We start from the raw sequence: 1148923 nt of genomic DNA on the forward strand, positions 1-1148923 counted from the left end.
CGAGCATGTCCTGCAGGAAGACGCACGTCCCCGGGTGCAGCAGAGTCACTCCCCTCTGGGCTGCCTGGCGTCCTCTTCGTCTGAAGAGAAGCTCGGGGACGTCGCCCTTCTGGGTTTCTCTCGGGCTCTCCAGTCTCCGCTTCGTCGTCCTTAGGATGGTGATCGTGAGGTTAAATAAAGCGAGCGGTGTGAATGATGAAGCGCTTCACACGCTCCCAGGGGCTCGACCGCGGGGCTGTGGGCCACGGCCGCAGCGCATGTCCTCTGCCTCCTGCTCTGACTTTCCCTCCAGTACCAAGAACTGCAGGTAAGTCTGGAAACGTCCTGTAAGTCAGAGGGAAGGGCATTTTGGTTGTGAGAACGGGTGGAGACAGATAGCAGATGGTGTTGGCTGGCCGGCTTGGTGGCCCCGGGGCCGTCAGAAGGGCCATCCGTGGCTCTGCCACATCGTTCTGCAGACGACAGCTACCCACTGAGGCGTTCGACCCTGTCCACGTTGGCCAGGAGAAGCAGTAAAGAAGGTGAATACGAGCCTGCTCACAACCTCACCCTCTGTCTTTCTCCAGCTCCATATATTTTAACAGTATTTTAATTAAGGAGTAATTTAAATAGAGAAAAGGGCACATGAACATTGAGCTTTCTGAATTTTTCACGAAGGAGCACACTCATGTCACAGGCACCCAGCCTCAGGGACAGGACAGCACCAGCACCCCAAAAGTCTGCCTGGGGCCCCTCCTAGCCACTGCTTCCCCAGAAGGGTTACAGCCACCCTGCTTGCCTTTTATCAACTTCACTGAGATGTAATTCACACAGAGTAAGAACCTGCTGAGTGAACAGCTGGATGACTTTCTTCAGACGTGTGCGTCCAGTTCCCCATCAGCCCCCACACCCGCCGAGGCAGCCGCTGGCCTGGTCTCCTGCGCCGTGGATCTGGTCTCACACGCCAGGTTGCTTCTGGAACTGCTGCATGCACTCTTCTGTTTCTGGCTTCTTTGACTCGGTGATGTTTTGGGATATCCGTGTTGTTGCGTCATCAGGATTTGTTCTTCTTTATTTCTGATGATGCTCCGTGGTCTCACAGCCAGTTCACCTGTCACCTGTTGGTGGATGGGACATTTGAGCTGTTCTCAATCGGGTTATTATGAATGAAGCCGCCGTGGACATTTGTGTACAGGTACACGTGTTTCCGTTTCTCGTGGGCGAGCAACTATGAGCACACTTTCTGGAACTTATGGTAAGTGTTCAACTGTATTAAGAACTGCCCAGCCGTTTTCCGATGTAGTTGTACCATTTTACCCTCCAGCCAACAGCACATAAGCCTTCCTGCTGCTCCACATTCTCACCAGTATTCGGCACTGTCAGTCTTTTATAATTTTAGACTTTCTAGTGAATATGTGTTCCATCTCATTTTGTGTTTCTTAATGTACAGTGATATTGAGTGTCTTTTCCTATACTTACTGGCCATTTATATATCTTTCCTGGGAAATCTCTGCTCACATGTTTTGCCCTGTTTAAAGTTGGGCTGTTTGGGAATTCCCTGGCGGTCCAGTGGTTAAGGCTCGGCGCTTCCATTGCCGAGGGCACAGGTTCGATCCCTGGTCAGGAAACTAAGATCCCTCAAGCCATGTGGCATGGCCAGAATAAATTAATTGGTTAATTAATTAAATAAAATAAAATTGGGCTGTTTATCCCTGTGTTGGGTAGATAGGAATTCCCTCTGTGTCCCAGATACTAGTCTTTGTCAGATACTTGTTTCCCACACATTTTCCCCCAGTCTGGGGCATGGCTGTTCATTTTCTTAACTGCACCTCAGTGTAATTTTATCTGAAAAATTGGTGGAGAGATTGTTGTGATTGGAACTTCATTGGCTTTATAGGTCAGTTTGGGGAGAACAAATATCTTCAGAATGTTGAGTCTTAAAAACATGAACTTAATATATCTCTGTTTCTTTATATCTTTAATTTTAGTAATGCCATGCTGTTTTCAGTGTAAATAAGGATCTTAAACATCTTTTGTTAGCTGTATTCCTGTTCTGTGTTTTTGATGCTATTATGTTTTAAATTTTTCTTTTTTAATTTTATTTATTTATCTTTTGCTTAACCTAGGTGTGACATATACTATTTTCTATTCTATTTTTTTAATTGAATTATAGTTGATTTACACTGTTTCAGGGGTACAGCAAAGTGATTCAGTTATATATATGTAAATATATATATTCTTTTTTTACATTCTCTTCCATTATAGGTTATTACAAGATAACGAGTACAGTTCTGTGTGCTCTACAGTAGGTCCTTGTTGTTTATCTATTTTATATATAGCAGTGTGTGTATCTGTTCATCCCAATCTCCTGATTTATCCCCACACACACACACTTTCCCCTTTGGTAACCGTAAATTTGTTTTCTAAGTCTTCATTTTTTTGGATTCCACATGTAGGTGATATCATGTGATACTTTTCTTTATCTGACTTACTTCACTTAGTACTATAACCTCTAGGTCCATTCATTGCTGCAGATGAAATTGTTCAATTGTTGGTGGCTCAGTACATAGAAATGCAGTCATTTACACTGTGTCCTTGGTGGGTCCAGCCCTTTTCTGTCTCTGTTCACCTGCCCCATCCTGGAGTGATGCACCCCAAACTCCGGCCCCAGCCAGCCCCTCGTGCTGTCCGTTCATGCAGCAGAGGGCAGGACACAGCAGCCGAAACCGAGTGCAGGTGCCGGACACTGTCTGCCACCCTCAGGGCAGTCGGGCTCAGTCTCTCTATTTGGGGCTCCCCTTGCTGGGTGGGGCTGACTGCCATCCTCTCAGCCCAGGTCTGACCAGGTCTGTGTACCACCAATGAGGGCTGCACATCTTTTAAAACTTTTAAATCATACTTGACTTTAGTTTGTTATCTTGATGAATTTGACAACAAAAACAGTCTTTCCAGTTATTTTCCCCTCTGGGGGAAGAATGTGCTTTAAATTTACCCAGACATTTTTAGGCATTGACTTCTTTTTAAAAATTCGTCTTTTTTTATGGCACAAGTGTGCAAGTGGTGCACGTACACTGAAGAACATTAGAAAATACAGCCAAGTCAAAAAAATTTAATTGCCCCAATATTAGGAACAAGACGAAGATGCCAGATTCACCACTTAACATTCAACGTAGGACTGGAAGTTCCTGCCAGAGCAGTTAGGCAAGAAAGTAAATTAAGGGCCTCCACGTTGGAAAGAGAGAAGTAAAGCTACTTCTATTCACAGGTGATGTGATCTTATACATGGAAAATCCTGAAAACTCCAGAAAAACTGTTAAAGATAATTAGGAAATTCAGCAAGTGAATAAACAGAATGTGGTGTGTCCACACCGTGGAATATTATTCAGCCATTAAAAGAAATGAAGTACCGACGCATGCTACAACACGGATGGCCCTTGAAAACATTAGGTTGTGAAACCAGCCAGACACAAAAGGCCACAGATTGTGTGATTCCACGTGGTTTTGTGATTTATAATAAGAAACAGAAATTTGGTGTCCTCCCATTCCTGGTACAGAGCTCTCAGAAACCTTGGGATTTCCTAGGAGACGAGAGAGACACCGGTGTCCTTCGGAATTAGTTCTTAACAAGCTCCTTTCAATGGCACCTGATTTTATGTTAATGAGGAGAGTTTGGGGACTGGGGCTGGTCGCTAGAGGAACTGCCCGTGACTACAGGGTTGGGACTTTGATCAGTCGTGCCTACGCAGTGGTACCTCCGTAAAAACCCACACAGACAGGGTCCGAGCTTCCGGGTTGGTGGGCGCGCGTAGGTGCTGGGGCACGCCCGGGGCATGGCCGCTCCACACCCCTTCCCACACGCCTTGCCCTGCACATCTCTTCCTTCTGGATGTCCCTGAGTTCTGTTCTTGTAATAAACTGTTCTTTTAATAATAATGAAATCTAATAAGTTAAATGTTTTCCTGAGTTCTGTGAGCTGCGCTAGCAAATTCATGGGACCTGAGGGGAGGGTCAGTCTATGGCAGCGGTAGCACAGGTGATGGTGCCATTGGCACTGGAGAACAGGACAGCCTGTGGCTGAGCCCTTCGCCTGGGGGGTCTGATGCTGTCTCCTGGTAGATGGGGTCAGGACGGCGTTAAATTGCAGGGTACCAGCTGGTGTTGCAGAATTGCTTGGTGTGGGGAAAACACCCACATGTTGAGAGACCAGAAGTGTCAGAAGGGAAATATTGTGAGTAAAGTGTTGTAAGCAATGTAAAGTAAAACCAAAGTTTTTTCCTTTACATTCTATTTATAGGAAGTGTCCAGAATAGGCACATCCCTAAAGACAGAAAGCAGGTCAGTGGTTGCCAGGGGCTGAGGAGGAAGAGGGAGCGACTGCTTAATGGATGCAGCGTTGCCATCTGGGGTGACGGAAGATTCTGGAACTAGGTAATGATGATGGCTGTACAACATGGTGAATGTACTTAATGCCACTGAACTGTACACTTCAAAAATGGTTGATTTTGTGTTGTGTGTATTTTACCACGATAATAAAAAGTATCAAATGTCTTATTAAAAAACATTAGGTACCTACTTATGTAGGGGGATGAATGGTCACCCACGGTGTCTGCAGGAGTCCAGGGGACATGTAAGTGGGGACAGGTGACAGCAGGTCCTGGGTGGTCTGCACCGCGCAGCTTCATTCCGGCTCTCGGTACCCCGCCTTCTAGGCCCAATCACAAAACTAGCCCCTCCCAACAGCATCTCATCCAGGGCAAAGCCTCACTCTCAGTCCCTCCCCCAGATCCTTCTTTCACCCAAGAAAGAACTGACGGCTCCGCCCTTGGTTTTCTCTGAAGACATGCGAAGTTCAGCAAACTTTTTCGATAAAAAGCCAGACAGTATTTCAGGCTTTGCAGGTTGGATATGATCCCCGTCGCATTATCTTTTTTTTTCTGTTTTGACAACCCTTTAAAAATGTAAAAACATTCTTAGCTCACTGGCCAGTAGAGTGTGTTTATCTTTTTAAATTATAATCAGACTGTGTCTCTCTCTCACACACACACACCACCCCTACCCCGCTCATAACCTCCAAAGGCTTCCTGGCACTTAAAATAAAATATTAGAATTCAGACTCCTCCAGGGCCTGGCATGGCCAGACCTGCCAGCTCCCTACCATGGCTCTCTGTCCCCCTCCACCTCAGCCACACGGGCCTAGAACATTCCGGGTCATCTGAACCTGCCAGCCTTTGCCTTGTGGCCAGCCATCACCACAGTCAACTTCAGAACACTTCATTGCTTCCGAAAGAAACCCTGCACCCCTTACCCATCCCCCTCCACCCCCAGCCCCTGGCAATCACGACTCCACTTTCTGGCTCCAGGGATTTGCCTCTTCTGGATCTTTCCATACAAACGGAATCACACAATGTGTGGTCCTCAGTGTCATAATGTTGTCAGGGGTCGTCCGTGTTGTAGTATGTTTCAGTACTTCTTTCCTTTTTAATTTTTTTTTTTTTTAATTTATGGCTGTGTTGGGTCTTCGTTTCTGTGCGAGGGCTCTCTCTAGTTGCGGCGAGCGGGGGCCACTCTTCATCGCGGTACGCGGGCCTCTCACTATCGCAGCCTCTCTTGTTGCGGAGCACAGGCTCCAGATGCGCAGGCTCAGCGGCCATGGCTCACGGGCCTAGTTGCTCCACAGCATGTGGGATCCTCCCAAACCAGGGCTCGAACCCGTGTCGCCTGCATTAGCAGGCAGACTCTCAACCACTGCGCCACCAGGGAAGCCCCCTACTTCTTTCCTTTTTAAATCACTAAGTAATATTCCATCGTAGAGATAGACCACAAAGTCTCATCAGTTGATGGACATTTGGGTTGTTGCTGCTGTTTGGTTCTATGTATGAATAACGCTCCCATGGAAGTTTGTGTATGAGTTTTTGTGCAGACTTATATTTTTATTTATCTTGGGTACATACCTAGGAATGGAGTTTCTGGGTCATATGCTAATTCCATGTTTAACCATTTGAGAAACTGCCAGAGTACTTTCTGAAGTGGCTGCACTATTTTACATTTTCATTAGCAACGTATAAGCATTCCAGTTTCTCCACAGCCTTGCCAACACTTGCCGTCTTCCCTTTTCCTAGCCCTGTCCTAAGCCCTGGGGGCCCAGGAGTGAGCAAAGCAGGTAAGAAAATAGTACATCTGTGGCCCCTCTGGTCTGCTGTTGGAAAGTCCAGCCAGACCAGAATGACATAAGCCCAGTTCATTCCAGTTGATAATCAAAATCCAAACTCTTATCCGGTTTGAAATGTTTCTCCTCCCCCAGCTTAGACTGGATGTGGAAGCCTGGAGCAGGGCAGCCCCTGACATCTGGGAGCTGGCGTGGCCCTCACAGCACGGCCTGTGTTCTGCTGAGCCCCAGCAATTTCACAGGATGTGGACATCACACAGGTCAGTCTGTGACTGTGATGGACCAAGACAAAAACCATGAGTTGTCCAAACAGCAAAAGTGGCCGACCATTCCCCCCACCTGCCCCCTGCTGACCTGAGCGATTCCTACTGCTTTACCACCCACGGCTGCCCTTCCCTCCCGACAAGACCGATAAGATGCCCAGTCACAAAGCTACCCCCGCTTCCCAAGAGCGTCTAATGCGGAGCAGACCCCACTTGCTCAGCCCTCCCCCAAATGACCTCAGCCCATCCCAGGTTCTCTTGTGCTGGGCTGAGTGACGGCCCCAAAGATGTTCACGTCCTGATCCCTAGAACCTGTGAGTGCTCCCTTTTATGGCAAATGGGACTTTTCGTGCGATCAGGTTAAGGATATTGAGTTGGGGCTATTACCCTGGACTGTCGGGATGGGCCTGGTGTAACTCAGGGGGGCCCTTACAAGAGGGAATGTTTGTCTGCAGAAGGGGAGAAGGCAGTGTGACAATGAAGGCAGACATTGGAGTGATGCACCCACAAGCCAAGGAATGTGGGCCGACTCCAAAAGCTGAAAGAGTCGAGGAGTGAATTCTCTCCTAGAGCCTCCAGAAGGGGCCGGCCCTGCCAGCCTCACCTTTAGTCCAGCAAGACTAAGTTCAGACTTCCGGCTTCAGCTGTAGGAGGAAGCATGTGTGTTGTTCTCAGCCAATGGGGCCAGGACTCTAATGCACACATGTTAAGTCTTTTCTAAAGACGCCCCCTTGGTTCCTCAGGATGTGTGTTCTCCCTCGTTGCAGCGAGCAACAGCCCGACACGTTCAGCTGCTGCTGTGTTCTTGGTCGTGGGCTGGAGGGCGGCGTCGTGGGCGTGCCCAAGCGGCGTGGGGGGTGGGGCAAGGTGTGCTGGTGTCACAGTGTGACCGGGCATTAGTTCTCCCGCACCCGCAGCCCGGCTCCCAGGTGCAGCACAGGTCCAAAGCTAACTCTACTTGGGGGTGACTTTGCAAATTCCAAAGAGCCCCACCTAGCAGGGTCTGGGAGTCCAACTCCCCCGACACAGACCCCTCTCCTCTTCCTCCTCCAGCCGCCTTGTCCCACCTGTGCCATGAGCCCCTCCCCTGGGCTCCTCTGCCCCTCGAGTTGCCCTTGGACCAGCCCTCGCCCTTGGTGAGGGAGAGCGCCGCCCAGCCCTTCCCTCTGTCCCGCCTCCTCCAGGCCCTGCCCCAGAGGGACCAAACCTCTCCTCCCCCAAACCCTCAAGGTCCCCAGTGCTCCTGGGACACTGTATCTGGGACACTCTCAGATACTCTCAAAAGGGACCCCATCTCTGTCCTTCATCTTCCCGTCTCGCCCTCATCTGGCCTCACAGCCCTCCGACAACGTGCCCCGATCCATCAGGGAGGGGCACTGGGCAAGCGGGCCCTCCCTCGGGGGCCTCTGCAGACCCCAGCCTCCCTGGGTCTCTCAGCCGGAACACCTCTAACTCCCGGTTTCTCTCTTGGACACTGGCTAGTTGGTTGCCCGACCGTGGAAAGTAATCTGGAGAAATCAGCTAATGAGTAACTTCCCAGGAAATTATTACAAATCTGCTGCCACTGAGTGAGTCACAGGAAACAGGGTGGGGGGGATCACCCCCAAACACACACGTGCTTAGTTACTGCAAACCCAGTGCCAGTGGTAAGGCACCAGGAGCTCACCGTCTGTATCTAAGCGGTGCTGTGTTGTACTTGTTGTGTTTTGTTTCTTTTGCACCTTCTCTGCTCCTGATGGAACATTTTATTGGAATTCAAAGTCCCACACGTTTTCTTTTAAGTTCTTTAAGGTCAAAAACAGCATTGATTTTTCTGTTTCCTTATTCTTCCATTACTTTTAGGATATTCCTCAGCTTCAGAACTCCTGCTTGGGATCTTAATTTTTTAAACTCAGTGTGTCAGGTCTTTCCTGGTCTCACTGTGAACATCTTCCCAGAACCCTTCCCTTCCAGTGGTCCTGAGATGCCGTCTCCTGGAGGCTGTGGAGGCTGCTGCCGTGCCTCTCCCCACGCTGGCCCTGCTCCCAGAGGTCTTTCTCTAGGACCCCCCTAAGTGGCAGGCATCTCGGGGCAGGGGAAGGGGCCCTCCTGGGGCCTGTGGGGCACACATTCCCCCCCTCCCCTTCCTCTACTGCTTACAGCTCGTCGTTTCATGTGTGGGGCTCCATCCCTGCCTGGCTTCTGGGGTCCCGCGGGGTCAGGGTCGCGTCTGGAGAGGTGAGTGTCATATGCAGCGCACACTGCTCGAAGATGGGGGGCTTAGCCACCTGGAGACTCCAGTGCACTGGGCAGACAGGACCAGACTTGGGTCCCGGCTCCTCCGGGCGAGACCAGGCCAGGCCTAGCCTAACCATGACTGTGGACACAGAGCAGGCCACCCCGCTCTCACTGGGCCTGGGTTCCACTCTCAGAGACGGAAACCTTGCTTTGTAACTTTTTGAGCCACGTCACAGCAGGAACGTCCCTGACGCCTAGCACACCAGGTCTTATTAGTAACCGACACCTTAATAAGAAATGATGGGAATCCCGGCTCCTTGGGCTGAAAGAGACCCAAGCACTCAGCCTGGATTGTTCGCCAATGTTTACCCTCAAGGAGGCCAGAGAGAGAGACCGCAGAGCTGGGGCCCAGCTGGTCCCAGCCCCAGGATGGTGCCCTCGGCCTTGCTGGAGGGGAGAGCCGGAGAGCTGGGTTCCTGGGCTTGTGACAGGGTGATGGGCTTCGGGTGCTGGGACCCACCTTCACTTCTGCCACAGTTGCACCTGGAAGCCAGCAATGGGCATGTTACCCTAGATAAAGGGAACCTCAAAATGCAGGGGATCAAAATTATGCTCAGTGCAAGGAGCCAGACACACAAGGCCACACACTGCATGACTCCATGTGCACGAGCTGTGCCGAGTAGCAAAGCCACAGGCACAGAGCGCAGAGTGGGGGTTGCCGGGGCTGGTGCGGGGAGCTGCCGAGTACAGGCTTTCTGTCTGGGGTGATGACACGTCAAGTCTGGGACTAGAGCAGACGTGATGATAGCGCAACTTTATGAATGTACTGGGATGGCCAAAAAGTTCCTTCGGTTTTAAAGTAAAAGTGAAAGGCACATTTTTCATTTTCACCAAGAACTTTATTGAACAACGTATTCACCATTTTGTTCCACTACCTTCTGCCATTTTCCAGGCAACTTCATAATTCCATCTTCCCCAAACTTTATCTTTTTCAGCAAAGAACTGTTCCAGGTGCCTTTTACAGTCTCCCAGGGAACTGAAATTTTTTCCATTAAGAGAATTTTGTAAAGACGTAAATAAATGGAAATCCGAAGATGCAATGTCTGGTGAATACGGCAGATGAATCAGAACTTCCCAGCCAATCTAGCAGTTTTTGCCTGGTCATCAAAGAAACAAGCGATCTTGTGTTATCCTGATGGAAGATTATCGTTTTCTGCTGACTAATTCTGGATGCTTTTTGTCAAGTGCTGCTTTCAGTTGGTCTAATTGGGAGCAGTACTTGTTGGAATTAATTGTTTGGTTTTCCAGAAGGAGCTCATAGTAGAGGACTCCATTCCCACCGTATACACACATCACCTTCTCTGGATGAAGACGAGCCTTTGATGCGGGTGGTGGTGGTTCATTTTGCTTGCCCCACAAGCTCTTCCGTTCCACATTATTGTACAGTATCCACTTTTCATCGCCCGACACAATTTGTTTTATTTTATTTTGTATTTATTTATGGCGGCGTTCGGTCTTCGTTGCTGCTCGTGGGCTTTCTCTAGTTTCGACGAGCTGGGGCTACTCTTCATTTCGGTGCGTGGGCTTCTCATTGTGGTGGCTTCTCTTGTTGCGGAGCACGGGCTCTAGGCACACGGGCTTCAGTAGCTGTGGCACGTGGGCTCAGTAGTTGTGGCTCACGGGCTCTAGAGCGCAGGTTCAGTAGTTGTGGCTCATGGGCTCTAGAGTGCAGGCTCAGTAGTCGTGGCACATGGGCTTCGTTGCTCCGCGGCATGTGGGATCTTCCCGGATCAGGGCTCGAACCCGTGTCCCCTGCATCGGCAGGCAGAGTCTTAACCACTGTGCCACCAGGGAAATCCCCACAATTTGTTTTAAAAAAACAAATGTTTCGTTACATTTAAGTAGAGAATCGCATGGGGAAATACAGTCAAGGAGTTTTTTTTGCCACTTATGTGGAACCCAAACATCAAAACGATTAACATAACCAAGCTGGTACAAATGATTTTCAACACTTGATTTGCATATTTTGAGTATGTCGGCTATCTCCCTCGTGGTATAATGTTGACTGTTCTCAATTAATGTCTCTATTTGATGGCTATCAAGTTCAACTGGTCTACCCGACCGTGGAACATCGTCCAGTGAGAAGTCTCCAGCACGAAACTTCACTTTTGACACATTCGATCCGTTACAGCACCTCCTCTATTCACTGCACAAATCTTCTTTTGCGTTTCTGTTGCATTTTTACCTTTCTTGAAATAATAAAGCATAATATGCCAAAAATGTTGCTTTTTTCTTCCACGTTCAATTACACAAAAATTCATCAATTTTGATAAGGTTTTTTAAAATGCATGCTGGTATGACAGCTGTCACATACAATCTAACAAAATTGTTTCGAATAAAGTTAAAGACAACTAAGTGCTGGTAGAGCCATCTTTCAGGAAAAAAACGAACAAACGTTTTGGCCAACCAAATACTTAATGCCACTGAACCACATACTTTAAAGTGGTAGCTTTTATGTTATGTGCGTTGTGTGTAATGTGCATTTTACCACAATGAAAAAGGAAGACAAATGTAGGGGACTGCTGCTAACAATCCTAGTGTCCCATAGGAACTCATTAGGGAACTGACCCATCTAAGCGGCCCTGACCAGGCCCCTCATCTGTCCTGTACCATCTTGGAACCACTCGGCGTAGCTGTCCCAGCCCTTTCCTATCCTGTGCATAAAGTTATAGGCCGAAACTTACCGTTTACAGTTCCCGAGGTGCCAGTCGTTGTAACACACAAGTGCCCTTTCTACGTCTTATGTGGAGGACACGGACCACGTTCCCTTCCAGCAGCGATGCAGGAATGGATCAGAAGCCTGCATCTCGCATGCGTGGCTCCGGCGTTTCCTGACTCGGAGCCCCGTCCAGCGTCTCCAGGTCAGTCGGTCTGAGTCCCAGAGCGCGGATGAACCTTGGTCTCCAAGCTGGGGAGGAGCCCCTGGGTCCCCAAATCACCAGGGAGCATGAAGAGCCCCGAGGGTCCCTTTCCAGAGGCCCCACTTCTCCAGATGTTTCTCCCTGTGAGGAAGGAAGGCCCCTCACCTGTCCGAAGTCCACCTCAGTCCTGGACCTGAGCTTGGGAGCTCCATGGCCAGGCCAGGACCGTGTGCCCTGGGGCCCAGGCTCTGGGCGTGTTGGCTGTTGGGATGTTCTGAATTCGGGGAGTGGGGCTGGGGGCGGGGTGACCTATACTGTTCCCCTTGTGTCCCCAATATGCATCAAAGACAAGAGCGGCCATGGAGTCTCATGAGAGCAAAGCAAAGACGTTGATAAGAAATAGTAAATGCCAAAAATACATTTTTAGATATATGCAGCAATTCTCTTTTTTTGCTAACCTCAGGACTCATCCTGGATGGCCTGTCATTAGGTGGAGAGAGAAAGACCCTTCACAGAGCTGAAACAGTGACGGTGACCATGACAGTTCTGTGAAATCGAACTGGAGTGTTTTCTGGAACTATCCCAGTTTCCAAGCTACATTGGATAAGACCCAGATGAAACTTCCGCACAGTCTCTTTCACCATGGATGAGCATTAATCAGTGAGGTAGTTAAAACCCATTTTATTAAATCATTTCAAGGACTCTAATTTTGATCAATCCTCATCTTACTTCATCTTCTCAAATGCTTAGTATTTCCCACTCCCAACAACAGAAAGTAAATATGACATGTGAGCTGTCAGAGTGATTGTTTTTAAGCAGTATATGCCTTTCTCTTTAAATTCATAAGAAAATCCAATTGTGATGTTTAACAAAAATGAGTGGAATTATTTCTGATTTTTATACTTGATTCTCATTTAATTTCAAAAGCCAAAAAACACACATCAGTGCACACATTCACACATATTTACCAAAGGAATACCGTGCTTCCCATCAAGCCCCTTGCTCCATAAGTGCCTTATCATGCTGGGTACATGCTAAACTGTATTATTATAAATTAAGTAATGTTAAAGAGCATATCTATTTATTTTCTTGCTCTTGAAACACATTGTAATATAGATGCATTAATTACTTTAGACCTTTAGTTTAATTTTGACTGCTTTTAATAATCTGTCTTACAAAATGCATTCCTTGATTTAGTTCTAAGTGGATTCTATAAAATTCCTGGAAACACGTATTCACATTTGAATTGTAAAACGAAGTCACCTTCTGACAGGAGCGTCTCTGGCTGAGAGGTTTGACAAGGAAGAGAGGCTCTACAAATCAGATTCTATGCCATATTTTTGCATAAATTGAATAAACTAAGTCTGTGGCTCTAAGAGTTTGACAAAAAAATTTATTTGAAGAAGTGATAAAAACTTTCATTTTAAAAACATTTTATTGGCAGAGGTATAAATGAATGAACAATATTTTATACCCCTTAAACCTTGAGTTAAACTTGGTGCCTCTAAGTGAAAGAATATTAGACATCAATCTCAGGGAAGTACTTTTCTGCCCAGACCACACCACCTTGATGACTGTCACTTTATAATCAGTCTTGAAGTTGCCGGTGTGAGTCATCTAACTTTGTTCTTTTTTCAAGATATTTTCTTTTTGGCTCTTCTAACTCATTTGCAGTTATACATAAATTTTGAGGGAATTCCAGTGGTTAGGACTCTGCGCTTTCACTGCTGAGGGTGCCAGTTCAGTTCCTGGTTGGGGAACTAAGATCCCACAAGCCACACGGCCAAGAAAAAGCATAAGTGAAATCAGTTTGTCAATTTCCCTTTTTAAAAAAAGCCCCTTGGGGTTTTGAATCAGCTTTCGCGGTGTAACGTCGCTTACTCATTTCACTGTGCTTCTGTGCACCAGCTGGCAGCCGGCTGACCCAGCTACGCTTGGACTGGAGGCTCCCCGGTCACCCAGGGTCCAGGACGAGGAAGGTTCCTCTCGGTGACATGTGTGGGCCTTGGGGAGGGGGCCAGGTCCCGGGCCCAGCCCCACAACGGCACCTAAGGCCTCTTGGGGCAGCTCTGCTGACATCCTAGTGGCCTACACAAGTCACATGGTTGAGCCCAGCGGGCTTCTTCCAGTGGGAGAAGAGGCAGGAGCCATGACTTTTGGGCAGCGATCGGATCCACCACGCCTTTCTTGCAGACTCTATTGGGGTCATAAAAGATCCTTGTGAAAGCCAGGTGATTTCCAGCATGGGACTTTCCTCACCCTGAAGGCAGAGCTCGTTGAAGGGTCAGCCTTCAGCCTTCGGTCGTCACACGTAATTGTCAGGGGAGGTCACTATGCGACTTCGGCACGTCACTAGGAAGGGTCAGAGCTGCCGTGCTGCAGTGACACAGCCCCTTCCATTCCCACCACCACTGATGTGAACACGGCCCTCGGCACTGACATCTCCAGAAACGAGCCTTGTCTCAATCCGGCCAGCAGTCCTTCCCGGGCCCCCATTCCTTATTTTAAAAGACGCATTTCTGGGCTTTCCTGGTGGCGCAGTGGTTAAGAATCCGCCTGCCAATGCAGGGGACACGGGTTCGAGCCCTGGTCCGGGAAGATCCCACATGACGTGGAGCAACTGAGCCCATGCTCTGCAACTGCTGAGCCTGCGCTCTAGAGCCTGCGAGCCACAACTACTGAAGCCCGCGTGCCACAACTACTGAAGCCCGCGCACCTAGAGCCCGTGCTCCGCAAGGAGAAGCCACCGCAATGGGAAGCCCGTGCACCACAACAAAGAGTAGCCCCCTGATCGCCGCAACTAGAGAAAGCCCGCGCGCAGCGAGGAAGCCCCAACGCAGCCAAAACTAAATAAATAAATTTATTTAAAAAAAGAATGAATATTAAAAGATGCATTTCCAACAGAAGTGTACTTTTCATGGCTGAGAATTATTCCTCCAAATGTGTCATATATTTGTGTTTTGCTCAATTGTGAACTGATAATCATAGTGATAAGTAAATCCAGAAGAATTATTTTTAACACTTAGAGCATTGCAGGAAATAAAACAAATTTTCAAAATTTCAATGTATTTACACATTTTTGTTGTAGGGAAGTATGTTGTAGAGTGATCCATAAAACTTTCAAATGTAAAAATACTATTTTAGGATAAATATCTGGCAGCAGTCAAAGGAAAAGATGATTTCTGTGGGTAACAGAAAGAGGTGTCTAAGCATTAGAGGTTCATCCTGTACTGCTTGTCACGGATCGTGTTGGATATCAAATCGATATGGTATTTATACTCCATCTGGTTACATTTTAAAGTGATATGACAGTTTTATCTTTAAGTGTCAATATTTACAGTATGCCAGAAATTGTATTCTTTGTAGCTATTTAAACTTATGAAATATTTTAGGTGTCAACTTAATGTGTGAGGGAGATAAAACATATTTTAAATTACTTTAGGGAGTATGTGAACAAAACTGGGGACCAGCAATGCCAAGTGCATCAGTGAACTTCACAGAAGAAACCAAGAGATCAGCTGTGGAACCCTTGGTGTGACAGCCCCCCTGCGCCTGTTGGGAGGTGGCTGGTGTCGAGGTTGGGACCAAGCTGCGCGGGTTCAAAGCCGGGCTCTGTGCTCACGGGCTGTGTGGTCCCCTGCCTGTTTCCCATCTGTAGCCTGAGGAATGAATGAGGAAATACACGTGCAGTGCTGAGAACAGGCACTTGGGCCGGAGGAAGCTCACGATGCCAGTGTTCACGGTCCGCACGATCCTGGGGGGGCAGGAGGTTATTCCTCTCCTGGAGCCACTCTCAGCTCTGCCTTTGGAAGAAACATAGCACGAGACTCTTCGCTTCTCAACTTGAGAGCCCAGTAAGAGGATGGAAGCGGCAGCCCCCTCCGCCCCAGATGGATTCACGTCGTTCTCTGCTGTGACTGCACTGGATCCGGATGTGTCCCAGCTCTGATCGCCCTCTGTATGCTCGGCCATGGGGAAAGGACAGGATCTTGAAACAGAGGACCTCGCATGGGTGTTGGGGCACCATTACAGAGCACCCGCTGGAGTACCACACCCCCTAGTAGGAATGAGACATGTGTACCCTCACGTCTGACCACACCCAGCCCGGGTTGTCCCAGTGGGGACGGCACGCTAACCCCAGCAGGTGCGGGGGACACAGGACCCATCCCAGAGCAGCGAGGCTCCACCCCCTGCCTCTTCAGAGAAGTGAGGCCATCTAGCTTCACCAGGATGGTGTTTATGGGACAGAAACCCAAGCGCAGCATAAGTGCTAGCTGCCCTTCCTGTCTTCCTCAACGCCCCTCGCGTGATGCCATTCAGAAGGGCAGGTGATGTTCTGGGTGTGGGCAGAAGACAAGCATGTTGGTCTCTGACTCCCTCCAGTGTGGACACCTGGGTTTACCTGTGGGTTTGCTCTCCTAACAGCCCTCAGCCCTAGGCTCAGCAGAGACGGAAGGGCAGGGCTGTTCCCAAGGACGCAGGCCACACCAGGCTGTGTCTCTACCCCACGAGCAACAGGATGGCGGGGACGTTTTTCAAGAAGTGACAGCACCTAACGTGCTTTGAAAAGAGAGGCGAGTAGACTAGAGTGGGCCAAGGGGAGCCAGCTGCAGCAGGAAGGGCAGGGCCTGGGGGAGCTGGACGCTCCAAGGCGCTGGAGAGGCAGTATCCACGGTCATGGGGAAGGGTTGGTAGGTGACGGAGAGGGACTTACACAAAATATTAGGGGAACTTCCTGGAGGTCTGGTGGTTAGGACTTGGTACTTTCACTGCCGCAGCCCGGGTTCGATCCCTGGTTGGGGAGCTAAGATCCCGTGAGCCGTGCCGTGTGGCCAACAAAACAAAAGAAGAAAGAAAAAAGATAAGGCCTCCTTTTTTATTGACATAATCGAAACACGATTATCACAGCTTTAAAATTTTAATAATTATCCCTTAATATCATCAAATATCCAGTCAGAATTCAAATTTTCCTAATAATCTCATGGTTTTTTTTTAGTTTTTAAAAAATCAATTCCAAATAAGGGGCACGCTTATGGTGTCTTCTGATGAAAAGAAGTGCTTGATTTAATGAAGTTCAATATTTCATCATTTTTCTTCATGGTAGTGTTCTTTTGCCTTATTTAAGAAATCTTTCCCTACCTCAAGGTCATGAAAACAGTCTCCTATATCGTCTCTTTTGTCTTTTTTTTTTGGCTGCGTTGGGTCTTTGTTGCTGCACGCAGGCTTTCTCTACTTGTGGCGAGCGGGGGTACTCTTCGTTGCGGTGTGCAGGCTTCTCATTGTGGTGGCTTCTCGTTGTGAAGCACAGGCTCTAGGCACACGGGCTCAGTAGTTGTGGCACGTGGGCTCAATAGTTGTGGCTCGCGGCTCTAGAGCCCTAGACTCAGTAGTTGCGGCACAGGGGCTTAGTTGCTCCGCGGCATGTGGGATCTTCCCGGACCAGGGCTCAAACCCGCGTCCCCTGCATTGGCAGGCGGGTTCTTAACCACTGCGCCACCAGGGGAGCCCTCCTGTCTGTCTTATAAAGTTGTTATTGTTTGCCCTTTCACGTTTAGTCTAGAGTCCCCCTGGAATTGAGTGTTGAGGCATTTTTCCCATGTGGACACCTAATTGTCCCAGCACTACTTAGGAGGAAGCCCGTCCTTTGCCCACTGCTCTGAGGCCCTTCTTCATAAGTCAAGTGCCTGCGTACGTGGGGTCACGTTCTGGCCTCTCTCTTCTCTTCCATTGGTCTCTGTCTACGGACAGGCAGTGCCATTCTGTCTTAATTACTGTGGCTTCATAGTAAGTCCTGATCCGGCAGAGCAAGCTGCGCCACCCGGTTCTGCTTCTCAAGAGCGTCTCGGCTACTTCTGCCCTTTGCATTTCCATACAGATTGTAAAGGAAGCTTGTCGAGTCCCATCCCCTGCAGCCAGCCCACAAAAACAAACAAACGTATTGGGATTGCGTTGAATCTATGGATCAGTTTGGGGACAAGTGACATCTTTACACTAGTGAGTCTCTTCCTCCATTTATTTAGGCCTTATTAAATTGCTCGGTAATGCCTTACAGATTTCTGATGTGTTTCGCACATCTTTTATTACATGAATTCTTAGATTTTTGATGTTTTACTCTTTACATTTAACTTTTAATTGTCACTAGTATATAGAATTATGGTTAATTTAAAAATATTGACCTTATAGACAAAAACCTTGCTGAATGATAGTTCATCGGTAAATTATTTCAAAGGAACATCATGCTCGATGATAAAAAGGACAGAAAGGGATCATTGTGGAGAGTTAAAAATGAACACTTGTTTACACTTTATATGCTTTATTCCTTTCATAAATAGTATAATGTTTACTTAATGGTTTCTCCCTCTGTGAAAAGTAGCCTTTATTTCTTTTGACTCCAGGAAATGCTACAGGTTGCATACACCACATCCACATTCACCCCCAAGAACTATGAGGAACATATATTTGGATGAGTTTGTAACTCTTGACCTTACAACATAAACAAGTTCTTTGTGGCGTTGGCACGTGCTTGGTGGGGGCGGGATGGTCCTCACCCTGTGCTCCAGAGACCTGGGCTGTCCCCAGGCTGGGAACAGGGGAGGCAAGGCCACCCACACCTTGCAGGTAGGACCCCAGTTCCTTCAAGGAGGAAACGGACCTTGAGTTAAGTTTAAGGGTCATCAAGTAAGTGTGCCAGCCTGAAAGGTGGAGGTCAATGCCTGTGTGGAAAATGCAGCAGTTTGAGGAGAAACAGTTAATAAAACCGAAAAGGACTTATCCTTGTCTGGAAAAGCAGAAGGTGTAGCCAGTATTCAGACGAGCTCACAGAGGACAGAATGTGACGTGCAGGCCCCTCTACCCCATCCCGCTAGGGGCCAGGCCATCAGGCTGGTAGAGGATGGTGGTGGCAGATCTGAAAGACGTGGCTGTCACCATGTCACCACAACACCACGTGGTCACCTCCATGGCCTTTCTGATGGCTCACCTCCAGGCTCTGTGGGGTGGATGGAGCTGGGGGCTGGGGGGTGGACAGGGGTCTGGATGGCTCCCGTCACTGCCAACCTTCTCTCCTCTGGTCGGATGAGGAGGATGTCTTTTGGCTGCTTCTGTGGCCCCCTAATAAAGGCAGCAGTCGTGAGAATACAGCCTGCACAGGATACTAACACCGCGTAACACCTTGGGAGGCTATGTGTAAAGGCACGTGCCACATGTCACCTGAGTCACCGAGCAACTCGGCTGCTAACTTAGTTCTTCCAGGAGAACACGGCATCCCGGGGGTGTTTCAGCTCTTCTTTTCAGATTACCAACAGTTCGCTTTTGATGGGTAATCCCATGAGATATCCAAAGTGTACATTTACTATTTCAATGACAGACGAAGGAGACAAACAAACAAACAGGTGGCACGTTCCCAGTGCACATCTGTTCCTAATATTTTTTTCTGACGGTCCCTGATGGTGGCAATGGAACTGTCTACTGGAGCGGTGGACGGGGGTGGGATTCACAGAGAACATGGAAAGTACAGGAGTCGCTGGTTGAGCTACAGCCCTCGTGCATGAACCTGAGGGCGACCACACAGGTGAGTCTCCTCACTTACGTAGCTTCAGAGGTAAGTGACCTGGTTGGGAGGTTGGATTGTGTTGTAACTCCCCGGAAAGCAGTTTTGAATGTCCTAGGAACTGTTTCTTAGAGTTTTAAGCCTGGGACCTGACTTCTCCAGGCAGTAAAGAGACATTTCTTGCAAGGTACATTGGCATTAATCTAATAATTCTGTCCTAGGGTGTGTGTGTCTGTTTGGGGGGTGTGGTTCAAAACACACGAGAGTGTTTTGATTTTTTTTTTTTTAGTATTATTAACCTGTTTGTTTTGAGATAATTGTAGATTCACATGCAGTTAAGTAAGAAATAAAATGGAGGGATCCCAGGTACCCTTTATCCAGTCTCCCCAATGGCAATATATTGGAAAACTACCATACAATATCACAACCAGGATATCAACATTGATAAGGTCGGGACTTCCCTGGTGGTGCAGTGGTTAAGAATCCGCCTGCCAATGCAAGGGACACGGGTTCGACCCCTGGTCCGGGAAGATCCCACATGCCGCGGAGCAGCTAAGCCTGTGTGCCACAAATACCGAGCCTGCACTCTAGAGCCCGTGAGCCACAACTACTGAGCCCACGTGCTGCAACTACTGAAGCCCACGCGCCTAGAGCCCATGCTCTGCAACGAGAAGCCACCGCAATGAGAAGCCCACGCACCGCAACGAAGAGTAGCCCCTGCTTGCCGCAACTAGAGAAAGCCCGCGCACAGCAACGAAGACCCAGTGCAGCCCCAAATCAATCAATCAATCAATAAAAATTGAAAAAAAAACCCCAACAACATTGATAAGGTCAAGATACAGAACTTTTCTACCACCAGGAGGGCCCTTCGTGGCATCTTTTCATAGCCCACCATCTTCCCTCCCATCCACCCCCTTTCAGCCTCTGGCAACCACTAATCTGTTCTTCACTTCTATTACTTTGTCATTTCAGGGGTGGCATATAAATGCAATCACACAATATGTAACCTTTAGGAATTGGCTGCTTCTCCCTCTGCACAATCCTTGAGATTCATCCAAGTGGTTGCGTATCTCAATAGTTTGCTCCTTTTTACTACTGAGGAGTATTCCACGGTGTGGACCAACCCCCGTTGGTTTAACCATTCACCCACTGAAGGACATTTGGGTTGTTTCCAGTTTGGGGTTATACAAATAAAGCTGCTATAAATATTCATGTACAGATTTATGTGTAAACACGAGTCGTCACTTCTCTGGGAGAGATGCCCAGGAGTACGATTGCTGGGTCATGTGGTAGCTATATGTTTGGTGTTTTGAGAAACTCCCAAACTGTTTTCCCTAAGGCTGTACCATTGGACGTGCCCACCAGCAAAGCAAGAGTGATCTAGTTCCTCCACATTCTCCTTAGCTTTGTTGCTGTCACTGTTTTTTATTTGAGCCATTCTTATAGGTGTGTGTTGTTATCTTATTGTGGTTTGAATTTGCGTTTCTCTAATGATCGGTGATGTTGAACATCTTTTCATGTGCCTGTTTGCCATCGGCCTCTTCTCTATAGTGAAACGTCTCTCCGTGTCTATTGCCCATGTTCTGAACAGATTTTTTGCTCTTTTACAGTTGAATTTTGAGAGTTCTTTTTATATTCTAGATACTAGTCCTTTGTCAGATATGCGGTATGCAAATATTTTCTCCTACTCTATAGCTTATCTTTTTATGCATTTAATGGAGGCTTTCACAGAGCAAAAGCTTTAATTTTGATGATGTCCAGGGTATCCACTTTTTTTTTTCCACTTTTATTTTTATGGATTGTCCCTTAGAACTGTTTGCCTAGTAGCCCTAGAACCCAGAGATTTTCTCCTATTATTATTATTATTTTGTGTTACGCAGGCCTCTCACTGTTGTGGCCTCTCCCGTTGCGGAGCACAGGCTCCGGACGCGCAGGCTCAGCGGCCATGGCTCACGGGCCCAGCCGCTCCGTGGCATGTGGGATCTTCCCGGACCGGGGCACGAACCCGTGCCCCCTGCATCGGCAGGTGGACTCTCAACAACTGAGCCACCAGGGAAGCCCATCTATTATTTTTAGTTTTATAGCTTTATGTTTACATTTAAATCCTTCATACATTTTGAGTTAATTTTTCAGTGTCAGTGGCATATTGGCTATTCTTTCCTTATTATACGGAGGAAGGAACACACCCTAGAGTAAACTATGTCTCCTGGACATACGTTAGATGCCCCCTCCCCTGCACTTCCCTGTTCCAGTGGATGACAGCCTCTGTGCACAGTGGTGTCAACACCTCCAGGGTGGTGCAAGGAGGTGGCCCTGGTTGCTTGCATCTTCAGGATTCTCCACTTAGCCTCTGTTGGGTGTACAAATGACAAAGTTATTTATGTATTCAAACTAAGTGGTTTGCATTTATGTTGGGTTCAGTGTGAAGAAGTTGCTTAGGAGTGTCGTTTGTTCCTGATATGAGAGAACGTATCAGGAACATATGGGCTTTTGTCAACTCACAACCATGCTCTTGAGTTTTTAATTCAGGAAAACAGCCAATATTTTTATTCAGAGAATCTTAGAGCTGGAAGGCATCATAGAAGAGCTCTACCACAGTGTTTCCCAAAGTGTGCTCCACGGAACCTGGAACCTGGAGATACCCTGTGATAAAAGGGTTCTGTGGTCAAGTGGGCTGGGACACAACCAGTCTGTTTCCCTCCTTCCTCTTTGTAGAATCACAACTCTTTTTTTTTTTTCTTTTTTAAATTTTTTGGCTGCCCACGCAGGTATGGAACCTGAGCCCCCTGCAGTGGAAGCACAGAGTCCTAACCACGGGACCACCAGGGAAGTCACTAGCATCATAACTGTTAATACTGTGTTAAAGGTTCTGAGAAGGTCTGCAGCCAAAAACTGTTCACTGTCGTTTAACTCAATGCTTCCCAGCTTATTTGACCTCCTAACCCCTCGTTTATCACATGCAGAACATGTTTTTGGAAACTGTTTTATTTCAGTGCCCACATTTTAGTCTTGAAGAGACAAAGGGCCCCCAACATTGAGCGCTTTGTGGGCCCGATGACCACAGCAGCGAGCTGTGTGTTTTCCCGAGTGTCCTTTGCCTTTCCTGCAGGGTTACTGCTCTGGATCCGGTGCGCCCGACATGCAAACCTGTGGGGTCCCTGGCTGTGCTTACAGCCCTGCGGGCTTAGCAGAGCAGAGGGACCTGTATGGGATCCAAATACAGAGCAATGAATTGTATCCGAGAGAAAGACTGGGCCCCAGAAGACCCAGCAGTCCTCCCCATGTGGTCAACACCCAAGTGTTGGATGAAGGCCTGGAGAAGCAGAGCAGTGAAGGGCTGGAGAAGGTTCTAGAGGCATTTCCCAGAGAACTGAGTGGACTGGATTAAGTGGGTTAAGTGAACTCACTCCTTGGGGAAGAGGCACAGGGCAGAGGGGCCTGGGCTTTTCTTCGGTGGATGGTGAATGTGGGCAGTGCTTGGGACACCGGTGAAAGAGCGGGTTGGGAGGAGGGGAGAGGAGACGTACGTGGCTTGACGTGGAGGGCCTGGAGCTCGTGGGGGACAAGGCGGGGCGCGCAGAAAGGGGGCGGGATTCCTCGACACTAGCGGTGGAGGGTGATGCCTGGGAGACGCGGGCGAAGGAGGATCCCTGGTGAGGGAGGGCGGGGAGGCGGGGCTTAGGCTAGAGCTGTCTCTGCAGAGAAGCAACGCAAGGAAGCGCTGGGTAGACAGTATCTGGCCAGACTTGCAAAGGAGCCCTTGCAACAAAGTTACCCAACGCGAGCATCAAAGAAGCAGAAGGCGATCTGAAGGGAGGCGGCAATTAGAGCGCCTTCAGGGCGCTCTCTGAGGCTCGAGATTACAGGAGCACGCAGCAGAGCCGTGAGGCCTCCGAGTGATTCAGTGATTTGGGGCGGAAAATAGCGCGGTGGCTGTGTGAGGGAGGGGGCCGGGCGGACGCAGAGCAGCCCTCGGGCGTGGAGGGTCCTAAACAGAGGGATACCATTTATGATTATGATTTTAAAATGTCTTTATGGTGAAATGTAGCAAAGGTACAGAAAAGTATATTTTTAAAAAATGTGCAGCTTAAGAGACTTGCAGAAGGAACAGCTCTGTCATGGGAAGGAGGCTCGTGCCCCAAAACCCCAGGCCTCTCCGTGGTCACACAGCACCCCTATACCCAGCAGTACCCACCCACCATTCTGACTGTTAGGTAGCCACCTTTTTTCCTCTTCAGCTTTTTACTACTAAATGATGTCTCCCTAAAAAATGTAGTTCAGTTTTGCCTGTTTTAGAAATTTTATACATGGACTCATGCAGTATGGCTTCCGGCTTCTTTCACTCAACCTTGTAGAGATTCCACGTTGTTGTACTTTGATGAAGGGTGTTCCTTTTCATCGCTAGATTCCACTTTATGGGTATATGTGGCTCTCACCACCTATTCTAAGACTGATGGACATCTGGGTGGTACCCAGTCCCACCCTGGTGTGCCTTCTTCCCGGACTTCCTGGGTTCCTAAACACACATTACGGCTGAGTAGCAGCCTAGGATCAAGTGCGGATTTGTGTTCCCACAGCATGAGTGTAAGGTGGAGAGGTGGTCCAGCCCCCGGTGAGGGTGGAGGTGGGGGGCAGAGAATTGGAGAGGGATGGATGGGCGTCTCTGAGGCTGATGCCATGAGACCAACTCCTGTTCATATCAGTGACTTGGTGAAGATCGAAGTCTTTTTAAGCTTCTCTCTGGAGGACAGGCTGGCTCTCCTGCATTTATTTAAGAATGTCCTTGAGGACTGCAGAGACTAGAAATAAACCTATTGGATGCTTGCAAGCAGGACTCCCGTTCATCCTCCTGCCACCCTAGGCCGGAGGAGCACAGTTACTCGCGCCCAGTGTGCAGATAAATACTTGCTTATAGGGTGAAGGAATGAGCAGGCAGATATGTTTAAAAGGCAATGAGCAGCTTTGGATTGTATTTCACCTTCTGGTTGCTGATCGCCCACCAATTAGGGGAGAAGGGGGTTGGCCTCTGGCTCGCCTCCCTGGAGAAGGCTCCAGAAAACAGCTGGATCCCAGGGGACTTGATCCATGGAGGAGGATTTGGGCTGGAGGGGACGTTTCCGCACAAGTGGGGCAAATACCGAGAGTCACGGAGGAGCATGAGGGGGTTGGATAAGGACCCAACGTCAAGAAACTGGGGAGGCCCCGAGGACTGGAATGGGGCGTGTTATTTTGATCTGATCACTGACAGCAGCTAAAATTGACCAAAAACTAAAGTTCTTTAGGTGGATTATCTGGGTTCTCGGCCGGGAGGTGGCGGTGTGGTAGTGAGCGAGGACCGGGGCGCGTTCAAGTTCAAGCTCCGGGTCGGGAGGAACCTTCGCGACATTCCTGTTTCGTTAATAACTTAAAAAAGCCTGGCGGAGATGCCGGGGCGCCAGGACGCGACACGACCACGTCAACACGGTGCCCAAGTTCACCCGGTCCGGCGGGGGCTAAGGGTGGGGAAGGGTCCGGCCCTCGAGCAGCCAGAACGGGCTCGGCGGCGGGGAAACAAGGGGTGTGTTTTCTTTTCTTTCTTCCCGGCCTCCGGTGGCAGCGCCGCGCGGCCCGCTCCGCCCAGTCGGAGGAGACGTCGCTCTTCTGAGTGGCTGCGAGGGCCGCCCCCAAGGCCCCCCCAACCCCGCGCCCGCACCCGCGCCCCGATCCCCTGCCCGCCCCCCCACCCACCCCGCCGCCGCCGCCGCCGCCGCCGCCGCCGCCGCCGCCGCCGCCGCGCGGACCCGCCCCGCCTCCCCTCCCCCGGCCCCTCCCTCCTCCCCCGCCCTCCTCCCGGCCTCCCTCCCCCCTCCCCCGCCCGCTCTCCCTCGCCCCTCCCCCGCCCGCCCGCCAGCCCGCCCGCCGCCTCCGCCCGCCGCCCCGGCCGCGTCGGGTAAACCTGTTTGGCGGCCGCGCCGGGGCGGATCGTGCGGCCGGCGGCTCCCTCGCGGCTCGCGGCGTCGGGGCCCGTGGCGCGCGCGCGGCCGCCCCTCGGCCCCGGAGCCCCTCGGCGGCACCACCATGTACTCGGGAGCCGGCCCCGGTGAGTCCTCGCGCTCGGGGCGCCGGCCCGGCCGCTCGCGCGCTCCTCCCCGCGGCGCCGGCGGCGGTTGGCGGGCTGGGCGCGAGCGCGGCGCGGGCAGCGGGCGGGCGCCGGGGGATCGGGGCTGGCGGGCCGGGAGGCCGGGGATCGGGGCCGCCGGCCGTTTCCTCGGCCCCGCGGCGGACACGCAGCCCTGGCCTCCTCGGGCCCGAGTCGTCGGGGCGCCCCGCGCGGCCTGGGCCCTCCCCGCGCTGCGTTCCCGCCGCGGTCCGGTGGGCTGGGACCGGGCCGGAGCGGGAACTGGGCCGGGCGGCCCGCGTGTAGGCCCGAGGCCCGGGCGCCCGCCTGGCCCGGCCTCCTGCGCCAGGCGCCTTGGCCCTTGCGCCGCGCGGGGCTGGCGGGGCCGACGGGGCTGGCGGGGACGGGGGCCGAGGCCCGGGTCGGGCTCTAAGCGCCAGAGGGCGTTGAGGCCCGGGCCGGGGGCGCCGAGCTCGGGGCGCGGGCGGCACGGGGAGGAGCGCTGCTGCTCGGCGCAGATCGAGCCGCGGCGAGCCTGGAGCGCTCTCAGTTTCGTTTTTCTTTTTGCCAGTACTTCTGCGGCCCCTTCTCTGAAGGAAAGTCTGGAAATGCTGAATTTTGGCCAATTCGTGCTGGTAGTTAGGGCCGTAGACTGAGAGGGATAGGAAGCGGCACCCTAAAACTGCGTGCGTCTCATTTTCATTCCAGACACACCGGCTCCTTATTCAAGTACTAATTTGCCTTTTGCAGTTTACTAGAGGAAGGGAAGGAGATGTGCTGATTTCCTTAGCATCCCTTCTTACTAGTCAGCCTCTCTTTCTTTAGAAAAGTTCTAAAAAACTTAAAGCAGTAACACTTTTTTTTTTAACTTTTTTTTTTTGATGTAGAGTGGAAGGGCGATTAACTTGCTGGGCCAAGAAAATGGTGAAGTGTTGTGAAGCTCTCTCCGTTTCCCGCCAGGCACGTGGCTCCTAAATTTCCCGCTGGCCCTGCCACTTGGACAGGGCATTTCCCGTCCCCTTTGTCCACCAGGTTCCAGCGGGCTGCAGGCCCTGCCGGCTCGGCATACTGTTGCCTTCTCCCAGGGGCCCTAAGCCCTCCCTGGCCTCCTGCTGATGGGGCCCTGGCCCGACCTGTTCCGGGCTCTCCTGATCCATTTGGGTCCCTTGACGTTTTCCCCCACTGCTGTGTCTGTTCACAAACAGCTCTCTGCCTTGTGAATACTTTTTTTTGATGTCACTTAGTTAGAAAGGTTCTCCAAGGCTGAGCCTGACCAACTTTTAAATCCTTACGGGCCCTCAGCAGTTTGATGGAAGAATGGTTTTAGGCGTAATGGTTTTAACCGTAATCTGGAAGGTGACTCAGCCCCGGTGGGGAAGGGCCGGGGGCTCTGTAATCAGGGTCCTGGGAGCAGACTTGGCTCCGGGAAGCCCCGGATGGGCAGCGCCCACCCGTGACATGGCAGGGTCGGCCCTCACCTCCGTGAGTGAGAATCTCCCCGCTGATTCCTGTAGAGGAGCCCAGCAAGTGTTAGCCACTACACTCTACATTTTTTTTCACATTTTCAGTTTAAAAGTTGAAGGCCCAGAAAAAGCGAAGAACCTTGAGGAAGGTCAAACCTTTGTGTTGTGTCTGACGTTAACTAATCCATCGGACAGCTTGCTAAGTTGGTGGTGGTCATTTTGAAGATGGACAACAGAGGCTCAGAGAGGTTAAGAGCCTTGCGAAGGTCATATGGCCAGCGAGCATTAGGACGATCTGTCTGATCTCCGCTGACTCTCCATACATTCTCCTTAAAGAAGTGGCTCTCAGTCCTTTTGACCTTGACCCCCAATAAGAAACACCTGTTACATGTAGACTGGACCCATGTCCTCGCGTGTTCGGGTGTAATTGAAACTCGAGCTCAGGAAGCACAGCTAACCCATGCTGTGTGCTCTGCACTGGGATATTTTCTGGTCTATTTCATTTTCAAGAAAGCTTTAGTTCTCTGGATCTCCAGGCTCATTTCAGGTCCTTAACGGCTCTTGGAAAAATCATGCTCTGATGTGGGCCTCTGCATTGTGGCCTGGTGGGGAGAGGGCCGCTTGTTCTCGGTTCACAGATAAACCTGCCCTGAAATCGGACAGCTTTGGTTGAAAAAATAAATGGGTAGTTCTTAACCAATGGCAGGATGGGAATGAAACCAAATTTCAGGCTGTGCACGCGTGCTGTCATTATAAGGCTGTGGTGCTGTTTAATTTTATTCTACACACTAAGGTTTTTAATTTTTAAGAGGAATTTTTGGAATAGAGTCTCTTCAATGAAACTCTTTTTAATGTATTTCCTAATTTAGAATAATAAAAAGACATTTGATCTGGATTGTAGAAAAAATTACAAATAGTTTTGCTACTTCCATTTTAATACAATTATTAAGTGACTTACTAAGTAAGTTAATATAAAAAATAGAGTCCACAGTAAGCCTGCGTTATGCCCGTTACAAATGCTATTACATATGTGAATTGGTATGTGGACTCTAAAGTTAGGTATGTTACTATTTCTTAGGTTTTTTTTTTTTTTAACTATTCCAAAGAGTTAGTGGTTTAGAATGGGTGGACTCCCCAGTGACCCTGAACCTTCACAGATGATCAGTCAATTTTTTTTTGTAACCACTTAAAGACCTTAAATGGAGTCTCAATGTTGCATGCTCCAAGGGGGTTGTTTCTGTCGGTTTCACGTGCTCAGACTCCTGTGGGTTCCATTCCGCACAGCTTTGCTACAAAGTAACTTCAGCGACATCTAAGGATTACAACTCTGAGAATGACCAACTTTCACTGTAGTTTCTAGTGTCAGTTAACTCCTCCTGCACCCCGCTTCTTCTCCCTCAGTTATCTCAGTGAAGATACGACCGCTCTTCCAATAACAGTGCACTGTTGCCAAGCAGCAGCCGGCCCTTTGCCCGGGTGAAGCTGTGTCAGGCCGGAGGGCGTGGCTGGGTAGTCTGCTGCCCTCTTGTTTTGTGAACACTCAGAATGTATCACTTGACTTTTAAAATAGTTTCTATTGTGAATTAATTTAAAGTACACATGAGTAGACTGAGTGGTATAATACGGCTCCCATTTCTCCATCACCAGCTTCAACAACTATCAAGATTTTCCACATTTGCTTCAAATCTGCCCCTTTCTCCTTCTTCGCGGAAATACTCTTGAGTGAGTTCCAGATCTGTCGTTTCACCCTGAATACTTAAGTACCATGTCTGAAGGATGGGGACATTTACAACTCAGTGCCATTGTCACACTTAACAGTCCGTAATCAATTTTTCTCATCGCAGAAGTGTGTTTACTTCCCGGTTGTTTTGGATCCTGAATTTTATTAAAAGTTCACACACGGATTTGGTTTTATGCTTTTGAGGCTCTTTAATCTCGACTCTACAGCTAGCCCCCCACCCTCACCCCGTAAGACAATGAGGTCCTTAAGATCTCTTCTTCAGGGCTTGCATATCTTTCCCCCCAGTTTTCTTTAATTGTTCAGGTCCCTGTGTTTCTATGGGGAAGGCTGATGAGATCCAGTTGCTCGTAAGTTTAATTCAGACGCACTTATCTTCAGCGATGTTTTGGGACAGGTAGCTTTGCATCTTTAACTTTCAGTGCAGTGGAATCCACTTTTTACGTGGGGCTCTGTCAGCAGAAGGACCACGGTGTGACGTGGAAAACGAGCCTGGTGCTCGTGCCTCTCGTGCAGCTTCTCTCCTCATCCGACTCGGTGGACCCCTCCTTCCCCAGTGTGTGGTAGGGAGACGGCTCTCAGCGCCCTTCTGTTTGCTCCCAGTCATTTCTCTCGACTTTGTGACTCACCCCCAGCTTAGCCGCCTCTGTCGATGGCCCGCTGCCAGCGCCCTTGCCTCCCAGGCCGGGGTTTGGTGCTGGGGTTACAGGCCTGTCCTTTTTCACTCTAGGCAGTGAAAAGGTCATTAAGTATTTACCATTCTAATTTTTTGTCTGCATTTTTTTCCCTCAAAATTTAAAACCCTGAAACGTCCTCACTCTTTGCGGCCAGGCCGCTGCGCCGTCCTAAGTTATCTTTGGACAGAGCTGCACCCTTGGCGACGCTACAGTTTATCCTCTAAACTGGGAACTTGTGCGAGTGAAACAGGGCACTCTTAATAGCTTCCCTGGGACGACAGGTGTGCACGGACGGTGGCCAATCAGGGTGGATGTCCCCCTAACAACATTCCTTGAATCTTAGCCTCGTAGACAGGCTCAGAAACAAAGGGCTTCAGCATTGCTCACTTGTCTGACGCCTCAGTGCTTCCCACTTACTACTAAAATCCTCATACAACCTGAAGGTCACAGACGCCATCTCAGAGGGCTGCTGCTTTGTGCCGCAGGGGTGCGCTGCATCCCCCTCCTGTGGTTCACTGCAGGTGGAGGAGACGGCCCAGCCCTGCCTGCTGAGAACTTGAAACCCCACCTTTCTCGCCTTTCTCTCACTTTTCTCAAGGTCATGGCTCGAGCAGTGGACAGGCAGGGAGCCTGGTCATGGGCTCCAGCCCTGTCCCCGTCCTGGGCCTCAGGTTCCTTGTCTGGGCCCGGCTGCCTTAGGTTTCCACGTCTTCGTCCTGTGGTGCATTTGTTCCTCTGTGGACCTCTGATGTGACTGGAGCTGAGGAAGGAGCTAGTGGGCCCTGGGAACAGAGGGTGTGAAGGCCCAGCGGCCGGTGGGCAGGTGGCACGTCCCCCCAGGAAAGGCGCCATCTGCTTTGGTGGCGTGTGGAGTGTCATGTGATCGCACGGGTCCCGGGAAGGTAATTCCAGCAGCCCTGCAGGCGGGAGAGGCGGCCCTGGCAGAGCAGCGTGGGGGCAGGTGTGACCGAAGGGTGGGCAGTCAGGGCCTAAGACAGTGACCCCGTCTGGGTGGGATGGCCGTGGGTACAGGGGTGGGTACCCCGTCAGTATGAGCAGCCAGCGGCCGGCACTCTGGCCCTGGCCAGGCTTTGCATCTCGGTGTCTGCACTTACCAGGTAGACTCCACTTAGCGGCGGCATCCAGTAGTATCTGGACTCCAGACCACGCCTCACCAGCTCCGTGACTTTGGCGGTTGTATATCTTTTCTAAGCCTCGGGCTTTGCACTTCAAAAATGGGGGGCGGGGGAGGGGACGGCACCAACCTCAGGGTTGTTGTGAGCATGAAATGAGATGTGCTGGACCTTCGTCTCGGCCGAGGGTGGGCGCGAGTCTGCACAGTGGTCTGGTCCTGCCTCCTCGTGGGGAGAATTAGGGGCCTGCCCAGAGCAAGAGCCCACGAAGGGGGAGTGGGGAGCTGGCCGCGTCCTCGCCTTCCTGACCCCACTTGTTGAATGTTTGAACAAGGAGGTGCCGTCGCATCTAGCTTTGTTACCACAGAAGGACCAGCAGGCTCCAGGGAGGGGAATCGTGCGTGGCACGTGGACACGTGGAGTTTGAGGTTCTGGAAGGCTGAGGCGTGCGCTGGAGGTGGAGGACAGGGTCTTGGGCTCAGGGGGACATGGGTTCACGGGCCTGCCCACAGCTGGGGCCCTGGGAGAATGCAGCCTGGCGCCCACCCCCGCAGCTGGTCGCAGAATCACCTGAAGCCTTTTCCGCATCTCTGCCCCTGAAGACCCAGGAAATTACATTTTGCAAATGTCCCAGGTGCTTGCTTTTTAGGAGGAGCTTGAGACCCATTGGTGTTGGGAGAGAGGGCGGGGGGAGGAAGCAGAAAAGAGCGAGTGCAGCCCCAGGGAGCAGCTTATGCTGGAAACACACCTTGGAGGGCAGCCCCCGAGAGAGTGGGGCCGCCGGTGGAGGGGGAGGGGTTCTGGGTGGGAGTGTGGGTGTTCTGAAGAGGCCCTTGCGATGCACTGTAAGAAGTTAACTTTAGTTTACCTCTGGTTCCCTTCCTGAGCGAGCTTAGAGGTCTGATTGAATGAAGACCACTCCTTTTCAGTGGCTGTAGTTACGGTTCCATGTTGCTTTGAATACAACTTGTCTGCAGCTTCACTTAGAATTGGGTCAGAAAGGGACTCCTGGGGACTTAAGTGAATTCTCAGTGAAAATTGTTCTGCATCCATCTTTAAGAACCCACAGCACCAAACGAACAGAGCTGTAGCCGGGCTGACGCCAGCCAGCTCATCACCTGAGTCTGTCTCGTTGCGGCTGAAGCCCATCTTGACGCTCCCTACTGCCTCCTGGGCAGTCACTCGAGGGGCACTATTTTTGTGGTTTTCCACGTTATTTCTGGGTGTCTCAGCTCTGAGCTGTAGTACTTAGAGAGTTGCACATAAAAGGTCAAAATGCCGAGGTTCGTAGGTCTGAGTCATTTGAGATGTTTCGTCAGCTTTGACTCCAAGTTAAATAATACAGCCATTGAGAGTAGATTCTTACGATGCCACATGGATGCCGGTGGAGGAGCTTGAACCCGGCGGGCCCGTTCTCGTGGCCCAGGGGTCGGTGGGTGTGCGTTGTGCCGTTCGTGTGTGAACCTGGAGAGTGGGAGGCCCCTGCGCTGGGCACTTGCTCACCAGTTTCTCAAACCCCTGCTTTAACCGAGCTCATGCAAGACGCGACCGTGGCAGGGTGTTTGGCGTGACTGGGGTGCTCTGTAGCTGGTGCTGCCTCTGAGTCTCAGGGACCGTGACCGAGGCTCCTGTCCCAGCGGCACTTGTGTTCTCAGAGTCCTTGCCGCTACTCTTGTGGAGCATGGTCCCATCCATGCGGCGGGCTGAGCAGAGCGAGAGAAAACCGAGGACTTCTCCTGGCCTTACGGGTAGCAGGAGGTGGCATCATTTGTTTTTTGTAGGAACAAAGGAGCTAACAGAGAAGTACAAGTGAAAAGTGGAGAGAAGGCAAAGGAAGATGCAGAGCGATAAAAAGGATAACATTGGACAAAAACTGGGGTGTCAGAGAGTCTGGAGCTCGCAGGAGCTAGGTGTCGCCGTGACTTGCCAGCAGACCTCCTCTCACTGTGGTGCAAACCCAGACCACGGGCTCCAGGTCAGGCCGACCTCACTTGGATCCTGGCTGTGTGGCTGGGCATTCACTCAGCCTCTCTGAACCTCAGGCTCCTTCTCGTACAGAGAATGAACACCTGACGGCGGAGGTGCTCTGATCAGATGATAGAACGCGGGCAGATTGCTGTCGCTTCCCTCTGTGCGTGGCCCCAGGAAGTGCCTATGAGTTATCGTGTCCCTCGGTCACTTTATCTTCGCTGTTTACTCCACGCACAGTGGCTTCTCTCCGTCAGATGAGCGCCCCCCTCCTTGACCTCCTGGCTGACCTCTGGCTCTTCACTCTGTAAGCCGTGAGGGATAGAATACATTTCACAGACCACACCCCTGATAAATACCATTTACCAGGTGCTTTGTATCCACGGCTGCCCTGTACGGCTCAGTACCAGGGAAGTGAAAGGTTGGCCTTGATGCTCGGAGCTCACGTTCCTGGCAGAGTCGTTCAGAACAGACCCAGCTGTGCTGTGCAGTGGGGACCCACCTTGCGTGTCACGTGGTGGGAGTGGTGCCGGGGGAGCACCAGATTCTGTCTCCAGGTGATGAGCTGGCACAGCTGGGTGAACCAGGAGACACTTTTCTACCTGCGATTCTACAGGTGCCTGCGGGCGGGGGACATCGCTGGGGACCTTTTGTTCCCGCTGTGGGCTGCTGTTTTAACAAGTGTGCGGTGTGTTCAGTGTGAACACACGTGCCTCACCACAAGAACATCATGTTAGACTTGGAGGGCGTCTCAGTGCCAAGACTGGGAATTACAACTTAACCTTGAGCTGGAGGCATGGAAAGCTTTTGGGGGTGAACAGTCAGAGCATATGCGAGGGGAGATGGAGAATCGAAACAAGTCGTGTACAAGTCACGTGGGCACCTGTGATGGAGAAGCCAGGTGAGCGGGATCGCGGCCCTGCGTGTGGTGGTCAGTGCAGGCGCATTGAGAAGGCACCTTGGAGCAACTTGGACCAGAAGAAGGGGAGGGAGGGAGGTCTTGCTGAGCTTGGAGCCTTTGGCGGGACTTTGAGCCCAGGAGGGGCTGGGCAGAGGAGGGCGTCAGCCGGCAGAGTTTTTATGGCGGAGGGAAGAGCCTGTGTCCTGCCCCCGCCGGTCCCCACAGACAGCCGTGTTTCATCGGGAGCCCCAGGCACAGCCCTGCCCCTCGCGCTTGTCTTTTTTTACGTTTGGCCGCACTGCGCGGCATGAGGAATCTTTTCCCCGACCAGGGGTCGGACCTGCGCCCCTGCCGTGGAAGCGCGGAGTCTTAACTGCTGGACCGCCAGGGCAGTCCCTGCAGCTCATCTTTTTTTTTTTTTTTTTTTTTTTAATATTAACTTACTTATTTTGGCTGCGTCAGGCCTTAGTCGAGGCACATGGGATCTTCGGCACGCGGGATCTTTAGTTGCGACATGCGAACTCTTAGTTGCGGCGTTCATGCGGGATCTAGTTCCCCGACCAGGGATCGAACCTGGGCCCCCTGCGTGGGGAGCTTGGGGTCTTACCCACTGGACCACCAGGGAAGTCCCCCCTGCTCCTTGTCTTGATGCAGACCCCAGTCATCTCATTTAATTTACAGTATGTCTGAAGATACCTCTGTGAGATGAGGATGTCTCTTTTCCTCCCCCTCCCCCCTCACATAGCCCCTAGTTACCAGTGTCCTGGACCACACAGTTAGTCCAGATCTGCTCAGTTTCTCACGTGTCATGGACTGTTAACAACTCATTGAGTCGGGATCCAGGTGAGGCCCACATTGTGATTGGCTGATGTGAGCCTTCAGTATCGTCTTAAAATAAGAGCTTTATTGAGATGTAGCTCACGTACCACACAATTCACCATTTAAAGCGTAAAGCTCCGCGTGCTTTAGTGCCTTCACAGGCTTGTGCAACCATCCCCACAACCTAATTTGGGACATTTTTGTCCCCTCCCCCCAAAGAAAGGCTGTACCCCTTAGCTGTGACTCTTCATCCCTGCCCCCCCACCAGACCTAAACAACCACTCTTTTTTTTTACATCTTTATTGGAGTATAATTGCTTTACAATGGTGTGTTAGTTTCTGCTTCATAACAAAGTGAATCAGCTATACATATGTCCCCATCTCTCCCCCCTCTTGCGTCTCCCTCCCACCCTCCCTATCCCACCCCTCTAGGTGGTCACAGAGCACCGGGCTGGTCTCCCCTAAACAACCTCTCTCTTAATCTCTAGTTTTCGCCGTCTTCTTTCCCACTGCTAACTGTTGGTGGGTTGAAGAAGCTGGCTTGTGTGTGCTGTCTCGTTTGCCCACCAGCTAGATTTCACTGATTGCATCTTCTTGGTGTAATTCAGCGTGTTTGTCTGTCCTGTGTGGATTTCCTGCAAATTAGTGGTCAGACCCAAAGGCTTGATCTGATGCAGGTTCTACTTTTCTGGGCTTTGTTGCTTTTTTTTGGTGTGAATACTAGTCGCTGTCGAGCGGTAATCATTAGGTTCCACTAATTCATTAGGGTTTGTACAGCGCTGATGCTCTGTATCCACAAGAAAAACTTCCCCTGGGCAGCTGTTGGGTCTGGATCTGTCGTGAAGGCAGAGGAATGTCGGTGAACAGCATGAAGGCAGGACCACCTGTTGAGAAGAGAGGCCGGTCCGGGTAGGCGGGCGCTGAGCGTGATGTCGGGGGTTTGGAGGTGATGCTGTGGGTACCCGGAAGGTGAGCTGAGGGTGGGGCTTTTTTCTCTTCTGCAGGTAACGGGGACCCTCTGAGTATTTGGCAGGTGTGTGACAGGCCGGGGTGGTCTGGCCGGTGACAGGAGTCTTCACCTATGTGTGGTGGGGACGTGGTAGGGTTCCCTGTTGGTGGCAGGTCAGTGCTGAGGGGAGGAGAGTGGAGAGAGCAGGGAGGCCTGTGTCTGGGGCGGGAGGTGAAAACCACTCCCCCCAGCTGACCTGCTGGCGTCAGCGAGGCGGACCCCAGGTAGGGAAGGAGCTGCAGGGGTAAGCTTTCTTTTGTAGATATGCTAAATTTCAGGCGATCCTAAGAAATCCGGGGGGAAAAATCCATGGCATTCACTTTGCATCTTTATAGCACCCAGTGCATTTTGCCTGGTGGGGGCCTGTTTCCTTCATTCTGTTGTAAACCCCATTTGCTTGCCGCCCAGGACCATCTTGGTTATCTTTTGTCTTTCCAGTGTCTACCGTAGTGTTTGCTTTTTACTCGATAGATCCTTATTACGTTCAATTCTTTATTGTTTAAAAGCTAAATCAATTGAGTTGAAACTTGTGTGCGCGTCTGGAAAGCCCTGCCCCCAGCCCGGCGTGGCGCCTCTTCTCGCTTGGCCCTCCCTTACCCCTGGCGCCCTGTGGTTCTCTCCAGCTCCGCCTGGAGTCCAGGGTGCTGACTGTCGGGCAGTGTGGAGGGAAGTGGACCACGAGGCCACTTGCCAACTGACCTACTTAGATAGGTAGTGGATGTCCGTGGGAAGGTAAACGCGTGACCTCTCGAAGGGCCTGCAGTGAAGTCTTCCGCAGCACCCTGCAACCTCTCCACCGCCCTCCTGTGAGTGAATTGGCCCTCAGTGTGGGTAGGTTCAGCGCGGGCAACCCTGAGCCGCACTGCTGCTCTGGCCGTTAGGGGCCAGCTGCCTCCCTCTTGGCTTCCTTAGACCTTGTCCAAAGCTGTGCCCCCAGGAGGCAGGCCTGGAAGGAGGCTCCAGCTAGAAGCTGCCTGGGCACGCGGAGTGGGGAGCCCGAGAGCACCCGCGCCTGTTTGTAGCCAGTGTCTTCACCTGTAAAGTGGGGAGAAGTGCCTCCCTTCCTGTGAGGATAAAGCACATTAATGCATGCAAGTGCACAGGGCAGGGCTGGGCAGGTGTGGTGCTGCGATGGGACTCGGGACCGAGCTGAGAGTTGTGGCCTCACCAGGTGCTGGGGTCCTGTGATACAGGGCTGGCGAGCCACTTTCTCTCAATGATGGCATTCTAGGGGTGAGTTAAGGGAAAAATGCATGTCTTGGGTGAAAATTCTCTGAAAAATAAATGCTGTGGGCTTCCCTGGTGGTGCAGTGGTTAGACTCCACCTGCCAATGCAGGAGACATGGGTTCGATCCCTGGTCTGAGAAGATCCCACATGCCGTGCGGCAGCTAAGCCCGTGCGCCACAACTACTGAGCCCTCATGCCACAACTACCGAAGCCCGCGCGCCTAGAGCCCGTGCTCCATAACAAGAGAAGCCACCGCAATGAGAAGCCCGCGCACCGCAACAAAGAGTAGCCCCTGCTCGCCGCCACTAGAGAAAGCCTGGGTGCAGCAACAAAGACCCAACGCAGCCAAAAATAAATAAGTAAAATAAATACATTTAAATAAATAAATAAATAAATGCTGTGATGTAAATAGATGGTGAGAAATTTGGTTATAAAACTGTAGGAACTCTGGGTGGTAATTTTTTTTTCTTTTGTCTTTAGAAGAGAAACAAAGAACTAGGTTGACTTTTTGAGGGATTTGGATCTCATTCCACCAGGGAAGCATCTCACCGGAGATGGTGGGCGTCCTGGGTGCCTGGAGCATCGTGTTGAGAAAGAGGCTGAACCCCAGTCTGGGCTTATCGGAGGAGGGGGAGGGCGCCCAGATGGGTTTATCAGTGTCTGCCACGGGGGCAGTGGGCGCGGGTGGTGCCCTTCTGGCTGGCCGGCGAGTTGCCATCCCAGCACAACGTACTTTAAGGATGAGACACACCCTACTAAGCTATCCGATGGTACCTGGTGTCGTTCCCACAAACATCTATTTGAAGAGCGGTTTATATTTTATTTTTGCATGTTTTTATCAAAATAGGTGTTCTTAAGTCCGTGTCGTAGAATGATGGTTGTTAAAGAATCTTGCAGAGTCATCTTTCAGGTAGGGCATGCTCAGGCTGCTGCTGTGAGGTGGGGTTTTATTCCCCTGGTTCAGGTCCCTGGCCTCCTTTGAGGCAAACCTACAGCGCTTTCCCCTGCTTCTGTTACTTGTGTGGTCTATTCCAAGTGTGTCTGCACGTCAACAAAGGGAGAGAAAAAAGATCGGTGTTTCAGAGAAGGCGGTGTTTTCAAAATGTCACAGCCTCTTTTTTCTTTTTTAATTGAGACGAAATTCACATAACATAAACCATTTTAAAGTGAACAATTCAGTGGCATTTAGTACATTCAGCATCAGGCGACCATCACCTCTATCTAGTGCCAAAACATTTTCATCACCCCAAAAGAAAATCCTGTACCCATTAAGGAGTCACTCCCCGTTCCCCACTCCCTCCCTCCCTCCCTCCCTGGCAGCCACCAGTCTGCATTCTGTCTGTGGATTGGCTTCATCTGGATATTTCATGTAAATAGAATCATAAAATATATGACCTTTTACGTCTGGCTTTTTTCACTGAGCATAATGTTTTCAAGATTTGTGTCCTAGTGTGTGTCAGCACTTCATTTTTCTTTATGGTTGAATAACCCATTATGTGGCTATGTCGCAGTTTGTTTATCCATTCATTCTGTTGTTGATGGGCATTTGAGTGGTTTCTACCTTTTGGCTGTTGTGAATAGCGCTGCTGTGAACATTCGTATACCCCATGTTCGTCTATGGTGTGTGGCATATGTCTTCATTTCTCTTGGGCGCATACCTAGGAGTGGAATTGCTGGGTTTCACTCTGTCACTTTGTGAAGAGCTGCTGAACTGTTTCCATGGTGGCTGCACCACTTTACGTTTCTACCAGCAGCGGCTTGTCTCTCCATGCCCTCACCCACACTGATTATTGTCATCACAGCCTTTTAGAAAGTGAAGTTCTTAATGTAATATATCATATCTGGCATATTCTGTTACCAAAGTGGAAAAAGATATTAGATTTAAGCGTGTTTTGCCAAGATCTACCTAATAGCTATAAGGCATATCCATTTCTTTGTGCTAGAGTTTAGAGTACGTTTGGAACCTGGACAATTAGATAAACACAGTAAAGCTAAACAGACTTCAACAGGGTGGGAAAGAATATGAGAGTCCAATACCCAGATCAGGCCTGTGTGTCTAATGTCAAAAATGCTCACTCTGGGGCTTCCCTGGTGGCACAGTGGTTGAGAGTCCGCCTGCCTATGCAGGAGACACGGGTTCGTGTCCCAGTCTGGGAAGATCCCACATGCCACGGAGCGGCTGGGCCCGTGAGCCGTGGCCGCTGAGCCTGCGCGTCCGGAGCCTGTGCTCTGCAACTGGAGAGGCCGCAGCAGTGAGAGGCCCGCGTACCGCCAAAAAAAATGCTCACTCTGAGTAAATACTGAGGGCCCACTGTGTGCTAGGCGTCTGCTCAGTGCTCGGGGAACGATGATGGGTGCAAACCCAGGTCGCTCCTGCCCCCGGAGCTCACTGACCGAGTCGTGAACACAGACGTGCGATGCATGGTCACCACAAATCCATGCGAGATGGCGGGTGTTTTAGTGCAGGCGGGAGGGGGCAAATTCCAGAGCGAATGTGGAATGTGGCGGCGGGGACCCTGTCCTGTTGGGGGCCTGGGGTCGGGCTGCACCTGGGATGGGGCTGCATGGGCCCGGGGGCAGAGGCCTCCCTGAGCACAGTGCTTTTAATCCAGTACCCTGGGGAGCAGGTGTGAGAGATGCACGCGTGCCTCATATGTTTCTGAGGAGCCCCTGGCTGCCGGGTGGAGAAGAGATGGGAAGTGGCTTGGAAATGTGCAGCAGTGTCCCGCTGGAGAGGTCCTTCCGGCGGAGGGTGGGGCAGGTGTGGTCCAGGGAGAGCAGGGGGTCCGGAAGGTGTCCGATTTATTTGGGGCTTGGATGGGTGGTAATGCAGCGTACTAGTAGAAGTGGGCAGATTTAAGTTGAGTTTTGCAGACTTTGAAAACAATTTGAAGGGACTTTTTAGTGAAGAAAATCTCAAATGCACATGAAAGCAGAGGGAGCGGTACAGGGGGCCCACGTGCGGCCGTCACTCCGCGCAGCCGTCACTCCGCCCGGCCGTTCCGGGCGCCTCGCTCACCTGTCTCTCCTGCTCCCCCAGCCTCCGGTACTTGAAGTATCGTGTCATTGCACTCGTAAGGATTCATTTATTTTGAAATAATTTTAGACTTAGAGGAAAGTAGCCAAAAGAGTACTACAAGCGTTCCCGTGCCAGCTCCCCTCAGTGTTATCATCTTATATAATTAGAGGACGGTTACGCAAACCAGGAGGTTGACATTGGCGTAGCACTGTTACGTCGCCTAAAGATCTTACACAGATTTGGCTGTTAGTCTGACTAATGTCTGTCTCCCGGACACCCCCTGTCCAGTTCTGGGCCTCTGTCCAGCCTCGGGGGCCTACCGTGCACGTCCCCTCACTTTCTCCAGTCTGTGACACTTCCTCGTTCTTTCCTTGTCTTTTGTGGCCTGGACGTGGAGCTCTTTCAGGCTGGTACTTCCGCCTTTTCAACACACCCCACCATTTTCTAATTATTTCCCTTCTGGACCTACAGGATACTGCAGTCTCTTCTTGTATTTTTCCTGCCCCAGTTCATTGCGTCGAGGAGCCCTGGTTCTTTTTCTTGGAGAAATGGTGTGAGAAGCTGAGACCTGCTTGCTGAGTGGGCTCCTAGCCCCCTGGGGTGCCCTCGCTTCTGGTTCTCTCAGCGTACACAAGATAATACATGTATTTGTACTCACGTGCGTGTACATACACATCTGTATTTATCTCTCTGTGTATGTATTAGAAGCCATGAGTTCACACTTGCATTTCTGATTCCAATCCAATATCACATGGTTTGTTCTTGCTTTCTTCTTTCCTTATTTATAACTTCTTCATCAGGTAGTGAGAAGTCTGGGTCTCATTATCCCCAATGGATTTGCTTATTTGTTCAGACCTAGCATACACAGAAAGTAGTTTTAGAATCACTACCCGGCCCCTGGGAGAAACAAGCCTGCTCACTGGAGAACTGATCTGTGCATGGCCCCCAGCATTTGGCCATGGAATACTCAGTCAGGATGTTAGCTTCCGAAGTTCCTCCCTCGCTTCTCGTCCACCGCCTTGGGTGGGGTTAGCACGCCGTCTTAGGGCGCCTGCTCTGCTCTGTCCTCCCTTCTCTAACAGTTACTGAGAGCTGTGCAGCATATGCTACATTGCATTAGTGGGTTTTTTATTTTTTATTTATTTATTTTTTTGGCGGTACGCGGGCCTCTCACTGCTGTGGCCTCTCCCGTTGCGGAGCACAGGCTCCAGACGCGCAGGCTCAGCGGCCATGGCTCACGGGCCCAGCCGCTCCGCGGCATGTGGGATCTTCCCGCACCGGGGCACGAACCCGCGTCCTCTGCATCGGCAGGCGGACTCTCAACCACTGCGCCACCAGGGAAGCCCTATGTTGTTTCTTTTCACCAATATCTTGAGCATTTCTGAGTGCTATTTATTTGTTGGGGGGGTATGTTTACAACAGTGTTTAAAGTAAATAATGATGGCAGCACGCTTGTGTCAGGTGGTGGTCTCCCACGGGACACAGGTAATGAGCACGGGCAGCTGTGGCCTGATTCCTGGTTAGGTGCCACCCAGCTGTGTGACAGTTCTCATGCCCGTCATACCAAACGGGCATGAGACCGAGGTGCGAGACAGAGAGGACGATGACGTGCCAGTAATTCCCTCAGAGAGTCATTGTGAAGGTTCGGTGGCTTAACTGGCTCGAGCACTCCTGTAGCTGCTGGTTTCACTATCATCCTTACGTGTACTCAGAGCTCACACTCTTCCTTCAGAGCACTTTTTTACTGTCCCCAGTAAAGTGTTGAGGGATGGCTTGGTGTCCTGTCTCTCACTGACCCTAAGCTGCCAGAGGGCAGGACCACATCTCGTGACCGCATGCGCAACACTGTTGCTAGTGGAGATTAGCTTGTCCATTTGGTGGAGGGTGTGTGTGTGTGTGTGTGTGTGTGTGTCTGTGTGTGTGTCTGTGTGTGTGTCTGTGTGTTTGTGTAGGGTGGGGGAGGAGACAGGCTGCTTACTAAAAACACACAGGCACTTAGATAGAAACGGTTAGTGCCAAGGCATGTCTATTCCCTAGGTGTTAATTACACATGCCCTGTGCTAATAAGTCAACTTCATGCATAAGGTGGGCTCCGGGACACCTGCTGAGCACACTCTGGGTGGACGCCGTATCCCAAGGCTGAGAACAGAAAAGAATGGAGCTGCTCCACCCCCTGGGGAGCTCCCCTTCTGGGGGAGCCCAAGGGAACTGGACAGGGGCTCTGCAGCTGCGTCCTGGGTTCACAGCATCACCTCACTCGCCACGTTACTGCTGGTGCCTGTAAAATTGGGGTGGTGATAGTACCAATTTTTATTATAACTAATAACAATGTCAAATTATGTGTCAGAGGTATCAGGACATTTGTCAGCATGATGTATTTTATATATAATACAGAGATATAATAAATGCTGATTTTACTTATTCATTGTAATTATCAATGTTCTGTGATTGTTAATTACATAATAATTAATATAACTTGTTGTTACAATGATCATATTAACAGTCATTTTATTGTGAAGGTAAAAAATGAGTTAACATGGAAAGTGCCTGCTGATGCCCAGGGTGTGCTCAGTGCATGTTATTATTACAGCGATGATTTTAGCGGGTGGAGGAAATGTTGTGGCTTCTTTAAGGAGTATGCCCTTCTTAGGGGAATCTGAAAATTACACTTCGAGGGACGTTTGTGCCAGTGCTGTCTGGGGCTGGCGAGGGCTGCGTGAGGCAGGTGCGGGCTTGGGGACGACCTGGGGAGGCTCCTCTCTGGCCTGGGCCACGGGGCAGAGAAGTTGTGCAGGGCTTGGTCACAGGGGTGCCTGTGCAAGGACGTGGACCTCCCGGTGCAAACCCTCTGTAGTGCCCCCAGTACTCCACTGAGCGTGCCCTGCGTGGCAGCACGTCTGTCAGTCCACAGGATCTTCCATAATATTCCAGGAAGGTGCGTCCACTGGGGGTGAGCTTTGGTTTAGAGATTAGAGGCTACAAATTGATATAGATGAGTGATGTAGCATATGTTTCTCATGAAAAACCCTTCTTCGAATGGGAACAGATTTTTCTTTTTCTTCTAAGTGACCGTCTGGTCTTTGGTCCAAGTTGTTTGCTTGGACATTGTCAAAGTTATTTCTAAACAAAGCCCCAGAAGAAACAAAGCAGACCCGTTAGTGCTGTAACTCAATAGTGTGTTTTAATTTGAAACAGGCAACTGCATGGATGGGATGTGTGGTGCCCGGAAGGGGAACATCTCTGCGTGTAACAAAGCTGTGTGGAGAGCTGGAAAACCGACACTTCCAAGAAGCTCGTCCAGCTTTTTAAACTAGCAAAACCACCCTGAGCGTGTTAAAATTTCATTTAACTTGTGTTTATCTCCCCAAACCATGCCACAGTCCACAGAAACTACTATTTCTGACCTGATGTGTGGCGCCCTTTTATTCTGTCCCTAAAGTGTCAGCTGTTGGCCACTAGTGGAGAGGCCCCCTCTTCATTTTGGCTCTGCCACCGCTCAGACGGCTGTTTCAGCTGGTGAAAGCTGGGCCGTGCGCTCGGCAGACTCCCTGGGGCCAGGGCAGCAGCGAAGGGCCACCTGTGGGCCCTGGAGCCTAGGAGCAGGTATAGACATCTGGTGGCAGCTGACCCCTGGCTGGCTGCTCCTGGGCCAGTAGGACCTGAGTCCTGCGTGGTGCCCTGTCTCCATCCACTTTATTACATTTTTGCTTATTTTGTTTCATTTTTAAACATTTATTTATTTATTTTGGCTGCGCTGGGTCTTTGTTGCGGCACACGGGATCTTTGTTGTGGCACGCGGACTTCTTAGTTGTGGCATGCTGCGTGATCTAACCTGGGTTGTTCCCTGACCCGGGATCGAACGCGGGCCCCCTGCATTGAGAACGCGGAGTCCTACCCACTGGACCGCCAGGGAAGTCCCATTTTTTGCTTACTTTAAAAGTGGTTTGTTTTAAATGTTTGCATTTAGCCAATCAATACCTGTGTCCTTACAGCTAAAAGTGCTATTTACAGCATGATTACAGGACTTAGGAAGCAGTTAATTGTGGACTGTGCTGAAAGCAATGAATGAGTGAATGGCAGTGACCTGCAGGGAGTGGCTACAGGTCCGTGTGTGAGGAGGGCATTAATGAGAATCACACACGTGAAGTTTGAGACTTGGGAAGTGGCTTCAGCTGGCAGGTGTATGAAGCCTGCAGGGTGCAGGAGGTCAGTTCAGTGATGGCAGTAGCAGCTCAGTGGGCGTCCTGCTGGCTGCATGCCACTCTGAGGGTGCTTTTTTTTTTAACATCTTTATTGGAGTATAATTGCTTTACAATGTTGTGTTAGTTTCTGCTGTATAACAAAGTGAATCAGTTATACATATACATGCATCCCCATATCTCCTCCCTCTTGCGTCTCCCTCCCTCCCTCCCTCCCTATCCCACCCCTCTAGGTGGTCACAAAGCACCGAGCTGGTCTCCCTCCCTGTGCTATGCGGCTGCTTCCCACTAGCTATCTATTTTACATTTGGTAGTGTGTATATGTCCATGCCACTCTCTCACTTCATCCCAGCTTACCCTTCCCCCTCCCCGTGTCCTCAAGTCCATTCTTTACGTCTGCGTCTTTGTTCCGGTCCTGCAATGGTTCTTCATAACCATTTTTTTTTTTTTTTTTAGATACCATCTATACGTGTTAGCATACGGTATTTGTTTTTCTCTTTCTGACTTACTTCACTCTGTATGACAGACTCTAGGTCCATCCACCTCACTACAAATAACTCAATTTCATTTCTTTTTATGGCTGAGTAATATCCCATTGTATATATGTGCCACATCTTCTTTATCCATTCATCTGTTGATGGACACTTAGGTTGCTTCCATGTCCTGGCTATTGTAAATAGAGCTGCAATGAGCATTGTGGTACATGACTCTTTTTTTTTTTTTTTTTGTGGTATGCGGGCCTCTCACTGTTGTGGCCTCTCCCATTGCGGAGCACAGGCTCCGGACACGCAGGCTCAGCGGCCATGGCTCACGGGCCCAGCTGCTCCGCGGCATGTGGGATCCTCCCGGACCGGTGCATGAACCCGCGTCCCCTGCATCGGCAGGCGGACTCTCAACAACTGCGCCACCAGGGAAGCCCACATGACTCTTTTTGAATTATGGTTTTCTCAGGGTATATGTCCAGGAGAGGGATTGCTGGGTCATATGGTAGTTCTATTTTTAGTTTTATAAGGAACCTCCATACTGTTCTCCATAGTGACTGTATCAATTTACATTCCCACCAACAGTGCAAGAGGGTTCCCTTTTCTCCACACCCTCTGCAGCATTTATTGTTTGTAGATTTTTTGATGATGGCCATTCTGACTGGTGTGAGGTGATACCTCATTGTAGTTTTGATTTGCACTTCTCTAATGATTAATGATGTTGAGCATCCTTTCATGTGTTTGTTGGCAGTCTGTATATCTTCTTTGGAGAAATGTCTATTTAGGTCTTCTGCCCATTTTTGGATTGGGTTTTTGTTTTTTTGATATTGAGTTGCATTAGCTGCTTGTAAATTTTGGAGATTAATCCTTTGTCAGTTGCTTCATTTGCAAATATTTTCTCCCATTCTGAGGGTTGTCTTTTCGTCTTGTTTATGTTTTCCTTTGCTGTGCAAAAGCTTTTAAGTTTTCAGAGGGTGCTTTTCGTATTCGGGCTTGACCTTAGCGGGACCTGTCACACCCCCCATTATGGAAGTGAGGAAACTGAGGCACAGAGTGCAGGGCACACAGCGGGAAGTACTGGATCCCCGATTTGGACCTGGGCAGCCACCTGCGGTCCTAGAACCTGGACCCCCAGTGCCCAGACAAGTGGGTGAAACTTGCTGGGGTTGATGAACGCATGGGAGGGTAGCTGACTGGCTTTGCCATTATTATGCAAATGTGCAGGACTTTGTAAGGGAATTCTTTGTAGTAGCACAAACTTCGTTACGAAATAAAAGGGAAAAATTGACTTAGCTTAAGTGGGTTTGGATTTTCCAGTGTTTTGATTAAAGAACATTCAGTTGATTTTGGTGGGGGGAGGGACGCTGTTTTGAATTAGTGAATACGGACTGAGTTTTACCTTTGCTTTCTTTAAAACCATGGATTTCTGAGTGTTTCGGGCCATGGTGCCCTCCAGTTTGCCCCAGGAGGGGATTTCCATTAACCGTCCTTTGCTGACATCCCAGGCATTTTCTTACCACTCACTGACGTCTGATCATTTTCACATGCTTTTGTGAAGGATGATGACCAGAATGGGGCGACAGGATGAAGGGCCTTGTTAAAGCCCAGCTCCTGGATCCCTGTACCATTTCCCCCCTTTTTACATGAGAATGAAACGGGCTTCACTTGGGGAGGTGGCCCGGGGAGCCACGGCTGTGTGGGTGCTCCCCTTGGCTTGTGAGACGGCCGTCACCGTCACCCCTTAGTCTGTGTAATCGTAGCGTGTCGCCACCTTGAGAGCCGGTTCCATCGTGTGGCGTGTTAGTGCAGCAGTGGGGGAGATGGGGGAGGAGGTGTGGGTTGTTGTTGCTTTTTTTTTTTTAAGATTAAACTGGAAAATAGGCAAAGGAAAGCATGTTGTGGACTTGGAGAGCCCTCAGGTGATTTCCCCTCTCCTCTTCAGTTTCGTAGCCTATGGAGATCCCAGGGCTGGTGAGGAGTGAGTACCAGTCCGTGACCCTCCAGCATGGTGGCCGTTGATGATGCTGTTTGCTCACTGAAAGTGACGGTGAAGAGCACCTGTTTGCTCACATCTTGTCCCTGGTGAAATTTTATGTATTTTGAAGTGAATGGTGTTTGCTGTCTCTGACTTGAGCACTTGACAAGTAGTTGTTTAAACTGAAGTAACTGGATGCACTTGGAGGTGAAGTGAGGATTTGCCACACCTGCACAGAAGGTGCACGGTACACTCGTCCTTGTATTACAGGGTCCTGAGAGCTCAGTATTTACGCAGACTTTGCATGCCCACCTTCCTCCGCATCCCTGGTTGTGGGTATCGGGAGAAAACTGTGTTAATGCAAAGACAGTTGGAAATCACTTAACCATTGAGGTCTGCTGTGGATCCGTTCAGTTCCTTTGGAACGAGTGCGGGCTACTGCCATGTTTACTAGGGACTGACTTTGTGTTTATTCTGGTGACATTTTCTGTATGTGTCCGTTTCCCGTTTTGGTGGGTAGTTTCCTAGAGAGAGTGGCTGTGGAGTGCAGTCTTGAATTGCTCACCTCTCGTACCAGCAGGACACAGCACTGGTGGTGAAGCCGTCTCTGGTCGACTGGTCAGGCGAGCCACCAGATGGTGGCAGGAGAGCACGGTCACCGGGGATGGTCAGACCACCCAGCTCCTCCTGCTGCTGTTCTTACCTGTTGGGAACCAGATCAGAAATGTCTGCAATACCTCCTTTGCTAGTCAGAGTTTCCTTTGGGTCCCTGGCATTTGCCACCCTTGCCCTTATTCCTGGAGAAACGCAAGGCGGAAGCACTCTGGGTGGCCAGCCACACCCATAAAGCCATAGACCAGGCAGCGGTTCTGGAACCTTCTTGTGTCAGGACCTCTTTAGAGTCTCAAATTACCAAGGTCCCCACAGACCCTTTGTTTATGTGGGTTATACACTGTATAAGATCTTAAAATTGAGGGGGTTAAAAAATACTTAATGTGCTGTAATGACGAAGATTTAATGTACTGACAAGAAATCTGATGTCTATTAATATATCATATTCTTATGAAAGAATTGTTTAGAACTAAAAACGCTGTAATGAGAAGAGTGGGTTTCACCTTTTTGTGACTCTCCTTTAGGTTTGGCTTAGTAAAAGCAGCAGTTGGTTTCTGCATTCAGTCTGCTGGGATATGGTGCTTTGGTTGAAGTATACGAAGAAACTGGCCTACGCTGATCTGTGGCTGAAAGGGAGGAGTGTTAGAGGCCTTTGCAGGTTGTGGGTGTTCTTCTTTGCCACCACACCAGAACGCAACAAGTCGTAGTTTCTTACAAGCTAGCTGCCGTGCAGGGTCCGGAACCGCACCCGTTGCGGCGTGAATCGATCTGTAGCCAGGTGACTTTGTGACGTCCCGCGTCGTCATTGGAGGACATTGGTTTGCAGAGTTTTCAGGTCTTTCAAACACAGGGAAGAGTCACACGGGGGGACATCGCATCACTGCTGCTCTCGCCACACGTCTAGGTATTTGGAGGCTTTAAGCTCGTGGCAGCGAGCACAAGTTCTCCACAATTCTAATTGTCACGTTAAAGCTTGACTTTTATCAGCGCCACAAATGCTGGCAGCCGTGTCCTTGGAGGGGCAAGCCCACTTGGTTCAGTTTTGAGACGGTGTCTGCCCAACTCCCAGCTCCAGTCTCCAGTTGGAAAAGGAGGTCAGCTCACAGCTCACACTGACACAATCGCTGTTCCTCGGCATTCCATCGTACCTTGGGATACGAACATTTCCTGCTTCTCACACAGGTAGTGAGAAGGCCTGAGAGTCAGTGTTTCATGAACACATTCTACTGCTTTGTTAAGGACATTTCCAGGTAAACTGGGTTTTCCGCATTCTGTGATGGGGCCGGGAAGAGCACAGGTCGGCTCCGCTGCCTTGCTCGGTGCTGAGGCACCTGGCGGTTTTACCTGCCGTTGAACCATCAGTGCAGTTGTCAGCACAGAAAGGGCGAATGACATCTCAGTATTAGATGGACGTAGTTTTGACCTTGGGAATCCCCTCAAAGGGTCTTAGGACCCCCCAGGAGTTCCCAGGACCGCTCGTGGAGAACTGCTGAATCAGGAGAATCCTGAGTTCTGTTCTGTTTCAATCTACCAAACGATCTGTGTGTGAATACTTAATGCCACCGTGTGTTAGAAAGATGTTCCACTTTAATTAAATTGTATCATGATTTACAAGCATGTTTTATTAAACTACCCAAGAAGACAGTCCGATTTGGAGTTTGAATTCTTGTTTGTGTGGCCCATCTGGGACTGCAGGAGGGGTTTCGGGCTGGAACAGACCTGGATGGCCTGTTTCTTGGAGCAGGTGTAGGTGGGAAGCCGTAGGATTGACTGTGGGACGGAAAAGGGACCCTCGTCTCTGCTGCGGAAGGAAATGGGGTCAGTGCTTTCTTTTGGGTTCTTGGTGAAGGAGTGTGGCTCTCCCTCAGGTCTCAGAGCTCTTTTTGAAAATAGGCAACTTAAGTGAGTGGCGTCTTTAGTTTGCTGAATTCTATTTGTGCTTTTTGTGAGGTGTTTATAAAAGTTGTCCTGTGAAGAAAGCCTCTGTCTTCGCCAGCAGATGCTGATGGAATTTTCCGATAATCTGAGCACACGTTGAGTTGGGATTTTCTTCTGAGGTTATCAGTCTGGAAGTGCTTCCATTCCTGGCTGGCATCCAGACGGAGTTTAAAACGTTTCTGTGGGCCTAGAGAAAGACCCTGCCCCCTTCCCTGCCACCTGTCCTGCTTGTTCTTTATCACCACTGTATTTAAAAAGAAAGTGTGTCCCCCCTCCCTCCCCAGGAAACAGCCTGGGGCCCTCTTGGGGATTTGTTGCCAGGGGTGCTTGTGTGAAGCACCATCGCTTGGCTGCATCTTCGAGTGGTTTTTAGGGGCTTTTGCTCGTAGCTTCTGACCTGCTCTAGAAAAGAATATGAGTGAATGGTGTGACCTACATAGAGGAAGGTATTCTAATTGATTCCTGACGAGCAGGCAGTCACTTCCCCGTGTGTGAAAAATTGTTGGTAAAGAGTTGTGCTGACTTCCCTGCTGTCTTGTCACAGCCCGGGCCCAGGGACAGGGACAGAAGCCCCGTCTATTGTCGGGATCAGCGCCGTGTCCCCCGCTGCCCCCTGCGCTCCTGACCGCTGTCTCTGTACCTGCCTTCCTTCCGTGTGTGGAGTACTGCTCTGGTGCTGGGCCCTGTCCTAGATGCTAAAGAGAAAGTGGGCCAAAGCAGATGGTTCCTACTCTCAGGGAGCTTAGGATCTGGTTGGGGGAGATGGGCAGACAATCAGTGGGTAGCATGTATGCCGCGCTGGGTTAGGGCAGGACTCTGGACAGCGGGTTCCTGCCGGAGCGGGAGCGTGCAGCTGAGGAAGAACCTGCGCGCCGAGGCCTGAGCACGGCGCGGTCCTGCGGGGCTGCGGCCGGGGCCCTGCTGTGGCCACGCTGCCTACCTGGACACAATCAAAGGTTGCCAGCTATTTATAGAACGCGTTCTAAACCCTGGAGCGGGTCAGGACCGGGTCCTTGCCCGCCCCCCTGCCCTGCACTTCTGGCCGCGTGGGTCCCGGCTCCCTTTCCTGTGGGTGGAAGCTCCTTCTTCCCAGGATCTGCTCAAAACGGCTTTCCTGTGAAACCCTGCCGAATAGCTAAGTCAGAATGCCTTGGTGTTCCCCCACGGCCCACAGGCACTCGGCTTGTTCCCCAGCGTCTGTCTCCTTCCCTTCGGGTGGTCCGTGACCAGCCAGCCCATCAGGGAGCTCACGGTCCTGTTGGCCGGCACATGGTTAATAGGGTCTGGTGGGTGTCAGTCCCTGGAGGTGGTGTTGGTGGGACCCGCAGGGAGGTCCCGGTGCAGTGGGAGGTGCCGGGTGGGCAGGAGGGGCACTGGACACTGGATGGATGGACGGGCAGGTGGACGGACAGAGCTGGCAGTGGACAGGGCTCCTCTGCTGTGCTGATCCTGCATGGGGGGACGCTCCTTGAGGCCACTGCAGAGTGCCCGTTTAGGTGTTCAGACGTCAAGAGCCCTCTGTTCTGTGACCCAGCAGGTGACCCTGGTGTCACTCTCTGGAGCGATTGGAGAGCAAAATCCTGGCAGAGAAGCCCCTCCCTTACTGCTTCCATCTAACCCCTTCAGCATTTAGTGCTCCTGGCGTTTTTTAGGTCTGGTAGATCGCTGGCCCCAAAGCACAGAAGCTCCACTGGCCGAGAGTGCAGGGCTTGGTGGTTTTCCTGGCACCCGTGCCCGCTTGGGTAGCTGCAAGCAGCTCTGCTCGGGTGAGGTTTCCAAATGGCACGCTGTATGCCACCGGCCATGACCTTCCCTCCACCTGTGCTGTGCCCGCCCGGCCTGCGGGCGACCTGCCGGACCTGAGCAACTCCCAGGATGGGGGAGAGAGACCGTCTGTTGGGGTCTCCACTGACGATTGTGCAGAGGAGGACGAAAGGGGATACGGCCAGCGTGCCCAGGAGCTGGTGGTGTAGCACTGGAGAGTGGCGGGGCCTTACCAGTGGGCGCGGCTGAGTGAGAACAGAGGTGGTGTATCAGTATTGTCAAAGGAACGTGTCAAAACCCGTGTTCTGATTGGTTGTCTCTGTCTTGTATGACACTAATGTTCAAAAAAACACAACAGCTTTATTTTCTCAAGATATAGCTCATGAAGCCTCAAATTACCACTGTATTTTTATTTTATTTTATTTTTTTACATCTCTATTGGAGTATAATTGCTTTACCATGGTGTGTTAGTTTCTGCTGTATCACAAAGTGAATCAGCTATACGTATACACATATCCCCATATCTCCTCCCTCTTGCGGCTCCCTCCCTCCCTCCCTCCCTATGCCACCCCGCTAGGTGGTCACAGCACCGGGCTGGCCTCCCTGTTCACCACAGTATTTTCGTGTGTTGTTGCTGAAGATCTGAAGAGTCTGCTGGTGCAGTTCATGCGGTGAGTGTGTTCTCCAGGGGAGGCCCCAGTTCCCCTCCGTGGGGCTTGGGAGCCCAGTGCCGAGAAGATACATCCGTGAAGTGTGGCGTGTATGTGTATGTATGTATATATTTGTATATATGTAGGTAGGTGCATAAAATACATGTGACATCAAATTTACCATTTTAAAGTCTACTTTTCGGGGCATTAAGTACATTCACGGTGTTTGCAAACCACTACCTCTTACCTAGTTCCAGAACTTTTCATCACCTGAAGAGAACCCTTGTACCCATGGCTGTCCCTGTCCATTCTGCACTCTCCCAGCTGCTGGCAGCCTCCCCTCTTGCTGTCGCAGTGTAGCTGCCTGTTCTGGATGCTTCGTGTGAATGGAATTATACGCGAGGTGGGCTTTTGTATCTGGCCTCCTTCGGCTAACAGTGTTCTCAAGGTTCATCCAGGTTGTAGCGGGTGTCGGTACTGCATTCCTCTTTATGGCTGAATAATATTTCACTGTAGGGATAGACCACATTTCGTTTTATCCATTCATTTGTTGATGGAAACTTGGGGTTGTTTCCAAATATTAAAGTTTTAAATTATAAAATTCTTCATTTGCTGTGCCTTCGAGCCTCACCAGAATTGAAATGTGCGTGACTCTTTTATCAGGGGACACACAGGCCCACCTGGCTCATCTTCCACGCTGTGCTGAGAGCGTTGGCTTTTGGAGAACGTCGCCATTGATCCCCGTTTGCCTTGTGGGAAGGGAGGGCGGCAGTTGGGAGCTACAGGTGCCTGCTTGTGTGTCTCACTGAGCCCCTTCCTTAGGGATTAGAATCTACCTGCTTCCTTCGGGCGAATTAAAATGTAGTTGATGTTCTGAAGAACAGCGTTCTTCCTCTGTGTATATTATTATGGGGAAATCTTACCTAATTTTTAGTAAACCTTTCTGAGCTGTAAGGTTTTTGTTTGTTTTTGTTCTGTTCTTTTGGCCGCACTGTGAAGCATGTGGATCTTAGTTCCCCGACCAGGGATTGGACCTGTGCCCCCTGCAGTGGAAGTGCAGAGTCTTAACCACTGGACCGCCAGGGAAGTCCCAGATGTAAGGTTTTTTAAGTCAAACTCAGTGAGCATGACTGAGTTATAAGCATGAAACATATTCTGCATAATTTCTTTATAATATTGGTCATATTTAGTATATTTCACAACTTGAAGGCACGGAGTATTAGACAGAGTGGGGAAGACAGTTATTTTTGATACTCTGCTTCATTTTGCAGGAGTTGATTGACATGTACCTTTGCTGGGGACTTCTGCAAGCCTGGCGGTTTTCCCTGCACGAGGGCTCTTAACTTGCCCATCCTCGCTTTGCTCCTGGGCTGACTCTGAGGCCTCTGAGCAGGCTTGTAGCTTTCCCCTCCTTTCTGGAAAAGTTCCCTTCACTTAGCTTCGTCAGCCTTGTTTGTGGTCATTCATCTCCCTGGTTGCGCCTGCAGTCAGGAGGAAGCTGCTGGAGGGCCTGTGAGCCTGGACCCGTGTGCAAGGCTGCCGTCAGCCGGTCGGCTGGCCCCGGGGTCACGGCTGACTCAGAGCCCACCGCCCTCACGCAGCAGCTCCGGCACCACCGACGAGCGCTCCTCACCCTTCCCGGGAGAACGCCCGTGTGCTCGCCCACACCATCGCGTGCGGTTCCAGGCACGTGTGCCCTCTGGTTCAGAGCGGTGGCCTGGCCCTCGTGCGTCCCCGCCTGGGAGGGGGTCTTCCCTGCCTGGAGTGCTGCTTCTGCAGCTGGCCTCAGCCCCACTCACTTCTTTCCTCTGGGAATCCCATCCACTGTGATCATCCCCGCATTTGCTGTAATGTCTTTCAAACTTTAAAGGTACTTTTAACTTCTTAACATGTATAAAAGGAAAGTCTAGTGGTCCCTGTGTGTTCATCACTCAGCCTCAAGAAGTACCAACATGTGGCCTGTCTTACTGGTACATTTTGAAAGAAATCCCACATCGCATCATTTATCCACACATCATTCAGTGTGTGTCTCTGAAAGATGGGGACTCCCTCTAGAAACAGGGTCACAACACTGACTCTTGAGGAATGGCCCCTCCTTTGTATCATGACATATACAGTAAGCGCTCAGATTTCCCAAAGGCACGTTTACTGTTGGTGTGTGTGAATCAGTATTTGTGCACAGAATTAGCTGTTAATTCTACCGTACCTAAACATTTTTGCCTGTGTGATTTTCAGGTTCTTGAGAGTTAACTCCCAGCTACCTGCCCAGCAGAGGCCGAGTCTGCTTCGGACCTTTCCCACAGTGCAGGGCATGCGTTGGCCGCTCACGTTTTAGGGATGTTTTCCATTGTATCATTTGCCTAGCGCTTCCCCAAGCTCTGGCTTCAATTCAAACAGCATCTCCCCTTGGCCTGAGCCTCCAGGCCCGCTGGGTGCGCCTGGGCCACCGCAGGCTGGCTGGACAGCTTTGCCACCTTGGCTGGTCCCCTCATGGGCCTGGACAGCTGGCACCTTCAGCGCTGCTCCCCGCTGCGTCTCATTTCCCCCACCCCACCCCGGAAGGCAGGGTCCTGGAAGAGTGAGTGGCAGAAACACACAAACTCCTTTGAAAGCCCATGTCGTTGTGGAAAGTTGATGGCGGGCCGTGCACCTGAGGTGGGAGGGACCCCAGATACTGGCCATCAGCCCTATCTGCAGAGCTCCTTGTGGAGACGAGCTGCGCCGGGGCTGCTGCGTCCATCTGTAAGAAATGCCGGGGGCAGGGGAAGGGACGGAGGCAGAGCGACCAGTGGTCGCGGGGGCTGAGGGTAGGAGGGAGCGGGGAGGGTTTCTTCTTGGGGTGATGAAAACGTTCTGGAAACACAGTGGCAGAGGTTGCTCAACATTGTGAATGTACTGAAAGCCACTGAATTGTACGCTTTAAAATGGTTAGGATGGTAAATTTTATGTTATGTGAATTTTAATAAGGTAAAAAAACCAAAACCTGGGCTTTTGATCATTTCATGCGTATTCATGACCCTAGATTTCCAAACTTGGCGTTGAGCTTGAAGGCGGCAGCAGACTTCACTCTGAGGGATGCCTTTTTGGTTGAATCATGACCAACCAAAAGTGACATTTGTGGTTCTACCTGAAGCTCAGTGAGACCCACCAGGGTGCAGGAGACCCCGACTCTTGTCTTCACCAGGCTGCAGAGGGCACTGGGCATGCATAGAGCTCTGGCTAATGGTGGGGCCTGGTGTGGATGGGAAAATGCCACGATTATGTCATTTCAAGATAACAGTCAGCGCTCCGCATCTGGCACCATCCACAATCCAAGATGTGGGCAAGTACCGTTACATTTTTTTTCAGTCTTCTGAAAAACTCAGAAACACATTTCTATTTATTTTCAATGGTGGGCTTGTTTCTCTTATAGAAGAATTGACTGAAGAGGCCCAACAGTCCTGGGGTTTGAGCTGCTTGAGTTTCAAACAATGTGCTCCTGATTAATTATTCTGACTCAAAGAACATTGTACCTCTACGGGATGCCACTCTTGAGAAGTGACGTTTCAAATATCTGGACGTTGTTTGCCCTCCGGTTGTACAGATTTGGGGAATTTTCCGATTTCTGTCGTTTGGTAAATTTGCTTTTAAGTATCCCCTCGGGGAGTTGCTTTCATTCCAAGTGTGGGGATTACAGTCAAGTTAATGCTCAGTTGAGTTGGACTGAGCCACGGGTATCGGCCACCGGAGCCTTGCTGAAGTGTGCAAGGAAATTTTACGTCTTAAAGCTAAAGCTTATTTTATTTAGTCTTTTCAGATGTTTGTCTTGGTATAAGGAACATTCTGGGATCTGTTTGTTTGGTAATAGCACCATGATATTTGCTATTCAATGTGTGCCTTGTTTTATTAACATTTAAAGTAACATTTCTTTTCGAAGTATCATGACTATAGTTAAAAATAAACATGGGAGTATTCTTATAACAAAATCTGAGTTGAAGCGCTTGGTTTCTAAATATATCACTGAGGAGAGGAAGTATTTTTTTCCTTTACAATGGCAGTGTTGCAGACATGACCCTGTAGACATCCAGGCTGGGAATAGTTTGATGTGTAACAAGAAACCGTGTTTATCTCAAAAAAGATATCATAAAGAGAGGCTGAAGTTTTTCCTTTGTAATGTTTATTTTTAACCTCTATTTTATTCTATTAAAAATAAAAAGACTCTGGGGCTTCCCTGGTGGCGCAGTGGTTGAGAGTCCGCCTGCCAATGCAGGGGATACGGGTTCGTGCCCGGTCTGGGAAGATCCCACATACCGCGGAGCGGCTGGGCCCCTGAGCCATGGCCGCTGAGCCTGCGCGTCAGGAGCCTGTGCTCCGCAACGGGAGAGGCCACAACAGTGAGAGGCCCGCGTACCATTAAAAAAAATATATAAAAAAATAAAAAAAATAAAAAGACTCGTGTTCATTGTAGAAAAACATAGTGACTACAGAAGGATGCGTTAGTTGGGGCACATGAAGCTCTTAAGTAGATCTAAACCTAACGGCTCCTGTAGGAATCCAAACTCGTGGAGGTTTATTTTTCCTCTGTCTAAATTTCCAGGGGTGTGTGGGGTTCATGCCCTGTTCCGGGAGCATCCTGAGAGCAAGGCTGAGTGCATCTCCACCCTGAAGGCGAGGGGCCTGGAGGGGAGGTTTGTGGGGTCTCCAAGGGTCTGCCCGTAGCCTACCTCCTGCCTACACACACCTAACCCACCGTCGCCTGCACAAACCGTGTAGCTGGGCAGCACATGCCCACTTGCCATAGAGGAACAAGCAACCAGACCACGGCAGACAGCCAGCAGACTTTGCCATGGTGAGGGAGCGCAAAGAAAATTAGACTCTACCTGAGCTCGTTCATCACAGCCACTCACACCCGTCAGCGTGCTCTTTGCCGGGTGTTGCTCTAACTGCTGGGGTAGAGCAGTGCACGCTGCCCTCGTCGGGTCTGCCTGGTGCAGGGAGGACTCGATGCGGAACATACCAGGCAGCAGATGCTATGGAGCAGGAGGCGGCGGAAGGGCAGATGCCGTTTTTAACCAGGCGGTCGGCAGTGGTCTCTTCTAAGAAGGTGACACGTAAACAAAGGCCTGAAAGAGGGAAGCAGGCGAGCGAGCCACACGGATCTCTGAGGAAAGCGGGCTTTGAGCAGAAGAAGTGGCAGGTGCAAAGGCCCTGGGGTGGGAGCCTGTCGGGCAAAGAGGGGAGCAGTAGGAGATGCGAGAGAGGTCGGGGCAGTGGCAGGACTCCGCTGTTACTCTGACTGAGATAGCGGGGCCGCCGGGGGTTTGAACAGTGACGTCGTTTGCCCTCCAGTCTCTGGCTGCTGTGTGGACACAGAGGGGTCCCGTTAGGAATTGTGGGGTCACCCACCAGGAGATATGACGGCTTGGACCTGTGTGCCAACGGTGGAGGTGGTGGAGCTGAAGGAGTCTGCACGGTACAGGTGTTGAAAGGCGGAGGGCAGTCGGATTCAGTCGCGGGCTAGGTGTGAGGTGTGAGGGACAGAGTCGGGTGACACCAGCACTTCGGCCTGAGCCGAGGACACCGGCGTGGGAGGCGTCAATGATGCAGGGCCTTGGTGGCCCTGTTACGCGGGTTCAGAGGAGCCAGTGCAGAGGGGCTCGGGGGTCAGCAGAGGGTCCTGGGGAGGGTGGGGCGGGCTGGGATGCGCCGGACCCGGGGTGTCTGTTGGGCGTCCCGGCGGAGGTGTTGAGAGGGCAGCAGGGGGCTCGCGGGACACGTGAGCCAGAGAAGAGCCCCGCGGAGGTCAGGGGGCTGGCAGTGCGCGGCCAGGCTTGATCACCGGGCTGTGCTGTGGCTGGACATGTGGGGCAGAGCTGGCGCGCAGGGCTGAGAGGGCAGGAGGGGAAGGTGGGTGGAACTGGCCGGGGACCGAGGAGGAACAGCTGGGGAGGAGGGAAGGGAAGCTGGAGGAAGCAGAGACTTGATGCGGGAGGAGCGATGGGCTGTCGGGGCAAGCGGGCTGCCTCGGGGCACAGGCCTGACTGGGGAGAATCAGGAGGAAGGAGCAGGCGCAACCGGCTGACGGGTAGCTGGAGGGGGTGGGCGGGAGCCCGAGATTCCTTTGTTCCTCAAGTCTGTTGAGGGCTCGCTGTCTGCGAACATCTTTGTTCTCATTCTTCAGGGAAAGTTTCTGAGTGCACGTTTACAGGTTGAGAGTTGCTCTCTTTTAGCCAGTCGATATGCTTCCTCTTTTTTGGCCATACATTGTTGCTGTCGAAGTCAGCTGTCTGTGGTTGCTTTATAGCTGATCTGTGTTTTTCTCTCCAGTGCCTTAGAAGATCTTTCCTCTCTCTGTCTTGTTTAAGACGGGAGTCATCGCAGTGTGCGTGTGTGCTGCTGGGAGTGAGCGGGCAGAGGGGGAATCGTGGCGCGGAGAGGAGGAGGGGTTGGGGGGGCGGTGGGCCTCGGGAGCTCCCTCCTGATGGCTGGTATTCCCTCTGCGAAGAGCGGGGAGCTGGGGGCAGGGGGGCAGGAAGGAGGTGGACAGGTGTGGGCGGGAGTGGGCCGTGGGAGTGCGCCGTGGGAGTGCGCGGAGGGGTCCTGGGAGGCTGGCGTCACAGAGGGACCGTGGGCCCAATGAGAAGATTTTTTCTGTCCCCCACGGGGCTCCGGTCAGACCAGCGTTGCACAGTCCTGGATCCCAGGAGAACCCGCTTTCTCCGAGATGACCAACTTTGTGGTTTGCTCTGTGCCCTCAGAGACGTCCTTGCCCAGCTCTCAGTCATCGCAAGGCCTGCTGCCTCCAGCCCCTCCTAGTGTCGGGCTGACTGGGCTCTGGGCACCCGGAGCCCAGACTTGTGCCGTTGACCACCATCCCCGCTTCCTTGAACGGGAACATGACCGACAAAGGACCCCCCCCCCCCGCCACCTCGGAACCTGCCTCAGCTCCACGTGTGTTTCTTTGAAGATGCTCGTGTTGCTTGCCTACCACGACAGGACTGAGGAGCGGGTGGCACTGTTCAGAAATTGGTGTTTGTGCCTGTTGCCTGTTGCTGCCCGTGGACTCGCTGGGTAGGGGTCTGGACCGGGCATGGAGGCTGCAGTGTCTCTGCCCCACGAGGCCGTGGCTGGGAGGGAGCGCGGTGGCTCTGGGCTGGAACCGTCTGGGGACGTCTCCACTCTCGTCTGGCACCTGGGCTGGGGTGACTTGAAGGCCGGCCTCAGCTGGGCTGCCCGCGGGGGCCTCTCACGTGGCCCAGGCTGGGTTCCCCGAGGAAGTGTGTCAGGAGGACGTGTCTGGAGAGCAGACATTTCCAGAGAGGGGGTGGAAGTGCCTGGTCGTTGTGACCCAGCTCACAAGTCCCTGGTGTCATTTCCCCTTCGCACCCCACTGCTGGTCCAAGCCGTCACAAGCCTGTCCGGACTCAAGGGAAGGGGACGTGGACCCCGTCTCTCAAAATGTTGAAGGATTTGGGCAGTTTGAAAACCACTAATGTGTTGTCCTTCCAAAAAACTTGAAACTCAAGCAGCGTGGCAACAGTTGGCTGTGTTGTTGGAGGTGGCCATCAAATGCCAAGAATTCCTCAGTGACAGCGTGTGGGAACCACTGACCCCATGTGCTCAGCTACACATCAGCCCACGTTGTAGCAGCTAGTAACTCCTCACCCTTCCAGAAGCCCCCTGCCCGGTCCCCACTCAGCCGGGTTGGCTGGAGGAGTCCAGGGCCCGCCTGTGCTGTGTGACCTCAGGCAGGTCACCGCACCTGTCAGTCTCGGCCTCTTCTGCACAGTGGTGATAACCCCTGCCTTGCAGAGGTGTCGTGAGTGTTCTGGAAAAGTGTGAGGTGCCAGTGGTCCAGGCCCTGGAAGGTATTCCTGGGAATAACCTTGTCGTGCTCAGCAGAATTATTCGTAGAGGGTTACACAGGGCACCTGTGTTCGAACGTGAGCCAGCCACCCAGAATCTGGTTTCCTTTTCCTCTGAGCGAGCGCACGCGTCCGGGATCTTTGAGGCGGCTGTGGCGTGTGCCGCAGGGCTCTGAGTGGAGCGGGTACCTAACCCCGAGGCCCCTGGCGGAGGCGCTTGCCGAGGGCAGTGCTGCTTCGCCGAGCTGTCTTTCAAGTCCGTTTTATACCCGCGCCTCTTTCGTACCTTACAGTTTGATGTTGTTGTTTGTAAGTGGCGTCTTTGTAACCTAACTTTCCTAATTAGTAGTCGCTCACACACGGGGATGCAATGGATATCTGGAATCTTGTTTTCAGCAAGCCTGTCGAGTTCTTTTTAGTTCTGACAGCATGTGTGGATTCCGCCTTAACTTTATGTAGGTGGTCATGTCGTCTGTGCGTGGCAGTTTTGTGTCTTCATTTCCAGTCACGTTGCATATTTTCTTTTTCTTTTGTTACCGCCCTCGCTCAGATCTGTTCAAGTGGTGATTCCAAGCCTTGCTGTTTGGTTCTGTCCTCAGAAGAAATGCTTTGCTGTGTGAGTGATGTTTTCAGAAGGTTTTTATTAGATGATCTTTATCAGGTCCAGGAAGTCCCTTATGCTAAGTTAGAAGGGGCTCTTGTCTGTTTTGTTTGTTTTTATTTTCTAAATCATGAGAGGATCTTGTTTTCAAACAAGTAAAAACTTACAAGCCATATAAAGAACGTCTGTATACGTGCCACCTAGTTTAAAGAAATGGCTCTAAAATGGCTAGAAGCTCTAGGGCCTCTTCTATGTGTGTGTGAAGTGTCTCGGGTCATGGACCTCCAGAGCCCTGGGCAGACGCAGCGCCCCCAGCTGGCTGCACAGCTGTGTCCCCTTTGCTCCTGGCCGGCTTTGGGGGCTGCACTGTCACTGAAGATGCGGAGCCTCAGAGTCCTGCAGGCTTTTGCTTCGAGGCCCAGCACACCTGCCTTCTAACTGCGGGACCCTAATCGTTAATTTCAGCCCACTCTGTCTACGAAATGGAGCCACTGATAGACCACTTTACAGAATTCTTAGCACTGGTTGGGCAAATGAATGCAGTGCACTTGTTCAGATACAGGCTTGCCAGTGGGATTACGGGTATCGTTACAGATGCTGAATTACGGTCCAGTTTCAGTGAGCGCTCACCCAGCATTGACGACCTGCCAGGCCCAACAACGTGCTGGGGTGGTGACATGAGTCAGCCTCAGGGTTGTGGGAAGACAGATATCTTGGCCTGCGAACTGCCAAAGCACAGGGTAGGATGGACCCTGGCAGTGGGCGCATACACAGTGCGGTAGAAACATCACAAGCGGAGAGGTCAGTTGGGGAAAGTGTTGGGTTATTATCGCATTCCTCTAGTTGAGCAAACAGCAACAGCAGAGCCGTGGGGAGACGTTCAGTAAGGCGGGCTCGTGGGTCCAGGAGGTCTGTCTGCAGGATTTCCTGTTTTCAGGGAGGAAGTGAGGAACAGCTCACAGAGAGGGTGAGGAACGCTCAGAGCAAGGGAAGCGGAGCTGAGGCCGGGAATGAGGAAGGGCTGAGGCTCGTCTTGGGTGAAATGATTTTAAAAGATAGTAGGTTAAGCAGGAGGAAGTGTAAAGTCACTCCCATGAAGATTTCAGCAGTTGATTAGAAGGAGCTGCTTTGGAATGTCACACCTCTGGGGACCAACCCACACTTCTGAATGGTTGAGTCCTGCTGCCTTGCTTGGTCCAAGATAGTTCTTTTCGTGCAGCGGCTTCAAAACATCTGGCCATCACCCCCCGAAGTCATCCTTCAGGCAGGGACGGGCGCTCTGTTCCCATAAGGGTCAGATGTGGAAAGCCTGGAATTCGTCCCTCTCCCGCTGGTGTTGCCGCATGGGGGGCTGAGCTGCGTTGTGGACACCTGGGCCGGTCCGTGCTGCCCCATCTTGTTCCTTCTTCCTCCCCTCGTCGTCTTGTGCTGGGCCACGTAGAATAATTCACTCAGTGGTGGACGGACGCCCTGCAGCCTGGGCCTCCAGGGTCACCTGTCAGTTCCCCAGACGGGCAGATGACATGGCACCTTGATTCTGAGTGACACGGGGTGTGTGTGTGTGTGTGTGTGTGTGTGTGTGTGTGTGTCAGCGTGTCAGCAGCAGCCCAGCTGGTAGAAATAGACATTTACTCTTTTCAAGGCAGGCGAAAGGCTAAGACTTCCCTCAGCAGCCCTGTGGGACAGAACTAAAATGGTTGTTTCTCATTCTTGATGTCGTTTTTCTTCTTCCTGATTCTCTTTCTCTAAAAATTCATCAGGCCTCACAGGTAATACTGATAGGTCAGGTTTTAGCGGGTTTGCATTAGCTGGAGCTACGTGGATGCTAATTTACCCTTAGTCCATTACCGAAATTCAACTTACGGCTTGAAGTCAGCAGGTAGTTCCCAGGGAGAAGGCCCTGGCTCGGAAGCCCGTTAGCGGCCAAACCTTTACCGCCTGAAAAGCTGTTGTGGGGGGGTGGGGGTGGGGCAAGGCCGCCAGCCCCGCTCCTCTGCTGCTCACCTGCGTGTGTGCAGATGGCGCTCAAGTAGTTAACGGAGTAGTACCTGCCCTGAATAGGTGAGGCGCGCCCTCTGTATTGGGTTTTCTTTTCCATTAAAAAAAAAAAGAAAGAAATGCCGTCCATATGTCCACGGGTGGCCCCCTGCCGCTTGGCGTCACTGCCCCAGTGAGTCGTGGGCTTCTCGTGGGGACCTCGCCCAGCATCAGTGCAGACTCGCTCCCCCAGAGTGGGCCCTCCGGCGTCGGGCTCCCCTAGTGCTTGCACGTACAAGGCGGTGGTTTCTTGCCACCTCAGAAGATGATTCGGTGTGTGTGGAGGGAGAAGGGGGACCCCAGCCTGAGTCAGAGCTCTGGGTGGGAGCAGGCCCGCCCCGTGTGCCGAGGGCCACATTCCGAAATGGGCAGAAACAGCGTCTGAGCTGCTTTTTTTCTCGTGTGCAGTTCCAGTATGGGTTCCCCTTATCTGGGCTGTAAAACCCAAACTGTGGCTTTAATCTTGTGTTTCATATAACACGTGTGCAGGCAACAGTGCAGAAGCGCGTGGTGAGCTTGGGGCGAGGACACCTAGGTTTACACCCTGCCCTGGCAGTGGGGTGCCCTTTGGCGGGTCCCCAGGCACTGCCCGGCACCTAGGGTCCTTCCAGCCCTCCTGGCTGCAGAGGGAGGCGGAGGCTGCCCTGTCTTCCAGGAGGTGGAGCTGGGTGCCTGCTGCCTGCCATGGGCGAGGGGCTTGACCTTCTCATCTCACTCTGTTCATCTGTAAAATGCAGATGGAAGTCTTAACAGGCCTGCCACAAACCCTGAATTAGGCAAGTTTTAAAACCAGTGTGGTTATCTATTAAATGGGGGTAATGACTATGGCTGTATCTTGTAGGTTTTTAACAAATCGGCCGTGTTATTATTTTTCCAATACTAGATATCATATGCCCACTTGAAAAATACAGAGGCGGAACGAGGACCAGTCATAGCATGACCGTTTGGGAATATTCACTGTTAATATTTTTCTAATCCTTCCTTGAGTTCTCCCATTCCTACACCAAGCGTGTGTGTGCGTGTGGACGCGCACGTGTGTAAATAGAGGACAAATGTGATTGCATCAAACGCTGTTTTGGAACTTTCTCCCACTTGGACATCTTTCCATGTAACAATTGTAGATGTGTTGTGTCAGGAAATTACTGTAATGGTTTATTTAACCAGCTGTCTACTGATGGACGTTTTTGTCATTGTCAGTCTTTTATTATGATATACTACGATAAATGCCCTTAGGTATAGGTACCTGGGTATTTTAGGATAAACACCTAGACGTTGAGTTACTAGATCAAAAGGAACATGATTTTAAAAGATTTCTGAAACATACCGTCAAAACCACCTAGTTTGGATAAGAGTGATATTTTCCCCCAAGCTCTTATAAATACCAGATGGGCAAAAAATTACTTACGGTTTTTTTGGGGGGGTGGGGATTTCTTTGTGTAAAGGCTGGATGTATTTTCTACGTTTGTTGGCTACTGGGGTCTCCTACGCACGCTCTCCATTCATAGATGTTGCCCATTTTCCAGTTGGAGTTTTTAACCCTCAGAAATTTAAACTCTGTATCCAGGTTTATATTTTTAGGTTTGTGAGTTTATTATGTCAAAATTTTCTGAGTTTATCCAGTGCTTAGAGAAGTCTTAAAAGATCTCATGTACTCAGGCTCGCCTCTTACGGCCTCTACTTTTGGCTCCCACCCCATAATTATAAAAGTTATTCAATTTTAATATATTTCTTTGGATGTTTTTGTTTCACTTAAAAATGTTTATTTATGGTTTGTATCCATTTGGAATTTTTTTTTAATAAATGTATTTGTTTATTTATTTCTGGCTGCGCTGGGTCTCTGTTGCTGCGCGTGGGCTTTCTCTAGTTGCCGTGAGCTGAGGTTACTCTTGGTTGCGGTGCATGGGCTTCTCGTTGCGGTGGCTTCTCTTGCTGTGGAGCGCGGGCTCTAGGTGCGCGGGCTTCAGTAGTTGTGGCTCGCGGGCTCTAGAGCGCAGGCTCAGTAGTTGTGGTGCGCGGGCTCAATTGCTCCGCGGCATGTGGGATCTTCCTGGACCAGGGCTCGAACCCGTGTCCCCTGTGTTGGCAGGCAGGTTCTTAACCACTGCGCCACCAGGGAAGCCCTGGAATTTATTTTTAATAAAATGTAAGGAAGCTCTCCTTAATTTTTTAATATTCAGAAAGCTGTTCTTGTCCTCCTGTCCCACTCATGGACATGCCACCTTCGCCCACCCTGACCTGTCATAGCGGCCTGCTTCCGGCCTCTCTCTGATGTTTCTGCCCGCCCCCTTCTGAAGGTGGGCACCCCGAGAACAGGGGAGTTGAGGGTACTCAGGTGATGCCCAGTGAGTGAGTCGGAGCCGGTGTGTGGAGGTGCTCGGCGTGGGGCTGGCCATGCGGATCTCGGGGAGGGCACTGAGCGCTGTGCAGTTCGGCTTGCTAGCAAAGCTCTCGTGCCGTGAGGGCAGCAAGACCTGTGTCCGAGTCCCGGCTTTGCCTGTCACTCACCTTCTGGTCACCTTGGTTTTCCGTCTGTAAAGCGGGATCCTGTTTGCCTTACCCAGGGTGAGGACTAGACGAGATGATACACGTGATACACAGCGTACGTGCCTGGTGCACTAGTGGTGGCTGTTACTTCCTGAATTATTATGGGAGCTCAGAATAATAATATACGTATTACAAAGAGAAATCACCCATTTTCTGTAGGTACTGAGAGGTGTTCCAGGTACCTAGGATGAAGTAGTTAATGTAAAAGGGCACTAAATTGGGTTTTCTGAACTTTCCCAGCTGCTTTAGAGGGATGATAGGTTAGATTCCTGAATGTTTGGGGTGATGAAAAGGATCTGGGTTCTTTGGAGAAAAAGACTTTCCTGAAGTATGAGAGATGTCATGTGAACTCTTCCGTAAGGGAGGCTGGAGGAGTCGAGGGATTGCTTTGGCGGAGGGCTCAGCGGGGATTGCTTTGGCGTCGGCACTGCGGTTGGCGGGCATGGTGCCCTCTCTGCCGCCCTGGTTCCTCACCTGTGGAGTGAAGACAGTGTCCGAGAGGGTGGACGTGAGAACGACGAGGAGGCACCTGAAATCTCGTGCCCGGAGCGTAGCAGGTGCTTGGTCAGTGCCGACCTCTTGAGTTGGAAGGGGGCAAGGCTGCTCACCAAAGGCGGAATGGTAGTCCTCGCGAGAATGCCTCATGTTTTTGCCACAAAACACTTGGCATTGAGTTATAAATCAGTAAAGGCATTTCTCCCGACAGTGGGTGTGACACTGAGCTATTCTTTTTTCATCTGTGCACTCGTTTGTTCAGTCATTCATTAAACAGTTGCACCAAACCAGACCTAACCTCTGCCCTGGTGATGCTTATGTTGGTGGGAAAGGCAGTTACTAATCAGAAAGTCACAAGATAACTGTAAAATCAGAACTAGTAAGTGCTGCAGAGAAATGTGTGGGAGAAATGCACGTATGATAGCTTTCCTGTTTTCACGGGGCTTTTTTGTAAAGCGCTTCCAAACTTTCTGACAAACGCTTCAAAGAACCCCTAGTCCACAATAATGTCATATCAGCCATTTGGGGGACATTTCTGTAGGAGGTAATTTGTATTTTACAAGTATTTCTTTAATCCTTCCTCGTGTTAATTATAGTATTTCTGATATCATTGAGTAAAGACAGATGGTGAATCAGAGGGGGCATTTTTAACTTAAGAGGGAAAGTTCATTAAAACATTTTCTATGAGAAAAAAAGTTTTCTGGGGCTTCCCTGGTGGCGCAGTGGTTGAGAGTCCGCCTGCCGTTGCAGGGGACACGGGTTCGTGCCCCGGTCCGGGAAGATCCCACATGCCGTGGAGCGGCTGGGCCCGTGAGCCATGGCCGCTGAGCCTGCACGTCCGGAGCCTGTGCTCCGCAATGGGAGAGGCCACAGCAGTGAGAGGCCCACGTACCGCAAGCAAAAAAAAAAAAAAAGTTTTCTTTTCACACATCACAGGGGTGGCTTTGGGGACTGTTCCTCAAAGAAGATTGTGTTTTTAATGCTGATGGGAGTTTCAGGTTAACCACAAAAGCCCACTTAAAAACCCACTTAAAAAGCCCACACAAAAGCCCACTTAAAAGCCCACTTAAAAACCCAGACTTCCCTGGTGGCGCAGCAGCTAGGAACCCACCTGCCAATGCAGGGGACACGGGTTCAAGCCCTGGTCTGGGAAGATCCCACATGCCGTGGAGCAACTAAGCCTGTGCGCCACAACTACTGAGCCCACGTGCCACAATTACTGAAGCCCGCGTGCCTAAAGCCCGTGCTCCACACCCATGCCCCGCAACAAAAGAAGCCACCGCAATGAGAAGCCCGCGCACCGCAACGAAGAGCAGCCCCCGCTCGCCGCAACTAGAAAAAGCACGCACGTAGCAACGAAGACCCAACGCAGCCAAAAATAAATAAATAAATAAGTAAATTTATTTTAAAAAAAGAACAACCAAAAAAACCCCATCGTAGACAAAGTTCTTTGAATTTGCAACAAAAATAGAGACTAATATTAGTCACTGATACGAGGGTAGCTGGGTGCTTGTCTTGTAATGAATCCTCAGTGGTCCGTCTGGCTTGTGGCCTCTTCCCGTGCAAGCTGCATGCTCCCTGGGAGAAGGCTGAATATCTTCAGGGTTTTGGGGCCTTTGGGGCCGGCTCTCACCTGGGCGCATCTGCCCCTGGGGTCACAGCTCCCTGTTCAGGCCGCCTTCGGGGCGCTCTCTTTGCATGTTACCAAGAACCAGGTGGGAATTTCCACCGAGAGCGGAAGACGTGAAAGGCTTACAGGAACGGTGGCCCGCGCGAGGGTGACACATTTACAGAGAACAAGTCTGCAGACCACGGCTGGCTGCCTTCCTTGCAGGGCCTGTCCCTATCCCCTCCCCGGTCTGGGGAGGCTGCCACTGTGTCGCCAGGCTCCGCCCAGCCCGCCCTTCCTCTTCATCTAGAGGAGTTGCTGTGCAAGCCTGCCCGAGGGCACGAGGAGGAAGAAAGTCCTCTGGGCTGCTGTGGGCTTGGGGGATGGGGGCTCACGCCCGGGCTGGGACCTGCAGGCCTGGGGGCGTCAGCGGGCTTGATGGTCAGCCTCGTGCTGTGGGGTGTCCCCAGAGCCCCTGCGCTCTGGGCTGACGTTGACTATCCCATCGGAACGCTGGTGGCACCAGACGCTGCTGAGAGCAAGTCCTCCTGCAGTGACCGGGCCTGGGTCCTCCCTGCCCCGAGCTGACTCTGAGCTCGCGGGGCAGCAGGAGCGAGGCCCGGGCCAGGCGGAGGCGTCTGTGTCTCGGCCTGGGTTCCATCCCAGCTCCACCTGGCAGGGCACTCGGGCCGGACGTGCGTGTGGGCGAGCGTTCCTGGGTCCTTGTGTCTGGTCAGACGGTCCCTTTCTCCGGGAACTCAACTGGGTTTGGTTTGTTTCCCTGCTCACAGTTGGCTGTCGGTCGCCTGGGTCTAACGCTGCGGTCATGTTTGACTTGATCTCCAGCTGACAGCAGGCGTGCCTGTCTGCATTCTTAGTGCTTCGTCCTGACACTGCTTCCACTCACTTCAGCAAAGAGGCTGCTGGGATTGTTTAATGCAGTTCAGTCAGTTTTGGTGGCCACAAGCGAGCCCTGCCTGTGTAGGCAGCAGGTGGATTTGGTCCGTGGTAACCGTGTGTCCTGGTTTCAGCGGGAGAGTGCTGGTCTGTCGGCACCTGCTTTCTGGTCTGTGCCTGACGAGCTCTTCTAGCCTATGAGGAGACACACAGCCCCAGGCCTGGCCCGGGGAGCCTGACACGCCACCCATCCTCCACACAGCGAAGCATCAGGGAGCTGATGTCCACACCGGCTTGGCCCCAGGCGTGGCGTGGAAGGGCTGGACAGCCCTGAGCTGTTTTTATCACTTTCTTTTGCCTTCATAGTTTCTGGCTGTGATACCCAATATAATGAAAACAGAATTCTAAAAGGAGAATAGGGGATGCATGGCTTTGAATACTAACGCTTACTTTGAGATTCTGGAAAGAGCTTTACAATGGCCTCCTGGTATCTGGGTGGCAAATCTTTGATCCCAGCCCCACTGAGACATGGGTGCTGGTGTGCTGGGCTCACTTCCTGGAGGAGTGCCCCACCCTCCAGCCTCCCAGCAAGGCTGTGGCCCAAGTTCAAGCAGCACGGAACAGCCAGTGAGTGCAGACAGGAACGTCATTTGGACTTTTCTTAAGGAACATTTCAGTCACCCAGGAGCGAACAGTCACGCAGATCTTTTTGTTTTTGAACGTCAGATAACTCATAGTGCGATGTGGTGGAAGGGGCGGGGCCGGGGCGGGGCCGGGGCCGGGGCCGGCAGCTCTGGGTAGTAAGATGTGGTGGAAGGGGCGGGGCCGGGCCGGGCCGTGGCCGGCAGCCCTGGGCCCCTTCTGGGCAGTCCTGGTGCTTGCTGCTTGGTACCTTTGTGCTGCTTCCTGGGCCTCCCCGAGACCAGGCCCCCAGACCTGCCCAGATCCGGCTCACAGTTGATGGCTTAGAGCAGATGGGGGTGAGTTGCTGTCTCCTCTGGGTCTCCAAGATTGTCCAAGGTGACTCCAGCCTTCAGGTTCTGTGATTTATTTCAAGTCGACCGTGGTCAGGAATGCTCTTCTCGGCCTGATGGTATAAGCTGGCACCCAGACCTTTGCGTTTGTGCTTGTAACAGCAGATGCGCCGTGAAAGCTGGAGTGAAGGGGCAGGGGCGGAGGCCAAGCGGATTCCAGATCCGGGTGCCTGACCTAATGTGGTTTGCAGTGTTTTGAAAGTTCAGTTCCATGTGCCTAAGTACTTAGAAAACAGCATTTGGAATGAAGAGCTTCTCTGAACAGCTATGCTTGTCCCCTTGCTCACCCTGGGACAGCTTGATTTCCACACTGGTCATCAGGGAGTTTTTGCCTTGCTTCTTCCCAGGATCCGCTCCCATGGCCCTAGGTGCCCAGCGCGGGTAGAGCCGTGGGCCCTGGGGCACTGCTGTCAGGCCTTATCAGGATGTCTGATTTCTGATTCCCAACTCAGCAGCGTGGTAGGCGGGCCCGTGTGATGAGCAGAAGAAGCCTGGAGAGCCTGTTGTCATGGCAGCCGGTAAATCGTGAGCTCACATCACGTCAGGGATGGGTGATCTCAGGGCAGCCATGGAGACAGAGCCCCTGTGGGCCTGCAGGGCGTGGTGCTGTCTGCAGGGCTGTTCCTGGTGGAGGGACGTCAGACCTGCCCACCCTCCACACCGCCACAGAGACCACGGAGGTTTTGTGACGTTATCAGCAGCCGAAACACTCTCCTCTCTGCTTAGAGATGAGGCCACCCTGTGCCCCTAGAGCAGGTGGTTCCCAAAAGTGTGCAGTCATGAGCCTCTTTGTCAGTCTGGTGACGCTTGTGGATGGATCCCTTTCCAGAATAATGTTTTTTTAAAGCAAAGAACAAAATACATAGGATGACAAAGAAAACTGGTTGTATTGAAATAGTTATCAAAATACCAAACCAAAAGGGTGACAGAGTAACAAATGGGTCCTTTACCACCTTTAATAACAAGGTCCAGCAGCAGGTCTAATGAACATCATGATTTTGAAGTAGCTTCAGGTTTTAAACGTACATTGTGGCGTCTGTGACCGCTGCCACGTGACAAGACAGCCCTGTGTTTTCTGCTTGTCTGGTACACAGACCTCAGTAAGTGGCAGCTATGATTATGCTCTGAAATGCTAATTGAATGAACTTGGTGAGGCTAGATTATTATGCACTGTTAGTGCATCTCTCTTATTAATTTTGTTTGTTTTTAAATATTTATTTATTTGGCTGCGTCGGGTCTTAGTTGCGGCACGTGGGATCTTTCGTTGTAGCGCGCAGCTTCTCTAGTTGCGGCGCACGGGCTTCTCTCTAGTTGTGGCGCACGGGCTCCGGAGTGCACAGGCTCAGTAGTTGTGGCACGCGGGCTCAGTAGTTGTGGCGCACGGGCTTAGTTGCTCTGCGGCATGTGGGGATCTTCCCGGACCAGGGCTGGAACCCGTGGCTGCTGCATTGGCAGGTGGGTTCTTAACCACTGCACCACGAGGGAAGTCCCCCGAGTGTATTTTAAAATATATATTTATTTATTTGTTTGGCTGCGTGGGGTCTTAGTTGTGGCGCGCAGGCTCTTTGTCGCAGTGCGCGGGCTTCTCTCTAGCTGTGGTGCATGGGCTCAGTAGTTGCAGCGTGTGGGCTCTCTAGTTGAGGGGAGTGGGCCCTAGAGCGCATGGGCTTAGCTGCTCCGTGGCAGGTGGGATCTTAGTTCCCCAACCAGGGATTGAACCTGCGTCCCCTGCATTGGAAAGTGGATTCTTAACCACTGGACCACCAGGGAAGTCCCTTGTTTGATTTAAACCTTGTCTACTCTCTCAGAAGGACTTGAGGCAGCTCCACTTTGGTGGCAAACCTCACATGCTCTGATGACAACAGGACCTGTGTCTGAGTCCCAGCTTTGCCTGTTAGTCAACTTCTGGCATAACAGATGATTTAAATTTTCTTTGTATTTTTCTACATCTTCTGTAATAAGGGTGATAATCAGAGAGAAGACTGCAGTGTAGGAAAGATTCACCCAGTCGCCCGCGTCTACCATCATGGGTAAGGAAACAAGACGGCTTCCTTGAGTGGAAGTTACCCACAGGTGCTGCTTTAGGGAGGGCCCCATGATCTAGTCGGTGAAGAATGGCCCCGCCGCGAGCTCTTGGGTACCTGGCACATTCGGAAGGAGGCCAAACTTCCTTTTCTTGGAGGGGGTCTTAGCTGCCGTGAGGTCACCTCGTGTCTTGGGGCCCTGCCCGTGCTGGTGCATGTAGGCAGCGGTCTCAGGGGATCTCCTTGGCTCCTCGGGTGTGTGACCTGCGTCCCCAGTTCCGGGTGGGAGAGAGGAGGGGTGAGTGTGTGGGTTTGCGTCCGTGTGTCTCCATCCCTCGCTCGGTGGGGGGGGGGGGGCGCTGGGACGGGCGAGCAGCGCTGGCGAGGGGCTGCCAAGAGATGGTGAGGGCAGGTGTCCCACAGCCCTGCTCTGGGACCTTCCTCTTCCTCTGACAGGCCAGCGACAGTCCAGACCTTGGGCGTGGGTTTCTGCAGGACGCCCAGTGCAATGACAGGCTCGCCTCCCGTGGAATCTCTTGAAAGCTTTCTGGTTTCTATGAGCCGGTTACTCATACAGGAAGTCGATTACTCATTCACTACATGTTTCCCTTTCACTGATTGAGCTGTGGCTCTAACGATGGAAATTTTAAACACACCTCGGCAGCAACTCGGCAAACCCTCGTGCCTGCTTTGTCCCTGACGCTGTGCTGGGTTCTCAGGCTCCGGGACTCCTGCCCGCAGCACTCTGGTCAGGAACGGGGGCTGGTGGCCGAGTCACTGAAGCGCTGGGACTGTGCTGGTAGTTGCTGTGGACGAGTCCTTGCCCGCCGTGACAGCCAGTGTTGCTGGATGAGAAAGAAGCGTTTGCCTTCCCGATCCCAAAGGTCTTGCCCCGTGCAGAGGCAAGCCTAACCGCGGGAAATCCATTCCAAACAAAACTGTTGGATGAGTCGCTGGATGGGAAATGTGCTGTGCGGGCTGCCTGGGGTTGGGAGCAGCGAGGCGGTGGGGCTGCCGGCCGTTCTCACAGGAAGGTCAGACCTGAATTTCTCCGTGAAGAGGGGAGGAGATGTGAGAGAGCTCGGAAGCTGGGGGGCGCTCGCTCGGCCTGCCAGCATGGCAGGAGCGGGGGAGATGAGGTGGCACCTGAAGGTGGGTAGGCACTTGGGGCTGGGTCCCCGCTGAGCAGGCGGCCGGCGCCACAGCCAGTTGGCTTAACGCCAGCTCCATGAACTCCTCCCCAGACGCTGCCTCGTCTTGGGCTGGGCCTCGGGCTTCCATTTGCTTGTAGGTGTTGGTGGCACGCGCTCCTGGGAGCCCAGGGTAAGAAGGCCGAGCAGGGAGCTTGTGCTCTGGGCTCTCCCCACGTCCCCTCCTCACCCTTTCCCTCCGACGCCCCGCCCGTCCGGTGCACCTGTGCGTGGCAGCCCCCATTCCTGCTGCAGTGCGAGGGGCCGCGGGCCGTGTGAGGGGAGCCCCTGGAGAGCTCAACTCTAGGTGATGTGGGCTGGATTTTCGGTTCCCCTGTGTCACATGCGCGCGTGTGCCCGTTCGTCCCTCCTTTTAGCCTCGGGGCCAAGAGCTGACACCTCCTCCCTCTCCCCTCCTGTCCCGAGTCCCTTCCCCAGCACGGGTGGAGCTCTGCGCTTCCACTGCTCCACTGCTTCCTCTCCGGAGCTTTGTGTGTGGATCTTCCTGCTTGTTCCGACAGTTTACACTTGGGACTCCCTACGCGTCAGAAAAACAGATCCAAGGTGTCTCAGGACTGAGGCCTGGCGCAGTTTTCATGACCCTCGGTGGGAGAGTTTCCTTCCCAAAGGTATGAAACACAGGTCCTGGGCTTCCCTGGTGGCGCAGTGGTTAAGAATCCGCCTGCCAATGCAGGGGACACGGGTTCAAGCCCTGGTCCGGGAAGATCCCACATGCCGCGGAGCAACTAAGCCCGTGCGCCACAACTACCGAGCCTGCGCTCTGGAACCCATGCGCCACAACTACTGAAGCCCGCACGCCTAGAGCCCGTGCTCTGCAACAAGAGAAGCCACTGCAATGAGAAGCCCGCTTGCCGCAACTAGAGAAAGCCCACACGCAGCAAGTAAGACCCAATGCAACCTCAATCAATCAATCAATAACTCTATATTAAAAGAAAAAAAAAAGCCACACAGGTCCTCACCCTGTTCCCTCTGCTTAGAGGGCTTTAACTTGTGACTCTATATTCCATACGCTCCCCACGAACTGTCGGTATTTTCATTATTAAAATCTAGAAGCAAGGAAGAAATATCTTATGAAATTATATATTTTATAAATAATTTACCATTGCATTTTCCCCATTGCTTTTATTAATACAGGTTAGTGACGCAAACTGGTGAACTGTTCTCCTTCTTTCCCGCGGCTTATTGTGTCCAAGTGGTGGGTGTTGGGGGTATAGGAGGCGTAGGCTCAGCCTGAGAGGTGGGCCCCAGGCCTGACCCTGCCTTGCTGAGAGGTAGGTAAGGCTGGGGACTGACAGCTGGCGGGCGGGGGCGGGGGCAGCCTGGGGAGTGGGATGGAGTGGGCACGCCAGCTGTGTTACTACTCCCTGGGCCTTGGACAGCTTCACAGTTCACAGGCGACCCCTTTGCTCCGTAGCTGTGAGGCGCAATTAGGAAACGTGAACCAGAAGGGACCTACTGTATAGCACAGGGAACTATACTCAGTATTATATAATAACCTATAAGGGAAAAGATTCTGAAAAAGAACATACATGTGTATAAATATGTGTGTGTGTATAATGTATGTATGTATGTATAAAACTGAATCACTGTGCTTTACACGTGAAGCTTACATGATATTGTAAATCAACGGCAAGAAAGAAAACTGTGAAAGCGCTTTGTAGCTGGGACTCCCTTCAGTGTGGCTCGTGCCCGGTTCCTGGGCCAGATTCCTGTGGCTCTGTGGCTGGACATTTCCTGGGACACGAAGGTCTAACCTTGACTCTCCATTCACAAGATTCCTCTCGCCGGGTGGGAGTCCACCTGAGAACAGGGGCCTTGTGTCAGTGGGCACTCAGTGCTGAGTGCAGAGAGTCTGCGTCTGTCCCCAGGGAGCAAGTGGGGTCCGCTCCTTGGCGTGGTCAGGACCCTCAGTGCGAGGACCCCGTGTGACCAGCTGACTCTGGAGAAGTAGACACGGTAATCCACTGGGTGTCCTGCACTCAGACACTCCTGGGAGGTGATGTGTGAGCTGCTTGAGAACTCTGTTTATTTTTGTATCTCTGGTCTCTGGCACGCTACCCAGCACGTAAAGGGCACCCAGGCGTGCTTGTTGAAGGGATGGGCTGTTGTGAAAGGCTGTGAATATGTCATCTATGAAGTCATAGTAGCTTAGTGGAGAGAGACCCAAAGGTCTCCAGATGGTTTAGCTCAATGAGATTAATAACCTTTAGAGCATGTTTGTTTTCTCATAGAAAGAAACCAAAGTATAAAACAAGTAATTCAAAGACTCCCTGAGTTTTGCTATGTCAGAGATGCAGTAAGAACAGCTGCTGTTATTTTTTGTAGAGTAAGTACTTTTGTTTCCAGTGAATGTCAGTGGGGATTGCAGTACATGGAATTTTTTTTAAAATGAGAACTTCTTTGAAACAAAGATATTTGAGCGAAAATTAAAGGTATACTGTTAATCGGAAATTTTTTTCGTTGGTTCTTTTCCTAAAACGACTTTGAATTTTATTAATGGAATTACTGAAAATTCGAGTTGGGACAAAGTGTTTTTTTGTTTTGTTTTGTTTTTGTTTTTTTTAACTGTTGGGGGTGGGGGGGAAGCACTCCTAGATTAAGTTAATGGATTTAAGAGTCATGGAGGGGGGACACTGTCATGACATGACGGTCTGGGTCCCTTTCATTCCATATGAGTCTCACCCCTTTGGCTTTGTCTCATGTGCTAACAATTCACACTGCCCCATCTTTAATCTCTCATATGCACAGAAAGAGAACAGAAGTGTACGTGGCAAGCATGGTAACCAAGGAGGTATATTATAAGGCACTTTTAAGTAACGAATTGGCTTTACTGCTGAGACTCCTTTGTGGAAAGGTTGGTCTGTTGCAGAGAAGGGGGTGTTGAGTCTTGGCTTCCAGGAGAGAGATGGCAGGGGTAGTTGACTACCATGTTGACGCAAGCACAGCTGTCGGAAGTCCCTGGAAGAGGGACTGTGGTGTAGGAAGTGGTACTCGGGGGCACAGTGTCAAGGTCCGTGTGTGAGTGTTGGTGTTGGGAGGCTACGCGGGCTTCTCGCTGCTGTGGCCCCTCCCATTGCGGAGCACAGGCTCCGGACGCGCAGGCTCAGCGGCCATGGCTCACCGGCCCAGCTGCTCCGCGGCACGTGGGATCCTCCCGGACCGGGGCACAAACCCGTGTCCCCTGCATCGGCAGGCGGACTTTCAACCACTGCGCCACCAGGGAAGCCCACGTTCTTGACTCTTGATGTTGCACACACCTTCCTGCGTGACTTCGGTGGTCCGCGGCAGAGGACACTTTGTGAGCGACTTTGGCAACCTTCCTTTGCCTGTCCGAGCTTGGGCTTTCCCAAGGCTGGATCCAGTGTTTCTGGGCTCGTGTGCGTCAGGTGCTCGCTTAGACCTTGATCCTCAGGCTGCTCGTGGTCCAGCCAGCCAGGCAGAGAGCCAAGTGTGATGACAGCACGGTGCGGCAGACTCGTCCTGGAAATGCCAATGAAGTGAGCTGGACACGCTACAGGGCTACAGGAGTGAACGGATTCTTCGGGATTCTTGGGCAGGAGCTGGCATGTGCAGGGCTCTGAAGTGTGAGGCTGGTTCTTGGTGGGGAGGGTTCTTAGAGCTGCAGAAGGTAAGGCCGAGACGTGAGTGCCTAAATGTCGGGGCCACGTGCTGGGGGGCCACGAAGGTATCTGGCCAGGGTGAGACCAGAATGTGTGGAAAGTGGGTGAGGGGCCTGGAAGCCGAGCCCCCACTAGGATGAAATGGGAACCCGAGCTGAGGCAGAGAGAGATGGATAGGAAAGGAGGAGTTAGAGAGAAAAGCGGGTAAAACGATGAGCACTGTTGAGCAACTGGCCGTGAAGAATGTGTGCGAAGGGTCTTGACAGTGGAGTAGACCACAGCCTCACCGGTGGAGGCGCAGGCCTGGGGGAAGGACTTTGAACTGCGGGTGCAGGGCTGGAACTGTGAGGCTGTCAGAAGTGAAGAGGGTCGGTGAGCGAGGAGGGGACCGGGGAGGGAAACCTTTGAGCAAGGAGGGCGAGGTGCAGTGTCGTGGCCGAGGAGGGGTGTGCTCTGGGGGGCCTTGAGCCTGGCACTGGGGCGCTCTGCGATGAGGTGGCCCGGGCGGGGTGGGGCATCAGTTTCGGGGGGGGGAAGGAGGGGGTGGCAGTGCCGGCGGGCCTGGGATGGCGGGGTCCAGCGGGGTGGGGAGGGCAGCGTGTCGGGGGCAGGCGCCAGCCTCTTCTCAGCGTGGGCCCTGGGTAACAGGGTTCTCTTTGCCGTTTCCAGTGCTTGCCCCTCCTCCACCGCCACCGCCACCCGTCCAAGGGTATGCCTTCAAGCCTCCACCCAGACCCGACTTCGGGACCTCCGGGAGAACGATCAAGTTACAGGCCAACTTCTTTGAAATGGACATTCCAAAAATTGACATCTATCATTATGAATTGGATATCAAGCCAGAGAAATGCCCAAGAAGAGTTAACAGGTATTCTGTTTTGTCCTTTATTTTAAAACGAATCAACCCTCTCCGATTCTCAGCAGATCCTTTTTACCTTTTCTCCCCAGAAAGCTTCCGCTGCATTTTTTTTAAGTGTTCTTGTATTGAGACACAAAGAAATACGCATTGTAAGTGTGCTGCTCAGTGAGTTTTGACGAATGTTTAGCCACGCCCATCACCCCTGAAAGTTGCCTCGTACCCCCGCCCCCCACCACCGGTGCTGGGATCCGTCCCTGGAGGCTCGTTTCCTGCCTGTGTAGATGGACTCGCACGGCCCACGGGTCCATGAGAGCTGAGAGCTGCCCCTTCATCCTGCTTCTCTCAGCATGTTTTTGAGGTTGACCTGTACCACTGTGTGTGTTAATAGCTTCTCATTTTTGTTGCAGAGGAATGTGTTACGATACAGTTATTTCATGGTTCATTTACTCATTCTCTCATTAGGTGCTTAGGCGCTCTGGGCTTTGCTGTTACGAATGAAGCTGCTGTGAACTGCTTGTTCAAGTCTTTTGTGAACACACGTTTTCATTTCTCTTAGATAAATACCTGGGAGTGCAGTAGCTGGATCAGAGGGTAGTGTAGGTTCAGCCGTAGGAGACTCTGCCGAGTGGTTTCCCGGCGCGCTCGTACCGCCTCGCGCTCCCGTTGGCAGCGAGACTTCCCGCTGCTCCACATCCTTGTCAGCACTTGATATGGTTCGTCTTGTTGATTTTTGCTGTTTCGGTGAGCGTGTAATGGTTTCTTATTGTGGTTTAATTTCATTTCTTGGTAACCAATGAGTTGAGCACCTTTTCATGCATTATTTCCTTTTTTTTTTTCCAATGAGTTGTTTGACTTTCTTCTTTTAAATTTGTTTGCTTATTTATTTATTTTTGGCTTGGGTCTTCGTTGCATTGGGTCTTCGTTGCTGCGCACGGACTTTCTCTAGTTGCGGCGAGCGGGGGCTACTCTTCCTCGCTGTGCGTGGGCTTCTCATTGCGGTGTCTTCTCTTGTTGCGGAGCACAGGCTGTAGGCACGCGGGCTTTGGGTAGTTGTGGCACGTGGGCTTCAGCAGTTATGGCTCACGGGCTCCAGAGCGCAGGCTCAGTAGTTGTGGTGCGCAGGCTTAGTTGTTCCACGGCATGTGTGATCTTCCCGGACCAGGGCTCGAACCTGTGTCCCCTGCATTGGCAGGCGGATTCTTAACCACTCCGCCACCAGGGAAGTCCCTGAAAGTGGTTATTATATTGTGTGTTCTAAGAAACCTTTGACTTCCTGAAGGTTACAAAAACACTTGTCAATTTTTTTTTTGAACAATTATAGTTTTAGTATAATTCCTTTTGCTACTGTTGGCATGTGTTTTACTCCTATGTATGTTATAAACCCCATGGTACAGTGCTGTTATTTTAAAGAAATTAAGAAAAGAAAATAGTCTATTTACCCACATATTAACCATATCTAGTTCTCTTTATTTCTTTCTGTTGGTCTGTGTTTATACTTGCATCATTTCCCCCTCAGCCTGAAGAATATCTTTTATCCTTTCTCATTGTACAAACCTGCCAGTGATGAATTCTCCCACCATTTTTTAAAATCTGCAAATATGTTTATTTTCTCCTCATTTTTGAAATGTTTTTGCTGGATGTAGAATTTTAAATTGACAGTTTTTTCCCTAGCAACTTAAAGATGTTATTACGTCGTCTTTTAATCCTCATTGTTTCTGATGAAACCTGTTTGTTGTTGTTGTTTGTAGTTCTCCCATATCTATCTTTTTTCTTTCAGTTACTTTCTAGTTAATTTTGCTTTTCACCAGTTTGCCTCTGATATGCCTAGCTGGAGTTTTCTTTGTATTTTTCCTTCTTGGGATCTTAATGTTTATGTCTTTCATGTTATTTGGGTGAAGTGCTGGCAGTCATTTCTTTACCTTTTTTTCCTGTCCCATTCCCTCCTCTACTTCCAGGATTGCAGTTATGTGTATGTTAGACCATTTGATACTGTCTTGTGATTGCGATTTAAAAAAAAAAATTGTTCTCCCTCTTTCCTCAGTTTGGGTAATCTTTATTGATCTCTCTTTAAGATCACTTTCTCTCTCCCGCCCCAGACACACACCTTTTTTTGGTAATATCCAATATTCTGTGGTAACCATCCCCAAATTTTTTCATTTATATAGTGTACTTTTTCCAGAATTGGCATTTGGTTCTTTTTCATAGTTTACATTTCTGCTGAGATTTCTCATCTGTTCATTCATAGCTGCCTTCTTTTTTCTTGATGACTTTGAATGCATTTACAGTAATAGCATATTTATGATAGCAGCCCGTGTCTGCTAATTACAACAGATGGGTCATTTCAGGGTCTGTTTCTATTGGCAGGTTTTCCCTTAGATCACATGTCACCTTTCCTTGCTTATTCACATGCATAGTGAATTTTTTGTTCATTGAACATTATGTATGTTACGTTGAGGGAGTCTGGCTTTTGCTATCTTCTCTGGTACCCTCCCCTACAGATTCCTACCTCTTCTGCCCCCATCTCTGCAGCACAACAAGACTGTTGCTCTCTTATGCTCCTTCTCCATTTTGTGATGTGGAAATTGTTCCCAGCAGAGTGAATGTTTGTTTTCCTTCCCTCGGTAGTCACAGTCCTAAGCTGCCTGTTTTCCACTGTCAAAAACAGCTCTCAGGTTTTCTCTAGTTTCTTTAGTTTTTTTAGGGCAGGAGGAGAAGTCTGCTTACTTTGTCATGGTCAGAAACAGAATTCTGAGTTGCAGTTTGATAATAAGTCAGATTGGTTGCCCAGTTTGTGCTGGTGCCCTATAGAGTGCTCTTCGCTGTAAATTTTTTCCTGATCACAGTCTTGGTATGAGAAGGAATGTTTGGGGAGTCATTTCCCTTATTTGTAAAACTAAACAGTTGGATTCACTCAGTGTGGCCAATATACATTGGTCCAGACTTTTTAGAAGGTGGCTTGGTGTATATGTTAAACTAAAAATAGTATATACCCTTTGACCCACTGATTCTACTTCTGAGTATTTATCCCCAAAAGACATGTCTCCAAAGAAACAGTACTTGACAGTAAAATGGGGTCCTTTAACTATGTGCTTACTAAAAAATGTGTTTGTGAACCAGAACTTTGGGCACAACTGGTTTAAACAGCTTTATTTACTAAAGGTCTTCTGAGATCTTTTAATATGCCTTATATGCTCTGAGACGCTCAGTGAATGGGCTTGTTTGATTTTGAGTTTCCTTGGGACAAAATCCTGTGAGGATCTGTGATTTGGATATACTCTTAGAGCTGGAATGAAGGCATGAAAAAGCACATTTTCTGGGCTTTTGATTGGCATGGTGGCAGTGGGCTCTTACTATGCCATCAACCACAGTGTGCAAGAAGCTTTCTTTTATGAAAATAGGCATGACTAAGGCTTTGTCTTCTGGCAACAGAAAAAGGCTGATGGTGACTAAAATGCGATGTTTTCACCTGACTGTGTTCCCACAGTCCTGTGTAGTTATGACTGTAAGGTTCTAAAGATACCCAGTGTTTAGAAATTGCCTCGTGAAACAGAAAGGAGCAAAGATGGGCTGTGATCTTTTTTTTCAATTTATTGCTAGAATTTTATTTGGTTGTTACAAACTCTGCAAGGGTATGTATATTAAAAGGGGGGCGCCATGAAAGGCAGCCAGAGAGTAAGTTATCTTCAGGTTACCTGAGGTGCCAGGCTAATTTGATACTCTATTTAAACCTTTCCAAGAAAGTAAAATGGCATAGGTAGGCAAAGGAATTGAGAGAGAGAAACAGAGCGAGAAGCATAGGCCATAATGAGGTAAGCGGACACCTTCATGGGAAAAGACTTCATCCCACTTTAACTAAATTTTCATATTTCTAGAAAAAAAACCAAGGTTAGCCAACACCAAGCTGAACATCATCTAAAGAAAAAAACCCAGCCCTTAAATATTTAAGGGTGTTGAGGTGCACTTTGTGGCAAGGCCAGCCCGCAGACTGGCATGCCGTGCTGCTCCCCTGGGTTTTGAGCCAGCCTGAGAGTTGCTGCGTAGTTAAACGTGTGAACCTTCAGGGTTCTTCATTTGACTATTCTGATGGACTTTGGCCTAAGGTCCAATCTCAAAGTTATAATCATTCATAATAGCTTAGAAAAATGTTGGAAGTAAGGTTTTTGTGCTGGCAAAACCCACGTGCTAAAACCTTGACTCAGTCCCTCTCGGCAGCCACACTACCAACCGGCCGACATTTATGAAACCTCCGCTGTGTGATAGGCACTGTGCCGGCGGGCGTACGGTGGGGGACAAGGTAGACGTGGTTCCTGTCCCTCGTTGGGAGGGGAGAGTCAGAGCAGTGATTGACAGTATCGGGGCAGAGCTGGAAGAGGGGACTCGGAGGGGAAGGGGAGGCGGAAGAGCAGGCAGCTCCGGCCGCAGACTGTCCCCTGCCACTGACCCTGTCCAGACAGTCCTCTACACCCCGTCTGCTTCCACACTGCAGCCTCTGTTAAAGCAGTGCCTTAATTCTGAGTTCCCAAAACCTTGTGCAGGGCACATGGTAGATATTTAATAAATTCAACCCTGAGGCTTCATTCAAGACTGAGAGGAAAATGCCATCTACGGACGTTCTGATGAGTCGTGAATCCCGGCCCGGTGTGCCCTTAGTCTCGATCACCGTTCTCAGTGGCTTCTGTGGGAGGGGTTCCAGTATAAGGCAAGGTCCCTCTTCTCAGGATGCCTCCAGTACCATCGTGGCTGCAGTTGGTCACACACGACAGCCGGTGCCCAGAGCTGGTCTAGGCTGTGCGGGCCTTACAGCCAGCGCCAGGAAACCTTGCCAACGGGTCAGAAGTAGTGGTGCCGTGCTCGGAAGCGCGGGATGGGCTACCGGAAGGAAGGAGGTGTGCTCCTCACCTTTTCTCTGCACTTTCCCCCTTGTTCCTCCTGCGCTCTGTCAGGTGGCCCTAGGAGGGCACCGCACGCGTGCTCACGCTGTGCTTGGGAAGAGCTGGGCGGGGCAGCACGGCTGTGACATTGGCAGCCTGCTGTTATGGGCACTGTCCACCGGGGGAGATGTACGCTGGTCCAGACTTCTCAGAAGGTGGTTTTGTGTATACATGTAAATACAAATAATGCCCCATATACCTTTGACCCACCAATTCTACTTCTAAGTGTTTATCCCAAAGAGAGATATGTACAAGGATGTCTAATATTGTGATGGCGAAAAGCGAGAGAGAAGAGAAGTCATTTCTGTGTCAGCCAATGAGGATGGTTAAGTAAACATACTGTGGAATACTGTGAAACGATGGACAGCAATGGAATGGAGCTTCACAGTATGAATGCCACGTCCGGAAACATAGACAACTACGTGGCTTGTTAACATCACGTTACAGTACATGATACGATAACATTTCTATTTCTAGACTTGCTGCCACTTTGTATATAGTGTCGAGGAAAGGTGTTAAACACGCATCCTGGGAAAACGGCAAGCTCCAGAGCCATGTGTGTTTAAAACATAATACACTGTATTTATTTTATGTACCTGTGTATTTATATCAATGCATAGGTTTAAAAACAATAAGGGTGCTTCTGAGAAGAGAACTGAAATGAAGAGGAGGTCAGGCGGACTTGGAGCACTATCCGTGTTGGAAATTCACAGTGAGAATGTATTAACGAAAAAAATCTGTGTGATTAGAAATTACCAGAAGAATACATTAAAACATGTTCAGTGACCTATTTATTTTATAACTGGAAGTTTGTATACCTCTTAATCTCCCTCACCTATTTCACTCATCCCCCCTGCAACCACCTGTTTGTTCTCTATGTCTGTGAGTCTCTCTGTTTTGTTATGTTTTTTCGCTTGTTAAGTGAAATCATACAGTATTTGTCTGACTTCTTTCACTTAGCATAATACCTTCTAGGTCCATCCATGTTGTTGAAAATGGCAAGATTTTGTTCATTCTTATGGTTGAGTAATACTCCAGTGTATGTATGTATGTATGTGTGTGCGTGTGCGTGCGTGTATGTATGTATGTGTGTGTGTATATATATATATACACACGCACACGCACACACACTACATCTTATCCATTCATCTATTAGTGGACACTTAGTTTGCTTTCATATCTTGGCTATTGTAAATAATGCGGCCATTAACATAGGGGTGCACGTATCTTTTATATTGTGTATCTAATTAGTGTTTTTGTTTACTTCAGAAAGATATCCAGAAGTGGAATTGTTAGATTGTATGGTAGTTTTTAACTTTTTGAGGAACCTCCATACTGTTTTCCATAGTGGCTGCACCAATTTACATTCCCCCCAGCAGGGCACAAGGGTTCCCTTTTTTTCCACATCCTTGCCAACACTTTTTATTTGTTGTCAGCCATTCTGATAGGCGTGAGGTTATATCTCATTGTTTTGTTTTGCATTTCCCTTATGATTAGTGATGTTCAGCATCTTTTCATGTGTCTGGCCGTCTGTATATCTTCTTTGGAAAAATGTCTACTCAGGTGCTCTGCCTATTTTTAATCGGGTTGTTTGGCTTTTTGATGTTGAGTTGTATGAGTTCTTTGTATATTTTGGATGTTAACCCTTTATCAGATATATTGTTTGCAAATACCTTCTCCTATTCAGTAGGTGGCCTTTTCATTTTGTTGATAGTTTCCTTTGCTGTGAAAAGTTCTTTCGTTGGAAGTAGTCCCATTTGTTTATTTTTGCTTTTGTTTCCCTTGCTTAAGAAGACAGATCCAAAAAAATACTACTAAGATGATGTCAAAGAGCATACTGCTGATGTTTTCTTCTGGGAGTTTTATGGTTTCAGGTCTTAAATATAAGTTTTTAATCCATTTTGAGTGTATTCTTGTAAAAAAAGTAGTCCAGTTTGATGATTTTACATGTAGCTGTCCAGTTTTCCTAACATTGTTTTTTGAAGAGGCTGTCTTTTCCCCACTGTATATTCTTGCCTCCCTTGTCATAGATTAATTGATTGTGTAAGTTGGGTTTATTTCTGGGCTCTATTCTGTTCCATTGATCTGTGTGTCTGTTTCTGTGCCAGTGCCATACTGTTTTGATTACTGTAGCTTTGTAGTATAGTTAGAAATCAGGGCGCATGATACCTCCAGCTTTGTTCTTAAGATTGTTTCGACTGTTTGGGGCCTGTTGCATTTTCGTATAAATTTTAGAGTTATTTATTCTAGTTCTCTGAAAAATGCCATTGGTGTTTTGATAGGGACTGCACTGAATCTGTAGAGTGCCTTGGGTAGTATGGTCATTTTAGCAATATTAATTCTTCCAATCCATGAATGTGTCTTTCCACCTGTTTGTGTCATCTTCAGTTTCTTTCATCAGTGTCTTATAGTTTTCTGAGTACAGGTCTTTTACCTCCTTGGTAAGATTTATTCCTAGGTATTTTACTCTTTTTGATGGGATTGTTTCCTTAATTTCTCTTTGTGATAGTTCGTTTTTAGTGTATAGAAATGCAATAGATTTCTGTATATTAATTTTGTATCCTGCCCCTTTACCTAATTCATGTATTAGTTCTAATAGGTTTTTGGTGGCGTCATTAAGATTTTCTATATATAGTGTCATGTCATCTGCAAACAGTGACAGTTTTACTTCTTCCTTTCCAATTTGCATTCCTTTTGTTTCTTTTTCTCATCTGATTGCTGTGGCTGGGACTTCCAAAACTATGTTGTATCAAAGTGGCAGGAGTGGACATCCTTGTCTTCTTGTTTCTCTTCTCAGAGGAAATGCTTTCAGCTGTTCACCATTGAGTGTGATGCTGGCCGTTTGTCATATTATGGCCTTTGTCATGGTGAGGTATGTTTCCTCTATACCCACTTTGTTGAGAGTTTTTAATCATAAATAGATGTTGAATTTTATCAAACGCTTTTTCTGCATTTATTGAGGTAATGATGATTTTTATTCTTCAGTTCATTAATGTGGTATATCACATTGATTGATTTGCAGATATCGAAACATGCTTGCATCTCTGATACAAATCCCACTTTATGCTGTATGATCTTTCTAATGTATTACTGAATTTGATTTGCTTACATTTTGTTGAGGATTTTTGCATCTATGTTTATCAGATATCGGCCTGTAATTTTCTGTTTTTTGCGATGTCCTTGTCTGGTTTTGGTATCATGGTGATGCCGGCCTCATCCGATGAGTTTGGAAAGCACTCTTTCCTCTTCAGTTTTCTGGAACAGTTTGAAAAGAATAGGTTTAACTTTTCTTCAGATGTTTGGTAGAATTCATCTGTGAAGTCATCTGGTCTTGGACTTTTGTCTGTTGGGGTTTTTTAAATTACAAGAATGCATTTTTTTAAAAGAGAAAACTTCTCAGAATTTTGGTAACAAGGCAGACAAGCTGCCAGGGAGTGTTTCAGACTCTCTGGATTAGCAGACATGTCCCGCTAACCACGAGGCAGTTTCACATCTGGCCACTGACACTGCAGTGTGTGGCTTGTGCCTCTGTGTCCTTGTGTGTAAAATGGAGGTGGTGTTGACCTCCTAGGTTACTGTGAGGACTGAATGAGTTGTTCCGTGTGCAGCCTGGCAGAGAGTAGGTGCCAACACGTTTGCCATTGTCATCTTCACTCTACGTTTTAATATGTGGATCATTCTGTAAGGTACTGAGCACATAATGAGTCTCTAGAATGTGTACAGATGGTATCTGGGGGCTGTTGCCTTTTGAGTGAGGTCAGGATCATAGCTTGAGAATTAGGTTCAGGAAAGGTGTGTGTCCAGGGAGCCAAACTGATGTAGTACAGGAACTTTGCTTTCCAGTGGTCAAACTTGATATGAAGAAAGAACTAAACACAGACACTTGAGGAATGACATGTGCCCAGGTGGTTCTGCTCAGATATCTCTCAACAGTCGCTGGGGAGAATCTGGTCCAAAAAAGTCCTTGAGCCTAGAAAGGGGTGGGGGGTGGGGGGCGTGAGGAGAGTTACTGTTTAATGGGAACGGAGCTTCTCTTGGGGAATAAGAAGTAGTTCTGGGCATGGATGGTGGTAATGATTTTACAGCAATGTGGATGTACTTGATGCCCCTGAACTGTACATGTAAAAATGACTGATGACAAATTTTATGTTATCTGTATTTTACCACAGTTAAAACAGAGAGAGAACGACAGGAAGGCACTGGCCAGCCTCTGGGAGTCCGCCTGGGCTGATAGAGGGAAGGGACCTTCACATTTTAGAATTAGTTGCTATCAGGTCATAAAAATTAAGCAATGATCCCTACTAATGTTTTGCAAAAGATGATACAAGGTGATCAAGCGGGCCATCGAGGCACAGGGACATGGTGTGGGTAATGAGGATGCTTTCTCTTAGTCCATGTGGTGGTCAGGGTTGTGTACCATTAGTCACCCGAGCAGGATTGCTTTGTAGTCCCTCAGGGTAACTCCAGAGGTCATGACTGAACAGCCTCCTTCTTTGAACAAATATTTACTGAGCGCCTGGTGTGCCAAACTGCCAGGTGCTGGATGGTCCTGGGTAAGACGTGACTCCCACCTATAGTTTGGTGTGTACGTGGAGTCACCATGCCAACAGTTGAATTCAGCTGAGAACAGTAAGTGTTAGCGTGGATAAACGTTTTGTGTCGTGTGGGCTCCATTTATTGCTTTGAATACTAGATACCTAGTTGCCTCAGCACAAGGTATTGAGAAGTATTCTTTGTCCTCTCTCTTCTCCTTCTGTCATCAATGGAACGTCTGTATGTCCGTGGGTCTTTTTCTGGGCCCTCGATGCTTTCCTGAGTTCTGCTTGTCTGTTCCTCTAGCACCACACTGTCTCTGTCATGGTAGCTTTTACGTCCACCAGGTACCTTTTCAAGAGTGTGCTTACCAGCCTTTATCCTTCGTTATTTCCAAATACATTTTAGAATTAGTTTATTAAATCCCATCAGATAAAAATTAACCCCTCTGGGTTTTCATTGGGCTTGAAGGAATGGATTTGTTTGCAGAATTGAATATTCCTGTCCATGAATATGGTATATCAGTTGGTTGGTTTGTTTCTTATGGTGTTTCCAACTCCCAAATAAAAGAGTTGTGTATGCCACTTGGAACTAGTTGTCCCCTATCCCTTATTACCTACACACTGAACTGTGGGGAAGTCCGTTTCTCATTGCAATGTACTTTACTGGTCCCTTTAGGAAGGACCACGTTGCTTTGGCTGATCTGCTCCAGTCTTGGGAGAGAGGAGCAGTGGAGGGTGGGGCTTCCTCTTATTTTGTTCTGCATCTGTGTTTATAAGTGAGATTGTCCCGCGATCACCTTGTTGCGTTTTGAGATAAAAGTTTTTCTAGCCTCATAAAATGAGTTGGGGCGAGTGCCCTCCTAATTCTGTTCATGATAAATTTGAGTTCAGTTGGCGGATTTGTTCTTTGAATGAGGGCGGGACTCCCCAGTGGAGCCATCTGGAACTTGAGTTGACTGTGAAGTCTTGACCAAGAAGATGGGTTCCTTGAAGCTTGGGGGGGAGTGGTCTGGAGACAGCGTGGAGGAAGGGGCCACCTTGTGTTGGGTGGCCCAGAGTAGTGTGTGCAGCAGCAGGTGAGACTGCACCCTGGCTACTGGTCAGGGGCGGCGGGGATGGAGGTCAGAGCTGCACCTAGGGCTGTCCTTGTCCTGCTAGGGCTGTGACCTCCCAGTTGGTGCCTTCTTGGTGAAGCCAGCAAAGCAGAGACTCCGTCTGCCCCAGGGGCTCCCCAAGCGGTGGGTGTTGGGGCAGGATTAGCTGGGTTCCCGGAGACCCACCTCCTGCAACTAGCACAGTTGAAAGTCAGCTGGGCAAAGCCAGTTTGAATAAGCAAACCCTTCTTAGGCCTGCTTTTCTCATTCAAGGAAAAGAATGGAATGAATTTCTGGTTCTTGCGTCCTGAAAGATGACCAAGGCTGTGTCCCAGAGAAATACCCTTACGGCAACGAGGCTGAGCTCAGATGTGCGTCCCCCTCCTCTGCCCACCTCCCCTTTCCCTGCTGTCAGAATCCATCTCCCTCTTTACCACATCCCATGAGCTGCTGTTTCCTGATAATGACTGAGATTTTGAGCCTCTAACAGTCTGTTTGCTACCAGTCCTTTGCATGTTTCCCTTATGAGGACCTTTGGGGACCAGGCAGGCACCACAGCTTTTCCTGTGTGTACTTTATCAGAGTCGGGTGAGTTCATGGGACACGCTGACAGGGATGTTCCGGGTGGGGCTCCCTTGAAGCACAGAAGTACGGAGAGGGTGGCCGGTGGGCCTGGCACTCCCCTGGGCCTTGGGGCCCGCAGGAGAGCTGAGCTGTCCCTGGTCATCGTGGTGCGTTTCTCTGCTGAGCCGTGGACAGATAGGCAAAACGGGGCGAGGTAGGGCCACTGGTCTGCTCGGTCCTCGGAGCCCCACAGAGAACAGCTGCTTCGTGCTCGCCGGGTTCCTGCCACTCCCGTTCACGCCCGAGGAGCAGACAGCCCCAGAATCTTCGTCGCTTACAGTAGCAAACCTCCACTGCACGTTCAGGGTCTTCGTGCTGGAGCCCAGACTGAAAGGGCAGCGGTACCCAGGGCGAGCTGTACAGCGAACCGCAGGAGCCTGAGGCCCCGGCCGAGCCAGCCCGCGGTGTCGCGGGGTGGGGGGCACTCTGTGTGCAGGTCGCACGTGGCAGCCTGTCCAGCAGCTTCCGGAGCAGGAGCCCCGTCCGCTAGTCTTCCGTGGATGCAGCGTGCGCAGTGCTGGGCGGGGAGGGGCTTCTCCCATGCTTGAGTCACTAAATGAGTGAGCGTAAACCCACGGAAGGTTCTAGTTTGATTTCTTATACAAGGAAGTTGAAAGTCACGTTTTTAAAAGGAGCCACGGGGCTTATAAAATTGCTTAAAAACCAGTGTCAGAAGAATGTCGTCCTTGTGTGCCATTTCCCTGATTTTATTGATGTTTTGCTCGAATTCTGTCTTGTTTCAGGGAAATAGTGGAACATATGGTTCAGCACTTTAAAACACAGATCTTTGGGGATCGGAAACCAGTGTTTGATGGAAGGAAGAATCTCTACACAGCGATGCCCCTTCCAATTGGGAGGGATAAGGTGAGCTCACAGAGGTGGGTTGGATCGAGCAGTGTGCGAGAAGTAAAGTCCGTTGTCCTCTTGTCACACACTGAACCACTTCACCCAGGAGGAAGGAGCCGCTAATTAGTCGTGTGCTTCATCGTGAGATCCACAGAAACTGCCTTCCGTGTGCCGTGGTTTTCAGTGGCAGAGGGTTAAGTTGTCTAAGTGCAGAGAAAGACGTTGAGAACTTCTTGAAACCACTAAACTTTTAAATGTAAAGCACACACGTGCACGCACATGCCCCAAACCAGCACCAGACAGGAGCCTGGATGACAAGGCGGGGCTCTAAAGACCTACGGAGAAGTATGTTTGCACAGGTGAGTGTGTGTGGGACAAAGGCGGTAAAACACACAGCCTTCGTTCAGCCGTAGCCAGTGATTCATCTGAACTGATGCTCATAATTAGTCAGCCTGGGAGTAGCGGTTGGTTTAAGCCTTTCCTTGTTGTCTTTGTCCTTACCGTGGTTTTATTTAAAAAGCAGTGAAATTTCTGCCCAGAAGCTCTTACTTCTTGGCCTACCTTTCAACCAATGGGCTGCTCTGGGATGATGGGCCTTGTTTATAAGAGAGGAGGACCAAGGACGGCTTGGAAATCATTTTTACCCGTACTTTAAAAAAAACCCCAGACTCGTAATTTAACAGTTATCCCAACGAGACTGTAGAATCTGATTCCCTTCAAGAATGACCCACGCAATCAGCTTCTTAGCCCCAGGGTCCCCGAGAGGGAAGACAGCTCAGAGCTTAGAGGGTCTCCTGCAAGTTCTCCACAGACGTGTGTTTGCTCTTGCATTTTAATGACGATCCGTCTGAATGGCCACAGCAGCGGGGCTGGCTGGGAAGTGTGATGAAGTGTGACGCTCAGATAGGAGGAGTCGTTAGGGCCAAGGGCAGGCCAGTGGTGATAAGGGCTCTGTCCCCGCAGGGCCTTGCTGTGATTCTAGGAGATAACAGTGGTGCTCGGCCCAGCCCTGCCTGGCTGGTGGGGGGGGTGGGGTGGGGATTGACAGGGTTTGAATTTGGAGGAGCCCCAGGACCCAGTGCCTGTCAGCTGAGCAGTCACCCCTTGCTAATTAACATGCTCTCCATTTGAAATGTATGAGTTATAGAGTTTTGTGTTTAATTTGCACATTTGTTTTTGTTTAAAGTTCTATAAGAAAGAAAAGCATAAGGAGTTTATTCACAGTTTTGTCTGTACATATTTATAATTAGATACTAGGAGGGGCTAAGGAGTATTTTTCTTTCAGAAGGGGTGGGGAGGATGTATGGTGTTCAAATTTGAGACACATCGTTGTGGACGTTAACACGGGTTCTGGGGTAATAATAAGTCTGATCCGAGGCCTGGCTTCGCCCTTAACTCGTGGTGGGACCTTGGGTAAGCTGCTCACCTGCCACCCCTATAAAATGGGGAGATGGTATAGACACTACCTCCCAGGGGCCTTGTGACAATTGAATGGGTGAACACACCCCAAGAAAAGCTTCTCCACCTTCAGTGTGCCTCCTGCAGCCCTGGGGCCTCTGCTAAGTGCTGGTTCTGGTTCAGGGTCTGGGGTGTCTGCATCTCTAAGCCGCTCTCCTGGTGATGCCCGTAGAACACCTGGGACACAGTCCACACTTAGCAGATGCTAATAGGTGCTGTTGCTGGTCCAAGGGTTCGCATCTATCGTCTTGACCCATGTCCGTGTGGACGCCCTGATGCCCACAGCAGCCCTTCGTACGTATTGCCAAGACTCAGTGGGCATCAGTGTCTCTTAAATTGAGTCCCACCCATCCTCATCCTTTTCTCAGGTGAGCTCAGAGGACCTAGCCAAGGCCACAGCGTTTGGTTAGCGTGGGTCTCCAGATTCCAGACCCCTCCTTCCAGTTGTCTTTAAGGTTCTGTCAAATATTCGTGAGATGCAGAAATTAATCTCTTCCGTTTGAGAGCTAATGTAAGATGTTAACCTTTTCTATTTCCGTATGTTCACATCTTGGAGCAAAGTGTCATCCTTTTTTTTTTTTTCATTTTACGTTTGCTCTCTTTTCTATACAGTACTTTTCTTTGTGTCATGGGCACTTTTGTAGTAAGAGAAGACATCCTTTAATGTCCCGGAAACCCTGTGTCTGCTAGCGGCTGCCCGGGGGCCGCAGGTGGCTCTGCACAGGTCTGTGCACAGACTGTGGCCCCGGGCCCTTACTCAGGGAAGGCAGCTGTTTGCGATCTACTCCTGCTCTCTCCAACTAGCGACCCCCCCGCCACACGCACACGTGCGCGCACACGCGCGCGCCCCTTGATCCCAGCCCTGTCGTGTCTGGAAGACCCGGTGCACCAGGCCAGCCCTTCCCTCCCCACGCGGAGACCGAGGAGTCTGTGAGGGCCGTTCACGGTCTGGGGTTTCACTTCTGGACCCTCTGCAGCAGGAGCATGACATGAGTTGCAAAGGGGAATGTGTGTCATTTGTTGGCCTTGTTGCTGGGTCCAGCCCTCCCCCAGCGGGTCTGCAGCTTCCTGGACCTACAGCCTCTATGCGTTTATTCAGGGAAGGTGTGAGCGTCTCCTGAGAAGGAAGCGCCCCGTGAGGCCAGGCACGAACTCGGATGGGTAGCAGACCCTGCGTGGAAGGCGTTCCAGCCTTCAGAGTCCACGGCGCCCCTTCTCCCCCTGCACCACGCCCCGGACCGCGAGCCGGGCTGCCTGTGCCCCGCTGGCCACTGCTGACCTGGGGTGACGGGCTGGAGAGTCTGAGCAGGGTGGTGAGGCCTCTGCACTTGGAGGGTCGCAGGTCTGAGGAGGGGCAGGAGGGGAGGGCAGAGGCGGTGGGGGCCAGGGAGCCGTCCTTGGGGCCTCCTTGGCGAGCCCACAGGTGGAGGGTCTGCCCGGCCTCGTTTGCCCCTCAGGCAGTCCTGCTGCCTTCGGACTGAGGGTCCCTCCAGTGAACCTGTGGCAGTTTTTTTTTTTAATAAATTTTATTTATTTATTTGTTTGTTTGTTTATGGCTGCGTTGGGTCTTCGTTGCTGCGCACGGGCTTTCTCTAGCCACGGCAAGCGGGGCTAACTCTTCGTCCTGGTGCGCAGGCTTCTCATTGCGGTGGCTTCTCTTATTGCGGAGCTCGGGCTGTAGGCACGTGGGTTTCAGTAGTTGTGGCTGGCGGGCTCTAGAGCACAGGCTCAGTAGTTGTGACGCACGGGCTTAGCTGCTCCGCGGCATGTGGGATCTTCCCGGACCAGGGCTCGAACCCGTGTCCCCTGCCTTGGCAGGCGGGTTCCTAGCCGCTGCGCCTCCAGGGGGGCCCGGGCCTGCGGCATCTGTCAGCGAGCTTTGGCCTGTTGGCGGGTCGAGGTGCTCGGCAAGCACGGCTCCTCAGCCGCGCAGCCCCTCCCTGGACCTGTCGTTCTCCTGCCGCCGTCACTGAATTCCCGGCCGTCTCCCAACGCTTTGTCCCGGGTCATCTGAGGACGGGCTGCTCGTTGACGGGATCTGTTGCTGTGCCGGTCACAGAAGACCTGCGCTCCCAGCGCCCTGTGCACATGGAGCCTGGCAACCCCGAGGCCCTGCCAGCACTGTCACTCCTTCCTGAGGGATGGATGGCAGCCACATCTGGACAAGCAAAGCCCGCTGGGCGCCGTGGCTGCCGCTCCCTGGCCGCGCACGCCTCTCCTTGCTCTTGTCGGTGCTGCTTCCGAGCTGCACGGCGGCACCAAGCGGGACTCTTCCTGTCCCAGTTCTCATCTGTCGCCCTGGTGGCGTTCAGACAGAAGGGACTGAGTGTGTGGCTGTGGTCTGCCTGGAGACATTGACTCTCACATCTGCCTCACCGTTTTCCAGGCCTGGGGTGGCGTCCCTGCTAACGTTGTCCATATTCAAAAGCTGGCAGTGGTCGCCTTCCTGTGTCGCAGCTTCTGGGCTGCCGGCATCCTCGGTTGGCACAGGCATCTGTGTGGCGCGTGGGCTGCCCTCCTGTCCCGTATTACGGACGGCACCCAAGGGAGCCACAGAGGTTACAGAGCTGGGAGCCCGCACACTGCCCTTGGGTGCTGCGTGGTTGGGACCAGAGCTACAGGGTGCTCAGAGGTTGGAGTGTCTTGGTGTGTGGAGCGCGTCCAGTGGCCGGCAGCCCAGACGGACATGAGGACTGCTCTTGGGCTCGTGTCACAGCTGAAGCCCGGTGCCACCCTGCCCCTGGAGTGACATTTCTGTTGAAATCGCCATCATCCCTAAGATATTAGATGCCTGTACCAGTTGGCCTCTTGAGACGTGACTGACAGAGCATGTTGTAGAGCCTGGAGCTTATTCTGTTCCCTTTTTATGGGGGCCAAGAGGAGGCTGGTCTAGAATCTGTTTAAAAATAGAGGACTTTGGGCTTCCCTGGTGGCGCAGTGGTTGAGAGTCCGCCTGCCGATGCAGGGGACATGGGTTCGTGCCCCGGTCCGGGAAGATCCCACATGCCGCGGAGCGGCTGGGCCCGTGAGCCATGGCCGCTGAGCCTGTGCGTCCGGGGCCTGTGCTCCACAACGGGAGAGGCCACAACAGTGAGAGAGGCCCACGTACAGCAAAAAAAAAATAAAAAAAAATAAAAATAGAGGACTTCGTGGTGGTGCAGTGGTTAAGAATCCACCTGCCAATGCAGGGGACACGGGTTCGAACCCTGGTCCAGGAAGATCCCACATGCCACGGAGCAACTAAGCCTGCGCACCACAACTACTTAGCCTGTGCTCTAGAGCCCGCGAGCCACGACTACTGAGCCCACGTGCCACAACTACTGAAGCCCGCGCGCCTAGAGCCCGTGCTCCACAACAAGAGAAGCCACCACAATGAGAGGCCCGCGCACCGCAACGAAGAGTAGCCCCTGCTCGCCACAACTAGAGAAAGCCCGCACACAGCAACGAAGACCCAACGCAGCCAAAAATAAATAAATTACAGAAATAAATAAAGAAAGAAAGAAAGGGTGTTTTAAAATAAATAAAATAAAAATAGGAGTACCTTTTGCTAAAGGAAAATATGCCCCTCTGAATCCCACTCAGTTGGATTATAGAGGCATTTTTAAAGAATGACATTGACAAGCGTCTAATTAGCTCCGGTTCACAGAATTCTTCTTTAGATGCGCCAGGTGCTGCTGGGTGGAGACGTGTGCGGTAGGCGTGAAGTGCCCACTGTACACGTTGGTGTGTGAGAAGGAAACTAGCGTGCGGTCTCCACCCACCTGTTAGCCGTGTCCTTGGTGCACCATGTCTGAATAGGCGGAAGTGCTTACCCCCTCTGCTGACGCACGAGCAGGTCTCTGCTGGTCCACGCTCAAGCCCTCCCCCGCACCCTCCCCCATGGCCACCATCCTGATGACCTGGGTTAAATGGACCCTTTCTTGACTGGTTTTATCAGCTGTGTGTGCATCTTTAACATGTTTTGCCCTGAGGCGAGTCATACTGCAGTGTGCCCCTGTGGCTTGCCGCTTTTATTCAGTATTAGATGCTTGAAATCCATCCATTGTGAAGAACGTGTTCCTTTTTCCCTGCTCTGTTCTCCCTTCGATGGACCTCGGGCCGTTTCCATTTTGGGGCCGTCAGGCTTGGTGTGTGGGCCTGTGCTGGAGCACACCTAGGACACAGGTGTGCAGGGGGCTTTGGTGCAGTCTGGTTGCTGCTCTGGTGATGTCTGGATGGGCTGTGGCAAGTGCAGGAGGGAGGGAGCCCCTGCGAGTGCAGAGTGAGCAGAGGAGCTGAGCACAGGCTGTCAGGTGAGAGGGGGAAGGAGGGCGTGAATGAATGAGCGAGGCTGGTGCCAGGACCTCTCGCCCCCGCCCCACCCCGGGTCATCACGTGGTGAGTGGAAGGGCCTTTGACATCAGCCCAGCTGGCTCCCAGTCCCACGTCTGCCCTTTCATGGTTGTGTGGCCTTGGGCTGGACTGTCAGTCTGAGGGTCTGTGTTTTTTGTATAACGCATGGTGAACAAGTCTCCCTTGCTGGGATTTTTGGGTGTTTAAGGATAAAGTATATAGTCTGTGCCCTACCAATAGATGTTCCATAAACACAGGGAAGTATTACCAGCAAATATCAGAATTGCTTCAGTCATCAGCTGTGTGTGTGATGCTCAGGGTGCATTAGTCAGTCGCCAAATAATAAGTTACCGTTTCAGTGGTGGAGTGAAGGCACTGGGTAAAGGTGTGTCTGGGCATCGCATGGAGCAGGGTGGGTGGGCGTGGTGAGGGGCGAAGGACGTACTGGGAGGTGGGGAGAGAAGTGGATTTGCTGTTCATCGAGGGTTGGCTCCAGAGGGCGCACCTTGGACCATTGTCCTGAACACCCGCCACTGGCTGCACGCGGCTGTGTGCACTCAAATCTACTAGAAGTTAATGAAGCTAGAAGTTTAGTTCTGCAACTCCCACCAGCCACGTTTCAAGTGCTCAGTGGTCACAAGTGGCCCGTGGCTTCTGTCCTGGTCAGCTCAAGAAAAGACTGTTTCCATTACCACAGAAAGTTCTGTTGGAAAGGGCTGTTATAAACACTGAGTGCTACTGTGTAAATATTCTGAGGTCTTGCTGAGAATTTTAATTTCTTCCCAGGGAGTTCTGATTGGTCTTGTGGTAGCTGAAGGTACTTTCTCCGCCATCTTGTACCTGGCGATGCTGGTACCGCAGCACTTTCCTGTTGCACAGATGGGCATAGACAGCCCTTGGAACAGCATCAGGGCTTGTTTGCCTGGGGAAGAGCCTGGCTTGTCCCCACTGCCCACACGCTTCATTCAGTGCCTGTGATCTGCCCACGTTTTATTGTAACGTCGAGGGAATTGGGAGACGCACGCCCGTCTAGGCTGTTGTAGCGTCGAGGGAATTGGGGGACGCACGCCCGTCTAGGCTGTTGTAGCGTTTTGTTCCGTTTTACCTCATGTCTGTTCTGAGAAGGCTTTTCTTCATGATTTATTCACTGCAAAACTAGCTTATGGACTCTTAAGGGACCCAGAAAACAGGAACCCCCAGAGCCACTGCGGTTTTCTCAGTCCCACTGGAGAAAGAGTAACTCCCCAGGACCCCCAGTGAGCTGCCCACGCCCCCTTCCTCTGTCCCAGGAGCAGCCTAGGCTTGTGCCTGCGCCCTGCTTTCCTCTTCCTGGGGTGCCCTCCTCAGAGAGGCCGACCCAGACCCCAGCTGAGCAGCTGCCGTGCGGCTTCAGGACGCCTTCTCCCGGCTGCCACCGTGTGCAGGATCGGGCTAGGGAAGCACTAGACACCCGTGGCGGGAAGGACTCCCGTTGCGCTTCAGTCACTGGCTGCTGGAGGAGGGGCTGAGCGTGCCCTCTGCTGGGCTTGGTTGAAGGACAGGCTGAATTCCCCTAACCTCGGGGCTCTGGAAGCTGACCCACCACCCTTGACCTCCCTGTAGCTTCTTCAGAGGGAAGCGTGAGTAACTGTGTGCTCTGGATCCCCTCCCAGGTGGAGCTGGAGGTCACGTTGCCAGGAGAAGGGAAGGACCGCATCTTCAAGGTGTCCATCAAGTGGGTGTCCTGCGTCAGCTTACAGGCATTACACGATGCACTTTCGGGGCGGCTGCCCAGCGTCCCCTTCGAGACGATCCAAGCCCTCGACGTGGTTATGAGGCATCTGCCGTCCATGAGGTGAGGACCGTCCATGAGGTGGGAACCGAGAAGCCTGAATCCTCTGTCTGAGCAGGTGCCGGTTCTCGGGGACAGGGTGGGGACGGCCGTAGGGGTTTATACGATGACAGCAGTAGCAACGCCAGCTCGGGAAAAACTGTCATGTAAAAAGAAATGGCCGGAGCTCGCAGCCAAGCACACAGAGGTCCTGCCTGTCTCTCGGTGCAGCGGTCGCTCCACCCGGCGTGCGGGCTCGGTCCTGCTTCTCCGTCGCCCTCGCGCTCAGGAGCCCTGTTCCAGCCTCTGTGCTTGCCTGGCCTCCGCCTCGAGGGGGGGCCTCTCGGGACCGCGGGAGCGCCCACGCCCACACACCTCGGCTTTATTCTGTGGGATTCCTTTCACTGATCACCACACTTGAACTTGTTGAGGCAGAGGGTAGGAGGACACTTTGGTGGCTCGTGATTGACCAGATGAAGGCGCAGGGCCACACCAGCTCCCCATGTGACAGCTGTGTGCGAGCCACACCCACCGCTCGGGTTTCCAGTGTGGGACGCCTCTTCCTTCCCTGGGTGGCGTGCACAGTAGGGCCTCAGGAACTCTGAACGATTAAGTGAGAGGAGGAGAACCTGAAACTGGAACGAACCTCCGTACTGAACTCTCCCAATACCGACCAGAACTCTAAGGTTTGAGGGGAGGGTGTTTTAAGTGTAAGAGGAATCTCCTTGAAGGGCCGTGTTAGATTTAAAGGGGACCCTGGTGTTCTCGAAACACAGGGCAGGCTGTCACTCCTGGCAGGGTCCCCGGGCCCCTGCATGTAGTCTGTCACTGCTTGGAACTGTTGATGTGAGGAAGGCGGGTGGGTGCAAAAGACCCCAGCTCTCAAGGGTTGTTGCCAAAATGTTGGATCCATTTCTTAAAAGAGTGGCAGGAATTACTATGATTTTTTTTTTCTGAATTCCTTTGCATTAATCACCATGTTACTTTTATAATCAGGAGGAAAGTCTTTCATTTGGGGGAAATAGAGAAAGGCTGGGGGAAGCAGAGTGTGTGTGTCCTGGTTGGCGGCTCGGCCTGTAGGCGACAGGGTCTTCCCTCGGGCACCCTCGGTGATGCTGCGGCCGCTGCCCTGGAGAGTGCGGTGGCCTACGTCTCTGAGCACCTTCAGTCACTCCCCCTGGGAGGGCATGGGTGTTCCCTCACGTGGACCTCACTGTCCCCCGAGACGAGGTCCGAGCTCTGCAGCTCCCGCTCCCCCCCCCCCCCCCCATAGAGGAGCCGGGTGGAAAGGGAACGGGGCCTGGGTGCTTGGTCTCCGCGAGGTCCTCGGCCCTCCGTGCCAGACGCCCCGAGGCCCGGGCGGGACCGGTCTGGCTGGCTGACTGTGGTCGCCTGCACCTGCACCCCTGCCCGCCCCATCCTAGAAGGAGGTGAAGTGCTGTGGGCAGACCCGAGGGCTGCGGGCGAGGCATCGCGGTGGGAGGATCGCGTGGGGAACACGAGGTGTAACCAGACCCCTGTGTCCTCGGCTCGCGGGAGGAAGTTCTCCTGCGTGTGCCCCGCGTGTTGGCCGTGGACACAGGCGGACGGCTTGCGCGTCTGCGGGGTGTGTGCCCGCCGGCCTACCTAGACAAGGCTCCCGTTCCAGGTACACCCCCGTGGGCCGCTCCTTCTTCACGGCGTCCGAGGGCTGCTCCAACCCGCTGGGCGGGGGACGAGAGGTGTGGTTTGGCTTCCATCAGTCCGTCCGGCCTTCTCTTTGGAAGATGATGCTGAATATCGACGGTAAGCAGAGCCCCGGCCACCATCGGGGGGTGAGGGGGGCTGCGAGGCCCCTCCACACGCGCCCGGCGCGCCGCACTGCTCGTGCACGGAGGTAGTGGCACTCACGCTTGACCGTCAGAGCCTCCGCGGGGCCCCCTCCACAGACACAGCCTGTGGCTCAGGAGGCCGAGAGGGGGTTCCCGGTTGCCCCTCTGTGTTGGACCCCACGTGGGAACAGTAAACTTCAGGGAGCCCGAGACCAGAAGGGGGTCAGAAAGTGCCAGAAAACCCAGGCCTGCGGTTATCACCGGCTGATGGGTTTTGTTTTTACACCGCGGCATTTTCCTCAGAGGGTGACTTCAGCCTCTGCCAACCCCTCCACTGCCCCTCGGAGTCCACAAGCAGGGGCAGCAGGGGGAGCCGGCCGGCTGCGGGGGTGGCCTGGCCAGGCAGGCCCGGTCACGTCTCGGCTTTTGTCTCTTCTCTTCCCGCCTGTAGTCTCGGCAACAGCATTTTATAAGGCACAGCCAGTAATCGAGTTTGTGTGTGAAGTTTTGGATTTTAAAAGTATTGAAGAACAACAAAAACCTCTGACAGATTCCCAAAGGGTCAAGTTTACCAAAGAAATCAAAGGTAACTAGCTGCCCGCCGCGGTGGATGAGGGACGCGACCTGCATGGCCCTGAGTTTCCCAAGTTCTTGTTCATTCGTGTTTCCGAGGGGAAGGGGCAGGGGGCGGCGGAGGAGCCAGCCCTCAGAGACACATCAGCGCAGGACAAGGACGCCCGCTTCCCAGAGCAGGAACGATTTCTAAATGATGACTTTCTGCGTGGGGTGGCCCGGCAGTGTCCGAGTGCAGATATGAGGGCCAGGCAGCTGCAGCACAAGTGTAATCAGTTTTCTCGGGACGTTCCGGAACGTTGATTCCTTGTCATTTAACCGAGCCTGGGTTCCACTCAAGAAAACTCAGCCCAGGGTTCAGTGACCTGGCTGTGTCCTTCTGCCCGTCGTCGGAGAGCTGGCAGGCCCTGTAGGCTCGGCCCCTCTGCACCTGTCCTTCCTGGGGGTGTTCAAAGGCCGGCAGCAGTGCTCATTGCTAAAAATAACCCCGAAGGAAGCACAGAAGGCCGTGTCGGCTGACGCCCCGCCCTCAGCCGAGCCCACGTCGCCCCTCGTCTTTGAGGACACACCCTGCCTCTGGCCCGGGCATCCCTGGGGCAGGGGGCGTCCCTGGGGGTGAGATGGCCCAGCGCGAGGGTCACCCAGAAGGCCCTCGCCGTGGGTCTGTGGGTGAGGTTCCCCTGAAAGCTGATGGGCTGACAGTGGGGTGTGCGCTGCAGGCCCGGGCGAGTCTTGATGCTGAAACCCAGCTGCTGTGTGTTCTCAGGTCTAAAGGTGGAGATAACGCACTGCGGGCAGATGAAGAGGAAGTACCGCGTCTGCAACGTGACCCGGCGGCCCGCCAGCCACCAAACGTAAACGGCCTCCCTGTCAAACGCTTACCAGCTCTGACCTTCACTGTCACTCAGATGTCCAAACTCTGCAGCAATCACTTCTGCAGAGGATTTTCATTCCAGTTATAAAATTCCGAAAGCACACTTCACCTTGTGAAATAAAATAATGAAATTCCCCCTGTATGGGGCGGGGGGAGGGGCTCACCGTCAGTTTTCCTTCTTGAATATGACGGGCGACGGAAGGTCTTTCTGGTTCATTTTCCAGTCCTCCGTACTGAGTGGGGTCCAGGGAGGGAGTGGGGATCGGTTGGCGCTGCCTGGATCCACAAGCGTGGCCCAGCCCAGGCCAATGCTGCGGCCTCTGTCTTGAGCTCCCGTCACTTCACAGACAGCCTGGGGTCCAGGTCCGTGTAGTAAGCGTCCTGGTGCACGGATGCAGTGCTGTCTGAGGTTGTGTGGCCCCCTCACCCCACCTTGAGGCCTCCTGGGTCCAGTGAGGACTCGTTAGTTTCTCTCGCGGTCGCTCCGTGGGAAGTGCCTGGTGTGTCTCTGGGTACTGGTTATACCAAGACGCCCAGGGTCCTGTGCAGCAGTGGGGGGGCAAGATGAGCCTGTGTCTTTGTCCCCATGACCTCCTCCCACCGGGCAGAGCGAAGGAGTCGGCAGAGGTCCCCTACCCCTGTGCCCAGCGCCCTCGGCCCCATCCTGCATGGGGGCTGCTCCCCCCATGAGTGCAGGATGCCACTGTGCTCTCCCGCCCCTGCAAGTGGGCCTCTCCTGCCTCAGCCCACCACCCACGTGTCTGCGGAGGCCTGAGCAGCCCCAGCTTGTCCCTTTCACTGTCCTGTTCTGGAAGGCCTCAGGTTTTCTGGGGCGGACACTTGGAGCACTCAGCCGGTAACCGACTTTCAGAGTCAGTGCGAGGTCAGCTGGAACGTGCACAGGCTGTTCTTTCTGGATTTGTCTTCGTTTGCCCTGAGTCCTTTCCGTGTACTCCAGGTGTATGTGTCGTTTATGATTATTGCATATTGTAATATGTATTGCATATTGCATATTGTGCGGGTGCTTTTCACTTCCCGACTCCAGAGATAAAACGAAAGTTTAGGGACTTGGGAATGTTCAGATAAGCCAGAGGGCATGATTTGGTTTTGACCCCCAGGGAGGTGCTTTGAATCACCCTCCACCTTCTTCAGCCCTAAGAAGGCAGACCCACAAAAGCATCCCTGTGTGAGCGGGCACGTGGGTCTTGGTCACCCATCCCCTGGGGGCCTGGGAAGCTCCGGGGCTGAGCCGCCTCTTTCTTCCCCAGGTTCCCGCTGCAGCAGGAGAGCGGGCAGACGGTGGAGTGCACGGTGGCCCAGTACTTTAAGGATAGGCACAAGCTGGTTCTGCGCTACCCTCACCTCCCATGTTTACAAGTCGGACAGGAGCAGAAACACACCTACCTTCCCCTAGAGGCAAGTCCCCCTCCCTCCATCTCTGTGGGCTGGGAGGAGAACTTCCGGGGCAGGGGTCCCGCTGGCACCCCGGGCCCAAACCTTGTTATTCCTGCCACTGGGGGACCTGGGACAGGTTAACAGATGTGGTCCAGCCTCAGTTTCTGCACTAATAAGATGGGTTTGGTAACTTACAGAATTCGTGTGAAGGTCGAGACCATACGTGTGTGCCCAGCAGGCCCCTGGCACCCAGTAAAACGTGCTCAGGAATCACTTCTGGTTTGAAAAATCCTTGCCTGGGAAAAGATCAAATGCTGAAACTAGGACACAAGTTTTTAAGTCTTTTCTGGTAGTGTTTTAAATTCTCGGTATTTGTCCAGTTACTGGAACACCTGGCCCTCGGTTTGGTTTTGCCTGTGCTGGGTGCAGGAGGCAGACTTCCTTCCCATCCCCCACAGCTCTGTACTACAGCCCCGTGTCTGAGGACGGGGGTCCGCACAACCCAGGGTGAGGACACAGCCCAACCCCAGCCCGCTGCTGGGTGGTGCTGCTTTCAGCGGCGCGGTTCCCGGCTCGCGCTTCTGTTGTGCTGGGTCTCCTCGGGTGGTTTCTGCCTTGGGCCGGAGGCCCTCCGCCCGTGTGCGGTTCCTAGTGGGTCTCAGGAACAGCCTCCACACTGGCGTCTGTGTGGCGCCTCACAGCTCACCCGTGAGGAACAGGTGTGTCACGGGCAGAGCTGGGCGCCAGCTCTCGCGCTTGGCCTCAGACCCGTGCCCGCTTCCCAGCCCGCTGCTGACACCCGGTTCTTGGCGTTTCTTCATAGGTCTGTAACATAGTGGCGGGACAGAGATGTATAAAAAAGCTGACCGACAATCAGACCTCAACCATGATCAGAGCAACTGCCAGGTCAGCCCCCGATCGGCAGGAAGAGATTAGCAAATTGGTGAGCGTCACATCCTCGGGTGGGGACACCCTGGGGACGCCAGCTCAGGGTGCCCAGGGCAAGGCCCCCCGCTGCTTCGGACAGACTGGGCTTCTGGAAGGAAGCAAAGTCCACCCCTGACTCTGTGCCTTTCCTTCTTCCCTTTTCAAGATGCGAAGTGCCAGCTTTAACACAGACCCGTATGTCCGTGAGTTTGGAATCATGGTCAGAGACGAGATGACCGACGTGACCGGGCGGGTCCTCCAGCCGCCCTCCATCCTCTACGGGGGCCGGGTAGGTGGACGGCTGGGCGGGCTGTCTGTGGGTGTTGGGAGTGTGTGTCTGAACGTCGATGTTGGAGCGGCAGCACCTGACCCACACGCACACATCCTCAGGTGTAGACCATGGTCAAGGTAAAGGATTCTTCCTGACCCAGTGTGAACCTGTAGCGGCCATGGGCCTTCGTAAAGGACTGGTTTCCTTAACCCTTTTGAAGTTTTCTGAATCACCCCTTTTCTTTTCAAAAGGTAAACTTTATTATCTCATCAAAATTTTAAAAGCATCATTCTTTGTATGATGGGTACTCTGCCAGTGACGAGTTGCTCTCCAGAAGTTCGTGCCGCTTTTCTGCTTTCTAACTGTTGTTTTGGAGGTATGTGGGAGCAAGTACATCAGTTTAGTCACGGGTACAGTTCTGTCTGTTGGTTCTTGCCCATTTGACCTCTGGTTCTGGTCAGTACGGTCCTGACCCTTGAGCCCCTTAGAACTCACGAGAAGTTCTTCTCTCCTTTCCTCCTGGCACCTCCCCCGTAGCTGCAGCGCAGGTGGTGGGGCTCAGCTTCCAGGGTCACAGCTTTGGGAATCCCCTGGCCGTCCAGTGGTTAGGGCTTGGCGCTTTTACTGCCGGGGCCTGGGTTCAATCCCTGGTCAGGGAACTAAGGTCCTACAAGCCGCGGGGCACAGCCAAGAAAAAGAGCGAGCGAGCGAGCGCGCGCGCACGATAGAGAGTGAGAGAGAGAGAGAGAGAGAGAGAGAGAACGAGAACAAAGGTCATGGCTTTTGTGGGTCAGTGAGCACCTGTGGGAGGCTGTGTTCTACATGACTTGACACCTTTTTACCTGATGGGGTGGGACTCCAGTCCTCAGCGCCTCTGGCAAGCTTTAGTTTTGTTTTTTTGTTTTGTTTTTTCGGCTGCGTTGGCTCTTCGTTGCTGCGCGCGGGCTTTCTCTAGTTGCGGCGAGTGGAGGGTACTCTTCATTGCGGTGCACAGGCTTCTCATTGCGGTGACTTCTCTTGTTGCAGAGCACGGGCTCTAGGCACATGGGCTTCAGTAGTTGCAGCATGCGGGCTCAGTAGTTGCGGCATGCAGGCCCTAGAGCATGCAGGCTTCAGTAGTTGTGGCTCGCGGGCTCTAGAGCGCAGGCTCAGTAGTCGTGGCGCACGGGCTTAGTTGCTCTGCGGCATGTGGGATCTTCCCGGACCGGGGCTCGAACCCGTGTCCCCTGCATTGGCAGGAGGATTCTTAACCACTGCACCACCAGGGAAGTCCCTTCAGTTTTTTTTTCTTTTTTTTTGCGGTACGCGGGCCTCTCACTGTTGTGGCCTCTCCCGTTGCGGAGCACAGGCTCCGGACGCGCAGGCTCAGCGGCCATGGCTCACGGGCCCAGCCGCTCCGCGGCATGTGGGATCTTCCCGGACCGGGGCACGAACCCGTGTCCCCTGCATCAGCAGGCGGACTCTCAACCACTGCGCCACCAGGGAAGCCCCCCTTCAGTTTTGTTTGCAGGACTTTTTCCTTTCTTATTTTAAAATATAAGTTCTATTTTTTTAAGCGTTTCAAAGTTCAAAAGATACAAAGAATTATAGGGAGAAAAATCTCTTTCTCCCCAGATCCTGGTTACTTTCCCAGGAGGCAATTCTCCTTGTAAAATCGCTCCAGGGATTATTCACATATTTTTTTCACCCCTTCTTGTGCAGATAGCTGCATATTAAGTACACGTTTGTGCCTTGCCTTTTTTTATTTAATATTTTCTCTTCGATCCCATGGAGATCTTGGAATGTGTGTGACCTCTGGCTTGTCGTTTTTGACCGTTGCATGGTATTCCTTTGTGGGGGGAGCCCCACCCTAGCCAGTGGGCATGGGGGCTGCTCCCCGTTCTCTGCAGGGTGCCTTCTAAGCAAGGCCTCCTGGCTCCTTCTCAGCCCACTTGTGCACCTGGGAGCTCAGACGCTGCAGACACAGCACCTTCTTAACCCTCCCTGTGGCCCTAGGAGGGAGAGGTGGATTCCCTTTCACAGGTCAGTGAGGAGATGCCCGAGGTAGTGAGGCTTACATAGTGAAACCAAGATTGCATATCCAGCGTCTTTCCACCTTTTAGTAAAGACAGGAGTCATCTGGAAAACAAAGCAGCTCTTGTAATCTAACCTTGCAAGAATGTTAGAATTGTAAGGATCCAAACTTTAAATGCTTCTAAATGAATGAATTTTTCCAGATGTTTTAAACATTGTAATGGGAGCGAACACTTCTCATCACCTGCCCTACCCATTGTCCTGTTAGACAAAACATTAAATGTCCCCCAGGGACATCCGGCAACGTCTGGACTGGAATCTGATGGGCAGCAGCTGCTGGCACCCTCCAGCGCACAGGACTGCCACACAGCAGCCAGCCAGCCACATGCCCACTGCAGGGCTGAGGCTGAGAAACGCTCCGATAGTAAGAGTGCACTGCAGTGTAAACTGTGCGTGCGTGCGTGTGTGTGTGTGTGTGTGTGTGTGTGTGTTTACTTACTGAGTCTGGAACACTACACTTGGTGGTGGCTCTGTCTTATAGAAGGAGGCTCGCAGGAGCTGGGTAGTGGTTTAGAAAATATAGGAAACAAAAACATTCATTTGTGTAATATTTGATTTTTACAATATGCTTATATTATTTTAGTAGGAAAAAAGTGTTTTTCATTAAAAAACACTTTTGCAGAGTAAATGACAGCAACTCAGACACAGCCCTGTCCTTCAGGGCCTGCTGCCCGCTGGCCTGGGATGGCAGCTCTGCCCCCTCCACCAGGCCCTGGCTAAAAAAGGAGGCCAGTGCCAAAGCCTTCTCTCTGACTCAGGCCCAGCCTGTGGGACTCGCGCTTTCTCTGTAGGGCACACAAGGGTCCAGCCAGCACAGCTCCAGTCACAGCGTCCCTTCTTGACTGTCCCTTGTGCTCCAGAATCACTTGAAGGCAGTTCAGAGATTCCTTCAGTGAGTGTTGAGACCTGGTCGTTTCTGGTTGAGAGATGACACAATTAAGTGGATGCGTCATCTGCTGTTGTTTTCCTTCCGAAATGGGAATGGCTTACACAACTGCAGGCAGCGGCGCGTGGAGCCGGGGAAGCGGTGGGCTCGGTCCTAGCTGGCCTGTCTGCTCCGGGCACAGGACTGGGAAGAAACACCTTGCTTCCCTTCCCTTCCCTTCCCTTCCTTCCCTGGCTGCCCCGCTGATAACGGATGCGGTAGAATGAACGGAAGCCTGTTTATAAGACAAGAAGCCTTCCCGTAACGTCGTGAAGCACTTCTTTTCCTCCAGGCGACCCGTGACATTGGATGGAGCTCTGGGCCCTCCCTGCTCAGCCTTCCGGGCACCCCCCTGCTCCCCACAATCTACTTCTTCACCCCTCCATCCTCCCTCCACCTCTCACCCCTCCATCCATCCTCTGTCCGTCCATCCATCCATCCATCCTGCACACACCTGTGGGACCCCTGCGGTGCCAGGCGGCTCAGAGATGGGGAGTCTACGCAAAGGTTCCCTTCTCAGCCTCAGGAGCTGCCATCTGGTCAGGGGACCAACAGCAGTAGGGACAGTAACAAAATCCAAGGTCAGAGGAATATGTTTTCCGTTTTCTTCTTACTCTAAACTTCTCGCCGTTTGCAGAATAAAGCGATTGCCACCCCTGTCCAGGGCGTCTGGGACATGAGGAACAAGCAGTTCCACACGGGCATTGAGATCAAGGTGTGGGCCATTGCGTGCTTCGCCCCCCAGCGGCAATGCACGGAGGTGCACCTCAAGTAAGGCCCCCAGGGGCGGGGGGAGGGGGCCACGGGGAAGGCCCGCTGCGTCAGGCTGGGCAGGTCGTGGGCTCCGTTTGGAGGGCAGGGGTTGGCAGCCTTTCCCCGTGGAAGGGCACTGCCTGGGGTGGCCGGGCCGGGAAGTGGGGGACCCCGGTGCTGCTTTGCTTCTCAGACTCGCTGTTGGAGCGAGTGTGAAGAGGTGGGGCAGGTTCTGTAAGAAACAAAACAGCAAGTGAAGAGTAAGTGTGCAAAGTGGAGGCAAGGGAGGAGATTGTCTCAGCCCAGCCGGGCCCAGTGTCAGACCCTTTGAAAGCGGCCCCATAAACATGCTCACGCTTCTGTGCCAAACAGACCCAGCAGGGAGAGGAGGGCTTTTGTCTCCTGCCTCCCTGGGGTGGGAGCAGGGGGCGCCCAGCAGGGAGAGGAGGGCTTTTGTCTCCTGCCTCCCTGGGGTGGGAGCAGGGGCGCCCAGCAGGGAGGGGAGGGCTTTTGTCTCCTGCCTCCCTGGGGTGGGAGCAGGGGCGCCCAGCAGGGAGGGGAGGGCTTTTGTCTCCTGCCTCCCTGGGGTGGGAGCAGGGGCGCCCAGCAGGGAGAGGAGGGCTTTTGTCTCCTGCCTCCCTGGGGTGGGAGCAGGGGCGCCCAGCAGGGAGGGGAGGGCTTTTGTCTCCTGCCTCCCTGGGGTGGGAGCAGGGGCGCCCAGCAGGGAGAGGAGGGCTTTTGTCTCCTGCCTCCCTGGGGTGGGAGCAGGGGCGCCCAGCAGGGAGAGGAGGGCTTTTGTCTCCTGCCTCCCTGGGGTGGGAGCAGGGGCGCCCAGCAGGGAGAGGAGGGCTTTTGTCTCCTGCCTCCCTGGGGTGGGAGCAGGGGCGCCCAGCAGGGAGAGGAGGGCTTTTGTCTCCTGCCTCCCTGGGGTGGGAGCAGGGGCGCCCAGCAGGGAGAGGAGGGCTTTTGTCTCCTGCCTCCCTGGGGTGGGAGCAGGGGGCCTGCAAAGCGGGGTAAGGTAGCAGTGGGCGTTGCAGCAGAGAGTGGCTCCAGAGAGCTGTGGCTCTCAGGACTCTGGGGAGGGGCGGGGCCTCTCCTCCACGCCACCAGCGGAGAAGCTGGGAGCGCGGGATGTCGGGGGACAGAGTGGGTTAGAGTCCGACCTCGGGGTGCCTCCCCTCTCCGTGTCCTGTCCATGGCCCCCATTTCACTTTTCCTGGAGCCAGATGGCCCCAGGGTACGTGCACGTGTGGGCGTAGGTGTGTGCTGGAGGTCAAGCGCTAACTGGCTGCAGCGGGTCGGAGTGTCCTGACTTTATGGTAAAAGGCGGTGGTGTTTCTATTCCTGAGCTTAAAATAGGAGCCGTGGCTCTGTCTCCCCAGCCCCGCCTGTGATTTCACAGGGCCTGTCGGCCGCAGCTGTCGGTGCTACTCTAACTGGGGGCTGTTTGGTTTTCTCCCGTGATTATGTCATCCGAGTCCAAGTTGCACACACAGGAATAACTGGGGGGAAATCCAAGGGGACAGTCAGCTCACAGTTTTCCTCACCCTGACAACGCTCGGCATCCGCAGGAAAGTGGGCGGCAGCTGCTCACACACGGCTTTCAAAGGACAGCACTTGTCGCTGCCCTGGGAGTGTCACAGCCGGTGAGGGGGCAGCGTGGCCCCGACTTGAAGTCTCCTGTGTCATCGTGACTTTACAGTAACCTGCACGGTTAGCACGAACGGCCGCCTTTGTTTGTTACCATGTTGAAACGGCCTTGTCCAGGGCTTCAGCTCGGATTTGGATCCGACGAAGACGGTTTGGGGTCTGGAGCTGTTAGGACTGTGCCCTTTCCCCAGGGCTTCCGGTTGGTCAGAATCATCGGCGCTCTCGGTGCTTCACGTAACGAACCTCCTCCTCCTTCAGGTCCTTCACGGAGCAGCTCAGAAAGATCTCGAGAGACGCAGGAATGCCGATCCAGGGCCAGCCGTGCTTCTGTAAATACGCCCAGGGCGCAGATAGCGTGGAGCCCATGTTCAGGCACCTGAAGAACACGTACGCCGGCCTGCAGCTGGTGGTGGTCATCCTGCCCGGAAAAACCCCCGTCTACGGTAGGCCTCGGCGCGCGCACGGCCTCTGGCCGCTGCCGGTGGCGCTGTGGGTGTGCGGTGCCGCCTCAGCCCTCCGTGTCTCTACCGCACCGAGGAGCTGCCTGTCTCTGGCTCACTCGAGAGCTAGGAAAGACTGGGTGGCTTCTGATTGCGGCCGCGCACGTGCCCAGGGCCGCCCTTGGTAGTCTTGTCCGGGGCCGCGGTTCCTGGAGGCCGGCGTCCTGCGGTGGCACAGGACTCGACACGTGTGCGGTTACCTACTGCGCCACCCGACGCAGACGTCAGCTGGATGGAGGAGCAGCCAGGCGGCACACACGCAGTCACCCACTCGGGGCGCCGTCCTCAGCTCCGGCCTGGGACTCACTTCTCCACTTGTGAGCTGTGCCCGCCTCAGAATCCTCTGGAAGCTGATCAGAGTCCTTTCTGCCAGAAGGGCGGTTGCACTTTCACATGGCTGAAAGTTACCAGGCCCCTGTGATGGAGTCCCAGGCCCTGGGTTGGGAAGCTCTGGGGCGCTGGTGGTGTAGACAGGTGGCGGCGGCATGGGGAGGTGGGTGCCGGGTGCGTCTGCCGGAAGCCCTCTGGGGACCAGAGGCCCCAGCACGGGAGGTGTGTGGGTGCCCCAGGGCAAAGGGAACAGGTGTGTCGGTGTCGCTGACTGGATCCCCCGTCCGGGCAGCGACGGAGCACTTGCTCCGTGTCCAGGGAAAGGAGGAAAGAGAAAGCCCTCGGAATTCCCATGCTACGCACGCATCTTCTCCCAGGCCCGCCCAGGGAGCGGCTGACCAGTTGCTTCACGAAAGAACCCGGGAGTAGAGGGGGTGTGGGCCCAGAGAGGTCTTGGATGTCGGATCTGCGTTTGCCGAGGGTGTGAGAATGCCAGTGTTTATATTTTTAACGACTCGGGCATTGGCTTGCTTGCAATCCTGAGCACCGTGACGGAGGGCGGCCTTCGGAATGCAAGCCCTGTCTTCCAGCCTGGCTCTGCCCGCACCGCCCTGCAGGCCTGGATCAGTCGCAGAAACGCTCCTGACAGGACTGGGCTGCACCCGCCCGGCCTCTGAGTGAGCGGGACACACGCCCCGCAGCTAGCGCAGGCCTGGGCGGCGTGGAGCAGAGCTGGAACCCGGGCTCTGACCCCTTCTTCCACGGGCTTGGCTGCACGTGGGGCGGGCGGAGGGGAGGCGCCAGGGGAGCCATCCTGAGCGCACCGTTCCCTCCGCAGCCGAGGTCAAGCGTGTAGGAGACACGGTGCTGGGGATGGCCACGCAGTGTGTGCAGATGAAGAACGTGCAGAGGACCACGCCGCAGACCCTGTCCAATCTCTGCCTGAAGATCAACGTCAAACTGGGCGGCGTGAACAACATCCTGCTGCCCCAGGGGAGGTGAGGCCGGCCTTCCGCCGCGTGTGCGCGGGGCAGCTGGTGCGCGACTCCCCAGCTGGGGGTGGGGGTGGGGCCCCGCCGGGGCCGGCGTCCGCTTCCCTGGACAGTGGGGTGAAGGAAGCGAGTAGGACGCGGGTCTCGGATACTCTCGGTCCAGGGGACCAGGGCCATCTGCAGGCCACTGAGGACTGGGTGCAGGGGCCCGAGGAGAAGGGAGTTCTTACCCCGTCCAGGGCCGGGGGTCCCACACGTGAGATGTGGTGGCTGCCCTGAGCGGGGGTGGCTCTGCCACGAGGGGTCGTTGGACTCGCTCAGTTCACTCAGCGGCAGGTTCTGTGTTTATTGAGCGCCTACTGTGTGCAGAAGCCCTAGCCTTCCAGCGCAGGCCCCAGTGAGAGGGTCCAGAAACGCACTTCCCAGGTGAGCAACAGTGACACAGCGGAAGGGACAGGAGCTCAGAAGGGTGAGGGTTTCACAGGGGAGGTGGCACTAAGCAGACTGCAGCCACTGGAGGGGGCGGGATCACGTGGGCGCCTGGGAGGAGAGCAGTCCAGAGGGCACAGGCCGTGCAAGGGCCCTGTGGTACAGCCTGCCAGGAGTGCGGCACGTGTTCCACTGAGAGACTGAGGGGCAGAGGGCTGCTGGGGGGCCTGGCCCTCCCTCCGGGGGAGCGCATCCATGGGAGGGAGGTTCACGAGTGGAGGTGTAGCTCCGGTGACCTCGTTCTAAAAGGCGACTCCAGCTCCGGGTGGAGTGGGGACCGGGCCCTCCTGCGTTGTCCCAGGAGAGGTGCTGGGGCACGGCTGGGGCGGGATGGTCTGTGAATGGAAGAGGAGACTCGAGAGTGAGTCCGAGCCTGCGCCTCTGGGGCAGTTAGGCAGCAGTGGATGAGGAAGCTGGGCTGTGCGTCAGCCTCCCAGGGGAGACACTGGGGGTGGGGGGGGGAGGGGAAACAGAGGCCTGGTGTTGGTGGGGTTTGTTCAGGGATCCTCACGTGGAGGTGGTATTTAAGGCCTCTAGGCTGGAGAGAAGCCCCAGGGCAGGGTGTAGATAGGAAGGACATCCAAGCCCTCGGCCTGGGGAGTCCGGGGTTGGAAAGGCAGCACTGGGGCCTGGTGGGGTCGGGGGAAGAGCCAGTGCGTGGCCGTGTCACTCGGTGCCAACCGGCCAAGTGCGATGAGGTCCGAGGCTCCACCATGGGACTGGGGGACGTGTGCAGGTCGTCGGTGACCTTGCAAAGAGGAGTCTCGTTGCCATGGCAGCACGAGGCCTGCTTGGGAGGCAGTAAAGGGATCGGCTAATTCCGGGAGCTTTGCCACAAGGCGAGCAAGGGAAGTGAGGGAGCTGTGGGAAGAGAGTGGAGTCCGGAGGCAGGTGTGGTTCTGCTGGTGTAAGGTGTGAGTCATAACTGCATGTGTTGTGCTGCGATGCTCCCGGGACCCATCCAGGATTGGGGGAGGGGGCAGCAGGGAAGAGCCATGGGGTGGGGGTGGGGGTGGGGGGCAGGCGCAGGGTGGACGGGAGAGCACAGGCCGTCAGGGAAAAGAGGCGAGTGAGGCACAGAGAGAGGAAGCTCCAGGGCGCACAGCCGGTGAGACTGGGACCCGCCGGCCGGCTCGAGAGCCGTGCCCCCAACGCTGGCGCTTCAGGGTCGTGACCGCTGGGGTGCAGCCGGCGCTTAGAAGACCCAGGGGGAGAGCTTAGAGCAGTACTTCTCACCTGGGGCGGTGTCGCAGCCCTGGGAGTGTGTGGTCATGTCTGGAGGAGATGTAGGGGTGTCGGGACGGGGGCTGGCCTCTAACGGGTAGAGAACAAGGGTGCTCCTGGGCACCCTGCAGCGCGGCTGCAGGTCCAGGGTTGGGTAACAAACCGTGGGACTCTTTGTATGTATAATTATCTTGGAATTTTCAGCCGTCTACGTGGGTAGAACCCTCATGTCCCTGAGCCCAGCCACAGCAGCTGTCAGCACCTCAGCCCTCTCATTCAGTCTACACTCCACCTACACCCTCTCCCCCACCGCCTTATTCTGAAGCAGATCTCACACCAAGCATCTTTTCACCCGTAAGGTTTCTGTACATGTGACTGAAAGATAAGGAGTCCTTACAGACACGGCCACAGTACCCTTAGCACACAAAGTAACGCTGGTGCCAGTACCCTGAGAGGTCCGGGCAGTGTCCCCGAGCCTTGGCCTCTGACGCTCCCGCATCCCCTCACAGGCCTCCGGTGTTCCAGCAGCCCGTCATCTTTCTGGGGGCGGATGTCACACACCCCCCTGCCGGGGATGGGAAGAAGCCGTCCATCGCCGCCGTGAGTATCACCTCCTGCCGGGTCCCATTGGTCTGTGTTCCTGCGTGATCGGCATCTCCATGCTTCTTGGCCCTTTCCTTGTCTGAGCAGCATGAACAGTGCAGCAGGGTGGCCCCGTGGGGTCATGTCCCTGGCACTCGCTGTCTGGTTCCCTCTGGGCGGCACCTGCGGGCGATTGGTTTCAGGCCAGCTTGCCTTTGGGACACCCGTCACTCTTAGGGGTCGGAATCTTGGAGTGTCGTGTGTAGAGGTGCACATGGCTTTGGGAAAACAGTGTGCTTGAAGGAATTAGGAACACTGTCACTGTCGCCAGGTACCTTCTCTGGGCTGATGTAATTCAGCCACATCTAATCACAAGCAGAATTAGGGGTTCAGAACAATTGTTGATTTTCTTATTAGGTCCCTCGGGAAAACCTTTACTCTTTGGAACACGTTTATAAACGCTACAGCCACACATTCAGAAGAATCGTAAAGGTGGTGGGTTTGCATGTGACGAGCCCTCTCCTGGACCCCCTTCACCCCTAGAGCGGGGGCCCTCGGGGCTCCTGCTGACCCGTGTTGCCCCGCAGGTCGTGGGCAGCATGGACGCCCACCCGAACCGCTACTGCGCCACCGTGCGCGTCCAGCAGCACCGGCAGGAGATCATCCAGGACCTGGCGGCCATGGTGCGTGAGCTTCTCATCCAGTTCTACAAGTCCACACGCTTCAAGCCCACCCGCATCATCTTCTACCGAGACGGTGTCTCCGAGGGGCAGTTCCAGCAGGTCGGCCGTCTCCCCCGCGTTTTCCCTGCCCTCTTCTCGGTGTCTTAAACTCCCCTGTTTCTCAGCAGGACGGCTCCTTGGGTTCGCTAATGAAGACGGTGGGGTGGGTTTTGTTTTGCCCCCGGGTTTACTGGTCCCCGTGTGGGCGGTAGTGATGGACTTGGGGTTGTCAGGGGTCTGCTGCAGGTGGGGCGGAGAGGCCTGTCCAGGCGGACCCGGTCCAGAACACGCCAGCCAGGGGCCCTTCCCGGCTCCAGGTTTTGCCTTGTAGGCTGTGGGGGGTCTCTGTGGGGCAGGGACACCACTGTGGCTTGGGGGTCACCTCTGTCTGCAAAGGAGGGGGCGGGCCGGAGTGAGGAGAGCGCAGAGCAGGGTGAGGAAAGTGGCCGGGCGGAGGGTAGGTGGGAGCCCTTTGGAAATAGTCAGTAGGACGCAGCCACTGTTTGGACGTGGAGGGAGAGGCGGCACCTTAGGTGGCGTGTGGGGCATCGCCTTGAGGAAGCGTCTGGAAGGCAGGGGAGCCTCTTGGACACTGGGGCACTGGAGGAGGGGCAGGTGAGGACCAAAGGGGGTGTGTTGCTGTGCTCCAGGTGAAAGCACCCGCAGCACCTCCAAGTCGAGGGGAGTGTGGGCAGCGGCGGATCCATCTGACCCTGGAACTCGGGGGTTGATGCCCTGCGTGTGTCCATGCTTGGCCAGGGCTAATGCCACCTCCACCCCTGCCGCGTCTCCAGTGCACGCTTCGTCAAGAGACAGTAGCGGGGAAGGCAGAAGTATCCGATGCTGCAGGAGACCCACCCAGACAGAAAGACATCCTAAGAGGCACTCCAGTGTGTCCCAAGGCCCCAGGCCACCCTGCTAGGCAGGTGGGGTGGCACGTGACCAGGCACGGGTGCCAGTGCCTTCCTGGTCCAAAGTAGGAGCAGCTGAGGCCACAGCGGGCGAGGGGGGTGGCTTGAGGTTCCTTGACCGTCTGGTAGCTCTTGGCCAGGGCCCCTGATTCAGAGCTTCTGTGGGAACCTGGGTTGGGGGTTCCTGTGCCGCCTCTCGGGTCCAGATCCAGCTTGTGCCAGCCGGCCTCGAAGCCCCTCTTATACAAAACTGTCTGGTTCCCTCCGTTGGGAGATGTTCTCCCCTCTTCTGAGCACCCGTTCACCCTCTGTCATGGGCATTCTTACTACAGAAGAGGGTTTGTGTCATCCTCCGTTTTCTCTCTCAGTGAACGCACTCCACATCTTACAGAATCACCACAATGGGGTTTCTGGACCCAGAACCCAAGACATATTTTTGAGACACATCGCAGCACAATATTTGACAAGGGCAGTTGCTGAAACCTGAGGTGTGTGGTCCCTGTAGCAGCCATCAGCCCCCGTGCCGGGCTGTGTGCCTGTTCATCTCTGCCACAGGTGGGGGAGCAGAGACAGTACCCTAACTCCTGGCGCTTCGCAGGTGACTTTAGTCTTCACTGCAAGCTTGCAAGGTGGGATGTTCCCATTTTAAAACTGAAAAAACTGGGGATCAGACAGGGTGCATGGCTTTCCAGAGCCACACGGTTGCTTAGTGGTAGAGCTAGGATTTGACCTCAGGTCCAGCTCCTAAGCCAGTGGGTTTTTGGGTTTTTTTGTTTTGTTTTGTTTTGTTTTTTACTAGATTCTCTCCATCTTCTCCAATCCAAAAACAAGCTGTTGGATTGATTTGTTCATGTATGTGTTTCCCACAGTGCCTCATGTCCACGGTGGGTGGTAGCACTTAGAACATTCCAGAGCCTGCGCTCAGCCTGTTTCTCCGTTATCTAACCTAAAACATTTAACCACGAAACCTGGGTATCGTTTGCTCCATGATATTATTGAAGAAACAGGCTCAGAGAGACAGTATCACACAGGTAACAGCAAGCTAGTGGAACTACAAGCCTTAACGTAAACATGTATCAAACATACACACGATTAAGGGATTCATTCCAAGATAGCGAGAGGCCTGAAAACATAATAATGATCCTCAAAAGTGTTCTCCTTGGGCTCCCCTGGTGGCGCAGTGGTTGAGAGTCCGCCTGCCAACGCAGGGGACGCGTATTCGTGCCCCGGTCCGGGAAGATCCCACATGCCGCGGAGCGCCCGTGAGCCATGGCCGCTGAGCCTGCGCGTCCAGAGCCTGTGCTCCGCAACGGGAGAGACCATGACAGTGAGAGGCCCGCGTACCGCGAAAAAAAAAAAAAAAGTGTTCTTCTTTCTTTCCATAGGTTCTTCACCACGAGTTACTGGCTATCCGAGAGGCATGCATTAAGCTAGAAAAAGACTACCAGCCGGGGATCACATTCATAGTGGTCCAGAAGAGGCACCACACTCGGCTGTTCTGCACCGACAAGAACGAGCGGGTGAGTGTCCTCGACCCTGGGCTGTGCAGCCTCGAGGGACACGGGTCTCACGCCCTGCACCACCTCCCAGGCTCTTGGGAGACCCGGCCCTTCGTGGCGACGCAGCCTGAGATGTTGGAGAAGGGCTCTCCCCAGTTTGGTGAGAAGTTTGAACCTGCAAACCCCACAGGTCCAGGATAGGTCCAGGCAGCTGTCATTTATCCGATAAGGAAATTACCAAAGGTGAGGTTTCAGGGCCAGTTAGCAACCATGGTCATAGACAGCATAGTGTAAAGAACGCGGGAGAATGCAGTAAAGTGGGGAGCCCACGGGGTGGTTGGAGTGCTGGAAGAGGGCCTGGGGAGCTCACTCAGGGGTCTGGTCTGGAGAACACTGACAGACAGCGGTGTCCAAGCTCCTCATCCCTCTCCTGGCTGCTCCAGAACAAGAACCACGAGCATGCAGGAGACTTAAGACTTGTAGTGGTAACTGCTGAGAATTGTCCACAGTTGGAGAAAGATCAGAACCCTTAGATTAAAAGGCCTCTCCTGTTCCCAACAGGATAAATAAAAATAAATCCATACCTAGACACATTGTCCTAAAACTGCACAGCGTCAAAGTAACTGCATGAGATAAAAGACCTCCCAGAAGGGAAGGACATTCCATCAGACTGTCCGCCAGCGGGGCTGGAAGCCAGGCGTTAGTGTCCACGTGGTGCAGCCCACTAACGCCACAGTAGCACCACAGCACCGAAAATGCTTCTTGCCTAAATGGAAGACAAAATGCAAATTGAGAGTCAATAGCGAGGAAAAGGGGTACTTTGTCATGATCACCGAGAAGACAGAACAGCTGTGACGTGGATGTACCTCACGCCATGACCTAAAAATATGTAAAGAAAAAAAGTAAAGCAAAAACAGGCAGAATTTTAAGGAGAAATTGACAAACACACCATCAAAGAGGTCTGTTTTAACAGACCACCATCAGAAAGTGAAACAGGGACAAGTTAGTAGAAACTGAAAATGGGAAGAAAGGAATGAGTCAGACCTGACAGACAGAACTCTGCCTGTGACAGCTGAGCTCACGCTGAGGGCTTACAGGAGCTGGCGTTGTCCCAGGTCACAAAAGAGGTCTCAGGAGATTGCCAAACCTCAGTATTCTACAAACCACATTTTTTTAAAAAAAATAATTTATTTGGGGGGGGGGGCTGCACTGGGTCTTTGTTGCTGCACGCAGGCTTTCTCTAGTTGCGGCGAGCGGAGGCTACTCTTTGTTGCGGTGTGCGGGTTTCTCATTGCGGTGGCTTCTCTTGTTGTGGAGCACGGGCCCTAGAGTGCTCAGGCTTCAGTAATTGTGGCATGTGAGCTCAGTAGTTGCAGTGCACGGGCTCTAGGGCACGTGGGCTCGATAGTTGCAGTGCACGGGCTCTAGGGCACGTGGGCTTCAGTAGCTGCGGCGCTTGGGCTCAGTAGTTGTGGCTTGTGGGTTCTAGAGTGTAGGCTCAGTAGTTGTGGTGCATGGGCTTAGTTGCTTGACGGCATGTGGGATCTTCCCGGACCAGGGCTCGAACCCGTGTCCCCTGCATTGGCAGGCAGATTCTTAACCACTGCGCCACCAGGGAAGTCCCCAAACCACATTTTCTGTTACGTAGGAAAATGCATAAGAAAACTTAAAATTTTGATTTCAAGCCCACTGCAGGGCTTCCCTGGTGGCGCAGTGGTTAAGAATCTGCCTGCCAATGCAGGGGACACGGGTTCGAGCACTGGTCCAGGAAGATCCCACATGCCGCGGAGCAACTAAGCCCACGTGCCACAACTACTGAAGCCCGCATGCCTAGAGCCCGTGCCCCGCAACAAGAGAAGCCACCGCGATGAGAAGCCCTCACACTGCAATGAAGAGTAGCCCCCGCTTGCTGCAACTGGAGAAAGCCCACACACAGCAACAAAGACCCAGTGCAGCCAAAAATAAACAAATAAATGTATTTATTTAAAAAAAAAAAAGAAAGAAAGCACTGCATTAAAAATGTAAAGAGAATAATCAATTGTGAAATGATTAGAAATGAACAAAAACGAGAATTTCATATCAAACCTTGTGCAGTGCACTAAAGCAGGCATTTACAGGTAAGAGTATAGACATAGGTGCTTTTGTTGTGAGACAAGAAAGAGAGCCATGAATAAGTCTGAAGCTACAGGAAGGATGTCAGTCCCAGTGGTCAAGGGAAAGCTGAGGAGTTGGTGTGCATAGGCCCCTTGCCACCTCAGCCTGCAGACTTCTCTTGCCAGGAGTCGGGAGGGCTCAAAGTCAGCTTATTCCAGCACCCCACTTTCTCTCTCAGAATAGAAAATCGTGAACTAGAAAATGAAGAAGCAATAGAGCATATTAACGCAAGCAAAAGGTACTTCTCTGAAGATAGATAAACCCAGCAAGACTCAACAAAAAGAACACTTGTAATTACGTTGGGAACAGAAGGGGAACAATGGCTGCAGAGGGAGTGTGTGTTATTTGAATCATAATGGAATGATAACAACTTCATGACAACACATTGGAAAACTGAGAAGAAACAAACACTTGTTTGTAGAATTACATAAGTTACCAAAATCAGCTGAGTAAGATAGTCCAGTCATTGTTCCAAAAGGCATCAGGCCCAGAGAGTTTTACAGGCAAGCTTTACTAAGGCTTCAGGAATAGATTACCTTAAAGTGTGGCAGAGCATAGGAAAAAGGGGGAAACTACTTAGCTTATTTTATGAAGTTAGTCCAGAGATTTTTACAGGCAAGCTTTACCAGACCTTCGAAGAATAATCTTGTATAAAGTATTTCAGAGAACGGGAAAAGTCGGGGGGACTCACATTATGAGGTTAGCCTGATAAATACCAAATGTCAAGGATGTGGGTGCCGTGATGAGGAGCAAAGGGTCTGGAGCCGGATAACCTGGCTCCAATCGACCCCCTCAGCATCCTGGCTATGTGACCACAAGCTGTCAGCCCCTCTACCCCCTGGACCACCTTCTGAGGATGTTGGGAGGGTTCGCGGAGCTAACACGCAGAGCACTTAGCACAGAGTAAAGGCATTATTATGAAGAGGACTCTCCTACACTTCAGATGGGAATACAAATGGGTAACCAACTTGGAACGCTGTTTGGCAATTCTAGAGATCTACCCTGGAGGAACTCACACACTTGTGTACAAGAAGACATGTATTCTGTGAGAATATTCTGGCAGTATTGTTTATAATAGCAAAAAATTAATCTGTTAACAGGAGAAGAGGTGGTAATGTATTTATATATTGGCACTTGTACAGCAATGAAAAATAATAAACTATATCTACCAAATGACTACATCTCAAAATTGTAATACAGAGCAAAAACAGAAAGTAGCAAAACATAGGATACATGTATACAGTTTTGTTTTTTTAATAAATTTATGTATTTATTTTACTTATTTATTTTTGGCTGCACTGGGTCTTCGTTGCTACGCATGGGCTTTCTCTAGTTGCGGTGAGCAGAGGCTACTCCTCGTTTTGGTGCGCCGGCTCCTCATTGCAGTGGCTTCTCCTGTTGCGGAGCACGGGCTCTAGGTGCACGGGCTTCAGTAGTTGTGGCTCGCGGGCTCTAGAGTGCAGGCTCAGTAGTTGTGGCACATGGGCTTCGTTGCTCCGTGGCATGTGGGATCTTCCCAGACCAGCGCTCAAACCCATGTCCCCTGCATTGGCAGGCGGGTTCTTAACCACTGCACCACCAGGGAAGCCCCTACAGTTTTAAAATCTGCAAAGTAACACAATATAGTGCTAACGGAGACCTGAATGTGTAGCAGAATAAAGCATGTGCAGGAGTAATAAAGCCTAGGTTTGAGACCGCAGCGTGGGAGGGGTGCAAACGTGGGCACTCTTTTCAAATATTTTACTTCTTTTAAAAATCTGGGACTTCCCTGGTGGCGCAGTGGTTAAGAATCCTGCCTGCCAATGCAGGGGACACGGGTTCGAGCCCTGGTCCAGGAAGATCCCACATGCCACGGAGCAACTAAGCTCGTGCGCCGCAACTACTGAGCCTGCATGCCTAGGGCCCGTGCTCCGCAACAAGAGAAGCCACCGCAGTGAGAAGCCCACGCACCGCAACAAAGAGTAGCCCCCGCTCGCCACAACTAGAGAAAGCCCGCATGCAGCAACAAAGACCCAACGCAGCTATAAATAAATGAACAAATAAATACACAAATAAATAATCTGAAGGTATAAAAAAAGGTTGAGAAGAAGTAAAAACACACACACATCTGCAGGTGCAGAGGGGTTACACTGGAGATTCTCTTTTTTGTATGTATATTTGAAATTGCACGAGTAAAAAAAAAAAATCAATCAGTGACTTCGTGACTGATTGGGAGTTTTGCTGTTTCAGTAGCGTAGCTGGATGTTTGGTGGTTTTTCGATGCTAGAGTGTAAACTGAGAGTTAAGTGGTTTGGTAGAATTTGTAGTCCCTCCCACACCCCAGCTCCTTGGATGGCCTCTGGTGGAGCAACCCGCCCTCCCTGGTGGTGGTGATTGAACCCCTGGTAGAGTGGGGAAGTTCTTGACAGCTGTCAGGGTTTTCTAGCTCTTCTGCCTTGAGTATTGTGTGTGTGTGTGTGTGTGTGTGTGTGTGTGTGTGTGTGTGCGCGCGCGCGCGCACGCAGGCGCACATGGGCAGGTGACGGCTGTCACGTGTCCGTCGTCTGGCCTTAGATTTGTTATGTCGGTGACAGTTTCCATCTTGGCCTCAACAATAATGAAGACCCTTCACGTGGCCCACGCACATGCTTCAGTGAAGGGAAGACTCTGCATTTCCCTCAGGGGTCTTTATGAGATGGCGAAAAATAACCCCAGCCCAAAGAGAACAGGAATTAATTTGATTTCAGTTGTTAGTATATGTTAAATTTTAATGCCATGGCACTGAGCAAATGTATTGGCCAATTTAAAGACGTCAGAGCAGAAGGCAGTGCGGCTGCGTCTTGCCTGCTTGCCTGCTTGCTTTGCCCTGTTGTCCCCTGGGCGTGTCTAATGGGCTCCTGTGTTGCTGAAGGTGGGGAAGAGCGGAAACATTCCAGCAGGGACGACCGTGGACACAAAAATCACCCACCCGACCGAGTTTGACTTCTACCTGTGTAGTCATGCTGGCATCCAGGTAAGGACAGAGGGTCCACTTTGCACAGTCTTGGTTGGTGTCTCTGGGGTGTCGTCCACACATTCGGCAAACACCTGCAGAGCACAAACCTTGTGCCAGGTGCTCCCGTGGGCACTGGGGATGTGGTGGTGAACGGCACGGATGGGGCGCCAGTCCATCCCAAGGGGACGCAGGCGGTTGACCAGTGAACCGTGGAGGCCGAGAACCATCAGGTGTTGCGGATGGAGGACCCACTGGGGTGCTGTGCTGGGCCGGGAGTGGGTTCCCATTTTAGCCGAGATGAGGTCCAGGAAGAAGGAGCAGTGAGCGTGAGGGCCAGGCAGGCTGGCGGGGACAAGTGGCGTCCCTGTGTGCTTGGAGTTCGGCGAGCTGGATGGGGTATGAGAGGTGACGGAGCGGCGGGGTCAGCCTTGCGTGCCCGCCACGCACGGGCACTGGTGTGCGGGGAAGGTCAGCACGTGGCATTCCTTGTCCCTCCCGGCGAAGAGACCCACAGCTTTGCCACAAGTGATTCTGAGAGGATGCTGCCACCTCAGAGGTGCCACGTCCAGCGCACCTGTTGTCAGAGCTGAGCCACCAGCATCTGCGAGGCTGTGCCCCTTGGGACAGGAGGGACTTAGCTCTGGGTGCCCGTCCTGCTTCACCACAGAGGGGCTTTTGGGTGTTTCAAGTTATAAGTGAGGACTTAGATATCCATCCCCAAGGGATTTGAACTTAAACTTGGAGGGCTTGCCGTAAACTTTGTACTTCTGCCACGGGAAATACACCTGCACGTCCTTCACGTCACCGTGGCTCTAGAACAGGACTTGGCAGACTGGCCCGTGGGCCGCACCCAGCCTGCAGCCTGTCAGGGTGCAGCCTGAGGGCTGAGCCGTGTGTACATTTTTAAAGGTTGTTAAAAAGGAAGAAGAGGAACGTGGCTCAGAGAGGACGGAGGCTTCCGCAGTGTTTCCCGGGCACGTCTGTCCCCGCGATGGCTTCCGTGTCGGGCGGGCGCTTTTTCTGTGCAGGCCAGCCCGGCTTCCCTCCTGGTGGGTGGAGCCCTCTCCCCCCGCCCCGGGGCCTCTGGTTTGTTTAAGGGGTAAACCTGCCTCCCTGCATTTTCTGCACAGGCACTTTCTAAAGGGGGAAATCTCGCACTGGAGACGTTTAAGTGCTTTGACAAAATGGGCCTCAAGGGGTCCTGCTCTGCTGTGGTTGCCATGTCCTCGGCACACCCTCTGATACAAAATACCCCACTGCCCGCAGGCCCCCGTGACAGCCGCCGATTAAATGCTGAAAGTGGGGCGCAGAATGTGTGCTTCATCAGAGGATAAGAGCGTCTGCCGCTCACCAGTCTCCGGGGGCCTGAACACAGACAGAGTCAGGAAGGGCCTGCTTGTTGGCTGGCTTGGGTTGAGTGGCAGGGAAGGCAGGTGGGGAGAAGCCAGAGAAAGGCCCTTCCCTCAAGCGCGCTCCTGGCTGACCGGTCATGGGTGCCCCGGCGAGCAGTGCAGCGGCTCTGCCGGCACCTGAGCCCCGGCAGGCATGGGCCAGGCGACCAACCCCACCTCCTTCAGTTTTGAAAGATTCCACACCGCACAAAATAAATATATGTGCAAACTCCCGTTTTAAAGGCGTTAATATGTAACTTATTAGAGATTTCTTCTTGCCTTTATAAATAAAGCATTGTAGAAAACCTAGTATGTACAAATGACATTATCCTCCAAACAACCATCTCTGTATTATATCTTTCCTATGAGTTTTCTCTACACAAATAATTGTGTGTATAGTCTGTTATTTTACCAGTAGGGGGTCATAGAATATGTGGCTCTGATGCCCGTTTATAATGATACATAGTAGGATAATATAAATACCTTCTTGCCACTGAACGTCCTCCCACTGTATCCTCTACCGTGGGGTGGAAGCACAGCTTCTCTCGGCAGCACCCTTTGCAGGTGAGTTCTGGACTTCTCTCTTGCATGTTTACCTCTCTGACCCTCTGATCTGCTTTTAGGGAACAAGCAGGCCTTCCCACTATCACGTGCTTTGGGATGACAATCGTTTCTCTTCCGATGAGCTGCAGATTCTCACCTACCAGCTGTGTCACACCTACGTGCGCTGCACGCGCTCCGTGTCCATCCCGGCGCCAGCATACTATGCTCACCTGGTGGCCTTCCGGGCCAGGTACCACCTGGTGGATAAAGAGCACGATAGGTGAGTGGCACGCCCTTCCTGGCTGGGGTCGTTTCTGCAACAGGCTTTGGCATCTGCTTTTCTGGAATGGGAAGCAGTGGGGTCCCAGTGGCTGGAGCCGACCGTGACACAGACACCCAAAAGCTAGCATCTTCACCGCCATTTGTTAGCTGTGTGGCTGCCTCCCCAGATGGCTGGTGCGTGGTCCTAACTTAGCTATCAGTGTGCTGCCTCATGGTGCGTTAAAGGCTGCGCTCTCTCTCTCTCTCTCTCTCTCTCCTCTCTCTCTCCCTCCCTATCCCTATCCCTCTATCTCTCTCTCTCTCCCTCCCTCCCTCCCTCCCTCCCTCTCTCCCTCCCTCCTTCCCTCCCTCCCTCCCTCCCTCCCTCCCTCTCTCTCTCTCTCTCTCTCTCTCTCTCTCTCTCTCTCTCTCTGTCCCCCACCCCCACAGTGCTGAAGGAAGCCATACCTCCGGGCAGAGTAACGGACGAGACCACCAGGCGTTGGCAAAGGCAGTCCAGGTCCATCAGGACACGCTGCGCACCATGTACTTTGCTTGACATGTTTTAGTGTTTACGATTGTGTACCGAGTTGGATTCACATGAGACCAGCTACACTCAGACCAACAAATGCCCAGCCCTTCCGTGACAGCCAGCATCGAACATGAAACGCCATTGATTTTAGTAGATTCTCCACTTTCCAGAATGCCTTCCGTCCCAGATTTCAAACTTGGATTTTGAACTGCAGACCTGTATGAGACCCCATTGTCGTAGGAAATATGGTTTGCCAAAATCTTATAAGCTGCTTATGAAAATAGAGTCCCGTGTTTCCTAAAAATCTCCTAAAACCAGTCTATGAACTCAGGGCTTTAAAACATTTTTAATTTATTTGGTCGTTCGATTTACTTGTTTTTAACACATGATTCTATATGAAATTGATGGGCTCAAACTAGCTGTGAACGTTCTGTGAGAGTGAAAGCAACATAAAACACATTGTGGTTTTAAAGCCTTGAACATTCTGATGCTGTCACTAAAGTTTATTTCAGAGTGACACCTGTGTGCTCCTGACCTGGCTCCCACCAGCTGTCCGGGATCCGAGGGCAGGGGCCAGGCGAGGCGCCCTGGTGTCTCTCGTTCTGCCACTGCCCGCCTTTCACTCAGCCCGAAGGAAGGAGGGGTGGCAGAAGGTGGGCCGTGTGTGTTTACAACATTTATAGGTCCAGAGGGATTGGCAGACAAGTGCCATTTTAATAAAAATTTATTTAAAAAAAGAAAAAAGACAATATGCCGACAGTCTAATCATAAGATTTGTCCTATAGGACTGTGACATTTATTTTCCAAAGTTTCTAAAGAATACGGGTCTGTGGTGATAAATACAGTACAATCCTTTTTCACTGTTATGTCTTTAATGTAAGAGAAAAGTATATATATCTGGTTTGCAGTATTAATGTGATAGATAGATGCTGTTTTTCATTTTACTGACTACGGGGTGCTTTTGTGATCTGTTTAGCATATCAAGAGTGTTTTGGAGCCTGGAGCCTGGACCACCCTTGTGGTTTCTCAGTGCTTAAGTACAGGAGTATGCAATTGACTCAGTGCCCGCGGCCCACCCCCTCGTGTAGACCGCGCAGCCTGGACCCTCAGGAGGACGGAGTGTGCTTCCAGCAGTCACTCCCCTCCCCGCCTCATCCCCGTGTGTCGCTCAGCCAATTAAGCACAAATGGAATGTATGTATCCTTCCACTCCTGGGAATGAGTCTGCGTATCAGCGTGCACTTCTCTCTGCGTGTGGTTTGTTAGACAAGCGTCATAGGATCTATGCACTGAAACACAGAGAAGGCTGTCGGTGGTGGCGCTCTGCGGGCTGCGAGGCCCGCGTTCCGCGAAGGAGCCCAGCCCTCGGGAGGATGGCTGATGGCGAAGCCAGCAGCAGAGGCAGACCCTTCTGCTAGGATTTGCGTGCTGGGCCCCGGACGTGGGTTTGCCAATCTAGAATCCGTTGCACTAAGAATGATACCGTGGACAGCTCGACAGGGCTGACAGCAGAGGGCTCCGTTTGTGCGCAGTGGGCTTTTTGTCCTTGTAGGCGGTTTTCTGAGAATCCAATCCACGTTCAGTACAGAGATTCTAGGAAGGAGATGAGCCTTTCCCTAGTGCTGCTTCGTGCTCTGTAGGTTTCCTCTGGCCCTGCTGACGGCCCTCCCATCCCGGCCTGACATTACCTCTGGCACTGTGGTGGAGTGAGGGTCCCAACCAGGGTGCCTCGTGCTGGGGTCAGCGCCCGCCTCGGTCTTGTGTGAGGGCTCCGCGGGGGCGGGGAAGCGCTGTCATGGACACTCGGCCTGGATTTTGGCGGCAACGACAAAGGGGTGACTATTATTTGTGACAATATATACTCAAGAGTGGTGTGTGTGTGTGTGTGTGTGTGTGTGTGTGTGCGTGCGTGTGTGCGCGCGCGCGTGTGTGTGCATGTGGGTGTCCTATTAATGGCATTAGTCTCTCCTTGCTGTATCTATTTTTTTTTGTCTTTTTAAATGACAGAAGCCTCTGCTCTAAAAATGTTGCAATTCCCTGTCACTTCGTTAGCAAGTGGCACCTTCTCCTGTTTGGAAGGACACCAGTACACTCGTGGCTTAAGTTACCGGGAGCGTTCAAGCTAAGGAGGGAACCTTTTCACTAATACACTTTTAAAATCTGAACTTAGGTTAGTTTTCAGTCATTTTTAGGATCATCTCGAACCGTGTGTCTCGAAGGTATGTTTCTACCACTTGCAACAGGATCTCGGTGGTCGGGGCGTTGGCCGTAAAAACGCTGTGACTCCTGTGCTCGCTGCGGCCTCTGGGGTGGCGGCTGGGCATCTGCGTTTTACACCGTCAGCTGGGGGTCCAGGGCTGCCTGGAGTCCGAGAACCTCTAATCTAGAGCCTTCTGGAGAGTGTGCTCCCTCAAGCACTGAGGGCCCAGCAGGGAGGGACTCCCCAGCAATGCAGGGAAACGTTTTCTAAGCGAATACACTGGGCAGGATCACAGGCTGGCAGAAAATGAGACCTAAATTTTTGAAAAATCCTTTTGAAGGAAAAGTTTTCTTTCTAGAGGGCCAGAGTACTTTGAGAAAGGTACTTGTTACAGCCCTGCGCTTGTTTTATAAAACTTTTACTACTTAAAAGCATTCATAAAGCAAATGTCTCCAGCTGGGTTAGCTGCATACCTTTGTACATGTCTGATGGTTCAGAATTCAAATGGCTGTAGTTACAATTTCTCAGGTAAAGAACTGTTTTCCCAAATTTCTACCAATCCCGCCCCCCCCCATTATTAGGATAAATTTTGAGACAGCGTAAAACCTCAAGGTGCAGTAGAATAAGTCCAAGCCCTGTTCGCGTGGAAGCCAAGAGGGGCCCTGCCCGTTCTGTGTGGGTCACGCCCGCCCAGGGCAACCTCGTGGCCGCCGGAGAAGGGCTCCGGGCACCTCCGGCCTCTGCCTGCGTTTGACAGGTTTCCTGAGGCCTGTGCGGGGCTGTGCAAATTGCAGAGGTGTCCACTCGCCGGCTTTGCCTGACCCCACTAAGTAAGGTGTGCCTTGCTTTAAGCAAACTGAATGTGAAAATTATGAAGTAGAAATCTGGATTAATTTCAAAGAAAAACTGGGGTTTATCTCTTCAGAAGAGGTCTCCCAATTAGACCCTTATCCTGGTACTCTTCCTAATATATTTTAAAATATTCACCGTAAGAAAAGTTAACATATTCCCATCCCTTCACCACTTCCTATTACGTTCGACAAGCTCTCACCCTAATAGCTAAGCGATGAAAGAAACCCGGGGGAGCTGCTTCAAGTCGCCGTTTTGTAGGAGAGCCCTTTGGCCCTGCTGAGATTCCATCCTGCTGTTTGTGTACTTATTATAATAAGCTCAGATGTTCCTAGTTCAGATAAATGTTGTAAAGCTGGGCATACCTATACTTTTAGAAAGGGATTGTTTTATTTTGGTTTTGGTTTTCTGTTTTGAGAAGACTTCACATATACACTTGATACTACACTTTAGGGTCTGCTTTCTCTTTTCAAGATTGTGTTGCTTTTTGGTAGTGTCCTCACACTCCCGTGCATGGATGTTTGCACTCTAGAACCACGAGCGATCCCTGGCCACTGCGCTGGCTTCCCCAGGAGGGACTTGTTGGAAGTGGAGTGATTTCCGTGCTGTGTGAGTCTGGCCGTAAGCAGTGCTGTTGTGATGTTTACCCCGGCGTGTGCTCATTAGAAGAGACAGTTGAAGTTCAATTCCTGCAGCAGGGTTGTGGGCGGGTGGGTGTCGATGTTATATTGTATGTTATTTTTATTGTTGTTAAATGCAAATGTTGCTATTTATTGTTTCCTTTCTGCTCTGGTTTCATTTGGCTGATACGGATATTCCAGTGCATGTGGTACCTGATGAATATGATAGAAATTCTTTTCCCCAACTTTTATAAATTACCTAATGTTTACCTGCAAGTTTGCTGGATGATTTATTTTTGAAAGCCACAAATGTAATTTTTCTGGATGAATTGTTTTTTCTTATATACGCAGCAATGTAATTTAACATTGATCTGCAGGGTGACTTAAATTTTATTTTTACAAGGCAGTTTTTCAGTCAGATTATATATTTGATACAATATGTTAAGGGTAGACCGGCCAAGCGTTGTGCAGTTGGGACACCAGACTGTCTCGAGGAGGCCTCTGAAGGCTGGGGCGGCTTCTCTTCGTTGCTTGGCGCCGTGGAAGCACTAGGCTGTTTCATGGAGCCACCCGTCAGGATCTGGATGGAGTCCTTGAGTGGGACTTTGATCTGTTGGGCAGTTCAGAGGATTTTTCATGGGCATTTTCCTACACCTAAGGCAGTTCCATTAGGAGGAGCTTTAGACGTTGACATAATCCAGAGAGTGGACAATCCCAGTGGCCCAGACAAGCCATAGAAATTTCCCTGTGACCTCTCTTTAACTCATCTCTCACGCTCATGAGAAAAGGAATGTACAATGAATAGAAACTTCCTCAGTGTTCATACGCCTCACTTTCAGAATGCAAATACTTTGTATTTTAAGCCCTCCCCCAAAGTAACCAAGAATATTCTCTCTAGCTGCCGTGCCAGCAGTTTCGGCTGCTGTGACGTTTCTCAGTGTAGACACAGTGCACGTGTGACTTCGTAATAGGGCTGTCCGTGTTACACACACATGCTGACTTCTTTTGTAAGGAAAATTTTCAACTCGAAATAATTGCACTGATTTTTTGACAGCTTCCTTTTTATCATGTCCAACTTTGCATCTGCTGTACTTGTTTGAAATGACTGTAAATAGATTTAGGATAGCAGAAATGATGTAATACGATGCGTTGCTTTGTTTTAGTGATCCTGCCACGTTTTTCAGTATTATGTGTTAGAGCCGTGTGGGCTGGCCGCCGCCCTTCCCCCTCTACAGCCATGTGTATGTGTGTGTGTTGACCATTCATGAAGGACAGATTAGCCTCGTTGCTGTCTTTTTCTGGAAGGAAGTTTGCAGTGTATTGGAAGAAGAGTGTGCTCTCTCCTTGCGGTCTGAGATTTAATTCTAAGAGGATTAATTGTAAATCCTTTGAATGCTTCTGGTCTGTTTAATTCCTCGTTATTTGCCATGACTCCCTAAAGCATTTGCTGCTAGCTCCCTCCAGCATTTGACAGCTTGGATAGGAAGCATCTGAACGGCCAATGTTACTAGAGAGTCAGGGCCTCCCTTGCTTCTCTTTGGTCACCCGTCATTTGAAAGCCATGAGGTCGCTGTTATGTCAAAACTGTCATTTGTGGCTTAACCCATAGGTGCCAGGCAGACCTGAAAGGCAGGCTGTTCCTTTAGGCCTCGTGATTTGGCCAGATGAGAAGTGTGTGCTCCAGTCCACAGTGTGTAGTTCTGTCTGTGATCAGGTTACACAGTATCAGACACACAAAGGAGCTTTTCCACCCAAACCAGCCATCTGAGTGTGTGTTAGTGTCGCGTCGATGCCACCTCGGTGCCCTCACTTAGTGCTTTTTTGGATCTTTTGCCATTTTATTGTCTAAAGTGAATGTATTGGCTTAGCCATATCACTACAGAAGGTGGTTTCTAATACCTTTTAGTTTAAAAATAAATAAATAAACGCAGATAAAGGCTACCTCTGAATTCTCAATAGATTCATGTTTGCTTTTAAGTGTAGCTATCCACACTGAAAATAGCCAAAATGTTGCCTGAATCAACTGAATTGTGAACATCTCTCTGTTCAGTTCTGGCTTGAAAATGTGTGTGCCATACTGTGACCCACGGGCAGTCCCCTCCTCCCTCTCTGCGTGTCCAGGGTGGACCAGGGACTCCTCAGGGCTGCCCGGCTCCGAGATGTTAGGACTCTCAGTGGCCAGCAGGAAGGAAACACAAGGGCCTTTCTGCACCGTCCTCAGGTGCAGGGCCGTGTGTGGTGGGACCTGGAAGCGACCCACTGTCCTGGCTTTTCACTTTCCTATTTGACATAAGGAAGCACTTTTTTTTTCTGCTTTACTTATGAATGGGTTGAAAGTGTCTCCTTCTACTCCCTTCTCCCTTTTTGTACACTCTGTAAAATCACAAAGGTGCTTAAACACCGACTCTTGTGCAAATAGTACTTCAGTAGCTGCATGGTTTCAAAATGCAGTGCAGATGTCGTTGACCTTTGACTTGGGAGCCTTGAGTTACTAATCACTCTATACTTTAAAGTGAGCTAAGGTTTGAAAGCAAAAGGTTCTGTTCAAATCCAAGGCCCTTTGCTTGAAAGGAGCACAGGGTCCAGGGCGGCAGCGTCTTGAAGTAGGGGTTCCTGCTGCTGGCGCCCTGGACCAGGATGCCAGCCTGCGGGAAGACTGGCCTGGGAGAGCTCGGCATCACGTGTCATGAACCACTTTGCTGTCAGAAATCTCATCTGCTCGCACGCTGCTGTGGGTTGGTCAGTGTCGCCCCCCTGCTCCTTCACGTCTTTTCTTTAGGTTCCTCGTGTTCTCTCGTCTTCAGAAGGTGAGCTTTTGCTCCCGATCACTTGCGCTGGTTTGCTCCTGAGTTCTGGAGGGACAGTTGGGCGGTGTTGCAGTTGCAGGCGTCTGGGTGTGAGGAGGCGGCTCTGCTCTCTTCTGGGCGCTCATCAGACCTTAACTTTGGCCCAGAGAGGTTCCAGGTGTGCCATTACGAGGAAGTCCTGGCCTTCAACGCCGCGTGCTGCGCTTTAATTCCGAAAGCACCAAGTGTCCTTTGCAGTCTAAGAATGTGTAATTCTGCAGTCGTGCTGTCCTATAGACACAGACCACCCTGAGAAGCGTGGACACTGGGGAGCGTCCGCTACCTCTGCTGACCTGCTTCTGGGGTTGCTGGGCTCCGCTGAAGTGGCCTCATTTTCAGCCAGAAACCCATACAGGGCTTTTCGGGGGCCGCTGCGCGGCGGCCGGCTCCTCGCTTTAGTGATGTCAGCCGTTGACTCAGATCTCCCACCTGCTTTCTGCACTCATGTCCCCAGCGTCCCGACGTGGGCCTCCCCCAGCATCTTTGCGTTCATGAAAGATCATTAAAGATGAGGGAACTGAAGATTACTGGTGCTTTTGTTAATACTTTTCTGTCTTATTGGTTGATGTGAAAAATTCAGGTGCGTTAGATCTTTAAACGCCCTTGGTGGTGTGACTGTAGGCTTGGGTCCTCACCTCACCCCCCTTCTTTAGGCGGTTGGAGGAGGCTGAATGATCTCCTAGTTACAACTTCCTTGGCCTCAAGTAGTTCAGAGTTAAAGCTACAACACCAAATATTGACTCCTCCCCCCCCCCCCCCCAAGTGTCTCCAGGAGCTCGATGTTCAGGCCAACCTCATTCGGTACTTCCGGAATCTTCAAGGTCCTCAGAACCATGAGTTGATGCTAGGAATGTGCCCCCTCGCCGCCCACCACCACCTACCGGGCTGGGGGGGGGGGGGGTGCGATGCGGATGGGCTGCCCGGCCCCGCTGGACGGAACTGGGGGGCCCAGGGCTCCTCTGGACTCTGGAGATGCTGGGAACGATGCTGCGGGGTGGGAGAGGGCAGCCCCTCTGACCCAGGGGGCAGGCGGTGCCCAGGCCTCCCCTGGCCTCCAGAGGCCAGGGGTGCCAGACTGAACGTGTTCTGGAGACCCCGTCTCAGCCTCCGTGCCTTTCAAGTCCAGTCCTCAGTGTTCTTTCGAAACCACGGTGCGGCTGCGTTGTTGGGAAGGAAGCCTGGCCCGGCGCACGCTCAGGCACCGGCGCTCTGCCTTGGAAGCCGCACCGCTCCTCGGCTCCTGGGCACTGGCTCCTGCAGGAAATCGCCGGGTTCTGGCCGCGTGGCTCCTCCCAGGCCCTGAGCACGTCCGTCCACAGGACCCCGCTCCCAGTCGGGTGCTGACCGTGACCGCCGGCAAACCTGGGGGGTTTGTTCTCAAGGTCACTCAATGAGAATGTCGAGCGTAATGGAACTAGATTGTTTTCAAAAAGGAATTGGAATCGGAGTCCTGTCTTTGTAAAATGCGTGGGAAGTCCTCAGATGTCAGGTGCCATTTCAGTTGTCGGAGTGCCCCGCGTTGTTGTTGTTTTGTGACGTGCTGGGAAACTGCTTCCTCGGGAGTGGTGTCACCTGGAGCTGTGCACGGAGGACTCGGGTTTTGATGTCTCGAAGATGCGGGTTTTAGCTCTGACTTTTCCAAGCCAGGTATTGAGTTGAGCAGTTTTCTTGGCCGACGGTCTAGTTAAAAGCCACCCTTCTCTGTCAGTGGATGGTTTTAAGCGGGGGAAATAGCCCAGTGTTACTTATTTTAAACTGTCTAGAAAAGCCTTCAAGGTGGCAGCTCTTGGCCCTTCCGTCTCCCCCATATCCTCTGTTCTGAAAGGCAGAGGCACCAGGCACCGGGCGGGCTGCGGGCGGCTTTGGGGGGTCGTAACACAGCGATGACGTGGGCTCCTCTTCAAAGCCAAATAGACACGCGACTAAAACCCTGGAAGTCTGCGGTTTAGCACTGAACTGAAATTCGCCTCCTGAGTTTGATAGTGGATTTTACATGTAGTTGTTGAAGGTATAAATTCATGTTTTGTAACTGTAGCGGCAAGTGAGTTTTTACTTTTTAAAAAGTTTTAAGGGAATAATTGTAAGTTTCTGTGCAGCAAAGTGGCTAATTATTCATTAAATACAAGAATGTAGTGTCTAAATCCAGATTTTTTCTTACCTCTGGTACACTTCAGATTACTTACCTAATATGTATTGAGGGGTTTTAACCCTGAGTTTTATCGACTTTTCTAGTTTTATTTTATTTTTATAAAATAATTGAAAAAAACAAAAATGAATTCAAAAGTCCCATAGGTAGATCTTGCCCCTTCTTAATTTTCTCCCACAAAAAAAATTTTAGAAGACATTTTGAATCAAAATGTATTATGACCATTTAAAGTTTACTGTTTTCTAAGAAGCTGAGCAGCTAAAGGGCCTCACTTCAGGTGGTACTGTGCGTACTGTCTGCGGACTCGTTTACCTGTGCGGTGGGTCTACGTGACGATGTCTTGTGCTTGCAGTATAGAAGCCGTGCAGTGCTGTTCCTGTATAAACTAGTTCCTGTATAAACTAGTATTTATGTACATTGGCCTCTCTGTATAACTTTTCATTTGCTTACATGAATTGTAAAATTAAATATAAAATTATAGTACCTGCTAAATACAAATCTGAGGCTTCCTGTCCTTGTCTTTAGTTTAATACCATTCTGTGTGTTTTGAGGATGTCCAATGCTTGCATGATGGTAGGTGGTAATGCCACTTTAAATTAAGCCTTAATCAGATGTTAAATTTGTAAGTTTCACAGTATGCAAAAATATTAGGCAGAATGAGTTTAAACTGTTCAGATCAAGATGCTATATCATAACTCAACAAGTCTTTTCTCCAGAGTTATAAAGGGAAACTTTCAGTGATACAGCTCTGTCTCGCGCTCTCTCTCTCTCTCTCTCTCTCGCTCTCTCGCTCTCGCTCTGTTTCTGGTCTGGCTTGGCTGTTGCCATTGCTTGATGAAAATGGACCATTGTGCATTTCTGTGGCAGTCAGTCAAAAAGACCTGTTCTGAAAGTCTTGAGACTTTTTCAGGGTTATTTTGAAATGTTTGATTTTTTTTCCCTCCAGTCTGAGATGTATTTATGGCTGATGAAGAGCATGATTTAGGCACAAACCTTTGCAAACCTGCTCATGTTCTAAGCTTTCTTCCGGTAGTGCCACCTGTCATTGCTTCTGCATATGATTAAATGGATTTTTGTTTTTGTAAAAGCATCTTAAATTTAGACATAAAATGGAGGGGACCCAGCTTTCTTTACAATGTGGATCTACCTCAGTTAAACAGTTGGGTGCTATTTACTAAGTCTGTCAAATTGAATTGGAAAAAGTAACAAAACAGTGAACTATAACTCCACACAAAGCTTGAAATCATAATTTCCGTTTATTTAATAATATCTATTTATTTTGTGCCTTTTGTGTTGAATCCTAATGCATTGAAAAAATCAGTATGAAATTAAATATTTTATATTGTACATGGGGAGAAAAAGCCCAATTGGCCATGGAATTTGATAGATCACCCCAGCCAACTAAACACTAACGTATACTGGAATCCCAACTGCCCTCTTGTGAAAAGAAACATAGGATTATGTCCAAGAGCAAATTTGACATTTTACAAGCAAATTCCAGACTCTTCTACGCATATATTTGTAGCTATCACTTCATTTTCTGTGCCAATGAAGGGGCGACCAAAAACAACTCACAAACACTCTTGTCATTGCTTTTTCACCACACGTGCCCTCCTGGCCTTCCTCTGGCGTATTTTATAAGTTTATTTCATAAGCAGCGAATGGACTATTGTTGATTTCATCTCTCCCACCCTCCTGGTGTGGGTGTTGGTGACCATAGACAGAGGAAGGGAGGGCCGCTGGCCGTGGAAGGGGGGGGAGGGGTGGGGTGCTGCCTGCAGCAGCAGCCCCAGGGTTTCTGTAAGTTAGGAAAGCTTTCTGGCAGGTGAGAAAATCGGGTAGATCGATGACTTTCCATGCTTTTATATTTGGCAGTTTACAAGTCTAGACTTTTCCTACTATGGCAATCTTTTTTAACTTAATTCTTTGGAGGTAACACAATATTTTGGAGTCTTAAGAATTTGATTTTATACCAATAAGAAATAAAAATTAGGGATCTTTCCTGTAGTATATAGTTTTACTATTTTAAAGAGATCTCTGAATTTTACAAGAGAACCAACATTCCTTAGTGGCATAACTTTGAAAGTTGATTTGGGAGGCTTTTCGCTTCAGGATCTCAAAAAAATTGGGATGATTCTAGTTAAATGTTTTTAATTTTTAAAATTCCATCAGGTCAATACTTAAGCTATATTTTGTAAAGAGTAAATCATCCTTTAGTATGCTGCATGTAAAGATCAGCGTTGTTGCACTTTCTCAATAATAATAAATGCCCTACAATTGGCTCACCAGTAAGCATTTTGTTTTTTACCTAACAAGAGTACTTTGGGGCAGGTGATTAAATTTATATAGGTACCTCAAGAAAAAGAACCTGAATATGCTGCATTTTGTTTCTTTAGCTTTTATACGTAGCATTTTGTTCTGCTCTTATGATTTTGTTTAGATATATGCTTTTTGGACCCCAGTAGACTGTTAAAAGAGATTTTAAAGTTACTCTTGTAGGGATACAGTATCTTTTTTTTTTTTTTTTTTTTTTTAACGTACTGCAATATCTGGTTCAAAGGTTGCCCACCAGGAGATTAATACTTTATACCCAAATACACCTGAGAAAAAGGATACCATGTTTATAAGCAGACAATAATGTTCCCAATCCTTTCTGTTCATGCTGCTTTCTTAATTCTTTTCTCCATATCATCAAGAGGTTGGACGACTTATTTCTAAGGTCAGACTTAAACATCATAGCATCTTAATGTTTTCAACACAGACCTCACAAAATTGCCATTGAGTAAGTAGCATGATCCTAAAGGTATTGCTGGCACTAGGCAGCCGGATCCATCTGGGCTCTGAAGAGCCGGTCTTCACACTTCTCTGTTCCCCAGCACTCACCCCAGACTGAACAGACGGGGAGTGGTCTTGATTGACAAAGATTAAACTGGTGAAGAAAGCTAAAGGCTGAGACACTGAGCATCTATTGTCGTGTTTAAGCTTAGCTGGGTCCTTTAGAGTTTGTTTTACAGCTTACTAGGTTAAGTAGTTTGCACTATTTTTGCAATAAATTCATGGAAAACCTAACAGTTACTTGTTTTGTTTCTTACTGTGTGTATATAAACTAATACTAAAAAGTTTGGCATAGTGTTTTTTTCACCTCCTTACATAACCCTTAACATGCACAGAATGCTGTAAATCTGATACAATATGATGTGAATGATATTTTATAAAGTTATTTTGTATGGTGTCAATTTTGTTTTGCCTCATAGTATGTCAGCAAAAAATAAAATAAAATTCCTCGTATTTACAGCTGCCTCGCCCAGAGATCTTCTGTTTACTCACATATTTATTTGGGGACTTCCTTCCATACGGGTTAAGGTTCCAGGCTTCTGAGGTGGAAGCACGCCTTTGGTGATAGAAGTCTAGAGCCTTATTCCATACGTTGGGCCCCTGAGAATTCGGGGTCTGGGGATAAAAGCATCAGGAATGAATTGAACAAATGTGGTACCTAGGATGAGCTGGGTGTTCCTACTCTAGCAGCCATAAGAAGAAGAAAAGAAGTCATTGAGCTAAACCCCAATCGAGTGCAAAGCCCTGAGCTCCATGTTGCATGGGAATCAAAGCTGACCATATCTGGGATTCTGGGCCTGGTGACCTCCCTCTGGGCGGTGTTTGACTTCTGTCTGTACTGAAAGAATATGTGGTGTTGGGAAAGGAAAGGAGGGTTGGGTTAAGAAAACCAAAAAAATAGCGGAAAATCCCTAGGATGCACATTGTTGCTAAAGCAGGCCAAAGTTCTTGTTTTGAAACAGCCAAAGCTATTTTCTGATTTTTACGCAAAATGTTTTTAAGAAAAGAATAGGGCTTCCCTGGTGGCGCAGTGGTTAAGAATCCGCCTGCCAACGCAGGGGACACAGGTTCAAGCCCTGGTTCGGGAAGATCCCACATGCCGCGGAGCAACTAAGCCCGTGCGCCACAACTACTGAGCCTGCGCTCTAGAGCCCGTGAGCCACAACTACTGAGCCTGCGTGCCACAACTACTGAAGCCCACGCACCTAGAGCCCGTGCTCTGCTACGAGAAGCCACCACAATGGGAAGCACGCACACCACAACGAAGAGTAGCCCCTGCTCACCGCAACTAGAGAAAGCCCGCGCGCAGCAACAAAGACCCAACGCAGCCAAAGATAAATAAGTAAAATAGAGAATGTGTTCATTACAGACAATGTAAAAATTCAGATAAACATAAAGATAGAAACTGTAAATTATCTGTAATCACAACACTGAGAGGTAGTTACTCTTAGCACTCTGGTGTATTCTGTTCCAGGCTTTTTTTTTCCCCTAATAAAATCAAGATGTAGTTCTCTCTTTTTTTCTTTTCCCCTTAATGTATACAGGACCTAGTACTTCTTACTTCTTGGTATCCAAAACCACAAAGCATCTTGGTGCCCACAGGCCTTGGGACATGCTAGCTGAAACTGAAAGAATACACACAAACTGCTGAGAGACCTACAGTATCCTTACTTAATAAATATGGCCTTACGTTGTTACATTCCCGTTATCTCACTATCATTCAGTGGATGGCCAGAGCAGTCATGATCTGACTGTGAAAACCTAAGTGTAAAAACAGCGTACGATGATGTGACGTTATGTGAATTAGGAAAAGATTTCACAAAAGAAAACAGCTCCTTGATCAGAGGACGTACAAGGGATCTTTACGCGCCACAGAGGACAAGGAGCCCATCTCAGCAGGAATGGAAGGTTAATGTAGGAAAACAGTAGGATACAAAGCAGAGTAAGACCAGTGTCCAGGGCCTCAACTGCCAAGTTAAGAATTGACCCCGTTGACAGTGCAGAGAAAACCACACTGTTTAAGCTCCAGTGAAGAGTGTAGTCTGGGATTTGAATCCTAGTTCCACCACTTCCTAGGTGTGCCTTGGACTAGTTCCTTAACCTGAGCTTTCATTCTCTTCTTTGCAAAATATGGATACTTTGCAAGTCGTGAAGTTTAGATGAAAGTGCACAATGCACACAGAAGAGGCTCAGCCCCCAATGGCTACTCCAATATCAGCTGTTATTAACGCTTCTTACCAGGAAAAAAAGATTAATCTTCATAAAATTGTTTTGATGATCTGATAGCAGCATGCACGATGGGAAGAGGAAACAGGCTGTAAAGATGGTGAGGAAACCAGTTAGGAAGCTACTGTACTAGACTAGCATGCGGTTTAAGAAGGAACTGAGAAGGATGAACGCTCCCTACATAATTGGATCTGAAGGGCTTATGACAGGTTAAGGATGTTTCAGCTGGTTACACACAAAAACCATTTTTCCTGGGCATTTCTTAAACAGCATCACGTTATTATAGGCAGAGGTACTGAAGGCAGTTCGGCATTTGAAAGACACTGACACAGGAGATCTTTGTGACTCTGGGTTTGGTGACAAGTTTTTATATACAACAAGAAAAGCATGATCCCCAAAGGAACAAAGTGATAAAATGGACTTCCTCAAAATTAAGAATTTCTCAAAAAAATAATTTCTGTTCTTTGAACAATGCTGTGAAGAGAATGAAAAGACAAGCCACAGGCAGGTAGGAAATATTTGCAAATCACATAATCTAGCAAAGGACTTGTATTCAGAACATATAAAACTCTGAAACCCCAACAAAAAGAAAATAACCCAGTAAAAAGATGAGCAAAAGATCTGGACAGTTCAAAGAAAATATATAGACAGTAAACAAGCAAATGAAAAGATGTTCAACATTATTTGTCATTAGAAAAATGCAAATTAAAACCAACACCCACTAAAATGGCTAAAATTAAAGCAATAAAAACTGATGCCGAGTTTTGCAGAGGATGCAGAGCAGCTGAAGCTCTGGTTCACTGCTGGTGGGAATGCAAAATAGTACAGACGCTTTAGAACACAGTTTGGTGGTTTCTGGTAAAATGAAGTATGCAATTCCACCGAAGTGAAATGAAGTCGTATGGTCACTCAAAACCTGTGCCAAAGGCTTATAGGGCTTTATCTGTAATCATCAAAACCGGAAACAAGAAAAATTTTTGAGATTTTTAAGAGGAAAAAAAGGGAGAAAAAGAAAAAACAGGAAACAACCCAAATTGGGAATTATCCATTCACCTGTGGAATGGATAAACAAATGGTATATCCATACAAAGGAATGCTACTCAGCAATAAAAAAGAACAGACTGCCACTACCTGCAACAACATGGATGAATCTCAAATGCACTCTGCTAAATATAAAAAAGTCAGATTCAAAGGCTACTACTATGTGATTCCATTTATATGACGCTTTGGAAAGATGGGTGGGCAAACCATGGTCTGTGGGTCAAATGTGGCCTGCTGTGTTTCTGTATGGCCTATAAGCTAATAATGGCTTTTACATTCTGAAATGGTTGAAAACAAGGCAAAAGATTTCATGACACATTAAAATTATATAAAATTTAAATTTCAGTGTCCAGAAATAAAGTTTTCTTGACGTACAGCCACGCTCATCCCTGTATGTGTTGACTGTGGCTGCTTTTGAACTACAACAGCAGAGTTGACTAGTTGTGACAGAGATTATGTAGCCCATAAAACTTCAAGTATTTTCCACATGGCCCTTTCCAGAAAACGTCTGCTGACTCCTCCTCTGGGGGCAGAGAACAGCTAGATCAGTGGCTGCCAAGGTAAAGGGTAGGAAGGAGTTTAACCATGAGGGAATTTGGGGGAGGTGACAGAACTGTTGTATCTTAATTGTGGTGGTGGTTACATGACTCTGCATCTGTCAAAACTCAGAACTGTACACCAAAAAGTGGATTTTAAAATAAATTTTAAAAACAAGAGGGACAGAAAACATCAGTGATTGATTGCCTGGGGATAAGGGAAGGAACTAACTCCAAGGGTATACAGAGGAATGTTTGGGGTGATGGAACTGTTCTATATATTGATTGCTTACACAACCAACAGAATGGACATTAAAGGGTGATTCTACTGGATGAAAATTCGAACTCAATTGGAAGAAAAAAAAGAAAAGGCAAAAGCCAAAATTTACCCTATGTGAAAAAAAATAGGGCTTATGGTTTTCTCTTGTGGACAGTAAAGACAACTACTATAGGTGTAAAGAAAGGAACAGTAAAACGAGATCTTCAATATACAAAATGCTTTATAATTTTTTAAGAAAAACGTGCTTACACAGAGGTAATATTTCTTACTGTATTTGATCTAATAATTTGACTTGAAATTTTTCTCCAGGAATAAAAGTATTAGAAAGTGCTCAGTTTTGGACCTCCCCGGTGGTCCAGTGGTTAAGACTCTGCGCTTCCACTGCAGGGAGTGTGGGTTCGATCCCTGGTTGGATAGCTAAGATCCCACATGCCTCACGGCGCCGCCAATAAAAAGGAAAAATAAAAAGAAGAAAGTACTCATTTTAAAATTTCACAAATGTTTCCAGATAATAAGAAGGGCATTAGAATAATAGAGGGTTCTAAAACTAGTTTCATAAAACATTTCACTATAAAAATATATACAGCTTTTAAAAAAGAAAAATTTATTTCTTTACAGTTAAAAAAATGCAGTATCTGGACATATACAAAGCCATAAATTTTCTTCAAATACGAAAATGCAAATGTAACATACTACCCAGGGACTACACACTTAGCTAAAACAGGATCTAGCTGTTCACAAGGACGAATTTCAAAATATACATATGTGAATTTACACACTGATATTTAGAAGTTCTTCAAAATCTATCTGTAAACTAGAAAGTTAAGCAAAGTTGTCTTTGCCTCTATAGCTTACAGCTGCAGGCTGGCTGTGTCTCACGGTACGCAGCCCCTTCTTGGTCCTCTCCCACTCCAGCTGCAGTGTGGGCCTGGGGAAGAGAAGCTGCTGTCTGTGTTCCTTTCCTTTGGGCTATTTATGGCAGAGGTACATTATGCTTGGTCTCAGCCAGGAAAGAACATCATGTACGTGAAGTCTCCGAAGCGTGAACAGACTAATGCCTGCTCCAGAGCAAAGGTGCTGATCCATGAGGGTCCTCACCAGGCTGATCTCTAAAGCACTTCTTTCTGCTCTAGGATTCTGCTTCATCGTCATCAGTCTCATCGTTGTTGTCATTCTCCTCCTCCTCCTCTTCTTCCCTCTTCTCTTTAAGCGTTTTCAGATATTTACTAGCTAAAATCTTCTTTGGTAATATATCTTAAAAACATAAAGCTAACATCAGCAATGCAAATTTCAAACGTGCTAGTTCCTGCTATGACCTCCAAAACAGGTTCCAAGACAAGTCAAAATTCTGACTACATAGCAGGAAACCAGCACTGCCTCTGGACGAAGGCTCAACACCTGTATCTATTCCAGTGGCTGCAAACCACACTGCTCTGTGCCGGCACCCACTAGGAGCAGCCCTGCCCGACCCACCTGACACAGCGGCTGGCCCCAAGGGTCACCGGACGCTCTTTTTTAGCTGTGGTGCACACAGCCTGTTCCACAGCAACAACTATGGGTTTCTGCTTCCCCAGCCAAGTAAGGACGAGTCTGAGGGGGTGGGCTGCCCGGCTCCCACACCCACCCAGACAGCCCCGTGCAGGTGCCAACTTAATTCCTGCTCTAGGTGAACTGCATTACAAACATGCTCCACTGAACAAAACTAAAACTCTCGCCCCATGCCAGGTAAACTCTGACACCTGGAGACAGCAGCAAAATGTCATTTTCAGTGAAAGCAGAAAAAAAGCAGGGAAAAAGCTGTTTTTTAACCAGAATGTTTCAAAGGCTAAGTACCTGCAAGAAACTGAAACGTTTCCGATTCCTCTGCGGTATCTGATAAATCACTGTAAGTGAGTGCTTTCTTTTCTTTTCCACTGCTGTGTCTGTAGGAATAGGTGGCGAGATATTGAACAAAGAGTTCCTAAAACAAAATGAGAAAGTTAAGATGAAAGGTGTACTTTGAAAATTTACCACAGACCTTACTTTTTAATTACATTAAGTTTAGATGATTTCAGATTATCTTGGTTGATCGAATTGCAGAAAATCACTGGAGAAAGGAGACATACGAGGTCGGAAAGAAAGCAAGGCTGAATTAAAATTGGCAGGGCAGCAGGAATTTCCCGAAAGTTTATTTTATTTTGTTTGTTTGTTTGTTTGTTTGCGCTACGCGCGCCTCACTGTTGTGGCCTCTCCCGTTGCGGAGCACAGGCTCCGGACGCGCAGCCTCAGCGGCCATGGCTCACGGGCCCAGCTGTTCCGCGGCATGTGGGATCTTCCCGGACCGGGGCACGAACCCGTGTCCCCTGCATCGGCAGGCGGACTCTCAACCACTGCGCCACCAGGGAAGCCCTCGAAAGTTTATTTTAGATTTCTAACTTATGAAAAATATTTAAAAGCCATACAACAAGGAATCGTGTTTGTTTAATGCCCAGTCTCTAGTTAGAAGGGTTGGCAAGAGACCATCCGAAAATTCTATGCCAGGAACAGCCTTTTAGTCTTGTATTTGACTACACTGTGTCTAAGGTGGCCCGCCGACAACTGTAACAGTCACTAGCTTAAAGGTAAAAAATGGTCAGCTTGCCATTCTGCCCGGACACCTTTCCGAGGGCAGCCCACCTGAGCTGAGCCCCTCTCTGTTCTACTTTAACTCCATCGAAGTTAGTCAAGAAGGGAATAAGAAGTGCCTGCAAATCTCTTAATTCCTTAAGACCTACAGAACGAAACTGTACAGCTATCCCAAGACCACGTGATCCCCCCCTCCCTTAGCTCTGACCAACTCACCGCACCGGACACCGTCTACCGTCTACCGAACTAGCCGGCCTGGGAAACAGACTCGAAGGGAAGTTAAAGCAAGTGAGGGAGACTCTGCAGCAGAAACCTGGCCCAGGATAAGAACAGGAAGGTCTGGCCTACCTAGACCAAATTAAGAGACAAAATCATCTATCTGGACCTAGGAGGGGACTAAAACTGAGGTCCCCGAACTTACTTCAATTCTGGCCCAGGAGACTGGGAGAGGGTGGGCGAGCGGCTGGGCCGGGCCGTACCTCCTGAGGGAGCCGCCGGCCCTCTCAATGAGCCGTTTTGAGGAGCTGGGGCCCAAAGCCGCGAAACAGGCCGGAAGCGACAAAAGGAGAGGCTTTGGGGCCCGGAGTACGGTGACTGGAAAAGGCGGGGGAGACACCAAACAAGGCCCGCGCGCCTCCACGCTACCGCCCAGGCCAAACCCGCGCGAGGAAGGGGGGGAGCGGAGTGGGCGTGGCGACCAGCTCGCGAGGGAGGGCGGGAGCGGAGTGGGCGGGGAGACGGGCGCGCGAGGGAGGGCGGGAGCGGGGTGGGCGGGGAGACGGGCGCGCGAGGGAGGGCGGGAGCGGAGTGGGCGGGCGGCAGCGGAGTGGGCGGGGAGACGGGCGCGCGAGGCGCCGGATGGGCGGGGCGAAGAGCGCGCGCGGGAGCTGGGGCGCGCGCGGCGTGGGAGGGGAATGAGACGGCTCTCAAAAGGGCGCGCGCGCGCACGCGAAGGGGACTGGGCAGCTCCGCGGGGCCCGGCGGGGCGCGATGGTTCCGGGTGGGCCCCACCGCCGCCCCACGCTCCTCACTCCTCCCCGCCTCACCGTGGCCTTGGCCGTGAGCACCAGCGCCTCCTGGTTGATGCTGGACACCTCGGGGGAGCTCTTCATGATGACCCGGATGCGGGACAGGGGCAGCGACACCAGCCGCTGCTCGCCGCACTTCTCCTTGCCCACGACCACGTCCGCCATCTCTGCGCCCCGCCCCCGCAGCGGCAGCCCCTACCCGCCGCGAGGTGGCCGGCCTACACGGTCGGTGCGGGAGCGGCGTCCCGCTGCCCCGTGGGAGTTGTAGTGTCGGGAGGCGCGTCCGCGGGACGGACTACAAGCCCCGTGATGCCGCGCGACCCCGAGGCTGTGCCGATGGAGCGGAAGGGCGGCCAGCAGATTCGGCGGGGCGGGGGTGGGGGGCGACCGTGGGTGGGGGTTCTACCTGTGTGATGCTGAGAAGTACCATGAAGGAAAACAAAGCAGTGTAAGAAGATAGAAACCGGGTCAGTAAAGGAGAAGGCTGGGCAGCGAAGAGAGAAAAGAGCCCTGTTTATGAGAAAGCGCTTTGCCGGGGGAAAGGAGCGACAGGCAAAGGCCTTTCAAGAAGCTCAAAATGACCGCTGTGTGGACCAGGTGTGCTAGGTGAAGTCTGAGAGGTAGCCAGGGACTAGGTCCTGTTGGATTTTATTCTAAGAAAAATGGGAAGCATCAGAGGGTTGATGGGCTGTGTCTTAAGTTTTCGAAAGATCCCTCTGGCTGCTGAGTGTGAATAGACCAGAGGGGAGTCGTGAGGATAGGGAGGTTGTAAGGGTGGAAGCAAAGAGATTGTAGAGTAGAAGGTGATTGCAGGTGATGAATTGGATGCCACTGTGGCTACGGCGAAATGAGCTAGGAGAAGAATGATGAGAAGTAGCCATGGGCCAGACCAGATAGGGCCTTGTACGTCATGGAATTCTTTCCCAGAGAGTTGGGAGGCCTGGGGAAGAGTAAGGTGGTCCCACTTAAGTTTTACAAGGAATACTCAGGTTGCCGTGTGTGAATAGACCGGAGAGGGGTGAGAACGGAGGCGGGCAGAGGGTGCAGTTAGGAAGCTGTAACGGGGATGGAGGCAGACGATGGGTTAGACTACAGTCGAGGTGGTAGAAGTAGGGTAGGATTGGGGATCTAATTTGTAGAGCCAACGGTTGTCGACGAAAATTCAATTAACTATCAAATTAAGAAGAAAAGGGATTTTATTCGAGCCAAACTGAGGATTATCACCTGGGAAGCAGATTCTCAGAAAGTTCTGAGAGCTCTTCCTCCCGTTAGAAGTATAGTCTGTACATTTTTGAGACAAAGGATCGTACATCAAAATGACGTACTGATGTTTCCCTTAAAGTTCACCAAGGATACATAGACCAGGTAAGCACGTACAAAGCGGGCAGCAAGTCACCATGACCCCCTACAGAGCTGGGAAAGAACAATGTTCTTGTAAGAAGTTACGTTGCTAGCGTCAGAAGAAAGAAAAAAAAATTGATCTTTATGGTTGAGCAGGCACTGCCATCTTTGAGGAGCGCTAACGCGTAGCGCTAACGCAGATGCATACAGCACATTAGGGAGAGAGGGACGAGGCCCAAACAAACAGAATTTTATGACGAATTTTTTTCCCTTGTCCTTCCCTAAAACAGAAATTTTATTTAATCAGGGTCTTGCTAATGTGATGTGGAGTATGAGTGAAAGGATGGTAGTGCTGTTACTGAGATGGGGAACCCTGCGGGAGGAGCAAATTTAGCAGAGGCGTAGTTTGGAGCAAGTTAAGTCTCAATTGCCTGTGAACCCTCGTGACAATGTTGAGGAGCGAATTGGCTATTCCAGTCTGCAGTTCAGGCTGGAGCAGTGAATTACAAGCCACCCTTGTCTAGGTGGGAATTAAAACCAAGGACCTGAATGAAAGCACCTGGGAGGAGAGTGTGGCTAAAGTAGAAAGATCTAAGGACCACGAACTGGGGTACTGCAGCATTCTGAGATGGAGAGGAGAAGGAAAATCCAGCAAAAGAAACTGGGAGGAAGTGGCCATTGAGTAAGAGGAAAACCAAGAGATCGTGTGTCCATAAAGTCAGTCGAAGAAAGTTCTTCTGAAAGGAGAAACTGATCAGCTGGATTGAATACTGCTAGGAGGTGGAATAAAATTGTCCCACCATTCACAACAGCGTGACCCCGGGCAAAGCAAGTACTCTCTCTGAACCGCTGTTTCCTCATTTGCAAAGATGAGACAGGAGAGTCGCACCTGTCTCGGGTTTGTTAAAAGGTGTGAACATGCCTGGCACATGAAGATTAAAGTCGTCCCCCCCATCCATCCAGCACTGCCTCCCTCACAGGTCATCAGGGAGCATCAAAGGAGCTGAGAATGAGAAAGCTTTTTGTCAACTGTACAGCACCCTGCAAAAGCCTAAACTACTCTGTAAAGTCTCAGGGTTCCTGCTGCAAGGTCCTGTCACTCCAGTCAACTTTGATTTCAAAGTTCATATGAAAGGAGTCTGGAAAATTAAAAATAGATCTTGTTTAACCTTTCTGATTTCCATTTTGTCCATCACTTAGGTAATGATTACAAAATATAAAATGCATACTTGCACAGCGTGTTTCTGCAAGTTTAGTGGGTTCTGAAAATCACTGCTCTTCAGCCTTCCTGAGGAGAGGAGCGAAGGCCAGAGAGCCCAGATGACCCAGATTGCTGACGTTTGTAGTGCCAGAAAAGTTTTCCCATCTACCTTCAGCCGTGATGCCCCAGTCATCTTAGCGCCTGCTGTGTGCTTTGTCACTAGAAGGTGAAGGCCGAGAACGCAGGGACAGTGTCATCTTCACCGTTGTGACCTCAGGTCTTGGTCCAGTAGCACCCAGTACGTGTCAGGCACTTCTAGGCACAAAGGAAAGGTACAGGCAGCGAGCAAGACAGCTATGGTCCTTGCTGTCACGGAGCGTAGTTTCAAGTACAAGCGAGACAAGAAAAATAACACCTCCTGTGGTAAGTGCTATGAGGAAACAGACCAGTGTGAGTGATAAGACGGCCTCTCTGAAAAGTGAGATTTAAGGTCAGATCTGGAGGACATGCAGAAGGGCTGGGATAAGATGAGCACTCTGAACAGAATAGCCTGTGGGAAAAACACCTGAGAAGGAAGACGCCTGGGCAAATCTGAGGAATAAAAAGGCCAGTGTGTCTGGAGCTTAGTGAGTGAGGCAGAGTGCACTGGAGATGTGATGAGCAAGCTGGGCGCCACCCGCTCGGGCAGGCCGGTGAGAAGCTTGGCTTTCGTTCTGAGAGCAATGGAAAGCCACAAGAGGCTTGAAGCAAGGGAGTGGATCTAACGTAAAAGCTCATCCCGCTTGCCGAGGGATGACTGAATGGCACCATGCCCTGTGCAGAGCGGAGATAGAAGGTGCTGCTTCAGCCTCCAGGATTCAGCTCCAAAGCAAAGGAGTGCCTTTCCTCCATAAGCTAGCTGTGCAACAGGGTCCTTGGGTCCACACGAGAAGCAGGCTGACGTTTTTCAGTCTCTAGATGTTTTGCTTCTCTAGCAGGTTACTGATCAGGGTTGTCATTCTCTTCTGGCATGTTTGAGAGCAGGATGGGTTAACTTTAGGAAAGAGGACAGAAGAGGAAGGCTCAGAAAAGAGAAGAATTCAAGGAGACAAGGAGGGTGAGAAGCTCAGGTTGCGGAACTGCCAGGGCATCTGGTCATTAATCATTTTGAGAAGTAAGGAGTGCGGCAAAGACAAACCTGCAGAAAAGGGGGGAAATGCTCAGCATTCAAAAAAAGGAAACAAGCTTCGAACCTAAGACAGTGGGAGAATGAAGGAATCTATGATCGTCAGAGCTTCCCTGCACTAGAAAAATCACGGTGAGTTAGCCGATCATCCTGTGGTTGGTGCACCTATCCATCAGCCCACTTACCCTCACGACATCTCAGGTGTGCCCATTGCTTCTGCTGCCTTCCTTGTTCCCTGCTGTATCTGTACCCGGGGTGCTGGGAGGCGGGTATCTACACTTCCCAGAATCTTCCGCCAGCTGGCTTCTGGTTAGATTCTGCCAGTGGGAGACCCAGGTGAGAGAGTGCAGTTGTGGATGGAGGAGGAGACATCGTTTTACGGTTGTGTGAAGGCATTGGCAGCAGGTGGGGGGGAGGTGGGGATGGGGGTGGTGGGGGAGTGTGGCTACAGTGAGTCATCCGCACTGGGTGGGGGGCGTCTGCGGGGAGTGTGGGCCCAGCCCCCAGCCAGGAGTAGTAGCAGCGTCCTGATCTCTGAGCAGCACCTCAGCACCGGCCCCCTCGTGCTCCTGCAGCTCTTCCACACACTTGAAGTCAATTCTCGGCATTAAATCCCTCTCTGTTTGAACTATTTAAAGAAGTTTCTGCTTTCCTGGTTGAATGTTGAAACACATGTACTTGGTCCCAGGAAACAGACCCACGAAAATGGGAATCTGGGGCTGGTTATCTGATCTGATTGTGCTGGTGCAGGGATGACCTCCCTGGCAGCATGCCCTGGCCAAACAGTCACTTAAGTTGTCACCTGCCATTGCCTGGATGGACGGCTCGCTGAAGACAAGGCTGCCCCAAGTCGGTGGAGCCTTGTGGGATGGGCTTCTCGTGAGGCTGGGAGAGATTTCAGAAAGAAAATTGAAAGCTCGGACTATAAATTCTCAGATCAAGCCCTAAGCTGTTCCTTATCTTTTGTAGCCTCAGGGCTAATGGGGCTAAAGGTCACACCTGCCTTTAATCCTACCTGAGGCATAATTATGACAGAGCTTGAATTCACAGCTTCACCTGGGCTTTTCTGTGAAGTTAGGCTGTTTATTGGGAAGAGAGGGGTCCTGAGAATTAGAAAAGGGACGGTTGGGAGGATACAAGCAAACATTTAACCCCCCATCCCTCTGAGCCCCTTTGTCAGTGGAAATAGCCCCCTGCCTGCCTGAGATCAGTCTTCTCCTGCTTGAAGTCCTATTAATGAGCTCATCTGTGCTTACCTGGCAACAGGGATGCTGAGTCTTCTCAAGAGTCACCCCCTCATTAACTCCAATCCATAACCGGAGTCAGATCCCAGCATGCCCCAGGGAAGCAACAGCAAAGCCCGATTTAGGAGATGTTCACACAGTGAAAGAATTGCAGCATGTTCATGCATTTATCATCAGAAACTTGGGGAGTGTGAGGTGAATGGATTGTAACGGCACCAGTCTAGTTGGACAGAGTTTAATGTAGGTTTGGGCTGAATTTATCAATATAGCCGATTTACCAGAGATTCTGGATTCGGTGTGTGTTCGCTCCAGCAGCTAGGAGGGGCTTGATCAGCTTGCTTAGCTAAGCCAGTGGAGTGAGGTTTGGAGTGACCTGCGCTGGTGGCTCTCTGACTTTTAAAGACTACTTGAACATCATCTCAGTGTGCTGCTCTGACCCATTCACGAGATAACTGCAGTTCTAGGCCAGGGTGTCTTTGGTAAGAAGTTCTGGCAGATCCCAATAACAGTCATAGCACAGACTCTCAGGGGCTTGGAGCAAAGACATATCTTCTGCAAATAACTATTCTCCATTTGAACCACAGCTCCAGATTTTCTGCTGGACACTGGTAGAGACCAAATGCCAGACTCCACGTGAGTGTGTGAGCTGAGCTGGGTGTGACGTGCTCCACTGAGCCACATGCCACACTCCACCATCGCGGGGAGGTCGATGTGGACGATGCTATCAGCCTTGCGCAGGTCCCAGAAGCACAAGTAAGTCACATGAACAGGTGGCTGAGACTCCCAGGGCACCTGCTCCATCCCCCCACACCCCACAACAATGGCCTCAGTGGACTCTCTGTGGGCAGAAGAGTGAAGAAGGAAGACGCAGACCCAGTTCATAGGCTGCTTGGTAAATATGCTGGCACCACGCAGACGTGGAATGCCGTGCGAAACAGCTTCCCCCAGTGTGCCCGAAAGGCAGAGGTGAAGGGCTTCCCCCAGTGTGCCCGAAAGACAGAGGTGAAGGGCTTCCCCCAGAAGGCCACCTGCCTGGGCGGAGAGAAAGCCAGAGGTCCAGGATCTACAGCAGTGCAGGGGCAGCAGCTATCAGATGGTCTGGGAACTTGGAAAGAACAAGACTGGAGGCTTAAAGACAAAAAGGTCTGGGGAAGGGGCTTGTGGATGAACTTCTCAGAATGAGGAGAGATGTGAGGGGAGGTGTAGCCCATGTCCATACTCACCAAAGGGCTCCTACACAGGAGGCCTTTAATAAACAAGCGGCAGGATGCCTCTCTTGTACACGTCATTTGTTCTCTTTCTCCAGCCACCCTCTGGCACTATCCAGTGCTTGCTCTATTGAGCTTATGTATAGTGGCCATGGCCGCATCTGGTGCTGACGCAGCAAGGATGTCATCAAAGACCTTGGGTCTTTCCATCTTTCTGCTCTGTCATTCTTGGCATGTTGGTTTTAGGCCTCATGCTTATTGCCTCATGGTTCCAAAAAGGCCACTGCTGTTCTGGACTTCATCACTGCATTAGACAGGAGCAAGGGGAAAGGGCCGTAGGCAAAAGGCTCTTTCCTCATTAGGTCTCAAGCCTTTGTCTTTTTACTAAGGAAGGGGAGATCTCCTTAGCAGTCTTCCCCTTACATCTCATTTGTCAGAATTGGGACCTGAGACCAATTACTGGCCAAAGGGAATGAGACTGCTAGGATTGCTTTATACCAATTAAGATTTATCCCCTGGGGCTATCTTCCTGAGATCAAAGGGTATCTGATCCCTACGGACAAAAATTAAGGGGGTGGGAGGTGAGGTTTGAGGCAGGGAATGGTTGTAGGTTAGACAATGACCAGTACCTGCCAAAGTTGCCAACATTTAAAATTCTGGAGATTTCACTTATAAATCTAACTGGAAGAGTGGGAGGGGCAGAAAACATGACCCCACATTGCCTCATGGCAAAGCTGGCAGTCGTCGTTAGATGAGTCACGTGCTCTTGGGTTGGCCACCGTCCCCACCACTCTCTATCACTCACCTGTCTGCTTCACCATTTCCACTGCCTGCTTGGCTCCTGTGAACATTTGAGTTTGTGACCCCCGACTTAGGACGTTGTTTTAGAAAGATCTGTTTACTTGTGTGTTTATCCCGCTGGGCTGGTACAGTGTTTAGCATGTAAGATGTAAATAAGGCCAAAAAAAAGAAGCCCTTCCTAATAAGCCATCACATTACATGAGAGGAGTGGTAAAGGCTTTGCCATCACAAAGACCTAAATTACTAAATGACTAGCTCCCGCAGTCTGACTCTCTTGTTTCTCATCTGTAAGATGAGGCTAATCACATCTGCTCCCCAGCATCACTGAGAAGCTTATATGGTATAAAGTTTATATGCATATAAAGCCCCAGGCAAAAAACATAGAAGTTCCCTGTTCCTTCTCCAGGAAGGAGGAATAACCAAAGTTGAAATGAATTTGGGATGGAATTCGGAAGGGAGATCTTTAAGAGCTGAGGCTACCTCTTATTAGATTTGCATGGCTAGAAGTGCTTAATAAGTATTTTATAATGATAATAATGATCATTTAGCTCAATAGAATGTAGTTATACAAATTGTAAAAATATAATTATGCCAGGTTGTCATTATAGATAATGGCCGGAATACAGGGATAATGTGGGCAACCCAGAGCCCACCGTGGTGATGGCTGCTGGCAGGCAGGCAGCTTGCAGAGATTTTCATGTGGGGAGTGGAAGGGGAGGGGCTGGCATCTGGTGGGGGGAGCAATCTGGGCCAAGGGGAAAGGTTTCCGGGAGCCACACTGTACAGAGCCTCAGGGTCCAGCTTGGAGTAGTGGGAAGTCATTGGAGAGTTTTCAGTGGAAAAGTGACAGATGAGAGCTGATATATGATTTTTTTGGATAAATTTTTTATTATGGCAAAATATAACAAAATTTATCTTTTGAACCATTTTTAAGTGAACAGTTCAGTAGCATTAAGTACATTCACACTGCAGTGCGGCCATCACCACCATCCACCTCCAGAACTTTTTCATCTTCCCAAAGTGAAACTCTGGCCCCATGAAACACTAACCCCCCCTCCCCTCCCCCAGCCCCGGGCCCCACCCTCCTACCTTCTGTCTCTATGAACTTTACTCCAGGTCGCTCATATAAGTGGAATCACACAGCATCTGTCCTCTTGTGACTGGCTTAGCTCACTGAGCATAATGACCTCAAGGTTCATCATGTTGTAGCACATGTCAGAACTTCCTTCCTTTTTTTTTAGAAGGATTTCTTTTTAATTTCTTTAATTAATTAATTTATTTTTGGCCACATTGGGTCTTCGTTGCTACGCACGGGCTTTCTCTAGTTGCAGCGAGTGGGGGCTACTCTTTGTTGCAGTGCAGTGGCTTCTCTTGTTGCGGAGCATGGGCCCTAGGTGTGTGGGCTTCAGGAGCTGTGGCACGTGGCCTCAGCAGTTGTGGCTCATGGGCTCCAGAGCTGCGCTCAGTAGTTGTGGCACACGGGCTTAGTTGCTCCACGGCATGTGGGATCTTCCTGGAGCAGGGCTCAAACCCGTGTCCCCTGCATTGGTAGGCAGAGTCTTAACGACTCCGCCACCAGGGAAGTCCTTCCTTCCTTTTTAAGTCTAAATAATATTCCATTTTATGGATGGACCACATTTGGTTTATCCATCCATCCATGGGTGCTTGGGTTGCTGGTGCCTTTTGACTACTGTGACTAATGCTGCTGTGAACATGGGTGTACAAAGATCTGTTCCACTCTCTGCTTTTAACTGTTGGATATACACACACACACACACACACACACACACACACACACACACACACACACACACACACACACACACACACACACACACACACACACACACACACACACACACACACACAGACCCAGAAGTGAAGTTGCTGGATCGTATGGTAATTCTGTGTTTAATTTTTTGAGGAACATCCGTAGTTTTTTCCGCAGTGGCTGCACAATATTCATGTTCCCACCAGCCATGGATAAGGGTTCCAGTTTCTCCACACCCTAGCCAACATTTTTGTTTGTTTGGCTTTGATAATAGCTCTCCTAGTCGGTGTGAAGTAGTATCTCATTGTGGTTTGGATTTGCATTTCCATAATTAGTGAGGTGGAGTATCTTTTCACAGGCTTATTGGCCATTTGTATATTTTCTTTTTCTTTTTTTAATTTTATTGGAGTATAGTTGCTTTAAAATGTTATGTTAGTTTCCACTGTACAGCAAAGTGAATCAGCTATTTGTATACGTATATCCCCTCATTTGTACATTTTCTTTGGAGAAAAGTCTATTTAAGTCCTTTGCCCATATTTTAATCAGTTGTTTTTTGTATTTGAGTTGTAGTTCTTTATTCTAGATATTAACCCCTTATCAGATACATGATTTGCAAATATTCTCTCCCATTCCACGCCTGCCTTTTCACTCTTGATTGTGTTCCTTGATGCACACAAATTTTTAAGTTTGATGTAGTCCAACATATTTATTTTTCACTTTTGTCACTTCTGCTTTTGGTGTCATAGCCAATAAATCATTGCCAAATACAATGCTATGAAGCTTTTTCCTGTTTCTTCTAAGAGTTTTATAGTTTTAACTCTTAAGTTGTGGTCTTAGATCCATTTTGAGTTAGTTTTTGTGTATAAGGTGAATTCACCCTCATTCTTTTTGCAGGTGGATGTTCAGTTTTCCCAACATCATTTGCTGAAAAGACTGTCCTTTCACCATTGAGTGGTCTTGGTACTTCTGCTGAAAATCATTTGACCTTGTATGCAAGGGTTTATTCCTGGACTCTCTATTCTATTCTTTTTTTTTTTTTGCGGTACGCGGGCTTCTCACTGTTGTGGCCTCTCCCATTGCGGAGCACAGGCTCGGGACGTGCAGGCTCAGCGGCCATGGCTCACGGGCCCAGCCGCTCCGCGGCATGTGGGATCTTCCTGGACCGGGGCACGAACCCGTGTCCCCTGCATCGGCAGGCGGACTCCCAACCACTGCGCCACCAGGGAAGCCCTGTTCTTCTTTTTAAAGATTATTTTTATTCAGGTCCCTTGAGATTCCATAGGAATCGTGGGATGAATTTTTGTTTCTACAAAAACAAGTCATTGGCTGATGCATGATTTTAACTTGGGGGTGTAGTAATCATGGAAGCAGTTAAGAGGCAGTTCAGACAAGAATTGCTGGTGTTTCTGAATGGCATGGTAGCATTGGACATACAGAAACCTGGAGGGCTTTGGGAAGTGTTTGGATGGTGAAATCAATAGGATTTAGTGGTAGATTGGTTGTGGGTAGGAGGGAAAAAGGAATCAAGAATGATTCCTTGGTTGTGGACTAGAGCAAACGGTGGTGTCCATTTCTGGGATGGAAAGAATGGAGAAAGAACAGCTTTGGGAACCAGGGGTGTCAGGAGTTCCTTCAGGGGCACAGATGGCTGGGAGATGCCAGATGGGAAGACAGGCAGCTATACCACGGACGCCCAAGCTCGGGGCACAGGGTAGACTGCAGGGCTGGGAAGAGAAATATGAGTGTCAGTACTGGATGGATGATGTGTAGAGCCCAGAGGCTGGTCAGGCGACCAAGGAAAGAGAGTAGGTGGAGAAGGGAGGTCCAAGGAGCCAGCCAACCTGGTTATTCAGCGCTTGGGACCCGGAGGAGGAGTCCGCAAAGGTGGCTGTGACCTCCTGGGGAGATTGTGCCCAAGCATGGACACACCCAGGGGCCCACCCAGGGGCCGGCCTCCTCCATGACTCTGCGTCCTGGGCCGGTGCCCTGTGGCTGCACGGAGGCGCACAGCATTTGAGGAGGCAGCGGGGCAGCGGGACCAACCGGGCAGCATCCTTCTTAGCCTTGGGGTTGGGAAGTCCCAGACACCTATGAGCCCACTTCTGGCCACCACTGTCCACCAGGCCCCCCGCATGTCCCTTCTTCATGCCTCTCCACCCCCTTGAAGGTTTTCCTCACTGCCTCCCCTGTGTGCCCCCCTCCTCTGGCTGACCCCATGTGTGGCCCCTGTCCAGGCAGCTGGAGCCTGTGGAACCCCTGCAGACAGTCAGTGTGCTTTATTCATCTTTGTTTTCCCAGTGCCCAATATTGAGCCTGGAACATGGGTCTCTGGATGGAGAGATTAAGGGGTAATTTTAAAATTATTTTTTCACTACTGTTCTAATTTCTATACCCTGAGCATGTATTATTTGTGTAATTATTAAAAATAACAAAAGATTAAAAAACACCCAGCACGAGTGTTTTTTCCCTGGTGGCACAGTGGTTAAGAACCTGCCTGCCAATGCAGGGGACACGGGTTCAAGCCCTGGTCCAGGAAGATCCCACATGCTGGGGAGCAACTAAGCCCGTGAGCCACAACTACTGAAGCCCGTGCACCTAGAGCCCGTGCTCCGCAACAAAAGAAGCCACCGCAATGAGAAGCCCGCGCACCGCAATTAAGAGTAGCCCCCGCTCGCAGCAACTAGAGAAAGCCCGTGCAGCAACGAAGACCTCACGCAGCCAAAAATAAATAAATAAATTTTAAAACCACCCAGAGCAGTGGAATAAACATTGGTTTGAAAATGATAACAAAATAACAAAGCAAAGTGCATTCACTCATGCATTCCGTAGTGATCGATTGAGTCCCCTTGGTGGGCAGCATTGGGCCAGGGGCTGAGGATGTGCACTCTGCAAGAGGAGGCCCGGTCGGGTGGTTCCCAGTGTTGGAGAGAATGTTTAGCGACCGCCGCTCTCCCACGATACTGCTGACGAAGTAATATGGTACAGACACTTTGGAAAACAGGTTGGCAGCTCTTAAAAAGTTAGCCATATTATTACACGTGACCCAACAGTTCCAGTCCCAATATTTATCCAAAGAAACAAATGCATATGTCCACACAGATGATTGTTCCTGAATGTCCATATCAGCTTTATTCATAATGACTAAAGATGGAACCGACCCAAATGCCCACAAACAGATGGAGTGTAACAAATGGTGGCTCATCCGTACAAGGGACTCAGCAATAAACAAAGAACCACTGAGCCACGCAGCAACCTGGCTGAAGCTCAAAAGCATTACGCTACAGAAAAGAAGCCAGACCCAGCAGAGGATATACTGCGTGACTCCACCCATGTGAAATTCCAGACCAGGCAAAACGAATTTATAGGGACAGAAAACAGACCCTTGGTTGCCTGCCAGGGTGGGGACAGGGCTGGCCGCAGGGAGCATGGTGGAAACGTTGTGTATCTTGCTTGTGATGGTTGGTTACAAGTGTGTATACGTTTGCCAGAACTCATTAAACTACACTTAAAATAGATGTCTTTTATCATATGAAATTATATCACGATGAAGTTGATTTTTTAAAAAAAGGAAAGACACTGTCCCTGCTCTGATGGAGCCAGTGGGGGTGAGAGACGTCATTCAAGTAACAGCAGAAATGCACGCAGTCACGAACCATGATCAGCCTCCTGAAGAAAAGGCACAGGGGGCCCCGAGAAGTAAGAGGCCGAGACGCCTGGTGGGGCAAGGTGAGTTTCACAGTAGAGATGAATCTGACCTGGGACTTGGCATCCTTTTTTTTTTTGGCTGCCCGGTACCATGCGGGATCTTGGTTTCCCGACTGGGATGGAACCCGTGGCCCCCGCAGTGGAAGCGTGGCATCCTAACCACGGGACCGCCAGGGAAGCCCCACTTGGCATCCTCATCGTCATCATTACAAGTAATCCTTTTCTTCCTCAAAAGCAACACTTCTTGAGTATAGAGGAAAATGAGAGGAAGCAGTTCTGTAAAAGGAAAATGAGGTGAGACCTCGTGTGTACAGCCACCACCCTGCCTCACCCCGATTTCGGCCACTGCCCCTCCAGACCTTCCGCCTGGAGCTGGGCCTTGAAGGACAAGCAGGAAGGAGTTCCCCAGCCACGCAGAGAGGGAAAGGCCCTCTGGGCAGAAGGAACAGCCCATATGAAGGCGGGGGTGCCAAGTAAACTCCAGGCGGAAGATCCAACTAGGAATCGTGCTCCCGAGGCCGGCTGCGCTAGCGCCCACGTTGGAGAGGACGGGCAGGACTTGCAGCTGTGGTTAGGGAGGGAGGGCCCTGAGCCCAGATTCCCGATGGTCGGAGCTGGGAGGCGGTGCAAAAGGGTTCAGGGTCCAGCTCTGGTGTAGAAATCTTACCCTTATCCCCATGGCCCATGCCCTCCCTTGGGCTTACACAATTTACCTCTTGATTCACAAACTATATAACTCTTCATTCCACCCGCCAGCGATTAGGCTCAGAAATAACTGGGGGGAGTCAGGTCCCCCAGGGCACGCATGTGTTGCCCACATGGCCAGATGCCTATCCAGGCGGCCCTGCTCATTCTCTCCTGGGTCACTAACACCCCTTTTGTCTGTCTCCTTTTGTGTTTCTCATCAGAACCCAGCACTTTCCTGGGTCTGGGTTAAGGGCAGGCTGGAAACCTGGAGTAGCTTGGTTTGTAGGCGGGCCCTGGGGGGCCAGGAGGCAGGAGCCTGGGGTCTGTCCCGCTGAGAGCTGGCGCGGGGAGGGGGAGTGTGGGGGGGGTTCTCCCTCAGTGAAGGTTGCGTGGAGCTTTCATGTCACAGATCTGCCTCCACTGTGAGCCTTCCGCCCCAGCTCCCGGGAACTGAACTCTGCCCAGGTGGAGGTGTCTACAAAGCTCTCGGCCTCAGACCCAGCAACCTGTTCCGGGGTCTGCATGCCTCACAGCACAGGGTCCTCAGGGGCCCCGGCCCTGGCTGGGAGCACTTTTTGTCCTGCTGCTCATTTGGGTGCCCAGTTTCATTACTTCCCGGCGGAGGGGCAGGGGTTGCTTGTGTGTGTGGCACTGGGCCAGTTGCTTTGGCTCTCTGCCCACCCCCCTCCCCAGCCGTGAAAGAACAGCCCCCATTTGGCGGCTGGTGTGCGTCTCCAGCGAGCCAGCGTGAAAAGACACCTCCCCCGTGCCTGGCACCGAGCCTGCAGTAGATCAATGTCTAACCAGCCATCCATTCATGCATTTCGCCCTGTGATTAACCAGATGAGTGTTTGCATGTGTCCTGGTTTGCAGCGAAGGTCCTGGTTTACATCTTTTGAGCCAGAGTAGTAATTAACAAACTTTCCTTTCACTCTCAAAAGTGTCCTAACGAGGGTGACAAATAATATTGTTGCCATAGCACGAACCAACCACCTTGACCCTTTCTCATCTAGGAAGGAAAAAGGAACCATCGGAAAGCTTGTTTCATGTCATTTTACAGACTGGGAGTGAGCCAGCATCCCACAACAAGAGACAGATTCCAGATATGTGTCAGGGCTAGATTGGTTTGCCTAGAATGCACGCCAATTAGTTTATGTTTCTTATATGACAAGATGTTTAGCCTTTAGGGGAATCCTTAATTTTTTTTTTAAGAGGTCTTTTGTCTTTCGAGCAATAAGTTTGTGTGTGTGTGTAAGAAAATCTCTCTTGAGAGATTTTGCCTTAATTTCAAGACACGAGCAAACATTCAGGGAACTCCAGCTGGCATAGCGGGCGCATTCAGGAAAAGCCAGTCTGGGGCAAAGAAGGCACTGTTGCCTCCATGTAGAGTTAGGGAAGGGCCACGTCAGCATCTCGAGCACTTGTGTCATCAGGTTTGCCCATCTTCCCACGGGGTCTGAAGGAGGCTTGAGCTGCAGCACAGGGGCTGTGAACCCCGTGAAATGCCACAGACCTCCCTTCAGCCTGGAATTGTGTCAGCTCAGTGTGGCGACCCTGTGGGAGCTCCTGCTGATCGGAAGCTCTTGGGGCGATTTTCAAAGAGTCTGATTAATAAGGATGATGAGATGAAGCAGTGACTTCTTTTTTTTTTTTTTTTGAAGCAGTGACTTCTTAACGAATGTGGCTTGTATGGAAGGGCTCTCAGACACACACCGCGGAGGGTGCAACTGTGCCGACTTACTGAACCGTTCTCTGGCATATGTATCTGAGGCCTTCGAGGGCCTTTGCCTTTGACCCAAGAATTCTGCCCCTGGGAATGTCTCTAAGGAAATCACCCGAAATTTGGAAAGATCATTATGCACAAAGATGTTCATTGCAGTGTTATTTATAACAGTAAAAATGGGACAATTCAGCTGTCCAATGATAGGCATTTGGTTAAGCACACAGTGGCATAACCCTGATGGGATCAAGTATAGTCATTAAAAATGAGATGCAGGGCTTCCCTGGTGGCGCAGTGGGTGAGAGTCCGCCTGCCAATGCAGGGGACACTTGTTCGAGCCCTGGTCTGGGAAGATCCCACATGCTGAGGAACAGCTAAGTCTGTGCGCCACAACTACTGATCCTGCGCTCTAGAGCCCATGAACCACAACTACTGAGCCTGCATGCCGCAACTACTGAAGCCCACGCATGCTTAGAGCCCATGCTCCGCAACAAGAGAAGGCACCACAATGAGAAGCCCACTCACCACAACGAAGAGTGGCCCCCGCTCACCACAACTAGGGAGAGCCCGCATGCAGCAGCAAAGACCCAGTGCAGCCAAAAATAAATAAGTAAATAAATAAATAAATCTATTTTTTTTTAAATGAGATGCATACACACAGAATGAGGCACACTTGTCCCCTGCCCTCCACTATCTCTTGTCATTAGTCTGGCTGAATTTTCTTTCTAGGGTTGTAAAGTGGGGGAGAGAATGGAGTTATTAATGTCAGGAATAAAAACTTTACATAAAGATTTTGAAAATGATCTTTATACATAACTGGCAACAGCATGAGAAATGCTTTTGTTAAACAAGAGCAGGCTATGACGTCATACACGCACTGTGATTATAACCATATTAGCTGCAAACTTCGGGTAGAAAAAGCTTCGGGGAAATAATTTTCCATGGCTATCCCAAGTTTCTTTGTGAGTTCAATATTAAGGAATCAACAAGACATATTAAAGAAAATGTCTTTACTACTGTATATCACAGAAAATTATATTCAATATCCTATGATAAACCATAATAGAAAAGAATGTTAAAAAATGTATATATATGTATAACTGAATCACTTTGCTGTACAGCAGTAATTAACACAACCTTGTTAACCAACTATACTCCAATTAAAAAATAATAATAATTAATAAAAAAGAAAAATTTGGGGCTTCCCTGGTGGGGCAGTGGTTAAGAATCCACCTGCCAATGCAGGGGTCACAGGTTCGAGCCCTGGTCTGGGAAGATCCCACATGCCGCGGAGCAACTAAGCCCATGTGCAACAACTCCTGAGCCTGCACTCTAGAGACCGCGAGCCACAACTACTGAGCCCAAGTGCCACAACTACTGAAGCACCTAGAGCCCATGCTCCGCAACAAGAGAAGCCACAGCAACGAGGAGCCCGCGCACCGCAATGAAGAGTAGACCCTGCTCGCCGCAACTAGAGAAAGCCCACACGCAGCAACGAAGACCCAATGCAGCCAAGAATAAATTAATTAACTAATTTTAAAAATGATATTTTAAAATTTTTTTTAAAAAAAGAAAAATTTGGGCTTCCCTGGTGATGCAGTGGTTGAGAGTCCGCCTGCCAATGCAGGGGACACGGGTTCGTGCCCCAGTCCGGGAAGATCCCACATGCCGTGGAGCGGCTGGGCCCGTGAGCCATGGCCACTGAGCCTGCGCATCTGGAGCCTGTGCTCCGCAATGGGAGAGGCCACAACAGTGAGAGGCCCACGTACCGCAAAAAAAAGAGAAAAATTTGCACATTTACAGTCATGTAATATTAACTTCTAGTAATTTTGCATCATGGCTTAAAAAATATGTTTTTAGGGACTTCCCTGGTGGTCTAGTGGTTAAGACTCTGTGCTCCCAATGCACGGGGCCTGGGCTTGATCCCTGGTCAGGGAACTAGATCCTGCGTGCCGCCACTAAGGATCTTGCACAATGCAACGAAGATCCTGCGTGCCGCAGCTAAGACCCAGCACAGCCAAATAAATATACATGTTTTTAAAAGACAAATGAAATATGTTCCGTGAATTAAAAAAAAAGGTCTTTAAACTGAAACACACATAAGACAAAGTTATGTACGGTGGTTATGAAAATGTGACCAGGGGTTCGCAGGAGCCTAGCTCTGTATGTTCCAGAGGAGCAATGGCCCAGGATTTGCTAATTCAGTGTTAACGGTGACTTAAAAAACTACCACCAGTAATGAGTGTCAACTGTATTATAAAGCAAAAGGAAGCAGTGGTGGTCTGGTAGTGAAGTTGCCAAGCCCTACTCTAGGGCCCTTCTGTGAGATGGTGACGTCTCCCTCACTGCCAAACGGGAGCCACTTGCCTACCCTGCAGCTGGCCATGTCCCGCCACCTCCTTGGGCACGTTCCTTAACTCTGTTGCTTCTGCGTGCTCACCTGTAAAATGAGGATCACACGTAGTTAGTGGAGAGACAGTTGTGTAGCCACCCCCATCCCCCAGGTGCCCAGCACTTACTCATGCTCAGTTGGTGTGCCACCTACCACGGTGTCACCTCCAGAACAACGATCCTCTCTCTCTCTCACCAGCTGTCTCAGCCCTACTTTCTAGATGGTGACACAAAGGCTCAGAGCAGCCCTACAGCTTGCCTGGAGTCATGTAACACAGAAGAGGCGGAGTTAAGTTTCCAATTCAGGGTTCGCTGACTCCGAAGACTGGATTCTTTCTACTAGGTGAGTCTTCTTGTTCTTTCTGCATCTTTTTTTGCTGAAAAAAAACCTCAACACTGAGACAGAAGAACACAGGGCCCAGGCTTAGCTATTAATTTTCTGTGGAAATAACACTTTTTTGAGTGTTCTCTCCTGAATCTATATTGAAGATATCGACTAAAGTAGATTTATTTCAGGAGTGAAAAAATAAGAGCATAAATCCTCCCAGACCCAGGCTTCGAAGGGCTCCAGCCTAATCCCAGGAACCTGTGAATATGTGAGGTTGTGTGGCAAAGGGCAATTAAAGTTGCAGATTAAATTAGGGTTGCTCATCAACTGACACTAATGTAGGGAGATCATCCTGTATTATCCATGTGCCCAATGTAATCACAAGGGTCTTTAAAGGCGGAAGGAGAACTTAGAGGCAGACCACAGAGATGCTGTGGGTTCAGTTGTGGACCACTGCAATCAGGCAGATATGGCAACAACGCGAGTCACACAAACTTTTTGGTTTCCCGGTGCATGTAAACGTTATGTTTACACTGTACTGTAAAAGTCTATTGAGTGTGCAATAGCATTATGTAAAAAAAAAGGTATATATCTTAATTTAGAAATGCTTTATTGCTAAAAGTGCTAACTATGATCTAAGCCTTCAGCAAGTCATAAACTTTTTTGCTGGTGGAGGGTCTTGCTTGGGTGCTGACGGCTGCTTACTGATCGTGGTGGTGGTTGCTGAAGGCTGGGGTGTGGCCATGACAATTTCTTAAAATAAGACAACAAAGAAGTTCACTGCATTGACTGACTCTTTCACAAATGATTTCTTCGTAGCAAGCAGTGCTGCTTGATAGCTTTTTCCCCACAGAACTTCTTTCAAAATTGGAGTCAGTCCTCTCAGACCCTGCCACTGCTTTATCAACTGAGTTTATGTCATATTCTAAGTTCTTTGTTGTCATTTCAACAACCGACTAAGTTTACCATCTTATATGGGAGTGGTTCGTGGTGCCCCAAAACAATTACGATAGTAACACCAAAGATCACTGATCACAGATCGCCATAACGTATATAGTAATGAAAAAGTTTGAAATATTTCGAGAATTACCAAAATGGGGCACAAAGACACATAGTAAGCAAATGCTGTTGAAAAAATGGTGCCAATAGACTTGCTCTGTGCAGGGTTGCCCCAAACCTTCAACTTGTAAAAAATGCAACATCTGCAAAGCGTAATAAAGAGAAGCACAATAAAAAAAAAGGTGTGCCTGTCATCAAGATCATAGACACAAGTAGTGGTGTTTGCCAGGGGCTAAGGGGGAGGAGGAATGGGGAGTTATTGTTTAATGAGTATAGAGTTTCAGTATTGCAAGATGAAAAGAGTTCTGGATATGGACGTTGGTGATGGTTGCACAACAGTGTGAATATACTTAGTGCCACTGAATTGTACATTTAGAAACGGTTATATACTAAACACTACTGAACTGTACACTTTAAAATGGTACATTGTATTTATGCGAATCATATCTCCATTTAAAAAAAAGAGGTCCGAGACAGAACAATCCCTTTTTCCTGTCTCTGGGTTTGATACATAAGGGTGTGAGGCCTGGAGCTGCTGCGACCATTCTTGCAGCCATGAGGGACACTGGTCACACAAAGAGAAGCCAAGCACAAAGACGGGAGGCCCCTGAAATAACTGGCCTGCTCCCGACTTCTGTAATGTGACGTAGTGGAGGTCCTGACCGTGAAAGCCAGTTCCTAGGCTTTTCTGTTCTTTGTAGCAGAGAGCATCCCTCCAGAAAGTCCTGAGCACCCTGTACACCATCAGGGGTCTCTCCTACCGGAGAAGCAAGTCTCACTCCCAGTGGCTGGGAGGAAGTAACATGTTCTCTTTGTTTTTGATTTCGTTTATTGGTTTTGGTTTTTTTTTTTTTTTTTTTTTTTTTTTCTGTACGCGGGCCTCTCACTGTTGTGGCCTCTCCCATTGCGGAGCACAGACTCCAGACGCGCAGGCTCAGAGGCCATGGCTCACGGGCCCAGCTGCTCCGCGGCATGTGGGATCCTCCCAGACCGGGGCACGAACCCGTGTCCCCTGCATCAGCAGGCGGACTCTCAACCACTGCGCCACCAGGGAAGCCCTCTCCTTGTTTTAATGCTGCTGTGTCTTCTCCTCTGTTGCTCCTCCCCCACCCACACTCTTCACCCACCAAGGGCCAACACTGCCTCCTTGGTTGTCCTTTCTGCACCCCCTATGAGCCTCTGTTAAGCCCCCGATACAGCACTGGCCTCAGGGATTAGAGGTGACTAAATGTCCCTCTGCTCCCTTCCTGGGCGGCAAGGCCTGGGCCTGATTAATTAGGCCTCCTTGCAGAGCCCAACACAGGCCCCAGCACTTAGTGGATCCCCAGGAATTGCTTATTGTGTTGATCACAGAGGTGAGAGTGACTTAGTCAAAGTGCACGTGATGAGATAAAATCAGCCTTGTTAGCAGGTGGGGAGAAGAAGGTTGGGCAGTAGCAGGAGCCCCTCCTGTTCAGGCCCTAAGGCATGACATCTCCACGCAGCCCCTGAGGTCAGCGTTACACATGAAGCAGGGAGGCTCAGACAGCTGGGGTCACGCGCCCGAGTCACACACGCTAGCGAGCAAGCTGGGATTCAGGCACAGTTCTTGCTGACTCTGAGCTCTAAAAAAATAACAGTAACAGCTAACCCGTACGTAGTCGCCACTACTTGCCAAGCTCTGCTTTCCCTCGTTTGCCCTCCTGACAGCTCTATGAGGCGGTGGTGTCATCAGCTCCATTGTATGGAGAGTAGAAATCACCCAGCAGGTAGGTGGCAGAGCCAGCACTGGAGGCTGGTGGAGACTCCAGAACCCCTGCTGTCCCCACCTGAAGTGTCCTGGTTCTAGGTCAGGACCTGGAACTTTCAGAGCCTGAGCGGGAGCTGGCCATCAGGTAGCGGTGACAGTGACAGGGACAGGTTGTTGGCCAATCGTACACCCCAGCCCACTGCTGGCTCTGGGGTGGGTTGTGTGGGCCTCACTGTCTAACTGTAGGCTGACATAACCCCTCTGGTCCTTGAAACCCGACAGCCCTGGGCTCTGCCTCTAACCGGCTCTGGGACCCTGGGCACACTGCTTCCGACCTCCGAGCACAGCCTCCTGGAGGTAATGTGTGCGTGCAAGGCGGGGTAGGGGTCAGGAGAAAACAGGGACAGTCCAAACAAGCTCCCTGATGGTGGCTGTCATGCTGTCACTGAGTCTGCTTCTTCCTTCCGTGGGCCAAACAATGGTCCCCATTCACATTTGCCTGTGAATACGCTACTTTACACGACAAAAGGGACTTTGCAGCCATGATAAAGTTATAGGTCGTGAGTTGCAGAGATTATCCAGGATTATCCTATCCGGGTGGGCCAATTTTTTTTTTTTTTTGTGGTACACAAGCCTCTCACTGTTGTGGCCTCTCCCATTGCGGAGCACAGGCTCCCAACGCGCAGGCTCAGCGGCCATGGCTTACGGGCCCAGCCGCTCCGTGGCACGTGGGATCCTCCCGGACCGGGCACAAACCCACGTCCCCTGCATCGGCAGGCGGACTCTCAACCACTGCGCCACCAGGGAAGCCCCGGGTGGGCCAACTATAATCACACTGAGCCCTTAGAAGAGGAAGAAGAAGACAGAGAGTCTGTCGGAGAACCTGGAGGACAGAAGAGGCAGGAGAGACTCACAAGAGAGGGCCTCAAGCAGGCATTGCTGGCTTTGCCGCTGGAGGAAGGAGCCTCTGGAAGTCGGACTTCGGTCCCGGCCAACAGCCCACAAGAAAATGGGGGCCTCAGTCCTACGACCGCAAGGAACTGAATTCTGCCAGCAACTCAGATGAGCTGGGAAAACGGACTGGACTTCCAACTACTGTGAACTGTGAGCTAATAACTTTGTATTAAGCCTGTAAACTTGTTGTAATTCGTTATGGCAGCAATGGAAAATGACACTCTCCTCAAACTCCCTGTCCACTGGAGTGAGGGTTGGTTCTCATCTTGGCCTTGAGTTGATCCACAAGCGTGGGGCCGCCAGCCCTGTTCTCCTGAATCAACGTGCAGGATCACTTTCCGTGGTCTCCAGCTGGAAGGCAGGCAGGACGGTAGAGCCCTGCAAAGGCCAACTTCACTTGGCTCTGTGCCCAAAATAAAGCTCTGGATATGTGTACTTGTTTAAAAAGAAAAAAAAAACAACAAATGCTGACCCACTTTTTCCTGACTGCTCTGGCTCAGACATGTCCCTCTAAAAGGCAATTTATTTCCAGTACACGCTGTTCCCAGGGCTGACATCACAACCTCAGCTGGAAGGAGGAGCAGTACTTACGAGAGCTCTCGGGGGCTGGCATCCAAATCTGATAATGTAGCAAAATTCTGCAAAAAGCTGGTGTTTTTTTAAAAAACTGCATCAGCCTGGCGATGGAGGGGCTGGGAGTTTGGCCCTACTTAGAATCTCCAGCCAGGAGAAATGCTCGAGGCGTCTGGACCCTGGAGCTCCAGCCCTCCTGCACAAACCCTGGCAGACCACAAAGCAGCAGCGTGGCCTGGCTTACAGCAGGGGTGCACCCTTGCAGCCTGACATGGGGGCTGCTTTGAGGGTAGACAGCCTCCCTTGGGAGACCGGGCCTTCCCAGTGGCCACACGTCTCTGAGCCACACAATTGACTAAAACATCATAAATATATTATCTAGGGCTTCCCTGGTGGCGCAGTGGTTGAGAGTCCGCCTGCCGATGCAGGGGACATGGGTTCGTGCCCCAGTCCGGGAGGATCCCACATGCCGCGGAGTGGTTGGGCCCGTGAGCCATGGCCTATGAGCCTGCGCATCTGGAGCCTGTGCTCTGCAACGAGAGAGGTCACAACAGTGAGAGGCCCGCATACCGCAAAAAAAAATTTTTTAATAAATATATTATCTATTTTGATAATTATTAAATTAATATAAAGGTAAATTTTATTGGAAATATATCTCTTATTGAAATAGATATTTTTAAGTTATTTTATGGACCTACAAATATTGATATTTATTGTTTGCTTGAATGGGAGAGATTATGCACCAAACGTATCCTGAGTTTTAGCTCTTGTGTGTAAGTGCTGAGACTCTTGTTCACATTAATGTAGATGGGAATAGAGAAAATTTTGTTATAGCAGTGTCTCTCAATTCTCCAAACTTTTATAACAAAAATCAGATGGTGATATAAGATCAATAATCATTTTGAGTGATTTTCAACTAACAACTCAGCAGGTCTTCCTTTGATTTTGCTGAAAGAAAGCAACTGAAACAGTTAATTTGCAAAATGATTTGTTACCAAGTTGTTAGAATCATTCATGTTCTTAATTTCTGGGCAGTATGCTAAAAGTTCAAAATTCAAGGCAGTAATACCAAGAATTAGCACATGACGCTTAAATATACTTGTTACTCTTTTGCTTAGAGGCACCTCGTTTAACCCAACATGCTCAGAAGAGGCTGGGAAAATGGAAGTATTGTTAATTCCAGTTTACCTTTGCCAAGGTAAAAAAAATTAGTATACATTTACAATACCCAATGATATTTTGGGAAATGGTAATGAAAATAATCATCTTGTGAATCTGAATAATGGTCTTGAAAATTTTTGTAAGGTAAAAGTATGTATGTCCAAATGTAACATTGATTTGTCAAAAGCAAAAGGAAATCTTTGTTTTTTTCAAAAGGAAACTTTTGATCTCTTCCTCCCTCGTTGAAATCATATAAAATATGCAACTGAGTTATAGACTGAGCTGCAGGAAAGTGAAAATACTCACAAATCCTTTCTCATTGCTGAGAACAGTAAAAACGGAGGAAGAGCTTCATAGAAGATTGTTTTTTCCCAGCATGCTTTTTACACATGTCGAGGATTCTAATTGTAAGGAAAAAATGTCCAAATTTTAGATATGAGGCAGAGAGATTACTGTGTCCTGCTGAGTGTTTTGCAGGGTTAGTCTGGTGGTGTAATCTGGGGGTTTTATAAAGTTGTAAGTGTAGGCATTATATTCTAGAAAACTGATTATGATGCAAGATTCTTGAGCTATAGCAAAGCAAATGAATATTATCCTAGAGAGATGCAAATGAGAAGATTACATTCCAAGACTCATAGCTTTATTTTGTATTCATTTTACAGTCTTATTTCTTTCAGGGAATAATATATTTGCTTCTCTCATAGCTTTTTTTTTTTTTTTTTTGGAAACAGCTTTATTAGCCTGCTGTTTCCTTCATTAAGGAGTTGAGTTTAATACGGGTTCATTTTATATATTTGTTATCAATTTTATTGAATACATTATTGCATACACTAACTGCCCATTTTAGAAGCAGAATTCAGTGAGGTTTGCTAAATGTATATACCTGTGAAACCACTGCCACAGTCAGAGTATCAACCCAACCACCGTCGACCACCATCAACCCAACGAATCTCGGTGCCCCTTCCGAGTCAGCTCCCGTCTGGGCCCCAGGCAACACTTGATTAGATTTGCCTTTTCTAGAGCCTCATAGAGATGAAGCCATTTACTCTTCTGTGCCAGACTTTCCTTTACCGGCACGTCTAGGAGAGTGTCAGAGCGGGTCCCTGTTCAGTGCTCTCTAGTATTCCCATCTCTCTGCTGGTGGAAAAAGGGTTATTTCCTCTTTGTGACAATTATGAATGAACCGCTGTGAACATTCATGGACATACAGTTCTGTCCTACTTCCTCAGAGGGGAATTGCTGGGTCATATAGTGCATGGATGTGTGTGGAGTGGGAACTGTCAAACCTTATTCCAGAGTGTTTATCCCATGTGACATTCCCACTAGCAATGTTTCTCTCCTTACTCTGTCTTTTGTTATGTAGAGGGCCCCAGCTGGGGAACCTAACGTGGGTAGAGGAAGATTTTTTTCCCCTCCTTTCCACGTGCACACGTGGGTGGGGAGCCCAGGAGCTCACACACAGCTTTGTGGGTTGGCTGCCCCTGGCTCTCTCCTTTCCATTTCCCGTCCGCTCAACTCAGTGACACTGCTGGTCTTTGAGTGACCTCTCTCTGCCATGGATCAGACCTGGACTCCCGACACAAAGCTCAAGTGGCCCCAGAGCTGTGACCTCATTGGTTTCTCTTCCGTCAGGACACGGTCCTGAGCTGGCTGTTGTCCAATGTCTGAAAACCGTTTTCTTTCTCCTCCCAGTTTTCTAGTTGTTCACGGCAGGAGGGTCAACCTGGATACTGTTCTTCTCCCTACATTTGTTTTTCACCTTTTCAAAATTATACTTTTACATAATTTTAAGTAGATACATAGTTAAGGCATGGGGCTTTGCCGTGAAATTTGTTGTGTGGTGAAATTAATATCTCCACTTTCGATATTATCTGCAGTTTCCCTCTTGGCTCTCACAGACTCTCCCTTAGGTGGGAAAGGAGATTCTGTGCTTCACTGCATATGGAGTCTGAGGTGGATCAGTTTTAGGAAAGACTACGTTGTGGACATTGGGACTTTCGGTGGGGAAAATGAGTTCCTTAAAGCAATGAGACAGTACGTATAGTCCTTAGAACAGTGTCTGTCATATTTTAAGTGCTCCAGAAATGGTAGCTATTATTAGGACAATGCAATAAAGGAGCTTTACATTAAAGACTGCCTCCTTTGTAGCACGCTACTTATTCCTTGAGGCCCCTGGGATCATTATGTTATCCTTTTTTTTTTTTTAATTAATTTATTTATTTTTGGCTGAGTTGGGTCTTCGTTGCTGCGCACGGGCTTTCTCTAGTTGCGGCAAGCGGGCTTCTCATTGCGGTGGCTTCTCTTGTTGCGGAGCACGGGCTCTAGGCATGTGGGCTTCAGTAGTTGTTGCTCCTGGGCTCCAGAGCGCAGGCTTATTAGTTGTGGCGCACGGGCTTAGTTGCTCCGTGGCATGTGGGATCTTCCCGGACCAGGGCTCGAACCTGTGTCCCCTGCATTGGCAGGCGGATTCTTAACCACTGCGCTACCAGGGAAGCCCCGTTATGGTATCCTTGCCAGCCCAGGGTTCTGATCCAAGCTTGCTTTCCTGGGCTGCGGCCCATATTCCATTATCATTTCTCTTTTTACTCATATAACAGCCTTCCATTGAAGTCCTTACCCCGTCCCCATCCCTGTGTTGGAGTTGAAACTCATAGAACCGTGAGTGGGTCAGATACGAGAATGGGGTAGAAAGTCTCAGGACAGAGAGATGCAGAGGGGGTTGAGGAAGCCCCGAGGACAAAGGAAATTCCTCTGCTTGGGGAGTCAGGGTGGCTTCGCAGAAGATGAAGGACTGAAATTAAGATTCGAAGAGTAGAAATTTGCCAGATGGGCATGGTAGGGGAGAGAAAGAGCAGAGTATCTGCAAAACTCAGAGGCATGGGAAGAATGATGTTCAGAAAACGGTAGCAGTGCAGCCAGGCTGAACCACGGCATGAGGGTGGGATCGCAGAGGGTGAGGCTGGACTGGCAGGCAGGGAGCAATTTTTTTCAACAACTTTATTGAGCTGTAAGTCACATGGCACACATTTCACCCATTTGAAGAGCACAATGCATTGGCTTTTAGTATGTTCAGAGTTGCCTGAAACCATAGGAAGCAATTTTTTTTTTTTTTTTTTTTTGCGGTACGCGGGCCTCTCAGTGTTGTGGCCTCTCCCGCTGCGGAGCACAGGCTCCAGACACGCAGGCGCAGCTGCCATGGCTCACGGGCCCAGCCGCTCCGCGGCATGTGGGATCTTCCCGGACTGGGGCACGAACCCGTGTCCCCTGCATCAGCAGGCAGACTCTCAACCACTGCGCCACCAGGGAAGCCCATAGGAAGCAATTTTTGAAGCCTCTGTATGCTCCTATTGAAGGTGGCCTTCCCAGGACTTCCCAAAGTGTCTTTTGGGGGTTGTGTGGGTGCATAAAGTCTAGGGGAAGCTGGAGCAGTGATGGATCCAGGCAGAAAAGAAAACAGGCAGCAGTCCTTGTGCTGAGCAGATCAGAGCTCCGTCAGGTTGCCTGTGGGTCATGATGGGGGGGAGGAGGCCCCCTGCAGGTCCCCCACCATGAACCAGAGCTTCTGTAACCTGGGGCTGTGTCTTAATAGTCAGAGCAAAGGGGACTGTAAAATACTGAGAGTGTGGCCCTGGAACAGGCTGAGGCTCCCAGAAGTCCTGCTTTCCTGACAGATACCAAATGGAGGCCAGGTGCCCCAGAGCTGATTTGGGAAGTGCACTGAAATGAACACTTTTCAAGAAGTTCTTAGTTTTCTTGTTAAAGGTAGTCCTTTTTTTTTAATGGGAGACAGGGACTTCCCTCGTGGTGCAGTGGTTAAGAATCCGCCTGCCAATGCAGGGGACACGGGTTCAAGCCCTGGTCCGGGAAGATCCCACATGCCACGGAGCAACTAAGCCCGTGTGCCACAACTACTGAGCCCACGTGCCACAACTACTGAAGCCCGCGCCTATAGCCTGTGCTCTGCAACAAGAAAAGCCACCGCAATGAGAAGACCGCGCACCACAACGAAGAGTAGCCCCCGCTCGCCACAACTAGAGAAAGCCCGTACGTAGCAACGAAGACCCAACCCAGCTGAAAATAAATTAATCAATTAATAAAAAAACAAAACAGGGTTTCCCTGGTGGCACAGTGGTTGAGAATCCGCCTGCCAATGCGGGGGACATGGGTTTGGGCCCTGGTCTGGGAAGATCCCACATGCCGTGGAGTGGCTGGGCCCGTGCGCCACAACTGCTGAGCTTGCGCTCTAGCGCCTGCGAGCCACAGCTGCTGAGCCTGTGTGCTGCAACTGCTGAAGCCCGCGCGCCTGGGGACTGTGCTCTGCAACGGGAGAGGCCACTGCAGTGGGAGGCCCGCTCACTGCAACAAAGAGTATCTCCCTCCTGCCCTCCCGTCGCTGTTCGCCGCAACTAGAGAGAGCCCGCATGCAGCAACAGAGACCCGATGCGGTCAAAAATAAATTTAAAAAAACAACAAAAAGACAAAAAAAAAAAAAACGGGAGAGAGGCTCTAGTTTATTGTCAGGAATGGAAAACAAACAGGTCAGAGATGGGTGGAGGCTGATTTTAACCAGTCAACTTGTGTGGAACAGTTTTTTTATGAGCTGCCCCAGTGACTGTCTGGATGAACGGATGAAAGGAAATTGGTCTGCACATACAGGCTGTTCTTCTTCTTCCCGGGCCGCGGGAGTAGCTGCTTTCCGAATCTGGCTGTGTTTTCACAAACACATTTCAAGGCCACACCTCCAGTGTTCTCATTCAGTACCTTTGAGTCAGGCCAGGAAATCGTGGTGTGTTTTTAACGGCTTTGAATTCTTTTGGAATTCTCTTTTTGATAATTTTTAAACAACTGCAAACTTAATTTTCATGCACAGTACAAATACTTTATGTTCCTTAACTGCTTTAGCGTAAGTGGCTGCCCCAACACCCCTAGCTGAGTGTGGATTTTCCACAAACGAGGACCTTCCCTTGTAGCCCCACAGGCAGCCATCCAAAGTGGGAAATTAACATCGGTACATTATTACCACCTGATCATCAGGCTCCATTCAACTTTCACAGCTGTTCCAATTTTTTTTTTTTTTTTTTGCCGTACGCGGGCCTCTCACTGATGTGGCCTCTCCCGTTGCGGAGCACAGGCTCCGGACGCGCAGGCTCAGCGGCCATGGCTCACGGGCCCAGCCGCTCCGCGGCATGGGGGACCTTCCCGGACCGAGGCGCAAACCCGTGTCCCCTGCATCGGCAGGCAGAGTCCCAACGACTGCGTCACCAGGGAAGCCCTATTTATGACTTCTGTGTGTCAAATATTACAGCATTAAAGCTAATTTTTTTTTTTTTTTTTTTTTTTTTTTTTGCGGTACGCGGGCCTCTCACTGTTGTGGCCTCTCCCGTTGTGGAGCACAGGCTCCGGAGGCGCAGGCTCAGCGGCCACGGCTCACGGGCCCAGCCGCTCCGCAGCATGTGGGATCTTCCCGGACCGGGGCACGAATCCGTGTCCCCTGCATCGGCAGGCGGACTCTCAACCACTGCGCCACCAGGGAAGCCCTAAAGCTAATTTTTAAAAGGAAAGACTGAGGGCTTTCTTGGTTGGCGCAGTGCCGCTGAGCCTGCGCGTCCGGAGCCTGTGCTCCGCAACGGGAGAGGCCACAACAGTGAGAGGCCCGCAGGTCATAAAGAATAATATAACTTGGGCTTCCCTGGTGGCGCAGTGGTTGAGAATCCGCCTGCCGATGCAGGGCACACGGGTTCGTGCCCCGGTCCGGGAAGATCCCACATGCCGCGGAGCGGCTGGGCCCGTGAGCCATGGCTGCTGAGCCTGCGCGTCCGGAGCCTGTGCTCCGCAACGGGAGAGGCCACAGCAGTGAGAGGCCCTCGTATCACAAAAAAAAAAAAAAAAAAAAGAATAATATAACTTGAATTATAATTACTTGGTATGTAATATATAACATATTTCCAATTGGATTATTATTTATTACCTTATATGTAACATATAAGGCATACAATGTAGTGTCATATACATAAATTGAATTCTCAAGAATTAAGTCACTGCCAATTTAGCTAAATCTCTTTTGTGAATTCCTTTCTAATATCAGTCTACTCTGAATTTGCCCAGAACTGACTGACCCAGGCTCACCTGACAAAGTGACAAAATCCCAGGTCTTGGTGAGAATTGTTGAGGCCATCCTAATTTACACCAGACACGGATGTTTTCCCATAGTAGCTCCTTAGCTTGTTCCGGCATCTGGTGGTCACACATGGGATTGCAGCTACCCATATGTTACCCTTCTCAGGATTTTTCTTTCCCTTTTTGAATTTTTTTCCCATTTAAACTTAAATTTGAGATGTAAGATCCAATTTTAATAAATTGGATATACTATAACTTACAGTTACAAGTTTCTGGCTCTACAAGTGGCCACAATGCATTGGTGAGAACTTATAATTTTTCAGTCTTTGTTTCTTGGGGTGTTTGTGTGTGTGTGTCTGTGTTTGGGGATGTTTTTCCTTTGTTAATTCTAAAAATTTACTGCTAATATGTGGCAGGCACTGAGGTAGATGCTGGCAGGAAAAGAATAATCTGGATGGCAAATTAACCTAGTGCTTCTGATTATACTCCATGAAACTGGAAACCTCTTGCATGTGCATTGTTTGAAATGTAGTAAATAGTAAGTTACAATCGTGACTAGGCTGTTAGGTAATCATTCTTGAGATATCTGTGGATGTTAAATTCACTGGTGAAAGTTTGATGAAGAATAGGTTATTTATGCAATTTCAAAGTATCTTCAAAAGACCCACAAGTTACTTATTAATTACAATGGGAAAAAATAGTAACTTTATAGTGGAGAAACTCGGCAGACTGCACATTAACCAAGGGAACAAAGTTAACATCACAAACCAGACAAACCAACCTCATGTGTCTCCTGAGATGATACACTAAGGACTTACATCACTTCTGTGGTCTGTTTTGCAAAAAACACATAACCTGAATCTAATCATGAGAAAGCATTAGACAAACTCAGAATGAGGAACGTTCTACAAAATAACTGAACTGTATTCTTCTTACATATTAAAGTCATGAAAGACAAAGACTGAGAAACTGTTCCAGATAAAAGGAAACTAAAAAACATATGACAACTGTAACCTGTAATCCTGGACAGGGGAAAAATAGCTATGACGTGCACAATTGGGAACTATTTACCTAGAGAATGATAAAACCAATGAGGCAAAAATGTAAGTAATTGGTGAACATGGATAAAGTGTGTATAAGAGTTCTTGTTACAGTTCTTCGTGCCGTTTTTCTGTGTTTGAAATTACATATAAAAAAGTTAACCCAAAAAAGTGTTTCCAAAAGTAACAAGCTCTTTAATGACAAAGAACTGGTCTCTTTTAAAATGATTTATTATTTTTCATTATGAAATCAATGTATGTATGCTTTTTATTTTATTATTATGATTTTAAAATTAATTTATTTAATTAATTTAGTTTTGGCTGCGTTGGGTCTTCGTTGCTGCACGCGGGCTTTCTCTAGTTGCGGTGAGCGGGGGCTTCTCTTTGTTGTGGTGCGCGGACTTTTCATTGCGGTGGCTTTTGTTGCGGAGCACGGGCTCCAGGGACGCAGGCTTCAGTAGTTGTGGCACGCAGGCTCTAGAGCACAGGCTCAGTAGTTGTGGCGCAGGGGCTTAGCTGCTCCACGGCATGTGGGATCTTCCTGGACCAGGGCTCGAACCCGTGTCCCCTGCATTGGCAGGTGGATTCTTAACCACTGCGCCACCAGGGAAGCCCCTGTATGTTTTTTAAAGGAGAAGAAATATATAGAAAAGTTAAAAGAAGAAAAAGCATTAATCACCCACAGGTCTATCACAGACCAACGCTGCCTAGGAAGATTGTTTGAAAGGAGTGCAGTTTCATGGTGCAGGGATGTGCTAGATGGAGGGCATTCTGGACTGAAGGAACAATATAGAAAAGACAGGAAAGCGTGGAAAGGCACGGCTCAGGGGAAAATGAGAAGACAGCATTTGGTTTGCTTTGAGGTGGGGAAGCTGGGGCTAGAAAACGGAGATGAGTAGGTGCGGTAGGACTTCCCAGGAGGACCAGTGCTGGAGGGGGAGATCGTGCAGGTCCGATTCTCCCCCGGGCCGGGGTCCACTATGCCTGGCACATGGCTGGAGCTAATGAAGGAGTGCGCACGAGGCAGGCCCTAGGTCCCTTCCTGCCCCGTAGCGTCCCCTCGCGGCGACTCCCCCGCCTGCTTGCTGCTCGCCATCTTCACTCCGCCGCCTGCGGGCTGCTGACGCAATCGGGAAGCAGGTGCACGGCTCGGTTTCCAGGGCAACAACAGCCGGGCCTCCATCCTTCCGCTCGCACTCGTGCGTCACTTCCGGCCGCTCGCCGCCAGTCGCCGCCGGCCTGTGGAGTGGTTGAGGTTGGGGCTATTTCTCTTCGTCTAGTTGGGGCGCTGTGCTGGGGATGGTGTTGGCAAAAATTATTTTTCGGTTCTGCGGGAGGAGCTGGTAGGGAGGCAGGTGGAGCTTAGTCTCCGTCCCCCAACCAATCGCTTTCAAATCCGTTCCGTGAGCGCAGCGGGGAGAGGGCGTCTCGTCGCTGCCAGACCTAGAGCATGCGCACTCGCACCGAGGCAGTCTCGGGGATCCTGTGTTCCGGGATTTCAGAGCCGCCGGAGGGAATCGAGGGGGCGGGGCAGCGGGGGGGCGGGGTGGGCGAGCGAAGGCGTTGATTGGTCACTAGGAAGCTCGGCTGTGGAGCCGCCGTGGACCCCTGCGGCGGGCTCTGGGGTTTCATTCATTCACTCACTCATTGAATGGATAGACTCACTCAGCCTTCTCGGAGAGTACGCGGAGTCTGAGCTTGTGCTAAGCGCTGGGGATTCGGATCCCACGATTTGGTTGACACTCTGCGGTGTCCCCTCCTTTCTTCCTGTGCAATCTTATCGCGTCTCCTCTCCATTCAAGCCTAGTGTGGTGTACTTCTTGCACAGGGAGGTGACACCCGGCCTCTCTTACTGCAGGCACCTTTCCTTAAGGGTCCCCATCCCTGAAAGCAGCCGCTGAACACTGGAAGGTCTGAGGTGGAATTCTGGTTAGCCGCTCAATTACTGAGGCACTTCCACCACTTGACATTCACCTCTGAAAGAAGAGTATAGTTATTTCAGGAGGGGTTGTGAGGTTTAAAATGAGCTTTGTTGGTTATCTTGGGAGTTGAATCCCTGCTTTGACCCTGATTAACCTGTATGACTCTGGGCCATTGCAGGGAGGCCTGTGTCCAGCACTGGCTGATACTCAGGTCTGGCTATTTTTTTTTTTTTAATTGAAGTACACATAGTTGATTTACAATGTTGTGTTAATTACTGCTGTACAGCAAAGTGATTCAGTTATACATATATACTTAAAAATATTCTTTTCTGTTATGGTTTATTATAAGATATTGAATATAGCTCTCTGTGCTATACTGTAGGACCTTGTTGTTTATCCATTCTGTATATAGAAGCTTACATCTGCTAACCCCAACCTCCCACTCCATCCCTCCCCTAAACCCCCTCCCCCTTGGTAACCACCAGTCTGTTCTCTATGTCTGTGATTCTGTTTCTGTTTCATAGATAGGTTCATTTGTGTCACGTTTTAGATTCCACTTATAAGTGATATGGTATTTGTCTTTCTGACTTCACTTAGTATGATCATCTCTAGTTGCATCCATGTTGCTGCAAGTCATGTTATTTCATTCTTTTCTGTGGCTGAGTAATATTCCATTGTATATATGTACCACATCTTCTTTATCCATTCACCTGTTGATGGACATTTAGGTTGTTTCCATGTCTTGGCTATTGTGAATAGTGCTGTTATGAGCATAGGGGTGTGTGTATCTTTTTTTTTTTAATTAATTTATTTTTGGCTGCATTGGGTCTTCGTTGCTGTGCGGGGGCTTTTTCTAGTTGCAGTGAGCAGGGGCTACTCTTCGTTGCGGTGTGCGGGCTTCTCATTGCAGTGGCTTCTCTTATTGCGGAGCATGGGCTCTAGGCGCGCGGGCTTCAGTAGTTGTGGCACGCAGGCTCCGTAGTTGTGGCTCACGGACTCTAGAGCAAAGGCTTAGTAGTTGTGGCGTGTTGCAGTTTTCTTATGACTGGGCCGAAAGTAAGCTCATCACACGAGATGAATTGTGCCGAAACACAGCAGTAGAGGGCTGCCGCTCGCTCGGGCAAAACAGCGCCGTCTGTCCTGCTGTGGTAGCTTTTATTTAAGCATTATCTATGTTTACATTTTAAGACTTGTTTTCTTAACATTCCAAAAATGCCAAAGCAGCAACATATGCTTTCTTGAAGACATGCTGTGCTTCGTCCTTGAGCGCAAAAGCAGCACAAGGACATTGCCTTGTGTTTCCATTATTCTGATTATACTGAAGTAGCACAAGGACATTGCCTTGCGTTCCCACCATTCTGATTATACTGAGGACATCTCATGGATCAGTGCCCAAAGCACTCAATGCTTATTCACAGGGCCTCGGTTTGCCGGGGGTGGGGTGGGGCGCTAAAGCAATCAGGACTGTTTGCAGTTCCGGCTTATTCGCCAGCCCCCAGTTTGCTGGGGTGGGGATGCGGCTCATGGGTCACGTCTCCTTTCCATGTCCTCAGTTATTCCACTACAGTGGCGCAAGGGCTTAGTTGCTCCGTGGCATGTGGGATCTTCCCGGACCAGGGCTTGAACCCATGTCCCCTGCATCGGCAGGCGTAATCTTAACCACTGCACTACTAGGGAAGCCCTCTTTTTGAATTATAGTTTTGTCTGGATATATGCTCAGGAGTGGGATTGCTAGATCATATGGTAATTCTATTTTTAGTTTTCTGAGGAACCCTCATACTGTTTTCCACAGTGGCTATACCATCTTACATTCCCACCAATGTAGGAGGGTTCTCAAGGCTGGCTAATTCTAAGGTGAAGGATTTAGTAAACCTAAACCAAACTTTTGGCTCCAGATCTAAAGCACCCTCTTCAACTGACATATTGTTAATAAAATTGACTTGTAAATATCCATTGTCTGATTCTTTTGTCTTATTTCTCAATTGCTCCACACTCAGGAAGAGAAAAAAGGAGTGTTACTGCTTAGTCCCCTCCATTAGAACAACCTACCTTATAGGGCCATTGTGAGATTATATGAGAAATTTGTACCAAGCACATTGTACTTTACCTGCTGGGTAAATGGTAGCTACCAGGATTTTGTTATTTTGAGGGAATAGATGTGAAAGCCCTGCTCAAGTGGCTGGCTCTTCATGGTGATAAATAAGCAAATCTGTTCCCTATTGGCTTGGGCACTAGAAAGCCCGGGTGAGACATGGCCCTATGGAGAAGTATCCAAGTGGACTGCATGGTAGAAGAGAGCCCTACAACATGGAAAGGAGTAAGGAAACCTTTATAATACTGTTGGTGGATCAGAAATCCTAAGAGGTGATGGGCTTTGCCCAAAGTGGGGTGATCATATGACCCAACCAGAACACTTTTAGCCAGGACAACAGGCATAAACTGGGATTGTCCGAGGCAAATCAGGATATATGATCACCCTATCCCAAGGCCATACAAGTAGCACTTGAAAGAATTGAAACGGAACTTAGATCTATCCCACTCTGTCTCAAAGTGGTTTCTCATACTTGCTTTTATTAATCCTGAGAGTGACCTTATGAAGTGATTATTCCCATTTTATGTGTGAAGATATTTAAGTTATATAGTTAGTGAGTAATGGAGTTTATGCTCTGACCTGCACTTTTGACTGGTTTCAGCGGTAATTCTCAACCCCACCAAGCCTCTTTGGGCATTGGTCTTCATCTTTGAGATTGCATGCATGATTGGATGTTTCAGGGAAGTAGATTTGCCTTATGAGAGAACTTTCTAACAGGGCTCTGTATCATTGTATGAAACTTTCCACCTCTGTTAGGATTTTTTATAGAGGGGTTCTGGTGTGGGTGTGAGGTTGGACTTGATGATTTTAGATGTTCCTTCCAATCCAACTTTAAGTGTCTAAAACTCCTTGAGAGCAGGTTTGGTATATTCGTTGAATTCTCAGCATTCAGAGGAGATGCTCAGGAAACGTTAAAACTATGTAAGCAACATAAATCCAGAAGCAAGATATACCTGGGACAAGTCTGGACACCTCCCTCTGATGGCTGGGGGGCTGTGGCTAGCCTTTACATTCTCTGAGCCTCAGTTTTCTCATTGGTCAGAATGCAGAGTAGTCTCCTCCCTCCCTCCCCCACAGATTTGCTGGGACAATAAAATAAATTAATGTGAGTACATTGTAAACAGAAACATTGTACAAAAATAACAATGTTTCCTTTTGCCAGCTTTCAATCTTGCTTTCCAAATTGCTTCTCTTATCCATTTATAGAGAGAATGAGAACAAAGGACTATGGAAAGAGCGCAGGCGACACAGTCAGACAGCCTGGGATTTGAATCCTAAATAGCACCAGCCACTTGTGTGCCAAGTGGAGTGTTCCTTCTGGACCTCAGCGCTAAGAATAGCTACCTTGTATCGATCTTATGAAGACATCATGTGCTAAACAGGGAGCTCTATTCCTGGCACTTAGACCTCCATAAAGGGTGGCCTCTTTTAATGTCTGTTTTCTGTGTTCTGTAATTGTCAACCTGTACTCTCAGCGCCATGGAGAAGCCACCTTGGGCGGCTTTTTGTAGGGTCCTGGAAGCGTTCTCTCTTAGCCTCTGGGCACCTGTGTTGAAAATCCTTCCTGGCTGTCTTGTGTGCTGGAAATCCGTTCCACCTGTTTTGCCCTGAAGATGTGTTCTGTTTGTAATTCATTCCTACTCTTTGGAAAACAATTCAATAAAAACTCATTTGCTTTTCCACTGGCCCAGGGCAGGTATGAGGGATAGCGTATTATTATTTTATAAAAAATATATAAATAGTAAAGTCATAAAACACCACTGGTCACAGAGCAGAGAGTCAATAAATGCTGGAGTAAAGTAAAAGTGATGGCTCAGTTTTTTCCATGGCTGCTGTATTGGCCGAACTATTCCTGTCCACCATTACACTTTTTTTTTCTTATTTAGAGAGAAATAACATGCATATGGTAAAAAAATTAAAACAGAACACAAAAATACACAAGGGAAAGAAGGTCTCCCTCATCCTCTGTTCTCTCAACCCTCTCTGGAGATGCCACTGTTGACAATTACTTGTGTATTTTTCAAACATGCTATGCACATTCCAACCTATGTATGTGAATTCCTTTTTAAGTTTTATTTCTTTATTTTTAACCTGGATAACCCCTTCTGCCCCTACCTAGCAAGCTGGGCTCTGGAACTAAGGACAGCTGTCCCACACCAGGGGGCCTATTCGGAGCCCTAGACGGGACCCCCAGAGTCAGGAGTGGGTTTCCAAGGAGGAATGGGGACCAAGCACCAGCCCTCGGGCAGTCTGCTTGGGGCTCAGGCTCTGACCTTCTACTTCCCGGCCCCGCCCAGCCCCTGTGGCCTTGCACATAAGGCATGCCCTGGAGACAGGCGGCCTCAGTTTCTCAGCCTGTAAAAGGGGAACTTATACTCTCCCCAAGGTAGTTCAGAGCACTGGCGACAACGCCTGCGGCTGCGCGACACGAAGCCCGGCTCGGCGCGAGGGCAAGGAGTGTGATCCCGTAGTGGTTTTGCAAAGGCCTGGGCTGGAGGGCTGCACCACGGAGGTGAAATTTGAGCTGCGCGCCTTGAGGGCTTGGAAAGGCGCGCGGAGGCAGGAGTGGCATCTCCTTCGGGGTGCGCGGCCCCAGGAGCCAAAGCTTTTCTTTCCTTCTCAGCGGCTCTCCTTCCCCTTTTCTCCCTCTGGGTCCCTCCATCTCCTTCCTCCTCCCTGTCCCTCCCTGCGACCATCTAGCTCCCTCCACTTTTCATCACTCCTCTCCTCCCCCTCCTCCTTCCCTCGCTTCCCCGGCGTCTCTTCCAAAACCGGGAGCGGATCCCCGGCCCGGGACGGGCCCTGCGCATGCGCAGGGGCGGTGCCGGCTCAGCGGCTGGTCGGAAGCTCCCGCTCTGACCCGGGGTAGCGTCCGAAGAGGCTACTCGGCCCTGCCGCCCGCCAGGCCGTTGGCTCCGGGCCCGGGGGTCCGGCTGTGTAAGTGCAAGGTGGGGGGCTCCCGGGCAGGCAGGGTGTCGGGTCGGCTGCGGGAGGGCTGTCCGTGTGTCACGGCGCTCGAGGGCGCCAGCCAGCGTGTGTCCCGCCGAGGGGCTCGCCTCTGCCCACACCTGCTCGGGCCACTTGCCCCAGCCCCGTTACCCTGACCGGAGCCCGGCCACACCTGTCCACGGCCGCGTCCGCACCTGCCGAGGGCCCGGCCCGCACCTGCCGCCTCTCGGGCCCGGCCCTGGCTCTCCTTAGCTCTCGGCTGTCGTCCCCTTCCCCTCTTCCGCCCGCGGGCCCCCTCCGCCCGGCCTCCCTCTGCTCGGCCCTTTGACCCCGGGCCAGCGGGTCTCGGGACCCGGCTGGGGCCGGCCTCCGGGCGGCGCTGCAGCCCGCGCCCCCGGCCGCCTTCCCCACCCCGCGGTCCCGGGAGGCCCTCTTCTCCTTTTTCCTTCTCCTCCTCCTCTTTTGGTTTCAAAGTGTCTCAGATCCCGCTCGGCGGCGGCAGGCGCTGATTCCCGGGGATGAGCTCCTCGAATTGCAAAGTCCGGCTTCTCCCGGCCAAGTCTCGGGAAGAGAGAGCACAGTGCCTGCCTTGGTCTCCTCCCCCGGCTCATTTGCCCCACGTGAATGCCCTTTAACACGGAGTTTTCTGGTGTTCGGATGGGGTTCTTATGGATTTCACGTGTTTTTATAGAGAGAGGGATTACAGTGTTGAAAGCAGGGCTCGGTTTAGTTAAAGATGAGTTGAGGGTATGAGGCTGTGACATCCTCCATCCTCTCCCCGCCCCAGTTTAAACGCGACTGGCGATTTTTAAAACGTAGTTAATTGTCGTTTCCTAGTCCAGCCCAGATAGTATTCCTTAACACGAAATAGCAGCACTAGAGGCATGATATTGGAGAACCAGGAATATTGCAGTCCTAAAGATGTCCTGGCAAGGTTTTTTGTTTTGTTTTTCTTAAACTGTGGGACAGTCCAATAGTATAGAGGGAAAAATAGTTGTCAAGAAATACTTTATCAAATAACAGCGTTATTGAGATAATGTTCACATACGATGAAGTCCACCCGTTTAAATTGTACATTTCAGTGGTTTTTAGTATATTCACAGTTGTGCAACCATTATTATTCCAGAACATTTTCCTCACTTCAAAAAGAAATTCCATACCCGTTGGCAGTCTCCCCTCCTGCAGCCCGGGGAGCCACAGATCTACTTTCTGTCTCTAAGGAGTTGCATATTTGGGGCACTTCATGTAAATGGAATCATACAGTATGTGGCCTTTTGTGCCTGGCTTCTTTCATTTAGCATAACGTTTTCACGGTCCACCCATGTTGTAGTAGGGTCAGTACTTTGTTCCTTTTTATGGCTAAGTAATACTCTATTGTTATGGATAGATCACATTTTGTTTATGCATTTATCAGGTGATGGACACTTGCGTTGTTTCCACTTTTTGGCTCTTAGGAATAATACTGCTATGAATGTTCGCATACTAGTTTTTGTGTGGACACGTATTTTCAAATCTCTTTGGTATATACCTAGGAGTAGAATGGCTGTTTATGTGGTAACTCTATGTTTAACTTTTTGAGGAACTACCAAGTTGAAGAAATATATTCTTGATGTTTTAATCTCTGTATTAGATTAGTCTCAGACACCAGAGGTGGCTCAGTGCCAGGGCTTATTTCATCAGATTCTCTCTCCCTTGAAGAAAGTAGTGGAAAAGCATGGACTCTGGAACCTGGCTCCAGTTTACCCCTTACAGATTAGGAGACCTTGAGCAGCTGACTGAGCCTGGTTCCTCATCTGTAAGGTTGAAAATGGGAATGCTTGTTTCTTAGGACTGTTGTGAAGTCTAACTATGATAAGTTGTAAAGTGCCCAGTGCGGCCCTTTTCCTACCTTATATATGGGACAAATTGCCCCCCGTGGTACTTGCATATTTTGAATCTGGGGCAAAAGTGAACAAGAAGTTTGCTAATACTGAGCTGCCTCAGGGAAAAACCCTTGCCTGAGGTTGTAAGGTTTACTGAGCTGTGGCATGGAGTTGATTGCTGGTCTGCTTTTCAGGGCCTAGTTGGAACTGGAAGGGACCCAGAGGGGTCTTTTAGTCCAGGGTGACTTCATTGTTTAGATTTCATAGATTGGTAAGTGCTAAAAAGCTGGAGGGCCAATCATAGGCTTGTCAATTTTTATTTTTGCCCAGATAGAATAATGGAAGAACAAGCGCCATCTCCCCCGCCCCGCCATTGTTTTATAAAAGCAAGAATGTTTGGGAATTCCCTGGCAGTCCAGTGGTTAGGACTCTGTGCTTTCACTGCGGTGGCCCGGGTTTGGTCCCTGGTCAGGGAACTAAGATCCTACAAGCCGTGGGGCGCAGTCAATTAAAAAAAAAAAAAAAAAAAAGACTTTTAACAGCAAAAGACGAGACAGTTCATAACCTAAAAATAAATGATAACAATAGTAGTTAATATTTATAAAGCACTTACTAAACTTACTTTAGTTTTATGGGAAGCTTAATATACATTGTTCATATTTTTCTCATTTTACTTCAGAGTAGAGAAATTGAACACCTCCTGTCCTCAACCTGTGTCAGACCCACAGGCCACCTGTGCACCTGTAACACACTTGCCTTTTTTGTGCATCAACTTTTTTGCTTATAGAAGAGGGGTGTTGGCAGGGGCAGTAGCATAATCTCCTGATAGATGAGAAGGGTGGGGGCCAGGCCCTGAAACTAGCCAACCTGCTGAAAAATGCACCGTAATTTTGAAGTTCGACCTTCTTCCTTTTTTTTTTTTTTTTTTTTTGTGGTACGCAGGCCTCTCCCTGCTGTGGCCTCTCCCGTTGCAGAGCACAGGCTCCGGACGCCCAGGCCCAGCGGCCATGGCTCATGGGCCCAGCCGCTCCGCGGCATGTGGGATCTTCCCGGACCGGGGCACGAACCCGTGTCCCCTACATCGGCAGGCGGACTCCCAACCACTGCGCCACCAGGGAAGCCCAATGTGGACCACTTTTAAAGTCTTTATTGAATTTGTTACAATATTGCTTCTGTGTTATGTTTTGGTTCCTTGGCTGCCAGGCATGTGGGATCATAGCTCCCTGACCAGGGATGGAACCCGCACCCCCTGCATTGGAAGGTGAAGTCTTAACCGCCAGGGAAGTCCCCCTTCTTCCTTTTTTAACTCTTATGTTAAATGTTTAACATGTATGTACAGTTTAAAGAATGGCAAAACAAGCACCGCTGGATCTACCATCTAGCTTAAGAGACAGAACATAACTACTGCTTCTGAAGCCCACTGCTTCCCTTTCGAACTGCATTCCTCTTTGCCACCCAGGTAACCACTATCCAAATTCACTTTTTCTTTATAATTTTGCCATATGTGTAAACAAGATACTGTTTAAGTGTTGCCTGTTTTTGAACTTTACATGAATGGAATGGTGCTGCTTGTATCAATCCACAACTTGCTTTATTTGCCCATCATGTTTTTGAGATTCATCTTTGTTCCTGCAATGTCTCTCTAGGTCATTCATTTTCACTGTTCTAAAGTATTTCATTGTGTTAAACGACCACAGTTTAGTTACCCATTCTCCTGACGGTGGACATTTGCGTTCTCTTCAGTTCTTGCTTCTGTGCACCTGCCAGCCACATGCCAGAATATGTGCCACCTGTCCAACAGGAGAGTTACCTTTGGTCTGCATCTTTGCAGACACGTGGTGTTTTTATACTTAAAACATTTTATCTTTATACCCATGTTCATAATAGTATTATTCATAGTAGCCAAAGCTAGGAACAACCCAAATGACCTTCAATGAATGAATAAATAAAATGTGGTATATATATATACAATGAAATATTATTCAGCATTAAACAAGAAGGAGATTCTGATACATGCTACAACATGGACGAACCTTGAAGACATTCTGCTAAGTGAAATAAGCCAGCACAAAAGGACAAATAGCATATGATTCCACTTATGTGACGTGTCTAGTGTGGTCAGATTCCTAGAGACAGAAAGTAGATGGGGGCGTGCCAGGGGTGGGGGGATGGGCAGTTAGTGTTCCATGGGGACAGAGCTTCAGTGGTGAAGGTGAAAAAGTTCTGGAGATGATTGCACAGCAGTGTAAGTGTACTTAATGCCATAGAACTCTGCATTTAAAAAGGTAAGTTCTGTGTTATGTATATGTTACCACAATAATTTTTTTTTTTTTGGTCAATCTGGTGGGTATGAAATGGTCTATTCCTGTGGTTTTAATTTGCTGTCTCCTGATCGCCATTGAGGTGCAGCATCTTACTGTACACGTCTTGGCTACTTGAGTTTCCTCTTCAAAGATGTCTGTTTGTCCCTTTTCTGATTGGGTTATGCATCTTTTTCTTACTCATGGATTACCCATTGTGCCAGTACTGCTGTTGGACAGTCTGCCCTTTACTACTGTCCTAGAGTGGCGCCTCAGCTGTATTTCAAATTGCCATGCATGTGTGGGTCTGGTTCTGGGCTTGATGACATTTCCATTTTTCTCTCTATCCCTGTGCCAATACTGTGCTGACTATAGGTGTTTTTTTTTCCCTACAGATTTACTGAAATATAATTCACATGCTATACAGTTCAACCATTTAAATATACAGTTCAGTGGTTTTTAATGTATTCACAGAGCTGTACAACCCTCACCACAATCAATTTTAGAACATTTCATCACCCCACAAAGAAACCCTATGTTCCATTAGCAGTTATGTCTGGTGGGACAAATGCCCTTCCCCATTGGTCGTTCCTCAGGAGTTTCTTGGCTATTGACCATAAACTAACTTGTTACATTCCATGAAAAATCTGATAGTAATTCTAATCAGAATTGTATTGAATCTATATATCAAAATGGGGAGAATGAACATCTTTATGATATAAACTTTTTCTACCCATGGGTATATCTGGGACCCTACCTTTTCCTCTCTACAGAGCCTGGCACGTGGGAAGTCCTCACTAGATGTTGGGGATGTGAATGTTGAGGTTTTATATATCATTAGTTTCAACCATAGCCTTGCACAAAAGAGAAAACTAACCTCAGTGAAGCTACGTGACTCACTTATGGTCACAAAGAGTGACAGCCAGTGCTGGAGCCAACCCGACGCACGTGGTGCTTGCAGTGAGTTCTCCGCCGCCTACTGCTGATGGGAGCAGCATCCTTTTTGCGAATGATACATGCTGGTTGGCCGCTTTCACTTTCATTGGTTCCATCTTATCTGTAGGTGTTTTTCTTCTGGTGGGCCTGTGTGTGATGTGTGACATGTTAATAAAGATCTGTGTCTGGGAGAACTCTGGGCCAGGTGCAGGGAGTGCCCACTGAGCACATGCTTGAATTAGGAAAAGACACAGTAGAGGTTGGAATTTCCATTACGGTTCAAACTTCCTGATTTCTATGACCTATTATACCTTGATTTAGCGCACCTTAATTTTGGATGCACAAATATGGAAAAACTTGATGAAACGTGATTGTACGGTATTGTAGAGAGAGGACCTTGTACGATTTTTCTCTTTCTTTTTTCTAACACTTGTTCTCCTGGGCCGCACAGATCCTGCACCCATTCAGCAGTGTCCAGGGCTTGCTCGGTGCTGCACTGAAGCAAAATTTGTTTATAAGGGCCTTTCCTCATCTACTCTGGGCCTCCGTCTTCTTCTCTGCACAATGAAGGCTTAGACTAGATAAGGGTTTTTCAATATCTTTGCCACCTTTTAGAAACAGAAAACTCTCAAATCTCCCTCCCCACCCACCCCAATGCTTAAGATTTTGATACGTCCCCCAAGGGGTGACATCCCTCTTTGTTGAAAGTTGATGTGCTTTTGGTTCTTTCCAGGAGGTGCAGAAAAGACTCTGCAGAGAATTATTGCAGGGAGGGGCCGGGGGCCAGTGTATCACACTTCGCAGTGTGAGTGCCGGGGCAGGGGCTGGGGTGGGGGGTGCGGGAGCGCCTGCCTTTCAATACTGCAGCTGATGTGGCCTCTCTGTGAGCTTGCACAATGTGACCGACTTCTCTTTCCCTCAGTTTCTTCATGTGTAAAGTTGGGGTGATATTATTTAGAGGTTTTCATGAGATAATATACACATAAGCTTTTTGTGTCCTGGGTAGAAACAAGACCAGTTAGCGGGTCAGAGTTTTCTTAAAAAAAAAAAAAAAATCTTTTTCCTGCTGCTCTGTCCAGGTGTGTTGTGAAGCTCCTGGAGGGTGAGGGTTGACTCTGAAGTCCAGCATGGGGTAGGTGGCCCCAGGATCTGCGTGCCCCAAATTGCTCCCACCTCCCTCCCCAGTCCTCTTCCTCTCAGCCCAGGATGAAATCCCTGCCATTGGACTTACTCAGAGGTCTAGTGGAAATGGCCTTTTATTTTTATTGTTTCATCTGGGAGGGCTGCTGTCATGATCTCTGTAGTCAGGTTCTGGTGAACCGAAGGCTATGCAATTTGGTGTTCCTAGTCAAGAAAAAGAAAACACAATTACAAATACAAAATTAGATATAGGGCCATGGAAGGGGCTCTTGCAAGTGGGGGCCATTAGCTCTGTTAGCTGCACAGTACAGCGGCCTCTGGCCGTGAGTACCCACCCTTGTACTCTGAAGTAGGAGAGACCAGTGAGGTCACTGGAAAGATTTACTGAGTGTATCTCACGGGCTAGGTGTTTCCCTACTTGTATGGTGTATTCCTTATTTGATACAATGAGCTCATTTAATCTCAATAGCCTTTAAAAAAATTAGACCTTTTATTTTGAGATGTAATGTAGATTCCCATGCAGTTGTAAGGGATAATATTGAGAGAACTTATGGACGCTTTGCCCAGTTTCCCTTAATGGTACTTGCAAAGTTATGGTACCATATTAAAACCAGAATATTGACTCACTAACCCTTTGAGGTTTGTGTTATTATCCACATTTTAATTCATGATAAAACTGGGGTTTAAAGAAGCACACAGGCCTGCCCCAGGTCACTGACGTTGTTAGTGTAGAGTCAGGGGTGGAACGTGGGCTTCACATTTCTGGGCAGTGCCATTATGATGGTCTGTGGAAGGGGGCAGCATTCATTTGCTTGTTTGTTCATTCATTCAGCAAACATTTATTAACTCCTACGGGCCAGATGCTTTCCTATGGGTTATCTAATTGAATTCTTCAACAGTACTGAGAATCAGGTAATGTTGTTTTCTTTCTTTCTTTTTAAATTTTTATCGAAGTAGTGTTGATGTTGCTTTCTTTTTATATCTAACAAAATTCACTCAGAGAGGTTATTAAAACTCTCCCAAGGAAGCACAGTTCGTAAAGGAGGGATAGTAACCGTGTAGAGCCTCTCCTTCTACGTCAGGCAGTATGCCTGGCACTTCGCATGTGCAGCCTTCCTCAATCCAGATATCTTCTTAGCAAGCAAGTTTTATTATCGCCATTATTTTTCAGTTCAGGAGCTCAAGTGGACTGGAGTTCAAGTCCAGACCATCTGATTCCACTGTGGTTCTTTTCATTCTGTTCTGCTGAGGGGCTGGGGAAGCAGTTCCTTCCGTTGTTCAGTCATTTATTCAGCTTTCTGAGCACTGATTCCACATCAGTGCCTGGCTCCTGGCCAGGAGTTGGAAACAGAAAACAAGAGATGGCCCCTTTTCTGCAGGAGCTCCAAGCCTGGTCCAAGAGCAGGGGATTGTGATAAGAGCTGTGATAGCCATATGCAGAACTCCGAGGACGAACTGTTCCCCACAGCTTTGCTTGGGGCTTACCCTGCCTTCCAGCTGGTGGACGCCAGCATCACCGCATCCCCGAGTGCGCCGGCAGCCTGCAAAACCCGGTGCGCCTCAAAGCCTCTTTTTCTCTCTGGGCAGGGTCTTCACCATGAGTGTCCCTGACTACATGCAGTGTGCTGAGGACCACCAGACTCTCCTCGTGGTGGTCCAGCCCGTGGGGATCGTCTCGGAGGAGAACTTCTTCAAGATCTACAAGAGGATCTCGTCCGTGAGCCAGATCAGTGTGCGCGACTCGCAGCGCGTGCTCTATATCCGCTATCGGCACCACTACCCGCCCGAGAACAACGAGTGGGGCGACTTCCAGACCCACCGCAAGGTCGTGGGCCTCATCACCATCACAGACTGCTTCTCGGCCAAGGACTGGCCGCAGACTTTCGAGAAGTTCCACGTGCAGAAGGAGATCTACGGCTCCACGCTCTACGACTCGCGGCTCTTCGTCTTCGGGCTGCAGGGGGAGATAGCCGAGCAGCCGCGCACCGACGTGGCCTTCTACCCCGGCTATGAGGACTGCGGGACGGTGGAGAAGAGGATCGAGGACTTCATCGAGTCGCTGTTCATTGTGCTTGAGTCCAAGCGTCTGGACAGGGCCACGGACAAGTCCGGGGACAAGATCCCGCTCCTCTGCGTCCCATTCGAGAAGAAGGACTTCGTGGGACTGGACACGGATAGTAGGTAAGTCTCCCTGGAGCCCAGGCTCCTCGGCGTGGGCTGCTTCCCGACCTCCAGAGAGGGAGAAGCAAGCGGGAGCGTAGAAGCAAGGGAGCGGGGGGAAAAGGGTGCAGTCCACTGGTTTTCAGACTTAAAAATGGGACAGCCTTTGGTTCAGGGAAATCCTTTTAGGGTTCGTGTGGACACTTACTGCCCCTTTTCAGCTGGGAGCCCTGGTGGGCCCCCCTGGAGCGCTGTCCAGTAGGGTAGCCACTGTCACTGAGACTGTGGAGGAGGCTGGTCTGAGCTGGGACGTGCTGTAGGTAAAATGCACCTCAGATGCTGAGACCTAGTCTAGGAAAAAGCATGTAAACTATCTCCGTATTTCTTTTTTATTGATTACATGTTGAAATAACACTTTACATGTATTAGATTAAATAAAACACGTTATTCAGATCTGCTGCGAGTGTTTGGTTCTCACTGTTTAAAATGTGCAAACTAGGAGACTTTACTTACGTGGCTCACACTGTCTTCCTGTTGGACGGCGCTGCCCTCCGGCACAGTGTGAAGACTGTTATTCAGCCTCATCCCGTCAATGTGCAGATGAGGTGCTGAATGCAGAGAGGCGGCCCAGTGAGGTGCTAGCTGAGCTGGGGGTCGGGCCGTGCCTCCTGCCTCCCAGTCCCCGGGCGCCTGCAGGGCTCAGGTCCTCCTCCTGCCAGAGGGCCACGCCACGGCAGCGCCGCAGCCCCCGCTTATGCTTAGGGTATCAGAAATGCCATGGGGGCTTCCGAAAGAGCGCCCCACGCAGAGGAAGGTGTGTTCATGGTTTCTGTGTCTCAGGGAGTGTCAGACAGAGCAGGGAAAGTTCAGTCCTCACTTTGTCCCTGTGATTAAGTCACCAGAATTGCAGACGAGCTCTGCTGGGCCGTCTGCTTCCCCTCTCTGCCCTCTGCTCAGTTTCCCTGTGTGGCCAGTGCGGTGTCCCTCCTGCAGGAGAGGACGAGATGCACGCCTTTGCCGAGATGTGGTCCCCTTTGCTGGGGAGAGCGCGGGTAGCTGTGTCACTCCTGGCCTTGGGCCCTGGGCCCTGAGTCTGTCCTCCCCGCTCTGTACAGGTCGCACGATGGTCTCCCAGGTGAGGATGGGGGACATGGTGTGGGTGCCGCAGTGCCCGCTGCAGAGCAGGTGCTCAGGGTTTCCTGAATGTACCTAAGGTCAGACCCGACTTTCTGGTTGTCGATAAGTTAGAGGAGAAGATGTCACAGAATTGAGGGAAAAAGTCCAGGCAGCCCTACGAGTGAGAGGCACAGAGTCCCCGAGCCACTCCTGCAGGTGGTGCCTGGCAGGGTCTGGAGGAATTTTCATTTCCTCACCCAGACACGTCTGCGTGGTCTAAGGAAAGGGCAAGGCATGTCGTACCCACGATCCGTACTTAGTTTTCGCATGACCCTGTGATCTACATGCCAGCACTCCCCTTCTCCCCTTGGAGCCGAGGTGGCAAGGGTTAGGAGCCCAGGCACCGCGGAGGGGCAGAGCTGCCAGCACCAGGCCCGCTCCCGGCCGGCTCCTCACCGCACCTGTTGCCTCCTGCTGAGCCCCGGGCGTCAGGTGGGGTGGATGCCGTGGTGATCATCCCTCACAAGGTGGGGCCTCACGGGCACACAGCATCACAGTGCCTGCGGCATCGGCAGGGACTGCCTGCCCCTCCCTGGACAGACTGGTGGGTGAGTGGCTGAAGCCAGGAACCCTGCCCTGACCCCGTGGCCAGTGCCTTATCCTTGCCAGACGAGGCACTGGTGACATTTCTGCTCATCAGCTTCTTGGCTTTGAGGTTGCAGACCCACCAGGGAATGCCAGTTTGTTTTTGCCTTTTGAAATCTGTGCTCGCAATTGGGCAGGAATAGCTAGTTTCAGGATACTGTGCTCGGTGCATGGTGGCTGACCCTATTGCCAAGGGTTTATGCAGAGTGAATGAAACCTCCCTCCTGGTGGGTCCATTCTGTTCTCGCGGTACCGTAAACACTCAGCCATCATGTGCACTTCAGTGAGATAATGATGCCAGTGACCTCAACTCAAACACATTCTACTCCAGTCACTGTTCATCCCTTGTTGCTTTCACTAGTCTCAGTTATCTAATTTTTAAAACAACAGTTAGGTGCAGGGACAGAGCCTAACTCTCCTGCGGCTCTTGGTAGGGGTGATAAAAAGTGTCCAACCTGAAGTGAGATTGCATTTTGTGGCTCGAAAGGAAACGTCTAGATGTAGGTGGAGGTTTGGTTGGAGGCGCTGACAGGCTCCACGGCAGGTGCTGCCAACCTGAGGCCCCAGCCTTCCCAGGGGCGTAGGTGTGGGTGGGCTTTACTGAACGTCCACGTGTGCCCCTGGCCTCATCAAAGCCCACGTCAATTCTTGACCATGCTGTCAAAGTTATTTTTGTTCTGATGTGTTTCTAATTTTTGCTTGTTCCTCTTTCTTTTCTTTTCCTTTGTTCTTTTTCTCTCATACCGCCCTGTGAGTATGCTATTGGGTCTGAAAAGGTAGGCTCTGAACACATTACATTGAAAATAGCTAGATTTGCCTCTGTGCTGCCTTCTTACCGCCTTCATCGCTTTAAAAAACAAAAACTTAACTGCTGCTTTGATCCATGTATTATCCTGGTCATCATTTTATTTTCTAATTTTTTCGAATTTTCGCTTTTTTTAGCACATAACCCACTGATGTTTGATAGCTATTCAAACACTTGCTTTGGGGAACCTGTTTGGTCTTCCTTATATTTGGTGACAAATGAGCCCTTATTAATTTTTGTTTGTTTTGAGGAAGTGAGTTGCTAATTGATTTAAGCGGCTGCCGGCCGAGGGGTTTTCACGGGATATTTTAACTTGGAAGTCAAAGTCTGCCGCACCTTGCTTGATTCTGGCTTTTAAATGAACGCATTAGGCCTGCGGTTCTTGGCTGTCGCTGGCGATGTGCATGGTGGTGCTTACTGGCCAGTGGGTCACCGGTGAAGAGGTGACCGGCTTGGGGGTCTGCTGGCCGTGGAGGGACGCTGTTGGAGGAGCGGACACCAGATTTACTTTTGCTTTCACCTTGACCATGCCATTTACTTTACTTTGTCTGAGGAACTTTTCGTCATAAAGGGGCAGAGGCTAGTCTAAAATCCATGCCAGTCTTTTGCCCCCTTTCTGAGGGCAGGTTTTCTAGGTATCAGAAAAATATGTCCTTCTCCTAGATAGCTAGTTCGTTTGGATCTGGTGGACACAAGGGCCTCTCTAAGTGACCACGGCTTCCTCTCTGCTTTAGCCAATAAGCGTTCAGAGCCAGGTCTGTGGTTTACCTTAGCAGATGTATAGGCCCTACCTGCACCAGCCTTTACTTTTAACCCATGTTGGCAAGAAATAGCTGATTCTTTATTTGTTGAGGCTAATGTCTGCCACTGATGGGCATGTCATTAGTTTGCAACTCCATCGCCCAAAGTCAGCTGTGAAGGGAGATGCTTTGGCTGACCTAGGACCTCGCGTTCTTCCCCCAGGTTCATCTCACCCCTGGGGAAGGGTTTTGCCACACTACCGTGCTGGCCAGGAGGCCTTGTTTCTCCTTTAATGCTCTGGTCCAAATGTGGACCCTTCATCTTTCATCGAAATAGGCCAGACTTTCTGCAAGGGTCCATCTCATTCTGGGGCGGGGGGACAAAACAGAAGTAAGTGTAGCAAGTGCAAGAAGTTGAGGCCATCTGGGTTGGAAAACACAGGGTGGGATCCTGTGATGGCTGGGCTGTGCCCTGGGTGCAGGGCCTTTCCCATGGCTCCCTAGACTCAGAAGCTGGAGTTGAAGTGGCGTGGGAGTGGGGAGAAGATGGGGTCTTCTTTGAGGGAGGGAGGAAGGCCTGGGGTGGTGTGGAGCCCTGCGGTCCAGTGGACTATCTTCCCCACGGACACAAGGCAGATCAGACAGGGGATCTGAGGGCGGAGGGGATGAGCATTGGGAGGAGGGGCTGACGTGTGGAAGGACTGTTGGATAGTTCTGGAATAGTCTTTCCCCTCAAAATAGACTTAAAAAAATCCAAATCTCTTAAGAACATTGATAGTTACTATGCAGGAAGCAGCTCTTTTTTGATCCTTCTAAGGGTAAGGCACTACACTGGTGGATACAAAAAATAGGACAGTCTATCCCAGGGGCTTGATACTTATTAGGGGGAATATGCAAGTTTATAAGGGGAGAAGGGTGGGGGAGGGAAACTAGCAAGGCTCTGTATCAGGCACCAGTCAGCCTCCCCACCTACATATTTCATTCATGCCACATCGATGCCATCTGAGGTGGGTGGTAGCAGCCCCCTTTTCCAGACGGGAAGCCTTCTCAGAGAGGTTAAGTCATTAGCCCAGCATCACCGGGCTAGCAAATGCTGTAGCAGGATTCAAGCATGGCCCCGTCAGGCTTTCAAGGATGTGTTCTCACTACTAATTCTGTTACCTCCCTGTTACATCTGGAATGGTAAAGTGGATCAGTTTTGGAGTCTTTCAGAAAAAGTCTCTGACTTAAGTGCTGCAGGTCTATGTCATGAAGCTCAGACTTGTCTGATGGTTAGGAAGCATCAGCGTGCTTTACATCCCCGTGTTGAAGGTCTTCATTTCACTCCAATGATGACATGCTTGCAAATGACGCACAGGTGCAACATCAGACTTAGAAAGTTCCGAACTTGTAATGGAAACTGTCCAGCCCTCCCTTGATCTGCTTTCCTCAGCAGAATGTAACTATGCTGCAGGGTAGGCCTGGGCTTTCTCTATGGAGTGAAGGTTAAATATCCAACGTTAGCATAAAACAGTTCAGATGGAGGAAATCGACATTGATGATTTATTGGAAGATTTCATAAGACAAGGTGCAGAATCAGTTAATGGCCCATATACCATCTGAAATGGAGTACAGAACATTGCATTTCTTATTTTCTATTCAGAGCTGTCTTATAATATAAAGTTGTCTACTTTGGAACTTCAGCTCCACCAAAGGGACGCCTGTCAGCGTTTATGCACGATGCATGTAATCTAGGTTTCCTCAGTCCATAAAATGCTAGTGCAAAATCATGGGCTGTAGCTATCACTTAATTATGCAAATACCTTTAAAACTATATAATACCAAAAAGAAAAAAAAAGAGAGATTACCTTTATCCAAGTTCCTTTGGCTTTTAATTGCAAACTGTTGTTGAGCAGCTCTGGTTTTCCTTTGGATTTGAATATATACATTCTTTGCATGTAAATTGGTTTTTGGATTAGAATATACCAAGCCCTTTTTTCCCACAAGCCACATAAATAGTACCCAAATTGCACACATATGAAACATTTTCTTCTTTTATCTGATCATAAGTCATGAGAATAATACAGCGTATATCTGTAGTTGAATTGTCCTTAGTGTAAAGTGCAGTGTGAACGCCTTCTGTGACAGTGCTTGCGGCTGTGTGTTAGGTGTTTTTGCACAGCTTCTAGAAAGGATGCCTTTCCCTTTATCTGGGGAGGCTGCAGGTCTTTGCCTGTGATTTAGGTATGATTGATTTGAGGCCATTATGACTTAGGGGTTATCGGGTTTTTAATTTTTTTATCAATCCTTATTTCCAGTTCCTTTAACCCAGTGGTTATAACTTGTAAGAATACTGAAATAACTCTTTGAAGTATTTAGAGCATATTCACATTTTTGGCTAAGTTCTATTGCTCATGGCTTTGAAATTCACCATTAGTTTTGAAATTTACAACAAATTATGGCATATTTTGAATATTTACATTTTGTGTTAATGTTACATTTATTTGCCACTGTGGCTTCATGTTGTATTTTTCTTTGTTATACTGTTTGCTCGTATGTTTTTTTTCCTTATCCATAAACATATTCAATGGTCACACAATGTGACTATTCTAATAATGTATATATAAGAACTCTGAACTTTTAGAGAGACTTAAAAAACGTGACATTACCATTTTCAAATGATCCGTGAAAGAAGGATCCATGTCTTTTTGGAAAAAGAATTTTGATGAGAAAGCTTATATTCTAAATTCCAAAATTGGCTTAAAATATTTTAGTTTAAAGTATTTTGTAGTTTAGCTAACTACAAATCGAATTGACTTAATTCCTTTATCTGTTTCTTACTGTGTTTTCAAAGGATTGGAACAGAATTGCTCATAATCTTGAGATGACCCAGTCTTGGGACATATAGTACTTCGAGAGTTAAATACTTTAATTTATATAAATCTGTGATAGAATTTTGTTTGTATGGTATTTTGGAGATTTCCTCCCAAGTATTAGGGTTCCTTCTATTTTTATATAATTTCGAATATTTTATATTGTTTGTTGAATCGTGTGACCTTAATATGAAAAACTATGAGCATATTTAGCTGCCTCCTTTTTGTAAAAATCCTGTATTTTCAAAACCAACTGTTTCTGATCACAGTGGTTGCACTTTTTATTTTTGAAAATGTTCTGGGCTATATTTTGCTACAGTAGATGTGCACCTTTGTAAGTTCATACGAAGATGTAATAATTTACTTTTTTTGGAGAGTTAAGACAGGATGCTTTAAAGCAAATTTTAGTCTAACAGGATACGAGTAGAGTCTACTGAAAAAAAGTCTAATTCAAAATCTATTGAGTCAACATCATGGTGGTATTTGTAAACTGAGCCACGTATTAAAAGTCCACAGTCGTGGTCATGGAGGAGGAAAATGTGCATTTGGACGCTGAATTCTTTTCTGGTTAGAGCAGGAGGACACGGCAAGAAAGCAGGCCAAGCACTGCCCACCTTTGGGAGGGAGAGGCCCACAGGTGTAGAGGTTGGAGGCAGGGAAGGCTTCCATGAGAAACTGAGTTGAAATGAGCCCTAAGGTGGGTGGGAAGTAGCTAGACCGAAGGGTCAGGTGGCCCCTGCGGTCACTGGGGGCCTTGGTACTGTGGTAAGGCAGGGGAACGCAGGGGGCAGTGCGGGGGGGGGGGCTAGAACTGTACTGGGGAAACTTTGAAGGCTTTGAAGTGAGGGAGTGACCTAATCAGATTTGTGCTTTGGGAAGGCCACTCTGGCTGTGTGTGTGTGTGTGTGTGAGAGAGAGAGAGAGAGAGAGAGAGAGAGAGAGAGAGAGAGAGGGAGAGAGAGAGAGAGAGAGAGAGTGTGTGTGTGTGTGTGTGTGTGTGTGTGTGTGTGTGTGTGTGTAGCAGGGATGAAGGGGAGGGTGGTACAGGGTGGGCGGGTCATTAGAAGACCATTAGAGGGCTGTTGAGGTGACCAGTGGGGGAGAGATGGCAGGGTGTGCTTGGGGATGGCGGGGCAGTTTAGATGCAGTATTTTCTTACGGGGAGGGCTTGTTGGCGGGGGCCATCCTAGCAGTGCCTTGTGGCTGGGAAGAAAACAGATAGAGGACAAGCCGACTTTCCTCTTCTCTCCTTCTCTGTGTTATGTGATGGTCTTAGTTCAGTGAACATTTGGAACAGAAAAGCTACATTCCAGAGTTAGATCTGATGGGATTTAAGTTTGTATTGAGATCTGTACATTCATTTAGCTAGAAACTTCACATCTTTTGGATTAGCATAGGGGTTTTCTTTCCTGATAAGATTGCTTTCTTGGTTAGAGGAAATTTAATACAGCTGCTGTTTTTCTTGAAAAATCTTATCTTTTAAGAAATTTAATATTCAAAAGAATAGGAATATTTAAAAATGATAAAGCAGGATTTTGGTATAGTTTCTTTGGTTTCTGAGTTGATACAGAGTTAGAAGCTTTTGCATTATTTAATAGCACATCCTTGCCAATATTTAAAGAGCTGTTAGTGAGGGTCCCAGGCCCCACCTCTCAGAGTATCATTAAAGCTTGCTCTGAAATAGTGACGATAAAGGTCTTGTTTGCAAAAGCCAAACAGTTGGCTTATAATACGCGGCATAGCTCTCTTTATAAAATAATAATAGGTTTGAGGTTAAGAAAGTGGAAGATAATTGATTTTTTTAAAAAGCTGAAACATAAACTTTCTTGTGCTAATGTTGTGATTGGAAAATTTGAAAAGAGAAAGGCTGCTCTAATATTATCCATGTGAAATCCGTGTATCCTATTAGGTTTAAAAAATAACTTTGCTCATAAACTGGCAATGATGGTGGCTGGCTTTCAATTGTAGAGCCTAAGGTTGCCTTCTTAGCATTTTTTTTGTAGCGAGGGAATTGAAAAGTGCTTAGCCAGTGTGCTTCTGGGGCAGAAGTCGGGCATTAGCAATGATACATTTCTGTGCATTTTACTTTATAGACATTACAAGAAGCGGTGCCAAGGGCGCATGCGGAAGCATGTGGGGGATTTGTGCCTGCAGGCCGGGATGCTGCAGGACTCCCTGGTCCATTACCATATGTCCGTGGACCTGCTTCGCGCAGTGAATGACTTTCTGTGGCTTGGAGGTAAGGTTATCTGATGAAGATGATCACATATGTAATTACAGCAACTGCTACTTGAAATAAGAGAAAACCTAGAAACAGTGGCTCTAAAAACATATGGAGAGGGAGGGGAAGCCGTCAGCTGAGCTGGTTGCAGTGGGGAGTCTTCCGGGGTAACTGCCTCACCTTATCTCCTGCCACTTTCCCACCCAGCCCTGCACTGCAGTCCTGCTGAAGGAAGCATGCACTTTCCTCAAAAACACACTGAATTGCCTTGTTGCTCTGTTTTTTTTTTTTTTTTTAAAAGCACATCTTGCCCTCTGCTTAGAATGCCATTCCCCATGATAGTCACCTCTTACACTCATTCTTCAAAACCTCATCCATAGGTCAGATGATGAATGGATGAACAAAATGTTTCTCCATATAGTGGAACACTATTCAGACATAAAAACAAATGAGATACTGATACCACTACAACATGGACGAACCCTGATAGCATCATGTCAAGTGAAAGGAATCAGACACAAAAGGCCACATATAATATGATTCTGGTTATCTGAAATGTCCAGAATAGGCAAATCTAGAGGCAAAGAGCAGATTACTGGGGCTGGGCAGAGGGGGGGATGGGGAGGGACTGCTGATGGGCATGGGGTTTCTTTGGGGTGATGAAAAGGTTCTGGAATTAGATAGTGGTAAGGGTTGCACAGCTGTCAATATACAAAAGCTCCCGAATCGTACACTTTTAAGGGGGTGGGTTTTGCGGCATGTGAATCATATCTCAATTAAAAAACTTAAAAGAAAACCTGCTTCAAAGGACAGCCTCTTCTGACCCCTCCACGCAGCGGGTGCCCGCAGGTCTTGTACAGAATCCTGTCTGCGTGGAGTTTACCCTCTGTGCTGGAACTGCCTGTTTGCATGTTTTTCTCCTTCAGGGGCTATGTCCTGGAGGTGGGAGTGGGAGGCGTGGTCTGTGTGTGTCCATCATCTAGTATATTGTAGATGTTCTGTGAGTGCTTGTTAAATAAATGTGGCGTGAGTGAGGGCTGAAACAGGGTCCTTTCCCGGAAGAGGTTGACAGCTCAGTCAGAGGGCCCGTCAGCCACTGTGGCAAATACAAGTCAGAATGAAGTAACCAGGTTCTTCAGTGGAAGATCAACAGCGTCCTATAGGACACACAAAATATAAATTCTTAAAATGGACTTAAATTTCATAATTTGGCTTCTTAAAGAGGATAGGGAGATAAAAGTGAGAAAGAGAAGGAATAGATGGAAAGAAACAAGAAACAGATAAAGGGTTAAGTAGGAGGGGAAAGGTGAATAGGAGTTTTACTTTGTTTTCTTGAAGGAGAGGTCTATAATGACTTGCTGTGGACTGGTGGAGTAGAGCTGAAGGTTAGGTGCTTATCCGGGAAGAATGCCACCGGGCACCTGACCCACCCAGTGATAATGGGCAGGTCGGGTTCCTGTGAAGGCTGGGTGGAGTGGGTGGTGCCGGGTGCTGCCAGCTTATTTCACTCTTGGTCCCTCAGAAACGCACAGTGGGGTTTCCGGGGGTCTCCAGGACGTGTGACATCACAGCAGATTGAGGGCAGAAGCAGGTGTGAGAATCCAGTACACTTGTCTCAAGCCAGACATGAAAGAAATTTCATGTAAAATTGTAAAAATGCAAACAGTGCCCCTCTTCCACCATATTGTTGTTGTTCTGAAACGTAGTTGTTGTTCATAAAAATTTAACATGGTCGGGACTTCCCTGGTGGCGCAGTGATTGAGAATACACCTGCCAATGCAGGGAACACGGGTTCGAGCCCTGGTCCGGGAAGATCCCACATGCCACGGAGCAACTAAGCCCGTGCACCACAACTACTGAACCTGCGTTCTAGGGCCCGCGAGCCACAACTACTGAGCCCACGTTCCACAACTGCTGAAGCCCTTGTGCCTAGAGCCTGTGCTCTGCAACAAGAGAAGCCACAGCAATGAGAAGGCTGTGCACCACAATGAAGAGTAGCCCCTGCTTGCCACAACTAGAGAAAAGCCTGCACACAGCAACGAAAACCCAACGCAGCCAAAAAAAAACCCAAAAAAACATCCCTTAAAAAATTTAATATGGTCAAGATGGCATACTAGGAGGACGTGGAATTTGCATCTCCTCACAACTTGGGCACCTACCAGGCACCGGTGGGGGACCACGGACACCTAAGGGGACGGGAGGAACCTCTAGCAACTGGGTAGGATGTGGGGTGTGGGGGGAGTGAAGGAGGAGGAGAAGTGGAGGTGGGACGGGACTGGAGCCCCTGAGGGGTGGCTGGGGGAGGGGAAGGGATCCCACGCCCGAAGGGGGAAATTGGGGAACCATTGGGAGGGCAGAGGATCAAAAGGGAGCGTGGCCAGGTTTCCCCTGCCCACTTGGGCCCCTGGGAACCTGCTGAGATCCCGGGCCTGATCCTCTGCCCACCAAGGCCCCCTCCAGCCACATGGGTCCTGAGGGAGTGGGAGGGAGGGAAGGGGGAGCAAAAGTAAAGGCCGGACCTCTGGGACAGCACTGCTGAGGGGCGGCTGGGGAAGGGGAGGAGTTCCTACACCCAGTGGGACCCATCCACGGTTAGGGGTCCAGTGGGGACGGGGGAGACCTTTGGGGAGACAGTGGGGAAGGGGCACGAAGGAACGGAAAGGAACGCGGCCAGTGCTCACCCTGTCCATCCGGAAGCCTGTTGGGCTCCCAGGCCCAATCCTCTGCTCTCGGAGCCTCCCTCCTGTGGCACAGAGCCCAAGCCCCGCCCCTACACCTCCACCCAGGGCCTCACCTCTACACTCGGAGACCCCCTCCAACCGTGCTGGGCCTAATCCCCACCCACACACCCTCACTCAGGGCCCCACCTCCAAACTCCTGGAACCCCAGCTCCAGAGACCTTCCTTTCCACGTGCTGCCGCTCCCCTTCTGGCAGGTCCTAAGCAGAGGCCCTGCCCCACGCTTGAACGTCAACCCCCAACCCGCCTAGGTCCCGCCCCACCCTAAACCCCGCCCCTGCCTAAGTTCCACCGCCACCTAAACGCCACCCCCAGAGCCAAGAGTTATTTTTTTTCCTCTTTTAGATAGGGGTTCTGTTTCACCGTGTTGATTCATTGTTGTTGATTCTTTTATATTTTTATTTTTCCAAATCTTTTGTTTTTCTAATTTTATTTTATTCTTTATACTTCGTTATTTTTCTCTCCTTTTGGCTTGTTCCCCCCCTTTTTTTCTTCTTTTTTCTGTGTGTGGTTTCATTTTACCTTGTTGCAGTTGTTTCAATTATAGTTTTATTTTTCCTAATATGTTTTTTATCTTTCTAATTTTATTTTGTTTTTTATTCTTTGATATTGTACTGCTCCTTTTTTTCTTTCTTTCTGTTTTTTTTTTTAATTGTGCCACGAAAATTGCAGGATCTTGGTTCCCAGGCTGGAGGTTGGGCCCGAGCTCATGTGGTGGGAGCTCCGAGTCCAAACCACTGGGCTAACAGAGAACCTCAGACCCCAGGAAATATCAATTGGAGTGAGGCCTCCTGGAGGTCCTCATCTCAGCACCAGGACCCGGCCCTGTCCAACTGCCTGCAAACTCCAGTGCTGGATGTCTCAGGCCAAACAACCAGGAAGACAGGAATACAGCACCACCCATCAAAAAAAAAAAAAGAAACGACAAAAAAATATGTTACAGACCAAGGAGCAAGGTAAAAACCTACAAGACCAAATAAATGAAGATGAAATAGGCAAGCTACCTGAAAAAGAATTCAGACTAATGATAGTAAAGATGATCCAAAATCTTGGAGCAGAATGGAGAAAATACAAGAAACAAATAACAAGAATCTAGAAGAACTAAAGAGCAAACAAACAGTGATGAACAACACAATTACTGAAATTAAAAATACTCTACAAGGAATCAATAGCAGAATAACTGAGGCAGAAGAACGGATAAGTGAGCTGGAAGGTAAAATGGTGGAAATACTGCCAGGGAGCAGAAAAAAGAAAAAAGAATGAAAAGAGGACAGTCTCAGAGACCTCTGGGACAACATTAAACACACCAACATTCGAATTATAGGAGTCCCAGAAGAAGAAGAGAAAAAGAAAGGGTCTGAGAAAATACTTGAAGAGATTATAGTTGAAAACTTCCCTAACATGGGAAAGCAAATAGTGATTCAAGTCCAGGAAGCACAGAGAGTACCATACAGGATAAACCCAAAGAGAAACATGCCAAGACACATATTAATCAAACTATCAAAAATTAAATACAAAGAAAAAATATTAAAAGCAGCAAGGGAAAAGCAACAAATAACATACAAGGGAATCCCCATAACATTAACAGCTGATTTTTCAGCAGAAACTCTGAAAGCCAAAAGGGAGTGGCAGGACATATTTAAAGTGATGAAAGGGAAAAACCTACAACCAAGATTACTCTGCCCAGCAAGGATCTCATTCATATATGACAGAGAAATTAAAACCTTTACAGATAAGCAAAAGCTAAGAGAACTCAGCACCACCAAACCAGCTTTACAACAAATGCTAAAGGAACTTCTCTAGGCAGGAAACACAAGAGAAGGAAAAGACCTACAAAAACAAACCCAAAACAATTAAGAAAATGGTAATAGGAACATACATATAGATAATTACCTTAAATGTAAATGGATTAAATGCTCCAACCAAAAGACATAGACTGGCTGAATGGATACAAGAACAAGACCCATACATATGCTGTCTACAAGAGACCCACTTCAGACCTAGGGACACATACAGACTGAAAGTGAGAGGATGGAAAAAGATACTCTGTGCAAATGGAAATCAAAAGAAAGCTGGAGTAGCAGTTCTCATATCAGACAAAATAGACTTTAAAAGAAAGACTATTACAGGAGATAAAGAGGGACACTACATAACGATCAATCCACGAAGAAGATATAACAATTGTAAATATTTATTCACCCAACATAGGAGCACCTCAATACATAAGGCAAATGCTAACAGCCATAGGGAAATCAACAGTAACACAATCATAGGAGGGGACTTTAACACCCCACTTTCACCAATGGACAGATCATCCAAATGAAAATAAATAAGGAAACACAAGCTTTAAACGACACATTAAACCAGATGGATTTAATTGATATTTATAGGACATTCCATCCAAAAACAGCAAAATACACTTTCTTCTCAAGTGCTCATGGAACATTCTCCAGGATAGACCATATCTTGGGTCATAAATCAAGCCTTGGTAAACTTAAGAAAATTGAAATCATATCAAGTATCTTTTCCAACCACAATGCTATGAGACTAGATATCAGTTACAGGAAAAAACTGTAAAAAATACAAACACATGGAGGCTAAATAATATGCTACTAAGTAACCAATAGATCACTGAAGAAATCAAAGAGGAAATCAAAAAGTACCTAGAAACAAATGACAATGGAGACACAACGACCCAAAACCTATGGGATGCAGCAAAATCAGTTCTAAGAGGGAAGTTTATAGCAATACAGTCCTACCTCAGGAAACAAGAAAAATCTCAAACAAACTAACCTTACACCTATAGAATTAGAGAAAGAAGAACAAAAAACCAAAGTTAGCAGAAGGAGAGAAATCATAAAGATCAGATTAGAAATAAATGAAAAAGAAATGAAGGAAACAATAGCAAAGATCAATAAAACTAAAAGCTGGTTCTTAGAGAAGATAAACAAAATTGATAAACCATTAGCCAGACTCATCAAGGAAAAAAGGAAGGAGACTCAAATCAACAGAAATAGAAATGAAAAAGGTGAAGTAACAACTGACACTGCAGAAATACAAAGGATCATGAGAGATTACTACAAGCAACTATACGCCAATAAATGGACAACCTGGAAGAAATGGACACATTCTTAGAAAAGCACAACCTTCCGAGACTGAACCAGGACGAAACAGAAAGTATAAACAGACCAATCACAAACACTGAAATTGAAACCGTGATTAAAAATCTTCCAACAAACAAAAGCTCAGGACCAGACTGCTTCACAGGCTAATTCTATCAAACATTTAGGGAAGAACTAACACCTATCCTTCTCAAACTCTTACAAAATATAGCCGAGGGAGGAACATGTCCATACTCATTCTATGAGGCCACCATCACCCTGGTACCAAAACCAGACAAAGATGTCACACACAAAAAAACTACAGGCCAATGTCTCTGATGAACATAGATGCAAAACTCCTCAACAAAATACCAGGAAAGAGAATCCAACAGCACATTAAAAGGATCATACACCATGATCAAGTGGGGTTTATCCCAGGAATGCAAGGATTCTTCAATACATGCAAATCAATCAATGTGATACACCATATTAACATATTGAAGGATAAAAACCATACGATCATCTCAATAGATGCAGAAAAAGCTTTTGACAAAATTCAACACCGATTTATTATAAAAGCTCTCCAGAAAGTAGGCATAGGGGGAACCTACCTCAACATAATAGAGGCCGTATATGACAAACCCACAGCCAATATTGTTGTCAATGGTGAAAAACTGAAACCATTTCCTCTAAGATCAGGAACAAGGCAAGGTTACCCACTCTCACCGCTGTTATTCAACATAGTTTTGGAAGTTTTAGCCACAGCAATTAGAGAAGAAAAAGAAAGAAAAGGAATCCAAATTGGAAAAGAAGAAGTAAAACTGTCACTGTTTGCAGATGACATGATACGATACATAGAGAATCCTAAAGATGCTACCAGAAAACTACTAGAGCTAATGAATGAATTTGGTAGAGTAGTAGGTTACAAAATTAATGCACAGAAATCATTTGCATTCCTACACACTAATAATGAAAAGTCTGAAAGAGAAGTTAAGGAAACACTCCCATTTACCATTGCAACAAGAAGAATAAAATACCTAGGAATAAACCTACCTAAGGAGACAAAAGACCTGCATGCAGAAAACTATAAGACACTGATGAAAGAAATTAAAGATGACACAAACAGATGGAGAGATATACCATGTTCTTGGATTGGAAGAATCAACATTGTGAAAATGACTATACATCCCAAAGCAATCTACAGATTCACTGCAATCCCTATCAAACTACCAATGACATTTGTCACAGAACTAGAACAAAAAATTGCACAATTTGTATGGAAACACGAAAGACCCCGAATAGCCAAAGCAATCTTGAGAAAGGAAAACAGAGCTGGGGGAATCAGGCTCCCAGACCTCAGACTATACTACAAAGCTACATTAATCGAGACAGTATGGTACTGGCACAAAAACAGAAATATAGATCAATGGAACAGGATAGAAAGCCCAGAGGTAAACCCAACACATATGGTCACCTTATCTTTGATAAAGGAGGCAAGAATATACAGTGGAGAAAAGACAGCCTCTTCAATAAGTGGTGCTGGGAGAACTGGACAGCTACATGTAAAAGGATGAAATTCGAACACTCCCTAACACCATACACAAAAAATAAACTCAAAATGGATTAAAGACCTAAATGTAAGGCCAGATACTATGAAATTCTTAGAGGAAAACACAGGCAGAACACTCTATGACATAATCACAGCAAGATCCTTTTTGGCCCACCTCCTAGAGAAATGGAAATAAAAACAAAAGTAAACAAATGGGACCTAATGAAACTTAAAAGCTTTTGCACAGCAAAGGAAACCATAAAGAAGATGAAAAGACAATCCTCAGAATGGGAGAAAATATTAACAAATGAAGCAACTGACAAAGGATTAATCTCCAAAATATACAAGCAGCTCATGCAGCTCAATATCAAAAAAAACAAACTACCCCATCCAAAAATGGGCAGAAGACCTAAATAGACATTTCTCCAAAGAAGATATACAGATTGCCAGCAAACACATGAAAGCATGCTCAACATCACTAATCATTAGAGAAATGCAAATCAAAACTACAATGAGGTATCACCTCACACCGGTCATAATGGCCATCATCAAAAATCTACAAGCAATAAATGCTGGAGAGGGTATGGAGTAAAGGGAACCCTCTTGCACTGTTGGTGGGAATGTAAATTGATGCAGCCACTATGGAGAACAGTATGGAGGTTCCTTAAAGAACTGAAAATGGAACTACCATATGACCCAGCAATCCCACTACTGGGCATATACCCTGAGAAAACCATAATTCAAAAAGAGTCATGTACCACAGTGTTCATTACAGCACTATTTACAATAGCCAGGACATGGAAGCAACCTAACTCTCCATTGACGGATGAATGGATAAAGCAGGTGTGGCACATATATACAATGGAATATTAGTCAACCATAGAAAGAAATGAAATTGAGTTATTTGTAGTGAGGTGGAGGAACCTAGAGTCTGTCATAGACAGTGAAGTAAGTCAGAAAGAGAAAAAGAAATACCATATGTTAATATATATATGGAATCTTAAAAAAAAAAAAGGTTCTTATGAACCTAGGGGCAGGACAGGATAAAGGCTCAGACGTAGAGAGTAGACTTGAGGACACGTAGAGGGGGAAGGGTAAGCTGGAGCGAAGTGAGAGAGTAGCATTGACATATATACGCTACCAAATGTAAAATAGACAGCTAGTGGGAAGCAGCCGCATAGCACAGGGAGATCAGCTAGGTGCTCTGTGACCACCTAGAGGGGTGGGATAGGGAGGGTGGGAGGGAGACGCAAGAGGGAGGGGATATGGGGATATAGCCCATTCACTTTGTTAGTCAGCAGAAACTAATGCAACATTGTGAAGCAATTATACTCCAATAAAGATATTAAAAAAAAGTTAACATGTTATGGGCTTATTACTGTTTTAAAAGGAAGGAACACATAAATATTTAAATCCTCTTCTAGTTCTATTTTCGAGCATGGTAAATATCTGTAGATGTAACCTGCACAAAAAAAGCGCTCTTTATTGTGGTCCTTAGTGATTTTTCAGCGTGAAGGAGTTCTAAGACCAAAAAGTTTGAGAACCACTGAGCTACTGGGTAAAGATGAACACTGCAGCACGACTTGTGAGGCGAGTAGCATAGCCCAAGTTTCTTAGGGTTTAACTGCCAGTGATAGAAGAATGAAAAGTTGCCGCAACTCAGTGTGGCTGCCTTTGAGAAGGAGACAGGCCTGCTAGGTGTTTGCTCGAAATGGGATAGATGCATTCCAGGTGAGTGATGGGGATAGGTATTCTGGTCCTTCTTCCAGTGGTATGATTTTAAAAATATTTTCGATCCAGGGCACTGCTTCATCTGTCTGCAGTGTCAGCATCTGGCACAGAGCCTGCCACACAGTGTGAACTAAACTGTTGGTTAAATGAATGAATGAACAGCCTGTCTCACATGTGCTCAGCCCCTCAGAGAAACGTTGAGCGTCGCGAGAGTTTTCTGCACTGCCAGCTTTGACACGGGCCTGCAAAACATAGTAGGGGTCATGTTCCTGTTTGTAACAAAACCAGTAATCTGTAGGTTTGATCTCTGTTTTGTGGAAAAATTGGCATTTCCACATCATCACGCCGTTCAGATCATTCTTAGTCACTGCAATTTTTGCTAAGGATGGGCCACTAACTTTATTAATTGAACTTTCATTTTAATGCCCAGCTGCCCTTGAAGGGTTATGTTCAGCTTCTGTCATCTATCACTATCCTGGTGGAACTGGTGGTAAAACTGGAGCTCGAAGGGTCCAGGGTAGCTCACTTCCTGCTGAAGCAGCCAACAGACATCGACCAGGTAAGCTCTGCTCTTGCCTCCATCCTAGACTCAGTTACAGTCTTTAAGCAAGCAGGAGTAATCTATTACTGTTCCCTCTGAGTGAAGGTTGAGTAATGTTTAAATAAAATATAAAATCCGTTGAGTCAGAAATCCTGCACATAAAAAAAAAAAAAAGAAATCCTGCACGTGAGACATTGTCTTCTGATTCTATTGAATATGTATTGATCTTATTGAGTCTTATCAAATGATATTAATGGATTACAATGATGGGTTGATTTCTGGACCAGTTGCATAAAATTTCATGGTAGGCTGTCTTTGAAGTTCTCTGTCTGGGCCCTTGTCATAATTTCTGTGTGTTTGGTGAAGTTAGTCCCAGATGTCAATTTTAACAGCTAATTCAGGGCCCGGGGAGCTGTTTCTTCTTTTTCTGGTTGATGAAGTTCTCTTAATGCGTGAAGTTTGATTTCCTCATGTTTGTTAGCACCTGTGAAGAGTAAAAATGCATCTTTGGAGGAGCAGAACCACAAATGCTCGTTGAATGAACTTGACCCTTTTGACCCTTAATAAGTGAATTTGCCTTAAATGTTCAGGATGTGGTTGTCATACCGCGTAGGTCACAAAGATAATAGCAAAGAATGCAGAGATCAAGGCTATACACAAAACTACTAGGTGTTTTTTGAACCATGAGATTTTTACGGATTTTTTCCCCCCAAAGAGAAGGCCCACGGCCGTTGATGTGTATTGGATGCGGAAATGCCTTCAATGTCTTTTTCCCCTGAATTATACCATCCCCGTCACCAGCAAAGACTGCAGAGACCACCTCTGTGAGCCAGTCAGTGTAGCCACTCAGTCTGAATCTGGGTGCACTCTTTGTAGAACTGCTTAGATGAATCTCTGGTGGTCCTTGAAGATGTTTTATCTTCCTTCAGCAGACCGTTCCTAACGGTTTTAGTGGGGTCTCAGTTATTGGAGAGGAAAGTAAAGCAGGCTGAGAAGTGATAGAGAAAGTCCTCAGACTGGGATATCTCTGCTCCCTGCTTTCCTGGGCTTCAGTTTTGACTTGAGATGCCTCCCGTCGGTGCTCACCACCTGTGTTTATCCCGTGTTGTAACTGCTGTCTCTGCTATGAGATTCCAGCATTTCAAGTCCTCTTGTCCCCTTGCGCCAGCGGCCAAGTGCTAAAATATCCAACACACAGGTGACAGCTGTTTATCTTCTCCTTAGAAGGAAGTCTGCTCTCTCTCTGGGGGCCTTTTGTTGAAGGTTGTTGTGTTTTATTCTTTCCCTGCTACTTGAAGAGTTATAAAGTGTTGAGACTGTTCTACTCATGGGCTTAGTGAGACTCTGGAGCCTTTGTAGGGCGATGCTTCACTTTCTGCCCTTGCTGAAGATAGGCAAAGCAAGTTTTAGGCCTGAAAAAGGGCTCCGTCTGCAGTAGAGAAGTGGCTTTATTTAGCTGTGCGTAGTGTGAAACACTTGAGAACTTTTTACTGTTGAAGACAGTCTGTGGAGAAGAACATCCAGTGAAGCTTGGATGAGAGCTGAAAGAGCAGCGCTGATGGCATTTAGATCGGAAATGATTTTACCACCTTTCAGGCATTAAAGGGTCCCGAGCCATGAACGGATTTGCTATCATGAGTATATATGTTGCTTCATTTTGGATATCAATTTCAAGATTAGTCAGTTTGCAGTGGCAGCCTCATCTCACATCAGGAATTTATGGTATCTACTCTTTGAGGTGAAGACCAGACAAACGGATTATTTAACATTCTCCCTTGAATTTATATCTCAGGTTCCTTTTTCACCAGCAAAATAGCAGGCTACAGATGTCATTTAATACCCATGTGACCTGGAGCAAGTTTAATCTCTCTGTGCCTCAATTTCCTTATTTGTGAAGTGGGGGAGATAATAACTGTACTTACCTTGGAGGGTTCTTGTGAAGGCTGCATGAGATACACATATAAAGGACCTACAACAGTCCCAGCCGGCGCTGGATAAATGTTAGCAGCCATTACTGTTATCAGTATTATTATTGTTGATTGTCAAGTAGTTTTAAGCCTTGGTAATATGAATTCATGAGTACTGTTAAAAGACTCTAGACATCTCAGATCCCCTTTACATAGTTTTCAAGATTTCCTCTGAAAAAAGGGAATTTTCCCCTCTGTTAAAACTGAATTTAGTTTCAAAAAAGAATTCTGTACTCCCTATGTCTTTTTGCTTTAATTCTCCTTTTGTTTAAATTTTTTTAAAAAAACTTCACTTTCTTAGTATTCAGAGTATTCAAGGTTATTCAAAACTTGGTTTATTAAAAAATCAATAGGACATTCTGCAATCAATCCAAAAGGAAAGGCTTATTGACTTACAAATGTTTCTCCTTTATGGTTATTGGTACTTTTTGGACTAGCTTAATTTATTAATAGTAAGCGTTATCATCCCTAATTATTGAAATAGCTGTGAATGATTTGGCATCTACCCTAGGCCAGGCTGTGCTAAATGCTTTCCTTACGTTTTACCTCATAGCAGGTGTTTGAGGGTAGTTATCAGTAACTCCTTCTTGCAGGTGAGGGATTGAGGTCTAAAGAGATGGGGTAACTTGCCCCAAATCACGCAACTGGCAGCGGCAGACTCGGGGCTGGAGCCAGGCTGGGGTGACTGCACAGTAGGCATCCTTAATTGCTCCTCTAATCAGCCTCCCGTTGACTGGTTTCCCAAACTCCTGTGAGTTCATAAGTGACTGATTTTAGTGATCTCAACCTGATGAGGCCATAAAAGAAGAGGTATCAGTGAGAATACGAGACAGAGTGTCATAGATTAACATTGTACATTTTCACAAATGTTTTATTCTCAGCTAATGACCTAAAAAGTTAGTATTTTTTATTTTAACTCTGGAAGCACTAAAAAAACCCATAAAAAATGATTACAGTGCAAAAGAGAAGTGAGCTTTGAAGATCCAACCATTGCTAATGACTTACCGCTTGTTCTTCTCTAGTGAGGCTTGTCGAGAGAAAAAGTTACAGAGACTGAACTGCTTTTGTGTAGTCTTTAGTACGGAAGAAAAGATCAAGCCACTGAGAATTGAGAGAAAATACAAATCTCTACTCTCTTCTTTCCTTATGATGAATATGTTAAGTTGGTTTTTATGGTTTAAGTATATATTTCCTCATTTGTGAAATTTGAATAATGTTATTTACCTAGTCTGACTGAGTTAGATACCTTGCACAAAGCACCCAAGAGATTCTCAGTAAAAATTTGCTGTCACAATGACAGATAGTTTAGAAGGATCAGCTCTGAATACTGAAGAGGGTGGTTTATTTATGATGCATATTCAGTGTGTATATACATGTGATATATATGAATATGACTTAAAGCGATAAGGATTCGGTTACTTTTTTTAGTGCAGTATGAAGTTTTGATGAGAGTGTCATCCTAGTAAGATAGGGACTAGCTAAAGTGTCTTCAGCTGAAGAACTTGAAGATTGTTTGTACAGAATGTATATTTTTACAACTCAGAATTCATATTGGCTTGTAATCATCCACTAGAACCTTTAAATTGCTAGGAATTTGACCACAGCCTTTACGTTTAGAAAAATCAGTATTGATTATTTGCAGAGAATAAGCTTATCTCTTTTGTGATTGAAGAAAGTTTTGATTTTTTTCCTGTACCCTTAATAGGTTTTATTTATTTATTTTTTAAGAAAGAAAATGGAAAATTTTATTCAAGCCAAATGTGAGGATTTTATAAAACCCGGGAAGAGCATCTCAGAAAGCTCTGAGAACAATTCTGCCTGTTAGACGTCAAGGCGCAGGTATATGAGTTTTTTGAGACGAGAGAGCTGTACATTTAATGACGTGTTGACAGTTTACACAATCCAGATCTGAGCATCATCATGGCGGTGGGTCATGTGTCCTCTTACGACATAAAGACGGAATGTTCTCTTTTAAGGAATTGCCTTGTTGATGCTAAGAGAATGCTGCTTTTTTTTTGATTGAGGTATTTCTGCTGCTGGGGGAGGTAAATAATCAAAACGATTTGACATCTGTCACTTTTCCTTTATAGAGGGAAGAGAAGTGGAGCTCAGGGCTTCCCTGGTGGCGCAGTGGTTGAGTCCACCTGCCGATGCAGGGGACGCGGGTTTGTGCCCCGGTCCGGGAAGATCCCACATGCCACGGAGTGGCTGGGCCTGTGAGCCATGGCCGCTGAGCCTCCGTGTCTGGAGCCTGTGCTCCGCAACGGGAGAGGCCACAACAGTGAGAGGCCTGCATACTGCAAAAAAAAAAAAAAAAAAAAAGTGGAGCTCATGCTATTTTATTTATTTATTATTTTTAAATTACTTTTAAATTTTAAAATTTTTTATTTTTTAACATCTTTATCGGAGTATAATTGCTTTACAAGGTTGTGTTAGTTTCTGCTGCATAACAAAGTGAATCAGCTATATGTATACATATATCGCCATATCCCCTCCCTCTTTATTTTAATATATAAATAAGTGTTTTGTATTTCAAGAAAATTGTGTGATTTGTAGTTAAATGCTCTTTGGGAAGTATTTTGCAAGACACAGATTATCTAATGTTGGAAACATGCAGACATGACTTTTATGAATATAGAGCTAGTACAGCTAGCTAGTGTAAAACAAAAGGACTAGGAGAGCTTTGCTGCTGATTGCTAGAAGGATGGATTCTGGGTCTCAGTCTCCCTGTCTGTAAAATGAAGAGGCTGGACTGGATTCCTTCTTCTAAGATTAGTTTCCATGAGCCTATGTCTTTTGTTTATATTCAGGAGTGTTAACAATTTCAGATTACATACTGAATACCACTCCCTTCCCTGAAGCAGAATTCAGTTATGAGCTAGATAAGCTTTTAGTTATAGGCTCTGAGCATCCTATTTTTAAAAACCTTACTGATTGTTTCTTATACAGGCAATTTATGTGTTGTGTCTTTTACAGCAACCTGGACAGCCTTTTGGGCCATAGGTGGCGCTGTTGCACCTTTTAAAAGTCTTAATTTTCCTGTTTGTGGAAGACGACTTAGCCCACGTTCCTTTAATTTGACTTCTTTGTTTAGTGCTTCAGGATAGCACAATGTCCATTATGTCTGGATACCTGGACAAATTATTCTAGTTATATCTTATTTTTATTCTGTCATCTCAGTGTGAAAATTTCAGACTTGCTGTGCAAACAATGGTGAAATTGTACTTTTCTTCCAGTATTAGAAACCAGTGAGCCATGATTTTATAAAACAGATAGAAGTGGTCCCTGGAGCACCTTAAAGCTGAAAAACGTATTGAACTCCCTGAGTATTGAACCCACTGCTGTGCGTTAATTAGTGGGAGGTGATTTGGTTGCTGTATGAAGGAGCGTAGTTTTTTGACTTGGCTTTGAATGCACATGCTACCACTTAGCCATGCGAACTTGAGTCAGTTCTTTCTGAGTTTTTCCCTTGTCTGTAAAATAGGGACGCTAATATCTGCTTTGTAGAATTGTGAGAATCAGAAATTATGTAAAGTGTTTAGCACAGTGGTTATCTCAAAAGAGCTCAAACCCTTAGCTATTGTTTTGTATGAAGCCATCATTTTATATAGTCTTTAGCAATTACTAAGGAATTAAAATAGAAAAAGCTGGTTTTATGACAAAAGATCCAATTAAGAAATGAGTAAAATATTTGAAGAGGTTCAGTACTTCCTGTACTCATAATTTAGCAGCAGCCTCAGAATTAGGGCTGGTATACAGTCACCCTGAACGTTAAGCCACAGAATTTTTGGCTAATTAGTATATGTTGGGGCTTAAGTGGGCCCAGTAATTACACTCTTCTTTTCTCCACCAGCCAACTGAGAGATGAGACGAGAGAGTAGGCAGCGGGAGCTAAACGTCTCCTTTGTTACTGGTAAAGCCACATTCTCCGTGAACTTTAGGGCTTCAGGGAAATGGGTGTCTTAATACTCTATCCCGGAACTAGAGAGACTCACGCAGTCGCAGGCAGTTCTGGGCCACAGTGGGCCTTCCTATGAGGGGACCTGTCCCCGTCATGCTCAGGGCTGTCATGTCACAACGCTGAGCATCCTGGGTGCTTCCTGAGGGTGGCCAGCACCCGGGGGGGAAGAATGGTTTCCCGTGCCCCACTTGTCTCCCAGACTCCCTGAGCCCACTCCTCACTCCATTTGTGTGAGGAGGGCTAGCTGTGGGCCAGGGGTCAGGAGTGTTGAGGGAGAAGCCCTCCTCATGGCCCAGAGGAGTGGGGAGGAAGCGTCCCCTCCCTCAGTTTGAACAGGTCGTGGAGTGGAACAGAAGGGTGCTCCCCAGGAGTTTATAAATAGGGAAATAAGGATGTCCTCTGTGACTTAAACTAGCAAGGAAACATTAAAGATGATTAGAAGGGAGACAGGCGGGGCATGCTTCATAGTCAACATTTGTTGGGCACCTGAAATGTGCCGCATACTTTGCTAAGCACTTTGCAGAAACTAACTTAATCCTTTGATCCTCACAACAGCCAAGTGAGGTAGGTTTGATTATTTTCCCAACTTTACAGATGTGGAAATTGAGGCACAGAGAGGGTAAGTAATTTGACCAAGGTCACAGAGCTAGTAAGTGGCAGAGCTGGTATTTAAACCCTGGCAGTCTGGCTTCCAGGCTCTCAGAGGTGGGCTTTGGGTTTTTAGAGGTATCAGCCTGTCTGTGGATCTCTTGTACATCTGTCCATTCGTCGGCCTGGAAAGGGTGGGAAAGGGAGAGTTACACAAGTGTTCACAGCTGTGCCTCGGCCACTGTCCATGCACCGTGACCAGCATTCATTGTGGTCTAGGCAGCAGGTCTGTCCCTGTAACAGAAATTTAGTCCATAAGTTAATCTAGGAAATCCCTCTTGCTCTGCATCTGTCCATGCTTGCCATGTGGCCTCCTGCCCATGATTGGGTCGTTGGAGAGAAAATATGCTGATTGTTGAACTCCCATATTTTAGTCTGATCGATAATTTTATGTCTCCTGTTACATTAATAAGTTAAACCTCTGTTTCTTTTTTCTTTTCTTTTGGTCACACCCTGCGGCATGCATGACCTTAGTTCCCCGACCAGGGATCGAACCCGTGCCCTCTGTATTGGGAGCGTGGAAGGGAAGTCCCAGCCTCTGACTTTCTTACACCAATCTCTTATGAATTTGGTTAATGTGACATCAGTCCATTGGAGGCTGATGATGCTGATGATATCATTTCTGAGCACATCTCCTGTCTGTGGAGACCTGGCTGGAGGGTGCTCCTTTTTCTCCCTGTGATTTCTTCAGACAGCACCAATTATTATCTCCCCACCCCCTCACACACACAATGAGGTGAGAAGCCTTCTGAGTAGGCCAGATAATCAGATAGCAAAGTCGACTGGTCAGTAGACTGTTGCGTACCTAGAAGTGGGTTTAATAAAAGGAAAGGGCTTCCAGGGAGTCCAATTAGACGTTAAAGTTCATTTGGTAAAAGCTGTCCATTTGTTGTGGTTGAGCTTGTTCTTTGCTGGTCGAAAAGATTGGATTAGATGGATTAGCTTAAAAGGCAGAAAAGGATCGTTTCAGGTGGTATTAATACATCCACACCAGTGAGAAGTGATAGTTGACCGCCTGTGTGAGGCTTGAGACAGAAAGATTTTTACAAGCTTCATTAAACAACCTTAAAAGCTCTGCAGTCTCAGTGTACTTAGCATAGGGCCCGGTTCATCCCTGGACGCCCTAAGAGGTCGAGTAATTGATGATTGTGATTATGACTCTGAGGCATCGAAAAAGTCTCATTCATGTTCCCTATTCAAAGGACAAGGCACAGTATAACATATTTGACCAGGTTTTTCACTGAACAGGATGTTTTTAGCACTATCTGGAAATCTCACATCCCCCAAGTTTCCACACAGCTCAGTGTCCCCTCAGTGCAGATCCATCAGCACTCGTCGTGGGCATGTTGTGGAGTGTGTGATGGTGCCGCATCCCTGGCTCCGCATCCGCCCCGCAGGCTTTCTCATCCTCATCTACCTCGTAGGGTTGCCCTGACAATCACACATGATGGTTGTCAAGCATTGTGTTTGGCATGTAGTCAGTATCCAGTAGGAAGCACCTGTTCTTTAGTATAATCGTGGCTTCTAGATGGCAGTGAGTTTTAGTCTGCATGTAAAAATGGACATTGCAGTACACAGAGTAGCTCTTAAGTAGCATCATGGGACCTATTCTCTATGGACGATTGAAAACATGCTATTTCAGTAAGAATACATGTTATTGGGACATACCTTTCTGAATCTTGTTAACATGTTTAAAAATGATCATAGCTGGGCTTCCCAGGTGGCGCAGTGGTTGAGAGTCCGCCTGCCGATGCAGGGGACGTGGGTTCATGCCCCGGTCCGGGAAGATCCCACATGCCGCGGAGCGGCTGGGCCCGTGAGCCATGGCCGCTGAGCCTGCACGTCCGGAGCCTGTGCTCTGCAACGGGAGAGGCCACAACAGTGAGAGGCCCGCGTACCGCAAAAAAAAAAAAAAAAAAAAAAGATCATAGCTAATGATAAGCAGGACTCTTGAACCCAGTTCCTCTTAGGGTGTGTTTTGCCATCATGGGAAATTACATTCTATAGAGAAGGCTAATTGGGTCTCGTTGATATTTGGATGGTTTAATAGATGATCAAGGCTTTCAAAAGCTTCTTGATAATAATGAAGTTAACTGTTTTGTGTTGTAAACTAACTACAGAGCTACCTTCTAGAAGTTGGAAATCCTTAGCTTGTGAAATGTCCAGTAAATCAGTGTGTATGTGTGTCTGTGTCTGTGTGAATGTGTGTGTGTGGGTGTGTGTGCGCACGCGCGTGTGATTTTAGGAAGGAGAAATAAGTTCCATATAGCCTTCTGATACCTTTCTTCTTCAGGCTAAGGTGTGGGCATATATTTATACAAATAAATTGATATTCTTCTGTCACTTGGCTTATTTGTGGGAATAAGAAATTCTCATACTTGTTTCAGAAGAGTTAGGGAGTATAAGCTTGGAAAGTGGGAAGGGAGAGAGATAGGGAAGCACTTTGCAGTTTGTGCAGGATATGAGAAATAGTTTTTCTTCTCTTTTTTTCCTTCTAAAGCATAAAGGCACTGAATTGTAACATACTGTTACTCAGAATTACTTTTCTGATCAGATACAAGTGTCTCATTTTTTGAGGCTATGTGAATTATGAAATGTGATTTAGCAGTTATTTTTAAAAGTAGTTTTGTTTTTCAAATAAAAGACCATAATCTGTTCTTTCTTCCAGGGGCACAAGAAGTTCTCATTGATCCAGGTACATGATCTATGTGCTTAGTTTCTTTTGGTTATTTTTTTAAGTGCTTGTTTCATGGTGGTGTGAATGAATGGTTAAAATTTCCGGATTACGATCTTTGGAACATACTGATTTAAGTAACTTTAAATCAGAACTGTTACAAACCTGATTGTTGTTTGTTCCTTGTTTCATGGGGCACCCTATTGATTTATGTTGTTTGTCGAAGAGGGAAATTCTTCCTCTAGCATGGTTAAGTGGATGATTTGCAGTGTGCTTTTAAAATTCTCTGAATGCACTGAGCATGCCTGTCCAGTTAATTTCGAATTTACTCATAGTAACGACTCTGCTCTGATGCTGTGGCTTATGCTCCTCTCAGTGTGAATTTGAATTCTCTGTTGCATTTTGTATGTGTGTTCTTAACAGGGAAAGCCATTTTGCATTTTTCACAGAGGTGGGTTTTCCTTTCCCCTCTTAATGCCTTCTGTAATTCATACAGCAAAAAACTCTTTTATTGCAGTGCTTAATTATTTCGTAATGAGCTCTACTGTTTTCTGCCTTAATCGGACAATGACAAAGAATAATAATAAAAATGAAAACCCTCCCTTCCTTTGAAGGATGGACAGCAGATGGTCACATGCTTACACACGCTTTGCGACCAACACATTTACTTTCATCTCGTTGTGTATCTTGAGTTTGAAACGAAATTGCTTCAGGTTTGTAGATTTTTGTTTTAACATTTGTGTTGCATTCTTTCTCTAGGCTGACGTTTCCTGATGGAGCTTGTGGAAAGTGTTTTCCTTCCTAGAGGAAGGAAAACAAATGTTTTGCTTTGTTTTTAGGAGACCTGAGTTGCTGATGAGAAAGCAGTTGAGGGCGGGCTGAGGAACTGAATGATACTCCCTCACCTCCCATCCAAAACTGATGAACGATGAAATCAGTGTTAGATGTATTGGTATTTGAGCAATAGAAGTTAAGGAGCCCAGACTGGCTAGTTATGCCTGATGGAAAGTACGGGATTCCCTTGCAGGAGAATTAGGTGCTTCTGCCAAGTAGAAGTAGCTTAGAGCTGTCAGAAAAATCAGTCATATGTTGAGATTAAAAAAAGAATAGAATATTTTTTATTTCTGAAACTTTTCAAAATAAGGGTGTATAGAGCTGAAATTGAGTTTCGAGTGCTGGGAGTGAAGTCAGGGTGGTTCTGTGGGGCTTCTGTTCAGGGAGAGGGTGAGACTGGCAGGAAAGGACGCAGAGCCAGGGTTTGGCATCCCAGGACGCCCTCTATTACGGTTCCAAGTGAGAAGCACGCAAACTCTGTCTTCTTCCCCGAGGGAGAGCAAGGAGAGAGTTGAGATTCTGCCCGCCCGCACCCCCCGCTTCCCCCCCAGTTCACCTGGAGCCCTTCTAGCCTCTGCTCACAGGGCTTGTCCCAGGACTGGCCGCAGCCTTCTCTTCACTTGCCAATGTCTCATCTGCCTTTCAGACGTTAGTCTCTTCTTCTCTGCCCTTTAAACCCTGGCACACGTGTTGGTGGGGAATCACTTCACGACTCCTGGGAGCAGTGTGCTGTGACTCTCCTTAGGCTCTGCTAGTGTTCTCTCGGGGATGGCAAAATTGTTCGGCTCTATAGAAAACCCAGCACGAAATTGTATCACTTTCATTTTATTTTTGAACTTTAAATGGATAAATTATTTGAAGGAAACTGTTTCAGAGTTTTTGCTGCCTGCTTTCCCCACAACCATGTCAAAGGCCGGAAGGAGGAGTTTGACCGTCTCGGGAAGAGCTTCTCCAATCACTTCTAGCAGCTCAGCTTCCGAGCCCTTGATGGGCATTTGAAACAGAATGCTTCTTCGTGTCACACTGTTGTTTCTTGTCATTTCTGAATGTTGCATGTACATTCAACAGCTGTTTCAAGTGAAGTGATCTTTTGTCCCATTTCAGTTAACTCAAATTTGCTTTTCCCATTTTAATGTTGACAGGAGTTTCTTCTTCCTATAATGAAAATTAGCAATTTGCACTTACTACGTGAAGGCACTGGTCCGAGGTGCTTTATTTTCTTAACAGTTTTAATACAACTTACCCATTAAAATATACAGAGGTTTTTACTCTATGACCAGAGTTGTGTATCACCATCAGTCTTGGACATTTTCATCACCCCAGCAGGAAGCCCCGTACAGATGATCAGTCACCACTCATTTCCCCCATCCTCCCCCAGCCCCAGGCAACCACTCTTCTGTCTCTGGATTTGCCTGTTCTGGGCATTTCGTATAAATGGAGTCATACAGCTTGTAGTCTTTTATGACCGACTTCTTTCACTTAGCATAATGTTTTCAAGGTTTGTCCGTGTTGTATCACGGATCAGTACTTCACGTTTTGCTTTTGCTGAATAATATTTCAACATATGGATAGACCACTTTTTGTTTACCCCTTCTTCAGCTGATGGACATTTGGGTTGTTTCTACTTTTTGGCTGTTATGAGTAATGGTGCTGTTAACATTCATATATGTTTTTATGTGGATGTATGTTTTCAGTTCTCTCATGTATATGCCTAGGAATTAGAATTACAGGGTCATACGGTAACTAAATGTTTAACTATTTGAGGAACTGCCAGATTGTTTTCCAAAGCGGTTGTGCTGTTTTACTTCCTCAGCAGCAGTGTATGAGAGTTCCAGTTTCTCTATGTCCTCATCAATGCTTGTTATTCACTTTTCTTTTGTTTTGGCAGTTCTATAACTTTGCTTAACAATCAGCAGTTAGTTCTCATCCACATTAACTGTCTTTAGGTTTTTGATAATGGTGGCAGGTACATGGTAACCAACGTACAGAGCTTGTCTGGTGCATCTTCATCTTCCTTATGTTTCTGGACAGCTGCACATGGATACAATACGGGACATCCCTTATTCCTTTGGCGCAGACAGCTTTGTGGAGCCTGGTGTCGATGCGCACATCTGGAGTTCCCATCTCCTTCATGGCAAATTTCCGGATTTCTTTGAGTGCCCGAGGGGCACGCTTCTTGAAACCCACTCCAGGGATGCTCTTGTGAACGTTGAGAGTGTATTTTCTGGTCGTCACCTCGTTGACGGCAGACTGGCCCTTCTTCTTGCCACCCTTCTTTGCGGGAGCCATCTAAACCCTGTCGGCGAGAAGGCTCAGAGTGGAGTGGGACAAAGCCAGGCCAAGTCTTCCCTCCCAGCCAGCCTCATGCAACCGCCCCCGGGGCTCCTGGAGCCCCAGGTCAGGGTGTTATCATCTTTTTGATTATAGATGTTCCAGTGAGGGTGAAGTGGTTTCTCCTTGTAGTTTTTTTTGTTGTCGTTTAAAATGGAAATAGAATTTTTATTTGTATTTGTGTATATTTACTAATGTTAAAATATCATAAAAGTTTGCCATAATATATATATTTTTTCCTTTTTTTAAAATTTTTATTGGATTATAGTTGATTTACAATGTTGTGTTAGTTTCGGATGCACAGCAAAGTGAATCAGTTACACATATGCATATACCCACTCTTTTTTTAAGATTCTTTTCCCATATAGGCCATTACGGAGTATTGAGTATAGTTCCCTGTGCTACACAGTAGGTTCTTTTTAGTTATCTATTTTATATATATAGTAGTGTGTATATGTCAATCCCAATCTCCCAATTTATCCCTCCCCCCACATTCCCTGGTAACCATAAGTTTGTTTTCTACATCTGTGACTCTACTTCTGTTTTGTAAATAAGTTCATTTGTACCCTTTTTTTAGATTCCACATATAAGCAATATCATATGATATTTGTCTTTCTGTGTCTGACTTTACTCAGTATCACAGTCTCTAGATCCATCCACGTGGCTGCAAATGGCATTATTACAATCTTTTTTTACGGCTGAGTAATATTCCATTGTCTGTATGTACCATCTCTCTTTTTTTTTTTGCGGTACGCGGGCCTCTCACTGATGTGGCCTCTCCCGTTGTGGAGCACAGGCTCTGGACGTGCAGGCTTAGCGGCCATGGCTCACGGGCCCAGCCGCTCCACGGCATGTGGGATCTTCCCGGACCAGGGCATGAACCCGTGTCCCCTGCATCGGCAGGCGGACTCTCAACCACTGCGCCACCAGGGAAGCCCTGTACCATCTCTTCTTTATCCATTCTCTGTTGAGGGACATTTAGGTTGCTTCCATGTCCGGGCTATTGTAAATACTGCAGCAATGAACATAGGGGTGTGTGTATCTTTTCAAATTATGGTTTTCTCCGCCTCCTTGTAGTTTTGATTTGATTTCCCTTATAGCTATTGATATTGAGCATCTTTTTCTTTTTTTTCTTTTTCTTTTTTTCTGGTACACGGGCCTCTCACTTGTGGCCTCTCCTGTAGCGGAGCACAGGCTCCGGATGTGCAGGCTCAGTGGCCATGGCTCACGGGCCCAGCCACTCTGTGGCAAGTGAGATCTTCCCGGACCGGGGCACGAACCCATGTCCCCTGCATTGGCAGGTGGACTCTCAACCACTGCGCCACCAGGGAAGCCCCCTTTTTCTTTTTTAAAAAATTATTTTATTTATTTATTTATTTCTGGCTGCGTTGGGTCTTCGTTGCTGCCTGCAGGCTTTTTCTAGCTGTGGCGAGAGGGGGCTACTCTTTGTTGCTGTGAGCGAGCTTCTCATTGTGGTGGCTTCTCTTGTTGCAGAGCACGGGCTCTAGGTGTGTGGGCTTCAGTAGTTGTGGCACACAGCCTCAGTAGTTGTGGCTCAGGGGCTCCAGAGTGCAGGCTCAGTAGCTGTGGTGCACAGGCTTAGTTGCTCTGCAGCATGTGGAATCTTCCCGGACCAGGGCTTGAACCCGTGTCCCCTGCATTGCCAGGCAGATTCTTAAGCACTGCACCACCACGGAAGCCCTTGAGCATCTTTTTCACTGTGCTTATAGGCCATTTGTACAATTTCCTTGAAAAACGTCTTTTCACATCCTTTATCCATTTTTTAAAAAATATCTTTATTGGAGTATAATTGCTCTAAAATGGTGTGTTAGTTTCCTCTGTATAACAAAGGGAATCAGCTAAGTGCATACGTATATCCCCATATCTACTCCGTCTTGTGTCTCCCTCCCACCCTCCCTATCCAACCCCTCTAGTTGGACACAAAGCACTGAGCTGATCTCCCTGTGCTATACAGCTGCTCCCCACTTACGTTTGGTAGTGTATATATGTCAGTGCCACTCTCGTACTTTGTCCCAGCTTACCCTTCCCCCTCCCCGTGTCCTCAAGTCCATTCTCTACATCTGCGTCTTTATTCCTGTCCTGCCCCTAGGTTCTTCAGAACCTTTTTCTGTTTTTTTTTTTTTTGATTCCATATATATGTGTTAGCTACAGTATTTCTTTTTCTCTTTCTGACTTACTTCACTCTGTATGACAGACTCTAGGTCCATCCACCTCACTACGGATGACTCAATTTCATTTCTTTTTCTGGTTGAGTAATATTCCATTGTATATGTGTGCCACACGTTCTTTATCCATTCATCTGTCAATGGACACTTAGGTTGCTTCCATGTCCTGGCTATTGTAAATAGAGCTGCAATGAACATTGTGGTACGTGACTCTTTTTGAATTATGGTTTTCTCAGGGTATATGCCCAGTAGTGGGAATGCTGGGTCATAAGGTAGTTCCATTTTTAGTTCTTTAAGGAACCTCCATACTCTTCTCCATAGTGACTGTATCAATTTACATTCCCACCAACAGTGCAAGAGGGTTCCCTTTTCTCCACACCCTCTCCAGCATTTATTGTTTGTAGATTTTTTGATGATGGCCATTCTGACCGGTGTGAGGTGCTACCTAATTGTAGTTTTGATTCCCATTACTCTAATGATTAGTGATGTTGAGCATCTTTTCATGTGTTTGTTGACAATCTGTATATCTTCTTTGGAGAAATGTCTATTTAGGTCTTCTTCCCATTTTTGGATGGGGTTGTTTGTTTTTTTGATATTGAGCTGCATGAGCTGCTTGTATATTTTGGCGATTAATCCTTTGTCAGTTGCCTCGTTTGCAAATATTTACACCATTCTGAGGATTGTCTTTTCGTTTTGTTTATGGTTTCCTTTGCTGTGCAAAAGCTTTTAAGTTTCATTAGGTCCCATTTTTTGTTTTTATTTCCATTTCTCTAGGAGGTGGGCCAAAAAGGATCTTGCTGTGATTTATGTCATAGAGTGTTCTGCCTGTGTTTTCCTCTAAGAGTTTTATAGTGTCTGACCTTACACTTAGGTCTTTAATCCATTTTGAATTTATTTTTGTGTATGGTGTTAGGGAATGTTCGAATTTCATTCTTTTACATGTAGCTGTCCAGTTTTCCCAGCACCACTTATTGAAGAGGCTGTCTTTTCTCCATTGTATATTCTTGCTTCCTTTATCAAAGATAAGGTGACCATATGTGTGTGGGTTTATCTCTGGGCTTTCTATCCTTTTCCATTGATCTATATTTCTGTTTCTGTGTCAGTAACATACTGTCTTGATTAATGTAGCTTTGTACTATAGTCTGAAGTCTGGGAGCCTGATTCCCCCAGCTCTGTTTTCCTTTCTCAAGATTGCTTTGGCTATTCGGGGTCTTCTGTGTTTCCATACACATTGTGCAATTTTCTGTTCTAGTTCTGTGAGAAATGCCATTGGTAGTTTGATAGGGATTGCAGTGAATCTGTAGATTGCTTTGGGATGTACAGTCATTTTCACAATGTTGATTCTTCCAATCCAAGAACATGGTATATGTCTCCATCTGTTTGTATCATCTTTAATTTCTTTCATCAGTGTCTTATAGTTTTCTGCATGTAGATCTTTTGTCTCCTTAGGTAGGTTTATTCCTAGGTATTTTATTCTTCTTGTTGCAATGGTAAATGGGAGTGTTTCCTTAACTTCTCTTTCAGATTTTTCATCGTTAGTGTATAGGAATGCAAATGATTTCTGTGCATTAATTTTGTATCCTACTACTATACCAAATTCATTGATTAGCTCTAGTAGTTTTCTGGTGGCACCTTTATGATTTTCTATGTATAGTATCATGTCATCTGCAAACACTGACAGTTTTACTTCTTTTCTGATTTGGGTTTCTTTTATTTCTTTTTCTTCTCTGATTGCTGTGGCTAAAACTTCCAAAACTATGTTGAATAACAGTGGTGAGAGTGGGCAACCTTGTCTTGTTCCTGATCTTAGAGGAAATGGTTTCAGTTTTTCACCATGGAAAACGGTGTTGGCTGTGGATTTGTCATATATGGCCTCTATTATGTGGAGGTAGGTTCCCTCTATGCCTACTTTCTGGAGAGTTTTTATCATAAATAGGTGTTGAATTTTGTCAAAAGCTTTTTCTGCATCTATTGAGATGATATGGTTTTTATCCTTCAGTCTGTTAATATTGGTGTATCACATTGTTTGATTTGCGTGTATTGAAGAATCCTTGCATTCCTTGGATAAACCCCACTTGATCATGGCGTATGTCCTTTTAATGTGCTGTTGGATTCTCTTTCCTGGTATTTTGTTGAGGAGTTTTGCATCTATGTTCATCAGAGATATTGGCCTGTAGTTTTCTTTTTTGTGACATCTTTGTCTGGTTTTCGTATCAGGGTGATGGTGGCTTCATAGAATGGGTTTGGGCGTGTTCCTCCCTCTGCTATATTTTGTAAGAGTTTGAGAAGGATAGGTGTTAGCTCTTCTCTAAATGTTTGATAGAATTCACCTGTGAAGCCATCTGGTCCTGGGCTTTTTTTTTGGAAGATTTTTCTTTTTTTTGCAGTATGTGGGCCTGTTACTGTTGTGGCTTCTACTGTAGTGGAGCACAGGCTCCGGATGCGCAGGCTCAGCAGCCGTGGCTCATGGGCCTAGCTGCTCCGCAGCATGTGGGATCTTCCCAGACCGGGGCACAAACCCGTGTCCCCTGCATCGGCAGGCAGACTCTCAACCACTGTGCCACCAGGGAAGCCCCTTGTTGGAAGATTTTTAATCACAGTTTCAATTTCAGTGCTTGTGATTGGTCTGTTTATATTTTCTATTTCTTCCTGGTTCAGTCTCGGAAGGTTGTGCTTTTCTAAGAATGTGTCCATTTCTTCCAGGTTGTCCATTTTATTGGCATTTAGTTGCTTGTAGTAATCTCTCATGATCCTTTGTATTTCTGCAGTGTCAGTTGTTACTGCTCCTCTTTCATTTCTAATTCTGTTGATTCGAGTCTTCTCCCTTTTTTTCTTGATGAGTCTGGCTAATGGTTTATCAATTTTGTTTTTCTACTCAGAGAACCAGCTTTTAGTTTTATTGATCTTTGCTATTGTTTCCTTCATTTCTTTTTCATTTATTTCTAATCTGATCTTTATGATTTCTTTCCTTCTGCTAACTTTGGGGTTTTTTTGTTCTTCTTTCTGTAATTGCTTTAGGTGTAAGGTTAGTTTGTTTATTTGAGATGTTTCTTGTTTCCTGAGGTAGGATGGTATTGCTATAAACTTCCCTCTTAGAACTGCTTTTGCTGCATCCCATAGGTTTTGGGTCGTCGTGTTTTCATTGTCATTTGTTTCTAGGTATTTTTGGATTTCCTCTTTGATTTCTTCAGTGATCTCTTGGTTATTTAGTAGTGTATTGTTTAGCCTCCATGTGTTTTTATTTTTTACAGATTTTTTTTCCTGTAATTGATGTCTAGTGTCATAGTGTTGTGGTTGGAAAAGATACTTGATACGAGTTCAGTTTTCTTAAATTTACCAAGGCTTGATTTGTGACCCAAGGTATGATCCAGCCTGGAGAGTTTCCATGAGCACTTGAGAAGAAAGTGTATTTTGTTGTTTTTGGATGGAATGTCCTATAAGTATTAATTAAGTCCATCTTGTTTTTTTTTTTTTTTTTTTTTGTGGTATGCGGGCCTCTCACTGCCGCGGCCTCTCCTGCTGCGGAGCATAGGCTCCGGACGCGCAGGCCCAACGGCCATGGCTCCCGCACCCAGCCACTCTGTGGCATGTGGGATCCTCCTGGACCGGGGCAGGAACCCGCGTCCCCTGTATCAGCAGGCGGACTCTCAACCACTGTGCCACCAGGAAAGCCCAAGTCCATCTTGTTTAATGTGTCATTTAAAGCTTGTGTTTCCTTATTTATTTTCATTTTGGATGATCTGTCCATTGGTGAAAATGGGGTGCTAAAAGTCCCCTACTGTTGTGTTACTGTTGCTTTCCCCTTTTATGGCTGTTAGCATTTGCCTTATGTATTGAGGTGCTCCTATGTTGGGTGCATAAATATTTACAATTGTTATATCTTCTTCTTGGATTGATCCCTTGATCATTATGCAGTGTTCTTTTTGTCTCTTTTGTAATAGTCTTTCTTTTAAAGTCTGTTTTGTCTGATATGAGAATTGCTACTCCAGCTTTCTTTTTTTTTTTTTTTTTTTTTTGTGGTACGTGGGCCTCTCACTGTTGTGGCCTCTCCCGTTGCAGAACACAGGCTCCGGACGCGCAGGCTCAGCGGCCATGGCTCATGGGCCCAGCTGCTCCACGGCATGTGGGATCTTCCTGGACCGGGGCACGAACTCGTGTCCCCTGCATTGGCAGGCGGACTCTCAACCACTGCGCCACCAGGGAAGCCCTCCAACTTTTTTTTGATTTCCAGTTGCATGGAATATCTTTTTCCATCCCCTCACTTTCAGTGTGTATGTGTCCCTAGGTCTGACGTTGGTCTCTTGTAGACAGCATATGTACTGGTCTTGTTTTTGTATCCATTCAGCCAGTCTGTGTCTTTTGGTTGGAGCATTTAATCCATTTACATTTAAGGTAATTATCTATATGTATGTTCCTCTTACCATTTTCTTAATTATTTCGGGTTTGTTACTGTAGGTGTTTTCCTTCTTTTGTGTTTCCTGCCTTGAGAAGTTCCTTTAGCATTTATTGTAAAGCTGGTTTGGTGGTGCTGAATTCTCTTAACTTTTGATTGTCTGTAAAGGGTTTAATTTCTCCGTCGAATCTGAATGAGATCCTTTCTGGATCACTGAAAGGTCTTTTTAGATCCTTTATCCATTTTTAATTGAGTTTTTGTCTTTTTATTGTTGAGTTGTAAGATTTCTTTTTATATTGTAGATACAAGTTCCTTATCAGATATATGGTTTACAAAAATTTTCTCCTATTCTGTGTGTTGTTTTTTCACTTTGTTGATGGTGTCCTTTGAAGCATAGAAGTTTTAAGTTTTGATGAAGTCCACTTTATCTAACTTTTCTTCGTTGCCTGTGCTTTTGGTGTCATATCTAAGATCTGAGGTATTTTAAAAGCAATTTAATTCTTACAACAGTTCTAGGAGATAGGTACTGCTGTTATCCCCAGTCTGTAGATGAGGAAACTGAGATGCAGAAAAGTTCATTGACTTGTCATGGGTACAGCTAGTTAGCGGTGATGTGGGAATTCACACCCACACATGTGTCTCCAGGTCTGTTCTCTTAACTACTATAGTCTATTCCTTTCTGTAGGAATGGTTAATTAAAAAGCCTTTACTTCTTTGATTTCTTACTATTTTTTTCTCATTAGGGACCTCATCTCTTCCTTTATAATACTTTCAGAACTCAGTGTAGTTTTATTTTAGGTCTAATGTAGGCGGAAGCATTGCTACCAGTTAATACCGCATTACTTACCTTCCAGTGATGATTGTTGCTAATTGACCTAAAAAAGTCATACTTAACTCTTTTCTGGTCATTACACTAAAAGAAGAGTCATGGCTACCGAATGCTCTAAGAAAGTATATGATTTATTTTATTTTGCTAACCAATGAAAGAAAAACCCCAGTGTTGACATAGGTTGTAAATTTTCCAGAATAGGGTCATTGTCTTCCTTATATTTCATTTTGTTTGGTCACAGTGTCAAGATAGTGCCTTATTGTCTGGCAGATTAGTTAGAGCATGATGCTCATGAATCATTATAATGACAGAATTTTGACAACAGTATCTGTTGCTTCACAAGAAAAAAGATAGTATAGAAATACTGCTCAGATTTATTTTAAAAGCCTGGAATTTTGAGAAGAGTTCCACAAACCATACAAAGGTATTTTCATTAATTTTAGCTCCATCTTAGACACGTTATGGTTACATAGCAGAGTAAATTTATGAACTAGATTTGACAGGAGAAGTGTAATATTGATTATTTGTTTTAATTAAAATATTGTGCTTTGGGGCTTCCCTGGTGGTGCAGTGGTTGAGAATCTGCCTGCCAATGCAGGGGACACGGGTTCGAGCCCTGGTCTGGGAAGATCCCACATGCCGTGGAGCAACTAGGCCCGTGAGCCACAACTACTGAGCCTGCGCGTCTGGAGCCTGTGCTCCGCAACAAGAGAGGCCGGGACAGTGAGAGGCCCGCGCACCGCGATGAAGAGTGGCCCCCGCTCGCCGCAACTGGAGAAGGCCCACGCACAGAAACGAAGACCCAACACAGCCAAAAATAAATAAATAAATAAATAAAATAAAAAAATATATATTATGCTTTGGATAAAGTAATTTAGTTCCCATGAATGAACAAAAATAAGTTTGCATTTATATATGACGGGGGGCAGCCTTCCTACATATATATGTTTTGATCTGTTTTTTGGAGTATTTTTACAGCTTTTCAACAATGTTCTAACTTTACAATTCTATTTATCTTTTGTTATTTTTTAATATTAATTAAATTTTTATTTATTTATTTATTTATTTTTGGCCTTGTTGGCTCTTCATTGCTGCTTGAGGGCTTTGTCTAGTTGCAGTGAGTGGGGGCTACCCTTGTTCTTCTCCTCTTTTTATGGTTTTGCCGTTCTTTCTCCTGCATCATTTGTCTCTGTTTTATTCCCTCTTATTTCTTTTTTATTTTTTTAAAATTAATTAATTAATTAAATTTATTTTTGGCTGCATTGGGTCCTGCTGAGTGCGGGCTTTCTCTAAGTTGCGGCGAGCTGAGGCTTCTCATCGCAGTGGCTTCTCCTGTTGTGGAGCACGGGCTCTTAGGTGCGCGGGCTTCAGTAGTTGTGGCTCACGGGCTTAGTTGCTCCGTGGCATGTGGGATATTCCTAGACCAGGGCTTGAACCTGTGCCCCCTGCATTGGCAGACGGATTCCTAACCACTGTGCCACCAGGGAAGTCCCATTCCCTCTTATTTCTGCTTCATTTTACTTTTGTTGACTTTCTGGCTTGTGCCTCCTATACTGTCTTGCACATAATAGGAACTCAGTAACTTTCTCTTGAATGAATTACTAAACTGTTGTTGGACTGATACTGGGGAGCCCTTGTGATGATTTTTTTTTTTCCAGCTTTTCCCCACTTCTTAACTATGCTCTTTCTTTTCCTTTCCTCTAGCCTGGGTTTCAGCCTGCCTGTGGCATTGATTTTTCCTGTCTATAGACTCCTTGTTTCACTGGTTCACAATAATGTTACATGTGGACTGTCAAAACTTTATAGGTGTCAAGAAAGATCAAATCCATTGCATACTAGTATTTTTAGAGCGTGTTATTCTTTTACTGAGTGAAATTAAATCAGTCTGACCCACTAAGCTCTCCCGTGAGCTATGCTCTTTTTACCTTCTTACAGGTTATATTCTTCCCGGTTTCTGCATATGCTTTTTCCCCCCGGCCTCTGTACTGGAATTAAGTAAATCATTAAGGGAACGCCCATTATCAGTGGTGTCTTTTTTTTTTTTAAATATGGAGGGAAAATTTGTTCCTTCTCCCTGGTTGGGGGCTTCTTGGATGAGGTGAGGTACCATAGGAAGAATGAAGAGCCCACCTCATTCTGATTCCCACTCTTTCCCTTCCATTCCCCAAGGGAAAAGAGTAAAATTCAACAATATGAAGACAAATTATTAGAGCTAATGAGATAAATCAAGATAACCTATCATCTATTAAATATTATTTCATGCCAGAAACAAAGGTATTGTAAACATGAAAAACACACAAAGCAGGATAGTACTGTGGTTAAAAATACAGGCCCGGGGCTTCCCTGGTGGCGCAGTGGTTGAGAGTCCGCCTGCCGATGCGGGGGACGCGGGTTCGTGCCCCGGTCTGGGAGGATCCCACGTGCCACAGAGCGGCTGGGCCCGTGAGCCATGGCCGCTGGGCCTGCGCGTCTGGAGCCTGTGCTCCGTGACGGGAGAGGTCACGGCAGTGAGAGGCCTGTGTACCGCAAAAAAAAAAAAAAAAAAAAAAAAAAATACAGGCCTGGGTTCAAATCCTGCTCTGGAGTAAACGGCTCTGTATATCTGTATGTCCAGCTCCTACTACTGGAGAGCTAGTAGGAATGCTCACCCTATTTAGGACCTGTTTCCTCCCCTGCAGAAACGGGGCTCACTAGGAGTCCCCCCCGCCGCGTAACGCTGCCATGGGTTGTAAATGAGGACACGCGTGGATGTCCCCACGTAGGTTCTGATTCCTCGTTAGTGCAGAATAACATAGTTTTTGCTCTGATGGCCTTATGACCACCCAGTGTAGATTCTCAGTGCTCCAAAGGGTTGCCTTGTGGCTTGGAAGTGGACTTCTCAGTTCTGTAAGGACCCAAGGATTGTGTCATTGGGCCTTGCTGATTTGAATCTATTCTTTAGAAAGTAAATATTTTATTCAGGCATGCATGCCCTTTTCTTTTATTATTTATAGTTCTACCCTCTTATCTCTTGCTGTGATTTTCACAAAATCTGTAGAAACACAAAATCCTAAGCCACCTGTCTCTTCCCAGTTCTCTGTTATGGTTCTTTCTTCCTTGACTAGAAGAGGATTTTGCGTAGGAAATGTTCTTTGTTCCTCTTTGCTTAGAGTCTCTCTGTCCGTCTGCCCATCTTTCACCTGTCCATCTGTCCATTTATCTATCCACTCATTCTTCTGTCCTGTTCCAAAAAGCATTTGAGGCAGCATACAGAATAACAAAATACCAAGAGAGCAGGTGAGAAAATGGGACCAAGTTTAGACAGCAAGGCGAGGCAATGAGCTTGCGTGAAGGTTGCGGGCCGTGTGAGACACACCCTTTGCCCCGTGAGTTATAAGATAACAGCACATGTGTGCCTGAGTCTCCCAGTAGACATGAGGGGAACAGAATTTGTTGGATTTGCTCAGTGTCCCTGAAATAAACAAGTGGCTTAGGAGAAGCCCAGCTTTTCCTGCTATGAGGCTAACGAGAGTATTTTTTGAGTGTTCTCTGAAATCAAAGAGTATTTCATCTTTTTCTTGTCAGAGTTCTATGTGTAGTTGGTTACATTCTATAAACGGACATGTCTCCAGAGCTCTTGCCCCTGTGAGTTTGATGGCTGGGGAATTAGGTGGTTCTGCTTATTGACAGGGGTTGGCCAGAAACAGAAAATGACAGCCTCAGAAAGGACGCCAGTATTTGTAAGCTATGTGTTTTTGTGCTGTATAGTTCAGAAAATACTTTCACATAGTTTATCTCCATTTGAGGGTGCAGTCTGGTTTCTTGTAGCGTTAAGAGAAGAGCTTAGTGCTGGGAGATAATGCACACTGACTGCATTGCTGTCAAGGCAACTAAGCTAGTTATTATAGACATGTTACTTTTATATAATGCATTTCATGTTCTTTAATAAAAAGTTTCAACAGGGAGGAAAACTTATTCTGAGTTAATTAACATTTAATACAATGCTTTGATGGTAAGACTATTATAGGGAGTGTATAAGCTGTGAAGACTTTATGGTTTCATTATTTAAATTTCAGTTGGGAATATTCAAGCTTTATCTTATTTGTGCCCTTCTTTTAAAATAACAAAGAAACAAGATGGAAACAGCAAAAGATTATTTCTTTTCTTTCTCTCGGTTTGCAGGTGCCCTCACCACTAATGGCATCAATCCAGATACCAGCGCCGAGATTGGACGGGCTAAGAACTGCCTTAGCCCTGAAGACATAATTGACAAATACAAGGAGGCCATTTCCTATTACAGCAAGGTGATCTTACTCTGTAGATCCTTTATGTGACTGTGTTGTTTTAATCAGAAGTCCCTGTTTTACATTGTGTAATGCTGCTGCCGTATCTCCTAAGCATTTGTTTCTGTAAGTATTCATGTAGTATTCCCCAATGCATAATACTATATGCCTAAAAATGGTTTTTGTTGATTAAAAATCATGTATATTTAATTTAATAAGTCTGAAAATAGGAGAAAAAGAGGCTATCATAGCCCTGCTACTCAGGGATAACGTTTAAAAAATTTTTTTTAAATTTTTTATTTAAAAACTTTTTAAATTTTTTGGCCATGCCGCATGGCATGCGGGATCCTAATTCCCCGACCAGGAATCGAACCTGCGGCCCCCCATTGCAGTGGAAGCACGGAGTCTCAACCACGGGACTGCCAGGGAAGTCCTCAGAGATAACATTTAAAAAAAAAAATTAATTAATTAATTAATTAATTTATTTTTGTCTGTGTTTGGTCTTCGTTGCTGCATGCAGGCTTTCTCTAGTTGCGGCAAGTGGGGGCTACTCTTCGTTGCAGTGCGTGGGCTTCTCATTGCGGTGGCTTCTCTTGTTGCAGAGCACAGGCTCCAGGCGCGTGGGCTTCAGTGGTTATGGCACACGGGCTCAGTAGTTGTGGCTTGCAGGCTCTAGAGCGTAGGCTCAGTAGTTGTGGCGCATGGGTTTAGTTGCTCCGTGGCATGTGGGATCTTCCCGGACCAGGGCTCGAACCCATGTTCCCTACATTGGTGGGCGGATTCTTAACCACTGCACCACCAGGGAAGCCTGGAGATAACATTTTTAATGTCTATTTTCTGTTCTTTTTGTCGATGTATATCATCTATATCATAAAATGGTGAGCATTCTGTACTTCTTTACTGTGTGGAGACCTACATTTTTCATTTGCAAATTATGCGTTTTTCTGCGTTATTGAATCTTCACTTTTTCACTCTTAGAAAAAAATGTTTGAACATTCTTGTACATATATTCTTTTCTTCTTGTATGAGTATTCCTTTAGTTAAGATTTCTGGAAATTTAGTCACTGGATATGACATTTACACTTATCATAGGTTACTTTCAAGTTACTCTCCAAATTCCTTCTCCAACAGGGAATGAAAAGATATAGAATTACTCATTTAACCAATTCTCTATTACTGAATATTATTTTCCTTCAATTTTTCTTTCCACCGTTGTAAACAGTGCTGTGATAAATGCCGTGATGGATAAATCTTTTTGGACTGATTTTTTTTTTTAAAAGGAAACAATTCCCAGAAGTGGACTTGAGTCAAAAAGTGTGCATATATTTTTTAGAGTTTACATATACATTGCTGTATCGTCCTCCAAAAAGCTTTATAACAGTTTGTTCTCCCACAAACAGACACTGTCCTTTTAAAATATTTGCCAATATGATGAGTGAAAGTAATTTTTCGTTGTTTTAGTTTGCATTTGATGACCAGTGAGGTATTGAACATTGTTCATGTATTAGCCAATTGCATTTTTAAAATGAATTATCCGTTTTTGTCCTTTGCATACATTTAAATTAGGGAGCATTTCTTATTGCTTTGTGATAGCTCTTTGTAAATCATGGATATTAGCTTCTTTTCTGTCGTTGACATATATTACAAATCTTTTTCCTGATGTTGCTTGCCTTTTGTTTTGTTTATGAGGTTTTTCATTTTGGTTGTGGTCAAAAATGTTTTTAATATAGTAAACCTTTTCCTTATGGGTTTTCTCTTTGGTTTTATTCTTAGAAATACCTTCTTACAGAGCTTTTCTGCTGATCTGCTGACACTTCGTAAATAAGACCTAAGAAATTACTGGCTATAAAATCCTTACTGTCATGGTTTGTCCTCGAGTTCCCTACGTATGGGATGCTAAGGCTATATAAGGCTAGATCTGAACAAAGATAGGAGGGTTGTCTGTGGTGCTGGACCCTTCCTAATGGAATGAGATTTCCACCTTAGTTTTGGAGTCAGACAGACCTGAGTTCAAATCCTGCCTTTACCAATTACTAGCTTTGTGACCTTGGGCAAGAAACTTTACTTTTTGGGACCCTATTTTCTTTATCTGTAAATAAGTTCCGTATTCATTTTAGGGGTTTGTTTTAGAATTGAATGAGATAATTCCCTCATTTATTTCTAAAATATTGATTGCATAATTCTATTCTGGTGCCTTGGTAGATGATTACTAGGAACTCAGCAGTGAAAATGGGGGCCCCTGCATCAGAGAGCTTATGTTCCAGGAGAATGCTTGTAAAAGACTAGGTATGTAGTAGACTTTTAGTAAATGTCCGTTCTTTTCCTGATTCCCATTGATTCTGTATATCTTTCTACTAATATATGAACAGTTTTTTATGATTGCAATTTAAATTTCATTGTAATATTTAAAATATTTAACTATAACCAAAATATGTGAAAAAAATGAGTTGACTTCTATTTTCGCTTCAGTAGAAGTTATTTTAAGAATTTTGAAGGAAAGGAAATAATTATATTTCAATGAAATCAAGTCCCTGTTAGATTCTTTGTGTTGTGTCGTTAAATGGTATATAAAATTGATAGACTTTGACTTCAGTATTGGTAGTTAGGTAAGTATAGTTTCTTTTTGTGCTGTCTTTGATAAATTACATGTACTATATCACAAATTCTGCGCCTGTTACATATTGGAAATGAGGAAACAGTGGAGACCTGCTCTTTCTGGCACAGTAATTTCTTTTCCCACCTTACAAATAATTTTAGTAAGAAACATGGGCAATTGGATATTTTTGCTTCTTAATAATTGAAAAGTGGGCAGACTGCATTTTCATGAGTGGTTATGCCAGGCAGGCCTTGGGGTCTCAGCAAACACTTGCTGGGGGGTGGCTGACTCCACAGCACGTTTAACGCCTCGGTGAGTGTTGGTGGGGGGGGCCTCTCAGCCTCGGGCGCTTATCAGGCACCAGAATACATGGATTTACCTCAGAAGCCTCTTCCCCAGCTGCAGGAAGTCTTTTCAGATACATCAGATGAAAACCACTCCAGCTCAGGGTAATTAGGAAAAAAAAATAAAAAGGGCAGAAGAACAGGGAGCATGGAGGGCTTCGAGTTGGGGCCTCGGGAAAGAGGAAGGCACAGAGCAGGGGGGCCTGGGCTCCAGAGCCAGCTTCTGGGCCTGTCCTCACGTCTGAGCCACACAGCTTTCACGTGGGCAAGGCCAGCTCTCCTGGCTGGATGTCACCTCGTGCAGAACCTTGAGAGGTGAAGATGAGATTGGAGAAGTTCTCGCCGGGATCATTACTGAGTGGCTGTGTGAAGCCCACGGTACCTTTTCTGTTCATGTATCTTCATTTGTCCTTCCTCTCAGGATCTGAGAAGCAGGAACAGGTAACTCAGAGAGATAAGCAGAAAGACATCAAACGTGCCAAGAGAGGACAGATACAGTGATACAAGGAGCTAGAACTTTTGTAACAAAGTAACATGAATTGGCAACTACTGCATCAAAGCTGCAGGTGTGAGAGAGTCTAAGAATGTTTTCGAGCAGGAGATTAAGTGGAAGTGAATAGCAAAGTTTCCATTGATAACATTTTGAAATTTTGTAGAATATCCAGCGACTGTTGGTTGTGTTATTTGAATGAACGCAAACATATCTATATGGGCATTTATAGGTTCACTCAATCCCACCAACCCCTTCTGCCCCCTTAAGGGATAGACTTTCTCAAACACAAAGTCCCCCCCTTGGGTGGGGACGTGCTGCTCAGTGTCACTGAGTCCCTGTGGTACCGCCTGCACGACCTGACACAAACACCTCTCCTCTTCTCTTTTGACCCTGCAGTATAAGAACGCCGGGGTGATTGAGTTAGAAGCGTGTGTCAAGGCCGTCCGTGTCCTCGCCATTCAGAAGCGGAGCATGGAAGCTTCGGAATTTCTCCAGAATGCAGTCTACATCAACCTTCGACAGGTGGGTGTGTGTCCTCCTATGAGTGGAAGAATTAACGCGGTTTTCCTGGAGCTTATTCACCAAAAGACCATCTGATTTTGCTGTGCTAGCATTCAGTATGGCACGGTTAAAACTCTGGAGTCAGAACTTGAAACTTTGATTAAGGGAGTTGTTTTACCTCTTCGTATTATGGTCTTTTACCCTCAAAATTCAGAATTCTGTTTTTTCAAAATTTTTTTTGATTGGAGAAACGACTTTGCTCTCACCAGCTTTGCGACCTTGGACAAGCTTAATGCCTTATCACCTTACATTTGTCACTTGTGAAGCTATTCCATTTGTGACCCTATCTGGGTTGTTCATGTTATAAAACACGAAGTGTGTGAAAGTACTGTGTACAGCTCCTAAGGCATTCCACAAATGTTACTTGAATCTGGATGTGTTTTTAATAAGACAAAGCCATTAGAACATTTAGTTGCAGGTCGCTACTGCAAAATCCCCAAATCAGTAATCTAGCCAAACGCCTACAATCTTTCTAATCTACCTTGGATTTTTATGGCCAGGGCAACCAAGACTCAAAAGTGAAGCGGTTTGGTTAAGGACCCAGGACTAGGGTTACAATACCGGTTACTGTAATCGAGCAGATCTTTGCTGAGCATGGCATTGTGCCGGGAGGGGGCGTAGAGGTGGAGAAGGCAGAGTCTTCTCTCATTAAGCTGACAGTTTCGTGGCAAAGATAGACATTCACCAGGTGAAGAACTTGGAGTTTATTCTAAGAACAGTGGTTTTTAAAAGAAAGGTCTTAAAAGCACAGGAATGATGGGATCCCCTTTGTGTGGAGTAGGGTAAGCATGGTGAGGGAGGCCAGGTGGGAGGCTCTTGAGGAGTCCAGGTGGGCCGTGTAGGCGGCTTCACCTGAGTGGTGGTGGGACGGTCAATGGAAAAAAGTCAACAGATCAAAGACATGTTTAGGGGGTGAAAAGGAAGGGATTAATGTTGTATGTGAGGGCAGACAGAATAACGCCCAGGTTTCTGGCTTGATTAATTAGGTAAATGATGGTCATGCTGTGCTCGGAGAAGGGAAAGCTGCAGAGGGAGTTTGGGGGCAACGCAGGTGGATTCAGTTGTGGATATAATGAAAAGACTGTAAAATATGTGGGTCTGGGAGGCTCAGGTGAGAGAGAGGGTAGTGGGTGGAGGGGAGGGGAGAGAGGCTTTACAATCATTTTGTATTTTGAACATATAAGAGAGAATGAGTAATAAGACACACATGCCTCTATCATCTAGGTTTAACGTATTAACATTTTACCATATTGACTGCAGAGGTTCTTAATTTTTTTTCAAATTAATTTATTTTTGGCTGCGTTGGGTCTTCATCGCTGCACGCGGGCTTTCTCTAGTTGTGGCGAGCAGGGGCTACTCTTCATTGCGTTGCGCGGGCTCCTCATTGCGGTGGCTTCTCTTGTTGCAGAGCACGGGCTCTAGGCATGCGGGCTTCAGTAGTCGTGGCATGCCGGCTCTAGAGCGCAGGCTCAGTAGTTGTGGCGCACAGGCTTAGTTTGCTCTGCGGCATGTGGGATCTTCCTGGACCAGGGCTCGAACCCGTGTCCCCTGCATCGGCAGGCAGACTCTCAACCACTGTGCCAGCAGGGAAGCCCAGAGGTTCTTAATTTTTAAAATAGAAATAAAGCAGTGGCGTTAATGAAAGTCTCAGCGTTGATGTGTATGCTGCTCATACATGTTTTGATACCTCGTATGTTTATAACCACAATCTATAAGAAGTTAGCTATTCTAGCATAAGAGTTTAGCCCAGGGACTCGGAATACACACTGCTGGGGCCTGAATCTGGCTTAGCCCCTTGGGTAAGTTAGCCTCTCTGTGCCTTGGTTTCCTCTTCTGTGAAGGTTGTTACTGCACCCCCGGGACACTGGGAGGGGGGCAGCTGAAGGGAGTGAGAAGTGGCAGCTGCCAGCCTAACACTGAAGGGAGAGACAAAAGCAGAATCAAGCGAATAAACCGAGTACAAACAAACCAAAACGAGAAAAAAATCCCACAACGTTTGGAGCCATTTAGCGTAAGGGAAACAACACTACGTGGACTCAAAGCTGCTGAGCACGGCGGTGTCACGGATGGGAATGCGTCATCAGGAAAGGGTTGAGAAAAGGTTTTGGTTTCCCTTGACGTTTCTGGTAAAGATGGGCAGGAAAAGTGAAAACCCACCACTTGACGGTGAAGCTTCAGTTTTATGGGAAACTGAGCGAAGGGTGGAAACCAGCCGTCAGCAGTGCTGGCAAATGCACAGACATCTGGGTTGGATCCATCACTCACCACGATTTCCGGGTGACCTGCTGGGTGTGAGCTCTGGGCTGGGCAGTACGTTTGCAGGGATGACCAGGGTGTAATCCCTGGCTCTTAGGCTGCTGGTCCAAAGAGCAGCCCTGGGCACATGCAGATCTAGTGGGACAGCTCGGGGTGCGGCCCGGGGACTACTGTGCTGAGGGTGAGAGGAGGGCTCCCCAGAGGGGTTTCCCTGCAGAGAGCAGAAACAATCCACCTACAGGGGCTGAAGAGCCTCTGAGCAGGGACCAGGTGTGAAGGCGTGACCTGGCTCGAGCACGGAGGGCTTGGGGAGCCGGAAGTCGTTTGGTGGCCTGAGCTGTTTTGTTGCTGAGGGACAGTGGATGGAAAAGGTGCTTAAAAGGCAGACCTGTTATAGGTCGTGAGTCAAAGCAAAGAAACGTGGACCTGTCAGGCAGGCACGAGAGAACCCTGTGGATGTGGGGATCCAGCTGGGGCGTCATGCTGGAGTGAGGAGCAGAGTCGTGGGCCTGTGTGCAGACCCCGCTTTGCCACTTATTAGCTGCGTGACCTTGAGCATAATCCTCCATATCTCTCGATATTTTCATCTGTAAAATGATGGAATAACGAACTCATGGTGATCAGGAGTAGTTTAGTTCAGATTCTCTGTGTCTAGTCCTGTCTAGTGTTGCCCTGCAGTTACCCAGTAGCCGCTCTTATACTCAGGCCACAGGGCGTGGAGGGACATCTGGGGGGCGGGGGGATGCATTTAAAAGCATGCTGAAGAACTGCAGGCAGTTTGGTGGAGGGTTGGGTGTGGGAGGGACTTGGAAGACTCAGTGTCCTAAGACTTGCTCGCCCTTACGGACCAGAGTTGGCTTTGCAAATTAATGTTGAACATTTGGGCTTTTGGTGAAGCTGTTTTCACAGGTGGGTATATATACAATGTATTTTATAAGATCAGATGCTTTTATTTAATGTGTGGGAATTTGCAGCTGTTGGGAACAGCCCCTTCTCTGTTGGCCTGGTCTTCGTAGAACACTAGGGGTCAGCAGAGCCGTGCGGAGGGTAAGGGGCCCGCCTTGCTGCAGCGGGTGTGGGCCTTTCGAGTTCTCCTCAACTCGATTTTCTGCTGGAGTTGACTCATCTCCGTGTCTGGTTGCCAGCTGAGCAGACAGCAAAATGAGTTCTGGTGGGATTTTTCTTTTTTTTAATTTTTACATTAAAAATTTTTTTTAATTTTATTATTTTTTAATAGATCTTTTTTTTTTGTGGTACGTGAGCCTCTCACTATTGTGGCCTCTCCCATTGCGGAGCACAGGCTCTGGACACGCAGGCTCAGCGGCCATGGCTCACGGGCCCAGCCACTCTGCGGCATGTGGGATCTTCCCAGACCGGGGCACGAACCCGCGTCTCCTGCATCGGCAGGCACTCTCTCAACCACTGCGCCACCAGGGAAGCCCTTTAACAGATCTTTATTGGAGTGTAATTGCTCCACAACACTGTGTCAGTTTCTGTTGTACAGCAAAGTGAGTCAGCCATATGTATACATATATCCCCATATCCCCTCCCTCTTGAGCCTCCCTCCCACCCTCCCTATCCCACCCCTCTAGGTCCTCGCAAAGCAGCAAGCTGATCTCCCTGTGCTGTGCTGCTGCTTCCCTCTTCAGTAAGTGGTGCTGGGAAAACTGGAAGCTACATGTGAAAGAATGAAATTAGGACACTCCCTAACACCATACACAAAAATAAACTCAAAATGGATTGAAGACCGGACACTATAAAACTCTTAGAGGAAAACATAGGAAAAACACTCTTTGACATAAACCACAGCAAAATCTTTTTTGACCCACCTCCTAGAGTAATGAAAATAAAAATAAACAAATTAGACCTAATTAAACTTAAAAGCTTTTCCACAGCAAAGGAAACCATAAACAAGACAAAAAGACAGCCCTCAGAATGGGAGAAAATATTTGCAAATGAAACAATGGATAAAGGATTAATCTCCAAAATATACAAACAGCTTATGGAGCTTAATATCGAAAAAACAATCAAAAAATGAGCAGGGCTTCCCTGGTGGCGCAGTGGTTGAGAGTCCGCCTGCCGATGCAGGGGACACGGGTTCATGCCCTGGTCTGGGAGGATCCCACATGCCGTGGAGCGGCTGGGCCCGTGAGCCATGGCCGCTGAGCCTGCGCATCCGGAGCCTGTGCTCCGCAACGGGAGAGGCCACAACAGTGAGAGGCCCGCGTAACACACACACACACACACACACACACACACGCACACACAAAATGGGCAGAAGACCTAAATAGACATTTCACCAAAGAAGACATACAGATAGCCAAGAAGCACATGAAAAGATGCTCAACATCACTCATCATTAGAGAAGTGCAGATCAAAACGACAATGAGATATCACCTCACACTGGTTAGAATGGGCATAATCAGCAAATCTACAAACAACAAATGCTGGAGAGGGTGTGGAGAAAAGGGAACCCTCTTGCACTGTTGGTGGGAATGTAAATTGATACAGCCACTATGGAGAACAGTATGGAGGTTCCTTAAATAACTAAGAATTCCTTAAAAAACTAAGTTCCTTAAAAAACTAACAGTATGGAGGTTCCTTAAAAAACTAAAAATAGGGCTTCCCTGGTGGCGCAGTGGTTGAGAGTCCGCCTGCCGATGCAGGGGACACGGGTTCGTGCCCCGGTCCGGGAAGATCCCACATGCCGCGGAGCGGCTGGGCCCGTGAGCCATGGCCGCTAAGCCTGCGCATCCAGAGCCTGTGCTCTGCAACGGGAGAGGCCACAACAGTGAGAGGCCTGCGTACCGCAAAAAACAAACAAACAAAAAAACTAAAAATAGAATTACCATATGACCCAGCAATCCCACTACTGGGCATATACTCTGAGAAAACCATAATTCAGATAGACACTGGTGGGATTTTATAATGACAGTAACAAAGAGGGATCTATAGTTTTTCTGAACCAGGACAAGGTTTTGGTTCTTGGTCAAGTGTGTTCCATTGTAGAACTGATGAGTTGTGTCTGTTCTGGGACTGATTTTGGCTAATCTGGAAACTTTGAAAGGAACCAAGATGGAATTATTGCAGGTGGCTTCTGCCTTAAGAGGCCCTGTGCAAATGTAAAAAACTGAAAAAGAATACGTTTGGGTCTAGTGGTATTGGGAAGGGTTTGTGCACGTTGCAGGAGCGTTCAAGGCAGAACTTCTCTTTGTGAGCGGGAACATGGATCACCTGTCTTGTCTTTCGTTGTTTACGAGAGTAGTTTATGGCAATCAGCACCGGCACACGGCTGGGCGCCTTGCATTTAACAGCTGGCTCTCTGCAGATCTGTCTGTCGAACACGTAGATTTCACAGGTCAGGTAGAAGTGAGAGAGAAGGAAGGCGAACCTTGGCAGCCCAGATTCAGGTTTCAACCGCCACTTCCCCTCCGTGTGACCTTGGACTGGAATGTAACCTCCCTTAGCCTGTTTGTGAATCTGTAAAATGGGAATGATAATATTCACTTCTTCCTGGATTTGTTGTAAGTTGTATCAATAAATAGTATTATAACACACGCAGAGCACTTCACACACTGCTTGGCACTTAGAAAGCCCCACCGGTGACGTGTCAGAGCAATAAAGGCAGCTCGTGTGTGTTGGACCGCTAGCAGACACTTGACTAGGTTGTGAATTTGGTTATTTCCTTCTACCTTTGTAACTCTGTGTGCTAAGTGCTTCATTCCTGTTGATAGAAGAGGAGCCTCAGGGTAAAGAAGGTTTAGTAATTTGTCCCAAGTCAGACCATAATTTCGGGTGCAGGGGCCTCATGAAAGCATGCTTGTTTGGGTTTTCCCCTCTCTACGTTCTGTCCTGGAGGCCGGGTGCTAGGCCCTGGGCCCACTGTCTTGTAGCCCGAGAACATTCAGCAATGCAGCCAAACAGACAGGGTCCTGCGCTGCTTGAGCAAAACGTCCGGAGGGGGACACAGGTGCTAAGTAGATAAATGTAAAAACAAGTGACTAGAAAATGTGACCAGCTCTGCAGAGGAAAAGAACACGCCTTGCCCTGCAGAGCTGGGGGAGTTTCTAGTCGGTGCCGCTCTGGTGGCGTTAATCTCAGTAAAATACGTTGTTACCACAGACAAAACGGCAAAGCATCTATTCTCAGGTAAACTAAAACCCGCTGATGATACTTACGACTAATTAAGCAGCCAGCTCGTCGCCGGCACTTACCTAGGGGTGAACAGGTTGCGGCCATAATCATCACGGCAACTGTGCTCACTGGTTTTATTGAACCCAGTTTTAGAGGTGAGGAAATCGAGGCTGGGGTGTTTGCTGCGTGCCCGTGATTACCTTGTAAATGCTACCACTGGTCTTCAGACCTAGTTCACCGTGGCTCCAAAGTCTGAGCTCTGTGAACTGCGTCGTGTAGCTTCCCCGCAAACAACCCAGATGACTGAAATTAACTTTCTTCATTAGTAGGAAATGTAAGTGACCATAAGAGAAAGAGGTCGTAAGGAATTGTTTGGAAAACTAGAGAAAAGCCCAGCACTTTACCAGCTGTGGGAGCATGCTCTAGGACCAATGTATATTCAACCCAGCACCCGGCACCTCCTGCAGATCTGATGTTCAGGAATGACTGAGCCATTTGATAACGTTTTGGCTCATGACACACTGTTGGTTAGAACCTGCGGCCTCTTTGTCCCTGGTTAATTTTCTCTTCAAAGCCATTTACATTTCCTGCCGGCTACTCCACTCAGATATAAGAATAGCCTCTTTAAACTTCCTGATGCAGTTCCTTAATGAAGCTTGTTGCTAAGGGAACCTAGCAAAAGCCCGGTAGATATGCACATAATAATGGTAACCTCAGAACTTTGTCGATTTAAACTCAGAATCAGAGGGATGGGAGATTCAGGAAAGGCTTTCTGAGATAGAAGGGGGAAAGTGTAAGGATGCAGCCCAGGTTAGACGGAGACATCTCGGTCCTAGCCGGCAGGGTGCCCGGCTTTCAGGATGGTGTGTGGGGAACGCAGAGCTCTCACAAAGAAAACGGTTGGATGGGGAGGGAGGAAAGTCAGGTTCTTTATTGGAGAAGGAAAAAGAGAGAGGGAACTGAAAACTTGCTGGTTGAACAGGAGTCTGGAATATGGCTTGACGTCCTTGCATTTAGGAGAGAGGAGTTTTGTGGGGACCCGTGTAGGAAGGAATCTCTCTTGGTGGGAAGCCAATGCAGCAGAGAAATGGGCAGATCCAGGGGGCCCCAGCTGGGCGAGCTGCCCGCCAAGCCAAGGTGTGGGGCTGCCTCCGTAATCTGGCGCTTCAGGCCTGGGTTTGCAGCCCAGTACAGTGATGAGAGGGAGAGGGCTGGCGGGAAGGGCAAGGCAGAGGCCGGGGCACGGGCTGCGGGCATGTGCTTGTTGCACTTAACATGAGGGGTCTGAGAAGGATGCTCGATGGTGAGGAGGATGTTTTGGATTTTCCGCATGGGACGTACCAGCAGCTGACACAGATGTTTATCCCACAGGCGTTATGGCTCCTGTAGCTCATCCTCTTCTACTTTTTGCTTCAGCTGCCAGGGATGTTGGAGCTGAATCTATAGTCGGCCTCTGTTAATTACCCCTGCCTCATGGCGTGCATTTTTGTGACTTCGCCTGCCCCTTGTTTCATTTAAGTATTAAATCCCCATTTTTGACCCTCGCTTTTGTTTTTTTGTTGTTATTGTTGTTGTGTTTAAAAAATTGATTTAGATCCTCGTTTAGAATGAAGCCAAAAGGAAATAAATGTGTACACAGACTATATCACAGACACGACTTTTAAAAATTCTGAGCTGTTACCTAGTAGTTACATTGCTGGCCTGTAGTCGTGATTAAACAGAAGTTGTTATTACTACATCATGGGGTGGTTGGGAAAATACGGTTAGGTTGTAGATGAAAGAAAAATTTTTGTAAGCCATGAAGTCTTAATTTAAGTCCAAGTTAGGTGTGGTTATTATTAACAGTTCTTTGTCTAGTTACCTGGTTACCTGGTTCTATATATTTTGTGTTTTGAGAAGTTAATGTATTTGATGAAAATCCCTGCCCAGATTCCAGTGTCTTTCCCTTTCTCTTTCCCTTCTCTGCATCTTATGTGCTAGGTAGCAAATACCTTTGTTCCAGAGAATATGGGCCTTCTTAGCAAAAGGACAGGGTGAGCTTGGAGAGGTGGGGCTCAGAGAAGGCCTTGGAGCTTCCATGTCGGTGCTTCTCTGGATCCTGCCCTGTCAGTGCACTAACTCAGCTTCCCTTTTCCTTCATGTTTCATTGGGCCTCTGTTTTATGAAAAAGCTTTTTTGTGTTTCCTTTTGCACTTGTAAGATTCTTTCACATGCTTTTTACTTTCCTCTGTGTGCTTCAGCTCTCCGAGGAGGAGAAGATCCAGCGGTACAGCATCCTCTCTGAGCTCTACGAGTTGATTGGCTTCCACCGCAAATCCGCCTTCTTCAAGCGCGTGGCTGCCATGCAGTGCGTGGCCCCAAGCATCTCAGAGCCTGGCTGGAGGGCCTGCTACAAACTCCTCCTCGAGACGCTTCCTGGCTACAGTCTGTCGCTGGATCCGCAAGACTTCAACAAAGGTACTAGAGCTGAAAGTTGCTTCAGTCCAATTAATGGTGCGTCCAATTAACGGGCCCTGCTCTGCCTGTCGGACACGATGACTGCTGCTGGCATGCAAAGGTGACTAAGCTCTCCTGCACTTGGGTACTTTTGATAGATCACAACAGAACGTAGCGGTGCTCTGCATGCGGGCTGGCATTCTTAAATCTGCGTGCCGGTTGGAAATCTCCCCTGAGCTCACTGACGTGTGTCCTCCTTGAAACATCTTAAATACCTAATGAATCCTACTTACCTCATGTGATTTAGCCAATTTGCAAAAATCAACCAACCTAGAATAAGTCCTGGGGTATATGTGTACAAGTACAGGTGTGCATTCGGTGATAAATCCTTATCCTGCAATGTTAATGCAGGGTAGTATGTGTTAAACATAGCTCTGAGTCTAATAACAGGTGCACACAAGTGTGATGCCCAGTGTCAGGCAAAGGGTGATTCGCAGGCGAAAAAAAATGGTTGATGGCCGTTTTAGGCAGGACATGCAGAGCACTTTCCTCCAGCTCACATCCAGAGCCAGCAGGCCTGGCCTGCTAGACGGGGAGAGGACTGAGGGGCTGTCTACCTTCCTGTCCCACCAGGGCAAAGACAGTCCTCTGGCACGTGTTTTCTGTGGTCATGTGTGCCGGCCTGAGGGGCCCGTGGTCCGAGTGATGAGTCTGTTCTGCTCTTGGGTAGTTGTGATTACTGGGTCTCTCCATGAAAGAATTATGAATCCCCTTCCTGCTTGCCTTACCTCCCGGGGACGGTGTGTCCGCTTTCCCTTTGTGTCCACCTCCTCAGTAATGATTTGTCGTGCTCTTGCCTGGTGCCATGGGATGTGTGAGGTGAGCGAGTGGAGCAGTGGGAAGAGGACAACTCCTGCCCTCCAGTGTACAAACAAGCAGTTCTAGCATGTGTCGACCTTCCAGGTATTTGCAGAGAGCTCTCGGGTCCTTCCAGAGCCTTCCTCTCCTCTGTCTCCGTTGCCTAGGTGGTTCTTGATGAATTACTCTGTCTGGACTTCTCCCCATTCTGACCTTCTCCCCAGAGCATCACTTAACATTTGATAGAATCGTACGCTCAGGATGAATTCTGATTAGCGTAGAGCAAGGAGTTGGCAAACTTTTTCTGTCCAGGGGCCAGGGAGTAAACATTTCCGGCTCTGGGAGCCCTCCGGCCTCTGCTGCAGCTCCTCGGCTCTGCTGCTGAGGTGTGAGAACAGCCAGGGATGAAATGTCCGCCGACAGATCTTTACTTATGGTGCGGGTGGGGCCGGATTCGGTGTGCGGACCGTAGTTTGCCACAGCCCTGGCTCAGAGCACAGCGATATCTGAAATCACTTCGGGGGGCCCAAATTACTTAAAAAATGTTTTCCAGAGTGTTTTCCAAAATCATTTAAAAGGCGGGACCTGGGGTTTGGAAGAGCAGAGGGAGACTGAGTGAGCAGCACGGCAGGTGGCCTTTGAGGAGTGGAGGGAAGCTGAGACAGGACACAGCCCTTCATTAGCCCCCGCCTCCTGTAGAAGCCAGAGACCGGCCGCTGGGGGCTTGGCATGTGAGCACACGTGCTCCGGAGGTGTTGATAGGAGCGGGGCAGCGTGGACTTTGGGCTTTACGTGTCCTGCCTCTCTGCAGCCACAGGGGGAGGATTGGTGGGCCCAGTGCTGATAGGAGCGGTCTGCATACTTCTCCTGTTTACGTAGCGTTCCCTTTCTAAAGCCATCTCACATAATAGAGCCTGGTCACATGACCTTGCCTGGTCTTCCTCATCCTGTGCCCTTGCTGTTGATCTTTTTAAAAAGTTAAACAAGGGGCTTGACGTTTGTCTCTGCTGGATAGCATCGGTGATGGGGCTCGTACTGTTGATGGAGTGATTTTGAACCTGAACTCTGTCCCTGTCTTCTGTCCCAGCCGTTGGTGATGGTATTAAGTGCAAGGGGTCAAGGGTAGAACTGGGGACCCTCTCTAGGAGGTCTTGCTATTAGCAAACGTTTCTTGCTTCTTGCTTTGTGCTGGACACCGTGCCGCATGGTGAGGGTAAATGCATGGACACTAAGCCACGTCTGAATTCATTCAGTGACACTTTCTTCCAGATCTTTCACCATCTCACCCAAACAGAAATCATGACACATTTTTTTCATCTGCCATGTCATCTGCTCTTCCTTTCTCTAATTCCTTTTTCCTCTGTGTTCCCCCAAGAGATGGGATGGAACGTAAGGTTTGCTGAGCACTTGTTTCACGACTGGCGCTTTTGGGCGGACTGTGAGTTCTGGGTAAATTAATACTGGCGGCCTGTGATTTCAGCCCCAGTGTCTCTCTTCTGCAGCCAAGAACCTCAGGGCAGTGGCAGTCAGGTGCTTCCCAGAGACCATTTTAATTTCTTCCTGGCATCTCTTGTGGGCCTCTAACTGGCCTCTAAGGGCTGCTTCTACTCTCTGGACAGCCTTGCCCCAGCTGTGGTCACAGGACTGTCCTTCGTGTTCTGAAACACCGAGACCATGTGGTGTTTAACTGAAAGTCATCTTGGAGCCTGAGGGCTAAAGGGACTCACAGCCAGAAATGAGAACCTTCTGGTGGGCCCCGTCCCTGCAGATGGGATCCCTTGGCTGGCCTTCTGCGTGACCTGTTTGCCCTGGGCCCCCAGCCTGTCACCTCTTGCGGGGGGCGGGGGGGGGAGGGTTTGTGCAGTGAGGCCCGAGCATATATGTTTGGAAAAGTCTCACATGATTCTGAGAAGACTGATCTAGCTCCTTCCCTCTCTTTACAGACAGGAAACTGAGATCCAGAGGGGAGGGTGGGCTTCACTTGGTGGTGTTTCTGCTGGGAGCTCTCATTGCTAATGGAGTCAGGACAGGGATCCTGAGAGGGAGGCTGTAGGTCCAGGTGACCCTGGAGGGCAGAGGACAGTTAGGGAAAGAGAGGACAGGTGTGACGCGTGATTCGGGAGGTGCTGGATTCGGGGCGCCAAGGTCAGGCCGAGCCAGGATGAGGGATTCGGGATGCAGGTCACACTTGCCGTCGCCCTTGCGTCTGGTGTCGCACAGGGAGCTCTCCCGGGACGCAGCCAAGTGAGGAAAGCAGTGGAGAGACCACGGGGCTTGCGGGGGAGCTTGGCTCCCGGATCCTCGCTGGTCTGCGTTTACTTTGCTCGTCTCCACGGAGTGAGCGGCCGCGTTCCGGGGAGGCCCTTTCTGAATTCCCGGGCTCTGTAGCTGCTCTGCAGTCTAGTTGTGAGCAGCCGTCCGCTTCTTGGAGGAGAGGGCAGAGTGCAAACCGGACAGCGCTCTCAGAGGTGCGCTGCGTGCCTGGGGTTTGCTCTCAGGGTGGAGGTGCCGGGAGCTGAAAGGCTCTTCTGACACAGCTGGCGGCTTCCCTTCTCGTCTCCACTCAGCGCTTAATGGCGGAAGATGAACAACAGCAAAGGAGCCCCTGGGTGTCGCGCGGTGGCACTGGCGCGACAGGGTGTCCATGTGTGTCCACACGCGAGTCACGGGAAGTGGTTTCACCAGTTCACCCATTTACCTAGGAGCTCGGACGGTGCTTATTCTTCTTCTAAATGTAAATCATGTGATAATGGATTTTATCACGTCCCTCCTACCACCACACTTTCCCCTGTGTGATCTTATTATTGTTTAAGTAGATTTCATTAGAGCAGTTTTAGGTTCACAGCAAAATTGAGCTTAGCCATTTCCTACATACCCCCGTCCCCCGCATCACCCCCCCCAGCCTCCTTCCTCATCAGCATCCCCGCCAGGTGGTGCATTTGTTACAACGGATGAATCTGCACTGACACAGCGTCACCCAGAATCCATGGTTTACGTTAGGATTTATTCTTGGTGGTGTCCATTCTGTGTTGTTTGTTCGTTTTTCCGTTACCACACTGTCTTGATTTTTGTAGCTTTACAGTACATTTTGGAGTCAGGGATGTCTTTATTTCTTTAAAAAGTTGTCCTTATATTTCCCAGTGTTTTAAGTGACAAATATAGAGCAGCTTCCTTGCCTGGTAGGGTCAGTGCCTGAGAGTGTTGCCTGCACGAGGACGCTGTCCTGGGTGTGGGCGAGGCCTGGAACCCAGAGCCTGCTGCCCAGGCCCAGCTGTGTCCTGGCCCAGGGCTGGAGGGTCAGGTGATGGAGCGCCCCGTCTGCTCCACACGGTCTCTCCCCCAGCACACCTTGCACTTGCACTTGCCTTACGCTGCTTGTGGCCTCAGGGAGAATGGTTTCATACGTGTACCATCATTTCTCACGGCTTGGTGAGCGGATGCAGTGGGCCCTGTACCGCACTTGAGGGAATAGAGGCTTGGGGAGGTTAAATGCTATTCCTCAGGTCGAACAGCTAGTGAGAGGGTGACACCATTACCGACTGGCTGCATGGCCCCCGTCAAGTCCTCTGTCCCTCATCTGTACAGGGAGGTACTTTTACTGTGTCACGGGAAGGTTGTTATAAGGACTGAGTGAGTCAGTCCCCAGAATGTGCTAGGACAGTGCTCAGCAGATACTGTCAGGTGAGGTCTAATTCCATCTGTCCCTCTGAGGCCACGTGGAGGCTGGAATAAAGTGCCCTGCGGGCCAGTGCTTCAGGCCTGGCCCCATTGGGAAGGAGTGCGTGCTGGTGGGATGGCCCCCTGCCTTGGCCCTGGTACCAGTGGTTGAAGTTAAGGGCGAAATAGCTGGACACGCCCTAGAAGCTTTCGGGGTTTACATTTGAAAGGCTGAGAGTTGCTGGTGTGAGAGACGAGATGAGACCTGCAGGCCTGTGGAGGGGACAGTTGAGCGTACAGGCTCCGTTAGGCCGTCTTCGGGACAGATTTCGTGGGGTGAGTTAGTGTCTGGGAAGGGGTTTTTCGAGCGGTCACACTGTTGCTCTGCAGAGAGATGGGAAGGGGGATTGAGTTTCCATGTGCGTGGGACCGGGATCCCTGTTAGTGTGCTTCTGACAGACTTCTGGAGAGATCGCAGGTGCTTTCCAGTGACCCCTTTTGTATCCCTGGAACATAACTGCAGGCTGGCTCCAGAGTAAATGCAAGCCTCCTGGGCTCTATGCAGTTACACTGGGCTGGCCTTAGCCTTTTCTTTCCGTGCTGGGCCAGTTGTGCACACGCCATCCAGGTGTCCACTGTCGGGTCTCCTGCTGGCTATTGCTTCCTCAGGAATGCTCTTCCCTGCCATTCACCGCTGCACCCCAGGCATCCTTCAGGTCTCCGCTGAGTGTCAGCTCTTCTAGAGGTCCCCCGTCGTCTCTCCACCTAAATGCAGTCCTTTTATTTCTCTCTTTCACGTACTCCTGTTCTTTCTAAACAGCATTTACCATAATGTGTAAGTACCTTAAAAAAACGGGGCAATGATTTAACACTTCTTCCCCGCCCCCCCCCCCCCCCCCCCCCCACCAGGCTGTGTGCCCCGTGAGAGCAGAGACCCTGCCTGTCCCTGTGTCCCCCTTGCTGGCACACAGCAGGCGTGCCTGTAAATACGTGTAATGTGTGTCCACACCTGATGAGCAGCTACGTGGCATGTGCTCATTGCCATTTATTGAACAGAGTTTGTTTCTTGATCTTAATTTTTAAATCACATGGATGAAACATGTTTCTTTTGAAAAATGAAACAAATAAGCACACCTCCATGTGATTTGATACTTTTTACTTAGCCTTCTGTTTTGGGAGGGGACATTCACCATCATTTTGTGAAAGAGGTGGGGAGGTAAGGTAAGAGATCAAATAAGGTAAAAGTGATAAATGTCAGCTGGCTGTATTTCTAACAAGAAATAAAAGTTACTTTAAACCCCATCTCCACTGTTGCTCTGGACTACTTTCAAGATTTCTCAGAGAATTAAATGGAATTCTACTAAATCCCCATACCTGTGAGTAAAAGGGAAATTGTCTGTATTCTCAGGACCTGAAATGTATTTCTCTCTGTTTCTGGAAGTGAACATTTTCCCTAGCTGATTATGGAAAGTCGAGGTAGGAGCACAGAAGTTCACTGTGTGTATTTGCTAGCGTAACGGGCTGCTTATCATCACTTTAATCTTACTTGTGTTCCTATATATGAAGATTTTTTTTATCCTACCTTTTGCTTAGCCTTTTTCTGAATGAGAGATTAAATTTTCGCCAGGAACTCTTATGAAAGAGAGTGGTAAGGCACCTAAGTTTGGTAAAAGGCAGTAGTTGAGGTAATACACTCTCACATTGCTGAACTTTCTGAATACAGGAGTGTTGAAAATTTTATCACCGGCTCATATACTGCAAATCTGTCTTAAGAATAAAAAGATTCAGATTTTATAGGACGAGCAGTTTGAATCGCATAGAAATTATGATTTGTACACTATTTGGTGTTAAGAAAATTTATACTCAGTCTTACCGTAATTGCCTGTGGTAGGAACTGGATCCTTATCTATTAAAAAAAAATCTGCAGAGTGATATGTGCCCCATTCTGGGTATGGTGGGGTGGAGATTAGTTAGGTCAGGTCATTTAGAATTCTGGGCTAGGTTAGTCATGACGTTGATTTCAGCCTTATCATCCTTTTCAGAATCTCTTATTTTGTTTTGGCCTTTGGTCTTTTGACATCGTGGAAATACTGCAGGGACTTGTCATTCCTTCCTCTCCTGTCGTTGTATGAAAAGATTTCTGTAAGATAAAACTGGTAGGATATCAAGGTTTTTGTGTGTGGGTAGGTTTGGTCAGCTGTAAGAATTTCAATTCATAATTATTAGTAATTGTTATTCAGTTAACAGTTTAAAAATTACTATGAAATAATTTAAATATACACAAATCAGAGAGAATAGTACGATAGCCCATCACCCAGATGAAGTAATTAATAAGATTTTGCCATATCTGGCTTTATTCAGACCTTTCTTTTTCTTTTATTTGTTCTTTGTTGAAATATTTTACAGCAAATCCCAGAAATCATGTCATTTTACCCTATATGCTTAAGTAGGCATGTCTGAAAAATAGGGGCTTTTTCTTTCGTCATGCTTTCAACTTGACCCACGAGGCTGTTAAGGACCAGCTCTGTATTAGGCATCTTACTAGGTAGTAAGGATATTTGGGTGAATAAGACACCATCCTGGCTCCCAAGGAAATTAAGGACTGATGGAAGAAACAAAGACACAAGCTTACAGGTGCCTCACTGTATGTGCCAGATAATGCCTATGGGACAAGATTTGTGCAGGATTCAGTGGAAATTCACAAAAGGGACTTGCCAGCCTTGTAGGGTAGGCAGTGGGAGAGACGGTCAGTAGGCCTATGAGAGGAGGAATGCTTTGGTCAGAGTCTTAAATCCTTTCCCCCAACCTTTCAACCAACCCCCCGGGGCCCCTGGGCACACAGCACTGGGTGGTAACTGTTTTTGAGCCCTGTTTCCACATCTTCATGAAGAATTTTAAGGTGGAAAATATTTAAAAGCAGTAACTGTTGCCAAAAGGGACTTGGAATAAACAACTCTAAAATCCTGTGATCTTAAAAAAATACTTTTCGATGGCTGTGCAACCGATTTCCTCCACCTCTAATTTCAGACACGCTGAGTTGTTTTGGAGGGAGCAGCCACAGTTTTGTTGGTAACCTTTCTTCTACCTTAGCTTTCTGCTTTTCTGTTCTTATACTTCAGAGAAATGCTGTGCTTTTTAAGTTTATGGCCTTGGTTGTTGATAATGAAGGCTCATCAAATAGTATTTTCTTGAAAAAAAAAGTATGCTGTAATTCAAATACATGCCACTGAAAACATAATATTTTGTTATAACCTTATTATAAGTATTTCAAAGTGGGTTATTTTAAAAATTGTGTCTTTGCAGAAGAGAGAGAATATTGGGTTGGCCAAAAAGTTCGTTCGGGTTTTTCTCTAACATCTTGTGGAAAAACCCGAACGAACTTTTTGGCCAACCCCATATAATATAAAGCATTTTTTAAAAACATAAAAAACCAAAAAACCATGTGAACAGGTGCATCATGTGAGTGTGCTTCTCCAGGATAAACACAGGGGAAATGCTTTGGTTGCGCTTTGAGCGTGGTGGTTGAGGCGTTATCTTGAAATCACGAGTTTTACACATTAGACATGGCTCCAGCGGGCTCATGTGTCGGCCCTGTTGCCAGTGCGCCCCTGAAGCCGTGCTCTGATGCTCTGTGTCTTCTGTCGCAGGCACGCACCGAGGCTGGGCTGCCGTCCAGATGCGTCTGCTTCATGAGCTGGTCTACGCGTCCCGGAGGATGGGGAACCCTGCTCTCTCTGTCAGGCACTTGTCCTTCCTGCTACAGACCATGCTGGATTTCTTGTCAGATCAAGGTGAGTGGATTCAAACTCCAGTTTTCTCCCAGGAAAGATGAATGAGTGCACTCCTGGTGCTGGCCCTCGTCAACACCGGCCCAGGATCGGGTGGTGATGTCCTCCGTGCCCTCACCTCCCTGGGCCCCTCTCAACACACACTACTGGCCCTTCTCGCTGCTCTCAGCCTCCGGCATGGGCTCCCCTTGCCTTTGCCTATGTTTTATAAAATGTAAGTGTCAACGTGTAACACTTATATGCAGAAGTGCACGGTTCACAAGCACACTGCTCAGTGAGTTTTCACGAAGTGACCACGTGGTACCCAGCACCCAGATCGGACACAAGACCAGAACCCCAAACACCTCTGTGCCCCTTTTGGTCACTGCTCCCCTCGCGGGCAGCGTCTGTCTTGACTTTCTGAGGGATCGTGCATGTCTTTGCCCACACATCAGGGCAACGTTCTTCTAGGTCCTTGCCTCCGTCACCTTCTCTTCTCACACAGTTCCTGGGTGTCACGTGTTTCTTGGGTTTCAGTCACAATCCGTTTATCTCCAGCCCAGGCCCCACCCTGAGCCCCAGGTGTTCTCCTGCTGCCTGGGTGCCGCACAGGTCCTTGGAAATCAGCCCTCCGCTGCCTGTGTCCCAGCGCCCTGTCTGCCTGTCCCTCCCGCCGGGTTAGCATGTGCTGTGGGTCCCCTGGGAAGCACTCTTGGATGTGATGCAAGTGCGGGGCGTTTATTAGAAGTGCTCTTGGGATCGACACCCACTGAGGGGAAGAGAAGGAGGCAGGTCTGGTTGGGCAGAGGGAAGCTGGGCCTCGGGGCAGAATCTGCAGGGGCCTGGGCAGCCCCCGGGAGCTCCAGGCTGGGGTGACCCTGGAGCCGTCCTGCATCATCCCGCAGGCCGGCCTTCTGCCCCCTCACCGAAAGGTCGTACAGGTTCTCGTGGCGAGGTCCCTATCTCCCTGTGGAGGGCACTGTCTGGAGAGGACACTGCCCAGAGCCTTGGGGGTGAGGCCTCAGCGGGGCCTCTGGCACTGGGATGGCCGCGCTGTGTGGAGAGGAGCTGGGTCTCTGTAATCACACACCCAGGGGATGACGCAGCTGCTCCCAGGGAGGGGAGCACATCCCTTCCCTGAGCTGCTTCCACCTCCCCCTGCCTCACCTGCCTCGTCCTGGACTTTTTTTCTCGCAAATACCCATCTTCTTCCTGCAGCGGGCCTTTGCCCTCACCCCTTGCCTGCACCTTGTCAGCCATCTCCCCTGGGTCTGCACTTCCTCTAGGCTGCCTGTCACAAGTCCCAGGGGACCCGTCGTCCTCCTGCTGTTCGGTCTCTCCCCTCACGCACTTCTCACGTTGCACCGACAGAGCTGGTGCCTGTTTAGTCGGTCTGTCTTCCCTGCAGAAGCCCCAGGAGAGAAGGAACTTGGTGGTTATTTAAGGTCATACTAATTAGTGATCCGAAGACGCTGGGTCTAGAAGGAGAGAAACTTGGGATATTTGACCCTGTTGAACAAACCGCTGCCTCATAAGGGCCTGTGTGTAATGGTATTTGGTTAATTGGAGTCTTCTGAGAAGAGGACTGAAGTCAGGAGGACCCAGGGTTCCCTCCACTCACCCCAACCTCTAATTACCATAACCTCAGATCAGTAATTAAGTTCTTCCTGGGCCTTCATTTTCTCATTTGTACAACTAGGATATTACAGATTGTGTGGCAGCTTGTTATTATTTTAATGATAGTATTTTAATTGATTGGGTGACCTTTCTCCTGGGGAGCTCATGGTACCATTCACAGAGTTGATAACTAACATTTCTAAATATCACTGCATTGAAATGAAATACGGAAGAGAGGAGTAGCCTTGTCCTTGGATGGGAACCCGTCTGGGTGTTTGCAGATGGAGGCAGCACAGTCTGGGGGTTCTTGCCTGCCCCTCCTCATAGGTCCCCCCCGCCCGGTGTGTGCCAGTGCGCGGGAACTCACAAGATGGGTTCTGGGGCCAATTGTTTTTTGTGTTTTTTTATGACGAATTTTATTCCAAAGTGGCTCTAGTAGTATCAGAGACATTGATGTAGGGTTTAAATATTGTTTCAGGTAAAGTGACAATGGATAAAAGCAGTATTTCTAGTTAATATGTTTTTAGATAATGGGATTTTAAATGTGTGAGTTAAAAATGTAATAAATATTAATGAACTTATTTACAAAACAGAAACAGACTCATAGACAATAGAAAACTAACCTACGGTTACCAAAAGGGAAAGGAGAGGGGAATAAATTAGATAGACAACAATGTCCCACTGTATAGCGCAGGGCACTATATACTCAATATCTTGTAATAAACTATAATGGAAAAGAAATGTAATAAATGTTAAAAATAGGTGTTTTACTATTTTATCTACTTTGAAAGATTTATCAATTCAGAATTATAGGGGAGATTTTTTTTTTAAAGGAGAACCACTTTATTTTGAGTAGTAAACAAAACTGCATTTATAACATAATAAACAAACCTTCCTTCAATTTCTTCAGTTAGTCCAAAGAATAAAACCTCTGACTTAATGAGAATTTACATTTAACCTTAAATATTCTAAAATCCATCCATGTCAACTTTGGAATTTTAGTCTTGCCTGACACTATGAAATAGGGCAAACCTTGATCAATGGGCAAATTCCTAATTTTTGCTGTTCAGCCACTTTTCTGCATCTTGCTCTCTGATTCTGTACATTCCAGAGTGTTCAGTGGATTTGTAATGAACTTCCAAGATGAAGGGGAATTTCTTGCTCATTGTTTGCCTGAAACCTTGGCTTGTGTTCATCTTTTTAAACAAAAAATATGCTCCAAAAATGCCCACAAGTTCAGCTAGTAAAACTCCTTTAAAGATCTTCTTTGCCAGTGGATCCAGAGTACAGGCCATCCTGAGGCACGTACTCGCGGGGCTGCTGGGACCAACTGTTTACATGAAAAGAATAGGGTGTGGGGAGGATGCCACGGTTAAGCCTATAGAGGAGTCCATAGTAAATGATGGATGTGGGAGCATCATGGGGGAATTGACAGTTCTTTTCAGAGGTGGAAGAATGGTTTGGGTAATGTTCCATGAAGGAGGTGACCTTGACCTTGAAGAACAAATTGGTGTTTGCCAGACAAGACTGAGCAGAAGGAATAGCTTCAGGTAGGAGGACTTTCTCCAGTTCTGGTGGAATTAAGAGGGTTTGGTTTATTTGGGGAATGTTAGATACAGTGATTTGTGTGGTTCTGTTGTCTGGGATTTTGGGAAGGAAAGTGGATGATCAACAGTAGTGCAATACGATCCTGCAATTCCACTCCTAGGTATATACTCAAGAGGTTTGAAGACATACACCCACATAAAAACTTGCACATGAGTGTTCCTAGTGGCATCACGCATAATAGCCAAAAAGTGAAAGCGGCGTCCATCAATGTCCATTCACTGATGGATGGATAAAGAAAGTGTGGTGTGTCCACCTGGATTTCTCATTCTCTTCCTCTCCCTCATCCCTTCTTCCTTTCCACTTTCCTTCCTTCTTTTGGCTAACATTTGTTCATCCTTCAGATCTCAGTGTAGATAACCACTTCTGTTGTTTTCTACAAAGCCTTTCTTGGTCCCTCAAGACTACCTTGTGTTCCTTTGGAACATTCCCACTGGAGTATGTGCTTACCCATCGAGCACTTTCACCCACTATATTTCGATCGCTCAATTGATTGACAGGCTCCGCACTCAGGCTGCAAGCTCTCTGAAGGTGTCTGTCTGACTTGCTGTTTTTCTTGTCCCTGTCACCTAGTGGCTTGTGCTGGCATCCACATAGGGCTGAACGCATTAATAATAAATGCTTTTCCTTTTTTAAAAGTAACTTTATTGAGATTTAGTTCGCAGACCACAGTTTAAAATGTGCCCTTCAGTTTTTTAGTGTATTCACAGATATGTGCACCTGTTAACCACAGTCAATTTAAAACATGCATCACTTTGAAAAGAAACCCTATTAGTGGCTGGTTAAAGCCACTGTGGCTGGTTAGTGGCACACTTCAGTACTCACATCCTGTTGAATGCATTAATAATAAATACTCTTTCTTTTTTTGGTTTATTTTCACTGTTACTGGGAAGGCTATGGTGAGCCTCTTCAGCGCTTTGGCTTTTCGAGCAGGAGAGAGATTTTGTCAGGAGAGGGATTACTGGGTCAGCCATTCTGAACACTTTTATTGCTGTTGAGACATATTGGAAATTGCCTTCTGAAAGGATTGTTCTAATTATACCTCTGGCAGCAGTGCTGCTCATTCAGTATGTAGAAAACGTTGCCTTATTGTTTTAATTTGTATTTTCTGGGTAAGTTGCAAGTTTGGATATTTGTTCTGTGTTCCTGTTTACTAATTGTATCTCTTTTATGTGAGACTCTTTTACAGTCTTCTGACTGTTTCCCTGTAGCTTGTCTCATTTGTTTCTCATTTCTTGGGAGGCAGATAGCATCAGGCCACTGTGCTGAGGTCTGTCACGCTTTGAGATGCTAATGAAGTCCTTTGCCCAAAGTCTGTCAGTTACTGTGAGAGATACTCATACTATGAAATGTATCTGGTGCCCGTAACATACCTGGATGGTGTACAGCGGGTTTGAAAGAGTTAAGACACCTCCTGAAAGTGCTTCACTTGTTTTTGAACTAAAGCTGAAAGTAGCAGGAACATCTGTTTTAAACATTTTATGATAGATCTCTTTAGCATAATACGAAACTTGAAACTGTTGCTGGAACTCTGAGAAATACATTTAACATTACAGAGGATTAGCTCAGACCAACATATGTGAATTTAACAGAGTATGAAGTGCTCTACATTTGACCCACATTGGCCATCCTTTGGTTTCTTGAATATGTCAGGATTTTTGCTTTTTGGTGTTTTCTTGTCTCAGGACGTCGGCTACACTCTTGCCAGCCGTCCCGCCTTCAGCTCTGGGGTGGGTTTGTGCAGGTGGCCTCCCCATCCCCGCCCTCACAGCGTCTTCTGGTCATGTCCCGACTTTTCTTCAGGGCGGGCAGTTTTTATGGCTGACCCTCCACTTCCTCTCTTGATAAATCCCCCTCTAAGAGAGTCGGGCCCCTGAGGGACAGCAAGACTAAGTTATGGGACGAGGGGCCGAGCTGCCTGGGAAGAGAGGGGTTTCCTCTTTTCTGCCGGGAGAAGCGTGAAGCCCCAGGAACTGCTGGTGACCACACTGGGTCGTGTGGAGAAGAGTCTAGGAGTGGAGCGGACTCTTCCTTGTGTGGTCTTCTCCGTCCCAGCAAGCACACCGTAATCCAATCCCTAGAGCCCTAGGGCCTCCCTAACTAGAACGTGCTTTCTAAGAAAGCAGTGACTCTGCTTGGATCACTGTACCTTTTTTTTTTTTTTGCTGTACGCGGGCCTCTCACTGTTGTGGCTTCTCCCATTGCGGAGCACAGGCTCCGGACGCACAGGCTCAGCGGCCATGGCTCACGGGCCCGGCCGCTCCGCGGCACGTGGGATCCTCCCGGACCGGGGCACGAACCCGTGTCCCCTGCATCGGCAGGCGGACTCGCAACCACTGCGCCACCAGGGAAGCCCCTCACTGTACCTTTGTAGCATCTAAAATAGTCGTAGGTGTGCCGGAAATATTTGTGGAATGAGTGAGTGATGGTGGCAGTGATCAGTGACCGCTCAGGAAGTACTCTGGGAGGGGGGTTTTGGAGGGGACGTTGGAGTGCAGTGCTAGGACACTTGTTTTGAAGGTGCATTTAAGTAACATTTTACCATGGTGTTTGTTCATACTTTAAAAGTGATGTGGAATGGCTGATAGGAATTATGAGGTGATTGATCCCTCCTGCTCACCCACCCGTCACTCCTTGTCGGAACCTCTGGCCAGATGATTTACTTGCATGGATTTAGGGTTAAGGAAAACCCAGAAGAAGGAAGAGATGGAGTCTCCCCGGGAGGGCTGAAGAAGCGCTCATCAGGAGGCAGCAGGTGCTTGAGATGGGCCCTGGAGAGTGAGCAGGTACTCAGCAGGTGTGTGGGACACAGGTGAGGGGGAGGTGAAGGGAAGGAGTGTTTAGGGCAGGGCTTGCATGAATGAAAGAGAAGGTGCCGCTGTGCTTGGGCTGAGGGATGCGGCTCAGTCCAGACCTGGGTCTTCTGCTGCTTCGGGCGTGGCAGTGCCTGTCAGGTAACGCATCTCATCCGTAAAGTGGGAATGGATGCCCGGAGGACGGCGTCCTGGCGTTCCTCCCCGGCACCCCTGCGTTCCCGGGCTGCCCGGCTGCAGAAGGCCACAGCCGCGTGAGGCCCGTTGCAGGGGTGAACACGGAGGTCCTGCCTGGTGAAGTGGCCTGTCCCAGCCCCACAGCCAGTGGCAGAACGAGCCTGGACCCTTAGCCTCTCAGCTCCTAATATGGGGGAAGGGGAGCCACTTGCCCTGACCCCTCTTGACAGAGACGTTTTCGTTTAACTGCCAAATGACTGCCTGCTTCCACGCGGCCGTTCGAGCTGCTGATGGCAAATGCGTTCCGGCACAGTGCTGCTGCCCCCTGGCAGTGGGATGGTGATATGTGTGTATTTCATCAGAGGGAACAACGCTCGCTGAGCTTGGAAACAGCTTCCAGGCAGCCTTTGGTGCACAGAGGACCTTGTTTATGGAAAAGGAAGAATTACCGCTTTGAAAACAATGACAAAGCTGTGAAAACTGCAGTTCAGTTAGGATTCTGAACGCACGCATGCATACGTAGTACACGCGTACCATTAAAGAGAAATTGTCCCGACACTTGTTAACATGGCAAGGAAGACTGTTCCAGACAGTTGCAGTAGGGTCAGCTCTGTTGCAGTAGGGGAGAGAGACTGGGCTCCCTCCGAATACAAGGACAAGTGGGGATTCAGAGCCAACAGCAAAGGGAGTGGGGAGTGGACAGAAAATTACTCAGAGGCGACGTCGGGCTGGGGGATTCTGGCGCAGTTGGCCTAACAGGATTCTCGCTGAAGGCAAGCCAAGGACTTAGACGTCGGGGGGTGGGGTGGGGTGGTGTGAGGAACTTGATCAGATATTGAGGGTGATCGGATATCAAGGGTGGGGGGACTCTCGCTCACCTAATTAAGTGGAATCCTTGCTACAGCTGGACAAGGCGGGGCGAGGACAGGGCCTAGTCAGAAGTAGGGCACTGAGCAGCCTGCATCAGGGAGAGGTTCTCTGTCATTACGCACACAGGTACATACATGCACGCGTGCTGTATGACTGGGGTTTGACTGTACGCAGTGTGGGAGCTGGCTGCACGGTATGTGGAGCAGTTGCTTCTGTGTACGCTGCCGGATCCTGAAGCCCTCAGGCAGGCAGTCAGAGAGGCGGTTGGGAAGGGGAGGTGGATGGGAAGGAAGCACAGACGAGCAGGAACTTGTGAGGCTGAGCTGGACCCCACCCCACGGGGATGGACAGGAACCGTGCTGGTTTCTCAGCACCTCCCAGCCCCCAGCTTCGATGATGGGAGCCCCTGGAGGAGCGGCCACCTGGCCCAGGAGCTGGAGAAGCTGAAGCAGAGGGCCTGGGGGGGGCTAGAGGAGCTGGGGGAGGGATGCTGCCTCCACCCCCCCACCCCAGCAGTGTCGGTGGGCGTGCCTGTGCCTTCCAGGTCCCCATGCACGCTGGCTCAGAGTATGCAGGGAAGGGGCTTCTGGGAAGTGTGGATTCAGCTTAGCTAAACGCACACACTGGTGAAGATTTGACTTCGTGGTTTGAAGTGCACGTCCCCTTTCAGGAAGCGGGAGATGAGTTCCCATTGAGAAAAAGCATTCCTATTTTATTTTTGCTTTCCTTGCTATCATAGTTGCCATTTTACTTCTTGTTTTAGTACCGGGAACAACTTTTTGTTTTGATTTCTCTTTGATGAGCCCGTAGTTATACATTTAGATGGGCTAGACAGGAATAATTCCTCCGTTTCCTCCCCCGCTTCTTCCTTCTCTCTTTGAAAACTGTTCATCTGAGATTACGTGATGCTTTTTGAACGAGAGTGGATTGTACTGTGAAGAGAATAAGAAAAAGTAGGATTGCCAATTCCTTTAAAAATTTTGGTTTTTACATGTGAAGTAGATAGGTTTTTGAGTTGTGAGTGCAATTGCAGTAGACCCTTAAGGCTCCTGAAGGTGTATTTTAAGGGTTCTAGGAATACTGTGCAGACGATGAAGGACAAGGGAGGGGTAAACGACGGCGTTGGGGAGCTCTCCTTATCTCCTTCCTGGAAGTGTTTATTGATCATCTCCGTGACTTGGACACGATGCTGGGTCCATGCAGTACCAGAGGTGACTTTTGGGTTGAGCTGGAGGCCGAGGGACAGCGGCGGCAAGGCTGTGGGGCGGGGCATTGCGGCAGCTGTGCCGGCGGGGAGCGAGGTGCGAGGAGTTACGAATGCTCCCGGTATCTTGGCCGAGCAGTGTTTAGTGTAACAGGATGCCCGCAAAGCGTGGGGCTAAGGGATGGCGGGAGATGCAGCCAACAAGAGAGACTGGGCGGGGTGAGGAGGCCCTTGGTGCCAGTCCTGTGGGTGGGGTAAAGGGAGGCTTATCTGCACGGTTGTCACACGTCACCTCCTTCTTCATCTAGGGGAAGGAAAGAAGGAGGGATAGAGGATGGAGGGGTTTCGGGAGGAACTGGAGAAGCTGGGTCGGGTATTTTTGACTCAGAAACCAGCTGAAATGGAAGAAGCCAAAGCTTGTTACCTTCCACCCCAATCCCTAACCCTCACCGAAAACAACCTGCAGGGAGTTTTAGGTTTTGGGGGTTCCTTCAGTAGAATGGTAAATTTATGTTCGCTACCATCTACCTTTTATCTCTGAGCATCATTTTTGGAGGGGGGGAGACCCTGGGTTCAAATGCCAGGATTATCACTTCCTGCTTTTGTTTCCTTTACACTCCCAGCCCCTTCGAGTCCCTTTGGGTTGTCCCTTTGAGTCTGCGCCTCCGCCAGGTGTGCCCAGTGCCCCTGGGCTTCAGCTGCTACCTACTTCGTCTCCCAGAGCACCCTTCATCACTCAGCCTCTGCATCTCGACCTTATCCGAGGTCCAGGCCTGCAGGTCGCCTGTCGCCTTCAGACTCCTCTCTGTTGGTGTCTGTACTTCCAATCAGGGCTCGTTTCCCATCCCTTCCTGCTCTCATGACCTTCCGCTGTGACCTCAGGAACTCATGGTCTGTCATAGCAAAGGCTCCTGTTTCATCTCAGCCTCATTTTTCCCCTGAATGTTCCATTAACCTTGTACTAAGGTAGTGACTCTTTACCACAGAGTTTGCAAATGTGTGGGAATGTTTCTGGTAGAACCTGGACCGAGGGGTGTCGTGTGTGTCTCGCAGGAAGGAACGAGGCCGCTAAATGCAGGTCTAACGCAGGTGAATGAAGCACAGAAAGCGCCGTCCTGCTCAGGATGCCGGGGGTGCTCCCCCGGGCCACAGTGGGAGGGGCCAGCTCATTCCCCTAGGCGCTGCTTCCCCGGCCACCCCTCAAGATGCTGCTGTTTTTTCCTGCTGCACCCCAAGTGCCTCGGGGCCTAGAGGTGGCAGAGAAGTCCTTCCCTATTGCTACTTCCAGGCAGTCCTCCTTGGAACCCCCAGCTCCTCACAGCAGGTGTGCTTCTCCTTTGGCTGTGGCCACTGACGCGCTCTGGTCACTTCTCCCCGCTCCTGGCTCACCCTGTCCTGCAGCGCCGCCACTGTCTGTGTCCTGGTGGCTTCATCATCCACTTTGAGGGTCCAGTCAACACCATCCTTATCTTCTCCGTCTGTGTTTGCTCCTGGTGAACTCACAGGCCCACGTCTCCAAGAACTCTCTGCACACATGGCTCTTGTATTTATTTCTTATACGGAGCTCCAGACCGGAACACCTGACTGCCTACCCATCCTTCCCTGCCCCGTCTCAGCACGTGGTACCACTCTCCGTCCAGCTGCTCAGACCACAGACGGTGAAGTCAGTCTCCATCCCCTTTCCCCCCATCAGACCCCATATCTAAGTCCTCCTCAGGCAGTCCTCCGGGTTTTACCAACCAAACATCCCCATCCGGCCCCTTCTCCCCACCTCTGCGCTTAGAGGGGCAGCCTGAAACCACCCCCGCCCCCATCACTCAGCTGGGTGTGGATTTGGTTCTTTGGTTCAAATAAGGCTTAGCCCTGGGGGAAATACATTTTGAAAGAAAGTAACGCTCAGCCCACAGTTAACTCAGAATTTACAGGCCCAGTTCCAGAGCCCCGTCCTGGGCCCAAGAACTTGCATTTCACAAGGACCTGGGGAGGCCAGTGCAGGAGGTGTGCTCCGTGGGCTGAGAAACGGGCTTTGATAAGAACAAGTTGTTGGTGGGGAGTTTTTCACTGGGGCCATTTCAGGGTCTTTGCCTCTTTCTGGAAAGCAGCCTCCCTTCTTCCCCTCCGTAGCCACCATTCACTGGGTTTGGAGTAAAATGCATAGAGTCACCGCTGCGGCCCTGGCTGCGCTCAGAGGGGTTCCTGCCTTCTTTAGTGCCCCTGCTCGTGGGTAGCAGGTCCGTGAGTTGCGGGCCAGTGAGATTTCTTTTGGATTCTACAGTTATTCACGTGAAAGCTCACGTAAAGCGATACAAGTTATGTCACATTTAGTTAGAGATGTGCTGTCACGTTTTTATTGGAAAGAAGGACCCTGAGGCTGACGTGGAATCTGAGGGTGCTGATGCCCTGTGTATCAGCCCGACAGCCACCTATGAGGGCGTTGAGGTGGTGACACAGGGCGGCACAGCGTCGGGCGCAGGACGGACTGGACAGATGGACACACCTCCTCCGCGTGCCCCACCGCCCTGCACTTTCACTTACCGTAGTTCTAGACTATTGTGAATTAAAATTACTTTTCTGGCCATCTTTTATAATCCTGGGTTTTAAAATATCTGTTCTTCACATTTTTTTGAATTTCAGTAAATTGTAAAATGGCATTGAAAATAAGAAAGCATTATTTTACTAGATTTTGGTATCAGACATTATGGGTAAAATAACATGGCTATAAAAATTGAAAGTCTCCTACAATATGGACCAACTTGAAAATATGCAGGGTTTGGGTTTAAAGCCCTGTGTGTTGTGTCTTGTTCCCGCTATGAAGAACATACAGGCCTAGATTTGAACTTTTGTCCTTTGGCTTCATAGCAAAGCATAAAGAGCTGCAACATGAACCCTGCCCAAAGATGAAGGCCATAGTTTTTTTTTTTTTTTTTTGCTGTACGTGGGCCTCTCACTGTTGTGGCCTCTCCCATTGCGGAGCACAGGCTCCGGATGCTCAGGCTCAGCGGCCATTTCTCACGGGCCCAGCTGCTCCGTGGCATGTGGGATCTTCCCGGACTGGGACACGAACCCGTGTCCCCTGCATCGGCAGGCGGACTCTCAACCACTGCGCCACCAGGGAAGCCCAAGGCCATAGTTTTTATATTGTGAAGGCATATGTATTATTCTGCTTCTTGCTTTCCATTCCAGACATGCTCTTTCCCCATTGCATTTTATCCCCAGGTGGTATACGTTGTTTCTTCTGGAGTTTTGAGTTAATATGTTCCATTTTTCACCTGGGTGGAGGAGGAGGCGGTCTGAGCACATGAATTGTTACCTTGCAGAGTCCTGGTGGGAGCTCTTCAGTAAAGAGCTGTCATTTGTCTCTGTCGCAATTTATACAGTCCCTTTTGTTTGTTCAAAAATAGAAGAGGTTGAACAAAAACCCAGCAGAAATGAAGGGAAGCTTTTGACTTCCTTTAAGTTGTGTGTTGACGAGATAAATGCTGTGTAAGGCAACATAATAAGTACCTGCTAATAAAATGCATTCTCAGTAGAGCAACCACACACGTAAAATAATGAGGTGAAGAAAAACTATCAGTATGTCAAAATCCCCAATATATTAACTGCATTTACTAGTTATGGGAAAATACTAATTTGCCAAGTCGTAGGTGAGCCAAAGTAGAGCATCCTGGGGTGGTATCAAAAGGGGCACTCTGCACCTTCTCGAAGAATTTAGTCTTGTGGGACACCGTGGTCTAGATGGTGTGCGCTATTCAGCAGTGGAGTGGGGCCTGCTTTGCTGCTCACTTGCCCACCATCTGCTGCACGGAGTGCCAGCCTGCCACTCTCTCGGGCAGGCTGCCATTTCTGGTGCAGGATATGGTGACACATTCTAAGGACGCACCTTGTCTCCCAGGTCGTCCTTTCTCATCTCTCTTCCACACAGACTATAAAGTGATCTTCCCAAAGCAGATATTTATCTATAGCAATCTATGTGTGAAGGCTGGACAGCTGGAATTGAGAAAAAAATTTTTTTTTTACCCCCCAAACCCCAGCCTAGCATAAAGTCTGGCTCATAGGGGCTCAATACGTGCTTGTTAAATCGAATTGCTTGTTTTCTCTGCATTATTTCCTCATCAGGAAGGTGAGGATTATGTCTACCTTGCTGTGCTGGTGTAGGGAGTTGAGGCGCTGTATGGAAAGAGCCGGAAGCGTAATATATGCTCAACACATTGTAATTCTTATTGTCTATATTGATTTGTTTCTGACTTCTGAAGCGTTTCAACACATGCAGGTCTTAAACTGGAGAACCGTACAGTTTTCTATTTTGATGGTATGTGTATCATTCATGGGGTAGTTGAATGGCCTTGGACAAGATGCCGGTGTCCCTGGCCTGGGCTGCTCTGTGTGTAGGATGGAGACAGTACAATGTTGTTTCAGCAAGGAGAACAGTGCAGAGAAACATATGGGTCATGATCCTTGGATTGAGGCAGACCTGGGTTTGCCTCCTGTGTCTTCTGATGAAATGTAGCCTTTGAGAATTTACTTACTTTACTAAGCCTGCTTTCAACTGTAAGATTAAGAAGATAATGTCTGATAGTGTCTGGAGGATTATCAGAAATAACGTGTAGCAGTCACTTGGCATCCTGCCTGCAATAGTAGAAGCTTGATAAAATTAGCATCTTCCCTTACTTCACCCACTTGAAAAGTCAGTGTTTCTCCCCATAATGCTATACAGTTCTTTCCAGCTTAAAGAGCTTTTGGTGGATGTTATCAGAAGTTTCAGCAGCAGAGTAACCTGTTAAAGTTATAAAAAGAGAATTTCTCTGCAGGATTTTCATAGTTAGGTGGGAACAGATGGGGAGAACCTTTTGACTGTGTCTGACTCTAATCTTTGACCAATTTCCTCTAAAAAATGGTTATCTTGGCAGGTACTTATTTATTGCTAAGGATGACTAGAATGATTAAAATATAGGTTTCTCTGTATCTGGAATATGTCAGAGTAAGAGAAGAGGAATTTCTGAGTATTAAATTCAAGCCAAAATAGAGCAGTACGGTTTTCACATGGAAGTATTGAGTCTGAAATTTGAAGCAACTGGGAAAGAGTGTGCACACTACCTGGACCAGGACCGTGGGTTTGGCGTAGATTTCCGGATAGGAATCAGCACGAGGAGTGGGGGTGGGGGGGGTGGTTGGGTTTCCCAGGTGTGACCTCGGGCCAGTCACTTCTCTGATCCCTGGCCTTCACTTTCCTCTTTGGTAAAAAATGAAGCAGTGAGACCGAATGACCACTCATATGTGTATATTCATTTATCAAATTAACTCTGTATTAGGTATTGCATCTCAGAATTGATTGAGAATTTTGAATCTGTTAATACTTTCTGTCATGTCAAGTGAGGAGTTGAAGATGTGCTCCAGTAACTTGCTGAGCACCGGAGAGGACAGCTGACCTGGAGCCCTTACAACAGTGGCCCTCAAACTTCTTGATCATGGCCCATAGTAGGAAGTACACTGCGTGTGAAAAAACACACGTTTCATGAAACGACACCCATTCTCACTGTGTGTGGTGTCCCCTATCGGTCAGCTTGGGCCACCGTAACAAAAATACCACAGCCTGGGGGCCTCAACAACAGACATTTATTGTCTCCCAGTCCTGGAGGCTGGAAGTCTAAGATCAAGGTGTCGGCAGGGCTAGTTCTTCCTGAGGCCTCTCCTTGGCTGGCAGATGACCACCTTCTCCCTGTGTCTTCACGCGGTCGTCCGTCTGTGTGTGTGTTGCTGTGTCCTAATCTCCTTTTCTTATAAGGACACCGGTCATATTGGATCAGGGTCCACGCCTATGAGCTCATTTGACCTTAACTACTTCCTTAAAGGCCGTCTCTCCAGATGTAGTCGTCTTCTGAGGTACTGGGTATTAGGACTTCAACAATATAAGTGTGGGGGGTGGGGAGACACAGTTTAGCCCGTAACGTGGAGTATGATCCATCCCACCCCACCCCACCCCACCCCACCCCACCCCGTCCCGTCCCATCCCGTCCTGTCCCGTCCCATCCTGTGGGATGCTGCTCGCTACCCACTAAACTGATTTTTTTAAAAAAATATTTATTTATCAAGCAACCCATACATTGTTAGTATAGACATCGTGCAAGGTTAAAACATATTCAAACATCAAGATCCACATTCAGGGCTTCCCTGGTGGTGCAGTGGTTGAGAGTCCGCCTGCCGATGCAGGGGACGCGGGTTCGTGCCCCGGTCCGGGAAGATCCCACGTACCGCGGAGCGGCTGGGCCCGTGAGCCATGGCCGCTGGGCCTGCGCGTCCGGAGCCTGCGCTCCTCAACGGGAGAGGCCACGGCAGTGAGAGGCCCGTGTATTTTTCTATAAACTTTAAATGGCAGAGCTGTTTTTGTCTTCTTTGTCCAGTGATAACTTTAGACATATTTTCCATTGACAATATCATAAATGCCATAAAGTTCTAAGCAAGTTCTAGAGGCTGGAAGTCTGGGGTCAAGGTGCCAGCGTGGTTGGGCTCTGGTGAGAGCTCTCTTCTTGGCTTGTTGTGTCCTCACGTAGCAGAGAAAGAGAAAGAGAAAGAAGAAGAGGAAGAGGAAGAGGTGTAAGAGAGAAAGAGAGAGAGAGAGAGAGAGAGACTAAACTGATTTTTATGACCCACGAAAAGGTCAAATAGCTTACAGGCTGCTACACCCTTACTTCTCCTTTAGAATCGGCGATGGGCTCCTTTGAAATGAGCCACTTGCAGACCTCCCCAGTGCCCCTTGTGACCTGTGCTCCGCATTTGTTAGCTTCATTTACATGTGTCGCACGTGGGCGGAATCAAGCTGTTCGCCCGTGCAGCCCTCGTCCTGCTGGTATCCTGCTTCACTGATCTGAGAGAGAGAAAGAAGGCACCAGTTCAGGCTTTTCTGGATCTCATTTTTAAAAAGAGATTGAGATAAATTCACATTAATATTTATCAAGCAGCCTCTCAGTGGCAGAGAACTATTTTAGTGGAAGAAATGGCATATTCCTTAGCAAAATGAATGCAGAGACCCTTGGTAGGACGTGCAGGGTTTAGCTCTTCTCTGGGTGATGACCTCTGCAGATAGCCCCCAGCTTTCAGGGAGGAGACCCTGGATGCAGCCCACAGAATACCGACGCCAGGGGACAGAGCGCCAGCCCCCGGCTCCTTGGCTTTTTCTGCCTGTGAGCATCCCCAGGGGTCTGTGTTACGTAGGCAACTTGAAGCTGTGCCGAGGCCGGGCTGTTGGATGGTTGGTGCCCACCTGGGCTCACGTGGCTGACGGCCGACCCTGGCCGACTGTGGCCCCTGCACATCGGTGAGTCTGTGTTCCTCTCTAATTATCCCTGTGTCCATTCCACGGCTCTCTTGACGTATCAGTCATGTTTTATGCACGTAGCGGGGTCATTTTAGTGGCACCAGCGAAGGTACAGAGGTCCAGGGGCCTGTTTCTCCTGATGTCAAGGCTCTGCTGTCTGCATGAATAACCCCAACAGTGGGAGAAGGGACAGCTCTGTGGGTGTGGGGAGAAGGGTGGTGTTTGATGTGGCTGTAGATGGATTTGGAGGAAATAAAACAACTACACAGAGGGAATTCCCTGGCGGTCCAGTGGTTAGGACTTGGCGCTTTCACTGCCGTGGCCCGGGTTCAGTCCCTGGTCGGGAAACTTAAGATGCCGAAAGCTGCGCGGGGGAGGGATGCTCGGCTGTGGCTGGGCTCTCCCACTTGCGGAGAGAAGACGGGATGGGGCCGGCGTGGCAGCAGAGGGGGCGGCACGAACAGAAACAGCTCCTCACCTGCTCTGAGATTGAGTTTGTTCATCTCTAAAGTGGGGATGATTCAATGATGGAACGAGCCACGCTCCATACCCAGCAGAGCACCTGGCATTACAGGAAGGCAGTTAGTGTTGACTCCTTCCTTATTGCTTATCTCAAGCCCCCTTTGTTCTGATGTTTTAGACTCTAGCGAGACAAGTTAACAGCATCACCAGCAGTGCCCTGCATGTTGGCTGATGACCATGTGCCTCGTGCTCACAGCCCCTCCTGTGCTGCTGAGGAAGCAGGCCCAGGTGCGGGGTGGTGGTGGTGGGGAAGGCGGGTGTCACGGGCACAAACCTGTCCAGCGGGAGGTGGGGCAGAGGGAGGTTCAGATGCAGGTGTGTGAGGCTCCAGTCCACGCGCCCTCCTCTCTTATGTGTTCCCACATCTCTGATGGCCTGATCCCCAGTCTGAGTTCTCAGTTCTGCTTTCCAGATGGAACAGTCCTCATCTTCGCCTTTGAGCTGGTGCTCATATGTCGCGATCCCGGACTTCCAAAGCTAGATTAATTCATTTTCTCACTTGCTCAGCCAGTATTTGTTTTTTTAGAGTGTCTGCCTCTTGTATCTTTCCTCAGTTTCAGCACCTTCAAGGCGCAGACACATGACCGGGCTTTGCTTAACAAGGGTTTCTGGGTCCTGAGAGTGTGTGATAGTCGTGGGCGTGCACTTTCTGTACTCTGTGCCCTTACAGGGGTGAACTGCCCTAATCCTCACAGTTGCCCCAAACGGGTAGCTACTGTTCTTAGGCTTATTTTACAGTGAGATGATTGATGCATAAGGAAATTAGCTAGAATGCCTAAGGTCTGCTATGTGGTATTTGGAGGAGCTGGGACTTGGACCCTGGCCATCTGGCTCTGGAGTCCATGCTCTTGTCCGCCGCTGGCCTCGATCACCTTCTGTTGCCTGAGTGCACGCATTGACGGTTGATCTTGCTGCCCTGCACTGTGACAAGGAGCCAGACCCGCCAAAGGTTGCATTGGGACATCAGACATCACACTTCTGGTTTGCCTCTGTACCAGGGTTATCTACCAACTTAGATACAGTTGTCATTTATTTGAAAGACAAAGATTGGATGAGATAGAAAATGTTAGATTTAATTTATTCAGTTTCTCCTTCATTTTATCGCCAGCTCATTACTTTGCTGCTCAGCCCAAAGAAAATGCATTAGAAATTTGCCATTGTCAGTGTCAGAGTAGATTGAGCCTTGGCCTGGGAAAGGTGCTCTCCTGGGCGTTTCATCCTGATGGGATGGACCCTCACACTCTCGCTTCACTGTGTCCTGGAGCCGAGGGAGGGCAGGAAATCCGAGAAGTGATGCATTTTCCAAACACTGCCGGTGCTCCTTGTTGTCGCGTTCCCATTCTCTGCCTGCAGTTCCACATCAGCTCTCGTGTGCTGCAGAGCAGACAGCGGGGAGCCAGAGGAGCCTGGGGCCAGGAGCCTCACTGCCCTGCAGCTGCAGCTGCCAACGTTCGGAGTATCTGTAAAAGGAAGTCTTTTGTTGGGCTGTAACTTGTGACTGGTATGTCATAAGATCAAAAAGGTTTTTTTTTTTTTAGTTTAAATGCTGTGATATGGAAGTGCATTTATTTCATGCACATACTTCTCCTTGGGGAAGAAACCAGAGCAGCTGGAAAAGAAACTTTGGCTTAAAAAATTATGAAATTAATGTTACCCCAAAGGTAATTATTTGAGTTATGAAAAACAAGGTTATTAAAAACTAGAAATTACAAAGTGCATCAATGAGGGTGTACATTTAAAAAAATTCTGTGAAGATTTGTGGTGGGGATTTAAGAGTTAAGCTCTTGTTGTATTCAGTATGTACTTGTATTCAAATAAAAATTTGCTATTGATTTCACACAGTTATACATCCGGTCCTGACTTCTGAGCTTCAATTTCTAAGTGAAGGCTGGATGTGTCCTTTGAATGGCCTAGGACCCTCAGTTGAATTAATTCTTTCCCTTGAGGGTGTTACTGTTTTCTTACTCTTGGAGGCTTGAAGCTTTTGGAGTCACCCTCCAATTGTCCTCCTTCTCCTATATCCTGTGAATCGCTTGGGTGTATTCCATATCCGTTCTAATGCTTGAGCTTTTCTCCCATGGGATTCCTCCTCCCCCTTCCGCCATCACTGTCCTGGTTCAGACTTCCCTCCCTCCTTCCTTCCTTCCTTCCTTCTTTTTAATTTCTAATGTCCATTTGTTTATTTCTTTTACATCTCTTATTGTTTGGCCTGTACTATTTTTTGTTTTTTGTGTTTTTTTTAGAAAAATAGTTTTAATTGCAGAAAAGTTTTCACATAAAAATAAAATAAGCCTCAGACAGAATAATGGCCATACATGCAAAAATGCTGCCTAGTGAGTAGGTTAGATTTTTTTTTTAACATCTTTATTAAAGTATAATTGCTTTACAATGGTGTGTTAGTTTCTGCTGTATCACAAAGTGAATCAGCTATACGTATACATACATATATCCCCATATCCCCTCCCTCTTGGGTCTCCCTCTCACCCTCCGTATCCCACCCCTCTAGGTGGTTGAGTAGGTTAGATTTTAAGGAGAAAATCATTCGATTCATGCCAAAGGCTACAGAAGTATCTTAAATAAAAATTTAATTAATAGAAATTTTACAACCTTTATCTCCTTGAAAACAGCTCACTTTTCCAAGCTGATTTCAGTAATTCCCTCAATGGTCTAAGATTTGCAAGATATACTGGGATAAACTGAGTTGATTCAGACTCATTCTGAATGGGTCCTTTTCTAAAATAGTATTTATTTACACAAGTCTGCTTTTTTTTTTCTTTAACATCTTTATTGGAGTATAATTGCTTTACAGTGTTGTGTTAGTTTCTGCCATATAACAAAGTGAATCAGCTATATGCATACATATATCCCCATATCCCCTCCCTCTTGCGTCTCCCTCCCACCCTCCTTATCCCACCGTTCTAGGTGGTCACAAAGCACAGAGCTGATCTCCCTGTGCTATGCGGCTACTTCCCACTAGCTATCTGTTTTACATTTGGTAGTGTATATATGTCAATGACACTGTCTCACTTCGTCCCAGCTTACCCTTCCCCCTCCCCGTGTCTTCAAGTCGATTCTCTACGTCTACGTCTTTATTCCTGTCCTGCCCTTAGGTTCATCAGAACCTTTTTTTTTTTTTTTAGATTCCATACATAGGTGTTAGCATACAGTATTTGTTTTTCTCTTTCTGACTTACCTCACTCTGTATGACACACTCTAGGTCTATCCACCTCACTACAAATAAATCAATTTCGTTTCTCTTTATGGCTGAGTAATATCCCATTGTATATATGTGCCACATCTTCTTTATCCATTCATCTGTCAGTGGACATTTAGCTTGCTTCCATGTCCTGGCAATGGTAAATAGAGCTGCAGTGAACATTGTGGTACATGACTCTTTTTGAATTATGGTTTTCTCAGGGTATATGCCCAGTAGTGGGATTGCTGGGCCATATGGTAGTTCCATCTTTAGTTTTTTAAGGAACCTCTGTACTGTTCTCCATAGTGGCTGTATCAATTTACATTCCCATCAACAGTGCAAGAGGGTTCCCTTTTCTCCACACCCTCTCCAGCATTTATTGTTTGTAGATTTTTTGATAATGGCCATTCTGAGTGGTGTGAGGTGCTACCTCATTGTAGTTTTGATTTGCATTTCTCTAATGATTAGTGATGTTGAGCATCCTTTCATGTGTTTGTTGGCAATCTGTATATCTTCTTTGGAGGAATGTCTATTTAGGTCTTCTTCCCATTTTTGGATGGGGTTGTTTGTTTTTTTGATATTGAGCTGCATGAGCTGCTTGTATATTTTGGAGATTAATCCTTTGTCAGTTGCTTCTTTTGCAAATATTTTCTCCCATTCTGAGGATTGTCTTTTCATCTTCTTTATGGTTTCCTTTGCTGTGCAAAAGCTTTTAAGTTTCATTAGGTCCCATTTGTTTACTTTTGTTTTTATTTCCATTTCTCTAGAAGGTGGGTCAAAAAGGATCTTGCTGTGATTTATGTCATACAGTGTTCTGCCTATGTTTTCCTCTAAGAGTTTTATAGTGTCTGGCCTTCCATTTAGGTCTTTAATCCATTTTGAGTTTATTTTTTTGTATGGTGTTAGGGAGTGTTCTAATTTCATTCTTTTACATGTAGCTTTCTAGTTTTCCCAGCACCACTTACTGAAGAGGCTATCTTTTCTCCATTGTATATTTTTGCCTACTTTATCAAAGATAAGGTGACCATACGTGCGTGGACTTATCTCTGGGCTTTCTATCTTGTTCCATTGATCTATATTTCTGTTTTTGTGCCAGTACCATACTGTTTTGATTACTGTAGCTTTGTAGTATAGTCTGAAGTCCAGGAGCCTGATTCCTCCAGCTCCTGTTTTCTTTCTCAAGATTGCTTTGGCTATATGGGGTCTTTTGTGTTTCTGTACAAATTGTGCAATTTTCTGTTCTAGTTCTGTGAGAAATGCCATTGGTAGTTTGATAGGGATTGCACTGAATCTGTAGATTGCTTTGGGTAGTATAGTCATTTCCACAATGTTGATTCTTCCAATCCAAGAACATGGTATATCTCTCCATCTATTTGTATCATCTTTAATTTCTTTCATCAGTGTCTTATAGTTTTCTGCATACAGGTCTTTTGTCTCTTTAGGTAGGTTTATTCCTAGGTATTTTATTCTTTTTGTTGTAATGGTAAATGGGAGTGTTTCCTTAACTTCTCTTTCAGATTATTCATCATTAGTGTATAGGAATGCAAGCGATTTCTGTGCGTTATTTTTGTATCCTGGTACTCTACCAAATTCATTGATTAGCTGTAGCAGTTTTCTGGTGGCATCTTTAGGATTCCCTAGGTATAGTATCATGTCATCTGCAAACAGTGACAGCTTTACTTCTTCTTTTCCGATTTGGATTCCTTTTCTTTCTTTTTCTTCTCTGATTGCTGTGGCTAAAACTTCCAGAACTATGTTGAATAATAGTGGTGAGAGTGGGCAACCTTGTCTTGTTCCTGATCTCAGAGAAAATGGTTTCAGTTTTTCACCATTGAGAACGATGCTGGCTGTGGGTTTGTCATATATGGCCTCTATTAAGTTGAGGTAAGTTCTCTCTATGCCTACTTTCAGGAGAGTTTTTATCATAAATGGGTGTTGAATTTTGTCAGAAGCTTTATCTGCGTCTATTAAGATGATCATATGGTTTTTGTCCTTCAGTTGTTAACATGGTGTATCACATTGATTGATTTGTGTATATTGAAGAATCCTTGCATTCCTGGGATAAACCCCACTTGATCATGGTGTATGATCCTTTTAAATTGCTGTTGGATTCTGTTTGCTAGTATTTTGTGGAGGAGTTTTGCATCTATGTTCGTCAGTAATATTGGCCTGTAGTTTTCTTTCTTTGTGACATCTTTGGTTTTGGTATCAGGGTGATGGTGGCTTCATAGAATGAGCTTGGGCATGTTCCTCTCTATGCTATATTTTGGAATGGTTTTAGAAGGATAGGTATTAGCTCTTCTCTAAATGTTTGATAGAATTCACCTGTGAAGCCGTCTGGTCCTGGGCTTTTGTTTGTTAGAAGATTTTTAATCACAGTTTCAATTTCAGTGTTTGTGATTGGTCTGTTTATATTTTCTGTTTCGTCTTGGTTCAGTCTTGGAAGGTTGTGCTTTTCTAAGAATGTGTCCATTTCTTCCAGGTTGTCCATTTTATTGGCATATAGTTGCTTGTAGTAATCTCTCATGAGCCTTCGTATTTCTGCAGTGTCAGTTGTTACTTCTCCTTTTTCATTTCTAATTCTGTTGATTTGAGTCTTCTCCCTTTTTTCCTTGATGAGTCTGGCTAATGGTTTATCAATTTTGTTTATCTATTCTAAGAATGAGCTTTTAGTTTTATTGATGTTTGCTATTGTTTCCTTCATTTCTTTTTCATTTATTTCTGATCTGATCTTTATGATTTCTTTCCTTCTGCTAACTTTGGGTTCTTTTTGTTCTTCTTTCTGTAATTGCTTTAGGTATAAGGTTAGGTTGTTTATTTGAGATGTTTCTTGTTTCTTGAAGTAGGATTATATGGCTATAAACTTCCCTCTTAGAACTGTTTTTGCTGCATCCCACAGGTTTTGGGTCGTCATGTTTTCATTGTCATTTGTTTGTAGGTATTTTTTGATTTCCTCTTTGATGTCTTCAGTGATCTCCTGGTTACTTAGTAGTGTATTGTTTAACCTCCATGTGTTTGTATTTTTTTACAGTTTTTTTTCCTGTAATTGATATCTAATCTCATAGACTTGTGGTCAGAAAAGATACTTGATACGATTTCAATTTTCTTAAATTTACCAAGGCTTGATTTATGACCCAAGATATGGTCTATCCTGGAGAATGTTCCATGAGCACTTGAGGAGAAAGTGTAATCTGCTGTTTTTGCATGGGATGTCCTATACATATCAATTAAGTCCATCTTGTTTAATGTGTCATTTAAAGCTTGTGTTTCCTTATATATTTTCAGTTTGGGTGATCTGTCCATTGGTGAAAGTGGGATGTTGAAGTCTCCTACTATGATTGTGTTACTGTTGCTTTCCCCTTTTATGGCTGTTAGCATTTGCCTTATGTATTGAGGTGCTCCTATGTTGGGTGCATAAATATTTACAATTGTTATATCTTCTTCTTGGATCGATCCCTTGATCATTATGTAGTGTCCTTCTTTGTCTCTTCTAATAGTATTTATTTTAAAGTATATTTTGTCTGATGAGAATTGCTACCCCAGGTTTCTTTTGATTTCCATTTGCATGGAATATCTTTTTCCATTCCCTCACTTTCAGTCTGTATGTGTCCCTAGGTCTGAAGTGGGTCTCTTGTAGACAGCATATATATGGGTCTTGTTTTTGTATCCATTCACCCAGTGTATGTCTTTTGGTTGGAGCATTTAATCCATTTACTTTTAAGGTAGTTATTGATATGTATGTTCCCATTACCAGTTTCTTAATTGTTTTGGGTTTGTTATTGTAGGTCTTTTCGTTCCCTTGTGTTTCCAGCCTAGAGAAGTTCCTTTAGCATTTGTTGTAAAGCTGGTTTGGTGGTGCTGAGTTCTCTTAGCTTTTGTTTGTCTGTAAAGGTTTTAATTTCTCCGTCGAATCTGAATGAGATCCTTGCTGGGTAGAGTAACCTTGGTTGTAGATTTTTCCCTTTCATCACTTTAAATATGTCCTTTCACTCCTTTCTGGCTTGCAGAGTTTCTGCTGAAAAATCAGCTGTTAACCTTATGTGTATTCCGTTGTATGTTATTTGTTGCTTTTCCCTTGCTTCTTTTAATTACTTTTTTTTGTTTAATTTTTGATAGTTTGATTAATATGTGTTTTGGCGTGTTTCTTGTTGTGTTTATCCTGTATGGTACTTGCTGTGCTTCCTGGACTTGACTATTTCTTTTCTCATGCTAGGGAAGTTTTCGACTGTAATCTCTTCAAATATTTTCTCAGACCCTTTCTTTTTCTCTTCTTCTTCTGGGACTCCTATAATTCGAACGTTGGTGCATTTACTGTTGTCCCAGAGGTCTCTGAGACTGTCCTCAATTCTTTTCATCCTTTTTTCTTTATTCTGCTCCCTGGCCGTTATTTCCACCATTTTATCTTCCAGCTCACGTATCTGTTCTTCCGCCTCAGTTATTCTGCTATTGATTCCTTCTAGAGTATTTTTGATTTCAGTAATTGTGTGGTTCATCGCTGTGTGTTTGCTCTTTAGTTCTAGGTCCGTGTTAACTGTTTCCTGCATTTTCTCCATTCTTTTTCCGAGATTCTGGATCATCTGCACTATCATTACTGTGAACTCTTTTTCAGGTAGCTTGCCTATTTCATCTTCATTTGTTTGGTCTTGTAGGTTTTTCTTGCTCCTTTGTAATATATTTTTTTGTCGTTCCTTTTTTTTTCCGATGGGTGGTGCTGTATTCCTGTTGTACTGTTTTTTGCCTGAGACACCCAGTACTGGAGTTTGCAGGCATTCGGATAGAGCCGGGTCTTGGGGCTGAGATGAGGTCCTCTGGGAGGCCTCACTCCAGTTGATATTCCCTGGGGTCTGAGTTTCCCTGTTAGTCCAGCGGTTTGGACTTGGAGCTCCCACCACAGGAGCTTGGGCCCGACCTCTGGCCTGGGAACCAAGATCCCGCAAGCTTGAAGACAATGTGGGCAGTTGAAGTAAGGACAGGAAATTCCTGTACTGTGTTTTTTAATCAATATTTTTTAAAGTTGAAGTATAGTTGATATACAGTGTTGTGTTAATTTCTGCTGTGCAGCAAAGGGATTCAGTTATACATATATATATGCATTCTTTTTTTAATATTCTTTTCTGTTGTAGTTTATCATAGGATATTGAATGTAGTTCTCTGTGCTCTACAGTAGGACCTTTTTATTTATCCATTCTGTATATAAAAGCTAGATTTTCAACACCTATTTCTTGGATTGGTGCAGTAGACTCCTAACATCATGTCCTATTCCTTCCTTTGCTCTTTTGATCCATTCTTCACACTGGAACCAGAATTATCTCCCTGAAGCACAAACTAAATCACATCCTTCTGCCCCTTAAGAAACTTGCAGTGACTGACTGTCCTCCGTCTAGTAAATTCTCAGCTCCATCTCAAGGATGCTCAGATTTGATTCAAACCATCTTTTTAGCCTAATTTCATACTTTCTCTATCTACATAATCTGTATTTCATATATATTGGGACTTGTAATATCATATGTTTTTTCATGCTGTTCTATGGTAGCTTGCTCTCTCCTTGTACTTTTCCTGTTTCCCATGTTATTAAGAGGGTAATAACTCTTTCCTCTTCACCTCCTCATTACCTTGCTTAGTTCTCAATTAAGCACCATTACATTATGTCCTGAGATCAATTTCGCCATCTGGTTCCCTCACTAGATTGCAGGCTCCTTGGGGATCAGACTATGTCTTACTTATACACCTTTCATCTTTTGTCATTTGGGACAATGCTTTTACCAAGAAGATAGTCAATAAATGCGGAACTGAATTAACTTAACACTACCTTTCCTAAATTATTTCTTAGTATGTATTTGTTGAGACCCCACCAGTCGTAGAAGGAGGCTGAGGAGTTAGGAGATCTTGTTGTCCTTGAAGATGTGGGGATCCTGCTGAGTGCTTTAAGGCTGGGCTTTTCCTTTTATAGGGCAGATACTCGATATTTGTTAAAGGAATGTTGACTGAAATACGAAATAGTTTTAGAAGAAAGGGTGCTGGCTGAGCCTGGCAACTGATTACAAATGAGAGCCTGGTGGAACTGGAAGGCACACTGAGCTAGAATAAAACCTTTCTAAGCTTCAGTTTGCTAACCTGTAAAACAGGGAGAGCAGGGGCACCTCTTCCTTTAGGTTTTCGGATGATTTAATGAGATAAGACGTGGAGGGTGCTGCGCACAGTGCCTGGCGTGTAGTAAGTCCTCGTTAAATGTTGGCCGCTGCTGCTGCTCTGGTTTCTAAGCATTGCCGAGGGCAGCTGTGGGGCTGGGGAGGGCTGGACATGTCCCTACAGCAGACACCTCTGTCAGACTGGGGAACCTCAAAAGCTCCTGGTTGATGTTGTAGGGTGCGACTTTCTTCACTCCTGTGTCATGTTGATAAATAAGCCCTGGTGTTTCTTTAGAAAACTTCCTGAAAACTCCATTTTGAGTAGTTTTGGAATAATCGTTGTTATACAAATAATGTATGTTCCTTTTAGAAGTCTTGACATGGATAAGCAGAAAGGAAAAAACTGTGTATAATCCTACATGGGCAAACACACACACTGTTAACGTTTTAATGTATTTCTTTTGTTTCATTTTCTATTTAAAACAAATTGGATTGATTTTTGAAATTTCATTTATTTCAAAAATATTATCTTGAATTCTGATTTTCCATGTATTGTAAGACATTTTTCATATTACTGCAGACTCTTTATACATGCCGTTTTTAATGATTGCATAAATTTGCATTATGTTTCTGCACCATGGCTTATCCAACCATTACTTCATAATTGGATGTGCAGATTCTTTCTAATTATTTATTAAGTGTCTATTCTTAAGATCATTTTCCCTTCTGGGAGTTATATTGAGATCTCTAGAGATATTTAAAATTTTTCTAGGTAGCGTTTTAAATAGATGGTTAAGTAAAAGATGATGGCTTAACGTCATTGCCTTTGGTAGCGTTTTAAATAGATGGTTAAGTAAAAGATGATGGCTTAACGTCATTGCCTTTGGTAGCGTTTTAAATAGATGGTTAAGTAAAAGATGATGGCTTAACGTCATTGCCTGTGGTTTTGGTAGAGCGTGTTTATATACTTGAAAAGAACAAGGGACAATATTTAGTCTCCTTGTCTACTTGAATGATTGCTTCTCCGGGCCTCCGACCTGTCGCTATGTAAATTAAGTGAAAAACAAGTATAAAGCAACACTGATGGGAAGCAGTTACTGTGGCTCAGTGCAGGTTTATCTGATTCAATCAGCCTCCTGTTACGGAGAGGCCTGTTTTCTTGGTACATGACAGGGCTTATTCTGTACCTGCTGGTTTGGCAAGATCATTCATCTTTGTGGTGGTGGCACGTGACTCTTTCAACCTTTGTAGTTGGACCGTTATGCTGCCTGGATGTATTTGCAGAGTGAAGAAAAGCCAGGTTGATTTTTCTTGCTTGTCAGGTGCTCAACTTGCTGGATATGACGTTTCAAGATATCTGTGTTTTCTTCTGTATTTTCACATATTGAGGCAATCTGGGTGGGCAACGCAATGAAATGGAAAAAGCAAAAAGTTTGAGCTCATAGCTCTGAGTATGAATATAATTTAGCCACTTATTACTGGCATGACCCCAGGAGAGTTCACGTGACCATTCCAAGCCTCAAATTCCCTATCTGTAAAATGGGCACAGTGATGCCCAAGGAAGTCACTCTGAATGGTGGAAAGAGAACTAGGTGTGAGGACCCCGGACTTGAAATCTCAGCCTGCTCACTGGCAATGTGACCTCAGAAAAGAGATCTGGGGGACTTCCCTGGTGGTCCAGTAGTTAGGACTCTGCTCCCAATGCAGGGGGCCTGGGTTCGATCCCTGGTCAGGGAACTAGATCCCACACACAGCAACTAAGACCCAGCACAGCTAAATAAGTAAATAAATAAATAACAGAGCCCCCCAAAACCAACACCACTATCACAGAAAGAAATGATAATTCTTTAATAATTCATTAAAACATTAAAAAAAAAGAGAGGTCTGGGATCTTGGCTCCTAAGTGTTCTTATCCCTACAGTAGGGCTAGGGGTAGCATGTTGCTTACTGGGTAAGTGGTACCGTTGAGTGGGACAATGCAGGGGAAGCCCCCTTGGACACGTACCTGGCTTTTATGCTGCTGCCTGTCGGTGCTTTAACTCACTGCCCAGGGGACCAGCCATCGCCTACTCACTTCCCGCCTGTTTCTTAATTTGCTTCTGTTGGGTTCCTGCACCCACTAGTTTCTTTTGAAGGTAGCAGATGAGCATGTAACTCCCACATGTGGCGATGGGTTTTTAGTCTCATCCTAATTGACCTTTCTATCCCTTTCACCTCCATTTCTCTTCTTTCCAGAAAAACTCATCTTTGGGCTTCTTGAGTCTCATCCTGAGCTTCTAGGATTGTTTCTTTTCAAACCCATTTACTAGTTCTTTTCTCACTGCGCTTAACCTCTGTGTTCCCCAGGGCGTTGTCCTCAGACCCTCTGTTTTTCTCCTGTCACCTTTACACTTCACCTGGGAAATGTTATCTTTGCTGATTTTTGTGGTTCTTGGGATTCCGTCTTGTTCTGAGTCTACTTTCCTAATCATCGTCCAACAGCTTTTTGGGTCTTTTCATCCTTCTGGGTAGTACCTGCATGCTTCACATTCGACATGTCTAAACCACTGTCTTCAGATCAGAGGACCCCTGACTTTTCTCTTATCCTGGGTTTGCATCTTGGTCAATGACCCTGTCCTCCACCTGTCACTCCAAGCCCTTCTCTTTCTCCTTTTCTGCCTTTATTTAGGAGAATAAAATCTTTTCTGTGTTCTATTTTGTCTTCTCTATAGACTTTAAAGCCACATCTCTATTTTTTTCTTACTTGCTCTAGAGATTACAGTGTGCATCTCTGACCACAGTCTACCTTCAGGTAATATTATACTACTTCCCTTTTTGTACTTGGTGTATTAAAGAACAGTGGAGAGTGAGGTGAATAATACTGACCCTTAGAGAAAGGCGCTGCCTCTCGTGTCGGCTTCACTGTCGGATCCTTGCCAGTCTGATGTGTAGCTGAGCTGGGGGTAGGCTTTGCTGTGGCTCGCTGATAGCTCATGGCGTTTGGAGGGTGGGGTCAGGATTAGACCTTTTACGGGGCGTGGGCTGTGGGTGCAGGGGAGACTGTGGGGGTCCCCCTGTGCTTTACAGCCAGCTGCCGGCTTTCCCACCACAGGCCATCGTTCTCTGCTCTAAGCCAGGCGGCACGGTTGGTGGGTTTAGTGGGGCTCTCTTTGGTCTCCAGTCCCACCTCTGGCTTTCTGCATTCTGTGTGCTTCCTCTCCGCCCTGCCCCAGCTTTCTGTAGGCCACTTTCTTGCACGCAGTGAACGTCCCTAGTGCCTTGGAGGGATTTCTTTCAGCTTCTCTGTCCTGCTCCGGCCTTTGATGGCCTTGGCCTTGGAGGAAGGGGTCCCTCTCGTTCTCCTGCCCCGGGCTCAGCAGACCTCTCTGCTTTCACTTGGAGAAAGTGCGTTGTGCCTCAGTGCACCTCTCAGCTCTCCTGGCTTGCCCAGATTTCTGCGGGCAGCTGCCTTACATCTGGGGAAGGTTCTGAGAACCTCAGGAGGGGGTCTTCCTCTCAGCCCCCAGCCTGCAGTGTGCTACACCCTCTGCGAAGGCCCAGGGAAAGGATGAGTGTGTAGACTTGCTTGGTGGCTGGGTTCCTGTGAGTTGGAATCCATTGTCCCCACCATGGGCAGTTGGGAGTAGTTTGTGAAAAGTTCAGCTCTTTTCTCCTTCCCTTCCTCTTTGTCTGACTCCCCATTTCCTCCTACTGCTCTGCCAGGGACGAAAGCAGCTGTGGGTCTTCTCTCCTGGGAAGGCTTGCCGCCCTCCAGAATTTAGTTCATTTACGTTCCCCTTCTGATGGATTTTGAAAAGGCCCCTTTTATACCTCATGCAGCTGTCCCCGTGGTGTGGCAAGGCCATCTGGTGTCACCCTTTCCACTTGACCTGCCCTCTCTTCTGAGTCACTTTCAGGTGGATTTGGCAGCCTTCAGGCCTGCAGAGCTGACTGGAAAAAGCCCCAGGGGAACCCGTGCAGCGAGTCCAGGCACCCGGCTCCTCCCGGGCACCTGGCTCCGGGCCCGCTGGCTCGGTGACATGCGGTTGCTCTCCCTGCCCCATGAGGAAGCCGCGGGCTCTCCTGGCTGCTCAGCCTCTTGGCGGTGGTTCTCTCCATGCCTAGAATCCACACACGCTCCCAGGGACAAAGTGGATGCAGGAAGGGGGTTCATCTTCATGAGTGCCCCTTCCCTCTGGACTCTCAAATCTTTGTTGCCTTGACAACTCTCCAGTGCCCCTCCTCTTCTGTAATACTTTTGTTGTGGCTCTTTTAGTTCTTGGTGGCAGTGTTGTTTGCTGTGAGCTACTCCAGGAGTGGAAGTTGTCACAGTGGTGTTTGTAGTGGAGATTAACTTTTTCACTGGCAGTGAGGTGCTGTCGGATGAACAGGTGTAGTGTTACAGAGATCCCGGATTGAGGGTGATCCCCACCTTCCCAGACTACTAGTTTTGTAGCTTTGAGCTAATCACTGCCTCTTCCTGAAGCTCACTTATGTCTTAGTAAAATGGCATCACATACACTATTTGTGAGTGGAGAATCATAATCTTCACAATCCCTAATGTCCCTAATGTCCAGTATGCGTAATTGTGGGTAAGGACTGCAAGTATTTCTGTAGCGCTTTGTGCTAAGAACAGTGCTGGCCCCTGTGGACGTGCTGTAGAAGTGAAAACTGCCTGCAGCAGACCTGAGCTTAGTCTGTCATTCTTTGTCTGAGTGTTTCTACATTTCTTCCCTTGGACACGAAGCCTCCTTTTCTGCCCAGCAACTGTGTATTCATCATCTGTTGTCAGTAGTGAAATTTCTACAGCAACTGTCACAAGCCTCTGAGGAGTCCTGTGTTCCAGAGAAGGTCCCGCATTGTAGACCTGTGTGAAGTATCAAGATTTGACAGTCAGTGTACCGCAAAGCCTGTACCGTCCTCGCCTGCGGCAGTCCCGTCGCCGTTCCCATGCAGGTCCCCGTGCTGCCGCACCATTCAGCCCTTGATGTCCACAGACGTTACCAGACTTAGCCGATTCCCTCTCGCACGTGCCTCAGACAGCTTCTCCGTCAAGTTCTCTTGTGTATGTACAGCTTATAATGATATGTCATTATTCATCCTCTGTCCGTATTTTTGTCATATTTTCCTTAAAACATAGCAAAACGTCCAAATAACGCACTCATTGTTTTTGCTCTGAGTCCCAGGACCCTTGGCAAAGACCAGATGTTGCCTCTTCTATAAAACCTTCTTTGGCCAAATTACATGTCTCGTGTGCTCTTCTCCCAGACTTTGATCCTGCCTCTGTAAAGTCACTGATAAGGAGCCGTAATGTCCTCTTTTGACATTGTGTGCTCTTTCAACTTGGGACACCCCAAAAGTAGAGCCTGTCGTGCTTCTGTGTCCCTGGTGCTCAATGCTGTGGGCGCCTCGTAGGTGTTTGATGAAAGCTGAGTGGATGAGGGATTGAATGAGTAAAGTCAGGTAAGGTTAAACGAAGAGGAAGGAAAACAGTAACTTGATGAGTGAAGAAAAAGTGATACGAGTAGTAGTGGGTGGTGGAATGCATCACATGATTATTTCAGCTGCTTGTTGAAGTAGAAAATACCTGGAGAAGAATCACCTCGGTGGGGGCCACGGTCCTTAGTATCGACACGTAGCACCCAGAGCTCCTTTGTGGTTCCCACCGCGGTAAGGTGCACAAAGAAAAGGTGAGGAGGTGGTCAGCCTGCACAGCCTGGCTTCTGTTGGTGAATCAATGGCTGTTTCTCTCATTTTATTATTTTATTTTACTCTTGCCCACAGATTGATTCTGTCCTACCTCTTTGGATAAATGAGGCCAGCCGACTAACACATAGCTCTTTAACACCTTTTGTCATCTAAATACTCTTGACAAATTAGGGGAAAACCAAAAAAGGTGACGAGATGCTTTCCCTTTAAGGAACTTGTAGTCCAATGACCTTGATTTTTAGCTGTCAGAACTTAAACAAAATTTAAAGAAAAAAATCACAGTCTCACCACTTAAAAAATTTGGTAAGTGGACCTGTGTTTTGTCAAGACCTAGAGAGACAAGGAGAATCTGGTGGCGTTGAGCACCCAGCCTCCAGATTCCGATCTCTAAACACTGAAAGGATCCTGCGCTCCTTGGAAAATAGATTCTAGACCTGAGGCTGGAAATGAGCTAGAAAGATAGCAAGCTGTTGACAATCTTGGGCCTTCTCTAAAGACATAGGAACAAACCTGCAAGGGCTGCCGAACATGGGACAGTTTGAACATCAAAAAAGAATGTGATGGAAGCCAACTGAAATACCAAATATATAAAAATCCACCAGTGCATAGTGATACTGAGTCATATACGACTTACTGGTCATCTTTGGAGGTGGTAGGGACACCAGTTCTCTCTCCAGTAAATGAAGGGACAGACTCATTTGTCAGCCCTCCTTTCTGTGTCGTCTGTTTCAGGATCACCAAACGGTTGATGAGGGAAAATCCTTTTTAATTAGAGAATTAAAAAATTACCACTTTAGAATCCTTGATAAAAATAGATCTGGGCAACAACATACAGCAGGTGCTCAGCTCTGTCAGGAGGAAGGTTGATGAGAACTTTCTAACGGATGGACCACACTGACAATTGAACATAAGCATTTAACCCTGGAAACCCCACTAAAGTGACAGTGAAGTTGTCAGGTAGTGGGAAGGCAGGGAAGAGGCCCCAGAAGGCAGCGGTGCTCTGGGGGTGATGTGACGAGGGCCGTGACGGTGGGAGAATTAGCTGTAAAGCATCTCATGAGTTGATTGTGTCCCCAGATCTCCTTCTCTGCTCTGGAAGCAGGTGGCTGTCCCTCTGCCCTCTCCGCAGAAGATTAGTATTTCGCCTGACGGAGTAAAAAGAAAGCATATGTGCTGGAGTCACAGGCACAGCTGGAGAGCAGGGTCCTGTTGAAATCGAGGGGACTAAATGCATATGGGGCGTTGACCGCTTCACCTGGCTTCCACAGCCAGTCTTATACCCCACGTGGGAAAGTCTTCCAGGGAACAGTGCCCAGAAGAAGAGGCTAAAGTACAGACACGGGAGATTCTCAGAAGGAGATCCTGCAGTGCGTCCCTGCGTGTCCGTCCTGTTCTGTGCAGCCAGCTGAGCAGAACACCCCGGGTACTGTTCCTTCTTGGGTAACTTTGCAGGTGGCACTGGGCATCATTAATAGGTTCATTCCTTTCTTCATTTCAGCAGGGTTTACTGGGAGGGCATAATTCAGCCTTATAATAAGGTACCTAAACCACGAGTGCTCTACCCAACATTAGGCAAATTAGGTCACTTATATGTTATCAGCGGGAGCCCCTTGGGAGATTTGTCACCTGTAAATTGAAGATGATTTGATTATTTAAAGAATTTTGTTCATGCTGCAAATTAACATTACTGTGTCGTATCTAGATTAATTCTGGTTGCTTTTCTGCCCCCCTGTTCTCTAAGGAATGATGCTTAGACACAGAAAAGCCCTGTGGCACAGTTAACCCATTAATGTATGTGCCTGAGATCTAGTCATTCTCTGCCTGGATCTTGTTTTGTATGGTCGCCGGTCAGTGGAGCCAGCAGCCTCACCGCGCAGCCCTGCACCACTCTCTGTGACGTCCTCGAATTCCCTGCAGGCACCGGTATGACAGTGGTGACAGTGCCATCGTTCCTCTGAGCTCAGTCTCATGTCCACCAGCCACTGTTTTTAATTCACCCTTAGAAATTCTTTAGATGGGAGGTTAAGGTTTCCCATCAGGTGGTCACACCACAGATGGGGAAAGACCAAGCCATGTACTGGAACCTGGTCTAACTTCATGGCCCAGAGTCTCGCCCCCATGGCTGTGCCGCTCTGTCCCTCTTCTCTCCAGGTCCTCCACTCTCCCTGCCAGCAGTGACAGGAAACAGGCCAGGAGTGAACCCCCGATCCCTGACTCCTTAATTCTTCCAAACAGTGTGGGAGTGTGGAGATCACAGGCTGAGGGCCAAACACGGGATTTTTGACACGACTTTAACTTCAGTTGGGCTCGGTTTTCTCGTTTGCAAAATGGGCACAGTGATGCCTGCCTTTCCGAGTTACTTCGAGTTTTCCAGCTGGAAGCACCCTTGAGCTCCGGAGTGTTACAGAGCCCGTGAGCACGTGTCTAGGGTGCGTCATGGGTGATAAGCAAACATTATTCACTATTACCTGCATCCTCTTCTCCTCCCTCCTAGTGAAAGGGACAGGGATGGGGTGGAGAAAACCAGCCTTATCTCACAAAGCTCTACTTTTACATAAAAATACTGGTTTGTAATTATTTGCTTAAATATCTGTTATACAGATGGACTGTACACTCCTTGGGGACAGGGCCTGGCATTTTGCTTGGTACCTAGTAATTGCTGGAAAAATATTTATTAAGTAATAAAATATTCTCCAGTCCTGCCTGCCCATTGACCTTCTTGGAATTTGATAAGGATTTATTATCTTGGAAAATGAAATCTCCTAGAAGATGGTGACTTAATTTCCTTTTTATCCACAGGCCCTTAAATGGAGCAGCTGCTAGTGATTATTTAAGTAAATTGAATAAAGCTGCTATTTTCTTTTTGTCTCTTTTGGTCACTGCCCCTTTATTTCTCTCAGAAGACTGGACTCACTGGACTGTTAAGTATTTGGGTTAAAAATTTTATTTTTGCTCAAAAAAATAAAATAGAGCAAAACAACCCCCCCCCCCACTCCCCCTTTTCTTTGGTTTAATTAACCTTTATTTTGTTTTTATTTTCTCATCAGAAAAAAAGGATGTGACGCAAAGCCTGGAGAACTATACCTCCAAGTGTCCCGGAACCATGGAGCTCATCACCCTCCCCGATGGCCTCACACTGCCCCCGGTGCCCTTCACCAAACTTCCCATCGTCAGGTAGGACAGGCTGGCCGGGGTGCGGAAGGTGAGCTTCGCTCCCAGCGTCTGTCTTTGGTCTGATCAGGGATGCAGATCTTTAGAAGAGTTCCTGGTTTGGGTTGGCTGTGTATCTGGTCCGTCATCTCGTTAAGTCGCAGCCATCGCCTGTGAAGTGTGTTTTATAGACCAGAGAATCAGGCCAGGGCCATCGGAGAACTGCCATGGTCACGTGCTTGTCTGCCGGCAGAGCCCCGCAAACCCGTGTCTGCCCGGTTCCATGGCCGAGACGTGGCCCTCTGTGCAGTGGAGGCCAACCAGGCCTTGTGGCGCTCGCACTTACCCGCATCCGGTAGGGCCCACTTTCCTAGACTGTTCACCCCTGCGCACGGGCCCGGGGGGGCGCCTGCACCTCGCTTGCTTTGAGTGGCTTACAAGACCATCTGCGGCCTGCTCTGTCTCCAGACTGACTGTGAGCCCCTTCCTGGACCCCCAGCCCTGCACGCCCTTCTGGAATCACTGAGTAGGCAGAATGTGCGGGGGGTTTCATTCCTCTGCTCAGGCTCCACCTTCTGCTTGCAGCGCCTTTCCCTCCCTTGCTCTGCCTGGTGACATTCAGGCATCTTTCAAGATGTAGTTCAAGGATTATCTCCTCCATAAAGCCTTTTTCTAGAGCCACCCAGATAGAAGTAATTACACCTTCTGTATAAATTACCAATTATTTCAGTGCAAAGAGTAGAAAACCTAGCAGTGGATCACAAATAAGGGGTGATTTTTCTTATTTATCAAGAACTTGGAGACAGGTGGCCTCTCTGCAACTCTGTCTTTACCCCCTGATGACCAAATGGCTGCTGCAGCTCCAGATAACACATCAACATCCAAGACAGGATGAAGGAGGAAGGGGCAGGGCCAGGGAACCTATCTTTTGTTTACTAGGAAAGCAAAAATCATCTGGACGGATTCATAGTAGGCTTCTGCCCCAGTTTCCTTGACCAGAAGTGCATCTCGTGGCCACCGCTAGTTGTAAGAGAGGCTGAGGAAATACATGTTTAACTCTCCCAGTCTCTGTACTGTAGGTGGGATAGGGAGAAGGGGGTTAGAAATGGTGCTGGGTTAGCCAGCCAGCAGTATCTCTTATGTCTTTCTTCTGTTTCATTTACAGAACTTGGTTATACGATACATCTTTGTTCTTTTTGACTGAGGGCTACCTGAAGAGGGCTTTGTCTTTGTAGCCCTTGGGTGCTCATGTGTGTTGGGTGAATGAACAGGTCTACCCATCAGAATTCTTTGCATAGCAGTTGGCAGAATACTTGGCCCAGACTATCTTAGGCAAAAGGGAATTTATGGCACACACACCTACAAAGTCCAGGAGAGGGATTCGGGCAGGGCTGGGGCCAGGCTTCAGGCCACCTCATCAGAACCTGTCTTCTCTCCCCTCTCAGCTGTGCCCTCTGCAGTGAGGCTTTAGTCTCAGGCCCCAGGTGGTATCAGGGGGGCAGCCGCAGCTCCTCATCCTGCAGTGTCTGGGAGAAGAGAGAGGCAACACCTGTGGGGGAAAGACGAAGCTTCTTTCTTTCAGGAGCCTCCACAAATGCCCTTTGCTCTCCACTGCCTCTGCTGGGGTTATGGACTCAGATCTGAGTCCCTGCTCCCAGCCCTGTGTTAGCCATTTCTTCCAAGAGCCCTGGTCCTTTCAGTGGAGAACAGAATCTAAGTTAAGATCTGGGTGCTGTGTGTGCTCCTTACCATTGGGGCGTTGCTGCTCGCAGTGGGTAGAACGAGGCAATATCTATTTATGTACATGCGTTCCTCATTGCATGTTCATGTCCATGGTTATTTCTGCGTCTATTTCTATGTATTGGAAACCGTGAGTTCATACTGATACCTCCAGTTCCACCCAACGTCTTAGGGGATCCTTCTACTTTCCTGAAATCTGTAACTCCCTTCTCAGACTGGGGGAAACCTGTCTCCCATTAGCCTCAGTATGGTTACTCATTTGGTCAGTTCCCCTGCTGGTTACCAGTGGTTATCAGGTTGACCTCCCTCCCCATGGGGAGCTCTGATGGCCAGGCTGTGCTGCTGCCCCAGCCCCCCAGGCCCCTCTTGCCCCACTCCGGCCAGCGTGCCCTCTGCCCTGTCGCCTGCTCAGATGCGTACCTGGCTTTGCCCTCCGTAATGGACTCAGGCAGGGCTGAATTGCCGGGGCGGGAGAGAAAGGGGAAGGAAGCTTCTTTCCCATCTATTCTCATCAACAAATAAGCTTGCCCTTCAGATCTTAGTCTAGCATGAACTGGGCTCGCCCCAGAATGGTTTCAAGTAATTGTGATGCAGGTACACATTTTGCCGTGTTTTCATAAAACATTTGAGGCAGCTCATAGAAATGTTATGTTAAAAATAAAGTCACCAGAGTGAAAGGTAAGTAAGGGTCCTACATAATGGCTGGAGATGGGGGAAAAGCATGATTCCGTTAATCATATGTCAATAATTAACTAACAATGGGTATAGGAGGAAATGTGATTGGTTACAAAACTCTCTGTCTCATAAGCAGACACAAACCAGTCACACTGGAGAAATACACCTCTTCACAGTAAGGAGGCTTGTGGAAACCCCTCTTGTGGGTTCTCTTAAAGGGAACATATTGAATAATGTCCTCAAAAATATCCCTACAAAAATCTGAAGCAGGTTCTCATGGTTGTTTTGTTCGTGGCATTCCTCAGTGCAAACTACAGGCTTGATGCCAGAGGGGGTTGGGTACATCCAGTTCTCCCAGAGGACAGAGCAGTGTGGTCCAAACATGCAGCTCTGCTGTGGACTGTGTCCCCCCCAAATTCATCTGCCAATGACCTGACCCCAGTGGGATGATATTTGGAGGTGAGGCCTTGGGGGGCTGATTAGGTTTAGGATGGGGCCCCCATGATGGGATTAGTGCCCTTATAAGGAGATGAAGGGACCAGAGCTCTTTCTCTTCTCCACATGAGGATACAGTGACCATGTCTGTGAGCCAGGGAGAGGGCCCTCAGCAGAACCCGATCATGCCGGCACACTGGTCTCAGACTTCAGCCTTCAGACTGTGAGAGATGAGTATTGTTGTTTAAGATGCCTGGACGATGGTATTCTGTTAGAGCAGCCTGAGCTAAGACGAGCAGTCTAATACAGCAGTCTGGACTGTCCCAGCCATACGTAGCGTAACGGACGGACTGTTTATACATCAAGCACTCCTTCATGAAGGTGATTTCTCGTAAGTCAGCTTTTGGCAAGAGTCAGGCAGCAGAGAATTCAAAGTTATATTCTCAGGAGAAAAAAAAGGGTGATGGTAGGTGCTCTGTGATGCTGACTGAGGGTGGCAGACCCATATTACTGGTGTTCAGTCAGGACCTGGAGCAGGGTAGGTGACTTTGTGTGGAATGGTTGTGTTCACACTGCGTGTGGGATTGTTGCTCTGTCACACAATCAGTGTTCCTCGTCTCTCTCTGGAGAGGGCTGACACAGTACCCATGGACCCGGCCAATGTTTTTTCTTAGAAAACTAGTCTGGGACTATTTTAATGTTCTAACCAAATGTTTCAAGGACATATGCCTGGAAAACATGGACTTAATGTTTAAGTCAGTTTAATTCAAAACAAAAATTCAAGTCAGTCATTGCAAGACACCCCCTGTAGCTATAGGAAGGGCTTTGAAGACCGAAGCTCCTGAAAAATGTCCATATTCATGAGTAAATGATCAGACTTGCTGAATAGAATTGTTAGACATGAGCTAATTTAATGTTAGTGGTGCCTCATATTTATACTTCTGGTTTTGGAAGAGATGAGTGGAGCCTTTTTTTCTGGTGAGGACTTTCCTTGTTTTTGACAATAAAGGCATTTCATCAATTTATAGGAAAATATTTACTTGTTCTGTGTAGCATGGGAGCATGAACTGGGTTCACCCCAAAGTTGTGTGCAATTTAATTTAAAAAAGGGCCAATATAGATCCCTGTTTTAATTTTGTTCTGAAATTCAACTAATCGGATATTTATAGAGTACCTAAGATGTGCTTGGCTCAATACTAAGGGCCAGGGACTCAGTGATGGTCAACATGCCAAGATCCCATGTGCCAGGAGACTGCCAAACCCATATCAGTTACTACTGTCCAGAGTTAAAGCAGAGGGAAGTTCATGTTACTCCTTACAGAATTTGCAAAAACAATAATGTACGCAAAAGCCACTAATAATCCTGTAGATTGTTCACACGCTACAAATTGTGAATTATTAAAGAAGAAACTGGGGTAGAGTTTAGATGCCATTTACAGGAAACCAGTGGGTCTTTAATTTGGGGTGAGACGGGGGTGGGGTGGGGATGAACTGATTGTTTCTTTGATGAGCTGACCTTGAGCTTCAGCCTGGCAGAGAGCCAGGGTGGATGAGGCTGCTTTAATTGATAAGGATCGAAACCCTCCAGTCAGGATGAGCTTGGAGTCGTTTTGAGTGGCCTTGGTACTTTTAAAACTCCAGCTTTTAAGTTAATTGTATTTGAGGAAGGATTTCAGGTGTTTATTCAAAAAGGGGCTTAGAGGCCATGCTATCAGGGCAGTTTTTCTTGGTTTGTGAAGCAGGGAAGCCTTGCACCACTGCCCTGGCTGGCGTAGTGGGTCCTCTCCAGCTGTCTCCGTCATGCCCGGACTTGAGACAGTGGATGACCTCACGTTGTTCCAAATGTGGAAGGTGTGGCCAGTTTTGGCCATTGCCCATCTGTACAGAGATATCCAGGAGGTTCTTTTTTTTTTTTTAATAAATTTATTTATTTTATTTTATTTTATTTATTTTTGGCTGCATTGGGTCTTCGTCACTGCACGTGGGCTTTCTCTAGTTGTGGCGAGCAGGGGCTACTCTTTGTTGTGGTGTGCGGGCTTCTCATTGCGGTGGCTTCTCTTGTTGCAGAGCGTGGGCTCTAGGCGCGCGGGCTTCAGTAGTTGTGGCGCGTGGGCTCAGTAGTTGTGGCTCGCGGGCTCTAGAGCACAGGCTCAGTAGTTGTGGCGCATGGGCTTAGTTGCTCCACGGCATGTGGGATCTTCCTGGACCAGGGCTCGAACCCGTGTCCCCTGTGTTGGCAGGTGGATTCTTAACCACTGCGCCACCAGGGAAGCCCCGGGAGGTTCTTAGATATGTCTCCCCTGTGAATAAGCTTGAGGAATTAAAAACCAAGAAAGAAAAAGTGAGCTGTTTTTTCCTGTGTCATTCTTCCCACCAATATGTTTTATATCACTTTCCTAATTAGTGTTCCACCACTGCTTTGCATGGTCCTAATTAGCCACGGTATACTGAGAAGTCAGATTTTAAAATGTCAACTGTTTCCAAGTGGAATCCCTAAAAATAATCCTTGGTTTGGACACTTCATCCCTGGAATTCTGCTTTACTGTTGGCAGCTTCATAAACCAGATATAATATTATTAGTTCCACAGAAATTTATGCTAAATGAATTATATTTCCTCTAGGTCAGGTGCCTTGAATGATTGTTTTTCTGGGTACATTTTATAAACAGACATTTGATGCTAGATTTTGAGTTATAAATGAATGCCATGACTGCTTGTCGGGTTACTTTTCTGGCTGACCACGCCCTCAGAATTCCTCTGCATATTTTAGTAAGCTTTTATGTGATCTGGAATTTCTGTGCTTGTGTACATGATTCCTAGAATCACAGATGACATCTCATTTTTAGGTGGCGACGGTGGCACAGAGTAGAATGCTATTTGTGTTGCAAGAAAATGGTATCATTTTACAGATGAGTAAACTTAAAGGCTCGAGTGGACGGTGCTGGTCTAAGGTTCCCAGGCTGCTCTAACATCACTGGGACCAACACTTCGCTTCTTTGTCCCGGTGCGGTGTTGTGACCTTTGCGCAGGGACTTGGCTCTCTGTGCCTGTAAACGAGTGTTGTTTTAGGGAGGAAAGAGAAAGGCTTTTGTGCACCTGTTAGGTGACAGGCACTATTACAGGTGCTTGACGCATGTTAACTCAGTCCTCAAAGTACCCTGCGAAGGTACGAAGGTTTCTGCTTCAGACCACTCCCCTTCTCTGCCTGAGTTTGGAATCAGCAGAAAGAAGCGTCTGTCTCAGGTGGATGGCAGTGGCTCAGCGCTGTCCACCTGTGCCCCAGCCTCTGGCAGAGCCGGGTGACGGTGTGCTTTTTCGTGAGACAGGCTCTGTTCTGTCCGTGCAGAGAGCAGGACTGAATACGTGCTCTCGGCAGGGCCTGAGAGGTGCACACGCTGGTTCTCCTTCCAAATTCACCACCTCCCTTGGGAGGAGTGAGGGTGGGCAAGAGCGAGGTTAGGACCACGACCCTAAGGATGTCCCTCCTCATGGAAACATGGAACCGGGGAAAGGAGGTGTCCTCCTTCTGCAGAGCATTATCAGGTGCCGATTATTTTTCCTATTTCATAAGTGAGAGGGTTGAGGTCCAGGGAGATGAAGCCATCTGTGCCCGTTGCCCAGCTGGTAGGTCCTTCAGACTGCAGTCAGGTCTGTGTCTGTTGAAGCTGCTTCTCAGGAGCAGGCGAATCCCCCTGGGTTGGATGTGGTGGGTGTTAGATGCACATCAGACGTGGCATCTCGGCCAGTGTGAAGGCTTGCCCACCCTCGTCCCAGTGCAGCGCAGCTGGTATTTTTTGAATGTGCACAAAGGGCTGGGATTTGCAACTGTTAGGGATAAACTGCTTAGCCTTAAATATACCGTTTTGGAAGATTTGGAAGCTGAGGTTGAAATCCAGCTTTTGGGAGTTTATTCATGCAACATTTATCGAGAGCTCTGCATTGAAGTATTGCACCAGTACTGGAGAGGCAAATGGGGCCCTGGGTACCCCTGTCCTTGGAAAGCTCACAACTGAACTGCAACAAATAGAAAACAAAGTGATTCTGATCCCGCACGAGAAGAGCATGCCGGAGGGGTCTGCAACGACAAGAAGAGTCAGAGAAGGTGTGCAAGATACAACCCTTGTTGAAGGGCTTTGGTGTGCAAGCACCGTCTGCTTCCTTGCATCGTTGTGGGCATAGGTGGGAGTCACGCGCGTGACCCTCACTCTCCCGGGGCCGGGCTCGGGGAGCTGTCAGTGACGGTTGAGTGAGTTGGGGTTGCCTGTGTGCCGGGTAGGGTTGCCCTAGATGGCTGGGAGTCCTTCAGCTGAGAAAGGCGTGATTTTGTGGATTCCGTGAGGGGGTCTCTATAGGGTATATATATAGATATAGATATATAGATATAGATATAGATATAGATATAGATATAGGTATAGATGTAGGTATAGATGTAGGTATAGATGTAGATATAGATATAGTCAGTTATAGGTTAGCCTGTGCTGTGGCAGAGAAATTATCCCTAAAATCTCAGAAAAATTAGCCCTCACTGCAACCCAGATTTAAGTCCCACTCACACAGAGTCTGATACCATTTGGGCAGTGAGTTCTCCAGGGTGGCTGGCCTCCCTGAGGTTACTCAGTGATCCACGCCACGTCCACCTGCGGCCTTACAGAGGAAGGGAGAGAGCTGGAGGCCAGCGCACCGCTTCAAGTGGTTTGTCTCCCTTGAGGGACGTGCGCTGTTTCCCCTCGCCACCCTCCGGCCTTACCTCCTGCAAAGGGGCTGCAGATGGGGAGGGAGGAGCAGTAAGGGTCCCGCCCACCTTCCAGCCCTTCCCCAACCCTGTCCCTTCAGCCTCAGGCCTCAGGGCTTTCCAGACCCTGGGCCCTGTCTTGCCCAGCTGCTCCCAAGGGAGGTCACAGGTGCTGGGGTTGAAGGGTGTACGGTCTCCTGCTGTCACCAGTTTCCAGCGGCCCCTCTGGCCGCAGTGCAGTGGCCCAGGGGCGTGGCTGCTGCCCGGCGTGGACGTCTTCTCTCCCTGGGATGGTCTGGAGCGGTTGTGTGCAGCCTTCTTCCGCTTTGTTCTGTGAAATTGAGTACTTTTCCTCCCTTCAGTTTATCTGCTGCTTGATTTACTGTCGTTCTAACATCCGATACCTGGTCGTATTTACGCTGAACCCAAGCGAACAGGCAGCTGAAGTATTTTTGTTCCCTTTGGAACCACAGGCATGTGAAACTGTTGAACCTTCCTGCCAGCCTCCGGCCACAGAAAATGAAAAGCTTGCTGGGCCAGAGCGTGTCGACCAAGAGCCCCTTCATCTACTCACCGATCATCGCACACAACCGTGGGGAGGAGCGGAACAGGAAAATAGGTAGGCCGCCCATGCTGGCTTGCTGGCTGTGCTCTGCTGCCCAGCTCCTGGTGGCTCGTCTAGATTTTAAAGCTTGAGACTTGACTGCAGTTCATTCGTGCACGTGTGTATATACCCTCATCCAGGTTTATTCAGTTTGCTGCCTTAGCCAGGCCATTGCCTATAGACCTGACTTTTTGATATCTATTTCGTAAAAGGCAGTTTTTGTGGAAGTTCTAGAAACCAGAAGACCTCTGTTATCTGAGACTTATGTAAACTACAGAAGAGAGGTACTAGGAGATTAGGGTGATTTCCCAAGGCCTGGAGTAACTTCGGAATCATCAAAGGAGATTAAAGGTTGACTTATGTTCAGGACTGACTGGGGCATAAGGACCTCGTAGCATTTTCCCCTTTGAACGCTGACAGCGCTTGTTTTGTAGCGCACTAACGATCGCCACTTCCGAGATGCCTGGTGGCTCAGCAAGGGGAGATGAGATGGTCTTGGGGTTGACCGGGAGCGGAACACGCGTTCCTGAGAATCTCCAGTGTGCCCTTCTGTGTGCTCGGCTCCCCGGCCATGTCCCAGCCCACGGCCACACCTCTCCTTCCTCACCGCGGACCCCAGGGCTCCCTCCGTGTCCTTCCCAAAGCCTGGCCGTGCTGCAGGCCTCATTTCTGGCCAGCTTTCCCCTCCTCGGGCCCCTCGCATTTTGAGATCGTGGTGCCTGCAAGTCGCAGTGACAGAGTTAAAGGACTGAGAGGCCCGTCACTGGTTGGGGTTTCGGTAGAAGTCGTGCGAAGCTTTTGCAAGTCAGCGCTCGCTTCTCCTTCTGTCCTTTTTCCTCCTTTAACTTCTTAGCCCTGATGTAGGCGAAGGCGTCCTGACCTCATGAGGCCCTTCTTCCCAGGATGCACGTGTCCTGTCACGCCCCGTAGCCGGGCGGCGGGCTCTCCTGACAGCGCCAGCCACGCTCTTGCTGCCTTTCCCGCTCACCTCCCACCTTTCCACTCGTGGCCCTCGGCTCCAGCCACACGGCTGCTTTCTGTTCTTTGGACGTGCTGTCTCGTTCCAGTCTCAGGGCTCGCTGCGCCTCTGCCTAGAGCTCACCCCCTGCCCACCTCGCTCACTCTGCGGGCCCCGCTCAGAGAGGCTGCCTCTGACCCGCACCTCATGGGCCACTTCTCCCCACTCTCCCCTCACTGCCGGTTGCCCTTCACAGCACCTAGATGCGTCCCTCTGTTTATGTTCCTGTCCTCCCCGTCTCCCCCTGCTAGAACAGTGTGGAGTGAATGAAGGAGTGGGGTGGATGGTGTGACCCCATTTTACAGACAAGGAAGCTGAGATTCCGGGTGGGTAACTGGCTGCACAGCAGAGCCTTTGCCCCGTACCGTGGAGCTCAAGGCCAGGCACGACGCACAGCCCATAGCCTCGGTGGAGATTCCTTACGCTCACGCCAGCAGGAGAGTTTCTTGGAGTCTATGAAGATCTCATAAAAAACCTCATTCACAAGTATTAAACCCCTGAACACCTTGAAAAATGAGTGTTTCTAAGCTGTTCCCTAAGACAGAGGGCATAGTGAGGGCAGGAGTGCTAAAGCGACCCTGTGCTTTCTGGTAATGCTCACCATTTCTTTGATTCAAGTTGTGCTTTGTATAATGCTGTCACATTTTAGCTCAGTTAGTTTTCCTAGTAGTTTTGGAGGAAGTAATTTTTACCTCCCTTTTCCAGATGAAGAAGCAAACTCAGAGAAATGAGAAACTCCCAATTTTTCAGATCAAGTGTGCTGTTCTAACCAGGGCCCTCCAGCTTTCCCTAATGTGTGCAGCACGCCTGGCATGGGCCTCAGTCAATGATAACACACAGCTGCCCACCTCCCGCATCCTCCAGGTCAGCTTCGACAGCAAGGCAGTGTAATACCCGGGAAGTTGAATATCCTACTGCTCTGAAACTAGGTCCGCCGCCAGCAGCACCTGGGACTCACCTGTTGAGTTTGGGGAGATCATATGTATGGGATGAGCTGAGACTTAGGAAGGCCTCCCGGGGGCTCAGGAAGCAGAGCTGGCCCAGACGAGCAGGTGGGCTTCTAAGGTGTGGCTCGGAGGGCTCTAGTTAAAACAAGAAAATAAAGGAAGAAATATGGGGTGATGCCCTTAAAAAATAGCATCTGATTGTAAATTCTGGTACATTTCTGAAAGCAGAAGCCCTAAGCATATAGCACGCTACAGCCTCGATGTGCGTGCGTGCGCGCGTGCGTGTCTCTTGGTTCAGTCCTTCATTGGTTCATTGGTTCCTTCTCTCATCCATCAGTGAACTCCCCGAGTTTCCCTGTGTGTGAGGCATGTGGCAGCCCAGCCCTGTGGGTTCTAACGGTGAGAAGTGCAGGCGTGGTCCTTGCTGTCGTGAGGTGTACGTAGAAGTTAGAGGCAAGTGACAGGTAGTAACTAAATATATTTAAAACGACAGATATTGTTTGAACGTTTTCCATTTGCATCCTGGGAAATGATTTTGCTCTTTTGTTCTCACATCCATCACGTAGGCGTGGCTGCCCCTATCACTTATCAGGCATTGTAAGGGTGAAACAAATCAGTGTACACAGATGTATATCGGAGGTCAGGTACTGCCTCTTAGTCCTCTGACCCCGACCCGCCATTCCCCCGGTGCTGCTTGGGCTGAACGTTTCCCTGACTTCCCTGCCAGCCGGCTGCCATGAGGGTCTCCCCGGTGGGGGTGAAGGTGCAGGAGGGCAGGGGCCATTCCACTCCTGGGGGTCCCCTGGGTGGTGGCGGTGGTGGTGGTGCAGGGTGACCACAGCTGTGGCAGCCTGGGCTGCGGTGGTGGCAGTGGCAGGGGCTGTGGCCCCCTCTCCATGGTCCAGCAAAGGGCGAGCAGTAAATGTCCGTGAAAAAGAACGAGTGACCAGCTGCAACTGTTTCCTGGTTGTCAGGGGGGCAGGCCCGCCCCCCGCAGGCACTGTGTTGTGTGAAGGCAAGTCTTTTTTTTTTTTTTACATCTTTATTGGAGTATAATTGCTTTACAATGGTGCGTTAGTTTCTGCTTTATAACAAAGTGAATCAGTTATACATATACATATGTTCCCATATCTCTTCCCTCTTGCGTCTCCCTCCCTCCCACGCTCCCTATCCCACCCCTCTAGGTGGTCACAAAGCACTGACCTGCTTTGACATTCTCATTTCAGTCTGTCGATTTTGAAAGACAGCCGCAGCCTCCCTACTGTTTCTCTGCTCTGGAGAGCATGCTGGGGAGTCTGGGAGCAGGGGAGCCGGGGGGACATCGTGGTTGAGCAGGGAGGCCGGGTCCCGGGCTGCTCCAGCGCATGTTGGCGAGCAGTGCGCGTCTGCCAGTGCGGGTGCCTCCTTTGATCTCTTTGGAGGTGTGGGGGGCTGGGGCTTGTTCCAGTCCGAGTCTCACTGTTTCTTGATGGTGGGCAGGTCACTTTCTGGGCCCCTTTTCCCCTGGGTGGACCTGGACCTGTCATTACAGAGTTAATGAGGCTTGTCTCTTGGACCTCCTAGGAGTCTCTGGCTGGTCTTTTTGGATCTCGTTAGGGTTGATGATAAGCTTTCTCCCCTAAAGGACATTTTAGGAAACTTTCACCCATTTTGTTTAGAGAAACTTCCAGAGACGATTTGGGGGACTGGAAGAGTGAGACTCCTTCCCAGGACCAGCTGCATGATTTGTGGGGCCGCCTTGTTCAAAAATTATGAGGAAATTGGAGACAGGGACAGCGTTAAGCAGAATGTGGCCCCGAGCCTGGCACAGTGTGGCTGCAGGGTCACTGCCCATGCAGCTGGCCTTTCCTCTTGATTTTCTTCCTCTCTGATCTTCAGAAACTGCTGAGGCTTCCTTTTATGAAAAGAACACCCTGCATCTGCTGCAGAGGGCTTCCACCTTATCCAGCGATTCTCATGACCGTGTGATGCTGCAAGTGTTGTGTTCCCAACTTACAGATGAGAACATTACAACCGAGTGATTGTAAATTCCTGCCCTAGGTCAGGTAGCTAGTAAGGACAGAGCTCAGGCTATGTCCATGGTTTGTGACTCAAACAAAGCCCAGGGACCTTTTCCTTTAAATACGGCTCCTCATAACAGTGAGAAAGAAGCACCTGTTCATCTGGGCTGAGGACAAATCCAGTGGATGATGCAAGACTTCTGGGGATATAACAGAAACTTCAGCCAAGATGCATGTTGTTTGTTGAAGACCCATGGGTACGAACATGTAATTTATATTCTGTGGCTTCTAATATCTTTTTAGCAACAGACTCATCAGCGAGAACCTGCCTGGAGGTTTGAAGAATCGCACGTCTTTAACCTAGAATCCCAATCTCTATAAATGAACCTTATAATTGGGGGAGTTATCACAGCAAGCGGCACAGAATATTAGAGAAGAAGAAACCCTTGAGGCAGTTCCTGAGACGACCATTTTCCACGCTATCTTGGAATAATTTATCAGTCTTTCCATCTGTGTGTTGCTAGCATCTCTGTCGTCCGAGTTAGACTCCACGCCGAGGTGATGACTGTACATGTCCTGAGCCTAATTTGTGCCAGGGCTTGGTGGTGGAGCTGGGCTTCTCGCCCGGCTCGACAGCTGCCCCGGAGGAGACTTGGTGGCCTGGCCAGGCCGGAGCTGTCAGATGGCCTTGGGCTGCCGCCGGGCCTCCCTGGGCTGCAGTTGTGCCGTCTACAGAGACCGGGCGCCAGAAGCTCACGAGGATTCTTCTGAGGGTCAAGTGAGATAATGTTCTGAAGCATCCAGCAGCCTTTCTCAGAAGGCTGTGAGCAGCGCTGTGTGCACTGTCCAAGGTGCTGGGGACGCCGTGAGGAATCAGGAGCGTCACCCGCCAGATGGGTCCAGCCAGTGTGGTGGAAAGAGAGGAGCTTGTCAACAGAAGCCACCGAAAGATGTTGTTTGTCCACGGCTAAGAACACACATGGGGGCTGTGCAATACAGTGTGCAGAGGGCCCGATACAGAGGGTGTTTCATAGCCTTCGATGCTGTTCCTTCCTGTGGTTTCTGGGACAAAATATCGAGGAAGGGGCCCCACCGTGTGCTTCTTTTTGTTTTTTGGGTTTTTTTTGCAATATGCGGGCCTCTCACTGCTTTGGCCTCTCCCGTTGCGGAGCACAGGCTCCGGACGCACAGGCTCAGCAGCCATGGCTCACGGGCCCAGCCGCTCCGCGGCATGTGGGATCTTCCTGGACCGGGGCATGAATCTGTGTCCCCTGCATCGGCAGGCGGACTCTCAACCACTGCGCCACCAGGGAAGCCCCCACCGTGTGCTTTGACACACTAAGGCTTAGGAAGGAGATGATCTCCTCTCAGACAAATAACTATTCCTGTAATCAGGGATTTATCTTAGGTTTACCTTTAGTGACTAGGACTGTGCAAGTATAAACGATTCCTTTCAGAACCCCAGGAAAATGAATTTTGAAATGATGGTTATTTGACCGTGGTAGAGAAGACAAACAGTTCCTTCGTTATCAGGCATAGCAAGCTGTTAAAACAAATGACATTTTCATTGGCAGTGAGGAAGGGCTGGGGTGCTGGCCGCTGAGGCAGTGATGGGCTCAGTGATGCCGCTGAAGATGGGGGTGGGAGCACCGTGTCTCTGCAGAAGGACTTCTGTGACCCCTCCCTCCCGCAGAGGTTCTCAGCCTGAGGCTGGGTGAAGAGAGGTGGGTTCCTGGAGCCAACGGGGGGAGAGCAGCAGCCTGGGAGCAGCAGAGGCTTTGGGGCCAGGCACACGGAGATTGGACTCGGCTGCCTCATTCATTAGGGCCATCGATGGTGGACGGTTCAGTGTTCCTTGTTGGTGAATGGGGGTGATACGTGCTCTGCTGACTGCTTCACTGTATTGTCAAGAGGCTCAAATGGGTACCTGCTTGTGCAAGCACTTTGAAAACTAACTCACCTGGTGGGCTCCTTCTTCACTGCATGCAATTTCAGGATGCCATAGGTTTGGTGCAACCTGTCTTAGTCTCTGTGCAGGGGACCTGGGGTGAAGTGTTTGGGAAAAATGGTGTCTTTATGAAAGCCTGTGAAAGCTGAAGAATTCTAATCAGTAGATCTTAGTGTCTACTGTAGAAAAAACCCTTTAACCACCACTGTCCAGTCTAGATACTTCTCTGAGTTCAAAGACCTGGGCTTGAATCCCTGCTGCCCCACTTACTGGCTGTCTGATTCCCAGCACGTTTATTAACCTCTTTGGACCTTGAGTACCTGCCTTGTAACAGTGGGATTGTAATATCTACCTCACCAGGTCATTATGAAGAGTAAGAGACAGCCTTCCAAGGGCTGGACAGTACCTCCTGCCCAACACGTGTTACTTGGTTCTGAAGCCCCTTCCAGTTTGCCTAATGGAGACTCTTAAGGGGAGGAGAGGGCAGTGGAGTGGGGATGGGGACCGTATTACTTTTCTTTTGTGTGTAACAGATGACCACCAATTTAGTGGCTTAAAGAACACAAGTTTATTTTCTCACTGTTACTGTCATGAGTCCAGCATGTGTTAGCTAGGTCCTCTGCTCAGAGTCTTGCAGGCTGAAATCCAGGTGTCAGGTGGGGCTGTGTTCTCATCTGGAGGCTCAACTGGGAAGGATCTGTTTCCAGTCTCCCTCAGGTTCTTCATCCATTCCTTGTGGTTGTAGGACTGACGTCTCTGTTCTCTTGCTGGCTGTCAGCTGGACCACTTTCAGCTCATAGCAGCCGTTCTTGGGTCCTGGCCACATGGCCTCCATCGTGCATCCTCTCATGCTTTGAATCTTTTCACTCAGGATGGGTATGTTCCCTTCCAAGGGCTCACCTGAGTAGGCCAGGCTCTCCTAGGATAATCTCCCATTGATTAAGTCAAAGCCTACTGCTTGGGGGCCTTTATCACATATGGAAGCCCCCTTCCCCTTTGTTATATAACATAGCCTATCGTCATCTCCACACTCAGGGGTAGAGGATGACACAGCATGTACACCAGGGGCCGGGAGTCTTGGGGGTTATCTCAGAATTCTGCCTCCCGTAGATGTTGGACTGCAGCTGACCTGGGAGTGGACAGGGAGGAGAAGCCACCGTCTTCTCTCACAAACTTAGGGAGGGGAAAGAGAAACCACGCTATGTGCCACTTAAAATTGACTACGGTGCCACCTTCCTAAGTACCAGCCTCTGGGCCCGCAAAGGTCTGTGTGACGTATGGCTCTACACCAAGAATAGTGCTGTCTGGATTGATTCCAGTTTCGTGCAGCTGCGCTTGGCACTGAGGGAGGGAAGCATCAGTCACAAGGCATCCAAGTGGCAGGGATGATGTGCTTTGCATTGGAGAAAGGTAGCAGTAAAATAGCTTTAAACTGTGTATCTCAGGATGATCGCAGTGCCCACTGCTTCACTGGAAAAATAAATTGCCAGGGAGTAATCTGAAACCATGTGAAACGTGCAGAAACACCAGCTAAAACGTGGACTCTTCTGTGTGTATGTATTTCTAGATTTCCAGTGGGTTCAAGGAGATGTGTGTGAAGTTCAGCTGATGGTATATAACCCAATGCCATTTGAACTCCGAGTTGAAAACATGGTATGTATCATGAATCATTTGACCCTTTTGGGCTAGACATCAACTTACCATTAAAATAACTTTTTTACTTAATATTTCAGGCATACTGCCTACAATCTATGTCTGTTTTTTTCACTGTTGTGGCCTCTCCCGTTGCGGAGCACAGGCTCTGGACGCGCAGGCTCAGCGGCCATGGCTCACGGGCCCAGCCGCTCCGCAGCATGTGGGATCTTCCCGGACCGGAGCATGAACCCGTGTCCCCTGCATCGGCAGGCGGACTCTCAACCACTGCGCCACCAGGGAAACCCTATGTCTGTTTTTAATATTTGTTTTGCCAAAGATTATAATCTTCTTGTGAGTGAAGACTACATCTTGACATTCCCATGTCTTTAGTGCATGGTACGCAGTGAGACGTGTGAGTCAATGAACAGAGATATCTCGGATTTGAACATACACAGAGCTTAGTTGATTGCATATAAGATTTGAAATAATTATATTGAAATTTACATGAGATTAGCAAGGTTACAAACCCTGTATTGAGCCCACCACTCAATATCACTGTTACTGCACTACTACAAGATGATAAGATGATCAAGGCCTAAGGGAAGAGCGAGCTCTTTATTCGTAAGAGAATAAACGGCTACACTGCTAATGCGAAGTTTCCCTTGGGTTTGAAATCTGATGTTCTGTTTCTGTGTTTGTGTACGGCGTTAGAGGCTCACCTTTTGCAGTGCTGTCCATTGGAACTGCTCCCCTAATTCTGCAGTGAGCGGGAAGGAGATTCATACGGCTCACCAAGCTAGACCTAGTGTTTCCAGAGCGGAGCCCTCCGCCATCGGTGGATTCCAGTCCTCAAGTCTTCTCTATGCTTACTATTGTATAGAACCACTTTGTAAATTTTCAGCATTGTGTGAAGGATGGTGCTGAGCTGGGCGATGCCTTCCTTTGGGGTTTTATGACTCATTTTCAGGGTGGGAGGTGGGCTGTCCGTACAGGTGTCCTGCTGAGGGCCCGTGCCACGCGTCAGGCCTGGCCTCTGCCGTGACCTTGGTCAGAGCCGTGGTGGGGTGCATGAGGGGCTGCAGGAGCTGCGTGGAGAGTTAGGGGAGGCCCCACTGAGGACACAGGGTGAGTGGGAGCTCAGAGGCAGACTGGGAGTTATTGAAGATGATGTTTAGGCCTCCGGCGTGAGACATGGTTTTCCCAAATCTGTTGGAGCTCTTAGAAATTCAGCTGAATATTAAGCTTACCACCCTGAGGTCACTCCAAGAATGACCTGTAAGGATGAGTGTTCCCTCCTCCTCCGGTTGCACAAGAATGTGCCAACCTTAGGGTTTAGCTCTTGGTCAGGCCCTTTAGTGACTTTCTGTCTCTTGGCCTAAACCAGGAATAATAGTTGTTTAGAGAATTTCCCCCAAAGTGCTTAAAGTATCATATGCTTGCTATTCTTTCTTATACATATTTTTAGTCTTAAAAAGAAGCTTTCATTTACATCTGGCTGAAAAGTAATATGTGCTTTTTATAAAAAATGAGGAAGAACAAAGAATAAAATAAGTTACTACTAGGAGATAGCCCACAAATCATGTTCAGAATTTAAAAATTAAATTATGGAATATTTCAAGCATATGAAATGTTACAGGGAATAATAAGCCCTTGTACATCCACCATTCACATTTAGCAAATGCTCACAGTTGGCCGTATTTGCTTTAGCTATTTTAAAAAGAAATCAAATGCCAATATATTTTGCCTGGAGACAATAGCCATCTAATGGGTTTCTCTGCTTCCATTCTTGGCCACTACATCTGTTTCACACATGGTTAGATCATTTCATGCTTTTGCTCAGACTCTGGGCGCAGGTGTGCTCATTGTTATTGGAGAGCCTTTGCTTCTGGGTACTTTCTGTAGACAGGGTTAGGAAAAGTCTGCATGCATGCACACATAGACACGTGCTTACACACGTACCTACATGCATACACCCGCACGTGTGTGTACATACATATACATGTGCCCTTAGACATGCATATACGCAATACAGACACAGACTTCACACATCTGACTTCACACATCCCTCCAATTCCAGTCCGTCTCCGTAGGGTCCTTCTCGCCTTCCTGCCTTCTACATCAGCGTCCTTCCCTCCAGTGGGAGAACCTGGGCGCACAGCAACATTAGCACGCTTCTCAGCTGCTTGCTCCTGGGATAGACCTAAAAGAGTTTCAGGATTGCTTCGACCATAGCACTGCAGAGGACAAGCCCCCTGGGAAGAATCCAGGATCCCTCCTACATTTAGGTCTTCTTTAATGTATCTCAGCCATCTTCTGTAGATTTCAGCGCGGGAATCTCACAGACCACTCATTAGACTTATTCCAAGATAAGGGATGTTTTTGGTCTCTTGTTAATGGTATTTGTAATATTTTATTTTCTAATATGTTTTGTTTAGTGCTAGATTATAGAAATAATTTTGCTTTTTTAATACTGACTTTGTTACTTGGCTAAGTGCCCTTGTTAGTTCAGTTTTCCTCGTAGGTTCCACAGTTTTTGTGTGTGTGAATAATTGTTTTCATGCCGTTTCTTTCTTCTCTTGGCTGTTGTGCTGGATGGGGCCTCTGTTACAGTGTTGAGGAGAAGGTCCTGAGCGCGGAGAGGTCCTGCAATCATGGGGCAGCTCCTGGAGGCCAGGGAGCCTGTCTCGTTCGCCGTCAAGCATACGGCCGGGTGCTTAGTGAGATGAACTGGTAATTCACAGAGGCACTGGTGGAAGGATATTAACTGATGATCTATTTCCACACTTCATGTTTTTCATTTTGTTTCTAAATAAAATATTTTATTTTTTCTTTTCATTTACATTCCAACTTGGTAAAACAAGAAAGCAGAACAAATGTTAAAAATACATCAAGCGGGGCTAATATTAAAGATGGAATTGTTGTTCAGGCACCCACAGTGCTGTCCACTTTGAGATTGTTTTGTGTTCATCGCACTTTGAGGACATCTCTACAATTCCCTGTGGACTTTTATAAGAGCCGCTTATGAGCCTTTTCCTTCTGAGAGTCCCGGGGCTCTCCTGTGGGCGAGGCACGATGCTTGGGGGCCGATCGGGACCGACCAAGAGCGGTGGCTTTGGGATTGGGTTAGGGCCGTGCTCATTGCCGTCCTCTGTCACCTGCTCCAGGGGCTGCTCACGAGTGGAGTTGAGTTTGAATCTCTCCCCGCGGCACTCTCCCTCCCGGCTGAGTCTGGTCTTTACCCAGTGACGCTTGTTGGGGTCCCGCAGACGACGGGGACGATTGCTGTGAATGGTAAGCAGGTTCGGGGGCTGCTGGTTCCTGTGCTGCCCGGCATTCCGGTCTTCGCCCATTAACAGGTCACGGATGGATGGCGGTGCTTTGGGACACGCCACGAACCATGTAGAGCGTGCGGGATGTGGAGGGCACCCCCCGCGCTCCTGTCTGTCTTCCCCGGAGCCTGCAAACACGCTCCAAGGTTCTCCCACTGCAGTTAAACCCCCTGCCCCCCCGCACCCCGAGCCCACGATTTCCTCTCTCTGTGGCTTCATCTGCTGTCTCTCCTTCCGAGCAGACCTCTTCAGAGAGCTGTCTGGACACGCTGAATCCACTCTTCCACCTCTGTGCTGGTTCTCTAACCCACCGCATCCTGCACATCCAGCCGTCACCTCACAAAAACTGCTGTCACTGAGGCCACTGGCAGTATTTTTCCGGCTAAATCCAGTGCCTACATTTCAGATTTTGTCCAGCTCCACTGCTCAGCAGCCTTGGGCACCGCTGCCTGCCTCCTTCCTGGGTGCGCTCGCCTGGTCACCCTCGCGTCTCTGCTGCCTCTTCTGCCTGTCATCTGGGGCAGTGTCTTCTGCAGACACTTCTTCTTCAGCCCGACCCTTCAATCTGCACCCAGCTCTGTCCTTCCCTCCCTCCCTCCTGCTTCCCCTTGCCTCTCCTCCCTCCCCCACCCCCTCCCGCCCTTCCTCTCTCCTCCCCTCCTTTCTCCACCTGCTGTCTCTCGGCAGCCCCATCAGAGTCATCTACTTTCCTGGCTTCAGGTCCCATCTCCATGCTGCTGATTCCCAGGGCCATGTCTCCTGTCCAGACCCCTTTCCTGGACCTGCACATCCAGCCACTTCCCACCCATCTTCTTGGCTGTCTCGTGGGCACGTCACATACAGCATGTCCCAGCCGGAGCCCGTCACCTCATCCCCCAAGCTCCCCCTCCTGCCGTGGTCCTGTCCCAGCGAGGGCGTTGCCGTCTGGCCAGTTTCCCTGCCCAGGCACTGGGAGTCATCCTTCCCTTCTCCTGTTCCTCCTCACTGCCCCCTACCACATTGACCGTGTCATCCGCACCCTCTCCACCTCCACAGCCGCGCTGGTCTGACAGAACAGGACCCTCTTCTAGAGTTTGTCACAGAAGCATCAGGACTGGTGTTTCTGCCCTCACTCTTTCCATATTGCAGCCACGTGACCTTTCCACAGGGCAAGTGGAAGTCTTAGCACCTTCACCATGCGCTTTCCATCAGGGCTCCATGCCTTACCAGGGCTGTGGAGCCCTGTGTGATTGGGCCCTGCTCATCTCTGCCGGCTCATACGACTCCTGTCCCGGAAACACGCCATGCTTTCCTTCCGTTGGTGTGCCTCCAGACTTGTGACCCTGGTGCTTCTCCAGTGCCTAGCGCAGCCTTCCCTTCCCCCTGGAGATCGTCCTCAGCTCCCCTCCGCTGGCTCGGGCCCTCTCCAGTGCCTAGCCCAGCCTTCCTTTCCCCCTGGAGATCGTCCTCAGCTCCCCTCCGCTGGCTCGGGCCCCTCCTTCACGTCATTGATCGCGGTGGCTTTTTGGCCTTGTCCTTGCCAGCCTGGCTGTATCCTCACACCTGGCACGTAGTAGCTCTTAGCTATTTGGTGGCTGAAAGAACAAACATTCACTGGGAAAGGTGCTCTCTCTCTCGAGCAGAGAGGCAACAGCATCCTAGGTGAGGGTGTGTTGCAGGCAGTGCTGAGATGGGCAGAGCCCTGGCTTGTGGGCAGTGGGGGAGGGGTGACCCAGAACGGGAGGTGGGCGGAGAAGGACTTCTCCTGACGAGTGACCCTGAGGTTTGAAGGCGAACTAGGGGTTATCCGAACGAGTGGGATGGAGAGTAAGGGGGATCCAGGCAGGAAGAACATCTGGTCCAGGCTCTTACCTACCTGGTGGTAAGAGAGAACAGGGTGCAGAGGGAGCTGGAGGGGGGCTCAGAATTAACTGGTCTAAGGCAGAGGGGTGTAGTGATGAGGCTGGGAAGGCAGACAGAGGGCCGACCCAGAGGGCCTCATAAGTCTTGCTGAGGGCAGTGTGGGCTGCTGCGTTATTTGAAGAGAGGAGAGATATGGTCTGACGGGCGGTTCAGAGCTGCTCCAGGCTGCTGCGTTGGAGAACGGGCTGCAGGCGGGCAGGACTGGAGAAAGGAGACCAACTAGGAAGCTCCAGCCGTAGCCCAGGGAGAAGATGTCAGACATCGGACCCCAGCTGTGGCTGGGAATAGAGCAGAGGAGACAGATGAGGGAGGAAGTAGCCAGGACCGAAAGGCTTGACTCAGAGTGACACACGGCCGAGGACCAATACGTCCACGGATGAGTAGTGAAGCCTCGGTGACAAGAGGTCGCTGGGACAGACTAGTTGGTGTCCGTTGTTTGGGGAGCCTTATGTGTGAAGTATCACTGGACATAACACACAGGATTGTCATCAGATTTTCAGTTTATTTGCAGTCACCTTCAGCAGTGGGTGAGAAAAGGAAAATGATTGATTTTAATTAAGAAACTGCAAACAAAGGTTGCCTCGTAGACAAAGCCACATCCTCTCAGGTTTCATAGAAAGAACAGTATGACAGGGCGTTGTGCCAGCTGTGGGTTTCTGGGGAGGAAAAGGTTCGCAAGTTAATTTAAAGGGGGCTTAGAAGGAACATACTTAAAAAAAAGGAAATGCGGGTGCCGTGAATTGGAGTTATTTTACGTTGAGGGGCCAGTTGGAACTGGTGGGAGGTAAAGGGGAGCATTGGTGAGGCTGTACAGGTGCCAGCTTGCTTCTTGTTGGGTATGTAGCCACTTAGTATGAACGCAGAAAAATTGTCACCCTAGGCATTTAGCCATCGAGTATTATTTGATTTTGTTACACAGTGAATGTTGTTTATAATAATTATCTCAGAATTTCAAAAGCCATTTTAAAGCTTTGCTTAAACAATTTCAAGTGCTTATCTAACCCATGGAGGGTTTTTTTTTCCATGGAAATTTTGCTAATCTTACAGTGTAGTACTTGTACACATCGAGCAGATCTGCCGTATCACGTGACAGCTATAAAAACAGTAACTGACTCTTGAACTTTCGTCTCTCAACAGAAGATTTTGAATCATTTTTTTCAAATACTTATTAAGTTACATTATGTCCTGGAAAGGAATACAAACTATCATTTTCATTTTAGAGATGGATAAATTTGAAAAGCAACTTGGTAAAGGGATGAGACACTAATTATTAAGCTCTGTGAGATCTATAGTTTATACACTGTCGCTTGGACGCAGCCAGCCTTGTGAAGTGGGCACGCAGGTTCTGTTCGCACCTCTGCTCAAGGAAACTGAGGGTCTTGGGGTTGAGCGTGGGAGCTGTGGGCGAGCCTGGCAGGCGACGGGGCCTAAATCTCAACTCTGGTCGGAAAGGGACCCTGCGTTCCTGTCACCCCGGGGCTGCCTTGAGGCGTGGGTGTCTCATGAAGCCTTTTCAGGTGGTGAAGCTTTGCGTTTTGTCCCCAGGTTACCACACCACGGTCTTTGGTGTCTTCAGCGACTGTTTGCTGGACAATCTCCCGGGAATAAAGACCAGCGGCTCCACGGTGGAAGTCATCCCTGCTCTGCCCAGACTGCAGATCAGCACGTCTCTGCCCAGGTAGAGCACGCGCAGCCCTGGGTCTGCTTGCTGACAAGAGGGGCACCTAGGAGTGCTGTTCGGTACACCTTCTGCAGGGGCCCCAAGAGTCTGAGCTAACCTGTGATCGTTACGACCAGAATAGAGGCGAAGAGTTTCTTCGAGTTAACCAGTAGGCAGTGTGCTCTGCTTGCAGCAAACTGGAATATAGTTGAAGTGTTTCTTACCAAGATCAGAACAAAATGTGAAATTAGGCTTTGGAATTGTAATTTTGGTGAGAAACAGTTGAGGTTTTAGAGAACTTAAGAAAAAGTCTTATCTTCTAAAAAATAGTCTTTTTTTTTTTTTTTTCTTTAGCATTATAGGAAAGCATAAAGAAGAAAGGGAAACCTCAGAGTGAATTACTATTAATGCTTTCTGGTGTTTCCTTCCACTGTTTATCCATGAAAAAAAATGTTTGAATAGTTGAGATCATACTACATTTTATATACTATCATAGATTACTTCTTGCATAAACGTATAACATTAGCTAAACATTTCTATTTTAATTGCTTAAAAAAATACATCATAAAGGTATCTCAGAATCTCATCACCATTCATTTCTTTGCTTTTGGAATTTGGGATTGTCTCAATTTTTGCTCGTATGAAGAATGCTTTAATGTTTATCCTTTGGGCTGTTTTTATAAAATGTATCTTGGTATTTTCTGAAATGTTTCAAAAGCTCAGTCACTTACTTGATGGGCCCCTTCTCAGTGCCAGCCTCGTCTCATCCCAGCTCAGGGCTCTGATGGGTGGGACGCTGTGCTTTGGGACACTCAGCGCCTGTGTCTGGGCCAGGCCTGCGGCCAGGCTGCATGGTTCTCTGCTTTCTCCCTCCTTCTTTTCCCACCGTACCAGAGGGGCTGGCATCCTCTTTGCTTGAGAGGCAGAGTAATTTGTGCAGGCTGTGTTTTAGTTTTCCTAAACACCTTCTCTGCAAATTCAAATTGACTACAAGCAGCTTTCACTTGAGAAGGAGAGAAGGACTGCCTGCTAAACTGTGGGAAGAAGTCATTTATAGTGAGGACGGGAGTCACTCTTCCTTTCTTGACAGAGAAAGTTTATTTCTTGACTCATGAACAACTGTCAGGTATAAAATGCAAAGGGATTCACGTTGATTCTTTACGCTGTTATTTTCGGAAAATGTGGTTTGGATGCGCTTTTTAACCCCACCTCCCGCACACGCACCTGCCTCGTTGTTGGCTGGCTTTCATCCCCACTGTGCCTCTAGAGCCTTTTCCCTGTGGTCACTGGTCCCTCCTTGCCCGGAAGTGGGTTTGCTGCCTGTGGGTTGGGAAGGAGACACCAGGGTAATGAGCGTTGTGGATTGAGTGACAGTAGGACTGAGGCTGGAGCTTCAGACCAGGGCTGTAGTGCCGGAGCCTCAAGGGAGTGTCAGGCGAGGCTCGGGGCCTCTGGTCCAGGGCCCCAGCTGACCAGTGCCGAGGACCCGCCAGCTGCCCTGGGTCCCGTCAGGAGTTGCCAGCGTTGCTCGTCGATTTTACCTGTGATGTGGAGGCTGTTGTATGTACTTTTCATTTTTCTTCATTTTCCTCCACTTCCCACGTTATCATTTGGAATGGTTCATTTAAGTTTTCTTCTTAAATCAGTGGATTTTCCCAGGCCATTTCTGAGCATGAGATTTAAAAAAAATTTTCAAAGAGTGCAGCATGCTCACGGATCATTTGAATTAATTCATTGTTTCACTTTTGTCCTCACCATAATCCAATCACGAAGAATTTTTTTTGCTTCACACACGCTTGAGAAAGTAAGGCCCAGTGAGAGCGATCACGTGGATGACAGGTCAGTGACCCAGGGCGCGTCTGCATGTAGACAGCGCTTATCACGTGGCAATTTGCCCTTGAGTTCTTGGACGCTGGGTGCTGATTCCATGTTAAAGCCAAGGCTCCCTAGTCCCTGTTTCTGAAATGTTTAAGTGTGGTGATGTGAATAATTCTAAAATGCCATTGGTTTCCTTTGTTTTTTTCTGTGTTTCTAAAATTTATTATAATTATTACTATTATTTTAGGTCTGCACATTCACTGCAACCTTCCTCTGGTGATGAAATATCCACTAACGTGTCAGTCCAGCTTTACAACGGAGAAACTCAGCACCTTGTTGTGAAACTGGAAAATATTGGGATGGAACCACTGGAGAAACTGGAAGTCACCTCAAAAATTCTCACCACCAAAGGTAGGGAATTTAAGTAGGTTTGACCCAGAAATGTTTATCTTTTTTATTTGCAGAAGAGACACATTAGATAACAGCGTTCAGAAAGCCTAAAAATTTCTTCCAGTTTTTTTTTTTTTTTGGTACGCGGGCCTCTCACTGTTGTGGCCTCTCCCGTTGCAGAGCACAGGCTCCGGACGCGCAGGCTCAGCGGCCATGGCTCACGGGCCCAGCCGCTCCGCGGCATGTGGGATCTTCCCGGACCAGGGCACGAACCCACGTCCCCTGCATCGGCAGGCGGACTCTCAACCACTGTGCCACCAGGGAAGCCCTCTTGCACTTTTAATTTGACACCACTGTGAAATTTTTGTCCTAATCACGCGTGAAGAGCACGCAAAGGAAGAGAATGGAGCACAGGATGCACCTTCGTATCCCCTGTGCTCTTAACAACGATCAGATCTCGGGAAGCGTATCCTGGAATGAATGAATGAAGAGAAGCATTTGCAGGTTCAGAAGCATTACCATCTAGGATCCATCCAGCCAGCCCAGTGTTTTCCGTGGGTTCAACACTTAGAGCCTGTGCACTCCCTCTTAAAGACAGATTCTGTTTCCTAGTTCTAAGGCACACGTAGCTTGGGTGTCATAAGACCTGTGTTAAACTTTGGCTTCACTGTTTACTTGCTCTTTGTCCTTCACATGCCTCAGCTTCCTCCTGGGTAAGCAGGGGAGGTGGTCCTTACCATGAAAAGTTGTTCTAAGAATTAAGTGAGGCAGCTTGCGGCAGAGGACCTGGTCTGCTCGTGGTTAGTGAATGGTACTGATCAAAGGGGGGATATATTGTGTGTGTGTGTTGCGGGGAGGGCATCGAGAATAGTAAGTGGAAGTAAAATCAGGTCATTTAATAAAGGTAGAGAAATTATACTGTCTGGGGAGACCAAAGACAAAGACAAAACAGGGAGAGCAAGCTGGTGGGATTTCGGGGTGTTTACATGCCTTTGACATAGGAGCGAGGTGAGCCCGGCATCCAGTGGGAGCTTGGGCGCACCTGGGCGCTGCTGAGGACGCTGCTGTCCCGGGGCTCCTGGCACTGGCGGGCCGAGGCTGCCATCTCCGTGAGGGTCTCCAGGATCGGATGCTGAGCCATGGGGCCACAGGCATTCGGCTTCAGAACTACTTTTCCAAAGTCCATTTACACAGTCATCGTGTGAGAGTGACGGCTGCCCCAAGTCCCCTCTGCCCTGTGGCATCGTAGTCATTTTATCCACGGTAGGGAGGTGGGGTGTAATGCTCTTACACCAGGGTTTAATTTGTATTTCCCTGATGACCAGCGAAGTTGAACACCTTTCACGTGGTTTTGGATACTCAGGTCCTTTGTCGTACCAGCGCTTTGTCCTTTTTTCCCGGTGGGTGTTCTGTCTTCTCTCTGTCTCTGTTTCTCTCTGTCTGTGTGTCTGTCTCTCTCGCTGTCTGTCTGCCCCTCTCTCCTGACTTGCAGGGTGTCTTTGATCCTGAGTGTAAGTTCTTTGCTGGAACTGTGTGGTGTGAATATCCCCTCCTACTCTACCCGCTGCCTTTACACTCTCTCAGCCATGTCCTTGGATAAACACAAGTTCTTCATTTTAGTATGGTTCACCTAATCATTCTTTTCTTTTATGGTCATTGCGTTTGTGTCTCTGAGTCTTTGGGGAATTTTGATGATCCTACCTTAATCACATCCTTTCTTCCCTTTCTCTCCTATTTTCAGGAGCAAACCCATATGGATTAGGTAGAAAATGCCTCCCTGACATGAAATACCTTCATCTGGTATTCTGAAGTCAATTAAGTGGTTAAAGGGGTTGGTTGATGTTTGAACAAGCGAACATTGAATGACAGAAAATTGCAGAGTACATAATGGTAAAAATTTTCACATCTCCTGTGATTTACCTTGCCTTCACAGCTTAGCAACTGGAAAATATCTCTTCCTTTTCTCAAATAAACCCAAATGGTAACCACGTGTCCATTATTCATTACAAACTTGCTTCTTTCCGAAGCACAGCTCCTCAGGGTTCTCCTTTGGAAACCCCTGCTGTCCCTGCGCCCCAGGCCCCGTATCCCTGGCCTCTGCCCCAAGCTTCAGCCTCAGCCACCTCTCCCCTTAAACTCTCATCACGTTGACCGTTAGGAGCTAGTTTCAGTTTCCTGGACGTTCATGCTGTCTCTCTAAACTTGAGGATAAACCATCTCCTCTCACTAGGAGCCGACTTGCTAACTCCTGTTCCTGCCTTTGCCTCCTCTTCTGCAGTTAACGTATCCTGGGGTTTCTGCTTCGTGGTCACTCTGGGAAGCCTTCCTAGACTGGGTGACTGGGGCCCCTCTTTGTCGTCTCAGAGGCCCGGGTGACTTCTGAGGAGCCCCTTTCATTCCGAGTTGTCATTGCTTGTGGTCTGGTCTCCCTCCAACCAGGTGCGAGTCTCTCAAAGGCAGCGAGTGCGTTCCCCTACCTTTGGTGTTCTTACGCTTTTGAACTCTTACGGAACTTATTCTTTGTATCAGCCATTCCCTCCCTCTCGAACCTTTCATTATAAAAATATTCCAACATACAGAAGAGCGGAGAGAATTTTACAGTGAACACTGCAAACCCACCGTCTGTTCTATAATGTTTGGCTATCCAGCCTCCTATCCATCCATTGATCCATCTTGGTTTTTTTGCGTCGTTCAAAATAAGTTGTAGATTTCTGTGCATTTTACCCATTAATACTTTAGCATGCATATCGTTAATTAGACTTCAAGCTTGTTTACTTTTCTTTGGTAAGATGTATATGGGGTGAAATACACAAACCTTAAGTTACCATTTGATAAGTTTTGACAAGTACGTGTGTCTCACCCAAACTCTTATCAAGATATATCACAGACCATTCTCATCACCTCAGAAAATCCTCTCATGGCCCTTTCCAGCCAATCCCTGCCCAACCTGAGAGGTGGCCACTCTCCGTATTTACCTGGTCAGCCCTCGCTCATCGTTTACTGGCAGCGATGTGGGAGGTTGGAAACGCTCATGGGAACCAGGCAGAATCCCTGGAGAAGCCTCTGGGGCTGGGTCCTTCCAACACTGTCAGCAGTCACCTTCTCGCCCAGCTCTCAGTTTAGCCTCTTCGAGGGCAGGGGGTCAAGTATTATTACCCTCACTCTATGGATAGGGAAGGTGAAGGCCGAAGAGGTTAAATGACGTATCTGGGATCACAGCTGGTTCCATCATGTATAGCACGGGCTGGCCATTCAAAACAACACGTTTGCAAGTGAAACATTAAAGCTGTCATTCTTTTTTAATTCTCATCCCGAGCTGCCGTACATTTACATGTGGAATTGAAGTAATGAAAATAAACCATCTGCTTCCAAAATATACAAAGGGAATAATTCCTGTCACTTATATTCTGCAGGACCAAAAAGCTGTCAGAATCAATAAATGATGTACTATGAATGTGAAGACAGGAAAATGTCTTAAACCGGGAACACAAGTGAGCTCCTTGTGAAGCTCTTCCACAGGGAATTAAACGCTGCCTCCTCCGGGGTCCGTATTATTTTCTTTGTAGCGCTGTTGGGGTTATTTTATGTCTCAGCAGTAATAATAACTTTTACTTTCTAGCACTCACCACGTGCCAGCTGAGTGGTATTTCAGGTAGTTTTTTCTCATTAGGTAAAAACGACACCTGTAAGAGGCCTTTCTGGGGTAGGGGTGGTCTGTTTACCTCACTGCTGCAGCACCGGGGCCCGGGAGCTAAGAACAGTGCTTGTCACAGAGGAGGTGCTGAGTGAACCCGGCGAGAGTTCCCGCCACACAGGTTGTTGCGCGGCTGGCGCGTTAATGCAGGACACAGGAGCGCTAAGGACGACCCTGAGCATGAAGTGCCCACGTCTTGCCTGCTCCGAGGGTGCTGACTGCTCTCGGTGTTTCTGCCTGCAGGTGGTCTGCGTGCGCGGGGCCTTGGCCACGTGGGAGGCCTGCCTGCGAGCCCCACGTCTTCCCCTCCTCTTCCTGCCACCTGTCAGGGGCCCTTGCAGGTCTCTGGTCATGCCCTCACTTCCCTCTGATTGACCCCCTTTTCTTCAGATAAAGAAAAGTTTCCTGTTGTGTTTTTTTTTTTTTTTTTAATGATGTTTGCTGTGGGTTTGTCATATATGGCCTTTATTATGTTGAGGTAGGTTCCCTCTATGCCCACTTTCTGGAGAGTTTTTATCATAAATTGGTGTTGAATTTTGTTTAAAGCTTTTTCTGCATCTGTTGAGATGATCATATGGTTTTTATTCTTCAGTTTGTTCCTATGGTATATCACATTGATCGGTTTGCGTATATTAAAGAATCCTTGCATCCCTGGGATAAATCCCACTTGATCATGGTGTATGATCCTTTTAATGTGTTGTTGGATTCTGTTTGTTAGTATTTTGTTGAGGATTTTTGCGTCTATATTCATCAGTGATATTGATCTGTAATTTTCTTTTTTTGTAGCATCTTTTTCTGGTTTTGGTATCAGGGTGATGGTGGCCTCATACAATGAGTTTGGGACTGTTCCTTCCTCTGCAGTTTTTTGGAAGGGTTTGAGAAAGATGGGGGTTAGCTCTTCTCTAAATGTTTGATAGAGTTCACCTGTGAAGCCATCTGGTCCTGGACTTTTGTTTGTTGGAAGATTTTTTTTTTTTTGCGGTATGCGGGCCTCTCACTGCTGTGGCCTCTCCCGTTGCGGATCACAGGCTCCGGACGCGCAGGCTCAGCGGCCGTGGCTCACGGGCCCAGCCGCTCCGCGGCATGTGGGATCTTCCCGGACTGGGACACGAACCCGTGTCCCCTGCATCAGCAGGCGGACTCTCAAACACTGCACCACCAGGGAAGACCCTGTTGGAAGATTTTTAATCACAGTTTCAATTTCATTACTTGTGATCCATCTGTTCATATTTTCTGTTTCATCCTGGTTCAGTCTTGGAAGGTTATACCTTTCTAAGAATTTGTCCATTTCTTCCAGGTTGTCCATTTTATTGGCATAGAGTTGCTTGTAGTAGTCTCTTAGGATGCTTTGTATTTCTGCGGTGTCTGTTTTAACTTCTTTTTCATTTCTAATTTTATTGATTTGAGTCCTCTCCCTCTTGATGAGTCTGGCTAATGGTTTATCAATTTTGTTTATCTTGTCAAAGAACCAGCTTTTCGTTTTATTGATCTTTGCTATTGTTTTCTTTGTTTCTATTTCATTTATTTCTTCTCTGATCTTTATGATTTCTTTCCTTCTGCTAACTTTGGATTTTTTTTATTCTTCTTTCTCTAGTTCCTTTAGGTGTAAGGTTAGATTGTTTATTTGAGATTTTTCTTGTTTCTTGAGGTAGGCTTGTATTGCTATAAACTTCCCTCTTAGAACTGCTTTTGCTGCATCCCATAGGTTTTGGATTGTTGTGTTTTCATTGTCGTTTCTCTCCAGGTATTTTTTGATTTCCTCTTTGATTTCTTCAGTGATCTCTTGGTTATTTAGTAACGTATTGTTTAGCCACCATGTGTTTGTGTTTTTTACGTTTTTTTCCCTGTAATTCATTTCTAATCTCATAGCATTGTGGTCAGAAAAGATGCTTGATATGATTTCAATTTTCTTAAATTTACTGAGGCTTGATTTGTGACCCAAGATGTGATCTATCCTGGAGAATATTCTGTGCACACTTGAGAAGAAAGTGTAATCTGCTGTTTTTGGATGGAATGTCCTATAAATATCAATTAGATCTATCTGGTCTATTGTGTCATTTAAAGCTTCTGTTTCCTTATTTATTTTCATTTTGGATGATCTGTCCATTGGTGTAAGTGAGGTGTCAAAGTCCCCCACTATTATTGTGTTACTGTCGATTTCCTCTTTTATAGCTGTTAGCAGTTGCCTTATGTATTGAGGTGCTCCATGTTGGGAGCATATATATTTATAATTGTTATATCTTCTTCTTGGATTGATCCCGTGATCATTATGTAGTGTCCTTCCTTGTCTCTTGTAACATTCTTTATTTTAAAGTCTATTTTATCTGATATGAGTATTGCTACTCCAGCTTTCTTTTGATTTCCATTTGCATGGAATATCTTTTTCCATCCCCTCACTTCCAGTCTGTATGTGTCCCTAGGTGTGAAGTGGGTCTCTTGTAGACAGCATATATATGGCTCTTGTTTTTGTATCCATTCAGCAAGCCTGTGTCTTTTGGTTGGAGCATTTAATCCATTCACGTTTAAGGTAATTACTGATTTGTATGTTCCTATGACCATTTTCTTAATTGTTTTGGGTTTGTTTTCGTAGGTCCTTTTCTTCTCTTGTGTTTCCCACTTAGAGAGTTCCTTTAGCTTTTGTTGTAGAGCTGGTTTGGTGGTGCTGAATTCTCTTAGCTTTTGCTTGTCTGTAAAACTTTTGATTTCTCCATCGAATCTGAATGAGATCCTTGCCGGGTAGAGTAATCTTGGTTGTAGGTTCTTCCATTTCATCACTTTAAATATGTCATGCCACTGCCTTCTGGCTTGTAGAGTTTCTGCTGAGAAATCAGCTGTTAACCTTATGGGAGTTCCCTTGTATGTTATTTGTTGTTTTTCCCTTGCTGCTTTCAATAATTTTTCTTTGTCTTTAATTTTTGCCAGTTTGATTACTGTGTGTCTCAGCATGTTTCTCCTTGGGTTCATCCTGTATGGGACTCTGTTTGCTTCCTGGACTTGGGTGGCTATTTCCTTTCCCATGTTAGGGAAGTTTTCAACGATAATCTCTTCAAATATTTTCTCGGGTCCTTTCTCTCTCTCTTCTCCTTCTGAGACCCCTATAATGCGAATGTTGTTACGTTTAATGTTGTCCCAGAGGTCTCTTAAGCGGTCTTCATTTCTTTTCATTCATAGCAGTGAATTCCACCATTCTGTCTTCCAGGTCACTTATCCGTTCTTTTGCCTCAGTTATTCTGCTATTGATTTCCTTCTAGTGTATTTTTAATTTCAGTAATTGTATTGTTCATCTCTGTTTGTTTGTTCTTTAATTCTTCTAGGTCTTTGTTAAACATTTCTTGCATCTGCTTGATCTTTGCCTCCATTCTTTTTCCGAGGTCCTGGATCATCTTCACTATCATTCTGAATTCTTTTTCTGGAAGGTTGCCTATCTCCACTTTGTTTGGTTGTTTTTCTGGGGTTTTATCTTGTTCCTTCATCTGGTACATAGCCCTCTGCCTTTTCATCTTGTCTATCTTTCTGTGAATGTGGTTTTTGTTCCACAGGCTGCAGGATTGTAGTTCTTCTTGCTTCTGCTGTCTGCCCTCTGGTGGATGAGGCTGTCTCCCTGTTGTGTTTTTCTCCTCCGTCTTCCTTGCTTTCCTGTCTTGTTCTAATCCCTGCTCTTACAGACTCACGGAGTGAAGTAAGTCAGAAAAAGAAAAACAAATACCGTATGCTAACACATATATGTGGAATAATAATAATAAAAAAAGGTTCTGAAGAACCTAGGGGCAGGACAGAGATGCAGATGTAGAGAATGGATTTGAGGACCTGGGAAGGGGGAAGGGGAAGCTGGGACGAAGTGAGAGAGTGGCGTGGACATATATATACTACCAAATGTAAAATAGATGGCTAGTGGGAAGCAGCCGCATAGCACAGGGAGATCAGCTCGGTGCTTTGTGACCACCTAGAGGAATGGGGTAGGGAGGGTGGGAGGGAGACATAAGAGGGAGGAGATATGGGGATATATGTATACGTATAGCTGATTCACTTTGTTATACAGCAGAAATTAACACACCATTGTAAAGCAATTATACTCCAATAAAGATGTTAAAAAAAAAAGAAAAATAATCCTTTTGCATTTGCAGTATATGGTAGGGATCAGGGACACTTCAGAGACACACAGACCTTTGTGGGCCTCTCAGGGGTCTGAACTGCCATCTGGGCACTTGTGGGGCACGTGTGTTCCCCCATCACAAGCTCCTGATCTGGAGCTGAGTATTTACAATCCACCCCATCAGGACAGGGATCACCCGCCCATGCCATGGAGTGATTCTGATTGCAGTCTCTTTGTGAGCACGTCTCTATTTGTAGGTTGTCACAGAGCCAAACTTCTGCCTTTACTTAAGTAATCATAAATTTTATTATAATTAAGCCCAAATTGACATGAATTTATTGTATTTGCTTTTCAACAAATCTTCTGAGATACCCGTGAGTGTGTGTACAAACACAAATATACACATACCTGTGTACATAAATACATATACACATCCCTTAATTTCTTTATACTTCCCGCTTAATTTTTTGACAAAAAGCAACGGCTCCACGTGGGTATAATGAACAGCTCATAAGTGTTTTGACTGAGGTGCCGTTCCCTGCTGCTTCCTGCTCTCATCAGCATTGTGGCAAAGTCTCTGCAATTAGAAGCATACATGAAAGGTCCTCAGATGTTGAAGGTCAGCAGCAGTAATGACTCCTCTGGTAGTGTCAGTGTCACATAACCAGTATGACTTGACTGCATGAAACTAAACTCTAGCATTAAAATGATGACTATTATTTCCGAAACCGAATTCCACAGGGGGGAAGATTAGTGACATATGCTACTCTCTTGGTTTATGTTTATCTTGTTATTCCTGATAGCTTATCATTATATAGGATTTTGAAAAGCCCCTCTGGACTTTCCATTTTGTAGCACAGTAATGAAGGAAAGAAGCAGAAAGGCACACTTTTGAGGCGTAAAAACATATTAAATCCGACAATGAAGCTATTCGGTTTTCTGTCCTGCTGCAGCTGGAGGAGAGTCCGTGCGCTGTGAATTCCTCTAAATACCTTAGTGGTTTGGCTGCAGAAGGTGAATAAGCTGTTCCCCATGGGTGGACTTGCCTGTTGTCTGAATGTGTCACTCTTAAGCCACGGAACTTAACACAGAAATAAGCAGTGCAGCTAGCGCCCTTTCTGAGTATACCCTAAGCTTGGAGGCAGTGGGTTACTGAACGCAGGGCTTTGAACCTTATTTAGCTACTGGCCTTTTCTGGGGCTGGGGGCGGGGGTTGGGTGGCATTTTTCAGGTCTCTTCTTGAGCTGTGCCGTTTGCCTGCGCACGTAGCGGGAGCAGCCAGCGCGGTTCCACGCGGCTTGCGTGCCGCCCTTGACCCTTTCCTGTTGCTCTGCTGTTCCCTCTGTCAGGGCAGGTGGTAGCACGGCCTCTCTTCAGCCGGTGACTTGAGAGATGGGTTTTGGAGTCGGATGGGTTTGGCTCCCAGCCCCTTGCTGTTAGTGACCCCTGCGTGGCTGCCCTGAGCAGGCCGCTGAGTGCTTGTGGGTTAGCGTTGCAGCCTGGGCACCCCTGGCCCAGCCCTGCTCTCATCTGGTGATTCCAGAAGGACTGGTAGTGCCTCTGGGGTGCCCAGCACAGTGCCTGGCACGTGGTGGGTGATGGGTACTTGCTAAGTTCCCTTCCCTTTAAGTGGGGAAATGAGCTGCTGCTTCTGCTTGGTGATAGCTGCACAGTGGGAGTGTCTGTGGGGCTGGGAAGCCAGCACTCAGCGTGGGCGGGGCCGACTTGAAATACACAAACTCCCGCTGCGCCTGAGGCAGGCAGGTGCCTGGGTCCACGTTTCCTGGGTTCATCTCTCCTTGAGCTGTTCAGAAGCCATCTTAGCTTTCTCTTTGCTCTCAACTTTTTCCTGGAATGGTGAAATTTAACGATCCCCAGATGAGCAAGGGTGTTCTGGCATTAAACCCTGCTCATCCCACAGCAAACGAAAGCAGAAGAGGTGAGATGGTGAGAAGCAGCCTGGGAGGCCGTGGGCAGCTCTGACAGTGGGGAGCTTGCTGGCTCCTCTGTCCCTGGCCACCCAGGGGAACCTGTTAGCTGATTGACTGTCAGGACCCAAGGGGCTCGCTAAGGAGCCCGCTGAAGGCCCATGAAGGAGTTAACAGTAAGAGTTACCCTCCCTGCCAAGTTTTCTAGTCTTTTTTCGAGTTGCTTGTGTTATGGCATTTTTATGTAATTCTTAAAAAAACCTCACACACACAAACACTTTGTGGCAATACAGGGCAAAACTTAAAAAATAAATCTCGTAAAAAAGCGTTTTTTTTCCTTCTTAGCACGGTCAAAGTGTACAAGTGTCTTGGGGAAAAAAGACTCAGTTTCTTCAATGTCTCCTGCAGCGTTCATGCCACACCCCGCCTGCACGTTTGGGTGAGGACAGAAGCAGAGGAGAGCTGGGAGGAGGTGGCAGCGTCGCATGGGGCTGGTGGGCCAGGCACTCCCGGCAGAAGAGGCAGCACGTGTGGGTGGTAGTAGGGGCACAGCGGGTGAACGTGGGGAAGGGGAGGAGGAAAGGCAGGGGTGAACCCGGACTGTTCTTCCCAAGGCATTTCAGTCCTGTCAGGACCCACGTATGATGGTGCAGCAGGAGATGCGCTGAGAGCCCTCACCTAGTTTCTGCCCGTCCATGGGAACAGAACTGAATGAGAGCCCGGGTCTTGGCGCCTGGGTTTCAGAAGTGGCCCAATAGAAGCTTTGGGGGGGGGGCCTTTGCGGGGCCTCAGTATCTTGGCCGGTATTGCCATTTCATAGAAAGGTTGGCCAGAGCTGCTGTGGCAGATGGAGAGGCTGTTTAAAGAAGTTAGCACGCACTGCTATAGTCTTGGGGCTTCCAGCAAGCAGGGCCCGAACGGTTTTCTGCCCTGGCTTCATGTCGCCTGGTATGTCATATACCCTTCTATCCCAAGTTAGTCTGTGGGATTGAAAAATAAAGACAAAGAATGTATTAACCTGGTTCACACATACTTATAGAATGTGAGTTACTGGGTCATCGAGAGGATTTTGGTACCATTAGTGCTTTGGGAGGGAAGGCAGTAACTTCCGTTGTGGAGTCGGATGCTGGCAAAATACCCAGAGAGTAACATATCCAGCAGGACTAGAGGTCAGGTCAGTTGGTAAAACTTAATCACACGAGGCTCCTGCCACATACTCAAAATCGTCGCCAGCAAACATCTAGAATCTGTGTGTTCCGTACAGTATTCATTCTATAGGAGGAGGGTGATAAGAGCGTGTATGTGAGGAGTTTTGAGTGTAATGTCCATTAAATGGGTCACATGCACAGGAGGGTGTGTAGACACATACACGCCAAGTCCAGAGTCGACCCCCCGGGTCCCACTGCTCTTTAACCTGCCTGGCCTCTCCTCATCTTCAGGTCTGGTCTGATTAGCAGTCTCTCCCGGAGGTTTTCCCTGGATCTGTGCTTGCTGTCAGGTGTCCAAGTGTCCTGGCCTGCAGTGATTAATCGTTCACGTTGTCCTGAAATCTTACCTCCCAGGAACCAGCACTCTCAGCCGTCCCATCACCCTTTTCCCAGCTGCCCCTCTGTGTTTAGATCATTCTGAAATAATGTAGTAATATCAGTCTACTAAAAAATCTGAACACCCTGTAAACTAGTGGAATTGGTGATGCCGCTGTGCACCGGACACTTAATTGAGCACCTATTGTATGCCAGGTCCTCTACTTCCCAGCTGGATGACCTCCAGCAAGGACGTGCACTTCCTTGGTTTCCAAGGGGAATAAATGACCACAACTCCGCTGGGTTATTGTGAGGATTAAGTGAGATAACTCACATGTGGAAAGTGTCTGGTGTTCAATGAATAACTAAGTAAATAAATGAATGTGATGTGGTTTCTAAACACCTCTCAAGGACGCCTCCCCTGATCTGTTCCTATTTAAGGATACCCTGAGGATAAGTGTGCTCTATTAGACGTGTTCTGAGTGGAACTCAGCCAGTTCTGGAGGGAGCACACCCTGGACAGGAAGACATGAACTTACTTTGCGTTTATAGCACAGTTTGGCCTCGTGTTCTTGCAGTTAGCAAACCTCACAGGTCTTTCTTCTTCAATATGGACCTCGATCAAGCTCCCTGTCTTCCACTGGACTCTTGCAATGTTGATTTCTGGGTCCCAAGAGGGTGACTATTTTCTAAGCCCCCCTTGGTGGGCCTCCATGCAGGAAGTGAATGTCACGGCTCTAGAATCATTTGGATCTAGAACTCTGGCACTTTCCCGAGTTTTGGGCCATGGGCAAGTTACTCCCTCTAGGCGTCCGTTGCCTTATTCCGACGGAGGGGATTTAGCACAGAGAGTCGGTTTGTTTAAAGGGAGGCGGCAAGGTAACCCAGAGGCGGGAGCAGCAGCAGCTTGCTCCCCTGTCTGGGACTGAGGGACAGCAGGAGGGGGGATTAGCGAGGCGGACTAGGGGACTGAGAAGTACAGCGGGAAGGCCTCCCGTTCACCTCGCTGGTGTGGAGGGATTCCCGCCCCAGGGCCAGGAGGATGGACACACACGTAGTGCCCGATGCTGGATGGATGGGATCACAGCCCGCCATGCAGGGAACAGAGGGAAACCAGAGGCTGCAGGGAGGCAGGCTTTGTATTGTCAACAAGATGGGGTGTCCCCTGGTTCCCACAGGGGGCTGTGCTTGGCTGGCAGGGAACTGAAACCCGCCCTCAGGGCTAAGCGGGAGCTTCGTCTGGTCCCCAGGATAGGAGGGTTGTTTGTCAGGGGACCGTATCCCCGGGAGCAGAGTCAGGAGGAGAACTTGCAGTGAGGTTGTTCCAGGCCTTCCTGGTTTCACCACATGTCAAGGCAGTGGTAATATTGGACTTGATCCTAGGCCTTAAACACCCGTTCCTCCCGGTCTGTAATGAAGCAGGGATCATCTGGCAGGAGGGGGAGCCACACAGGTGACACAGCTGCTTCCATTTGACACAACCGGTGCCCCCCCACCCCCACCCCATCTCCTTCCTGGGCTCCTTCCTCCTCTCAGCACATTTCAGCTTTAGTGTATACAGTGCTTTACAGACACCACTTAGTTTAATCTGTAAAACAGCCGTGTGATGTAGGAGTTGTCACCCCTACTTCATACACAAAGAAATGTTGACATGGACGAATCATCACTCCCCATCCAGCTCTAGGTGGTCAGAGTCAAAAAGGCGTCAAACCCAAGGCCGTCTGACTCCGCAGAGCTAAGGATGCCCCCCTGCCCCCCAAAAGGCCCTTTCTGATTTTGTGTTCCTGTTTCCTGAAGAGTGTCTCTCTCCCACTAAACGTGGATCTGTTTCTCTTTAAGGCGATAGAACATAGAAAGTACTGGTTGAGCTCTGACTCTGTTCATGAGAACAAGAGTGCATGGCTCTTGTTGGGGAGAGAAAGCTGCTTCATGGGGGCAGTGCTCATAGAAACAGGCCTTGGAACAGCTGTGATTCTGGAATTCTCTGGTACTTTGATCCATCACTTTTTTTTCTTTTTTTTTTTTGCGGTATGCGGGCCTCTCCCGTTGCGGAGCACAGGCTCAGCGGCCATGGCTCACGGGCCCAGCCGCTCCGTGGCATGTAGGATCCTCCTGGACCGGGGCATGAACCCGTGTCCCCTGCACCGGCAGGCGGACTCTCAACCACCGCACCACCAGAGAAGCCCAGATCCATCACATTTTAAATGGTTTGCATCTTTCTTTGCTTCTGAAGGTGCATCCGAATTTTCTCCCGGGATAGTTAAGTCTCCTGCTGCCTCAGTTGCATCCTCATTATCACCTTTATTACTGTCATTGTAGAAAAATTATATGGTGACTTCCTGAGCTGGAAACTAGAAGAAACCCTTGCCCAGTTTCCCTTGCAACCTGGAAAGGTGGCCACTTTCACCGTCAGCATCAAAGTGAAGCTGGATTTCTCTTGCCAAGAGAATCTCCTCCAAGACCTCAGTGACGGTAAGTTCCTCCCCAGTTTTGATCAGCACGTCGCGGTCCCCAGTCACATGGTAGCGATCACCTTGCCTCGAGCCCTGCTGCTCTCTCGGTAACGTGCTTGTCGTTCATTAGCTCTAGCGGCTTGAGACTTCTCCTGGGCACGTACTTAATGAGTGAGTTACTGTGCACAGGGAAAGTGATAAAAGTACTTTTCAGTTGAACGATTTCTTAATTCACACTCTTTACTATTTTGTGCTCATTTGCCAGGAGGTCATCCTAAATTAGTGGAATGTAGGAATTACTGCATTTTTCTTCAAGCATAACTGCTGTGATCCCTTAGACATCTAATTAGCTGTGATTATGAAGTTCTCCTTCAAAGTCTAATGATTTCTATAAGGAAATGGAGTGTGGAGAAAAATGAGAATTTATTTTTGTTATAACATTAGGACTAGCTGATTAGGGGTAAGATTCCATAGATTAATTATGTCCGATGATACAGCATGCATTCATACTTTCATTGGGAGTCATCGTGGGGTGTGTTAGTTAGCTCAGGCTGCCACAAGAGAATACCACAGACAGTATGGCTACAATTACAAACTTCTTTTCTCATAGTTGTGGAGGCTGGAAGTCTGAGATCAAGGTGCCAGCATGGCCAGGTTCTGGTGAGGGCCCTTTCCTGGCTTGCACACAGCTGCCTTCTCACTGTGTCCTCACGCGGCAGAGCGAGCCTGGTGTCTCTTCCCCTTCTTAGAAGGACGCCAGTTTTATCAGACTAAGGCCCCACCCTGTGGCCTCATTTAACTTTTGTTACCTCCTCACGGGCCCTGTCTTCAATTATAGTCACAGTGGAGGTTAGGGCTTCACCATATGAATTTGGGGGGCCACATTCAGTCAAAGGGTGTTATTGGAGACGGTCAACGGATTCTGTTACTAGAACTTAGCAACTATGTGACTTTGACTTCTTTGTGCCTTAATCTGATAAGATGACAGTAATACCCATTTCTACAGTTGTTGTGAGGATTTGCCCTTCACCTGGAACATGGTAAGGGGTCAACAAGTGTTAGTTATATCCCCCCCCCACCCCCATCACAGATTTATGACATTACAAGACATTTAACCACCTCTTGTTAGAGACAAGCACTTGACCGGGCTCTTGGAAAACAGAGATGAGTGAGTCAAGGTCTGTCCCCTGGGCAGTAGTAATAACAGCAGCTAACATTTAAGAGGTGTGCATAGATCAACTTGCTGAACCCTCACAGCAGCCCTATGAAATAGGTGTTATTAATAGCTCTGTTTTACAAATAGGGACAGTAAGGCATAGAGAGGTTGTGCAGTTTTTCCAAGGTCACACAGCTAGGAAGTGGCAAAGCTGGGTTGTGAAGCCAGGCAGCCTGACTCCAGAGTCTGTCCTCGTAACTACTCTGTGGCCTGTTGTTGCCCACAGGGTCAGCCAGAAAAATAAATATGTGATTGGAACACCCTGAGACTCGGGTGTAACTGAGATGCAGCTCACTTTGTCAGTAGGGTCCTGCAGGGAGGGCCTCCCAGAGCTGGTGTGTGACTTGGGCCTGAACTGGGGAGTATCCTAGAAGAAGAAAAAAGCCTGTGCTCCACAGGTCTTTCAAGGAGCAGCAGGTACCGAGGCCCGGAGATCTCTGGCCAGTGATGCAGTGGGATTCACCTCCAGAGACTAGATGGACATACGTGTGGACGCAGACCTGATTATTCAGATCTCATTTCAGTTGTCTCCCTGGTGGAGAGGCTACCCGGACCGCGTCGGCTGGGCCAGCACGCCCTGCCCACTGTCATTCTTGTTGGGTCCCCCCACATTATGGACAGCTCCTGTTCCCTGGAAGTGTCTTGTTTGGTTTTTCCTGTCCTGCTGCCTCCGTCCTTTACCTTAGAAGTTTCACAGGGAGAAGGACCTCATCTGTCTTACTCAGGAGGTCCTGTATTCACATTACCTAGACGGTGTACCTGGAGGGAGGGGAGTGGATGAGCTCCTCTTCTCCTCCCCCCTCGGTGTGGAGGCTCCTCCCTCCTGACCTCGTCTGACCCTAATGACCTCCCAAAGGCCCCGCCTCCTAGTGCTGTCACATTGGGGTTAGGGCTTCAACACAGGGATTCTGGGGGGACACCTACTCTAAGTCCATAGCACGCTCCATGAAATTTCTTCTCCTGTACTCTCTAGAGTGTTTAAATAACCATTAAATTTTTCTTTTATATTATTAATGCAGGTAGGAAAATAAGTTTACTGTTGGACACACTAGAAATGGAAAATATCACGTGGATTTAACATTATACCAGAACTCAAAAAGTATCAGATGAAATGGATATTCTTTTCTGTCTCTAAATGGCTTTGTACCACTGGACTGCATCTTTCTATAAGTAGACAGAGGGTTACAGACGGAGTTTCTGACTTTTCTTTTTCCCAGGAAGGGAGTTGAGCAGAGTCAGTGGTGCCTGACACCTGTCCAGGGAATGCTTGATGAGTTGTTATCCCGGGGGTATGTCTGGGCAAGTGGATGCCTAGCTGAGACCATCTGGACGTGAGACGTGAAGGAAAGCTGATCGTTACTTGTGCTGCTGACGTTTGGGGCAGGCTGCTCCTGAGAGGGAGAAGATGGAAGGCCTCCCGGTGTAGGCTGAAGCTGCTTTTGTTTTGGTGGCTCCTTGAGTCTATGTGTGCAACGTGGACATACTTTGTTATGTTTCTGCCTTTAGTTACAGAGCTCTGGAGGGTTGTCTCTGCCCTCTGTGCTGAAAGTAAAATTGCAACTTGGGATTTATAGTCTGAAAATACCTTCTTCTCTCTTTTAAAATAAAACCAAAGAGAGCTCGAAGTAGGTTTACCAAGTGGTTTGTAAATGTGAGGCTGGCCTAGGTTCCTGTCAGTTAGATACAGCACAGGTGTGCAGTAGAGCATGGTTATAATTAATTAGATGCCCTCTTGGGCTTCCCTGGTGGTGCAGTGGTTAAGAATCTGCCTGCCAATTAAGGGACACGGATACGAGCCGTGGTTCAGGAAGATCCCACATGCCGCAGAGCAACTAAGCCCATGCGCCACAGCTACTGAGCCTGCGCTCTAGAGCCTGTGAGCCGCAACTACGGAAGCCCGCGCACCTAGACCCCGTGCTCCACAACAGGAGGAGCCACCGCAATGAGAAGCCCACGCACCGCAACAAAAAGTAGCCCCCGCTCGCTGCAACTAGAGAAAGCCTGCCTGCAGCAACGAAGACCCAATGCAGACAAAAATAAAATAAATAAATAAATAAAAATTAGATGCCCTCTTTATTTATTTTTGTACTGATACATGTGTTTTTATTTTTGTAATACAGGATCATAGTTTATGGCATTTATAGTAGAACAGAATCAGAATATACTTTCTTTTTAGAGTTTTTGTTTTTGTTTTTGATGTGGACCATTTTTTAAAGTCTTTGCTCAATTTGTTACAATATTGCTTTTGTTCTGTGTTTCGGCTCTTTGGCCACGAGGCATGTGAGATCCTAGCTCCCCAACCAGGGGTCCAGGGATTGAACCCGCCTGCATTGGAAGGCGAAGTTCTAACCACTGGACTGCCAGGGAAGTCCCAGAATATACTTTTTTATAGTGTGTTAAAGTAGTAGACTTTTACATAAATTTGCATTAATGTCTCTAGTGGTCTGGCAAATACCGTACTCTAAGTGAGACGGCCTCTCTGTTGGTGTGGTTAATAGACACTCCGGCTGGTCATTTACGTAGCAAATCGTAGAGATTGAGACACGGAATCTTAATGTCCACACCCGGGCAAGCTCTGTAGAGGAAAGAAAAAGTTGGACACCAAGGCCCACAAAGGACTTCTGCAGAGTCTGGTCGGTGGATAATGAATGCATTGCTCCGTGTAGTTCAGTCTGAGCGACCTGGAGCCTGTGGTTTAGCCCTTATTTGGAGACAGCTGTGCACTCAGTGGCAGAGGCTCATTTGTGGCCTCTTGCAACTGGGAGATGCCCCACGGGTGGCACTTGGTCTGACAGTTTCAGAACCTCCAGCCGGGGACCCCTGTGGACCCGATTGGCTTTTTAGGCAGGGACTCACATTAACTATGGTTACTGAAACCAGATGCCATTTAAAAACCTTACAGAAATAAATGTAGCTGTCATGCAAAGCAGGACACTGGATCCAGTGTGGGCTGTAGACAGATGGAAGAGAATTAATATTTGTTGAGCATTGTCAGATGCTGCATATCAGGTCTGGACCAGCGACTTTATTTGCATTATTTCTATTTAACCTTCCCAACAACTCTATAAAGTAGACGATTCCATTTTGTAAAGACAGGTGGGAGGACTATTCTGGATTAGAGGACATGGAAGAGATCTAACAATCAAACGCTATGTGCAATCCTTAATCGTATCCCGGATTAAAAAAAGACCCTGAAGACATTTTTGGGACCTCAGGATCCTGGCTGGGGCAAGAGAGAATCGGGTGTCTCGGTACTCGTCCCGCACAGCTGAGGAAGTACGGTCCTCGCTCCCACGTGCACCGCCCCCTGGGAGGAGCCCTGGGCTGACTCTGTCTCTCTGGGCACTGAGCTGCCGCCTTCGGGGAGGGTGACGTGGGTAGAGTCAGGCGGTGTCCCCGACCCTCTTCAGTGCGTCCAGTCTCAGAGTTTTGTGTGCTGGGCCTTCTCTGTTGGACCCCTGGACCTCCACCGAGGCCCTCTCGTGTGTGAGTGATGGTCCAAATTGGCGTTCTTTGGGGGAGAAGATGGCAGAAAACTCTTATTCTGCCACGATGATGATGCCACTCTCTGCAAAAGCGATTTTAAACTGTTTTCAGTGATTGTTGTGGCAGAGATAGTGTTGGTATGCTGAAACTGTGTGTGAATGTGGAATTAAGTAAATGATCAATTCTGTGATAATCTAATTCTAGCATCCTGAATCTGGTCCTGAACGAGGGTTCTCATTTGGAAGAGATAACTGATGTAAGATGATAGAGATGAAGTAAAAACCTTGTAGTTTGGAATTTAAATAAAAGATATCAGTAAGAAATTATGGGATATTTAAAGATCTATCTGTCTATCTATCTACTCCAAGGCCTGGAAACCCAGCAGCAGTGAGCATTCCTAGCGCCCACATCATGGTGTTGAAAGAAACCAGGGCTTCTTGGAGAAGTGGCCACTTGCAGGTCTGGAGCAGGAACTGTCTGTAGTGAGGTGATCTGGGAACATCCTGTGAAACCTACAGCAGGGAAGCTGTCAGAGTGGATTTACTAAAGCTGTGTTAGGAGGACCCAACGTGAAGAGGCTGCCGCTGGCGGTCTGAGCACCAGCAGGGGCGATACCTGCGTTTCAGCCTTGGGTGCTTAGTGCCGTTAGAAAGAATTGCCAACCTTTGGCGAGTGATGGGGAACCAATTCATTATTTTAAAGATGATAGGTAGTGAGCATTCTGCCTTCCATGTAGATGTGCGGTTGGACAACCTAAGAGCTGGTGAGGACAGCTTCTCTTTATGGAAGTATGCCTGCTAACGCTTGAGAAGGGACGATAGAATTAGAAACCCTCCACTTTGCAGCTCCTAATAGATTATGGGTTGAGACCATGAGCATCTACCCAGCAAAACAAGAGACAGGCAGGCATTATGTCCTTCCTGACGGGAGAACACACACCTCCTGTGAGTTAGTGTTGCCCCCGCATCACACCTGAGTCTGATCAACACTCCAGCTCTCATTGCCAGCTCACAGGAATCCTGTCGACAGAGAAACCCGTGAAGCTACTCCATTTCAGACTGCGGTTAACTCTGCAAACAACGTGGTTTCTTCAACGAGTAAATGACAAGAGAATAAAAGGGATGAAGCCCTGGAGATGGGTGGTGGGGATGGTTTCTAGCTGTGGGACGCTGCCACCTCTCACAGCCATTCTGAAACAGTGTTTTGGGCCTGTGACGCTGTTGCTCTCCGCTGGCAGTGTCTGTCCATCCTTCGTGGCCTGCCGATCCCCACCTTATCACTTCCTCTCTTTATCACTTCCTCACGGCCCCTCCCTCGTGCTCGCTCATGGCCCGTGTGTCCCCTCGACACCTCTGAATGCTGTCACAGTTTCACGTCACGTCTCTCTACTCCCAATACCCAGCACAGGGCCTGGCTCAGAGAAGATCCTAGTAAATATTTATGGAGTTGAGGGGATGAAAGGAATGTTGTGAAGACAGATTGAGTGGTCCTGACCCTGAGTTCAGGGAGGGGAGAGCCGTCTGGGTGGGGACAGCCAGGTGCTGGCTGCTGGCTGCGGGGTCCTCGAACAGCGCCTGGCTGCGGCGTGAGCTGAACGCAGTGGGCAGGGATGGAGGCGGTGGGGTTGGGTATTCAGGAGAAGGAGGGCAGCCTGGTTAGAATGGTAGGTTCAGGCAGCTGTGGAAGGCCTGAAACTCCAGGGGAGTAACTCAGACTTCATTGGAAGATACTGGAGAGTCCCTGAAAGATTTCTGAAAAAAGGTTGATGTGATGGAGAATGTTGGGAGAAGGTGGGTAGGCAGATTGGAGGGGTAGCCCGAGATTCACCTGGTGCGATAGGTGACAGGTGTGAGGGTTCAAGGGTGAGGCACGCAGGTCTTGAGCAAGAGAGAGCCAGGTGGGCAGGAGAGGAAGGGATTCAGAAGACCGGCCGCTGCGTCTCTACCTGGAGGGCGTCCTTCCCGCTCTTCCCCGCAGCTGTCGCTGGAGGCCTCCGGTGTTTGTAGCACAGGATTTAGGAGCTGGTCCAGCATTTGGTGAGCTATTGGAATTTGTTCTGCTCCCCACGGAAATGCTTCTTGCCTGAAATGTCTCTTGTTTGTTAAGCTAAAGACAAACTCTGCCTGTGGGAAGTTCGAATCATTTCAGTTTCTTTGTCCAGAGTTGGAGATTTGGGTTAAAAAAAGCCATGTTTACAACTGGCATTTCGTTATGTTTTACTTCTTCATAATTTGATGATAAGAGATGCTTCGGCTTATCATTGTGGCCTGGGATTGGTTTTATGTGAGAGTCGTCGCTGTGGAATCTTCTGTGTTCCCTTTCCTACCTTGTCTCTCTCCCCGATGACTGTGCCTGAAACCAGGGCATCGCTGAGTGTCTTTGCCCCGGTCTGCCGCTCTCTTCAAAAGGAAATACTAATTTTTGGGAAACTCCGTCTTACTTTTTAAGGAACAGTGACTCATCCTGAATTACCCAGAAACCAAAGACAAAGGTGGTTGGAATCTTAATGTCAGAAGATTTCTCTTTTTCTTTAGAATTCCTACATGCCTGAGGCTTTCATAAACATGTGATTTTAAAGAAGATTTTCTTGAAACCTGGGTTTTTTCTGAGGCTACAGAGTATGGAGGCTGGAAGGAGACGAAGCTGTACTGAGTGGCCCCCGTGTTTGGGCATGTGATGGAGGTGCTGAGGTTCTCTCCCTAACCCTGAGAAGTGGCTGGATGGTGACCTCCGAGTTTGGGCTCTGTACCCCCAGCTCTGTGGTTCCCCTCGGCTGTACCAGCTCCTAGCTGCTGAAACTGTCTGCATTTTTGGTCTTTCTCACTATAGCACCCCCATCCTGAGGGCAGGGCCAGGGACATCTTTGTCTTTTTTTTTTTTTTTTTGGCCGCGCTGTGTGGCAGGTGGGATCTTAGTTCCCCAGCCGGGGATTGAACCCAGACGCCCTGCACTGGAAGTGCGGAGTCTTAACCACTGGACCGCCAGGGAAGTCCCCATCTTTGTCTTTTAATTCCAGCTCCCAGCCTGGAGGCGGCTCCTCCCTCCTCACCTTGCTTTTCCTTCTTCCTCATGGCAGCTCTTGGTCAGTTCCATTTGCTGCTTCCTCCTTTCCCTCTTGACCATTACAGAGTGGAATTGCTCAGGGCTCCAGCCGAGATCCTCGTCTTCTTTCCTTCTAAGTTCGCTCTCTCACAACTTTCTCATCTTCCACATGGAGTCAGTGACTGTCTCCCGCACCCCACCCCCTGGCCACACCTCTTCTCTGTACTCCTGGTCCGCGGATCCGACCGTGTGCTCCGAAGGCTCTTGGTTCTGGGGAAAAAGCGGCAGGTGAAGCTGGGGGGAGGTTTGCTTGGTGGCCGCCATTCCCCTCCCCCAGCTGTGGGGGGCTTCCATCCCTGTCCTCGTGCTGCAGTCTGTGCTCTTCCCCTGCAGATGAAGGCTTGGACCCCATAGGGAGAGGGGAGGGGCTGGTGTGGGGCAGTGGCTCTGGTCCCCTCCCAACCGGCCCCAAGAGGAGCCCTCAGGATCCTTTTCCTGGGGGAGAAGCCTGCGTGGCGCGGACAGCAGCCCCCAGGGAGACTTCCTGCTCTCATAGCCGGTGCCAGACGTTTAGCAGTTCATTAACAGCGTCTAGCTGAACCTTTTGCCTGGCTTTCAGAACCCACATAGGCACGTGTGCTGGGGTCCTACTTCTCCCTGTAGGTGCCTGTCCACAGATTTCAGGTTAGTTTCCCCTGTGACTTCACTTCTCTGATCAGTTCAGGAAAAGTTAATTTCCAGTTTATTCAGCTTTTTTCTTAAGGATGGAAGCAGTGCTTTTCTCAAATCTCAGCATTTCTAAGCGGTGATCAGAAGCCCACATCCTTTATTTTAAATCAGCCCTCCAGTCACTTTTGGACCGTGTTGGCCGTTTGTCAGACTGCACACTGCTCTTGTGTTCAGTGGGTTATCTGCTTTTGTTCTGAAGGAAAGGTTAATGGTGCACCTGCCAGCCTGCCCATCGTTATATTTAGCCTGCATCACCCACCAGCCTTCTGACTCACAGACCGTAATTTCACAGCACGGTGGCTCAGCTGAGGGAAAGGTCAGGCTGCTTCTGCTTCCTGGGGCTCTCGGGAGCATATCTGAGTGAGACAGAAAGCTGAGTTCTTGCCCGGCCATCTAATAACCTGTGGAGGGGCGCTGATCCCGTGGTCCCTGTTAGTCTGCAGGTGGGATGGTTGACTCAGCTCTGATTTAAATTCAGGTTGGAAAATAACTTGCTAAGCCACCAGGAGCGAATGAAAATCCAGGTGTTTGTCATTCATCAGCAACAGGTGATCCTATTGCAGGCAACCAGGGCTGAGGTCTTCTGGATCATTGATCTCACTGGTCGCATCACTGCCTTTCCAGTCAAGCTGGTGGTGACTCACTGGGAAACAAATTAGGTAGGTGTTCAGTTGAGGTGATTTAAGAAGGTTTTCCCGCTGCAGAGAGAAAGGGGTGATTTCTGTGGATCGCCGCAGGCTGGTATACTTCGAGCTCATGCTCGCGATTGCACCAAGTCTTATCAATTTTGTTTTCTAAGTCTCTACACATCCACCATCACTGCTTGGCTTAAAGCCCTGATCATTTCTCATCCGGACCATATGCTGGGAGCCTTCTGACTGGTCTCCCAGCAGCTCATTTTGCGCCCTCTTCGCCATCTTCCATATTTTCCCTGCAGGCCTCTCTCCAGAGCAGAATCTGTTATGTCCTTCTTCTGCCGTGCACCTTCCAAGGGCTTTCCATCGCCCTCAGATAAAGCCTCAAGTCTGGCTTTTGTGGTCTTGCCCTGGCCCGCCTGTGTGGCCTGCTTGCCCACCCGTCTCTTCTCCCTCATTTGGTTTGTATTCCAGAAATACTGAATGACCTGTATTTCTGACTTGCCATACGCCCTCTTAGGCCTCTTGCCTTTGAGTGTAGGCCGATAGATTCAAACTCTGCTGCACATTGGCATCAGCTGGGGATCTTTAAAAGCTCTGCCTGGCTTCCACCCTAGACCTTGTGATTTCATAGGCATGGGGTGTGACCTGGGTGTCAGGGTGTCCTAAAGTGTCCCAGGTGATTCCTATAAGCATTGGAGTGTGGGAACCACTGACATAGACTGTTTTTCTCCCTAAAAAACGTATTCTCTGAATCTCCTGGCCTTCTTCAGGCAGACACAATGGCTGCTTATTTTCTGTTTCCTCTGAGAAGCTTTGCAATCTGGTGGGATATTGCATCACCCTTTAGATGACTGTTCAGGAGCTGTTTGGATATTTTCTGTCCTTTGGTCTTAAATTTTAGAATCAGTTTGTCATGTTCCTCATGGTAGCCTGTTAGAATATCGACTGGGACTGCATTGAACCTGTGGGTCAATTTGGGAGAAGATGGATACTTTCATGAGACTTAGTATTCATAACTATGAATAGTGCCTCTTCATATATTTGTCTTCTTTCATGTCTTTCAATAACATTTTCTAATTTTTCTGTGATGGTCTTATAGTATTCTTCTAGAGTTATTCTTAGGTATGTTTATTATAAATGGTATTTTTGAGTCCTTTTCAATGGAAGTATAACTTACATGCAGTCATGAGCACAGTCATGTACAGCTTGGTGAATTTATTTTTATTTATTTAACAGATCTTTATTGGAGTATAATTGCTTCACAATACTGTGTTAGTTTCTGTTGGACAACAAAGTGAATCAGCCATATGCCTACACATGTCCCCATATGCCCTCCCTCTTGAGCCTCCCTCCCCTCCTCCCTCCCCCACCCCTCTGGGTCATTGCAAAGCACCGAGCTGGTCTCCCTGTGCTGTGCTGCTGCTTCCCACCAGCCAACTATTTTACATTCGGTAGCGTATATATGTTGATGCTACTCTCACTTTGCCCCAGCCTCGCCCTCCCAACCCATGTTCTTAAGTCCATTTTCTATGTCTACCTCTTTATTCCTGCCCTGCAACTAGGTTTATCAGTACCATTTTTTTTCTTTAGATTCCATATATATGTGTTAGCGAACGGTATTTGTTTTTCTCTTTTAGACTTACTTCACTCTGTATGACAGACTCTAGGTCCATCCACCTCACTATAAATAATTCAATTTTGTTTCTTTTTATGGCTGACTAATATTCCACTGTATATATGTGCCACATCTTCTTTATCCATTCATCTGTCAGTGGACATTTAGGTTGGTTCCATGTCCTGGCTATTGTAAATAGAGCTGCAGTGAACATTTTGGTATATGTCTCTTTTTGAATTATGGTTTTCTCAGGGTATATGCCCAGTAGTGGGATTGCTGGGTCGTATGGTAGTTCTATTTTTAGTTTTTTAAGGAACCTCCATACTGTTCTCCACAGTGGCTGTATCAATTTACATTCCTACCAACAGTGTAGCAGGGTTCCCTTTTCAGCACACTCTTTCCAGCATTTATTGTTTCTAGATTTTTTGATCATGGCCATTCTGACTGGTGTAAGGTGATACCGCATGGTAGTTTTGATTTGCATTTCTCTAATAATTAGTGATGTTGAGCATCTTTTCATGTGCCTCTTGGCCGTCTGTATGTCTTCCTTGGTGAAATATCTATTTAGGTCTTCTGCCCACTTTTTAACTGGATTGTTTCTTTGTTTTTTGATATTGAGCCCCATGAGCTGTTTGTATGTTTTCGAGATTCATCCTTTGTTGTTTCATTTGCAAATAGTTTCTCCCATTCTGAGGGTTGTCTTTTTGTCTTGTTTATGGTTTCCTTTGCTGTGTAAAAGCTTTTAAGTTTAATTAAATCCCATTTGTTTATTTTTTGTTTTTATTTCTGTTACTCTAAGAGGTGGGTCAAAGAAGATCTTGCTGTGGTTTATGTCAAAGAGTGTTTTTCCTATTTTTTTGTCTAAAAGTTTTATAGTGTCTGTTCTTACATTTAAGTCTTTAATCCATTTGGAGTTTATTTTTGTGTATGGTGTTAGGAAGTGTTCTAATTTCATTCTTTTACATGTAGCTTCCAGTTTTCCCAGCACCACTTATTGAAGAGGCTGTCTTTTCTCCATTGTATGTTCTTGCCTCCTTTGTCGTAAATTAGGTTCCCATATGTGTGTGGGTTTATCTCTGGGCATTCTATCCTGTACCGTTGAAGTCAGGGAGCCTGATTTCTCCAACTCCGTTTTTCTTTCTCAAGATTGCTTTCGCTATTTGGGGTCTTCTTTGTTTCCATACAAATTGTAAGATTTTCTGTTCTAGTTCTGTGAAGAATACCATTGCTAGTTTGATAGGGATTGCACTGAATCTGTAGATTGCTTTGGGTAGTAGAGTCATTTTCACAATATTGATTCTTCCAATCCAAGAACATGGTGTATTTCACCATCTCTTTATGTCATCTTTGATTTCTTTCATTACTGTTTTAGTTTTCTAAGTACAGGTCTTTTGCCTCCTTAGGCAGGTTTATTCCTAGGTATTTTATTCTTTTTGTTTCAATGGTAAATGGGAGTGTTTCCTTAATTTCTCTTTCTGATTTTTCGCTGTTGGTGTATAGGAATGCCAGAGATTTTTGTGCATTAATTTTGTATCCTGCAGCCTTACAAAATTCATTGATTAGCTCTGGTAGTTTTCTGGTGGCATCTTTAGGATTTTCTGTGTATAGTATCATGTTATCAGCAAACAGTACAGTTTTACTTATTCTTTTCCAATTTGTATTCCTTTTATTTCTTTCTCTTCTCTGATTGCTGTGGCTGGGACTTCCAAAACTATGTTGAATAAGAGTGGTGAGAGTGGACATCCTTGTCTTCTTCCTAATCTTAGTGGAAATGCTTTCAGTTTTTCACCATTGAGTATGATACTTGCTGTGGGTTTGTCATATATGGCCTTTATTATGTTGAGGTAGGTTCCCTCTATCCCCATTTTCTGGAGAGTTTTTATCATAAATAGGTGTTGAATTTTGTCAAAAGATTTTTCTGCATCTATTGAGATGATCATAAGGTTTTTATTCCTTAATTTGTTAATGTGGTGTATCACATTGATTGATTTGCGTATATTGAAGAATCCTTGCATCCCTGGGATAAATCCCACTTGATCATGGTGTATGATCCTCTTACTGTGCTCTTGGGTTCTGTTTGCTACTGTTTTGTTCAGGATTTTTGCATCTGTGTTCATCAGTGATGTTGGTCTGTAACTTTCTTTTTTTGTGGTATCTTTTTCTGGTTTTGGTATCAGGGTGATGGTGGCCTCATAGAATGAATTTGGGAGTGTTCCTCCCTCTGCTATATTTTGGAAGAGTTTGAGAAGGATAGGTGTTAGCTCTTCTCTAAATGTTTGGTAGAATTCACCTGTGAAGCCATCTGGTCCTGGACTTCTGTTTGCTGGAAGATTTTTAATTATGGTTTCAATTTCATTGCTTGTGGTAGGTATGTTTATGTTTTCTAATTCTTCCTGGTTCAGTCTTGGAAAATTGTACCTTTCCAAAATTTTGTCCATTTCTTCATGGTTGTCCATTATATTGGCATATAGTTGTTTTGTAGTAGTCTCTTAAAATCTTTTGTATTTCCGCAGTGTCAGTTGTGATTTCTCCTTTTTTCATTTCTAATTTTATTGATTTGTGTCCTCTCCCTTTTTTTCTTGATGAGTCTGGCTAAGGGTTTATCAATTTCGTTTATCTTCTCAAAGAACCAGCTTTTCGTTTTATTGATCTTTGCTATTGTTCTCTTCATTTCTATTTCATTTATTTCTGCTCTGATCTTTATGATTTCTTTCCTTCTACTGACTTTGGGTTTTCTTTGTTCTTCTTTCTCTAGTTGTTTTAAGTGTGGGGCTAGACTGTTTATTTGAGATTTTTCTTGTTTCTTGAGGTGAGATTGTACTGCTATAAACTTCCCTCTTAGAACTGCTTTTGCTGCGTGCCATAGGTTTTGGGTCGTTGTGTTTTCATTGTTATTTGTTTCTATGTATATTTTAATTTCTTCTTTGATTTCTTCATTGATCTCTTGGTTATTTAGTAGCACACTGTTTAGCCTCCATGTATTTGTGTTTTCTACAGTTTTTTTTTCCTGTAATTGATTTCCAGTCTCATAGTGCTGTGGTCAGAAAAGATGCTTGATACGATTTCGGTTTTCTTAAATTTTCTGAGGCTTGATTTGTGACCTAAGATGTGATCTATCCTGTAGAATGTTCTGTGCACACTTGAGAAGAAAGTGTATTCTGCCACTTTTGGATGGAATGTTCTATAAGTATCAATTAGATCTATCTGGTCTATTGTGTCATTTAAAGCTGGTGTTTCCTTATTTATTTTCTGTTTGGATAATCTGTCCATTGGTGTAAGTGGGGTGTTAAAGTCCCCACTATTATTGTGTTAACTGTTGATTTCTCCTTTCATGGTTGTTAGCATTTGCCTTATGTATTGAGGTGCTCCTATGTTGGGTCCATAAACATTTATAATTGTCATATCTTCTTCTTAGATTGATCCTTTGATCATTATGTAGTATCCCTCCTTATCTCTTGTAACAGTGTTTATTTTAAAGTCTATTTTATCTGATACGAGGATTGCTACTCCAGCTTTCTTTTGATTTCCACTTGCATGCAGTATCTTTTTCCACCCCTTCACTTGCAGTCTGTAAATGTCCCTAGGTCTGAAGTGGGTCTCTTGTAGACAGTATATATATGCGTCTTGTTTTTGTATCCATTCAGCCAGTCTGTCTGTGTCTTTTTGGTTGGGGCATTTAATCCGTTTTCATTCAAGGTTATTACCAATATGTATGTTCCTGTTACCATTTTCTTAATCGTTTTGGTTTTTTTTTTTTTTTTTTTTTGTGGTATGTGGGCCTCTCACTGTTGTGGCCTCTCCCGTTGTGGAGCACAGGCTCCGGACGTGCAGGCCCAGCGGCCATGGCTCACGGGCCCAGCCGCTCCGCAGCATGCGGGATCCTCCCAGACCGGGGCACGAACCCGCGTCCCCTGCATCGGCAGGCGGACCCCCAACCACTGCTCCACCAGGGAAGCCCTTGGGTTTGTTTTTGTGGGTCTTTTTCTTCTCTTGTGTTTGCCTCTTAGAGAAGTTTCTTCAGCATTTGTTGTAAAGCTGGTATGGTGGTGCTGAATTCTCTTAGCTTTTGCTTGTCTGAAAAGCTTTTGACTTCACTGAATCTGAATGAGACCCTTGCTGGGTAGAGTAATCTTGGTTGTATGCTTTTCTCTTTCATTACTTTAAGTATATTCTGCCACTCTCTTCTGGCCTGCAGAGTTTCTGCCGAGAAATCAGCTGATAACCTTATGGGGATTCCTTTGTGTGTTATTTCTTGTTTTTCCCTTTCTGCTTTTAATATGTTTTCTTTGAACTTAATTTTTGTTAGTTTGATTAATATGTGTCTTGATGTGTTTTTCCTAGGGTTTATCCTGTATGGGACTCTCTGTGCTTCCTGGACTTGGGTGACTATTTCCTTTCCCATGTTAGGGAAGTTTTCGAGTATAGTCTCTTCAAATATTTTCTCAGACCCTTTCTTTTTCTCTTCTTCTTCTGGGACCCCTATAATTCTAATGTTGTTGCATTTAATGTTGTTCCCGAGGTCTCTGAGACTGTCCTCAATTCTTTTCATTCTTTTTTCTTTATTCTGCTCCTTTCCACCATTTTGTCTTCCAGCTCACTTATTCGTTCTTCTGCCTCAGTTATTCTGTTATTGATTCCTTATAGTGTATTTTTCATTTCAGTTATTGTGTTGTTCATCTCTGTTTGTTTGTTCTTTAGTTCTTCTAGATCTTTGTTAACATTTCTTGTATTTTCTCAATCCGTGCCTCCACTCTATTTCCGAGATTCTGGATCATCTTTACTATAATTACTCTGAATTCTTTTTCAGGTAAATTGCCTATTTCCTCTTCATTTATTTGGACTTCTAGGTTTTTATCTTACTCCTTCATCTGTGAGAGAATTTTTTGCTGTCTCTCTCTTTTTCTTTTTTTTTTAATGAGTGAGAGTCTGTTCCTGTCTTACTGGTTGTTTGGCCTGAGACTTCCAACCCTGGAGTTGTAGGCTATTGGGTAGAGCTGGGTTTTGGTGGGTAGAAGAGGGTCTTAGTGCTGAGATGAGGAATTCCGTGTGACGTCACTCCAATGAATATTCCCTGCAGCCTGAGGTTCTCTGTTGGTCCAGTGGTTCGGACTTGGAGCTCTCACATGCAGGAGCTTCAGCCTGACCCTGGGTTCGTGAAGCAAGATCCCGCAAGCTGCCTGGGGTGGCAAAAAAAGGAAAAAAAAAAAAAAATAAATAAAATAACAAAGTAAAAAATAAAATTAGACTAGGAGACTAACAGATATGTTAGGAAGAAAATAAAAATATAGATGAATCAACAACCAGAAGGTACATAAGTACCATAACAGTATAAAAGAGGAGGAGGGAAAAGAAAAAAAAAGCGGGGGTGGGGGGGGCGGAAGTCCTTGGCGGTGGAGGACGGGGCCTAAGCAAGGGTGATGTTTGGGCGGTGGGCGGGGCTAATGCTCAGGACCATTCCACTCCGCCTCCGAATTTATTTGTATATTCATATTCACCCTTGCACCCACCACCCAGACCCAGATGGGGGTGATTTTTCCAGCACCCCACCATTCTTCTCCTGTCCTCTCCCTGTTGATGACCCTTTCCTAACAAGGCTGGAAAGGCCCTGGGGGCTATGGGGGTGGGGCTTAGGATCAGGGAACAGAAGGGGTCCAGGCGTGCCCCCCACCCCTGGTCTTAGAGGGCAGGGGACCTCACCTGGGAGCCCAGCAGGTGCCCCGTGCCCGAGTGGGCGGGGCAATCACCCTCCGCTCCTCTCCCACTCTTCCTGGAGAGTCCCTCCCGCCTGCCTCTCCTGATCTCCCCAGCCTCCCTCCTGTGCCCCCAAGGACCTACGTGGCCTGGAGGGGGCTCTGGAGAGCAGGGGACCAGCCTGGGAGCTCAGCAGGCTCCCCGGCCCCAGTGGGCCAGGCGATCACCCTCCGCTCCTCTCCCGCTCTTCCTGGAGAGTCCCTCCCGCCTGCCTTTCCTGATCTCCCTGGCCTCAGGGGTGCCGATCCTGTCTGGCCTCCACTTCTCCTCCCCCCCCTCAGTCCCCCTACATCCTACCGGTTCACTTTGGGCTTCACTCCTGTCTCCTTGGGCGCCACAGTCCCCTACCAGTGCCCGACAGGTCCCCTAGTTGTGGGGAGATGCTATCTCCGCATCTTCCTGCACTGCCGTCTTGACTCCGCCTCCGAATTTATTTGTATATTCATATTCACCCTTGCACCCACCACCCAGACCCAGATGGGGGTGATTTTTCCAGCACCCCACCAGTCCTCTCCTGTCTTCTCACTTTTGATGACCTTGCATCAAGGTAAGTAATTATGACATTGATCATCATAGATTAGTTTTGCCTGTTCGTGTCTTTCATACAGAAGAAATAAATACAGTCTATGCTCTTTTGTGTCTTTTTTTTTTTTTCTTTTGCTTTAAACAGCACAAATTTCTTCTCTTACAGTTCTGGAGATCAGAAGTCCTGTGTGTCTTTCTTCCCACCCAGCATTGTACCTGAGATTCATGCACGTTGTTGTGTGTTGCATTTGTTTGTTCCTTTTTATTGGTGGGGGATATTCCACCGTGTGAAAATACCACAGCTTATCCAGTCTACTCGCGATGGACATTTGGGTTGTTTCTGCTTTTTGGCTATTATGAATAATAAACTTTCTTGTACAAGTATTTGGTGGACATCAGCCCACGTTTTCGTTGGGTGTGTGTCCAGAAGTGGCTTTACTGGATCATAGGTTATGTGGTGTATGTTGAGCTCTGATAGCTCTACAGTCATCCAGGTTTTCAACCTGCTCATTTTGATTTACACACACCATCTGCGTGCACACCAGTCCTCTGGTGCTCCAGATCGTCACCACTGATCGGTATGGTCAGTCTTTAAGTTTTAGCTGTTCTTGTTCATGTGTAACCTCATTGTGTTCTAATTGGCTTTTCCCAGATAACTAATGATGTTGCCCAGTAAAAAATGAAAATATTTTAACAGACCCCTCACAAAAGTGTATATCCAAACAGTAAGAGATGAAAGGTGTGCAGCATCGTTAGTTATCTGTTTTGCAGCTTTATTGAGATAATTGACATAGAACATTATATAAGTTTAAGGTGTACATTGTGTTTATTTGATACATTTGTATATTGCAAAATGATTATCACCTTAGCTAAGACCACCATCACATCACTTAATTACTGTTGCTTTTTTGTGGTGAAAACACTTAAGGTCTACTCTCTTAGCAACTTTCAAATATATAATACAGTGTTGTTAACTATAATCACAATGTTGTGCACTAGGTCCCCAGAACATGCTCATCTTCTAACTGCAAATTTGTACACTGTGACCAACATCTCCCCATTTTGCCTGCCTCTCGGCCCCTGGTAACCACCATTCTCTCTCTGTTTCTACAGGTATATCTTTTTTAGATTCCACATATAAGTGATATCATACAGTATTTATCTTTCTCTGACTTATTTCACTTAGCATAATGCCCTCAGGGTCCGTCCATGTTGTTGCAAATGGCAGGATTTTCTTCTTTCTCATGGAATTATATTCCATTGTGTGTATATATGTATATATCACATCTTCTGTGTCTGTTCATCTGTAGAGATATGCTTAGGTTGTTTCCTCATCTTGGCTATTGTGAATAATGCTGTAAAAATATGGAGTGCCGGTATCTCTTTGAGATCCTTTTTTTCATTTCCTTTGGATATGTACTCAGAAGTGGGATTGCTGAATGATATGGTAGTTCTATTTTTTATTTTTTGAGGAATCTCCACACTGCTTCCACAGTGACTGCACCAATTTACATCCCCATCAACAGTGCACAAGGGTGCACTTTTTTCTTTGTCTCCTCATTGTTGCCTACACTTATCTCTTGTCTTTTTGAGAACAGCCATTCTAAAGTATGTGAGATGTTATCTCATTGTGGTTTTGGTTTGCATTTCCCTGATGATTAGTGATGGTTGAGCACCTTTTCATGTAGCTTTTGGCCATTTGTATGTCATCTTTGGAAAAGTATCTTACTCGGTTCCTATGCCTATTTTGAAATCAGATTTTTTTTATTGAGTTGTATGAATTCTTTATACATTTTGATATTAATCCCTTATCAAATAGATGATTTACAGATATTTGCTCCCATTCTGTAGGTTGGCTTTTCATACTCTTGATTGTTTCTTTGGCTGTGCAGAATCATTTCAGTTTGATATAGCCCCACTTGTATTTTTGTTTCTGTTGCTCATGCTTTTGGTGTCAGATCCAAAAAATTGTTGCCAAGACCAGTGTCAAGGAGCTTTTCTCCTATGTTTTCTTCCAGGAGTTTCTCAGTTTCAGGTCCTATGTTTAAGTCTTTAATCTTCTGAGTTAATTTTTGTGAGTGATTTATGATAGGGGTCCAGATTTATTTTTCTGCATGTGGTTATCTAGTTTTCCCAGCACCACTTATTTAAGAGGCTGCCTTTCCCCATTGAATATTCTTGGCTCTCTTGTCAAAGATTAGTTGACCGCATATGCAGCGGTTTATTTATGGGCTCTCTATTTTCCATTGGTCTGTGTGTCTATTTTTATGCTGTTTTGATTACTGTATACTATTTTGATTACTATGGCTTTGTAGTATAATTTGATATCTGGAAGTATTCAGTATGATACCTCCAGCTTTGTCCTTTTGGCTTAGGATTGCTTTGGCTATTGGGGTCTTTGTGACTCCATACGAATTTCAGAATTGCTTTCACTATTTCTGTGAAAAACGCCATTGGAATTTTGATAGGGATTGCATTGAATCTATAGATGGCTTTGGGTAATATGGACATTTTAACAATATTCTTCTGATCCACAAATACAAGATACCTCTCCATTTTTGTGTCTTCTTCAATGTCTTTCATCAAAGTCTTGTAGTTTAGTGTTCAGTTCTTTCATTTCCTTGGTTAAATTCCTAACTACCTTATGTTTTTGATGCTATTGTAATGGGATTGCTTTCTTTATTATGTTTCAGATATTTTGTTGTTGGTGTGTAGGAAAGCAACTGATTTCTGTATGTTAATGTTATATCCTGAAACTTTACTGAATTTATTGATTAGATCTTACAGTTTTTGGTTGAGTCTAGGATTCTGTATAAGATCATATAATCTGCAAATAAAGATAATTTACTTCTTCCTCTCTGATTTGGATACCTTTTAATATCTTTTTCTTGCTTGATTGCTCTGGCTAGGATTTTCAGTACTATGTTGAATAGTGGTAAGAGTGGGCACCCTTGTCTTGTTCCTGATCTTAGAGGAAAAGTTTTCAGCCTTTCACCAATTGAGTATGTTAGCTGTGGGCTTGTCATATATAGCCATTATTATGTTGAGGTATGTTCCTTCAACACCCAATTAGTTGAGGGTTTTTATCATGAAAAGATTTTGCATTTTGTCAAATGCTTTTTCTGCATCTATCGAGATGACCATATCATTTTTATCCTTTATTCTGTTAATATGTGTGTATCACATTTATTGATTTGTGTATGTTGAGCCATTCTTGCATCCCAGGGGTAAATCCCACTTGATCCTGGTATATGATGCTCTCAATGTATTGTTGAATTTGATGTGCTGATACTTTGTTGAGGATTTTTGCATCTGTATTCATCAGGGATATTGATGCGTAGTTTTCTTGTAGTTTCCTTGTCTGGCTTTGGTACTGGGGTAATGCTAACCTGGGAAAATGAGCTTGGGACTGTTCCCTCTTCCTTAATTTCTGGAAGAGTTTGAGAAGGATTGGCGTTAATTTTTTAAACGTTTGGTAGAAGTCACCTGTAAAACCATTTTAGTTACCTGTTTTAGTCTATAGTTTTTGAGCTAATTTTGTGTGTGTATATGAGGTACTTGTAAGTATTTGAATGGGAGTGGATATTATAGAATATTTGAAGTTATGTCATACAATTTTAAGTTATGGAAGTGTAACTAATTACTAGTATTCTGTTTTAATCAGGTAACAGGACTTAAATAATTTCTTTCTTCTGGGTTTTACCATGCGGTGTGTGGTGTAGTAGAGTTAGCAGGTACGGTGTGTACTTCCCCCCACACCCCCTTCACAGATACTTATGGACTGTCTGCTTTATTCCAGGTACAGGCATACCTCAGAGATACTGTGGGTTCAGTTCCACACAACCACAATAAAGTGAATATTGCAGTAAATCGAGTCATGATTTTTTGTTTCCCAGTGCTTATAAAAGTTGTTTACACTATACTGTAGTATATTAAGTGTGCAGTAGCATTATGTCTGAAAAAAGCAATGCACATACCTTAATTAAAAATACTTCATCGCTAAAAAATGCCAAAACAACTGCAATAGTCACATCAAATATCACTGATCACAGATCACCATAACAAATATAATAATCAAAAATACTGAAATACTGTGAGAATTACTGAAATGTGAGACAGAGACACCAAGCGAGCAAATGCTGTTAGAAAAATGGCGCCGATAGACTTGCTTCACACAGGGCTGCCACAAACCTTCAATTTGTAAAAAGTGCAGTATCTGCGAAGTACAGTAAAACGAGGTGTGTCTGTACTGTACTTCTCTTGGGATTGTCCTGAGTAAAATGAGACGCAGTCCCTGCCCTCAAGGAGCTTAGTGTCCAGTGCAGTGCTGTCCATCAGAACTCTGTGATAGGGCAGTTCCTGTTCTGAGCCGTCCAGTAGGGTGACCGTGGGTCACATGTGGCTTTGATCACTTGTGATGTGGATGGTGCATCTAAAGATCAAGTATTATTTGATTTTAATTACTTTAAAGGCGCACTATCTTGCGGCCACTCTGTTAGACCACGCAAGTCTAGTGGGAGAGATGGGCAATTTAATAATTGATAAAATAAGTGAAATGAATTTTTTCACAAATAAATGAAAAAGTACAGCTTTGCTAAGTGCTAGGTAGGAGAGGTACATGATACTATGACTGTATCACAGGGAGTGGGGGAAGGCTTGTCTTTGGAGGTGATGATGGAGGTAAAATTTACAGAAAGAGCAGGACCTTAGAGGATGAAAGAGGGAGGGGTGGGGAAATTTGTTTTTCATGCATGTGTAAAAACCGTGGCAGAAAGCAAGTTCCGGTAACTTAGTTTTTGAAAAGTGTGTGTGTGTGTGTGTGTGTGTGTGAGAGAGAGAGAGAGAGAGAGGGAGAGGGAGAGGGAGAGAGAGGGAGGGAGGGAGAGGGAGAGGGAGAGAGAGGGAGGGAGGGAGAGGGAGAGGGAGAGACAGGGAGGGAGGGAGATTCTAACAGTTATTCCTTAAGAGAGTTTGCCCCATAAGTATCAACAACGAATTTGTTGGAGAGGAAAGGTTTTGGGGGATGATGCTGGCTTGAACTTTTTCTTTAGATAATTCCTAAAATTAGTGTTCTGACTTGAAACTATCAGCTCTGTGATTTCTGTGATTTGGCTGACTCTTTAATGAAGAAATAATGACTTTCCCAGTCTTTTAGGGATGTGCAGTGCTTGAGGACAGCTGTGAAGAGGGCTCAGACATTCAGACTGTACTTTGAATTTCTTGTTTCTAAAAGAACAAGCATGTGTCATTACTTGGCCTGGGACCATCGCTCTCCCTTTGTTATCTTGTGGAAAAGGCATCCTATTTCCAGTTTCAAATTGGCAGTACTCTGGTTTTGTTTTCCTGATTTTATCCTAAAATAACATATGCTAATTGAGCTATTTCTGTGGCTTTCTTTGGAGAATTGATGTTCATTTATTTGTGTTTCTCTTTAAGTAGAGATGGAATACTACATGTAAACAAGATATAAAAGATGTGTAAGATCCAGAGTGGAAACGTGAGAGCAGCATTTATCAGCGCTGCTGGGACCTTTCCTGTTGATCAGTGATCAGTCTTTCCCAAGGCTGGGGGCGGGCGGGTGGCAGGGCCAGGCTTTTGTCTCCACGTCCAGTGCTCCTTTAAGCACATCGGTTCTGGACAGACAAAGGGAGCACATCTGGGATTTGAACACATGTCCTCACATCTCTTTTGTTAAAAATTTTTTTATTGAAGTATAGTTGACTTGTTAATTTCTGCTGTACAGCAAGGTGATTCAGTTATACATACATATACGTATATATATCTATCTTGTTCATGTTCTTTTCCATCATGGTTTATCACAGGATATTGATACTCCCTGTGCTCTACAGTGTGTCCTCAAGTACCTTAATCCTTCGCTTCCTTTGACGATTTCCAAAGAAAAGAAAGTGCCGCTTTTGGGCTCCCATTTCAGGGCTCTGTCGCCAGGGGTCCCTGAGATCCTTTGGCCAAGTGTCACCTGCTTCGGTTTCACTTGTTTCTTTTTTTCTTACCCATCTTTAGAGGGGGAGAAACTCGGTAATGTCCTGAAGCTAAGAGGACCGTCAGATGGTTTAAAAGTCCACTGTAGTTGGCCTCCTGTGTGGCCAGTGACTCAAATGGTGTCGCTTTTCGGCAAAGGTGATCATCAGTAACAGGCTCCCAAACAAGATCTCACTGGACACTGGCTCCTGTAGCATGTTGAACACCTTGTCTGCTGTGAAAAAGTATGGATTTCACACTTAGCCTTGGAGGTGACAGCTGGACGTGACTGTGAGAAAGTGTGCCTTGTGCGCACAGCGTTGTGGAACTAGACCTTTGTTTCTTCTCTCACCTGGGACACCAGAAGGAGATCCTACTCTCAGATTTTAGGGCTGCAACTTCACAACACTTTGTGTGATGCTGCCTCATTCATAGTATAGCCTTCATGGCAGAATTTCATTCTTCTTTATGACTGAGTAATATCCCATTGTGTGTATGCACCACATCTTCTTTATCCATTTGTCTGTTGATGGGCACTTGGGTTGCTTCCATGTCTTGGCTGTTGTGAGTATCGCTGCTTAAGAATATCGGGGTGCATGTATCTTTTTGAATTAGTGTTTTCGTGTCTTCTGGATATATACCCAGGAGAGTGGAATTGCTGGATCATATGGTAGCTGTATTTTTAGGAACCTTGTACTGTTTTCCATAGTGATTGCACCAATTTACACTCCCACCAACAGTGTATGAGGGTTCCTTTTCTTGTTGAGTTACTTTAGTGAGGATGTGTTGGTGGTAAGTTTGCTCAGCTTTTGTTCTGAAATGTCTTTATGTCACCAGTTATTTCTAAGAATAGGAAGTTCTGCTGTGTACATATTTCTAGATTAGCAGTTAAATTTTCTTAAATACTTTGAAGATGAATTCATACTGTCGAATGGCTTCCATTGCTGCTGAAGTTAGCTCTTGGTGTAATTACTGTTCCTTTGGATACAATCTCCATTTTTCTTCCCCCCCAAGTGTTTATATCCTTTAATTAAAAAAAATTGATACAATTCACATACCATAAATTCACCCATTTAAAGTGTACAATTTAGTAACTTTTAGTATATTCAGAGTTGTGCAATCAACCAAAATCAAAACATTTTTATCACCCCAGAAAGAAATCCCAAACCCATTAGGAGCCATTCACCATCCTCCCCTCCCCTGGTCACTAGAAATCTACTTTCTGTCTCTGTGGATTTACCTATTCTGAACATTTCATATAAATGGAATCATACAATCTGTGGCCTTTTGTGTCTGGCTTCTTCTGCTTAGCATGATGTTTCAGGGGTCATTGGTGTTGCAACCTGTGTCAGCCCCTCATTCCTTTTTGAGGATGAGTAGTATTCTATTGTATGGACAGACGGTTTTTGTTTATCGGTTCGTCAGTTGACGGATCTTTGAATTTTTTCCATTCTGGCTGCTATGATTAATGCTGTTATGAGAATCTGTGTACACGTTTTTGTGTGGACATGTCCCTGTATGGTTTTTTTTTTAGAATTTTTGAATTTTATTTATTTTTTTATACAGCAGGTTCTTATTAGTTATCTATTTTATACATATTAGTGTATATATGTCAATCCCCTGTATGTTTTCAAAAATAACTTTTTCTTATTTTTCGGTATTCTGCAGGTTTACTGTGTCATTTCTAGGTTTGCGTTTCCTTTTATTGGTCCCGTTGAGCTTTTTTGCGCTTTTTGAATTTGAGGATTCACATTTTTCCATTATGAAAAATGTTCAGTCTGTCTCTCTTCAGATACCAGCTTTCCCCAGTTTACTCTCACCTGCTTCCCTAACCCCTGTTCACCTGTGTAGCCTCTCACTCTTCCATGGCCTCTAATGTTCTTTCACATTCCTCATCTTTCTCCATGTGCCACATTCTAGATGATTTCCACTCCTCTTTTTTCCAATTCACTAACTTTTTCTTTTTGCCTAATTTTCTGTTTGGCTCTTTAAGGAGTGTTTAAATTATCCAGTTTGTTTTTCACTTCAAGAGGTGATATTTTGGGAGTTCCCTGGTGGTCCAGTGGTTAGCACTCAGCTCTTTCACTGCCGTGGCCCAGGTTCAGTCCCTGGTCGGGGAACTAAGATCCCCCAAGCCATGTGATGCTGCCAAACAAAACAAAAAACAACCAAAAACCCCCAAAGAGGTGATATTTGTTCTTAAATTGCCTGCTCAGTTTTTGATAGGCTCATCTTCCTTATTTATTCCTTTGAATTCCTTTTTATTGTTTGCAAGCATATTAACGACTCATTAATAACTTTCTTGGAAAATCAAATATACACTTAGCATATGACCCAGCCAACTTATTCCTGGATATTGAACCAGGAGAACTGACAGCATATGTCCATACAAGGACTTGTACACAGATGTTCAGAGCAGCTTTATTTTTGCAATAACCAGAAACAACCTACGTGTTCATCAGTAGGTGAGTGGAAAAACAAATTGTGTTATATCCACTCACTGGAATACTATTGAGCGATACAAAGGAGTGAACTGTTGATATGCACAGTAACTCAGGATGATTCCGAGATAAGGATGCTGAGTGAAAGAAGCCTGACAGAGGAGCGTAGATTAATGTACAATATGTATAATGTGTTAACTTCTGGAAAACGCACCCTCATGTCTGGTGCCAGCAGTGGGTATCTGGCCAGGAGGGTGGCGGTGAGGATGTGCGAGGGTGCACGGGGAACCTGGCAGTAGGTGGGTATGTTCACCGTCTCAATTGTGTTGCTTGTTTTAGGAATGTCAGAACTCCTCCAGTTGTACAGTTTAAACATCTGCAGGTTATGATATGCTAATTGTGTCTCTGTAACGATGTTAAAGTGAGAAGCCCTGGTACTGGGTGAGGGTGCCTGGAATGAGAATGCGCGGAGGAGGGAGAGGCTGCAGACATCCCGGGAGGCCGTTCGTGGGGCGAGAGCAGTGAGGCACCGATTGGGCCCCGCAGGAGGGGTGCTGCTTCCCCCTACTTTAGCAGGAGGGAAGGCCAGGGGGATGGAGGGAGGGCTGTTTCCGTTTGAATGGTATATGAAGGCCACTGTTTCTACATGAATTATTTTTTCTTCCTAAGCATATCCCAAAGTTTCTGAATGAATAAACACACCACTTTCTCTATGGAAATTGAGGATGAGTATTGTCTAATTTCTGAGCCAAATGCTTCTACTTCTTTGGTTTTCTTGAGGATATGTTATGATAACCAGATGGGCTCTTTGGCACCCAGGGACTTTATGAATAATTGAAAAAACATCTTCAAAATATATTCTACCTGGAGCACCATACCCTGACCGACTCCCACTGGGAGATGGTTGTCTCCTTTGGCCTTTGAAATATATTCTACCTGGAGCACCAGACCCCGACCGACTCCCACTGGGAGATGGTTGTCTCCTTTGGCCTTTGTAAATGCATTTTATTCCAGTTTGGTTTATTTCATATACCTGTCACCAGTGAGAAAAGTGTGTATTCAGCCTTCAGCATTTGTGTCTCTTTTGAAAGTGCACAAAAATGGACACATTTCTGGAGTGGCCCCCTCACCGGAGACAGATGCTAAGCCATCGTGAGGGGCCTCGTGGTAGGTTTCGTGGGATGGTGCACTGCAGAGCAGCCTGGCTGGGGAGGTTTCATAAGCTCACGTCAGGGCTGAAGCATGTTGTTTGTGCCAGCTTTGCTGGGTCATCACAAATCCGACCGTACTGACTTCTAGTTCTGGCTGTGCCTCTGATGAACTACAAGTTACTTACCTTCTCGGGACCTCGGCTTCCTCATCTATAGAACGGATAAAATCGTGCCCGCCTGGCAGGGCGTGACGAGCAGCTACGTGACGTGTCCTAAGCGCCCAGTGCTGTGCTGAGCCCGCAGTGAACACGCAGCCTCCAGCCCTTCTTAGTTGCAGTATTTTTATTGCGACTGTGCTTTTTCTTCCCACCACACACATCCCACTTTCAGCTGTCATTTCTACCAGTTGTCACTGTGGCTGTGATGAAGCTGACTTCGAGAGACACGTACTATTTTAGCATATAAAATTGTATTTCTGAATTGCCCACAGAGATGCTCTTAATAGAAAAATTGAGCACTGTAAACAGCAACTGTGAAATTCTCTCTAAAAGCTCCCTTTGATTCATGATGATCTACCAGGCTCGTCCCATTCTTAAATACCCTCTGTCCTCCTAAATCCACTCAACTCTGCGGTCTTCCTACGAGGCTGCCTTCGTCTGTTTGTAACTTTTTTGGTCTTGTCTTCCTATTGCTTGTCATCCCAATCTGTTCTCTGTTCTATTTGTGGTAGCCTGTGTTGGCAGGAAAATTGGCCGAAATGGTTGAACAGAATTTGCTGCCCTCCATCCGCCCAGCTGGGAGCGGCCTCTTCCCTGCTTGCTCCACTGGCTCCGTCCAGCCTCTCGCCACCCTGTGCGGCGGCCTCCTCCTCTCCAGCCCTGTCCTTATGCAGCTTCCGGCCTTCCCAAGGCTGGCTTCTCCCTCCCACCCCTCTGTCTCCCATGGGGACAGAGCTGCTGATCTTCTGTCCCCATTTATAATTTACACATAGCTTGTCTTTTCCATTCTCAATTGGATTAGGGGGCAGAATTCTTTAATCTATAAAGAAGCCGGAGAGTAGCTGTTTTAATATATATTTTTTCCCTGAGCTTGAAGATTACAGGTTTCTGAGGTTTCTTTGAGGCTTTGAAGTCGATGTCAGAAAAGGAGGCACATTTCCGATGTAGTTTTTAGCCTTTTTTGGTAAGTGCCCACAATCCTAGATCCCTCCAGTTCCAAGACACTGCAGATTTGTGCTTTTCACTGATTCCCTTGAGCGGGTCCCCATTTTAGAGTCAAGAAAACTGAGCTCACAGGGTTGTGACTCACTCACTCTTGCAGTGTGGTGGGAGGATGGCTGCAGGAAGACCCAAACCTCTATCTTGAGAACATATGATTCAAAGGAAGATGCACCCCGCCTGCTCCACCCTTCACAGATCAAATCTCAGAAAGACTCAACGAGACCCTTCTGGGGTCTCACGTTCGTCCTGTGGATCAGCCACTGTTGATGGGACATTTCCATCTCTCACCACGGCTGGATTAGAGCCACCCCGATCCCGCCAGAACAACCTGGGGTGGGGCAGGAGCTGTTCCGCAAGGAAGGAGGACAGACCAAGCCGCTGCTCAGGACATTTCCCACTACAGCCCGGAGCCTCTGGACCCCTGCAGAAAGGAGGCCTTGAGCACTGTTACAAGTGTAAAACAGGATCAGTATTTCCAAGGCACAAAAGGACCTCAGGCCTTTGGGAGCTAGCAGCATTTGCATAATATGCTAATGATGGAAACTTTCTCTAGGGAAGAGTGAAGTACGTGGGGGAACGAGAGGTGGCGCTTAAAATCCGTTGGGCACCTGCCTTAACTCAGCAGGGGTGACCCTGGGGCTCACTTGCAGGCTCCACGTGACCTAGTTTCTAGCTGAAGAGTGTGGAGTTTGTGTTTTGCAAATGTCTGTGTTCATAATACTAGTTCCCTCACAGCAGGTACTGTGGTGTAGTGGAGAGGTTTTACAGATTATGCCCATGATGCTGGGAGAACGAGAAAAGGGAGAGAAAAACCCATTCAAATCTCGCAGCTTTGGACTGACTTTTGCAAATGGGTCTTTGCACAGAGACACATGATGAAAGTTCAGTTAACCGTGAGTGAATTGAGTTGATTATTGAACGTGACTTTGGGGTGATGGAATTTTCGTTGACTGTGGCGTGTAAACTACCAAATCTGACCCTGTGATTTATTCATTTACTTAACGTTTACTGTGGGTTTATGATTTGCTAGAGCCTGTGCCAGCTACTGTGGGGGGGTGTATGAGAGTGACATTGATAAGAATTCTGCCCTCAATGAGTTGATAGTCATGGAAGGAATCTGGGACGTGCATATAGGTTGCTATAATAACAATAGCTGTTTTTGCCGAATGTTTGCCAGGTACCAGGTCTTGTGACAAACACTTAATATTCCCTGACCCGTCTGAGTCCCCACCACGGCCCTGCCTCGCAGCCTGTCTTCCTGGATACGGGGCCAGCTGTAGTGATCGCGGGTCTCAGTGTAGACGAGGTGCCCGGACTCGAAGGAAGGGTGGCTGCATGGTGAAGAACTGGGGATATTAGGATCCACAGAGGTGGTTGTCAGAGGTGCACAACGGTGAGAAGACACAGGACAGAGTAGGCGCGACAGGGAATGTGTTTAGGCAGGAGAATTGCCTCAATCCGGTTGCAGGTACTGACCTGATTCACAGTTGGGCGCCGGTCCCTGGGCGGCCGCTTTATTTCCAGTCTATCCTTCACTTAGTGTGTCGTCCTTTCGGGTCCCACCCAAAGCCTCTAGGGCTTACCATCCACTCTTTTTAGGGGACACAGAATGTCACTGCTTTCCCACCTGAGTGTGAAAGGCTCTGCTCAGATTCTCAGCCTCTTGGTCAGTTCTTCAGGGAGCTGCAGGCACCTCTGGGGAAGTTGAATGGCAGGCCTGTGTCCCTGCATCTCCTTCTTCTGCCGGATCGTGGTCCTGGAGTTCCTCCTGCCTTGTTAGCCCTCCAGTGCCTTGTCTGCGTTCTCGAGTTGTTCTCAGCGGCTGGGTTGGTCTGAATTGTCTACCTGCTGTTGTCAGAAGTAGGAGCTCCTGAAGTGCATTCGCTCGTGGGGCTGTTGGGGGTTTGTACTCCCCTGCTTGCCTGTTCGATGATGCGTGGGCGCCTGGTTTACTTGTAACTGAGTTTTGGTGTGGCCCTCTGCTGCTCGGTTGACTTTCTGTTGGGATTCTGAGGGATGCATAAACTGTCCTCTAGCCACCATCTGGAATTGTATTTTGGGTTTGCATTTTCTCTGCTTAATGCAAGTCATTTAAAAATTAGCTTTTGGGACTTCCCTGGTGGTGCAGTAGATAAGAATCCGCCTGCCAATGCAGGAGATACGGGTTCGAGCCCGGGTCTGGGAAGATCCCACATGCCGCGGAGCAGCTAAGCCCGTGCGCCACAGCTACTGAGCCTGCGCTCTAGAGCCCGTGTGCCACAACTTCTGAAGCCCGCACGCCTAGAGCCCGTGCTCCACAACAAGAGAAGCCACCGCAATGAGAAGCCTGCGCACCGCAATGAAGAGTAGCCCCCGCTCGAGGCAACTAGAGAAAGCCCGTGCGCAGCAACGAAGACCCAACACAGCCAAAAATAAATAAACAAATAAATAAAATTAACTTTTCATGGCGATGTTCCTAACAAATGTTTCTTCATAATTGGTGGGCACCTCCATCTAATTTAGAAGTGGTTCTAGTTGATAATTGAGTCAGTTTCTTTTGGGGTGCAGAAGATACTTACTTACACTGTTGTCAGCAGTTTTTACAGTCTGAAAATGCATTTTTCTTCAACCTCATGCAGCCATTGTGCTGTGCAAAGGGCCCTTGAGTAACAGGAGGCATCCTGGGAGGGGCGTGACCTGATTTACATTTCTGTGGAGGGAAACGAGCCAGAGCGGCATGTGTGTGTGGGGGCAGCCAGGAGGCCTTGTTCTTAGTCCTGAGGGGCTGATGGCGACCAGACCAGGCTGGTGGCCTTGAAAGCCATTTCTGGAAATACTCTGAGAGCTAACAAGAGCTCCTTTCGGATTGGATGTGGGGTGTGAGATAAAGGACTTAGGAGGAGTCCTGGATTAGACTGACAGGTGAGATCACCAGGTAAGAAAAAGAACAGGTGGCAGGGAGTGCTCTATAGCGGTTTACATACGGTTCTGGACACAGTAGTGGCCTCCTGAAATTGGAAGACGAATGGGCTTTTAGACTAAGTTCAAGTGGCACGGTGAAACCACCGCGTGAACGGAGGCTGAGGGAGCAGCTCGTACACAGGCTGGAAGGTAAAGGCGGCTTGGCGCTGTCTGAGCACAGGAAGCTGGGGGCGGGTGCAGGTGACGTGGTGCTGCGGCTGTGCCTCCTGACGATGGTAGGCACCTGGCGTGTTTCAGAAGTGGTACGTCCTCGACTTGGACCTGTGGTAGGTGTGACTACGTTCCCGGGAGATTCACTGGGCGGTTGTAGTTAACACGAGGTAGAGTAGTGAGCACACACGGGAGCATTACTCCAGATATTAGCGATTTTTGAATAAAATCTCCTACATTAAAAAAAAAAATCCGGTTAACTTCTCACTTACAATTTTATTCTCATCTTTCAGACAGCATCAGTGTGAGTGGCTTTCCGCTGTGCAGCCCCTTCCGCCAGGTCGTGAGGCCCCGGGTGGAGAGCAAGCCCGTGAACCCAGCTGAGGGCAGCCGGCCTGGGGACCTGGGTCACGTGAAGGTGAGTCGGCCCCCACGGGGCAGCCCGCCAAGGGGCTTGGCGCTCTGGGTTTCTGCCGAGCCTTTCGGAGGCAAAGTTCTGAGTATTTTTCAGAAAGGAAAGGAAGCGTGTATTTGATAACGGATCTGTGTTTGTGGAAAGCTGGTTTCTCAGTATTTCTCCTTCTGTGTGAGGTTCGGGAAGCAGTTACACTGAAGCTTGAGTGCCTCGTGTGGTGGTGGACTCTTAATTTCCTGAAGTTTCGGGAATTTGTGGGTTGAATCTAGGACTGTACTGATGAAAGTAGAATGTCGCCTGCTTTTTTCTCGTTCATTTAAAAAGTTTATCTATTGCATCATTATTCTCAGTTCAGATGTTTATCCCGTAGACTTGTCTTAATCCTTAGGCGACTCCTTCTACTTGTTGGTCTTTGAGCACCAGGGCAGCCGGAATGAATATATAAGTCACGAGTGAGTGTTGGTGCACGGGTGCCTTGGGCCTGGAGCCTGAGCAGAGATGAGCTGTCTCCTCAGAGCACAAGGGCAGTCGGGGCAGAGCTCTCGGTGGTCAGCGACTTGTCAGCACCTGGAAAGCTTGGCTGGGACGCGCCTGCCCAGGGAGCGTGTGTGGAGCGAGGGGACAAGAGGTCCCAGCAGCTGTGACTGGGGAGCAGGCAGCAAAGTCGCCAAGAATGACTTCAATAGGCGTGTGTTCGGGCCCAGCCTTTTGGGGCACTGCTTACATTCTTGGCGTTTAACAGGGTCACTGACTGATTAGACCCATCAGAAGAGCTTGGCCAAACTGGCTGTGAGTCAGTGAGACAACAAATTGTGAGCCATCGGGGCTGCGCTTGACGCAAACAAGATGACGGTGGAAGGACCTGGACGCCGTCTGCCATGAGGCCGTGGCGGAGGGGACGCGCCAACCTGGGTTGATAGAGGTCGCGTCGGTGGGCTGAAGTGCTGAGGAGCTGGGTTTCGGGGGAGAGTCTTCTCCATCTAGGGCCCTGTGGGAAAGAGGAAGGTGGCATAGCTGGGAGTCTCCGTCACTCAGATACAGAAGCTTGATGGCTGTGCGTCAGGCCTGTAGTGTTGGCCAAGGGCCCTGGGATGTGGAAGAAAAGTCCCACCAGAGGGAGCAAAGGCGTAGAGGTTCCGCAAGCGTAGATGCTGTTGGGGTGATTGTTGGCAGGGAGCCGCGGAGGAGAAGCTGGGAAAGGGGCTTCCTTCCAGGCCCCAGATGGTACTTCCCTGCCGTCTCAGGGGTTCCTCCTCCTGGGTCAGGCCCCTCAGCATCGTTACCTTTGCCTCTGCAGTTGGCCTTGTGGCCTCCCCCTCTCCGTCTGCTGTTGGTGCAGCTGTGGCACGATTTTCTTTTTATTTATGTATTTAATTTATTTATTTTTGGCTGCGTTGGGTCTTCGTTGCTGCACACGGGCTTTCTCTAGTTGTGGCAAGCGGGGGCTACTCTTTGTCGCGGTGTGCGGGCTTCTCACTGTGGTGGCTTCTCTTGTTGCAGAGCATGGGCTCTAGGTGCGTGGGCTCAGTAGTTGTAGCACATGGGCTCAGTAGTTGTGGCTCGCGGGCTCTAGAGCGCAGGCTCAGTAGTTGTGGCGCACGGGCTTAGTTGCTCCGCGGCATGTGGGATCTTCCCAGACCAGGCCTTGAACCCGTGTCCCGTGCATTGACAGGTGGATTCTTTACCACTGTGCCACCAGGGAAGCCTATGATTCTCTTTTATCCACATCCACACACGCCAGTCTCCTTTCAGAGCCGTCAGGAATGCTGTCGGGTGGATGTGCTGACCTCGTGGGAGCCTTTGTGCCGAGAGGGAGTCACCCAGTTTGTCTGAGGTCTGTTGGTGAGGGGTGCAGTGAGTCCAAACCTGTGAAATGTCGCACCTCTCCCTGGTTGTCCAGATGCGTCCTCGTGGTTCAGTTGAACTTGTGAGGTTCGGCACAGGAGTGGCGTCTGTGAGCGGCTCCTGTGCTTCTGGTGCTGTCATGTGGGAGCCTCCTGGCACTGCTGAGCCTATTACATCAGCCTTCTCCCCAGAGCAGGAACGGCTTTAATTGGGAATGTGCTAAACCTGTAAACCTCGCTGAGGAATGGTGTAGTCATGGAAACAAGTAATTCAGTGAAAGTGGCTTCTGGGGAGCCCCTCAAGAAGTGGGAAAAGATAACATGTGTTTCTTCGGATTTCCCAGAAAGATTCCTTCCCCCGTTTGGTTTGCGGCATGTCTGTCTGCATTTATTCCCGGCTTTTCTGCACACCCTGAAGAATCTTCTAGGATTGAAAACAGATTGTGTGAAGTGAGTGCACATTAGACATAATATTCCTGTAAGTTAGACTCTGCAGTAGGGCCTCTCTGACCCTCAGTTTCTCCATCCGTAAAATGGAGTAATCACGCTCCCTTCATGGGGTTGTTGGGAGGCTTAAATAATAGAAGAGCTGGGCAGGGAGGAGAAACAAAGCTGATCAAATCAAGAACTGGTAATGGACTGGGACTTGATTCCTGTATTTTGGGAGAGAAATGAGACTTGGTGAATGAGCCCCGCTGGCTGTTACGGGGGAGCAGCCCCGGCTAGGATGGACACTGGGTGGCCGATCTGGAGTCTCTCGACCAGTTTCTTGGTGCTGCTGAGCCAGCTCCCCAGTGACAGCAAGGCTCGGCCCTGCCTTCTGAGTTAATACTGTGTGCACGAAATGTGGCCGCGTGCCTGGAACGTGGCAGGGCTGCATTGAGAGCCTGCCCGGGAGGGGCTTAGCTTGGGGACCGCCTGTCCTGGGCTGGGGCTGCAGAAATGGGCACGCATGGACGGACGGGAGGCCTCTCGCCTGTTGGCTGTGCTGTGTCCCGCTCGAGGCTCCCTGCAGCTTTGCCTGGTGGAGGCATCCAATTTACAGCCTCCAGGGCCAGACTACCCAGAAAGATGGGAGCTGCATGGGGCCCTGTCCTACTCGGGCCTGGAGCGTAAAGCACTCAGAGAGGCTGGAGGGCCTGCCCCACAGCCAGGGCTAAACCCAGCCGAGGCCCCCGCCGTGTCCGGCTGCTAAATACACCCCAGTTTCCCTCCATCGACAGCAGTGCTCTGTAAAGGCATCACACCCGCTGGTAGCCTGCTGAGCAGCGCTTGGAAATCCCAGCAAAGCCAAAGTTCACCGGCAGGCGGGGCAGCCGGGCCTGCGCTTGGGCTCTGTGCACATGTGCTTCTGGGGAGCTTGCTGGTATGTGCCCACCCTTGTCAACAACACCTTGCCTTTAAAAACATCAGGGAACAGGCCCGGCAGCCTCGGCCATCAGGGTGACAGCTCTGTCCACAGGCACCTCCCGTGGGAACCAGTGTCATGTCGGCCGCTTTCCGGATGGTGGGGGCTCGAGCTGAGGCTGTAGGTGCCCCTGCCTCTGCATGTCCTGCCGTCTCCCTGCTGCTCTGACACCTACACAGTCCATCCAGGGGCCTCAACCACTCACTTAAAACACCCGAGCCCCAGTTTGATCACCTGCAAGTTGGGGAGAAAGTCCTTTCTCACAGGTTGTTAGTGAAGATCTATTGAAATAATACTTGGGCAGGTGTTTTATTAAAAACAATACACAAGCTGGGGAGGAGGAACAGAACTGGGGGTTGCCTGAACAGATGAGTTGCAGGGTGTGGTGAAGGCGTCCCCTGGTTACAGAGCAGGCAGAGGCCAGGCCTCGTCTCGTCCAGCTGGTGTTGCCCACCCAGCCTGGACCCTGCCTGCCTGTCCCAGATGCGCCACATGGCTGCCTGCGTCCTGTCGCGTGGCCGTGCCGGGGCTGTCTTCCCTCTCCTGCGTGCCTGTTGTGTCAAAATTATAGATGATGACTGTGTTCACTAATACATGCACCTATGAAAAAACTCAGGAATCTTCAAAATTAAGTAGTCAGTCTTAAATCGAACAAGACTTCTCTAAGTAGATGTTCAGATTGTCTGTGAATAGAAAGATTTACTTCTTCCTTTCCAAGCAGGCTAACTTATTCCTTTCCCTGCTTTATTGTACTAGCCTTGTTCATGATTGTAGAGATAAACCATTCAGTCTTTCATCATTAAGTGTGATGGTAGCTGTAGAGTTTTTATACCTGCCCTTTATCCTATTAAGGAAGTTCCCTACAACCATTAAAAAAAAAGTTATAGCAAATAAACCAACGAAGGAGGTAGAAGTTGAAGCATAAATAATATTCAGTTAGTCCAAAAGAAGGAATAAAGGGAGGACAAAGGAAACAAAGGAAAATGGGACAGATAGAAGACATAGCAAGATGATGGGCGATAAACTTAACCATATCAGTAATCAGATCGAAAGTAAGTAGTCTAAATACTCTAATTGCAGGTAGAGAATGTCAGATTGGACAAAAAAAGCAAGACCCAACTCTAGCTACCTCCAAGTAATGAAATTTAAATATAAAGACAAAAATAGGTTGAAACTAAATGGATGGAGGAAGGTATACCATGCTTACACTAATGAAAAATCTGGAGTGGCCTTATGGAGAACGGAGAAAAGTAAACTTCAGAGCAAAGAATATTACCAAGGATAAAAAGGTCTTTTCATAATGGTAAAGGGCTCAATTCCTCAAGAAAATGTAAGCCATAAATATTTATGTACCTAATAAGAGCTTCAAGATACATGAAGCAAAAACTGGTAGAATGGCAAGAAGACATAAATAAATTGAGAGAGATCCATATCCTTCAGTAATTGTTGGAAAAAGTAGACAGAAATGAGGAGAGATAGTATTGTTCAGATCTTCTCTGTCAATCAATTTGACGTAATCAACATTTATAGAGCACTCCGCTCAACAACAGTTAGGTACAGAGTACATGTTCTTTTCAGGTGCACATAGAACGGTTACCAAAGTAGACCATGTTGGGGCTGTGATGGTTAGATTTTGTGTGTCCTCGGGGCTAGGCTGTGGTGCCCAGTTGTTTGGTCAAACACAAGTTTAGATGTTGCTGTAAAGCGATTTTGGAGATGTGATTAACATTTACCACCAGTTACGTTAAAGAGGTTGTTCTTCATAATATGGGTAGGCCTCATCCAACCAGCTGAAGGCCTTTGAGCAAAAATTGAGAATTTTGGGGGGAGAAATTTCCAAAATCCCTTTCTCCAAAAATGGAGAAGGAATTCTGCCTCAAGGCTGTGACGTAGGTCCTGCCTGAGTTTCCAGCCCATCAGCCTGCCCTGCAAATCTCAAACTTGCACACTGGCTAGTTCCTTAAAATAGATCTCTTTGTACATGTGTCCACACAGATATTGCCAACACACGTGCCCTATTGGTTTGTGGTTCTGTTTCTCTGGAGAGACCTGACTGATACAGAGGGCCACAAAACAAATCTCAAATTTAAAAGGATTCGCATTTTTTTTTTTTCTTTTTTTTGCGGTACGCGGGCCTCTCACTGTTGCGGCCCCTCCCGTTGCGGAGCACAGGCTCCGGACGCGCAGGCTCAGCGGCCATGGCTCACGGGCCCAGCCGCTCCGCGGCATGTGGGATCTTCCCGGACCGGGGCACGAACCCGCGTCCCCTGCATCGGCAGGCGGACTCTCAACCGCTGCGCCACCAGGGCAGCCCCAGGGATTCTCATTTTATAAAGTATATTCTGACAGTAATAAAATTAAATTAGAAGAGCCAATAACAAAGGTCTTTGAAAACCCTCAGACATTTGGGAACAAAATGACACTTATAATTAACTCACGGGTCAAAGAAGAAATACAAAATTGGAAAGAATTTTGAAATGAGTGAAAATGTGAAGGCACAATATATCATTTGTGGGAAGCCACTAAAGCAGTAGTTTGGGGAAATTTGTAATACTTAATGCCTATGTCAGAATAGAAGAATAGCCTTCAATCAATAAACCTCAGCTTCAGCTTGAAGAAAGTAGTAGAAAAAAATGTGGAAGTTAAACCTAGAGTAGAAAAGGAAATAATAAAGACCAGAACAGAAATCAGTGAAACTGGAAACAAAAAAACCCGATATTGACAAACCAAAAGCTTATTCTTTGAGAAAAATCAGTGAAGTCTACCAACTTCTAGTCAGATGGATCATAGAGAAAAGACATAAATTAAAAATATTAGGAATGAAAAAGGTGGCATCACCACAGGTTCTACACATATTAAATGCATAACGGATATATCATGAACAACGTTATGCCAATAAATTTGAAAACTGAGGTGAAATGGACAAATCCCTTTAAAAAATTTTTTATTGAAGTATAGTTGATTTACAGTGTTGTGTTAATTTCTGCTTTATAGCAAAGTGACTCTGTTTTACATACATAATTTTTCATATTCTTTTCAATTATGGTTAATCACAGAATATTGACTGTAATTCCCTGTGCTCTACAGTAGAACTTTGCTCATCCATCCTATATGTAATGGTTTGCATCTGCTAATCCCACACTCCCAGTCCTTTCTCCCCACCCTCATCCCCTTGGCAACCACAGGTCTGTTCTCTATATCTGTGAGTCTGTTTTTGTTTTGTAGGTATGTTTATTTGTGTCATATTTTAGATTCCACATATAAATGATACCATGGTGTTTGTCTTTCTCTTTCTGACTTACTGAGCTTAATATGATAATCTCTAGATCCATCCATGTTGCTGCAAATGGCATTATTTCATTCTTTTTAATGGCGACAAATTCATTGAAAGACTCAAGGTATTAAAGCTTACTCATAGAAGGAAGTAGATAATCTGAATAGCTTTATATCCATTAAGGAAACGGAATTTTTTGTTAAAACCATCCCATAGAGAAAATCCAGGCCCAGGTGGCTCACCCATGCAGCTTACCAAACATAAAGGGAGGAATAATACAAATTTTATGTAAGCTTTTCTTGCAGGAAACTTGAGAAAGAAGGAATACTGCTAATTCGTTCTATGAGGTCAGCATTACCCTGATATCAAAACCAGACAAAGATTATAAAAACAAAAACAAAGACTCCTGAACATAGATAGGAAAATTTTAACGGAATTTTTTTACCATAATATTGGCTGAGTGGCATTTATCTGAGGAATGCAAGGTTGGTTTAACATTAGAAAACCAGCAAATGTAATTCTTCATATCAACAAACTAAAAAAAGAAAATGATATAAGCATCTCAGTAGATGAAGAAAAAGCATCTGACAAAGTACAATATCTATGTCTAATAAAAACTCAGCAGACTTAGAAATAGAAGGGAACTTCCTCAACCTGATGAAGTGCACCCACAAAACTGCTACAGCCCCCTTTGAACTTAAAGGTGGAAAACAGGTTGTGCTTTCCCTAAGGGCAGCCACACTGGGCCACGCACCCTGGCTCCCCAGGTGTACCCTCTCACTGTACTCTTCATGGGCGCCGGCTGTTCACTTTGATTGGAGGTTCTCTCTCCGTTCCTTTGATTCCTGGCATGTTCTCCGGTCCTCCTCCAGGGCCACGCCCTGATGTTACCTTGTCTGCCAAGCTGTCAGTGGTGGTGGCCCTGTGCTCATGTCCCTGAGTTCTCCATAGCTGTGAGCTCCTCATGGCCGTGGCCTGGTCTGTGCCTCCTGGCACAGTGCTCGGCCTTTGGGAAATCTTTCTGGACCCAGATATTCCAGATAGCTAGGTCAGATATTCCCTTTCCACAGGAATTCTCCTTTCTCTAAAGAGGTTCTCTCCATCAGTGAGGCAAAGCAGGGCAGTGGAGTAAGTTTCTTCTCACTCAGAGTAAAGTCTAGTTTTCAGATTCTTCAGAAGCCCAACAACATTCAGATGCTGTCTTATGCCCTGTCAAATATTTTATTTTACTTTAACCTTTACAGTAAAGAACCATAGGATATTCATGAAGTTCTTACTTGCTTTTACGTTTTAACAGTTGTATTTATAAATGGACTGACTGGAAGAATCTGCTAAGAAAACTTAACAGTAAATGTATTTGAGTTAAAAACAAAAAAACCTATGTCATGGAATAGCATATTTTCTTAATCAAGCTGTGTTATTAGGGGAAAATGGTTTCATGAGCCTTTTGGTGCCTCGGGGCAGCAGAGTGAAGGTTCTCATTAGCTTGGAGGAGAAAATGTATTAGACCATTTGTTCATTGATCATTCACACGCTCAAGGATGGCAAGCAGGTGGGCGGCCCAGGCTGGAGACTGTGCTGGCCAGGGAGGCTTGGAACGTGGCAGCAGAGAGATCGAACTTTTTAAACAGTATTTACAGGTTACGTCCGTCATGACTGCAACTTCCCAGTATTTGGGTGGGAGTTACTGAACAGCTCAGAAAGATTAAGCAACATGCCCAAGGTCAAGCAGTTTCAAAGTAGAAGCTAAAATTCAAACCCAGTTATGGCAAAATCCAAAGCTTGTATTGTTTCCACAATGTCATGCTTCCCCTCTCTATATACTTTATAAGTTTCCAAACTTATTATGGAATACAAAACATCCTCTGTTGATTCAAGCCGTATTTATAGAGCAGCGAATATAAGCTTTTCGCCTATCTGACCCTCAGTTTTCAATCTGTGAAATGCAAATCATAAGCCTTCCTCCGGGGCTATTGTAAGGAGGAAAGCGTCTGCTATTAGCCCTGGTAGATAAGAAGAGCTTACAAAATGGCAAATCCAATTCAGTTCCAAATTATTTCTAATCTGTCCCAGGAATAGTTACAGAGACAGTTTAAACTCTACAAAGTTTAAGCATAAAGGCATCAAAAGAATCCTTTAATCTGCTCAACAATTTCAAAACTTAGTAAGAAATGTAGCAGTAAGAGAAGCGGAGAGTCCACCGCATGTGGAATTCTAAACAGATATCAGGGAGAGGGGCCAGAAGAATGCTCCTTGAGGTTCCTTGACACGGTGAAGGCTTTTGTCCACCATGATGGTCACTGTTTACCTGAACCCCTGTAACATTTCATCCACTCCACCCATTCGACAAGCCCCTGGTGAGTAACTGTTCAGCGCCCAGTTCTGGGAGCTGGGGCTGTAACGGAGGGCAGGACGACGTCCTGGAGCTCACCTTCCGGCAGAGGAGACGAACAGTAAGCACACACATGTCAACTGGTGAGAGGTGCTGTGCGGGAAGGTCAAGGAAGGAAGAGGATGGGGCCTGCTTGCCCCATCGGCACAGGCCTTTCTGCAGAGGCACCATGGCAGTCTGAGATGCATGTGCACACACACACAGTCTGTGTCAGATGGTTTCCTGTATTGAGGTAGGACATGACTTAGAACATCACCACAGCTGCCATAACTATTATATAAGCCAGTTTTCTTCCCAGTGGGGTGTGAGTTGGTCCAAGCCAAGGATGATACCCTACTAATCTTTGCCTTTTCAGCACTTGGTACCAGGGCAGGCACATCACAGGCTCCCGGTAAGTGTTGAATACTGAACAAGAAAGAAAAGGAAATGGCTTCTAAAGGGTTGCTCTGTGCTCTCATTCCTTTCCTATTAATCATATGCTACGTTTGATCACAGCAGGACCTTATCACGTTGGTTGGTACACAGTAGCATGCATCCGGATCACCTGGGGGCTTGTTGAAACAGCGCGCTGGGCCCCACCCTCGATTTCTAATTCGGCAGGTCTGGGCCGGGGCTGGGAGTGCGTTTCTAACAGGTTTGCAGCTGCTGCAGCTGGCTGTGGGCACCATGCTTTGAGGACCGCTGCCTTAGGGTAGGAGATGTTTTCGATTTGTTTAACGTCTTTTACTGTCTGTAGGACGGCACTGTAAGCAGTTCTGGACCTTCCTGCTGTGCCTCATGCCCTGTGATGTAACTCTTAGGTTAGCACATGGGAAGCTCTCTAAGTAGCTCAGTTTGAGGTACCTCAGTGACTGATTTATAGCACCTGGATTCCTGGGACGGCATTTTCATAAACATTTGTGGTAAAATCTTAACATAAACATACAGTTAAAATTAAATCGAGGCATTCAAACGCATATTTTGGGGAAAGTCAAGAGACACCTGTCTAGGACCCCATAAACCCCGCCAGCCCCGCTGCAGCCCAGGACCCTTCCACGGGATGAGCCTCATGGTGCCACCGTGTGGGGGTCACAGAAGCCCTCAAACCTTTGAGCACCCTGGCCCGTCATGAGAGTGCCTGTTGGTTCACCAGCAGGACTCACGGATTCCCAGGCAGACAGCAGAGGAAAATGGGCACTTTCATTGCATTCTTGCCAAACAGGAAAATTGAGTTAGATCAGCTTTTCAGAACGACTGACAGAAAGCCAATATGTTTGCTTTGGGTAAGGAAATGGAAGTTTCACACCACAGACATACGGGGTCCAAGAGCCATTTTACAAAATGTCCTGCCATACAGATTTAGGTGATCTCATCAGTCCCTAAAAAGCCCCAAACTCTTTAAATAGGGGCCACATTAAACAAAAGAATCCTGCCCCCTCTCCCAACCCGGAAACATCTACACTATTGAAACAAGCAAAATGGGGGAAACAATTATTTGTCATCAAACAGCCATGGATAAACCTCAGCGTTGTCTCAGTGGGTGGGTTACTTCACTTCATCTGTGAACGAGAGGTCATCCTTAGTCCTCAGGGGAGTTCTGAGGGTGAAGCAGGTCACAGAACCCAAGTGTGGAGACCCCCCAGCTCCCTCTGCCCTCTGGTTGGCACATCCCTCTGTCATCTCTACATTGCTTGTATGGCGTTGTCGGCAGTAGGCTTGTCTGTCACCCCATGTGACCCCAAGCTCCACGAAGGCAGAAAACGCTCACATTTCCTTATCCACGCTCTACAGGATATCTAGCGCATGCTGGGTGCCCAATCGATGACCGTTAGACTGGGAGAAACACAGAAAGCTGTGGAGGAGGCAGGCAGAAGGAGGAGCCTTCTTCTTCTTTATTTTTTAACATCTCTATTGGAGTATAATTGCTTTACAGTGGTGTGTTAGTTTCTGCTGTATAACAAAGTGAATCAGCTCTACATATACAGACATCCTCATATCCCCTCCGTCTTGCGTCTCCCTCCCGTCGTCCCTACCCCACCCCTCTAGGTGGTCACAAAGCACCGAGCTGATCTCCCTGCGCTATGCGGCTGCTTCCCACTAGCTATCTGTTTTACATTTGGTCATATATGTAAGTCCATGCCACTCTCTCACTTCGTCCCAGCTTCCCCTTCCCCCTCCCCCTCCCCGTGTCCTCAAGTCCATTCTCTACGTCTGCATCTTTATTCCTGTCCTGCCCCTAGGTTCTTCAGAACCTTTTTTTTTTTAAGATTCCATATATATGTGTTAGCATACGGTATTTGTTTTTCTCTTTCTGACTTACTTCACTCTGTATGACAGTCTCTAGGTCCATCCACCTCACTACAAATAACTCAATTTCGTTTCTTTTTATGGCTGAGTAATATTCCATTGTATATATGTGCCACATCTTCTTTATCCATTCATCTGTCGATGGACACTTAGGTTGTTTCCATATCCTGGCTATTGTAAACAGAGCTGCAATGAACATTGTGGTACATGTCTCTTTTTGAATTATGGTTTTCTCAGGGTATGTGCCCAGTAGTAGGATTGCTAGGTCATATGGTAGTTCTATTTTTAGTTTTTAAGGAACCTCCATATTGTTCTCCATAGTGGCTGTATCCATTTACATTCCCACCAACAGCCTAAGAGGGTTCCCTTTTCTCCACATCCTCTCCAACATTTATTGTTTGTAGATTTTTTTTTTTTTTTTTTTTGCAGTACGCGGGCCTCTCACTGTTGCGGCCTCTCCCGTTGCAGAGCACAGGCTCCGGACGCGCAGGCTCAGCAGCCATGGCTCATGGGCCCAGCCGCTCCACGGCATGTGGGATCTTCCCAGACCGGGGCACGAACCCGTGTCCTCTGCATCGGCAGGCGGACTCTCAACCACTGTGCCACCAGGGAAGCCCATTTGTAGATTTTTAGATGATGGCCATTCTGACCGGTGTGAGGTAATACCTCACTGTAGTTTTGATTCCCATTTCTCTAATGATTAGTGACGTTGAGCATCCTTTCATGTGTTTGTTGGCAGTCTGTATATCTTCTTTGGAGAAATGTCTATTTAGGTCTTCCGCCCATTTTTGGATTGGGTTGTTTATTTTTTTTGATATTGAGCTGCATGAGCTGCTTGTATATTTTGGAGATTAATCCTTTTTCAGTTTCTTTGTTTGCAAATATTTTTTCCCATTCTGAGGGTTGTCTTTTCGTCTTGTTCATGGTTTCCTTTGCTGTGCAAAAGCTTTTAAGTTTCATTAGGTCCCATTTGTTTGTTTTTATTTCCATTTCTCTAGGAGGTGGGTCAAAAGGATCTTGCTGTGATTTATGTCATAGAGTGTAGTGTTCTGCCTATGTTTTCCTCTAAGAGTTTTATAGTGTCTGGCCTTCCATTTAGGTCTTTAATCCATTTTGAGTTTATTTTTGTGTTGCCTATGGTGTTAGGGAGTGTTCTAATTTCATTCTTTTACATGTAGCTGTCCCGTTTTTCCGGCACCACTTATTGAAGAGGCTATCTTTTCTCCATTATGTGTTCTTGCCTCGTTTATCAAATATAAGGGGACCATATGTGCATGGGTTTATCTCTGGGCTTTCTATCCTGTTCCATTGATCTACCTTTCTGTTTTTGTGCCAGTACCATAGTGTCTTGATTACTGTAGCTTTGTAGTATAGTCTGAAGTCAGGGAGTGTGATTCCTCCAGCTCCCTTTTTCTTTCTCAAGATTGCTTTGGCTATTCGGGGTATTTGTGTTTCCATATAGATTGTGAAATTTTTTGTTCTAGTTCTGTGAAAAATGCTACTGGTAGTTTGGTAGGGATTGCAGTGAACCTGTACATTGCTTTGGTAGTATAGTCATTTTCACAATGTTGATTCTTCCCATCCAAGAACATGGTATATCTCTCCATCTATTTCTATCATCTTTAATTTCTTTCAACAGTGTCTTATAATTTTCTGCATACAGGTCTTTTGTCTCCTTAGGTAGGTTTATTCCTAGATATTTTATTCTTTTTGTTGCAGTGGTAAATGAGAGTGTTTTCTTAATTTCACTTTCAGATTTTTCATCATTAGTGTATAGGAATGCAAGAGATTTCTGTGCGTTAACTTTGTATCCTGCTACTGTACCAGGTTCATTGATTAGCTCTAGTAGTTTTCTGGTAGCATCTTTAGAATTCTGTATGTATAGTATCATGTCATCTGCAAACAGTGACAGCTTTACTTCTTCTTTTCCGATTTGGAGTCCTTTTATTTCTTTTTCTTCTCTGATTGCTGTGGCTAAAACTTCCAGAACTATGTTGAATGTTAGTGGTGAGAGTAGGCAACCTTGTCTTGTTCCTGATCTTAGTGGAAATGGTTTCAGTTTTTCACCATTGAGAACGATGTTGGCTGTGGGTTTGTCATATATGGCCTTTATTATGTTGAGGAAAGTTCCCTCTATGCCTGCTTTCTGGAGGGTTTCTATCATAAATGGGTGTTGAATATTGTTGAAAGCTTTTTCTGCATCTATTGAAATGTTCATGTGGTTTTTCTCCTTCAATTTGTTAATATGGTGTATCACATTGACTGATTTGAGTATATTGAAGGATCTTTGCATTCCTGGGTTAAACCCCACTTGATCATGGTGTATGATCCTTTTAATGTGCTGTTGGATTCTGTTAGCTAGTATTGTGTTGAGGAGTTTTGCATCTATGTTCATCAGTGATATTGGCCTGTAGTTTTCTTTTTTTGTGACATCTTTGTCTGGTTTTGGTATCAGGGTGATGGGTGGCCTCGTAGAGTGAGTTTGGGAGTGTTCCTCCCTCTGTTATATTTGGAAGGGCTTGAGAAGGATAGGTGTTAGGTCTTCTCTAAATGTTAGATAGAATTCGCCTGTGAAGCCATCTGGTCCTGGGCTTTTTTGTTGGAAGATTTTTAGTCACAGTCTCAATTTCAGTGCTTGTGATTGGTCTGTTTATATTTTCTGTTTCTTCCTGGTTCAGTCTCAGAAGGTTGTGCTTTTCTAAGAATTTGACCATTTCTTCCAAGTTGTCCATTTTATTGGCATGTAGTTGCTTGTAGTAATCTCTCATGATCCTTTGTATTTCTGCAGTGTTGGTTGTTACTTCTCCTTTTTCATTTCTAATTCTATTGATTTGCGTCTTCTTCCTTTTTGTCTTGATGAGTCTGGCTAATGGTTTATCAATTTTGTTTATCTTGTCTAAGAACCAGCTTTTAGTTTTATTGATCTTTGCTATTGGTTCCTTCATTTCTTTTTCACTGATTTCCTATCTGATCTTTAAGATTTCTTTCCTTCTGCTAACTTTGGGTTTTTTTATTCATCTTTCTCTAATTGCTTTAGGTATAAGGTTAGGTTGTTTGAGGTGTTTCTTGTTTCTTGAGGTAGGATTGCATTGCTATAAACTTCCCTCTTAGAACTGCTGTTGCTGCATCCCATAGGTTTTGGGTTGTCGTGTTTTCATTGTCATTTGTTTCTAGGTATTTTTTGATTTTCTCTTTGATTTCTTCACTGATGTCTTGATTATTTGGTAGTGTATTGTTTAACCTCCATTTGTTTGTATTTTTTACAGATTTTTTCCTGTAATTGATAACTAGTCTCACAGCCTTGTTGTCAGAAAAGATTCTTGATATGATTTCAATTTTCTTGAATTTACCAAGGCTTGATATGTGACCCAAGATATGAGCTATCCTGGAGAATGTTCCATGAGCACTTGAGAAGAAAGTGTATTCTGTTGTTTTTGGATGGAATGTCCTATAAATAGCAGTTAAGTCCATCTTGTTTAATGTGTCACTTAAAGCTTGTGTTTCCTTATTTATTTTCATTTTTGATGATATGTCCATTGGTGAAAGTGGTGTGTTCGAGTCCCCCACTATGATTGTGTTACTGTTGATTTCCCCTTTTATGGCTGTTAGCATTTGCCTTATGTATTGAGGTGCTCCTATGTTGGGTGCGTAAATATCTACAACTGTTATCTCTTCTTCTTGGATTGATCCCTTGATCATTATGTAGTGTCCTTCCTTGTCTCTTGTAACATTCTTTATTTTAAAGTCTATTTTATCTGATATGAGTATTGCTACTCCAGCTTTCTTCTGATCTCCATTTGCATGGATTATCTTTTTCCATCCCCTCACTTTCAGTCTGTATGTGTCCCTAGGTCTGAAGTGGGTCTCTTGTAGACAGCAGATATACGGGTCTTGATTTTGTATCCATTCAGCCAGTCTATGTCTTTTGGTTGGAACATTTAGTCTATTTACATTTAAGGTAATTATTGGTATGTATGTTCCCATTGCCATTTTCTTATCTGTTTTGCTTTTGTTATTGCAGGTCTTTTTCCTTCTCTTGTGTTTCCTGCCTAGAGAAGTTCCTTTAAGCATTTTTGTAAAGCTGGTTTGGTGGTGGTGAATTCTCTTAGCTTTAGCTTGTCTGTAAAGGTTTTAATTTCTCCGTGGAACCTGAATGAGATCCTTGCTGGGTAGAGTCATCTTGGTTGTAGGTTTTTCCCTTTCATCACTTTAAATATGTCCTGCCACTCCCTTCTGGCTTGCAGAGTTTCTGCTGAAAAAGCAGCTGTTAACCTTATGGGTATTCCCTTGTATGTTATTTGTTGCTTTTCCATTGCTGCTTTTAATATTTTTTCTTTGTATTTAATTTTTGATAGTTTGATTCATGTGCGTCTTGGCATGTTTCTCCTTGGATTTATCCTGTATGGGACTCTCTGTGCTTCCTGGACTTGACTCACTATTTCCTTTCTTATATTAGGGAAGTTGTCAACTGTAATCTCTTCAAATATTTTCTCAGTCCCTTTATTTTTCTCTTCTTTTTCTGGGACCCATATAGTTTGAATGTTGGTGCATTTAATGTTGTCCCTGAGGTCTCCGAGACTGTCATCAATTCTTTACATTCTTTTCTCTTTATTCCACTCTGTGGTAATTATTTCCACTATTTTATCTTCCAGGTCACTTATCTGTTCTTCTGCCTCAGTTATTCTGCTATTGACTCCTTCTAGAGAATTTTAAATTTCATTTATTGTGTTGTTCATCATTGTTTGTTTGCTCTTTGGTTTTTCTAGGTCCTTGTTAAACGTATCTTGTATTTTCTCCATTCTATTTCCAAGATTTTGGATCATCTTTACTGTCATTACTCTGAATTCCTTTTCAGGTAGGCTGCCTATTTCCTCTTCATTTGTTAGGTCTGGTGGGTTTTTAGTTTGCTCTTTCATCTGCTGTGTGTTTATCTATCTTCTCATGTTGCTTAACTTACTGTGTTTGGGGTCTCCTTTTTGCAGGCTGCAGGTTCGTAGTTCCCATTGTTTTTGCTGTCTGCCCCCAGTGGGTAAGGTTGGTTCAGTGGGTTGTGTAGGCTTCCTGGTGGAGGGAACTGGTGTCTGTTTTGGTGGATGAGGCTAGATCTTGTCTTTCTGGTGGGCAGGACCATGTCCAGTGGTGTGTTTTGGGGTGTCTGTGACCTTATCATGATTTTAGGCAACCTTTCAGAAATGGGTAGGAGTGTGTTCTTGTCTTGCTAGTTGTTTGGCCTGGCGTGTCCAGCACTGTAGCTTGCTGGTCGTTGAGTGGAGCTGGGTCTTATCGTTGAGATGGAGACCTCTGGGAGAGCTTTTACCATTTGAGCTTTCGTGGAGCTGGGAGGTCTCTGGTGGACCAGTGTACTGAACTCGGCTCTCCCGCCTCAGAGGCTCAGGCCTGATACACGGCCGGAGCACCAAGACCCTGTCAGCCACTCGGCTCAGAAGAAAAGGGAGGAAGATATATGAATGAATGAATGAATGTATGTTATTAAAGTAAAAAAATATATTAAAAATAAAAAGATAAAGTGATAGAAAAGAAAAGAAAGAAGAGAGCAACCAAATCAAAGAACAAATCCCCCAATGATAACAAGTGCTAAAAACTATGCTAAAAAATAAAAAAAGAAAACAAAACAAAAAGAACAGACAGGCAGAACCCTAGGAGAAGTAGTAAAAGTAATGCTATACAAACAAAATCACACAAAGAAGCATACACATACACACTCACAAAAAGAAAATGGAAAAAAATATATATATAAAAGGAAGAGAGCAACCAAATCAATAAAGAAATGTACCAATGATAATAAGCTCTAAATACTAAAGGAAGATAGACATAAAACCAGAAAAAAATAAGATGCAGAAAGCAAACCCCAAGTCTACAGTTGCTCCCGAAGTCCACCACCTCAATTTTGGGATGATCCGTCGTCTCTTCAGGTATTCCACAGATGCAGGTACATCAGGTTGATTGTGGAGATTTAATCCGCTGCTCCTGAGGCCGCTGGGAGAGATTTCCCTTTCTCTTCTTTGTTCGTACAGCTCCCGGGGTTCAGCTTTGGGTTTGGCCCCTCCTCTGCGTGTAGGTCACCTGAGGTTTTCTGTTCCCGTGCAGACAGGAAGGGGTTAAAGGAGCCGCTGATTAGGGGGCTCTGGCTCACTGAGGCCGGGGGGAGGGAGGGGTACGGAGTGCGGGGCGAGCCTGTGGCGGCAGAGGCCGGCGTCACGTTGCACCAGCCTAAGGCGCGCCGTGCGTTCCGGGGAAGTTGTCCCTGGATCATGGGACCCTGGCAGTGGCGGGCTGCACAGGCTCCCCGGAAGAGAGGTGTGGAGAGTGACCTGTGCTCGCACACAGGCTTCTTGGTGGCTGCAGCAGCAGCCTTAGCGTTTCATGCCCATCTCTGGTGTTCACGCTGATAGGTGTGGCTCGCGCCCGTCTCTGGAGATCGTTTAGGCGGTGCTCTGAGTCCCCTCTCCTCGCGCACCCTGAAATAACGGTCTCTTGCCTCTTAGGCAGGTCCAGACTTTTTCCCGGACTCCCTCTTGGCTAGCTGTGGCTCACTAGCCCCCTTCAGGCTGTGTTCGTGCAGCCAACCCCAGTCCTCTCCCTCGAGCATTCTTCTTGAGTGGGAAAAAGGCATTTGAAGCTGAGGGACCAGCCTAGGCAACAGCAAGGAGGAATTAGCTTCTTTTACATGTGTGGAGCAATTCTGCTGAAGTATGGTAATAAAAGATGAGCTAGGAGAAGTTCAGATGAGACGGCGCGGTGAGGAGTCCTGAGGCCTCTTGAAACATCCAGCCTGTCTAATGTCGGCAGTGGGAACCACTTTGAGACCATAAGGGAGCCAGCAGTGTCACTGTGACCGGCCTCAACCTGAAATTGCTGGCTTTGTAAACCAAGACTTGCACGTTCTAGGTTTTGTTCCTTGCTCTGCCAAGGAAGTCAGTGTGTGGAGAATTATCTGATGTCCATCTCAGAATAGGCATAAGGTGTATATATATATAAACGTAAATAACAGCCCCTGAAGGAAGTTGTGAGAAAAGGAAGCAATGAACAGAGTACAAGCCTAGATACTTAAAAATAGTTACGAGATGCCGTAGAAAAGGCCTTGCCTGACATTAAAAGCGGCTCCATAACTGAGAGGACTGTTACTTCACCGTTCTGACCCTTCTTATTCCCGTTTTGTTGAGAGTTTTAAAAAAATCAGGACTTTCTCAAATGCCTCTTTGTATGTGCTTTGAGTTGAACATATGGTTTTTCTTTTATAGTTTGTTAATATAGTGACTTATACCGATAGGATTTAGAATGTTAAAGCAACCTTGTGTTCTTGGGATAAGCTCCACCAGGTCTTACTGTAGCATCCTTTTTAGCCTGGAAACATTTGAAGTACTTAAGAATAAATCTGACAGATGATGTGAAGGACCTGCGCCCTGAAATAGTCAATAAGGGAGATGATGAAGGTCTGACATCAGAGGAAGTGGGGGCGTGCAGGAAGGTGCCTGTGTTTCAGAGGCTCCTCCAGGGATGTCAGTGCTACTCTGTGATAAGAATCAGTGTTGAGAGCGTGAGGTGAAATCACAAGACTGGCTGCGAGGTTTGGGTAGAGGGTGACTTCCCACCTGAGATGGAGCATGTAGGAGGAAAGGGAGCATGTTGTCCAGACCTACCAGAACTGCTGGGCAGGATGGCCATCAGCCAGGATTGGTCAGGACTCCTGGGCTGGGCCTCCTTTTACTCATCTGTATTCTCCCAAAGCTGTTGGAGTTGTTCTCTCTGATTTTTAAGATAGGACGTAGAGTGCATTCATGGTTTAAAATCTGTTCTCCAAGTAGGCCGTGAAGTGGCAGTCTTAGAATTTATTTACGTTGCAGTTCTTAATCTTAGACTTCCTCTGATCATGGCGTTTGAACAATATTCTGTATTAATGATATTTACATAGCACTGTCTTTCTAAGTGACGCTTTTAGTGACGAATGTTTCCCCTCTTGCTTGCTCGCACGGTCTGGGTTTGTTTTCTTGCAGGGCTAAAAATAAACGAGCGTATTTGCTGGAGCCTTCAGGCTGTGACTTCGTGTGTTGTGTGATACGGCTTTCGCTTTTCAAGTGACTTACTCATGGTTATGATGAGCGTTGTGTCTTCTGAGTACCAGTGATGTCTGATTTAACCCCTGGTGACACTAAGGATTTCTAGGCCGGATAGTTTCGACATTAGAGTCGTAGGTGACAGACCCCAGGATTGCTCCTCAGTGGGATCTCACTTCTGCCTCTGGTTTGGGTTTCCTGCATACTGACGTCTCTCTTTTCCTTTCTTTCTTTTTTGGTTAAGCTGACATCTCCATAGATGATTTTTGATTTCTTTAAGCAAGCTCTTCCTGTTCATTAGTTTTGTTCAGTTTCTTCTCCCTGAACTTAACCTTCTAGCCTCTGGCTTAAATTCTCAGCATGTTGATGAAATAGCTTTCTTTGGGATTCTCTGAATTTTTTTTCTGTTAATGGAATCTAATTTCTTTTCACTGCCCTCATTCCTCTTCTGTCTTTTCAGCAGACTTGACACTACTGGACACTGTAATTTCCTTTGTGTACCTCCTGTCATTTCTACTTTGTGTGTGATAGAGGTCTTCTGATTTTCCTTTTTGTTCTTAGTCTTTGAAGCTTAATACCCTGGCCTTGTAAGTGATGCTTCCATTACCCCCAGTACCCAGTGGCCAGGAAGTCCTACGGAGTCTTCTTGATCAATGTCTCTTAGGCCTGTGTGGTCTTTTCATGACCACAAGCACCCACCACCTTAGCTGAGCCCTTCTTGCCTCCAGCCGAATCCTTTGGTCTTTTCCAAATGGGCTTGTCTGTTTCTTTGACTCTACCTTGCTCTCACCTGGTGGCTCAGCCTTCCCCCAAGCACTGATTGAGAGCCTAACATTCTTCAAACGAAGTCCAAAGTCATTGGCACGATTTGTGAGGGGCCCTCACAGAGGTGTGAGCGTTTAGCACTGTTGCTGTTCTGCAACACAGTGCTGACCAGCGCTGGGAGGTCATTGGAACACGGGGACGTTTCAGACTGACAGATATATGTTATCATTAGAGAAGCAGTACCAGCGAAAACTGATTCAATAATACAGTTTACACAAGCAAAAATGAAAGTGAAATTTCACTTTCCCACTGCCCAGAGGTTACCACCAGGAAACCAGAGTGAATGTTCATTCTGGGTCCCCTAGATCGAAATAGTACTGTAAATATTGTTTTATAACTTGCTTTGTTCAGTTAGTGCTCTTCAATGTTACATTTCAGTAAATTTTTATTGCCTTGAATATGCAGATGATACTAAAATTTCTCCCATTTGACCCCCAAATTCTATTATGACAACTAGTCCGCCTAGAGGGGTGGGATAGGGAGAGTGGGAGACACAAGAGGGAGGGGATATGTGGATATATGTATACGTATAGCTGATTCACTTTGTTATACAGCAGAAACTAACACCATTGTAAAGCAATTATACTCCAATAAAGATGTTAAAAAAAACAAAACAAAAACCAAAACAACCCCCCCCCAAAAAAAAAACAACAACAAAAAAACCATTTAGTCGGAATCAGTATATGCTCTAGGACCCCTCATCGCATCTGGGCAGTGTGCCACTTAAGTTTGTTTTAATCTAGCACCATCCTTTGTCTTTTTGTGTTTTTGTTTTTTGACTCTAACTTGAGGAGGCCAGGCCAGTTGTCCTGTAGAGTGTCTTATCTTCTGGATCTCCCTAGTCTCTGCCTCACAGTGTTATTTGCTTCTTCACCCACTGGTCTCACTTAAACTGCAGACTGTATGTAAAGACTTGATGGGCTCAGATGAAAGGCCTTGGCTGGGGCGCTTCAGAGATGAAGGTGGCGCTCTCGCTTCATCACATTAAAGATGCCTGATGTCTAGCTGTCCCGCCATCAGGGAGGTTTAGGTTGACTGTTGGATAGGGTGGCGATGGTCTGAGCCCACTGTGCTTTTCCCCTTGCAACTAGAGACGATTCCACGTGTCAGTACTTTAGCAGTATTACAGAGGCATCAATAATGCATCTAATGTTTTTTAAATCAGTTGATAATCCGGATTGCCTGATTCAAGTGTCATTAAAATTTTATGAAATGATTTTCTACGTCTATTATGTCTTCTGCCTTTATAAAGTGGCCTTCTCCCGTAAAGTGGCACTTACAGCTCAACTGCTGGGGCTGTTTGATTACCCAGAATTACACCACCTGCTAGAAAAACAGAAACAATGCTCTTTTTCCTTTTAATTTCTAACTTTGCATTAAGGAACTGTTTAAAAACTTCAAATGGTGAGAAATTAGGGCTGTTTTCCCTCTTCTTTTTTGAGTCCCATTATAGTCTCGGGTTTTTATTGATTCGGTGTGTTTTGATCCCTTAAAATCGTTATTCTGGTTGCTCCACTTGTCACAGCTTTGGCCAGTGATAGCTTTCTTGCGCCCTTTTGACATGACTCATAATCATTGAAAGATTGATTGCTTTTTGTTACAGGGAGTTGTCCCAGAGCCGGGGCATTGGACCTGTTTTATTCTTGGGGAAAATGGGACTGAGGGAGTTGAATGACCCCCTGGAGCGGTTCTGTCGGGCGGTGACAGAGGGGACACTCACATCCCAGACTCTGTGCCCAGTGGGCTCTCCACTCAGCCCGTCTGTGTTTAGCCTTGATTGGACTAGTCAGTTGTCACTGCTTCCAGTCTGAATTCGCTCTTTCAATTGGACCAGTTACCTGCTCCCACCTTATTCCACGTCGTTCCCTAAACACGCAAGCAACTGGAGTATCATTTCTTCTCCTTGGCAAGCATGTCTGACACCAAAATCTATGTCTACCTTCCCAGGTGCTGCACTGGCTGCCACAGGGGAAGACAAAGATGATGAGGTGTGTTTCTGGCCCTTTGAGAGCTGACAGTCTTGTAGGGGAGGCAGACAGACACACAGGTCACCAGAATGCAGACCAGAGAAGGGAGGCGGAGGAGAGCTGTGGTATTGGCTGATGGTGGCGTCAGCTTTGAGATTCCAGACCAGAACCCTGAGGTCAAGGGGGGCGTACATTTCAGATATTAATTAAATTAAATTAATTAAATTTGATAGAGTGGAAAGAGTAGGGTTTTGGGGGTCGAAAGCTGGTATGGGTACAGGTCTTGTTCCTTATGCTTTGTGATCTTAGACATACTACTTTACCTCTCTGTTTCTTTAAACTTCAGTAGGGGAATCATAATATCTTCCCTTCTTTTTTCCTCCTGGTATAGTTTTGAGAATGAAGTGATATGAGAGAACTTTTAGTTTAAGGTCCCACCAAATGTAATTAGTTGTTATTCTATTTGTTATTAATACAAACCTCATTGGGCTACAGAGAAGCAGTGGTTAGGAGCATGGCCTTTGGCTCCATAACTTATTAGCTGTGCCACCTAGGGCAAGTTACTTAATCTCTCTGTGCCTCTGTCTTCTCATCTATAAAAGGGGGACAGCAGTAGCACCAGTCTGGTAGGATGACTGTGAGTTAAATGGAGAGCAGCGCTGAGCCTGGCACTTAGAAGTAGGACGTGCTCAGCCTACTCTTATTACTCTGAAACTCAGCGGCAACTCTGTCTCATATTCAGCCCTATCCCTTTGCTCACCTCACCTCTCTCGGTAATTCCATTTCATTTAAAAACTCTCCCAGAAGACAGCATCCGTGCTCACTCTGCTGGGCAACTCTCGGCGCCCAGAGCACTAGACGGGTGTGTGTGTTTGTGTGTGTGTGAAGAAATGCTGCTCCCACACTAGCAGAGTCTCTCTCAGCTGTGTGGCTCAGGACACCAGTTTGCATGTCACTAGAAGTTAGCTTAAAAGTGAGAATACAAGTGAAATTTAGAATTTCTTATGGCAACAATAGAGAACGGAAGAACCGAGACACGTCAGTGTTTTGGCGTGCTCTGGCAGCCGGTACAAACCAGCTCTCTGATGTTTCCAAACACCTAGGAGCTCAGTGGAGAAAAGGTACCCTCTTTGAAACTTGTTCAAATTGTCGTTTCCCCTGGGGAACTATTAGCTGCTAAGGCTGTGGGAATTTGTTAGGCAGCAGTGGAAATTTAATCCAGCAAAGATGGTGCTACGTGCGTCACACAGAATGCGCTCTTGACATCTTGCCAACAACCTGTAATCTGTCAGTATCTCTATTTGAAATGGGGAAACTGAGGCTTAGAGCACACGCTTCCCAACAGTTGATACAGCTGATAAATCGTGTCAGTGCAGGCTGGTCCACACCAGGCTTGTCTGAGTCCACAGTCTTTACCTCCAGTGTTTTGTCCTCAGTGCCCTCCCCGCTCCACCAGTGGTGTCGTGTTGGGTTAGGTGTGTGGACTCCCACTGGACCCAGAGCTCTGCTGTGGGCCTGCGTGCTGGTGTCCCTGGGGGATGTGTGCCCTCACCACGCGAGGCCATCGTCCCCTGAGCCTCACCCCATCCATGGCTGCTGCCTTTTTTCTCTTCTTCCCCTTGGATAAGCTCTTGAGTGGGAGTCAAATGCAATGAGGAAAAATGTCACCAGCATCCAAATGACTCAAAGCATGACTGTATTTTCACAGTAAATATCAAGACCCGTCATCTGACAGAATGTATAAATGACGAGATACAATGTTTGAAATTAGAACTGTTCTGGGGAATCAGAGATCCTCTGTAACAGTATCCACAGTGGGCATTGAACAAGTGAATGGAAACTAAGTCTGATATGTTTTCTGGAAGAGGTGTAAAATAAGATTTGTCAGATATCAAGTGAGTGTTCATGGGGAAAAAAGAAAATCCACGGGAGGCATCCTTACAGGAATCCAGGAGCAGTTTTGCTTTACGTCAAGCCCGATTGTTGGTCAGCAGTGTTTACCTAGAGAATGGGAGACGGGAGCCTAATGAAACTTAGTCCTCAGTTCTCCTGCAGTTTGTGACCATTTCTCAATCTTTCCTTGTTTTGCATGACCTTGACAGTTTTTTTTTGGCTGTACGCGGGCCTCTCACTGCCGTGGCCTCTCCCGTTGCGGAGCACAGGCTCCTGACACGCAGGCTCAGCGGCCATGGCTCACGGGCCCAGCCGCTCCGTGGCATGTGGAATCTTCCCGGACCGGGGCATGAACCCGTGTCCCCTGCATCGGCAGGCAGACTCTTAACCACTGTGCCGCCAGGGAAGCCCGACCTTGACAGTTTTGAGGAGTGCTGGTCAGATATTTTGTAGACTGTTCCTTAATTTGGGTTCCTTTGATCTTTTTCTTATAATGAAACAGAGTTGACTGGCCCGTCTCGTTGCATGTGTCACTGATGATGTTGACCTCGGTCGCCTGGCTGCTGTAGCGTTTGCCAGGATAGTCTCCATACTCAGTTCTCTGGAAGCAAGTCACCGAGTGCAGCCGATGATCTAGGGGTGGAGTGGGGGGAAGGCAGGGTGGGAATTAAGCTCCACCTTCTGTTGGGGGAGTCGCTCTAGAAATGATCTGGAATCCTCTGTAAGGAGGATCTCCCCTGGCATGGCCTTGCTTCTAGGCCCCTTCAGCCAACAGAGCAAGGAAATGTGTGTGTGGAGCCACCCACATATCTGCATATGTCCGTAATTACTTATGTATTTATCCAGCTGTTTAAGGTAACATCTATTTAAGTTAAACGAGTTCTTACCAATGTCTGACTTAACCCAGCCCCACTGAGTTTGTTCTAGCTTTCTTCTTGTTTATCTGCAGCTTCCCTCCCCAGCAGTGAAACATCTGGCCACACTACCATTTACTGATTTGTTTGGCGCCAGTATAGGTGTAAAGCAGTTAAAGCAGTTTCAGAATTGTTAACTCATACTCGTGAGAAACAGTACTCCCAGCTAGAGTTCCTGTGCGGTTCCTTCTGTCTGTAGCCCTACAGTTTCCAGTCAGAACAGTGTCTTCCAAAGTTACTGTCTCATCTTTTGAATACTTTTTCTTTGGACATTTAGGTTGTTTCCATGTCCTGGCTGTTGTCAATGGTGCTGCAGTGAACACTGGGATACATGTGTCCTTTTGAAGTATGGTTTTCTCAGGGTATATGCCCAGTAGTGAGATTGCTAGGTCGTATGGTAGTTCTATTTTTAGTTTTTTAAGGACCCTCCATACTGTTCTCCATAGTGGCTGTATCAATTTGAAAGACTTTTAAATAGTCCTGTTTGAAATGAACAGGATGTTATTGGAAGAAATGAAAGCACAAGTATGAAACGAAAGCAGGCAGATTTGCAAAAGAACCAAATACATATTATGAAAATTTTAAAATTAAAAGAACATAACTATTGAAGTAAAAAAAACAAAAAACCAAAGCACAGAGGGGACTAGATGCAACTGAAGGCTGAAGAGAGAATAAGTAAATTGGAAGATAGATCTTAAGGAACCTCCCAGAATGTGTCCCCATAAGAAAAATGGAAAATGTGAAAGAGGAGTTAAGAGTCTCCAATATACATCCAGTAGGAGTTCCAGGAATAGAGAACAGGGAAAAATCCTGGAGAGAAAAATATGCAGAGATTATGAGTGACAATTAGCTTAAGAAGCACTGAGCCCTTGATCGAACAAGTACGTCAAGTTTTTAGTTTTCAGGCTTAATGAGAATGATAAATCCTCAGATCCAAGAAGCTTAACAAACACAGGATAAACACAAAGAAAATCATATCGTAATCAAATTGCTGTAACCTGGTTGTGCTGAGAGGAATCTTTAAGGCAGTTGGAGAAAAAACATACATTCCATGGAAACAAAAGTATGATTGTAGACATTTTGTAGTGTACTTAATGTAGACATTAAGTAATGATCGTCAGAAAAGAATGCAGCCAGAGACAGTGGAATTTTATCTTTCACTTGGCAAAAGAAAATAACTGTTAACTTAGGATTTTATATCCAGCAAAAATATCCTCAAAGAAAGAAGATGAAATAAAGATGCAGAGACAAATGTTGAGAGAGCTTATCTCTATTTAAGACTTGCTCTGCAAGAGTGCTTAAAGGAAGTTCTTAAGGTGGAAGAAATCAATGATTCAGATCTTGAAATGTGTTGGAAAGAGTAGAAATATTGGTAAATGTAACAGTAAATATAAAATGCTTATTCCTAGGAATTTAAAAATTTCCTTAAAAGAATATTAACCATGTTTTAAACAAAAACATCTGTTTTATTGTTTCAAAACATATATAAAATATGACAGAAATAGAGTGGAAGGGAGAAATGGGAATGTATGGTGGTAAATTCTTACACTGTGTATACAAATACATAATATTATTTGAAGATGGATTATGGTAAGTTCAGGATGCACATTGTAACCATAGAAAAACCACACAGCAAAACTAAACAGTACAAAGGGTTATAGCTAAGTCAATAATGAAGACAAAATAGAACCCTAAGAAAAATATTCAATCCTAAAATATAGCAGGAAAAGAGAAGAAAAGGAACAAAAAAGAGATGAGACAAATAGCAAGATGGTAGAACTAAACCCAATCACATCCATAATTACATTAAATATAAAGAGTTGAAAAATTTCAGTTTAATGGTAGAGACTGCCATATTGGACAACAAAAAAGAGACCAAGCTATGTGCTTCTTACAGAAGATTCATTTAAAATATAAAAACAGAGTAAATATGAAAGGATTGCAGGAGATATACCATGAAAACACTTATAAGAAAGCAGGAACACTATATTAATAAGACAATGTAGACCAAGAATGTTATCAGGAATAAAGAGGGACATTTCATAATGAATGGGTAAATTCTTTAGGAAGATGTAACATTTTTAAACGTGTAGGCACCTAATAACAGAGCTTCTAAATATAGGAAGCAAAGAACTGACAAAATTAAAATGATAAATGGACAAATCCATAATTAAACTTGGAGATTCTACCACTCCTATCTTGGTAACTGATAGATCAACTAGAAAGAACATCAATAAAGATATACAAGACTTCAATAATGCAACCAACTTGATCGAGCTGATGTTTATAGCTCATTCCACGCAGCAACAAAATAATTCACATTCTTTTCAAGTACATGTTGAACATTTAGCAAGGTAGACTTTATGCAGGGCCATAGATCAAGTCTCAAATTTAAAAATATTTAAATCATACAAAGCATGTTCTCTGACAACAAAATTAAATTAGAAATAAATAACAATAAGATGTCTTGATTAACCCCAACATTTGGAAATTAAGTAACACATTTCTAAATAACCCCTGAGTTACATGAAGAAATTACAAGGGCGATTTGAAAACATGGTGAATTGAGTAAAAATAAAAACACAGTATATCGTAATTTCTGGATGCACCTAAAGGATTGCCTTTAGGGAAACTTGTAGCCCCCATTAGGAAAGGAAAATTGTTTGATTAATGAACTATACTCTATCTGAAGAAACTAAAAGAGAAGAAAAGAAGAATGAATTAAAGCCAAAGTAACCAGAAGGGAGAAAGTAAAGACTAGAAATCAGTGAAATTATAGACAAACAATAGAGAAAAACCAATGAAACCAGGAGCTTGTTCTTTGAAAAGATCAATAAAATTCATAAACCTCTAGCCCGACTGATCAAGAAATAGAACATAAATTATCAGTATCGGGAATGAGAGTGGGACATCAGTTTTCCCTACAGACATTACTAGGATAATAAAGGATTTTAATGTATATCTTCATGCAACTGAATTTGATAATTTAGATGAAATGGAAAAATTTCTTGAAAGACACAGTACCAAAACTGGTTCAAGATAAAACAGAATACTTAAATAGGCTCTGCCTATTAAAGAAAGTCAATTCATTGTTTTAAAATATTCCCCCAAAGAAAATGTTGGCCAGGCATCATCACTGGTCAATTTTATCACATTGTAATGAAGAAATAGCAATTTTCCCAAAAACTCTCTCAGAAAATTAGAGGAGGGAACACTTCCCAATTTATTTTATGAGAATAGCATTATCCTGATACCCAAATCAGACAAAGACATGACAAGAAAACTACAGACTAGTACCCTTCGTGAACACACATACAGAACCCTTAAAATTATTAGCGAATAGAATCCAGTGATATACTTATTAAAAGATAAAAAATCCAGCAATATATAAAATAGGTAATCATGATCTGGTGGGATTTATTCTAAGACTGCAAGGTTCGTTACATATCCAAAGTCCAATTAGTTTAATTCACTATATTAACCGAATAAAAACCATGATCATATCAATAGAAATATTAAAAGAGCATTTATAAAAATCACACATTTATGGTACAAAAACACCCAGTAAGCTGGATGTTAAAAAATGATGGGCTCTTGTTCAATTTGCTAATGGGCATCCGCAGAAAAATCTGTCCTTAATGTGATACAAAACGCTGAATGTTTCCCTCCTCAGGTTGCAAGGGGGCAGGGGTGCTTATTCGCGCCGCTTTTATCTGACATTGTACTGAAAAGTCTAGCTTGTGCCATAGAGAGTGAAGAAGAACTAAAAGTCCATAGGCTGGGAATGAGGAAATAAAACTCTTTATTTCCCTGAAACATTTTTACGCACACAGAAAATCCTAAGGAATTTATAGAAGGTATACTAGAATAGTTAATTTAACAGGGTAATAGGATACAAAGTCAATATACAAAAATCAATTTTATTTCTATATATTATTAGGCATTCAGAAAATGAAATTAAAAATAGCATACCATTTACAAAAGCCACAAAAAAAATCATATACCTAGGAATGTATTCAAGAAAAGATGTGTAAGAACCGCACATTGAAAATTGTAAGATTTATTTTCTTTCAGAAAAACACTCAAATAGAAAGATATTGAGCTGTGCGTAATCGTGGGTAGTAATACCTAGTATTAAGATCACAGTTCTTTCCAAATTGATCTTTAGAATAAGATCCAGCAGGCTTATTTTACGAAGAAATTGATAACTGGATTCTAAAATCTATGTGGAAGTGCGTTGGACCTGACACACCCCAGACGACAAAGCTGCAATAATCAACACGGTGTGGTGTTGGCGTAAGGATAAATGCATAGATTAATGGGAACGAAACGAGTCTAGCAATAGACCTATGTATATATGTAAATTCAATTGATTTTGGATCAGTGTGCCAAGGTAATTGAAAGGGGGAAAGGATAAACTTTTTCAACAAATGATGCTGGAACGATTAATTATCAGTAAGCAAAAAAGTAACTTCCCCCACACATGGATAAAAATTAAATCGAAATGGATCATGGACCTGGAATATAAATGGTAAAGTGGTAAAGTTCATCGAAGAAAACATTGGAGAAAAATCTTGGTCTTGGAGTGTGCAAAAACTTCTTAGGACACAAAGCATGAAATGTAAAGGGCGAAATTATAAATCAGACTTTGTGCAAATCAAAAACTCATACTCTTCAAAGTCACTTTTATGGAAATGGAAACATACGCTTTAGCCTTGGAGTAAGTATTTGCAAAACATACGTCTGTTAAAGCACCTGTATCCAGAATATATTAAAAAACTTTTACAACTCAACAATAAGGAGACAAAGAACCTGATTTTCAAATAGGCAAGAGGCTGACCCGCTAATTCATCAAAGAAGATACATGGATGGCAAATGAGCACACGGGAAGCTCAGTGTCATTTGTCAGTAGGGAAATGCCAACTAGAACCGTGATGAGATACCATTATACACCTATTAGATGGCTGAAATGAAGAAAATTGATTATTCCCAGTGTTGGTGAGGAGGTAGGGGAGCTGGAACTCTCCTCCATTGTTAATGAGAATGTAAACTAGTACAAGTACTTCGGAGAACGATTTAGCCAATTCCTACAAAGTTACCTTTAGGACTCGGCAATTCTACTTCTAGGTATTTACCCTCGAAAAGTGAAAACATAGGTCTGCACAGAGACTTGACTGTGTTCAGAGCAGCTCTATTCATAATAGCCCCAAGCTGGGAAAAACACAGCTGTCCGTGATCAGGTAAATGAATGAACAAACTGACGTATCTGTACAATGGACCTATCACTTGACTACAAGAGGTATAAACTACCGATGGGCCCAACAAGACAGATGAATGTCAGAAACCCTCTGCTGATGAAGCCAAACACAAGGACGCATACTGTATGATTAGGGAATTCGGAGATGTGGGAAACTAAGCTGTAATGACAGGAAGCGGATCTTTGGTTGCTGGGGACTGTGGGTAGGACAGACCCTGGCATTGACAGGGAGGAGACGAGAGCTTTGAGGAGACGTGGAAATATCCTCCGTGTTACTCGTGCTGGTGGTTACACCAGTGAATTCATTTATTAAAGCTGTAGTTCTGTCTACTTAATGTGGCAGCGTTTTATTGCATGTTAATTATTCTCCGTAAAATTGATTAGAACAACTTTGCTGCGTTCAGAGGAGTCGTCTTTGACTTTGTTTCCTCGCCATTCATCCCGCTGTTATGTTCGGTAGCACCCTGCATTTTTATTTATGGAATCACTCAGCTCACACTGAGTTGTAATTGCCTCCTTTCCTGCCTCCCCCACCAGGCGTTCAGCTTCTTCAGAGCAAGGAATGACTTTTATGCGTGTGCCTCCAGAGCGCAGCCCAACAGTGTTTGGCATAGGTACTCACTGCTTCATTGAAGTGTGTATTTAGTATAATAGTGTTAGTTTATTGAATGCCTCCCATGTGCCAACGATAGTGCTAAATGCCTTTCACTTATTATTTCCCATCTGTAGTATGTTTGTTGTGCAAGTGAAGAATCATCAATACATTCCAGAAGTTATAGTAGCATGGTTGCACACTATCGCGAAGTATATTCTCACTAAAAGGCCGAAGTCAAATGAGTTAAATATTTAAGTTCCTTCAGTTGTTTAATGGCAGTGTCATGATTAAAACCCAGGGAAGTCATTTGATTCTGTTTTTTCACCTATAGATCTCCAACTATTGTCTGCATGTATTAAGACTCCAGTTACCTCTCTGTTTCTTAGAATTGGTCTTACCAGCAAGTGGAATTTACTTTGGAGATGCGAACCTTAAATTTTCTAATCTCTTTAACATCAGTTTCTTCTGTTTGGGTGATGGATTTAAAGTAGGAGATATGCTGGAACCAACTTACCTTCAGAGGCTAGCCAGGCGTTTAAGTTGAGCAGCATTATTGCTCGCTTAATTGCATAAGAAATGAATTAATTATGCTTTATAAGCCTAAAAACCACTCGTGACAACTCTGGTGCCAATTTCTGTTTGCTCCCTTTCCCTCAAGGAAAAAAATCCCTTACTCTCAGCATAATAGAAATTCATAATTCAAAAACCAGTTATTTTGGAAACTATTGGATCAGTTTTCTTTGGCACCCTTTGGTTGGCTGGTTCTCGCTAGCCGTGCGCTGTTTTTCCATAGGCGTGTGGAAAGTGGTTATATCTGCTGGAAATTAATCGTGTTGGGTGGACCCTGAGATTTGATGATTGAAACCAGGCAGCGCTAGAACTACTACTGCCACGTTTTTCTTCTTCTGTTAAATTCTAAAGAGATTTAAAAATGTCACTGACTTTAGATTACAGTCAAAACCAACCCCTAGCTGCACTGGAAAACGGTTTGGCAGTTCCTCAGAAAACCAAACAAAGTTATCGTACGACCCAGCAGTTCCACCCCAAGGTACATGCCCAAGAGAATTGGAAACATGCATCTGCACAGAGACTTGTCCCCAAATGTTCACAGCAGCGTTGTTCATGATAGCCGAATAGTGGAGACAACCCAGATGTCCATCAGCTGATGAGCAGAGAACCGAACTGTTGGGTGTCCGTGCGATGGAATATTACGCAGCCATGAGAGAAATGAAGTTCTGATGCATGCTGTGACATGATGAATCCTGAAAATATTTGCTAAGTGAAAGAAGCTAGTCACAGAAGGTCCCATGTTGCATGATTTCATTTATAGGCAGTATCCAGACTAGGCAAATCCTTAGAGACAGATTTGTGGTTGTCAGGGGTTTGGGGAAGGGAGAGGCAATCTGGGGGGACTGCTTCATGGGTACAGGATTTCTTTTGGGGGTGGTGACAATACCCTGAAATTAGATAGTGGTGATGGTTGCACAATTCTGTGAATACACCAAAAGCCCCTGAATTGTACAGCGATTTTTGTTTTTAGTTGTTTGTACAGCACTTTTGAAGGGCGAATTGTATGGCATGAGAATTAACACCTCAATTTAAAAAAATCCCTGAGCTAAACATCTTCTCCCCTTCTCTTGTCTTGCCCGCCGTTGCACCCCATCCCCACTCACGTCTTTTGAATAATAATTATAACAGCGGGCTGCATTTACTGGGATCCTACTGCGTCATCTGCTGCGCTAGGCGCCTCGTATTTGTCATTGTATCTCATGCTCCCCATAACTCCATCTCACAGATGCTGTTACCATCAGAGGCTCAGAGGTGCTGAGCCCCTTACCAATTTCACGTGAGTAAGCAACAGAGCCAGGGTTTGGAGCACGTTCTGTCTTCTGGCCCACCATATACTCTTCTGCCTCAATCAAACGTATCTTCCTCGTGCGTATTCTCAGCAAGTAGCTAGCTGAGTTGAAGGCCTGATCTGCAGACACACCCTGGACCAGAGTTAGCAAATGCTTGCAGACAAGCAGTTCTCCTACTGCAGGTGAGTGGAAGACCAGAAGGTCTGTGCTCTGACTAAGACATTTTAATCACTGATTTTTATAAGACAGGGAGAGGCCTAAACAGGAGATGGCTCTAACCCAAGGGTTCTAGTTCTGTTTCCTCCCACTTCCTTCCTTTCTTGCAATTAATTGTAAAGTATTAATCAAAAGTCTCATCGATTAGCTGATGGTGTAAATATAATAAGACTGCAGACTCCATAGAATGTCGCATTATCCTTGCTTGTCCAGGGTGGGAAGTGACTTCTCAGTGTGTCCCTCTCTGCTCTCTCACACGTCAGGGCCCCATGATCTTTGGCGCTAACAATTGTGAGCCTTTTAGCTGCCCCCAGCCTGGCTCTAGGCTCTCCCTTCTGGTCCATCCTCTGACCCGCTGCCAGCAGGCGTAGTGGCTTGGAGGCAGCCTCTGCAGTCAGATTGCTGGGCCCAGCTACTCTGTAGCTGCTGACCTTGGCCTGCAATGTTAATCTCAGTTTAGTTGTCTGTAGAATTGGGAATGATAGTACTTTCCTTGTAGGTTTTTTAAGGGGATTGGCTGTAACAATGGCAGGAGCTCACTTTGTTGCACGCTTACCATAGGCAGGAGACTTCCTAAACTCATGGAAAACAGCACAGTGCTAAGCATTTAGCTAAGTGCCCAGAAAATGTCAACTGCTGTTATTATTATTGTATCTCTTCTAAAACTAAAATCTGATTAGCTTATTCCTTTCTTAAATCTCCTTCCATTGTCTGCCAAAGATAGTTCAAACTGGCATCAGAGGTCTTTTTTCAATCTGATATGATTCTGGTCTCTCAGCATTATCTCTGGTGGCTGTCTTTTCCTCTCTTCTTCATGGAATCCTCTCATCTCAGAATGCTCTGCTGTGTTTTGCAATTTTTCGGATGGACTCATGCTTCCAGGCCCAGCCCAATGTCACTTCCTCAACTTGCCCTTCCATTCCTGAACAAGGAAACACTTCCTCCTTTGTTTCTCCCACAGCAGTTACCGCATTGAGTTCCCATTATTTGTTCGCTTGCCCTTCAGGGAGTCACCCAGCCTTTCTCTAAGTCTGGATTCGAGCCTTTTCCATCTGGCACCTGCAGCAGTTGTCATTTTTGTTAATTTTCTGTCCTCCCGACTAAAGCAGCCTCCTCTTGAAGACAGAGGCTTTACGTCCTGCATCTTTGATCCTTGGCACGGAGTGTCTTGGTTTGGTGTGGTCGTACTCCACACCAAAATCTCCCTTTTAGTATATTACAAGGTATAGATATTGCTTCCTGCACCAGGACACAGCACAGGTGATGTCCCAGCTTGCGCCTGCAGCTGCTGGGATCCCTCTGTCCCCCCAGACGCACTTCCAGGCATCGCCCGGGTCAGGAGTTTGTGTGAGGGGCATCAGAGGGGGTGGGAGAGCCTTCCTGGCGAGGACCTCAGCTCTTTTATGTGCTGTGACTCTGGGGGTTACTTTTATGTCTGGCTATTTATGGTCCTCGCAATTTATAACTCTTAAACGATTTAACAGGACACAGCTGTAAGCACAGATAATCACAATTACCTTCAATGACTTATGAGTAAAGGTTTTTGGATCTATTCCTCCAGAGGAATTCATCTTCAGCAGTTGCCTACTTAATTTCACATATATATATATAGATGGTAAAAATTCAGTGTTTTCAGTGGATGGATGAATAAATGAGTAATGTTACAGTCTTTAGTAATTTTTCTTTATTCTTTTAAAAGAGTATTTTCCCTCTCCTATATATACTACCAGCTACCTATTTATGTCTACTGTTAGTGATACAATTTTGTTTGTTCCTGTAATATTTCTGTGTAAGAATGTTGAGATTGAGGAAGGCATTTTGATTGTATAGCCAGAGGCCCAGAATGCCCAGATGGCCTGCTAATCACCTCTCCCTCCCTGCCTGAGGTCCCGAGCAGGCTGTGTAAGCACGAAGGTCCAGACGGGGCTCAGGGAGCCCACCAGTGGCTGTGGGCAGACCCCGTAAGCCACAGGCTTGAACTCTGGTGCAGACAGGCTTGGGGCCCAGAGCCTGGTTAGCTGGAGGCCTCAGTTGGGCTCCCGTCCTTTCTGTGCTTTCCCCACTCCTGTCTGGCCCCAGCTCTGTGGAGGGGCTGGGGAACAAATGCCTGGGTCTGTAGGGTGGACCCTGGTGCGTTCCACTCTCCCAGCTGTGTTCCTGGTGGCAACAGACACACACAAAGAGTAGAAGGATGCAGTGTGACTCACCTGCCAGCACGGCCATGCAGTCCATGCTGCAGATGTGCACCGGTCAGGACAGCTTGTCCTTTAGGAGGTGTAGGGAGGCAGTGTGCGTGCTCCCTCGTGTGTGTGTTTACACCTTGTGTGCCCAGGAGGGGTGTGTGTGTGTGTGTGCCTCGTGTGCCCAGGAGGGGTTTGCTCCCACTGGTCCTGCTCTGTCTGCAGCTGTCTTTCCAGTGGCCGTGTACTCATTCCGAGTCCGGATTTCTGGAGCAGGATTCTTGATGCTGTTGATGGCAGAAACCCAGCTCTAAGTGGTTTTCTCAAGAGGTAATTAATCGGCTCATTGCATGGAAAAGCATTGGTGTAGCTTTATTTTCAAGTTTAGCCTTCATCTCTTAACTCCCTCTTCTGTTTCCTGCAAATTGGCACCATTCTTTGCTTCTATGGGGCAGAAACGTGGCTGACCTCACGCTGGGCCTGTGTCAAGATGAGGGAAAGAACGTGCACTTCGCTTTGTTGGCCGAGAAATCTTGTACCTGCCTCCCGGCACCCAGTCACGTGCCCCAGATTAGCGGAGGCTGGCGTGGGCCACGGCTGGGGACGGGACGGGTCCTTCCCAGCAGGGCACGTGCATTCGGCTCCGGGGCTGGATGATTCTCCAAGGAAAAGGGGGCTTCATTTTCAGAAGAGGAATGAATGGATGTTGGGCTGTAAAGCAGCCCGTGTATCCCTGCTGTCCTTCAGAGATTCCTTCTGGGTCTGCTTTTCCAAGGCCCCTGACTGTTAGCAGATTTGTCCCAGGGCTCTTTCCCCCACTCTATGGTGTGTTCCTGGAGCCTCTGTAAACTCATTCTACCGTGCATCAAAGTTTGATGTCTGTAGGTTTCTGTAATTGGATTTTGAGTTCCTGAGGGCGAGGATTTTTCCTACCATTTTCCCACACCCCCTGGCACGTGTCAGATGGTCCGCAAACATTTCAGTGGGTCAGAAAGCAGAGGGCGTGGACTTGGAGCCAGACATGCCTGGCTTCCTGCCGGGGCTATTCTGTTTATTAGCTGAGTCGCTTTAGGTAGGTTATTTTGCTTCTGTGAACTCAGTTTCCTCATCTAGAGGACAGGCGTAACGATGTCTCCTTTCGCAGAGTGACATGATGATACATAGAGCGCCTCGCCTGGCATCGAACAAAAATGAAAGACGATGTGGCTCTGAGACGCGTGAAGTAGAGGACAGTCACGGTGCAGCTCCTACTGCCCCTACCCCACTGCCAAGGGACAAATACCGTGTGATTTCACTTATATGTGGAATCTAAAAAAGAAAACAAGCGAGCAAACAGAACAGAAACAGACTCCTAGATACAGAGAAGAAACAGGTGATTACCAGAGAGGGGCGGTCGGGGAGTGGGCAACATAGGTGAAGGGGTTTAAGAGGTAGAAACTTCTAGCTATAAAATAAATCAGTCATGAGGATGCAATGTATGACGTGGGGACTGTAGTCAGTAGTGTTGTAATAACTTTGTGTGTTGACATATGGTTACTAGTCTTATCCTGGCAATCAGTTCGTAATGTCATCAATGTTGAATCACTATACAGTACCCCTGAAACTAATAGAGTTGTACGTCAGCTACACTACAATAAAAAAGAAAAAATCCCAGTATTCTGATAGGGCTTCTATTTGTTAAAACATCAAAGAGAATTCATATAGTAACTTTATTGCTTTCAGGAAAAGGCTTGATAAAAAGTTATGTAAGATATTTGAGCCATTTTTGTTTTCAAATCTGTTGGGTTCGTCTCCTTCGTTGCTTTGTTCCCGTGTACTTCCAGAATTATGTTCTTTGCTGCTCCTTTTGTTACTCTGCTGAAAAGGTTTCCCAAGTGCTGATCTTAGCACTCCTTTGCCAGCATGGACATGCACCCACGGGCGGTGCTGTTCACCTCAGACCAGGGGCCCCTGGAAATGCTGCAGGAGCAGCTGCTGCTAAGAGTTCCGAGGGCTCCTTGACGCTCCTCGCTTCCTTCGGGGTGGAGTGCGTGTTCCTCTGTGTGGCGTTTCTTGCTCTCATATCTGGTCCTCCCTATAAAGCCGGGACAGATGGATTAAGGACCAGGAGGGGAGGTGCTGCCCGAGGGGAAAGCGTGTGGGGGACCCGGCCTGGGGCCAGGCCAACCGGCCCACGGGTGCGTCTCTCTCCTGCTGCACCCTCTGCCCCCGCATGCTTTTTCTGCAGAGCCCTGGACTCTACCTGTTATCTTGGAACATTTCATCGTGGGTCTCCTTCACCAGAATGTAAGTTTTACCAGGGTGAGGACGAGGTCTTGTTCACTGCTGTGCCCCGAGTGTCTCGAGTGGTGCCTGGAACATTAAAAAGAGGCTTTCAGTCAACACCTGTTGAATGAACTACCAGACACTGGAGATACCCGTGCTCACAGTCCCCGGAGGAGGTGGGCAGGTGAGCCGGCAAAGAAGGAGGGCAGCACGGCGCGAGACACGGCTCAGAGCTGCACGTCCCTGCACAACCTGGGAAAACTCATTCGTTTTTAAGTAAGTAAAAATAGCATTACTTGCGAGTGTTTTAAAGTGAATATTGATGAGACTTGTAATCAAAAATAGTTATTGAGTGCAAATCAAAACCATGGCGAGAGGGACTTCCCTGGTGGCGCAGTGGTTAAGAGTCCGCCTGCCGATGCAGGGGATACGGGTTCGAGTCCTGGTCCGGGAAGATCCCACATGCCAAGGAGCAACTAAGCCCGTGCGCCACAACTACTGAGCCTGCGCTCTAGAGCCCACGAGCCACAACTACTGAGCCCGAGTGCCACAACTACTGAAGCCCGTGCGCCTAGAGCCCATGCTCAGCAATAAGACAAGCCACCACAATGAGAAGCCCGCGCACCGCAACGAAGAGTAGTCCCTGCTCGCCGCAACTAGAGAAAGCCCGCACGCGGCAACGAAAACCCAACACAGCCAAAAATAAAATATAAAATAAATAAATAAATTTGTAAAAAAAAAAACCCACAGTGAGGTGCCACCTCATGCCCACTAGTGTGGCTGTTATCAAAACATGGAAAATGATTTTTGGGACTAATTCTTTTTTCCTTCTTCACAATTTCATGGCTACAAGATTCAGCCTTACTGTAGATCTTAGCGGCCTCAGCATATGATTTATTTATAAACAGAGAACTTTCACCTTTTTACTTAAAGGAAGCACTTTACGGCGTCTCTCTGGTGTGTCTGAATTGCCAACATCACCACTCCTGCACTTTGGGGTCATTATTAAGTAAAACAAGGGTCACTTGAACACGAGCACTGCTATAGCGGTGGTCCGTCTGACACGCAGGACGGCTACTAAGCCACTAACGGGCAAGATGCGCTGGACAAAGGGATGATACCCGTGGTGGGGCGCAGTGGGATGTGCGAGATTTCGTCATGCTCCTCAGAGCAGCGTGTGATTTAAAACTTATGTATTGTTTATTTCTCGAATTTTCCATTTAATATTTTTGGACTGAGGCTGACCGCGGGTAATTGAAACAACAAATAAATGGGGGTGGGGACTGCTGTATGTGGGTGTGTCATTGCCATTGACGTAAATTTGGTATATTCATCCCCTGAACCTGAGTGTAAGTTTTGTTTTTAAGATGAGGAGCTGTCACTCAGATGAGTCTTGTCTTGGGTGACCTGGTATCCTTGTGAAAATAAAGGCAGCTGACGGCCAGTACTTGTGTTTGGTTGGTTCAGTGGCCTGCATTTTTGTCTCAAGTGGAGACAGTGTGTGTGGCTTTTGGGTTCAGATAAGCTTGAATAGCAAGTGTTGTAGCTGGGAGATTAAGCACAAGTGGCTCTCGCTCCGCCTGTTGAGTGGAGGTGATGCCAGCGCCTGGCTGAGTGGGGAGGGGTTTGGGAAGCATGTTAAGCACAGGAGTTGCACCTGGACACCCTGAGGCCTGACCCCTGTGCCTGGAGCACAGAAGCGTGTTGTGCAAACGAGTCCAGGCCTCAGGGGACAGGTCTGAGCCAGAGATGGAGGCCTGGCAGTGAGTGCAGGCGGAGGAAAGGGTGCCGTGGCGTTGCGGCCACCGCTCAGGGTATGACCCTGGGGCAGAAGAGCTGGGCCGTGCCAGGGTCTGCACCAGCAATGTCCTAGGGATGATAAGAAGGATGGATGTTCACGGAAGACAATGAAGAGGCAGCAGGAGGAAGGGTGGGTCACAGAAACCAAAGGTCGTCAAAACAGGTGAAACAATTGATAGCAAGGAGGTCTGATAGGAAGAATGTGGAAAATATCCCCTGAATTTGGCAACATGGGCGGTGTGGACAACTTCAGGAAGTGATGGAGAGGTTTCGATAGCGAATGTGGGAAGAAGCCAGCCTGTGAAGGGTCGTGGAGTCACTGGGATGAAGGAAGCAGCAAGTGGAGTTACTTTTATGAAGTTTGGTTGTGAAACTTAATGAGAAATGAGTCAGGACTGAGAAGGGAGTCTTGTGCATCTTGTGTCCCCACTGCCTAGAACCCCGGGCTGGTGGGAGCTGCCTGGTGGTGTCTGCTTTTCCCCACTTGTCTCACATACTCAATGAAAGACACAATGATTTTACTCTTTTCAGTTCTACATATGTTTTTCTGGCTGCATTGGGTCTTAGTTGCTACACTTGCGCTTTCTGTAGTTGCGGCGAGCAGGGGCTACTCTTTGTTGCGGTGCACGGGCTTCTCATTGCGGTGGCTTCTCTTGTTGCGGAGCACGGGCTCTAGGCGAGTGGGCTTCAGTATTTGCAGCGCACGGGAGCAGTAGTTCTGGCTCACGGGCTCTAGAGCGCAGGCTCAGTAGTTGTGGCGCACGGGCTTAGTTCCTCCGCGGCACGTGGGACCTTCTGGGACCAGGGATCAAGCCCGTGTCCCCTGCATTGGCAGGAGGATTCTTAACCAGTGCGCCACCAGGGAAGCCCCAGTTCTACATATCTTATCTTCACTCAAGGTTTAAGTTAGCAGCTCTTTTATAATTTGAGATAACTTTATTAGGTGAGATAGTTTTAGTTTCTCAAAAAATTTCTTTTTATTTGTTAATTATTCTGGAATCTTCTTTTAAATATGATTTCTAAGTCCATTCTCTTTTCACAAGTCTCCTCCTGGGTCCGGAGCTAACAGGCTCTTGCATTGACCTATCCATTCCTTGATGTCTGAACTGGTAATTGTATTCTGAGCTCTGTCTCTCTCTCCTTTCCCCATCTCCTTCTCCCTCTACTGTTGATTTTCCCTTTAAGATGCAATTTATCAAAACAGAGGCAATGAATTATTGGAAAATATTGAAGTATTATATAAGAATAGATTGATGTGATTTTAAGACTCGATTCCCAGGGTGTGGGCTTCCATGTAAGACGTGCAGTGCAGCTTTGTAAACCCCTCTGGCCCTGCTGCCGGCCCTCTCCATGTCTTACTGAAGCCATTCATTCAGTGCCTCGTTCATTTGTCGGGTCATGCAGCACTGAGGTGGCATCAGTCTTGGATTTGCTTCTCCTTACTGGGAAACAGCAACAGTAGCGTCCAGGGAACTTGACACGCTGTCTCTGCTCTATGTCTGGGGGCTGCTGTCCTTGACTGAACACTTCCTGGGTGCAGGACTCTGCATGGGGTTAGATTCTGGAATGATTTGATTTTGCCCGTCGTTGTGAAATCGATCCACCTGGTGTGCAGGTGGGAGACGCTACCTGCTGAGGGTCCTGGGTGGGGGGCTGCAGCTCTGGCGGGGACAGCACGCCTTCCTTGTCCCTCAGCCCTGTCTCACTGCTGGGAGCAGGCAGCTCTGGTGAGCTGAGAGAGTGCAGAGCATGGACCCTGTTCTTTAATAATAATTATTTAGTTTATAAAATTGTGGTAAAATATATGGAACATAAAATTGACCATTTTAATCCCTTTAAGTGTACAGGTCAGAGGCTTGAGGTACATTCACATTGTTGTACCACCGTCACCCTGTCCAGCCGCAGAACTGCACGCTTTTGATTCTACCCTCCTCCCACAACTGAATTATTTTGAAGTGGTGGCCCCACTACATAGAGTTTATTCTTTTATTCATTCGTTAAATATTTATTGAACACCCGCTGTGCCTTATGCAGTGGGTTAGTACTGGGAAGACAGAGCACGAGATCAGTCCTGTCTCTGTGGAACTCAGACTAAGAAGGAGCCCAGCAATAAAAACCAGTCACAGACTAGGTTGGAGTGCATGGAAAAGCCTTCCACTCGGAGGAAACAGCGTCTGAAAAAGCAGAGGACTGAAAACGGCAGGCTAGTCGGGGAGCTCCGAGGGCTCTCACGCGGCCGGGCTGAGGGCGGGCGATGGATCACTAGAGCCTCGCGTGGTGGCAGGTGAGGCCGGCGGCGGGCTGGGCTGTTCTGCATCTTTCATTTGGGTTTTTCCCGCACCAGCAAACAGAACATTTTGATCACTGTCAATTTCACGTGGATCCTCTAGGTACAGTGGAGAATAATGAGCAGTTTGTACTTAGCGGCAGGCCATGAGCTTGGGGCAGGTAGACAGTAACATACGCTGGGGCTGGCGTCATAACAGAGGGCTAGTGAGGGCTGGTGGGCAGCCCTGTGCAGAGAAGGAGGGCCGCAGTGGTGCAGAGGGCGGCGTCTCCAGGGAAAGGCCCCTCTGAACTCCGTGCTGCCGGAGCTCTCAGACTTGGCCTTGGGAGGCTGTCGTGTCAGGAATCAGGCTTCCTTTGTTGGTGTCTCTGCATTGTGGGGTTGCTCTGGACACCCTGGTGGCCTGTTCCAGCCGCACTCACGTCTGCATCCCCCTTCTCCCTGTCTCTGCCCATCGGCCTTGCTTCTCTCGGGTTTAGAGCTCGAGCCCGCTTTCGAGTCTCTGTTGTGGCTGCATGAAGTAGCTGAATGAACAGTTACGTCTGGAGCAGCGGGACAGGGGTGGGTCCTGACTCTGCTCCTTGCCAGCTGTGTCGTCGTGGGCAAGCCACTTTGCCTCTCACAGCCGCAGCTTCTACGTCTGTGAGATTAGGATGAGACTTACTCTGAGTGTGGTGCAGAGTGGGGATCATGCTTGCAGGGTGCTTGGAGCACAGCCAGGGCTCCGTGAAGCCTGCACACGATACTTTATTCTGTGTCATGAAAGGAAAGAGTGGAGGAAGGGTTAGGCCTGCTGCTTCCGATGAGGCCCATCTGGGTTCCAGGGAACTCTAGGGATCCTCAGTTATTAGCTATGAGACCTTTCAGCAAGTCATTAACTCCTCCGGGCCTCAACTTCCTCACCTGTAAAATGCGATGGTAATAGCCACGTATGACCAAATCAGACAGTGATTTAGGCCCTGGACACATAAAACCGCACATCCTGAGCACTCGGTGATTGATGGCTGCTCCTAACGTGTGTTTGTGGTGATAGTACTTGCTCTTGTTTCAAAGCTCGGGATAGTCTGGTTCCCTGGTATCTGTTCCTCTTCCTTGACTATTAAATAGGGCAGCAGTTTCTAGAACAGAGGCCAGGAAACTCACTTGTTAGAAGTTAACGAGGCCTCTCGGCAACGTACAGCATTGCAATTGCTCCGTCTCACCACACAGGGCTGCCCTTTCTCAGCGAAGTGCTGAGCTGCACTGCTGTCCGTGGGCACCCAGACCTGAAAAGAGGATTATCTTAGAAATAGTATCGATAGTTTGATTTGGGTTTATTTGTTGTTGTTTTTTTAACATGTAATGCTTGATTTTCTTTGGAGTTGCAGAGTGGGAGACCTGATTTCCCTCTTTGCTTGAGCTGAGCGGCTAGGATGAGATTCAGAAGAACTTCTGGCATTATCCATGGAATTCTGCTTTATCTAATGGGCAGACTCTTTTCTCTTGCCTAGTATGCCTTCCTTGTGGACATGATGTGGAGGCTGATAGGAGGCAAACCTTTGCGGGGAAGACACCTGCTGCTTTCTGTGTTAAATAGAGTGGGTGGGGGACTTGCTCCCCTGCCTCCTGGTGTCACCGCTGGGAAGGCAGCTCCACTGAGGGCAGGGACTCTATGATTCACTTCAGTGCCTGGTGGTAGTAGGTGCTCTCTCAGCATTTGTTGAATAGTTAAATAAATAATGAATGTGGGGAAGTCACTTGACCTTCCTGAGGGGTCGTTGTTGAGCTGTACACTCACATTAAGTAGGTCCCTGCTTCCAGGTTCAGGAGCCCGGGCTCCCTCATTCCCAGCCCCGGTGCTTTTCACCTCTCCACACGTTCCTTGTAGGCCACGAGCAAAGGCATTGCCTGCTGTGGTTTCCAAGGTATGCCCTTGAACTTGCAAAGTGCTGGCTCTCAGATAAGCCATTTTCAAGGCTTGCAAGTATATCCAAAAAAAAAAAAGCGAGATGTCTTTTGTTGTTATTATTAGAACATAGCCCCTGTTCCTGTTAAGCGTTGCCAATCAATTTGGCAACTGTCGCAAGAACCAAAGTATACACTCCATTGGCTTAGCTAGCCTGCTTTTTTGGGCATTGACACTCAGGGGTCACGTGTCAATAGATCCACAGAAATTTATCTATTTGGACGAAGGGTTACTCGTTAAAACAAATTGGACTGTCCTTTTAATTTATTATTATTTTTTGGGCTCCAAGGGCCAGAAGCCGTCTGAACAGTCATCTGCAGGCGCCCTGGGGGTGCTGGGTGGGTCTCCTCTGTATCTGTTTCCCTTGTTCCTAGCATTCATGTAATAGGTGTCCAGCAAATATTTAAAATTAAATTAATTTATTTTAAATTAAATAAATTGAATTAAAAGAAAGAATTTCAGTCCAGTCTCCACCAAGTACAGGGCTTTTTTTCTGCAGCATGTGAACAGTGGCTGTGAGCTCTCTGTGTGGTCACGCCCAGTGGCGGGAGCTCAGGTGCTTCCTTACATTGCCCCCCACAGGTCCCAGCCCCGGCCTTCTGGGGCCTCCACCTTAGAGACTCCTAGCAGGAAAGGGGCTCTCCCTTTTCTGAAGCTTTGTATCCTTGAGCTAAACAGTCCCCATTTGGAAACCCATCTAGATCTCCTTGCCCTCGTGTTACCAATGAGAACTTTTGCCCTTTTAAATCGTAGCACCCAGGTCTACCCGTCCAAGGAGTGAGCCCTTCCATCACGAGATATTTCTTGAGCATCAGTTAAGTGTCAGGGATTGTAATGAAAGAGCTTCCTACCACATGGAACGCACAGTCCAGCAGGGGGAGACACATCAATACAGAATCCTAAGAGCACAGCGGTTTAATAGCGTAGCCCGGTGCTGTGCTAGCCTTCCCACGAGGAACAGGGAGCCTAAAGGCGGGAGGAGGTCATTTCTACCTGAGGGTTGCGATGAGTAAAGATTTCATGTACATTTACTCACGTAGCAGATACTCAGTGAGCGCCTTCTCTGAGCCAGTGTGTGCTGGACCACGGGGCATAATGACACAGTCCTTCTCTCACCAGGTTTATAGTCTGTACAATAGCCCTCCGATTCAAATAACTGGCACAAAAGCTATGAAGAAAAGGAATGTGATTCTATGAGGTCATAGACTGACCTAGACAAGGGTGTCGGACGAGATTTTCCCGAGGAGGTGCTGAGATCCAAAGATGAGTGGGAGCTCGGCAGAGGGATGGGGGCGGAGTGAATGTTGAAAGCAGGGGAAACAGGGCGAGGGGGTAGAGTGGTGGTCAGGGGAAGCTGGCCATGCAGCCCGTGGGCCGTGGTGAGGTTTATCAGGGTAGCGGAAGCCTTTGGAGGACTGCAGGAGGGGGAGGGACAGGGGGGTGAGATTTAAGATCTGCACCCCGGCTCAAGCTTGGGGAATGGTGTTGGAGGGGAGGCCAGCGTGGAAACGGGTCAGTCAGGACACTGTTAACACTAGTCCAAGAGAAACACAGTGATGGCTTGGATAAGGTGATGGCGTAGAGCCAGAGAGAAATGGATGGATTTCAGAGATATTTGCAAACAGAAAGGCTGGCACTTGGTGGTGGAGGATATGAAGAGAGGAGATGGGGTTTCTGAGATGGGTGTTGGGACTGACAGTGGAGTTGCGGCCGAGCGGGAAAACGTGGGACAGGAAAGGAGTTCTCTTCCTTGGCAGAGGCAGGGCGGACCTGGTCATGGGTTCACGCTCAGATTCGGGGAGTGTGGGTGCCTTTGAAATAGCCAAGCAAAGTAGACAGCTGTGTAAACAGATCTAGAGCTCGAAGGCGATGTTTGGGCTGACTCTTGAAAAAGGGGTTGGCTGGTTTCCAGGTGAGCAGTGGAGAAGGACATTCAGGGCAGTCCGTGCAGGGTATGACCCGGCAAATGTGGGGAGGCTTGAAAGAGCTCTGGTGTTAGGGGGTCGTGATGGTTTTGGGGGGTTTAGGGAGTGGGGTGTGTAGCGGAAGATAGGAATGGAGAGATGTGGGGCTGGGGCACGTCCAGGAGAATCTTTTATGCCACAGGGAAGTTTGGACTTCATCCTGCCAGGTATCAGCAGCTATTGAAGGGATTTTAGCAAGTGAGTATATGATCAAATTTGCACTTTAGAAAAGCCACTCTGCCAGGAAAGTTGAGGATGGGCTTAATCATTCATTCATTCATTCATCACCCAAGGCTGCACGTTACCCGCCCTGTGCTGAGCTCCGGGTCAGATGCTGGTGGGACAGAGGTCAGTAAGGCAGAGATGGTGCTTTAAAGGGTTGATTGTCTGTTGGGGAAGATAGGCCCATAAACATGCAGTCGTAATGTGGTGGCTGTAAGGATGCACAGGCACATAGAGATTGTCGGCGTGGAATAAAGGGAGCTCTCCTAGGCTCTGCTTACAGAAGGTTTCTAAGATGCAATACAACAAAGTTTTAAAAGAATTGCAGGGGAAATGGGTGGCCATAGAAATTGCATTCCAAACAGAAGGAAGGGAGAGCAAAGTCACGGAGGGAAGAAGCAGCAGAGGGTGTCAGGTAAAATCTCCATCAGCTTGTTGCCGGAGGCAAAGAGCACAGCGCAAGTGGTAAGAAACGAGGTGGAGCCAAGGTGGAGCCGTGCGGGGCTCGGAGCTCCCGAAAGCGCTGGAGTCTGAGATAGAGGCCGTGATTGGATGAGCTCCGCGTTTTAGGAAGATCACCCTGACATCTGTGGGGAGAAGGGATGTGCAGATGAGATTGTGAGGAACCCTTCGCCATACGAAACAACAACCCCCCAAACAAAACAGCCCCCATCAGGAAGAGAGTGAGCACCCTCAGGCGGGTGAAGGGTGGCCGTGAAAGCTCACTGCCGGGGCCTTCTTCATGGTGCAAGCCAGGACGCTCCCCGAGACCAGGAAGGAGACGCTCTTGCCGTTCCTGTTCAACGTTGTACAGGAAGCTTGAGCCAGACAATTGGGCTAGGGAATGAAATGCAAGGCCTCCAGTTTAGAAAAGAGGAAGTAAAACTACCTCTGCCGGCAGATGACATGATGCCATGTAAGTCATTCACTAAAACACTATTAGAACTAATAAATGAGTTCAGCAAAGTTGCAGGATACTGAGAAAATAATTCTTTTAATAATGCTATTAAAAATAATAAAATAATTAGGAATAAACTTACCGTAAAGAAGTGTTAAGACTTGTGTACTGAACACTGTAAAACATCATTGAGAGAAGTTACAGAAGACCTAGGTGAGGGGAAAGATGTCCCGTGTTCTTGGATCGGAAGACTTAACTACTGTCTGCGTGTGAACCTGCAGGTGGCCACCTCTGGGCCAAGGAGAGGGCATGGGAGGAGCCAGCCCTACCCACACCTTGTTCACAGACCTGCAGCCTCCAGAACTGGGAGACAATATATTTCTGCTGTTTCAGTCACACCCGTTTTGTTACTTTATTTTGGCAGCCCTAGCGGACTAGTCCGGAGAGGAAGGAAGGGGGCTCAGTAGGAGGGATTATCCACCAGCTGGTGGAATCCAGCCTGTCCGCCAGCTCCGAGCGCCTGAGATCAACTAGCCCTCTGTGCAGGGGCTCCTGTGTGGGTTAACGTGGCCTGAGGGCATGTCCATCCCCTGTTGGGTGTCCTGGCCCTCCTCCGTGCCGTCATCCCACGTCAATCTCCACCTCCGCTTATCTGTCCCCGTGCAGTTGATTCCTTGCAGCCTAGATGTGGGAGGTCGATGAGCCTTTGCTGCACATCATCTCACTGCTTTTGATGCCATATGTAAGCCACTAGAAGTCGCTTAGAATTTCAGCTCTGCTGTCTCTTGTGTTTGCTCTCCCTAGAGACCATGGTGTCCAGGGGATTGAGATAAACTTGCTTATTCTGTTCTTACTTAAGTCACTGTGGGAACAGCCTATAGGAGACAGTGCGGAAGGCGAGGCACCACAGTGCCCCAGCCACGCCCTGGGGCCTTTCTCTTGGCTCCAGGGCCCCACGACAATCTCTGCACCCCTTCTACCCTCTTCTTCCTGTGGGGACGGCTGGGGTTTGGTTTCCAGCCAGTCGCTCTCAGTCTCTGTCTTGATGGTCTCCTCTCCTGGTCCCAGTTAGCACCTGTGGCCACTGGTGATTTGGGCACCGGTTCCTTTGATCCGGCTGCATCCACCCCAGGAACTCTTGGGCTTCATTTTCCTCATCTATAAAGTGAGGGCCACGATAATCATCGGTTCACATGAGGTCGTTATGATGATTAAAGTGAGGTAGCAGAATGGAGAGCTTGGCAGTAGTGCCTGGTACACGCTAAGCCGCAGCGTGTGTGCATCACTCCCGCTCTGCCTGGGCACGTCTTCCTCACACACGTCCTGCCACACGTACCGCGTGTCATGGCGTGGTGGGCTCTCCTGCTTCCCCCGGTCATCCAGTTGGAGTCTGTAGCGTTATACATGCATACCTACGTAGATACATGCATACTTATGTGTGTGTGTGTAGTATTATACGTGTGTGTGTGTGTGTATATATGTGTGTGTGTTACATAGAGTCCTCTCATGTAGTTTCCTCAGGCCTCTCGGGGTTCATATTTGTGCTTCACATACTGGGTCAAGTTGAGCAAAAACTTGGATGAGGTGAGCAGGGAATTAATAACTGTTTGCCCAGCACCTTGGAAGAAGATGACTTAGATACATTTTAATCAACCCAGCAACGCTGTGTGTAGATACTTTATCCCCGCTTCACAAATAAGCAATATGAAGCCCAGGCACTAATCTGAGAGAATAATACTCTTAATCCTGTTTAAGAGCCCAAGGAACCTGCACTTGGTCTTGACCTTCCTGGTCTGTTTGGGATTGGCTGGCCGTCTGGGATACACTGACCATGCCGGGGGCCCCCACTAGTCTTCGTTTGCAGGGAGACCAGAGCAGTGGGGACGAGATAAGAGGTTGACGGTACCATTACTCTCAGGAGTGGAATAATAATGATAATAATAGTTCCTGCCTCCTGGGAAGTGTTTTCATATATATTACCTTATTTAGCTTCACCAGACAACTGGTTTAGCCCAGCAAAGTACAGATTGAAAATGTAAAAGACTTACCTGTGCACTTTTTCTGTTTTGGAGACTGTGAACTTAACTAGAAAACCACTCCCAAATGGGTCAGCTCCTTCTGGAAACATGATCAAGAGAACGTGGCTGTAAATTAACAATTTGCAGTCCTCATAAAGCACGACCTGATTGCCACAATGAATAGAAAAACTGAGCTCAAAATGAGAATAACTCTATTCATCTTGCTCGTTCCGTCATTCATCTCGTGCTCAGAACTATGAACATACTTGTTCCCAGAACCTCTCCAGGCCTTCTGTTGCAAGGTGGGCATAAGTATTTTTGGATATGAATCACTCATTGAATTGCCTGAAGTGTTCTCTGAATTGCTGCAAGATTGTTGGAAGGTACAGGCCTGAAAGGAAAGCCTTCTGGAGGAACCCCACGGGTTCTGAGTCAGTGTGGACACAAGGTTTACGGCGAGGCAGGTTGGGACGGCGGGGTGGCAGGCACCCTGTCGTCCTGCCATCCTGAGCCTCCTTGTGGACAGTTTGTGGCATCGTGATACATTGGAAGGAGCCTGGGCAGTATGAAGGAGATGCTAAATGGACCATCCTCAAGTTTCTTCCCAGGTAGTGAGTCCATGACAAAAACTGGGGATTCTTTTCTCTGACAGCAGAAAACTTGTTTTAGAAGAGAATTCAGGGTAATAAAGTGGAGTCCAGAATCCAGGTGTGAAAGTCAAGCGAAAATGCGGTTGATGGCTCTGAATGGAGAAGGGACAGCATCATGACAGCGTCACAAGGGCATCATTTTTATTAAGATGGTCTGAGTGTGTCAGTGCTAAGTGTGCAGGTGTCTCTGACCCCCTCCAGCGGTCTGGTTGTTTTCTCCCCTCCCCGCACACACTCCCCTGGCTCTGGGCCTCACGGCTCGTTTGTACGACCACTTGAGGATAGGCTCCCCTAAGCCAAAGCCCAAGGGCAGGGCTTTGGCTGTCTTGTTCATTGCGTGCCCCTGGGACCTGAGCCAGCACCTGGCACAAAGTAGTATCTCGATAAATATTTCCTGATGAAGTGAATGAATGCATGGCTGCTTTTCTTCTGTATTGAACGTTCTATACGAGAGGCTGTGTGCGCTTCCCTCCTGCAGCCCCTGAGCCCGTGGCGCTGTGCACAAGGCGTGTGTCTGGCCCTGGGGGCCTGGGCACTGACTCCGTGTGCTTTTCCTGGATGATGGTGTCACTGTGCCTGTTCCAGCCTCACTGTCCTCTTCTGGAAATGAACTCGCTGTGGCTTGAGAATCAAGTGAAATAATACATATGAAATGCTTTTTAAAAGCAGGAGGCGTTGTTGGTGATTGAGCTGTCTTTCTGTCTGTCTCATCGATCATTGTAATTATGCTGATTTAGGCCAGAGCCTCAGAGTGATGTTCACGCTTAAGATAAAAATAACTCTGATAATGTTAGTAAGTTCTGCTTTATTCTTTGATTTCCCATCTTCCTGCCATGAAGTTATCCAGCTATAAATAAATATTATGACTCTTTTACGATGAAGGAAGCGCTGTTTTTCTGACACAGCCAGCTTATCTTGACAGTGTTAGCCCAACCAACTGTGTGCCTCCTCTAATTATTGATTATGCCTTGCTGTCTCAGGCCTAGAGTAAGGCATCAACCAAGACATTAAGACACTGATGAGACGTGGACGTCTGTATGTCTGTTGAGACCATATGTGCTGCTCCCACAAAAGGAAAGAATTCATTTACGAATACAGTGAATAAGAGGGACGTGGCATTGTGGCTGGCGTAGGGGAGGGATTCTGATGTAGACAGCTGTTGCCTGTGGAGCATTTATGCGTTATTGGATCTTCTGCTTAGGTTCATCCTAAAGTGGGCGGTTAGCTGTCCACTGCTGAAGGTAGAGTAAAGCATGGACCCCAGAAAGGGGGACAGGGAGGCAGTCATACAGAGAGAAAAGAGGACGTGGATGTTTGAGTAGAAATGTGAGGAAACTTGTCTTTACTGAGCACCTGTGTTACGTAGTGGGTAATTTCACATACTTTATTGCACTTACCAAAATTATACTGCGACATGAGTGCTTTTATCCCCACTTTTTTTCCTGTAAGAAAACTGAGCCCTGTAGTTATTAAGCAACTTGCCCAAGGTTATGGAGTGTATTAATGACAGGGCAAGTGGTTTCAGAGCCTGCTGTGTGAGAAACTACGAGAAGCTGGTTAGTGACTATTCATTATAAAGTAGAAGAGGCATGTAATGTAGGAGAGAGGCTGGCAAGAGCCATGTTATTAAGGTGGAGGTAACACTTAAAAGCTCAAATTAATGCCACAATGCCACAGGGCTGGTCTTTAAAAAAATAATTTTAAATAGAGTTGGTTTCTAAGAGTGTGCTTTTTAAAATATTTATTTTCCTTTTTTTTAAATTTTTTTGGCTGCATTGGGTCTTAGTTGCGGCACACGGGATCTTTCGTTGCTGTGCGCAGTCTCTTCGTTGCGGCGCTCGTGCTTCTCTCTAATTGTGTCGTGCGGTTTTTCTCTCTCTAGCTGAGGCGCTCGGGATCAGTAGTTGTGGTGCGCAGGCTTAGCTACCCCGCGGCATGTGGGATCTCAGTCCCCCGACCAGGGATTGAACCCGCGTCCCCTGCATTGGAAGGCAGATTCTTTACCACTGGACCACCAGGGAAGTCCCTAGGAGCATGCTTTTTTAATGGGGATCCTTACATTGGCTTGACTATAAGTTGAGGGGGAAAATGTGCATATGTATATATGCACATGAGCACACCTCCCCTCCCCCCGCCCCTGGATGCACAGTGACCATCGACATACATTCTTGGAGGTTGAATGTAGAATTCAGCCCTTCACCAAACCCTTGGAACCTGCTCTGGTAGGGGCGGGCAGACAGGTGCCTGCTGTAGCAAAGGGCACACGCGTCTCGTGCCACACAGCTTCCCCTGTGTGTTCAGCGTCGTGTGAAGCAGAGAAGGGATTTAGGAGGTCCAGCACGTAGAAGAATTGGGTAGCTGGTGAAGAATTTACCAAGTATATCCTCATAAATTCCTTAAATATGTAACATTTCCAAATTCTCTGTTCTTGAAGAAAGTTTGTTTTGAAAGTTCAACTAGTGTATTGAACATTTAGCAATTTATTAATTGGATTGAATCAATTCTGTTATTTGCCAGATACCCTACCAGGACCTTTAATATATTTGTGCCATTTAAGGGAATAAGTACTGAATTTAGGTAAAGGTTTAGCAAAGGAGAGACAGTGAAGATGGACTTGCAGACAGGGAATTGGTGTGGAATTCCAGGTCTGGTCAGGTCCTGCTTTGATTCATTCTTGCCAGAAAAAGAGCTTAGGCAATAACAGAAAAAAACTGAAAGGAGAAATCAAAAATACCTCTGTGAGTTAAAATATAAGGTAAACATTTTAAAAAATACAAATCAAAAAATACGAAGCAGTTAGGTGCGTTCTGGGTCCCAAAGTTTCATGGGTGGCACAATGCAAAAAACCAAAATAAAACATTAGCAAATCAAATTCTGCCGGGTATAAAAGGAATAAAAAGGGCTTCCCTGGTGGCGCAGTGGCTGAGAGTCCACCTGCCGATGCGGGGGACGCGGGTTCGTGCCCCGGTCCGGGAGGATCCCACATGCCGCGGAGCGGCTGGGTCCGTGAGCCATGGCCGCTGAGCCTGCGTGTCCGGAGCCTGTGCTCCACAACGGGAGAGGCCACAACAGTGAGAGGCCCGTGTACCGCAAAAAAAAAAAAAAAAAAAAAAAGCAGACCTGATGAAACCATGCACTGTGTTCCATGTTCGTGGATGGAAAGACTCAATATTGTGAAGATGTCAACTTACTTCCAGGTTTATCTGTGTTATATATCATCCCTAGAAAAATTCCTAGTTTTAAAATCAACCCGACAAGCTGATGTTAGAATTCCTATGGAGGAAGAATGAGCCAGGAATAGCCAAGACAGTTGAAGCATGTGAGCAAGTCGTGGAATCTTGCCCTGTGAGGTACTAAGGCTTATAAACCAAGAGTAAGTAAAACAGTCTGATAAATTGTGCAGGGACAGGTAGACATGTTTTGTAAAAGGGAATAGAAAGGTCCAAATCAGGTCCATAGGTATAGGGAAAATTGACACACCCAGTTTCATTAATTCTAAGAAGCACCTTTGTTTTATCTCTGAAATACAAATTCGTCTTACAATCTATGATGTTTTATAATTGTTGCCAGCCAGATGGCAGACCTAACACAGTTTTATAAAAACGTTCTGATAAGAATTTTAGAGTTGATGGAATATGGAATGACTGGGGTCATCATAAATCAATGGGAGAAAGTCAGAACCTTTTCATAAATGATGCTGGAACATTGGGTTATCCATGTGGAGAAAGAAAGAGAATTGGAATATGATAAACAAAATTGGCATCAGGTAGGATGAAGACACAAGTATGAAAGAGCAACATGTTTACGACTTTACCATTTTAGGGAGCGTTTCTTAGTCTTGGAATATAAAGCACAGACCATAGAGGAAAAGACTGACCAGTTCGATTATATTAAACTTATACAAAATTCTGTAAAGGAGACTATATGAACAAAATTTAAAGCTAAGTCACATGTCATTACATGTTTTGCATCTTTTAGTATGTATGATATACTGCAAGTAAAGAAAGAGTTAAAAACACAGAGAGGGAAAGGATCCACAGAAAGGGAGGTGTGACCAGCACACACCACCAACAGAGGAGTGGTCCCCAGACTGGAGGAGGGATTTTCATGGTTGTGGGAATCAATAAGAAGCCAGAGAAATGGGCAGCGGGGGTGAGCCGGCCCTTCCCAGGAGAGGAAGCCTGAGCTGGCGAGGGTCATGCTGCCGGTGCCCAACCCTGTGATTAGATTCTTAATGATGCTTTTGTAAATACTAGCCAGGGAAATGCATCAGTAGCAGCTCCCTCACCCTCTACCCTGTGGTCCTGCTTTAGTGTTCTCCGTAGCACTCAGGACCCTCCTGACGTTCCATTCATCATCTCTTTTATTTTTAAATTTATTCTTATTTTATTTATTTTACTCTTGGCTGCATTGGGTCTTCGTTGCTGCACACGGGCTTTCTCTAGTTGCGGCGAGCAGGGGCTACTCTTCATTGTGGTGCGCGGGCTTCTCATTGCGGTGGCTTCTCTTGTGGAGCATGGGCTCTAGGTGCGGGGGCTTCAGTAGTTGTGGCTCGCGGGCTCTAGAGCGCAGGCTCAGTAGTTGTGACGCATGGGCTTAGTTGCTCCGTGGCATGTGGGATCTTCCCGGACCAGGGCTTGAACCCGTGTCCCCTGCATTGGCAGGTGGATTCTTAACCACTGCGCCAACAGGGAAGCCCCATCATCTGTTTTATTTCTGTGTATTGCCTGCTCCTCCAAAAGGGCAGTGATTTTGTCTGTCTTTTAACTGTGTCTTCAGTGTTTTTAGCAAAATGCTTGGCGTATGACAGTTTAAATATCTGTTGAGTAAGTGACTGGAGGGACAGATGTATGGGTGGGTGGGACAGCTATAGTTTCACAGTTGTAAAATGTACCCATCAGATTGGGAAAATAAAAACAAATTCTTTAATACCAGAAACTGTAAGGACGTAGCAAAAGAGGAACTCTCATACAGCGTTGGCCAAAGTATAAATCTGTACAACCATTTGGCATTTTTAATGAGGTTGAGGCTACGTATATTTTTGACCCGTAATCCCCACTCCTTGGACGATACATCAGAGAAGCTCTTGAGCAAGGAGGCAAGCACAGGGTTCCCTGCAGCACTGTCTGAATAGTGAAAATTAGCAACCACCCGAATGTCCATTGATAGGGGGCTGTTAAATAAAATGTGTTAAATTCATATACTGAAATACCACACAGTGGTTACAATGAACTAAATCTACATTTATCAGCATGTTTAAGTCTGGACATGATCATATATTGAGTGAAAACAGTAAGTTTCAGAATAAAGTGAGTATGATTACATTTCCATCATGTTTAAAAACATGCAGAACAATACTGTATCTACATACATGTAGTAAGCATGTAAAAATATATGTGCAGAACACACACCAACTTCAAGGTAGTGGCTACCTCTGAGGAGGAAGGCGGGGCACTGGGGGGCTTCACCTGTAAGTGCATATGGCAAAATGTGAAGATTTCTTGTAGCCCCGTGGGTTTGAATGCATGGATGATGACTGTATAGCCTTTACTATTCCCCTCAGCTCATGGGTTCTTAACATTTTTACCATATTGCCAGTCGGCCTGCCTGCCCACCCTCCTTCTGACGAAAGCAGACGTAGAGTTAGTACAGAATACAAGAAAACCCCTGACCGCACCCCTGTCCCGCCCCCTCACGGGTGTTTGTCCTTCCAGTGCCTGTTGGGATGGCCGTTTGGTTAGCTTGTTCCGGAGGTACAAATTGGAGGGGCGTGTCTGGGAGTGCATGTGTGCGCGTCCGCGTACGTACACATAAAGCACACCTGTAGGCACAGTACGCACGATCGGGGCCTGTTCACCAGGAGCTACTGCTCAGTGTCACACGTGTGTTCCTGCCAAACTCGACCGCGGCTTCAAGGTGAGCTCTGCAAATCCTACACTCACCTCTGAATTCCCTTAGTGAGTTAGTTTGGTTTTGAGGTTTTAGAAGACTTTCTTCTTTATCGTTTATGTCTCCCCTTAGGATCCCATCATAAAAAGGAAAATGACCAGAACTCACTGTATTTTCTTCCCAGTCAGGGGATTGGGGTTGGTTGAAGGGATTTTAAGATTCTTCTTTTTTATAGAGGAGTAGGGATGGGCAAACCTACACAGAGTTTGTAATTTTCAGAGAGCCCCCCAAATCCTAGACATCTCTCTTCCTCTAAGGGGCAGGCTGTAGGGAAGCAAAGGCCAGCGCCTCTGGGGGTCAGGGTCCTAGTGGGGCAGAGCAACAGGCGGCATTTGTGTGCGGGCAAGGCCCTCAGCAGCTGACAACAGTGGGAGCTGCCAGCCCCTCTAGGCCTGTGGGGACCGAATGGTGTAACCAGAGCCTTCTGAGAGCTACAGCCATGGAAGCATGGCTGGACAAGGCTCTGGGCACGGGGGTCCCAGCCCCACTGGGCTAGGGAGACACCCAGGCCCCTCTCTCACTGCCCTTGGGTCTGCGGCCTGTCCTTCTTGGGCTGAGCCCAGCCAGAGAGAAGCGTTCTAGGGGTACAGCCCAAGGAGCGGGGGAAGAAGACCCAGTGCTTTCTGCGCTGCTGTATCTCAGATAGCTTCACCACACCCCTGTGAGGCAGGTCCCGTGTCTCCTTCTGAGAGAGGAGAGAGGGAGGCTTTTGCACAAGGTAAGCCAAACCCGCTGGACGGAGAGTCCTTGCGTGGGTCCCCGTTGGTTGAGGGGCCTGGGGCGTGGGGCCCTCAGGTCTAGAGCTCCCCGCTGGGGCCCGAGTTGCTCTTTGAGGGCAGTGGCATATGTTGACGCTCCCCTCTTTGTCTAAGTAGATCTTTTCCTAGCCATATGCATTCTGCTGCCCACGTCCTTAGGACTGTAGCTAGAACATGGTCTCATCTCTTCCCTTTGACTGATGGGCGGTTGAGGAGTTGCGACAGGTGGCAGCAGAGGGGAGTTAGCTGGGTGGCGGTGCGATTCTGTGCTTGTGTCCTCGGGGCCAGGACGGAGCTACAGTCACTCGTTCGTTTGCTCCCCAAGCAGCTGTCCCTACACGGGGCACCAGGCCACGTGGATGCAGAGCTGGGGTGACGCGGTCCCTGCCTTCCGGAGGGTTGTGGTCTGTGGGAGTAGGTAAGAGAGTGAGGAACGCAAGAGAAGAACTTGCAAGTTGAGTGCCCCCAGGTGCCGGGCGTCTTTCTTTTGCTCTCTGATTGATTCCTTAAATCCCTGGTTTAGGCATTTCATAATCCCTCTTTATAAATGAAGAAATGAAGGTTTGGAGAGGTTGATTTAGTTATGCAAGTAGACTAACAGTGTGGCTGAGCTGAAATTCAAGCCTGCAGCAGTCTGGCTCTGAGCTCCCTGCTCCTATGTGGAAAATGACCCGTATTTTAGGAGCCATGTGGGTAAGATGTCCCTCCAGATAGAAGTAGCAGAAATTAGAGAAGACTGCATGGACATGGCCTCTGACCTGGGGTGGACTAGGGGTAAGGACGGGATACCCCTATTCACGCTGCCCGTCCTCCTGCGTCGTAGGTCATTGTAGGAACAGCCTTCCCGGTGCGAGTGACCTGTGCGGCCCGCTGGGGAGCCGCCCTGCTGCGCAGGGTGCTTGGGCAGTGCCTCCAGTCAGCTGGTGAAGCTGGAGCCCCCTTTCCGCTTTAGGGGCTGCGTTTTGGAATGTTACAGTGAAAGACAAAGGTCATAAAGTGTCACATAGTCTATTGTGTTCCTCCAGTGTTCACTTCTTGGCACTTGGGAAAAAGAAAATTGAAACTCATTCTGTGCGTGTGTGAATATGTGCACGAGATGCAGTGTTTCTGAGGACACGTCTTCAAATGCGATCGTGTGGAGCTATTTTTAGGTATCCCTTCTCCCAACAGCGCTGCTTAAAGATTCAGCTCAGGCTGCTAATAGGTATATTTATAACCGTTCTGTGGACGGCCCAGCATGAATGCTGCTGCAGATGATGCTGTTCCTGGAGGTGGTCGCCATGGCTACCGTTAACCCTTTAGCTGGGAAGAGTCTGTCAGTGGGTGCGCTTTGTTCCCCAGGGCGCTCAGTAGCCTTTGAATGCATACATGGTCTCTGAAACGGAAACAAAAATTGAGTGCATTTTATGCTTAAGCAGTGAATAAACTCGGTAAATGAATGGGCAGCATGAGTGATCAATATTAGTAGAGGCTCCTCCCTTGCCCTTAAAAAAACTAGAACAATAAAGTTAGCTTTGTAGCTATTGCTGAGCACTGGGGTGCTAAAATCATCTTTTTTTTAGAATTTTTTATTTCTTTTATTTTTGGCTGCACTGGGTCTTTGTTGCAGTGCGCGGGCTTCTCGTTGCGGTGGCTTCTCTTGTCGCGGTGCACGGACTCTAGGCGCGCAGGCTTCACTAGTTGTGGCACGTGGGCTCAGTAGTTATGGCTCACCTGCTCTAGAGCGTAGGCTCAGTAGTTGTGGCTCACGGGCTTAGTGGCTCCGCGGCATGTGGGATCCTCCCGGACCAGGGCTCGAACCCATGTCCCCTGCATCGCCAGGCAGATTCTTAACCACTGTGCCACCAGGGAAGTCCCTAAAATCATCTTTTAAATTTGAATACAGACTCACATGTGTAGAGAAAGAAGACTCAGTCCCTTAAGATACATTGTTCCTGCTTCACTACCTGTCATTTCTCTAACTTTACAACTTATTGGTTTAAACAATGCAAGTATCTCTTTATTAATATTCATTCATTAACTGGAACACCACTACAACAAGCTCTAAGACTGGCATCCATTGGGATATAAGTCCAGTCCTGATTTACCTGAAAGGTTTCATAGGTCACTGGGTTCAAAGTACATAGAGATATAATCCGGTGAGTAGACTTATTCCCCCCATTTTTAACCAACCCTCATTGTGCTGTGTTAGATATGGGGCTGCCTCTCCCACCCACAAGTAGCTTATAGTTGGAAGAGGAAGCAAGCAGTTAGTTACTCCGGAGTGAAGAACAGAATCAGTGTTATAAAAAGGACAGAAATGCTCCATAGAAACAGAACAGCTGACATTTGGGCTGATCCTCAAGGATTAATTATGATTAGCAGAGGTGGAGAAAAATTCTTGGCTGGGGGGAAATGGGCGACAATTCTTGGCCTGTAGGGGCAGTGGTTGTAGCCTAAGTGAATCTTTGGAAGCAATCTAGTGGGAGTTGAGGCGGGAAAGATACCCTTGGCGGGACCGAGGGAGACAGAGAGTGCCAAGCGGAGGGATTGCTATTGACGGAGGACAGAAGTTGGCTTGGTCTGCCTCCTGCTTTATGAAGACAGCTACGTGAATAATGTGGCACGATTCTGGAGGCAGAAAGATAGTGGGATGTGAGGCATTGCTGCGGAATTCTGAAATGCACTGAATTTTTCTTAATTGGCATATAAGAGCATCGTTTGTGGAAGTGAATTGTCTTTCATTCACATTTCTACGCTCTGGTTAAACGCTGGGCACAGTGGGACGCAAGGTGTTAAGTGGACACAAAGCTACACATACCAATAGGAAAAGAGAGATGATCCTCGCTAGTTAGAACTCGCGACTTAATTGGAAGACACGCATCTCTGGAGGGAGCAATTTGGCTGAATAAGTCAAAGGTGAAATGAAATTTGGAAGCCTGGAATAAAACTAAGAAATGACGGACGGTTTTTTGGTGGAGTGGGTTTTAAAAAAATTATTAGGAACTACTTGAGATATACCAAAAGGTATAAAGAGTAACGTAATGAGCAATTGTATATCTACCGTCCAGCCAAGGGGTGGATTGTTTTGATGCCTTTGAAGTCCATGTGCACGAGGACCCAGCCAGAGCCTCCCCGCTTTCATGGAGGGAAACCACAGTCCTATGCATCTCTCTGTACTTCCACTAAAAATGTATCGTTCACTTAACAGTATCTAACATTGATTTGTGTGTTTTACCTTTTCATAAATTGAATTGTGTGTGTTGGAGTGAGACCAGCTTCCAGGGAACGTCGCACACATGTTTGGAGGGGACACACGAGAGGCAGAGAGCTGCGTCTTGGAACCGACAGCTCACTGGCAGGAATGGGCCAGGGAAGGGAGCACAACCCAGTGTGGGTGCCCGGAGCCAGGAGGGAGGTGGCACATGTCCGTGTGGTTTAAATCATGAGGAGCCCCTGACTTGGTGCAGAGACTCTGGGATGTACCAGGCATCTTCACATTCGTTCTCTCTTTTCATCTGTATTTGAGAATAAGCATGACAGATACTATCCTTATTCTCTGGAATGAGGGAACTGAAACTTAGGAATATTAGTAACGCAGGAATTTTCATCAGCCACACCTGAAAGCATCCCAGAAAACTGAATTCCCAGAAGCTGAGGAAACGCTGGGCTTTCCGTGGACACTGACTTTGAAGCATAATGCTGTGGACCCTACTTACTCATTTTTATTTGTAGATCAGTCACACGAGTCAGACTTTGCAGTATGGTTTTTGTTAACCACAAGAAGAAAGAAGCGTGCTGTCCAGCGTGTCTCATCATTGAACATGCTGGTGGACGGCAGCCATGGATTACAGACCTCTGGAGAAGCTTCTAGAAAATAGAAAACACAGCATGGTCTTCTCAAAAATCTTTTATTTAAAGAAAGAAAGAAAAAAAGCTGTGTGCCCTGAGATGGGTTTCTGTTCTCTCTCTTAAAGGATTTTTCCTAGATTGTTTGGTATCAGTTGCCTAGGAAGTAACCAAAATGTCAAACAAATTTCAGAAACAATCTGGCACTTTCCGACAGTACATACTTGAGAAGTGGATTTCTGAGTAAAGATTCCATTTTAAAAATGCCATATAGTTGGTAAAGAGACTACACTATCAATCCTTTCTTGGTGTCAGCTTGACTACCATTTCAAGGTGGATTTAGAATAAGCTCATGTGTGCCTTCCTTGTAGGGTGGTTTGGGGGCTCACCGGTTTACCGGCTTACCTAGTTTGAAGGGAGGTAGCTGGCACCGTTGGTTGGGGCATAAAGAAGCCTTTGTTTATGGCATGTCCTACACTGAACGCCCTCGTGGCTGGCGGGGCTTCTCTGGCATTTAAAACTTCAAAAGAGGAGAAGGTGGAACCAATTTCTACATTAGTTGAAAATACGCCGTAACAGGGAACTATTCACTGGAGCAAGCAGCAACCCGAGGGTTGAAGCGGCTACAAACTTTGGAAGATGCCCCGGACCACTGTGTTCTCAGGACCGTGGTTATTGCCTGGGGTCCTGGGGAATGCAGGAGCCCTTACATTTCATTCATTCTTTCATTCATACATCCAAGCATATGTGTCTTCACCCCCTGCATTTCATCATCAGTAAAGTTGAGGTGGTATTAGTATTGACGTCAGAGTCATGATGAGGATTAAATGAGATACTCTAGGAAAAGCTCTCAGCACAGTGCCTACCCCTGACTTAGCGCTCCATCAGTCTTGGCTGTTATGTGGTCCCCACTTCTTCACTGTACCATCTGGCCTGTTCTGGGTACTGAGGACATCACAGAGCAGAACAGTAGGCAGGTTACGGTCTGTCAGAGAACTCATGGTCTAGTTAGTGAGGTCATTGGATAGACAGATGCTTACTGGTGTCCACAGTCTAGTGAAACTATCAAACAGGCTTTACTGTGAAAAATCCCTTGGTTTAAATTTTGGTTGCTGAGTGCTGGAGGCCACCCATCACAGTGGCTCTGAGCTGCAGGTGCCTGTCTGGAAGACGACCATGGCACCGACCTGGCAGGGCTGGTGGCGACGCTCGGTGAGATCATGCACGTGGGCACTCTGCCTGACCCCCCCACTGTTCCATGATATTTGCTCAGTAAATGGTAGTTGGTTTTTTTTTTTTTTTTTTTGTGGTACGCGGGCCTCTCACTGTCGTGGCCTCTCCCGTTGCGGAGCACAGGCTCCGGACGCGCAGGCTCAGCGGCCATGGCTCACGGGCCCAGCTGCTCCGTGGCATGTGGGATCTTCGCGGACCGGGGCACGAACCCGTGTCCCCTGCATCGGCAGGCGGACCCTCAACCACTGCGCCACCAGGGAAGCCCTATTTTTTTTTTCCTTGAAGCTTTTATTGAATTAAAACTTAAGGTGAGAAAAATGTACGAATCATAAAGCAGCTTAGTGAAATAGTGAATACCCTTGTATAACTGAGTTCAGTGTGGGTAACATTGAATCCTTTCATGTAGCCACTTCTCAGATCAGAAGTGGAAGACCAGCAGCTCCCATGGAGGTCCTTGTCATGGGGCCCCTGCTCAGTCCCCACCCCCTTCTCCCCCAAAGTCACCACTATCCCAGAGCCTCATACCATAGATTGTTCGGCCTGTTTGTGAACTTGACATAAATGACTTGGTACAATACGCGTTTTTTTGGTATCTGGCTTTTCCTCTGCATCATGCTGGTGAGATTCATCCACGTTGCTGTGACAATAGTTTATCCGTTTTTCGCCGGGGTGTAGCATCCTCGTGTATGAATATACCGTGACTTATTCATTCTACCGTTAATGGGCCTTTGGGTTTTTTCCTGTTCGGGGCTATTATGTAAGAATGCTGGATGGATTTTCTTGTGTCTTTTTGGCGCACATATTTACATGTTTTTTGCTGGATATAAACCTCAGAGTAGAAATGCTGGATTCTAAGCTCTGTAGCTGTTTTTGTGAGAAAATTGTTTGGAGCACAGCGTGGTGTAAAGGTAAAACCGGTACAAGGAGGGGAGAGTACCTACCGTCCTTGGGAGGGTGTTAAGGAAAGCATCACAGAATCTGAATGGGCCTCACGTCTGGGTCGGGGTGCGCCAGGAAAGGCGGGGCCAGACCTCCCCAGTGAGGGAACAGGACCACGGGCACCCACCGAGCCTTGACTTACCATCTTCCCTCAGACCCCTGTGCCTGTTGAATCCAAGAGTTGAGGGATGCTCTAGCTGCGCTGTCCTTTGCTTCTGGAGCCCTTTCTTTGGCTGCCCTCCTCTCTAGAGTGTGTGCGCCATGGACTCCTGTGCCTGACCTCTGTCCCTGACTCCTGTCCCCAGGTGTCCTGCATGGCCGCTCCTGGTCTGTGATGCCATCGAGGCTCTGTCTGGGAGTCAGCACGCTGGGCTCCCGTGTGGTCCAGAAAGGCCTGTGTGCCGACCTGTGCTCTGCATCTTCAGACATTGCACCTGGCCCTGTGCCCTGTGCTACAGCCATCACCACCCACCTGGGTCAGGGTTGACTCTGCTGCTGTGTCTGAAGCCAATACCCCCTCCCACTATTTTTTCTCTGAATTGTTTTGTTTTTTGTTTTATCTTTCTCATTAAGGCAGAGCATACTAGCTACATTCCTGTCATTCTATATTTCTGCTTGTTTAGACTCTTAGTGGACAAGGCAGGATGTACTTATTGTTCTGAGCTGCTGTTCTCATTCAGGGCAGCGTCAGCTACAGGGGAGAAGCTGGTCTCTCACCCTCTGGAATCAATCTGGACCTGAACTGAAAACTACCATTAATTCGAACAAGAGCATAGAGGAGCCTGGAGATGCACTGAGAGAATGTCAGGCAGATAACAGAGCTGGCAAAGGCATGGTTCTAGAAAGGGCCTTTAGGGTGTGTGGTGTCCTTTTGGCCTCTCCCAAGCGTTCTTAAAATAGCAGAGAGAGGTTGTGTGTCCAACTGGAGAAACGGTGCCTCCTGAACTGGTCTGTGCTGCCCAAGCATTAGCCGCTATTTTAGCTATTGCCTTAAGAATGTGACAGTAATAGTGCCATGTATATGCCAATATTTCAGGGAGATTTGGTGACACCACGTCATATGCTTAAAGCACAGATTTCAGAATCAGACATATGTGGATTTGAAAGTCAACTTATTTGCTGTCTTGGACAAAATACATAATATCAGTAAGCCTCCATTTTTCATATTCAAAGTGGAGTTGCCAATACCTACTTCACAGGAGCTAAAAGAGATAATGCAGTGAAGCAGGTTCTTCCCAGATGTTACTGAGCATGGATCCTCTGAGGGTCCTGTTCAAAGCAGAAGATTCAGCAGGTCAGGGGTGTGGCCAAGGCTGGAGACTGCATTTCTAACAGGCTCCCAGGGGATCCCGGTGCTTCTGGTGAGTGGACAGCGCTCTGGTAGCCTGGGGTGAGGCAGGTCTGTTTGCAGGAGGCGCCCAGAAGATGTTCCGCTGTGTCTGGATCCGTGTGTGGTCCCCGCATCCATACAGCCACCACCGAGATCCTAGCGTGGACCCTGCACTCTGCACTGCCATACCCCGAATCCGAGTATGGACCCGGTGCTCTGCCACCTCCCTGGCTGTGTGTGTGCTTCCTGCCGCGTATAATGCTCCCTTTCATCTGCACCTCGGGGTCCTACCCACCCTTCTAGACTCAACTCAGATACTACTTCTTCCTGAAGCCCTGGCCGCCCAGACCCTTGGCTTTAAGTTCCTGGAGCCCAGGATTAGAGTTGTGATTCATCTTGGTCCTTCCCAAAGTGCCTCACAGATCCTTGCCCGTAGGCACTGAGCGATCAGTGTACAGTAGGAAGCCGCGATGGAACTCGGCGCAGGCACCGAGCCCAGGGTTCATCCTGCCCAGCCCGCCAGGCAGCCCTGCTTTGCCCTGTCCTCCTGTGTGGGCTCCCGCTGGTCACCTGGTTTTGCGCAGCTTTGCTTTCTCTGGTGGGAACCTGATTTATGCAGACCAGGTCCCTCCCCCTGTTCTCCCTTCCAGCCCTGCCCCGCTGGCCTCCTAGCCACCCACCCCCGTCTCTTTAGGGCGTGATGAGCGTAATTGCCTTCCTCTCCACATTATAGAAACATCACAGATAGGAAGGCAGAGAAAGTGATCTATCTCCTTTTCTTCGCCCCCATCTCCCCCCTGCAGTAATTTATAGTTTTCCTGATTGAAATGTAGTAGTTTGTCACTTTTGTTTTATTATCATGATGTATCTTTCCAAAACAGCCGATTCTGTCACTCTTCTCCTTAAAACCCTTGCTTGCAGAATGAAAGACTCCTCCCCTGCCTTCCCAGACGCCCCACCCTACCCACCGCACTGCTTACCCTGCCTGCCGCTCCCACCCCAAGTGCAGCAGCTATTTAGAATTCTGTTTGAAAAATTGTATTGTGCTGAATGTGTGTGTGTTTATATAGATACATGTTTTTTGAAGTAGTACCAGATTGTTTCCCACGTTGGTTGCAGCACTTTAATTCCCACCAGCAACACACAAGGGTTCCACTTTCTCCACATCCTCGCCAATGTTTGTTATTGTCATTATTATTTTTTGTTGTTATAGCCATCCTGGTAGGTGTAAAGTGGTATCTCTGTGGTTTTGGTTTGTATTTCCCTAATGGCTAACAATGTTGATCATCTTTTCATGTGCTTGTATCTTCCTTGGAGAAATAGCTAAGTCCTTTGGCCATTTTTTTAATTGGGTTGGCTTTTCTTGAGTTGTAGGAGTTCTTTATATATTCTGAACATTAAGCCCTTATCAGATATGATTTTCAAATATTTTCTCCCATTCTGTAGGTTGTCTTTTCACTTTCTTGATAAGTCCTTTGATGCACAAGAGCTTTTATTTATTTAGTTAGTTAGTTTATGCTTTTGATGTCAAATCTCAGACTCCATTGCCAAAGTCCGGGCCCTGAGATGCTACTGAACATGTGTGCAGGTTGAGTGGTTATCTGTGACCCCTGGAATGTCTGGATGGAGAGGACCATGTGGGCAACTAAGTCTGGGCAACCCAACCTCAAGACTTTGTTCCCTAAAGATTTCTGTGAAGGAGCAGTTCTTGGGTGTGATTGCTGGGAGAAGAAGAAGTCAGTTGGCTAGGAGACAAAGTTGGCTAGGACAAAAGGGCAGCAGGTTTCCACTGTAGAGAGTGCAAGTCCTGCGCAGCTCCAACCCTTGCAAGCTTCGGGGCCTAGACGAAACCACTTGACCCACCGAGCTTGACTTTCTCAATATGTAGTTAGAGGTTAACACTAATTTCTTTCCTTCCTCGGAGCATTGTTGCAGAGGCCAGGTGAGCTCTGTGTGTCTAGGAGAAAGCCTTCTAAGTAGCTAAGCGCTGGGCAGATGGTGATTGTGTGAAAATCCAAAGCCGTTTTTAGCAGATGCTGTCAATATACTTTGTGTAGTGTAGCTCAGTATAATGTTTCTGTGGGGCAGTTTGGCGGTCCTCCGTGTATCAAGAGCCTTTAAAAAGTCTATATCCTATTACCCAATGATTCCACTTCTAATATACCCTAAGGAGAAAAAAATCCAATACGCAAAAGGCTTTGCGTGCAAAGAGGGTTATTGCAGTGTTATATTTATAACAAAGGAAAAATTGGAAGCAATCTGAGTGTGGTATAATAGAGGATTGATTAAGTGAATTATTGAACAACTTTCTAATGGAAGAATATGCAGCCACTGAGAAAGTTGAAGAAGTATTGGTACATTATAAAATATTTTTACAGTATGATTTCAGTTTATTAAAAAATCTATGCATAGAAAAAAGACTGAAAAGCTGCATATGGAATTCATAGCTGTTACCTTAGTGATGGAATAATAGGCTATTTTAATTTTCTTTCCTGTTTTATAAAATTTTAATGATGAGCATTTACTATGCTTGACAAATTTTTTGTGTAGTTTTTATTTTGAAACAGTCACAATCTAATAGAAGTTTCTAGTACAAAGAACTTTTTTTTCAGAGTTACTTGTCAACCTGATGCCATCACCCCTAAATTCTTGACTATGTATTTCCCGCAAACAAAGACATTCTTTATATAACCACAGTATAATCATCAGAATAAGGAAACCCCCAGCCCGTCCTTAGACCCCATTCCCATTTTGCCAGCTGTCCCAGTAGTGGTCTTTATGACAGAGGGTCCTGCTTTGGAGCACTTGTGTCTTCAGGGTCTCCTTCCCTCTTGCCGTCTGGGTTGGTTTTCCTTAGACTGTCTTTGAGTTTCATGACCTCGATATTTTAAGAGAGTATAATGCAGTGATTTCGTGGGCTGTCCCTCCATTTGGGTTTGCTGTTTCCTCCTGATTAGATTCAGGTTGTGTGTCTTTGGCAGCAACGTCACAAAAATGGTGCTGTGTTCTCACTGTATCCGTCGGTGGCTCACGATTTCTCTTTGTCCCAATTCTCATGTTGTTCATCACGAATAGTTGGTTCAGGTGATGCCTGCCAGAATTCTCCACTGGGGAGCTACCCTGAAGCTCATGGGTGCTTTGCAGGGAGGTCCTGTGAGTCTGTGTAAGGACCCTGTTCCTCATCTCACCCGATCTACTCCCTCATTTATTCGCACCAGTGTGAGCTCACGGTCTCATTCTGCTCCATGTGGTCTAACCCATTACTGTCACTGTTCAGTTTGATGCCCACATTTTCTCAGATTTGACCAGTGGGAGCCCCTTCGAGATGCCTTTGATTTTTTGACACGTGTCCATCAGTTTTTGAGGGCTTCCTTGCTTTCTGGCATAAGATATTCCAAGCTCATGTTGTTCCAGCTCTGTAATCGACCATTTCTCCAGGAGCCCTGGTTCCTTAGAAGCCAAGATTTGAGAGCAAAGTGTGCCCAAAGCTATTGGCGTGTCACTGCTTTGAGGCCCTCTCAGTGGGCAGGTTATATATGTACACATGTGTGCTTATATACACACTTACGTCTATTATGATTTCTCTCTCTCTATTGAGAAACATGAGTTCTTGGCAGTATTGCTGGCTTTATTCCAGTTTTCTCTCTCCGTATTTGTAACTTCTTTTTCTCTCCGGGAGAAGTCTGGCTCTCGTTGTCCTTTGCATATTTACTCATTGTTCAGTCCCCGTGTGGGATCTCCGCACCCCATTTGGGTTCTTGCGCCCTGTGCCAGGCCGTCCCCGTCCCTCCTGTGGGCATCCTTCTCACCCTGCTCAGGCTCCATCCCCCAGACTGCTTCACACCCAGGTGTGGGGACACCCTTTGTAAACGCCCCCCTCAGCCCCTGTTCAGATGCCCCAGCCCACTTTGCCCTCCACTGGGATCCCCTCCTGTCCCAACATGGCCCTTCACATGGGGCTGCTGGGCTCCACCAACCAGGACAGACCACCCCTCCACCTAGAGCCCCTTGTCCCCGCGGGCCGGCCCCACCCACGGATGTCCTCCTCATCGCCTTTGGGCTCTTACTCCTTACACTGGGCGCACCTTAGTTGGTGCCACTGAGCTTGCTGCCTTTTTGGGCTCAGTCACCCCACACCCAATCTCCCTTCCTCACCCGGTAACGTCAGGGCCGTACTGCTCAGAGGGAGATGGGATGCCACTTGCTGCTGCTGCTGCTGCTAATGAAACTGGCTCAGGCAGAGAATTTGAATAAGGTTTAGAGGTGACTTAGGAAGGAGGGCTTTGCCTTCTGTTAACTGAAAATCTACCTTGCTGGCAGAGAGGCGGAGATCTACACAGAGGAGGCTTTCGAATGGGGAGCTAGGTGGCTGTGAAGTTGCCTGCTTCCAGAGCCAGCCAGTCCCCTGGGTGCAGATTTCACAGGACAGCGCTGACTCATCGTCAGAAGGACTTGGTGGAGGCAGCGTGGACGGGGGAAAGGGCGACGAATTTCAGACCTGTCCCCAAATCTGAGCTCTGCCATTTGTTGGCTAAATCATGTTGGCCCCTTTGGTGAGTCACACCATCTCCTTGAGCCTCAGTGTCGTCTTGTGTAAAGTGGAATGCTGATGGCCCCTGCCTCGCAGGGTGGTTCTGAGGGTTCACCGTGTGTGACCGCAGTCACCTTCAATTAGTGCCAGTTCCCTTCTGTCACCGCTTTCAGAGAAAATGATTTTGCCTCCCCCAACTTTCGAGTTTCTCATCCTTCTGGATGCAGAGGCTCCAGACTTGTGATGAGAGGAGGATGGGTGGAGGCACACGTTCCCTGAGATGCTTCCGTAGCACCCCTCAGCTCTGAGGTTACTAGCCCGTGTGCCCATCCTTGGTGTTCAGCTGTGCAGCCTCAGACCCTTATTCACTGTTTCCTACATCCCAACCACCCATTCTGGGTGGGCTCAGGGTGACAGAAGGCCCACCACGATCACTCTGAGCGCCAGCCGTCTCCTTGTGGATAGCGTGCTAATGCCGGAGCTGTGAGTGGTTTCCGTGAAAACCCTTTTTTTCCCCCGTTTCAAAGTAAATGAAGCCATACTTAGGCCGTCTCAGTATCAAGCATAATCTCAACTGAACTATACTGTGGTGGTTGGAAATAAGCAGTGACTAGAGAGCCATAGGAGAGTAAGATGAGCATTTCTTGCCTTTGATGTTGATAAAAACAAATTAAACAGATGGTGAACTCTAACCTTTTCTGTATGTCATGGTCTGTCCCATCTTTATTTTTGGCTAAAAAGTCAATTTAAATCTTCACTGAATCATTTTAGTATGTCGAGTAGATGCTATCTTTTTTGGTTTATTACTCACCCTGCAAAAAATGCAGTATTGCCTATTCTTTCATCATAAAGGTAAATTTGGGCTTTAGCATTTATGACTTCAGGCTAATCTAGTGAAACTGCCTTATCTCTTATTCAGGGCCTTCATTTTTGGCAAGAATCTGGCGAAGCAACAGACAGATATTTGTAAACTTATACGATCATAGTTTTAGACTTTTGCTAGTTTATGTGTAGGAGCAACACTTGTGGATATGGTGGGTCTTTCCCATGATGGGATTGCCTTTGCCACCAAGAACTGTCTCCTTTAAATGTTCACTGATCAAAGGAGATAATTTCTGGAATATGTTTTTTATCATCAGTGAAATCTGTGGCTTAAAGCCTCACATTGTTAAAATGGCTCTTTAAATTGAGGCCAGAAGACTGTTTAGTTTATTTAGCTCATTGGATGTTTATTGAGTGCCTGCTGTATACCAGGTACTAGTCTGTCTGCTGGGGATATGGTCATGCATAAAACGTGGCCACTGTCCTCGAGAGGTTTACTGTCTGGAGAGAGCTGTGTGATGATGCAGTGATGCCTTGTATAGGGTATGGCATGTCATTACGGAATTGAGCTTTTCCTTCCGGTAGCTAACTCACTGAAAATCATTTTAATTCTGCTTCTTCACTTGTATTATATTTCGTTGTGTATGTGTATGCTCAGGATCCTTTTCATTCGTTTGCTTGTTCGTTGTTAATGCACAAATACACACGTATTGAGCCCCTGTCCAGCACGCCGGGAAGCCAGCCACGCTGACTCAGTACATGCCCTCAAGGAGCTTCTGTCTAGACCCTCGTTTGTTCCGAAGGAAACGACTCTGACATCTGCTTTGAGAAAAGCAGCATACTAAACAGTTGTGGTTTTTTTTTTTTTTTTTTTTTTTTGCACGGTACCGTCTTTCATCCTCACAGCCTGTTGGAAAGGGGTGTACCTCTCCCATGGTTTACGAATAAAGGACTGGTGGTTCCAGATGTACTTGTTAGGGAGGCACCAACGCGGCTCTTGGGGAAAGGGGGCTCAGCTGCAGACCCGGCTCGGCCCGCCTGCCATCTGGTCTGTGCGCCGTGTGGCACGGAGCCGGGCCCCCAAGTCTGCAGGGCGTCCCTCACATCCTGGCAGTTGTCGGCTGGGCGACGGGGGTTTGGCAAAGTTAGCCCGGCTGAGCCACTTCTCCTCGCCGCTACTGCTCTGGCTAAATGCATTGTCCTAATTAAATGGTGCCTTTTCATTTAAAATTCCACGCTGCTGTAATTCAAACGAGAAGGCTGCTATTTTGACGGATGATGTCATTTAATTTGGGGATCATTGTGCTTCTTGTATTCAACCCCAGACTAAATTGGACCCTATCTTGGAGCTTCTATATATTTATAAAACGTCACGTTTCTATGAGTGTCTGCTTAGCTTGACTTGCGGGGTGCTGATATTCTCTGAGAGACCCCCCTCCACGCAGGTCGGGGCTTGATTACTTAATGTACTTGTTTGGAACCTGGTGCCTCCCAAGTCCAGTTCTGAAGTAGACTCTGGTAAGTTCTCACTTGCCTGGCGGCCGCAGACCGTGTCTCATGCTTGAAATGCTCCAGCTGGGACCCCCTGTTCTCCCTCTTCTGTGAGCCTTCTCCCTTCACCCACCTTCTCCTGGCTCACACCCGACCTGGAGCCCAGGGAGGCTCCCATTTCTCCCCTCTCCCCCCGGCGGATAGCCTCCATGTCTTCCCGGCCGGCTCTTTTAGGTCTCCTTCACTGCGGTGTAATTTACGTACAATACGGTAAAATGCTGGTTGAGGAGTCCAGAGGATGACTTTTGACAGAGGCATACACCCCTGAAACCACCACTGCCACCTAGATGTAGAATAATTTCTCCTGCCCGCAGCCCCGGGTCCCACGGCCCCGCCTGCCACTCGTCACTCTCATCCGCAGACCGTTGCCACCTTTGTGAAGCGCAGGTTACATCTGCCTTCTCTGGAGCTCTGTATGCATGAGGCGTGGTCTCTCTCCAGTCTGTTTGGGTCATCGGGTCTCTGCTGCAGTCCTGGGGGTGGGCTCACTTCGTTTCTTCCTGGGCCAGCGCCCTGATCTCCTGCGCGGCTCCCTCGCCTCCAGTCCACCCCCTCTCCTGTGCATCCCTCACAGCCTCTAGAGGGAGCTTTCAGAGCAGCAGCCCAGCCCTGTGATCCCCGCTCTGGACCCTCTGGGCGGCTGCCCGTTCAGCCTCAGGGAGCGTGGTGTCCTGCCCTGGGCTCTGCATGGCCTGACCCCCTTGTCAGCACCTGCCCCGACCTCCCACTCCTATTCCTGCTTCACGGCCCTCCCAGCCCCCGTCAGGAACCGGCAAAGGGACACCGTCATCCAGTGGTGCGAGTAACAGTGTCAGGATTTATCTAAGGCCGCCCCGCTGCGGAGCGGCAATGCCTCCACCTTTTATCCAGAGCTGCCTTCAGGGTACTTTTGCTCTAAAAATGACAAGATTCAAACCTGAGGATTCTGAACACCTTCCCTTCCAGCTCTGCAGAATATAAAACTGTGTATTCCCTAGAGCCAAATAACGAGACAGTTTTCTCCAAGAGATCGCCCACCCTGTGGATGGCAGGCTTGGTCCTGGGATTTGTTTTGGCCCGTGTGAATGGAAGGGGCTTTGTGGTAAATGAATAGTGTCTCCACAGAGACACTGTTGCCCATGTCCTAACCCCCAGGCCCTGCGAGGTGCGGCCTCACACAGCAGGGGGCTTGGCACATGTGCTTAGTTAGGGAGCCCGAGATGGGGGTTACCCGGGGTTGTCCCGCTGGGCCCTTGTCAGAGGGAGGCGGGAGGCTCAGGAAGACGAGATGTGGCGACGGAAATGAGAGGTCGGGGTAACGCCAAGATGGGGCCCTGAGCCAAGGAGCGCAGGTGGCTCTGGAAGCTGAAACTGGCACGGAGCCAGAGTCCCCCTGGAGCTGCAGAAGGAGTGCAGCCCTGCCAGCACCTTGACCTTGGGACTTCTGACTTCTGCCAGGTTCATTAGTGTGTGTCGTTTCAAGCGCTGTCTGTGGTCATCTGTCACAGCGGTCACAGGAGTCTAGCAGGGCACGCGCTGCTTCTGAGCAGCAGTTGAAAGAGCCATCGTGGGCGTGGCCTCTTGCTTGTGCCTCCGCGTGGGGGCAAGCAGTGTTCTGGGCAGGACAGCGCTTCAGCCAGGGTCCAGCGTGCAGACTGACCAGAGCCTGCCCCGTAGGACACTGTTGGAAGCCCCTGAGGTTTGGGTAGGGGGTGGTCACGGGATGACCTAGCCTCTCCTCATTGACCCACTTTCCCAGGGTACGTTACATCCCTCGCAAGAGCGGACGCCTTCCGTTCAGTTAGCAAATGCCTTTCCATGTCGTTTGGCGGCCAGGCCCTGCATTAGCCCCTGGCATACAGCAGGCAACACACAGACATCATTCTTATTCTTGTGAAGCTTGTGGTCTTGGTGGGAGGACAAAAAGAATACATCAGGAGTAAATGTATGTGGAATTATACTTTTTGATGAGTGATAACGACAGAAGTACGTGAGGAGTGATGACCGAAACAGTGGCGTGGTGGGGTGCGGCGAGGGCCCGTGGGAGGCCACCGTGAGGCGGCCCCGCAGGAGGAGGGCAGCCCAGCTGTGCACAGTGGGGTGGGGGAAGGCACCAAACCTGGGGCGACACGGTGAGGAGGGGTCTGGCTGAGCACTGGGGAGGACAGGGAGAAGCGGATGCCAAGGGTCCAGAGCCAGTGGGACCAGGTCGCACAGGGCCCCGTTGGACGTGGGGTCAGCGGCCTGGGTTTGACTGGGAGACTGTGGACGGCAGGGAAGGGTTTTTAAGCAGGGAAGTCGAATTTACAATTTTACTTAAAAAAAACCAAAATAGCCGCTTTGGCTGTAGCGTGGAGAAGTTGAAGAGGGCAAATGGAGCTGCAGGAAGGCCAGCCTCGAGTTCGGGCAGGGGGTGGGGTGCTTTGGATGGCGCTGTGACGGCAGCAGCGGGGGGACGCGGGGGTCTGCAGTCCATTTCGGGGCAGGCAGCCAGATGTGCGGCGGCACCAGGGGTGGGGGTAGGGACTGGGGCTGGCAAGCGGTGACCGGGTGGAGGGAGGCGTGTGTGTGGGGGTCAGAATTTTCGGGAAAATGAAAAAATTCATTTGCGGAGGCCCTAACTTTTAGACGCTGGGCTGATGTACAAGGGGAGGTCAGGCCGGTGGTTGTGTAGGTGAGTCTTGCCCGGTATGTAAGACGGAAGAAGAATGCTACCGGGCTCAGGACACCTTTTCCAGGTGTGCGCGCAGCAAGCACGCCGTGCGTGCAGACGGCTGAGTGACGCTGGGCTTGCCTGGCTGCAGAAGGCGGCCTCCGAAACCGGTCCCGTCCTTCCAGGCCAGCTCAGCTGCCCCTCCGCGCGGCTCCAGTAGCGGCTGCGCTTGTGCTGGGCTGTGTGCTGTCCCCGGGGACCGGCCCCCTCCTCTGGCACTTGCGGGGAGGGGCGGTGTTCCGTCTGTCTCTTCCTCCTCAGCACCTGGTCTTGCAGGTACAGGAGAGGCCTGGAGTGATAGTTGATGGAGTTCCTCTTTGTGTCTGCTCTAGTCATACACTTCCTAAAAACTTTAATTCTCACGGAAACCCTAGCACGTAGGCATTATTTCTCCTAGAAAGGAAAGGGAGGCTCAGGGAGCTTAAGTGTCTTGTCCCAAGTTGCAGAGCTGATACGTAGCAGATCTGGGAACTGACTTAGGTCTCCCTAGTTCTAAGATTTTTGTTTATCCATACTGTTTCTATTAGTTACCTCTTACCTGTGACAACATACCACAGACTTAGCGGCTTACAGCAGCATATATTTATTATTACACAGTTTCCGTGGGCCAGGAGTCGGGGCCTGGCTTAGCCAGGTCCCCCCAAGGCTGAAGTCCAGGCGTTGGCCAGAGCTGCAGTCTCATCTGGGGCTCTGCTGGGGTTGGGTCATTTGCACACTCCCTCAGGTGGTTGGCACAGTCCAGTTCCTTGAGGTTGTAGGACAGGGAACTTCCATTTTTAGCTGGCTGTCAGGTGGAGACTACCTTCAGCTTCTAGAGGCCGCCCTGCAGGTCCCTGCCACGTGGGGGTTCTCCAAAGGGCTGCCTGCTTCCTCAGAGGCAGCATGGGGGAGGGGGAGGGGGAGAGAGCCTCCAGCAAGACGAGAGCCAGTCTCCTGTGACGTGATCGCACACAGCCTGTCACCTCTGCCGTGTTCCCTCGGCCAGAAGCAGCTCACGGGTCCCACCCCCGTTCATGGGGAGGGGACCGCACGGAGTACGAGCACCAGAAGGTGGGGTCATGGGAGCCACCTGAAGCGTCCCATCTGGGGCTGTCATACCGACAGAGGACCTCGTCTTACTTATTACTTTAGCCCCTGCTGGAGGGAGCACAGAGCTCTACAGAGGAGGCCTAAGTAAGTATTGGCCGAAGTGAAGCCCTTGGTTTTCCATCAGAGGACTTACAGTCGAGTCTACAGGAGGATAGGCACACAGTTTTGCCTTTGGTGATAACTTCACAGTGTGTCTATAAATAGAACATTGGCAAGAAAACTGGGGCATCTCCCTTGAATCCATCCTGTGCTGCCGTTGCTGCTCCTCCCAGGGCCCTGCCACTTCTTCCTGGGCCACTGCGACACCTCCCACGGTGGCCTTCCCTGCCTTTGGTCAGGCCCGGCCAGTTACCAGGGTATCCTCCTTCAATGAAGATCTGCCTGTGGCTTCCCCAGGGCCTCTGGAACAAACCCCGAGCTCCTTGGATAGCCAAGCCGTCTCAATCTTTCCCGTTCTTTCTTCTGCAGCCTGTCTCTCGACACCACTCATCTTGTGTCCCAAGGTCCCACAACACCTTGGGTGCCCTCTGGTGCCCTCCAAGGCGCGAGGCAAGGCTTCCTCCTCAGTGGCAGCCTCCCTGATGTCCTCGGGGACAGCTCACGCTCTTCGCTTTACCATGCAGTGCCATGTAGACCCCTCTTCCAGGATTCCATGTGTTGTGTAGTTATTTGACTTCTAAAAAATTTGCTGCTTTGTACGCTCAGAACCTTGCACAGTATTTGTTAGCGTGTGCTCCATTAATTTTGATCGGATTAATGAAAAGGATGAATGAGTGAGTGATGGAAGAAAAGTAGCGCAGTGAAGCTGGGTAGAACTGAAAATCTTAAAAGCAAAATCTATTTGGCATTCTTTTCTGGGAGAGGCACGCTATATCGTATTAATTAACTCAGAAGCTTGCAAATCAGGGCAGTGCTAACGATCTCTTTTTCCAGTTACTGAAGAGAGGAGCTGGCAGAGTCCCTGCTTCATTCATCACTTTGAGCTTAGGTCTGGCTGTGCTTATTTTTCTGGTAAATAAGGAAAAGACATTACACCATATTTTGAGTTGGAGGGAGCATCTTTGGAGTCCAAATTTGCCTTAATTTCTGTTTTGTGGGTGTGTGTGGATGTTACCCAGTTCAAGGTTGGGCCATGTTGCCTCCTCGTGTGGAACCTGTCGTAGCACCTAGACCAGGGCCGCACATCCACGTACTGAAAACCCGGGGGTTTCCTTGAGAAACAGATTCACGTTGATCTTCACCCACTTCCTGAACGTTTACTGAGTATTCATTACATGAAACGAGGCATCAAGGAGGCTGAATAAGGCTCAAGCCAAGGAATCGTGTCTCCATCCATTCTGATCGGATTAATGAAAAGGATGAACGAGTGAGTGATGGAAGACAAGCAGTGCAATGAAGCTGGGTGGAACTGAAAACCTCACACAGGTTGCTGAGATGGGTGTGGGGCAAGAGGTGCAGGTAGAGCCGGCAGGGCAGGTACATCAGTTCTGCGGGAGCCCTGCTGAGAGGAAGGGGGAGTTCCCGTCCCGCTTAAACGAACATGGAAGGACGTGACATTTGGGAGGCCTCATGGCATGAGGTGAATGGATTTGAAGTCAGAAGACCTGGTTAAACACTGATTTATTTCTCAGCCGAGCTACCCTGGAGAAGTTACTGACCTCTTCTTACTGCAGTTCTTAACATCTAAGACGGGGAATATTCATACCTACCGAGATGTGTCTGTGTGGTGATCAAATGACGTGACAGTACCTGAAGGGATTACGTTCATTTAAGTTACTGTGTTGCAGCTGGACCCTAGGGGTCGGGTGGGACCATACGTGAAGAAGCCAGGGTATGGCGGCCAGCGGGGCGGGCTGGGGGCCGCTCTGGGCGGGGCGCTGAGAGTGCCCAGCCTGGTGGGGACCCAGGGTGGAGAGGGACTGAGGACAGGCATCCTAGGGGTAGATCCTGAAAGGACTCCTGTTTTGCCGTATCACGTTTGCATTTTTGCTCAGCCAATTCATCATCCCGATCAGCTTTCTTAGGCTGTGGATAAAATTAGCCTTGGTTTCCTAAACTCATTCCAAATGACAACCCTCCTGCCACGTGCTCGCAGGCTGCAGGCTGACAGCGCCGGCATTGCTGGGCTGGCCTCCTTTTTGCCCTTGCCCCCCCGCCCCGCCTTTGTGCTCTGGCTCCCCGCTCCTCCGCTGTATCTTCCAACACAGCTGTGCCCCCCTGGGTCTCCTGGAGCCCCTTAAACTTCAGACGGCTTTGGTGTGACTGCACCTGGAAGGGGCTTGTCTAAATTAAGACTCTTGATTGCAGTTAGCATAAATCGCTCTCAAGCCGTTCTGAGCAAAAGAGGGAAAGCACTGGGGGACAGACTTGGTGTCTCCCGGCATCCAGGGCAGGCACACTGCGGAGCTGGGCTGCAGGTGGGACCCCAGGCTGGAAAGCTCTGAGACCAGCCTGCCGGGCTTTCGGCTCCAGCGGGCCCCATCCCTCGCTCTTGCTTTCTCGGTGGTCTCTTGCCCCTCCTTGGTCTTTCTCTCTTCACCAGCTCCTCTGCTTCTCTAAACCCACGGTTCCCCGCAGTAGACGTCTAACACGGCCACAGGTGACACCAGCAGCCCTGACTGATGATTCTCTCAGCCCCGACTCCGTAATTCTAGGAGGAGGCATCTTCTTGGGCCAGCTTCTCTCACGTGTCTTCCCCTGGTCCTGTCACCTGGGGCCAGTGGGGTGCAAGCCTGTTACTGACAAGCGTGACTACTGGTGGCCTTGCCCATGGACAGGAATACAGATTCCCAAGAAAGGGGCGATGGTGGGCCGGGCAGAGACCGCAGACAGTATTGATGAAGGTATTGGAGGTGATCGAATCCTTGGCCTGCTGAGCTGGGGTCCCAGGACCCCTTCGGAGGCTGTAACAGTTGTAATGAAGGAAATTCATTCACCCACCACTTACTAATCTCCTTCAGTGTCAGGTGCTGCCTGGATTCTGAGGGTAGGATGTGTGTGTTTCTTTGGTCACTCTCCAGAAGCCTGGTAGAAATCTGGCTTTACCTGTACTGAAGCTTTGTGTTGGCTCGACTTTGAACTTCATGTCCGGTGCCCACTCCTGGCTACCCTGCTATTCTGGGGACACTTCAGCCATCAGGGTCCTGCTCCTTGGAAGAGGGGAAGCACCTCAGCGCACCACACAGGGCTTCACCCCCAGCAAATCTTGGTTCCTAATTTGTAAAATGGGATTAATAGTCACCATCTCGTGGAATTTTTGTGGGAAAATAGGTTTTTATGAATTTTGTAAGCACTGAAATTATTATGCAGATGTGATTTCAAATTGCCAGTGATTTCAGGTAAATACTGTAGCTGAGTCACAGAGATGAATTACCCACCAGCGCACGCACAGTTGGCCTTTGTAGATCAAAAGCTTGGGAGGAATCTATTTTTTACTTTGTAGACAATGTGCATTTGATGTTGTATCTCTTAGGACAAATATAGTGCTGAATCAGAATCTATTTTCCAAATTCCTTTTAAGAGGAAAGGTATCAAGCCTACCTTTGCTACTCGCTGAGTCCTGTTAAGCGGCATGTTGGAGGCTGTTTCACTTCCTGTAGGGTTATGCTTTTCGCTGCTCGGCCCTAAATAAAGCTGCCACGGTGTTCCGGCTATATGTGCCAAGCACTTCGTGTGCCTCATCTCATCTGACCCTTATGCCATCTTACAAGAACACGTTCTCTCTCGCCGCTACAGATGAGAAGACTGAGTCTGAGTGAGTAAGTTAACCTGTGTAAGTTAAGTTAGTAAGACTCTCAGGCTCCAGAGACCCCCTTCTCCCCACGCTGCCTCACAATGTAGAGCGAGGGCACGTTACAGCTTCTGGCAAGAGCACAACCCACCCCCTTCTCCTTATGTGGACTCTGGCAGCATCTGAGTGACGTGGGAGAGCCCAAGCCCCGCCTGCGCAGCCCCCCTCAGCCTGTCCTACCTCCAGGGCACCCCGGGAGCCTTTGAGCACACTCCCCTCCCAGCCCACCAACTCACATTTTGTATCCTGGCAGACTGAGTCCGCATCAGCCAGCAGCCCTTCCCCTGAGAGCCAGCACGCTTGTCACCTGCTGCCAGAAGGGTGCACCCCAGACCTGAGCACAGCCTGGGGTAACTTATCCTCACAGTCACAGCAGGCATTATTGTCTTTAAAGAACAGGAGCGTGATGAATCAATTTTTAGTGCCTGAGAGAGAGCTGCGACTCTGTAATGGCTCCCCAGATTTGTAAATTACAGGCATGGGCGTCAGTAAAGTAATGACAAACGCCAAACCAATGACTCATGGGCTCCCTGGGGTTCAGTACAATTCTGCTCTCAAAGCAAGGAGAACGGGGTTTAGTTGGCTGCTTAACTGGATTGTCCTGAAATTCGCACAAGGAGAGAGAGAACACGTCATATGTATTTAGGCTAACCTGCCCCCAGGGGGGTGACATTCACTTTTAGGTGTGAATTACCTGCCTCTGAAAGTTGGCCAGTTTCCTCCGACAGGTGCAGAGTGAACCCTCTCCACTTTGCGTCGTGGCCGGCGTGGTCTTTCTAAAAGGCAGACAGGGCTGTACCTCACCCCCGCTCTAAACCCTTTCATTATTCCTCACGACCCTTGGAACAAAAGCCCACTTCCTTCACCCGGGGTGCGTGCGTTCTGCCTGCCTCTGCCTCTTCACCCGCCCTTGACCACATCCACTGCACAGCGGGCCGTCCCCTAACTCATGGTGTCTTGTCACCGCTCATGGCCTGGCGTGGCCTGGCGCTTCCTGCCGCTCTGCCTGGAACCACCTTCCCCCACCTCGTGCACCCCGGGGGCTCCTTCGGATTCCAGCTCCAGTTCTCCCTGCTCTGTGGTCTTTCCTGCCCCCCAATATTCATAATCACACGTTTCATGAACACCCCGTCGGTGCCCGGGGTGGGGTGGCTTGTAGACATGTCCAGGCGCTGCCTCACCCAGCCCCACTGCCCCCGTCCCTCCAAGGGTGTCCTCCGAAGGAGGCGGGGCTGAGGGGGCAGCGCACCCCATGACCCCGCAGCCCAGAAGCGTGGGACTGGTTTTTAAACCCACCTTTGAAAACTTGATGCTCTCCTCTCCAGGCTGCTTTTCTTTCTTTTTTTTTTTAATTAAAAATTTAAAAAAAATATTTTATTTATTTATTTATTTTACTGGGGGATGTATAGTCGCTTTACAGTGTTGTGTTAGTTTCTGCTGTACAATGAAGTGAATCAGCTATATGTATACATATATCCCCTCCCTCTTGGACCTCCCTCCCTCCCTCCCCTCCCCGCCCCCCAATCCCAACCTCTAGGTCACCACAGAGCACAGAGCTGAGCTCCCTGTGCTCTACGGCAGGTGCCCACTAGCTGTCTGTTTTACACGTGGTAGTGTATACATGTCAATCCCAACCTCCCAATTCATCCCCACCGCCACCCCCCGCCCCTGCCATGTCCACACGTCCGTTTTCTAGACTCCTTTTCTAAGATGGTTAACTAGTCCCTTCTCTGTGCAGTCCCTGTACTTTTTTTTTTTAATGGATCTTTATTGGAGTATAGCTGCTTTTTAAGGCTACTATTAGTGCTCCACCGTGTTGTGGTTAGTTACTTTCACATCTGTGCCCTTGGTTAGAGTGTCAGGAGCTAGCCTCTCATTCTTCTCTTTCCCTCCACCCCTCGTGCGAGTCTAGCTCCCAGGAGGCGGTCAGAAGACTCGTGGCTGAGTGTAACCGAGTGGACTACATTCAGTGGATGGATATTGCATCTTTTTCTTCAAGTTCTATGTATATGTGGTCGCCTCGCCTGGAAAACAGCCTTATTTCTGGATCATCAGCAATTCCCTCCCTTCTTCTTGCCTCTTGACTACTTTTACTTCCCTCCTGTTCCAGAAGCTTTTTCTGTATCCACGAAGTCTTTGTGGGGGGCACAGTCCTCCAGTCCCCTCCCGTATGCTTTCCTGTCCCTGCGCCTCTTACTTGCTCTCCTAATCACGACACTTCACCGCTTTCTTCCTCCTTGGTCTTTAAGTCTTGAATGTAATGACCCAGTGTGTAAAACCAATCATGAAACGATTGCATCGGTGACGGATGGTCCCGTTATGATTGCAGCCTGTGCTGGGATTGAAGAGCTTACCGTGAGTGCCAAGAATGACTGCATTAATGTCATCTTTTTGATCAAGCTTAACTCAGATTTTTGTCAATGAGGATCGTCAAATTAATGACACTATGATAACAGATTTCTACTTTAGGCTATGTGGCCCTAAAGGACCATGTGCCTTTTGCAGTGTCAGCTGCTGGTGTTCAGAATATCTTCTTTTTTGGAAAGAGTTTTTTAATCTTTTCATCACTTTCATCCTTATGAACCCAGTGCTGGGCTCGTTTCGGACACGCATGCTTGCTGGATGCACGACCTGAGGCAGCATTCAGTTTGCTCCACACATGGCCGAGGAGAATGTCCTTCTGAAGCCAATGCTGGGCCAGGTGACGGGATGTGAACAGGAACGAAATGCAGCCCTTGCTCCAAAGGAGGATGCATTCCGGGGAGGATTCACACGACTTAGCAGCAGTACCAGCGGTGGACCATGAGGGTGCCATGGTGCTCGGGGGAGGGCCTGGGGAGGGATGTCGGAAGGGATGGTTACTGCCCGGAGACTTTAGGGCAACTCCTGTGGCCCACATGCCCAAATCAGCCAGTTTGCAAATGAACCAGCAATTCTGCAGATGAGTGGGCCTGACTTGAGGATGTGGTGGAAAGCATGGGCTCTGGTGTGGGGTCTGGGTTGAAGCGCATTCAAAGGTAGAAATGAGTCAGGAGATGAAGATAGCCCCTACGTTACCAGTAAAGTCGGAAATAGAGGTTTGGCTTGGTCCTGCCAGCCACATGGCCTTGCGAAGCCACCCCGTCCTGAGCTGAACTTATCCTCGAGGCCTCCTCCAAGGACCCTGCCTCTTTGTGACGACTTACGGCACAGAAAACAAATGTGTGCTTCCTACCGTCAGAGCTCCCAGGGGGGCAGTGAGTGGGGTCTGTACCGAACAGGCCAACCTTCCTTCTCCACTCGATGCCCACAGGACTCTCTTGGTGACGAGGGCCCTGCCGGCGTTCCTCTGTGGAGCCGCCGCCACCATTTCTAGGGTGGGATGACTTGTCTGAGAGCCATACACATGTTGGGAAGTTACTTCAAGGTTGAGGGTGGAGAAGCAACAGCTCTTCTCGGCAGCAGGCTCTCAGAGGAGGCGGTGAACGCGCGTGTGGGGCCAGCTCAGCTGCGGACCCCGGCCGCCTGGAGAATCCCCCGACATCCAGGCTCAGCTCAGCGGTCCTCTCTACGGGCACACCCCAAACCAGCACTGTTCCGACCCCGTGCGTCCTCAGAGGCCCACCTTCCATGCCGCTCGCCGCTGGCGCTATCCTGATGTCCAGCTGGAAGTGCCCTCCATCCTGCGCAGGCCGGGAGTGGTGTCAGCCTCCACCTGCCACGGCACACGCTGCCCGGGATGCTGCTGCTTTTGCCTCTTTGTTCCTGAGACCAAGCTCCTTCCGGGCAGGGGCCACGTGCTGTGTGTCGTCATGTCTCCGTGGTTCATAACTCAGTGTCAGGCCGTGGTGTTGCCTTTCCCGTCCTCCTCTCTGCTCCCCAGGTGACACTGGGCTTACTCCCCGTCCTGCAGTGGCCTTGTATATACGTATATAACGTTTACTGGCTGCTCAGTAAATACTGCATGAATAAATGACTAGTAAATGATGAACAGGTGAGTGAAAAATTACGTGGAAGAATATGTTTTATTACATGTCAACACAAGAGGAACATAAACACTGAGGATGTGTCTAAGCTACAGCAGAACGTGGTTTTATTACATGTCAACACAAGAGGAACATAAACACTGAGGATGTGTCTAAGCTACAGCAGAACGTGGTAGAAAAGAGGAGGCCTTAGGGTGAGACACCCCTGGGGGTGAGCTGTGGCTCGGCACCTGCCACGGCGGGGCCTCGAGGCAGGATGTCTGCGCCTGTGAACGGGAGGACTGGGGTAGGGGGGAACAGCTGCACCCCCGCAGCTCTGAGTGCGGTTCCACACGTAAAGACGGGGGCAGCCCAGGGCCTGTTGAGAGGATTAAAGATGATGTGTGGAGGGTGCGTAGCTCAGAGCCGGGCGTGAGGCTGAGTGTGGCAGCTATGCCACCATCCAGAATTCTCCATTCCCTCATGCCTGCGAGGCAGAACCAGCCAGAGCTTCCTGTGGCCACGTCAGTTTTATTATTACTTCTCTGTTTATAAAAATGGCCAACTTGAGGAAGGTAAGGACCACCCACAAATGTTCTTTCTAGAGAAAGCTGTGAATGTTTCATGCAGCACCACCGAGTCCCCCGTGCTCTCCGCCCCTGCGGAAGGCACCTTATTAAAGTGTCCCCATGATGAAGTGTCCTGCGTGTGCGCCGGGGGAAGCGTGCTGCTTTTCAGCCACTTAAAGTCATAAATATTTTAAGGAGTCTTGTCTGCTCACTGTTTCTGTGTATCCGTCTGTCAAATGGGTCACTTTCAGGACAGAGCACCTTGCCTTTGTTCTTATCAGGGCTTCACAGATACTATCGTCAGTTTCCTTCCTTCTTCTGTTTTACTGCAGTTTTGAAGTAAGTTTCCATGTTGTCCTCATGCATACGTTTGTGACCTTTAGGGAGTGCCTGTCCCGAGGGAACGTGAACGTGGCTGGTCAGGTGTGTCTCGGGGCCTGTGGCTGTGTTCCTCTCCCGCATCACATCGGGTCAGTTCCGCTGCTGCTGAGGGCCTGTGTATCCTAGGCGCCGCCCTGGGGTTGGGAGGGGGGCAGGCTGTCCTCTAGGCTCCCCCGCGCCCCTCCTCTCTGAAATCTCTGAGGCAGCAGCCGGGCAGGAACGGGGCTGGGACTTGGCCCTGGAGCCCAGCCTGGACTGAGGCAGGCCGGGGGAACGAAGAGCTGGGGCGGCCCTTTTGAAGGCGGTGGCCTCGAGCTTGCTGACCCCTCTGGTGCTCAGTTCCCCACCTGTGCAAGGGACCAGGAGGAGGTCCTGCAGGTCACCTTGCTCACAGGTGCCTGGTGCAGGGTGAGCCCAGACCGGGCCTGATTGTAAATGCAAAGGAAAGGGGCTCCCGACGGATGGATGTGTCCTCAGGGTCCCCACGCGAGGCAGGCGGTACCCTTGGGTAACTGGGGGGGTGGGGGTGGAATAAAGGGAGCCTCTGTGCTCGTGTGAGTGAGTGGCAGGGCAGGGGCCGGCGGCGGTGGGAGCCTTGAACGCTCCAGGCGGAGGGGCCAGGAGAGGAAGCCACAGCGAAGAACTGCCCGCTGCGTGAGGGCTCTGGGCTCTTCCTGCAGGACGGGATGGCAGGAGCCCGGCAGGCAGGGGTCTCTGGCCTCACTCCCTCCGCCCGCTCATCTCCTGCTGGCGCCTCCCATCCCTGAGCCCAGCTGGAAGCTTGGGGCGTGGGGCGGCCGCAGCTGTCGTGTGGACCCACCACGTGGGGCACGGCAGGGTGGGCAGTGGACCTGGAGGCTCCCCAGAGCATTTTGGGCATTGAAGGGCTTCTGTATAAGGACTTTCCCAAGGCTCTGATGTCAAGTCCACCCAACCCAGAGAGACCTTCCTCCGTACCTGTGAGACCCGGGGCAGACCGGCAGGGTGGACGTCTGGCTGTGTCTGTCTTCTGCTTCTGTGCCGTCGGGGGAGAGGTTTGGACGGGCTCCCGAGGAGACGCGCTGTGGGGAGCTTGGATCAGTTGCCCCGCCTCCCTCAGGATGTATGATGTGGAGTTGGGGGCCCAGCGGGCCTCTCAGTGGCTTCTCACCATGCCTGCCGCCCTCTGTGCACACAGGCTGGAGTCCAGACGGAGTCCCACCACCTTTTCTTCTATAATCTGTAACCCTGTGAGGGAAGTCGCACCGCCTGGACTCAAGGTCACACCGCGACTAGGTGGCAGGTCTGGAGTTCACACCCGGATGTGTTGGCTCCATTGTACCACGGGGCCTGTTTTCTCAGTAGCAGTTTTCTAGTGGCAGCGCATCTCGCTAGACCCTGACCCGGCCCCTGACCAGGTGATCACCGTCCCCTATGTGGATGCGTGGTAGCTTGTACTGAATGAGCTCCAGCTGGTATTACTAGAGTGACCACACGCCCCAGGTTGTCCGAGACAGGCCCTGTCTACTCCCATTGTCCCCTCGCAGAGCTGGCCTGGAGCCCCTCAGGCCGTCCTCGGGGCTCCCCAGGGAGGGCCCTCAGCCTTGTGTCTGTGCGGCCCTCGGACAGTCAGGGACTTGGCTGACCTCGCCTCCCCTCTGCTGGTGATGTGTCCCTTTCAGCACATAATTTTTGTAAAATTTGAACACATATCTCGAGGCATTTTTGGAATCACATTCGCTTCAGAACTGGAAAGGGAAAGTAAAGTATTTTGGGTTGTTATAAATTACCTCTGTTTTGGTTTTTGGAAACTCCTTTTCTATTGTGCTTTCTTTCAGTAAGTATAAAGGCTTCTGGAAATAAGGAAAAGGAAAGAACCCTACCCTCTCAATAGTTGCTTTAAATGTGTTCTTAGCGGTAGGACGTTGTGTCAAGTGAGAATCCCCGAACACAGAGCAGCTGAAGGTGGAGCTGCTGTGGAGGCAGAAGTCCGCGGAAATCTGGGGCTTCGTTAACTCCACACGTGTTTGTGGAGGGTCTGCTGTGAGCCGGGCGTTGTTCTAGGCCCTGGGGACACAGCAGAACAAAACAGACAAAAGCCACGGCCAGGAAGATGATGTCCTAAGGTGGGGAGAGGCTGAGAACCGCTCTTCCCCCAGGCTTGCTCCCTGAGCCCGCCTTCCTGCACGTGCACTTGGGAAGCTGAGGGGCGGGGCTGGGGGGCCGTGTGTTCTAGGTGGGGGGCGGGATGTGCAAGCGGAAAACGCTGTCGAGTCGAACCCATACATGTGCTGAAGCCCCTTCTCTGGGCCGGCGCTGTCTCTCTCCAGAGGCTCAAGACCAAAATAGCTCATGAAAACTGAGGGAGCACTGCCCATTGACCATGAGAAGCCGTCAGGGGTGCAGGCAGAATCCCAGAGGGCTGTGCCCCCGGGAAATTCAGGGCTGGGAATGTGCAGACTGGGTTTGAATTCTGGTTTTGCCAATAACCAAGCATCTAATGTGGTAATTGTATAGTTGGTTATCTCTCCTCTCCAGGGTATGGTCTCCCTGTTTGGAAGTAGAGGGCTGGGCTGGATAAACTCCTTACCCTCCCTTTTCCCGATTCAGCCTTGTAGGTTTGTGAATCAGTGATTCATCATTAAGTTCAGAATCTACCCAGACGATGTCTTATTTATACATACATACACACGTACGGCACATATGTGTTTCTTTTTCTTCCTGTTTTGAAAACCGAGTGCCTCACACTGGCCCTTTCTGGCCTAGACTGTGGGTGAGATGAAGAGCTCGGGCGTGTCTCAGTCTTAACTTGTCTGCACAGATTCTGTACCCGCGCTGCCGCGAGGAGCCCGGTCACCCCCCCGCCCCCCGCACACTCTCACGTCTCCTCCGGCCACGTGCTGTACAGTCCACACACTTACCTGTCCGGCAGCACGTCTCACCTGGCGGCTTCGTCTCTTCTCCGGGCGACTGCGTGGCCTGGCCGGGATGAAATGATCCCATTTCTCTCGCCTGTGAACTCTGGCGAGCGCTTGCCTCCTGCCTGCGGGGCCCTTCCTCTCCCCGCCCGCCCTTTGCCCTTGGTTCCCTCCTTAATTCTCGAGCGTCAGCCAAGTTGTCAGTTCCCTGAACTGAGAGCCCCTCCCACCATACCGTTGGCCCGACCCCCTGGGTGCTCCGGTAGAACCCGAGCTTCCCTTGTAACGTGTGATCATCACTGGGTTACGGCAAATCACCTTGAGCCCGGGGATGGCGCCGTTCTCCCTGCTGTTGTGGCCTCAGCGGGCAGCACTGTGTGTCCATCGTAGGAGCCACAGAGCCCAGTGGAATATTTGAGTGAAGCTGGGAACGGCCGCCGGAGGCGCCCTCCAGTCCCGCCTCTCTGTGTCTGGGAGTCCGCAGTCACTGAGGACTTGTACAGGCGGGAATTGCTGGGATACTTCAGAGGAGGTGGTTGAACTGAACCCGGGCCTGAGGACTTGAGTAGAGGGAGGAACGACTGCCTGATGGCGGCGTCAGTGCCTGTGTGTGGGGGTCCTTCTCTAGTCCAGGTCAGGGGTGCCTTTGCATCTCTAAGAAAAGCCATGGGTCATTTCCTCAAAAACAAAACAAAACTACACACGAGGAATATCTCCCTTATGATGTCAGGAGGCTCTTGGACCCCATGGAGTTCAGGATAACAACTGTTTTGGACAGAGGCACCTATGAAACCGATCAGAACTTTTGCAAGTGTTTATTAAGACTGGACTACATGCCAGGCAGATGAGTTGCTGGGGAGAGAAAGAGACGTAGCACTCAAGGAGGGAGAGGGGAAAGGGATCTATTTCTTGAGAGTCTCCTTGGAGGCTGGCAGGGTCCAAGCCCTTTATATAGATTATCTCATTTAATTCTTATAACAACCCTTAGGCAGTAGGCATTGTCATCTTTTTTTTCATAGGAGGGAACGGAGTCTCAGAGAGGTGAGATGACTTTTCCGAGGTCATCCAGCTAGTAAGGGGAAAATTGGAGGTCACAGTTTTCTCTTGCTCCAAAGCCTGGGCTCTTCGTTCCATCTCACAACTTCCCAAGGAGGTAGCTCACAGTGATTCTCTGGCTCTTTCCACTTACGGTTGCTTTGAGTAGCGATCCCAGCCCAGCTCGCCCTGCGACTTGAGTCCTGGCATCACTCACCTGTAGACATCGCGGCGAGGCCTACCTTGGCTGCCTTTCTGCAGGACAGACATGGCGCAAACAGACATGGTGAGGACCCAGAAGCCCCCGTTCAGGCGTCTTGTCTGCTCTTCTAGGTCTGACGGTTGGGAAATTCTTCTGATCTTGTGTCAGATCAATTTCCCAGGCACCTGTCTCTATCAGCAGCTTTTCCAGCCTTCTCTGTGAATACTGCCTGGCCCCCAGATGCAAACCTGGTGCTCACTTTGTGGGAGCCGGAGCCTTGGCTCCGCAGGCAGCTCGACCCTTGTCTGGGGGCCGAGAGGCTCTCATGGAAGCGCCGCTGACCTTGCCTTTGTTCTGAAGGTGGAGTGGAGCCCCGTGTGATTCATCACCCAGAACTTTGTCACGTGTGTTTCTTTTTGATCTGAGCAGGAGACATTAAAAAAACGTCATCGTTACAAAATCTGCATCCCGCTTGGTGACTGAACTCGGCTTGGACTTTCCATTGCTCTTTCCCTTCGTTCCTGCTTCCAAAGGGAGGTGAGGGATGTGCCCTTGTGCCGCACGTGTCTGATGTCACGGGCAACCCAGCCCTCAGGGGATGCCGCCTGCTGGCTCTCTGTCCATGGGGAGATCCCCTCGAGGGGGGCCTCTGCCTCAGATCACGTGCCGTCTGGCTCCTTCCTGGCGGGTTATGTGGCTGAGACGGACTGGAGGACAGAGGTGGCATGGGCAAGGCCTGGAGAGAGAGATGAGAGATGAGGAGGGACCGTCGCGGTGAAGTGTTGAAGGAGAATGGTGCATTGACCAGGTGGGTGGGGAGAGGTGGAGGGAGCAGTTTCCAGGAGGTGGACAGGCATGGAGAGAGCGTGTGTGTACCCAGCTCTGTGTCCCTTCCGAGCCTGTATCTCTGTGAAGTGTAGCTGTGTCCTCTCTGTAAGCTAGGGAAACCGAATAGTTCCAAAGAAGGAAGAGCTTGTACCAAGAACAGGAAGGACTGGGCTGGTCAGCGTGGGAATCACACCCAGGAACAGGACAGGGAGATGGATTCGGTGCAGTTAGCCGACGCCGCAGGGGAAGAGCTGACTGTTGAGAGTGCGTGGCCAGCCTGCGCGACAGTCCGCCACGGTCGTGGCTCATTGACTGCACGCCAGGCGCTGTCTCAGCACAGCCTTGAGGCGGAGCCTCTGGGCGACCCTGCTAATCATAATGCGGAGCTGGCAAAACAGAGTAAGGGAGCAGGAGCCGAAGTCTTCGACTTCGTGGTCTTGAGTTGGCAACGGGGAGGCACCGGGTAAGGGGTGCAGAGGAGGCAAGGCGGGACTGCGTCTGGGTCCGCGTCAACCTGCGTGGAGCCTCGGGGCGTGGAGCCCTGACCAGGCTGTGCCGCCCTTCGTGTCGCATGGGTGCTGGCCATGCGTGGCGGGCATCAGAGGAACTGTGCACATGCCCATCCAGGCTGAGTCGGAGGCCAGGGAGTTGGAGCCCTGGGGTGTGGGTGTGCACAGGGTACTGGCTTACTAGGTTGGGGCAGAGTCGGCCAGCATGCCCATGACAGCTCATCACTCTGCCCAAGAGGGTTAGAGACAGGCAGGGAGGCTTCGCTTCTCTGGGGTGACTCTGGGAAGCACGCTAATCACGAGAGAGATGTTTAAGAGGTACCTGTGTCAGGTGGGCTGGGCGGAGGGGACAGCCCCTCTCATGGCACCTGGAGCCAATGCTGTCGTCCTCCAGCCTCAGAAACACTGTGTTTCGGTCACCAGGGCCGAAAACCCTTGGCCTTGTCCCTCTTTTTCCATAGCTGGTTCTTGTCTCCTCCCGTCCTGCTGTCATCCGTCTTGCCTATCCTTGGTGTGACCTATCCTGAGCGCTCATCTGTGTATCCGACTGTCCACTAGGTGGTGAGTGTCTCAGGGATCCCAGGGTCTAAGCCACCTTTCTTCCTGAGGGTCCCCCATGCTGCTTCCTGCTCACCCCCTTCCTGGAGTCTGCTCCCTCCTTTGTCTGCCTAGGAAACTCCTCAGTCTTTGAGACCGGTTCAGAGAGGAAGCTTGGGTCCTTTCTCTGGCCCCCGGGCCCTACGCCTGTATGATTCTAGCTCTGGCATTGCATTTGTATTAGACTGTCATTCTTTGTTTACAGAGCGGCCTTCCCTAGACAACTTCATCCCCGTGTCTCCAGCTCAGTACAGTGCTCGGTACACAGGAGAAGTGCTAAGTAAATGTTGAGAGAAGGAAGGAACCTAATGGAGCGAAGGGATGGTCCAGTGCCGGAATTCAGAGATGCAAAGCTAATACATGATTCACTCAGAGCGCGTCATTCACGTGCTGAAAAGCGCCCATTTCTGCAGCTGAGGAGTCAGATGCTGGCGTGCACCGCCTTCCCCTCCCGGACGGTGTGCACTGCCTTCCCCTCCCAGACGGGGGGCGGAATAGTGGGCAGTGGGTGCTGGCGTGCACTGCCTTCCCCTCCCGGACGGGGGCGCAATAGTGGGCAGTGGGTGCTGGTGTGCACTGCCTTCCCCTCCCGGACGGGGCGCGGAACAATGGGCAGTGGGCTGGCGTGCACTGCCTTTCCCTCCCGGACGGGGGCGGAATAGTGGGCAGTGGGTGCTGGTGTGCACTGCCTTCCCCTCCCGGACGGGGCGCGGAACAATGGGCAGTGGGCTGGCGTGCACTGCCTTTCCCTCCCGGACGGGGGCGCAATAGTGGGCAGTGGGCTGGCTCTGCCACTTACTTGGCAAGTCATGGCACCTTTGGGAGCCTCAGGACCTTCATCTGTAGAAGAAGAGCGGTCGGAGCACATCTCCGGCTGAGCTCGCAGCTCTGGGCGCCGTTAGCAACATTGTACCGGCTCTTTCTTACTGCTTCCTGGTAGCGGCGAGGCACTGACGCTTCACGTGAGGCTTTCTCCACAGCAGCCCCCTGAGGTTTGCTGCTAGGTGGCTGCAGGGGCCACTTACCAGCGTCCTGTCTTCCACTCTCCACTTGCCGGGAGCCAACCCCGCCAGTCAGTTGTGACAGCCCGATTGTCTCCAGATACGGCCAGACGTCCCCTGGGGAGGGCCCCAGCCTTACTGTGTCCCTCCTGGGCCCTCACAAATCTCTGAGGTGAGTCCTGGTGCCAGTCCTGGTCTACAGAGGGGGAAACTGAGGCACAGGGAGGTGAATAATTGCCCCCATGGTGCCGTTAGCAAAGCCTCTGCAGAAGGAGCGTTCCTAATGGCTCTTCTCGCGGCTCACCCTCCTCTGCCGCTGCTGTGCCGACTCCTTGCCTCTCGTCACCTCGGTCCCTCTCTTCGAGGTGGGCTGGGGCAGCAGGGGCTCGGCCAGGCCCCTTCGGCCGTGGAGCCTGCCTTGCAGCTTTGCTTCATTTCTTTCCTGGCTGTGTATGTGGGGATCGCGCTCCACCCTGGCAAGTCAGATACAGTCCTGGCTCCTGGGACACGTCCAGGACGGTCGCTCCATGAACACGGGAGCCGTGGGCACGTGGAGGCCGCTGTCCAGCCCAGGCCACGTCTGCAGGTGGACAGAGAGGCGCACGGGAGCGAGGGGGTTGGAGATGGCCTCAGAGGAGGACCCGGCCCGGCACCCCGAGTCCTCGCCTGTGCTCTCCGCCCCCTCCCTTTGCAACTGCCCCTAAAAGATGGCTCCACTCGCGCCTCCAGTTCCTCTCCTTCCAGCCTCCCTCGGTGAAGTGGGCAGGAAAGAACCCAAACCGAACCAAGAGTGTGTGTTTGAAAGACAGTGAAGGAGCAGAGAGGGTCGGGAGATGCTGGGTCCCCGCTCGACCTTGACCTCTTAGCGTAGGAAAGTTCCAACCCCGTCCCGGTCCTCTGCTCCGTCCACACCCACTCCTTTGGTGACCTCGCCCACACTGCAGACACTCACATTCCCTTGCCTTCTCAGCCCCTCTGCTGGACATCTCCTAGGCATCCTAAACTCCACGTACTTGGAAGTGACCTTCCCTTCAAACCGGCTCTGCACACGTCTTAGCGGATGGCAGCTCCATCCGTCCTGTTGCTCAGACCAAACACTTTGGAGTCTTTCTTGACTTTTTCTCTTGAACTTCATACTTAATCCTTGAGTAAATTCTCTCTCTCTCTCTCTCTCTCTCCCCCCCCCCCCTCTCCCCCCTGCCCCTCTCTCCCCCGCTCCCTCTCCCTCCCTCTCTCTCTCTCTCTCTCTCTCTCTCCCTCTCTCTGTCTCTCTCTCTCTCTCTCTCTCCCCCTCTCCCCCCTCTCTCCCCCCCTCTCTCTCTCTCCCCCTCCCTCTCCCCCTCCCCCTCTCTCCCTCTCTCTGTCTCTCTGTCTCTGTCTCTCTCTCTCTCCCCCCCTCTGTCTCTGTCTCTCTGTCTCTGTCTCTCTGTCTCTGTCTCTGTCTCTCTCTCTCCCCCTCTCTCTGTCTCTCTCTCTCTCTCCCCCTCTCCCCCCCCCCCCCCCCAGTTTCTGGTACTTCCCTCCTATTCCACTGTTGAAAGCACCATTAGCTCTCACTTGCATCGTCACAGTGGTTTCCTAACCTATCTCCGTGTTTCTAGCTTTTCTCCCTGTGGTCTGTCTTGAGGGGTCCTGTCACCTGGTGCCTGAGTGAGGTGCATCACTTCTCTTTAGTGGCTCCCTAGCTTCTCAGAGTAAAATCCAGAGCTCACCATTGCCTGAAAGGTTATCCATGACCTCCTCCCCCCAGCCCCAGCCCAGCTTGTTTTTGCTGTCGAAGGAACGAGGCAGGCACACTTCTGCCTTGCTGCCCTCACACAGGCTGTTCCCTTTTTCTGAAATGCTCTTCCCCTGGGCATCCACATGGCTAATGCCCTCACCTCCTCAAGTCTTTGCTGAAATGTAAGCTTCTCCGTGAACAAGGCGTATCCTGAGCCTTCACGCCCCTCTCCTCCTGCCCCCTGCCCCCGCGGCCCACCCCCTGCTTTGCCCCACTGTCTCTTCCTTCCACGCACTTTCAGTCGCCCATGTGCTGTATGACATGCTTATCTGTTACGTCTGTTGTTCACTGTTTTGCTCTCCTTGCTTGAAGTTACGTTTCTTGGGAATGGGGGGCAGCGAGTCTTCGTTTGGCATATCATACCCTTCCTCCTGATGAGTGTCTGGAAGTTCTTTTGTGTTTGTCTTGTCTTCTTCCATGCCGGGGAAGAAGTGCCGCGGGGTTTCTTGGGGGCCTGTCTGGAGGCCTTAAGGGGACGCCGAGCTCATCAGGAGTGGCCCCCCTCCCTCCTGCCTCTCTCCTTTCCTTTCATCTCTGTTCCCTCTTTCTCTATTTGGAAACTGTTGCTTGATAAAGATTCACCTTTTCATTAATGTAGCTATTTCAGAATGACAGCCAGTCGTCAGATTTCCGACAGGTGCCCTGCAGAGCAGCTGGAAGAGCCTTGCGCTTCTGTCGGCTGCCTTGCTGTTCTCTGCCCTGGCCTCGCCCGTTGTGCCGCACGGCCAACGCGCCTTCCAGGCACGGTGCTCAGAGCTGGAATAGATGCAGATGTGGTAAAGACCAGGTCTTGTTCTTGAGGAGTTCCCTTCCCTTCCTACACGCCTGTCAGGTCACCAGCACATGCCAGGCGTGGGGACGGAGGGTGCACAGCCGAGCTGGGTGGCTCTGGGCAGGCGTCCGCCGGAGCAGCCCTTCCTTTGCACCTCTCGGATGTGGTCGTGGTGGGAGCTGGGAGGGGAATGCTGGCTCCAGGCCTGGAGTGAGGGCGCGTGGCCTCGGAGCTGGCCTGACCTGCCCATACCGTGTCCTTGCCCGAGCCCTGTCCACTGCTGGTGGAGGCCGAGCCCCGCGTGTCCTCTGTGTAGCAGAGATGACACCCCGGGGCCCGGGCCAGGCCTAGCGGTGCTGGGCGGCCGCCCCCTGCATGTAGCAAACACGCCCAGTCACGGCTCTTGGGTCACCGTGGTCCTCCCAGCTGGACAGTGTGGTGGGGAGTGACAGGCCGGTCCACAGGGTGACCTGGCCCGGAGATGACGGACCAGAACGTGCCCAGTGGTGGGAGCGGGGACGAGCAGCGGGGCTGCGCACGAGGGGCCGCGCGAAGCCAGGGTCAGTGTGGAGCCTGTGCTGGCTGGCTTCGTGGTCTGTACAGACATGGACTCCGGGCTGGGGGGTGTGGAGGAAAGCCGGCACGGTGAGGATGGCTGAGGGTCTGGACAGGGGGTGGCCGTCCCGGTTGGGACTCCGACTGCAGGCTTCGGGTCACTGCCAGGCCACCTTGGGCAGGCGCCTTTGTCTCTAGAGGGCGCGGCGTCCATGTCTGCCCGATGAGCAGGTGGGGTCGGCCTCCCAAGTCTGTGCGGCTTTAGTTCTTCCGTCCAAAGCCTGGCTACTGGCTGCTGGGCTTGTTCTTCAGGTGACAGTGACGTGCCGGTGAGGAACGTGGGCTGAGCTCACGGGGCCCCGGAGTGAGTTCCTGCCCAGACTCTACCTCGGGGAGTGAGAAGGACACGGATCTGTGCCGGGGCGTGTGAGAGGTGCTGCCACAGGGGCAGCGGGGCGCGCTCCTCGCCCAGACTCGGGAGGTTCAGACGGCCGGGGTTTGCAGGGTCTGGGCATGGCTTGCATGTGGGCTGATGAGAGAGAAGGGTGAGCCGGAGGACATTTGGAAAATCTCATCGTCTCCATGATGAAAGCAGCGGTAATCACCCGACAGGTGCCGCACAGGCACTGCAGTGAGTACTGTACGCACATCGCCTAAGTTGATTCCTGATGATCTAAGTGTCCTAATCCCATTTAACAGATTAGGGACATAAGGCTTAGGAGTTTCAGTAATCTACCCGAGTTCCCATGACTGCTAAGTGGCAGAACCAAGAACTTTTGACTCTAAATCCCTTACACTCGATGTTCATATACAAAACCAAAAACATGAAAAATATAGAAATACGTTGCAAAGTCACCATTGTTTCCAGCAACCAGAGATGATCCCATTTTGGGGTATTTGCTCTTCGTCACCCCTCCTTTGCTGAAAGGAAGGCAGTGGTCTCTTTGGGTTGGGGTGGGGTGGGGTGGGGAAGGGACGTGCTCGTGATACCATGGTGGGGGGTGCCCAGCCTCTCGGAGGGTGTGCGGTATTCGCTTGTGGAAGGAGATCGGGATGCTTTAGCGGATCAAGTACTGGATAGTCGGTGGCGGAGGGACTGCTGGTAGCAGGGCCTCTGACACCGGTTAGGTGCTCGATGAACAGTGCTCCCGTTATTAACGTGGTAAAGAAGCATCTGATGAGTCTTGGGGGCTTTGCTGAGGGGCAGGAGGCCGGAGCGGGGAGGCCCCACTGGACGGAGGAGAGGGCCGAGCCCTGGCAGGCGGGCTGCGCGGAGGCCGGCTCAGGGTCGTGGGTCTGAGTCGTAGGGTAGCTTGTGGGGCTGGCAGGAGGCGGGTCTGTGGGCCAGGACGGGCCAGACCTCCGAAGGCCTTGAAAGCCATGCTGGTGGGGGGTCGGCCTCTGTCCCGAGGCTGTGGAGGGCCACTGACAGAGAAGGAGAGACTGCGGGTCAAGCAGTCCCGGGCTGAGAGCAGTGTGTAATTCTCTGTTATTTTTGTAACTGAACCGCAGCGGGCGGGACAGCAGATCAGAACCCTTTGAAGCCGACTTCAGAGGCCCCTCGTGCCCTGCTTCGCTGCGTCCTGCCTCACGTCTTTCATCTCTACGCTTATCTACATCACGGCAGTTAATTTTCTCCCCCAATAGTAACTCTGCCCATAACTTTATAATGCGATGTTCCGTCGTCTCCCAAAGGAAGCCTGCTGGTTTCTGCAGGTGACACGGTTGGTAGTAATATTTCGGCGCCCAAAAAGCAGAGGCAGCAGAGTGGCTGCCCAGAGGCGAGTGATGCTAAAAGGGGCCTCCTTTGAGCAAACTCAGTGAGAAGCCCCGGCAGACCGTCTGCCTCTATCTGCTCGGTGCCGCGGGCGCCCTCCGCCCCACTTGGCCTCGCTGGTCCGTGCTGCCGTCTCCCCTTCCACGCCGTTTGTTCAGCATTGGCCCCAGGGTTGTGAAGCCGGCAGGGCTGTCACACGTGACGGGGCGCTGACAAGTGGACAGACTCACAGGGGTTGCAGGGCGAGTGACAGGAGAGGGGGCGCCGGGGCCGAGGGCGGGGGCCGGGCACCTGGGCCGCCACCAGGTGCTTCACCGCGGTGCCTGGTCTTCAGTCTGAAGGAACGTCGGCTCTTACCTGGCATTTCAGCGTTAATGACTTATCCCTGTATATTCATGCTTTGTTCCTTCTCCCTCCGTGCTGTCTTCTGTCCAGCCTTGAAGCCTGGCTCAGCTTCTCAGGCTCCGGGACTCCATCCCCTCAGCACTGGGGGAGCTGGCAGCTCTGGGCAGAACCTCACCGGCCCGGCTCTCAGAGGCCAGTGAGCTACTGCGCCGCACAAGGGGGTTTTGTGTACACGCGCCCTTCCCCTCCCCACCCACGCCGCCTTCAGGGCCCGCCCCCGTGAGCAGCTGGTGGGGAGCAGCCTGGCAGCAGAGCTGGGCCGCTGCAGTGCCGGGCTGTGGGCTCCCTGGGGGGGGCTGTCTGCTGCGCCTCGCTCCGAGCGGACCAGACACCTGGGGGGCTGAGACGGGGCTTGGAGGGATGCTGTGGGCTTGGTCCTGGTGGTCGTTCCCTCACTGTGTTTCAGAGGGTCGTCAGCCCCTCTTGGGATTAGCTGTATTAACCTAAAGAAAACCACCGCGGCCCAAGTAGAGTGAAATTGTGTCAGCTTGAGTGCGCTCCCTGTACAGCCTCGTGTGGCTCAGTGCGGGTCCACCCGAGAGGGGGTCTCAGGAGGTCGCCTCATTCCCCCCCTGCTTTGAGGTCGCGGCAGTTTTATCCCCACCGTATCCCTGCAGAGGCGTCAGGAAGGAGCTGAACGCGGGCAGGCTCACGGCCCTTGACCCGCCGCTCCGACACCCAGAAAGGGCGCAGAGAGAGGTGTTTTCGTGCAGAGGGCTCCAACCTATTGGCTAGTGAAACCTGCCCTGAATTCGTGTGAGACCGTTTAACGCCTGTCTTTCCTTCACTCAGTAGCCGACTATTTGCGGATTTTCCTGCGGACTTATCGTGTCTGGTTACAGGGTGCTGCCTAGTAAGTGGTGTGTGTACCTCATGGCCTTTCTAAACCTGAGAAGTCTCTGCTCTGGAAAGCCCCTGGCCCCAGGGGCCCTGGGCCAGTGCCTTTCTAGCTTCCAACATAGAGAAGCTGGCACGGAAGGAAGGGGGAGCAGAGGAGAGAGACGAGTGATGCGGGCGAAACGCTTCAGGAGGCCACGGGGGCTGACACGCACATGCGGGGAGTGTGGTCTCCAAGAGCCACCGGGATGCCTCTGCCCTCCTAAGAGAGGGCAGGGCAGCTGAGGGTTGCAGTGCAGGGGCAGAGGGGTTATTGGTGGGAAGACACGTCACTCTCAGCCTCTCTGCTCTTCACTCTGTCTCCCTTTGTCTTTCTCCCCCTGTCTTCTCTCCCCCAGCTCTAAGCACTCTCTCTTGCCTTCTCTTCCTCTCTTCTCTCCCACCTTCCCTCCCCCTTGCCCCCCACACTCTGAGCCCCTGTTGCACTTGCCTGATGCGAGCGCACCTGAGAGTCTGCGTGCCCCCCTCGGCCCCCTTACCAGCTACCTCTCTAACACATCGTCCGTCTAAGCCGTGGTTAGGTCACGGCTGAGTTTGGCTGCATCCGTTTAGTCTAAAAGCAGAGGGGAGCTCTGCAGCCTGGCAGGTCATCTTATGCTTCTGGCAGCGGGGGCGTCATGGGTGAAACTGGAGTCTGAGGGTTGCCCCTGTGAGCCTGGGCGGCCTCCTCTTCCAGACACTGCAGCACTTCCCAGGGCGGTGCGGGGAGGGAGCTGTAATGCAGCAGCTTTGGGAGAGAGTTCTGGTAGCACTTTGAAAAAGAAATGTTTATTTTTAACAGTGAATCAGAGGAATAAAAGGCGGTTCATTGACAGAGACAGGCTGGGCTCCCACGTGGAGAGTGCCAGTCGTGGTCATCGTTACCCAGAGCAGCGCTCTCCTCTCCACTGTGCGGCTCGGGGTGGGTCTCAGTGGGGCCTCGTGGTGAAGGACCTACCCCTTTCCTCTCTAAGTGGACCGGGAACAGGAGAGAGATGTTTGCTTTGAAACAGAGCAGAGTTGTCACCCAGTGAAATCGGAAGCCCTGTGCTTCCCTGGGCACGTCTGCATCCACGGAGTGCTTGGCCGGGTGAGCCCATGGAACTGCCCTGGTGCTTGCATTCAAGGGACTCAGTGATTCTCACTTTACAACATAAAGACCTTCTGCGTGGAAGAGAAAGGATGGTTTATTTAAAGAGAGATTTTCTTAGAACGTTGAAGGTAGAAGTTGAAATTTATATTTTGTACTAATGGTACAGTCCTAGTGGGTTTCGTACTTAAAGAAAATCTAAACAGCAGCATCCTTTCTGCAAACAAAATATGCAGAGGGAACCTGAGGTGTAAACAGTCACGGCTGGCGTCGCCCACTAGAGGTGGGTGTGTGGGTTGTGGAAGAGGCTTCATCGTGGCCCGATTGTTCTGAGCCAGCACCAGCGCCACCAGACGGGGGAGCCCCGTCTTCTAGAAGTCGCGGGCCTTTAAAGGGAAACATGGCTCAGTCTCTCCGTGTCTCTCTCTGTCCGGTGTCCATATTTTGTGGATGACTCAGCTGCAGGTCCTGCCGATGCAGAGCCAGCGCAGTGAGGAGATCGAGAGCACGGCCTTTAGAGCCCAGCCCGGGCCTGACCCCAGCCCTGTCATCCGGACGAATGACAGAACCTCTCCAGGTGTCTGTTTCCTGTCTATCAAATAGGAGTAACGACCCTAATAGAGGGCTTAGCACCGCGCTTGGCACTGAAGCATGCTTGGTGAGCGCTCCAAGATGGGGAGGGTATCGCCCAGATCCAGTGTGCTCAGCAGGGGAGCAGGTCGTCTGGCTGAGAACAGGCCAGAGTTCCCTGGACCCTGGGCACCAGCTGGAGCCTTATGGGGACCCAGTCCCGCTGAACAGGCAGGGAGCAGCCCCAGTAGAGCTCAGAAGGCAGGGTCAGCCCTGGTGATGAGATACATCGGATTTTCATGTTGGCCTTTGGGAAAGGTAGGTCGGACCAGGCATTCATGGCTTGGATGCAGTGCTGCAGGCCACTTGGGAGGCTTCTAGACAACAGGAGAGGAGCATGATCTCAGCAAGCTCCCCACCGAGTAGCCACCACACGGGATTAAAGCTGCTAAATCAGAGGGGTCTGAAAGCAAGGGCACCAACGATACTGCTTTTACCTTATCCATTTAAAGTTTTTAGTGGACAGTTTTATGTTTATGGGGATTTGTTTTCATTATAATAGCATAACAAGTTTACTCTAGAAAATGTTAAAAAGAGTAAAATGTTGGAGGAAAAAATCAATCATGGTTCTACCGCCCAGAGTCAATCACTGTTTTTTTTTTTAAATTAAACTTTTTATCTTGAGACAGCTGTAGATTCACATGCAGTTGTAGGAAGTAGTACAAAGCGATCTGTGCATCCTTCACCCAGCCTCCCCCAGGAGTGACGTATTGCAGAACTGTGGTACAGTATCACAACCCGGATACTGGCATCATGGTACAGTCAGGAGACAACAGATCCATCACCCCGAGAATGCCTCATGGTGTCCTTTTAGAGCCACACCCACCAGCTTTTCCTTAACCCCTAGAATCCACTATTCTGTTCTCCATTTCAAGAGTGTCATGTAAATACACCATACAGGCCTCTTGGGTTGGCTTTTTTCACTCACATAATTCTGTGCAGAGTCATCCCAGGTTGCTGGGTTCGTTCAGTAGTTCACTCCTTTTCATGGCTGACTATTATTCCGTAGAATGGATGTACCACTGTTAGTTTAACCATTTACCCACTGAAGGACGTGTAGCTTGTTTCCAGTTTGGGGCTATTATGAATAAAGCTGACAGAAAATCTCATGTACGGGTTTCTGTGTGAGCATAGGTCTTCATTTCTCCGGGGAAAATAAGCAGGAGTGCAATTGCTGGGGAATATGGTCATGGCATGTTTAGTTTACCAGCAAAAAAAAAAAAAAAAAAAAAAAAACTGTCAAAATGTTTTCCAGAGCGGCTGTTCCATTTCATATCCCCCCAGCAATCTCTGAGTGATGCAGTTTTCCCTCATCCTCAGGAAAATTTGATTCCATCACCGTTTTTATTCTCTTTCCTACACACTATTGTAACAATCACAGCCACCATTTATCAAGTGCCTACTATATGACAGATGCTGTTCTAAGCTTTTCATTAGAACAACTCCCAGGGAGGGTTTACTCTTCCGCATTTTACACATGTGGAATCTGACGATCAGATAAGTTTGAGAGGCTGGACACTAAGCTGGCACAGCTAGTAAATGGCAGAGGTCAGATGTGAGCCCCTGCCCGTCAGATGCCGTGGTGCTTGCTCTTTCCATTTGCCAAGGTTTATGGAGGTTTTTGTATCCTGGCTTCTCCACTCAGTTAGTACCTTTCAGTCAACAGCATTGTCATTGTCATTTTAATGGCTATATGATACTCTATTGCACAGTGTTACCAGAATATTCTAAATATTTTTTCCAAGCGTTGGATGTTTAGATACTGACCTTTTTATTGTTAATTTTTTAAATTGAAGTATAATTGGTTTACAATATTGTGTTAGTTTCCGGTGTATAGCAAAGTGATTCAGTTATACATATATATATTCTATTTCAGATTCTTTTCCATTATAGGTTATTACAAGATATTGAGTATAGTTCCCTGAGCTGTCTGTCCAGTAGGACCTTGTTGTTTATCTGTTTTATATGTAGGGGTGTGTATCTGTTAATCCCAAACTTCTAATTTACCCCTCCCTCCCTTTCCCCTTTTGGTAACCGTAAGTTTGCCAAACTTGTGGTTACCTTGTATTGTTAATTTAATAGACACTGTTGTGATAAATATTTATCTCCTTGGAAAGATTTTTTCCGAATTCCAGATCATATTCTTAGGAGAGATTCCCAGAAGTAGAATTGCTTTGTCAAAAGATGTGAACATTTGACAGTCCCTTGTTATCTGCTGTCAAATTGCTTTCCAGCAGGGCTGTCCCACTTTATCAGCACCAGCTGTATGGGAGGCTGCCTACCGTGCCCCATGCTCCGTAGCAGTGGACGTTCTCGTTGTTATGACCTCAGACCAATGTGAGCTTAACTGAAACATATTTTGACCTGCGCTCATGTGATCTCAGAGCAAATCAGAGCATTTTTATTTGTTTAACAAGTGCGTTCTTTCTTTTCCTTTTAACAGTCTTTTGCAAAAGCTTTATTTCTAGTAGAAAAGTTAATTTGAACATCAGACTGGAAAAATATGAAGTTAATAACAGTTTGTCAAGCACTGGCCTATTCAAAGCAGTATGTTCAAGTAGAACAGTTTATAATCCTTAACTTCTTAACCCCCTTTCTTTTGTGTATCTGTCACCACCTTAATGTTAATTAGGTTGTTAAAATGCATGAAAGCATCAAGCCCTGTAACACTCTCCTCTTGGTCTCACCTGCCTTCATTATTTGGCAAATCAGAATGCTCTCTCTGCCAGAGCTTTCAGGGCATCTTGTCACCACGCAGCCTGGGAGCCGCCTCCATTGAGGCAGCCCTGTGTGGAGGAAAACAGTGATGCCCTGGTTCATTCAGGACGTCTTTCATCCAGAGAAGACACACTGCTGGCTAATGTGACGTGTTAGATTCTTTCTTCCTTTGAATCCTGAGAAAAAGATTGCTCCTGGGACTGGGTCATAGGAACACGTGGTGTTCGTGTAGCTGTTGGGTCTGATAACAGAAACAGGAGGCTTTCATGTGAGCTGGATTAAAAACTCAAATTTCAGATAAGGGAGAAATGGGTCACCGGATTTTAAAGCTTTTCCTTCCACTGACAGCATCTTTCCCTTGTTAAGCATTCTTCAGTTTCGTTTAGTTTCTGGGCTCGTTGTAAGGACGTGCTGTGCATTAGAGAAAGCTGGGCCCTGAGCAGTACAGGGTGAACAGTGGCGCCTGTGGTCCCTGGGGAGAGGCAGAGCTGTTGCCGGATACCTGGTAAATTCAGTAAGCGCTGTAAGAAACGTTGATGGAGCTCCTCCTCGGGGCCAGGCCTTGGCTTGGGTGTCAAGGATGGAGAGAAGCAGGGAGATGTGCGCGGACTGGGGGATAGGCAGCTGGTCTGGCCGGTCTAATGATACGTTTATGACCCCGACCTCTTAGGATGTTTGTAGTGGACAACTTTACGTTTATTTTCATTATAATAGAACATTGAGTGAACACGTGCGTATGGCCATCTTTCCCAAACCAAAAAAAAAAAAAAAAAGGGGTGGAGGCGGGACGCCCAGGAAGGAGTTTTCCCTGATTTGTGTCTTTATGTAGAATATCTTACAGCAGCATCAAGCATGCATTTTTGAACGCGTTGATTTTCTTCTTCACCTTGACCGTGTCGGAGTGAACCCAGAATAGGGGAGAGGAGTTCCGGGCAGTCTTCTCAGAGGAGGGCACTTAAGCGGGCTTTGAGGGAGGAGGATTGAATACCTGGCCATGTGGGTGTCAGGGGAGCGGCAGGTGGGAGCAGCTGCGCGGGGGGCTGTGCCCCGGGGGAGGCAAGCGGTCCGTCCGTCCGCTGGAGAGGCATTTGGGAACAGACAGCGAGGGGCAGTTCCATCTCGATGTTAATCTTGCTGCGCGGTTACCTTCTCTGAGAAACCCCCAGTCACACCCGCAGAGCCAACAGGTGCCTTCCTGGAGGAAGCGGCTTTCCCGGCTGGAAGCGCACAGGAGTCTGGGATGTGACCGTGGACACAGTGGGCCCATCGCAATACCTTCCCCCTGGCCCAACGTGAGGACCTCAGGAGGTGATGGTTGTGGAGCACCTTGGACTTTCTTGTTTGGTGCCTGTTTTGTGGGGGGACCTAGGACTCTTGGCAGGGTCGACAGTCACACGCACGTAACTCATCTATCTCTGGCCACCGCACCGGAAATCAGTCAGGCTTCCTGGTTGTTTGTATTCTTTTGTATTTTTCAGCCTGTCTGTTCTGAATTGCACGTGGAAGGCAAGTTAACTAGCGTGGTTTCAAATCTCGCCAATGCTGAGTGTGGAGTGACAAGGAGAACTATTACGGGCCCGTGCTTGGCACCACTGAGGGCTGGCTCATTGTCACAACCCTTATTTCGGACCATTTATGTACTTTATTTTCACGGATTGTCCGGCAGCACTTCCATTTCTGGGAATTTGGCCTTTTGGTGAAATAGAATTGATCATTAAGGGAGAGGCTTCTTAAAGCAAAAGTTTGACACGTGCAACAACATCTGACCAGGTGAAAGTGGTACCTTTGTGCTGCGATGTGTGTGTAGGCTTTGTGGTTACCTGTCATGATAAAGGGGCGAGGTGGTGTATCCTCGGTCCCCTGGTCTCGGGGACAGCCTGTGATCTGAGGTCCCCGCACACAGGCTGCCGCCCCCTGGGCTCTCCTTCACGCTGGGTCTCCCTCACTTCTCTGGGGCTCCTGAGGTTAAAGAATTTGCCAAATTCACACGCCTCGTAAGGAGCAGAACCAGGATTTGAATCGGGTTTGGCCACACACAGCCTGAACTCTTCTCGGGTTCTTTTTTGTCACTTTTGGCGTCCAAGGCTGAAGAGCTGGACGGTTGCTCCGGGGACCGCGGCGCTGACTTGAGTGTTTGGAGTGTCCTGAGCGATCGTGGGGCAGGCCTCCTGCTGACTGCCGGGGGCCGGGGTGTGGTAGCTCATCTGGTTTGGGGCCCGGCTTCGGAACCTGGGGCTCTGTCTTGCATGTGCCTGGAGGGCCGTCCTCTCCACTCCTAGACGGGCTCCGTGGGGGGCTGCGCGCTCTCCACCCTGAGCTGCCTCCTCTTAACGGGGGCTCAGTTGCTGGATCACACCACCGTGTCCTGTGATTCGGGGCTTTGCCCAGGTGGCGACCATTCCTGGGGGAATTGCCTCTCCCCACCCAGGAAACTCTTTCCTGTCATTGAAACCTCGCGCCAGCCGTTGTCCCACCTCCAAGCCCTCCGTGACCCCAGCCCTTCCCCCACTGAGACCTCGCCCCCATCCACTGCTGCTGTCACCCCTCCTTCCCCGCCATGGCCGAGATTTGGGGTGCAGGGGTGACAGAGTGCTGGAGGGCCTGGGTGGGGGTCGAACTGGCCAGTTTCGTGCCATGCAGCCTGAGTACGAGTGGCGTCTTCCCCACGCCGTCCAGGGAGCCACTGCCGTGAAGGGTCTAGCACTTTTGCAGTTTTCTTCTTGCCTTTTGCTAAATATGATTGTGAAAAATTGTTTTAAAATTCCATAAAACTTTGTACTTTTGCAAGTGACCATATAGAGAGATTTGAAAGCAGAGAAAGCAATAAGGAAACGCTTTGGAATAGGTTCTTCTTGACTGTAGGCTGATTGCGGGACGGTGTTTTTCTTTCTCTGAGAGCAGTTTCCAATTAAATGGAGAGAAACCGCATGCTTTGAAGACATTCTGTGTCAGTGTTTCGACCAGTGTTTCTGGGTTTTCACATGCTTCGTATCTAGTTATTTTAACTCCATGACAGATGAGGATAAAACATTCACTTTTCTGATGGAAAACTGTGTGTTTCTGTAAGGACCACGATAATTGCACAGGTCGGGCTTTTCTCTCCCCATCCGAGGCTGTCACTGGACTTGTCTCCTGTCTCTCCGGGTTTCCCTTCCCCTGGCCTTCAGTCTTACTGCAGCTCTGCTGCCTCTCAGTTTTCTGCACGGTAATTCCTCTGCCTGCCTTAGGAGTTTTGACAAAATGATACATGTAACCACCACCACCAAAATTAAGGTGCAGAACAGTCCCTTTTCCCTAAAAAGTCCCTCATGCTCCCTTGTAGGCAGGCCTGCTCCCCGTGCCACACCCTTGGCAACCACTGATCGGTTTTGTTTTTCCTGAATGTTTCCTGAGCACATGGAATCATAAAGTATGTAGCCTTTGCCGTCAGGCTTCTTTCACGTGGCGTGATGCGTTTGAGATTCATTCATGGTGTTGAGTGTATTGGTAATCTGGTCCTTTTGCTTGAAGAATAGCGTTCGATTGTCTGGATGTACTACAGTTTGCTTAGCCGTCACCAGCTGAAGAACATTTGGTTTGTTTCCGGTTTCTGGTAGTTATGAATAAAGCTGCTTATAAACTTTCTCTTATAGTTTTTGTGTGAACATGTTTTCATTGCTCTTGGGGAAGTACCTAGGAGTGGGGTTGCTGGGTCACATGGCAAGTGCATGTTTATCCTTTATGAGAAATTGCCCACCTGGTTTCCAGCGGCTGCACCATTCTGGCATTCCCGCCAGCAGCAAACGAGAGCTCTCGGGGCTCTGCACCCTTGCCAACCCTCAGTCTCCCAAGTTCTGTTCGTTTTCCAGCGATTCTAATGGGTGCGTGGTTTTAATTTGTATTTCCCAGTTACTAATAACGTTAAACACGTTTTCATTTGCTTATTTACCACCAGTATGTCTTCTTTGGTAAGAAGTAGGTTGCCTATTTTCGTATTATTGAGTTCTGAGAGTTTTTTATGTACTTTTGGACACAAAACCTTTACCAGATGTGTGCTTTATAAATACCATCTTCCCTTCTGTTATTTGGTGTTTTTAATTTTCTTAAGTGTCTTTTAAAGATTAGAAGTCTAATATTTTGATGGAGTAAAATTTACCGATTTTGTTTTCTTTTGTGGATCATGATTTTGGGGCTGAATTCAACAAACCTTTGCCTAATCCAAGGTAACAAACATTTTCTCTCATGTTTTCTTCTGAAACTTTTGGAGTTCTAGGTTTTATGTGAGCACCATGATTAATTTTGGTTTTATTTTCTCTTCTTATGGAAGGGATGAGTTGAGACTGACAGGCCGGTCAGTGTATGAATGTCCAGTCGCTCCAGCAACGTTTGTTTAAAAGGCTTTTCTTTCCCTGTTGAATTGCCTCTACACCTTTGTTGAAAAGCCGTTGGCTGACGGGTGTGGGTCTGTTTCTGGACTCTCTTCTGTTTTGTTGATTTATGTGTCTCTTTCGCCATGTGTCTTGATTATAGCAGCTTTAGAGTAAGTCTGGAAACCAGGTAGTGTGAGTCTTCCAACTCCTTTCTCAAAATGTTTTTCTGTTCTCATTCCTTTGCCTTTCCATATCACTTTTAGAATCAACTCATTGATTCCTACCAAGTATCCCTGCCGGAACTGTGACTGTTGCAGGCATCTATAGATAAATTTGGGGAAAACTGATGTCTTAACTCTACCGAGTGCGTCAGTGAAAAAGGATTCTGCTTTTCCCATTGAATCACTTTGTTGTTCTTTTCAAAAATCATGAGTTGGAATCTGGCTCAATCACTTAGTAACTGTATCAGCTTAGAAAAGCTGCACCATTCATCTGAGCCTCAGTTGCTTCATCTGTCAACTGGAGGAAAAAATCCTTACTTGCGTTTTAGGATGGTTGTGAGGATTAAGTGGGATCATATGGGCAAGGCAGCTGGTGTGGAAGCTGCGGCCCCGACGGAGCCCGTGCGCTGGGACCTGCTCTGGGGCAGGAGCTCTGTTCACGTTTCTCCAGCGCGTTTGCCACCGAGGCCCGCCCATCTTTTTGAAGTCTCATTGTAATTACTTATTGTTCCGATTATTCAAAGAAAAACTCACATATCTTTGAGCCATCATTACATACGTATGTCTGTGTGTATTATGTATGTGCCTACGTATGTATGATGCATGGATTCTTCATGCATGTGTATATGTATATATCAGGTATGTGCATATGCACACACTTTAGGCGTGTATATACGTATGCGTGTGTATGTGTATGATGTATGCATTAGGCATGTATATGTATTTTGTATGTATGCACATGTGTATGCATAGTCTTTAAAATGTTAGGTCCAGTGCTGGCAACAGTATGTGGAGACTGGTATATTAACATGTTTCTGTTGTCAGTGTAAGTTGGTACAATCTCTTAAGAAGAAGGCCGCATGTCAGTACATGTAGTCTGTGCTATGGTGATGACCCTGTCTTTTGCCTCTCTCTTCATATAATTCAGAACTGTGGGAAAAGGCGTGCACGAAGATGTCGTCCCAAGCTTTATCTGTATTAGCAAATGTGAGAACAACTTGAACGCCCACTGACAGGGGACGTTTTTGGTGGTTTCTGGTCCATTTAGGTAATGGTATATGATATGGGCATTAGAAGGTAGATGCATGTGAGTTACCGAAGTTCACTGAGGTTATGTTCGTTTATAAGTTGTGTGTGTGTGGACACGGCCCAGAGGGGACTAACCACAGGAGAGTAATAGTGAGGCCATTTCAGACCGCTTTGCCGAGGCTGGTGCTCTACCCACGTCCACCAGATAGCCTCACCCCAGCCCTTCAAGGTGGGTAGCACGATCCTTTCTTTTCAGAGGAATGGACTGAGGCCTTGAGTTGTGAATGTTCCCTGGCTGTGTGGGCAGTGAACCTTGACTGGGGTCTGACTCTGGATTCTGGGCCCTCTGCACCAGTGCTGTACTGGGTGGTGCTGGTAGAATAGCAAGATTGGGCTGCATTTTTATTTCTTCTGTACAATTAAGTGATTCTGCTGTTATGCTCACATTCTTTAAAAGTTAAGTGAGCCCAGTGGCTTCAGGAGGGGAATCGGGGGCTCTATCTTCATAGGCGTAACTATATTCAAAGCTAGGGGCTGGCAGGCATTCTGTGTGTGCTGGGCCCGGACTCTGCAATGGCCAGTGGCTTGTGCACTTCAGAAAGGAGTATTTTCTGACATCATTTTAAAGTCTTGTTTTCCTTCTAGTGTTTTTTTAATCCTCAATATATTGTGAATGCAAGGGAAATTCAAGGATGAATCACTTAATATAGTAACACAGATAAAATAATCATATTTACATTGACAGTGGAAAGGTTCATGCATAATTCAGGTAGTTAATACTTGCTGATTTAATTTACTAGGCAACGCGGTATTGCTGTGCCAGACGCAGCGTCGCTATTTGTTATGAAGGATCGAACAAGTGTCCAGAGCAGCGCTGTTTGCGGTAAACTGATTAGGCTTTGATGGCTGCCTGCAAAATACAAATGGACTAATTAAGGTGTTTTGATTCAAGAGTTTCATAATACAGCTGATCACCCATTCTCATTTTATCCATTAGCCTGGTTCCATTAGGTCAGCTGAGGTTGACATGTTCTTTTGAGTGAGGAATATTGTCGATGGAAATGTCCTTGAAAGTGAAAATTATTTAATTTATAATTATGTAAAATTTCCCAGTGAAAGTCTCTTCCAAACATAAAATTTTCTGTCCCTTGTGCACCTGCTCAGCAGGCTTTGCCGTGATGTGCAGTGACCGCAGCATCTCTTGCAGGCCCCGCGGGGGTTTGAGTAGGCTCCTTCTGGTTGCATTTGGTGTCTGTGACTGCAGGGCTGCCCTCAGCCAGCAGAGAACAGGGCACAGGCTGTGTGCCTTCACTTGTGCTGTTTCTCTTGCCTGGAAAGCCACCCGTCCTCTCTCCATCCCCTGAGATGCCACCATTTCTTTCTTAAATGGCTCAAATGTCATTTCTCCGTGAAGGCTTGCCTACTTTTCCAGACAGCTCTGTGCTATGACTGAGTGCCAAGTGCAGCACTGGAGGTTTAAAGATGAATCTGTCACAGTCCTTGCTTGCAAGGAGCTCAGACATAGAAGGAGGCTGACAATTCCCATACAAGGTGGTACACACACACACACACACACACACGTAATATTGGTAAGTGCCAAGTACAGGCAACCAAAAAAATAAATGAAGGAGTGCATAAACACACATTTTACTTGCCTGATGAGAAAGCTCTCCCATATGTGCACACACATACACCTGCCTAGACATTCTATATGTGGATCCTGGTTCTGCTACTTGGTCAGTGTGATCCACGCCTCCCTCCTCTTTCCACATCCTTGAGAGCTTTGAAGATGGCGACCAAGCTTCCCTGGAATTCCCTCCTTCCTTCGTGTCAGCGTTTCCTGTTATCACATGGCTTCAGGCTTCTCACTGATTCTGTCCTTTCTCTGAATGGGCTCGGATTGGTCTGTGTCAATAGCATCTGCTTATTGAAAGAACAGAGAACTTTTGCATTTTATACTCACCTCCTTTAACGTACTGATACCGTCCATGTACTTACTCTGTGACCTTGGTGAAGACACTTTTTTTTCCCGGATTTTCGTCTGCAAAATGAAGACATTGGGAAGGATGCCCTGCACGCGGCCTTCTAGCTCTTCCCGTTGCTTTACGTTAACCCACAGGCCTTGCCCTGTCCTCACCTCAGTGGACTGCGGACAGTAGTTTTCTCACGGAATTTGAGGGAAATCAGACGGGTGGTCTATTGCCAAGAGCCAAATTTGACAGTGAAAAAACTTAGAAGAAAAAGGTCTTTCCTAAGCCACTGCTTTTTCTGAATGACTCCTCCATTCTGTTGAAAGGTTGTGAGACTAAAATGCTTCAAGGAGAAGAAATATTTTTACACTATTCAAGGTTCCTCTTACCTGTCCTTCTAGATACATATTCCCCAGACTTCCGCCTGGAGCCGTGAAGAGGGTGCCTGTCACCAGGTGGCTTGGATGGCCCGCGCAGGTGCCTTTCTTTCTCTGATAGCTTTCTTGCAAGCGCTCCATGGAGATGACAGAGCAGCCTGTCATCAGGCAAGCCCGTGTGGGAAGTCGTCGGGTGTCGCCTGCCCCCGTCATGGCTCCCTTAGGTTCTCTGTTCCCTTGTGTCGGTACCAGGGAGTTTTGATCTCTGTCTGCTTTTCACACTTTAAAAAAAACAACAAAGTAACTGTTCCCTAGATGTTGGTCTTACATGGGCTCTGCACATAGTAGGTGTTAAGTAAATCCTTGGTAATTTAGTTGAGAATTGCACCGTGCACATAATGACTCATGGATTCATTCCATTTTCATTGACCACCCGTTCTGGTGGTAATTTTCTCAAGGAGACCACCTGTTTTCGGAAACTCGTGGGTCTTGCCCCAGCCCATACGAGTTCAGCTCAGCTCCCTGCAGGTCAGCATGCGTTCTCTGTGCGACCACGGGGCGTCACACTGAACACAGCGAGGTCACCTCATCGAGGAGCTCACAGCCGTCTGAGACCATTCCTGCCTCTTCAGTCTGTCCTCGCCTAGGCCCAGGTCTCTTGTGGCTTAAAAAATGATCCTGCCTTCCCAGTACACCCAGTTGACTCTGTCTCTGAGCTGCCCCCTGTATCAGACCACCGCTCAATGAGTGCTTTCGTTTTACACTGGCTTTCTCTATTTGAAAAGGAGCCACAAGTTAAGTAATCAAAAAGCAAGGCAAGTGAACCAGGAGGCAAGGAACGTTAATTCAAGGTGTGTTAACCATCCGCACGCCACTTCTTTCTTTTCATCACAGGGGGACGATATCTAACTGCTGAAATCACCAACCACTGCCTTGGCACAAGGTTGTGCACATTAGAAGGGAGAGATGACAGTTGTGTAAAGTAATGGGATCATTCCCTCCTGTGTGGGGAAGATGTGCTATCACTTTGGGTTCCACGGCAGACATTTCAGTGGGCTCCTATGGGTACAGGCCTTTACAGCCCTGCAGAAAGCGGGGAGTCTTCCATGTACCAGCAGGCACATCCAGACCATAACCTGATGTCCAAACCAGTCCCACTGAAACACTTGGTATAGATCCTGTTGCCCGGGGTTCAAGTTGTTGCCAAAATACATGGGGCAGTGTTTGCAAAACTGCAGGACAAGCATCTACAGTTTCTCTTCTCACCTAGCTTGCTGCCACCCTTTTAACTGTCCAGTGTTCAGGCCCCTAGGACGTGCACATCAGTTTTCCTGTGATCTTTCAACTCTCTCATTTTGCTGAGACCCTATGCTGAGCACAGAGGAAACTGACAAGTCAGACGTGGCTCTTGGCCTCCAGGAGCTCGGGAAGCCTGCGTGGAGAGCCCTCTGCCACAGGTAGCCTCTCATCCTGTGTCTCGTTTTCTTCACTTTTTTTCATCAACGCAAAAATGTCTTCTTGTCCCTCCGTATTTTTCTGCCCTTACTTCTTATTTTGCCATTATAATTGAAATCTCCAACTCATATTACACAGAATTCTAGGTATAGATCAATAAATGTTGCTTTGTAGAATGGGATAAACTAAAAGAAATGCTGAACATTTCACACAACCCATTATTGTGCAAACACGATGAGATGCTGTCTTTTAGGAAAGGGTCATGTGGTTTAGTGTGTACTTGGCACAGGAATTCGTTACTCCTGCCAGATATATCAGCTGAGTTGGGAAAATGGGCTGTTGGATTATGTCATAGAGAGGTCTGCTGTTAGGATGTGCAGAGTCACAAAACCACACTAGAGAAACGGTGACTGAAATACACAGAGAAACAGGAATTCATTTTCCCCAGGAAAGGCCTCACTGAAGGACTGCCATTTCTCCTCAAAAAAGAGTAGAATTTTGGCTGGTAGAAAAGAAGGACATGGCATTAACAGAGGTGCAGAAGCGTGAACGTGGACCAGGATGCCGGGGTGTGCCTTGAGGGCAGGGCGTGTGAGGGTAACCCAAAGGGTAACACCCCACCCTCCGGTTGCTTCCTCTTACGGAGACGTGAGATAATTCTTTGAAAGCAGACATGTTTTTAGTTCTTGTTAGTTCAGCGTCCTGATGAGATAAATCTTTTATGAAGAAAGTATGCACTGAACAGTCTAAATGCTACTCAGGCATCATTTTTATCCAGTATCAAAATCTAAGTGTCCTTTATGGCCACTCTGCTTGCTCTGTGTTCATCCACCCATTCAACAGACATTTTTCCTGTACCTCCTCTGGCCGGGTAGGGTAGTTTCCCAGAGTTAAGTCACTGTAACTGACTCATGAAGGGTCTGTCAGAATTTACTAGATGGATATGTGAGGTGAGTGCATGATAAGCCAGAGGGCCGAAAGAGTGTGAGTCAAAAATACCATGTTTGCTGACTTGGAGAAGTACCTTGTTAGGTTATGGCTGGGCCGCGGGGCGTACATGAGGCCAGATTAGGAAGAGCCTCGAAGACCCTCCATTCATTCCTCAGATGTTCACTGAGCACCGCTGCGTGCCAGGCACCGTTATGAGTGTTCATTGAGTACCTCTGTGTACTGGGCACCCACGCATGTATGTTGGGGCCGGGGCAGTGCACAGGTGAGGTCCGTGTCCCCATGGCATGTCCCCTGGCCACCGCCCTCTTCCCGGCCCTCCTGCCCTCCCACCCAGGCTCCTGGTCTAGTCAGCCTCGTACTCCTCTCGCTTTAGACTGAGAGCACGTGCCAAACGCTTCCACCTCCTTCATCCTGCTGACGCCACCTGAGCCTTGAGAACCCAGCTCAGACACCCGTCTTCTGGGGCGGCTTCCCAGACTGGCTCCCCAGCGTGTCACCAGCCCCTCTCGGAGCGCCCCAAGCACTGTGCTCATCTGCTGCGTCCGTTTGCTTCTCCGATTCCCCCCACCGACCGCGGGCTCCTTGAGGGCAGAGACCAGCCTTGTCTGTGTCCACAGCCCCAGCTCCTCGGAGGGCGACTGTGTGGACTAGGGGTCAGGATTGAAGCTGCGGCCCAGCGCCGAGAGGGCGGCCGGGAGCCCGCAGGAGCGGCCGAAACAGGCTGTCGGACCGTGTTCCTGTGGGCGACTTGCCCCGTCGCGGAGCTTGGGGACGTTTGTGAATTGTTACACCAACTGCCTAATGCGACCGGATGGTAGCCTCGCGGTTTTTGAAATCTTTCGATGGCTCCCCAGTGCCCATAGATCTGGTTCTCAATTCTGGCTTCAAATAAGATCTGAATCATCCGGGGATATTAAAAAAAAAAAAAAATGCCCGCGTCTCATGCCAGGCTGACCAAATCAGAATCTGAGGTGGGGTTTGTACAGTCTCCCAGGCAGTTGTAATGTGACTGACAAGCGTTGGCCTGTACCATGCGACCTCTCCCTTGCAAGGCCCTGTTTCTCAGACTGGCTCAACATTGGCACCACCTGGTGACCTTAAAAACTACCGACCCTGGGACCTTCCCGTAAATTCTGATTCAGTTGGTCTGGAATGTGGCCTGTGCGTTGACTTTGTTGTTCCAAAGGCTCGCCAGGTGAACGCCAGCTTCTGCCATGATGGAGTTAATTGGTGGCAGGCTTGCCCTCCTGCTGTAAACCGCTAGGAAATCGGGGAAGAAAGGATTTAAATAACAGTTGTCGGACCACAGAAAGACGACCAAAAACCAGCACAGCGCTGTGTGACCCCTGAAGGAAGAGAAACAATGAGGTGAGCCCTCTGATTGCCTTGGCGTCCTGCCAAGGTGTGGGTAGCAGGAAACCAAGCCAGGAATATGGCAGCTTTGCTGAGCTGAGGGGATGCAGGTCAGTGTTTAGGAAGGCTGAGGTGGCTGAAACTGCGGGGCAGAGGACCAGGAAAGGATCTAGCAAAGAGAGAGCTCCAGATCTGCATAGGGGTCACTTTCAGCTCACTGCTGAACCCTAAGCCTTCCCCATGGAGGCAGAGACCCCCGGGAGCCAGGACAAGAACCACCAGGGCTGTGAGCTGCACGGCGCCACGGGCTCACTCTCGCGTGGCTGGGGTCATGGTGAACACCTGCGGCTTCTCAGGCGGAGCCACCGCCAGGTGAGGGCCGCCCCTCACGCCTCGGGCCAACCCAGCTCGAGACTTGCCCGAGAGAGCTGAAAAACAAGCCTGGGAAAGAGCAGGCTGAGCTCTTTCACCGCCAGCCGAAACCGGCTCCGACACTCTTGGAAGGAAGACGAGAGAGACGCAGACCTCCGGGTCTCAACACAAAACCCACCAACACCTGAAAAGAAGGAGAAACACAGGAAGCATCACGAGGAGAAGAGTCCGTGCCTTGCAACAGACTCGGAAATGATTAGGCTGTGAGCGTGTCGGCATACCCCGATGTGGCCACAGTTATTAGAGCTGTGCTCAAGGATTTAATGAAACATAGAGACAGAATGAGGAAAGAAACAAGAGAAAAAGAACAAATGGGAACTTTTATTGCTGAAAATACCATTGGAGTTGTTTGTAGAATACATAAATACATTATATAACTTAATAAAACCACCCAGTTAAAAAGGGTGCAAAAATTTGGCCCACCAAAAGAATGTATATGAATGGCCAACACACCTGTGAAAAGGTGAGGACGATCATAAATTTTCGGGGGAATTAAAGGCGAAACCACCATGAGACACACCTGCACAACCGCTGCCCTGGATAGTCAGCGAGGAGTGGAGGAAATGAGACACGTGTGCTGCTGGGGACAGCGTAAAATGGTCCATCCACTTTGCAGGACTGTTGGTGGTTTCTTTGCCAGTTAAACCTGTAGTTCCCGTGCAAGGAAGCAGTCTTCCCACTCGGTACTTACCCAGGAGAAATGAAAGCTTGTATCTCCGCAAGACTTACACGTGAGTGTTCATCGCATTTGTTCAGGACAACCCCAAGCGGGAAATAACCCCTGTGTCCAACAGCACATAAATCGATGGTTGTGGGATTGTGGAGTTCTCTTGGCGATAACAAGGAACAAGCTGCAACGCACGTAGAAACAGGAATGGGTTTCATTACGCCGCCAGACACAGAAAGCACATGCTGTGTGATTCCACTTGTGTGAATTCTAGAATAAGCAAACCCATCTAGGGTGGTAGAGAGCAGATCTCTGCTTTCCCGAGGGCTGGGAGCGCTGTGAACTGCCCGACAGGGGCAGAGAGGAACTTTGGAGGGGCGATGATGGACAAGCTTTATCTTTTTTGCTGTGTCAATTATCCGAGTGAATATTTGTCAGAACTCTTTGAACTTGACACTTGGATGGGTATAATCTGTCTTCTGGAGATGGTGCTTCGCCGCCATAGATTTAAGAAACGGCACCACTGCCCGCACAATGTCTGGGAGTATTCGGTCTGCAGCAGAGTTTGAGAGCTACTGCCTCGAAGGCCCTTCGTAATCTGGCTTCCGCCTGCCTCTCCATCTCAGTTCCTCCCTCTTTTTCCGTCTGTCGCTCTTTCTGCTCTGGCCGGAAGCCCGCCCGCTATGACAAGCGACTCCCCGATCGGGGCATCCCATGTTTGCTTGCTTTGCCAAATGCAGTTCCGTTTGCCTGACAAGTCTTTCCCCCACACCGTCTGCTCCCCCCCCAGCCCTTCATGGAGACCCGTTGCCGTCTTGCGTGTTTCCCCAGGGCCCTTCCTGCCTGGCTTGTCTCTGTCTCTGTGGCGTCTTCTCCTACCCTTCTGTGAGAACTTGTGGTTCCAGGCCCTGCCTTTCCATCCCTGTATCCTGGTGCACAGCTGGCCTGGAGCCAGAGGTGTCTAGTGAGCAGGAGATGCTGAATGAATGAATGAACGAACGAACGAATGAATAGACGGATGGATGGATGGATGGATACATGGATGGTTGAAGGGGTGAGGAAGCCTTCATGGAGGAAGCCAGGAAGATGGGGCTCAGAGAGTTGAGGACAGCGTCCTGATACAGGGAGAGAGGAAAGTCGGGAGGGAGCTGCAAGGAGGTTTCAGCAGTGGGTTAATATTCGCATTTTTATGCCCTTGAGTTGACACTGAGCCCTGCGAATGTTTACAGGGCATTTGGAACGAGCCATAAAGTGACATCAGAGTGCACCAGCCCACCCCTCCCCGGCACCTTATATATTAAAGATTCTGAGAAGTGACGGGGGGAAAGGAAATTAATTTTCCATTGACACTGATTTTGATCTCAGCTCATTTAAGGGCTGACCCAGGAATCTTCTACAACCAAGCAGGGACAGCATCCCGGAGACTGGACTAGACGTGCCCCGTGAGCTGCCACATTTGCCAAGAATTTCCCGTATGCGCTGTGCTTAGGAAGACAAAAGCTGGCACACAGTGTGATGTGAGGCCGCCCACGGCCTGTGGGCCATGGACGTGGCCGCTCCAGGAGACGCGACGCTGCCCTGGACGCGGAGGGTCGGGGGGAGACTCGCTTGCTGGCTCCCTCCACCCCAGCCCCCTGCCCCGCCTGTGGTTCGCTGCGCTCTTCCCAGGCGCCGGGCTAGGCTTGCTGCTCCCGCACGTGGGCCCCTAGACGTGACGCCGCCGGCCCAGCATGCCAGGCCCACCTCTCCACCAGGGGAAGCGGAGGCCAGAGCGGTTGGGAAGCTGGCGCACCGCATTCGCGTGGTGTGTGGGTGTGGGGCCCGCCGCCTCTGACCGTATTTAAGTGTCTTGAGTATCTGAGCGGTTGTGCTGCTTTGCTTCTCTGTGCTCCTTCTGACCCAGCCTCCTGCTTGAGATGATGTTTGTACCCGACAGCATTTAGAGAAATTATTTTTTGGTAAGAGAATTCTCTCAGTCTAAATGAGGGGGGCTAGATGTGAGCGCCCAGCAGACGGTTGTGGTTGTTTGTGTGTCCCTAGGGGAAATCTGGTGCAATGGAGACACACCTGGCGCTGCTGGGGCAGAGGTTGTTTCCAGCTCCAGCTGCAAGGACTTCGTGCCTTGACCTTTGCAGATCTCTCTTCTCATCTATAAAAAGCAAATGTAATACAAATCTAGTAAGACTTCATGATAATCAAGTGAAAGCATGTGCGTAACCTTTCAGCAGGTGGGTGGGCTTCACATCACGCAGATGCTCAGGGGGTCGTCTCCTTCCCAGCTCTGCTCTGCCCAGGTCCAGTCTCAGTGTTCTCTGCATTCCTGGGGACCTTAAGCTTTCAGCGTCACTGCGGACTGAATGGATGACTCTTTAGTCATTTTTGTGGCCACATTTGGGCCGGTGCCAGCGCTCTCTGGCCGGGGTGAAGAGACCCCCAGGATTCCCTTTGAAGGTGAGAACCGAGAGGCGAGGGGCTCGTGAATGGGCCCAGGCAGGACAGGTGCTCAGGCCTTTCCCTGCCTGCGGCTCCCAGCGCCCTCCCGCCTCCCTCAGGGCACGGCCTCACCTTGGGAAGTGCTCCAGGAGCTTTCCTCCTGAGGGCTGTGCAGGCAGAGGCCCTGGGCCACCGTCATTCACCTGTGACGGCAAAGCCAGCCTGTGGTGTTACTGGTGTGGGCGCCTCTCACCTCCCCGTCCTCCTAACCCCGATCCACCGCTCGGCACCTGTGGGACCTTCCTCCATCTGCCTCAGTCTCCTCATCTGTGAAGTGGGCACAGTAGGCTGCAGGTGGGAGTGCACAGGCTGGCGTGGGCCCCGCCATCCGTGTGTTGTCTGCACTAAGAAGGTGTTCAGTGTATCACAGCTGCTACCGCAGCTGCTCCCTGCTCACCGTTAACCATTTTCAACTTTGTCTTTTGAACCAATTTCAGATTTACAAAAAAGGTGCCAAAAGAGTACAGAGAATTTATTCCTACCCTTCCCCTGGCTTCTCCAAGTGCTAATGTCCTGCGTAACCACGGTAAAGTTAGCGAAGCCAGGAAAGTAACCTTAATACAATGCTCGCAACTCGTAACCCTGTTGTGGTTTTCCGGCCACTTCTCTAGCTTCCATTTTCTGGGTCAGGATTCGGTGCAGGACGGGGCAGTGCGTCTGGGAGTCAGGCATCCTTCATCCCCTCTCGTCGGGATGGTCCTCAGTCCATCGTTGTCTCCCCTGGTCTTGACGCGTGAGAAGGGTACCGGCCAGCTATCTTTTAGAGTGTCCCTCAGTTTGGGGCTGCCTGATGTTCCTGGTGATTAAATGGGTGTTACACATTTTGGGCAGGAACAGCTCAGAGCAACGCGTGCCTTTCTCAAGGCATCACCCAGGAGGCACTGGTGCCTTTATGTCTCGTTCCTGACGATGGCAACTTTGATCCCGTGGCTAAGGAGGTACCTGTCAGGTCTCTGCTCAAAAGTTGCTAGTTTTCCTCTTATTGAAAACTAAATATAAATATTGGTGGGAGGTACTCTGAGACTCTAAATATGCTGTGGGGTTCAGTGGCTGTGAGGCATCGGGGGAAGTTCCCTCTCACCCTCCCTGTGAGGAGGAGTGGGGGGCAGCATGGCTCTCAGCCTGCCCACACCCGTCTCTTTAGTCTCCCCTCCCAACCCTGGGGGCTTCTTATCCGGGTGTTCCTTAGGTAGAAGGTGGGCTTGCCTCATAATGCAGTCTGGATCCCGCCCCACATTTCAGGTGAAAACAGTCCCCAAATTCCCTTTGCTTCTCATTGCAATTCTACCATTCTTTTGAAAAGGACAACTCATGTCTGGAAAGCCAGTACTGCTAGAATATTAACTATCAATACATTCAAATCGCCATCTTGGTGATAACTGCTTTTCACTTTTCTTGGTGAAGTAGAATAACACTGAGTCAGAGCGACTATTTGGAGAAAGGAAGGAGTCACGGAACACAGTGGATCTGGGGCTCCTGGCTGTGTGGCGGTTGAGCGGGCGGCGTCCTTGCGCTTGGGCCGTTGGTTTCACCTCCCCAAGAGGCCGCGAGCGTCCGCCTTCATCTTTGTCAGGAGGGAGGTGTCCTCCCTGAGGAAGCAGAGGGAGCTGAGGCTTGTTAAACCCACCGCCCTTGTTCGTTTTCTCGCTCATTGCTCACAACCGCCCAGCAGGAAGGGGGGCCCTCATGGTGTCATCGCGCAAAGGAGCCCGAAGCTGGAGCGAGGCCGCCTGCCCCGGGCACCCCGCCAGCAAGTGCACGGCGGCGTCCGACCGCGCACGGGCCCTTGGGCTCCCGGCTGCCACCTTTCTCTTCCTCAGCCGTGCCCCCGGCAGGGTGGCCAGAGGCAAGGACTCAAGGGAGGCAGGAAACCAAACGCCTTGGCGGCGGCTTGGCTCCCATTTGGGGGGGAAGTTCTCTGCCCTCGTTGTGCATCTGTTTTGTTTTTAATACTAATGATCCTTTGCGATGACTTATTGACTCCTCACTAATCCTGGCTTACCTCTGGCTTAATGTTTTCAGCTGACACAGAACGTTACTCCTTTGTCATTTATATTATTTAGCTATTCTTAGCCTTTAGAGTGAATGTGTCTTAGGTGAGTGTAATTAGAAAGGCATATTTAGCACACAAGGGATAATTTTCTCTTATGCAGCTGTGCATTAAGAAAAAAAAGCATCTGCGGGACTATAAGGTTTCCATTCATAATAGAGATTTATTCTCCCAGAGGCTAGGAAGCCGTAATCCTCTGAAAGCTCTTTATATCAATGCTGAAGGTACTCCTTTCATTCATTTATTTATTTAATTGGTAAGCGCTGATTGAACTCCTCCATTGGGCAGCGTGCCAGGCTGTGAGCCAGCCCTGGGGGCACCGCCGTGCCTGGAGGGACTCTCAGGGCTGGGCCTGAATTTAAGTGGGTTATAATGACTGTTTCTACAGCGGTGCCATGGCTGTCTATTACAGGGAGTTAGGAGTCGGGCAGGTGCGGCATTAAATTCTGCCTTGGACAAGCTTTGCGACTGGCTGGACAAATCACAAATCCAAGCCACAGTTTCTTTTTTTTCTTTTGAACTTTTAAATTGTATTTATTTTCTATACAGCAGGTTCTTATTAGTCATCCATTTTATACACATCAGTGTCTACACGTCAATCCCCATCTCCCAGTTCATCCCACCCCCACCCACCCCGCCACTTACCCCCCTTGGTGCCCATACATTTGTTCTCTACATCTCAGGCCACAGTTGTATTATCAGCACGTGGGAGGCTCTGTCGGCCAATGGCCTTGAGAGGTGAGGTCTTCAGAGTCAGTGGCTAAGTGTAAAGCCACGTCTGGGTCTGTTGTGACTTGTTTCTGTCATTGTGGTTCAGCTGCTTGTGGCCCAGCACTCAGTCCCAGGCCCTGAGGGAGCTCTGGCCAGAGCTCGGCGGCTGGCCTGCCAGGGTGCCCTGCTTGTCTCCACTGGTCCGCGTCCCATCTTTCCTGCCTTCATGCAGCTGGGGTCCAACGTCACACTGGCAAAGGGTCAGCCTGGTTTCCTCTTGTCTCCAGCCTCTTCCGGAACAGTCTGACCCCCTCCTCATGCTCTCGGCAGGGCGTGCGGCATGGTGGACAGCCCGGGACGGGGCTCAGTGGACGTCTCTTGGACAGTCGGGGTGGTGGCTTTCCCTGGCCTGCCGAGGAACCGTGGAAGGTGGGTGGTGTTAGACTGTCAGCCCCAGGCTGTCTTCACACGGGTAACAGGGTTTGAGAGGAGCCCAGCTAGCACCCTGCTTGCACAATCTAAGTTTGGAACATCAGAGAGGTGTGTGCAGGAGTGGCATGGTCAGCTCACCAACCCCGAGAAGCTAGGTGGGAGGGCCGGCCTGGCTGTGGCCACGTGGGCTCCCCAGCGCCTCACCGTGGAATTAGCGTGTCCACACAATCAAGGGCAGAGCTGAAGTCCATGATTCTCACCCGCAGGGCCGGCTCTAGGACTCGGGCCAGCCTGCAGGGCCAGTGGAGGACAGGGAAGGGGTAGAGCCCACAAGACCCATCCTTTCCCATCTCACCAGTCAGGGAGGCTGTCCTCCTCTCCCCATCTGCACGTGGTGGCTCTCAGAGTGTGGTCTCTGGACCAGTAGCTTCAGCATCCTGGGCTCTCCTTAGAAGTGCAAATTCTCGGGCCCCGTCTGGACCTGCAAATCAGAAACGCTGCTGTGGGGCCCAGCACTGTGTTGAAACGAGCTCTCCTGGGGACTGACACGAGTTCTGGGGTAGAGCTCCTCAGTGAGGAGAGGTGCCGGGCAGAGGTGGGCTATAAAATCCAACCAGAGAACCCCGGTATTGGTCTCTCAGGCCTCAGGGTGGCCAGTGGGAGTTGGGGTAGCCAGTGTTTTCCACGTGAACCAGGGCATGGAAGAGTGAGGGAGAGAGTCCTCGGGGAAAGTCCTTCACGTGGAAACAGGAGAACGGAGAACACGCTCTCTCCGCAGAGGGGTGGTCTGGGACATGCTGCTTAATCTTCCTTAAGCCTCCTTCCCTCACCTGCAAAATGGGGCTAATGAGCTCTTCTCTGAAGGATTTTGAGGCTTAAACTACACGATGCATAAAGAAAGTGGAATTCAATGTATAGTAATAGATGGCCATTAAAATGCAGTTTTATTTCCTTAACCTCTTTTCCTGTTGGCCGAGATGTTCTGGAGGATCTCAAAATGGGAGAGCAGATTATAGACCAGAAGAAGAAATTCTAGGTGCCAGAGTCAGCCTTTGCTGTCGGGGACAGAAGCCCAACAGAGGGCTTACAAGGGCGCCCCTCAGTCTCAGCTGCTCAGCTTTCATCCTGGGCGTGGGACTCCTGAGGTCTGGGCAGGACAGGCGGCTCTGATCTTGGCCTGTTGTACCAACTGAGCTGGAAAAGAATTCTGTAAAGCAGCTGTTAAATTGCCTCCCACTGTGAAGATAAAAGGTGGAGGTTCCGAGGGGGGTGGGATTTACCAGGGTCACCTGCTCCGGGGACCTAGAAGTGCCATGGCTGGCCAAGCGTCAGAAAGTTTGTCTTCTGTTTAGAGAAGGACGTTTGCTGGAGTGAGAAAGGGGCAAAGGCCACAGGCTAGAAGGGTTGTTGAATAACTGAAAACATCAGCAGAAATAAATTAATCAGGAGCAGCCCAGTTCCAGGGAAAGCAGAGCCTCGTGACACGCGGGCTTTGCAGTGGTCACTGCCCTGTATCCTGAGTAGCCTCGTCGGGCTTCGGCAGCCTCTGATTCTTGTACGTCTCTGGCGTAAAGCCGTAATTTCATCTCAGCCATCTGAAAGAATGAGTGTCCATGCTTCCAGCCCAGGTTAACAGACCATGTGGGCCCAGGCCTATCAAAGAGGCAGCGCACAGCGAAGGGACCTGACTACGGTTCCACACTCGAGGTTGGAATGCCATTAGGCGCTTAACGAAGGTGCCACGGTGTGAGTCTGATGAGATCAAAGGCAGACCTGTTGTCGCGGATTTAACGTTGGATGGGATCTTATAGTGCACTTGGCATTGGGCCCGGAGTCTTAGGGTGGACTTGAGCTCTCTGTCCCGCCCATACCCATGAAGGGCAGGTGCCAGGTCTAATGGTGGAACGCCGGGAGTCCTCTCCCTGTGGGCCCTCGGCTGAGGTGGGGACAACAGGCACTGACTTGTGTCCTGTGGAGGAGGGTGCACGATGCACCCTACGTTTCTCACATTAGAGAAGGTTGTCACAGGTGTGGGAAAATGAGAATGAATCTTGTGGTGTAAATTTGGAACTTGAGGTATCACTCTGAACTCCCTGTTTATTTCTGTATCTTATATATATACTTATATCCATATCTATCTACAGCAAGGTGCCAGTATATATGTATGTATGTACGTATGTACAGACACATATTTCTCAGGTTTGTTCACTGGAAAAGCCTTGAAGCAAGAGCATCTTAGTAGCAAAAGAAAATTGTGTTGTTAGAAAATTGTCAATGGATGCTAAAGCTAGTGAGTGAGAGTTTAATGAGGAATAAGGTATTTATCACCTCTCAAAGCATCTCCACACAACTTGCTTGTTAATTACTAATGGAAAAATAGGAACAGAACTTGCAGACACCATTATCGTCATTATTTCATTATCTATCTATCTATCTATGTATCTATCTATCTTCTGTCTCTATCTGAAGAGAGGGAATTTAAAAATGAGAGAAGATGTGAAAAGTTGTTGAGTTGGGTAACGGGGTGGTTTTTGTACTTTCCTTTCAAATTTTCTGTCACTTTGAGATAATATTGAAGTTAAAAGTTTAAAAGATAAACCTTAAAATCATAGAGGAAAACAGGGGAGAATAATATTTTATAACCTTGGAGTGTGGAGAGTGTTTCTAACCATGATTCAGGAGCCATGAAAAAAGGTGCAAGGGACATAAAAAAGAAGACTGATGCATTAACTGCAAAAAAATTAAACATTTCTGCAAGGCGAAGAACATCGTAAATAAACCCAAAGATACTATCCAAATGTGAAAAAATATTTGCAGCTTATATCAGGCAAGGAGTAATTTCCTCAATATATAAAACCTCCTAGATATCTGGAAGAAAAAACCTGACAGGTCAATTAAAAAAAAGAATGGTCAAATGATGTGAACATGTGCTCACAACAAAAAAGATGAAACGGCTGCTTTTCTTGGTACCAGAAATCAGACTTTTGGCCTTTTAACAGTCCCCAGACACATCTTCCTCCATCTGGACCTCATGTCCTGACCCTTCTCAGTCACCAGGGGACTTCTGGGCTTCTTGAGGAGGAGCTGTTTTGATGGTTGGTGTTGCTCAGATCCATTCCTACTAGAAGGGTGTTTTAGTTTATGAATCCAATGTCTTCACTTAGCAGGAGGCTCTTCAGGTTTTCTATTTCTTGTTGGTTCCGTTGGTAACGTGCCCATTTTACCTGAGTTGTTGAATCTATTGGCACTGAATTGTCTACACTCTTTCTTTACCGTCTTTTTCATGTGAGCACGATCTGTACAGATACTCGTTTTCATTCCTGATGTTAGTAATTAGTTTCTCACTTCTTTTTTCCTTGATCAGCCTAACTTAGAGGATTGTCACTTTTATTGATATTTTCACAAAATAGGTTTTAGCTTAATTGATTTTTTTCTCCCATTATTTGTCCGATTTCTATTTAATAATTGCCCAGTCCTCCCTTCCTTGCTGGGTTGTTTGCTCTTCCTATCCAACTCTACACCTGACACACACGGGCTTTTTTCCCCTGTATCCTTGTATATACTAGGACGCTCCTCTCTGATGTAATATATCACAACTGTCTTAGATATCTAGGGGCTTGTGTCTTTGACTAGACCTGAGCAAGCCCTCAGGGGTGGCATTGTGTCATCTGCCATAGTCCCTTACACTTAGTAGACATTCATTCGGGGTCAGTGAGTGAATGAGTGGGTGGATGAATGAATGAATGAATGCTGTTCTGAGCAGTCTGCATACATGAAAGAGGGAGGGCTGTGCAGCCATGCAGCTCTGCCTTTGAATCCTGGATGTGCTACTCCCTGGGTGTGTGGCATAGGCCAGTCACCTAACTGCTTGTTTGCGAAAACTGGACTTTCCTTGTAGGGCTCTTAACATTAGAGCCCATGTGTGAAGACAACTTAGCATTGCATTTGGCACTTAGTAGGTGCCCAATAAAAGGTAGCTCTTGAAAGACCTTTCATTTTAGCTCAAATAATAAATTATATTGATAGTATACCTAGAAAGTAACTTTTCTCTAATTCTTTGCCCATTTCTGATTTTTATAATCGTCTTCCCTCAAAGTAAAGACCATCGCATGTTCTAAGAAGGGAAAGTCTTATGGCAGAGTACTGCATTGTTTCTCCTTATGTTTTGATGAAATAAAGCTTGGACATCCTTTGTCTTTTATCACCCCACTTTATGGCTTTATTAAGATATTCTAATTTTGGGGGACTGAGGTTTTTTTTTTTTTTTTTAATCAAGGAAGAAAGGCAGTAATACTCAATTTTAGAAAATCTTTTCTGTGCTTGATTTTCATAAATTACATATTTTCTCCCATAATTATATCTTTTCCTTGCTTCTCTACAGAGTAAATAAACAGCCAATTCCAAGAAGATAGAAACACAGACTATTTCTTCTTTGTTATATGGTACTTGACAGTTCTCTATCTCTGTGTATTTTTTGTTCATTTCCCAGGTGATTTCTACTCTATCACTACCTGGAGACAACTTTTAAGTTTACCTTAAAAAACAAAAAAGACAGTGTGACATTTTTATTACTTCACAGATTTTGGCTTTTCAAGGCCATAATTGAGAACCTGTTTATTTCCTTGACCACCATGCTTGCAATTTGTGGAAGCTGCCATGTATGTGTTGGGTGATGGATTGGTTTTATTTGCTTATTTATCAGATAATTTACTCAGACATTCATTGACTCAACATTTAGTGAGCTTTCTGGGATCAGGGACCAGACTGTATTCATTGTTCTAAGCACAGATCCTGGCACTCAGAAAGTACCCGGGAAGTGACTGAAAAGAGGAATGAAAGAATAGACCAAACAGATGAGAGTCAGCTGGACTGAGAAAGTCGTTCCAGAAAGGTTTATTTGGATGTGTGTATGAGGGGATCTTACCTTCTGCTCACAAACAAGGGTTTTCAGAAGTATAAGACATAAAATTGGCAATCCTTTTGAGATGACGGTACAGTGCTTTATGCTATGGGAAAATTTGGGACTTTGGTGAAACCAAAATATGATCCTTGAGTATTTTTTAAAAATCTGTATTTCACGGAGTCCTTTTAAAGTAAGGCAGTATAGCCATCTTACTGGAGAAGGCATGGCTTTTGAGAGGCCATGAAGTAGGAGTAACATTTATACAGGTTGAGAGAATTAGTAGGACCAAAGTTCAAGGGACCCTGTAAACATATAGGTCTTGAGGAGTGGTGGGAGGTGAGTTGGAACAATGAGCTTTTAAAATGGGACTGAGGAACTTGAATAGACATTTCTCCAACGAAGATGTACAAATGGCCAGTAAGCATATAAAAAGATACTCAACATCATTAGTCGTTAGGCGAATGCACATCAAAACCAAAATGAGATACCCCTTCACCCCCATTAGGATGGTGATTATTAAAAAACAGACCAAGCAAACAGGAAAAAAAAACAAGTATTGTTGAGGATGTAGAGAGATTGGAATCCTTGTGCATTGCTGGTAGCAATGTGAAATGGTGCAGCCATTGTGGAAAATGGTGTAGTGATTCCTTAAAGAGATTAGATACAGAATTATCATGTGATCTAGCAGTTCCACTTCTGGGGATATGCCCAAAGGAATTGAAAGCAGGGTCTCAAACAGATATTTGTACACCCATGTTCATAGCAGCATTATTCACAATAGCCAAAAAGTAGAAGCAACGTAAGTGCTCGTTCACAGGTGAGTGGATAAACAACATGTGGTATATCCATTCAGTGGAATATTATTCAGCCTTAAAAAGGAATTAAGTTCTGATATAAGCTATAGCACAGATGAACCTTGGAAACACTATGCTGAGGAAATAAGCTAGTCACAACAGGACAAAAATGCAATGATTCCACTTACATGAGGTATCTGGATTAGTCAAATCCATGGAGACAGAAAGTAGATGGTGGGTGCCAGGAGCTGGGGGAGAGGGGAGTAGATTTGTTTTGTGTAATTTGTATAGAGTTTCAGTTTGGGAAGATGAAAAATTCTGGAAATGGATGGTGGTGATGGTTACACAACAATGTGAAAGTACTTAATGCACAAAACCATACGCTTAACAATGGTTAAAATGATAAATTTTATGTTATGAGTATTTTACCACGATACGAAAAATGTTAAATAAAATAAATGGCACTGAGGGCTTCCCTGGTGGCTCAGTGGTTGAGAGTCCGCCTGCCGATGCAGGGGACACGGGTTCGTGCCCCGGTCCGGGAAGATCCCACGTGCCGCGGAGCTGCTAGGCCCGTGAGCCATGGCCGCTGAGCCTGCGCGTCCGGAGCCTGTGCTCCGCAACGGGAGAGGCCACAGCAGTGAGAGGTCCGCGTACCGCAAAAAATAAATAAATAAAAAATAAATAAATAAACAAATGGCATTGAAACACGTTTCACATTTCCTCCTGTTTTAAGCCGTGTTGCCTTAGGGTGTCAGGTGGTGACGTCGCAGAAGGAGAAAGGAACCTATTTAGTGAGTGCATATATGTCCTGCTCCTTCGTTTTCTCACTGAATCTTCATTAAAGTCCAGTGAGATAGGTGTTAATTATTGTCCCCACTTAACACTTGAGAAACCGAGGCTGAGGATGGTGAAACACTAGGCCAGGCTGCCTTGCCTGTCTCTGGAGCTTCTGTACTCTGGCCTTCCCAGAGGAAAACCACTCTCCACCTAGGATGGCCTCTGACAGCATGCATACACAGGTGGTTTTCTTTAGTTCTAAATAATTGTGTAGCTGTGGCTGCCTCTCTTCTGGAGAGGGGAAACCGGTCAGTGAAAGCAATGACTGAGGGCTAAATGCCGTGTCTTGCCTGCAAGGCTTATTGAAGTGTGACTCTTGAAGCGTAGGGAGGAGAGCAGGAGGACAGGTGGGCAGGCAGCTGCTCTGCTGTTGGCAAGTGTGGCTTCTCTTGGCTCTTGCAGGTGGGAATGTGCTTGAGTCCCCACCTTGAACACGTGGTTTTGAGGCTCCCGTCCGGCACTGTCAGCCCCAGACAATGCTCTGAGCTCACCCTCACTCTTCCCTTTCTGGAAGAGGCTTCCACTAGGGTCATTAGTGACCAGTTCATCGCCATTAGTGTGATGGCCGCTTTCTCAGACCCTTTTTACGTGGATTGGCTGCAGCAATGGGCATTCTGGCCCTTCATCCCAGAGCTCCTCCCTCCTTGGGTTTCCAAGACACCAGCCTGTTGTCTCTTGTTGCTTGTGCTTTTGGTGTCATGTCTGCGAAACCATTCCTAATCCAAGGTCATGAAGATTTCCTCCTGTTTTCTTCTTAGTGTTTTATCGGTAAACTTTTTATGTGAGGGACCGTATAGTAAATATTTTAGCTTTGCTGGCTGCCTAGGGTCTCTGTCGCGTATTCTTCTTTGGTTTTGTCGTTTGTTTTGTTTTACAACCTTTTAAAAATGTGAAAACTGTTCTCAGCTCCAGGGCATACAGAACCAGGCTGCGGGCCAGATCTGGCCCTTGGGCCATAGTGTGCTGACGCCTGTTTTAGGACCTTACCGGGGAAGGCTGAGTCATTTTAGTGAGAAGTTGAGCTGGGTTTGAGATTTCCTGTTGCTATGGTTACCCTTGGTGCAGCACAGGCTCCGAATTGTGCTGGGGGAAGGGGAAGAAAGTCGGGGCTGCTGAGGTAGGTACCAGGGGTTTTTCCCATAATGGTCCTCCATCCTCAGCCCTGAGCCCTCCCTGCCCACCAGCACCTGGCCGGGGTCTCTCCACACCTTCACGCCACCCCCAGAGGCTTCTTACTGGGTGCCTGCTAGGTCTGTGCCAGGAGCAGCTGGGGCCCTCTTGCTGTCCTCGTGTTGCCTCAGTCCTAGGTCGGAGCCGTGCCCCTGGATCCTGCGTGTGGGCTCTCGGCGTTCCTGCCCTTCCCCCAGGAGTAGCCATCCCCTGCCTGGTATAGTGGTGGGCAGTGTGTATGAATGGGTTTCCTGCCTCTGTCTCTAGTGGCATTGCTTTAGGATCCTGGCTTGGGACCGGCTCCTGGCCCTCCCAGCAGCGTCTGCCCTCCCCTCACTAGGACGGATGTTTACCCCTGTCTTTGTGCCCTTGGCATTGGCTCCCCCTCCTCCGGAAGCTCAAGATTTTGCTTTAGAGGAGAGAAGGGTCTGGATGGGGTCGGGATGGGGGTAGGGGATTGGAGCTGGGGTTTCTGTTTCTTGTTCTTCCTATGGTGGCTCCTGACCCCTTCTGCCAGGCCTGTACCACCAGGGAGGCTCCCCTGCACTCCTGCCCCTGCCAGTCCTTTGTGTAAGCCCCCAGGGAGGTCCTCGGAGAAGACCCGGAGTGGGTGGGAACTGTCCTTGGGCCTGGAGAGTCCTCACTATCAATAGAGCCCCTACTCAGCCTTTAGCAATTCATTAACGTCTGAGCTGATTCCTTCCTGCCAGCTTGTATGGTGGCTGCCTCTGCCCCTGGTGAGATGTGTCCCCACCCTGTCCCTCCTGGAAGGACCTTGTTCCTCCTTGGCCTTCTGGCTATGTGGTTACCCTGTGACCTTATCTCTGTGGGTTCAAGGCAGTGTCATGAGTTTGTAGCTTGTCAGCCTTACTCGCTGTTAGCCTGGGAGCCACGCTCTAGCTCCTTGATGGGAGTCCCTCCTCCCCCCTCAACCTGATCTGTGTGTTTAAGTGATGCTGATTGAAATGTGTTTTTCTCTCCCAAATGCTATATCCCATCACAGAGTAATTCTGGAGCTCCTTTCCATTCGTGTTTCCAGGCTGAGAATTGTAGGTGTTAGATACAGGGCATCATGGGAGGAAAGATGGTACCAGATGTCAGGTGCCAGGTGCCAGCCCTGGGTGAGAGTTGCCCGTGGTAATAACGTTACCAGTTGTGATAATCTTCAGCCTTACCTGAGTGAAGTCCGCTGCCTGGGGGAATGGCGGGCAACAGAGAGTACTAACTTACCATTTTTTACATCTTTTTAGACCCTGGAAGCTATCCTGAATTTCAAATACTCCGGAGGCCCGGGCCACATTGAAGGATATTACAGGAACCTCTCGCTGGGGCTGCACGTAGAGGTTGAGCCATCTGTATTCTTCACACGAGTCAGTACGCTGCCGGCAACCAGGTAAATGCACCTCTGCTCTTTGACTGCCGTGTTCTAGAGTCTGAGGGCGCTATGTTTGGAATTCTGACCTTGGTGTTCGTTGTGGTCCCCCTGTCCACTGTGCTGAGTTATTTAGCCTCCCCAGGTCTTCTTCAGGAAGACAGGCAGTGTAGAGCGATGCCGCTTCATTGAGACGGGAGTGCCTGGACTTCGTACCTTTCACGCGCTGTAGTGATACTGTTGGCGGCGCGGTATGCTTGCCTCTGGTGGTCACCGCGCAGGACAGGGCTCCCGCCCGTTGTCCCGAGGCTGGAGCTCACTCCAGTCTGGTTCAGCTCTCCTGTTAGCAGGGGCTCAGCCGATGGCTCTCTGTCTTGGAGACTTCTGGAGGCGTCCAGCACATCTGTCTGTGTCACTTCGGGCGCCCCAGGAGGACTGTGCAGGCAGGGCCAGGCTGCCCAGCGTCTCAGCCCCATCTTTGCGGAGCTCCCAGCCATCTGGAGCGTGGGGTCATTTCTGCCCAGAGCACCCTACTTGCAAGAGGCTTTCTCTCTTGATTACTTCTCCAGGCCTAGTCTTCCTTTAAGGAGAAAGAAACCAGTTTGTCTACTTCAAACCCAGAAGTGGTCAGAGATACTAGAGGTTATTCCTCCCTTAGGTGGGAGAATGGCAGTCCCTCACCCCCGAATTTGACCTGTGATGAACTGGGAGCAGTGGGGTCCGAAGCACTGGGTGGGGCTCCAGCCAAATGGAGACCCTCTGGGGTCAGATTCCTGCCCAGGTGGTGAGCCGCCCTGGAAGGCAGGTCCTGATCACCCCTGGGCATGTCCACATTCTCACGTCCAGGGGCACATTACATCTCGGGGTAGGATAGAGTGGGCTCCTATTAGGATAGAGTGGGCTCCTATTAGGATAGAGTGGGCTCCTATTAGGATAGAGTGGGCTCCTATTACTTTGTTTTCTTTTTTAATAAATGTATTTATTTTTGGCGGCATTGGATCTTTGCCGCTGCGCACGGGCTTTCTCAAGTTTCGGAGAGCGGGGCTACTCTTTGTTGCGGTGCGCGGACTTCTCATCGCGGTGTCTTCTCTTGTGGCGGAGCACAGGCTCTAGGTGCGTGGGCTTCAGTAGTTGTGGCATGTGGGCTCAGTAGTTGTGGCTCGCGGGCTCTAGAGCTCAGCCTCAGTAGTTGTGGCACACGGGTTTAGTTGCTCCGCGGCCTGTGGGATCTTTCCGGACCAGGGCTCGAACCCGTGTCCCCTGCATTGGCAGGCAGATTCTTAACCACTGTGCCACCAGGGAAGTCCCAGTATTACTTATTTTTAATGGAGTTAAGGCTATACTTACCTGTCTATCCTTGACTGTGGGGGAGAGAACATCACATGCAACATCCCTCTCCCCTCCACCAGTGGGCTCTATAGTCCACAGAGTATAATAGAGGGATGTTACTGTCGATATAAAACTCTCTTTAGAGTGATACAGCCCCCAAAAGTAAGGGTAGGAAAGACTTTCATAGGAAGGACTGCCGTTCTCCCCAGCCATTGGAGAATGGCTTCAGCAAGAATTAATGTCTTTGCTTGGGCTTCTCAGCCCAAGCACATTTTGATCACATTCATCATCTATCACTTTTTCAACCCACAGAGTAATGGTCTTTCTTGCCAACGATTGCCTCTGTTTTGAATTTGTATAAAGCGTCAAAGCACTTGCCGGCGGGAAGCTTTGGCAAGGAAGCCTGCCAGGTACCGTTAGAGTTTTTCAGGCCCTTCCTGTGCTTTGGTCCACTCCTGGTGTGCGTTCTTTTTCATCCCCTCACCTCCTGCTGCCACTGCTCATATAAATAGGTCTTAGAAGCCTCACAGGTTGTCACTGAGTTGGATTATTTTCGCCTTATTGATATCTGGCTTCCATGTCATGGCCCCTGCAGTTCTTAATGACGGTTTAAGATGAGAAAAATGTTGCCTTGTGGTTTGGTGCAAATGTATGCTCAGAAGAGTGGGTGGTTAGCTGACGTGCTGTTTGGCGCCCGGTTACCCGCCTGTTGACCTCACTCTCTTTCTTTTGGATCCCTGCTCTGGGGCTTGAGATTTGATTTCCTCTAATCCTCCCTTTCCTTTCCTGCTAAGTCTAACTGAGCCCCAAATCCTGTGGGTTGAGCTGATGTCCCTGCATTCCACTGCACGTCTTTGCCGTCTTTCCTTGGGACTCTAGAAATACTCGTCTACTCAGTCCCCCTGCCTCTAACCCTGCTCCGGCATCGTCCTGTAGACACACATGAACGTTCCCACGTCACCGTCCGGCTTAAAGACTTCCCCAGTGCCTGCGGGATAAAGTTCAAAGTCCCCACTCTGATATTCAAGGTACTTAAATTTTTGATCTAGGTGTTCCTCTTCAGCTGTTTGTCCCCAGTCCCTCCACAGTTCATGTGAAAGACACTTTGCTTCTCACCATCACCAGGACGTGTCAGGACAGCTTACTCCAGTGTGCCTTTGCATACCTCCTTTTCTAAAACTGTTCTTTTTCTTAAACTATCATTCCTTCACTTAACCTTTTGGAAAATGTCTGTTTGCCATTGATATATGTTACGTTTTTATAAAATTTTCCTGACCATGACCAGGCAGAGTGGGGGTCCTTCTGTGGGTTCCCCTGTACGTTCTTTGTACGTCTAATAAAGCACTTAGCAGACTGTAAACCTTTATACCAACACCTCCAATGTTTTGGGTGCTATGTGAAGCACCCACTGGGATCAGAGATGGACAGAGAACACAGTCCTCGTGTTTTATCAGCCTGGTAAAAGCTCATCAGGCAGAGATAATACCAGACGGAAACTCAGATCTACATTAAGGACTGATGAATCCCGGAAATAAAGTCAGCAGGTTAGGTATGAGAATTTTTATCCTCGCTTTTTGATTTCTTTAAAAGACTACTGACTGTCTAAGAAAGAAATAATAGCATTTAATTTTGTAGTGCATGTCATATAAAGAAGTAGAATATGTAAAAAAAAAAGTCACAAATGGAAAAAGAGGGAGAAATGGACATTTTTATATGCAAAATGTTATATTATTTGAAGTTAGAATGTGATGTTAGAGACCCATGTTGTAAAGCCTTGAGCAATGACTTAAGGTATGGATAGTATACCAGGAGAGATAAAACAGAACACTAAAAAATAACCCCCCAAAGGGGGAAAGAGGTGGCAAGAAAGGAGGAGAAAAGAACATATAGTTAAATAGAAACAAATAGCAGTGTGGTAGATTTAAACCCACCGTACCAAGAATTACATTAAATGTAACTGAACTAAATGCTACATTTAAAATCTTTGCCCCCCGGAGTTACAGAGATACTCTGCCACTTTTTCTTTGAGGAGGTTTATAGTTAAAGTTTTTCCCAGAATCTGTCTCAAATGAAGTTTTGTGCATGATGTGACATATGGATGAAAGACTTAAATAGTTGGGGAGAGATACCATGTTTATTGATTGGAAGTGTCAGTTACTGCTAGGACACCAGTTTCCCCAAATTTGATTATAAGTTCAATGCAATCCCAATTAAAATCCCAACAGGACTTTTTTTTGGGGGGGTGGAAGTTGACAAGCTGTTTTTAAAATTATTTCACAGTGGAACAGATTATTGCCAATGGAATAAGCATATGACTTGACAAAAAAACAAAGTTGGAGGACTTAAGCTATACGACTTGAAGACTTAACATAAAGTTACAGTAATCAAGAGAGAATGCTATTGTTGTAAAGATAGAGAATCAACGGACCATAATAGATGGTCCAGAAATAGACTCACTCATGTATGATCGATTGATCATGTGACCAGCAAGGTATGAAAACAATTTTATGTGGAATGAAAATCTTTCCAACAAATGATGATGGAAGAACTGGATATATATGTGGTGGGGAAAAGCGTGGAAATTGTCATACTGTATAAAAATACAAGAGCCAACTCTCTGTGTTTTCTATAAGAAACTCACATTAAATATGCACAGTTTAAAAGCAAAAAGATAGGGGGGAAAAGGCATGCCATGTTAACAGTAATCATAAGAAAGATGGCATGGATATATTATCAAATAAGTAGACTTTCAGGAGAAAAAGAGAGAGAGTAAGCAGATAATTTGTAATGACGGAAGGGTCATCAAGAGTACCCGACAATCCTAAATGCAAATGCACTTAGAAACATAACTTCAAAATAAAACCGACATCTGAAGGGAGAGATGGAAAACAGATAATTATAGTTGGATATTTCAGCACTCGTCTCTCAGTTTTTTTTTTTTTTTTTTTTTTTGCGGTACGCGGGCCTCTCCCTCTTATGGCCTCTCCCGTTGCGGAGCACAGGCTCCGGACGCGCAGGCCCAGCGGCCATGGCTCACGGGCCCAGCCACTCCGCGGCATGTGGGATCCTCCCTGACCGGGGCACGAACCCGCATCCCCTGCATCGGCAGGCGGACTCTCAACCACTGCGCCACCAGGGAAGCCCTTGTCTCTCAGTTTTTGATAGAACAAGGAAAATATAGAAAGAAACGGAAAGATATAGAAAGCTTGCACAGGACTAGTAAACAACTCCAGCTAACTGATATCATAGAACACTAAATGTTTATGCTAGAGGTTGAATGGCTTAAAATCAGTGGTATAAGTGTCTGTGTAAGATAAAGAAGAGCAAAATGTACCCAGAATAAACTGAAGTAAAAGAAAATAAATAATAAAGAGTGAAGAGTGAAAATAAATAATAAAGAGTGAAGTAAAAGAAAATAATAATAGTGGATAGGAATGAAATAGAAAATGAAAAAATAATATGTAAACTAAATGGAACCCAAAATCGATTCTTTGAAAAGATTAATGAAATTAGTAAACTATAGCCAGGATGGTCAGAATTTTAAAAAAGAGAGTGAACATACAAATTACTAATAATGAGAATGAAAGAGGGGGGCATGGCTAAATTCTGCAGACATTAAAAGAATAATAAGAGTGTACTGTGAGAAATCATATTCCAATGAATTTGACAACTTAAATGAAATGGAAAAAAGTTTGAAAGACATGAATTACTAAAGTTGGTACAAGAGAAAATAGAATCCCTGAGGTAGTCATCTCAGTTGAAGAGTTTAATTTTTAGTTTTAATTAGTTAATTAGTTTTAATTCTTAATTAAAAGTTTTCCATGAAGCAAAGGTTTCTCAGATGGAGTGAGAAACTACTAACCGTAAAATAAAAAGTTGATAAGAGGGTTTTTATCAAAATTAAAAACTTCAGCTCATCGAAAAGCAAGCTCCGTTGGGAGAAGATATTTACGATGTGCTTATGCAACAAAGGTCTGTATCCAACATATACCAGGGAGTCCTAAGAATAAATACCCAGGAGACCAAAAGTGGGTGGGATTTAAACTCCGGAGAGCCCTTTGAAGTCAGCATTGCTGTATGGAGATGTTAAATAACTCACCCTGGTTGCACATTAATGAGAAAGAGAGATTCGATTTGCATTCTGGCCTTCTTGGCACCAAAACCCATGCTTCCTGCCACACATACGCTGAACTGGCATTCCAGAGACCTGGGTTTCCCTTGGCCCCCTGGTCTTTGCAAGCATCTCTGTATCTCTCGCAGCTTCAGCCCTCCTGTCCCTCCCTGGAGTGATCACCGGCTCTGCTCACCTCATAGGGCGTAAGAGAATCAAATTAAACAGTAGAGGGCCCAGGGTTTTCTCAAAGCCAAAGCACAATATAGATGGGAGGTGGAATTCTCATTGCTTTTTTTTTTTTTAACCATTCTCCTTCCTTCAGGGGTGTACCTAGCTTTCAGCTGACTTTTATTTAGGAGATCAATTACCATTAAAATTCACTTTTCACACCAAGCTGCCTGGTAATGTTGTTAGGGACCAGATTGAAATGGATTGGGCCACGCCGCCCTGTCTGAGTGCCTGGCCTCCCTCAGCTCAGGAGCAACTTCTTTCTAGGCTGCTAGGGTAAGTGGTCCGATCTTATACATAGCTACTCTGAGCTCTGTGGAAAATACACTCCCTTGAGCAGGGCGTAAGGTGTGGGAGTTGTCACATTCTGAATAAACATCATACAACCGGACACGCCGTGGCGCTTCTCCCCAGACATTTAGAAGAAAAATTCCGTTTCCCCCCGTGGAGTAGGACCGCTCCACGCCGTAGGGAGCCTCTGCTCACAGACATGTAATAAAGGCAGTTTCAATGTCGGATTTCATCACGGTTGATCCTTTTTACGTTGCTGTGTTGATTTAAATTGGTTTTAAATTTAACAACAATTTAGAATTTTAACGAGCACAGGTTTCAGAGCCCAGTGTACCTGTCCTGTATCCAATTTCAGATTTTGATCCTCCCACTTTTTTGCCCTGTGGTCTTGAGTAAGTCGTTCCTGTTTCTTTAAGCATCATTTTTCTTCATCTTGAAATGGAGAGAACACTGATCTTGCAGGGCTGCAGTAAGGTTTAAAGAATGCAATACACAGAGCGTCTAATACAGTGCCTGACACAGGTAGAAAACTGAGAAACGGCGGTTGTCAAGGGCAAGGTCAGGGACTCCCCCTCTTCCGTGTGGAAGTGGCACAGGGACAGCCCAGCTGGGGACTCACATCTGGGTGGCTGGTACGAAGACCAGGGCTGTGTTACTCAGAGGGAAGCCCTCGCCCGCCCAGCAGCTTCACCCTCTCCAGAGCCCTCACTGAGGCTGGGCTGTGAGGGGCACCCTGGGGAGGACAGAGGAGGGGATGCGGACGAGACCTGCTTCTGTGATGGGAGGGGACTGGGTCTGCCCCAGGGCTCCCATCTCTCTCTAACCCATTCATCGAATCTCTGGTGGAAGGAGCTTAATGACTTAACGCATTTGCTTCATCCCTTCCTGCTCCTGTTGGCTTGTGTTCCCTGAAATGATGAGCACGCTTTTCATCGTCTTTCCAAGTGTTAACATAGTGTAGATCTGCACAGGCAGGAGCTGGGACCCCACCTCCCATGGCAGGAGCAGCTGGACATGTCACTTAGGTTGACACAGCAGTTAGCACCCTCTGGTCCCCAGTGTCACCAGTTAGGAGCCGCCCAGGCGGTGAATCACCTCCCATTTTTCTGTCTTCACTCACACGGCTGTACCTTGAAGGGACCTATTTTATGTCTCAACCATACATATTATTAAAGTATTACAATCAATAATTTTAAGTGATCTGTATTTTATTTTGAACTATTACATTATTGAATGTTATGTGTTAATGTTCATTTAAGAATGCTATCAGTATTCATTATTTAAAGACAGATTTAAAGATTGTCCTACTTAACAAGTAATATACACTAATTATGTTAAGAAGTATGATTTATAAATACCAATTAAAAAGGCCCATGCCATACTTGATTTAGGGATTGACATCGTATGTTAAAATGTAGATTGTCTATCATCAACAATTGGCCAGAGTTTTTTGTGACCTTCCATTTAGAATTTTTGCATTTGGCATTTTCAAAGTTTTAATCATTATAGAGTTAATTGCAAACGATGCTACATTGAACCATGATTTCAAGTTATTTTTAAGTACTTTTCCGTCCGTTTTGAATTGGGCTTGTCTTCATTCCCAGAAAATGAAAAGCCAAATATGACATAGTTGTCATTTTATGTTACCTTTTTAACCTTGGGTTTTGAGGCACAGGTGTCTTGGTGTTCATTTTTGTGCCCCTTTTAACATGTGGTCTTCGTGGTTCTTTTCTCGTACCTGTGGTCCATTATGAGTGCAAAGTAGACAGTACAACAGAGAGTAAATGATGTGTCCGTCAAGACCACGGTGGTGCTGAGCGCTGCGCCCTGGTGAGGTGACGCGGTGCTGTGGCTGAGCCGGGAGCGTGTTGACCTCACCTCCACCACCCCCGGGCACTCTCGCTGCATGTACACGCAAGCTGTGTGGAAACATTGTTTGCATACCACACAATTCACCCACTTAAGCTGTATAATTTATTGTTTTTAGTATAGTCACAGAGTTGTTGTTTTTAGTATAGTCACAGAGTTGTTCAACCATCGCCACCATCTAATTTTAGAACTTTTCATTCTCCCGGTTGAAGCCCTGTACCCATTAGCAGTCCCCCCTCCGCCTCCCCTACACGGCCACAAATCTACTTTCTGTCTCTAGATTTGCCTGTTCTAGATATTTCCCGTAAGTGGAATCATACAAAATGCGACTGGCTTCTTTCACTTAGCATAATGTTGTCAGTGTTCACCCACAAGGAAGTATCAGTATGGCATTTCTTTTTATGCTGAATAATATTTCACTGTGTGGGTATGCTACATTTTGTTTATCCATTCATTAGTTGATGGGTTGATTCCGCTTTTTGGCTGTTGGGAATAATGCTGTCATGAACATCCACATACCGGTTCTTGTGGGGACCAGCGTTCATTTCTCTTGGGCATATACCTAGGAGTGGAATTATCAGATCATGTGATAACCGTCTAACCATTTAAAGGAGCTGCCTGACCCTCTTCCAGCTCGGCTGCACCATCTTACATTCCCACCCAAACCTTCAAGCAGCGCTTGAAGGTTCCAATTCTGCACATCCTTGCCGATGCTTGTTATCCTGTATGTCTTTAGGATTCTAGCCATTCCAACTTGTTTCATCTAAAGGGAACATTTTAAAACATTATTTTAAAACTTACTCATTAAAATATCAGAAACAGAGGCCCTTCCTGCCTTCATTATGTGCAGCCCCCCAAGACCCGTCAGAGGCCAGGTTTTGTGTCAGCCGTCCACAGGGCACTGTACCCACATTTCAGTCGGTCACCAGATCTGTCCTTTCCACCTCAGTAACTCTGCATTGACTCAGGCATGTCACCTTTGTCCCTTGGGCCAGCCTCTCCCTCCCTTTCTTGGACAGTTGCTATAGCGTTTCGAAGTCTCTTGCGTTCGTTTTCTCTTTCCAGTTCTTTCCCCAAATAGCTGCTGAAGTGTTTGTTCTAAAACACAAGCATGAGTTTGTCCCTCCTTTAGGGTCTTTCCACGAGTCCCTGTCGTCTGTAAGTCATGTTTCGGTTCCAGAGCTCAGCACACAAGGCTTTGCACAATCTGACCCAGCCTGTCTGCCTTGCCTTTTCTTGTCCCCGCCCCACGCGCCTCCTCACTCCAAGGAGACTCCTGCAAGCTCCCCGCACAGTCCGTGCTGCTCCAGCCCTGTCTGCTCCATGCTCTGCTCTGTCCGCCTGCAGTCCTGCTCTCAAGCCTTTGGTCCCTCAGCGAATGCAGGAGCCACTTCCTTCCAGAAGCCTCCCCTGCTTGTCTTCTGTGTCTCTGTGCCACCGCCGCCCACTTGTCTTTCTCACCAGTAAGACTCAGCTTCTTCCAACCCCCGGCCCGGAGGACACCAGAGCCCTGGGTGTGACACCTCCGAGGCGCTGATCCGTTGTCCCCTGCAGAGCCAGGGGATCTGTTTCAGGTGGTCCTCACATCACACTTTGGGAAACCCAGTTCTAATGGACAGTAAATCTACTGTCAGAGTCTTCAGTAAGATTTAGAAGCTCCATAACCTGTGTGGCAGAGGTGAAGATGAGATAATATCAACCGAAGAACATTCTGATTGTTTGTTCCATTATTTTTTTGTCATTTTAGATTGAATAAGCTCCCTGGCTTTCTTAAGACTTACAAGAAAGCTCTCCATCCTGAAACTGACTACTAATTTTTCAGGAAAGGAGGCTGATTGATAACAGGCAGGCTTATGGAACTTTAAAAGACCACACGGGTTTGGCCAAAGGTGTATGTGGCCATCACTACCGGTCTGGCTGTGTCTTCACTCACTTTACCGCGCCCCTAGGATGGATGGAACGGTGATGTTTGGACCCTGCAGGGGCTGGGAGAATGCGGCCAGACTCGGGGAGAAAGAGCCCCACTTAACTTTCTGGGCATGATGCCATGGTTTTTAGACAGACTCAGACCTTGGCGTGGGAATTCCTCATAGTCACTTTTAGCTGAGTCAGTGTTGAGTAATTAGCTGGGATTGCTTTGTTGGCGGGCTGTGTGCTTTCCCTTTTGCCGCTCCACTGACTGCAACCAAGCTAATAATAATCGCCACCCCTCAGATTTATGTAATATTCCGCTTGTAGTTTTACAAAGCACTTGCACTTTTTTTTCCCATTGGAGCCTCCTAATAATTCCATGACATAGGCATTCTTGTCCTCGTTGGGGAAACTGAGACTCAGAGAAATGAAATGACTTACTTATTATAAGTAAGAGATATTATATACCCATTAAGATGTTATATACCCATTAAGCAAAACTGGTGTTCTGATAAGCAATCTTCAGGCTTGGAATCGTTTCCCTTGTACCAGAGCCTTATTCGCTCAGGCTGCTTTCAGGTGGCTTCTTTCCTCTTGCTTCTGAAAGTTTAGTTTGCTTAGGATGTTTCTGGGCCTAGATTTTTAAAAATTTATACTGCTTGGGGTTTGCTGAGCTTCCTGAATCTGTAAGTTTACGTTATTTGCCAAATTTGGGGAATTTTCAGCCATTATTTCTTCAGCAGCTGTGTGTGCGTTTTATTTTGTGTCTCAAACTCCTATGACATGACTTTCAGAGCCTTTCTTGTCTCAGAAGATGGTTTTCATCCCGTTTTTTTCTCTCAGCTGTTTCCATTGGATCAATTATTAATCTGTCTTCAAATATATTAGTTTAATTCCTGTGTGGTTCAAAAAAATACTTGTGTGATTTTTACTCTTTTAAAGTTGCTAGAGGTTTTCATCATGGCCTAGAAGTGGTTTATTTTGGTAGATGTTGCATATAACTTGGGAAGTATGGATATCCTACTTTTGGGGGAGGTGGAATGTTCACTAAGCATCAGTTGGGTCCAGTTGGTCAATGGTATTGTTTGTTTTATATCCTTCCTCATTTTATGTCTACTCGTTCCCTCAATTACTCAGATAATTCACTACCTGGTGGATTCTTCAGTTTTTTCTTTTCTGAAGTGTCTCTTTGCTTCCTCTTTATATCTTCTATTTCTTTGCTGAGATTTTATCTTTTCATCTGTTTCAAGTGTGTTTGCCCTTACTTTGCGGAACGTATTTAAAGCCTTTTTCTGTTAAGACTTTCATTTTGAGGTTGTTGTCTGTTGATTTTACTTTCCTTTGCAAGTTGGCTTTTTCCTGGGTTCTTCCTATGCTGAGTGGTTATAGACTATATTCTGGACATTTCAACTACAGTGCTGTGAGGTGCTGGGGTCTTGTTTGGATCCTGCGGAGAATGCTGATATTTCTGTTCTGGTGGGTGGTCCACACCATGGTCCCGTAGTGCCTTGTGTGGGCTGTGCTGCAGTTCTGGTTTTAGAGTCTGTGGTTCTCCTTGGATCAGTCCTGTGTGCCGCCCAGTGTTCTTCTTTGGAGCTCAGTTACCGAAGCCCGTGGTTTACTGCTCAGGATCCATCCCCTCGTGCTTGCTCCACAGTGAGCCCAGGTCAGGTACCACTTTAGCAAATGGCGCTCTTCATCTCTCTCCTTTCCATAGTCGCCTCCCTTCGCTGTCTGCCCACAACAAAGCCAAGGTTTGAGTTCTTCCTCTGTGTGTCTCTGTGTGGGACTAATTGGTCAGAGGACAGAGAGGGAAATAAAGTGATAGGGACTGGCCCTGTGCTTATGGGACCTCAGTCCCTTGGGTCAGAGAGATGGTTTCCTGGCCTCGGAGTTGTATATGCTGTGCAGCCATGACCCATCGTGGCACTGTCACATAGCAGTGCTGCCCAGGGGCTGGGCTGGGAGAAACAGAGGAGAAAAAAGAAAAAAAGAAAAAGCCCACAGGACCCCCCCAACACACCTTCATGGTGCCCTCTCCCACGCCTTGGACCTGGGACAGAGGCAGCTTGCGGAGCTCTGCCTGTCTGTACCTGATGGGTGCCTCTGAGCCGCCTTTTAGGACAGGTAGGACTGAGGGAAATGGAAACTCGCTCTGAAGTTCAGAGAAACTTCGGTTTCAGATCTCCTTCCCAAATCCACCTTCTATAGTTTACTCTTCAAATCTTCCAATAGCTGCTCCATGCATTATGTGTATGACTTATAGTTGGGTTCAGTAGGGGAGACACAGTGGATTATTTGTACTTACGGCATCTTTCCAGAATAGGAACTCGTCATTTTTTAAAAACATGAACCAATTCATGTCGCTCATCTGCTTAAGACTCTAAAGATAGCTTCCCATCATACTTAGAAAAAAATTCAAACTTTCTGTCACGACCTTTCCTCTGTCATTAATTTCATACCACTCTCCTCCTGGCTCGTTCTGTCCCTTGATGACACCATGCCTTAAGATTTGGCCTTAACTGCTTTCTCTGGAAAGCGGTCCTCCAAGACCTTCACATGATTGCCTTCTTGTTGTGTGGGTCTGAAATGAAATGCTGTTTCATCAGAGGCCCTCCTTTGCCGTCACATCTGAAGTCAGTTTTTAATCTCTGTTTATGATTTCAAGAGATGCACTTAATTAAAAAAAAAATTTGTTAGCCACGCGTCTTGTTCTCTGCCTCAAGTCCTAGCCCACGTTTTACACCAGCCATCTCTGTGGCAGCCCGATTTATGCAGGGGTAACTTGACAGCACCTCACCTCAGCTGTGCTGCGTAGCTCTCGAGTTCTGGAATGTCTGAAAGCCTTCTCCGGGGCCGCAGCACAGGTGCACATGCCGCACAGTGTGGGGAGTTGGGGAATTGCCCCCTTTCGGGGGGAGCTTGACCAGGGAGGGCGGGGGCTGGTGGAGAAGTAATCCCCTCTCCTCTGCCTGAGGTGCACACTTCAAGGCACAGTCCGTGACTCTTCAGAGGGACCAGCGGGGTGAGCGCCAGCGGTCCACATGGTAGCCAGCTCAGTAAGGCACCGTGGTACTGCGTTCTCGCCGCACCCCGTGCCCCCGCCCTGCTCCCCTCAGCATCCCCTTCCCAAACACCTGCTCCACTCCAGCCCTCTTCTCAGGCTCTGCTTTCCCGGGGGAACCCCAGCTAAGACAACATTCTAAGTGACTTTAAAAATACCTCTTATAAAACATGTCTTACATCTTATAAGCAGCATATAAAGAAAAGTCAAGGGGATGCTAATCTATTCAGCCACACAGATTTGTCATATTTTTACATTTTGCTGTTTTTGCATCTATTTTTCTAATTTAAAGAAAGAAAAATGAAACTGTTAAAACTCTGTGTGCTCCCCTGTGACCCTATTCTCGTCCTCTCTCAGCAGGAGTGACTACTACCCTACAGTTGATTATTATAAGCAATATAGAGTATTTTTAAATATTTTAAACTTGATATAAATATGTAACTATCTCCTGCAACTTGCTATTCTCTCAACCTTATTAACATGAGACTTAACCTGTGCTGAGGTTGGTAGTTCTTAATTCATCTTCGCTTATATCTAGGTTTCCAGTGTATGACGGTTACAGATTTATTTGTCTGCTCTCCAGTTGCCTGCGCTTCGTTAAAAGCAGTTCTTTGATTTTATAAATGAGGCTGCAACGCACATTTTAGGAAGCATCCTTGTGCTGAACTCTGAGAGTTTGTCCAAGATACATGCCTACAGGTTGAGTCATTAGATCAAAGGGTTCTCATCTACCACTTGGCCAGGTTGTGCCAACCCGCCCTGTGAAGGAGTTGTACCAGTTTACACCCTTAGCAGCACTGAATGAGGATTCCCATGATTCTTGCTCATCTACATCTTGGCCAACACTTGGTCTTAGAGCACATTTTAAACATTTCCAATAGGTTGGGTGGGAAGTCATACCTGAGGGTTTTCTCTCCATTTCTCTGACTACTAGTTGTATTGAGACTCTGTCCCTATATATTGGCCATTGGATTTCCTCTGCTTTAAATGGTCCAGTCTTGTTCTTTGCTCAATTTTCCATTGGATCATTTCTTTCTTATTGATTTACAGGAGTTCTTTATTAATTCAGAATTCTAATCCTTTGTCAGGTTTATGTGTTGCAAACACCTTTTCACAGCTAGCTTTTCTTTGCTTTGACTTTGATGTTTTTCCTTGTACAAAAGTGCTTCATTTCAGTGCAGCCAAACTTTTCAGTCTTTTCCGTTATATATTTTTCCAGCTTGATTGAGGTAAAATTGTATATATTTAAGGTGTACAGTGTGATATATACATTGTGAAATGGTTAACGCAATCATGTCACATTTCATTTCATTTCACATTTCAAGCTCGTTAATGTATCTGTAACCTCTCCTAGTTACCTTGTGAGAACACTTAAGATCTAATCTCTTTGCAAATTTTAAGTATACAACGCAGTATTCTTAACTACAGTCACCATGCTGCATATTAAATCTCCAGGATTTACTCATCCTGCGTAACTGAAACTTTGTATCCTTTGACCAACCTCTCCCCCTTTCCCCCACCCCTCTACCTCTGGTTAACCACCATTCTGCACTCTGCTGTTATGAATTCAACTAATTGAGATTGTACGTGTAAGTGAGATCATGCAGTGTTTGTCTTTCCGTGTCTGGCTCATTTCACTTAGCATAATGTTCTCTGGGTTCATCCATGTCAGAAATGGTGGGATTTTTCTTTTTTCTCATGGCTGAATAATATTATGGGGTGTGTGTGTGTGTGTGTGTGTGTGTGTGTGTGTGAGAAAGGGGGAGAGAGAGAGAGAGAGAGAGAGAGAGAGAGAGACGAGTTTTTTTATTCACTCATCTGTCAATGGACACTTAGGTTTTCCCATATTTTGGCTATTATGAATAATGCTGCAGTGAATATGGGAGTGCACTTACCTCTTTGAGATACTTATTTCATTTCCTTTGGATATATACCCAGAAGTGAGATTGCCGGATCATAGGGTAGTTCTATTACTAATTTTTTGAGGAAGTTATACACTGTTCTGTAATGGCTGCACCGATTTACATTCCCACAGGTGCACGAGAGTTCCCTTTTCTCCACATCCTCACCAACACTTATTGGTCTCTTTAATAGCCATTCTAACAGGTGTGAGGTGATATCTTATTGTGGTTTTGGTTTGTATTTCCACGATGATTAGTGATGTTAAGCACCTTTTCATATAGCTGTTGGCCATCTGCAAGTCTTCTCTTGAGAAATGTCTATTCAGGTCTTTTGCCAACTTTTTTTTTTTTTTTTTTTGCGGTACGCAGGCCTCTCACCACTGTGGCCTCTCCTGTTGCGGAGCACAGGCTCCGGACGCGCAGGCTCAGCGGCCATGGCTCACGGGCCCAGCTGCTCCGTGGCATGCGGGATCCTCCCGGACCAGGGCACGAACCCATGTCCCCCGCATCGGCAGGCGGACTCTCAACCACTGCGCCACCAGGGAAGCCCTTGCCAACTTTTTAATTGGATGATGATGATGATGATTGCTGTTGCTATTGAGTTGTTTGTGTTTCTTATGTATTTGGGGTATTAACCCCTTTTGAGACCTACTGTATCCAAATATTTTTTCTCATTTTGTAAGTTGCCTTTTCACTCTGTTGATTGTTTCCTTTGCTGTGCAGAAGCTTTTAGTTTGCTACAACCCCCCTTAATCTGTTTTTGCTTTTGTTGCCGGTGCTTTTGGGGTTATTTCCAAAAAGTCGTTGCCCAGACCTATGCCAAGAAGGTTTTCCCCTGTTTTCTTCTAGTCGTTTTACAGTTTCAGATCCTACATTTAAGTCTTTAATCCATTTTGAGTTGATTTTTGTATATGGTGTGCGGTAAGGGTCCAGTTTCATTCCTCTCCATGTGACTATCCATTTTATCCAACATCATTTATTGAGGAGACTGTCCTTTTCTCATTGTGCATTCTGGTGCCCTGGTTGAAGATCTCTTTATATTTTGTATGTCTTGTAGCTCATTTGAGAAATCTTTCTCTCTTTCAGGTCAGAAATTGTTCACCTGTATTTTCTTCTACAGGATTTTAAATATTGCTTTTTACATTTATCTATTCAGTCTGTTTGGAACTTATTTTTGTTTATGGTGTGATGTAGGGATATCATTTTCTTTCTATCTGCATAACCATTTGTCCAGCACTGTTTATTGAATCTCCTTCTTAATAATCAACACTGCTACTTTGGTCATATATCCATTACCTTATTATATTCATGGATCTGCTTCTGGGCTGTTTTTTCCTTCATTGATGTGTTTATCATTGCCCCACTGCCTTCATTTTTACAGTTTTATGACAACTCTTGATATCTAGCTGGCCAAGTCGCTTCCAAAAATTTTCCTCGTTGTTGTTTTGCATGTTCTTGGCCCTTTGATCTTAGATATAAATTTTAGAATCAGTGTATCAAGTTTGACCAACACCAGAACAATGTTGGGATTTTTTATTGAGTTGCATTAAATTTATATACATTTGGAAAGAAGTGAGTTATTTAAAAATACTGAGTTTTTCTATCCTTGAACATAATACATCTCTGCATTTATTCATCCCCTTTAATATCATTTCATAAAACTTTAGAATTTTTTTCATAAACATCCTGCATATATTTGGTTAGATTTTTTCTAGGTACATTACTATTGTAAATATATTTTCTTAAAAATTGTATTTTGTACTTGTTTTTAGTTGCTATATAGGAATTGATTTTGTGTGTGGATGTGTGTCTTAACCCTGTATATAGCAACCTTTTTGAACCTATTTTTCCTCATTTTACCAAATATGACTAAATTTTTTTCACTTTTAATTCCTCTTATCTTTCCTAGCCCTGTCCCCTCACGAGAGTGTGAGTTCCGTGAAAGCAGAGATCCTGCTTCTCCTGTTCACTTCCATATCCCAAGTGCTTAGAATAGTACCTGCCCCACAACAGGTACTCAGTAGATATTTATATTTGTTACATGAATTAATAAATAAAATTAATTGTCCTAATTCTAGATAGGAAATAGTGCGTACTAACTATATAGACGTGGCTTCACACGCACTGTTCGCTGTGCCTGGGCTGTGCCTCTCCTTTCCACCTGGCGGCCTCATCTCCTCCCTCCAACTTTACTCCAGATTCTTTCCTGCTGCTGGGCACTCCCCGCCCCCCCCCCCCTCGCTGCTCCCGCCCCCCGACCAGGCAGATGGATCTGAAGCCTTACTCTGATCTCGGTTCTTCTAGGAAGCTTTCCTGGGCTTCCCTGTACTTCAGAAAGATGGATCCAGAAAAACCAAAAAAACCAAAAATAAAACCAAAAAGCAAATAAGAATTAAAAGTAAATTATATGCTTAAACACAGATTAAAACTTAAGAGAATCATCCAAAGAGGTATGGAAAGATAACAGAGTAAATGACACGATGGTGGGCGCACAGTGCTACTGCAGTTTGGGAAAGGGAATTAATTTATGAATAATAGATAGAAAGCAAAGATCCACCAGCATCTCATCCTGCCAGCAATTAGGAGGAACAGAAACACTGTATCAAGCGCCCCATACTCAGACGGTGAGTCAGAAAAAACAGAGGACAAAAAAGTATTACATTCCGACGTTGTTCATTCCTGTGCAGTTTTCTAACAACTATATTCCGTGGGTGAAAACAGCATGTATTTGAATCTTTTCTCTCCTGCTTTTAAATATCACTTCAATTTTCTGCCTCTGATAAATGTTTTATGAATTTCCTTTTCTGATGAGAGGTTTTGCTGTGATTAAAGATTTCATCAAGTTATGACAAAGGCAGAATAGATCTTCATTCTCGAAAGCTCATTTTCCTGTGGGCTGAGTGAAGAGGCCTCTCGGAGGCAGCTGTCAGAGCTAATGAATGTTTTTCCAAGTGCTGAACCTCTGGGGAGGACACCCCGACCCACAGAACCCAGAATCAGCTCAAGACGTGTCGTGCGACGTCTCGTAGTGCGTAGCGGGACGATCAGGCTGCTGCTTCCACCATCTCCCTTGAGAGTAAGCGCACGTGTGTGTTTTGAGAATCTGGTATCTCACAGATGCCCAGTGGCCTTAGGATGCTGTCAGTCTTTGTGTATGTGAGCGCGCGTGTGTGAACCCCTGGACACGTCACTGCGCCCTCTCCACCTCGGTTCCCTTCTCTGGAAAGAACAGGGGACGCAGTTTGGGTTGGAATATGCGTCTTCATCCGCTGTGAGCGCTACAGGATTTCTAGCTCGATGTCTTGACTCTCGGTCATCACCAGCACTTTTCGTCATCTCCTGAGCCTCCCTCTCCTCTCCTCTCCTCTCCTCTCCTCTCCTCTCCTCTCCTCTCCTCTCCTCTCCTCTCCTCTCCTCTCCTCTCCTCTCTTCTCCTCTCCTCTCCTCTTCTCTCCTCTCCTCTCCTCTCCTCTCCATCAGTGGGTCTCGGGAGGACAACCTTGCAGGGCTTTTGTATGAAATAAGCAATGCAGGCAGCCGGCACATGTGGATGTGAGTCCTGTCTCCCCTTTGCTTAACAACCAGCGAAATCTTCCCTTGTCACACTTTGGGAAACACACCTGAGAATTCAGATGCCCTATGGAAGGTCATGTTTTGAAGAAATGCTCAGCTGAAAGAGACCAGAGCACAGGTCCTTTTCTGAGGCTTTTTTTTTTTTCTTCTCTGAAAATCTCCTTACCCTGTTCCTCCAGGAAGGAGGATGGCTGCTGCCTCTGTTGCTGTCTGCTCCTGTCTTAGGCCCGGTTGTCCCGTTTTGATGAGCGGACGCTTATCCATCAGCTGTCATGAGCCAGCTGCGACACTTGGTGTTTGAGATGCTGTGTTAGTTTTAGGCAAGCACTGGACCGTAATGGGGACCTGACAAATGGCAGCTAGCACAAACAAAGCGTACGTGGCTGGAATTTTGTTTTTCACATGTAGCTAATGGGTCTGTGCTATCATTTCCCAGGGCCCCACTCTGCCCTCCACAGCCATGGCGTTCGTCCCCATCGCCCCCTAGAGTCCCTGAGCTTCTTGGCGTCCTGCTCCTCCCCGGGGAGGAAGCAAAGGGAGTCAGGAGGTGGAAGGGTGGCGCCTTCCCCTCTCAAGGACTTGTCTTCTTGTTTGGGATGAAAAGTCTCCAGAAGCCGGTTATTGGCTGGAACTTTGTTCCATGGCGCTCCCCTTGGGGAAGGGGGCGGCGGGAACTTGGTTACTGCAGTTTTACTGTCTGCGGTAGAGAAGGCCAGGGAAAGGAGGTTTCAGGTGGGTGGTGAGTGACCCCAGGTGTCACCCACAGTTCTGGGGGAGTGAGGGGTGGCCCCCATGAGGACTCTCGGTGGACATGTGCACAGACAGCATGGGCACGGCTCTCTGTGGACCCCTGCCCAGCACCTGGCCTGGCACCCGTAGAAATCCAGGGCCATGACGTGGTCACTTATTGAATGACACTGTATGCCGAGTGCTTTCCCACTGGGTCACGCGTCCTAGCGGTCACACGTGTGAGGCTTGGAGAACTCAAGTTACCTTCCCAAGGTCACTCAGTGTGTAAAGGGCAGAGCTGGGTTGTGAGCATGTGTCCCAGGACCAAGGAGGACCTCCTGTCCAAACCCATTGTGTAGAATTCACAATTAGTTCAGAATGCGTCTTCTTCGTAAGCCTCTGTGTCCCGGGGTACATGACATTTTGATAAATCGTACTTCTCGTGCCCTCCAGTGGTGTAAAATCTTCGGGGGTTGGGGGAAGCGGAGTCACCCTCCTCTTTGGCTGCCAGAAGATGCTGAACTTGGCTTTGTCTGTGCACCGCAGTGCCCGGCAGTGCCACCTGCTCCTGGACGTCTTCAACTCCACGGAGCACGAGCTGACAGTCAGCGCGCGGAGCAATGAAGAGCTCGTCCTGCACGCCGGCGAGTGCCAACGGTGAGTGTCGTCACGGCCCCACGTGCTCCCTGGCCCTGCTCTCGTCACCCTGCTTGGGAGGTGCTGAAACAGTCCAGCCTCGAGACCTTAGAGGGTGGGCAGTCTGGTCCCCCTTTCAGAGGCATCACAGCCCTTATTCAAGTTCAGTGACAGGATCGGTCGTGGTTGCAAATTGGAGCCAAGTGTAAAGTCAAGGTAGAAATGAATGGTGTCCGTCCAAGGAAGCAGCTTTCAGGCACCGTGTCTGAGGACGCCCAGACATCTGGGCAAGGCCTTTCACTTCTAAATTCTTAAGAAAGCTGGGCTCACTGGGTGTTGATCTGAGGGACGCATATCAATGTCAATGGGAAGTTCCTTGGAGAAATTAATGTCACAGGAGACAGGCCAGGCAGAGGTGCCTGGAAGAGGTGCTGTGTCACCCGAGCTCAGCCTTTGGAGGGCAAAGAGAGGTGGCCCCCGTGGGCCCTGGCCAGGGTCAGCCGCAGGACGTGCCCTGGTCCAGCAGAGGCGAGCAGGGAGCCAGGGTGGAAGTAAGAGCTGACCAGGAGCAGAGCCGGGGTCACAGGGGCAGGTCCGGAGGCAGGTCGAGCTCGGTGACTCTGGAAAGAAGCTCTTTGCTGTGGTGGGGATCGCTTCCCCAGGGCCTGGCCCACTCGTACTCCTCTGGGCCTCTCTCCAGACCAGGAGCTGTGCCCCCAAGTGCAGCTTGGATGTTAGGGCCACACCCTTATAGGTGGGGGTATAGCTGGAGTAAGATATAGGTGAAATATCATTTTTATTTGTAATTGCAAAATACTTGAAACATATAGAAAATAATTTAGATACTAGCATACCATATCTCAGGTTTCAGTGTTTTGCTATATTTGCTCGAGATCTCTCCCTCTCTGTCTCCCTCTCTGTCTCTGTCTCCTTCTATCTTTCTGTCTTCTCTCTCTCTCTCTCTCTCTCTCTCTCTCCCTCAAGGAAATAAAATGTTAAAAAAAAATAGTGGACGTTAACACCATTGGTCAGTGGGGAGGAGGGAATGCAAATTTAAATCGCAATGAGAGAGCACTACACACTCATGAGAATGCTTAAAATGACAGACTGACAATGTCAGGTGTCCACAAGGAACATGAAGCAGCTGGAAGGTTCATGCCTGGGTGGGAATGTGAAACAGTGCAACCACTTTTGAAGAGGCTGCTGCAGTTTCTTACAAAACTAAACATACACGTACTCTGCCCAGCAGTTCCAACTCTAGTTATTTATTCAAGAAAAATTTAAAAACATATGTTCACAAAAAGACCTATAAAGAATGTTCCAAGCCAAAAAGTAGAGCTCAGGTGTCTGTTACAGGAGAATGAATTAACAAATGGTGGCGTTTTCCTAATGGGATATTACTCAACAACAAAAACTGATAAACTCCTAATACATCACCATGGGAGAATCTCAGGAACCTTATGCTGAGTGCGGGGAGCCTGACCCAAAATAGAATGTACCGTGTGGTTCCCTTCATTTGAGATCCCAGAACCAGCAAAACTCTTCTGTGACGGTGGAAACAGAGAATCGGTTGCTTCTGGAGAGGTTGGGATGGGCTTTGACCAGGAAGGGGCACAAGGGGATTTTCTAGGTGATGGCCATGTTGTATAGCTTGACATTTGAGTGTGGGTTCCACAGGTGCTTGCCATTGTTAAAATTTAGCCAACGTGTACTTAAGATTTGTGCATTTCTCTGAGAGTCGATTTTATATCAAAAGAAAAACTGTAAGCAGATGTTAAACTCTGCCTGTTGAAGGACTTGGGGGTGGTGTATGATATCTGCACTAGTCTTTGAAATGCCTAAAAAACTAGATTCCTGGATGGGTGGAGGGATGGGAACATGGACAGACTGAGTTGATAAAGCAAATAGAATAAAATGTTAATTATAGAATATACCAGTGGGTATATAGAGTATTCTCCGAGGAATTCTTTCAACTCGTAAGAAAATGTTGGAAAAAAATAAGCAACTGAAAAAGCAGCGAAGGGCTTCCCTGGTGGCGCAGTGGTTGGGAGTCCGCCTGCCGATGCGGGGGACGCGGGTTCGTGCCCTGGTCCGGGAAGATCCTACATGCCGCGGAGCGGCTGGGCCCGTGAGCCATGGCCACTGAGCCTGCGCGTCTGGAGCCTGTGCTCCGCAACAAGAGAGGCCACGGTAGTGAGAGGCCCGTGCACCGCGATGAAGAGTGGCCCCCGCTTGCCACAACTAGAGAAAGCCCTCGCACAGATACGAAGACCCAACACAGCCAAAAATAAATAAATAAATAAATAAAGCAGCGAAGCCTGACAGCCCCGCCCCCGGCCCCCGCCCCCACCTTCCTTTCTCTTCCTCCTCCCAGAGTCTGTGTGTCTCGGAGGCCATGGCATCATCCACGCCACACTTTACTGCTTTATTGTATTTATTTATAGGCACAACAAGCACTGTATTCAGGTTTTTTTAATGTCATTAGTGGTTCCATATCGTACGTCGTTTTCTGCGTGTCTTTATAACTTTAAATCAGCACTGTGCTCTGGAGTCGACTGTGAATCAGGCTTTTGCCTTCTGACTGCTCTTCGTGATTCGTTCGTGAATGCGCCGTTTATCCCTCTCCACGCGGATCCACCGCGAGATTGCTTCCAGGGTGTGGCTGTCTAATGTCATTACTGATGATGATGACATATAAATGCACGGTCGTATTTGCTGTCTGGGGCTGGTGCTGGGAGGGCGTTGATGGCCTAACCCTTGAGAGGAAGGAAACACTCCCTCAAGAGCTCCTTGTTCTAGGGGGTTCTTGCTGTGTGGGTGTGTGCAGGGCTCACGTGCTCGTGCACGGAGGCCGTGGCGGCCGTGCTGAGTGTTCTGGCTCCGGGGCGTGAGGACAGGCTCTTTCCTGGGCTGCTGCTGCGTCCCTGGGCCCCGTGCTGGTCCCCAAGTTGTGAAGGAGACCGTCTGCCCCCTGCCTTGTCTGCCTCGTCTAGGTGTTTTGATGTAGCCTGGGATCCCAGAGGACATCCTTCTGGTCGTCTCGTGACACCAACATAAATCCTGCTTTAAAAAAATTACAAACTGCTGAGCTTGTTCTAGGCTTGACTCACTGTCAGCCACAGAGGTCAGCGATGTTAACGACCCCATTCGCAAATAAGCACAGTGCAGTCTTGTGCTTCCGGCTTCTTCCTTGCTAAGCTTTTTGCTTAAATTCTCGTTTCTTGATGCATCTAACTCATGCATTCTTTATTCATTCATAAAATATTCATTCGATAAATATTGATGCTTTGAGAACTTGCTCTGCGGTGCCTGCGTCAGGCTCCAGGAGCCACAGGATGAGTAAGCAAAGACCCCTCATGGCCGGGAGTTGACGACACTCCCCGGCCGGGGCGGCCCTGCCACTCCTGCCTGATGGGACCTCCTGCTGTTTTGGGTGGGGGGGTAAACCGGAGGTTGTGATGCTCCGTTCTGTCTGAGGAGTCAACTTTGGCTCTGCTCCCACTGCCCCCGCTAACCCAGGGGTGACCACCGGGCATCCCAGCGTTCGCGGGGATGCAGGGAGTCACTGCACTTCCCTTTCCAGACCTCTCCAGCTTTGCCTGGTTTGGACACACGCTCTGCCTCCGTGGAGAGGGCCCAGGTCTTTGGTCTAACGGAGCAGGTCTGGGGGAGGAAGCTGTGGTGGGTGGACCTTGAGCTCAAGGTGGACTCAAGGTGGAAGCCCCTTGAGTCCTGGGCTGCTGTCCCCGTACCTCCAGGTTCTGTCTCCTTGGAGCCCAGTGCCCTCCCGGAGTCCTGAGCTCAACCCCCGAAGGCTGTCACCTGGCACCCCACACACACACCTCAGGCTTCCCTAGGCGCTCATGAGGGCTGCCCTCGGCCAGGCTCGGCCACTCTGAGGAGAGCAGGGCGGGCCAGCTCTCCCCGGTGGTGAGGGCAGCGGTGGCCCTCAGACTCTGGCTTTATCTCCCAGTGCATGGCAGGCCACCTTCCCACTGCTCCCTGGGGAGTGGGCAGATGAACCACGGGTTCTGCCAGGGTGACACAGCCTCACCCTCAGTGAAAAGCCGTATTCCTGGAATCCACGTAGCTGTGATGCTGCTCTTCTCAGAGCCCTGGCATCCTGGGTCACAAGGCATTTGACATCCTTTTAAGGGTGACCTGCAGTCCAGGAGAGGGACCAACTCCAATTAGACTGTTGGGAGCCTGCATCTGTCTCCCCCTCCCTCCGGGTAGAAAGGCGTGCCAAGTACAAGAGAAACGTGTCCTTGGAGTCACAGTTTCTGAGCCCCGTGTGTTTGCAGGTCAGGCACTCACTCCTCCTAGTACCCTCACATAGGAGATTCTGTCCGCATGTTATAGACAAGCAGACTGAGTACAGAGGTCAAAGGCACTTGGTGGGACCCAGGTCTGAATGACGCCACGGCTGAGCTTGGAATGGTGATTTAAGATGGGCTGGAGATGCTAACACCTATGTATGGAATCTAAAAAACAAACAAAAAAAATGGTCATGAAGAACCTAGGGGCAAGATGGGAACAAAAACACAGACCTACTAGAGAATGGACTTGAGGATACGGGGAGGGGGAAGGGTAAGCTGGGACAAAGAGAGTGGCATGGACATATATACACTACCAAGCGTAAAATAGATAGCTAGTGGGAAGCAGCCGCATAGCGCAAGGAGATCAGCTCGGTGCTTTATGACCACCTAGGGGGGTGGGATAGGGAGGGTGGGAGGGAGACGCAAGAGGGAGGGGATATGAGGATGTATGTATACGTATAACTGATTCACTTTGTTATAAAGCAGAAACCAACACATCATTGCAAAGCAATTATACTCCAATAAAGATGTTATAAAAAACAGATGGGCTGGAGGGGGTGGGGGGAAGCAAGTTCTGTTTTCTCCTCTTTCTGCTCTGTGCAGCCTTAGGTAAGCTGTGACTAGCGCTGAAGTCCATTGTCAAGTGTACAGGCCGGCAGGAGTCGGGGAGGCGGGGGAGCAGGCTGGGTGTCCGGCTCAGAAGGCTTTCATTCATTCCTTCAACAAGCACCTCCCGAGTGGCGAGCGAGTACCACGCCCTGCCAGGAGACAGCATAGTGAGTAAGGTCCTCACTGTGTCCTCACTGCACTTATGTTTGGTGTGGAAAAAAGGCAGGGATTGTCGCACAGGCTGAGGAGAATCCAAAGCCGAGAGGGAGAAACCCAGCTTGGGGCTGGGAAGGCTTCCTGGAGGAAGTGGTGCTAATACAGAACAGGACACTGAGTAGGAGTGAGGTGGAGCTGGAGTGCAAGGGAGAGCAGCCCAGGTGAAGGGGCAGCACACCCTGGAAAGGGGCGTGTGCATGGGGTGGCGTGAAGGGCCTCTTCACAGGCTGCACATTCGAGTTTTTAAACTGGAAATACCACTCTTATACCCGTATTTCCTAGGGATATCTATGTCATCTTATAATTTAAGATACAACGTTTCAGCAAATGGATGTAGCAAGTACCTTTTCACCTTCCTCATCTTTTCTGTGAAAGGTCCTTTGGAAATCGGTGACTCATCTCTCTTTCTGTGGCCTGGTTGATGCATCAGTTCTGTAATTAAGCACCATTAGTTAACTTCACTTTTGCCATACACAATTTGTGACGCTTGGTCTGTGCTGATTGCCTTTCCTGGGGCTCCACGCCATCGGTCGTGACATTGAGAATGTCCTCCAGACTTGCAGCTAGATGCCTGTAGTAACATTCATTTTTACCCGAGGGGTGGTGTAAGGAAGAACCCACTTTCACAAGCATCTCTGCCTTTAATCCTCATCCTCAAGCTGTGGGCATTGTGCCCGTCTCTGCTTATGTGTAAGAGAGCTCGAACTTGCCAAGGGCCACGCAGTTCGTTGTAACTGGAACCCAGGGCTGCGCAGTTGCCACCATACCCCTCCACGGGAGTTACCTACACTTCTTTAGGCTATGTCCCCAGAACTGGGCATCCCCCCTCCTCCAGTTTCAAAAGATGACCAGAAACAGTAGAACGCTTTTCTGAGTGAAACAGCATGAACTTCCTTAAGAAAATACAGTGTCGCCAGCAGCAAATGTACTGGGAAAATTAAGGTATGATAATTATTGTGTTTTTGCTTAATTATCAAACCATTAAAATTAAATTTCACGACAACCCTCATTTATGCACAAATCTCTCTTAATTTACAGTAACAGATGCCGTCTCATCCCGTGCTTCAGGCTACCCCGCCTTGTCCCGCCCTCACTCACAAGGAGCCACTGCCTGCTTGGCAGGACTGGCACGTCTGGTCCAGGCGTCTCCTCGCTGGGGAGCCTCGCCGTTGGCTGACTGAGAACAGGTCAGCCCTGTCCAGTGTCCGGATGGTGCACCGCACGGGTCCTAGAATGGCTGTCACGCCAGAGGGGCAGGGACGGGCTCTAGAGCAAGTACAACTTCGGCGCTCTGAGACTTTCCCCTTGACGCCGTCCAGGCCTTGGGGAGGGCCAGACCCTCACATCTGGAGGATCCTGGCAGGGCTCTGGGGCGGCAGTGGGAAGGCCTGGGTGCCCCACGGCATTGTGGTTGTGTTTCTAGGGTTCTCTTGATGGTCCGAGGGGTCCAGCCTGTGGCGCAGCACTGCATTCAGCCCGCAGTTTATTTCCGGTTTAGCTTTTCTTCTTCTGCCTCCTGAGTGGCTTTAGATAAGCCTTTTCCCTCCTCTAGGTTTTAACTTCTTCCCTGGTCCTTTGAGAGGCTCAGACAATGTTTCCTGTAGGAATGAACGAGCAAAAGAAGTGATCACGTGATAAGCGATGACTTGTGATCGGTTACTTGCTGGGCTGCGTGTTCTGTCTTCAACGTGTCTTTTGAGGTCGCTATCATGACCATCATCCCGATTTAGCAGGTGAAGAAACTGAGGCTCAGAGAGGTGACCAGCCAGGTGACCACTGAGGTCCTGTCCTCCTCTCATTTTGACTTTGGTCTCCTGTAACTCCCCTCAGAGGGGTTTGGGGAGCAGCCTGTGCGTCCTCTACCCCCGCGATTGTTCACCTGTGTGCAGGTGCCCTCCCTGGGAACAGTGAGTGTGTCAGCGGTGATTTCTGCGCAGGCCAACCTCTGGTGTTTACCCGAGCCCAGAACAGCCCCAGCCCTAAATGTCTAGCTCCTCCTACCAACTGTCTCCGTGTCTCTCTCTCGTTTAGTTCTGTCGAACGCTTCACGGAATCATGCAAGGAAGCCCTTGTTAGGAGCCCGGTGTTGTTGCCCTTTGCTGTGTAACCGCAGCTGGAATTTGCGCATGGCCTCCTTCCACGGGTGGCCTGCCCTGTCCCCTGCAGTCAACAAGCCTGTGCCCCCAGCCCGGTGGTCTCTTCTGCAGCCGTTATGAGTCAGAAGACTTTGTGGATTTTCTTTGTTCCTTTTTCAGGCTGGGAGGAAAGTGGGAGAGTCCTTCAGAAAGTAAACTTATGGAAACCAGGAGAAAGCACCGTGGTGTGTTCTTGTCCTTTCAGCTGCCCGATGGGGAAACTGAGGCTCGGGTTTGCTTCACAGGCCCCGGGCAGAATGACGCTGGTGCCGGGCGCCTCGCTCCCTGGCCACAGCGTCTCTGCCACCCCACTCTGCATCCCTTCCAGTTAGCGGTTTTGCAAGTCTCCTAAGAGAAACCCGATGGCGCCAGAATCAGTAGGATCCCCTAATGATTCGTAGGCAGCAAGAAGAGGGGCCAGAGCTCAGCCTGGAGAAGCATCCAGGTGGCAGAGGTTCGACACCTGGAAGGTGCTGCAGTTTGCGGACTCCGATGACAGGAGAGAGTCTCTCCTCTTCGTGAGAGGAGAAAAACCAGGTCACTCGCTTGGGCTCCACACGCCAGGCAGCTCTGTGTGGCCTCTGTTCTCCTGAGCGACTGGAGCCTCCCTGGGGCAGGAGGTGGTGCCCCCTGCACCCACGCCCTGGCTGCAGGCTGGTGTTCAGGCGCCCGCCCCGTGGACACGGGCCTAGCGGGCACAGACCTGGGGCCACACAGAGCCCAGGCCCGGTCTCGCTCGGCCACTCGCTCGGCGGTCTGGGTAAGTCGCCTGGCCTTGTCGAGCTTTCAAGTAAAGTGGGGATGCCGATGCGTGTCCTGCAGGTCGTTATAAGTCCTAAAGTTAGTCCAGGCTGTGTGCCTAGCACTGCACGTGACCCCCGGCAGGTGCCCCATGACGGGCAGGTCGTGTTATTTTCAGCTGTGAGAACGGCTCCCACCGTCCGAGCCGCCAGGCCTAGGGAAGGGCGTGCGCTGGGGGTCTTGTGCTTCCTTTCTGGGGAGATGACTGCGGAGTTCTGCTCAAGTGCTTAGTTATGACTTGGAGCCGCATTGCCCAGGCTTCTGGGCGGTGACTGACGTGGGGACAGAAGGTCCTCCTCTGTCAGGAGCCAGAGGCCACCCAGCCACTTCACAGGGAGGACTTACTATGAGGACTTGTTAACGAGGCCTGACCAGGGAACTGGTAACCAGGTAACTGGAAGGGTAGAGGGCGACACTGAGGCGTCCGCTGTAGCAGACCTGCTGCCCCTGGGTCTGGGGGCCGAGGTTATGGGCAGGCATCATTGCAGTTGGGAGCTGGGGGTTGGCGGGACGCCCGGGGTCTCGGGGGAGGTGCACCCACAGGAATCTCAGGCAGATGACCACCCCTGGGAAGTGACAGGAAGGCCCGGAGAGAGCAAGGCCGTCCCCCTGTGGTCCCTCGACCTTCGGCACAGATGGGAGAGCAGAACGTGGCCTGCAGGGTCAGCACTGCGGGACTTCAAGCCTTGATAGAGCCGCCCCACCGGGTCCTCCCCGATCTCCCCCTGGAGCCGTGTCTTGCTCCTCTGTGTGTCCATGTGCCACCTGGGCATCGGGACCTGTAAATCTCGCCTGGCGACTCTAGCGTGTGGCCCTGTGCGGGGACCACGGGGCTCGACTGGGGGTTCTTTGAGGGCAGTGTGTGTGTGTTGCTCAGCTCTGAACATCCCTCTAACACCTTGATCCACTGTCAGGCACACAGCAGGTGCTCAGGTAATGTGCATGAGTGAGGGAGTTAGCAGTGGGCGTGCTGAGTGTCATCACAAGTGTTCCCCTCCTCCTTAGGGGTCCTCCTCAGGGCGCCTCCACTCACAGCCTGACTCAGGCAGGCTTTAAGCTGACCCCATCGGGTCCTCCTGGTTCCGTTCACCAGGAAGAGGTGGTGGGTCGTGACACGGGTCTTGTGTTCTCTTTGGTGCTTATCCCTCACACTCCCAAGCCCAGTCTCCCCCAGCCACGGTGCTCCGGTTGGTCTGGAGCTAGAAATTCTGGGAACTCATCTTTCCCTTCATGGGGATTGGAGTCTGGCCGTGGAGCCCCATGTGCAGACCTCTCAGGGCCCCCAAAGGTGTCTGCCCACATGTTAGGGAAAGGGTCTCATCTTATCCGGTGGGAAGAGGAGAGTGCCCTGGACCAAGCCGAGACGTGCGCTGCAACCCCAGCTCTGCTGGTCCTTGGTCGTGCCCTTGGCTGGTCCTTCACACTCTCTGATGCTAACGCCTCATCTGTCAGATGGGCGGGGGGAAGAAGCCCAGCCATGCCCACCTCGGCACTGGGCCACTTCAGTGAAGGTGCCGAAGGGAAGGGGTGTGTCGTTATTCATTCTTTTACTTAAAAACTTTATGTGGAGAATTCAGATATATACAAGAGGTGCTGTCACAGTACTTCTCACCCAGCTGCTATAACTAGTGACTCATGGCCAATCTTTTTCATCTCTCCTTCACCAACTGCCCCATTTCCTGTGTTATTTTGAAGCAAATCCAAGACGACGTATCGTTTCATCTGCAAATATTTTAATAGTCAACATTGGAGTTCTTTTAAAAAACATAACTGCAATGCCATATCATGTTTTAAAATGAGCAGTTCCTCAATATCAATGTTTAAATTTCCAATGATCTCGGTGTCATGTTTTGTTTTTTCTTTTTTTTTTTTTTTTTTTTTTTTTTGCGGTACGCGGGCCTCTCACCGCCGCGGCCCCTCCCGTTGCGGAGCACAGGCTCCGGACACGCAGGCTCAGCGGCCATGGCTCACGGGCCCAGCCGCTCCACGGTACGTGGGATCTTCCCGGACCGGGGCACGAACCCGCATCCCCTGCATCGCCAGGCGGACTCTCAACCACTGCGCCACCAGGGAAGCCCACAGTGCCATGGGAAGCCCACGGTGCCATTCCATTTTTTGGAATCAGAATTCAAGAGGTTGATAAGTCTCACGTCCATTTTTAATCTGTAGGCTCCCTGTGCATCTCTTTTTTCTCACAATTGTTCATTGACTAAATCAGGTCCCCCAGTTGGGGATTTGGCCAGTTGGGTGCCTGTGGTGGTGGTGACCTTGCTCCTCTGACTGACTTCTTTTTCTTTATTCCTTATTAAATTGGTAGTAAGCTCTAGAGGCTTGATCATATTCAGTGATAGTTTTCTCTTTTTTTTGCAAAGAATCTCCATCAGAAGGCACTGGTGTCTGCTTATCTACTTTCTGTGATGGAGCCATGATTATTAGATCTTTTCCTTTCATCTAACCTTACACCCCAAATGCATGCCTTTTCATCCCCAGCGGATGAGTAGACATTAAGAAATTCTCTAACTCTTTTTCATAAGCTCAAAATGAAGCACACAAGCATTTTCTGTCTGAGGTTTGGAAAATGAACAGATGAAGAAGCGAAGCCGCTTCCTGTGTCTCTCCGCTCTAAAGCGTCCGGCCCGTCAGATGATTAAGGTTCATTGGTCTCAGCAGCTGCCCACGGGGAGACATCGGGGTAGCGCTGGTGCCGCTTACGGCTCTCAGAGGCCCAGCGGGATTGGGAAACCTCGTGTCCACCTCTGGTAGCTGACGCAGCCCTGGAGCTGAGTGGCTCCAGGTCTGGCAGGACCAGGCTGCGGCCCACACGGGAGTGGCAGCATCCTGACTGTCCACGGGAACTGGTTTCAGGGGCTGGTGGGGAGGAGGAGAAGTAGAGTTCAGGACGTCTGGGACTTTGCGGCACATGTTAGCCCGAGCGGCATCTGTGTGTATTTGTCATACGTTATGCTGCTTCCTCTGAAACTAACTTAAGCTTGTAAATGTTTGCGTTTTTCCAGGGCAAGGGTTATTTTTCCCATTTGACGAACAGCTCACTGCAGCTCAGGATGGGAGAGCTGGGTGTTCCCTGTGGCCCGAGTGTAGGGGGAGGTCATGAGTGGACAGTCTGGGCCAGATCTTAGTGGACCTTGGAGGCCAATGAGTCTTAATACATTTTTAATGAGGGATACATTTGAAGATGTCTTTGTCTTTTGGGTTTTCCCCGTTTTCACCTTCAGGATAAATGACAGCTTCACCCTGGGCTGAAATCCTCCTGTGAGAGCCATAGTCAAAGCCACGTCTTTGGAGGGGAAGGGTTGGTCACAAGAGAGCTCGAGGCAGGAGAGTGTCAGCTTGACCTTTTAGGAAGTGTCTGGAAGGGGTGACAGCTGGTGAGAGCCTGGGTGGTCTCAGGTAGGTCATGGTGGCTGCGCCTGGGGGCGCCCTTTGGAGTAGAGAGAAGAGTCGGGATCCGGAGACCCTCAGGAGGGAGGAAGGCTAGAGAGTTGGCGGGTGTGGGTTGTGGAGAAGGAAAGGGAAGTTTCTAGTTTGGGCAGCTGGGGGTGGTGTTGCCATTTGCTTGGCCAGCAGATGCATGGCCAGGGTGGGGTGGGGAGGTTCTGAGGGCACAGAGGCTATGGCCGCAAAGCTGCTGTCCTCGCAGGGGCAGCCCACTTCCTGCTGCACCAGAAATGCCACGCTGTGACCTTGGGCAAAGAGCGCAGCATTGGGAGCCGAAGGTCTGGCTTCTAGTTGCGTCTCTGCCAATGCCTAGCTCGTGCCCTTGGGCTTGTCATTCAGGCTGCCAGGAAACTGGGGTCTCAGTTGGGTCCTGTGAGGAAATAGCAGTGGAGCTGACTGCAAGCTGCAGGACACCTGGAAGACTTCACCGCTTTATTCTCCTCCCTCCCAGGAGCGAGACCTTGGGGAAAAGGTGGGGCAGAGGCGTGCTCTTCCCCGTCTCCCGGGACAGGCGTTCTGTATAACCGGCGCCTTTCTCTGGGGCCCCACAAGGGATCTCAAGCTGCTGGCACCCGGTTCTCCTGGCCCTGATCGGGCTCGTAGCCAGCGAAGCTCAGAGAGCCTGCTTGGGCCCCTGAGGGACTCCGGGGGCTGCCCTCTTGTTTGGGCCCCACTAGCACCTCTGTTCCCCAGCTTAAGGAAGCTCTTCCCGTTCAACCCCACACACCGCCTTTGGGCCTGGGAATGGGACGCAGATCCCACCGTGGGAGGAGAAGTGAAAGGAGGGTCGGGATCCTCGTCCCGGCCAGCAGTGTGGGGCAGCCTGAAGCTGGGCAGGCTGGTCCCAGGGCCCGAGCCTGCAGGGGTCGGCAGGGCTGAGGCCAGTCCAGGGCCCCTCCTCTGGGCTGGGAGTCTAGTCCACGGCGTGCTTATCAGCAGACTGACCGATGGCCCAGAAGAATCGCTGCGTCCTTTCTCGGACTGCCTTACCTAGCATCTTTCACAGAAGGGAGCACTTCCGCGGTGAAATTGGGCTGGAATTTGGATAACAAGGCAGCCTCACAGCAGAGTATTAGAACCACTGGTGGCAAAACTGAAAGGAAGTGGGTGTTGACATGATGGAGTCGTTTAATCTGTGTCAGTTCAGAAGGTCTCCACGAAGGTACATTGACTCAAAGGACCCGTTAGCCGCTGGAACCTGCCCACGATGGACACAGTAAAACCCGCGCTGGCAGAGGAGCTCCCCTGGGCTTCCAGCACGTGAGCCCCTGTGCCCCTGGCCTTGGAGGGAAGGGGGCGTCCGAGGCTTCCTCCTGGACCACTTGCTGACGCCTCTGTATTCTACACGGTCACGCTTTCTAGCCCTCCCCGTCAGCAGGAGGCCTCTGGGCCTCTCGTGTCATCCCCCCACCCTTCTGTCATCTCTGCGTGCCCGTTGAGGAGACAGGCTCAGCGGGATCAGGTGACCCACCCCAGGTGACACTGCCCGTGGGTGTCCGAGCCAGGGTTTGAAGCGGGCTCGTGAGAGGCCTACTGCGGTGAGCTCCCTCCTGTCGGCTCCCTGGCTCATTCTGCCTGTCAGTCGAGAGCTTCCCAGGAGCCTCTCCAGGCACCAGAGAGGCAGTTGTTACAGGACAGTGGCTTGGAGGACCCCAGAGTGTGTTGGGAGGGAAGGGCCAACGACTGGACGATCAGATAGATCAAGGGCAAGGCTACATGACAGACCTGCGCAGGAGGGGCGCCATCACCGCGTATCAGTCCCGAGGCCGTGACGCGGAGCATTTTAGCACAATAGCGGGCATCCGCCCACTCAGGGCCATCTTATCAGTTGCCTTCCCTATCTTTCAACTTAAGAATGAATATATTGCATAGGTATCATATGCACACAGTATGTGCACCGTGCATATACACGTGCTCAGGTGTACTTACACACACCTGCACACACGCATAAAACTATGAACGTTATCCTTACTATATTCAAAATACTGTTACAGCTCCGGGGGTTTGTGTGAAGTGCAGCCGTAGCTGAGAATTTCTCCACTTCAGAACTAGTGGAAAAGCCATGCCTTCAGGGTTGCAGAGACCTGGGCCAGGTCCTCCCTTCTTGACCTCTGCCTGTGGCGCGATCTCGGGCAAGTTGCTTACCCTGCCTTGGCGTCGGTGTTGACATCGGCACACCTGGGCTGATGGCGGTACCTGCCCGGGGAGGGGTTGAGAAGGCTGAGCGAGTAGCTCTTATGTACCTGCAGCTGCTCCAGACATGCCAGTCCCCTTGTGTCACCTCGGAGGTGCGTGGGGTACCCTGCTGTGTCAGTCACGGGGCATCCTGAAGGGAAAGAGGCAAAGGTCCTGTAAGGTGAGGCTGTACAGGGAGCAGACCACGCCTCCCTTCAGGAATGTATCAGTTGTCCACCAGCTGCCCGATTCCAGAGGCCAAGTCCAGTTGCCTCCTTCTGCTGTGTCCTCCCCCCTGACATCAGGGTCGTCTTGGAAATCCCTGAGATTCACGGAAGGCCGGGCATGCATCGCATCCTGGGAAAGAGCTTAAGACTGCTGATAGTAGGAGCCTGTTTCCAGGGCTTGTTAGTGACCAGGGGGCACATAGTCAGAAAACAGGCACCTGAGAGCTGTGGGGATTGTTAAGGCCATGGGGCAAAGGCTGTGAGTTTCTCCGTTAAATGTATATACATATATTTATAAAAAAAAAAGAGAGCGCGTGTGTATGTCATTGTGTACCCTCCATCCGCCTACACCAGCTTTTTATCAGGGAAAGTGTTTTTTGTTTTCTTTTCATTCTTGCTGTTGTATATTCTGTGGGTTTGGACAATGACGCGTATAGTGATGTGCGTCCATCATCATAAAATCCCCCGTGCTCCGCCTGTGCATCCTTCCCTCACCTCTGGCCCCTGGTCATCAGTGATCGTTTTACTGTCTCCTTAGTTTTGTGTTTTCCAGAATGTCATACAGTTGGAAGCATACAGGATGTAGCCTTTTCAGGCTGACTTCTGTTATTTAGTGATATGCACTGAAGGCTCCTCCGTGTCTTTTCATGGCTTGATAGCTCCTTTCTTTTTAGCACTGAATAATATTCCACTGGAAGTACCACAGTTTATCTGTTTACTTCCTGGCGGATGTCTTGGTTGCTTCCAAGTTTTGGCCGTCGTGAATAAAGCTGCTCTAAGTACCCATGTGCAGGATTTTGTGTGGATGTAAGTTTTCAGCCCCTTTGGGTAAACACCAAGGGGCATGGCAGCTGGGTCGTATGCTAAGAGTTTGTTTAGTTTTACCGGAATCATTGTGCATTTTAAAAAGCCAAAAATAATGCATACTTTTTTTACCTCTTTCATCATCCAGTTTCCAAGTACTGTCCCATAGCAATAGGAAAAAGAAAAAGAGGGAAGAAACAGTGCTGAAGTAAAATGACACATAGCATGGTGCGGGCTTGGGGCGTCCCGTTCTCTGTGTGCAGCACCCCGCCCGACCCCGTCGGCCGCATTATCTCCTGATCCTCGGGGACTTAGGGCTTCCCCACTCCTCCTGCCTTTTATCCACGTGTCCCCTACATCTCATGCTGGGGTGTCCTTATTTGCTTGCGTGTCTCTCTCTGCCCTGGGAGCCCACTCTGGGCAGGGATCATGTTCTCATTATCGCAGTGCTGGCTCCTGGCCTAGTGCCTGGCTCAGTAGGAACTGGATTGAATCACTTTCTCTATCATTCAGTTTGGGCTGAGTTTCTCCGCAGTAACAGAAGCCCCAGAACCTTAGTTACTTAGTGCCGCAGGAAGATTTGTTTCTTGCTCACGTTTTGTGTGTATCACAGGTTGGTTTAGCTCTGCTCCATTTTGCTTTCATTCGTGACCCATGTCCTCTGGAGACATCCTGGTTTGGGGCAGAGGAAAAGGGAAGGGTACAGGCCACATGATCGCTCAGGAGCATCCTGCTTGGGTGGGGCCCGGGTCGCTGCCTGCACATTCTGTTGGTCAGAGAAGTCACAGGGCAGCCCGAGATCAAAGAGGCGAGGGTGGGCAATCCTGTAGGAAGGACACCAAGCTGTGGACAGTGCTGGAGTCCAAGTACTTTCTTTGCATTTAAAGGGAAACTACCATACTTCTTTGGGTCTTCATCTTTCACTTTTTGCCATCTTTAGAGGATGGTTGCTTTTTTCCTGTATGAACATATAACGTTACAGTTGACTCTGCATTCTTTTGTTCTTTCCTACATTCGTTCAGAAGGCATTACTGGAATACCCATCGTGTCCTAAGCACTGTGCTGGTGCTGTGTGGAGGAGGGCTCACGGACATACCCACTTAGCCTGGTGTGATGCACATGTGTGCTAGGCGTGGAAGTGAATCCCTTGTTGTTTTAACTGGGGTTTATTGAGCACCTGTCAGACTCTGGCTGGAAGCCCAATCTCTGCTCTCAGGTTTTGTTACACGAGACCAGAAAGGGACTGATGTGTGTGACACCCGGCACGCGCCGGGCACCGTGCTGCCAGCTTTACAGACTTGCTTACTGAGCCTCAGCAATTGGAAGAGTGGGCAGCCTGAACCTATCCAGTAAAGCGCGAGACTGAGACCGTGGCTGCCCCATCCCCCGTCAGAGAGATTCGGGTGGGAGGGGCCAGAGTCCTCAAGTGTCCCACCCCGCACTCCCACGAGGCCGAGTGAGGACTGGAATTCGGGGCACCCGCTCTGGGATCGCATGGCACGGCCTCTCCCTGTGTCCAGCTCCCCTCTAGGACGAGACAGGACCTCATCCCCCCTGCCCAGGAACCCTCTCCTCTTATGCAGGGTCTAGCCTGGAGGAAGTGCTCCTTGGTATTGGTTGAAATCAGCTGTCTTCATCACCTCATACTAGCATCCTGTTTAAAGTTGGTTTCGGGGGTTTTTTTGGTTTTTGGTTTTTTTCAGAATTGATATGTACCAAGGACCTTTTTTCTCTTTAAAAACCTCCCTCGGAGAGAACTCGGGGTGTTGTTCTGGAAAGCCTCATGATGGAGGCTGCACGGCCCCCAGGACACCTGTCTGCCTTGCTTCCTCCATGGCTGTGTATTGCTGGTTAGGTTAGAGGGAATTCTTTTATTTCCAGTTAATTATCTCTTGCGAACCTGTTCTGCATTCAGCACACAGCAGACTCCCTACTTAACATGTATCTTCCTTGCTCCCTCCGGGACTCTTCTCTATTTTTTATAAGTAATTGCATTGTTTGTGTTTGCTTCTTGTGTTTTGGAGATGTTTCTGGAAGAGGGAAGCAGAGGTTATGGCTCCTGAATGCTAATGGACACCTTGAGAGGGGTGTCCTGCGACCAGGAGGTGAAGCTGCTTTGCTTTGGGAACCTTTGTTCTTGATAAGTAGTTCTGACGATAAAAAAGGCACTGTTTCTGCTAAACAGAACCTGAGGACCACCTTGTCAGTCCGTATTCCCAGCTCTGTGCCCAAGAGGTGTGTGCAGACCCCAGTCTGTTCACAGGAGACAGGGTGGCGGGTGGACGAGAGGACCTGATGCTTCCCCCAGGTGTTTTGCCTGACAAAAGGCAATTTTCAAGGGTGTCATGTGGGGAGCATCTGTAACCTCAGGAAGCAGACAAGCCAGTATTGCAACTACAAAAGGCATATTTCAGACCACACAAGAATATTCTTAACAAACCTTTCCAAAGGCCCGAATGTCGGAGGCCCTGTGCTAGGTGCTGAGGGTCTGCAGACGAATAAGCCGTACACTGTGCACTGCAGCTACAGGTGGTGCGGGAGGGAGCCCAGATCTGGGGAATGAAGGTGGACAGACTGACAGTTACCGCCAGCCTGGGCAGCTCAGAACAGACACGGCCCTGGGGGGCAGGGGCGCTGAGCGCCCTCACCCTGCCCTGCTTTCCTTGCATCAGTATGACGTGGTGCTTCCGTCTGTGCTCAGTCCCGGGGAGGAAGTCAGTTGCTGTTGGGATAATTTTAGGGACAGCTTTCCTCCGCTGCTTTCACTGAATAGTCTTCTCAGGTGCGCCTATTAATAGCACTGGGGTCAAAGTTCCTTGGTAGAGATGTTTCGTATTTTAGGGAAATTAAAAATCTAGCCTCTGTCAAACATTATTTTTCCCAGAATTTGCTGAGTGCTTGAAGTTACACACTCTTGCCATGTTTGTTTACCTTATTTAATCTCTTCGTGTTTTCTTTAAAAACTATTCTTAATATTATTTTGGAGATGCGGTTCTTCTGAATATTTGTAATGATTGTTTTGAAAAATACCTCTTAACTCCATCAAACTTTGGAACCTTGAAGTTGGAAGGGGGGTCTTTGAGATCGTCAGAGCCCTGACCGCTCATTACCGGTGGGGACCCTGAGGCCAGCAAGAAGGCAAAGTGGCCTTTTCAGGATCTCACAGCTGCCTGGAGGGAGAGCCAGGCTAGACTGGGCGTCCTGGCTTCTAGATCCCAGGCTGTGGCTTCCTAGCAGGGGGTTGAGTCAGGGTGTCTGAGAGAGGAAGCACCCTCAGAATCAAGTGTAGGCCGGTGCTCTGCACTGCGCCCTTTCCCTGAGGGAACAGATTCCTCTCTTCAGTCCACCTGGAGAATGTGTGCATTCTCCCAGACCCAGTCTAGCATCCTCTCTGCCGGAGGCCTGCTGAGACGCTTCCTTCTTCTCTGTGTCCCACAGTTCCTGGCACCTGCCCTGCTGTTAGACTCCACTCTGCCATGACTGTGTCTACGGGTGTCTCTCCCCAGTGAGTGGTGACGCTCCACTCACCAGCGGCCATGCATTCCTCATTGTCTCTCTCCCTAGGGTCCAGGGCAGTACCAAGGGGTTAACAAGGGCTGTAGGCAGGACAATGCCCCCCGCCTAAGAGACGTCCACGTTCCAATCCCCGGAACCTGTGGATGTGTTCCCTTACGTGGCAGAAGGAACTCTGCAGATGTGATTGAGTTAAGGACCTTGAGATGGGGAGATTACCCTGGTGTCTTCGGGCTGCCGTAACGAAGTACTACAGACTGGGTAGCTTGGGACGATAGAAATTTCTTTCTCATAGTCCTGGAGGCGGAAGTCTGAGATCAGCTGGTTGCTCTGGGAGGGGGGTTTCACACCCAGGTCTTTGTGGCTCCAAGCACTCCTGGCACCTTCCCGGCATCTGAAGCTTCCAGATGCTTCTGCCGGTCCTCACATTGCTGGAGGTTGTGCCTCACAAAGTGGGCTTTGAGGACGTTGGTCAGGGTCAGCTTTTTTTCCCATTTCCTCTTTGTCCCCTGGTGGGCATGGCCCCCTGTGGTCCACGGGGATTTATGAGCTTTTAGAGGAATGGGCCTCAGGTCTCGTGGGTCCCTCTCCCTTCCACGTCTGGATCTTCTGCCATGAAGTGTTAGGGTTTCCATGAGCATAAACGCACCTTTGTGCTGCAGCCTCACTGCAGAGCCATTTGAGAATCTATAACAAAGAGCCTTGAAAGCTTTTGAGCCAGTGAGCGAGTCCCTCCTGGGAAGCTGTCCTGATGAAAATAAATCTAAACTACAGAGTGAGGGTTGAACACAAGGGTGTTTATTTCTATGTGATTTTTAGAAACCAATATGTCCGACCATAGGGCATGATTAGTGAATTACGGTACATTTGTATAATTGACTGTTTGCAGCCATCAGAGATTGTGTTTTTATAGAGTTTGTAATGCCGAGCTCCGTTGTCACAACGAGGATTGTGATGCCAGCAGACACAGGCAAGGGAGACACGCTGCTTAGATGAGAGTAAAGCAAACGCCACGTCTGGAGCAGGTGGCCCTGGCGCCGTGGTCCGCGAGGCTGGGATGTCCCCGAGCTGCTGCTGAGACCCGGGGCGGGGGTGTTGGGGAGCCCCGCCCAGGTGCTTGCCGAAGCTCTTGGGCCATCCCTTGGGATTGTGGATCCTCCTGGCCCCAGTCACTGTACCTGACCCCCTGGCTCTGTGTCTGCCTGTTCACCAGCTGGTGGGCAGCCACCGATGCTTCCACGAGGCTGGGAGAATCTGAAGTCCATTTCCCAGGATCAGGACCGATCACCCCCGCTCCAGGCCCAGACTGCAGAGGACCTGAATTTCATGCCTGCAGCGTGGATACATGTCCACCGCTTAATGTGTGGAAGAGACAGGACATAAACTGGTATTTGTAGTGTGATACACAATGTGTACAAATCAACTAACACGCTTAAGTAAGACAAGCACGGCAAGTTCATGTGACTGGAAGGGAATGCAACAGAGTGTGCACGGGAAGAGAGTCGTGGGGGGATCTTTTCCTTCTGTTTTTCAGTGTTTATGATGTGCATGTAATAATATTATTCGAAATATATACAAGTCATTTTTTTTTAAATCCTCACCACATTGCATGGCCAGGTGCGCTTCAGTTTTCCAAAGCCATGGTGTTCGCCTACCCATTTTATTGTTGGGTGTGTGCATTCAGACTGTTCACTTTTTGTCCACCAGGAGCGCTGGGTGTCTCTGGGGACGTGGTGGCCTCGTGCTCTCTGGGGCAGATCTGAACTTGACGCTTGCCCCCTCATCTCAGCCCCCCTTGTCCACCCAGGCACCTTCCGGAGTTCGCCGTCTTGGCGGGGAGGCCAGTTCGCCTCCGCTCTGGGAGTCTTTTTTTTTTTTTTTTTTTTTTGTGGTATGCAGGCCTCTCACTGTTGTGGCCTCTCCCGTTGTGGAGCACAGGCTCCGGACGCACAGGCTCAGCAGCCATGGCTCACGGGCCTAGTTGCTCCACGGCATGTGGGATCTTCCCAGACCGGGGCACGAACCCGTGTCCCCTGCATCGGCAGGCGGACTCTCAACCACTGCGCCACCAGGGAAGCCCCGCTCTGGGAGTCTTTGTCGGAGACCCAGGCCGCCCGTTCCCGGCCCCCAAAGAAAATCAAGCGTGTCTAGAGAAGCAGCATTGGGGTCAGTGCTCCCTTGAGGGGAGGCTGCAGTGCTGCGATGCGCGCCCCGTGCAGCTGGTGATCTCGCTCTTTCACTCCGCTCCCTCCCCCTCGGCAGCTGTGGAGTCCTTTTCACTTGCGTTTGCAGCCACCGAAGCCGCGTCTCCAGCATCCCAGGGCATCGTAGCCATGTTGACTGGCTTCCTGTGTGTCATCTCCTGAAGCGTCGAGGGTTGCTTAGCCAGCGGCGGCTCCCGCCAGCCCCTTTGGTGTGCGTAGGCGGCTTTCTTCAGCGGTCTCTGTACGGCCCTGCACCTGGTGGCCAGCACCCTGCCTCACCCCTCGCCACCGCTCTGGCCTCTGGGATGTGCTCTGTCTCCAGCCCTCCGGCCGGACCACACGCTCACCTTCAGCCTCCTTCCTTCTGTTGGCTTCACGGGGTGCTCCTCCGCCGGCTCTGCCCTCCCGTTTCAGGGTCATCGTGTAGAGCCTCTCTGCACGTGCAGTGAAGTCTAAACGCCTTCGTGTGGCTCACGAGCTCCCCACCTTCCTTCCCTCCTGTCTGTTCCTCAGACAGGTGTTAAGAGGATACGAGGTGCTCTTATGGACTCAGTAACAGAAGATCCCGTCTCTGCTCTTGAGAACTTGCCGGCTGCTAGGGGGCGGATCGATGCCAGATGTTGGGGTACAGGCTGGAAGGGTCCCCTGGCTTCATCTCTTACATCATCTTCCTCGATTCTTTCCTTGTTCATTCGTTCGTATACGTGTGTTTGCCCCCTTGCGTTTTGCATCCTAGACACACCACAGTGCATCCTGTTCACACACACGTGCGTGCACGCGCGCACACACACACACACACACACACACACACACACGTGTGTTCCTTCTGCCCATAGCACATGCCCTCCCCTCACCGGCGAGTTCATCTTCCTTCCTACATTCCATGAAGTCTTTCTTCTGAGGGGCCCTGCCTGACAGTCCCAGACACAGTGCATTACTTCATTCTCCCATAACTTGTGAGCATTTTTGTGTTTTAGATGTAACCTTTTACATTCTATCCATTTGTTTCCATGTTTGCCACCTGTACCAGGCCCTAAACTTCTTGACGTAGGGAATTTGAAAAGTTTTTTGTAATCTTCATATACCTGGAGCTCGCTCAGCACGTATTTGGTCCTCAGTATATGTTTGTTGAATGAATGAAGGAATGAGACATACAGCTTATGCTTTTATACCTCTGTGCTTTTGCTTCTGCTTCTCCAGCTCATGGAACATTTGTAACTTCTGTTAGTGTTAAAATGACAGTTTCTTCTGCTCCTGATAGCGAAATGAACCCCGTCGGCCATACAGTCCTTAAGTTCAGAAACTGTTCCCACACCTGCTCCCGGCCCCACACAGCGGGCACATAGTGGAAGTCTGTGGGCTGCAAGTGTGTGCGCTCCCGTGTTCGTCTGTTCTGGGTTTCAATGTGTTCCTGCTGCTCTGTTACTACTTAAATGTCATCTTAAATTATGTTAGGAAGGAGACGGACATTCACTACTAGAATCTGATGTCCCGTAATCTGCCTTGCTTGTGTTTTTGTTTTTGCTTTTCTTGCTGGTCTCTGACTCAGAAGGGCTTATAAAAGGAGGTGTTTTGCTGCTCTTGGCTTGTTTTATAGAACTTGGTTTTGGAAGCAGTTGGACCCAGAAGGCAGATCTTAAAAAGTTAGGGGTTAAGCCTCCAGGCAGCCTGTGCACCTCCTCCCTCCTGCCCACCTCAGGGCATCACTGGGGATGGGTCCCCTTGCCACTGAGCCCCCGGGACATGCAGTCATGCAGCAGGGACAAGCAGGAGTGACAGGCTGGGCCCCAGGCCCAGGCCAGTGCTGTGGGTCCCGCACCGTTGCCGTCCTCTCCACAGCCCTGCATGGAAGCTGGTGTCCTCGACTCCCGGTTGAGGAAGCTGAGGTTCAGGGCCACTGGGCAGTAAGGGAATGCGTTAGAAAGAGGCAGTCAGTTGACACCTGGCTTTTCTGGTGCCGCGGACAGTGGCCGTGACGTCGTCTGGCCTTCGGGGAGGCCACAGACACAGGTGGTGTGTGGAGCTGGCCCGGTCAGGTTTAGAGGCGTATGTGGGATGGGCGGGAGAATCCCAAGGGCAGGAGGCAGGTTCAGAACAGGTGCAGAGGTAGAGGCCTCTGCCCGCAGGATGAAAGTGGGCTCAGGGGCCAAGTTCACCCCTTGGATGGCGTCAGCAGGCAGACTCGCCCTGACGGGAGCCTCATGGAGCGTCTCACCACGTGGGTGTCCAGACCCTCAGGAGCTCGGTGGTGGTCAGAGGGGCCTCCTCAGGGGACGGGGTGGGTCACGGGCCTCCGGTGCCGGCAGCTTGCTCATCACAGGCGACGGGGCCAGCCAGAGTGATATTTGAATCCCAGCCCCGGCGCTCATTTGCCACTGGTCTTGGGCAAGACAGCCCCGGACGTCACGATTTCCACATCTGGAAACAGTTTGTTGTGAGTCGTGCATGAGCTAACGTATATGCGTGTCTGCTGGAGCGCCTTACGTGTGCTCGATCCGGGTCCCCTTCCACCACCATCTCCTCAGCTCCATCACCCCACAGCCCCTGCCCTTCATCCACAGGCGAGGGTCTTGGGTTGTGGCTTAGCTTGGGGCTAGGCTGGGACCCCAGGCCTTGGGGGGTCTGCAGTGATGGCCAGGTGGCCTCGCTGTCCTTTTGAAGCCCCACGTCTTGCTGGGGCGAGATCCACAAGGGGTCCCGAGCCAGCTCCTGCATCCCTTCCCCTCTGCAAGGCAGCCAGTGCGAGTTGGCGATGGGGGACGCCACCTGATGGCCAGTACTTGTTTATTGGCTGGGGGCTGTCTCCACTGCAGTCGTGGCTGTGATTGGGCTCCTCCCGTGAGGTGGGGTTTCTCTCGGTGGTGCTGGTCTGTGGACGCTCTGGTCGGCCTTCCCATTCTCCTTTGTTTGTGCCTGCAGTAAAGCTTGCAGTGCCCAGGGGGCCAGGCGGCCAGGGGTGCTGGCTGTGGGACAACGGCCATTGGTGGTGGCGTCCTGTGAGAGGGCAGGCCGGCTTTACTGCCAGACGGTTCTAGGCTCCAGGCTTGGCTTCACCTCTTGCCAGCTGTGGGGCTTAGAGGAAAATCACTAACTCTCAGACCCTCAGTTTTATCTGCCATGAAATGGGGAAGACGACCTGTTCGCAAGCTCTGCCCAAAGGCCGTGGATGTGTGGAACTCGTGGCAGCCGAGAGTCCCTGACACACAGGAAGCGCTCAACGAACACCGGGGGAAGTGGTGTTTAAAGCCCTTGGCGTGTGTCGGCGTCCTTGGGCCAGGCGTTCCTGGTGGACAGGTCACCCAGCGCTCGTGACAGCCGTGACCGGGACGCCCACCTGGCCTCCTCCTACAGGTGCGGTGATGGCGGCTCAGTGGTTTGCTCCTGGTCACCTACCCAGCAGGTGCCTCAGCTGGGAGCCACACCCATCTGTCACTCAGACCCGGCATCTGGCCTGTTGGGGCCCTTACGGGCTGGTCACCCGGGGTCGGCTCGTCTTTTCCGTCAGGCACGTGCTCCCAGGGCAGTGGTCGTGGTGTCCAGACTGCTCCGTGCGTCCTTGCAGAGGGGAGAGGGCCCTTCCTTAGGGATGAGGATGGTTACCCTGCAGCTGCCCACTTCCCGGGAAGGTGAGTCTGTGTGTGGAGCATTCCCTGCCGTCTAGAACCGCCGTCTGTGGCTGTGTGACTGCCCCTTCAGGCACGGGGGCCCGAGAACCCATGTGTCCCTAGTGGGGCAGCACTTTTAAAGAGGGGTCCACATCTCTTTCCTTCAGACGGGTTGAACTGTGGGCTGCGGGGTGCTATCGGGGCTGTCAGAGGTTGTTCAGAAGTTGGCCCTGCCCCCCGTAAAGCCTGCTGTCCAGGAGAGGAGACAAAACGAGACAGAAGCAGCAGAGAGAGTGACAGCTGCCTAGAAACAAGTGTTGGCAGGGACTCTGGGTTCCGCGGGGAGAGCCGTGAAGTGCTGAGAGCGAGGCCCTCGCGGGAGCCGCGTGGCGGCATCTGGGCTCGGACTCGTGGAGTGGCCAGGTTTCACCACGTGGAGGGGGTGCGGGGGAGGGGGTCACGGAGTTTAAACAAAGGGGGCTGCTCAGTCACAGGGCTACACGGGTATCGCACAGGCACGCCCACACCGGCTCAAGAGGTTTACGGGCAGGAAGCGGGCGTCGTGGGGAAGCTTCTGGGACGGGGAGGGAGCCATGCGGGCCGGCGATGGCCACTCTTCCTCCCTCTGCCTCGGGCATCCCGTCTTGGTTGCCTTCCTCCCGCCTGCTCTGTTCTCCCCGTGATGGGGTCCCTGCCAACCTGCGGCTGTTCGTGAGCTGCACTTTGGCCTGCGGGGAGCTTCGGCGGCCACGGGCCTGCTCTACTCCCCACCACAGCTGTCTCGAGTCCGTGGTCGGCCGCCACCTGCCATCGAGGACCTGTGTGTTCATAGGGCTCCCCTGGCAGGGCTGTGGATGGAGCTGGAATATTGGGGAAAGCATCGGGTTCGGCGGGGAAAATAGGTCGCTTTGATTGGAACGCAGGGCCTTTGGAGGGGACAATAGGAGGCACTGGGACCTGTGGGTGGCGTGGGTGGCTGACCCTTGGGTGCCAGGCTGGCTCTGCCTGCAGATGGTTCAGCCCACGAGGGCCAGAGAGGTTTGCGGTGCCTGTCGGGCTTCTCCATCCAGCCTAGAAGGTGCGCGAGGGGGCCGTGTGGCTAGGATTGAGCTGCTCTGAGATGCAGATGACACCAGGCACCTGACGGTCCCTCTTCGTCTTCTCTCGGAGTGGGCACAGCTGGAGGCCGAGGGGGAGCAGCCCTGCAGGACACGGCCCATGGGCACACGATATGCGTTTGTTTCTGAGGAACCGTCTGCCTAGGCGCTCGCGCTCACTGTGGAGGAGGTCCGTGACCCCGCCCGCCGGGCTCCGAGTGCTTGCTCCCCTACACCCCGTGATCTCCTCAGTTATTTTTAAAAGGAAAGGCTGACTTCGATGTTAAAGCATTAGGTCATATGCTGTTCACCTGGGACAGGTGTCTGGAGGGAGCATCTGTCAAGACAGTCTTAGTGCCCCTCCCCCAGTCCGGCACCTGGGGTGGCCTGAGCCCCTGGGGACCTTGCAGCTAGAGGGGCTGAGCCCTTCTTGCACCCTCCTAGCTGTGCTGTTTCTATGGCAACCAGAGTTGCTGGTTGCTGTTGGGACTAATTGGACTTGTGTGTGCTATTTTTAGCCCCCGTGAGGGGAGTCTTTTGACTTAAATTTGAGTGTTACAGGACGGTGTGTGTGCAGGGCGCACCAGCGCCCTCGGTCGGAGCGAGTTTGCTCTCCGGGAAAGCAGGCTCCCGTTGCCGTCTTCTCACACTCAGAGGCTCGCGCCAGAAGTGCCCTTCCGTTTCCCCTGCGTCCCGTCCACTGGCTCTTTTAGCTCAGAACCCCGCACACCTTTTCTGGGCTGACTAGAAGAGGAGGCGATCCTGCAGTGACTTGGTACAGCCCGCTGTGCCCAGCCTGTGCAGACCTGAAGACAGGGTGCTTTCCTCCCAGGGTGAGGGGCCACCCCCCATGCCCCGACGCCAGCCTCTGAGCCTGGGCCACGTGCGGACATGGCCAGCCTGCAGGTTCCAGTGTGGGGATGTCAGGGCCACCACAGTACCGTGTGACCCCCCTGGCCCCGGGCCCCCTGTCACCGGTGAGCTAGGCACAGAGGGCGGGCCTCAGCTGAATCAGGCACCGGCCCCTGCATTCTGTAGAGAGAGCTGGAAGGATGTGAAGGCTGTGCCAGGGGGTGGGGCGATGAGGCTGATGGGGAGGACCACATCTTTGGGGTTTCTTTTCCCCAGCCTATTCAAGAGCAGAATTTATTCTTCCTTGAACAAATAACTTACATTTTCATGTTTCATGTGTTTAAGTAAACCGCAGTTCTCTGTGAGTCCTTTAGGCATGACTGAGAGACTGAAATGGTGTGGTTAGCTTCTTCACTGCCACATGTAACCCAGTTTCTGTGTCCAAAGTGGCTCATGGGAGCCATTGGCGCCGGAGCCCACCAGGGACAGGTTCTGGTGATGCTCGGGCGCCTCCCAGATCATCTGGCTCCGCTCCGGTTTGATGGCCACGATCCAGAGTCCTATCTGTACTTACTGGTCCGACCCTCCTGTGGCCACTGGTGAGAAGGGTTCTCGAGGAAGTACCCTCTTGGGCAGCACAGCACCCTCTGCCCGAGCTCCTGAATAAACTACACCTGTTTCTCGCCAGGCCTCTGTGCCAGTCCCCCTCACCCTGGCCCTGCCCTCGGGCTTCCCTGTGCTGCCCCCAGGGCACTCTCCCATGGCATGACACTTGCCATCCTGGGCGGCTCCTCCACAGCAGGTGACGATGCCCAGAGACCTGTTTCTTCTCTCCTAACCCTGCAGTGCTCTGACATGACCTTTACCTCCCTTGAGATCCCTCTACAGAATGCCCGGAATTCAGACCCTTCCCCTTCCAGGGCTCCTGGAGCATCGGGTAAATGAAGTGATGCTCCCGTCTTCTGCACTGTTCACAAGGTGAGGCTCCAGCGAGCTGAACAGAGCTGCACCAGGCACACGGGTCTTGGTCCTTGTCCACAGAAGGGGCCTGTCCTGACCTCAGGCAATACCTGTGAGGTGCTGGCTGCACGACGCCCCACGGTGGAGGATGGAGACACAGGTCGGGCAGAGGCCCTTGGGCCAAGGAGGTTCTGCACAAATACTAGAGTAACAAGAATCCACATGGAGTCAAATATATGAGAAGAAGGCAGGTGCTGGGGCGTGGGGGTGGGTTCGGGATGTGTGTCAAGCAAGGAGAGCCCCTCCCTCGCCTGCTCTCTCCACGTTAACCAGTGCCTTCCCTGGCACCAAGCAACAGGAGAAGCAGATGGGGGGGGGGTGAGGAGGACTCAGATACGTCCTTTACTCCAGGTGCTCAATGCAGTGATGGAGGAGCACATGGGAGGCCAAGGGACCTGGGGGACCACACACAGAGAAGCAGTGGGACCTTGGCAAGTTAATTGACCTCAACGTTCAGTTTCCTCATCTCCACAGCGTGGTTAGCAACAGAGTGTACTCGTTAGGGTTGACAGAACTGATGTGATATTATATCTGATGCTCTCAGCACAGGGTCTGGTTCACAGGAGGTGCTCAGTGAACAGCAAAGGTGATGTCCTTACTGCCACCATCGCCCTGTGCGGTGGATGTCCACTGCCTCAGCTGCCCACGGCCCCTCTCCAGTGTCCTGGCCTGTCTTGTAACATCTTGTCCTCAATGTAGGCACGCCTGAATGTTCACGACTCTCTTTTTATTTCCTCGTGTTCCATTTTCTTGGCACATTGCTCCCCCCGTTCTGTTACCTTGGCACACTCTTTGTTCACTGTTCCTAGGGAGAGCCCTCACGTAATCCCAGCTGCCGGACGCCTGTAAAGTCTCACCACTTTGGGTCCAGTTGTGTTTATTCTACTTTAGCCTTCCATGATTATGTCACTTATGTAACTGTTTGGCTTGTCAAGTCACTTAAACCCCCTGAGCTGCTGCTGCTGCTTCTGCAGTAAGAAGAAAAATAATGATTTCATGGGATTTTGGTGAAGGCAAGATGAGTCCAGGCATGGCGCTCCTGGCTCAGGAAGGGGAGGGAGATGGTCAGTAATAACTATCAACTGGCTACTAAATGCCGGACATTGAGGTAGGCTTTTCACATCCCTGGTCCCGTTTAGCCCCCAAATAATCCCTCAAGTCGATGCAAGTATTGGCCCCATTTTACAGATGATGAAACTGAGGCTCAGAACGATGAAGTAATTCCACAGTGAGGATTCAGTGGAATTGGAATAAAGATCAGGTCTACCTGACACAAATTTTGGTTGGGCCTATTCTTCTATACCAGTAGAATCTTTGACCTCCTGTTCCCTTGAGATCATCCTTAAAAGGGCATGGGGGGCTTCCCTGGTGGCGCAGTGGTTGGGAGTCTGCCTGCCGATGCAGGGGACGCGGGTTCGTGCCCCGGTCCGGGAGGATCCCACATGCCACGGAGCGGCTGGGCCTATGAGCCATGGCCGCTGAGCCTGCGCGTCCGGAGCCTGTGCTCCGCAGCAGGAGAGGCCACGACAGTGAGAGGTCTGTGTACCGCAAAAAAAAAAAAAAAAAAAGGGTATGGGGTGGGGGTGGTTCTTGAGATGGATAAGTTGGGGAAATACTACATAGCCATTTCCCCCTCTTAGTGAGTTACAATGTACAGTAGTGTCTTAAGTATTCTGAGACTTCCATTTAAAAAATAATTGAATGTTTTCAATTTTTATCATGAAAAATTTCAAGTATATAGAAAAGTTAAAAGAATTTTACAGTGAGTACTGGTATACCCACCACCTAGATTCTATCATTAATATTTTGCTATACTTTATTGCATATATATTTACATTTTTATCTCTTTACCCATCTGTTAATTCATATTTTGTTCATGCATTTTAAAGTAAATTGCACACATTAGTACATTTTCCCCTAAAAACCTTGGCACATATATCATTAACTAGGGTTTAGTATATACTCTGTGTGATTTCAGTCATTTAAAATATACTGAGACTTGTTTCATGGCTCAACATACGGTTCATCTTGGTGAATGTAGTTGTGCACTTGAAAAGGTGTATATGCTGAATGCATACGCTGAAGTTGTTTGCTGTAGTGTTCTCTAAATACCAGTCAAGTGGTTGATAGTACTGTTCAACTCACTTATTTCTTCACTTATTTTTTTTCTTTTTTTTTTTGTCTAATTGTTTGATCAATTCTGAGAGATCTTAAAATGTCCAGTTATGATCGTGGAATTGTCTGTGACCCCTTTTAATTGTAGACAGTTTTTGTTTCGTGTATTTGGAAGCTCTGTTGTTATGCACACTTATGATGATGATGCACTGCTCATGGATTCACTTCATACCATTATGGACTTTCCTCTTTACCTCTGGTAATACTCTTTGTCTTGAAGTGTATTTTATGCGATAGTAATATAACCACTCCAGTATGGTCATATAGCCACACTGTTTGCATGGGGAGGTTTTTCAGTCCATTTACTTGAACCTACTATGTACTTATATTTAAATTGCATGCCTCCTAGACAACACACGGTTGGGTTTTGTGTTTTTGTCTCCTATGACAATCTCTGAGTTTTACCTCTCTATATATGCACACACACGTATAAATTAAATGGATCTGTGGACATTTTACCTATACCTCTTTATATTTTTTAGTGTAATCTAGGGATTAAAATATAGAATCTTAATTTTTCATGATCTACTTAAAGTGAAGATTGTATCATTTCATATAAAGTGAACCCGTATGGGTTCATTTGCCCCCCCCGTCCTTCATGCTATCCTTGTCATTGATATTAGATACACTGTTAACCACATGACATTGTTAACATTTTTTTAACTTTAAGAAGTCCTATGTATTTAAAAGAAATAAGAGGAAAAAGTATTTAATAGTTGCCTGAGCATTTAGTATTTCTGATGATGCTCACTTTCCCAGGATAACCAGTTCCATCTGGTACTGTCTCCCTTTAACCTCAAGAACTTGCTTTAGCATCTCTTTTTTCTTTTTCTTTTTTTTTTTTTTTGCGGTACCCGGGCCTCTCACTGTTGTGGCCTCTCCCGTTGCGGAGCACAGGCTCCGGACGTGCAGTCTCAGCGGCCATGGCTCACGGGCCCAGCCGCTCCGCGGCATGTGGCATCTTCCCGGACCAGGGCACGAACCCAGTTCCCTACATTGGCAGGCGGACTCTCAACCACTGCGCCACCAGGGAAGCCCTTGCTTTAGCATTTCTTGCAGAAGAGGTGACAGTTTCTTAGTTTTCCTTCATCTAAAATGTTTTTATTTGTTTCACTCCTGAAGGATATTTTCACTGGGTATAGAACTATGGCTGACAGCTCTTTTCTTTCTGTACTTTAAAAGTGTTGTTCAGCACTGTGTTCTGGCTTCCATAATTTATGATGAGAAACCAGTAGTGGTTTAAATTGGTGTTTCTCTGTATGTTTTTGTGTTGTTTTTCTCTGGCTGATTCTAAGATTCTCTTTATCCTTGCTCTTTAGCTGTTTGGTTACGACACGCTTAGATGTGGGTTTCTTTGCATTTGTCCTGCTTGGGCTTCACTGAGATTCTTGAATCTGTAGATTTATGTATTTTGCCAAATTAGGAAATTTTTTGATCATTATTTCTCTCCCCCTCCCCTCCCTTCCCCTCCCCCTCCCCTCCCTTCCCCTCCCCTCCCCCTCCCCTCCCTTCCCCCTCCCCCTTCCCCTCCTATACCTTATTCTCTCTTTCTTCTCCCTTTGGGGCTCTAAGAACAAGTATGTTAGAATTTTTGATACTGTTTCAAGGTCCCTGAAGCTCTAGTCTTTTTTTTTTTTTTCATTCTTTATTTTTCTTCTTAAGATTGGATTGCTTCTTTTTATTAAAGATACTTTTCAGTTTCAGCTTTTCTACTTGGTTCTTTTTTGAAATTTTTATTTCTTTGCTGAGTTTTCCTATCTGTGCATTTATTGCCATGGTATTTTCCTTAATATTCTCAAGTATAATTTTTAAAACTTTTAAAAATCCTTGTCTGTTGATTGCAATATTTGCATCTCAAGATGGATATCAGTTTATTGATTGTGTTTTCTCTTGAGAATGTGTCACACTTTTTGGTTCATCAAAAGCCAACTAATTTTAGATTGTATTCTGGACATTGTAATGTTATGTTTTGGAGTCTCTGGATTCTGTTCTAGTCTCTGAAGAGAATCTCTTGTTTTTATTTTATAGCAAGTGTTTATCTTTGTTGGCCTCAAATTGAAAACTCCATCTTCTGGTCATCTCAAATCTTAGCCTTTTCTTTTATAGCTGGCTGGACTGCATTGAGGCTGCTCCATGCACATCTGTTTCAGGAGTCAGCCAAAGATTTGGGCAGAGTCTATATACACTCTTCGGCTTTGTCCTTTCCTGCACCCCCTGCTTCACTTTGCAGTTGCTGTGGCTTCCCTGTGCTCTGTCTTCGGATTCGTTGGCCAAGAAAGATGTAGGTTCTCTACGAGAGCTTTAGCTTCTATGTGGTGCTGACCTGGGCTCATCCTCAGGCCAAAAGCCATAAAGAAAGGGTCAAATCCATGTTTTTTCCTTCTTCCAGTGGCTATTCTTCTCAGTGTTTGCCGGTTTTCCTTCACCTTCCAGTGGTTTCAGATTGTTGTCTTTAAAAATATTTTGTCCGGAATTTATAGTTGTTATCTATAGGAGCAGTTGGGGCTTACTGAGACATGCTAGAACTTTTCTCTTCTTTAAAATTTCGTGTTTCCCAATGAACAATTAGTTACCCAAATGCAGTGATCCAAATAGGGTCCTTTTTGGTCACTTTCTAAGCAGTCAATAAATGGTAACTATTGTTTGTTCATCCCTTAATTGACCCCAGGAAGATAGGATGGCATAATGGGGGGAAGCCCCAGAGTTGGGTAAACAGATAGGACCACCCTCTAAGGGCTGGAGGAGGGACGGCCAGCACTGTTGCCACCACGCAGTGTCCTCAGCCCTCTTTACTGTTTACACATCAGGGAGGCTGGTCTTTAATTAATAACAGACGAGGAACCCGAGGCACAGTGTTTAAGTGCCGTGGTGGGGAGTTGGGCTCAAACCCGGGTGTGTCTGCTTCTGAAGCCCCTGCTCTTGGTGCCTCCCACCTGCCCCTGTGCTTCCTGCACGCAGGTCTTCATATTGCTTCCTTGAAGCCAAGGAAATGCGCCTTCAGGTCTGCTCTGGCATTTTCTCCGCTTTGCTTTGGGAAGAAGTTTGCTAAGCGTCTGGCAAACGCACGCCCTGAGCCCAGGTGGGCCAGAGACGCCCACGCCCTGAGCCCGGGTGGGCACAGTCTGGCCTGGTGCTGCAGAGCCGCGTTCTGCCACCATCTGCCTTCCGCTCGGCCAGTCTGCCCTGTGACATTCACGGAAGTGGTCACAGTTGGTCACATTAGGGACCACCAGCCTGATGATCTACCCCTGCTCTGACGCCTCCATCTTCACCCTGCCAGAGACACAGGGTCTCTCTCCCTGGGACCCCAATGCATGTCCTGTCTCAGCTGGCAGCCCCCTGAGCAGGGCTGAGGGACACGGGGGATGCCCCTTTCCACCCCCTGGGGACAAACTGATAGCACCCCCCGCTGCCCCCGGGCACTGTGCTGGCCTCCGCAACCTGTTGCAGTGCCCTCCGGGGCTGAGGCCCAGACAGATGTTCCCTTTCGCTGCTCCCCTGCCAAGTAGGCTGGGCCTGCCAGACAACCAGTGATGTGAGTGCCACCTCTGTCATCTCTTGGTGAGGACAGGGCTGGGAAGTGCCACCCCAGGGCCCCTTCACTTGCTGCCGTGAACACCCTGCCTGCACACTTGCCTTTTGCGGGTGCTTGGGGGCAGCCACGGCCTTGGCCCCTCCGTGGTTCCTTTGGCTGCTCAGCTGGGACTCAGCCTCCGTGGACGTAGCACGGAGCAAGTGCCTCTGAGCACCCCGCAGCCTAGAGGCAAGAGGCTCTCTAGAGCTGTGAGGCTGAGGAGGGGAGGGGGCCTTGTCGAGGTGCTCGCCACGCCCCTGAGCTGGTGTGGTCCTGGCTCCTTGGGTGACAGCGGAGCTGCCTCTCCTGCCCTGGGTGTGGAGGCCTGGATGGAGTGTGGTCCCACTGCGTCTCCTCCAGCCATGCGCCCTGACGCAGCAGGGCAGACCACAGCCCCCTTAGCTCGTCGGAACGCGGGCCCGCAGTTCCTCTGAGTCTGGGCTCTCCTTCTGCATCGTCGGATTCATTCACGTTTTTATTTTTTTATTTTTCCCCCCATTTCATTACAGTGTTTCCTGTCCTTCCATCTGGCGCTATGAGATTTTCACAGTATGGAATGTAAAATGAAGGTGATGGAGGTGATAATATTGGCTGGAGTAGAAAATGGCAGGCAGCTCCCCAGTTAAACTTTAGCTTTGGTTTCTTCCCCGTCTCTCTGCCCAGAGAGGTGGCAGAGGAGACGCATTAAGAAAAACACGACTGACAGAGCTGTTCAGAAATGACAGACCTCCGGTCAGTAACCGGGCTCCCCGTGCTTTGGTGGAGCCTGCGGTGGGTCCTCAAAGGGGGTCACCTGCCCACCAAGCACCCCGTCAGAGAGTCCGAGGTGGGGACCAGCAGGCCCAGTCCAGCTCACAGATCCATTTGGCCTGCCTCGTGTTAAAAAATCCCGAGCCACCGTTTAAAAAATATGGACATTTTAGATTCAGTCTAGTTTCTGATTCTCCTGACAAGTCGGGAGATCAGGCAGCACGGCGGGAGCCACGTCTTGAAGGCCACCTGTCGGCCGCTGCCTCGCTCCTGTGACGAGTTTCCTGCCAGCTCCTCGCAGGGGAGGGGGTCATCACCCTCAGTCCGCCCCTTGCTGTGACCCTGCCTCCTGGGCCCTGGGGCATCGTCGTTGCCGCACTGAATTTAGAGGTTTCTTTCCAGTTCCAGGATTTAGGACTTGAAAATATGTTGGCAATGCTGATTGAACAGTTACTAGATGTGATCAGACTGGTCTGGAATCAGAGTGTGTGAGCACTGGCCCGCTAGGGGCCACTGTGGGGACAGTGGCCCCGTAAGGTTGGGGTGACATGGGACAGACGGCTGGGGGCTCCCACACCAGCCCGAGTTAGTGGGCCTCTGTCCTCCCTACCCCTGCAGACCCCGAGCCTGAGGAGAAGCCTCCGGGGGTGGGCAAGGCAGACCCACCCTAGGAAGGGGCCTGGGAAGCTGGGTGAGGGTCCTGGCTGGCACACACTTCCTGGCAGCCCCATCTGGCCTCCTGTTCGGCCCCCTGCTCCTGTGGCCGCCCCCGCCTGGCCCCCTGGCTGTCCTAGCACATCCCTCCCCACTTCCCCCTGGGCTGCACTCACTCAGCAGTGTGTGCTGTCCATCCGCGGTGCCCAGCCCAGGCGTGACCTCTTCCAGGCCTTCATCTGGGCTTTGCTCATTCTCCGGCTCTCAGGACTCATCCCCTCCACAGTGTGGCGTCGTCAACTGCCCGCCTGTCCCTCCGTCTCTCTCCCCAGTCCTTTGAGCATAGAGACCATGTTTGATTGGCCTCTCTTGTCCCAGGGCCCAGAGGATGGGGGATGCTCCTTACCTGTACCTAGAGGCTGGAAGTTGCCAAGGGGTGGGGAGTTTGGGGTGAGCAGACGCAAACTGTTATCTGTAGGATGGACAACAGTGTCCTACTGTGGGTGGGGCACAGGGAGCTGTAGTCAGTATCCTATGATAAACCATCGTGGAAAAGAATATAAAGAAAGAATACATATACGTGTATAACTGAGTCACTTTGCTGTACAGCAGACATTAACACAACACTGTAAATCAACTACACTTCAATAAAATTAAAAAGAAAAGGGGCTTCCCTGGTGGCACAGTGGTTGGGGGTCCGCCTGACGATGCAGGGGACACAGGTTTGTGCCCCGGTCCGGGAAGATCCCCCATGCCGCAGAGCGGCTGGGCCCGTGAGCCATGGCCGCTGAGCCTGCGCGTCCGGAGCCTGTGCTCCGCAACGGGAGGGGCCACAACAGTGAGAGGCCCGCGCACCGCAAAAAAAAAAAAAAAAAAAATTAAAAAGAAAAAAGAGGCTGTGGGGGGAGGGAGGGAGGTCTGGGAGACAGGATCCCTCACTCAACTGTAGTATTTCTCCTTTGGCCTCCAAGAAGTAAGGCGGGACAGCACTACATGTCTCAAGGGATTGCATATTTAAGAGCTCTCCCATAAAAACAGACTGTTTCAAATGACCAGCCCCTCTTTGGCGTTCTCCTAGGATTTCCGTGGAGGGACCACTGGATCGAGGCTTGGGGGGCAGCTTTGCTCAGCTCCCCAGAGAAAGACTTGAAGGCGCGTGAGGTGGGGGAAGGGCTCCTGCTTTATTGTTTTCATTCAGGAATTCCTTTGTTGCCCTAATTGCCAATTCCACATTGTGGAGGACTTTCTCCTTTTCGTTTTTTAAATGGCTGTGGCATTTTCAACCTGCAGCCCGACTGCTGAAAGATATTTCTGGCTGAATCGATCTTCCGCAAGGTTGATTTCTGTTTTCAAATCCCCAAAGATGCACAAAGGCCCAGGAAGCCTACCTTTCTTCACGCATCTTCCGAACGTATCTTCGCCTTGTCTTCTTTCTGATCCGCACGGGCACTGAGTCAGATGCCGGGCCGCAGTGCTGACTGCAGCGCTGGCTCTGTCCCCTGTGGTCAGAGGCTCCATCGCCCCACGCCGTGGTCACTTAGAAAATGTAGCGGCAGTGGGAATAAAATGTGACATTTATGTTAACGTTTCCACCTCACACTCTGCCTTCCGAGTGTTTTCGTCCACAGCCCTTCCCGTCTGCCCGGATCTGTCCCAGCATTGCCTCCTTTTTCTCCTCTCCCAACCCGACCGTGTGCGGTTTCCCACGTGGACGATGCTTGTCCCCGCTCGTTTGCACACAGGGGTCCTGTCTGCTTCGACCGTGGCCCTCATGCAAGCCCCCGGCCTGCACCGTCGCCGTCACCCCGTCACCGCGCTCGGGGGCTCGTCCCCTCTGCTGTCATCCCACCCGCTGCTGCTTTCACCCTGCCGTCCAGCTTCCCGGGAACAGGGTTTTCTTTTGCTCTTTGAGATAGCATCCCTTACCCTTACCCCCTACAAAACGAACACATGTTCATTTTAGAAAAGTCTCAAGAAGATGATCTTTAAATTGCACTCATCCCGCCTCCCAGAGATGACACCCTCACCACCCGCATCCTCGTCCACAGTGATGGTTGTGTCTAGTTTACTGACACAAAACCAGGACTGTGTTGTGGCCGCTCTCTTGTAGCCTCCCCTTCCGCCACAGCATCACAAGGGCTTGTTTTGTTACCCTTCAGGAGCACACGTTTCCTTGGTCTCACAATACCCCTACGCCCAGTGTATTAAAGCAGGCCCCTGCTGGGCGCACAGCACGGTGTCATCTGAGCCTCTCCCACCTTCCCACCCGAGCGGGCCTGCCGCTCTGCGCTCACGCTGTCACTTGCCGAAGTGCCGTGAGTCCCGTGGGTGCCACAGGCTCGCCTCCCCGAGCTCGTCCTGGGGGTGCCCTGCTCTTCCTGCCGGCCGGGGGCTCCCCTCCACCTCTGGGAGCTGGGGTCTGGCGCTCAGCGCTGTTAGCACATCTGTCGCGCGTCTGCAAGTCCCTGTCTGTCTCCCCACTAACCGTTCGCTCCCGCGTGTGTGGCTGCGTTTCATCTGTCGTCGTGTCCCTGCTGTGTGGCCCAGTGCTGTTTACAGGGCTGGACCTTGGCATACCTTTTACCAACGAGTAAATGTACTGCGTCCTCAACAGTGGCCTAGGAAGCGCTTTGGATTGCACGTCCCCGAACCTTCCTCTAGCAGGACTGGCGAGGCCCGGTGCCAGGTGCCAGGTGGCGTGTTAGCCTGTGGCTCTCCTGGCCTCTGCCGGGTCCAGTCTCAGCAGGGCAGCGTCTGGGGATTCCTGAGTCTTACATGTGAGGGACCTGAGCGTCTTGACAAGCCAGCAGCGTGCGGTGAGTGTCTGCGGTGATGGTTGTGGAGTCCCTGTTTCAGACAGAAGATGTGAGAGTCAGAGCAGTCTTAGCTGGGGCATGTCCTCAGGGAAATTCTCCTACAGCGGGAGAAGGAAACCTGGGTCATGAGAACCGTGATGCAGGGGAAAAAAGTGATAAAGTTCACAGGGGGACAGACGAGGGGCTGGGGGTCTTGAGAGGAGAAAGATGGCTCCTGGCTGGAGAATCAGGAAGGCTTTCCGGAATTGGTGGCCTTTGCACCGCACCCTGAAACTCGGCGTTCATCTGCTGTGGCAGAGTGCACAGGCGTTCCAGGGAGAAGGGCTGGGCAGCGTTCACGGGATTGTGCTGTGGTAACAAACTACCCCGAAACATCACCGCATCAGAGTCAGGCTTGCCATGTGCTCACATCACACGTGGAGGAGAGATCGGCCGAGGCTCGGGGATGCTGCCTCCCACGCCTTTCCCACTGCAGGAATCAGAGCACCCAGCCTCACCTGTGCTCGTGTCTGGGAAAGAGGACTGGCCGGCCACACCGTGGTCCTCGAAGCCCCTGGCCCAGCATGGATGTGTCACCGTGCACAGGGCCAGTAGCCAGGCCTGGTGGTGTGCAAGGCCCCCTACGAAGGCCCGGGGCCGCCGCCCTTGGACCTGCGCATCTGGCTCCCGTGCCTCTTGCGTGTCCAGGCAGTGCTTCCGAGCTCCAGGCCACTGACTCTGGGGTTGCCCCAGACTCAAGCTGTGCATCCAACCTTCTTCAGCCTTTTCTTTCATTTTGAATCACATCGCTGCTCTTAGGTGCTCCTGTAACGCTTGACAAATTCTTTGTGAAGAAAGGAAAAAATGGAAGCATAAATCATCCGGAGAGTAGCATTTTCTAATTTGGGTATGTGGCAAAACAAGTCCGGGTGATTTTTTCCTTTATTTTCAGCAGAGTTTCTCTGACGGGCCATCGTCGTCTGCTGTGGAGCGATAGATCGCAGTCATATTTTCCGGGTGAAGCAGGTTTCAGTTCTCATCGTTGCCTTCATGTTTCCCTTCCTCCTCTGCTTCTTGGGACGTGTAATCCTTAGCAACTCTGTGATGAGACAGGATGGTCAGAGCCTCAGTCTTACCACGGAGGGTAGATGAGCGATAGCGATCTGAGCTCCTTGCGTTGGCGGCCTGTGCTGAGCCCACAGCCCCACCCAGACGAGCAGACTCGGGGCGAGGGCACCACCCGGACCCCGGGGCCCAGGGCTCAGGCCTGGGGCTGTGTGCAGCCTTGTGGAAGCTGGGGCTTGGGTTCATTTAATCTGTGCAGAGAGAGGGATGTGCTTGTCCCCTTTCAGATGTAAAATTCCACACGCTGAAGACGGGGTTCTGGGGGCAGCTGTGTGTTCGAGGGGCGAGTCAGACCCGCAGAGGAGCGTCCATCCTTCTTCCTGGGGTTCAAGCCACACGTGGCTCCACTCGTGAAGCCTCGTGTTTGGAAACTGCCGTTGTGTGCGTTTGCCCTGCCGGTAACCCCCGAGGTCCTCGGCGTCGTCCTCTGTGGAGTGGGGGGCGTGGCTGCCCGGGGCTGTGATGTTTGGGGGCAAAGCTGACCTAGTGCAGCCGGCGTCCGGTACGTGGCAGTTAGCCTGTGACCGAAACCCTCACGGTCAGGTCAGAAGGCTGAGCCCACGAGGTCGAGGTGGCTTCCAGTCGTCTCATGCTTATAGTTGTAGACGTGGGCTTCCAACTCTCGCCCTCACCCCGCTGGCGCGGCCCGGGAGGTGGGACGGTGAGGGTCGGGGCCTCGGGCTTGCTTCCTGTGCAGGACAGCGGAGCCGTGGAGGGAGCAGGCTCGGCGCCCCAGGGCTGATTCCAGCAGGGCTTTATCCTGCCCGCGCCTCAGTCTCTGCATCTGTGCAAGGGGGGCATGTGCCTGCCGTCCGGTGAGCACTGCTGCTGTCTCCACAGTGGTTTCATCTCAGCGTAACCCTGTGTGGCCTCCTTCGCTCCTGCTTCCTCTCTGAGCCTCTCCCAGGGATGTCGGGGTCTCTCAGGGGCCGCCACTCACCATGGCTGACTGAAAACGAAATCTAAGTTCCCTCCTCCATGGGGCCAAAGGTGGAAATGCCTCTTACTGAATTTGACGGGTCTAGAAGAGTTGAAATTGTCTTTGAATGTGAATCTTGTCACTGTTACCTTTTTGTCCTTTTAATGTCTTGGCTGGAGAAAGGAGGGTATGAATAGCTCTAGTCTTACCTTTTTGTCCTTTTAATGTCTTGGCTGGAGAAAGGAGGGTGTAAATAGCTCTAGTGCTCCCTTAAAGCCCTGCACTGTGTGTGCTGCTTGAAGGCAAAGCAGGAGCTCTTTCCAAAGCTTCGACCTGGTCATTAGCTGCCTGCTTCCCAGTCTGATTCCAGCCCGCATCCACCCGGCCCGCCGTAGCTGCGGTTGCCGGAGAGAGCTTTGGGGGAGCTCTTAGCTGTTCTCGCCACTACTCACCTGAGCTCCGTCCTGCTCCTGGTGATGTCAGCTCCAGGTGGGCTGCGGCTCCTGCCCCCGCCCCTCATGCCTGGCCCATCCCAGGAGTCGGAGCGGAGGGCGAACGCGTGTTAGGGCAGCAGGCTCTGTGGGGCCCGCCCTCCGTGAGTACCGTCCCTTCCCCTACCACGTCTGTGACGTCCAGGTGATCCTAGAATATAAGGGAAGTGAAGTTGTGCTTGTCCAGCACCTGTTACGTGCCACCCACCATGCTAAGTGTTTGTTCACGTCACCTGTGCGCACTGGAGAGGTGTAGAGACACAGGGGACCGCTCACGGCATCGTTTACCTCCGTGGCCGTCAGAGTCGAGTTCTGCTCCCAGGGCTGGGGAAACCCTCCCCCGTGAGGAGGCCGTTATTACCCCATTTTACAAGTGAGTGTGCTGTGGTTTGGACCCTCGAGGAAGTTGGAGTGGGTGAAGCAGAGAGCGCTAGGCTGGAAATGAGGCTGGAAAGGCGGCGAGAGGGTCCTGGAGCCCCCTGCTTGGCTCGGCGTGCTCTTAAACCCCCTCTGCTGACCCCCGCAGCCTTGCTGGGGCCGCAGTTACAGGAAGGGGCACCTCCGACCCCCGCCTCCTGCTCCCCGCGTGTCAGGCCGTGGCTTTGTGTTCCCGAAGCTGCAGACCACGTGCAGAAGCACGGTTTGAGAAGATCAGCGGAATTATGCAGGGCCGCAGAAACCTGCAAATCTGGAAAGAGAAGCAGGCGGGCTGAGGCTTTAGGAGGAGGAAAGCAGAGCGAGGTCCAGTGGCTGCCCGAGGTGTGGAGGGGCCGAGCAGGTTTTGATTGTTTGTCTTTTCCCTCAAATGTGAGACCAGCACCGTGTTTGAGACTGGCTGTGTCGTGGAGTTATTTAAGGCCCCTTAGCTCCGCTCGTGTCTCAGGTGTCGTGCTGTGTTCCGGTGACTCTAGGTTTTAAGCCTGTCGGCTTGTGGGCGGGTGGCTCAGGCGTGTGGAGTGTCGTGGGCTTGGCATCGCTGGTTCCTGAGGACTGGTCGCACTCCCTGTTTCTTGCATGGCAGGCACTTTACCTTGCTCTTGGACACTGCGAGCATATTTCTTGTAGACTCTGAGGGTTATTTTTTGAGCCTCTGGAGAGCACTGACGGTTTTGTTTTGGCAGGCAGCCTGTCCAGTGAGGTTCCAGTCGTAAACCCTGCCTCGCCTTCCTGGGCTGGAAGTCGAGATCTCTCTTCCTTCAGCTCAGTTCCCCAAGCCTCTGCTTCACTGGTTTGGGTCTGTCCAGCGTGACCTGCTAGGTTGTTAACAGCTCACCCTGGATTGTAGCGTTTGCCAAATTCTGTGGTGCAGATACTTCCCCTGCGGCCAGAGTCCAGCTCCCGACGTGACCTCACTGGATGTGGGGTTGAGAAGAGAGGCCAGCGGCGGCGCCCTGGGCCGCTCAGGGTCAGGCTGAGGTGCCTGTGTCTGCTTGGGGTCCCAGCCAGGCAGCCCTGCGAGCTGGTGCCTGTCCTGTGCGCCCACAGCTCAGGGGCGAACGGAATCTGAGGCCGGCGTGCGGGTGCGGAGGGTCAAATTCCAGGTCTGTTCTTGGGGCCCGTGCCCTGAGATTCACACACACACACACACACACACACACACACACACACACACACGCTCTGCCACCTCCAGGGACCCCCTTTCCTGGCTTTCCTGGCCAGAAAGATGGTGTTTCTATCCGAGTTGCATCCACTGGGGCTGCTGCCTGCTGCTGTCTACTGGGGGCGCCCCAGGCCACTCCATGGAGAAGTGAGACGGGATGTGGAGGCCCAGCCCGCGGGGCGGGGGTTGGGAGCCTAGTCTGAGTTACTCCCGTCCCACCTCCCGCTGTGCTCTCCTCCCAGAGAGCTCAGGGGGCTGCCTTTGTGCGGGTCCAGACTTTTCCTCACGGTCAGTGGGAGGGGTGGGCTGTCACACGGGTACAGAGGGCTCCGCGTGACTTTAGTCCCTCTGTCCTACCCCCTGGGGCCCCACAGAACAAAGCTGGCCCCTCATTCTCATCGCATCACTCAGGTTACCAAAGGCAGTTTTCAGTAATTCATGCAGCCAGGTCTTGTTGAGCACCGAAGTTGTAGGTCTGTGAAAGATGGGTAAGAATCCATAGTGAATTCACTCTGAATTCATAGCCGTGTGTGTGTGTGTGTGTGTGTGTGTGTGTGTGTGTGTGTGTGTGTGTGTGAAGCCACCACGGTCATGAGTGTGGTTAACCACCTATTAAACAGTGGGCACAGTGTTCAGGGCAGGGAGCCTGCACTTCCCGTGGGGCGGAGGCGGGAACAGGCCAGGGTAGCCTTCACAGGGCTGATCCCCGAGGCGGAGTCAAGGCCCAGCAGCCCGAGCGCTGCAGGCCCCGGGGAAGGAGGCACGCGGGTGAGTCGGGACAGCTGAGGCCCGGAGGTGCGCGGGCCCAGGCCTTGGGGGTTCGCGTGCCTCCTAAGGAGTTTGCGTGCTCCGTGCCCGCCTGGTTCCCTTCTGCTCCCTGTGGCCGGATCAGTGCCAGGGTGGGTGATGTCCACGGTGGGATATGATTCCAGGTAGCCCCGCCCTTGGAGTGCATCCTCAGTGCTCAGCACGTGGCCCGAGGCCTTTTAAACCTCACGACTATACTCTGAGGGTAGCCTCCTTATCCTTATTTTTACAGCCAGAAAATGCTGCAGAAAGCCAGATGACTTCCTGAGATGGCCCAGACTTGGGGCAGAGCAAGGACGCGAGACCAGGTCTCTGTGTCTCCGCAGCCCTGGCCCCATCCGTCCCCTGCCCTGACTCCGGGGGGTGAGAGGCTGGGCCGCGCACCCCTGTGCCGCCTCTCCCAAGCTGGGCACGCTCGGGACATCTGACCCTTCCTGTCCCTGTCTGCTTTCCTCATTGACGTTAGGACGTAGGACATTTAACTTAGAGTTGATGAAATATGCAATTAGGTGTAGAAGCACCTGTTTACTAACGGCAGCTGGCTTAGTGTGATTGGAGCATCTTGTTAATAAAATGGAGGCATTCAGCTGCCTTAAAATCCGTCAGCTCGGGGTTCCTTCCGGGCGGGTGACGCTGCAGTCGCACGAAAGGCTTGTGGGCTGACTCTCAGTTCAGCGTCCACTTTCTTCAGCCCCGACTGCGTGCCAGCCCTTGTGCCAGGCGCCAGGACGGCGAGGGCAGGCAGGCCGCGTCTCTGTCCTCCGAGCACGGTCAGGTGGGGCGGGAGGTCTTCAGTGTGTGCTTCACCAGGGCGGCTGCTGGAAACACGGGGGCTGAGGGGAGGTGGGTCGAGGGTGAGCCGAGCTGGGTGAGAGGCCGGAGGTGCAGACTGCTGAGCGCAGCGTGGACGCGGCGTGGGGACAGTAAGGGCTTCGTGGTGCCGGCGGCAGGAGGGCGCTGGAGACTGGCGGGGCGGGTCACGGAGGCTGGTGCGGCCCCATCCACGCGGACTCCCTTCGCTGGTGTCGGGCGGCACGTGGAGGCTGCCGTCTTGGTGAATGGCTCTGGGGCGGTCATGTGAAGAGGTTTATCAGAAGAGACGGTTGTTGACGTGAGGACCCGTGTAGGTACCTCTGGAATGAAGGCCAAGGCCCCCACTTCCTCCCGCCCCCAGCATCCCGCCGACTTCCTCGCACTCGGGGCCTCCACCTTTGCTCCCTGACTGTCCCTCTGGAGCCCGGGGGTGGCTTAGGAGCCTCAGTTTCCCCGTCAGTACAGACGGGAATGACAGGCTACACGCAGGGGCTTCACGGGGGTTAGATGAGAGCTGGGTCTCAGAGTGCTCAGCACAGCAGGCGGCCGCGTCTGCGGTGAGCCCTGAGCGATGATGGGACGGAAAGGCTCGAGCACAGCACCTGGTGCAGGGAAAGGCCTCGTACGCGGTAGGGATTCTCACTGTAAAAACTGACTTCCTCCCTGGCACTTAGGCCTCTTGGAAAGAATTTTGACCTTCTGGAAATGTATTCTAATTTTTATTTTCCAAGGGAATCGCCCTTAATTCTATTTCTGTGCTTATAAGTATATCTGTGTGTATACACTGTTTGCTGATGGTCACACTGATGTTATTCGCACACAGATGGTCATTGGGCAATTTCCAATTTGTAAATCCCTTTGAGAATTCCATAGCTTAGAAATCTTCTTCTTCTGATGGTGGTTTTGGTTTGGATTTGGGCCTCTGCACTAGCCTTCACACGGGCTCGTCACGGTCTCTTCCCCCCTCCAGCCTCCCCCCCGGCTGCTGCCGTCCTTCTGCTAAACCTCCTGGCCCCTTTGTCTAAAGAAAGCCTAGAGGCGCTAGGAAACCACTTAGCAGGACAGTGAGGCCCCTTGCATTTTGCGTCCGCTTTTCTTAGGCATCACCACCCTCGGCCCCAGCTCTGTTCTCCGGGCAGCAGGAGCCCTTTAGAACCAGGGCAGTTTGTGTACACGGTGATCGAGTTCTGCACACAGGGTGCAGGGGGCAGAGAGGGGAGAGGCTGGGAGTTAGACTGACGTTGCCATCAGGTGGCCCGCGCAGAAGGGAGCAGGAGGCCTGAACTAGGGCGTGGGGACGGGGTGGGTTCAGTCCACACAGCCTGCTGCCCAGGCCTGGAGGGCAAAGGGAAGGGGGATCGCAGGCCCGGTGTGTGGGGTGATGCGGGAGTGAGATGGGCCTGGAGGGGAGTAGCTGGGAGGTGGTATGCTTCTGGTTTTGGATGTATGGAGCGCTAGGTGCAGGTGGGAAGATATCGTGTAATAACAATGGCAGTGAAAGAACTAGGAGTTCTAAAAGGCTTTCTTATTAAGAATACACTGTCCAAATTAATCCACAGATCACCTTTTTTTAGCTAGATCATGTGCTCATTTTACAGATGACAAACTGAGGTCACAGTGTTCAGGACGCTCTCCGGGGGTTACCCTGTCTGCTGGTGAGAGAACAGAGTCCAGCAGAGGTGACTCACCTGCCTTTGGACTCCACCCTGGAGACTGGTTGGCGTCTGCAGGGCGCCTCTGACCCTTTCTGGACATGCTGTGATGGGAGGAGGCTTTGCTCCAAGGACATAGGGCCACGTCCGCCTTCCAGAGCGCCCCTCTCCTCTGCCCCCCAGGGCCACACATGGCTCTGAGGTTTCCTCTTCTAGAGGATTCGGACACTGATCGTGATAACATTTATCGCCGGGGTGGTTGTGAGAATTAAGAGACGTGATTGTAGAGAACCCAGCAAGGAACCTGGCTGTGAGCAAGGTCTCGGCGAGGGGACCACCCCCAGCAGATGCAGATTCAGTGCCAGATGCCCCGTCCCCTACCTGAGACCCTCCCTTCCTCGATCTCCTAGTTAGGTAGAAGCAGGTACGCGTCCGTGGAAGGTGGGAAATCTGTACCCCAACGTAGAAATATTTCTGTCCAGAAAGACTGATACAACACGGTAATGTTTTGTAGGTTCAGCTCCACTCAACAGGGGCGTTTTTATACAAGGGAACTTTAATTTCTGCGGAGGATAATTGAAGTGTTATTGTCCTTCAGCAAATGCAGGATATTTTCACTTACCTTTGACACTGGCAATGTGCCAGGATCCTTGCCCTCCATTCCGATCGTTTGAACTGTCTGATCCGTCTGTAACTGTTCTACCAAAGCTATTTTCGGGTTATTGAACTCTGTGGGTTCTTTCGCTTCTGATGAGCTTGATGAGGGAAACTGCCGTGGTCTGTCTTAAACCCAGATGTCAAAAACCCTTCCACGTATTTCTCTCACGTCCTTTCTTGAGCAGCATCTGCCAGGAAAAAATCTGCCAGCGATGTTCCAGTTTGCTTCCCTCTGTCTCTTCATCTCCCCGGGCCTGGGGTTGAACCTGTGAGCGTCCTGGCTCCACCCCGTGTTTGCCGAGTGGAGTGGGTTTGAACCCCATCCTCCAAACCGCAGCAGCTCCCTGCCCACCCCCCTTGTGCGACCCCAGGGGATGCAGCGAGGAAGGTTGCCTTCTCAGTTTGGAACCCTGGACCCAGGCCCTGGGCTTTGGCTTCCCGGCAGCCTCCCTCCTAGGCGTCACCTGGACAGGAGGGAGGAGCCAGTGCCTCACCTGTGGATGCTCCTATGTGCACAGGAGGCCTCTGGCTGCCAGGGCCAGGGCGGCACAGGGAGGAAGCTGCCATCCCCACCTGGGCTCTGTGGAAGGATGTTTGTGCCCAGGAAGGCCTGGCGCTTGGTGACCACACCATCACCTGTGCCTCGGTTTCCTCATCTGCTTTGTGAAGACAGTAAGACCTTGCATTTGAAGGAGGGTGTGTGTGCTAACTGCAAATACTCAGTAATCGTTCTCTCTCTCTGTAGTTGCCTTTTCCTCTGCCTCCTTCAGTCTCTCCTCTTTGTACTATTTTTTTAAAATTTTTCCTTTGTTCTTAAAACTAGCCTTTGACACTCCTTGCAGCGTGGGTCCACCTGCCTGGCGCTGTGGCCATCTACTCGGCCATAGCGAGCAGGGGATGTGCACGCACCCTGATGAGGCCATGGGAGCCTCCGTGGTCTGCCCCTGCTTACCCCTCTGGCCTCGTCCCTCCCAGGCCCCTCAGAGCAGTCGGACTGGCGTCCAGGGAGCCGAGCCAGCGTTCACGCTCCATCACGTCGTGCTCTGCCACTTGTGATGTTCCCGTACCTGGAGTGTTCCCTCCTCACCTCACCCCCGACTCCCAGCCCGAGCAGCTTCAGGGCCGGTGGACAGGACGGGTCGTCCCCTTCTATGCCGAGTAGCACCCGAGCATCCCGGTGGCATAACACTTGTCACAGCTCATCGCAAACCTCACAGCCCATCTGCCCGAGGTCCGTCTCCCACAGGGAGATGGGGACTGCTTCGGGTTCGCCCATGTCCCTGAATGCTAAGCGCGGGGCCTGCGTCGTGCCGACCGCTCTCTTAGTACCGTCGCGCTGGTCCCAGGTGGCTGGTCCCAGGTTCCCTCCTCAGTCTAGCCTGGCCAGCACCCCGCTGAACCCTAATGTTGCTCACAGCACATCCCACCCTGGCACGTTGGCTGGCCAACGTGTGGAGTAAGGTGACTAGGGGACGACAGTGAAGTGTCCCATCAGCTCGTGTCCCTCGGGCGCAGTCACTGACCTGCAGCTGCTGTGCAGGATCCCGACTTCGTCAGGGTGATGGGGTTGCCAGCCGGGACGCGGGCCGGTGCCCTCACCCTTTAGGTAGCGGCCGCCCCATGATGCAGCCACGTCTTCTGCAGGGTGATGGGAGTGAAGCAGGCTCCACGATGGGGACGCTGCTGCCTTAGCTCTCCCTCCCTGGCCAGCACGTTACTCTGGGAGAACTCAAAGGAGCCGGAGGTGCCCGAGCGTGTTAATGCACCCGCTTCTCACTGAAGGATGCGTGGCGGCCACGGCCCACCTGCCCCGGCAGAGGCTGCTGCTCTGATCTGAGCGCCTCGGTGGCTTTCCCAGCCCACCCGAGTGGAGCACGGCCTTCGGGGAGGAGCGGGGACTCACTCACTCATACCAGGCGGAGTGCGTCCACCTGCCACTTGAAAGTAGCTCGTTCCCTAATGGTTGGAAGCAGGCGGGAACTAACCCTGATGAGGCACCGGCTGCACCGTGGCCAGACCCTTACTTGGGTTAACTTGCGTGTCCCCTCCCTAGGAAGGGCCCCCGCGCCGGCCCAGGACGGAGGCTCCCAGTGGGTAACTCGCCAAAGACACAACTGATGAGAGGCAGGCCTAGGCAGAAGCCAGGTCTTTCAGACTAAAAGAATAGCAGAAAACCGGGAGAGCATCTGATAGCTATTTTGATCTTCGTACAGACTTCCCCAGAGCAGTCATTGAGGAGCGTTGGAGAAAACCCCAAGCTGCCCCTTAGAGACCCAGCAAATCCAGGGAACTGTTGGAATGGTTTCTGGTGCTCACCGGGGAGGGAAGGCCCTGCTTCAGCCAAGCTCGTCCTGTGCTGGGGGCCCTGTGAGTCCTGCTGTGGAAGGAGAGGGAGAAAGGAGATGAGGGTAGACGGGCAGGAGCTGGTGGGGTCTCCCCGCCAGCCTGTCCTGTGCGGGGCCTCTGGGAGCGGGGGGCGGAGCTGTGGAGGATGCAGGGCTGAGGACACAGCGAGAGGCTCAGGTGCTTTTGCGTTAGCCTTGGTGTAATATTCTTTGTGATTACACGATAGTGAAAAGAAGAAATAAAGTACCTAGCATCTACCTGGCATTTTTTACTTCATAAACGCCATTGTAAATGCTTTCCTGTTTTGATCTCAATCCACTCTAGAACTTTTTTTTACCTCCCCCCCCACAAAGTAATAGCTGTAATTTTGATCACCAATTATATGCCAGGTGGTCCAAATTCCCCACAATCCTGACTAACCCCCATGTCAGATACCCAGTTCCCATGTGAGTTCTTAATCATCACAGGTAACTGGGCTGCCAGAGGGACCTTACAGCCCACCTTCCTGGTCACAGCACATACCCCAGAGGACAAGAAACTGTACTGTGCTCCCTGTTCACATGGCCTAACTGCTTTGCACAGCCTCTGGCCACCAAGCTCCTAGGTGACCAAGCGTGGATTTAGAATCCAGGTCTCTGTGGCTGCAAAAAGCCCATGCTCGCTCCTCCACACAGTTCTCCATCCCAGAGGGTGCCCTGAAGTCAGGTGACCCGCCCTGGATCCCACGTCCCATCAGGGGCAGAGTCGCGCTTGAACCCCTGCCCACTGGCCTGCCATCCCGCCCCTTTCCACCGCACTACAGAGGCCCCGGCTGTCCCTGCCTCTGCCGAACCCTGTGGCAGGGATCCAGCAGGCCGGCCAGCCCTGTCGAGATGGCAAGGGCCCCCCCCGCAGGAGGCCTAGCAGAGAGAAATCAATGAAAAGTGGCCCCGGAAAGCCGGGATCCAGTCCTCACTCTGCTTCCCGCAGTTTCAGGGGCATCAGCTGGCCGCTCAATGACGTTAGGAGTAAATCTCAATTTATTAATTAAGCACTATTTTCTGCGCCGAGAAAGGTACTTAACGGGTCCCAAAACAATTGTTCGTGTACAGAAGCGCAAGGTACGGGGTTGTGCTTCCGCAGAAGCGTTGGCTGAGATGGAAGGGGACACTCCGATGCTTCAGAGCCAGCGCCTCTGGACATTAGAAGCATTGCTTTGTTTCTTTTTCTCTAATACAGAATAAACTCGTATCAGTTTTATACAGGCGGTGTCGGCGTTTCGGGGGTGATTCGGGGGCTGCACATGTGGCTGTGGCGGAAGCAGCCCTGGCCCGGAGATGGGTCGGCAGAGCCCTGGCCGCCCTCGGGGAGGAGGAGGGCAGGACGCTGGGGACGATGGGGGCACAGTGACACGGGGGTGCCCCAGCCGGCCTGAAAGGCAGCATGGGAGGCAGGGAGGCTTCGCAGGGAGGCTGGGTCTTGGAGCGGGGGAGGGGAGTTAGCTGCCTGGAGGAAGCGGTGAGGACAGGCGAGGGGCCCCAGGAGGGCAGGTCCTTGGGGGAGGAGGACTGTTTGCCCTCAGCTTGCCCGTCTGTAAGATGGGGCAGTGCCCTGGGGTCCCCGCGTGTGGACGACGGGGGAGCACGTGTATGGGGGAGTGTGACGGGGGATGTCACGTGGGGTCCCTGGTCCTCTTCTCCTGCGGAACCAGCTGGTCCCTCGCCCATGATCACACCACGCGGTCATTCTTCCGAGAAGCTGTCTCGGCAGCAAGAGGCCATGATCCCCACTCCAGTCCCCACCCTTGGCCTTCGCTGAACTCACAGAGACCCAGGCAGGAGGTCGGTGGGCCCTGGACAGCCTCCAACTCACAGATGAGGAACTGGAGATTCAGACAGGCTGGAACCTCAGAGGCAGACTCGGCGATCAAGAGAGGCTGGGGTCTGTCTGAAGCTGGCATCTCCTCAGCTTTCTCCCCTCCAGGTGGATCCCAGCCTCTGCGTGGTACCAGCTAGAGGGTGGAGCCCTGGCTCCCAGGCCTGTGCTCGTGTCTGAGCTGCACTGACCCTGCCGAGCGCTCTGTCCTTCAGCTGCACCAGCCCTGCGTGTGCCCAGAGCGCGGGGAGCAGGGACACCTCTCCGGACCCACGTCTTCGCCTGCCGCGGGCTTTGGGCCGTCCAGGCCTGGTTAAGAGTCCTCTGCCGCGTTTGCCTTCCCTGTGGCCTTGGGCAGCACGTGTGTGTGATCCCGCCAGGGCTGCCGTGGGGACGGACGTAGGTGGTGGTGGTGAGGCACATGCTGGGCCCCCCGTGGCCACGGGTGCTGCCACTCTTGTGTTTGGTGCGATCCCTGATGGTGCTTTGATTTTTAGAATACAGTTCTCTTCAATTAAAAACAATAATAAGGAAGGTGTTTTTTTAAAAAAACCATAACTGATCTGTGAGGCTTAAGGTGAAAATGATCTTCTTGGGTGTGATCCAGGTTGTCAGTGTTGATGCCGTTTTCTTGTCTGCCAAAAGTTCTTCTCATTCAGGATGGATGACTCTGGAAGGTTGGCCGCTTCCCTTTCACTTGGATTGTACTTCATTATAAAACAGAGAAGTAGGCTGGCATTCTGCATAGTCAAATAGACTCCCGAAGGATGCGCCACATAAATTTAGAATACCGTCGTATAACTATCAATTATCTCCCAATGAAAGTTCAATTTAATTATATGTGGATAGTCCTTCTAAATCCGACTCCTTGATTTGTATTTAAATGTCATCATTATGACTTCCCTGGCGAGGTTATCAGCTGTTCAAAGGCTGAATCATATGATACGGTATTTTAAAAACCACCGCTTTTTTATAGACTCTTCAAAAATCACAGCACCTTTTTTTAGTGCCAACTCTTGACTATTATTGTCACATTTGGCCATAAAATTAAACGTGAAAATTGGCATTCAATAGCAGTATTAATTCTATTTCACTCCGATGCGGCAAAGATGAAGAGAATTGAATGGTGGTGGGGCTGTACGGTTAGGAGGCTGGGGAATTCGCTAGGGCGCTGGGTCAGCATCAGAACTTCATTCAGGTCCGAATCTCAGCTCTTCCGTGAGCAGCTCAGGTTATTTCCTTAACTTCCCAGCCCCTTAGTCTCCCCATATGTAAGGTGGGATTGATAATCGTGACAGTGGCCACTGTCTGTAGGATGCTGTGGTGTGCTGGGCACTTGCGGACCGTCTTACTTAATCTGCACAAACTCTTACAAGACGGGGCTTATTAGCCCCAGTTTGGGTGCAGGGTTTTGCACCGTGAGGCAGTGCCACCCTTCCAAGAGGGTTTGTGCTGTGACCGAGCCTTGTGGCGGAGCTGACCTCTGATGGCGTGGTCACTAGCACTGAGTAAGAACGCTGACCCCTCGCCCGCCCTCTAGGTCACTACTGCTGACCGCATTCCGCAGAGGTGCTCAGGGAAGTGGAGGGCCACGGCCAAGGTCATGTTCAAGTCGGGGCAGAGCTGGGGGTCCAGCCCAGGTGGTCTGCTCTCAAGCCGGGGCTCCCTGCTCTGTGCCCTCTGCCGCCTCGGTGCCCATGGGGTGGACATGGGCTGCCGTCCGGGGCCTCAGCTCCCTCCCCTCCGGGGGCCGCTGCAGTAGATGGTCTTCCTCCCTCCCTCCCTCCCTCCCTCCCCGCCTCCCCTGGGTGGCTCTGGGTTTCCCGTCCTCCTCCTGGGTTTCCCGTCCTCCTCTCCACAAGGGGCTCCCAGCAGCTCCGCTTCAGTTCCTCCCTAAGCGGCCCTGATGGCCGTGGGGCCGCCTCCTCTTCGAGCAGCTGCTTTGTGATGGGCTCTGGACCTGCTGCGTCACCAGGGAGCACTGCTGCCCCCAGCCAGAGGGCCCCTTGGCACGTCTGCGGGTGCACCTGGAGCAAGGGTGCCTCTCAGGGCACCAGGCTGTGACTCCCCCTCTGACAGTGCTGGCCCTTGGGACCGGTGTGCGTGTCACGGCGGGCGGAGAGCTCACGTGTAAGGACTCGGCTCTGGGAAACGTTTCCCGGCCTTGCTGCTGGGCCCTTCCTGGAGGAGAGGAAGGAGGAGGGCGGCAGGGCTCAGGACTGTGCCCCAGGCCCACGTAGATAGAGACGTAGAGGTGGACAGTGCTCCTCTGGGGTTTGCGGGGGGGTAGTCCTCGGGTCCTGGAGTTGCCACCGTGGCTGCAGGATTTTAAGCAGGGTGCCCCTAGGTGAGCCACTCAACTTCTGGTGCCTCGATTTCGTCATCTGTGGGAGAGGAGGGACACTGCCTTTGGGACATCTGCTGGCAGCACGCGACCTGGGGCTGCTGGGGCAGGAGGGCTGTTGTACGTTTGGGGGTGCGCTGGTTCTTGTGGATGGCAGGCCCGTGGTCACCGGGTCTGTGTCCCACGCCGGCTCTGAAAACAGCACGAGCAAAAACCATTACCTTTTAGGTACACTGCCTACGCAATGGAGAGCCAGATACAGCAAAAACCAGAGCAGCGCTGAGTCTGAGCGGCCGGCTCTTGACGGGACTGCCAGCTCTGTGACACTGGGCAGGTGGCTTATGCCCACAGAGCGTCATTGCATCTGTAAAAGGAAGCAAATCACACTCATCCTCAGGCCACAGTAGGAAAAAAGATGAATGTGTATTGAAAATACCTAGCCCAGGACTGGGTATGCGATAAGTGTTCGTTGCATTGCATTTTTTTTTCCTCTCCTGTCCTGTGGGCACACCTGGCTACACTTTACTGAAGGGTGGAGATGGGTCATATAGTATGACGCTTATGCAGTCAGAAATTGTTTGAAAGAGCCCCCCCCCCCCCGAAGACGGTCACACAAATATAATCCTGGTGTCCAGTGTCCAGTGTGTGTTCTGACCCTAAGGCTGCTGAGAGCCGGGCCTCTCTCCCTTTTTGCATTCGACCAGAAGAGAGCTGGGTATTAGGATGTGTCCACACCCATCTGACAGGTGACAGTTATTAGTTCTTTTTGAGTTATCAGACGATGAGCTGAATTTGGCCTTTTTAGTGAAACTTACGAAATATTCTGACCTTTTGTTTGAAGAGAGCACTAGTTTGCTCCGGGCTAGCTTGGAAGTAGGAAGCGCTTCTGCCGGGTGGGAAATTAGAAGCACTCTGGCTGCACTCACAGGGGAAGAAAGATAAATGGCTAATAAGCTCCTGAAACAATGTGCAGCCTCAGGAGTAATTCAGACAGACCTGCAAACTGAAGCATCAGCGAGGCAGCATTTTGCCTCTTACTAGCACAGATTAAAAATTGATCATCGTCAGTATTGGCAAGGGTGCAGAGAGGCGCGTGCCCGCCGCACTGCTCGGGGTAGTGTACCTCAGGAAGAAGTCTCTGGGAAGGAACTTGGTCCTCTGCCTCCAAACCTCAAAGGTTTTCACACCCTCAAATCAGTAATTCCGCCTCTAGAATGGAGTCTAACAGACAGTCATAAATGCAGAGAATGAATTTAAGCACAAAGATGGTTGTTACGATTTTCTTCACCAGTAAGTTTTTAAAGAATGGAAAATACCTGAAAGTATGAGAAATAGGGATTGTTAAGTAAATTAGATTGTTAAGTAAAATAGAGAATTGTTAAGTAAATTATGATGCAGCCATATGATAGAATATTCTGCAGACTAATTTTTTTAAATTAATTAATTAATTTTATTTATGGCTGTGTTGGGTCTTTGTTTCTGTGCGAGGGCTTTCTCTAGTTGCGGCGAGCGGGGGCCACTCTTCATCGCGGTGCACGGGCCTCTTACTGTCGCGGCCTCTCTTGTTGCGGAGCACAGGTTCCAGACGCGCAGGCTCAGTAATTGTGGCTCATGGGCCCAGTTGCTCCGCGGCATGTGGCATCTCCCCAGACCAGGGCTCGAACCCCTGTCCCCTGCATTGGCAGGCGGATTCTCAACCACTGTGCCACCAGGGAAGCCCCAGACTAATTTTTAATGATGCGAAATTGCTCATCCTATATTAAGAGAGGAAAGCAAGTCTTAAAATTATGTGTATATGTATGTGTGGTCACATATATTTAATACTTATATAATGACTTGTATGTATGCTTATATAATGATTTAAACTACATTAAAATACGAGTGCTTAGAAAAAAGACTATAGAATTAATAGATCAACCTTAGAGTATAAGATTGAGTGCTTTCTCTTTCGAGTGCTTTTCTCTATTTTCCAGCTTTTTACAGTGAGCCTATCTACTTGTATAATCCGAAAAGAACAGTAAATGTAATTTGTCGAAAGTGGTCCTTGCTATGAAATGCACTGTTTCTGCGCTTACACAGAAGTGCCTCTGACTCTTCAGTAGCTGACCCTCAAACGTCACGCTCCTGGCCAAATGCTGTGGATTTACCAATGTTCCAGTAGTCCTTTCCAAGCTCTCAAGACCTCTTCCTTGGGTTTAATCTTATGTTTATACACCCTGAATACCAGTTCCTGGTTGTTAAAGAAGAAGCTCCAAAGGCCAATTAGAACATGCTGAGGCTCAGCGGAATATTTTGGCCACAGCACAGACTGTGAAATAAAAGAAAATGCCTACTTTTATGCGTTGAGTGACAGTCATCTTCAGGGCCTGACACGAAGGAGCCCCCCTTTCTCCCCCCCTTTCTTTATCCATCCATGTAACACATTTTTGTCGAGTACCTGCTGTATGCCTGATTTCATGCCAAGAGGTAGGATTTCCAGCGTCAGTAAGACACAGCCCCTGGCTATGCGCCTGTCAGGGGCATGGGAGTGGGAGTTGGAGGCCAGCTGCAGGTGGTTAGCTAGAGCCCTCCTGCCTTCTAGAGACCAGGGGCTGTAGCACCTGGGGACTCAGTTGAACGTGGATACAGGTGTGCGGGCTGGGCAACAGTGGCGGTGGGCGGGAGATAAACGTTGGCCTGGGGTGTTAGGGAAGGATCTTTTTATTTTTTTTAGTTGGAGCATAATTGCTTTACAATGGTGTGTTAGTTTCTGCTTTATAACAAAGTGCATCAGTTATACATATACATGTGTTCCCATATCTCTTCCCTCTTGCGTCTCCCTCCCTCCCACCCTCCCTATCCCACCCCTCCAGGCGGTCACAAAGCACCGAGCTGATCTCCCTGTGCTATGCGGCTGCTTCCCACTAGCGATCTATTTTACGTTTGGTAGTGTATATATGTCCATGCCACTCTCTCACTTTGTCACAGCTTACCCTTCCCCCTCCCCATATCGTCAAGTCCATTCTCTAGTAGGTCTGTGTCTTTATTCCTGTCTTACCCTTAGGTTCTTCATGACATTTGTTTTTCTTAAATTCCATATATATATGTATTAGCATACGGTAGTTGTCTTTCTCTTTCTGACTTACTTCACTATGTATGACAGACTCTAGGTCCATCCACCTCATTACAAATAGCTCAATTTCATTTCTTTTTATGGCTGAGTAATATTCCATTGTATATATGTGCCACATCTTCTTTATCCATTCATCCGATGATGGACACTTAGGTTGTTTCCATCCCCTGGCTATTGTAAATAGAGCTGCAATAAACATTGTGGTACATGACTCTTTGAATTATGGTTTTCTCAGGGTATATGCCCAGTAGTGGGATTGCTGGGTCATATGGTAGTTCTATTTGTAGTTTTTTAAGGAACCTCCATACTGTTCTCCATAGTGGCTGTACCAATTCACATTCCCACCAGCAGTGCAAGAGGGTTCCCTTTTCTCCACACCCTCTCCAGCATTTATTGTTTCTAGATTTTTTGATGATGGCCATTCTGACTGGTGTGAGGTGATATCTCATTGTAGTTTTGATTTGCATTTCTCTAATGATTAATGATGTTGAGCATTCTTTCATGTGTTTGTTGGCAGTCTGTATATCTTCTTTGGAGAAATGTCTATTTAGGTCTTCTGCCCATTTTTGGATTGGGTTGTTTGTTTTTTTGTTATTGAGCTGCATGAGCTGCTTGTAAATTTTAGAGATTAATCCTTTGTCAGTTGCTTCATTTGCAAATATTTTCTCCCATTCTGAGGGTTGTCTTTTGGTCTTGTTTATGGTTTCCTTTGCTGTGCAAAAGCTTTGAAGTTTCATTAGGTCCCATTTGTTTATTTTTGTTTTTATTCCATTTCTCTAGGAGGTGGGTCAAAAAGGATCTTGCTGTGATTTATGTCATAGAGTGTTCTGCCTATGTTTTCCTCTAAGAGTTTGATAGTTTCTGGCCTTACATTTAGGTCTTTAATCCATTTTGAGCTTATTTTTGTGTATGGTGTTAGAGAGTGATCTAATCTCATACTTTTACATGTACCTGTCCAGTTTTCCCAGCACCACTTATTGAAGTGTCCTTTCTCCACTGTACATTCCTGCCTCCTTTATCAAACATAAGGTGACCATATGTGCGTGGGTTTATCTCTGGGCTTTCTATCCTGTTCCATTGATCTATCTTTCTGTTTTTGTGCCAGTACCATACTGTCTTGATTACTGTAGCTTTGCAGTATAGCCTGAAGTCAGGGAGCCTGATTCCTCCAGCTCCGTTTTTCGTTCTCATGATTGCTTTGGCTACTCGGGGTCTTTTGTGTTTCCAGACAAATTGTGAAATTTTTTGTTCTAGTTCTGTGAAAAATGCCAGTGGTAGTTTGATAGGGATTGCATTGAATCTGTAGGTTGCTTTGGGTAGTAGAGTCATTTTCACAATGTTGATTCTTCCGATCCAAGAACATGGTATATCTCTCCATCTATTTGTGTCATCTTTAATTTCTTTCATCAGTGTCTTATAATTTTCTGCATACAGGTCTTTTGTCTCCTTAGGTAGGTTTATTCCTAGATACTTTATTCTTTTTGTTGCAATGGTAAATGGGAGTGTTTTCTTGATTTCACTTTCAGATTTTTCATCATTAGTGTATAGGAATGCCAGGGATTTCTGTGCATTAATTTTGTATCCTGCTGCTTTACCAAATTCATTGATTAGCTCTAGTAGATTTCTGGTAGCATCTTTAGGATTCTCTATGTATAGTATCATGTCATCTGCAAACAGTGACAGCTTTACTTCTTCTTTTCTGATTTGGATTCCTTTTATTTCCTTTTCTTCTCTGATTGCTGTGGCTAAAACTTCCAAAACTATGTTGAATAAGAGTGGTGAGAGTGGGCAACCTTGTCTTGTTCCTGATCTTAGTGAAATGGTTTCAGTTTTTCACCATTGAGGATGATGTTGGCTGTGGGTTTGTCATATATGACCTTTATTATGTTGAGGAAAGTTCCCTCTATGCCTACTTTCTGCAGGGTTTTTATCATAAATGGGTGTTGAACTTTGTCGAAAGCTTTCTCTGCATCTATTGAGATGACCATATGGTTTTTCTCCTTCAATTTGTTAATATGGTGTATCACGTTGATTTATTTGCGTATATTGAAGAATCCTTGCGTTCCTGGAATAAACCCCATTTGATCATGGTGTATGGTCCTTTTAATGTGCTGTTGGATTCTGTTTGCTAGTATTTTGTTGAGGATTTGTTGTTGAGGATTTTTGCATCTATGTTCATCAGTGATATTGGCCTGTAGTTTTCTTTCTTTGTGACCTCCTTGTCTGGTTTTGGTATCAGGGTGATGGTGGCCTCGTAGAGTGAGTTTGGGAGTGTTCCTCCCTCTGCTATATTTTGGAAGAGTTTGAGAAGGATAGGTGTTAGCTCTTCTCTAAATGTTTGATAGAATTCGCCTGTGAAGCCCTCTGGTCCTGGTCTTTTGTTTGTTGGAAGATTTTTAATCACAGTTTCAATTTCAGTGCTTGTGATTGGTCTGTTCATATTTTCTATTTCTTCCTGATTCAGTCTTGGCAGGTTATGCATTTCTAAGAATTTGTCCATTTCTTCCACGTTGTCCATTTTATTGGCATAGAGTTGCTTGTAGTAATCTCTCATGATCTTTTGTATTTCTGCAGTGTCAGTTGTTACTTCTCCTTTTTCATTTCTAATTCTATTGATTTGAGTCTTCTCCCTTTTTTTTCTTGATGAGTCTGGCTAATGGTTTATCAATTTTGTTTACCTCCTCAGAGAACCAGCTTTTAGTTTTATTGATCTTTGCTATTGTTTCCTTCATTTCTTTTTCATTTATTTCTGATCTGATCTTTATGATTTCTTTCCTTCTGCTAACTTTGGGTTTTTTTTTGTTCTTCTTTCTCTAATTGCTTTAGGTGCAAGTTTAGGTTGTTTATTTGAGATGTTTCCTGTTTCTTAAGGTTGGATTGTATTGCTATAAACTTCCCTCTTAGAACTGCTTTTGCTGCATCCCATAGGTTTTGGGTTGTCATGTCTCCATTGTCATTTGTTTCTAGGTATTTTTTGATTTCCTCTTTGATTTCTTCAGTGATCACTTTGTTATTAAGTAGTGTATTGTTTAGCCTCCATGTGTTTGTATTTTTTACAGATCTTTTCCTGTAATTGATATCTAGTTTCATAGCGTTGTGGTCAGAAAAGATACTTGATACCATTTCAATTTTCTTAAATTTACCAAGGCTTGATTTGTGACCCAAGATATGATCTATCCTGGAGAATGTTCCATGAGCACTTGAGGAAAATGTGTATTCTGTTATTTTTGGATGGAATGTCCTATAAATATCAATTAAGTCCATTTTGTTTAATGTATCATTTAAAGCTTGTGTTTCCATATTTATTTTCATTTTGGATGATCTGTCCATTGGTGAAAGTGTTAAAGTCCTCTACTATGAATGTTTTACAGTCGATTTCCCCTTTTATGGCTGTTAGTATTTGCCTTATGTATTGAGGTGCTCCTATGGTGGGTGCATAAATATTTACAATTGTTTTATCTTCTTCTTGGATCGATCCCTTGATGATTATGTAGTGTCCTTCTTTTCTCTTCAAATAGTCTTTATTTTAATGTCTATTTTGTATGATATGAGAATTGCTACTCCAGCTTTCTTTTGGTTTCGATTTTCATGGAATATCTTTTTCCATCCCCTCACTTTCAGTCTGTATGTATCTTTAGGTCTGAAGTGGGTCTCTTGTAGACAGCATATATATGGGTCTTGTTTTTGTATCCATTCAGCCAGTCTGTGTCTTTTGGTGGGAGCATTTAATCCATTTACATTTAAGGTAATTATCTGTATGTATGTTCCTATTCTCATTTTCTTAATTGTTTTGGGTTTGTTATTGTAGGTCTTTTCCTTCTCTTGTGTTTCTTGCCTAGAGAAGATCCTTTAGCATTTGTGGTAAAGCTGGTTTGGTGGTGCTGAACTTTCTCAGCTTTTGCTTGTCTGTAAAGGTTTTAATTTCTCCATCAAATCTGAATGAGATCCTTGCTGGGTAGAGTAGTCTTGGCTGCAGGTTTTTCTCCTTCATCACTTTCAGTATGTCCTGCCACTCCCTTCTGGCTTGTAGGGTTTCTGCTGAGAGATCAGCTGTTAACCTTATGGGGATTCCCTTGTGTGTTATTTGTTGTTTTTCCCTTGCTGCTTTTAATATGTTTTCTTTGTATTTAATTTTTGACAGTTTGATTAATATGAGTCTTGATGTGTTTCTCCTTGGATTTATCCTGTATGGGACTCTCTGTGCTTCCTGGACTTGATTAACTATTTATTTTCCCATATTAGGGAAGTTTTCAACTGTAATCTCTTCAAATATTTTCTCAGTGTCTTTCTTTTTCTCTTCTGGAACCCCTATAATTCGAATGTTGGTGTGTTTAATGTTATCCCAGAGGTCTCTGAGACTGTCCTCCATTCTTTTCATTCCTTTTTCTTTATTCTGCTCTGCAGTAGTTATTTCCACTATTTTATCCTCCAGGTCACTTATCCATTCTTCTGCCTCAGTTATTCTGCTATTGATCCCTTTTAGAGTATTTTTAATTTCATTTATTGTGTTGTTCATCGTTGTTTGTTTCATCTTTAGTTCTTCTGGGTCCTTGTTAAATGTTTCTTGCATTTTGTCTATTCTATTTCCAAGATTTTGGATCATCTTTACTGTCATTATTCTGAATTCTTTTTCAGGTAGACTGCCTATTTCCTCTTCATTTGTTAGGTCTGGTGGGTTTTTATCTTGCTCCTTCATCTGCTGTGTGTTTTTCTGTCTTCTCATTTTGCTTATCTTACTGTGTTTGGGGGTCTCCTTTTTGCAGGCTGCAGGTTCGTAGTTCCCGTTGTTTTTGGTGTCTGCCCCCAGTGGCTAAGGTTGGTTCAGTGGGTTGTGTAGGCTTCCTGGTGGAGGGGACTAGTGCCTGTGTTCTGGTGGATGAGGCTGGATCTTGTGTTTCTGGTGGGCAGGTCCACGTCTGGTGATGTGCTTTGGCGTGTCTGTGGACTTATTATGATTTTAGGCAGCCTCTCTGCTAATGGGTGGGGTTGTGTTCCTGTCTTGCTAGTTGTTTGGCATAGGGTGTCCAGCACTGTAGCTTGCTGGTCGTTGAGTGAAGCTGGGTGCTGGTGTTGAGAGGGAGATCTGTGGGAGATTTTCGCCGTTTGATATTACCTGGAGCTGGGAGGGAAAGAGAGAGAGAGAGAAAGGGAAGGAAGGAAGGAAGGGAAGGAAGGAAGAAGATAAAAGAAAATAAAGTTATTAAAATAAAAAAATAATTATTAAGAAAAAAATGTTTTAAAAAGTAAAAAAAAAAAAAAAACGGACGGATAGAACCCTAGGACAAATGGTGAAAGCAAAGCTATACAGACAAAATGTCACACAGAAGCATACACATACACACTCACAAAAAGAGGAAAAGGGGAAAAAATAATAAAGCTTGCTCTCAAAGTCCACCTCCTCAATTTGGGATGATTCGTTGTCTATTCAGGTATTCCACAGATGAAGGGTACATCAGGTTGATTGTGGGGATTAATCCGCTGCTCCTGAGACTGCTGGGAGAGATTTCCCTTTCTCTTCTTTGTTCTCACAGCTCCCGGGGCTCAGCTTTGGATTTGGCCCCGCCTCTGCATGTGGGTCGCTGGAGGGCGTCTGTTCTTCCGCTCAGACAGGACGGGGTTAAAGGAGCCGCTGATTCGCGGGCTCTGGCTCACTCAGGTGCTGGGGGGTGGGGGGGGTGGGGAGGGGCACGGAGTGCGGGGCGTGCTTGCGGCGGCAGAGGCCGGCGTGACGTTGCACCAGCCTGAGGCGCGCCGTGCGTTCTCCCGGGGAAGTTGTCCCTGGTTCCCGGGACCCTGGCGGTGGCGGGCTGCACAGGCTCCCCAGAAGGGAGGTGTGGAGAGTGACCTGTGCTCGCACACAGGCTTTTTGGTGGCGGCAGCAGCAGCCCTAGTGTCCCATGCCCGTCTCTGGGGTGTGCGCTTTTAGCCGCGGCTCACGCCCGTCTCTGGAGCTCCTTTAAGCAGCGCTCTCAATCCCCTCTCCTCGTGCACCAGGAAACAAAGAGGGAAGAAAAAGTCTCTTGCCTCTTCGGCAGGTCCAGACTTCTTCCCGGACTCCCTCTCGGCTAGCTGTGGCGCACTAGCCCCCTGCAGGCTGTGTTCACGCCGCCAACCCCAGTCCTCTCCCGGCACTCCGGCGGAAGCCCGAGCCTCAGCTCCCAGCCCCGCCCGCCCCGGCGGGGGAGCAGACAAGCCTCTCGGGCTGGTGAGTGCCGGTCGGCACCGATCCTCTGTGCGGGAATCTCTCTGCTTTGCCCTCCTCACCCCAGTTGCTGCGCTCTCCTCCGCGGCTCCGAAGCTTCCCCCTCCGCCACCCGCAGTCTCCGCCCGCGAAGGGGCTTCTAGTGTGTGGAAACCTTTCCTCCTTCACGGCTCCCTCCCACTGGTGCAGGGCCCGTCCCTATCCTTTTGTCTCTGTTTATTCTTTTTTCTTTTTCCCTACCCAGGTACGTGGGGAGTTTCTTGCCTTTTGGGAGGTCTGAGGTCTTCTGCCAGCGTTCAGTAGGTGTTCTGTAGGAGTTGTTCCACGTGTAGATGTATTTCTGATGTATCTGTGGGGAGGAAGGTGATCTCCGCGTCTTACTGTTCCGTCGTCTTCCCCTAGATCCAGGGAAGGATCTTAATTCACTCATTCATTTCTTCTCTGAACCGGTTACTCCAGTGTGCCCGGCAGGCTTTTTTCCAGGCCTGGGAAACACTGGTAAACAAGACAAGAGGATCTCTGCCCTCAAGGAGCTGAATTTTGGTAGGATTGATAGACAGTTAACAAATCCAGAAGTAAATATTTACAGCTCATGGTAAATGCTATTGCAGAAATAGGTTGAATGCCGCAGTGGAGAATGGGGTGAGGGGAGGGATGAGATGGAAAGCTGCTGTGGAGAGGTGGGCTGGGAAGGCCTTTCTTAAGCTCAAATCTAAAGGATGAAAGCCTCCAGCTGTGCCAAGGGTCAGGAGAAGAACATTCCCATGTGGGGAGCTGTGGGCACAAAGACTAAGGGAGGAAGAGCCTGGTGTGTTCTGGAAACTGCCAGAAGGTTGCGAGTGCGGGACACAGCAGCAGTGTGGGAGGCTCTGTAGAGGATGTTGTACTTGCGCCGAGACCTGAAGGGAGGGTGGGGTCCTGGGCTCAGGGGCTGGAAGTGGGCAGGTGGGGAGCTGTGCGACTGGCGGAGCACTCGGCGTGTGTGAGCAAGTCCATCTGGCCAAGGGTGAAGTGCAGCGCGGCAGGCAGGGCTCTGATGACGAGGCTGCAGTTCCCCCTGGCTTTTGGGGGCCCAGGGGTAAGTGGTTGCCAGGTCGCCCCTCTGTGATTTTTCCCTTGCTTCCTCTCTGCCTTACCCTATTCCAGAATTCAGATTTCCTTCTGGGGTTGGACATTCTGACTGTGTCTTCCGTGCTAAACGGTGTTGAGCCAGCTCTGAAGCTGGTACTACCCTGGGAGTCAATTATTTCATTTTCTTGGAGTGAATCGGTTGTGAATTACTAACGATAATGATTCATTATCCTGTCTCATGCTGGCATGGGCTGCTTTTCCAGCAGCCCACAGAAGAAATTGCCCTCCTGATTAATTCTCTGCTCTGTTTCGCCCTTCTCTTAGAATGGCTATTCAAGTGGACAAGTTCAACTTTGAGAGTTTCCCAGAATCCCCTGGGGAGAAGGGGCAGTTTGCAAATTCCAAGGAGCTGGAGGAGGAGAGGCAGGAAGCCCGAGGCCTGGAGATCAACAGCAAGCTGGACATCCACTGGACCATCATATCCTTTTCCCGGTGCCCACCCCGACCTGCGGATCCCTGAGGAGGACCCCAGGGGGGTCAGCTGTTGAGCGCTAGCCACAGATAACTCACAAACGGCATGGCAGGGAGATAAGGACCAAAGAGTGGGCATTTTCTCACCCTTCCACCACGCCCAGGGCCCCACGAGTGAAGTACAGGTTCAGGATGAGGAAAGGCCTCCTTGGGGCCGGAGCTGCTCTCACTTGGATCACGTGTTTCCTGTCAGCGTTGAGATCTGTGTTAGTGACCGGTTCTAACGGCCACCTATCAACGCTGGGCTTGGGGTCGGGAGGTTCCACATAGTGACAGCTGAACACAGGATACGATTGTTGGGGAAACTGAAATCAGGCTGTACAGCTCAGCAAGGCACGCAGATGCCATTTTGCAAAGCCTGGGGTGGGGGCATTAGGAGGACTGCACAAAAAAGATGGTTTCATAAAATGAGTGGCCCTGCCTTGAGTTTCCGATCAGTGCCTGGCTCGTGGTAGACGCTCGGCTGGGTGAGTGGGGCTCTGGAGAAAACTCAGGTTCACTTATCTATTGACGTGTTTTTTCCAGCAGTCTTTACTCGGTGCCTGCCTTGGGTTGGGTATGCGGCAAGTGGCCTGAGGGACTGCAGTGCGCAGGCGGGGCTTCATGGGGTTGCCCGGTCCCAAAGAGCGTGTGCGTCATCTGAGGATTAAACGGACTGCTGGGGAGCAGGGACAGAGCGTTATGCCAACTGCTGTGAGGTTCAGAGGATGAAGCTGCCGGGGGTAGGGCAGTCAGGGGCGGCTTCACAGAGGGGGTGTCGCCACGGCGGGCTTTTTAAGGGTGAGTAGAAGTTTATCAAGGGGACAGGGGTGGGAGATGCCCCACAGTTCGCACGGTGCGAGAGGATGGCTCGCTCAGGGTGTCTCCCAGGAAGAGGCAACTCTGATGGGAATGTCTGTTGATTACCTTGTTCACACACTGGTTCTGCGGAAGTGGGATAGTCACAGGCTGTTGTGTGGGCTCGTCGCCCTGGATTCTGGAAGCAACCTTAGGCTGCAGGAGGCACAGCTTCCAGGACCGAGGCAAGTTCCTTTGCACCAGCTAACGTGAATCTGGGCTTGGTAGACAAGACCCCTGTCTCCGAGGGGCTTGTGACAGATAAAGCGCTGTAGATGGAAGGCTTTGAGAACCAGACGCCAAAAACTAGAGCGCTCAGGGGCTCACGGAGGGAACCTGGCATGCATGGTGGAGCTAGGCGTTTGTCTTCTGTACAGAGAGAAGTGAAAAGGTGGGGGGCCGCGGGAGGTGCCCTTCCCTCGGTGACCCCACTTCTCAGCAGAGTCAGGGTATAGTCAGCCGGCGCTGCTTGAGTGAGCAGAGTGTCGTAGCATGGAGGAAGGTGGCACCCACGCCGCGCCCCAGGCTCGCTGCATCCGTCACCTCTGTCAACTGTTCACACCTCTCTGGTCGGCGCCTCTCACGGTCCGCTGGGGAAACGGGATCTCAGCAGGGTGAGCTGACTAACCCTGAGTCCAGCCAGGAAGTGGTGCGGCCAAGGACGCACCCAGGGGGGGTGGCCGGCGGCAAAGCGCTTCCCCGCCAGGCCAGGTCCCCATGGGGAGCGTGGTGAAGGTGCTCATATCCTGGGGTGGGGAGGGGGCGGGGGGCGGGCGGTCGTAAAAGGAGGCCATTAGCGCTCAGTCCTGGCGTCTACGTCCTGGCACGAGCCAGGAGGGTCCTTTCTGGGCCTTGGGTTGCGGAGGCTCCGCACCTCCTGCGTGGAGCCACGCTGCGTCCTGGAGGCTTGGCTTCGTGCAGGGGCTCGTGCAGAGCCAGGCAGGCCTGGCTGGCACCCGTGGAGGAGGGGCACTGTGCTCGGGCACCCGGTGGGAAGGGTTCATCCTTCTGCGGGGTCTCATTCTGGGACTGGGGGGGCCCTGCCTCCCCAAGTTTCACGGAGACTGGGCCTCACTGGGAGCCAGGGCGCACGGCAGCACCTGTGAGTGTCATTTCCTGGGTGCTGCCCCCAGGGGTCCCACATGGTCCTCGGCACCGCTCAACAGCTCCCAGGGCGTTTCTCACCACGTCTTACTGATGCAGCTGCCTCTGAGTTCCTGCAGAAAACGGGGAGGAGCCAGCCCTGAACCCCCCGGCCTGCTTGAGCCCACAGTCCTTGCCTTCTAACGGGGTTATATTGACCATCAAAACTCTGAACGTGCTTTGAAAACTATTGAAAACGTACTAAAATGTCTTTGGGTTTCTCTCGTTTTAGCCTTGATTCTTTCAAGAAGCTGACTTCCCTATTTTGTGTTCGATTAATAATTCATGCTGCAAATCCTTATTGAATGCCTACCATGTGCCAGACACACCTGTCTCCTAGTTTAGGGATTGGAAGACTGTCACCAAAGGCGAATTTGAGTGAAGAGAATTAGCATTAAGGACATTCCCTCTCTCCCCACTTCCCCTCCTATCTGGTAATGACATCTGGCATGGGATGGATAGCAGACTTTTGCTATTGTAAATCTAAATTCAAGCAGATGGAAAGACCAAAGATTGAATTGGCTAATTATTTCATTATGCATTTTAATATTTTCTCAATATTTAGACTTCACAAAAAATTTGAGCCTAGTTTGACACCCACCGTAGTAATAAAAATGGCCCGTATGTGGCACGTAAGGCTGGACAGACGTGTTTTAAAGGAAACTGTGGCTCTTGCGGTAGGTGTGTGCACACCTGTCTGGGTCATATCTGCAACATCCAGATACGTGGCAGGGACACCGGGAGCTCCAGACCTACTCTGCACCTGGCTAACAGCCTGTACGTATGCTGTTTCCGTGTGCTGAGCCCTGGAGACGCCCCCAGTCTGTGGGAGGGGCAGACGCAGAGACGGACACTCACGGTGCAGCCCGGGAGGGCTGAGACAGCTTTCCTGCGGTAAGGACCGGCAGGCCTGGAGTATTCTAAGCACATTCCTGACACACACTGGGGACCTGAGTCGTCCCCTGTGACTGGTTGTACAGAATGCAGTCTGGGGCAGCAGGGGCCAGGTGTCTCTCAGGCTGTGCGGAGCAGTCGGGCTGCCCTGCCTGCCTCCTTGCCCCCTTCCCTCCTCCCCTCCCTTCCTGAAGACGAGGGGCCTCCTCCTTCAGGTCCTGCCCGCAGCAGCCTGTGAGCATCGACCTCCAGGGCTCTCCAGCAGAGCCCAGCCTCCCTGCAGGCCGTGAAGATCTGTCCCTCCCAGTACAACCCAGCCGAGCTTTCAGGTCCCTCCTCTCGTCTGACCTCCCCCGCCACTCTGTGAAAGATGCAGGGCAGACTTTATTTTTATTTTTACTTTTTAATTTATATTTCATTTTAGTGTAGTTGATTCACAATGTTGTGCTAATTTCTGCTGTACAGCAAAGTGACTCAGTTATACACGTATATTCATTCTTTTGTATATTCTTTTCCACTATGGTTTACCCCAGGATATTGAGTATAGCTCCCTGTGCTGCACAGTAGGACCTTGTCGTCTGTTCATTCTGTATGTAACAGTTTGCATCTAGTAACCCCACACTCCCAGTCCGTCCCTCCCCCCCTTATAATAAAGGGCGGGCTTTATTACAAGGAGCCTGGTAACTGGCCGAGAGCCAACACAGTCCACGGGTCCCCGCAGGCTGCCCGGTGGGTCAGGAGACCCACCTCTGCAGGGACAGGGTGACCTCATGTGGAGGAGGTGGTGGAGGGCACCTGGCCATCCAGGGGCAGTGAGCACCAGGGGCCTAGTGGTGTTTTCAGCCCTGGCGCTCACTGGTTCTGAGGTGGGGTTTACACGCTGGCCCCGCCAAATGAGCTCATGAATTGAATACTGCTTGTTTCCCTTAGATTTACGATACCTGTCTCTTTTCTGTTTATCACTTCCATCATCATCACTGCTGTGAAAACCGCCGCTTGCACGGCTCCTGTGTGTCAGTTACTTAGTGTGTTGTCTGCGGGGCTGGGGAAGGGATGCCGGGCAGCGGAGCTGGACGTGGGACCGGCAGGCGCTCTGCCCCCGCCTCACCCCTCCCTGCCAGCCGCTGGGTCTCAGCCTAACCCCTCTGTTTCCCGTTCCTCCCAGTGTAGTGGGGGGAGGTGACGGTACCGCGAGGAGCCCTGTTGTGTGGCGCCTGCAGGACCAGCGCCCTCCCCGCCATCAGGCTTGCCCCCGTCACACCTGGGGCTCTCCTGTCCTTGCGCTTCGATCCTTATTCCGCCCAGGACGAAGGACTCCTCACAGAGACCTGTCCTGAAGCCCGCCCTCCTCCCTTGCCTATGCCTTGTGCCACCTCAGCCTGGTGACTTTGAAAGGGAATGCCCTCCTGAGTGCGTCCATCTCGCGGGAGGAGCTTGCCTGGGGGTGATGTCGGTGGGGCTCCTGGGGGCGGGGAGGGGCGGCCTGCACAGAGAGGCCTGTCCGCGCTTTCCGGATAAACACGCCCTTGCTTTCCATTCTTCTTCTTTGAACCTTCTTCTTCCCTCCAGCTGCCACTGTTGGACCATTGTTACTGAAATTGGGAAACCTTAATACAGCCAGCTCTCCCGGAACTCTGTCAGTAGCAGGTAGTAGCCCCCGCATGTGACCCAGTGACCGTGTGCATTTGCCTTTGGGCTGGGACCAAAGATGCTGCATCGTTGGGGGCCGGAGCCCTGGCTCCGAAGGCCTGGCTCTGCTGTCTCCTGCGTCCAGCAGGGAGGTGGTGACCTGTCAGGCCCGTGTGTCCATCCGTTCAGCACCATGACGACCCCTGGTCCGGGTTGCCGGTTGCCGCTAGGGTCAGTTCTAACAGTTGTATCTGCCCTTCTGATCCCGTACCAGGTGCCAGACGGGATATTAGCACTTTCCCTCAAACCTACAAAACAGGTAATACCTACCCCTTTTTAAGAAGTAAATAAGTTGTTATAAAGCAGAAATTAACACACCATTGTAAAGCAATTATACCCCAAAAAAGATGTTTAAAAAAAAACAAAAAACTGTATGACCTAACCTAAAAAAAAAAAAAAAGAAGAAGTAAATAAGTAAATTTTGGAAATTAAGTAACTCACCTGAGATGGTGCTGGGAGCTGGAGAGCCAGGATCCCAGAACGCGTGTTATTTTCCTGTTGGCTGAAGTCAACCTGAAGTGAGGCCTCACCCTCGTGGTGCCGTCACGGCCCCTGACCCTAGGGTGTGTCAGTACAGGGGACACGCTTCCTGCTGGAAGACCCGGCGCTGCTCAGGCGACCCGGCCTCAGGTGAGGCTTCTCCTGGACAAGGGACGCTGGGCCAGACCTCCCCCACGACTGTCCCCTGGCATCCTCACCTCCACCTCTGCTGGGGCCTGCCTGAAAGGGGCTGGGTTGGCAGTTCTGACAATCACCCAGAGCGTCTGGTTTGGGGACGTATGGAAGCTGACCATATCTGTTTTCACTTTCCACGGTAATTCAGAGACGGAGGAACAAGCATCAGCATTGAAGCAGGTGCGGGTCGTCCTTTATGGTTGGCCTCACGTGTTCCATCTTCCACGGAGCCCTCTCTGCCCCCTCTGCCATCTGGCCCTGGCTGGAACTGCCCCTCCTCTGGGGTCCTGCAATTCTCAGTGCTTAACTCTCGTTTGGAATACTGCTTACAGAGCACAGGAAAGTTTGTTTTCTTCCCAGGACTGTCTCCCTTGCCAGGCTGTGCTGTTCTTGAGGTCAGGTGGTGTCAGCAGCTATTTCCTGATGACCTGCGATGTGCTGCGGTTTGCGCCCAGCGCCGGGGACACTGCGGTGAGCAAGATGGTGTGTGGACTCTGCCCGATGGGGCCCGAGCGCGTGCTCTCTTCCCCGCCCCGGTGCTGCCTGGAATCCTTCCATGTAGCTACTGGAACCTTTTGGTGACTCAGTGGTTTCCATTTGATTGACGCAGCCGATGGTCACCAGCTTGGTTGCACTACGCTGAGTGCTGTGATGAACGTAGGAAGGGAGTTTGCAACCAGCAAGATTCGTCTGAGTGGAAGCCCGTCTCCATTTCCAGGGGGCAGCCCTGCGCAGGCTGTCTGCGGTGGAAACAGATGCGGGAGACGCTAGGAGCAAGCTTGTTGTCAGCGCCCCTTCTCGCTTTCCTCGTTTTTGTTGCAAATCTCTCTTCAGAGAGCATTTCAGGGTTTGCTGAGATGCTTGCTGACCTGTTAGAATCCAACCCCATATAGGTTTCCTGACAAGGACTGGGTGCCCAGCTCAGCTGATCCCCACGAAGCTGGCGGCCTGGACCATCTGGGCTGAGTCTCTGCCAGGTGGTCTGGTCTGGTAAGCACGCATCTCCCGCCTTCTGTCTGGAGATCGTTTGTAACCATCTGGCTGCTTTGAGGGTGAGGCAGAGGCTCAAGGACCCCAGTGGTACAGTGGGCCTTAGGTGCCGAAGAATCAGCAGCCCGGAGTGGGGGCTGGAATGTCTTCGGGGGACACAGAGGGCACAGAGTCCTTAATAACTGGGAAGGGGAGTGTGGCCGTTCTCTTGAGAGCACGGCTGCGCCCCCGAGGGGCTGCCTTCCCAGGGCTGACCCGGGCCGTGCCGCTGATGGTGCCGTGTTTGGCCTCACAGACACCAGTGGCCCTCTATAAATTCCAGAAGCGCAGCAGCGGCTGTGACGTCTGTCATCAGTCTGTACTTGGGGTCAACCCTGTAAGACTCTAGGCACGACGTCCTCAGTTTGGTTGGTCACCACCAGGACAGGCCACCTGGCATACGGCCACACCTGGCTTCTCAGCTTCCGAGACCGCATCCCCGCCAGTGAGGAGAATTTGCCGATAGCCAAGCCCTCCTCCCTTTAGAGACTGAGGCAGAGCGTTCGCTGTTTGCACCGGATTGCCTGAGATGGCCTCTCAGCCTCTCTAACTGGCTGCTGGCTAACTCTCACAGATGCTTCTGATGGAGCTCCGTCTTCTCATTCCCTGAGAGAAGTTAAGTATTTTTAGATAAGACTCCTTTAAAACAGTGCACTAGGTTTTTCTGATAGTCATGTTAGGAGAGAGAGTTCTAGCTAAATGAATTTTAATACAAGTAGCTCCCTTTATCGGTACAGCTGATTCCTTGTTCATCTTCAGTAACATGCAGGGTTGCATCTTGTATTTGTCTTTAGGGAGTGAGTGTTTATAGCTGTGGATAATCACTTGGTTAGGCCTTTAATCCTCATAGTGGGGAAGCCACGCCAGCCCAAGAGAAGCGTTGCTCCCGACCCTCGATGTAAAGTTGCCCTGGCCCTTTAGCCTTCAGGGGACGGAGGGAGTGAGGTGGGAGGGACACATATTTGATTCTTGACTCCCCCGAACCCAAATATGTATACCTTGAAGTTACTCTGAATGGAATCAGGGTTTGGCTCACAGAGCGCAGATTTCAGGTTTCGCCGGCTCACGAGAGTGGGGAAGGACTTTTCCCTAGTGTGCAAAGCAAAGTTCCCAATCTGTGTGTGTGTGTGTGTGTGTGTGTGTGTGTGAGAGAGAGAGAGAGCGCACACGTGCACACGAGTCAACGTGCAGCGTGTTCATGTGGTTGGGTGCACGCTGGGCTTTTACACGTTCTGTGTACTTCCGGCATGACAATTATTGTGAGCATGTGTATCTTATATAATAGAATCATAAAATTACAGAGCTTAAGTAACAGCTAACACCTTATGGCACTTACTAGATGCCAGCACTGTTCTGAGCAATTTACCTAGATTTACTCAGTTTTTACAAAAACCCTGTGAAGTAGTTTTTATCCACAGTCCACAGATGAGAAACCTGAGGTCCTGTGAGTTTACCTAACTTGTTCCGGGTCACCCAGCTAGTAAGTGGCAGAGCTTGGGTTCTCATCCAGCTGCCTGGCTTCAGAGTCTGTGCTCTTATTAGCTCTGTGTTGGGCAAAAGAGCGGAAGAGCATCTGGTCTCTGCCAGGGCCTTCAAGTTATCCCCATTTTTCAGATGAAGCCAAAGAGATGTCGCGTTCCTCGGGCACGCTGCTGATTGGCACACCTACCCCACAGGGCTCTCTCCATGTTGCCTGCCCTCCATCCTCTGACTCGACTGTTCTCCCCCCGCAAGACCTGCAGCCCCGAACCGCGTGCAGACTCTCCCTGGCAGTTCGTGGCGCTGTCCAGGGAGCTGAGCCCAGACACTGGCGGCCCTGCTGGGATGAGAACAGCCCAGCATCAGCATTCTCAAAGTTCGTGAAGCAAATCGGAGGACAGAGTCATGGGAAAGAGCCTCATTAATCACCCAAAGCAGCCTTTCCATTAGCGTAATTTCTAGTTGTGACAATTTGCTAATTGATTTGAGCTGAAGTGGGGCTGGGCTAAGTCCCTGCACCTGGGGTTATCACTCCAGCGCTGGCACATGGGGCGCAGACAACCCATCTTCCTGGCGGGGGTGGTGCCAAGGTGCAGGCCTGCTCCTCAACGAGCTCCCCACTCCGGAACGCTCACCTGGGGGCCCGTTTAGAAACATCTGCATCCGCAGCTCTCACGGGCTGGGTCTCAGTAGACCGCTTATGACAACCGGGTGTTCAGAGCACGGTGCTGCACTCTCCTGTGAGAGGACCCAGGCCTGCCACCCGCCAGGCTGCACATTCCCCAAGGGAAGAGCTGACTGAACAGTCATTTCTTCTAGAGCATCAGGCTGGGTCCTGGTAAACTTCAGTCCCATACACACAGGCAGGATCTCAAAAACTGCTCCGTGGTTTTAAACGGTCCTTTGATTGCAGTGCATGACTGAATATTTCACCGCTAACGGGCTAGCAGAAAATGAAAGGGAAGGTATTTTATTAACTTTCTGCATTTTCCTAGCATCTGGCGTTGTTTTTAAGATTTGGAAGCAAATATCCATGGTTCCCAAGACTCGTAGAAGATTAACTGAGACAATGTGCATGAAAACATTTGTAAACAAAAAGGCTCTGCACAAATATTGATTAATTAAATGTAATTAACAATGATGGGTGACTAATAATACTACGGTATCATCCTTGCACAATAGGCTGGGCTTCTTAAAAGTAGGCAGGATCTCACCTGGTGGGTCTTCTCGTCCCCAGCAGCTACCACAGCCCACGCTGTAGGTATTGATACCCTGATGTGAATCCAGGCCCACCCCCGGCAGGGAGGAGCTCTGCACCTGGAGCTGAAGGGCTAAATTGGATCCTCCCTTCCTGGCTGTGTGGCTTAACATCCCCGAAGGGGTTTCCTCAACCTGAGGTTGCTGTGAGCACTGTGTGAGATGCCCCTTAGGTAAGTAGGTGCTCAGTGAGAAGCCCTGAGCATTGATGGAGCACCTCCTGTGTGCCAGGCGCAGTGCCACTGACCAGGGGCACGTCCCTTACTCTCCTGGGTTTGGAGCCACAAGCAGCCCTCTGAAGTCTGTCTTACTGGTTTGCAAAAATGAGCGGCCAAGCAGTCGTGACGGCAGAGCCGGCGGCTCATCAGCCCGGCAGGTTTGAGTCAGGGATGGCAGTGAGCAAGGGCCAGCCCGCACTGCGAGGCTCGCCACCTCTGAGAGGCGTGAGTGGAGTGCGGTGGCTCCGGGGAGCTCAGCCGTGGCTTTGAGGCAGGAAGTGGCAGGCGCAGGGGGCGCTGTGAGAGGGATGCGTGGCTCCTTGCGGGGAGCCAGAAGCTGCCTGTGGGAGGCTCCAGAGGCAGAACGAATGTGAGTTGGATGCACTGAGCTGGGCACTTGAGTTTTCTTACGTTCCAGGCGCACAGGGGTTGTCGATGATCATTACTTGAGGGTGTGGCTAGGAGACTTGCAAAGCCTGGTTGGCACCCACAGTGGTCTACATTCCCCCTGCTGCAGTGTCACCACCCCTGCCCTCCTAAGGGACAGGAGTATATCTTGGGGGCAAGAACCCATCGGCTGACCTGGAAACTTAATTGCTGCGTCCCAGGTGACTAGGAAGGGTTTGAAGGGGGGAGACAGGTACTTCAGCACCACGGAGAGCTCCCCGTGGGCCTCCCTCAGGGCTGGAGGAAAGAGGCTGGCCACCACGCGCCATGCTGGGAGCAGGCGGTGACTCTGCCTCTGACAGTGCTGGGGTCCTGGCCGGGCCCCGGCCCTGTGCACAGAGGATCCTCGTTTGTCCGGTGGGGATCACGGGTCCTGGCTTCCAGGTTTATTGTGAGGAATCGATACTGTGTTCATAGTAAAGTGTCTGAAAGTGTGGGCTGCAGTGTGGGCTCCAGGGTCAGATGGCCTCAATCCTACCACTTCCTAGCCGTGTCTGCTTTCTTGTTATCCCCATGGGCCTGAGTTTTAAAAATCTCTGCAATGGAAATAACAGTCCCTATTTTAAACCCACCACATACTCAATTTGAAAATAGTATTAAATTGAGAAGATACATGTTAAACACTTAGCACACAGCCTCTCTCATGGGACTCGCTTTGGAAATACTCCTTCTAGCAGAAATAATGATAGGAATTATTGTCCTCATCATCATTCTCTGTTGACCTCTTGCCCCCAACGCCAGAGTCCATGTGTTTAGGAAAGAGAAGCCGCTGCCATGTCCACTGTCCTCGCTATAACATTGTAACCTGGGCTCTAAAAGTGGCTGATAGAGCATCTGCATAGCTGACTGGTCAGCCAGGGTTGCATTCCTGTGTCCAGGCTCAGACACAAGACTGCTTTGGTGGCTCGTGGGGCTGAAGGGGAGGGGATGTGTGTGCAGGTAACTGGCTTTACTAGCTCAGCTGTATAATTTTATGGCTCATGTCCGAATACGGAAATATGCTATTGGAATGGTTTCCAAAGCCCCAGTGCCATTTGGCAACTTTGAAATTACTCACATCCTAACTTGCTCTTCTCACTAATCATTTCAAAGGCTCCTCATCCTGGCCATGTTTGTTAGGCACTCTTTCTGTTCTTCAAGCACCGGGGTGCGATCAGCCTCAAAAGCCTGGCATGATTTTTTTTTTTTTTAACAAGAGGGAGTAATATGCCATATTCTGAAGTCTTAATTTCATACAAGTGAAAATAACCCCCAGAGAGAGTCAGGAAAGAAAACAGAAAGAAACACACACACAGATGTGGCCCCTGCACCGCTTACCTGGGATGTTGACTCATGCCAGCATTCATTTAGTCATCAGCCAGTGTTCATGGAGCGGCCACGATGATGCAGACACTGTTCCAGGCCCCAGAATGAGGGCTCTGCCCTCGCCCAGCGGACAGGCGAGTGATGAAGCCAGACGATGGAAGACACACACATCTAGTGAGGGCTGCCGAGGGGATGCCGAGAGCCTTCGGAGCAGAGACAGTTCAGAGAGGCCTTCCTGGAGGAAGTGAGGTCTGCGGTAAGGGTTAAGGTATGAGTACAGTGAGGAGCGGGAAGAGGCAGGGAAAAGCATTTCCAGGCAAAGAGCACAGAAGGTGGAGGGTATGGAGTTCTGAGAGAGCACACTGTGTTTTGGAAGAATTGAAACAGGGCCAAGGCAGCCAAAGCAGGACCCGGGGCTGGAGAGGCAGGTGGGCGGTGCTCCTGAGCGTCCTGGACGCCAGCAGCTTGGCCTGTGCCCGGCCTGAGGCCCGTTGCCGCGTGCGGCCAGCTGGCTCTCCTGAGCAGCCCTCTTGTCTGAACGGCTCTCCGCGGATGCTCGGCTGGGCTGTTTGAGGGCTGGGTGTCCCTCTCTGGCAGGAGGGACCCGGGAGCTCTGGCCTTCATTCCCTCGGGGCCTTGGCACCCCTCGCTCCCTGCCCCAGCCCGTTCTACTCTGCCTGTGTGGCTTTATCCCGACCCGGCTGTCCTCGGGCTGGGCAAGTGCAACGGTCTGTTCCTATATTGTCATCTTTGTTGGAATGTGAGCCTCTCAAGTTCAAGGTTCACGTCCAGTCATTTCAGTGTCCTCAGTGCTTCTCACCATGCCTGTCTTGTTTCAGACACACTCTGTGTTTGTTGAATGCAATTAACTTGCTAATGGAAGAAAGTAATGGGATTTTCCCCCACTTCCTCAGTCACTAGAGAATGTCAGGAATGACGTTCTTCCCTTTTGATTGCAACCTAAGTACTGGGGCTTTAATGTATGTAGGAAAAGGGAGAGAGGTTTATAGATCTCTCTCTGAGGACCACACTGGCTGTTTAACATTAGCACCTTGGACACGTCTGTTTTCTGCCTTTCTAAACCTAATTTCTTCATCCACCGATACTTGCTGAGAGGCCGTATGACTTCCTCGATTATGAACTCGCGTGAGTCCGTTTGTAATAATATGTGTAATTACATCAAGATGTATAACAGGGCAGACGTGAAACTGGCATGAAACCAACACGTGCAGAGAGACGCACTTGGTTGTATTGAACAGTCAGCCACAGTTTGCATCCTTTTTAGGAAAAACAACCTTCCCTCTTCTTTTATTTCCCCCAGCAAGAATAGCTGTTGGATTGAAATTATCCCAGTGGATTTCCCTTCTTCACGTAACAGCTCAATTTACCAGATCTGGGGGAGGGGAGGGGGAGGGGGGAGAGGCCCTTGCCACATTTACGTACCTGTTTCCCACACACTCAGGTGATATCTTGTGGTTGGTTACACCATCCCTGGAGAGCAGGGGGACGGTCACCTGCCGTGGGAGGTTTCCCGTCTGGGAGTCTGTGGAGAAACTTCTAGAACTTCTCCCCCTGGCCCGGGACTCGGAGGCAGCGGAGTTTTCCTTAACGCGGCTCACCCCTCTCTGAAGCGCACAGGTGAGGCGAGTGTGGAAGGACTCCTGAGCCAGCTGGTCCTGGAGCATCTGCAGCTGGCCCCTCTCCTGTGGGGTGAGTACCACTCGTCACCTCGGGGGCATGCGCTCCTTTTCTCAGAATGCGCAGGCTCGCGCTTGGCAGTGTGTGCGGACGTCACAGAGAGCCGTGGGGGGGAGGGAAGCTCACCGCTGGGCCGGCCTCTGCGTGTCTACCGAGCTCTGCCCGGGCACAGCCTCGTGAACGGGCTCGCTGCCCTCTGAGCACAGGTGTGGCAGTGACGTGGAGGGGCCCTCGGTGTCCATTCGCTGCGGAGTCTGCCGTCCTCCGTGGGGGCACTTGGTGTCCGCATGGGCGTGTCTTCTGCAGATGTTTCTGCATCTCCCGTGATGAGGGTGGTGCGCGGGAGCGAGGCTGCCGTTAGCTCGTCTCTCCCGGACTAGCTCGGACAGTTTGTTTGGTAAACACCCTAACTCAGCCTGGCGCTCAGCCCGTGAGCGATCGCCCTGAGGTGGTACTTCGAAAAAGGCATTTGAACGTTCGCTGCCCGTTGCACCTGGAACTCTCACCCCAGTCTCTGCCTTCCTAAATAGCGGCGAAACAATTTTGTTGAGAAACAAAGTAAATGTAGAATTTTTGTTGAAGTAGGAGTCTTTATTATCCTCTGGAAATGATTCCATCATGTAATCTATGTTGGGTCAGATGCAAACAATCTTGTACGTGTACCTTCTTCTCTTTACCCCAGAAACCATTGTAAATTAGTATCTGGTATTTCATCTGCTTAATTAATTAGCTTGACCTCCCCCTTTGGCATGCTAGACACACAGGAAAATTATCCCAGGGGTCTGAAGAGAACAGGCCTTCCTCCTGGCGTTCCTGCACTTCCCCTTCAGTTTGTGAGAGCCCCTCGCGCTGCCGGGGGGCTGCCCACTCTGCTGGGCTCCCTACTCCCGCCCGTGAAGGTTGTTGGGAGTCCTGTGAGGGGCGCTGACACGGCAGCCGTGAGTGGACTGTGTGCTGCACCGGGGGCTCCTTCCGTGGAAGCCGCCGCCTCGCTGGTCCAGCCCGAGTGGAAGGAGGCGGGCGGTGTTTCTGCGGAATGTGTCACTGCTTGCACCTCTGGGGGTGTCCCTCACTTTCCTAGTTTGGAATGTCTTGTCTCTTGATGACCCGGGCTCAGCCAGCTACTGCCACCGTTATGTGGCAGCTGAGGAGGATCAGACTCCCAGCCCCAACCAGCCCGAGGAAACACAGTGACACAAAACTTGCATTAAGGCATCATGTCAGTCAGAAGAAATTCCCCAAGGCCTCGGCAGTCTGGGAGTGAGCCCTGGAGGGTCTGACTCATTCCAGAGATTGGGGGTGGGGAGGGTACATTGGGAGAGGTCAGAGGCCCTTGCTGGATTTGCACTGGTCTCCTTGCAGGTGTTTTCCTTGTCGTGTGTCACATGCATACCAGTGTGTTGGCAAATAATGCAAGTATTAAAAGATTTTATCCTGGAGAAGATGCATGACGTTTTAAACAATAATACCAGGACCTGAAAGGCGTTTCTGCCAGGAGGTCTCACTGGCAGTGTCCGCGGTGCCAGGCAGCTCGGGGCTGAGCTTTTGGGCTCCCAGCAGCATCCCCGGCAGCCCAGTTCCTGTCCTTGAGGCATCCACGGTCTCCAGAAACAGTGCGTAGTATTTTCCTGTTCAGAGTGTCATTTAACTATTACCATATCTGGCTGCTTCCAAGGAACATCCTTAGGTAGACTTTCCTGACTTAGATCAGTTTCCTAGCTTTAGAGTTATCAAGTCAAAAGACGTGCGCGTATTTAAGGCTCTTGAGCTGTTCTGTCAAGTGACTGTGTGACTCTTGGTCATTGATCATGACATGGGCATTGTGGGAGTCTGGGTTTCTCGGGTGACTTTCTCACCCTCTTGTGAACGCAGTTCCAGGGTAGTGGCCCGTGAGGGAAGGCGGTGAGTTTCGTCTGCTTCCCTCCTGCCCCAGGCTGGCCTCCCCGGCCCACCGTGCGTGGGGTGGGGTCTTCATCCCTGGCCTCAGCACACGTCACCTCCTACCCTCACTGTCCCCTCTGCAGTGGAGCCGACATCTTGGAGCCACCAGCTCCTCACCCCATAACTTGGGCTGTCCTCCTGGTTCTTCAAAGGCAGCTTTCCACACCCTGGACTCTTGACCCTTCCACTAGCTCACTTCATGAAAGCAATATATTCTCACTGTAGAAAGCCAGGGGAAATCAGAAAAGTTGGATAGAGAAAAATTACCCTTTTCCCACATCCCCCCCCCCAAAACAGTCTCTACTTCATTTCATTTGTGTGCATTTCTAAGTCTTTTTCCTGTCCCCCAACTTAAATTTTGTTCATAGAGATGATCATACTGTAGTACTTCTGTGTCCTTTTTTATACTTGACAAAACATAAGTATTTCCCATGTTATAAACATGTCTTAACACATGCTGTTTAAGTCCTCACCGTAATTTCATCAAATGGATACAAGATAACTTAGTACCTGCTCTGGTGTTTGGCTGTTTCTGTTTTTTGGAGGTGTTTGTTGTTATGTAAGTTACTTGCATTGGCTGTACGTAGAGCTTTCTCTGTGTTTTGGGGTCATTCCCTCAGCAAGGATACCCTGAAATTGTTAATACTCTAGGGGGTGGCAGCAGAGAGCACAGCCGTCAGGTTTGCTGCGTGATGGTGGTTACATCACGTGCCACAGGCAGACCTGTGGATGGCACAAACCCACCACGGGTCTCAGTCCTGTCTGCTGCTTCCTCATGGGGCAACTTCTGTGGACGAGTCAGCAAGTTCTCTGGGCCTGGGTTTCTTATTTGTAAACTGGAGATGCTGAGGGCCCCAAATCCTGGGCGAAGGTTTGAAGAGATGCCTGTGACCTTGCGAGAGTGCGTTCCTTCCCTCTCAGTGGGGATGTGGGCCTGGGGCGGTGGGGACCACCAGGACTGATGCTGTGTGGTGGTCGAGGAGGAAAGGAAGCTAGATTCTGGGGTGGATCCAGGACTGCATGCGTTCTTTCTGCGGAGCATCCCAAGGCAAGGCAGGACCGGACAGGACAGAGCCGCGGCAGGGCTGGGGAGGGGCCTGGGACGGGACCCCGAGTCGGCTGCCTCCTGTCTCTGTCCATCCGGGAGCAAAACTGCGAGCTGGGGAGGCTGCACCTCCGGGTGGGAAGACGAGGCTGGGAGGGTGACAGAGCCCTCTGGGTGAAGAGTGGGCTTCCTGACGGCCTGCTTCGAGGTCCAGTTCCAGTCGTTTCCATGGATACTGGGTGGTGGTGACTAATGGGCTAAGCCGTTTCCCATGATGATTTGATCGTCCCACGGCTGTGCCCCTTCTCCCTTCTTCAGCTGACAGCTGAAGCTTTCCTCTTCATAGCTTCGTGGTGCCTGGTCTGTCCTGTCCTTCATCCACAGCCAGTGAATACCAGTCAGGTGTTGGCTCCATCTTGGAGGGGATGCTTTCAGTGCACAGCCTCCAGATCATCACCGAGCAAAGCCCCAGGTCCAGGGCCGAGCTGTGATGTGTGGGCAGCACTTGTAGGCACGAGGGTAACGCCTGTCAGGGAAGCAGCGGCCACATGATGCCTCGTGTGAGGTCACCCACTGCCCACCCTCACATTTGGGGAGCGTGACGCCAAACTCTCCGTGTGGTTCGTCCGAGCCGCACGAGTCTTGAGGTCATGATTACTGTCCCCCTTTTACAAATAAGGAAACAGACTCATGGGGTTTTTGTTGCTTCAAGTTATGTGGAATACGTAGGTTCTTGGATTGAAGGATTTGTCCATCTGCACCAGGCACTGTCCCAGGTGCTGGGGACACAGAGGTAAGTTAGACTTGATCCCGGCCTTCCAGACACTCCTGGTCCGATGCAGGCAGGGGGCCCAGGTCACTCAGCAGACCGTCCCCATGTAGCCTGGTGCGCTTGCCAGGTGGAAGCTTGGCAGGTGTCCTGGACGTGGAGGCCAGAGGCAGCCCTGGACCCCGACACTGACCACCTGGTCAGTCTCAGAGGAGCCAGCACTGTGCTTGGGATGAGGCACACAGCCCGCGGAACCAACGGAGCTCACGGGCCTCCCTGGGGACAGAACCACCTGGAAGGCGCTATGGGTTCATCACGTCTGCGCGTTGCTCCGTCTACGTCAGTGGCCCCTTCTGCACTCTGCAGCTCCGTTCTGGAGTCTGCATCCCGGCGCGCCAGGCAGCCAGACTGTCCTGTGCCTGCGGTCGGGCTGCATCCCGCCCTCCTGGGACTCTGCGGGGAGACGCGGCCCAAGTGCTGCAAAATGTCATTTCATCAAACTGGGTGACGTGGAGGCCTTGGTGGGGGAGACGGTTAGTTTGTTTCTAGCGTGAGATTCGTGAGGACCGATAGCAATGCTTGTATCTTGGGTGCGTGTGGCGCAGGCCTCCCTGGCAGGTGAGCTGCCCGTGGGCACCCGCCTCCTTCCCAGGGAGCTTAGCAATGGCGCTGGGCTGTGGATTTCTCCCCCACAGGCTACGTCTCCAGACAGCTGCTCCCGGGCCAGGGTTAGCACTCAGGCCCACGGACCAGGCTGGGTCTGCTGGGCCAGGTGAATCGGGTGGTTTTGGTGAGTCCCAGCGGCTGGTCAGCCTGGTCTGAGGACCCCGCCCTGAGGCCCAGCTGTGGTGAATGGCCATCTGATCTGAGGCCCAGCTGGCCTGGCAATGGGTGCAGGGAAGCCAAGGGGCTGAGTCACCGTCCCTTTGGCACCTTTGCCAAATATATATATATGTATGTAAATTGATTTTAAAAAAAAGGAAAAATAATTTATACAGGATATAAAAAAGGAAGGAAAAAAGCTGAAAACAAAAAGCCCATCTAAAATGTATGGACACCAAGGGGGGAAAACGCGGCGGGGTGGGTGCTGGTGTGCTGAATTGTGACATTGGGATTGACGTGTATACACGGATGTGTATAAGATGGAGGACTAATAAGAACCTGCTGTGTAAACAAACAAGCAAACAAAACAACTAATACTAAACTTTCTTTGGGTTATTTGTATGGAAATATGTTAATATAAATGTGTCAGACATTACATGAAATTTCTAAATATCTTATATGTTCTGGTGTAATGTTGTAGGTCATGATTCTAGTTATTACTTTAAAATGTGTATCTCAGAAATAACTAAAAACAAAACAACAACAACAACAACACAAAAACCCATACAAAGAAAAAGCCCCAGGCCATGATCCCCCGCCGGGGAATGACCCTGTGGGACCAGCCAGTCCCCTCCTGCCCTTTCGTTGGTGGGTGGCAGCCCTGCCCTGGGCCCCTCCGTGCCAGGCCTGTTCTGTGAGCTGCCTTCCCCCTCCTCGCAGCCACTGAAGGCAGGCACCGCTGTCTGTCCGGAGCCCCGAGAGCCTCGGCTGTGCTGGGCCCTCCGGCGCCCCAGAGCCTGTTCCTGCCCTTCTGCAGCACCTCTCCTCTCTCCTCTCCCCTCCCACCACCCGCTCGACCCTGCCCCCCATTCTTCTATTTGGTCCCAAGCATTCTAGTTTTAAAAGCACGTTTGGGAGCCTGCTTTATTGTGATCATCTTTCCCAAAAGAATAGCTGCATTTGGGGAGCATTTACTGCATGCAGCGTGTCCAATAACTCTGTCAGCTCATTTATTCTTCATAACTACCTGCTGGAATAAGCATTATTCTATGTTTTATGGAAGAAACTGCTGAGTGAAAAGATTCCATGACTGGTCCCCCAAACTGCTATTCCTGCCCCCAATCTGCTTCCTGCGACCTGGGGTCCTCCCTGCAGCCCAAGTGACCATCCCAAACGTGACCCCCCCAAACGTGACCCCGATGATGTCACTCTTAAACACTTAAAACAATTCCTTGGCTCCCATTATCACTGAGGATGGACGGGAGCGTCCTTAATGAGGCTTAGAAGTCCCTCCCCAACCAGCACGCCTGCCCCTCCAGCCTCCGTCCCCTGTCTCTCTGGGCTCTCCCAGCGCCATCCTCCCCGAGGTGTGCACCCCGGGCTCCCTCCGCTGCTCTCCCTTCTGCCAGGAAGTTGCCCTCTCTTCCAGGCCTGTTTCCCTGTGCCCTGTGATTTCTCCTAGTCCTGTCTTTCCTTCTTCGGTCCTCCTGGGAAGCCTTGCTTGCTGCCCACACCTCCATGCTGTCACACCCCACCACCGAGCTGCACGTCCTCCTTTGTGTCCCCTCCTCAAGTTCTCGTGGCCTGTAGATGGTGTCCGCCACTCCCAGTGAGCACCCTGGGAACAGACCGCATTGACCGCACCCGCCGGGTCTGGATGTTTGCTGACCGCGTGGAAGAATCGGTGGATGAAGGCCATCCTCCTCACAGGGTCAAGGCCATCCAAGTCCTAGTCCTTAGACGTCCTCCTTCCACATGACTTAAATGCACATGACTTCCGTGGTGACGTGCCCAGGTACACTTAGGCAATCCCTTCTGGCTGGCTATTAATGGTTTCCAGTTTTTCCATTCATAAGACTAAGGTGGACATTCTTGGCATCTGCCCTTCTGCCCCCGGGTCAGTCCCAGAGGGCCAGTGTCCAGGGCAGGGTTACTGGTGCTTTGTGAAGGCATTGCATGCTTGTGGCCAGCTTGGCCTCCAGGGCGGCCGTACTGATCCACACTCCCCCTGGCAAGGAGAAAACGAATTCACCACGGTCACTCTGGATCCTCTGTGACGCAGCAGCCGGGAGGGCCAGCTCCACCCCAGGCGTGAGGGGCCAGGCTGAGTGAGGCCCAGCCCTGCCCTTGTCCTACCCCCGTGCCAGGAACCCAGGCAGCCTGAGTTGGAGTTTGCTTCTGGGGCCCAAGAGTCAGAACAGGGGTTCTGGTCCTGGGCCAGAGGGTATGTCTCTCTGAGCCAGGTCCCTGGAGAAAGCTCAAGGACAAAGGACAGCATGTAAACCAGGTGGACTGAGTTTCCCTCAGTCCCCAGCTCCTCCAGCTGAAATCACTGTGCTGGACCCCTCAGCGCTCTGCTTAGACATCCTCCCGTCCCGGCAGGAAGCCTTCGCCTCTCGAGTTCCCACCCCACGTTGTCTTTGCCTATTCACTTGTCTGTCTTGCTCCCGAGACTGGGAGCTCCGTGTGGGCAGGTTAAAGGAGGTGCTCAGTAAGCTTCCTGCATCCGATTGAGAGGGACTTGGCCTGGGGGGAACAGGTGCACATACCAGACCTGCAGCCTCTGGCCTCAGGGACAGGGGTCGTGGGCGCCCAGGGAGGCCCACGCCTGCGACTGCCTTGGGGCCCCTTTCCTCGGAGGGAAGGTGACAGGTGGACCTGGAAGCAGTGGCGTGAGGGTGCTGTGGAGAAGGGGGTCCTGCCCAGCCTGGGAGCTGGCCGATTCCCACCAGCTCTGCTGTGGGTGTTCGTTGTTACTCTGGCCTCCAGTGAAGGCCATGGGAGATGCTTCGTCCTTCTCTTTCTACAAAGGGGGGCCGAGAGGCTTTCCATGATGGGAAGGACTACTGCCCCAAAATGGATCCTCTGTGTGGCATGCGGTCAGTGTTAGTGTGATTTGCTTATTTTGTGAAGATAAAACGTGCACAAACTGTGTATTTTCCTCCTCGGGTACCACGGGAGAGCTTCCTGCCACTTTCCCTTCTTACTTAATGACATAGGCTGGGTCCAGCCCCATTCCATATTGCACGCAGAGCTGCCACAGTCTTCTTAACCACAGCGTGAGATGTATCATAATTTATTTACTCTGTATCTTTTGATGGGCCCTTAGTAATCTTTTGCTATTATAAATGTGGTAGCAACAAATACCCTTGTAAGTATGCCAGTCCTCCCAGGAGTGAGTCAAGCTGGAAGATACTTATTTAAATTTAACAATCTCTTTAAAAACAAACAAAAAAACAAAAACTTTGTTTTTGTACCATACTCAGACTTTCCTCATTTAGAGTACATTTTTAAAAAATTCTCTTAATGCTTTCATGGGCTCGGCTGTTTTAACATTTAAATCTTTTATTTATCTGGAATTTATTAAGGTGTGAAGAGTGAGGCATGGATCCACCTTTTCTTTTTCCAGAAAGCTATCTAGTTATCCCCAAGTCACTTAATAAATGATCTATCTTCACTAATAAGCAATGCCATTTTCTCATATGTTTAGGAAAATCTTGGGATTCTCTTCCATTAATCTATCCATGGGCCAGTATCACCCTTGTAAGTATATTATGGGTTTACAATATATTTTAATATTTACTTGGGTAATCCTCTTCAATGTCATTTTCTTACATTCATTCGTTTGTTTATTTAAATATTGTGGTCAAAGCACATAATACAAATTTGCCATCTTAACCATTTTTAAGTGTACATTTCAGTAGTTGTAAGTGTATTTGTATTATTATGCCAAAGATCTGTAGAATTTTTTTATCTTGTAAAATCAGCCCTATGCCCATTACACATCTTTCATATTTATTTGTATGACTTCAGAAAGAGCTTGTATAGCTCATTTTGTTAAAAAAGAAAACTTATATAGGTATTTAACTGCCTCTTTAATGGAGGGTTTTTTCCCTGTTTTTGCTTCCTCTTTTATATAAGTTTGCTTCTTCTTCTTGTTTAAGTGAGCTAACACATGATCTACTTTCTTCATTAATTCTATCTCCCTTCTCTTTTCTAATTCAGTGATTCTTCTGTCATTATTAGTTTCTCCTTTCTGCCTTATTTGGGCTTATTATATTATTTTTTCCCTCACTTACTGGGTTGGGCATTTAATTCATTCATTTAGATTGTTCTATTATTGGTATAGTTTTATGGGGCTATGAATTTTCCTATGATTACTGCTTTAACCACATTCTGGCATTTACATTTTTCATGTTTGATATTTTTAGGCATTCTGCGATTCTAGTTTGTTTCATCTTTATCCTAAGAGTTGTTTAAAACATAGTTTTTTGCTTGTTTGTTTTTTCTCATTTTGTTATGACTTTCTAATGTAACAGCAGTGGAATCACTTCAGTACTATTCTCACCTCTTAGAATTTACTGAGATTAGTTAGTTTACTAGTTAGTTTTTGTTTTTTGGATTTTTTTTTTATGACTACTCCATGGACATTTAAAAGGAAGCATATTCCTTGTTTTAAGTGTACTGAGTTGAAATGTATCACTTAGCTATACCTTATTAATTTGCTTAGGTTTTTTAAGATCCTTACCTATTTGATCTACCCATGGACTTTGAGAAGTGAATTACAATTACTGCTAACATGGGTCCTCTTCACCCTGATGGACTTCTGTCCATCGATGTGATAATGTCTGTCCTGTAATACATGCAGTGTGAAGGCTGATGGTCTTTGGTGCATAGATGTCATAATTATTCTCACTTTGTTGTGCCTTTTACCATGTAAAGTGCCTTTCTGTGGCTCCTCTAATGTCCTTTGCCCTTATTTCAATCTGGTCTGATACTGTAGCTCTCATCCCTCCTTTCTTTTGGTTTGGCCCTGATGTACCTTTGCCTCTTGTTTTGTTTTAAACATTTGAGAATTCTTTTTCCCCCTGTGTGGTTCTCTTAGATGAAGCATAGAGTTGAGTTTTGTTTGTGATCTAACTTCATTGTCTTTTTCATTAATAAGTGGGTTTAGACCAGTTACATTCCTTGATATGGCACATATGTTTGGTCTTATTTCTGTCATGTATTCTGTTATGCTTTTTATCTTGACTCTTGTGATCTGTGTCATCTCGGTTTTATTTTGTGTGATGATTTTATTTTTTCTTCCTTTTCCTTTCTAAGCTCTCCTGCTTCTCTTGTCTGACCTCCCCATCCCCACATCACCTTCTAAGGCCTTACCTGCTTTAGTTTTCTTCACAATTCTTCTTATTCTCTGAAAGTTCATTACATATACAGTTTTTTTTTCTTATTTGTCTCTCCACCCCTGCTAGAGTATAAGCTCCACAGAGAAAGAATCTGCCCTTCCCTGTATTCTTAGAACCTGGAACCGTTACCGGAACATTTTAGTGACAGCTGAATACATATTTGTGGAAGGAATTAATAATGTAACCTTCACAGTCTGTCTCTGAAGTAGGTAGTGTTATTCCTGTGCTTTAGGGGAGGGAAATGCAAAGCGTATGCAGGGTTATTCAGCCTGTGAGTGGCAGAGTGAAGACCAGCGCATGGTAACTATGATTCGAAAATCCACGTTTTCCCCATTATTGTGCCTCCCAGAATCATATAATGAGCTAGTGGCCTACAGCTGGATTGGAAGCCTGGGTCTGCTGACTTCTAACCAGAAATTCCACAGTACCATAGTCTTTTAGAAGTAAAGATAAGCAAAAGGAAAGAAGGAAGGAAGTTATCGTGTTATTACTCACAGACTTGCAGGAAAGTTGCACGTATAGTGGTTAGAATTTTTTCTGAGCCATTTTAGAGTCACTGCACCATCGTCCCAAATTCTGTGTATTTCCTACAAACAAGGACAATCTCTTATTTGACCACAACACAGCCATCAAAATCAGGAAATTAGCGTCCGTTCTACCATCCAGTACTGAGACCCATTCAAGTTTTGCCAGTCATCCCAATAGTGTCCTTGGCTCCTAAAGGATCTAGACGTGGTTCAGAACCACTGTTGCCTTCAGTTGTTTCATGTCTCTGGTCTCAGTCGATCTGCAACAATTCCTCAGTCTCTCTTTGACTTTTTTTACCTTGGTGCTTCCAGATGTTACCAACCAGCCATTGGTGGAATGCCCCTCAATTTGGGGCATTTGGGTGATGTGTCCTCATGATTAGATTCAGTACCTGTGTCTCTGTCAGTAGTCACAGAGGCAGTGCTGTGTCCTTCTTGCACCTGTCAGGTGGCTCGTGAGTTCTGTTTGTTCCACTACCAGTGGTGTCCACCTCGATCACTTGACAAGGTGGTGTCTGCCAGCCTTCTCTGCGATCAGGTTTCTTTGTTTCTCTTGGTAATCACTAAGTATTCTGTGGGAAGGTGCTTTGAAACTTTGTAAATACCGATTCCTCCTTAAACTTTCCTTGGTTCGTTTACTCTGAGTGGATTCGTCATTTCCTCTTTTGCTCAGTGGGTTAAAGTATGTGACTGTCATTATTTATTTTGATGCACAGTGGGAGCTCTTTCAGGCTGACTTCTGTGTCTCTCGACACGTCTCCGTCCTTCCCTGGACACTTCCTTGCTTTCTGGTGCTAGGTATCCCAGATTCATCATGAACTACAGCTGTGACAGCATCCATTTTCCCCAAGAAGTCTTGGTTCCCTTTAGTGAAGATCATTATTTAGAAACCAAGACGCAGATGTGAGAATGGTCATTCCTACTGGGCGGGGCGTTGCTACTCCCTAGCCTCAGAGAACACAGCCAGGGAATATACATGTACACATAACTATAAATACACACGCGCACGCTCAGCGTCTCTGTCTATGCGTACGGACAGCTACCAGTTCTCTCGGATAGCTCTAATTCCAGTCCAACATGGCAAAGCTCCTTCAGGTTTTGTCCCCTTTCCTCAGTTGTACCTCACTTCCTTGGCATTGGGAGATTGGCTTTTGTTATCTCTAATGTGATTACCAATTTGTCAGTCCCCCCACTGTAACCAGTCTTCCATCTCTGCCCCAACCCTCCCCCACTCTCAGCATGTCAACCTCTCACACTGCATGGGGCGGATCCCACATGGGGTGGCTCTGCTGTGCAGATGCCCTTCGCCCTCTCCCTGGTCCCCATGCCCCCCTGTCCCCACTCCCTTTCTGGTCTCCCATACCCCCCTGCCCCCAACCCCTCCCTCATCCCCCTGGTCCCCCAGGTCCCCCCTGCCCCCACCCCGTGGCTTCGGAACTGGATTTTCCAGGAGGGGTGCCCGACATGAGGCCCTGCCTTTGCCCATGGCCCTCCCTTCCTCGCTGTCCCTTCACACCCTTTCCTGGCTGGTTCCCTGTTCTTATTCTCTGGGCCCCGTTCTCCCCTCTGTCTTCCATCCCCATGGTGGCGCTTTCCGATTCCCCTATGAGGATCTGTGCCTGTCTCTCATGCTCCATGAACTCACGGGGACGAGGTCCAAGTTAACGTCCATCTCCCTGTCTCCAGGGCCTGTTCCTTATGTGACCCAGAGGAGGCACAAGGCAAATGCTTGTTGAGTGACTGGTAAATACTAAGCCTTCAACAAACGCCTGTTCTGTGAATGAATGAATGAGAAACAGTCTGTCCCAAAGGAGTTCACGGGCTTGTTGGGGAGAAAGGGTGTGTTCCTACTGGACAAAGATAGATGGGCCAGAAGACTTCCACTGGGGAAAACATCTCTGTCCGTTCGTAAAGGTGCCTCTGGCTCTGGGTTCTGAGAGAAGCTTCTCAAACCTCCTCGTCATCCGCAGCACCGAGGAGCCTTAATCGTGACGATGCTCCTGTCCTCGGGCTGGGCCTGCTTGAGTTCTCTCCTAATCACAGTGGAAAGTGAAATTGGGAGCATCTAGACGGCTGGTTTGAACGGGTGCTAATTAGTGCAGATGTAGGTCAAGTGCAGGTCTCTGCGAGCTTCTTAGTCCCAGAGTTTCACATGAGCTTCCAGGCAGAGCTCACACGCGTTTCCTGCAGCGCTTACTCCGTCGCTCCTCCGTCGCTCCTGGACCTGTTGACGATCGGCGTCCTAGGATGCTGGTACCCACGGGCCCTCCGCTGGCTCATGTAATGACGGGCACTTCACTGCAGTTGAACAACTGCTGACATAAAGCACTCTGTCCCAGCGTGTGGGACAGCCCCGGTGCGAAAGAGACCCGCCTCAATCCAGGCTGCAGGGGTGGATTGGGACCTGCTGCTGGACTGGCTGGTCCCAGGCCCTTTCTGTTTGCTGAGATTTCGCCTCTAGGGCCAGGAAGAGAGCAGCAGGGATCTTTCCGGTGCTGTGGGAAGACCCACTGTGTGAGGCTGGAGGCGCTCAGAGCTCTGCAGGTCTTGCCCACAGCACGCCCTCTGCCATCTGCCCTACAAACACTGCCTGCCTTGCCCGCCCCCGCCTCCCGGGGCCCCTGGAGCAGGTGGAGGACCCTCACCTCACAGAGCCGGAGACGGGGCTCTGCAGAGACAGCAGTGAGTCTCCCGGCCAGAAAGTCACAGAGCTGGTGCTTGAATCGACCACAGGACTCAGCTTCTGTCACACTGTTGTAGGTGTTTTCCGTTTCTTAAATAAGAAAGTGATTTCAAGGTATGCAACATGCTAAAAACAAGGGATGGAGGTTTCAGTCGTTCTCTGGTTTTCCCATTGTTTCTTTGCAAGATGAAAACTTTAACCCTAGGGCTTCCGTCTCGCAGGAAATTTGCTCTCTGGATGCTACGCCCTTTTCAAACATAAGTTGTGTTTAGAGAGAAGAGTCGTGGAATGGGGGTCTGGATGTGCCTCAGCTGGGACTCACGGTACTGGTGAATGGGATCTCTTGTTTTTCTTGACGCCTCGTCCAGGGACAGACAGCACAGCAAAGAGCCTCGGGTGCCAGCTGAGGAAACGGCTCCTTGGACGAGCCAGCCCCTGGGGCTTCTGGCCGGGAAGCTCACTCAGGAGGAGGATGCGTCTTCTGACTGAGTCTGCAGCCAGGCGAGCCGTCGGGAGCACGGCTAGCGGAGGCCGTTAGACAGGACCTTGCTGAGCCCCTGGCGTCCGCTGCTCTGTTAATCGGAGCCGAGGCAGCTCAGCGCTCTGGCTGGTGAAGGCCGTCTACCTGATAGTTCACGTCACTGCTGGGCGGGGTGGCCGTGGCTGCTGCAGGCTCCCCCCGGACTCGGCCCCAGGCTGGCTGGGGGCAGCAGCTCCCCCACATCCCAGCCCCGTCTCTCACCATCTGCCGTCCATGGCAGAGGCCTCCCTGCTGGACTGCCACCGCCACCGCCCCTCCTCCTTCCCCTCCAACCACCGCGTTCTGTGCTGCGGGCCAAAGATGTCCTAATAGCAGTGGCCCTTCCCTGTCCCAGCTCATCCTGCCGGCCTGTGTCACCTGGGACAAAGCCGGAACACCAGCATCTGAGGTGCAGACTCCTCCCTCCACTCACCCCGCGGCTTCCTCACGTCACGCAGGGTGCCTCGCAGGCCGCTTCCCATCCGGGGGGGGCGCTGTGGGAGTCCCCAGGGGGGTCACGTCCACTCCCGTGGTGGCCCATCTAAGCAGCCTTGCCTGCCTTTCCTCCGCTTTTCCTCCAAGGCTCAGGTTCCCTTGTGGAACTGTCCCCAGACTGCCCGGCCACGTCATCTTTCCCCTGCACCGGCTACCCTTGGCACAAACGCAGCGAGTGCCGGCCCGTGTGCGTGTGCCGTGCTCCTGTGTATGTTGGCCATGCCAGCTCTGTGCCCTTGGGCTGGTGGTGCCTTATATTCTTCTTAAAGTACCCTCTGTCTCGCCGTCTGGGATAGAAGCTCTTTGAGTACAGATACAGGATCAGCTTTTCTCATTTCCCCTGATTCATTTGAGAAGATGCTGGAGGGTGTACATACCTGGGTTTTCAGTTTACCAAGTGCTTGCATGTCCGTGTTGCGTCACAGCCTTGGAAAGGCCCTGCTGGCGTGATAGCGTCACTGTCCCTGCTCTACAGAGGAGAGCCCTGGGGCACACAGCCAGGCTAAGTGACTTGCCCAAGGTCTTCCGCCCAGGACATCAAATCCAGGCCTCTGACTCCCTCTGCTGTGCTCATCGACTCCCTGCAGCTCCTCCCCTGAGACCTTGTACCTGGGCATCAGGCCTGGTGACAGCAGTGCGTCTTCTGCAGGGAGGGAGTAAGGGCACGTGCCAAGATCTGGACTTGGGGGGTGGGGGACGCCCGGTTCCACCAGAGAAGAGCCGGTGAGTGGTCAGCGTGCTTGGGCCGTCTTCACGCTGAGCCGGGAGGCGGGGGGAGCCAGGGAGGAGACCCGCGGTTCCAGCTCACTCGCCTCCACCTCCCTGTGGACTTGGGAGGCAGCTGCCCTGGGCTGGAGTCCCGGCTTCGTGACCCTAGTGACTCTCTTGACCTGAGGCCTGGGCGGTGGCTGTGAGGGCCCGCAGCCAACCCATAACAGCGTCAGCCCGCCGTTCTCCCTTGGCTCCACAAGGCATCTTTTAGGGAACTAAGGCCTGTCCTTGAGTAGTTAAAATCCCAGCCCTGTGCCCCGTGCAGACAGGGGGCTGTGTGTGGCCTGCTGGGGCTGTGCCCGGACGGATGGGTGACCTGGGTGGCGTTTCGACCCCCCCTTGGCAGACGGTGCTGTCCCCAGGGCCTTCGATGCCTGAATCCTGGCGGGGACCCACTGGGCTTCCTGGCAATCCTGGGAATGTCGCTGTTTCCCCACACCCTGGATTCAGTTTCCAGCCTGCCACAGGGAGAAAGCTGCTCGCTGCCCGTGCTGGCAGGCCCCTCCTCGTCTCATTGGCGGCGCACGTATTTTTAGCTGCAGCATTGAAACCAGAGCTGCAAATGAGCCAGTGCATGCGGCGTGCATGTGCTCGTGGTGGAGTGGCTGCCTCGGCCTTCCCCAGGTTGACAGGTTTGCCATCTCAGCCTTTCTCAAAGGCAAAAGCATCCTTCCTAGACGTGCCAGTGGAGGGTCCACTCAGAACAGGCCTGCTGCGGGAGGCATGGATGAAGGATCGCCTTGCCCTGCCCGCCTTCACTGGGTTGGCACTCCAGGCGTTGGGCCGGGCCCAGGTCTCAGCAAGAGCTGAAAGCGACCTTGGAAAGCATCTCATTTATTTATTCTCCCACTTTGCATTAAATTCAGCCAATTCCTGTGGCTTTTTCTCATGGAGAAGATGAGCCACATGACCTTTTATCTGTGTTTTTGGAAGTGTCTGCTGAGATAAAGGTCTAGGCTTCAGGTGAGGTTTCTGGCTTCCCGGCCAGAGGAGGGGCCCTAGACCTGTGCTGCTGGCTTCCGTGCTTCTGGCGCTGCCAGTGGGGGAGGCCCCTGGCAGCCTGTCCCTGCTCAGGGGCGTCCCAGCCCAGATCGGACTGAGTTAGGTCTGCTCAGCACACCCGACTGTGGAAGGAAGGCCGGGCGGGAAGAAGGGGCCACTCTGCACGCGGTTGCATCTCAGGAGGCCGGAGGGACGGTGGGGTCACGCAGAGCTTGGTCCTCCCCGATGGGTGGGGTGGTCAGGAGGCGCAGGATGGGAGGGAGCAGGCACTGGCCTTCTCTGTGCGCTCAAGGCCCGGCATTAGGGGACCACCCAGGGGCACAGGCGTTTCCCTTCGGTGGGTGGACAAACAGCTCATGGTTCTGACAGCTCGCCCAAGATCAAGCATCAGGAAGTAGGGCCGGATCTGGGCCCTGGGCTCACCATCCCAGCAGTCCTCGTACCCCGTCCATCGGCCAGCAAAGAGGAGGAGGTGCCTTTCCCTGGTGGTGGGACAGCTGGATGCCCCACACCGACGGCCTCGCCCGGAGCTGTCCACTGGTCCCTCCGTACAGCTGAGCAGACCGGAGACCGGGCAGGTCAGGCAGCCTGATTAGGTCTCCGTCCAGTCCACGTGGCTCACAGGCGCTGGTGTCTGAGCCCGTCCCACCGCAGCCCAGGAGCCATCAGCAGTGCAGGGCACGTGTCTGGGCACAGGAGCTCTGGCTTCAGCTGTGGGCCTGTGTGACCCTGGATAAGTGATTCTGCCCCCGAGTGCTCCCTTCTCCCTCCGACAGGCCTTCCCCTGGCCGGGCTGAGGGTGGAGTGAGGTCCCGAGTGTGCATGGGCCGTGACTGAGGTGACGCCCTCAGGGGGAGAGGTCACGGGAGCGTGGATGTGGATGGGGCCTCCCAGGTCACCTGGCCTCCCGCATGGGGTCCTGTGTTTGCAGGACCAGAACCAGGTTTGCCTCCTCCTTGTCTGTCCCTCTCCCTCAGCCACCACCAGACAGGGCTGTTGGCCTCGCTCTACTATACCCGCCATTTTTGTGTCTTACCCACATTATTCAGAATGTGCTAAGTGAGCACAGAGCAGATGCTTAAGGGAGAGTGTTTGAAATTAAGCTGTGTCATTTCTTAGCAAGGAAAAGAGGTCTGGAAGCAAATGTGGGTCAGCTGGGGCTGCAGTGCTAAGAGGTTCTGGGGGAAAATAACTCCTTCCCATCTGAGGAATTGACAAAGGAAGCTGTCCTTTAAAAGGTGCTGGCCTTCGGGTCACTTTGAAGCCAGACCTTGAGCCTGACAAGGCAGCTTCCAAGACTCAGCTGCTGACCTTTTCCAGGCGGCCCCTGACAACATCCTTCTCCCCGAGGCCTTGCCTGGTGATTCGTCCCTGGACGGTTGATCCAGTCCAACAGCTGGAAGAAACCAGCCGAGTGACCTTCACTCTTGGAGATGTCAGTTTGTCAGAGGATCAGCCCCTTAGCTTGAAGCGAGTTCACCGGATCTCCCTCGGTGGTGGAAAATACAAAAATCCTGGTGGAATAGAAAAATGCAGGGCACCGCCCCGTCTGCCAAGATCACAGCAGATCAGGAAGAACGTGGGCCTCGGGGCCGTGGGCCCTGGGTCCTCCTCTTCCTTGGGTCCGATGCTTTTCCTTGCAGAACTTTAGTCTCTGGATCTGTAAAGGGACCACACACAGTCCCAGTTTACGTGACTGAGCGGAAGGTTAAATGGCACATGTATCCCCAGCATCTGTCGAGCAGGAGTGTGTGGTGCGATACCTTCTCAACAATAGTGAGCTGTGTCGAACAAACGGATCGGCCAAGCTCAGCCAGTATGTCGAGAGCCCCTGGGGACCTAATGATAAATACACACTCGAACGAGGCTTTACGGCCCCTTTTGTTAAGAGCCGACCACTTCCTGCAGGTGTTTCGCCCCTGTCCACCCAAAGTACGCTGGTTCTTGCGGAAGAACGCTGATTTCTCGAGGGTGGGGCAGAATTGCATCATAACAAGGCAGCTGAGGGCGGGGCAGCGAAGTAGACGCGATCCCTTCATTCTGTCACAGAGAGGCCAGGGCTCTGAGGCTCAAAGCGTCAGCTCCCAATCCCCCAGCGTGTAGGTTCCGTAGGACCCAAAGCACATCCCCTCCTCTGGTTTGGAGTGGGCAGAAGCGGCCACTCCAGACATGCGTGGAAACCAGCTCTTCCTGACAGCATATGTGGCTTGACAGGAAGTACCGGAGTGCAGCCGTGGGAAGGTGCCAGAGAGCCACTTCCTGCCAGCCTGCAAGATGCCCGCTCTGCCGTGGCCACGTGGTTCCCGGGATCTGCAGGCTGTGGTGTTTATCTTATTGCAGCCTTGTGGGGGCTCTAAGCGGGGTGGGGGCGGCAGATGGGGGGCGGGGCAGACCCCGCAGCAGGAACCTGCGGCTCTGCCAGAGGCCTGGAGAGAGGCCGCCCGCCATGCCAGGGACTGGATCAGTCAGCACTCGCTTCCTGGGTGCATACTGGGAACCCAGCTCTGGGCCTGGAATGGGGTCCAGGGGCATGGGCTGGTCGAAGACGCTGAAGGCCGTGGGTGTAGCCTGGTGTGATGGGAGGAGCTGGGCCTCAGGTGTCCTGAGCTCATGTCCCAGCCTAGCAGAGGACCTTTAGCGTGTCGTGAGGACTGTTGGAACCTCCGTGTGCTCGGGACACGGCAAGGCACAGGAGTGGCTCAGAGCTTGGCTTCGGGGAGCTGACCCTGTTGTGGAGAGACAGACCCTCACTTACCTGCCTGTCACTCACGTAGCTCGGCAGTGCGATAGCACCAAGGCCTGTGGGCGATCGTGGGGAGGGCGGGAAGGCAGTAGGGGTTGGGTTTCCTGGGGAGGGGGCCGGAGGAGGTAACGTCTGGGCAGAGATCAGTAGAAGAGGCGGCAGCAGTGCGGGCCTAAGGATACGCTGTGCCAGGGTCGGGTGCGCTTTCCATGGGGCTGTGTGCCTGGAGCCCGGACGCTGAGGGGCACCTGGAGAGTCCAGATGTGGTGGGGCGTATGTTTCGTAGCAGGAAGACACAGGGGTCCCACATGTGGCCCATTTTCCTTGTGAAACAGGAGGGGAGATCATGTCACAGGATAGGATTGGGGCAGTTGTGTCGTGGGTGCTGGAAGTTTGAAGAGTACGGAATAGTTTACCTGTAGTACAGGGCACGGAAGGAGCTTGGCTGCAGTCAGAACTCATGACTCATACGCTGAATTAACGCAGGAGGAGGAGAGGGAGGGAGGGTAATGTAGGGAAAGGGGAGGGAGGCGGTCCCAGCAGGAGCTGAGGCTGTTGAGTGCCACGCCTGACAGACAGAAGCTTCTTCGCCGTCCATGCAAGCTGCCACGAGTGTGTGGGCAGGGCCGGGAAGGACCAGGGAGCAGGAGAGGGGCCTGGAGCAGAGGCGTTTGCCGTGGATTGTGTTTCCAGGGGGCTGTGAACATCCGTGCCTCCAGTTCCCAATTCTCCTTCTTCCCCAAACCTGAAACCTTAGGGGGAATGCGGACAGGTCAGTGCAGACTTTTCAGTGGTGTTTACAGTCAGGGAGACCTGGACACAGCTGGCATTCAGCAGGCGGGTGGACGTGTGGTTCCGAGGACAGAGGTCAGCCCAGATATGGGGCTCCAAGATGGAGCACGGGGCAGGTGTGGGCAGAAGGGACTAGGGAAGCGGCGAGCTGGTGACAGAAGCCCGGAGGAGGGGGAGGGGTCCCAGTGGACACGTGCCCCAGAGCGCTCGGATGACGAGGCGGTGCCGTGCTCTGTGAGCCCCTCTCTTCCTGTCCCTGCGCCCGTCATGCCGGTGTTCTTTGCACCAGGCTCCTCCCACATGGTTCCGTGGTTCCTACTCACAGCACCTTACCCCTCCCCCCGAGAGACTGACATCTTTCATTTGGGGTGGTAGTTATTCATGTGGGTGTCTCATCCTCCGACGTAATCTTCCTGAGGTCAGAATCCCCCCTGTCATTTGGCTCCCAGCCCCTCTCTGCAACGCCTGTGGCTCTGGACACAGACTGTCACTGTCCGTGGTTTCTGAAGTGCAAGTCAGGGCTTGGGGCTGACGTGGGACCTGGTGCTTCTGGGTGTTACAGGCAGCCTGAGCACTGGAAGGTTCACTGCAGACTTGGAGGCACGGGGTCTTCTGGACATGGAGACAGCTACAGAAAATTGGAGCTCAGAGGTCGCCCTGATGTTTGTGAATGAACGAACGGCCAGGGGTGGGGCAGGCAGGGCTGTCCTGAGTTGGCGTTGTGTTCTGATGGCAGTATTTGGTGTGGGATAGATTGGTTTGAATTACCTCGGCTGTGTTTTGTTAAAAATCCGTTGGCGCTTTTGAGAACCCACAGGGGGGATGTCGCAGCCTTCATTTCACCCTGGGCATCCTCCCCGGGCGCCCCCAGCGCCGGCCCCATGCTGGCCTTCTGTGCGAGTAGAGCTGGGGCAGCCACTCTCCTGAAGCACAGAGGCCTGTGGCGAGCGTCGTCGGGCCAGCCAAGCGCCTGGCATAGGAGCAGGCCGGCTGCCTGGGCCATGTTGCCTTCCCCCACTCCTGGGAGCCTGTGACAGTCTCATCAGGACCTGGGTCTGCAGGGAGGGCGCTTCGCGAGCTTGTTCTGCGCTCAAGGAAGACGCGGACCTTTGTCTCCAGCCCATGTGCGCTCGGTTAATGCCCACGCACAGCCTGGCGGGGCGTCGGCGGCGTCACCAGTTCGGTTGTTTGTTCACTCAGCAAGCATCTGTTCAGCGCTGTGGCGTGCACCGGGTGCGGCCTAGACTCTGGAGGCACAGGGACTGCAAAAGGCTTTGTCCTCAGCCACTCACATTCCGCTGAGCAAGTATGTCAGCCGGGGGCTGGCGGTGAGTTGTCCTCAAACGGCGCAAAATTACACACACTGTATGTGGGGACTCGTTTCTCTGGGAACGGGGTCTGTAGTTTTCGTCAGATTTTCAGAGGGTTTTGTGGCCCTACAGGGGCGGGGTGTCTCTACTGAAAGCACTGACGCGGGGTCCCCTCCCGCCTCCCTTTGCTCCACCTGGAAAACTTAGTCCGTCCTTCAGGGCGCAGCTCAGCTGTCACCCGCTCCCGCCGCAGACCTCAGAGCTCCCTGCCTGAGCTCTGGGAGCGCATCCCGCACACGTGTCTGCCATGTCCTCTGGGTCCTGGGCCCAGGCCCCAGCCGGGCTCCCCTCCGTCCCATGCGTTTTGCTGGCTGCCTGGGGGCGGCGCTGGCATCCGGACCCTTCCTGTGGGTGCGAGGCTGACTGCCACAGGCAGCGCTGCCACCAGCCGGGCAGCAGAATCGCCCTCGGTCATTCTCTTTCTCAGACGCGGAACCTGCCAAGCTGTCATTAGGAGGAAGCGTTAATTTCCCTGCTTTCTGAAGCTATGGCACGTTATCACCCACATGCCTTTTCTATTTCTGGAAGCGTGAACTTTATTCTGCAGAAATCCAGCTTTGCTTAGTAAGCAGCAGAAAGCCCTGCTTTCCACTGAATGTCTCTGTGGGTCACGGGGACGGTGAGAGCATTGACGGCCACGTCTAAGCCTGGAAGTGCGGGACGGGCTTGATGATGGGGCACTGGCGGCTGAAGGTGCCCGTGAGCCCTGAGCCAGGGCTTGGACGTCAGGCCACACAGCCACGTGGGCCACCTGGGCGTCGGTTCAAGTTAGCGTCACCTCTCGAGTTTGACTCGGGCCAGCGATCGGGGCACGGGGTGGGGGAGAAGCTCCTGACCCGGGCGTTCTCACGCGGTGCCGAGAGCACCAAGCAGTGCCTTGTCTGGGCTGAGCGGGGAGAATTCGTGGAAGAAGTGGCGTGTGAGAGAGGGCTGAAAGTAGCGGTAGGATTTCAGCCCGCGAGAGCAGAGGGAAAGGTTCCAGGCCGGAGGCGGCAGGATGAGCAGGGCCTGGGTGGGCCGGTGAGGCGGGTCCGCAGGGTGAGGCTGCGGGGCTGATGGAGGCGCGGGCTGGGTGCCCGGCGTTCCCGCCCCCTGGCTCTCGGCCCTGTGGGCCGGCTCTGGCCTTGGCAAGACCACTGATCTTCCTGACTCGTCAGCGTCCACGCCCTGCAGATACAGGGCTGTCCCAGGGGTCACACGAACGGGCTGACCTCAGTACAGTGGGTCCCCGCCCCACACGGACACTTGTCTCCTCCTGTGGAGTCCCTGCACCCGCCCGGCTGCCTACTGTCCATAACACCTGACAGGAGAGCGCAGAGAAAATGAAGAGCAACTGCAGAGTCCATCACAAATCCTGGAGAAGGTGCAGAATTTCCTGAAGTTGGTGAAGTGATCCAGGAGAGCTTCCTTTGGACCCCGAGCCCTGGGCCAAGGAGGACCTGGGGGCAGAGCTGAGAGCTAAGGGTAGGGGGTGACTGGGCCAGCGCGGGGCCCTCCAGGCAGTGCAGAGAAATGCCCCTCCTGCGCTGCCGCCGCCGTGTGGAGTGAAGCCAGCGGGCGCGCTGTGCTCTCGTGCGCGCTCTCAGCAAAGGGCAGGAAAAGACGGTCACAACCTGGCTGTTCCTTTGCTCTTTCAAAGACTTAGTACCTCTGGCAAACATAACCTGGCTTGTGTTAAGCATAACCTAAAGTGAGCTTGTTTTCATACTTCTTTTCATTTTATTTCCAAAGTAAAGCCTCCGTTTTACCTTATTTTCACTATTTGCCATGGCAATTTGGTCCCATTTGTAAGTGGGTTCACTTAAAAGTAGCCTTTTTTCGAGCCGTTCTCCTCAGCGGGCAAGGCCTCCTGTCCTCAGGACAGCTGCCTGTTCAGTGGCCGGTTGATGGCGTTTGAAAGGCAGGGGGGTCCACGGGCCAGGCCACTTGGGTCCGTGGTGCCTTTGTCTGTGGCTCCCTCCACCCGCCGCGGGCTTCGTGGCTGCTAGGGAGGAGCTCACGCCCCCACGGCAGTTCTTCCTGATGGGAGAAGGGCTTCGCCTCTGCCTGGGAGGTGGCAGCCAGCCGAAGGGACCCCATGCCGGCTCCTGACTCTTGCGGGGAGCGGCTGCCAGGCCCCATGGCTTCTCTGGCTGGCCTGTTGCTGTGTGTGACCGTGAGAGGCCCAGGCCCTGGACCGGCATCGGCAGGCAGGTTGGGGTCCCCACTGCCCTGCTCGCCCACCGTGTGGCCTTCAGTCTCCTCAGCTGACAAATGGAGGAAAAGTGGGCACCATCCGGTAGGGCCATGGTCAGGATGCAGTCTGAGGTTGTGTGCAAGTTCTCTGTGGAGACACGGGCAGCAGTGGTGTTTCTCACCCTGCTTCCGTGACTAAGGCCCCGGCAGCTTCAAATGCCCACCGGGCCCCCGTTGTGCTCAGAATACAGACTCCTCGGGCTTCCCTGGTGGCGCAGTGGTTGAGAGTCCGCCTGCCGATGCAGGGGACGCAGGTTCGTGCCCCGGTCCGGGAAGATCCCACATGCCACGGAGCGGCTGGGCCCGTGAGCCATGGCTGCTGGGCCTGCGCATCTGGAGCCTGTGCTCCGCCACGGGAGAGGCCACAACAGTGACAGGCCCGCGTACCGCAAAAAAAAAGAATACAGACTCCGCCCCATCAGGGCCTTCAGGCCTGGTCACCCCTGCTGGCGTCCGGCCTCGCCCCTCTGCCATGCTGACCCATGTCCGAAACCTCGGACGATCACCCCTCCGTGCCTTTTCCTTCTGCCCTGTGTGCCTTCGTGCTACTCTTTGAAAACGCAGCACAGGCACCGCCTCCCCGTCTGAGCTGGCTGCCCCTACCCTGGGCTCCAGAGCATCTTGCCTGACTTTCCACTGCCCTTCCCGCCTCCTCTCACAGGCTGCGAGCCCTCCTGGAGAGCAGAGGTGTGGCTGAGTCACTTGTGACCCCACGCCGAGCACCGCGCCAGATCCGTGACAGTGCTCGGAGCTCGGAGAACATGTGAATGAAAGATGAGTGAAGGAACAGACGGGTGAATGCGTGCGTGGGTGAGGGCGCTCTCTTCCACCTTGGCTGGCTCTGCCTGCACTTTCCCTCGACCGCCTCCCCTTTCCTCCGTCAGTCCTTTCGGGCAGCGCCAGGTTTTGTCACGGGAAGAAATTAATTCTGAAAGCAAGCCTGTCACATTTACAAATGGAGACCGTGCTCAGACACGGTTAATGCAGTTGCTGTTGAGAAAACAGGCCCGCCCGCCCCCACCCCCAAGTCCGGTGCTTTGCTGCTGGCCTGCGTTACAGGGGAGCCCTGGGGAGGCCGCGGTGAGCCTCTGGAGGAGCCCTGGCTGCACAGCCTCTCTTGCTAGAGCTCAGGCTGCCGTCAGGAGTTGTGGGCTCACTTCCCTGCCTCCTGGTCCCAGAGTCAGGGGGCAGAGGAGGGAGGGGGGCGCCCAGGGCTCTCTGAGGTCTGTCTCCTGGGGGAGCAGAGATGGCTTTGGGACACAGGCCCCTGGGAGGCTTGGCGTTGGTCCTGAGAACATTCCGGGTAGAGGTGGCTATTGGAAAAGGCACGTTGAGATGAGGCACTAGGCACGTAGCTGCCCCCAAGGTAAGACTCCTCCCCAACCCCCGCCGACCCGACCTGCAGCCCTGCCCAGTGTCTGCACACCCCTCTTCCCACAGACCTCCCCAAAGTCCCAAATCTTTGTGGTGCCAAGGGTATGGTGGAGGGGATTCCCACGCTGGAGTGAGGATGGATGAGGTCACCGCTGAGAGAGGGAAGGGCCCACTGCATGTCCTGAGTCCGAACTGAGTCACTACTCTTTGCAGTCACTGTCTCGTTCCATCTTTGATGTAACCCAGGGAGATGGAAAAACCATTCCCATGTTACTGGGGAAAAGACTGAAGGACGGGGACTTGGGGAGCTGGGGTCAAGTCAGACAGCGTGTTTGGACCCGGTTCTGTTGCTCTTCCACCAAGCACACCACCTCCCAGTTCCCTGGTTCTGTAGGAGGCTGTGCTGGCCGGGCCCGGTGATGTGCAGGGGAGGCTTGGAGGTCACCCGCGGGAATTGCCCGTCTTACAGGCTGTATAAACCGTGCATCAGCTGGTGGCCCCAAGGCACAGGGTCAAGCTGGGCCTTCCGGGAGGCGAGTGCTGTTTTCAGGGCGACTTCTGGGTACCCCGCGCCTGATGGGGCTTCTCATCGGCCATTGCCGCAGGGAGGGTGCAAGGTACTGGGTTGGCTTCATGGTCCCGATTCAGAATCTCTGGGCCTGATTGTTTGTTTGTCTTTTGATCAGCGGCCCAGCTCCTGGTTGCAGGGTAACCGCGTAGGCCCAGTGGTCTTCCAGGCATGTTTGTGGAGGAGGCAAAGTCTCCCGCCTCCCGGAGACGTGAACAAATAATGGTTTAATAATTGATGCTCCCACCTCAGAACACCGTGCCAGCTGCATCTGAAGATGATTATCGCCCAGCGGAAGGAGCCAGGAGCCTATCCAGAGCCCGGGGGCCCCGCTGGCAAGGGGGGAGCCAGGTCGGTGTGATTTGCAGAGGGAAGGGGGAGGCCAGCGTGCTTCCCAGTGAGGGTCCCAGGGTGCCCAGCACCGGCCTCAGTGCCCACTCGGTGCCCCCTTTGCTGGGCTCTTTCAAGACCCACCACTGCCAACGAGTCTCCTGAGAGATTTGAGCAGGAGAGAGAAAGGAGAGAGCAGTTCATTAGAGTAGCGCTTATTACGACCTGACTGTGTGCCGGGCGTTACGCCAAGCCCTCCTTGTGAAGGGGCTGCTGTGATCCCTGTGACTCTCGTCCCACCGAGGCTCAGAGAGGTTACGTTCCTCTTCCAGAGCCACACAGCCGGGAGGTGGAGGAGCCAGGTTTGAGTCTTGGTGCCTGGCTAGGCTGCCCTTTACTCGGGGCATCCTGTACGCTGGCCGCTGTGCCAGGTGCCCCCACCACCAAGGGTAGGTGCGCCGGAAGCACTCCCACCTGGGCACAGCCCACATCGCTGAGGGTCGAGTCACTGCCCAGATGGAACGGGACCCCAGCCAGGCCTAGACTGCACTGAGCTCCTAGCCTCTTTCTGGAACTAGAAACGTCATTGACGGCGGCGTCCGAGATCTGAGGCTCCGGGGAGCGGAGCCAGCCCTGTCGAGTCTGACAGGGCTTGACAAAGAGAAGGTGCTGGACGTTGCACAGTCGTCAGGAGGGTGGGGAGAGATTTCAGGTGTTGGAAGAGCTCAACCTGCGGAGATTTCTGAGCACAGTGAGCCTCACAGGACCCTCCAGGGATCTGATAAGCTGGTAGGAAGCGATGAGCCTTCCACCCCAGAACGCTCAAAGCCACAGCATGGTCGGAGGCGTTCGTCTTCCTCGTTCTGTTGTTTTATTGCAGTGAGACCATTTGCCCTGAGAATTAAAACAAAACAAAAATCAAGACAAAATCCCAAATAATAGCTGCACATTTTGCACGTTCATTGTATAGTTGTATATAGTCTGTATATGTGTAATAATTACACGCAATTACAATAATTAGGTGGCATGTGTAATATCAAAATATGAAACATCTCCGTATTTATTTACAAGTAAAAATAAGAAAACCAAAACAAGACCCCTCTGCCTCCTCTCGAAGGTTACCGCTGTCGGTTGGCCATCACCTTGCCACCACGCGCCCTAACCACTGAGGGCGCCTGTCCCCAGGCTCTGCCCCGGGTCCCCAGAGTCAGCGCTCTATGCCGAGTTCCAGCCTCCACCCTTAGCTGTTCTCCAGGTCTGCTCCTCGCCCCTTGGGCTGGCCCTGCCTTCTCCTGGTCCTGACTGTTGCTGACCCGGAGGAAACAGTCACAGTCCCACGGCTTTAGAACTGACTTGCACCCTTGGGGAGACCAGTGGTCGGAGCCCTATTCATTTGCTCGCTGTTCATTCATCTGTTTGCTCGCCCGTTGATTCAGCAAGCGTTCCGTGAACCCCCTGCCTTGTGCTCGGCGTGAACCAGGGTCTGTCCCTTTTGTCCCAGCTCTCCTAATGGTGGGGCAGACAGACTCCTGAGTCACGGAATCCACGGCCCGTGGTGGATGTCGGGAGGGAAGCACAGGGACGCCTTCTTAGCTCTTTCCGCAGTGGAGGAGATTTGGAAGGTGCTTCTGAGTGACGGTGCGCTGATCCCTAGACTGCCCCCTGCTGATCACCCCGAGGGGACCCGGGCTGCTCGGGAAGACCGCGCGTTCCTGTTGCCTGGAAGAGGCCCCTGCCCATGCACGTGCCTGCCACGGGGGGCTCTGCTGGGGGGTGCTGAGTGTGGGGCTCGCTGCCCACACGGCTGTGACGGGCAGGCCTTCCCAGGACGGAGGACGGCACTTCGAGGTGCTGACGGGACAGGAGCGTCACCTCGGAACCTTCCACAAGATGCCTAGGTCGGAACCATTCCTGGGAAGGAAGCCGCAGAGAACGCTTTGGAGCTAAGAGCACGTGTGGCCTGGTCAGCATCTCTCACAGCTGCTCGGAAGGTGGGAGTGGGCAGGGGCCTGCAGACAGCCGTTTCTCTGCTGCCCCACCTCCGAGGATCCCTCCCCCCAGGGTCCACCCACGTTTTGAGAGATTGTGTCCCAACCTGTTCAGTGAAGGACGATGAACTCACTTTTTCGTCTCAGTAATCAAAGCCACACGGCTGTCAAGCGGAGCTGCTGCCGGCGCGTGGTAACCCTTATAACCGCGCAGAGCTGCGTGCCCGAGCCCGGGGAGGAAGTGTACGGTTTTCTTTGGTTTGTGCTGGTTTGGGGTCAGATCTCAGGGACCAGGTGTTCTGGTTCCTGGGCGCTCAGCAGCGCGCTCTCCCCCAGGAGGGCCTCCAGGATGCCAGCTGTGCTTGGTAACCCAAACCAGCATCCTCTCTCCTTCACCCGCTTCACACGCACAGAGGGCAGCCGGACTGTTTGCAGCCTCCTGACCTTGGAGAGCTCTTCCTCATGCCACCGCACAGTCTCCCCAGAATGTTCACAGTAAAATTACTTTCTGCAGCCACTACATATGCTCCAAAATCATTAAGTTTGAGTATTTCCAATAAGTCCATAGGAAGTCCTTTCCTTTCCTAATTGGTTTGCTCGTTGAACATTCAGATTCCGTTTTCTAGCGCTCTCCACGCTTCCCAGGTTGCGTCACCGTGTCTTAGGTAATGCAACCAGGACCCTCTTCATGCTCTGCTTCCTCTGGAGACCTAGCAGTGGCATCTGGCCAGACCGGAGCCCCGGGACCTTCTGCGGAGCCGTCCCAGGTGCCCTTCATTCCAGGACACATTTTCAGGAAATCTGCCTTCTTTTTTTTTCTTTTTTGAGATTTTTTTTGATGTGGACCATTTTTTAAAGTTTTTGTTGAATTTGTGACACTACTGCTTCTGTTTTCTCTTTTGGTGTTTTGGCCACGAGGCAGGTGGGATCTTAGCTCCCCGACCAGGGGTTGAACCCACACCCCCTGCGTCGGAAGGCGAAGTCTTAACCAGTGGACCGCCAGGGAAGTCTCGAGCTACCCTCACACAGCTCCTGGAATCAAGATGGGGGGAGCAGCTGGTAGCATTTGGGGGTCAGCATTTGTACTTTCTGAGTTGCTTTGGGCCTGAGCTTCTGTTCCTATTGAAAGCGGATGGTAACATGGGACGGGTGTGAGCTTTTGAATCACACTGACTTAGGTTTGAATCAGACCAATTTCAGATAAGGTACAATATTCTCTGACCCTGGTACAACGTGCTCCCAGCTCCCACAGTGCCTTGTTCCTACCTCCCTTTAGGACCTAGTGCGTTGTTGTGTGGAAGTTCCTCTACTTACCAACAGGTTAGACCCCTGAAAGTCTGTTCATAGCCTGTCCACAGTAACACCATGTAAGTGACCCAGTACATCATCTGTCGGTTGGCGGCTGAGCTGATGTGCATTCTCTCCGTTATTTAGCTTCCCTTATTCTCGTGAATGTTCGTAAAGTGAAACGTGTGGATGGAGGAGCTTCCGCAGTTTGCTTTTACGTGCTGGTGTCCTCCTAGCGACTGAGAGTCCTTTGAAGGAGGGAGGATATCTTATTCACCTTGGTGCTCCCGTAACTGCCATGGTTCTTGGCGTGTGACAGGACTTCGATAGGTGATGGTTGGAGAGGTAGGTGGGCCTTTGGGCAGGGAGAGACGAGTGCACAGCTGCGTGGTAAATGCTTGGGTGGGCCGAGGCACAGTTGGGTGAGCGGGTGGGTGAAGAGCGAAGTGACTGGACAGCTGGTGGGTGGAAAGGATGGAGAGCGCATGCCTAATGGACGGGCAGGTGGCTGTGTGCCTCTGTGCATGCGTGGGGGAGCTGGTTGCCCAACTCACTGACAGACCAGAAAGCCTTCCCTGTGTGACTTACATCCCTTCCAACGGTAACTCTCACGGCCCAGCTTTTGCAGATGGGTTTGGGAGGTATGTTAGAGTCTCGCTCTTTCTTTTCTTTGACAGTTATGGTGACTTGTGATGAAAACGCTGTCACAAGTAACCCCGTTTCTCAGCAGGACAGCGGCAGCGCTCCTCAGGGTACTGCTTCTGGGGGCTGCAGGGAGGAGCCCCTGGGAGTCAGGAGCCCCAGGGTCCAGATTTGGCTGTGCCTCGTCAGACCTGCCCCCGCTGCGTGAGTCGTGAATGTGAGGTGGTCACCACTGTAATTGGCACATAGTGAGTGCTCAGAAACTCTAGTTGTTCTTCCATCTTCCCCACGTGTGATGTGTACCAGATGGGGTGACGGAGGCTGGAGCACTGTGTCAACGGTCAAGCCTCCAGAGGTTCAGGCTCCGAATAACTGGGCTCGGGGGTCGCTGGGCAGCTGGTACAGGAAGCGGGAAGCGGAGGGAAAACCGTTGGAGGCCCGGGCACTTGTGGGCGAGGAGGGGAAGGGTGCACAGGCCCTCGGGCCGCGGGCTGCAGACCTTCCCAGGCCCCCTCCCCCAGAGGTCAGGGGTTGCTGGCGCTGAGCCGGGGCGGAGCCAGGCGCTCCGGCAGAACGGGCCCTTGACGCAGATGGGCTCAGCGGGGCTCCCGACGGGGGACCCTGAGGAAGCTCCTTCACCTCCTGGCCTGTTCCAGGAGTAGGTGGTGCCCACCTCACAGGGCAGCGTGAGGGTTCAGCGAGGCGGAGGGTGAGGGGCCCGCAGCGGGCCTCCTCGTATGGAACACGCTCAAAAATATTCACCCCCTGGGGATGTGACCACGATCATATTCACTGTTGTGTTGGGTTGGCCAAAAAGTTCGTTTGGGTTTTTCCATAAGGTGTTATCAGGTTACTGAATGCTGTATACCGTAATATATAACCGGGACTATAGTATCTATTTACTATGGCAAATAACGTGTTTGTATTATATAATTAGAACAATTACTTGGCAGTTCCCTCGTAGTTATTAAGAAATTCTTAACGAGGAGCACAGTGAAGCTGCCGAGCTGGATCAGAGCAGGGTTAGAGGAGACAGCTTGACACGCCCGTCCCTTCCCGGCTCCTGACGCGCTTCTCTGATACCAGAGCAGGCAAGCCTGGCCAGTGGCGAAGATCGCCGACGCTCCTGGTCCGCGGTGAAGCCCTTCCCGCCGTGGGAGCCGCATCCCCGGCGTGGCCCTGCATCGTCTGCTTCCCGTTTGCTCTGTGATCCGCGTGGGGCCCCTTGAGTGTGCCCTTGGGGGCCCCAGGAGATCTGTCTTTTCCTCAGGGATCCTAGACAAGGGCAGAGGAAAGGAGGCCACCCAGGAACCTCCTGCTGGAGACGGGGGCCGGTGGGCACTGGGCAGGTGTGCCTTCAAGTCCCTCGTCAGAGTGGGAGGGGCACTGGCTGAGCCAAGGGAAGGCTACTGAAGGAGAAGAAAGTGGCTCGGCGAGTGGTTAGTCTGGAGCACGGGCACCTGGCTCTGGACTCTTCTGAACCTCTGATTCACCTAAGCACGTAGATTTCTATTTCAGGGCCTTGGAGCTGTATAAACACACGTACGTATTTATATGGGGAGGGCTGAGTCTATACACTTCTGTGTCTACGTATAGAAAAAGATCCGACTTCAGGCGCGTGTGACATGTGGCTTTTGAAGAGATACGTGCGTGTGTGTGTGTGTTCCATACAGCACATCCTACTTCTCTAACGTCAGCGGGGGATTTTCTTCCCCAGGTTATTTACTAGGTAATCGGTCAGTGTGTCAGTGGCCCTCTGGTGTATGTGGGTCTTTGTGCACGCGTACAGGCGTTTCACTTACCTTCTCGATCGTTAGAGGCAACGTGGGCTTCAGATCGGGGAGGCCAGATGATGATGTCTCCTGGGAGGGCTGACGGGCAGCTCGCGGAGTGGGTGCGGCACCCGTCCCTCACATGATGCCTGCGCGGGCCAGGGCTGCTCGCCGGCGGTGCAGTGGCAGTTTGGCTGGCGCCCCAGGGGCCCAGCTGTCGAGCACGCTGTCAGCTGCTCTGTTCTCATCGCCTGTTTCTGTTCTCTGCCTCCTCCCTCAAAGTCTCTTGAGAAAGCCATTTCCGTTGAGTGACCTGCCCGAGAGCTTCCCGGGCAGGCCCTGTGGAGTGGCTGAAACTCTCCATGGGGGACCTTGTTCGCTTCCTGGAGACCGAAGTCCAGGCCCCTGCTTAGTGACAGGGGCCCACGCTGGTGGGTCAGGAGGGGCAGCGCTTTGTCGGTGGTGGTCTTTTCTCTTGGAGGGGTCTTTAAACGTGCTCCTCTCCCCAACGCCTCTGAGGGGAGCACAGGCGCTCACTCGCGCTCGTCCCCGAGGTAGTCCGAAGCCGCCATTTCACTTCTTTGCATTTGTATTGAAGGATAACACAGGGCTGAGTGAACACGACCGCTGGCTGCAGGATGCCGTGTCTATGTCGTTCAGACGGAATTGGTCCGTTGATTCCATTCCTCGTCCAGGATGAACACTGGTTCCGTTCTTTTCTCACCTCAGTGCTTTGGGTGTTCATGGAAGAGTGTTTGTAGTGCGTGTGTTTCTCCTTCTCAGAAACTTTTTTTTTCTTCTTCTGTTCACCACGAGCCACATTCAGCTTTCTTGGCAGAAGCCTTGGTTTTGGAAAAGAGGCGCATTTGTTCCTGAGGGGGCCTCTCTGGTCCACTCTGAAAGGTCTGCAGCGTCTTCCTTCCTGGTTGGGGCGGGCTTCATCCTCCCGTGTGCCCGCAGTGACCGGCATTTGGGACCCTGCCGGGCAGGGACAGTGGCAGGTCCAGATGCTGGCACAGAGTCGCCTGTTAATAAGTAATCATTGAGTGAATGAGACCATGAATGTTTTGATTAACTTGACCAGATAGTTTCAATAGTTTCTTAATGAATTTGGATAATCTGATAAAAATGACATGGATTTGGCGTTGTATTGGACTAACAGACTGCATCGTGTACTCAGATTTCTAACCCGCTGTGCTCACCCGTGGCCTCCCCAACAGGAAGTAGCATCGAGGACCGAGTGGAAGGGGAGCTAGGAAAGCGCCCCGTCCGCGTGCTGCTTGGAGCCTGTCCACGAGGGCCCTTAGGGCTTGGTAGCCTGGAGTCTCTCAGATGTCTGAACGCGTCAGCCAGCTTCCAGTGTGTCTGGAATTGTGTCCTAACCCAGATTAACTAGAACTCAGTGAAACAGTTACATTTTCTCTCCAAGACCATTGTAATTATGTGTGTGTAAGAGAGTTAATTTCTTTAAAGTGCTGTGTAAACATTTGTCTTTGTTATTCAGTGTTCCCACGGTCATGTGTTCATTGCACCTACTCTGCTGATCTAGGATGTGGTTCACCTTATCCCCCCAGAGTCGTGGGGCTTGAAGCCCGAGGTTTGCAGGCTGGTGAGAATTTGGTGGGGCCTGGAGCTGGGCCGTTGATTGGAAACACAGCTGCAGAGGCGAACGAGTGTCATCCCGTCGCCACCCTCCTGAGGTGCCGGCTGCTGTCACGGGGATGTAACTAAGAGCTCCGTTCAGTTGAGGATTGATGGTTGGCTTCTGTGAGGGGGCCCAGGGTCTCATCACTACTTGCTGGGACTTTTACAGGACTCCTCCCGGTCTCCTCCAGCTTCAGGCCTTCAAAAACTTTCCTGAACTTTCCTTATGACTCTCAGGGCCCATCACAGCCACTCCCTCGAGGTCTCTCTGTTGGTCAGGTCCTACCGAAGTAGGTGATGTGGTTGCCATGCCTCCGCCCACCGCTTTCCCTGAATTCCCTGCTTGCCCTTTGAGCTGCCGTTGCCTCTTCCATGAAGCCTTCCCCATCCCCTGGTCCTTGGTGTGCCCTCGTCCCAGCGCTCCTTGCCCCGGCCTGCCCCTCGGGGGCTGACAGCTGGCCCGCACCCCAGCCAGCGAGCCCTAGAGAAATGGAGCCGCGTCTGTGACACACAGAAATTGCAGGTTGTGTCCCGTAGTCTGAGGTTTGGCTACCGTAGCAGAAGCCCCCAAATGAGAGCGGCTTAGGTAAAGTTCACACGTCTCAGTCACGCAAAAACCTGGTGGCAGGCAGGCCAAAGCTGGTGTGACGCGCTCAGTGCCAGGGGCCTGGACCCCCGCCACCCCATCCTGTGTGGCCGCGGTAGTGCTGACCGTTGCTGCTGTGGATTTCAGGGGATTTCGGCCGGCGGGAAGGACGAGGGGAGGGAAGGAGGCACTGCCGGCCCCCTTCAAGGAGACTTCCACTCTTTTCATTCCACTGGCCAAAATTCACAGGAAGCTCGGAGGTATGGCTTTATTGACAGTGGCCAAACAAAAACGCTCGCACTCACCTGCCGGGTTATAGGACGTTAGATTAGATGCGGCCTCTCCCAGGTCCCGGCCCCGGCAGGCTCTCCACGGGGATGCTAAGTGTAGATCACAGAGCATCACCCAGCTGACTAGGCTGCGTCCCCAGAGCAGAGGGACGAGCACTTGGAAAACCGTAGACGGGCAGGACTGTGCACTACAGGACGGAGGTGGTGGTGGTGGTGCCTCTCTGTGCTGTGTGTTGAGGACCGTGCTGCGGTGGGGCCGAGCCAGCGCCCACTGCCCCCTCGCAGGGGTCAGCCCTGCGTCCCGAGCGCACCCCTGCCGGTCCCCTGCCACCTCTTGGTGCAGGGGGAGCTGTGATCACGGCCCTGGGCAGGAAAGCAAGAGAAACGGTTGATTCCATTTACCAGCGTGATGGGTTGCCCGCTGACCATGTTTATTTGTCAAGGCTGCAGTGAGGCTGTGTCTGGGGGTGGGTGTCTGCTCTGACAGAGCGGCAGGTGGGTTTGCTGTCCCCTCCAGCGCTCCCTGCTCGCTTTGAGTGAGGCCGGCAGGTGGAGGCCTGGCTGGAGGGCTTCTCTCAGGACAGAGCTGGCTAGCAGCAGATTATAAAGCAGCTTCCCCCAGGCAAGACGCCCCAGGCTCAGGCAGGAGCACTTAAAGGGAGAAGAAGGAGGTGCCCCAAGGCCAAGCAAGAGCGCTTTTTCAGTAGCCAGGAAAGTAGCTGTCCCTGCAGCTGTCCAGAGAGGCTACAGCCTGGCCAGCTTGGTATCAGGCCGGTCTTTTCAAAGCACAGTGTGGCACCTGGGGCTTAGAAGACACCCAGGAAGCGGTAGTTGAATTTGAATTCATCTGCGGGTTTCCTGGGCTCTGGGTAAAGTTCACTTGTGTTTCTCTGACCCCCAGCTGACCGAGGCCCCAGGATCGCACCCTGGATGAGGAAGCTGGTGTGCCAGCCATGCCTCTGGGTTAGAGGCTGAGGGCACGAGGGCTCTGGCCCCGTGGGCGCCAGAGGAGGGCACCGTTGTCTCACAGCCTCGCCAGGGGCCTGTCCCCATGCTACAGGCCTAGAGAAATCAGGTGACTCCCCCAGGGTCACCCCCCTTGTCTGGAGCACAACCCACAGCCAGTGGAAGACCTCAGACAGAGCAGGAGGTGACCTGGGGTCCTTCAGCAGAAAGCAGGGTGTCAGGAGGGCCTGAGGACCCCGCGCACGGCCAGGCCGAGGTCAGCCAGGATCGGTAGTTGCTGCGAATTCCTGCCCCAAGGGCACCCTTGGACCAAGACCAAGGGCAGGAGGGTCGTTTTCAGTTCCCAGCTGGCTCCGCCGCTTGCTCTAGGGCCCTGCAGCCTTGCACCAGAAGGGCCCTCAGGGATTCCCAGGTCGGCCAGCAACACCCAGGCCCCTCAGGCGTGCTTGGGGAGCCGCGCCAGGTTGTCACATCAGTTTTAAGAATCTGCATTCAGGTTTGCCCTGGTGCCATGACTACCACATTAGATGGCATTAAAACACCTGGTAAATGATGACCAGCATTCTCTCGATTATTCATTCAACAAATATTTACCTGGTGCTGTTTGCCAAGCCCTGAGCGTGTAGTAAGTAGTACGCGGTCCCCTGGCCCGAGGTCCTCCAGGCGAGGAATGGCGGCTGGGAGCCATTCCCAGCACTTCCGAGGTCCGTGGTGTGTGCATGTCTGTCTCTGGGCTCAGGTGGCCCAGACCAGCTGAGAATTCCATTTCCCTTGCTTTTGATGGCAAACAGCCACCCTGGGGACAGTCACTACAGAAGCAAAGTAATTGTTGATGGCCGCACTGTCTTGGGTGCCCGAGTTTCTCAGAAAGTGGAGTCCGTTGGAGACAGCACAGGGCGCTGCCCTGGAAGCTGTGGGCCCCGGGAGGGAGAGGCCGTCTGCTTTTACCCCGTGTCTCCAGGCCTGGCACGGGGCTGGCACCTCCCATCTCTGGAAGGCACCCCTCCCTCTCCCAGAGCACAGGCTGGCCGTGTGCCGTCCTGGGACGGTCCTTCCTTCCCTCCTTATCGTGTTCACCAGACAGGGGAGACACCCAACAGAGCTGGCGGCTTCCTGGGGGAAGTGGCATTGCAGGGGGACCCGCAGGACCGAGGAGTGGGAAGACCCCCCGTGGAGCGCAGCCCACAGGGTGCAGCTGAGGGTGGGTGTGCAGAGTGAGGGACTAGTGTGAGGGGCTCCGCCTCCTCTCTGATGGGTCACTTTCAAGTGGACGCAGACGTGAATCCCGTCAGCACAGGGCCTCGGTCCCTCAGTGGATCTTTGCCCCGGCGTCAGCTCCTCATCCCTGCGGTGGGGTCTGTCTGGTCCCTCAGTCCCTCAGTGTGGGCACCGCTTGTTGAGAGCTGTCCCCGGCCCCCGGGGTGCTTGGGACACGCCCTGCCCCAGCCCTGCTCTAGATGCACTCACTGCCTGGCCTGGTGTCTCAGGAGGCCAAGACCATGATGCTCACCTCCCCTGATAACGTCCCCAACATCAAGCGCGGTGTCGGGCAGGTAGCAGGTGCTCCGTGTTTGCTGGATGCGTGAGAGAGCCAGTCCCCGAGGCCTTGCTTGTGGGAGTGGCAGGCAGGTGAGGATGCCAGAGCGTCTTGAGGCCAAGGTAACAGCTTGAACAAAGGCCAGGGGTGGACCGCCCATCTTGTGGTGCATTTGGCACTATTTGGTAGATGATGGTACTGAATGGGCCTCCCAGTACGGGAGAGGCTGCCCTCAGAGAACCTGGCAGTGTGTATTCTTACCAGCCTGGTGTGTCAGCTCCCCTGTCGCTACAAGGCTGGCTGACCCGGGTCTGCAGCTGCCCGCCCACCCGCCCACCCTTCAGCTCGTAAAGGTTCTGATCTCCCCATAGCAGGGCTGGAAGCGGGGGAGGAATAAGAGGAAGAAAACTGATGATCAGGTTCCCAGGCAAGCCCTGGACATCAAGCCTCGTCTAAAGGAACCATCGGTCAGAGGCAGCCGTACAAATGCCTTTGATGGGGCTGAGAATGTCCAGTGGTCTCCAGCCCGGGAGCAGCTACCAGGCAGAAATTGCTGTGGATGCCTAGGTGGTGGTGACACGTCTGTCATCACGGCCAGCAGTCTGGTTCTGCAGGGTCCCCGCCCCCAAAAGAAACTAGGCTGGCTCATGCCAGTCACGACACTGGCACTGGGAGGTCTCTGAGGCCACCAGGTCCAGCGGCAGAAGGCAAAGGAGGCTCTTCCGGAGCATCTCCGAGCAGCTGCGGGAAGGAGCCTTCCGTAGCACAGGCCCTCAGGCTTGGCCCCCAGCGCCGCCCCGTGCGCCGGAGGACTCCGCCTTGCCCACGCGCTCGTCCCTGCAGATGTGTTCGCTGTGCTCACAGAGCTCCCAGCCCAGCAGAGAAGAAAAGCTACCAAGTACGTAGGATGCCAACCAAGTATGATAAGGGCTAAACGGGAGGGCAGGTTGAGCAGATGCGAGCACCCGGAGACCCCTTGGAAGACCAACCTGGTGCCATGGGGCCCTCGGGAGGGGTCTGGGCAGCCGCACGCCCAGGAGCGGCACCCGCATCCGGCTCTCCTGGCACGCCTTGGCATCCTCGTCTGGAAATGGCGACGGGACCCCTTTCTTCCCCTGCCGACCTCGGGGCTGTCTCGGGGCTCCATGAAGGCAGAGTGTGATACAGCCCTTCTCACTGTCACTGCCAGCGGGACACTGTACACTTAGACTGTGATAACAAGGACCGTGGTCTGGCTGGCGACCTTGACCAGCCTTTCTGTTCTTCGCAGATGTGTTGTCTGTCTTGGGCTTTCAAGTTTACAGAGTATTTGTTCTGTCCACTTTCTCACTGGTTCCCTGTCCAAACCCCACTGTTGGGTAGACACCCAGGGCCCCGCCGTGGCCTCCACCGTCTTTGCTCCTTGGTCAAGGTCTCACGGCTGAATCTGGACTTGAACCCGGGTCTCCAGGCTCTGAGTCCTCATCATTGTTTTTCTTTTTAAGGAGGAAAAAAAAAAACCACAGAGGCAGAAGAAGCAGTTCCCATCAGCCTTTCTGACTCTCTGACTCCCTGGGTTCGGTGGGGCTGAACCACAACCTCCTGTTTTTAGTAACAGGAGCAAACGTTGGGGATTTTAGATGATCATGTTCTTTAGTTTTCAAAATAAAACACCTCCAGTTAGAAGCACCCTCCTCAAAGAGCATTTGTTCCTTCTCAGAACAAATGACAGGTGTGCTGAGATTTCTCAGAGCCTTGGTCTCCACTCAGGGGAATTCAGCAGAATGTTCCAGGCTTTCAGGAAGCCCAGCTTCTCTCTCTTCCGGCACCCAGATGAATTGTGAGTTTTCAGTCCTTAGCTAGGTCGTACGCCCTGCAGGCTGCAGCATCTCGACCGTCCAAGTGAATGGAGCAGCTCTGGGATCAGACGGCCTGGGGCTGGGGCCTGGGCCTGGTCCGAACTCTGAGCCCCTCCAAGTCTGTCTGTAGGAGGGGCCTGGCGGCCTCTGGCGTGTCTGGACCTGGGGAAGATTACAGGAGCAGGTGCACGTCCAGCCCAGGGGAATCAGAATCAGAACATCTTCCAGTGTCTGAGAAGGGCGAGCGTTTCTTTGTCCAGGAGCGCTTTTCCCTTGGTGAAAAGTACCATTTACCCCAGAATAAATACAATTTGTCCAAGTGACTGGCGAGATCAGGCCACCTCCCCTGCTGGAGACTGGGGAGTGGGCTAAATTCTCGAGTATCGCCAGGCTTTTTCTGCTGCCCCATGAGCTCCATCCTCCCTGTCACTACCTCTGTAGGCTTTCTGGGGAAACTTTTATTGTATTTTTAATCTTCAGCTTCTTATGTCTCAGCAGACCAGTGAGGCTTAGAGTCTCTTCATTTCACTCTGACACTTCTTATCAATCTTCTCCTTAATTAAAGCAAGCAGATGTGGCCACAGTGCCTCTTATCTGCTGTCAGCTGGGACTCGATCAGTTCACAGCAGCAGGGCTGCTGCTGTGTTGGGCCTCTCGTGCTGCCTTCCACTCTGTCCCCACGGTTACGGGTTAGGACGTTTCGTGGATGTAAAATACACGCATAGATGGATGGGTGGGTGGATACATACAGAGAGACAGACAGACAGTGCACGGCAAACAGCACCGACCGCAGGAGAGGGAGTCTGATAAGGACGCTTGTCACAGAGCCCTGGCGTGCAGAGCCGGGAAGGGCCTGCAGGATTCTGCTCGGTGCTTTCAAAATCTGCTAATCAGATTTTGAAATTAATTAGCTAATTAATAGCCAATTAATAGTTAAATAGCTAATTAATAATTAAATAGCTAATTAATAATTAGCTAAATCTAATCTACTAATCAAATGCAGTGTGTTTGCAACCCAACATATGAAACAAATCAGCAGCCGCTCTGGTTGTAGGGGGTGAGGAGGCCAGGGGACTGGTCAGGTGGGTGAAGACTTGCCCCACCCACAACCAGTTTAAAACAAAAAAAAAGCGGTGCTCTAGTGAGCGTAGGGCTCAAAGAGGGGAGATAGGTGCTCACGGGTCACCTTCACGTCAGCAAACCCCCGTCCGCAGAATAGCCTCAACGCCGCAGACTAGAGAGTAGACCCCTCTTCACAGGGGGCACATTTGTCTTTGAAACCCTCCCCTCAGCGTCACCCTGTCCAGGTGAGCCAACCTGGAATAAAGAGCCCACAGCACCTGGAATGGAAAGGCCCTAATGAAACGACTGCTGGGCTGGCGGGCCACCACTGGGCCTGGACCCCGGTAGAGCCAGCCCACGCAGCAGCGCTGCTCCTCGGGCCTGAGACTTACATTGTCAGAGCTGCGGTTTCACGTCTTCAAATAGGGATGCTGATGGCCAAGCCTGTGCCCGATGTGACCTGCCTCGAGCTTCCGCTGCACAGACTGACGGGAGACCTCCGTGTGTGGAACTGGCCACCCCAGGGATGGGTGGAAAACATGGCACTTTGTAGCCTGCGGACCTGAGTCCAAGTTCAGGCTGTGCTACCGACTCCTGGCTCAGCCAGACCAGCAGACCTCTCTGACTCCTACTCCCTCAGCTGGAGGTGGGGGTGACGAGAGTGCCTGCTGCTCCAGGCGGTCCCCGGGGCTGGCCAGGTGGCTGGTGGATCCCCACGTGCGCCAAGGCTTTTGCTCTCCATCTTCGTAAAGGAGCCACCTCGCGCTCTCAATGTGCGTGGTACTTAGTGAGCACCGTCAGTCCTCCGTCATAGATTCTCAGCCCAATTATTCCCCACACAGCCCTCTGCTGTCCGTGGGGCTTTTCCCTAGGCATGCATTTGTAGCATGGACTGTCCAGGGTTTCTGCTACCTGTAGATGCACGTGTGCCAGGAGAAGAATAGTGCCTGTTTGGGGGAGTTTCTGCTTCGTATAAGGAGGAGAATTCTTTGCTCTGCTGAGCATGTGCATGGCTGACCTCTGTTTCTAAGCCAGAGTGGTGGAGGCTGAGGATCACCGAGGAGAGAGGGTCTGAGATGGGAAGGGGAGGGGTCAGCAGCCTGCCCAGGAGCACTCCGTGCTCACCAAACAGTAGGAGAATTCTCTGAAGAAGTTACCTGCTATTGGCAGAATCTTGAAAGCTAAGGAGAGGTCAGCCAAGGGAGCTTCAGGAAAGTTCTCTACTCGGGGTGTCACCAGGCTAAAACCAAGGTGTTCGTTGGGTGGAATTCTCCCCTGGAGGCTCTGGGGAAAAGTCTGCTTCCACGCTCTTTCTTGTTGTTGGCAGAATTCAGGTCCTCGTGGCTGTAGGACTGAGGTCCCCGTTTCCTTGCTGGCAGTCAGCAGGGGTCACTGTCAGCTCCTAAGGCTGCCCCCATTTCTTGACATGTGCCCCCTCCATCCCAAACCTGCAGTGGTGTACTGAATCCTTTTCATGTTTTGAAGCTCTGACGTCCTCTTCTGAGCTCAGCTGGAGAAAATTCTCTGCTTCAAAGGCCTCCCTGATTAGGTCAGGCCCACTTACAACACCTCCCTTTTGCCAGATAACATATCCACAGGTTCTGACCAGACTCAAGAGGGGGCTGCACAAGCGTGAGTAGAATCCTGCCTCCCAGAGGGAGGGAGGGACAGACTGCTTCCTAGAGGAGGCTGCCCTGGGCAGAGTTGTGAACACTGAATGGAGCCTGGTGGGTGCTCCAAGCAGGGGACGGACCCCTTTGCTCACTCCGGTTGGCCTCACTTAGGAACGTTTCCCCAGAGCATCAGGCCCACCCTTAGCCTAGAGCTCAAGTTCAAGATGGCAAAGCTGAGGACCAAGGAAGTCCGACGTAAACGGTGAGGTCAGAGCGCCAGGCCCGTTCCGGCCTCCCCGGGGCACCCCGCCAACCCCGCATCCCAGAACTGACCAGCAGCGGCCCGCGGGCAGGCACGGCAGGTCTCGCCAGCTACTCGCATCCTAGTATCTTGAGCACCTCGTCTCCGTGCGGTGTCAGACCTCGAGTATTAAACACGGCCTTCGAGCTGGATGGCAGTCAGATGTTATCATGTAAATGCTGCTATTTTCACAGGAAGCCCAAGGAAGAAAGAGGCTGTTCTGCACTTTGATTAGGAAATGCGCTCACGCAACAGTAGATTCCACCTGAGGAGACCAGGGCGTCTGGTGGGGCAGAGAGAGACTTGCCCCAGAAGCTCTGGAGCCCCAGTGACCCTGCCCTCACCCCTTTCATGACCTGTTACTGGGTCGGGGGACGCCCGTGCCAGCCTGAAGGAAGGATGCCAGCACGGGCGCCTCTGAGGTGTAGCCAGGACGACAAAGGGCCACTGGCAGAAACCCGATGGGCACGTCGGAGCCTTCACAGAGGCTCCTGCAGGCGAGCTGAGCAGGGGCCCTGGGGCCAGAGCTGGGCCGAGACCCCTCCAGCAAGTGACTGAACCTTTGGAGCCTCAGTTTCCTTCACTAAATTGACAACATCAGTGCCTTCTCTGCCACAACCTTGCTTTGCATAAAAATGAGACTGTTTAAAGCAGCCCTGTGTCCTGCCTGGCCCCTAATCTGGCGGCCCACACTGCCCTTTCCCCCCAGCCTCTCTGAGTTCCGGACCTGCAAGTCCAAAGCCTTGTCCTCCTCCGTCCCCCTGCCCACAGTCCCCGCCCCCGACTCTGGCAGGCCCTCTGCCGTGTGTCCTTCTAACCCAGCACCGCCCCGGACCCATGAGAAGCCCCGCCCACCTTCTGTGGACCAGACCGTCTCTAACTCTCCCTTTCCACCTCTTGTCTCATCCTTTCAACCCAGTGTCCAGGCTGCCACACCCCCAGCCACGCCTCCCTGAGGACCACCCCTCCCTGAGGTTGGCTGGAGCTTGCACAATCAGTACTCAGACTGCAGAGTGTCGGAGGGAGGGAGCCCTTCAGCCTTGAAGCCCGATTCCATCTCACGGTCTTGGAGCTGCAGCTGCCCTTCACTTGGCTCCCCAGGACCCTCCACGGGCGTGTGTCAGCAGCCCTGTCCTGCAGAATGCCGAGCTGAAAACAGGCCGAGAAACGCAGTCTCCTGGGGGTGGAAGTGACCTTTTCCTCAGAACTTATTATGGAAATTAAATTTCCATTTTCATGGGAACGTTAATTGATCCCATAGGGATCAAGGGCAGAGATTCTGGGGACAGAGTTTCAGAGGTGCCTGTGCAGCCCCTCCCAGCTCCTGCAGCTCTGCCTTCACGGGCCCACGTCCATCCTGCCAGCACGTCCAGGGACACCTCTGCAGCACTGCCCTGAGTGACGCCTGGCCGGGACAGCAGCCTCAAGGGACTCGGTGCCACCTGCACCAGCCACGCACCCCGCCGTCGCGCCTCCTTTCGGGAGGGAGTGAGCTTCTGGACCCAGCTGGGCCGTGGGCCCCGGAGGGGAGGCTGCACGTAGGAAGGCCGAGCCGCCCGCCCTGCCGGGCCCTGCAGGCTGCGGGTCTTGCCTCTGGTCCTTCCGAGACCCCAGCCCTCAGTAACATCTTTCTAGTCCCTTCTCGTGGGCTGACCCATCCCAGTGCCCCGCACTCCCCCCTCAGCCCAGGCGACCCAGGTGGGGACACTTGGCCTCACTTGCAGCTTAACAGCTGAGTTTTGCTTAGAAACAAAAGATAAAAGAACCCCACGACCAGTGTTCAAAGTGCCTGTCTGGGATGGGGGAGCTGTGCCGTGGGCCTGGAGCTGAATTCCCGGTTCCCCAGTGAGGGTCCCTGACATCTGCAAGCCGAGGGGCGAGCCCTCACCAGACCTCAACCCTGCCGGCCCCTCAACCCTGGACTTCACCCTCCAGAACCGTGAGAAACAAATGTCCGTCGCGCGAGCCCCCCGGCCCGTGTTGCTCCAGCAGCCCCAGCAGACCAAGCCAGAGGGAAAGAGGCCTTGAGCACGTTTCTGTCACCAGGGCTTCGCGCGCCTTCTCCCTGTGGGGTCATGGCAGAGCCCTGGCCCCGCCTTACAGTTCCCGTTCACACGCCTCCTCTGCGGGGCGGCCTTCTCTAACACCCACGTGGAGCCTGGAGCCTGGCCCCTGGACGCATCCCCTGACAGCGCCCTTCCAGCACTGCTCGGTTTGTAGAGGTACACCAGTGGGGTCGCCAGGGCCCCTCTCCTCCCCCGGGCTCTGAGCTGGGACAGGCCGGGGTCTGTTTTCCCCGTGGGTCCAGCACCTGGTGTCCCTCTGGGCACATGAGTGCTTGCGCTCAACCCTCTTGTTTCACGTGTGGGAGGACTGCCCTGAGAAAGCTGTCGAGCTCAGCTCCCTGTGTGTCACTGGCCCCCACGACTCGGGAGCCTCTGGGGGGCAGGGTCCCTGTGTCTCCCCATGGCTGTTTCCTCGGGGCCCAGCGCTTGGCCTGGATTATGAATAGACGGAAGAAGTCACCTCTGCATCCCCAGGGCCCAGCACGGGTCTGGCCCAGAAATCAGCTCCAGGCATGGATTTTTAGTTGAACTGACGAACTGGCCTGTCCAGAGCCTCAAGGCTGCAGAGCTGCCAGCAGCTGAGTGTGTGTGTTACGGCGGTGGTGGGGGCTGGGTCTCCTGCGTCCCACGTCCCACCACCCGCATCCTGCCTGGGGCTCTGGCAGCACACGTGGCCCCTGATAGAGCCACGTTGACGAGGGGGCAGGAGTCAGAGCCCGGTGCCGGGGAAGAGCTCTCAAGCCTCTCGGCCTGATTGCTCAGCCCCGCTCGGCTCATTCCCCGAGTGAGGGGCAATTTGGGCCCAGCCAATAGCCGAGCGCGGCGCCGCCATCCGCGCTGTCCCTCGAGCTCCGCGGGGAGGGCTCCAGCTGCTGCCTCTTTGATTCCTATTTACCAGGCTATTACCGTGCCGAGCATCCTTGATCTCTCTACTCGGAAGGCTTAACGAGCTCACAGGCCCTGTAAGCAATGATCACGCTTGGACCAATGACAAGCCTGGGCGTTGGGATTGGTTCTCAATGTAGAAAGCACTTAAAAACCATTTATTAGATTCTTTAAATTATATAAGTAATCCTGTTCATTTTTACTAGTGAAACACTACTGAATAGTATGAAATGTATTCACCTGCCTACCTTCTCCACTCCTATCCTCTGAGGAGACACCCAGTACCAGCGCCCTGATATAGATGTTTATGTCCTTTTACACGTTTCTCCAGGCTCATGTAGCCGCATACACACATGTTTATATATGAAATGTGTTTGTTCTCCCCAGGTGGGATCCTACTGTTGTTAGACCCCTCTAAGAACCACGTACTGGACATGTTATATGCACCCCAGCCCCCTTGCGCAGAGGGCACTGCTGTAGGAGGTCACATGCCCACCTGCCCACGTCCTGCTGCTTCAGCCTGATGGCTTCCATCTGTACTCTTATGGGCAGAGCACACCATTGTTGCTCTGATTTGCCTTTCCCAGACAAATGGCGAGGTTGGGGATCTCCTCTATTTACTGATCCTGTAGATTCCTCCCCCTGAATTCCCTGTGTACTCCCTCCACCCCTTCTCCTATGAGATCCTGTGTCTCTTTCTTACCCATGCATAGGAAGCTGTAACCTGGCCGTGAGAACTGACTGTCTGCTGGATGTGCCGCGGGTACCTTTTCCTCGACTGTTGTTTCTTGTGACTTTGCCTTCGTGGCTTTTGCCAGAAAGAGTCCCTTTATTTTCCTGAGGTTCAGTGTCCTCTTAGGAATGCCTCCCCCACTTCCTATTGTATACATGTGCTTTCCATTTCTTTTTCTCATTTAAAATGTTAATCCAACTGGAATTTATTTGTGCATATAGAACGAGGTGGATCCCGGCTTGTCCTAGAGATATTTAGTCGGTTATGCCAGAACCAATTTATTTTTGAAAACCATCCGTTTCCTCTGAACTAGCGTGCCATCTATGTAATACATTTAGTTCCTTTGTAAACATGGATCTACTTCTGGATTCTCCTATCTGTAGTATTGAAAAGATTTGTCCGTTTCTGCACTAATGCCATGCCCTTCTATCATAGTAACTTTAGGATAAGTTTTAATATCTGGCAAAGCATGCCCCCTTCTCCCTATTCTTCTTTTACACTTTTCTTAGGTGTATGTCTGTATGAACTTTAAGAGCATTTTTGTCCAGTTAAAAGTTAACATTCTAATTAGAAATGTAACAGATTCATATATGTATATATTTGAATATGTAAAATATTTTCTTTATTATAAAAACAGTTCTTATAATTTAAATAGTTTTCTTCTGTTTTAAGAGGATTTGGGGGGGGCGAAGTTCTCTAAATTTTTTTCTATCAAATGACTTTTGGCATTTATTAATGTAATCCTCATTTTTTCCCCTTTTAAATGTTGTGGTGAGTTAGGCTAATAGATTTCTTGGTGTGACCCACCCTTAGGATAAACCATGCTTGGTCATGGTGACACACTGCTTGATTTGACTTGCTAATATTTTATCTATAGTTCTTGCATCTGTAGTCATAAGTGGAATTTATTTACGGTTGTCTCCGAAGTGCTGCCTTCCAGATGTCACCTCTGTGCCCTAATGAGGTGGTCTCTGTCTTGGGGGGGGCTCCCCAGGAACAGTGATGGTGCTCGGGAATAAGTGCTGTGATTGAGACGGGTTCAAGGGGTTGAGGGGTGGGACAATAGTGTGAGGGGCTGTGCCCGAGGAGGGCAGGGGCGGCTTCCTCAGGATGTCGGTGTAGGGGGCCGACCCTCATAGAGTGACTGGGACGTCGCCGAGTGGCAGTAGAAGACTGGGGCTGTGCCAGCGTGCCCGTGGACCCACTCACACCTTCAGGAATTTTGTGAATTCAACTAACTTCACGTTCGTAGCTAGAAAGCAGTCAGGTGGAAGTATTTACACCAGGGAAATTGGCCAGTGGCAAGTCAGTTTTGTTTTTCCAAACAGCAGATGGTTAAACGTTGCCCAGCACACCACTTACCCTCAGCTTCTAATCACCCTCCACCCCGAGGGCAGGGTCCTGCCGCTCCTCAGTCTGTGGGCCTGGCGCCCAGAGACGGGAAGTGCTGTAAAGCTTCAGAACTGGAAAAACCTGGGGTCAGTCTCTTTCTAGCCGAGGGCAAGTCACCTGAGTCCCCAGCCCCATGGCCTTGTCCCTGAAATGCGAGTAATCCCTGCACGCGTGTGTGAACGGTGGGTCGCTCAGCCTATACGAGTACAACTGGCAGAAAAATAAACCTGACACAGATTCTATATTGATTAATGCAGCACGTGTCGGGACCCCCTGCCTGCCTGTGGGGACCTCAGGCCCACCGCCGGGGCCGGATCTCAGAGCTCCGTGCGTGCCGGCAGTGAGTCCGGTGCGGCTCTGGTCTGCGTGTGGCAGATGGAATGGGACGGTCCCGTTCAGACCTGCAGCCTTCCGTCCTCCCTCCCCGTGGCCCCCGACCTTCCCCTCCTCTGCTCCCCCGTCTCTGCCTCTGCCTCTGCATGGCCAGCCCCACAGCTCTGGACGGTGCCCCTTGTTGCTGGAGCGAATCCTCCCATCGGTCAGACCTGCTTTCCAGGGCTCAGCATCCCCTCCTTCTGGAAGCTTCCCTGGTCAGCAGGTCTGCCCCGAGTGCCCCACAACTCGTGCAGCGGACAGACTCCAGCCGTGACCGTTCTTGCCAGCTTGGCCAGTGGTCGGGAACCCATGCTGGGCCGCCCACCGGCATCACCTGGCCCATGTCCTGGAGCCTCCCTGGCCTGTTTCTCCATCTTGTCTCGAAGGGCGTCTGAGGCAGCTCAGTGAGGGACAGGAGTGGTGATTAATGAGAACGGGGTCCACCATTGCCCTCACTGTGTGTCTCCTGCTGGCAGCTCCCTTGGGGATGCCCAGCGCGGCCTTCTCCCGGCAGGGGCGTGGGGGGCTTCCGGCAGGCAGCCAGCACCCGGCCCGGGGACGTCTAGCAGGTGAATGGGTGTTGACCGTGAGTGGAGTACTGGGTAGTCTTGGTGATCTAGAGATGGAGAGCATTTGAATCTGGGGTCAGCTGTGTGACCTTGAGCAAGTGCTTACCTCCTCTGCACTCCAGTCTCGTCCCTGACATGGGGTGATAATATTTGCCTCTGCGCTGGGAGAGCGAGGACCCTGGAACCTGAGGGGCCATCCAAGGGCTGGAAGCACGGCTGTGGACGCTCTTCCTCCGATCACAGCTGCCTCCCCCTTCTGTTGGCAGGAAGATAAAGCCAGTTGGCAGCACAGCTTTTGCCAGCCTGACCCTGGTTTTGAAGCCGCCCCAGGCCGAGAGGTGTGAGAGCCGCCAGTGGCACCCAGAGCACGTGGGGTTCTGCGGCGCAAGTGGCCCGGCCGCGCCCCCGCAGCTGCTCTCCTGCAGAAGCAGTGGCCGCTTTCTGGCTGTCTCCTGCACCTTTCCACGTGTCCCGCGTAGGAACGCTCGGAGTTCTCAGTGACCGTTCTCTGTTTTTCTAGGCCAGCAGCAGAGTTTGGGGGGAGTGGAGTTTAAATTCAGATGTGGATTCAGAGTCTACTACTTGTAGTAATAACTCTGCTACTTGTTAGCAGAAAACCCTGGAAAAGTGAGTGTCTGAGCCTCCGTTTCACGTCTGCCTGGACCGAGACCTGGGAACTGAACGTGGACGTCAAGCTCAGCTCCCGCTGAGGCCCCAAGCTCGATTTACCCCAGGTCAGACAGGTGGGAGAGCTCGTTGGTGTGAGTCCCCACCCGCTGCTTTTCTGTCCTCGCCAAGCTGCACTCCTCTTGTTGAGCAGCAGAGACAGAGAAGACAGCAGGAGTGAGGCCAGAGGAGGGGCGACGGCCGCCTGCCAGGGACCCGCTCTCCCGCGGTGCCACCACCCAGCAAGGGTCTGTGCAGCCGGACGCGGCAGGCCTGCGGCGCTTCCTTCCCCACTCCCCCAGCTAGCGGGGAGAGGAGCTCATTTTGGTCCCACTTCATGGTTCAGACCAGCGACAACAGGCACCGCAGGGGACAGAGCTTCCCTAAGGATCCAGACTCTAGGCTCTCATTTGTATGTGCCGCAGCTCCCAGAGCAGTGCCCCTGCCGCTGGGCCCGAGGTTGCATTATCCCAGGGCGTTGTTCACTGGCCGGTTCCCCCCGGTCCTCCTGACCCCTTGCCTCCCAGCAGCTGCTCCTTTGTCCTCGGCCTCTGCGGGGCTCTGTCCATCACTCTTCATTTCTCCCCAGGATGACTGCCCTCTTCCCCCAGCTGTCATGGCCTCTTTCCTCGTGGCCTCATGCCATATCTGTTCCATCGCCGTCCTTTCCGTGGGTTTCAGGAGGCAACAGACAATCACTTGTTTTCCTCAGCCCATCTACACAGACCCTCCCACCACCCCTGTCTTTCCAGTTCCCCAGTGACTCTGCACCCAGGGCAGGTGTGCTCAGGTGTCAGTCGCACCTGCGGCAACCTCTGCTCTGGGAGTGCTCGGGGGAGTCGGGCTGTTGGGGGGGCCGGGGTCGGGGAAGGCGGGAGGAATTGGGAGGATGCTCGGTGGTGTCTGTGGGGGAAAGTGCTCGGTCAGCCCTGGGGCTGGCACGAAGGGTGTCGAGCTGCGTGTCTGTGGCTGTGCCGTGCTTGTGGAGGAGACAGTCAGGGCTGCTATGTGCTGGGGGCCGTTGTGGTTTCGGGGATGAGCGTGCTAGTGGGGGTGATGCTGATGACAGAGGAGGGAAGCCCCAGTGGGGAAATGAGGACACAGGGCTGGAACGGCAGGCAGGCTGGTTTGTCAGGATACCGGGTGCCCGCAGGCGAACTCAGATTTGCCCAAGACAGTGGAAGGGCGTCACAGTGGGGAAGAGACAGAAGCGTAAGGCGACGGCCCAGGATTCATTCCCCAGAGCGGCCTCCGCCTGCCTGTCTCATCAGCACCGACCGATTTCACAGCCAGCCTCCCTTCTGGAGCAGGACATCGCCCGCTGGCTCTTGGGGCGTTTAGCGCAGCTTCTCAGCTCCCGCCCTGACACCGCCGGCCTTCAGGCACGCTTACGGTACGGCCTCACTCCCCTCCCTGTGCCTGTTTCGTCCAAATGTTGCTGATGCAACGCGGGGCAGAGTGCTGAGTCCGCCTTTGGAGAAGGCTGTACTGTAAAGTCAATTTTAGAAGCGGCTTCTGTACAATTCGAGGTAACACTTTTTTGCTTTGGGGGTAAATGCTAAGTGGGACAAGTTAAGTAGATTATCTGGGCTTTGCATTTGTCTCCCTGTTCTCAGAGGGTTATCAAGTTAGATGTTTTTAGTGATGACATATTATAGTCTATAGAGATTTATTCTTGTTTTGAACTAGGTTGGGTACAAGAACACAGGGGTCTAAAGCAGGCACATCCTCTCCTTGGCAAAGAGAAATGAAAACATGTGAAGGACCAGCCAAACCCGTGCATGGGTTGTAACAGCTGAAAGTGGAAACAACCAAGCTAGGTGTCCACCGGCGGATGGCTCAGCGACTCAGGGTCTCCGTACGATGGAACACTGCTCACCAGTAAAAGGAACAGAGTACTGATATATGCTGAAATGTGGATGAGTGTTTAACATATAATGCAAAGTGAAAGAAGCCAGATGTAAAAAGTTATATATTGTCTGGTTCCATTTATGTGAAACGTCCAGAATAGGGAACTCCGTAGAGGCAGAAGGTAGATCAGTGGTTTTCGGGGGAGAGGGGGTGGGAGTGACAGCTAGTGGGTGCAGGGTTCTTGTTTGGGTGATGAGGTGCTCTGGAGTTAGAGGGTGGTGATGGTCGCACACTGTGAACGTACTAAACACTCTGGAATTATTCACCTTAAAGGGGCTAATGGTGTTGTGTGTGACGTAGGTCTCAAAGATGTTCAAAAACAATAACTTTTTTTAAGGGTCAGGCAGAACCCTGCCTTTAGCACCCTCGGCTCTGCGACCTTAGCTAAGCTCCTTAAACTTTCTGTGTCTTGCCCTCCTCTTGTGTAAAATGAGACTCGTGACACCCGCCTGTACGTGGGGCAATCCCAGCCCATGAGGGCAAAGCCATAGAACTCAGTCCCCACCCGCAGGAGCCACCGACCCTGTGCCGGCACGTCCTCCACCCAGCAGTTCTGCTGCGCGCCTGCTGCGGGCTGTCCGCAGCCTGCTTGCGATCACAGGCTTTCCCGGGCATCAGACAGAGAAGAGCTGGGAGACAGGAGCCCTGCTGGGTTGCTTCACCCAGTCTGTGGGGCCCACCTCAGTCTCCGTGGAACGTTCGTTCTCCAGGCCTCTGCACGGCCTGGAGTTTACACACATTCGGGCAGGAAGGCGGCACGAGCACTGCTACTCCCACCAGCTCCACGTTCCCCAGACCCGCAGAAACTCCCAAGGGAACGCACACCTGTGTGGGGGGGCGTCTGCTCTGCATCTGGGCTGAGAGCCGGGAACCCTGCCCACCTGGCGAGGCCTGGGGGCTTCTCTGGAGGGTTCAGTGGGGGTTCGACAGCTTGAAGGAGGCAGGGAGAGAGCCTTGGCCTGACTCAACCACCTACCCAAGTGTGCACCCAGTTAGGAGGTGCCTCTGGGCCCCCAGCGTGAGAGGAGCCCTCCCTGGACGGGGTGAGGACCTACAGGGATGTTCGGTGCGTGATGCCTGAGTTCCCGCATGAGACACGCCGGGAGCGCTACTGCTCCCGATGGGCACAGGCAGGCAGTCAGTCAGAGGACCTGGCTGGCGACCCAGCTCTTCTGCCGCCCGGCCGGTGGGGCTGGTCGACACCTTTGCTGGTTGCACTTCAGGCTCCCGCCCTGCACGAGGGGTGGTCTGAGGACTCGGGGTGTGTGTGGAGCACACGTGTGCGAGCCGCTGCTGCCGCCGGGGGCTGGCGGTGCTCTGTTTGCTGACTGGGGCTCCCCGGGGAAAGGCACACGGGCACGTCTTGGCTTCACAGAGGGTGAACCCACTGATCGTTGAGACCACGTTTGGATGGCATTTACTTCAGGTTGTTGCCCAAGCGACTGAGGTAAAAATCCCCACTGAGGTGTGTGCCCCCGGGCGAGGGTGAAGGGGAGCTGCGGTTCCAAGATGGGGGGCTGGAGCCGAAGGGTGTTGCACACGCCTGGAGGGGCGGGCCCGGCCTCCCAGAGGCTCGCGGGCCTCGAAACGTCTCCTCTGAGGAGGAAGGGCTTGGAGTTCTTTGGAAGACCTTCCACCAGTGAACGTGGAGGGGAATTAGCCTTTGTCAACGGGTTGAGTGTGCAGGTCACGAGGATGGCCCCTGGGAAGGGTGGGTGCTCAGCTGTATCGGGGGGGCCTCGCGTGTGACTGTGGACCGCTAGAGGGCAGAGGCCACGTGCTCCGGTCCGAGGACCTCTCAGAGAGGATCTGTGGCCTGAGGGTCCCCTGCGTTGGCACCGCCTGGGGGTGGGCTCCTGGGCAAGGTGGCTACGCACTGGCCCTGCGTGTGGTCCAGCACAGATGGGGTGCCCTGGCCACCTCCTCCGGGGCAGCGGAGTCGGTCTCTGCACGAGGGGTAGGGGTCGCGGGCAGAGTACGGGCTAGGTGGGCTCAAGCTTCCTCCTGACGCTGCCTTCTAAGAGGCCACGACCTTGGTGAGAGCCTGGGAAGGGCCCTAGCAGCACACACGCCCGCAGAGACACACACCCTCACACAACACAGGTGCGCAAACACACAACACCATGCAGACTGTCACACACACACAGAACAGACAGATACACAAACATACACAGCAACACTCAGACACTCATACTCGCACAGATACACAGACCCAACACTCAGACACTCGCACAACACAGAGACAGATACACAGACACGCTACACGTTCTAAACCCTTCTAACACTCAGAGTGCAACGCTTCGGTTCCCAAATCAGAGAACAGCTCCTCACTCTAGAGGCAAAGATAGTCATTTTTTTCCAAACAGGATGTTCTGTTTCTAGTATATTCCCATCATCATCAGAAACAAATACTAGTTGGCATGTTGCCTGTAAAGAAGACTGTTCCTCAGTCTCCCTCCATGCGGCTAATGTAAGCATCCTACAGGATTTGATAGCTTACATATTACTATTATATTTCTTCTTCACAGCAATCCTGTGAATGATATGAGGCCATCCCCATTTTAAAGGTGAAGAAACTGAGTCTGAGGGCCAGGGGCCGCCCGAGGCCTGGCTGGGGAGGGGTGGGAGCCGGGGCCGGGAGGGGCATCCCTCTGACCACACTTGATGTCCTGCGGCTGCCCAGCGGCCCCTCACGTGAGCAGGATCTCATATCACCCTCTTCTCCCAACAACAGCCCCTCTTCCTGTTCCCTCCACCCCTTCCTGAGGGCCAGTCCCCTGCCCGCTGGTCCCGTCAAGCCCTAAAGCCTCACCCAGGGCTGGCCCACAGGAGGCGTGCCCAGAAGCCAGCAGGAGGGCATCCCTGCCCTCCTGGGGTGAGCTGGGCAGTCGTGCTCCGGTTTGTGCATCTGTGCCCGGTGGGAGAATCAGCGCCTGGCAGGGTGGGCGCCCAGCAAGCCCACGTGAGTCTCAGCCAGACTGTGGGGTACAGAGTGTCCCAGCAGAGGCCCAGGGCTTGGCGGAGAGGTGTCCATGAGGCACGTCCGCGGGCCTCTGGGGGTTGCCGCTGGGCTCTGCAGGCCGGTGCTGGTTGGGAGGCTGCTGAGATGCTGGTGTTCAAAGGCAGAACTGCCGCTTCCTGCTTGCACGCTCCCAAATCCCGTTTCTTAGCCAGTCGGCACTTGAAAAGTTTCAGGACACAGGACAGAACGGAGGAAAGGAGGCAACGCAGCACAGCTGACGGGGCAACTAGCGTGGATGCCTGGTGGGTCCCTCGGCCACAGCTGGTGGCTGTGCACTTGGGAACCGGGACTCCTGCCTCCATGGTGCTTTCTGGGGGAGGACACCGCCTCCTGGCTCGGACCCCTACGCCATCCCCACAGAGCTTGTCACAGCTCACGGCGCCATCGCACCCCTGCCTCGTTCACCTGACGGTGGGCACAGCCCAGGCCGGGTGGGGGACGCCCCGCAGAGGCACCCCCTGCCCCGCGCACGGCATCCACGCGCTCCTGGTGTCCCAGCCACCTGGCCACGTGGGGATGTGCCTGCCTCTTACGGCCTCTTCACTACGCCAGCCAGACGCGGCAGCCCGGCCTCCTGCGCCCCCTGTGAGAACATCCGGAACCTTGTCCATCCAATCTCATTGAATTCTGTGGCATTAAGCGCGTTCACTTTTTTGTGCAACCGTCACCGCCGTCCATCTGCAGAACTTTTCATACTGTAAAATTGAAACCGTTTCCATGAAACGACTCCCCGTTCCCCCTCCCCCGAGCCCCTGGTGAGCCCCGATCTACTTTAGGGACTTTAGTAAGTGGAGTCATGCAGTGTTTGTCCTTTTGAGACTGGCTTATATCTCACTTAGCCTGTGGTCCTTAAGGTTCATCCACATCATAGCCAGCGTCTAAGGCTTCTAGGCTTCTAACCCTTCTAAGGCTGAATGATATTCCCTTGTACGGATACACTGCACTTTGTGCGTCCATCCTTCTGTGGACACCTGGGTTGCTTCTGCCTTTAGACCAAACACATTTTAGCAAACGTGTGTCGGGTGCCCACTCCTGAGCTGATGAGACTGCCTTCAGACCTTTTCGAAGCTCGGTGGACAGTGTGTCGACGGTGTGTGTGTGTTGATACAGGCATAAGTAACAGACTCTGCCCCTGGACCTCTGTTACATAAGTAACAAACCTTACCCCCTGGGATGGCAGGTGTGGCGTTTGTTAGTTATTTGGATTATTCCAGGCCGTCGTGGTGCCAACCCTGCCAGAGGGTGGCTTCACAGAAGGGGAAGGACTAGGCTGCCTGCACATTCCGTGTCCACTGGGGGCCAGGCGCTGAGCGGAAGGAAAGTGGCCGTGCCCCCGGTGTTACCAGCGCGACCAAGGCCCGGGCGGGAGGGGCCGGCTGGGCACACAGCCAGGCGAGGAGGGGGCCTGCCTCCCCGACACCCACCCAGTGAGCCGAGTCCCTCCTCCTGGTCCTGTGCTGATCTGGCCTCTCAGAGATAAGACGGCATGATTTCTAAGTGTGAGCCTTACTCATCTGACAGCGTTGCTTTCATGCTCTGTTCTTTCGGTGAAAACAACGACGCCCTGAGCGTTCATCTCGGTAGTAAATCCCGCCATCATCCTCCAGCCAGGGAGCCAGCCCTGACTGCGAGTCACTCCCTGCACGCGTCCCCACCGAGGACGGGTACGTTTTCCGTTCTTGGGGTCATTTAATTCATTCTTTTGCTGTGTATTAAACACCTACTGCATGCCAGGGGTAGAGCAGGGAGCACGGCAGGCACAGCTCCACCCTCCGGAGCCCACTTCCCATCGGGGAAGATGGCCCAAGACGAATGCTGGCTGGTGCCAAGAGTCAGGCAGGGGCCGGGGGCAGGTGGGCAGGGAGGGCCTCGCTGAGGGGTGACACCCACAAAGGCCCCAAGGGAGGGGGGCCAAGCCAGGGGATGTTAGAGGAGGGACATTCAAGGCCGAGGAGGACGCAGTGCCAGGTGTCTGGGTGGAAACAGCCAACCACGTTCAGGGGCCAGCAGGGGACCCTTGGGCTGGAGCAGAGTCCCGGGGGCTGGGTTGCAGGCCGGCCACTGGGGGCCTCTGAGGATGGGTTAGTGTTCGGGTTTGACTGTAATTCTCCTTCAGCACGTCTCTAAGAGAAGAAGAAGGGGCTTTGGGGCGCGGTGTTGAGAAAGCTCAGCCCGCTGTTGCTGAGGGCCTACTGTGCGCCAGGGCTGAGGGCCTACTGTGTGCGCCAGGGCTGAGGGCCTACTATGTGTGCCAGGTCGGGGCTTCCGAGTGCGGGACAGTCGGATGCGGCTGGGAGGGAGAGAGAGATAGAGAGACAGCGAAACAGCGCTCAGGGGCCCCGGGAGCCCAGAGAGCGTCACCGGTCAGGCCTTCCGGAAGAGGTACTCTTGGCTGCAAGGACGGATGTTGTGGGGATGAAATGAGAGGATTTTCCCAGCAGCCCCGTGTAAGCACAAGAGCTCCCTGAAGGCCTTCGGGCACATTCTTGCCACTCGGCACCGACCACCCAGTCCACAGACAGTGGAGCAGGTGGTCACGAGAGAACAGAGGTATAGAGGTGACGAGTGACATGCTTGAGGCTCCACGGCCCAGAAGGGTGCAGGTGGCGGAGGGCGCTGAATAAGTGGGATTGTACCTTGAGGGTGTCCCTGTGCCCCGCACAGAGCCAGTCTCAGTAAACGTTTGACAGGTGACTGCCTGAGCCCCAGCGCATGGAACTGCAGGGCCTTCAGAGGCTGCCTGGCCCCGCCCTGTCCACTGCCAGTCCCTGCAGGAGGCTCTGCCTGCTGCTGTAAGGAAGAGCCCACAGGAGCCCTCCAGGTCCCTTGTCCAGGACCTCAGTGTGGATGGTGGGAGACAGGGTGGAGCTGCCACGGTGCCGACACGGGACAAGGAGCACAGGTTCTGATAGAGCCCCCTGAGATTGGACAGAAATGGCAACTGTGGGGAAATGGACCCTTTTGGAAGCCAGTGAGGGGGGTGGTTCCAGCAGACTGAGGCTCAGCATCTGATGGACATGGTTATGAGGATTCCACCTGTCTGCACACACAGCAGGGAGTAGCTGAGAAACGGCTCTCCAGGGAACTCTCTGGTGGTGCAGTGGTTAGGACTCGGTGCGTTCGCTGCTGGGGCCTGGTTTCAATCCCTCCCTGGTTGGGGAACTAAGATCCCGCAAGCCAAGCAGCGCAGCCAGGGGAAAAAAAAAAACAACAACTCTCCAAAAGAGATCCAAGTTCTGGTCCCCGGGAACTCGTCACTGTGACTGTACATGGCCGAAAGGGGGTCTTTGTAGATGTAATTTAGGGAACTTGAGATTATCCTGGATAATACGCATAGGCCCTAAATGTCATCATGTGTGTTTTTATAAGAGGGAGGCCAAAGAAGATGTGACGTGCAGAAGAGAAGGCCACGTGACCCCATAGGCAGAGACTGGAGCAGAGTGGCTACAAGCCAAGGATTGCCAGCAGCCACCCAAAGCCTGAGAAAACACGGAACAGAACCTCCGCGAGTGCCTCTGGAGGGCGCGGCTCTGCCAGCACCTTGCCTTCGGCCCAGTGATACCGATTTCAGACCTCTGGCTCCAGAGCTGTAGGAGAATAAATTTCCATTGTTTTAAGCCACTCGGTTTGCGGTAATTTGTTCAAGCAGCTGCAGGAAACTCTTCCAAGCAGTATTGCTGGGATCCCATTATGTGTTTCCATATTGGCTGATTGAAGGGACGGCCAGGATCCAGAGTTTCGGAAGATAACAGTTGCGGCAGCTCACACAGGCTCCCATGCATCAGAGCTAATTATACCCTTTCCAGAGCACAGATCCTGATGACGCCACACCTTGGGCAGCGCCCCTCCAGGCCTCCCTACCGCCCCTCTCTTTGAAGAAACCAAACAAACAAACAGTGAGAAGCGTCTACCGCTACAGTTCAGGTCCTCGTCTTCTCCTGGGTTAGCACAGCAGCCCTCTTCTGGTCTCCTGTATCTGCAGAAGCTTCTCTTTAGGATGATAAGGTAATATTTCTAAATCCTAGCTCTGATTGAAAGTCTCTGTTTCCACGCACGATTGATATATCAATTATATTTCTATATACTAGCAATGAAAAACCTCAAAGTGAAATGAAGAGCACAACTCCATCTACAATAGCAGCACAAAGAATAAAATATTAGGAATAAACCTAACATGAGAAGTGTATGATTTATATGCTGACAATTACGAAATATCCTTGAAAGAAATTAAAATGTTTAAAAACCTAAATCTTTAGAAAGAAATCCTTTATTCATAGATCAGAAGACTTAATTTTGTTGAATCAGTACTCCCCAACAGATTCAACACAATCCCTTTCAAAATCCCAGATGCTGGGCTTCCCTGGTGGCGCAGTGGTTGAGAGTCCGCCTGCCGATGCAGGGGACGTGGGTTCGTGCCCCGGTCCGGGAAGATCCCACATGCCGCGGAGCGGCTGGGCCCGTGAGCCATGGCCGCTGAGCCTGCGTGTCCGGAGCCTGTGCTCCGCAACGGGAGAGGCCACAACAGTGAGAGGCCCGCGTACCGCAAAAAAAAAAAAAAAAAAAAATCCCAGGTGGTCTCTTGGCAGAAATTGACAAGCTGATCCTAGAATTCAAATTCTAGGTCAAGGGACCCAGAATAGCCAAAATAATCTCGAAGAAGGAAAAAAAAAAAGGAACAAAGTTGGACAACTCACACTTCCCAATTTCAAACTTATTATAACATTACAGCAGTCAAGACAATGTGACGCTGGCATAAGAATGGACATACAAGATCAATGAAATAAAATTGAGTGTTCAGAAATAAACCTTCACATTAATGAATTAATTTTCAGCAAGGGTGCCAAGACAGTTCAATAAAGAAAGAACAGTCTAGTTGACCCTTGAACAACACAAAAGTTGGGGCAAGAAACCCCTGCGTAGCCCAAAATCAGCATAAAACCTCATAGTTGGCCCTCCATATCCACGCTTCCGCCTCTGTGGATTCAACCAGCCTCGGGTCACGTGGTACCATAACACCTATTTACTGAAGAAAAGCCACACGTGAGTGGATTCAAACCCGTACTGTTCAAGGGTCAACTGTGTTTTCAACAAATGTTGCTGGGACAACTGGATATCCATAAGCAAAAGAATGAAATTGGACCCCTGCTTCACACCATACGTCAGGATTAATTCCAAATGAGTCGAATACCTAAAAATAAAAGCTAAAACTATAAAACACTTAGAAGAAAACGTAGGGGTAAATCTTTATGACCTTAGATTTGGCGATCTCTTCCTAGATAGGACACCAAGAGTACAACAATAACAACAACAAGAAAAGATAACTTGCACTTCATCAAAATTAAAAACTTGCGTGCTCTTCAGGACTCTATCAAGAAAGTGAAAAGAGAAGCCACGGAATGGAAGAAAATATGTGCAAATAAGGGACTGGTATCCAGAGTGTATAAAGAACTCTTACAATTCAGCAATAGAAAGGATAGGTAAGCCAGTTTAAAAATAGACAAAGGACTCGAGTAGACATTTCTTCAAAGAGATCAAATGGCCAACAGCACACGAAAAGATTTCCAATGTCATTCGTTAGTCATTTGGGAAACGCAAGTCAAAATCACGATAAGATGCCACTTCTCACGCACTAGGATAGCCAGTGTTGACAATGACGTGGGGGAATTGGAACCCAGGTGCACTGCAGGTAGGAGTGTAAAATGGTGCGGCTGCTTCGGAAAGCAATCTGGCAGTTCCCCAAAGAGTTAAACATACCGTTACTGGATGACCCAGCAGTTCTACTCTGAGATGTGTATACCCAAGGGGAGTGAAAACATGTTCACACAAAAACTTGTACACGATTGTTCACAGCAGCATTTTCATAACAGCCAAAAACTGGAGACAACACAAATGTCGGTCAGCTTATGAATAGACACCAATAAACGTGGATCATCCGTGCAAGGGAATATTACTCAGCTGTGAAGAGGAATGGAGTCCTGATTGATGCTGCAACACGGGAGAACCTGGAGGACATCGTGCTGGATGAAAGCGGCCAGACACACGTGCTCACCTGTTGTCTAATTCCATTCATATGAGATGTCCAGAATAGGCAAATCTATGGAGACTGCCTGGCCGGGGGAGGGGTGGGGGGGAGGATGGGAACAGTCTGGGAAGTAACTGCTGTCACCCAGCTCCTGGGCATGTGTCTCAGAATTGGGGCCCCGGGGCTGGAACAGACCTACCAGGTGACTGAGGTTGACTCCTCTCCCTGAGCCCCAGCATCGCTGAGTGACCTGTGGCAACACCCCAACAATGCAGAGCTGGGCTCTGAGCACCCAGAGAAGCCCAGGGCTCTGCTCACGAGCTGACTCTGTGAATGTCACCATGAGCAGCGCGGAAAGGAGAGGGAGCGTCCTGAGCAGGCCTCCTCCCCCATCCATCTCTGCTTGTACTGAGGGTGTCAGGCTCTTACTGATGCAGTTTGGACCCCACCGCCTTCTCCTGTGTTGGGTTTGCTCAGTGACTTCACCATGGCTGGTGACCCTGAGCATCACATGCCGGGGCCCCTGTTCCCTCCCCATGCTGTTTTGCGGAGGGTTCTCAAGCTGCTAACTGGCTCGTGCTTGGCTCGTTTTCAATTCCAGAGGCCTGCTTCCCACCTCTTGCGTCTCCCCGGCTGGGCGAGCATCGTGATCTCTGATCGCTTCCCGACACCTCACTTGTGCACTCTGGGTTTCAGGTTAGTCGTGGATTGTTCTCCACGTAATTGAAAAGGATGCTTTCAGATGCTTGTAAGTGATCATCAGAGTGTCCACTTGCTGGTGGCTTCACCTCTCCCACCGCCTCCACCACTCTCCTACCCAGCGTTGATCACGGATCCTATCAGCCGCATGGCCAGGCAATGAAGCCAGGTGAGCCCCAGGGGAAAGCTGTGTCTGAATCATGAAAACATGGCTACTCAAGCTAGAAGGGTCGGGGAGGATCTGGCCAACTCCCCCATCTCCTAGGTGGTGTTCTGAGATCTCTGTGTCCAGGAGAAGCCTGGCATCTCGCTGAAGGGCCCACGGGGAGGTCACGGCCGACACAGGGTGGCAGCCTCGCTCTTCCAGCTTGTCAGCAGTGGCCTTTCTCCTGCCGCACGTGTTGGGTGGGTGGAGCCACGGGCAGCATGCAAACATGGCAAAGAAGAATAGGCTCTGCACTGGAGCCAGGACACCTGGGCCCCCATCCCTGTTTCACCATGGCCTGTGGGGACCTGGGCCGGGCCCTGAGTCTCGGGTATAAAGAGCCCGACATGGTGCAAAGAATCAAGTTTTGTGCCTGTCCATAGAGCATCTCACGTCTCCCACCAAGAACCCAGCCGGTTCTGTCTTCCCAGAGCTCTGAGAGGACTAAAGGAGTTAGGGTGTGAGACGTGCTCAGCACATAGTAAGGGCTTCATAAATCCTGGTTCCTGTCTTTTTATTCCCTTGCTGTCTTCGCCCAGGCTTAGGAAAGGAACGATTGCTTTCTCGGGCCACGCGCCTGAGGTCAGATCCCTCTCGGGATGGATGCGGCCTCTGTCACGTGAACAGCTTTAAAGTGCGATGAATTCCCAGCAAGCGCTGCTGCTTGTTTGGAACGCGGGGTTGCAGTCAGTTTGCGGGTCTCTATTTAGCACCTGTCCCTGCCAGACCCACCCGAGGCTCAGCCAGGGGAGCCCCCAGGCAGAAGCAGCGTCCACCCAGTGATGTGCATGAGCGTGTCCTCTGCGGCTCCAGCCCTGCCGGAGAATAGGGGGCGGGGGCGGTCTGTGGGCCGTGGGCGAGCTCCGGGGCCGCAGAGGACTGCTGGCTCGTTGTCCTGCTCCTGGGGAGCACACGGTCATCAGGCAGGTTTCACACCGGGGGGGGGGGGGTCCCAAAGCGCGTCCCCCGGGTGGGCCCGGCCTGGAGAGCTGTGTTTGGGATGCTGCACGTCGACCGAGCCCCTCGTGGGGACACGCTGCCCCTCCGCACAGTCGTGGCTCTGAGAGGTCCCCCGTGTTGCGAGTGTCGCCCTTTGGCCTTGGAACCCTCTTTTCCTGTCTGCCTGTCTGACAGCAACCTTGGGCAACACTGCCTGGGTCGTGCAGTAGTTTGGGGACGCCCTGGGTGGCGAGAGCCCCGTGGCAGCCATGCTGGTGGGAGCTGCGGGCAGCCGGGGAGGGCAGGGTAGGTTGTGGACAGGGCCTGCTGCCAGCGGAGGCAGGGCTCCCGAACCAGTCTCTGAGCCCCATCTGTGTGGCTCCCGAGCTTGAGGCCCCTCCCCTTGGCCGCCGCCTCCTTAGACGCAAGCTGACCCTCTGCCGTCTGCAGCCTTGAGCGGGAGTGCGGTCTCTTCCCTCCAGGAATCCAGTGCGTGGACCCTGTCTGATGGGACCAGCCATAGAGTGGCACGCTCGGCAGCAGAGGGGGCTGGCTGGGCGGCAGTCAGGTGATGCCACCGCCTGGGGCCAGGGGCGCTCTGCAGAGGCGGGCACCACGCGGATGGACGTGGTAGGGATGGAGCAGAGTCGAATTGGCCTTTAGAAAGCTCCTCTGCCCTGGAACCAGCTCTGGGCCAGGAGAGTCACCATCCAGGAGATGCTCCCTCTGTGCTGGGTCCCCTGGGCCATCGCCCCACTTCCTTAGGAGGTGGGGATTTTGACCCATTTTAAAAGGGGAGGAAACCGAGGCTCAGAGGAGTTAAGCGTCTCGCCCAGGGCACACAGCCTAGTAAGTGGCACAGGCTGGTTTTGAACCTGGCTTCTTCGCCCCTGACAGCCTGGCTGCCTTGGACCCCCGGCTGGGCGTGCCGCACACTGCAAAGCCAGACCCAGTGAGTCATTTGGCCAGCAAGCCTGTCCTGTTGGCTCTGAGACTGCCCAGAGCTGCCCCGCCAACAGCCAGCTCCTGTCCCCCTGACACACGACGGCCCAAGGAAGCCCTTTGTCCCTCTGCTTTCCCGTGAATGATGGTTTTATTCAACTGCTGTTGATTGTCGACTCTGGACGAATAGAATTTAAAGTCCCACCAAACAGTGTCACTTTGCCGCAGAGGTGGTACCGGCAGAGGCCCACCCTCGTTGGCCTTTGGATGTCCGCTCCGCAGGGCACTGTGCAGCGGGAGGTGGGGCCCAGGCCTGCATCCACTGAGCTCCTGCACCTCCCAAGTGGGTGCCGATGTGCCGAGCACTTGCTCCCTTGGGGGTCTGGAGTGGGGCATCTTCACAGGAGAAGCAGGGCCCCTGTGGCCAGGCCCTGCGTCCAGGTTCCTGCCAGCAGACCGCTGCTCTGCTCAGGGGCCGTGGCACCTTGTTGTCTGTCCGACACATACACGTCACCACACGTGAGCACGTGTGCCTGTGGGTGTGCATGCACGCAGGTTGCAGAGGGTGCCTGTGGCTGGCCAGCTGGAGACACTGACGGGCAGCCCCCGAAGGTTTGAGACCCCTTTCTCGCAGGGTGTGTTGCTGCCCTCCTCCAAGCCCCGTGTCCATCTCCTGTGGCGAGGGCTGCCCACCTGGGCGCTGTGGACGTATGGAGCCATGCGTGTCTTTGTCGGCCGTCCCGCGCACTGTGGCCTCCACGCACCGGATGCCCACGGCACCCCTCCCCCAAGTGCGACAACCAGAACTGTCTCTAGACGTTAGCATGTCCCAGGGTGGGGGCAGGTAGAGCCACCCCGTGTCTAGAACCCTCGCTCTGTGCTCCCCGCGCACTGGCGGTGGGGCCTGTCCGCCGGTGGCGCTCAGTGAGTCTTGGCTCCCGGGCCTTTGCACCCCCTCCCCGGCTCCTTCGCTCTCCCCACGTGGCACCTCTTGCTGGAGAACAAAGCAGGCCTCCTGGTGTCATTTATTCTCAGGTCACAGTTTTGAAAATCTAGGCGGTCGATTCGGAACGTCTGAATTTGATTAGCGGAGCTGAGCTCTCTCGCGTCAGCGTTAGCAGAGCTCTTGGGTTCCTGGTTCAAACAGGGCTAACCTTATCTTTGGGAAAATAGAGTGTGTTTGAGGCCTAATCATAGGCATTAAAGCCATTAATTAGTAATAAGATTCAATTTCCCAGTGTCCTTGCCCGTGTGTGTCCTGATGCAGAGATTGTGCTGTGAGCGTTTTCCACAGATGCATCGACAAGCACCTGCTGTCCCAGTTCAGTGGCGACACGTCGTAATGTTCCCCAGCCCGGCCAGGCCCCGAATAACCCCATTACCGAGAAAGATGATCCATACCAAATGTGCTGCCTGCAGCGGGAGGGGCGCCGAGGGGAGGAAGCGGGGGCGGCCCGGGCCAAGCCCTCCTTAATCAGATTACCCGCTTCAGTGTTCCAGTTGAGGCCCGTTAGCAAAATGGACGAGCTCTCCCTCAACAAGGCTACCTTTCCGTCCTCCCCCATCAACACGGTTCTCTCCGTTTTGCTAACCTCTGCCACCCACCATCGCCTGCCTCCCTGTGGTTCAGGGTCAGAGGTGTGCTTGCCTTTTATCCCAGCCCCGGACACCAGGGAGCAAATAGCCAGGAGCATGTGCTGTGTCCGGCCAGGGCAGGAGGCCACGTGCACGGTCAAAAGGGGGAGGTCCGGGGCCATCACCCCCAGCACCGCCCTCCCCCCAAGCTGGGTGAGCTGTGGCATGGTACTGACTCACCTCTCGCCTCCGTCTCCGGCCACCGAGGATCCTGATCACGCAGGCGTGCTTCCAGGTCACGTGAGATGACAGACACGAAGTGTGGGGCCTCTAGGAGGCCCTCAGTGAGACACACAGCCTCCCCCGCTTTGAAGTGGGGCTCAGCTGGGCTAAAATTCAAGCAGCCTGGCGATGATGAGGCCAAGTGTGAACAGGTGTGTGAGGGCAGGGCAGGTGAGGGCCCCGTGGACTTGGGCAGCGCGCGCAGCCCGGCCACCTCCGCCGGCCCCCAGCCAGCCTGGGGGGCAGGCGGGGGAGACTGTGACCTCACCCAGAGCACCCCAGCTCCCTGAGGGCGGCACAGCGCTCCTACGGTCCTGGGCTCTCACCTCCGTGGGTCTCCCCTCCAGCTGAGGCGCCCACCTGGAGGGGAGAGAGGAGGGGGGTGTGGGGAACCAGTGCTCAAGCGAGCCCTGCGCTTTCCCAGGTGAGAGCCGCGGACTCCGTGCTTCTGGCGCACTTTGACCATTTCACGACGTTCGGATTAATGTCCACGCTGATGATCTTAGCTGCGCCGCTCGCCTAACTCCCGGGATTTATTTGCATCTTAGTGTAGAGACAGTTTCTCGTATTAGAGACACTCAGGTGTTTGTCTTTTGGCTCTTTTAAAACAAGGCGCCTTTCACTTGGACTTCTCTTCCAAATCCTTCTGCTCTGACCCAAGACTGCTGGCACAGGGGCCCCCAGGTCTAGTTGTGTCCCTTGCAGAGCCCGGGGTCAGCGCCCCCGGGAGGCAGGCAGCCTGGGTGCGATCTGTGGGTTTGTCTGCTCAGAAACGTGGTGGGTTGACCTTGTGCTGGGCGGGTGCCGTGGGCCGTGAGCTCTGCCTCTAGGCTCAGCGGTTTGAAGCCGCCCTGGGTTTCCTTCCCTCTCTTCCCACTCCCCTCTCTGCCGGGTCTGTTCTTTCCCCAGAAAGGAAGGTGGGTAGCAGACGGAGCCTAGGCCCAGGCTGGAGTGTCCACAGGCACCCCAGGACCTTTGGGGGGTGCCAGAACCCATTTCCACAAGCTCCAGGGACCCTGGTACACGGGAGGCATCGCTACCAGTGACCACAGACCTCACAGACGGGCTGGGTTTGCGGTCACTCCGCCTCGGTCCAGCTGGGTTCCAGCCTGCCCCCAGTGTCTCTGAGCCTCTGTCTGATCCGATGAAGGTGGGGTCCTTGTAGGCCTTTGAGGGGGAGCGAGGGAGAGCGCGTAAAGCATGCGTCCCTGGCCGGGCAGCACAGGGGGAAGCGTTTGACTCGGGTGGTACTTGCTGTTACCTCCACGGTGGTGGTTGTCTGGAAGTGCCCGCGGCAGGTCCCCCCGGCCTCCCCGAGGGGTGGTCTCGGCCCCAGGACAGCGTGCTGCCCACTGGCCAGCAGCGGGAGGCCTGGAGCTGGGAGTCCTCGCCGCTCCTTCCCCAGCAGCCCGGCGTCTCTGCCCAGCCTGATGGTTAACAGTTCTGACAGGCCAGGCTATTTTTAGAAACCTGTTCCCACATCTTTTCCCGGTGGGAAAAGCAAAGCAAGTTAAATTTTAAATTAACCCACCACCCCGGCCCTCCTGCAGCGCGCCCGGTGGCCACCGGCGGGGGGGGGCCTGCAGGAGGGGCTGGGGGGAGGGGGCGTTTGCGGAGGCTCCTCTGCCCACCAGGCTCGGTGAGGGGCACCTGCGTCTGAGATTGGGTGGCGCTGTCCTGTCTGGTGCCCACGCATACATCACCACAGTGCGGCTCAAGGACGGGGAGCGGCTTGTCGGGTCACACGGCCGGGAGGGCTGGACCCGGCTGGAACTGGGCTGCCTGACTCTGAGTCCAGTGCCCTGTGTTGCACCTGGGAGTGGGTTGGCAGCAAAGGGGAACCCCGTGGGGATGGGGGCAGTGCCCACTGCAGGTGGGTCCCCCTCTCACTTCTGAGCAGCCCTCTGTGCCTTCCAGAGCTCGTCTGCTCCCTGCTACTGTGGGGCTGACAGTAGCCCTGGGAGCGAGGCAGCGTCCAGGTGTCATCCCCACGTTACCAGCCAACCTTAAGGCCCAGCCACGGGGTCACAGGTCACTCCCAGTCACACCTCAGAGCAGCTTTCCTGTGGGGCCCGGCCAACATACAGGGGTCCCTGGGCGGGAACTGGCGCAGGCGCAAACAGGCAGGGAAGTGTTAGATTCACAGCTTGAACTACAACGGAATTGATTTGAAAAATAAATTTAAAGTGGACATTAAACAGTCACCAATTCTTAGGTGATAACCTGGTCAAGGTTTAGAAAAAAACTTAGACACGTATCAGCGTCTTTGACCTGATCCACCCACACTGCAGTTTTCAGCAAGGCCCTTTCCTGTTTTGGGGGTTGACAGTGAGACCGCAGGGAAGAAGTCGGCTCAGAACCAAGGTCCTCATCGTCAGAGCGGGCCCAGTAGCTCTGCTTTGGGGCTGTGATGAGATGGAAGACACTCCTGACAGCCACGTGCCCGGCGGGGCCCAGCCAATGGCTGGTACCCCTCTCCCCTCTCTGCGTGGGCTGTAACACAGACGTGAAGCAGCTCAATCACTCTGAACCAGAGTTTTCCTCCTCAAACTTCCATTAAGCAGTGACTAGACGTTCCCCCAGGCTGTGACTGTACTCACCCCGTCACTTCAGTGCTCTGCATGGAAGAGCCGTGGCCTTCCAGTGCGCCCTGGTTGAGTCAGTTTCCGGATTTTAAGCAGCTTTGTTTTTTTGTTGTTGTTTTGTTTTTTTTGTTTGTTTGTTTGTTTATTTTGCGGTACACGGGCCTCTCACTGTTGCAGCCTCTCCCGTTGCGGAGCACAGGCTCCGGACGCGCAGGCTCAGCGGCCATGGCTCACGGGCCCAGCCGCTCCGCGGCATGTGGGATCTTCCCGGACCGGGGCACGAACCCGTGTCCCCTGCATCGGCAGGCGGACTCTCAACCACTGCGCCACCAGGGAAGCCCTGAGCAGCTTTGTTGAGGTCCAGTTGACACACAGCAAACTAAACATATCTAAAGTGTACAAGTGTATGCGCTGGTGGAGCCATCGTCCCCCCGAGTTGCCTCTTGCTCCTAGAATGCCTCGTCTCTGGCCCCCCCCCGCCCCTCACCGGCCCTCCCATCGCTGATCTGCTTTCTGTCACTGTAGGTTAGTTCCATACAAGTGGACTCTTGCACTACGTACTCCCTTGAGACTGGCTTCTTTCATCCAGGATAACCGTGTCGAGATTCCGCCATGTTGTGTACATTGGTAGCTTGCTCGTTTCTGTGGCTGGGCGGCGTCCCATCAGATGCACTTACGTACACTCCTTATCTGCTCACTTCATAGACACTTGGTTTGCTTCCAGCTTGGAGCTGTTAAAAAGAAAGCGGCCACAGCCATTCATGTGAAAGTCTTTGTACGGACGCGTGCTTTCATTTATGTGGCGTCACAGCCTAGGAGTGGAGCTGTTGGGTCACGTGATAGGTGTTTGTTCATCTTTTCACCCTTCTCATTCCTGATACTGATCATTTGCATTTTCTCTGTTTTTCTCCTGATCAGTGTGGCTAGAGGTTTACTAATTCTATTGAGCTTCTCAAAGAACCAGCTTTCGGTTTCATCGATTTTCTCCATTGATTTCCTGTTTTCCATTTCATGGATTTCCACTTTGCTGTCTGTTTCCTTCCTTTTTTTTTTTACTTTGGATTTAATTTGTTCTCCTGTTTCTAATTTCTTAGTGTGGAAGCTGAAATCCTAAATTTGAGATTTTTCTTTTCCTCTAATAGGTGTTTAGTGCTATAAATTTCCAGTAAGCATTGCTTTATTGACATCTCACAAATTTTGCTATGTTTCCATTTTCACTCAGTTCAAAATAATTTCTAATTTCCCATTTAATTTCTTTCTTGACCTGAGGGTTATTTGGAAGTGTGTTGTTTAGTTTCTAAATAGTTGGGGATATTCCAGATCTCTTTCTGTTATTAAATGCTAATATAATACCATTGTTGTCAGAGAATATACTTTGTATGACAGTCTTCTTAAACTTACAGTTGGGAATATGGTCTGTACTGGTAAATATTTCATGTGCACCTGAAAGTAATGTATGTTCCGTTTGGGCAGTGTGCTCTAGAAATGTTAATTAGGTCAAGTTATTGACAGTGTTGGTCAAGTCTTTTATGCCTCGGCTGATTTTCTGTTCACTTGTCGTGTCGATTATTGAGAAAGAGGTATTGAAGTACACACCTGTAATTGTGGATTTGGCTGTTTCTATTGGCAGCTCTATCAGATTGTACTTTACAAACTCTGAAGCTCTGTTACTAGGTATCAATACATAAACATTTAGGATTCTTATGTCCTTTTCATGAATTGACCCCTTTATAACTGTGAAATAACATTCATAACTTCATAATAGCACTTGCACTGATATTAACATAGCCACCCCAGCCGCTTTTCCATTAGTGATTTCATGATATACCTTTTTCCATACTTTCAATTTCAGTGTGTCTGTTTCTTTGTATTTAAAGCACATTTCTTTTAAGCAACATATGGTTAGGTCTTGTTTAGTTTGGTTTTATTTTGCTTTTATCCTGGCAATCTCTGCCTTTTATTTGGGTCCATTTACATTTAGTCTATTAACATTGAATGTGATTATTATTAAGTTTAGCCTTAAGCCTGTGGTATTCTGTTTGCTGTCTGTCTATTCCAACTGTTCTTTGTTCCATTTTCCTATTTTACTGACTTCCTTTGGATTTGTTAAGTATTTTTATGATTCCATTTTTAAAAGTAGATTTTATTTTTTACAACAGTTTTAGGTTCACAGCAACATTGAGTGGAAAGTACAGAGAGTTCCTACATACCCACCATCCCACAGTCTTCCCCATTGTCAATATCCCCCACCAGAGTGGTACATCCGTCACAATCAATGAACCTATGCTGACACTTGAGTATTACCCAGAATCTACAGTTTACATTAGGATTCAGTTTTGGTGTGGTTAATTCTGTGGATTTTGGCAAATGTATAATGACGTATATCCGCTGTTAGAGTATCCTACGGAAAGAATAGTTTCAGTGCCCTGAAAATCTTCTGTGCTCCACCTGTTCACCTCCCCCAAGACTCGTGACAACTGCTGATCTTTTTACTGTCTCCATAGTTCTGCCTTTTCCAGAACGTCATGTAGTTGGAATCGTATGGTATGTAGCCTTTTCAGATTGGCTCCTTTCACTTAGTAATATTCATTTAAGTGTCCCCCGTATCTTTTCATGGCATGATAGCTCATTTCTTTTCAGTGCTGAATGATATTCCGTTGTCTGGATGTCCCACAATTTATGCATTCACCCACTAAAGGGCTTCTTGGTTCCTTCCAAGTTTTGGCACTTGTGAATAAAGCTGCTGTAAACACCCACATGCAGGTTTTCTTTGCACATAGGTTTTCACATCATTTGGGTAAATAACAAAGGGCATGATTATTGGATCATATGGTAAGAGTTTACTTTTGTAAGGATTCACCAAACTGTCCTCCAAAATGATTGTCCATTTTGCATTCCTATCAGCAGTGAGTGAGCACTCCAGTCGCTCCATATCCTCATCATCATTTGGTGTTGTCAGTGCTTTAGAATTTGGGTGTTTTAACAGGTATGTAGCTGTATCTTGTTTTAAATTGCAATTCCCTAATGACGTATGACGTTGAGCATCTTTTTATATGCTTATTTGCCAAATGTTGTCTTCTTTGGTGAGATGTCGGTTCAGGTCTTTTGCATGTTTTTTGAGTTGTTTGTTTTCTTATCATTGAGTTTTAAGAGTTCTTTGTATATTTTAGATAACAGTCTTCTACCAGATATGTGTTCTGCAAATATTTTATCCCAGGTTTTGTCTTCTCATTCCCTTGACGGTGTCTTCTGCCGAGAGGAGTTTTTCATTTTAATGCATTCCAGCTTACCAATTCTTTATCTTATGGATAGTGCCTTTGATGTATTTTAACATTTATCACCATACCCAAGGTCATCTAGATTTTTCTCTTATGTTATCTTCTAGAAATTGTATAGTTTTACATTTTGTATTTACATGATCCATTTTAATCGAATTTCTGTGAAGGGTATAAGGTCTGTGCCTAGATCCTTTTTTTTTTTTTTGGCATGTGGATGGATGTCCAGTTGTTCCTGCACCATTTGTTGAAAAGACTGTCTTTTCTCCGTTGTATTGCTTTCGTTCCTTTGTCAAAGATTGGTGGACTATATTTACCTGGATCCATTTCTGGGCTCTCTAGTCTTTTCATTGATCTGTTTGTCTGTTCCTTCACTGATACTACACTGTCTTAATTACTGTAGCTTTCAGTAAGTCTTGAAGGCAGGTAGTGTCAGTTCTTCAGATTTGTTCTTTTCCTTCAATATTGTGTTGGCTATTCTGTCTTTGGGTTTTTTGTTTGTTTTTGCCACTCGGTATAAACTTTAGAATCAGTTTGCCAATGTCCACAAAATTACCTTCTGGGATTTTATTTTATTTTTTTTGCGGTACGCGGGCCTCTCGCTGTTGTGGCCTCTCCCGTTGCGGAGCACAGGCTCCGGACGCGCAGGCTCAGCGGCCATGGCTCACGGGCCCAGCCGCTCCGCGGCACGTGGGATCCTCCCGGACCGGGGCACGAACCCGCGTCCCCTGCACCGGCAGGCGGCCTCTCAACCACTGTGCCACCGGGGAAGCCCCACCTTCTGGGACTTCGATCGCAGTGACTCTATAAATCAGGTTGGGAAACACTGACATCTTGACAATATTGAGTCTATTCACAGACGTGGAATATCTCTCTATATATTTATTATTACTTGGTTTACTTTCATCAGAGTTTTGTTCATTTCCTCACATAGATCTTAAACATATTTTGTTAGATTTCTATCTAAGTATTTCATTTTTGGGGGGTGCTAATTGACTTTTGTATGTTTACCTTGTATCCTCCAACCTAGCTGTAGTCACTTGGTTCCAGGAGGTTTTTTGGTTGGTTTTTTTGGATTTTCTACATAGATGATCGTGTCATCTGTGAACAAAGACAGTTTACCTCCTCTTTTGGCTAAAACTGTGACCCTTTTACTGCATTATGTTAGTGGCTGGTTTAGGGTTTATAGTATACATCTTTCACTTATCTTAAAGTGACATTATAAACTATATATACTTCAAGGACCTTATAATAGCATGGTGCCAATTCTCCTCTCTGAGTTTTAATACCACTACTATCATGCACCCTATTTGTATATAAATTATAAACTCCACAGAACATTTTTATTGTTTTATAGAGTTTTCAATAAAAACAAAATCTTATCTATTTACCCATGTAGTTACCTTTTCCTGTGCCTTTGTTTCTTATCAATCCACGTGTCCATCTGGTGTTATTTTCTTTGTACTTGGAAGACTTTGTTTTCGCGTTCTGAAAATGTAGGTCTGTTTCTGCTAAATTCTTTCTGCTCTCTGTTTTTCTGAGAAAGTCTTTGTCTTCACCTTAGTTTTTGAAAAAGTTGTTTTCTACCTGGTTTCGAATTCTAGTTTAGCAGTTCTGCGTGCCACCCCATCCAGCATTTAAGATGTTGCTGCAGCGTCTCCTCCTTTACATTGTTTCTGGTGAGAAACCACTGTCATCCTTACCTTTGTTCCTCTAGATGTAGCATTTGTTCTCTGGCTGCTTTTAAGAATTCTTCTCTTTATCACTGGGCTTGAGCAGTACGATTATAGTGCGCCTTGGTGTCATTTGCTTCCTGTTTCTTGTGCTTGTGCTTGTTTGGCTTCTTGGGTCTTGGAGTTCATCGTTTTTATCAGTTTTGGGAAGAAACTGGCCATTGTTTCTCATTTGCTTCTTCTGTGTCCCTCCATATGCTCCTCTCCTTCAGGGGACGCCAACTGCGGATAGGTTTGGCCACTTGAAATTTTCCAAGAACTTACCAATGCTCTTCTTTCTGTAAACTTCTTAATCTGCATATTTCAGTTTGGATCTTTTCTATTGCTGTGCCTACAAGTACACTTACTTCTTTCTTCTGCCGTGTAGTCTGCTGTGAAGTCCATCCTGTATATTTTCATCTCAGATATTGTACATTTCATTGATAGAAGTTTGAATTGGGTCTCTTTTGTACCTTCCATGTCATTGCTTAACTTTTTGAACATCTGGGATTATTACGATTGTTTTAATGTCCTCATTTGCTAATTCTGGTGTTAGTTCTGGATGTGTTTGGATTGTTGGGGTTTTTTTCTTCTCATTGTGAGTCATACTTTCCTGCTTCTTTGAATGCCTAGTAATCTTCCATTGGGTGGCAAACATGATCAATTTTGCCTTTTCGGGTGCAGGATATAAATACTCTTGAGATGCTGGGACACGGTTTTATTACTTAGAGAAGGTTATATCATCTAGGTTTTTGCTCTCAAGACCTTTTAGGCAAGACCAGAACAACGTTTAGTCTGGGGCTAATTTTCCCCCGCTACGAAGGCAAGGACTTTCCAACCAGGCTAACACCTTATGAATTCTGACGTTTTGTTGTCTGACAGGTGGGAACAGGTCTTGTTCCTGGGTCTATGTGAGCAACAGACACTTTTCCCTACGAGCCTTTTAGGTGCTCCTTTCCCCAGCCTCGGGTACTTTCGGGATGTCGCTGACTCCTTAGGGGCCCCCCTGGACCTCCGCAGTCTCTCGCTTGCCCTTGCTGTCTTCTCGCCAGCGTTCTGTCCGATAAGCTCCAGCTGCCTTCACCTCCCTGGACTCTCAGCTCCGTCTTCTCAACTCACAGGATCTTCAGGGTCCCCCTAAGGTCCCCATTCCCTGTGTCCTGACCCAGAAACCTCTCCAGGCAGTAAGCTGAGGTATCGTAGGCTCACTTCATCTCTCAGGGGTCACTGTACTTTGTTGCTTAATGATCAGCGTGTTGAAAACCATGGTTTCATGCCTTCTGTCCAGTTTTTGTTGTGCCGCGTTGTGCTGGGGGAGGGTAAACTTGTCCCTGTCGTTCCTTGGCTGGAAGCGAAAGTCTCTTTCACTCTAGCTGTTTTCATGTGATTTTGTTTCACCAAAGTGCACGTTAATACGTAAGAAGTCTCATGGCCAGCGTGGATAACTTATTGTTATTATCAAGGAGAAAATCATTCATTTGCTCATTCAGGAAATGTTTGCCTGGTCCCTGCAAGGCCGGGAGGAGGACCCAGGAAGAAAACAGGCACACCTGTGGAGCTTATTTGGAACCACATTGAACAACTGCCTTGGGAAACCTTAAGCAGCATAAAGCCTTCCATCATTCATTCAGCTGACATTTACTAAGTGCCTGGCATCTGCCAGACCATCTCGGCGCAGCCCCAAGGAGCACGTAGGCTGAGTAGTAGATGTACAGTCGGAAAACAGTCTGCTGAACGCTGAGACAGAAGTCCCGAGAAAAGGTGAAGGTGCTGCTTTCGACCATGGGGGGAAAGAGGACCTTTCCCAGAAAAGGTGGCGGTGGAACTGAATTTTGAAAGATGGTCAAGGCGGGGGCGTTGGAAGGGGAAGGATCGAGGCGGCATGTTCAGGTGGCGGAAGCGGAGCATTCAGGGCTCAGCGGCGAGGCTGGTGGGGGTCACGTGCAGGCTGGGGGTTGGCGTTGCAGGAGCTGCAGAGGGCCCAAGGCATACCGGATCTGTGGTTTAAGAAGACGTTATTGTGTCGTCATTTCATAAGGATTCCAAGGCATGAGGGACTTCTGGTTTTACTGCCAAAACCAAAACCAAAACCAAGTCATTTCTGGTTTCCCTAAAGGAACTTTATGGTAATTTCTTTATGGAAAATTTATAGTTACTTTAGTTGAAGGCAGCACCGCACGTGCCTTTCCATGACACAGACACGTGCCTTTCCACGTATGCGTGCGTGCACACAGGCAGACGGATGGGGCAGACAGGCCCGTCTGACGGAAGCCACTTTGGAGGCCGGGTTCAGGGAGAAGCCGAGGGCAAGGCAGCCTGGAACCCTGGCTGCTGCGTGGTCAGCAGCGCTTTCCTGATCAGGTGATCGATCTGGTAATTAAGATCCTATTTCCCGAATAAGCGGTTATGCGTCCCCTTTCTGTAAGCAAGCCGTGTTGGCGTCCTTACCTCCGTGCCACCATCCTTTCCAGCAGCCCCGCCTCTCCTTGGGCCACAGGGGGCAGTCTGGTCAGCGCTGTGTTGCGAAAATGGGGTGACGTTACCTGGCAGTTGAGTTCCCCTGCTTGGCCTGCTGGCCCCACGTGCTCGCGCAGCTGAGTGATCGTGTACTCCGACATCTGGCCGGCCGGGCCTGGCATGGGCGTGCAGGCCAGTAGCCTCGTAGGGTAGAGGGCACTCCACTTGGGAGCCGAGGACATACGCCTGGATCCCGAGTCCCCCCTGAACTGACTGTGGTCCTGCCGAGGCTTCCCAGCCTGGTCCTCTTGTACTCAGTGAGGCAGTGACCAGGCTGGTGGCCAAAAAACGCCCAAGTCCCCTGAGAGTGCCTGGTTGGGGGAGGGGGGGCGTGTCAGGGGACCGGAGCAGCGTAACTCGGGGAGCAGGGGCCAGGGTGGCTGCATGTCGGGTGCGTGTCGCCGAGACACTGTGGTAGGGAGGGGTCAGGGAGACACTTGCCTTTGGGTAGACCCCAAAGGCGGAGCCGAACGTCAGGGCCGTGAATGCAGAGGATGTTCCACGTGGGCCTCACCGTGTCGAGGCCCAGGCGCCAGGGCCAGAATGACAGACAGCCATGGAGGGCAAGACAGAGCGCTTGGTCCTGACTGGGGCTCCATCTGGTCCCACAAGGCGGGCAGGGGGACCCAGCCTGTCAGACTCACAGCCCAGGCTGTGCTCACACCCGGCTGGGGCCGGGCCGTACTGCCCTCAGGGTGACCCCCTGCCCGCGCCAGCTGCGCCCTCACTCTAAGATGTGACCTCGGCCCTCGACCTGCCAGTACCCAGGAGGGCAGCTGGTAATTTCTAGCCTGCGTGACATTCTCAGTGCCCAGCCTGGGCCAAAGGCCCTCTTCTCAGTTTCTGGGAAAAGCAAATTTATCAGCTCGTGAAAAGGGGAAATGTTTACAGGAAAGGAAGACGCAAAGTGAATGAATAATTGCGGCCCCATCCTGGTCCCCAGAGGCCCATATTCTAGCCTCTCGCTTGTATTAGAAAAGTGAACCAAAGAGAGAGCTCCTCTAGAGAGCTGGGAACCGACCCCCCTACTCCTGGGCTGAGGGGTGGGAAGGGGCCCTCCCTGTAGGATGGGGGGAATCCCAGCTCTCCCAGGAGTCCAGCCCCAGGTGCGGCGGCCACCAAGATGCCTCTGGGCCCACTCTGGCCTTGGGTGTGTCAGGGACAAAGCCCCTGTTGGCCCTTGGATCACAGCCTTCAACCTGCTTCTTCACCAAGCGTTACCCTAAGGTCGCACGATGCCATTGAGTTGTTTCCCTCCGTGCCCAGCGGACTCTGCTGTTAACTGCGTGTTCTCCGTCGCTCCCAGGATCCCCAGAGTGTGTGGCATGGACGGGAATGGGGGTTGGGCTCTAGCAGCTGAGGTCACTTCCCAGCTCTGCCCCTCACTTGTCAGTCAGGCAAATCCCCTCCCCTTACCGAGCCATCCGTGTCCTTACCGGGAATAATCTTCTCAATAATTAATGGTAGTGAGCCGCTACTCTGGGGTTGACAGGAAGACCATGTTCCTTCGGTAAATATTCTGAAGCATTCTGCCTGTTTCTGGCCCGGGGAGACGGGGGAGTGCAGTACTGTCCCAGGGTGGGCAAGGTCAGGGCCCGGGGAGGGGGGAAGCACCCGCCTTGCTGACGGCCCAGGGGGGAGGCGGTGCCCAGCTGGATGGTGACATCTTTGAGTGGACATCAAAGGTCACGCCGGATGGGGCCCTGTGCAGGCAAGAGGGAGAGGCACCCAGTTTGCAAACACACGTGCTCACATGCGCGCGTGCACACACGTGCGGCCCCAAGGCTGGCAGCTTTCCCAGTCGTCACCCCCCCCCACCCCCGCCAAGTCCAGGTCGCCGGCATCGTGCTTCTCTTGACCCCTTCTAAGGCCTTCCTCTGGCCTCTTCGCATCACCACCACCATCTCTTCTCAACGGCAGCCGGGTGACCCTCTACACCCGTGCATCAGGCTGTCACTCTTCTGCTGAAACCCGCCGTCACCTCCCATCTCCCTCCAGCCCCCCTCAGGCCTCTCCGGCCACCTCTTGCCCTCCTCTGTCCTGCCTGCCCAGGTGAGCCCTCGCCTGCCCGTCCGGCAGCCCATCCTACAGCCCGTCCTGCAGCTGCCCGCCCTCCCCTAGCACCCTTTCCAGCACAGCCCACGTCCGTCTCCACCTCACCCGTCCCATCTCCTTCCTAGAGCTGATCCCTCACCAACGCGGGATGTGCTAGCGCAGTGTTTCCGCCCTCCTTCCCCATGAGAACCCGTGCTTCAGGGAAGCAGGCCCTTGGTTTGCCTTTCTATGTTATTTCTTTCTAGAAATTTGTTTCCTTTCTAGAAGACTACCTGACAGGTAGGGGGAGCTGAGTGAAGGGTAATCGGAAGAATGAATGCATTAATCGTTTGGTTGCAGGCGACAGGGCTGCCATGGTCACAGGTCCACAGAGAGGGCGGGCATCCAGCCGGGTGGGTGGTGACGGGCACCTGGGGGCACTGGCAAGGCTGAGCTGGGAGAGGGCAACCACGGGGCAAAGGGGTGCGTGAGCGGGAAGCGTGTCCCACCCCCGCCTCCACTTCCCACTGGTGGATGATGCCTTTCGGGTCTCTGATTCCCATCGGCCTCCATCTGCTGCTTTGCCGGATGCCAGGGGGCGAGTTACCCTCAGGACAAACGCCTCCAGTTGTAGTCAGGGCCTCTGGCTGCCGTGGGGAGCTTTATCTTCATTTAATTAGCACTAAGTACTGTCTAGCGTTTACTTTGGATTTTAGTTAAAACCTATGCAAGCCACTAGCACGTGGAAAGACAGAGGCAAGGACCTGGCTGCGCCAGGCCCGGGCTGGCATGGCCAACCTCACCGTGCTGCCTGCCAGGTGGGCACAGAGCGAGCGTGGGCGCTGCTGAGGGAGCCAGCGCTCCATCCAGAGCCGGACCCCGGCCCGTAGCCACAGGGCTCCTGGGGCGTGCCACACTGGGGACGCAGACTTCAGGCTGGAGGAGACGTGGTCACCCCAGCCCCGGCCCTACCTCTTGCACGACGCCACTCTGCAGAGACTCACTTGGGCTCGGCCGTGGCCCTGGGACCCCCCGAGCGTCATCGGGACGTGGGACAGATCCCAGCGGAGCTCACAGGACCCTGGGAGCATGGGGCTGAGATGCGGTGGCCATGGAGATGGCTGGAGTGGAGGGGCTTGGGGACTGTCGGGTGGACCCCTCATGAGGCCCCGGCCTAGGCTGCCTGGTTGTCTTTCCCGACATCCGCTTTCTTCTCCAGCACGACCGTAGCTCCTGGGGGCAAGGACTGTGCCGCGTGCTCTGAGTCCCTGAGCCCCCGTGGGTGCCCAATCCCTGTCCTTCACCCACGAAGGACACCAAGGCCCCTCTGGGCCCCCGGCCCCCTTCTAGAGCCAGGAGTGGCCGGGCCAAGTTTCTCCTCCCAGAGACTGGCTGTCCACTCTTCTCCTCAGCCACTTCCTGGCAGGGCAGGAGCCTGTGGGCAGGTCACTGAACCCTGAGCCTCCACTTCCTCAAAGCCCCTTTGCCAGGCTGGGTCCCCGTGGGGGGAGGTGACATACACGCAATGCTAGGCCCCGCGAGGGTGCCCCATCGAGTCCTCTCCCCTGTCGCCCGAGTGCACAGACCTACGCGCGGCCGTGCTCACCTGTGCTCGTGCACACGCACGAGGGCCATTTGACTTGATCAACGGTCACTTTCCGTTTGGATCCCAAGTGATTTTATGAGCAGGCTACATAGAGGCCTCAGAGACTGGCAGGACAAATCAATAGCCATTAGCGACGTTCGGGCAGCCAGGGCCCCTGCCGTCCCTGCAGACCAGGCTGCAGCATAAGTCACATTCTGAGCTCTGCAGGTGGTAGAGTTTCAATATGTGAATTTGGGGAGACACAGTTTAGCCCATAGCTCTAGATGGGGCATACATTGGCGTACACTTAGTACAGATTGTACAAAGATGAGAATTAAAGTGGGCTATGAGCTCTCTGTTCAGAGAACCCTTATTGACAAATTAAACAAAAAACGTATGCTCGTTGTAGAGAAATAACAATAATAGGTGAACACAAAGAAGCTACCTGTTAGCAGCAATCCCATCATCCGGGGGTGTGAACTCTTAACAAGGAGGTTTGTAGTTGTCTAGATTATTTCTTGCGTACATCTTTTATAAAAATGAGATATAACTGAAAACATAGGTACATAAGTACACTTTTCCTCAATGTACATAGGCCTGTCTTTCCGTGCGTACCAAATGGACGTCTAAAACGTGATCTCTCACGGCTGCGTGATGTTCTTTTAGCCCAGTGTCCCCTAACCTATGTAGCCCGTCCCCTCTGGTTTTGGACTGGAGGCAGTTTCTGGTTTCTCGGTGTTATTATCCAAATCCACCCTCACCGATAACCTCCTAGAACTGAAATCACCGAGTCAGAGTGTGTCTGTCTGCTACTTACTTCAAGGTCGCCCTGCATCCACATTACAGCTTCTAGGTGGTGACCAGCCGTGTCTGTAAACACCCGTTGCCCTTGACCCTCGCCAGCAGCGGCTTTCATCTTCCACAGAAGCCCGTGCCAGTCCACGGGGTCAGCAAGGAAGGGCTCCGCGGGCCTCCTCTTCGCTTCTTTGATCGCTGGCCAGGCTCGGCTTCTCGCTGTGTGCGCGTCAGCTGCTCGCGTTTCTTCTTGGATGAAGCCCCGTCGTGTCTGCTCTGTCCCCATCTCTGTGCGGGATCTGGGCCCGGCCAGCTCCTACCACCTGCCCACCTCTGCACTCGGCTCCCGCGTCGCCTCCATATGGAAGCTTCTCCCCGTCCTCCCACCCGCACCTGCCCGAATTCCCACCTGGGTCCGTCTGTCCAGCCCAGCCTTCGTCTCGTGACACCTTGCGTTTCTCCCTGTGTGGAGCTGACTGACCGCACACCTCAGAACACGTGGCCGGAGTGGGGAAACCAGGGCTATGGAATCGGGCAGAGCAGGTGTCGCTGTGTGGTTTGGTCCTGGAGCCTCTCAGAGGCTGCCTTCCATCTGTGATCTGAGGACTCGTCCTTCCCACCTCGTGCCGCTGTTGTGAGAAGTGAGACGGGTGATGTGTAAAGCCCCAGAGGCAGTTGAGACCGTGGTCGTCACCGTGGTCCTCAGCGGCCTCAGGAGGGGCGGCAGCAGTGGGGACAGTGCTGTGACTGTTGGCAGGCTTGTGCCGGGGTCTTGCAGTCGTGTAGGGGACACACACGTGGAGTAGGGACTCAGGACATGTGACAGTGCTGAACAGCGGGCGCGTGGGACGCCCAGGCAAGCCCTTCTGGAGAAGAGGACCCTCCCCGAGGATGTGACACAGGCTCGGCCTTTCCCCTTGGGGAAGGTGCTCTTGGGAGGAGCCAGGTGGGGACGCTGGGCCAGGCAGAGCCCCAGCCCTGAGACCCCAAGAACAAACACTGTGGGTTGAGTGCCTTTGCAGGGACTAGCTTGCAAGTCCCCACACGATGCCAGGTAAGGATGTCACAGAGAAGGAAATGGAAGTGCCCCAGAGTGGCCTGACCTCTCCAAAGTCCAGTTGTTGGTAAATGTGAGAGCCCTGTTTTGAGTGTCTGTCTGATACCAGAGGCCCTGGTCCAGGAGTCAGTACGTATTTGTTGAAGGAAGGATTTAGTTTGCATTTGGAGAAGTTGTCACTTTGGGGACTCAACGAGCGTACAGCCGTCACGCTCACCGTGGGGACGGGAGCTCAGAGGTGGGCTGGGGAGGAGGCCTGGCCCAGCCAGGGGCCACCGGAGTGCTGCAGGTGCCAATCCCAGTCTGGTGGAGTCTGGCGGGGCGGGGCCCTTAGGACTCTGGCCCCCCCTGTTCACAGCTGGGGGCAGAGCCTGAGAGGCCACCTGCCCAGGGATAACTGCCCCCCCGCCCCGCGGCCCCACCCCCCGTAAGGCAGGGAAGCTCCTCCTCTTTCCCATCGCTATTCCTTGATGTTTGGGACCAAAGGGATTTGGCAGGTTCCCTGGGGCCTTGTGAAAAAGAAGAAAAAAGCAAAACATTCCGCTGTTGAATTGCTTTGTGCGTTAGATGTTGTGTCTATGAAAATTGCTCCGTGATTATTTTCGTACTTGTAACCCTTTTGGGGATAAAGAGTTCTGTGTCCTTAAAGGGGGCCACTGGCAGTTTCCAAGCTCCAGATCAGATGCCGGAGAGCCCGACTACGCGAGTCTCCCACTCCTGGCCCTGCCGGGGTCCCTGCTGGGAGCAGCGCAGGGAGGAGTGTGATCCAGGCGGGTCGTCTTCATCCTGTGGGTACAGATCCACTTGTGGGAAAAGAGCGCTTCTGGGTGTAACTCTCAAGCAGATCGGTGTGGGCTTTGCATCTCGAGGACACGTGCCTCTCGTACCCATGCCCGCAGCTCTTGCATGCAGCTCCCAGCATCTCCCCCGACTCAGCACACAGGGCCTGCCCTCACCCTTCCCCAGGGCCTTCAGTATCCGCCATTTCTCCCGCCAGCACTGGATGGGGACTCTGACCCATGAACGAATCTTGAGCCCTCCTTCATTTTCTTTTCCTGTCTCTCTCTCTTAACTCAGAAACTCTTTCCCTCACCTCTCCTCCTCCTGCCTGGGTCCAGTCCATCCTTTAAGTTACTGGCTGTTAACCCCTTGGGGCCCCAGAGTGTCTCAAGGATCCAGTGGAAGCTTCGAACCATCTGTTCTGGAAAGTGTAAACTCACATAAGTACACACAACATGCCTGTCCTTTCAGGGCGTCCAGGACCCTGCGGAGGTGGGCTGAGCTTTCGGAAGCGCCTCCCTCCCATGGAGTCTTGCCAACTTTGCCTGGCTTTCCCTCCCTCCTGCTCCCAGAACTTGGGCATCTACCCAAGGCCTCATTGCTCCTGGCTCGTGGGGCCGGGCCCGACTGCACCGCATCTGACATCCCCACTGCTCCTGCCTCTCCCCGGGCCGCCCGCGGGAGCCTCCCGACTCACTCACCTCCCGCTTCTTCACTGCCTGCTCCCCAGCAGCCCCAGTGAGCCCGCAAAGCCGAGGCCAGCTGCCCGGTCTCTCTGCCCAGGGCCCTCCGGGGCTTTTCCATCTCACCCAAGGGAAAGGCCAAGCACCTCACCTCCCGGATGCAGCCCGAGTGGTCTCCCAGCACGTCTCTGCCTGGTCCCTCAGGCCTCCGCACCTGCTTGCTCTGCCGGTACTTGCTCTCCAGGTGTCTGTCTGGCTCCTTCGGGGCTCGACTTAAATGCCACCTCGCAGGGACCGTCTGCGACGGCCGACATAAAACAGCCTCCCATCCCGCCCTCATCCTTCACGCCTCAGGACCGCCTGCGACCGACTGAGACGTGTGTGTATGCACGCGTGTGTGTGCACATGTGTGCATGTGTGTTTATTTGTTTGCTGCTTTCCTGTGGGTGCTCAGTGAGAACATCTGAGCTGGATGGACGGATGTGTGGAAGGATGGACCTAAAGGGCTCTCTGGTGGGGAAGACAGGCTGTAGCTTCCATCAGATTCTGTTTCCTCAGGGCGCTGTAAGGGCATTTCGGTGAAGAGTCGTCTTCCTAGATGAATCCACGATATTTCTCATTCTTCTGGGAGACCAGGCCTTAGTGTGGTTTTGGTGAAAGATCATGAGCTGTGTGCTCAGACAGAGCCATGTTTCAATCCCAGCACTACTCGATGGCTTTAATCGAATTACTTAACCTCTCTGAGCCCTGATTTGTTTCCCTCTCTCAAGCCTTGCTTACAGGGTTACTGAGAAAACAAAAGAGTTGTTTGAAATATGCCCATTGCCACAGGTCTACGCCCCGTTAGTGTCAGATCAAGGCCCTCAGTAAATATTATTCTCTTTCCTATTTGATCAAGGAATGAAGAAAAGTTTCCGCCAGTCCCGTTACTGAGACCCGTCCTGCTTTCAGAAAGCCAGGTGTTGGGATGGCCCCTGGTGGGCTCAGGGGTCCGCCCCAGCTGTGCAGCCCCATGACCCCAGGAGCCTGGGGCTGGGGTTCTCATCCCCATTTTCCAGGTGGGGTGCAGCTCAGGCCTGCAGGGGAGGCCAAGTCCCACAGAGAAGAGGGGCCGCCCCGGGGCTTCTGGCCGCAGGGACCCTGTCCTGACTTGCCCACCCACTTCCTAAGCAAATACACGCTGCTTAGAAGGAGAAGGAGACGGTGGTGGAGATGATTAAATTATTCAAGAGAACAAACGGTTTTGAGCGCCTTGATTTGCATACCAGATCCTAATGTGCTCATTACAACCATTCTTCTGGGTTCTCTAAAGCAACGGCCCTCCAGCCAGCCCTCGAGGGGGCTGCCCTGTGTGCAGTAGGGGTACCGCAGAGGTGTCCTCAGCCGTAACCCAGCCTGTTCAGACCTGGGTCTCCCCTTCCGATTGGCGTTGTGTCAGGGTGCGGCCAGGAGCCTCCCGTCTGTGGCTCCTCGAGGCTTTGTGCCCGCCGCAGAATCTGTTTCCATCAGTCAGGAACCTCCATCTGAACTTGGTACCAGAGCATAGGCAGAGGGGGCAGGTGGGAAGGGGAGACAAGCAAAGGAAGCAAAGGTGCATGGAGGGGGAGACAGGCAGGGTGGGGAGGGAGGGCGTAGAGCTGGAAACCACAGGGGTGGTGGCCCCCGGCCCTGGAGAGGGGCCGTGCACCATGGGAGCGAGGGCGGAACTCAGCAGCTCTGGGTTCAGGGCCAGGGTGACTGTCGGGGCCTCCCTGTGGAGCCGAGGGGCGGCCCCACCCAGAGAGCAGGTGGGGATTGAGGGCTGGCCAGCAAGTCACCTGGCGGAGGTACAGAGGCCCGGGATCCATGGGTCTGGACTCAGAATGGGGCTCACCAGCCCCAGAAGTGGTGGAAGGCATGGGAGGGAATGAATCCCCTGTGAGGGTGAGCAGGGAGGAGGACCGCCAGGTGCTCTCACGGCATCGTATCCCAGCCCGGAACTCCAAGGGGCCACAATTCTACATGTGGTCTCGGCCTCCCAGCCATGATGGAGGTGTGTTTGTCACGCTGGGAGGATGAAACGTGTCTTATGTCCTTGTTTGTTAGCTTGGTCTACGGCTCCTGAACATCCGGCCCTGTGGTAGGCGGTCGCCGCTTGTGCTCCCGTCCTGAGTCCCACAGCTCAGGACGTGGGTGGGCCCGGCTGGCTGGGTCTCTCCCAGCCTTCACCAGCAGAGGCCGCCGCGGCCAGCTCCCTCGTGTCCGGAGCCTTGGTCCCCTGCCCCGGGTGCTGCTCTGTGACTGGAATTGCTCTCCTGCTCATGAAGCAGACAACATGGCAGGCAATCGGCTTCCGAGTTGCTTTTAAAAATTCCATTTTTCTCCTGGAAGCGATGCTCTTGGCCCAGAGAGGTATGTGTTCCTTCTCACGTGACGGTAGGAGGCTCATCAGCCAAACCGGGAGGGTGCTGGGTGGGGCAGAAAGGCTGACGTAACCCCCAGCCTCCCCGACTCGGCGGTTCAAGGATCCCACACGGACTCCCTCACAAGCGTTCACTGGGCCGGAAGTCACCTCCTCCGTGCTTCCCCGAAAACCGCCCCCAGAGTCCTCCTGCCAGGGGTCCACGCCCTGCACGGCCTCCTCTCCCACCGCACTTACCCCACCCGGCCCTGACCCCAGCCTGGGGACTGCACTTACCCCCCATCATCGGGGCCTCTCAAGGTGGCGTGGAGTGGGGCTGGGTGCAGGTGGGTGTGCAGAGGAGCGTCTGCCCATGTCTGCAGGTCCATCACACGCCCGTGTGGGGCTGCCGGGGAGGCGGCGGGCTGTGTGAGCTGAGCAGAACGGGGGCTCCTGGAAGGAGCTTGGTGTGGAGGCCAGGCTTCAGAGGGGACGGGCTGAGGGGCTTACAGCCTAGAGGAGGGGGTTCTGCGAGCACATGGCAGCCGTGTCCCTGTCTGGGGTTCGGGTGAGCATGGAGAGCCCAGCGCGGAGGCCAGGTCAGACTTCCCAGAGGGGTGCTGAGTCCGATGGGCCACCGGGACTAAGCAAAGGTGTTCCGAGCACAGACGCAGGTGGGGGCCACCCAGGGCTGCGTACCTGGTGATGTCAGCCTTTCCTTAACTTTCCTGAGCCTCAGCTTTCTCATCTGCAGAATGGCAACATTTATACCTTCTCTGCAGCATGGAGACCGGGATTAAAGGAACAAGCACGATGTGCCCCCGAGTTTCGAACGGGTGCCTGGAGCAGCAGAAGTGAACAGGGAACCGTGTACCACACTAGGAATAGCGCCAGGATAGTTGGCACGTCAGCCCCGGGGTCTCCAGAGCCCACAGCGAGCTCTGCTGAGTGCCCTCCCCGCCACCCGGACCGATCACCAGGGCCCGGGCTCCAGGGCTCCCCAACACCCAGTGCTGAGCAAATTCGTTTCCCAACTGCTTCCTGGTCTCTCTGGCCCTTTAGACAGTGAGCTGAGCCGGGAAGCACAGGGAGCTGCTTGTCTCTGGGCTTTGGGGCTGAGGGGCTGTGAGTCCGCAGACTTGCTGTTCAGGGTTGAGGGGCTCAGGCTCTGATTTCGGCGGGCCTGGCCCTGAGAGACGCCACCTACCGTCTACGGGAGACAGGGCTCCTGGGGTACCTAGGGCAGACGTGTGCGAAGAAGAGGGGAGCTCTGGGGCCGCGAGGGGGGTTGAAAGATGCAGAGAGGTTTGCTGCGTGGACGGGGTGGGAGCTGGCGGGGCAGAGGCACCATGGGGATCCCCGTGGAGGGCGGTGCCCACTCCTGGGGACTGGGCCAGGGTTCTGGGGCTGAGCCATGCGCGCCTATCCACGCTCTCGAGCTCAGGGGCACGTGTCCAGGACACCCGTCTGGCGAGGGCTGGCATGGGGCTTTGAACCCAGGCTTGGGGTCCCTGGACCCACACCCTGAGCTTCTGGGCCCTCACACCGTGGGGCGGTTGGAGTGAGATTTAGGCCGTAGACGCCGCAGGCCCTGGTGGTGAGGGGTGAGAGAGAGAGCAAGTGACCCGGGTTTCTTCTGTGCCGACCTCTGGATGCTGGTGCCACTCGCTGAACCACTGAACGTGGAGTTTCTCAGGCTCAGCCAGAGCTCACAAAGGGCCCCCCCCCCGCCCCCATGCCAGCTCCCAGACCAGAGATCCCCCAGGGAGACAGGGATCTGACAGCCCCTGCAGGTGAGGTGTGAGCCCCAGAGGACACCGGCAGGAGCTCAGAGGTCTAATTAAATCTCCTGGTTGTCACTCCCCCGCAGCTCCCCACAGAGTAGGCTGTTCCACTAACCCCGCCTGTCTCCCGAGCCTGATAGGGAGGGTAAGTGGCCCTGGGCAGGTGGCAACCTGGCGAGCCCCTGGCAGGCGGGCAGATGTGCACCCGCTGCTGCAGGGCAGGGAGGGCCGGGTTGCTGCCCATCCGCAGGGATTTCCTGAGCCCCTGCTGGGCCAGGCCCTCCCTGGGTCCCGGGGACAAAGGAGCAAGCAGACCCGCCCCCGGCCTCACTGGGCCTTTGCTGGTGGGTAGTGAAGGTTGAGGAGGGACACGGCCTGGTGCGAGGGGGCAGGGGTGGAGTCTGGGGGCGTCACACCGGCCTGGCCTTGCTCCAGCCGTGCCCCACCCCGGCTGTGGACCCTGGCACGGGTATAAGGAGGTGACTGTTCCGTGGAGTGGTTGGGACCCAGCCCCCAGGGGGCATCCGCAAGTCCCCCATCCCCACCCCTGCCCCTCCTGCATCTCTGGGGACGTTTTGTCTTTAATTTTTTATTTTCAGTTAATGAGAAACCACTGGGCAAACAGCCAGTGAGGCCCTCACCGGCTTTTACTGCGCGCTCAGCCCCGTTTATTTACTGTACCAAGAGGACTTCTCTTAGGAGCCCCCAGCCTGGGAACGAGCAGCTTGCCCACCGCAAACTTAAATGCACGGCCTGGGGCTAGGGAAAGGCCTGCTGCTTTCCGTGGCCGGGCCACACCTGCAGGAGTCCCAGCAAAAAGTTGAAAAGCACTGTGACCCGGAAGAGATTTGTGTGCTCGTCCATTCCATCAACAGGCACTGATCAAGGCCACCTGGAGGTCTGAGCAGGGACTGAGGGTCAGGAGCTTCCCCCCAGCCCGGGGGTCGCTGGGCCCAGTGTGTGTTCACGGTGCCCTGGCCGACCCTGGAGATGCTCACACCCTGCCTGGTGCTGAGAAAGAAAGTCACGACTTAGAGCTTTGTGCTCAGAGACAGGGCCAGAGATGGGGAGGAGGGGGCTTTGGGGGCTCCTGCTCTACTTGCGCAGGTCCAGGAGGGCTTCTCGGAGGAGGGAGCAGGGGCACAGGGGCCTGCAGGGTGAGGAAGGAAACCCTCTTTCCTATGGGGTCTCTAAGGGCACCCTGGGAGCTTTGCCCAGAAGCTGGTGTCCTTTGGGTGCTGGGCCGTGGGAGCCTTCTGAGCACAAGGCCACTGTCGTGCCTGCCTTGAGACAGATCACCCTGGGGAGGGAGGGGCTGGGGAGAGGGCGCCCAGCCCCCCGAGCCCCCCCACTAGGGTGGGCCCTCCCTGGGCCGGCTTCCTGCCCCCATCGTCTCCGTCCTTCCCTGCTCTTTGCTCTCTCCATCTGGTACTGCAGGGACAGAGGAGGGAAGGATCCATGTTGACCCCCAGTCCCAAGCCCTGGCCCTGCCCTTCCCGCGCAGGCATGGCCTCCTTTAGCCTCAGAAGCCTCTGGAGCAGATTATGTGAACTCGCCCCACACACCTGCCCACGCGCACACACGTGCAGGCTTCAAGTTGTGAGGAGGACCCGAGGTCAGCCCCGTGCAGCGTGGAGGTCCAGGTGGCCTGCACGTGCAGAGGCTGCGTTGGGAGCTGGACCCCCTCCCAGCATCCCAGAGTGGCTCCGTGTCCTCTCTAGGCCTGGGGACAGCATGCATTAATCCTTCAACCAGCGTCTGCGGTGGGGACAGGAAGCTTTGTGCTGTCAAAAAATGATTCTGACACTTGTTCAAACAGTAAGGGGACTTTATTCAGGACTGTTGTGACAGGGGTCAAGCCTGTCCAGTAGCAAAGAGAGGTCAGACTCTGCTGTAAATGCAGCAAAGACGGCTGGGGGTTTGGAGCCAACGAGCAGAGTGAGGGGTCAGTGGGTGGAAAGTCACTAAGAGGAGACATCAAGGGTGGCGGATTCTTGCTGAAGGCAGGCCAGGCGATCGGACATCAGGGGCGGGGATTCTCGCTGAACCGACTGGGCAGGATTCTTGCCAGAACTGGGGGATGCCGGCCGGCAAGGCCAAGTTCCGAGTATGCTGTCCCAGCGTTCCTGCTGTCAGCATCCCGGCACTGCCAGGGTGGCCGTCAAGGGCCTGGAGTCACGAGCCTGCAGCTGGCCTTTCGGCCTCTACCCCTCACCTTCCTCACGAAGACAGAACCCAGCTCAGATGACTGTGCGTGGCTTCCATGGGCCCAGACATGGAGACGCCCAGTGCAGCGCCAGGAACACCGTAAATACTCCGTGAGCGCTAGCCCGCATCTTTCCTTCCCTTCCCCATGCCACAGCCTGCTACGAAGGTGTTAAAGAGACGCCTGGGTCCAGCCTCCAGCTCTGCCACTTACTGTGCAGCCTGGACAAGTGACCAACTTCTCTGAACCTCAGTTTCCTCATCTGTAAAATGAGGGCAGTAAGGGCTCATAACGCAGAAGGTAGCTGTGAGGATTAGAACAGGGCCGGGCCCACAGAAGGTCCTGGTAAACGCAGCTGCTGTCACGGGCAGCGGCAGCTCTGTTCGCTCAGAGTTGGGGCAGAAAGAGGCCCCGCTCGAGAGCGCAGCATCTCGGGTTCAGTCTCCTCCCCAGAACCCCAGGCAGTGACAGCACCACGTGCCAGGAAGCTCTCGGGCTTCATCTCATTGACTCGTTGCAGCCACGCTGTCTGTGCTTAGTGCTCAAGCTCATTTTGCAGATGGGAAAGTGGAGGCTCGGAACCTCCTCCAGCTTTGTAAGTGCTGCAGCCAGGGTTTACATCTCTCTGACCCGAAGCAGGAGGCCTCTTCAGCAGGGAGGGAGGTGTACCGTTCAGCTCGCGCCACAGGTTGGGGCCCCTGTGAGAGGGAGAGGAGGGGGAGGCCGGGCTGCGACGCAGGCCCCGTGAAGGAGCTCCGGAGCAGGGGTGGCTCGTTGGGACAAGGGGCCTGGGGCTTGATGCCCTGTGTCAGCCGGTCACCGGATGTGGGCCCCCCTGGAAAGGGGCTGTGACCTTGGGCAAGGCAGCCTCTGAAGGGCTGGGGGGCCTGAGGCCTCACTCCAGGAGCGGCCCCCCGAGCAGGCATCACAGCATCCGTGGCAGACCGTCTGCACCCCTGGAGGGGTCAGTCCTGTCTCCACTGAGGGCAGATGCGGACATCCAGGGTTTATGCCGTCAACCAGTCCTTGGTGGCCTTTGCTGCGGATTAGGTGGCTGAGACTAGGCAGTCGAAGGGGAGGTCTCTGGTTTGACTGCCCTGTTTTACCGAGAAGGAAACTAAGGTCCAGAGAGCGCAGGGCAGCCTTGGCTGTCGCGGCTGAGGGTCAGGTTAGCCAGGATGAACTGAGAGTATTCCAGAGCATCTCTCTTCTTGCAGTTCTAGGTTCAAGGGTTCAGACTTGCCATGATGAAGCCAGTTCAATGCAGCAAGTATTTCCTGAATTCCTACTAAGCGCCAGGAGATGGGGTTGGGACATGCAAACCATATGATTGTGCTCCAGCCGAGGAGATGGACCGGCCCACAAGGAACCGTCCTATAAGCCATAACGCAGCGCGAGGAAAGGGGACTGATGTTGTCTGACTCCCCCATGTGCCGAGGGCGGGCCCTTTACGTATCCATGTCCTTTAATCTTCAGTCACCATAGTCTATGTTCCAAGGGAGGATTCTGGGGCTCACGAAGTAAGTGGGTTGCCAAGGGGCAAACAGCTCATAAATGGCAGAGGTACCATTTCAGATGGCCTGTTTAACTCCGGCAGCTGAGTGAAAGTTTGGTCAAGTCCCCCAGGAAGTGTGGGGAAATCTGGAAGGAATGGAAGACGCTTGCGGTGAAGACTTTCGTGGGTTTAGGCCTCCAAGGCTGACCGAGAAGTCCGCAGGCACCGGGGCTGTCCCACCATGAAGGAGGAACAGGGCAAATTAGCAAAGTGGGAAAAGGCAAAATGGAGAAACTGGATGGAACGCGAACAGAGGGAGGGAGCGGGGGCAGGGGTGGGCGGAAGGAGGGGCAGGTGGCGGATGGGAGATGCGTGGATGGATGGACAGGTGAGCACGTGGGTAGATAGACACACGGATGGATGTTGGATGGGTGATGTGTCGTCCAGTGTTGGTTGAGTTTGTGGCGGCAGAAGACGAAGTATCTAGATCCCTGTTCCGAGGCTGGGGCACGGGAGCCCAGATAGGTGGGCAGATTAGGAACTGTGGGCACCACCCTTGGCCACGAAGCCAACATCGCCAACTTGAGTAAGTGGAACGGGGGAGCCTGCCCCTGTTGCCAGTGGTTACAAGCTAGGGTTGGAAGCAGGCGGGCAGTGTGCAGAGACAGAGAAATGAGTCAGGGCCAGGGCGTGGCCCTGGTACCTGAAGCATGGATGCTTACGGGAGACGTGGTTTCCGGAAGGGCCGGGTTTATCTGAGAGCCAAGGCAGAGGTCCGTGTCGGGTGCTACGGGCTTGGCCCCTGAGCGTCCCTGGCCTCTGGACCCTCGCGGGGATGTATTCTGTCCAGTTCTGGCTGCTGGGCACTTCAGGGCTGAGGACTCCACTGTGATTTCCATCGAACATCTGACAGAATCGGGCCAGAGATTCAGATGTGCAGCCAGGTAGGCCGACTGGGTGGGCTGCCCTTAACCTTCCCCTGGGCTGGGCCGGGCTGGGCTTGTTTCAAAGGGCATGTGGATCGGCTCCGCGGGCAGCAGGGCGGCCTTCCTCAGGAGGCTCCGCCCCTCGCGCTCGGCCTTCTGCAGCCCGCGAGCAGGCAGCGGCCTGGCCGGACTGCCTGGTGGAGCGGCAGGGGCCCGTCAAGGGGGCCCTGGGCCCTTGACCTCCGGGCTGGGCCCTTGTCCCTCGTGCTGGAGCTGCACTTGGCTTCTCCGTGTCCTCTGGGGTCATCCATCCTGCCGATGTCACTTGCTGCTACTGCAGGGGACAAAGGAACTCGTGTGGAAGGAAGCAGTTAAGAGTGTGAGCTCTGCAGCCAAATCCCGCTTAGGCAAGGACCTGAGCTCTGTGTACCTTGTCCACAAAGTGGGGACAGTAACACCCTTTGTCATAGGGCCCTGGGGAGGAGGAACGGGCCCGTGCGCGCCAAGCACCGAGAACAGTGCAGGCGCACGGGAGGTGCTCAGGGGAGGGGAGTTCACAGTGCTGGCGCTGCGGGTGCCCAGGGTCGCTGGGAGCTGGAAGGCCCAGTGTCGCTACAGAAGGGGCCACCGCCGCTCACCCCGCGCACTATTCATTCACAGACACCCACTGGGCAAGACACAGATAGACCTCAGCCCCTGCCCTCTGGGCTCCCAGCGTGTGGGGGGAGCAGCAGGGACAGGTAGTGACAGCGCAGGGGGCTCCGGGCTGGGTACAGGCGTAGCTGAGGGCTTCCGGGAGGGTGTGCCACCCGAGCTCGCGGCACAGCGCACTCACAAGGGACATCGCAGCGCTCTTGCGCCTTCTATCTTTCAGCATCCCTGCCGGGCAGGCATCACCGTCTCATCTTACAGGTGAGAGACTGAGGCTGGGTGAGGGCCCCGCGAGTTAGTGGCCTGGCAGCCCCCCGTCCCCAGGGCCCCGTCAGCCAGCCTCCTCGCCTCGTGCCGACTCCAGTCCTGGGCCCTCGTGGTGCATCTTTCCTCCTGAGCGTTCCCCCCAAACCTGCACCTGCCTCGGGTGTGTCATCTGTACAGTCACAGGACGAGGGACAGCTGGGGCAGTCTTGATGTCTCTGCAGGAGGCTCAGTTAGGGAAGCCAGGTCGACCTGGAAGGATTCTCCGTGCTTGCTCTGGGGTCAGTGCTCTCTCTCGCTGGCTCTGTGTCGGTTGGGAGGACAGGAGTGCGTGACATGCAGCAGACACCTCGTGTGTTAGGACAGGCCCCCCCAGGGGCACACTGCCCGAGGGTTGCAGGGGACGGGCACCTGGGTGACACATGCGGTTTGAGTGGCCCCTGGGGACTCATCCCAGGGCTCCTCGATCTGGCCCTCTCGGGCTGGAAAGTACATTTAGAGAAGCCATCAGTCCTTGCAGAGAGGCAAGAGGCCCGTCCCCAAGAGCAGAAGGCCACAAGCCAGCTGCGGAGCCCTGGGCAAGGGCCTTCTTTTCTGGCTCAGGGCTGCCCAGACAGCCCCTCAGCCTGTGCCCGGCACCGCCCCGGCGCCTTTCACACTCACCGTGCGGTGCAGGGCTGCTGCCTCGCCCCGAGCTCTTCCTCTGCAAACAGAGGACCCAGCCAATGCAAAGGCAGCGGCACGAGGGCACCCGTCCCCCGTGCCAGGGGCAGCTCAGGTGGAGGGCAGCACGGAGGGCAGCACACGGGCACTGGCACAGGCCCTGGGCAGGCGGTCCTCCAGGAGGTGCTCCGTCCACACTCGTTTGCAGGGAGCCCGCCTGAGCCCGGGACAGTCTGGACTCTCGTGTGGGTCGGGCCCCCTGGAGCCTCTGCGACGCTCAAGCACAGGTGGGGGTCTCATTCAGCAGGGTCACCTCTGGTGAGGGTCTGTGGGCCCAGTGCACAGCCCGCGCCGCACGGACAGCCGGGGCCCATTTCCCTGAGGCCGCTCTGCTCTGACGCTGCCCTCCCGCATCCGACGCCCTGCGCCCAGGGTGGGTGCAGCGGGGGCCGCTCCTCACTCCGTCCTGGGTTTGTGCGGGCCTCCGCCCCACCCCTACCCCGTGCCGTGAGCGTCACCGTGGGGCCTGCTGTGCGGTGCTCGCCCAGGGCAGAGGGGCCGTGAGGGGCCCCCTTACTGCATCCTTCCAAAGGGCCAGCGGCCAAGTCTCGGCAGGGCAGTGCTCTCTGGGGGCTCAAAGGGTGCCCTTTCTCATGGCCGGGAGTGACCCCAGTTAAGTGCAGGGCAGCGGGCTCATCTCCAGCCTGTTTGTCCAGCTGCCCGGCTCCCGTGGTTCGGGCGTGTGGGCCGCTCGGAAGCTTCTCTCGTGGCCCGTGCCCTTCCTGAGTGATCTGAGTTGCTCTGGGTGCTCCACGTCTATGGGAAGCTTCAGCTGCCACCGCTTGAAGAGTCTGTTTGATGTGGTAAATGTTGACCGAGCACCAGGCAGGTGTCAGGCCCTGGGCTGTGTGTGGCGGGGTGAGGGGACGGTCCTGGCACGGTGTCAGGACGCCGAGGGAGCCAACATGCCACCTTGGATCAGTAGAAAGAGCAGTGTGAGTATGGACTTAGAGGGCTGAGCCCAGGTACGGGCACCATGAAGTAGTAGCCTGTTCTGAAATCATCCAGCTCGTTCCTCTCGAGTTATAGATGGGAAAGCAGAGGCTCAGAGAAGTTAAGTGATTTCCCTAAGGTCACACAGCAAGCCATAGTTGGGCCCTGTTCATTCGTCGGTTAGTTCAGTGAGTGAACCCTGAGCCCTGCCCTCAGAAGAGCTCGCCTCAATCAGGGAGATATTTTGTCAATGGAAAATTCCGGCATGAGGCTGTACATGATATGACAGGGGGCTTGTGCGGGGCTGGGTATGATTCAGGAAGTCTTCCTGGAGGAGGTGCTGCTCGAGCTGAGTTTTGGAAAGGCCTAGAGGAGCTGGCAAGGCAGAGAGTATGAGGGGCATTGTGTGTGGCTGTGAGCAGGTGATGGATGGAGGGAGGGGTGTCACAGGGTGCTGGGGAAGAGTGAGCAGAGGAGAGAGGCAGATGGCCTTCAATTCGGTCTAGAAAACTCTGGAGGAGCAGTGGAGGGCACCAATCCTATGTCGACATCCTTTTACATTTTCTCTCTGGAAACCCTTTTTCTTCTCCTTGGCTGTCTCCCTGCCTGGACAGACCCCGGAGTCCAGAGACCTGGCTCCTAGGCCTGGCCCCACTACCGGTCAGCAGAAGGTCTGCAAATCCTGGGGGCTGCCCCAGGTACTCAGGCCCTGCTGGGCGCCAGGGGATGGAGGGAGGAGTGCCCATGTCCTGCCCTCCCAAGTCCATGGTGGTGGCAGGACCCCAGGTAAATGCAGGATGCCGAGTGCAGCCCCCAAGGCACCGGGGAGGGGAGGCTGAGCTGAACAGGCGGAACAGGGCAGGCTCCCAGGCCCAGGCAATGAGCCGCCTGTGCAAAGGTCCAGTGGCATGAAACCAACTGCACGGCCCCTTCGCGTGTCCGCTGGGGCCTCCCGTGCTCCTTCCCCTCCGGCCCTCAGCTTCCTCATCTAGGGAAAGGAGGGTCCTTAGGTTCCTGCATATCCTCCTGGTGCCAACAGTGCCAGCGTGTGATCTGACCCTGTGGGGCTGGGGCTGGGACAGCCTTGTGTGGTGAGGACCTGCCTGGACGCAGAGCCACAGGAGCGGCGGAGGGGCTGCCTGGGGGGCAGCAATCTTTATTTAGAAAGTCCTGAGTGAAGAGGAAAACGGAGAGATTGAGAACGTAGGGACACTGCTCGGAGACAGAGAAGTCATTTCAAATTCTCTGCTGTTCTCAGAATGATGTCTTTGCATAATGCTACCAGCCAGCACGCACAGCTTTCATTCTTCCGTTTTTTCCTGGTTTATCTTCAGTTGTCTGAAGTGCTTGTCCAAAAAGAGAAGGTTGAAGCAGAGGGCCTAAGAGAGGCATTGTCTCCACTAAGCACAGTGCTCCCCGTGCAAAAGCAGTTCCGGTCCCTTTGGGAAGGGAAGGGCACCCGGGCTCCAGTACCCACGCCACCGCTGATTCACACCGTGGTCCTGAGCACGTCAGCTCCGCACTGGGTTCCAGTGTCGCTTCTGAAAGGGAGCAGTTTGGAGAGACGAGCCCTGGAGGCCGGTAAACGTCATAGCTAAATGCCATAACAAACAGCCCCAAGTTTCAGGGGCCCAACACGGCAGCCTTACTTTATGTTCTCGTGGTGGTGGTGGTGGTGGGGCCTGTCTGGAGCCCACTGGGGGACCCTGGCCCCGCCTACCCTGGGGCCCTGCCCGTCCCAGAGCTTCCCTTATCCCGCGGCTCCCCCCGGACCCTTCTCAGCTCCTTTAGTTCTGTCAGCAGGCAGATGGGGGATTGTAGGAGGGATGTGTGTGGGGGCCAGCTCTGGGAGGTGTCATTTTCCCCGCTGCTGTCCACTGGCCGGGACTCAGTCCCGTGTTCACGCCTCAGCACTGTGGGCACTGCACTCTGGCTGTGTGCCCGGGAGGCAAGGGAATGGTCTGGTGAACACGCGGCCAGCCTCTGCCACCAGAACCTCCCGAGTTCAAGTGTTCCGTGAGGGAAGAGCAGGGCGGGCCCCTGGGTGGAGGGGCCTTGAGACCTGGGGCAGGGGGACACTGCTAGGGAGAGGACAGCAGAGGGCGGCCACCAGCACGGAACCCTCAGGCGAGATCTGGGTTCGAATGTGGCCGCCCCGAACTCAGTCTCTTCAAACTGAACCGACCTTGTAGCTCCGCCTGCACCGCTGCCTCTGGTCCCCGTCGTGAGCCCTCGCGTTCGTCGGGCACTTCTCTGCCCCGGCTCTGCACACCAGCCCTCTGGCCGCATCACCCCCTTGCAGGCGAGGAAGCAGAGGCTCCGGCTTCTCAAGGGGCTCTCCCGGAACCTGGACTTGGTCTGAGCTCCGCCACCCTGCTCGCCTGGCCCGAGAACCAGGGCGACCGTGGGCAGGGGGACCCCTGACCTGGTGGGTGGTGTTGGCCGTGTGCGTCTCTCCCCGTCGTTGAAGCAGGTTTGCACAGTCCACAGGGCCACAGGATGCAGCCGCCGGGGGCTCCCCTCCACCGGCCTGGTCCCCGCCCGCCCCACAGGTGCTGGCACCCGGGTGGATGTGCCCGGGAAGCTAGGGGACATTCCACGAGTGAGCTCCAAGCCACACGCATCTCCCCTCCAACTCCAGCTCTCCTTCATTTTAATCTAATTCCCTTAAATCTTTAATGAAAAGTTGTAAAAGTAAATTATTTACCCAAGAGAGACAAACGGCCCCTCAGGAGCTGTTCTCGACTTGAGGGTAATTACACGTGTGTGTCTTGCGCGTTCTCCCTCCCCGGATGCTGGGAAGAGGCATCCTGGCTTACGAACTAATTATCTACCTCAGTAACTGTTAAAAACGCGCGCCGTTTAGCACATTGGGAGCAGGGCTCAGGCGTTGTGCGCTGCCACCTTGATGCGCGCCCGGCCCGGGACCCGGTGGAGCCTGCGCAGCTGAGCCGAGCTCTCGGGAACAGCCCTTCTCCCAGCCCGGCACTCTCCGCTCGTGTCCCCCAGCCGGAGCCAGCGCGGGCGACAGAAAGACCCCCTCCCCCACGGTGCGGGAGGCTCGGAAGGTGGGGGGAGGCAGGAGGCGGCTGTGGGGCCTGATGCCACCTCCCCAGATGCCCACTGCCTCTTCGCGTGTAACACGCTCGCCCAGAACACCATCACTCCCACCTCCGGGGCATCTCCGTGCTCCTAACCTCTTTTGCAAACTCTCTGTCAATAAAGGAGCAAAATAAGATTTGAAACATTTGGACTAAGGGAAACCGTATTTGGCACAGTTGGTCAAGACTTGGAGGAGTGGGCATGCAGGAGAGTCCGTGTGCGCGTGCGTGTGTGTGCGCCTGTGTGTGTAGACTGAAATACGGCCGCTGAGGGCCTGCGTGGTGCCTTAGGTTGGTACACTCTTGGCTCTGAGCTCCCTAACAGCCACAGAGAAAAGGCAAGTTACTTGGCTCTCGTCGGTAGCGAGGGAAAACCTGCCGCCTTGGTTGTGTACCTAGCGACTAGCTACGTTGGCATTAGAGAAAGTTCACCACTTTCTACTGGCTAGTCGGGAATTACAGGGTTTTCTGCGGGACCTGCCTGTGCCTTCTCCCAGAGCACAGCCAGCGCTGGGGGGAGCGGGCAGCACCACCGGGCCAGGGCCCCAGGCCTTGGTTCTCCTCCGCATCCCCGAGCCTCAGCCGTTGTATTTTGTTCCCACTTGAGCTTCTTTTTTGCTTCATTTAAAGGGTGACAAAGCTCCTTGATAAATTCCCGAACCTAGCCTCTCCTGAATCAAATTTGGCTCTAGAATTCAGGCCCCCCGAGACTCGTGTCAACTGGAGAGATGTGTGTCCTGTGAAATCTGAAATTTAAATGTGCTTCAGCTGAAGCAGGCTTGGGGGAGCCTCGAAAACTTGACTCGCTCCGGCAGCTTTGGAGGCTTCACCTCATTAATTCCTACCGCATTGTTCCCAAGTCTTTAAAATGTTTTGTCCAAAATTAGACCCAAAGTCTGCTTAGTCGTCCAGTTTTATCAAAGAAATGAAAGGCAAGGAAGGTGGAGCTCTGGGGTGAGGCCGGGAGGGTGTCCTTGCTGGGGGTTTGGGCTCCGGGGAGGAAGCAGCCTTCCACTGCCGGCCCTGGGAGCTGTGTCCTGAAGAAGCGACAAGCAGGCCGTCCGCGACTCACCCCTCCTTGCCACTGAAAAGCGACTTGCGCGTGACCTTGGCTGGGGCGGGGGGGCTGCTGATTTGTTCCGTGTTTCCTTCAGCCCCAAGGGAACTGTGCTGTGCAGCCTCCACCCAAAGTCCCACCTCACCCGTCTTCCATTGCCTCTCAGAGCGAGACCGTGGCCCGGGATATGCACACGTGCACGCGCGCGCGCACACACACACACACACACACACATACACACACGTCAGAATCGACCTAGGAGGCCAGACTCCCGGGAGCCGCCAGGCAGGTCCCTTTTGAAAAGTCCACAGTGGTTTAGAACCGCTGGGCTGTCCACAGCCATTTGGCAAGTGTCTCCCAAGTGCCAGGACCATCTGCCCGCCCCTGACCTTCACGCCCTCCCACTCCGTGGACCAGACTAGAGAGACGGCTGTGGACGCCGCAGGGCCGGCCTGACCACTGGCCCATCCGTGACCTGCTCGTCCTCAGGCTCCGCTCTCTACCCGGCCCTCGTCTTGGCCCCAGAGGCCCTGCTCCCACCTGCGCCTCTGAAGTCTGGGTCCTGATGCTCTCTGCTGGCCTCAGACTCGCCCAGCCCCCTATTCTCTGCCATGCACGAGGGGAGAGGAACCCACGCTATGCCCCAGCCCTCTGCCCAGCCGCAGTCTCCAGGAGGACGAGTGGGGTTAAGGGCTTGGGATTCCAGAAGGTTCTCAGCGAGGGATGGATGAGTAAAGAAGACCGGACAGAAGGGCCTTTGCAGACTCCTGTCCCGGCAGGCAGAGGCGCACGTCCACCCTGTGGGGCACTGAGGGCCGCAGCTGCCTGGCCGGGCGTGGGCACAGCAGGGAGACGCTACCGCACCCACACTAGGATGGCGGGGACAGAGCAAGGCAGGCGCTACAAGCGCTGGGAGGGACGTGGAGAACCTGAACGCTGCGAGTAGGGCTGTGAGATAACGCAGCTGCTTCAGAACACAGCCTGGGGGTTCCTCAGCAGGTCAAACGCAGACCCACACGACCCGGCAGTTCTGCCCTGAGGTGTGTGTCCTCGAGAAGTGAAAACCTGAGTCCGTACAGACACTTGTCCTGGAGTGTCCACAGCAGCATTGGTTACGACAGACAAGGGTGGAAGCACCCGAGGGCCCATCCACAAATGAAGACAAGCTGTGGTGTGGCCACGCGCCGGAACATCACTCCAGCGTGAAGAGGAGGGAAGTGCGGGCTCCCACAGGGCAGAACTTTGACAGCGTCACGCTCAGGGAGGGAAGCCAGTCCTTAAAGACCGAATATATATGATGGTACTCATGTGAAAGTCCAGATCTGGGGCGTCTGGAGAGCTAGAAACTCGGTTCGTGGCTGTTCAGGGCTGGGGGACGGGGAGAGAGGCAGGGATGGTGAAGGCGTATGGGGTTTCTTTTTGACGTGATGAAAATGCCCTCACATTGCCCGTAGTGATGGTTGCACAGATCTGGGAATCTATGAAAAGCCATGGAATTGTACACTTTCGTAGGTGAGCTGTGTGGTTTGTGAACTAAATCCCGGTAAAGCTGTTTAAAAAATAACACCAGCCCCTGTGCCCAGAGTTCAGGTGGGAGCCGGGCGCTTAGCTGGGTGCCTCGGGCCGGCTGCGAGCCTCTCCACACCGGGGTAGGTTCACCTGTAAAGTGGTGCAGTGACAGCGCCAGTCTGATGGGGTTGGTCTGAGGACTGCGTGAGGCGGTGCCTGTGAAGCCTTAGAACAGTGGCCAGGGTGCCACTGGGAGCTCCTGTCACTCACAAGACTAATAACAGTGAGAAGTGCAGCGGGCTGGTGCCCGCGGGGGAGGGCGAGGGGGGCGCCTGGGTGCAGAGGGCCACGCCGGGCCCCTTCCACTGCGCTCTCCACCTGCTCCCGGGCTTACGTGGGCCTGGAACCCTCTAGAGTGCAATGGGCATGAGAGGTTGGCAGGTCCCAAGGGCGGTGTCTGCCTGTGTCCTGGGCACCAAGAAAGGCCGGCCCCCTCCAGGCGCAGCGTGCAGTAGGGGCAGCACTTGGCGAGGCCAGGCGGGGCTCTAAACCGGCCCCTCATGGGAAAGCGGAGCTGTTGCAGCCCCTCCTGGAGCAAGAGGGGAGACCTAGGCTGGAGGACAGAGCCGCCCCCTCCAGAAGCAGGACTCCAGCCGCCATGCCGATGCCAAGCCCTGGACGACGGGCACTCTGTTGGGGCAGCGTCTGGGGCGGGCCAGCGGCCCCGGGCCCCGGCAGCCCCATCACTTCCCGGACCTCAGCCTCCCCGCTCAAAACCCGCTAAAGCCTCCCCTGTTCTCACTGCCCTCCAGGAGCACGTGAGGGTGGGGGGGAGGGGCTTGGCCTGTGCCGGGCACCTGAGAGGGTGGGGGGGAGGGACTGAGCAACGGAAGACCCACCTGACCTGGTGGCGCCCTGGGGTGTGGGCACCGCCCCGTTCTCAGCGCACTCTCACTGCGTGAAGCCCCGCCCGCTGTCCGCACGGTGGCTGCCCTTGGCCAGAGCGCAGGCTGGCACCGCCGTCCGCCTTCCCCCAGTGCCTTCCTCGCCAGCCTGGGCCCTGCAGGCCCTTCCCTCGTCGTGCCTTCTATTTATAGCCTGGGCTCCTGCCAGAGCTTGTCAACGTGCTATAGCATAAACGTGGCAGCCGTTTCAGGAGCCGTTCTGGGCCAGATAAAATTAAGTCCGTGACTCTGGCTGGTATTAAAAGTGAAGGAGAAGCAGGGCCGGGGGCGGCGGGAGAAGATGGACCGTGGCCCAATTTAACGCTTTGAGGGAAGAGACTAATCTGCTCCCCGGAGATTTCTTACGATATGAGATTCTCCCGCATAAATAATGTCCTCCACGAAGGCCGGGCCTGCGAGTCAGGACCAGAGCCGGGCAGTGGCGGCTTGGTCCTAACGTCCTCTCTGCAGGGGCGCTTCGGGGGCGTGGCCCAGTCCCCTCGAGGCCCAGGGGGCCCAAAGGGGGCAGGGCACGGCCGGGATTTGAGCCCAGGTACCCCTGCCCCAAAGCCCACTCACCTACTCTTTCATTCATCCACTCATTCACTCAACAAATATGAACCAGAAGAGTGCCTGCCTGGCCCGGGTGTTGGGGCGAGGAGGGAGGGACACACAATGGTTAACAAACAAATGGGTAAAGAAGAACTTCAGATAAGATGTTGAGGGTCACGAGAAAATGAAGAGAGTGGAAGAGTGACGGGGCAGGAAGGCTCTTCACTGTGTGGTCAGAGGCAGCGTCCCTGAGGAGAGGGCCAAGGTGGTGCGAACAGCAGGTGCAAAGGCCCTGGGGCAGGGATGCGCTGGGCCTGCTGGCGGAACAGGGAGGAGGGAGGCAACGTGGTAGGAGCGCGGGGATGGGGGAACCTGGCTCAGGGCCGTGCAGGGCCCTGGAGACCAGGGTCAGTGGCCGTAATGTGATCAAAACTCCCTTTTATTCTGGGACCGGGCAAGGGGCAAGCGAGGACGTGACAAGGTGAAACCATGGTTCATGCCGCTGTGAACCGTTGGCTGCCGTGTGGGGAGCTGGCCTGGGCTAAGATAGAGTGGGTCGGGGCGGAGATGGGGATGGCCTCCGGGCGGGCCGGGGGGTTGGGTGTGGGTGCCCGGGGAACACCTTGGTGTGACCCCCCGGCGCCAGGCAGGCCTGCCGGGTAGGGCCACTTCTGTACGGAAGACCCTGGGGAGGCGGGGTTTCCGGGAGAAAGTGGGAGGGTTTCGTTTGGGCCAAGTTAAGGGTGAGACCCCGCTGGACACCTGGGCGAGGAGGTCAGGGCTGCCCAGAGGAGCCGGTGCCCGGCTGCGGCCCTCAGTGGGTCCTGAGCCCCTCCTGCTTGGTCCTGCAGGGTGGCCACCTTTCCTGTCCAGGAGTCCCTCCCACCTGGAACTGCTTGAGGGCAGGGCCACATCCAGGATGTTCCACAGACACTCGTTAAGATAACGAGTGCTGTGGCCTTGGCCTCGGGCCTCGGGTTTCAGAAACTGGGGGCTTGGGGGCAGGTCGGGCAGAAACGAACCGAACCTTTGAGCACTTCCCTTCGGCACTTTGCACAGAGAATGTGACACTCGCTGCATTTCCAGATGAGGGACACAGGCAGATTTCAGACTGCGCACATGGTCCAGCTCCAGGCCGGGCTCTGCCCGCCCTCCCCTTGGGCCTGGGAGGCGGCGGCAGCTCTTTGGTCGCTGAGCGGCAGCCACTCTAACAAGTGAGCGCCAACCTAGTGGCTGAGAACAACACGAGCTACTACTCCACAGTCCTGTAGGCCAGTCTAAGAGGTGGCGGCAGGCTGGGGGCTGGGGAGACCCCGGTTCCCGCCTTCTGGGCTCCAGGGACGCCTGCACCCCTTGGCCCCGTCCTGCCTTCAAAGCCAGCTGTGCAGCAACTCCCAGCCTCCCTCCGCCGCCATGGACACACAGCCTTCCAGGCTCTCTCCTGCCCCCTCTTGCCCTTATAAGGACCTTCGTAACGACATTGGGCCCACCCATATACTCCAAGATACTTGCCGTCTCAAGGTCCTTAACTGAATGTCACCTGCAGAGTCCCTTTAGCGTGTGTGGGAACACACTGCACGGGGTCCAGGTATTAGGATGTGGACATCTTTGGGGGTGTCATTCTGTCTACCACACCACCCCCTCTGGCGGCGCAGACTCAGGGTTCCGGGAGCTTCTCGGGGACAAGGCTAGACCTCACAGAGCCAGAGTTCTGTGCCTCCCGCCCACCGCTCCCGAGGAGCCCCCAGGTCGAGGTTGCCCGTGTGCAGCTCCCCAGCAGCCTGGGGGTCAGGAGATGGGCTTCCAGGCTGGGACCCCCCTCCCTGCCTCCCCGGGAGGCTGGGGCATTCCAGGTCGCCATGTGGCCCACCTGCAGGCTGGCTGGGGGTCTGGACAGAGTGGCCAGGAGAGGCTGAAGGGGCTCGTCCTGCTGCCTCGGTCCTCTCTGTCCAGCGCTTCAGCGCCGTGCTGGTCCTCTTTCCCCATCAGCATTCACGGCCAGCCTGCGGGTGAGGAGCGGCCCTGGAGAAGCTATATAAATGCAAAGTGTCCTCCTGGGCTGGGGATTAGAGCTGGTCAGGGGCCTGGCCCGCCCCGCGCATTCTCCACTGCCCAGGGTGGATGTGAGCGTGATGGCGACAATGATCCAGCCGTCCCGCTGCGGCCGCTGTGTGCCCCGCCCCCTCTGCGTGCGTGTTTCCAATTCTCACAAAACCTCTTTGAGGTGGGCTTTCCTATCAGCCCTTCTAAAGGTGAGGAAACTGAGGCTCGGAGAGGGCAAGCGGGGAGGAGTCAAGGAGAAACAACTCAAAAGTGCGCAGCAGCAGGAATCCCTCTACCCCAGCCTGGAGGTGGGCAGGGGGGTCACCACCCCAGGAAGTGCATAGTGGCAGCGGCCTGACGGGCCGACCCTGGCGGCCAAGGGGAGCAACTAGACCCCGCACACCCGGACATCAGACCTGGGGTTCCCGCGGGGGTCTTAATGAGCCCACCCTGGATGCCGCGGGAAGGCTCCCAGGTGATGGTGAGGAATTCTCGGGGCGGGGAGGCACCAGCTGCACGGGACACACTCGGACTGGTGTGCCCACCCCTTCCTGCAGCTGGCCAGTCTGCTGCGGACACAGAGGGAGTGCTAACCCGCCGTCCCTGACAGTGGCCCCCCCGGCCTGGCGACTGAGTGGACGCGGCGCCCACCTTCCCCACCTGAGGGCGGAGGGGCTGGGCCAGGTGGCCCCCAGGGACGGTGGGCGGGAAGCTGAGCTGAGCCCTGCACGAGCAGGGCGGCTGAACTCCCGGCAGTGCCGCGAGGTGGTTCTCTTTCCTCTGGGCAATTTAGAAACGGCTCCAGCACAGCTTGCCTTTGAGAAATTTTTAATTATTTCTCCCCTGCTCCTTCCTGGTGAGTTCTGTGACTCCCTGGTGGATGGCTGGTCTCAGCTGTTCCTTCCAGCCTTGCTCAGCAGGGCTTCCACGCGAGAAGGGTCCCCTCTCCCCGGCATGGGGCACAGCTACCCCGGTCCAGAGTCAGAACCGAATTCACTACAGCAATGGGGTATGCTGGGACATTAGTGCCAGTGGAGTTACAACCCCTGACCTGAGCACAGCCATCACGGTCACCATCAACACTGTTATCTCAGGTGCATTTTCACTAGATTTCTCGCACAGTACCCCGTGGGTCCCAGGAGAGGCCAGCCCTGGCATCCTTTTCAATTCAGGAAGCGTGTCATATTCTCAGAGAAAACGGACCTCTGCTGTTTCCTCCCAGTGAGTGACGTGGGAAGGTTTGGTGCTCTCGGACCCAGGCTGGAGGTGCTGGAGCGGCAGGGTGGGAGGAGACAGCTGCCTGCTGAGCCCAGAAAGTCGTGAGTTTGGCAGGCACTTATTGTGGGCGCCAGGCATGGGTGTGGCGTGACCAACCGTCCCAGCGTGCCTGAGGGGTTCCCGGGACGCAGAAGTTTCAGTACTAAAGCCAGGATGGATAAACCATGACAGTCAGTGTCGCCTGTGACTGGAGACACATCAGAGAGCAAGACAGGCGGGTCCTGCCCCTCTTGAGGGTCGCCCTCCTCCCTGGGGAGGCAGACAAGGAAGCAAGACTGGGGCAGGGCAGCCTGGCTGGGGCCCCTGTCTGCGTCTGGGTCATTACCCCGGTTCTGCAGATGAGGTGAAGGAGGCTCAGTTCGGCAAAGGGCCTCCTCCAGGATGCAGGGTTAGGGCAGAGCCAAGACCCCAGCCCGGCCTGCTGCTCAGCCAGGGGCCAGCTCCGTCCCCCATCCCTGCCACCCTGGCCTGACCTCGGGACATGCCCCTCCCCCATTTAGAGAATGCCAAGGAAAGAGTCCCACTGGGAACTGTGTCCACAGCCTCATTTCCCCTCTTCATTGCCCCAGGGGCCAAGTAGAGCTGGGCATCAGGGAAGGGTTAAATGGGCACCACCAGGTGAGCTGGGGGCTGCGCTGCAGATGAGCTGTAGGCCAGTGCCTGTGGCCCACGCGGTTCTCTACAAGGGAGAACAGGGGGCAGAGATGCAGCGAGGCGGCCACCCTTCGCTGGTTTGCAGAGAATCCTGTCTTCCCTTTAATGGAACCATCAACCGAGGCTCTCCTACACCTGCTCTCTCCACATGAGGCTCAGACTTGCCTGGCTGGGTTCATTGTTCAGCACGCATCACCGGGGCCCGGCCTGAGCAGGAGAGGGACCCAGGACTGTCATTACGCCCACTTCTCAGGTTTGAAACAGGCCCAGGACAGAAGCCAGTGTCTCTTGTTCCTGATATATCCTCTCAACACACACACACACACTTTCACTCCGAGTCCTGGATGTGCTGCTGCCTTGGAGGGAGAATCTGCATGGCCCGTCCAGTGCTGGCCACTCTCCAGAGCCGTGCCTTCCAGGAACCCCAGTGAGGCGCTGGCCTCCTCCCGTGGGCACCGAGGCCCCATAGCTGTTGGGCAGGAGGGTCTTCCGTGCAGTTGCCTGGTGTCAGGAGCAGTGGCAGTGACCCAGGGGCTGTCCCCGACTAGCCTCCACTGCGGGATGCTGGTAATGGCGGGGTCAAGGTTGAGACACACGTGACGAGTCCCTAAACAGCGAGGTGGGCAGGCGTGAGGAAGTACACAGGTGACACTGTCACATCATTACTCCTGGGCCTGCAGATGTGACGAGGCCAGGGCTCAGGGTCGGCGCTCGGTAGCCCCACGGCCAGCACCGTGTGGTGTGAAGTCCCACTGCAGGTCTAGGACCCCCTTCCCTGGCCTCCATGGCCGGATCAGCAAGCCGGTGACCTTCGGGTGTCAGGAAGGATCCTTCCTGACCGTATCAGCATGCGGCACTGCCGTAGCAAATCAGCACAGACTGGGGGCCTCGAGGCAACAGGGCTGGACTGACTCTCACTGTCCTGGAGGCTGGAGGTCTGAATTCAAGATGTGGGCAGCGCTCTGGGGGAGGATCCCCCCCGCCTCTCCCAGCTCCTGGAGCCGCGGCTGCATCACTGCAGCCTCTGCCTCTGTCTTCACAGACAGAGGGCTGCCTCTGGGCTCTGGGCTCCCCGCTGAGTCTGTTTTCTCCTCTTCTGCCTCTTTTAAGGACACTTGTCACTCTCAAATGGCAGCCTCTGCCTTGCACCCATGCTTGAAGGCGGGTCCCCCAGCCTACCCACCCCGCCGTCCTGCTGGGACGTCTGGTGGTCTGAGCAGAGTGGGGGTCACAGCACAGCCTCTCCAGTCGACCTGCCCCATCACCCCACCCCCTTGCTGCTGCCCATTCCCTGTTCCCTGCCTGGCGGGCGCGCGCCCTGCTCCGTGACTCCCAGACCTTCCCCCAGCTAGCGTCCCGCCTCCGTGGTGCCCAGGGCCACCCCGGCCCTCACTGCGGCAGTCTGGGCGGGGCGGTCTGCAGGTGACACAACAGTCCTCGGCCCCGGCCTGTGCACAGTCCCCGCCAGTTCTCAGCCCCTCCCCTGGCTGGCCTCCACCTGCAGGAGCCCCTGGGGTCCAGACCAGAGCTCAACCCTTCCAGGTGGGGGCAGCTAGGAGGCCCTTCAGGACCCCCCAGTGACCCTGGGGCCCTCTCGGCCTCTCCAGCGTGGCACAGACCCCCCTGGGGTACAGCTCCGGCCCCGACGCCTGTCTCCGCTGGCCTGCACGTCGGGAGAGCAGGAACCGGGGCCCTTCCTCTGTTTTCCAGGAGGCAGCCTTGGTGGGTGAAGGAGCAGGAAATGAATGAATGAATGGAGGGAGGGAGGCCGGCTGGGCGGTGCCCTGACAGCCTCGTGCCCCATGTCCCTCGCAGATGTGCTGGTGGACGGACAGCCCTGTGACCGCGAGGCGGCGGCCTGCCGGGTGGGCGACCCCGTGCGCCTGGAGGTGAGGCTGACCAACCGGAGCCCGCGCAGCGTGGGGCCCTTCGCCCTCGGCGTGGTGCCCTTCCAGGACCACCAGAACGGCGTGCACACCTACGACCTGCGCCATGCCGTCTCCTTCGTGGGCTCCGGCACCTTCTACCTGGACAAGGTGCGTGTAGCCCCCGGTCACTGTCCCCTGTCCCACCCCTCCCCCAGTGGCAGACTTAGGGGTTGGTAGACGTGGCGGCCTCACTGCGTTGACCCTTGTTCCCCTGACTCGCCCTGAGACCTCAGACAAGTTCACGTCTCTGTACCTGAGTCCCAGGAGCAGAGCTAGGATGGGGATACTGGCCCCGAGGGTTGTTAAGGAGCTGAGACGAGTGTGCTGGGGGAGCGGCAAGACAGCGTCAGATCTCTGTGCCCCTGGCACCGCTGCCCTGCCCCACGTGGCCGGCTCCTCCCTGCTCGCGGCCGCTGCACGCAGGCCCAGAGGGACTGATGGGGTCACAAGGCACAGTCCTCAAGCTCCACTTACCTGTTGAGATGGCGCCTTTGCCCCAAACGCTCCCCACACTCCCTGACCCCCAAACGGCCCAGGGAGGGAAGTGTGATTAGCGCCATCCTAGGATAGGAGCTGAGGCCTGGAGAGGTGCAGTGACTCGCCGGGGCAGCACAGCAGGGAAGCCCTGGAGGGCCACGGGAGCAAGTCCTGGGGGCCCGCCCGCCCCCACCCCCGCCCCCGCCTCCGTATCTAGGTAGGTTCAGGCTCTTCTGGAGGCTCTGGGGGTCCGCGCTGCTCCCGGCTGATGCCCCTCCTCCCCTCAGGTGCGGCCGTCGGGCCAGTCAGCCTGCCTTGGGGCCCTTCTGTTCCTCTGCACGGGCGACTTCTTCCTCCGCATCCGCTTCCACGAGGACAGCTCCAGCAAGGGGCTGCCGCCCTCCTGGTTCCGCCTGCCCAGCGTGCACGTGCGCGCCCTGGGGGCCCAGGCCTGAGCCACTGTTCCCGCGGGGAGAGATGATGAGAGGGCCCCCCGGGCAGGGGACAGGCCTTCGCTGCAACTCCTGTCCACTCCTCCCACCCCTCCCCTCCCCTCCTACCTGCACCGTCCTCTCTGGGCTTTGCAGGGGCACCCAGACTTGGCAGCCGTGCCCCTTCCCACACTGGCCATCAGGGCTCCCCTGCAAGAGGCCGCTGCTAGGGTGAATGCTAACCAAGCCCCAAAGTGTGGCCCTGGGTCCCTGCACCTGTTCCTGTGACCTAGGGTTCACAGCCCAGACAGCAGGAAGAAGAGGTGAGCGTGAGGGAGGGGCACAGCTGGGGTGGGTCTGGGGAACCTCCCTCGGCCCCCTCGGCCCTTGGAATCCCCCGAGGGCTGGCTCTTCTCCCCGGGGCCCCGAGGCAGCCCAGCCAGGAGAGGTGGCACCGTGGTTGACCCCAAGAGGAGCCACCTGCCCCCGGTGGGTAGACAGTCACCTGTGCCAGCTGTTCTGGCCCCTGGGCTGGTTCCAGGCTGGGCTGTGGGGGGCCACGGCCTGTGTGCATCTGTGTGTCGCTGACAGATTCTCCAATAAAGGGCCTGCCTCACTTCTCTGCTGGTCCACCTGCATCCCTGCCTCTGCTTGTCCAGTGTGGTCAGGGGGCCGCCCGCCAGCTCGTCAGACCCCGGCGCAGGTAGGGACTCGCACGACCCCACACAGCACACACGGCTGGTGGCCAGCAGGGTTGGGCCTGTGTCTGTCTGTGCCTGTGGCCCCCCCAGGCCCCTCCCTTGTGTGTGCTCTTTAGGCCTCTATGCCGCCCCTCTCAGAGCACCGCCTCGAGTCCTACACCATGGTCCTCAGCCCCCGCAATGGCTCTGGCCATCTCAGCCTCTCACTTTCTCTCCTGAGGTCCACACACACTCGGGAAGATGTTTGGGGGTGACACAGGTGTCCAGAAGTCGAGGTGCAGATTGGAGGTGGGCATCCTGCAGCCGCCCTCGGACCCACCTACCCACCCACCGCGAGGGCTGCCTCGCCCCTGCTCCCTCCTCTCTGGGTCGCCCAACCTGCTGCCCCCCTGCAGCCTCACTCCCAGCCCTGGAGGTTCAGACCACCTCTGAACCTCTGCCCAGGCATCCTCAGGCCCTGTCTAGTAAACTCCACCTGCTGAGCAGAGTTCTGGGGCCAGAGAGAGGGCGAGGGTCCCAAGGCACAGAGCAGGGTGCGGTGAAGCCGGACGTGTCCAAGGCTCCCGGGTCACCCCATTTAAACGAGGCCCCCGGGCAGCAGGCACATGGCCAGCCCACACCCAGGGACAGAGGAGGATGGGCAGTGAGCGAGCTGCCGTGGGCCTGGGGCACATGGCCCGTGGGAACCCCACGGCTTCAGAGATGGGTGCCCTTCCACGCGTACCGGCACACCCCGATTAGAAAACATCTCAACGAAAGCTCTGGGCTCAGGGCAGCGAAGAACTTCCCAGGCCCGCCTCACATGGGCTGCACGTGTTCCTGACACGCCTCCCAGTGCCGGGACTTCGCCCTGCTGTGTGGTCCTCAAGCCCTCTGGGCCCTGGGGCACTGCCCCACCACAGGGCCTGGGGGACTGGGTCTCCAGGTGCCCGGAGCACAGAGCCAGAGGCGACTGCGCAGAATCCCTCTGCCCTGGCGGGGTCACCCCAGGAGACACCTGGGAGGAGCCGCCTTCTCCCACACTCCACCTCTCTGACGATGCCTAAGGTCCCTCGCAGGCTCTCAGGGCCCGAGTCCAGGCCTTGTGGGCCAGGCTGCCACCCGTGGCCGTGCAGGCTGCTTCGAGCGAGGGCCAGAGCCGTCTTGCCCCTCGTGGGGCTGTGTCGCCTGGGTTGGGCAGGGGGTGCTTATTCAAACTGCACGAGCTGCCACGTGGCCTGGGGTGGCCCGTGCCCCCCACTCCATCGGCCTCCACCCTCGCGGACCTTGCTTCTCCCAGAGCCCTGCCCTTAGCCGCCCTCCCTTCTGCCCAGGGCGCACACACCTGGTTCCTCGCAGAGGCTGGCCCAGGGACGGTCTTCGTTTGAGTGCCCTATAGCAAACCCTGAATCTGAGCACAAGTTCATCTGGGAGATGGGGGGTCCCCCGCGGGGGAGTGAGGGGTCAGGGGCGGGGACGAGCCGGGGCGGAAGCATTCTCGGGCCCCTGGGCTGAAATCCTCGGGGAACTTGCGGGGAGTGAGAACACAGCTTCAGACTCCTCCTACCAGCGGCGAGAGCTGGCCTGTGTGTCCCCCACCCCTCGGGGGTTCCGTCCTGCCATGCCAGCTGTTCTAGGACCTGAACAGGTCAGATGCCAGCCTTGGGAGCCCCGGGGATGCTGGACATTGCAAGGAATCTTGGGGGCTGGGAGTGAGGGCTCGTCCACAGCCGTTTTCTGGGACTGGTTGAGTGTAACACAGTAGGTATTTGGTCTCTGCCCTCAGTTCCTGACAGAGCTGTTTCATCCCTTGGAATTTCCTGGGTGACAGGAGCATCTTTTGTTCGAAAAAAGGCGGCTCTGGGTGGGCTCCTAGACGGCTTCAGGATGGGGGCTGGTCGCCAGAAAGGCCCAGCATGACTAGAAGCTTGGGCCTCTCTCTCCCACCCTCATCCTCCGGGGAGCGGAGAGGGACTGGAAATTGAGTTAATTGATCATGCCTACAAGATGAAGCCCCCGTAGAATTCCCTCAGCTGTGGGGTGTGGAGAGCTTCCTGGTTGGTGAACACACCCACAAGCTGGAGGTCGTGCATCCCAACTCCACGGGGACAGAAGTTCCTGCACCCAGGATCCTCCCGGACCTCACCCTGGGCACCTCTTCATCTGGCCATTCGTCTGTATCCTTTATAACGTCATTTATAATCAACTGGTCAGCATAAGCCGTAAGTAAAGTGTTTTCCTGAGTTCTGTGAGCTGTTCTAGCAAATTATCAAACCTGAGGAGGGGGTCATGGGAACCCCATGTGTTTTATAGTTTCCGAAACAAATACAACAGTTGCCAGAGAAGTTACTGAATGCACCGAGAGAGAAGTCTCAAAGGGCTTCTTGGGGGAGGGGGTGTTGGAACTAACCCAGGCACCCTGAAAGGTGACCCACATGAGGCCTGTGTCCCGAGTGCCCCCCACGGTAGAGGAGATGAACTGCATCCGGCCCAAGGACAGCCCTGTGTGGGCTGTGAGCATTTGGAGCTTTCTCGAAGGGTCAGCGGGAGCCCAGGAGCCGTGTAGAGCAGGGGTGTTACTGTTGGCGTTGGCATGGCTGGATGGTTCCAGCGTGGAGGTGTGTGGTCGAGGCAGAGAACCCAGGCGCAGGTGTCTGGGTGACAGCTCAGCATCCTGGTCCTTCAGGTCCCGTGCTGTCGGCTCCTGAGCACAACAGTCCTACAGCTGCTGTGTCTGGAACCCTCCTCCCTCCCAAGGCCAGAGGAGGCTAAGCCCAGAATAGACTGTCCTTTTCATTTCACTAGCTGAGCTGGCTTGGTTTTGCCTCCTGACACTGTTCCCTTTGGCCAGGACAGGCCTGCAATGACCCCGTAATCACCCAGCCATCACACTCTTGTCATCCGAAATTCACCAAGCAGAGCCCAGATCCATGGGAGGGGGTCTGAGGAACTGAACTCCAACCCAGCCACAGGTCAACTCTGCGACCTCAGACATGTCACTTAAGACTCGATTTCTTTTCATCCGAATAAATGGAGATAAAAATACTTATTTCATGGGCAGTTTACGCTAAGAGTTTGGTTTGATCTCCTCAACATTCCTACACATGAGGGCAACTCCTCGTGAATACTGGTTCCCTCCTCGTACCCCTCCCGTCACCCATGTGCTCCCATCCACATCCCCGGCGTGTGCCTGGAATTCCACCATTCCCCTGGGAAGCTTAACAAGGGATATTGCTGTTTCCCATTAGACCCCTGCACAGGTTAATTTATTAAGTAACATGAAATAATACAAGGCAGGTATTTCTAACACAAATGCTCAAATGGTAAAGGGATTGTCTGACAAAGGAGTGAGCTCTGTGACTCTTTGTAGTCAAGCAAAAGCTGGAACTGTGGATGGTTTCAAAAGATGCCAGTGTCGGATGAGGCCTGTGAGCCCAGAAGCCACTGTCATTAGATGTCTTAAGAGCCAGCCTGGTCCCAGTAAGCAGAGAAGAGAGTGAGGTGCATGTGATCACCTGGTTCCTGGGGCCTCTGAGCAATGTCTTAAGGGATTACGACAAATAATAAGTAAAGATCAAAAGAGGGTGTCAACATGAAGGAGTAGGAGCCCAGACTAAGCTCCTATTGAAAATAACTAAAAATGATGGTAATTATGTAAAAACACATTTGTGAGTGCATCCACAAAGCTGGCAGGGGAGTAAGAAATAGTCCAGTACCTGTGTAGGCAGAATCCAAAAAGGCAAGCAGTGAACTGATGCCAACTTTCATTTTGAGGGTTTTTGCCAAAGCAGGAGCATCAGTTTTTTGCAGTCTCACAAAACAGGAAGGAGGAAGACAAATCCTAGGACCCATCAGGTGGGAAGTCTAATAGAAGGCCACTCCCCAATAACTTGGGAGGCCTACCATACTTAGAGAGTGGAAATAAAACTTCTCTGTCTCAACCCTTTGATTCCAACCCACATTGGCCCTCCCTTGAATCTGCAGTCCCAAGGCACACTCCCTGAAATCCACCCCCAAACTTCAAGTCATTCATTAATTTGAAAATGACCCTAAATATACACACCCCTACCACCACATACCAGACGTCTTACAGAAGTAAATGCATCCTTTCTGGAGGAATCTACTCTTGTCCCAAGCTCCAAGGGTTTCTACAAGGAAAATGAATAATTCAGAGTTTCAAAAGAAAGAAAGTCATTAAATACACAAGGAAACCATGCATCATGTGTGAGAGCCAGAAGAAACAGAAGCAGCAAACTTGGGCTTGAAAAGGAATCGGACATTGGCTTTATCAGACATAGACTACAAGATACGTGTGCTTTATATGTTTTGAGAAACGAAGAAGAAGATTAAAATGGGTAAAGACCTAGAACATCATAAAATAATCACGTGGGTAAAGACCTAGAACATCATAAAATAATCACGTGGAACTCCCATAATTGGAAAATAGAGCTGAAATTAAATACTTAACAAATAGGTTGAAAAGCAGATTAAACCCAGCTTGGGGGAGAACCAGTGAATGAAAGATAGAGCTGAAGATGTTAAGGAAAAAAATGCAGCCCAGAAAGACCAAAAAATATGAGACTTAAACACAGAGGACAGAGTGAGACACTCTCTCATACATCTAATCAAGTTCCTGGAGAAGTGGGTAAAGAGAATAGAGAAAAGGCAGTATTCGAAGGGATAATGACTGAGAACTTCTCAGAACTGATAAAGACAAAAGTCCACATATTTTAACAAGCCTGATAAATTCCAAGTAGCATAACACTTAAAAGACACAATAGACACGTCATAATACAATTTCAAGGACCAGATACAAAGGGATGATTTAAAAGGAGCTGGAAAGCAAAGACAGATTACCTTCAAAGAAGTGGCAAATTGATTGACAGCTGACTTTCCATCGGCAAAAACAAAGTCCAGAAGTCGGTGGTATAGCCTCGGAGAATGTGCTGAGTGATGCAAATCTTTTTCAGTAGATGAAATGATTATATTTTCATATAAACAAAAAACAGGGGTTCCACCCCCAAAACCTCATGGAAGGGAGTTCTGAAGAATGAATCTCAGGCAGAAAGAAATTGATGCCAGATAGAAAGTCAGAGATGCGAGGAAGAAGTAACAACAGACTGAGTGGTACACATGCGGGTAAATCTAAACAAACATTTACTGTATAGTAATAATTATCAAAACAGAATTGACATATAGCAAAATAACACATAAGTGTTGGTAAGGGGATGATTGGAATTAAAGTATTCTAAAATGCTTCAATTTCAATTTTAAAGGTTCAGGAGGAGGGTAAAGATATTGAGTAATTTAGACTTAAACTTTGGTGCTTTGTTTATGGAAGTGTCCATTTCTGGGATAAGCACTAAGAAAATGAGAAATAACATGAACAACTTCTAATCTAGATGCTCCAAAAAAATGGAATAAGGAAAGTTAATTATTCAATCAAAAAGTAGGAAAGAAAGGAAAGAAAATGACCAAAGAAATAAATGGTAATGACAGAACAAATAGAAGAAAATGACAACCATAGTGGTATTATCCCCATATTACAGGTGAAAAAAATGAGGCACAGAGCAATTAAGTAACACCTAGAAGTGGTTATAAAGTGAGTTGTAGAAATAAAGCATATCATACTTAGAGTAAATTAAGCTAAATATCCCACATAGAAGACTAGAGAAAACCCACAAAATCATGTTTATGATATTTATAAGAGACACTACAACCTAAGGATATAGTAGGTTGAAATGAAGTGTTGGAAAAAATGTACCAGAAAAATCCTAATTAAAAGTAAGTCTAAAGCAAAAAATAAATTAAGAAATAAAAACAATAACATCATGATAAAAGTAATAACATCAGGAAGCCTATAATAACTCCAAATATGTATGCAACCAATAATACTGCCTTCAATACATAAAGAAGAACTTGGTAGAACTAAAAGGAGAAATAAACCTCTCACAGTAACTAAAAGATCGAGAAGACAAAAATTGTTAAAGACATACAAGATTTGTAAAATTCCGTCATTAAATTTGATTTAATGGATTTATATAGAATACTCAGCAGCTTAGAAAGTCATTTTTATCAAGGGCATATGTTAAAGATTTGCTTTATGGCCCAGTAAGTAGTTGAAGGACTGTTATCCTACAGATGCATTATCTGAACCCAATATTCTTAACTTAGAAATGAGAAAAAGATGATTATAAAATCTTCATGTATTTGGAATCTAGTAAACACTTATAGGTAACTCAGAGTTGAGAGAGTTGAGAGAGGAAGTAACCATGGAAAGTAGGAGATACTGAAATTGAACAATTAATAAAAGTATATCAGAACTTGTGTGATGCACATAAATCAATATTTAGAAGAAGGTTTTATAAACTTAAATGCTTATATTCAAAAGAAGAAAGTGGGAAAGTTAATGAACAAAGCACCATCTCCAGGAGCTAAAAAAGATGGCATAAGAAATCAAAGAAAACAGAAGAATATAATAAAGATAAGATTGTAGATTAATAAAATAGGAAAGAGACACACAGTAACAAAAAGCCAAAGGTTGTTTCTTGAAAAGGCTAATAAAATTGAGAAACCTCTGAGTAGATTAATAAAGAAAAAAGAAAAGGCACAGATAGCCACACTACAAGTAAAGAGGGGACATCGGATACTGCAGACAATAATAGGAGACTGTTATAAGAGGAAATGATGAAGAAATTCGTAACAATAAACTTGAAAATGTAAATGAAATATACGTTTTCTAGTAAATATAATAGTTAAAATTTCTGGTAATAAATAGGATGAATAATCCTAAAACCATTAAAGCAATCAAATCTGTAGTTAAAAATCTTTTCAAAAAGAAAACCCCAGGCCCAGATGGTTTTTTACCAGTGAATTCTAATTCAAGGAACAAAAAATTCTAACGCTACACAAAATATTTCTGAACATGGGAAAAGAGGTGAAACACTCAGGTATATTTTTTGAGGCTGGTATAACCTTGATATCAAGATCTAACAAACACAGCAGAAGAAAAGAAAATTTTAGGCTAAATCCTAAAATTTTGCATCAACGTAGATGCAAAAAATTTGAATCTAAATGTTAGCAAACAGATTCAGTGATAACGTGTAAAAGAATACCATCATCAAGTGTTTGCTGGCAATCTGTGTGTCTTCTTTGGAGAAATGTCTGTTTAGGTCTTCTGCCCATTTTTGGATGGGGTTGTTTGTTTTTTTGATATTGAGCGGCATGAGCTGCTCGTATATTTTGGAGATTAATCCTTTGTCAGTTGCTTCATTTTGAAAGGGTGATCAGCATCACTAATCGTTAGAGAAAAATGCAAATCAAAACCACAATGAGGCTGAGTAATATTCCATTGTATATATGTGCCACATCTTCTCTATCCATTCATCAGGGAGATCAGCTCGGTGCTTTGCGACCACCTAGAGGGGTGGGATAAGGAAGGTGAGAGGGAGACGCAAGAGAGAGGGGATATGGGGATATATGTATGCATATAGCCGATTCACTTTGTTATACAGCAGAAACTAACACAAAACTGTAAAGCAATTATACTCCAGTAAAGATGTCAAAAAAAAAATAACCCCCAAACCACAAGGTATCACATCACACCTCTCAGAATGGCCATCATCAAAAAATCTGCAAACAATAGATGCTGGAGAGGGTGTGGTGAAAAGGGAACCCTCTTGCCCTGTTGGTGGGAATGTAAATTGGTACAGCCGCTATGGAGAACAGTTTGGAGGTTCCTTAAAAAACTAAAAATAGAATTACCATACAACCCAGCAATCCCACTACTGGGCATATATCCTGAGAAAACCATAATTCCAAAAGAGACATGTACCACAATGTTCATTGCAGCGCTATTTACGATAGCCAGGACATGGAAGCAACCTAAGTGTCCATTGACGGATGAATGGATAAAGAAGATGTGGCACATATATACAATGGAATATTACTCAGTCATAAAAAGAAATGAAATTGAGTTATTTGTAGTGAGGTGGATGGACCTAGAGTCTGTCATACAGAGTGAAGTAAGTCAGAAAGAGAAAAACAAATACTGTATGCTGACACATATAATGGGATCTTAAAAAAAAAATGGTTGTGTTGAAACTAGGGACAGGACAGGAATAAAGACGCAGACGTAGAGAATGGACTTGAGGACGCGGGGAGGGGTAAGGGGAAGCTGGGACAAAGTGAAAGAGTGGGATGGACATATATACACTACCAAATGTAAAATAGACAGCTAGTGGGAAGCAGCTGCATAGCACAGGGAGATCAACTCAGTGCTTTGTGACTACCTAAAGGGGTGGGATAGGGAGGGTGGGAGGGAGACGCAAGAGTGAGGGGATATGGGGATATATGTATACATATAACTGATTCATTTTGTTATACAGCAGAAACTAACACGACATTGTAAAGCAATTATACTCCAATAAAGATGTTAAAAAAATAAAATAAAAATTATTTTTCACAGCAAAAAAAAAAAGAATACTATAATCAAGCTGTATTTATTCAGAGAATACAAGGTTGGTTTTAAATTGGAAAAGGTAGTAATGAATCCACCCCTCTAACAAATTAAAGAAGAAAAATCATATCATTCTTACAGATGTGGGAAAAGTCTTTGATAAGAGTCAACATCCTCTTATGACTTTCAAAAAAACTCCAAAACCCCGCAAAAACCTCTTAGTAATCTAGGTCTAGAAGAGTTTCTTTAACCTAATAAAAGGATATCTATTAAAAGTATACATACAGAAAACATTATTCTTTTTTTTAGGGTACTTCTTAAATTTTTTTTAACATCTTTATTGGAGTATAATTGCTTTACAATGGTGTGTTAGTTTCTGTTTTATAACAAAGTGAATCAGCTATACACTGATTTAGTGTAGTGTATAACTACACACTGTGTTAGTTTCTGTTTTATAACAAAGTGAATCAGCTATACACTGATGGGAATATACATATATTCCCATATCTCTTCCCTCTTGCGTCTCCCTGCCTCCCACCCTCCTATCCCACCCCTCTAGGTGGTCACAAAGCACCGAGCTGATCTCCCTGTGCTATGCAGCTGCTTCCCACTAGCTATGTATTTTACATTTGGTAGTGTATATATGTCCATGCCACTCTCTCACTTTGTCCCAGCTTACCCTTCCCCCTCCCGTGTACTCAAGTCTATTCTCTAGTAGGTCTGTATCTTTACTCCCATCTTGCCCCTAGGTTCTTCATGACCCTTTTTTTTTAATTCCATATATATGTGTTAGCATACAGTATTTGTTTTTCTCTTTCTGACTTAATTCACTCTGTATGACAGACTCTAGGTCTATCCACATCACTACAAATAACTCAATTTCGTTCCTTTTTATGGCTGAGTAATATTCCATTGTATATATGTGCCACATCTTTATCCATTCATCTGTTGATGGACACTTAGGTTGCTTCCATGTCCTGGCTATTGTAAATAGAGCTGCAATGAACATCGTGGTACAGAAAACATTATTCTGAATGTTGAAATGTAAGCACTCTCTTTAAGATCAGGAATAAAACAAGGATGCTCATTGTCTCCACTTTTATTCAACATTGTATAATTGGTCCATGCCAGCACAGAAACTTAGATACAAGAGCAAATAAAATGCATAAGGCCTGGAAAGGAAGAAACAAAACTGTCATTATTTGCACATTATATCATCAATTACACTAAAAAATCCTAAAGAATCTTCAGGTTTATCGGAATTAGTAAGTGCTTAAGCAGTGTTGTTGGATACAAAATCAATACAGAAAATCCACAGCATTTTGGTACCACAACAAAAACCAGCTAGAAAATAAAATCATAAACATTACCATTTATAGAACTACGAAAAATATAAAGAATCTGTGGTAGGCAGAATAATGACATTCCAAGGATGTCCACGTCCTAATTCCCAGAACTTGTGAAAATAATGGGTTCGTGGCAAAGAGTAATTATGGGTACAGATAAAATTGAAGTTGCTAATCACCTGACTTTAAAATAGGGAGATTATCCTGGATTAGCCATGTGGGTCCAATATATTCACAAGGTTTCTTAAAAGGGAAAGAGAGAAACAAAAGAGAACCCGAGAGATGACAGCATGAGAAGACTCTAGCCCGATGTTGCTGGCTTTGAAGATGGAGGAAGGGGCCGTGAGTCAAGAGGTGCCTCAACCTCTAGGAGCTGGAAAGACAAGGAAACAGAGTCTCCCCCCAGAGCCTCCGCAAGAACAAAGCCCTGCCCACACCTTGACTTTTACTCAGCAAGACTCATTTTGCACTCTGACTTCAAGAACTGTAAGATAATCAGTTTGTGCTGTTTAAGCCACCAAGTTTGTAGTGACTTGTTACAGAAACAATAGGAAACGGGGGCTTCCCTGGTGGCACAGTGGTTAAGAATCCGCCTGCCAATGCAGGGGATATGGGTTCGAGCCCTGGCCGGGGAAGATCCCACATGCCACGGAGCAACTAAGCCTGTGAGCCACACCTGCTGAGCCTGCGCTCTAGAGCCCGTGAGCCGCAACTGCTGAGCCCGTGTGCCACAGCTGCTGAAGCCCGTGTGCCTAGAGCCTGTGCTCTGCAACAAGAGAAGCCACCGCAATGTGAAGCCCACGCACTGCAACGAGGGGTAGTCCCCGCTCGCCGCAACTAGAGAAAAGCCCTTGTGCAGCAATGAAGACCCAATGCAGCCAAAAATGAATAAATAAAATTTAAAAAAAAGGAAACAAACACAGAATCCAGGAATAAATCTTTAATGTGTAAGACCGTTATGGAGGAAATTGTAAAAATTTATTGGAAGACATTAAAGGAGACCTAAGTAAATGGTTGGAAGACTCTCTTTCATAAAGATGTAACTTCTCACTAAATTGATCTATAGGTTCAATGCAACACCAGTAAAAATCTTAATTTTTTTGTGGGGCGGTGAAGCTTGGCAAGGTGATTCTAAAATTCATATATAAATGCAAAGGCCCAATAATAGCCAACATACTCTTGAAGAATAAGCCAAAATGTATTATAAAGCTAAACAAGTACACACTGTGGAATAGAAAAATGGGTCAATGGAAAGCCCAGAAACAGACCTGTGCATATAGGGACATATGATGTATGAAATATTGCTGTCACATGCCAGTGGGAAGGGGATGGAATTTTCCTTAAATAGTGCTCAGAAAGTAAATGAGTAGCCATAGGGAAAGAGAGATACTGGGCCCTGCTACACACCATATGTAAAAATTATTCTAGATTAAGACCTAAACGTGAAAGGCAAAATATAAAATATTTAGAAGACATTAAAGATATCTTACGATCTTGGGGTAGGGATAGATATCCTAAATAAGACACAGAAAGCACAAGCCATAAAAATGATCGATTTCACTATATTAAAACTAAGAACTTTCATTCATCAAAAGGCCATAAAGAAAGTGGAGAGACAAGTCACCCACTGGGAGAAATATGAAGAGGGTCTTACACCGTAATGAGATTATTCACCCTGGAAATGGCCTCGCCTGACTGCAAACGAGGCATGTCTCTTTTAGGGAGGAGGGAAGAATGAGCACCAGAAGTTTCTACCACACCTAGTGAGGTTGAACTGGTCCTACCCGAAGACCCAACGATTCTACTGTCATGTACATAACGTGATGAATGTACAGTGGCTTGTGTAACATGAGCTGTGTGCCAGAATGTTTACAGCAGAATTGTTCATAGCAGGGAAAAAAAGGACATAAGTTCACATTCCATAGTAAGAATGGAATGTACCGATCCGTTTCAGCATATTCATATAGCAGAATAGTATACAATGATGAATATGCAACAATGGATCCACTTCCAAAACATAACGTTGATGGAAGAAAGGCAACAGAAAAGCACGTGCAATATGATTCTAATTACTTGAAGTCCAAAAAGCAAATCAGTGTATTTGTTAAGGATACATACCAAGTTGTTACAAAAAAAAAAAAAAGACAATAAAGACAAACAAGTGAGTGACACAAAATTTAGCATAGATTCCTCTGGATTCCCTCAGAACTCTCATGGGACCTGAGAGGGCAAACGGGGCTCTGGGAATCAGGTAATGTCCCATTTATTCACCTGGGCAGTGAAAACTTAGTTCTATGCCTCTGTCCAAAAATTGAGATGTTCAGTTCAGGCCCAGGTGATGAGAATTGTCAAAGACATGGCTTTCGGTAAAAAAAGAAAAAAAAAAAGAAAAAGCTCCTTTGGCACAGATTCAGCAAACCAATAAAGAAATTCTTTCCTTCCACCTTTAGTTTGCCATTTCAAACCTGCTGATTAATCACAGTGTGTTCCTGGCAGCCGCCCAGACCAGCTCCTCTGAAAATAGGTGAAGTGGGAGCCCTCGGACAAGAGCACCTTCAGCACCACGGACAGCAACCCACGGCTGGCCCTTCTGAGACCAGCTATGTAGCGATTCAGAATGTTGCAGAAGGGCAGAGGCCTTCAAAGTCATGGCCCAGGAGGCAGAGGATGAAACAGAACCCAGGTCTCCTGATACCTAATCTAGTCTTCATTCCATTGCTCCTGGCTTTGGCTAAATGGACTGAAACTCCTCCCTGAACCAAGAAGTCGCCAGGGGCCTTCCACATGTGGCTTTCACACATGCCATTGAAGGCTTGGGCTTCGCAGTCAGTCTCAGCAGGGTTGAGATCTGACTCTGCCTGCATCATCTGAGTGCCCTCGGAAGTCTCTTCACCTCTCCAAGCCTCAGTGTCAGTCATATCAACTCCCCACAGAGTTGCTGCGAGAATTCAGTAATATTAGATCTTGTGATCTGGTGTGCATTTAAAACCTAGAAAATTCCCTCTCCCTCAGTGGATTTCATATAGAAAAAAAAAATTGGTTCTTTGGAACATTTCAAAGATGCTGAAACAACTAGAGGCTGTTCTGGAAATAAACCCCACAAAATTTCCGTATAAAATCTTGGCATTCCTAACAGATATTAAGGCTCCCTTAGATGTCGATGTCTTAGCTTTGTCCAGTCTGGTTCATTAGAGGCCCCTGATCGTTGCCTAATATGTCCTTACTTTTTGTCATGCCAAGAGACGCTCAGAGAAGAGGGGTGAAAATATGCCTACAAAATGTCTCTAAGGCTAAGGGTCCTCAACCACACACTGCTTTCCCACATTGAACCTGAAGGGTAATATATTGTTCTCTTGATTAGTCGCTAGATTCTATTTACTAGTATTTTATTTAGAAATTTTCACCTATACGTGTGCCATCAGTCTATAGTTCCCCTTATTTTGTATTAAAGATATTCTAGATGCATAGAATGAATAAGGGCATTTCTCTCCTATCCTTTTCTATGGCCTCAAATAGTTTAAACAGTATTAAAATGATTCATTCTTTAGAAATTAGATAAAACTCAGCTGTGAGCCTGTCTGGTTCTGCTGTCTTTCCACTGATAGATCTCCAGTCACCTTCTAATCTCTTCTATGGTAATTGGTCTATTAAAATTTTCCATTTTTTCTTGGACTGATTTTGGTAATTTACTAGGAAATCATCCATTTCCCTGAGGTTTTCAATTTGTTATCACAGAGTTGCGTGTAATATTCTCTCATAATTAGTTTTATCTCTCCTGTATCTGTAGTTATGTTGGTATGTCTGCCTTCTTACTGCTAATCTTGTCTAATTTTACTGTCTCTCTTCATTCTCCATAATTGGACTCACGAGGGTTTTTTCTATTTTATTAGCCATTTCAAAGGATAAGCTTTTGCATTTACATATTCTTCCCACTGTTTAAATGTTTTTTTCTATTTCATCAGTTTCAGTTCTTTATGAATTCCCCTTTTCTTGTTTCTTTTGTTGTTTCTTGTCCTAATTGCTTGAGACAAGTACTAAAAATGATGTTATGTTTAGCCTTTGCCCCTTCGAATGAAGGCATTTAGGCGGTGTGTTTCCAAGCTGTTATCTTCACTCCATATGTTTTAACATGAAGCATTTTCTTTTTCTTTGTTTTCCAGATGATATATAACTTCTCCCTTGATTTTTCTCTTTGATCCAAGAGTTATGCATGAATGTTTTAAATTTGCAAGTAAAGTGTTTGGCTCCCATTTTATTATTAATTACTACGTGTGTTGCATATGGCTGGAGCATGAGGCCTGTGAAAACTTCATTCTTGGGTTCTTGAATTTGGTAATGTTTTATTGTCAGCCTATTATATACTGATTTTCCTCGGTGACATTTGGGCACATAAAAAGGGATTCACTATTTAAAAAAAAAAAAAAATATATATATATATATATATATATATATAACGATATTATATATATGTTCACAGTTATTGGTTGCATTATTCTGTTCTGGTGTTATTACTTTGTTGTTTTTGAATTTCATATATACATAGAAGCAGAGAGATAACGTATACTATACATCCATCATCAAGATTCAGTAGCTGTGTACATTTTGCTATGTTTGTTTTTTACTGAGGTATTTAGAATTAAATTATAGGCTTCATGGCATTTCACCCCTAGATACTTCAGTTTATCTCTTTACTAAAGAAGGATGCTCCCCTACTTAACCATGATACCATTACTGCACCTGAGAAAATAACAGTGATGTTCTATAATCTTCTAAAACTCCATCCATATTCAAATTTCCCTAATTGTCCCTAAGACAGCTTTTAAAAATCTGATTTGCTCAAACTAGGATCCAATCAATGGCCATGCAATAAATTTGATTGCCTCTTAACTTCTAACAGTTTCTTAATTTCTAATACTCTTGTCCATTTCTTATGGAGATCGTGCAATGGTCTCTCACTATAATTATACTTTTATCCGGTTCTCTTTCCTTTCCTAATAGGTTTTGCTTACATATTTAACTCTTTTTTTCTTTTTAAATACAGGCTTATGACTGTATAGCACTTCATTGTATAACATTCTAATTTATCACACATAAATATTTTAAACCTTTTTGAGATTACTATCTACCCGTCCTACTTTATTTTCATTTGCTTTATCCTTGTAGCTATTTTCCCTGCAACTTATTTTATTTTATTATTATTTGTAATGTCTTTTTTTGAACATCTTTACTGGAGTATAATTGCTTTACAATGTTGTGTTGGACTTCCAGCCTCCAGAACTGTGAGAAACAAATGTGAGTTGTGTAAGCCCCCCGGACTGTGGTATTTTGTTATGATCGCCCAAGCAGACAGACTCTAAGACCCCTTCCATTGCACTGATAGCCATTCTCTCTTCCCTGTTTCCCAGATCTCTCTACTTTGAAAATCAGATACCACCTATTCCACACAATAAGATATTCTATTTTTCCCCTGATTATTCCTCCCCAGTCCAATAAGATGATACTTCTAGACATCTTTTATTTTCTTCCTTTCCCCTCCCCCTCCAAGATGAGATCCTTGCAAAGTTTATAATTGTCCTTCCTGGCCATAACTTGTAGCTGTTGCTGAGCTATGACTTTTATAAATAGACTATCATTACAATTTTTCCTTTCAGTACGGACCTTCAATTTTAGGAACCCTTACTTAGCACTTAGATGATACAGTCTGGGACAGGTCTATCCTTATTCATTTTTATTCAATTTACCACATAGCAAGTTCCACTGCTCACCATTACGTCTTTCCCTTTTCATCGTTCTTCATTTCATGGGCTCTGTTCTGTCTTCTTTATTTTCAGGTTTGGGTCTTCTCTTGAGTCTTTTCTTCAAATGAAGCATGCAGGGGATAGAAGAGAATTTGGGAAGTGTACTCTCAGAATCTTCCTTTTGCCTTGACGGGTAAGTGGGAACTTGCCTAGGGACAGGATTCTTGGGTGAAGGTCTTTGCCAGGTATGAGGGTGGACAGAAGACCCCAGGCTTGGCCACGTGGCCTGCTTTGGCCAACACAGTGCATCCAGAAGTGATGGAGGATGTTTCTGGGCAGAAGCTTTTGGGACCATGGTGAAATCTGTCAGGTTCCATCTCCCTGTCTGGGATGGTGGAAGCCTAGGGAAAGGGAGCATCTGTCAGCCTAGGTCTCAGGGAGCCAGTGAACAGAGCTACTATCAACTCAACATGGGCAGGAAATAAGCCTTTGTAATTTGAGCCACTGAGTTTTTTATTTAAACAATGTTCTGGTTCTGCTATGTCTCAGTCAGCACAGGCTGCTGCGACAAAATGCTGCAGACAGTGGTGGGGATGGGGGGTGACCAACAACAGACATTTATTTCTCATGGTTCTGGAGGCTGGAGTGTCCAAGACTGGGCACTGGCAGATCCGGCACGGCAAGAGCCCTCTTCCTGGTTTGCAGATGCCCTTTCTCACTGTGTCCTCACGTGGCCGAGAGATAGTGAGAGAGAGAGGGCTCTGATCTCTTCCTCTTACTATAAGAACACTAACCCCATTACAGGGCCACACTCTTATGACCTCATCTAAACGTGATCGCCCCCCGAAGGCCCCACCACCGAATGCCATCACACTGAGGGTTTCAACATATGAACGTGGGGGACACAGACATTCAGTCCATGACATGCTGTATAATCTATCCCATCCTGACTGATTCAGAAACCGATAGGATGCGGGGTGCTCTCACTCTCCAGGTACAACTCTCCCCGTCGTGTCTGGCTCTAGGCCCCCCTAGATGCCATGATTTTTCTTTGTCAGCTCTTTGGAGGCTCAGATCTGATAGCTGAGTGCCCCTGTGTTGATCTGGGTCCTCCAAGAAGCAGATGTTGAGATGCAACTAAACACACAAGAAATTTACTAGGGAGGACACTTGAGAGGAAACGGGGAGGGAGCTGGGAGAGCCATCACACCGTGATCTGACCCAAGTGAAAGAGGGAGGGAAGGAAGGATGGTAGGGTGGAAACCAAATACTCAGTTAAATTTAGCTGCCAAAAGGCTACTGCTCAGAAAAGGCAAATAGACAGGAGGTGAAGTGAGGCCTGGCCCCAGAGTCTGGCCTGACGCTTCCTTTCCATGGTAGCTGAGGTGCAGGCCAGAACACAGGTCAGTATGGCCAAGCACGGGCTGCACAGGAGAGAAAGGGGTGTGGGGTGCATTGGGGACTGAATTGTGGACAGTACTGCTGATGAAGGATCGTGGGAGTCAACATGTACACAGTACATCGGTCTGTGGTGTGTAAGCATCCTGACCTCACCTTTGCAGCCTCCAGGGCCTGGACCAGGAACTGGCCGAGTACATGCTTAACAGACATTCAAGAAAGAATGAAGACCTGTATCTCTACTCTGGTCTCAGATTCTAAGACATAGTCTGGGAGAGAGAGACTTTGGGTGGGAGCACCAAGGAGGTGTGCACCAGCACCAGAGTCAGGGAAACTTACCCTGATCGTCTCATCCCCACCCGTCATCGCTGCCCGCTTCTACCTCGTCTGCACACCACATTCTCCCTCCTCTTTGGTTCCTGCATCTCTCCTTCTTCTCTCTGATCCCCCAGTCTCTCCATCCTTCTCTCTGGTCCTCCACTTTCCCTTCCTCTTTCCGATGTTCCAACTCTCCCGCTCCTGCCCCTGCTCTGCTGGGTTCAAAATCTCAGGACTGTTGTGCAGGAGTCTCCGGTGCCCCTGCATTTGGAGAAGGAACAGGAGCTCATGAGAGAGTGAGGTTCAAAGCTAGGGACAGAGACAAACACAACCAGCTCACCTTCCTTCAGTGCTTACCTGTGCCAGGCACTCTGCTAAGTACAAAACACACCGCGTCCGCATTTCACAGATGAGGAAATTGAGACTTGGGTGAAGTGACAGGCCCAAGGTCAATCAGCCAGTATATGGTGGAGCCAGGATTCAAACTCAGGACCATCTCATTCCAAAGCCCACCTGTCTGCACTACCTCCACCCCAAGCTCAGAGACTGTGCCAGTGTGGTACCTGGCTTTTCACCCTCACCACCATCCAATCAGCCAGGAGCCCTCATTCCACCCATTCTGCAAGGGACGGGCCTGAGGCTTGAAGTCCAGGGGTTCACCCAGGAAGTCGGTGCCCAGATCTGAGCCAGGTCGGCCCTAGTGCACACGCAGACTGAGTCCTTGACCATTATGGGCCACCTCCTCACACGAGGTGTCCCCTCCAGCCCTCCTCCACCCCTAGCATCGTGGTCCTGATGCACCCATGCTCCAGCCGGCCTTGATCCGGGGCTGTTCACTTGCGCTGTGTTGGAACTGCACGGTTGTCACATACTCAAGGGATGGAATCTCTGCCTGGCTCCATCCAAGCTGCACAGCGGCAATGGAGTGTGAGAAAAACAGGAGTGCAACCTGTGATGTGGTCCTTCTCAGCTCAGCCTTCTCTCCTGGGCATCCTCCTCTCTAACCGTATCCTCGAACCTTCTTGAACATCCATCCCCTTTGCGTTCTCATCTGCTCCCTTGCACTTGACCCTTAAGGAAGGTCTTACATCAGCATCCGTGGACTTTAGGGTGTAAAAGTCAGTGTTGCCCAGGCCCGGCCCCATTGCTGAAATGGTGCTAACTTCCCTGGGGAAAATCCTTAGGATTTTGTTTCTTTATATTTCTCTCTACTTTTTATATTTTACGCAAAAAGTATTGTTTGTGATCAAGAATAAATAAATTAAAAGGGTACAATGATTATAAAGAGTCAGTAATTCAACCTGCCACCATTAAAGAGATTTTAGGCATCTGAGTGGAGGTGTGTGGGGGATTTGGGGAACTGAGGACTCTTCCTGTTGCTTCGGAAATCGCACCTTGTCCACCAGGCCTGTCCTAGGTCGTTGGAGACCAGACAGCATCGGAAGCTGCAGTGATTTCACCCAACTCACCCCCGGGGCGCCTGGTCCCCTGTGAGTGGACCCCGGCCCCGACAAGAGACGCTCAGCAGTGGCCTCTGGGAGGCTGGGGCCATGGGCTGTGTGCACTGCAGGCCCAGCCCCTTCACAGTCATCAGAGTTGGAGTCGTCATTGTTTTAATTGACCACCCATTTCTTGGGGACCCTTCTTCTTCCAGGTTGGAGAGCTCCCCAGGTGCCCTGTGGTGCTGATTCTACAGGATGTGGGTGCCCCACACTGTGCAATGAAGCGGATGTGCCTTCTCTCCCTCCCCACACAATGCATGCGTGGACTTCCATGAATGCGCAAATGAAATCCATCTTCCTCCCGTGGGCTGCGAGAACCTCTGTGATCTGGCCCTGCCTCCCGTCCTCCTGGGGGGGCTCGGAGCCCTGACCTCTGACCTCATCTTGTGCCAACTTCCTCTGGGCCAGCATCCCAGCCACATTTGCCTTCTGGCTCTTCCCTGAATAGGCCAGCGCCCCTCCCCTGACCCCAGGGCCCTTGCACAGGCTGTTCCTCTGCTTAGACACCCTTTCCTGGGCCCAAACGTGTCATTCAAGTCTCAGCTCCAGTGTCATCTCCACGGGCTGGCCATCCCTGACCACTGCACCTCAGATCTCTCTCTGCCCAGTACACTTTTCACCGTCCTGTGTTTCTCATCTTCCTGCAATCACCTGTCTCTGGCTTTTCCCTGATGGTTAACCGGTTTACTGTTCACTTTCCCAGCAGGACGATTGCTCCGTGACAGCAGAGACAGCTGGCCCCCCAATACTCCTCGAGGCAAGGGCTGGATTGCCAAGCTATGTGGACTCCCTGGAGACCCTCTGGGGGGCCCTGGACCTGGGCTCGGGGGCCTGGGAGGTGGATGGTGTCCCAGCTCTGCAGACGATGATGACTCTGTGACCTCCCATAAGTCCCTGGACTTCTCCGGGCTGCCGTCTCCTTATTCATCGAACGAGGAAGGAGACCTAACTGCCAGTGTACCTTCCGGCCCTGTGGGAAGAGACTTAAACCCCGGATGGGGCCCTACAATGTGTGCATCCTCAGAGTGTGGCTGTGCCTTCTCCACGCCCATAGCAACCAGAGAGCTGGGATCAGCCCATCCCACGGCCTGGGGACTGGCCAGGAAGCCCTTTGGGGTCCCACCATCTACACTGGTCTGGGCTCCCGCAGCCCCTGTGACCCACGGGTCTCCAGCTCCAGACCTGCCATGGCCATCTCCCATCTATCTTGTGTCACAAACTCCCAGCCCCTGCCTGGCACGGCGGCCCCGAGCCTGGCAGGTGATGTTTCAGGGGCAGAGAAAGCCCCTCTGAAGCCCCAGACCCTTGCAGAGCTCCCATCAGCTCAATGGATGTTTCCTGATCCCTACTCTGTGCTGGGGACACAGACAGGTCGGACAGGCCCTGTCCTAGGAATCTCGAGGCCTGGACCGGAACAGGGGCTGTTCGCACCGGGGCACGTGGGCCAGGCCCAGACCCCACCTGGGCCAGAAGGGTTTCCAGGGGAAGGCTCCCATGGAACAGGAGCCTCTGGAAGCACCCCACCCTCTCTTCCCTCCGCCGGGAGGTGACAGGCCCGTGATTATACAAACGATACACCTGCGAGTCCCAGAATAGCAGCAGTGTGTACAGGGATGCCTGTCTCGCTGCCACCGCGGCTGCATTTGCAGAAATACCTTCTGCCGCACAAAGGTGAACATGACAGAGGCGAGAACCAGGCTTCTGAAAAGGGAAAATATTTAAACACCTTCCGCAGGGATCTGTAAACTCTCGGCACGGGGACAACGGTGGCGCCATGTGACTGGACTAAAGTTAGCTCCCACCGGAGGAAGCTGACTCCCCGGCCAGGAAGGTGGAGGGAGGAGGGCAGCGTGTCCTCCGCGGGGCGGGCGGGATGAGCTCCCGCACCGCGTGGCCCTGCCTGCGGGCCAGGCCTCCGCCGGCGAGCCGCACACGCCTCCCCGTGCTTCATCCAGATGGATGGAGAGCCCTCTTCGGCCCTTGCCAACCAACCGGTGGGGTGGGGGGCAGAGGCACGGAGCGGGTCGCCCACTCGCCCACGGTCACGCCGGGTGGAAACGACAAGCTTGGGATTTGGATCCCGGCCGCCTGACTCAGAAGCCGGTACTTATCCCACAGCCCGAATGCCAGTCGGGGTCCGTCTGGGAGAACTGATCTGATGGTGATGGAGAGCCTGGTCACACCCCGTGTGCGCTTTAGGGACACGCTGCTTCGGACCGGGGTGGGGGGGTCCGCAGAGCAGCCTCCACGCCCCGGCTCTGCCCCGTGCCCGTGCTGGACAACTTCCAGGTGTTCCTGTCCACAGCCACATCAACAACCGCGGGGCATCCCGTCTCACACCCGAGCGCAAGCTTCCCCACGTCCCACATTTAGAGCGTTCTCCATAAGCTATTGTTTGTTTTTAAGAGCGGAAGATTTTTTATTTTTAATTATTCTTATTTACGTCAGCATTAGTATTACGAAAGAGAAGAGCTGGGTTCAACAAATGTCCCCTCTTTATGGGTGTCTAATTATTTTACGCACTGGGTGGTGAGGAGGTGACTGAGAGAAAGGTCACCAGTGCCATTTCCTGGCCACCAGTACGTCGTTCTTGAATCCATTTCATTAATCTAGTCAGCAAACGCCCAGGAGCCTCTGCTCTGCCAAGCCCCGCGTACCCAGAAGCGGAGGCTGGGGGCAGGATGCCCTCCCCACTGCCCAGGAGTCCCGCTGTGGGTGTGGACATGCTGCCCTCCCATCTCCTGGGCCTGGTTTTCGAACAGCCTCCCTCAGGGGTTGGCCCTGACGCTCCGGCCTCGGTTAATGAGACCCTCCTGCTGGGCACAGGGTTCGTGCCCCTCCAGCAACCCCCCTCAGGAGCTGTCAGCTGGTGAAGCCTCTGCCGATGGCCTGATTGATCCTGGCAGCACTGGGGCTCCGTGGGGAACACGATGGAGCTATTTATGGAGCAGGTGTGGAGCTGGGCAGTGGTTCAGGCTGCGCGTTAAGAAGCCTGAAATCCACTGATCATATTTCCTGCAGTAAAGCGAGGGCTTGTGTGTGTGTTGGGGGGGGTGGGGTTGGGGGCCGCCCTTGGCTCGAAGGAGGGGCCCCTGTCCTTGCCTCTGCCCTCATTCGCATGTCACCCTGAGTCCCAGAGAGGGCTGGCTGGCTCCTCCCCTGCTAGATGAACTTCCTACTCTTAAGAGTCCTCTAACTCCGGGGGCAGATCAGATCCTCCCTGAGCCTCGAACCTGCACACCGATCGTTCCTGCAACAGTTTAGAGTGTGAATCTCCCAGGCGTCTTTGCCCACGTGGTCACAATTGGAGACATCACCGCACAAGGAGAACTCTGGGGCTCAGAAATTCCAAGTAAGACCCCCCTTGGGCTTCACATCTCAGGGAGGAGCCCACCCATCTGGGGCTCTGTGTCCTCACATCACCTGATGATGGACTTTTGGGGCAGGTGCAGGTCCAGCAGCCCCAGGTCACAGGCTCTGACTGTCCACCCTATGAACTACTTCCCCTGCCCCTGACATGACATTCTGGAATCCTCTGGACAGACTGAGCCTGGCCAGCCTCAGTTTCCCTTTTCTGGCATTGGCTCTGCCTCTCGTGTCTTGGGAGCCCTGGGCCATTTTCCTGCTCCCCTCCCCCGACTCTCACCACATCAGCCCTGGGACCAGCCTCAGCATATTTGGGATTTAATCATGGAGCCAATGAAACAACTTTTAGCACCTCCTGTGTACCAGGGACTGGGCTGACTCTCCCTCTTCCTTCGCAGCCTTTTCGCCATCACACTGGTCCAGCCTGGCAGCCTGTGCCTGGAGAGGAGGACGCAGCCCCCCAGCTCCCACCCCACCCCACAAAGGATCTGCAGTCATGGTCACTGTCCTAAGCTTAGAGCCTTGGCTTCATCACCGGCCAAGGGGATGATGATGGCCTCACAGAGTCATCATGAATGCTCAATTCCCAGCTCAGGCTGAACACCCAGCAGCTGCTCAAGAAAGGCTCACTCAGGACCAGCCCACCAAGGCGCCATACACCACCATCACGGTGCCACTTGCTCACGGCTCCCTACGTCCTCTCACAATGCCATCTCAGCTGGGGCCAGGTTGGTGATGGCCTTGAAAGGAAACAGGTGAGCACTGAGCCCAGGATGAGCCCTGTGTGGACCCCTGTGTTCAAGATTCTCAGGCTGTAACAGATCTCGACCAAAGACAGGGCTGGGATTGATTAGCAATGTCTGCTGTGGGCCCAGGCCAAGGGAAGGCAGCCTGTGTGCCAATATTGGTGAGCTCACCCTTGGACCCACTCCCCTCTCCAGGCTCACTCCTCACTCCTTCCACTGTCTGAGCTCTTGTTGCTTTCTGCCCTCTCTTCCACCTCTGCGTTTCGTGTTCTTTCTCCTCCTTCTTCATTGCACTCGACCCCCCAGGGACATCAGAGTCAAGGCCTAAACCTCAGAGACTCTCCGGGTCCTGGCAGGCAACCACCTTTGCCATCTGCACAGCTATTTTTTTTTTCTTTCACTCTTCTACATCTACCTCTTCCTGCCTTCCTTTGAGAGATCTCACTTGGGGTGATGACTTCAGACGCACTGGCACGTGAACTCAACTCCGCTCTTTAGTTTTTAACAAACATTTATTGTGCACCTACTGTGTGGAAGGTCCTGCATGACCAAGTTGAGGCCGGCATGGCCCCTGCCCTCAAGGAGCTCACAGTCTGGCAGGGGAGGTGTGACTGGCACCAAAGGGGTCACAGGATAGAAGTATGTGCAGAGACACAGGCGCCTCATCCAGGCTGGGCACAGGGGAAGCTTCTGGAGGAGATGCTGCCAGAGGTGAACCTTGAAAGATGAGGAGACGGGAGCCTGAAGAGGACAGGGAAAGGTATACAGGCAGAGGGAACGGCGTGAGCAAAGGCACGGAGGCGTGACGTGCTGCACTGGGTGGCTGGCCTAGAGCACGGTACCTCCCCGCTTCCCGCCCGCAGCTGAGTCTTTCACAGACACATAGCGCTGATGTAGAAGCAGCACTAGACTGGGAGTGAGATCCACTGACTCACTGAGGGGCCCGAATAAGCTGGTCGGCCTCTCTGGGTAACACAGGGTAGTGATTCTTAGCCCCAGGGGCTACGGACACGCCCACTGTGTGTAAAGAACCTGCAGTCTCAGTACCTGCCTCCCTCCCACTCCTCAAAGAAATTCTTTCCCAGGGTTCTCATTGGTTGAGAGGTGAGCCACGCCCAGCCAATCACCGTGGCTGGGGGAAACCTGGCTCTGATTGGCCACACCTGAGCTCTGAATCCACCTCTAGGCTGAGCTGGAGTTGGTGCTCCCAGACCACAGGGGCAGAGAGGGAAGGTGGTCTCCCCAGACGCACTGCCACCAGCCTAACCGCTTTCTGGACTGTCATGCGGCAGCAACCCGCAGTGCTAGCTGAGCACCTGCCTTGGGGATGAGTGCTGGGGACACAGGGAAGATGTCAAGACCCAGGCTCTGCTTCAACGAGTTCACTTCCACCTGCAGGTCAAGACCATGGAAGGAGAGTGTAGGGTGAGGAGAGGAGTGTGGGTGCTGGATGGACAGACCAGGAAACCCTCCTTTTACCCCCCTCCCCGACCAAGAACCCCCCAGAGGCCCGGCTCCCAGGCTTGTTTCTCTTGAGTCCAAAGGCCATATGTGGGGGGGGGGCGGGGGGGAAGTAAAGGAAGAAACGGCGTTTGGGAGTGGTCTGTGGCTATTCGTGGCACTGTGAACTTGGGGTCAGAAGGCAGCTGGGTCCTTGAAGGAACGCAGGACAGAAGCCAGGAGGAGGTTCAGTGCTGGTTCTGGATCCGAACTGCCTGTGTCCCTGGGCACGTGATCCTCTCCCGTTGGAAGTGTTCCCATCTGTAAAACAAGCGGTTTGGACTAGTTTATCTCTGAGGTCCCTTCCAATCCGCAAAGCTGCTCCGCTTTCCTGCAAGGTTGTATGTAAACTGAATAAAAGTGGCTCCCTACAAAGCTTGGAATCTGTGGGTGGAGAGCACCCCATGCCCCGCTCCCGCACCTGCCGGCGGGGACAGCCTGGACCTTCCTACGAGGCGTTGACTCAAAGCGGGGCGACCTGTGGGTCGGAGTCCAGTGCCCCCTGGTGGCGTCCAGGCGGGCAGGCTGCTTCCGGACGGCGTAGGCCCGACGGCTGTGACTCAGGGGTGGCGCCGCTGCAGGGCGGCGGGAGGCCCGACTGGGGTTCCGTCGTGGGCCGAGCCACGGCGCAATTAATTACCAGCTGCTGGGAATCCTTGTCGCCCGCTCGCGGTGACTCACCGGGCGGCCAGGCTCATTCGCCGAGCGCGGGGGCCTCGGTTTCCAAAATGAATTCTGGGGAGAGCGGCTGCTAGGGGTGGGGCTCCCCGCCCCCGCGGGCGAGCTCAGACCCAGTGGAGACCGGGCGGCCCAGACGTCGCCCACAGCGGGGGCCCCCTTCCCTGGTGCGCCCGGGGCGCAAGCACCCGCGAGTCCCCAAAATGTGATGGAGAGCATCCCCGCCGGGGAGCCTCCGTGGGTCCCTAGACTCGATCGACCCAGACAGAATCCTGTGGGCGGGGAGCCCAAGCACGGCCCGAGGGGGCGACCCAGAGGGATCAGGGCTCCCGGAGCGAGCTGCGCGAGGGTTGAGTATAATTCCCTGGCCTACCCGCCTCATAGTCCATGGCTAGCCTCTGCCCCGTTTTTCAGCCCGCCGCCAGCGGGGGAGGGCGCCCCTTTCCCCAAGTCTCCCATCTCTTTCTTGGCTGGGGTCCAAGGGAGATCGCCTGACCCAGGGAAGTGGAGCCCGGGGGTCTCCGCCACTTGCGCTTGCCCCTTTTGTGCTCCATTGCTCAAGAGGCAATTAAAGGGGCCGATGGTTGAGGGAAACCCCCTCGACGACCTGAAGGGAGATGGGGGGAAGAGGGCAAAGGAGGCTGAAATAGAAAGGGGGTATAGCCGAGCGAGGACCCCTGTCTGGACTCAGGGAATAGCTACGGCCAGGCCGAGCCTCGGGTTTCCTCCCCAGGCTGGTCCCGAGAGGCGCCGTCGCGCGGTGCGGGGAGCAGGGGGGAGGGTCAGGGTTGAGTTCTGGGTGCACCCCGCGCCCAACCTCGGGGAACCAAGGAGTGTTTCTCGGAAAAGCGACAGGAAGCAGACAGGGAAAGGGGAATGGGGCGCCCTCCCCAGCGGCCCCGATCCCAAGAGTGGCGGTTCCTGCCATCGTCAGCGCCCTTCCAGGTCGGCCGGTGCTGGGCCAACCGGCCGGCGATGCTCTCCGGGTCTGACGCGGCCCTTGGGACCCCAGCACGCGATGAGGAGACGCCCCAGGCCAGTGACATGCACCCGCGCCCGGGCCAGGTGGCTGACCCTGGGGGAGCCGCGTGCGCCGCCGCGCTCCCGGGAGCCCACCGACCCTCCCCTCGTGCTCCCACCCTCCGCCGGATTTCCCCTCTCCCTTAAGCTGCCTGTCTGCCTTCTCCGGCTGGGCTGCATCCCGTTTCTTCTCCTAACCCCGGGTCCCTCAAACTCTCCGCCTCTCGTGGTTGCATGTGCTCTCGGGGAGCTGGCCTAGAACGGCCCAAGCAGCCTCATTTATCCTCCCATCCCCCGCCAAAACCTGCTGGTGGCTCCGCCCCCCACCCCCTCTCGGGCGACACCCAGTCCTCGGCCCGCCTCCGCCCCCTCCCCGGCTGCACCGGCCGCCCCTCCCGAGCTCCCTTCGCGTGCGCCCTGCGCCGCGCTCGGTCTGCAGCGGGAGCCGCCGCGGCAGCCTCGCCAGCTGGCTGGTGACCAGGCGGGAGGTGGCGCGCCCGGGAGGCTGCGGGAGGGAGGGAAGAAGGGAGGGAGGGAGGGAGGGAGGGAGGGAAGAAGGGAGGGAGGGAGGGAGGCCGGGCCTCGGCTTAGCCCGGCCCCTGCCCCCCGTGGCCCTCCCGCTGGAGCGGGGCTGCCGCGCGCGCGCGCACACACACACACACACACACACACACACACACGCCCGCCCGCGCGCACACACCCGCGCGCTCCCGCGCGCGCATACACACACACGCACACATACACACAGGCACACATACGCACAGACACACGCACACACACTCGGGCTCCCTCCGGCGCGCACGCACGCAGCGCTCCAGGCAGAGCGGCGCTGCGGCCGCCTCCCCGGACGCCCGGACGCCGGAGGGCCCCGACCCCCGCGCGGCTCATGCGCCCGCGCCCACCCCGCATCTCCGCGAGGCCCGCGGGACCCCTCCCGCCGCCGCCTCCGCCGCGCCCGCCGCCCCCGGAGGAGCGGGCTGGGCGACCGCCGCCGCGCCGTTTCCCGGCCGCCCCCGAGGCCGCTCCGCCGCGGGCCCTGCCACCCGGGGGCCGCGCCCCGCTCCCGCGCCTCGGGGGCTGAGCCGAGCAAACTTCGTGGACCGGCCGACGCCTGGCTGGGACCCCGCCGCGTCCCGGCTCGCCCGGGTGGACGCAGCGCGCTCGGACCTTCGGGCACCCGGCCGCCCCAACCGCTGCACCTGCTCGGCCCCCTCCCCGCTCGCTGGGGACTCCGGAGACGCCGCCACTTCGCAAACTTTTTCACCCCCCTCAAAGGGGAACGCGGAGGGGTAAAAGGGGCAGGAGGTCCCGCGGGGCGCGTGCGGACCTGTGGTCTCCTAGCTGGGTGCCGCCTCCCCGGAGCCGACCCGGAGGGGCGCGGGCCCCGGCGGCCGCGCTCCGGCTCCCGCTCCCGCCCCTGCTTTTCCGGCGGGAGCTGGGGGCGGGGTGCGGAGGGCAGCGAGGCCCGCGCGGTGCCCGGCGTGGCCGCCGTGCATGGCCCTGCGCAGTGGGGCGGGCTGTTTCGGCCGGGTCTGGCGCAGGGTGTCGGGGCTCCCGGACGCCTGGCCCCGGCGCTCGAGCAGCCTCCTGTGCCTGTCCGCCTTCTCGCCCGAGCCCGGGCCCGCGCCGCCCCTGCCCCGCCAGCCGCCTCGCGGTGGCGGCGGCTGTGGCGGCCCCGGCGGAGGGGGGCCCCCCCAGCCTCCCCGCCCCCCGCCTCCCCGCTGCTGCTGCTGCTGCTGCTGCTGCTGCTGCTGCCGCCGCCGCTTACAACTTGGAGGCGGCGGCGGCGGCGGCGGAGGAGGCGGCGGCGGCCGCCGGGCGCTGCAGTGGGACGCGCGCGGCTGCGAGCCTGCGGGACATGCCCCCCGCGCCGGCTCCTTGCTGGCGGCCATGAAGAGGCAGAACGTGCGGACTCTGTCCCTCATCGTCTGCACCTTCACCTACCTGCTGGTGGGCGCCGCCGTCTTCGACGCCCTCGAGTCGGACCACGAGATGCGCGAGGAGGAAAAACTCAAAGCGGAGGAGGTCCGGATCAAGGGCAAGTACAACATAAGCAGCGAGGACTACCGGCAGCTGGAGCTGGTGATCCTGCAGTCGGAGCCGCACCGCGCTGGCGTCCAGTGGAAATTCGCCGGCTCCTTCTACTTTGCCATCACGGTCATCACCACCATAGGTAAGGGCTGGGCGCGCCGCCGCCCGGCTCCCCGCGTCCCGGGAGGAGTCCGGGGAGGCGGCTGAGCGCGCGGCGCAGGGCTGGGTGCGGGGCGCCGAGGGTTAAACGCAGCCTGTCGCCGGGGCCCCTCCCGCAGCGCCCCCTCCTCTCCGGGAGCCCCCGCCTCTCCTGCGCCTCCGCGCCGTCTCACCCCTCGCGGACCCCACCCGGTGCCCTCCTCCGCGCCGGTGTCTGGGCCGGGCGTGCGAGCCCGGAGCGAGCGTGCCGGAGCCTGGAGGGCGGAGGCGCCACTTTTGCAAAGAGAGTGGAGCGCTAAGAATAATCCCACAGCAGACACCCACCCACCCACCGCCCCGGCGCGGGCTGGGCTGCGCGGGCCTCCAAGCCTTACACTTACTACCTCTCCGGGAGTTGGAGAGGGCTGGCCTGGCACCTGCGGCGCGGAGACCGACTCAGGTGGCCGCGGACGGCTCTCGGAGCGAGGCAGGCGCTGACCCTCGCCAGCCTCCAGCCTCCTCCGAGCCCAGGTTTCAGTTCTCCTGACTCCTGGCTCCTCTTCTTCCATGCTGGAACCTGGTCGTGCCAGGCCCCTGGGAGGAGAGGGTTTGCTCTTTGGTGATGGGGGCGGGGGCGGGGCGGTGGCGGCCTGGTGAGAGGCTCTAGGAGCGCGGTGGAGAGCCCGTGGGGGGGCAGGACCAGCCCACCCCCAGGCTGTGCCGGTGGGTAAGGCACGTGTGCGTATTGCCCAGAAGCCGGGGAAGTTCAGCTCCGGTCCAGGGAGAGAGTCCAGTTGGTACACCCTGGGGATTCCTGTGGGTCTGAGCCCGAAGGTGCTGCCCGTGAAGCAGCCTCTGGTGGGCACCTAGGGCAGGACCCCCACTGAGGCCAAGGGGTTCAGGCAACTTGCGTCCATCACCCTTGGAGACCTGTGGGAAATAGAGCAGGTCACTTCATCCCAGTGGATTTGGGGCTGCCCTCCCCACGCCGCAGGAGGCAGGGTGGTGTCTCTGTGGTGTGCACCTTGTCCCAGCGCGGCACCCGGCCTCTCATGGCCACCTCCGTGGACCTGTCAGGGCCACTGTATTGGCTCGGGGCCACCTCTAGTTTGCTCCCCTCCAGTTCTCTGTGCCCCTGTGCCCTGAGAAGAGGCCTCGTCTTCCCCATCCTTCTCTCCGTCCCTCCTGCCTGACTTCTCTGGACCTCCTTCTCTGATTTTCCCCTTGATATTTTTCTCTCTCTGGAAAGCTCTGCGTGCCGAAAACACAGGATTTGTCAGTGCCATATGCAACAGGAAGCACCAGCACAGGACGGCTTGTCTTTCCTTCTTGGTTGAAAAGAGTTTTTAAGAGAGTCATCTTGTTTGAAATGTTTAATTCATTGGTGTAGGTTTTTATGTTTTCAGGAGGAAATTGTCCTTCTGTTGTCTGTGGAACCAGCTTTGCTCCTCTTGCCACACGTCCTTGGCCCAGGGGCCAAAACACAGTAGAGTCCTTCCTTTCCCACCCTGTGCTTCCAGCTCCTGAAAGGGCCAGCCAGTCATAACCATCGTTCCGGTTCTTCACACTTCCAGTGTGAGCTGTGGCCGTGACACACATGCACAGTGCGTCCATCCTGCGGGGCAGGGGCCTGCTTGCGGGAGAGCCAGAGAGCCGGGGATATGCCTCCAGAACTGACCACCCCTGGGGAGGGGAAGCACTCATCGTTCCCTAAAGTGCCTTGAGTGACGTAGACCCAAATCAGATGAAAGCTGCGAGCGTGCTGGCCACCAGTAGTGAAGTGAGCACAGGAAGCCTTTGGCCGGTCCCAAGAGTTGAACTGCAACACTGAAGAGACAGTTGGAGTTAAAATCAAACCTAGAGATGTTCCACTTACCTGATAAGGTTCTTATCGATTGCGTGTATTGATTCTGATTGGCAGTTCTGGGCATATGCCTCTAATGGTTAGGGCTCCAAAGAGGGAGGGGCAAAGCAGGGGGGCCAGGTGGAGCGTGTGGAGGGGCAGCCGATGACCGTGCTGGCTTATTCCTCACTTCTTTTGTTGAGTTTTCAACAGATTTTCCGGAAAGAGAGGGTGGAATATATGTGTAAGGCTAGGAAGAAAAGACTCTCCTAACTCAGCCGCCCTGTGGTGGAAAGATGCTGAACCTGGAGCCCGCTGACCGGGCTTGGAACCTGGGTTCCATGAAGGGCAGGGTGGTGTGCTGACTCCCAGCCTGTTTCCCCACCTGTAGAAGGGGCGTGACGCCGTAACCTCCCGCCAGGGCGACTCTGAAGGGCCAGTGGGATCCCTCGTGCCTGCAGCCGCCTGGTACAGCGCTGTGTGCCCTTCGTGGGTGAGAATCCATGAATTTTGACATCAGCTAAGCCTGACTCTGCCCTAGGAAGCTGTTTAGCTCTGAAGAGCTCGAATTTACGGGAAACCAAGCACCTATCTAGTTAATTCTGTTTGTTTTCTTCTATTTTAATATAAATGCAAATTAAGGTGCTCCTAGGCCTAGACCAAAACCCAGCCCCAAGCCAGGCCCTCCAAGGAAGCGCCTCCTATCGGACAGTGATGGTAATGAGTCGGGTGCGTCTTCAGGGGCGCTCTTCTTTTTAATCTAACCTTGAGCGGTTTCTTGAGTGTGCATGCTTCAACTCTGAGCTTGGGTCTCCAACGTGGGGCGGGAACCACCCTCACTCCCTCTGCTAATGTACGCTGCTTCCCGGATGCAGTTAGTAGCGCACTCGTGAACGGGATTTTAAGAACATGTATAATTACCACTCTGCCTTGGACCTGTGGCCGCCGTTTTCGTCAGAGCCTTTGTCGGGCTCTCACACTGACCGCCGGCCAGCTCTCCCGGGAGCCCGGGCACAGGCACCTTTGTCCTAAGGAGGGACGAGCACAGGTCCCACCGGCTCCAAGCCATCGCTGCTCCAGTTCTGGGTGCCGTCCGTCCCTGCTCTCTGCTTCTGATGTCTGTGCCACTTGTAGCTGCTGCCCAGGAGATGGTATTGTTGCGTTCTAAATTTGGCGAGCCCGAGGCCTTCGGAACTCTCCATCGTGTTCAAGATGAAAACTCCTTCTGCATCCCCTGCCGTGCCCATCTGATTAGCAGGCGGGTTGGAAACCCTCCCACCTGCCTTCCTGAGCTGTTGGTAGGAGTGGTGGCAGTCAGGAGTCCCCGCAGCCAGGGGCTGTAGAGCGCCTGCTCCGAATTGCTCTGCTCAGGGCTAAGGCCTGGGCGGGAAGGAACCCCCAGCACACGGGGGCTCTTTCTACAGGAGGCGCTTGAGGCCAAAATTGTGTCCCGCCATCAGCGACTACTTCTGACAACAGCGGGAATCTCCAGACACTTCTCTTTCGACTCTAACATCTGTGTTCTAAGTAGTTACCACCTTCGGGATCATTAAAGAGGAAACTGTGCTTAGAATTCAGATCTCATTTGGAGGATCTAAGAGGCCGATTTAAAACCTGGGCCTCACAGGGGAAGGAGGGAAGGAAGGGCCCTGCGTTTTGTTTTTGCTGCTGTTTGGAGGAGGAACAGACTGACGTCAGGCCCTTCGGGCCCGGCTGAAGGCGGGGTGGCTGCTCCAGGGCACCGGCTCGGGGTGGGGCACAGTCCCAGAAGGTCTGCGCTCCTGCGGGCTCCCTGCTCAAGGTCCCCCGCCCCAGAATGCAGTGGGGCGCCCCCTTTTCTCGCTCATCCGCAGGACCTTGAACAGACTTCTCACCAAGTGGAAAGCGTCTCCCATGTCCTCCTCTCGCGCTCTGGGGTGCAGGTTTCGATCCACGGTTTACACTCTCGCTGCGTGCCAGACCCTCCCTGGCCTGTGCTGCCTCTGGGGCTCTGGGGACCGTCTAGATGACAAGATAAGGCCTGGCCTTGAGGCAGGAGGGGAGCTGGAAACCCAAACAGTTGGGTGCAGTCCAGCGTGAAGCGTGGGGACAGCTAAGCTCAGTTAACCCTTCCCGGGCCACCGGCAGACAGCCCAGGGGCCGGGCGCGGCTTACCCTCTGCCCGTCACTGCCCCCGAGCTGTGCCCCCTGCCCTCCGCACCTCCCCCAGCTCCAGCATTGTTTCTGCCATTTATTCTGCCCCTGGAGGAACCATGTCTCCTCCCGGCACCGGCGGGACCCGCACAGAGCCCCGCACAGAGTGGTCACCTCCAGAAGGACCGAGGATGGAAGCACCACTTCTACGCACACGCACTCACGTCACCCCCAAGGCGGGAGGAGGTGTTGCCCCAATTTACAGATGGGGAAACTGAGGCCCAGAGGAGGCAGTGCCCACTGAGGCCGAGGGCCTGGAACTCTGCAGTCCAGATCTCCTTACCGCAGGCTCCAAAGATGGATTCCACCCAGGAGCCAGGGATGGGCCTGTGGAATGTTCCATCTGTGTCTTTCTGCTTCTCCCTTTACCTTCACGCTTCAGGGAAGCTGCTCAGCCAGGCCCAGGTGAAGGACCCGGCCGCCCAGCACACCGTGGGCTGGACGGGAGGGCTGGGGTCTCCTTGTGACTTTCAGTATGGCAGCTGGTCGGGTGCAGGAGCACAGGTGCCGTGTTCAGCTCCTCCCAGGCCTGCCCGGACCTGGCCTTGCTCGACGTGGCCCTGGCCCTCCAGCAAGCACGGCCTATTTATAGATGTCCTGGGGGAGGCAAAGGGGTGGGTTACTTGACTCGGGGTGACCTGAGAGAGACGGCTCTCCCGAGGCGTATGAGACACCCCGCTGAGGGCTCTGAGACGGCGGGGATCACAGGAGACCCCGTGTGCAGACATCTGTTGCCTTCACCTGCTCTCTCCGGATGGCCTGGACTTTCATCTGCTGAGTCCGGGGAGGTCAGAGCGGGAGGTGAGCCAGGCTTCCGTGTACATGTCTTCCCCTGTGGACCTGCGTTCGCACCTGCACCCATCCATCCCCCACACTGCCGCTCAGCCAGCCCTCCCTGCGCGTGTATGTCAGGCTCCACACGTCCCCGCATCCGTCCATTCTTCCCTCTGTGCTGTCGTCCACTTGCTCAGTCGCTCACTCCTCGTTGCTCGGAGCACTCACTTGGCTCCGTGCATTGTTCGTCCTTCCTCCGTCAGTGGGATGTTACCCAGTTCCTCCCATGGGCAGGTTAGGGTGGGTGCACGGCACCGCTGGCAGGGCTCAGTGAGTGTTAACGCCTCGATGGCAGGCGATTTTCACGTTGTTCCAGCCTCATCTCCTTCCTGCCAAATGGTCAGCCGATCCCAGTCACTTCTAATATTTCAGAAAGTAGAATGTTCGTGTGGAGAAGCGCACGTGTCACTAGTGTATTGCTCAGTGATTCCGATAAACGAACCCTGCCATGCAACCAGCACTCAGATCAAGAAACAGAACATTACCAGCACCCACGATCCTGCCTCATCAGCCAGCCTTTTCTTGAACGCCTCTAGTGACAGGGAGCTCATCACTTCACATGTGATGCAGTGTGTGTGCTTAGATGAACGTTGAGGTTATTGTGTGAAGTTCTGACCTGTGGGCTTCCATGTGGAAGGGGGTGTGTGTACTTGGGGGGGGGTCTTCTCTTAAAGGGCTGGCCAGTCTCTATGGTGGTCACCTGAGGAGCGGCCTGAAGGTCTCCATTTAGAAAGTGGAACTCGGGGGCCCAGGCCCAGGAAAGGAGAGGGAACTCATTACATAGAGTGCAGGTGAGTCTGGAGTGGTCCAGGGTGGGATGGGCTTGGGGAGCTAGGATGGACAGGTGGGCAGCCCCGGGCACCTGCCTCTGTGAGTCAGAACACAGAGCAGCCCCGCACTGTCTTCACACCAGCCGCGCCAGAGGACCAGGGAAAATGCCGGAGGAGATGAATGTAACGCCTGGTCTTGGCAGTGCTCTGGGAGGGAGTTAGGAGGCAAGGACCCTGGAATTCCCTGGTGGCGCAGTGGTTAAGAATCCGCCTACCAATGCAGGGGACACGGGTTCGATGCCTCGTCAGGGAAGATCCCATATGCTGTGGAGCAACTAAGCCCGTGCGCCGCAACTACTGAGCCTGCGCTCTAGAGCCCACGAGTCACAACTACTGAGCCTGTGAGCCACAACTACTGAAGCCCGTGCGCCTAGAGCCCGTGCTCCACAACAAGAGAAGCCACCGCAATGAGAAGCCCACACACTGCAACGAAGAGTAGCTCATGCTCACCGCAACTAGAGAAAGCCCGTGCGCAGCAACATAGACTCAATGCAGCCAAAAAAAAAAGAGTCCATGGGCAGTGGAATCTGGGACGAGAGAGTCTGGTTGAGAATCCTTCCCCTCCACCCCGCGGATATCCTCCTCCAGGCCACCCATGGGCGGGGAGCGGGGGCGGGGTCTGGTGTTCATTTCCTTAAGGGATTTTGTTCAAAGTTCCCTTCTGCCTGTCCCAACTCTGGGACCTCCGTCTGTAGAAGGTTCTCCCTTCTAAGCTGCAGGCACCCACCCTGTGGCTTACAGTTCTCCAGCAGAAGGGCTGAGCAGAGCGTGGTTCACTTCCTGTCCTGTAACAGTCTTGGGGATTTGGAGATGGCCCCAGGGCCCCTGCATTTCTGTTGATAACACCTTTGTAAGCTGGCCGCTCTCCTCTGAGCAGCTCTGGTGCACTCAGTGTGCTCTCCCAGTCGGGTCTGATCACGCAGGGAGAGCAGAGAATTTTCTCACCTCCGCTGGTCTGCACTGTACTTTTGTTCACGCTCCCAGTCAGTACCCCAGCATTTCTGGGCAGCCCCCTCCCTGCATTGACACGTTTCGAGCCTCTGGCTCATGTGAACTTCTCTTATTCTCTGTCTTGGACTGGGGTGAATCCAGGCCCTGACGTTGATCTCGGAGCGCAAAACAGCTCTGTGCTGTGGACCCAGAGAAGAAGGGATGGTTGATGGAAAAATTTGCAGCAGGGGAAGATGAGAAAATTTAGGAGCGTCTGTGAATGCATTGGCCCGGCTTGCCAGGATGCTGTGAGATGTCTGTCCCTGGGCCCGGGAGAAGCAGGGGGTCCCCAGCTGATGACCGGCTGTATCCCTCAGCCACCTCCGCCACCGTGCTCCTTCCTGGGGTCCTGAGCGATGACAGGCCTGGCCGGGAAACAGCTGCTCAAAGGCAGGGCTGCCCCGTGCGGTGGGCTTGCCCTGAACTGCCCTCACCCTCGTCGTGTCCCCAGCCCTGGGAAGAGCACTGGGTGGCAATGAGGTGAAGGATGGCGCTGTGGATGAGCTGTGGCTGGCGTGAGGGTGCAGGTGCCCTTGGGTGGCAAGGGGCGTGCTGGGCTGGGCGCATGGAGAGCGGAGGGGGCTGGGGCCAGGCCCTACCTCTGGCCTTGGTCTTGTATCCGCAGGAGCGGGTCATGGTGCCGCTTGCCTCCAGAGCCTGAGTCCAAGGGACTCGGGGCCGCGGGCGGCAGGCAGATCACCGGCGGTCCCGTAGCCGTGGGCAGGACTGCTCACGTCTGCCTGTCCTGGAGGCCTGATCCTAGGCACGTCCCTTTAGCCTGGGGCTTTTTTCTCATCTGTGAAATGGGGACGTAGAGCTTGGTGGCTCTCGAGCATCAGAGAACGTGCCAGAACAACCGTGGAAGGCCTCCTGCCACAGCCCCGGGGCTCTGCTGTGCTGACGGTGGCTGCCAGGTGCCTCGCACCTCCTTGCACTCCGCCGGCTCTTGGCAAATTGGAGAGTCGTCATTTGCAGCTTCCCAGCCCTGCTCTCCCGCCCTCCCCCCCGGGGGACATCCCATCCCTTGCCTGTCTCCAGCCCCCGCCCCTGCTGGGTGCCGTGGCCCTGACCCTCGTTGGGGGGCTGCCCCATGCCCACTCTGTACTCAGAGAGCAACCCCGGAGATGGAAAAGCTTCTGACATCCAGCGGAAGGAGGCTCCTGTGGTGGGATGCCAGGCTGGGGGCCTCTGGAGCCGTGGGGTCCAACCCTGGGCAGTAGGTTTTCTCAACCCAGCCCTGTTGAGAAAATATGGCTTTCCGGGAGGCCGCCTTCCACCCTGCAGCCACGGTGACCTTTCTGAAGCCCATGCCACCATCTTCCTCTGCCACCGACACCCCTGCACCCCCAACTTCTCGGGTCAGAGCCAGGCCCACCACGCCTCCTGCAGGGTGCCCCGGGCATGTGTTTGTTCCACAGCCTCCACAGGGGGCAACTGAGTCCCCAGGGCCGCTCAGGGCACCTGCTGGCGGCCGAGGTACGCACTCGGCCCTGAGAGCTGGGGGGACTTTGAACTGAGTGGTTTGGGGCCACTGGGCAGGTGCAGGCAGAGGCCTGGCCTTTTGAACTTCAGCTGTTGGTTTTCAGGGAGGACAGCAGGTTAGGGACCGTCTCGCCAAATGGGCAGCTTCTCACTCCCACGCCTTAGATGTGTGATCTCGGTCCCCAAGGCCATCGCTAGTGACGGGCTCGTGCAAGTCTGTCCGGCACCTGGAGGGAAGAGACACCCACCTGTGAAACAGCCTTGGGCTGTCACCAGCCCTGCTAGACGTGAGGTACAGGAAGGCGAGGGGTTCCCGGCGGGCAGCATCACCAGGCGTTTGCCCGGGGCTGAGGCGCTCAGCGTGTTGTCATGGCACCCAGCCCTCCGCCCTGTTGCCCTGCCCGCCCCTCCCGCCCTGTGGGCCCCCAGACCTCCCTCCACCTCTCCCCACGCCCCCTGGGACACCACTGCCGGGCAGTTCCCACCTGGGACCTTGCCCGTGCTGTCCCCTCCACCCAGCCTGGCCCCGTGCACTCACAAGATGCTGAGACTGCTCGTGTCTGTCCTCTGGACGCTGGTCAGTAGGTGACAGCAGGGGCCTGCACTGTGCTAGGTCTGCTCACATGAAAGGCGCTTGAGGGCTGGGGTCAGGCCTTTTATCCCAGTGTCCCGAGCGCCTGGCACATACCGGGCCCCAGAAGGTGTTTGATGATTGACCCCCCGATGGCCTGTCAGGAACAAGATGTTATACTCAGGGACCAAAATGTCAGTAAACGTGAAGCACGCGGCAGTGGTGTCTTTGGTCCCTGTTGGCCATTTGTTGGAGGCGTGCAGGGTGGCACACATCTGGGGTGCTGTGGGTTTCAGGGGCGGGTGAGGCCTGCTGGGAGTGAGGGGCAGAGCCAGGCGCCGGCAGCCGCTTTGGGAGCTGCAGCCCTGAGGTGTCCAGGCTGGGCACAGCTGCTCCCTGGACCTTCCCCGTGCGCACGCCTGCCCCCCTTGCTGTCCCTCTCCCACACCTTTGCGCACAGGGGAGCTTGGTGAGGACCTACCTGCTGACTCTTGGGGGTTCCATTAGGTACTTCCGTGGTGCCCACTGGCAATGTCCCCACTTCTGCGGGCAGGAGACCATGATTGCTCATGGCCCACAGTGAGGATCCTGGCGTGAGGGCTGCAGAGATCGCGGGCTGTACGCAGGGCCCCGGCTCTGGTCACCGGGTGACCTCGGGCTGGGGCAGGGTTCTCCCCGTGCACCACTGATATTAGGGGCTGGATACCTCTTTGCAGTGGGGACCGTCCTGTGCATCGCAGGACACGGAGCAGCCTCCCTGGTCTCCATCCTCTGGTTGCCAGTGGCAACCCCCCTCCCCCACCCAGTAGTGACAAATAAAAATGTCTCTAGACGTTGCCAGATATTCCCCGAAGTGCGGAATGTCCCCTGGCCTGGTGACTTCCCTTCCCGGAGCCTCTTCTGCAGACTGGGAGAAAAAGCCACCTTCCGAATCATGGCCAGAGGGGGCCGAGCGGTGTGGCGTGTGCGTGTGCGCAGTCAGTGCCTGGGAGGTGGGTCCCTTCCCTCTCCCTGCCCCCTCCTCCTGCCCAGAGGAGGCCTCACAGCCACACGTCGGGAGGGAGGTGACTCTGGCATTGAGCTTTCAGGCACAGTCCCATGTGGATGGGGGGTGGGAGCCCAGGTGGGGCTGAGGCGAGCTCGCTCACTCTGGGCAGGTGGGGTGAGCTTGGAGGTGTTGGGGGGAACTGTAGGAGGGCGCTTGGCTTCCCCACCTCACGCAGAAGCTCTAGGCAGCGTTGTTGTGTGTCAGGGAGCACGGAGGGTGTGGTTCCTGCTCCAGCCCAGCGGCGAGGCCCCAGGTACGTCTGGAGGCAGCTCGGTGTCCCACAGGCTGCACCTGCAGTGTCGGGACCTTTTCTCTCTTGGACTCTGGTGGGAGATGACTGCTCGTGATGCAGGGCTGGCCTGGCTGGGCTCTAACCACGAGTCTCGTCTGCGCCCCAGGAAGGGGCCTCGCCCAGGGCTGCTGCAGGCTGCGGGGGAATGTTCCCTTTGAGTCTGGTCGTAATGAAGGGTTTCCCAGTGTGAGCGCCATTTCCAGGGAGATAAAGACCTCTTTGCGCCCCCAGTGCTGAGGGGCCCTGGCAGTTAGCACAGTTGGTCTAGCATCCATTTGGGACAAGTGTTTAGGCCAGAGAGATTCGAGCGCCGACGCAGTGGATGCCCCGTGTGTGCTGGTTCACAGAGTAGCTCCTGCATCACAGAAGAGGGGGAGAAGTGAGCCGTGGCAGAGGTCGTTTTATAAAGAGGGGAGAACAGTCCCCACCACTCCCCTGTGGGCTCGTGGTCACATGCAGGAATGGCTTTAGCTTTTCATGTTCCCGCTCTCCTCGTTGCCCAACTGTGCTCACTGTTTTTATCCTTTCATCAGGATGAATCTGTAAGGGACTTAGTTCAGCTGCCGGTAGCAGAGAACCCGGGTAACAGTGACCAAACAGCAATGAAGGAATCTGGGGCAGGTAGATGGGCTGACAGGTGGCTCCACGATGCCTTCAGAGACTCAGGCTCCTTCTATCTTTCTGCTCGGCCGTCTTAGCTTGGCTTTAGTTCTCAGGCTGGTGCCTCATGGTTCCAAGATGGCTACCCTAACTCCAGCATCACCTCCGGCATCCTTTCCTGGCAGGAAAAAAGAACAAAAGACAAAGGCATGTATCAGCTGAGCCTGCTGCTTTCTAAACAGCTTGCCTATATGGTCCACCTAAGGACTTCTACTTACACGTCATCGGCCAGGACTTTGTCTTATGGCCAACTCTATCTGCAAGGCAGTCTGGGAAAATGTAGCATGTTGCTTTTCAAGCCAAATGGGTTCTGAAGGTGGGGAAGGAATAGAGATAGGTATTGGTAGGCCCCCATGGTGTCTAGGCATCTCAGAGTCTTTTTCTCTTTAAGTTTATACCAAACATTACCTTGTGTTTCCGCAGTCTTAAGGGAAATATATTTTCACAGCTCCATATCCACTAAATGAATGTATGATCATCTATTTAACCACTTCTCTATTTATAGTGTTTTAATGTGTCTTTCCTTTTTTTTTTTTTTTTGCCAATTATAGGTAGTGCTTTATTGAATGTGTGTGTGTGTGTGTGTGTGTGTGTGTGTGTGTGTGTGTAGATTCTGCTGGGTTATTACTTAAGGGTTTGCTGTGGTGGTGGGATTCCCAGGTCAGAGGGCACGAGCACCTGGCAGTGTTGTGTGTTGTCTTGTAAACAACAGCATATGGTGCAGGGCTTCTAGTCTCACTGCAATTTCAGCAGCCCTCAGCGGTGTTGAAGACATTTTTTGGATGTTCTTACTATTTTAGAACATCCTCTTAGCAATCTTTATGTGGCCTGGACCAGGTCAGGTGGGGTTAGAGGGATGGCGTCCACAGCTGTGAAAACCCATCCTCATCCCAGACTCAGCTAGTCCAAGGGAGTCTTGTGGGGGCAGTTGACACCTGGAACCCACAATCTCCTGGAAACCCCGGAACCAGGTGGAGGCAGGGGAGCCATTGGGCCTTGGTCTGGCTCCCAGGATCGGAGGTTTTGCCTGGTCAGTTCTGGTCCAGCCAGTTGTCTTGGTCACTGGAACTCTGAGTTGAGAAGCAGTGGGGAGGAGTGCTGTGATCGATTAGTCATGTGTGCCATGGGTATAGAGTGGACAGTGGCAGTGTACCTGCCATGTACCTGCCCACCCCAAGCTAGCGAAAGATGTGACTTCAGAGGTGGAGGGCTTTTCCCTCAATATGCCTGGAGTGACATCTCTATAGAGGACTCTATGGATATGGATCGTTTGTCCCTGCTGTTATCTAGTTTACAAAGCAGGGTCCCATCCACTACCATGTCTCATCCACATAACAACCCTGTGAAATAGGCATGGTTAGGATTAACTCTGTTATGCCAGCGAGGCCAGACACATCCAGTGGCTTCCCAAGGTCACACAGTGGCGTTTGGGACTTGAACCCAGGTCTTCTGCCCTCAAGCCCAACTTTCTATTCTTTATTCCACTGCTCACCTTCCTGGGATCATGGGTTGGATACAGGGCAGAAGACCTGCCTCGGTGATTATTGTCTGACAGGATTCAAAGGTCATCTGGTTCTACCCTTTCAGGATGGCATCGTTGCTTGACCCTCCAGTGACAGGGAGCTCACTGCCTCACTAAATTAGTAGGGAAAGGCAGATGTGGGACTGATGTTAAAACAAAAGAAGACGAAAGGTCTGTCATCTTGGTCAGGCTGACCAGAGCACCCCAGGACAAGCTTAATCTCTAGTCCCTGTCACAACAATAGAGCTATCACTCATGGGGTTTTGTTTTTCTACAGATAACCATCTCAGTTAACTGCATCCTCTCAACAACCCTATCAGATAGATATTTTCATGTATTCCCATTTTACAGATGTGGCTATGGAAGATCAGAGAGGTCAAGCAATTTTCCCAAGGTTACACAGCAAAATAATGTCAGAGTCAGGAGTTACACCCAGGCAGTCTGACTTCAGAGCCTGTGCTTGTTACTGTTTCATTATATACTGCTTCTTTTGACCTTCTATATCAGTTAGCTAGTGACGTGTAACAAATCACCCACAAATATAGAGGCTTCAAACAATGACCATTTATTATTGTTCACAGACTGTGGCTCAGATGGGCTTGACCGCTCCAGAGCACTCAGCTGGGCAGCTTTTTTCTCATTGCTGGTCTGAAGCTGACGGGGCAGCTCTGTTCCAAGCCACTGTGTGTTTTCCTCTTGGTGATGGCAGAGGTGCAAGAGGGCAGTGAAAGCAAGTGAAGTGTCTTATGCCATGACCCTGCTACCGTGCTGTCATTTCTTCCACGTAACCGTTGTCTGAGGCAAGTCACATGACAAAGTCCAGAGCGTAAGGGCAGGAGATACACCTGCCCACGATGAGGCCAAGGCAGGGGTGCAGTCTGCTCATCCTCTTGGCTGACCAACAGTTTGTCCATGCCCCTTGCTGAGCCTTTCCTGCTCTCCGTGCTTAGCTGCCTGGTGCAGTGGAGAGAGCATAGCTCTGGACTCTCATCTGGGTTCAATGCTGCCCATTTCATAGCTCTAAGATGTGCCGTTCTCTTATCTGTGAAATAGACAGTGTATCATCTGCCTCTGTATCGAGCTCAGGCTGCCATAACAAAGCACCACGGACTGGGTAGCTTAAACACCAGAACTTTATATTTTTGCAATTCTGGAGGCCAGTAGTCTGAGATCAAGGTGTTGGCAGGTTTGCTTCCTCCTGAGGCCTCGCTCCTTGGCTTAGAGATGTCCACCTTCTCTCTGTGTCTTCACATGGTTGTCCCTCTATGGGTGTCTGTGTCCTAATCTCTTCTTTTTTTTTTTTTTGCGGTACGCGGGCCTCTCACTGTTGCGGCCTCTCCCGTTGCGGAGCACAGGCTCCGGACGCGCAGGCTCAGCGGCCATGGCTCACGGGACCAGCCGCTCCGCGGCATGTGGGATCTTCCCGAACCGGGGCACGAACCCGTGTCCCCTGCATCAGCAGGCGGACTCTCAACCACTGTGCCACCAGGGAAGCCCCTAATCTCTTCTTATAAGGACATCAGTCACACTGGATTAGGGCCACCCTACCAACCTCATGTTAACTTAATCACCACTTTAAATACCCCCGTCTCCAAATTTGGTCCCATTCTGAGGTGGGGGGTTGGGACTTCAACATATGAATTTGGGGGACACAATTCAGCCCATAGTATCTTCCTAGGACTGCTAAGAGCAGAACAATGGAAATGAAAGTACCTATCCAGGCCTGTCGTGCAGAATTCCCTCCATAAACGTTGGTCTCTGCCCTATCACATGTAAGAGTGTAAGCGTATATCCTTACGGCCAAGGAGCTGCTGTTGCCCCGATGTATTAATTATCCTATCATTATGTTCAAAATCTGGTTATATGTTGGGTCAAAAGGCTACCACGGTAGAGCGGACCCAGCCTGGGATGTGTCATCAAGAGGCCCGGGCTCAAATCCCTGCTCCAGCTCTTACTGGCTGGGAGACGGTGGGCAAACCCCTTCACTGGTCTCAGCCTCAGTGTCCCCATTTGTACACTCCGGGTGATCCTTCAGCATGTTTTGGGGTATATGAGGTCTACTGTGCTTCGTTTAAACTTCTTAATTGAATTTTCTAACAGGTAGCATGTAATACTTCTGTAATGAAACACATACATACTAATGTTAAGTGTTTGGTGTGATTATTTTATCATGGTTATATATAATAAATGAGTCCTTATCTTTTAGAGATATATACTGAAAGGTTTAGAGATGAGATGAGATGTCTGGGATTTGCTTCAAAATTATCTGAATTGCAGGGGAAGTGGGTGGAGGTTTAGATGAAATGAGATTGGCCATAGGTTGTTAATTACTGAAGTTTGATTATTTGTGTTTGGGGGTTTATTATACTTCTAATCTCTACCTTAGTATATATTTGAACAAAACATAAAGTAAAAGTAGAAGTCTCTCGTCACAGTCTAGCCCCTTAGCCCCACTTCCAGGTAACAGCTGCCAGGAGGTTGCTGTGTAGAAGAGGATAAATTGGCTCCTGTGCAGGCTCTGGCCTGCTCACAAGTTCCCTTTGGCCGTTACATTGCTTGAAAATATTTTGAATTAGTTGCCAACATATATTGATCTTTCAAAAGAACCAGCTCTTGGTTTTATTATAGTATAGTAAGGTTATCTATCTTACTGATTTTTGCTTTTGTATTTATTAAATACTTACTTTACATTCTTTAGTTTTATTTTTCTTTTCCACCCTTCACACACTGACAGTTTGTTTCTTAAATAAATGTATCAAAGGCTATACATGTTCCTCTGCATGCCACTTTGGCTATATCCCATAGGTCTCTCATTATCACTTATTTGTAAATAACTTGAAAATTAGTATTTTCTTTAATCCAAGAATTATTTGAAGTGTGTGTATGTGTTTTAAAATTATGCACACACACAGACACACACATAAAGTTAGCATAGTTGGTTATAAGCTTTGGAGCCAGACTGCCTGGGTATTATTCTTTCTTGGGCATTTGCTAACTGTGACCTTGGGCTTTTCCCATCTATAGAATTGAGGATAATGATAGGAATAATAGGAATAATAGATAATAATAATAATTGCCCTCAAGCTGTTGAGAAAATTGTTAGCTATTGCATTCCGAAAGTTTGAGAGAGCTAATGTTTATTGAGTGTTCACTGTCTGTAGGCACATTTCTAAAGCAAAATTTCTATATTCTAAGATTTACTGTAATTTTTCTTTGTAGCTCAGTGATTACTTTTTGTAGCGTTCCATGTATATTTGAAAAGAACTTATCTCTTTGTTGTGCATGAAGTTCTGTATAAATCTAAGTCAAACTTGTTTATTATGTTGTTCACAGCCTTTCAAGGTTGAAACTAGTGATTATTGGCTAAATCAGCCTGCACACCTGTGCTTCTATACTGTTTTAAATGATCATTATTTTGTTAATTCTCATGCCTTTAATGGAGCACGTGCTCTGTCTGGTTTGCCACAGTCCCCACCATCACATCAGGTCACCTCACTCATTTCCTTCAGCTGCCTGTAGCTCTGTAGACATCTCTGCTTGTGCCCTTGCCTTATCATCATCTGATTGTCATTATTATTAGGTCTACTTTATTTTTGAAAGAGATTGTTAGTGTCTCTTTCAGTCCTTCATCACTGTGGTTTGTCACTTTCTCCTTGTATTTCTGTCCATTTTAGTTTTATGTATTTTGAAGCTATCTGGTTAGGTGCATAAAGGTTCGTGTTTCTCATTCCTTCTTGGTGTGGAGATAAGCTTGCCTTTATAAAACATGGTTTTTTTTATTGTGTTTGATATTTTTTGCCTTTTGGGTTCTTTTTTTCTTGATATTATTTCTGTGCCTGCTTTCTTTTATTAGCATTTGTTATATATGTGTGTGTGTGTGTATGTGTGTGTGTGTGTATATATATATATATATGTATACACACATGTGTTGAGCTTATTTTTACCGTCTCTCTTCTAGGAAGATTTTGATATTGCTTATAACAAAATGCGTAAAAATAAGGTACAAAGGTCCAGGAATCTGGGCTGTGTGCGTGTGTTTCATGTGTATTAACTCTCATGATGGCCATGATAGAAGTTCAAATTTACATGGAGTTTCCTAGGATAAAGGACAAAAAGAAAACATGTCAAATGTTATAACTCCTATTGTAGTGTTTGGCGCTAAATTGCACAAGAAGGGCTCGCTGAGTAATGTGTTGGTGTCACGAGCATCGATGTGGGCTGTGTTGAGATGTGGCTGACCTGGAGACAACCAGAGGACGTGGAGTTCCCAGGGGAGGTCTGGGTGGAACATCAGGGAGTGACCGTGCTAGTCTCTGCGGTGCTCTGTCCAGGGCCATCTGGGCTCCCAGTTCCTTTGATTTTCCTGCTTGGTCTTCTTTACGTGTTGTCATCTATACCCATGTTGATCATATCTATGTTCCAGGCAGGAAGAAGAAGGGTGGGCTAAAGGTCAGAAGGGGTATGCCAGCTGAGATTGCCCTTTGAACAAACTTTCCTGGAAGCCCCACCCAGCAACTTTTGCTTCTCCCTCATTGGCCAGGGGTGGATCCTGTGGCCACACTTAGACCAGTCATTGGAAGATGATGGAGAAGGGGGTGTGGCTGTGTGCCCGATTTCACAGGTGCCTGAAGGCCTAGGGAACAGGAAGCCCAGACTTCTGGGGTAGAAGGGACCTCCTGGCAGGCTGTTCAGAGGCCTTGCAGATTCCGCCTGTCCACCCCTTGTAACAGGGACAGCTCTCTGAGCCCTCGGCCATGGTCAACTACCACACGTCCTGGTGTGTGATCTGGAGCCGCGTGGTCAGCTCCGACCCCTCGGGCAGGTTTCCCTTCCCTGTCTGGGCTTTAACTCCTGAGTGGGATGTGAGTCCGCGGACGAGGTTGGCTCCGAGGTCTCCGGCGGCTGGCGACGGAAACCCTTGGACCTGCTGCTGACGACACAGGCCACTGGCTGCTTTGTTTGCTTCTCAGGGTGTCCCGAGAGTCCCATGGCAAAGGCATCCGAAGAGAAGATGGAGCTGAGGTGGGGAATGCTGGCGGCAGGGCATCACCTCGTGTGGGAGAGGCGAGCAGAGGAAGCTGCGGCCCGGGTGGTGATGCTTTCCCTGGCTACCTTCTGCTCACGCCTGGTGTCCAGACCCCTGCTCTCCACCCCTCTGGCAGGGGAGATGCTGGCAGGCCGGTGCCCTCGTCTTACATCTTGCAGGGCCCATCAGTGACCTTTACAAGGTGGGGTGTTAAGTGCTGTTGGTACCTTGTACTCGCTTCTTCCTACCCAGGGGGCGTTGGCCATCAGCCAGGACCTTGTCCTGTTACTGTCCCCTCGCCCAGCCCCTGACGCCCCTGGCTGAAGTCGTGCCTCCCACCAGACCCAGGAGACCCAGCCATCGGCAACGTTCTGGGTTTTTTCCTTTGGGTTTTGTTTTCCAGCTCAGCCTCAGTCTTTTCTGGGCACACAGAGGAGCCCTCTCTGATTTTTGGCTTGCTCTGGGGATGACCTAAGCATTTGTTTTTAAGGGGCTGGCGAGGGGCCACGGGGCATCATGCAACACTGCACTGAGACCACATTACCCACTCGGCCTTGTCCCAATGCATGCATTTCTGCGATGGCTCAAGGCCTGTGCTGATATGCACCAAGCTGGCCACAGGCCATCAAATCAGATCGAGTCACTCCCCTGCTCCAAAGCTGTCGATGGCTCCCAGCTGCCTGCAGCGCACGGCCCTTGCAGTCTGAGCTGTTGCCTACCACTCAGCGCCATTCAGCACCGCACCCTATGCCATGTAGATGGAGTCCCTAACCACTAAAGACCGCTCCTCTCTGGCTGGTTAGGTGTCCCTCCTGTTGTCCCTGTAGCTCCGGGGCCCCCGCCATCTCAGCCCCTGTCACCCCGTGTCATGCCCAGCTCCTCCCAAGTCTGACTCCTGCCCTGCCCCCTGCCTTCCCAGCAGGGACTGAGGCATGCGTCCGCCAGTGTCTGGTGCTGAGCAAGCCTTCGGAGAATGTTTGTTGAATGAATATAGGCATGGAAATGGAACAGCTTCCACAGGAGTCATATTTAATTGTTCTAGAATATTCTCCAAGTCTTTCAGAAAAGCAAATCCTGGAAAAACCACAGCCCACGAATCTGAATGGCCGGTGTTTGCACGAAGTCGTGGGCAGTCGGTTGGGAGGGCAGCCCCGCTTTCCGTGGGTGTGGGGTTCTCCCTGCACCCCTCACCCTCCTGGCTCACTCAGGAGCCTGCTGATTTCGCAGCTTTTCCTCCAAATCCCAGGGTACCTGCAGGGCCTGGTCTGGTTCCCTTGGGGTTGCTGGGAGCTTTTGGATGAGCAGGCCATGGGAAGGAAGGGGGCCTTCCCTCGTCCACCTGAGGCTGGGCCACTTTTCCAGGTGGCTTGAGCCCTGAGTGCGGCTCTGACCACGGGCCACGCAAGCTGCCAATCAGTTAAATTTCTCCACAGCGTCACTCTGTGGACTGGTCTACGTGCAGACCTCTCTAAGTAGGGTGCTGGGTCCAGGCGTCCACTGCAGGTGGCCGGTGCCCCACCCCCTGACGTAGGATCAACCCACCACTGGCCTCACCACGGAAGCCTCTGGGACTCTAGTACCTTCCAGCAAAGGGAGCAGTCAGCCTGCTGTCCCCTGTGGTGTGGGGTGAGCTTCCTAAAGCCTGTGGCCCTTGTCCCGCCCCCAAACCCTCAGGGGCTCTGGGAAGTCTGCAGGGTCAAGTCCAAACCTCGGAGACGTGTGGACCTCCCCCCACGACTCTACCCATCTCTGCCAGCATCCCCTCTCCTTCACACTGTGGTCTGTGCCTCCTGCTTCCCACCTTGGCTCAGGCTGGTCCCTCTGGCCCACATCCTTCCAGGCTGCCCTGCTGTCTCTTCATCCAACGCGCATGCGTGAAGCAGCTTGCTGGTGAGAGGAGCCCTGCTCCCTGGTTAGAACCACTGTGGACTCAGGCTTTGTCGGTGCTTGTCCTGGCCTTTCTCTTGAGCAGCTCAGTGTTTTCATGTGTAAAATGGGTAGACCAGTGTCTGCTTCTGAGAGGTTTTCTGAGAATTAAGTGAGATAAAGCGGGTAAAGTGCTTGGCCTGGTACCTGGAATGTGGTCCGTAATGGGTGGACCGTGGACGCCGTGATGATGATGTTGATGTGCTGGACTCTGCCGGATGCGGTTGGCTCAGAGGCGAATGAAACAGACACGAAAGCCACGTGTCTGCTCCGGGAGATAGTTGTTAAACAAGTGAAGACACAAATCTGAAACTCCACGTCGTGGGATGTGCTGTGAAGGGCAAGAAGTGGGCGCTATGAGAGTGAGTGCTGGCGACTAAACTCCGATCAGGGGGTCAGGGACAGCGTCCCCCGGTAGTGCCGTTTAAACTGAGACTTGACGTAGGGAGAAGTTACTTGCCCAGGACAAGGGAACCGCGTGGCATGTGCAAAGGCCCTGTGGCAGGAGAGGGACTGAAAGAAGGCTGGGGATGAGGCCAGAGCGAGTGCCCTGGGCTGGATGGGTGAGACCTGGGAGAGTTGAGGGAGGTGGCAGAGCTCTGGAATTGGAGAATTGGGCCAGTGGGGCTCAAATCCTGGCTTAGCCATTTACTAGTGTGTGGCTTTCTTGCCCACGTTACTTAACCTCTCTGTGCCCTCGTTTTCTCAACTCCAGAGTAGGGGTCGTGAGTGTCAACCTCAAAGGGCTGTGTGTAGATTCAGAGAGAGAGTACAAGTGCCAAGCCCGGCACACGGTGAGAGCTCACCTAACTAACTTCCAGACACTACCTCGGCTAAATAAACCACTGCATGCACTTGAGTGCAAGGGGTTGCAAGGTGCACTTGAGAAGGACCTCTGGCTGCAGGGGAAGGGTGGGCTGCAGGGTGTGGAGGGGAGGGGGGAGCGGTGGGCTGCAGCCTTCATGCCTTCTGGGTGCAGAGGGAGGCTCTGGGTAGGGTGGTGGCCTCAGGGAAGGGGAGAGGCCGACCTGAGATGCTGAAGTGGCAGGAGGGAAGCTTCCTCCATAGGGAGGATCCCTCCCTCTGCCCCTCCCCCAGCCCGAGGACTGTCCCCGAGGTGGCCCTCAGTGCTGTCCAACTCTAGCCCCTTGGAGGTATGCAGGGCCCAGCTGGCCTCAGGAGCTGCCATTGCAGGCCCTGGACGAGGCCCTTGCCGACTCCTGAGGCCAGTGAAGCAGGAGGTCAGGGTGGGCAGCTGAAGGGGAGGCTCCTTCCTGAAGCTGGGACCTGCCCTGCCCCCTGTGACACCCCTGCAGGATTGGGCACTGGAACTTCCGGTCCCTCCACCTCTGCCGCTGCTGGCCCAGGCCAGGTCAGGAGCCCGCACTTGGCTGGCCCTGGGCAGAGGCTGTGCCAGCCGGAAGAGTCTCTGCCAGCTCCTGCTGGCCTCGGGCATGACTCCCCAAGTCCCCGCAGGCATGGGTGGGCCCAGGTGCTCGGAGGACAGGACCCAGGAGCTGCGGGCCCCCAGGCCATGTGCCCCAGGCTCACTCCGCGGGGGTCAGTGCATCACTTGGTGAATAATAACAGCTGTGACATGGCTCAAAGCGAGGCTGAGCCTCCGGCTGCGGGCGAAGTGTGGGTTCCAGAGCCAGAGCGGAGGTGGGAAGGTGGTGGGGCTGCGGCCTCTGTCCTTGTTTCATCCTTGTCCCCATATCCTAACTCAGTGCTTGCTTGTTAACGAGTGAGTCCGCCCAGAGTCCTGCTCTGCCCCCAGGTGTGGAGCTCCTTCCCGGCTCTGGCTTCAACCTCCCCTTCTGTGAAGGAGGAAACTGGGCATCTCGGAAAAGACCTGGGTTCAGATCCTGACCTGTACCCTCACAGGCTGTGTGACCTTGGGCGAGTTCAGTGACCTCTCTGAGCAGTTTTCGCATCTGTAAAATGGGACCGCCAGTGTGAGGACTAATGGAGAAAAGGCTGGTGCGTGGTGAGCTCTTGGTGACTTTGGCTGGTTCCTGCTGACAGTCCCTCAGTCTTATCCAGGCATGTGTGTACCCAGAGATCCTGGGTTGAATGATTGCTACCTGTGTCAGTGAGGAATGGGTTGACTTCTTGTAAAAATCTGACCACAGGGCTTCCCTGGTGGCGCAGTGGTTGAGAGTCCGCGGGTTCGTGCCCCAGTCCGGGAAGATCCCACATGCCGCGGAGCGGCTGGGCCCGTGAGCCATGGCTGCTGAGCCTGTGCGTCCGGAGCCTGTGCTCCGCAACGGGAGAGGCCACAGCAGTGAGAGGCCCGCGTACCGCAAAAAAAAAAAAAAAAAAAATCTGACCACAGCAGCTTAACCAGTTTGGGATTTTTCCCTAGAACAGGAAGTTTGGGTGTCAACAGACTAGCTCCTTGGGGAAGTCATCACGACCCAGGCCCTCTGGCCCCCTGTGCCCCCCATCTTAGCGAGCAGCTTTTATCCTGCCTCCTTGGTAGGAGTAAGGGGAGGAGTGAAAGCGGATGTCTGTTGGGGCTGCCCTTGTGTATCGGGGACACGGGCTCCCCCAGAGCCCTGTCGGCAGGCGCTTCCGCTGTCACTGGGCAGATCGGGGCCCGTGCCCACCCCTGGTGTTTCTAGCTGGGCCCATGGCTGTTCCAAGTAAAACTGGGGTTCTCTCAATGAGGAGAAAGGGGGTACGGTATGGAGTGGCCAACCCACGTGCAAATTGAATGCTTACTACTCTGAAATGGGCTTAAAAAGAAGAAACTTGCAAATGCGTTAGGGGTAGTCGTTCAGATCAGTGTGGACCCGGGCCTCTGCAGTAGCTGCCGCGTCTCTGCCTCTGTGTGAATGTAACGTGGGGTGTGGCCAGGCCCCATGAGGGAGGGTTCAGCTTTCTTGCCCACTTAATGCCTGGGGAGAGGCTGTTCATTGCTGCATCTTAGAGCAAGGCCCTGGGTCCCGAACGGGAGCCCATATGTCCCTAAAGGCCCAGTGATGGCCCTCAGCCTGGCCACGAAGCCCCCAAGCCAGCAGGCCCCAGACTCCCAAAGGGAATAGTGTCTGTGTGGCGTTGGAAGTGGCCGTGCAGCTGAACCAGTGACCTTCCCAACAGCGGGCTCGGACGCCCTTGTGGACACCAGAGGACATCCCAGGTATGTGAGGACCCTGCTCCCCGGAGCCTCATCCCAGCAGAGCTGGAGGCCCCTGTGGAAGGGCCAAGCTGGCTGCAGACTAAGATCCAGACGCACTTTGAAGTGACGTGGAGGGGGTGTCCGGAGAGCCCGGGGGAACACGGGGCAGTGGTTCCAGAGGGACAGAGACCTCGGCGCTCTCAGCCCACAGAGGGGAGGTGGGTTCAAATTCTGAATCCAAGAGGGGAGGCCCGAGAGGCATACCTGCCAGGAGAGGCCTCTCCGCGACCCTGTGAAATCCTTCCACCTGAAAGAGGGGGGCCCACACTTGGGCGGAATCCCGCTTCCAGAACTTCCCAGGAGTTGTTGCGGCCCTGCAGAGCCTGGGGAGGAAGGTTGGGCGTTCGAGTCCAGGAGGCTCCAGGCCAAGCAGGGGGGCAGCTGGGCGGCCCTGGGCTGGCCAGGGCGCTGGGTCTTCGGGCTGGGGTGCCAGGTAATGCGCTGGACTTCGGAGCATCCCGCTTGTTTCTCTTCTTGTCAATGGTCGCGACCCACTTTTCCCCCTTTGCTGAGTGCTCAGTGTTTAGAGGAATTATGTTCTCTCTTGACCCCGAGCTGTCTCTTGGGGTTTGAACAAACCAGCAGGCCAGGCGGGCTGGGTGACGAACACTTCTTGGCATTTGGGGTCAGAGTAGCCTGCAGGACCAGTGCTGTGCACAGAGCCACAGGCCCTGGGGTTAGGCAGGCCTGCTCGTGAGCCCAGCGCTGTCCCTCCTCCCCGGCGTGACTCAGTGTCTCGGCCTCGGTCTCCCCATCTGCCACGTGGGGTTCGCACACCCAGAGGTGACAGGGAAAGCATCTGACACCCGGCACAGCTGCTGCAGGGCCCGCTGCCCAGCATCAGCCTTCAGCTGGTAGATGTGAGGGATAGGGCAGTGGAGTACAGCATGGCAAGTGAGGGAGTGGCTGTGTCCCAGCTGGTGGGGAGAATGGCGGTGTTTCAGCAACGTGGCCTCCCTGTGTTGGTGAGAAGTGCTAGTGACATGTGGGCCCACCTCGCAAGGGATGGTGGCGTCTGTGAGGCACCTCATGTGTGGAGTGCATTGTCCCTTCTGGTTCCCTTTGGTCTCCGGGCCCCTGGGATAGGTTCCTCTTTCTCAAGCCCAAGTAGGCTCCTGGGCAGGGAGGCCCACTCTCGCGGGCCACTGTCCCTCTCTGATGCCTCACTTCCGCTCAGCTGGGGGACAGTGTCTGTTCCTCTTGACTCCTTTGCCCTGAGTGCCTGGAATTTGCACTCAGCTGATCTGAGGGTGAGCAGCTCACGAGGGCGGCCCTGGGGACGATTGACCCTCAGGCCAGACTGTCATGGCCTGGATCTGTGTCCTCAGCAGGAGGTGGGGCCGGAGGGGGGACAAACACGATGCTGGCCTGCGTCTGGGGGAAGCATGTACATTCCGGGGCCCACGGCCTGGCTTTTATCCAGTTCTTGCAACCTGCCTGCCATGGGCCGTGGACAAGTGACTTACCTCGGTTTGGGGAAGGGTAAAGTGAGCATGTACTTGGGAAGAGCTTAGGACGGTGCCTACACGAGGCTGATCCACAGTCATTGCTTACACTTGGAGAATCAGGCACAGGCTAAGACTGGAAGGCCCTCTGGGAACAAACTTCTTATTTTCCAGGTGGTCCTATTCTGAGGAATTCTGGTGTCTTCATCAGGCAAAAGTTATGGTTGCCCACTCTGCACCAGCCCCAGCTAGGGAAATGGAAATGAGGAAGTGACAGGTTGTACCTTGGTCATAGACCAGCGTGGGAGACAGACAAGAGCCTGGCTAGTGGTGGTGCAGAGGACCGAGGGCCAGGAGGGGGCTTGAGGAGGGAGCCACGACTGGACACGTTTGTTGTTGAGGAGGAGTCGGGGCTGTGTATTCGTCAGCATAGGCTGACTGCTGTAACAGACACCCCCAGGTCCCAGTGACTTAGCACAGTACAAGTTTATTTTGCTCAAGTTAATGCAGGTTAGAGACTCTGCTCCACCAGGTCACTCAGGGCCCCAGGCTTCTTCCATCTTGTGACTGTGCCTTCTTCTAGGTCCTTGGAGTGCTCTCCGTTCAGCTAGCCAATGGGGAAAGAGAGCTTGGAGGTGTGTGCAGAGACAGGGCTGGAATTGGTGTGTTTCATGCCTGCCCACATCCCATTGGCCAGCACACAGTCATGTGATCCTGCCTAGCTGCAAAGAAGTCTGGGAGATGTAGTCCAGCTGTGTGCGGGAGGAAGTGTGTGAGGTTTGCCAGCTTTGGCGAGCACCAGCGGGTCTGTCCCAAGAGGCTTCTGGGAGAAGCTGAGGCTGGCCCGGGCCGTGGAAGATGCCTGGGAGTAGGGAGGGGAGACAGGCCCTCCAGGCAGGGGGGCAGCTTGGGTGAGGGCTGAGAGAGCCCAGCACATTTGGGGGAGACAGGAAGCCCAGGGGATGGGGTGCGTGGAAAGGCGTGCAGGGGATCATGGGATGTCTCCCCTCATCCCCCAGTCCCTGAGGGTTTTGGTGTTCGTTTCCAGTTGAGGCAGTGCCCGTGCCCCGAGCAGGCCCCGTCGTGAACATTATTACCTCATTCAGTCCTTCCACCTCTGCTCCCTTTGGGGCTGGTGGACACCCAGGGCTCCGGGAGATGAAGTAATTTTCCTATAGCTCACTCAGACAAATAGCGTGGAGCCAGGATTTGAATCCCAGTGTGTCTGACTCCGTGGCCAGTGCCATTTCTGGTGCTCCACACGGCATCTGTGTCACCGGGCCAGGAGTGCACACGAGCACCCAGCGTGGGGAAGCCTCTGGGGGGAGGAAGAGCGCGTCTCTGGGTTGACATGCCAGGGGACATGGCCTTTGGGTGTGGCTTTCAGGGAAGCGCGTTCCGTGCACAGGGGCCTCTGAAGGCCCCGCCCTGTGCTGAATCCCCATCTGCTGCGTGGCCTCAGGGCCACCGGGTGTCTGAGCTCTTGTGACCCTGACCGCACGGGTCCCGTCACAGTGTCGTTATTCCCATAAACATGTCGGCGAAGGAGGAGGGCCTCAAGCAGAGCAGAAGTGGGGGAGGGAGGCCGTCTGGCCGGGTGGGGGGGGTGGCACAGGTTTCTGGGCAGAGCTGGGCGCTGGGGCATGAGGTCCTGGGTTCGAGTCCTGGCTCCCTGCTCCATAGCTGTGTGCTTTGTATGAGAAAAAACATCAGCCTTCTCATCCGGGAAATGGGAGCGCCGGGTCCCCTGCCTCACAGACATAGTACTGGGGGCACTGCTGTCTGTCCACCTGGCCCTGGCAGCCTGTCTTGGTCAGCTCAGTGACCATAACAAAATGCCTCAAGCTGGGTGGCTTAAACAACAGAAATTTATTTCTCACAGCTCTGGAGGCTGGGAAGTCAGATCAGGGTGCCAGCCTGGTTGGGTGAGGGCCTCCTTCCTGCTTTGCAGATGGCCGCCTCCCCGCTGTATCCTTCTGTGTTGGAGAGAGAGAGCTCTGGTCCCTTCCTCTTCCTATAAGGACGTGAATCCCATCATGGGGCTCCACCCCCATGACCCCATCTATAATCAGTTACCTCCCAAAGGCCCCACCTCCAAATACCATTGCATTGGGTGCTAGGGTTTCAACATATGGACATTGGGGAGACACAAACATTCAGCACATAACACACCCCAAACGGGCCATGGGAAACAAGCTTGGGGTTTTGTCTCCCTGGTGGGCACAGTGGTCTAGAGCTGGAAGGATCCAAAGACAGCCCAGACGGCTGAGGCGGCAGGGAGGGCAGAGCTGCCTTGGGCTGGAGCAGTGGGGCCCAGCTTTGGGAGGAGGGTGCCCCAAATCCAGCCTGGGAGGAAGCTGGGGCACTGGGTGGGCTGTGCACTCAGTGTCATGCTGGAATGGGTTCTCTTCTCTCTGTGGGACCCTGAGGTCCCACCACCACAGAAGGAAATGGGAGGCTGGGCCGCCTCCTGGGTGGTATCTTCACAACCTGCAGAGGTGTTTAGCCCACTGTCTCAAACATGGACGGCTGGCTTTTCGCTTGTCTCCACGAGTTCTCTCTCCAGCCTGTGTTTGCCAGCTCTGCGGCCCTGGTGAGCTCCGGAAGCTCTCGTAACCCCACTGTCCCCACCTGAAAAGTGGGCTACTGGCGTTTAGCAGGTCAGATTATCAGGGCTGTCAAGTGAGACATTGACTGTCGAGGTGATCGGTGGAGTGTCTGGTGTCCCCGCTGCTCCCTGGCATCGGCCAGGTCCTGCTAAGGTGCCCCTCCTGATGCTGGCACAGGGCTGCCGGGGTTTCCTTTCTTCTTTGTAGCAGCTTTATTGAGATATACAGTTCATAGACGGTACAATTTCCTCATTCAAGGTGTACAACTCCACGGTTTTCAGCATATTTACAGATTGTGCAACTGTCCACGGTCACTTTTAGAGCCATTCATCGCCTCAAAAAGAAACCCAGTGCCCTTTAACCATCACCCCGTCCCCCTTCCACCAGCTCGAAGCAACCGCTGATCGCCTTGCTGCCTCTTTCAGGCAAGGCTTTGGGCTCGTGTCTCCTGGGTGTTGGTTTGGCCGTTCAGGGGGGTTTAGGTCCTGAAGCCGAGGACCCAGGGCTTCCTCGCTGTCACTCTCTGGGCCCACACTCCATTCTGCACGGGCTGAGGCGGGGACTCTGTGGCTGGACCCATGGCTGTTTGTTTATTTGTCCCTCCTGTCGTGTCGCCCGGCTGGACTGGCCGCTGCCCACCTCTCCCACCCTGTGGGGCCTGGCACCTTGCCTCGTGGGAGGTGGTGCTGGGGACCTGGGCTCAGGGAGGAGCTGTGAAGGTCCTGCAGGCTTGGGCAGCTTCTCCTGTGGCCCGTCCCAGTCCACACGTTCTAGGCTGTTGCTGGAGCCCCAAGCTCCTAACTCACCCCGTCACTGGAGAAGACACAGGACTGGAGAGGGGGACGGGCCCTCGGCCCCCGAGGTGCGCCGTGCCCCGGAGCGCCTGAGCCCACCTGCCCCATGTCCATACCCCTCCGGAGGCAGCCGTCAGGCGTGGGGCAGTTGCCATGGGAATTGTGTACTGGGGTCTATTTTGAGACCGTTTTGTAGCATGATTTTTATTACCGCCTGGTGTTGGCTGTTGGTTTTTCTATGTTTTTCCCAAGTGAGCGGGTTTTGACTGGCCAGTAGGTTGGGCCGGGTTTGTTTCTGGCTGTGGCATTGCCCAGAGCACGGTCTGAGCAATTAGTAACAGTGGGGCAGGGGCCTTGCGAGGACCCCCTTCAGAGGACGCGACGTGGCATCCCTCCCCCAGCCTCTGGCCAGCCGGGGCATCAGTGGGCGGGGCCCGTGCCGTGTGGGACAGATGAGGAACCCAGGAGGGAGTCATCCCCGGGCTCTGGGAATTCGATGGGAGCCCGGCTGGGGGTGAGGGACTGGCTGTGGCCGGTACTGTGATGAGCGGCTGGGAGGAGGGCAGAAGCGTCAGCTGCGGCCTGGCCTGATGCGGGGTCTCGCCCACTGTTGGCTCCCGGGGCCCCCGGCCTCCCCTGCATGGCATTCATCATGCATCAGAGCTTGAACTGTGAGCGGAGAGTGTATTCACTCAACGTCTGCCTCTCCCGCTGGGCTGCGGGCCCCAAGGGGAAAGCCGGGGGCTGTGCCCCTCCCGCCATCCCCGCGGTGTGCCTAGCACAAGGGAACCGTGAATAAATACTTGTGAATAAGAGAATGGATGAAGCGAGAGGCCTCAGGAAGGGGCTCCATGCTGGCCAGGCCTCTTGCCTGCGGGAGCTTCTGGCGGCCTGTCACCTCCCCTGGGCCGGCTTCGGGGTCCTGCCGCTGGGGCTACAGAGCAAAGACCTGAGGACGTCGGCCAGAGGGGGTCCGGGAGGGTGACCCCTAGGAGGGATGAGCCAGGAAGGGGAGGGAGGGACGTGCTGACCGTGGACAGCCTGTCTTTGGGGTCAGGCCACCTGGATCCCAGACATCCTCTGCACGTGGGCTCTCTTTGCTGCCTCTGGTCCCAGGAGGGGCCTGGCAGGTGACCTGCCTGCACGCGTGCGGGCCAGCTGCTGCTCTTATCGGATCTCTTAGTGATGTTGTGATGAAAGCAAACGTGGGTCCAGGAAGGAAGCCCACGGGATGAGCAGGGGACGCTCGCACGCCGGCTCCACGTGGCTGGGCGGGGGCCGGGCTCAAGATGATGCGGCCACAGAGCCCCTGCTCGGTGATGGGGACGTCCCCGGGGCCATCATCCAATCCTGGAGCTGGGGAGATTCTCAGTGGGAGGTCAGGCCGCCCAAACGTGTCCTGTTGCGGGTGTTTCTAACTTTAAAAAGCAAAACATTATAATCAGGTCAGCAATACATGGTCATTGTAAAGCAACGTTAGAAAGTACAGGTGAGGAAAAAGGTCTGATTTCCCACCTGCTGAATCTACGGTTTCTAGTGTATTGGTCCACACTTTCCAAATATGTATGCAGCCGGCATCTGTTTCCCGTTCTTATTCTTATTTTTATTTATTTTGCAAGAAACAGGATTGTACTACACTGACTTTCCTGGACCTTTGGTGTTTGCCATTTAGTATATCCAGAACCTACTCTCATGGACATAAGTATAATCGTGGACATCTCTAGCCCTGCTTTCATGGTCCATCTGTGCGGTGGAATCGTAATAAGTCATAATGAACTGCTCTCCGGTGTTGGAGATTCAGATCAAGTTTTGCTGTTATAAGGAACGCTGTGTTGACTGTCTTGTTCACAGTCCTTTGTACACTTGTCCAGTTGTCCCCTTAGGATGCAGTCCTGTGAGGACAATTGCAGTGTCGTCATCTACAACCCACTCTGCTCCATCCTCACAAGAGCTGCCTGGGTTGTGAAGGTGGAGCCCGTGCTGGGGGGTCCTTGCTGGAGGGCGTGGACGGCGGCTGACATATGGGGCTCTGCACTGTGCGGGACACCCCTCCCCCTCCCCCAGAGTTGCTAAGCCCTCCTTGCTTACACGGCAATTATGCACGTGACCGAGAGCCTCGGGCTTCTCATCTTTGCAACGGGGATAACGCAGTTCACCTCTCTGGATCTTCCTTTAGGTGAAATCTCATGGTACCGGGTCCCTCGTGGTGTCGGGCGCTGGCCTTTCTAAGGAAATGCATGGATGGTGCCTCTGGCCGGGTGGCGTCTGGGTCTTCATTCTCTCCATCCCTGGGCAGGGCGAGGTCACAGGGGAGCCGCACACGTCAGCAGGACCTACCTGGGAGTGAATCACTTCACTCTCTGGGGCCCGTGGTTTTGGGGATTGATTTTACAAAGGGACAGGGTTTTGTACGGATGACAGAGTGGGGGTGCGCATGAACGGGGCGGGGGAGCCAGTGCCCTCCTTTGCCACTTTCAGGGCCCCTTGAGTCTCCTGCAGGTCGTTGAGGGAGGAGAGGAAATGGGGTCCAGGTGAGTGATTGGCGTAATTGCTAAAAAAAAGTTCCGGCATGGTGGGTCAGAGGTGTCAGACTGAGGGATGTGGTGTGTCTGGGGTCTCTGAGCAGCCCCCCTTCGGGTGGGAATAGTGGGCTGGGGGTTGTCCTGACAAAGGCTTCATCCGTTAGCCTAGCGATTCCCGAAGAGGGGAAGGGCGTCGAGGCAGGTGGGATGTGCCTTGCAGGCGGCAGGGCTTCATGGCTCCCACGCTCCCTCGGCCTCCCCAGCCGGTGGCTGGCGGCCCTTCACGTGATCCTGCCCCCCTGTGAGCCTGTCTTTGGGTCCTACCTTGCCCAGAACCCAGGAAGGGGGCTCTGGGCACCAGTGGACGTTCTTGTGCCTGAGAAGGCAGTTCAGCTGTGATTTTGGGGGCCAGAACTGTTTTCAGTTGATGCCAGTCGCAGCCCTGCCTTGGGGAAGGGGTGTAGGCAGCTTCGGGGTGATGCTGGGCGGAGGCCAGGGACCCGGGCCCGCGTCGCCTGCCTCGGTCGGTCCACGTGCTGCCGCTCCTGGGACCTGGGCTGAATTCTTGTCCCGCTCAGATTACGGCGCCAGGGAGGCCACCAGGAGGGCTGCAGGCAGAGATGCAGAGGGACGTTGAGGGCGATGGAGGAGGCGCTTGCGTTGGCTCCGGGCAGGGGGATGAGCGGGGAGGGCCGTGAAGCGTCCCCAAGGGAGTGGTTTCCCTGAACAGCTGCTCACAGGTCGCCTGGGCCTTGGTGGAAAATCCTTTTAATGGAGGTTCCGGAGCGGAGCCAGTGTCTCGGGGTCCACGCAGGCGGGGCGCAGGCTGAATGTGGTCGCGTTGTCTCCCTGGGCGACACCTCCAGAGCTCTCTGGGCCTCCTGGCTCCCTTTGGGGCTGTGGAGCCGGAGAGGTTACGTTAGGATCGTGCTCAGGGCCCCATGGCCATCGACTCCCGCCCGGCGCCACCTGCCGCCCCGCGTGATCCAGAGGTGGCGCTGTCCCCACGCCCCCGACCCCAGCCCAGGCTCCTGAGGAGGAACCCGGTGGCCCAGGCGGCTGCCGCGGGTTGGCATTGGGACCGCCTCGGCTGGCGCATTGTCCAGCGGGTGTGTGTCGTCCATCAGCCTGGCGCAGGCATGGGTGGGGGGACGTGATGGGCAGGAGGGCTGCCGGCCCCGCGGGGCCTCTTTGTTTTTATTTTTTTGCGGTACGCGGGCCTCTCACTGTCGTGGCCTCTCCCGTTGCGGAGCACAGGCTCCGGACGCGCAGGCTCAGCGGCCATGGCTCACGGGCCCAGCCGCTCCGCGGCATGTGGGATCCTCCCGGACCGGGGCACGAACCCGTGTCCCCTGCATCGGCAGGCGGACTCTCAACCACTGCGCCGCCAGGGAAGCCCGGGCCTCTTTGATTTATCCGCAGGTCCGGGCCGGCGTGGGGAGAGCCAGGGTCTGAGTGCTGGCTGGTCTCGGCCACCCCTGGCCGGGGGCCTTGTGGGCAGGACCCTCTGTGTGTCCTCGGTGTTGCCTGCAGGGAATGGACGGGCAGCCGGTGGCTCGCGAGACAGCAGGCTGAGAGGGGTGAGGGACACGTTTTACCCCGTGGCCCAGCACCTGTCCGCCCGCCCCCCTCTCTCCTGGAAAACTGACAGTTCCGTGAAGCAAGGAGGATGGTGCCACCCAAGCCGCGCTGGGCGCCCCTGGACCTGTTTCTCTCTTCCTTCCCTCCTCGTCTCCGCCCTCCTCTCCCTGCCCCTCTCATCTCTTCTCTCTCTTCATTTCTTTTCCATGATCAGGAAAAGATGAGGGTCGCAACCGCGAAATGGGTTCTCCATCCGCCGCCATTGTCTGTGGGTCTCTGGTACAGGCTCTGCTGAGCCAGGCCTCTCCCCGCCCGGCCCCTCTCCCCTTCCAGATGCCCACGGAGACCCCAGCCGAACTGGGAAGACATCCTAAAGATGGAACCTTTATTCGTTTATTTTTTTAAGTCAGTGGACACTCTCCAGGGGCGGCGTCCGAAGGGAGCAGCTCTCTCCAAGGTCCTGGCCTTGGCTTTGGAGTCAGGCTGCCCTGAACGCTTAGCACAGAACCTTGGACGAGCCCTTGGCCTCGGAGGCCTCGGCTTTTCCCAGTCGTGGGGTGTGTACGGGGGCCCCGGCCTCTGGGGTCCTGGCCAGAATTCAGAGAGAGAACACATGTCCCACATGGGGTACAGTGTGGCCCTCGTTCTGGGAGCTTCCATCGCCCTTGGCTGGGCTCCTCCCCCACCTCTGGCCTCTGACTCACCCCGTGTAGGACGGAGAGCCGAGTCCTAGTGAGAGGCTGCACAGCCGGACCCCAGCCGTGTCTCCTCGCCTCTCGCCTGACCCGTTGGAGACCTTTCAGGAGCTGTGGCGTGTTGCTGGTGTGGACAGGCTGCCTAGGGGTGTTTTAACTGGTGTGGACAGGCTGCCTAGAGATGTTTTAAGGTTTGGAGGTGGGTGTTCCGTCGGTGGGTGCTTCCCCCTCTGCTGTAGATTCATCGTGTCTGAAAGTCCTCGGTCTCCGCGTCAGCAGTGCGGGAACCATCGCGTGCCGGGTGTGTGCTGTGTTCTCTCTCACGTCGCAGGGCTGCTTGTGGAACGTAGGCCTGGGGCCTGACTCCCATCTCACTCAGGCGCCTCTGCGGCTGTGCGGCCTTGGCCTGAGCCAGGCCACGCGTCCCCACTGGGCCCTCGACCATCGAGCCGTCGGGTGCTGGGCTGGGGCGGGGGGGGGGGTTGCGCCAGCCTCAGATGCAGCCACAGTGATGCTGCCGTGGATGGAGGTGGGGGGGGGGCTTTGCTCAAGGGCGAGACCCAGCCCTCCAGGCCAGGGCAAGGCCACGGGCACCAATGCCCAAGGAGGCAAGTGGCTGAAAGTCGAAAAACAGGTGGAGGAGACCTAAGTGGGAAGAAATAAAAACCACGCTGCATGTTGGTGAAGAGGTGGTGGGCTTTCAGTCATCAGATACAGTCTGATGTGCATCTGGGCTTTTCTGTGGAGCCTTTTGAGCACCTGCTGTATGCAGTGCTGCTGTGGCTCAGAGCACAGACTCGGGCCGGCTGCCGGGTTCAAGGGCCGGCTGTGCCGCTCGTCGGCCTCCAGAGCTGGCTGGTGAATGGGGCCTCCCTTGCATCAGTTTCCTCATCTGTAAAATGGGATGATCCAGCTTGTAGAGGTTGCCAGCGAGGAGCTGACCCGTTCAAACCTGCTAACACCCAAGAGGTAGGTACTCACGTGTATACATTTATTTCGCACTTCATAGAAAGGGCATGTAGCAGGGCTTAAGGTACTACTGCATATTGTTTTAACCACCCTACGCAGCAGGGTTTATTCCCATTTTACACGTAGGGAAACCAAGGCTCAGGGTTATTAGGACCTTGCCTCTGGTCCCGCAGGCAGTACTTGGTGAAAGCAGGATTTCCACCTCTGTTCCTATTAGTTACTGTTATCGGCCCCCAGTTTTCTCTGCTCTAGACTAGGGAGGCCTAACTGCCCCACGGTGCACGGCTGGCAGCCAGGTAGCTGGGATCAGATCCCAGGTGGGTCCCCGGTTCTTCCCTTGCAAGATTCAGCTTTGGGTTACGACCGCTTAGTGCGTCCCAGGTGTGGTGGTGATGGAGTAGAACGTGGGCACTGACGAGCCCAGCTCCGATGACGTGGGGTAGAGCCGAAATCCTGCCACTTGGCCGCGCTCGGTGTCGTTCTGGGGCCAGCAGCGCTGGTCTCACTGGCAGCTGGGCGGACAGGGGAGTCTCAGCCAGACCTTCGGCATCCAAGGCTGCCTTCTGATGAGACCCCCATCCCCCTCCCCGCCAGGGGACTGTGCACGTTCAGGTTCGAGAAGCCTGGTCTGGATGGTGGGCTGGGGGTCATCCCGCCTCGGTTGTTCTGCAGTCCATCTTGGGGTAGTGCCCCTCGCCCCCCTTTGCACCTCCTCGTCCCATGTCACAAAAGGGCAGGTTGTTAGGGGAGGGGTGGGGGGAAGGATCCAAGCTCCGGGGGACCCCCTGTGAACTGTTCCAGGCGGGGTGGGCACCTGGCAGTTGCAGAATGTGCCCCTCTCCCAGAAACGTCCACACACCTGTGAATATGCTCCCTCGCACAGCAGGGAGAATTAAGGCAGCAGGTGGGGCCGAGGTTGCTAGCCAGCTGACCCTGAGATGGGAGAGTGTCCTGACTGTCCAGGGCCCGGTGGAATCACAGGGTCCTTGAAAGAGCGAGACAGAGGCCCAGAGTCACAGACGGCACGTCGTGACGGGAGCAGAGGTGAGAGAGGGAGAGGTGGGAAGAGGCTTGGAAAGTGGAGGAAGCGGCCGTGGCCTCCGACAGCCTCCAGAAGGAGTGCAGTCCTGCTGGCGCCTTGGCTTTAGTCTAACGAGACGCTGTTCAGCATCTGACCTCGCAAACTGCAAACAAATACATCTGTGCTGTTTTAAACCACCAGGTTTGTGACAATCGTTATAGCCGCCGTAAGAAGCCAATACACAGAGCAGACGTCATCCTGATTACTTTGTTGTTGTTTAAATTTTATTGAAGTGTAGTTGACTTCCAGTGTTGTGTTAATTCCTGCTGTTCAGCAAAGTGATTCAGTCATACATATATATATTCTTTTTCATATTCTTTTCCGTATGGTTTATCCCGGGATATTGACTACAGTTCCCTGCGCTATACAGTAGGACCTTGTTGTTCATCTATTCTCTATATAATAGTTTGCGTCCGCCTGAGTACTTTGTGTAGAACTGTGCTGGTACTGGGGTCTGCCCATCCTTGTTTTGGGAAGGAGACATCCTCCAAACCCCTCAGGTAGAACTGCCGAAGACCCCTGGGCGTGGGGAGGCGGGGCCAGCCTGGTGAGAAGCTGGGGGCAGGGGAGCTTCCTTTTAAACTCCTCACACCGAGGGGTCACCCCACCCATGCTGGCTCCCAACCTATTGCCATGGCGCCCCGTCCCTGTGGTCCAGTCCCGGCCTGCGGTTGGTCCCCTGGCCCCCTCTCCTCCCACTGCGCCAGCGAGTCCGTGCCCACCGTGTCCGGCTCAGCGTAGGCCCTCGTGAGATATTCAGTCGCTGGAACGATGGTGCCCAGTTACGGCCACCCGAGCTTGACCCTTCCTCAAGGCCAGGAGCAGCCGGGTGAGCAGGGCTTGGGGTGGGTGGGGGGCACTGGCCAAGGCCTTAGGCCAGACGTGTGCACACAGCCCCCTGGGCCTGCCTTGGTTGGAAACTCAGGGTAAGGCCATCCCTGACCGCGTGCCTGTGTCACTTGGCCGCACCTGTGCCTCTGTCCCCTCCGAGTCCTCCTCCTGGCTTCACTTGCTGAGCCCTGGGCTGGGAGGGGGGACCACCAGCCTCCCCACTCACCCCTTCCTGCCCGCAGTGGGAACTCAGGAGCCAAGGGACTGGGGGAGGCCCCGGGCCGGCCCGAAGAAAGGAGGACACCAGACAGGCCCACAGGGAGTGGGACAGCTCCGTGGTCCAAAGCCCCAGCAGTGGGGAGAGAGGGGGCTCAGAGCACGGCAGGCCCTGGGCCGGCGCTGGAGGAGGGCAAAGGATACTGGCAAAGTATCCCAGCTGAGGCCCTGGTAGCCTCAGCTGGGATACTCCAGACGCTGTGTCCACCCTGCCACTTGGGCAGTGAGGAATTATAAGGTGATTGTCATGGCAACGGGGAAGCAGGGTGGTGGTGGGGGGCTCCCAGAGGTCTGGAGTCTGTGGGCTCAGCCTGCCTGGGCGGTGGGGCCCAGGCCTCAATCCCAAGGAAGACCTGGGGAGCTGGCCTATCGCCATTCTGAGCCTCAGTTTCCCCGTGAAGGAAAGCGGCTGTGCCTATGTCTGGGGGCTGAGGCAGCAGCCTGGTGGGGGGACTGCTGCTGAGCCCTGGTTCTGCAAAGGGCAAGTCTGACCTCTGTGTGCCTCGGTTTCCTTATCTGCAAAATGGGAGTGCTGTTAGCAGTCATCCTCATAATTGCCCCACCCAGTGCCTCCAGCAGCTCCCTCCTTGCCTGGGTGTTGGGTCCTCCCTCCTTCCAGTCGTTCAGGCTAGAAAACTCGGCTCCGTTCAACCCAACACCCAGGCTTGTGGCCCACCTGCAGAAGCGACCCAGCATCCAGCCCTCCTCCTGTCACCTTGGCCACACCCTGGACAGGCCACTGATGCTAGCCTGGCCTCCCCTCACCCTGCAGCTGCCCCGCTGGCCCTTCCATCCCCCACACCACAGCTAGACTGAGGGAGATCCGCTAAAGACGGGGTCTGATTGCATGGTTCCAGCTTCCATTTGGAAGGAGATGGAAACTTCTGGAAGATTTGAGTCAAGTCCTCACAGTGGACCACAAGGCCTTAGGTCCCCTGCCCCGCCTTGTACTCCCTGCAGGAAGCAGGAGGAGAGCAGGAATTCGGTCACCCTGCTCCCTGGGACTTCATCTTCCTCCAGCAGAGACGCTGCCCCCTTGGACACCTCTACGTCCTCCGAGATCTGCTCAAAGCCCACCTGGCTGCCTGGCCCCTCTCTCTTCTAGCCCTGACACCCCTCCTGTGTTATCACCGGTGCCCTGGCCCTGCCTCACTCTGTCTCACAAACTAAATGGTCACCTCCCCTCCTCAGGGAGCTCACATTCCAGTGGGAGAGAGGCTGTCCCCAACTCACTGTCCACAGTGGCTAGAACAGGGCTGGCACATAGTAGGAGCTCAGGGCATGTTTGTGGCATGAGTGGTCCCTGCTGTGTGGCTGGAGGCCCGGGCATGGTTGGGGCTCTCTCATCCACCGCCCTCGGCCCCGGCTCTGCCACGTTCTAACTGGGGCCCCAGGAAAGTATTTGGAGCTGCGCATTTTCATTGTGTTTCTACCAAAGATGCATGCAAGGTGCTGGTGCTTGTTGGGAGCTGGGGGTGGAGGATGCCCCCCCCCCCGGCAGTGGGGCAGCAATGGGGGTTTTGAAGCTGAGGGAACTGGGCTCCTTTTACTGACTGGCTCTGAGACCTCCTTAGGCAGGTGGATTGACCTCTCTAAGCCTTAGTTTTTCCATCTGGAATATGGGGATGGTCATAGACACAGAAAGTCTCAGAACAGCCTGGGTGTGAGCGACTGTCTCGCGCGCGCTGAGCCCCTTAATGGCAAGCGGCATGTATCATTGATAATCAGTAAACGTCTGTTAACTGAGTGAAAAATACATCCAATAGGTAGGTTTACCCAGTCATTCTTGTGCTTTCTGTGGAGGAGTTGGGTCATAATAGCCCCATGCTTCCTTGTCAGTTGTTATCACCAAGTGATTGCTACCTGCGATTTGGTGGTCTAAGTGCTTTTAGAGATTCTCACGTTGCATCCATATAATAATATTACAGAGAGGCTAAGGCTCAGTTTTATTGCTAACACTAGCACCTTCAGAAATGTGTTACTCGCCCAGGGTCACATAAAAATAAATAAAACCACTCCGACCAGCTATTTGATCCAGCGGGTAATATTGATACGTTTCCATCGTTCAGATATTAAGCCACGATACGAAGGTGTTCATCGAAGTAACTCACTCCCATCCTGTTCGTTTCATCCCATCTGCATCTGTTTTTCCACATTCTTACTAATAAAGTAGGACTCACTTTTATTAATACCTTGTGTTTCTGATGGAGACACAAATACCTATTATCATCCCCCCTTTCTTACACAAAAGGCAGCATCTCGATCACTGTTCTGTCTCTTGCTTTTTCGTAAGAATAAATCCCAGAGGTCTTTGCACACCAGTACATAACTTCCTCTTTCTTTCTTTTTTTTTGGACATAGGCATACTATTCCATTTTGCGAATGTACCAGAATTCAGTGAGGCCTCTACTAATTGATGTTCTATTCCTGATAGCAAAGGACTGGAAACAACTCGTGAATGAATAACTTTTTACCAACATCATTGCATACGTATGCAGGTGTACCTTAGGGTAAATGTGCAGAAGTGGAATTGCAAATGCATTTGTAAACTTGGTAGAGGTAGAAATTCCCCTCCGTGGGGTTGTACTATTGTGCCTGCCCACCAGCAACCTATTAGTGGGAAACGGTAGCTTGGTGTAGCTTGAGCGTGAGGTTGAGTATCTTTTCCTATGTTGAGTGGTTATTTGTGGGTTTTCTTTCCTCAGGAAATTGTCTGTTTGTGTCATTTGCCCAGGCTCTCAGTTTTGAACCCCACCCCCAGGTTCAAATTCCAGCTCTCCAGAACTTGAGAAGAAATAGGGGAATAATAATAAAAAGAGTTGGGGGAACCTTTGAGAACCAGGCCCCCAGGGAAGGAGGCCACCCTCTCCCCTTGCTGATCACTTAGCCACTGCTGTTGGATAGGCAGCAGGCGGGTACCTCGAACCTGGCACCGGGGTCAGGTCTGAGCTTCCAGGGGCTTGGGGCCCAGTGCCAGAGGGTAGGACAGGGCAGCATTCTCCATTTTTAATCAATGTGCCTGAGGCAGAGGGCAAAGAGGAGAGAAACCCAGCCTGTGCCCTCAATCCTAGGCATGAGCTTTGCTTCAGAAATTTGAAGGGGGACCCCTGGGACCAGTAAGGAAAACCTAGCCTGCAGCTGTGTCCCCAGGAGGTGGGGGGCCTTGGGCCAGTCCCCCATGACAGTCAGGGCCCCCATCCACATGGGGCACAAGCACTTTCTGGCCTATGAACTCATTTCGTACCCACGGGGCCCCCAGTGTCTTTTCACGTGCTGTTCCTCGCCCCGGGAATGCCTCCCTCGGTAACTTGCCCTGCCTCAGTATTTTAATTTTTACTTTCAAATCACTTCTGATCTTGTCCCCTCAGAGAGCTTCCCAGGACCGTCCCCTCCACAACCCCCCAGAAAACATTAGTTCTCTCCACGCTGTGTTACCCTCTGAACCTGGGGGTCTCAGCACCTCGGACAGCGCCCGAGTCAGCGGGAACCTAGAGGGCTGGTCCAGGGCCCTGACAAGCCTGGGACTCTGTGGGGAGACGGAAGCTAAGTCACGCAGAGCTCCTGGAACACGGCCTTGGCCTTGCTAGCCGTGACCATGCCGTCAGCTCTGCTTGGCAGGTGGGAGAAGGGCTGTGCTCGCAGACCCACTTGCCCCCTCCTCCTGTGGCGGACGGCAGGGAGCTCATTCCCAGGCTCCCTTGTGCTCTGGTCTGGGGGACTTTAGCCCAGGGCAGGCAGCGGCAGAAGTTCAAACGGCAGGGTGATGAGAGGGTGCACACTGCACCCTCCCTTCCCCCGCATCCCTGGCAGCGGCTTCACTGGAGGACAGTGCCATGGCTCCTGCTCTGGCCAATGACCTGACGCTGGCCTGCCTGCTCTCACAGCCCAAGCCTGGTGGCAGCTTCTGGTCCCCACTCTGGGCTGCTTCAGTTTTCTTGTCACCCCCATGACCGGGTGGAATTCCCTCTGTTCTACATTTTTCAAGTGGGTCCTCGTTTCCTGGTTAGACTCCTAAGAGGATTACACTCAGAGAGGCTCAGCGACCTGCCTGAGGTCGCACAGCAGGTTAGGCGCACCAGGATGCCTGAGTTCAGTCCTAGCTCAAACCAGTGCCTGCTTTTCTGCTGCTCAGTGCAGCCTGGCTTCCCTGGGAACACAAGGGCAGGCTTCCTGGAGGTGGTGACGTTGGAGCTGAGCCCTGGGGAGCAGCAGGACTTAGTCGGGAGGACCTAGCAGGATGGAGACGGCTGTTCCTTGGAGCACACAGCACCTGCAGTGGTGTGGAGGGGCAAAGTGGTGGGTTTAGAATGGATCCTGAGGCCAGGAAGGCTGCAGGAAGATGGGGCTGGAAGGGGGAAGCACAGACTGTGCAGGGGTGGGTCGGGGTGGGGTAGAGCCCTGGCACTGGGGGGGCCGAGCAGGGCTAGGGCATGATCCGATTTGTGTTGGAGAGGACCGCTCTGGCCACTGGATGTTCCGTCCCTTGTGCCAGGGATGGGGAGGCCGTGAGGAGGTTGTGGCCTGTGTCCAGGTGAGAGATGACGGTGGCCTGCACCTGGCCAGTGCGTGGAGCCCAAGAGAAGTGACGGGTCTGGGAAAGGATCATGATTATTCAGGAAGTCTCTGCGGCAGTAGATGGAACATTGTGTGAGTTTGAGCCCCGCCAAAGTTTGGCTTAAAGGAGGAAGTGATCAGCTGTTTCCGGGAAGGTGAGGGCAAGGAGGGTGGAGGCTTCCTGGAGGAGAGGCCGTCTGACAAGGCTCCGTGCACCCGGCCGTTTGCTTGTCTGTGTGCTCCTCGGGGCTTGGAGCCCCTTGGGGAGAACCGGCCTGAGATGGTGAGGGAGAAGTCAGTGTGGTCCCACCTGAGATGTCGGTGTGGGGGGAGCATACCAAGGAGAATGGGGAAGGGCGCTTTGGCCAGGAGGAACAGCGTGGGCGGAGGCCCAGAGGTGAGAACGTGCTTGTTGCCTCTGGACAGCAGGCGTGGCAGGGAGGTGTGCACTGGGGGAGGCTGGAAGGTCAGGGCCTGGGGCCGAGCCACTTCCAGCTCCCCTCTCAGGCTGCTCCCACTTTGCTTCCTGCGCTCTTGAGGGCCAGGCTGGCGGCCGGGAGAGCTGACAACTGCCTCTCAGCTCAGGTCAGAGCCCCAGTGGGGTTCATTCACCTGCACCTGGGGGCATCAGCGGCCCCTGACCTTGGCCCCTCCGAACCTCCCTCGCTGTGCCTGTGAGAAGAGTGGAGCAGAGGGGCCCTGAGTCACCTGAATGTCCACCGAGCCATGTGGCTCAGTGCCCATCAGAGGGCGGCCCTAACTCTTTAGCTGATTTGAACCTTACTCCACCTCCCTCATCTGTGTAATGGGAACAAGAACAAGGGTTCTTGTTCCCATTACACAGATGAGGAAGCTGAGGCTAACAGGGCTCCAGGAACTTTCCCAAGGTCCCCCCAGTGTTGCTCTGCCTTTCATTTGCTGTAGGTTGAAATCCTCTTCTGAATCCTGCCTTCTCCTCCAGGAAGCCCTCCCTGATTACCCTGCGTTGGCCTGCCACATCTGCTTTCTCCCCTCCAACTCTTGGGCAGAGCCCCTGGATGAGGAGGCTCAGGGTGTGGGGGAAGCAGGCTGGTGGAGTTAGCCACACCTGCTTATGCGAGTTTGAGCAGTTACTTCCCTTCTCTGGGCCTCAGTTTACTTGTATGAGAAATGGGGGTCACAGTGCCTTCCTGGCAGGGTGGACTGGGGATTCTCCATGTCGTGACACCACAGCACAGGGCTTGACACCAGTCAGCTTCCTGCTTCCCTTCTAGACCTGGTGGGAGTCCAGCCTCTCCTGCCCCTTCCCTCCCCCATCCCCAGCTCAGGGCTCTAGAAAATCTGCCTAGTCAGGTTTGAATGAGGGAGAGCCAGCCAGCCAGCGTGTCTGGGTGGCGAGAGCGGCTATTTTGGGAACGAGCGGGGAAGGAGTGTTTTGTTTTGTTTGCTCCTTGTGATTACAAGAGGTGGCAGAGTTCTGCCTCTCCTCCCCTGGACACCAAGTGAGGGCTGAGCGAGGGATGGGGAAGGGAAGGAGGGCCTGGCTCTCAGCGAGATGGGCTGTCAGACTTCCTGACAACTGGAGGCCACATGGGTCTGCAGCCTCGCCCCCATCACTTGTCACTGTCATCTTGTCCCCAAGCAGTGTCTGAGAGAAAAGGAGTGGAGGAGGGGAGGGTTGAAAAAGCAGGGAACTCAGATCCTGCCACACCAGAGTTTTATTTCCAGCTCTGCCATCTGCTCGTGCGTCCACCCATCCACCCACCGACCTGTCCATTTGCAACAAACCATCCTCTTACGCATTCACCTATCCACCCATTTATCTACCACCCCATTCATCCCCCAACCATGCACCCACGCATCCACCCATTTGTCCATATGAACCATCTCTTCATTGAAACAGTTATCCATCCATCCATCCATCCATCCATCCATCCATCTATCCAATCACTCACCTATCCAATCACTCACCTATCTATCCATCCATCCATCCATCCATCCATCCATCCATCCATCCATGTATCCAATCACTGACCCATCTATCCATCCATCTATCCATCCATCCATCCATTCACCTGTCCAATCACCCACCCATCTATCCATCCATTCATCCATCCATCCATCCATCCACCCACCCATCCATCCTTTTTCAGCAGATACCGCAGGTGCTCCATATCTGTGCTTTGTCTTGTACGAGGCTCCAGGATAGAATGGTAAACAGGACACACTATTGCCGCCCGCCTTCCCCACTAGAGGCCATGATTAAACAACTAACCTGGCATTTAGTGTTTATATTTTTGGACCTTACAGTATCCCGAGGGGTCTGGAAGATTTGAACCAGGTACTGTGTGAGGAAACCACTGGGGGCCAAAATGAAAGGCTTCTGGAGGGATGGTGCCCCAGCTTCCACCCAGGCAGAGTCCAGGTGTCTCTGCCCAGCACACTCAGCTGAGTGAGGAGCCAGCGAGGCCCCGAGGTGGGAGGGGCTTGTTGTCAGGGAGCCAGAGGGTCTGCAGCTCAGCGAGGGAGAGGGGGAGGGGCCCTGAGGGCTGGAGAGTGTCTGTCTGTCTGGCCATCTGATATAGTCCATGGCACACCTGGACGGGCCTGGACACATGGACACGTGCTCCGAGGCCAGCTTCCTATTCAGAAACTGTCTTCTTTGATCAGACAGAGCTGTCCCCAGATGAAGGGGGCGGGGGCAGCTGACACTGGGGCACCCAAGCGATTTGGTACTTTATGTTTTACAAGTAAGTGTTAAAAGCCCTCCCCGAGCTTTCCCTGGCTGCACAAGCTGAAAATTCAGATAAACCTCAGCGATTCCTAGGTTATGCTTGGACTTGGAGTTTTCTTTTTCTTAAGTGAAAGCATCTTCCTTTTTCTCATCAGGTGTGTTAACCTGGAAAGCTCTGTTCCTGAAGAAATTGAGTGGACAAGGCCTTGGGCGTGGGGCCCAGCGTCCTGGCGTGGGCACTGACTTGCTGTGTGACCTTCGAGCACCCACTTGCCCACTCTGAGCCTCCACTTCCTCCTGGCTGAAAGGAACGTGGGGATCAGAGCCTGCCACTTCTGCTCTGAGGCTCTGGGGTTGGGGGACTTGGGGGCCGTGAGGCCTTGGGCAGCACGGAGCAGACGTTCTCGGGAGGGTGCTGCCGAGAGCTGAGCCGGGCTGGCGTGGGGAGGAGTGAGCTTGTGGGCCTCTGGACAGCGTGGAAGGCGGATTCTTTCTGAGCCGATAATACCGCCTTGTGTTTGTAGAGCAATCTATGGATTTTAAAAGCACTTTCCCTTGTGTCCTCTGAGTTGAGTTTTGAGTGTCTGCCGAACAAGTGTTTGCATATAGTGGACAAGGGGAAGCCGGGCCCTGCGGGGTCCGAGAGGCAGTGGGATGGCTCTGCCCCCAGGGGCTCACATTCCCACGGGGGCCGCAGCCCCACCCCAGAAATCTCTGGAGAGAGCAGGAGGAAGAGTAGGTCTCTGGTGGGGGCTTCTGAGTGGAGACCACCAGAACCGTGGACCCTGGGACTGGAAGGAGGGTCATCTGCGGGGGGAGGGGCAGGGGGACTAGATCAGGCAGGGTCTCGGGGTGGGAGACCTCAATTTGATTCAAAGCAGATGTGGCAGACATTGCAGGTGCTCTTTTTTATTATGTTAAGGTAAAGCCGATGTGTATAAAGCATGTCCAAACATTTCTTATTCCTGGCCGGGTATTTGTGATCTCTTATCACAAAATACTTTTTAGAAGAGTGGTCTCAGCTGCTTGGAAACGGGTCTGGGATCAGAGGCCGACAGGGCTGGTGGCTCGTGTGATGGTTCTCCATGGCTTCCTGCGGCGAACGCTGGGCGGCAGGGCACAGGCAGGCCAGCGCTTCTGCACCCCCATCTTCCCCATGTGGAAGGAGGGCCCCTGCGTAGCCCCCAGGGAGCAGCAGCAAACTGCTACCGCGGCACACATGGTGCCATCCCTAGCCCCCAGGATGCCAAGTTCCGACTCCAGGAGGGAGGGTGAGGATGCATCCGGGGTTGGGAGCCCCTGCCTGGTCTCGGCGGCTTTGAACTCAGAGGGACCCTGGGCTGCTGCCAACCGGGAGCCGGGTGTCAGGGGCACCCAGAGCATGCCACCTGCTGACGGGTGCTCCCGGCAGCCAGCGGCTGACAGCACTTGGTGTATTTATGGACCCATAAAATACTAAATAATCATCACGCAGCACTTTTTCTCCTGAAAGCTCTTTAGGGTGCGTATTTCCCCCATTTGGAAGGCAGAACAAATAACCATTTAATTAACCCCCAGCTCCCGGCACGAGAATCGTGCCTTTGGAGGACTCCAGGGCCGGCAGCCTCCACCTCTTCCCGCCCCTCACCTGCTGCCTATCAGAGGAAGCCTCCCCCCAGCTTTTTACAGGGAGGGGTGCTGATGCAGGCAGCAGGCCAGTGGCAGGACAGGGGCTTGAACCCTGAGCCCCTGAGACAGCCGAGGGACCAGGTAGGGGGGGCGGTTCTCCCAAATCGGCCGCCCCACCTGCAAGTGGTCAGCTCGCCACGCCCAGGTTGCTCAGGTGTCGGTCCTTAAATGCATTTAAGTGGAGAAGCGCCCATTTTCTCACAAACGAGGACGCAGAGCCCTGGAGCCGTCGTGGGCTGAGAAGTGCGTGTCGGGCTTGGAGCCAGGCGAGCTGTGGATGACTCCAGCGTGGTGGTGCCTTCGAATCAGGTCTGAAGCATCCTGTGTGTCTGATCCTGGGTCTACTGGGAGGGCTCGGCGCCGTGTGGAACCTCTGCTGTGGGTGTGTTTTATCTGCTGGCCGCTAGCCTGTGTCCGCCTGTCCTACCATTTCATTTAATTTTGCAGAAAGCTGGGATCATGTTACCCAGGTCACGGGGGTTTGAGAGTAAGGACATTTGAGACTCAAACTGGTGACATGGGGGGTTCACAAGATGGGGAAGTTCAGGCATAGAACGGATTTTAGGTGCGTTGGTTGGGGATCTGAGGGCTCAGGTGACGCTCTCAGAGCTAAGAGAGGAGCCCAGGTGTTTCTCACTGAAGGGGGAGGACGCAGAGGATGAGTGGGGCTCAAACCGCAGCATTAGCCGGAGCAGAGACAGCACCCTTACATGCAACTCCAGGGAAAGACTCGGGCGGAGGGCGGGATTGGGCTGTGATTGGAAGCCCCCCTGCCCCAGGACCCCAGACTGGGTGTGTGGGGTGTATGGTGTAGTGTTGATCCTGGAGGTGGACCAGATGCCTGTGTCTCTGACTGTGTGGTCGTTGGTACCTGTTGATAGAGGCTGAGTTGCGATAGCAGATTATCCCGCATTCACACCCCCTCCAGGCCTCCCTCTGGCTCCAGCCCCTCCTCGAACGTTTGGTGAACTGCTCAGGGGTCATCCAGCCTTGGCCTTGCAGCCAGGAAGAAGTGGAATGGAATTTAAAACGCGTTCTCTTGACCCGCAGCCTAACATTCTTGTTTTTGCGTTCACCCAGAGATTCTGGAACTCTCGATATTAGTAGGAGCAGATGTTCTTGCGGTTGGCTGGGGCTCCAAAGGCCCCCACCCAGCATCACTTGCGAGGGGACGAGGGGCTGGGGGAGTCTCGGTGAGTCTCTGGGCCCAGCCCGTTGAGGGCTGATGGGAGGCCGCTTCGTTCCTCCCCTGCGACAGCACCAGCTATGGCAGGGCTGTGCCCCTCACTGGGTGCAGGCCACCCCTCACCCACATCTTGGGCAGAGTGTTGCCTTTCCCAGGGACTTCTGGTTGTTGACATTCACTCTGGGCCAGTTGCAAACTTTCAGTCTGTATCCAGTCCAAAGCCAGTCCCTTCCTGCTATGGTCAGATGGCAAGGACCTGAGGTGGGGAGGGGACGTGGATCCTCTGTTCACCCTCCTTCCCCTCCCTCCTGGGGGTCGCCTCTCAGTGGGGAGGACGGGGGGGGGGGCGGGCAGAGCAGCCACAAGCAGCAGGGTGGGCACAGGGCCACCTCGGCTCAGCCCCTTCCCCTGTCCTAAGGCAGCATCTGCCTCCACCGCCTACCCTCGGGCTCTTCGGTGCCCCGTTAACAATCATAATAAGCGCTGAATTAACCAGCGGTGTGTGTGCCGGGCTGCTTCAGGGCTCACGGTGAGACTTGAGGCTGGGCTGGCGGGGTGGGGGGAGTTACTGGTACTCATAGAGCTGCCATGGGGGAGACATGATTAACCAAAGGTGCCCCACCTTTGCCCTCGACAGTCTACGCGTCACACCGTAGCCAGAATGATCCACTGAAGAGTGAACTCAGATTCAGGACTCTGGAGCTTATTCTGGGTGAAATGAGAAGCCGTGGGGAGTTTGTTTTTTTTTTTACATCTTTATTGGAGTATAATTGCTTTACAATGGTGTGTTAGTTTCTGCTTTATAACAAAGTGAATCAGTTATACATATACATTTGTTTCCATATCTCTTCCCTCTTGCATCTCCCTCCCACCCTCTCTATCCCACCCCTCCAGGCGGTCACAAAGCACCGAGCTGATCTCCCTGTGCTATGTGGCTGCTTCCCACTAGCTATCTACCTTACTATGGAGTTTTGAGTCAAGCTCCTCCCATGGCCTCGGGACCTTAATTTGCCTGGGTTGGCTGCTTCTGCCCCAGGGCCTTTGTACATGCCGTTCTCTCCGCCCCTCAGGTATCTGTCTGGCTTGCTCTCTCACTGCCTTTCGTAAGATGAAATAGAGGGGCCCTCCCCACACTACCTCTTCCCCCAGTGAACGGAGAGTTTCCTCTCAGCTTCTTCGGATCCTCCGTGCTGGTGGGGAGACTTTATTTTACTGCCTGTCAGCGCTGCTTTGTTCTCTGCTATATCCCCAGATCTTAGAACATGCTAGATGCTCAGTGAATTTTCTCTTAATGAGTGACCGAGGCAGAGTGGTTAAGTAATTTGTCCAGGGTCACACAGCTGAGAAGTGGAAGGGCTGGGATTGGAAGCCAGGCAGCGCAGCCCTGGAACCAGACCCTGGTTGCCTTGCAGGTGCTGGGGAGCCATCAAAGGTACTTGAGCAGGGGTTGCCCCCATGGGCACAGTGCAGGAGGAGGACGGGAGTGGGAGTTGGACCAGGGTGGGATGCAGAGTCCACGGCCGGAACCCCGGGAGCGTGGCCTGTGCGTGGGACGCGTTGGGGAGTGGATCTGGCCTACCTGTGACTCTGTTTTGGCTGAGCCCACCCTCTTTCTACACCCACGATGTCCACTTGCTGCCAACCCCCAAATCCAACAGCGAGCTCATCACAGGCCTCCTGCGCCCCCAGCGCCAGCGTTTGCATAATTAAACACACGCTTCTGACACGCCACTCCGGCCAATTTTCCAGATCGTGTCTACTTGAAAATCCTGTCATTTTCCACCAGCTGAGTTACAGTGAAAAAGGAGAATTTAACCGGAGCACATCCATCTTCAGTGCAAGTGAGCAGTTGGACCCCATCTGCAGTTGAAGGACCTGAAATGCGGGGTGTGGAAGGGAAGAGAGCACTTCTTGGAGGGCAAAGAGCAGCTCAGTCGTCTTTGATTATTTTGGGGGGGGCGGGGGGTGCATTTCACAGAAGTGAATTATGAAAACCCACGGAAAGAAGTCCTGAGGCTTCGGGAGGCTCCTTCCCTCTTATAGGCAGATGACTTCCTGCCACAGGGGAGACGTGAGGTGGAGATTGAAACTGGGAGAGATGGGCGGGGCAGCAGCCAACCCCAGCCCAGTCCTCAGGACAGAGCTCCGGCCAGTGGGGCAGCCCGTGGGGCGTCTGTCTCTCCCATCCACGCATAGCCCGGGGGTGGCTCCCTGGGGGCAGGTGCCCTGTCCTTACCTACCTGCAGGCCAGCATGTGCTTTTCACTGGTTAACCCCGTTTGCACCAGGCTCTGGGTTGAAACACGGCTGCTCTGGATGGGCTGATGCCAGCGGGTGTTTATGGTCACTGGCTGGTGACAGCGAGTTCTTGAAGTTGTGTGCTGAGCTAGTGGCCTCCCCCTTGTGGGGGGAGGGTGTAGGAGGCAGGAGCCCCAAGTGGGGGTCGACACTGCAGCCGCTGCCATCTTGAGTCGGGCTTGTGTGGCCCCCATCTCCAATTAAGGTAAAATACATCCCATAAAATCAGTAACTGTAAAGTGTACAATTCAGTGGCACTTGGTACATTCGGTGTTGTGTCATGTAACCGTCACCTCTGTCTGGTTCCAAAACATTTTCATCCTCCCAGAAGGACACCCCGTACCCATTAAACACTAACTCCATCCCCACTCCTCCCAGCTGTCGAAACCATCAGACGGGCATAACTTGTTTTACTGTGCTTCGCAGATACTGGTTGTTGCATGTTGAAGGTTTGTGACAGCCCTGCTTCAAGCAAGTCTGTTGGTGCTATTTTTTCCAACAGCATTGGCTCACTTCGTGTCTCTGTGTCACGTTTAGGTAATTCTCGTAATATTTCAGTCGTTTTCATTGTTATATTTGTTACGGTGATCTGTGATCCGCGATCTTTGGCATTTCTATGATAACTGACCATTTGTTTTTTGCAACAACGTATTTTATTAAATACCTTTGAAATTTTTTTTTAGTAATTTAATTAAATTAATTTATTTTTTGGCTGAATTGGGTCTTCACTGCTGCACGCAGGCTTTCTCTTGTTGTAGCGAGCGGGGGCTACTCTTCGTTGTGGTGCACAGGCTCTAGGTGCACAGGCTTCAGTAGTTGTGGCATGTGGGCTCAGCAGTTGTGGCTCGCAGGCTCTAGAGCGCAGGCTCAGTAGTTGTGGCGCACAGGCTTAGTTGCTCTGCGGCATGTGGGATCTTCCCAGACCAGGGCTCGAACCTGTGTCCCCTGCATTGGCAGGTGGATTCTTAACCACTGCACCATCAGGGAAGTCCAACAAAGTATTTTAAAATTAAGGTACGTCCATTTTGTTAGATATAATGTGATTGCACATTTAATAGACGACAGTATAATATAAACATAACTTTTACATGCACTGGGAAACCAGAAAGTTCCTGTGACTGGCTTTATTGCCATATTTGCTCTGTTACAATGGTTTGGAACCCAACCCACAGTCCCTCTGAGGTGTGCCTGTCATCTGCTTTCTGTTCCTATGGCTTTGCCTATTCTGGAAATTTGTGGAATCATCTAGTGCGAAGTCTTTTGTGTCTGTCTCCTTTCCCTCAGCAGAATGTTTTCGAGGTTCATCCACGTTGCAACCTGTGTCAGACCTTCATTCTCTGTAGCGTGTGTCCACGGCTGAGCAATGTGCCATCCTGAGGACATACACACTCGTGTGATGGACACTTGGGTTGTCTCCACCTTTTGGCTGTTGTGAATAGCATTGCTTATGAACATGTGTTTGTCTGAGTTCTGTGGGCAGTTCTTTGGCATACACACTTAGGAGGGCAGTTGCTGGCTCACGTGGTCATTCTAGGTTTAAGGAACCACCAAACTATTTGTACATGGCCGCCCCATTTTATATTCTGCGGTAGCCTCTGGAGAGGGGGCAAAGGTAGGACTTGGAGACCTACCTTTTAGAGTGGAAGCCAGGGCAGAACACTGTGGGTTCAGAACCTTCTAGACCTTCCTGTGTCTCTTGGAGGAAAAACCAAAGCCCTTAAAATGGTCCACAGCCCTGCCCGACGGGTCCCTGCGACCGCCCCTGTCATTCCCTCCTCCCCCTCCCCAGCCACCCTGGCCCCTCTGCTGTCCTCCAGTGGCCGGCATGCCCGTGTCTCGGGGCCTTTGCACGGCTGTCCCATAGCCATGGGGGTTGCTGCAGAAGACAGTGACATGTGCCCTTACCACCCTCTCTCCTGTTGTATCATTTACTTATTTATTGTGTTCGGTAATCATTGTCTGTCTCCCTTCTTCCTCTGCCCACAAAAGAATCCAAATGTCTACAGCTGTGCCTACCGGTTAAGCGCTCAGTAAATATTTCCTGAGTGAATGAATGAAGGTGATTACACAGATGAGCTTTTTCCTTAGACCTCCCGCCAGCTTCTCGGGGCTGTGGGTTTGGGGAGACCGGGACCCCCCCCTTCAGACTTCTGTCCCTGGGCTCATCCCACTGTGTTAGTGCCCCCTCGAAAACGCACGCTCACCGGGGCACAGCCCTAGCACCCCTTCTCGTGCCTTTGAACCTCAGACTTGCAGAGAATCCTACTGCCAACAGAGGGTGGGAGGGGATGCTTGGTTAGGGGCCTGTGTGCCCAGTGCGCAGAGGAACCGATTCTCCTTTACATGCATAGCACACCTGCTATGTGGATGTGTTAGGGCTGGTGACCAGTTTCAGGGCAGTGAGCCAGGGTCCCCCTGTTAGAGATGTCAGAGATCTCTTTTGGGGCGGTCACGTCAGTTTACTGTATTCAACTAAGAGTTACCCGTTAATGTCAAGTCTATGTTTGCGCCATAAACTTAGAGCCCATTTCTGGGAATTCTTGTTTATCACGATTTATTTTATCTTGTTAGGGTCAAGATTTTAAAATGCTGGAAAGACGGCCAGAACTACCATCCAAAATACCATCCATTCACGCAGTCAGTTAGCAAATATCCCTGGAATACCTATTATTCCCATGTCTCAGACACCGCTTGGCACGAAGACATGGTACCGTCCTTGAGGACACCCATCCATTTACAGTGGGCCGTCCCTCATTGCTCTGTGTGGGGGGCTTCTTCTGGGTCATTATCTGAGTCATTAATGAAAAATATTGCTCAGGTCAAGTCCGAGATAGAGCCCTGTGGCCAGCCACTAGAGACCTCCTTCCGTGTTGACCTGGTCACTAGAATCCCTGTTGTGCTATTAGTAACAGAAGTTCAGATGCCACTGCCCCCTCATCTGCACATGGTCACCCGTCTTCTCCACAGGTTACTGGAAGAGATTCAGAAACTGATGAATTTGGCGAAATGTCTCTTGTTATTGGTCTTGGTCTTTGCAAATCGAACCAGCACTGTACATCTGCAGGAGCCCGCACAGGGCCGGCAGGGGAGAGGCCACGAGGCGTGTGTACCATAGGGCTGCATCTCAGCAGGGCTGCCGACGTGCCATGCTCACAGCCTTTCCCGATAGGTGCTGGGCCCAGGCAGGGCTTCCCAGGGGAGGTGACATCCACCTGGGCCTTGAGCACTGGGTCCGGTTCCAACCTGAGAAGGGGGCGGGAGGGATGCTGTGGTGAGCAGCAGGGCCACGGGGTGGAGGTGTCAGGGGGGCAGTGGGGAAGCAGCAGGTTTTTCCCGGGAGCTCTGAGCGTGCCAGGAGGGGCAGGTGGGTAAGAGCTGTGAGCATTTGGGGCGCCAGGCTAAGGCAGTGGGGGGCTAAGCAGTGTTGGGGGAGTCTTTGGGGTCTCCTGCAGGGGTAGGGCAGCATCTGGTCTGAGGCTCAGAAGGCCCTGCTTGCTGTCGCTGGGGGAGGCTGGGGAGTGGGTGGAGTGGGTGGAGGGGTGGGAGGCCCCAGGCAGTGGTAACAAATTCCCCCATATACCCCTCGGGGCTTCAAAAGCAGGTGCTCAGAATGGATGCCTAATTGGCTCCAGGTGATGTGAGAGAGTGTCTGGCTGAAGCTGTCCCCGAGACAAACGTGGACCAGGCTGGCGGTGGCGGGTCCCAGGTGCCAGGAGGCTGGGGGATGGGCAGGAGGGCAGAGGACTGGCTTCCCTGGAGCACCTGCTCTGGGCATCACACGAGTTCAGTGTTTTCTGAGATACCTTCTCTTGTAACGTTTAACACACCCTGTGCGGGGGGCAGTTCAGGCCTTGATTTACAGACAGGGAAGCCCAGAGCTGGGAAGGCTCCCAGCTCTTCCACTGCCTGGCTTTGCCAACCTCCTGAGCGCCCAGGCTGGACTCCGATGACCCCTGCCCTTTCCAGTGCTGAGGGCAGGTGGGCCTGGGTGGGGAGGGGCAGGGGCTTCTGCCCTCTGCAGCCAAATCCTTGAATGGGACGGGCCTTGGGCTTACGGGCAGCCCCAGCCTTTGGAAGGTGAAAGAATCCTGACCTCTTCAGGTAGGTGGTTCCACAAGAGCCCAGAGAGGGTGAGTGAGCCACCTAACGTCACACAGCATCAATCTTCCGCTCAACCTTGATGCTCAGGGCCCATGGGCACCTGTGGAATGCTTCCCTGGGACCCTCTGGAGCCCTCGGGGGGAGCCCCTGCTTGGGGAGCCACGGCCCATGGTTCCCACTCCACGTTCTTAATTCTGAGATGACAAAACGGCCCACGGTGTGGGGAGGGAAGCAGCCTCGTGTTTCAGTCTGGTGCCAGCCTTCTGTTTCTGCAGCCTCCTCCCGCCTGGTATGGGCCCAGGTAGGCACCCTGTGCCCCCTGGGGCCGCGGAGTAGGCCTCCCGAGCCTGTGGCCTCAGCTCCGAATCAGGGGCAGTGATGCCCACGGACGAATGGGAGTCTGAGCGTCTGGACCCACCTGAGTGTCAGCCGCTCGCTCCCAAGCCCACCCCGCCCGCCTCAGGCTGCAAAACCCTGCCCGGGAATATCGTCTGAACCGTGGGCTGTGATCCATTAATGGGTCATGAAATCAAGTTAGTGGGTCACAGCCAGCATATTAAAACACAGACTAGAATAGAAGGGAATCAAATAGTAGGATAGAGAGAGGGAGCCGCGCTGTCAGGAGAGCCTGCTCTGAGACCCAGCTTCACACGCTGGCTGCTGCCACACTGCGTTAAATACATTTCTGGCCACATGGGTTTCAGCCTGGCTGGGTCTGTTGGCCCTGCTACCTGCAAGCAGGAGATGCCGGTTCGCTCCCCCCACTCTGTCCCTCGTCGGTCAGACAGGATAATAAGGGTAATGATAGTACCCACACCCCACAGTCCCCCCAAATCCCTTTACTTGCAGAACGCTTTGCACGGCCCTGGCCCTTCCTAATGGCAAGAGTATTAAAGCTGGGATTACTGTTACTTCAGCAGCAGCTACTAGCTCGCGAGCGAAGATGCCATGGAAGGGTGGGGACCACAGCCACCACCCGGCTGGGGCCCGTGTTGATGCCGAGAACACCCCAGGCCCAGAGAGCTGGAGGCCAGGCTCACCTTTCTGCCTGCTGCACGATGCGCGGTGCCAGGTGGAGGTGTTGTCAGAATTCTCAGGGCCCCTGTGTCCCTCCTCCCTGCTAGGCCCTCTCAGCCCCTGGAGCCCCGGCTCCCCACGCGAGCCCTCTCCTCCAGGGATCTCCCTCCCTAGGCTCCCGGCTCAGGGGGCACAGGGTCCCTGGCCCCCGCTCCCTGCCCCGGCTCTCTAGGGCCTTTCTTAGAAGCACCCGCTTGGTCTCACCCAGGTTTTGGCTCAGGCAGTCCTTCTGTCCGGGACCCAGTTCCCCACTCTTTTCCGCCCCTCCATGTACAGGGTTTTGTCCAGCTGCAGCTGAGTCCTGCAGGGGGACAGGTTTGAAGTCGTCTCCTCCAGGGGGCCTCTCTGGACCCTGGTCCGGGTGAGGGACACCTCCTGCCGGCTCCCAGGGTCTCCTCATCTCCTCCCACAGCCCAGGGACTGACCAGGATGGACCTTGAACCTGGCTTCCGGAGTGGGGGGCCCTGGCTCTTCCCTGATCAGCCCGACTTGTCCACCACAAGCTCTCTGGGCTCCCATGAAACCCGCACAGGGTGGGTGTTCAGCTGTGAGATGAATGAGTGAGGGAAGGGATGCTTCTCCTCCACCTTCTCCCAAGTGCTTCCTCTTGGAATATCAGGAGGACTTCCTGTAAGGGGGGGCTTTGTGGAACGGGAGCAGCTTGGAGACACAGAGGTGGAGGGGATCCAGCGTGGCTGGTTCCGTGGATTCTGAACTGTTTGCTGACCACGGTGCCGGCGGCAAGTCCCTGCTTTGCGGGACAGTGACAGGGTGGGATGAGGGGGCGCTAGGCTCTCCACTTGCCAGATGAGAACACCTGTGACCTTGGCAAGCCGGCTCGCCTGCTGCAAGGATGAGAGGTAGAGGGATGAGGCCGAGGGCGTAGGGGGGCTCTTGGAGGCCTAGACGAGTTTGGGGCGGGTTGGGAGAGCTCTCGACTATTAAGGCTCTGGGCTTGGTTGGAGTGTCTGGGGCGTCCCCAGGGGTATTTGAGCAGGGCGGGGGGATGGTAGTTGTCCGTTTTCTGACCACAGTACACAGCTCACGCTCATCAGCCATCGACCCCCAAACCTGCTCTCCTACCGGACAGAGAGGATCCTGGTGTCCCGGCGTGGATTACATACTCACCCGGGGCCCGGAGCCAGCTGGCCGGCGCCCTCTGCCCACCTGGGGGTGCCACTCCAGGGGCTTAGCTTTTCTCTTTGGGGAGTGGGTACGGCAAGGAAGGAGGCTGGAGGAGGCGTCCTACTTGGTGATCTCACGGTGGGGGGAGCAGTTGGAGCTCGGGGGGGTTGGCATCACCATCACAACAGATTCAGAAACCACCCCTTGGCCTCTGGGGTCCGGGTTCTGGAATGTTCTTTGCTCTCACCCCCAGCCCCCCGTCCTGTGTCCCTCAGGTGTGGGATCCAGCTTGGGGCTGCCGACCTCACCCTCGCTCCTCAAAGCCTTGTGAGGGGGTGGGTTCTACCCAGAGAAAGGAGCTTCTCCCAGGGTCCCTTCTGGGGGGCGACCTGTCGAGAATTGTCTGTGCTCCGGGCCTTTTGGCCACCAGGCTAAGCCAGGTGGGGAGAGATCCCAGTGGAGCCCAGGGAGGGCACGTTGACTTGCAAAGTCACTTGTCACTTCACAAGGCTGGGGGCTAGTTCACACCCATGGCATTCTATAAGAGCCTCACTTAAAAAAAAAAAACAGAAAGAAACCAAACTCAGACTTTTAAAAAAACATGCTTTTAAGCTCACTAAAATTGTTTATTGGTTTTGATTACAGCAAACGAGTGAATTCGAGCTCTTCTTTTTCAATCAATTTAATTGTTTTGGTGCTGTTCCCAATTTTTTCAGCAGGGCTTGAATCGCCTTTGTTCAAGGACCTCTGGTTCCAGCCACATACTTAACATCTCCTGAGTCTGGGCGGCTGTCTCTGAAGGAGCCGCTAAATTTGCACTAAAACCTGCTCTTGGTGGGGGATGGGATTTAGTTGATTTCAATTTTAGGTGGGGAAAGGGCTGTCCCCGAGCCATGGATGTCACTTGGGGTTATAGGAACACCTGAGCTGGAGTAAGGACACCTCAGCATTCCTTCTCTGATGCAGGGGTCCATTCTGAGCCACCTTGGGTGCGTGGTGGTCCAGCCCTGGCTTCATACTCTCAGCCACGGGCACCTCACTACCTCACCGGGCTATGGCTGGTCCTTGCTGCAGAGCGGAAGTGGACATCTGTCTGGCAGAGTCTGGGAGGAGACCTGTTCGTTGCACAGGGTGAGCCCTGCCAGCGGGACAGCTCCTCCAGTGGGCCCCTCCAGAGTTCTCATCTCTCATCTCCTGCAGCACAGGCCTTGCCCTCAGGGAGCTCCTGGTCAGGTGTGGGCTGGCTGGGGGGATGGGCAAGGAGGGGAGAGAAGCATATCACCAGGGGATCATGGCCCTGACCGGGCGCAGAGGTTGGGCACTGGGCAGAAGCGGCATCAGGAAAGTTGCGATGGATGGGCGGCCAAGGTCAGCTCGTCCTATGATAGGGGGTCAGACCAGACAGAGGGCATGGCAGGGGCAAGGCTGCTGGTGAGGAGGGCTTCCGCCTGCTCACGGACGAAGGGGTAACGTGGTGTATTAGAATTGGGTGTGCAGCCGGGGGCCGGCTGGAGAGGTAGGTGTGGGTCAGAGTGGGTGAGGACACCATTATTTGGGGTGACCCTCACGTGCCACTCCACCTCCAGGAGAAGAAAGGTCACGATGCCCATTTCCTGGAGGCTGAGGCGGTCTGAGGATGCCAGGGCCCAGTGTCCCTCGGGTAATCTGCAGCAGGCTGTGTGGTCCGTGCCGAGCTCGGCATGCTGACGGGTGGCCTTTCTGCCACAGGCTGGGGAAAGCTGGGTAGTTATAGGAGACAGAAGATGGAGAGGGAAGTACCCTGAGTGTCCTGTGCCCCGAGGGCACCCTGGGGTGGGGCTGGGGTGCAGCTTCAGGGAGTGGGTGAACTCTACCTGCAGGGTGGTCCAGGCATCCACCGCCACCCCCAAAAGTACAGGTCACAGGGTGCCCCAAACCACCAGGAGAGACAGAGCCCCTACCTGGTGTCAGGCCCTGGGCAGGGCGGTTCCCTAGTCATCGCCCTTCATCCTCTCTAGAAACCAGTAAAACTGAAACACAGGCATGAAACTAATTTTTTAAAGTGGGTGACCCACTGATAAGTGTGCTTTCTGACTGACGCGTTCAGTAACGGGGACCATGGTGGGTCCAGCCGACTACCATGAGCCCCCAGCGGTGATGCATGTCTGCGACGTCTCAGAATGTCCCCAACTGCACACATGGGAGGGAATCACGTCGCATTTCTGTTGACGTCACAGCAATAGCCACTACTGACCCCTCTTTGGTTTGTTGTGCATGAGTGTCATAGAAGGAATTGCTAAATTTCAGCCAGAGGGTGGTGAAATTGAAGATGGTGTATTTTTCCACATCCAAGTTTCGGACACCCCTGCATTCTATCCACAGACCCAGCCCCGCAGGGTTCAGGGTCCCTGTCCAAGGCTGTCCTCGGCAGCCCCGAGGGCAGATGGGCTCATGGTTTGAGGAGGCCCTGGTGAGCCCCGAGTGGCTCTGGGTGCAGGTCTGTGACCAGGATGAACGGCATTGAAGAAATACATCCTCTGACTGAGGGTTCTGACCGTGGCCAGCACGGGACTGTAGGAGCACGGGAAGGACCCCAAACCAGTTTATTAGGGCCCCACAGATGAACCCTGACTGCCGTCTTGGAGAAAGAGGTGTGAGGTGTCACAGGCTGGGGTACTAGCCTGTCCATCATCCCAGTGGCTGTCAACAACCTGACCTGTTCTGGGAGTGGGAGGTGTACAGCATAGCAGGAGCTTGGCGGGTACTCTGGGGTAGAGCAAAGGAGAAAGACATTTAAGGAGGTGGGTTAGGGACAGACTAGGGTTCAAGTCACCAGCTCAGTTGCTGACGTGCTCAAGCAGGGATGCTTTGCAGATGCGAAGGCCATGGGCGTTATTTCATTTAAGCTGCACACAGCCTCTCTGTGCCGTGTGGAGCTGAGCACAGTGCCTGGGGCCCACTCCTCAGCGTTCGCCGAGCTCGGCTGGTTTGACCGCTCTTCTGGGGCTGGGGGGCGTGCCGAGCACAGGAGGCCCCACCATCTGCGCCTTGCCCAGAGGAGCAGGAGGACGCTGGGCTCGGGATGGATGGAGGTGCGGTTAGCGGGCTCAGAGGCTTCGTGACCCGCTGGGGGCTCGTGCAGGGAGCAGGTGAGGCATGAGGCCGCCACTCAGCCCTGGCACAGGCAGCCTGTCCGCTGATGCCATCTCTGGGATGGATGGGGCAGAGCTGGGGTCCTTACCTCTTCTTGCAGATGTGGACGCTGACCTCAGAGAGGTTATGTCTGAGGCCCAGCTGGGCAGCCCTGCGGTCTGGCCACAGCTTGCTGGTGTGGTGCCGGCGAGCCGGGGGCTGGTTGGTTTGGGGGACTCAGCTGGGCTGGCTGTTCCATGTGGTCTCACTCCCGTAGGGAAGCTGGGGTCTTGTCACACACACGGAGGCTGGGCTTCAAAAGCAGTCAGAGAGGCCAGCCCTGAAGCAGAAGCACTTTCCTAGCGTTTTTTTTTTTTTTTTTTTTTGCGGTACGCAGGCCTCTCACTGTTGTGGCCTCTCCCATTGCAGAGCACAGGCTCCGGACGCGCAGGCTCAGCGGCCATGGCTCACGGGCCCAGCCGCTCCACGACACGTGGGATCTTCCCGGACCGGGGCACGAACCCGTGTCCCCTGCATCGGCAGGCGGACTCTCAACCACTGCGCCACCAGGGAAGCCCTCCTAGCCTTCCTTGCATCGCATTTTCTACTGTCCCTTTGGCTAAAATGAGCCACGTGGCCAGGCCCAGATTCCACATACTCAGAACTGTGGGGGTGGAGCTACAGGCCAACACAGGGCAAACTGCTCTGTAACTGGGTTCTCATCCTTCCCAGTTGCTTGGCACAGGGCGTTTATTCACCCCGTGGCCTTGGGGTTCGTTGGCACTTTCTGACAGAGAAGGGAGAGTAGCTAGCATTTATTGGTCAACTACTATATGCCAGGCATGGTGCCAGACACACCGGCAAAATGAACAAACGTGTGTAGTCACGCCGCCTGGGGTCAAACCGCAGTGTTGCTACTTGCTGGTGGCCTGGCCTCTGGTAAGGTCCTCCACCTTCCCTGTGCCTCCATTTCTGCTTCTACAGAATGGGGATAACTCTAGGACCTGCTAGGGGACCGTGATGAGAGTTAGTGGGCTTATCCATTTAGCATCACTTGGCATGGGAAAAAGTGTTCAGTGCATATTAGCAGCTAATATTTTATGAGAGAAGTGGAGCTCGGAAAGATGAAGTAATGTGCCCAAGGTGGCACAGCTGGCTACTAGGCTTCAAAGCTCAGGTTTCATCCTCTCCGTGCCCCTCTCACTTATGTTAATTAGCAGCACATATGGTATGCGTCTATCAATCGTAGAGCTCCACGTGAATACTGGGCTTTGATATTTGGGTGCAGTTAGCATGGGAGCAAGTGCCCAGAATACGTCGTCGGAGACAGCTGAGGCCACGGGAGGGAGCTGACTCCCCTCCCCCTGCTCTGCCACTCACACAAGACTGAGTCTACGAGGGGATGGGAGCAGGTGTCTTTGCCAGGCTGTGGGTCCCCTTCCATTTCTCCCTGTTCCCAGTCTGGATCCCAGCTCCATTTTGCACTGGAGGTAGAGGAGGAGACAAGATTTAAATTGAGTTTGAGATGGCACTGTAGACTTTCTTGAGATTTGAGTAACTGAAAGGGACTGGACAGTTTTGGAATCTTCCCCAGGTATCATGAAGGGTTGATGGGGCAGGGTGTGGTTGATGGCAGTGGACTGGGAAAAAAATTGAACCCGTCCTTACATCAGTGAAGTTCTGTTTCATGCATTTTGGGCCTCTGTTATTAGGTAAATATATGTTTATAATTATGATGCCTTCCTGATAGATTGAACCTTTTATGCTTCTAAAATGTCCTTCTTTGTCTCTATTAACAATTTTTGTCTTAAAGTTTATTTGGTCTGATAGTATAGCCACACTCCAGCTCTTTCGTCAAGTTTGCATGATCTATATTTTCCATCCTTTTGCTTTAAACCTGTTTGTGTCCTTGAATCTAAAGTGTGTCTTTCATAGACAGCCTATAGTTGGATCGTGTTTTTGTTTTTTGTCCATTCTGCCAATTTCTACCTGTTAATTGTAGTACGTAGTAAATTTACATTTAATGTAGTTATTGATAACGTAGGGTTTAAGTCTATCATTTTGCTACTTCTGTATGTATGCTTTTTTGTGCCTTGATTCCTCCATTACTGTGTTTAAATAGATATCTTCTAGCATATAATTTTGATTTTTTTGTTGTTTCTTTTACTATATATATATTTTTATTTATTTTCTTAAATTTCCCTGGGGATTATAATTAACATCTTAACTTTAAAAAGTCTAGTTTTGATGGATACTCACTTAATTTCAATGGTATATAAAAACTGCTTCACTATAGCTCCATTCCCTCTCTCTTCCTTTGCACTATTATTGTAAAAAAAAATTACATCTTTGGGAATTTCCTGGAGGTCCAGTGGTTAGGACTTAGCACTTTCACTGCCAAGGGCCTGGGTTCAATCTCTGGTCGAGGAACTAAGATCGCGCAAGCTGTGCAGCCTGGCCAAAAAAAAAAAAAATTACATCTTTACACATTATAAACCTTGCGACACTGTTTTATTATTATTGCTTTATTCAATGGTCTTAACTCAGATAGGAGAAGAAAAGGGTTACAAATAAAACACATATGTACTCATGTATTTACCTATATAAAGTTGTTAACTTTACTGGCATTCTTTATTTCTTTCTGTGGATTTGAGTTACTGTCAAATGTCCTTTCATTTAATCCTGAAGGACTTCTTTTAATATTTCTTGTAGGGTAGGTCTGCTAGCAATGACTTCTTTGAGTTCTTGTTTATCTGGGAATGTCTAAATTTCTCCTTTGTTTTTGAAGGGTAGTTTTGCTGGGTATATAATTTTTGCTTAACAGTCTTTGTCTTTCAACACTTTGAACATGTCACCAGAGCCTTCTGGCCTCCGTGGTGTCAGAAGAGAAGTCACTTGTGATCTTATTGAAGATTCCCTGTACATTTTGGGTTATTCTTCTCTTGCTTCTTTCAAGAGGTTATCCTTGTTTATGACTCAATATCTTAACTATTATGTGTCTAGGTGTGGATCTCCTTGAGTTTGTCCTATTTGCAATGTGTTAGTCTTCTTTGATGTGCAGATTAATGTTTTCATCAAATTTTGGTAGATTTGGGTCATTATTTCTTTGTATATTCTTTCTGCCCTTTTTTCTCTTTTCCTTCCAGGACCATAATGAAATAAACGGTAGATCTTTTATTACAGTCTCATGGGTCTCTGAGGGCTCTGTTTATCTTTTCTCCATTTTTGTTTCTGTTCCTCAGACTTGGTAATCTCAATTAATCTGTCTTCAGGTTCACTGTTTTTTTCTTCTGTCAGTTCATATTTGATGTTGGACCCTCTGGAGGACTTTTCATTTCACTTATTGTACTTTTCAATCCCAGGATTTTTATTAAAGAATAATTTCTATCTCTTTACTATTTAGTGAGACATCATTCTCATGCTTTCCTTTATTTCTTTAGACATGGTTTCTTTTAATCTTTGAACATATTTATAAAACCCGATTTAGCATCACTACTAATCTCTGGCTTCCTCAGAGACAGTGTCTACTGACTGCTCTCCCCTTTTTTTTCCCTGTGTATGGGCCATACTGTCCTGTGTCTTTGTGTGTCTTGGAATTTTCTGTTGAAAACTAGATGTTTACAATGATATAATATGGAAACTCTGGAAATCAAATTGCTCCTTAACCTCCAGGATTTAATGTTGTTATTTTTTGTTGTTGTTTTGATGCTGCTGTTTGCTGGCTTAGCAACTTTCCTGGATGCATTCTGTAAAGTCTATATCCTTTGTCACATGCGGCCATGAAGTCTCTGCCTGGTTAGCTTAGTGGTCATCTAATTGTTGGATGGAGATTTCCTTAGATGCCTTGAGCAGATAAGTCTCCCCGTCTTTGCTGAGGGAATCTACGTGTGGGTTGGGGTACACAGTGCTCTGGCAGGCAGTTTCCCGCTTCATCTTAGCCTTCACTTCCTGCTTGGGTAGAGTCTCATGGTCATCCAGAAGTGGGGGATTAGGGCCATCTAAAGTGTTCCCTGGTAATGTGTACCTTCTAGATTCCCAGGAACATGTCAGAGCTTTTCAAAGTCTTCCATTCCCCAGTTTTTTAACTTTTTGGTCAGCCTCTTGTTAGCCCCAACTGGTATCTCCACTTCAGGCAGCTGCACTGTTAAAGAATTTGCCCCTGACTGTTTTCAGCAAATGCCCTGGGTATATGGTTTCTCACGGAGCAGGCTCTGAGTCAGGTCAAATAAAGACTAGCCATGGGAACGGAACTTTTCAGGAAGCTGCCAGACAGGTCAAATAGTGGCAGTTCTCTGGGTATAGGTTTTTTTGGGAGCTCCAACCCTCCTCTGCCCCCTCCCATGGCTGCTGGGATGCTGTTTTCACAGCTGTCACGATTGCTGGGCTATTGGTTTTCAAGGCTACCACGGAGCTGGGGACAGGGAGATGGGACTAGGAAAAGTTAAAATACCATAAAGCTTTCCTTTCTTACTGCAATTTAGTCACTTTTCTTGAATAAACATCTTGGATTATTGAAAGCCTTTTGTTAATTTCCAGAATTTGAAAAAGTTGATTTTGACACTTTTCCCAGGGCTCTCATTGTTTTTCTGGCGGAACAGATATTTGGAGGTCCTTACTCTGCCATTCTGGAAGCTGGCTGTCCAGCAGTGAAGTTCTGTGACCTCAGAAAGCACATTACGGTTTGGGTTCATCAGCAGTAGGTGGGATCCACCTCTGCTGAAAGGAAAGGGCCACAGTGAGGGGAAAAGGGAGACTCTAGATCTGGCCGGGTGAGAGGCTCAGGAATTGGCCCTACCTTGGGGCACAGGGCCGGCCCTGTTCATCCCAGCCTGGATGTCTCCAGCCCTGGCTGTGACCATCAGCATGAGAATAGCTGGAACTTTGGGTCATACTAGCTGTATGACCTGGGGCAGATCACTTGACCTCTCTAAGCATGTGTCTTCATCCAGGAAAATGGGGGTGATTGTTCCTAGAAGATGGGCATGCCGTGGGAAGAAGGTTCTCATTAGACGCTGCCCTCAGGAAAGGGGACAGTGAGGGATCCTTTTCAGCTTTGAATCTCTTGCCGTGCTCAGCCCAGGTTCAGGCATTTCTTTGGTTTCTGGTCTTTTTAATGTGGTGTGAGTAAAATACCAAGGGCCGGAAACAGTGTGTTTTTGGCTAAAACACAAATGGTTATTAGCAACAGAGACAAACTGGAGATCAGTGGATTCCGTATTTAGCCTATTTAGGGGAAGAAATTATGGCCCGTCTACTTGAAATTTATGAAGAATTAAAAACAATGTTGATGAAAATTTTTATTGGCAATATAGTGGCATAAGCATTTTCTTATAAGTAGAAGAAAGAAAGCTACATAATTGCTTATATACAGTTTGCTCTCAGCCATGGAAACTGTATTTAGGAAAAGGCTGGAGGAAATATAACAAAATGTTCACAGGGCTGCCTCTTGAGTGGTGGGATTGTGGGTAATTCTTTCCTGCTCCTGTAGACTTTTAGTTTTTAACTTTGCAATGCTCTTCGGTAAGCAAGTATTATTCCTACAATTAGCAATTTACAAAATGGAAAAATCTCAAAAGTAGAAAACAGAAGTGGCTGGAAGTCCAGGAGATAAATTAAGGAGGATTAGGTCGGTGGGGATTTTTCCATCTCTTGTTCTGCATCTCAGTGTTTGACCTCTGCAAGGTTAGGTGACTTGCCCAAGGTCACATGGCTGAGACACGGAGGAGGTGGCGCCGGGACCCGGGTCTTCTCTCATAGTCATGACAGAGTGATTACGAATGCAGTGCAATCCCACTCAGATGCCAGCCTGCTCCCCTTGCTGGTGGTGTCTGACGCTCCAGCATCAGATGGTGATGGGAATTGATGGTGACAGATTCAGGAGAGAGTCCACCCCAGTGACTGTCACCCTTGGCTTTTTCGGGAAGGGTATTAAGGGCAGTGCTCTGGGTGGGCAGGATTTTCTCCCTGTGGGACTGGTACAGAGAAGCCTAAAACAGTGGCTAACTGCCTTTGGGGGCCCTGCGAGCGTCCAAACCCTTGGAGATCCATCCAACTTTCCCCCTCACGCCAGGCTCAGAAATGGGCACCAAACCCAGCGCCCGGCTCAGGTTAGGGCTGGGGCTCTCAGAACCCGGTTTGGGTAGTTCTGTAAGGTAGATTCCAGGGCCTGCTCCCAGGGTCCTGATTCCATGGGTCAGGGCCCAGAATCTGCATTTTGACCATTGCACTAGGGAGTCCCATGAATGGTCTGTGGCCATGCTTTGCAGAACACTGGGCTGGGGAGTACCTGAATGGTTGGTGCCTCAAGAGGACGGGATGTGGGATTTTGCAGAAAGACACGTCGGGGTGGCCCAGGGCTGGCAGGGGGAGAAGATGACCCACCGTTGGGACTTGTGTGTACCTGGCCCTGGGCAGGAATCACGCACCATGTCCACCCCCCATTTGGGGGGTTCCTTTCCCTTTGACAGATGAGGAAATGGAGGCTCAGAGAGGCTAAGTGACTTGATCAGTCACATGACCCACGTGAGCACTGCAAGTCCAACTTTAGAGCAGCCAGTGCAGGGCTCCCCGAATGTCACCTCCATCCTATAGGCAAAAGGTTGGACAGCTTTCCTGCTGCAATGCCCACCTGGCTCTTCCAGCAGACTGTCCTGGAGGAAGAGTGTTCTGGGGTCGGGTTTTGATTGGGGAAACGATGGGGATGGGAAGGGAGTTGGGTTTCCACTAACATTTGTTGAGGGCCTACTGTGTGTCTGCAATGTCACGTCACGCCAACGGCGGTGTCCTCAGGAAGGTCAGTAACAGATGGTGACGTTGCGTTGTTTTTACTGGTAATGCCCCAATTTCTATATACCTGGCCCTGTCTGATCAGAGTTCAGGTTACCCCACGGAGCCCTCGCAGACACCCCAGGCAGCAGGACCGATCTCGTTCCATGTGGCAGAGGGGAAGCTGGGTCCCAGAGAGGCCAGCACTCTTCCTGTAACCTGTACCCACTGCTCTTCCCAGGCCTGCCCCTTGAAGGCCACCTCTCCCTGTGGCCAGCATCTGGGGATCTCCAGAGGGGTGCGGTGCAGTCGGAAGGGGACCTCACCCAGGGCAGCCTCGGAAGCGGAGCCCGTCCTCATTTTCCCTGGGGGCTGAGTGGGGTGGAGCCCATCCTGGCAAGACCGCACGGCCGTGTAGGCAGGAGGATGGGGCGGTCCTCTCCGGCCTGGCTCCCTGGCTGAGGCTGGGTCTCCAGGCCTGCACAAGCAGCTCCAGGACACCAAGCCACTAACAAGACTGATACGGGGCCGCTCTCACGGTCCAAGGGCCATCCCTCATCCACAGACAGCTGGGCAGGCTCTCTAATTAAAAGGGCTCCGTGGCTCTGGAGAGATGAATTGAGGCCAGCTTCTGTTTGTAAACGCTTCCTGCAGCAGGGCTGGAGGTTCTGGGCAGGCTCTTCTCCGTGGGGATGCGTGGGTGGGTGGGTAGGCGGGTACCCTGCCCTTCTCACATGCTGAGCCCAGGGCTGGCTTCCTCATTGACAGCCAGGGGCCGGGTGGGGGGCTTGGCATGGGAGGTCCTGGGGAAGTGACAGCGTGAACTGAGGCTACAGTAGGCTTATCCGAGAGCCCTTCTGTCTCACATCCTTCACAACACCCTAGTGGCTGCTGTGCCTTCTGTGATGCCACCGACTTACAGCCTTTAGAACAGTGCCCGACACAGCAGCCCCGTTGTCACCGTCATCCTTGTCATCCTTGTCATCACATCACTGCTGTTGTCATCCTCCTCCTCAGCCTCGTCACCACCCTCCTCCTCTTCCTTCCCGTCATCATCCCCATCATTGCTGTCATCACTCTCTTGGCCTTCCCAGGGCCCAGCACATGGGGGGTGCTCAGTAGTTACCTGCTGGATGAATGAAGGGATGAAGTAAGTGCCTATATGTCCCAGGCACTGGGAGTGCAGAGATGAAAGACACAGGCGTTTCACCCGCTGTGGCAGGAAAGAAGGAGATGCTCCCACCCTGCACTGCGGCAGTCTGTTCACATAAAGGCAGGTGTCACCCTTGGAGACTTTCGAGCCATTTGGCCTTGATGTCAGAGCCCTCAACCTTCCTCTCGTCCACGTCGCCGCTCCCCACCTGCCTCTTGGCGGCCTTCCCTCCCTCTGCCCTGGCCTCCTTCCCAAGGCCCTGCCCTGTACCTCCCCATGGGACAGGGGGCGCTGCTTTGTCGTATGTGGACGATCTGACCCCACCCTGGCAGCAAGGTGGCCTCGGGGACAGGTTTGAGGGAGCGGGGTTCTGGGTTTGAATTCCCCCTTTGCCATGTTGTCAGCTGGGTGACCCTGTGCTAGTTACCGGTCCCCGAGCCTGTTTGCTTGTTTAAAATATGGATGTAGTAACCGTACCTCCTGTGCGTGTTTAGAACCGTGGCCGGCACGTGGCTGACATGTTATATACTCAACAGTTTGTATTTGTTCACTTAGCCATTCGTTTCACAAATGTTTTATTGAGGTCCTGTGTACCAGACACTGGGGATACTTATGGCCGTGAATAAGATGGGCTTTAGAGAGCTGTGTGAGGGCCACTGCCCGCCCCCAACTCTGCCCACAGCCTGGCCGCCCAGCCCCCTCTTCCAGAGCTCTGTATGCCGCAGGGGAATGATCGGATGGTGACCTGAGTCAGGGAGCAGAGCGAGGCTGCCCCTGCCTCCCCGGCCAGCGTTACAGGTGATTCCTGTTCATCCACTGACCAGCCCTGTGCCCCAGGCAGCGCCCCTCCTACAAAGTCCTCGGTAAAACGTGATTCCTGTGAGCACCACGAGAGGCGTGCCTCGGCCAGTTTATGTCTGTATCATCTGCCTTCACCCAAGGATCCCACTGACACCCAGTGTAGGTCCCGAGTGGAATCATACCTGAAAGAGACGCACCAGAGGAGACCTCCCTTGTCTGGCCGTTCGTCATGCCAGGCTTGGTCCTGGGGCTCCAGAAAAAAGTCAGAGGCTGCCCTTGAGGTGTTCCTGCTGGTCTGGGGAGGACAGATGGTCCAGCACAGGTGAGCCAGCCCCTCCAGGGGGTGGGAGGGAGTGGGAAACCTCGAGATACCGGAGAGATGGTACCGTCCTGCAGGGCTAGTGACGGTGGACGTGCCTCCCCTGCAGCCCTCGGGCCGAGGGGAGTGAGGGCTCCGGGGAGGACACCTGGCAGACCCCGGGCACCCAGACACCAGCGCCTCCTTGTCAAGAGGGTAGGGAAGACATTGATGAGGCAGGGCTTTGCAAACGTTCGGTCCGTGCATCTGGACGCCTCCCTTTCTGCGAAGGAGGTCAGGCCCCCTGGGCTGTGACCCTGCAGAGCAGTAACTGGCCGGGGCTGCCCACATGCTCTCCCCTTCCTCAGGTCTCCTCCCATTGACCTCTGGGACAAGTCCTGCTCCCTCGGGACTGGCACTTACCCGGTCCCTTGAGGCCACCAGCCTAAGGGAGCCACAAGGCAGGGGCACCTTGGCTCCGCACTGGGTCCCTCCGCTGAGCCATCCCAGCCTGAGGCTGAGGACCCAGGGGTGAACCTGTAGGCAAGGTGGGGCTGAGGAGGGTGCCGGCATCCATGGCTGGCAGCACAGCACGTGCAAAGTCCCTGGGCATAAAGTAGAAGAAAGGAGACTCATGTGCACCTGGGACAAGCTCATTTACAATGTTTGCAGGGTGTCTGGGAAACCAAAAGGCAAAAATCACAGGCCAGAAGGGTCCAGGGAGAGGCCCCTGCCCTTAGGGAGGCCAGTGCCGGTGTTTTGTGTCTGTCACCTTCTTGAGTGCTCGCAGCATTAAAGGGGGAGGCGCGGGTTTATATCGCCTCCAGGACAGACCTGGGCGCAAGGTGCTGGAGCACGTTCCCAGAGTCCCACAGACGAGCAAGCAGGCCGAGCTGGTGTGGCTCACACCGGGCTGTTTCCACTCGACCTGCAGACGCCTCGGGCTGCCGTTGTGCGAGCGAGGGTCTGGGAGAGCTGTGGTCCGGGCCGTGCGTGCGCGTGCGCGTCTTCCCGCAGGTGCTGGCTGCAGCCTTTTGAAAAGGAGGTGAACACCGGGTGGTTGTATGGCGGCCGCGGTGGCCCGCATATTAGCTGTGTGTCCTTGGGCAAGTGACTTGGCTGGAATCCTTGAATCCTCCCCCCTCCACGAGGCTGGAGCTGTTATGACTCCATTTTCCAACAAGGACCGAGGACAGAGGCTGTGCGCCGAGCACCGCCCCTCGGTTTTTGTAAGGCTCAGTGTGACGCACGTTCACTGTTAATAACTGGAGGAGTGAGGGGCTTGTTGTGTTCCTCAGCTTTATCTTGCTTCTTTTCTCTTGTTCTCCAGAGTGTCGTGGGCCGCAGAGGTGCATATGTGCGTGTGTGCATGTGTGGGCGTATGTGTGTGCCTATATATCTGTGTACGTCTCTGCTTGTGTGCGTGTGTGGGCATATATGTGGACGTCTCTGTGTGCATGTGTGTGTATCTGTGTGCATGTGGTGTGTGTCTACATGTGCATCTCTGTGTACCTATGTATCTGTGTATGCCGGTGCGCAACACATACGTGTGCATGTGTGTGCGTGGTGTCTGCATGTGTATCTCTGTGCATGTGTGTGTGCATGGGTGTCTGTATGCCTGTGTGTGCACACATACATGTGTGTGCATGTGTGTGTGCATGGGTGTCTGTATGCCTGTGTGTGCACACATACATGTGTGTGCATGGGTGTCTGTATGCCTGTGTGTGCACACATACATGTGTGTGCGTGGTGTCTGCATGTGTATCTCTGTGCATGTGTGTGTGCATGGGTGTATGCCTGTGTGTGCACACATACATGTGTGTGCGTGGTGTCTGCATGTGTATCTCTGTGCATGTGTGTGTGCATGGGTGTCTGTATGCCTGTGTGTGCACATACATGTGTGTGCGTGGTGTCTGCATGTGTATCTCTGTGCATGTGTGTGTGCATGGGTGTCTGTATGCCTGTGTGTGCACACATACATGTGTGTGCATGTGTGTGTGCATGGGTGTCTGTATGCCTGTGTGTGCACACATACATGTGTGTGCGTGGTGTGTGCATGGGTGTCTGTATGTCTGTGTGTGCACACATACATGTGTGTGCATGTGTGTGTGCATGGGTGTCTGTATGTCTGTGTGTGCATGCGTGTGTTTGTATTTGCATACACGTGCACGGGGGCTGTCAGCATCGTACAGCAGGCTGCGCTGTGTAGTCACAGCCATGTCCCACGCCTCGCCCCACTACATATGGGATGACCCTAAGGTCACGCAGCTAATCATGTCCCGGAGACCAAGTTTCCTCACCTGTGAAATGGACATGGCCGTCCCTGCCCCTGGCAGATGTGGAAACAGGTACAGAAGGGGTCATCCGTGTCTGCACCCGAGTCTGGGGGATCCTGTTGGACAGCAGGGTCGGTGATGATGGCCTGTACGTACCTGCCCCTTGAGTGTGGCCCCTGTGCTGGTAAACCCTGATCTCTACAAGTGCTTGTTGTGAGCGGGGGGGGGGGGGGGGGGCGCAGCAAGCACCTCCCCTCATGCCCGGCTTCGTGCGACCCCAGCTCCTTTACCCCTCGTGTCACAGTCACCGGGGATCAGCAGGGCCTCTGTCATGCACGGTCATTCAGGAACCCGGGCTCCGAACAGCGGAAGGTTCCATCCTCCCCGAGGTCCCAGGTCGGCTCCCTGTTCAGGCAGAGCGGGGAAGAGGAAGGAGGAGAGAGAACGGGAGTCCCGAGGCCGGGTTTACGGGCCAGGCCTGGAGCCCTGCAGGAGGCCCGAGAGCCGTGTGGCCCGCCGTGTGCAGAGCAGGAGAGGGCCCACATCTGGGTGGGCACCAGCGCTCTCAGCTAGAGCCCCCCTGCTTTTGCCGCTGCCTGAGCACATGAGCCTCTCTCGCCACGTGGAGCAAGTCTGCTGCCGTCAGACCCCCGGTGGGTGCCGAGTCGTGCGCGTGACACGGGCTCAGTTCTAACCATCACCGTGCACTTGGGACCAGGCCAGTGACATCCCCTGAGGCCGGGCGCTGACCCCCTCAGCTGCGACAGGCCCCTGCTTCCCTTCAGGTCCCTCCCTAGTGGTGGGAGGATCCAGGGAGCTGGAGAGAAATGCAGAGTCCCAGGCCCGGGCCCCCTGCCTCAGCACCTGCCCTGGAACAAGACCCCGGGGCGGCCAATCCCCGTGAGCACACGGGTGGTTTGGGAAGCCGAGCTGTCTGCCTTTTACCTTCACTGCAGCTCATCGTGTGTCCCAGAGGCAGAGGCGTGCACATTTTAGCATTTTCAGCCGTGAAAGCGGCGTGTCTTTGCCCTCAGCGGCGTGAGTCATGCTCCTTTCAGTGAGAGGGGAGCCAGGCTTGAAGACAGGCCACCTAACACCGTGTCTCTTAGGTCCCTGTGTGCCCAGAACGCCTTTGGGATTTGGGGGTGAGGAGAAGAGGGCCTCCCTGGAGGAGGTGGCCTTTGAGCCGGGCCCTGAGAGGGGGCAGAAGCTTCCGGGAGGGAAGGGCAGGCCGCACCTGGGGGGCTGGGGGCTTTGGGGAGCTGGCACTCAGAGGCTGAGTACCTTGGCATCCAGGGCTCTCTCTGTTTGGCCCCCACGGATCTTTCCTCCATGAATTCACCTGCTCCCTCCGTCTCCTGCCCTCCAGGCCCTGAAGGAGCGTCTCCACCTCAAACAGAAACAAAGCAGCAGTTTAAATAGTTGTGACTTGGTTTTACTTCTTTAAAAATACAAGTATCAATGATTACCGAATGAGTGGGTGTTCTTGGGTATTAAGCCTGTCTTAAAATTGTCTTCTTCCACCCTAGACTTTTCAGAAGTCAGCCCAATTTTATATAATTTTTCTTATGAACTTAATTTTTAAATTTAAGTTTGTTTCCCCAGATTTCCTTGCAGTTTTTGTTTTGGGAAGGGGGGCGTTATGGACTGTGCAGAGAGGGAAGGAGAGTAGAATGGGAGAGAGAGGAGGATTTTCTTGCAAAGGGCTGGAGGAGACAGAAGGAAAACACCTCTTCTTCAGTATGTGGCTGGCTGAGAGCAGGGAGTTAGGATGGGCACCAGCTCCGTCTGACTCTGGGGCTTCTCATCCGTGCCCCCCGAGAAAACACCACTCACTACGCAGAGGGCGTTCCCTCTCCCTGCAGAGCGAATGAGTTGAGGAACGTGAAACATGCTAGCTCGGTCCCTGGCGCAGTGCATGCCCTCTGTAGACAGTGGTTGTGACCACCATCATCTATTATTATGTTTCGTCAGTGATGCCGTTGGTTGGTGGTAACTTATGAGAAGAAGTTCACCACGCGACACACGTCCTCTGTAAAAAAGATGAATGGCTTTTCCCTGACTCCCTGGTTCTGAATGCTGTCCCAGGGGAACCCAGGGCTGGTGGCCCATGCGGCCGAGTTCCGGCTCTGCAGTTGTCCGTGTGCCCGCCAGAGGGCGCCCTTGCATTTTGGTCGCTGACTGGCGGTCCGAGGCTCTTTAGCAAGTGGGCCTGAAAATACTGAGAGCTGTAGGCTTTAACCCTCATCTCAGCCCCTTAAACTCCTTACTGGCCACATTTTACATGACCCTCTTCAAGAGCAAACTTACTTGGCGGATGGAGGGCCTCTAACCTCTTCCAGCAGTGAGGCTCCATGCCTCTGAGGGTCCAAGCTTGAGATATTTGAGGGGCTGGGGTCTGGGTATGCCTTGTCCCAGTCCTGTTCCTGATGTCTCTCCTGTTCGGGTCAGAGCCGGGACCCCTGGAAAATGGGAAGCGTTTGGCTTTAAAAATAATGCTTCCCCCCCCCCCCACTTCTTGAGGTACAATAGGCATAATGTAAACTTAGCCATTTTCAAGTGTACAGTTCAATGGTATTTAGTGCATAAATAATGTTTGCAAACCACCACTTCAGTCTAGTTCCGGGACATTTCCATCACCCCAAAAGGAAACCCCCGACTCATCGAGCAGTTGCCGTGTCGTCCCCTCGCCCAGCCCCGGGAAGCCCTAACTTGCTTTCTGTTTCTGTAGACTTGCCCATTCTGTATATTTCATATAAGTGGAATCATACAGTGTTACCTGTTGTGTCTGGTTTCTTTCTCTTTGAATAATGTTTTCGAGGCTCAGCCACATTGTAATATGTGTCAGAGATTCCTTCCTTTTAAAAACATTTTTTGGGCTTCCCTGGTGGCGCAGTGGTTGAGAGTCCGCCTGCCAATGCAGGGGATACGGGTTCGTGCCCCGGTCCGGGAAGATCCCACATGCCGCGGAGCGGCTGGGCCCCGTGAGCCATGGCCGCTGAGCCTGCGCGTCCGGAGGCTGTGCTCCGCAACGGGAGAGGCCACAACAGTGAGAGGCCCGCGTACCGCAAAAAAAAAAAAAAAAAAATTATTGAGATTTAATTGAACTAAAACATAGTAGTTTCAGATGTATGACATAACGGTTTTATTTTTGTTTGTATTGTGAAATGATCACCACAGTACATCTGGTTAACATCCATTACCACACACAGTTTTTTTTCTTGTGGTGAGAACTTTTAAGATCTGTTCTCTTAGCAACTTTCAAATATGCAGTAGAGTGTAATGAACTACCGTCGCTGCGCTGTACATTATGTCCCCAGGACTTATTTATTTTACACCTGGAAGTTTGCTCCTGTGACCCCCTGCACCCATTTTGCCCACCGTCCCCGAGTCCCGCCTCCAGCAGCTGTCAATCTTTTCTCTATGAGCTTGATTTTTTTCTATGATTCTATATATAAGTGAGATGATACAGTATTTGTCTTTCTCAGACTCAATTTACTTAGCGTAATGTCTATTTATGTTGTCACAAATGGCAAGGTTTCCTTCTCTTTTATGGGAGTAATATTCCATTGTATACATGCACCAGCTTTTCTTCTTTTTTAATTATTTAGTTTTTTTAAATTGGTTTATAGCATTATATGTTTCATGTGTACAGTGTTATAGTTCTACTTCTGGACACAGCACAGCACGCTCACCCCTGAAAGTTTAGTTTCCATCTGTCCCCACACTGTGGACCCCCTTTACCCATTTCGCCCTCCCTCGACCTCCATCACCCTGGTAACCACTACCCTGGTTCTCAGTATCTGTGTGCTTGTTTTCGTTTGGTCCGTTCATTTATGTTAATTTTTTTTTAAATTTTTATTGACGTATAGTTGATTTACAATGTTGCGTTAGTTTCGGGTGTACAGCAAAGTGATTCAGATTTTATATATATGTATATATATGCATATATATATTCTTTTTTAGATTCTTTTCCATTATAGGTTATTACAAGATACTGAATATAGTTCCCTGCGCTATACAGTAGGTCCTTGTTGGTAATCTATTTTATATATAGTAGTGTGTATATTTTAGTCCCAAATTCTTAATTTATCCCTCCCCTGACACCCCTTCCCCCTTTGGTAACCATAAATTTGTTTTCGGTGTCTGTGAGTCTATTTCTGTTTTGTAAACAGGTTCATTTGTATCATTGTTTTAGGTTCTATGTATAAGTGATATCATGATATTTGTCTTTGTCTAAATTACTTCACTTAGTATGATCATCTTTAGGTCCATCAGTGTTGCTGCAAATGGTATTATTTCATTCTTTTTTTGGCTAATATTCCATTGCATCAATATACCACATCTTCTTTATCCATTCCTCTGTCAGTGGACATTTAGGTTGCTTCCATGTCTTGGCTATTGTAAATAGTGCTGCAATGAACATAGGGGTGCATGTATCTTTTTGAATTACAGTTTTCTCCAGATATATGCCCAGGAGTGGGATTGCTGGGTCGTATGGTAGTTCTATTTTTAGTTTTCTAAGGAACCTCCATACCGTTTTCCATAGTGGTTGCACCAATTTACATTCCCACCAACAGTGCAAGAGGGCTCCCTTCTCTCCACACCCTCTCCAGAATTTATAATTTGTAGACTTTCTGATGATGGCCATTCTGACCAGCGTGAGGTGATACTTCATTGTAATTTTGATTTGCATTTCTCTGGTAATTAGCGATGTTGAGCATTTTTTCATGTGCCTGTTGGCCATCTGTATGTCTTCTTTGGAGACATGTCTATTTAGATCTTCTGCCCATTTTTTGATTGGGTTCTTTTTTTTGATATTGAGCCGTATGAGCTGTTTGTGTATTTTGGAAATTAATCCCTTGTTGGTTGAATAATTTGCAAATAGTTTCTCCCATTCCGTAGGTTGTCTTTTCATTTTGTTTATATTTTCCTTTGCTGTGCAAAAGCTTTTGAGTTTAATTAGGTCCCACACCACATTTTGCTAATCCATTCATCCACTGATGGACATTTGGGCCGTCTCCACCTTTTGGCTGTTGTGAATAGCGCTGCTATGAACATGCGTGTATGAGTATTTGAATACCTATTTAAAATTCTTTCGGCTATATAACTAGGAGTAGAGTTGCTAAAAAGAGTTTTTAAAGGAAGTATGTTTTGTTGCTTTGGTCAGCGCTAAGAGTAGAGAACATTCTTGAGCAAACTGTAAAGTCTTGCCTTTTACTTACCCGCTGACTTCTGGGTGGTCACCACCGTCTGCGGTGGGCGTCATTCTCAGCACCCTCAGGGACCCCTGGGATGCAGCTCTGCCTCCATCTGAGGGGTCTCCTGATGCCAGCCTCCCGAGGTCTTTGTGGGACCAAAGGAGAAGCACACGGGGCTGCCCAGGCTCAGTTTCCTCCTCCGTTAAGATAGGGATAACGACATGTGACTGGATCCTCATAGCACAAAGGAAACAGGGCCCAGGGAGGTGCAGCCCAGAGCTGGGAAGAGGCCCACCTGCAGTCTGGACCAGGGTTTCTAGGAGCCCCCGCCGTCTCGTCTGCCAGGTGCTCCTGAGTGATAGCACAGACCAGGCGAGAGATGCCGTGTCCATTTAGCACAAGCGGGGGGAGTGGCGCCAGGTTGATATGAGTGGGAAGGTCCCTGAGGCCGAGCAGGCCCTGGCCTCACCCGACACCCCGCACCCCGGCCTTCCCAGCCCTCCCAGGAAGGGGCTCACCGGGCTCTCCCCAGGGCGTCCTCACAGGAGGCCTCCCTCCAGACAGAAGAGAAAGACCTGTCAGGAGCTGTTGTTAGAAACCTGCGCCTCGTGAGCTTGCATATTTTTAAAACTGTATTTTTAGGTCTTCTTTCCCTCTTAAGACATATCAAAACAATGAAGCGAAACCACAAGGGAACGTTTTGGGAAATTAATGAGGGAATTGCTCTGTCGCTAAATAAAACACCAAATCTGCCAGGTTTTCTTCCAGGGATCACAGTGCCAAACTGGTGACTGAGCAACTCACCAGGCCTCCAGGCGCCTCTGAGAGGGGCCAGGGCTCAGGCCTTGGAAGCCCCGGCCCTGGACAGAAAGCCTCAGGGTTCTCATCTGTGAGATGGGGTCATGGTCCTGTGGGCTGAGTCCCCTTGGGGATGGTGCCCAAGATGGTCACGCTCACCTGACCGTGGCTCTGCTTGGTGCTCTGAGCGGGGCAGGCGCGTCTGTGGCCTTTATTTGTGCGTCTGTGAAATGGAACAAACAGATGACTTGCAGCAGGGACCTCACTGTGATGGGGGAAGGTGAATGGGGGGGGGTGAGATGGGGCTCGGGGGTGGGGAGCCACGGGCCTGGCTGCCCTCTCACTGCCCCCTCTGCTGCCCCCGCCCTCTCTCTCCTCAAGTCCCTTCTGTCCTCTCCTCCCTCCCCTCCAGTCCTTGAGCATCGTGACTTCTCCGTTGGACAAACAGATGGTCAGTTTTCTCTTACTGTGTTTGGCCTGTGCCACGTTTTAAAATGTTTCATTAGATACCAGTTAGATCCCACATTTTCAATATCCAGTGCTTCCAGCTTCTCTTTAAAAAGCAGGACATTGGGTCACCCTGGCCTGCAGCCCCGGTCGCTGGGCTCGGGGAGCAGCTGCTCTTTCGGGGACGTGGGTCTCCAGTTGGCCGCCGGCTGCCCGCAGGCCTGGTTGGCCGCACCTGCCCACTTCCCCTCAGACAGACCTAGTGGCCTGTAAGAGAAACCGTGTGAGGTGCAGGGTGTGTGAATTGCAAAGTGCTTTGTTATCCTTCCCAAACTGCTCTTCATTATTTGTAGCCGTGCTGAGGTGTAGGACGTGTTGAGTGTTAAGCCACTGCAATCGGAGCACTGGCTGAAGCCAGATTACTGGGACACAGACGGGAGTGCCTGAGAAGGGCTGACTGGAGACTGGGCTCGGACCTGGGGATGGAACAATAGCCCCCGTTTCTCAGGATAGTCTCCTGCATGGTTGGGCTCATCCTCATGGTGGTGAAATGACTTCAGAGGCTCCGGACATCACACCCTGGCCCCTTCAAGTCTGGCAGGAAAGAACAAAAGGCTCATTGGTTCAGGGCTTGGCTGGAGACCCAATCGGAGCCCACAGGAAGCATCATCCCCTCTTGGGGGCTGAACGGCAGTCCTGCACATTAGCCCAAGCCCCCGTGGTGGGACCCGGGAGAAATTCAGGTTCGGTTATAATGTGAGAAGCGTGGCTTGACCTGGGGCTGCCACAAGGGGTGGCCCTTTCAGATGAAAGAATGAATGCAGAAAAGCTTTGCAGACTGTAGAGTGCTGTGGAACTAACTGGAAGGGACTCTCTCGTTCCTCACTCCCCTCTACAGAAGAGAGTAAAGGCTTAGAGTCTAGGTGGCTTTCCCAAGGTCATGGTTGGTAGAGTAGGAGATGGAGCCAGACGTAGTCCTTGGGACTTACTGATTTCCATCCAGGAACCGCTGGAGGACCCTTCCTGCCCACCCTAACCCCCACTCCCCATGCCCCACGGGGCCCATGAATCATTTTCCCTTTTGGTGTCTGCAGACACCTGGGTCTTAATAGTCATGCGGAGCCCATGCGGGGGTCGGAGCCGGGCCAGCACGGTTGGAGGACGGATGAGTGGGATGCTTGTTGCAGGCTGAAGTGGGGAGCCAGCCAGAAAGCACGGGGGGCTGAGGGCAGCCCCCTTCTCCGGCGCCTCTCTCCACAAAGCCACCTTGAGTCATTCTCTAATGGAATTTGTGCCTATTTTAATTCCTACAGGCACAAAATCCTTGCGTGTCCTTTATAAATATTTCATTGTCGTCCGGCAGCAAATTCCTGATGCCCAAATGCCTGGGTGGCCATCTCCTTGCCTGGGCCGGGCGGCCTCTGGGCTGGACGAGATGCCCATGACCACTGGCACCCGGCCTTGATAGCTGCTTCTGCGCAGTGAGCAGCAGAGGATCCCTGGGAGGTTGGGACCACTGTGAACTTGACTGAAGAGAGTGAGGAGGCCTGGGCACCCATGGTCCCTAAGGGGCGGAGTCAGGGCTCCAACCCAGGTTGTCCTGATGCCAGGGGCCAACCTTGTCCCGCCCGCTGAAGTGTCCTGGAGGGGAATTCAAAGCTGGATTGGTTGTTTCTGGCACAGGGATCAGGGCAGGCTTCAGGGAGGGGCACTCCACAGTGGGAGAAGCTTTGCAAACTGTGAAGTGCTGTGAGAGTCTGGAAAGGGCTTTTACGGCCAACTATTCATAGGCCTAGATTCCCAGGGAAAAGGAAGGAGCCATGGACAGTCCCAGAGTGTCAGGAGTGAGGCTGGTCTACGACCCACACTACCCAGTCGCCTGATTTACTTCTCACAGTGAGGACAGCCCGCTGGACACCCATGACATCTTAATGAAATGCTGCCCAGGGCAGGAGCTGGGCCTGGGAACTTCTCGGACCTGGCAGTTGTCAGCTTCTGGGAAATCTAGTAGGAGCCGGGGGAGCACAGGGTGTCTTGCAAGGGAGCGCTGCCTTGTAGCTGCAGCTGGCTCTTTGGGGAGCCCCCAACCCAATAGAAACGATGAGTTTCATTACCCTCCTTCCCTGCCTCACTCCCCTCCGGGAAGACAGAGCCTATTCATTTGTTTTATTTGTTAGCCAGCTGCAGTCCAGAGGTGCAGGCCTCTCTTCTGCAAAGCCTCTCCCAAGACAGATCAAAGAGACCCACTAAGTATATTAAAGGGGCCATGAAAATCGGGCTAGATGATGCAGTGTGTCGGGCAAAGCTGCCCTCAGCCGTGCTGGGCTTGGGGATGGGCTAGGACTTCAAGGCAGGCCTGGAAGACGGAGGTCGTATGCATGGTGATGCTGCCCTCTGAATTCTGAGTGCCTGTTCCGTGCTGGGCTCTGGGGTCCACAGGGGTGAGCCAGGGGTGGGCTCTGCCCTCCTGGGAGCTCAGAGTCTGGCAAGAAGGCAGTGGAAGGGAGGGAAGGAGGGAGGGATGACCTCCAAATGTCATCTCACTGGGGGGGGTAGGGCTTCAACGTATGAATTTGTGGGGGACGAACATTTAGTCCATAGCAGGGACTTGGTGACCTGATAAGAGGTCAGTTCCCATTGCATCTCTGTCTGTTTATGCTCCCTGTCCTTGGCCCCATTTCACAGATGAGGAAACCGAGGTGTCTTTCTAGGGTGCTCAGGAGTCCAGATCAGCTTTTCAAGGTGGGGCTTGTTACTTGAACAGTTCTACCCCCTTTTGGGATTTGTAGGTTAGGAAGGCCACGCTGGCCTGTGGTGTGGAGCTGGGCTCTGCAGCCCTTTCTGGGTGGGGAGGTTGGCCGGGCTGACTTTGTGCATTCCTCTTAACAAACAGCCTTGCAGCTCTCAGAATGCTCCATCCCCTCCCCTGGGCTTAGCGCGTGGGCGCACGGGCTGGGATGTGGGGCTGGGCTTGCGGTCTTCCTTTCTGTTCTGCTAAACTCCTTTACCGCATATGTCCACCTGCCCTGCCCTTAGCGCTTCTGGTGGGGAAGCCAGGGTCCTGGGCTCAGGCGCTAAGCGGAAGCCCGTATGTCCACCTGCCTCTGCCCTTAGCCTGGTCCTGGGCCCTGCCACCTGCTGACAAAGAGAACCCTGGCCCAGGGAGCACAGTGTTGGAGACGCAGCTGCCGTTTGTGCCCACTGGGGGTGGCTTTTCAGGCTGTCACCGCAGTCGCCATCCATGTCAGTGGTCCCCATGGCTGGCCTCACACCCAGGGGCCTGGCCCCTTGTGGCCACCTGAGCAGCCCATCGGGGCCACGAGCAAGTCTGAGTCTCTGGCTCTGCACACGTGGAAAAGTCAGCAGAAAGGGGGCGGCAGGGCTGGGTGCAGAGGGACAGTGTGAGTCACTGTGTCCCGTGTGTAGGGAGCTTCGCATCTGGTGGCTGGTGGCCTTCATGTTCCCCAGTTTGTGGAGGTCTGGGTGATGGTCATGTTGGTCACTGCTGGGCTCCTGTGGGGCTGGGGAAGGATGACCCTGTCTCTTGCAGAGTGGCCGTGAGCTGGTCTGATCTCCCCTTTCCAGCCTCATTTCTCACATCTGTCCAGGGAACTGAATAACTCTGCTGAGGTCACAGAGCAGCAGCCCAGAGGTTTCAGCATCTCTTCTGCACCCCCAAGCACACCTCCTGAGCCCCGTATAAATCAATTTTAGATGTGTCTTTGCCAAAAGGATGAATTGTTTATGATGATGGAAGGATGAGCAGTATGGTCCTAGGTGGGATTCCTGAGGTTTTGTCGGTGGAGGAGAAACTGGCTCCCAGTGCCTGGGAAGATGGGGGGTAGGGGGAGCCCAGGATCTTAAAGGGAAAAACCTGGACAGGGATGTGGCTCTGAGCTCAAGGGACTGGTCCTCACAGGTGGGGTGGGAGGCAACCCAGGAGAACAGGCACCAGCCTGGGAGTCCTCAGTGGCATTGCGACACCCATGCCCTCCACCTAAGGTCCCCTTGTCCAGGCACTGGGTGGGGCTCTGAGCACTGGCTGGCTGGTGCCCCTCTGGAGATCTCGGGGGAAGATGAAAAGCCCCCGTGGATCCCCTGTGCCAGAAACAGGTCATGGTGCATAGTCAAGGCTCTGGATGAGTCTCAGTGGATAACATATGAGTAGATACATAAATCCGGCTCCCAGCCCAGGAAAGCCAGGCTGCCTTCATTCACTCACAGATAAAAAAAAAAACCACCCACAGTCTTCTAGGATCTGAGCTGTCACACAGGTTCTCTGAGAGCATTGAAGATTTGTAGCTTGTTCTCCTCTTTATAACAGGCTCGCTATGCTGTTCCATTGATCTATATTTCTGTTTTTTGTGTCAGTACCATACTGTTTTGATTACTGTAGCTTTGTAGTATAGTCTGAAGTCAGGAAGCCTGATTCCTCCAGCTCCATTTTTCTTTCTCAGTATTGCTTTGGCTATTCGGGGTCTTTTGTGTTTGTATACAAATAAAAAATTTTTTGTGTGCTAGTTCTCTAAAAAATTACCATTGGTAATTTAACAGAGATTGCACTGAATCTGTAGATTGCCTTGAGTAGTATAGTCATTTTAACAATATTGATTCTTCCATTCCAAGAACATGGTATATCTTTCCATCTGTTTGTGTCGTCTTCAGTTTCTTTCACCAGCATCTTACAGTTTTCAGAGTGTAGTAGGTCTTTTGCCTCCTTAGGTAGGTTTATTCCTAGGTATTTTATTCTCTTTGATGTGCTGGTCAATGGGGCTGTTTCCTTAATTTCTCTTTCTGATCTTTCGTTGTTATAGAAATACAACAGATTTCTGTATATTAATTCCATTCTCCTCTTGGGAAGGAGAAGCTGTCTTCTCTCGTGTGTCTGGCATATGTGTATTTTGTATGTTCTCCACTGCGTATGTCTGTTATCTGTAGACATCATGGATGCTACTGAGATATGGGTAGGTACAATCCCTGCAGCCCGTGCACACATGTGGTGCACACATCCTGTGTCTTGAGTGCACTTTCCGTGCACATGCACATCCTGCACAAAGTGTGTGACTCTGGGTGTGCGGTGGGTATACCGTAGATGCTTTGTGTGTTGGTCTAATACATGTATGGTATGTGGCTTTTGCCCACGTTTCGCATCCACGTGCAGTTCCTCTACCCAACACATCCATCTTTCACCAAGTTCCAAGCGTATATAGACCATGTGTATCTGTATAAAGCATCCATGCTATGTCTGTGTGTTCCATTGATACTTTATGAATATTCTATATGTAGACTTGATGTGTGTTGACCCGTTTGCATGCAGTGCCCACCGCGTTGCATCATAAGGAGACCTGGGAAGCAGATGCAGTGGAGAATACACGTGGTGTATCAGCCAGGGTCTTGGCAGGAGGTGGCACTCTCAACTTGAACAGTTAATTAATGGCTATTTATAGTGTGGGAGGGTGGGTAGGTTGGAGGGAAAGCAAGGAGGGAAGGTGTGCTAGCCTGGGATGAGCAACTGTGGAGAGCTGTCGGTCAACATGCCTGGGATGTAGCTGCTAGCACTTGTAGAGTTGCTCCGTGGCGTGAGCCTGCTGGCACATGTAGCTCATTACCAAGTCCTCCTCTTCCTCCGTTCCTCTGACCTCCTGCTGGGACTGTGCCTTGGATGAACTCAGCTGGACACCAGAGGGCCAAGAACCCCTTGAGGTGGCTTATGCAGACTTAGCCTCCCCAGTGGAGAGCAGGGTGGAGATGGGTGCATCTAGATGGGGAAACTGAAGATACCCGGTCAGGCCTCCGTCTTCCTGAAAGGCTCTGCAAGTTGGGCAGCTTCTTTCTCGCTGCAGTGGTAATGGTCCTGTGCCCTGGACCACTGGGGCCCTAGGAGACTTATTCTAGGGCCTGAACTTTGGAAGGTCCTGACCTTTAGGGGTGTTACCAGCCCACACTCTCTTGTGCACGCGTCTTGCTAAGGGATGTCATTGCTGTAACAGATCAGTGAGATATACTGTGGGATGTCAAAATGATGGAGTTCTTTCTGTAGTATGATGGGCCGTGGGAGAATTGACACAACCCCGGGACAGGATACACGGGCATACTGCCATCCAGGCCCTGTGAAGGGACACCACTTCTGATCATTTTTACTTTACAGGAGGGGGGCCTGAGCACCTGGGTTTGAGCCAGCAAACGCTGTGCTGGTTTCCTCCAGTAAATATATCCCATCCGGAACCGTTAGCTAATTTACCGCCTTATTAAGTTGCCAGCAATCGACTGTCTTCCAGCATCCATCTGGGTTTTATATCAGCCACACAGGTGAGCTATACGGCGATGTCGCGGGATTCCCACCCCTGCACTTTGTATAAATATAAACCCACTTGTTTACCAAGATGCACTTCATTCTTTCCTGAAGACCTAAGTCTCCATCTGGTGCCATTTCCCTCCAGGCAGAAGAACTTCCTTAGTAATCATGCTATGCAGAGCAGCAGGAAACAAGTTTTTAGTCTGAAAGTGGATTTTGCCTTCATTCTTTTTTTTTTTTCACATCTTTATTGGAGTATAATTGCTTTACAATGGTGTGTTAGTTTCTGCTTTATAACAAAGTGAATCAGTTATACATATACATATGTTCCCATATCTCTTCCCTCTTGCGTCTCCCTCCCTCCCACCCTCCCTATCCCACCCCTCTAGGTGGTCACAGAGCACTGAGCTGGTCTCCCTGTGCTATGCGGCTGCTTCCCACTAGCTATCTACCTTACGTTTGGTAGTGTATATATGTCCATGCCACTCTCTCGCTTCGTCCCAGCTTACCCTTCCCCCTCCCCATATCCTCAAGTTCATTCTCTAGGAGGTCTGCGTCTTTATTCCCGTCTTACCCCTAGGTTCTTCATGACATTTGTTTTTCCTTAAATTCCATATATGTGTGTTAGCATATGGTATTTGTCTTTCTCTTTCTGACTTACTTCACTCTGTATGACAGACTCTAGGTCCATCCACCTCATTACAAATAGCTCCATTTCGTTTCTTTTTATGGCTGAGTAATATTGCATTGTATATATGTGCCACATCTTCTTTATCCATTCATCCGATGATGGACACTGAGGTTGTTTCCATCTCCGGGCTATTGTAAATAGGGCTGCAATGAGCATTTTGGTACATGACTCTTTTTGAATTATGGTTTTCTCAGGGTATATGCCCAGTAGTGGGATTGCTGGGTCATATGGTAGTTCTATTTGTAGTTTTTTAAGGAACCTCCATACTGTTCTCCACAGTGGCTGTATCAATTTACCTTCCCACCAACAGTGCAAGAGGGTTCCCTTTTCTCCACACCCTCTCCAGCATTTATTGTTTCTAGATTTTTTGATGATGGCCATTCTGACTGGTGTGAGACGATATCTCATTGTAGTTTTGATTTGCATTTCTCTAATGATTAGTGACGTTGAGCATTCTTTCATGTGTTTGTTGACAGTCTGTATATCTTCTTTGGAGAAATGTCTATTTAGGTCTTCTGCCCATTTTTGGATTGGGTTGTTTGTTTTTTTGTTATTAAGCTGCATGAGCTGCTTATAAATTTTGGAGATTAATCCTTTGTCAGTTGCTTCATTTGCAAATATTTTCTCCCATTCTGAGGGTTGTCTTTTCGTTTTGTATATGGTTTCCTTTGCTGTGCAAAAGCTTTGAAGTTTCATTAGGTCCCATTTGTTTATTTTTGTTTTTATTTCCATTTCTCTAGGAGGTGGGTCAAAAAGGATCTTGCTGTGATTTATGTCATAGAGTGTTCTGCCTATGTTTTCCTCTAAGAGTTCGATAGTTTCTGGCCTTACATTTAGGTCTTTAATCCATTTTGAGCTTATTTTTGTGTATGGTGTTAGGGAGTGATCTAATCTCATACTTTTACATGTAGCTGTCCAGTTTTCCCAGCACCACTTATTGAAGAGGCTGTCCTTTCTCCACTGTACATTCCTGCCTCCTTTATCAAAGATAAGGTGACCATATGTGCGTGAGTTTATCTCTGGGCTTTCTATCCTGTTCCATTGATCTATCTTTCTGTTTTTGTGCCAGTACCATACTGTCTTGATTACTCTGGCTTTGTAGTATAGTCTGAAGTCAGGGAGCCTGATTCCTCCAGCTCCGTTTTTCGTTCTCAAGATTGCTTTGGCTATTCGGGGTCTTTTGTGTTTCCATACAAATTGTGAAATTTTTTGTTCTAGTTCTGTGAAAAATGCCAGTGGTAGTTTGATAGGGATTGCATTGAATCTGTAGATTGCTTTGGGTAGTAGAGTCATTTTCACAATGTTGATTCTTCCGATCCAAGAACATGGTATATCTCTCCATCTATTTGTATCATCTTTAATTTCTTTCATCAGTGTCTTATAAGTTTCTGCATGCAGGTCTTTTGTCTCCTTAGGTAGGTTTATTCCTAGATATTTTATTCTTTTTTGTTGCAATGGTAAATGGGAGTGTTTTCTTGATTTCACTTTCAGATTTTTCATCATTAGTGTGTAGGAATGCCAGAGATTTCTGTGCATTAATTTTGTATCCTGCCGCTTTACCAAATTCATTGATTAGCTCTAGTAGTTTTCTGGTAGCATCTTTAGGATTCTCTATGTATAGTATCATGTCATCTGCAAACAGTGACAGCTTTACTTCTTCTTTTCCGATTTGGATTCCTTTTATTTCCTTTTGTTCTCTGATTGCTGTGGCTAAAACTTCCAAAACCATGTTGAATAAGAGTGGCGAGAGTGGGCAACCTTGTCTTGTTCCTGATCTCAGTGGAAATGCTTTCAGTTTTTCACCATTGAAGACAATGTTGGCTGTGGGTTTGTCATATACGGCCTTTATTATGTTGAGGAAAGTTCCCTCTATGCCTACTTTCTGCAGGGTTTTTATCATAAATGGGTGTTGAATTTTGTCGAAAGTTGAGATGATCATATGGTTTTTCTCCTTCACTTTGTTAATATGGTGTATCACGTTGATTGATTTGCGTATATTGAAGAATCCTTGCGTTCCTGGAATAAACCCCACTTGATCATGGTGTATGATCCGTTTAATGTGCTGTTGGATTCTGTTTGCTAGTATTTTGTTGAGGATTTTTGCATCTATGTTCATCAGTGATATGGGCCTGTAGTTTTCTTTCTTCGTGACATCCTTGTCTGGTTTTGGTATCAGGGTGATGGTGGCCTCATAGAATGAGTTTGGGAGTGTTCCTCCCTCTGCTATATTTTGGAAGAGTTTGAGAAGGATAGGTGTTAGCTCTTCTCTAAATGTTTGATAGAATTCGCCTGTGAAGCCTTCTGGTCCTGGGCTTTTGTTTGTTGGAAGATTTTTAATCACAGTTTCAATTTCAGTGCTTGTGATTGGTCTGTTCATATTTTCTATTTCTTCCTGATTCAGTCTTGGCAGGTTATGCATTTCTAAGAATTTGTCCATTTCTTCCAGGTTGTCCATTTTATTGGCATAGAGTTGCTTGTAGTAATCTCTCATGATCTTTTGTATTTCTGCAGTGTCAGTTGTTACTTCTCCTTTTTCATTTCTAATTCTATTGATTTGAGTCTTCTCCCTTTTTTTCTTGATGAGTCTGGCTAATGATTTATCAATTTTGTTTATCTTCTCAAAGAACCAGCTTTTAGTTTTATTGATCTTTGCTATAGTTTCCTTCATTTCTTTTTCATTTATTTCTGATATGATTTTTATGATTTCTTTCCTTCAGCTAACTTTGGGGTTGTTTTGTCCTTCTTTCTCTAATTGCTTTAGGTGCAAGTTTAGGTTGTTTATTCGAGATGTTTCCTGTTTCTTAAGGTAGGATTGTATTGCCATAAACTTCCCTCTTAGAACTGCTTTTGCTGCATCCCATATATTTTGGGTTATTGTGTCTCCATTGTCATTTGTTTCTAGGTATTTTTTATTTTCTCTTTGATTTCTTCAGTGATCACTTTGTTATTTAGTAGTGTATTGTTTAGCCTCCATGCGTTTGTATTTTTTACAGATCTTTTCCTGTAATTGATATCGAGTCTCATAGCGTTGTGGTCGGAAAAGATACTTGATACAATTTCAATTTTCTTAAGTTTACCAAGGCTTGATTTGTGACCCAAGATATGATCTATCCTGGAGAATGTTCCATGAGCACTTGAGAAAAATGTGTATTCTGTTGTTTTTGGATGGAATGTCCTATAAATATCAATTAAGTCCATCTTGTTTAATGTATCATTTAAAGCTTGTGTCTCCTTATTTATTTTTATTTTGGATGACCTGTCCATTGGTGAAAGTGGGGTGTTAAAGTCCCCTACTGTGAATGTGTTACTGTTGATTTCCCCTTTTATGGCTGCTAGTATTTGCCTTATGTATTGAGGTGCTCCTATGTTGGGTGCATAAATATTTACAATTGTTATGTCTTCTTCTTGGATCGATCCCTTGATCATTATGTAGTGTCCTTCTTTGTCTCTTTTAATAGTCTTTATTTTAAAGTCTATTTTGTCTGATATGAGAATTCCTACTCCAGCTTTCTTTTGGTTTCCATTTGCATGAAGTATCTTTTTCCATCCCCTCACTTTCAGTCTGTATGTGTCTCTAGGTCTGAAGTGGGTCTCTTGTAGACAGCAAATATATGGGTCTTATTTTTGTATCCATTCGGCCAATCTGTGTCTTTTGGTGGGAGCATTTAGTCCATTTACATTTAAGGTAATTATCAATACGTATGTTCCTATTCCCATTTTCTTAATTGTTTTGGGTTTGTTATTGTAGGTCTTTTCCTTCTCTTGTGTTTCTTGCCTAGAGAAGTTCGTTTAGTAGTTGTTGTAAAGGTGGTTTGGTGGTGAACTCTCTCAGCTTTTGCTTGTCTGTAAAGGTTTTAATTTCTCCATCAAATCTGAATGAGATCCTTGCTGGGTAGAGTAATCTTGGTTGCAGGTTTTTCTCCTTCATCACTTTAAGTCCCTTCTGGCTTTCAGAGTTTCTGCTGAAAGATCAGCTGTTAACCTTATGGGGATTCCCTTGTGTGTTAGTTGTTGTTTTTCCCTTGCTGCTTTTAATATGTTTTCTTTGTATTTAATTTTTGACAGTTTGATTAATATGTGTCTTGGCGTATTTCTCCTTGGATTTATCCTGTATGGGACTCTTTGTGCTTCTTGGACTTGATTATTTCCTTTCCCATATTAGGGAAGTTTTCAACCATAATCTCTTCAAATATTTTCTCAGTGTCTTTCTTTTTCTCTTCTGGAACCCCTATAATTCGAATGTTGGTGTGTTTAATGTTATCCCAGAGGTCTCTGAGACTGTCCTCCGTTCTTTTCATTCCTTTTTCTTTATTCTGCTCTGCAGTAGTTATTTCCACTATTTTATCCTCCAGGTCACTTATCCGTTCTTCTGTCTCAGTTATTCTGCTATTGATCCCATCTAGAGTATTTTTCATTTCATTTATTGTGTTGTTCATCGTTGCTTGTTCCATCTTTAGTTCTTCTAGGTCCTTGTTAAATGTTTCTTGCATTTTGTCTATTTCCAAGATTTTGGATCATCTTTCCTATCATTATTCTGAATTCTTTTTCAGGTAGACTGCCTATTTCCTCTTCATTTGTTAGGTCTGGTGGGTTTTTATCTTGCTCCTTCATCTGCTGTGTGTTTTTCTGTCTTCTCATTTTGCTTATCTTACTGTGTTTGGGGTCTCCTTTTCGCAGGCTGCAGGTTCGTAGTTCCCGCTGTTTTTGGTGTCTGCCCCCAGTGGCTAAGGTTGGTTCAGTGGGTTGTGTAGGCTTCCTGGTGGAGGGAACTGGTGCCTGTGTTGTGGTGGATGAGGCTGGATCTTGTCTTTCTGGTGGGCAGGTCCACGTCTGGTGGTGTGTTTTGGGGTGTCTGTGGACTTATTATGATTTTAGGCAGCCTCTCTGCTAATGGGTGGGGTTGTGTTCCTGTCTTGCTAGTTGTTTGGCATAGGATGTCCAGCACTGTAGCTTGCTGGTCGTTGAGTGAAGCTGGGTGCTGGTGTTGAGAGGGAGCTCTCTGGGAGATTTTCGCCGTTTGATGTTATGTGGAGCTGGGAGGTCTCTTGTGGACTAGTGTCCTGAAGTTGGCTCTCCCACCTCAGAGGCACAGCACTGACTCCTGGCTGCAGCACCAAGAGCCTTTCATCCACACGGTCTCAAAGTCCACCTCCTTAATTTGGGATGATTCGTTGTCTATTCAGGTATTCCACAGATGCAGGTACGTCAAGTTGATTGTGGAGATTTAATCCGCTGCTTCTGAGGCTGCTGGGGGAGATTTCCCTTTGTCTTCTTTGTTCTCACAGCTCCCAGGGGCTCAGCTTTGGATTTGGCCCCGCCTCTGTGTGTAGGTTGCTGGAGGGTGTCTGTTCTTCACTCAGAGAGGAGGGGCTTAAAGGAGCCGCTGATTCGGGGGCTCTGGCGCACTCAGGCTGGGGAGAGGGAGGGGCACGGAGTGCGGGGTGAGCCTGTGGCGGCAGAGGCCGGCATGACATTGCACCAGTGTGCGGTGTGCCGTGCGTTCTCCCGGGGAAGTTGTCCCTGGATCCCGGGACCCTGGCAGTGGCGGGCTGCACAGGCTTCTGGAAGGGGGGTGTGGATAGTGACCTGTGGTGACACACAGGCTTCTCGGTGGCGGCAGCAGCAGCCTTAGCGTCTCTGGGGTCCGCGCTGTTAGCCGCGGCTCGCGCTTGTCTCTGGAGCTCCTTTAAGCAGTGCTCGTAATCCCCTCTCCTCGCGCACCAGGAAACAGAGAGGAAAGAAAAAGTCTCTTGCCTCTTCGGCAGCTCCAGACTTTTTCCCGGACTCCCTCCTGGCTAACCGTGGCGCACTAACCCCCTGCAGGCTGCGTTCACGCCGCCAACCCCAGTCCTCTCCCTGCGCTCCGACTGAAGCCCGATCCTCAGCTCCGCCCGCCCCGGCGGGGGAGCAGACAAGCCTCTCGGGCTGGTGAGTGCCGGTCGGCACCGATCCTCTGTGCGGGAGTCTCCCCGCTTTGCCCGCCGCACCCTGTGGCTGTGCTCTCCTCTGCGGCCCCAAAGCTCCCCCCTCCACCACTCGTAGTCTCCGTCCGCGAGGGGGCTTCCTAGTGTGTGGAAACCTTTCCTCCTTCACAGCTCCCTCCCACTGGTGCAGGTCCCGTCCCTATCCTTTTGTCTCTGTTTATTCTTTTTTCTTTTGCCCTATGCAGGTACCTGGGGAGTTTCTTGCCTTTTGGGAGGTCTGAGGTCTTCTGCCAGCGTTCAGTAGGTGTTCTGTAGGAGTTGTTCCACGTGTAGATGTATTTCTGGTGTATCTGTGGGGAGGAAGGTGATCTCCGCATCTTACTCTTCCGCCATCTTCCCGGAAGTCTCCTATTTGTAGTTTTTTAAGGAACGTCCATACTGTTCTCCATAGTGGCTGTACCAATTCACATTCCCACCAGCAGTGCAAGAGGGTTCCCTTTTCCCCACACCCACTCCAGCATTTATTGTTTCTAGATTTCTGGATGATGGCCATTCTGGCTGGTGTGAGATGATATCTCATTGTAGTTTTGATTTTTGCCTTGATTCTTAAAGAATACTTTCCCTGGATAGACAGTTCTGGGTTACGGTCTTTTTAAAAAGCTCTTTAAAGATGTTATCCACTGTTTCCTGGCCCCTGTTGTTTACGATCAGAAGTAAGTGCTGTTCAAATAGTTGTTTTCCTGTATGTGATACACGGTTTCTCTCTGGTGCTTTCAAGATCTTCCCTCTCTGGTGTTCAGCAGCTTGATTCCGACGTGTGGTTTTTGTTGTATTTATCTTGCTTGAGGCTTACCGAGTTTCTTGAATCTGTAAATTTGTCTTCCACCAAATTTTGGTTATTATTTCTTCAATTTTTTTGTCTCATTCTCTTTCTTCTAGGACACCTGGTGACACTGTCCTACGTGTCTCTGAGGCTTTTAAAATTTATTAATTTCTGATCTTTATTCGTCTCTTCAGGTTGGATCATTTCCATTGATATGCCTGTTGTTCTCTCCTTCTTGCTGTTTCACTGTTCTGTCCTTTCTGGCCCAACTCCAACGTTGACCTGCCATTTCTTCTCTTTCGTAAGGACTGTGGGGTTGCTGAGGGGTCGGAGCTCTGCACTGGCTCAGTGGGACTGAGGGCCAGAGAGGATACAAACGTGTGATGTCATCTCTGCTGTGAAAGTGTGGCCCCTGGGGCAGGCAGGACGTGGCACAAGTTCATGCCAGGGGAAAGGCGGACAGGCTGAACAGCAGTGATGAGTCTCTGGGAGAGAGGCCCGGGCTAGGGCAGTCAGTTGTCTCCCTGGGGGACACAGTGGGCGGGGTGCAGGTCTCTCCTGAGTCCTAGGCCCTGGGCTAGCTGCTCTCTGACCTCAGCGGACCTGCACAACATCCCCACCTCAAAATTATCATCCTCCCACGTAACAGACTGGGAGAGGTTGTCTGGGGCCTAAGGTGGCGCAGCTGGTTAAATGACCATGAGCGTGTGGCTCGGGGAGCACCAGGGAAGCCTTTTGTGACGGGGCAGGATTTGAGACGTTGGAAGGCCACGCGCCTCCTCCAAGTGCTCAGTCCAAATACCGCCCATGATCCTGGTATTTTTCTGGGCAGCATTAGTCCCGGAACTTGAACTAGTCTTAGGTTTCTTCTGCCATGTTGTGCAGACCCTGTCCTGGCTCTGACACGATCACTGACCAGCCAGGTGACACCGGCAGGTAACTCACCTTTCCAGCACCACTGTCCTCATTTGAATGTGAGGAAATACAGGCTCGGTTTTGCATAGTTGATGCAGGGGCTCAACGAAGTGATGGTCTGTGCAGCTGCGTGAAGAGTTTCAAAAGCGCTTACACACACGAGGTCGCTAAGGATTATTCGTTCCGTCGATTCTGACGAGGCCACATTCACACAGTGGCATAAATTTATTCTGTCCTTTGTTAAAGCGGTATTTTATGTGCTCGGTGTTTCTCTAGGTGTGAGGATACAGCAGGGGACAAAACAGGTAAAAATCTTTGCCCTCGTGGTGTTTATGCTCCACCCTGCAATGACCTCTCTCAATTCAAGACGTCTGCTTTTAAAAAAAGTGTCATTTTGGGGATTGGAACCCGGAGTTTTCATCCACCAACTCTGAAGAAACCAAGCTCCCCTGCTATTAAGTAACTGACTCGGTTTCCTTGCCAGTGGTGTCAGATGCATCACGCCTGTTTTATAGGGTCGTCACGAGGGTAGAAGGAGGTGATGTATGACAAGGAGTCCACACGGACTGGCCGTGGGCTGGTGGGTCCCCGATGCCTGAGCTGGGGACACGGGGAGCCTGGGGCAGAAGGCAAGTTGATTTGCTCCATGCCGAGCTTCCTGGCACCACCGTTGAGAACGTGGAAACCGGGGTTCTTTCTCCCCTTCCCCAGCGCACACAGGAAGGACTCTAGGGAATCCATCATCCCCTCCCCCCTGTGCACCCCTCTTACCTTCCGTGGTGTCCCCACCTCCCGGGGCAGCCCCACAGCTCCCAGCGGGGGAGGTGCCAGGATCCACACCTCCTTGGCTGTCCGCCCACCTGTCTGCTCTACCTGGCCCTGGACCGCGCATGTATCTAAGAATAGAATCATGGCGGTCAAAAACAAGAACCACCACTAAAAAACCCAGTTAGCATTCTCTGACTCTTCACTCTTAATGTTGACCCATGTTGGGATATTGAATTTTCTCCCCTGGGCTGGCTACTTTTGGAGTTTTCTGCAAAATGTTACAAGTGAATATGCTGCTTTTCTTTGAGAAAACTGTGTTACTGGAAGAACAGTGCAATGACCCCCAAGCTCCTCTTGTGACCAAATGCCCCAGACCTCCCCCCCACAACAAACTTCAAAGGCTATTTCTTCACTGATTCTTCCCTGTTCTTCGCCCCACCCCTCAGGCGCTGGCCCCGCCCCCAGCTCCATCCCCACGGCCGCGCCCACATCCACACCCACCCCGAACCGCAGGAGACCCCAGCTGACTCCGTCTCCCTGTCCTCTCACCTCCTCCCGCAGGTTACGGGCACGCTGCTCCGGGCACGGACGCGGGCAAGGCCTTCTGCATGTTCTACGCCGTGCTGGGCATCCCGCTGACACTGGTCATGTTCCAGAGCCTGGGCGAGCGGATGAACACGTTCGTGCGCTACCTGCTGAAGCGCATCAAGAGGTGCTGTGGCATGCGCAACACGGAGGTGTCCATGGAGAACATGGTGACCGTGGGCTTCTTCTCCTGCATGGGGACGCTGTGCATCGGGGCGGCCGCCTTCTCCCAGTGCGAGGAGTGGAGCTTCTTCCACGCCTACTACTACTGCTTCATCACGTTGACTACCATTGGCTTTGGGGACTACGTGGCCCTGCAGACCAAGGGCGCCCTGCAGAGGAAGCCGCTCTACGTGGCCTTTAGCTTTATGTATATCCTGGTGGGGCTGACGGTCATAGGGGCCTTCCTCAACCTGGTGGTCCTCAGGTTCCTGACCATGAACAGCGAGGACGAGCGGCGGGACGCCGAGGAGCGGGCGTCCCTCGCCGGCAACCGCAACAGCATGGCCATCCACATCCCCGAGGAGGCGCGGCAGGGCCGGCCCCGGTACAAGGCGGACGCGGCGGACCTACAGTCCGTGTGCTCCTGCACCTGCTACCGCCCGCAGGAATACGGTGGCCGCTCGGCGGCGCAGCAGAACTCCTTCAGCACCAAGCTCGCCCCCCAGTACTTCCACCCCATCTCGTACAAGATCGAGGAGATCTCACCAAGCACATTAAAAAACAGCCTCTTCCCGTCCCCTATTAGCTCCGTTTCTCCCGGGTTACACAGCTTTACCGACAACCACAGGCTGATGAGACGGCGGAAGTCCATCTAGGGTCTGGGGAGGGAAACACAAACAAGTCATTTGTCATAGCTGACGTTAAGTCTCATTGGCCCCCCTTGTCTTATTTATTGATTATGGTTATATCCTTTATTGTTATGATTATTGTCATCATTTTTTCTTTCTCTCCTTCCCTCTTTCTTGGTTTCATTTCTTCCCCACCTTCCCAGCGAGACAGAGCAGGCCAAAGGGAAAAAAGGAAAGGCCCGTCTTCCTGTGAAACTCGCATCTGAGCATGAAGCATGGATTTCTTCCTTCTTCCCAGCAAAGTATGCCTTACATTTCTCCCCAGCCCGCCCCACCTCTGGGGTGGCTTTCCCAGGACAGGTGTGAGACCCAGGCAAGGAGACAGAGCCCAGAGGATACCTGACCCAAAGTTGCACACGCGGCTGAGAGCCTCGAGTGCCCACCCACAGTGGTGTCTCTGACCCAACTCCTTTCTCTTTTCCTCCCCAAGCAGTGGGTGGCCGAATGTGTGTGGTCTGAGTGTGTGTCACACCAGTGTGCTTCTGATGTGACAGAATGGAAAGTATCAGGTATTCATCCTTCTTCTCCGTCACACAATTTTGTTAATAGCCTGCTTTCGGCCGCTTCCAAACAAAACGGGAAAACAAACAAAACCCACGAGGTTTCTGATTTATCATCTTGCCAAATCATGCATGTTCCACAAGCAATCTTTATCCCAGATACGTCATGACCACATTTTTAAAACGCTAGATTCTAAATTATATTAACTTCTTTTTAGGGGGTGGGTGGGCAAGCCGACACGGATCATTTTAGCTTGCCAGTTCAAAAATTTTTTAAACAAGCATGCACTTTGTTAAACTGGTATGCGTTATCAACACAAGAAAACAAAACTAGCAATGGAATAATCAAAAGCCAATAATATTAATTTATCAGAGACATTTTTAATTTCACCACCTCTAGTTCCAACGATTTTCCGTGTAACTGGACGTGTTGGGGAAACTGGAAAACTGTTGCAACCACAGAGTATCTTATTCTCTCTTATTTGTGTGATGACGATGACTTGTGTAGCATCTACCTACATGAGTAAGAACTACAGTTCGGGATGCTTGGGTGAGAATGGGTATTGGTAAGTGGACGTGGTTTCTTTTCCTAATGAAAAACGACAGGGCATTCCTCATTATAAAGAATATATATAATGTATTTTAAGAAAGATTGTCTCTAACTGCATTTGATTTGTAAATAAGGGAATGTTGATGTTGGTCTCAGGAAGAGTTTGGAGGCAAGGAGCTGCGTCTTGGCCTGCTGGGAACTTGTCAGTCTCGGGGTGATCTTTTTCTGAATAATGGAGAAATTCCTCCCCACTCTCAATAGGGGATGACCCCAAAGGGAAGGCCTGCTAACATCCTTGGGGGGCGGGGCTATAGAACATAGCACGTTGGAGGCCCTTTCCAAGACAGGAATAAAGCAAAGTCTCACCTGCAGATTCACGGGGGGACCTTCATTTCCCTCATCACTGTCTCGGCCATTTCTAAAAATCAGCCATCCTCACTTCCCTTTTTCAAATTCTTCCAGCTCTTGGACAGCAATGGGCTTTGGCTGGGCTGCCCAGGCGCGGATAATCTTTGATCTATAAAAGAGAGAGAGGCACTGAGAGGATGAGTGATTTGCTCAACGTCAGAGAGCTGGTCTTTGCTAGAACTGAGACATTAGTCTCGGTCCGGACCCCAAAAGGGTCCAAGGAGCTGTGGCCCCACCACACTGTGGCACCCTCACTCAGCCCTCAGATGAGGGAAGCTGCATCTTTCTCCACAGCTAAGTGTGCCAGGCTTTTAGAGTCAGTTAGAGGCACACGGGTTCAACCCTTCACTCAGAACTGTTCCCCTCACCATGTACAGTGGTCATAAAGTGACCTACTTCTGCTTGAATGCTTCCAGTGACAGGGAGCTCCTCCCTTCGCAGGGAAGTTTAGAAAACATCCCATAATCTCTCTTCCCACAGAGCTGACTCTTCTTTGTAGGATTAAGGATGGTAAGATGAAGTCTTTCCTGTTTGCAGGATGACCACCAACTTAAGTGTCTGAAGCAACTTGGAATTTCTCTTGGTTCCATATCCTAGCCCCCCCCCCCCCAACCCCCTGCCCTTTGCTACCAGCTCAGCCCCTGAAGGACACGTACCGAGTCTTCTGTTCCAAAGGTAAACATCCTTGTTTATGCTCAGAGCGTTCGGGGGTGGAGGGGAACCTCGGTTTGCTCCCCTTGTGATGTCCTTCTTTTTCTCAGATGCTCGAGCTCTTCCCTACCATGCTGTCTGGCCAAGGAGTCTTCTAGGTGCCTCCAGTGAGGTGCTCTGATGGGGGCACTGAGCCAGGAGTTCTCCAGGGTTCTCGTCTCTTGATAAAGCAGGCCTGGGGCATCTCCAGCTAGAGCTTGGCCCACCCCGTCCGCATTGGAATCCTCAAAAGCCAGGGGGAAGCTTAGTCTGAGTCACCTTGCTGAGGTCCCTCATCTTCAGGAAAGGAAATCGAGGTCCAGAAAGGCTGGACATGACTCTGAGGCCCCACAGCCAGAACTTAGGTCTTCCCACTTGTTTATCCTGCTGCTTCGTCACTGCTGTCACACCCTCCAAACAGTCCTCGTTGCTGGACTTCTCAGCGTCTCGGACCCAGGTCTCTCTTCCCCCTTCACAGCTGATGATTTCTTTCTTTCAGCCCAGGTTTCCCACACCTTTCTTCCAGTTGACCACACCCACTCAGGGAGGGGGGAGAAATCTCACCAGGTTGTTTGAATTTGGGCCCCAACTGCCGTTAGAATGAGCTGAAGAAGAGCCACGTTCCACCAGCATCACAGGAGGTTGGCCTGCCACGTGGTCCCTGGTGGGGGTCTAGAAATCAACATGCCACATAGATACTCAAAGGGATTTTGGACTCTCACTTGAATGCTTTCCAACTAGGAGATCTCAACCCATCCCCTCCATCAAAGACAAAAGGAAGGTAGGCAGTGGTACCCGTTAGTCCAGCAGCTCTGAGTGCCATGCTTTCTAGAGACCATCCCATTTTGATCTTTATGACATCCATCCTGGGTGGAAGGTGCTGTCATGCCATTGGTCTACTAGATTCTTTACATAGGAGTGAACCAACCTGTTTGGCTTTTGAGATACCCAGTTAGCCCCAGAGCTGGGATCGGAGCACTTCTTTCCATCCACACCACTCTGTCCTGAAACTCGGGCAGCAGCCTCTTAAACACAGCAGGCTGCCTGGTGCTCTAAATTTAAATACTCTCTCTGAAGCATCTGTTGTGCTCCACTGTGCATCACCAATTGGGAGGAGGGTACCTGCACTTTGGAATGATCACAGCAGATCACTTGCAGCCCAGGAATCCCCACTGGGTCCCTCATCCTTCCAGCAGAGGAAGCAGATGGACGCAGACCGCCGCCCAGGAGGCCTGGCTGTGCAGGTGCTCGTCAAAACCCATCTGTAGGAAAGGGTGAGTTGACTGGTTAATCTCGGTGCACCGTCGTTTGGTCTCTGCACACGGGGCCTCGGCTGGGAGAATATCTGGATGGTGACTTGGAAACCTGCAGATAAGCCCAGGCAGGTCATTTTTCTTTGCCTCCAGATCTGAAAGCCTTGATTCCTAGTGATTCCTGGTCACTAGCGGTTTGAAGCTGGAGGGAAGAGTGGTTTGGAGGCATTCGTTGTGCACACTGAGTTTGGAGGGGAAGGTGAGAGAGGTAAAAATGATTAAAGAAGGAAAACCACCCATCGCTGAGGTTTTCGGCCCTATTTCTTTAGGTAAACTTCTTCTTAAATAATAGGCCCTAATTAGGGTACCCGTTAAGGGCATCCACAGAGGCGTGGGGTCTGAGGCCTGTGCCGGACTATGTCCGTTCTCTTGGTGGGGCGGGCGGTGTCATCTGTCCAACACTCCGATGAATTGTATCTTCACCCTGAAAGGGGTGGGATGTGGGGTCTGTCACATGCAGGCCTGCTGCCTGGGAGTGGCTGACGTGTGTTTCTTACAGAGTCATGGTTTGTGTGGGAGCCCGGAAGGATCCCGGCAAGGAAAGTTTGGCAGGACGGGGACCCGGTTCTCACCTCCAGCTTCACTGGGCTCCCCTGTAGCTTCCTCATCCACACAATGGGCCAATGTGGGCTGAATTTGTGAGCATGTAGCACAAAGTCAACTTGACCGATGGAGACATCTGGCCTGATGTTCTGGCCACTGGGCACACTTGAGGGTTGAGCCGCAACATTGAAAACCCAAAATCATTTCGCTTGGCAGCATCCTGGGAGCTGGGAAGATGGCGAGTGAGTAGGCAGAGGCGTCAAGAAGGGTGGTCATCGTGCAAACCAAGGCCCCGTGCGTGCTGGGTTCCCCAAGGCCCTGGGCATACATCCATTTTATGTGGTTATTTCTTGAGCACACCTTAGTAGAGGTTGCTGTTTTGCGGGGAGCGGGGAGGGAAACCTATTGCCATGATTCCTCCCTATCGCCCCAACTTTCTGTTGTGAAAATTCCAGATTTACAGAAAACTTCCATATCCCTTTCACCCAGACTCACCAGCCTTCAGAACTTGGCCACATTTGCTTAAACCACCCCCCCCCCACACATTCATACCCAGGGGCATTTGGAGAATGAAGTGACGTCTGCAACTTTTAGGTGGTTTGGCCAAAGGGAAAAATTGTTTCTCTCCCAGGAACAAAAGCCTTCTCTTTGGTAACAATGCTGTTATCACCCTTAAGTTTAGCAGTCATACAATGATATTGTCCGAGACGCAACCCATATTCACATTTCTCACGTCCCAAAAATGTCCTCCAGGGCCTTTTTGTGAATCTGAGAGACAATCCAAGATTGCATCCCACATTGCTTGTCTGCTCACCCCAGACTCCCCCAGTCTAGGATGTTTTCTCCGTTTTTGTTTGTCCTGACGTTGCCACTTTGTTGTCTGAGCCAGTTCTGTTGTGGGCGGGCCCACGACCTGCCTCTGTTTCCTCAGGTTAAGGAATTAAAGGTGATGTTGTTACGATTAATGCGTTTGAGAAATCTGACTCTCTGGAGACCTCTGTGAGAACCTCTTTCGTCCTAGATAAAAAAAGGCATATTAAGTGCTGTTCTCCTTTGCTGGAGACACGAACTGAAGCTGTAGGAGAGGCGTCCAGGAGCCCCTGGATGCTGGGTCTCGTCACCAAAGCCGAGCAAGGCTCTGCTGTTTCTAACCTCTCACATGGATCTCTCTTCTCTGCTGAGAGTCAGCAATCTTTCCCCTAAACACCTGTGAGGATGACGCAGCTATAAATAGACATAAAGCACCAAGACATTCTTTCATGGGTTGTGAAGGGTAGCAAGTGTAGCCCAGTAGAGTAGTTGGAAGGATGCCCATAGGCCAGTGGGGTACTCGGCACCCAGTTGCTTCTCATCTCTGTTTGAGATGTGTGTTTGCACTGGCAAGTTCTATAGCATGGCCTTCTCAGTTCTGGTAACACAGAGCAACCCACTGGCTGAGGCACGGTCCCTTTAATTTTGATCAAGAAAATATGTCCATACAGATTCCCGCCTCTGAGCCTTTGCCCATTCTGTTCCCGCTACCTGGAAGGTATCCCTGCTGCTCTCCAGCACGGAGGTGGAGATGGGAGCATACTTTAAAAGCTCCTTCTGACTATTTGTTCCATGAGGGACTCAATGATGTCCTCCTCTGGGGTCCCCAGTCCTTCTTTCTATCATGGACAAATACACTGGGAAGCAAACCTCCAGTGACCCGGCCATAGGAGCTATACGTTCCGGGCAGCGCCCACAGCAGGGCATAAAGACAATCAGACTTCCAGCATCTTGCCTAGATGGCCACTCGTCACTGTCATCAAGGCACATCTTAACGTCACTGCCAGACTTTGTTCCATCCCTGGAAACCGATGCCCATCCACGGGATGAAAACCATCACCCCACCGTTGGCGACTCAGAGGCAGTTGCCTGGCAGAGTTGGGTGGGCCACGTGCAATAGGGCCACAAGCTGTCCACAGCTGGGCATTTCCCATAGAGCAGGAGATCGGTACATCTTCAGATGCCAGCGGCACGCTTGTGACATTTTGCCCTGGAGTGAGTGAGCCCTTGATGCGAGTGTCAACAGGAACCAGGGCAGCACCGTTTTCTCAGGGGAGTACTTCCGGTAGAGGCTGAGTGGGGTGGGGCACACACGGCGAGGGACAGGATTCCCGGCCTCGGCTCTGCACCTGCCCAGCGCTCGCTCTGGGGCCCTGAGACAGGACAGGGCAGGCTCTTCTTTCTCTGCAGAGCAGCGTGAGGGAATAAAGCTGCATGCACACCTGGGACCGGCTTCTGCCGTTCACAGGCAGGTGGTGGTTTTGCCTCTCTGAGCCTCCGTGTTCCAGCCTTTAAAGTTGGAGATTTCAGATAAACCCCACTGCACAGGGTGCCTACAAGAACAGCATGTGGCAACATCGGGCGCCTGTTCCGAGCAGAGTGCCGAGCTAGAGTTCTTCACACCGCTTGCATTTCTCCTAAAGGCCGGTCCAAGGCTCCTGCAAGCTTACTCCCGGGCACTTGACTAAGTCCAGCTGTGGAAAGAGGTGATCAGTCTGGTGGAGGAACGCAGGCAGGGCTTCAGGGAGGAATTGGCTTTTGGTAATCTTTGAGGAGAGGCTTGAAGGAGCAAGTGGGCACTGTTGCATGGGCAGAGGCCCAGGCGTGGGAAGGGGCAGGGAGCAGCGATTTCACCCAGTGCTCCGTGGCTTCCCTAACACAGAGCCACACCTGAAAGATGAGTCAGTGAGCTGTCAAGGCCCTTCACAAGCTGGTCACACCTTAAGTCATCCAGGCTACTCTCCTGCTCAAGAACCTTCCATGGCTCCCCAGTGCCCACACATTTTATTTCAAGGTCCTTCGCTCTAACACCCAGAGCCTGAGCCTTGGGCTCTGATGGAGGAGCTATCCATCCTGAGATCCCTACTGGGTTCTCCTCTGATTACAAAAGTCTGAAACTAGATCCTGGAGTCTCATCCAATTTGAATCCTGTGGCGTCCTATTCTTCAGGTGGAGGTTTTCTTCCTTCTTCTGGACGTTAGGTCTAATTTGCATATGGGAATATTTCTGGATAAGATCTACTTGGTCTTTCATTTAAGCATCCTGGGGGCTTGTTCTGGTGCAGACTTCCAACAGCTTGAGCAAAGATTAGCATGAAACCACTAAAAGGAAAATGTATAATTCTTGGGCTTCCTTGGCGTGAAGAATTCGCTGTTTCCCGAGACTCTGGGAGCAACAGATTTTGTGACTGCCTGTGACCAGGAATCAGGGATGGAGAGAGGAGAAGAGGACGCACTTGAGGGCAAGGTAACTTTTTACTTGGAGAGTTTTTATTCTCCACATCATCCCATCACTCTGGGATCCTAACTTCAGCCTCTTGGAGGCTCCAGTCGAGTTGCCTGGGTACCCCTACCATCCAGAGAGCAGCTCTTGATCTTGAAGAGGGAGGTCTTGTGAAGTTTAGCTATAAGCCTCGACCACTACAAACATAAAACCTCAGCTTTGCCCCTTCCAGCTCCTGAGCACTGGGGGGTGGAGGCCTCAGGGCCTTCGTAAGCACCCACCCGGGCAACAGCTTTCTTTCCTTCCTCTTTGTAATCAGGCCAAGTGGCCTTGGGCAAGTCACTTCCTCTCCGACAAAGGATGGAATGGCCAGGGGAGAGGCAGATGCTGGTGAAGATGACAGGAGGTCAGTGTCATTATGTTCCATGCTCTTGGTTGACATTTCTTTGGGGGGGGGGTGCTTTGGAGGCAGGATGGCCAAGTACTCCCAAGCATAGGGTTCCTGAGCGGGGCCAGCTCCTTCCCCCTGGGGAACGTCACATTTTCCAGGTAGAGTTGTTCTATAACCCTCCTCGCACCAAAGAATCACGTCTTTACCCAGCTCCTCTGACCCTTCTGTTGACGGGTTCTCCTTTGTGGCCCTGCTCAGTCCCATGTGGACCAAACGCTTGACGATGGGGGGTGGGGCGGGCATTGCCCGGTGAACCGAAGTCCCCCCTTTGCCTGACAAACCTTGGGGAAGTCCTACCTTTCCTTAACCTGAGAGATCAAAGCAGCTACTGATGTGAGCTGCAACAGTGGCTCTGCAGGGCCCCCTCTGAGCAGTACTCCCTGCTGATTGATTCACTTATCCAGCGATTATTTATAGAGCTTTTGGGCATCTGCCATCAGCCTCAGTGAGAGGCCATTGTGGTGGACTGGACGGTCAAGTTCTGTGGCCTCATAAGGCTAAAATTCCACTGGATCACGTGCTCCCAAGATGCACAAGTTCTAGAAACAGAGTCAGATGAGCACTTCTTGGAATCAGAACCTGGCTCAGCTATTGCTGCACTTTCTTGAGCTGAATTTTAGAAGTTGGGTAGAAAAATAAAAATCGAATGAAAGGCAAAACACGATTAGTGGGACTCCAATGAAGCAGAACCCACAATTAACCAGATTTCTCTATAATTTGATGGCTCCTCAGAGAAGAACATGGTCCTGAAAAAGGCTAATTACATATTTGTTTATTCAGCCCACAAATAGCATTTTGACAGCCGTCTGGGGCTGGAAGGGACCTCCAGAGGCCTCCTCAGTCCACCCTGTGCTTTATCAGAAATCTCCACGGAACAGAAAATGCATTGGATTAGGTGATGCTGTTGGCCTTACTGAGTGAAATTTAAATAGGAAAACAGACTAACCCCACCTGGAAGGTCTGAGCCTCTCTCGCTTGTCCATAATGTTGATCAGAAGGCTTGTAATTAAACAAACAGAGGAGACACAGGAAAGATGTCAGAGAGAATGAGATTTTAAGTCACTGAACCGCTTAACAAGAAGGAAGAATTTCTAGTCTATTCCCAGCAGGCCAAGAAATTGCTGATACTCCCTCTACCATGTACACTTTTTAACTTAGCCAACCGTGTATCCTTGTACCTCAAACATTAAACATTTAAAAAGTGTCATTTGTGACCCTAGGCATAGAAGAAGTTAAGCTTGAATTAGGTTCAAACTCACACCCGTTAAAATGATTGGCCTATATGCACAGGGAGTTCATTCTGGGAGTTGGGGGCACAAAGGTGTGATACTCACTTATTCATCTGGGGCGCGCGCGTGTATGCACTGACCGGGTATCTTTGGGTCTCTGGAGTTTTTTCTTTCTTCTTGGCATCGCTGGACGTTTTCATGACTGCATGCTAAAAGGACCTGGGTTTGTTCTGATGGCGATGCTGCTGCTGGAAGGCCTCCAGAACATTCCCGAGGAGTGATGGAGATCAGGAAGTTTCTAGCAGAAGCTGGGTCAGCCTGGCCACAGGCCAGGAGGATGGAACGGTTTGTCCCGAACCCCTAGCAGGGCTCTCCCTTCCCACGTTGGTGGGCGTTTGGGATTGGATGGCAGGCCCAACTGTGGTCAAGGCATCAGACCTTGGGTGGGAAGCCGCACCAGTGATCCCAACTGGACCACAGTGAACCAGTTTCAAAGAAGCCTACTGTTCCTGTTCGTTTTCCTTTTGTTTATCTTCTCTGGCCTTCTCCACCCGTGGAGAGGGCGCCTTCACAAATGGCCTTAGAATGCCGTTCTGAAGTTTAACAGAATGAGACAACCATCAAATGAATATCAGAGGTATTTACTATCGCAGCTTATCTGAAAAATGAAAAACAAAAACAAAACAAAACTGTATCACCAATGTTTACAAGTCCAAGTAGACATCCAGCCCATGTAAAATATGTAATTTATGCAAGGGATTGCATCTTTCTTTTGTAACGAATGCACTAAGCAACCCTGTATATATTTTACAATGTCTTTACAGAAAAAAGAAAATCATTTACTGTAGTGTTGTAAAATAATGCACTTTTCTAATTTTTTCATTAAAATCTCTATGGCACGTTTGCAAATGTGTTTTGGTCTTCCTTCACTTAGAAAAAGGGGAATTAAGAGGTGTTTTTGTCCAGGCTCTCCCGCCTTAAGCCACATTCGGAAAACTTTCTCAAGCAAGGTGGACAGTCAGAATTGTCGTTGGTCTTCCTCACTGCAGGCAGGCCCGCTAAGAAGCCTTGCCCCTAAAAACCTCAGCAAGGACTTCAGATCAACCGAGACCCCCCGATTGGCCAATCTTTGTTTTTCTGGCTGAGGAATTTGAGTTCAAAACATGAGACAACCCCTTTTGCCCTTTTCTACCTGTCTCTGCGTGTGTGTGGAAAAAAGCAGAAACAGGCAGATAAAAGATGCTCTGTCATCTCTGCGTCAAACGTAAACTCTGCTTCCGGCAACCCACAGTAGCTGCTCAAAGGTTAGGGGCTTCTGACCTCACTCATGTTCCAGAGGCCTGGGCATCACGGAACTCTGGGGGTGCCAGTGTGGGAGCTTCCTGAAGGGGTGGTATTCTCCGATTTTGCCCGCATCTAGAAGGTTCCTGAAAACACAGATTGCCAGCCCCATCCTCACTGTGGGTCCAGGGCGGGGCCACGACTGTGCGTTTCTAACAAGGCCTCAGGGGTCCTGATGCTGCTGGGGTTGGGACCACACCTTGAGGGCCGTGGTCTTCTCCGTGCTGTCCCAACTCTGAGGTTAAGGGGAGATTCTGGACCAAAGCGCATCATGGCCACAGGTGGAGCCCCACGGAAGCCAGGCTCCTCTCTACCGGTCCTGTCGTAAGTGCGCTCATTCATGGGGTACCTGCTGCCTGCTCTGCTCCCCCAGAACAGAGGCTCATACGGGGAAGAGGCCTGACCCTGGGAAGAAACTTGACTCTCAATGATCAACATCACATCACTGCAGTTTGTTCCTCGATAGGACACCTTGTTTCAGGAGTCGGGTCTTCTAAGCCAGGGGTTAGACAACTTTGACAATAAAGAGCCAGACGGTACCTATTTTAGACTTAATGCCATACCCCAACTCTGCTGCTGTAGCAGGAAGGCAGCCAGAGATAATACGGAAATGAACAGGCGCAGCTGTGTCCAATACACCTGTATTTATGGAGACTGAAATTTGAATTTCACAGCAATTTCATGGGTCACAAAATATTCTTCGTCTTTGGTATCCACCCCCTGCACCATTTAATAATGTAAAACTCATTCTTAGCTGGTGGGCCACGCAGAGACCGGGGGCCGGGTGTGGCCTGGAGGCCGCAGTTTGCAGACCCCTGTCCTAAGCTCTTCTCCAGATACGGACTCGTTTCATCTTCCCACGACCTCCGAGCTTGGTACTGTTTTCACCACTCAGTGTTCTCATCTGAGCCGGGGTTTCTCACAATAGCAGCAAGGGCTAAAACTCAGTTCACGGGTCCGAGGGGGCTTTATTTTGTCCATCCTTCGTGGACGTCCACCTTTGGGAGGGTTCAGAGAGGTCATCAGCCCGGCCAGCCCAGGCCAGCCGCCCCTGACGGTGGTTCCCCTCCTCGCTCCGTACCACCCCAGCCCACCTGAACATCACGCATCAGCGAAGACACTGCTGGAACCCAGCACGTACAGTTAAGGGCCAGATGCAGCGTCCCACCCCGCCCCCAGGTGAGGTCAGGGAGCCCAGGCCATTGTCCCTGGCACTGTTGCCCCACAGAGAGCCTCTTTAGGCTGGGTCTCCTCGTCCTGCCTCTGGGAGGTTCCCAAGAAGATCACAGGCAGCATCTGGAAGAGGATTTACAATCTGTGTTGACATTTTAGAGACGAAGGTCTCGCTCTGATCCATGAGCCTCAGTGTGCGGCGACAGACCTCCATCTGGTGTCAGCCGGCCAGGCTGCTGAGAGCACGGGAGGTCTCGGACGGGACAACAGTCGGGTGTGGATTCTTCCTGCTCTCCCCCCTCCCTCCTTCTCCCCTTCCCTCTCTCCCTCTTCCCGCCCCCTCTCCCCTTCCTCCCTTTCTTCCCCACCTCCCGCCCTTCCATCCAGCAACCATTCATTAAAAATCTCCGGTCTGTACATCCACCTGCCTGTGACACGTGTTCACTTGGGTTTCCAACGGGCATCTCCAACTTCGCGGGTCTAACGTGAACTCCTGATCACCTCCCTCCCCCCACCTCCCCAGACCCCTGCTTCTCTTCAAGGGCTTCTCGTCTCAGTGAGTCAGTGCCGTCCTTCTAGCTGGTCAGGCCAAAGAACTCTGGAATTATCCTTGACTTCTCTTTTCCACCCCAAATCCGAGCCCTCAGAAAGTCCCGTTGGTTCTACCTTCAACATTTATCCGGAATCTGACTCCTTTTCACCTCCACCAACCTGCCCTGGGTCCACAGTACCAGGTCTCGCCTGCATTATTGCGTCAGCCCTCCACCACCCCCCACCTCCCCTCCCCCTTTCCTCCCATCTGCTTTCAATAGAGAAGCCAATGCATGCTTTTGCATTTTAAACTCAAGGTTAGTGAGGCATAACTCACATACAAAACAAGTCACCCTTTCTGGCTGTAGGATCTCTGAATCCTGACAACACACAGGGACTTAAAACAATCCTTCTAGAGTGTAAATAAGGTCAGGTCACTTTCCCTGCTCCACCCTCCCTGTTCCCATCCACCCCAGCTGACAAGGCCCTCCCAGAGCTGCTCCCCTGACCCCCTTGCAGCCCTGCTGGCCTCCTGGCTGTGCCTGGGCACCACTGCCCAGCGTGCTCTTCATGCTGTGGCCTGCCGCCCCCAATCAGGAGTCACAGGCCTCTTTGTCACTTTGGTTTCAGCTGCACTGGAGTATATCTGCACTTCCCCCTGGGGTCCTCTTCACAGACCCCCCAAAGTGAATGTTGTGTATACCTGTGTTCAGTGCCAGGCCTTCACAGACATACCCAACAAACTTGGTGAAAATCTAACCACGTGATACAGTAACGGAGCCCATAGTTTACAGTAGGGTTCACTGTTGGTGTTGCATATTCTGTGGGTTCCGGCGAACGTGTAATGACATGTGTCCACCATTAGAGTGTCATACAGAGCAGTTTCACTGCCCTAAAAAGTCCTCTGTGCTCTGCCTAGTCATCTGCTGAGTCCTTCTCACGTAATAACGCATAGCTTCTCCCAAAACACGTTCCATGGAATGCTTGTCCCCAGCCCCACCCGCCAACGCAGGTTATGTGTGTTGCCGTATCCCGTGTCCCCACCCTGGAGACTGACAAGCCACCACACCACAGCGCCTCATAGCCTTTGCTATATGAAGAAACCCAGAGCTCTGATGGCCCAGCGACGCCCGAGCATGATGGGTAAAGGGGTCCTCGCTCCCCAGCGCACCTGTTTACAACAGTCAGAACCCCACCCCACATGCACTGGTGCACCCGTTCTTCCCGCTTCCCATGCTCCTGGTCCCCTGGGTGGGTGGAATCATGAGACTAGTTCTGGCCAATGAATCCTGAGTGAAGTGACATTGGTCCCTTCTTGGATAGAGCATCAGTTGTCGACGTGAGACCCTCCAGAACATCATGCTGACAGTCAGGTTTCAAGATAGAGGCTGCTGAGTCCAGGTCCTGAAGTGAAGAGGTGGAGCATAGAGTCCCCAGCTGGTCCACAGCGGACACAGAAAGTGAGGGGGAAAAATACCTTTAAACCGCTAAGATGCTGGGGTTCGGACTATCCACAGCCTATATCCTGACGGAGCCGCACCCCTTGGGACACTGGTTTCTCAGGCCTGTGGTGCCCAGCACATGTTTGGTTCATAACGAAACCGAGTCTCCCAAAACCAAGTTCCTCTGCCGAGTTTATGGTTAACCGTTGAAACCATACAATCCGCCATGTCCCTGTCCTTGGACATGAAAGGCTTTTGCTTTAGTCTCTCAGGGCTCCCCTGAGTCTCAAAGGCTGGCTCAAGAGTTAATGATTAGAAATGCGAAGATGTAGAAACCAAGAATAGCTGTTGGGCCGGGAAACTGGTAACAATTTAGACTATAAATACGTCACGCAGCAGAGTGGCCAAACTCCCAGTTCTCTGGAAGATATAGATAAAGGCCTGACACACATTCCTAGGTTGTTTTTTATAGGAACCAGACCCCCACCAGATGACAACTGCTGACCACAAGCACATAGGCCCCAGACCATTGAAACCAGAGATCTGACGATACTTGGAAATTCACCTTGATGCCAGCCAACCTGAGAATTGTGCATGAGCTGATCATGAACCCTGCAGCCCCTCCCTCACATTGCCTTAAAACCCCCTTCCCTGAAAGCCATCAGGGAGTTGAGCACGAGCTGTGCCTTCTCCTTGCCTGGCACCCTGCAATAAATGCTGCAACTTCCTTCACCACAACCCAGTGTCAGTAGATTGACTTTACTGCCTGCAGGCAAGTGGACCCAAGTTTGGCTCGGTAACAGTCAAGAATATCTATGAGTTAACGATCAGCCCACAGCATCTTCCTGGAGACAGCTGCATGCACTGAAATCAATTCCACGTCAGGGTCTTACTTATCTGAGTTAAGCGTAAGCCCCTCCAATCCCAGTCCCATTTTTGAGACTTCAAAAGAATCTTTGTCATGTCCAGCTGTCACGTCCAACTGTCTTAGCAGCTCCGATCAACTCAGCCTCAGGCAGACCAAGAATTGCATTGAAAGCCAAAACCCAAACAGCTGAGGATGCAGGGCTCTCTCCCCTGGCCCACCTGCAGGGCTGGGCACAGTGGCAGGGAGGGTGGGAGCTCTGGGGTCAGCCTCCCAGCTCAGCACCCACAGTCTTAGGTAGTAATGCTTAGGTAGCTTACTATACCACAGGTTTCCTGTGTGTAAAACAGGGCTCTTTTGAGGAATTATGATTATTAACATCACCCCCCGAGTCAAGGTACCTACTGAGATAATATATTCAATGCTCACAATAAAAGCTAGCTGTGTGCCAGCACTGTTCCGAGACCCTGATTTCGTGGTTATTGTTTTTGGTTCCGCTGTATGCATTCCACACACATTCCCTTTGACTATTTGTCTACCGTGGGCTGTGTGTCTACTACGAAAAGGGGCTTCCAGTGTATCTATGCGTCTGGTGCCTGCCCCCTTTTGCTCCTTCTTCTGGTAATTGTCCAGACTTGAGCCAGATTACTGACTCAGAACCCTTTGAATGAAGGGGAGGTCGGGTGCCCTTGAGGATGGACCCGGGCACATCGCCAAAAGTGTGTATTATTAATCTTTCTCCCAGCCTTCTCTGAAAGGACCCATGGCTGTTTACCAGGGTGACCGTGCCACGGGGAAAGGGAAATAATCAGACTTTTGGGGGGATACCTGGACGCTGGCTCTGAGCTGACACTAATTCCAGGATACCCAAAACGTCACCGTGGTGGCCCCGTCAGAGTAGGAGCCTATATAGGTCAGGTGATCAATGAGATCAAGTCTGTCTCACAGCGGGTCCCCCAAGTCATCCTGTGTTCGTTGTTTCAAGTTCTGGGCTGCATCATTGGGCAGTCACACTCAGCAATGGCAGGGTCCCTGTGCTGGTAACAGACCTTGCTCTCAGCCACAGGTGTGGTCTGTCATCTAGGCTGGGCTAATTACAGCACCATGTCCCTTGGGCCACCACGGTGATTGCTCCAGGGATGACCACGTGACCCAAATCAGCCAGTGGGAGCCCTCCCTTTTTTTCCCCAGCAGGACTTGGTAGGGAAGAGCTGTGTCTGTGGCCTCTTGAAGCAGGTGGGCTGACACATCTCACAGAGCCTAAGAGCACTTAAGTCTTGAATCAAGTTATACTTGAGACCAGATCTACCCTTGCCCTTTCTACTGGCTGATGGTACAAGCTAATCACTTTCAGTGAGCCAGTGAGAGCTAGGATTTGACTCTAGTGTCCCAAGACAAATGCTGTGCTGGGAAACTTCTATTTTCCCCTCCAAATCTCTCTCCACCTTTATCCACTCTGCTCTGTGTCCATGGAAACAAACCTGTGTGGCTTCCACTTAGATTTGGCCAATGGGGAGCTCTGGCACAAAGTCAAGAGGTTTGAGGAAAGGGAGGGGGAGCATTTCTTCCCTCCGTTTGAGTCGTGGAGACCCTGGGGTCTGGGTGTTTCCTAAGCAAGGGTCCCAGCCTCTCCCTGGTAGCCTTCTCTGCACAGCCTCTGCTTCCAGGCTCGGAACTGCCCCTCTTACCCTGGCACAAGGGGTGATGATGCCCTGACATTATTAGCTTCTTGTACTGCACTACCCTTTACGGTTTCTTTATACTCTAAGTTTTTGCAAATGGTCCCTTCATTAAACTGTTCTCAAATCACCCAATGTGAGTATGCTATCTATCTTGTAGTCGGGCAGACTCCGCCAGCTGCATACACTACCTGATTGCTACACCCAGACAACTCAGCCTAAGTGGACAGAACATCACCATGGGGATCATCTCATCCTGAGAGCTGGGTGCACATCTCTGCCCAGGCAAAGATCTTGGGGAAGTTAACTTCTGTTGTCCAGGAAAGGAAAGCAATTGCTTAGTATATGAGCAATGAGGACATGAGGATTGTGACTGATCATCTGTCCAGGATTGTGTGGCCCTGTCTCCTTCAGAACCAGAACCTATTATCTGCTAAGAGAAAGGCGAACAGGCTGAGATTGGCAGTGGGGGAATGGATGGGGGAGGGGGTGGGGGAGGACTGTGGAGAGGACCAGGGGTTTCCTGCAAGATGGGAATAATGCTTCCCCAGCCCATGTGACATGTCTGTTAAACTGAGATGCAGTGGGCACAGGAAGACATGGAAGACAAAATCTCTCCTTCCTTTGCTTGGACACAGAAGCACAACCTGGTGAGCCTCAGCCTTACTTCTACCCCCAGTGGTCCAGCTTCCCCCTAACTTCCCAGGGTTCAGGATGGCCAGCTCCAACCCAGCTCTGGACTAAAGGGACAGGACACCGCTTACGTGGGATCTTTCCTCTACTGCTCTCCTAGGGAGCACCGCCCACCCAGTGTTCTCCTTCACGGGGTAACAGGGTTGATTTTTACCTGGAGGAACACACCTCCCATGCTCTCGGCCCATACAGCCTGCCCCGCTCCTAGCTTCAGCACTAGAACAGGACCCTGGTTTTCTGCATTTCTCAGCCAACCCTTCTATGGCCCCTCTGCCAGGGTCCTTGGCCCCTGGGCTCGATGTGAGGCAAGCTCACTGAAGGGGCGTAGGAAGGGAGGGTGTGTATTCACCGCTCAAAGCAGATGGTGCTGGCTTGTGCAGCTGCTCTGCGAACCGTGAGGTCCCCACAGAACCATCAGAGAGGCAAGCCGGCTTACTGAGCCTCCCGAGTTGCCCTGTTGCCATGGCAATGCCCCAGTGCAGCACCAGGAATAGATGGTTTTTTAAAGGGGGTGGGGTGGGTGGGTGGCATCTTGAAAGAAGTATGAGCAGTTGAGGGGGAGGGACTTCTTTGAGTGGGTGCAGGGGCCTTGGCTGCCCCCCCAGTTCAGGGCTGCCCACTTCCACCCTGTCCTGACAGCAAGCAGCTCTTCCTTTCATTTTTGAGACAAACGTCAGCTGCTCGCGTGGAGTTCTGGTGGCAAGGCTGGGCACGAGGCGGAGTGAGGTATGAGGCACAGGGGCTGATGGGGGTATAACCAAGACCCACTCATCCCTGAGTCCTGGAGGCCAGGGCCCACCCTGGGCCACATGGCCTTCCACAGTTAAAGGCAAAGCATAGAGCTTGGGGTCAGAGGGGCCTGGGTCTCCACTTCGTGCTGAGCAAGCCCCAGGCAAGTCCCTTAAGCTCTCAAAGGCTCAGTGCTGCAGTCGGGCAGGGATGACCCAGAGAAGCGGAACCAGGAGATGTTACTGCGAGGAGCTGGTCTACGTGATTGTGGGGTCCGGCTCAGGAAGTCTGGAGCCCACAGGGCAGGCCACCAGGAAGGGCAGGCTGGACTTCTCCAGCACCGGCGGGAGCTGCCCTCTGCAGGTGGGATTTTCTTCTTTACCAGGGAGGCCTCAGCTCTGCTTTAAAGGCCTTTCAGCGGACCAAACGAGGCCCACCCGGATGATCTAGGGTGACCTTTCTTGCTTGAAGTCAACCGATTACGGCCTTATTCACATCGACAAAAATACCTTCCCCGCAGCACCTAGATTAATGTTTGGCTGAGAAACTGGGGACCGTTGGACACACAAGAAGACCGTGACAAGTGGCTCCTCTCTAAAGTGGGGCCAGTGGGCCTTTGGGGGAACTTACTACGTGATTTATAAGTGCTTATCTTATTTAAGCCTAATACTAGCGATAATGACAAAAACGTAACTGTAGCCAGCCGGAACCTCACTGTGTGCCAGGCATATCCTAAGTACCTAGTTAATCCTCTCAATGAGCATATCTGGCAGGTGCCGTTCTGATCCTCATGGACCAGAGAGGTTCCTTAACCCGAGTCTAAGGTCTGCAGGATCCAGAAGCCAAAGAAAGGCGTATTTTAAATCAGGTGCTATGCTGACGCTTCACATAGGAGAGTGCTGTGATCTGATAAGAGCGAAGAAATACTCCGCGTTCACTCATTCTCGCCTCCTTCAAACAGGCGGTAGCCCCCACCGCACGCTTTACCTGTCTTCTCCCCTAGCCCTTGGTGCCTCCCCGTAGAGTGACATTATTACCCTTGTGCGGTCATTGAAGACGCAGAGGCCGTAGGTAAGGTGAGGAGCTGAACTGAGGTCTGTGTGACTCCGAGGCTATGCCTCTTGGATACTTGGCATTGTTGGAAGAAGTGTCTGGTTTGGCCCCGGGGCTCCTGAACTCAAGCTTCAAGCCTCGGATCGGGGATACCTTCCTTACAGATGATGTGCTGGACATTCTCCAGACCTATTCTCTGCCCACCCCTTCCCTGCTCTGTGCCCCGGGAGGCTGACCCCGTGAACTGCATCATCCAGGATCCCTCTGGCTTCTCGCTGGACTTGGTCAATGGGAGACACTGGTAGGAGATGGGAGGGTGGGAAGAGAGAGATTAGGACATACACTGACCTTGACTCCTCCCTGCCTTGCCACGGCACCAGCAGTGGCCCATCTCTCTCTGGACCTGGCAACACACCCACCTCCTTTCTCCCAGACCCTTCCAGGCCGCAGAGTGGCAAAGGTTTCCCATAGCTCTCAGACCACTGGGGCCTCACCATCCCTTCCTGGTTCCCCTGACCCTGCCCTCATCTTTACCGATAGTCCCTTCATTACACTCCCTCCAAGGAAACCTCTGGGCACCCCATCTGTCTCCTGCTGGAGCCCCGACAAACCGGTAGATCTGGGAACTGCTAGCTGGCAGCCCACCTTGGGTGATGGAAGGTGTCTGCAGGAATTGAGGCAGGGGGAGGGCAGGGCCACTCCAACCTCTGCAAAAGGACAACATGCTTTAGGAGCCTTTGATCAGCTGAGTCTGGCCCCCTGGATGTGTGAGGGAGAAGCAGGGTGCCAAAGTCATTCCGATTTCCCGGGGACATTCCTGGCTTTAACGTTAAATGTCCCCTTCTTCTCGGACACCCCCAGTCCCAGGCATATGGGGACCGGTGGTCACCCCAGAGTGAAGTTACCCCTCTTTTGCCTTGCACGACTCTCACTGGCATCACTATTCAGGGAGATGCCCAGACTCATCCCCAGGAACCCTAGTCTGGGCTCCACGGAGGAGGTGAGAGCAGCTCAACGTGCGGAGACCGAGGCACAGAGGGAAAGGGGCAGCTCGGCAGGCCCTCCGTCCATCCTGCCTCACCGGGGCGCTCGCAGCCTGGAAGTGTCACTTCCTTCAGCGGTTCTCCTTGAGGCCTGGCTGGGTCTAACTGCTTGGCAGCCGGAACCCCAGGGTCCAGCACAATTACTGAGTATTTAATAATAATTAAAAGAAAATGGGATAAGCTTCTCCTCTGTACCTCTCACTGTGGGGTCTATATTCCCCTAGGCACGCTTAATTGCTGTAATGACAATGTCAACTCACAGGCCACCGCCTCTTAAAGTCCAGACAGGGAAGGATGAGAAGTTTGTGCTGGATCAGTGATGACAGGCAGGGGATGGGGCTGCGTCACCTTCGTTTACACATGTTCCCTCTGCCTGGGCATCCCTCCCCTCGCTGATGAGCCTGGTGCCCACCCTCCCTGGCTCAGCAAACCACCCATAGAGCGCTTACTCCTTGCCGGGCCTCCTTAGGAGCCGAGCACTGAACCAGACCAGGGAGCAGAGCAGTCGTTCCAGGGCTTGCCCTGTGCCTGTCACCCTCCCATTGTCTCCAGCTGGACCAGAGCAATTAGAACAGTGTCACGTGGAGACACCCCTCTTCGGAGGTCCAGGCCCTGAGGCCTGGGGGTGACTTTGAGGCATTTGTCAAACTCTGATCCCACCCATCATGGATGTGTCAAATCTCAGAAGGGAGCCACTGATCACCGTCTGTTCTGAATCAATTCGGAGCCTCTCAACACCCGTGTCCACCTTCCCTAGTTGATGACAACGCCCCACCAGTAGGCTACTGTTGTCCTAAGCCAATGAGAAGCCATGAATAGGTTCTGGGCAGAGGAAGGCCGTTGTCTGCCCTGGACTACAAGACCCCGAAAGTCCTGTCCAGCCTCTCCCTGCTCCCTGCCCTCCAGTTACAGTCGCCTTCTCCTGGCATGCTCAGGGCACCTTGTGTTCTCCTGACTCAGGGCCTGGGCCTCACTCTTTGGTCTGCATGGAAGGCCCCCCTCCTGGGGCTTGGTCAATTCCTACTCATCCTTCAGGCCTCAGAGATGGCTTCCTTGGCCATACCTCCTCTGCCCCCTCAACATAGACTTCAGGTTCCTCTTGTACTCTCATAATGCCCTGGACTTTCCTTTCATAGCACTTGTGAAAAGTTGCAAGAAGACAGTAACCGAATAATTGGACAACTAAATATGCCTCCCCCAGCTCTGAGAGCAGAATCTACAACATTGTCATTGCTGTGTCCTCAGGGCCCAGCATCAGGGTACCTATCACACAGCAGGCTCTCAATAAGTGTTTGCTGATTTAAATGAATAAAGCACTACTTCCTCTTGGAAAAGAAATGTAGACATTTGGGGAATCATCCTCTACAGAAAGTGGGTTTTCCTCTCTTGCTTCATCCACTCCAGAACCTCTTGCAGAGCAAACACTTCTATAGCACTTACTGCGTGCCAAGCACTCTTCTAAGTGCCTTACATACGTCATCTCATTTAATGGTCACCACTCTATGAGGTGGATACTATTATTATCCACAATTGACGTAGGAGGAAACTGGGGCACAGAAAGCTTAAATAATCTTAAGCAGCTAAGGAGGCTGCAGAGATAATCCCAGTGGGATAAGACTGTAATTTCTTTAGGTCTTCAATTCAGCGATCATAAAAATGGAGAAAAGGGGTAGGCTCTTCTTGTCTGTAGACAGAGTCAAAAATCCAAACTTTTTTTGGGTATCTGACTTCTTTAGGAGTTCAGGTGTCTTCTTAGACATGAATCTTTTTTTTTTTGGGCAATTGTTGGATTGCAAATCTCATGTGCTTGCTTTTGGTAGAAATGTAACATCATAAGCCCCAAGTTTCTTTGATTTTATCTTAAAATTTGGTTAAAGCCGTAGATCACAAAATTCACATATTGGTTAATGAGAATACCTTCTAAAAATAACTTTTATAATGAAGCTGATTGCACAAGTGTTTTGAGAACACAAAGCACTGGGTTAGCCAGCCATCAGCTTTTGTTTGGAAAGAAAGAAAAGATTCGGCAAGTATTTGCACAGTAGTGTCTATAACATTTAAATTTAAGCTACACTTGCTCTGTATATGTCATCATAAAGTTCTGAAGGAAAATGACTACATCTCAGAATTCTATACCAAGCAAAACTATCATATGTGATGATATAGTATAAAAACTCAGACAAAGTGTGTCCTGGATCTTACTAATGTTGGCAGTAGGTCTCTTGGTAATGGCAGTTATCAAAACTTTGTCCCTGATTTACTCTTTTCCAGTCCAGACTAACTGCTTGGTACACAGCAGTCATCCTGGATCTTTCATCATTTTATGTTTTTCATCTCTTGCTTCCTCTATCCCACTTCCCCATGTACTCCATTGTTTTGTTGGAGCATATCTTCCAGGAGCTTTCTGCAAAAAGTTTGCTTGGGGGGTAAATTCTTGGAAGAACTTTTCTGTAAAAACCTGTCTTTATTTTACCATTATATTTGATTAATAGTTTGAAAAGGAATAGAATTTTGGTTTGGAAATGATTTTCCTTCAGATTCTTAAAGGTATTGCGTTAGAATTCTGTCTCCTAGTGTTGACGTTGGAAAGTCTAAAGACATTCTAATATCTGGTCCTTTGATGCCAGTTTGTTTTTCCTGGAAGTAAAGTATACAATCTTCTTCATCTCTGTTGTTCTTTAATTTCATGATGATGTGTAAGGACTGATACGCAGGGAACTTGGTGATCCCTTTTAGTCTTTAAAGCCAGGGGAAACCCTGAAGCGGGGTGGGGTGAGAGGGGTTTCTAAGGCTGCTTCTAAATTGCTATCATTGAATGCTCCTTATTTTAGCCTCCCGTTTCACCCTCCACCTCTGCAAGTACCTGGTACCATCAATTCCTGAGCCTTCTGAGGACTCTGTACATCCAGTTGGCTCTTGGCTTTCCCCACGGCCTGATTAGTACTTGAATTTCTCAGAGAGGCTGAGATAATAAGTACAACTATCCTGTCTGCTTTCCTGTTACTGAAATTTGTTGCTGTGTACTACTCTTTTCTTCCTGTTCTTCTGGATATGAGATTAAAAATTCCCTTTTCTAATTGGTACAGCCACTATGGAGAACAGTATGGAGGTTCCTTAAAAAACTACAAATAGAACTACCATATGACCCAGCAATCCCACTACTGGGCATATACCCTGAGAAAACCATAATTCAAAAAGAGTCATGTACCAAAATGTTCACTGCAGCTCTATTTACAATAGCCAGGAGATGGAAGCAACCTAAGTGTCCATCATCGGATGAATGGATAAAGAAGATGTGGCACATATATACAATGGAATATTACTCAGCCATAAAAAGAAACGAAATGGAGCTATTTGTAATGATGGTGGATGGACCTAGAGTCTGCCATACAGAGTGAAGTAAGTCAGAAAGAGAAAGACAAATACCGTATGCTAACACATATATATATGGAATTTAAGGGGAAAAAAATGTCATGAAGAACCTAGGGGTAAGACAGGAATAAAGACACAGACCTACTAGAGAATGAACTTGAGGATATGGGGAGGGGGAAGGGTAAGCTGTGACAAAGCGAGAGAGTGGCATGGACATATATACACTACCAAACGTAAAATAGATAGCTAGTGGGAAGCAGCCGCATAGCACAGGGAGATCAGCTCAGTGCTCTGTGACCACCTGGGGGGGGGTATAGGGAGGGTGGGAGGGAGGGAGACGCAAGAGGGAAGAGATATGGGAACATATGTATATGTATAACTGATTCACTTTGTTATAAAGCAGAAACTAACACACCATTGTAAAGCAGTTATACTCCAATAAAGATGTAGGAAAAAAAAAAGGTCTTGCTGTTGAAGTACAGAATCCAAAAAAAAAAAAAAAAAAATTCCCTTTTCTGCGGTTTTAGTGGAGATTTAGAGAGAATGAAATCAGGTATGTTTGCACAGTGTGTCCTCTTTAGGACAGACAATGTTTCAGGTACAAGAGCCTCACGAGACACTTCTCTTGCCCATATCCGACCGCAGCCAGCTGTGTGACTTGTCTCTCTTTGTCCAGATGAAGAGATTAACTCTGGGGAACTCTGTGCGTTTCTCACAAATCCATGGTGATATAGGTTTTGCCCCCTGGATGGGAACCAAGACCATGGAGGCTTGTGGAGGAAGAGAAGGGTCAACCGAGGGGCTTTAAAAGTGTGTCCAAAAGAGAAAACAGCAGGAACGGTTTGTGCCTGAGGGCTGAAGTCGTCCTGGAGTGCTAAAGCCAATGATATGATGTCAGCACACGATGAGTAAAGCTTTCTAAATACGGCCTCCTAATGAGGCTAAGTTCAGTGATGGCCAAGCTAAGAGACCCGGAGCTCTGCAAGGCCAACGCCTTCACTTCCACACGGGGAGATGGAGGCCTGCAGGGGGCAGCCTCTTCCTCAGACACACCCGAGACAGCACTGGCTAAGGGGCTGTGTGGATGGAGACTTCCGGAAGCTGACCACAAGACAAAGAGAGGATTGCAAGAGGTTATGGGGGATGATGTGTGTGACATAAAGCAGCGAGGAAGCAGCCCTGGGTAGAGGAGGCCATCGGATCATGAGTAGATCTTACAAAGTCTCGGTCAGCTCGACCACGAGCTCCAGAGCAAACATGGCTCCTTAGAGGAAACTGTGTTGGACAGAAATAGCCAGGCCCTGGGACCCGCCCCCTCACACCCCCCGTGTTGTTCAGTCCCAGTGGCTGCCTGGGAAGAGTGTAGACACAGATCAAAAGCTGAGATGGACTCTAAAAACACGAAGAGCTGGAAGCTGCCGGGGAACAGCATTACTGACAGCTGAATGGCAAGTTCTTTCTTGAAGGGAGAGCTCGGGCTACATCTCCCTGTCTCGTGGGGACGGAGGAGACAGGAGGCAACAGGAGCTAGCCTCACAATCCTCTCTTCCCTGGTTGCCCAGCTGAGGGCGAGGGCAAGGCTCTCCAAAGCCCTGCACGTTCCCATTTTCAGGACTGGGACAGCCCTGCACAAAGGCTGAAGGACCTTTCATTGAGAGCAAGGGGGTTAGTTCCTGCTCGTCAGATGATCCTACCTCACAGTGCGAGCCTTTCCCCTCAGGCTGACCAACACCCGCATTCAAGACAGCTTTCACGGAGGCCCTGGAAATACCAGCCAGGAAGAGATTTTCTTGGAGTTTCTTGCCTCTCAGATCCACCTCACTGGCCCTTTGCAGTTTTCAGGAAGGCCTCCTGATCTTGTAGGCAAACCGCAGCCCCAATTCCTGGATGCCCAGCTGTTCCTCAGACCTGAGGATGGTGAGAATGGCAGAGGCAGCCAGTGGGCATGGGAAGCCCCTGTGACCTGCGAGAAGGTCAGGCGGCCTCCCCATCTGTCCAGGGACGTTCACTCATTCCTCAGTTCCCCAAGGAAGTCAGGGTGTGTGTAATCCTGGACCCTGTGTGGCCACTCGTTGGCGAGGGTGAAAGCACAGGATTATTATTATCATCAATATTATTATTATTATTTTAAGCTCTCAATGTAAGCAGAGAAGCAGCGGGAGCCTTGACTTTTATTACTTTGCTCTTTCTCTCCATATGCCCCTAGAAGCCCTGGAAAGCAGAGGCGATCAGGCAGCATGAGAGTGCAGAACCCTCATCCTGGTTCTGGGGCCCGGCCCAGTCACAGCAAAACGGGAGAAATACTCTCACAACCACCTTATGAGGCAGGTGTAGAGGAGGGCCCAGCCTGGCCCATGTGAACAGTCATCCTTGTCTCTAGATGGAAGCATTTGTTCACCACCTCCCCACCCACCCCGGAATGCAAGGCTGGGCTGCCCGAAGCTGAGAAGGGACCAGCCTGTGTATGAACACTTGGTACCTGCCCGCTTAATTGAGGACTTTTCTGGACCGTCTAGATCAGTGGTTCTCATTTGGGGCTGATTAGCCTGCAAGGGATATTTGGTCAAGTCTGGAGACAGTGTTGGTTGCCACAGCTCCTGGATGATGGGGGTGTGGGTGCTACTGGCATCTAGTGAGCGGAGGCCGGGTATGCTGCTAAGCGTCCTATAATGTGCAGGGCAGAGCCCCTACCCCACCCCCCCAAAAAGAACTACCTTATCTGAAACATCAATAACGCCTGCTCTGAAACCCTACTCTAGAAGATATCTGATCAGAAATCAATCCCTAGCCTCCATTTATCGAGTATCTACTAAAACGAGGCACGTTACGTTCAGTATCTCAACTCCAGACCCAGAGGCTTGTTGCGGTTAATACCTTCACTCTGGAGATGAGGAAACGACCAGAGAGGGAAAAGCAAATTCCCCCTGGTGTCCTGTCCCTAAGGGCCTGGGGCATGGATTCAAACTGAGGTTGGTTTGACTCCAAAGTCCAGGCCTTTGATGCCCAGACCTGGCTGCAAAGCTACAGGGTGGGCTGTGCTTACGATCCGGTGGGAAGATGCTGCTGCTACGAGGATATGATCACGGGCAACTTGGTGCCTGAGACAGTGCGTGGGCTACGGCGTTTCCCTTCGCGCTGGAGGAATCACAGTTTTAATTTTTTGAATAGACTATTTATTCACATGGTTCAGAATTCAAAAGGTGCAAAAGAGGACTCAGTGAAAGTTTCTCTCCCACTCCTGTCCCCCATCTACCTAGTCCCCAGCCACACAGACAGCCAATGTAGACAGTTTTGGGTTTTTTTTAAACATCCTTCTAGAGATAAGGCACTTAAGTTTTCTTAGAAAATTAAGCTGCTTTTTTTTTTTTTTTTACAGTGAATATGTATTGCTTGTTTAATGAGTATAAGCAAACAGAAACCAAGAGAATAAAATTATCCATAATCCTACCCCACAAAAAAGTCACCATGCATGCTTTGGTGTCTAAATGTCCAGATGCGTTTTCTATTCAAAAATCTATGGAGATGTGCACCGCAATGTTCACTGCAGCTCTATTTACAATAGCCGGGACATGGAAGCAACCTAAGTGTCCACCAACAGATGAATGGATAAAGAAGATGTGGCACATATATACAATGGAATATTACTCAGCCATAAAAAGAAACGAAATGGAGTTATTTGTAGTGGGGTGGATGGACCTAGAGACTGTCATACAGAGTGAAGTAAGTCAGAAAGAGAAAAACAAATACCGTATGCTAACACATATATATGGAAACTAAAAAAAAAAAAAAGGTTCTGAAGAACCTAGGGGCAGGATAGGAATAAAGACACAGACGTAGAGAATGGATTTGAGGACACGGGGAGGGGGAAGGGTAAGCTGGGATGAAGTGAGAGAGTGGCATGGACATATATACACTACCAAATGTAAAACAGATAGCTAGTGGGAAGCAGCCGCATAGCACAGGGAGATCAGCTCGGTGCTTTATGACCACCTAGAGGGGTGGGATAGGGAGGGTGGGAGGGAGACGCAAGAGGGAGGGGATATGAGGATGTATGTATACGTATAGCTGATTCACTTTGTTATACAGCAGAAACTAACACACCATTGTAACGCAATTATACTCCAATAAAGATGTTTAAAAAAAATCTATGGAGAACTCTCCCTACATATGGATAGGAAAATAACTTTGGTATAACAATAATATAAAACTTCATAAAAAATAATAATATAAAATAGTAATATAAAAACAACTTTCCAAAAGCAAGACAAGAAACCCAGAAGCTGGACAGCAAGAGAAATTTGACTAAGGAGATTAAAATTTTGAATAAAAATAAGCACTATACAGTCAAAAGACATAAGAGCCTGAGGAAATGTATATCCTTATAACACCAGTTTAATAGGTAGGAGTCTGATGTAACCCATATGAAAGATAAAAATTAGCATTTGTAATATTCAAGCAGCACACTTTTCTGTCCTGCTCAGGAAGGCCTCCGGCACACCAAGCTTATTACATTTTGTCCTAAATGTTCTTTTAGGAGTTTTATTATGCACGTTTGTAATTACTTAAATCTTTACATTTATTTTTCACATATGTACGCTTCAATTTTTAACCTACCTGGTGCTCATTTTTGTATACGGTGTGACTTGGGGGTCTGGCTTTGCTCTGCTCCAAATGGAGAGCCAATTATTCCAGCAACATTTACAAACTAGACAGTTATTTTCTCATTGAATTGAAATGCAGCCTTTATCGTAGAGTGAGCTCTCCAAGGTACGCAAGTCAGTAGATCAGAATTTTCCAAAGAAAGGTAAGATCACGATTCTCATACAGGTATAAAGATAAAACATTAAATATTTTGTTTAACTAAATAATGAGAAAACTGGTGAGGTGGTACAACCAGTTCAAAGGAGAATCCGAAGAACACATATTTATAGATCAGAAATATCGACAGGGATGTGCCAATGGAGCTGAAACGGATTTTTCTGGTGGGTTGGGGGCAGCGGAGGGTTCATTTGCATTTCACAACAAGAATGATTTTGCATTGCTATCAGTTATCTACAACTTCCAGAGGTGTCAAATAGCTTCTATAAACTCAGAATCACACATGGGAGCGAATGCTATAGATACACCATCATTTTCCACTGAAGCATATATTTTTTTCCCCTGTATCCCCACTTTTACTCAAAGTTAAAAAAAATTATTCTTGATCACAGAGTAAGGCTGTTCTCATTAGTTTGGCCCTGATTATGTACATAGGTACACCAAGGGTGTTAGTTTACCATAAAGGCCCTAAGCTTGCTTTGCTAGAAGTTTTCATAAGGAATCTCAGATTGGATTTTTAGCTAAGGAGTCCAGAAGAACTTTGAAGAATGCAAAAGGGGTTTGGATAACAAAAATACCCTCAACACTGCTGCTTTAGGACAAAACCACTCTTCCTTGTGAAACAGAAGCACGTGCGTCGTTATATTTCTCTGAAACCACTGCTCCCTAGTCTCAATCACTTATAATAACTAGTATATTAACTATATTAGTTATTTAAAAACAAAGTAGTTCGTAATATTTTACAGAGAAAACTAGGGAGTAATTGAGAACCGTGTGTCACACACCAGCATATGATCTATCAGAGCTCATGGAAACACACAACACAGCTCTCTACAGCCACACATGTTCCTTGCACAAATTCTCTGTGGCAAAATGAAACTGTTCTTAACAGACCCAAAGATATAGCCTCTCTGTAGTGTATAACAATAAGAAGCAAAATCACATAACCTTAAAGTCATGCTTTGTGATCTGGGCTTCACAATTCTATTTCACTTAAAATTTATCCAGGCATCCAGTGGGTATCACTAATGAACTCAATTTAACATTAGTCCAAGGTTTTAAGTTATCTAAAGATCTTGGAAATTATCTCCAAGCTGACAAATTACAAAACAATGTTGACATACAAGTTCGTCACAAGAATAAATTCATTCAGGTAGATGCAAACTTACATTTTTCATAATATTAAACACGTAGGAGTAGCGTTAGCTCGTTTGATCAGTAAACCTGAATCCGTTTAGGAAGAACATCTCCAAGTAGAATAAAAACATATGCTTGTATTATACTTAACACTGACAGATGAGAGAAGATTTAACACTGACAAATCAGAGAAGATACAGCTCTGTTTTCACTGAGCTAAAAATATTAAGCTTATTTGCCAAAGATTTATGTTCAGTTCTGTGTGCTTGAACTCTTAAAATACGAGTTGACTTTTTAAAATAGCCATATTGAGATATAATATGCACCACATAAAATTCAGCTTTAAGTGTAAAATTCAATTTGGGGGGGTATTTTTATAAGTTGTCAAAAAACAAAATCACCGCAATCTAATTTTAGAATGTTTCCATCACCCCTAAAAGGAGTCACTTCCATCAGCACTAGACAGCCATTAGTCCACTTTGTCTCCATCGATTTGTCCATTATGGACAGTTCATATTACTGGGAACATACGACATGCTGTCTTTGGTGTCTGGCTTCCCTTATTTAGCACAGCGTTTTTTAGGTTTATCAGTGTTCTAGCATGGATCTGTACTTCACTCCTTCTTATTGCTTAGTGGAATCCCAGTGTATGGACAAACCACACTTCGTATTATATATTCATCAGGGGATGGACCTCTGGGTTGTTTCAGCTTTGGGCCTATTCAGATTTATTGTTATTGTGAACGGGGTCTTATTCCAATTTCATTTCTAGCTTTTTATTGCTAGAGAAAAGCTTTATTTTTAAATACACATCTGCTATTCCTCACCTTAAGAAATCAAAAGTTACGTCTTTTACGTTTTTTGTTTTTTTTAACCTATGTCTCTAAGGTCTCCTGGATTTATAGTTGTGCAATTATAGCATCTATAAATGAAGATGTCTCTTTTTCAAACATTTGTTTTGAGTATTTACTTTGTATACCTTATTATACTCATTAATAGCTCTGAAAATATTAGGTAATAGTTTCTGGTGAATAGTCTTAATAATGTCTAATCAAGACATAACATGGAAAAATGTTCTAGATTTTAATGAAAATTCCCTTAATAAGTCGTAGTTTCTATTTAATCCTATTTCACACATAATGTTTATTAGGAACTACTGCTGAATTGTATGAAATGTCAATTTGGTAGCCATTGGTACAATTTTTTAACCTCCTTTATCACGTAATTCATTACTTTCACAGGTTAGAACTCCTGAGGTTGAATTCTCTCTGTATTCTCAGACTAAAACGGACTTGGTCACTGTCTACTGATGCTGCAGGTTGGGTTCCATGGAAACAGGTTCTTAGGTGGAGAGTTATGTGCAGCAACAACGGAGGGAGAGAAGGAACCCGGATTGGACAGAAGGGGATGTTGAACAGCTAACCCCACAGGGAATGCTGGGACCGACTGATGGATCGACAGAGTTGTCTTGGATTGAGGCGAGGTGGTGGGGCCTTTGTACCCCCTGCATCCACCAGGAAGGGAGTATAGCCTTGGACCTTGGGGAGACATTCTGTCCAGTCAAGGTCAATGCCCAGGGAGGGTCTCACCTGAGAGCTATCGGCCACTAACACTCCCATCCACTGGTAGTAATTCCATCAACAAAAGGGGTGGGGCGAGATCTGTGTGGTGTGCTGTATCATCTACTACAACTGATACACTGATATGCCAGCAGGCTGCATGGTTTGCATTTATATTCAGAAGACAATAGTTTTGGTTTTCTTTTGATTAGATTCTGATACTAAGGTTACATTAGTTCTAGAAAATTAAATGGTGAACTTTCCATCTGTTTCTGGTATTTAAAGTCCTAAATGAGCTCACCTAGGAGGCTGGGTATGAGGAGAGGAGAGGAGCCAGGAGCAGACCCTGGGACTCTGACACTTAAAGGCGGGGTCAAGGAAGAGGACACAGTGAAGGAGACTGAGAAGGGGCAGAGGAGGGAGGAGGAAACCACCAGGGTGGTGCCGGGTTCCCGAGGCTCCGCAGTGCCTGTCACTTGACTTTCCTCCATAAGATGAACAGTACGGGGGGAACCTTCTTCTTTACGCTAGATGTTTCCTTCTAGGTGGGAAGAGTTCAATTAATGTTAACTCCTGGCTTTGTGCCACCTCTTCATTCATTTTGCATCAGGGAAAGAGAGTAACTTGACCACCTGTCAAGCTCAGGAAGGATAAACTGGGCATGCCCAGCTCAGCCCTTTCCTCTCCTCCTCTGGGTACCAGCCGGCCAGAGAGAACACCACCCTCCTAGTTCCCTCGGGCCAGGCCTGGGCCCTGCATGGCTCTCACAAGAAGTTACGACCCCCAGCTCCACCTTCATCAATAATAAAGCTAATATGTTGGCGCTTCATCTGCCGCTCCTTCATAGGTTCTCTAAGTGTGTTCTGAAACCACAGGAGAATGGGAGGGTCGGGGGCATTTATCAGGTGTGCCCTCTAAAACTTTAGTTTGCTTTTTCTACTCTTACAATGAAACTCAGCGCTCAAGCTTTTGTGATAATAGGATCCAGCTCACTTTTTAGATTCCAAATGACTGTTACTAAAACAAGTCCATCTAACAGTATATTCTCTGAACAGTGGATAGAGTTAAAGTCAGTTCAAGCATCAAGGCTGTCTAGATTTGGCCCATGTATCAGTGGAGTTAAAGCTCATATACATACCCGATCCCACTTAATCTTTGCAACAGCACTGTGCTTTAGATGCGGTGATTAATCACACTATAGCAGCCCTTAACTGGCGTAAATACTGTCAGTCCCTTTGCACCGCTACTTCCCTTCTTTGGAGCAAGCTCTCTGGGAAGGAAAGCTCTAAGGCCAGACATCATTGAACTCGACTTTCCTTCATATATGAACAGCCAGCATTGAGAGCACCATGTGATATTGCAAAAGAGCCCCATATAAGGAAAGATGAAGTAACTGAAGCTCACTTATTAAAAACGAAAGTGCCCAACTCTCCCACTGGGCTACAAAAAAATTCACCTACATTTTGCTTAACAAGAAACTCACATAAACTTGTTTATCCTTCTGTCTTTAACCTTCTGTTTTTGTTTCAGGGCGATGCAAACAGAAAAGTGGCACGGAGATACTGATCTCAGACACGGTATGAAATGGAACGGTCTATTTTATATCGATAAATGATCCAAGTCACAACGGAGAGAAAATAGTTTGCTTATAGGTTCAGTACACGGGTCCACAATAATTATGCAAAGTTCTAAGAACACCTAATTCGGCTCACATACGTGACTCCTTTTCCCCGAATCCTGCTGAAATGACCAGTCTAATAAAACAGTGAAAATTGTGTAGCGTTAGCGTATTCTTGGGACGAGTCCAATGAAAACAGCAGGAATCACTGCAGAACCAGTGTTGAGAAGGACTTGCTTTTTGTCTGTCTTCTCATCCACATGGACTGAGATTCTTTACAGATATTTGAATGGCTTAAAGTCAAAATAGATAATTAGTCTGAACAAAAAGCAAATACTCTCCGATGAAGTAGTTACTAGGGGAAATTGGAGAGAAGAAACAAGCCTCAAATGTCAAGACCTCACAGGAAAAACTGTAAAAGAAAGGATAGACAATGTGTTTGTGACGATTCTTTTGGTTGTGAGTGAAAAATGCTTAGTGGTCCAGTTACCTACTGCTGTGTAACAACCATCCAAATTCTTAGTGGCTCAAAACAACAATTCAGGGCTTCCCTGGTGGCGCAGTGGTTGAGAGTCCGCCTGCTGATGCAGGGGACACGGGTTCGTGCCCCGGTCCGGGAAGATCCCACATGCCGCGGATCTTCTGGGCCCGTGAGCCATGGCCGCTCAGCCTGCGCGTCTGGAGCCTGTGCTCCGCAACGAGAGAGGCCACAGCCGTGAGAGGCCCGCGTACCGCAAAAAAAAAAAAAACCAACCAAACAAACAAAAAAAAACAACTCATTATATCTCTCATGGTTCTGTGGGTCGACTGGACTCAGCTGGGTGGTCCTTGCTCAGGAGTGTTAGTGGGATTGTACCGGTGCTTGTGTATTTGTAGCTGTGGTGGATGTATGTGTTACTCAGGGCTCTCCAGAGAAAGAGAACCAGTAGGAGATATATATACGTATATAAGAGAGAGAGAGATTTATTTTAAGGAATTGGCTTATGTAATTACGGAGGCTGGGAAGTCCAAAATCTGCAGGGTGGACCCGCAGGCTGAAGACACAGGGGAGAACTGATACTGCAGTTCAAGTCCAAAGCCTGTCTTCTGGCTGAATTCCCTCTTCTTCGGGGGAGGCCAGTCTTTTGCTCCATTCGGACATTCAGCTGCTTAGATGAAGCCCACCCACGTGACTGAAGGCAAGCTGATTTACTTCAATTCCACTGAGTTAAATGTTAATCTGATCCCAAGACACTCTTACAGAGACATCCAAACATATGGAATAACGTTGGGCCAAATGTCTGGGCACCGTGGCCCAGCCAAGCTGACATGTAAGACATCAATTCTCAGGGCAGGCCAGCATCCTGGATATTCAGGCGAGAGTCGCTGTTGCAGTCTGGAGTCCAAAGGCTGGCAACTCAGGCAGAACTTCTCTACAGCAGCCTGGAAGCAGAATTTCTTCCTTTTTGGGAGACCTCAACTTTGCTCTTAAGACCTTCAACTGATTGGATGACGCCCACCTCTGTCATGAAGGGTAATCTTCTCTATTCAAAGTCTCCTGATTTAAATGTGAATCCCATCTAAAAAAAAAAACGCCTTTATGGCAACATCTAGGCTGGTGTTTGGCCAAACCACTAACTGGGCACCACAGCTCAGCCAAGGTGAAACATGAGATTTACCGTCACATGGAGTCTGGAGTCATCGGAAGGCGGCTCACACACACGGCTGGCAGTGGTTGCTGGCTTAGTGAGCGCTCAGCTCTCCCCTGGGACAGGCACATGGCCTCTTCATGGAGCCTGGACTTCTCACAGCTTGGTGCCTGGGTTCCCAAAAGGAGTGTCCCAAGGGTGAGCAATCCAAGACGCATTTCTTTCATCAAAGGACGATTCCTCTAGATAAGCCCTCTTCTGTTCTGTATTTGGTTTGTCTTGAGCTCATGTTGATGGAGTTCTTGCTCTGCTCTCTAGGTCCCAATGCTGCAAACACCAGAGGACACTAATTTCTGAACAGAACAGTTCTGTTTTGACCTATTCTTCAGAACTGGAGGTAGGCAAGGGAGATCTTAAAAGCAGAAGAGCTGCCTCTTTCTTCTTGCAATCTCTAAATGCCCCAGCTGTGGTTTTCTTGTCTCTTACAACTCATTCATGAGTTTGTCTGCTAGCTGGACCAGGATGGGCTCTTGTAAATGGTTGGAGCTGACTGCAGGCTAGAACCCAAGGAGTCTGTTTAGTTTTTCTTCTCACAGGAGCCTTTGTCTAACAGAGGGTAACAGCGCCCTTTTCTAAGCTAGGTTTAGGCTTGTTATTCAGTCTCTAAGAAAGCTATCCAATTTATTGTTTTGGTACCTTTAAAAAAATTTATTTCTTTTTTATACAGCAGTTTCTTCTTAGTTATATATTTTATACATATTAGCGTATATATATTTTGGTATTCTTATTATATCATTTACATTTATTAAAAATAAGGAAATCGTGATCATATTCCTAACTTTTGTGTTAATCTTTGGGTGCTGGGAGGAAAAGGGGGCGCTGTGAAGGAGGCATGCAGAGGGCTTCTAAGGTATTGGAAATGTTTTATTAATCTGGATAGTAAATGTATGTTTAAAGAAAAATAAGGCAAATACCCTTAAATGTTGTAAACACCCTTCTACATGTATGATACATTCTTAAACTGGTTTATAAAACAAAATCTTCCTGTATAATATTTCAAGAGAAACTTGTAAACTCAATGACGGAAAGGTTTTCTATGGTTATGGGGTTGGTCAAATTTTCTACCTCTTGATGAGTCATCCTTTTTAAACCTTTTGCTAGAAGAGCGTCTGCTTCCACTAGGTTTTCAAATTCATCACAAAGTTGCAAGTATCATTTCCGTTAGATTTTCAAACTAGCTGTCTTGGAGTTGCAAAGTAATTTAATAAGCTCCCATAGAGCTGCAAATATAACCACAGATACAGAAATACAAGAATATCTTCCTTTTAAAATCCGGTTCCTCTATGCATATATTCACATGTACTTTTACATAAATGCCTAAATCGGATGATATACATCATATAGAGTGTTCTGGGCAGAGCAACAGTGCGAAGGGGGACCTCGGAAGGGAAAGCAGCACCAGAAGGTAGCCACATGGCTGAGGCTTGGCTGGTGTGGGGAGAGGTGGCAGGAGATGCAGTCGGGGAAGCAAGCAGGGGCCACGGTACCCAGAGCTCTGTAGGATAAAACGCAAAATCCTTACCTAAGGACTAGGGAGGTCACAGAAAAATAACATATCAATAAATACAAACGTGCCTTCTTATGTTTCATGGCTGTGTGATACTCGTACGAGGTAGAAGCATTTGATTAAAATCCTATTAATGGATGTTTTAGCTGGTCAGTTTTTGCTACCTTAAACATAGTGTGTTGAGCATCTGCATATCTACGTTTTTGTAAATCTGTGTGATTACCACCCTTGAATTGGGTTGGGGGGTCAGTTAATATGCGTATTTTATGTGGTCACATTTTATCAGACTGGAAACCGTGCTGGCAGAAGTGTAAATTCGTAACGTCTTTCTGGAGACAACCAACCTCGTGGACCTGAGTGGCACTGGTATTTTATCATCTGTCCATTTTTGTTGTCTGTTGCATTCAGCAGCATTCTTTTCCTCTGACGCTTTTTTCCTCCCTCCTTATTTTACAGGGCTGGTGCCTGGAACCCACATTTTCCAGAACCCCTTTCTCAGTAGCATACTGGTGTAGCCTCTGTCATGATGAGGTCCGCAGGCAAGAGCTGGCAAGTGCCCCAAAGCAGAAGCCATTCTTCTTCTCCCGGAAGTCGGAGGCAAAGGCGTGGCCTTGGCTGACCCTGAGCTTTGCAGTGGCCTCTGTGGGAGGGGGGAGTGGGAGGGGGGAGGCCTCTTTGTTGCCGGCAGCTCTGACCCTTCAGTGCTTCCCTGCTGGTCCAGGCCCGGTGGCAGGAGCAACTTCCAGATTCCTTGGTGGAAAACCAGTGAGCTGGCAGAGGCCCTTCGTCAGTTTCCTGCTTCCAAACTTTTCCAGATGTTTCGTCAACACCTAACTTCCTGTTCTAAATCCCTACCTACTGGAAATGCCAAGAGTGGTTTCTGTTTTCCTAATTGAATCCCGACTGATCCCTTTGCATTTTTTTGTTACTGATGAGGTTATTTTTTCACAGATTTGTTGGTGTTTGTGTTGCTTTTATTAAGAAAGAGCCAATGACACATGCAAGGCCTATTTGGGGATTTTCAAGTATTCATATTTTCTTACTGATTTGTAAGTGTTCCTTAAAATCTATAGGCCTGTTTGTTCGACTGGCACATGGGTTTAAAACATTTTTGTGAGATTAATTTGAGTTTTACTAAAAGTTAAATGTTTTAAAGTAAAAAAAAAAAATAACCCTCAGAGATTAGCATAATCAAAGACTTGAAAGGTACCTGGGTTTCTAATCCCCAGTAGGTAACATAGGGCCAGATAATTCTGTATAGTTGGGGCGGATGGGCGGTCCTGTGCATTATGGGTCATTTAGCAGCATCCTGGCCTCTACCCACTAGTTGCCATTAACAATCCACTTGGACTTCCCTGGCGGAGCAGTGGTTAGGAATCCGCCTGCCAACTCAGGGGACACGGGTTCGAGCCCTGGTCCGGGAAGATCCCACGTGCTGTGGAGCAACTAAGCCCGTGTGCCACAACTACTGAGCCTGCACTCTAGAGCCCACGAGCCACAACTCCTGAGCCCGCGTGCCGCAACTACGGAAGCCCGTGCGCCTAGAGCCCGTGCTCCAGAACAAGAGAAGCCACCGCAGTGAGAAGCCTGCACACTGCAAGGAAGAGTAGCCCCCGCTCACTGCAACTAGAGAAAGCCCACGTGCAGCAACGAAGACCCAACACAGCCAAAAATAAATAAATTTATAAAACAAAAACCATCCTCTTGCCCACCTCGTTTGATAACCAAGACTGTCTCTTCAGTAATGGGGTCCTTCTTGCAGTCTGGCCAGTGAGTGACCCAATTCTAGTGTTTAATTAAACTCCATTGCCACGGTGGCGCCCTTAACCAAACCCAAATCTAAGCCTATAAACGCCTCAAGGTTAAAATTGAAACCTGAGGACAACCAATCACAGGCCGACAGTAGGCTTTAAGCTACAGCCAATCGATTTCCTTTCTTCGCCGCTGCGCCTTCTCTGTACGTGCAAGTCTTTCCCCAGCTCCCGCTGGCCGAGGACTCCAAACACTTCCGGTTTGGTGCTGTGTGTTTCAAATCGATTTTGGCTTAAACAAACCCTTCACATTTTTTTGAACATGCCTGAGTGTAACGCTAGGTTCCCATTCTGAGCATCTGCCTCCTAAGGCCACTTGTAGTAACAGCTGTCGCAGTTATGGTCCCCCTAGAGCAGATCCTGGGGCGAGGATTCAAGTGCAAGTTCACTGCCTTTCTCTCACTTCATCAGCATTTCCTGGGATCATCTTCCCAATCAATGGTACATCCTGCGACAAGTTAACGCTGTGGGAACCAGAGACGGATGCCATAGGAGAACGCTGGGAACCAACCCAGAACGTGTGATTTAGGATTAGCCCACCCAAGATGTGAGGGAGGTGAGATATTTACGTACAACTTTCTGTCAGCCCCTGGCTAGGGTGGCTTCCGGGAGGTACAAATTCTCAGGCACCCAGGTCTGCCTGTGTGCAAACAGAGTAGGTTCCAGTGGTCAGAAAAAGCTGAGGGATGGAGAGGGGAAGATGCTGACAGTCACCACACATATTATAACAGGAAGGGAATTACTGGGGTCCTGATTACTACTGGAATCTAGGGCTAAGAGTTTCTGGAACCCCCTGAGGAACCACATGTAGAATGTGTTGTACAAGGTATGAAACAGGGGAGTATAATTCTACAATATTCCATTACCCTTGGGCCAAATGGTAACTGCCTTGCAATTCCAGGTCTGTGGATGAGCCACAATGGAGATGTGGGCTCCCAAAGGTATTTATGTGGCAGCACCAGAAGCCCTGGGGCAGAAAGCAAGACAGGTGTGCAATAAAGAGAGATGTCAGACTGCACTTCCATAATTGCCGCAGCAATGCTGGCGCATAATGGTAGACCAGGAGGGTGTGAGATGGGGCATCAAAGATCGCTAAATCCACACTCCAACATCTACATCTTTCCAAGTATTTGGATTCTTCCTTCTACATTTTATGAAAGAAGTTTTGGCATCTTGCCTTCACTTTATATAAGCCAACACTGAACTCCTGTTTAAACCCACAACTTTATTCCTAGCTGCTTAATGCATTAGAGTGCTTACTATAAAGGTTCAGATCTATTGCTGATAATTTTGGACCAATGCAATTTTACATTTCTTCTTCCCTGGTCTAACACCCTTATGGTCTATTTCCACACCCATACCTAGGTTTTGGCTGATAAAAACCACCAAATTTGCAATTCTGACAGTGTGTAAATGCTTGCTTCCTATCTTTCAACCTGTCCCTTGTGTATGTTTAGATCTAACTGTAGTTGCTGATCTGGAAGGAATGAGGGTTGGTGGAGGTGGGCTTTGGAGAGATACTTTGCAGAGCCCTCTGCAAGGCAACTTCCTCAGGTGAAGTCAGTACAGGATCCTATACAAGGGGGCGTCTGAATCCTCAAGACCAGGGAGGAGGAGCTACTGTCTACTTTGGAAGAAATGAAAGTCAGTGGGATGTGGAGGTTCACGATTGATTTTAAAATAGTATCCTAAAAACCGGAATGGGGACATTTGAATGAATCTGACTTTCACAAGTTGAGCCCTGATGTGGATGGGAAGCTAAATTTTGTAATTCTTTTACCACTTGAGGATCAAAATTTGAGTTTGCTGTTATAATACACTGACCCTATAGCTACAACAGATGAGACATTCTTTTAGGGATTTTTACTAGCTCTTCAATTCTGACATTCAAGGTTTCTATGCCTTGCACTGAAAACGCAGAGGCCTGAACTTGTCATTTTTGTTCTGTGATATCTTTAGTGCAGTCCGAAGTAGGCAGGCCACCTCATTTTTTTGGTGTCAGATGCCATATAATTCAGGGTACAGGAGAAGAGAAGAACAACTGTAGGTATTTCAAGCAGAAATGATCTAATTCAGGGAATCACCTACTTATAAAATCACTGGAACAACTAAGGGACAAAAGTTAGAGGAACCAAATCTATCTTTCAGGTTCTCTGCTACAGAGTCAGATGACAGCTGCTACCCAGAATTAGGGTGCTTACAGAAATCAAACTTCACGGCTCTCCAGCCTGAGGCAGGACAACAGGGGATGTCGGAGGGCACTGCTTAAGTTCGAATTTGGCAAGCACGTGCATTAGAGGTGCAGAAATGGATTCTGTTTCAGTTTCCTTTTTCCAGGCTTCCATGAGAACTTCTCATTAGCAGAATGTAAATAACATCTTGGACCCTGGAGGTAAGTGTCCAGCAAATATGGTACCTGGACTTCTAACCTCCATGGCACAGGGGAAAACAGAATAAACTCTGGGTTCTTCCAGTTTGTTCTTTCCCCAAAACAAACTTAAAGAGCCAGCCCCCACACACAAACAAGAAATATGTCCCTGAAATTGTTGGCTTTAAAAATGTAGAGCTTCTGAAATGGTGAGGGAAAAAAAGAATCTCAATTATGGCAAGAGGATTGGATAAGAACAGTTTTTACTAAAGAACTGATTTTGGACATTGATTTGTTCAAATATATGTAGAGATAATTGGGTTGAAATTGGTGCTCAGCATTTGCAAAGTTTGGAAAGTAATTGTTTGGAAAGATGCCTTCTCAACAATCAATTATGATACTTAACTGAAGACACGAAAGTTCCGTTGCTAAATTTGTCAGATGCTTATTTTAGAGTCTATTTATAATAAGCTGTGTCTTGGCCAAGTGGAAAGTTTAATAAATCTTAGAGTTTAACTATTTACTCAGAAAAAAATCACTGATTTACGGTTTGAGTATCCTAGAGCAAACTAAAGGCTGAATTATTGAATATTAGCTATTCGATACAAAGTATATGATTTAACTTTTAATTTTCCGTTTAGGAAAAGGAAACTTTTAATAAAACAATCAGGCTAGGATGACTATGTGCTTAGAAATCATCAAGAGATAAAGATTTGGGATGATTATAAAACAAAATCAAACAAGGAAGAATATGTGTAAGCCTTTAAACTCTGGGGTGAGGCAATTACCTCTCAGTGGAAAGGGAAGGGGAGGTTAACTAGTTCAGTTCTCCTGACTTTTTAGGAGTTCTGTAAAAGGAGTTATTAAATGCCACAAATTTAAATAATCAGAAAGTGGTTGAAAGAAATGTAGTATAATACAAGTGCAAACGTTTAGATTTCACTTTAACACTTGTCAAATTTGGCAAATGTGCTAATTGGATTAGGGAAAATAGTCCTTTATAGTAAAGTGCTAATAGGCTTCAACAATTTAATGGTGATTCATGTTTCACCTCTATAACACCTATGAAATTGCTAAAAATTCAAGATTGGATTGTATGTATATTCTACTATAAACCATGCAAAAATTTAAATAAATGCACACGAAGCAAAATTTAGATATTTGCACTAATGGTGAAATAACTCTGATGTATGTTTCAGGAATTTTGTGACTTTCTTTCTATAGAAACCCCAGCTTATATAGATCATTACTTGGTTTGTTAGTTGGAGTATTTAAATACAATGTTAATATGCCCTTTATGTACTGACCTAATACTACAAGTGCTATTGGATAATATTTGTTTTTCTGTGGTCCTAATATTATAAGCGGTAAATGGGCATGTGAACTTTGGGCGATTTTTTAGATGGCAAGATTTGCCATTTTTTCCCTTAAAAAGTTTCAATACTGTTCAATTTCTTGATAGTCTTAATTTCTCCATCTCCCCATCTCCCCTCCTCCAGAGAACACTGAGAAATTTTAGTTTAATACTGGAACTTCATGTGGAAAATAACATATTGGAAGTAATAATGTATAAATTTTGTCCATACTATGGGATTATCTATAGATAATTGACCGAGACACTTCAAAGATACCAATGTCATTTTAAAAAGTGAGAAAAGTTGAGACCAAACCAGCCTAAAGAGAGAAGCACTCCTGCAATGGCTGAGGAACGGTCTCGGAAGATTCAATCCTCCATAAAGGCAATGAGAACACCAGCAAAATTTGTAAATCAACTTTTTTAGAACTTTTGAAATTAGCCAGACTTGCAACAATCTGAGGAGCATTTATTCAAGGAAACTGGCCCGATCTCAGTTGTCACAGTGAGCTTCAGTGCATCTGAACTCGCCCCACCCTTTCCCCTATCTCCCCAGCCTCATAGTAGCCCTGAAAACTACAATAGCCTTTTACAACTATGGTAGCTGTGAGAGTCAGCAGCTCAGTCGCCACTGGAAGGAGCAGAAGAGTTTGGAGCTCTTCACGAGCCCCACCCACAGAGCATTTCACTATACTCAGGACTAACTGTGATCAGTCCCACGCCAGGGTGTTTGTTAAAAACAATCAGAGGCAATTGTTTATCATCACAGATGTCTGAGGTAGCATTACCAGTTGGGGATTAAAAAAAAAGGCTGACCCAAAAACTTAAAAGGAGAAAAACTGGGGAATGAGATGTTTATAGGATGATTTGAAAAGGTCCAACATACTCCTGGGAATATAGATGGCCACACACAAGTGAGAGCTGTTGCAAAACCAGAAAAGAAGGCCCTAATATCTCACCTCTAGTTGACCTTGAGGCTCTGTGCTAATGAGAAGCGAAGGCTGAGGAAGTTATAAACCACCTGCCAGGGCACTGATGGCTTGTTCCAACACACACAGATTCACTCAACAAAGCCTGGGTGACTTACAGGCTCAGACATTTAAGGAAGCCCGTGTCCAATCATTAGCTGACCACTGAGCAGAGACTTCAGTGGCTGTGCGTGACAAAGAGTACAGGTTCTACAAATGCACCCTAGGAAAACGGAAACAGCAGTGGCAAAAAGCAACAGAACTGGGGGGAGGGGAAGATCCGACTTTCAGTTAAAATGTCTAACTTAACAAAAAACTGCAAGACCCCTGAGAAATATGGGAGTATGATTTATATAAGAGAAAAGGGCAGCCAGTAAAGACTGTCCCTAAGGAAGCAAAGATGTTGGACGTACTAGATAAAGTCTTTGAATCAGCTATTATAAATACGTTCAGAGAAAAGAAGCCATGTCTAAAAACTAAAGAAATGAGAACATCTCCCCAAATGGAGAATATTAAGAAAGAGATGAAAATTATGAAGGGAACAAAACTGTGGAGTTGAAACATAGAACCGCTGGATCTGTTCTACTAGATCTGCCATGAGGTCCTGTCAGGAGCAGTTTCTGCTGATTTTTTATCCTTTGAGTGGGCCATAATTTCCTGTCTCTTTGTATGCCTGGTGGTTTTCTTGAACACTGAACATCTGATGATGTGGTAACTCTGGAAATCAGATTCTCCACCTTCCCTCTTCGCTTTTTATTGTTTTGTTAATTGACTCAGTTTTACTGATTATTGTAGGCTGTCTCTGTGCTGAGGATCAGCCTGAGGTGTAAGCCTAGGGGCATCTCAGGGTTTTTCTGGGACTGTATCAGCACGCATATGTAGTCACTCCCTAATTTTCCCTGTATATTCAAGTTGCTTTTGAATGCCCTGCCCTAGTCCTTAATGCCTGGCTCTGCCAAGGGGAAAAAAGAAAAATAAGGGGAGAAAAAGGGGCACCAGTCTTTAAATCCCCTGGAAGTCACTTCAGCCAGAGGGGGAGGGTCTTGAAACAATGCGGATCAGGGGAGGTGGAAGGACAAAGCCTCTTTGCTGCAGATCACAGAGGTGCAGACAGTGATAAGAGCACAGATCCCTGCTGTTTGGAGGACGGGGTACTTTTTCAAAATCCCAGTAAGCACTGTTGTAGATACTGACAAACTGATTGTAACAAAAATTACAGAACAGCCAACATAACACTGAAAGAGAATGAACAAAGCTGGAGGTCTGATATTCCCCACTTTCAAGACTTACTATATAACTACTGTGATCAAGACAGTGTGGTCTCTGTGGAAGAAATAGACTCATAGATCAATGGAACAGAATAGAAACCCCAGAAACAGATCCACACAAGTACAGTCTATTCATCTTTGACAAAAGAGCAAAGGCAAAGGAGAAAGGGTAGTCTTTTCAACAAAAGGTACTATAACAATTAGATGTTCGTATGCAAAAAAGTAAAATTAGACACAGATCTTACATCTTTCACAAAAATTCAGAGTGGATCACGGACCTAAATGCAAAACTATAGAACTTCTAGCTGATAAAATAGGTGATACTGGGCTTGGTGATGAGATTTGAACAAAAAGCACAGTCCATGAAAAAATAGATAAGTTGTACTCTATTAAATTTTAAAACTGCTTTGTGAAAGTTGCTGTTAAGAGAATGAAGAGTCACAGACTGGGAGAAAACATTTGCAAAACACATCTAGTAAAGGACTTGTATCCAAAATATAAAAACAACTCTTAAAACTCAACAAGAAAGTAAACTCAATTCAAAAATGGGCAAAAGACCTGAACAGATATTTCAGCAAGGAAGACATACAGATGGCAAATAAGCATATGGAAAGATGCTCAACATCACTTGCCGTTAGGGAACTGCAAATTAAAATAATGTGATGCCACTACACACCTATTAGAATGATTAAAATCTAAAACTGACAACATCAAATGTCAACAAAGATGCAGAACATTAGAAACTCTCATTCGTTGCTGGTGGAGGATGCAAACCCGCACACTTTGGAAAGGAGTCTGGCAGTTTCTTACAAAGGTTAGCATAGTCTAAACATACGATCCAGCAGTTGGGTTCCTAGGTATTTCTACCCCATTGATTTGAGTGCACACAAAAACCTGCACGTACATGTTCATAGCAACTTTATTCACAATTGCCAAAGACTAGAAGCAACCATGGTATTATTCAATAAATGAAGGAATAAACAAACTGGCACATCCATTCAATAGAATATTATCCAGGAGTAAAAATGAATGATCTATCAAGACACTACAAGTCACGGAGCAAACTTATATGCATGTTGCTAGGTTAAGAAGCCAATCTTAAAAGGTTATAGACTGTATGATTCCAATTATATGACATTCGTTAAAGGACAAGACTATAGAGATAGTAAGAAGATCAAGGGTTTCCAGTTTGGGAGAAATATATGGAACACAGGGGATTGGGGGGAAGTGAAACTATTCAGTATGATACCATAATAGTGGATACACGACACAATGTGTATTTGTCAGAACCTACAGAACTTTAAAACACAAAGAGTAAACCTTAATGAACGCAAATTAGAAAATCACTTAAGAGCCCAGTGAATCCCAGGAAAGAAGGCAGACTGTGACAACAGAATCCAACTGTAGTTTGTGAAACAACCTCTCTGGAGAGGGTGAGGGGAAAGGTGATGCCCCAAATAACATTAGAAATGAATGGGGCCTGTAAGGATAAAGTTAAAAGGAACCACACTTAAGCACCCTCTAGGCAAGAAAGTTGATTCCAGTGGGGACATGCGTCAATTCTAATACGGCTGCATGTGTTTACTGGAATTGAACAATTAAGTAAATGGATGGTGGTTGATGGGAGCCAGATTTCTCACTGTTGGAGTGGAAATTTACAGATCAGTAAGGGGAGGAAGTTGGAATTCTCCACGCGGTAATGAATGGAAGTTGGAGACCTTAGTGTGAATTCATGTTTAGCTTAATGTAAATGCAGATGAATACATAAATACTTGGATATGCATATATACATGGCTTAGCATACACACATACATTTCTTTCCTCCATCAGCTGAGAGGGCCTAAAAGAAACGTCACCCAAGTAGCAACAAGAACCTCTAGTGCCTAGACCTTGGTTTCTAAGACCAGTCTCCAATAAAAGGAACCAGGGCAAATTGGAGAAATGGGTGATCCTGAGACTGGAACAGAAGACGTACAAGATGAGCCTGTAGCACCTTACAGTGTCAGAAAGTAAGGAAATGTACAAAAACAAAGATACAAACAATAACAAACACATTGATGGGGGAACGTCAGAGGGGCATAGGAGCCAACTCAATGAGCTTCCAACGGCCAAAGATGGAACAATTTGGGCAACAAATTTAGTATTGGATTAGAACTCAAATTATAAAATAGATATCCATGAGGCCCCCATGAAGAATTTAAACTAGATTTAAATTTAAACCAAGGTACTTCACACTAAAAGAGATGGACCAGAATTCCTCGCTCCTTAAATGTGGGTTGTGCATAGTGACTTCCCCCAAAGAGGGCAGTATAGAGAGGAGAGGAGAAAGTTTGTAGTAGAGAAACTTGACACACACGTGACCAACCAGCTGATCAGGTCAACATTAACAGTCAAATCATGTTGACAGTACGTACTCCTCATGTGGTAAAGCAGAAACTTACTTTTGTGATCTTCCTCCCCTAAAATCCGTAAATCCAGTCAAATCATGAGAAAGCCATCACGTGAATTCCAATGGAGGGACACGGTACAATATACCTGACCTGCTAATGTCCTTAAAAACTAGTACTTTCCACGACTGTCACAGCCAAGAAGAGCCCAAGGAGACATGGCAAATACATGTGATTTATTCTGCATGTGATACTGGAACAGGAGAAGGACAGTAGGTGAAATAAGGAAATCTGAATAAACCATGAACTTTAGTTAGTAGTGTATCAATACTGTTCACTAATTGTAACAAACATGCGATTCTAATGTCATATGTTAATAGAAGGGAAAACTTTGTATGGGAGTATATGGGGACTGTCTTACTATGTGCTACAACATTCCCATACATAAACTGGCCTAAAATGTTAAGGTCTAATAAAAAAAGTATTTTTATAAGGACAGCTACATAAATCAATTATAAAACTACTGATGAACTTCTAATGTACAAGGATGTGATTTGTATGACAGTAATAGCACAAAGAAGGGAGAGTACAGTTATTTGGAGAAAAAGTTTTGTATACTATTGTGTTAGTCAGGGTTCTTTATAGAAAATATTTTATATATAAATACGAGAGAGACCAAATGCAAGTAAAAATATTGACAATTGGTGATCTGGGTGAAGGATGTATTATTCTTTCCGTTTTTAAAACAGTTTTGAAAGTGTTCAAGAAAATCTAGGGAAAATATATTTTAAAATATTTTAAATACAGTTGAGACTTGAGCAACATGGGTCCACTTATACCTGGATTTTTTTTTCAATAATTATACACAAATATACGTGTGGAACATCGTGTGCAAGACTTGCATAGAAGTGGATCGCCTATACTTATATAGGCAGAAGGGAAGTGATATTTAACGTAAAATTAATGTGTCAGTTCTTACCGTTTTATAACGTTGCTTTCAAAGAATTAAATTACTGAACAGTATGCCTCTCTCTTGTAATTGGAGAAACTGCATGTCAGCCTATCATCACAGATAAGTGGTTTTTAAGAGATGGAACTATGTTTCCAATACTGTATTATAAATCTGACTGTAATACTGTATGCCATAAAGATTTTATAACAGTTCATTCATTTGTGTACAGGCTAGGCTACCTTGAAGCAACTGTTATCGACTACACTAGCTTACCATAAAGCAATCATACTGCTGCTTCTTATCAATGCATGGGTCATGATGCCTGTAAATGAATTTTTCACATTATCTTTTCATTTTTGATATACAGTGTTAGTAACACATATAACATACAGTTTTGGACTGTAGAAGACAATAATGATATAGGTACCGACAGACCACCTTGTAAAGAACAACATAAACTTACGGTACCAATAAATAGAGCACTGTAAATGTATTTTCTTTCATGACCTTAATTTTTTCTCTAGATTACTTTAAGAATACAGTCTATAGGACGTGTAACATACAAAACGTGTTGATCAACTGTTTGCTATCAGTAAGGCTTCTGGTCAACAGTGGGCTATTAAATTTTGGGGGAGTCAAAAGTTATACATGGATTTTTAGCTGTATGGTGGGTCAGTGCCTCTAACCGCCACATTGTTCAAGGCCAGCTGTAAATATTAATGAAAAAGGATCTATATTTTGGCTTGCAGAACAAAGAGCTAAAGGGAAATTTAAGAAAAATTCCAAGAACTGGTTTCTGCCTGAGCTCTCCTTATAGCTTTATCTAGGCGTGTCAATTGTATCTTTTGTTGCACTGTGTTCCCTGGTGAGTCCTGGCACACCTTTGTTTTCAGATGGCCTGACTGTTCCCAAATGACACCATCAGAGAAAATCAACTGGACCATTTCACAGCGCAACTGATCAAGGTGGTGATGTTGAGTGCTTACATAAAAATGTTTGTAAGAAGTAAAAAATTAAGTGTAAGGGAACACAGCATCCCCAGGTGAGCTCTACCTATGTACGGCAGGTACTTTTGTGTCATACCCTGTTGTCCCATCTCCAGTTTTTGCTCAAAGGACTGGAGCTATAAATCAGGTCAAATAACTGCAGAAGTGATCAGAATCCCCTTTAGAGAAATAGGAAAAACCTAGTATGCTGCAGATAGTACTTCTTTTGCAATCTATAGGTCTACAGAAAAATTGGAAATAACTAGAGCATTAGTAAGAAAGTTGGAAGATCTATTTTGTGTCACTACAGTCAGCAGGGGTAGACTAGACGATTTATGCTAAATAAATGCAGGCACCAGCTTGGGATCCCCAGCTCTAGCCCCGACAGGTAGACTTCCTGATTTCTGGCCACTAGGGTTACAAGATCAAGGAGCAGTGAGGACAGGAGAGAATCACGTGGGCCCTACCTCAAGGTGTATTTGGTCATGCCTTGCATATTGGAGTATGATGAAGTAAGAAGCATGGAAGAAAGCTGAGTGAGTCTGGGAAAAACACACATAGCCCTAAAGTAAAAAAATTATTGTATTATTACAATATATGGGAATCATTTGAAATAACCCATTGAAAGACGTCCATGAAGAGAAATGCTAAAACACCCCAATTCAGCCAACTGTGGAGGGGCAAAGTCTTAGTTAATTGTCCAGCAGACAGATGAGAAGGGCATCGTGTTGTAAATACTGAATGAAGGCTTAGGAATAATTTAAGGTCCCCAAATTCTTGAAAATTAAGAGGCCTCCAGTTGATTTCTCTGATCCTAGGAGGGATCCTAGAGCCTGGCTCTTCGTATTTTTGTTCCTGATGTTTAAAGTAGGAGTCAGGATACTATTTCACAGTCTAGGGTGGACATGACCGTCCACGTAACCAGCGCCAACTGAACTGTGGGCGTAGGATGACAAATTCCGGGGTGTTAAGGCTTGCCTGGCCCCCCGTGCGGGGGCACAGATGTCACCCATAGAGTCACCGCATCTGTCAGCATAGCCTCTGATCTCAGCAGCCTGTTTATACTTAGAGGCATAAAGCTGTCTGGCTTTATTATTGGTAGAAAATACTAAAAAAATTGGAATATTGGTTCAAGGAAAGCACTGTGTGCAGGCTGAGAAGATCCTAATTGTTTTGGTTTTTTTTTTGCTTTATTATCTAAAGGTAAGTTTGCCAGAGTTAGCAAATAAAACACAGGATGTCAAGTTTAAATAAGTGATTTTTTAGCATAACTATGTCCCATACAGTAACTGGTATATACACACATTTTTAAAGTTTTTTTCTGAAATTCAAATTTAACTGGGCACCCCTGTGTTTTATCTGGCAAACCTAGAGAAGGTTATATTTCAGAATAGACTGTTTGGGGTAAAATACGCAAAAATCCAGAGATACCATCCGAGTCCGAAGGGCTACGCTAAATTGGACACTTCCGTTGGGAGATTCTGTTAATGTTGATACCAAACCAAACTGCAACTTAATTAGTGCTAACAGAAGTGAATCCAACGTAGCAAGAACATTTAATACAGCCAACAAAGCAAATGTAGTATCTAGATTGGTGACCAATTATGTACAGTCATCAGAAACCGCACTGCTGGAGTGAAAAAGCCCTTTCCAAGCAATCTCTAGACGTTAAGTTACTGGGCTTGGAGCCATCGTCAGGCCAGACATCCAGCCTCTCTATTTTTATTTTTAAAATAGATCCCAAACAGTCAATATGGTATGGTAAATATATTCTTTAATTCCCATGATCCCCAAATAGAAATATATTTAAAAGTGACATAGCAACATGCCAAAAGGTGGGGATGAGGCTGTGGCCTGCTGGGTGTTGAGTTTGGAAATAGGAGGATTTAGCCAGGAGTCTAACATCTGTAGGCAACAGGGCCCTAGACCCTACATGAGTCGAATCCTATAAGCTAGGCTCACCGCATGGAACGGGGCTGTAGGAGTTGCAGGTCTTTTTAAACAAGCACCACGGGGTCCTTTCAACGTTTACACTGGGCCTTAAGAATGTAAGTGGCTGACCGAGCCAGGATATTCTAAGCATTCTAAGTATTCTAATAAAGTATTCTGATGCAAAATCCTTTAAATCAGAGACCTTTCCTAGTGGTTTACCATTCATACAAAGAAGTGGTTTTATTATTTTAAACATCTTTTTTGGAGTAGAATTGCTTTACAATGGTGTGTTAGTTTCTGCTGTATAACAAAGTGCATCAGCTATATGCATAGTATATCCCCATCTCTCCTCCCTCTTGCGTCTGCCTCCCACCCTCCCTATCCCACCCCTCTAGGTGGTCACAGAGCACCGAGCTGATCTCTCTGTGCTATGCGGCTGCTTCCCACTAGCCATCTATTTTTACATTTGGTAGTGTATATATGTCCATGCCACTCTCTCACTTCGTCCCAGCTTACCCTTCCCCCTCCCCCTGTCCTCTACAAAAAAAGAATGGGTTATGGTTGACATGGGCCTGGGAACCAAGGGCTTCAAGTCGGTGTGGCTCTCATTTGCCATCACTCCCAGGGACCCACCTGAGGATCTGTCCCTCTTCCTGACCATACAACTCTGGGCCTTTTAGATTTAGAGACACTGGTTCCCCAAAGGGGCACCCTTGTGCCAGGGGACACGGCAGAAGACCTACTTCAGAATGGCCCACGGTTGATGCCCTAGCACTCAAGGCTCCTTGAGCGAAGGAACTGGCAGACAAGAAAGGACACCATCTTGACCAGGAGGAGGTGGGGGTGCTTTTATACACAGGGGCAGGAAAGAATGTTTCGCACCCAGGCTTCTTGGTTATCCCTTGCTCTGCTCTGATCATAAAGGGGCAAGTGCACAGCATCCCTGACCTGGGAGGAACATGACTTCAGACTCAGGTCCATGAACGATGAGGACCTTGTTCATACCACCAGGAAATCCACCAAGACCAGCAGAGCTATACAAGGGTACAGGAAATCCAGAGGAAGGGGATGCTGTGTATTTGTGGTATCCCCAACACCAGCTGCTTCATGGGATATAGCTTCTCTCTCCAACCTTCTTCTTCTATTCTTCCTTATTCTATATATCCCTCGGGAGAAGACACCCACCCCTCCCTGGAATCCTAGCGGAACTTCTGGAACTTCCAAGAAGTAGATCTGGGTGGTGCAGGGGCTGCAGTGCACACTGGCATACACTGCCCAAGCTCCTCTCCAGGAACAAAGGGCTCCTCCCCCGATGCTACCTGAAGTGCTACCTGAGGAAAAGTGCTCCCTGAAGGAAGCCCTGAGCTATCACGGCTCTGTGGCGTTGCCTCATCTGAGGGGAACTTCTTTGTCTAAGCTCATGTACCATGCCCAGGGTGTCAACCCTCTCACGCCCTCTTGAGATGGCTCTGAGTCATCACCCCAGCTCCAGAATTCTCTGTAGGGTCAGTGATGGAATGTGTCATTGGTCAGCTATGCCCCGTCCAATCCTCCTGCAGGGATGGATCCCGTTAGCACTCCATAACATACTACTCACACGTGAACCTCCTTGTACAAAACAGATCCCTGAGGGGCTCAGGATGCAGCAGCTTCTGCCCTTAAGGACTGTAGCTGGGCTTATTCAGCCTCCTGAGCTCAGTCTGTAACAAGTTCAGACTGACAGAAATCTGTGTGATCCCAGAAACACTGCCTTAGATGGCAGGTATCTCTTCAGGAATGACCCATGACAGAGAAATCACAGTGATGGCCACAGAGAATTAATCCCGGAGGACCTGGCAGGAGAGGAGAAATGGACCCCATCCTCAGAGGTTCAGGTGTGGAAAATCATGAGACCATAACTGCTAAGGAATAGATAATCTTCAAGAGGGGCTGGTCTTGCTTTGACAGAAGAGCCAACACAACCCAAAGAAGGAGTAACTCATACCCTGGAAGAAGGTCCACACTTCATCCCTAAATCCTGAGACTAAGCAGATCTGAGGGAAAGATGAACAGGACAGCATCTGACATACACTTTTCAATTACCAGGGATCTTCAGGGAAAGTCTCTCTCAGCCTGGGTCATGACTGCATCCATTTCATGCGGTTATTAAACCAAACTCTACTATTGGCTCATTAAGGTTGAGAGGTGAAGCCAGTTCCACCAAGGCAGCCTAACCTGTGGATATGGGTTGCCAAACACCTCCCAATATTCTCAGCTCTTCCACAGTTAAGACTGTGTGATTCTGACAAACACATCCTGGCTTTGCTGACATGAGCCCCTCTGGAAGTGCACCCTCTCAGTCAGATGGGTCCTACGCAGTTATTCAGTTGATTCTATGTCTCCCAGGAGACTTTTAAATTGATGTAAAATTCCCACAACATAAAATTTACCATTTTAAAGTATACTGTTCAGTGGCATTTAGTATATTCACAATGTTTTACAGCCGTCGTCACTCTCTAGTTCCAGAGTATTTTCATCGTCCCGAAAGGAAACCTCAGCAAACCTTGAGTTGCTGTCTAGGGTCCTTTCCACTGAAGTCTGAAGGACCCCTTCCAGCATTACTTATAGGACAGTCCTACTAGTGACAGACTCCCTCCGCTTTGTTTTTCTGGGAATATTTTAATTTCTTAAGGTTTGGAGGATAGTTTTGCCAGATCTAGAATTCTTTGAGGTTTTTTTTCTTTCGGTACTTTAAATACATCATCCCACTGCCTTATGGCCTCCGTGATCTGATGAGAAATAAGTTATCTTTGAGTCCCTTGTACACAAGTTGCTTCTCTTTGCTGCTTTCATGAGGCCATCGTTGTCTTTCGACTATTTGACTGTAATATGTCTTGATGTGGAGACTTACGCTTTTCATCAAATTTGGGGATTTGTGGGCCATTTTTCCCTCAAATATTTTCTGTCCCTTTCTTCTCTCTCTCCTATGTGTGTCTTGGTATGCTTAAGCAAAGACACTGTCAGTGACCAGGCCTCAGGATTCTGTGACCAGATGTTTCCCATGGCTTCCACAGATCCAAGACTGAATTTAGGTTAAGAGATTTCCATGAAGGGCTGGCTTGATCCAAGATAGAACGAGTCCCAAACCACCACCCACCCTTTTCCATCTTAGAAAAGTTCAACTGATAGCTTACATTGAAAGTATTTGAGATAGTAGGAAAAAATATTTAACAGGGAAAAGTACAACCCGAAGCACTTGGATACTGTTAATGTTTTTAAAATACCATTTTAATGCAAAGAAGATGGAAAAACCCACCTCTGTCTTTACCATCCACTGTTACTAGCTCTCATTCTGCATTACGAACAGTTCTTAAAGCTAAATCTTCATCTTAATACCTGCAACTCCACATGGTCAATCCTCCGCCATGCCCCGTGAAGCCCCACACCACCAGTCCTGTGCACCCCAGGCTCACTTCCCACAGCCTGCATCAGAACACCTGCATCTTCTTTGGAAGCTGTCCATAGGCTGGTAGGACCCACTTTGCCTGCAACATAAAAGGCTGAAAGTGCCTCAGAATTAACATCCCCCCAGATACCTATGGGATACCCTAACAAGTGTCAGGAGTATACATAACCCAACTTTCTCAATCTAGGATCATTTTGAAGTACTAGTTCCTAGAGCTTTCCTGAAGGGCTAATCTCTAGTCACGTACTGTAGCAGCTGGCTTAGTAAGATGCCTCTTACTTTCTGCCTTCCCTCCCCCACCCCATCACCTCCTCACTGCCTTGTCAGCAATTCCAAACACTCGAAGTGGACCCTTGTCTAAGGATTTTCTCAAGGTCTGATTTGGGGGGAACCCAGCAAAGACTCCGGGAGAAAATTCCATTGAAACATAGCCAAATATTTGGTCCTGGCCACTGAAGTCCTTCGTCTTAGATACTGCTGTTTTTTTTAAATGTCACATGTTGTGAAGTGACGATGAAGTAGGGAAAGCTATGGGAAAACTGTTTCCGCTAAGGAGCATGGTCACAGCTCAGGTCTGGTTACAAGTAAATCAGAACTGGGCTGGTCCTTAGCTGTGGAGGAAGCAAACTTGGAGGAAGCAGGAGGAAGGAGGAAGCCCACCTCAGCTGAGGTGTGAATATCAGGTTCACCGAATTTGAATAGAGGCAAAGGGAAGTTGAAATTTATGAAGGGAAAGAACGGTGTTAAGGCTAACGGAAGCCCACCCTACTCGACTTCATTAACTCCTGTTGCCCTGACATGCTTTTTTGACAGCTCTGATTAGTCTCTTCCCACTAGAAGCTCCTTCAGGCCAGGAACCTTGTCCATCTTGTTCACTGATGCATCCCTTATACCCAGAACAATGCCTGGTACATAAACAGCAGGCATCCACCCTTGGTCAACAGAGGAGAATCTAGAGATCAGTTGTGCAGACAACTGCAAGATGAAAATGGAACTCGCCAGATGGAGGGGAATGCTAGAATCAGCACACCAAGGTGAAGAGGGATGTCGAACTGCTACGTTCCCACCTCTAGAAAAATGGAATTAACTCATTTCAGGGAGGAAGACTGCATATGAGCAGAGAACTCATCACTTCAGCCAGTGGCGTCTCTCACTAGCCCACGGCAAACACACGGCTTTCAAAGGCTCCCCTTGTCCTCTGGAAGGAGATGAGTACAATGTGAAACAAGAAGGTCACTAGCAATGCACCATTTTGCTAACAGCCACGTGGCTTTACCCAGTGACTAGGGAATTCAGCGCTGGAGGCTCTGAGCTTCTAGCATCATGTCTGTCTGTTTTATCATACACAGCACCTACCCGAGGCATTCACAAGGTGACCACGAGCATCTGCTTAGCTACCCTCGTCAGTTCATTCCACCTGTTGACAGCTGGCTAGAGGCGTCTTCCTTATTGAGCCAAAGCCTGCCTTTGCTGTAAATACCCACAGATCCTTTTCCTGATCTAGTGACCAGTACCAGCTTATCTCATATTAGACAGTGTTCTTTAATACGAGTATTCTCACAGTCCCTGAACCTTCAAGACCAAACAGCCCCAATATAAGCTATTCCCCAGAGGGAATAAGTTCTAGAACACTGAATCGTATTCATGCCTGGAGCCAGATGGTTCATTCTTGATTCGATGCTTAAGTGACCAGGAAGTCAATTATCATTGCCTTCCTCATGATTACTTTAATAAATTAAAAAAAAAAGTTGAATTACAATGTTGTGTCAGTTACTGCTATACAGCAAACGGACTCAGTTACATATATATATATATATATATAATTTTCATATTCTTGATCTGGTTGCCACAGGAGCTTTAAGAATGAACACATGGGGCTTCCCTGGTGGCGCAGTGGTTGAGAGTCTGCCTGCCGATGCAGGGGACGTGGGTTCGTGCCCCGGTCCGGGAAGATCCCACATGCCGTGGAGCAGTTGGGCCCGTGAGCCATGGCCGCTGACCCTGCACTTCTGGAGCCTGTGCTCCGCAACAGGAGAGGCCACAACAGTGAGAGGCCTGCGTACCGCAAAAAAAAAAAAAAAAAAAAAAAAAAAAAGAATGAACACATGACTGTAAGACCACCTTACAGTTTGGGTGTTCCTGGCATTGATCCTAGTATCCTGTTTTTATTCGTTCTTCCCAATGCCTCATTTTAAGTGAACATATACAGTGCTATCCATCATAGTGACAGAACTCATCCTCAGAGTCAAGCTTTGTCACTCCCTAAAATGGTATTAGGTTTACATTCATCTGTCCACCCTGGAGACAAGTGTCTTATGTCAACCTTAAGGGTCAGTTAGCCCCACGGACCCTACAATATAGCATCTTACCTATACTTGATAGACCTCATAGAAAAACACAAGATTCATGTAACATTCCAGAAACATACATGCTCTGTCAATAAGCAGCCTTAGACTTTAGAATTCAAAGCTCAAATGTTTTTAATTTGGGATGAGACTGGATTGTAGACTTATGAGTTAAACTGAATAAATGATACTCTCAGTCTGTCTGAACATTTCAGAACAAGAATGCCAAAAAGTTAAATATTGTTTTGTTTTTGTCAAGAGTCACATGTTGTATTTTGTGGCGTATGAGTGAGAGATTCTTACACACTGGCAGCTGGAAACAAGGATGACTCCTTGGGGTTTTATCAGATCTCACATCATTTAGGAGATTAGCACAAGGTTACCAGGTTTGCCACAGGGCTCATGTCACCATGAATCACATGGAAACATTGTTCTTGGCTAAGAAAAAGATTGACTAAACACAATTCAGCTAGTCAAATTGTGTCTTAATGGACCAATAACATTTACTTAATTACATTAGCAAACACTGATTCTGAGGTTGCTATTTATTTTTTACAATAGTACTGTCTGGTACCCAGTCAGTACTTCATGAATATATCCATGAAATTTAGTTGCAAGTTCCCTGGGGTCAAAGACTATAACGGCCTCCTATGTTTCTGCTGAGGCCACACATCCACGTCTTGCATTCTGGGCACAGTTAATGCAGTTTTCTTACTGAAGAGGGGCCTAGAGACAATGGCTTCATTTTAATTCATTTACCCCTGAGGAGAAGAGTTAGCATCAAGAGTTTCAGCTAAGTTTTACTGTAAGCATCTTGCCTTTTGCACTCCCACAGGACACCTGCCACCATATAGGTTTATTTGGATCAAGCAAGTGACACACTGAAGCTTTACACAGATTTCTGCTGGTCGATAAAGCAGTGTCTACCTCCATCACCATTTAATCCTCGGAGATCACAAGAGCTAGTGAATAAAACAATAACATCCCTAGGACAAGGCCTGGCTCTCCATGGGCATGGCCACCGCAGCTGTTTTCCTCATTACGGAGTCTTTAATTAGAGACCATTCTGTATCTTTCCAAATTTTGGATCGATATGACTGCTTTTATTGAACAGAGGACCACACACGGCTTTGGCTGTCTCTACCAACTGCCAGGTTAAATGGAAATTAACAAAGAGAAGTTCTAGACGGAGCATCAAGACGGGCTTCAGTGTGTGGCCCTCCCCCATGCGCACAAGGCTCCACCCCTCCAGTATTTAGCGACCCTCCACTGCTCCCCCTCTAAGCTCCCACCTGGCACTGGTTTCCATGATGACGTAGAATCCCTCAGCTGCTGTCAGGCCAGTCAAGGGCTCAGCCTGTACTTTGGAGTCAGTAACCCAAGCCTCACCCTGGCTTTCTGAACTGGGGGGTAGTCAGTTTCCAAGAGCCTTTTCTGAAGGACAGAGGAAGGTTTCAAAAGGAAAGAAGGGCTCTTCGAAGGGGCCTGGTGCAGGACCTCCTCGTGGTCTCCTTCTGGGTCTCACTGGACAACGGCTGCCCCTCCATTCCCTTAGGGACTTGCATGTCTGCAGCCCTGCCCACTGTCCCCCTAGGATGTGCAAGAGTGATGACAGGAGAGATGGTAAGGGCAGGAGGGAAGGAGGCAGCCAGGGAGCATTGGGACTCTGTCCCACAGCTGTGTTCACTGCAGTCTCACAGCACTTTCAGACACCCCTCCCCTGCCCCAAGAGCCTGGACCTTCCAGGCTTTACGGCCCTCCTCTCTGAGGACGGAGCCATTGGACCAGGACAGCTCTCTGAGGAGGGGCACCCTTTGCCCGCTTCCTCTGTCTTTTCCTTCCTCTTCCAATTTACTGCAATGATGAGCAGGTGGACCTGGAGCCCCTTTCTTGCCAGTTGCAAGTTTATGGGTTTCCTAGGATAAGGAATGCCGAGTCCTGGGCCTCTGAGGATTCCTGGAGGGAGGGTACAGTGATCACCTCTGGTCAGGTGGAAGGGAGGAACCCTGAGACAGTTCTGTTTCCTATGTCTTATTTCAAATGAGAAAACTACCCAATACTAGTTTTCATAGTACATTTGGCCTGTAGGTAAACAAGAGGTATCATCCTTTGGGACCTTGCAAGGGTAGAGCTAGGGTTTCAGAGGCAGGAGAAATGATGTCAGCGAAGATTAAGTGTAGGAGTGGCCACTGAAATTGTGGGACCTAGTGGCAAAGGAAAATATGTAGGCCCTCTTGTTAAATCATCAAGAAACCCAAGGGCAGGGCCCTTCTGAGCCCAGCGTGTGTGTGACTCTCCAGGCCACATGTCCATGAAGCTGGACCAGGTTAAGAGACTTGCTGTGAGGCCTGGACGTTTGACCTGGGTCTGAACAATGTCAGTAGAACACAGCATGTCACCACAAGGTCATTTTCTACATTAGAGTATCCCGAGTTTTTCGAAAGTAACTATCGAGCTTTAGAAATTACCTTTAGCTGCATCTACTTCTAGGGAGAACATAGGTCATACTGCTGAAACTAGGAAAAGTTAAATTACCAAAAAAAAAAAAAAAAAAAAAAAAACCCTCACTTTTACAGACATCAGAACCACAGAGACTAAACTAAATTCCAGAGATGGGGAAACTGTTGGGGGTGACTTGCTTACAACCAGCCACATTCTGCTGGTGGCGACGGTCAGTTCTGGGCACGGGCTAAGGATCTGACTGGCTTTGGCTGGGGGCTCTGCTGGGACAAAAAGCAACAGAGCTTTTGATTGTGCAGGGCTGCTGTGACAAACTGGAAGTTTGAAGGGCTCTGAGCATGGGGCCAGTTTTCCCAGGGGACATCTTCTAGGTCTTAGGGCTGCACAGAAGGCTGGGACTTGGGCTGAAAGCTTATAAGCAGTGTTGTCATGCTTGGGACGCAGATGTGCTGGGGAAGGGGCCGCCCCAAGCACATTACTCCATCTCCTCTGAAGACATTTTCCAGGTGTCGAGGCTGTGGAGGGGGATGGGATGCTCTGATGGGCGGAGGGAGATCTCCACCATCCTTCATGGCGAAAGAAACGGACCTCCCAAGCTCTCAACCATAGCCCAGAAATAAGGACAACCCAGAGTCTTACTGACACCTGGCCTTGATCAGCTCAGTCTTTGATGTAGGGTGAGGGGAGACTCTCCTCACCCCACACAGCCAACAGGGAAGATGATCTTTTCTGGTCGGAGATATTCTTAGATTTATTTATTCACAATGCCATTTGCTCAAATTGTTAGACATACAAAGGGAATATAGCCAAGAATCAAGAAGAAAGATAACCTAAGTAGACCTGCTGGCCATCCAGATATTAGCTCTATGAAGGATGTCAATGCTCCCCCAGGACCCTCAGACTCCCCCCTCACCATTTGATGGGAACAGTTGCTTCTACTTTATGAGTGTAAGAATGTGATAAGGAGTTAGCAAGACGAGGGATGCTACACCCCAATCCTTCTCATGTAGTTTCAAGCTCCCGAGTTATTTTAGTAAATCAGATCCAGTGATCTATAAAAATAATTTAGCATGATCAAATAGGTTCCCTCCAACCCGGGAATGCAAGAGCTATTTTAAACGTAAAAGACAAAAACTCAGTGAAATCTGCCACATTAACAAAGCGTAAGAAGTCATGATCACTGGGATAGATGTAGAAACAGCATGACAGAAATCACAACACCTTGTCGTTAAATAAAGTAGCATCAGTAGATAAGGAATGAAAAACCCTATGGTAAACATTGTACTTTAATGGTGAAATATTGGAAACATTTCTTCTGAGTTTGGGAAGATGTCCAAAACTACTACTTTCCCTGAATGATATACTGGAGGTATAATAAAATGGAAAGATGTAGAAAGCCTAAGGAATCTAAAGAAAGAAAACTTATGCATAGATGACTATATGTATAAAATCCAAAAGCAGCTACAATCTATAAGAATAAATACGGTTTTTAACAAATCGCTGGGTATGAGGTTAATTATTTTTAAAAAACCAAATTGCATTTTTATACACAGAATAAGTGGTAGAAAATGGACTAAGAAGTACTGAGTACATAGGTATGTTTAGAGCTGCAATTAATTTTCAAAGTTCATGTATGGTGTGTGTGCACTTTTCTGAATGTACGTTGTACTTTAAATTTATTTTTAAAATAAAGACATTTTTAGTGAAAATAAAATGGTCACCAGAAGACTTGCACTATGGGAAGTAAGACTGTTGTTCAGGCACAACAAAAACAATCAACAAAATGAAAAGGCAACCTATGAAATGGGAGAAAATATTTACAAATCATACCTGATAAGGGGTTAGTATCCAAAATATATAAAGAACCTATACAGCTCAATAGCAAAAAAACAGTCTAAGATGTGGACAGAGACCTAAATAGACGTTTTTTCCCAAGCAGACATGCAAAGGGCCAACGGTACATGAGAAGATGCTCAACATCACTACTCATCGGGGAAATGCAAATCAAGACCACGAGGTATCACGTCACACCTGTTAGAAAGGCTTTCAAGAAAGAAATAAGTGCTGGAGAGAGTGTGGAGAAAGAGGAAGCCCTGTGCACTCTTGGTGGGAATGTAAATTGGTGCAGCCACGATGGAAAACAGTATGGAGGTTTCTTAAAAAAAAAAAAAGAAAAGTAGAATTACTGTATGATCCGGCTATCCCACTTCTGGGTATATAAGCAGAGGAAATGAAAACACTATCTCAATGCAGTATCTGCATCGTCGTGTTTACTGTAGCAGAATTCACTAATGGCCAAGATGTGGAAACAACCTACGTGTCTATTATGGGTGAATGGAAAGATGTGGTACAGATACACACAATGGAATATCATTCAGCCAAGAGGAAGTAGGAAGTCCTGTCATTTATGACAACATGGATGGACCTTGAGGGCATTATTCTAAGTGAAATAAGCCAGAGGAAAATACTATATGCCATCACTTATACGTGGAATCTAAAAAAGCCAAACTTGTAGAAACAGTGCAATAGTGGTTACCAAGGGCTGGAGGGTCAGGGAAATGGGGAGATGTTTGTCAAAGGGTACAAACTTCCAGTTGGAAGATAAATAAGTCCTGGGCATCTAGCGCACAGCATCGTGATTATAATTAGTGTTGTATACTTGGAAGTTGTTAAGAGTAGATCTTACATTTGACTATAAAAAAATGATAATTATGTGAAATGGTGGTGGTATTAACTAGCATTACAGTGGTTATCATTTTGCAATATAAGTATCAAATCAACACATTGTACATTTTTTTTTTTTTTTTTTTTTTGCGGTACGCGGGCCTCTCACTGCTGTGGCCTCCCCCGTTGTGGAGCACAGGCTCCGGACGCGCAGGCTCAGCGGCCATGGCTCACGGGCCCAGCCGCTCCGCGGCACGCGGGATCCTCCCGGGCCGGGGCATGAACCCGTGTCCCCTGCATCGGCAGGCAGACTCCCAACCACTGCGCCACCAGGGAAGCCCCAACACACTGTACATCTTAAACTCACAATGTTATACGTCAATTATATCTCAAAGCTAAAAAAAGGTTATTCGGGAAGAAGTAAATGGTTGCAGATGAAGCGTGAACAAATGAAGGAATGAAGAATGACAAATATAAATACTGACTAATAATGAGAGGTTTAAATATGGATTGAAATGATATAAAAATATGACATTAAAATCAGGACTGAGTACTGTCATAGTAATCTAGACATCTCACATTTTCTGGGAAAGAGGTAAGAGTCCTAATTTATATTAGATTTTGATATCCCTAACATTGCAGAAATCCCTAGGATAACTCCTAAAAGATTAAACATTAGAGCTTGGAGGAGAAATAAGGAAAAATAAAAAATCAACCTAAAGAAAGCAAGAAAGAGAAGAATTGGAACTTAGAACATGTGGGACAAACAGGAAGCACATAGTATGATGTTAGTTAATTATCAGTAATTGACAATTGTATTAAGTTTAAATGCAGTAAGTTCCAGTTAAAAGTAAATTATGGTCTGGATTTAAAAAAGAACACACAAGACATCTCCCACTGGGCGTCCAGATCCAGTCTCCCTGCTTCTCCACTGTTTGTTCCAGGGCCCAGCCTACTGATAGCCAGATAGGCACTAGAGGGCACTGGAGCCTGTTGACAGGTAAGGGGAGACCAAGCAGGATGTCGGAGAAAGGGATGAGTGTGCGGTCCAGGTATTTAAAGGCTGCATCCCTCTGTGATGTTGCAGTGATTGGCTCTGTCTTCCTTTAAAGGCAGATCCTGAGAGGAGCACTTTGTTGCTGTAGTTTATCTGAGAACTAGTTCCAGGAAGCAGAGGTGAGGAAAGAGGAGGAAAGAAAAGGGGAAATAGGAAAAGCCAATAAAGAATCAGCACCATTGGCAACAGGACCTCTCAGAGCCTGCAGGATGCCTCTTGGAAATAGCGACAAAGTACAGGAGTCAGGAGCTTCTATCTGCTGGCTCTGGTTGCCCCTTGTTTGAAGGTCAGAGCAGAGACATTAACACCTCTGCTTGTCTGAACTGGAAGGCCTAGTGGTCTCTGGGCACTGGAGAAGGTACCGATGCAAAAGGGTGTGAGTGTGCTGGATGTGGAAGTTGTCCTGTGTGGGAGGAGCTGTGCAATACAGACGTGGCTGAAATCAGTGTTGGGCTGAGGGGAGTGACTCGAGGTATCTGCCACAGTGGAGGTGCTGGGTAACAGAAACTGCTGTTTCCATAGTTTCTTCTTCAGCTCAGTGACCTAGCCTAGTGGGGGTGGGAGACTACGGGAGTGGGGGATTTGGGGCCTCATGACGGAAGGAGAGTGATGAAGTAGAATGAACTAGATGGAAACACAGACCCCTGTGACTTCAAGGGCTCGATTGTGGGTCACAAGGATTCCTTGAACACCTGAAATGAAGAAACGAGCCTGATGGGTAAGGGAGGGAGCAGATGTGGCCGGAGGGTACTGGCTAACAGGGAAGCAGGGATTTCAAGTGACTCCAACCCACTCTCTGGCCCTACACAATTTCTCAGATGGAAGGAATAGCATATTAAATGCTAATTATCAGAAAGGAACCAAAAAGAGCCCTTTGCTTAAAAACTGACAGGGGTAGGGAGTAGGGAGAATAAAAATCAATGTCAAACTTTGTAAAAAGCTCAGCATAGGGAATTTCTGTACTTTCTTAGAGCTTCTAAGATGTAGTCATAGATTCTGAACATTTCTAAAACAGCAGCGTGCCAAGCTAACGGAATAAGAAGTTAATAGTCTTCCTATAGCATGTTTATCCCCATTAACATCAGCATTAAGTGTAGCATAATTACTACCTACATCTGGGCACTAAACATGTACCCATCCATGAAAAGTCAGTCCATGCACCTGACCAGTGCCAGCCAAGGGACTTGAAGTGGGCTCTGTCTGCAGTGCCCAGCCTGGAACCAAGACACAGGATTCTACCTTCATTCCTGTCACAACACAAGAGTCTTCCTCTGGTCTTGAACTAGATTCCTCACCAAGCAGTCAAGATACCAATTGTTTCCTGCAGCACTCCCCAGCAGAGCCCCGAGAGAACAGGTCTGGAGCCCCTCTAGGTTCTCCAGCTTCCTGAAGTCCTGCTAGACTGGACCCCCAACCAGATAGGTGCTATAGCTGGACTCAGCAGTCAACCGGGCTACTCTTGAGACTCTGGTGGAATTATACCGGTGGAATGCTGGGAGCTGGACCTCCACAGCACCTCACTCTCTGTAGCCCAACAACCCTTGAGTCTAGTACCTTCTTTTAAAAATTGGGAAAGAATCAGTAACACTCCAGATAAAGATTCCCCCAGTATCATGAGGACCTTGAACAGGCTGTTCTAGCTCTTCAGGGTCCAATAAAGTCTGAGAAACACATTCTCCATGCCCCACTCAGGTTCTTCCTCCTTGGAGGAGGGTGACTTGAGCTGAGATGGCTCTGAGGCAAGAGTCATCCTCAAGTCTTGCCTCCCTGCCTCTCAAGCTTTCCTGGGGGTTTGGGGCACAGGAGGGCCAGTGAAGTACCAACGATGAAATAGGAGGCAGGATACGCCTGCTGTGGCCGGTGACTCTGCTTCCAGATTATGGTCCATGTTCCACTGGTAGCTCATGAGACAGGTAGTGAGAACATTGGGAACATTTGAATAGTTTTATGTTCTGTTTTTATTAAAAGTTATTATATATTTGAAACAGGCATTCTTATAGCCTATGATATAATAGTTGTACCAGGAATTATAACTTCAAACACTTTTAAAGAAAACACTACTTTAAAATAAACGGGATGTCATTTGGTCTTTTATATTACAAAGGATGCATTCCTCTCCTACACCCACATCAGCACAAAGGAATCCATCAGAAACTGAAAGAAGGCGGATGTGATCGAAGAGAGAAACCATGAATTTGTCTTTCACTCAGTCTCTTTGTGACTATCCTTTTCTCCCCTTCAACCTCCATCAAGGAAGATGGTTAGTGTCAAATTCAGGGCCATATAGAAAGAGACAACCAGCATCACAAAGCTCAGAAGCACCTGGGGTCCCCTCCCCACTTGTCATCCATGTATGTGTGAGGCGGATAGAGGAGGAGGAACTTCAGAGCAGAGAGTCAGATTAGCCTGCGCTCAAGAAGTTTGTAACCTCCTACGCATCCAATTCCAAGGGTGATGCTTTCCTCTGGACCAGACTGCCTCGCCCCCTGCACTTCACCTTCAGGTCAGTGGTCAGATAGGTAGTCCCAGAGCCTGCACCCTGATGGAGAATCAGGTAGAACGTGGCCCCTTTAGAGGGGCAGCTGTCCTTGAACCACGCTGTGCTTCCTCGACACCAGAGTTCTCTCTCTCTGCTGCTCTCAAGAGTCTGGCTCCCCTTCTCGGAGCTATTGCTCCATCCAGTGAACTACTTCATTTGGAAACAGGGGATCGTACACCATTTGGTTTGGATGGGAATATTCTCTAGGTGTTCTAGAAGCAGCTAAGGCTGTGGCCGGGGCACATGGGTAGAGAAATCCTCCTGTTTTGGAAGCAAGCAGAACCACCCCCAGGGATGGATTCCTACTCCTGGAACCAGTATCACTGGCCTTTTATTCTCAGTGCACGCGGACTTGCCCACACTCCTCAGCCTTAGTCACCACCTCGGCCTGGCAGGGTTTTCCTTGTGGTGTCCTCACCACCCTCCAGGTCAGTGATTGCTGCACCCTGAAAAGGACCTTCGGTCCAGGCTTTATTGCTCCTAGCCTCACAAAACCATCCTGCGGTTGACCGCAAGACATGTGATCTTCATGGCCAGAGACACTGCCAGGCCTCTTTCCTACTGTGCCCCATTCAGATACCCAACAACATAATAGAATCTGAACCCTCTGAGTAGCATCCACTGAGGACACGACGCAAACACACTGGACCTTCCTGGGGACAGAGTGCTGGTTGTGACCTAAAACGGGTTCCTCTGGCCTGTGGTACAAAGACCTCTAGCTGGAAAGTCCAAAAGCATTTTCATCTCTGGACATCAGTTGGCATTGGAAGAATAATTGCCACGTTTTGCTTTTGAGGGACAAATCAAGGTTCTGTCTTGGTGACATTTTGTCCTTGGAGGATACCTAAAAGTAGGCTGAGGTCACAGACACAGTGTGATTTATTTTGGGAGAAGGTTGCAGCTGAGAAGGAAGCCAGCTCTGTGGGCCTTCTGTGCTTGTTAGGACACGGAAGCAAAGCACCTCTTGCTCAAAGCCACCAGATACAAATGTAGAATATGTGGCGGGGTGGGGAGTGTCTGTGGCAAAACTTCAGTTCATGTTTGACATCACAGAGGCCAACACAGTGAGTTCTGGTGACAACATGGCGATATGGACCCACGGAGTCCCCAGACAAGAACAGGATGAGAGAGAGACGGCAGGGCAGCAAGACAGCAGGCCAGTGGGACTGCCAGTGACAAAGAAGAGATCTCTACCCCTTCTTAGCGTTTAGAGATTCCAGCCCAGCACTGGACTTTCTTAGAACCGTTCTCTGCAAGGCCATGGTCACCTCTAATGTGGATAACAACGTGCCCAGTGTCTGAGGCCCGAGCTGTGAATGGATCATCTTCCAGATGAAGAGTTACTATTTTATGGACAATTTACAAATACTGTGAGCTACCTTGGGGGCTTGGCTGTGTCTAGGAGTTCCCTTGGGAGGTGCCTGGAGTCTTCAAGGTCACAGCAGAGGGAGGCACTCGTTCATTTCTAACAAGGGGGTGGTGGCAGAAGAGTTCTGGGAAAAAGACTTGAGTTTAAGTACGGTGGGCTATGCCCCAGAGGTCAGAGGGACAAGTAATCAGGACACTAATCACACCAGCCATCCTCAGACTCATTCCATAAAACAAAGCCACAAGTAAATTAACGTGAACCATGCGTGACTCAGATCCCACCAACCACAGCTCCAAGCTGTAAGGTAAGAAATTTCATTTGTTGCAACATGTATAGAAACCAAATCCTTAAGATGGGGAAAACAATCTTCCTGAGTGTTACGTATACTCGATAAGAACCCGTGACAGCCTGTGTCTGACGCCCTCCCCCATCCCACATGGTCTCATACTGTATGACCTGCAACCTTGAGTGACAAGGCTCTAAGCAGCACCGTCCCTGTGGTACGGTGCTGTGAGAAACATACAAGACCAGAATAGACAAGAACTACAAGTTGCATGGCAGACAGAGCTGTGATGCTTGGACCTCCCTTCAAGAATCAATCAAAAATGAATTTGTCTAGAACTACCATACAACCCAGCAATCCCACTACTGGGCACACACCCTGAGAAAACCATAATTCAAAAAGAGTCATGTACCACAATGTTCATTGCAGCTCTATTTACAATAGCCAGGATATGGAAGCAACCTAAGTGTCCATCAACAGATGAATGGATAAAGAAGATGTGGCACATATATACAATGGGATATTACTCAGCCATAAAGAGAAACGAAATTGAGTTATTTGTAGTGAGGTGGATGGACTTAGAGTCTGTCATACAGAGTGAAGTAAGTCAGAAAGAGAAAAACAAATACTGTATGCTAACGCATATATATGGAATCTAAAAAAAAAAAAAAATGGTTCTGATGAACCTAAGGGCAGGACAGGAATACAGACGCAGACATACAGAATGGACTTGAGGTCATGGGGAAGGGGAATGGTAAACTGGGTTGAAGTGAGAAAGTAGCATGGACATATATACACTGCCAACTGTAAAATAGATAGCTAGTGGGAAGCAGCCACATAGCACAGGGAGATCAGCTCGGTGCTTTGTGACCACCTAGAGGGGTGGGGTAGGGAGGGTGGGAGGGAGACGCAAGAGGGAGGAGATATGGGGATATATGTATATGTATAGCTGATCCACTTTGTTATACAGCAGAAACTAACACACCATTGTAAAGCAATTATACTCCAATAAAGATGTTAAAAAAAAAAAAAGCTGTTGGGAAGGATCTAGTTTAGGAGAAGTTTACTTTTACTTTTTCTCAGCCCCAGTCATATGAACTACATGACTGTACAAGGTCATCACCAACACGCTCTCCATCCCTAAAATAAAATATTCTGTGAAATCTCATAGATGAGAATGTGTCCACGTTGGAAATCAATGATTGCCCACGAAACAGCCTGCACCTCTGAAGGGGAAGGTGAATCCCACCTCCCACAGTGACCAACTGATGTGCTCACGGCATACAGCAGCCGTGGGGTTAGCACTGAACAGTCTACACTCCCCGGCATGGGATTCTGGAACGCTCATGTGGTGGTCATAAGGTGACACGTGGAGAATTTACTAACTCCGAGATGCTTCAGTCAGAAATAGAAGGGGGACAGGACCCTGACCCAGAGGGGAACATAGAATATCAAGCCATGAATGTGGAAGAGAAAGTCCTGTTCCATACTTAGATCAGGAATATTCAAACCAAGCCTCCATTTTTGTATAAAAACTCCTTTAAAAGAAAGCCTTAGGTACACAGCTAAATTGAGAGGAAGGTATAGAGATTTCCCATGTGCCTCTCCCCACCACCCTCATGTACAACCTCCTCCATGACCAACATCCCATACCACAGTGGGTATTCTAACATTTGTAACGTTTGAGGAACTGACACTGTCACATCATTATCACACAGAGTCTATAGTTTACCTTAGGGTGTACTCTTCATGCTGTACCATTTTGTATGTTCGGACAGCTGAACAATGACATGTATCTATCATGGTCATACGTGGTATTTTCACTGCTCTAAAAATCCTGTGCTCCCCCAAGCCTCCACTTTTATTTCCTCTGAGTAGTCTCAGTACCAGCTTCCACTGGTTTCTCTCTGTCTGGAGGTCTTTGACCCCGAGAACTTATTTGTAGCACCCTCTGGGCTCTCTTGTCCAAGTTCAGGAAGCCTGATGTAAGGATTGTTGCAGGACATGGAAGACAGTGTTCCAGGATGAATGTCAGGAAGCCCTGCCCCCACTCTGGTTGCAGGGGAATCACTGAAGACCCACAAAGGGTCTTCTGTGCCTATGATCACTGAGGACTTTCCCCTCCATTGTAAGAGCTGTGTGTGTCTTCTGAGGCATATGCTCTTCTCTACGGGCTCTGTCCATCTCAGTACTGGTAAGAAACAGCAAAAATAATGTCGCTTAGGGAACCACTTCCTTAGATTAATGTCACCATGAGAATAAACTAATCTACTCATTGGCAGCTTCCACATTTGATGTCTCTGTCCATGAGGAGATACCACAGGAAAGCATCTCTTCAAAATTCCGGGGATGCCTGAGGAAGGCAACTCTCGGTAAGTCCCGGGAGCTGATCTATTTGACTCTTGCTCTGAGCACCTAACCCTCCAGAATTAGGTCAATTCCCTCCATTTACAGAGCCACTGAATTAGCTCTCAGTGGAAGCACCTCTCCTGATCTCTCCCACCACCCAAGGAACACCAACACACATTCTGCCAAATGCTGTGTAAGACCCAGCTCATGGGACAGATTGGCATTCTTCCTGTGAATCAGGTAGGGTAGACACTTTGCAACTGAGAAATCAGGAGCCTTTAGATTTCTTAAAGCGTACCAATACGCTTCCAAGGCAAAGGCATGCGCGTTATTTCCAGAGATCTCATGAACTGTCACAAGAAATGCCACGGGGCAGAAATTCTTCCAGGAAATCTCTGGATCACGTTGGCCACAGTTTGAAGCTAATCAGCTGTACCTCTGTGGTCTCATCCAATTACGGGGAACAGCTCTTCTGGGGCCCTGGTAGCCTTCTCCTTCTTGAGGAGACGAGGAAAATGAACTCAAGAAAAGCAGGACTAGCAGGATGATCTACTCTACATCACTGAAGTTGGTCCCAGAGCCGCAACTGGTATCCATCGTCTTCCTCTTCCACGCTCTGTTCCGAGATCTCCCTGACCCTCAGTTACTACCTATGCTGCACTTGCTGGCGTAGGTGGTTAGAACTCACTTTCATTCCTGAAGGGTCTGAGCCTCCAGCAGACACATCCTCCTCAGGATGGTGGCTACACACGTCCACTCACAGTCACAACTGGGCGGGGGAAAATCAGTAAGCGTCCAAGTGGACCGCCTGAGTACCACCTCCCTTCCTCTCTGCCCTCCTTTTATATCAGCAGCTCTACTTCCAACTGATCACCAGGATTAGTCATCCCTGCCAGAAGGGCGCCTTTTCTTGCCTGATGGTCCTGGATACAAGGAGTCTGAAGTGCCTGGGATGCGGTCACGTCTTATACTTCAGGGACCCCTTGCCGTGTCCCCGGCAAGAATGAACCCTACTCCCACCCTCTCCAAGTCTCCACCCTCTTGGGACTGGGACCTCCAATCCTGCAGAGCTGAACTGGAGGTGATAAGCACAAAGTCCTCTGTAAGAGACTAAGAATGATGCTAAGTGAGGCCACACCTACTTCCGCCCCTTGGTGTCTGGACTCACGGGTTCTTCCTATTGGAATAGACCACCACCTAGAGGTCTTCTACTTAGTGTGCATTTGAATCCCGAAGGATAGCACCCACCCTCACGTAGCATTGCCTGAGCTGGTGTTTCAGCTGTACATACAGCAGGCCATCACTATGCTTTATCAGGACAGTTCTCTATGGTGCTGTAAGCAGATGGTCCACCTTGATTTAGAACCCTGGGAACCTGCAGTGTGATTTTTCTCATGGTGGTTTACCACGAGCCCCATGAGGCCCCCTTTCCCACCACTCACATCTCCAGCACCCTAGGGTCTGCCTGATCATTGGCCCAAGCGTCAGGGCATTTGCTCCACAGCCCAGACCTGCTGCAGAACCCATTCCTGCTCTCGGCCTCACACAAAGCTGGTGGCCTCTTTCATGTCATCCAGTATACAGGTTGGGACAATGTACCTAGATTTGGAGAATGGCCTCTAGAACCCCAACAGGCTTGGCAGGCACTGTGATTCTTTGCCATTCTAGATGCAAGATACAATGTCTTTTCCTTTGCAGAGATGTCCCAGGATGTCTTGACCTCTTGATTCTAAAGTCATTACTGAAACAGCAAGCTCCCCAAATCCTTGGAGAATTTATCTCCCACCTTCTGAGGTGCACGTGTCTTACCAAGTCCCCCTACGTGCTAGCCCTCTCTTATTCATCATGCATGATGGTTGGCATTGTCGACGTAATGGATTTCTTGTTCTGCAGGATGCTCGGCCATTTCAGTCTTTTCAAACTAGAATATAACAGAGCGGAGAAGTCTACATAGTCTTGGGAGAAAACTGAATGTCTTTACTGAATGCTGAAGAGCAAAGTGCTTCTGACCCTCTTGCCCTATTGGGATATAAGTTAATGCATGTGCCAAGTCAGTGGGCATACAGCACAGAGCTGATGCACCTGAGTGCAATTCCTGCTCTACCAAGGATGCTGTGTCCACCACAGCAGCTAGGATCAGGACTTCTACTTTGAAGCTCACAGGGGTCTATGGTCATTCTGCAGAATCTCTCCAATTTCTGTAGAGGCAAGACAAGTGAACAAACTGGGGATGTAATAAGGACAACCACGCCTGCCTCCTGAGTATCCTTAACGGCGGCATTGACTCTTTGCCATTGCCCTGGGATACAGTATTGTTCAGGATTTGTTATTTTTGCTGGAGAAGGGGCAGCTTAAGCAGCTTCCACTTGGTCTAATGACAGCTTGTTTCACAGGCCAAGGACGATGTGAGGGTCATTCCACATCAAAGATGTCATTCCCAGTTGTGGATCCAGGGACTGGAGAAAAGACAACTAGGTGTGTCTGCAGGTATAGTGGACCCAGAGAAAGCTGGGCCTTGTCCAAGTGCCCATTTAAATCTTGGCCCCAAACGCCTCCTTTTAATTAGGAAACAATGAAGGTAGAGGTTTTGGGGTATCAATGTCATCTAATCTTGTCTCTAAACAATCTTTGAAGTGGCTGGGTTTTCTCTTTTCCTCACAGTATTGTCTTGAATAAATGGCCACAGTCTTCTCAGGAATTTATACTTATGTTGTGGATTATATACTTGTGTTGTCAAGTCACAAGAATATATATTCATGTCGTGGATTCTTTGGGCATCCGGCCACTTCTTTAGTCAACGGGTTCTGGGTCTAAAAACCATCTTAGGTCCAGGAATTGTGCAAGAGATCTTAACCCTTCTATGACGACTGCTCTATCTCCTGCTTTTAATTCTCGCTTCCTTTTGATCATATCTATAGGCTAAAATAGATATTTAGCCAAGAAGTGTACTGCTTAGTATCTGACATTCTATTAAATCATCTCTACTGTTCTTTGAAGGTCATGGCCTCTTGGCTACAATAGTCACCTTTCCAACCGTTAGGTGGTTAGGTGCTGCCCTCTGGCCTCTCTTGCTTGGACTGGGGTGGGGGTGTGAAGTAATCCTCACTGCTGATCAGTGATCTGAGTTCCATGAATGCCTCTGCCATCAGCCCTGTCCTGCAGGGGAGCCTCCAACGCACTTAACGATGCTCTTCTCATCAGTGCATTCCTGGTGGCCTTCATGAAGGTTTTGCAAGGGCATCATCTCGCATTCATCTTCTGGACTCACACAATACACGCTCTTCAACATGTTCACTTCCCTGGGCCTCTTCATCCCCTTCTCTGCTGTCTGCCAGGGCAACTCAAGCATTTCACTTAGAAGCCTGGGAAAGCTCTTTCTGAGCAAGGGGCCAGTGCGATGAGTTTCTACTGTCCCCTGAGGTTCTTAGGGGTGTCCGAAGAGGGAGAGATGATGATTCCTTTGGCGGTCCCCTTCAAGAGTGCCCCAGTCTCCTCTAAGGTATCAGAGATACCACTGGGCTCTACAACCCATTCTGCACTTGCAGCTTCCCAACTGGCACAGGTGAAATGCCATTCCTTGATAAGCTTCATTTTCCTAGTCTCAACAGTACCATTAAACTTGCTATGGTAGGAACCATTCTGAAACTCATAGAACCATAAATCTGAGATCAATGAAAGTCATTGATTAGAACTTATCACTTTGCCACTGTAGATAGCAAGAAGCCTGCAAGATGGCCCGATTTGCTTGCTCTGATATTCACCATGTATCCAAGGGATGTGGCTAGCACAAAGAGGTGCAGCCGAATGATCAAGTTTTACAGCACTTCTTCCACTGGGCAGGCAGTGGATATAGTTCTGGATGGTGATGAATGTAGTTTTCAATCTCAAATGAGAAGAAGCATTTAGGAAGACTTTAGGCAGATAGGAGGGGAGTTCCTCAAGAGAAAGGTCTTGCTCTTCTTGGGTAACTCACCCCAATTCAGCTCCTAGCCTCACGGGCAGTTGCCTCAACTTGTACCCTCTTGCATCTCTAGAAGTTCATTTCCCCCCAACTTTTTAAAATTTGCATTGCAAGGAGTAGGAAAAAGGAATACGTTGTTTTAACGTCTCTTTATTCTTAGTGTAAAAGCAAAGGAAAAGAGTGGCTTAAAATGTAAAGACCAAACTACCTGAGATCTCCTTCATAGAAGAGGTATTTTAAGAGTCAAATGTTATCCTTGCAAACAGATTTTGTGTAGAGATTTTAAGTTCTTTGTACCCTTTTGAGGTTTAGTTACTAATAAGCGGTACTGCAATTTAGCACATGATCTAACTCCATCAGTTAAACTCCTTCAGATTCTCCCAAGCCATGAAATAGCTTGCTTAGTTTGGACCCCCTCTCGTGTTTTTGTCAACCATGGTTATGGAGAGCGGCCGTCTATAGATGTAGAGCTGCAGTCAGGAAACCCAAGAGTTGGAAAAACCCCCATACCAAATTCAAACCAACACATTCATACCCACAATTCCTAGTAAAGAATCCCCAAGGTAATGATTTGAAAAAGAGTTTGTTCAGGTATCCAGGTAGCTCACATTTAGGCTTTCTCTTAGATATTTCACATAGTAAAAAAAATCCTTTTATCTAGTTCTTCAGGTAACAGAAGAGGCATGCCTCTCTGAAATAGCTATGTTATTATGAATAGAGAATTGCATCTGAGTATATAACTTTGTTTAGTGTTTAAGAAGGTCACAACTTTCAGGGAACATTTCCATGAGGACAGAGCTGGAAGAGCTAGTCATACATCTCAAACCATGGACTTCAACGGCACGTCAATTAGAATCCACTTATCTGAGCTGTAGAAGTGGACACGATCTTCCCTTTGAGGATGGGTCCAGGCACCTTTCTGGATTAATGGCACATAGGTCTAAAATCCTCCTGTGTTACTGTGGACATGGCTCTTAGCTTAACCTTTTTTGCAGCAAGAGTGGAGGGATTTCTAGTTTTATAACCTTGCTAAGGCTGCCCTTATTCCCAGGTGGTCGGTCTAATTTCTTTGGGTTAATATAGATTTTTATTTAAATCTTCCATGAGTAGCTTATCCTCTAGCCACTTTTTTAGCTGGAAAGCTGGTAGGGATCAGAGAATTTAATGAACCTAAGAACTTATTGCTGGTTTCAAAGAGAGTAAAATCCATTACAGCTCCTGTGTAATACCACGTGACCTGTTGACCATGGAGACATAATACCCAAGTTCTCATAAGATTTATGTATCCATGAGGGGTTAGTGAATAAGCTAGAAGATTCTAGATGTGTCTTCCTTTAGCTTGGCTGCCTTCAACCAACTCTCACAAATATACCTTTAGTATGGATCGTTCAGCCCCAACTTTTCAATATCTTATTGAAATCTGAGGAAGGAGAGCTCAGTCCACAGTGACCCCTGCTTCTTGCCTCCCAAATTCCATGGGTCACAATCCCCATATTACATGGGAGTCTTCAAGTCTGTCTCCCATGCAGATCAGGCCATAGATGCTCCAGGGAAAGCTGAGAAAAATGTAAGTTCTACTTTTTGTCTTCAATCATTTCGGTCCCCTTGACTTTCCTTTCCATTTCCTAGTTAAGACCCAGCTTCATTTACCAGTACCTCCGGCCCCTAAAAACCTCATAATCTAACAGAACTTATTCCAAGGCTTGGCCATACCCTGAGGGAATCTGGTCTAATTAGAAGACCTGTACCCTGGAGTTCCTCTGGTCTTGGCAAATCACGTTGCTTCATCATGCCCTTAATGTGTGACTAGTTCAGCCAAGTCCTCTCCACGTTTGAATTTCATTTTGAAAGAATAAACTGAGGCCAACATGAAGTGGAAACTTCAAAACACTGGGCATCTAGATTGATCTGCCATTGAGAAACTGCCATTGAGAAACTGAAGCTCTAGAAAGGTTAGTAATATCAACTCTCTAACAATCCCCGAGAAGCCGTTCCCTAGCCAGTGCACAGACCAGTAAGCTCCAGGAGCCCGAATGTCATGAATCTAGATCTTCCTTTAAATAAGGTCTTGCTGCCCAGCTGTGGGCAGTGGGGCTAACAAGCCACTTCCAGATGTCAGCTCCTTCAGGGCTGCCTCATGTGAGCCGCTTTTCCCATGATCATACCCTTCTCAGGGGATCAACAGCCAATGACCCACAAAGGTGGGAGTACAAGGACCTGGCTGCTTTGACCCAAGGATTTGTTGGATCCAGATTCAAGTTCAATACTTCCTCTGCCTGATTCTATGTCTTCCCTCTTCTTCACCCAGGTTCTGTGCCTAGTAGACGTCCTTTCTGTAGGACCATTTCTCAACATCTGCTCATGGAAAATACAACCCATGAGAGAGAGAACAGAAATACAAGATTCAGAGAAAAACCATACCTGTGAGGGAAAAGGAAGACACTTGGTCATTCTGGCATTTTGCACCTGTTCTTTTTGTCTGTGTTCAGACAGAACTGCAGAGGGGTCTTGTTAATGCCTCGTGCCATCGTTGTCATAAAGCAACATTAACGCTGGTATTCTATGAAACTAAGTTTGGCTCCACTACCCATTGAATGCTATCAAAACGCTCCCCACCCATCTCTCTTGTTGTCTCCTTTGGCCAAGGGCAGAAGTCAGACCGTCCAGATCCTAACCAGTGCAGTAATTCCAGTTAGAAGCTTGTCCTGGGCACACAGTCTGTAGTTAGACTTACTCATATTCCTTTTATTGCATGATAAATTATAGGAATATCTGACTTAACAGATGTACTATAGCTCTGAAGATTCTGGAAAGAATTCCTCAGCCAACTGTAATGGCAAAATAGTGCTCATAAACAGGACTAGGTTCTGGTTAGGAAAACATGTCCCAAAATCCAGCTGGGTCAGTTGTGACCAGCCACGTGGCTTTTCTTTTAGCCACGTTATAGACCCTTGTACCTGATTGGTTGTACTCATGTAGTCCCAGCAAGAAGTGTTTGTGCTAGCCCAAATTCCTCCTTGCCCAGTTATGACTGATGAATTTAAACTGGATTGCTAGGTCTCCAGAGAAGAGCTTGTCATTAATGCCTTTCTAGGGTGAGACATTACTGACCACTTTCCATTTGTATTATTCCCACTATGCGAATCCAAACTTGCACAGCATGCGTGAACAGCACGTTATTGGAAATTCTCCTAAGTAGCCCACAGCTGCTAATTTGGGAGGTTTCTGGGTGTCCTTAAGGAGAAATGGTCCACTGGGTGGGAGGTGGCTTTAAGGCTGAAAGTCTAAAAACTACCCCTTGTTCATTCTGTCCACCTCTCCCCCCGAGGGGCCGTGTGTGGCAGTGTCCTCTCCTAGGCTCTGAGTATGTGACAGGTAACCTTCTGTGGCTCTCATCTGTCCAGCTGTAGAGTGGGGGTGAAGAGGGTGATTAAGACACAATTCACAGCAGTTGCCTTAGTCTGAGAAAGAACACCCACCATGGCTTTGTGTTTGCTTAAGTGTCAGAAGACGAACATAAAGGATCAGAAGTAAGAGACACGTTTAGCTGGCTGCTAGTAGTAGGCAACAGTAGGCAAGGTTAGTGGATGCCAAGGGAATAAAGAGAGATACTGGGGAAATCAGAAAGCCAGTATTATTTCATTGTCTCAAGAGAAACAGCCTATTCCCTGCAGTCAGCAGCTCGATTTGACAGTTTGGGCTGGAAGCTGCCTACTCCCTGCAGGAGTCACCTACCAGAAGGTTCTGGAAGTAGGAGAGAAGGAGGCATATTGGCTAGGGACCCAGGGATGTGAGAACCACCTAGCAGTGAGTTTCCTGGGTTTTTGTCTGACCTTCTGTACACCCTTGCCTGGCTGGGCACTAGTGAGATCCGAAGCCAGGAAATGCCAACAGGCACAGACGAGAAACAACCCCAAGGGAAGTCTACTCTCTCTGGCCAAAAGCCTGGGGAAAGGACCCCCAACATGACAGGAGCCCTTTCATCGCACCTGCCTGTTCTTTAGCTGAGAAAAGTCAAGCCCCTCCCCCAACTTAGTGAGCACAGCTGCAGCAGAGCTCATGGAGGAAACTCCTCTTCACTCCCGCGGGGGTGAGGGGGTGGCCCTCTCTCCCAGAGCCCGCGGACAGAATGCTGAGATCCAGCACTCTTCCCTCCAGTGGGAGGGAGCTCTCCTTCCCTGCCCCGAGGAGGCCCTGGGGAGAGTCTTGTCATCCGGGTAACACAGGTGGGATCCACGAGAATAGCTTTATTAACTGAACTGACACTTGATCTACAGCTCCTAAGTGCGATATGCATTCTAAACAGGCTGACTACCTGCAAAAATGAAAGATCAATAGGAATCAGCCTTACAGTCCTCAGAAGCCTAAGGTACAGCCCGGAATTACACCCTCATACCGAGATCCAGAAACACTTCAGCTCGAATGAAAAAAGACAGGAGTCGGATATTAAGACAGATATTAGTTCAAGTTCAGTCAGGCTGAGGGAGGAAGATCTCACTGGGCAGAACACGTGCACTGGCCTCTGGCATCCCATGTCACTGTTTTGGTTAAAGCCCTGGAGACAAGCAGACAGACCCTTCCTAGCACAGAAATGTCCCTCTTCTACACGGAAGGGGAGATGATGAAACATTATCAGGCAGAACAGCTGCAGCTTAGAGGCTCTGAGGGAGGGAGGCCCCTAAGGCAGCCCTGACCACTGGGTCAGGTGCTTTTCCCAGCAGCTCCTGTTCCTGGGCACTGGTGCCTCTGGCCAGTGACAGTTCAGACCCTGGGTGAGCAGCTCAGACTTTGCTGAGGGCAGGTTGCCTTCTCTAGTCTGAGCTCTGCTTTGTCCACATCGAGAAGCCAGAAGACCCCTGCTTCTAGGGGGTCAGAAAACCTAAGAACCTGGCTATGCTTCAAGTACGTTCAATGAGGATTCTCTAGGGTGAAGCACGCCCCAGCGTCACTGCCGTGTTCAGTGATCTGAAACCTGTTAGGATATCCTCGTTAAACGAGGCAAGTGGCTGCCTTTGCACTAATGAAGAAAAAGGCATATCCTGGTAGGCATCTTTAGAGTTGGGGGACATCACACATTTGGGGATGCTTCTCAGATGCATGGAACGGTCCTTACAGCTGTCACCATTGAGTTGGACACAAGAAGGCTAGGATGAGCTTCCATGTCACATTGTCCTTACATCTCAAAGGATATCATGACGGAGAAAACTGCTATACAGAGCCACTGGAAAGCCCCAGTTGGATGACCAACAGATTCCTGGAGGAGAAGAGCCATGCCTACTTCTGCCAGCAAGTGTTCTACATTTAAAAGCCAACTCCTGGCTTGCTCCTGGTAATAATGAAATCCTAAAGATGGTTCCCTAAATGCCTGGAACTTTCTAGTGTACTTATGAACTCTACCACAAGCTGGATGTCATCTGTATCATAAGATTGCACTTCACAGCAGAATAACTAAACTACAGAAATAGTTAAAGGACCAGCTGGCTCAGGTCTACAAGTCTCAAGTATTTTCTTGCACTTGAGGATTATTCCTGTTTATTCAAAAATCTCTGGTCTGATCTGAACCTTGATCCCATGGGTAACAAGTACCTGGATTTGTGCACAGGCAACAGGACTCAGCAGCCAGAATAAGGTTTGAAGCACTTAATGCTAGACTCAGTTGTCTGTGCATATTGGGAGGGGGGCCACCATCTGGGGGGCCCATCAACATCCCTCAAACTAAGGTGAGGAGCTCTTTGTATCCCATCTTTTATCCTAGGCCAGATACACCTCTTTGAAGGAACACAAATGTAGCCTCGTGTGACTCTGGAATCCAGGCAGCACTGGATCTCTAGAGGCCCATCAGGAATCCTCTTTCACTCAAAAGGAGGACTGATCTTCTTTTTTTTTTTTTGCGGTACGCGGGCCTCTCACTGCCGTGGCCTCTCCCGTTGCGGAGCACAGGCTCCGGACACGCAGGCTCAGCAGCCATGGCTCACGGGCCCAGCCGCTCCACGGCATGTGGGATCTTCCCGGACCGGGGCACAAACCCGCGTCCCCTGCGTCGGCAGGCGGCCTCTCAACCGCTGCGCCACCAGGGAAGCCCAGGAGGACTGATCTTTAACTGCACGGAAACACTGAGTGCTCTTTAGTTTGAGGTCAAGCTGCCCAGTGTTGGTGCCACAGCCCTGGGAGCCGAGTCCAGCCTGGCTGGGACCTTGGAGGAGGTTCTCTTTGTCCTCACTAAAAGCCCTCTTCATTCTTAGTTTGCTAACGTGAGCCTCCCAGCTCATTTTCTCCAAGTTTCTTGGGGCCTCTGATATGGCAAGTTCCAGCCATCTCCTTCCCAATCAGCTTCCTCTCTCCCCCATTCCAGAGCCCTCCTGCTTCTGTCTCCTGAAGACAGAGCCCTTCAGGTCAGCTCTTGTCTCAGGTGACTCAGCCTCCTGACTCCTTGTCATACCCCCTCACATAACTTTCCTTTCTCCTGGTTCCCTGTAAAACACTGTCAGGTTTTGGCACGTATGCACTTATAAAAATACTCTCGCCTTGATTGTGGTGATGGTATCAGGGGTCTATGTATGTGTCCAAATTTATTAAAATGTATACGTTAAGTATGTGCAATTTCTATACATTAAATATACGTAGTTGGGCTTCCCTGGTGGCGCAGTGGTTGAGAATCTGCCTGCCAATGTAGGGGACACGGGTTCGAGCCCTGGTCTGGGAAGATCCCACATGCCGCGGAGCAACTAGGCCCATGAGCCACAATTACTGAGCCTGCGCGTCTGGAGCCTGTGCTCCGCAACAAGAGAGGCCGCGATAGTGAGAGGCCGGTGCACCGCAACGAAGAGTGGCCCCCGCTCGCCGCAACTAGAGAAAGCCCTCGCACAGAAACAAAGACCCAACACAGCCATAAATAAATTAATTAATTTAAAAAAATATATATATATAAACATACGTAGTAAAGCTGAACAAAACCCTCTAATTTCTGAGCCTCAAGACCTAGCCGTCTCAGAGATTCCAAGGCCTCTCTTAGATTACGGAGGACCCTCAGATGTCTCAATCACATATTCAGAGCAGGCTCATGACCTTGCACAACGGCCGAGGTCTTTACCTCGAGTTTTACCATGATCACTAAAGTCACCACACCATACGGGCACCCAGATCAACACTCCTTCCCTACACCAAATTAAAGGATCAGGCTCCGACCTTTAAGTCAAAATATTCTTATGCAGAATGATAGTTAAGTGCACCTCTCCGGCATGCAAGTTGGTCCTCAGCTTGCCAACTTCCCTCAGCTACAGCTGGGACTCTCCCAGAGCTTCCCAGTTCCTGAGGTCACGTTTGACCTTCATTTGCCATTTGAGGATTGCCCCCCTTCATGCACACGGATGGCCCCCCTTCATGCACACGGATGGCCTGCAAATTGCGTCCTGTACTCTATTTGTAGACAAAGTGAGGTTGCAGGGCCCTAAGCACGAAGTCCAGAGTAAGCCATAGACTTTCATTTAAGAACAAGGAAATAGATCAAGTGATCAACTCTGTCCTCATCAGGGTTAAGTCTCTCAGACCAGCTGCCACCACCCCCAGGAGCACGATTGACCTGGAAACAGGTGACATAAGCAAGTTCAGCAGCAGCCGTGCACAGTAGACAGGGAGGACCCCCAAACCTCCTGCAGAAGCCCTGCAAAGCGTCAGCACGGCGTGGCTCTAGGACTGTCTTAGGAGTTTCTTCTCACACACATAAGTCACAAACCACTTCTGGAAGGAGATCTAGAGGCCAACTGCTCTTGCACTTGAAGACTAGATGTAGGAAGCTTTCCAACCCAGGTAGATAAGAAGTCTCAAGATGCCCAGTGCCACCAAGGCCACGCTGAGCCCATGAACCCCAGGCAGAGGCTGGAGGAGAGTGGCACTCATTGACCCAGCAGACAGTGAGTTCCAGGCCTAGCTCTGAAGTGAAAGGTCCAGTGTGACTCAAGGCTATAGTTATAGGACTGAACCCTGTGAAGGGAAGAGAAAGGACCACAGAAGAGGGAGCCTGGGGAAGAGGGCTCTCCTTTCATCTTCCAAGCTAAACCTGTGCATTATTGCAGACCCACTACCCAGCGGACTCCAGCAGGTCCTGGAGTGGAGATGGAAGGAACAAGTTCAAGAACTGATACACCACCACCTTCTGCCATATCTGTTCCCATAAATATACCCAGACTGATGCCCAAGTGACCACTCTGGGCTATCCTGGGAAACAAAGTAGCAACATGTTAAGAAATATAAGTTGTATCATCTAATGTGGACAAGAACACCTTGCATATTTTAGATACCCAAACAGTAGCTGTACCTGTGACTGAATAAGATGTCAGTAATTTGAAACACTGTAACATACGACCGCCCAGTCACCAGCAGGGCTGAAGTTACAGACTGACATCACTAATCACTGGTTAGCATGTGAAGCAACTAGAACTTCCTTACATTAAGAATGTACAATGGCATGACCTTTTGGAAGGCCGTTCTGGTGTGTCCCCCAAAGCCAAGCACACGAAGTCTATGACCCAGAGATTTCGCTACAAGGTACACCAACAGGAAGGCACACACACGCACACCACTTGCCACATCCGACGACGCTATGCTAAAGCGACAGTTTTTAACAGTTCCCGAGCTGCCACCTGAGTATATAGCAACACTAGAATGGATAAGCTGAAGTATGTTCATAATGAAATACTACGTAGCAATGGAAATGAGCAAACTACCGCTATATACACGTCTCAAAGATAGTGTGAAAAGACTAGAGTATATACATGGACTCACAGTAAAAGCTTCAAAAAATTTCCCCCCTTTTATCACTGATTTGTTCTTTGAGGACAGTGGGTAGGAGGCAGGCCTTTGGTTTGTTGGTAACATTCTATCTTCCCGGGTCATGGTTTCATAAGTGTGTTCACTTTAACCTTCCCTCAGTCTCACTCTTCAATGTTATTTCATTAAACAGAGTGAAGGACAAGTAAGTTCACAGGTTGGTGAATTCAGTCCATAACTTTGCAAGTCTGTCCCTCAATGTGGCTGCCCTACTCCCAGCGACTGCAAGCTTTCTGGCTGGGTCCTGGAGAATGTGGCTGCAGACTCAGATCTCCCAAAGGGCTCGCTAGTCACCATGGACATGACCTAGGGTGTCTGGCTTGGAGGAAGTGTGGTTGAATTCCTGAGGCTCCCAGACCTGCCAGAGAGACTGTCTTCTTACCACACTCATGTCTATTAGCTTGAAGTAGAACTTGAAGTTCAGTCTTCTGGGACCTGTATATTTGTCCTCTGGCTACTTGTTTGCTGGAAAACTAGAGATTTTGGCGTTTTTGTGAGCTCAAGAAACTGTTGCTATTTGACAAATATCGTATAATAATGCATATATGTGGAATCTAGAAAAAGGGTATGTGATCTTATTTGCAAAGCAGAAATAGAGACACAGACGTAGAGAATGAATGTATGGATACCAAGGGGGAAAGGGGTCGGGTGAGAGGAACTGGGAGGCTGGGATTAACACATATACACTATTGATACTATGTATAAAATAGACAGCTGATGGGAACGTACTGTGTAGCACAGGGAACTCTACCTAAGGCACTGTGGTGACCTAAATGGAAGGGAAGTCCAAAAGGGAGGGGATATCTGTATACGTATGGCCGATTCATTTCGTTGTGCAGTGGAGGCCAACACAACATGGTGTTATGTTATGGTGTAAAGCAGCCACACTCCAATAAAAATTCATAGAAAGAGAAACTGTTGCTATTTGAAAGAATAACAGTAAACACTTCCTGTATATCTAACCCCCATAGCCAGCCAGGCACAGACACTTGAATTAACAATGTTTCTTGGACTCTGTTAGTTTGGGCGTCCAAATTACACAGGAGCAGAAGCAGTGATGACCTGTGCTCCACACACCTGATCTGGCCTGATGAGCCTTCTTTGAGGGTCTGGTGTCCAGACAGCCCTGCAGGAGGAAACTTCCTCCGTCTTCAGTTTCAGGGTCCTGTGAGAGCTCTGATGGCAGAACACACTGCTCATGGCCTCATTCCCTGTTAGACTTAGCCTGTTGGAGCTCATGCTTGCTCCCAGGCCATGCAAGACCCAGTGCCTATCAACTATTCTATTTAGTTTTGCTCTTACCCTCAGCTCCTGCTCTATCACAGACCCTAAGATAACTGTCTCAGGCGCACACTTCCCGACCACCCACCTCAATCCTCACATCATGCTCTCTTCTCATTTAACACTGAGGTTCTGTTCATCCCTTGGATCAGAAGAATAGCGTGGAGGAAGCCCATGGCCTGGTCTGTGCAGATCAAAGTTGTCACAAGCTAACACACACTCACGTGAGAATCTTCAACCAAGGTCCCTAGGCATATTAGGTTTGCTTTGGAGGAAAAACTTACCCACAGAGGAACTTTAGGGCAGTAAGAATGCTGTATGGTATTATAATGGTGGGTACATGTCATTATGCATTTGTCTAAACCCATAGAATGTACATCACCAAGAGTAAATCCTACTGTAAACTATGGGCTTTGGGTGAAAATCACGTGTCAATATCGGTTCACTGGTTATAACCAAGGCACCCCGTCTGGTGGGGAATGTTGATAATGGAGAGGCTGTGCACGTGTGGCGGCAGAGGTACGTGGGAAATTCTCTACCTTCCTCTCTGTTTTGCTGTGAACCTAAAATTGCTCTAGAGAGAAAACAAAGACTTACACTCAGACTGGTCCAAAGCTACATTCACAGAACTGGGCATCTGGACTGACCCATCAAACTTGACCAGGCAGGTCTCACAGCATTTTCTAGACTAGTCTAACTTAACCCTGATTGATCACTTCAGCAGAATGCTCTCTGGAGGGTGCTGGACCAGAGAGACCCAGAACTGCAGACCTCTGCCCTTAACTCCCTCCTGGACAAGTTTTGAGTCCCATGACAGGTCACCACCCAGCTGTCCCCTTAGCTTGGCCTTTGTACGTGCTTAGTATATAAGCAAAGCATGACCAAGACCCCATGGCATCCAGACATCTCTGGGTCTAAGATGGGATCACTTCTGGTGACAATGCAAGTTAGCTCTTCGAGAGCAATGCGGCAATTGTTACATGAAGACTAATGCTATTTTGATACTCCTTGGTCACTTGATAGTCACTTGCTAAAGTCAGACACATTGAGAGCTTTTTGTAAGAATCTGAGGGGCAATTGGTAACTTCAGTCTCCAGTAGTGAAGTAGACATTCGGGGAAAGTCATTGCAGAACTTCTGGGTACCACTGGAGAAGGGGCACTGCCAGCAGCCATTCTTGAGGTTTAGAGCTTCATAGCTAAAATAAGAGGATGCTGAGACAGTTCTTCTCCAGCATCAAAAGAATTCCGGGCTCCCACTCCAGTCTCAAGTTCTATTGTTTAAGTCCTTCCTAGGGGTGTGTACCCAGCTTTTAAGAGTAAGTACTATGACCAAAAAGCTGGCAGGTCTTAAAGACTGCCATCCCATTAAATCATTGCAAGCTAAGTACCACTTGCCAGGCTCTGTTATCTTATAAAACTCACCACAGGCTAAGTTCATACACTGGGCCCCGCTTCCCTTAGGCCCCTCGGGTTTGGGGGAGAGGCTGAACAAAGGCGATACATCTTGGACCCCACTCTCCTCAGCTGCTCATTTACTGTAAATAATAAAACATGAGGCTTCATCTAATCCCTGGGAATGCCGATCCCATGCTCAAGGCCCTCAGTCACTCAGGCATGCATTTCAGGTCTTTTGATGGATGGGATGGGGTGGGGGTAGGTGCCCATTAGGAGCTGCCTCTGCACCTAAAAGCAACTCAGGGCAGTGACAGCACTGCTCGCTTTAAAACCCAACATGAAGAAAACGCCATCTCCCTTTCAGTCTCTCTTAACTTCAGAATAGCTGGTTAAATGACACACCACCAAGGCCATCAGTCCATCAGTACAATGACACCTGGAAACTTAAGGATTATTTTACTCTCCTTTCAAACATCAGAGATGGGGAATTGCAGAGATGTAGCCAATTTAGGAGATGATGAATTCCACCTAGAACAACAATCTAAGTTTGACGCACCTGGGAAACTCAAATAGGGACAGGTAGTAGGTATTTGAGTATGCTGGGTTGAGGCTCAGAAGAGCTCCGCTAGAGGCGAAGATGGGAAGAGGGGAAAAACAGAAGTCCGTAGCTCTTAGTCGAGGCCGTGAAGCTATGAGATGGACTCGGAGCACGAGCAATGGGGGCCAAAGAAGAGCTTGCAAAGGAGACAGGAACAAAGTAGCCAGAGATGTGTCAACCCCTGGACCAGGCAGCATCTGGGCCAAAGCCCTCTCAGCCCAAATCCTCACAGCAGGTCTAGAAGAGAGGTTGGAATCTACTTGTTTGGGGCCGACTAACCATGAGAGCATTCAGACCTCAGAAGTTCAGAGAGACCTTATCAACATGCCATGTCACAAATACTACTTGGGAAACGATTAGTTACCAGGGTGAAGACCCCGGCCTTGGAAGAAGATCCAGGCCTGGATGGAGATGAAAGATTTCCCGGGAAAGGTAAAGGGAGGGAATCCTGCAGAATGGATAGAAAATACCTTTCTCCAGGACAGAGGAAACCCCAGTTAGTGAGACAGACCCTCAACAAGCTTTCTACAACTGAGACGTCGTTTTTGAGGGAATCTAAGAGCAACCGAAGTGCTGGCAAAAATACCGATGTGGCCTGGAGGATTCCCACTGCTCCTAGGAAGGAATGCAAGGGCTATGTGTTCATCCAACCCAGAAAGCCACCTTTTAGAGGGCCAAACAGGGAAGGATTTCCAGGTGCAGTGACCTGTACAACCAGCAGTCCCATCAACAAGATGGGACAGACTCCCTAGGCACGTGGGTGCACAGGGAGGCCAGGAAACTAGAGAGGACCCCTGGGGCCAGGGTCTCCTGAGGGTGAGGTGGGAGAATTCAGGCAAATACTTGTAAAGAAAGAGGCAGACAAGCAAGAAGAGCCAAGATTTGTGTGGGTCCCTGGGATTTCGGACCACATCAGACCTGTCCCCTCATCTCCTAGTTTTCCTTTGGAGAGACTATGGCTCCCCCAGAAAGCACTCAGGGTCCCTGTGCCCTGAGAACTCAGTCTTTAGGACCTGATGGCACATAGAGACTTTTCCAAGTTTTGCCTCTGGAACAGATGGTGAAACCCACGTGGGCAGAAGTGTCCAGTTTTCCTTCCACGGGGAAGGACACAGAATCTAGGGCTTCGGCACAAGGCAACAGCCCTATTCTGCCACAATTTTGCCCCAAATCCTCACTACAGGCAGGTTGCCTACGGTAAGGAGGATTTCTCCATGCGTCTGACAGTTCTGGTTATTTCAGATTATGACCCAGTCCTCAATTATGAAAGAGGGAAAAGAGATTTGATTTGTATTAGAGTGTCATGGGCTCAACACTGATTTGGAAAGACTGAAGTACTGGGTTATACGAGGAATACTTTAGGCTCTCTTGTTCCTCATTCACTGCCACGGAATTTTTAAATCTCCTGAGTAACTGATACAACAGATTCTACTTTTGGTTCCTTCAGGTTGTCTAATGTCACTTCACAGCAGTAATAGTCCTAAAACAGAATCGGAAGCCATCGTGGCTCTTGATAGAGGTCAAAAGTTGGGCTCTCACCAACCATACTGGGGATGGAGGAATCAAAGGAGGCAGACCCACTTTTTCAAAAAAGTTATTTCATGATCTTATCCACTCCAACACCCTCACCCCCCGTTTTAGGACTTTCATCACTGCCAGTGACGCAGAAACTTGAGACGGTACTGTTGACCATGTTAGTACAACCACTTCACTTGGAGGTCCTTCTCACGTTGGAACCTACTCTCCGTTGACTCAAAATTCTCAGGAGCAGAAGCATGCTAATCCTGGCAGATTGTTTATCCCCCACCCCACCCCCCCGACCACTGGGCCACAGGGAGTTTGGTTTGGTTAATTACAGTCTTAAGAACTGGGCACTTTAATCTCAACAGCTCTTGTGTAGAGATGACAGCTCTGGAAGTCAGATATCAGAACAGAGGGTTCAACAAGGACTTTCTTTTTGAAGTTATTCCCCTTATCCACGTCCCACCCCAAAGGTGCCCTCCAGTACTAGGTAGGAAGACGTCACGCTCGTGAAAGAGCCTCATTTCTAGAGCTATCCTGTGATAGCACCAGGGATCTGCTGAGCAGACGTGCATTTCTGCTCTTGAAAGTAAGCTTCAGAGGGAGCTGGAGTCACGTTCCCCCAAATCCAGCCACAGGGACACTGTCTGCTGGATGCCATGTCATCTGTGACCTGGACTAAGTGCCCACAGGGACCTTCTGCCCCCCCGCAACTCCCGACTACGTCTTGACTGAAGGCATCTTTCAGAAGCACAGCTGGTGCCTGCACTTCATGTGGCTTGGATTTGCCAGACTTTCCCTTCACTTTGACAAAGTCAAGTCTTTGTGCTACAGCTGGAAGATAGGCTACTCGTTCAGGTCTAATGACCCTGCATCGGAGAAAACGCTGACATCCAGTCTCAGAGAGAGAATACCAGGATTTGGTGTTTCCATTATTTTTGATTTACTCGAAACAGGCAGTTGCCTACCTGGGACACATGCTGACCAAGGTGCAACCAACCCCCAAGTAATGCAGTTTAGTGAATGCCTGGAGCTTCACGTCAGCGTCATGTTTAGTTGTCCACGTGCGAATACTAACCCTCAAATCAGGAAGAGAGGAAATCTCCCTCCCTTCACCCTCCTTCCCAAGGGGGTCTCAGTGTGGATGATCGAGCCGTCTATCGTGTAACGGTTAGGTGTAACCCTAACCCTTACACCCCACATACCCTTTCCACCCCACCTACACGGCTCACAGGATGGAGGTTAGGCTTGGCAAGGTCCAACCCTGTGGAGCTCCAAGGTCAGTGTCCTTCATTACACTTCAAACTCAGTTGCCAACCTCCGACTGCACAAGAGTCAGACAGAACAAAGATGGTCCTATCTGGAGGTTTCTCCGCGGCCCCCCTTCTTGCAGAACTAGGCCACCAGGCCGGCAGATGCCAACCTTTCTTCAGACCACAGTTCACTTGGCATCCCATGCTTCTTGCTCCCAGCCAACGGGCAGCTCTTGGTGATACTCGGGGCGGCTTTCGGTGACTTTTGCCACCTGCATTCAATGTTTACCACTTTTCTCCTTTGACAAACGCAATCCTCATTTGCTACCAGGCGAGACTCAAGCTGAACTCTGAAGCAGCACAAACACAGCTCTAAGGAGTCCATGAATATCTCCGGCTATCACTTAAAAGGAAAGATCAGACACAGGCCACTGGGAGGGGGACGGCAAAGCAGCAACAGCCGTGTGTGAATAACCCCCAAATCCTGGAGATCTGAGCCAAGTCTAAGGGGCCTGCTTCAAGTGCAAAGCGGTTCAGGCCGGTCTACTCAGCTCCCATTCGGATTCCAGTATGAGGCCATCAGACCCTGCCTGCAGGACCACGGTCCATCTGTTTCGTTCCACTGCGAACTTGACATTAGGAATGGACTCTGGTCTTGGAAATAACCGCCGTTCCTTAAACCTAGGAGCCGAGGCCGGTACCGAGCCATCTCCAGCAAAGCCTGCTCTTCATTCCTCAGGACTCCAGGAGGCCCCGAGTACTCTTCCCGACCTGACATTTAGACCTAATACCTATGTGATGTTTTGGAAAGATTTTGGTTTTTTGCCCTTAACTCTTACCTCCTGACGAGTCTCAGTAGGGAATGGAGAAATGAGCAGTTTCTCTGCATCTGAGCCTGTGCACTCAGACCTCTAATCTAGGCGTTGCAGGCATCCCTTCTCCTGGGGAGTAATGAGCCTGTCCTCTGGGCACCTAGACCCTCCCAGTGTCCACCATAGGGGCCACCTGGGCTCACTGGTGTCCTGTAGGCTGACATCTAAGTGGTCCCAGCACAGACATCGTGGGACAGGGTCAGGTCACCAGTGATGTTACCCTGCCAGCTGCACACCGTGGATCTGATGGGCAGCCTCGGAACCCTTACACCTCACATACGCTGATCGTGGCCATTCAAGGCTCAGCTTTATAACCAACCTTTAATACCGTTACTCCACTGAGAAACAGTCACCCACCAACATAAACCCTTAGCCTATTGTTTGGGAATGACTACATGACTGGCAAAGCCCTACAGGGCACTGTTGTCAGCAGACAGCAGAGGGAAGGGCAGCTTGCAGAAGCTGGAACGGAAAGCCAGGCTTGCGATCAACACGGGAGGAGTTTTCCTGGCTCCGTCTAATTAAGCACATAAGCAGTGGACTGCAGTATTTCCTCGCCATGAGGGGACTTAAAAAGATGTATCGATATTCACAGCAAGAGCTAGGCAACGCCCCACATGGTTAGTTTGCTCTCCAGGGTGCAGGTTTAGGAGGCATTTTCTAGTCTTGTGCATTTCCACATTCCAGGAGGAGCACTGACCTCACCTCCATTTAAGAGGAGATGCCCCTGTTGGCTACTTGTGGCAGCGTTTGGGGGCTGCCTTGGGCAATCCAGTTGACGTTTCACTGCCAGCTGACTTTCCATTCCTGCACTCACAGTAGTGATTTAGCTGGTGTCCCCCAACTTTAGGCCCCCCTCACACTGAAGGGGGGCCTGTGAAAGCCTCAGAAGCTATTACCTACTCCCTTGTCTTACTAGTTAGGACGCCAGCATCACAGCAGCTGAGGAGCCTAGGTTTACCAGAGTAGAAAGGAGTCAGGCTAGACCTGAGTTCACATGGTTCCCAGCATCAAGAAATAGAAGCCAGCTGACTGGGTGAAACTGGGCCTAAATCTTTTCTCCACCAGTAACTAGTTATGTTGCTTCAAGAAAGACCCAACTGACAAGTATCTCTTCTTAAGAGATGGGGAGGATGTGTCCCGTAGTGGAGAATTAGACACGAGTGTGGAAGCGTGTCCCCATGAAATGCTGGAACTGGGATCAGGGTCACTCCCTCTTGGTGACACGAATGCTGACCAGGGAAGTGATGAAATTGACAAGGGGTGTCAAACGCCTGCTGGATTAAGGAAAAAATGACTGGGCTCAATTAACTTTAGTTCATGACCGCTAAGTCTTAGAGTGACGGTTAAACCTGCATGAATACCCAAGCTCTGCAGCTCTAACTTGCTGACAGTCTGGTACCCAGATAGCACTTCTGGGACAGAAGGCAGCACACCTCGTGCCTCGTAAGTTAGGGGACGAGGTCCTAAGGGGTTTCTAGATGCTGAGAACGACCTCTTGCTACTTCTCAGCCCCCTCACTCCAGGAGCATTCGGTCTGATCTAGTTATTAAAGGGGCCTAAGGACCAGAGCCTCTGCTTCAGTCACCCACGGCCTAGGGCAGGGACCAGCACCCTGGCAGCAAGATCTTTGCCCTTCCCAGTTCCAAATACCTTCTTACTGACGCCGCGTGTCCAGCACCTGAGCAGGTGGCTCGCTGCGAGGAGTGGGGCGAGGGTAGAGAGCCTGGGTTGGGAGTCCTCAGCTCTCAGTTCAGGTCTGAGGAGCCCCTTACCCCTCGCACAACCCCAAGAGGAGCTGATGAAGGTCCCTGATGCCCAGGGGCCCTGGAGTCACAGCTGCTAGCCCTATTGTTCGGGGGTGAGGGGAGGGCACGTATCATGGACGTAGGAAGGCCTGGAGCTCAGTTTAGGGCCTCAGGTTCATCTATTTAATGCTCTCGTGTTTCAACTCTCTTTGACCTGATGGTTCACAATAAATCAGGCTGGCCTGATTCTCATGGAAGGCAGACAGCGATAGCCCCAGGCCCTCAGTTTCCCAACTTTCAGTTCCCCAGCTTTTCAGAGGCCCTGCCTGTGGCTCTCCCCCCAACACTGGTCTCTGTGCTGATGTCGGCAGGGGGTGGGAGGGGAGGAGGGAAGCTTCTGAAAGCCCGCTCTACTGTTCCCTCTGAGACCAGGTCATTAGGGGCCCAGCCAGCTCCTATCCCGTCTTGTTCTTCTAGATAAGCTAACGGAGCTTCACCTTAGCGCCCTGGACCAAGGATGTGCTGTCCCTAACCCTCTTCTGAGGGGGAAGGAAAGGCCTAGAAAACAAAGGAGGTTCTTTGTGCAAAGTAGAGGCCACAGACGGGCTTTTGCTGGCTACAGCCTCTTCACGCTTTAACGGGAGAAAGAAAGAGAGGCAGGCAGAGCATCTTCAGGAGAGAAAGAGCTGAATCCAGAGAAAGCCGAACTTGCAAGCTTGAAAACAACCCCCAGCAGCCCTACCACCCCACCCGTCAGAGAGCAGCCGGAGCCCCTGCAGCACACGAGCTGATAGCCCACGAGCTATCCCCGCAGAGGCGCTGCAACCCGCCTCTTTACACCCCTGACCTGCGTCCTCCCGCCCCCGTTAACTCAACTCCAGCCACCTGCGCCTGCAGCGCCTCACCTGCCCACCCCCATCAGCCTCCTGTCACGTTTGGGGGGCTGACGAGGGGTAGCTGGGGCCTCCAGGGGCCCAGGCCGTGAGCAGAGCTCAACAGGGTAGAGGGATGAAGCTTGCAAACAGTCATCTGAGGCTCAGCAGGTTACTCTGAACACAAAAAACACTCATGGGCGATCCTCCCGGCCCTGGGGACAGCCCAGGGGAAGGGATCCTTCTTGGAGAGGAGCCAGGGTTCAGGTGGGGTGAACAGCTTGTCCTTGCTGCCTGGGACTGTCTCCGTTTTAGCGCCGAAAGTTCTGCATCCCGGGAGACCCCTCAGTCCCGCGCAAACCAGAAGCTGGGCACCCAAGCAGAGGAAGATGTGGCGACTTCCCCTGGGGTTTGAAGCAAAGCTCCACCACGCAGGAGCACGTGGACTGGCCCCCCACAATTGGCAGGGGCTGGACTGGGAGCTTGAAGGAAACATTCTGCTTTCATGGAATGCTTTTGAGTCTTTCTACACCACTTAGATTTAAAAGCTACCTTAGACCTCGCTCAACTCTGCCTGTGTAAAGACAGGAAGCCTTTCCTATTACTCTCAGTTCAAATTGTTTTAATTTGGGGTAGAAAGGCTAAGAGTTTCGTGAGCTTCGTTAAATGTGTATTTCTGTGTATCAGTTATGAACAAACTCACCGATTTCCAGGGAGATGTTTAAACGAAGTTTGTCTCCTATTTGAGGCATCAGATGTCAGGTTTTTAGCGTTAGGATTCTGCGCACGTGAAAGATGTTAGTTCCAAAGGCGAAGGTCCTACAAACAGAATGTAAATGATTAGAGTTAGGAATTTGAAATTTTAACCCTGCCATGGTTGTAAGTTTCTTTATTTCATTTTATTTGTCCTCAGGACTGGGAAATCCAGTGAGTTCAAGGAATTAAATGGTTTTTGTTTCATTGCCAGCTTTGATGATAAAGCAAAGCATCTTGAAATGATTTCATTTGTAAAGTTTTACTTTAATTGATACATATTGGTGATTTTAACATTTTAAACTTTATATATGCGTATATATAAAGATGCTTATTATTGTTTACATGCAGTTTAAAATATTCTGGTAGAAACAGCGTAAGGTGTTTGAACACCTTTAGTTTATATCCTAGGGGCCTTCAGTTAACTTCAAAGTGCAGTAACTTAAAAGAGATTCTGTATCCAGAGGGGACTACCAAGCACTTTACATACCTTGCTCTGGGCTTCCCTGGTGGCGCAGTTGTTGAGAGTCCGCCTGCCGATGCAGGGCACACAGTTTCGTGTCCCGGTCCGGGAAGATCCCACATGCCGCGGAGCGGCTGGGCCCGTGAGCCATGGCCGCTGAGCCTGCGCGTCCGGAGCCTATGCTCCGCGACGGGAGAGGCCACAACAGTGAGAGGCCCGCGTACCGCAAACAAACAAACAAACAAAAACCTTGCTGTGCTTCCAAGGGACATTAGAAGTAATTTCTCTTTGGCACAATGGGCAACGGCCAAGCCACGTGTCTGCCTTGAAAACTGCATGGATGCCACCACCCTTGGGTGGACAGGGTCTGAGCCGCCCATCATCCCAGCACCTTCCCTTGGACGCTGTATTGAGAGCAAATTGCAGGGCTGCGATCTTCCTCCTCAGACTCTCTGCCTTCACGGATGTCTCAAATCCCTCAAGAGATGAAAGGTTTGAACCGTTCTGCCGTGTAGATATCAGTGCCTTTGCCCCTGAAGGAAATTTTCACCCCGTTTTTAGGAAGCTTGGAGACAAAGTATATGGAACTCCCTGAACTATGACCGCATGGTCGCTGCTTGATCGCTAGTGAACGCCTGCGCGTTTATCAGAATGGGCTCTAAGCCTCATCTTGGTTGTGATAGGCTCTCTGGTCAGAGGCGGGGTTATGGAGAGGGGAATATCTTCCACCTGACCCTACTGCCGGACTATTGATTAACAACCACAAAAATAACAGATAGCTGACAGCTGTGGAATGGTCAAATTGCTCAGTCATCTTGCAATAGCATTTTTAAAGTCCTACTGCCCACCCCCACCCCACGCCCCGACACACACACCCTTGGGTGACTTGGCTTTACCCATTTGCAAAGGAGACGTTTTCTGCAAAAGGTTTTTTAAGCCCTGTCCACAGGGTGACTTAACGCCTTTGTCCACAGCGTGACTTAATGCCTTTGTCCACAGCATGAACAAACAGTGTCAGACTAGGGCATCTCCGTTCTTTAAACACATTGCACACGTTTGTTGAGCACCTCTTACATCCTGGGAAACTCTATCACTGCTGTGAATAGCAGTGAATACAATACACACAAATCTCTGTGGTCGTGGAACTTGAGTTTTAGCGGGAGCAGGTAGATAATAAGCGGTGATACATTTCTTGCTTGTCAGGTGGAGACAATGCTGCGGAAATCGACACGCCACGTAGATTGGCGGAGGTGGAGCGGTGCAATTTAAAATCAGGTGAAAAGACAGAATTAAGCAAAGGCTGGAGGAGGTAAAGGACTGAACCCCTGTACCTGTTTAGGGGAGACCCATTTAATTGGGGGGATCTATTTGTGCAAAGGCCCTTGGGTTGGACTGTGCCTGGTTTGTTCCAGAAACAACGGCGCAGCCAGAGTTTCTCGACAATGGAGAGGGGATTAGGGAACGAGTCCAGGGAGGTAACTGCCAGGGCACCTGGGCCCTTGAAAGCCTTTGTCAGGACTTTGGGTTTTCCTTTACGGGACTTGGAAAAGCCCTAAATGATTCTGAGGAACAATCTGACATATTCTTAGAGTATGTAGCACTGTAACAGTGGTTTTCAGCATGTGTGCAGACCCTGGGTCAGCAGAATCAGCTGAACCTGGGAGTTTGTTACGAAGGCACATTCACAGCCCCCACCCCAGACCTAATGAATCAGGAACAGCAGCAAACTGTGTTTCACCAAGCCCTCCAGGGAGGAGATAAAATACAGCATGCCCAGTCAGATTTGTACACATCTGATAAACAATGAACAATTTTTTTTTTTTGCGGTACGCGGGCCTCTCACTGTTGTGGCCTCTTCCATCGCGGAGCACAGGCTCCGGACGCGCAGGCTCAGCGGCCCAGCCGCTCCGTGGCATGTGGGATCCTCCCGGACTGGGGCACGAACCCGCGTCCCCTGCATCGGCAGGCGGACGCTCAACCACTGCGCCACCAGGGAAGCCCATCAATGAGCAATTTTTGAGTACAACAATGTCCCACGCAATACTGCATACTCATATGAGAAAAGTACTTATCTGAAATTCACATTTAATTAGGTGTCCTGTACTTTTACTTGCTAAACCTCTTCACCCTACCTCCAGATGATTCTCACGCACGCTGAAGACTGAGAACCACTGTACTAGAAGCGATGGATGACCCACCCAGGTGCCCTTCACCTGGCCAGGGTCACTACCCCCTTCCTCTGTGCGCGCTGATGCAGATGTCCTCTGGGAGCTGAAACAGACAAGGATATGGATTTGCCCCTAAAGCCGCAGAAGGTGGATCAGAGTTGGAGAAGGAGAGATTAGAGTGCTGTGGCCATCAGCCAAAGAATGTGGCCGGGCAGCCTCTAGAAGCCAGAAAAGTTAAGGGAACAGATTCCCCCCTAGAGCCTCCAGAAGGAAGGAGCCTTTAGGACTTCTGACTCCAGAACTGTAAGAGAAAGGACTTGTATTATTTTAAGCCACTACATTTGGAGTAACGTGTTATTATAGCAATAGGAAACAGAGGCAGGAGAAGACCCCCTCAGAGTGTCTTTTCCCACCTGAGGGGAAGATGAAACAAGGACACAGATTCAGGGCACCAGGGCTGCCTCCTGACCCAGAGGCTCTCCTGGACTTTCCAGTTTCGTTTCCCTCTGGAGGAAGCTTTGTTCTGTTGTCTTAATGGGTTGATCTCAGGTTTCCAAGTGGAGACCCTGGGGAGGCTGTTTGACTGTCCCCTGTGTTCATAACACACATTATTTCTGCTTCAGGTACTGCAGAGTTGAACTGCTTCACCTTGCAAGAATTCATCCTTAGAAAAACAGCCAGAATACTAATTATCGCCAATTTCTGAGGAGGACTGTCTGCAAAATAACCCAAGAGGACCTTCCCTTCCTTAACACAGCGTTTCCTCGAGTTTCCTGTAGCCGCACAGCACACAGAGGAACGTTTTAAAGGGCAGGCCTGTTTTCTCACTATTATGGGGTGACAGTAACAAAGGCATCTTGATTTGGAGTCTGTGCAGAATTTGTAGCATGGAAATGTTGCATAGCGGGAAGGAAAAGAAGAATGGAGAACCAAGAGGGTCTCGGCTGGAATTCTGTATCCCTAAGACTCACCAGTGGGTGTTGAATTCGTCTAAGCCACACTTTTCTCATGGGTGAACAAGGAGTACTAAATCCCAGAATGCTGGCTTTCCCCCATTCCCTCCATGTCGGCGATGGGAGTGCGTGGCTCAGGACGCCCTTCGCGAGACAGCCCACCCTGGGGAGTGTATTAGCGGTCAGCCTCCAGCTCCTACATCTTTGGGACCTGCTCCCCCAGCCGCTCCCAGTGATGGAGAGCACAGTGGGAACACGACGGCTGGGCATTTTTGCCCGATGCAGACTCCTCTCACGACGGGTCTTTGCTCTGCTGTATGTACTCTGTTGGCCTGAACGGGACTTTTCCAGACTGTGCTGTGGTCGCTCTCTCTCTCTCTTTTTTTTTTTTTTTTAAGATACTCAGGTAATGTTTATTAAATCACTGAGTAAGAGATTTTTTTAAAAATTGAAGTATAGTTGATTTACAAAGTTGTGTAGCTGTGTTCACTTTCTAACCAACCTCTCTCCTTCCCCCTTTCCTTTGGACCACATGCCTGCTGGTGTCTAGTATACTATGCTCTTCCCTTCCTGACGGCCTGCCCTACAGACTTCAGACTTGCATAGCCGGCTCCCACAGTTGTGTAACCCAATTCCTTGTGATAAATCGGTCCCAGTCACCCTCTCTGTCTCCCTTCCACACCCACTCTATTGGTTCTATTTCTCTGATTGAGCCTTGACTGATGATACAATTACTCTATTACTGTTGCCAAATCAATTATTCTGCTTGCAATTTCCCCAATGCCTTTGAGCAGATACTTTTATTTTAGGCAAAGTTATACTCTGAGCTGCTGATTTAACAACATGGAGTTGTGGAAAGCGCTACTGTCAGGAGATAGACGTTCCCAGCACACCCATTGTACTACCAGGAGGTACACTCACGGACAGGTCACTTAAGTTCTCCTGGTCTGTTTTTCCTCGTGGGCAGCATCAGTGTTGGCTGAGCCATCCCCAGGCCAGAGTCCGCGAGAGGACAGAGGTGGGGAAAGAGATGCAGTTCTGCCGTTTCACTTGCTTGGTTCAAGACAGCTCTTTCCTTCAATGACCTCTTTCATCCTTCATGTCATTTCAGACCAAGCCAAAAAAAAAAAATGGTTTTTTTTTGTTTTTTTTTTTTGCAGTATGTGGGCCTCTCACAGTTGTGGCCTCTCCCGTTGCAGGGCACAGGCTCCGGACGCGCAGGCTCAGCGGCCATGGCTCACGGGCCCAGCCGCTCCGCGGCACGTGGGATCTTCCCGGACCGGGGCACGAACCTGTGTCCCCTGCATTGGCAGGCTGGTATGAGGATGGTAACTGCAGGTCGCTGGGTGGTGATGAGTGATTCATTTAATACGATCGATGACAAAGTTATAGATCTTATTTCATACTTTGGATTCACTTCACTTGCTCAGAGTCTCCAGAACATGGGTAATGACGCTTTGATAGTTTAAGTGTCTAATCTTTATTTGGTAAATGAGATTACATAAAGAATCTTAGGGTTAATTTAAGGGACAAAACAGAAATTTTCATCTAGAGTTGGTGACCCAGGAAAGTGACAAGGTCACCACTCCACGCTCCATTCCTGCTTGACTACCCAGACTTCCAGGAACTTCTTCCCATCTGGAATTTGTCTCCAGCTGTTCCTTCTGGCAGTGCATCCTTTCCTTCCACCCCCACCCCCCCCACCCCCGTCCCCACCGTGACCTTAAGCAAGTCACTTAACATCTCCCGGCCCTGGACTCCTCCTCTGTGAGATGCAGGGCTGAGATAGATGATTCTTAAGTTTCCTTCATTCCAGCTGGGAAACTGTCTGAGCATGAAATTGAAGTATGAAATTTCAGCGTCACCTTTCTTTGCAAAATAGAAAACAGAGGAACGAGAAAACTGCTTTGGCTCATTATTTGCAAACGAGGGATTGGGAAGATGGAAGTGTTTGCCTAGAAGAAAAACAAACTTGGATGTAGGGTCTGTAAAGTGTACCTTTTATGAAATTGTGAATTTTTCAAGAGGAAGAAGTTACATACCCTGGGGGTAATTGCTTGCCTTGAGGCAGAGAAGGTATTTCTAGCCCACGTTAGGACTCTGGAAAGCAGTGAGACAGAGGGGCTGGTATCCCGCCTGCACTGCGCCAAGACGCGCACCTTCACCTCCCCTGGCTTCCCGCTGCCACAGCCAGCCTGTTCCATCTCCTTGCCATCTAGGTCAACCTGCTCACCCCGCATTTGACTTTCCATCCCGCGGTTCTTCCCTTTGTCCTGCTGGCTCACGTTCTTCTTGTTCAGGCCAAGGGAATGCTGTCTTTTGCCAAGAACCCCAGAAGTCATGCCATAGGGAGTGAGAAAAATGCCAGCTGAGGCTGCAGAGACGTATAAATGGATTTAGAGTCAACCAGTACTTATCACATGCTCACCTGGAGCCAGCCCTTTGCCAGAGCTTTTAGATACGCAGTATCACAACCACCCTGTAGTTCAGTACAGTGGGCTGAATGGTGATACCTCCTCCAACAACGACCACAGAAAATGTACGACCTATCCTAGTCCCCCGAATCTGTACATCTTATCTGGAAAAGGGTCTTTGCACACGTAATTAAGTTCAGGATTTTGGGTTATGAGATCACCTGGATTATCCAGGTGGGCCCTAAATCCAACGCAAAGTGTCCTCCTAAGAGTGAAGAACAGGGAGAGGTGACACAAAAAAAGAGGAGGAGGCCGGGTGACCAACAAGGCAGAGATTGGAGGGATGCAGCCACCAGCCCAGGAACAGCTGGAGACACTAGAAGCTGGAAGACGCAAGGAATGGATTCTCCCCTAGAGCCTTTGGAGGAAGCATAGCTCTTCTAGCACCTTGATTTTTGACTCTGGCTTCAAGAACTGTGGTAAATGTCTGTTGTTTTGAGCCACACAGCTGTGACAATTTCTTACAGCAGCCCTAGGAAACTAATACACACAGGCATCCTCCCTAAAGGGGGTAACAAGAACTTCTGAGGTCATTGGGGTCAGTGGTCTCCTAATAGTTATTTGAAATGGGATCTCTTTTTCAAGTCCCACTTTCTAGTGGAAACCTGGTTTTTTACCTGAGTGTCCACCCTTCTCCAGGAAGCAGTGTGCCACAGAGAAAGGGATCCCACTCCAGCTTCAAGGCACGTGTTCGTTTCTTGGGAAGGAACATATGGCCTCGTCCTGGCTGATGAGTTATCAGGTAAAAGTCTGATGAGTCTTCTGGGAAAATAGTCCTTGATCCTAATAAAGAAGCAGGAAGTGACACTCCTTTCTTCCACAAGGTGTCAGTGGATCACATGTGAAGCTTACAGATTATAAGCGATCTTCCTTCTGGCTTGAGAGTGAAATCAGCAAGGATGGCAAAAATGGAAAGATTAAAAAAGGAACAACAACAATTCTTGCAGATATCTTTAAGGCACTGAAGCCTATATTACCTCTGGACTGAATATTATGTGAGGTGATAGATTTCCTTATTTTTTATGCCGTTTTGTCTAGATTCCTTTCCCGGCTGCCAGCATCTTCCCGACTGGTTGAAGTCTCCCCAGAGGTCTCTTGTCTTCTGTCCCGCTGCCGCTGACCTTCATGTCAGCCCCTAAGACTTCAAGGATCATTTAAGGCTCCAGATAAAAGAGCTTGAAACCACAGACCGAGTACATCTCTTCTTTTTAAGATGCAACAAGATGGAAAAGAACTTCTTCTCTGGGTCCAGAGAACTGTGTAAATTATCCAGCTGTATTTTGTAGAAATTTTAAAGACAATACATGTTGTTTTGCTCTGAGGATAGGACCAATCTCTGTATCCTATGAGACAATTTTTATTTAAGACCGTCTATGCTCCAGGAATTGTACAGAAGCCATTTAATCTTCAAATAGCCCAGCAAGACACTGCCTATTTTACATATGAGAAGATTGAGGCTCAGAACTCAAGTGTCTTGTGGAAGGTCACATGGCTGATAATTTGGGAGATCGCATTCAGATTCCAGGTCTTTCCGATTCCCAAGGCTGCCTGTTAATTAGCTGAATTAAATAAGGTCTCTGTCCTTCACTTTCACATCAAACATCTGCAGTTTATCAATGCTTGTATCGTTTTGAGTATAAATGGAAAACAATTCAAAAGAATTGAACGATTTTGATCAAGTTCAGTATTCTGCTGAAATAAATCAATGAAGACTCATTCAATATCTATTTCAGATTGTTATTGTAAAACAAAATAGTGGCCAATAAATTTTGAAAAAAGATACCTAACAAGGGGCAAGGTTGCACCCTGGAATTAGCTTGTGGTTCAGTGAGTCTTATTTTTCTTATCTGAAAAAGGGTTGGCTACCTATAGTGGTTTCTTCCCAGCTTTGTTCTGAGGATCAAATGTGACCACACATGCAAAAATGTGGGAATTCCCTGGCGGTCCAGCGGTTAAGACTCCGCGCTTACATTGCAGGGGGCACCGGTTCGATCCCTGGTCAGGGAACTAAGATGCAGAAGAAGTGCTTTGTGAATGGTGATGGGAATCACCATGTTAGGGGCTTTGAGTTCTTAATCTGGGATCAGTCAGGAGACAGAAACCACACTAGTTATTTAAATAGAGATAAGTTAATACAGAGAATTGTCAATTAGGTAATAAAAGGGTAGAAAGAATACTCTAAGGGATCACAGAGGTAGCAATTTCAGGGGTAGAGGATCAAAGAGAAAAGGCTAGAAGGATATGTAAAATTTCGACATTTAAAGGAGGGGTCATGGAACTGAAATTCATCCTTCCGAGCAGGGGGCTGTCCTGCTGGTACTGGTGCCCTGAAGAAGCTGGTTCTCTGAGTGTTGAAAAAACTGCAAACTGGATTTCATCACTCCCAGGGAAAGGAGTGAGTCACTGCCAGGGTGGAGAAACCTTGTGCTGTGATGCTCACAGGAACAGGAAGTAGATGGGACCTCCCTGGAGAGCAAACAGAAAGGAGCTTCTTTCTCCTCCAGCACCTGCTCCGGAGTCCCCCATTGCCAGAGCTGAGCATGGAACCAGCTGGCCAAGCAGAAATGTGGTTTGCGGTCCCAGCCCCAGTATCATAGAACAGAGTACTAGAACAGGTGGGTATGGGGCTAAGACCCAATAAGTCTTAGACCCAATAGCTGGCACTTGGTCCTCATTTCTAAGTCCTGCAAGATCCTTGTGAAGTAGCTATTGTCATTTCCATTTTATGCTGTAGAAAACTGTAGCTGGGAGACATTAAACTTTCCCAGAGTTCAGCCAGAATGTTCCAGAACCAGGATTATAATCTAGTTGTGTTTGACTCTGCAAAATTCTCTGAGGGTTAGCTTCTGACTCATTTTACTTGCTATTCAACTGCAATAGTCAATAAATATTTATCACTCTCCTAGATGCCAAGCACTATTACATGGAATGGGGATATAGTAGTGAATAAGTCATAACACTTCTCCTCCTGGAATTTATAATCTCTATTAAGCATTACAAACACATATACATAGGCACTCTATTTATGGTATGAGTCTCACAATTTTAATGAATTCAATAACATTTTGAATGTATGTGTACAAATAAAAGGTACAATTTTTTTTACAAATGAGAGAAACTAAGAAGGGAATTTTAGAAAAAAATATTAGTGGACTCAATTCTGAATTTTCCACAGACTTCTTTATTATTTCCTCCCTTCCTTTAACCTATTTTTTTCTAGTTCGTTGAGCACTTAACTTGCTTATATTTATTCTTCCGTGTGTTTTTTCTCTCTGAGATTTCAAAGCACACTTTTGTTGGATTCTCTTTGTTCTACTCTTTGTTGGTTTCGAATTTAATTTCTGTATGGCAAGAGATCGTGAACTGTTTATCAATTCATTGAAATGTGCTGAAACATTTTTATGAGATTTGTGGGGGAATATGTGTGTATTTGTATTTGTTCAGTCATAATACTTCTAATCTTTGACATTAAAGTATACCATTAATTGTGGATTTGTCATTTTTTCTTTAATTTTTATTGTATATATTTTGAGACTATGTTTTGTACACAAAGATGTAAGCAAGGTCCTGCACATGATATCCTTTTGATGGATAGTTTATCCTTTTGTTGAGTGGATCCTTTTATTTTATTTTATTTTATTTTATTTTATTTTTGCGGTACGCAGGCCTCTCACTGTTGTGGCCCCTCCCGTTGCGGAGCACAGGCTCCGGACGCGCAGGCTCAGCGGCCATGGCTCACGGGCTCAGCAGCCGCTCCGCGGCATGTGGGATCTTCCCGGACTGGGGCACGAACCGGTGTCCCCTGCATCGGCAGGCAGACAGACAACCACTGCGCCACCAGGGAAGTCCCCAATCCTTTTATTCTTTTAATGTTTTTCTTTTGGTTCTTTTTAAAATCTGATACTAAACATTGCTACAATAACTTTCTTGATTATATGACTAGAAAGTTGTTTTCCATATTTATCATCTAATTATATATCTTGAATCAGTAGCTAACCCTTCAACAGTGTGTCTACATGTCAAGCATTGTTCTGAGCACGATTACATATGCGAAATTCATATAATTCTCCCAACTCCCTATAAGGTGGTTATTTTTGTGTCACAGGTCAGAAAACTGAGGCCGGCTCCACGCAAACAAGTCGCAGAGCCGGGTTTCAAACCCGTGTTCTAGCTCCAGAGTCATGCATTTAACCACTACTTTTCACTGCAAATAAATTACAGCTTAGTTAGGATTAGAATGTGGGGTTGAAAATTACTTTCCTTTGGCACCTTGAAGATATTATTTCATTCCCATCTGCATCAGTTCTCTCGCCGATGAGAAATCTGTTCTGGAACAGATTTTTGGTGAGCGATCTATTCTTTTTGGAAAGCTTCTAGGATTTTCTCCTTTTTCTTTGCATTTTAAAGTCTCCCTAGACATCTATGCCTTTTGCTTACAGCTCAGAATATCATCTTCTAATGTGAGAGTCTATGTCAGAAATCTTCACTTCTGGAATATTTTTGGTTACTATCTCCTTTGTCAGCATCCATCCATTTCCTTCTTCTGGCACCATTAGTACCTGTTGGAGGTTCCCAGTGTAGCCTCTGTGCTGCTTCTCACGTCGTTCATGTTATCACTCTGCATTGCATGCTGGGCAATTTCCTCAGGACTATCTCCCCATGTACCACCTATTTGTTCTACTGGATCTAGTCAAGAGCTTATCCTAATGGGATTACAAAATCATTTTATTATGACATAATTGATGTACCATCAATTCAACCCATTTAAAGAGTACATTTCAATTTTTTTTTTTTTTTTTTTTTAGTCTATTCATGGAGTTACATAACTATCAGCATCATTTAACTTTGGAACTTTTTCATCACTCCAAAAAGACATCTCTTGCCCATTTGCACTCATTCCCCATCTCTCTGTTCTCTCCAGGCCTTCGATGCCTTGAAGGGAACTACTCTACTTTGTCTCTATACATCTGCCTGTTCTGCGTATTTCACGTAAATGGCATCATACACCATGTGGCCTTTTTGTCTGGCTTCTTTAACCTAGTATAATCTTTTTTACTTGAGGTATAGTTGATGTATGATATTAAATAGGTTTCAGGTATACAACACAGTGATTCATCATTTTTAAAGGTCGTATTCTATTTATAGTGATTATAAAATATTGGCTATATTCCCTGTGCTGTACTGTATATCCGTATTACATAGTAGTTTGTACCTCTTAATTACCTTCATTACTATATCTTTGTAGTAAGTTTTAAAATTGTGAATCATCCAATGTTGTTCTTTTTCAACATTGTTTTGGCTACTCTGGGTCCCTGGCACCTGCAAATAAATTTCAGCATTTTCTTGTCAATTTCTACAGAATAAACCCAGCTGGGATTTTAAAAGAGGTAACATAAAATCCAGAGATTCTTCGGGGGCTTACTGCTGCTTTACCAAATTACATTTTCTGATCCATAAACATGAACTTTCCTTTCAGTTATATTGATGTTTAATTGGTGCCCATAATATTTTATACTTTCAGTGTAGAAGTCTTGCATATCTTCTGTAAACTTTATTTTTAAACAGTTTAATCTTATGAATGCTATTGTAGGTGGACTTGTTGTCTTAATTTCACTTTAGGGCTGTTCATTGCTGGTACACAGAAATACAATTGAAGTTGGTGTATTGATCTCGTATCCTGCAATGTTGCTGAACTCATTTATCACCTCTAGCAGTTTTTTAGTGGGTTCCTCTAGATTTCCTATATAAAAGATAATGTCATCTGCAAACAGAGATAGTTTTATGTCTTCCTTTTAAAGTGCTTCTTGCTTAATTGCGCTAAGTAGAACCTTCAGTAAAATATGGAATAGAGATGGCAAGGGCAGCTGTCCTTGTCTAGTTCCTGATCTTAGGGGCAAACATTCAGTCTTTCACCCTTAAGGATGATGTTAGTTGTGGGTTTCTCAAAGATGGACTTCCATCTGGCTGAGAAGCCTCCTTTATTCCTAGATTGTTGAGTGTTTTTAGTATGAAAGGACAGTGGATTTTTGTCAAATGCTTTTTCTGCATTCATTGAGATCACCAGGTGGTTTTTGTTCTTTATTCTATTAATATAGTGTATTCCATTGATTAATAAGTCATCATCCAGACCATAATTTTATCAGCAGGATTTTTAAGAGGTTGGGAAAAATCCTTTAACAAAGATCAGCTACCCCTGACCTGCTCACTCAGACCCCAGTCCTCAGGGCTTGATTTCTTACTTTGAGCCGAGGAAAATTCTTATCCATGCACTATAGCCCCATGAGCAAGAGTGGCTCTTCCCAGCTCTTGCTTCTGGTCGATGTTGGGTCACCAAGGCTCGCACGGACTAAAGGCTTTACAATGCTGGGCATCTGTCTGCCCTAGACCCTCTGGCGCTATGGACAGTTTATATGCACAGAAGTGAAGCGATCATTCTGGCGGCCATGGAGTAGGACAGCGGTTCTCAAAACGAGGTCCTTAGACCAGAAGCAGCAGCCTCCTCTGGGAACGTGTTAGAAATGCAAATCTGTGGGGCCCACCCCAGACCCACTGCATCAGAATCTCGAGATCTGTGTTTTCAAAAGCTTTCCGAGTACCTCTTGTGCATACTAAAGCTCGAGGACCACTGGGCGAAATGAGGAGAGCAGTAGGAAAGGACAGTAAACAATTACAGGCAAAGGCTTTATTTGAGTCAGGGGAGTTGAAACCGAAAAGGAGGAGAGAGGAGTTTAGGAAAGAAAGAAAACAGGCTGTGATGACTGCAGGTGTGGGTGAGGAGAAAGGAGACAAGAACCGAGGATGGCTCTGGATTTGAGCTGGGGTCACTTGGCAATGCTGTGGACCAAACTAGGGAATAAAGAGAGGGAGAGAAATAGGTTTAGAGCAAGAATGGGATGGGCTGTGTACCTGACTCACCCTTGTATTTTGGGGTCAGGGGACCTTGTTGAAAATCCCCAACAAGCCACTCTTGAGCCGTACAAATGTTAACTGAGTCACTTTCAGCTCTCTGAGCATCAGCTGCAAGGAGGGACCACTGACAGTAACATCTTTGCATTGTCTTGAAAAATAATCACTGCTTGTGAAAGGTCTGTTAGGTCTACAACACCGTACGTATTTGCTAAGTCTTAAGAGTCGAAAGGAATGGAGATCAGATCCCTACTCGTTATTGGGAGCCTTGGGTCCGTCACTTCCTGCCTTAGTTTCTTTGTATGTTACATGAGGGTAATAGAATCTACCTCAACGGGTGTTGTAAGGATTAAATGAGTTAACCTGTGGAAATCGCGTAGCACAGATCCCGACCCTGCTAAGTGCTTGGTAAATACAAATCATTATTACTGAATATAACCAGTATTCCTTCTGAAAATAACATGGAACACAGTTAGCTTAATATTAAGTTTACAATGTAAATTTCCAAAGCTTTAGTTTTCACCGAAGACTCGAGTTCAGTTCAAGTCACCTGCTCATTACCATCACGACATTGCTGGTTTTGTGTGTCCTAAGACAAGCACACACAGAAAAAGCTTCAGAGCCCAGAATGGGGCCTTTGCTAATGACTTAAGTCTTCTTTTCTGAGGTGAGTATGCTTTGGGGTCCTATGACATGGGAATGGTAGTGCTAATGCATGAGTTCTATTTTGAGGGGATCCAAACAAAGACCCTAAAATCAGTTACGATTCTATTTGCCAGAAACGGGTGCAGGAGGGATGTTGAATCATGGTGTCCCCTCAGATCTGCATTGCTGTGGCAGAGGCTGCCTTTCTCCAGATCTCTGCCCTCCACGACCCATCCAGGAATCATGTCCCATCGTGACATTGACATTAAAATGCTGTGTTGCTCCCTAAAAATCACCCAGAGAACAAAGCTGGAGCCCCTTGTGCTGAGCCTCTAAGGATACTCCTAATTGGGTCTCCAGCCCTGAAATTTTCATTTAAGCACATTGTTAAACTGTTCGTTCTAATCAACCTCATCAACATAGCACTTCATCTATTATTCACACGCTCCAGCCCATCTCCTGATTCAGGAGAGACAGATAACAAGTGTTCAAGTTGCGCAGTTGGGGAAAGTTGAATTCTGATGATTTTCTCCCCAGGGTCTCGCCTCTCCTCTCCGTTTCCTCCTGCTGTGGGGTCTTCTTGCCTGGACCCTGCTCACGATGCTACTGCCTCCAGTTTCTCTTCCCCTAATGAGTTACACAAGGGGCCGCCAGCATTTTCTCTGAATCCAGTTCTAATTGGGCCACTTCTCCACTGTAACCCCCCGCGGGGATCTATATTCTTTGGAAATCTTTGGGAATCAAGTCAAAACTTCCTGGAGAGCATTCTGGGTCCCAGCAAACTACCTTTCCGTTCCCAGCCCCTCTCTCTTCCTCTTTTCTTTTGTCCTCTGCTTTCACCACCACGGATGACTCATCCCTCCCCAGCACCCATTGCCACGGTCAGCTCAGCACCCTTTCCCTGTGTTTCCTCCCATCCGGATTTCCCACTCTCTCTCTGGGGGATGTGGCAATTCTACCAGCCTTCAAGACTTGGCTTCAATGCCCCCTCATTCCTGAGGTCTCTCTCCGTCTCCATCCCCACCATGGAATTTAAATACTGTTCTCTGCGTTACACTCTTCTTTAGGATAGCAGGGAGAAAGCAGATAGGCTACAACATGAATAGCTATGGTCAAGGAGTCCCAGCCTCTTGCCAAAGTTGTTTGGGAACAAGAACCATATTTCCTTCAACTTTATATGGCTTGTAGATCTGGTGACATAGGACCTGTCTGCCCTGCCAAGACCAACTTATGCCATTTATATCAGCATTCTGTTCATTCTAACATTTGTCCCGAGACACCCTTTCTAATGGTTATTTTAATATTAAAAGGAGCAATAAAACAGGCCTGGAATCTGCACTATACATACTCCGCAGTGTGAGACGCACCAGCTCAGATGTTCAGTGGAGGGCGGATTTTGATACAGTACAGGCTGTAGCAGGAAAGCCTGAAGCCCTAACTGGCCACCTGGCCCCAAGGGTTGGCGTTGAGAAAAGGGACTGATGGTGGATATAAACTAATTGACTCGAGGTGCCGGGCTGTGGCCCAGGCTAGCATCAGAGGATTGGGGTTATCCTTTCTAGAAGAACCACCAGTGCCGGCAGTGGGTCCAAACAGTGAGAGCGTCCAGGAAGCAAATGCATAAGAAACAGTGCTTAGGGACGCCCCTGGCAGTCCAGTGGTTAAGACTTCTCCTTCCAGTGCAGTGGGTGCAGGTTCAGTCCCTGGTCAGGGAGCTAAGATCCCACATGCCTTGCAGCCAAAAAAACCCAAAACATCAAACAGAAGCAATATTGCAACAAATTCAATCAAAAACTGTCCACACGAGAAAGGTCTTTAAAAAGAAAAACAGTGCTTGGCACAGGGCACAGTCACTTCCTAATTCTGGGGGGCCGCAGAAGAGGGGTTCCAGCAGGAGGTGGGTAGGGCCTCCCCACTCTCTAACCTTGTATTTAGAAGCAGGACTAACTCCATTAGATCAAATAAGCCCCTGGACAGGAAAGAGACGCTACATGTACTGACAAAGCTGCTCTGGGGGCCTCTGGGACTTGCCTTACTCATCCAGCCTCTGCACTACTGGAGGGGTCCCACGGTTTACGTACTTGACTTGGTTAATTTCATGACGCTCCCGCAAAGCAAGTACTGCTGGTCTCCACTGCCTTCCTAAACCTAGGGCTAGACTCTTCCCAAATTCCAGCTTCAGGTGGTAGTAAGGGGTTAAAGGCTGAAGGTTAAGGTGGAACTTAAACAAGAAGCATCCTTCTTGCCCTGATGAATAGAAAATATTCAGAGAGGAGTAGGCCTGACCTGCCTGAAATGCAAGGGAACAAGCAGAGGCATGAAGGTCTGCCGTTGGGTCCGTGCAGTCCGAGCCGGGGAGGGCTCTCCCGCTCTGCGGAAGCGCCTTCTTGACTCTAGCGAGGCGAGTCAGCCAGCCGCAGAAGCACCAGAAGGGCTGCAGTCTGGCCCGGATGCTGCAGAGGAGGCTTTGGCGCCTGACGTCTGCCACTGGCAACAAGATCTGTGTTTGCATCAACGGGATCCCTTTGCTGAGCGCGAAAGACGTTTCAAAGTCATTTCTCAGTCAATCATCCAAGCGTTAGAACTGCATCTTTTCCATCAGTGAGTTGGGTGGTATGTCTACCTCGCCACTCATCCGGGCCTCTGGAAGCTGACTTTCTGGGCTGGGACCCGTGTTCCAACAACGACTAGAAGGGAGGCCTTGAACAAGTGACTTAAGCTCTCCTCCTCACCTCACTTTTCTCATCAATGAAACGGAGTTGTTTTGAGGATTAAATTAGAAAATACAGGTAAAGGGCTCACGATCGTGCCTGGTCTATTGTAAGTTTCCAATAAATACCAGCTTTTACTGATAAGGTCGGATGGGTGTAAGATGTACCTGGGAAGGCACATGTGGAAACGTTTTGCAAACACATGTCAATAACGATTGTTATTATGACTTGTTCTGTCTTCCTCTTATGTAGGCCTGGCACAGATGTGACAGGTAATGTTTCTACATTACACATGAAGTACCTGCACACAGAGAGATGGATGAAGGTATCTGGTATCTGATGGAAGGGTCATTCCTGTTGTTGTAGGTTCTCTTAGGGCCTAATTATGGGGCCCAGAAGTGACACGGGGCCTCCCCGAAGGCCTGAATCTCCCACGTCAGAGACTGGGTGAGGCTTGTAGCCTCCCCCCATCTGGCATGTCTTACCATGTCTTCCACGTGGACGCCTCTGTGCTCATCTGTGTGTGTCTGTGTCAGTTACTCTAAGTGAGCTGGTACACAAACTCCAGCCCTTCACTATTTTTCTCAATAAACACAATTTCCTTCAAGACTTGTGTTGTTGGAAACTTTCCTGTGGGCCTGAGGAGTCGGTGGGGATGATCTTATAAAGGACCCCAGAGGTGTTTCCCACCCTGTGGCTCTCCAACCTTACGCTGGGCTGCCTTTCCCACGGTCCTTACTGGGTAAGCAGTCCTGCCCCATCGCCCCACCTGGTTAGAGGTGGATGACAAAATCATGGCTACTAGCCTGAACTCTGGTTCCAGACACTTTGGGTTCAAACCAGGCTCTGCAGCTTCCTAGCAATCTCCATGAATCTGTTCTCTTATCCGATAAAAGGGATAATAATGGAACAAAAACCACAGGATAGAGATACAACCGTGCTTTCCTGATACTCTACCTCTGCTTTTGATTGGAGACCACCTGGTATCCCTTTCATAATCTGCTGTTATCTTATAAGCAAAATCCCATTTCACTGGATGACACAATATGAAGGTAGATACTATTCCTATTTTATAGGTAAGTTTAATTAAATTCAGAGTTTGTAGCTTGTTCTCAATCACATAAGTGTTATATGATGCAATCACAACCGGAAATCCAGACTGCTAACTCCTAACTCCAAGTCTAGTACTCTTTCCACCAAAGCTGCGTAACCAGCCAAGCTAGGAGCAACGCAACAGGCACATTTCTAGCTGTGGTGGGACAACTACGCAGACAGACAGAAAGACAGACACACACGCAGATATACACATAGACATATGTGTGTATATATACACACCCTTCACTTCTATAGGGGACGAGAGAGTCCAGTTTGGAGAGTATTAGTTCACCCAGGGTAATGCCTCTTACCTCCTGAGCTTATTTAAAAGATAAGTGGTTTTGCTTTTGGAATCCTAAGATTCCAACTAGCTCAGACTAGATGCTCAAAGACTTTGATTTCTCATTTGCTTTTCTGTTGGAATTTTATCAACTGACTTTTTTTCTTAAGTGAAAATCTCATGAAAATAACCCACACTTATTGGACCTATTATACCTGGGGCTAGTCCAAGTGCTTTACGTGAATCAAATTAATCCTGACAACAACAACCTTGGAGTAGGTATTATTATCCTGATTTTGCAGGTTTGGAAAAGAAACAAAGAACTTTTAAAGAGGTTGCTTAAGGTCACGTAGCTTCAAATCCATGAGGTCGGGTCTCCACTACCAAGCAGAGTATTCATGATTGCTTGTGACGTGATACCTGGCATTTTAAGTAGATACATTCATATATTAACTTTGTAACTGTACAAAAAGCCAGAAAGGCATTGTATCAAGGGGTATAAAACCAGGAAAGCAGACACCATCCTGTGTGGCAGGAGGTCACTGAGAGGATGTGACCTCCAGCTGACCCACGGGCCGGACCCACGCAGTCGGAGGCTCCTCGGCCCCTCCCCTGTCCTTGGAACATAAGCTGGGCCCACAGGCTCCACAGTGGGAGCCCTGTTCAAGGACGCAGCCTCGAGAGAGCGATGTGGTACTGTGACCATCTGGATGGGGTGCTGAACCCCCTTAAGGCCTCTCTATAACCTTTGAAGATCCCAGTGGGTGAATGCAGAGATCTGCTGTCTTGAGGTTCAAGGCAGGCCTTGCGAGTAAGTTGCCTGCTTATTCGACCGGCCGCCTTCCCATCTGGACTGGCTGCCCCTTTCTTCCATCTCTTCCTCCCCTCCATGCACAGGGGCCAGTTTGCAAGCCAACAATTTTGAGTATTTTGAAAGACAGGGAATTTGATGCAGGGAGACGGTTAAACAGGTAATAGAAAAGCTGACAAATGAATAGGTGATGTTGAACTAGTGCAGATTCAGTAACGCCACAAATCCACTACCTCCATGCTTTTGGCATCAGGAGGTACTGTTACTGGACCCAGTGGCCAGCATTCCTTGACAAGAGTGGGAACCACCACGGACCCTCTGCTAGGAGGTGGAGCCCTGTAAGATGTGGGGCTGCTCTGGAAACACTGCCTGAGCCATGTCACAGAGAGAAGAAATATCTGGGATCAGATTAGCTTTTATAATCTAATCTTCTCAGTTTTGTCACTCTAGGATAGACAGGAGCACTTTCCTGATGGTCTACACTGGGCCACGGGGAGTATGGGAATCAGTGTGGTGGCTTCCAGCCCTGATCTACGACTCTAAAGAACGGAGTTGGGCTGGTGGTAACGGGGTCAGGCGTTGAATCGGTAGGAGATGTGCCTTTGCATGTGTCTGGAGGCTCAGCTTTGGATGGGGTGTGCGTGTGCGGCCACATTACAAAGCTCTAAGCAAGTCTCCCTTCTTGTCCATTTGCTGAGCTTCTGTTTATACCTTTGATAAAGAGCAGATTAGTCCTGTTTGCACATCTCCCCCTTCGCTTTGAACCTCAGCCAGCATTTGTTAAGGCCATGTCTTGGAGTAAACAAGAGATCCTTTACTGAACCATCAAAGCTGCAACATCTTTTTTTTTTTAATTTTTAAGATATATAACTTTTATTTTTAATTGAAATATAGTTGGTTTACAATGTGTTAGTTTCAGGTGTACAGTAAAGTGATTCAGTTTTTTATATATATATATATATATATATATATTTTTTATACTCTCTTCCACTATAGGTTATTACAAGATATTGAATATAGTTCCCTATGCTATACAGTAGGCCTTGCTGGTTATCTATTTTATATATAGGAGTGTGTATATTTTAATCCCAAACTCCTAATTTATCCCCCCCCCCTCCCCTTTGGTAACCATAAATTTGTTTTCTATGTCTGTGAGCTTCTGTTTTGTAAATAAGTTCATCTGTGTAATTTCTTAGATTCCACATACACATAAGTGATATCATGTGATATTTGGCTTTCTCTGACTTACTTCATAGTATGACCATCTCTAGGTTCATCTGTGTTGTTGCAAATGGCATTATTCCATTCATTTTCATGGCTGAGTAATATTCCATCGCGTATATGTACCACATCTTCTTTATCCATTCCTCTGTCGATGGACACGTGGGCTGCAAACATCATATCAGGTAGGAGAGTCTAGTAGTTCCTCCTCTGTCCTTATTAACAGCCCTGGTCTTTCAGCACCACATTTACTTATATGTTTTTGAGTGCTTGTTGGAGGTGATATGTGTGCCTGGTCCACATGGCAACTGGAGTCTCCCTGCCCCTAAGATCCATGAGATGGGCTAGAACTCTATTTGCACACTTTGGAAGCCCCATATGTAAAATTCCACACATTTCCGATGATGAGGTGGGGGGGGTAGACTCATGTTTCCATCGTCCTCTCTGGTTCAATGCTCCTGCTTCTGCTGAGTTTACTTTATGCCACTGCCTGCTCGATATTCTCCCACGTTGGTCCAGGTGTGGAACTCAGCCCCTCTCTCAGTTGCCACACGCACGCTCACACATACTCACAATTGCACAGTATTTATACGTGTGGTCAACTTTCGTGAGAGCTTGAGAGGAAGGAGGGGGGTGTTTACGCTGACACAGTGCGATCACGATCACACCGGATAGTCGACTCCCAGACCGTGAGGCGCGCTGGCCACTCAGCCGCACCGCCTCGTGAGCCCACTCTTCGCCTTCTCTTCCAATAGCCCCACGTGCTCTGCTCTTTCCTAGGACTGAGCATCTTAGCTTTCTCATGTGCTCGACTCTGCCCACTCAGGACTTCAGTGCCTAAGTGTTGACTCAGGCAGCTCATCAAGGTTTCTTTTTGAACAGAGAGCCTTTATTTTGGGGTGCCAGCTCTAAGGCCCTCCTCTCATGGATGTTTATAATTAAGTTGGGGAGGGAAAAGCAGAGGGAGGGAGGGAGGGCCAGGAATCTCCACTGATACTATGGAAGCACGCTCCTAACTACGGGGAGAGGGGACTCGTAGAAAGCTAGAAAAAAACGAGTTCTGTGATGGTGGTGTGTGCAGAGTTTTGGGCAAAGGCAGAGGAGAGACAATCACCCAAGTTTGATTGGTTCTAAACAAGTGGAAACACATTGGAATGGAATAGATAAGCTTCCTGATCCTGTTTATTCCATTTATTTTAAGAGAGATCAGAATTCTGGTGTAGGAGGGAAGGGAGAAAGGGTAGAAACGGATGTGGAATAATACACATGTTCCTGTGTACATTCTGAGAATGTTCACAAGCTCCCAGCTTGTGAGAGACCAAAACAGGAGGGTAATGGCCACAAAATCAGATACACAGACCAATGGGACAGAATAGAGAACCCAGAAATAAACCCATGCATATTTGATCAATTAATTTTTGATGGGAAAAGACTAGGCTCTTCAATAAATGGTGCTGGGAAAACTGGACATCCACACGCAACAGAATGAAACTGAATCCTGTCTTACATCGTACACAGAAATCTATTCAAAATAGATTGGAGACTTAAACATAAGACTTGAAACCATAATATTCCTGAAGAAAACAAAGGGCAAACTCCTTGATGTTGGTCTTGGCAATGACTGTGGACTTGATACCAAAATCAAAGACAACAAAAGAAAAAATAAACAAATGGGATTTGTTTATTAAACGTCTCTCTGAGGGTGACTGCGGTCGAGGTGGTGAGAAGTAAAGTGCTGTGTCTGGGGGTTAGTTTTGAAAATAGAGCTGGTGAGACACGCTGACAGATTGCACAGGGGGTATGAGGAAAAGAGAGTGGTGGAGGATGGCAACTAAGGTTTCGGCTGGAGTAGATTGCTGGTGTCAATGACTGACTTGGTAAGCCTCTAGGAGCAGGCAAGGGAAGGAGGAATCGGGAGGTGTACTTTGTGAAGTTTGCTTTGACTACTAGACATCTAAACAGATGTCGAGCAGACAGTGGCATAGAGAAGTTGGAGTTCATAAGTTAGCAATGTACGTACATATAAATATGGAAGTTGTCAGCAGAGCAATGGTGTACAAAGCTGTGGGGCTGACAGAGAGCACACTGCAAGTGTTTAGAGAGAAATGAACTTTCAGGGATGAGCCCTGGGTACCAACATTCAAACAAGGAGGAGCAGTAAGCAAAGGAGTGACCAGAAAGGCAAGAGGAGATGTCAAGGGAGGTTGTTATTCCAAAAAGTAAATTCAAGAAGGGCGCCATGTTCAGCCGTGTCCAATGCTGATGAGAAACTGAGTATGATGAGTTCTGAAAGTTGGTCGCTGGCCTTTGTAAGGTGGGGAGAGGTTGGGGTACTGATGGAGCTAGTTGAGAAGAGAAGCAGAGGTGAAGAAATGGAGATGGTCATAACAGACACTGATGTTGAGTTTTACTATAAAGAGGAACAAAAAAGTATCTGTGCCTCTTCCAGAAATGATGAAAATATTAATGTTTTCAATTAAGGATCCATCCTTTCATTCTGAAATAATATTTTATTATTTTAATTTAAATTCACTGCTGAGTTCTATTTGTCTGTAATTTATTATGGAATTTTATAGCAATATTTCAAAGTTAGACTTTAATTTTTTTTCTTATGCTGTCTTCATCAGAGTCTGGAAACAAGCTTATATACTGGATTTATAAAACTGAGAGCGTTTCCATATTTCTGTGTTCTAGCACTGATTATAAAGAGAAAAATTTTTGAAAAAATATTCATTCATAAACTGCCTAGGCTGAGAACTTTTTCATAAGTAATTCTATAATTACCTGTTTTCCAGTTTGGTCCACGGTTACTGTCCTATTCAGATTCCTCTGTTTTCTAGTTATTTTATTATATTTTATCTCATTTTTATATTATAAAAACATTTATATCCAGATGTCTTAGTTAAGGCAACATTTTAGTATTTTAATATCCTCTGAGCCCATTCTTGTATCTTTGTTTTAAGATACTCATTTATACTAGTTTGAATTTTTGTGTCTTCCTCTTTATCCTCTTCCTCTGCAATGTGGGATGGATTGGCAATTGTATCAGCCATGTCATTGATTTTATTCTATCCATTTTTATATTCCCTTTAACAATTATTTCTATAGACTCTGGTATGATTTTAAATATACTTGTTGCGGGCTTTCCTATTTCATCTCATCCACTTTCTTTTCCATTCTGCCTAGTTGCCTCAGCTTGTTTTATCCTGTGGTTTTCTGGTACTCTTTGCAGGGGGATAGCTCTCACTGTACCTTTTGAAAATTCCAAACAGCATCCTGGAATTTTCCACTTCACTGAAATAGATTATTTTCAGTGCAATACTCTATGGATAACCTTGATTTCCCTGCTCATGCCATACTTCATAGGACCAATATATATTTTTTTCTCCATATTTACCATGGAATGAGGTGGGTATCTTTTAGATTTTTACATTTTTGCCAAAAGACAGGGCGTTTACGGAGTGCTCTTCCTGGCATATACTGAAGTGATGGTCAGAGACTCCTCAGAGCTGCAGCTGGATGTTAGAGTGATGTATTTCTAGCAAGTAGGTCCTCGGGCGCTGTCTGGTCCTCTTCTGCCTGACCTTCTCTGTTTCCCTTGGCCAGAGCCCTAAGTCTCCATGCATGCCTCCCCTCTCCCTCTTTAAGTCAGACCTCTGTCCCTACCTGCAGTCACCCTAATTATCCTTAACTCTGTTGAACCTTCCTTCGTTTGCCGCTGTGATACTGAAAAACTGAAGTTTCAACTTCCTGACTAGACCCAGGAACTGTTAATCCTGAACATCCTTTATGCTAGAAACCGTCCCTCATCAACTTCCTGAATAAAAAACTATTTCAGCAAAGCCCACTGTATTATAAAAAGCAAATTAAACTAACACGTGATGATCATATCCCAGTGCAGAAGTCCATTCCATTGATTAAATGCCCAGTGGGGATGTCTTAGCATTTCCTACTCTATCACAGAGTCTTGAATTGTGATACGTATACCTAGTACTTCAAAAGTCACATAAACATACCAATTCATATCCTGCCTCCTACAGGAAGCCTTCCAAGATTACCCTATTCTAATTTTTCATGCCTCAAACCTCTAAATTCCACAGTTTTATCCCCTTAGGGGTGATATTTATATTGGACATATTAACTTTTGTTTGGCATTCTATCAGGTACAGAGCAGATTCTGCATACATTATTATCTTAACACAGCATTTCTGTGAACTAAATAGTATAAATTGTATTTTGCATTTGAAGAAATCAAAGATGAAGAAATTGTCCACATTTACACTGTTAGTAAATGGCCGAGGGAATGAAACGAAGTAACTTCGTCAGTTTCTGTGTTATTCACATACCTGTTCTGTAAATGAGGATAGACTCACAGGAGTTACATAAATCACTCAGACGTCGATAATTAGCAATGAGAGCTAGCATTTGACTCTTGGTCTGCGTGAATCTAAAACCCATGCTCTTTTCTCTCTATTAGCAAGAACTAGGTCACACTTAGAGCAGTGCCGTTTGGGGTTTCCCTCATGGGTGTCAGTCTTCTTCTCTCAAAAAAAAAACCTCAAGAACTCAAAACGTTGATATCATTATTAACATCACTATTAATTACTCCACCACCACCGCCACCGCCGTCATCGGTTTCGAGGCTAAAGCTACAATGTGCCCACTTCGGGTTTCGTGCTGTGTCTCCAGTCCGTCCACCTCCTCCTGGGTCTCTGTGGTACTTGGCATTTACACAGGCTTCGTTTCTCACGGTCAGGTTTGCGCACGGTTATTTGCATGCGTGTCTCCTTCGGCAGAACAGATTCCGTGAGTCGTGTCTTGGTTCAGTACCCTGGACACCCTAAGGGCTCACTCAGTGTGCCGTGAGAGGATTTTTACTTATAACTTGAAGAAGGGCCTGGCACACTCACCTTGTGTTTTAAACCCCAGACCTAAACACCATTTTGATCGATGCTGTCATATACTGGAGCTCTGACTACCAATATGATTTTATATATATATATATATGTATGTATGTATGTATTTTAATTATTCTCAACTCAGATTGTCGTTACCCATTAATGAATTGGTCAAGTCCCCGCAAAAAGAAATAGACTCAGGCACTGGCCAAGTAAATGTGTTCCTAATTTGGCATCTGAATATCTGAGACCATTTTTCTTTGCTTTTATATGAAAATAGTCTCTTTGCTTGACCCAAGCTATTAACCTCAGTGGGTACGAATTCCTTTTGCTTCAGGGCTAAAATGTTTTCTATCCAATCTCTGACTTGCTGAACTAACTACTCTGTCTTTTGAGGCTGGAGCTGCCATGGGAGACATATGTTTTCTTGTCAGGAATGAACCCCCTGCTGCATTGTTAAGACGCTCCCTCATCTGCTCTCCTTGTAGGGCTGCAAATTCCTTGATGATTCTCTGTATATGATCAGCACTTTTTACCCCTACGCTGGGTCATGTGCTTCCTATATACTCTAACTAGACCCAGGGAAGATCGTGACCAAAAGTTCTAACATAAACATGCATCCTTATCAACTGGGGGTGTGTGTGTGTGTGTGTGTGTGTGTGTGTGTGTGTGTGTGTGTGTGTGTGTGTGTGTGTGTGTGTGTGTGTGTGTGTGTGTGTGTGTGTGTGTGTGTGTCTGTCTAGGTAAAGTTTTCTTTCTTCGTACAGTGCATGATATGTAATAGATCAATAAATATTTTTGAATGAATAAATGAATGGGCAGATGACTGTACGGTGGCCTGAATGATCCCCCCCTGCAGATGTCCTTGTCCTGATGCCCAGCACATGTGAATGCTCCCTTATATGGCAAAAGCTACTTTGCGGGTGAGATTAAGTTAAGAATCTTGAGATGGGGAGATTATCCTGATTGCCCAGGTAGGCCTGATGTAATCACAATAGTTCTTATAAAAGGGACCTGAAGGATCAGAGTCCATTGTAGCGTATACAGTGATGGAAGGAAAAAGGTACAGTGAGGTAAGGAAGGAGACAAGGAATGCACGCAGTCACCAGAGGCAGAAAAAGACAAGGAAGCGGACTCCCCTCCCAGAGTCTACACAAGGAACTCTGCCTTGCCAACACCATTGACCCTATCTGACTCACTTCACACTTCTGACCTCCACAACTGTGCAAGAATAGATGTGCGTCGCTTTAAACCACTACCTCTGTAGCACTTGGTTCCAGCAGCAACAGGAAATGAATACAGGCGGGATGAACGAGCCTCTTCTAATCAGCATGTTTATTCCCCAAGTCATCTGCTTACTCATGCCGTTTGCTCCATCTGGATGACCTTCCTGCATCCTCTCTATCCACCTTCTTCATCCTCAAGACCCAGCGCAGGAAAGACTTTGCTTCTTACCCCGGCTCACAGTTTTCTCTCTCATCTGAGGCTCCAAACACATTGTCTCCACCAGGCTCCACCATAAGCTGTAATAAATACTCGTTGAATTGCACTAATGTAGAAATCATTTTCTTTCTGGGTTCTCATTCAGATTAGGTTGCCCTCTCCAGTATCGTTTGCTGCATTTCGCACTGGATGATAATCGCTCCTCCTATACCCTCCGTGAAGAAAAGATTTCGCACAGCAGCCCTGGGATTGCTATGCTAATAAGAAAGGCCTTCTTGCCAGCCTGATCCTGGGATGGAGATGGGAACCTGGGTTTGGGGAGGGTTTCCACCACTCCCGGGATGAATGAGAGGACTTCCCTGCGCCTCAACCGTTGGTACAGGGTGGTTCATGCTGAAGTCCTGCTTTCTCCCTGAGAATCTGGAGCTTGGTTACGTGCTAGGTAGAGTGCCTACAACACCAGCCCCGAGTGAAAACCTTCGGTGCTGAGTCTCCAATGAGCTTTCCCGGAAGACAGCGTTGGACATGTGCTTCACATCTCATTACTGTGGAAATGAAGTCCATCTTACGTGTCTCCCCTGAGATAAGACCCTTGGAAGCTTGCACCTGGTTTCCTTTGGATTTTGCCCTGTGTACCTGTTCTCTTTGCTCCTTTCACTATAATGCAGCGTAGCCATGAGTATGACTATAAGCTGAGTCCCATGAGTCCTCCTACGAGGTCATCTTATGGACCTCAGATACATCTCTGTTCAGTTGCAAAGTTCACATCGGGAGGGACCATAGGTTTGGCACCTCCCCTACTTATTACCCAGCAAAGGTTACATACAAGTCCTACTGGTTTCTTCCATGTTTGGTTCAAAGAGTGGAGTATTACTTATTGTCAAGGGGAAGACTTGCACCCCTGGGAGGACTGTAAGTGAAGAAGGGGTGCGTTGAAAGGTTCAATTTGCTTACCTCCTTCTGTGTGTCCCTCTGAGGAGAGTCGTTATGTGCTGAACACGTCACGCATACTCATACTCCACACTTTTGCTCATGCCACCCTTCTGCCTGAAATGCTCTTCTCTGTTGGCTTCCATTCTCAGCATTCCCACCAGGACAGAGTTTGTGGGTGCCTCACCCCTTTTCCCACATTAGAACTAATTACTGACCATTTCCAAAAAATTGTGAGGCTTTAGGTGAGGTGGCATGAAGAGCATTTGTCGATTACAGATCATTAATAGATCGAGTTCTGTTCCAGGTAGTATAAGTCTTAGGAAATGAGGTCACTGAAGAATCTGGGCAACTAGAAAAACTGTGAAGTGTCCACAAGGTAATTCAATGTGCCTGTGATGAGTTACGTCTCCTTAACAAAAAATTTTAAATTGGATTGAAGGCATTCAAAGCTTACGAGACTGAGTGCAGAGATGAAATGTTTGGGCTCATTGTAGATGAAAGGGGGACGTATTGCTGCATCTGTTCTTTCCAACTCATTATACTATCTCCTGCAAGTTCAACAAATTAAAACTTGGCTGGTTTCCATCTCATTAGGGATCAATTTGCATGAATTATAGGTTTGCATTATTTACGATCTGTGTTTAACTACAAGAATGGCATAAAAAAAGAAGAAAAGGAAGTAACAGAAGAAGTAACCCTCACCTTTAAGGTTTTTATGTCGGTTTCACATTTGGCTTTATTGACAAAGCACAGAAATTATTTTTAGGGTTACAAGCTGCTGAAAAAAATGAGTAGGTAAGTCTTTTCCTTCGTTTAGAGCATATTCTCCCCACCTGAAACCCCCGCCCATCTTCCTTCTGCTGTTCAAATTCTGCTTGTCTCTGGAGCCCTGGGTCAGGGGCCTGGTCCTCAGTGGGAAGCAGGATGTGAGTGTGAAAGCAGCAAGAGCTTCCAAGTTAACTGGGCTGGAGTCTCACTCCTGGCTGCAATCCTAGTTGATAACAAGGACTGTTCTCGGTGTTTTCACACGCGCTCTACTACTTCATTATATCCTCTCAGCAAGCCTGCAGCGTGTGGACTATTATTCTCACCTTGGAACTCGAGGCTCAGAAAGAGAAGTGGCTTTCCAAGGTCCCAGCGTTGGGAAGCAGAGGTGCCCAGATGAGACCTTCGCCTGTCTACGTGAAGCCAAGTTTTCAGATCTTGTCCGTAGAAGACAAACGGGTGTACCTGGTTCTTGTGAATACAGCCCCTTCGTATCGCCTCTAATTCATACCCTGAACTGCCTATGCTTCTTCCCTGTCCTCACCTGCCACATCCCCACTCTCTGTTCTACTGTTACCATCCTTCCTGTCGCCCTTCAGACTTGGCCTTATCAATGAGAAGAGTGAAATAAAAGCTTTCCTGTGTCTGGTGGTTAAAAGCCAGATGGAAGCAGCATCAAATGTCAACGCCATAGTTTACTTGCTGTTCAACCTCGGGCAAGTAAACGCTTTCAACTCTCCTAAGCCTCAGATATTACATCTGTACTTTTGGGTAATGAAACCTACCTTGCTGGGTTTCAGTTATTTCACTGATTGAAATAATACATACAAAGTACTCAGCATAGGAACTGGGCAGTAAATTACAGTCAGAACTGTTAAGTACGGCATTTGAGCTTATCCTCCAAACATTACTGGTAAACGGTTCTATCATCTCCATCTTACAGATAAAGAAAATGAACCTAAAGGGAAGTTAAGTCACTGATCCAGTGTCATGTAGTACGTAGGTGGTGGGGCAGACATACAGAGTCGGGCTCCTAGGCCTCACAGCCTCTACTATTCCCTTATGTTTCCTGTGAGACTTCTGAAGTACTTTTCCAACAAGACCCAGCTCCTCCTCCTTCCTGTGCAAGAGCAGCTTGCGACAATGAAGAACTGACCTTATCACCCCCTTATTCTGTGGCCTCAGGATTAAGGCTGAGTTTATGCCATTTGGAACAATGACAGTGTGGGGCGTGCGGGGTGTGTGTGTGTGTGCGCACACACACACACTTATATAAGTAGACTTAGTGACACTGAAATAAAAATAAACATCTCCACAAATCAGAAATCAAACAAGGATATCCTGCAGTAAATAAGGACTTGCTATGCAAACCTAGTGGACACTGGGCCAGAGACACACACGTGCAGCTACGTGTTCAAACCTTGCAAGATCTAACAATGAGGGAGATTCAGGTTCAGTGCATGATAACACGAGATCCAGGATCACTGCATGAAGTAAGGGGCTCAAAGTAGGGACTGAACTTGCCCTTGAAAAGAGGCAGATAAAAGTTGGGATCAAGGTCCAAGGCTGTGGCCAGAAGGATGCTGATTTCCCAGAGGGGCAGAAATGAGCAAAGGCAGCCCAAGTTGAGAAGGGGGAAAACACCAACCTGACTCAGGGACCAGATCAGGAATATCCCTGTGAGCTAGGAGTCCTGAGCTGACGATATTGTATGTGGTTTTAAAATGGGGACTTAGGAGATAATAGAGACCAAAACTAAGAAAAAACTGCTGAGTATATATAATATAATTACTTATATCAATATATTGCATATAATGTATATATACATATCTGTACAGATACATGTATGCTTGTATATTTATATGTATGAAAACAAAAATATATGAAAACAAAAATGAAAGTGCAGTTGTCTGGAAGTAAAGTAAGAGTAAACCAAAGAAGAAAAATTCTGTAAAACTGTGACGTGTTAACTGACAAAAACAACAGAGAAAAGTGAGAAACAGGTGGGTAAGAAATCAAAGCATTTAGAAATTCTAGAAGAAAAATTTTAAATTGATAACATCAAAAGTCAGCAACTCTAAACTGGAAACAATCAAGAGAGAACTGAGAATTAGAATAAAATTGTGACAAACTCCCTAAGAACAGACAGGAGGATAAAATAATGACAGATATGAAAGAGATTTTATAAGACTTTGGGGACAGATTGTGGTGTTTTAGTATACATCTAATATTATTTCCAGAACTAGAAAATAGGTGGGATGGCCAGTGTAGCAATATTCTAAGAGAAAAGTCACATCTCAAACAAAAGCAGCAAAGACAAATAAAGCAGTTGAAATTAAAATGATGAGAAATAATATCAAACATGAATGTATCAACGTTATGATCAGATAATGTGAAAAGGGGTACTACATAATGATAAAAAATTTGCCAAGATATAATAATGAACTAGTACGCACATAATAACACAGGCTCTAAATACATATAGCACAGCAAGAGTCAAGCCCTTTAATGTGGCCCACAATATCCTCTGTGAGCTGGCCAGATATAACCTGTCCAGTTTTACGTCTTTATGCACCGTCCATACTCCACACATAGAAATGCTTGAACACATCAGATGTTTCTGCCTCTCCCTAGTATGTGAAGGCCTCAAACTGCCAGGCCACCTAAAACACTCAGATCCCTTTCTCTGTGAGAAACTTCCTTTAGCCATCAAACCCTCTCCTCTCTCTATGTAAAAACTTCTTCGGAACTTGATTATTCTACAGAGCAGTAGGGAGTGGCCCATTTGTGGCAGGAGAGAGAGAGACCCCTGCTCACTGGCCCTTTAAGCCATCTGTGAAGTTACTCCTGATCAGAATACTCTAGAGCTAAATAAAGAACCATTGATCTAGATCAATCTTCTTATTTTACTAAAGGTGGGACCAAGACCCATAGAGGAAAGTGAATTTCCCAAGTTCACTCTGATATAGGGACCAACATGAGGATTAGAACTCAGATCTCTTGCTACTCAATGTTCTTTCCTGCCCACCGTTTCCCAGTCCAACCTACTGGGACCATGGAATGTAGACATTTACAAATGAAAAGGCCCGTACATCCTCTCAGCCAGACCCTTCATTCTGTAGAGAGGAGCACGGAGGTCCTGGGAAGGGGACTGGGGACACCCCACCCCCCAGGAAGGAGAGTTCCTATAACTCAGCCACCCAGTTTTAGTATTAAACTGGGCGAGCATGGGGTCTATATAGCCTTGTTTATATAATGAAGTGCAAAATGGCCCTTGGTACATACACCTCCCTTTATTGTTTTAAAACATTTCATTCTTTTCAACACAAATTAATGTATTTTCATGATAAGAAATCGAGAATGAAGACTTTGTATAAGAACCGGAAGCCAAAGTCCCCCTTTACATCTTTTCTCCAAAACCACTTCCCCAACCTAAAGGCAAGTGCTATTAGTTAACAGTGAGCTTTTCCAAACATCACTTTATGCGTTTACAGACGCACCCTCACGCTTTACAAGCACACACGCTCACACGCACGGGCGCTCTCTACATCTGCAGCACTGATGTCGGTTATGGGCTGCACTGTGAACTCCACGATCCGTAGAATCTTTGAGATGCTAACCCCCAGTACTTCAGAATGTAACTAGTTGAAGATAGGGTCTTTAGAGAGGGAATTAAGTTAAAATGAGGTCAGGAGTGTGGGCTCTAATGCAGTAACTCAAGTCCTTAGAAGAAGAAGAAATTTGGACACAAACAGGCCCAGAGGGAAGACCACGTGAAGATATGAGGAGAACACAGCCATCTACACACAAGCCAAGAAGAGAGGCCTCAGAAGTAACCAACCCTGAGGACACCTTGATCTTGGACTCGTAGCTTCCAGAAATGTGAGACAATACATTTCTGTTGTTTGAATCGTCCGGCCTGGGGCACTATGTCATAGCAGCCCTAGCAAACTAGTCTAACGTGATTTGAAAACAAACGGTATCATGCCACGCTTGTTTGCTAAGGCTTGCTTTTTCACTTTACTTTAGCAATGACATCTACGGTGGACTTCTAAATCTATGTTACATTGTTCTTTTAAATACGTCAGTATGAGTGTAATATATTAAAGTCTCTATTTTATAGCAGGACAACTGCAAGGATTTTGAGGCCTGCATGTCCAGTGAACTTGTTTGTTATTTCATCTAGAATGTTCTTTGCATTTGTTTATCTTAGACCAAGTGGCAAGAACAAGGGATTCTGGAATCAGAAGAGCTTGGTGCTATGGACTGAACTATGTCCCTCCAACAAATTCGTATGTTGAAGCCCTAGCTTCCAATATGATTGCACTTGAAGGTAGGGCTATTAGGAGATAATTAAGGTTAAATGAGATCATAAGAGTGAGATCTTAATCCAAGAGGACTGGTGGGCTTATAAGAAGAGGAAGCGATCTCTCTCTCTCTCTCTCTCTCTCTCTCTCTTTCTCGCTCTCTCTGTCCACACATGTGCTTTGAGGAAAGGCCAGGTGAGGACCCAGCAAGGAGGCAGCTGTCTGAAAACCAGAAAAAAGGTCTCTATCAGGAGCTGAATTCGCCAGCACTGTCATCTTGGACTTCTCAACCTCTAGAACTGTGAGAAAATACATTTCTGTTGTTTAAATCACCCAGTCTGTGGCATCTTGTTATGGCAGCTTGAACTAAGACACTTGCTTTGAATTATCCTGGCTCTTCCAATATGAGACAAGGTACTAAGCTTGAATTTCCTCATCTGTAAGATGGAGCAATGCTATCTACTTCTCATGTTTCTGTGAAGTGTCTTAAATCAGAAATGGCAAACAAAGTTCCTTGCATTTCAGAAGTCTGCAAAGACAGCCAGTGAACACTTCTCCCACTATGAGAAACTTATCTCCTCCCAACAGACTTTAAACCCCCTGAAAACAAGGAATGTGTACAAAAATCCTTTTGCATCCTACAGTGTATCTTGGGTGGGGTGATACATTTAATACATCACCTACATTTCCAGATCATTCGTTCTAGTATTTAACCTCACACCAGTACACTGCTCTTCATCCTCCTTGACGTGCCGATTCCTGAAAAATCATTATCAGCACTCTCTTTCTGTATCCCCTCCCAGTTCTCTTGCCCTTTCTTGCTTTGTAGTACTCTCTTGGAAAAACCCCAGACCTATAAAAGAGTTCTTGGGCTTCCCTGGTGGCGCAGTGGTTGAGAGTCCGCCTGCCGATGCAGGGGACGCGGGTTCGTGCCCCCGTCCGGGAAGATCCCACGTGCCGCGGAGCAGCTGGGCCCGTGAGCCATGGCCGCTGAGCCTGCGCGTCCGGAGCCTGTGCTCCGCAACAGGAGAGGCCACAACAGTGAGAGGCCCGCGTACCGCAAAAAAAAAAAAAAAAAGGAAAAAAGAAAAAAAAAGAGTTCTTCCCTGCTGTGTGCCTGCATCCAGGTAGCTAAATATGTCAGGAGAAACCCAGAACGACCACGATCCTACTTAAAATGTATGACTGAATCTCTAAGGTGTGGCCCTTTAATGTAATCTCACAGTCCTTACACCTTCCCCAGGTCACTCTCCCATGCCCTGCACAGTGGCATACTGTCCCTCTCAGACCAACAATCTCTCCCTCATTCTCACTCTCAGGTGCTGGTGTTGCTTCTAGATTGAAAAACAGAATTGATAAGAAATTCCACATGTTTTCACGCCCACACCTCCCCACCTATCAGCTTCTGTCCCTGCACCTTCTGCCCTCTCTCCAGGTTCCGTAGATAAATTCTCTAAGTAACACATCGGGGCCAGCCAGCCCCTCCTCTTGTGCCTGCGGTCGCACCCCTCTCTTCTACTCAAGGACATGGAGACTGTAATTTTCCACCCCTTTCTGCATCACCACTTCCCCACTCAACTAGATCACTTCCCTGAGCATGAAAGCCAGCTATTATTTCTCCCATCTTAAAAACCCAGCGTCGATCTCACGTTTGCTTCCTAGATCTGTTCCATTTTCTGCTCCTGTTTTCAGAAAAACTCCCTAAAATAGTTGTCTCCTCCTGCTTTTTCAAATTTTCTTCTTCCTTTTCTCTCTTGAACTCTGAGCCTCTGTCACCTCTTTTAAAGACATGACTTGATAAAATCAGCATCTATTCCTTGCTGTGAAACCCTGTGGTCATTTCAGAGTCTGCATCTTAAACTGTGAGTAGCGCTGTTGATTTCATTTTTCTCCTTCAAACTTTAAAATATTTTTCTTTTCTTCCAGGACAGCACATACACTAGTCGGGGTCTTGGCAGATACAGAGGAAATAACAGGGATTTTTAAAGAGACATTGTCATGAATGGACTGTTTAGAGAAGTGTGACAGAGCAAAGGGACGTTATTCACCCAAGAGAATAACCACCGCGGCGATTCTCAGACCTGAAGGGGCGAAGGGTGCAAAGGTTGTTACCGGGACCTCCTTGGGAGTTGAAGCCAAAGAAGGCGGTGCGAGGCACACAGTGTGGTCCTAGAGGGATGCTGTCCCTGCCAGAACTGCTCCGAGGAAGGATGCAAGTGCCCCCTCGGCTCTCTGGCTGCACCTCTGACATCCTGACAGTGACGCCCACTGGCTAAACCCAAAGGGAAGCCAGAGGGCAAGGCAGCCCACGGGGTGCATCAAGTGGGTGACAGCCTTCCAGGGCACGTGCAGCTGGAGAGGACAAGGAAGGAATCCAGGGTGGTGGCAGCAACTGGAGAGCAGACGACACACCGACTGCCCCTCCCCATCTATGCTGGGTCTCCCGGCCTCAAGCTGAGCTAAGCCGCAATTCAGTCCTCAGACCTCTTCTCCCCCTTCTCTGTCTACATTTCCTTAATGATATTTTACCTTCTCTTGATCTCCAATACCATCTATAAGCTGATGACCTTGACATTTATACCCCAGATCAACCTTTGCTTGGAAACCCACCCTTGTATATTCAACTGCCTGCCCGACAGTGGCCCTTGTTCCCAGGTCCACGATGAAAGCCCTGAGCATCCGCCCCAGATCTGCTCCTCCAATGGTCTTCTCCCTCCCGGGTCATGGCAATTTGATCTTTCGAGTTGCTAGGTCAACAGCCTTGGCTCATTCTGGCTTAATTTTTTTTTAATCACACACCAAATATCCAATTTATCAAAACATAATTTTTACTCTACGTTCAAAACGGTTCAAGAACGCAGCACTTCTCCCAACCCTGACTGCTAAGGTCCTTGGCCAAGCACCGATGCCAATTACACAGACCGTTGCAGTAGCCTCTGTGGAGGGTGCTGTGCTGTGCTGCCCAGACCCCTTGCCCCCTCAGAACTGAGCCCACCTTCCCTCCCCTGCTGAAGGGTGGTGGCTGAAGGCTCTCCTTGAGTCCCTCACTGGGAACTGTCCTCCACTGAAGAAAGCTGCCTAGTACAAGTTACTTTTTCATCTTGGAGTCAGAATGCATCCAGTGACTGGCCACTGTGGGGCAGAAAGACCCAGCCCTGTTATCTCAAGACTGGACAACACTAAAGGGCCATCCCAGCTTCTGAGTCCCCTGGGATCAGATAAGGCTTTTTTCACCTGCATCTCTGATCAAACCCTCCCTCTGCTAAATCCTATTTTTTTTCCCTCCCCACATAAATCCAATGTGATCCCTGGTAAATTTTCTGCATGCAGATTTCCATCTTGGAGTGTGGCAGGGAAACATCTAAGAAGGCTTCTCGGTGACCTCCCTGACATCACCCTTGTCCTCCTGTTGTCCATCCCTAAACACTGCAGCAAGAGTGCCCTTTTAAAGCTTAATGCCACACCATGGACAATAGTACAGTAGTTCCTCAAAAAATTAAACATAGAATTGCAATACAATCCAGTGATTCCACTTCTGAGTATATATATCCAAAAGAGTTGAAAACAGGGTCTTAAACAACTGTTTGTACACCCACGTTCATAGCAGCATTATTCACAATAGTCAGAAGGTAGAAACAACCCAAGTGTCCACTGATGAATAAATGGATCAACAAAATGTGATATATACGTACAATGGAATATAATTCATCCCCAAAAAGGAAGAAAATTCTGACGCATGCTATACCATGGATGAGCCTTGAAGACATTTGAAGCAAAATAAAGCAGTCACAATACCACAAATATTGTATGATTCCAATAATACGGAGTACCTTGTGTAGTCAAATCGATAGAGACAGAAAGTAGCATGGTGGTTGCCAGGGGCTGGGGGAAGGGGGAAATGGGGAGATGTTGTTTAATGAGTACAGAGTTTTGCAAGATGAAAAGCGTTCTGAAACAAAATTGAGTTATTTGTAGTGAGGTGGATGGACCTAGAGTCTGTCATACAGAGTGAAGTCAGACAGAGAAAAACAAATACCGTATGCTAACACATATATATGGAATCTAAAAAAAAAAAAAAAGGTTCTGAAGAACCTAGGGGCAGGACAGGAATAAAGACGCAGACTTAGAGAATGGACTTGAGGACACGGGGAGGGGGAAGGGTAAGCTGGGACAAAGTGAGAGAGTGGCATGGACATATATACACTACCAAACGTGAAATAGCTAGCTAGTGGGAAGCAGCTGCATAGCACAGGGAGAGCAGCTCGGTGCTCTGTGACCACCTAGAGGGGTGGGATAGGGAGGGTGGGAGGGAGACGCAAGAGGGAGGAGAGATGGGGATATACTATGCATATAGCTGATGCACTTTGTTATACAGCAGAAACTAACACACCATTGTAAAGCAATTATACTCCAATAAAGATGTTAAAAAAAGAAAAAAAAAAGAAAAGAGTTCTGGAGATTCTGAAAAGAGTTCTGCACAACAATGGGAAAGTACTTAATCCTACTGAACTGGACACTTAGAAACGGTTAAGATAGTAAATATTATGTAATGTATATTTTATCACAATTAACAAAACAAAACAACTCAAGTCATATCATGTCATTTCTTGCTCAAAGCTTTTTAGTGATTCCCACATTCACTCAAAGCAAGATCAAAGTCCTTATGGTCAAGGCCCTCAGGGATCTGGCCCCATTAACTCTCCGAGTCTAGTCTCTTCCTTAGCCACACGGGCCTCCGTGAAGCCCCTCCAATATGGCAGCCCTGCAGCTGCTCTGTGCCCCGTCCTCACTGTTTCTCCTGCCAGAAACTCCCTTCCCTCAATATTTGTGTGGCTCCTCTCCTTCACCCAATGCTCAAGTTCACCTTCTCCATGTGGGCTTGCCTTATCTATTTGATTGCAGCCTTCCCTCTCTTGGCATCCCCTATCTCCATCCCCTACTTCACTCCTCTCCCTAAAATGGAGTATTTTCTCCTATACTTTAACACTTACTTATTTTAATTATAGCAGACCAGCTCTGTGTCCACTAGAATATCCTCTGTAAGGACAGGAATGCTTGCCTCTTTTTTTCATTGCTGTATCACCAGTGCTGCAAAAGTGACCAGCACATAGTAGGTGGTCAATAAAAATTTGTAGCGTGAGTGTTAGGAGTTGGATATGTATTTTAGTAATGAAATGTAATTTGTTTGCCCCCTTCTCCATCTTTAGGAGAGTTAAGAAGAGGTTTCTAAAAACACAATACTCTTTGGAACATGTTTTTTTTTTCGTAGATTTAGTTTAATTCAGGAAGGATTTAATCAACAAATAGTTTATTTTCAAGACGAAATGCTCTTGAGGATGGACGCTTCTGTACCTGGGAGGAAGATGCTCTTTGATTTTGCCTCGTGTGATTGAAAGAACATAGCTTGAAATGTTTTTGCCCCACTTTTGGATGCATTTGGGCTACATTCCTGGAAAGGGAGATGGCCTAGTTAAAAAGGCAGGAGTGATGTGTCTAGCAACGTGGCAAGTTTTCCAAATTGAACGATCCAAGTAGGTCTCCATACAGTAGAGGGAAGTGAAGAGGCAGCAGGGGTGTAGAGCTTCAGCTCTTACCTCTGGGGCCACTGCAATACCACAGATCCATGCTTACTCATCTATTTGGCAAATGTGAGAGTACAGCGCAATGGTACCTTTTAGGAGCCATTCCGGTCATGCCTTTAAGCCTGGAATCCCGTAAAAGGAGCCGCTGAAGACTGCACCACGATTTCAGCTTATCGTATATCTTCCAAGCTGTCATGCTGAGGGAGAAAGGAGGATGAATTATTTATTTGAACTTCTAATTATTGGACCATTTATCAAAATAAATTTAAAGTCATGATCCATTATGCATTCCAGTTTATTGCATGCAAAGGTGTTAATTGGTTTCCCTGGATTCAGAGAATTTCAGCTCTGTTGGCTCCAGCGTTCAGCCCTAGTTTCTGAACTGAAACATTCAGGATTCAGCTAGCAGACCTGTGCAAATAGGACGTGCATTTATTAAGGTGGTCTGCTTTCACAGTACAAAGCTTTTCAGGAGTGTTGAGTGATAAGATCCTAGATTTTGGCCCAAATCTTACCTTTATAATTTTTTAAAATTCAGATAAAGGAGAAATTGATCTTTTTTAAAACTAATAAAGGCATCTAATTTATCAATATTCCAGACCCTCTTGTTCTAGTCCGTAAGGATGAACATGGAAAATGAAGGTAATGAACAAATCCATCACTTTCCCCCAAGTTTTCCGCGTCTCCCTAAGTGGTCTCTGCCTTACATGCTTCCTCATATTGTCAGGTTCCCAGGCAACCACCAATCTGCTTTCTGTCATCCTAGGGTAGTGAATTTTTAAAATGGAACCATGCAGTATGTACTTCTTTCATTTGGCTTTCCTTCACTGAGGATAATTCGTTTGAGATTCATCCGTTTCTTTCTCTTTCTTCTAAGGGCTATTTCATTGCGTGGACATATACCAAATCGTGTCTATTCATTCACCCACTGATGGACATTTGGGCTGTTTTCCAGTGTTTGACTATTACAAACGAAGCAGCTAGGGGTGTGTGTGCACAAGTCTTTGTGTGGACACAAACTTCCATTTATTTGGGGTTGGGGGGCAACCTGTGGGTGGAACAGCTAGATCAAAAGGCAGGTGAATGTTAATCTTCTTAAGAAACAGCCTGTTTTCTATCATGATTGTACCATTTTACGTTCCCACCAGCTTTTCTCTACCAGGTGGAGGCACAAGTTCAAGATCCCCCTGACACCCGAGGTCTCCTACTTACTGCTGGGTGGGGATGGGAGTTCCGGCTGCCCGTGTGGCCTCCACTGACCTGGGGAAGGGGGACTTGTGCCTCATTACAGGTGGGCAGGGATGACAGCCCTGGCTCTTCATCCCAGTGAGAGGGAGGGGAACCTCATCACAGCCTCCAAAGGGTAGAGGAAATCCAGCTCCACATGTTGGCGTGGGTGGGTGGCCAGTTTTTTCCTGCGGTGTTTGTATAGTGTTGGGTGGTTATTTTCTAAAAGGTTTCTGTCTTGCTAGGCTGCCTCTTTCCTGGCCCTTTGGCTAAAGAGAACAGGCTTTCGTTGGGGTTTTTTGGTTGCAGCCACTAGGGTGTCTGAGTTGCTATGTTCTTCAGCTCCAAGTCTGGGATACATGAGGTAGAAAGAAAGCCCAGGGAGATCACTACCTTGTCATTCCTGGAGTCCTGAGGTTCCTAACTGGTCTGCCTTCTCTCCATGGTTCAGAGTCCTTCTGTTTATCTTGCATATAATGTCCAAGTGTTTCTGTTGTACTTAGTGGGAGGAATAGGCAAAAACTCATTCTCCATCTTCCTGGAAGTGAAAGACCCAATAGTATTGTTTTTTTTTTTTTAATTACAATTTTTGATGGTTCCTTGCTAGTATATCGAAATGGAGTTTTTTCAGGGAGTAGCTATGGGGATATATGTATATGTACAGCTGATTCACTTTGTTATATAGCAGAAACTAACACACCATTGTAAAGCAATTATACTCCAATAAAGATGTTAAAAAGAAAAAAAAAGAAATGGAGTTTTTTTTAACATTGATCATGTATCCTTGTAACCTTGCTAAACACACGTTCGTTCTCAGGTTGAAAATGTTCTCTTCTATTTCTGATTAGTTGAGTGTTTTTATCATAAAACGGTGTTGAATTTTGTCAGATGCTTTTTCTGCATCTGTTGCGGTGGTCACGTGGTTTTTGTCCTTTATTCTATCAATACGGTGTACTACATTGATAGTTTTTGAATGTTGAACCAATCTTGTATACCTGGGATAAATCCCACTTGGTTGGCTTGTATAATCCTTTTTATATGTTGCTGGATTTGGTTTGCTAGTAATTTGGTGAAGATTTTGTACCTATATTCATAAAGGATATTGATCTGTAGTTTTCTTGTGATGTTGTAGTTTGATTTTTGTATCAGGATAATACTGGCTTCACTGAATGAGTTGGGAAGTGTTCTCTTCTATTTTTCTGCAAGAATTCGAAAAAAATTGGTGTTAATTCTTTAAATGACTGGTAGACTTCAACAAGGGTGCTTGTCCTGGACTTTTTTGTTCGAAGTTTTTAAATTACTGATTCAATCTCTTCTTGCTAGAGGTCTATTCAGATTTCTATCTTCTTGAGTCAGCTTTAGTGGGTATGTCTTTTTAGGAATTTGTCCATTTCATCTAGGATGTTTAATCTGTTGGCATAAACTCGTTCATAGTACTTCCTTTTAATACTTTTTATTTCTGTATAGTCTATAGCAACACCTCTTTCATTTCTGATTTTAGTTATTTGAGTATTCTCTTTTTCTTGGTCAGACTACCTAAAGGTTGTCATTTTTTTTGAATATGTGTAGTTTTTTTTTAACATCTTTATTGGAGTATAATTGCTTTACAATGGTGTGTTAGTTTCTGCTTTATAACAAAGAAGGTTGTCAATTTTGTCGATCTTTTCAAAGAACAAGTTATTGGTTTTCTCTATCGTTTTTGTGTTCTCTATTTCATTGATCTCTGCTAATCTAATTTCCTTCCTTTTGCTTGGTTCAGGTTTAGTTAGCACTTACTTCTCTATTTCCTTAAGGTGGGAAGTTACCAACTTGAGGGATCTCTTTTTTTAATATAGCAGTTATAGGTATAAATTTCCCTCTAAACACTGCTTTAGCTGAATCCCATAAGCTCTGGTATGTTGTACTTTTGTTTTCACTCATCTCAATGTATTTCCTAATTCCCCCTGTGATTTTTTTCTTTGACCTCTTGGTTATTTAGGAATGTATTGTTTCATTTCAACATATCTGTGAATTTCCCAAATTTCCTTCTGTTATTGATTTCTAATTTCATTCCACTGTGGTCAGAAAACATACTTTGTATGATTTCACTTCTTTTATTAAATTTATTCAGATTTGCTTTATGGCCTAATGCATGGTCTATCCTGCAGAAGGTGTGCTTGAGATGGTGGTGTATCTGCTAGGGTTGGAAGGAATATTCTACAGATGTCTGTTAGGTCCAGTTTTGGTTAACCATGTTCAAGTTTTCTACTTCCTTGTTATCTTCTGTCTAGTTGTTCTCTACGTTATTGAAATGTGGCATTAAAGTATTCAGCCATTTTTGGTGAATTGTCTATTTCTACCTTACATTCTGTTGGTTTTGCCTCCCGTTTGATTTTTGTCTTACCCTCCACTGCTTAATGAGATTTTCTGGAGAGGAAGCTCATAACTATGCATTTTAATCAGGTTCACTGAAGTTTGAGAACCACAGTTCAAGTTAGAGTATTTTATTTTAGTTATTGACTGAAGCCCAGACAAGGGAAGAGATTTCCTCTGTCTGTTGGCATCTAATCCAGGTTATCCCACTGAATCGTATCAGAAGTGGGGTTAGCAGAGTTAAAGGCTCTGCTCTTACTTTGAGAGAATAACAAACTCCCTAACACAGCAACAGAAACAAAGAAAATTTATAAAGCAAATACCGAAACCACAAGAAAACACTGAAATTCAAAAGGATAACACTAGTATGATAGATGCAGTTCTTTTGCTGGAATGAAATGCTGATTGTAACACCGATGATCCCAGCTGCTGTAGGACAAGTCTTGTTGAATTTTTCATGCCTTTACTTCTCTTTGCCACATGGAAACTTAATTTCCTCTCGCGTGTCTCATTCTAAACTATTGAAAAACCTTGTACCATGCAGCGTACTATCATTTTGTCCTACTGGTCCAGACATAAACACATTAGTCACACGATAATCTGCTTTATCAGTCCGAGACAATTAATGCAATATCATTAGCCACTCGGTGCCAATATGGTCATAAACAAAAATGATTATGCCTTGATAACACGTTCTAGTAGATTAGGTATTTCAAAATCATGCCTGTATCCCCACAGTATATCTGGGACGAAGAATCTAATCCTCTCAAGTATATTCATGCAATCAAATCAGACATCAAAGCAGGAGAAGCTAGTTAAGCAAAGAGGTATTAAGAACAAGTGTACAAACAAAAGCACAGTTGATTTTCTAATTGTTCTTACCTTTGGAAAATCTACATTGTGAAATAAGTTTGTTTCACATGTTCAATGGCAGAATGGTTTTAATCAGCTGTTACTACATACAAATCATCCCCAAAATGTAGTGGTTTAGCCTAACATCACTTGTGGACGTTATGAGTCTGTGGGTCAGTACCTGGGCTGGGCTCCGCTAGGTAGTCTGCTTATCTATCCAGGCTTAGCTGACCTTGACTGGGGCTTATTGGTGAATTCGTTCAACTCCCAGAATGGCTGGAGGCCAGCAGAAACTCAACTGGGGCACCAGCGTTCTCCTCCACATAGAATCCTCCAACAAGGGAAACTAGACCTGTTGCCATGGAAACTGAATTCTAAGAGTGACAGAAAAAGCTTGCAACTCCTCTTGGGGCCCAGGCTTAAAATGATGTGACATCAAAGCAAAGCAAGTCAGAGGGTGGGAAAGTAGACTACACTCTTGTTGGGAGATGCTGCAAAGAATTGTGGCCCCCTTTTTTTTTTCTTTTGTGTGCAATCTACCACGGAGTTCTACCTAAGAAGTCTGAAAAGTTCTGAGTTCCATGACAATTGTACATGCGTGTAACTGAATGCTAGATTTTGAGCAAACACCAGGGGTGGCAAACTACAGTCTGTGGGCCAAACGGAGCCTGCTGCCTGTTCTTGTAAATAAAGTTTTATTGGAACACAGGCACACATTTTATATTGTTTATGGCAGCTTTCACGCTACAAACAGCAGAGTTTAATAGTTTCAATGGAGACTGGATAGCCTACAAAGTCTAAACATTTATTATCTGGCCTTTGACAGAAAACTTCGCTGACCCCTGCTCAAGACCATTGTGCAATATTAGGGCCTGATACGCACTTTGTTTATGACCATATTGGCACCAAGGGGCTAGTAATATTGCATTACCATACTGTTCAAATTATCTTAGATTCATTACAGTTGCTACCTGGAGGGGCAGCTTCCACCCAGGGTTTTTTTTGTTTTGTTTTGTTTTGTTTGCGGTACGCGGGCCTCTCACTGTTGTGGCCTCTCCCGCTGCGGAGCACAGGCTCCGGACGCGCAGGCTCAGTGGCCATGGCTCACGGGCCCAGCCGCTCCGCGGCATGTGGGATCTTCCCGGACCGGGGCACGAACCCATGTCCCCTGCATCGGCAGGCGGACTCTCAACCACTGCGCCACCAGGGAAGCCCCAGGGTTCTTTTTTTAAAAAATATCTTGGATAGTATCCTATGTTTCCTTTTTTCCAGATAAACTTTAGAAAGTGTGTGTGAAATTTCAAAATGTCCCACTAAGATTTATGTTGGAGTTGTATAAACATAAGTTAATCTGAGAAGAGCTGATAATTCTACACTATTAAGTGTGTCTAGTTGGGAGCAGGTAACAGTTCCCTGTTTATTCACATCTTCATTGTGTCCATCAATAAAACTTCGGCAGATTTTAGTGCGTGGTGGGGGGCGGCTCCTGGTTTTCATTATTTTGTTTGTTTTCAAGTCAGTTGTGTCCATTTATCTGAAGCTCATTGAGGTGCTTCATCCTCTTTGTTGCTCTCATGAGAGAAAAAAGGTTTTAATGTACTTCGTAGTGAATGTTCAGGCACATTCGAAGAAGCCATTAAGAAACACTTAATGGGGGAATTTAATTAAAGCCAGTTCTCTGAGACTCTTCACTCTGCATCTCTTTATTAGTTTTCTTTGCATACTTGCATGCATTTGAAAGTAGAAAACTATATCTAGCGTAAAAGTATTTGAAAATACACATCTCTCCCAGGTCTTGGCATCAAATAGCCACAACTGATATTATGTTCCTTAAACGCCTGCACGGCAGTCACGCAAACTCTTCTTTTCTGCTCGGCACTCCTGACCATTTTCAGTGTATCTTTTGGCCCCGGGTTGTACCTTCTGGTCCTTTGGCTCAATCGAGTCAAAATTCTTCAGTGATGTTTACATAACCCCTGTGGTCACTGGTCGCACTTTGGGCTCCAGCCTAGCTCAGAGAGCAACACCCTTCCTTCCCTCCTTGGTGGGGACCTTGACGTGGCCTTGACAACTATCTGGAATGTCTTGAACCTTGGAGTTGAGGGGATGACAGCCAGGGAATGGGAAAGATGGAAAGGCTGCCACACGTCCCTCCCCACTGTTAGAGCATCCCAGCCAGAGCCAGCGTTCCCGGGAAATCCAGCACCACGCTGCACACTCCCCCGTCCATGCCATGTGCTGGAGTGCATGGTGGGGATGGAGCTTCCTACGGGACTCTTCCTCACTGTGGTTTTTGCAGGCGCCCATCTCATGGCTCTGCATTGAGACAAGCCACTTCCTCCAGGCTCCTCTCAGGGGCTCTCATTTCCACTTAACAGATGGTGGTTTTTACTTCATTGCTTCATCCATTGGCAGCCCAAGTCCATGCTCCAGGTCACTCCCAATATGTCTTTGGCTCAAGGAGAAGGCAAACTGGTGGTGAATAATTTCCTGTGCCTCTGAATTGGTAAGGATGCCAAATTATACTCATTTCAAATCATGCTTGTCCATTTTTTAAGGATGGTTTGACTAACGGGACTAGGCAACTCTCTGGTGACCTAATTTTAGTGTTAGAAAGAAGGAATTTGGAATTATTGTCATATGAGGATGCTTTCATGATACTGTCATTGCTTTGTTTTGAGAAGAGAGAGACAATATGGATATAACTGTCCTGTAATGGAACTTGAAGCACTTTCCAGGGACACAACGAAATACTTCTTCCATGCTGCTCCAAAGAGAGAGATGTAAAGAACTGAGTGAATATTCTAAGATGACATTTATTTCCCACATAAGGAAGATTTATTTTTACGTGCTCAGATGTTCAAAAATGGAAATGGGGCTTCCCTGGTGGCACGGTGGTTGAGAATCCACCTGCCAATGCAGGGGACATGGGTTCAAGCCCTGGTCCGGGAAGATCCCACATGCCGCAGAGCAACTAGGCCCATGCACCACAACTACTGAGTTCACGCTCTAGAGCCTGTGGACCACAACTACTGAGCCCGCGTGCCACAACTACTGAAGCCTGCGCACCTAGAGCCTGTGCTCCGCAACGAGAGAAGCCACTGCAATGAGAAGCCCATGCACCGCAACAAAGAGTAGCCCCCGCTCGCCACAGCTACAGAAAGCCTGCGTGCAGCAATGAAGACCCAACGTGACCAAAAATAAATAAAATAAAATAAATAAAATTTTAAAAAAAAGGAAATGGCTTCTCTACTAGGTGGTGAGCTGTCTAGCAATGGAGGTATTCAAGCAGGGATGGGATGCTTACTGAGGGAATAATTTGCTCAAGGTTCTCAGCTCCTATTATTTCCTACAGTTGTTGAACATGGTATCCTGCACTTAAGAAGCAGCACAGAAGAACAGAAATAGTACAGGCACTAGAATCAGACATACTTCGTTGAAAGCACTTTCATCATTTACCTTGGGGCAAATCACTTTATCTCTTCAAGGCTTAGGCGCCCCTTCTGTCAAAAAAGGTTGCCCAGATGTCACTTCTCCTCTGTATTCATGTGCTAGGGCTGCCGTAACAAAATACCAAAGACTGGATAGTTTAAACAACAGAAGTTAATTCTCTCATAATTCTGGAAGCTACAAGTCCAAGATCAAGGTATCAGCAGGGTTGGTTTCCCCTGAGGCTTCTCTCCTTGACTTGTAGATGGCCGTCTTCTCTGTGTGTCCTCGCAGGGTCTTTCCTCTGTGTGCCTGTGTCCTAATCTCTTCTTATAAGGACACCAGACAGATTGGATTAGGGCCCACCCTGGTAGCCTCATTTTAATTTAATTATCCCCTTAAGATTTCACGGGGGAGATGGAGGACGGGCCCTAGGATTACACGCTCTTCGGGGCAGGATTTAGAATCACGAGTCAACTTTTCTCTTTTTGAAACAGGTGAATCCCAAGCCAATTCCACCTCAAAGCCTAACCCCTCGCTGCTTAAATGCCTCCATTACTGGAGAGCTCATCACCTCTCCAAGTAGTAACTTTCATTTTTGAACTTGTGAGTGTATAAAAATACATCTCCCTTATATGAAAAATAAGTGTCATCTTAGAAATTTCACCCAGTTCCTTATAGCTCACCCTTTGGAGCAGCGTGGAAGAAATATTTCTTTCGAGCATCTGTACCTCTTCTGGGATTGTTTAGTTGTTTGTGTTTTCCCTCTGTTCTCTCCACCTGCTCCCTCTGTAACATCAAGCTTCTAAGTCCCTCTTTCTTTGGAGATTCCGGCACCTATTCTATTATCAAAGTCTCCCCCACCTCCATCATTAAGCAAAGATGAGCATGTCTCCCCAAACTTACCTGTACAGATCCACCTGGTGCTCTGCAAACAAAGGGGCCACCTCCTAGCAGGGCACCTCCTTCTTAGAAGGCAATTTACAAGGACCTTTAGAGACGGGTCCCCTGCCCAGGAGCCTTACCATAGGATTTCTCCTGACTACACACAGGGCCGCCTCACTGTCTTGCTGGGAGGAATTCTGCGTAACAAAATTTTCTCCATCTTGCTTCAGCATGCTACTAATTGAATGCATCTCATGTGGGAGAGAGGGAGGGGTGGGCGTCTTAGCCACGTTAAATAAGGCTTTTTTTCCCCTGAATGAATGTGTGAATAGATGACTGCTATAAAAGAAATTCCAGGATTCAAAAGAGTATTGTACTACGTGAGCTGACCCTGAAATGACTTTGATTTTCTTTTCCCAGGGGGGCTGTATAATACAGGATTGCTAATTCTGACTTTCTTTACATTTCTACATAGCTCTATTTTTAATAGTGAACGTTTGTCGAATGCTCACAATGGGCCAGACACCTGTTCAAGTGCTTTAGTTATGTTGACTCATGGAATCTTCACAAACACTCTGTGAGGAGGGGCTCTTGTTTTTTCCCTTTTATCCTGGCGAAACGGAGGCAAAGGAGGTTAATAACCTGCCCAAGGTTGTGAGGCTAGTTAGAGGCAGCACTCGTTCAAGTTCAGGCATCCTGGGTCCAGCGCCCACAGGTGAAGCCAACAGCACTCTTCCCCAGTGACGGCACATCCTGAATTCACCCCAAGGTCTATCTATGATCAGGGTGTCTTGAGTCCCAGCTGAGTGACGAGCTGATTAAATGAGTCAAGAGGAAGCACAGCTGCCCTGGAGAAATAGATTAGAAGTGGGAGCTGCTTGAGCACCAAGTCCGCAGAATCCCAGGGTTCAAAGGTACCGTTAGGTCACCTGGTCCAACCATCGACCAGCTGCTTGGTGCAGTTTGCTCAGCATCTTCTTGTAGATTGTGATCAATTCAGATCCCAAGCTCCACACTTCCAGCTGTGACCTCAGGATACTACTTATACCACTAAGCTTCGGCCGCTCATCATTAAGCTGGTACATTGATGCCTGCCTAACGGTCCTGGTGAGGGTTAAATTAATTAATGGAATAAAGCTGTCAGCACAATGTCTATAGAATACAGCATGCAGTTAAGTCATTGCTGGCTGTGGTCATCAACAACATCATCATACGGTCAGCACATTGCAGTTAACATGGAACTTTCACATCTTCCAGTCTTGTTGGAGGTAAAGAATAAATCAATCAAAAAGCAATACTAAAATGGGCAGAAGACCTAAATAGACATTTCACCAAGGAAGACGTACAGATGACCAAGAGGCACATGAAAAGATGCTCAACATCACTAACTATTAGAAAAACACAAATCAAAACTATAATGAGGTATCACCTCATGCTGGTCAGAATGGCCATTATCAAAAAATCTAGAAAACATAAATGCTGGAAAGAGTGTGGAGAAAAGGGAACCCTCCTACACTGTTGGTGGGAATGTAAATTGATACAACCACTATGGAAAACAGTGTGGAGGTTCCTTAAAAAACTACAAATAGAATTACCATATGACCCAGCAATCCCACTACTGGGCATATACCCTGAGAAAACCATAATTCAAAAAGAGACATATACCACAATGTTCACTGCAGCACTATTTACAATAGCCAGGACATGGAACCAACCTAAATGACCATCGACAGATGAATGGATAAAGAAGATGTGGCACATATATACAATGGAAGATTACTCAGCCATAAAAAGAAACAAAACTGAGTTATTTGTAGTGAGGTGGATGGACCTAGAGTCTGTCATACAGAGTGAAGTAAGTCAGAAAGAGAAAAACAAATACCGAATACTAATGCCTATATATGGAATCTAAAAAAAAAGAAAATGGTACTGATGAACCTAGTTGCAGGGCAGGAATAAAGACGAATACATAGAGAATGCACTTGAGGACACGGGGTGGGAGGGGCAAGCTGGGGCGAAGCGAGAGTAGCATCGACCTGCATATACTACTGAATGTAAACTAGGTAGCTAGTGGGAAGCAGCCGCGTAGCACAGGGAGACCAGCTCGGTGCTTTGCAATGACCCAGAGCGGTGGGGGAGGGAGGAGGGGAGGGAGGCTCAAGAGGGAGGGCATATGGGGACATGTGTAGGCATATGGCTGATTCACTTTGGTGTACAACAGAAACTAACACAGTATTGTGAAGCAATTATACTCCAATAAAGATCTGTTAAAATAAAAACATTGTAAAAGCAATACTGTGTGTGAATACTTTCCCCATTGCAAGTAGCAACACTGAGTCTCACAACATTAATTATTTTTCCCAAGGAAAACTAAGCTTATGAGTGGTGGAGCTGATGTGATTCTAGGGCATCTCTTTCAAAATCTGAGCCTTTTTCTCTGTATTGAGTCCTTCATTTGTCACCTTGCTCGTTCATTTATCCGCCAGATATTTATCGCCAGGCACTCTTTGGATGTCAGCAACACAGCTGTGAAGCTATAGCTGTGAGAAGACCTGGGCAGAGAATCTTAAGTTGAGTGGAAAATGCCTGCAAAAGTCCTTGAGCTTTTGAGGCGCAGAAAAAAATGCCTGTCCTGGACTTGGGTGAACAAGACGAGCTCAGAGAGCTGGAAGGGCTCGGAGAGCGCAGAGCCTTTTAACTGAACACAAAGGACCAATCTAGCTGCTAAACCGTGTATGTAATTGGCAGTGCTTCAAGTGTCAGGACCCCGAGTCAAAGTAATTTAAGTTTAAAAAAAAGAAAAGGAATTTACCATTCCGTGGTTTGGAAAGCAGTCTGGGGCCGCTCAGAGAATCAGGGAAGGGCAGCGGCCACCTCAGGGACTTGATCTGAGGACTCGACACCCACCTGACCCTCCTCTCTGTCCACCTGGGAAGCTCTGCTGGTCTCTGCACAGTCAGTGGCCTCGGCGTCTTCCTCCTCTTCGCGGGGCAAGTCCCAGCTCTGCACTCTTAGGGGAAGGGAGCCCCTCCTCCAGCACCTGAAATAGCAACCCCCAAGGACGAATTCGGATTGGCCGTTTGGGTCATGTGACCTGTCCTCCGCCAAACCCCGATCCCAGGATGTAGGTGATCGACATTGATCAACCCCACCTGTGCAGAGCTCTTTGGTGAGAGGAAGGAAGGGAGCCAAGGTGTGTCCTCAGAAAAGGAGGATGGTCCAGCTTGCTGGACCGTTGTTGCAGTTGTTAAAAACAAGACGACAGGCCCAGAATGGAGTCACTTATGCTAAGTCCTGCATCACCAAACGGAGACTCACCTTAATTACTCACTCAGAAATGGAATCATAAATCAATCAGGAATCACCTGATGAGCACTAGTGAGGTCATCTGCCGGACTGATCCCCGTCATCCCCTAAAGGAACGTGACCTTGACACAACCAGTCTGCTGTTTTGTCTAGTATAACATCCATGTCATGCTCCCTTCTGCCCGTAAAAGTCTTTCACTTTGTACAGCTCCTCAGAACTCCTTTCCATTTGCTACATTGGATGCTGCTGGGTTTAATCATTGACTAGAGCCAATAAGATCTTTAAAATCTACTCAGTGGAATTTTGGTATTTAAGACAGTCCAGGATGACTACAGACCAGAGGAAATCCAAGCCACAAAAAGACCGTGGCTCAGATGCTCAGAACCATGGCCTGTCCACTGGAGAGAGGGTTTGCAAGTCACAGGAAGGGAGGAGCTGGGCCTGCCTGTTCCCTCTCCCGCCCCTGAAACTGGCACAGAGGGAGGCCAGGTGTAGAAGGAAGAGACAGGAGAACGTGCGGAATGTGAATGGGAGTTAAATCAGTCCCTTTCCTGTAGCTCCTCTTTAAGCCTTTAATATGTAAATTTCTCTGGTGGGGCTCCCGGAGGGAGTCTGAGCTCCAGCTTAAGGGAGAGGGAAAGACGGAGAGTTCCAGAAAGGAAATAGCAGGAGGATAGGCACAGCACGTTCAGGAAATCATAAACAAGCCAGGGTTTGCAGTACTCCTGGTGTAGGTTGGAATGGTTGATGGGGCCAGATGGCGGTGGCCTTAATCAGGTCATTCTGAGGACCACGCACTCTGCTAGGCAAGGGGGACCTAGGGCAGGTCTGTTGGTTTCAATGGGATTTGCTCTGTGGTCAGCAGTGTTTTAAAATGTTGTTTTCTCTTCCCTGAAGCCTTCCCTGATCAATGTTTTTTATGCCGAATTCTTAATTCTCTCTCTTCCAGGGATGTGTGATTTGCCTGAAAGTGGAGGAGAAAAATTTAAATGCCCATCTGTGGTTAAGAAAAATCCACACCATGGGATTGGTGGGGCATTAAAAATAGTAGATGGGGGACTATTACTGACAAGACAAGGTGGCCAGGAAGTATTGTAAAGTGAAAAGAGGACAATGGGAATGGTGGGAACAGTAAGCTCCCACTTACTATTTTGGAAAGAAAATTCCAGAATAGGGAAAGGTATGGAAGGGGATGTATAAACTGTGCATGGTGAGTGGTGGGGTCCAGACAGGTCATGTCAGCTGCTGACACAGTAGGGCCAGGGGTCCAGGGATGGTCTCCGAGGGGCCATGAACTCTGGAAATTGACTACGAATCAATGCACACATGTGCATTTTTTGGGGGAAAGAGACCTTTACATCCATCCCAGCTTCAAAGATACTAAGAGAGGCACGGACTCACCGAAGGGCTCAGAAGTACTGCTGTCCGAGGAAGATGCCATCGTATTCCAGGAGGCTGACCCCGTAGGATGCTGAGAGGGTAGACTTTCTTTTCTCTGGGGACGAGGATTTGATTGTGACAGTCTGTGGCTGCTATTCAGTGCCCCATAATCGGGTTATTTCAGCAGAAGGATACCTCACGGCTAATTGGCATAGGGAGAGGGCCAGGAGCCGAGGTGTCCCACCAGAGGAGGGAGAGGGAAAGTTAGAGAAGGCTGGAATACTGAGGGGGGCCTTCGGAGATGTTTAAATGGGTTTGAGAGGGAGCCTGTCACATCTGGTTGTTGTGATAATTAGATTAGGAAGCAGACAGATGGAGACAGAAGGTGTCTGCTGCCCCTGCACATTCTACAGGAGTAGACCTGGGTGTGGCCCCAGGAGTCTGTAGTTTAGACAAGTTCCTGGGTGATTCTGAGGCTTGTTCAGTTTAGTAGTCACTGGCCTAGTTCAACGTTGGTGTTTGAGAGCCCTAGAAACGGGGTAAGGACATTCACCCGGGATCACAGCATAAGCGTATCGGCACCCACGCCGCACCATGCACTTTACATATGATGTATCTCATTTAACCTTCCTGGGCAGCCCTGCAGTTGACAGATAAGGATACCGAGGTTCTGAGGGGACCAGAGACATGGCCAAGGTCACAGAGCTAGTGAGTGATGCCCAGGAGACAGCATCACTGCCTCCAGGACCCCACAGGTCATTGTTGTCCGGGCTTCCTAACATGGTCCACAGAGCCCCAACCCATGAAATGGCACCTAGCTGTATCAGGATCTCCCAGCTGACCCCTGCCCACCCAGGATCTCAGCTCTTGACTCCAGCTTCAACCTTCTCCTCTATCATCACCTCCTTACCCATGTAGCTGCTAATGTTTTGTTTGTTGGGAGAAGAAATGGAAACCTGAAACTCTTCATTCCTAGTTCCTGGTTCTCTCCATTAAATCATGCAGCTGCCCATCCACAGTGTTTTGACCCAACTCCCATGCACAGCAGGGGCTCGCTTTCGGTCTACGCTGTTGGCAGGTGGGGGCATTCACAAGTGACTGCAGCCAGACTGGCTTTGATGAGTTTAAGTCCATGTCACTGAGCCCATGCATAATCTCCTTTCCTGCCGCCGTGCCCTGTGTCCATGGGCCCATTTGTTAAAGACAAGCTGACTGGGGAAAGAGGTCAACAGACATCCAGAGAATTGGGTCATTTCATCCACCTGATTATTAAGACTCTCCTCTACTGAGGTTGCTCTTTGGGGCGCATTCACACATGACACAAACACGTTCATGGCTGTGCCCATTCAGAGAGGTCTATCCACATAGCTCTTCCCCAGACCTCCTAGTGATCAATTTCCCAAGCATCTTACTTTTAAGTCCTTGACTCTCCAGCCAAACTGTTAGTCAACGTTCATGAGCCAGTGTAGATGTAGACCTCTGATCGTCTCTTCTTTTAGGCCAAGTGGATATAGCCAGAGGTTCACTGCCTGAGGCTCTGGCCCCTGCAAGCATTTCCCTTTATTGCCTTGACTTTCCTTTGGGTCTGCTCCTGAACGTGGCTGAGGCCCTGCCTCTGTCCATTTTTGGCTAGTGTCAGAATCTTAACTTGTGCAGAACTCTCTGTAAACAAGGCTTGCCTGTTTTCTTCCTCAGTTAACTGGTCATGGGGAATTGCCCATGAGGCGATGGGTACTAACCTGAGAGAGGGGAGGTGATGTAGGCAGAGGATGAGTCATGGGAATCATTGCCACTTGCCCATGCAATTTCCTCGAGCCTTCAGTTCCCATTAGTCCAATCTTGTACACACCATTTCCGCTGGATGATGGAGTGCTTCAGTGCATGACACACTTCACAACGTACTGGATCAGACAACACCCAGTTCATGATGGGGGCCTTAGGTTGCCTAGTAATTTGGTGGGTTTTGCCCAAGCATTTGCTATACACTAGGGCTTGTAGAAAGCCAGGGACTCTCAGAAGAAGAGGACCTGAAGAGGATGGCATAGAGTGCTAAATCCTTCAAGGTTTATGTGGTGATTCTTCCGTGGGGCCTGCCAATGGCTCCACAAAGCATCTGTACCTATTGGAGACTTCGAACACCATCAGATCTGCTGCTTACCTGGCCACAGGCCCAGAGCAGCTTGAACGACAGCTTTGACCTGATCCAGTGCCTTTTCTCCCTCTGGTTCTTAATCAACATGGGCAGCCTTCATGTTACTTGGAAAATGGGTGAGAGTAGCCTGAAAAATTAGGCATACGTGGCCTCTAAGATCCAAAGAGGTCCACTAGGCATTGTGCCTATTTTATGGTCGTAGGAGGGACCAGATGCAGCAACCTGTCGTTCACCTTGGAAGGAATATATCAACATGCCCCAGACCACCAGGCCCCTAGAAATTTCACTGAATTTTCTTGAAATTTAAGATTCTGTCGGTCAGCAGTTTGGAATGGGCTCAACTGGGCGGGTCTCCCGATGTCACTCTCAAGTTCGCTCCTCCTGTTGCATCATCTAGCAATTCACCTGGGGCAGGATAGGCTCAGGTGGCCTCACCCACATGTCTGGCAGTTGGTGTTGGCTCCCGGCCGGACCTCTGTCTCCGTTTGATCTCTGATTCTCAGGGAAGGGAGCCCGGGCTTCCTCATATGGTGCTGTCGGGTTCTAAGAGAGAGCAGAAGTTTAAGGCCTTTTCAGATCCAGGCTCAGAACTCCCACAATTTTACTTTTGCTCTATCCTAAAGGTCAAAGTCAATCACAAGCCAGTTCAGACTCTGGGGGCTGAGGGAGGAGAGGTAGGTGGAGAAATAGACTCTACCTCTTGATGAGAAGAACCACAAAGCCATGCTGTAAAAGGGTATGGATACAGGGAGGGGAGGGATGTGTGGCTACCGCTTGCAGTCTCCCACAGAATCCATTGATGTGTGAAATTCAGGTCAGCCTCTGGGGCACAGAGCAAGCCCCAGGATGTGGGTGATATCCGACATAACACTTTAAGAAAACCTATAAGGATACAAGCAAGAGGGATGCTTTCACAGATGTAACCTTGAATTTTCCCCCAAGTTATTTATAAAGTACATCAGTTATTGAATGGTCATTAACCTCAGATTGCTTGTGCTCACTGAGATACACCAGAGAGTTGACACCAGATTTGAGACCAGCTCTTCTAAACAACAGGGAATATCCATGAAGGAGCAAGAGAAGATGATTTTTCCTGGAATTCTTGTGTCCTGCTCTGCTCTGGACAAACAATATTTCTAAAGTTTAGACCTATCAGTTTACAAGAGGGTTTAGTGATCTAAAATTAAATTAGATGATTTAATCATCTAGGTATATTCTCACGTCAGCTAGATATATTCTTTTCAGTTTTCCTTTTACTATAGGAATTAAGAAATGATGTGTTGACCTAGAAAACAAAGTTATGGTTACCAATGGGGGAAGGAGGCAGAGGATAAATTATTAGTTTGGGATTAGTAGATACACACTACTATATATAAAATAGATAAACAACAAGGCCCTACTGTATAGCACAGGGAACTATATTCATGGTCTTTTAATAACCTATAATGGAAATGAATCTGAAAAACAATATGTGTGTATACATAGATAGATAGATATAACTGAATCACTTTGCTGTACACCAGAAAACAACACAACATTGTAAATCAACTATACGTCAATTCAAAAAAAAAATGTTGCGTTGAACATAGACATATACTATTACAAAGTAATGTCTTCAAATGATTGTTATCTACTGAAACATTTAAATGATTCTGAATAGTCACAATGCTTGTGAAACATGCAAGAACACTGCAGTGCTATTGGTTCTATGTGATGTGACCCGTGTGGTATGTATTGCATGGACATTATTAACCAATCACACACAGCTCTCTTGATACACCCTTGCCATGTGCCACAAACTACAGGTGATGGATTTTGAGTCAGGAAATCAGGTGTTTTTTTGTTTGCTTGTTTGTTTTGTGACATATAATATGGATCTGGAGATGTGTGAGTCCTGCTTGACGTTTTGCGTTCCTTTGTATGTGATTTATTTTTTCTGCTTGAACCTTATATTTTTTTTTAATTGTTGAGTTCAATACATCAACTAAGAAATGCCATGGAGTTGAAAATTTTGAAACAGTTCCCTGAGTTACAGATTCATGTCAATCTTCATATGTTATTTTTATATTTTAGAGAAATTCCCTTGTATTTTACCTTTAAATTTGTCTTCTGTACCTTTGTTGGTTTTTCTACTTTAGAGCTACCAATTATACTTAGTTTGGCTTGTTTTTGTCCTATATATCTATTAGCTCACCTTTAATTGCTTTAATATTTCTCCTTTCCATCAGAAATCATTAGGTAAAACCCATCCTCTATGTTGATAGTTCAACAGTCAACCATGTTTATTCTGCTTAATAAAACTATGAGTTCTATAATGTCAATTTAATAAATCTTCCATATACCTTAAGACAAAGAATAAAATGGATTAATCATTTAAAAATCTCTGTACATAAAAGGGGGAAGATAAAGATAATTCCAGAGTCTTCTTCCATAGAGATATAGCTGCTGACATATATTCAAATATTACAGATTTAAGTCAAATACTGTTACCAGGCCAACTCAGTTGCGTAATCTGCTTCTGTGCCTCCAGACCCACTTCCTATACTTTTCCACCCTGCACTGTGTTCCAGTAGGCTACCCTCTGTGGGCCATGTCTCATTGGCTCCCGGGGCCCTTTCTTCCAGTTGCATTCAGGAAAAAGAGGTACTAGCAGGAGATTGGAAGGGAGCAGAGGGAGGTCTGGGTACTTGTTACCAAGACTCTCTACAGGCTGGACCACAGTTGGGCAGTGGTTGGGCTCCTCTCCCCGTATCACAGCTCTCATCAGACAGCCCTTTCCTACTGTTCCGATTCTTACTGGCTTCCAGCATCAGCTTCTTCCCTGTGTCCCCTCAGGCACCGGGTCATAATGACCTCTTGCTGTTGCTTGTACCTTTGTGCTTCACCATCTCATGCTGATCTTCCTCAATGCTTCCCTCCCCTTTGCTAATAGGCTATTTGCTCCATTATTTTTATTCACCCCTTTTGAGTATGCCATCTGTTTCCCATTTAACCTCGACTGCAATGATCTGTAAGCATAAAATCCTTTAGCGATTAAAGTTTATATTCCTCAGGAAATGCATTAAAACCTTGAAATCCAGATGTCTGGGAAAAACTTGTTGTGTCTGTGTGTGTGCCTATTTTTGCTGCCTCCCCTCCGATGGTCTGCCTGAGTGGCTTACGTGCCATTTCTTTTCATTCTGATCATCGCTAGATGGCTCAATCCTTTCCATTTGCTGTGATGTAGTGAGAATACTTCATGACTCACTGCTCATCATATGTGAGGCAATGCTTTTTCTCTAATGGCTACAGTTGGAGAACAGATTCTGTCTACTCTTCTGACTTCGGGAATTGCTAGAGGTGAGTTGAGAGGTTGTTAAGTCAGCTGAGATCGATTTGGGGTTAACGTTAGGAAAAAAAATATTCAGCACCACCTTTCGGGATTTGATTAAATCTTTGGTGCTGGGTATTACTCCACCTGTTTGGAGATAGTAACTCACTCCATGGGGGATACCTTTGAGCTTCATATTTTCCTGCCAATGTAGCTTTGCTATCCTCATTTCCACCAGAGACAGACAAGAGCAAGTCACCTCTGTGACAGGTTAAAGATGAACAAAGTATCTGATACTCTTCCCATTGAAAATGGGGTCTGCTTCCTCTCTCCTTGAATTCAGACTGGCCTGGGACTGCTTTTACCAATAGATTACACAGGTTATAATCCGACGCTTGCTCTGAGACTGCCTGCTCAGTTTGGCAACTTCTGCCTTGTTCTCCTGGAAGACAGCCACCAGAGAAGAAGGACAACTATCCTGATATCACCATGCTGTGAAAAGCTCAAGCCACGTGGAGAAGCCCTGGCAGAGGACATGTCCCGTGGACACAGAGGGGCCAAAGAACAGAGATGCTGAACTTGTGTGTAGAGAGGCCAACTTGGAAGTGGGTCCTCCAACCCCAGCTGCACCCCTGGACACCCAGTGGATAAGAGTCCCCAGCCCAGGCCCTTCTGAATCTCTGACCCACAAAACTGAGAGCAAAATAAATCACCAAATTTGGGGATAGTTTGCGATGCAACAATAGAAAACTAGAATAATCTCTTACAATGATTTTGTCCCAGTGACTTTTTCTAGTACTCTTCCGTCAGATGAGAAAATTTTCCATTCAGTTTTGTTTCCCTCTGGATTTGGGGTTGACTCATCAGTTCTGCTTTGTGGATAAAGGTGGGATTAGAAGTGGTACCATGCTGCAGTTCTCTTTATAGGACGGGCCCAGGGGGAGATGGCAGGAAATCATGGCTTGGAAATTGGGTGAGCATGAGGGAAACACGGGTACCAAAACGAAGGTGGGAACATCTTTTATTTACTCCTTTCTTAGATGGCCAGAGTTTATGTGCCACCTGTCATGTGCTAGACAGTGTACTAAACATGGGGATAAATGAATGAATAATGAAGAGTGTATGCCTTTCAGGAGTTTAGAGATTAAGGAGCAGAAACTAACGACTAGGGAATCATGTAAGTGCTTTTTTGTAGAGATGCAGAGAAGGATCCTGTAAGTGCTTCCTTAGGGGAAGAACATTGAATTGAGTCCGGGAGGAGGTGCGTGCAGATGGGAGAGGAAATGCCCAGAAACTAATGACTAGGGAATCATGTAATTGCTTTTTTGTAGAGATGCAGAGAAGGATCCTGTAAGTGCTTCCTTAGGGGATGAACATTGAATTGAGTCCGGGAGGAGGTGCATGCAGATGGGAGAGGAAATGCAGTATAATCAGAAGGAAGGTACTGCAAAATCAAGGAAATACAAAAGTTCTGGGAACTAGGTTTGACCAGGGCACAAGGTAGAGAGAAACTTGATCATGGACTGTAGTCCTTATGTCATGGGTAAAGGAGTATATTCAGTGATGTGCTGGAAAATTGGCCTTCAAAAAAATTCACTGATTTGTAGTATTTGCCATTTTTTTTCTGGAGTGAATAATCCCACCATGGTCAATTTCAAGCTAACAACAATTTAACAACTGACTTGTGAAATTCCCGAGTATTAACAATTGACTCTCAGAAGATGATATGAACAGACTCCAGCACACCACTGGGCCAAATGAAGGATTCTAGAGTGGCATAAACCAATTTGTATTTTACAACATCACCATGTAACTGTTTTGGAGCCCATTGCCACGATCTAGAAGAAAGATTCTTAGTTTAGTTACTATATATATATATATATACACACACACATACACACATGCACATATAGATTTATTATATATTATTAAATATATCATATATTAATAATATATTAAATATTACTAAAATATAAAATATATGTTAAATATAATATAATATATATGTTTTAAGAGGAACGTTAACAGGCTTTGATGCCAGGTTAGATGCAATGAGCAAAGGAAAGATGCCAGAGATAAGCAGAGAATTTGGAGATACAATTTGAGGATCATGTTATGCAGAAGCTTGCATGTGCATCAAAGGATCTTGTCTTCAGTGGGCAATAGAGAGCCATTGAAAGATTTAAATTGGGGAATGAGATGACTGGATATGTGGTTTTATCTTGAAGACAAATGATACCTCTCAGAAAATACATATAAAGGCTCTTGACATAACCATATATTATAACATGTTAGGGTGATTGGCTTTAAAATTTTCTTTAAATAAATTTCAAATGGCAACATCTTATCCCAGAAAGATTGGTTTACACCAGAGCATTCACTAAGGCAATTCAAAACCTCAAAATATTTAAGGAAGAAAAGATATGGTTATATCACTTGGCATGGAAAAAAAGTATTAAATAAAATTCAACACCTATATATGATAACAGCTCTTATAGAAAAAAATAGAAATAAAAGGGAGACTCCTTAATTGATTGAAGAGTATTTTTTAAATTACAGTAAACATCATACTTAGGATGACCTGTTAGAAGCATTTCCATTATATTAAAAACAGGACCAAATATTTCCTACCAGCATGTCTATTTAACATTTTTTACTGGAGATCCTACTTAGCACAGTAAGACAAGAAGAATAAAAAATGAGACATAGGAATTACAAAGAAAGAGAAAAATTGCAAACTAGTACAAAGGAAGAGAGAAATTCCCCCTTATTTACAAGTAAGTGAATAAGGTTGTCTACATGGATAGTCTAAGAGAACTCTTAAAGGAAAGTAGAACTAATCAAAGGGGTGCTGGATACAACATGAACCCACATATATCAATGGCATAGCTATAATAACTTCTTAGAAACTGTAATGGCACAAAAGACCTAGTAATATGATTAGATACCTTGGAAAAATATGCAAGGCCATTATATAGAAAATTCTGACATATTATTAAAGGATGTAATAGAAGACAGAATAAATGGTTATATATACTATGTTCATGGAAGGGTAGATTCGCTGTAAGATTCTGATCATGCCTAAATTAACCTAAAATTTTAGCTCCAAATAGCCTAATTTTTTTCTCTTGGAACTTAAGCTTATTCTAAAATATATATAGAAGAGAAAAAGGCAGAATTTCAGATACTAAAGTCTTATTACAAAGATAGGGCAATTAGGACATTGTGCTATTAGCACAGAGATAGGAAAATAGACAATACACATCTCATACCATTAAGGGAGATAATACAGGTAAGTGCTTAGAAGAGTGACTTTAAGTGGGACTTAAACTATAGCTAGAGATAGACTGACTGTCTAAGACTCTCTATCCACCCATCCTCCACCCCTCTATCCATCATCCATTCATCTATCCATCTAGCTATCTCTCCATCCCCATAGCTTAATAAAATCTTTAGGTTGTCCACCTAACCACCCATGTGTCTCCCTTGACTGTATTCCACTTCCTCCTCCTCCACCCCCAGCTCCTGGGCTCACTGCACTTGGGCCTCTGCCTTTACTAAGGTTGTTCTTGGGAAAGTGGCCCATCACTTCCCCTCTCCAGCCCCATCCTGCCTGACATCTGTGCTGTGCTTTTACTTTGTGGGTTACTTTCTCTTTCTTGAAAACCCACCTCTGCTGGCTCCTGGGCTGCTACCCTCACCTGTCCTCACACCTGCCTGGCCCTCACCTGTCCTCACACCTGCCTGGCCCTTTCGCTACAGTGTGTTGTTTTTCCCCTACTTTCACATTCTTAAAATGTCAGCGTCCTGGTGCTTCTTTCTGCAAAATCCTTTTCTTCTCTGAAACTCTTTTTTGATTGCACGCTTAATTATTTGGCTGGTCATCTCTCTGGGTGACCTCATATATCCCTCTAGGAATAGTTCCTTCTAATACACCGTCGACTTTCAGATCCCTAATATCTCTATCCCACCTGGACAGTGGCTCCAGACCTGTCTGCCTCCTGGGCAGACCCCCTCCTCTCCCTGCAAACTTAGTCCTCCACTTCCACACCTGGTCTTTATGAATGGCCCCACTATCCTCCTCAGCAAGTGTACCACGTGTCACCACAGCCTCTTAAATAATTGCAAACATCTCTGTAAACGTAATGAAAATAATAAGGTTTAGTGAAGAGGTATTATTTACCAGGCATTGTGCAAAGCATCTTATATAGTTCTTCTCTCTTCCTTGGTATAGAAACCCTATAAGGTGAGTACTATTACCTCTCACAATTTTTCCGACCTGGATGAGGATAAGTAACTTGCGTGACTGCAAAGAGGTGGAGCCCTTTAATAAGGCATCCTCTCCTCTGCTTCCCTGTTGCCTGCATCCTCCTTGCAGTCAGAAAACTTCCTAAAACCCATTAAATGCACCACTTCCTGGACTTCAAACCACTCGGGGATCTCCCAACAGCTGTAGGGTAACACCCAACTACTTTGCGTGACATACCTTCTTGTAATCTGGGTCCCACCCTTCTATCCCTTCTCAGATTCTGCGGCTGATGGCTCAGTCTTGGGCTTGCTTGGGTTCCCCTGGGCACTCTGCAGTTCCTTCCCAGGTGATGCTGTTCACCAAGCTCCTACCTCACCTTACTGCTCCAGAGTCACACCTGGAAAGCTCTTTGCTGCCCCCTACTGGTCCTCATAAACTATTGGTGAGCGCAAGCAAGTCTATAGCCTTCCCCCATGCTAATCACCCTCGGGACTCCATGCTTCCTGTGGATTTTATACAGACGTTCCTGTTGTGTTCTCTGCCCCGATCCCCCTTCATCACCAAAGGACCCATTTCGCCAGCTGGGGAGGCTACCTTCTCCACTCTGAAGAGGGCTACCCGGCCCTGGGTCACATCCTCCACACGTTCCAGGCCAACTCACACCTACTGGTTGCTCAAGAAGTGGTGTAAGGTGTGGTCCCCTTCTTCCAGCTCAGGCCAGTTCTGAAGGGGTATCCCAGCTTCAGAGTTTCAAGTAGGTTCCACTGAAGCCTTGTCATGACTTATTACTGCCCGACATGCACCCTTCCCTACCCCCATAGGTGCGGACCCTGAGACGTCTCCCCACTGAGTGTCTGGCACCTTCTTTCCACCTGCTTCTGAGGAAGTGGGCCAGGGGCCCCTACCCTGAGGCAGATGGGCTGTGCTCATCATTCCCAGACTTGAATCAGCCGGCTGAGCTCGGGCCTCCAGAAGCTGCATTCTTGGTGAGCATCTTAGGTGACCCTAATGTTCAGGAAGGTTTGTGAACGCCCAGCAGGTTGATGTCAGCCAGACCCACGTCCCAGTACCTGTTCTGCCACTGTCTTGCCACTCTTGGCAAGACAAATGCCTAGCTCTCTTTTTACCTGAAAAAATAAGATAAACAACCCCCCCACCCCCCGCAAAACGAGATTTCTTAAAACCTGCCTCAGAGGACTGTTGTCAAGTTTGAATAAGATAAATGCTTGCTGATCATATATGTTTAAAAACTTAGCAACGTGCCACACACAGCTGGAGGATTCAGTAAATGCTCGCCCTCTTGAGAGACGAAGAGAGATGTGGGTGAATAAAAACTGGAATCTGAGGGCCACAAAATAGGACACACCAAAACCCTCCTGTCCCACAAGATCGGGGCTCAGACTGCTTGAAATTTTTTTCTTTGGCTGAAGGCATCTTCTTTCACCCTTGTTAACATGCGTATGCCCTCTGGGTAAGTTCAATTGTCACTGAAAAAATTCCTGAAAGTTTTGAAAGTCCTTGCTGTAGCCCAGGCTGTGTTAATCAGATTCTCTCTGGGGCTGGTTTGAGATCTAGGGGGAGGAGGGGAGTGTGGATGTGGGGCCTTGAGGAAATCTTTAGAAAAGGAGACAAGACAAATACCCCTATGTCTGCTTTCTTGGTCCTTGGTCCTGGGGACTCTGGACGCTACTTCTTGGAACTCTTCCCCCATTCCACCTCCTCCTGACCCCCTGACCAAGTCCGTCCCGGAGAACCTGTGCTCCAGATTAAACCTCAAGAAAATGACTTCAGTGCCTAGAGGGTCATCATCACCTTGAAATGAGAATGGAGTTGGCAAAGGGAAGCTGACAGCAGCCTCCCGCTGCTCGGTGACATGACCACCTGGTTTTCATTTTCGATCCTGAGATTACATCTCCGTACCTCCCTAAAGTCTCAGCTCGCCAGCCCCTCCCTCACTAGAAGGTGGAACTGACCCGCCTGATCCAGTGCCCAGCCCCAGGCGCTTCCTCTCCTGCTGGCTCCCCTCTGCCTTTGCAGAAGGATAAAGACTGCAGTGTGGTGGGTTTTCTCCAGAGGGCAGGCCCAGGTCATCAGTTACACCCCCCAGGAATAGAGGGACTGTTCATGAGCTCGATCCCTGACACGCTGAAGCTCTGGGCTGGACTACCTGGAAGGGGACCTTGTACCTCCCCTTTAATGCTTAAATTCCCACCCCAGCTTCATCCCCAGGCAGTTGTCCTGCCTTCCTTGATCTGGATCTGGGTGGAAATGGCCAGACCCCCTGCCCCTGCCATGCTTGGTCATCGCAGGTTGTCCTTCAGGCGTGCAGTACTCCCTGAAGGTGCTCAGTGGACGCTGTCAGGAGACGGCCCCTCGCGGTGGCCAGTCCCCATGCTCTGCACCCTCATCATGGCCACAGAGAGGAAAGACAAGAGGAAAGGAGACAAAATCATAAAAGAGACAGAAATAAGGAAGAGGGAGAAGAAAGATGAAATTGGTGAACAGGGTTAGGCATGATCTAGGAACACGGTTATCCTGAGACTCACTCAGTCAGATTTCAAAGGTTATCAGGCCCCTGAGTCAACTTGAACTCTTCCCTTCAAGAGCAAAAACTCTCATTGGCCACTCAGCTTCACAGTGTTCCCTGGGAATGCGGGAACCCATCATTCCAGAGTTACAATAACAAGATCCAATATATGCACAGTATCTTACACTTTTCCGAGAATGTTCACTTACCTTCTCATACTTAATGACCATTCCATCATTATATGAAGTTAGTTTCCCACTTAGGACGTTCTTTTTTCTGTACCATGTTATTTAAAGTCTATCAGAACTTGGAGATGCAAACAGTACCATCACGTGTATCCATTTTCAGGTGAGGGAAATTAGCCAGAGAGATGAAGGAATTTGCTGAAAGCCACACGGATTTTAAGTGGCAGAGCTGGGATCTGAACACAGGTTCTCTTATTAAAAATGCTGAGTTTCAGTTTGTGGGAATAACTGCAGGAGCATATGCTGTACCATCAGGTGAGCCTGTCTGAGCCAAGCATGGTCTCAGCACCTTTCAGGGGCTGACTCTCCCCTCCCAAAGACACTCTGAAAGCATCAACAGAGATTTATTTAAAGGCGGGGTGGGGGGATCCCAAAATAGGCTTGTGCCTGAGTACCATAAAAAACAGATTTTTCGGTAAAGTAGCAAGTGTTGTATTTCTAGTTCCACATGACAAAAAAATAATAAGACCATGGTGAAAAAAGTCACCCAAGATATCAGATCAGTAAAAAATAGCAAAGCAACTCGAAATAATAACAGCTCCTTAGTGGGGAATCTTAAAAAATATCTCCTGTCTTCATCACACTTCACTCTTTCCAAAAAAGAAATAAAACAGCATCTGATTTTCCTGGAATAAATTTGGAAAATATGTGTTTTCTATGTTTTCCTCCAGCCTAGTAGGATGCCACCTTCTAGTAGATGTCTTCCTTCTACCCCCAGTGAGAGGCACTCTTACCCTCTCCTATTCTCGTCTTCTGCCTTGTGGCACTCAAAGCATTAATTTACTGACTTATCCTGAACCAGACATGCAGAATCTCACTGGCTGTTGGCCAGAGACATCAGTTCCTTGACATGGGGTTGGGGGGCCGCTCTACAGGGCCGCCCCCAGAGTGAGAACCCAGAGAGAGAGAATAAGAAAGGGCCAGCAAGACAGAAGGTACAGTCTTTTTATAACCTAATCTCAGGAGATCCCATCGTTTTTGCCCTATTCATTTATTAGAAGTGAGTCACTAAGTCCAGCCTATACTCAGAGGGAGATTATACTGGGGTGTAAATATCAGGACGTGAGGTCATTGGGGGTCATCTTAGAGGCTGCCCCCCCCACGCTGAGTCCTGAACTGAGAAGATTAGTGGAATCCAGCTAAGTCTGAATGAACCCAGAGCTGCAACTGACCTCGAGACCCATAATGGGAAATAAATGATTGCTGTCATAGGTCAGTGAGACTTGGCGATTGGTTACTACTGCCGAGGAAGCTGGCCAAAGCACTCAGTCGAATGGAAACCTCCTCTCCTCTGCTCAGGGCTTCCCGTCCTCTTTTTCGGATTATTCTCCATAGAATATATACTATGTCATATCTACAATATAGTATATATTATACTAAATAAAAAGTACACTATATTTTTCGAATTTTTGGTTTGTTTATTGTTTGGCTTCACCTTCTAGAACGTACATTTTATGAGGGTTGGGACTTCTGTCACTTTTGTCTACTGCTGTATCCCCAGCAGTTATAACAGTTAGAGCAATGTCTGGAATATAATTCCCCCTGATAAATATCTGTTGAATGGGTGAATGAATAAACGTTGTTGCAAGAGGCAGTTCTGGGGAATTACTGATGTCAAAGGGAGTCTATTCTCAGAAAGAAGATTGACTGTAGACAGTTGGGACTGCTGAGGTGGGTACTTTGGGGACACTCCTGGGAACTTTTGTCCTCACTTGGGTGAGATGCTCTGTCCCTCTGTAGGCTTCAAGTACTTACTGTAAACTCAGGGTGGGTGAGAAGTTTACATCAATTGGTCCAGCATCACAGAAGTTTGCATCCAGGAGGAACAACTTAACACGTAGTTGAAATAGTTACAAAAAAACCAAAAGTAAGACAGATATGTGAAGAGGCCCCTCCAGACAGGGCTGGTGGATGCAAGGTCAACAGCCATCACCCTCTGAGTTCCTGATGTTCATGTGGTGTCAAAGACGAATCATGGGTGGGTTCTGTGTTAGTCTGTGAGGGCTGTGTAACCAAGTACCACAACTGGGTGGCTTGAAACCACAGAAATGTATTCTCTTGTAGTTCTGGAGGCTAGAAGTTCAAAATCCAGGTGTTAACGAAGTTAGTTCCCTTTGAAGGGTTTCGACAAGTGTCCCTGGCAAGTGTCAATAGTATAGAGCACATAGAACCATGGACACCATGACCTGCCCTGGGGAGTGTGAGGGCGAGAAAAGCCACGGATAAAAACAAAGGCGTGGGAGTCACCAGCATTTACCTGGAAGACCAAGTATGGCAGAACCAAAACAAGAGGGTCTGGGCATGGGAGAGTGGAGGAGGGGGGGCGGGGGAGGGGATCTACTTCCAGGATCTGAGGTACTTTCAGACGGAAATGACTATCTGTTAGAAAGGAGCGACTAAAATAATATATATTATTTACTAACAATGTGTATATATGTTCAATTATAATGTAAATACATATATACTATATATCATGTATAAAAATCATATGTATATAAAACTGTAATTGAACTCTAGTGTTTTAAAAACCAACCCGTCTTGTTCTTGGGCTCAGTTCTGAAATAGTAAATTCACCATGTTCTTAAACAGCAATTCTCAAACACAAGTCCTGGGTGGCTCTCTGGGCCAGTCTTCAGGAAGCGAGGGGTGGTGCGGTCGAGGAGCAGAGAGATCCTCTTGAATCTAGCTTGACCCCAAGGACACCAGCAGTTAAACAGCAGAGAACACAATGTGGGCAGGAGGTGTGCGAGGCTTTGAGGATGGACTGGAATGAAGATGGTACTGGCGCAGAGACCATCAGTCCTCAGCATATCGTTGGCCAACTCCAGTTAGGGAGAGAGCTGGGTAGCCCTGCAGATAAACTTCAGTGGGCTTTCCAGGTAAGGTTTCTAACAGGCTCGCTGGAAAGCAGCACAAATAAATGACGACCACTTGGAAGAGAAGGCTGTCTGATGGGAAGAAAGCCTTGTCAAGGGCAGGAAGTATCAACAGAATGATTGAGAAGACCTGTCCCACCTCCACACCAGGGAAGGGAACTTGTTTAATTGCAGCAATAACCTAATATGATTGTTCTTTAAACTGGTGCCTAAACACCCAAATGCACGTGTCTTTCAAAATACTGCCCTTAGCGCAAACACAGGAGCAGGATAGAAAGCCATGCATCTGTGGTCAATTAATCTTATGACAAAGGAGGTAAGATTACACAGTGGAGAAAAGACAGCCTCTTCAATAAGTGGTGCTGGGAAAACTGGACAGCTGCATGTAAAAGTATGAAATTAGAACACTCCCTAACACCATACACAAAAATAAACTCAAAATGGATTAGAGACCTAAATGTAAGACCAGACACCATAAAACTCTTAGAGGGAAACATAGGAAGAACAGTCTTTGACATAAATCACAGCAAGATCTTTTTTGATCCACCTCCTAGAGTAATGAAAATAAAAACAAAAATAAACAAATGGGACCTAATGAAACTTCAAAGCTTTTGCACAGCAAAGGAAACCACAGACAAAATGGAAGACAACCCAGGGACTGGGAGAAAATGTTTGCAAATGATGTGACTTACAAGGAGTTAATCTCCAAAATATACAAACAGGTCATACAGCCCAATATAAAAAAACCCCAAACAACCCGACCAAAAAATGTGCAGAAGACCTAAATAGACATTCCTCCACAGAAGACATACAGATGGCAAAAAGCACACAAAAAGATGCTCAACATCAGTAATTATTAGAGAAATGCAAATCAAAATTACAATGAAGTCTCACCTCACACTGGTCAGATGGCCATCATTAAAAAGTCTACAAATAACAAATGCTGGAGAGGGTGTGGAGAAAAGGGAATCCTCCTACACTGCTGGTGGGAATGTAAATTGGTGTAGCCACTATGGAGAACAGTATGGAGGTTCCTTAAAAAACTAGAAATAGAACTACCGTATGATCCTGCAATCCCACTCCTGGGCATATATCTGGAGAAAACCATAATTTGAAAAGATACACGCACCCCTATGTTCATAGCAGCACTATTTACAATAGCCAAGACATGGAAGCAACCTAAATGTCCATTGACGGATGGATAAAGAAGATGTGGCACATATATGCAATGAAATATTACTTGGCCATATAAAAGAGTGAAATAACATCATTTGCATCAACATAGATGGATCTAGAGATTATCATAGTAAGTGAAGTAATTCAGAGAGAGAAAGACAAATATATGATATCACTTATATGTGGAATCTAAAAGAATGGTACAAATGAACTTATTTACAAAACAGAAATAGACTCACAGACTTAGAAAACAAACTTATGGTTACCAAAGGGGAAAGGTGGGGAAAGAGAGAAATTAGGAATTTGGGACAAACATATACACACTACTATATAAAAAATAGATAATCAGGGCTTCCCTGGTGACGCAGTGGTTAAGAATCTGCCAGCCAATGCAGGGGACACGGGTTCAAGCCCTGATCCGGGAAGATCCCACATGCTGAGGAGCAGCTAAGCCCATGCACCGCAACTACAGAGCCTGCGCTGTAGAGCCCGGGAGCCACAACTACTGAGCCCGCGCTCCTAGAGCCTGTGCTCCACAAGAAGAGAAGCCACTGCAACGAGGAGCCCACGCACCACAACGAAGAGTAGCCCCTGCTCGCCGCAACTAGAGAAAGACCGTGGGCAGCAACGAAGAGACAACACAGCCAAAAATTAATTAATTAATTAATTAATTAAAAATAAAAGATAATCAACGAGACCTACTGTATAGCACAAGGAACTCTACTCAGTATTCTGTAATAACCTATGTGGGAAAAGAATGTGAAAAAAAAAAAGTATACCAGAATATACTTTGCTGGGCAACTGAAACTAAAACAACATTGTACCTCAACTGTACAACAGTATAAAATTAAAATTAAAATCAAAAACAAAATACTGCCCTTAAGACACTCATCTCTTGTTCCAGTGAAGTGGCCTTGGTGTGAAAGGCCTGGGAAGTCCTTCTCCAGCCAAACATCCCCAGCCTCTGGGCTCATCTTGGTGTCACCTCCTCTAGGAGGTTTTCTGAATGCCTCCAGTGCCTACTTTCCTCTTCTTTCTCTGAAATCTTATGAAACATAAAGTCTGCGACTCAGAACCTATTTTCAAGGAGATATTTAATATGTCTGTTCATCTTTGATTCTATTACAAACCACGAGGATTTGGTGGAGGGTTAGAGTGAGGACTTTCAAGGCCACAACAATCTACTGCTGAACACCGGTTGGAGGTGTAATAACTACCTGACCCTGTTCTACTCACCTGTGCTAACTCAGGCAATCGCTCCAAATACCCTCTGGAGTAGTCAGAGGGTGGTTCCATACCTTGTTCCAAGTCCCAAAGCTGGTAAGTGACAGAGCCAGGATTTGACCATGAGCTGAGTGATTTAGGAGTCCATATTCGTAAGCCCTCCACCATATCTGGGTTGCAGCCTGATACAGTCCATTATGATTGTATGACTTGGACCAGCTTTTTCATGTCTTTGAGCTACAGATCTGTGCCTGGCCTGTCAGTTTGCCTGTGCATCTGACTTCTTTCAGTGTGATTGCCTGTGCCCACGACCCTGGGCACTGAGCCATTTGTTGGGCAGCAGTATGTGAGGAAGAGCTGATGACTTGAAAAAGGCTCTGCCCATGCAGAGAAACCTGGAGCCCTTTCCTTGTGAATTGCAGGAGGAAAGACACAGGGCAGTTGAAATTCACTGCTGGAGCCTATTTCCCTCTATCTCTATGAGCTGAGATAGAAAAGATGGGAGTGAAACAAAGTCTGGGAACCAGAGGCCCACCCTCTCTGCTTTCTGGTACAAACCTCGAAGGAGTCTGAAAATTCTAGATTCAGATAACCTGGTTGGTGGTTATGATTGCGTATTTGTCAATGCAGGAGATTAGAAAACACCTTACTAGCAGCTTGCCAGTTTGGCTTCTAGTTTGTAAATACCCGGATTATCACTGGGCCTCTGTTTGCATCCCTGCCCGGGCTCTTGCGCATGTTGGGAGCCGGCCCGAGTACGAGCCACGAGGACAAATAAACCGGGCTGGGTGGAGAGTAATGGTGGGAAATGGCTATTTTAGACATGGTGGTCAGAGAGGTGCTCTCCCTCTGGGCACAGACCCAGAGAAAGGGAAGGAGTGAGCCACAGAGGGATCTGTAGGAAGGGACCCTGGCAGAGCAAGTTCCAGGAACCTGAGATGTGAGGATGCTTAGCAGATTTGAAAGCAAAGAAACAAAACGAAAGCTGTAGTGAGTACGGTCAGAGCAGAGGAACAAAGGAGAGGGTGGTAGGAGATAAGGAGAGAAATGTATTCAGGGGCCAGATATTATATATGGGCTTGGGAAAGTACTTTTTGCATTTTATTCTGAGTGATGTGGGATGTCACAGGGGTGTTTTTGTTGTTGTTGTTGTTTGTTTGCTTGTTTGTTTTTAACCATGGAGCTTTCTAGTCATAAGTCAATGAAGGAGAGATGAGCAAAGTAAAAGCAAAACCCAATACAATAACAACAAAAAAACCAATTAAAGAATCACAATAGACTTTTGAAACCATGGCTTCAGCAGGCCAGTTTTCAGTGGTTGGAATAGACGTGTTCCTACACACATTATGAGTTTAATTTCTTGTATCATGTTTGCTAAATTAGGGGCAAGATCTTTGGGGTAAGGTGACTTTTGGATTTCAGTGAGCAGCTGAATGACCTTGGGCCGTGGGACTTGTGAACTTGGCCTCTGAGCCTCAGATTGCTTTTCTTATGAACTATTTTAAACATGAGGGAAAGAACAGAAATCAGCATAAAAACAGGTGTACTCTCACCATCCAGTTCTATTCAGTTCTAACATCTTGCCATACTCTTAAAGAAGACTCTTAAGAAACATTGTAGGTACTGTGATGTAATAAAATAGTAACAATAGACAGCCCCCAGTCACTCGCCCTGTGCCAGGCCCTGCACATCTGCCAGCTTTTCCAACCTTCCCCACAGTCCTTTGAGGGGGGCGGTGAAAGCATCCTCACTTTATAAAGGGGGACCGTGGGGCACACAGAAATCTCGCGATTGCTAAGGTCATGCTTGTCTCTAGGAAGCTGGTATCTGAACCAGATTCTGTGCTCTTAACTGCCGTGCTCCACTGACTTTCAAACATACAGTTGTGTTTTTTGTGTTCTGCATCTTTCCAAACTGTATGAAATTGGTATCATCCTGACCTTACAATGCAAATTACTCTTCCTACTGTGTTTGCGAGACTCCCCCATGTAATGTATTTAGGCATTCATTCATTTTCATACATTGTCTGGTAGGACAGTACTGAACATTTCCAAATGTATTATTAATGTTTCTGTTGATAAATATTTATACAGTTTCTTTTTTTTTTTTAATCTCTGTCTTACAGACAGTACAAAGAACATTCTTTTTTTTTTTTTTTTTTTTTTTTGCGGTACGCGGGCCTCTCACTGCTGTGGCCTCTCCCACTGTGGAGCACAGGCTCCGGACGCGCAGGCTCAGCAGCCATGGCTCACGGGCCCAGCCGCTCCGCGGCATGTGAGATCTTCCCGGACCAGGGCACGAACCCGTGTCCCCTGCATCGGCAGGCGGACCCCCCAACCACTGCGCCACCAGGGAAGCCCCACAGCTCATGTTTAAATGATAATATACTGCTTCACGTCAATTGTTATAACTTCAAAGCCTTACAATAATGCCAGTTAAATCACCCTCTTGTTTTTAACGTCCGCCATTTTTTTTTTTTTTTTTTTTTTTTTTTTTGCGGTACGCGGGCCTCTCACTGCTGTGGCCTCTCCCGCTGTGGAGCACAGGCTCCGGATGCGCAGGCTCAGCGGCCATGGCTCACGGGCCCAGCCGCTCCGCGGCATGTGAGATCTTCCCGGACCGGGGCACGAACCCATGTCCCCTGCATCAGCAGGCGGACTCTCAACCACTGCGCCACCAGGGAAGCCCAAGAACATTCTTATCTCCTATGAACGTTTACATGTGTTTCCGCTGGGCAGTGTATCTCAACTCTGGTTATACAGTTAACAGAGTTTAAAAATGAGAGAATTTAAAAGGAGAGAGAATGGATGTGCACTCCACCCCCTGACATTCCAGTTTCATTCATCTTTTTGGTTCGATGTGATTTTTAGAATGCCAGGCAATTCTAAGGTACATCCAGTTTTCAGAACCACCACCGTAAGCCACATTCCTCCATGCAGAATGACAGAACTGTCAAATTTTGTATATATTACCAAACTGCTCTTCAAGGTAGTTTTTCCAATTTACTTTCCCCCATCAGTGATGTATGAAGAGCTGCACTTATTTTCCCCCTTTTATTTCCTGATCTTGGTAAAACATGTTCACTCTTTTTTTGATTGGTATTGCTAGAGAATTACCAATTTTATTGATATTTTCAAAGAATCAATTTTTGGCTTTGATGATTTTCTCTATTTTACATTTTTTTCTATTCTATCACTTTGTTTTTTATTTCCTTTTCTATGCTTCCTTTTAATTTTTCCTTTTTTTTCAATTTTTTTTGAGATAGAATTGAATTTTTACCACCTTTCAAATATTGTATGAATTTGAGGCTATATATTTCTCTCCATGCACTGCTTTGGTTGCATTGCAAAAGATTTGCTACCTTGTATCTTTAATGTTCAGTTCAAAACGTTTCTACTTTTTGTTGTGATTTTTTTTGACATACATTATTTAAAAGCATATTGCTTAACTTATAAATAGTTCAGTGATTTTAAATTTACCTTTTGTTATATATTTCTAGCTTAATTTTCCTGTGGTCAGATAATAAGAATAATCGCAATCATTTGAATTTTGTGAAGGCCTTGTTTTGCAATCCATTAGACAGTCAGTTTTGGAAAGTGGTCATGTATACTTGAGAAGAATGTATACATAGGTGCAGTGTTCACTACGTCAAATAATTTAAGTTTGTTGTTTTGTTTTGATTTTCTTTATCTGTACGGATTTTTTCTTTTCCTGTATGATCTATCAGCTATTGTAAGAAGTGTGGTAACATTTCCAATATCCTTGTGAATTTCTTTACTTCTCATTTTGGTTCTGTCAGTTTTTGCTCTATGTGTTTTGAAGCCTATATATACAGGCTTGGAATTGTTTTTCCTTCCAGGTGATTTGGCTCCTTTTTCATTAAGGAAATGTCTTTTTTTCTGTAGTAACGTTTTTGCCTTAAAGTCTACCTTAACTGCTTTTAGTATAGCTAGACCAGTTTTCTTAGGGTTGGTATTCACATGATATGCACATTCCATCCTTCACTTTGTGTGTTTCTGTGTCCTTATAATAAAAGCATGACTCCTGTCTGCAAAAGTAATACTGCATTTGCTTTTATATCTACTCTGATCATCTCAGTGCTTTAAGTGAATATTTAATCCATTCACAATTAAAATAGGCACTAATACAGTGGGGTTCTATCAGTCTTCCTACTATGTGTTCTCCACTGGACCCATCTGCTCATTCTATGTTCCTATTTCCATTCTTTGTACATTTTTTTGCCTTCTTTTAGATTAAAAAAGTTGTTTCCTTTCTCTATTAGTTATACATCTGTTACTATTCTTTTATTTATTTTTTTAAATAAATTTATTTATTTATTTTTGGCTGCATTGGGTTTTCGTTGCTGCATGTGGGTTCTCATTGTGGTGGCTTCTCTTGTTGCAGAGCACGGACTCTAGGCACGCGGGCTTCAGTAGCTGTGGCACACGGGCTCAGTAGTTGTGGCTCACGGGCTCTAGACCACAGGCTCAGTAGTTGTGGTGCACGGGCTTAGTTGCTCTGTGGCATGTAGGATCTTCCCGGACCAGGGCTCGAACCCATGTCCCCTTCGTTGGCAGGCAGATTCTTAACCACTGTGCCACCAGGGAAGCCCAACATCTGTTACTATTCTTTTAGGGATTACTCAGTGATTAGAATGTGGGTCCTTGAGATGTTATAATCGAAAACAACAACAAAATAAAGGTAATTAGAATTTGAATATTCCAAGGTACTAGCATTGTGAGAAAACTGATAAAAGTAATACTTTGTATTTGATTTGTAGTGAGTCAGGGAGTAACCACTAGATGCTAACAAGTGCCATTCTGCATGGCGGGATGCTCCAAAGAGGAAGGCAAAATACAAATACTTTTGAAAGAAATAAGAGATAATTTAATATCATCAGACCTGCACTAAATACCAAAGGCAGAAGAAAGTGATCCCCTATAAAGTTAAGGGAACGCGGGATGAGATGAAGAACCCAAATTTAATAGATACATAACGGAAATTCCTAAAAACTGTGCAAAAGATGGGAGGGGTAAAAAGGGAGAATTTTAAATTTCTGTGATTGGGCTTCCTTGGTGGCGCAGCGGTTGAGAGTCCGCCTGCCAATGCAGGAGACACAGGTTCATGCCGCGGAGCGGCTGGGCCCGTGAGCCATGGCCACTGAGCCTGCGCGTCCGGAGCCTGTGCTCCGCAACGGGAGAGGCCACAACAGTGAGAGGCCACGCAAAAAAATAAAAGAAAAAAAAAAATTCTATGATTATGAGAAAGTGGAATACAAATAATTCAGCATTTTAGCCTCCCCTATCACGCAGCTTCAGAATTCAGCAAATGTCTTGAGCAGGGGTGGCCAGCTTTTTCGGGAAAGGGCCAGATAGTAAATACTTTATTTAGGCTTTGCGGGCCATGTGGTCTCTGCTCAGCTCTGCCATCAGAGCAGGAAAGCAGCCGCAAACAATCTGTAAGTGACTTGACATGGCTGTATTCCAATAAACTGGCTTGGAAAATATAGAGAGATTTCATATCTGAGTGTCTATTTCTGGAGCTTGTAACTGTGTCTTTGGACTCTTTATTTATGTCTTAGTTACTGTGGTTTTTAAATTAATCTTTGTATTTGGTAGATAAAAAATCCTTCCCTTGTTATTCCTAAAAATTGTCTCTGCTATCCTTGACCTTTTACCCTGCAGCATCTATTTTAAGGTCAGTTTGCCAAGTTCCTGAAAAGCCTTGTGAGACTTTTTGGAGTAGTGGAAATGTCCTAAGTCTTAATTGGGGTGGTGGTTACACTGATGTAGGTGTTTATCGAGACTCATCAAACTGTACCCTTGAAAACAGATCATTTTATTTCATGTAAATTATAGCTCAAAAAATTGATTTTAAAAAGATAAAGCCAACCCACCAATCAACTAACCTTGTCAGGACTTGGCCTGGAATGGCAGGTAAGTTCTGCTTAATGTATGGAATGATATATTTCCAATGAGTTCACTTGAACTAGGATAACTGGACCCCCTACGACATGTCAGTCCATTTTGTGGGTCCTGATGGTAAGTCTTCCCATCCTTAACCATGGTATACAGACCCTCATTTGTACAGGTCTTATTTTATGTTTTAATTTTTTTTCTTATGTTCTTTATGATGAACTTGCACACATTTGCTTAGATTTACTCTTAGTTAACCTACGTTTTGTTGCTTTTAGTGACTGAATCTTTTTTAAAAACTTAAATGTCTAATGGGTTATGACTGTTGTTTAGAAGTGCTCTTGATTATCGAGTGGATTTCTCTTTGAAATATCTGTTTCTCAGAGCTTCATTTCCTGCAGCGGTAAAATACGCAAGTTGGATTATTTGAACTGTAAGGTCCTTTTCAGCAACATGATTCTATTCTTCTCTTTTCTTCGGGGCTGCTAAAACCTTCAAGAATGTCAAGGACACTTCTAAAATTACATCATCAAAAGACCTTTCTTTTTATGTCTAAAGCATGCCCAGACCCAGTATGGGTCACATTAGGGCAATTTCCTTTGCAGTTTATTCCTATTGTCCAAAGAAGGCATTGTCTGCAGAGACTTTGCTTTTAAAAAGGAAAACAAAACTTTATTTTCCTCTCAGAAGAGACAAAATGTACCGATGTAAAATATTTGTAAGATACAGAAATGCATAACAGGAAAAGCAAAATCCTCCCGAAATCCCATCTCAGAGAGATAAACCACTCTAATCAATTCGCTATCCATTTCTCCCACATTTTTCGTGCTTACACTGTTTATGCATATTTATAATTCAACAAGCTATTGTTGATTCCCTCTGAGAGACAGATTGCAGTCTCATTTTACAACACAGACCATCATCGTTACCCTTGCTTAAAACCTCCAGTGTCTTATACAGACGGCCAATAGGCACATGAAAATATGTTCAGCGTCACTAACTGTTAGAGAAATGCAAATCAAAATTACAATGAGGTATCACCTTACGCTGGTCAGAATGGCCATCATTAAAAAGTCTGCAAACAAGAAATGCTGGAGAGGGCGTGGAGAAAAGAGAGCCCTGGTAGGTTGGTGGGAATGTATATTAGTACAGCCACTACACTGTTGGTGGGAATGTAAGTTAGTACAGCCTCTATGGAGAACAGTATGGAGGTTCCTTAAGAAACTAAATTATAGAATTACCATAAGATCCTGCAATCCCACTCCTGGGCATATACTAGACAAAACTCTAATTCAGAAGGATACATGCACCCCAATGTTCATAACAGCACTGGCCACAATAGTCAAGACATGGAAACAATCTAAATGTCCATCGACAGGTGAATGGATAAAGAAGATGTGGCACGTATATACAATGGAGTACTACTCCACCATAGAAAAGAAGGAAATAATGCCATTTGCAGCAACATGGGTGGACCTAGAGATGATCATACTAAGTGAAGTAAGTCACACAGAGAAAGACAAATACCATATGACATCACGTATCTGTGGAATCTATAACATACGACACAGAGGAACTTATTTACTAAACAGACTCACAGACACAGAGAACAGACTTGTGGTTGCCAAGGGGGTGGGGGGTGGGGAGGAATGGATTGGGAGTTTGGGATTAGCAGATGTAAGCTATTATATATAGAATGGATTAACAACACGGTCCAACTCTATAGCACTGGGGACTATATTCAATATTCTGTGAGAAACCATAACAGAAAAGAACATGAAAAAGAATATACATAAATGTATAACTGAATCACTTTGGTGTATGGCAGAAATTAACATTGTAAATCAACTATGCTTCAATAAAATAAATTAAAAAATAAAACTCCAGTGTCTTCCCATTGGTTTAGGATGAAGGAAGACATCTTTTCTAAAGCCCAGCACTCAGCTCCCCCGCTTCACCTCACCCTGCCTGTCCTCTCCAGCCTCACTGGCATTCTCTCGGTTCCTTGGAAGTACCATGGTCCATCCCAACACAGGGCTTCTGCACATGTGGTTCCTCTCCCTTGACAACCTCCTTCTTCTACTCCTTCCCCATCACTAACTCATGCCTGTACTTTGGATCTCAGCTGAAGTGCCGCGTCCCCCAAGTCATGCTCTTGTATCCACCTTCATGAGCGGATGCGTCCTTTGATTTCCGGACTCTCCTGGAAACTGCCATCCCTTCCACCCCACCCACCAGCAGCCTCAGCCCTGGACCTCATTCCTGTTGTTACCTGTTAACACATGCCTGTCTGAATGCCACCCCCTTGTAGAATTCCCACTGCTTTTGTCTTTTCTGTACCAGGATGCTTGGTCTCTAGTACAATCACTTGCCTTTCCCCAGGTGCCCCTGTGACTATTAAGCCTGAAGAGATGCATTATAAGACCCAGGAGGGCAATGGCAGATCTACTTTGTCTCATCATTTTTCAAACAGCACCCAATACGTTGTAGGAAATGTTTTTGCAGTATGGAATTAAATCGTAATTGTTTCCTCCCGCAATACTGAGCTGCCACCCTCCGACGGATACATGTAGGGTTAGGGGTAAGCCCTCCCCAGGCCAGCCTCTTTAGTTAACTCTTTATAACCTCCAATAATAGGACACATCATCTAAAAGCCAGGTGATCTCCAACACTGGCATTGACTGGCATTGGGGGATTTGCCTATGATACCTACACAGGGAGAGGCACAAGGGCACATCTCAGGAAGTCAGAATGACCAAGGTGCAGATGTCTGGGGGTTGGCTGATCATGGAATCATTTTTATACGTTCTGATGACTTTGGAGAAAGGCTGTAGTCTGCACACCCTTCTGGAGTTTAAAAAATTAGTCTAATTGATTTCAGGGGGCAAAGCTAGAGATTATATTAAGTGCATTGCCAAGCTCTTGAGATATTTTTGGATCTGTCTCTATTCTGCAGTGACAAGGGCTTCCGAGGGTCTCGAGGCAGCCCTCCTTCCAGGTCCTCAGGATGGAGGTTTCTGAGGGAAAGCAGCTTCTGTTGGGAGCTGTGCCCAGAAAGGTCTGGAATCCAGTCGTTGGTCTACCACGTAGGAACAGATTCTCCAAATCTACAGCAATCTTAGAAATCATCTCACCTTAGCCTCTCACTCCTTGTGAATAATGATTTGAGAAAGCAGCTTGACAAAGACAGCTGGTTATTTAATGAGAACGCTTTGCAGATCACCATGCTGGAATGGCAGCGGAGGGAAGGGTTTAAGCACATAGATTCTGGAGGTAAAGATTCTGCATTAGATCTTGGTCCCACCATATTCCAGCTGTGTGATATTTTTTTCTTATATTTATCCTTCCTGTCCCATTTGTGGAAAATTTATTCTTCTCTCCATCGAAATGTCAAATAGCAGATGATATATATGATTTGCTCTATTCCTTTGACCCATTATTCATCTGTCTCACGTTACACCAATGCCACACTCTCTTGGATACCATAGCTTTGTATTAAGTTGTGATATCATGTAGTGTGAGAGCTTCACTTTTCTTCAAGATTGTTTTGGCGATTATAGGTCCTTGGCATTCCCCTATAATTTTAGAAACAATTTCTCTCACCTGAATAATAAAATCAGTAGCACCAACTATGAATAGATAACCAACATTCATGGGATGTATTACTACATGTTTGACAATATGCCAGGCACTCCAAATATATGATCACATTTAATCTTCAATAAACCCTAACAATAGGTACTCTTATTAATATAATTTTATAGATGCAAAAATTGAGAGTTAAGAAGTTTTAATAACTTTCAAGTTTTAAACCCAGTTCCCTCTTTCCCCACATCCAATGGTCCTAACCCCTACTGAAGGATGCCTCTAAAACCCTCGACTTTTTCCACTTACAATTTTCACAAGGACTTGATTTTATCAGCCTCAGGTAAATGGAGGGTCACATCCATCAGGGGCAGAGAAAGAGTCAATTCAATTAAACACCTCCAAGGATCTGGAAAAAAGTTATAATAAACAAATAGGTATCAACCTTAGTAATTAGCACACTCATGACTGAAGAAAACTCAATAATGATGGTTTGTTAACTTCACTGTGAAGATAAAACATTTTCTTTTCTTCCCATCATTTACTCAATACGTCTGTTTCTCCATTGCTGTAATTTCTACAAACTTTGAGCCTACATTGAGAATGAATCTTAGTTCTAAATCACGGAGAGTGCTTTGGTCACGCTTCCACGTAAGTAAATGAAGGGTTTATAGAATAAACTGTGGCAGAAAAACAGAATTCTTGGAAATGATTTCAAATTAAACCAGTATGTAAAGATTTGGGATCTCTTTGACCCCAAACCTTCGGCTTTTACCCAGACCTCTGTTCTGTCCAGAGAGAGAGCCGAGTAAGGTCTTTTGGAGAAACAAGTGCTGTCACCATAAGCATATATCTAATGAGCTATTTTGTAGGGTAGATTTCATTTCCCGAGCTCCATGGAGTGGTAGAGGCCATACAGTATTCTGAAACAGCACACATACTTGTAACCTAAGGAAATGCTCCACTAAAGACTGCAATAAATGAGGGAACCCTATTTCCAAATGCATACCAACTAGACTCGAAGTTTGGAAACATGTGACTGATAGCCAAGAGCTCGCCTTCAAAATAAACCCTAGAAGCCAAGAAGCAGATATTTGAATGTTACCTTGTTTAGAACTTCTGTTTTGGGACAGTTTTCACTGTGAAAAATTTTCCTTTCCATTCATCTGAGATATGCTGTCACACAAAATTCCATCCCTTATTCTGCTCTTTTGGGTGAAAATGGCAAAGACAACTCTTCTTTTATGTGACTGGTCTTCATCGCTGAAGACCATGACCAGACTTCTCCAAGATATCTGTAGGACCCTTCGTCAAACACCGTCGCCTTTTCCTTTGGGCATTTCATTTCATACCAAAAGCTTATGCGGTGTATAAGTGGTATAATTATTTTCCTATTGTATCGATGGAGGAGGGTGCTTTGGCTTACAGAAAGTTGATGTTTGAGGAAAGTTCTGGATTAAAGAACATAGGGTATAGAAGATCCTGGAGTAACTTGAACTCATCAGCATATATAGACCAAGGGTTTTGAACTCCGTGCAACTGTGATCTGCATTGTCACATAATTGTTTATGGGACTTTTCTTGGTAAAGGAATCAGGTCCTCCAGGGAGGATTCATGACCCCCAAATGGGAGACAAGAATGCAGTGCTTGGAAGCCTGGAGAATCATGGCATCTAAGGATCAGGCAGAGAAAGGGCAACCTATGAATGATACAGAAAAAGCAGTTTCTTTGACCCCAAGGTATTTGTTATTTCCAGGTACATAGGAGCTGGGGGACACAGGGACATTTTTGCCCCTCTCAGCTCCACGATTCTCTTTGTCTGACAGATCCTAGATTCCTGATATCAGGGTTCTCTCTCTCTTGAGCCCTGTTATTTCCTCTTTCTGCCTCCAAACAGCCATTCAAGAGGCAGAATTAAAGTTGGTTTTAGTAAATAACACACAAGAGACTATATCTCACCACTTAAGAGTCATGGAGCTGTCTGGCTTGGGAAGATGGAAACTCTTCCCACCCATCCCCCAGCTGTGCTGGTAGTGATCTCTGCCTCCAGCATCTTTATCCACTGGGTAGCGATTTGGATTGGACTCCATTATATTTCCTCTCACCCCACGTGGCCTGACAGAGACTCATTTGAGGGAAACGAACAGGCTTTGAAGCAGCACTTCATCCAGCTTCCATCTTCATTATTGGCAGCCATGGCGAAGGAAAAGTGTCAAACTGCTGGCTTAGGCTGTCCCTGTGTGTCTAACATTGGCACTTTCTGCAGTGTCGTTTGAGATGTTTACAGTTTAGAGCCCAACGACTTCTGGAATAAGAAGGTAAATGCTTTGCTCTCTTTAGAACTTAGTTTCCTCATCTGTAAGGTCAGAAAGTGGACTAGATGCTTGCTAAGATTCCTTCTCGCTCTCAGATGGTACCTATTCCAGCCACATTATCTTCAAGATACAAAACCAGAGAGGATGAGCAATTTTCTCAAGATCACACAGCAAGTTAGAAAGTGTATGCGTGGTAAGGTGTATTAAGGATAAGTCTGACTTGGGCAAAGAAAGACACTAAGCAAATAACTTTGAGTTTTCAAACCTGCTCAATTGCTTCTATTGTTGCCCTTGCATCCTTGGCATGTGGTTCCCTTTTACCAGGAGAGAGAAAAGGTGTCACTGAACCACAAATCTCAGCAACTAACTTCAAACCTTCCTGTCCACAAACTGTCTTCCCCAGTGAGAGGGGATCATCCCTGAAATTTCATGGAAGTCCTTTATTCAGGTGAGGCTCTGTAAGGTAATTTCTTCTTGCTCACCTGCCTCTAATTCCATAAGTAAGGAGGAACCTTTAATACCTAAATATAGGCCTTTCTAACTATCATTTGTCAAAGCTGATCTCTGCCGGGGCAGTGCTGCGAGACATCCACAATTAATTACTCATCTTAAAGGAAGGGTCTAACGTTGGCTAAGGGGTCTGTGCCAGGTTCTGTGATGGCTTTCCCCGGAGGTGGCCTTGTTTTGTCCTCGTATGACACTGCACAGACCAGTCAGAGCAGAGGCCAATCACACCAGCCACCAGGCCTTACCGGAGGGAACAGGACAGACACTGGGTCTCATCTTCTCCATCTTTCAGACCAGAAAACAAGGCAAGAGATGTGAGCAACCTTGGCCAACCTCACATGGAGAGGCAGAGGGAAAACTCAGACTCGGGTCGGCCTGAGCTAAGCCTGTGCTCTCCGCCTGACCCTGACGGGCCTTCCATCCCTCCTGACATCTGGTCTCTCTCTGCCTCCTGTCCCTACACTGCTCTGGGCCACCTCCACCCAGCTGCCCACCAGAGTGATCTGCCCAGACTGCTGGAAAACATATCAGTGACACACAGTGGAGGAGAATAGTAACCACTCTTAAACTGCACAGCACCAGCCTCAATTTTTTTTAAATTTACTTTTAGCCGCATTGGGTCTTCGCTGCTTTGTGCGGGCTTTCTCTAGTTGTGGCGAGCGGGGGCTACTCGTGGTTGCAGTGTGAGGGCATCTCAATGCGGTGGCTCCTCTTGTTGCGGAGCACGGGCTCTAGACGCATGGGCTTCAGTAGTTGTGGCACGTGGGCTCAGTAGTTGTGGCTCACGGGCTCTAGAGTGCAGGCTCAGTAGTTGTGGCACATGGGCTCAGTAGTTGTGGCTCCCGGGCTTAGTTGCTCTGCGGCATGTGGGATCTTCCTGGACCAGGGCTCGAACCTGTGTCCCCTGCATTGGCAGGTGGAGTCTTAACCACTGCACCACCAGGGAAGCCCCAGCCCAAATTTTATTTACTCCACACAACCCCACCTTACAGGAAAGCAGTTTGGCATTACCAGCCTTCAGCTCCCAGCACGGACCTTAGTGCGAGGTACACAGTAGGTACTTAATAAATACTTGCCGACTGCATTTGCTGACTCAACATTTACAATGAGGAGTCAGAAGCTGAGAATAGGGTAGTGATTGGCCCACGGACCTGTGGTGTTGAATGAAATGATGGGACTAGAATAAAAAGAAAAGAAAAAGGGCTTCTCTGGTGGCGCAGTGGTTGAGAGTCCGCCTGCTGATGCAGGGGACACGGGTTCGTGCCCCGGTCCGGGAAGATCCCACATGCCGTGGAGCGGCTGGGCCCGTGAGCCATGGCCGCTAAGCCTGCGCGTCTGGAGCCTGTGCTCTGCAACGGGAGAGGCCACAACAGTGAGAGGCCTGCATACTGCAAAAAAATAAAATAAAATAAAATAAAAAATAAACGCTTAAATGATGTGCTGGGCACGCTTTGTAAATGTTAATTGCTTATTCCTTATAGTAACTCAGTGAGGTGAGTCTGGTGATGTCATCCCTGTTTGGAGGCGAGGACTCAGGCACAGAGAAGGTTATTAATTGCTCAAGGTCACAGAGTGAGCAAACAGCAGACCCTGAACTTGGCTCCAGAGCCTGAGCCCTGGTCCCTCCCTTTACTGCGGCCACCATTTCTCACTGCATCACAGCCTCCATCCAAGTCTCAGCCACGATGCTCTGGGGCTGATAAAGGGTTAATGGTCACGCTCACAGCAGCTGTTTCCATTGGTGCCAAATTACCGGGCCTGGTAACCTGCGTCGGGGCCACGTGACACGGGCAGCTGTAAAGGTTACATGAGCACCAACCGGCAAGTTGGTGCTGGCCCTGGAATGTGGTCACCCATTGGTGCAGCCCCACTGATGGCTGCCCAAGTCCAGAGCTGCTTGTAAGACACGGCTCCCTGCTGGTCGGCAAGTTCACCTTCTCACCTGGGCCTCTCCTCCTAAAGGCTTGTGTTTGTTCCCTTCTCACACACCTGTGCCCTTCAGGACGGCTGCCTGCCCTTGAAGCCAGTCCTGGACAAAACAGCACCTCAAACTACGATGCCTTCTTTTTCTATTACATTGCAAATAGCTGTGTGGATACAGCAAATTACAGAAAACCTTACAATGGGTGGTATTGGAGGCTGTACTTCATCCTCCCCAAAATGCCCTAACCCCCCAGTACCTCAGAATGTGACTGTGTTTGGAGAGGGGATCCAATTATTAATTAAAGAGGAAATTTAATTAAATTGAGGTCACTAGGGTGTGACCTAATCCAGGATGGCTAGTGTCCTTATACAAAGATGAATTAGGACACAGACACACATGGAAGAAAGACCATGGGAGGACACAGGGAGAAGCCCATCAACTACAAACTGGTACTTGCCATCTGCCTCTACAAGGATTAATTCATGAGCTGCTATAGCTGCTGACCTTCAACACCCCCAGAAAGGAGTTCTGGGTGGAGATCAGGAATGAGGCTCTCTGTGCTCTGGGAGAAACTGGCAGAACAGGTCATCAGATAGTTAGATCTTTTCGGGAGAAGATTTCATGAGCCCAGTTCTTACATCTCCTCGTATCTAGAAAAGCACTAAAATCCTTCCTGGTGACGTCTGCTCCTCGTGACTAGTAACCTTCACGAGCCTAGCAGCACCTTCTGCAAAAACTACGTGCTTGACGGTACACACTCCCTGTTCACCAGAATCACATCTATACTGGCCTTTCCCCCCTGCCTCTTCAGAGCAGCTCCTCAGAGCTATCTGAAATGCTGTCTCCCAGGCTATAGTCCTCATTTTGCCCTAAATAAAACTTAACTTACAACGCTCATGTCGTGCATTTTTTGTTTTCAGTCGACAAAACCAAGGAGAGAGGCCTCAGAAGAAACTAACCCCACTGACACCTTGATCTCAGACTTCTAGCCTCCATCATTGTGAGAAAATTAATTTCTGTTGTTTAAAGCCCCTGAGTCCATAGCAATTGTATTACGGCAGCCTGAGCTAAAGGCAGGCTTAAACAAAGGCAGGCTTATTTTTACCTGAAGGTAGGTCATCCAGGGCTAGTGTAGATAGTCATTAAGAACCCAGAGTATTTCTTTCCTTTTAGCATTTCTTCCTAGGGTTGCAGGATGGCGTCTGCTTCCTGGGTGGTTAGAAGGCAAAACACAAAGGAGGATGAATATCTTCGGGTGTGGTTTCTCCCTTTTATTAGAGAAAGTCCCAAGTTTAATTGGCCAGAGCTAAGTCACATGACCATCTTTCTACAAGGAACCTGGAGGATTCCTTTCAGCTGTGCTCATCCTTCCCCAGATTATACAGGGGTCCCGGGCAGCACATGGCTATTGAGTAGACAAATTACAGTGTCTGCAGCCTAAGTTAAGGGCACCTGCTGAAAAGCTAAGCCATAGGCTTGTGTAGCAAGACCTCATCTTGGAGGTAGGGTCCCCTCAGCCAGCAGCACCATCTCCCTAAATAGTGGAGTTGAAACCGAGCAGGACCCTGTGGGGCTCCTGGGCACAAAAGCCTCTCTGTGTCCCCCCATTTCTTTTTGCAGGAAATAAGTTTCATTAATCCTCCATGACCTTCCCCGAGTTCCAAAGGGTAGGTTCAAACAGTTGCTAATCAGGGAAGGGAGGGGATGCAGAGACAAGGGAGGAACAGTCGAAAGAAACAATAGTGCAGCCTTGGGGCAGGGTCCTGGTTCCCCCTCAAGGGATACACACAACAACATCTTTGAGCTGTTTTGCAGATACTGAAACCCTCACCAGGTGGGAGAAGTTAACTGTGTGCCGCGCACAAGCACGCAGACCCCAGACCAGGTGGAACCGGAAGGTTGATGATGCCGACTCCCACTTACCTCCCCACCAACCAATCAGAAGAGTGTCCACAAGCTGATCACGCCCTCTTTGAGCCGTTGCTATAAAACTCCTGGCTACCCCCTCCAGGTTGGGCCACACGGTTCTGAGAGCATTAGCCCGCCGTGGCCCCCTTTGCCTGGCAAAGCAATAAAGCTATTCTTTTCTACTTCACACAAACCTCTTGTCTCCAGGATTCGATTTGGTACCTGTGTATAGAGGCAGAATTTGGCTACATAGTCAGGTGTTCACATGGCGGGGCCGGGGGCTCACCTAGTAGGGCCATCTGTCCACTTAGCGGGGCCATCTCGCGATTTCTTCCTAACGCTGTTGAGACAGCCAACTCCTTAGGTTGTGTGGGATAATGAGCCATGTTTATTTGCAAATGAGAAATCCAAGCATTCAATCTGCTCTTTAGGAAATGAGACTTCATTCCTCCAGGGCTTTTGGCTGCGCACCAATTTCCAGTTCGGTAAATTATCCTCATGAGGCAGAGCTACCCATACTCTGGCGAGACGGGGGTGACTGCTCAAAAGTAGGTGTTCACCCTTGCAGAACAGTATCTGTCCCTGCCCCTAAGGTGTCCCCAGACCAGAAAATGATCCTCCCCAAGGTTCAGAATCCTCTAAAGAGCCCCTCAGCAGATAAGAGGCATTCGCTTCAGTGCCTGCTGCCAGCCAGGTGTCAGAGTCTGGGGACCCTTCCTGGGTGGAGCGGAGAGGGTCTGGGGGTAGAGACTGGGATTCCTACAAGCTTACCTGGAGGCCAGACTTTGGAGAATTTCTGCTCATTAGCGCTGCTCTTTGGGTTTGGTTAAGACTCATTTAAGTGGTGGTTACCTTGCATGAAGGGAATTAGCTGTCTGCTTGTCCTTTCTTTTTTTTGAGAAAGGTAGACAGAGCTTCTTCATTCTATGGTTTTTTTGTTTGTTTGTTTTGGTTTTTGTTTTTTTTGTGTGTGGTACGTGGGCCTTTCGCTGTTGTGGCCTCTCCCATTGCGGAGCACAGGCCCCGGACGCGCAGGCCCAGCGGCCATGGCTCACGGGCCCAGCCGCTCCGCGGCATGTGGGATTTTCCCAGACCGGGGCACGAACACGCGTCCCCTGCATCGGCAGGCAGACTCTCAACCACTGCGCCACCAGGGAAGCCCCATTCTATGTTTTGATTCTTTTTATTTGTTTGTTTCTGAGCCTTTATCTTGCCAACAAGATCATCTTTGGGTTGTCTAGTTGTCATCCCATGCAAGTAGTTGGTCTTGTGTCTTAGTCTGTTCAGCTGCTGTAACAGAATACCATGGACTGTTTGGTTTATAAACAACAGAAACTGATTTCTCAACAGTTCTGGGGGCTGGGAAGGCTAAGATCAAGCCACCAGCAGATTCGGTGTCTGGTGAAAGCCAGCTTCCTGCTTCATAGACAGCTGTCCTCTCACTGTGCCCTCACATTGTGGAAGGGGAAGGGAGCTCTCTGGGGTCTCTTTTATAAAGGCACTCATCCCATCCACGAGGGTTCCATCTTCATGACCTAATCACCACCTAAAGCCCTCACCTCCAAATACCATCATTTTGGGAATAAGGTTTCAACATAGGGGTTCTGGGGGGACACAAACATGCATTCCGTGTTCGGCTGGTACATTTTGGACCAGAATTTGCAGTGAATCCTCTTTTCATAGGTCACTACTGTCTTCCCTGAATCTCCAGGCTGTATTGCCTGCCTCCTTGGTGCTCCCATTAGAGCCCCTCTGTCGTAGCACGCGCCATGCTGCTCTCACTCTTGGCCGTTATGTGAATCTTCTTTTCTAGACTGAGATTGGCCGTGGCAACCTGGGAGGCTGCAGCCCAGTCATGCCACCTTTAACAGCCCTGGTTCCTTCTTCTCTTATTGGCTTGTTGTGAGGATTAGGTAAGTAACATGGATGCAGATAAGTGGAGAATGAAGTCCAAAAAGACAGGCTTGGTTTCCAATATCAGTGCTTTAGTTTCATAATTTGAAGTTTGGATCCACTCATGTTTCCCACCCTGAGGTCTACATTTCACCCAGGACAGATGGACGTGTCCCAAGCAGTGCTTGAAGCTAAGGAAAGAAATGTCATGTGCGGTTTCATGCTTGGAGCAGCCAACTTTTGTATAGATTTTGATGAAAAAAATTAAATAATTTAAAAATATCACCTCGATGTGAAGAATGGGGGTTGATATATTTGGAGTGGAATATAAAGTGTGTGAGCATTTTTTCAAATTAAACAGCATACTTGCTGAAAAGTAATTTGCTTTGTTGGGTGGGCATCTCGGCATCACTGACCCAGATGCAGGGAGGGCGTGATGGCTCTCCTCTCCCATACGGACAAGGGCCTTGGAGTCGTGCCACGGGGAGCAGTGGAGCCAAAAAACACACCGTCCTCCCAGCTCTTCCTGCCAGGATGCTTCCAGGAGGTCCTTCCCATCTGTCTCTGATTGCTCCCAACCCAGCCTCATGTCTGTCACCACAGCAAGACAGCATCCTAGGAACATGAGAAGAGATAAAAATAGAGGCAGGGGAAGGGAGCTGGGGTACTGAAATGTTGTACCATTTGAAGGTTACCATAAAGACCTGACTTGGGAGAAAAAGAATGCTCTCTCCACTCTTGGGGTAGGAGTGGTGCTTTGCTTTCCCACAGCACGTACTGTCCAAGAGCAAACGTGAACACGTGAAGACCTCGATATGCTCTGTGGCTGCCCAGGGTCACTAGTCTGAGATGGAAGGGGCAGGCGCCATTGCTTGAGCATCTTTTATGTTCCATGCTGGGCACGTTCCTCATCACTACATCATTTAATCATCACACACCCCCCTGAGGAAGTACTGTTGCCTCCACTGGGTAGATGAGGAACCAGAGGCTACAGGAAATTCATTAAATTGTCCGAAGTCACACTCTCATAGATGGTGGGACTGGGATTAGAACACATATTGGCTTGAGCCCAGAGCCCACCCACTTACCTGCCCTCCCGGGGTGTGTCTGGAACTCAGGTCCTTTCTACTCCAACGGCAAGACGAAATGTCCAGCATGCGTCTGGCACACGGCAAGCACTCAACCCATATGTCTTTCAAGATCAAATGGAAAGAACAAGGTAGACCTGCCAACGTTCCTAATTCGCTATATCCTGTGCTTGTGCTCACACTTTCCTCTAGGCCAGAACTATTTTTTCTACTCCCTGCCCATACAGTCTTTCCTTCTTTCAAAGTTCTGGTCAATGGTTGCTTTCACCAGGAAACCATTCCAGTTCTTCAGGCCAAATGCACCTCTCTTGATTTCATGTCACGTTTTCTTCTTTCTCCTGGTATCCAGCCATTCGGCACATGTCTTGGGTCTCTTCCTTGTTGCTAAGCACTGTGCTGGTTCCTGTGAAACAGGCTGGAACCTGGGACCTGGGACCCTTTGCTGCAGTACTTGCACCTGGACAAACGTCTGCTCCAGCAACAAAATACAGAGAAACTATAAGGGACTAAAAATAACGGCGTGCATATGCAGTTGGGGCAGATTATGGACAAGACACAAAAAGACCAAAAAAACCCAACTGCCGCTTCTGAAGAGCCGGGAGCAAAAGCAGGGGCAGACCACAGAGAGAGACAAGCGGAAGTAAATACAGGGCACCTGCTGCCCCAAGAAGAGGCAGATGGAGAACGGTGACTTGCAAAGGCTCGAACATTCATCCCATCCACGTTGTGAAGCATTTCAGAGACCCCTTTTTATTGACTCGGACAATGTCATAGGCTTAAGCTTCATGATATCTTTACTGGAGATGAAAAAATCCAGCCTTAACAAAAGGGTCACAAGCTATACCCGGAAGGCGTTAACAATGGCTTAACAATCCGAATCTCTCACGTGAGCAGCAACCCACGTGTTAGAAGAACAAATGGGCAGTTTCAAAAGCACTTGCTCATTTTCTCTCTCACTTGAGCATCACAAAAACCCTTCAAGTCACATGTTATTACTTTTTCCATCAATAGTGAGGCTGGAGGTTGACAGGTCGGAGAGACATTACGGTCACAGCCAGGGTTGGTGGCAGAACTGAAGTGGGTGTGGGGAGGGATTTCAACCCCAAAGCTATCCTCATTTCAGTGCTTGCCCTCATGCTAACAGCAAACATCATGGCTCACATTTCACAGAAAGCTCTCAGCCTTCTTCTTGCACCATCCCTCTGCTGCCTTGACGCTGTTGCTGCCCGTGCAGGATTTTGAAAGTCTCTCCTTCTCAGCTTTCTTCATGACAAGTTCTTCTGTTTCACTCTTTTTTTTTTTTTTTTGCCATTTTTCTTCTCAGTTTCTTGGATGGCCTTGCTATCCACTTTCTTCCTCTTGAAGCTGGGGTTCCTGGGCCACTGAACTCCTTCTGTGCGGCTGTCCTGGGAGGGAGACTCGTCTGCCCTCATGGCTTCCCTCCTCCCTGGGCGCAGGGCTCCATCTCCAGCCGCCTCACTGCTCACCAGCTCCGGCTCTGCCTCTAAAGCATCCGCCTCTGGTGGTGCTGGCTGTGAAATTAACCAACCACTGCCCTCTCTCCTAGACCTGCTGTCTCTTACCTTTCCTTGGGTACAGGGGTGGGGACCTCCAGTGGGAGGGATGAACACCTTTGGCACAAAGTGGGAAATGAGAAACTATGGGGTTTAAAGAACTTACATTGCAGGTGGAAAAACCAAGGACCAGAAAGGGGAAGTGAGTTGTCCAAAGTCACACAGCAGAGCCACGGTAATGTTGCTATTTTTCAGGCTTCCCATTGAGGTGAATTTCAGGTCATTCAATCAAACAAGCATGCAGACATCTCAAACATACAATCACGAGGCATCTACGGATGTGCCGTAGAGACAGAAATGGCCAACAGCAGAGAGAATGAGACATTATTTCAAGAAACTTACGGACTCCTGGGGGAGACAGACACTCACTCAACTAACGACAAACACCATGTGACATGCCCCAGGGTAAGGCACAGGACGGTTGAGGTTCAAATTCGGAGGCTGTTGGTGTCATCTGGACAGCCTTTGAGCAGGTTAGTTCAACCTCCGTGAGCCTCTGTTTTTCTCCCCTTAAAATGAGCCTGGTGTGCTTCCCTGGTGGTGCAGTGGTTGAGAGTCCGCCTGCCGATGCAGGGTACACAGGTTCGTGCCCGGGTCCGGGAAGATCCCACATGCCGCGGAGCGGCTGGGCCCGTGAGCCATGGCCACTGAACCTGCGCGTCCGGAGCCTGTGTTCCGCAACGGGAGAGGCCGCAACAGTGAGAGGCCCGCGTGCCACAAAAAAACAAACAACAAACAAAAAGCAAATTATGAGTTAAAAAATCTATTTATGAGAGGGATCGTCCTTGGATAGTCGTAAATATTTTTAAAGCAATGAATCAAATTTTCAACAATGTTTGCTGGATCTCCCTCCCTCCTACAGCTCACAGTGGTTTGTTTCAAAATGTCGATATACTTCACTTTCCTGCTGTAGTGGTGGCCCCTGGAGGATCAGCGGAGGAGGAAGGTAAATGGAATGCGGTGCATCCCAGCCTCCAAGACGACCGTCTGTGGCCCTGGCTGTTCTGAGATTGTGAGTTAGGCATCTGTCCCTGGCAGTCACTGCATATTTAGTTTGACCTCAGGAAAATAGCTTTCTCTCAGCTTCTTGGGAAACTTTGCTTTTCTATTGAATATTTCCAGAATCCCAGCCACGAAGAAGTTAGAGGTTTGGCAGTGGGAACGGACAGCTTCCAGACCATTTGGCTGTAGTGGCCTCATTTAATTAACTGACCTTTTCTGCAGGCTGGTTACACGAGACATAGAAATCAGAGGCTCTTTGTGGAACTTAGGAGAAGAAAACGAATCCGTGATTCAGATTTGCAGGTGTGTCCTTCTCCTTTGCTTGGAGAATGGCTACACCTGTTCCTCTGGGCTGTGTCCGGGTGTGGCCTGCCCCCATCCCTCTCCTGCCTTCTTTCCAGGCACCTCATGCTTTATCAGAAAGAGCCCAGGGATCTGGGGGTGCGCACTGGCTCTGCCTCTAATGAGACACTTGGCCATCGACAAGCCTTCTCACCTCTCTGGGCTCAGTTTCCTCACATGCTCCAGGAAGGAGTTGGGCTCCGTGATCTATAAATTCTTCTTCAACTCTTAACCCTCAGGAGTGTCTTTCCATGCCAGGTTCCAGGCTTGATGCTGGGAGAGTTTGCCGTCATGGAACTTACCTTATCAATGGGGAGACAGAAAATAAAGAAGCAGGTAGGCAGACACAAACAGCATCCTTTCAGGATGTGATAGGTGCCCTGAGAGCCGAGAGAGTATGCATCTGACATCACTCTCCTTCATCTCTCTTAGCTCCTTTCAAGGAGAAGCCAAGGGGCCCTGGGGCCTGTTGCTATGGTCCACATCTGTCAGCTTGCTGGGCAGAGAACAGGGTGGAAGAGGGGTGAATAGACTGGGAAGGGCAAACAGATTTTATCTTTCACATCCTCAAAAGAATCTGAAATTACAACAAGTGTAATTTGAACTCATGGTTCAAAGGGGAAATTGTAATAGAAAATTGTCAGTATCTTGTACATTGCTAATAATGAAAGTATTATACACCAAACCATGGCATTTTTTGTTGGGAAAAAAGAAAACCTTACAACATAAGTTAAGCATTAAGAAGTTTGAAAAAAGGACAAGACGGTTCTCCCCTACCACCTCCTAATGTACATGAAATACCTAAATATAAGACTAGAATATAGTGACTTAGAAAACAAATATAAAACAGAAGTATTTGTTTCTTTGAAGTGCTAGTATTTTAGATAACATCTGATAATACTCATCAAGAAAAAAATGACAGAGGGTAAACATAAGCATTAGGAATTAAAATGGGACATAACTACAAATGCTAAGACATTAAAGATATGTCTCATGAATGCAGTATCTCCATAAATGACACACATGAAAATTTTCTTGAAAAATAAGACTCAAACGCCTCTAGGGCCCTCCCAAGCATGAGGGAAATATATATATAAAATTCCAATTTTGTACAAATGCTTCCATAGAATAGAACTCATCCCCAACTCATTTGTGAGGTGAATGAATACAACTTCATGTCCAAACCACGTAAGGACAGCACAAGACTGAAAACTTCAGGCCAAGCTATTCACAAATATAGATCCAAAACCTGGAACAAGATTTTCGCAGACTAAATGTAGATGAAGAAGTGAGGCCAAGGGAAGTGCTCTGTCCCAGGGTTCATGGACTGTAAGTGGCTGATCCAGGTCTTACCTTAACCTCTGCCTCTAGAGAGAGGGCTCTGCTTGACTCGCTATTAAGATGGTGTCGAGCGGTCTAAACTTCTGCAAATCGAGAACAATGAGTGTATTCTCCACAGGTAGACAGGACTTTGAGTACCTTTGGGGCTTCTCTTATTGGTTCTCTTCCAGCCTATTTGATGATTGGGGGTGGCGTGACCAGCTCTTCCCGGCTTGCCTGAGACTGCTCCCGTTTTAGCTAGTTTGTTTATTTATTTAGGCCACACCACGAGGCATGTGGGATCTTAGTTCCCTGACCAGGGATTGAATCCGCACCCCCTGCGTTGGAAGCACCGAGTCCTAACCACTGGACCGCCAGGGAAGTCCTTTTTTTTTTTTTTTTTTTTTGAGCTCCTATTTCAGAACTAAAAGCCTCGCTTCCTGGGAACCCCTCAGTCCTGGGCAAATTGGGACCGTCTGTTATCCCAGATGGGGACAACCTTGGATTTCTTGTTTCCCTGATGGCCCCCTCCAGCAAAGAGCGTGGAGGCTAGGGGAAAGGTCAGTTTGGTGAGTGACAGCTGGAGACAAGTCTGGCAATTAGAGGCCTGACAGGTGCAAACATCCAGAAACATCAAACCTACTGAGTACTTTCTGGTGGCGGAACTTGAGGCAGGCTCTCACTGACCTCGCCATTTATCATGACAATGACCCGCCAAGATAGGTATCATCACCTCCGTTTTGTACTGGAAAAGAAAAAGCGAAATGGACAGAAAGCGGCAAAGGAGGAAAGTGTGAATGAGTTCACCAATGAATAAAGGAATAACATCACTGCTTCCAGTAAAGGGACAGCCTTGATTAATATGGGGGCATCTGGTCTTACGCCTGCTCACAGAGCCTACTGGAGCTTGAACAACGAGCCCCAGGCCCCCGCAGATGTGGCACGGGCACCCTTCCCAGGTGGGGCTGTCACCTGAGTCCCTCCCCGGAGCTTCCCCTCTGCCCTCTCCTGAAAGCCAGCAGGTGGCCTGGCCCACAGAGAACGATTCTTTCTCCTTGAATGGGAGAGAGGTAGTCAGGCAGCTCTGGTGAAGCTCCAATGTTACTTGGGACACCTGGCAGGAAGGACTTCTGCACTGTGGACTGGAGCCGGCGTTCAGAGGACTCACGGGTACTCTTTGTCGAAGATCTGGACTTGGAATATTCCAGGACCATCAGAATCCCTTGGACACTCAGAATGGCTGTGCTCAGCACACGGCCAGGCACACAGTGAGCATTTCATGGACTTCAGGGCTGTCTGGCTCCAAAGAATTGCTTTTATAACAAGCTGGTTACTCATTTCTTTCTCCTTCTGGGTGGTTAGCACCCAAAAAGTAAGAACCCGCATCTTTGCACCCCTGTATTCTCTGGGCCGAGTACAGTGTCTGGTACCCAGAGATGTTCAGGAAATGCTTCTTTTCTTTTCTGCCCCTCTTCCCCTCCTGATGTCCCTGACTATGCTGGCGTGGTGAGCAGCCTCCACACAATGAGGGTGAGGAGTGAACTTGAACTTGAACTGCCCGTGCAGGCACAGACCCAAGTACGTGCTGCTGGCGTGGCGTCATGGGGGCTGGGAGTCAAAGAGATGTGGGTTCAATTTCCAGGGTCACTCCAGGCCTCATTTTCCTCACCTGTAATATGGTGGCTGCCTAGCTGGGAATTTTTATAGTTAAAGGTTGTGTTGAATAGATCTCTTATACTAAATATTCTACAAATGAATTCCATTTTCAAATAAGTCAACTTCGATGACTCTTTTTTTTTTTACAACTGCAGAACTCCTCAGAGCTTCTCATAGTCTCTGGATACCATGAGTCTCTAAGAGGAGTCTGTCATGGGCCTCGTATGTGAAATGTACACAGTCATTTTGTCAAGGAACATCTTGAAGGTCTAGTGATCTTGGAACACACTTTGGGAAATACTGAGAAATCCCTCCATAGGCACTAAAATTAGTATCTGCTCTTAGTATTATTTTCAGAATTATTACTGTTGTTTCATTACTTATTTACCAGTTGAAATCACACAGGGAGCCCGAATCTGAACAGCAGCCCTGAGACCATGTTTCAAAATTCACAAACAATTTTCCAAACAGAATTTCGTGCTGGATTGAGTCAGGCCCATCTCCCGTGAATTTTGCTCGGTTTAAAACATACAAACTGAAAGCAGACAAATCCTTTCTCTCCTTGCTAATTAGGATGATGGATTGTAGAGATGTGATCCTTCCATGTCACAGCAGAGATGATACCATTGCTTTTAATTAACCACACAGGGATTTGAGGGAAGTGGGAAAAGTGGAGACCAGTCTCCAAATGGGCACAGATGGACTCACACCCCAAACATACCAAACCTTCAAGGACCTGTGACAAAGGTACACAAGGATGCAAACACCACTTAGAATTTTTAATTGTCTCTTTCCACAAGGTAAGGTAAAGAAACACAAACAGAAAACAAATGGCAGATTCCCAGCATTCAACAGTACCAGCCTTTCTACAAGTCTTCCTGGGCAAGTGCTCTTACTTCTTGGGCCCAGCCAGTTCCAAACAGTCACTTAGGTCATGAGTGATTTTCCATAATTTACATGCATATTCTTGTATCCAATGCGTTCTGTTGGTCTTTAGGCCTGTCTAACACCCCCAGGTTTCTTGGAAGCATGGATTCTAGAAACAAGCCCTAGACTGGGAGTCCACCTCTGGGTTCTTATCTAGGGTCTGCTGTTAACTTACAGAGGGCATTTCTGAAGGTCCCTTCACCATGCATCTTTGCTTTCCTAGGAGCTGGATCGCTTCTCCGTGAGAGCATTTGAGCTGTAGCTGGCCCTGACTAATTTCTCTCAATCCAGCAAACGTTTGATCACCACCTGCTGGGTTCTGGGCGCACTGGGGAATATGGAGAAGCCCAAACCCACTTCTCATCTCAAGGACTGAACAGTCTAGTTACGTAAACATGGACACATGAATATCATGTATATCGTTAGCTCAAGAGGGGCTGGGTGGTCAGAAAAGTTGTCATAGAAGAAATTCTACCTGAGCAGGGTTCAGAGAATTTACAGGTTTGTCAGGTAGGCTTGATGGAAGGAAAGGCTTTTCGGATGGAGGGAATAGCAATTGCAAAGTAGCTGAGAAATGAAAAAGTATGGTTTATGTAAAGGACAGAAAGCGATAAACCGTTGGGACAACGTGCATGTGCGTGTTTGTGTGTGTATGTGTGTTACACGGACGTCGGTGGTGGGCGATGGTGAGCAGTGGGGTGATCCAGCTTGTATTTCTTTTTTTTAATTTATTTTTCCTTTTTTTAAAATTAATTAATTAATTTTTGGTTGCATTGGGTCTTCGTTGTTGCGCGCGGGCTTTTCTCTAGTTGCGGTGAGCGGGGGCTACTCTTCATTGCGGTGCACGGGCTCCTCATTGCGGTGGCTTCTCTTGTTGTGGAGCACGGGCTCTAGGCGCTTGGGCTCAGTAGTTGTGGCTTGCGGGCTCTAGAACGCAGGCTCGGTAGTTGTGGCGCACGGGCTTCGTTGCTCCGCGCCATGTGGGATCTTCCTGGACCAAGGTGGATTCTTAACCGCTGAGCCACCAGGTAAGTCCCCCAGCTTGTATTTTAAGACAAACTTGTCTCCTAAGTTTTTGACTGGAGTGGGTGCCATTGACTGGGATGGGAATGTTAGTGGGGAGCAGGCTTAAAGGTGCTGTGGAATCAAGAGCTGCTTTGACACAAGTCAGAAAAGTCCACAAAATAATTGCATCCTTCCAGAGTTCAATGGACCATCACAGAAGCGACTCATCTGCAGCAAAACCCTCCCCTAGATGAAGCCCACTGGTTCTCCTGTTACAACAGACGCCGTAAGTTTGGGTTTTTGCCTTAAACTCTGCCTCTATTTTGTTTGCCGATTTTGGGGAAAAAGAAAAACAAAAATGAATCAACTTCCCCTGTTTGGTTGAAAAAGCAGTGGGCAGGCAGGAGGGATGCCTGGGGAGGTGGGGATTTAGCTGTACTTTCAAGTGTGGAGACATCAAGGTGACTAAATCAGGAGGGCTGACCTTGTTTTCACAGGGCAGGAGGCTTGGGCTTTTCCCTCCACTCAGCACATTCTGTTCACATGCCTCCAACTCAGTGCTGCAAAGAGACGCTTCCAAAACGCAGTTCTCACCTGTGAGTCGTTTCCCAGGCTTCTTGCTTAAACAATGTTCTTCTAAGCCAGGTCCCCTCTGATCTGGACCCTGACTCCTCTCCCAGGCTCACCCCCTTCTCACCACTGTCCTCTCACTCTTTCCCCAAATGCGGACGCCCTTTCCTCCCCACGACCCCGCTCTTTGTTCCCTCTGCCGAGTATGTTGTGACCGTCGCCTGCCACTCACCCACCTGGCCACCAAACCATGGCCCACGTTTGAACTAGGACATGGTTTCTCTGGGAGAGTTACTGACGAGTGGTCATGAAGGACCGATGACCCTTCTTCCCCTTCACCGGCGTCCCTGCCAAATTCCCTTTTTCTATGATCCTGCCTGGCAGTGTTCTGTTTATCCGTCTGTCTCTCTCTCCCACTGCCCATTCTGCATGCTCTGGGGACAGAAACGCTGCTCGGGAAGGACTCATCCTGAAAACCTTGTCTGCTGAAGATCTCCTTGAGGAAACTTTATAATATATTCAAGGTGGCAATGGGTGAAAACCTTAGATTCTAAAGTTTAGTGGAAGGAGTATGAAGACCAGACGGAAAGAGTGTGGCATGTTTCTACGTGATCACCAAGGAATGGGGATGTCTCTGCACCCCAAGACCTCCAAGCCCCTACCCCAAGCATCCTCCTCCTGAAGTTAGAGCCCAGTTGTGATTTTCTAGCCTCTTGCCTAGTTTCCTCTGCACCTTGCAGAGGGTCTGGCACACAGTAAGTCTCGATAAATATGTTCTGAATGGATGAGTGGCATGTAAGTCTTGAAAGAATAGCCATAGGTTAAAACTCTCCTGCCCAAATTTGAAGCAGTTTTCTTTCTCCAGGAATGCCTTCCTACTTCTCTCTCATGCGTCAAGACCATCTATCTTTCAGGGCCCCACTCAAGCATCCTCTCTTCCACAGCACCCACCCTGCTTCCCAGAGGCAGAAGTATCACTCCTTCCTCCATTCCCCCATCCCTGCTGCAAAGAGAAGCAGGACCACTCTGGTCCTCCTCCATGGTAACAGCAGACCCCTCTGGCTCGCGTCTGCGTCCCTCACTGTCTTGGTTGCCTTGGGCTGCCATAACAAAATACCATGGACTATGCGGCTTAAACAACAGTTCTGGAGGCTGGAAGTCTGATATCAAGGTGCCATGCGGTCAGGTTCTGGTGAGGACTCTCCTCCTGGCTTGTAAATGGCTGCCTTCTTGCTGTGTCCTCACATATGGAGAGAGAGGGACAGATCTCTCTCTCCCTTCCTCTTCTCATAAGGCCACAGTCCTATCAGATTAGGACCCTACCCTATGACCTCGTTTAACCTTAATTACCCCCTAGACACCGTATCTCCAGATACAGTCACATTGGGCATTAGGGCTTCCACATATGAATGGGGGCGGGAGGACACAATTCAGTCCACAGCACCCGCAGAGCCTTTGAGGCAATTTGCCGGAGCCCCTTGGGTGCCACTCACTGCAGTCCTTGCGGTGATCACGGTTGTTGTTTACTGAATGTCCTCTATGTTCATGGCACCTTGCTGAATGCTACAGTTCCAGCATCTTCTTACAAAGGGAAGACTTTTGTAAGTCCCGAGAGCATCTAGGGACACTTGGCATCAGTTCAAGCCTCCCTAAAATCGGTTCTGATCTCTTGATTCATTTTCTGTAATCCTGAGGTTAGAGGTTGTTTCTGGAAGAATGTCTAAGCTTTGTCCATAGGTTTCCATCCCATCCATCGGGTCCCCATCCTTGTTTCCAACAGCCTTCCTTCTCCTGGGGCTGGAGTCTTAGTGCCAACACTGGGCTTTGCTGCCGGCTGGAAGAGTTGCCCGATGCCCTCTCTCCCTCTTCCCCTCTGCCCCTGGCCTTCCCGAGGGTCTGGTCTCCATGACCCTACATTTTAGGCTGTCAGAGATGAAGGAGCGTTGCCCGGGAGGAGGGGAGGAGGTACCAGCCCCCCCTTTGCTCTGGGGGATCTGCTTACTGGGGTGGGGGGCACTCTTACCCCCTCACTAACACTGAACGACATTCTCCAGGTGGCCACATGGAGGCTCAGAGAAGTCACAGACTTGCCTGTCGTCACTCAGCTAACAAGTGGTGGAGAGTGGATTTGCCCCCGGACGTCCCCTCCGTGAGGGATGGCCTTGGTGCTCCACTCAGATCCCTTCACCTGGAGGGTGCACCCAGCCCCCACCTGCCCTGAGTCTTTTCTGCTGAGGGGCTCCCAGTGTGTCCCCTTCTCTTGACATTTATCCTTGACGAAAAGAGCATGTCTCCGCCCCAGGGGACAGCCTGCAGCCAATGGCTGGCTGACAAGGGACACAAATGGCTGACCCCCCCCCCCCCCCCGCATAAGGGCACCGCCCCGATCTTCCCCTATGGATCAGGCTCAGCTCTGTCCCCTCCTCTATTCTGCGTCCCTTACTCCCTTTCAAGTTTCTCCTGGGGGGATCACTCCCTTAACAAGTTACGTGATTCCAAATCCCTGTCTCAGGCTCTGCTTTAAGGGAACCTGACCCCAAACCAGACCTGTTCCCCAGACCACATCCAGAATGCGCCATTCTCAATCTCTCCCTGTCCTGCTCTGTGCCCTGCAGTACTGGGTGACAATAGTGAGATTGTCATTAGGAGTCACTGCCCCCTGGCTTGCAGGTAAGTTGACCCGTGGCGGCTGGAGGTGAGGGGGCAGAGGAAAGGGTACTGGTGTATTTGCTCCTCTGCCCCTGCCCTGTTTGGGCTCCTGTGCCCACATCCAGCTCTGCCAGGCTCTGGCTTCAAACCCAGTTCTTGATGTCAAGTCCTCCCTTTTCCTTCTTCTTTAGGGGTGGCAACATCTCCCCCCACCCGCTGCTGCTGGTCCCATGACTCGGCCTCGTTTGTTAGGGTCCCTTCCGCACAGACTCGCTTCATTCAGAGTCTCTCCCACATTTCCAGCCGAGGGGGCATCTGTTCCAGCCAGACACCCTCACTGCTTCAGCTTTCGTCTGACAGGTTGAGGCAAATGGATTGTTAATGGCTGCCTGCAGCGCTGTGTTTTGAAAGATGTGAGCATTTAGTCCTAGCCCAGCAGAAAAGAGTGCTGTGATCTATTAGTGATGCCTGTCAGTGCATAGCATGGGAGCCCTGCCACGAGTGCCACATGTTGGCTGTTCCAGGTGATCAGTCCCTGAGATCCCTTCCAGCTCAGACTTCTAGGACCCACTTACGGACAGAGATGAGCTTCCCTGACCAGAGGGACCTAAAGAAAATGCTGGAGTTAATCAGTCTGGCCAACAGGCTGGCTGCTCATTCAAATAAACCAGTGGTACCTGGGACATTATCTTTCCTGTGTGGCCGGCTGCTGATGGACTCTGTGGATGCCAACGATAGTAGCGGACCACCAGGCAGCAGCCTTCCACAGGCTGTTGGATGCCAGGTAGAAAAAGACCAGGTGGTTCATTGACTGTAAACATTTCCAGTTACAGGTGGGCCGATTTAGACCCCTGAGCACAGACTGATTTGCTCAAGGCAACGGGAAGGTGGTGTGATATCATCGCAAGAGCACAAGACTGGAACCAGAAACTTTTTTTTTGAATCTTACCTCTACCTCAACTCTCTGTGACCTTCGTAAATTCATGTTTTCATTAAAGTACTTTTTGATCAGTTACTGCCGGCCAAATTTTTGGTATATTCTGTGAGTTCCCTCCGAATAACTCCACAGCCCTAGGCCTATGAAGGTAGGTAGGAGGCCCTAAACAATAACCACATGGATCAGTGTGTAATTTCTGAAACTGATTCAAGTTATAAAGGTGATGAATGCGAATGGGGAGTGAACTTTAGGTACAGGGGCGTTTGGGCTACAAAAGACCTGAGCTGTAAGTGGTTAGGAGCAGGGGAATTACTGGTCCAGGCAGTGGGGACAGTAGACACCAGGACCCCAGGAAGAAGGAGGGATTGGAAACCAGGCCGGAGCATTTGGACTCTGATGGCGATGAGGCAGCTCACTGGGGAAGAAGGAGAGGGGAGGCGGGGCCCGATCAGGAAGGGGTGAGGCCAGGAACACCCAAGGGAGGCTGACCTAGCGCGTCCAGCGCAGCGCTCCCCGAAGCTGGGGGCTGGGTGGGCAAGCAGGGGCAGGCGAGTGTGGAGCTGGGGAAGGGGTCCAGAAGGAGCAAACCAGGAGCCGTGTGTCCTCGTCTGCACAATGCAGGCGTCACACGTGTCTGAGGGCTGCCGTGAGGCTCCAGTGGGGTCTCAGTGGGAATGCATTTTGTCAACCGTAAGGGGCGGTGGGCGTGGCCACGTTTTCCCCACTGTTGGCGAGCTAGCATCAGTCATCTCCTGAGTGGCAGTAAGTGCACTGCTGCTAGTGCTCGCCCGTCCTCTCGAAGCCCTGGGGGCCAGAACCCCTGTAATCCAGAAAGGAAGGCGTTTCCCTCTCTCTCTCCCTCCCAACCTGGCTCCATCTTTTGACTCCCAGCCCCAGCCTCTCCTTCAAACCGCCCCCCCCCACCCGCCACACTCTTCCCTCCTCAACCCGCCTCCGGCAGTGGCTTTAAACCCCCACTTTGGGGTCCCTGATCTGCTCCCCTCTTTAGGACCCTGTAGGGCTCCATCTGCCCTGGATGCAAACACAGCTTGAAGACTCTCCATGGAGACTGAAGGCCACCCGGGAGGGACGGGGGTGCCGAAGCCCCCCGGTTCCATCCAATCCCACTCCACCCTCACCAGCATCTGCTTCCTCCCACGTGGCACCTGCTGGCTCCCAGGCCCCCTTCTGGAGAGCCCTTGCCCTCTTCTTTACCCCTGGACTTCTATATGCCCTTCAAAGCTCAGTAAATGGACCTTCTCGGAATCCCTAGGACGATGGATCTGTCCCTCCCCTCTCCCCAGCCTCCCACAGCCCCTGTTGCCACATCCTGTAGAACATGCATAAGGCTGTGGGGCCTGGTTCTCTCCTCCACGGTCAGCTCCCTGCGGGCTGGGGGTGTCCTGTCCCCCACGGGGCCCAGCACGGGGCTCCTGCTTAATAGGGAGTCTGCAGAAGTTCATCAAAATATGAATATGTGAGTCAGGAAATAGGTAACTGAACACAAGTCTATGGGACATTTCTCCTAAAAATACACCTTGAGAGTAGCCACACCCTGCCCCCCTGCCGGAGTGCAGCAGACTGCGGGGTGAGCCCACCACATCCTAGGAAGGGCCCCTCATACTGCAGAGAAAATAATAAAGAGATAAAAGTATTGTTTTGTCTTCAGCTCTCTGTTCCTTTATGAGACAGCCACAGAGAATAAACTCAGACTCCAGTTGGCAGCCGGAGCCCAGAAACTGAAGGATGGTTCTTCCCCGCTGCCATTGTGAGCAAACCAACCGGCAATAAATTCCCAATTAGCGAGGAGGGAAATTGATTGAACCTGATTCTCTCCTCCTCCACTTTTGTTTGGTGCTCCTTGTAAACAGGCTGTGTGGCTGGCATTCAAGAGGAAAGAAAATTGAATTTAATGTCATTTTAAGCTTGCCGTGATTAATGTTATGCCAGGCGAGCTATGCAAAGGAACATTAAAAGACTACAAAAATAATTCTACTCCTAAACCAGCAGAAGTTATCTTCCTATATGCAAATGTATATATCGTATAGATCCCTATCTTAGTCAGCTTGGGCTGCCATAACGAGAATACCATAGCCTGGGCAGCTTAGACAGCAAACATTTACTTCTCACAGCTCTGGGGGCTGGGGAATCTGAGCTCCAGGTGCTGGCGGATGTGGCGTCTGGTGAGGGCCCTCTTCCTGGCTTGCAGACAGGTACTTTCTCACTGTGTGCTCATGTGGCCTTTCCTCAGTGTGTGCTCCTGGAGAGATCTCTCTCTCTCTCTCTCTCTCTCTCTCTTCCTCTTCTTATAAGGGCACTAATCCTGTCACGGGGTGCCCACCTTCATCACCTCATCTCAAACCGCCTACCAAAGGCCTGACAGCCAAATACCATTCATCACACTGAGGGCTAGGGCTTCAGCATAGGAATTTTGGAGGGAAACAAACGTTTAGCCCATAACAATCCCTTCGCATTAAACAGATATGAAAGCATGAAGCCTACATGCAGATGGTAGCACACTATCTCTACACACACGTATGGATTCATCTATAACATTCCCATACTCCTGTAACTGCACTGCCTTCTGGGGCTCTTCCCATCCCAGCTGCAGGGATGCACTATTAACAACAAAACCTCAGTGAGAGAATTAAAGGGGACCTAAATATGCGAGGGCCATGCCATACTCACAGTCATAAAACTCAGCATCGCCAATCCCCGTTGATCTAGAGACTCAATGCAATACCACTCAAAATCACAATTCACGTGAAAGTGCAAAGAACCTACAATAAAGCAGGACAAACTTGAAGAACAGTAAAGTTGAAGGACTTATTCTAAGCTATAAGACATTTTAAATCTCTAGTATTAAGGACAGTGTGATGCTGGCACAAGGGTAATCAAATATACAAGTGGCAAGGAAGGGAGTGTCTAGAAATAGACCCACACACACGTCATCAGGATTTCCTACAGAGACAGCCCAGCGTTTCAGGGGGAGAACGATTATTTTTTCAATAAGTGGTACTGGGAAACAACAAACCTTGACTCTTACCTCACACCGTACATGAAGGTAATTTGAAATATATCATAAGATGTAACATATTAAGAACAAACTTCTGGTACAGGAAATTCCATGGAAGAATTTCACAGCCACTGTGCTGAGTGAGCATGATGGACGCTTCCAGGCTACAGGGTGCCCGTGACAGAAATGTGTCCACATTGTAAAAATTATCGAGTTTCTAACTTATGGTATGTGCACATGTGATGAATGACTGTCACAAGTTGAGTCCCTCATAGTCTGAGGCTGAGATGCAGTTGGACAGAAGATGTGTATAAGGGACGAGGCCTGTGAAAGGGAGGGAGAGAGAAAGATTAAACAGAGGCAGGAGTTGAACAGCGGTGCAAGCCCAAGAAAGCCTCCATCAACCCCACGGAAATTTCCAGAATGTGCACTGCTGGACGTGGTCATCCACGCAGGGGTGGGAACCCCTCCCACATCCCTCCCACACCCCTCCCACATCCCTCCCACACCCCTCCCACGTCCCTCCCACGTCCCTCCCACGTCCCTCCCACATTCCTATTTCATTCACTAGCAGCTCTCTGCAATGGCCCCTGCTGAGCCGAGTTGGGACGCTGGGATGGTCCCTCCCACATTCCTATTTCATTCACTAGCAGACCTCTGCAATGGCCCCTGCTGAGCCGAGCTGGGACGCTGGGATGGTTAACTTCACGTGTCAGCTTGGCTGGACCGTGCCGCCCAAACGTCTCAAACATCATCCTGGGTGTTTCTGGGAGGGTGCTTTGGCAATGAGATTAACGTTTAACTCGGTGGACTTTGAGTAAAGCACACTTGCCTTCCATAATGTGGGTTGGCCTCGTCTAATCAGTTGAAGGAATAGAACAAAAACTGACATCCCCACAGCAAGAGCGGATTCTGCCGCAGACGGCCTTTGGAGTTGAACTTCAACATCATCTCTGCCCTGGGACTCCAGCCTGCTGGCCTACCCTATGGATTTTGGACTTGCCAGCCTCTATAGTCATGAGTCAATTCCTTAAAATAGTTCTCTCTATAGAGAGAGATAAGCATCCTGTTGGTTTGTTCCTCTGGAGAGCCCTGACTACTACGAATGCCAAGCCCAGAAATCGGGCGAAGCATTGTGACAGCCTCCTGGTCATTCATCCTGATTTGTTCTGCTGGTACAAGCTGGATGGTACCTTTAGTGGTGCCAATCTCTTGCTCCCCGGGATGCCAGGTTCTATCAACCATCGCCATAGTCCTCTGAGGGTCAGGCCCCTTGGAGGCCAGGCCAGCCTTGCCAGTAATTGTGATCATTGTGCCCCCCACCCCCCTCTCATGGTGTGAAGGGCTGCTGTCTACTCCCTGCTGTTTCAGGGCTCTTGTCATCACCACAGCTCCAGGACACCCCTCTCCTTCCATCAGCCCTGGCTTAGAGAGGAGAGCCACCTCTGACATTTTTTAATATACTGATGACCCTCTAGCTGTCACATTCCTTATGGCCTTAGTAATCGCCCTGTCTTCTGGGTTGGCTCTTGGGAGGTTGAGACCTGGCGAGTCTTCCGTCCACGTACAGCACATCCATTCCAGTGTATGCCCCCTTCCTGAGCCATTGAACCATTTCTTTCTCTGTCAGCTGTGACCATTCTGACACTTCAGCTGGTTGAGTGCAGGTCATCATTTTCCCTGGGTTTCTGAGAGACATCCTTGCCGGGCTATGCTGTGACTTAGCCCTAATTATAGGTCCAGTGACCAGAACAGGAGATGGGGGGTAGATCCTGAGGGCAAATGTGAAGCCTTGGAAGCACAGGTCTCCGCATTGCCTTCCAGCCTTGGGGCTGCCATGTCCTGATAGGGAGGGGTGCCATGTCCTGATAGGGAGGGGTGCCATGTCCTGATAGGGAGGGGTGCCGAGTCTGCGGCTTCAGAAGACCCGGAGTAGTTTGGAAAGGTTGAATCTTTGAGGGGCATCCATGGGCAGGGTCCCAGTTTTTCCCAAAGATCTTGGAAGTTCAGCCGCTCTATGGTGTCTTGGTCCTCAGCTTTCTCCACACTTCAGCTGCAGGGGATGAGAACTTCCGGGCTCACAGAGAGCTTCCTGTCATTCACCTGCCACTCAGCTGCCTCGTTCTGCTCCCAGCCGTTGTCCTCCTCCTGCATTGCCCAGCAATGACCAACCAACGCTGTTATCCTACGAGTCCTTCACAGTTGCAGGTGACTGGAGTGGGAAGGGGCCAAACTGCAGTGAACACCCCGCAGGGCCTCGGCTGCCTCTGCAGGGAGCTCCAGAGTGAGGCTGCCCATCAGCGGGCCCCTCGGCTGCCTCGCTCCGTCACCAGGGGGCACTGTCCCCAGAGGCGTGTGGCCTCTGACATGGAGGCCCTCTGCAGCTGAGCCGGGCCCTGAAGGAGCTGAGAGCTGGAGGCTGCCTTCTGAGGCTACTCCCCCGTGCAAGCAAAGGTCTGGGCAGCAAGTCCGGCCCTGAAGGGGTCTGGTGGTGGAGTTCCCAGTTTCCACAATGATGTATATCGTTGTGGTACCGGGCGTCTAGAATACAAGGCACACGTGGCCTGGGACATGGGTGCTTACAGGCTTGAGTCTGACTGATGCTCTCTTGGGTGGAGACTGGAGGTGACACTGTGTTTATAGGAAGGGAGGGAAGACTCGCTGCAGACTCTGGGGCCCCTTCTGCACTCCTGGCCATCATTATGGAGGTGTCGACGGAAAAAAAATACACAACCTAAAAGCTGAGTGTTATGTTTTATTTGGAAGACTTTCTGAGGACTTCCAGCCCAGGAGACAGGCCTCTCAGACAGCTCTGAGGGACTGCTCTGAAGAGCTGAGGGAGAAGTCAGGATATATCCGGGTTTTGTCACAAAACCAGGTAGTCGGAACATCAAAAGATTACTGTTAAAGAAAACCAGACATCTCTAGTTAATGAATTTAGCAACTTTCTATATACGGGAAGATGCAACAATCTGGGCTCAGGGTGCACCAGTGGGGGGCGCTGCAGTGGCTGAGGGCCTGATGCTGCCGTCAGGGCTGCTGTGATGTGATGGCTTGATGACTGCAACATCCTTTGTTTACTGATATCACAGGCAACGCTTTTCATTTACAGAATGAATGGAGGAAACTCTGAGGGTATCAAGGGCAGACAGAAATCTGTGGGCATGCAGAAAATTCTCCCTCCTTCCTTCCTCCCTCTCTCCCTTTGTCGTCTCTTCCTCTCTGCTTCTCCTTCTTTCTCCTTCCTCCCTTCCTTCCTTCCTTGTCCCTTCCTTGAAAGGAACCAGTGCCAAGGTTAGAGGCCATGAGAAGATAGGCAGGGGCAAGAGCCCCAGCTAGGGTGAAACATCACAGGAAACATCCTCTCTGACTGCATCCACCCCCCCCACACACACACACAGCCCACTCCCAGGCTGCCAGGGGTGGGTGTTCTGTGGCTGCACGTTCTGGGGTCCAGGAAGGTGACAAAGCTCTTTGGAGAGAGGCTGGATTTGAATAATGCCTCATCTACATGCAGCAGCAGCATGTGGGGTAATTATCCACCACCTGAGCGCTCTTCAGCCCCCAGGCCTTGGGCACAGAAGCGCCAGGCTGGCAGAGAGAAGGCTCTGGGGCCGCACGCACAGCCCGCGTGTGGCTCTGGGTTCCCGAGTGGACAGTCCGGAGCCGCTGTCTGGAATCCAGCTTGAAAACTTTTTTGGAAGCGTGTCAGAGCCAGAGGAGCTGCCAACTCTGCCCATCAAACGTAGAATTGACCGCAGGTGGCTCAGACGTGGTGGGCATAGTGCCAAAGATTTGGAGCAAAATGCTAGTAAAGCTGATACGATGCAGAAGCAGCCCTTGGTCTATGCCAGGCTCTGCACGCCGGGCTCTCTCTATGAGAGCTGTGTTGTGAGTGTTGTTCAGCCCATTTTGAGATGAAAAATGGCCAGTTTATTGAGTGTTTACTACTAAGATGGGCTGTGCTAGCACTGAGAGGGGTTATCTCATCCAACACGCACGGCTCTGTGATGTGGGTACTGCTATGACCCCCTTTCAACGAGATGAGGAGACTGAGGCTGAAAGATATTGTGTCTATAAGTCAGCAGCTTGTGATTTTATGCAATTGGCTGGAAGAGTGGGGCTGGAAGAGTGGAGGTGTCAAGGAACGTCATGCTCCGTCCTACGATCCTGTGGAACCCTGCTATCTGAGAATGGCAGGTGGAGCTTTGCTTTAAAGGGAGGCCTTGAGATAGTCAGTTCACCCCATGGCCTCCTTACTTGTTCAGTGGGAGCTATCACATTGACCCTGACATCACCAGACTGCTATTATGCAGAGAAGGAATAAAAATATGGTGAACTCCATCCCAAGAGCAATTGTTGGTCCCTCTAGGTGTTCATGGCAGTGATCTGAGCGCTTTGAAAGAAGCAAAGACCAAACAAGTAACGCCCCAGAGGAGAGTGGGGATCAACAGGGAGACTGATGCTGTCGCAGCCTCTGCTCTGGGTCAGCCGACACGCAAGGTGCTTTTCCACATTAGTTTTCCCAATGAAAGCTGGGGGAACCAAGGGTCAGTGTGCTGAGTGACTCGTCTTAGGAACATTTTCACCGTAAGGCACCTGCGACAATCAAGAGTTCATGTGCCGAAGCAATGTAGAGGGATCCAGGGTTGTTTATTACCATTTATAAGAAAATGATGATGTTGATGATGATGATGATTGTGGACAAAGAATGACACCTGCCATATTAGCAAACAAAGGATACTGCAGCCGTCAATCCATCAGTCACTGCAATGTCCCCAACAGTGCACCCTGAGGGGATTCAGGACAGAAAAGAACAGGATACTGGCCCTAGATAGTTCAAGTGCATATCAAAGGAATGATTTCAATGAGCCCAGACTCTTGCATCTTCCCATACATAGAAAAGTGCTAAATTCATTAACTTGAGATGTTTGCTTTTTCTTTAATTAACAGTAATCTTTTGATGTTCCAACCACCTGGTTTTTGTTGCAAAAACTCCTCTATATCCTGGCTCCTCCCTGACCTCTTTGGAACAGTCCCTCAGAGCATCTGAGAAGCTGTCTCCTGGGCTTAAATCCTCAGTATGTCCATCGAATAAAACAGAATTCTCAACTTTTAGTTTGTGCATTTTTTTTCAGGCAGCATGATGAGGATGTTAAAGATTCTGTTGTTGATGGTGATGATGATGACGACGATGAATCATTAGCTAACAGAGAAGTCATTTTATGCCAGGAACTCTTATAAAAACTATACCGTACATGTATTATCTAATTGAATCATTGTGAAAACCCCATAGATGAGTATTCTTATTATTATCCCAGTTTTCCTGATGGGGAAATTCAAGCTCAGAGAGGTTAAATGTCTTGGCCAAGGTCACAAGCTATGCCAATCCTCAGAGAGAGGTCTGGGAGAGGGAGGTTATTTGTAACGTGCAAAGGAAGGATCTACCCGAAGAGTGTGTAGCAGATGTGCCCTTCAGAGGGGAGGAGAAGGACAGGGATAGAACTGGCAGAAGCACTTCGTTTTTTTTTTTTAAACAAAAGACAACAGTCTCTGGCAGCTGCAGTTGCCCAGTGTGATCATGGTCTTTCAGGGAGTGGGGTGGGCACTCCATCCCTGGTGGAGATGAAACTGAGCAGGACCCTGCGGGGCTCCTGGGCACAAATGCCTTTCTGTGTCCTGTGTTTTTTTGTTTGTAGGAAATAGACTTCATTCGGCCTCCATGGCCTTCCCTGAGTTCCAATGGGCAGTTTCAAACAGTTGCTAATCAGGGAAGGGAGGGGATGCAGAGACAAGGGAGGAACAGTCAAGAAACAATAGTGCAGCCTTGGGGCAGGGTCCTGGTTCCCCCCTCAAGGGATACACACAACACCTTTGAGCTGTTTTGCAGATACCGAAATCCTCACCAGGTGGGGGAAGTTAACTGTCTGCTGCCCACAAGCACGGAGACCCCAGACCAGGTGGAACCAGAAGGTTGATGATGCCGACTCCCACTTACCTCCCCACCAACCAGTCAGGAGAATGTCCACGAGCTGATCACGCCCTCCTCTTTGAACCAACAGGATAAAACTCCTCACTACTCCCTCCAGGTCGGGACAGACAGTCTTGAGTGCATTAACCCGCTGTGGTCCCCTTTGCCTGGCAAAGCGATAAAGCTGTTCTTTTCTACTTCACCCAAAACTCTGTCTCCGAGATTTAGTTCGGTGTTTGGCGTCAGAGACATGCATGCAGAAGGTGGAAGCAAATGAGCCGGCTGGGTTGCTGAGGACGAGGCTCCATAGAGAGGAGATAAAAGTCCCTGTGCTTCTCACTTTCTGGGATTCTCTGGTAATGTTTCAGCACCTTCATCTGAACTGTGCTTTTTGCAAGAAGCAAGACTGGGGTTAATCTGCTAGCAGGTAAAGGCAACCGCTTGCTTGTTCTCTCCAAGAAAAGACAAGATTTTCAAAGTCAGCTCTGATTAAGAATCACAGAACTTCTTAAGGAAACTGTGATTATGCATCACAATGAAAGGATAAACAGAGCCCAGGATGGAGAAGCTGCCAATTGTTCTTCCCAGCTGGGAGCACCAGTCCCCCTTTGATAGCAAGCTTACTGTCTGTGTGTATAAATTTTCCAAATTCTCCCCCAGTGGCTCAACAGAGAAATAAAGAAGAGCCATTTTTTAACCTTCTGGAATGAAAAGGAGTCCCAGTCCTGCTCTGAATTCTGGCTGAGCAAACACTCCTGTCTAATGACCACATTTGTTTCTCCAGGATCTCCCTGGGGAGTCAGGTTTACTGCTGAGGAACTCACTGTCTGCAAAAGAAGAGAAACAGGAACACGGACTTACTTGGGAAATGGCTGTCAAATCAATTATGCCCCGAATTTGATGAGCAGCCCCAGAATTCTCACAGGCGGTGTGTTCATCCTGTATCCCTTACCAGGACCACGTTTCAAAACCCCTGGCACAGGGAGAAGGGACAGGGAACAGGAAGGGGACAAAGGTATCCCATATCTTTGTCTGTGCCATTCCTTATTTGGTCATTCTATAGAGCTTGGAAGTCCTCACCACCAGAGTGCTTTAAAGGTCAGAGGAGAGAGAGTTTTGTGTGCCAGTATGTTTCTGGAGATACCGTGTGGACCTTGAAGGAAAAGAATTTGTGAAAATGGCATTTTCCATGTTTATGTGTCATGCACCAGTCTCACCACACTTCTGATTTCTGGGCTGTGGTTTCCCTATCTATTAAAAGAGGAGATTGTCTTCAAGGGCAGGTTACAAATTCAAATGATAAAAAGGTTAGTTGGGTTATAGCTATGAGAGAAGCAGCCCTGGATATGGGTGTTAGATATCAAATGACACTCTGGGTTGGGAGGGGAAGGGGAGGTGGCAAATGGGAGCATCACGTGCCCCTTTTACAGAGGCAGCAACTCCAGCTCACGGTGGCCAAGTGGGAAAGTACAAAGAGTGTTCCCAGAGAGTCTTGCTTCTAAAGACAAACTTGGCATCTAGATTCTTCTGAGAAATAGTTTCACCATTAAATATCAGTCACTAAATCAATTTATCTTTCAATACCCAGGACAAATGAGACATAATCTGGGAGGCTAGTTTGACCTTCAGGCTGCCAGTTTTCAACTTCTGTCCTAGAGGATGAGAAATGAGATTCTGCTAAGGTGATAATAAGGACTGCATGCTTTGTCCTCCCAAATCCATATGCTGAAACTCTAATCCCCCATGTGATGGTATTTGTAGGTATGACCTTTGGGGGGGGTGATTAGGGTATGTGGGTGGGGCCCCATGATGGGATTAGTGCCCTCATAGAAAGAGGAAGAGAACTAGCCCTCTCTCTCAACCACATAGGGACACAGCAAGAAAGTGGCCATCTATAAATGGGAAGGGGGCCCTCACCAGAACTGGACCATGCAAGCACACTGATCATGGGCCTGCAAGCCTCCAGAACTCTGAGAAATATATGTTTGCTGTTTAAGCTGGCCAGTCTGTGGCATTCTTTTATAGCAGCCTGAACTAAGACAGATGAGTCTGCTTTGGGGACAGCAGATCCCTCGATGACCCCCACTTGTCCACTCTGCCTGTGGCGAGAGGCTCATCTCTTCTCTGTCTTTGCCCTTCCAGAATGTTGTGAGCAGGGGTGTACATGTGTCTCTATGTATATATAGTCTCCCAAGAGGTCAGTGCACAGACTCAAGCTAAAGAGATTTTGGCTTTTCCCTGTGTTTACCGTAAGTGCCACAGTTAGTTTCCAAAGAGCTGTTTAATTACTCTTTTGGTCACTCCAGAGAGCATATGGGGGGAGGGTGAAGGGGGCTGACACTAGGAAGACCTTTAAGAGGGCCACACACAGGTACCCCCTGCTTTTTGAAAGTTCATTTTACGCCATTTCGTTTTTATGAAAGACTTACAGTAGTACCTGTTTTGGCTAACAGAAGAGGATTTTCACTTTTCCGAAAAAAGACAAGTGAAAATCACATTCAATGTCTGTTTGGCAGGCAGCTAAGCTGTTACAGAGGCAGTGAGTACACAAAGCAGCGAGAACAGCCCCGCCAAGCTCCCTTCTTTCCCGGGAACCACACTCGGTATCGGATCATCGAGCCGCTGTAAGCTTTGAACTGTCTGTGCTTTACCTTGAATTATGTTGTGCATCCATTAGCAAGATGTGTCCTAAGGCAACTGCTTCTTTGCTTTACACCGTTTCGGCTTAGGAAAGATTTCATGGGAACGCTGTGCTTTCACACAGTGGGGGACGTCGTGTACTGAGATCAGATGGATTTTAATGGTGCTGCTCCACTCAGTATATCACCCTGGACTCTGTGTGATGTAGGACTGGCACCCAGGAGGGAGTGGGTTAGTTAACAGGGAGCAGATCAGAGGTAAGGGCAGGGGGCAGGTGGGCGCAGGTAGCCTGATGTGCTTACCACCAGCTCCCCCTCGCTATGGTGAGGAGGCCAATAATTCCAACAGGAATCAGACCAACATCTTCCGTGACTGACTGCCTCTGTGTGTCCGTGCTTGACAATGTTATCGGAATAAATCTTCACAACCACCCCCAGAATGACATGGTATAATTTTTTCCTATTTACTGAGTCTATTATTGGCTTGTGCCCACATATGAAGCCAAGTGACCCACGAAACAGCTTGGTCACTTTCTTCCTCCAGCACGGGGCTCTGGGCCGGCCACTCGAGCTCCTGGCTGTGCCTGCAGCCCTGCTCATCTCACCTGGTGAGAGCAGGGTGTGGGGGAAGGGGGGGAAGGGGGGGATGCCATGCATCGTGCTGCTCTTATAACACAGCTTACTAATATCTGCTCTTCCGGAGGGTAGGAGAGTTGATGACGTGGATTGTGTAAAGTGCCCCTACACAATAAGTCATAGGTACATTTTAGGGAACCTCCACCTCAATATTGTCTTAAACAGATGAGTGAACTGTGTGAGTCCGCACTAGGGCCAACAATACACCTAGAATCGATCACCTGTTGGCACCAGGACTAGGCAAATAGGGACCCAGTCCTAGAAACAGACATGACTTCTTGATGGACCAGGTCAAGGGGTACACAAGCCTTGACGTCAGAGCACAGAGCAGGGGTCTTCTGGCCAGCAAAGTATGCATGTGGATTAGCTTTTTTTTTTAGGTTCACCCAAAAATAAACATCTAAAACCTCGGTGGCTTCAAGCTGCAAACATTTCTATTTCTCATTTGTAGTGTTGGGGTCAAGTTCAGCTTTGCTCCAGTGTCACATTCTCCTGGGACCAGTTGCCTCCCACAGCTGAGTCTGCTCCTTGTGGTGGGAGCATCAAAGGAGCAAAGGATGATGGCCATTCTGACTGGTGTGAGATGATATCTCATTATCTAGAAACAATAAATGCTGGAGAGGGTGTGAAGAAAAGGGAACGCTCTTGCACTGCTGGTGGGAATGTGAATTGGTTCAGCCACTATGGAGAACAGTATGGAGGTTCCTTAAAAAACTACAAATAGAACTACCACATGACCCAGCAATCCCACTACTGGGCATATACCCTGAGGAAACCAAAATTCAAAAAGAGTCATGTACCAAAATGTTCATTGCAGCTCTATTTACAATAGCCCGGAGATGGAAACAACCTAAGTGCCCATCATTGGATGAATGGATAAAGAAGATGTGGCACATATATACAATGGAATATTACTCAGCCATAAAAAGAAACGAAATTGAGCTATTTGTAATGAGGTGGATAGACCTAGAGTCTGTCATACAGAGTGAAGTAAGTCAGAGAGAAAAAGAGAAATACCATATGCTAACACATATATATGGAATTTAAGAAAAAAAAATGTCATGAAGAACCTAGGGGTAAGACAGGAATAAAGACACAGACCTACTGGAGAACGGACTTGAGGATATGGGGAGGGGGAAGGGTGAGCTGTGACAGGGCGAGAGAGAGTCATGGACATATACACACTAACAAACGTAAGGTAGAGAGCTAGTGGGAAGCAGCCGCATGGCACAGGGATATTGGCTTGGTGCTTTGTGACAGCATGGAGGGGTGGGATAGGGAGGGTGGGAGGGAGGGAGATGCAAGAGGGAAGACATATGGGAACATATGTATATGTATAACTGATTCACTTTGTTATAAAACAGAAACTAACACACCATTGTAAAGCAATTATACCCCAATAAAGATGTTAAAAAAAATAAAAAATAAATTTAAAAAAAAAGGAGCAAAGGAAACAAAGAAAAGGGGCAACTCTGAACATTTCATGCTGAAATGGGTCGACATCCACTCCTCAGCATTCCAAAGGCCAAAGTCCGCAAGTCCGTAGGAGGGCAAAACTATTCCCAGGCCAGTGGGCAGTGTTGGCAAGGCCCATGACCAAGAGCAGGATGCATCACTCTGGCTCGGGGTGGCAAGTGAAAGTCAAGAGCAAGGGCACCTTCCCCAATATCCTAACATGCGAGAAGAACAGACCCACTTTTGAAAGGACTCCGCTGTCGGCTCCCTCCCCAGCTCCTCTGTTTCAATCCTCCATCTTGCTATCCATCTGGCGGGTCTTCCAGGCAGAAACTCGTATTGGAGAATTCCTCTCTCTGGCCCCAGGGTCCAGCATTATCCCTGGGAGAGGCCAGTGTTCTGAGCATTGCAATTATGCCCACAAACCCGCTGGTTGTACTTGCCTCTTTCTTTTTCGTTTTCCCTCCAAACTGTGAGATTTTTCCCCTTGATGCCCATATTCTGAATTACCTACTTGAAAGGAAATTCTTCTTGCCCAGATCTATGGATCCTTATATGATACCTAAACCCAAACAAACAAAAGAGCAAAACCCTGCAAAGATGTATTTTTAATGACTTGGCACTCCTTGAAAGAAAGCCCTGGGCATGTTGCTGCTGCCTGCTCCATGCTTTTGCTATGAACAAGCGCCCACAGGAAGTAATACGTGCATGATGAATGCTGTAACACACAGAGGCGGTGACTCTCAGGGGTGTCATGGCCACTTATTTACCAACTGCTGGAAGCCTCTACCTCCTCATCTGTTAAAAGGGAGCAGTGCCTATGATGCTAAATTAAAGGCGGCGCAGCAGCGCTCTGAGAGAGTGGTGTTGGAATCACATATAGAATATGAATCTGGGTGGGCACTTATATTGCTTCACCACGCCTCAATTTACTCATCTAAAAATAGAGGAGAACAGCTCCTAACTCATAAAATTACCCCGAGGACACAATGGCATGAGAGACTTGGAAGGGATTTTGTAAAGCAATGAGTGTGAGGCACTTCTGATAGGGTTTGATGCCATTGGAATAACTGTCCCTATTTATTTTTTAAACCGAACAATAAACTGTGGTTTGCTGATGTGTGGTGAGTGGTGGGGAATTTATCGTTTTTATTGACTCAGCTGCTGGAGCAACCTTGCACCAGGTGGGGACTGCCAAAAAGAGTGTGCTGAAGTCTGCTGGCTTTCAGTCACCCAGCTCAGAGCCTGCTGTCTCTCACTGCCCTGTCCTGTGACGCCAGGCTCCTGGGAGCTCCTGGTGTCCCAGTGGGGTAGGTTATAAAAATGGCTGCAAATTCTTCCCTTCCCTGTATCCATGCCTAGCAACGTTTCGATGTACAGAGTCTATTTCTCTGCACCTAGAGTCTGGGTTGGCTGTGGGACTAGCTTTGGTCAGTGGGATATTAGCAAACAGGAAGCACGCAGAGACTCCAGTGCTTGCCCACTGGGGCTCTGCCTTGGAGCAATTGGAATCCTACTGCATGTGACAAGCCGCTGGATGAAGAGAGACACACCGTCCAGTCTCCCCCACTGCCCTATCTGGCATCCAACCAGCCCCTGAAGCAGAACCACCAGCTGATTTGTATTTGACCACATGAGTGAGCCCAACTGAGAGCAGAACAACAGGCTGACTGAGACTAATCCAAATTGGAACCTACAAAAGCATGACTACGTAAATAATTGTGTGAGCCACTAAGGTTGGGATTCTTATACAGTTAAAGCTCACGGACAAAATCAGTACCCTTGGTCCAGACCATGCTCTGTCCATCTTGATACGACACCCTCAACATGTGTGCAATATGTTGATAAACAGAGTAGGCTGCTGTATCCGGCTCCCCCCAAGACCACCCTCATGTTCAACGATTCACTAGAAGGACTCACAGAACTCAGAAAAACTGCTCTACTCATGGTTACAGTTTATTACAGAAAAAGGATGCAGACTGAAATCATCAAATGAAACGAGAAACACACTTCCTGTTGTTCACTCCCGGTGAGGTTGCGTGGGCCACAACTGGTTCTCTGAAAAGCCCTGTGTGACAGTGTGCAAATTGCTGCACCCTATTTAAAGGTAAGAGACCTTTTCTGGCAGAAGAATAACTCAGACAGAAGGGGGAGAAGGTTCGTGGCCCAGATGACGTCAGACCTGTGCTGTGTGTAGAAGCTTAGTGTGGTTGGTGCCCAGGTGGCTGTGAATGTCACAGAACGCTGTCATTTACGTGAGAGCTAGAGAACCAGCCTCGGGCACAGTGCTTTTTAAAACTCCTTTGGTCAAGTTTCCTCTCCCCTCGCCCTCAGCCCCCTCCAGTATAGAATGAGCTGGTCCGATGAGATCACCTCCGAGGCCTCATTTAGTTCCATGATGTTCTGACCCTCCAAACTTGAAATGTCACTTGGAGGAGTCAGTGACTTGGGGCCCGGATTCAAACAGTGTCCTTTAAATGTCAGAGATTGTATATCCTTAGTCATTATTCTAATGATCTTCTTGTCTTGTTCATTCCAGATGGAGATGTAATCTATTCCCAATTCCCAAGATAATCGAGCTTTTAATGTAATTGTGGAAGAAGGATCCCAGAGCATCAATAACTCCACAGCTCTGCCATCCCTTGAAAGTATGAGTGACGTGAACCTTGTGTTCATTCACTCATTCATTCATTCAGTAAACACATCTTTAGCCCAGTTTTGCTTTAGCTCTGAAGCCTCCTAGGCAAGAAATTCACACTTCAGGTGAGCAGTGGGAAAGGCCATACAGTTGTCTCTTGGTATCTATGGGGGATTAGTCCCAGGATCTCTGCAGACACCAAAATTCATGAACGCTCCAGCCCCTCATATAAAATGGCATAGTATTTACATATAACCTATGCACAACCTCTGTACACTTTTAATCATCTCTAGATTACTTATAATACCTAATACAATGTAAATTCTATGTAAACAGTTGTAAATACAATGTTAATGCTACATGAATATCTGCTGACTCACAAGTTTTGCCTTGTGGAACTTTCTGGAGTTTAAAAAACATAGGTAGTTTTGATCCATGTTTGGTTGAATCCACAGATTCAGAACCCATGGATTCAGAGGGTCAACTGTATCTGGAGTAAGGCAGAGGCCATCCACCTCCCCCAGGATCTCCAGTGAGCTTCCAAACCCTGATGATGGACTATGGGGGGGTAAATTGCAGACACAGGGAGCTGGTCCCTCCTGGCTAGGTATTCACCTAGGCTCAGATCGAGACACGCCCTGCAGGACACAAGAGGGTAACAAGTGAGTCACGTGGAAACAGACATTGTTTCAGTGTTTACTAAGTGCTGGAAAGGGATCCGGGCTGTAGGTAAAAAAGATAGCTGCTTAGTGAACATCGATCCCATCTCCTCCTTGTTTGCAGTACCTGGTGTTAATAGATGCCCCCTCTCCCCTACATTCCTGGGCGCTTAAAGAGATGCTGACCCCACTCCCAGCTCCAGGGCAGACACAGGTTATTCAGGCTAAAACCATACATTTTACTAGCGATTCGTTCATTCAGAAAGGACTCAGCCACAGGTGATGTGATTCCTCTGGTCATAGGATTTGTCTCATCGGAACAGTCAGCTGTGAGAGGGAGCTTTGGAGGACATTTAAAAAAGAATTAAAAAAAAATTTTTTTTTTGGCCGTGCCGCATGGCATGTGGGATCTTAGTTACCTGACCAGGGATCGAACCCCATACCCCCTGCATTGGAAGCACAGAGTCTTAACCACTGGACCACCAGGGAGGTCTCTGAGGGGTACTTTTGAGAAAGGAGCATCCCAGCTCTTAAGAGAGATCCCACAGGGCCCAAGAGTTGTTCTTTCTTTGGATTGGAGGCCCAGGGCTGCTGCAGCAAACTTCTACCCTCAGGGATAAAGCGTCACCTGGAGGAGGCCAGGGCTGGGGAGAATGACAGAGATTCCAAGCCAGAGCCCTTCCCGACCCAAGCCTGACCACCGAGCTGTCTCTCGGTGCATTCACTCCTGTGGGCCAGTAATTCTCTCTGTGGGATCAGGAAGACTGAAAAGCACTTAGCAGTTAAGGAGGAACAGAACTGAGTTTGTACAAAGCCAGAGAGATGTGAATCTTGAAGTAGTTTGAGGGAGGCAGTGAAAAGGGGTGAACCTCGAGAGGCAGACAGACTGGGCACTCAGAGCTTGTTGGAGAAATGAGCCTTCAGCTCGTGCTCGTCTCGCTGAACCTCAGTTTTCTCATCTGCAAATGGAGATCTAGTCCCCGCTTCATACCACAAGCGTGTAAATACCTGGGTTGACCAGGCATGCAGGTGAGCCCTGGGTGGTGGCCATCTACACCTGTGCAAATGGGGCCAGGTGCTTCCAACACTAGTTTCTTTAATCAATTTTTTTTATTCAAGTACAGTTGATTGACAATGTGTTCACTTCTGCAGTACAGCAAAGTGATTCAGTTACACACATATACACTTTCTTTTTTTAATATTCTTTTCTATTATGGTTTATCATAGGATCTTGAATATAGCTCTCTGCGCTATACTGTAGGACCTTGTTGTTTATCCATTCTGAGTATAATAGCTCACATCTTCTAACCCCAGCCTCCCACTCCATCCCTCCCCCACCCCCCTCCCCCTTGGCAACCACCAGTCTGTTCTCTATGCCACGGTTCTGTTTCTGTTTCATAGATAGGTTCATTTGTATCATATGTTAGATCCCACGTATAAGTGATATCATATGTCGACTCCAGTTTCTGGTCTTGGGCAGAACTCAGTAGTTGCAAGCTAAGGCTCCTCTACGGTTTGCATCAGCGGTACATGTTTAACGACTCTTTAGAAAAATAAAAAAGGCTCTGCTTTCTTGCATCTGCCAATTTTCATGAAGTAAATACTACCACCACGATCAAATGCTAGCTCCGAGTGGGATGCTGTCACTGAGGAATTGGGAAGAGGAGCTCACACTTAGCCCTTATGAGCTGTCACAACTGGCTCCAAATCTCCACCGGTTTCTGCAGCTCTATTACTTTCCACGCTCTGAATGTTAGTTAGGAGTCTTTCCCTCTCCTGGCAAAGGTGGGGAAGTGAGAAGCCAGGCAGGAGATGTGAGCTTTTGCAATTTGTCAGATGATTGATACCGCCCAGCCAGAGGGCCGGGGCAAAGGATGCTTGTACAGCAGACGGGGAAGGAAGAGGGATACCTATAATACAGAGAGGGGCATGCGATTTACGAAAGTGGATTTATCTTTGTTCTTAAACAAGAGGGACGGGGAATGCCACTTCATAGCCAGGACGTTATCGCTCTGTCCTTGCTTTTCCAGCTTTTGCTCTAAGACTTCCATCCCAGCAGGGCAGCACTGCAAACAAGTCCTCACTCATCTCCCGGCACCATGCTCCTTACCTCTGACCTGTCCTGCAGGGGGACTCGGTGACCTCTGGGCGGCAATCCTGTCGCTGGCAGGCTGGGTGGGATTGAACAAGGTTCTAATCCCCTCGGCTTCACCCGCAGAGTGGGGATCACAACATCTACCCCACATGCTACTCAAACGTTTTTTGACACCTGTCATGTTGCTTCTTGGGAAACACAGTTGTAGAGAGGGAAACATTTGCTGATCGATGGAACATGTCAAGTATGGCGTATGTTCTCCTTACACCGTGGTTTTCTTCCTTTTTTCTTTGCTGAGATCCACTTTACAAACTGACTTGTCTGTTCTGAAGTCTCCGTCAGCTTCTTCCTCTGTGCTGGGAAAAGCTCACATTCCTTTACTGTTTGGACTCTCACAGTTAAGATGTCCAGGAAACAAATTCTATCGAAATTGAAGCTCTGCTTACTCTCTGGCCAAGTAATGTCATTTCTAGGAATTTAGTCTAGAGACACACAACAGAGCAATACACACACACATGGAAATCTGTTGCAGTGTTGTTTGTAACAGGAGAAATAAAAGAAAAATATTAATCAATGGAGGAAGAGAAAAGTAAAGAACAGTACACTCAACTATCTGAGAAAACTTTCTAGTGCTTAGCACGGCACCCGGCATGTAATAGGCTCTCAATAAATGTTGAATAAATAAATAAAATGCAGTGTGACCATTTCAACAGAAAGGAAAGATCTCAATCAATGGAAATTGACTGATGCTCAAGATTAAGTGAAAAAAGCAAGTTGCAGAACAGCATATGCAGGGTTTTTTTTTTCTATTTTATTAAACAGATTTATTCTCCTTTGCTCTCTCTGCATCTGAATTCCTTCAAATGCCCAGAAAATATCTGTAAAGCTGTAGAAGAAACACTTTGGCATTAACGTCTAGAGAACGAGACGGGAGACTGGTTGTATAATCTGCTTTTTCCATTCGACGATACTCATTAGGCAAATTTACATGAAAACCAGCATCGCTCTGCATCACCATTCCTCACGACTGCCTAATATTTCATTACATGGAGTTTTCATCGCTTGTTTGTGTTGCTATTTAAGGTTATTGCCAATTTTTCACAATTATAAATAGTGCCAAGACGAACATTCTTGTGCACACATCTTTGCCCATAGAGACTGTATTCTAGGTGCCCGGGAAAAACAAGTCTTTCACGTTTACATTGAATGCTCTGTTTCTCGATTAATTTTGAAGGCGTGACATGGCTCAGCCACTCACCCGCCTCAAGGCCGCAAACCAGAAAACCTCTGAATCTCAGTAAATCTCAGTTTCCTCATCTTGAGATAGGAGTTTCCAGTCCCAAGGGGTCATTACAAGAATAAGATACGATCAATGAATGGAAATTGATCAGCTCACGCAGGTTCACAGTAAGCTCACGACATTCAATAAGTAGCAGGTACGATTCTTACTTGAAGTCAATGGGACGAGAAGAACGAGGCGACGGGAACAAGCCGTGTTTGAGGGAGCTGGGAACTCAAAGGCAGGTGAGAGCGAGGTCACGTACTGCGGCCCGGCCCCAGAGGGGCACATGGACTGGAAGAGGGCAACGGCACAGATGGCGGTCACTTGTTCCTCCTCTCTTCTAAAGAGAACATTTTCCAAGAGTCTCTCTCGATTCTAAAGACACAGGCCCATGAGGATCATGGGGATATTTCTGTCATCGGCAGCAAAGACTGAATCACCCACTCAGTGAAAAACAAAGCCAGGGCAGCCTGACTCGTAGAAGCCGCAGCAGAGCCAGACTGGCCCTTACGGGGAAGCCACAGAGGTCTCACGGTCAGGTCCTCGGCATTGGGTCTAGGGGCCTGTGGAGGCCTGAAGCTGCCCACTGTGATGGCAAGAGGAACAGGGTCGATCCATGGACGTGGGTCACCTCCCACCTTCTGAGGATGCCCAGAGATTCTAGAAGAGGGGAACTTGTTCAAGGGCAGGAGTGGGCAGGGGGCTCAGTGGATTTGAGATTCAGTTATTGAAGCACCTGCTTCTGTCCTCTTTAAAGCCTGGGGAAAGAAACCGATGCTGCGTTTGCCCAGGTGGCTGGATGAGGCACTTTGGGCTCAATTGAATTGAAATTCAAATTGCTGAAGAACTGGCTTCAGTGTCTCCTTTGTCTCTATTGCTCAGGGGTGTGTGAGTATCAGACACCGTGAGAGCAAGGCACCCAGCACATGGGATGTGGGTGTGATGATTCTTTTTTTTTTCAATATCTTTATTGGAGTATAATTGCTCTACAATGGTGCGTTAGCTTCTGCTGTATAACAAAGTGAATCAGCCATATGTATACACATATCCCCATATCCCCTCCCTCTTGCGTCTCCCTCCCACCCTCCCTATCCCACCCCTCTAGGTGGTCACAAAGCACCGAGCTGATCTCCCTGTGCTATGCGGCTGCTTCCCACCAGCCATCCATTCTACATTTGGTAGTGTGTATATGTCCATGCCACTCTCTCACCTCGTCCCAGCCCACCCCTCCCCCTCCCCGTGTCCTCAAGTCCACTCTCCATGTCTGTGTCTTTATTCCTGTCCTGCCCCTGGGTTCTTCAGAACCATTTTTTTTTTTTTTAGATTCCATATATATGTGTTAGCATATGGTATTTGTTTTTCTCTTTCTGACTTCACTCTGTATGACAGTCTCTAGGTCCATCCACCTCACTACGGATAACTCAATTTTGTTCCTTTTTATGGCTGAGTAATATTCCATTGTATATATGTGCCGCATCTCCTTTATCCACTCATCTGTCGATGGACGCTTAGGTAGCTTCCATGTCCTGGCTATTGTAAATAGAGCTGCAGTGATCATTGTGGTGCATGACTCTTTTTGAATTATGGTTTTCTCAGGGTATATGCCCAGTAGTGGGATTGCTGGGTCGTATGGTAGTTCTATTTTTAGTTTCTTAAGGAACCTCCATACTGTTCTCCATAGTGGCTGTATCAATTTACATTCCCATCAACAGTGCAAGAGGGTTCCCTTTTCTCCGCACCCTCTCCAGCATTTACTGTTTGTAGACTCTTTGATGATTCTGACCGGTGTGAGGTGATATCTCATTGTAGTTTTGATTTGCATTTCTCTAATGATTAGTGATGTTGAGCAGGGTGTGATGATTCTTATCGGTTTCTTCCCCCAACGAAACTTGAGACTCTCAGCAGGAGACAGACGTAGGCTGTATGGACTTCATTCATTCAACAAGTGTAGTGGTTAGCGCCTTCCAAGTGTCAGGCACCGTTCTAGGTGCTGGGTGTACGGCGTCTGCTCTCAGGGATTTCATATTTGAGTGGGAGATTTTGATGGGAAAGAGCATATTGCAAAGGAGTGATGATTGCTAGTAAGAAAAGACATCCAGGGCGAGGAGATAGGGTGTGATCCCGTTGTTGGCTTAAAAAGGATGGTCAGGGAAGGACTATGGAAGGAGGTGAGTTTGGAGCAGAGACCTGAAGGAAGTGAGGGTGCAGGACGTCTGAAGAAGTGCAGCCTGTGATGCCCCGAAGTGGGGGAACTTTGGGTGTTTTGGAAGAACAGCTGGCTGGAGCACAGCGAGTGGAAAATGGTTGAAAATGGGCCCTTGGACAAATCGCTAGGAACTCAAAGGACATAGCAAGGACTTGAGATTTGATTTTCTGTGTGAAGAAAAGGCTTTGAAGGCTTTCCAGGAAGGGTGATGCAATTGTATTTATATTTTTAAATGATCCCTCTGGAGGTGGCTGAAGGGAGAAGAGCCTGCGATGGGGAAGGGGGCTGACCCAGAATCTCCTTAAGTAGATCATGCATTCCAGACACCCCACCCCCTCCTCCCAGAGGAAATTAAGACACTTGGGCCCTTTTTATTCCATTAAGGTGAAGACAGAAAAGATTACCGTCCCAGCTCCATGGGGGAAATCACTTATTCAATTTGCAGTCATAACCGCTTTTGCCCAGACGTCATCTGAAGACTGATACATCCACCCTTGTGCGGCCCTCCGGTGAAACACTTGGCGAGGTTCCCCCAGAGCCAGGCTGGGACGACTTCACCATGGCCGACCCCTGTGTAGTGCCACCCAGGGCCCAGATATGAGTGAGGGCCGGGGCAGGGGAAGGCTGGCATCACAGAAGACCAAGGACTCCAGGCAACTGATCATTTGCTTCTAACTGAAGAGTCTGGGTTCCAGGAACAGAGAGACATTGCGAATCCTACTTCATGTTTGGCTAGACACAGATGTCGTTTCTTAAAAGAGAAGTCTGCAGTTTTATGAAAAGGAATAAATGGATTCTAACCCTAAATCTCATCTTTATGTGCAATTTTCTCTACTCTTGAAACAAAAAGAAAATGGAGCAAAGAGGAAGCGGATATTATCAAGTGAAGTGTTGAAATAACGGGTCTTTGAAGGCTTAAAAATCCTCCATGTGACATCCATTGTTTAAAAGTGACATTACCTTTGTGGAAGACCCCATACAAAGATGACCAGGGAAACTGGTGGCCAGTCAAAGCTCGGCTTGGTACGAGCATACCCTCTGGATGCCTCAGAAAGGGGGCTGTTCACCTGAGGCAAGAGTGAGTCTTACAGTGTTCGGGGCACAGATTGACTAGGATTCGTAAATGAGATAACTAGCAAACCTGTGGTCTTCTCTCCAGAATGATGAGCCCAAGCAGAACAATTACTCCTGTCATCTTACTGTGACACATATGGTAGGGGAGGAGTGGCTACTACAGCGATCTATGCTTTGATGCTTTGTGTTGTGAACATTCGTGCATGGATACAGACCCTCTGTCTTGACAGTAAAGGTACAGGTCATTCACAAAGTCTGGTTTTCAGTTCATTTTGCACGATTTTAGTGAGACTCGTTCAAGTGATTTCTTGGTTTTCCTATCTGTAAAACAGGCGTGAAGGGTGATTTTGTCTGATGATGAAGCAACTACGCATCCTAATATTCTATAAGTTAGCCAAAGGCAGTCATTTGCAAGCTTTTATGAAACACGTGTGTTTGTGACAATTTTGTTAAATGTTCTGGGAGATATACATCACCCTTCTACATAGTTTATAAAGTTATCGGCATATATATATACATACATACACACACGTATGCATGCAGGGTATACTATGTTGCCAAATAAATACTCTACTGATTCAATCAGACCCATTGCACGGGGCCCACACGTGGAACCTGTCTTCCTAAGCCACAAGATTTATCCTTCCTGTGTCTTCTTCCCTTGGAAGCCCATTAAGTGTCTTAGGTTCATCTTAGAATCTCTTTCTGACCCAGTTGTGAATAGCTCAAATGTAATTTTCAGCTAAATCCTGGAGAAGACCTAGATTTTTAAAAGGACTGCCTCGGGACTTCCCTGGTGGTCCCGTGTTAGGACTCTGTGCTTCCACTGCAAGGGGCACAGATTACATCCCTGGTCGGGGAGGGGAGCTAAGATCCCACATGCCTCATGGTGTGGCCAAAAAAAGAAAAAAAGGACCGCCTCTCTCCAAGCAAATTTAATGCAAAAAACCCCCCAAAATAGAGAAGGGCTGTGTTCAAAATACTGATTTATTTTAGGTGATGGGACGAAGGGTGATTGTTTCTTTTTTGCTTCTCTATCTACTGTTTATAATACATTTATCTGTCTCTTACTCTTTCTTTGAAATTGACCTTTACTTGCTTAGTTATTATTAATTTTCTAAGCTATTTCTTTCTGTACCCCTGTTTTGGAAAGTACTTATTGGAAATCCTCTCAAAAGGTGGAACTGCTGATCTGGGGGGTTAAGTATGTGCTACCAGGAGACCCCCCAGGAGGAGGGCTGCCCGGGGCTGACATTTCTCGAGGACACCTCCTGCCAGGTAAGACCTCTGGTTCCCTTCTCTGGAGGAATGGGCTGGGAAGTTACACTGTTTTACGGGTTTGTCCCCGTCATCCCCAGGCTGAGCACGCTCTGAGCTGACCAGTACGCACCTCCCAGAAAGTTCATACGGAGCCCAGTCTGTGGAAACGCACCTGTCACTTCCGGTCCCACAGAGCACTTGAATAAAGTGCTAGAAGCCCCGGCAAGAGCTTTGGGCTGAGCAGCTTGTTTGAAATGGTGAAGCGTGGTTTGGGAGTTGCTACTTTAATAATTGGTAACTGACACCACGTGCTTCCTGAGATGAGCACCTTGTCAATACTTAAGAAGTGCAACTCAGATATATACCGGCCTCTTCCATATTTCTGGTAAGAAATTTGTTGTACAGTTTGGAGAGTTGTGCAAAAAAGGAGGATGGCCTCCCAAGAAAAGGAGGTTTCAGGTTTATTTCAACGTGTTTAGCCCACTTTGTCTAAATTGAACTCTTACCTAAGAGATCGTCCCGGGCTTCCCTGGCGGCGCAGTGGTTGAGAGTCTGCCTGCCAATGCAGGGGACACGGGTTCGTGCCCCGGTCCGGGAAGATCCCACATGCCGTGGAGCGGCTGGGCCCGTGAGCCATGGCCGCTGAGCCTGCGCGTCCGGAGCCTGTGCTCCGCAACGGGTGAGGCCACAGCAGCGAGAGGTCCGCGTACCACAAAAAAAAAAAAAAAAAAAAGAGATCGTCCCAACGGTGTCTCAGCCAGATAGCTTTCCTGTCCTGTTTCTGTATGGTCGTCACAGCAATTGATTAGATCCCTATGATGGTGCGTCAAAGGCACAGGATGCTTGCTCTGCCTGTCTTCTTCCCACTCCCGCTGAGACTTGAGAAGTGACCTTCAGGGTCTGGGCACAGCAAGTTCCTAGGGCTGGTACCTCACCTGCCTCTCCAGGGCAGAACTTAATTGGGCCACTGTCACAGCACCTTTGTCTCCATCAATCATCTCAGTCTCAAACCAATCTGACCACAGTTGGTTTTTCATCGAGAATTTCTATCCCAGCAGAATTATAGAAAGCCAGACTTCGGCCTGTTAGAATAGCATGGCTTCATGTTCCGTTGATCCATTCCAGTTTAAATGGAAGAGTTATTTTGAGAAAGCTTTACTTTTTAGGGCTGTCTTTTGGTTGACAAGCTTCTAAATGGTGCTTCCAGCTCCAATGCGTCGCGCTCACCGTCAAATGAACGTGAAGCTGGCTTCCAGCTGGAACACTGCCATTTGCCGGCTTGGGACCTTTGCCTCTGTGAACCTCACTTTCTTCAGCTGAGAAATGGAGGTAATAATCTAGTGAGCAGGGGAATTGAAAGTTACAACTGAGGGCACACAGCGGTTGTACAGCAGATGTTATTTTCTTTATGATTAAAAAAACCTGAGAGTCGCCTCAACAAAGAATATATACAGCTAGCAAACAATCATAGGAAAAGATGCTCACATCATACATCACCAGGGAATTGCAAATTAAAACAACAAATTAAAGCCACTATACACCTATCAGAATGGCTAAAATCCAAAACACTGACAACACCAAATGCTGACGAGCATTTGTGGAGCAACAGGAACTCTCATTCATCGGTGGTGGGAACGCAGAAAAAATGGTAGTCACCATGGAAGAGAGTTCGGCAGCCTCTCACAAAACCAAACATGCTCTTACCATACAATCCATCAGTTATGCTTCATCGTACCCACCCAAATGAGCTGGAAACTTACATCTGCAGGAAAATCCGTACACAGATATTACTACAACTTTTTTCATAATTGTCAAAAATTGGAAGCAACTAAGATATCCTTCAGTAGGTGAATGGATAAAAAATTGTGGTCCATCCATAGGGTGGAATATTATTCAGTGCTAAAAAGAAGTGAGCTACCAAGGCATGAAAAGGCACAGAAGAACCTGTAAGTTATGTTACTAAGTAAAAGAAGCCAAACAGAAAAGGCTACACATTCTGATCCCAACTATATGAGACTTTGGAGAATTAAAACTAGGGAAACAGTAAAATCATCAATGGTTGTCAGAGGAGTGGAGAGTGAAAGGGATGAATAGGGGAATCACAGAGGATTTTGAAGGCAGTGAAACTGCTCTGGAGGATACTGTAATTGTGGACACATGTCGTTATACATTTGTCCAAACCCAGAGAATGTACAGTGAGTGAACTGTAATATAAAATTTGAATTTGAGTGATAATAAAGTGTCTATGTAGGGTCACCAATTGTGACAAATGTACCACTTTGGTGGGGAATGTTGATGGCAGTGCTCTGGAGATGAGGTGTGTGGGATCCCTTCATACTTTCCCTTCAATTTTCCTTCTTTAAGAAGGAAAAAGAACGAACCCTGCTCGTTTAAGCCACCTCATATGTGTTCATACTAGAAAGTTTATTTTTTTTAAAAAAAAGAATGAGAGAAAAAGAAAGGGAAAAAAAGCAAACATTTTTTAAGGTATCAACTTAACATTAAAAATTATTTAAATGATAAATGGTTTTAATTTTCAGAAAGTCTATCAGTAAGGAGACAAATTCTGTAAGACCTCAAGTAAAGAAGAAAGCTATTAATCATTTAGGGTTTAGACCACCAGACAGACAGCCAGTCTGAACTTTAAAAATGTAATCAGCTCAAATATCAAATGAAAAATTCATTCACAAAGCTGAGTAAATGGCTTTTATGGGGTAGTATGGTTCCTTACATTTTGGAACTGAATCTAAGAGGCAAATGTCATTGTTTCATGTTGATATCATAAGCTCAAAATCCAACTAAAAAAAAAAATCAGTGTCCTAATTGAATGTGTATCCACTTCACCACCACAGCTTTTTATAAAATCTATGGCTGCACAGTCAGCAACCTAGTTATGAAAGGATTTATTATGACCAGAATTTGTGGCTAAATAATAATCACCTGGTGAATAGACAAATGGCGGCAATTCATAGAATAGGATACAACCTGCCAATAAAAATAGAGGGAGCTACTGACATACACACTCCAGATGAATTCCAAAACCATTATGTTGAACAAAAGAAGCCGGACACAAAACGATACTGTATGATTCCAATTATAGGAAACTCTAGGAAAAACAAATCGAGCCCTGAAGTAACAAAAAGCCATAGTGTTTGCCTGGGCTGGAAGAAGTGGAGGAGAAACTGTACCAGTTATACGATTTTGTAACTATATCTTGATGGTGTACTTACTTATCAAGACTCTTCAAACTGTACACTAAAATGTACCTTGTAAAGTTTATTTTAAAATAAGTAGAAAAACCTCTGAGAGTGATGAATGCCATCAGTGACCCCCCACTCCCCACCCCACTCGTTGATTCTGCCGGGGGTTTGCTCTTTTTCTGGGTTTTCTAGACTCTTCTCAATTGTATTCAAAATTTGGCATAATATTGAGAATAATTTTTCCACTGGCAGTTGTTCAAAGCTGTCACCAAGGAGTAGATGTGCTCCTCTACCCCAAATAAGAACTATTTGACTAAAATAGGGAGAGTCTGATGACTTTACATAGGGTTTGAGAATTTTTTGAGTAAGTTGCCAATATGTGAAGTTCAGGAGATTTCTCATTAAAAAAAAAAATGAAAGCAGAACTTCTGACTTCTCTGGAAATATCAGGTTGGCATCATGGTGCTCTAATTTCTCAAAGGCAGCGAGCAGCCCACTGGAGCTGAGGAGCAGGTCTGCATTAGTTGAGACCATGTGCTCTCCATTAGCCACAGTCCCCACCCCTCCCTAGTGTCTTACACCAAGCTCCTTTACTGGTTGATATTACCAGCTTTGCCCCTTTAAGCAATTGAGTTTGCCACCTCTGGACTAGATGATCTGGGCTCTGTCTTTCTTTCTGGTGAAGTCATTCCATGCGGTGATAGAAGAGTTTGGTGAGAGGATACAGGATATCATAGGGGGTATAAAGTGAGAGGGTGAGAGTGTGGAGAAGGTGTAACTGAGCTCTGTGGGGCTCCTGTGCATAAAAGCCTTTCTGGGTCTCCCATTTCTTTGATTATAGGACATAGGCTTCATTCAGCCTCCATGACCTTCCCTGAGTTCTAAGGGGCAGATTCAGGGGGTTGTTAATTAGAGAAGGGAGGGGATGCAAGACAAGGGAGGAACAAACAGTCAACAGAAACAATAGTGCAGCCTTGAGGCAGGGTCCTGGTTCCCCCTCAAGAGATACACACAACAATATCCTTTGAGCTGTTTTGCAGACACTGAAACCCTCACCAGGTGGGAGAAGTTAACTGTGTGCTGCCCACAAGCGTGCAGACCCCAGACCAGGTGGAACCGGAAGGTCGATGATGCCGACTCCCACTTACCTCCCCACCAACCAGTCCACAAGCTGATCACGCCCTCTTTGAGCCGTTGCTATAAAGCTTCTCACTACCCTCTCCAAGTTTGGATACAGTTTTGAGGGCATTAGGCCGCACGTCCCCCTTTGCCTGGCAAAGCAATAAAGCTATCCTTTTCTACTTCACCCAAAACTCTGTCTCCGAGATTTAATTCCATGTCGGTGTGCAGAGGCCAGATTTGGCTTCAAAGGAAAAACTTCTCAGGGCTCCTTGGACACGGCTGTCATGGGATGAGGGGCTGTCACGCGGATGATTTATTTTCTGAGGCCCCATCTTAGGCGGGTTTCCTGAGGCTGAGGCTGAGATGGGGACTTCCGTGAAAGTAATCCATTGGTGGAGAGCTCAGAGGAGCCAGGAAGGGGGAAGTGAGGTTACAGAATAGGGTAGAGCCAAAGCTAAGGCATTTCAGCTGAAGCGTGTCCTCAGTTTGATCCCGGGGGTAGCTGGGAGCATGAATGGCACACAGGGCCGTCCCAGCTGTGCGATGGGGCCATGTGTTTGAACTGCTATGTCAGTGAGCCACTGGCTGTGGCCGCCCACGCCTCTGGGGTGGGGACATGACCTCCTAGCTCCTTCCAAGCCAGGTAGCTCTTATCAACGAAAAGCATCCCCTAAGAAGGGGGTGATACTCTCAGGAACTGGGGGAAGGAGGGCACCAACTCTGCCAAGGGGGTCTGAGCACAGAGTAACTGCCTCTCCTTCAATCTCCAAGGAGAACCAAGGTAGCATCTGGAGGTTATTGGCAACACACTTGCTCAGAAGATGAGAAATTTCCAAGGGGAACTGTGGGTGTTGGAAGGGACGGCCTCATAGGGCAGGGAGGCTTCCATAACTAGTGCTTAAACAGAGGCTGCATGGCGGCCTGGAAAGCTCTCCTGTGCCAGGTGTCCTTTTAAAGTTCCTTCCAAAGCAGAGGCACTGTGATTCTGCAAAGAGCTGCCTTTCCCACTCATCTCTTCCTCTTCTTGTAATTGAAACAAGGATGGTGTGACAGCCAAAACTGATAGCGCAGTTACCACGTTCCAGGCCCATAGCTCCATCCCATTCAGCCCCGTGACAGTCCTATGATAAAGAAATTGGGACCCACACTTTTCAGATGAACTTACTAAGGTTCACAGAGGTTGAGCGTCTTGCCCAGGAGCACCCCTTGAACACGAGGAGCAGAGGCAGAACCAGGTTTGAGGGATGCCTGATTCTTCGCCCAGAAAAAGCTAGTACTTAAAACAAATGAAACCAAGCAAGCAAACAAAAGAACATATAAGTTCACCAAAGAGAAGAAGGACAGAAGGTGATAGAAAGGGCCATGAGGATTATCCGAGGGAAAAGAATAAAATGAAGATGAACAGACTAAGACAAAAACAATGCAAAGCTGAGATTGGCATCTCGTCAGGGAAGGAAATCACAGGGTGGGTCCAGGAGGGGATCAGTCAGGGGTTTCTAGGTGCTTCGGGGGGTGCGGTGTTCATGGTGGTTATGCTAATCAGCTGTGGAGTCCGAATTCCAGACAGGGCTGAATGAGTCCATAGGTCTGAGCAGGACAGGTGGAAACGAGCCCCATGTCCATGGGTCAGGAAGGAGTTCCTTGAAAACGAGATTGATTTTGATGCCCCTTAGGCAAGCCCAGCTGAGGCGGGTAATTTCCCTGTTTTAGAGACCACCCCACGTCTCAGAATCGATGGCCTGATGAAATTGGCTGCAATTGTCAGGAACACAATTGTTTAAGGTGATGGGAAGGTCCAGTCCTCCCATCTTCCAGAGGAAAAAACTGAACCCCAGAGAGGGGTGATTTTCCTGAATCGTGTGTCACAAACAGAGCCAGGACCATAACGCAGGTCTCCCAAGACCTCAGGACTGAGGTAGGCTGTTCCTCCAGCATCCTCGCTTGAGGGGAGGGTCCTTGGAGCCAGAGGGCAAACCGACATCTCTCCCACTGTGGTTCTCCCAGGACCCAACAGTTGTTGAATGGAGAGAGGATGAACCAGTGGATAAATGGGTGAGCGAGTGAACGGGTAGCAGGGCAGGACCGAGCTCCAGCTGGCAGCTGGTCCGCAGCCCATCTCAGGACATATGTTTCTGGAGCAGTATGCATGCCATGATGTTTAGATTTCAAAGTGATTCCTCTCTCAGAAATCATAATCTCCAACACAAACGGCTTCCACAATCCTTCCTGATGCAATGATGTAAAATTGGAAGGAATATTTTATTTGAGACTGCCTTGCCCTAACCCCAAGAATTGCTGCTTTTATGGCCTTTTGTTCATTCCTAGACCACGGGTGGAAGCTGACGAGGCTCATTCAGTGATGACCAGGAGATGAGGGCTGATGTCTTACACGGAGCCCTGTTGATGCAAGAGAAGAGACCTTGGATGCAAAGGGATTAGCTCAGTGGTTCTCAGCCAAGGTGACTGTGTGCCCCAGGGCACCCCTGGCAATGCCTGGAGACATTTTTGGTTGTCACAGTTGGAGAGGAGGTGCTCCAGGCATCTAGTGGGTGTAGGCCAGGGGTACTGCTCACCACGCTGCAGTGCACAGGGCAGCAAAGAATGATCTGGTCCCCGAAGTCAATAGTGCTGAGGTTGAGAAATTAGCTGAAGAGAGTTGAACTGGAGGTGGAAACATAGTTTCGCTGTGAATACTATTTTTGTCTGACTATGGTTGTCTTTCCGTCAGTGGTATCGGAAAACCGATATTTTTAAAAAATTACCTGTATTCCCACCACCCTATTTCTCGGTATGTTTTAGATAACACAGTGGGAGGTAAAATAAGGGCTTTTTATTTTTAAAAGTCCGAGGGCACTGAGTTCAAATTATGCGGCGATCACGTGGTAACTGAGGGGCCTTGGGAAAGTCGGCTTGCCTCTGTAGTCTCAGATTTCCCTGTTTAAGACTCTGACAGCTCTCATTTCTGAAGCCAGCCAAGTGGTGGCAGCAGAACAGCTATTATGCAGAGCACGGTGCACATAGTAGGTGTTCAAATGTTAATTTCCAATTCCTAGCCACAGACATCCATGGCTTTAATAGAATTGTCTTCACAACACTGATGCAATCTTTCAATGCCATCTGATTACATAGCAATATTAATTATGCTTTTAGGGTGAATAAACACCATTTGCAATTGCTTTGTAACATCCCAATTGGAAAATCCATACTTAACGAAGCCCCTCTTTTTACTGTAATGAACATACGTATTGTGTGTACGGCTTTCCGCACTGGGGATTCTTCCCCTCAGGTAAATTCTGGATGAGGGGTGGGGGTTATTGGGTTAAAGGACGTAGACAGTGTAACGGTCTCGGGAGTTTTAGGACACAACGTCAATGAGGAGCGAGAAGCCAGGGTAGGAAGCACCAAACAGGAGGAAGGACCGACAATCACCTGAGATCTTGAGGAACACGGACCAGCCTCCACCACGTCTGTGAAGCTCTGCTTTGTCAAGTTCAATCAAGTTAACACGGGTGCAATATTTTAATCTATTCTGTCCCCTTCCTTCCCGTTCTGTAAGTTGACCCCAAAATGTCCTTTATAGCAGTTTCCCCTCCAGGATCCAGTGTAGGGTCAGGTATTGCATTTGGCTGTCAGTTCTTGCTATCTCTTCGACTTACTAGATTGAACAATAACTTTGTTGCTGCCCGTATGTCTTTACCCATGTGCTAACCACCATCTCTATAGCTCTCTGAGGGGTCACAGAGACAGCTGCCACTCTGATCCGCTGCTTATTTTGGTCAATGTTCCCACCTTATTTATAACAGTCCAGCTCTGCCACCTGGCCTTATCATTTTTATCTTATTTTAATAGATCTTTATTGGAGTATAATTGCTTCACAATACTGTGTTAGTTTCTGTTGCACAGCAAAGCGAATCAGCCATATGCCTACACATGTCCCCATATCCCCTCCCTCTTGAGCCTCCCTCCCACCCCCCATCCCACCCCTCTGGGTCATCGCAAAGCACCAAGCCGATCTCCCTGTGCTGTGCGCCTGCTCCCCACCAGCTATTTTACATTCAGTAGCGTATATATGTCGATGCTACTCTCACTTCGCCCCAGCTTCGCCCTCGCACCCCATGTCCTCAAGTCCGTTCTCTATGTCTACCTCTTTATTCCTGCCCTGCAACTAGGCTCACAGGATACAAAATCAATGGCCTTATCATTCAAGGATCCTGTTATTTCTTCTGTAGTGTGCCAGCATTGCCACTGTCATCCTGCCCTTGAAGACAACCACAAGCTCCTCGAGGACACTGGTGCTTTTCTTACCAGTGAGTGTCTCACGGTGGCTGTGTGAACTGAAATGCCCTCCAGCCCCTTTTGCGAGCGTAGAGAGCTGGTGACATATCACATGTCCACCGTAGCGCCCACTTCCCTGAACCTTGGATCCTATTTCCAATGTCTGCCATGACTTTTCCTCGTCACCCGTGGGCACCACTTTCTCCAGGGTTCCGAGAGCTATCCTAGCAGTGTGTGGGGTCTTTGCAAGGGGATTGACCACTGTATTGTGAGAGAATGTTCTGTGCCTCTCCACTCTCCTTACCTAGTCTTCTGTTTCATCCTTCTTGGGCTGGTACCCTCGGCATCCGGTTCCGTACACGTTGGCAGGTCCTGTAGCTCCTTCGGGGAGGAGATCCTGTCCTCAGCCAGCAAATCTAGCAATTTTCCAGCTGTGACTTAACGCTAGCTGTTGGTCCGGTAGCCATCATGGGAGGTAACTGTAATTATTGTTTGTGATGCAGAGACTCCTGCGTCATCTTCAATGACTTAAGGGGTAGTCTTATGTAAGAAGGAAGGGGACAAGCCTGACAGCCCAGAGGTTTTGAGCAATTCTGAGATGAAAGTTTTTCAAGTACCCCAGCCAGGATCTCCACATCCGCATAGCACTGCGGCCTCCCATTTCTTTCCAGTCACAGCCCCAGCACTGGTGCAGAAGTCGGTCCGAGGTTGAGAACGAAAGCCCCTCTGGAGCTTTGCTACTCTTGAAAGTAAGTCCTGTGTATGATCCTTAGTTTTTATCCCCATGTCTGTGGGAGAAGGGAGTCTATCTACATACTGTTATGAATGTTCTTGATCTTAGCTTTTGTATAGAGAAAAAAGTATAACAATTTTATGGCTTCATGCTGTTGTGAGGATCTAAGACAATTGGGCTTGTAAACAGCCTGTCTCAGAAGCTGTTATATAGTAGATTTTTGATATAAGTAAATAGAATCAATTATGATTATGAGATTCAGGCTGAGAATGAGTTGGACGTCGGGCAAGTTTTCAATTACTCGCAGCTGTGTCAATGTGATTCAGTCAATAACATTGAACTCCCTAAACTCAGTACCTGACAAGTTGGATAAATTATATTTCTCCCCAGTCTCTGCTTTCCACCATACTTGCTCAAATTATACTTCCCATTTTTGTACAAACCTTGGACACGTTCTTTGGCTTTCAGGCCACTTTTGGTTATTAAAAAGTCTAGTCAAGTTCAGTTCAAATCTAAACTCTCCCATTAATATCTCATCTCTCTCCCTGCAGTATCTAGACCTGACCCCTGCCCTGAGGGGCCTGGGGCGAGACGAACATAGGACTGACTCTATCCTACCTCTTCCCCCTGCCCCTCCTCTGTTGGCACCAACTTCTCAGGGGGCTGGAGGGAGGGAGGCATGGAAGAAGAAGGACAATTGTTCCCTCCTTCCTTGGAGACCATGGTGTGGTCCACTCCTGGCTGTCTCACTTTGATCAGACATTCAGCTGCTGCCTCTCTAATGGGGCTTTTGTGACATTTTCCCCAGGCCTTACAGGACCCCCTTCACTGAACATCCCCCTGGCCGTGGAGTGCCATTCTGCCTGGATCTCTCCCAAGCCCCTCTCAGCTCCTGTCTCTGATGATATGGTTCATCCTCTTACTGCAGAAGTTTTCTTGCTCTGCAAATGGGCATCTTGTCTGGGTCCCAGCACAATGCCTAGATCCTTCTCCCCACTTTGTTTCCATTGGCACACTGGACCACGGAGCGCAGGCAGCCCCACGGCAGCCCTCTCTCCACCCAGGAATCCCTCCCCAGGTCTCCTCTCCACGTTCATAGGGACCCAGGGTGGGGAGAGTGTTGTTAGATTGGAGACTTTACTGAACCTGAGTGTATTATCTCCTGGGGCTGCTGTAACAGAGTACCTCCAACAGAAGTCTATTCTCTCACAGTTCTGGAGGCTGGAAGTCCAAAATCAAGGTATCAGTAGAGCTGGTTCCTACTGGGCAGTGAAGGTAGTTCAGGCCTCTCTCCTACTTCCTGGCGATGTGCTGGCATCCCTGACATTCCTCAGCTTGTAGCTGCATCACTTCAATCCTCTGTCTTCACACGGTCTTCTCCCTGTGTCTCTTCACATCATCTTCCCTCTGTGTGTGTCTGTCTCTGTGTCCAGATTTTCCCTTTTTCATAAGGACACCAACCATATTGGATTGGGGCCCACCCTAATGACCTCATTTTGGCCTGGCTACCTCTGTAAAGACCCTATTTCTAAATAAGGTCACATTCTGAGCCTATGGGGGGCTTATGGCTTCAACACATCCTTTGGGGGATGGGGGGCACAGTTCAATCCATAACACTGGATCTTTCTGACTCCAAAGCCTATGCTTTCCTGAGGTATAAATTAGGGGGTGACAAATTCTATGAGGAGAAGAAAGGGATGAGTCAGCGAAGTCCTAACGAAGGAGGTGACGCTGAAGTAGTGGTTTGTGAAAGATTCAGGAACCCCTGGCAGAGGACGAAGAAGGGCTCTGCTCATCCCTTCCAAGCAGCCAGACTTGCATGTCCTCCAGCTTCCCCTTCCTTCTCACGGGCCTCTGTACTCCACGTGAATCTGACCCTGCAATTCCTTGGAAACACCCGTCCCGACTGGCACCTTTGAAATAAGGTTGATGGGCCTTTGGGACAAGGTTATCTGATCACACTCAATCCCAAAGCGTAATATCTCTTACGGGAAATGAAATGAAAAGCCTTCATGATCACTGGTTGCCCCTCTTGAATGTTTCCCAGTATAAATCCATTTCCACGCTCTTTAGAATGACAGAGGAGCCGCTGGGTTGTTTCTATTTCTGAGCCAGACAGAGACGTACGAGGGAACCCTGGGAGACAGATGAGGCTATCTTTACCCTGTTCCTACGTTGTTCATTACACACACTTGGTGAATGATGACCAGGCCGCAAAGAAGTCTGAGCCAGCTTAGTTCTGTTGCTAATTTGGCTGTAATTTGCAGCATAGTGACAGATGTTATGGCTCAAAAATCCCGTTTTCCTGTTGTGGCTGTTCATTTAAGCCCATCCGTCCATCCACCCATCCATCCATCCATTCACCCATCCAATATGGCGGTAGGCAGTGTGTGCTGAGCACGGGGCTGGGGAGAGGAGCACACGCCCCGCCTCACAGGACCTGTGTCATGGTCTTTCCTCCTGGAGGGACTTCGGTGATTAAATGAAGTAATGTGTGGAAGTGTCGGCAGGCACAGATTTTTTTAAACATTTTTATTGGAGTGTAGTTGTTTTACAATATTGTGTTAGTTTCAGGTATACAGTAAAGTGAATCAGTTATACATATACATATATCCACTCTTTTTTAAGATTCTTTCCCATATAGGTCATTACAGAATATTGAGTAGAATTGACTGATTTTGTCTCTCTGCCCTTCCCCCGTCCCTTCTTGGGGCTCTCAAACCTTAGCTCTGTGACCTTGAACAAATTACTTGCCATCTCTGAGCATTAGTCTTCTAAGCTGGAAAGAAGGGGTGATGCTAGCCGTCTTGCTGGATGCCTCCTAAGGGTATTAAATGAGCTTACCTACCTGGGTAAACCTCCCAGTGCGGTGCTGAGGACCAGAACGAAGAATTATGAAAATGGCCTTCCCTGGTGGCGCAGTGGTTGAGAGTCCGCCTGCCGATGCAGGGGACACAGGTTCGTGCCCCGGCCCGGGAGGATCCCGCATGCCGCGGAGTGGCTGGGCCCGTGAGCCATGGCCGCTGAGCCTGTGCGTCCAGAGCCTGTGCTCTGCAACGGGAGAGGCCACGGCAGTGAGAGGCCCGCGCACCACAAAAAAAAAAAAAAAAAAAAAAGAATTATGAAAATGATTCTCCACCTGCGCACACCCTGTTCTACTCAGTATTTTATGTGTGTCAAAACACACTGCACTGTACTCTCCACCATAAAAGTCAGTGGAAAATCAGGGAAAGAAAGTGAATGATGGAGAAGAAATGTAAGCTTTCCCTGGGTTGGGGTGAAAGTATAGTGAAAATAACCCAGAGATTCCTTCTGGCTTCTCTTCCTCCTCTTCTTTCCCTCACTGCTTCCAGGCATCCATTGGTATCCTTTATGATAATGTCTCCCAAATCCATCTCCAGCCTAGATTTCTCCTGAAGGACACATGTATGTATTCACCTGCCCTTGGATGGCCGCCCTGGATGTCCCACAGACACCTGAAAATCAAGGTGTCTGAACCTGAACTCGTTACTGCCCTCCACCTGCTCCAAGCCCGTGTTGCTTCCCCTCAGTAACTGGCACCCAGTCACTCAAGCCAGACTCCTCCCCACACATCTTCCTCAACCTACTTCCCACCGCGCCCTGGAGTCTTCTGCTTGAACAGCACCTCTCCCCTTTTCTGTGCCTTTTCTGAGACCGCTGCATCGACCCCCTTACTGGTCCCTCTTCTGTTCTAGCCCGTCCTCTCTAACGTTGCTGTGGATCTCTGCCTGGAAGCAAATCAAAGGAGGCCCCCGTGCCTGCAGACTTGCCCTGGTCCCCAGAGGCCTTCCCGGTAAAGCACGAGTTCCTTCTCTAAGTCACAAAGGAAGGCTCGGGCTGCCTTGGTAGATGCCTTTCTTCAAATGTGAAAGCCCTCTCTCCCCGTGAATTCCACCTTACCTCTCCAGCCTGAGCTCTCGCCAGCCCATCACCTTCCAATTCTGAGACACTCGACTTCCCTCTGGAATACGCCACGTGCTCTCGCTCGTCCTGTGAGGGATTTAGGAAGAGGGGAATGTTATTACTGGTGCACAACCTTGCCCACCTGCCCACTCCCCAGCCATCCTTCTGAGCTCAGTTCAGGCATCCCCTCTTCCAGGAAACTTTTCCTCTTCTCCCTAGACTGGGTTTGATAACCCTCATCTTGGGCTCCGTACACTGACTCCATCATATTTTTTTGTTTGTTTGTTTTGTTTCTTTTGTGGTACGCGGGCCTCTCACTGCTGTGGCCTCTCCCATTGCGGAGCACAGGCTCCGGACGCGCAGGCTCAGCGGCCATGGCTCACGGGCCCAGCCGCTCCGCGGCAGGTGGATCCTCCCGGACCGGGGCACGAACCCGTGTCCCCTGCATCGTCAGGCGGACTCCCAACCACTGTGCCACCAGGGAAGCCCTGACTCCATCATATTTAATGATCTTTTTCTGCCTCCATCACTGGACTTCAAGCTCAATGCAGGCCGTGCTTTAGACAGTGGGCCCAGCACACAATAGAATGCCCAGCCCATGAATGAATGAGTGAAAACAAAAAGGACAATTAAATCCCCAGTACCACCACCTGTGTCCATGGTGTAGCTCAGACTGTTATCCTTCTCCATTGTATTCTGTTATAAATGCAAGGACAGCAAACATCACATAGTGAATTTCACTTTGTAAAACATCCCCACCTCCATTTATCTCACGCGATCCTTGCAAACATGTGAGGTACTTAACAGGTGAAGAAACTGAGGGTTGAAAAATAAGAAAAATAATAGGGATTGCACACTTAGGGGTGCTGGGCACTGTCTAAGTTCTTGTCGTGTGATACCTCATATAATTCCTCTGACAACCCTATGAAGTCTCTATTGTTCTCTGTTTAACAGGTGAGGGAGCTGAGACGCAGAGAGGTCCAGTGACTTGCCAAGTACTTGCTTGATTTGCACGTAGAAGGGGCAGTGTGCCCCGGAGCCCGGGACTGGAGGGAACTTGCACATTTCTGTTCATCCTCTTAGGGGCCGGCCCAGTGGCCGTGTGAACAAACCCCAGACAGTGCTGGAGAAGAGGGACCACAGTGCAGATACCAGCTAATCCAGCTGAGGCCATTGTGGACCGGCCAGCCCCAGGCAAACTGCAACCGCTACAGAGACGTGTCTCAGTAGAGCTGAAAACAGAAGGGACACCAGTGGAACCCAACCCAAATTTTAGGATAAATGAACAGTAGTTGTCTTAATCTACTAAGTTTTGAGGTAGTTCATTACTGTAGAAAAAAATCTACTGACTCATGAAGAGATACCAAACATCATTATTTATTAAGGGAATGAAGATTAAAACCCCAATGGTATATGACTTAACACCCACTTGGGTGGCAATAATCAAAAAGACACATAAAGACAAGTGCTGGTGAAGATATGGGGAGACCAGAATTCTCCTACTCCACGGGTAGAATGTGAAACAGTGCAGCCACTTTGGAAAACAGTTGGACAGTTTCTTAAAAAGCTAAGTGTAGATTGACCATATGACCCAGCAGTTCTACTCCTGGGTATCTACCCAAGAGGAATTGAGACATGTCTACACAAAGAGTTAGACAGGAATGTTCACAGCAGCATTATTCCTTGAATCCAAAAGGTGAAAATAATCTGAATGTCCACCAAGGGCTAAATGGATAAAGAAAATGTGGTACATTCATACAATGGCATACTATTCAGCAAGAAAAAGGAATAAAGTGTTGATACGTGCTGCAGGATGAACTTCAAAAACATTATGCCAAGTGAAAGAAGCGATATGCAAAGGCTTATTATCTGGTGCTATTTATATGAAATATCAAAAATCTACAGAGACAGAAAGTAGATTAATATTTGCCTAGATCTGGGGATGGAAATGAGAAGTGATTACAATTGGTTGTGAAGGATCCTGATGGGCTGATAGAAATGATCTAAAACTGGATGATGGAGAGAGTTGTGCAACTCTGTAAATATAATAAAATCATTTAATTGTGCTTGTAAAACACGGGAATTTTATGTTACATAAATTATACCTCAATAAAGCGATTACATTTTAAAAAACACCTAATGATTCATTGATGTAACATATGATTCGGGAAAATATTGCAGAAAGAAAACACACACACACGCATTGGTAAGCTCCTTGCTTCTGCCCATGGTTTGCATCATCACAAGGCCCTGGCCCAGGGTAGCATGTGGTGTGCGAGCCCCCAGGCTGCAGTGTGCTAACTCTCAGTTTGCCTTTGTCATGTATCACTTTGCCCACCTCTCCATCCCCCCATGATGATTTCGCCTGCCTGCCTAATATTCAGTACTTTATCAGAGACCTGTTAGATGAAATTTGCTCTTAACTTAATCCCTTGTCAACCACTTAATATTTTTCTCTTTCTGAAAAGCCTCCAAAAAGATTGTAGGTGTGTTATAAGATCTATTCTAAAGTAAAATAATATTCTGAGATTCTGAATTTTTTCTTTCCTCCAAATTATATTCCTACACTTGTGGAAATGTAGGGCTTTGAGATCACTTAAAACATCATTCTCTCAATCTTTCAAATCATTCAGAATGATTAGTGGCTCTGAGCAAGATGCCCTGATTGGAGCTGCAGGTACAGAGACAGCCAGGCTGGGACTCTGTCCTCAGGGGCCACTGTGAGCGGGGTAGATGACAAAGTTTCCCCTCAGAACTCCAGGGAATACCTGGCTCCGGGGTCTCCTCACCTGGAAAACCTTCCCTGACCACCAGCTTCCACACAAGGGACCCTGTCAGGGCCGAGTTCCCAGACAGCAAAAGCAAAAGGCTGCAACACCTCTTCCAGCCTACGCTCTGGAAGCTGCATGATATCCTACCCACTGTGTTCCACTGGTCCAGAAAGACAGCCTGATTCGCCATGGGAGGAACCTGCACAAATGGGGGTACTGAGGGAGGCATGGTCATTGGGGCCACTTCCTAAGAATCTGTCACAACGCTAATATTCTGAGATTGTTTCCCCCATTCTCCTGAAGTACAGAGATGTTCAGTAGTTTACACAAAGGCACACAGTGAACTGGGTAAAGAACCCAGGGTAAGCCTTCTCCAAGTTCAAACTAGGTCACTTGAACCTCAAAATAAAATACAAGGTCCTCACAGTTATGTACCTTTTACAATTTATAACCTTTTCTGTTGGTGGTGATGATGATGACTTTGGCTGGAGCCTTACAGGAGTCTAGACAGTGAAATCTAAGTTACGTCATGGATTTCTCCCTTTATTAGTTTGTGAGGGCTGCCTACCACGAAATGGGTGGCTTAAAAAACAGAAATGTATTATCTCATCGTTCTGGAGGCTGGAAGTCTAAGATCAAGGTGTGGGCCGGGTTGGTTCCTTCTGAGGCTGTGAAGGAACCCTCAGCTTCTCCTGGTTTTGTGGCAATCTTTGGAGTTCCTTGACTTGTAGAAACATCCTCATCTCTGCTTTTCCTTTCACACAGGGTTCTACGTGCATGCATGTCTGTGCCTAAAGTTCCCCTTTTTAATGACATTGGATTAAGGGGCCCCCGACTCCAGTATAACCTCAGCTTAACTTTACTAATTACATCTGCAATAATCCTGTTTTCAGTCAAGATCATATTCTGAGCTACTGGAAGTTAAGCCTCCAACATATCAATTTGGTGGGGATACAATTCCATCCGCAAGGCCCCCTTTAACATGTGTGCAAAATGAGGTTCAGTATAAAGCTTCACAAGCCAACTGAGAGAACCCCACCTTCACACTCGGATGCACAGGTGCAGTTTCACACAGTTCTAAGGATTGTCGAAATGATCGTACTCAAACTTGTATTCACATAGTGGAGGAAATGGAGTCCCAGAGGGAGGTGGTGAGTCGTCCAAAGTCACAGGGGCCAGAAGCCAGGACACCTGACAGCTCCTTTTAGAAATGTTTCTGCCACATCACACTTTATTCTCACATACTCACAATTTAGTCCATTCCTGGGCCTTTAGGAGACAATTTTTAAAAGCTACAAAGGGCTCTTTGGTGAGGCCTCCTGAACTCGTAAGCCCTTTGCAGCCTTAAAACAAATTTGCTGTAGGATTACAGCCCCCAAGACTGAGCCCTGCCTGGCCCTGGGCCACAATTATCCTGAAGGCGCTGGAGACGCCATTGCCCTCGAGACAAAAGGACAGGCTTCTGTGTCAAGAAGAAACGCTCCCAAGAAAGATCTCTCGGTCTAACAACTGGGCAAACACACTCAAAATGCTTTTATTCTATTAGTGACCAGTTCTGCCAAGGCAGGGATTTCGCTCAGCTCAGCAGCGTACAGATTTTTTTTTTTTAAATGAAAGCTTATTTATTTATTTATTTTTATTTGGGGCTGCGTTGGGTCTTCGTTTCTGTGCGAGGGCTTTTTCTAGTTGCGGCAAGCGGGGGCCACTCTTCAACGCGGTGCTCAGGCCTCTCACTATCGGGGCCTCTCTTGTTGCGGAGCACAGGCTCCAGACGCGCAGGCTCAGTAGTTGTGGCTCACGGGCCTAGTTGCTCCGCAGCATGTGGGATCCTCCCAGACCAGGGCTCGAACCCGTGTCCCCTGCATTAGCAGGCAGGTTCTCAGCCACTGCGCCACCAGGGAAGCCCCAAGAAAGTTTTTCTTTAAGATATAAATATAAGATAAATATAAATATAAGATAAATATAACTATATATATTTATATATATATTATATATATAAATATTTATATATATATATAATATATATAAATATAAATACATTTTTATAGCCACCATTTTAAGAGCTGCCTGGAATTCCACTGTATATGCACGTGTGTGTGTGTGTGTGTGTGTGTGTGTGTGTGTTTAACCATTCCCATTGCCATATGGATGGTTATTTGGGCTTTTTCATATTTAAAATTTTTGTCCTTAGCAGTATTGTAGTGAACATTCTTATGTCTGTTTTTTTCTTTTTGTTTTCTTTAGTATAAATCGTAAGACTTGGAATTGTTCAAAGGGAAAACACCCTTCTCATAAGGACTTTTACAACCTCCCCAAAGACTGTGGCAGCTGACACACCTTTCTGGTAGAGCATGTGAATACCAGTGTTCTCGTGTCCTCACTCACCATGAATATCCTTAGACTTTTGATCTTTGCTAATTCGGTATATTACTATATTGTTTCAGAGTGTGTGTGTGTGTGTGTGTGTGTGTGTGTGTGTGTAAGAGCTTTTGCAAGGTGTTTCCAGAGGCTTTGAGCTGCTGTTATGGGTATTATCATGCCCAAGAAAAGGTGAGGCTGGTGCCTCTTCGTAACAAACTTTGATGCCATATCTCTGTGATGTCTTATGAGTTATAACACACTTTCCAATATTATATAATTTAAAAAGCGAATGTGATAATGCCCACCTCACAAGGTTGTCGTGTGAGTGCTGGGAATAAAGAAGAGAATGGTTTTTAATGTAATGCTCTTTCTTACAGAAGCATTGGAAACCACTTGATTTTCAACACCTAGGAATCAGCTCAATAATGTACACCATGCATGTAATAAAACACCTGTGGTCACTGTAAGGCCACAGTAGAGATGAGTTTACTGAGCTGGGAAAATGGTCATGAGAGATTGTTAAGTGGAGAAAAAAGCAGGTTATAAATAGGTATGTGAGCTATGATTCCATTCTTTTGGTAAGTAATCATATTCAAGCAGAAAATTATCTGAAATTACATGTATTTTTATATTCGCATTGATTGTTTCTGGATAAGTGGGTGAACTTTTTATCTTGCCTGTTTCTTCAGACTCTTCTGATGGCCAACGTATTGGTTGTAACAAGAAACAGGCAATTTCACAAGAATAACCAACACCAACATTATTTAAAGTGCCTAATGGGCGCCCAGTAAATGCTTATTAACCTTTGACACTTTCAGCATCTCTGCCTGTGGGCCATTATCTTCCCCACGTGTCGTACAATGGCCAGGGAAGCCGAGGTTCCAGGAGAGCAGGTACTTGACCCGGCTAATGCGAGGCAGCGAAGGCACTTAAACTAGTTCTCTGACCCCAAAGCGGGTGCCTTTCAGCTTCATTCCTCACTGCACAACACGTTTGTCCTGAATCTTCCTTCTCCTCTACCTTCTGGTAGCAAAATTCCACTGCAACGTGGCCCTCATCTTACACCTGTCTCTGCCAGCAGGGGCCAAGAGGACTTGGAGAAGTTCCAGCATGTGGAACTCTTCAGAAAGGACCCAGAGCACCTGCATGAATGCGGGCCCTGCAGGGAAAGCCCCACCCCTCCCCTCCCCCGTAGCCTATGAGCCAGGATGCTTCAGACTCCAGGGAGAAGCCATGATGGTGATGTTCCAAAGAGCAACCCCCCTGTGGGAGTTGCATGGTGGCTGCTGTGACCCATCCCATGGGCCATCAGAGAGGTGGGTGTCGTAGGGCCCCGGAGGAGCAGCCGCTGAGGTCCCTCAGAGCCCAAACCTGCCCACACCCTCCGCAAGCGACCCGGAGTTCAGCACCACTCACACGATGCTGCACGCTTGATGAAAAAGCCTCCCTTTGTGTGATTCTTACTCACCAGCCGACCACCCGAGGGAACTGGGTAGATATTAGCATAGTACCCACTTCACATAGAGGTTAAATCGCTGAGACACAGCCAACAAGCAGTCCAGGTGGGTCGGAACCCACACTCTCCAGGTTCAAATCCATGAATGCTCAATGGAGAAACACTTAGCACAGTGCCTGCCATCAAGATGTGTCCTCCCTCGTTTGGTCTTTCCTTCCCTGGGAGGCAGAGCTAGGGGACACGGATAGAGGGTTTTGTGTTGCAACCCTAATTCTATGGCTGTGGTCAATGGCTTAATCCTCTCTGAGCATCACCTTCTTCTTAAGCAAAATGGGGATGGAACTCATAGGATGGTCAAACCTGGAGACAGTGGGGCATATGAAGCACCTGTTAAAGTACCCAGTGCATTGTAGGGGAGTAACAGACAGCAGTTCACACAGGCCCATGTGTGAGCAGTAGAACTTCTGTTCCCTGGGGCTTAAATGAGCTCAGGCTCCCCAGGGCTCATTGCTGCCCACTGCCTTCCCAGGGGGGTGTCATGACTGAGGGTAGAAACAAGCCCCCAACAGTCAGCCAGATCGGCGTTTGAATCCTGTCTCTGCCACGTCCTAGCTGTGTGTCTTGGGTGGGCTGTTAAATCTCTCAGCCTCAGTTTGCCCATCTGTAAAATGAGGGTAATTATACCCACCTGGGGAAGTTGAACAAATTAAACTAAATCCAGCAGGTGGAAAGTGACCCTCAAGAGGGCAGGGCTTGCTGTCTTCTGTTTGCTGTTCTTTTCCTAGCAGCCAGGAGAAGGGCTGCTTATAGAAGTTGGATAAATATTGTGTGAACAAAGGGATCCAGTGAGGCATGAGCCAGCGTGGGGTGGGTTTGAGTCTTGTTGAAGAATGGAGAGCACATGAGATCATATTTATTATTACTTTAACCGTCGCCACATCCCAACATGAATGAACGTGAACAGGAATGTCTAGGGTCCTGATGGACACCACCTCTGAATCCTGCTGGCCTGCGATTGGTACCTGGCCGCCACCACCCCTGGCTGTTATCAGAGCGCCACAAGTTCCGCTTAGCAGGGATGATTCACGGCGCCCCCAGAAGCTCCCCCTGGCGGTAGCCTCTCAGAAGAGGTGGCCCCTTCCCCCCACATGGGTGTGGGGTTTCTCCTTCTGCATAAGTGCTCCACGTGCTGGGAAATGGGGGCTTGGGCACCAGTCAAACACCAGCTCCAATTCCGAGCCCCCCAGTGCGGAGCTTTGTTACCTTTGGGTGCCTCATGAAACCTCGCTGAGCCTGTTTTCTCCTTGGAATAATGGAGGTACTTGCTTTGCACGTCTGTTGGAGCAAACAATATCTAATGATCCCCGGGATACACTGCAGATCCTGCGAGACCCTCTCGGCCATCTGCACCGATGGCGAAGCCTTTGTCTCTGGTGACACCTACTGGTGCCTGGTCCGTGGGGAGGAGGAAACCCTGAGACTTCTGGAATCGCAGGGTGTTGGACCCGAAGCTTATGACACCCCAGTATCACAGCTAATAAGGACAGCGCCCCCCACGGCTGCATGGCTCACCCACCGCTGGGGTGGCCTTCTGCTCCGGCTCGGGCACCGCGAACCACTCTGCAATTCAGCAGCTGGGAGAATCCTTGAGAAGGTAAAAAGCCTGCTGGCTCAAGGCCTGCCCTTGGTTTCCATTTAGCTTAGGATGAATCCAAGCTGAGCACCTCGGTGACAAGACCCCACGTGGCCTGGCCTCTGTCAGTGTCCGCTTACCTGGGCCCCTTCCTCCACGCACTCTCTGTTCTGGGACCCACGGAGGCCCTTACTTGTCCTTCTGCCTTGGGCATTCTTATCCTGCAGGCTCGTTTCCGTCCTAGGGTCTGTTCACAAGCCGCCTCCCCGCAGGGCTGCCCCAGTGTGTGGCCTCTGCCCCCAAGCCCGCCCCTGCGTCACTCTCCTTAGTTCCCAACAGCGGCCATCAGCTCAAGAAATGAACAAGGACATGGGCCGAAGGCAGGTCCTAGTCATGCCTGTCTCTCGCACTAGAATGGGAGCCCCATGAGGGCAGGGACCCATTTTTCTGCTCTTGTGTTGACACATAGTGAATGCAGGTTTGCAAACTTAGACTTTCATCACTTAGCCACAATGAGGGACACAGACAGGAGATGAGGATCTCCATCCATCCAAGGCCCGGCAGCTACCCAAGTACGGTTTCCTTCCGCCCCTCACCCATTTGGGCATGTCTGGGAAGAAAGCTGGGAGGGGTGGTTCCCCCGGGCAGAGAATCTCCGGCCTCGTTTTCTCACCAGTCTCTTACACCCTTCTGTCTAGTCTATTGGTCAAGGGTTGCTGCCCAGATGCCACTCCCCGGCCTCCTGCGTTCCCTAGGTCAGAGGCAAATCCAGCACACACCCGTCCACATTTATCAGAACTGCTGTGTGGGACTGTCGTGAGGCTTCAATAGCATAACATGGGTATAGTGTGCGGTTCTGGGTAGCCGGCATGCGTAGCTGATCGACAGCTAGAAGTTGATAATCAAGTGATGCTCGTGGGCTTTCCAAGTCTGTGTGCAAAGGGACCAGAGGGTGGCTTTTAAAATGTGCTCCAGGATGCTCCTTAGAGACTGCAGTGGGCAAGACCGTGCCCCTGCCCCTTGTCTGTTCTACATTTTGGACTTTGGAGAAAGGTTCTGTTTAAGGAAAATCTTTCTCTCCCCTGCAATGCCCCTCCCCATCTCCCCATCCAAAAAAAAAAAAAAAGAAAAAAGAATGTTTAATTGTGTACCATCATCTGTGCGGAAAGAGGTCTGCACATGACTCAGGGGTCCTGGCTCTGATCCCAGTTCTGTCTCGTCCGGGGGCTGTGACCATGGTCAGCTCGCTTCCATTTTCTGGGCATCAGTTTTCCTCAAACATCAAAAGAAACTAATTATTTCATCTCCCTCTCTGGCATGTGAGGATTCAGTTCAGTGTCTGCCTCGCTAGACAACCATTAACCAGACACTTATCAGAAAGGAGCCGGTTCTAAGGCCAGGAGCCTGGTGCAAACACTCCTCTGCCGCTTCGGCTGTGTGATGGTGGATAAATGACTTCACCTCTCTGGGCCTCTCATTTCGTAGGTGGAAGATCACTAAACTTACAGAGCTGCTGTGAAAATCAGTTGAGCAAGCGGGGGTGGGAGGGCTAGCACCTGAATTCCAGCCTGCGAATCACACCTTGTGCTGAAAGATGTCTTTCCCTGTCTCCCAGGCTCCTACCTCAGCTTCCTAAGGGCTGCCTGGGACGGCCACTCAGAGCCCTTTTCATCCAGGGAAATGTTCTGCAGCTCTCTTTTCTCTTCCTTCATTCACACCAAAGGGCTCTGAGAGGCCGGAGGCGCACAGTGATAATTTGGGGTCTTGACATTCTCTCTCTCAGTGGGATGGAGTTCCGGGGCTTCATCCGCTTACCAGAGAAGCGCTCGTTCTTCACGCGTCCTGTGCATCTGCAGCTGGACCGCGCTGCGTACGTGGGTGGGAGGAGGCCGAGCTGTCAGCAGGCAGCCCCCGCAGGGCCAGCCCCGGACCCCCTGCCGGGCCCTAACTTCCTCCCATCTCCAGGGTCCTGCTGACGGGTCTGCCATACATGCGGGCAGTGGGACGTGTGATGGTCCAGCTGACGGGTTCTCCTCTGTTCCAACACCATGGCGGGGGGCGGGGCTGCCTGCAAAACGTTTCCCCAAAGCCGGGGCTCTGGTATTTGTTGCTGAGAAAATTCTGAGCTGGGACGTGGTCTCTCCTTTCTTAGCAATAGAAAGAAAGGGCATCAGAAAGCGTCTGCAAGAAACCAAGCTCTGTGGCGGATCCCCATGCACTTTACCTTAATTTCCCCCAGATTTGGCAAATTGTGATCATCATCCCCATTTGTTGGGCACTTCTACGTGCCAGGTTAGAAACTGTGAGTAGTATACTCGTATAAGAGATTTAAGCCCGTGAGCGATGCTTTCTGAGCAAACTTGAGAATGCAGATTAGCAAAATGAAGGTGAAAATCACCCCAAGGGCCACCACTGTCGACATCTTCAAGTGTATTCTTCCGGACCTATTTTAGGAGTTCCCTGTAAGTGGAGTGGTGTGGTGATATGAAGGAGACTTCTGGAATTACACTGAGTTTGAATCCTGTTCCAACCACTTACTAGCTGTTGACCTTGAGTAAGCCTTGCTCTCAGCCTCAATGTTCTTACCTCAAAATGACAGTGTTAGTACAGTGTATCTCGGAGATATTACGGGTCCACTTCCAGACCACTGCAATAAAGCAAGTCACACAAATATTTTTGGTTTCCCAGTGCCTATACAAGTTTTGTTTCTATCGTATTGCAGTCTATTGAGTGTGCAATAGCATTATTTAAGAAAACAACGTATGTACCTCAATCAAAAAATACTTTATTGCTAAAAATGCTGACCATCATCTGAGCCTTCAGCGAGTTGCAGTAGAAACAAAGATTGCTGATCACAGATCACCGGAACAAACAGAATAATGAAAAAGGTTGAACTATTGAAAGAATTCCCAAAATGTGACACAGAAACATGAGGTGAGCAAATGCTATTGGAAAAATGGCGCTGGTGGGCTTGCTCGACGCAGGGTTGCCACGAAACTTCAATTTGTAAAACAAAAATGCAACATCTGTGAAGTGCAATAAAACGAGGTGTGCCTGTCTGTCTGCAATATGGGGACCCCGACAGCAAAGGAAATGGATGATACAGGTAAAGTACTGGTTAGTGAGAGCTCAGTAAAAGGCAGCACAGATGTGCAGAGATGCATCCATTCAGAATATTGTTTGAGCCACATTATATGCCAGACATCATGTGAAGACTAGGGTGTAGGGGGTGTGTGTGCGTGTGAATTGTTGATCAAATTTGGATTTGACCCTTCACATTACTTGTCATTCTGCAGGTCTATCCGGGTGAGGGAAGCTTAGCCTGAAGAAAAGGGGACTCTTTTAATCCCTGTCAACGACTTTTGTAAGCGAAAGGGGGCAAACTTGCCCTCCCGTCCTCAGTGTGGTACCCGATGCCTGGCAAGCGTCCAAGAAATGTTTGTTTGGTGAAGAAATGAATGATTGAACAAATGAACAGATTAATTCTGAGAGTGGTATTAGATGAAAAACTCTAAAGGAGTGAGAGGACAGTTTCAAGTTCTCAGAGATCCCGGTCCACGGCAGAGCTGTCCACGGGGTGAATGGCAGGCAGACAAACTCGTGTTCGGGGGCTGCCTGTGTGACGTCAGGAAGCCTCTGCTTCCCCATCTGTACTGTACCGTCAGATGGGGATCATCTCTGAGCCCCAGTCCCTGGTAGCCATCGTGTGGCTACTGTGATCATCAACACTTCTGACCCTCCTGCCAAGCCCGGTGTTGGCTGGCTGGCCTCGGAGCCGCTGAGGAGGAACTGTGCCGTGAGTCTGCAGGGGGTCTGATTCATCTCTCTCCTCCTCCGCCTCTTCCCCTGCCCACTTGGAATGTCATCATCTCATCTGTGGTTAGCTGCGCTCAGCAGCGACTGCCGGGAGGTGATGGATGGGCATTGACTGCTTCCTGTCTGGTACCCAGCAGGGCCTTCTGGGCATCCTTCCTGAGCTTCTCCTGGCCCTGCTGATCCCCTGCCTGGTCTCCAGCCTGCATGTTGAATGCACCTGAATTTTAAAATATGGCTTTCCACTTGGCAGAATTTACCTAATTCTCTACTGTTTAACCTCCAAACATTTTTTTTTTTTTAATTTGTGCAATGAGAAAAGAAACCTACCCCTGTGATGGCTGTTGTCTGGAAAGTACCCATCCCAGTGCTTAGAGGACATCCTCTCAGTGCTGGCACTGCCATGTGACTGTTAGAGGAATATCCCGGCAACTCCGAAACGGGGGCAAAGGACAGACCAGAGGCTGGGTGTGTTTGTCTGCTCTGCAGAAAGACTGTCTAAGGATGACTGAAGGTAGACGGGCTTCAGAGACACCCTGTGCAGTGCTGTGCATCCTCCCACCTACACAACATGCACCCTCCCATTTTGCCACCAAGGAAAATGAGTCCCAGGTAGAATAGCTTGCTACAGGTCACACGGTTGACGCCAGATGCTGTAAGAGAGCCGTGCCTCACAGCTACAACAGAATTTTCCTCAGAGCAGCAGCTGTGAACAAAAGGTACCTGACATCTGCTTGATTGCTTCTAGGAAAGGGGAGCTCACTCCTGAGTGGAAGCGTCTTTTTCTCCTCTGGGATTCCAGGAGGGTTTTAGTCATACAGGATCTGAGGGAAAATAAAGTAAGTGGGTAGAGAAAACTATGGAAACTAAAGTAAATGGGTAGAAAACTATGGCCCTAGAAAAGGATGCTTCCTAGCGGCCAAGCTCATGGTAGGCAGGTACTTCCCTTTCATCCCTCATATTCGAAGGAAAATTCAACCCACCGAAAACTAATTAGATACAATCCTGAATCCTGATAACTCATCTTTCTCTTGGTAAAAGGATTACTTCTCTGATTGATCCTAAATGATCCCCAGATGGACCTGAGTCTATTGGATGGCAAGAATATTCTAGTCAGTTCCTTTCTCCTTCACCAGAAAACAAGGCATTTAATTTTACAGAGTCTCATTAACTGGTTCTAGAAATCTGGGAGGAAGGCCAGCACCCAGATCCATTCAGTGGCCTTGGAAGTAAAGGCCACAAAGCTGTTCAGCTGCTAGAAACAGACTCTCAACGTCAGTGATTTAAACAAATAAGTACTGGTAGAAAGAAAGAAAGGGATCTATTTTAAGGTAGTATAAGGTATTGGCTCACATGATTCTGGAGGCTGAGGCTTCTCAAGATCGGCTGTCTGCGAGCCGTAGACCCAGGAAAGCCCTGGTGGAAACAGTGTTCAGTAAAGAATTAACTCAGCAGGTGTCTGCATCCTGCACTTTCCAGTCAGACCTTTGCCTGACTCCTGGGAGGTCACCTCTAAGCCCTTGGAATGTCTTGCCTAATAAGAACATTTTTGCTTACCTGGGACCCTAGGGCCATACCAGAGAGTCTATGGTAACAATGTGATTTATGGTGGGGCCTTAGCCATGTGATAACATCTTAGTTTCTGGAGGGGCTGGTCAGCCATGCCTACGTCTGGATGGACTCCACAGTAAAAACCCTGGGCGTCAAAGCCAGGGTGAGCTTTGCTGGTGGGCTATAGTCCGTGTGGGTTGTCCTGCCTCGCCACTGAGAATTAAATGCTGTCCACACAGCTCCACTGGGAGAAGACACCTGAAGACTAGTCCTGGAATCTCCTGGACTCTGCCCTACGTGTCTTTTCCACTGCTGATTTTAATCTGTATTTTTTCACTGTACCAAATTGTAACTCTGAGTTACAATTAGTAACTGTATTAAATTGTAACTCTGAGTTACAGTCATGGCTTTGCTGAACTCAGTGAGTCCTTCTAGTGAAACACTGTGACTGAGGGTGGTCTTGGGGACCCCAAAACACAGCTAGTCTATGAGCTCCTGGTGGGTAGCCTATTCCCTGTTCATACGTTACCCCCAGAGACGCCACAGTCAACGTTTAGCAAATGCATGAGAAAGGAAGAGGATGGATAAACATAGGCCTGTCAGCTCCCTCTGCCTTTGCTGTAGGAATAGAATGGTCCTCACAGTGTCTGCTGGGGGTACCTTTCTCAAGGTGACAGTGAGTGACTTTTGTTCATTGATCTGCCGGTTTCCTCTTACTTTTCCCAGGTATTGTTTCCTCAGCATGTGGGTGGACCTCTTTCAGCATGCTGGTGGAGAAACCAAGGAAAGCACAGGTAAGAATCGACATTCACACATCATTTGCGTCCGTATATATTTTTCCTGATTCTGACGTTAATTTTACCTGGATTTAGCATCAGTAACCCTTTTCCCATCTTCGCCTTTGTCAGTAGTAATTATAAAACCATAAGTAGTAATTATAAAACCATAAGTACTTTTCTGTGCGGGCTTTAACTCACTCCAGCGGACCATCTTAGGGTAAGCACAGGTCACATCTTCTGTTCAGAATTCTACAGAAGGTTTGTGTCTTAGGTTGGATTTTCCCAGGTGCCCCTACTCTGCAGGGAGCCTTGATGGTGCTCAGGCCACTGGTATCGGGGTCAGCGTGGATTCTCTACCCAGAGTGGAGTATGGTCGCCAAGCAAATGACCACAGTTCACTTTGGGAAAGGATGGAGATATCATTACTGCAACTACTTGACCTGGAATTGCAGGACCTTCCTTCGTGAGACCTGGCCTCTCCTGTAGTTGATGCGTTTTGGGTCTTTGAAGTGTCTCGGGTGTAAAAACTGGGCAAGAGATTTTGACTTTCCATGGAGGTGGCTAACCCCAGTCTTATGATCATCCATCCTTGACCTTTTGTGATAAAATATATTAAACAATAGTTCTGCTACTGGCCCATCTCTCTGGCCGCCAAGATCATATATCCTTAGAGCCATCTTCGTAGCTTCCCGCAGGTTAGGCGGCTTTATACATTTCCAGCCTCACAGCCCTTTAAGGCAATGCCCAGGTGACTTCTGAAGGCTGATGCGGCCCCTGGCCTCTGCTGCCCTGGGATTCTCTCATCTCTATTGCCACAGGAAGCCTGGCTCTGTACCAGCATCCCCTACTGTCACTCCAGCCTACAGTGGACGGCATCACCCAGGTCTCGAGCTGGGATCCTTCACTTCCCCCCTTGCCTTGCTGATCACAGGGGCCTGACACCCCCTCAGGAACATTGCCAGCCTGCGGATTTCCAAGTCTCGCGGGACCTATTCCTTCCATCATACTCACTTCTCCGAGCCTTTGATCTTTTCCTCTTCATCCGTCACAGCAGTTTTGGTGTCTCTGCTTCATTTAGGTGGGCTGTCAGTGCTTCCAAGCTTCCCCGTGGCACTCCGGTAGGATATTATTAGAATCGTGTCCCAAGTCCCCCACAACGGGGTTACATCCTGTGTTGACAAATTCTTTCTTAACTAGCCTTATTATCTGTGTCTCTCCATCCAGCACTCCCAGGTGTGTCTTCAGGGCTCCTGCTGATACGCGAGAGCCACGCTCCGCAGCCCCTTTGGAGTAACATAATCCTTCTCATCCATCAGCCCTGGTGGGCTGTGCCATAGGCTCTACCCTAGAAGTGGGTCTGGTGGCTGGGAGCAGTGGTGGGACCAACCTGGAAAGCAAACATCGTCCCACAGGGGGCTCTGCCTTCTTTGAGTCTCTGGCACAGTTGGGCCATTTCTTCAGGGGCAGAGTGTTTAGAGGTTCTGGGAACTCAGGGGTTTCAGTACATCTGCCCAGATGTCCCCACGTCTCAATCTCAACTCCCCCCCCTTCCCCATCAGGGGCCCCCGTTGTCACAGAATTGTCTAGGCTGATTATAATGATGACAGAGAGAAGCTTGAGTTAAATCCCGTGCCTGAACATCAGCTCCGTCTGCCCTCCTGCTGCAAAGTGATGGATGGGTCTTCAAATGCTGCCAAGAATGCCTCTGACTCTCCCGCTCCGCTTTAAGTTGGTTGTAAACTGACCCAAGCCTGTTCCCTGCTCTCTGATGCATCAGTTTCTCCCTGCAACAGCCACGCACTTTTCTTTTTTTGCGGTACACGGGCCTCTCACTGTTGTGGCCTCTCCCGTTGCGGAGCACAGGCTCCGGACGCGCAGGCTCAGTGGCCATGGCTCACGGGCCCAGCTGCTCCGCGGCATGTGGGATCCTCCCGGACCGGGGCACGAACCCGTGTTCCCTGCATCGGCAGGCGGACTCTCAACCACTGCGCCACCAGGGAAGCCCAGCCATGCACTTTAACTTTTTCGTTCATGATTATTTCTCCCAGCAGGTGCACACCTGTCCACCTGCATTCCATCCCATCTCACCACAGGTGAGGCTCTTAGCATCTGCGCCCCTACTGCATAGCATGCCAAGAACCATACTCCTCATTGGCCTGAGGGGTCCTCGTGCCATCTCAGTGGTGGGTGACCCCACCGCCAGAAGCCCATCTCAGTCTGCCTCTTGGGGTCTCTCCTGGTACAGCCATCCTGGGTTTCATCCTCTAGAAGCAGAGCCTGAGATAGAGATTTACGGAGGAAGAACTCTTGAGAAAACAACTTGTAAACTCTTTGGAAAAAAACATATAAGCAGAATATAGAATGGAATGCAGCTGAGCCAGGGTATAAAAGTGGGGGATGTATTGATTCCCAGGGAAGAGTCTAGGCTTCTGACTTTTAGAAGACAACGTCCATCCTGGTGCCCCCTCACTGAGCTGGGGAAATACACAAGGACGATGGCATTGGCGAGGTGAAGGAGGTAACCTTAGTTCTGCAGTTTCTCACCTGCAAAGCCGTTAGACCTCCCTCCCGTCCAAAAGCACTGAAGCTCCCAGGAAATAAATCACAAAGCTAGTGGGCCTCCATCAGCGCATGAAGAGGGAGCCCCGTCTGTACAGCTCCAGGCACACAAAGGGCCTGTCTGGTCCACCAGGTACTCTAATTACAATCCTACTAGAGCAGCGGTCCCCAACCTTTTAGGCACCAGGGACCGGTTTTATGGAAGACGATTTTTCCATGGACCGGGGAAGGGGAGTGGTTCAGGCAGTAATGTGAGCACTGGGGAGTGATGGGGAGCGATGGAGAGCCACAGATGAAGCTTTGCCCACTCACCCACTGCTCACCTCCTTCTGTGTGGCCCGGTTCCTAACAGGCCACGGACCTGGTACCGTCCTCGGCCCTGGGGTAGGGGACCACTGGACGAGAGAAAGTTCCACCCAGGTTGGGGCCTGGACCAAGGAATGAAAGGCTCTTCCTGTCCATTTAAAGACAATTGCTGGGCTTCCCTGGTAGCGCAGTGGTTGAGAGTCCGCCTGCCGATGCAGGGGACGCGGGTTCGTGCTCCGGTCCGGGAAGATCCCACGTGCCGCGGAGCGGCTGGGCCCGTGAGCCATGGCCGCTGAGCCTGCGCGTCCGGAGCCTGTGCTCCGCAACGGGAGAGGCCTCAACGGTGAGAGGCCCCGCGTACCGCAAAAAGAAGTAAATAAATACAATTGCTAATAGGGGCAGCTTTTCTCCGTGAATGGAATTCAGTCCCCAGGAGCATTCACACTTAGGTGTTTCCAGGAAAGAGCTGAGGCTATTATCAGAATTTCTGCGGCCTGGAATGTAACGATGGGAGTCTGCCTACTGTAGGAGAAAAACGCCAGCCGTGGGAACGTGGAGAGACAGACCTTAGAGTGGGCCCTGCTGCTCACCAGCTATGGGACTGGCCGGCAGCTGATCATATGAGGGCAGCAGGCCACAGTTTCCTTACGGCCGGGGCTGACTCCGTGGGCGTGCGAGCCTTTGCGTGCTCAGAAGGGCCTGTGCCTGGTTTAACGCCCTGCTGTTGTCTTCTTGATATGTTCTCTGAACTTGTGTTTTGTAACTGAAGTCTGATGGGATAAGGGGACACGGGAGTCAGTAGAGGAGATTTACGCAACATGTCTGCCCACTCTCCTGGCTGTCCCGTGGGCACACGGTGTCCACAGCGTCCCACAGGCGCAGAACGCCGGTGGGCCCTGCATGGGGGACACCTCAGTGCGAATCAAACCAGCACAAGGAAAGCGTGTCCCATCTCCCACTGAGGAACCTGACGCTGGCAGCCTGGAGAAGCCACGCCTCCCCCTGGGACCAGAACTTGTTTGGAATGCCAAAGAAGGCCGTGGTGTTCCAAGACCCAGGAAGAACCAAGGAACCCTACCAGCTCCTTTCTTATTCAAGTGACTTTCCTGTTAATTAGTCAGCCACTTATACCGAAAATGAGGACATGAATGGAAAGGGAAAGAAGACAATCTGTAGTCCCTTTTCCTTCCAATCCTTCCTAACTCATCGGTAAAACAAAACTAGAGAGTGTTTTAAGTGTGTGCCCGTGAAGGAGAGAAATAGAAACAGGTGAGTTCATTTTATGCAGTGTTTTCATGATGCTGCTGTGGACCAAGAACGTCGCCTGCCGCGTCAGTTAAACAAAGGATGCTGCAGCCCTCAAGCCATCGCGTTACAGCTGCCTGCCCTCCACAGCGAGCCCCGAGGGAACTCAGGGTGAGAAATCACAGGAGGCTGGCCCCAGATGGCTGAGAGGAATATCAAAGGAATGACTTCAGTAAGCCCAGGCTCTTGCATCTTCCCACATACAGAAAAGCCCTAAATACCTTAAATTGAGGTACCCAGTTTTCTTTAACAGTAATCTTTTGATGTTCCAACTACCTGGTCTTTGTTGCAAAAACTCCTGGAGATCCTGGCTCCCCGCCTTGCCTATCTAGAGCAGTCCCTCAGAGCTCTCTGAGATGCTGGGTCCCGGCTTAAGTCCTCTGCTTTTTCTGCTGAATAAAACATAACTCTCAACTTTTAGGTTGTGCTTTTTTTTTTTTTTTCAATTGACACCGGTAAGAATGAAATACATAAGCATCTACAAGCTATGCAATAGCAATTGTGTCACTTTGGTGATTCTGCCTATGAGTTAAATGCTCTGATACTGGCATTTAAAACTAGCATCGCACATTACAAAAAGAGAAAAATTCATGCTAATAGCTTACAGTTTTAGTTTTTATTTACCTGGAATGACATAAAAAGCAAGTAACAAACACCATAACAGGAGGAAACTCAGAGTGGAAAAAAGCTTCATTTTAGTATGTTGATTGGCACTTTTTTCCAGTTTGTTTTTTTTTAAACAAGGGGCCCCGTATTTTCTTTTTGTATTGGACCCTGAAAATGACATAGCTGGCCCTGCTCCTGGTACAAATAGGGGGTCAGGTTAAAAGATTCCACTCGAACTATTCACAGTTCTATGACTTTTAGTTAGTAAACATCTCACACAACTGGTCTGGAATGCTAATTATTTCAAGTTTAATTACAAATGTATATATGGTGCAAGTCTTAAACTTAACCACACACATCCTGGATCTTTCTTGCCCCCAACCCCACATCCCATGGATTCTAGTTCATTCTACCCTTTGATCTCTCTCCAAGCCAACTACTTGATACCATTGCCCTGGCCACTGCCCAGGAGAAAGTCACCGTTATTTCACAGGAGCTTCTTCGATGGTCTCCTAATGGTCTGTTTCCAGTCTTGCCTTGAGCATGCCACACCCAGCTGGCAGAGTGACGTCCTACAACGTGGTTCTGATCGTGCCTCCTGCCCTTCACAAGCTTAAAATCTTCCCATGGCTCCCCACTGCCTGTAGAGGGTGGGAGTCAAACAGCCCCATCTGGCCCCTCCTCACATCACCCCCAGGTGGTTCTGCCGGCCCTTCCACACCTGCCGTGAGTTCTTGCCATCCAGAAACAGCTGCTATTTCCAGAAGGAACCTGACCCACTCAGGCCCTGGGGCCTTTGCTCACACAGCTACGTAGCATTCCCCTTTACCTGATCAGCTTTGACCTATTCTTCCAAATTCAGATCAGGCCTTTACTCCTCCTGGAAGCCCTCCTTGACTTCTCAGCTGGGTGAGGAAAATAACCCGTGTGCTCCTATAGCATCTTGGACATCCCCAGCTGATCATTTCCCCATTACACCGAAATGATGGATTTATGTATTTGTTTTTCTCTCTAGATATTGAACTCATGGAAAACAGAGATTTTTGTCTTGTTAACTATTGGAATATGAGCTAATACAGGCACACCTCATTTTACTGCACTTTGCTTTACGGTGTTTTGCAATACTGTGGTGTTTTGTGTGTTTTTCATTTTGTTTTTGTTTTGTTTTGTTTCTCACAGCTTGAAAGTTTTGTGGCAGCCCTGTGTTGAGCAAGTCTGCTGGCCTGATTCTTCCAACAGCATTTGCTCACTTTGTACCTCTTTGTACCTCTTGGTCCCATTTTGGGAATTCTCACAATATTTCAAACGTTTTCATTATTATATTTGTGATGGTGATCCGTGATGTTTGATGTTACTTTTGCAAAAAGATTATGACTCACTGAAGGATCAGAGGATGGTTAGCATTTTTTAGCAATAATGCATTTTTAAACAACACTTTTTTTAGACATAATGCTATTGCACACTTAACAGACTACAGTATAGAGCAAACATAATTTTTATACGCACCGGGAAACCAAAACATTCATGTAACTCGCTTTTCAATTTTTTTTTGTCTGCATTGGGTCTTCATTGCTGCACGTGGGCTTTCTCTAGTTGGGGTGAGCGGGGGCTACTCTTCGTTGCAGTGCGCGGGGCTTCTCATTGTGGTGGCTTCTCTTGTTGCGGAGCACGGGCTCTAGGTGCACGGGCTTCAGTAGTTGTGGCTCGTGGGCTCTAGAGTGCAGGCTCGGTAGTTGTGGCACACGGGCTTAGTTGCTCCGTGGCATGTGGGATCTTCCCGGACCAGGGCTCGAACCCGTGTCCCCTGCATTGGCAGGCGGATTCTTAACCACTGCGCCACCAGGGAAGTCCCACGTGACAAGCACTTGTGGTGCTCTGGACCTCGAGCCGAGTTGTCTGAGGTGTGCCTGGAGTAGAAGGCATTACTGGATGAGTATCCATTGGGCTCCTTTCTTCTGTCTCCACCTGCTCTCTCTTCTCAATTTTCTTTGAACAAGAGCGCCCAAACAAACAAAAATGTACACTTTTAGGAGCAAATGAAACCCCCTTCCAGCTTACCATCTAGTGAGAGGGAGAGAAATGACCAGTGATGTTTCTGTACACCCTGAGTTGTTACAGATTTGAAGCAACTACCCCTGTGGGGAGTCAGGGAAGACCGTCTCCATGAGGACCTTCCAGGATGAGCGGAGAAGCACACAGTGGTGCCGGTCACAAAGGAGATGCTACCCATCAATAAGCAGTTAAACCTCCCCCAACAGGTCTCGAAGCCACGTGATTTGGTGACTTTGGGGCTTGAGTGAGACGCCTTCTCATCGTTTCTGCATTAAACAATTGCCTCTTTATCTCGCGGTGCCTCAAATCGGGAACATTTTTCATTTTCCTTCCTGTGGCCCATGTTTATTTCAGACAATTCGTCTTTCTCTCTGTGCCCTTTGCTGCCACCTCGTTAATTGCTTGTTGTTCAAAGTTTTTCATGTTTAAGTTTACTTTTTTTTTTTTTTTTTTTTGCGGTACGTGGGCCTCTCACTGTTGTGGCCTCTCCCGCTGCGGAGCACAGGCTCCAGACGCACAGGCTCCAGACGCGCAGGCTCCGCGGCCACGACTCAAGGGCCCAGCCGCTCCGCGGCACGTGGGATCCTCCCGGACCGGGGCACGAACCCGTGTCCCCTGCATCGGCAGGCGGACTCTCAACCACTGCGCCACCAGGGAAGCCCTAAGTTTACTTTTTTATTCGGTATCCAGGAAGCACAGCTTGAAAAAAATCTGTGGTGAGATATACTAGAAATACAGCTTTTTTTTTTTTTTTTTTAATACCTTTTCTTCTCCTCTCCATGAAAATGCTGAGGGGGAAAAATATCAGCCTAAGGTGGGGGTTTCTAGTCCATGCACTGAGGGTGTGAAAGGAAGGGGCCCCTGCTTTGTGATCCCGGGGCCCACAGGCGGGGCCTGGGATGTGTTTACACCCAGATCCGTAAGGAAATTAACTCAGCCCCTGTTTTGTTTTGTTTGGGGTCTCTGAAGGTCCCAAAGTTATTTAATGTGATGTAATAAGTTCCATCTGAAAAACGGAAAAATCTGGGGAAAAAAGATTATTTGAAAGGATTCCGTATAGTTATTTTCAGAGAATCAGATAATAGACTGGGAGGGGCCCTACAGGCTCCAGTCTGCGATTCCCCAGCAGCTTCACATCCCTCTGCCCTGAACACTCCTCTGGGGACCATCACTTGACCTGTTCCTGAGAGGTTTAGGCCTCTGTCCAAAGCTCCCTCCCCAGTCAGGTCCACCTGACCGTATGGTCATTCTCACCTGATCAATCTGCAAACCCCACTCCCACTGACTGAGGTGGCTCTTGTCCCTGCTTGAAATTACATATATATATATTTTTATAACCATGTTCACTACTGGTCTCCCCCCAATAAATTCTAAACGTTCCATGAAAGCAGGGACTTTGTGCTGCTGCCCACTTCTTCTCCACGGTGGGCACTCAGAAACATCTGGTGAATAAGAAAGCAAAAGAATGATGTCTCGGTTGGAATTTCGCATTCGCAAATACCTCCCTATGTGAAAATGACAGTGATACTGAGAATAGTAAAATAATCATTTTTAAACTAGGACTTATCGGCTATTAACCAAGTCTCAGGCACTACGTAAAGGGATTTGTGTGTGCCATCCGACTTCAGCTTCATCACAATCCTATGAGTTTCACATCACTATTTCTCCCATTTTCCAGATGAGGAAACTGAGGCTCAGCAGAGTCTGGGGACTCACCTGAGTTAACACAGATATGAAGTAATGGGCACGGACCATAACCCACACCTGACTCCAGTGCTCCAACTTTTCACCCCAATGCTAGACACAGCTGCTGCCGGCCCCCCATTTCTTACACGGAGCGTAGCATGAGCCCTGCGCCTTAGAGCAACCTCCCGGAACTGTCCACCAAAAGGGCTCATTTCACTGTAAAATAATATGTCTCAAAGGTCTCATCAAGTGCCCTCTAAGCTACAGACAGCATCAGAAGGGGGTTTCGTGGGGAGGAAGCACTCAGGAGACAAAGCTGAACGGACTTCAGCTTGTTCAAGGGCAGCCTGCCCACCCCCCGCCCTGGGAAGGTCAGGACGGGTCTGGCGGATTTCGCAGCCCATCAGATGTGAGGGGGGTAATGATGGTGACAGGAAGGTACAATCATAAGAAAAGCAACGCACTTTTGACTTGTGTGACGTCAGGTGCTTTATGTACCTTATATCAGTGGAATCTCCCGACAGCCCTGGGAGGTAGGCATCCTCAGCCCCACATCGCAGTGGTCCAGCCAGTTCGTTGTGTTATGTAACCAGGCCACACCTCCCAGCTAGGAGGAGACAGTGCTTGCATTCAAACTCCTTGCCAACCTCCCCAAAGACTATGCCGCTTCAACTACTCCACTCCCCCAATGCACATCATGTCCTCTATTCAAATTTTTTCTTAATTATCTTTCATTTTATGCAGAACTGTGAGCACAGTTCTTTCTCCCATTCTTCTGTTTAATATAAAATAATGACCCTTAAACTCTGCCAAATAATAAGGAAAATTCAAATGAATTTTTAAAAAATGGAAAAAGAAAAGGCAAGTGGTAGGAAGGGAAGCCACAGATTGTCAGTTTGCTCCTACGGCCAATTCTCGCGTGCAAACAAGTGTTAACGGGAGACACCCTGACGGAGTAGCGTGGCCTTGACCCTGACCCATGACCTCCGCCCACTGTTGCCCAAAATCTGTTGGCAAGCTCAACTTCGTCATTTCCCCCTCATGGCTTCCTAGAGAGAAACGGAAGTTACGTGGCTTCTTACTGTGTCATTTATTTTTCTCACTGAATGTGCCTTTGAACATGTCTATTTTCTTTATATATTTACAGCTTAACTGATATCTGTAGAACTGCACGTTAAATATGTACAATCTGAGATTGAACAAGTATAAGTATCCACGATACTGTCATGACAATCAAGGTAATACACAAACTAACACCTCCCCACGTTTCCTCGCATCCTTTTTCGTTGTTTGTTTGGTTGGTTTTTTGGAAGCACACGTAACAGATCTACCCTCTTAATTTTGAGATGCACAGAATTGTGTCATTAACTGCAGGCACTGCGCTGGCAAATCTCTGGAACTTATTTATCTCGCACGAATGAAACTTTATACCCACTGGACAGCAACTCCTCCCGCCCGCAGCCGCTGGTCAGCACGGTTGTATTCTCTGCTTCTGCGACTCTATTTTAGGTTCCTCTTCTAAGTGGAATCATGCGTTTCTGTCCTTCTGTGCCTGGCTTATTTCACTCAGCGTCACGTGTTCCAGATTCACCCATGTTGTCACTAGTGGCAGGATCTCCTTCTTTTTCAAGGCCGAATTCTTGTAATTGCCAATTTTCAGGTTTATTCTTTTTATTCCATCTGATTGTCTGGTGAAATTCCCCACCTCGTCGTGTGTTTTCTTACCCATAATGATTACAGTTCCTTTGAAGACCTTGTCCCCGGGGATTCCAACCAAGTCACCAGAGTCTGTTCCTATTGTCCTTGTTTTCCCTTTTGATGCTGTTTGTTGACACGCCTGGTGATGTTTCACAGTAACTGTCTGCCTGTGCGTACGGAATGTCATGGAGCCTCCGAGGGTGTCTCCTTTGCCAGGTAGACCAGGTGAGGCCAAATCACCTGAGATTGCTCTCTGGTGCTTGTAAGGCGCGTTCAACCTTAGCTTCATCCTGACTCATGGGTTTCAGCTGATGACCTGGCGATTTTATTAGGACCCATCCTCCATCGTGGGCTGTGAACTCCAAGTTTTGTCTTCTCAGCACCTTGAGATCATGCTTAATCTTATCCCATTTCTTCAGTGGCTTGTTCTGCACTCCGTAGACCCTTGCCTGTTCGCTTTAAGAACATCAACGCTTTTAGAGAAACCAGATGAGTGTTGGGCCCACTGCTCTCTGGATCCTAAGTCCTGGCTGCCTCGACAGCCCCCAATTCCATTTTTTCTTTTATCTCTCCTGCCCCGTGAGATTTCCCTTTCTGCTGGCTTCTCTGCCTTCTAGCAGCAACCCTCTGCCGGTTCTTGCATATGGGATCCTCATCTGCTCACCCTGAAGTATGAATCAGCAAATACACAGAGAGAGAGGCAGGTACAGAAGGTGGGCTTACTTTTCTGCGGTTCCCTGCTTGCAAAACTCTTGTTCTTCGATCCTGAGTGCTGCCGTAGCTGTCTGCCACCCGTGAGCGGAGCTTTCAGCGTCCTATCTGGATTTTCCATTTGTTCCTGGCTCTCTCACTGCTGTGTCTCCAGCCACTCCTTCATGGCTGGAAGCAGAAGTTCTCGGGAGGATTTCAGTACAGCGGGTGGCATTTCTGATAAGTCCAGAAACAGAGCTGATCCAGGCAGGTCATTGGGCAGCTCCACAAAAGGAGCCACAAGAGGTACGTGGAGTAAAACCCACAAATCAAATAAGGAGAAATGGTGAGAACTGAGCTGGGAGCAGGATAGTTCAAAATGAATGGAGAAGCTGGTACTTCCCAACGGCCCTTGTAAGGAGCAGGAAATTACACCGGAGAAGTGGTCCATCATCCCCATTGAAGGACCATGAACAACAAGGCAGCGTCTGGGCTTTTCCCCCATAATCAGAAGTAACCAAAGGAGTTTGACCCAAACTGGAATTTCTGGGAATAGTTCTTTTAGCAGAGAGACCCACTGGGCACTTCACCCTCAGAACTGAGATGGGAGAGGCTGGAAGAATTGGGGAAAGTCAGGAGGTTAACACAGGGTTTCGAGAGTTTGCAAAGATGTATTTCAGGGGGTGACAGCAGGACTGGGTAGGAAAGGAGAAGTGGATGGGACCTTGGGGCCCTATAAGCTTTTCCTGAGCTTCACGCCGCACCATCCGTGAGTCGTGTGGGTCTTAGGATGCACGTAACTCCTCCTGCGAGGGAAGGAACTGCCTGGATTTGTGTCCGTGGAGTTTATAAAAGGCAGAGGCACACTCGGAAGGCGACTTCTCCTTTCTCATCAATCAGCAGTTGCTTTCCTGTGGGACAATGGTTCGAGTCTGAAAGCAATTGCCTGATGAATGTGCCTCTTCTCAGGAGAGCCTGGCAGGCAGGAAGCCTTGCGAGGGAGCAGTCACGTGACCAATTCTCCAGCCTCTAGGGACTTGCAGGTTCACAGAGACGGTTTCAACAGCCCACAGGGGCTGTGTTTTGTCTCAGAGGGGCGCTCACATTAGCTAACCACACAGGAGTGCGTACGTGAATCAAACCCACTTTATTACATTACAGTGAACAACAGCCCTTCACACTGGCAGACTCACGTTAGTGTGACAAGCCCATTACCTCCCTGTAGGTGGAGAGGGAGAAGACTGCCGAAATACCGAGAACCTCTGAACAAAGCCATAGAGACAGAATTATGAATTCAGGAAACAATCAGATACAGGCACAAATGTTTCTTACGGTGTAATTTGTGAGTGAAACTGGAAACCGTGAAAATGTCTTGCAGTGGGGGCACTGGTAAAGTTGTGGTATAACCAAATAGTGGTTATAGCCTGCAATGATTTCAATTTATATTTGGTAAAATAGGTAATGATAGATAAAATGCAGACAATATTTTTATCTTACAAAGCAGACTGGAAAGTCTGTATCAGCATTGAATGTGTGAGGGCGGGCAGGGGAGAGAGAGAAACTGGGGGGAAATACCTGAAATTTTTAACATCAGTTATCCCAGGGCGACGGTCCTTATATTATTTTAATTTTCTACTTATTCCACAATGAACATACGTTATGTTTATACTTATAGGAAGTATATGTTTATACTTTTATACTTTCTAAAATGCATGTTTACACATTTCATATTAAAATATGACAAAAGGATGTTGAAAAAATTTGCGACAGCAGAGTATCCTAAAAAAACATTTAAAACGAGGCAGACCTTGTTTAAATCAACACTCTGCCAATTTCTAACTCTCAGATCTTAGATTTTAAAAGGCAGTTCACCATTCTTTGAGTTCTGTTTATTCAAAAACGGGGAATCATGAGAAGCCCCTTACGCAATTTTTGTGAGATAAAGTGCGAAAGCCCTTAGCGCATCATCAATGCGCAAATAGGGAGCTGTTATTATTACTGTTAGAGAACCATGAGAATACTCCAGTTTTCTTCTCTGCAGGGACTCATGCAGATGTGACTTGTGACTCACAGCGAAGGATGCTGATTGGGTGGCCTGGCCCCAGGGTGTGAGGCTGCTGGGGTCCCAGGGTTTGGGACACCGAGGCCCAGGGAAGCACCCGCTGGCAGGGCCACCGTTGGCCTCTACAGCTCTGCTTTCCCTGTGTGCTCCGTGGACCAGCCTCTCCTGCTCTGAAAGTTCTTTCCTGTGCATGAAGATGATGACGATGATGACTTGAGTCGAGATAGGCAGGCATCGTGTCTCCTTCAGCCGAAAGGGTGGTCTCTGTTCTCCTCCATTCTCCATTCTTGGGGACGACTCCCTGAGGACCTCAGATCGCACCTTCTCACCACATTCAAAACCCAGTAACGCAAACATGGCGCCGCCTCTGAAACCCCCCACAGGAAGAACATATTCTGACCCAAGTCCTGGCAGGACTGGCATTTGGACTCCCTCTGTCTTCCAGCCCAGTCCTCAGCAACCCTCTCTCGCAGCTGGGCATCTACTTAGACAACGTTTAAACTCAAGCTCTGCCTAGTCTTAGCTGATGATTTGGGGTGAGTCACTTCCCGGGGCTTGGTCTCTCCCGAGTCTCAGATCTCCCCGCCTGGCAGGGCCTTTACGCATCATCTGGTCCAAACTCCTCATCTCGTCAGGTGAACAGTCACTCTGCCCCCGGCCCCATCACTCTGCAGCCCCATTGATCAGCCTTGGCCCGCCCTCACCCCTCTGCCAGGGAAGTGGGGGCTGGAGCCTCCCAGGCCAGGAGAGGCAGTGGTGACTCATGAGTATGGAGGGGGCCCCCCTTCGCTGAAGAGTCAGAAGTCCTCTCTGCCGAGGAAATGCATCGGCGTGGAGTCTGACTCCCCAAGAAATTATATTTCTGATTTTAGTTTTCTGTTATCAACCTTTATTTTGCTAATTTCAGCTATGAGTATCATGTATGGGATCCCCACTCTATGCTAACCAAGGGCAAGGTATGCTATTTTTATCTAATCCCTATATCAATGCTTCAGGGATATTAGTGTTATCCTTACCTCAAGGAAGAGGATATTTACTTTAGAGATGGGATTGAGAGATTCAGAGATGCCAGCTGTCAATGCAGCTAGTAAGTGGGCTGTAAAATGCAGTTGATGACTATTATTGAAATAAGCTGGAACTCTTTCTAAAGGCCACTGTTTTCCTATTACAAGTGAGGAAACCGAGGTTTCAAGATGGTACGTAAGAGGTCTGAGGTTCTCACATTTGAAGAGCAGTTCTAGGACTTAGAGCTGCTCTTCCGGGTCCAGGAAGGATGCTGCCTCTCCTTGGCATCTTGGCATCTTTCATCATGTGCTCTGAGACTACTGTTTGAGGCCATGTCACTGGGCCTCTGCCCCTCGTTTTCAAAACTAGCCTCCACTATGTTCAGCAGTGTCCACAGATCTAGGCGCGTCCATCCATCATTACAAGGTTTCATAGGAGAAATCTGCCTGAATAGCAAGATCAGGGAGTGATCCCCAAAGAGAGACTTGCAGCCTGAGCTGGGGATGTGGAAGCAGAGGAGGAGAGTGTGGATCCAGGCGGACTTGGTGAGAGAGAGGGAGGAAGAAGAGGCAGGCTGCTTTCCCGCGTACGTGCAAAGCAAGCTCAGGTGTTTGTTTTTTCATATCTTGTTATTACCGGTCACCTCCCTTGCCCTCATCGCCTGTCTGTGGGAGTTACTCTCTGTCTTCTTGGTTTCCGACTAGAGTACCTGGAACAAACTTGGTGTGAGATTCGCCATAGTTCAGATCAGACTCCACGTCCGATTATATTGTCTGTATATTCAGAGTAAATGGGCGTACAGTAGGTGCTAACAAAAGCAGTACTAAGAGGAAAGTTATAGCCATAAAGGCCTACATTAAGAAAGATATCACATAAACACGCTAACTTTATACCTCAAAGAACTAAAGAACAAACTAAGCCCAAAGTTAGCAGAAGGAAGAAATAAGATTAGAGCAGAAATAAATGAAATAAAGGCTAGAACAATAGAAGAGATCAATGAAAATAAGAGCTGGTTTTTAAAAAAATGATAAAATCAAGAAAAAATTGATTCACATAAATAAATTTAGAAATGAAACAGGAGACATTAGAACAGATGCCACAGTAATACAAAGGACAATAAGAGAACACTATGAGAATAGAGTGGTGGAGGGAGGGGGGACTGTTCTTCAATGGGTATAAAGTTTTTGTTATGTGAGATGAATAAATCCTAGAGACCCACCGTACAGCATAGTAACTTTAGTTAACAATAACCACAGGTTAAAAGTAGGTGCACTTTAAAAATATGTATGCTTTAAAATATGTTTAGAGGAGAGATCTCATACTAAGTGTTCTCACCAGAACAAAACCAAAATGCACAAAAGAACACAAGGACACCTTTGGAGGTGAGGAACGTGTTAGTACTTTGGTCATGGTAAGGGTATCACAGGTGTAACCATATGTCCAAAACTCATCAAGATGTACACATTAGATGTATGCAGTTTCTTGTATATCAGGCATACCTCAATAAAGCAAATGAACAATGTGTTGAATAAACGAGCAAATGAAAAAGAATCCCTGCTTCCATATATCCAGATTGTGAGCTGAGGACCAAAAGGCAGCTCCATTCAGTATAAAGACCGCAGATTAGCACCAGGCAGACTTGACTTCAAATGCTGGCTATAAATGCTGGCTTTGACTCATATTAGTGGCTCAACTCTTTTGAGTCTGTTTCCTTTTCTCTAAAAGAGGATAATAATCGTTCTTACCAATAAGATTGTTGGGAAGATAAACGTTAGCTCTTGTGTATGCTATTCTGTGACTAGGATTTTCAGTATCATGACGACAGTGATTAAACCTGGCCAACAGTCCTGGCCTGAGTGGCTGAGTCCGTCAGAGGGGCTGGGAGAGGGGCCAGGGGCTGCACTGGCCCGCACTAGACCCTCTCCAGATGCCTAGTCTTTGACCTTCAGAAATACAACCGCATAAGCAGAGGTGGACGTTGGTGGAAGCCTGCCTCCTGGGGGCAGCTGACTCATCTGGGTTACAGTGATGTGGAGGGAGGATTCCACCGGGCTACGCAATCTGTGAGTAGAAAAGGACGTGGGTGGTTTTGTTGCCTTTTCTAAATTGTGCGATTTCCACTGAGTTCTAATTCACTGAATCCTGAGGGACCCTCTGCTCTAGAGACCAGAGCCAGACTTGATGGAAGAACGCAGGCGGGGAATGCCCGTGGCTGCTGCTTCCTGGGCATGCAGCGCCCTCTGGTGGCCTAGAGCCCAAGCGTTCACTCCGCTTCCTTCGTGCAGGTGCTGCGGCTGAAGGGAGGCTCCTGAGATTTCCGCCATCCTCTGGGCTGTCTTGCTTCCCTTGGGAGCCTGGAGATCTATGAGGGAAGGAGGACAAGGGGAGCCCTCTCGTTGTACTCAAATGTGGCCTCATGTAATGGCTCTGGGCTGTACCATGAACTTGCTGGGTGATCCACAATTATGTGCCTGGGCTCTTAGAGTCAGTTTCCTCGGAATTGTGTTGGTGAGATTAAAGAGGACAGATAGTGCATGTGGAAGCACCCTGAGCAATTCCTAACACCCAGTAGATTCACATCAAACAATTAGTTACCCTGACTTCAACATTTTCCTCTCTCGGCTAGATGAAATTGCTACAGTCCAGAAAAAAGTCTCAATCTTTCCATAGATGTTAGCTAAGTGCTGAAGAGTGAGGGGTTCACAGATCTCTAAAACCTGCCCCCGCAGGAGCTCATAAACCTGACGGAGAGAAAGAGCTGTGCAAGAAAATAACTTTGTTTTTAAGATGGTTGCGTGAAGGTTAATCTTAATGTATCGTTAAGCTCGCTAGGCTATGTTCTCAATATAGTCCCATCCTTGCTTCAGAGATGGAAGAGAAGCTAATAGTCCTAATAACCATACCCGGTCCATAGGGTACCTATGAGAGGGACGTGGCAGCAATAGTCACACGAGCAAAATCCCTTAGGGGTTAACCTGAATCTACTGCATCTCGAAAAGAACCATTAGGGAATTAAATTAGGTATGCCATGGCCTTTGACCCAGTATTACACTCCCAAGAAATTATTCTAAGCAAATCATTTTGATAAAAAATTTAAAAAGCAATTAAAGTCACATACAGAGGATGTTGTTAACAGGACTTGGTAAAGAACACAAAAAGATGGACATAATCTAATGGTAAATAGAATTACATCAGTCAGAGGGACTATTACACAACCATACAAAGTTAGAACTAGGAAGACACTGAAAGAAATATGTATGCAATTAAATACAAATAAGAGCAGAGTATAGGGCTTCCCTGGTGGCGCAGTGGTTGAGAGTCCGCCTGCCGATGCAGGGGACACGGGTTCGTGCCCCGGTCCGGGGGGATCCCACGTGCCGCAGAGCGGCTGGGCCCATGGGCCATGGCCGCTGAGCCTGCGTGTACGGAGCCTGTGCTCCACAGCGGGAGAGGCCACAGCAGTGAGAGGCCCGTGTACCATAAAAAAAAAAAAAGAGCAGAGTATAAAGTTGTACATATTTACACCTAAAAAGGATGTATATACAATGAAAGAAACTAATATATTAGGATAATGTGATTTGGGACATGGTCTTGTACTAATAATATAAAAATTGAGGCTCGTACTTTTATATAAAGATGCATACAAATTTTATGTAAAGATCCTAATCCTAAAACAAAGTGAATAATTTAAAAATACAGTTTATTCTCAATTGTGCAAGAGTGAGGACAGAATGTGACGTGACTTCAGAATGGTGAGAGAGCCCTTCTGGACTGGGTGGTTTGTGCTGCCGTCTCGGAGTTGGTGACACGTCTCCTGCATAATGAAAGTAGAAAAGCTGTAGTCATCCCTGGACGTGGAGCAGCCCACGGGTTAAGAACACAGGCTTTGGAGCCCAAACGCCTAGACTTAAGTCCCCACCTGGTCAGCTGTTCCACTTTCAGCAATACTTATACCCTTGTGACTCAGCGTCCTTCTCGGTACTGTTAGATCATAATAGGACTTGACTTAAATGGTTCTTGTGAAGCTTACAGAAGTTAACATTATACACGGAAAGAGCTTGTTATGTAAAGTTAGCGTTATTTGATGTCTTAGTATCGTCACCGTAATTTTCTCATCATCACCGTGTAGTCTGAGTCGAGTGAGGGCTAGGGGAGGCTTTACAGACTGAAAAGGCTTGGATGTGGGACAGCGTTAGCTTTTAACCAGTCCCAATTTCCACGGAGTCGACAGTAATAGGTGATGTTACGGAGCAGGTCTGGGAGGTGTGTAAGTGCCCGAGTGCCTGGATTTTATCCCGTAGAGACCTTTGAGATTCACAGGGAAGTTGTGGGGACAGGAGGCAGCATGTCCCCTAAAGACATGCTTATGTAAGCCATCAGCAACTCAGATGTGGCTGGGGGCAGCATTACCAAGAAGCCATTTCTTCAGCATCTTCACTGAGCTGCGTGGAGCAATAAATAAAACCTCATATGGATTTTATGCTCCAATTTCACGCTTGTGAGGCTGGAAAAAGTTCAGTAAGCAAATAAAAGAAATTCAGCTGAATTTTATTGAGTTAGTTGACTCAGCAACTGAGTTAGCTGGATTGCACATCCCTGAGTTCACTGTCCTTTATAGGACCATAAACATGGCAGGGGATGAGAGTGGGGAAAGGGGAGTCTCCAAGCTGAGACAATAGCCAAGGATTTTCTATGTTCAGAGGCAGCTACTTTCCTATGGCTTTCCCGAATGCTCCAAAACAGAGTCCCAGAAGCCTGGTGCAGCAGGAATCAGCATGTGTGTGTTCTGCAAGCAAGCACCAAGGCCCAGTGCAATGGCTCACCACACAGGTAAGGGGCTACGTATGGGCTGGCCAAAAAGTTCATTCGGGTTTTTCCGTATGATGTCATGGACCAACCTGAACGAACTTTTTGGCCAACCCAATAGACGATCAGGAAAGAGAACCCAAGGCTCAAATTAGGAAGGCTGTGCAAGACATGGATTCATATCCACCAACTGAGCATGTGTGGGACAACCACCGGGGCCTCAGGCAAGTCTGGTTCTAAATCCAGGTCTCCCGAGGTCCCTGACACTGCTTTGTCCATCGAAAGTGTTGCTTCGAAATCTTCAAGTTATGAGAAGCAAAAAAGGATCCTTCCCACGCTGTCACGGACTTCGAGGCCGGTGATCTTGCAGAGGTGTGGTGACCCAAGTTCAGCCACTGGTTTAAGTAGAAGCCTGTACCTGAGAGCCTGAACCGGTACCTGCCTCAGCCCTGCCCCAAATCCATGCCCCACAGCAGGGGAGAGTCCTGCAGTTTTCAGGGCACCAGATGTCTTTTTGAACTTTGTTTTTCATGCCAAGCAGTTGTAACAGGAAAACTAGTGTTACAATCTTTGGAGTTACAATCTCCGGATGTACCACTGATGGGATGAATATTATCTACTTGCTGTCAAACTTTTGTTAGATGCTGTGTAGACCAAGGAGGGTAAGTTCTATTAACTAGTTGATATGATTAACTCACCACTCTGTACCTGAGGTTAAAAAAACAAAAGGAAAATGACCTGATCCTAGTTCTTTCCTGGAAGGACCTCCCCATCTGTAAGAGGAAACAGTGACCAGGAGCCACAGTTAAATGGATGTAACAGGGTGAGGGCTCTGATAGCCTCAATGGAAGCCCAGAGCAAGAGCACGTACATCCCCTTGGGGAAGCAGATGCAGGCCTGGATTCTTCCTGGAAGAGGCAACACTATAGCTCAGCAGAAGTTAAGCTCAGGGTTTCGCAATTTTAGCAGTACTGACATTTTCGACTGGATAAATCTTTGTTGCAGGGGGCTGTCCTGTGCATTGTAGGATGTTTAGCAAGCAGCATCCCTGGCCTCTACCCAGTTGTGAAAACCAAAAATGTCTTTAGACATTGCCCAGTGTCCCCCCTCCCACTGAGAACCACTGATGGAGCTCCAAGAAAGCAGGTGGGAAAGTGTCTAGAAAACAGAACTGAGTTTTATTCGTAGGGAGTCCCTGTGAGGTTTTAGAGCTCATCCTGCCATGAGGCTCACCTGGCAGAGGCAGTAGCTAGTGGTGATGTCCCCGCTCAACTCAGCATCTAATCAGGCAGGAGGTCTCGGGCCAGTCACTGGTCTGATCCTGCCTGAGGTGGCTTTCCTCGAGAACAGCCGTAGCGACCCCTGGGGCTTCCTGAAAGCCCCACGCGGCCACATGGCTCTATGACATCAACGTCTCCGATTTCAATGTGACATGGGCTTCCACTTACAGTGTAGACAGCATGTGAGCAAAGGGACTTTGAAAAACAGAAAAATCCAGGTTCTGGTTCAAAGTGAAGTTATGTTTGAAATGCTGAGGTTCAAAGACGTTTGGGAGCCGGAAGTCGACCGTGGAGGCTATCTGGTCCATTATATGGGTGCGTGATGGAGGGAAGGGAGGAGCTCAGACAACAGTCTTTTCCTCAAAGACCCTCCGCCCCTCAGCGGTGAATCTGTTTGGGCTCCAGACACCAGAAGAGGCCTTATACTTCCCTGGGTAACAGTACAGGCAAAATAAATGGTATGCCAGGGACAAGTGACACATCCTGTTTCTCCCATTCTTTCTGAAAGCACACAATGGAGGCACTGGCAACAGCAGGACAAAGACCTGCGGACCATCAAGAATTGGTTGGGGGCTTCCCTGGTGGCGCAGTGGTTGAGAGTCTGCCTGTCGATGCAGGGGACGCGGGTTCGTGCCCCGGTCCGGGAAGATCCCACATGCCGCAGAGCGGCTGGGCCCGTGAGCCATGGCCGCTGAGCCTGCGCGTCCGGAGCCTGTGCTCCGCAATGGGAGAGGCCACAGCGGTGAGAGGCCCGCGTACCGCAAAAAAAAAAAAAAAAAAAAAAAGAATTGGCTGGCCAACGCTTTGATGTTACGTGGTAGAAAACAGTGATTTCTTGCTTAAAAGAAGGCACTGTATGGAGACAGTAACTGTCATGGAGCCATTACTACGTGACATTCCAACCTGAGCATCAGCAGGCCTTCTCCTGAGCTCCCAACAACTCTAGAGAAGACGTGACTTGCCCAAGGCCACACAACTAGCAGGTGACATGAGTGGGACTGTCCTGACCCCAAATCTGCCACCCCTAACCCCTGTGCTGGCCAGCACTGTTTCCTCCCATTCCCCAGATACTTTAAGGTCTGGTGAAATTGCTGACACATGAAGTCAGCATTTGAAATAAAACCGTGACTCTTAGAACGTCAGACTCTCCTGGGGGACTTGGTAAGGCAGACTGCTGGGCTTCCCCACACCCCCCGAAGTTCACTCCAGGTGCTGGTCCAGCCTATTTGATGTATCACGTGGCATCAGCATCTGAAGATACGGGTGACGTGCGTTCGGATGAATATCGTAGAAGTCCCACACGTACAGTTTACCCCGATCCTGGCTGCTCACGGCTGGCTTAATCAGCGCCCCCGACTCCTATCCTTAGCCTATGCATTAATGTACATTATCCATGGTTATCAAGTTGGATGACTGTGGTTGAGAGCCTTCTATTCTTATCAGAATTAAAGAGTTTAGGGGAAAATAAGTTTAGCTGCTACGTGCCCTCACACAGTCTTTCAGGGTTCGGGCAAAATTCTGGGAAGTAAAGTTTAACAGGTGCCCTAGGCCTGTCCACCATGACGAAGGCCATGGAGTTTTCAGTTCAGGATCTCACGGCCCCAGGCAGACGAGGAACAGGACAGTCTGCACTTTCCCTCCAGCTCTGTCTGATGCTCAGGTGCTTTTGCCAAGGGACTGGGGCCAGGCCCCCAGGGGCAGCTGGGCTCCATGCTTCAGTTTCAAGGGCAGCGCACAGAGAGATGACCCAGAGGTGCCCAGGGCTGAGGTCAGGTCAAAGTCACTGGCCATCACACCCCAGTATGCAGGCCCCTCTGCTTCCTTCGTGGCTGTCAGGGTGCCGAACCAGGAGGCACAGCAGGGCAGCCTGAGCCTGTGGACTCTGAACCTGGTAGGTTTATCCAAACCCAGCTGTGGAGCCCATGAGACCATAACCCCGTAAGCCTTGGTTTCATCATCTGTGGGTTGGCCATTATAATTGTTCCTGCCTTGGTGTTCATGTGAGGATTAAATAAAGGACTATCCCATATGGAAACACTCACGATGAGCTGTAGCTGTGCTGACCCTGGAGAACTACTGACATTTATGTACACCTAAGGGCATCGTCTGCACCCTCCGAGTCAATGCATTTTATTCCCAGAGGCTGGCCCAGAACTGACCAAGTCCTAGCTCTCAGAGTCACCCCAAGGATTCCTTCTATTATAACGCCCACAGCTTCCTGAGATGTAGCACAGAGCTTCTCAATGGGCATACAAACTGCATGGGTCTCTTGTTAAAATGCCCTCACTATTCAAAGTATGGGCCGTGGACCAGAAGCCTTCACATCACCTGGGAGCTTATTAGAAGTGCAGCATCCCAGGATCCACCTCAGCTCTATCGAATCAGAATCTTCCTTTTAACTAGTTCCCGCGGGTAATTTGCATGTTCACTAAAGCTTGAGAAATCCCAGCTCGGAAAATCCTGTTAGAAAATATGCTTTACTCGGGGTGTTTTAGAAGCACATCCCTCCCTGGCTCACTGTATGTATGTCTAATCCTTTCTTCCACAGTCATTTACTTTACATCTAATAATACTGTTTCTTAGCATTTACTGTCTGATTACATACAGACACATACATTCATGACTTTAACCTTTGTATGACTCCGTAAGGTAGATATTGCATTCTACAGACGAGCAAGCTAGGAACTGGTGACTAGGTGACCCGAGGCAAGCAGTATTAGCTCTCCAGGTAGTAAGAAAGACCTGGGCTCAGATCCTGACCCGGCTGTCAATGCTTCGTTACCCAGAACTTACCAAGTGGAGGACCTTCACATCTGCACAAATTGTCGCTCAAGACTGTTTGTATCTTCTTCCAAACAGATGAAACAGATTCTAGCGTAATAATGTAACTGCATACCAATAACAGAGCAATTTCTTCATGAAAATTCAATAATGAAAACTGATAATAAACTGAGAGACACCAAGAAGTCTTCACCTGACATTTCTAGGTCTTGCCCCTTCGGTGCAGGCAGTCCCTGGACCCCCAGGTGCTGAGAAGTGGGGTGGCTGGTGAATTTCTTCCTTGATGTAAACCCTCCACAGGGGGAACAGTGGGGGGAATTTTTGGATGGCTTCTCAGAACCAGAAGGTGCCTGGGAAGGCCAGTCAATCTCACCGAAGAGGCTATGTGAGCCTGTGTTACCCCTGGAGTTAACGTAAGTGTTTTCCTATACACTTACCCAACTCTTTAGTTTTCAGAGCATTTCACAGTATCTGCTTCCATCCTCTTAACCTCAGTAGTAAGCCACGTTCGAGATGCTGATTTCTGTTTTACAGAAGAGAAAATGCGGGCCCAGGATCCTCCCCTTAAGAGTGATGCCCAGTGTCACTTATGTCAGTATCCGAAACATTTTCACAAGCAAACTCTGGAAACATCACTAACTCCCTTGTTACAGGTATAAACCTGAGGGCTGGGAGGCCGAGTGACTTATTCCACTCACCTAATCTCTTCAGATTCAGAGCAGTTAGGTACTTTTTAAATTAACCACACGTGAGTCAGTCAGACCACACCATTAAGTGAAAGGTTTACGTTCAAAGTATCTGTCTGAGCCACAATCCCTGCCACCAGCCATGACTAACTTGGTCAGGCAGCTCCCCCCGAGGTCCTTTCTTCTGGCCCCAGCCGAAGGGGTCTGTTCAGACCCGTTTCCAACAGGGAGATGGAGCCATGACTCACCCTCTGTGGAAACAGCTGACGTTTTTACCATGTGCTTTACAGTCCCTAATAATGATCGTTTGAAAACAACGGTAAGCCAAGTCTTATTGAGGCTGAAACTCAGAGACCTAAAGTGACCTGCCCAGGGGCACAGAGGTGGAAGGTTAGAGCTCCAGCTTGAACACAGTTGTTCTGAGTGCATGTGTCCACAGCAGGATTTCTCAGAGGACAGTCCACAGGCTCATCACCTCCAAAGCATGATTTCAGATGCTTATGAAGCTACCGATTCCTTGGTACATACAAGATACTTGAGAATCTCTGGAGTGCAGCCTGGGATCTGCTTTTTACAAGCTCGCCAGCATCTTCCTGCACTCTCAGTTTTGAGAAACACCCTCAGTACCATTTAGCGCTTCTGAGTAAATACAGCCCATCACATCAGGTTTCTCTCCAACGTTCTTCCTCTCAAGGCTTCTCCCTGCAACAACGTTCAGGAAGGCCGATGTCCTTTATTCCACTTAATTACTTCCTAGTACTCGCTGTGCCATTCATACGTGGCTGGCCTGAGATGATATCACCCTAGAGTCTCATTCGAGGCACCGGTGTTCCCAGTGAACACAGGTGACAACAAAGGCTGAGGAAGATGAAGGAACTCCCATTAGGCATTGCAGCAAGCAAGAGGTGGGCCAAGCCTGAATTCGAATGCAGGAGGATCTGATTTCTAAGTCCAGTGTTTCAGTTCAACAGTCCCAGTGACAGTACAGAACAGTAAGAACAGTATTTGGCACGTGGTGTATGCTCGATGTTTACTGAATGACTGAGTGAGTCACTGCATCCTTGGTGAACTCACTTGTTCTCTGAGCTCCCGCATCCCCACGTTAGAACACGGGGAGGGTAGTATCTGCAGTGGGGCCGGGAGTGGAAAATGCCACATGGTGAGGAGGGTAGTGCAGGGCAGCTGCCCACTAAGTGTTAACTCCCTTTCGTCTCCTGGTCAGGGGCTGCATCTGGCTGCTTCCAAAGGTGTTTAAGCTGAGGCGAATCGCACTCGAGAGTGACAGAAAAGCCTGAGACCTCGGGATACAAGCATCATCTCCTGGAGCCGAGAAGCAGGCCTGGGCAGGCTCTGCCTCCTTTTCTAAGACACGGCCCCCACCCCCGCCACCGCCGGCATACAGGGGAAGCAGGAGGGAGAGGATGCCCGCTCCCCGCACCCCCCACCCCACCCCGAGCTCACCGCAGCCGGTGGTGGTCACACCTCTCCCACAGGGGCGGCACCTGCTGGCAGCCCGGCGTGTGGGCACCTGCCCGGGAGGAGCTGTGAGCCACGGCTATGTCGACTGCTCGTCAGGGCACCTCTCGTGTGTGTGTCTTGCATCCTTGCACTGCAGGCCAGGAGGGATGCGGGCTCCTGATCTGCTGTACTTAGGTCCCAGGCAGCAGGCTCCGGGCGGAGCTGCTCAAGGCTCTGTTTTGGAGAATAGAGTCGGGGGACCCCAGACCAGAGACCAGCATGAGGAAGGGTGGTGAGGGCCCAGTGGGGATGAGGCTCCACAGTGGCTCCTGGAAGGAATGTCCAAGAATGTGGAGGATGGTGTCCCCAGAGCCCAGGCTGGGGCCCAGGGGTGTCTCTGTGGCCGATTTCCCACGGCACGTGGACAAAGTTCTTGACTAACTGTGCCTTGGTTTCCTCAGTTCTCAACACAAGCAGATGCAGACGAGGCACAGCCCAGAAGCTCCCTAAAAGCCTTGGGTAGTAAGAACTGCTGGAAGAATTACATTATTACAAAAGTGACTTTAAAATATATTATTATTGTCTTATTTCTTAAGTAAGCACTAATATTGCTATAAAAGTTTTTATATGGAATTTATGTCAGATGTTGATAGAAGTTTTCTTCAAACCTGATTCAACAATTTTGTATAGAAATAAACCTCCTTTGTTTCTTCTGGTTAAAAAAAAAAAAACAAAACAAAGCCTTGGGGACCTAAGCTTCCTGGTTACTGGCTCATAGAAATAGCCGGGTGGCCACTGTCACTGCCAGCCCATCACCGAAGCCACCGCTAGGCTCTCTAGTGGAGTGGGTGGCTTGGACACGCGTCTGCTGGGTGCCCCTAGTTGTTCGTCGTGTTAGCTGATCCAGCCATGCCTTGCGTGAAAGGTTAACTGGAAGTCAAAACAATATTCCGGAAATAGACCTATGTTACCCTTTTGGTCAGCATCAGACAGCGAGAGTTCTTCTACCCCACACCAGACACGGGGTCATTGCATTAGTTCTTGAAGGTGGCAAAACAAGTTGACACAAACTGGGTGACTCAGAAACTTGAATCGTGGCTCTGGAGGCCGAAGTTGGAAATCCAGGTGTCCGCAGACTTGGCTCCTTCCGGAGGCCCCGAGGGGTCTCGTCCACGCCCCTCTCCCAGCTGCTGGAAGTTGTTGCCGGTCCTTGGCTTTTACACGATTCCCTCCAATCTCTGCAGCCATCTTCACATGGTTTTCGTCCCGATGTATCTCAGGGTCTGTGTCCAAGTTCCCTTCTTCTGAAAGGAAAACGGCCATCGAACCAAAACCCTGAGCCTTAGTTCACGGAACCCAGCAGGCCCTCATCCTAACGTGACTGCACTGGAAGAGATCTTATTTCCAATAGGGTTACATTCACAAGTACTAGAGATTAGGATCTGAACATGTATTTTCACGGCCTTAAATCAACCCATGACAGTCACTTAGGGATCAAACTCTAGCTGCCCTCCCTAAGGATTCAAGCTAGAGAGTGTTTAAGTTCTTTAACTGGGCTTGTGCAGCGTGGATAACTATTTAGAACATCTTTGGCTATACATCACGGATCCCACCGATTTCATAAGAGGGTCTATTTCCCATATCCAGCACGTTAATTAGAAAAACACTTAGTATTGATCAAAGGTAAAGCTTCCCAAGCACCCACACCTGGAGGTGTTTTCTGATTGGAATGCTTCTCGACCAACTCTGAGATGTGATTTCCTTAAAGCAATAATTTCCCTTTGAATTTCAGTGTAAACTCACCAGTGCACATATTTATGACTGTTTATGATGAAGTATAAGTGAACTACAGATGCTATAACATCAACTGACAGTCATATCTACTTCGCCTGGTTGCCAAGATAAAAATGAAGAAATACGTTCTATCATCTCTGGTTAATAAACAAGCAACCTGAGGAAGAGAGCTGAAGCCACTAATTTAACAAACACACAGTTAATACACTGCAGAGGGGAAGTGAAAGTATAGTCTACTCACCCCAATTTCTCACTGAACTTAGGCTCACTTTTCATTCCTTCTTAACTTACTCACTTGAAAGTTGAGTGACCTTGGATGGGTCACTTGCTCTCTCACAGTTGTAGTGTCCCCAGTAGTATAAAGACTGAGAAATTGTTTTCTCTGACAGAATATTTGTATGTCATCGGAGGTAAAAGTGCTCTGTGGACTCTAAGCTGATAGACATGTACCAGGAGGGTCGTGATGGGAATTTTCTGCTTCCAGAGTGGTCTGCTGTCTTAGCTCTTTTAACAAGCACTGAAACAGTTATGGAAGATGAGGCATCTAGCTCTAAAAATAGCTTCTCGCAATTGCTCAAGGAAATGCAATGGAAGTTACTTTTTTAAACAACTTTCTGGCCGAGTCTTATCACAAGGAGGTTAGGCGGGACTTTTTCTTAGAGACGAATTTTAGCCAAGACATGGGTCTCCCTGCGTAGCCAACGCCAAATCTGCTCTAAGAAGGATGGTCATTGAAACGTCCAGATGTTTCTCCAGGGAGTAAAACTTTCCTCTTATCCCCTTAACTCAGCCATCCCGCAATACGTGTTTCTAAATTTAATTACAAGGAGTTTTACCATTTTAAAGTAACACAGCTGCATGTTAGATACCTGAAAACCAGAGACTAGCCTGCAACATCCTTCCCTCTTCCCCCGCCCCCGGCCATCACAAAGCTTATGTTATTTGTAGTGGCCTCAGGCCATTCTTACATATTTCAACTTTTACATAGATAAAATCGTACTGTATATTTTTTTAATCCCATTTTTTCCTGCTTACATCATGGTGTAAGTATCTTTCCATGTCATTTTAGAGTTTTCTTAACTCATTTAAAGGAGCTGAGCGTATATAATTTATATACCTATTTCCCTGTTGTTGATTATTTAAGGCTCTTTCTAGTTTCTCCCCATTAAAAATGCCTCAGGGAATATATTTATACACAGATGTTGCTTTCTTTCTCAGACAAGGAATTACATCCTTAGGCTCAGTTCCCAGAAGTGAATTATTGGGTCAAAGAATATGAATATTTCTTTGTGTCTGGAAGTCTTTGCCAAATTGCTTTCCAAAATAGTCATTACAATAAAAGACGGACAGGAGAGTTCTACCCTAACTCCGGCAATTTTGTGTTTTGTTTTCTCCTTCAGCCACTGATACTTGAACAGGCAGAAAACCCTCCTTGTTTGGATTTGGGTTTCTCTGTATGTGAGACTGGCCACCTTTATGTATGTATCTGCTTCCTAGTTGTAACTTCCCAAGCCCTATGCTCTTCTTTACACGTGGAGACCCCCAAGTGGTATTAGGCGGCACTGGAGATTCAGACACAAGGCAGCCTCGACTGACTGCACAGACATGGGGTCCGAGTAGTTGGGAAGGGATTCAAGCCTCATGCTCAGTCATGACCAGGGTTTGGGGAACTGGTGGGTTACAGAGAGTCAAGAGAAGGGCTGAGATCCGGGGTCTAACAGGCTGTGGTGCTCAGTTGTAATTCACACACCAGGTGCAAGAGAAAGACTGGGAACGAGGAGTTAGATAGCGGCCACCGTCCGAAGGTGCAGGCTCATCCCCTAGCCTGGTGTGTGTCACCGGGGCCGAATCACTCAGTCTGGGATGTGTGTGCCGAGCGCCTGGCCCCAGTGGTCAGTACCCGGTTACGAGCAGCCCCTATTCCTGAGGGACAAGCCCTGCCATCAGGGCCTAATGACTTAGTGGGAGCAACTGACATCCTCAAAGGAAATGTCACAAATGGTTGCAGGGGCCACGTCCGAAGTCCCCAGAGCTCAGCACAGTGCTTGCAACACAGCAGCCCTTGCTGGGTGTCATCATGTTAATGAGCAGGTAACTGACAGTTGAATGGTTAGCACGTGTGCGATGTTTAACATCTTGGAACCAGACCCATACGGCAAGGAGAAGGAACCAAAGGTGTCAGGACTAGGGAAGAGGCCTGTAATGTGACAGACCATTTGGGTTTCAGCAGCTCAAGAGAATCCCGAAGGAGATGACAGCTGAAGGCTGTTGCTGGCAGGATTTCTAGGAGCTGCCGTCACCAGGTCTTCGCTGAAGGAAGAGCTGGGTGACACCTGCATGTGTCTAGTACACGATGACAGTTCAATACATATTCCTTCTATTTCCCCTCTTGTCCTTCGGCAGGAATTGAGTCTACGCATATATCATTAATTGGCAAAGCCAAAAGTTTACCTTGAAGCCACACATCAGAGCATGACAGACCTGATAGGGATGTGAAACACAATCCAATAAGAATCCCACATTTTAGAGATGGAGGAACTGAAGCCCAGAACGTTCTGCTCGCCTTCTATGGCCAGAGCATGAAGCGTTAGATTGGCCCCGAGGTCATCTGTCCCCTCATACCCGTGGTATCTCCTCTGCCGTCCCCAAATGCACTTGAGAAGCCCAGGATATTTATTTTCTACATTTGGCCTCCGGCTCCACAGTGGTTCTAGGGAAGCCCAGACTCCCTCTAAGAGTGAGGAAGGCAGGAAGTGTGTGCAGTAGAACAGCCTGTTTGTGGTCCACTGAGGGGGATCTGGTCAGTGGCCCCGACTGCACGTGGGCATCTCCAGGTTAGGACACTCCCTGCCTGCACCTTGGGCAGCAGGGTTAGGGTTAGACACACTCATAGTGACACAGGGCAGGAGCTGTGGCTGCATGAGATCTGGACACACCCTCAGCTGTACACTTAGTGTGCCCTGTGATCCAAGGAGAGCCATTCCCCACTCTACCTCAGTTTCCCCATCTGTCAAATGGGGAGACTAGAATAGGGAGGATCTATGTCACGTGTGATTTTCTCGCTCTGAAGAAAAAGTCAGTATTTTTCTTGCATGTGCTTCCTCAAGTGCCTTTAACGCCAAACACTCAACGTGCCAGAGAGACATATTTTGGGATGGCGGGTTCTGAACTCCTACAGCATTTCCAGATGTTTGTAGCGAAGGGAACAGAGCCCAGCTCATGTGTCAGGCTCTTTAAAAAGATGCAGCCCTGGACACAGCTAGAGGGGCAGGGGGTTCTTTGGAACAGGTGATCTTGATTTGAGGGACTACAGCGTGGCAGGTGGCCTAGAGGACAATAGACTGCGTCAGCTGATAGACCTGAAATATCGCAAAAGCTAACTTTGTGAATTCAAGTGTGGCTGGTATCACAGTGAATGGTCTACTCATTAGTCGGGCTAGAAGTTGTATGCTCAAGTCTCTACTCTGTCGAGGAAAATACGTTCTGTCCAAAAAAGTTTTGCTGGTTGGTGAGTAGTCAGTTTTACAAGAAACGAGATTTTCCAAAGTGTTCTGCGTCTGACTTGGTGATAGGAAAAGCTCGGGGAATAGGAATCAGGTTTTGGGAAGTTCCTTCCTATACTAGATAGGAAGTTCCAGTAAAACGCTAAGAGCCTTGGCTTTCAAGTCAAAACCTGGACTCCTACCTTGATTTACCGCTTACTAGATCTTAGATTGTTCAAACACTCTTAACATGTCTAGTCTCCCACCTCAAAATTAGGGAGAATACTAACCTCTTAGAGATGTTTTGAGGATTAAATAAATGAATGAAAATAACAGTTGGCGCCCAGTAGATGCGTCGTAAGAATTCAACAAGCATCACTCAGGTTTGAAGGGACTGCACTCGTGACCCATGCGACCGGTGTGGGGACACCCTCATCTTTTCCATTTTGATTCTAACTGTCATATTTCATCAGAAGGGCCTTCATATCCAAACAACAATTCTGAGTCTTGGCAGGGATTTCAAATGAGTCTTAGTTCAATTAGCATTTATTAAGCAGCCTTTCCTGGGTGAGGGGCTGGGTACTGAGGAGACACATTCATTCATCCATTTATTAAATACCTGCTGACCCAGAACCTACCATCGTAAACAATGGGAGAGTCTAGGGAGATCCCCCCTCTTCAGCTGTGGATTCCACGTCTCAAGAACCAAGAGAGGGTTAACAACTTGAGCTCTCAAATGCCGAGCTGTGAAATCCTGGCTATCTATTCATGAAAGATTACTTTTATAAAGTGGGTTGTTTACATCTTCCACTGAGAATAACAAAGCTTTTCTTACGACACCATGCCGTTGTTTGGAGGGCGCCGGTCCTGGACATGGATTTTTGGTGACATCTGGAGAGCAAGGCTAACCAAGGTAACTTCAGGTGACACAACTACTTCTTCTGAAAGAACCCTCTGGGTTCATCCTTAGGCCACCTGGAAAGAGCACAGATTTCTTGCTCTGCAGTGTGGGACTGTAATTGGGTCTGTGTGGGCTCTGCTGATTGAGTTGCCTCTGAGTCATTATTGTAACCCCAGAGAATTCTGAGCAGAATTGTTGCTCAAGCTGTGCCTGTGGAATGACAATCCCATAGTTGTAATGGAATCAGCCAAAGCAATCCACTTATTTGTTCATCTCTCGAGTGTTCATTGAGCCTTTCCTGGCTGCCAAGCCCTCTGGAGAATATAAAATTGAATCAAATGAGAATTGTGCTCACAGTGTAATAGAGCAGGCCAGACACGCCAAGTGCAGGGTAGAGAGAACTGAGACCTGGGGGAAGAACGGATGAAGTTATTGGGTTTTAAGAGAGATTATTTTGGATGAGATGAGAGATAGAATAGGAGATCTGGACCATCTTTATAATGGCAGTTGAACTGGGTTATAATAATTCTTTGTACACACCACGCACTGTTATCTATTACACACCTGGCAATTTTCCTATGGTAGCTTATAAATTCTGACCCCCAAACCCTCAAGTAGCCACACACATGACTCATTTTACGAGTAAGAAGAGCTCAGGATGTTAGCAGTTTGTCCAATACCACTACGGACCTCACAGAACTTGAAACAAGGTTAATCTGTCCCCACCTCAAACTCTCCTCCCAGTACTGTGCTGCCTACCAGTTATGGTTGGCTGATACTAAAACTGAACATGGACGCGGCCAGGCAGGGAGGCAGGATATGTTTGACGGATGGAAAGCAGCAACATTTGACGGAGGCACGGGGGGGAGGAGTAGAAGGTGTGCACGCAGCCCAAGAGGACCCTCCCTGCCAGCTGGAGAGCCTGGACTTTATCTTGCAGGCAGCGGGGAGCCACTGATTGTAGAAGCGGAATAGCTGAAACAGAAGACGGAGAGACCACTGGAGGTAAACGGACATCGCAGCAATGATTTAAGCTGGATTGTGAGAACTTATAAAGAGAAGCAAGAGGACCAGACGTGCTTTCCTGCGCCCTAAAGCCTCAGTTAGGATGAGGGTGAGCGCAGCTGATTTCTGGTGAAGGGGTTCAGAACATGCCGCCCCAACGTATGCCACCTCAGCCTATTATTTTGAGCTGCAAGCACTTGAGAAACAGCAGATGCAGGAAGGACTACTGACCTACCCCTTTCTGCCCTAAATGCAGTCCACAAAATTTTCCTGAGAAAGGTACCTGCACTACAGCAGGAAAAGAACATTCTTATCACCAGAGATAGGGCGACAACACCAAAATGAGCCTATATAAACCAACCTACTAAGACAGCCCTCATCTTCCATTTCTTTCCCCCGTATATTTCCTGCCTGTTGCCCACAGTTTGCTGCCCTAAGACCAAGCCCCTTTGTCGGCTCACATCCCCACAATCATTCTGTGTGTAAACAGATGTGAAAGGTTTTTGGACTAACAGCTTCTTCGGGTGTTCACTTTCCTTCTGAAGACTCCCATGTATGTGTAAAGATATTCAATTTGCATGTTTTTCTCCTGTCACTCTGTCTTAGGTTCTAAGAATTAAACTGGCGTAAGAGGGTAGAAGAAGTTTTTCCCAACCCACAGTGGGGAAGATGTAAGGCATGTCTTCACTAACATGCTGATGGTTGCCAAATTCTCGAGTTTTATTATCACGGGCTTGTATGTGGTAGGGAAGGTGGAGAAACAGACACACAGACCCCCTCACGCGTGATGCTCACGTACAGGCATGACCCTTGCTCGTACACGCACAGGAGGCTCACACAATAGGTGTTCAGATCATAGGACGCACCCCAAATTCAGAAACATGGGAAAAAATGCAGCAATGTGCATCTTGAATGCAGGCACCAAAGCTGATCGCTCCACGTGACCTGTGAGCTCCCTCTACTGAGGGAGTCAAAGATTCAACCAGCAGACCTACTGGACCTCTGCTGGTGGACGGCACCAGAACCACCACTCACTGGCCTCCAGCCTGAGGCTCAGAAGGGTTAAGAAGTATGTTCAAGTCCACACAGCTGGGAAGAGGCAGAGCCAGGATCGATTGTTCCAATCCTGTCAGTTTCCTTCTTCTGTAAAAATAGGACTTATTCTTCTCAAGACTGCTGTAAGAATTAAATAATGCATGCACACTGCTGAGAGCTGGCACCTGGCAGGTGCTCAAGGCACAGGAATTCATTTCAGTTTACTGCACAAATACCGAGCTTCCTATCAATCGTAAGACGTTGGAATCAGTGATACCATAGCAGTCTTATAACCCAACTTCCTTGCTGTGCAAAGAGGAAGCTGAGGCTCAGAGATGGGGGGTTGCTCTGGCGGGGCCAGGGACTGACCAAACCAGAGCGAATACTGAGGTCTCCCACCTCCAGGCCAAGAAATTAGCATTTGAATTGGTGGAGTAAAGCCTTGGCCGATTGATGTAAGCCACCCCCTGTCACTGGCCACCCCATTGCCAACATGGAGAGCACATGAACCAAATGACCGCGGAGACAGGGACGGAAGTTATGCATTTGGCCAAACAGCATGGGCTCCCACTTACCAAGGCTGATTTAACTACTTTGAACCTCTGACAGGGACCAAAGCCGAGGCCCTGGAATAACGCCATTCCTCTAGGAGCCCAACTTGGAGGTAAGCGGACTACACTGGGCTCCGTCCACCGTAGAAGGGGCAGTGACTTATCCTGATGGGCAAACCTCTCATCTATGAAAAAACTAAACTCAGAAAGTAAATTGTTCAGCTAGTAGGTGAGGACCACAATGGAAGACCAGCTCTGGCTCCATCGGAATGTATACCCCCCTCCAATTATTTTTTCGCATAGCGAGTGAATGGCTAACTGTTAGCTAATAAGCCTTTAACTGCGCGTAGAATTTTACAAACCATAAATCTGACTCATGGGTTACTTCCTTTGATCCATACAGAAGTCCGCAAGGTAAGCAAGGCTCCTTCAAGCTCACGTTACAAATGAGCAATTGGCAGCACATTCTCTCCTATATCCCTCCTCTACCTCCTGCCAGAGCAGCGTTTGAAAAGTGATGGCCTAGGATGTTAACTCTAAAACCCTACTCACTCCTTAGTGAACTCAAGAAAGACAGGTGAGACCAGAGGCACAGCACTGTTATTCAGCATCACAATGCAGAGCTCAGGTGAAGGCCACTGCCTGACTCAGACTAATCCCAGCACATCCTGGAAGTAAAGGAAAAAGAAAAGGCTGCTTCTGGGCTTCCCTGGTGGCGCAGTGGTTGAGAATCTGCCTGCTAATGCAGGGGACACAGCTTCGAGCCCTGGTCTGGGAGGATCCCACATGACGCGGAGCAACTAAGCCCGTGTGCCACAACTACTGAGCCTGCGCGTCTGGAGCCTGTGCTCCGCAACAAGAGAGGCCGCGATAGTGAGAGGCCCGCGCACCGCGATGAAGAGTGGCCCCCGCTTGCCACAACTAGAGAAGGCCCACGCACAGAAACGAAGACGCAACACAGCAAAAACAAACAAATTAATTAATAAACTCCTACCCCCAACATCTTCTTTAAAAAAAAAAAGAAAAGTCTGCTTCTGACACTTTCTGGAAGGAGACAGGATATACGTTATAAATAAATATTGTCCGTACCTGCTGAAAAAGCTCAGCTCAGGAATGAGGACTGAAGGATGTTATCCTCCTAAACTCCCTCCCTCCAACTCACCTCTGGGGGAGCAATGCTTCTCTCTCCCAGGTTTCCCTTGCTGTTTTATGTTACTGTTTTAAAAGTAGCTCTTAAACCGGAAGGCACAGGATACGCCTGCAAACGTGTATCAGGATTATGATGTATTCCACCTATTAACTGACAGGGCAAGGTGGTGGTAAATCCAGACAGGGTTTCACTTGAAGCTAGATTTCCTGTTAACTGCTGTTGAGGGTGTGCGCGTGCCTGTGTATTTCGCACGTGTGTCTAAATACAATCTAACCACGTTCCCTCATGTATTTCACATCGCTCCTACTACTTAGGAAACAAATGAATCAACGCATCATAAAGAACAGGCAAGGATGGGAGTGTGGGGTAAGTGAGGCTTATTTTCCTGGGAGAGTTATTAAAATAAGTAGTTTTAGAAATGCCCCTGTTAACTCCTTCTGAGAGAAGGGAAAAATCTTAAAGGCCACAAAATATAGAAAAAGAGTAGGCACCTTACAGCTCATCTACCCAAATCCCCTCCATTTTTACAGGTGAGAAGGCTGAGGCATAGAAGGCCCAGGTGACTGACCCCAGGCTGCCCAGTGGATGACTTTACAGACAAGGGCACAGGACTCAGGTTTTTACCTGGATGAGGTGGGAAGCACAGACCCAAATACTGGGCTGCCCACGATTTTGTGCAGCGTTAGGTTACCTCCACAGGTACCTTTTCATAGCGATCAGTTACCTCCTACATAATGGGAATGAAAGTATTCAAGGAAAAATATTCTGGCCTCCAAACTGACTAGCAGTGGGACCTTGAGTAGGTCGCTTAACTTCTCTGCACCTTGGTTTCCTTATCTTCTTATCTCTAAGTAGGAGACCCTACTGCTCCATTTCAGAATCAAGTGAGCTCATTAATGGGTATCGGACTCTCCTCTTTCCCATCCTGGGGGCAGGAAAGCCCCTTTGCCGAAAGGTGGGATTGCCACACAATGGCTAGAGAAGACTGGCCAAGAGGACGTGACACCCTCCCGAAAGCGAGGGGGCTTCCAACCTCCAGCACAAGTTCGTCACTGGCTATGATCACCCCAGGGAGATGTAAACTTCCGGGCACTTCTAGCTACCTGGATAGAATCAGAGCAGCCCAGGCAGCCCAGCATTCACGGTGAGGATGCCCACCGTCATATGTAGTGATCCACTTCGCTTCTGAAGAGGTCAGTTTGGAGCTATGATGGACCCAGCAAATCCTCCACCTCTGAGTGCACCCATCATCTATCTCTTCCACTCCACAGGAGGCGTGGCTAGAAGTGGGGACTATTTTATGCTTTCCACTGGGCCTTTCCTGCTGTGATAGCTTCCAACCCACTGGTCAAGAAACTAGTAAGCATTTGTCCAGTTGCTTTGTTCATCCTGATTATGCATTTGGTAACTGGGGACGTGACTAACAGATGGGCAGTGGACCATTCAACTCTATTATTGGTCAGAGCTGGGTCAGATCCATTCATCCCCTGACCTCCAGAAGTCCTTACTCTCATGGGGGGCTTTGGGACCGCTGGAATCATGTCAGTTCACTCTTACATCCAGAATCTCTGGAAGTAAGTAGGTCTTTCCCCACTGTCCAATTATTTGCAAAGATTACAGGATCCTTCGAGGAAGAACTGAAAAATCACTACAGGTGATCTCAGGTTTTACTTAACTCCAGGAGTTACGCATTGCTAGATCCATTCTGAAGGTGAACCTATTTCTCTCTCAATAAATACGTCCTCAGAACCGGCTCGGTTCTGAAAATTGAGGGATTAAGACTTTCCATGGGCCTCGGCTCACCCTCCCTTTCTCTTGATGCACACGTGTGCATTTTCACACATACATATGCAATTATTTGTTGGCTGCCTATCTTGTATTATATTTATATATATTTACACACAGTTCCTTTGTCAGCTGCCTATTCATCTTGTCCTAATGAACTCCATGGCCCGTTGGACTCCTATGGGTAAAGGCCCCCGGTTGCCGTTACGATCGTGCCGTCTACTCAGTTATTTGATCCTTGATTTTGCTCATTGGTCGTGGTCCCTCCATGGTCTCTGCTCTTCTGCAATCCTATCAGCTCATTGACACTAGGGGACCCAGCATCTCCTAACATCACCCTCCTCTGAGAACTGACAGCACGGCTCAGTGGCAGGGCCCTCCCCCAGCACAGTCAACTGAAACCTGTTCTCTGGGAGGGTCCAGAGAATGCTATGGGTGGAGGGGCTCTCTGATCTCATAGAGTAGATTCTTCCCAGTATGCCTTCTTGCCTGAGCCTTTCCATTGCTTCCTGAAGACAGTTTTAGCAACTCTTCATTTGAGAATTTTTCCCTCATAGCTTTCATAATCCCTCCTAGCACGTAGTAGAACTGTCTCCAAGGACCCTTGCCAAGGCATCAAATCCCAAGCCATGGGAGAATGCCCCATGTCAACACTCATTCATCTTTTCACCTTTCTCTTCTCGAGGGCCCTGAAGATCTGTTCTCAGGCATACTCTCCCAGTTCCTAAGAGTACATTTGGGTCATATCTTTGCAGCTGCTTTGATAAATAATTCTGCTATTCTTTGAACACTGTTAGCATTACCCCAATCCGGTCATGATGAAACTGACCCCAGTTACTTGTTACCATGTACAACTCATGGCAAACAACTTCATCACCTAGAGCACAGTGCTTACGTACATTGCCTTTTGCCGTTAGCCTTACAGACTCCACTCAGTTACTTAGTTTGGGATTTTATTCCTCTGCCCCCCTTAGTGAAATTCGTACTTGTGTAATACGTTTATATTCTTTCATCACATTCTGAACTGAATTTGATCCTGGGATCTCCCAAACTCCTAAATATTTTTTTCTAAGTCTTGAATATTAAGGTTTAGTCCTTTATGCATTTGTCAAATGCCCAATAGAAACTTAAAGCATAATATCTTCTATTCACCATTACATGTGATACAGAATAACTGCTATTGCACCATATCCCCAGAGCTTCATCTATTCTGCCTTTCTCTGGTTTTGATATTATCTGGCCAGTAATTCTAGGCTTATAGCATGAATTAAGTGTTACCTCTGCTTCTAATTTCTGGAATAGACTAGCGAATCAATACCATTTCTCCCTGAAATGTTGACAAGAATTCAAAGCAATCTGGGTCTGGAACACTTAGATTGTAATTATTGGTTCTATTTTATAGATGTAGGGCTATTCAGGTTATCAATTTTTCCTTTTCTGAGTTTTACTAGTTTGTCTTTCAAGGAATTTGGTAAACTTCATCTAAGTTATCATAACTGCGGGCCTAGCATTGTTAGTCTTTTTTTTTTTTGCGGTACGCGGGCCTCTCACTGATGTGGCCTCTCCCGTTGCGGAGCACAGGCTCCGGACGTGCAGGCTCAGTGGCCATGGCTCACGGGCCCAGCCGCTCCGCGGCATGTGGGATCCTCCCGGACCGGGGCACGAACCCGCGTCCCCTGCATCGGCAGGTGGACTCCCAACCACTGTGCCACCAGGGAAGCCCCTGTTAGTCATTTTTATATTATTCTTTTAGCGTCTATGGGTTCAGTAGTGATGACCCCTGTTTCATCTGAGACTGACAATTTTTGTCTTCTTTATTAGTCTGGCTAGAAGTTCACTTTTCAGATAACCTGCTTTGGGTTTGAATTTCTGTTTTCTTAATTTCCACTTGTTGATTTTTGCTCTATTATTTTAGTTTCAATTTGATCTTATTCCTCTAGTTTAACGCATAAGTTCAGGTTATTGACTTCAGACTCTTTTCTAATATGTTTATTTAATGCTGTAAGTCTTCCTCTAAGCATGGCTTTTGCTTCATCCCACAGTTGATATGCAGAACTTAGTTCAAGATCTTAAAGCTTATCTTGATACTTCTTTGAACCATGTGTTTAGAAGTACGTTTAATTTGCAAGTGTTTGGAGATTCTCCATGTACCTTTGTTATTGATTTCTAGCTTAATTTTATCATGGTGTGAGAACATTCTTTTATGATTTGTTCTTTTAAATTTAAGGTGTATTCTATACCCAGAATGCAGTCTATCCTGGTGAATGTACCATGCAAGCCTGAGAAAAGTGTATTCTTTTGCTGTTGGAATATTCCATAGATGTCCATTAGACAAGCTGATTTATAGTGCTGTTCAGGCCAACTTTAAACTTATTGGTTTTCTGCTGCTTTGTTTTTCCTTTCAGTTCCTTGTCTGAGGAATGTCCAGGTTCTCTTCATTAGGCAAATGTGTTTAAAATTATGACTTCATGAAGAATTGACCTTTTATGATAGTGTAATGCCCGCTTTTATCCCTGCTAAATTTTTCTTGTTCTGAAATCTGCTTTGACTGAAATACAGCTATTCTAGCTTTCTTTTGAGTAGTGTTAGCATGGTTTTTCTTCATCCCTTTACTTTTAGCCTTTCGGTATCTTTATATTTAAAATGTTCGCTTCATGTAGACCACTTACTTGGACCTTTCTTTAAATCTTTAAATTTCTATCTTTTAATTGGAGCCTTTACGGCATTTACATTTAAGTTAATTGATATATCTCAGTGTCTCTTAGTCTGCATAGGCTGCTATGTAACAAGATGGTGTATACCGGAGGATGGGAAGGCCAAGTCTCAGCCCAAGGTGCCAGCTGATTTGGTTCTTGGTGAAGGTGCTCTACCTGGCTCGCAGACACCCAAACTTTTCACTGTGTCCTCACATAAGAGAGCAGAAGTGAGCTCGCTGGTGTCTCTTATAAGAACACTAATCATACGGGATTCGGTTGTACCTCAAGGGTCTTTGTTCTTTATACTGTTGTGTCTTTATACTATCCTTATAACCATTCAGGGTGTGTTATGATCCCCCAGTTTATACATGAGAACTGAAGCTGGCTCTTCAACGTTTTACAGTGTTCAAAAATGTTTAAGTCCCCCCAAAGTTGCCCTGTTTCAATAGAGCTTACCCATGTAGTATAGAGCCAGTAAGAATTAAGGACCCTAACGTCTGAGAGTGTCACACTCTGCAAGCTGGTTTTCGCAACATCATCGCATTGACCCCAAGGGTGCTATGAAGTGGGCATTACTGATCCAGCTCTGCTGGCGAGGAGACAGAATCAGGGAAGCAAAGCGATCACCCTGTTTCATCTACAATGGGTAAGTGGAGGTGTTGATGTTAAAACTTGGCTCTGCTGGACCGAAAACCTTTCTGCTATGGGCCACCAGCTCTGTTAGAGTGTGTTTCTTGCACGCCCAAACTCTAGCTGGAGGGGATCGGTGATGCTTGGATTCCCTGGCGGGATCTGGGGCTGGCTGGCCACTGCAAGGCCCTGTGGCACACTGGGTTCATGCTGGTTTCATCTCTACCTCACGCCCCCCTGGGCACTAACAGGGAGAGCCGCCAGGGCTGGTGGCTTTCAACAATGGGACCCTCCACACCCAAGGAGGGTCATGGGAGTCTTGCCATTGGCAGCCGATGCTGAGATTGTTTTACTTCCTCAGTGTTTAGCCCTCTGCTCTCTTTTCCTGCTCCAGATGGTGACAGCATAACCTGGAACGTGTAGGGTTGAGGCACTTGGGGACACGGTGCTGGACTTTATGTCAGGACGCCCCATGAGTCTGAGTGCCTGGCTTCTGCTCTAACTAGCAGAACACGATGCTTTCTGACTTTTAAAAGCATGAAGAGCAGGAACCAAGCAAAAGATGAGGCAGCTCAGACCCTCCCATGCAAGCCGTTTGCTAACATGGCCCCCTCTCGACCACGGGAACTCCCCCGGCTTGGGAGCTGCTGGGAGCTGCTGCCTCCATTTCCTGCGTGCAGACAGGCTGCTTCTGAACTATCAACTCCACTTAGCACGCCGTCAGGCTGGGAGGATAAAGCACACCCTCATGAGAAGTCACAGATTAAGCTGCTCCCCTACAAAACGTTTGGTTAAACAAGAAGAAAAGGCAAGGAATATATGCCTCAGCCTCGAAAGAGTTCTTTACTTTTGCAAAGCTTGCTTTAAGGAACACGTAACAGATCACCACAGCCAACTCTAGGAATCCAAGGAGACCAAAATTAACACTTTCCATCATTAATGTTATGACTTCCACAAGTAGGGTTACTATCCTTACAATTTTTTGTTATGTGCCCAAACAGCTAAGCACTTTGCATGCTGTCTTAGCCAGTCTGGGATGCTGTAATGAAATGCCACAGCCTGCATGGCTTAAACAGGAATTTCTCACAGCTCCAAGATCAAGGTGCCAGCATGGTCAGGTTCTGGTGAGAGCCCTCTCCTGGCTGGCAGAGGGCCTCTTCCTTGCTGTATCCTCACATGGTGGCTCTTCCTCTTCTAAGGGCACTAATCCCATCATGAGGTCCCACCCTCATGACCTCATCTAAACCTAATCACCTCTCCAAAGCCCCATTCTCCCAACACTATCACATTGGAGGTTAGGGCTTCAACGTGAGTTTGGGGGATGAGGACACAGATATTCAGTCCATAACACATGCATTACCTTTTCATTGAATCTTCACAATAGTCCTGTGAGATTAAACTCGGCCCTATCATTCCCATTTTACTGATGAAACTCAAACTTAGAAATTTAAAAATTCATCTCGGTTTATACAAGTAAGAGGCTGACCAGAGTTTCAGATCCAGGTAATGAGTGATACCAAGTCTGTGCTGGGTTACACTACAGGAACCCAAAGGGGCCAAAATAACACTACAATCCTTTCTTTGTCTGTCATTACGATGCTCCTTTTCATCGTTGTCTATCTGTAGAATCATTTATTATCATTTACAGGCGGCTCTCACAGCATTTTCCCCTTTATTTCTACTTTCAGAAATAAAGTAATTCCACCTGAATTATAATTCAAAGACTCAGTGAGAGTAAGTGGCTTTCTCTTCCTCATCTCAGCAAAATGTCAATCTTGAACCTGGAAACTTGTATTACTCACGTTACACAGGAAAGTAGAGGAGCATGCACTGATAACTGCTTAGGTTTCCATGAAATTCTATAGCCATATAAGTATTTACTCAGAACTTTAAGATTACTGCACCAGATGACTACACTTTTCCTTCACATTTTCTGGAAAAGAATCTTAAACGTAACTTGCATCGGGACGTGAGCAGACTGATTAACAGATTCAATCTGGCACCGTGGACTGAGCATCTCCTTTGTGCCAGGTGTGGGTGGCGTCCTTGGGGAAGACGGCAGAAAGTGCTCATCTGTCAGGAGCTGAGAAGCCAGGGAGAGTGCAGGTGCGTACATGTCCACAGGGCAAAGCAGAACGGGGCAGGCCCTGTGGGGCCCCTGAGGACAGGCTATTCCCCCCTGGACAGGCAGGGTGAGGCTTTGGGAGGAACAGAGACGTTGGGGCCAGGCACGCCTGGGTTCAATTCGCCTTGACATCCACAGTGAGGTCTGGGGCATGTCACTTAGACACTTTACTGCCTCTCCTGGTGGGTTAATCCCACCATAACCATTTACTCATGTGCCAGGTTTGACACCGGTCTCTAATTTATCTGCAATCTAAGATCACTATTTCTGCAATCATGCCAATTATCACAGTCACCTGGGGAGATTTAAAATTCGTATCAGCGGTTCCCAGCCATTTTGGCACCAGGGACCAGTTTTGTGGCAGACAATTTTTCCACGGACCAGGGAGCAGGGGATGTTTTCGGGATGATTCAAGCGCGTTACATTTACTGTGCACTTTATTTCTACTATTATTACATCCGCTCCACCTCAGATCATCAGGCATTAGACTCCGGAGGTTAGGGACCCCTGCCATAGATCTATATAGCTTCTCACGCCTCATTCCTGGCGGCTCTGACTTCACGGCACCTGGGAATCAGCAATTTTAGCTTGTTTTGTTACTGAGGCTTCCTGGGAGAGGAACACTCCACTTGGGAAGTAGCATCATACAGGAAAATGAACAGGCAAAGCCTCAGACGGAAAGTTGAAGCAGAGAGAGAGAAAGCTATCACTACAGCCCAGGCAAGATAACACGGTGACTTGCATCGGAAGAGTAGGCAAGGGTTGGAAGTGGTTTGCTTGACAGTGGAAGGGAGGATGTTCTAGAAGGGTCAGGATAGAACCAGCTTCCTAAAACAGAAGTTAGAGCAGGTTATCTGACCAATTAACGTTTTACTGGCTCAGTGACTCCCATGACTGAGAGATGCCCAAGGCTGTGTGTGACCACACCCCCCCACCATCACCCAAACTTTCCTGCCTCATCTACAGAAACTCTGAATGGGATACAGTTCCTTACATATGCAGACGTCTTAGTCCTCTGAGCATTTGCTCATGCTGTTCCCACTTTGTGGAACACCCAGAAATCCACATCTAACTAATGTCTTCAGTGATCTAAACATTCAGAGAATTCAGACTCAGAGCTGTTAATAGCACATGTTATGGACTGGATGTTTGTGTCCCACTAAAATTCATATGTTGAGAACCAGTGTGGCTGTATTTGGAGATGGGACCTTGAAGGAAGTAATAGGGTTATATTAGGTGATAATGGCGGACCTCTGGTCTGATAAAATGAGAGTCCCTATCAGAAGGGACACCAGAGAGCTCATTCTGTCATGTGAGGACAGAGTGAGCAGGAGACCATCTGTGAGCCGGGAAGAGTCTTACCAGAAACCAAATTAGCCAGAACCGTGAACTTGGCTTCTAGCCTCTAGAACTGAGAAAATACATTTGTTGTTTAAGCCACCCAACTTGTGGTATTTTGTATGGCAGTCTGAGCAGAGTAATAGAGCACGTAAGTCAGAAGGGAGGTAAGGAGTTAGTGCTCTAGGACACTTACATTCCCACTCATGAAAGAAAATGCTTATATTAGACCTTAGTGTTCCAGGAATGCAGGTTATAGTCGTCCTAAGATATTCTTTCACTGTTCGGTGGTTTATCCAACAAGGTAAGAGAGGAGAGGGGAAGAAATGAGTGATGTGAATTATTTAGTTAATTCAGAACAAGAACAAAAGGAACACAAAATATGAGAGTAGAAAGAAAACTCCATAAAGCACTAGGAGTAGCAGAAAGGTGCCCTGGAGGCAAAGGCGTTTTCGGCAGAAGTGGAAAATCCTCAGGAGGTAGCCACACAGCAGCATCCTTTAGAGTTCAATGTAATCAGTGTATTTCTAGAGACAACGCTTTGCACTTTGGAAACTACTCACACTGCCCCTCAAACAACTAGTTCTGACCCTGGGGTGTGGACCGTCTATTTGGACAGAGGAACCCCCAACACCCTGGCCAATGTAGGACTTGGAAAAGCAGAAGCAGGACACTTCTGTCGGCTGAGAGAGGCCCTGAAATGAATTTCATTGGCTTATGCACATCCACTCTGGTGGTTAAGCCACAAAAGTATGACTTAACCACCTTATTGCCATTCACATGCCCTGTTTCCAACTCTACAGCTCTGACCTTCGATAGGGCTTGAGGCGGCAGTTAACACCCTTGGGCAGCTTTTGTGACAGTCACAGTGTAGAGTCCATGACAGGGCAGACATTTAGAGATGGGGGCCCTCCAAGGCCGTATCAATAAGATGGGTCTTTTCATTATTTTTTCCTGAAGGCAGGTAGGTAGCATGGCACAGTGACAGAGCTTTCAACACCCATGAGTGTCAAGTTCCCGAGCAAATCTCTACTGCACAGCCTGACACCTGGACAGACTCCCAGTTTCTAGTGACAAGGCTCCTGACTGCTGAGCCAAGGCACTGAGGTCAGAGAGTCTCCTTGGAACAGTCAAACGGAAGCCAGAGAATGCTATGCAGTCTTTCTGCTTGAGTGGGAGACCCTCAGCCATGCCTAGAGTCTCTATTTTCAAGGGGTGTCCTGAACCCTGGGGACATTGTCCCTCTCAATCTCGATCATGTAGGAAGTTTCACGCCTGGGTCTCCTGTGAACCATGGCTCCTCCTCTAACTATCCTCAGGTTGGGATTATCATGGCTGAGGAAATATCTTAAAACACCAACTTTCTAACAGCTGGCCTCTGACAAGGAGGGAGGAAAGGGTCCCGTGTTTGCTAAGCTGCTCTCCTCTCTTGGGATCATTTCTTTCAGGGAAGCACCTGGCCATGCTGCCACCACCTATGAGAGCACAGTTACCAAAAGGTCAAAGTCATCACGTTCAGCAGGACTTCCTGATAAAGTCCTGTGGGAACTCACGGGTTGGGAAGAGAGGGGAAATTTTCAAAACGAAGGAAACAAAATACTGTACAACCCCAAACAAATGGAAACAAGTGAACAGCTTTGGTACCTATGAGAGCTCCATCTTTTAGAATGGAATACAGATTTTTAGAAGTTCCTGGAAGGAAGCCCAGGAGAATGACTCTACATTTTGGGAAGAAATAATCATGAATGATCAACTCACAATTTTAAGTCTTGTGCAGAGGAAATGAGGCAAAAGTTAACTTGTCTACGATTGATTCCCTGCAGTCTGGCCTCCCAGAAAGGGAGGTCCCTTGTAAGACTTCATGGAAACCATCCACCTCTCAGCTTAAGGCAATCAATCCTCAAATACAAGTATCATATTCTAGCCCCCGAAAAAGTCACACAGGAGGAGGGGCCGTTTCTCCTCAACCATGACCACTGAGATGGCTGTGAGGTTTCACAGCTGCGATGGCTAGGTTAGGGCCTATCTCCTGGGCACACTTGGGGAAAGTCTAAAATGTCCCTAGCCCATGAATACTTCATAGGCGGGATAGTTTTGAAGATTCTGTGATGAGACTCTGATCACCAGATGAGGGATTCGTTTTGACCTCATCATATGGCTTAAAATCCCCAAGTCACAAACAAGGCCCCTCCTCCAGAGTCTGTCCATCCTGCCAGACTGCCACACGCTACCCCAGAATACGATGGGCACCACATATATGCCTCACAGTGGCAGAGGCCAGGGAGAGCTCTTCTCATTTTCTTACTATGGAAAAACTTCAAGTGATATTTCCAAATTCAGGCGAGTTGAGTTGAACCTTGTGGTTCACCTGGCAGAAGATGGAGGGTGGGGGGAGTCGAGGCAGTCCTTGAGCGCCATCAAACCTTGGGCCCCTTGAAAGTGTTACACTCGCTAGGACAGAAGTCCTGGTTAGTCTGCCTTCTGCAGGTGCCCATGTGACTCCAGATTTGGAAGCTGGGAGTTTCCTGAAGCCACTTTGAGGAATAAGTGTGCAATTAGGCTGCAGCTCAGTCACCAAGAGCCGCAGCTGGGCCCACATCCTCACTGTCATTTCCTCGGTGAACTCAGGACTCTAGTGTTCTCCAAGGACTGGTCCAGCTAGAGACCCTTCAGGAGACCCAGTGAAAGGCTGCAGCTGTCCCAAAATCATCAGAAGGGATATAAATGCAGGACCGGGCAGGAACCTGCAGTCTTCCTAGCACGCTGCTACCCCTCGTGTTGCAGGAATCTGAGCCTAGGTGGAGCAAAGACAGGCAAGGCTCTCCTACCCTTAGGCACCTGGAGGGAGAAAGGATGCTAACCCAGTCCTGACCTCTGTATCTAATCAGGGGCAAGTGAAGACAGTTACTGATCACATGGCCAGAACCTCTGATACAGGAAATGCGGTAACTTCCACCAGCTGCCCTCCCCGTCCTGGGATGGGGATCTTACACCAGCACAACTGTGGTGAAAGGGTCGAATTGGCCACTCAAGGCATAACAGGCTTTAAACTAATACTTTATGTGGCTTCGTAGGAGGATCCTAACAAAAGATGCATCTACGATGTCTTCATCGCATTGGGGACCCAAGAGTTTCCCAAGCACGCGACTTCCTTTGGCCTCACGCGCGTGGGACCCAGGACTGCACTGGAGTGCACACCAAGCTCTACACTGAGCTGAACTCTGCAGCTTGGAGAAGCACACTGTGAGCAGGTAGAGTCCAAGGTGTTTTGTGAGGAAGGTCTGGTCAACCCAGACCTGATGAGTATCTTACCAGAACTTTATATGGAGAAAACCCCATGTTAAAAGCTTAAACCTGCAGAGACCTGTCCTGGACAATGGGGTGTCACCACTCTTGTGTTTCTTCGTGTTACTAGGACTTAGTCCAATGCGTCTCGTTTCCACAGAGGTTGCCAGGTGTTCCCCTCCCCACACTCACCCAGCGGCAGAGCAGTTGGTGCACGTTTCTGCTTAGGCAGATGGGACTCATTCCTCTCATCCCTTCCTAAAGTTTCTCTCCCCAAGGTGTCTGCAGTTCCCTCGTCCTGGTCCCTATGCAGTCAGGAAAGGGCCTCTTTGCCCTCTGACCTCATTCGCCCCATCGGGAAGAAGCACTTCAGAGTGGAGGGGAGAGCTGGCCCCACATAAGCCCTGAGCCTTCAGACCTGAACATGCAGACCTGAGTGAGTCCTGAAAAGGAAGTGCTGGATTCAACACCCCACTCTTAAAGCGACCACAGCGGATAAACATCCGACTTGCCCGGAGAAAGTGATGCTGTGGGCATCCTTCCTGTGCGACTACAGGTTTAGCCTCTCTCAGGGAGGCTCGTTCCTCATTCCCAAAGGTCTCAGTTCCAGAAAGGAAACAGATTCTACAGACCTGTGTCAGTGGCCTGCAGTTCCGTGAACCCCTGCTTGTCTGAGACTGACTGAAAGCACCTTGCTTGCATTTATGGGCAGAGATTCCCTCTGGGCTTCAATATCCTGCTCCCTCTGAACCACAGCTCTGTTCTGCTCGTCTGTCCCTGATCTGTCTGCTAAGCACTGAGATCCCAAGAAACAAGGCAGCATGGAGGCCAGGCCCAGCTGCCCTCTCTGGACCACTCAGGGGGCTACAACTGGCCATGGTGACCATGAGGGAAAGGAAGTGTCTACTACCAGCCAGGACTTCCTTCATCACGGATACCCTAGACCCATCCTCAGCCACCCTGGTTGTCACGGCCTTAAGAAGTTGACAAGATTCATCCCCGTCAGAGGAGACATCCAGTGGGTGACTCACCCAAATCCCTTCCGGAAAACTAGACCTTGTTAACTATCCTTGATCTCCGTCCTCCTGTCCCATCACTTTTATTCCGTGGCAAAATAGGACCTAGGTGAGAACAAATCATTCCCTCAGTCTCGCAGAGAAAGCAGGACTCACATGAATAAAACATTCTAGTCAACATTAATAGCTGTTGAAAATGAAGCCAGGAGCAAAAGCCCACAGGCTTCTCCACAGGGCAGATTCCATAACTCAGAAGTCTTAGAGGCTATGAGAAAATTTAATCGTTTAAGGCATCATTCATGCATCCCCTGTACTTAGCCCAGAGCGTGCCTGCCTGTTCTGGAATGAGTCTATGCATGTAGGAGCCGGGGGCTTTAGGTAACATGGGGCCTGGCTCATGGACACTGCAGCGTGCCCATAGAGCCTGGAGGACAGTTTGAGTGGGCTGAAGAAGCAAAGACACCAACCAGCTACAGCTATGAGCATCTGTGGTTTATAAGAGCTTCCCTGGCAGGTACGTTGTCTTTCCAGGAAAGGATGGCTTCCATCCTTCAACCTCACGTAGCTCCACACTTTGTTTAAAAATAACACTCTTTGATAATGTGATGTGTAGCCTGGAGTACTCTTATTAGCCCTTTTGAAGGGCTCATGACATTGGGCCCTTTACTATAATGTCACTTATACAGGAAATCTCAGACCCCTCGCCACACAGCTCCCCTTATTGGAAACAAGTCTCTGCCATGAAGTGAGAACAGGACTTAATGGCAGACAAAGCCTTCACCATCCTGTGCCCTTCGTGTTTCCCAGGATCCTGAACTGAGGACTCTTACTACCTGGCCTGCCACTAAGCCACTAGATGACCATGTTCTTGGGTACACCAGGTAGATATCTAGATCCTACATTTATTAAAGGTAACCAAGCCTTGTCTGAAAACTGTCTAATGGTATCTCTGTTGGGCAGTTGTCTTTGTGCCATGGAGAGAAGTTTTCTTCCAAGAACCTGGGGCATTAGATACCCCTTTTCCTCTTATGAGCACTTATCTAATATTCCTTTTATCTCTGCTGGATCCTTCATCTACTATGTTTGGGACAATTTGTTAGGTGTGGGGTAAGCTTCCCAAATACCAACTTCAGAATAACTGGCTGTCAAGAGCAAGTAAGAAAGAGAGGGTAGTAAAGGGAAGTGTTCTATTCACAGTCACTAAGGAATCACTTGGCTATGAACATTCCTCAGAAAACTTGGCCAGGAAGTCACTAGGATCACCAAGGAGTGAAGGGAATGCAGAGGACTCCCAGGAGATTTGAGCTCATATCCTCCACGGGATGGCTCTGGGAGATACTGCACAATAGAGAAACAACTATACAAGCCAAGATTTAAATGGAAATAGCAGTGAGCATCTTTGCGACTGACTACACCTGCTTTACTTCAATTTGAAGAATTGGCCAGGACATTCTAAAGAATTTCCTTTGACAAAGTAGATAGATGGTTACATGCAGAAGTCCCAGGAGACTGATCTTTCCCCAAACTATTTTAATACCTCAGATTAAATTAATTTAATGTCTGTCTAGAATCTAGATGCTGCATATGGAGCAAGAGAAAAATCAAAGCCTGATTCTGTTCAAGAACCACTCGTCTTGGCAACCTCAGAGAAGGTGGTCTGATCTGTCCAACTCCATTTTTGTTGGTGACAACAAAGTGTTCAAAGTCATACATGTAGGTCTCCCTAGAAAAAAGGGGAGGGAAGATGCTCATTTTTATATAAAGTAAAATTATTTCCCACAGGTTTAAGAAAAGGTAGAACCTGGCCAGAGAAGACAAGAAGGCCGACGACCATGGCAAGTCGGGAGTGTGACCATTCTTGACTAATCACAGGCCTAGAGCTGCCAGCTGTCAGACTCTGAAACTGTCTCCCTGACACACTGTGTTCCAGGGCAGGAGGCTGATGGACAGTCCCGCTCAGTGCCGCCCCAGGAGGGCAGCAGAATAGGCTGTATTATAGGGCAGCCATTGGCAGAGTCAGGAAGGCTACAGATAGGGCACATCCGTGATGGAGGAGTTTGACTTCCCAAGGAAGAGCCCTTGGCCATCCCTCTGATGGCTCCCGTGAGTAATCTCTCAGCAGTATGAGTCTGGGATATCGATTAACTGACTGAAGCAGCTTTTAACACGGTCCCATGGACACTCAGTGGTCACAGCCTGGGTCAGGTCCAACTCGGAAACCAAGCTCATCCTAAGATGACTGGAGAACTACAGAAGGAAGAACATCTCCACCAACAGCTGGCCAGTGTGGCAGAGGCAAACAAGATTTGGACTCTTTGGCGTTCGTGGTATGACCTAGATCTGCCAGGTAATACAGTCAGGTCTGAGTTGAAAAAGATCATCTCAAACACAAAGCAAGCCTTCAGTGTAAACGGAAGGAAGCCCCCACTCTACCAAAGCTGGTAGGAGATAATAGTTCCACACCTGAAATTGGAGGATCAGGTGGGTAATAGTAAGGCATCTCAGTAATAGGCATAAAGTAGACCTCTCCCGCCCTCTGCAGTTCTGGCTGCAATCTCCCATCATATCTGGGGATGGAGACTGCATTCCTGGGAAAGACATGCCATCCTATCTCCTCTGGGTGGTCACGCAGGGATCCTGCATTTATTGTTGGATGGTTGCCTTGATGAAGCCAGGCTTCCTCCAAGACACTGATGTGCTGGGACAAGCCCTCTGGCCACAGAGCACACATCCATACACCAGGGGAGCGTCTATGACAGCATCCAGCTCTCAATCACTCAGCACATGATTTCCTTCAAGTTCCCAGTGCTGATGGGGGTGGGGTAGTGGTGACCCCCTTGGGCTGCAGCATTACCATTTCCAGGATTCTTGTGGGAAGGAGACTGGGACACAGTGCAGGCTGGCTGCACTGTAACACAGAGAATGCTTCCGGTAGCCAGACAGAAAGGCAGGAGTGTTGCAGGGTAACTTGGACACCCTACCAGCTCCAGAACTCCGTGCTGGGATGGCTGAGGCCGCGTCACAGCTCAGCATCTGCATCTGACCAACCCTGCCTCTTCCCCCTCCCTTCACTGGTGTTTATGCCTCACACCCCACGTTTGGTCTGGACATCTGTTTCTTGCCGTGACCTGTACTTCCTAAGAAGATAAAAGATCTAAATAGCTTCAGTGAAGCTAGCCTTGTGTAAGTGTTGGCCCTGTGTCAAAGTCTTAATAGAATTATCGCACCATCTTCTGCAAACACCCAGAAGAGATGACAGGCAAGATTACTGTTCAGAGGTTCTGCTAAGATTGAGATGGCTTTTTCCTCTCCTTGGGCTTTGGCTTCAGAAGCGAGCCTTCTCGGCGATACCTTGGAAAGAGTCACAGATATCCCCAATTCAACCTCTCAGCGTCCTATATGGACCCAGAAAAGGTGGCCTCGCCGTGGGAAAATTCATCTCTTGCTTTTATCATCCCGTGGGCCACAATCTCCGTGTTGGCTGTAAGCTGTCAGGCTGTCTCCTTCCTCCTATGTCCAATCAACCTGGCCAGCTCAAGCTTTTCTAGGCTGAGGTCAGGTAAATTCTAGCTTTTGTTCTCAGTCTTTCCTAGCCACCTTCTCTAGTCATGATCCTGTGATGAATATTTTCAGCGACCCTCGTCGACATCCTCAGCTAACCGTCTTTATGGTCTGATAAGGTTTTAAGACCCAGGACATTCTCCTGGACTTGTTTTGAAAATTCTAGGCATTTGAGATATGATGATCTAGGTAGATCCATGACTCCCTTGTTTTCCAGCCACAGACAACTCTCTGAACACCACTGTCTATTTGGGTTTCAAGGACACTAGGACCAGGATGAAGCTCAGACTCCTTTATGGCATTTGGCGTCTAGGTTGGCTTATCTTTTAAAGGGAAACAGATTTGGACACTGACATCCAGACTTATGCTCTCAGTCCCTAGTCACTCAAGTGTTCTCACAAAATAACAAAACCAAACTCAGAGCAAATTGGTATTTGCCTGAGGGGAAGAGGGTTGGAGGGTGACAAAAGTGGGTGAAGGGCAGGGCCATGAAACAAACTTCCAGATATAATCATGGTGATGTAATATACAACATGGCAACTATAGTAATATTGTATTGCATATCTGAAAACGTCAAGAGGGAGTAAATCTTAAGTTTTCATTGCAAAGAAAGAAACACTTGTCACTTTGGTGATGGATGGTAACTACAGCTTACGGTGATCACTTCAGTGTATACAAATAATGATTTTGTATACCTCAAACTAATGTTATGTCAGTTCGATCTCAAAATTACAAAACCTTCTAAATGATTTTAGAAAGTAAAGCAACACTCAGTGACACTCAGAACAGGCTCATGCTACTAGAAGTAAGGAACTTCTAGTTAGGTAAACTGTTTTCTTCGGTAACACCAGAAATATGCTTGCCTTACTTAAGACCAAAATAAATAATTGCTGAAGTGGCTCTGGGATTTTTCCTAGCTCAAGTGATTTGATGTTCTGTGAAGTTCAGAAATAACTTGGAACTTTCCAAGCCTGGGACACAGAAGAGACTTGGCATTCCTGTTCTTTCAGAAGGTAGAGTCAGAATTGGGGTTCTGGCTCTCGTCTCTTTTTGTAGATGAACCTGGATTGAGGGGAGAAGGCTCTGGTCTGCTTCAGTGCTGTCCTGTATCTTGTGCTGCGCTCTAATGAGGGGTGGGGGTCATCTGTCAGGCTCCTCAACTATGTACAGTTGACCCAGGAGTCCGCTGGTCCCATCACCATCTGTCTCAGATGCGAAGATCTGCACTAGAGACACCAAAGCGATGGTGGCCTTTAGGAAGTGCAGTCCTCCACAAAAGAGCAAAAGGGCTGTGGGCGTGGCCTCCATCCATCCTAGGTTCTGGAGAGCAGCTGAAGACTCAAGGTGGCTGGGAGGACAGTAGCAGAAAGCCAAGCCCTGCCCGATGGCCCAGCAGCCTCAGCCAGAACTTGAGGACAGAAGATGCTCACAACAAAGGACAAGGGACAAAACAGGAGAGAAGGGGAGGGTGATCAATTTACTGCGGATGAATTATGCGTAGACATCTGAAGAGACTCTTCATGCTGATTTTACCACTGGAGAAGAACTGCGGCGCTGAACAACCCCACCATCAAGTGTAAGTGATCCCTGGTTTCAAAGACAGTCAGACATCGAAAGCAGAGCCGACTGCCAACTCCTTAAGGGAAGGGCAATTGCAGCCACACGAACAGCCTCAAGCTTGGGCTCGAGAACACTTCCCCAAAGAAGCCAGGACAAAGAGAACACCCATCGCTCGATCACAAACCAGTATTCTCCTTCAAGCCTTCGAGAACCTATTTCCTGGCACGGCTATCAGGGAAGGACTGGCTAGACAAACAGGCATCCCAGAACCCAGATACGTCTTTAGAACCAGCGAGGTGGGCACCAGGAGAGCAGAAGTGGGCCCATGAGTGCCTTGGCTGGGGGCCCAGTCCCAGGTCTCGCGGGACTGTCCCTTTGGACCAAAGCATCCTGTCCACTGGTCCCAGCAGCCTTCCCCTGCCTGCCCACCATCATCTCGGGAACATCCAATCATTTGCTCAGCAGCTCCTCTCTCCCCAACCTTCTTTCGAGTTCCTCTGGGGGCGATGGGGGCCAGTCACCAGAGAGCGGGGTGGTCCAGCCCACCTGTGCCAGAGGAGAGAACTCAACCTCCTCAGACACTTAGGAGGAGTCACTCATCAAAGTCACAGATTGACCCCGGAAGGGGGCTCATCCCTTCACTCCTCTGGTGTCCACAACAAGGAAAATGCCAGGAGCGCAACTAGCACACTGGCCTGGCAGCACTGCCCCCTGTCCCAGCCTGACCCTGAGCATCCCCAGCAACAGGTGCAACACCTGGTCAGCCAGGCACATCCCACACTAGGCCAAGGTGGGGCCAGAGGGGAGGGGACAGGGGAAGGGGCAATTCTGCAGCCTGAACACACGGACACACGGATGGTAGCAGCACTAGGCCAAGGTGGGGCCAGAGGGGAGGGGACATGGGAAGGGGCAATTCTGCAGGCTGAACACACGGACACACGGGTGGTAGCAGCACGCACCATCGGCCGAAGAGCTGTTGCCTCTGTCGCTGGGCCAACAGCACCAGCGTCTGCAGAAACTTGAATTTAGCCCCTTAGATGATCTCCTGTCAACCACGAAGACCCAGGAAGAGGCCTCGTCTCTCTTCTGCATGAGGAATGGCAAGAAGAGGACTTTCCAGGACCACCGGAGGCATCCCCCCAGCAAGGAGAATTTCAGGCTTCTCTCGACAAACTGCAGAGCTCACTAGGGCCTCAGCTTGAACAGAAGGGCATCAGCTTTCTCCCCACCCTTTTAGGTCTCTTTTCCTGGGATGCAGAGTCAGACTGACAAAGGGACAAGGAAACCCAGCATGCTGGAGTCCAAGACAAAGGCAAGAAACAGTCATCACTTAGGAACCCAGAGGGAGTGATTCCTTTGTCCTGCAGGTGGCTCTTTCTCGGCTCCCTGATTGTTGCCAAGCTCAGACGGCCTCTAGAGCCACCATGGGTACCAGGCAGTGGACACCCTCCCTGACGACTGAATGAACCGGAGCATTCTCAGGACACACGTCACCCCCTCCCTGCCATTACCACACCTCAGCCATCTGGACCACCCCAGAACTGAAACCAGAACCAATCATAGGTCTAAGGACTCATCCACATGGGTTTCCCTTCTGGCAAGATCAGAAGTCAAGCCTGAAGTTAGGCTGGTGTATAGAAGAGGGGGATGCCCCATGTCTCGAACATGGGAGTCCAGGAACAGGTCTGTATCCCAGCTGTGAGTACTGGACCCGGCAATGGAAGCAGCTCCTTTCTTCATCTATCAATGGTTAATTCAAAGGTTAAGTCCATAATATTGTGGAATCTTCCAATCTTGGAGCATTAAAACAAACAGAAGATAGCAGAAGACGGTATGGTAGCAGCTCCAAGAAATCGCTGAGGACAGTATGAATCTGGCACTTTCCACAGTGGTAGCATCTTTGGATGTATGGGCACGCCTGTTTACCCACCATCTTCCCTCGTGTTTTATGAAGTATAAGTTGTCTAAGCCTCTTGGTGGTCTTCTTTCAACTGTCTCCTCCCTTTTTTTTTTTTTCACGGTACGCGGGCCTCTCACCGTTGTGGCCTCTCCCGTTGCGGAGCACAGGCTCCGGACGCGCAGCCTCAGCGGCCATGGCTCAGGGGCCCAGCCGGTCCGCGGCATGTGGGATCTTCCCGGACCAGGGCACGAACCCACGTCCCCTGCATTGGCAAGCGGACTCTCAACCACTGTGCCACCAGGGAAGCCCCCCGCCTTTTATTTAAATTAATTTATTTTTGGCTGCGTTGGGTCTTCGTTGCTGAGTGCGGGCCTTCTTGTTGTGGCCGGGGGGGCTACTCTTCGTTGCGGTGTGCGGGCTTCTCATTGCAGTGGCTTCTCTTGCTGCAGAGCACGGGCTCTAGGCATGCGGGCTTCAGTAGTTGTGGTTTGCGGGCTCTAGAGCGCAGGCTCCGTAGTTGTGGTGCATGGACTGGACTTAGTTGCTCCGCGGCATGTGGGATCCTCTCGGACCAGGGCTTGAACCTGTGTCCCCTGCATTGTCAGGTGGATTCCTAACCACTGCGCCACGAGGGAAGTCCCTCCCTCCTTTTCAAGTGCTAACTTTGAAAGATACATCCTGGATTATCAAGCTATGTGGCTTTCCATTGGTGTAATAACAACAATCTTTGTAAACTTGAAATTGTTCTTCAGATATAAACAAGCTAACTCCTTGAACCAGGGTGTTACCTTAATTCCAGGTTGTCTGAGAAATGAAATCACAACCTCTGAGTTTGTTCCTAGAGAAATGTCAGGACATTATTGCCCCTCTATACCTTCTACAATCTCTTCTCCCACTTTTCTCTTAAAATTGCCACCCACCCCCCAGCATCTTTGGCAGACGCCAGCTCTATGGCAGGGAGACACCTTAAAAGTCCTTCCACCCCACCCTTGGGGATCTACTATCAATGTTACCATGTATGGAGATGACCTTCTGAAAGTTTAGCTTTGTAAAGCTTCTTTCGTGACCAAGCTACAGGCCAGGCATACACTATTCACTAACTTTCACCACTCTCAATTTGTCTAGACTTTAGAGATTTGAAGTTGTAAAGGACATTCAAGAGGCAGTTACCACATGTGCCCAAGTGAGCTGTTAGGCTTTCAGTGGTACGGGAGATTCTTGCATGAACTGCCCGGAGGAAGAGACAGTGGGAGAACTAGCTCCATAGGATTTAGACCTTGAGACAAAAAGGGGAGTGATTATCAGAGGGGGTCTCTCCCATATCAAAGTCACAGGTTCCGTCCTGGACTCTGCAATGTTCCTTCTTTTATTATCCCTATTTCCAGGGAAATTTCCTGAAATTCTAAGTTAATAGAAAAAGGAATTTAGGCTGAGACATACAATCCTGGCCTCGTAGAAATCACATCCATTTCCAGGCCTTCCCTGGTCATAAAACCCAGCGGGCCTCTGTCCTTAAGGTGGGTTGAGGCAAAGGACATCTTAAATCCACCTGCTGAATTTAATGTCCCACAGCCCAGTGCTAGGGGTCTGGGTTCCTCCTGGGCCCCACTCAACCCCCAGCTTCCCTTTCTGCCTCATGGATTTCTTTGATTCCAGGTCTCTTATCTAAATGTCCATCTTCCATCTCCAAACTTGAGCGTTTACGTTTCCTAACCCATCAGGCTAGATTCCTACTTGCCAAGTCATTCATTACCTTTACTCCTTGTTTTCCCCCCGCAAAAAAAATACACGAGTTTTCTATGATCTCATTGAGTCACTGAATCAAGCAACTATCAAGTCCCACATTACCTTTGGACTTAAAATTATAGTATATACAGTAGTACATTTCTCTGATGTTAAATTTAGGAGTTAGGAGTCTACTTACATGAAATCCAGATATCCTCACTGAGGAAGAACCCTCTTGGGCACCTGCCTGCTGCTGCCCCTCCTGTGGGCCCCCAAGGCACCTTTGAAGAACATCAGGGCTCCAAGAAATAAGGTTTGAAAGCTTCTGAGATGCTCCACATCTTCTTATAAACGTAACAAGCTGAAAAAATGTTATTTACAATAATTCATAAATTAGGTGAACTGACCATACACCATCTTCAGTAAGTTATTTTAAAAAAAGAAGCACTGATTAACTTTTGGTTTCTTTATCCTATGATTAGCATAGGTGTGAGTATCGCTTAAACTTCTAAGTCATTTAGTTGTGAGTAGTTTTGCTTTGTTTTATCTCTACAGGTTATTTTGTTCCTTTATATTTTATTACTGGTGTTTGATTTAATTCACTGTGATCAGAACCTATTGGCTGTATCTTGGATATTTCAAACTTGTTGAGATTTATTTGTGATCTAGTACCTGGTCAAAATTCTAAATGTTTCATATGCATATAAAAATAATTTTTAGATTAGGTATACTAATGCACTATCCTTTCTGTATATTTTATTAAGTTGTGTCAGTCTGAGAGAAGAATTTAAAACCCTGAATGAGAGGACCTTCAAGATGGCAAAGGAATAAGATGCGGAGATCACCTTCCTCCCCACAAATACATCAAAAATACATCTACGTGTGGACAACTCCTACAGAACACCTCCTGAACGCTGGCAGAAGACCTCAGACTTCCCAAAAGGCAAGAAAATCCCCATGTACCTGGCCATGGGGCTGACAGGGTCTTGGTGCTCTGGCCTGGTGTCAAGCCTGAGCCTCTGAGGTGGGAGAGCCGAGTTCAGGATATAGGACCACCAGAGACCTCCCAGCTCCATGTAATATCAATCGATGAGAGCTCTCCCAGAGATTTCCGTCTCAACGCCAAGACCCAGGTCCACCCAATGGCCAGCAAGCTCCAGTGCTGGACGCCCCATGCCAATCAACTAGCAAGATAGGAACACAACCCCATCCATTAGCAGAGAGGCTGCCTAAAACCATACTAAGTTCACAGACACCCCAAAACACATCACTGGACACGGCCCTGCCCACAAGAAAGACAAGATACAGCCCCACCAACCAGAACACAGGTACCAGTCCCCTCCACCAGGAAGCCTACACAAGCCACTGAACAACCTCACCCACTGGGGGCAAACACCAAAAACAACAGGAACTACGAACCTGCAGCCTGTGAAAAGGAGACCCCAAAAACAGTAGGTTAAACAAAATGAGAAGATAGAGAAATACACAGCAGATGAGGGAGCAAGGTGAAAACCCACCAGACCAAACAAATGAAGAGGAAATAGGCAGTCTACCTGAAAGAGAATTCAGAGTAATCATAGTACAGATGATGCAAAATTCTGGAAACAGAATGGAGAAAATAACAGAAACACTTAACAAGAACCTAGAAGAACTGAAGAGCAAACAAACCAGTGATGAACAACACAATGAAAGAAATTAAAAATTCTCTAGAAGGAATCAATAGCAGGATAACTGAGGCAGAAGAACGGATAAGTGACCTGGAAGATAAAATAGGGGAAATAACTACTGCAGGTCAGAATAAAGAAAAAAGAATGAAAAGAATTGAGTACAGTCTCAGAGACCTCTGGAACAACACTAAATGCACCAATATTCAAATTATAGGGGTCCCAGAAGAAGAAGAGAAAAAGAAAGGGTCTGAGAAAATATCTGAAGAGATTATAGTTGAAAACTTCCCACATGGGAAATGAAATAGTCAATCAAGTCCAGGAAGTGCAGAGAGTCCCATACAGGATAAATCCAAGGAGAAACATGCCAAGACACATATTAATCAAACTATCAAAAATTAAATACAAAGAAAAAATATTAAAACCAGCAAGGGAAAAGTAACAAATAACACAAGGGAATCCCCATAAGATTAACAGCTGATCTTTTTAGCAGAAACTCAGCAAGCCAGAAGGGAGTGGCAAGACATATATAAAGTAATGAAAGGGAAAAACCTACAACCAAGATGACTCTACCCAGCAAGGATCTCATTCAGATTTGACAGAGAAATTAAAACCTTTACAGACGTGCAAAGTTAAGAGAATTCAGCACCACCAAACCAGCTTTACAACAAATGCTAAAGGAACTTCTCTAGGCAGGAAACACAAGAGAAGGAAAACACCTACAAAAACAAACCCAAAACAATTAAGAAAATGGCAATAGGAACACACATATCGATATTTAGTTACCTTAAACGTAAACGGATTACATGCTCCATCCAAAAGACACAGACTGGCTGAACGGATACAAAAACAAGACCCATATATATGCTGTCTACAAGAGACCCATTTCAGACCTAGGGACACATACAGACTGAAAGTGAGGGGATGGAAAAAGATACTCTGTGCAAATGGAAATCAAAAGAAAGCTGCAGTAGCAATTGTCATATCAGACAAAACAGACTTTAAAATAAAGACTATTATAAGAGACAAAGAAGGACACTACATAACGATCAAGGGATCAATCCAAGAAGAAGATATAACAATTCTAAATATTTATGCACCCAACATAGGAGCACCTCAATACATAAGGCAAATGGTAACAGCCATAAAAGGGGAAATCGACAGTAACACAATCATAGTAGGGGACATTAACACCCCACTTACACCAATGGACAGATCATCCAAAATGAAAATAAATAAGGAAACACAAGCTTTAAGTGACACATTAAACAAGATGGACTTGATATTTATAGGACATTCCATGCAAAAACAACAGAATACTCTTCTCAAGTGTTCATGGAACATTGGATAGGATAGATCCAATCTTCTAGGATAGATCATATCTCGGGTCACAAATCAAGCCTTGGTAAATTTAAGAAAATTGAAATCGTATCAAGTATCTTTTCTGACTACAATGTTATAAGACTACATATCAATTACAGGAAAAAAACATGTAAAAAATGCAAACACATGGAGGCTAAACAATACGCTACTGAATAACCAAGAGACTACTGAAGAAATTAAAGAGGAAATCAAAAAGTACCTAGAAACAAATGACAACGAAAGCACAATAACCCAAAACCTATGGGATGCAGCAAGATCAGTTCTAAGAGGGAAGTTTATAGCAAGAAACAAGAAAAATTCCAAATAAACAACCTAACCTTACACCTAAAGCAATTAGAGAAGGAAGAAGGAAAAAAACCCCAAAGTTAGCAGAAGGAAAGAAATCATAAAGATCAGATCAGAAATAAATGAAAATAAATGAAGGAAACAATAGCAAAGGTCAATAAAACTAAAAGCTGTTTCTTCGAGAAGATAAACAAAATCGATAAACCATTAGTCAGACTCATCAAGAAAAAAAGGGAGAAGACTCAAATCGATAGAATTAGAAATGAAAAAGGAGAGGTAACAACTGACACTGCAGAAATACAAAGGATCATGAGAGATTACTACAAGCAACTCTATGCCAATAAAATGGACAACCTGGAAGAAATGGACACATTCTTAGAAAAGCAGAACCTTTCGAGACTGAACCAGGAAGAAACAGAAAATATAAACAGACCAATCACAAGCACTAAAATTGAAACTGTGATTAAAAATCTTCCAACAAACAAAAGCCCAGGACCAGATGGCTTCACAGGCAAATTCTATCAAACATTTAGAGAAGAGCTAACACCTGTCCTTCTCAAACTCTTCCAAAAGATAGCAGAGGGAGGAACACTCCCAAACTCATTCTGCAAGGCCACCCTGATACCAAAAGGTATCACCCTGATACCAAAACCAGACAGAGAGGTCACAAAAAAAGAAAACTACAGGCCAATATCACTGATGAACATAGATGCAAAAATCCTCAACAAAATAATAGCAAACAGATCCAACAGCACATTAAAAGGATCATACACCATGATCAATGGGGTTTATCCCAGGAATGCAAGGATTCTTCAATATATGCAAATCAATCAATGTGATACACCATATTACAGATTAAAGAATAAAAACTATATGATCATCTCAATAGATGCAGAAAAAGTTTTTGACAAAATTCAACACCCATTTTTGATAAAAACTCTCCAGAAAGTAGACATAGAGGGAACTTACCTCAGCATAATAAAGGCCATATATGACAAACCCACAGCCAACATCATTCTCAATGGTAAAAAAACTGAAACCATTTCCTCTAAGATCAGGAACAAGACAAGGTTGCCCACTCTCACCACTATTATTCAACATAGTTTTGGAAGTTTTAGCCACAGTACTCAGAGAAGAAATAAAAGGAATCCAAATCAGAAAAGAAGAAGTAAAAATGTCACTGTTTGCAGATGACATGATACTATACATAGAGAATCTTAAAGACTCTACCAGAAAACTACTAGAGCTAATCAATGAATTTGGTAAAGTGTCAGGATACAAAATTAATGCACAGAAATCTCTTGCATTCCTATACACTAATGATGAAAAATATGAAAGTGAAATTACGGAATAAACCTACCTAAGGAGACAAAAGACCCGTATGCAGAAAATTATAAGACACTGATGAAAGAAATTAAAGATGATACAAACAGATGGAGAGATATACCATGTTATTGGATTGGAAGAATCAACATTGTGAAAATGACTCTACTACCCCAAGCAATCTACAGATTCAATGCAATCCCCTATCAAACTACCAATGGCATTTTTCACAGAACTAGAACAAAAAATTTCACAATTTGTATGCAAACACAAAAGACCCCGAATAGCCAAAGCAACCTTGAGAAAGAAAAACGGAGCTGGAGGAATCAGACTCCCTGACTTCAGACTATACTACAAAGCTACAGTAATCAAGACACTGGATTGACAGTGTGGTCTGGCACAAAATGGTCCTGGCTCAAAAACAGAAATATAGATCAATGGAATAGGATAGAAAGCCCAGAGATAAACCCACGCACATATGGTCACCTTATCTTTGATAAAGGAGGCAGGAATATAAAATGGAGGAAAGACAGCCTCTTCAAAAAGTGGTGCTGGGAAAACTGGACAGGTACATGTGAAAGAATGAAATTAGAACACTCCCTAACACCATACACAAAAATAAACTCAAAATGGATTAAAGACCTAAGTGTAAGATCAGACACTATAAAACTCTTAGAGGAAAACACAGGCAGAACACTCTCTGACATAAATCACAGCCAGGTCCTTTTTGACCCACCTCCTAGAGAAATGGAAATAAAAACAAAAATAAACAAATGGGACCTAATGAAACCTAAAAGCTTTTGCATAGCAAAGGAAACCATAAACAAGACGAAAAGACAACCCTCAGAATGGGAGAAAATATTCGTAAATGAAGCAACTGACAAAGGATTAATCTCCAAAATATGCAAGCAGCTCATGCAGCTGAATGTCAAAAAACAAACAACCCAATCCAAAAATGGGCAGAAGACCTAAATAGACATTTCTCCAAAGAAGATACACAGACTGCCAACAAACGCATGACGGGATGCTCAACATCACTGATCATCAGAGAAATGAAAATCAAAACTACAAGGAGGTATCACCTCACACCAGTCAGAATGGCCATCATCAAAAAATCCACAAACAGGGCTTCCCTGGTGGCGCAGTGGTTGAGAGTCCGCCTGCCCATGCAGGGGACGCAGGTTTGTGCCCCGGTCTGGGAAGATCCCACATGCCGCGGAGCGGCTGGGCCCGTGAGCCATGGCCACTGAGCCTGCGCGTCCAGAGCCTGTGCTCCGCAACGGGAAAGGCCACAGCAGTGAGAGGCCCACGTACCTCAAAAAAAAAAAAAAAAAAAAATCCACAAACAATAAATGCTGGAGAGGGTGTGGAGAAAAGAGAACCCTCTTGCACTGTTGGTGGGAATATAAATTGATACAGCCACTATGGAGAACAGTACGGAGGTTCCTTAAAAAACTAAAAATAGAACTACCTTATGATCCAGCAATCCCACTACTGGGCATATACCCTGAGAAAACCAATATTCAAAAAGAGACATGTCCCACAATGTTTACTGCAGCACTATTTACAATAGCCAGGACATGGAAGCAACCTAGGTGTCCATCGACAGATGAATGGATAAAGAAGATGTGGCACATATATACAATGGAATATTACTCAGCCATTAAGGAAATGAAATTGAACTATTTGTAGTGAGGTGAATGGATCTAGAGTCTGTCATACAGAGTGAAGTAAGTCAGAAAGTGAAAAACAAATACCGTATGCTAACACGTATATATGGAATCTAAAAAAAAAAAAAGGTTCTGATGAACATAGGGGCAGGACAGGAATAAAGATGCAGATGTAGAGAATGGACTTGAGGACACGGGAAGGGGGAAGTGTAAGCTGGAAGGAAGTGGGAGAGTAACGTTGAGATATATACACTACCAAATGTAAAATAGCTAGCTAGTGGGAAGCAGCCGCATAGCACAGGGAGATCAGCTCAGTGCTTTGTGACCACTTAGAGGGGTGGGATAGGGAGCGTGGGATAGAGACGCAAGAAGGAGGGGGTATGGAGATATGTGTATACGTATGGCTGATTCCTTTGTTATACAGCAGAAACTAACACAACATTGTAAAGCAATTATACTCCAATAAAGGTGTTTAAAAAAATTAAAAATGAAAAATCCCTCAGTGTGTCCTAAAGGTGGTCTGCAGTAGCAGAATGCCTAGTCTTTTATTCTGAGTATATATCAAGGGCTTATTTGATATATTCACTATTTTAAACAAATATATGTGTTCAACAAGATTGGCCAAACCTTTTTATTGTGTGCTCACCCTGTATCAGGGGGTGATGGTCAAAACTGAACAAGAAAAATAAACTGCCAAGAGAGATCTTCCATTGCAGGAGGAAAAACTGAGTCACGAAGAGAAAACCATAACACAGTTGATGATCTCAGAGAGAGGGAGGAAGTGGGGGCCGTGGGATGGGAGGATGATTCACAATGTGCTAGAGGAACGTAGCGGAGCATAGGCAGGGGAATCCATTACTGTCTTATGCCTTGGAGGAAAAAGAGGTCATTGTGGTAGCTTCCGGGAGGAGGTGACACGGATTTGAATTTAAAGCAGGAGTAGGAGACAGATTCATAGTAATAGCCTCTTTGAGGAATGAGAGAGAGCAATTAAACTGCAGAGGAGAGCATGTCACTTCAGCCTTACTTCCCTTAGAAAAGTATTTTAATTTCATATATGAAAATTATCAAAGTTCAAAAAAGGAAGATTCATTAAGAGAATTAAAAACCAAGCCACAGTTTGGGAGAAGATAAGCAAACACCCAAGTTAAAAAATAATTGGCAAAGACCTGAACAGACACCTTACCAAAGATGATATACAGATGGCAAATAAGCATATAAAAAAAGATGCTAAATATCATATGTCATTAGGAAATTGCAAAGGAAAACAACGAGATACCACTACGAACATATTTGAATGGCTAAAATTGAAAAAATTGACAATAACAAGTGCTGACAGGGATGCAAAGCGAAAGGAACTCTCATTCCTTGTTGGTGGAAATGGAAACGGTACAGCCATTCTGGAAGACAGCTTGGCAGTTTTTTACAAAGCTAAACAGAGTCTTATGATTCAGCACTTGTTCTCCTAGTTATTTTTCCAAGTGACTTGGATACTTAGGTCCACACAAAAACCTAGACACAGAGGTTTAAAATCAAATAATAATTAATATTTATTTTATTTTTTTTTTTTTGCGGTACGCGGGCCTCTCACTGTTGTGGCCTCTCCCATTGCGGAGCACAGGCTCCGGACGCGCAGGCTCAGCGGCCATGGCTCACGGGCCCAGCCGCTCCGCGGCATGTGGGATCCTCCCGGACCGGGGCACGAACCCGCTTCCCCTGCATCGGCAGGCGGACTCTCAACCACGGCGCCACCAGGGAAGCCCAATAATTAATATTTATTGAGTGCTTTCTACATTCCAGACACTTGGCTCTAATTTCCCTCATTTTTATAGTTAAAGATGACTTCTCAGAGAACTGAACTCACATAACTTGCCCAACATCAACCACGCAGGAAGCAAAGCTAGATCAGAACCACAGGAGTCTAACTTCAGATGCCATGTTTTCAGTCACAGTGCATTTCTGTCCCCAACTCTAAAAGAAGGGAAAATATCCTACAATAACATGCAGCATCGAAATTCATTAATTCCAGGAATATTTTAACTTTTCATCAGTGGAGTACTGTGAGAATACCTTTGGGGACAGACAGAAGTGGGTCCAAGTTCTGGTTCTGCCATATACCAGCTCTGGAAAAGGTACTGAAACTCCGTAAGCTTCTGGTATTTTACCTGATAGATACTTTATTAGGATGAAATGTGGTAAGATACATAAAATGTCTAGCACCTAGTGCTAGACACCAACTTTTGCCATTTACGTTTTCCTGATGTGGTCTCCCAGGTGGATTTTCCCAGCGTGAGCAAATGAACTGTTTATCTTGGCAGCTCCGTCTCCACATGGAAATGAATAAACTGCTGCTGAATTTCATGTCATGAGCGTGGTCAATATGAGTCATTGGCAGAGTGAGATCAACTCTTGGAGAAAATGTAAGTTCTGTTCTTTGAATATATACCTCTGTGGACCAGAGTTTGAGTTCACTGAGTCCATCGTCTGAGCCAGCAGTCTACTTCCCCTCTCGTATTAGTACAGGATGTGCAAAATTCCTCTTTGATGACTTTGTTTTTATAGCTTCTGTTGATGACAGGGTAATGATCCCAGACTGCTTACCTGGATAGCACATCAGCGGTAATTCACGGAGAGAACAAAAACACGATGTCTCGGTTGGCGAGCTCAGAAGTGCACATTCTGTTGATCTCCGGCTCCTGGACAGCACCTCCTGGGTGCTGTGCCAGGCCGGCCTTAGCTCTCCTACCGCTCCCCATGCCATCAGGCTGAAGGTGCTGTGCCTACTGGATGAGACAGTGTGTGGAGAGCTGTTACTCTGTGCGTGGGACAGGGTGAGAACTCAAGCGTTCTAGAAAGCAAGAGTTATGATTTTCCACGCAAAACGGCCAAAGCTCCTCTTGCTGCTATTAAGGGTGAGATATTCATTTCCCTGTCCTAGCACTTAGGATGCTTGGGACTAGTGTCAGACTGCTGGGTGCAAGTTCTCAGGAAGGAAGATGACAGAGTCAGGTATCTACTTGAAGAAGGCAGGTTTTCTCTGTCTGTTTATTTCTTGGTGTATCACAAGGGTCTAGCATAGTGCCTGGCAACAGAGCCTCTGCCCTGTAAGATATATTCCCGATGCCTGATGTGTCACAGATACTCTGCTACCACGTATTCCAGTACCATCCCCTTCACCATCACTGGAACCATCACTAAAAAGCAACCACAGAACAATGATGCTTAGGGCTGAACCGCTAGTCACACTCACTCCTAATCGGTTCTCCAACCCTGGAATTTTCATTTAAGCACACTGTTAAAATATTCTTATTAACTTGCATCATCAATATATCCTTCATCTAGTATTCATATTCTTTACTTCTGCAGCCTGGTCTGGAAGAAACAGATACCAAGGGGGTTTATATTACCCAGTTGTTGAAAATTGCTTTTTCTGATTCTGTCCCCAACTATCTATCTTCCCTTCGCTTTCTCTCCGTCACTGCAGTGCTAGTACAGTTTCTCTTTGTCATTGTCACGGACCAGTTCCAAAGCGTCCTCATTGCTTGCACTATTTCTGATTCATTTTCCCCCTAATGAAGTAGAACTTCCTGGTTGCCTTCTAAACATTGTGCTGATCGCACCACTTTTCCTTCCTGGGCTTAGCATCACCTTCTGAATCCAAACTGACATTCCCATGGGCTCTGAAGCTCCTTCATCATTTGGTTCGCGACCTCGTGCTCCCGCTCACCTCTTCCTCTCTTTTCCCGGCCACGACTGCACAACAGCCAATGATTCATCCTTTCTGAGCACCCACGTGCCCCTTTTCACCTTCTTCCCTCAACTGGAATACCAAATATATTATCCTTAATACAATCATCCTTCAGGACAAAGTTCAGACATGACCACATACATCAAGAACGTCTCTACGGCTCCCCCTGGCTATTGAAGTGTACCCCACGCTCATACCTTCTTATACTTTTTAATGCTGCATTTTGTTTCTGCATTTTAATATAGGTATGTACGTTCATGGGTGTCTCAGCCTGCTTTCTATTACATTTTGGGAGGTGTAGCATATTGCAGAAAGAGCCACAATACTTTTTATCTTTTCCCATCAAAAGCTGAAGCCCAGAAGTGTTATTAATACCCAAAGAATGGACGGTGAGCATGGAGGTGTTTAAATACCTTCTTCTAGCTGTGGAGGAAACAAGCTGGCTACAGTGACTAGCCCAAACTCACTTATGAAGAATAGGATGGGAATCGATATTTAGGTGGAAGCTCTGCAACCAACAGTTAGTCAAGGTGCAGGTGACCTGGGGCTGTGGTCTTAGCCTCTTTGAATAGTGACAGATCTTTCTGCACATCAGACGTACGGTGCTGACCAGAAACTAAGATTCTCAGGTTTATATAGTAAAAAAGAAACATAAGCCAGCTAATTAATACATGGAACGTGCACCATGGTACTGTAAGTGCTGATTACCCAATATTTTTAAAAACTGACGACACAGTGCCTTCACTTCCTGACTGCCACCGCCTGGACTGGAGAAGTGTGGACCCCCTCCCTAGAGACAGCCCCATACCTGTGCACGGGCTGCCACGTGCTTCCTGTTCTCAGGCTCACTGGGTGACGAAGGCATGCATCCCATCAGTCAGCTGTGGCAGAGGCCTGGCTGACAGAAAAGTCCAGCAAGCAAACCGAGCTCGTCCACAAAGCTGAGAGGATTGATTGCTCCTGCAAGTGTGCCCCATGGACAGTCTGCTGTAGGCTTCAGCAGTTCCTGGGAGGTCCAAGGCTGGAGCTGGGGGTCTGCGGTGAGGCCTGGGAATCAGGATGCTCATCAAACACCCCCAGTTACTGCAGGCACATCAGATGGGGCCTATGGAACTACTACAACTACAGAGCTGTAGGGGGAGGCTGCTCCGACCAGCATGTAATGGCTCACTCTTGCCATGGTAGGAAACCCCTTTCTCCATCCTTGCCCCACACTAACGCAGCTCCCAGCTCAGGAAGGGTTGTTTTTTTGCAGGGAGCGGGTGTTGTGTTGAGAATGTGAGTGTAAAGTAAATAGCTCAAGGATGCAGGGCTGTGCCCCAGGTAATGTTGGAGAGAGTGGGATTACCTCCAGGAAAACATACAAAACCAAACCCCCAAACACCTCAATCTCAGTTTGCGCTGAATCAGAACAGTAAAGGATCTGGATCATTTCTCCAGGGCTCCTGCAACAAAGTGCCACAGCTGGCGGGCTTAAAGCAACAGAAAGGTCTTCTCTCACATTCTGGAGGCTAGAAGTCTGAAATCAGGGAGTCAGCAGGGCCACACTCACTCTGAAAGCTCTCCGGGAGGATCGAATCCATGTTTTTCTCGTAGTTTCTGGCGTTGTCGCCATCTTTAGTGTTCCTTGCTTGTAGATGCGTCCGTTCAATCTGCCTTTGTCATCACATGGTATTCTTCTCTTTGTGTCTCTGAGCCTTTTCTCCTGTTCTTATAGGAGCACCCATCGATTTGGATTAGAACTCACTCTAACCCAGTGTGAACTCATCTTAACCTGATGGTATCTAGAAAGACCACCCCCCTTCCCAAATAAGTTCATATCCACAGGTACCAAGTGTTGGGGATTCAACATATCTTTTGGGGCGACACAATGCAACCCATAAGAGCATCCAAGAAGCAATGGACAAGAACACACTGTGCAGCCCACCCCCCAGTCTGCAACAAAACCCACAGAGCCAGAAAATGTAACTTCCTTGGGGAGTAACTGGGCTACTCTGAGTTACCTTCATCTGGTATTTGGAAGTAGATCTGGTATCTTTAGACTGAGGATGTCCTTGAAGTTTCTGGATAACAATGGAATATGGGATTTTCTGGGATCTGGGTGTGAAAAGGAGAAAAAAGGAGTGACTTTTTATTCCTCAAGCTGTTGGAAGGGGTCCTACAGTTTACCCCATCTGCTTAATTCCATTTCACAACCATCTTTGAAACGTTGTATGTTTCGAATACTTCTCTAAATCCTGGACTCTTCCCAGAGCACCATACACTTATGTATCTTGTACTGATACACAAGGTTAAAATTTATTTCTGAAGCACGTGGTGAGAGGAATAAAGCATATGTTAAACAATAAGCATATTTTTTGGTAAGTCTGACTATCCCTGTAACGCAAATGAGCACAAGAAAAACTCTGCCATTTGGTCAGTTCTGCAAAATATCAGAAAAAGTCTTCTAGCTCATCTTTGAAGATGATTTCTTGACTTCCAGGGCAGAATTTGTCCAGCAAATTAGCCAACTGCAAATTAGCCAGTTGCCTGGGGTCCTTGTTAAGGAGACTTCGGTACTTGCACTTGACCTTTGCCACTGGCAGTGACAGCTGGCTTTGCATACTAATGATCCTTCTGCCGAACTCTTAGTGCTTTTCAAATAATTTATCCATCAATAATCCCACCTGTAATAGGGTAGGTCATTAGGTCTCCCTTACATCTTGACTGGACAAATTAGACATTTCAGTCTTGGTCTCTGTATAAGAATTCCTGGGATAAAATCTATGTCTCTATTTACCAGCTACATGACCTTGGGCACGTTAATTAATCTTTCTTTGAATCAAGTTCCTCTGATGTAAAATGGGACTGATAAATCTGATAAGAGAATTACATAAGATAATTCACGAAAAGCACTGACACAGGTCTGCCCCACAGCAAGTTCTTAATAAATGGAAGTTTTTGTTAATACAGGAGACCTCATGATTACACAAATCAGGATGTAACAAAATTAGTCACGGGCTTCCACCTTCCATTGTAGGCTCACTCTTGTCATTTCACTAACCTTGAAATACAGGTACTTAACTTTTAAAATATATGTGCACTGTTTTGCACTGTTCTCACTTACAGTGATTTAACTATAATGTAGTACTTGTGTAATATTTGAGTGGAATAATACGATTGGAAATAGACAACATTGATGTGGTATATACACACGAAATTTAACTTTATGATTGGCTACGTTTTCTTCACATTAACATTCTGAGATTATATATTCAGTTACTATTCCGACATCAGCATATTTTATTCTTTCTGATTTTTTTAATTGAAGTATAGTTACTTTACAATGCTGTGTTAGTTTCAAGTATACAGAAAAGTGATTCAGTTATATACACATATATATGTGTATGCTTTTTCAGATTCTTTTCCATTATAGTTTATCACAAGATATTGAGCATAGTTCCCTATGCTACAAATAGCATACCTTGTTGCTTACCTATGTTATATATAGTAGTGTGCGTATGTTAATCCCAAACTCCTAATTTCTCTCTCTCCCACTATCCCCGCTATTCCCTTTGGTAACAAGTCTGTTCTCTATATCTGTGAGTCTGTTTCTGTTTCATAGATATGTTCATTTGTGTCATATTTTAGATTCCAAGTATAAGTTATATCATATGATATTTGTCTTTCTCTGACTTACTTCACTTAGTATGATAATCTCTGGGTCCATCCATGTTGCTGCTAATGGCATTATTTCATTCTTTTTTATGACGGAGTAATATTCCATTATATATATATATATATATATACACATATATATGTATATATATTTACACACACACACACACACACACACAGCACACACTACATCTTCTTTATCCATTCATCCATTGATGGACACTTAGGTTACCTCCATGTCTTGGCTATTGTAAATAGTGCTGCTATGAACATTGGGGTGCATGTATCTTTTTGAATTAGAGTTGTCTCTGGATACATGCCCAGGAGTGGGATTGCAAAATCATATGGTAACTCTATTTTTAGTTTTTTAAGGAACCTCCATACTGTTCAACATCATTATATTTTAATGATATTATCTAACAATGCAATTCCCCACCATTCTACTTATAGTGGATAGAGTGGTACTCTGCCCTGAATGTTCCTTCAAGCTGATGTTACCATCCCATAGCTATTGGTTGCTGAAGAGTCAAAGAAGTGTCCCTCACTGGATTGTCCTAAGCAACAGAGAACCGCCCCAGCTAAAGTGATGCCCTCTGCAATGGTTAATTTTAGGTGTGAATTTGACCAGGCTAAGTGATGCCCAGATAGTTGGTAAAGCATTATTTCTGGGTGTTCTGTGAGGGTGTTTGCAGAAGAGATTAGCACTTGATTCAGTAGACTGGGTAAAGAGCGTCCACCCTTCCCAAGGTGGGTGGGCATCAACCCATCCATTGAGGAACCAAAACAGAACAAAAACACAGAGCGAGGGTGAATTCTGTCTCTCTTCTTGAGTTGGGACTTGCACCTTCTCTTCCCTGGGACACTGGGGCTCCCGGTTCTCGGGCCTTAGGACTCCCGGACTTACACCAGTAGCCCCTAGCTCTCAGGCCGTCAGACTGGGACTGAATTATTTCACAGCTTTCCGGGTTCTCCAGCTTGACGGCAGAAGATCGGGGGACTCCTCAGCCTTCATGATCAGATAAGCCAATGCCCCTGATAAGCTTCTCTTGCACATCTATATGTATCCTATTAGTTCTGTTTCCCTGGAGAACTCTGACTAATATACCTTCCAGGAAGAGGCTAAGACTGATGACTGACTGACAGAGGAATGCAAACACCCAGCCGAGGGGCCGTCCCTGATCCAGAGCTCCCATAGGATTGGCTGAGGCCCGGGTCCCACCTCACTGCCAGTCAGCTTCTTCCTCTGCCCATCTTGCCTTCTCCTTTCTTCAGTTTACATACTGATTTTCTATCTTAAGCTTTGTTTCTACACACTCTGCTTTCAGACACCCACTTTGATATCCCACAGTGGATCCACTGGTCATGCCAATTGACAACATTATTCTACATGTCCCTGTTGAGCAGATTATAGTGGACACGCTAAGCGACTTAGCAAGGCATATGTGTGTCCAAGGATGGGTGTGAAAACCAGAAGACCGGTGGCCTGCCACAAGGGTAAGGTTCCTATGGCCCCATGTTCTGGGGTGTATAAGGATATTCCTTTAAAAAGAGATAGATGCAGTTTGCTATGTTTGCACTTTGCAACCAAGAAAAAGATGCAATGCGGTAACTCTCTTTGATTTTTGGTGGTAAGATACACTACCTTTGGGCATGATGTTCCGATACATTTATTGAGTGACCCATAAGCCTAAGTTTTATTGGGAGCCTGTAGCCAGAAATGGCTCTGCAGCAGGTCCAGGCGGTCTGCTGCTTCCGCCTCATGTTCCTGTAGATCTAATGATACTAGAAGCATCTAAGGCAGACAGGGATACTCATGGGCCCTCTGGGAAGTCCTCCACTGATGAATCTCAGCAGAGACATTGAGGACTTCGGAGTAAAACCGTCACCTCTTTTGAGACAGCGATTCTTCTTTTGAAAAGCACCTCTGGTTTCCTGGGCCCTGATAGCTATTGAATGCCTCAGGACACCATGTGAGTCAGCAACTTCAGTTTACTTTTATTGGCTGAATGGTACTTGAGCTGGCAAATCATAAAAAAATGGTTCTTTGATTAAATGGAAGTTATTTAAATGAGACCAAAGCCAATTCAGAGGCACAGGTAACCTGCAGGAGAATGCGGTACACATTCCAAAGTTACCCTCTCTGACTGTGCTATACAATGAATTGTGTCTCTCTGAAATTCCCATGTTGAAGCCCTAACCTCCATTGTGACTGTATCTAGAGATACGGTCTTTGGGAGCTAACATCAGATAAAGTCATAAGAGTAGAGCCATAATCTGATAGGATTATGGCCTGTGGGCTTATAAGAAGTGGAAACTCTCTTTCTCTCTTGCTCTCACTCTCCTGACCCCATGCCTTGTGAGGACACAGCAAGAAGGTGACCATCTGCAGGACAGGAAGAGAACTCCCTCTAGGACCTACCCACATCTTCACCCTGACCTTAGACTTCCAGCCTCCAGAACTGTGAGAAAATAAATTTCTGTTGTTTCAGCCACACAATCTATGATATTTTGTTACATCAGCACAAGCTGACTAATACATACTACTATACTAGTTCTCCATCAGCTCTCACCTACAGAACCATGTGCAGCCTCTGATGGCAGCCAACACAACAGGAAAGAAGCAAGGGTCTCTTTCAAAATCTGCAGTGTGCTGTCATCACTGGAAGTGAATGGCAGCTGCAAGAGAGACCCCCCAAGGGTGCCCCTGTGGACGGTTACAAAATAAAGTTATGCAATGAAGAACTTGGGTAGTATTTCTATATGTTCATCATACAATGGAAAAGACAGAACCTGCATAGTGATTGCAAATGGATTGGCTGGCAGCTCATTTTTTTTTTCCAAAAAATAACTATTGGAAATTAGGTGTCATATAGAGGAGTGATGTGTGGACGGACCTCTTAGAAAGGGAATGGTGAATGAAGACATTTATGATAAAACTAAATAAACACCAGGAGACGTAACCCATTTGGAAAACACTCAGTAACCAGGTGGACAGGTGAACATATGTGGACGTCCATCAGCCTCTTTCTCCAGGAAGCCTGGCATTTTCTCTGTGGACACAAAGATTCTGTGGCATCAGGAATGAAGACTATGCATGGGCTCTACAAGCTGGACATCCTTCACCAAGCTGAGCTGGACACTGCTATTGCCAAGTACTGATGGTGTCTTTAGCAGTGACTAATGCTAAGTATCTAGCATGCAGGGTAATTGTGCGTTCACTTTTGCCCCTAGAGTCTTGGTTTATCCCTTTTGTCCTGATGTCCCATTAGCTCCTCTTTTCATTCTCAAAAGTGTCCTACTTGAGAAAGTCAATTTTATGGCCACTCTGCTGATATAGCACCACCCCCAAATGCAATCATCCTGCTAGCAGGTGGTAGGTGTAGTACTTTGTTTCCTTTCTATAGTGGAGTGGGCGGCAATTTATTCTAATAGAAACACATACATATTCTAGATGCAGATTTGTCTTCCCTGCAGGAAATATTTCTAACAGAACCATCATCATTCAGTGACTTGTGGAATTCATCACCATAGTATTCCACTTTGCAGCGACACTAACTGAGGAAATCATTTTACTGTGAAGGAGAATTTGTAATGAGCTAAAACCTACAAATTAATTTTTCACCATGCGCCTTATAAAACAAAGTCACCGGCTTGACAAACAGATGCAATGGGCTTCTGAGACTCAGGACAGATTTGAGGTAACTCCGTGCAAGGCTGGGGTGCTGTCCCACAAAATGAGATGAGTCCCTTACACCAACAGCTATTTGTTTCAGTTAGGATCCAACAGGAGACAGAAACCACGAAGTACTTTGAAAATGAAACGTTTAATATAAAGAATTATTCAAGAATTACTAGAATAGGAGGTGACCCATCAAGGGACAAAGAGAACTCTGAAGAATCTAATGATGGACCTACTGTAGAGCACAGGGAACTATACTCAGTATCCTGCAATAACCTATAAGGGAAAAGAATCTGAAAAAGAATAGATATATAAAACTGAATAACTGTGCTTTACGCCTGAAGTTAACAACACTGTAAATTATAATGTTGTAAATTGTAAATCAACAACATTATAAACTATACTTAAATAAAAACTTTTTAACTAAATAAAATGTAGCTAAAAAAATAAAAGTTAAAAAAAAGAATACAACGATGACAGATCTGTAGAGCAGGCAGAATCACTAAAACTAAGATAGATCACCCATGGGGGATACAAATCTGTAAGCGCCTTACCCCCTGGCCGGAGCTTAGGACCCCGACCTCACTAAGTCCTTTTGTTTCCCACACATGCAGCCTTGTGCTCAGAGGGTTCAGATGTCTGGTGCCCAAAGGATGCCTACTGACCAGGCTATACATAAAATTTCTGTCAAATCAGAATCGGAAACTCCCCCTTAAGCATTTGATCTCCTTGTGTTGCTACATCACCACACGAAGAAGAGCTTCTTGTATTTGCTGAGGTGGTCGATTCTGACTACCAAGGGCAAATTCTGTTACTAAAACACCACTGTAAAGAAACACAGTGTCAAGAAGGACCATGTGTGAAATCCAAGAAAGGCGCTGACTACTTCTTAGACAGCTTAAGCCCACAAATACCAGTGAATAGGAAATTCTGGCAAATCCAATAAGGAAAGATCCAGGGAGGATATGAATCCTGTGGGAGTAAAGGCATCCATGACACCATCAGGAAGAAAATTTCAATGAACTGAGAGGCTGTCAGAGGGGATGGGAAACACGAGATGGGGGTCGTAGAAGAAGGCTCCAATTTATTAAACTATTCCCTCAATTATCTAAAGAAAAGTTAACCAGAACACACGTTTGGTTAATTAATTTAACCCCCTTTTTCTTCCCCCTACTACTTTATATAAAAAAGCACTGGTGGTGCCAACACCTCAAGTTTCAGGTGGGAATTTAATTATACTGACATTCTTCAGATCGCTCACCTTCAAAAACTTTGTAACAACCTAGACATTAAGCAGAGTTTGAAAGTACTGTGATGTGTCAGCCTGAGTAGCATCACGATAACCTGAATCATCTGTGGAACGTTCTTCTAGATAATGCCTAGTCTGTGTGTCATACGGACTTCCCCGAGGACATTGGGTGACCCAGCTACCTCCTACCTCTGTGCCTGGGACAAATCAGCTTCACTGAACCTTAGTTTGCCCACCTGTGAAATAAATAAAGATGATAACATACTGCATAGGGCTACTATGAGGCACACATGATACAATGTCTATAAAGCAACTGGAAAATATTAAAATAGTATAAAATTGTAAATGGTTATTATTCTTTGTTGACTCTACAAAATTCTTCTATCGTGTCAAGGTAGTTAACCAAAAGGCTCTTACAGACCTCTCATCTTGGTATCTGCATAAAACAGAATCCTACAAAAATATATATATATATACAACAAAAAACCTAGATAAGAAATAGTAGTCAAAAGAAGAGAGCATGACCTTACTTCAAATACCTGGAAACATGCACTGGTATCTTCCATCTGGGTCTACCAGAAGGTTCTTCCTGCACTGTGGCCTGACACACACCCTGCCTTTACCATTATCTGGTTTGAAAGATCCAGGTAGCAGTTTAAACTAGAGTCTAGACCTAAAACAGAGCCTTCTTTCGTGCAGAGCCCATCTGAAAACTTGCAGCCTATGCATAAATGGATTTGAACAATATTCCCAAATGTGGTACATGGTTACCTCCAAAATCCAGAGAGATCCACAAAGTATCCTATCCTGTTCTCCAGAGTGATGTAAGGTGAAGAAAATTCTCTCTACTTTTAAAAGGATTATTTCGACTTGCCCTACACTCTGGCACCCGGAAACTTCACTAACGTGGTAGAGCACTTACTCAACTATCAGACAGAGGTAAATCAGAATCTGTCGTCTCACTGTCCTAATCCCAAACTGACTAATAGTATTCAGTGATGTTCTGGGTGCCCAGGACTAGAGACAGAGCCTGTATCTAACAGAAGGTCTGGGAATTTCCCTTTTTCTGGTGCATGGTTACCCTGATGAATAGCCATAGGGGTTTTTTTTGTGGCCATTTACGTTTTTAATAATATATAATGATTGTTTTTAACACTTTTAAATTTCATTAACAAATTTGAAAACACATTTCTCCATAATTTTAAAATTTGTACATTTTAATCTCTGAATCATTATTATAGGCCCCTCCCTTGAAGTTACTAATGGTTTTAATCTCAGTTATTTTCCTCTGGAACCTGGAGGTATTCTTGCATATTTGTTGTCTATACTGCTTATTTGAGTCCATGGAATTTTACATCTCCATGTTTTTTAGTCCCCAGTGTGACTTTTCCCTTTTTGTCTAACTTCCTTTTCTACTTCATCCTGTTGGCTTTTTGGCTTCGGTTTTGCTCACCTTGTGGTTTTCTGCTCCATTTCACAGAGGCTCTGCCTTCTTGAATTTTCCAAAAGCCCAACAGTTTAATTCCCATTGAAATGCAATTATACTTCATAGGTGAAATAATGTTCTTTTTAGTCATCGTTGAGTGATGTGATTTTTTTTCTGGATGCACTTTTAGCAGCAGGTAGTGTGGGTACGTAGTGCTTCTCCTGGCATACTGAAGTGACCTGCTCTGTGGACCTGACTCAGACCTGCAGCTGGATGTCACATTGATGTGTTGGAAGGAAGTATATGCCCTCAGAGAGCTGTCCAGGGAGCTGTCTGGGGTACTGAAATGTTTCTTTTTTGACAATCCCTGGGCTCCTTGGATAATGCACTCCACCTCCATGGTATTTAGAGACCAAGATCTGAATGTAATGTGTGCTAATTGCTACCCTAGCGTTATTGTCCCCAGTCCCTCTTAGTGGAAACATATGCATGAACACACACACCTTAAATCTAATTATTTTATATCTGTAACTACCCACTCATTTATTTATGGAATAATACATGAGGTGTTACCATAAGGTATCTTTCCATATTTCTACCTCCCTTCTTGTCACTGGAAAGCTGGCTCCCATTCCCAACATATTTACTTATGTGCTCAAATCCCTGTATGCCGATCTATGCCTCTTTTACCCTGTTCTGATACTGAATTTCAGACTATCATTTCAGTCACCACTGGAATGGCTCTGTGGTCTGTGTCTGATGCCATCCTATAGGATACTGTTACTGATTCACTTTGGTCTTCCCAGTGACTTTTGGACTAAATTAACAGGAAGGAAGGAAGGAAGGCAGGCAAGGAGGGAGGGAGGAAGCAAGGGGAAAAAAAAAAAGAAAGGAAATTTGGTCTATTCAGATCTTACCCAAACTTCAAGGCTCAGCTCAGAGAAATATTCCCTAGTTTTGCGGAACAGTAGCCTTCCAAAGATGCCCATGCCCTAACCCATAGAACCTATGAATATGTTACCTTGCATGTAGAAAGGATCTTGAAGATAAGATTAAATAGAGGATCTTAGATGGGAAGTTGTTACAGTGGGTCAAAACTAACCACAGGCGTCCTTATAAGTGAAACTGGGAGGCAGGAAAGTCAGAGAGAGACTTGACAATGATACACTACCGGCTGTGAGAATGGAGAAAAGGACCACGGGCCTAGGAATGTAGGTGGTCTCTGGAAGCAGGAAAAGGCGAGGAAACGTGTTCCCCCTTAGAACCCCCCAGAAGGAACACAGCCCTGCTGACACATCAGCTGCAGGCCAGTGAAACCCAGGTCTGACTTCTGACCTCCAGAACCGTAAGAGAGGAAATGTGTTATAAGCCACCAAGTTTGTGGTAATTTGTTAGATCAGCAGTAGGAAGTTCATGCACTGATCTTGGGTGATATTTACTTGAGGACTCTTCTTAGGATCCTCACCAGGGTTCAAACTCCACAAAGACAGGAGCCATGTCTTTCGTGTCCATCTTTATAGCCAGCACGTGGTTGCATCCCAGTGAAACTGACCCCTCCAATGGTTTAACTTTTGAGGTCTGACCCTTATTTATTTTAGCGGAGACCTTTAGGCCTTTGTGTGAATTACAGATAAAGAGAAGCGACCTTGAGAGATTTTCTGAGTTCTCCTTCATCCTGTATTAATCCATGAAACAACCAACACACCAAGGTAAAGCAATTCAGCCAAGGTATTATCTTCTAAACATTCCCTTGTTTGTGCATTTATTCCCCCACACATTTCCTGTGCTGGTTCCTCTGTCTAGAATGCCTGTCCCTTCTTGCCTTTGGCTCTTCCTATTGCCACCCAGAACCAAGATTAGGAATGCATTACTCTCTCTCCTCATGCATTAGAACACATCAGAGACCGTTTCCAGGAAATTGCAAGGCTACAGTCAAGGTTGCATTTAAAGCATTTATTGATGGCTTCAGGAAGTGAGCTCACCAAAGACACAGGGGACTATGAGATATTGGTGTAGCTTCAGAGATTGCATAATTGACCCAAATTCCCTGCCATGAATGATCGTCCCCTAATAGGGTAGTAAGAAGTATAATGGAAACGCTTGTAAGTCTGAGCTAAGGAGAGATCTCGGGGCTCATTTAGGGTAAAGAGGAATGCATTTTACACGCCTGCTTTCCTAGTCATTTCATTATGTCTTTTAAGTTCAACCATCTGAAAGTCAGCTTTTTCTATCACACTAAGGACCCATCGATGACTTACGGCTTTGCATTATTCAAGGGTTTGTTTAATAAGGATTTGCTTACTAAAAATAGAAATGATGAAGCAGCTTTGACCTTTAAACTCTTCATGTGTGGTTTCAAATTTGGGTCTGCACTCATCTAGAAGGAAGATTTTGGCATTGAAATCAACTGAAATTGGAAGCTTCTCTTGCGTAACAGTTTGTATGTTTTGTCTTCCTCTGAAATGTCCGTGTATCTTCCTCCTGCAGTAAGAAGTCCCTCAACAATGGAGACCTGGATAAAGTGCTACATCCTCAAAGGAAAGCTAGGTGGGGATGTGTGAAAGAAGCAAAAACATTCATTAGGCTGACTTCTGCTGTAAATCCTGGAACTCCATAGGTTTGGATTTGCTCAGGGACAATATCATCCTTTACGCTTTTATAAATGTTATAAATAACACTTCATTGGGCTTCCCTGGTGGTGCAGTGGTTAAGAGTCTGCCTGCCGATGCAGGGGACATGGGTCCGTGCCCCGGTCCGGGAAGATCCCACATGCCGCGGAGCGGCTGGGCCCGTGAGCCACGGCCGCTGAGCCTGCGCGTCCGGAGCCTGTGCTCCGCAACGGGAGAGGCCACAGCAGTGAGAGGCCCGCGTACCGCAAAGAATAAATAAAAATAAATAAATAAAATAAATAACACTTCACTTATTTTCGTGAAACGTTATGAAATGTTTTATGAAAGGTTATCTTCATGAACGATAGTTATCCAACCATCCTGCAAAGAAATCACTGTTCTTTCCATCCTTTTGAAACATGAGAACTTGAGGCTTATAAGGATGACTCACCAAGGTCACTGCGGGCCACGGCAGTGGGAGGGTCAAGCTGAAAACCACTGATGTAATCCAAGCTCCTCATTTTCCCAACAGCAGGACGAAGACTAGATTCAGAAAAGAGAAATTTCCAAAAATTACTCCATGACTTAGGATCAAAGAAGTATTAGAGGCTTCCCTGGTGGCGCAGTGGTTGAGAGTCCGCCTGCCGATGCAGGGGACGCGGGTTCGTGCCCCGGGCCGGGAGGATCCCGCATGCCGTGGAGCGGCTGGGCCCGGGAGCCATGGCCGCTGAGCCTGCGCATCCGGAGCCTGTGCTCCGCAACGGGAGAGGCCACAGCAGTGAGAGGCCCGCGTACCACACACACACACACACACACACACACACACACAAAGTATTAGAATGCAAACTTGTGGCCTCAATCACCAGTATATTTCCCAACACTGAGGTCAAAGAATATAGGTATGCAGAGTGAGGAAGAAGCTCAGATGCCATCTCATTCCTATCCTTCACTGTGTATTTCAGAACACTGAGGCCCCTAAAAGACAGACAGGGACACCACACAACGAGACAAATTTCCCATAACTGAGCTGCGGTACCGATCATCAACTCCAAACTTCCATTAAGCTGAGTAAGCATGAATTCTATTTACTGTTATCAACTTACTAAGGAGTCACATCCCCTCCATGTTATACACCCCTTTTATTTTTCTAATACTTTTCATATTAAAAATTTTCTATCTATAATAAAAATGGAAATTATCTTTTTATTTCATACACCCAACCCCAGTTCTCTAACTGAATAAAATTCTTATGAATAATTCATTGTGCATTCTTCCAGATACGGTTGGTTTTCTTTTTTTTGTATTTATGAACACACACACAGTGTTGGTGCTTTAAAATACAAATGATATCATAATATACAGGCATTCTATTAGTTGCTTCTTCCCCATATAATATCATGGTCATCTATGTCAATATCTGCATATTCATTTTTTTTCAATATTAGAGCATGAACAAAATGCATCAAATACCTACATGTTACAAGACATATTATATAAGGATTTAAGGCCCATACGAAAGGAAATGTCCAGTAATTTGCTCATCTTTCCCATACATTAAAATTATGCTTCAAAAAAAATCTATCCCCTTGTTGTCACCTATTCCTCTCTGCCCTTCTCTAAACTCAATTTAATAAGCTTTCAACCTTACTCCACCAAACTGTTCCTGTAAAGTCATCCAGGGCTGCCATGTTGTGAAACCTGATGGACATGTTCCAATCCACACCTAATTTTATCTTTCAGAAGTATTTGAGCAATGGGTCCTCTCTTCTTAACATCTTCTGTGCTTAGCTTCCAGGTTGCCACATGCCTGTTGTCTTTCTCCTAACTACGTCTCAGCCTCCTGTTCTGTATAATCCTTATTCCCCAACTTACAAACACCAGAGTACAACAGAGATCAGTTTCGAGTCTCTCTCCTTCTCTCCATTCACTCCTTGTGTGATCTTACAGATTCACAGGCTTCAAATATCACGTAACACTGGAAGTTCCCCAATTTTTTATCCAGATCAGTTTATTTCCAGACCAGACATCCCTCCTGAATAACAGACTTCTATATACAATGACCTACTCAAAATTTCCAATTCTATATTTACTAGTTAACTCATACATCGCAACTCTAAATCTGAACTCCTGATCTGCACCCTAAATACTGGCTTTCCATGTTTTCCCCATCTCAGTTAATGCAAATTCCAATTTTCTGGTTGCTCAGACCAATAACCTTGGAGTCATTTAAAATTATTTCCTTTCTCTTACACCCCATGTCTCGTATGGCAGCAAATTCTCTTGGCACCATCTTTAAAATATATCCAGAATCTGACCATTTCTACCACCTCTACTGCTACTCACCAAGCACAGACTCTGTCTCTCCACCTCATTGCAATAGCGTACTATCTACTCTTTATCCTTTTGTCCTTGATCCTTGTTGTCTACCCTCAAAAAGTTGCATGAGTATTGCTAATAAAATATGAAAGACTGTTATTCATCGGTTCAAACTTGCAAATGTTCCGAATAAAAACCCAGGTTCTTTCAAGGGTTTAAGATTACCATAAGAAAGAATGAGATTTTTAAATTGCGATGAAAAAAATTTTTTCCAACAGAGAGTTAGAGAAGGCTTTATGTAAAAAAGGGAGTACTTAGGGACTTCCCTGAGGTCCAGTGGTTAGGACTCCACGCTTCCAATGCAGAGGGTGCGGGTTCGATCCCTGGTTGGGGAACTAGGATTCCACGTGCTGTGTGGCATGGCCAAAAAACCCAAAAAACTTAAAAAAAAAGGGAGCACATTCTGAGAAAGGCATAAATATTGGAAAGTATGAGCATTCAGGGTAAAAAGTACATACAGAGGCACAAAAGAGAACTATAGTGCTCATGAATTTTTAAGAAAATGACTATTGGGCTTCCCTGGTGGCACAGTGGTTGGGAGTCCGCCTGCCGTTGCAGGGGACACGGGTTCATGCCCCGGTCTGGGAAGATCCCACATGCCGTGGAGCGGCTGGGCCCGTGAGTCATGGCCGCTGAGCCTGCGCGTCTGGAGCCTGTGCTCTGCAAAGGGAGAGGCCACAACAGTGAGAGGCCCACGTACCGCAAAAAAAAAAAAAAAAAAAAGAAAAAAAGAAAATGACTATCGACTGATGAGTGATTTACCAGGAGTTTAAAAACAAAAGGGTAAATTTAAGCTAGACTGTAATAGGACATTAACGTATCCTGGACTAATTTTGGTGGGCAATAGGAACCACAGAGACTTTTTTTCCACAGAGGAATTATGTGACCAGAACTGTAAAAAGTAATCTGAGAGCAGAATGTTAGCTGAAATAGCGTGGAGATTCCAGTGAGGGTACTTCCCCAGCAGTACAGGTAAGGGATAATGTCCAGCGGTGATGAACACGCAACTGAAAATTCTGTACAAAATGTGAGGAGGAGTGACTGATGACACCAGGAATTGGAGCCTTGGTTATCTACTACGTGGTTGAGAAGCTATTACAGTATCTCTGGAAATAGACACTGGTATTCTAAACTAAAGCAGTGGCAGTGGGGTGCAGAGAAGTAGGTGATTAGATGCAGTATCCAGGAATTCTCCCCTCTCTGCTTCTCCGCAAGTGAAAATCAAGTGAAAATTACAACACCTTTAACATTTTTCCTTCTGGCTCACAGACTTAGAGAATGAACTTACGGTTACCAGGGGGGAAGGGCGGGGGGAGAGCTAGGGAGTGCGGGATTGACATGTGCACACGGCTGTATCTAAAATGGATAACCAACAGGGACCAACTGTAGAGCACAGGGAACTCTGCTCAATATTGTGTAACAACCTAATTGGGAAAAGAATTTGAAAAAGAATAGATACGTGTAGATGTATAATTGAGTCACTTTCTTGTACAGCTGAGGCTAGCACAGCATCGTTGATCTACTATACCCCAATATAAAAGAAAAAGTTAATAAAAATTGTTTTCCTTCTGGTACCATATTTAGAGATATATTTATAGGGTATTCAGATTCAGGTCAGAAGTTTGTTTTTCTGATCCTGTTGCCATGAAGACACCGTGTCTACACAGTATGAAGTTCCGTTGGAGTCCCTGGTGGTAGAATTGGCAGGATATGAGGGCCGGATGAGCGAGATGGGTCAGAGTGATGGAGGAGTTGAAGATGACTTTTGAGTTTTACAATTCTAACATTTCAGTCCACCTTTTTAGAAAATCTTTCTTTATACTTGGTATAGACAAGCTTTCATCCACAAAATATTATCCAAGAAAACATGACTGGGTACGTACCTAGTGGTTGTCATTAAGAATATCTTTTTAATATGAAACAGATGTGTCATGCAATGAAGACTCCATAACTTTGCTCAAGACAAGATATATTACACCTGTCGTCGTCTTCCCATCTCTGAGCCCCATTACCCTGTCACGGAAGATTTAGACTCATCAGGCAGAAGATGTTCCTTCAGAAAATCTCTCAGATGCTGCCTAATTCTCTGTTCTCTTCGGCGGCACCACAGTCTGTTTTCAGTGAGCATTTTGTGACTATGTAAGAGACGGGAGGGCTGGCTTACAACTAACATAGAGCTTCTAATTATAGTTGAAAAATTCATTTGGAGAAAATACAGATCAAAACAGTTTCCTGAATTTCGGTTAACTACTTGACAAAATAATTTTCAACATGCTGACATTCACTTGCTCTTGACTGCAAAGGGAGTCAATCCTGACTACACCTAGAGTCACCAAGGGAGCTTTCTTAAACAAAACCTGTACATGGGCAAGTCTACACTGGTCTAGGTTTAGCCAGAGACATCAGTATGATTTCAGAGCTCCTGGGTGATGCTGCCGTTGCCTCCAGCCTAAGAACCCCTGTCTAAGGATGACACTTCTGAATGTGTGCCCAGAACACACCTACATCAGGATGGCCCAGAATGCGTGTTCAAAGGCAGGGTCTCCAGGGCCACCAAACTGCTAACTCGGATTCTCTGAAGCTGGAAACCTTGAACGTGCGTGTTCACCGAGCTCCTCCAGTGATTCTTATGCTGCATAAGATCTGAGGACCACAGTTTGTGTTCAAACCTCTCATTTTTTAAATGGGAAACTGAGGCCCTCAAGGTGGAAGGAACTGGTCTATGACACCAGCCAGGACATGGGGTCTCATCTCAGGTCTCCTGAGATATAATCCAGCATTCATTCCAATGGGTTATATTCAGAGGGGCAGGAAATTTGAAAGCTCTGGTATCCTTTGTGCAGCAAATTAAGCACAACCTTCTTGAATCAACTATAAAACCAAATAAAATTTATAACAGAAACATAAATAAGACCATGAAGCAAATAAAATTTAAATAAACAACATTAATGAGAAACACAAAAACTGTTTTGTTAGAATAAAAGAAAAGCTTGCTTGAAACATTATATGAACACAGGAGCCCCTCCACGGCCTCTAACCCGGAGAGTTCTTTCGATTTTGACACGTTCTACCGCTTCGCGCCATGTGATTTTATTTCCTCACCACTTTTCTCATTCCTAATATGGAAAAAATAAACACTCGTTGATGGTAACTCACCATGATATCAGTTTTGCTCTACCTAACCAGACACAACACATGGCTTACATATTAAGATTTCCTTTTTAATTTTCTCATTAATCTGAAAAAATTAAATCAATATAACTGGACATTTTGCCAGTAGTGTCATAAACATACACCTATATCTGGGGCTTAGAATGCATGATTGTAATGGATATAAGGTGATCCAGAAGGCTTTAAATTATGGCAAATAAATCCGTGTAAACACACATTTTCATGTGAAATGTCAAAATCAAATTGGGCAAACCATAGATACAGAAATGCCAATTTTGACCATGTAAACTAAATATATTCTGACTTAGATTTCCAAGAGATAAAAACGATTTTCAAAAAACCAGCGGTGCTTTTGTTTTGCCTCTGGATTTATGGGGTAGATACTTCTTTGCGTTTACTAGCTGATTGTCTTTTGATTTCTGGTTTAACTAAATGAAGATTTTTTTAAAAAAAGATCAGCTCCTCATAATGAAACAAAACAGGGAATTCAAACATGCAATTAAAATGCACATTTAATCTACCAAGTGTCTATTTTCTGGTCTATCATTTAATAGACCAGAAGGATCATTTTTCTCTTTTAAATTATTTATTTATTTGTTTGTTTGTTTATTTGGCTGCGTTGGGTCTTTGTTGCTGCACGCGGGCTTTCTCTAGTTGCGGCGAGCAGGGGCTACTCTTCATTGCGGTGGCTTCTCTTGCTGCAAAGCACGGGCTCTAGGTGTGCGGGCTTCGGTAGTTGTGGCGCAGGGGCTTAGTTGCTCCGGGGCATGTGGGATCTTCCCGAACCAGGGCTCGAACCCATGTCCCCTGCATTGGAAGGCGGATTCTTAACCACTGTGCCACCAGGGAAGCCCAAGTATCATTTTCCAATCAGTCCTACAATGCCATTAGTCATCCTCCAGTCACACTAACTATGCTTTTTGGACATGAAGTAAAAACATTTCTTGCTCATAACTTTTCCAATTACTTATTCTACCTCTATAATTATTCATTAGGGAATTTTCTTCATATCATACAAGTAGCTCTGTGTTATTTTGTTAATCACTTACGCTGTCATACACAGACATATGCATATGCGTATATGTGTACGTGAAAAGCATTTCATTAAGTAAATCCATCTTTTTATTTTCAAATATCTATTCTATTCTTATAAATTTTACTCAAACCTGTTTTTATATAGGTTTATACTTTGTTGTTATTACCACACTTTTTATAGTCAAGCTTCACTCTCTCTGCAAGCAGTTTTACATGTCAGATGAGTATATACCTGATTTTTCCCTCAGCCAAACTTCAAAATACTATTTAACAAGTAACCAAATAATCATTTTAACTTCCAATTTGAACCACTACCCTTTCATACATTAGAGTTTAAATAATAGATTATGTCTCTTTCTATTACATCTTCTCTCTCCTATACCAGCACCAGGAGTTAAATTATTTTATGTTTACAGTAATGTCTCATATAACAGGCGACGGCCCCCTCCACTGGCCTTTTTAAAAATCCTTTTGGATATTATCCTATGTTTATGGTTAGAATTCCTTTAGAATCACTTTGCCAACTAGTATAACATCACATTAAGATTTAGGTAGAACTATGTTTAAGTTATACAACAATTTGGGACAAATTTTAATTTTCAGAAGATTGAGTGAGGCTCTCCAGGAACATCGTATGGCTCTCCATTTATTTTTAAACTTTTATTTGTTTCCAAATAGTGTCTTTGAGTTTATCCCTGGGTAGTTCATACGTTTGTTGTTGCTCACATGTCACATAATGTTTTCATGGTATCCAAGAGAAGAAGTGGAGACACAGTCAAAGCAGACATTAATCAATATATCTGATCTCATTCAAAGCCCTCCTTGAGACTCAGTCTCCAGCACACCCACCTCATCAGTGTAGTTTGTTTTCTTTGTACACATCCGAAAGTAAACAACGTGAACATCTCTAAGGATATCTTGAAAATTTAGAACTTCTACTTGATTCCATAATCGAATCTCCACAACTAGCGTCACCGTCCCCAAACGCCAACATCTCACCGACCCGACGCCTCTTCTTCCGGTGTGGAAACTTGAACTACTTGCAGTGGGTGTTGGAGTCCTGGGTTGCACCTTCTGGCTCTTTTGCTGAATTGTCTAGAAATCTGCCAGGGGCCGTTCCACAGCCACAGCTGTCACTCGTCCCTCTTCTGTGCCCTGCTCGGTCCTTGGCCACAGCCTCTCCTTATGCTCCTTGGCAGGGGACCTGACAGCCCTTTGACAATGATTCAGTATGACGTGGGCCTTGGCAGTGAAGGGACCACAGCCAGGAAATGAAAGAGATGGTGATGCTACCTCCATTCATTCCTCCCTGGCTCATGCCGGCCAATGTCCATGACCCTGGGAATCGCAGCGCTGCCTGGGGCACTGCCATTTCCCACGGGGTGCCCGGTTCTTTCCTACGTGATTTGTCTCCTCTCCTGACCGTGTGAGAAGCAGACCCAGCTTTCTCCAGCTACTTCTCAGGTCCTCTCTTCCACTTAGCAGATGGCGGTCTGTATTCCACTGCTCCATCAGCTGGCAACCCACAGCCCTCCCCGGGTCTCTCCCAACATGGCTCTGGCTCAGGAGAAGGCAAGCTGTTGGGGACTAATATCCTGTGCATATATTAATAAAAATTTTTTTAAGTTGTACTCATTTCAAATAATGCTTATATATTCTCGAAGGCTGAGCATTCGCGGGACTGGGCGACCTTTGGAGAAGGAACTTGGAATTGTTGTCATAGAAACAATTCATTGGCAACATTGTGGTTCCTTAACCTGGGGGAGAAAAGGGTCAACTGCGACTTCCCCTCTAAGAGCTGGAAAGACTTTCTGATAATTTGGAGGGAATACTTCTTTGATGCTGCCTCAAAATTTTGAATGAGGGCTGAGAGATTCAAAGTGAAATCTTCACTTTCATATTGAAAGTGAAATTCTTTTATTTTATAGAGTAAGTTTCACCCCCAAGGAATTAAAAAAAAAAATCTAACCGGCTCTTCGGGAGGCAGTGAGCTTCCTGCCACCTTTGATTTTTCAAGTAGGAGTGGGATGGGTACAGTATAACTCTTTAAGGAAAGCATTTTTTCACGATTCACCTACGCTACCACCTTACTGCAATTACCACGATGTCGATCGCTGTAGAAACAGCACAGAAGAGTGTAAATAATTCAGCCATTGAAAGCAGACAGATCTAAATTCTACCTGAATAAGCTCTATCACTTACAATATCGCTTTAGACAAGGCACTTGCCAAGCCTCAAGGCGCTTGTCCATAAAATAGAGGCTACACAGATGCCCCTCTGCTCTCTTGCTGACACGTGCTGAAGCAGTTTTCACTCCCTGCTAACCTGGAACAGAACTCATCCTCTTAGACGTCCCTGAAATAACCCATCTGCACTGAAGCCTCAGTGAGCACAGCAGACTTTCCTGAAGTGTCCAAATGGAGGAGGGTCTACGTTGCATCCCCCACATACATAAACAACTCACAAAAATGGGCAAACGTTCCTCAAACTCCCTTCTCACCCGTGCCTCTGAACTGGCTGGCTGGCTGTCTTTATTTTTCCCTTGTTCCACCTGTCCCCTCATGGATACTGATTCCAGCTCTCCTTTCTTTCCAGATCCCAGCCCCAAACCCATCTTCAAATCCCTCCACGTTAATGAAATTCTACTTCCATGACTGACTCAGCCAATGAGATACTCTTCAAATAAGGGATGTACAGAGGAAACTCCCTCCTTGGAAGGCTTTATCCCAGGACATTTTTGTGATTTCACTTCTACCCCAGGAAACTCATAAAAATATTTCTCCTGAATAAACAGAATGCCCTCTTCACAAGAAAAATGTTCTCAGTCTTGAGTCAATGAGTTAGTAGTAAAATGCCTCAGATGCCTCATTCATAAAGTGATTCATTATTATGACTGAACGATGTAAAGTGTGCGGCACCCATTGTTCAGTGCAGCTTAGAAGAGACAGAAAAGGAGGATGAGGATAATTAAAAGGCCAAAAAAAATTTCTAAATGAATGAGTGAATTCATGAGTGTCATGAGGGAATTTCAAGTCAACCAAGGTGCTATGGGCTGAACTGTACCCACCCCCATTCATTGCTGAAGCCCTAACTCCCAATGTGATGGTATTTGGAGGTGGGGACCTTTGGGAAGGAATTAGGTTTAGATGAGGATGGGGCCCTCATGATGGGATTAGTGTCCTTATAAGAAGAGGAAGAGACACCAAAGCTCTCTCTCCACCACATGAGGACATCTCCACCATCTGGTGGCCATCCGCAAGCCAGGAAGAGAACTCAGCCATGCCTGCTCCCTGATCTTGGACTTGCAACCTCCGGAACTGTGAGAAAAAAAAATGTCTGTTGTTCATTGTAAATCAACTATACTTCAATAATTTTTTTTAAGTGTCTGTTGTTTAAGCCACCCAGTCTATGGTATTTTGTTAGAGCAGCCCAAGCTGACTCATCCACGAGGCATCCTGGGTCCAGCTCACACACCTGACCACGCACAACGCCATCCGACAACAGGACCTGCTCTGGATACTCCCTGCCCAAAGGTCCACTGTCCACACTTCACTGCCAGTTGCTGGGCTGTGTGAGGCCAAATCCTTATGAATTACATCTGCTGCGCTCCTTGCCCTCTCACGCTTATTTGGGTTTGGCCGTCGGGCAGCACAAGCAGACAACCGGAGGGCAGGATAAAAGATTGACTGGGCCACGGTCCAGCAGTGACTGCCTCCCTCCCCACGTGGCCCTCGCTGAGTGATTCTCCTCCAAACTGCAACCCCATCTGGGGTCTGATCTCTCTTCATTCCCCCCTTGTCCCTTCACAGCTATAGGGGTGGAAACTGCATCCCAGGGTTGCTTGTCTTGGGCACCCTACATCCTGTCACAGTTCTCTTAATGCTTCCGTCACTTCTATAAATATTTCCTTCCTTGGAGGGTATTCAGTTGAACCCCCGTAAATGTAATTCAGTTTCCTAAATACAGTGCTGACCCTGACAGGTAGGTGCCTTACCCAAAGCATATTAGAAAAACTTAAGGATTATTTGCTCCTGGATTCCAAATTAGGCGATAAGTTTGTTACATAAAAGCTAAGATGAAGCATAGCTGCTCTGGAGACATAGACTATAAATAAGAGGTGCTTTAGCCTGAGATCCACAGAAATCAGAGGTAGAAAGAACATGCAGGGGTCACTTTGTCTAATTTTCAGATCACTTTTAACACGCATAATCTAGTGGAAACAGAATGGTCTATGGTGTCCGACAGCTCTTGGTTCAAATCGCAGCCTGCTTACTTACCAACTGATTTGGGGAAAGTACTTAAACCCTTCTGAGTCTCAGTTTGATCAACTTTAAAATGAGTGTAATATAGGCAAGCCCAAATCCCTTATCCAAAATCTTTGGGCCCAGAAATGCTTCAGAATTCAGGATATTCTCAAAGTTTAGAAGTTTAATATAATACCATGCCTGTTTCTAACTTTGTGAAAGGGCCAGAAAGGGTCAAGGGCATGACTCTAATAAAACTCATCACTGTTTTTGCAGGGAGACGTGAATATTCATGAGAACAAAACAAATGAAAACTATAAATAATATCACGCCATTTCTAGCCAGGTTTTTCTACCTGATTACTTACAAAATCCTTGGACTTTTTACCTACCTTAAGAGTCATTCTGAGATCACATTAATTAATGCATTTCAAGTCAGTAGCACAATAGCTGGGATACAGTCAGTCCTCAACAAATGCCATCCTCATCAACACTGTTACAGTGGCCAACAGCGAACCATCACACAGAACCTTCCTGTAAACTGACCGGACTCAAGGCAAGAAGCTCTCTGGCATCTCCTCCAATTCCCACAGGTGGTCGGCAGGGCACTGGATCTCAAAGTGTAACGTTTTCGAGTTTAGATAGTTGGTAGGTAGAGCTGGAATATGAGTTCAGATCTTCCATCTCCAAGTCTGGGCTCTTTTCCTATATTTATCCATCCATTCAAAGACTGAGGAACAATATCTACAGTATAATCCCATGTGTCTAGAAAGAAAAGCATTACCTGAAAAGGTCTAGAAGGAAACACAGTAAGTTGTGCTCAGTGAGTGACCGGCATGGCTGGCTCATGTCAGCCACTAGAAGAGGCACCACGGGATTGACGTGGCCCACAGCTCTGGAAAGGGGTAGATCACTTTGCGAATATGCATTTCATTTCCTGGGGAAAGGCACCTTTATATTCATCACATTTTCAAAAACGCACACAGAGAGAGACACAGACACTAGAAGTGCTCGCAGGGAGAGGGTGTGCTGTTCCAGGGGGCTGACCCCCGTGATGTGCTCTCTCCTGGGCCCAATAATCGGATTATTGTGGCAGAAGGACATTTCATTGCTAATTAGCACAAAGAGATCTTCCAGGCTTCTTGGGTCAGGGCCTGGCGAAGGATAAAACGCCGGGTCCTGAACGGTGCCCTTTGAGATGTTTAAATGGGTTTGGGAGGGAGCCTGTCACATCCGGTTTCTAGGATAATTAGATTATGAAACAGGGAGGGAGAGAAGGCATCCAACATAATCTGCAAAGTCTCTGGCAGAGCCTGGAGTAGGAAACTGGCCACAGAGTTGACCTCCAGAGGGTCACATTCAACACGGGCCCCAGAGCCGGAGTTGGGGGCACCGACTCAAGGAATGTTTGGTGTCTAAGGGCCTGCTGAGGACATCTTGTCAAGTGGCTTCCAAACGCCAGGCACTTGGTGTGTTTGTTTGAAAGTATAGGTTCCCAGGCACTGTCCCTGCAAATTCTAGGTCAGTGGACTTGGGTTCGAACCAGTGGGGGGGGCGGTGTTTTTAGTTCCTGGGTAGCATTTAATGCATACAGTTTAGTAGTCACTGGCCTAGTTCAGTGCTGACATTTGGCAGACGGAAGTGAGGAGACATACTGGAGATGGTGGTGATGACAGCACCCATGTATGTTGTACCGCATTTAATCTTCCTGGCAGCCCTACAACGGTGGCTGTGTTTGCCCAATTTGACAGATGAGGATACCGAGGCTCTGAGAGGACCAGGGACTTTTCCAGTCACACAGCCAGTAAATGATGAAATGAGACTGCATCAGTGCCTCCCAGGGCATCACTGAAAGCACTTGTCAGAGCCCACAGGCTCAGCATGGTCTGGCCCCTGCATAATTCCGAACATCTCGAAACTCTGCCTCATTCCTGATGCTCCAACCAATTGGTCTTCTTTCAATTCCTCAGAGAAACGTGCAAAGCTCTTCTGATCTCAGGGCCTTTGCACGTGATGTTCTGACTGCCTGGCCAGTGTTCCCCCCACCACCTCGGCTCTTCACATAATTATCTTCTTTCCACCCATGTTAAAGGCAGAGTAACCACTGTGTCCGAGTGCATGTCCACATACACACAAATACACATGCATACACTTGCATACACACACACCCCTAAGGAGGTTCAGTACCTCCCAGTGCTCTAAGGTTAACAGCAAAATTCTTTAACAGGACCTGGAAAACCCTGTGTTGCTGGCCCCTGACCTCTCTCTAGCCTCACCTTGCCCCAGGCTTTCCTTTATGCTCTGAGCTTGTAACGCCTGGACCTTTCGGTCCTTGAAGTCTCCACGTGCCTCCTGTGGGACCCTGGCACACCCACGTGCTTTTGCTTTGGTTTTGCTTTGGGTCCCAGAATGCTATTTCTTCCCCTATTCTTTCACTCGATCGCTACCCAGCCGTGAGCCAGACTTTCTCGGGGATCCTGCCCTGACCTCCCAAGTACACTGAACACCCGTTTGTGGATGTTCAGTGTGTCCTGTCGGTGGCCAACATAACCCTTGTCATTTCAGAGCCTCAATCTTTAAGATGGATTGTCTCTTTCTTCTACTAAGATACAGTGCCTGGTGGTTCTCAGGAAGCCCCAGCACACAGCACAGAGCTTGGTACACAGTAGGCGCTCTGTAAGAACATGCAGGTGGTGACCTCACTGAGCCATTTGGGTATGTGCTTAAATATCACCTTTGCAGCCAAAGGTCTTCCCCAACTGCTTCCTAAAGGAGGTGTCTCTGCTGTTGCTTATTTGTCTCACTCACAGTCGTAATGGCAAATTATAATGATCTGGGTATCTTTTAACTTTCCGCCTTCCCCGTAAGGATGGGAGTTGCCTGAGGGCAGGAATGATGTCTGCCCCTTGCTCACTTCTAGAACGAGGCGCTTGCATTTGCTGCCTGATGTTCACGTGAGTGAACTGGTAGAGACCAAACTCCAGATTCTCAGTCCACGAATGTCTCTTCTCAACATGCAGCCCTCCTGCTGGTAGATTTAGAGCCACTCCCACCGTGATACTGGGAAAGGGATGTCCGCTTTCTGGACCTTAGTTTTCCCACATAAAGAAAGGAGTGAGATCAGATGAGCTCGAGTTTCTTTCCAGAGTGGACATTCAGAAACTCTAGGACCCACCATTTATTACACTGGACAGATGCCACTGTGATAACTGTTACTTCTCAAGGGCTGCACGGGACTCAATTCAGAGGCTGAACTTTGGTTTTTAGACCAGTGTTTGGCTCGTGATGGATGATGTCAAGTTCAGACCCAATCCCACAAGTTAACCCAGATCTGTAAGTAAACTATGCTGAGAACTAAATCATCTTAACTTCCCTTAACACCCTGGCAGAAAAGAGACAGCGTACGTAGATTTAAGGAGAATTTACATGGGAACGATTTGTAAACGGAACCATTTCATCCTGTGGGCAGGATTCAGGGGGTCAGGAGGGAAGGTCCCATCCGGAATCTGGTAACAACGGTGAGACACAACACCCCTAAGCCTGCAGGGTTAGCGGAGGTACAGTTACTAGATCCCAGAGGGAGGGGATGCTGTGTGGGGAACAGCATCTAAGATGCACTGCGGTTGTCAAGGACACAGTCAACCTGCAGAGATCTTGCAGGGAGAGTCAAAAAAAAAAAAAAACCAAGACTCGGACTTTACCATCTCCCTTCCCTCAGATCTCTTGCCAATGATCCCCTGTGAGTTGGAGCAAAGTGGAAAGAGTAGAGAGAATGGTGGGTGGGGGGAGGGTGGTGGATAGAAAATGCTCAGCACACAGTTTGAAGGAGACATCAAAATGCAATCAAGTAGAATTTTACAGATAACCTTGAATTGCTCTAAGTTATTTATAAAGTCCATAATTTGCAAACCTCAGCATGTTAACGGTTATTAGTCGCAGATTGCTCGTGGCATGCGTCTAAATCATTTGAGGTACATCAAAGAATCCTCACTGTGTTTACCAGGAGAAGGGGAGAAAAGATCATTTAACTGGAACATAGGGCTTCCCTGGTGGCGCAGTGGTTGAGAGTCCGCCTGCCGATGCAGAGGACACGGGTTCGTGCCCCGGTCCGGGAGGATCCCACATGCCGCGGAGCGGCTGGGCCCGTGAGCCATGGCTGCTGAGCCTGCGCGTCCGGAGCCTGTGCTCCGCAACGGGAGAGGCCACAGCAGTGAGAGGCCCGCGTACCGCAAAAAAATAAATAAATAAATAAATAACTGGAACATATATGACCTGCTACGTTCCTGACAAACATTTCTAAAATGTAAATATGTCAATTCTAAAAGTATAATTACCTAAAAAATATAATTCACTTGTAGGATCATCTGCATATATTCTCTCAGGTTCTCCTCCCATTACATAATGGAAATGAGAAACATGACATACAACATATATTTACACAATCTGCAACTCAGTGACTCCAAGGGCTTGTTATTCACCAACCATGTAAGTGCCTGAGAACACTCACAACCCTTGTACTGTCAGCAAAGCTACCATTACAGTAATGCACTTTATACGGCCTAGCCTGCCCTGTCTTTATTGAATGGATTGGATTAATGGGGCATAGTGTCCAATTATTCACAATGCTTCGATCCTATCATTCTTCTATTCTATGCCATTCACTATGGAAAATTGTTCTTCAATTATATTTGCACTTCTGACTGTGAAAAAGTGTTAGGCCAACACTCCTTCCAAGAATAACTAGAAGAGAGTTTATATATAATTTCACTGCACATCACAATTCTATAAATGTGTAATAAATCACCCAAAATTTGCACACACACACACACAAACACATACATATATTCCATGAGTGGATAAAGAACTACCCCCAAATTTAGAGGCTTAATCTAACCAAAATAATTCATGTTCTCGAGCTCCTTCAAACGGGGATGTGGCTCCAGCTGGGGAAGCTCGAAGAGGGCTGGAGGTTCTATTTCCAGGAAGGCTCACTGCCGCGGCTGGCAAGTTAGCGCGAGTTGTTGGCTGGGACCTTAGCCAAGTCTTCAGTTCCCAGCATGGCTTCTCCAGGTGGCTAGGTTGAGCTTCTCCCAGCATTTTACCTAGGTTCGAAAAGGAAGCATCCCAAAAGCAAGGCTTCCCGGAGATCAAGCCTCAGTATCCATGATTTTGCTGTTTCAGGAGCTAACAGTTAGCCTCGTGGCCAAGCCAAGACAGCAGTTAATGTGACAGGAGACTACAGAAGTGCGTGTGTTCCAGGAAGCACAGCGCGTTGGATACGTGTACGCATTTGTTTATTTATTGGCACAGATAATCTGTCAAGGAAGTTAGAATTCGGGGACAAAAACCTTAGAGAAATTAAAAACAAAATGAGGTGAATCCAAAATCAAACTGGATAGTGATTCCTTTATCTGAGTCATTTTCACGTAAATACAAATAGCTGAAAATAGCCAAGACAACCTTGAAGAAGTGGAACAAACGTGGAGGATTTTCACTACCAAACATTAAGATTTACGTAAAGTTACATAATTAAGACAATACACTCATAGGTGCAGAAACAGGCACATAGAGGAATGGAACGGAATAAAAATCTCCACTAAACACACACACACATAAATGCAGTAAAATAACTGAATTATTCCGGATAAATTGGATGTCCATATTTTAAAACTATGAGTATTGATTCCTTCTTCATTGGACACATAAAATTCATTCCAGATAGATTATAGGTCTAAATTTAAAAGGAAAATTGCTATAAATTCTAAACGGTGACTTGAAGAATGGCTTAATGCTATGATATAGACACAGGTTTTTTTGATATAGGCAGCAGAGATAAATCTCAGAAAGATAATGCTGAGTGAACAAACCCAGACACAGTGAGGTCCACACTGTATTGTATATGTGTGTGAGCATATATATATGTGTACCGTGTGTGTGTGCATGTGTATTGTGTATGTGCGTGTATGTACACATTGGGCATGCATGTACGTGTGTGCACGTGTATTTTAAACACAGGAAAAATTCATCTTTGATGGCAGAAACCAGGGTCTTGGTTATCTCTGGGGGTAAGTGTTGTGACTGGAAGGGAAGCCAGAGGAGCCATGAGGGGCAATGTTACTGTTTTTATTTTCTTCCTTAACAGGTGGTAGAGACTTGGTCAATTTTTACTTTGTGAAAACTCATCCGGCTGTACATGTTTTATTTGGACACTTTGAGGTGTGATTTTTTGGCTCAAATAAAAGGAAGTTTCTCTTTAGAATGCTTTTTAGTTATTAAATGTACGATCATAGAGTATGGCTGAATGGCAGAGTAGGAAGACCCTGAGTTCCCCTCCTCCCCAGGCACACCAAAATTCCAACGGTTTACAGCTGTAATTACAGAGCAACTGTCTATAAGAACAACCCGAAGACCAGCAGAGAAGGTTTTCCACAACTGACGACACGCAGAAGGATCCACGAGACAGGCAGGAGACGCGGTGAACTCAAGACCCACGTCTTGGGCAGGTGACCCACGAGCAGGAGGATATCAAAACTGCAGAGGTTCTCCCCAAGGAGTGAGGGGTCTCAAGCCGCCATGCTGGGCTCCCAACCCAGGGGTCCTGAACAAGGAAGACAAGCCCCAGAATACCTGGCTGCGAAGGCCGGCGGGGTCTGCGTGTGGAAGGTCTGGGGGGGCTGCAGGAAACACGATCTGCTCTTAAAGGGCACGCACAGAATCTCACATGCTCTGAGTCCCAGCACAAAAGCAGTACGTTGAAAGGAGCCTGAGTCAGACCCATCTGTCCATCTTGAGAGCCTCCTGAGGAGGCAGGAGGCTACTGGGGCCTCCCGTTGGGGAGCTCGTTCTACCACAAGGGCACTGGTGCTGACAGGTGCTATTCTGGAGTCCTCTCTCTGGCCTATCAGTGCCAGGGGCTCACCTGTCCACCAATGGGCTGCCACCAGCCTCCTGCCCCAAGGGCCCCATGGCCAGCTGCCCTGGAACCTGGCCTGGCCCACCAGTGGGCTGGCAGCCACCGAAAGAGGCAAAGACAGACAGCCAGCTGGCCAGGGGCCAGCCCCACCTACCTGCACATCCACGGCAGTCGTCCCCGCCGTAACAGAAGGGTCCACATAGCCCACGTCGGGAGGCACCACTAGAGCACACACGTGGCTCTGGCGGCCAGAAGGGGGCGTGCTGCTGGAGAAATGGGACACTGATAAGTGCTGTGTGCAGGGGACTTCCTCAGCAGCTGGCTCGGGGGGTGCACGTAGAGGGCAAGTTGTTGATTCAGTAATTAATTACTGTATGCCACTTAGAAGCTGAGCTGATAATGCTGATTAGAAATATTGAAACATGGGCTGCAGCTTCAAAGCCTTGAATCCTCAACTCAGGCTGCAGGTAGAAAATCAGGTAGAAAATCAAAAGGTGTCTAGGGCAGTTCCGAAAGCAGCCCTTATCCCCTGCGGCTGCAGGTGAACGTGGGTCAAACACAGAGTCTGTAAGGACCACTGAATTATAGTGACCGTTAGATGATAATTCTCTTTGGTCTCCTGTGCCAAGTTAAGGGAACCGGAACTGACGGGGAGAGAAGGGACCCCAAGGGATGGCACGTACAGGCTGAGGACCTTGACCTCTCAAATCCCTCTCGTCATTCCTCGCGGTGAAAGCAACCCTCTCTCACGTGGAGAGAAACCAGCCTCTCGCCGCATTTAGAGATGTATTTATGAAGAACTCTGCTGGCGTCACACAGGGCGGTTGATTCACAGGGGGCTGTCGACTCTCCTCCAGACTCCGCCCACCCAGGGGCACCCTGTGCCTCGGACGGATCACAAGAGTTTTATTCCAGCAAAGCCAAGGTGCGGAAATGAGGCCTTACTGCAGGAGGAGGTGTAATACACCACCTGTTACCTAATCCTTCCAGTCTTTGTGGACACAGCCGAAGCCACATGAATGGCAAAGTGTTCTGAGGGCATGAGATGGTGGAAGGCGAATACAACACTGGATTGTGCCAGCTGGACTGCTATGACCTGAATGTTTGTGTCTCCCCCGCCCCCAAAGTCAGGTGTTGGAACCTAACCCCCACTGCGATGCTGTTAGGAGATGGAGCCTCCGGGAGGTGATTGGGTTATGAGGGCACTGTCCTCGTGAACGGGAGGTATGATTTCCACGGTAAGCCAGGGGAAGCAAGATGAGGCCTGATAAAACAGGTGGGATGACGCAATGACGGCGACCTGGTCACAGACATACTTGGGCTTAACTACATGTTCAGCCTCTTACACTGCAATATATACAGGAACATTTCAGACCTGGCAGACATATGCTTGATTTGAGATACCAGAGTGGCAGTGGGGGGGGACGGGTGTGGGGTGAGGGATGTGTGGCCTTTTGCCAGATTCCCAGGTAGGAGTCAGTTCACAGATCCAGATCCCCTTCACGGAGAGGGAAGTGAGCTCCCTTTGAGAAAGGGCTTCACCACGCAGCCATAGGTGTGCACTGCAAATTGTCACCCAGACGGTCTTCCCGGGGAAATGTGTCCCACGGACAGGAACCTGGTCATGGCTGTGCTGTATTGACGTGATAAGTTTGCTCTTATGTTGTGGGGGGAAGGAGACCCATTTTAGGATTTTGAACAATTAAGAGACAGACTCCCGTCTCTGTCTTACAACAATGATTCTTGAACCCATTGAGAATGGTGCTGAGATAAAGGCTTTGAGGCTTGAACTGAAGCAAGGATTCTAAGTATGGAAAATAGGGATTGGATTAAAGAAACATTCAAAGATGACAATTATCAAGCTATAGTGACTGGCTGGGTATGAGAGGCTTAGAAGAGAAGACAGATGAGGGATGAGATGTAAAGCGTGAAGGGCCCTGGATATACTCAGAAGAGTTTGAAATTCAGAGAACAAAAGAGAGGCACCGAAGAATTATAAAGAGGAGAAATGGAGAATCAGGAACGTGGTTTTATCCTAAAGATACGTGACAGCTCCTGCAAAACACTTCTCCTGGCAGACTAACGTAAGGCTCCATTAGGGCGTTAAGGTCGCCGGCATTCATGAGTGATCTACCCAAAATGGTAACGTATCTCAGCAAAACAGAAAAGATGGCTCAATTTCAAAAAATCTAGTCATGAGATTCAACACACTGACATCCTAAAGGACAGGAAAGCAGCGAGCAACTTAACAGGATTAGGGAACTGAAACATGTATTCCTGCCCAACAGCTGTCTCTAAAATACCAGTATATACGGGGAGGAAAACTCATTTCCCTCCACCCTTCTAGGTTGTCGGCTGAGAATCCCATAAAAGACACACTAACAGGAGAAAAACAAACAGAAGCTTAGTAACATGTATCCCTCCTACATATTCAGTACATGGGAGAGATGCAGGAAAACTGAGCAACTTGTTAAAACGGTCCATCCACACCTTAAACACCTCCTCCAGTGAAAGACAGAAGATGTTGTTTAGGGGTGAGCGTTTTGGGGTGCAATTATCGGAGGCTTTCAGGTAAAGCACAGTAAAAGAAGCTACTGTTGTTACGTCTCTGCCTTCTTCATTGATCAGAGTTTCTGGAGATCTGGTCTCTAAGTTCCCCTGCAGCAGGCCCTCACCACCACGCCCGCCCCTCCTTCTGGTCCGCCCTCCACACTCCACTGACAGGCTACCCTTTCAGTTATGCACGATGAAAACGTTCTAGAGACCTGCTGTGCAACACAGCGCCTGTAGTTAACGACAATGTATGGAACACTTAAAATAGTTGTCACGGGTGTGGACCTTGTGTTACACGGTCTTAATATAAAAACAAACAAAAATACCCAAGGGGCACAAAGACGCTTTTGGAGGTAACGGATATGCTTTTAACCGTGATTGTGGTGATGGTTTCTCGGGTGTATACGTACGGACAAGCTCATCAGATTGTAACATTAACTATGCACAGCTTATGAATACCAGGTGCACCTCAATATGGCTGTTCTTAAAATTCAAATTCCTAAAGCAGAGCCCTGCCCAGATATCTCTGAAGGTGGGAATTGGACTCGGATCAGCTGGGTTTGAGCCCTTATTAGCTGTGACACCTTAAAGCTGCTTAAACAACCTGTGCTCCATGTTCCTTGTTGCAAAGTGGGGATGATACCCATTCGTAGGGTGATTGCAGGGGAAGAGGAGATGACGCCGATAGAGTGCCTGGAACAGTGACTGGTGGCTTACCATCAATGAACATTAGCTGCTATTAATTTTATTATGTGTAAGTTTCCTATGTCTACTTATAAACAAATCACAGTGCGATGGGAGGTCCCCCTCACACCTGCCTAGGCTCACCTGTCCTCCCTATACCTGCCAAGTAGCCTTAAACCCTTGAATGGAGGTTCCGATCTCACCTTCCTCCTCTTTTCCAAGTTTATTCTAACCTGACATTCAATCGTTTGTTTGGTCACCTCTCTGGGGGACTCTGATGCCCCCTGGACACAGTCTCCTCCTAGAATCACTGTCAACTCTCAGACCCCCAGTATTTCCATCCTCACGGGGACAGGGGCCCCAGGTGGGTCTGACTGCCCCCCTGGGAGAGCAGGTCTCCTCCCTGAAAACCTGCTCCACGTCTGGTCCCCAGCCCCCTCCCACCTCACAGCCAGCCTCTCACCACGTCCTGTGAATGAGACCACAAAGTCTCTGTAATTACAATGAAGATATTACTAATCGTTAACATTTAATCAGTAGTTAAGCACTTGGCGACATCACACTAAGCAGTTTAAGTGGATTAATTCATTTAGTAACAACCATATGAAGTGGATCCCATCATTCCTCCCATTTTGCACGTTAAACAGCAGCCTGGAGCTTAAGCTGCCTGCCCGGCGCTGCACGCGCAATAGGAGGTGAAGACCCTTCCTAATACGCCCCTCCCGGCACCCCCACCATTGTATTGCCAGAACCTGCCCTGCAGCTGCCACACTGAGCTTCCGAAAACACAGGAGACCTATTGCTTCCCCAGTTGAAACTGTTCAGGAACCCCGCATCTTCCGTAGGTGCAAGGCCCACCTGTGCCCTGCCTACCGACCAACCTCGGGCCGAGCTGCCGATGCTCCAACGTCACCCCGGGAAACTCCCCCGGTGACGCCTTCACAGGCTCTCATCGCAGTCACAGCACGCGGACGGATTTCAACACGTGGAAGCTCTTTGCTGCCCCCTGCCGGCCGTCGGCAGCTATAAGGGAGCCTACAAACCAGCTGTGTACCACCCCGTCCGCGGGATTTCAGCCCAGGGAGTCCCAGAATATTGTCTAGCACAGGGTTTTCCTGATGCAGTTTAGTTTACTGTAACGTTTTCCAAACTTGAATCTCAGAATCCCCAGTTGAGGGACCCTAGCATCTGTAACTTTAATAAGTGCCTCTGTTGAAATTATTATCAGGCCAGTTTAGAGAAATCACGTTCCATACACCTTTGGCACCCAGACAAAGGGGCTTCACCTGTCAGCTCTGTCCCTCCTGCAACTGCCATCCTGCCCCATCGTCAATCTGAGCATCTCTCTTCGTGATTAATTACCACTTAATTGAGGAGGGTTTGTGGAGCTTGATTAAGACGATGTTGGTCAATTAATGCAGTCTGTCACCACTCACCATGGTCCTGACTGCAGCTGTTTTTTGTTTTTGTTTTTGTTTTGCGGTACGTGGGCCTCTCACTGTTGTGGCCTCTCCCGTTGCGGAGCACAGGCTCCGGCCTCGCAGGCCCAGCAGCCATGGCTCACGGGCCCAGCCGCTCCACGGCATGTGGGATCTTCCCGGACCGGGGCACGAACCCGTGTCCCCTGCATCGGCAGGCGGACTCCCAACCACTGCGCCACCAGGGAAGCCCTAAGAACACTTTTGACAGGGTCAGCTAACCAGGGGATTGACGTGAGGGATAATGTAACAGAAACGGCAGGAGTTCATGTAACAAAACCAGTTATCTTCTGCTCGACCAAAGCTCTGACTCCCAGGGCTTCAGGCCCTCTTACCAAAACCACTGCAAACGGTCTTCTTGACCCCCACCCCGTAGCCCTTGGGGTGGCAGTGTTGTGGGAAGGACCTTAAGCGGGGCGGGGCGGGGGGGGGTCAAGGAAAACCTCATATAAATTCATGCAATACATAGCTAGTGTTTAATACTGTAGCCACTAGCCGCATGTGACTACAGAGCACTTGCAATGTTGCTAGTAGAAACTGTACGAACTGAAACGTTAGAAAATACACACGGACTTTAAAGACTTAACTTAAAAAATGTAAAGTACCTCATTAATAATTTTATAGTAATTGCATTTTAAATAGGTTCGATAAAATATTAAAATTAATTTCACAATTTCTTCTTATTTTTTAAATGTCTACAGGAAAATTTAAAATCACCCCATGGCTCACATTATACTTCTATTGGACAAGGTGATCTAGACCACAATGAGTGTAAATTCTAAACTTCTCCACGGGCCATCGGACTCGCCGTTCTGTGGGGTGCACGGAACGTGGACGGATCCCACACATTCAGCCCCTAATGAATCCATATTCTCCACATTTGAAACAGGAATTTCCGGCCCCCAAGCTTGGCCTACAACCAGTGGTTCTCAAAGGTTTCTTCCCAGATCAGCACATCAGCATCTCCTGGGAACATTTCCGAAGTGCACGTGCTGGGACCCCATCTCAGAGCCACTGAGCCGGCCGGGAGCCCTGAGCGGGGCCGGCAGCCTGTGTGTCAGCCAGGTGTTCTGAATCACGCAGAGGGGCCTCTGTCTGAAGTGCCCTGGGGCAGACGCTGACTTTGCTTGGCCATTCGTGACCACCCTTCACCCTTCCATTCCTGCTAACAAAACTCTTTGTTCCCTCAGGTGACAGTGACCCTGATCTGGAGGGAGGCAGCCAGAGGCTGGGTCTCACGATTTGGGTGAGTCCCGGCCATGCCATCCTCCCTTACCTGACGCTCACATCCCTCACGTTTCTGGATGCTCACACTAAGGTGCTCAGGGGATGGCAAGGAAGCCTGTGATGTCTCTTCTGTGACAGCTTTTTCTCTTTGACAAAAGCAAAGCCCCTTTGTTGTCTGACCTGCTTCTCTCCTTCTTGAGAAACTTTAGCATGAGGGCAGGTGCTCAGAGCAGCAGTGACCTTACAATGTGGAAGAAAAGGTCCAGGGGATGGCAGAGACCCACCCAGAATCCAGATATGGCCCCGCCTCTGGAGCAGGGCTGGCAACGCCCACCTGCGCACTTCTTGTTCAGTGCGGTGATTACACGTCCTCTTCCTTAGGCCCCCGTGAAGTAGATGCTGTTATACTAGCACATCCAAAGCTACTTAAACCTGGGGTCTCTAAATCTACTGAAATTCTAACCATCTCTCAAGACCCATGACAGTGTCAGCTAGCTTTCGGTGAGACCAAACTATGTCTCTGTCACTGACAACGGTGAATTGTACCGAGTCTGTGATCCTGGAAAACAGACAGTTAAAGAATTCACCCTCCCCACCAGCTCCAGGAACTAGCTCACTGCAAGAAACCCCCTCCCCATAGGACTTAGATGAGACCCCCGGATGCCTGAGGCTTACCCCTCCCAAGGCCAAA

General features: G+C 49.2%; 5 protein-coding genes, 3 long non-coding RNA genes and 1 pseudogene across 22 annotated transcripts; 5 read left to right on the forward strand and 4 right to left on the reverse strand.

Moving 5' to 3' along the window:
* Positions 1 to 25023: 25023 nt before the first annotated feature.
* On the forward strand, positions 25024 to 133478 carry AGO2 (argonaute RISC catalytic component 2). Of its 6 annotated transcripts, none has more exons than XM_067712808.1 (20): positions 25024 to 25174; positions 75352 to 75547; positions 87466 to 87586; positions 95011 to 95192; positions 96817 to 96953; positions 97431 to 97565; positions 98319 to 98406; positions 99695 to 99842; positions 100645 to 100764; positions 100915 to 101037; positions 104655 to 104788; positions 106679 to 106863; positions 108089 to 108248; positions 110465 to 110555; positions 111125 to 111319; positions 113556 to 113690; positions 118714 to 118815; positions 119707 to 119846; positions 120812 to 121011; positions 122501 to 133478. In XM_067712808.1, the coding sequence occupies exons 1-20, from the start codon at positions 25153 to 25155 to the stop codon at positions 122743 to 122745; spliced, it is 2859 nt and encodes a 952-aa protein (XP_067568909.1). In that variant the 5' UTR covers positions 25024 to 25152; the 3' UTR covers positions 122746 to 133478. The 6 variants fall into 6 exon arrangements, with proteins under 6 accessions (XP_067568909.1, XP_067568911.1, XP_067568912.1 ...); XM_067712810.1 differs by lacking the exons at positions 119707 to 119846; positions 122501 to 133478 and adding exons at positions 110955 to 111029; positions 121443 to 122384; XM_067712811.1 differs by lacking the exons at positions 119707 to 119846; positions 122501 to 133478 and adding exons at positions 110955 to 111029; positions 121443 to 122384 and having other exon boundaries at positions 120881 to 121011.
* A 4205-nt stretch (positions 133479 to 137683) lies between these two features.
* On the reverse strand, positions 137684 to 141006 carry CHRAC1 (chromatin accessibility complex subunit 1). The gene is made up of 3 exons (XM_067712814.1): positions 140753 to 141006; positions 138936 to 139062; positions 137684 to 138356 (listed from the first exon to the last, which is right to left on the reverse strand). The coding sequence occupies exons 1-3, from the start codon at positions 140897 to 140899 to the stop codon at positions 138232 to 138234; spliced, it is 399 nt and encodes a 132-aa protein (XP_067568915.1). The 5' UTR covers positions 140900 to 141006; the 3' UTR covers positions 137684 to 138231.
* On the forward strand, positions 140900 to 152978 carry LOC137210728 (uncharacterized). Its single transcript, XR_010936677.1, has 3 exons — positions 140900 to 144573; positions 146270 to 146438; positions 150360 to 152978. It is a non-coding gene; the product is annotated as an uncharacterized lncRNA (long non-coding RNA).
* Positions 152979 to 172117: 19139 nt separating this feature from the next.
* Positions 172118 to 682113, forward strand: TRAPPC9 (trafficking protein particle complex subunit 9). Of its 7 annotated transcripts, XM_067712817.1 has the most exons (24): positions 177765 to 177880; positions 181094 to 181213; positions 185718 to 186311; positions 194542 to 194687; positions 204219 to 204347; positions 213574 to 213600; positions 228314 to 228435; positions 232244 to 232369; positions 241039 to 241255; positions 249397 to 249540; positions 283696 to 283822; positions 291853 to 291998; positions 299464 to 299549; positions 302696 to 302822; positions 306308 to 306440; positions 308488 to 308651; positions 322188 to 322340; positions 353519 to 353643; positions 481200 to 481342; positions 500877 to 500987; positions 563265 to 563417; positions 576063 to 576154; positions 680463 to 680683; positions 681340 to 682113. In XM_067712817.1, exons 3-24 carry the CDS (start codon positions 185728 to 185730, stop codon positions 681505 to 681507), a joined length of 3444 nt encoding a protein of 1147 aa, XP_067568918.1. In that variant the 5' UTR covers positions 177765 to 177880; positions 181094 to 181213; positions 185718 to 185727; the 3' UTR covers positions 681508 to 682113. The 7 variants fall into 7 exon arrangements, with proteins under 7 accessions (XP_067568919.1, XP_067568917.1, XP_067568921.1 ...); XM_067712818.1 differs by lacking the exons at positions 177765 to 177880; positions 181094 to 181213 and adding an exon at positions 172118 to 172184; XM_067712816.1 differs by lacking the exon at positions 181094 to 181213 and having other exon boundaries at positions 177753 to 177880.
* On the reverse strand, positions 216330 to 216702 carry LOC137210479 (large ribosomal subunit protein eL31-like; annotated as a pseudogene).
* Positions 252126 to 252448, reverse strand: LOC137210480 (protein CEBPZOS-like). Its single transcript, XM_067712398.1, has one exon. It carries the CDS (start codon positions 252426 to 252428, stop codon positions 252186 to 252188), a length of 243 nt encoding a protein of 80 aa, XP_067568499.1. The 5' UTR covers positions 252429 to 252448; the 3' UTR covers positions 252126 to 252185.
* Positions 682114 to 690477: 8364 nt separating the features above from the next.
* On the forward strand, positions 690478 to 705496 carry LOC137210737 (uncharacterized). Of its 2 annotated transcripts, XR_010936687.1 has the most exons (3): positions 690478 to 697898; positions 701076 to 704275; positions 704688 to 705496. It is a non-coding gene; the product is annotated as an uncharacterized lncRNA (long non-coding RNA). The 2 variants fall into 2 exon arrangements; XR_010936686.1 differs by lacking the exon at positions 704688 to 705496 and having other exon boundaries at positions 701076 to 704656.
* A 32-nt stretch (positions 705497 to 705528) lies between these two features.
* Positions 705529 to 712164, reverse strand: LOC137210736 (uncharacterized). 3 transcript variants are annotated; one of them, XR_010936684.1, is made up of 3 exons: positions 710798 to 712146; positions 710178 to 710696; positions 705529 to 706796 (listed from the first exon to the last, which is right to left on the reverse strand). It is a non-coding gene; the product is annotated as an uncharacterized lncRNA (long non-coding RNA). The 3 variants fall into 3 exon arrangements; XR_010936683.1 differs by having other exon boundaries at positions 710178 to 712164; XR_010936685.1 differs by lacking the exons at positions 710178 to 710696; positions 710798 to 712146 and adding an exon at positions 706957 to 708614.
* KCNK9 (potassium two pore domain channel subfamily K member 9) lies at positions 709294 to 811871 on the forward strand. Its single transcript, XM_067712823.1, has 2 exons — positions 709294 to 710406; positions 801152 to 811871. Exons 1-2 carry the CDS (start codon positions 709728 to 709730, stop codon positions 801991 to 801993), a joined length of 1521 nt encoding a protein of 506 aa, XP_067568924.1. The 5' UTR covers positions 709294 to 709727; the 3' UTR covers positions 801994 to 811871.
* The last annotated feature ends 337052 nt before the right edge of the window (positions 811872 to 1148923 follow it).

This window comes from Pseudorca crassidens, chromosome 17, assembly GCF_039906515.1.
Source record: "Pseudorca crassidens isolate mPseCra1 chromosome 17, mPseCra1.hap1, whole genome shotgun sequence".
Classification (NCBI taxonomy): Eukaryota; Metazoa; Chordata; class Mammalia; order Artiodactyla; family Delphinidae; genus Pseudorca; species Pseudorca crassidens.

Bases quoted from the DNA above. Each gene is read 5' to 3' on its own strand.
- AGO2 (XM_067712813.1), top strand. From the start codon at position 73,667: ATGGATTTAAGAGTCATGGAGGGGGGACACTGTCATGACATGACGGTC. The intron at 75,548-87,465 runs GTATTCTGTTTT...GTCTTGTTTCAG, and splicing joins TGCCCAAGAAGAGTTAACAG to GGAAATAGTGGAACATATGG. The intron at 100,765-100,914 runs GTGAGCGTCACA...TCCCTTTTCAAG, and splicing joins AGGAAGAGATTAGCAAATTG to ATGCGAAGTGCCAGCTTTAA.
- CHRAC1 (XM_067712814.1), bottom strand. From the start codon at position 140,899: ATGGCGGACGTGGTCGTGGGCAAGGAGAAGTGCGGCGAGCAGCGGCTG. The intron at 139,063-140,752 runs GTGAGGCGGGGA...ATTTTGTTTTAG, and splicing joins TGCTCACGGCCAAGGCCACG to GAACTCTTTGTTCAATATCT. The intron at 138,357-138,935 runs GTACTTAGCCTT...TATGTTTTTAAG, and splicing joins AACGTTTCAGTTTCTTGCAG to ATATATTACCAAAGAAGATT.
- TRAPPC9 (XM_067712818.1), top strand. From the start codon at position 185,728: ATGAGTGTCCCTGACTACATGCAGTGTGCTGAGGACCACCAGACTCTC. The intron at 302,823-306,307 runs GTAAGCAGGTTC...TTTTGTCCCCAG, and splicing joins GGGGACGATTGCTGTGAATG to GTTACCACACCACGGTCTTT. The intron at 308,652-322,187 runs GTAGGGAATTTA...CTGTCATTGTAG, and splicing joins AAAAATTCTCACCACCAAAG to AAAAATTATATGGTGACTTC.
- LOC137210480 (XM_067712398.1), bottom strand. From the start codon at position 252,428: ATGGCCTGTACTCTGGATCCACTGGCAAAGAAGATCTTTAAAGGAGTT.
- KCNK9 (XM_067712823.1), top strand. From the start codon at position 709,728: ATGGCCCTGCGCAGTGGGGCGGGCTGTTTCGGCCGGGTCTGGCGCAGG. The intron at 710,407-801,151 runs GTAAGGGCTGGG...CTCCTCCCGCAG, and splicing joins CACGGTCATCACCACCATAG to GTTACGGGCACGCTGCTCCG.